This window comes from Molothrus aeneus, chromosome 2 (genome assembly GCF_037042795.1).
Source record: "Molothrus aeneus isolate 106 chromosome 2, BPBGC_Maene_1.0, whole genome shotgun sequence".
NCBI lineage: Eukaryota > Metazoa > Chordata > Aves > Passeriformes > Icteridae > Molothrus > Molothrus aeneus.
Window position 1 is genome coordinate 73,928,901 of NC_089647.1, and position 816,450 is coordinate 74,745,350.

Sequence of the window (816,450 nt, forward strand, 5' to 3'; positions counted from 1 at the left end):
TGTTACTCTGTAACTACATGGAGCAATCACTACACTCACAAATGCTGCCAACTTGTCAAACTACAAAAGCACTACAATAGCTTTCTAATTATTATATATCTGATATTAATTATCAGGTAGCCCCTAATCAACATTTCCATGCAAGGAACTGAGAGAGAACATAGAATACCACATAGCTCACTTCTATGTTTTTGTTACTAGAATTACTTTTAGGAGAATTACAGTTTCTTGGGACGCCAGCTGTTCCAAAGACCTAACCCAGGTCCCTCCTTCTGTGCCAGTTATGTCCTCAGGAGCAGTGCAACTGCTCCATCCCTTGTTGGCAGGGATGTTCACCAGGCTGTTTCAATAGGCTGCTCCTCAGGCAGGAGGTTTGCAGCTTCCACCATGACACTGTGCCCTGCTACTGGAGTGGCCCACTCATCTAGTCAGAGGGCTTTTTTGATATCATTGTCCAAAATTCTTCTGCATACATCTGGCTGCCTAGCAACCTGCTTCTCTGGAAGAGTCTGAAGCCTTCTATAGCTCCATGCGGTATCAGTCAGCTGCACGTGGATTCCTTGGATAGCTTAGATAGTTAAAATATCATTCAAAAGAACATTTTTTAAATAGATAGCCTCTTATCTGACTCCTCATTTTCATTTGCAGATCTTGAAAAAGTGGTTTTTATTTGGTGCTTTCTTTTCTTATGTCTCTGCTTTTATGTTAAAATTAGATTTTTGCTGTGGGGTTCAACTTGGTTTTGACCCTAAACATGGAACAAAAGATCTTGAAGGTCTGGATAAGAAGGCATGGATACTGTCCTGGTATTATAATGTCAAAAATCCAGCAATAATCCTTGTCTTAACATTTTTATTTACACTTAGTTTTTAGTTGGCCCACCCAACTCCTGAAGGCTTGCACTACCTAATCTAAAAATATGTTAAGTTCAAAGTATATTTGCTTTCAGTGACGAAGTATGCATCTTGAAGGCAGTTTATCTTACACAGGCTTAAAGATTTGTAGGTTTTTGTTGATAGGTTGCAGAGCATAAAACATGGAATGAAAAATTACTGCAACATGACTTTTGAACTATTCTGACAAAACACTTTATCACTCAGCTACCGGGACTAGCTTTGCTGCAGTGAATTAGTGCCTCTTTCCTCTCTTCTCCCTCTTAAAGCCTTTTGATGTGAAAGGGTGAATGTTGCCACTCTAGTTATCACCAAAGAAAGGATAGAAAGCCTTATATACAGGGTGAGACACATCAGGGTGACAAGTGCTATTTCAGCATCATTAAAAGGAAGTAATTTTCAGTTGTTGAAGTGCAGGGTAGAACAATTCAGTAACTGGATGGCACAAGATAGCCTGAGAGCACATGCATTTGACTTGTGTTCTTCCTAATTTCTGACCTTAGTAGTTGTGTTTGATAGACACAAAGTCATGTAGATATCACTCATTACCTATCTATCTAGCATGAGCTAGGGAGGGAGGGGGTGTTATTACTTTATTCATGATTGATGGGCAGACATTATTTTTCATGCTTCTGTAAATCTAAACGAAAGTCAGATATCAGAAGCTACATTGTACTTGGCCTATTTATTTTAAATTATTTTCTCAGTCATGCTACTGCAAACTAAATAGTGTTACACTATTGAATATAAAGTGTTTTGGGTTTTGTAGCAAGATTATAAGAAAGTACATGAGTTAATAGGGTTGGAAAAATACAGCAGGAGTGTTACAAGGCCTTCTGAAAAAAATATCTACATTCTGTGATTCCAATTTTTAGGAACTTTGAAGAACCCAGAAAGAATGCAATAACTTTTCTCTGTGCAGAAGTCTTGGAGATCCAAATCTATAATAACTTTCTTGTGAAATTCTCATTGAAGTCAATGCAGTTTTGAACCCTTATCAAAAGCAAGATTAAGCTTCATTGCCTCTCGATGTTTTCTTTTCTATAATAATTTCTTTTTTATTTATTTAACAGGAGTACTGAAAATACTGAATTTAGACATTATAAGGAAAAGACAAATTAAAATATTTGGTTCCTGCAAAGTTTTGGTAAATGCAAATATCATTACATCTGAGTATCAGGATCCTTACTTAAATGTCTGGAAATAGTCAGAAGAGTTATTCAGAACAGTTCCTACAAACTGAAGCATTGTGACTACGGTGGGATGAGAGCATTAGGGATCACACCTTGACACCACTTGGTAACAAGGACTCATGTCCTAGGATTTACACCTGTCAAGGAAGAAAAACACTCCCTATGTCAGCAAAGCAGATATTTCAAACACACTTTTCCATTTAAAAGGAATGTAATAAAAATGTTTGGAATACTACTTAACCCCTGCATCATTGTTTCCTCATTTCTCTTTCATAGAAGGCAGTGGTTTAGAAATCTGCTGCCTCCAATGCTGTTACACTCTATTATGTGACATCAACAGGACATGTGCTGATGGTAACTTGTGCAGTAACCTAGAAAGACCACATATTGAGACTTTTTGTGGAAAGTCTATAACTAAAATGCTTCATGAATTGATTAACATTGCTTCTTATCACCCTATAAATTGATTAGGCTACAGTATTTGTTCCTTGTTTACTACGGTGCACAAAGCAACTTCTATTTAGGAGTAATCTTTTTTTTTCTCCCTTTTCTGGGAGGAGGGATTTTTTTAAAGATTAGGAAGGCTAAATGTACACCTGTAAAATAAAAAGGACACACACACATGGACCTTAGCAGTGGTACATAATTGTCCACACTCTTGATTATTAGCACAGGCCATGTCATACTTTAAACTCACACAGACTAGCATATTCTAGATTAAGGGCAGGTTTGGAGTTATCTGTTAGATCTAATCCTAATAAACATTTAAATTCTCTTCCTTATTTGGAGAGGGGAAAAGAAGATGTGTGCAAGATGTATGTATGTGAGTTGAATGGATATGGGCTTACCATGCCATTTGGCCCCATAATCAAAGAGCATTTCCTAGATCACTTAACTAGAATAAATTTTAATTTTGAGCACCACATTATACATTATAAAATATCATTTGTATTCATCTTAAAAGCAAAGAGAGTTGTGACATAATCCATGATAAATTTCTATTCAAAATCAGTTATAATGAAAGACAGTAAGCAGAAAGATCTTAATTGCACCAGTGTTATTATTCCTGAAAATAAACTATTAAATCATTTTGTCTCTTTGTTCTCTTAGGAGTTTGTTTGCAAACAGATGCTGATTTCTATGAATGTATTCACAACACATTAACTGAAGAACTGAAATTCACAATACACTTAATGCACACAATATATTTACTGAGCAGGTGAAAACAAAGTACAATTTATGTCATGATTAGCATGGCATATATTAGCACATATGACTGCTGATTTGTAATAAAGATAGTCAAGTACACACTACAATGAAAAGAGTATCTGAATTGCAGATTAATGTCTCTGTAGCAATGGTTTACTGCCTTTCTTCTTTAAAAAGTGCTGATAAAAATGCAAATGCACTGATGTGTGTTATGGGGTGTTCTATGAAAGCCATGTCCTTCTGCCCTCTAGTTAAACCTGTGATCCTTTTTCCAGTTTATAATGATAAATTTGAGGTATCACTGCTTTCAGAATCTAGGGGGGATTTAAAATTTTATTGTAGAAGAAATGAAGAAATTTTCTGAATATATCCCTTTGTGATAATTACTTTATGCTCCAATTTTCATTAAACTTGCAGCTAAAAAGTGCTGGATTGAACTCAAAAAAGGGGATTGAATATGAAAGGATGACAGTTTCTCATTTTTACTTCATAGAAGTGATGTTTGATACCTCATTCTCTAAGGAGCTATGCTTGTACATTTTCAGTTAAAATGTTGCTGACCATTTAAAAAAATATTTTCTGAGTCAGCTTTCTTAATTTCAATCCACTAATTTGCATGAATCTATAGAAAGATATGGGGTTTTTTTGTAAACACCACAGTTTAGCCAAAGCACATTCTTACAAATCTATTTATGTTGTATTTCCTCATAATGAAAACATTGCAAAAAATGGGATAAAACCTGATATATATCAATTTTGTGTTATTTACTATCAAAGTCTGTATGATTTGATACAAGACTGTGTTTTTCACAAATTTTATGGATACAAGTAGAAAGCAGAATAAAAGTAAAATGCCTGTTACTAATGTAATAGTAGAGGAATGCTTATGCCTGTTCTGAACAGTATGCTCTTCCACAAACCATTGCTTGCCTAGCAAATAAAATTATCCCTATATTACTTTCTCAATATTTCAGATAATTTTCTAGGATGGTTTTACTAAGTGGGAAATTTTACAGCAAGGAATATCTCCTTTCAGTGTATATGGAAGAGAATCACTGTTTTCAGGGCCTGTATTTCCACAAGTCATTTGCATTTAAGCTGATGAGCAAGTTCAGCAGGGATTTAGGACCAAGGGGATTAACTATGACTGGTAATATTCATCTTCTTGCTCAACTTTTTGTTTACTTTTCTAAAAGGTTTGTTAAGAAGCCTGAGTCTGCACTAATCCTTCAGTATCTACTTTGGACAATCCTTGACAGGGTGAGGATAAATATGAACATAGTAATTGGTGTCACTGACAACCTCCCATGGATTACAATCTGTTGCTCCTCTTCTACACTGTAGGGAAAATTGCAGAAAAACTTGAGTCCATACTAAGGAAGTTAAATGTTTTATAACCTGCATCTGTTTTCTTCGTTTTGACATCAAATTATTCTGGCAATTTTCCTAGTTTGATAAGATTTGTAAATTAAGGTATTTTCAATAAGACTGCAGCAAATATGAGAAGGATTGGAGATTTTGACTGAAAAAGCTAAAAATAAAAAATAATTTAGCAAATCTTTCCAAAATATTAGCTGTTCTACTATCTGTGTCCAAGAGGAATTTTTATTTTCCTTACATATACTATTTTCAAAGCAAACTCTTCACTTTGTATCCCTACATAGCATTCTCTTCATATGTAAAAAAATTACACAGAAAAGGAAAAAAATTTTCTTCAATATAAAAATGTACATGTCTTTTTATTAGTTGTGATAATTTTTTGCCTATGAAGACAAAATTTTGGAAGTAGATATTACACAATAAAAGTGAGCCAGCAGATAAAATGAGGACTCTTCAAAAAGAGATGGTGGGACAAAATGTAGTGAAAAAGGTTTGTCTTCCACAGAAAAGAGGAGTAGTAACAGTTTTGAGATCTATTATATTTTACGCTGAACTATGAATTAGAGAAACTATCACTCTGCTCAAGGAAAACCCACGAGATCCAAGGAAGTGCCAAGGCTGAGTAAAGTGTGAAGCATAAAACCTACATATTTCTCTCTAGGATAGGCAATCTGGGAAACAAACACTACCACAGAGATTGCATAAATGTTAATAAGTTATATATTAGAGAAAAAACCCATGGATCCAGAATATTTGGGCAGGATTCTGCATGAGTAAGACATGAGAATTTCTATAAAGATCTGAAGCCTTGAAAAGTCTTTATGAAACTACATCAAGCAACAGAGTGTAGAATCAAAAGGAATTTAGAGAATTCCCAATTCAGTTATTTTCCTGCAGACGGGATGCCATATGGCCAATTCCATAATTTAACCGACTTCATTTTTAAAGCTGTTAACTTTCCCAATTTTTGCCCTTCAGCACTGTGTTTGAAAGGCTTTTCTAAAATCTTATTCCTTTTACTATTATAGGTCTCTTTTTATTATCTTACTCTAACATTTGTTATCATGTTGAGTTGACTGGGTTAATTTATATGCAAATTATTCAGAAATGAAATGGCAATAGATAAGTTTTATAAACCATCATCGATTTCACAGCTAATGTGGCACATTTGAGGTAGGAGGCCAAGGAGGTGATAGGAAGCAGGGTGTCAACTGCTGGTTGGTCTTACACATGGAGAAAGCCCAAGAACGTGACCTGGGCTTAAGTGATGGTGGTTTAAGCTGCCTTTGGTGGCTTAAGCTAAAAATCTCAGTTATAATAAGACTAATTAGGTTGAAAAAAAAGGTACAGAGAGGAAATGGCTTCACACATGAACACCTGACACTGCATCAATGGCTCAGTATGAGCCAGACCCTTGTACCTGTAAAAAAAGCCCCCAAGGCAAGACCTGCATGAACATTTATAGAAATATTCATAGCCCCTCACCTGCGCCTCACAAGTTACACAGCAACTCACAAGGCTGTGGACAGCTGCACATAATCTAGTGGAGTATCGAAAAATCCAATATTCATCCATTTGTGGATTCCACAAGTAGCTGACAGTTGTCCTTGTTAGAGCAACACTCCTACCCCTTCTTTCTAAGAAAACTGAAAGAATGTTCATGGCTAATCACATATTCTATCCATAGACCTGTTGTACAAAATAAATTTGTTGTTTTAGGAACTCAAATACATGTGTCTATGATGCTGCTTATGCAACTTTTTTTTCTAGTCCAAATAAAATATTAAATAAAAAGATTCAATACTTACAATGACTTCAGGCCTTAGCTGGATACTATTAGGAACATTAAAATTATAGATCTCTATTTATTATCTTACTCTAACATTTGTTAGAGGTGATGGGAGGGGAGAGCTGGTCCAAACAAAGCTCTGCCACTGGTATGAACCTATGATCTAAATCAAGGTCTCATTTTCCTTTTTGTTTCTCCTGTGGATTTTTATATATTATTCCTTAATTTTTGGCTTCTGTACCTCCAATTAAATGTCATTGCTCTATTTAATTAATACTGGAGTTCTTCTGTGGAAAATATTCAATCTTTACATTACTTTTACTTAGTTGCCTGTTATGAGTATTTCACATCTTTACTACCATTCCCACAATTGTCAAGAAACACGGAAACTGCATCCTCATTGTCTCTGCTGTGCTCTCAGCAACTGAACAATACCTTTTTATCTTTGTGCACAATCTGTGCATTACAATTATGAAAAATGAACGTACAAACAGGTGGCTGCACTTTCAGAAAGCCAAAACAAAACCATAAAAACCCAGAAACACTATTCACCAGTATTCTCTAATGAGGATTTAAGTTCTCATTTTTAATGGGACAAGAGATGCATACTAAGCTGAAATGTGTGATAAATAGGTAGCAACTACCTTTTTAATTCTGAGAAAATTCATTATACATTTTAAAGGACAACAAAATCTCTCATATCATCTATAAAAGGTTACTTTTAATTTATTCAGTAGGATGTCATGGTTAATATAAACAAAATTGTTTTTCAATATCCTACAGCTTTGAGATATGCTTAAAGCCTTCATACAGATATTCACCTGATAATATAAACTTCATGGTTTATTCATCCACAGCAGCTGTTGTAAACCCTAGGCTGTCATTTATTTTTCTGCTCTAGAAAAAGATTTATAGTCTGATTTTAAATGCAACAGATATTTAGCCCTCAGATCTGTTGCAAAAACAATCACTTCAATACTACTAGATCCAGAAAAAGAGGGAGGAAAATATTGTCATGATAATAAAGAAATAAAGTAAAAATAAATTGTCTTTAGTCTATTTTTCTTTTAAATACCCCTTCTGAAATCTTCGGTAAAAAGACAAAAAAAGATTTAAAAGCATGTTGAGATACTACCAAAAGAATTTCTTTTACTTATTATTGCAAAGCACAGATGAATACATTTAAAGAGGATTTTCTTTGTCCCTCTAAGAAATGGAGAGATTTGCTCAAAAGCACAGTGATTTAAAATGGCATTCATCACAAAAACATGAGGATTTCCATATATAAAATATACTTTTCATTAAGTATTTCATTAAGAATTAAACCTCCATCACCTCCTCTGATGTCTTTGGAAAATTTTAAACATATTATAAGGAGTAAAAAAGCAGTCCCTAAAAACTGTTTTAAGAGATCAGACTTTCTTAAACCCAGTAAGAAAAACTGAACAGGAGGAAAAAAGATGCCTTTTCTGATATAATGAATGCTTGGACATGCTTTATGTTATAGGTCATAATTTGGAACCAGTGACAGAGGTAATGTACTATGAGCAGTCATTACAGAACTTATGCATATCCATCACTGTGCATTTGCACAATGAGTATGTTATCATTCTTTGGAGTCTTGGCACTATGGTGTTAAAAGACCAGGCACACCAATTTAAAATTAAATTCTCATACATTTATGAACCAATTTATTGCATTAAGACATTCTTATGAGCTTTAAGTACATGAAAATGATAACAGGCACCAAGGATCTCCTTTTTACAAGAGTCCATCTCACAGACTAGCAAAAAGGTGGAAACATTAGGACTTTTACACATTGCTCTCCATGTGGAAGCCCCCATCCCAGTGACACTACAGCAGGGCCAGTTTCCAACTCCCCAAACTCCTGCTCTACCTGGCCACCCATATACAGTGTCCCCACCCAGCCTTAAACTGATCATGTCCCCAAGGAGAAGACCAAAACTCAGGGCTGAGGCTGTCCCAGTGTGCCCTGGCTGCTTTGCTCCTCACTGGGGATTAGGACAGGCACTGGTTCCTGTCCTGACATCCCACAGGGACACCCCACTGCTCCCAATACCCCTGGAAGAAACCAGCATACAAGGTACCTGATAGACAAATAATTACTTTGACAGGAGGCAATCTGTATTTTAGATTACAGATTTTAATTACAGGATTCATAAACCTGCAAACCAGAATTAAGTACGTGCAAAGTCTTTATGTTTGTATTTAAAAAAGGAAAATGCCTAGAAAGTCATCATATCAAAACTTTCCCAAAATATGATTTTGCTAACATAGATATACTACTGTAGCAAAATTACATGAGCACTGACAGTAACTGTCAAATTTTGTTTGGGTTCAGGATCAAAAAAATATGCATAAAATAATTATGCTTTCACATAAATAACAAAAACTTATGCTTAAATATCCTTTCCATATCTACTGCATGCTACAAATGTATACTTTTCATCTATATCCCTAATCACTTACTCTAAGCCAAACCTCAGATCCATTCATGTGAGTGACTCTCCTGTTTCTTCAGGCCAACAGAAAGTTAATGCACACCAAAACTTACTCTTCAGATATGCACAGTCACACTTCCTCATCTTCCTGTACATTCCTAGAAGTGCTGTGGTTTAATTAATACTCACTGTCTGAATATGTTTGGCTTCTGTGAAGCAGTAGCTCTATAAACAAAGAAGTTACTAGATTTTCATTAATTTCATTTCATTTATTCATTTTATTCATTTTTATTCAAGAGATAGAGGTTCAATAGGCTGAAAGAATATAATGCACAATATTAATCATAATTTCTCACCATGACTCCAAATTGGATGCTTGCCTTTAAACTTTTAAAAAGTTATTTAAGGCCTCTAGGTAAACTGACCACTTTGCAAAGACATCAGAGATTCTAATTACGTTGCAGTATTATGAAATTCAGATCACTAACTTAGGAGCTTGATACAGATGTACCAGAAAAAGTCATAGAATGCACTCATTAAAAACTAGATTGTGATCTTCCTTTATCACTTTGAAATAAGAAATATTTTCAGTACTATTTTATCAGCCATGAATATATTAGACACTCTGGTGCTGACTCCTCAGGTCAGTCAATGAAGAAAGTTATGACCATTTTAGTTACAGTATTTTCCTCAGCCAGTTAATAAATATATATTAAACTTGCTGATTAAAACAAGTATGTAACCCCATTAGATTCGCTCATTGGCTTCAGCTACTTCACAATCTTTGCCATAAAATTACTTTTCCATCCTCATTTGGATAAATTAAGCAGATTGTTTTACAGTTTGCCTAGTGTCTAGAACTTCTTATGCTTCTTTTCAGAATCCAGCTGTATTTTCAGTCATCTTCACATGTGCAACCAGAATACATTCACCAAGACTAGAGGCAGCATTTATGACACCTTCCTAATGCTTTTTCTCCAATATCTATTTGCACATTTCTGTTATTTAGAGCACCTGTACAAGAGATCTTTTTGAAGGATTTATTGACAATGTTCACAATCCAAGATAAAACTTTCTGCTTTGCAAATGTGATCACCATTCTTGGACTGGATATTTGAAATTGCAGGCAACTTTCTACATTGAACCTCCTCTTTAGTAGATTGAATTAGGTAAACATAATGCTTTCAGCTTCTCTCTGAACCTCTGAATGAAGCCACTAGAGGAGTCACAGGGAACCAGGATATCCTACAGCGGAAGTACAAGTGTTCATCTAGGCATATAGCCAAAAGTAGTACATTCTTGATGTATTAAATAGTTCAAATATTACGTATAATAAATCATGTTTGAGAGATCACTTTGGCAAAGAGAGTGTTGGGCTACACCCCATCTCTTTAACATGTCACAGGAGTTTATTTGATAGTTTTCTATTCTTTGTTCTCCTGTACAGAATGAGAGAAGCAACAATCAAATCAGCCACGCTCTTCAGTAAAAAATATAAGATTCACTTTCTGATTGATTCTACTCTTATCATCTTTCTAAAACAGTTGTGGCCTTAGAGGTTATTCAAGTCTGAAATCAATATAAAAGTTTAGTGCACATAAGTATTAGTTCTTATCTCCTGCTTTCCAGGTTGATTATATGACAGTATTGCCAAGGCATCTTCTCTAGTGTCTTAATCAGCACATACATACAGCTGATTTTAGTGCTCTCTTTTGCCATTTTTTTACTTGGGACCGCTGGTCTCATTCTCCCTATTTTTCTAACTCATTCTGAACTATCCTCTAATGCATACATGATCTCTCTCATTTTCTGGTGAGTATAGGCATATACATTTTATGTACATTTATGTATATTTTATATACATTTCATATCACTTCTCTTCCCAATTTTTTTAAATTACTCAGAAGTATGTTTCAAGGTCCTATTTTTTTTTTTCATTCCTTTGGAGCTACAAATTCACTAATAATTTTAGAGGACAAGGGCAATCAACAAAAAAAAAAAACAAATTTTCCAGAATTATCATTTCCTGACTGGAAATGATTAGTAAATGCAAAGGAAAAAAATTTTAAAATTAAGCTAGCCTTTACATACTCATGATGCTTTTTTCCCCTGATACACCAATGTACTTTTTCTCTATTGTATTAACATTGATGAATCTCTACGTCATGATCTGTGTTAATCAGGACATAATTCTGTTCTTTGGCATCTCTATGTTCTCATGTCTTTTCTTTATGTTCTCTCTGTCTTTTCCAATTTTGAAGACGTTTATTGTTATCAGTAGGCTTTCTCTACCTTTTGTTGACCTTTTGTTCTGTATGAACACCATTATCAGACACAGGAAATACTTCTGGCATCTTCTCACAGAAGCCATTCTTTTACCAAAATCTTACCATGAAAATCCAATATGCCATGTAGGAAAAGCAGAGAGCTTACTCTAGAATGTTAACTTAGGTCCATCATTTAAATGCCTGAATTTAGATTGGCTAACATTTGATCAACACGACAACTTTCACATGAAAATTGCACTGATAATAGAATTTATGGTGGCAAAACCAAATGATACTGATATTTACTTTTAAAGGTATTTACTTATAAAGGAAAAAATATATTGTCCTTGCATAGAAATTCACTTTTCAATCATTTTTATAGAAATACATTATTAGAATCATGATTCTCATAACCTAAAATGAACCATACTTAACAATAATTAGGCTTGTCATAAAAGTTTTTTAATCTTTCTTGGAAATTTAAAATTCTAATTCCTTGCATCCTCATTCCACAATTTTCCATGCCAAGGATTAATTTACCACCAACCTTTCTTTCTAGGTGAAGCAAATAGTTCTTTCTAGGGTGAAAACAAAGTATAGCACAAAGGACAACATATTCCAGAGTTGAATCTCAGGAGTAGGAACGTGGAACAAAACTACGGCATCTGTGTCCTTTCACACCTCAGCATTCTACAGAATGTTGTAGCCTGAAAAGTCCACACATATCCCTTGTGCCACACTTTTGCAAATTCATTGCATGCCTTCAATTTCATAGTATATCAACTTAATTCTGATAAGCCAAAAGATACTCTCATATAATTTCAAGCACTTTTAACAGATAAAAAGCATCAACACATTAAGAATTGTGTCCTAAGGCTAGAAGGGTTAAAAGAAGCCCCAGGACCAAACACTGTGTACCCAGATATGACAAATCTCTGCTAGACTGTGTTAGCCCTGCAGGGTGGCTTACACTATACCAGTCACTTCCTGGTAGTGAAATCAGAATTACCTCAAGTCATATTCAAGTTCCTTCTTCCCTTAGGAAATCCAACTATATAAACACTAGATGGCAAAGAAGCCAACCAAGTGTTGCCTTCTGTTATTACTACATTGAATTGAGCAACACTGACTTTCACAAAAGTCAAAAAGTACTTACCCTGGCTGATGAGCAGCAGGGAGGATACACACTCTTCCAGGCAAGATGCAATAGCAAAAGTCTTGATATTAGTAAATTTAATTCCTTTGGACTTTGTGAACCCACTTAAATTCCAGATTATAGACATTAAACACATCCTATATAGTCAGTTAAATGCATCTTCAGATTTCAGTCCCTATGTTGATTAGGGACTTTATTTACTTCCATTCATGTGGGCATTTAGTGCCAGTTCATACAGTTTGAGGAACAAAAGATGCAGAGATATTGCTGGCAGATGCAAAATAGTACCAACAGAAGCATGGCTGTTCTGAATATAATGTAAGGGAAGAGTCAGGAGGATCTCTTGAGGCCCATCATATTGGATGCCTATGTTTGGGCAAGTTAATTAAGTCATTGACTTCCAATGATTGCAAGACCTTAGACATATAATTTGAATATAAATGCTTGTGTATAATCTTCTTAATTTGGAGCCAAATCCCACTCTGGGCATCTGCACTCTGAAGTCTCTTTGAAATCCCTCATGCCTGTTCCATTTGCATAAGCATAGGTGCCTAGACTAATTTCAGACATCTAAGGTCTCCAGGACATACATGCAACACTGGCAAATAGAGTACCTGAACTAAGGCAATACAAAGTCTTTTTGGGATGCAGATAAGCAAGGATGAGCAAAATAGCATCACAAACATTATTGCATCCATTAGCAGAAGAATATCTTACAAAAGTGCCATAGGAACTCTGCTAATAACACCTGGCAGGGCTGACCTAAGTTTTGGGCAGTTAAGTTCAGTCAACGAATATAATGCCAGGTGACTGTCATAGATCTGTAATTTTTTTTTTTTTTTATAGCAATGTCACTATGCTAATTGAATTCTAATTCACTAAATTGTAAGCTATATGCCTAAAGCCTTTATTGGTGTTCTATTAATTAAAGCTGTTTTTCATTTCCTTCCTGGCATTGTTAAAAAATTATTTTGCATACCTTATTTACTCTGCTGCAGGTATCACATTGCTGTAGGTTGAATTTCAGTAATACACTACATTATTTTTATGTGATCTTTATGTACCTCAGAGGGATGCTGTAAATAACAATAAATGTGTTTGAATTATTTGGAAAATTTTAAATTGAGACCAATAGAGAAAACTAGAAAAACTCAAGGCACAAATGAGAAAAATCATTGGATCATAGAATCCTTTAAAAAAATTATAGGATCCTAAAATCGCTTCCTGAGTTGGAAGGGACCCACAAGGGGCATCAAGTCCAGCTTCTGGCCCTGCAAGGGACACCCCAAGAGTAATACCACATGCCTGAGAACATCCAAATGATTCTTGAACTTAGACAGGCTGGTGCTGTGGCTACTTCCCTGGGGAGCCTGTTCCAGTACCTAACCAACCTCTAAGTGAAGAATTTCTTTTAATATCCAACCTAAACCTCACCTGACACAATTTCAGGCCATTCCCTCAGGTCCTGTCATTGGTCACGATAATGAGAAGAGATCAGTACCTGCCCCTCCACCCTCCCTCATGAGGAAGCTGTAGGCTGCTCTTATTCAGGATGAACAAAACGACATCAGAGGGAATAGCATTAAGGTGCATCAGGAGAAGTTCTGATTAGACACTGGAAAAATAATAATTCACTGAAAGTGTGGTTAGGTATCAGAATAAGTTGCCTAGGGAGGTGGTGGAGTCACCAACGCCAAAAGCTCAAGTGTGTGGGTGTGGCACTGGGACTATCACTTAGATGACTGTGGTGGTGCTGGGTTGCACCAGAGGATCTAGAAGACCTCTTCCAACCTTGATGGTTCTGTGATCAGGGATAAGACCAGCATAAATACAGTAGAGTCAATAGGTCTTATTGTAGATAAATAGTCTTACCCTAAATATTTGTAACAACTGTCTTAGCAGACATTTGTGAAATGAAAAATATTATTTTCATTCCATTAGAATTAAATGCAGAAAAAACATTCTCAGTCAAAATAGAGATTGTCCATAGTATGATTTCCATCAGATTAAACAGACTGGTTTTAAGAAACTGGTGTAAATTCCATTTGCAACAAAGGCCCATTGTATACCACTTCTGAATAACAGTATTATGCTCTTTCCCAGGTGCTTATATATTTTACAATAATAACAATAACATAACTTTTCAATACTGGCAAAGAATTATTTTTAAAATTAAAATCTAAGTTACAAAATTTGGACTTCAGCAGTATTTAATACAAACGGTGGATTGGTGAGAAGATTAACAGGCTAAAATAAGACTGTCAAAATCAACACAAGATAGTGAGTGGTGAGGGATTTAAGTATGTAACTAGAAAGCCTCAACTCCTTGTGAGGCTGCAGAATATGTAATCCTGTAAGAACAAGGATGAAGTGAGATAACGTTGTAAAAAATTTAATTTTTCCCCAACTACTCAAATTACAGGAAGAAATTTTTTTTCTTGTAATCCCTCATAATCAGGGGAGATCCCATTGCTTTCTACAGCCACCTGACAGGAGGTTATAGCCAGGAGGATGCTGGTCTCTTCTACCATGCCTACAGTGAGAGGACTGGAGGAAATGGCCTTAAACTGAGACAGGGGATATTCAGATTTGATATTTGAAAAAAATATCTTTACTGTTGTGGTGGCCAGGCATTGGAATATGTTGTCCAGGTAGCTGGTGGAGTCACTATCCCTGGAGGAGTTCAAAAGATGTCTGGACCTGGCATTGATCAGGGGTTGATGGGTGGACTTGATCTTAAAGGTCTCTTCCAATCTTGATTCCATGATTCTAAGTGAAAGTAATAGAAGAAACGAATGGGAAATCTCACAGAAAAAAATTAAACCCTCTCATATAACTTGACCTAGTCCTTCTCTCTGTGTACTCAACCTTTACAGAAAGAATAAAACATCTCATTGCTGTATAATCTCTGAAGGAAAATCAAAATGCAGCACAATCAAGTCATGATTATGTAACTGCTTTCATTAAAAATTTCACAGATATTATACATTATATTTTAAGTGTGTATTTTAGGGGAATTTATTATTAAAAAAAAAAAAAAAACCAAAACAAAAAACACCCCCCCGAAAAAAAAACCTAACAAAAAAGAACCCTGAAAAATACCCCAAAAACCACAAAAAACCCCAAAACAAAGATAGCAACCAGAAAAAAACCCCAGTCTTCTTGATTTGAACTTACACTCTCAAAAGGAAATGTGCTTTTCTGTAATCATCTTGGAAGACATGCACATAATGACAAAGTTATTGCTAGAATGTTGTAGCTTGCTCTACGACAACATCTTTCCCAGCCATCTTAAAAGCAGGTTTCCATGGCTTCCATTTCCCCAAAAATGAATGCAGTCAAATAGCATTCAAAGACCACTCTCTCTCAAAAATAATTGCTAACATGGAAAATTACTTTGAGTAGTTCTAAACTTCATCCTGTCAATACATCCACAAGTTTTCTCACATTTAAGTTTATATTTATTGCTTTTTTTTCTCTGTAGGCTTAGACAAAATGTCAAGAAAAATCAATGTGACAAAATCAACTTGAATATAAAGATGAACAATTTCCATTGCTGTAAAAAAAGTCACGAATACATACATGAGAGCAGATTTTGGCTCACTGGATATAGAAAAAAACCAAACATTATGAATTTTCATGGACAATGAAAATAAAGCAGTAGCAGCTCATTCCTTTTCCATATTCCACTCATTAAGGTGATATTCTAAATTAGAGTGCAAAAACTGTGATGAAATTAGCATTTCCCATTAAATACCTTAAGCAATTCCCTAAGCATCTGTTGCTTCTCTGTGCTTGATATCTAAAGAACCTAAGCATTTTGTCTGAAACAGTGGAGTAATTCTATTATTCATATGGCCAAGTACTCAGAAGTCAAGAAGTGAAGTCTGTTTATTGTGTCACTGACTCCATATGAGAATGGCTGAAATGGAAGAGTGCATTGGCAGATGTTATTACACAGGATTGATGAGGGAATTCAGAGGAAAGAAAGGACCATTCAATTGCATTTAGAAGGCAAGGAGCATAGAACATTGCCCATGAAGCTGGCCAGAATGGTTCAGATAAAAAAGATGTCTGCTATGTATTACTTCTGCTGATAAAAGATGAATTCTGCTATGGCGTGGATTTTTATTGCTCCCAGACACAACACAAATAACATCACTTTAATATGTGCCTTAATTTCTGCACAACTCTGACATTTCATCTACCTGTTTGAAATATTTAAGTATGGATCTGTTTACAGAGCTTAGGTGTCCTTTTCCACAACATTATTCACCTGCTCTATAATTAACCTTTTGTTTAGCAATACAATTGCTAAACCTTTTGTTTAACAATTTGTTTAGCAATAGCAATTAAAATTAAATTAGCATTCTGAACTATATAATATTTCATGCTCTTGACATCATTTTAATTTGAATTTAGGGAAGGTTCTGGAATAGACTTTCCTCCATATCATTCTATTAAAATAAGTATAGGCATCTTTTAAAATGTACAATCTTCATGAACTGAAGCTAACTTTAATTTTAATATCTGACCTTGCCACTAATATATTACAGGTGCTATGGCTCACCAGGAAACATCAAACTTACCTTTTCCACAGAACTCTTTGAATGTCTGTTAAAAACTCTCCCATAACAGTCCAGCACATTTATCTGCTGAAAATTCTGTTCTGCTGCGTTATATAACAGTTCTTACCTATTACAGAAATCTTTAGCTCAAATTTATTTCATTTTATATCACCTCAGCTGATTCACAGCTTCTTCCTGCCAAAGTCATTTGTTTCTATTCACATTTTTTCCCATTCTACTGTTGTGAATGTAATATCTGATTTGAATGAGCCCATTAATCCATTCTCAACTTCTTAAAATATAAATTTATATTCCATCCACAGGTGGTTACTGTAATCCCCTCAAGCATTGGTCTGGCTGTTATACAGTGGGAAACAAAGAAATACATTGGCTTCCTGCTAATTCCTAGATATGTATTCCCAAAATGAAACTTTCTTCTGTTGTGCAATAATGTTGGCCTTTCACTTCAAGCCAATCCAAGTCATTCCTCAGTTAGTTTTTTTATTCTTCTTGCAATTATAAATTACTTATATTTCAGCTTCTTGATCAGTTGAACCTTCATTTAGCAAACCTTAGACGAGACCTCAACTACTGACATGAAGCATGGCATTCAACTGACTAAATAGTAAGAAATGCATTTTGAGAGGGTGGTCCATCTCATGTTGGAAATCTGGAATAGATTAGATCTATTTCATGTTGGAAATCTGGAATAGATTAGAAACAGGCTCAATTCCTGTTTCTCCCATTCAGTACAAATGCATGTCACCTGAATTGCTTGAAAGAATTCTGCTTTGGCTTCTTCCACAGTAGTATTTATCTGCTAGAAATGTCTTCATTGTTTGATAGGTTCACCACTGCCAGCTGCAAAGCCCCCACACAGCTTCTGGCTGTCTTCTCCCCAAAAATCCAGAGGGCTGGAAGAGGGGTAGGAACCCACCTGTTGTGAAGTAATCAGCACCTATGTATTTACAACCCTTTTAGTCAGAAATCCAAAACACAGCACCACACTGACTGCTCAGAAAACCCCACAAACAAAACAAAACAAAGCAAAAAACCACCCCAAACAAACAACAAAAACCACCAAAAACAAAACCAAAAACCAATTCTTGGCTTTTATCTCCAGTTACAGTAATCTGAACTGTAAAGAGAGGGAAGGGAAATGTTGCCCTATGAAATGAATTTCTGTATCTGGGAAGAAAGAAAACAGCTTTTGTCTTGCCTATTTCATGTTGTATGCCCTCTTCCACACAGATCATCTTTGCTTGTGCACTTCCTGCTAGTGGTAAAACCTGGTTTTAAACAGAGTAGCTAATTTTCTCATCTCTTCTACCCTTCTTTCCACCAAACATAACAAAGGCAGGAATAACCAGCCAGCTGCCATACTGAGAGCCAAGCAAGGCTTTATCACTTCAAATATAAACAGTCATTAAAAACTTCTTTTTAACTGAGCATATTTTCCATATAAACAGAGCTATAAACTAGGCACAATTTTATAATTCATTTATAAATCTTAGAAATTAAAGGAAGACATAATAGATGACTACAGATTAAACTTTTTGTGCATGTGCTTTCTCTCTCGTTCTCTACTGTGTACGGTCCTATCAAGGTGTTAACTAAAGTAGCTCGGCTTCAGAAAAAAAATCCACAGCACTCCAAAATTATATTGTTTACTACATTTTATTTTAGAACAAATATAGCCTGATTTGAGGGTAGTGTTAATTGCATAAAACCAGAATGAGCTCTATAATTCCCTTTTCTAGTTCTTCAAATCCTTAGTGGTCCTCATGACCAGCCTAAACAAACAAAATAAAACAAAACAAAACAAAACAAATTTTTTTTTAAAAATTAAAAATAAAACAAACAAGCAAAAAAAATGCTTTTCCAGAAGGTTTTCCATCTCTCTGCAAAAATTTTCCATCTATTTACTATGGTTCTAAGTTACCCCCCCTTTTTTTTTTTATTTCAATGTCTATATTACTACATGCCTTATTTTTAGACATTTAGCGGTCTAGTGCAGTGTAATTTGTTCTGACACATCCAGAATAAAAAAAAAAGAAGTTAATTGGTTAAGAAAGGAAAAAGACCCTGCGTGCAGTAGGAATGGAATTTACCTGCCTTATACTCAAGCTATTCACCCTTTCTAATCACTGGGAAGAGGTAGATATGTTCAAAGAATAATTCACCTGTCCTATCTCAGCTTTTTTTCACCCCCCAAGGATGACAATTTCTCTCTTTTGAATATAAAGGTTGACTGGAATGACTGAATAACTTTTAGTTAATCAGAACAGAGAACTCTTGGGCTTAAGAGTACACCTTTCAGTATGCTCCATCTGTTCTCAGAATTCATACCCCTTAGAACAAAACTAAAATTTATATCTCAATTCCGTCTTCTAAAGGGTGACTAATTTCTTCCAAACTCTGCAGGAGCATAGAAGATTTTAATTCCATGCCTAATTATTTCCCCTTCATTTATTTATTTATATGTTTGTTTATTTATTTATCATAGAAATATACATATGTAGTGATCTTTGAGAAAATGCATAATCTACCATAAAAACAAGGACTTGAACCTGGAAATCACACTCCAATTACTTAATGAAAAGTAAAATAATCTTGTCAATATTAATCTGGATAGATTTATGACAAAATCTAATAATGTTATGATGTAACAGGGTGGTGTATTGGATAAGGTAGGTTCAACCAACCATACTCCAACCAGGAAACTGGAGTCCAGATTCTGGAATTGTAAGTCCAAGGTTTTTTTAGCTCTGGCACATTTTGTTCCAAACAGACCACTAGTCCAGAACAAAGCCCAAATCTGAATGTGAAAAAGAGTGTGTTGGATGCTTCTGCAGTCATTCCTATTGCTTGAGTCTCCACTTGGCTCTTTTCGCTGTCTCATCAAAAGCCTGTTTTATTTGCATCTGGGAATGCAGGACAGTTGTCTGAGTTGGCAGACAAGGCATGCAAAGGAACAGGCTGTAGATTTTAAAGTAGAAGCAGACCTATTATGCTGCACTAGATGTAAAATGTTTTTGGCACACTAAGATTCTCATATCAAAAATCTCTCTGTTTTGCACCAATAAATGTTTACATGGTCCCTCAGCAGTTAACAGGCTTGGTATGAAGGCATCAGCAGTTTTGGATTAGGAAAATATGTAGAGATAGTCAGACAGTTAAATCTCATGCAAGTCCTCATATGGACCCAGAGAGCAGATATTTTTAATATTTAACACATAGAGGCAATTTGCTTTTGTCTGCATTCACTAGCAATTTATCCATTTCCATCTAAAATACTCCTCAGAAGGTCAGATTCCTTTTGATGACAAGCACAATAACCATTCTGCCAAATGTGGATTGACAGCCAAGCTGGCCAGGATCGGTTTCTGAGCAGTCTTTTTAAAAAAACAAACAAACAAACAAACAAACAAGCAAACAAAAACCACTTAAAGAAACCAATCCAGTTCTTGATTCAGCACAAAGACATTATTGGAAATCTTCCTCTCTCTCAGACAGACCATTACTTTCTAGACAGCACAGGATTTACACATATGTCACTGTAATTTATACCTCATGCTATGCCTTTTGGTTAATCAATTCATTAACACATATTGGATGCCATCCTTAAGCCAAAGTGATGACTACAGATATACCATTAATTATTATTTAGAATTCTACAGTGGTCCTGTAGCTCCAGTGACTTGATGAAATTATCCATTATTTACATCAGGATGACAAATTAAAGTCAGTCTAGGATACCAAGAGATTTAAAGACCAGGAGGACAAAACCCTGCCACTGTCCAGTTCTTCAAATTTACCTGAGCAACAGTGTATAGAGGAAATTTCTTTACTAATTTTTAGACTAATTATATAACACAGCTAATTAGAACAGCTGATTGTAGATATACTGTGGATTGTAGAAATTTATTGTAGAAATACTAGAGTTTAAAATAGCACTTCATATTAACTAGCTGCTGTACAAGCTAAGAAACATTATGGAAAAGAAACTCAGCTTTTCAGCTGTTGGTAAGGAAACTTCCCACTCTGACCATCCAGGGGCTCCCCACCAGTCACACTCCCCAGGGCCAGACTTCCACTGCTGGGACTGAAGCCCCTTCCCAGCAGGCAGCTCCAGTGATCTGATGGGAGTCCAGCTTGGCTCCCCACTCACCCCACTCACCCAGGGGTCAGACCAGGTTTCTATGTTGTCTTGGATGTCTCATTCCATTTACTCCTGGCACAATACCACAGGCACAGCCCAAGCTGGTGGCTCCAAGAAGGGACCTCAAACAAAGGACCCCCTGGGCTTTTATCCCCTCCAAGTCCAAGCACACACAGCTCTCGTTCATCTTCCCAAGTCTTTGGCTCCTGCTGTGTCTCTCCGTGTCCCTTCACCTGGCTGGCAGCACCCATCTTCCTGCCCTTTGTTATCCCAAAAGTTGGCAGCTCCCAGCCTCTCTTTTGGGGCTCTCACTGAGAGCTGAAGCCACATTTCAAAATGCATCTCAATCTGCATCCTGAAAGCCCAAATACCTGCACCAGGGGTATTCCTCAGCAGTGTGTCAATCATCGTGGTACACTGATGTCAGTACAGATAACTCTGTAAAGATTCACAGATTTATACCAGGTAAGGTTTTTAATTTCCTTTTCCTGCCTTCACTGGTATGTGTTGGTGGTTTGGATAGATTTGAGGTTACTGCCTGCTTCAGCCTTGTTTACTTTCTGAAGATGAGCTGCGCAGTACAATGAAATTATGCTGATAGAAAAGTGACATCAGAAAGCCTTTGGGGAAATTTCTTTGTCCTGTCACCCAGGTTTAATTAGGCAAAACTAGAAGATGAGGACAAAAGCTTAGCTGACATTGATTGCCATTTCTGTGTTTCTAAAGACTATAACTCCCAGTGACTTGCTACAGAAAATATAAGTCATCTTATACTTGATTATGAATCAATTTTAAGACAGCATTTTATTTTTTCATTGTAATTAAGTGAATAATGAAAAAGAAATTAATCACTTCCAGAGTGAAAATGTTTTTGCAGCTCTCTCAGTCTCTTTTTGTACTACACATAGTATATGCAGAAATAAGTGACCAGTTTTCTTTTTCACTCATGTGGAAAAAAGAGACACTAAGAAATTTGTTTCAGTACAAAACATTTGAATTTTTGGTTTCATGTAACAGCTTGATTAAATTCAACCATTAGCACAGACATTCAGGGTAGATAATGTTTTGTAACTATAGCTATACGCAAAAAGAATTTTAAAAATCCTTGTACAGTGATGGTCTCTGAGATGACTATGCTATTCAGGGAAAAGATCCTAAAAGTACCTTTGATTCTCTGAAAGATGTCTATTATTCAGAAGTAATGAAAAATTCAGTTGAAATTTAAAATTTGTTAGGAAAAAAAATACAGATAGCAAAGGAAACAAATGCTACTGCAAATTAATATTACATGTGGATCTATTAAACTTTGTACAGCTCTTGTACTGCTGTTTCAAAATGGATGTAATTAAATAAATCTTCAGAGAGGAGAAAAAGAATCATCAACAAGGATCTGAAGGAACTTAGAACTAAGAATCTACAGACTGAAAGAGCAAAAAGCAGAACACAAGAGAGAAAGAGAGATGATGTTGAAGTTGGTAGTCATGAACATCACAAAGATGAACAGTGAATGATGAACTACTCATTGTCTTCACTTTTCAAAAACTAGAAGTACATTTCACCTGGCTTTTCTACATCATATTCTCATGCAGAAGATGAAAAAGAAATCCAAGGAAAGTGGACTTAATTTATAACTTTTACACTCTAGTCAGCATTAAATTTCACAATAGTGCCACTGGCCTAGTAAATAATGAAATTTTTCATATGTGGAAACTAGTCTTCTTGAGTTCATCCAAAAATCTCTGAAAGTGACCTCTTTGTAGGAGCCTATGGAATGCAGATCAGAGATTTCAGAAAGTGCAGGGAATATGAAGATCTCATACATTAGAATTAAATTTTAGTAACAACTCTTTGCAAGATCTTTCTTCTTTACAGTCTCTTCCTCCATTTGAAAAGGAAATCACATTGTTCTCTTTCTGACTAACACTCTGAACATAAAAAATTTTCATATTACATGGTGTGACATAAGGTGCCAGAAAGCTAGGACATTCTGCTGGAGGAATATATTATGGGAAGGACCTTGAAAGAGTAAATTTTGGAAAATAGATCGTAGTATTTTAAGTATTTTGCCTGCAAAAGCCATTTTTCCTTTTACTATTCCCTTATAAGCAGTGCTAAGTGTCATGATTATGGTTCCCAGCTCAGTCTTCCATGCTTCTGAGCCAGATGGTGAAAGAATTCAGGTTACTTACATCACAATAATGTAGCAGTTTTATTTTCCAATACTAAAATAGCATTTCAAGAATATGATATGTTTCATGTTATATGAATCGTAGAAGAGCTGAGGCCTTTTAACAACTACTTTATTTCATTTAAGTATTTTCAATGTAGAAGAACTAATGAAATAAAACTAGCTCATTGAAGTCATTAAACTGAATGGTTTCTGCCATAAGCTATAGTAGTTGCTGGATAGATAATGCAGTAACAGCCATTCCCATGGTTTTAAAACAGCAAGTGCAACATTTTGCAGAAGGGCTCTATTACAGGAACTCTCTTATCACATTCAAACACTTGGGGCTTTTACTTGCCAGAGTAAATTGTCTGCACTGTGTACCCCATGGACTTTACATATAAATTTTTTTAAAAGCCAAATGGACATTTAATATAATTTTGTTAAACAACATACCCTGCTCAGTTTTCAACATAACTTTTTTCAATTCTTATGAGGATCAGTTCTTGTAGCTAAGTGAGATATTAGTATTTTACTTAGATATTTCCTTCATTATCTTGCAACCTTTCCTAAAGACACTGAATTATTATGAATTGTAGGTAAAGGTGTATAAAATAATTTACAAAATGTGGTGCAACAACCTTATTAAAAATGACACCTGTGTGCTCACAGGAGTTTGCCCTTTTTTGTCACTCTGCTATCTAGCAAATAATTTCTGTTCCTTTTAAAACCTATGTGAACTTAATAGCTTTGCAGTCAGATAATACTGAAATTTGAAATTTGCTAAAGTAGGTGGCCATGTTGTAAGCTTTCCTTGCAAATTTTGCTGGTACTAGTCCATTCAGAGTGGCAGCCCCAGAGGCTTGTTTGTGTGTTCAGATTTCAGACTGTCCTCTCTATTTAAAAAGGAAAACAAATCAGAGATTTAGACATGTGCATAGCAAAGAATCCTGTTGGCTTGATGTACTTTTTGAAGCTAAATATGTAATTGGGAGAAATGAGCCATTTGTCAGTTTAATTAAATTTATCAATCAATCCTATAGACTGTGTTATGCAGTTTTGAAGAAGTTCTGCAAGTATGTAAATTTTCTTGGTGACTGAAGTAACACCATTTTACTGCTCTTTCCCACATTCTTCTTAGCTTTAAACAGTTTAGGCTGAGAACTTCAGTTGTGGGTAATCCAAGGGTCTGTTTATTCTGATAAATAAAATATGATCAAGCCTGGAATGCTGATCTGATCCACACAGCATTTACAAACTGGATTAGTCCATTGCTCTGTTACGAGGAGCTCAAATAACTCTTCTGTATCCAAGCAGGGCATATTCAGGAGTAAATTCATCTCACTCATTGTTTCAGAAAGGGCAGCTTGTAGAAATCTGATCCAGTGTTGATTCGCTCTGCCCCGAGTAGATCTCCAATACTACTCCAAAATGTTTTGTTGTTGCAAACAGCCTGTGTGCCTTATTGCCATTGCCAGATAGAACTGTTTAGTAATTGAATCCCTTCTTGAGTTCAAGTCTGGATTTCAATTCACTTTAATTTAGCTTAATATGTTTCTATCACACTCAGTGAAAATCTCATAAGTACTATAGGTGAAATTTGGGCAGATTTATTATACACTATGATAGACTACATTTAGTTGGGATTTTTTGTTATCTGAATATCCATCTAGACTCACGATTGTATTATTATGGGGATTATTTCCATTTCCGAAATATGGGAGTATAACACTGTACAAAATGCTTGAAGCTTTTCAAATCACCTGCCTGATGGCAGCTGACACACGATGGAACCTGTAGGAAACCAATGCCTGCAGGTGAGCACAGCTCAGTGGTGCCCAGAGTAGGGGAGGGCAGAGCTGAACTGGAGGCCAGCCCTGCTTCAGCATCACTGGGGCAGGGGCTGATGGCCCCAGGAAGGAGTCTCATGGAAAAAATCTAGAAAACAGTTATATGATCCTGGTATCAACATAAGATATTCACATATCTACTGACCAGTGAAAAGCCAAAGAGATTTGCTGGAGTAAATTTAGACACGACTAGACTCAGATGATAGAATTTTAAGATGAACGTAACCAAGACTTCCTACACATTTATTTTTCAAAAGCATTAAAATCACTAAAAACAGTCAGAGACACCAAAAAGCATATTCCAGACAAATCTACCAGGAATCTCTTTTATATTAATCAGTATCTTACTCAATGACAGACCCACAGTACTAGGAGTTTTATATTAAAACATTATCCAAATTCTTGACACACCCTTGAGGTGCTGAAGTTAATCTGTTACAGCCCAAAAATAATTTTTGCTCAGGTACCCACAGGGAATGCAGAGTTAAGCAAGAAGCAGTGAATTGCAAATATTACTGAAATACCCATTATGCAGATCTAAAGATAATTTATGGTTTAAATTAATTTGAAAATGTTCAGAAGCAATTTCTGAAACAAATATGAAGGGATTCACTTAATTCTAGATTCAATACTAGCATATGGTTTAACAATTTGTGTGACATATACAAGTGCTGACTGTCTGAGGAAAGGCCATTTTTTATTCTTCACTCATTAATTTCAAACAGCTTGAATTCCTCAGCAGAAGGGGGACAATAAAAATAGATTTTTACATATGTCATTAGCAAAAGGCAGTCCAGAAATAACATTGGTGCGTCACTTGATGACAATGGCCACCTCACAAACAAGACAGAAAAGGCAGAGAAGTGTAATGCCCTCTTCATTTTCTTCTTCAACACTTAAGAAGGACTAAAGGGGTCTCAGTGTCCTGAGCTGGAGGACCAGAATGACAAACTCCCTGAGGACCCTGAAGTTGTGCAGGAACTGCTCCTCAAGCTGGATTCCTATAAGTTTAGGGTCCTGATAGGGTTCATGCAAGAGTATACCCAAAGAGCTGGCTGATGTCATTTTTAGGCATCTCTATGATTTCTGAACAGTCTTGGGAATCTGAAGAGATTCCAGTTTACTAGAAGCTGGCTAACATTGTCCCAGTTTTCAAGAACGATGACACTGGAACTACAGGCCTGTCAGTTTCATTCAGTGGCTGGTAAAATTATGGACATGATTATTCTGAGAGTTTTTGAAAAACACCTGAACAACAACACAGTCATCAGAGCATCTTCATGATGGGAAAATCCTGCTTGTTGAGCTGAATTTCCTTGCACAACAAAGAAACCCACCTTGCTGATCAAGAGAAATTACTATATTCTCTTTCAAGAGAAACCATTTGATGTAATCTTTTTGGATTTCAGTAAAACTTTTATTGCTCTCACAGGATCCTTCTGGACAAAATGTCCAGCAAACAGCTGCATAAAGACATCATGCGCTGGGTGAGAAACTGGCTCACAAGTAAGACTGAGGGGGTCACAGTGAATGGGGTGACACAGACTGGTGGGGTTCCACTCGTTCAACATCTTCATAAATGACTGGCATGCAGGACTTGGAGAAACACTAAGTTTACTGATGGCACTAAAATCTGAAGAGTACTGAACTCCCTTGAAAGCAAAGAAGCCCTACAGAGAGGGCATCTACAAATTAGATGACTGGGCAATCACCAAATTTATGAAGTTTAAGAAAGGAAATTTCCACATACTGCACCTGGGACAGAGCACTGTCAGAGCACCGTTGCATGTATCCACAGACTGGTTAACTGGGCTCTGGAGAACAGTGCTACAAAGAGCAACCTGGGATTCCTGGGCATTGACAAGTTAAATATGAGCCAGCAGTGCCCTGGCAGCCAGGAGGGCCAGCTCTGTCCTCGGGGGCATCAGGCACAGCATCTCCAGCCAGGCAAGGGAGGGGATTGTCCCACTCTGTTCTGCACTGGGGTGGCCTCACCTCAAGTATTTTGCGCAGTTCAGGCCACCACAATATAAAAAAGACCGTAAGCTATTAGGCAACATGCAAAGGAGGGCCAAAAAAATGGTGAAGGGCCTCGAGGGAAAGTTGTATGACAAGTGGCTGAGGTCACTTGGTCTGTTCAGCCTGGAGAAAGGGAATCTGAGGGGAGACCTCATTGAAGTCTGCAACTTCCTCATGAGGAGAAAAGGAGGGACAGACACTGGTCTCTTCTCTGTGGTGACCAGTGACAAGATCCAAGAGAATGGCTTGAAACTGTATCAGGGGAGCTTTAATTTGTATATCAGAAAAATATTCTTCCCCCAGAGGGTTGGGCACTGGAACAGGCTCCCCAGGGCAATGGTCACAGCACCAGCCTGTCTAGGTTCAAGAAGTTTTCGGACAATGCTCTCAGGCACATGGTGTACTTGAGGATGGTTCTATACAGGGCCAAGTGTTGGACTTCCATCATCCTTGCATTTCCCTTCTAATTCAGGATATTTTATGATTCTTTGAATTACAGTTTAAAATTCCTTTTAGCTTTCAATGCGTACATGGAAAAGTGTTTGTCATAATCCAAAAAAAAGTACCATTAAAAATTATAACTCTTTTTGTGCCCAGCCTTATCATGGCAGTAGTGAGTTAGTTGCTAGCTAGATAAAAAAAAGAAAACTGAAAAACCTCACTTTATAAAATTGAACTTAAGAATTATTTATTTCAATATGAACTATTGTAGAAGCTGTCATTATTGTAGCTTATTTCTAGCTACAGCACTGTGACTTTTGTAAAATATTAGTGTAAATTTTAAAATTGAACACTTTCTGTCACTTTTTCTGGTTGGGTTCATACAATGTCTCTTAATTTGTAGTGCATTTTTTCTACTGGTTCTGGTACACCTTAAGTGGACATTAAGATTGTATGTGCATCACTTTTTTTTTCTTTTTATTCACTATTGCTCCTTTATGTTGCTTGAAGTCATTCTGACCTCTCAAAGACTCAGAAAGCAGAACTTGAAGAGCTTATTATAAGTGATGCCTATGTGAGGAAAAAAAGAACATGTCATTTTGGCAGAAGCGCAATGTATTTCTGTTATTGTGTCACAGCAAGAGAACAGTCTCTTCTCAGGGACATCAGGGGAAGGGAACTGCATTTTGCCTTATAGCTTTCTCTTCTGTTGATCTGTTAAAAATGCACAGGTTCATAAATATGTAAGATTATATATGCTTGCAGGAATGAACCTTTGAAAAATACAGCTATTGTGCTTTCTTTAGGACTTATTCAATGAGTTAAAAATTATTTCAAAGAATTATTCTAAATGAGCTCCAGTTTTTTCCAGGTGAGGACAAATGAAGTGTATAGGTCTTAATATCTGGTTATTAGACTCAATGAGAATCTGCCCTTTCCTGTATTCTTACCTATATTAACTATATTCTTTTTCAAGAGCTAATAATTTCAGTGAAATCATTAAATTTAACCTCTATTTTTCCCTAAAATTAATGTTAAATTATTAAATCTCATGTTTTTGTAAAAAGGAAAATTAAATAAAGCAACAACATAGTCTTCCAGACCTTGGGAGCACTATGGAGATTTCATACTATCAGTATTTTTCCTTACCTTCCTCCTGTGTCTTTCAGCAACTTAAATATAGTCTCGTGACTTTATCATGTTGCCAAGTGATAGATTTTTATACCCCAGAAAAATTCTTCTCAGAAACAGCATGAAGTTTAGCTGAGTGGAGGAGTTCAGAGTCTATTACCTTTCTGACAAAACCTTTCTTGATCTGCTTAAACTCACTCCTCTAAGTCTCTGTCCTGAGGTTAAGGTCTGCAACTAAAAATATCATTTCACTGAAATAATTTAACTCTCACTTCTACCTGCCTGTAAATCATTTTATGGCACTAGCATCGATCAGCAGGTCAATAAGTACTTTTCTCAACTATTGTTTGAACTCCAGTTGCTAATAATGGTATGAGAAAAAACATTACAGAACAGAATGGGATTCTTTCATATCTAGTCATATGAGATTTCTCATCAGCTTGAATCCCAAATATATGATGAGTGAAAGCTTACATAGATTCAGCTGGACAGCACAGTGTGTCATTTTCAGCAGCACTTTTAGTCAGCACAGATTAACAACTGTGAGTGAGATGGGTGGGTGGGGTGTGGCATAGATACAAATACTAGCACAGAAACAAATACATTCAAATTTCTTTCCAGATCTAAACATATAATTTTTTTTTCTTTTCCTGTAGAAGTGTGGATAAATTTTCCAATGATATCATGAATATGACCTCTGGAATTGATTCTTGAAATCTGAGTGGAGCTTAACAGAGATCTTGCTCTGACCTGGCTTCTCTTTCAAGAGCTAATAGAGAAAAAATCGATACATTAGTTCTTTGCCCAGTTTTATAGGATTTAAAATATATTTCTTTCAGCACATTTATGTATTTGCAGGTGATAGTTCTTCCTGTGATGACATTTTAGAGATATGAGAGTCTCTCAAAAGGCAGACTGGAGTTGTAGGTCTGAAACTCACTCTCACAAGAAAAAGCTTGGCAACTGTCTCTGGTTTTGACCAACATCTAAGACATTTAAACTAATGTCTTTTATCTCTTCTAACTATTTAATACAATACATTTATAAATTTAAGTATACAAAGTATGCTAATATGATAAACAGTCTTCTCTTCCACACCTTGATAATACACAGTATTCACATTATGTTAGAAATTTGGTGTAGTCCAGTCACTTATCAGGACTATTAACAACAATTTTTATCTGTGATCAGATTGGGAGCTAGACTTACTTACTAAAGCCTAACTGACATTTACAGTGGAGTGATAATGTCACTTCTGAAAGATAAGAAGTGGCAGGGAATAATCTTTCAAGAAAGCTGCCAGAGCTTATATTCAGGTTTAGCTGTAGAAAGGAATTTTTAATCTCTGTATACCGTACTATATGAATTTTCAAATCCAGATCATTTTGAGCAAAACTGTACATAAGACTTTTTTTTTTTCCTATTTTATAATACAGATGAAGCAGCAGTTTTAAGGAGCTGATAAGATCCAGGTAGCTATGAACTTAATTCCAAACTCTTGATGCATCAAGTGTAAAACAAAATATTGCTTAATTTCTACTCAAGTTTGTCTGATGCAAAGAGTAATTTCAGACTAAAAGCAGCAAAAAAATTATACCTTCCATTCCTCAATGTAGAAAATAAAACTCTTAGAAAACAGGTTGCAAACCATTTTTCCAGGGCACAGTGACCCAGCAATCATTGAATGTTGCTCTTTCTTCTCTTAATTACCATGGACCACTTTGTGCAGAGGCAGTGTAGCACAATCCTCTCAAACAGATGTTTGCCAGTGCCTGATCTTAAACACAGGTTTTTAAATGCCTTTCTGGACACTGAGGAATATGCCTAAACTTCAAGATCTCCCAGGGAGTTTGCAAACTAAGTGAAAATCAACCAGCTTTTTTAATGTTTCCTTAAAGCAAAGCAGTATTTGTGGGGATGTCTTTCTTTAAACTGTCAGTTTGGGCAATTTATTATAGTATATGATATTAAAGTGGACTAGTTGCCTGACCTATCATTGTCAGAGATATGATATGACTGATATCAGAGATATGATATGATATGTCAGAGATATGAATGACACCAACACTGTCATTCTTTTTTACAGATTTTTTCTCTTGTAGCAATAAACCTTTTTACCAAATTGTATTTTAACATAACTATGTTGGCTTTACGACCACAGAAATGTGAGTGATAGTGTTGAAAAAATCACTGAGCGTAGTAATTCTTTTGAATTCTGCCAATACTCTCAACATTTCCCTTAAGTTTGGGGTTTTTTTTCATTCAGAATGAAATTTCCTAGTCAGCAGCAAACAGCCAACACCTGGCTTAACACCAAATTGCTTAGGCTGGTTGGGAATTAAATCATGCTAAGAGGTTCCTTCCTATGCACCACAATAAAGATAGCTGACAGTATTTTCAGATTCAGCACATTCTCTTTGATGTTTCTTCATGACCCTTCTGCCTCCACTAGGCTTCAATGCTAACAGAAATATCACCACTGCAGTTACATATGTTGTGGTCTACCATTTGTCTGCATCCACAAAAATAATTTTCCTATCCATTTACACTACATCCTACAATATTCATTAGGTTTTGTGTAGGCTTGTAGGAAAAACTTCTTGAATATCTCATGTAACTGGAAATGCTCCCTCTGCAAATGAATTTATGCCATTGAGAGAGCTGTGGCTATAAGTCTTCAGCTTAGTAATAGGTATAGCTTTGAAGTCCCCTGTAGGAACGTTTATGTATAGATGTGTCACAATATGAACATGAAAAAGCCCAAATTCAAGGAAACACAAAAATTTTACTACAAGATGTTTTTTAGAAGCTACGTGTTTTTTTGGTTTTTTTTTTGCATTATCATTACTTAATGTGTTATTGCACAGGTATGTGCATTCATAAAATTCCATAGGGTCTTTATTAAATTAAATTATTTTGGTGTGCGTACTGGAACAAATAGAAAATGACTTATGATTCTATACTTTTGAAGTATGAAATGCTCTCTGTGCAAATGGAGAAAAACTTAGCCAATTGACTAAAGTGATGCTGATAAATCATCGTACACAGTGAAATAGGTTATTCAGCTCTCTGTGGGAGGTAATCTTAGAATACTGCTCCATGTTAAAGCAAAACTTTTTCAAATACAGGGACTTGAAAAGCCCTTAGAGACAGCAAAACCCCATTAAAGTTCTCTCTCTTAGGTAATTTCTTTTCACTAATGAAGATCATCCAATCAACTGGGACATTTCTAAAAGGTTTGAAGAAAAAGAAATTAAGATTTCAAGGCAGATATAGTACTTGTACTAAGCAAGCACTTTCTAATGTCTAGATAACAGAGATGCTAGTTTCATAATAGTTTTGAAAACAAATCTTTTGGATCTTTCAGAAATTAATCTCTGAATTTCTCTTCTGTGAAATCTGAAGAATGTTTTTTGTAACAAATTCCAACTTCTTGTAAGGCACAGTAATAATCATATAGAACAGATTAAAATATTAATATAGAATAGATGAAATAAATTATCAGTCTACAGGATAGAAAAAATTAAAGCTTTAAAAAAATGATCATAAATGTTCTATAATTATCAGAAAAAACATGGAAAAGAAAGAAAAACATAGTGATGATTTTTAATTTTACTTAAAGCAGATGATTAGTAGATGCTTTACAAATGAAAAATACATGGAAAAAGTACTGCTACAAAACAGCTATAACACTGATAAATGGTAAAATGTACATGAAAAAGAGTCATATCATAGATATCAGTGTCAGAATAGGGACACAAACATAGGTGCAAATTTTAGCTTTTTTAAGTCTTGATCAGAAAGTCTCGTCTAGCACTCACTTCAGCTCAAGTCTGAGACAAACACAGTCAGGTATTTGAAGGCTGTAGCTGAACCCCACACTTGGACTCTTCACTCAAGCACATTTTTAGGTAGTTTGTTTTGGGGGTGTTTTTTTTAGATTCTAGGTAAAGAACTTTGATTTGTTTCTGTCTACCTAGCTTTTCATAGGCTGTGGCTACAGATCTGAGTTCAGAGACATGGTATATTTTGTATCACAGAAACAAATACTACTGACTCCAGAAGTCTCCAGCTCAAATTCAGAGTGTCTGCTAAGAAAAAGGTCAATACAAGTAAAATTGTGCAATGAGCACATATAGAAGCTTTCACACATGCCCTGGTTTTGCAAATTTATGTAAATTTTTGTAAACCCCTTCTCTCAGTGAAGTTAAGGGTGAGACTGGAGGGAAATAACTTCATCTGCTTTTTTCATCATCTGGAAAAATGTTTCAAAGGTTTTTCACCAACACACAGAGTTTGCTGCCACTTTACAACGTCTTTTTAAGCCAACAAAATAATTTAACGAGATAGCACTCGAGCCTGAACAAAAATACTTACTGAATTGTTACTCATGCACACCTATAATTTCTTTGCACTACTGAAAGAGATTTCATCCAGCTTTACTATTTTTCACCTTAATATGCCCTCTCACCCTCCTAAAACATTATTAAAAGTGCCTGCCAGCAGATCCATCTCTTTCAGACTGGAGCATACTCATCCTGAACAAGCCAGCTGATTGATTATGGTGATCTGCCACTGACTGGGAGCAGTTAATAGCTCTCAAGTAATTATGTTTTATTTACAGTGTGGTTTGAATTTTTTTTTTTTTTGCATTCTTTATTAGCCATAAATTTATTCTTCAAGTTAAAAAAAAAACAAAGCAAACAAAAACACCAAAGAAAGGGCAGAGCATGGGTTAAGAAACATCTTCTGTTTCTCTGTATAGAATATATGGAGGGAAATGCATTCATGGTGCAATAGTAGTTGCAATATTCTTGTTTAGATATTCATCAAATTCAAGGAACAGCAGTCTTCTAGCAACCCAAAAGATTATCCAGAAAATTGAAACAAACAAACTGCAAATTAATCAGTGAGGGATCTGTGAGCCTGTAACTCACTCCAGCTGACATGTTCTGGTAAGGGAACACACAGAACCTCCACTGTCATCCTACACATCCCCTGCAGCTCTGCCCACAGCGTGCACTGATAAACACAGTGTGTTACACAGATTGTGGATACAGATTCTGGGGACTATTGCTATGAGAACATTCACAATACAATTCTAAAACTGTATCTACAAATTCATTAGGGAGGAAAAAAAGTGTAATTTTTGGCAATCAGAATGAGACCTAAAGGTCTTCAGTTCCTGAAGGGACACTACAAGGAAGAAGGGCATTTACAAGGGCATGTAATAAGACCAGAGGGAGTGTCTTTAAACTGAGGGTGGTTAGATTTAGGTTAGATATTAGGAAAAAATTTCTTTGCTTGAGTGTGATGAAGCACTGGAACAGGTTGCCCAGAGAAGTTGTAGATTTCCCATAATGAAGGCAAAATCTGTTTAATCTTTTCTGTTCCCAGCATACTTTAAAATCAAGTGAGGAGAGGAACTCTTCAGAGAATTAAAAAATCTTGTTGACAGCATTCAAAATTTTCACTCTCTCTTATTTTTTTTAAATTCTAATTTGGTTTGAAATACCAAAATAAAATAGTTTTTTTTTCTTGATAGCTTTAAAAAATTGTCAAAGGGAGCTTTTTTCCTGCCTTGTAGCATTGGACCAAAAATTCTGTTTACTAGTATTTGTCCAAATAGAGTTGATCCTATGAAACTCTGTGAAGATTTGCAATAGCAGATAACTTTTCAGCAATTTTTCAAATACCATCTAATAATCGAATACCATCAAATAATCAAAACTTTGGAGCTCTATATGAAAGTGCTGGGGAGATAATCTCAAGAGAACAATATAGCATTATGCAATTATTTTTCAGTTTTTGTCATCGGTTTCTACAAAATGTTACACTTTACAAACCTTAGCCAAATAGATCTCCAAGCAAAGAAGCTGTAGTAAATGGAAATCAGTGTAAGTCCAATGGATTTCACACTGACACAAGACATAAAGGAAAAAAAATAATGTATATGCACAGTTCTGCCTTATTTTGGGACACAATCCAGCTGTCTCTGAAAACTGTGGCAATTTTTCCATAATATTCTGAGACTGAAGAAAATTCATTATGCCTTTGGTATTTATAAAATTCATTGCATGCTGGCACCCAGGACTCAAATTTTCATAAATGCGTTAAATCTATTTTCCCTCATTCATCTTTGAAAATAGGGGAAGTACCTACAAAATTAGATGCAGTTTCTTATAAGAAAAACAAAGTCTTGGCATTTTACAAGTTAAAAGCCCTAAGTAGTGTGGGCTGGTGATAGTGGGTTTGTTTCCAATTATTATTCTGTAAATAAAATGTGATGGTCTTATAATTAGACAAGATAAATATACCACTCAAAATCTAGGAACAAGAAAATGAAGTTTAAAATTATTATCTTGCTAAACTAGTTATTACTTACAACCAATGTTAGCTTGACATGAACAAATTATCTCAAACAATATTTAATTCAATTAACTTTTGTCCTCTGGTGTATTTTCTATTACACTGTAGAAATATCATTCTTCTAGACATGCTATTTACTGTTCAAGATTTGGGTAACTCAAGCAATGAATTCTCAAAAGAAAATAATATACCTTTTTATAGGTAATAACTTTCTAGAATTTGTTTAATCTTTCCAATCAGCACTACTTCTACCAAAGAAGGAAAATGATGGTTAAGGGTGGAGCACACACAGATATAAGCAAGGGCATAAAATAAAGACAGAAAGCACTTTGGCATTTAAATTTTCCACTGTGATTTGATATATAGCTCAGAAAATCTAGGCCAGTACTTCTTCATCGTATACACCTTTGTTTCCATGTTAATTAATTGTCCTGAACAACTTTGCTACTGGTGAATGCTAATTTCATAGTGATGGCTCCAAAGCTTCTAGTAGTATACACAAATTTAAACTCCCTGAATAGATCCTGATTTTTCCATGGAAATGCATTGCCAGTCTAGTTCATTCTTCTTAACCCATAAATATGACAGCAGTCCTGGGAGTTTAGCATGCACTACTGAATTTTAGCCTAAGTGAAATGCTCCACAAATATTACCTAGCTAATTTTCATATTTTTTGCATTTTTCAGTGTGAAAGAACAATAGAGGCCCCCTCTGCCTCCATCTTTGAATCTGCTTTTAGCCTGTCATGTTATTGTTTACGCTTATAAATTAATTTTGGAACTTAAATTTTTTTGTTAGGTTTAGACCCTTAACTAGAATTTTAAAAAAAAGTGATCATAGTGTAATTTAGATCCTCAAACCCCTAAAGCTTCAGACATCTAATTTTGTATTAAATCTGCCCTGACTCATCTGGTCCTATAGAACTCTTTTGTAAGAGTTGTTGTTCAACACAAATTGAGTGTACTTCAAGGTTTCTCTGAGAAACTCAGTCTGGATTCTGCTGAATCCATCCCGCTGTACACAGTGTTTAAAATGCTTTATCACTTCAGAGGACAGCTGTTTTAGTCTCCCATTTCCTAGGAGTTTGCCACAGCTATCAGGCATTCAAGCTTAGTGGGATAGCTGATGGACAGCACTGCACGGATGGGACACCTGACACCAACTGATCCAAGGGATATTCCAAGAGATCATGTTCAGCATTGAAAAGCAGATGAAGAAGGAAGAAGGAGTAATGGAAATTGTCTCCAAAGCACCCATTGTGTGTGATGGATCCCTGCTTTCCTGGGGCTGTCTAAACACCTGACTACCCATGGGAAGTGGTGAACGAATTCCTTAGTTTGCTTTGCTTGTGTGTGTGGCTTTTTCTTTACCTATTGAATTGTCTATATCTCAAATCATGCTTTTTTTCTCTTCTGATTCTCTTCCCCATCCCACCACAGGCAGTGAATGAGTGTGTGTGTCAAGCTTAATTGCCAGCTGGGGGTAAACTAAGACATTCCTTTTGTGTACAAGTGATTATTTATTAAACTGAAGATAACTCTAAAGTACAAGACTCTTATTTTCACTGAGAGTGTGAGCTATGCACCTCTGTGGAATACTGCATCTAGATTTCTGCCCTCTCTCCCAAGACTTGTTGATGGTGTCTGTGAAGTATTTAGGAATTAAGAATTCACAAGGTCCTTCTTGCTAAGCAGGTAAGAGAGTGGCAAGAGAGGCCTTAGAGGCTCCAGAAAAGATGGAGCCCTCTGTGAGGACAGTTTACTGGATGTTTCAGAATGCACATCTGCTCTGTTAAGATAAATGTTTTTAAAGCAAAAACATCAATTATTTGTATTTGATATTAAATTATTATATCAGAAAGCAAGGTAAGGTGTTTGGCAGGAAAAATTACCCTTCACCATGCCAGAAACTGCAGTGATGCCTTATAGGTGCCAGAAAGGAGAATCAGAAAGGGATGACAAAAGATGCCTCTGTTTTCCAACAAGAGCTGAGATCTTGCTGAATTTTTTTCTGCTTCAGAGAGCTGTCACACAACAAATGTTCTTTTAGGTGCCCAGCAGACTAGCAGACATTGGCACATGGGTATTAGCAAAATAAGCTGAAGAAAGATTAATTTTCTGTCCCCAAGGCAAAGTGACACAGCAGAGCCACCTCCTCACAGCATAGCACTTGGCTACATATCTTTTTCAGGCCTTATGTAGTACACCTCTGGCAAGGAAACCTGGTTGTTATTTCTGTCTATTTTTACCAGTTCAAAATCTCTGAAGAAAAATGCACAGCTGACTCTGAGATTATATGACACATACATTGAAGATCTGCAGTGTATCATAAAAAATATATTGGGGAGTATGAGAATTCAAAGTCTGCTGGGACAGTGCTAGGGAAGCAAACAGAGCAGACAGACCCAAATATGGAGCAGTGCTGTCCATAATGCCTTTTGGGAGTGTTTCTTGGTGTCTTCTCTCATCAGTTTGTATTCAGAGAAAATTGGAGTGAACATTATGGCACAGCCAACACTGTACCAGTGACGGCACTAAGAATTCAGCAGCCAAAACAATCACAGGTTGCTGCAGAAGGCTATCCCTTGGGGACATCTTCTTGTGGTGGTGTTCTTTCTTTTAGCTTATGTTTTGTTTTGGTTTTTCTTAACACAGACATAATCAGCAAAGGTTCAGTTGAAATCATAACAAAAAACTGATGAGAGCTGTCCTATTTCAACTAGGAAGAAAAATAGAGCTCTTATGCCAAAGCAAATACAATTCTTACTGATCTAGTAAAGTTTTCAAGCTAAGCCAGAGACTCACTACTATTCACCAGACATAGCCAGAGGACAGATTGGACACATAGAGGCAGCTACTGCAAGCATCAGTATGCTGGCCTTCTCTCACAGTGTCTAAGTCCATAGTTGTTTCAATAAGAAGAGGTCCCATAGATCTAAGATGTTTGTTGAGTTCCCTTCCCTCTCTTGATGGCACCCTCAACTTTGCACTCCTTTTTCTATGCTCTGAGTATGATAAGTTTGGTCTGTATCACAGATCCAATCCTACCCTCTACACCTGTGGTAAATTTAGCCATAGAAGTCCTTGCAGCAGTGAAACAAAAGTAAGGTGCAAAAGTTTTTTAGGGAGTTTTTCCATCTGTATTTAGGGTAACTGTGGGGATTAACTGGATGTGCCCTCCACTACAAACCAAATAAATAGAGCCGAATATCTATTTTTTCCAGGTTCTAATGTGTAATGTTTGAAAATACAATAGATCACCTAAAGTTTCTAAAGCTGTTTAGGACTGGCACAATGAGTTCAAACTAAGCTCTTCAAATACAGTTCTAACATATATTGATTCATACATACTAAGCTGACAAACGTAGTGGAAAGTATCTTTGATTTTAGTTGTCCTGTTAAATATTTTGGAAAATTGTTCTGTTCATGCACAGTATCATTGCTAGCTTTTTACCCCCTTACAAGTTCATCTTTGTGTTTTAAATCTTAGTGTACAGTTTCTCAGGATTCTAAAAGCATTTTTTACCACTAATCAGATCTTTATCTATCACCAAATGCTTTCCTTCAGCAGTAACTGTCCTTGAAATTTGAAAAATAAAGTCTGTGCAGCAGCCTAGCTTAAAGTAGTATGCAACACTTTTTCCTTTTCACTTAGCACTCCCAGAAGACATCTCATTATTAACTTCTTGCCTTAAACTTCTTAGAATTTCTTCTTCTAACATTTCTCTGCTTTATCTCAGCTCTTTTTTTAACATAAGGGAGAAGCACATATTACAGTAACAGTTTGGCCTTATTAACTAGGACAGCTTCCTATTCAGCTGAGCAACAACACACTTCTTTTGATTTATTCTTTACATTTCTCTTATGCTCTTTAATAAGTTATAACAGTTGTTTTATATATATTTATATACAGTTCCCATAGACTGCATGTTCTTCGTAATTTTTTTCCTCCTCCGACAAGGAGCTATCCATTTCATTTTCATTCTCACTTACTTCATTAAGCACAACTACTGTTGGCATTTAAAGCACTAGCTTACAGCAAAAATTAATTACAATTAGTCAAGCTGCTTTGCCAAAGGACAGGAATTGCTCAGTTTAACCAGAGGAATAGACAATGAGGGCAACTGGTACTGGATATGCAGATCATCTGTTCTATTGCTTGAGATCACTTGCATTAAATCAGACTTTCATCATTTTGGAACAAGATGTTTTAGGGTCTGAAGAAAAAGGCATCTGAGGAGCAGCCACATATCTGGTGTTGTTTAGCCCGGAGGGAAGGAGGGTGTGGGGAAACTTTATCACTCTCTACAACTACCTGAAGAGAGGTTGCAGCAAGGTGGGAGTTGACCTCTTCTCCCAAGCAACAAGTGACAGGACAAGAGGGGAAATAGCCTCAAGCTGCATCAGGGCAGGTTCAGGTTTTTCTCTGAAAGTGTGGTTCAGCATTGGAACAGGCTGCCCAGGGCATTGGTGGAGTCACCATCCCTTCAAGAAAATTTCTTGAAAATTTTCAAGAAATTCCAATACTGGACTTTTTAATATAAATTCCGTACCGGTATTTAGCGCTATGGTTTAGTTGATATGGGGGAGTTTGAACAAAGCTTTGACTTGATGATCCTGGAGGGCGTGTCCAAACTTAAAGATTCTATAATTCTATTTGGTCTTTCACTTTTTCTACTATTTCTGCCTCAAAGAAGATGAAACTATTCCACTTTCCAGCACTCCTACTATCCTTACCAATAGCTAAGTTCTTAGAAATATATCAGGTGTCCCAAAAGTCAAAAAAGTCACTTCCACTGAATAAGTACTGACATAAACTGTGTTTTTCTCACAGAAGCTATACATACACTCCATCAAAACATCCCTACACCTCATTCTTCCCCATTCCAGACTACTCATGAAGATGTTGAATCCTGATCTGGTCTCATTTCTTCTATCCATCTTTCCTATCTATTAACAGAAGTGACTTCTTAACACTACATGAATAAACTCCGCCCTCCCCCCCCAAAAAAGCAGTGAATTTGTGAATTTCAAAGCTGCTCTGCTACTCAGTAACTAGAGTGTGAAAACTTTCCCTTTATCTAGGACTATGTTTTTGTTGTTTCTTGCTGCTCCCAATCTGCCACTGTTTTGCTCCACTGATCTCCAAGGTTTAATTTCAGTAGAATTCCTTTCCTGATCCAAAGGACACCTAAATGAAATGTAATGAAGCACAAAATAAAGAGCTAAGCCCAGGATCTAGAAGGTGGTGATTTGACCTGTATTTGACTCAGGTCCATTCATGTTCCTTATTCCCACACATTTCATCAAAAAGTTAAAACCACACTTCATGGATTGGTGGTCCTGCTTAAGTAGGAGGGTTGAAAGTAATTAATGCCTGAGGTCCCTTCCAACATCAACTATTCTGTGATTCTGTGATATACATGGTTTTTGACTACGGGTTTATGGGGCTTGACTATATTAAAAAGAAAAAATTGTCTTAGAGAAAAGAAAAATCAGTAAAAAACAATGCTCTAGATGAAACTGGATGACAAGAAATTGGGAAATCTAGATTTCCAAAGCAACAATATTTCAGAATAAATTTCTCAAGTAGAGCTGGATTGTAACCTGTCTTCCTCTCCTTTGACAAACAATTGTTGAGACAGAATTTTTAGCTTTTGAGTGGGGTTTCTGGTCAGCACATGAACTGCCTATTACAAGTGGCCTCTGTATTGGAATGCTTTCTTAAAGTGACTGGATTCTTCCAAAAATCAATTTTTAAGCTTTATGGGAATTTGAACTCTCATGCATCTAGTCCAGTCAATACCAGTGGGATGTCCCAGAAAGCTTCCAAAATGTGTTGTTCAACTGTGGTACATTCTAAGAAAACTGCAGCAAAAGACATTTAAACTAATGCTAGTGTGGAAAAGGACAAGAGTTCAAAACTGTAATTCAAATAATATAGCTAGTGTGATATTTCTTTAAACATTTATAAGAGAGGTTGTTCCTCCAGAGGGTTCCTCTTCTATCTTTCCAATAAAATTTTGCCTAAACTGGAAATTATAAATAATTTAAATTATTTTTTAGCAAAACAAAACCTGAGAAATGTGTAAATGCTAACAATTTCTGTGTCACTCCTACAGTATCTCTAAAATAAAACAATAAAAGCTGCAGAACTTTAAATGCTTTAGAAAGGGGTGTTTTCATTTTGTTTCCAATGAAATTGTTTCAGGTTAAAAACATAGATTTGTGATTTTGGTTTTTTAAGGCTATTTTAGTGGTGCTTTTTGTACCATACACAGACTGGTTTTCTTTCTTTCCTTTTTTAATCAAATTGCTTCATTTCAGTGTTTCTTCAGAGTAGAAGTAAGATATATTTTATTATGTTCAGGAAAAATACATTCAGTCTTTTCAGATAAGTGGCTTATATGTGGAAAAAAGAGCAGGATTAAAGGAAAAAAAAAACAAGGACAAGGAAAGGGAATGCATACCAAGTGCATAACAAGAGATAAAAGAAATCTTCAAAACCTGCACGTCAGAGAAGTAATAAAGCAAACAAGAGAAAAGTGAACAACAGCAGAGTACATAAATGTCATAAGTAGATACAAATACTGAGAAATTAATGAAATGTTCTTTTAGAAGAGGCTGAATTATAAGTGCTATTCATATTTGTATTTATCTCTGAAGAGAGTTTGCTGGAAAGGCAAAGTAACAGTGGGGAGCAGAGAGGGTAATATAAGAATTCAGGCTGTTATAATAATTGTTCAGGTGGTTAAGAGAAAAGCGTGTATAGGAAAAAAATTAGGTTCCAGCGGTGGAAAAACTCTGAAAACAGTTAAAATTACTCTAAACCTTAATCAGGGCTATTATGTACCACCATTATAAAGTTACAGAGAAGACTTCTTAATTATGAAGTGTTTCAAAGTATTCAGACTCATTTTTGAACAAACATCTATGCTGGCTATATGCTGACTTACAAAGATATAAAACAAGATTATAATCTATAGAGACATACAAAATGCATGCTTCTACCTTCAGATAAATCACATTTCTAAGAGTCCCCTTTAAAAAAAATAGTTGCTATGTTGTGGGTAACAGGAACATGATATCTTAGAGCAGATACAGACTATTGGTACCTAGATTACATTAATTCCCTGATTAATTTGATCTCAGGCCTCAAGCACACAAAATAAGGAACAGGGAGGGTCACTGATTACTTAACCTCTCCCTATACACCCAACACCATTTATAAAAGACAGACTTGGGTATGTCCTTGCTTATGTCCTCTGCTTACTAATGCCTACTGGACTGTCCTTTATCATCCTGTCAATGCTCGGAAAGAAAGTCATACAAGTTTTCAACTGGAAATGTCTCCAGCATCATCAGAATTATAAGGGGCATTTCATGCATGTGAGGACATACTGACTATGTACAGCGATAAGTAATAAAAGGGATGATCCTAAGCTAAGTGACACTATCTGATTTGTACCCATCTTGCTTCGATTTAGATCCCTGTTGGCAAGTATTGCTTTGGAGAGAGCCAGCCCAGCCCAAATCCAGGGAGAAAGCTGACATTTAAGAAGTGAAGGTAGTCATGGCTTCTGCCCCTGACCATTCTTTATCTAGTAACATACACATACTCTGTTGAGGGCAAACCATTTGCCTTATAATACTTCATCTAACTGAAGGACGCCTGTAAACAACCTCTTAAATGGTTCAGCTGTGCTGTATCACAGTGCCATTCTCTCCTCTTAAAATCATAGTTCTACAACAGCTGTATTTCCTAGGAATAAACCCCATGCTTTTCCTTCATTTCAACGTACAACAGTTTACAAGTCCATTATTTTCAGACCTGTATCACATCAATGAATTTGTAACTAGCAGTAAAGGAGACCAGAGGATTTATATTTGAAGATACTGGAACAATAAGTTGATTCAAACTAGAGGAATCTGGATCCATACACTACAGCCATCAGAGCTGGGTAGGAAGTTATGCTATGGTATAGAATTAGTGGCTTTGAAAAATTCAAGTGTCAATGTGTAGCTGAAATATAAAACTCTGTCTTATGTGATAGAAGGAAAGAGAGTATAGAAACAGGCTTTCTTTTATGAGCTTTATCTAGATTTTAAAATGGACACAAAAGTTCTGACATTGGACAGCACTAAAGTAATCTTCAAGCATAGATTGAAGAAGTGTGCTTATCTGAAGAAGTGTGCTACACTGTAAAGACAGTGTCAGGCTTCATAAGATGACCTTATTAATATTTAAAGAGACAGTTTTATTTATGTATTTATTTTTTCATGGAAAAAGGCTTTTTAAATTTTATCTGAGATTCATCCATATCATCGACATAGCTATAATTTAAGCTCAAATATTTTACCCAACAAAACATTTTCTCTGAACTCATGTATACTTCCCCATGCAGTGCAAAGGACAGTTGCCTCCATTCTTTTCAGTTCCACTTCTCTATACCACATGATTAATATACTAAAGTATTGACCAAGACTCAGAATCTTGCTTTATAAATTAAATTTGAATGTTTTAACATAATGCTGTTTATATTTCAAGTGCCCAATAACAAAAAAAAGATTAATTATTACCCATTTTTAAATCAATAAAAGCTTAGAGATTTCTTTTTATTTGTAGCCACACTTGTTCATTTCATTGTAAGCAAAGTTTCAATTTTATTTACAACAATCATCCCATGATCGTCAGATAGATTATTCTTTTCTATAAAAGTATCCATAAAATCAAGTATTTTTGGGATTGAGGACTGAGCATGTGTTTCTTTGACAATTACTTTTGATCTACTCTTTGTTTAGTTCTGGCTACTAATTCAATGTTTGAACAGGTATTTTTTCTGATCTGTCTTATATTTCCTCACAATAAATATACATATTTATAAAAGCAAGGTTCTAACTTGACAAAAAAGTTGAATATCACAATGTCTTAAAAATATCATAGATTTTACTACCTGTCCACATAAAATATGAAAGAAAAGCAATTCAATTACATCTCCATCCCAGATGAAATTTGGGGGAGGGGAAAACAATGTCACACACATTATTAAAGAGATTTCATCACTGCAGATTTAATGAAAGATGCACCAAACTGAACCCTAGCATTTCATTACTTACAAAAAGCTCCATATGCTTACATGAGGAAAATCAATGAGATTTAGACAGCCAATAATGCTGCAGCTTTAAAAAGTCTAGAGGAACAAAATTACTTTTTTTCACTACAGACATATATACATAACAATGGCTTTTATCAACATTGTATTAATCTGTCCTTAAAAAGAATTCATTTCCCAAAGTGATAAGAAAAGTGATTGTTTTCTATCAAGAGTGAAAACATCATAAAATGAGAGAGAAAACACATACTGCTAAAAAAACCTTTTTTTTGGCTGCAAAGCAGCCTTCTTGAACAGAAAAATCAGTTAAGGATATCTGTGGGATAGGGGCCAAATTTCTTGCATCTGTTGTGATGCATCTCTTTTTCCTCTATTTATAAAAATGAGTGTGTAGAGCACACAGGTAGAAACTATCCGTGTTGTTCTGTACAAATATTTGGTACACAGAATCCTTGATAAAATTCTTGCTTTATGGAGAACAAGCTGAAAGACTTGAAATTCCTCTTCTTCTGTAGTAGATGAGAAGGCCATAGTAAGTCCACAAGGAGCAGTTTTGAGGATGATAGAAAAACCTGTGAAAATCTTAGGTCATACCATGGAAACAATGTACAACTAAAATGTTGATTCTTAACAGGAACAAAATGCATTTTTCAGGAGCAAGTAAATAACAAATATTCAAAGAGATGAATAAGGCTATTGTTAATAACACTGAGGGAGAGATATTTAATCCCTTTGCCTCTGTATATAAAGTATTGGAGTGCTTCAACACCAGTTAGAAATTAAATTTCAAACAAACCATTCTCCTTCCCCCCACCCCTTTTGGTGAGAGAGGGACAGAGGCAGAGACTATGGGTTGAAATAACCAATTACTGAAATGCAGTGGAATAATGCACAGAGCAACAGTATTGACAGCAGCAGTATAAAAAAGGGAAAGTGCTTTACACAAAAAAGGTGTCCAACACCTTGACTCAGTTCCCAGAGTCAGAGACAATGAAAACCAATGATGGACAGACCCCTGGAAAGCTGGATCATCTTCATTGCACAGCACCACCTGCTTCTGGACCACTCCTCTGCTCTGGTTTGATTGAGATGTGGAAATCAAATGTTCAGGGCAGTTCCTGTAGTGGCCACTACATAATGCAATAGATATTATGGCATTTCATATCCAGAGAAATAGATCCTCTCAAAACATTTATTCTGTAACATGAGAATGATACAATATAGGATTAAATCCAGAGGATTAGAAGCTAGACTTCCTTTTGAATAAACTGATGAGACTGGCAAAGAGTTTTAGCACTTCTAAATCTTATCTTGTCATCAATTAATCAATACTATCAGGATTATTCTTAATAAAACCTTTTAAGCACACTGGATTACTGAACGTCTTAAACTCTGGGGCTCATTGGGTACAATTTGAGTCCAGACAAGTGTGTAAGATTGCATTCTTCTTCAGCAACCTTATTTAATTGGTAATTGTATGGAAAATTTGGGTCCTTAAATATTGACTTCTGAGGTGAAACAGGTAATCAATACACAGACATAATTTATTCCTACCAGTAAAATATTCCTACTACCCACTTACCCACTATTTCATACATAAGACTGGCAAATTTTATGGTTCTCCATACTTAGATATCAAAAGTCACTTTAATTTTATATCATTTTATTCCTTGGCAAAAGTTTTATGCCTGTAAATTTTATCCCTATTTGCAGACCCCTGATTTATTTCTTACACTTGATAAAATAACTGTCTTCACAAACTGAGGAAAACTGCAAAATGTTTTCAGGACATTCCTTCCTTCTTTGAGAGCTTGGTAAGCAGCCATGTTCTATTGAACTGATTCTCTCAAAATTACAGGATGTTTTACAGAGAATAAATCAATTATAAATTCTTAAATAGTGTTAAAGCTTCTTCCTAAACTAGCAAGACAAGCCAACATAGCAAATTCCCCCATTTGATCTGCAGTTTCTACACCCAGATCATCCACTGCATTCCTGTTTCTGTATTTTCTTCAGTGAAATCATTATTTTTTCTTCATTGTCACCTGTTTTCTTCTCTCATCTAGGTTTAGATGGACTATTAGGGAGAAATTCCTTACTGTGAGGCACTGGAGGAGATTTCCCAGAGAAGCTGTAAATACCCCATTCTTGGAAGTGTTCAAGGCTGGAAATCTGATCAACCTAGTCTGGTGGAAGGTGCCCCTGCTCATGGCAGGGAAGCTGGAACTGTATGGTTTTTAACATTCCTTCCAACCCAGACCATTCTATGATTCTATAGAAATCTCTTTTTATAACCCTTCTACTAAAGGTTTGGGGAGGGTGCAGCTGAATATGTTCTTTACTGGATCTGGGTCTTGAACTTTTGCTTTGATATGGAGATATCTATTCTTTCACAATTCTTTTTTTTTCCCTCATTTATATCAAAAAGTTCTTTGAGGCATAAGCAGTTCCTCTAAAAAAAAAGCAAAGCCCAGTGAGAATCACAACATCTGCCAGGGCTTACACATGCTGTTATACAACATTTAGTTAACACTAATTGTAACCAGTCCATGAGGCCCAGTCGTTGATTGATGAAATTAATGGTCAGTTTCTGGCTGATACTAACTGAAGCAGTAGGATTCATATATATCTATTCAACTACAGAACTAATGAATCACAGGTCACAGCTGCATTGCTACTACATGCCTAACAAAAATGTATTGTTAACAGGGCAACCGGGGAATGTAAGGGATGGCTGCTTTTTACTACCCACCTCTTTTTGAAGAACAGCCAGGGCACTTGAAGGGTAGTAAATTGGCCTGTTCCCTCCTTACAACAAATCTTGTTTTTATCATTGGTATTTGAAGATAGCCTGCTGTTGTGGTTTAACCCCAGCTGGCAACTAAGCACCACAAAGCTGCTCGCTCACGCCTCCACCAACAGGACTGGGGAGCAAATCAGAAGAGTAAAAGGGAAAAAGCTGATGGGCTGAGATAAAGACAGTTTAATAGGGCAAGCAAAACTCATGCATGCAAGCAAAGTAAAACAGGAAATTCATTCACCATTTCCCATGGCAAGCAGGTGTTCACCCATCTCCAGGAGAGCTGGGCTCCGTCATGTGTGACAGTTACTTGAGAAGACAAATGCCACCACTCTGAATGTTTCCTCCTTCCTTCTTCCCCAGGATTTATATGCTGAACATGATGCCATAAGGTTTGGGACATCCCTTCAGTCAGATGCAGTTACATGTCCCAGTTGTGTCTCTCCCAACTGCTTGGTGGGATGTAAGAGAAAGAGAAAAGACACTATGTAAGCACTGCTCAGCAGCAACAAAACCATCCCAATGTTATCAACACTGTTTTCAGCACAACTCCAAAGACAACGGTGAAGACAAAATTATTGCACCCACTGAGCTGATTTCCTGCATCTTCTCTCTGCTGGTCTCTGTCTGCACAGAGGACTGGCCTTAATTTTGCAGGGGGCAGCTCTCCATTCCTTCAGAGATGGCAGGGCACATAACAAAAACACTTTTGCTTCGGTCTTTTTAATGTTCACCTCTCTTTCTTATGAAATTATAAGCATCAAGACATGCCTATAGAGATTCTGAGCATTGGTCTAGAAGGCTTCACTTGCATATTTTCAAAGCATGTGACTCTTCTCCATTAACTTTCTTGCAAGGAAGAATATGTACAAATCTTTCTCGCATAAGACAACTCCCACTTCTTGAAAGGTGATGTGGGATCACAGCATTGCTTAGTCACATCTAATAAAGAGTTACCAGCATTGTCTGTTTAATTTTTATCAGGTGTTCTTGGAATTTCTCTGTGGAAGTTAAACTTTTTCAGTAAATAAGTGTCATTAAATAAAAAGAAAAGCTTTGAATACATTTAGAAATTTTGTTTCCAAACTCCAGTCAATACAATTAAGGAAGTAAATAATTCTGCCTAGCTATATGCCTCCTGAGGATGAACAATTGATGAAACCGATAATTTAGTGAATTCACTTTTTTCTTACCTGCAAAAATATTCCTGGTCTTTCCAGAGGTAGTCCTGATGGATTGAGCAAGAAGCATGTACACTATAATTTTTCACTATATTTAATAAAGTGAACTTTTTCTAAATGTCACCATTTAAATTTCATGGGGCATGAAATCTACTTTTGAAATGAAAATTAAAGCCCTTTCCCAAATAAAAAGTCTAATCTCATAGCCAAAAACACTTCATATTTCCTGACATTATTAACTTTGGAGGGCTGCCTTTAAGATGATAAAACTATCTGACATACTAAAACTGAATTTCCTTTATATAATTATGTTACAGAATACTTTAAATATATAAGGTTCTAAGACTAATATTAATGTGAATTTAGCAGTATTTTCATTTACTAATAATAAATCTAAATGACCTTCATTTAAACATGCTAATGGTAACACAAATACTAACATATTACTTCTGAAGAAAACTATTTTTGGACTTGAAATGGTGCTTAATGTCAAAAAAAAGATAACACTGCAGTAATCTCAAGGAAGCTCAACATTAAATATTCTCACTTGCTATTGAAGTCATAATACATGCTGTATTTTCTGTTTGAAAAGGTGAACAAAGATTTTTATCACATTCTAAACAGTTGTAATAGCACTCATATTTTATGGCAATCCATAATTAATTTATTCATTATTGTGACACCAAAAGCCAATGGTTTTTACAGTGATTTAAGAAGAAACATATAAACAGAACTGAAGATTTTCAAATGTCTTCAGCTCAGAGTTTCTAAATCCCAAACTAGATGGAAAAAAAAGAGAAACCCATAAAACACTTACAAAAACCCCCATAATACCATAATATCTCTTTGGAGTCTATTAGGTCTTGAATCAAAAAAAAATAGTTGCCTTTTCTGTAGTTTTTTTCTGATCATAAGACTTGGTGATATTTCCATTTCAACAGTCTGTGTTATAAGGAGAACAATAAGATAGACAGATGTATAAAATAAGGTTTACTTTTTATGTCAGTATAGCATTCTCCCCTGATGCAGAACAAATACTGAAGACTTTGATCCTGTGTTATTTAATATTTTACTTTACCATAAAGCCCAGACATATATTTGAGGTTAAAACATCTTGAGAAAATAAACACGAAATATCAACTGTGTTCACAGCATTTTTATAGTGGAAAAGTATGGAAAAGTTACCAACTTTTTCATAGGTAGCAATAAAATGTGCTTTCAGATGTTTAATCAGAAAGGAAAAATAAGTCTGATGGCTTAGACACTGGGCTGAATTTTGATAACCCAGTTTTAATTTCTGAATTCAGAACTCCTCTCTACTCACACACTTGTTAATTTTATCATCACCTAATCTACAGTGAATTTTACGACTCTCCTAAGAACTGGCCCTATTTCAGTTCCTTCACATTCTGGCTGATAGATCTGTGCTTCCCCTGGTCCTTTAAACTTCCAACTCTTCTGTTTACCTTTTTTTGCAGGTAATGCATCTTCCACAAATTTGTCTGGGATAAAGCTGCGCTCAAACCAATCTTTTGGCACTAGGTTCAGCGGTCAGAAAAGCTGCTGCCAACCAAAGATTTTCCTTTATCTCAGTTGTATCTCTTGTCTTGAGTGTAATGGGATCCATCCCCATTCAATGTTGAAAGCCTCCTGTAAAAACTTATTTGGTTTCATTTTCCTCTGGGGCTAAGGGCAGGTGACACATACTAGCTCCAGTGCCAGCACCGTGACACACCACAAGAGGAAGTGCACGGTGGCACAGGGAGCATAGACCATGGCTGGGATTCCCCTGGCTACCCTCAAAGACACGGAGCTGGATGTGCTGTGACATGGGCTGAGCATGAAAAGCAGGGAGCTGGTTGGTTCTGCTACCCCTTTTCTCCTGTGATTTCATGCATGAGGTGATTTGTGAGACTTTATTCTGTAAGTGTTTGCTTTGACCCTCCTTTGCATTATGAAATTGAAAGGTAGATGTTTGGTGTTGAAAAAACAAGTTCAGTTACAGCGATGCTGAGTCCCCATATTTCCATGCATGTGCTGTAGAACTCAGTGTTGTCAAGTGCCCAAAGTTCACAGAAATGGGCCTGTGGCAGCACAGGCTGAGAATGAAAAGGAATTAAAAAGAGAAAGTAGCAATGCCCTTTAACCTTGATCAGAGTAATTTTGGGGTGTTTCAACAGAGAACCTTTAAATGTCTTCCTTGAGCTAGTACTGTCATGATACTTTGAGTAATTTATACTGTTCTTGTTTTGTATAATAGTGTTCTCTTAAATTTCAAGTGTGTTATATGTAGGGATGCACAGACACACACACACCCACCACAAAATATTTTTTTGACATTTCCACTAGATAAAAAGCACTTGAGTCACTGCCTCTTGCAGACACCCAATTGCAGTTGCCAGCTATAAAAGAGCATTAGTGATCTCTCTGTGAGACTTCCTTATCTCATTCCAAAAAAAAAAATTTTAAAAGCATAAAACCAACTTTATCAGCTTTTTAAACTATATATTATACTTGACGTGTTCTATACTTGACATACTATATTTGACGTGTTCACAAGATTCCTTGTACTGTCTCAAGCTTCTGTTGTCTTTAGGTATCAAAATTTTGAAGCTCTCAAGGATAGGTTTAAGCATAATTAACTTCAGACTTGAAAAGGTTGCATTCACATCTGAAGCCAGAGTCTCATTTGCTTGGAGAAAGACACAGTCCTAGACAATTCAAGGGACATATCTTAAACACTCCTTAGGAATGAATCACCCTTAGGAGGTGCATAACTTTCTTACTTGGCTGACAAGGGAGTCTCGGCTGACTAGATCATATTTCAGCGTCTGACTTTTAGACGTTTAACAGAGGACAGAGGAAGCCAAACACATTTGTCTGTGGGATTCATTGTCACTATGAATTGTTACAACAGAAAAACCTAAGTTTCCTGCCATTAACAATCTTTGAGACAAGGGTTATCATCCATTAAAGAAAAACATTTTGTCCAATATCCTTCAAGATTTCTTCTGTGAATCTGCGATTTGAAGCCTGCCATATGTGCAGACACCAGATGTCCTTTTCAACTGCCAGATAAGGTAATAAAAGAAAGCAAGGAATACGGAAAGCCATTATACTTACCTGAATACTGCAAACCTGCAGGAAATGTAAAGTTGTTGCTACTGCAATCCACGCCAAAAATGCATGTGGCATGCCACAGCATATCTGTAAAGAACAGTAGCGAAAAAATGTTTTGAAGATGTCAGATCAAGGGAAGTATATTCATTCCTATTTTTCTGGAAGCATTTTCAAATTACTGTGCTGTCTGACTGTCATGAACATAAAGCTGTGACTCCCTTTGGTTTTCTATATCACTTCACATAGATTTTCTAAAAATGCTTATGAGACAAATGTTTTCAGAGACTAGCCCTATCACAGAAGCTCCAACTGAGCTTTCATGCAGGCGAAAAACAAGATCTCATTTGAGCAGCACTGCACTGATTTTTATCACCTTTATTACCTGTTGTCTTTTCTGTTGCAATCAATATGGTGAATGTCTATGCAAATGAAACATTTTCAGTGCTGAGCTCAGATCTGTATCCTGCAGGAAGCCATTGTACAAGTCTTACCTACCCGATCCAGACTGCAGCATTTTGCTTTTGAAAGATGAGGTGTCTCTCAAGCTGCAACTTTACCAGACCATGCTGAATAAGGAAGTGAAATTAAAGCAATATTTTGTCAGAGTCCAGAAAACTTTAACTCAACCTTGAGAATAGTAGATTATTTCTAACCTGATGTAAAAGTAATCAATTGTTTTTTTTCAAGGGCATGGTGGAAATGAAAAGGGAAAAAAACAGAGACAGACATTTCAAAAGGAGTAAATAAACACATCAAACTTGAAGTTTTTTTAAACCTTCTCAGAGGACTTTCTATGGAATTGAGAAAGGAAATACTTCTTGATTTATATTTTGGAGGATGGGGCTCCATTTCCTCTCATATTATGAGGAGTCAGAAAAACAGCTAATCATCTATGATCAATCTGTGATGAGGGATCTTGTATTTTCATTAGGCATGACTTATATCTAAAATCCTAAATTACTGTTTCCTACTGTGCTTCTGAATATGCTACCATAAAGATATTACTATTCAAGGTTAAATCACTTTTTCCATGTTCTTTGAGAACACAAAAGGTCCAACAAAAGTCACTTATTTGCCAAATAACCACACAAAGTTAGATCCTCCACAGGCTCACTCAGTTCCAATGAATTCATATTGTGTCACTTGAGTATATGATAAGAACTTTTCAAGGTGGGGGTTTTTGACAGTATTTCTTGGGTTTTTTTCTATCATCTGATTGAAGGCTTAAATGCTGAAAACTGTTAGATACTGCACGAATGGATTTTTATAGCTAGTCAAACTAAAGTCAAATTACTGAATTAATGTATTTTCAAGTGAGTAAATTAGAAACCACATTAACAATTATCCTCTATATTCTGGAACAACACCAAAAAGACAGAACTAAAGCTCTACTAAAGCCAGAGTGATTTGCATTTTTTAAAATAATGGCATTAGTCAACTACAATAAGAATTAATCTTGTACTACCTAAAAGTATTTGTCTCCAAATCAAATCACAATAAGCCAACAGCTTCTTATGGTTTACATCTGTTTATACTGAAAGAGAGGCATAATCTGTTGCTGTGTGTTTTTGTAAAGCCTGGCAAAACAAGGCTGTGAGCTCAGCTGGGGACTCCAAATGTTCTTGAAATATTTTTCAACATATCATGATCATAATCGTTGATAACAATAATAACAGCAAATAATTGATGCCAGTGGGATCAGTAAAGCATTACAAAACATTCCTATAATTTATGATTACAATTCTAACAAGGATAGTTATAACTAATAATAGTAATATTAATAGCAACTAATTGTAACAGTAAGCAAAATGGTATCTCTTGATGTGACTTTTATAGAAGCTTTATAAATATTTTTGTTGAAACCTAAAATAAACCTCCCATAAAACTTCAAGTAGTTGGACTTGATGCCTAAGAAGATTTGCGTGTGCTGAAGTCTTCAACAGCTGCTTAAAATTAAATATCAAGAGTTTAAGAGTCTCCTTAACATCAATGTCATAATTTACATGGAAACTGAGGGAAATAAGCTGTCACCTAAACACCCTTATAAAACACCATTACAGAATTCCAAATCTGAATACTCTGCAGACTTCTACATGTGTCTCTTCTGACTTGTATTTTACAACCAATTTCATCTTGTGCCAAAAGCAAGTGGAGGCAGCTTATATACTGGGATTTCATGTAAGTGTTCCTTCTTCCTTGAATAAAGCCCATAATTTAGAATAACTGTATGGAAATTCTAGCTTTATAGATCTACCAAAAGCCCAGAAAGACTTTCAGTTCCTAGAGAGAGACAAGTTGTGAATGTTCCAGCCTTGTAATGGTTTAAAGCCAGGTTGAATGCAATACTGGCAACCTGGTCTAGTGGAAGGTGTCCCTCCCCACAGCAGGATGTTTGGAACAAGATGATCTTTAAAGTCCCTTTCAACCCAAACCAGTCCATGATACATGATTCTATGATTCTACGCTAGTGATGATGAGTTTGGTGTCAATGCACCAGCTAAGAGCAGGATTCAAAAAATTTATCTTCCCTTCTTTCCCTTCTCTGGCTTTTCTACTGTATTTCTTCTTATTATAGTTCTTATTATTTCTCTTATTTAGGTAGGTCAAAGTTGGCTCTTAGTGAACATAGTTTATTGAACTAAAGCCTTAGTATGCTTCCTGTTAAATAAATAGGTATTTAGAATTAAAAATTTATATTCAGACAAATCCAAAAGGTTTTTTAAACACTATCACTAAATCCTTTGTGAATCTTAAGTGTGATTTGGATTATCAAGACCTGATGTCTAAAGACAGTGAAAAAAATCAGAAAGTCAGGCCAGTCAATGGCAACAGGTGACAAAAGAGACAAAGCCCCTTTCTAGTCCAGATTTTGCACTCCTTTTTCCTTTTCATTGCTAACGCTTTAGCTCAAAATATACAGACTGATCCTAGAGCTATACGAGGGCTGGGGCTCTGTCTCATCCAGAAGAAAGGTCTGACTTTAAGAATACATCCTTTCTAGCATTCCCTCTCAGTGGTTCATTGCCCACATTTTATTTGTCTCTGTAACACTTTCCATCAGGACAGGAAAAAAATATCCCCATCTCATCCTTGCAGTAGCTTACATTTCCTATGACAATCTGAAAAATGTGAGAAGCTGACCAGTCTCTGCATCCACTACTCAATTTTCAGAACAGCAACTTTCTCTTGGCAATTCTGAAACTCTTCCCTGTCCTATCCCGACTTCTTCCCAATTGCTCCCTCAACATTGGAAAGAGTTGCCTATAAAGCCAATCTTCATTTTTCATTTTTGTTAATATAACTGTCTTTCACTGTTTTAAACAACTTGTGGATTAGCATATTTTGGTTTTCATTATGATTTTAAAAAGTAATGTGTTTTTCTGCAAATGCACAAGCACAATCATTCAGGCTCATGGCGAGGTCCTGGATTACATGTGCCTTTTAGGTTGTGTCTACTATTGAATTAATTTGACATTTGCACAGGTAAGAGCAAGCTGACAGTCCACTGTGAACTGCAGAGGAAGCAAGGAGTCGAGCAATTTGGGCTCACCCTGCCCTTAAATGTAAATCAAGGATCATTTCTAGCTGCAATTTAGACACAAACACAGTCTGCTGAATTGACTATAATCAGTAGCCATCTACTCAGTGTAATTGTCTTACCTAGCAGAACAGCAGCACATAATATGTCTTACAAAATAAACCCCAAAAACAAAGTAAAACAAAACCAAAAACCCATGTAAACATTTGAAGCCCTTTCCAAGACCAAATTCAGAATAATAGCTCAGGATGTTTTCAGATTCACCAGATAATTATCTTCTTGCTTGAAAGATGGCCATGAACAAAATACATTCAAGAATTTAAATACAGTGAGCAGAATTTAATTAGCCTGACTCTGCTAATCAAAGCATCAAAGCAGATGGACTAGATCTACAGGAATCAGTGTTTAATTTGAAATAAATTGTATAATTCCAATTTATTTTGACAGTCTCAAGTTATTCCAGGCAGTAACAATTTAAGACATCAGTATAAATTGAGACAGTTAAATATAGGTCATAAAGGGGTCAGGCAAATCAAAAAAAAAAATGAGCAACCATTGTAGAGTAATCCAAAGCAAAAAAGCAGAATCCAGATTTGAATAATGGTTCAAAATTTGAATAAAGCATGAGAATATTAATATGTATTTAAATTTTAAAAATAGGGTGCAAGGACTAGATCAAACTCTTTGTCTTTGGGGACAAGATTAGTACATTTGTATTTGATTTGGTTGACTGTCAGAAATTTTATGCCTGTGAGGCAACCAAAATCACCAGACATTTTTTAAATGTCATTACAGCTTTTGGCCCATATTTTGATTCATCATTACTGTAAATTACTAATGGCTGAGGAATGCATTCTGTTAGCTTAGTAACAAACTGGATTATGTCTGAGGTTTTAATGAAAGATAGAATTCATAATTCAAAAAGAAATAAGGTGTTTCTTCTACCCTTTCTTAAGACGAATCTAAGGTCAGCTTCCTAAAAGTCTCATATATCATGCTGAGGTGGAAATCTAGACAACAATTATTATTTATCATTTTAATTTCTTCTTAAGGCCATTTTGTGGTTTACAAGAAAGGATCTAGCTACTTCATTACTGTTCATGGCAATGTTTACCCTGTCAAGACTCCAACATCCAGTAAAAAGTCAGCAAAGCAATCAATAAACAGAGGTGAGAGACAGCATCTCAGCCAAGTGCCTCATGAAGGAAGCTTTAGCAATATTGTAGACATCTTTTCCACTGTGTGGTTTTCAGTGCTTTGGGGTTTTTTTCCCACTCTGTGGATGAATAAAAAGCCAGGATTGCCTCATTCAAAATGGAAATCTTATTTTTCTTTATACAGATTCACTTCTTGTTCCTTGTTGTATATACTGATGAATGTGTATATACTGATACTGCTGTATATACTGATGACTCTGAGAATTTTTGTTCTGTTTTTACAGTACTGCACATAACATAAGTGATTCTTAGATTCTATGATAATACAAACAATTATCCATAATAAGAACAGAAAACAAAAAATCTCTTTCAGTTGTTCTATTTTTCTTATGAGGGGTAAACAAGAGGTTTGCATCTTTGTTCATTAGCTAAAAAAACAAAATTAGACTGAGATTCCAGACTCTGACTGCCAGTCTAATGGGAATAAGGCAAACAAATGATCACAGAATTTGCTATTCCTCTCTACTTGGTATTGCAAAACATTGGTAATTAGATTCAACACATTCCACTAATATTAACTATGATCAAGCATCAGATCAAATGGAATCATCTGTAACATCAGTCGGAGGAAGGTATGGTGAAGAGTGGAATCTGTCAAGGGAGAAATAATCTGTTCTTTATTTTTAATGTAGTTAGAGTAAAATCCAGAAGAGGTTTGGATAGGATCCGACATCACACTTTGCCAGATTTCATTCTCAATGGCAAGAGCTCTCATCTATCCCATCCACAGTGGCAATTGTTACAGGAGTTGGTCAGGCAGTTACTTATAGGAGAATTTATCATGCACACAGGTTCCAGTAAATAGCTTGCTTCCCCGAAATGGCAATCATGAAAACATGTATCACCCTTGGCTAATCTGTCAATACAACCATCAGATTAGCAAGGACAGAGGGAACAATGAAAGAAAATAAAAGAGAGAAAATGGGATGCATATCAAGATAATATACTTACCTCCTACAGAAGAACTTTAAATAATTCTTTACAGAGTACTGGCACAGTAAGACTGCAACAATTAATGAGTTATAAATTGTACAGAGAACAATATAGGAGTTCCTTCCAATTCCCCTGAAATTCTACTGATTTCATTGCAAACCTATTAAATAAGCATCCACCATTTCTACATTCATGCATAGCAGCAAATGTATACAAATATGCTCTCATGAGACAATGGTGCTTCATCCTTTTGCAAAACACCCAAATGTACAGAAAATACAGCTAACAAAACCACTAAAAGCCTTACTACAGGAACTAAAGAATCATCAGATCTCTCTAATTACAAGCCATATTTCTCAGAATGTGCCCTCTCTAACACATATCACTGTGCGCCTGTGCATTGCTTTAATTGCCTGAAAAAAAACCCCTCTCTCACACACACTTGGCTCCTTGGGAGAAGCTGACAGCACAAATATGCAGTGGATGTTAATTATTCAATGCACCTACCCTAAGACACTCAGGTATTATGACGATAAGTGCAGTGTAAGAGCACATATAAAAAATAATAGAACAACCCACACTGCAAGAGTCTGACAAAGCTGGAATAAATTAAAAGCTGGAGCAGCAAGCAAACATTAATCATTCCACTAGAAAAATGTTCTTTTGAAACAGATTTTGAAAACCTATGTCCATGCTTCTTTTCTATTATTCATATTAGCCCTAACCCATATTGATTTTCAGACTGATTGATTTTCCCTTGGTCTTCCAGATTACTTAAGTATTATGTGCCTCTCTGAGGTCATCTGTGCCTCAACAAGGCACGTACAGTGTCTGGCACACCTCAGCAGCTGCCACTGAAAATACCTGTGTAATACTTTAATTTGGCCCTTAAAATTCTTCAACTGCAAATGTATTCTAATCAAGAGAGGCTCTGTATTGTTGCATAAAGCCACTAGGAGAAACTGAAACAGCCCCAGACAATGTATTATGAGATCCAGCACAGCGTTTGTTATATATATGAAAACAACTGTTCTTTTTACAGAAACTTTTTTGTTCACTCTTAACTCCAGGAAAATGAAAACATGAGAAATGAACAAGTTTGACTTCAAGGTTAATACAGCAGAAATAATTTCATTCCAATCCATTATCTTTCTAACCTGTGATTTACTTATTATTATTATTAATATATAAGGGATTGTGAGAGTTCATCGGTACTTAAAACAAAATTTATTAGAAAGGAATAATGTTTTTAACATGCAGGTGCTCCTAAACATCAATACAGATTTTTAGAAAATAGAATAATCCTCTAGTTTAGATATTTACGAAATTACAAAGAAATATGTAGTCTACATCTGCCACCTACTGCAAGAATAAAATACTACAGCTTTCCTGCCTGAACCAAAATAGAAAGATTGGATTTGTTTTACGGTTAAAAAAAAAGGCAAATAAATACAATTAAAAGTTAGGACCAAAAATTTTTAAAAAATTCTAATAAAAAAGGGATGAAATCATAGGTGCACTCTAAAAATATATAAATCTATAGTTTGGAAAATGCATTTTTTATTTGCTGTAATTTTAAAAATGGGGATTCAAACAGCATGAAGAAAATGAGCCTATAATTTCACAATGTTTAACACCACTGGGTGATTGCCTATGAGTGACAACTGTAAGCATCATAGTGAAGGTATGAATGTTGGACTTTCTTCAGTGCTTGCATACTTCTCTTAATATATAAATATAATCCAGCTTTAAAATCTCATTAATATATGCAGAAACAGTGTAAAAAATAACTCCTTTTTACAACTCAAAAAAAGTTGTGGTGGGATTTTGTTATTGGGTAACCCCTATAGATATGTCTACATTCAAGCACTGATTTCCCTATCATCTACACTCTTTCAAACTTTCTCCATAGACCTGTGTTGAATTAGTCCAACTGTATATATGTATGCCTATAGGCTTTGAGGCCATGGAGCTTTTTCTGACCGCCCTATTTAGCAGCAGAGACCAAATTTTCATTAACTGACTGCAGTGGTGCAAAGTCATCAGGTTTTTTTACCTAATCAAGCCAGTAATAACATCACTTGGGAAAAGAGATGGTGTTGGTGTCAAAGTGATATTAGTAGAGCTCTCTTAAAGCACAGGCAAATATTTAGTGTTTACCTGGTCAGATTTGAGCATATTCCTTATTGCACCCCCATCAACAGACCCAGATCCTGAACAGCAAAGAAGATTCTTCAGTTCTTCACAGATTCACAGAATGCTCTGAGCTGGAAGGGACCCACCAGGGTCATCAAATCCAACACTTAATCAGCTCCTCCTTATGAACACTAACCATCAGCTCCAAGGAAAACCAAGATGGCTTCCTTAGGCTTCAAGGACCATTTTTTAGAATCCCATATGAAGATTTTTAAAATAAAATCAAGTCAACTTGGAATAAGACCATGACAAGCCTTCACAGAGGCATTACTTCACTCAAAGGCAGCCGTCTTCTTCCTACCTCTTAACAGAAATTTGAGTGCTACCCTTTAATAGACTAATGCCTGAAGAAAGCCATCTGCTAGCAGAATAAACCTTAAGCCACATTACAGATGTCAGAATTCTTTTATTTTAATCACAAATTATCCTTCTAATTTATTTCTACCTGGGAAGATAATATTTCTCATTTTCAAGGTATCTATCTAAATTTATTCAGCATTTCTTATGCCCACAATACCTACAATTTTAATATCATTCTTTCTGTACAAAGATGTGTCATGAATGAGACCTCTGCCTTCCAAAGAACAATGCTATTGAGAAAGTGGAACTTTTACAGAATGTGTTTCATTTGAAGTATGTCAAGCATTTTAGGAATATATATATATATAGAATACATATATTTTCATATAAGCATTTAAGTTCATGTTCCTTTTTTTAATTATTTATTTAATTTTTTTAAATATTGCTCAGAAGTTCTTTTAAGCTGTGAACATACAATATCCCACTTGGGGGATTACATCAAGCAAAATTCAGTCTGCTCGTTTTCTCTTCTGTTCTTGGTTAACTTTCAGTTCTCACCCTCCAAGTCCATCTATCACACTGGTTTCTTTCTCTAAATACCAGAATGGGCAAAGTTACTTTCATTATTTACTTCTGTTTTCCTGGGAAGGAAAAACACACTGGGGATTTTGTTTTTGCTAACACTGCTGGCAACAAGACTGTTTTCAGATGGGCATTTCATCCTTCAACATGGCTGTTATCCACTCGGATCAGGGAGATGCTGCTGTTTATTCCTAGCTCAGATAACCATCTTCTTCTCTTTCATGGAGACTGGGGAATAGGCGAGTAGAGGATGGTATACATCATACATCACCTGGGTTCAAAATGTAGTCTCAGGCCAAGCAGCTCATTTCTGTCCCACTTGCTGCTTTTTCTTGTACTCACTGTAAAACTCAAGCCCTCTTGTGTACCACTGCATCCGGTTCTGCTGAAAAAAAATACAAGAAGGAAAAAAAACAAGAAGAGGGCATACTAATGGAAAAAGGCCTATCTTTTGTTGAAAGACCAAATATCAGCAGAGTGACAGAATTTATCCTGTTTGACAAGAATCCCTCCCAAACATGACAGGAAGCTACATTATCCGAATAATGAGGATTCCAGCTGGGGTACTTCAGGGAAATGCATGGACTAGTTTATGCAAATACAATGCCTCATTTAACACCTAGGATATACAGACAAGTTCAAGAAGGCCTAGTGTTAATAAAAGCACATTAGAAGATTTTGAGCATATTCAAAATCCAGTCACATTTTGCAATAGACATACTTGTCCTAGAAATTCAGTATGGTCTCTAGGGGATTTACGGTATATTTCTGAACAGCAGAGCAAGTGCAGCATGGTTTATAGAGACATGCTACCATAAAAATGCAGAAGGCAGCGACCTGTATAACTGCATATAATGATGCTATCCAAGCTTTGCATTAAGAGGAATTTCTTTCTCTTACCCTGCCCCCCTCCCTTTTCAGAAGGGGATTTGAATTGGAGATAGCATCAGTCATCTTAATGCCACACTGTTAACCACCTGTGTGTTTCAGGTACTAGACCCTAATTTCAGTAGGAAACTACTGTACCAGAAGGTGTATCATCTAAGAAATTACTTTTATTTTTCTTATTTTTTCCTTATTAGGAGTTCATTTCTATCTGCTCTTTCCATTTTAGAAGAGCCTTTCCTTAGACACTGTGCAACACCAAGTGGCATTGAAACTTCAATACTTGTGGAGATTATTGCTCTGAAAATCACAGCTGAATGCAGTCAAAATGCCCAGGGTCATGGCAAGGGAGTGCCTTGCTCTGTTCATATTTCAAGTGAAGCATACAGATGGGAAAAGCTACATACGCCCAAGCTTTTTCATCTCTTCATACACAGAGAAACTGAAAAAAAATTTGTCAAGTTTCTCTTACTTTAAGTAAGTGAGAACACTCTGCGTCTCTTTTCTTCCTCAAACAATAATTCCCAAAAAACATAGTTAAGATTGCAAGACTAGATAAGTGACTGCTTTTTTCATTTACCACTATGAAGGACTGTTATAGCACATCTTGGTCTGAATACCACCTACCTTTTGTTTTATTTTTTCAGTCCACACAGTGAGCACACAAACACCTTTCTCTTATACAGTTGCAGTATCCCCCTCAGATAAATAAGGTAGCTTGCAGTAGTTTACTCAGCTCACTGCTAAGTTTCTTAATAATTGAAATTAAGCACAAAGAAGCAGGAACAAGTGGATTATTCCCCATTAAAAGCATTGTGGTAGAGAGAAAAGTTGCTTCTGTTTTCTATCTTCCAAATATTGATCCAAGGCTTGCTGTCTCTGTTTCTGACACAGAATTTAAATTTGTATGCTGTGTGCACGTATAAACCTTACTGCTAGTTTTGCCACAGAGACCTATTCTTGTTCAATAAGGGGCTAAATTTGGCCCAGTAATTTGCTGCACATTATAGCAGATGACTTTTAGGATAGCTGGTAATTTTCCAGACACTTCTGTCTTTGGAGCCTTTCTTCAAAATTGAACATAAAATAATCGGTAGTGCAAGACAAAAATATGCTGTAGATAAATTATATTTAAAAGTTATATGTTTCTGAAGAATCAGTCCCAGACTGGTTTGTGGTTTAAATATGTCAGTTAAATTAACCTACAACTGAGGAAACCATGAGAAAAGGATCAACCTGCTGAGTGTCATGGTGTCAAAAAGACAGGACTAAAGGAGTCTTTGCTAACAAATTTTCAGGTCTCAGGGTTACCACTGGAGAATGCAGCAAAGCCAGAGATCCTTTGAAAATAAAAATGTCCATTGTTGCAATCACAAAGAATGGACTAATTCCCTCCACTCTCTTTTCTCTAATCCCTGGTCAGTGAAACTTATTGCTTCTAGTTACAAGGGCAGTATAGAAGAATCATTCACCTTATGTTGCACTATGAGACTATAAGAAAAGAAAAAAAAAAAGGTCAAAAGCAGGACTCTCCAATTTATTTTCAATACCTACTGTTAAAACAAACTACATAGCTACTTTCTCAGGAATCCATATGAGTATTTTATCAGATGTCAGATTAAATTGATTATCCCAAACAAAACACAAATATGAATCATGGTTTCCTACTGAAAACTAACTAACTAAATAAATGAAGTTGCTTTGTGCCACTCCTGTGGAGAGAAATAACTATCGAGTCAGTCTCCTTTGGGATCTTCTCTTCCCCAAGGACTCTATGGATGGCACACATCTACTGCAATTATCCCTAGACTGCAAGAACACCCCCTTTTCTGCTGAGGATGGCCCCATGGGGAAGTACCCAGCTGCTTATACACCCATATTTTAGAACATGAGGACTCTCAAGGAGAAAGGAATACTTAAAAAACTTCTAGACTTGTCATCTGTGGTTTGCTACCTGTGTTACAAAAGGTCTGCCTGGCTTTTAACTGAGAAAATTACCTAGAAAATTCACAGCATAGGAAAAAAAATTTACATAGTGTAGGAGAGGTGCTCCTGAATTCCTTTGTATTTCATAGTGCTATCATCCATAAAATACAGTCTTCAGATGCTACCTACTGGGGACCAAGGCCGTGTGAAAAGTGATCCTGCACCTACCAGCCAGCAGAGGGGGCAGGATGAGTAAGGGACAGTCAAATAGAGAACAGGAAATTTGCATTTTTATTTTTTAGGGACAGCACGGAAAAAGTTATTAAAATCAGTTTTGAAAAGTAATTACTTCCTTCCTTCTAATAGTCTTGTCTTCTCAGTGTATGGCTTTGATAACTGTACAATCTCGTGTCAGAAGTTCTTTCAATGAAAATATAGACTAGAGGTGATGGATTCCACAGGAGATCTGCCCCATAAAAGAGCCTTCTTTGTAATGGTGTATTAAAGAGAAATAGCTTGTCCTGCACAGTCCCTTACATGTATTAAAACCTGGATGTTTCTACTCTGAAGAGAAGGATTACAGCACGGAACTTTACTAGTAGTATACAAAAAATGAGCAGAAAGATGATGTCCCTTCACAGGTAATGCTGTGTAAACACTTCTGCCTCAGAATGAGTATTTCTAAAAGCCTAAAATTTGTCATTACTAATTAAAAGTCAATGACGTAACACCCACAAGGACTGTGGCCTCTGAGTAAAGGTGCAAAGCACAACACAAAAAGGTATTTATTATTATTATTATTGTTGTTGTTGTTGTTGTTGTTGTTGATGATGATGATGATGATGATGATGTTGTTGTTGTTTTGTTTTATTTTATTTTACTGTGCAAATGCTTACACACAGACCAAATCAGCAAGGGGGTAAAACACATGCAGCCTACAGCAATGTCTAGCTATCTCAAAGGAAGTAATATCTATTGTACAGCACTGCAGCAGTGCAGCCTCCCCCTGCACTGAGGACTGTCCCTTGTGTGCATTATGCTCTGCTGTATCAACACAAAGGACAGGATTTGTCTCACCTAACCTGGGATGCCAATGGCATGAACTGCTCCCTGCAGGATCCAGGGAGACAAATAGGCAATTCTAGAGCACAATTCTTGCCATTTATTTCAGACCTTCAAATCAGGATAAGATTAGCTGCACCCTAGAAAGGAGCCCAGAGTGATTAGAGCACATGTGGAAGTCTGGAATTGAGAAATGAACCCCACCCACGCTGTCTGCTCCCGAGGGCCCGTTGTCTCCACACACTCGGCAGGCAAAGAGAAGAAGCTGAAGCACTGGCAAATTAAACAGTGCTCTTATGGCTCACTGCTCTACTCATTGGAAAAGCTGGGCTTTGGGAAGATTTTTTGCCCATAGTGCTAGTCTTAATTTGTTAAAATATTCTAAATTCAATGAGCAAATTCATCACAAACCTTAAAGAAATAAAAAAACTAATAAATCAATATGATCTCCAACACTGGGGTACACTCTAAAGCTGTCTTCATGCTTCATCAAAGAGCCTCTGACTAGAATTTTGCTCCAAACTGCCTGATTTCCTGATACAGCTGTACAGAAAGATTACAAAACTGGTCACAATTTGTACTGTCATTACCCCTCTGCAACCAGCACATTAAGGTTGCCATTTACCTGCTATTGTGAGACTCAGAACATTCCATCCACTATTTTAGCAAACTACCTTAATCACAAAAGTGATAGAGTGATAACAAATGAAAAAAGTTTGTGATTTGGGGATTCTAGTGGTCATTTTGAACTCAAACTGAATCACAGCAATGTTAGAGTGAGTGGAAGAATGATATCAGTTCCTGTGATTGCAAAATATAAGAGTTGTATTCCATTTTTAAGGGGTTTTTTTTAAGGATGAGAAAGTACATTTGATGTTAATGTTGAGGTAATGGTTTCATTGGTTTGTTGGTTAGAATTACCTGAGACATCCAGATATTCCCATTTTCCCTCCAGATTCTCTGAAGGGAATAGAATAGCAAGCAGCATCTTGTGTCATTTGCTGACTGCTTCCTTTTTTTTTCTATTGCCTTTATAAGTTTATTTTATTACAGATGGTTTATTCCTGCCTAATAAACTGTTCCAATAGCAGTGGCCTGTTCTGTAGGACTGTTTTTAATAATAATACAATGGAAAACAACCCTCATCTAAGAGCAAACCCTAACAATGTTGCATTCTATATAATCTCTAGTCATAAAGTCATTAAAAGTATTTTTAACTACACAGAAAACATTTCTCTTTGCATACAATATTTCACTTTTAATGCTACTATGTTCATGACTTTGAGTACGCAGAAGATAGATGAGTTTTGGTCTAGTTCTGAGAAAAGAGCTATCAGAGCTCTTGCTGATTTGGGCACATCCCATAGCAATCAAATTATTTTCTCAGGCTGCATGATTCTAATGCTGTATTTCAATATTACTCTAAAGCTGCACAGTGGCATAAAAGAGGTTAATTATATACAAAGTCTTTGCAAAAGCAGCTCATATTCTAAGATTCTACTCATTAGGGAATTTTCACAGGTAGTTAATTTCAGGGGGAAAATTAACTTTCTTTAATTTCATAGGGACTATTTGAGCATTTGAAGCAATGCATCTCCTTCAGTACCCTGGTGAACTGGGACCTAAATGAATAAGAGGGCATTAGGCAATTGAATATACCAAGGTTATTATATGTTCTCATAGAACCGATTTTGAAGAAGGCAAATATTCTGCTCTCCCTAAGATCAGTTTTGTGGGTGTTGCATCCACAGTATAAGTGGAATTTTATAGCTCTTCTAAAAATTCTCGAGTTAAAGTTTTGCTCTGAGAATTGCAAAATCCATCCATTGACTTTTCATGAGGAAAATTAAATTTGCAACAGTCTATGTTCTTAAAGAGGCATGTAAGGACATTTTAGTCTTAATGTACTGCACAGTCATATCTGTATGCATATAAGACAGATTTAGCTTTACCAGAAACAGTTACTTATTTAAGTTGGGGCAGTTGCAATTCAAACACACATCTACAGACAAATGCCACTAGGGCTTTCCTCAGACAAAAGCTCAATACTAAGCAAGCTCCTCAGACAATGCACCATGCACACTGACATAGAACATTCATGCAGTCCAGAGTTCACATATAATCTCTGCAATTTTTTTTGTAATAACAACAATCCCACTGTTAACATTAATTATTTTGGTACTGTTTAAGTATCAGAAAATCCTCACTGCAAGCATCAAAGAGTTAAGGCAGGTATTCATGGCTTCAAAATCCTGTAATCCTCCCGTTTGAACTCCTTTACCCAGGTCCTGCAGACACATGTCAAGCGACCCATCATAGTCAGTTCTCATTGCTGTTACCGAAAAGGATTCCCTGCTGCAGAACGGCTCTGTGCTGCAATAGGAATGGCAGGATACCGAAAACAGACTCTTTTATAACAACAGGAGCTTCATTTATAGTGCACATGTACTGTGTGAGCAGTCCTGGGTTTCCTACCAGCATGCCTGAGCTTAATTACACCTGCTGTAGCCCTGAATCACCAGGCAAAGGCCTGGAGTAGCACTTCAGTGCCTCACTGTATTCAAAGAACAGCTGAGATGGAGCCTGCAGACAACTAATGTGCTCCAAGAACAATGCACCAGTCGTTTCATGGGGAGAACTGAGGGATTTCAAAGGAGCTGCCACAGAGAGTACACATTGTTGAGAAGCCAGAGATTCTGTTTTGTGTACTGTGCTTCTCTCTAGCACTTGCACTTGGAGCTAAGCTTTTCAAAACGAAATGAAATATGAAGTCTCCTCGATTAAATTTTAACATCAGGAGGTTATTTGTTTGTTTTTCAGCTGCTGGGTTGGATTTTATTTCAATGTATACATCCATCATTTTTCTACCTTGTAAATAAGTCTCTTTCTAGTTTTTCTTCTTTCTGCAGGTTCCAATGATTCCTTCATCTTTTCTGTGTTCACTGTTGGTGCCTGGCACAAGTGAAAATTGGGGTCAGCATTCTGGTTTACCCTCCAGAGTTGTTTCTGTAGTCTGGAACTTCTGCCTCCTTTGCAGACTACCTTTCTTGTAATGCAAGGGTGGAAATTCTCTGGCTCTTGGGCAACTTCTGACTCTCTAGACTTTCAAGGCACAAGACTTGCTACTGTCACAAGCAGCACGTCTTGCTTGAGAAGGGCTGTACTCTTCATGAGCCGAGGTGCCTCAGCTCGCTTTAGAGAGGAGTGTCTCTTTCCTCACATACTCATTGCCATCTCTGGTGTCCCTGCAGCTGCATTCAGCATCCAGAATGTGTTTTAAGACTCTCAACCAAATAAAATAATTATTTTCCAACTAATTTTTGTGAAAGCTCCAAAGTCTTACTTTACTGTGCCCTTGTTTTTAACTGCCTCAACTATATTCCAGAATTTTTCTGCTAGATCAGATAATTCATTTTGTCCACAGTTGCACTTGCATATTCTGATAAACTTCTCAGTTCTTCATCCTTGTTCTACATTAAAATTAACAGTGTCTGTTAACTGAAATCTCTCTTCCACTGAATAAAATAACTGTTGAAAATGCATCGGAATAGAAATACAGACCATAGTGAAAGTCATTGACAAGTTACATAAAATTTCTGGTTTCATATGATATTTTAGGCAAACTATATGGTAGTCCAGCCTGTATATAATACATCTCTAAGACACAAAAAAAATGGAGAATGCATATTAAATTATTTTTCAAGGGTTTTTTTGGGACAGCAGACTTATAAAAGCAAAATATTCTACAGAAGAAACAAAGAAGGTACTGGGGGAAATTCCTACAGGGATTTAAAAATCCTGGGATAAGGAACTTTGTGGTTAGCTTACCCTAACTTGAAACAGCTTCAAAGAATAAACATGTCTTTATGAATAATATAATAGTCAACCATGTTTGACCCCACCATAAAAATTTATGCCAGGATTTCCCTTCGGATAAAAAGTAAACACATCACATTTTCAAGTTACCTTTCCCAGAAACTCAAACAGAAGCTGTGTTATAACCTCACTGGGAAGGCAAGGCATCACTCAGTGCATCTGAAATACTGCTAAATAAAAACACTCAAGGCAAGAAGCTTGAGCAGTGGTGCTTCCATCACCTGGATAGCTTAACTCTTAGCTACAGAGGTCAGGTTAAACTGTGCCAAGTAGCATCCCCTGGGGCAGTGCCTAGGCAGAGTTCAGGACATACCGGATGCCGTCTGCCATTCCTAATATGTGGTCTGGATTAGACTGCATCAGCCTTGGCTCCCTTCACACACTGTATCTCAACAAGGCTTGCAGAGCCTGAAGTGACCCTGCTGGCCCTTGTGACACATTCCAGACCTTGTAAAAGATATTCTCAGACTTGCAGTATGAATTTACCAACCCAGTGAACTTCCTTTGTGTTGTTTCAGACACTCTGAACTGAAAAACAAAAAGGGAAAAAACCCAAACAAACAAAACTCCCACAAAATTATAACTATTTTCAAAGAACAAAAGAGCATGGCGGGAAGCCCAGAAGAGATCCAGAGCCAAGCGAAGTTTGGTTTCAGCCAAGATGTAATACTTGGCCTTAAGACCAGAGGAAGGGCCCTTACCATGTTTTATTTAGCAGTAGAGAACCAGTCATTGCATCCTCCTATTCCATCATCTTCACAACATTAGCCAGTAGTAGATGTTAAGAGGAAATGTGTATGAAAAGGTTCCACAGGCACATCTTTCCAAATTGTAGAAATCCTCTGGTTTAGGATTTCCACGTTCAGATGTTGACTCCAGAACACTGTGCTTGATAGAAGATTTTGTTCAGCACTATTATTTGGACTAACACACTCTTTCAGTTTCTGGAATGCCTTGTCACAGATGAGCCCTACAATTTAATGTTCTGTCTCTGTAGAGGAAAAAAAAAAAACCCAAACAAAAACAACTGAAAAAAAAAAAAAACCAACTTTCTACCATTTAAAAATCTACCACGCAGTTGTTTTGTTGGGTGACACCTTGAATTTCTTTTCACTAAAGAGAGTTTATCTACAAAGCTCCTTCTCTCTGAAACTCTTGCATATCTTGGCCCATACTGCCTTATTTTTCTTATCTTCCCTAATTATACTGTGGGCCTTTCTTGTCCTATTTAAATCCTGTGAACTGTACTGCATACCTTAATCAAGATGTGGATGATAATATGTTGTTTTAAATATATATCTATAAAAACAACATATATACATTATATGTAGTGCACACACCATAGCTATAGTTTAATAACAAAATATAGTAAAATAATTTCCTTTCTTAATAGATCTACCATTTCCTAACATTGCACTGCATTTTGACCTATGGAGCATTGACTTGATGTTGTCAGAGAACTACCACAAGGTCTCCAGGACTTCTTCAAGGGAGTCATGGACAAATTACAGCTCAAATGTGTACATATAGAAGTCAACAGATCATCACCTCTTTTTTCTCTTAATTTTTAACAACCTGTAAAGAAACTAATTATTCATTTTAAAATACTATTAAGGTACAATAATATATGCATTTATAAAAAAATATTTATTTTTCTCATGTTACCAACTTCATTGAATAAATTATACTTACCTAAAAGAATAAAACAAAAACTTTTGTTCATTAAGTAGTTAAACTTCTTACTCTTTCAAATCTATGATCCTAGGTTGTGCTGAGGCCTTAAGGCTGATTCTGCACTACTTGCAAACTATAAATCAAGAGCAGAATAACTCAGATAACATGACTGACCAACTCAATACACAAGCTTCTAATTACACAATATAATAGTGGTTATGGAGAAGCACAATTCCCTACCATTAATAGCAACTGCAGCTGCACCTATTTATTTCTCTGTATTACTCATAAAACAGTAGCATTTTCTGCCTCCTTTAGTCTCATGTAAATTACTTTATAAGCAACGAGACAATGATGAAAAAGCACTGTTTTTTTCTACTCGCTCTAGTTTAAGGCCCCCTGAGGCTGTGCAAGACAAGATTTTTGTCCCACATAACTTACTTTTACACTGAAAAGACAGGAATATATGAAAATAAATAAATAAATGTTTAAGGAGATTGTGTGAAGCAAAGATTTGAATCTTAAACAGGTAAGAGCAAAGAAGGCACTTTATGTCATGTAATCAGCCTCCCCTGGCTACTACTTGAATTTCTTCAAATAAACATTGCTGCAAAAATACTACTTCAACAACAAAGAAATAACAAAATTCCATGTGACAACCATTTCCCAAATAGAGGATCAAAGAAGTCTCTGTGTATCTATACTGTGCATTCCTGACAGAAAAAAATAGTATAACATGTATTTAAAGCAACTGAAGAAAGAGAGCATTCAACTTTTATTCAAAAAAAAATCATAATATATTTAATTATTCATTAAACCTTTTCCTTATCAAACTCTATAATTCTTATCCTGAAACTACAGTTCACATGTAAAATAAAAGGAAACTTTTTGTAAATCATCATTTAAATATAATTTTATTTCTCTTCCACTGAATTACACTCCATCCAACAATAACTGTCTATACTGCATCTTTACTTAATAATTCATTTTTCATATTATTCAAGTGCTTTCAGAGCTTTGGAATTTTATTTCTGGGGTTTGATTTTATTCATTTCTAATATAACCATTTTACAGAGTCTCCAAAGAAAAAGTCAGAAAGGAGTTGGCACAATAAAATAAAAATGGCACAGTAATGTAAAGACCTGGTTTTTGGAGAGGGCCACTCTGTGAGACTTGAAAATTATCATTATCCCTATAGGGCAATTCAATTTGAAATTTCTGAACTTAGTTATACACTTTATAAGGCATTCTAAAGATGAGAAGAAAGACTATTTGGAGCTTTAAGAAAATGTTGGTGGCATTTAAATGAAAGACTACCCACTCCATTTCATATATTTGTTTCAGTACATTATCCTTGTGTAAACAGGACTACTAATCTCTTCTTAAGAGTAGGTAAGTAGGATTTTTTTAAAAAATCAGAGAAACAGCTAAACAGCTTTCTACAATATTCTAGGTTAATTTATTCGATCTCAAGATATAAAGGATCTAGGCAAAAAGAGTGGGATTTAGTTCAGTCTTTCCCCACTCTTTCTTGTAGTATACAAATGAGCTATTGTCAACTGGGACCACTATTTGCTCTTGCAATACAGTGCATAGCCTCATTGTACATTTCTCAACATTTAAAAGAATGTTTAAAAAGGGATCAAAGAATACTGAAATTCCAGGGCTGAGGTCAACACAGATGCACCCAGTAAAGGCTAGTTTTTACTTTGGTTCACAACCTGAGGAAAAATCCACTGTTTGTCTTTGATGAAGAGAAGTTGCTGCATACCTGAGTACACCATTCACAGTCCTGCCAGTAGAGCAGAACCTGGAAGGCTCCCAGACAGGCAACATGTGCAGAATTGCAGGATCTCCACTTCCACTTCTGGATCAGAAGCTGTTTTATGGTGTGGTATATGACATTGATAGGTACACATCATTTAGATAAGGAGAACAGTTGCAATAGAGTCCAAATTCCATTTTCTACTGACCTTAAGGCATACTTTTTCTTGAAGTTTTAAACACTAGAAATTTGTTTTATGAGTTGATGCTGGCCCCATGCCAGGCACACACAAAAGCCACTCACTGACTCACCTCTGCAGCTGGACAGAGGAGAGAAAATTTAACAAAGGGCTAACGTGTTGGGATAAGGACAGAGAGAGATTGCTCATCAAATACCATCATGGGCAAAACAGCTTCAGCTTAGAGATATGAAGGGAATTTCTTTGAAAAATCAGAGCAGAATAATGAGAAGTAAAATAAGCCCTTAAAAAACACCTTACCCCCACTTCTTCCTCCTTTGCAGCTTTACCTCCTACTCCAGAGGCACAGGGAGACAGGGTGTGGAGCTTATGGTCAGTTTATCACCTGAGGCTTCTCCAACTGCTCAGAGAGACCAGGCATTCCCCTGCTGAACCATGAGGTCGCTCCCACAGGAGACAGCTCTCCATGAACTTCTCTGATATGGCTCCATCTCACTAGCAGCAGCTCTGGGGAACCTGCAGAATATGGATCCATCCCATGGGCAGCAGTCCTCCCAAAATTGCTGCCATGTGGGTCACTCTTCCACTGTAGTGCATGCAGTCCTCCAAGGACAGGCTGCTCCAGCCTGGGATCAGAGACCTCTCTCTCCACAGTTCTTCCATGGGGTCACAGCCTCCTCCAGTTTCCACCAGCTTCAGCACAGGCACCTCCACAGGCTGCAGGTGGCTCTCTGCATCCCTGTGGACCTTCATGGGCTGCAGGGGCACAGCTGCCTCACCATGGGCTGCACCACAGACTGCAGAGGAATCTCAGCTCTGGTGCCTGGAGCACCTCCTGCCCCTCCTTCTGCACTGACCTTGGTGTCTGCAGGGCTGTTCCTCTCACATGTTCTCACTCTGTGCTTCTCTGGCTGCAGATAGAACTGTCCCCTCACTTTCTGTTTTGATATCACAGAGGCATTGCCACCATTTCTAATTGGCCCAGCCTTGGCCAGAGGCATGTCCAGATTTGGAACCACCCAGGACTGGCTCTGCTGGACACTGAGGAAGTTTCTGGCAGCTTCTTACAGGAGCCACCCCTGTAGCCCTCCCACTACCAAACCCATGGCCATACAAACCTAATGGAATTTGATAAAATCAAGCTGCATGAAGGTTATAACGTACATAAAAGGATATTTTCAGTCCAAGGATACTTAAAACTGTGACAATATTATACACACCACTGTTTTTATTGCCCACAACTTACAGGGTTTGGCTGGAAAACAAAGAAAAATAAATTCTTCACACTAATTGTCTCTATGAACTTGATGGCTAGATATCTATCCAGCATGAAGCTCCCATGCTATGTTCTGCATGCCTTGAGCTTCCAATCAGTGGGAAGTTAGCAGTGAGTTTGTCACAGTTTTGTGCTATCACGCTAAAATAAAGACCCTACACCAAGATACATTTAAATATTTCCCAGAAAAAATTATACTGTTTCTTCATAACACAAGAGAGACAGTTTATTGCCACCAGCATTCATCCTCCTGTTTCTTCTGAAAACATTTGTGCCACAACCTTTAGGAATAGGAAATCACATGGAAGCTGAAGAAGTGCAGGGTCAAATCTAAGATGGGGAAGCAGTTGACTTTAGTTAGCTGCTATCTGGTTATGTAAAAACAGACACAATATTCTTATCTGATGAAATAAGTACTACCTTTCACAGTCTTTCCCCAGGTGAAATGGTTAAATTATCAGACTCCCAGTTTGAAAATTTAATATTTACATACAGGCATCAGGCTTTTCAAGACATAGATTAACAGCAGAGAAAAACCTGCCCAGACATAATTACCATATTAAAAGACAGCAGGTAGCAAGCTTTTGGAAACTTTTTTACTTAGAACACAGCAGAGGGTAAAATTAATTTCTCAATTATCTTAAGTCAACCTGTTAGGGCACACTTCTGAGTCACAGGTACACTTATTAACAGCATCAATTTTTCACTAGATTTGTCAATTTTTTCAGTCCCAGAAAAGTTAGGTAGACCTACTGGTGAGCATTAATCACAGTTAACATTGTGCATTTTTTAAAGTATACTTTTTCAAAGCTAAACTCTATTAGGCAGAAGTAGGAGTGAGAAAATGTATCAAGAGGAATTTTTGTTATTCTATTTCCCACCTCCTACTCATCTCTCCTCCTAATTGCCCCTCTCACCCTTCCCCTCCTCTTCTTCCTGGAAATTATCACATATAAAATTCCACAAGTTCTTAATTAAAGGGAACTAGGTTGATAGAAATTATCAAAAATTCTAATATTATTTACTGACAATTTAAAGATAACTAAATATACCTACTTATATATTTAGGCATTTCTAAAGATGGTCAATTAATTGGCTCAGAACAAAACCCCGCATCCCACAAGGTGACTGACATAGTACTCAGTACGTTGGAGGCTTATTCAGCAGCTTGTTCATCGAAACAGACCAATTTAGTATTCTTTACAAGTTCATTAGTATGTTCAAATGAGTAAGCACTTGGCAAACTAATGTGTTGAACCACATAGTAATCAGCATGAAATATCTAAAAAACTGAAAACATCTGAACATCTGAATTTGTCACTCTCTGTTTTAGAGAAGCAGAGTGATAAAGATAATAAGCTATCTGGCTCTAGCAATACTTATCTGTGGAGAACTCTCATTCAGACCACTGGCTGTTAGATCACAGTACAAGACACAAAAAGAGAGAGAAACAAACAAATCAAACTATTTTCAGAGGCACCCACAGGCTATTAGAGCTAAGATTTGCCAATGTTAGCTCTGATAAAATCTCAAACTGGCTTAGATAACCATCACACTAAAGACTTCTGATTTCCTTGTTATTAATAATGAAATTGCCTTTAACATCTGAAACAGAAAGACAGGAAAAGAGGAAAGATTTATTTCTGGAAGGAATTAAACACTTCTGAAGGTCATTAGAGTTGATGTCAAGCTTTTTATTTGAAACACTGAGGCTGAACTTTCAATTAATGAAGCTCAGCTTTTGGATTTGGGCTTGATTAATTAAGCCTGTAACTGAACAAAATTAATAGCAGCAATGAAGAAAATGCAGAGCTCAAAAACAGATTGTCAGTGGAAGAAAAGGCACAAACACTCTGTGAATTCATTTAGAAATTTAGAGAAGTAGAATATCAATAAATTCAGTCAAGATACTGAACTTTAGTAGATGTGCTCCTGATTTCACTGTAACTCTGTGGCTACACCTGAGCAGCTTTGTGTGCTACAGGTCCAAGGGCAGGGCCCTGTGTGATTGATCTGTGGCTTTCATGGCTTATAACTGTGGGTGCAGCTCTACAGTATCCATTGTGGGGTGGCACAGATGTGTGTCCTAGTGGCTTAACACAGGCTCACTCAGGCCATTCCCAGAATCTGCTGCTCTCAGCCAGTGTTTTCTATGTTTATACCTAGAGCTGACACTGGAAGACTCATAATTGCAATGAGAAATGCAAGTGATTCAGCTTTGAGAGGCAACTCTTCTGCCAGTTTTTCCATTTTTCTTAGCTGAGAGAGCAGAAATTCTGGCATTCCTTTAGCTTACCTTTAGCATGCATAACATGAAAATTCTTCCATCCTTTATTAAAACACTTTGAGATCTAAAACCACAAACTATAGAAATGCATAATTGTGTTGTGCAGGTTGTTTACATGCATGAATGTCAGAGATATCAATAAGAACATGGAAGGCTGCCAGCACCAAAAGCATCAGTTTTGCAATTGTAGTCCATGAGCCTTTCTCACTGTATGCCTTGAATTTCAAGTCATGAAAATGATAACAGAAGATCCAATAGTCTTTTGCTTGAATAGAGATATTAATATTTAGTTTGAGTAGTTTTGATTTGCAAATCTTCATATTTAATAATTGCATGGCTACTGATACAAAATAAAAAGCCCTGCAACTTCTGTTTCTGTAGAATTCTCCCATATATAAATATGTGGATGTACACATACATAAATATGTGGATGTACACTTATACCCTGTAGAGAGAATCTTGCTACAGTACCAATCTCCATTTATAAAAACCAAAACAAATAGGAGTTTTTAAATAGAAACTAATTTTCATTCTTCAGGGCATATAATAATAATGAGATTAAAAGAAAAACTTTTCCCCCTAGACACACTGTACCTGCTGACTGAAAGATTTCCTGTGTCAGGTATCTGGAATGGGCCAGACTTGCACCCATCTTTAAGAAGGGTAGAAAAGAGCAACTTGGAACTACTGACTTGTAAGCCTCACCTCTGTTTCTGGGAGGATCATGGAGCAGATCCTCCTAAAAGCTGTGCTAAGGCAAAAGAACAGGGAGCTGATTCCAGACAGACAGCATGGTTTCTACAAGTAGAAACCATGGACTAGGTGGCATTTAAAACATACTCTTCCAACTCAAACTATTCTATGATTCTAATAATTACTATGCCACTCAGTATGACACTTCCCATGATCCCAATCCCATGTATGAGTAAGGAAAATCTAAATATTCGTTGTTTTGAGGAATTAACTTATCAGCTTTTTTTTCCACACATACCAAAGAGCAATTTTTTACAGTAGAGAATCAGTCTTATTAAATAACCTCATTTGGAATACCAAATTTGTGTCTGGTGTTATGAGTTTTGATATAGAAGCCAAAAGTGACTTCATGGGTTAGTAAGTGACAGAAAGTGGGAAGAAGATGCTCAGAGCAAGTGAGAACAAGGTGTCACATATTCTATTTCCCTGTTGTTCTTTATTGAAAGAAAGGGTTACCCTAGCTCAATTTTATATCTTGCTTGTATTTGCAATACTCACACATTTAATGTGTTCAACAGTGACAGTAAGTAGTCAGTGGTGGTACCTTGAGAAGCAGGACTGTATCTTCAAGCTAATGGCACTAGAAACTATTAATTTTAAGGACTTTCCTTTCCTTTCCTTTCCTTTCCTTTCCTTTCCTTTCCTTTCCTTTCCTTTCCTTTCCTTTCCTTTCCTTTCCTTTCCTTTCCCTTTCCTTTTCCCCAAAGAGACTGGAGAGCAGGTATCTGGTTTACACTAAAAGGGAGAAATATTACTTTCCTGCACAATTAATCCCATAATCATTTTTAGGTTTCTCAAGATTAAATAGAAGAATTAAGGTAATAAACCATGTAAATGGGCATTATAGAAGTAAAACATTTTCAAAATCAGATAAGAGACTGGAAATTAAATGAAATTTAGAGTTGCTATCAGATATAATAAAAGACAGGTGTTTAGCAATTAAAAAGGATGATCATTGTAACTGGGGCAGCTGAAAATGGTAAGAGAACAGATGTTCCTTAATAGTACGTCCATATTAGTTCTATTTTAACAAAGAATGCTTGATTTTCATTTGCTTCCCTGAAAATACTGCACTACTGCTAACTAGTAAAAAATTGGAAGCTAGAGATAATAGTTTCATTAGCAGTTTCATAATACTATAATATTGCACAATATAAATAATTGTGCAAGGGTTTTAAACATCAGTTAGGAGGCTATTGCACAGTTATTTGCTAGACTTACTGAACATTAAATAATGTTTCTCAACTACAATTTCTAAAACCAGCAGACAGTGGAGGAAACTAACAAAAAATTCTTCCAGAGAATCAGGTGTTGACTTGATGAAAGTGCTTCCCTCCCTGATTCTTTTTGATCCTGCCAAGTCCTAATGATAAAACATCTCACTTAATATTAGTCTCTTTCCAGTAGAAATTTTAATGACCAGGTATTTTACATTATTTATTTTCCTATTGGTGAAATATTTAGAAGAATTATATTTGCAATCTAGCATTTCAAAACACTAAATTCATACGGATGATTCATGTTTTTAACAGGGTAATTTTAGAGATCTTTTCTAATGACCAATGCTGGCATTATACACATACAAATGTACAGCAGACATAAGGTTAGATTTTTTAGAGTTAGCTTTTTATTTTTGCAAATGTCATTTCACACGCAGCTTGAGTGAAGAGGCATATTTATATTCTTGATTGAATACCCTACCACCAAAGAATCTGACAGCAAGCTGAAGAGAAAGGTTTCCCACTTCTGTAGATTTATGTCTATATCCAGAAGTTCTGCAGTAGATATGTATTATAGATCACAGAGACATGTCAAAACCCACTTTCAAAAATACCTGAAATATAATGATGAAAAATACACAAGAAATAAAATATTTACCTCAAACTTATCACTACCTGATGCAAAATTTTCTTCTTTTTTTCTCCCCTTTTCCTACTGTAATTCTCCTCTGCTTTCCTGTTGCTGCCTAGTTGGCTTTCAAAAATGTCATGTGAATTGACTGGCAGGACTACACAGACTACTGAGAAGAGGCCTGTGCTGTTCTCTGATAACATGACCTGACACCCAAGTGAGAAAGTACAGACATTAGCTGCTAAGTCCATTGGTTATTCCAAAGAAGTGCTCCTGGTGAGACCACAACAGCCATTTCTTGAGTTTGCCATGAGCTGGCCAAAAGTACATCATTTTCACATTGTTCACAATGTTGTTCACAAATTTAAGAGAGTTATCAGGCAACTGTAACTGAATTTGTCATTTATTTATTTTTTATGGAATTGGAATTTATTGTAGATTAATTAATTTGAGGGGGAAAATACTAATCTTTCTAGAAGATATACTAAGCATACATGTTCAGAAGTAAAATATCCATATTGGGTCTTAACCTGCTGAACAGGGATTTCTGTCTTCAGTGCTGTTACTGAGATCTACTGCAGTTCTTCTGTGCCTAAAATTCAGAGATGACAAAGCATAGCTTTTGGATGCCTTAGGGGTGATTTAGGCTTATATACTATGTAGAAGAAAATATTGGGACAAAGGAAATTATTCTTGTGTCAATGTTGAACTCTTGTTTTTTAATTTCCTGAAATGGGATTGAAAGTTTCATTCTGAAAAAACCAGAAATGACTGATGTGGAGTAAAAAAATGTCACCAAACCAGCTTCTAATCAGCTTCTAATGTCACCTTTTGAAAGGAAGATAAAAGACAATGATAAGATAATGGAAGATCGGGAAATGTGAAAGAAAGGTGTGAATAATATAGAGCAACAGATAAATTTGTCTAATAACTAAGTCTGCTTAGATGAATGTGGTCAAACAAACTGCATAATAAAATTAAGATGTATTTTTGCTTTCAGTAATTGAATTTACTAATAATTATTTGGAGAAAAAAGCTTTTTAAAGCAAAGCAACAGTATACTGTTTACATCATTATTAGCAATGTAATTTGGCACTTAATTTAAACATTTAGAAGGGCACAAATTGCTCCAACTGTATAGAAAGATTTTTGGTGTGAAGTGTAACTTGGTACTGAGATTAAATTATTCTGTTGTCAAAGATTTCCATTTTAATAGTCCAGTTTAAAGAGAGTGCTTAATACATTTTAGTGGTTCTAAACTAAGTATAAAGGACAAACCCAGCATATCCTTACAACCATTTCCCATGTGTTTGGCATTCTGTCCATATAATTAATGCTTCATTGAATTTAAAAGGCCTTTCGTGCAGTGACTCCAGTGTACTTCACAGTTATTAAAACCCCCAACATTTCATGACACCACATGAACAAACAAAAGTACTGAGATGAATCTGCTCTTTCTACTGCATATTGATTTTACTGGTTTTGTACCACTGACCTGAACGGGGCAAAAATTTTGCACTTGCAGGTTTCCACACAATTTGTGCCTATTCAAACTGAGTATCTGTCACAGCATCAGAAATTAGTGTGGGTTCTTCACAAACTATTTTAAGGCACTTTACAGTCAGAATGCAATGAGAATGAGGCCTTTCAGCAACTGTATTTCAGCATGGTGATTTAAATGTTTGAATGATTTCATACTGTTCCTTTCTCTGCTCTCAGTGTATACAAAAAAGTGAGTCTATGCCAGAATAATATTTATTTTGCTTCACCAGGAGCCATTCACTTAACAGCAGGAGAGATACCTATATGAGGTATTTGGAACAAAAGTTACCTCTAGGGTTATGCTTTGTGTGGGGAAAATCTTAATTAAGTTACATTGCAATATTGAAACTTGAGAATGAGGTCGTAGCCTGCTGTAGCATGAAAGCCTTTAATTTGCACACTTCTGTTGTATTGAATAATCAAGGAAAGTTTAATTGAGCACTCTAGAGCCCTGGGTGTTCAGGGTTTCTATGCACTTCTATTGTGTTCTCTGTGCTGTGGTTTAACTCCACATAGTTATTTAGGAGCTCATTTAAGGCAATTAAAAACTACAGCTGGGTTTTTGTTGGACTGGCTGTGCTCAGCCTAGTTGGGTAATTAGACTCAAATGGATACCTTGCACCCACTTCAGCCTCAGAGTTGTGTGAAGCAGAAAAACATTTTTTTCCTCAGATTTTTTGCTCTTACAGAGAACAAACAAATACGTGTGATTTACAATAGGGTCATAAAATTATTTCTTCATTGCTAATAACAATTCCACACTAATGTCACATTTTAAAAAGAATCCAAGGTAGCTTATATTCAAAATATTTTGGCAGCTCTTGGGATTTCTTAGTATTGGCTTGAATCCCATTTAAGATTCTTTGAAAAACCTTACTAGCCTCAGACGTCATAAACTGAAATGTTTGCTGGGGCTCATAAAACCACCTAAGTGCCATTTATGTGTCAGTAGTTGCCTATGTCTGAAAAGTAGGTCCTCAGGAGCCTGCCTCAGCTGCCAGGCATCCTCAGGGCTCCTGCATCACTTATGCAAACAGCTTCTGCAAAGCAGGTAGGCTGGCAGCTGAGCCTCTGCCTCCAAACGTGCCCACAAATCCCCAGGGGACATCCTGCTCAGGGCCATCAAGAGTATTTCACAGCTGTGTCCTACAGGGGTTACAAAGCAGCATCCTACCTGCTCTGCCTCCAGCAGCTGGAGGCACAGAGAGAGGCACTGCGGGGACATCTGTGCTGCTTGGCACACAGGGACCAGGAGCTCAAGGACTGAGCACTTCAGCACAGAAACTGCCCCCGCATTTATTCCCTGGATATGTTTTGTACCATCCCAAATCACCCCCTTAAGGATGAATCTGCAGCATAGAGGGCTGGCCCTCACTGACCTGGAGGAAATCAGCATTACACAACTTGTCAATTTTTGACTCCATAATGACTGGTCACAGACAGCGAGACCCTTTATATTGAACTGTGCTTCCTCCAAAATGCAGCTGGGTCTATGATAGCATTCAGAGGTTTAATTCTCAGCTACATCTGAGGAGATGTAGAACACCCTCAGCCCATATTTTAAGGCATAAATTCCTTTCTGATAGTAGTGGGAGGGGAAAGTCATACAAGAAGAAAAATTAAAAGGTAACAAAAAATGGATTCTGCAGTCTTTGTAGCCTGCCCTCGAGTTGACAAAGATCAGCTGAAGCACAGAAGAGTTTAAATCATATCCCCAGATACCACATATTTTGTATGAAATAGAATAAATTTATCTAAGAAGCTACACAAGGAATATGCTGCCCAGCAAACAGAGAGTAGTTTTAGAAAGCTGGAGTTTGAATTCAAGAACCTACTTCAAATCAGTCAAAATAAAGGCTGCAAAGCAATTTTCTGAACTTCAGACATGGACATCTTAAATCCCATTTTGCTGCTTCATTGTGGAAATGCCTGAGGAAAATATTCTTCTCTTTAATATTTACTGTTGATTAACTTATACGTCCTGCTTCTCCATAATGGTCCTTGCTAAAATCATCATCAGAATCTGAATTTCGCCATGGATGCTTACACATGTATGTATCTCTGACCCTTCCAAAGGCAGAAAACCTGTTTGCAGCAATTCAACACATTCCCGTGCCTAACTACACCGAGTACAGGAAATACTATGAGTATGTTTTTCCCCATTTGGAATTTACACTACACCCTGCACAAGTTTGGTTACCCTGCACAAACTGTTGCAGCAATGTCACTATACTGCTTCTTGATCTGAGCTCCTTTATGTATTTCCATGGTGTTGTTACAAGTTAGGCTGAAATTGCTAAAAATAAAACATCTGTGTCTTTATCAAATTCAGGCTTCTATCTTCAGTTTTCAGAAGAGCATATATTTAGACCTAATAAAACATGTACATGTCTGTGCATAGCTAAAAAGAGAGTCAAATATTCTAAGAGATGGCAAGGAGAAATATGGTAAGAGCAAGAAGAAAAAACTTACTTCTAAGTGCAGATTTGATGTGTTCTGAAGACAAACATATATTGGTGGACTAGAAGAAAAAACAAGGTAGCTGCAACAGTAGGACAGAAAGAGAGAACTTACTCATAGAATCCAGAAGAGGAGACATGAGAATACCCACACCTTTTTTTCCTTTTCCTGTGAAGCGTGTGCAGTTGTGATTTGCATAATGAATTGCATCAGAAAGAGAATTGGGTATTAAAGCTGATTTTCTCTATAGAAGAGGTTTAGACTTTCTGCTCCATTTAGTTATTCTTTATGATGCCAAACTCTGAAAGTAGAGAACTGCAACTAATAATCCTATTATGCAAGATAATACATGAGTAGGAAATGTCTGCAGTAAGGAAACTATAAAGGAAAAATATTTTTCTTTAAAATATTCTTCAGTGATTTCAAAGAAATATAAAGAAGCTGTGTTCTCTCAAAGGCACAATTAAACCAATTTTAGAGTAGTGTAACTACAAATGTTGTTTTTCTTACTCATCCTGCTACATACATTTTCTTCTTTTACATTAAGAGATGCATGTCAATTTTATCAGTTTTGCACTGTTTTTCTTCCTCACAGGAAATATAAAAAAAGTTCTGATTATAGCCTTCATTTTCATGTTAAAAAGTTAAAAGAATTCTGAAGGGAGATTAAAAAGGATATGTATGCATCTGCATGCACATGCACTGTGACCTACTTAGTTATATTAATAGGGCAAAATGTTGTGACAAAACTGAGGCAGATCTAAAATACTCACAAACTGTCATCAGTAACAAAGTCATAAAACATTCCATTTATCTATTCATTTTGTACTTCAATAGCATTGGATGTTTGTTTACAGTTGTGGAAGTGTAACTACAAGTACACAACCTCTTGGATTCAGAGGTAACTAAACAGAAAACAATAAAAAATGAAAACTTCTATGGAAAATGGTCATGAAGGGAAATTTGACCTTCAGGACAGCAGATTTTTTCATTCAGCAGAATAATAAGAACAATGTGCATTTTTTTAATTGGCTTGTGACTTCTTTCCCATTTCCTGAAATTATGTTGATTGAGACAGTTAAGAATATAATCAAGTTTGCAATAGTAGCTGATAAATGACCTGTATTATTGCTATATAACATTAGGATTAAAATCTTAATTAAATAGACTCAATTAGAAAACAGTTCATGTATGCCTCTGTGTTCCACCAGTGAAAAAGGAATTTACCAAATGTGTTCAATGAAGGAGAACTTGTGTTGAGAAAAGTAGTTCAAAACTTGATTGATACTTTCTACAGTTTTAATTTTAAGGTCTTGAAAGTGGATAGGGAAAACCTTCAGAAACTAAGGTTTTTCTGAAAAGATTCAAAGTTTCTTTACCTCCAACTTAGTTTACTTCTCAGTCATGCCTTTCTCCTGCATGGTTTAACATATTCATATTTTATTCCTGCTTGCTTTTGGCCTGTATTGAGAAATGAGCTGCCCATTAAACAAATCTGGACTTTTTTCATATTTAAGAAAAGCAAGCACTCTATGTATTCATGTCTTTATACTGTTTCAGAATCCATTTATCAGTACAGGATGAGGAAACGGGACTGATATGCAAAAAAGAAAGAGAAAGAAATTTCAATTTCATAAAATAAAGCATTTGAGAATGGTAGTTCCATCAAAGCAACTGACCTGATCAGGACAGCAATCAAAAACTTTTAAATTACATACCATGAGTGCTATGTAGAAAAAAAGAAAAAAAGAAAAAAAAACAACCAAAAAACAAACAAACAAAAAAGAATGCAAAATCAGATGCTATAATATTAACAGTCTTTTGCTTTGCTACTCTTCATGTTGTGCTACAGTGAAGTTAGACCCCACTCCAACCTCAGCCCTACCACATCCAGTGGTCTGAGTTCACATCCTCTCCTTCCCTGTCAGTAGTGCCAACTTCATCTAGAAAATGCATAATTGTGACAGTGACTTCAAAAGATTTAAACTTTCACATAAGAGTTCAGCACCAAGGTAATTTTATGGTTTTTTGAAAGAGTTGCAGAATAAAATCTTATGACCTGCTCTGTGTAAGAGGTCAGGCTAGCTGGCCTTGGAATTTATTATTTCTTGAATTCTTCTTATCAGGATACATTTGAGACATCATGTATCGTGCAGAGGTCGGAATTGTTTTGATCACAACTTTTCTTTCCTTGGGTAAGAAGAGTACTCTCAGATGTCATGAGTCAAATCCTTGCAAGCACAAGATATTTCCAGAGATGTTCACCAGAAATCCAAAAGAGCAAAAAGTCCTTAGTGTACCTTAAAGAGCTTTTGCTTTACAGACCCTAGGGAGCAGAGGGCCAGGGAACAGTCACTTGACAATGTCATGAGTATATCCACAGATACATCCGCTGTGGCTGGCGATCACTTATTCACACACAACCCTTTGCTGAGGCAGTGCTGCCTGAGCTCTGAGCAGATCTGCAGTTGTTATTCTCATTTTTCAGAGAAGAAGTAGGTCAGCTCCACTCCTGAAGTCTGTATTAGCTGTAACTTTATAAACCCATTTTCTTTAGGTATGATACCAGCCTCATTGATGTCAGGTTTTTGTAATCATCTCAGAATAACCCCGCACAGTTACTGAACTCTCATTTGCCTTCATCTGCCCTCTGTACACTGTGCCACACTTCAGACTGCAGAATAACAAGGATGTCCTAAAAGGCCATGTCATCATCATCTACTTTTAACTATTTCTTTTTCTACCTAGAGAATGCTTTAGTGAACATTACCTAATAGAGAGAATAACTGTAAATCATCTTCCCTCATCAAATGCAAATGTAAGAAAAATCATTATTAGAAACCTACTGAATTAGATCAGTAATTACAGGAAGTTAGAATCACAGAATCACAGAATCACAGATTCTGGAAGTGATAATGACTTAACAGGAAGTTACAATGATTTAACTGGAAGAAGGGCATATAACCAGGAGCCACATGTAAGACAGAAAAAAAGGTCTGGTTGAATACATAGAACTCCTAGATGCAAATCTCGCATAATTGTGGAAAAATGAGTGGGAGACAAAACACATAAATACTGGGAGTAATCCATACTTCTGCAGAGGTAGTACAATCTCACAACTGCAGACTTATTTTGTTAAGATGAAAGAATTCTGCAGGCCATAAGGGAAAGTAATGGGGCAAATACATGAAAAAAAGAGGTGCAAATATCTAGAAGTGTCTGAAAATCATTAGTTGAATAACAGTTGAAAGTAGGAAAATTAGAAAATAAACTTCTACTTAAACATGCTGTAGTTAGAGGCTATTCTGAAGAAGGAAACTATAATGCAATCTCCACATTTTGAAATATACAGGAAGACAGATGTACATTTTAAAGCCATTCCCTAGACATGACTATAATTCCTGTTCTGTGCTTTGGTGTAGCATTAATAATTACTAAGAAAGTCATAACCCGAGAGAGAGTACTTAATAAGCACATTTTTCAGTTAGTAGAGCTTGCTGAAAATGAACAAGAAAAAGATCAGTCTTTGGGAAATGGAAAAATACAGGGCTTCTCTGTTTTAAGATGAGTAGTCATCAGGGTTTAGATCTGAAATGGCACACATATGATTTTGTGAATATACTATTTTCTTTGACAGAACTAGAGAATCCAATAACATTGCAACATCAGGAGCAATAGTTAAAACCAAAAAAAATAAAGGAAAAAAATAAGCTAATGACAACAAGGCTAAAATTTTAAGTATAAGTGTGGAAGTCCTAAAAGAAGTCTAGGAAGGATGATAAGAGTGATAGCAAAGCATTTAAATCCTTTTATTTTTATAATTTCCTAAGGTGCTTCCCTCAGCTTCATCTGAACAAGTCAGTATTTTATCTGGCATAAATCCCAACTCTCTTTAGAGGACGTTTTTAGAGGACTTTGAGATTGATAGCTCATCTATATATATCAGCATCTGGTATTCTTGGGCAATTTATGACAGCTGAACCAAAGAAGTGACTACCCAGAAACATCAAACAATCAAGTTTTAAATGTCTTTACTATTTTTTCCCCAAAACACAAACATTTTCCAGGTCATCCAGGGCAATGACTGATTTCCCCCATCTCAGCTTGTAGATTTTTACACTGTTCAAATTATCCTGTGCCAAATGCCTGTTTGGTCATATGTTGCTGCAAAAGGAAGATGAGAAATTAGACCAGTATGCTGGAGGTATGGAAGAACAGAAAACCAGTTAAGGGCCAGGCCATGTATCCTGCAGCCATCAGGTGTGGTACCTCTTTGGTGGATGCAAGCTGACTGGTTTCAATGGCATGGCATGAAAACCTCACTTAACTTGTTCTATTTATCCATGTATGGGTTTTTTTGCCTATTAAAATAATTCTGAAAATGAGTAAAATGTTAACAATTTTTTTTTTTTTGCTTAGCAAGCCGCACTCTGCACAATGGTCCTAAATTAAGTTAATCCTCTGAATCTTTCAGTGCTTCCTGCCTTCTCTGTTCTCCTTCAGTTATTTTGTGCTCAACAGGGGACTGCATTGGATTGTTTACAGTTGCAGTTCAAGTAGAAATAAAGAAGAGAAGAAAATCTCATAGAAATCCTAGATCATCCCTATAACAAAACTCAAAGACGCTTTTTATTTACAAATATTACAGCCAGTATCATCTGATTTTTGCCTCTTCTGCAAGATTTTAAGGTATTTGCCAGGGTTTTATACAAGCAAGGGGAACAGAGATTGCATATGTAGTTATTTTATGTGTTGATGTCAAAGTTTTGGCAGTGGGAGACTGCAGGATTGGCCTCTGTGAAATGAGAGCAGGGACTGACCAATGTCAGAGCAGCTGACTGCAGAATGGACCCACCACATGACACTGCTGAGCTCATCAGCCAAGCCTGTCGTGCCTTTGTGGTGACATATTTAAGAAAGGGCAAAGACACAGAAGAAGAAGGAGGTGCCGCATGCCCAGGAGCAGAAACTCCCCTGCAGCTCATGAAAGACCCTTCCTGGAGCAGGTATTTCTCTGCAGCCAGTTGAGGATCTCATTCTGGAGCAGGTGGATGGATTTTTCTGAAGGAAGTTACAGACCATGAGGAGACCCCACACAGGAACAGAGGGAAAGTGTGTTGAGGGAGGAAGAGTACCACAACCCCCAATTGCCAACCTCCCACCTCAATCTTCTCTGGAAGAGATGGAGAAATTTGGGATGAAGTTGAGTTTAGGAAGACAGGGTGGAGAAAAACTGTTAGTTTCAGGTTTGTCTTTTTTCTTCACTCTCTAAATCTATTCTAATAAGCAGTAAATATTTTTTTTTTTTTCCCTGAAAAATGTTCTCCCTGTCTTTATCTTGGCCCATGAGCTTTCTTGTCCTATTTTCTCTCACTGCCCCACTGAAGAGAGTAAGGGAGTGTCTTGGTGGGAGTGTAGCCCTTAGCCAAGGTCAGCCTACCACAGTTGTTGGACATGGTAGGCATGACTCCTACCCCAGTCTCTGTTATGGACAACAGTGAAAAAGCTGCTAAATTGGTTGTCAGCCAGTCACTCTTTGGTCTTCACTTTTCCATCTGACAGGTTTGTTCTTAGAGCAGCCTTAGCATTTCTCCTCACCATATTCCCAATGGGGTTTTCCACTGTCTACAATTCTGCATAGATAATTAAGTCGAGTAGTAACACTCAACATAATTTTGAAAAGACAATGATTAGTTGAGGTTTGCATTCAAAGATAGATTTTCTCTATATTGTTTAAAATACATAATAGCAAAGGGATCATAAGGCTAACTAGAGTTTATTGAGAAAATCTTCAATTTGGAAGAGCCGATTCATGCTTGCATGGCATTAATCTATTTTTGTGATTCATGAAGCATAAAATGTTTAGCTTTCATGTTCTAATAGATAGTTTACTTAGCCATAGAGAAATGTCTAAGAAAGCAAAGGTGATAAAAAGACGGTTAAGAAAGCAAAGATGATAAAGAAATACTATCTTGCATAATATTGTATAGACTGTATTTTTGTCACCACAAATATACCTAAATATTGTGAAAACAGTACAACATAATTTCTTTGGTTTAAAGTGTCAATAACCTGATTTATTGAGTGCATCTAATGCAGGTCTCCTACCAACTATTACTGCAATTATTTAAAGATTAAGACTCCCTAAAAGTACACAATATGATAAACTACAATAAATCCTCTAAAATGTATGGTCTGAAGATATCCCACTGAACTACAGATAATGATTTATGGTCTGTTGGTAAGAGATGCAATTTAATTGCACTTTGAAATATTCCTAAAGCAGCAATCATCATGTCATAGAGTACCTGCAAAATGTCAAACTCTAATTTATTTTCATGACAGTGTTTCTCTAATTTGTCTGTGGTAATCTTTCACTCTGAAGGCTTATCCACAGAAAATGAAATATCAAAAAAATTATGCTCAGCTGTCATTGTTACCATGTGCCATTTTGTCTAAATTTTGTCAGAATGTGAAAACAGGGAGGTGACCTGGACTGTTATGGAGCTAATTCTAATTTCCTTCATCCTTACCAAGCTACAGCTAGTTTAGAAAATTATGCCTAGGAATTTACTATCTATATACATAGATAGCAGCCATATGTATTTTGGGAAAAAAAAATTTACTAATTTTTAGCCCTGTGGTTAGATTCCAACCTGCTTTCCTGTATTTTGGCCCTTCTGGAACTGTATTGCTTTTAATGGATTTAATGTATACATCAGCATACATTTGGCCAGAGTGAAAGCTGTCTTTCTCAGTTTCATTGGGGGAAACAAAACCAAACACACACTCCCAAAAAACCAACTAACCAAGAAAAGGAAAAACAAAACCCTCAGCCAACAGCAAGTTAGGCACTCTATTAAATTCCTATCCCCTTATCACAAACTCTACATTTGCTAATACATTATTTCAGTCTATCCTCCTCAAGCAGATCCACTAACTCTCTTTCTGGCCTTCTCTAGCTGTTATTTGTGGTGGAGTCTCTGATGCTTTTTTTACTACTTGGAAGTGCCCCTGAGAATTTTCCCTTTATCTCATAGTTGCCCTTTGATCTTTATCTCACAAGAATACCTCCTCAGCTGGTGCTGCAGGTCCTTGCTGTGATTATGTCTGCATAAACTCCCCTCTGGTACCCACATAGAGGTTGTTCTTGGCTGTCCTAGAGGCATGTTAGTCAAACCATTGCAATTCAAACAGAAGCCTTAGGGCAAATCTTAGTTTAAAATTCAGTAATTGTGAGTCGGAATGAAGTTATTACTCTTCCCCATATTCATGTCACGTGCCTCCAAAAGTCACTGCTCATGGGCACACACCATAAAGTTAGAACACATGAATAACAAACCTGTAAGGCCTGCAGTCAGAAAGTATGGGGGAAGACAGGAAACCTTATCTGAAGGTCAATAAAAAACTGTGGAAGAAAAGTTGAAGGACTTCATTGAAAGAAGTGGTACTGTATGTCTGGGCACTGCAAAGCAGTGCACATGGCTCTCAGGGGAGACACTGGCCCTGTACATCTACTTTGAGTCCAGGACTGACTTAATCACATATCTCAAAGGAAAGAGAGAATTAGTCCCCTTCATTTAAACCAATGACAACTATGAGTGATTTGTTTTTTATACTATTCAAATTGATTTATGGTCCGTTGGTAAGAGATGCAATTTGATTGCACTTTGAAATATTCCTAAAGCAGCAATCATCATGTCATAGAGTACCTGCAAAATGTCAAACTCTAATTTGTATACAAAGAACTGGTAGAAATGCAGAGATTTTACTATACAGACGTATGCTTATCACAGTTTGCATTAGCATATTTCCAAGAAATTCCAGAGGCAATTTATATTGTATTTCTCATTGTGTTCAGTACAGCTCAGTTGCAAAAGTTTTAAAGTTATTTTGTGTATAAAGTTTTTGTAATCAAAGATAAATAAAATGCCTCTTTGCAGAGCCTAATGCTTATGTGCCACCTAAGAATTTTGAGTGAAACATTTGCATGATTTATTACTACTCTACCACCAGGAAGCTTTGAGTCATAAAACAGAACTACTGAACAACTGAGGTCAGAAAAAGCCTTTAAGATCATTGAGTCCAACCATTAATTGATCACTTTTAAGTCCATCACTAATCCACATGCCTAAGTGCCACATCTACATATCTTTTAGATACCTCCAATGATTGTGACTCTACTACATGCCTAGGCAGCCTGTTCCAATGCTCAACAACCCTTTCAGTGTAGAAGATTTTCCTAATATCCAATTTAAACCTCCCCTTCACAACTTGAGGCCATTTTATCATCCTGTCACTTGTTACCTGGCAGAAGAGACTGACCCCCATCTCAGCAGGTAGTTGTAGAGAACCATAAGATTTCTTCTGAACCTCCTTTTCTATAGGATAAGGAACCGTAGCTCCCTCAGCTGCTCCTCAAAGGACTTGTACTCTAGACCAGAAATTGCCTTACTTCACATTTTTCTGAGCCATGGGCTCAGCTGCACCTTGCAGGTGAGGAGAGTGGAGAAATCATCCTCTTTCTGTATTCTACAGTGTTTTGGGCACTGAACTGGCCCATAGTGAGTTGCACAGGAATAGAAATGGATAAGCACAGGGAATTTTACCATTCAGAGCATATTCAATACTGCTGGGTATTCAAGGTAGTTTAGATATTAAATAAGATGTTAGAGGACCTACCTTTTGCACATAAATTGCCTAATTTTCTTTGTGAGTCTTCCCCTTATTTCTTAGTTGTAATACTGTCCAAAGACCTGGTCTTACCTCGTAAATGTTTCCCTACACAGAGAGAAAGCAAGTCCACGTTCTCAGGTGTATTAAACAAATGGCTTTCTTATTATCCTTTTATGGATGAGCTACCATCGTAACCCTTAGAAGGAACAATTAAAACAGTTTGAGGCAAAGGAGGTTTGTTGCAAGACAAGAGGATATGTCACTGGAAAGTGTCCTATAATGTAATATTAAGCTCTAAAATTTATGGCTGTTTTCTTCCTTCTGGTGTTTTTCAATACACTTTTATTACAGGCTCTAAATTACACTCTCACAGAAAAGGTCTCTCTTTAAACCTTTAGGTCAGAATTGTTCAGATCTTTTCACACTGAATCAAACAGTTTTAAGCTTGGCAGGCTTGTAAATCTTTGGCAGGCTTGTAAATCTTTCAAAGATCTTATCCAATTACCCTTCATGGTCCACAGGCTTCTACAATGTGATTGTTTCCTACCACGTGAGGAATTAAGTGCTCATGAAAGGTTAGGAACCAATAGAGTTGGAAAGTAAGCCAGCCCATTTTTCTGTAGTTCAGATACCATGGTTGTACCTTGAGAGACAGTGTAGAGATCTATGAAGAAATTCAGTCATGATCAAGAACACTGACTGTTTTGAGTGCAGAACTTAAAGACCAGACATTTTTAGTTTATTTTAACTTCTGACAAAGGATATCAGGAGAAACCCAAGGCTGACCATTAGGGTTTTGTAGCCAGGGTTATTAAGGATCAGAAATCCTCTATGCTTCAACTGAAAAAGAGATATTAGCATCCTATGAGAAGGTTCAAGCCATCTCAAGTTGTTGGGAAGAAGCATGTCTCCTCTTGGGGCTGTAATTGCTGTGCTACACTAGATGTTCAAAGGAAACATCCCCTCGACACCACCACCAGTGCTACACTAGGTAGCATTAATTACACAATGAGCCCAAATGGGAAAACCCAATTCCCCAGGAAAATATTATGGACGAGCCAGAAGGAAGAGATTTTGGAATATTGCATGAGAAGGCGACTTGTGCCCAAGAAGCCCCACCAAATAATGAGTTATCAGAAATTGAAAAAGGCTATGCTCTATTAACTGATTGATCCTGAGATGAAAAGCTGCTGTTTGGAGTCCCACAGAATGAGTTGTTGGGGCTGCTGAAGAAAAAAGCAAGTCAAGTCAATCTGCTGAAGGGAAAGCCATCCAGCTAGCTCCAGAGATTGCTGAATGAGCAAAGAGGCCTGCACTCTATCTCTACACTGACTCCTGGATGGTGGCTAATGCCCTGTGGGGGTGGCTGCAGCAATGGAAGAGCAATTGGCAATGCAGGGATGAACCCCTCTAGGCTGCTGCATGATGGCAGGACATTGCTGCACAGGTAGAAAACGTGACTCTGAAGGTACAGTCATATGCCCAAACTCTGGTGATCACATGCCCAAAAGTTGTGTCACTGAAAAACATCAAAACAGGTAGATAAGGCTGCCAAAATTGAGATAGCTCAGGTGGACTTGGACTGGGAGTGGAAGGGTGAGATATTTGTATCCCCATGGGCCCATGGAATATCGGGACATCTAGGAAGAGATGCAGCACACAGGCGGGCTTGTGACTGAGGGGTGGACCTGAACATGGAGGTTATCAAAGAGATCATTCATGAATGTGAGACCTGCTGCAAACAAGTGAGCCACATAAGTAAAATCTTGGAATCTCAGCTATAAAATCTAAGTAAAAGGAGGAGGAGGAGATAGGAGATGCTGTCATTGATTGTTTACAATGCTTGTCTTCCAGAGAAACTGCTACAGATGTTGAAGCCCTGCTTCCTGGGAAGGTGTTGAACATCACTTGCTGATAGAAAGTAGAGAAGAAACTTTTTTTTCTCTGCTTGTGAGGGTGTAAACTTTCACATTTGCTTTTGTAAACTTGCCTCATCTGAATCTACGAGCCATTTTCCATCTTATTTTCTCTCCCTGGTCCACCTGGGAAGGGGAATGATAGAGCAGCTTGGGCACCTGGCATGCAGCCAACGTCAAACCACCACAACATCCAAGGTCTTAAATCTTGTCTAGGACCACAAAATAGATCTCATTTTATCTGTACCTATCACAAAACTTAGTCTTTGTTATATCTAATATAATTTCTTCAGGAAAAGTGACAAGCGGTCTCAGACTTCCTGGGGTTTTTAAATACGAAAAGGATTATAGTGAAGAGTGATCTCTGAAGAAAGCACTTTTTTTCATTATTTTATATACTATTGTAACATCTTCATTTACTAAGGGAATATAAAAACTAAATATTTACTAAGATATTTGTTAACATCAGAAAGAATTTTTGATGTCAGCAGATTTAACCTGCAGTATTTATTCCGGTGACCTATAAAACTGCAATTACCAGGCTCTTGCAGAAACGGAAGAAAATCACTAAATCAGTTTCACATGTAGCATAAAGAAATATTATTTCATCTCACTCTCTTGGCCAGTATTACTAGAAAAATGCTCCTCCAAAAACATGACATGGGTAATAAAATCACAATTAAGAACAAATTAGGAAATGCATGCTGGACCTTTGAGGGAGAGCTTAAATAACTATTTTTTTGTAATGTAAAAAAAAAAAAAAAAAGATATTGCACTGAAAGAAATCCAGCTGCATCATGCACCTCTGTTAGTGACCTGTAACTAAGCTCTGACATACTGTAATTTCAAATTTATATATATATACACATATTGAGATATACATCTTCATTTTGCTAGGTACATATATGTTTATTTATATAAAAATTTATCTTTTTTTTTTTCCACTTCACATTAAAAAGGACTGTCATTTCTCAGCTGAAGAGTTATATGGCAATCAACTGATATTCCAGGACCTTTCTTTGGTACTCCAAGACATTTCTATGTCTGATTTCAATTGTATCTTTTATAATTATTCATTTATATTGGTACAAGACAGCAGGATCTTGAAATGGGAAACTTCACACTATGGAACTAACTGAAAAGCAATCAACACAAGTAGAATTAGCTCCTTGTTAGTTCATTTTTTCTAATACATTTCCATTCTAAATGGGGAAATCAAGTTAAAATAAATTTTCCCATGCAGCTTTTAAAAAGCTTTCATTTTAACAGATTGTGCTTCATTGTATTTTTACCTCAACAAAACTTGTACTCATTTCAAACAGGAATGTAAAATGGAGGGAGGAAATAAAAGTTCAATATGATGCCAAAGTCCATAATTAGAGGGCTTATATATGTATAAGAAAAACACTGAAAAATATCAAGGTGGTCTGGGTTTCTGCAGAGTTCACCCTTTCTGGGCCTTTCATGTTTATAGATAAAAAATATTCTACCTAATGACACTTTGTCCAGGTTAGATTCTTGCGAGCTTGTCAATGTCATGTCACCCCAAACCAAATTTCATTTATAAGCTCATCCGTCATATAAATAAAAGGTCACATCTTGGTTTGCAGCAAGAAATTGCTCATTACTTTAAAGGAACTTTCAAGATCCAGTGGGAGACTAGTGCTGCATTCTGAAGAGAGGAAAGTTCATTACTAATTGTATAGCTCATGGTTATTCCAAAAAATTAAAAAATACAACGCAGAGTTGGAATTAAGAGGACAAGTTTTTTTCTATGTTTTATTTACCAGTGCTGTACTTTACAATTTGAGTACCCACATAAGTTGTTGACAGTTGCACAGAAGGTCTTTTTATATGGTGTTTAACCATAGCCTTGGAGCTTTTCACCTTAACACATGTACAGGAGAAAAATGGAATAAAGAAAGTTACATGGGAGCACTCAATACAGATACTAAATTTGGATGGTCATCAGCAATGTGAGTTATGTCAAAATTTTGTATAGACCTGCACTTCACTGAAATCATGCACATAAATGTTTCACCTCAACTGGTAATGCCTATTAGAGCAGGATCAATAATTTTGTGTACCATAAACATAATCAGTGTCTTATAAAAATTGGTGTTTGTTAAAGAAAAGAAAATGAGAAAAATATTTTTCTTTATGAATTCAGAAAGAAACATAATTTTAAAGATGAAGAAAAAAAATGCTGCTTTAAAAAAGTGTATTGGTGTTTTTGAGCCTCCTCTATCTGTTTTTTACTAAATGAAAAAAAAATAACAAACACTACTATCTGAGTTCCATAAGCATTTCCCCAACATTTTCATGGGTTTTATTTTTTTTTAAGATTATTTGAATAATGATTGTTATTAGAAAATATTGAAGACCAAGAAAGGGTCCAACAAGGGAAACATCACCCCTCTTCTTAAAAAGGTGAGAAAGGAAGGTACAAATAACTGCAATCTGGTTAGCATCCCATCTCTCCCTGGGAAGATCATGGAGCAGAATCTCATGGAAACAGTGTTGAGACATATACAAGACATGGAAGCAGAATGGCTTTTCTGAGGTGAAATGTAAAAGAGCCTCACAGAAAAAAACATCAGAATGTAGTGAGCAACTGAATATTCTAGCCTATCATTTAGATTTTGATACTTTCAGGCTCTAATTCAACTGATTCAACTTAATACAAAGACCTCAAGAGTAAAGAAAACTTTTGTTTATATATTTTGTCTACAGTCATTGTATAATACTTTTGTGGAATGAAAAAGGTTACATATCCTCAAATCACTAAAACTTGATGTAAAATCACGGCACCATTCCAAAGATCATATCACTGTGTTGTATTTATGTCAGTCATTAAGATGGAAAGTGTCTGCTCTTACTGTTAGCTTTTGCTAACACTTGAACCATTTAGAGTCAGATTTTTCATTCAATTGTGGGTTGACAATCATTATTGATGAAAATGTATAAACTGCCAGCTCAAGCTGTTATGTCATGAGTAATGTTTCAAACATTGAAGGAAGGATTAGTCATTATGGAGAGGGAAGGCACAAAACAAAAGGCATATCTATCCACGCAAATGAGAATTATCACAGTTCCCAGTATAATTCAGAAAGGTTTTTGAGCCTGTTCAACTTGTGAATGGCCACTTAGGGCTCCAGAGGCATTCAGTGATGGGTTGGGTTTTTGGAAGACCTATTTTGCATGATCCTGACTGAGGGAAACAGTATATTGAGTCGTTCCTAAATTATTCTGCAGTGTGAGCATTCACTTTGAAAACAGAGATAATCAGGGTTTTCCCCAGAGGCTTTCCCCAGAACAGGTATAAACCATCTTATTCACACCTTCTATGATTTCAAACTGAGCTTTTATAATTTTTTATTGTCAAGTTTGAATTAAATGTAAGATGAAAAAAGGTATTCCATCTTTTGCCAAAATTATGACTGACTTCAGCAATTGATCTGTTGATTTTTTTTATTTTCTCATTTCATCTGTCTTTCTAATTTATTAAACTGTGACTAGTACAAAATAGAGTAAATTTATAAAATGTCAAAAGCTTTAAATAAGGTCATTCAGGGAAGCTCAAGATAGTTAATTTATTTAATTCTTAGTACTTAAGAAAGGGTAATATTATTTATTTTTTTAATTTAAAAGTGTCCAGTTCCTGTGAAGTCATTATTCTACTCCTCATGCTTGTCAACACAGATCATTTAGACTGCCCAGGGTTCATGTGAGTAGACTAATCTTCACTTCTACCTCTATGAATCACTCTAGAATCTACCTCTAGAATCACTCTATGGTTGAGGCTGGACAAGACCTCAGGAGGTCACCTAATTAAATCCTCCTGCTCAAAGCAGGCAGCTAGAGCAGGCTGTCCAGGATTATGTCCAGTTGAGGCTTTAATATCTCCAAGGATGGAGGCTCCACAGAGTCTGTGAACAATCTGCTCTAGGGTTTCATGGCCCTCACAGTGAAAACTTTTTCTTATGCATAAATGGAGTGTGATGAATTTCACTGATGCTCAGTGTGGTGAGTTAACTGACATAGTCTCACACATTCTGACCAAGCCTCTCTCCCTCCTGCTCAGCAGGATGGAGAGAAAATAATATTTTAAATCTCATGGGATCAGATAAGGACATGGAAATCCCTGACCTTTACAATTACCATCACCAGCTGCACAACCAGTTTAATGTAAAGGATCCATCTACTCATCCACAATCCTTTCCCCTTTGCCAGAAAGATTCAAAATACAAATATTGCATTAAGAAATAAAGCTGTAAAATGAAGACAGCAGATGTTCTAATTTGAGTGACAAAGCTGCAAGTCTCATTTCAAATAGAAAGGCTTTTGAACTTGGCTGCTGTAAATCAGAATCTGCCCCATGAAGTAATAAAGAAAACAAACTAGAAGTTCTATTTTCCTCTATTCTCAGTCCTTTGTTCTATTTTTTTTCCTTGAACTGTAAACTTCTTATTGATTTTTTCACTATCTGCACCACTCATTCAATAAGCTTATCACCAAACATGGCCCTAAAAGATGCTCACAGCAAAAGAGAAAGTGCGATATCTATTCTCCCTCAGTAATGACTAAATTATCCTTAGTTACAGAGGAGCCCTTAGGGAAAAAATCAAATTCCAGCAAAAAATTAGAAGATGGAGTCAAGCATCATATTTACCAGCACGAGCACATAGGAAGATCTGATCAAAGGACAAAGGAAATTATTTGCTGGGATGCATCCTTGAAGACAATAGTTTGACAGTTAAGGTTCACTGCTTTTCCCATATGTTTAAAATCTGAAATGCAGGAGAGGGTAGATTCTTTATGGAATGAGATACACCTGAGTCATCCCTTCACAACCTAAAACAGAAAAAGCAATGACAGGCCAAGATTTTCTTGCAGGAGTCCTCTAGGATAATTGTAGAAGAGATGATATACTGCCTTCTATGGAAAATTAAAAAACACACCAAAAAACCCCAAATCAACTCACAGACAGTCCCATAATCCTACAAGGATCCACAGGTCTTTTTGCCTCCTCACTGGCACTCATAATATTGCTGTGATATTTTTTGATTTAGACTTCTTTTGTTCTTTCTACATAGTCCCAATCTTTATGTTTTCAGTGTATCACTGTATATTTCAAACATCATAACGATACTCTTTCAAAATAGATGGTATTTTAATATATTTTTATAAAAACAACATTAAAAGTAACCAGATGCCAAAGTTTATCTCTTTGATCACTTTTATGTATTTGACAACATCACAGAAAATGAGTTATCTGTGTTACTTGAAAATTGACTCAGTTTATCTACTTTAAAAAAACGTGATTTGACTGAAAGGAGTTGTACAAAAAGAAATAAGCCAGAAATAAATCATGTCAGACAGAAAAACTCAGAGGCCCAAGAAACCTTAAGGGATGAAAAGGATGAAAGTTCCTTATTTGTGTTTTAGTATTAGGGCAAACATCTCTGAGACGTGTACTTTGTGAGTATAGCCCCATCTCCCTGGCTGTACTCATTTGGGTGAATAAATGGTTCATCCATTTAGAATTAACTAATCTGAATCACTTTAATCAGCTCACAGGATTCAGGAAAGAGATGTCTTAAAGATGATAATTATCATTAGTAGGCAGATATGGCATTATGTGAGAAGATGGAGGAGGGCAATGATATCTGGCATTCTTTCTATTTAACCCTGACAGAAGAGCAAAATTATTTGGTTTGCAGAGATATGCCCCAGATTCAACTCATCTACAAAATGTACAGGAAAATAGTTGAAACTTGGAGGCAGGGTTCAGAGGGTCTAGGGAGTATTCATACACTAAGCTTTCCTGTAGGTCATTACATGAAAAAATATGAAAAAAATTTCTTATTTGTCTGTTTCTAAAAAGTCTTAGAACTTTAAGAATTTATTCTTTAGTAGACTTGAAGAAAAGGTCTCTCATATACAGAAAAGCTTTCTATGCAACTCTTTTTTTAGGTATCTCTTACTGTTGTTAGTTTCTGTGTTCAACAAAGCAGTGATTCAGCAGCAAGCCTTCTAGAAGCAAATTCTTTGCTATTTGTCTGTGTAGGATTTCTTACAAGATTAATTCTGGCTTCTTTTAGTGACCATTCCTTTGGTTTTTTGAACCTATCTTTAACTACAGATAATATTCTATTTTAAAAATTAATCCTCTGAAAAAATGTTTCTCATTTATTTCCAGAAGTTGAAGGAAAACTGGCATTTTTAATGTCTATTTGAGAGTTAAATGTGCAATTCTTTATTATATATTTATTCTGAGATAACTTTCAATACTTTTTACCTTTGGATACAGGTTAGACTTACTTACTTATATGTGCAAACTTTAAAGAAAAAAAGAAAATACATTAATTCTTAATCTGGACAGAAAATTATAGTAGTGAGGCTTTCAGGCAGGGTTTTCTACAGAATTATAATTGTATTTTTTTAATAATATTCTACTGATATGCTTCAATATCAGAGACACCAATTATTTAAAAATACTGCAATAAGTTCTGCCTTGATGCTGTAGAGACAACCCCATAGACAGGAAGCTAACAATGCAGAGCTCAGAAATACCTCTGTTTAGGTAATCATTACTATACCTCCTACTGGCTTTCACAACTTCAAAGGAAAATCTGGTCAATTATTTCCTAATGGGTGGACATGTAAATCTAGAGAGTTATAGACATTGAACCCCTCCATTACAGTATTGAGCCAAGTTTGACAAGTCTATTGCCAAAGGAAGAGTGAATAAACAGTAGCACAGAAGGTTTAGGACTTGATGATAAGACTTTCTGATGTCCAGACATAAACTTTTGACATAAACATAAATGACATAATGTTTTGACAAAAACTTAATGACATAAACTTTTCACATGAAGGATAATTTTCAATACCTTTGAAGAAAAAAAAAAAAAAAAAAGGCTTTTATCCTGGCTAGCAAGGTAAATTCTGGCCTAATTTATACTAGGAATTTGCAGCTCTCAAGTGTCCAAGGATGTTCACACTTGAGCAAGGATTTGTACAGTATCAGTTAAACCATCAAGGAAAAAACCCAAAAAACAGGGAAATGAAGCAAAGTCAATATTTTTATAATCTTAAAGATTTTCTAATAATTATGCTTCTGATAACATAATATTAATTTGTAATGTTGAACTGTCTAAAATCTCTCTAAGAAGTTATGAAAGAACAAGTCTGTTGTGTCAGGAACAGTTGAAATTTAAAACAAGCTGCAGTCACCACTTCAGAGAACTTTCCACTCCAAAAATTGAATCAATAATCTTTAATCCACTTGTCTCACCTTAACAATTCTGTTGAAAACCTAGTAAGAGGAGCTATGCACTTAGCAGAATTACACCAGCTGAGCTAAATTATCCTGTGGCATGCCAATCATTTTCTCCCAACAAAGAATAACCCACAGCTGAAATGTCACCTGTGATCCAGGAAACTGCTATGAAAAAATGAGGCACTGAATATAATACATTGCAGGGGACAGAAGAAATCATCCAGGGAAGGGTACCTTAGGAAACACAGATGAATGTCACCATAGATCATCACCTCCCCCTGTCCTGCTGAACTTTCCTCTTTTACCAATTTTAGCCTTGGATAACTTTTTATATTTCCTGCTGGACTTAAAAGAGATCCAGCTGATGTTAAAAGGCAAATTTTAATTCTTTGGTTACTTGAAAATCCTAAAGTGGAATGGTTGCATTGGGTTTAAGGCAGCTGAAAACTTTGTTTTCACTGACCATATCAGTAGGACATGTTTTCACCGTGGGTACTTTTAAATTCATCAACAACAAAATGATCGTAATATGAGTTACTTCTTGATATGATCTTTTTCAGATTACTTGAGATCTTCCCTGAACAGAACAAGAAAATAGTCACTAAATAAGGTATCCTCTTTCTCAGGACAAACCAGCATCTCATCTCAGATTACTTGATATTAATTATCTCTCCTAATTTTCTGTACGTAATTAAGACAGTGGCATAGAACACAGTAATAAAACATGCTAATAACATTTTATTTCCCCTGGATTTTTTACTTGCTCTAAGATTTTACTTAGACAAGCTGGAAACCTCTCAGATTCACAGGAATAGATAAATCCCATGATTTTTAAGAAGGTTATAAATTACATGCCAATTTCATTTAGATTGACGGGAGTTTTTTCAGTGACCTTAATGCAAAACAGTATCTACAGAGGAGTAGATTATGCAGATTTGCAAGATGGACAGTACACTTACAACACACATAAAATAGCATTATTTTGGAGAAATTCTTCAAAACTAGAATGTATATAGTCTGGGAATGCATTTGCCTTTCCAGAGGGAAGGAGTGGCAAAGACAGTTCATACATGGCCAGTTCTTTAAATCTAGGTTGACTCCTTGCAGCATGCTTTTGATTGCTCATTATTCTTGTGATAGTCTACCTTTAATTCCATTTATCTGAATATTTCAATGGACTTTAAACATTTTGAATAACCAGAAATAGGTTTCATGGATTTTCAGTCCACAGGTAATGACTGGACACAGCTTTGATCTTTCCTTAATGGTAGATAGCTAATTTTCATCTACTTAGTTCCAGTCTTAATAATCTGCCTTCATTATATCACCTCCTTGGAAGTTCATTCTAATATTCCTATACTCTTGCAAGGAAAATCTGCTCATCATTTCCTTTGAATTTTCCCAATCATCTACAACAGGAAATTTCAGACTGCAGGCTATCTTTCGTGTGCCTGGGTGGAGAGTGCCACGCACAGTAGCCATGGTCAGCACTGCTGCAAGTCTACTGTCACCAGTAATAAAAGGCACAGCTGTGCCTGAGTGTGTGGGCTACTTCCAATGCGAGCTCTGCAGTCCCTCCGAGGGTTAACTGAAGCCGGAGGAACCTAATTTAGCTCAGTGAAATTGTGGGTGTGCTCATTTCCTGGTGCTGAGCATCCTCTCTTGGGCTATTTCGGTGAACACAAGGCTGCATTCGGGGTGTCTCGTGATCAGAGCAGTTCTGGAGAGGTCAAACCCCCCGCTGCAGTGTCAGCCTTTGAAACCGTATAGCGCAAAGGAAGCCGCAGGGAGCCGGGCCTCTCCTGCGGGGCAGGCGGCAAAATGGACTTTGCTGTGTTTGATTATTGTGTCTTTTGTTCTCCTGTTAGTGGGCCTGGTCCTGCCCACCTTCCCAGGGAAAACTAGCCTGATTTCCAAGAATTTTTTGCTTTTCAGGACCAACAGGTTTGGGCTTAGGTTTTCTTAGTGGAGTGAAAAAAGGGATCTTGATCTGTTTTCTGTATCAAAATGTAGTTTCATTTTATTATCCTTGAGGATACATTAGGACAGTACTAAAGGAAGAAGTAGAATTATCAAAAATTAATCAAAATTGTCTGGATAGTGTGTAAATTCATTACTTTCAGAGAGTGCATATATTTTATAAAACAGAATACACACTGACATGTTAGGAAACCTTAATGACCCATGAATATATCTGTGTGATGGTGTTTGAACTCATTTTAGTTTTTTTAATTTGAATTAATTATTAAAAAATACCATTAACTGGAGTTAAGTTTTTTTGTAACAGCCCACAATAAACACTCCTGATGTGACAAGCCCTACACTACCTTTAACCTTATATTTTAGAAAGGGTAGTCCTACAGCAAACTAACAAAGTGAAAAATTGTAAGCCCCACTAGCATGAATTATTCAATGACAGTGATTTACAAAGCCTGTTGCAAAATTACTGTTGATTTGCTGAAAAACTTGAAGAGTTTTATTACTTATAGTGAATTTCAAAAAAAGTCTGTATTTGTCACAGGGAAAAAATGTCCAGAGGGAAGGGAAGATTATCTTAAAGTAGATTTGAAACTGTTTTACCTGAAAAAAGATATGGTTTTCTTTGTGCCTGGAAATTAAGCACCAGTACAGTAGTTTTTGTATTCATAAATGTAAAGCAAAGAGATTGATACTAACATTAATGTAATTCAGAGGAAGCAGCATTAATAAAAAGAAGAATTAAAAAATGTAAATATATTCTATCTAAACACATTAATAATATGCTTTTCTTTTAGAATTCTCCCTTAGAAAACATTAAGAGAATAATTCACATCTCTAACTGAGAAGAACTATATACAGAAAACAAGGCAGAAATACAAATGGAAATGTATAGCTCATGTGGAGGGAGTGCCAGGATAAATAGCGTATCTGGGGACTCTTTTGGCCCTGGAACCTCTCTAGCATCCAGGAACAAGCAAGGGATGGGACACACAAGGAAGCCAACAATGTCACAGCCCTTTTGTCTTTGGTCCCCCAAATGGAAAATTTTCAAAGGCAGTCACCATTGCAAATCCTGTTTGCAAATCAATTTTAGAGGTTCACACTGTAGGAGCCCCAGGAGTGAGAGGCTTTAATCTGAGTCATAAGTGAGCAACAGCAGTATAGAGAGAAATTAACAATTGCACCATAAAAATATGTTTGCTACATTTTTTCAGCTGCCAAACCCTTAAAAATGACATTGCTTCTGACCTGAAGTAAAGGCATCTTGAAAGAGAACTTGATCTTAGAACAGAAAAACCCAATTAGCAAAGTATAAGCAACCTATTTGTACATGAAAATTTGAAAGACTTCTGTGTGTCCGTTCATTACATGTGCCCCTTTTACCAAATGAGAGAAGTAAGCATTTTCAGCAGGTGATACATGTGATTTTAGACAGATATGTGAGAGATGTGTTGCCTTTTAGAGGTGACATTTTTCTCTCCATTGATCACCAAGGTGACCTAAAATGAACTAGATCAGGTTTTGATATCTGCTTTGTAGATAAGTTGAGAAAAATTGTTTCTCAAGTTAGATTTTAGCCCTTTCTTTCTGAAATAAAATGTTCTGGTCCCTCCAATCACAGAGAAGTGATTTATTTCTGAAGAAATATTTTTTATTCAAGATTTATATTTCCCTTTCCTTGAAATATTTTTAGATGTCCATTTTCTCTTTGGGAATCAAAACACATAAATTGCAAAAAAATATTTTAAAAAATAATTGAAATGCTCAAAAATAATTGAAAATAGAGAAACAGATTTCACCCAAACAAAATTTTCTCAGCAATCCTTTCTCTCCTTGTCCTTTTTGCCATGAGCATACTAACAGCTTTGAAAGACCAGCTGTGACACTCCTAAGATACAGTATCTGCTTCCCTCATTCATTTGAGAAAACATAAAGAATATGATGTTGTGCCCTCATATAAAAAAAACCCTATATAAAAATGGAAAGTCATTTGAATAGGTCATTCATTTACCGCTATCACAGATTCACTAAAATAAGCCATTTCAAAATAAAAGTATGATTTACAAAACAAGGAAATGTAAAATATATGTGTTATGTATACTTTCTTTTTTCTTAATATGTTTGCTAAAATTATGATGAAGGACAGCCAAGGGTTTAGGGTTTTTTCCTATAGTTTCCTGGAAAAGCAGCTGTGGAAACTATGTTAAAAACCTCACGTGAGTTTTGCTTGTTAGAGTAAAGAAGTGTGTTGGGTTTGGCTGGGATAGAGTTAATTTTCTTCACAGTAGCTTGTATGGGCCTGTGTTTTGGTTTCATGCTGAACACAGTGTTGATAACTCAAGGAGGTTTTTGTTATTTCTAAGCAATGCTTGCACAGTTTCCTGGCCTTTTCTGCCTCAGCCCACTCCAGCAAGCTGAAGGGCACAAGGATTTGTGAGGGGACACAGCTGTGACAGCTGCCCACCACTGAGCAAAGGGAGCACAGCACATGGCTCAGCCAAAAAACTGAGAGGAAGGAGCTGTGCTTTGCCTGTGCACATAGCTTCTGCTTTACCTATTGAAACGCCTTCATTTCAAACCGTGGGTTTTCTCATTTTTACCCTTTCTGTTCTGCCCTCCATCCCATTGGGCCAGGGGCAGTCAGCAAAGAGGTGCATGGGGTTTAGTTGCCAGCATGAGGTTGTGTGGATCTCTGTGGAAAACAGTGATTTTGGCTGTGTTTTCGTTTCAGCCCTTCTTGATTCCACCATTTTGTTCTGTACCAGGATGAAGTGAAAACAAGGTCCAGAGCACAATCCACATCCATCTTACTTCTTGACTGAGACATTTTTTTGAAATCCTGGTTCCAGTGCTAGTGCAAGATGCAGCAAGGAAAAGCATCTGTTAAGAATTTAGAGTGTTTTAGGCTGTCTCTTTCAAAGCTACTTTCTAGTGACATTGTCTCACTGGCATTTCAAACTCGGGTGAACAAAAAAGCCGCTGTTGGTCAGCACAGTATAAACATACACAAAGGGGGTCACAAAGTCTTTTTCTGGCATAGCTTTACACTTAAGACAGAGGTGTACTATAACAAAACAAACAACAAAACCAAACCAACAAACAAGTGAAAAAATCTATTTTGTGGCATTTGTTTTCTGGAAAACCTGAATGTTTCATATCTAAGGCAGACTACCAGACCTCACCCATTTCCTATGTGGTGATCATTTCTGTCCACATTTGATGTCTCCATGTCAAAGTGATTGTGATGATAATGGAAAATCTTTATAGACAGCATTTGAAAGTTATGGTGCAAAGGCTCCTTCAATGTAAATTGTCACAGCTATAGGGTAAAAAAAAAGTATTCATAACAACTGAAGAGTTGCTTCAAAAACATATGTTTTCTCTCTTTAAAGTGGCTTGATAGCATGGATAAACCCTGTATTTGTTTAAATTTCTGAACAGATAGGTTTTCCTCTTTCTGAACAATTTGAACAGTCCTTAGGGAAGAGTACCTTAAGGATCCTACCCAGACTCAAACCCACATGGTATGTCTCCAGTCCGACCATTTTTTAGATTTTAACTACTAAATAATTTTCCTGATGAAATTATTTAGTTAATTTAGAAAATCAAGGGTTGGAGCGAGTTCTTTTTTTATTTCTTGATTTAGAAGCTTCCTTTTATTGTATTTAGTGCAGAAGGTTTCTATTCTGACAAGTGTAATATCCTGAGGGAAAAAAAAAGTGAAGTGCTTAATTTTCACTAGCAGAATGCCTATGGCATTCCCCCAACCAAGATACTGCTTTTCTTAAAGGAAAAGAAAATTTAGGAAAAAAGCAAAGTCCAAAGAGCAGTGTCTTTTTAATAGAATTTAGACAGATAACATGTGCAGGAGAACCCTTAGCCTGCCTAAAAGAAAGGAAGAATTTAAAACTATAAAATAGGGGAGTCTGTAACAGAAAGGAAGGACCTTGACACTAAATTCTTTCTTTCACCATGCATTATTCTACCTTTTTCATAGTCAGAGGCTGAATAGAGGCATATGATGCAAACAATGAAATAAGCTGTCTTCCTCTTCCTAGAATAAACAAATTGAATTAAAATGTTAGCATTGAATTATAAGTTTTAATATAGACATAAAAGTGATGATTTTAAAAGTAAAACTGCTTGTAAATTTGACTGATTCTAAATTAGCCATTTAAAATGCGACGCTTAAACAGAACTTAGAAGCTTTCAAAGAATCACAGAATGAGTCTGGAAAGGATATCTGGTGGTCAGCTTGTCAAACCCCCTGCTCAAGCAGGGCCACATAGGGCCTGCTGTCCAGGACCAAGTCCAGACGATTTTTTCATGTCTCCAAGGACAGAGGCTTGGCAACCGCCCTGTGCAACCTGTGGCATTACTCAGTTACCCTCAAAGAAAAAAAAAAAATCCACTTCCTAATGTTCAGAGAGAATCTTTTGTGTTTCAGTTTGTGCCCATTGCCTCTGATCTTGTCAGTGGGTACCACTGAACAGAGACTGGTTCTGTCTGTTCTCTACACACCCTGTCTGAAGGTGTTTATACAGACTTTGATGAGATTCCCCTGTGCTTTCTCTTCTTCAGGGTATACAGGCCCAACTCTCTCTGCCTTTCTTCATTTGTGTGGTGCTCCAGTCCCTTCATCACAGTCTATTTTCTCTTTACTTATTTTTTAAGAATTCTAAGTTTATTAGCACAGACATGCACAATAGGGACACCACAGTTAGACATCCATGCTGAAGTGACCATCTTCTTAAAACAGCATTGGCTTCATTCTATTCTGAAAGTATTCATTTCTGCTTTATCCTGCACACCTATTAGTGTATTTAACAGAGAAAGCTTTACTGGAATCTTTGGCATACGTAAAGGACAGCTCTCCTAGCAGCTTATGTTTTGAAATGTACTACCATTTCTTGGCTCTAGGGGATTTGCTTTCTGAATGTTTCCAAAATGTGATCTTTTCATACAATTCCCTTCTGATTACCACAAGGAATACTCTTATGCTTACTGCCAAAATACTAGTTTGTTCTGCATCAGTGGATGATGTGGTCCCTTCTTTGAACCTCACAGGCTGAGCCTTAGACAAAACACAGTCAAGTAGCTTAACATGACCACTCAGCTCTCCAGAAGTTCCACTGTAATAACCTGGTAGAGAGGACAGCATGAATCCTGCTATCAGTACTATAATGTATTTGGACTTTATGGCCTGTGTAAGGCAGAAAGAAGCAACATACAATCTAATACAGAACTTTTTTGGATTAAAATTTAAAATAAAGACCTGACAGATTAAAAATAATATTAGCATTTTTGAAGAAAATTAAGTGCAATCAAAGAACTTCAGAGATACACAGGAATTAGTTTACCAGCAACTTTTATTATATTTTCAAAATATTTTTAAAATCAAAGGATATTAAGGCTCAATCACATTGAGATTCAAACATTAAATCTCCAGCTTTTAATTTCTTTAAATGGCTATTTTGTTTCTATTATAAAAAAACAGATGAGATGGTGATGGTCTTTTTCCTCATGCCTCATTACACAGCTAAGATGTGCATAAATCTGACAACTTGATGCTCTGCCTGGCCTTACCCTGATTACTTAAATGAAGTTTTATTGGGGAAACTATAATAATAAAGACTAAGCTGCAGCTCTGAAGCAGTCCTGCAGTGTATGACATTACAGGAAGAGAACCTCAGGGGTTTTTTTCATGTCTGGTTTCTTTTAGCCTTGTATTAAAAGGAAAAAGAAAGAAAGAAAAAAAAAGTATAAAAGTGATAAAACACTAATGCCTAGAATAAGAAATAAATGAATGTATAGAAATACACAATGCCTTAAAGTTTCCAACAGTGCTGCAAAGGTACTGCCATGTGCAGTACAAGATGGCAAAAGTACTGCCATGTGCACATTGCCATCTAATGGTTTATTTGAGATTAGTAGCTAGAACAATTTAGCAGCATTCCCATGTTGAGGCAGAGTAAATATCTAAGCAGTATTAAGAACATTAACAAAATATTTATTGGTAGAATTCTGCATTGTCATAATTTAGAGAAATGACATTTTATGTTATTTTTATTGGGTTTGACACTGTTCTTATTTTAATGCATAACATTTAGAGTTGATTGCAACATGTAACAATCACACAGATATTTGTTTTAAAAGCAAACTGCAACAATCTCAGTATGGAAATAATAAAAATAAACATATCTTTTGATACCGTATATTAAAATATGTTTAACCTAGAAATCAAGAAATAAAATGTCAGAATGAAAAATAAAGATAGTACTGACAAAGCAGAAAAACAGGGAGAATCCTCTGAATTACAGTTTTCTGCCATTCTTAGCTAAATGCAAAAGCTGAACCACAAGAACTGAAGATGTCTTATTTCTCTAGTCCTTTTGATCTCTGGCTTCTTATTCTATCTTCCTTTAATAATAAAGTACATATTGGGGTGTTCTTACTTCATGATTTTACTTCAAGTTGATTTTGGCTATGCAGCAGTATTTTCAGTTAAATTCATGGAATTTAATGTTGAAAAATAACCTTTTTATACAGCAAGAATTCTACACAAGGAATATGTCCCTCTTGCACTAAGATGGCTTAGAATAAATAGAATAAGAAGCTTCCTTTGGAGATTTAAACCATCTTATAAAATCCAGTATTCTCGTCACAATATTCTGTAAAAATCTGTAGGGATGACAACACATTCTCAACCCATACAGTATTTTTTTTTTCTGCAGGGGAAAAGAAAAAATCAACTGCAGCCACAAAAAAAGCCAACCAAACAAAAAACAAAAACAAAAACCCCAAAACAAACAAACAAATAAAAAACAAACCAAAGATGATTGCTGTAATAAAGCTACAGGCCATTTTTATTAAGCTGTAAACACAACCTTCAGCCACAAAAGAAGCTACCTGTCTTTAGCCTGCTCACCAAATAGATACTTTTTTAGATGCTGCAAGATAACACAGACATTCTAATTATTAAAATTCCCAGCTATAACCTGTGCAGTTCAGGTAATGCAGGAAATGTCTCGTAATGATGTGTACTTGATGCTACTGATACCTATGTTGCAACATCTCAAGGAACTTTAACAGCAGTTAATGAAGTGTAAATAAGGATGACCTTGCCCTTGAGGGCTTGAGCTGTGCATACATTCTAGCGCAAAATTCCATCTTAACATTTCTACTAAAGGACCTCGAGTACTCTGCTCTCCTTACAATGGAGAACTGCCACTAACGTTAGAGAAATAAGCAAAAAAAATTAAATAAATATTAATACAAAATAAAAGAATTCAGAAGTGGTTCATATCTGCCATGCCATAGAAATGAGGGTCTGGAAGACATTTCAAGGATCAGAAATTATGGAGGCAGATCATTCTCTATACTCACTGTGCAAAAATTCAGTGAAGCACATACCACAGCCTCACAGTGTTGCACCATTCTCAAACTTAGAATAACATTTCTCATACTAAAAATAAATCTGTTTTATTCTTCCAATTAAACTACTGCCATAACTTTTTCTCTGTATAACTGATCATTTCCTAAAAATTCCATCTTAACTATCTTCAAGATCAAACGGTGCAGAGCAGGCTTTCCCCCTGGCTGCTTCATGCTTTCCAAACCTTTTGGTATATTTTATTTTTGTCCTATGAATTCTGTCTAAACCATTTATGTCTTCTTTAACACCTGGTGCTGAAAGTGGAATGAGTACTCTGTGTGAGGCCTCTCCTGCTCTGGTCAGAGTGTGACAATGAATTCCTCCCCACGGTTCATGTGCAGTGTTGCTGCTAATGTACTTCAGAGTGGGAATTGAGTGTTTAGTGGCACACAGCATGGACAACTCAGTTTTGTGTTCAAGCATGATTTCAAAATTGCTTTCCCCAGTACTGTTGCTTTCCTCAGGCTGAGGGCTCCCCACCAGGCAGTGGGACAGCCAGCCAAGGATCATCACAGCCCCCTGCCAAGAGCAGGACAGTTTAGTGCACTGGAGCAACCCCAGCCCCTGGCACTGGGGACATCCCTGGGCCTGGAGACAGAATGGGGATGAAGATAGGCTGAGGCCAAGCCAGGTCAGCAAGACAGGGTCAGGATCAGCAGGAATGAGGCCAGTCAGAGACATGATAGCTCAGGCCTGAGGAGTTCCTAAGGGTAGGAAGCAGGAGTATCCCTACATCTCCCTAATTTCTCCCAGCTCTTTCTCCTCCCACACTTCCTCAGGAGGTGGGTTCAAGGCCACAGACCCAAGGAGTATCAGAGCTGGCCAGTGCAGGCTGCCAGCACAGCTCCTGGGGAACAGGAAGAGCAGCCACAGCCCAGGACCATGCCATTTCCAGTCCCACTGTATGAGGTTTGTATGGCCAGGCTTTGGAAGCAGGGGGGCTACAGGGATGGCTTATGTAAGAAGCTGCCAGAAGCTTACTCAGTGTCCAGCAGAGCCAATCTCTGACAGCTCCAAAGATGGACATGATGCTGGCAAAGGCTGGGCCAATCAGAAATTGTGGTAACACAGTTAAGGAGAGAAAAAGAGTTATTGTGCAGATATAATTATGGCCAAAGAAGAATGGAGTGAGAATGTGCAAGAGGAAGAGCTCTGCAGACACCAAGGTCAGTGCAGAAGGAGGGGCACGAGGTGCTGCAGATGCCAGTGCTGAGATTCCCTGCAGCCCCTGGTACAGACCATGGTGAAGCAGCTGGGACCCTGCAGCCCGTGGAAATCCACAGGGATGCAGAGATTCCCCTGTAGCCCATGGATGAGATCCACACTGGAGCAGGTGAGTGCCTGGAGGAGGCTGTGAACCTGGGAGAAACCTTTGGTGGAGCAGGGTCCTGGCAGGGGCTTGCAGGCCCATGGAGAGAGGACCCCTCACTGGAGCAGGTTCCTGGTAGGACCATGGGGAATCCATGATTGGAGCAGCCTGTACTTGAAGGGCTGCACCCAATGGAAGAGTGACCCACATGGGAGCAGTTTGCAGAGAGCTCTTGTTTGTGGGATGGATTCATGCTGGAGAAGTTCATGGAGAACCATCTCCTGTGGGAGGGACCTCATACTGGAGCAGGGGAAAAACTCTCCCTGAGCAATGGGAAAAACAAGTGTGATGATCTGACCATAACTCCCATTCCCTGCCTCTCTGCACTGCTGGGGGAGGAGGTAGGCCTGGGAAGGAGGGGGGGGGGGAAGGTGTTTTTTAGGGCTCATTTTCCTTCTCATTATCCTCCTGCTCTGATTTTATTAGTAAGAAATTCAAGTCTCTAATTCGATTACTGATAGTAATCAGTGAGTGATCTCTGTCTGTCCTTATCTCAGCTCATGAAGATGTCATTATATTTTTTTTCCCCTGTCCAGCTGCAGAGGAGAGTGAGAGAGCGGCATTGGTGGGTGCCTGGCATCCAGCCAGAGTCAACACACTAAAACCACCTAAAACTAACTCCCACTTTGACCAGAAGTAATCAAAACCTCTTTTTGGTCTATGGCTTTGTGACCATGTTGTGCACAAACTTCATGGTAATTTCAACACTGTCATAAAATTTTGATTCATCACCATCACTTGCTTTTTCTACTGAGCAGAAAAAACAAGGTGCAGAGACTTGTTAGGTTGAATAGGGCATTTCTTCTTTGCTCTCCATTGAACAAGGGGGTTATGGTCACAAAGACAGAGGTCACCCTAGTTTGCAGACAGGAGTTCACAGAATTTTGACCAGTTTATCAGGCACCAGCTGCACAGAGGTGATGGCTTGGCAGGCAGCTTTAGCATCCAGTTGGGAATTAGTCTGACCAGCAGTTCTGTGACAGGTATGCAGGCAGATGGATTTCAAGGTAAAAAGCTGTCCTGAAGCAAGTGTTGCTAAGATTTGGGAGTGACTCAGGTGGGTGAGTCGTTTTGCCATCACCATCTCATGTGTCAAGCAAATAAACTGTAATGACTCATTTTGAAAACCCAGGCACTGGGCAACCACTGCATAGCTTATGATTTCATCCTCGTCACTTATAGAGAAAATACAAAGCTTGAATTTAAAATGTCTTTTAAAATAGTATTAGGGCACTGAAGGTGAGTCAGTTAAATGATCAGTAATTCTGATATGTAAGGAGCAAAATCTGTTAGCTTGATGCTCAGATCCTTTACTGAAAATCTTCTGATCCCCCACGCTTTTCCACTAATCTCCACTGCTTTTTCTGGCATTCACTGTGACCTCTCTAACCTTTACTCCTCATTTCGAAACATGTGCATCCTTTATCCCTTCCACCTGTATCAGTTCTATATCAACACTTTCCCCACTTCTCTTTCTTTATTCTCAAGGGCTTTTAATTAATCTCCACTTCAAAAGCACTATTTGCCCTTTCCGGTACCACTCACACAAACAGATTTTACGAAGTCATAAGCCCTGGAACTTGCATACGTTTGCAATAACTATTTAATGTGAATTCTTGTTCGAAACGGGAAAATAAAACTGAACGTTTCACGCGATTGATTCTCCGGGGGTGTCTCGCCCTTAGCGGAACGCCCTGAAGCGAAGCCGTACCTTGATCAATGCTGCCATCTCGTGCCCATCGGAAAAACTAAAATCCCTGACCTACTTTAGACCCATTTAGCTCTTTCTTTGCCTCAATTACTTCAGAGCAGGCATCCACTGAAGTGTGTAAGGAGATAGCTCCGAAACTGTCATTTAACGTTATATTCTAGTTTCGTGTGATGAATTTAGATTTTGTGCCAAGGAGTGCACTAGAAATATTTGTGGGGTTTTCTCCCATAAAGAAATATGCAGAGGAAAAAACAAAGCAAAGCAAAGCAAAACAAAACAAAACAAAACCACAAAAACCCCCCAAAAAACCAAACAAACAAACAAAAAAAAAACCCAAAAAGTCAACAATTTGTTATTTAACAAGGATAAGATTTTTTTATTCAAATGTTTTGTAGATATTTCATTTTCTCAAATATTTTTTCCAGCATCAATTTATATGACAAAGGATTTTTTTCTTGTACTCTGAAAAGAAATAAAATTATAGAGAAGTGCCACTGACTTCAGGGGATGAAGACCAGACCTATCTCAAAAGCTATAAAATAATTGCAAGGATATAGTTTAATTTTAGAATAAATCTAAAGCATGAGTGTTCAAGCATTTTCAGGGTAAGAAATCAGTCTTAACAATTCATGAAACATATTCCTTTTCTCCCAGGATAACTTCATTTGTGTCTACACTCAAAGTTAGAATACTGAACAAATCTCTCTCAGGAGTCTTTCAATGGCATCTGCTTTTCTCCATTGATTTTATGGGTAGTTAAATGTTAGCTTTAAGAGGACTGGAGCCTAAAACCTGAAATTACTTCCTCCAACAGAATCCCTGCTAGATTTTTTTTCCATCAGTGAGAGACTGTGCCGTAGATTAAGAGCATTTCTCCTAACAATCAGTCTTGCACTGCCTGCAAGTGTTTTGTATCAGTGCATGGGATGGCAGGCAGATAGAACTGGTGAACTGAAGAGGGATGGAAGTGCTAAACTTCTTGGGTGCAAGCTGACTGAGAGATAATAAAAAAAATACAACTTTGAATGAATATAAAAGCCTGAGCAGAATCTATTCATTATCATTCTAAAGAGGTTATAATTTGTTTATTCCAAAGCCTACTCATCACTAAGAATATTATTGGTCTTCCCCCTATATTTCTGTGATAAATTCCCTAGAAATTCAATCTTTACTCCAACAGAGGTATTAGTAAACAACATAGATATTTCCAGTGCAGATACTTACCATAAAGTTATCTTCCCTAATTCATAACCCTGGAATGGAAAGGGAATCTGTTTTCTAAAAGCCTTGTTTTCATACACTTCTGTAAAATAAATGGAATTGGTCTATAGAATTACACCATGCTTTAACTTAGCTATAAGCCCAACTATTTTAGATATTTTTATACCTAGTCACAATACTGTGAATCATTATCACTGTGCTGAGCAGCTCCTTCAAAATAACAAGGGTAAAATAGTTCAATGCATTTAATAACTAAGCTTTCATTCAGATATGATGTTTTATTCCTTCCTTCTTGACAACTATCAAAATAAAACTAGCATTAGGAGCAGTTCACAGAGAAAGGGAGAGTGAAATGGCTATATCTGTGCTTAACTGTACCATTTTGTTCACAGTGATGAGAATCAGCTGCCAAATGAGAAAATTTTTGCAGGCTTAAAGAGAGGATTGGATAGAAGGGGTGAAAAAGGTCTCACCTTTATAAAATCTAGCAAAACATTTGATATTATGCCATATTGAGAAGCTTGTTATTTACACAAGGATACTGAGATTAGTAGATGAATCTGTAAATTAGTTGAGCTTAGTAAATTGCTTCCTAAATGTGAAGGGGGAAACAAATTATGCAAAAATGGAAGTTTCACCATCCAGATTGAAAACAGGGGAAAAATACATTATTTCAGATCATTGTTGAAACTGATTTTACATAAAATTTTGGTCATATGAGCATCACACACAAAGCTGGGAGCTGTGGATGGATTTTGAACATGGTGTAATGGAGATGTTTAATATTGGAACCAGTATTAAAGGTGTTTAATACTGGAACCAGTATTAAAGGCTGGATCAGTAAAATGGGAAGTATAGAAGTGAAAAATGGTAGATTAAATTCAGAGACCCATACAAGAAAACTGATACTCTGAACTGAAAATTTAGCAGCTTTAAAATGAAGGACGACCAAAACCAGTTTTGTTTCTCCCATCCTGAGTTGCCACCGTAGTACAGCCAAAGCAAAAATAATCCTTTCCAGCTAACAAACTGAAGTTTGTTAGTTCTGTTGTCCTGCTGAGAATTTGAGGAACTGTGCATAATTCTGATGGACCTGTTAAAGAAAGGGGTTGTTCATAAAACAAAATTTCAAATAGACTTAGAGGAGATCATGTGGGCTTAAGAGGAAAAGGAAAGAAGCCCCAAAGACCAGGCTAGCATAGTTTGGTGAAACAACAAAAAAAAGGATATAATTAATGGTCCCTTACTTCTCCTACTGAAAAAAAAAGAATTTTTTCTAAGTGAGAACTTAAGTTAGTGTCATTTCTTGTGATTAAAACCAGATATATTCTGTCTATTCTGCTTTGATATCGTCCAGTGAGGAGAGAATTAAAGGGGAGAAGAGGAAGAAAAAGGCAAACTGTTTTGGCCCAATGGAATGATCCCTGAGGAATCATTCCTCCCAGAATGACTTTAAAACTACTTGAAATTTTCTATAAAGCTATTTTTACACTGTACTACTAGGATCTTGGGGCTCTCATTCTTCAGCTATGCCTACCATGAGTTGAATCACAGTGTAAATGTCTAATTATATCAACTAGTGTCACACATTCAGACTGCAGATCTCTCACTAGTCACCTAAGGCTCCCTTCAGAGTCCACAGGAGAAAAGTGGGACTTACAGGCACATTTTATCTGCCTTATCATAAATTTATCATTTAAATAGCATCCCAGAAGCTCATGCTGAATAATTAGCTGAGAAACGGAGTTCTAAAACACAGTAAGCAAGATGAATCTCGCTCTATCTTTCTAAAATACACAAATTTAAAACACAGGCTGTACATGGTATCCACATTCCCCAGATACCACGGGCTCAGGAGAAAATGAAAGCCACTCTGTCTGTGATAGAGATAAAGACAGAACTCAGAACAGCTGTGGTCTGAGCCATTTATTTAATACATATTTTTGGAAGAGCTGCACATGCTAGAAGCACTTCTCATAGAATTAAAAAAAAAAAATCACCAGAATTAATGCAAGGACTGAAATTATTTAGGGAGTCCTTTTATTATCACAAGTTATCATCATGAGAATTCAACTGGAATCAGTTTCTGTGACTCAGCAAATCCAAAGCAATGAATGTAGCTCTGCATGCACTTAGGGATTGTGCCATGCCTTTTATAATTTTTGTTTACCACTTGGCATCCTGAAGTATCATGAAAGTATCATGGCCTTCACCATTCTCTGTGTAGGGCTCTGAAATGCTGCTAAACAGTGATGAGCAAGAATGAATACTGCCCAATTAACTTCCTTTATAGAAACATTCTGTCCTTGAAAGTCCATTACTACAGACTATTGGTTTGATATTTTCCTTCTTTTGCACACAGATTGCAAAGGGATGAACATTTTTTGTGTTTGCAACTGTGATTACAAATTCTTTTAACCTCCTTTTGTTCGTTGAATGTAAACAACAATGCTTAAGTCTGTGGGGTGACAGACAAGCATATAAGTGACAACTTTCCTCTGCTATTAACAGTTGCTTAATTGATTCTAAGATGAATAATAAAATGACACTGGATACTATAGTCAGTTAATATTCTATGAACTATGTGTAACTAATAATCATCCCCTTTTATAGCATATAGTATTTAGGTTATGGGAACTCTCATTTTTTGTTGGTTTCTTTTTCTGAATTCAATACAAAACAAAATAATCACAATTATCACTGTGAAACCAGCCTATACAACTACATATTCTTGTAGATAAAAGAGATTCAGTGCATATATCTCCATTATCTGTTTCAGAATTTTTCAGGGGTCAGCAAAGCCAGATTTTCTGGCACCTTATTTTTTAATTTGAGTAGCATATGGATTGGCTTTAGGCAATTTATTTTCCTAAGTTAATTTTTTGTAATGTCCAATGAAGCTCAAAAAGAGAAGTCAAGGGCTTGTGAGCACAGTGGCTCCCCAAGTCACCTGTGATATATTTAATTTATAAAATCCCACAACTCAATACATGAGGCAGCTATCCTTAAAATTATACTCCTTGAATTTCAAAAATCTTATTGCCTATTATTAAATGAACTGGATAAAGATATACTGCTTTACATACATCTGAGTAGAATATGACATCTGAAACAAAAAATCTTAAGCATCCATGTTTTGATTATTTGTGGAAACGTTTTTCTGTTACAGTGACAATGCACCTAAGAGCTCAGCCATCAAAAAAAGCCATGTTCTTGTGAGATACTGTTGTACAGCAGTATATCTCCATAAGCAAAGTGATCCAGGCATGTAATTCCTCTGAGATCATTAATAAAGTCCTTGTTTATGTCAGTTGAGGAGTTGATCTAATATATGAAAGTCATAAATGAAAATATTTAATTATCTTCTCCTGAGTTGTCTGGTTAACAATGGCCTCATGTCTTTTTTTGTTTTTTTTTAACCCAACAATATTATTCCTTGCATTTCATGAGATGAATGCTGTGGAGTTTTTTAAAAGAACACTTGTGAGAGACCAGAATGCATCACACGGGACTATGCCCTTTTAAAATTTCCTAAAATCACCAGCTCCTTAGTTCCAAAGAACCCAGAGATCAACTGTGCTTCTGATACCAACCCAAATGTATTTACATGAACATTTCTCCAGATTTCCTGTTGATCTACAAGGTCAATAGGTTTTGTGAGATTTTTAAGAACAATAACTTAGAAAAATTCTAAGTGTGAGCATTTTCTTCACCATTTGCTGTTTAATCAGAAGAAATTTAGGGAAAACCTCTCAGCTTTTATATTGAAATTAAATTATTAAAGAATAAATTATTTAAGATTTTGCATACACACAAAAAAAAAACCCTTAGGAACTCACATTTCAGTGTTCTGAACTGACTACTAAAGCTATTGATAATATCTTGGATCCTGGAAGTTTTCCCACATCTACTTTACTTTTGGGTGTTATGCTAATTAATAAAATTGTATTTGTTGTAAAATGAAATGTCTTCTCTAACTTCCATCATTATTCTGTCGCTTTTGCATGATTGTCCCAAATGGAAAAGGTAAAGGAAAAGGAAAAGGAAAAGGAAAAGGAAAAGGAAAAGGAAAAGGAAAAGGAAAAGGAAAAGGAAAAGGAAAAGGAAAAAAAAACCCTCTAGAACAAGTCAGTCAGTTACAGTCATATTTCACAGGAGATCTGAGCTAAATTCTAAGAAATTTTCTCTTTAATATCCTCTCTTATCCATGTTACCCTGCCTAAAATCTTCATAGCTAGGAACAAATACAAGTAACGGCTGATCAAAAAATTTGGGCCATGAGTTTACATGATTAGAAGCAACTTGGGTGGACTATTTGGCACTTGGTTGGGAAAAGAAAAAAAAGGCTTGCTTTTCTCAGCTTTATTCAGTTATTTACAATTTTGAACAACAGGAAGGTATGTTTAACACAATCAACTACAACTCTTCAATTTAACAATTAAATTATTACACCAGCCTTCCACACATTAAAATTTGATTTTAAATTCCTCTGAAATAAAACATGAAAATGAATCAGTAGATGGAAAAAATTAATATTTTAGGCCCCAGTGAAAAAATATATTTTTTGTTTTAACTAGGAGTTTTATGAAGACTTAGGAACAAAATACAATTCAGTTATCCTACCACTGCTAACACAAAGTACCAGCTTAGGGCAGACATGGCCAAATCCATAAAATCTTCACAGTCTCATGTCATTTACTCCATAGAAGCCTGAACCATTGTTTCAGCAACTCTTAATAGTGTAACCTCCCTGGTCTGCAATTTTAAAAGGACAACTTAAAAAGAACATGTGTTTCTTTTAATTCTCTCAGGACTTTAAACCAACCACAGGGACTTTGCTCTTGGTACAGAGACCAAGCATAGAACACTTCAGCTCCAAAGGGAGATGTGTCAGAAAGTTGTGAGAACACCAGGATATCATGGAAATTGTTCTATGACATTCACAACAGTGGAGACAAGTAACAGCTACTGCAGTTAAGAAGCCCAGTGGAAGCAAAGTGACAGAAGTCAAACTGTGTATCCCTTTTGATCTCTGTAAAGTCCTGATGCAGAGATAATAAGAATGTAGACCAAATTCTATCACTGTGATGTTGAGTTTCAGGAGAAATTCACAGCATAGATACCTGCAGGAAAATAAAGACTTTGTGTCACTCTGTCAGCATCAGCTCTGACTTTAAGGTAATTATTTGGCCCATTATCTTCTGTGTGATACATTTTGAAAATGATATTTTCATGAAAAAGTACACTGATAAATCTCTGGACACCAAAATTGCATCTCTGGGGTTTTTTTAGTTGTACTCTAAATAAATATTAAGGGTATAATATTTATTTTTAAAGGAATATGCAAATTATGCTTTGTTAAAAATTGTGAATTAGAAAAACTCTAAAAAGTCAGAAGAACATAAAAACAGAATGAGAGAGATACAAATTCTAAGCAGTTGTTTGAACATCTACCCAAGAAATTATTTTCACTTATTCTGATAATTAGGAGCTTCTTAATTGCTAAAAGGTTTACCTGAGACTTTCCCCCCCCATTCTATTTAAACTGAATCCTCATATCACTTTATCTATTTTTTTTTCTTTAACCAAATCTTTGATGTTTTCTCTACTCCAATTCTTGGATTTTTTTTTATCACATGAAAATAATCAAATCTATCCAAAAGCATTAGTCATATTTATTATCCACATGATAAATGGAAAGTTAGGATCTCCCAAAACACTCAGTTTCGAGTGCTGCTCAGTTATGTATTAAATCTTATATCTCTACTACTATCTCAGCCTAACCCTGAGATCCCACAGCTGAGGCTCTGTGCAGGTAGTGCCTGAATTGTAGTTGTAGAGCTGCCAAGGATGATTTTGGATGTGCTGAACACATGTGCCTTCATGCATGCACAACTCAACAATTCTAGAAAATGTGATCTTGCACTGGCATTTGCAAATACTTTAAAAATTGTATTTGCAAATACTTCTCAAATAACCTAGAGTCTTGGTATGAAAAATAGATTTTTTTTTCACCACTGCTGATCCAGAATATTTTCCTAAATGTAATGGCGGGGGAGGGGGGTTGGAAATCCACCTAAACTCTCCTCTAAATGGCAGAAATCCTGAAGTTGCAGCAGTGATGCTCTGGATTGCCCTGCTGGACTCTGTGTGTTTTCCCTCTGTCCCGGCAGGTGGCAGCCTCAAGAGGCTCTGGTTTGCAATGATCATCCTTCCAGGCTCAGAAGGAAGTTTCATTGTTACATAAAATATTGTTCAAATACCCAGATGTAAACGATTTTTAAGACATCCACTTAAGCTGAACAAATTCATGAATACTCGGCCTCAGGTTACTGTCAATTATTTAACAGAGGAACTTCCCAAGACAATTTATTACATCTGGTGGATTTCTGGCATGTGTCCACTTCACAAATCCTGTGCTAAAGACACAGTCTGTACTGCATCTCACACAACATAGTCAGCCTTACCCTTAAATAACTAAATATACTTTCAGCACTTCATTAAGGGCTTTCAGTCTCGTGTGTGGACAAACTGGCCTTAAATGACACTGAAATAATAAAAACTGGGGCTACTCTCTTGGCTGGAAAAAAACAAATAGAAAATCTTTTTTTTCCCTATTCCTGTATCAATTTTTAAAATCTTACTCAGGATAAAAATTCTTGAAAACACATTCTGAACTTATAAAGAAAAGAAAGAAAAAGGATTAATAAATTTGCTTCCTGCAAAGATTGTGTATCTGGAAAGGCGTTGTGTTAATTCAGTGCTCCTGTGCTCCCACTCCCAGCCTGCAACAAATATCTGATAAACAGATTTTAAACTGGGGATTTTGTAAGTTGCAACTGTGCCCAAACTCCCATTACTGCTAATGGAAGCTACCTACACACTCTCTGGATATTTTTTGATGTTTTTCTTAATTTTCTTGAAAAGTACATTATCTAAAGCACTTAGCACTGTGGAAGCAAGCACAATTTAAACAGAGAAGCACTAGTGATGTGTAAAGTAGATCTCAGTTTGTCTGCTTGACATGATTTCTACCGTCTTTTCTCAAATTTTTTTCTGTGATGTTAAACATTTTAATTTACACTGAATGCTGAAAAAAGAAAAAGCAAAATTACCCAAGAAATAGTTTATTTCTCAGTTTGGAAAGTACTAAGATTTATGGCCGTGGGTGTGTGCTGTTCCCTATTTTAAAAATGTTAAACTACACTGACAGCAGAAATCTTTAGCATTATCAATAAAAGAGGAGCCTGACCCTGTTTGTTTAAGCAGAAAAGCTTTGTCCTATAGCCTCAGCCAAGGAGGTCTATCCACATGGGGACTCTCTGCTTAGTTATACAGGGCATTACCTAAAAATTTTCATACACCTTGTGCTATACTTTCTTCATCTAAGCTGCATGACTAGGAGTAGACCAAACCCCTGTATGGGTAACAATATGAAAGTTTTACTTGACATTTTTATTTTATCCCAGGGAGAACAGTTTTGCATGATATCTATGTGCCTCTAGATATACAAGCAGAGGAGACAAACTACTACATCACCTACAAGTAGCTATGCCCTCAAGACAACATTTTTACCAGAACTTTTAGGTTAATACACTTATTTAACATGTTTGTACATGTCCCTTTTTCTAGTACACACTTGTATCTCTGATTTTCTCATTTTCTGCAGGCACATAGGAATCAGCAATCCCTCCTCCCAAGCCTTTGCATGGCTCAGCAGAGGTGGTAGTCTCTTACTCTGTGACATCTTTCCATGTAAATCTTTATAAAACCATCACACAAGCTGGGCTGACAGAATTATTTCCCCCAAAGAACAATGCATCTCTCTATAAAGAAGCATGATATGGGATCTGTAAATGTGTGGAAGAAAAAGAGGCACAGAGAGAAAAGATTGTTTATTCAGAGGAATTGGAATTTACATAACATGCAAGAACATGCTTTGGTTCAAAGTGCCATAATTAAGTGTGTATTTTTTAATATAAACTATTTTCAAGTCATATTCTTGAAAAGTGATCCTTTCCATCTTAAACCAAATGTAAGTAGATAATGTCAAGATATGCAAAGCTATTTACGAAGATAACTTCCCAGATGAGCTGTTGCTGCTGCTGGGAAACAGCCAGTGTCAGGCTGTTCCCAACAGGAATGACAACAAACCAAACCAAACCAAACCAAACTAAACCAAATCAAAGGAAATTATTTCAGCTTTCTCTTGACTATAACTCTGCTTATTTTTAAGGGAAGATTACAAATTCTCCTTTCTTCAAAGAGAATAAACAAGAGGAGACTACCTCTTTATTCATAAATCCAAGTCTGGTATTTGGTCAGCTCTGAGCCTAAAAGGAGCTCCCACTGCTTCCCTCACTGTTTTTGGGGAGTTGTTTTCAGACCTGTGTTAATACACTTGATTACTCATGGCTGTGGATGAGTGAGAGCACGTGCATTGCTTTGTTCATTTTATTCCAAATACAGTAGTGATCATCTGCATTTATGCAAAAAAAGCATCCTCAGTTACTTGAGGTAGCTAATGTTCAATGCTGACCTATGACTGGGCACAAGTGTCCTAACACTTCAGGCATGGATTAAAAAAGGTGCTTACCTACACCTTCGAACTGCTTGAATGAGACAGAAATTAAAAAGTTATTCTCTGCATGAGCCCGGCAGCAACATCATTTAACATCATGATTTCAGGTCAGAAGAAGTTTGTTACATTATTTAACTCTCACTTAGTGTCTTCATCTTTTATGCAGAATTAGTCACTTTCTAAGGTGATGTGTTTGTTGCCTAAACTGAACACTATCTGGGCGACACCTCACCTATCCTGTTCTTGTTTTCCTTAGATTTTTTTCATATGCTGCTTTGATGGTTTTGTCTCTATCCTACCCTCAAGTCCATGTACTGGCACAGCAGTCACTGGCCTTTAACTCTGGGTGCAGGAGCTGACTTCAGGATGCTTCTCTGAAAACAGCTCTGCTGGAGCTGTCTTTACAATGCCTTTACATATTTATGCCTCCTGAGGAAGGATGACTCTCCATCAAATGGTCTCCTGAGATGTAGATTGGAGTGGATTGAGACATGGATCATCAAGGGGAAAAGGTAAATTACTGCTATCAGAGTTCTAACTAACTAACTAACTAACTAACTAATAGTAATAATAATAACAATAATAATAGTAACTAGAGCATCAAAATTATTACTTGCATAGTTGACTATAGCATACAATCATTTACTTTTCAAGGCCTATTACATTTTTTTATTGTTTTAGCAATACTCAGTATTGGTTACAGAGTTAAACTGTCCCTTGCCAATGTTCTAGGCTTAGCCCTCTATTTTGATATTGAGTCTTCAGGCAATCTTGTAGGTCACTTAACTCAAATATAAACTACCTACCAAAAAAAAAAAAATCTCACTTCTAAATACTAAAACTGTAGTGGTGGGGGGTAAGGGAGACGACCAGAAAAATATTTACAACAAATAATTCTTTGGAAATCAATTTTAAAAATGAATATAAAAATTAGTCTGAACTATTCTGTTAAGAATATCTAAGTTAGGAATGAGAGACCAGCAGACATATTTAATTTTTTTTATATTCACCTGCACATGTGCAGATCTCCTCTTTGGCATATCCACGAAAGCCACTTTCCTGACCTTGTTTCAGGCTTTAGTTCCTCATGTCCTCAGTCCTCAGCTGAGAACTATGGTAAATGGATTAGAAGACATGGATCAGAATTTCTTTGTGTTTAGAAGTAGCAGTTTTTCAGTGAAATAAAAAGCAGATAATTAGCAAGTAATGAAGAAAGAGATGATAATCAGCAAGTTTTTAAGCCCTTGAGTTTTGCTGTGATGCATGTATCTCACGTCTGATCCTGTACTGATTTTCCATTCTCATTTTCATAATTTACCTACAGGTAATATTGTATTTCCAGAGACACCCATGGCTTCAGAAGTTTTCTAAAGGAAAGTTCTCCGTCCTGTCAGTGATGGGATCACCCAAAATGCCTTTGCTATATCAAGTGACAAGAGCATTTCTTTACTGGAAGACAAATTCATATAATAAACACCTTTAGTTCTATGACCACAGCTGATGTTTGTATCTTATCTCTCACCTCTCACGCTACTCTTTTAGAAATACCTGACAGAAGATGAGCACAACTTTTATCCTTCAAAGAAACTTTGTCATTAAATTCTGAGAACCTAAAATAGCTAATATATTACTATGAGGGTCAAGGAAACCCTTCACATCAAGGTAGCAGCCTGTTTTTCAGATACCATTTTCCTGATGAAGTTCCTCTGAAATTCACATCTTTTTGACTGTTTCAATCTGAAAGTTCTCATTTAATTTTTTTACTCCATATAATTACTTACAATATATTTTTCCTCTCTTTCACAGTCTGGCACTGTTGTTGGAGGACAGGCAAGTTCACAAAAAATGGGACAAAGCTAGTCAGATTAAAAGATATAAATAGCTATTTAGGAGAATGTCTAGCAGTCAGTATTGAATCTATAATAAACATAGCATTCAAGTCACTAAAGATTTTTGCATCAGTACAGAAAATTTTGGTGTGTAAGCATACCATCATTTAATCCAAATGTCAATGATGAAAAATTAAATCCTTCCCTTATCTGGAAACTGGAATTGCCCTATGGATAAAGCTGTGATTAAGACTATCCCAGTATGTCTCTTGCCATGTCAATTATTTCCTCTATCCTTGCATACACCATTATATGTATAGACAAAGAAAAGCTCCTTCTTCATTCTGTAAAATGAGAGAATGATTACCTTCTATTCCCATATGGTATTGGGAATTAGGGCTAATTCTCTACTTTAACTTCAAAATCATGGATTCTAGTAAAGTAAGGGAAATTACTTTTACATACAGTAAAGTAGCCTATGTAAATGAGGTTTTTAAGTTACTGTCATCAGGCTTCTTCTGATGACATGTGTAGGTTTATATATATATATTGTGTAGGTTTATATATATATATGATATGTGTCTCTCTATAAATGAGAGGATGTACACAGATTACACAAAGTAGTCAAAACAATCCAGCATCATATGCTGATTTCTCAGTGTTTTTACAATGTACTCACTGAGCTTGTTCTTAATAAATTCAGCTACTTTTCATGAACTGACCCTTGTAATTTATAGTGTTTTCATGTGCTGTTGAAAAGCAACCATTAATTTAGCTACTGTAACTGTTGGATGCTATATTCATTTAGAATGCCCATTATCCAAGCTGTATTAGTTAATTTTACATAGATAAACTAAATTTGCTGTTTCTTTCTTTCCTATTAACTAAATATATACAGGATGTATGAGGTACTGACTATGTAAAGAAATGAGCAGTGCAGGAAAATTTTGTGCAGTCTTGCTTCATTTTATGAACACTTAATAAACCACAGAGTTCTTAAAAGATGCTAGCTAGTTAATCATGAAGAGTCCACTCTTGAGACTAGTTACAAGAAACTGTTCTCTTCATTTGTTGTGAATGCATAGCTCTATGTCCCATTGAAGACTTGTCAACAGAAGGGAAAAAATTTAAAAGAATCTCTAAATTTTACTTGTTAGGTTTTGGTTTTTTTCCTTTGGCAAACTAATAGTGAAATCCTTCATTTTTAAGGCATTTTGAAATGGAATTTTTTTTTTATAAAATCCGGGATTTACAGAAAAATATTTCAACTGACCAAAAAATAAAAGTGCTTATTCAAAGAATGTCAACACACAATTTTTTGTTTTCTTTAATACGAGGAAGTTGTGATTTCTTTTTGTCTAATATATCTGTAGAAAATTCTTGTTTATTCACTATTGTCTAATTCTAAACATACAACACTGGATGCAAAAGGAATGCAGTATTGGATACCACTCACAGTTCCCATATCATTGTGTTAACTAGCTTATTTATGAAAAACAAACAATCAAACAAACAAACAAACACCCCTATTGAATGCTTTTCACTATGTTTTTTTTTTTTTCATAAATTAGATTTATGCTATTTTCCCACCTTTCACAACTTTGAAATATAATTTACCTTTGTTTGTCTATAGGATATATAATGTAGATCAGCCTTTAACTGATATAATGTATTTATTTACTCCAGAGTAATCAGAGGTCTGCATATGCGTACGCCAGCAGTGGTTTGGAGCACTACAGTAATAAACTAAACTCTTCATAAAACAGGAAAAGAGAATAATGATTCTTTAATATCCATGCAGTTCTTCGAAAATGTCTCTGGGAAGTCCCTTCTGTGAGTCCAGGTAATTGTCCATGCCTCACTTCCTTCAGCATTAAAAATCAAAGAATAGTTGCTGCCATGCTATGCTCAGCAGCAAGTTAAAAAGCCCAGAGTCTCATTTTCATCTGAACTACTGTATTAAACTTTTATTCAATGCCTAAGTATCTATTCAGAGTTAGTAAGAGTTTTGCTTCTGATTCAATGAGATGTTAGCTGTCTGTAATTTGTTTGAACTGAAACCCCCTGTTCTCCTGGAGACAACGGCCAGCAGTAATCAGATCCGGTGGTAACAATGATCTTCTGGCTGTGATTGACATGCCTCTCACCACATCCTCCAATGTTTCCAGGTTATAAAATTATCTGGTTTTGAGGGTTCAGTTATGAAATTAAGGCAACAGTCTTTGTTTGTGTTTACTTGGTTTAGTTGGAGGGAATAGATAAGCTAGTTAGATACCCAGCTAATTAAGACTGAGTCTTGTTAACATCTTCAAGATTGAAAGGGTCGAAAGGCTTATGAATATGTAAATATACCTAAATATAAAAACATATAAGTATATATGTAGTTCAAAAGCAATCGAATGATCATTGTGGTGTCAGTGGAGAGAGCATGCTCCACAAGACCAATTAAGTGTACTTAGCTTATTTTATTAAGGACAACAGAGAACCAATTATTGTTTTTTTTTAACTAGTTCTAGTTACAACAATTAGGCATGGGGGCAGGGAGGAAAGAGATAAAGGTCTCCAAGGACAGGAAAGGGAGTTTACCCAGATCTTACTGGCAAACAAACATGTCAGAAACTAAGAGTAAACTATAGTAAAAAATCTGAAGCTCTAATTCTTTAATGAATAGAAAGTTTTCAGCTATTGAAAACTGATGAAAAACAATACCAAAATGGAAATGAGCTGATTTATTCCATTGTAGTCCATAAACATAACAGCTAAAGGTTTCCATAGAGTCATTAACTCATAAATGCACAAATTGTTCAGCAAAGTACACAGTAGTCCAGTCAACAGTTGCTAATGCTTCAGATACATAATACTGGCAAATTACTATTGCTATGGAAACCTTAATTTGTATTCTCCATTTATTTTTACTTTAGGTTTACAATGCAAATAGCCTAAAATATAATTTTCTATTGCACTTTCTCCTCACCACCTCCCCATTTAACTTTAGGTGGTTTACCACAGCAAAGTATGCAAGTACTTCTCTTTAGTGTCAGCTCACAAAATATTTGGGTTTTTCTTTTTTATTACTTCAAGTCCGCCTCTTAAAATTCATGTATTTCTCCCACTTAAAACCAAAAATATTTAGAAAAAATATTCTGATAAATTGCAGATCATGTGCAGTAGCTCCACCAATACATGGCAAACCCAAATGTTCAAACTAGATCCATGCTTCCACTGCAAGTAGGTTGTAGAGTTAGACCCTGATGCTCCCAGGAAATTTTGTTTGCTTGCTTATTTTTTTTGTGTAGTGCACAGGTTGCTTTGCCATGCACTGGAAGTTCAGCTTTTCCAATGAGGATTTAGCAGTCATGAAGAGAAGCCTCTGTGTACTGCACACCCGGAACCATACCTTGAACTAATGCCATCTGTAACATCACGATTCCTTGGACATGATTTTATAAAGCATTCAACACTATTTCCATCTGGGAGTTCTCAAAGGACACATTCTAGCTTAGCTCATGCCAAACACTGTTGCACACATGCAAATCAAAATCTATCAAATTATGTCAGTGCAGAGACGAACCTCAGAACCAACTCCTGATTCCTATTTCATTAATTAGGACACATCCCTTATGCCTGCTAAAATCTGAGCATAACTTAAGATGGTAAAACTTAACCACAGAAATTGCTATATGTATCATGTCATTCATGTAAAAAATAAGGAAATAAAATCGGTTGTCTCTGGTCCATGATCCCAGCACTTCTGGTTTTGGCCTCAGGATAAACAAAGTTTTATTTGGTGTCTCCGTCTTGGTCAGGGGTATCTTTTGCTTTACAGTGCACTTGTTTCATTGCTTTCATATTAACTAATCATTAATTAATGAAGAACAAGTAAACAATTAGAGAGTGCCTACATAAATAATGAAATAAAATCTAAAAGCCTTCTTGAAGTCTTATTAAACTGTAATAAGAAAAGGCTTACTTTTTCTGTTAAATCTGAAATACCATAACTGTGAAACTCTCCTTTTACTCTGACATTTAGTTTTCCAAGACCAAGAAATCTACAATTTGTGAAAGAGAATTGAGAGTATTTTTCAGCTTTTCTGTTTTCTTTATTCTCATTGAAATTCAGAGCCCTAAAAGAATTCAGTTCCACCTAACTGCCTGCTATTTCTCCTAATCATTTCACAAGTTTCCTTAACCTGGAATATCACAAACAGGAAATGCCTTGCCACTCTCTACTAAATGTGTTTTGGTATCTGGAGGCAATGATGTTGGCAGATAATACATCAGTGCAGATGGCAGTTGGTGTTCAATGCAAACCACAGGTCAATGTGCCGCACTGTTAGTAGCCATAATAAATTATTAAGAGGAACTACCTATGACACTTTCAGGATGTGTGTTAGCCCTACATGGAATGTTTTTATCACAATTCATAAATATCTTCTTAATTACATGCAAAGTGACACAGTCTTGCAATAATCTATAGCTGTTCAGGATTTAACTAGAAATTATTGAAGGAAGAGAAAAGAAAAGCCTTTCTGGTTTTTTTGCCACTTTAACCTTTCAGGCTGAAATGCTTAACTTAGGCAATTCATTTTAACTGCTAAAATGAGTTCCTGACCTATGTGTGAAATGTACAACCTATCTCTTAATTTCTGAATAAAAACTAATAAAATGTAAATTGATAAGAACAATTAGGTATTTTATATAGAAATTTTGTGTATGAGTTCTTCCAAGACTGCCATTCCATTTCTTTTAGAATCAGAATGTTATTTTTAGTACCAGAAAAAGACATTCCTAGATCCTATATTGTAAAACGTGTTGTTATTATAAAGTAATTGCTTTCTTTGAGCAATAGCAAAGACTCAGTAGGTTCCTAGACTCTAAATAGCTCGATTTTACTATTAATGCTATGCAAAACAGCTGCTGTTCACCCAAATGAAAGGGCTTTTCAGATACATATGCTTGTGCAGTCTATACCGCGTTTGGTCTGTATGATCCCATGTGTGTATCCAGCCTGAGTGGATTACTTTGGTGTGAGGGACATCCTGAATCTGATTGACTCAAGTGAACAACAACCCTGCAACCTCTTCAGTAGATTTTATCACCAGCTAAATATTGACTAAATATTTTCTGTAACCATTCTTAATGGATCGAGGAGTTTCATCACTTTGGATTATCTAAAAAACTTATGTTGTGCTACTTAAATGGTTGTTCATGATTACAGACATTTGTACTTCAGTTATATTCTGAGATACAGCCTCTCCTCACAGGGCAAGTAATCCACTTCCAACCAGACTGGTGACCATCCTTTAGGTTTGCCCCAGCCTGATGATGTCTTTCTTGCTTTGGGAGAGGAACTGTATGCAGTAGCCTGTATGTGGCCTGAAAAATGGAAGACTAAGGGGGATATTCAGCCTGGCTACAATCGCTTCAGGTCACTCTGCTCACATCTGTTTAGACATCTATCAATGCCAGGCTTCTCTGATTTTTCCCAGAGATCAAAGGAAGGAAAGTCCTTTTGTCACAGAAGCACCTTCTAGCTTGCCAGATACTGTTCTTTTTCCTCCAAATATTATTGTAAATCATATCATAAAATAAGAAAAATGTTCAGAAAGGAAATGTGTTTAGGTATTACCAAAAAGATTCTATATTCCATTAAACATTTCATCATCTAAATAGGTAAATTTCACAAGCTAAGTAATGGACTTCCAATTCTAAAATTCTCCCTTCATCTTCATAACTGTCACAGCTACTGCTAGTTATTTGTTGCATGCAAAAGTTTATCCAGATGCTTATATGGACTCTAAATTGATTCTGCATACAGCATAAACAGCATGCTTCTTGGGCATTTTCCTGGAAATCATTATTACTTTGCATCTCATGATGCTGAAACTATATCTTATAATGCTGAAACTATAAATTTGGCCAAAATTTACCCTTAGTTTAATTCTCTTCAGATATGAAGTACAGATTTGAAAAGAATAATAACAGAAAAACTACAAATCTTCCAGAACCGTATGGAATAAGGCTGAGCCTTGCCTTCAGTGATTTCAGTCTTTTGTGACTCACAGAGACAAAAGACTTGCACAATGACCACAGCTAGTGACTGATCTAAGTCCCAAACACATTGTGTTCTCCAACGACATAAACATGTTCTGAGTTCCTACTTGCTCAAAGGATGATAAGGACAATAGGGACTGCTCATGTAGGCTAATGCTAGAATTTGCAGTTTCTTAGCCCTCTCCCTCACTGTATTAACCCTAACCCTAACAGCATAGTCCTCTTTTACAGGACTACTTTTTCTGTTCATTATTGTAGCATTCAACATGAAAATATGGAGTGTTTGGGTTTGCTTGCATACACTCCAAAACTCTAAATTCTGTCAATGGGTTCTGGATTGCATCTTTTTCTCCCAGTTCCAACTAAATTTGGTGTCATACACAGTACCCTGATTTTCTAAAATATCCCTGTTCAATCAGTAAAAGAAAGATACAATGTCAGAAGAAGAGTGCATTTTTAACTGAAGGGGTTTTGTTCCCTAGAAAGAAGAACTTGTGCTGAAGAGCCTTTTCAATTTGCTTCAGTTTAGCTAAAGCGGCAGATGGCAGCTATCCCTGTTCTTCTCCCAGTCCTGCTGTCTGTTGTTCAAAGGAGCTCCACACTCCATACAAATTTCAGAAAAAGGAATATTAAGGTGGTAGTTGAAAGAAATGTTTTCATGAAAAGCAGGAAGCTGCTCTGTGGAGAAAAAACAAGCTCGTTGTTGACAGAACAGGACGGGGCAGGGGGCAGAGCAGCACAAGTTCGAGTGGCAACAGAATGCACCTGAATTTGAGTATCATCCTCCAGCACTTACTAATATTTGACTAAACCTAAATTGCAATAATACTGAAAGAAAAATAGAGGCAACTATTTCTGAGTCTTTTACTACATTAAGAATAATTTCTCACCTCACATGGTATTTTTGTCGAACAGGAAATTGTGAATTTCCCAGGACCAATTGTAAATCAATACTTTGCGAGTGCTCATTTTCTTTTAAAAAAACCAGTTCCATGTGATTCTTTAGTTCCCTTTAATTAGCATAATAAATCAAAATTAATGGTATACATTCTGGTATGAGTATCTAGTGGCTTAACATACTAATTTCTCAGATTTTAAGTAAAATTATTTTCTAAAATTATTTTTCCAGATTATTTTCTAGCTATAGTTTTTTTTCAATTTTTAAAGAACTTTATGCATAGATAACTATATACATTTTCAACAGGTAACTTCCACATTTTAATTTCAACCAAATTTATCCACTGTAAAATAATTAGAGTGTATTTCCCACTGTCACTTCACTTACTAATAGTTTGCTTCTGGCATATCTAAGGTTTGAATATCATTCAGATTCCACTTTACTGTGTGTATGCAATAATAAGACATCCTGAACTACCAGACTTCCACTAAACATAGAAAAAAGCTAAGAGGAGAATGGTCATTTATTTGTTTTAGATTAAGAAATAAAATGGCTAAATGCTTATGCAAAATTAATTTGAAAAAGGTTAGGATTTTTAATTATTTTGAATTTTTATAACTTAAAAACAATAATGCTTCAAAGGGGATTTTTTTCCCTTCCATGTTCCCTTTCATTTAAAAAAAATAAATTGGAGAAAAGAATCAAAACACTTATTTACTCTCTTCCTTTTTCCTCACTGAAAATTAAAAGGAAAAGTTTAATGCTTAAAGAGAAATGAAAGACAGGATAAGAATGAGAAATGGAAGGTAAAAGTAGGATTCAAAAGGAATTTTTTAATCAATTTTCCAGAAGAAAGGAAGGTAAAAGCATGGAAAGAACATTTAAAACCTTCACTTTGACTCTGGTTGCTTTTTTCCACAAATATAGCTTCTTCTCTAAGATAAACAACCATGAGAAACAGGGAATCAGTAGAAAGACAAGCCCTGAAATCCTAAAAAGAAGTTAGGATTTTGGAAATAAGTACATATCTCTGTTTCAAAACCGTTTTTTTCTTTTACCATTTAAAGCAAAAATGAATTCAAGGTCAAAGTGTTGACTAGAATATTTTAGTGGGATTCAGCTTTCTCACTAAGTTTATACAGCTACACCCTTCCAATACCATTTATCTTTGCAGCTGATCAGGAGATATGTACCTGAAGGAGCACATTGAACTGCTTTACCACCCATCAATTGGAAGAGTTAGAGGGGGAAAAAAAAAAAAAAAAAAAAAAACAGGTTTGTATGTCCCTTTATCTGTTTTTCTCCACATGAAATGTGCTAATCATATGAAGAGAGGGATCAAATTAACAAATTCTGAAACATCAAAGCTTTTTTTTTTTTTAAGTTGTTTAAGGAAGACAAGCATAGGTTACCAATATTTTTGTCTATAGTTTTATCCATAAAGAAAATTCAATCTTTATCTTATCCAAGCAATCAGATGAATCTAAAGTTTTATGAGGGGTTTTTTGGTTGTTTTTTTTTTTTTTTCTATTAGGTAGATAAAATATTTTTGTGTCTTTCTTTCCTCTAAATGCCAACAAATTAAAACAACCACTGTTGCTTAGAACTCCAAATCTCATTTTTCCTAGCATTCTAGTCTCTTGTAGCTAAAGCAGTGTATTGCAAGATAAGGAGTTCTATTCACAGATTCACAGAATATTCTGAGTTGGAATGAATCCACAAGGATCATTGAGTTCAACCCTTATGTAAATGTGTATGGGGATTGAACCCACAACCTTGGTGTTGTTGGTACCATGTTCTGTTCTGTCTCTGGGTCTTTCTCTATGCCTTCCACAGGCAGGTCATTTTTTTAGTTTGTCACGCATTTAGCTCCAGCAAATATTGTCCCAGTGTTTCATCCGAATTTCTGTCTTAAGGAAATTCCTTCTAACAACAAAATTTAACTTCCAAAGATGCTCTGTGTTTTGGATACTGGCTCCTATTTTGCAGTTACATATTCTACAAACCAATGTATTTACCTCTCTATCTTGGATATATGGCAAAAGTTACATAAGAAAGAAGAAATATTTCCATTAATATTTCCATTAATACATAAGAAATATTTCCATTGTCTCTGAGAGCATACATCAAGTTGCCCATAGGGCTTCAGGGTAGGCTTCTGAAGTGCAGCAGGGTCTGAAAGCTTTTTCTTTCTCAAAGGAGACTTTTGCTCTTCATTCCCATCTGCACTAGTCCACACTCCTACAGCTTACTTAAAACAAGTGCTGGTGATAATTTGATCACAAGACAAACTGATTCACCTCATTAAATTGGCAAAAAAACCACCTAACTTAGCAGGGAAAAAAAAAAAAAAAAAAAAAAAAACAACCTAAAACCAGCAAGTGCTGCAGGGAGGGCTTAGCCAGGTTAAAGATACAGAATGTTAAAGCCAGTACCAGGCAGGAGTAAACAATTCAGCTGATAGCAGGAACAAGTACAGGAAGGAAGCAAAGAAAAGATGACTCAAATGAGCTTATAAAAAGGTAAATTTTTTCATTTCTTTTTTCTTTTTCTGTTACTGCTATCCAGTAATTTGGCACAGATGTAAAGAGAAATCAAAACAAACTGAGCAGGCGTTGTCAACTCATATTTAACTTTGAAGTCTGTTGCTTCTACAACAGACTTAAGAAGGGATTGTATGTTCTTTTTCCAACTATACAGGCTATTCTAAGATCTTGCCTCTACAGACATGTCACATCTTTTCTCAGTACAACTGGCTGCTAGATTTGTCTATTATGGCTCCTGAGGCTGCCTGTAATATGCCAACGTACAGATAAGACATTAAAATTGTTAATTTTTGTAAATGGTGTCAGTTTCAGTTGAAGGCAGTAAGACTGACAGTGTTCTCCCTCACAGAGACAAAGCCTCTGTCAGAGACAGATCCTCTGTCACAGGATTAGGAACTGTGACAGTTTGCAGAGGCTAACCAGTACTGCTTAGATCTTCTATGAAAAGTTGCATCTTGTGTCACCAGCGTGTTTAGAAAGCTCCATGCTGGTTGCCAGTTGCTAAAGCTTCTGTGAGGAAGCTTCAATCCTATCTGAAGTGTAAGAGAGGAGATCTAGAGATGACTAAGGAAAAACAGGTGTAAAATGGTTGAAGATGCAACTGAGATATGGGGTGCTTTATAAATGGGGAGCTAGCTGGGAATCTACAATTAAAAAGTGCATCAAATAATTGCAGAAGCTTTGGCTGACTGACAAGACCTGAAAATTCAGCTCCTTACAGGAAAACTGTCAATACTTTTCTATGGTAGTGTGCGGCAAAAACTGGGACTTGGTGTCAGGCAAAGGAAACTGATGGCTCTGTTCTCTTTGTCAGGAAGCCTCACTGAAGAGAAATAGTGACAGCCTCAATCACCCCTAAAACGAACTCTTTTAACCAACTATTCCACTTACCTCTATTGCCAAATTAATTTGACACATAGTCTGTTCAGGAAAGGTCACAGAGAAAACTGTGCCAGTGATGAATCCCACTACTTTCCCACTATGTCATAAAGCCAAAAAAGTTCCTAGGTCCTGACTATGAGGATGCCAAAGGTCATTCTTTGGAAAAGCATGTTTGAGAATCACTGAGTTGTTGGGGTTGGAAGGGACCTCTAGAAATCATCTATATCTTTCATAAATGATTTCCCAAATCACATACTCAGGAGAAGGAAATCTGTTGATCTAGGACAACAAAGAGAAAGTCTTCTATGACCCAGAGAGAGTGAAACAGAGTTTTCAGATTCTTCGTGCTTTTTTTTTGCATGTGCAAAAAGCACCACTCCATTTGATTTGGTCAATTTTATCCATGTTACTTCAAAGCTGCAAAATTCATTGGTAAGGTCTCAAAATTGCATTACTGAGCAGTCTTTTGGTTGAGCAAAAGCTACATGCTGGGGCCAGTGTTAAACAGAAACTGAACCCATTAAGATTATGAGATAGTTTGAGTGACAGCTATAGTCTTTCTGTTTGCCAAAGTGATTGTTTGCTCTTGTAAACCCACTACACATTTGCCAAACCTATTTTAAAAATATCAAATATTTGAATTTTCACTGCTTTCCCTGAGAGGCCATTCACAGCCTAATAAATTTAGCTGTCAAGATGTAAAAGACTAATACTGAGTATTTTCTCTTTCTTATGTACAGTTCTGCCTACATTCATTCTAAGCCTAAATCAGCTATTTTTTTATCCTGAAAACTTGTTTCAGAATTTTACTAATGTAGCATTGGAAATTTTAAATGATTCATGAATAACCTACATCAGGGACCAACTGGAGGTACTAAAGTTTGAACCACTGACTGTTTCTAAATATTGTATAATCTTGAGAGAATGAGAGGAAACACATTTTCTTTCAAAGGCCTCTGCAGAGAGATCCCTCTTAGCATGTGTCAGATTACATCTCTGACATGCCTCTGGGTGAGCCTCAACACTAACTTCCTTCCAGAACAGTATGTAGCTTGATGTAAATGTTTACTTTTTCTCTCTTTTTTTAAATCAAATTGTATGCAGGCTTTTTTCCATAAATTTCACTACAGTGTTTTTTCTAGTGTATTATATTTAATATATGTTGAGAGTGCTTTGGAAATGAAATCTAGTCAACTGGAATGAATTGTTATTTCCTATTTTATTTCTCTCCATCTGAAAATAATAGCCAAAAATTTATGTATATATTCCATATGACCTTCTGTATCTTCCAGTCATCCTTTTGTCAGAACAATACCCAGAACAATTTTTCCTTTTTGTGTTTGTTGTATTTTAAATAACTTTAGTCATTCATTTTGTGCTTGACTGCTTTGCCTTTTATTATTTGGCACCATTACTGCCTACTCATATTCTGGCATTATAAAGTCAGACTTCACTGGTTGAATGGATTCTTTTTTTAGTACACATATTGGAAAAGTAAAAAAATTATTCCATCATATGATCCTTTCAACAAGTCAGACAAATATCATCAGGAAGTTAAAGGATTGATTTATGCTAATTTCTCTTTTGCTTTAATGGTTAAAATCAGATTACAATCTAAAAAAAATAATAAAAATATAAGGCTACCTGAAACATAGTACAGACACAGTGCTGTGTCACTCCCAGCTCTTTGGAGCCTCACTGGAATGAGAAGGTTCACATTTCTGGTTTAATAGCAGCTAATAAATTAATACATTTCAGCTGGTCAGCTTGATCCAATTTTAGAAATTAGGGTCTGTCATGAAGTCCAGTTTTGGTTTATCCAAAAGGAGCTGATTCAACTTCAGAGGACACAAGGAGGTTCTATCAACTGATTAGCAGCTGCCTCTGGTCATTGTTGGTTCAAATCTTGAAAGGTTCACCATTAACCCACTCCTTGCTTAAAAGCAATTATATGCTTTCTGTGGGCAGTGAGATATCTGTTCTCATACTTTAGTTCAGCAAATTAAAGTTATTAAATGCATTTTTAAATACTCAAAATATTAATATTACAGTAATATTTTCAAGTATTTCTGTCTTGTTTTAAATGCAAAGAATATTGTCTTATCACTCTACTTTGCCTGAACTCAACTTGTTTCTTCACAAATCTGTGGGTTTGAACCTATATTTCAGTATTTAGTTTAACTAGAGGAAACCTAATATGTTCCTGTAAAATAGGATGCCCCCGTACCCTGTTAAAAATAGTAATTTAAACTCTTGCCAGTAACTGATATTAAGGTTAACCACCTCCTCAGGAATTGCATTAGCTTGAGGATGATTGATATAACCAAACCCAATTATAGTAAAGTAGTTTAACATGCAGCAGATGATATTCACAGATGGGATTTCCCACTTGTGTCACTTTGGGGATAGAGCAAGTGTTATGAAAAAAGAAATCATACCATTTTTTACATACTTACTATAGGAACTCCCCTAAAGAACACTGAAACTGACAAGAATTTTGTTTCAACACATTCAATCAATGCTTTTTGAGATAGAGGCAACCTTTCCGAGAAAATCAGAATTTAATCCAACTTAATTTATGCCTTTTTTGGATAGTAATTTGTCAAAACTATAGACAAGCATTGAAAAGATATTGATTTAGTTGCCTTTTTTGATTACTTTTTTCAATCAACCTGTTCACCCTTGTCACACGCTAATGAGCAACTGCTCCACTTAAACTCTTAGCAGATCATTTATAAGCAAAATTAGGAACTAAAATTACATAGTTCAGAGAAAATGTGTTCAAAGCACAAACTCACATTTTATTCTAGGTATATAAGTTAATATATGGAAAAATATAAAACTCATTGACTTTCAGTGTTCTTATGTTAAGGCTGTGAATAGAAATATGAACTGGGAATTTGTATCATGAAACCTAAAATACAGAGGTAATAAATATTTATTGTTCTTCTTTAAATAAACACAATTGCTTATGTGAGTAACAACAGAAGATCAGGATCCCAGTGTTCACAGTATTCAATAAATACAGGAGAAAATACATGGCATAGCCCCATTCCCCAGAAGCCAGAATAAGAGCATGCCTCATAATTTTGTAATTTTGAGTATTTACAGTTTTATCAACAACACCGTTTGTTTAGGTATTTTTGTTTTTAAAACCACATATGTAAGACAAGGACATTGACAATAACATTGTAATATATCCTAACAAAAAGAAGAATATACATCCCTTCTTGCCTGACAGGAAACCTACATGCTCCCAAAAACATACTATCTAGGACTCGTTCACGCTGTAGGTTATGCATCCTCCAGGCTTCCCATAAAAATGTTCCAGAGAACATGATTAAGATTTACCTTTAAGAGAATCTTTTTTTTCAGTAACAGTTGGTTCAGTTTTGTTTTTTAAATCATCAACACACTCCAATTTACAATGGTAATACTGAAACAAGGTACCAAACAGGTGAAAACTACCTTATCATTATTGTCAGCCATCTGTGGGCAGAAGCAGATCATTAATTAATTCTTGGCAACCAGTCTTTTCTTCATATTCCAGATAAGGTTACACTACTGCACCTGATTTGACTTTAAAATCCTGCTACAGGGTTGTATTTTCCTTCCATCTGAAGTAGACTGAAATGCTGAGACTGCTTTACATTAAAAGTTATGCAATTGCTCTTCAAGTAATTGAAGAACTTTATTATACCACCCTGTGAACCCTAGAGTTTGCTTTTCCACACCTTTCACTGCTTTGTACAGCAGGACAAGTATTTGAATTTTTCAGTGATAGAATATATGGAGTTTGATTTCCAACTGAATTTCCCAGTTTTATGACAAATGAGGTTTCACTGAAATCAGTGAGATCCAATTGCAACTCAAAATAGCTCTTTGCTGGCACAGTGCCATTTGGAACAAGGAGGTATAGACAGTAGATGAATTTTTTAGCTATATTCACCTCTGAGGGGAAGCAATATGGGTGAATTGAGTATCCCCAGCATATGTAACTCAGAACTTGAACTGAATATTAGGTGTGTTATGTTTTACACACTTGACTGTAAACTGCACCTGCTCAGGTACAGGGCAATTCTGCTTAGCACAGAAGATAAGCTTTTGGGGAAGAAAAATTTGGCTTAGAACCAACTCAGCTAAATCCATGCACATATTTGAGTTACCATCCTAGCTATTATAACTAACTCCCTAGAACTCAAATTAAATCTCTGCTGGTCTGATTCTCTTGCATAGAGCCAAGAGACTTCTTTTATAAAATCATAATATACAGATTACCCTCCTTTTCAATTACCAAAGCAGAAATCTATCAAGTTAAAATTTGGTGTGTGGAGTGTGCAATTGGAAGATAACATCCATAAATATTAATTTTATCTCATTGAACATTAATATGTTTCAGGTAATAAAAGGAGGGAAAATAAAAAAGACTTAAGTACAAAAGAGAAAGGGATGAAAGTTAAAATTAGACACAACAGAATGAGAATGAATTAGCAAATGCTCTCAGTGTACTGTCTTCACAGCAAGAAGAGAAGACGTTCATTTGAGTGAGGAGCTCATTCTGCAGCCCAAATGATGTGAGGGATATTCAGTAACCTTTTAGCGCAGTGGTGTGAAACTGGCACCAGTAACAGACAGTACTGCACTGTGCCATTGCAGCTGGGTAGGAATCCAAGTGCTAGCTTTTTGAAAACCTAACAAAGATTCTTTTGGAGTCTTTACATTTCAATGTAGCTGAATTAAAGTACTGACACATTCCAGTTTATCTGTCATCCTTCTGCCAATGCAGAAGCTTAAACAGTAATGGATACTGCATTTTCCTTGGGTAGTTGCTTAGAAAACATTAACATTTTCACTGATTTGGGGGTTTAATAACTACTGTATCAACCAAATATGTTACAATAAAGAACTGCTTTTAAAAAAACATAATCCACAATAAAATTCTGTGTGTACTATACCTATAAAGAACAAACAATATTTTAAAATTTCCCCTCTCCTTAGCTATATCATAAAGAAATTATTGTAAACAATTGAAAAATTGTTCTTCTGATATTTTTTCCAAGGTAGGGAAAAAAATTTAAAAAATAAATAAATTGTGGAAAATATATATATATTACGGAAAAGATTGCAACACCCTTACTCACTCTGAATAGTAATGTTGATCATAACTGGTTCCACTGTAGTCAAAGAGATTGCTCACAAAAAGAAGGCAGTTTTTATATGAGGAAGAAAAATCTAGATCTAGGAAAGTAATAAGATTATGTGATTAAAAAATATACACAGATAAATATCATGGTGACATTTAATGTTTTCTACAAGCTGAATCATAAAAAGCTCCTTCTGTAGGCAACCAAAAAATATTGTGACCAAACAAGATGTTTAGAGAAAAGAATATATGTCATATACTCACCAAAGACAACACAAACATTCTATTTTGTTTTGTTGTATCACAAAAGGAGTGCACAAGTATAACTCCTCGGGGGGCTGGAACCCAAAACATAGACACATGCTCTTAATATTTTAGTCACAACAACATCTACATTATATTTCTTACACATCAACCTGTCTTCATTTTTTAAATGATGATGTCATCACTTATCAACTCTCAAATATTATGTTCCCATTACTGCTATATTCCCTGTTTCACAAATTGCATTTAAGATGATTTCTCTATTCACTCAAACACCAAAATCATTTTAGAAGTGCACAGGGCTGCACTTCTAAGATTTGCAGCTTCACAAATTTCAGAACTCAGAGGGATCTAATCTTATTTTCAAGCAATTTCAAGTGCAATTACAATTCTACCTAAATATTTAAAATAGATTCACTGCAAATTGAACCTGTTCCAGCAAAGTCCCAATTTACAGAAAGTGGATAACAGTTGCAAAAATACCCAAATCCTATGCAAATTCTTTGTGTGGTCCAAATATAGAAGCAAGATCTTTCTTCCTGGAGATCGATGACTGGGGTTTTTCAAGTCTATCAGACTTTCCTACATTTCGTCTTTGTCAGCAATTTGACCAAAGTTTTCTTTGGAGGACACCTTTTCTAAATAAGAGTTAGGTAACTGGCCTCCTATTCTGTCTGCCTGTTTTATTTTGGAAACTTTTTAGTTGTGCTTCCCTAGACAACTAGAGAAAATCCTTACAGTGGGCCAGAATTTTCAAGGAATTTATTCCTAAAGAAAATACATCTCTGCTCTTACTGTAAAACCAAGTAGAATAATGTATTTCATGAAAATGCAGAATCCATTCAATAGGACAGATGAGATACATGTAGAAAATATTGACATCTTTCCAGTCTTGCTCTCCATCTAGCAAATTTCAGTGGAGGTTTTTTGGTTGCAAAAAAACATACTTCATTAGAGGTCTTCATCTCTAGGAAAATCTCTTGGTCACTGTCTTGAGTTTGGCAATTCATGGCAATTCATCAGTTCCTGCCTTAGGGATCACCTCTATGTATTTTCTTTCACTCCTCTCTGCCATAAGACTATCCAGTGAAACTTTCCCACCAAAGCCTACCCTGGGCTGTTGGGTGGCATTTTGGGATGGTGTTCCCTGGCACACCACCTTGAATTTAGAAAACCTACTGCACCTGGAAAAGGTAAACAAGCACACTGGCTTTTCTGGACACCCACAGAAACTTCTTGGACACAGCATGAAATATATATCCTGGTTCTGGATTTTTTTTTCTGGAGAGGAAGGTAGTATCAGATTGTCTTTAATTGTATTTGGCCCTCATTTCAATACCTAGAGGTTTTTTTTCCCATTTTAAATTTCCCCAGGTGTTTTTCTGGAATCACTAATTCACTTTGGTTCAGCAGAACTTGCTTCTATTTTGTTAAAACCATTCCCATCAGTGACAATTTTGCTACGCCTTCTGTGAACCAAGTAGCCATATACAAATCACAAAACATAAACTGTTTACTTTCAGAAAAGAAACTGATGAGTCACTTATTTGGTATAATTTTATTTTTTCTTTAAGGGGTGTACACAGTAATCTTCCCCAGAGTTACAGTCGTAATTATTAGCATTTCACATAAATGCTCACTTTCTTCAGCTTTTAGTCAATGACAGATACATTATCACAGAGGTTATGTCATGCTTTGTTACTTCATTTTTGCTCCTAGGGATTTCTCTCTTTCTGAAGGTGTAGCTCAGTGACAGCTATGAGCCAGCTGTTGCTACAGGAGGTGGCTGTGAACACCAAGCCCTTCTCCTCATTGTCTGCTTGCATACCCAGCTGTGCAGGTCACATTCCTCTCCTGCTATGTCTCTGGCTCTTCCTGGAAATGCCCTTTTGATTGATTTCAGCCTCTCAAAGACCTGAAATCTAAGCTTTCTTTATCATGTTTATTTCCTGTTCATTAATCAAACAACCTGTTCAGCATGTCTGGAAAGTGCTAGAGTGGATGCAGAAGGGGATGCATCCCACAGGGATGGGTGGGCATAGGAGGAGCAGAACCATCTCAGCACTGAGGGGGCAGTTGGATTTTGCATTAGGCATTTTGTTGATCTGTATCTACACATGCAGCACTTCACTAGAACAAGATTCACAATCTCTACACCTGCTTTATTTACATTTCTGTCAGATCACCTCACATTTATGTCCATTTGAGGTACTGACATGCAGGTATGTTTGAGCTGTGGACTCTTTTATTTTACTATTGGGAGGTAATTATAAGGGATTCTAAAAGGCCCTTAAAATTAAAACTAGACAGTTAAATGAAGAGTAAAGACTTCACTTATATGCCTCGTTCAGTGCATATTAACATATTCGAAATTTGTTAAAATTTTGTCAAAATTTGTGTTCTTACTGATAAGGCCAATACTAGGCATATGCTACACATATTTCTTGATAACAGCCCACCGCCAACAAAAAAGGAATTTAAATAATTAAAATAGTAACCCCTAAGAAGCATAGAAAGAAATAGGCAATGTCAAAAAATGCATAACAGTACAGTACAAAATGGTATTTGGTTGCAGTATAAAGGATGATTTGCAGAATTCTCCACTTGACCACAATATGAGATATAGTGCCTCTCCCACTTCCACTGGGAATATTTTATCTCTGACCATGTTTTACAACCTATTCTGGGTTTGGATGTGGTCCCATGTCTTTTATTCATTTTTGGACCATATTTCTCCCTCCTTGCTGTTGTTATTTTCTTTGAGTGCTATTGTTTTTCTTCTTCTGCCAGCTTTAGCTCTTGCTTGATGTTAAAATTTCACTGTTTGTTTCTTTCTATTCAGCAATAAAATACAGCATTTAGTTACTGTATATGTGCCAGGCATAGGTGGAGAAAGCTAGCTGCGGGCTGCTTTTTTGTTCCCTGAACTCCTGACAAACTGGGGGTTCATCTGCATGCTTTTGAGCTGTCTGCTGTTATGCCATTATGTATAAAACACAAAGAGAACTTTGGCACATTCATCCATTGCTCATACTGTGTCTGGTTCTTTCAGTGTTTAACTGTTCTACCTTGTCATGAACAGGGTGACACTATAAAAATTAAGTAGATCTCAATAACCAGAAAGCCTGCATTTTCTTGGGGTTTTTTGTTGTTGTTTAACATTCTGTATTTTGTTTTTCTTCTTTTCTACTTATTTAAAGCAGAAAGAATAGCTGGACTTGCTACTAGCACTGCTTACTTCTCATTTAATAGGTGATATCTTCCATTACATAAATTTAGCAACAGAGGCATCATGTTAGGACTATAGTCAAACATAGCAGGAATGCAAGTTCCTTATTCACAGAGTAAAACAGGCTGTAACCTACAATTACTCATGTCCTGAGAGATTTATACTTCTCTTAAGTGGATATTCACACAAATTTGAAAAACTGTACTCTTAACTGGGCACTTCCCTCTGAGTTAGCTACATCAGTCTGTGTTTACCACTGTTAGAGACAAAATTTGTCTTTGCCTATTCCTTCGTTAATCTGATTTAAAATCCTTTTTTACAATTACGTGTCCAGATCTTGTCCCATTATGGTCAGGCTGTAAAGAAAAACTCATTCTTGACATATGGAAGATGAAGTTTGCTTCAAAATAATCACATCAGGTAGTTTCTGTTCCATACCTGGAGCAAAATATTCCACTTTCTTTTAATTTAATTAGTTTCCATGATGTACTGAGTTTTAGCAATTCCAAATTTGTTTTCACTCTTACAGATTGATCGATACCTACACATTTGGCAGAATATTATCCAAGTAATATACACAGATCTCTGGAACACGCTTCATGCAGAACTAACTTTTTTTAAATTCCATCTGTGGATTTCAAAGTATTTCCTAAATATTAGTTAATTGTGTCTCTTTAAAGCTCTGTGAAAATTAAAACCATTTTACAGTTTGAAGAAACCCAGGCCCAGATCATTACAAAAAACTTACAGAAACACATTCAAGTATTCTGACTATTAAAATAGGGGACTCAGCATAATCAGATTTTTCTTCCCTTCAGCAAGCAAAAAAAGCAGCAACTGATAGCAACTCACTGAAAAGAAACTGAACTCTTCTGATACATTTTATTTACTGTCTGTGTCTTATGTTACAATAATTTGTAAGCTATTATCTGGCTCTTACTACTGGAAACAGAATCCCTTGGCAAAATCTGTTTTAAAAAATATCAGCAGTTAGAACATTTTCCATTACTCCTTCTAGGCATTCCTAATGATCCATCATATATAGCTACTCTAGAAAATTAAGAGTTGATTATTAATCAACATCAGTAGATGGAAGTCCAAATAGCAAAACAGATGAAGAGATTGCTGTCTGACCCAATGGGTTTGGTTTTTTTTCTTTAAAATAGAAATACACTGTCAGAATGTTTGACTGATTAATCTTCCTTTTAAATGTGCAAAAGAGCATTATTCTGAATGTTGTAACATCTTTATTTCTTTCCACTGGGAGTTTTAGTAATATGATGAGAGGAAACTGGATGCCAGTCTTTACCACTATGCAAATACTTTTTCTTCCATATGGTAACAGAAATAAAAATATTAGGGGTATGAAATAATAATAATCCTTTTCTCAGTGTCAAGGGCAAGGTTTCATTAAGGAGTATGGCGATGTTTACTTCCTACCAACAGGAACAAGAGCTTGTTGACTGACTCCTAAAGGCAAATATGGTATTCCTAATGCACTACAGTAAACATTTAAGGAATTTAATAAAAAAAGTATTGGATGAAGCATATTCAGACTGCTGACCAAACACCAATACTTTCTGCAGAAGATGCAGCACTGCAACAATGCCACACTCTGTCTCTTTCCATAACACATCCAGGATTTCACCACATAGCTCAGTTCCAGTGTTGCCTGCACTTGAAGTATTTTGTGGCTGGACACTACAAGCAGACTTCAGAAGTCTGAGTACACCACAGTAGTGTGATATTCTGAATTTTGGTGGCAATTTCTAAAACTGCCACTGTTCAAACTGGGAATTTTGCATTCCAAGTAGCTAAGAGGCATCCTGGAGTTCTGTCTTTTTCCATTCTTCCTGCACTTATTTCTTTGTTTCACAAGTATTTTGTCCACAGAAAGATCTACAGACCTCCCTAGGGTATTTATGCTTTACAGCTCAGCCCCTCCACTAGTCTTTCAACCTTCAGGTTTTTATCTCAAACAAACCATCTAGCAAACTCCTTACTCCATTCTTAACTCTCCCATATCTGCAGCTTTTATCTGTTTGGTACAATAAAATCAGGTAGCATTTTTTCTACTGTCTTCCTTGCTTGAGTCATCTCAAAATCTGTAGTCAACAGAGAGCTCATCTTCATTCTTTTGCCATCTCAAAGGAAATGCCCACAGCTTTTCCACTATCAGTGTTCACCAAAGCCCTCATGTCTTGATCTGTGCCTTCCCTTTCCATATTTATTCGCATCAGGTACCCCTGCATGTCTCCTAATCATATCCAGAAGGCAAAAAATACCAGTTCAACACTTCCTTTTTAAGAGGGTAGATATACAGTGCTAAGAAATCTATCCCAAAACCCACAGAGTTATCCTGAGGCGAACTGTGTGACTAACTTACAAACATTTACAGACATATTGCCATAAAACTGCCATTACTGCCCCCTTTCACTGCCCCGTCCCATTTTTTCATACAGCCACACTTCCCAGCTGGTTGTGCTCCCCAGCTGCTGAGCTTATCATCAGCATACTCAGAATCATATCACCAGATCATCTCTTCATTTAACTAAAGTTAGGGAGAAAATACTTCTTTTGAGTAATTTCTCAGGAATCCACACTGGAAGTTTCAGGGGAAGATAGTATGAATAAACCTTCTGGGCTGATTTACTGATCTGTCAGGTTCTGCTGAAACGAAAGAAGGTTAAAGTCTTCCAATAAAGTATCAGTATTTACTTTTATGAGAGAAAAAAGTCAAGCTTATGTGTAGAAACAAGAATATCTCAAGTGTGTTATATGGTTGAAATAGTGTCTCAATTCATATATTTTTCAGTAGGTGCACACATTTTCTGAAAGGGTATATAAAAACATATGAGCTCCAGATGTGCATGAAACCCCTGAGTTTCTACTTAATGTTCTCAAGAAAATACAGTCTATCTTTTTATTATGGTATACTAGAACAGAAAAAGATTAAGCCAGGTTTAAAATGTATGAACAGGGGAAAATACACGTTTTTGACTGAGATGCCTGGAAAAATGTCTATTTTGACACTCTGCTTATATCAGCTGGTGTATGAAACATACTACCTATCCTGACTGAGTAGGTCTTCCTATATTCTTTAATCATCACTTCTACAACAGCATCTCTACCTCTAATATATTACACATAATTTTCTATGTTAGTATTTCTCATTGTTTTGGAAAATTATTTTTGCTATACTGTATTTTAATTTGTAATCAAATCAGAAAATGCCAATATGGAATTTTAAAGTCTTGATATGGAAAAGTAAAAGTCACATTTCCTACAGTAATTTATGTGAAAAATACTAATATATTTGGGAAATCCTTTTACAGGTTATCTTGATGTAAAAGCCCATGTGACCATTGGTTATAGGCAAGTATTTGCACACTGAATGTAGTATAACTGACTATTTTTTGTTTAACTCATTTACTTCTTCCAATTTTATAGGATTTTCTTAGTTATATATTATGTTACATTTAACAACCCTCAAAAAAATTTCAAGTGAAAAGAGTGAACAATTTCACTTTAAATACCTTCTGGAGACTGCCAAATTCAATCTTTATAAGTACTGCAAACAGATTGACAATATTTCTTGCAATATATTGCCATCTAGAGGAAAAAATGTATGTTGCTACAAAATAAATAGGGGGGTTTAGGTGCTATTTATAATTCCAACATTTTAGTGTGGAAAACACACAGTGTTTTTTAGGCAAACTGATGCATCATATTCACAAAGTCAGCTGGATAGAAACACATAAGCACAAAAAATGCAATAAGACATAAGTGTGCAGTTGTTGAATGCTGTATGTGATCCAATCACACACACACACACACACAAATACATGTATATGTGTGTGTATATATATATGTATATAAGCCAAACAAATACTATTGGAAATTTCAGTCTGTTGCAACAAATAAAACAGTTTCTAAATAATTCACTTTGTGCATCCCTAACCTGTAACTGAATTTCTAATTAAGGCTAAGTAGCACTCTTTTCAAATAGCGCCACCAAAAATATTAAATTTACTGATTAGATGAATAGAAATAATTGAGATGCACTGCAGGGTAGCTCTGTAGCTACACAGTTGATTGTACCTAGAAATAAATGGGATATATGAGTCTAATACAAATAAATGTGGATATTGGGTCTGAGTTCTTTCATGTAATATATAATAAAAATATACTGTATATGTTACTGAATCAGCTTTGATGTTGAAATCATTTGGACTGTCAAGGTCTCAAAACAGAATTAGGCACTAAATACTTTGCTGAATCAAGACCTCTACTCTCAACTGTCATTCTTATCTTAAATATGAAACTACTCTATGGATATTTTAAATCTGACCTAATGATTAAAAAAAAACTTTGTTACACATACAATTCCTTTTTATTAAAGGTTTCTAGCTATGTTTCAAATATTAAAATAGTAAAAAAGAAATACACAAGTGAGGGAAACAGAAAATGAGTTTAAAACCCTCTAGCCCAGAATGAGGTCAATTAGTACAATTAAACTCACCCATAGCGAACTCCATTGCAGGCACTCCTTATCTCAGACTCCTCAAGTGCAGTTAAATACAGACTGATCTGTACGTGCAAAGCAATGACCTTAGTTTTTCCAAAACGTGGCAAAAAATATGAAGTACCTCAAAGAAGTAAGAATGTGAATTCCTTCTTTAGAAGAAAAAGAAAAATGCAGACACTGGCATTAGAGGTTCCACAAGGGGAAGTGCAAAGTCCTACACCTGAGAAGGAACAACCCTAGGCACCAAGGACAGGCTGGGGGCCACGCAGATGGAAACAACGTCCTGCTGGACACCAAACTGGACATGAGGCAGAGATGTGCCACTGGGGCAAAGAGGGTTATCAGCATGCAGGGTTATCAGCATCAGGGCTAGTGCTACCAGCAGGTCAAGGGAGGTGGTTCTTCCCCTCCACTCAGCACTGGTAAGGACACACCTGGGTACTGCATCCAGCTCTGGGCTCCTCACTAGAAAGGGATACGTGGACATGCTGGGGGGAGTCTAACAAACAGCCACAAACTGGTGATGGACTGGTGAATCTTTCTTATTATTATTATTATTCAGCTGAGAGAGGTGGGACTGTTTAGTGTGAAGAAGTGTCAGGGGTAACTCATCAGTGTGTACAAATACCTGAAGGAAGGGTGCAAAGAAAACAGAGCCAGGCTCTTCTCAGTCATTCCCAGTGACAGGACCAGAGGCAAAGTGTGCAAACTGGAACACAGGAGTTTCCCTTAGAACATCAGGAAACACTTTTTCACTGTGAGGATGATCAAGGACCAGCACAGATTGCTCAGAGAGGCTGTGGAGTCTCCATCCTGAGAAATATTTCAAGAAGCCCATCTGGACACACACCTGATAAACCTGCCATAGGTGGCACTGTTTGAACAAAGAGGTTGGACCAGCTGGCATACAGAGGTTCTGTCAAACCTCAGCCATTCTGTGATTCTATGATATGAATACATATTGCTGGTATTCAGATACTTCGAGATGGGAAAAATATATATATTGACAACCAGTGCAGACAGTGGGGGGTAGTCCATCATCCACTATTTTATTATTTTCTATTTATATCCCTCAGAGGAGATGGAAGTGCAGAATTCACTAATTTTCACTTCTGGTTTCTTTCTGAGACATAGTATATACTTATATACTCTAAATTTACTAAATTCGTTTTTCACTGAAGCAAAGCAATACAAGCATATAACTTTATATTTTGTCAGGAAATAAAGGAAATCATGCATTCACAGCAAGGAACTTCACTCAAGGTCGTTTTTCTCCTGAAAAACAGAACTGATGTCTTCCTATAGATTGCTTCCTTGCATTGGAAACTGACTTGAAAATTAAAAATCAGGCCACAAAGAAGTGTGGGTCTGGTTATTTTAGCAGGAGACTGAGTGAATAAATTTTTAATTAAAACACTTAGACACTTTCAAAATGAAGGAAAAGAAAAACTTGCCTTTGTTGGCAAGAGTGCTGCATTTAGAATTTGGATGGCCTCTGGAAATCAAATTATTCCACTTGTGTTTTGTTTCCTTTTCTTAAAGCTGTTATTTTTGTAAGATAATCAGTAGCAACTTAGGTAATAATATGACAATAGTACCTATAACAGAGACTTAAGTAATTCTGTCAGTGTCTGTTTGTATTATACATTAGTGTTAGCAAAATAAAAACAATTAATATTAATACTCTAATTTTATTCTGTTTTCGCTTTTAATTGAGAGTCGGATAAATCAAATCTCATGTTCAGTTATCTAAAAATATATCAAACATGACATTTAGTGGGAGTTTCACTGAAAAAGAACTTGAAGCTAATAGTATAGTTAGTAAATAATATACTGCAAGAAAATGTCATAAAATGATAAATGAAACTGGAAAACTATTTTTTTAGACAATATGCAAAGACTTACTGTCTGGTGATTAATATGTATTTTAATATAGCAGTATACATTAATATGTATTTTAAAAGCCAGCAGTCTACAAAACTAACAAAAGGCATAATTTCTCTGAAATCAATTATTCTGATTACCAAAGTTTGTATATATTTAGATGTATTACACATACCTTCTGTTACAATTCGATGGACACAAATGATCACAGCACCTACCTAAACTATAAGACAAGAAAGTGAACTTTTATAAATGCTTGATAATAGTTTGTTATCTTGCCGACATATGCTTTGGCATTGCAGGGAGCCAGTTTAAACACACCCTGATAGGAGATTTGAAAATACTGGAACTGCTAGATTTTTTTTTTACAGAATTTGGTCATGCTGTTTAGAAATTAGGGCCATACACAGTCAGTTCCTACTGTGTCTACCATCAATACACTGGGATTTGTTAAAAACAAGATGGAATTTGTTTTGATTGCTGTAATTTGTACACTTGAACAGAAACATGAGAAAATAACTGGTTTACACTCCAATACTGAGTGAATCTAACATCAAGACTGGCTAGTCTTGGTAATATCCATTAATTTAATACTACTGTTTTTTCATAAAAAAAAAACAAACTACAGCCATTAAAAGCACCACTTTGCCAAGTTTAAATAATCACTGCTTACAAAGCATATTCTGACAGTCAAACCCAAGGCTTTCAGAAGTTACTTTTGGCTGTAGTGATGTGGCTGTTCAGTCCCGAAACTGAGATGTTGCAACAGGATCTAAACAAAACAGATAAAGAATGAACTCTGAAAATCGGGGTCCTGTTTTAGGCAAGCAATCACATATATGGAAAAGATGAGGATAAGCACAAGGCTTGAAAAACCAGAATGTAGACAAAGTGTACATGCCTGAAAGCAAAGATGCACATAGGTATATGCAGCCTGTGACAGAAGCTCATTGAGAGTAAGTGCAAGTTCAAGCCTCGTCTCTGAACCTGCATCCCTTTACAAAGCCTCCAAAGGCACTTCTTACTTCCTCAGCAGTTATTTTAGTGCTTTGGAAAAAATAAGAGAGCTCGCATGTTTTATACGTATTTTTAAAAAGCAAAATCATTATATTCCATATATTTCTTCTTTTTTCCTAACAAATCTAAAATAGGATGGAGGCAATTTGTTTTGTTTTTAAGTTAATGCCAACTATTACAGTAATTAGTCATTTGATAATGAATAACTAGCTATAACAGTGGGTGCCAGTAAAAGAAGTGACAGCCAAGAACATAAAATATTTTTCTAAGAAAAACTTTCTTTCCAAGAGTCCCAAATGACTCATGATATATTATTCCCTCATAGGCCTATATTTCACTACAAGCAATTTTCCCCTTGCAGCTATCCCTGCACAATCTTCCTTAAAGTGCTTCATGGGAACCTATATTTTGTTCCTTGGCTTCTTTTCTGTATAATTTCTGTACTGTGTGTGCCACTTTCCATTTGCACTGGCATTCTCCCTCTGGTACTATATTTGCTAGAAAACTCTACCTGCACTGCTGCCATCACCATGCATCAGTAATTAGGGACTATCTGCTTCCAGCTTACTGGGATCAATTGACCATAGTAGTCACTTTTCCTAGTAGAAAAGCAATTTCCTTCTCCTTTGAATTTGGAAAAAAATGCATCAGTTTAATCTGAAATATTGTTTTAGCTCAATTGAAGACACTACAGAAGTATCTGCTCTAGTAAAGGCATGCAGGAGAGATTCTGCCATTTCCTCTGATACTACAATCATGTTTAAAACAAACTCAAACCCCAAAGCTGTGTTACTCACTAGAGATACACTAGTGGCCCATTTTGCAGCTACATTTTAGTATTTTGCCACCTGTTGTCATTACAAGCATGAGTATTGATCTCTTCAGAAAAAAATCCTCTGAATTTCATATTCAACACGGAAGGGTGAAATTACCTTTATTTTTATTATTTTATTTAATACTATATTATTTTAATTGCCTTATTCAAATGAACAAGTAAAAGCTGGTTTCAATACTAGAACTGAGCTCATTCTTACTGCTACTTCCAGGTTAAGTGGCATTTCTGTGCACCATGAGAACTGCAGGTGACTGAGATCATATCAAGTGAAAGAAAACATAGGACTAAATTATCTCTCTTTAATTGTCACATATCAAAAATATCCAGTTAAAGGAGATCATATCAGAAATACCAGTTAAAATTTTTAATTAAGCTTGAACATTTAACGGAAGCTCTTTACTCCTTAAAGAAAATTTAAATTGCCAGTTTTAACAGTTAAATCTAATAATGTCTTCTTTGGCCATGGCTAGAGTCTGAGTATCTAGATATCAGTAAATCTAGAAATCAGTAAATAGTATGGTAAATTAGATAACTAGCATTTCTTTTAGTATTAAGGTATCCAAAACCGCTGAAAAATATTATTCTGTAAATTTTATAGAAACAAAAGCCATCACAGATTGTCACCCATTGCCCAGATTCCCTTTGTTGGGCAAGTGTCAGTGAGCACATTTCAGTAGCTTCTGTCCTTACTCCTTTTTGGTCAAGGCTGAAGTCAGGAAATGCCAGAATGAGCTCCTTGTTTGCAAACTGCAGGTGTGGAGAGACACAGTCCTTCATTATTGCAGTTCTGTGTGTCTCTGTAATTTATACAAATTTATGGAAGGAAATAAAGCAGTGCTCTGGTATCTTGGGTTTAGCTTTTTTCAGGTAGATTCCAGATTATCAAAATTCTGGAGTTTTACAAGTATTAATATTTTACACATACTGCATAAGATGCACAGCTTAACAAGAATATGCAATCTAAAGACCTTTTGCACGTACCTTTAACAGAGTGAAGGATAAAGATCTTTCTTGTTTGATACATTTCCTGCATCTTCTTCAAAACTCTTTTTTTTGTTGTTTAAGAGAAATGAGCAAAACCAAAGTCAACTTTTAAACTTTTGAAGTGCTAGAGTTTGGAGGTAGCTGCCATCTTACCAGATTGCTATTGCAGCAGTTACACTTCCAAATGGAATTGGAAAGGTTCTGAGAAATTACAAAGATCCCAATCTGTAACAGAATATTTCCACTTTGTAAGATAATCTACCTTTCTAACATTTTTTTTCATTCCTAAGAACAGTAACACAAACTTTTACAAATTCTGAGTTTAATGAAAATCTAAGAGAGAAGAAGCAGAAGGGGAGCTGTTTCCAAAGTGAAACACTAGTGCACATGGTTCCTGGGCATTCTTCCTTCCTGAGTCAAACTTAAAAGTCCTTTTACTCAGTCTCTCAAATCACTCTAGGTCTGCCTGAAAAATTAAGAATTAAATTCCAAAAATAACCAAAGAGATAAAGATGCCAGATTCTCACTGTTATATACCTGGTGTGTGTGTAGGATGTTCCACATGGTAGGACACCCGTTATGAAACTACTTACTGAGGCATTACCCTTACTTTTATCTTGAGCATGTTCAGATCAAGAGGCAGAACCCACCCCCTTTTTTCTTCTGGTTTCCTGTTATTGTTGCTGCAGCTGTATATTTTTTCTTCCATTGCACTTTTTGCCTTCAATAAAGAGCTAAGCTGTGACTCTTGCCTTAAAATTCTGCAAAATTGTGAATGCTGGTTTTGAATGACTTTGCTACCTGAAGATTGTTGTCAAAGTGACTGTTTCTTCTTAAGAAAGGAGGTAAGAATATATCTGTTCTACCTACATCATGTTCAGATTCTTGAAGTTCCAGGCATCTCTCTTGGGTTTGACAAGTTGAATTTGAAGTGATTGACGAAAAAATAAGGTGATGATAAAATATTTAATCATTCTCAAAGTATTTAAAACATCTTTCCTCAAAGTTTTTAACCACAACAGGTAAAAGATTCCTTCTCCTGAGGATTTTTTTTCACCTTATTGTAGAACCATGGAAATGTGGGGAGGTGGCTAATATCCATAGGAGATTGCTCTCATTTCCACTGTATTTACTGACAATTTTTCTGGAAGATAAAAAATGTTCGTTTTAAAGAAAACAAAACATGCATTTGTAATCTTTTGCTTGCTACACAGTTTTTTTTTAAAGCTAGATGGTTACATTTCCTTCTAGACTGTTCTGTTCTACCATGATCTTGATAATTTCACACTCTTCAGTTTATAATAAAGATGTCTAAAATGGTCAACAACTGAAAAATCAGAATTTTTTTCTTTTCCTGCATAGTTGAAAATACATGTCTCATTTTTCACAGCTAAAACATCCATCTGCAAGCACACATCCATGCACAAATACACACATATATTATACAAATGAGAACATAATTAACATTTAAATTTTAATCACTGTAGGAAAAGATTTGTGTTATACTTTTCCTTGCCTTTTTGGGGGAGGGCAAGGGGGGTGTTGGTTGGTTGGTTGATTTGGTTTGGTTTAGTTCTTGGGTTTGGTCTTGGTTGGTTTTGGTTGGTTTTTTTTTTTTTGCCTTAATACTTTCTTTGAATATCATCATACAGAGAGCTTTTTACTAATCTCAAGTTAAGTAGAAGTAATTTGCTGTAGAATGCTGTGGAATAAAATACTCAAGCTTCATGACTGGTTGAAAATAATTTCAAAAGGAGAGAAGTACTTTTTAGGGGAAAATCATTACTATGTGTTTCCTAAGTGATCAGGAATGTGGGATTTAGAAATGCAGTAACATTTGGAGTCTAAAGTAAAAAACACACCACCTCCTGTTTGGTTACAGCTGAGCACTAAAAATCATTTTTTTATCATTCCTTCAACAGCTATGATTTTGCTTCCCTTCCAGATTATTCATCCAAGGGGAAAAATACAACCCTTTTTAAACTTAGTCTCCTTCTTCAAATGCTACCTTCCTCTAAAGCATATGAGCCCCTTGCAATCACAATCCCTCTTCTCATTTTATATTGGCCTGGGTCCATATTAACAAGGAAAGTGTGAGAAGGAATAATTTTTTGTTGTAAGATCTATTATAATATTCTGAAATTCAAATCCCATGAATATGAACTTCCAGTTCATGAGATGAGGCTGTTCTGTATACTACCTGTGCAGCTGATATTTTGTTATGTGCATAACAGGTGGTTCCTACAGCTGATATGGGAAAAGCTGACAGACTTAGAATATTGAGCCACGAGAGGATCTGTACAGGTTGTTCTCTGGCAGGCAGCTGCCTCTGGATTACGTTCAAACTGCCCAGACTAGGCTCTGAATTTTCACTTTTGCAGGATAAGAAGGACAGTCAGCTAAACCTAGCAACCTGATTCTTAGCACATGAATTAGAAGCCTGTATTCTGAATATAACTGGTAGAAAAAACTAACACAACTGGTTTTTGAAGAGGCTTTGGTTGAAATTTATCATCCACTATAACAAAATATGTGTGGTTTGCTAACATGAGAAGCTGGGATGACTGACACATCTTTCTCTTTTCCTTGCAAACCATTTGTCCTAAATGTTTTTCTTTTACCTGCTGTTACATGAAACACTCATCAGAGTTAAAAATATTAATCCGAGCTCTTTACCAGTCTATCAATGAAGAAAACTCTACAGCTTCCTCCTCAGGCATTTCTGTGATCCTACAAAGAGTAATTTGGGGTCTTCATTCTCTCTGCTTACTGTAAGCCTCAATGTCTCTGCAGAAGGATGGAGTCACCTCACAGTGAGTTTCCTAAAGATCAGCAGGTGATGTTGGGAGGGAAGTGTGACCAAAATAGGTCCTGAACCCCAGATTTCACAGCACTTCTCTTTGTTCAGGAGGCAAAATCCTCTTCCCAGGGTGCAGTGTAGGAAAAGCAGGAGCACTGGTGGAGAAGATGCTCATGTTTAGAGGACTTACCTGGGAAATGAGGGGCCTGAGATGCTGGCCAGTACCTGACCCTTCAGAGGGGATTTCAAGTAGTAACTCTGTTTTCCTGGAAGCTGCCTTAAGAGCAAGAATGGCAAGGTTGCTTGGTCACCCACAAGGAACAGTACCATGAACTCAAAAGAGAAAGCCAGAGGAGGGGCAGCTTTCTTCTCCTGTCTGTGTGAGAAAGCAGAAGCCCTGGGGTCTGCTCACTATAACTGAAAGAAGCAAGTAGGTTGTGCCTGTTAACAAAAACAGGATAAGTGGCAGCAGTTGGAGGTGGCATGAGAAATGTGAGCCAGGGGGATCAGGGAGCACAGAGCACATTGTGGTAGTTACTACACAGCTCCAGGGGTTGGAGTGAGAGGATGAGTTTTGCCTTCCCTGAGTTCCCAGGTGGTGATGGAGTATCACTTCCCACAGCAAAAGGGTGACAAGAGAAGCTGTGCCCCCAGAGACAGTGAAAGCTTTTCCTTCCCCAACCTGAAGCTTGAGAAAGATCTATAAGCTCTTTCCCACCACATCAGCAGATTGCATAGGAATTAAACAAATCATGAAGAGCCTTTACTCCAGTTGTTCTCAAGGGCTTATCAAAAAAAGGGGAACCATAACCCTAATGACTAAGTACACACAAACTAGATTCCAACCAAAGCTATAAATCTGGTTTACTTTCTTTAAAACTACCTTTTCCCCTAAATTGCATACATAGATTTCTGGATTAAAAAGAGATTTAAATAACTGTATGTAGTAGTACAAATCTGTGACTTCCCTATTACAGAGGAATAAGATATCATAAAACACCTCCTACTCGCCGGCTGGAAGAAGAAGAATACGTGAGGCAATTTTCCCCTTTCCCATGCATGTGGGCAGAGGGTGGGTTGGCAAGGGGAAAAAATAGGAGAAAGACTGATTGATACAGTACTGAAAAGGCAAAATAAACTAAACAGGACTGAAAAAACACTAAAAGCCCAGAGGTAAAGACAGACCAGTCTGCCTAGTGAATAATAGCAGGAACAGAAGTGGTCCATCGGATATTTCTTATCAGACAGTTATCAGAAGTTTTACTTAAAACTTGAGTTTCTTGAATAAAATAAAAAGACCTCCAATTTATCTAAGAATTATAAATGAGTTAACAATTACTTGCTTATCCAGCCACTCCAAAAAGAAAAAATTACAATAACTGAAGCAATATATGACAAGGACAAAATTACTCCAACACACTTCCTTAAAAATCATTTTGGTTTCCAAAATTAATGTTCATTTGAGTAGAGTATTGTACTGTAACACTGACGTTAGGCAGAATTTGTGCTGACTGATTGATGCCATCTGCTCACGACTCGGATGTTACTTTCTCTAGCTTTCAAATGGGGAAAACAAAAAGCAAAACTAGCTCTTCCCATTCTCAGTTAAGGTGTTTAGTCAATTTAGTAGAATTTTCAACATTTACTGCACTGTTCCTTTGGGGGGAAAAAAAAGAAAAAAAAAAAAATAGCACTGGTACCATAACGTTCAGTCCCGGTTTAGCAAAAAGGACTCTCTGCAAGTTATCCGTGCTATAAAGAGAAGGAAGTATTGTAATTAGCAAGTGTTTTGCTAACAGCTAGAAATGTACATCCACTCCGTAGGCTTGTCGGAACATAAATTGCTTTTTTTCTCCCGACATCTGGTATCCATTAAAAAAATTTTAAAAAGGGTGGGGGTTGGACCTAGCAACCAAACTTTACATATAGCCTCTTAAAGAGGCAGCACACAATGAATCACTCCCTTCCTTAAGTACCGGGGAACCCTCTTCCTGACACAAACGGAATGAGCAGAGCTGGGGGTATCGGGAGTGCCAACCAATTCAGATATAAACCTGCTGTGGGTTACCAATCTGCAGTCAGCAGTGTGAGCCTGGAATTATTGACACTCAAAAATTTCAGGCAAAATTCCCTCCCGGCTTAATTCCTTTGATTTCATCTGATTAACCCGACTTCCTTGGAGCCCGCTCTCCCGCGGAAAGCCGGACGCGCTCGCAGCCTGTCCCTCAGCGGCACGGGGAGCCGCTCCTCCCCGCCCCGGGGCAGGGCAGGGCAGGGCAGGTCTGTCCCGCCGGGTGTCCCTCACCGCCCCGGGGAGGAGCCGCCCGGCCGTCCCGGCCCTCTCCCCGCTGCCGGGGCTGCGCGGGCCCGTCCCGCGGCCGCTGGGGGGCACCCTGGGGCTCGGCGCGGCGGCGGCAGCGGCAGCGGCAGCGGCAGCGGGAGGGGCTCGGTCGGTGCCGGCGGCTCCCGTCAGGGCCGAGGGGCGGGAGCGTCCCGGGAGGAGGAGAGCCGGGGGGACCTTGGCGGAGATTCCCGGCCCCCGTTCCTGGAGAGTGGCAGCCGGGGGAGGCCGAGAGCGAGTTCAGCGCCTGCCTGTGCCGGCGCTGTGGCCGCTGCCCGCCCGGCCCGACACCGCGCTGCTGTGCCGGGAACAAAGAGCCCCTTACCGGCACTCAGAGGTGTCCCGGCCGCTACTGCGGCTGCAGAAACACCTTGTCCCGCTTGGTTCACGGCCAGAAAGCTCCCAGGAGAGGTGCGGCTGGCAGTGACTTGCCGCGAGGAAGGACCAAGGTCTGCACCCGCTATGGCATCAAACTTGGCTGGCACCAAGGCAGCACCAGGCAGAGGCCGTGGCGCGGGTGCAGAGCATCCTGTCACTGCCCCATCGCGTACAAAAAGCGTGGCCAAGAGACTGAGGAAAATCACAGCATCCCTCTTCTGGACGCTGGGAGCTGGCAGATGACAGGGAGTGCTGGGGCCCCGCACTTACAGGAGAAGCTGGTCCGGTAATGGTGTCTAAGATAATCGGTGCCTAAAACATACCCTACAAGAAAGATGGGGTGGGGAAACTGAACTTCGGTGGTCCTGAAGGGCTTAGTGATTGCTTCTAACTACTTGAAGGGCCACTATGAAGGTGACAGTAGTGCCAGATGATGTAGCAAGAGTGCTATATGTGCAGTCTTGGGAGGCTCAGTCCGGAGGGTTGTTCAAGACTAGGAGTTCTCAGGACTGTCCTTGGAGCGCTTCAGACATCACCCCTGACCTGGGATGGGGTAACAGTCCTCCTTCAGGTAGGAGATTGACTCTTACACCTCCAGAAACCTTCCAGCCATTATTTAGCAACTCCATGATTTGTATGCTTGTCAACTTTGACATCTCTGTTTCTCTACACAAATTTAAGAAAAGGACAAAAATGTGGTGCAACTTACCAATAAAGTTTTGTGTTTGTGTTGTACAAAGAGTACAGTACTACATGTGGTTTATTATTTTTGCATATTATTTCTGAATGTCCCAGCATCTATGAGTCCCTTTGTAGTTAGGTGAATGAGATTAAGAATTCATTTGTTTCTATGTATCTATGATGGAAGAAAATTCCTTTGAGACAAACCTTATGTCCTGGTTTAAACCACTTGGTTAAACTATGATACCTTAATACAGGAATTTTCAGCTTATAGACATCCCTGTCCTGCAGCTACTTACGAAATAAATTAGTTGACCCATTTTGAATCTCTTGGTTCACTAGGTGTGGGTAGTTTGAAAGCACTTCATATCTTAGTAAAAAATAAACAGACAAAAACTTTGCCTCAGACATCAGGTGCTGCTGCTAGAAGATAATAAATCTGTGAAACAGGTGTTATGTTATGCCTCCTCGTTGCGTGTGGATCTTTGGATAGATACTAGGAGTAATCAAATGATAAATCTGAATCTAAAGAACAGTGATTATTTTTCCCTCAGTAGCTCAAGGGAGCAGCATTACCAATGAGAACTGTATCTATTAACTCCTGACGAAAGAGTCTAATTTATCAAGATACCATATAAACAAAATTAATTAATTTGTGATAATACACTTGACTATATTCAAGTGGCCTCCTCTAGAAGCAAACATGAGTCTTAACAAAAATTTAATCTAACAAATTCCATTGTAGTCCAAACATGTGTGGGTTTTCATACTTTTCATTTTTTTTTAAGCAAAACTGACCTTTATTTTCCTCAGAAACTGTAGCTTTAGGCAAAAGTAGAAATTTTAAGCGTTACTGGTGGCACCTACAATGAGAAATACTTAACTGCTGTATTTAACAAGGAAGGAAAGACTAAGCAGCTGAAATCTCCTTACATTTTTGCAAACACTGTTTAAATTATGTTTTTTAAATAATTTTACTGATTTATAAGTAATCAGTACATTTCAGTGCATTAAAAGAGCATTCCAGGTTTCCTGCTTTTTAGCCAAGAAAAAATATGCTTTTTTGTAGGATCCAGAAGTGTGGGATTTGATCAGAAAATTGTCTCTTTATGGTTCAGGAGTCATGGACTAAACATATATTTCAATGTATTAATAAAAAACCCTAAATAATAATTACATTTTCAACTCTATATGTTTTTTCTCATTCTTCAAGCATCTCATTTACGTAAGTGACCTAACATAATTCACAATATTTGTTTCTTCAACAAAATGCCTGCTGAAATTTTTTTAGGGTTAATTTCTCTGTGTCAGTTGGGATGACAGGAAGTAAAAATGAACTCATCTTACACTGGATGTCATACTAAATAATATTTACTATTGCATTCTACATCATATCTGTGCTCTGAGCCCTCAGCTGGCTTTTATCAGGAGTGCTGTGGCTCTGGTGGTTAACTTCATCCACAGAAAACCATGAATGTCAGGTTTTCCTTAGGAAGCAAATGCTATCTGCACAAGCCCCCTTTTTCAAAGTGTAAGACAACTAAGCAAGAAACAAGTACTAACTCCCTTCTAAGAGGTGAAGAATGGCCTCCAAGAATTCCTTTCCCATGAGCATTCTCAATCCTCTCTGAAGGCAAAGGGGTAATAGAAAGGAAGAGGTATGTCTGAATGACATTTTTCTTCACCATTATGACCTTAATATTGTTCTACAGCCTGTACTGAAGCACAAAAAAATGTGTGAAGGTCTGCACATACTCACAGAATGGTTGAGGTTGGAAGGGACCACTGGAGGTCATCAAGTTCAACCTCCCCACTCAAGCAGAGTCCCCTAGAGAATTTTACTCAGGATTGCATTCAGGCATCTTCTGAGTGTCTCTGGGGAAGGAGATTCTACAACATCTCTGAGCAGCCTCTTCTAGCACTCAGTTTACTGCATAATAGAGAAGTTCTTCCTCGTATTCAGGTGGAACTTCTGTGCATCAGTCTCTGCCTGTTGCCTCTTGTCCTGTTGATTGGCACCACAAAGCTAAACATGAGAGTGTAGGGAAATGTTATCAAATCTTTTACAAGATAAAGGCCAAATTTTATGCTTTCCAACATAAAAAAAAAGCTGAATGTTCTCAAGTTTTTTAGTGTTGTGATAATAAACAGTGGTAATAGATAGAATAACTAGTACTGTTTGTGCATTGTACAGATTTGTTTTATCAAACATCTACTGTGGATGGATATGCATTTGCATGCATCCACAAGTAGACTACAAAGGTTTCTGCTAAGAGCTATATAGTGTTACACCTAAAAAATATGAGAGCTGCCAGTAGAGTGAACTGTCCCCAAAGGTGTTGGCTTTGTTGCGAAAGAAACTGGGCTTGTTTGTTTGGGTTATTTTTTGTCCAGGAAAAAGACCATAAATGCGTTAATGCTTATATAGTGTGAACAATGAGGAGGTGAGGGCTCAGAAGTAAACGGGGGAGGTATGCCATTTCATACAGAAGCAGATGTATCTTTTGAAATCTAATTTAATTTGGGATTTACACCATCATCCAAAACTAAAATTAATGGTTGATATGGATTGGGTGGGTTTTTTTCAGATTTTCAAAATGGTAAAGAAACATAAATTATAAAGTCTGCACATAATTTTTATAATGGAATTATAATGGAGTTGGGCACTTCTGGAATTAGTCTCAGACTGGTGCTTTTAATAACATTTGGACAGAGCACTTCCCCAGTAACACCAAATGGCAATTATTTCTATTTATAATGTTGAATTCTACTTTTTTTTTCTATGAGGTTGTGTTTTTGAGGAAAAGCCATAAACAGAGGGGTTTTATTTTAGCAATGCTTTGGTAGTTACTTAATAATTGCAATATCCAATCATAGATTAAGCTTTGAACAGCTTCATCATAATCAAAGGGTTGTTCTTCATATTTCAGAATGTGCCAAAGGCCTTATGTTTCCATCATAAGAACCTAGTTAAACAAATATTTTAGGAAATCATATTGCTTTACTAAAAGGCAATATAAATAATAATATATAAACAATACACATATAAAAATGGAAGAAATTATCTTTAATAGAAATATAATGTTAGATCTCTTCAGAATATAAAAAGAATATAAATTTTTAAATGGTAGAAATAATTTTAAATACTATATTGACTTTTAAGGCATGAAAATGGTGTTTATGAAAATTAACCAAACAGTCCTTATTCATTATGTGGACTAAACAGTAATAAAGAACGAAATTTTAGAAAAAGACATATTTGGACAAATTATTTCAGCTAAATTTAAAATTTCATAGGTAACTGTATAAATAACATGGAGTCAATAATCTCAATTCACCCCAGATGCATAGAGAATATGAATATTCCAATATGCATTCCTTTGAAAACAGCTGGAAATAGTACCAGCTCACATTGCTTTTTAAAATTAAAACTGGAAGACAAACTATTCTTTCTATGAATAGGTTACATTAATATGTGCATTAACAAATTCATGTTTCATTTGAAACCTTCCTAAAGGTGTCAGTTTTTTTACACTTAAAATTTTCAGGTATACAAAAGCGTTGAACCTTCGTTCCACAGTGATTTTTAGGGTAAAATTCCTCTCAGCAGATTGTAAACATCAGTCATGGAAACAATTGCACCTGTACCAGTCATCATAGGCTCTTCTTGGAGAAAACTCGTGGGATACAACTCATCTGACCAGCTTAAGATTTCTTTAGTAATTTTTGTTAAATTACACCAAATAATCACCTGCTTCTTTCCACCAACTCTGAGAGAAAGGACTGGGACACATCCTACCCTTTGCCACGCAAAGGTCCTTTAGAGCTTTGCCTTCCATTTAAATATAATCAGCAGAGTAGATTCTGCCTGCATTCCTAAAATACTAGATTTATTGGATTATATATTTTGACATGTAACTGTTTCAACATAATTTGATTTCTCTGAGCCTGAATAACCATGAAAATATACCAGAATCAGTTTCATCTACAGTACCTTGGATTACTGAATATTAGCCCTTCTTTTTCTACTTGGCTTGCTCAGGTTTTTCTTTCCCTGATTTTCAATAGTTGTTTTGAAATATTTACAAATACTCTAAAGTTGTTTCTATGGGTGTCTCAAATTGAAATTTTCATTACTCCAAAAGAACAAATATATACATAAAAAACAAAATTTATACAAAAATTGCTGAACAGGAAGATCCATGTATGTATCTGGAACTGTGCTATATGAACAAGCATTTGAGAGTGTATTGTACTAAATATTGAGTTTGGGAAGGACATAGAATTCCAAGAACATGTTTCAAAGCTGCATTTACCTGGTGCTCTTCTGCATGTAAGATGTCATCACTGCCTCAAAAACATACATAAAACCCCAGTACAGCACTCACAGTCTCTAATTTTAAAATCTATCCGCATCACTGACAGATATATCAGTTTACAGAATTTTACCTCATAATTCTATATTGTTGGCAAAGCTAAATAATATGAGCAAAACTATCTGACTGGTAAAGTCAAAACTAGTTGTATATATTTATAAGAGCTGATGTGAACAGTCAGCATCAACTTATACATATCAGGGAAATTCAATTCCTTTTAGAAGCCTGAAAATTTAAAAAAAAAGACTGAAATTTTAAAATGTAACAGAAGATTTTATTTTGTGTAAATGTGAAGTTGTATTATGGCATCTACATCACCAAAACCTAAAAACCTCAAACCCCCTCGTAAAGCACTCATTGCCTTAATAACAGAAAAAAGCAGTGGTTAATGTAATCTGACTTTCTAAAGCAACTAATTTTAAACAGATTGTTAAAATTCCTACTTCCATGTTTTTACAGCGGTATGGAGGGAAGAGGGAAATCTTCAACAAAGTAAATGTAACTTTACAAATTAAACATTCATCCTTGATGGATGAGGGGAACTCGCAGGGGGAATTGGACTAAATGATCTTTATAAGTCCCTTCCAATTGGACTATTCTCTATTCTATTCTCACATTATTCCCCTGTCTACTGTCTCCTCACAATTATTTCTATATCTGAGGTTCTAAATGCATTGTCTTGGTCTGCTCTTCTGTTTTATCCGTTTTATATCAGAATTATTTCAACAAAATCTCAAGCTCAGGCTTCCAGGCACAGAGAAGCCTTCACCTTTTGAAGGATTTTCTCTGGTCCTTCACATTTTTAGGAGACTTGCTAATCATGTTCAGCTGTCCCTTAATCAGAATGAGAAGATGTTTCAGTCTTTGTTTTACAATACATCCATTCTGTTAATATTTTCCCTGGTGGAAAATCCTGCAATATTGGGGGATTATTGACTGGAATCTATTGTAGAGTTACTTATAGCAGATGTAGAGTGATGCATGACATGTCTATTTGAAACAATTATTATTACATAATTAATATTTTCATAGATAAATATATGTCTCTTCTCCAGGCTGAACCTTTAATTTCCCACCCCATTGCAGCTCTAAAATTTTCAGTAGTACTGTCATCTTCAAGTGACATCTTTATCAAAATATTGTTAAGAGAAACTTCCAAAAACTATTATTTAACTTACTAGCTTTCCTATTTTTATAAAGTAAAATTATAGAACTGACAAAGTATGTGCAGAAACTGCTGCTATGTCTGTTTGGAAAAGTGATTTAATTTGGCTGACTTTGCACCCACTTACTTCACTTACCCTAAAATTTCTTTTTGTCTTAAACAAAAGGTTCTCCAGAAACCAAAAACTACATGGCTCAGTTTTACTCCACTCCAGACTCCTTGAAATTTGTGCAGTGGCATTAGTAAATAGTTTTGGCTGAGGACTTGACAGCCTAGCATCATATTTATCTGTTAAGGATGCTTGAACTCATTAGAGAAAATATTCGTCAGTACAGTACATTACAGACAAAACTTTGCCAACTAAAACTGAATTTTGGTTGAGTTATTTGTTAGCTATTCCTTTTCAAAGAGTAAAACAATGATCCCAGATATTATAGACTGAAAAATCTATTGAATTCATATATAAATGTTAAGAAAGATAAAGTCATGTTTTGTGAGTTAGACTCTCAGCCTTTCAAGAGCACTGACAGTGGCAGCTCCTCTGAACCAGATTCTTTAGAAATCCATGATGAGCTTAACCTCTTGATTCTTGGTTTCCAGACAAAACTGGAAAACTGCACTACTGAAAAAATTGTGTTAAAAACACAGATCCACTTTCCAGCATGTCTGTTCTTCTGTGTGTTTCAGTACTTTTGCCTAAAGTACAGAAATTGATGAATGCAGCCACTTGTGAATACTTACAAATATTTTAGGTATTGTGTGACATACGATAGCTACTGCTAGTGACATATTGTATGCTATTAACCAAAGTGATTAATTATTCTAAATGTGTTAAGAACATAGCTTTCTATAATGCAATGTATTTATTATGTAAGGTTTTTCCTTTATACCTCTACTTAAAAGAGAAGGTCTTTTTTTTTATATGTTTTAAAGAGGACTTTCTACATAATTTCACTTCTTTTTTTGGAGGTTGGTTTTGGTTTTATATTGGAAATAGTGACTCTGTATTAAAGGTTGCTGTTTCCCTCTATTTTCTTCTAGCAAGCTTTTGGAGGAAGGAGATGGAGGAAAAAAACAGGCTTGGAAGGAAGCCTAAAATATACAGGAGGGAAGTGAACAGTATTGATATTTTTTCTTTCTTTTTAGCTCTACTTCCTCCATCCTAGTATGGACAACTTCTATTATATGACAGATACAAATTCTTTAATATTCTAAGATAATTAAGGAACCAGGATTTTAAAACATGCTATCCCCTCAGTCATGCCTGGGCCCTGCTGTTATGCCTGTAGTACTAATAAACAGGATGAGGGCATATATACTCAAGCACCACCAGCAAATGGTCTCCTGTACAATTTGATTTGCTAGCACACAAGCTTCTCTGCTTTTGGTCCTTCAAGAGGCTCTGTCAGACAATGTTTAGATGCTGTCTAGGAAATACCACTGGACAGAGACTTCTCTCTGCTGAGCAGTAAGCAAGAGGCCATCTTGTGTGGGAATGAGAAAATATTTTATCTTTGTGGGTGTGTTTGCTGCCGCCATCAGGACCAGTAGACTAGCTCTTATCCCTTTCATTTATTCATATAGCTGTAGTCTCAAGGTTTGCCCTAGATGATTGGCAGCCAGATGATAACCAAATAAAAGATCATTGTTTTAATGGGAGTGCCACTGGTTTAATGGGCCTGTGACCTGTTTGTTATTCTGCTAAGGTTTGCAGAAAAGCCTAGAGGAGGACACAAGATTGTCCTAGCAAAGTAGGATAAACTGCTCAGTGAAATAATTGGAAAAAAGAATTAGAAAGTTAGAAAAGGCACAAAAAAGTAAGAAGGGTATTTAGAGTACGCCTTTAAATACCTCCTTAAAGTCTGCTTAAGGATTTTCTCATGTATATGTTGGTCATAGAGACTGAGGAAACAATTCAGCTACAGCCCATCCCTGAGTACTGCCTTTTGGAATCAGTTCCAAGCTTTCCCAGGGACAGGAAAACACTACCATTTCTCCCAAGCCTCCACAGTGCTGCAGCCTTGAGCAATTTTATTTCTGTCTGGTACAAATGAATCCTCTCTTTTTTTTTTTTCTTTGTCTTCTGCTGTTATTCTTGGTCTAACATATCTGCTGTTCAGAGCAAATCCATCAAACAGACCTCATTGTTCTTTCAGGTAGCTTATTTGATTCCTAGTGTATTATTTATTTGCATGTTTCTTCTACCTTAAATGATCATCTAGTTAACAAATTGTTTGCAAAACTCATATAATGTTTTATGGATATTCTTAAAGAAATATTTATATATATATATGTGCATACACACACACACACACAAATTGCCATTCCTAAATTTCTGTTTAAATCTTCACAGTATAAATTATGACAATGATATGCCAAGCAAGGGGTCTTACTGAATACACCACAGTTTCTTCTCTACTCATCTACAGAGCTATAATTGATGTAATCCAACTAGAAAGCAGCTGGATCGTACACCTGGATCCACTAGGTGGAAAATGTTCCTAGGCTCCTCAATTTAGACAAGTTCTTAATAATACAAATTATATTAACGGTATAGGTGAAAGATTGGATATGTTAGAATCAGACATGTTTTTCCTGCATATCTTTTGTAATTTTTTGTAATCTCCTCCTATTATGATAACAGATTATAAAAATTACAGTATAAACATTAGTTTTAATACTAGATACTAAAATTTAACATCTCTAATGTTGTTAAGGTTCTTCAACAAACACAAGATTAAAGAAATGTGGAAAAAGAAATCTGCTCATCTTTATTAGACACCTAAATGCTTTAAGTTTGTTGAAGTTTGTTGAAGTTATCTTTTAAAGCAAGTGGTTAAGTTGGATTTTTTTTTTGGTTTCTTGGATATTTAATAGTTAGACTTTGTTTCTCAAGAGGGTGATTTTTGCCTCATTCAGTTTAACAAGCAAAGTTAAGCTAATTAGATTTCTTTATGGTATCTTCAAAAAACCCTAGTCTTCATCATTGACTCTATAAGGAACTCAAGTATTGTGAGAACAGTTCAGTAGCTTCCAGCATGGGATTAATCATACCTGATTTAAACTGTTTAAAATCAGATTGTCTAGTCTAACCTTTTTGCGTACATTTCAACTGTCATCAACAGCAAAGGTCTTTTCTAGCACAATTCATCTTATCCTCTGGAGGTATCTGTTAGCTCCGCTGACCATGGACACCCTTTTGGGAAATAAAAAAATCATCAGGGAATGAGTTCAAACACTGGATAAATACTTAAAATACTTAATTCTTTGCTGTTTGGAAGTGCCTCAGATTTGCAACTTATTTTCTCCTAGCCAAAGCCACCATATAAGATTTGGATGCTACTGTAGACATTAAAATTGTTAAGTGAGCATCAGAATCAAGGAAAATCTTACATGGCTAGTGCTTAGCCATGTTTCACTCAGCACTATAGAAATAGCCAATATGACTAGCCTGGCTAAATAACTCTCGGATGGCCACGGTTGGTGAGGTAACTCTTACCTAAGCTGTAGGTGGGAACAAGATATCCAAGTCAGGTAAATTGAATTCTTGTACTGACAAGTTCGTAGCAGGCAGTGAATTGCCCTACCAAAGCTGCTTATTTGGTTTGATTTGTTTTTACAGCTCTTTTCCCTGTGCAGTCACTGGCCTTTATGATGGGCTGAATTCATGCTGAAGATTTTCTTTTGTATATATTAATAGGTCTTCTCTTCCCAAGTACCAGTTTTTATGAAAACTCCAAGAGCTTGCATATCTTTGGTACTCCCAGCTCTCTGTCAGAAGTAACTGATCAAGCAGAAAGTGACTGAAATTGAGTTAGTAGTGTATACATACCATACATACGGCCAGTGCTGCCACAGGAGTCTTCCCTAGGAGATCATCTGAAGATGATTTACTAATGATCAATAAAAGCAAAGACAATGTAATGTATGTAATGTGTTGTCTCTAGTTTTGGGACAAGAATTTGAGATATTTGTTAAAAAATAAGTGGTCTTTCCATATGCCTTAAGCTTTTATGAGAATGCATGCAGTTGACCTGATGATAATTTATCATTGCATGTCATGCTAGCTTACTTTTATCAATATTTTTATAAACCAGGTTTATTAGGAAATAATTTAATAAGAAAAAATATTGGAATAATAAACCATGTTAGGCATACAGAAAGGCATCAGACATAATGGAATAAATTTTTCCAAAAATTATCATAATCCACCTCCGTCCTTAGAGTCACAGGACTGGTCATTCTGAAGGTGTTCTACATATATTCTCTTAGGCTGACTCTTTGCAAACTGATATAAGTGAGAGCCCAACAGAGTGATAACAGACTCAAATAGCAGTATGTTTTTCCCAAGAGTTGCAGCAAAATGAAAGCTTCATAAGTATAGTTGTTTAATGTATCAAAAAATACACAAAAGCTCTGAAAAGTGCTTTTCTCCTAGCTTATCATGCTGTGAGGTTACTGACTCTCTTTGAGACCTTTCAACTTCAGCTAGTGTCATTTATACCATTTCATAAAGGCCAACACTGTTGTAACCAGCTGGAAGCAGCAATACCCTAACATAAACAGAAAGGAAAATAATTTTTTTTGTTTCTGCTCCTTCCCATAAAACTTCTGTCTAAACCAATTCATTTTAAATTCTCTTACCTTCAGTTTCATGGTTTCTTCTGTGCTGTCCTTTAAGTCTTGAAGAAAATAATATATATCACTGAAATATTTCTGTAAGACAGCCTTTTATTCCTTTTGGCAGAAATCCATGTTATAATCAAATTTAAAATAAGATGCACACCAATTTAAAACTTCATCTTTAAACTGGACAGCTGGGAAATTTTCTGTTTGGACTGCATTATCTGTCTAATTGAACTGCTTTCTGAGCAATGCAGATTGTGGTGAAAGGTGCCCTCTAGCAAGATGGCATTTCTAATTGACTCATCTGAACTGTAACATTATTGCTGCCTTTCATTTGATTGTGTCATGATGAGTACATCATGATGCCTGCGATCTTCAGGGAAGGTGGATCACCTCCCTAAATTTAGGATGTTATGAATTATGGGCTGCAAAACTGTCCTTTGCATACAAACAACCAACTGAATTTCTTCCTGACATGGTCTGTTACTACAAAGACATTAGAGATGCTATTTTAAGTCACATGTGCAAGCTGCCTGGAGACTATAATCAGGTTGACTAATCAGGTGGCATGGCAAATTTGGCCTGTCATATGGTACATTGAATCCACTGTCTTTGTATTCAACTCTAATGTTTTTTACTTACTGAGAAAATAAAATCTCTTTTCTCTTCACTTCTGTTTAAACTCAACTCATCCAGAAAAGTGGGTATCCAGATGAACTAGACTAGTCACTTATGTGTAAGCATCAGATATAGGGTAAAACCTCAGGGTTTTATCCTATATAATAAATAGGGGCTCTTATAAGCATTATTATATTGCATCTGCTCTTGTTTCAGAGCCTTGATTAAAGACAGAATGAAGTCTGTGTTGCTAATGGTTTGTCGGTTTGTGGCTCCTTTGCTAGTTCTTCCTTTCCAAAATACTGCTTGCATATTTGTAGTCCATGATTATGCAGAAACAAAACCACAGATGTTTGTGTTACTGAGGTTTCCCTCTTCTAACTGCATACTCTCTTAAGCACATCCTGTGAAAAATCTATGTCTTGCCCATTCATTTCATAATCACATTAGAGATATTCTAGAAGCAGCATTTTATGGGTTTTTCTGTGATTCTCCTCAATCTCTTTGCCTTCCATTCTTCATTTCTTTCTTTCCTGAATGTCTCCTATCTGATTGGCATGCCTGACTTGGCAATATTGTTAAGACATCCATCCGCTTCTGTTGTTGTGCTTCAGATTCATTAATCAATCACTGGAGTGATTATCCAGTGGCCAAACCTCGACTAGATGTTCTTCACAAGGTCAAACTAGTCCCCAGTGGCACAGTCATACCAATGGTAGAAACTTTGGAACAAAACAATATTTGTTGTCTTTCTCCAAAAATACAATACAAAGACATGAAATTTGGTTTGCCTTCTATCTAATCAAAATATTTCTGTAGAGAAAAGGGGTTGGGAAGGATAACCAACAGGAGGATCAAATTAAGAGATCTGACTGTAGCAGTCTAAATCATAGCTGGCCTATATTTTTCATCTAGGCTTCTTACTGTAGAATAATAGAAATGTAAGGATGGTGCATGCCAGTTGTCCTTAGCAGACAGGAGTCATTCTTTTGAAAGACCATGCATCATTGCCCATAAAGGGAACCAGCTTATAATTCTAGTGCATCTGCAATGTTAAAAGGATGTTCTGCTTCAAGATCCAGTGGAGGAAAGGCTAGCTATTCAAGACAACTTCTACAAACCTTGGAAAAAATAGTAGCAGGAAGGGATTTCAAGTTACAATGAAGATACAAAGGAAGCTTGTTTTATCGAATAATTTCAGAAGTCATGTGTCTCTTACAGAGTTAGGAAAGAATATTTCATCATTTCCAGAAACTGGCTAAAGTTTCTGTTCAATGATAGAACAACTGCTATGCCAACAAGAGGCTGTTGCATTATTCAAAGAGCTTGAGATAATACTGAGAGTGTAAATCACACTTTTCTCATAATTTTTTGTTTGTTAAAGATGTAGATGTATACTCTTAAATATTGACATAAATACTGTTGCTCCATATAAATATTGCTGTTCTCTCCATTAAGGTGCTGCTGTTCTCTTTGGTTTCAAGATAATCTTAATACATTTTGCTTTCCCTCACCACAAGAGCATAGCTGAAAGCAAGAATGAATTCAAAGGAAGTAGAACTATGAGTGAAAGGACAAACTTGTTCGTACCACAGCTACCCTCATCTGATATTAAGATTGCAGGTTGGTAACCATACAGTCCATGATAATTATAAAGAAAATATCTTCCTTTTATGAAAGTCGGGTTCCAAACCATGTTTTTCAGAACAATTACTCTGAAGTTAAGTCAAATCACATCGTCATGATCATTCAAGTTACAAAGCCACATATTTCCATACCTCAAGTAGGCTTCTTTGCTCACATGAAAGTTCTCCACAACTGATCATAAAATGAACAATGGTAAGGCACCAGAATGTCATTATATCTGCCTCTGCTGTTTCTAGAAACATACCTTGAACCTCTTTGTCATCTTTCTAGAGAAACATCCTTTCTGAGTAGTGCCAGACTGAAACTGTGCAAGTATACTTTGACACAATTCAGTATTCTTTTTTGAACTTTTAAAGTTACACCATTTTCTCAGTTCAGTTTGAACTCTTCAAAATTCTTCTATTTGCAGACAATAAATACACCAACATAGGAGTAACAACCCTTTTGTTTCAAACTAATAATCCTGTTGTTCTAAACTCTAGAGACATGAAACCTGAAGAAAGATTGAATGAGATGGGAATGTAGACACTAAGGAACTTGGAAGTTGGATCATGTTTAGACAGAGTTTAGATCAAGAATAGTGTGTATATGCAAAAGCATAGAAGACTGTTGTGCAACAGGCGTCTGGAAGGAGATTGATGATCCATCAGTTATTGTGAATGTCACATGCAATGTTAACTTTGGGGTAACAAAATGTGATCAAAGGTATTTGTGGGTTGCAAGACTTCTTTGGATTAGATCTTGGTGGCTGATCTGCAGATATATGAAGGCATGCTATTTTGAGTGGAAAAGGAAATGAAACATTTGCTAGCACATACTAAATACAATTCAGGTAGTTTTAGGTATCTGCAATACCTAAGTTTCAACTAGTCAGGGTAGACTTCATTTGTATGTAGAAGAAAGGAAAAGGCATTTTTGGGAATTTATTATGGACTTCAGTATGTAAAAAGTCCACAGTAGAAGGAACTGTTTTCTACAGTGTAAAAAAGGAAGGCCAGATGCCTACAGCAAGTCAAGATGTACAAGAGTCCTACAGTTTACATATGTGTATGTACTAAGCAACTATTTGTATTTACTAGCAACATTGTTTAATTTGACTTCATCTATGGCCAAAAAAGGTCTTGACTTATATTGGCTGACCACCCCTCACTAACTAAACACTGAAATTATTCTCAGCTAGTGTCTGATTAGGAAATCTGTCGGAATTCATATTAACTCTTTGGCTATTTTTTGGTTCAGGAAACATGTAATAGAGTTTTTGTTTTGCTTTAGGTTTTTGTTTGTTCTCTTTTTTTTATCCAGTTTGTGGTATGAACATGAGTAGAGAGTCCAAATTAAAAAAAAAAAAACAACATACTCAGCATGTTTACATTAATTAAATTCATAAGAATATTAGAAGGTAGAGATAAACCCAACGGATTTTAGAGAAAACTCAAGATAAGTTCTACATAGGGTGGAAAAACATCAGGACCAAAATAGTGAAATTTACAATAAAAGAAATAACCAAAGGAACCATTCTGTAAAACGCACACTCTGTTTCCCAATTTGTGCAATAGCATAAAAAATAAGCAGAATAGAAGTCATTGAGTATTCAAGATCCACATCCAAAAACTAACTTTATGGGGCAAAACTTAATGTCTTCCTGTCTAACTATTAAATATGTGAAACAATTTTGAATACACTAAGCCAGGCTCCTTTGATGTTGATCAGTTTGACCTAGAGTCCTATGAATGAGTTAAACTATCTTCTACACTAAAGGGACATTTTGGAAACGTGGAGGTTGAACCATTCAATTACACAGTATTCTTTTCTAATTCTTTTCTTTTTCCTTCCTTTTTAATTTTTTTTTCTCTCCAGAAAGCTGAGAATTAGATTCTTAAACTTAAGAACACAAGTCTCTCACTCTGTCTAGTCTCTCACCACTGACTAGTGGTGTAGTAACTTAGCACCAGCAAAAGGCAGGATCCAGCACCCACAGAGAATAATAGAAACCATACTCCTAATTACTGCTGTTTAATGTAATGTCATCTATCCATGTAGTTGTAATTCTGGCATGTAGCTGTGGAGACACTTTGAATCTCAAATGGCTGTAGACAAGATGGGCAACTGAAGATTTCAGTATTTTCAGGTTTCAGAACCTGAAACCTGAGCTTCAGCAACAGTACATCTGGCAGCAAAAGATGAAGATGCATTTTTGCATTTCACCTTTATCTCTGATGGTGCTTGCAAGAACTCTATTTTATTATGTCTTGTTCCAAGCCAATAAAGACAGGATATCCTTTCTGTGAAGCTTGGCCTTGAGAGGCCCCACATTGTCTTTTGGACCAAACTAAAACGTAACATGCCAAAAGCTAACAATAACGTAGTAGATGATAGACATACTTATAGCCAACTGGACACTAACCATGCTAATACTGCAGCGAAGTGGTCATTATTAAGAGTCCTCCAGACTTACAGACTTGCTGTAACCTGGAGAGGTTAAGCTCTGGTGTACTGAGGCTGTGCAGTCTCACACGCTCTGAAACTTTTAATTTATTTCATTCTTCCACTTACCCATCCACAGGTAGAGATGACTTTTCCTTTCTGTTTCTGTTGAACAAATATCAATATTACAAAACATGCTGTGTAAGTGCTATTCGACGATATGAATAAATACGAACTAGAATTTGGTTTGCCATCATTTTTTACCAAGTACCTTAATAATGATCCCATTGTATTACATAAGGTAAATGTAGACCCTTGCTAGCATATCTAAACTTATATTTCAAATCAAAGAAAATTCATTAAATCACAATCAAACAGTGTCAATCATCAATAAAAACAGACCAGACACACAATCACCTATTTAGTTTCTAGTTGAGCTACTTTTTGAAAATAAGAAAATCTAAACAAAATAGTCAGATTTCTATTATATTTTAAGAAACATAGAAACACTTATGCTTTGAGAGCATTTTTCCCCTGTCATCTACACAGATTCTTTCACTTCATTTCACTTTTATGTGGCCTTTACATTCTGTATTTATAACTATGAATAAATAAACTCCATATTCTCAGGGTTTAGCAAAGCATTTGCTAGATCTTCTTTGCCAATGGTAGTATTGTTTTCTGATTAATGTCAGTTAATAGCACATGCCCCTCCATAAATAAAGAAACAGAAGCAGTTACAGGCATGACATAAAAACAAAATGTCCCTCTTATTTGTGCTTGCGGATGCTCAGGTGCTGTTAATATTGATGCATAAACTATGTGTTCTATTTCATCCATACAAAAATGAACCAATTTCTAAACATTCCTGGAATCATCCAACAGCAACTTAGAGAGCTGCACACATTTTCATATCATATCAGTATTTAGGCATCTAAGTTATGCCTTCAGTTTGTCAGCTTTTCCTAGCTGAATATGTGAATCTTGCTGTTTGCCTTTGATTTTCACTGGATATCTTTGCACAGAAACAGTGTTTGGGTGCCAGTCAGGATACCTATATTGCTAGAACTAATTTTATAGCACAGGTCAGCGCTGCAAGGATTTATATGTAGCTCCCAGTATCTAAAGGTATACAATACTTGAGATGGTTTTTTATTGTCTATCCATTTCTAGTTAGGCATGTATGTATGTACAAAAACAGAGTATTCAAGCTGGGTGTCCAGCATGTCTGGGAAATTCGGTCCTTAATGGCAGTTTGCCTTATCATAAGCAGCAGCCTTCTCCTATTTTTTCCATTTTCTGGATTTAAAAGTTTTGAACTATTACCAAATTGGATATGCATTGGATATCTATTAAATAATCATTTATAAGAAATGAGATATCAATAGTAAATAAAATATAAAAACACACAAAGATGAAACAAGAGTCAAAACCCAAAATTGTACCAAAAACCCAATTTTTAAAAAAAAATCAAAACACAGAATCAAAATACAACCTTACTGAACTAAACCAAAACACTGATTCAAAGTAATATGAAAATGTAATTTTCTCATTTACATTCACTTTTACAGCATCCACAGCTTCAAGTTTTACTCTGCATCCAGGAAGATGAAAATTTTTTTAATAAGAAAGTTCAACTATCGTGTGATTGAAGAGGCACCTAAAAAAAACCTCACAAAAATTGTCTGCATTTGGTAAGACATGGAGTCACATAATAAGAGAGCACACTATACAAGGTTGAACAACTCTACTTAGCAACAATTTATAATGGGTGAACAGTTAATTTTCAAAATAATGAACTGAGAATACAGCGAATTTGGAGAAAAGCCCGAAGCTCATACAACTTTCATACATTTCAAGGAAGTAGATAAATTAGAGATTATTGTGTGAAAGAAGAACAAGCAAATTTTACATGTGGGAAATTAAAATAGTTATATTTGAAAATTAAGCATTGAAAACCTTGAGAAATACAGATTTGTTTACAATAAAATATTTAAGGATTTCAATAAACAAGATCAAGATACCAGGAAAAGTAGTAACATCAAGAAGGGCTAAATAATGGAGATAATGAATACATTTTGTTAATGTAATGAAAGATGACAAAAGTAAAAGTACTAAAACAGATAATTCTGTTTAGTGACTTTTAAAGTCAGAAACTTGTTTGCAATGTCCAGGTTTGCAATTAATTGTATCACTTATTTGTTCTGCAGAAGACTTCTTGTAAAACAATGGAGAAACAGATGCTGGCTTTGAACTCAAGCAGAGTAGCAAGCCAGAATGTGAAAAAAAAGGCTGTGTCTGAAAGTCAAAACATTTGAATTAACAAGACAAAAATACATTTAACTATTTGAATATTAACTTCATTACAAAAAATTATAAATGTGAAAAGTAAAAAACATTAGCACTTTCTAGGCTATAATGATATTAAATAGAAGGCTATCATAATATGATTCCTGTTGTCTTCACATATAAGCACACATGTACAGACTCACATACAAAATTTCCCAAATATACTATACTTTGGGATTTGTTTTCCATAAAGCTACAGCATGGTCATTTGAAAAAGTTCCAGCACGGTGGTTTGTTTTTTATCTCAGAGCAAGCTGTAGAGATTCATATCCTAGTGTATGCAAAAGTCTATGTTTGTTGTTAATTTTTATTTATCTATTTGTGTTAGAGACCCATAAATGCTGTCATTCTGGATCATTTGATGCATCTAGCTCAGTCTATTTGCCTGTGTTAGTTGACAACAGATGTTATTTCATCTTGTAACAGATGTTGTATTTACTGTGAAGTACAAGTGGTACTGAAGAAATCATAAAAACGGAAAGAAAAGGTAGAATCCACCTTTCCCAAAGAGAACTTCTTGACAGGTCTGAACAACAGCACATGGCAATAAGGACATTTAGCTCTCTGTTGTGGATGTCTTTACAGCTCTGTTGCTCAGTTCTGGCCTGACATTCTAATCTTGGTTTCGTATCTGGTCACCTCAGCTGTTTAAATCATGTTGTCCTGTAGTGGGGGATTTCCGACAGGATCATCCTATCTCTTTGTTGTACTACCTTCTCGCCAGAATCAAGAACTTACAAACATAATGAAACTCACTGCAAAGTCCAGTTAATTAAGTTTTGTGATGAGTTTTTGGTGTTTGAGGGTTTTTGTTGTTGTTTTCTTCGTTGCTTTCATATGTATAAACACAAATAATTAAATGCAGTTTAAAAAAAAATCTGTAATTAAGTGGGAAATTTCTGGAAGACAGATTTCAACAGAGTTTTCCAACGAGCTGTCTCCTCATTTCTCTCCCCTCAAATCAGCATATTGGAAGTATGCATTTGTACTGTAGTAATGAGGAGTTAATTTACAGCTTCTTCATTCCTTATTTGGAGAAATCCATATGAAGAGGGGAAACTATTTTTGCTATAGGAACATATGGAAAGAAACAGGGGAATTCACGTCTTACATTATCCATAATCTTCAAAATCAGAATAAAGACAATGATATTAAAGATTAACTAACTGAACACCTTTGTATTTTTTAAAAGTATGAATAAATATCATCACATTTATCCCATTGTTCTATTTCTCCTTATTCTTATGATTACATCTACAACTTTCTTAGTCTCTTCTGTTTTCTACAAAAGTTGATTCCTCAGTTTGATAGAGCATAAGGTCTTGGGTTGTAATTCACTTTATATTGTCAGTATCAGTTTGACTACACCCTCTTCTATTCTGCAATGAATTTGTTTTTATCTTCAGTCTTGCATTTGTTGGATCAAGTTGCTAGCTACCATAAGGTGTCAAAATCTACTAAAATTATGTTACTGATAAATCTGTTTCATGTTTACTGGCCAGAAAAAGCTATTGAGAAGAATCAATATTATGTTAAATATTTTGCTTAGATACTGGGCTGCGGAAAAAGACAGAGCAGAGCACAGTAGTGCAACTTTTTTTTCCTCCTTTTGTAAAGCACTATCTTAAAAAGGTTTAGATTACAAATTTTAGAAAAAAAATTAATAATTTTACATATTGTACAAGCTCATTATTTCATGTTGCTTTTCTTTCTTATTCACAAGAGTTTGAGCCTGATGTTCTCATTTTAGAGCTCCTAGAATACTTCTTCCCCATTGTGATAAAAAGTAAACCTTTTTGTAGGTGCCACAATGGCATAGGTACATCACAACCCCCAAAATATCCAATTCATCCAATATAAAATGGAAGAGTTTAAGTTCAGGTTACTTTTAAGCTATTAATATTGCTTGTCTGCTGATCAGATAAGATTACTGGAAGGACATTGACTGGTGTAACTCACCAAAGCTGAAATTGTTTTGTAAAAATAAAAGGTATGGGTAGTTTCCTGTGCTGCATTCATCAGAGAAAAATTATACTATCTAAGGAAATATGATAATAATGATAATAAAATGATAATATCTAAGGAAATATGATAATAATGATAATAAAATGATAATATCTAAGGAAATATTCATCAGCCTAATGCAAGAATCACTGCAGATTTTTTGTCACGAATGTCAGTTGACCAATAACATATGCATATGTGCATTATGAAAATAAATTTGTATGGGTTTTTTTTTTGTTTTGACATTACAGCAAAACATCATTTTCAGTTTTAGAGACTGAAAGACACAATAAAGCATGCTGTTAATATCAGTTTGCAAATACAGCTATAAAATAAATATTTGAAGTACATTTCTGAAATTAATAATAACGAAGTCCAATGTCATGGCCAAAATGTTGCACTCATATTTTTGATTTGTTCTTATTTGAGCACATAGGGAGGCAATGGATGTATTAAAACCCCAGCAGGAGCAATCAGGGCATTTAGCATCTTGCAAGTTACTGGTGCTCAGCAGTTTTAGGGGAAACAAAAAAAGTGCTTTGCAAGTGCATGCACAGGGTACTCTGCTGCAGCGTGGTGCTGTGATACCTAAAGGAGCTTCCTTTGAGTACCAGAAACATGTTCATTATACTTGGGCTAATTATAGCCTGAGAAGACTTCTTGAAGGAAGAACCTAGAGAGTGATGCAGATGGAAAAAGAGATGATGGAATAAAACAAAATGAGAAAATATTTTGAAGATAAGTAGAGAAAGTATACATCTGAGGCTTTTCTTAAAAATATTTTCATTAAAACAATTTTTATCTTACAAGGTGGAACAAGATTTGATCATTGTGATTAATTTTCTCTTTTTTTTTTTTTTTTTCCTAAAAAGAAAGAAGTAGACTAAGATTTTTTTGGACAATCAGCATTTCATCAGAGCTAAAAATAGAGATTATAATATTGTTTGTTCATGTAGGGAAATGGTGCAGCTGAGGTCAAAAATAGCTCTTTTACCATTGCTCCAAAAGGAACATGACTAAGCTTTATTAATGTGTAATCCTGCAAAACATTTTTAAACATATATCGAACAGTCATAACTGTTATGTCTCTTAATGATTACAATGAATTCTTATGGAAGAATGGGATACTTTATTTGTTTTTCCTAATAAAATTCCTATTTTACCTCTTCATTTGTCTTGTATTTGTTCCATTCCAATCATTATATTAGGTCAAAGTATTACAAATTATTTGGCATACCAACAAAATTATTTAGCATATTTTTAATATTTGGTGTAGCATTCGATGGCAAAAAATTTGATTTCTTCACTGTTCAATGTCTATGGGTTTTTTTTCATTTTAATAAATCTGAGGCCATATTCCATTGATTGAACTTGGCATTACTGCCAGGTTTTTTTCACTGTAAAAATGACCAATCAGCTAGCTGAAACTGCAACAGATTTTTTATTCTGAGAACTATTAAATATTTATTTTTACACACACACCCCTGTACAGCACTGATAATTCAACACTACTGGCTTCAATTTTTAACTTGACAGTTTAGATTAAGAGTTGTAATATGTTGTTGTGCAACATATTACAATTATCTAACTTCACACTCAAACTCTTGTGTAGCATAAGCGAACTAAAATTTATACACTATGTAACTTCATTCACATGCTTTCTTTCATTTAAGAAAATCTGTCATTTAAATTATATGTAGTTAATTTATCCTAAATAAAAAGATGAAGATAGCAAATGCTAACCCAAATGGATTTGGGTTTTGTTTTTTTTTTTTTAAATCCTAATGCAGTGGCCTCTGAACATTGAAATAGTATGAAACTATGCTGTTTGTTTATGTCCCTGAAGAAATAAGGAGCTTTTACAAATTAACATTTAACAGCTCTATTGATGATGGAAACAGAACTGAGAAAAGTATACCACAATCTTTCATGGACACTCTTTTTTTCCCCTTAGGTTTAATGAATAAGGACTAATCAAACAGATTTTTTAGATCAGTTGACAAGATGTGACATGGATTAAATGCAAGGAGCAGATCCACTGAATAAGCTGAGTCAATTTCTACAAGCATACTTCACACTGTAAACACACTTGATCAAATTAAATTCTATTGTAACAAGAAAAAGTCCTTAACTGTATTTATTTCATTAGAAGAAACTAGGGGCTCTCTCATTTAAATGTTATGCATATCTTACTGATATGCATAACATTTAAAAGTAAAAGTTAAGTTTATATTAAAAAGATATTACTTCCTAGAGCATTTGAAGGAGTCCCTTAATGCAAAACAGTTAGTACATTTAAATAAAGTTATTTTTTAAATTAATTCCTATTGTAACTTAATAAAAAGTTATCTGTCCTCTGAATATGAAAGTTGTGATTCCCATATTTTTAATTTTCAAATAGTATTTGTCAGATCTTCCAGAACAGCATTTGTTCATTACATTTTTATATCTATATTTTCATTCACTCGTTACATTTGTATTTATAATTGTTTCCACATTTTGCTATCTTCAGACAAATATGTGAGATTTTAAAAAGTGTGGATTAATTTTGTTTCTAAAAACCAGTATTAATTTTTTTAAGATTTACTCTGCTAATGGACACTGTATATCAAGGACATGAAAAGTGACTTGTAGTGTATGAAAGCTCACCATATGTGGCATTTGTTTTGATGTATTTCAATATTTTAAGTTCCATGCTACATTTTAGCCCAGCTCTTGAACACACTATATTCAGTTAAGATAAATCTCTGTTCATGAAAGAATCTAGATTAGCTTCAAAGTAGTTGCAGATAGTACTGGAAAAACACAGCTGAGATACACACAACTGGAAAAAGATTTAAGAAGCTAACAAAAAGGTGATGAAATTTGTCTAAATGTAGTTAAAAATACATCTTGATTTGCATCTGATATGTATGTACCTATCTGCACAAGAAGACTGCATGTCTAAAGTATGTGTCACAGATGGTGGTCTAATTAATCACAGGTCCTGACACAGAACCATTTTTTCTTCTTTTTCCCCACTCTGTTACTACTCTGCTACTGACCACATCACTCTTGTCCAAGTCTCCATTTCTGGAAGAAATTAGAGTTTCTTTCCTACTGATGGAATATGAATTGGAGAATTGGAGACACAGGGAATAGTGGGTTTTGCTGTCAGTGCAGTGACAGCATCTTTTATATTATCTCACTTCTAAACCTCTCAGTAGCCTCTCTGCCACTTTGAGTAGAAAAAAACACAATGAATAATCACAAAATTCAGCTAAATGTTGTCTACTCTATCCTTACTGTGCACTTATGGGCTAGTCAGAAATACCTTCCAAGCAACAGAGCTCTCTCCATCAGTCAGGTGCACCAACTGATACAGAAATCTTCTTGCTAGCAACATCTAGTGAAAATCACCATTAGAATAATGGAAATATTTTTTGTTCATTGCTTGCAGACATCTAAAATGGGAGGTAAGCAATTTGGGAATTCTTAAGAAATGTCCTATCACTTTTCTGTAACTGGTGTATTCAACCTAGCTTGCAACTGTTGAAAATTCTTCCAGGTTGCTGACCTGACAAAGGATTTTAATCAATGTGCACATTGATGTCACCAAGAAGGACTAGTCTCACTGACAAAAAGCTATGGAGAATGATAAAATCTTGGCCAAAAATTCTACAGTAGACTAGCACAGGCTGAATGCTTATGGCATCATTACCATTTTTATTGGTGGATACATGCATTGACACATACATTTATTTTTGTATTGCACTTTCAGCACAGTCTCACAATGAAGGGTAGAGTCACTGTGTTCTTCACTACATACATATGAACAGCCATATACTTGAATTCAGTGATTTTTCTCACTAACAAGAAAGAATGCTTTCCAAAAGTCTGCACACAGTTAGCCTACCTGCCCAGATAATGTTGGGGAAAAATGAAACTACTATATTTTCCTGTGATAAAGTGGTTTGAGCTAAAGCTACATTAAAAGGAGGGAAAATAAATACCTGAAGTTTGTTCCTACCTTGACTAATGTCTTAAAATTATTTAAAATAAGAAGAGTATGTGTATCTTTTTCATCTATATTTTTTCCCAGTTTCTCACCTTAGAAGAAGGGATGGTTGCTCCACAAAGCTTTGTAAGAGCTGAGGATGGCACTGGAGAGGAAAATGACTGAATGTTTGCAGAAGCACTAAATAAAGGCAGGGGTCTTTACATTGGAGAGCAGGCAGCTCACAGAGGCTGGAGAGCTTCATTCTCCCTTGGCATGAGGACACACCAGGTGTACCCAGATCCAGATACACTCCAACGAGGGGTTGTCAAAGGATGTCTTTGATGTGTAATGCTCATTGTCAATAGATATGCTGACAGTAAGTGGAAGTATAATGTTTATTACTATACATTGTCCATGAACACTTATTTCTCAAGTATCTCAGTCCACTATGCATCCCGAATATTCAGGACTCTGACTAGACAACAGGGTTATGTTTGGTCAAAAAAGCTGCCAAATGCTTCAAAAAACATTAGCATCAGATCCTCTGAAGTATTACTTTGATCCTGGTGCCGGGGTGGTCCTTTACACACTGACTTATTTCAGAGTCAAAGGCAGAAGACCTAAAGTACAATTTATCATCAATACTTCAGATTTTAGGGACACACCGAGGTATAAATTTCTAAAGTACAAATATCAAGAGTTTACAGATATTATTCTGAAGAACATCTATAATATCTACAGGTGATACTGTAACATTCAAAAGGTCTCACTGTGCCTTGGTATTCAGCTCATGCTCTCACGTGAACATAAAAAGTCTCTCAAATTCCCAGTTTTTTCACCATTCATCATTTTCTCTTCATTACTCAATAATTCCCTCTTCCATACTAATTCTCTCTCTCCCTTAGTCTATTAATCGCCATATTCCCAAATCCCTGCAATACCTATGTTGCCCCAGTCCTTCCATCTATCATAGTCATCCTTTTCCACTCCTTCATTGCTAATCTTCATTCTCTAACTAATCTAGGAGACAGGTGGCTGTATTAAGCATTTGGGTTAGCTAGCTCAGGTACATCCCTATAAGACAGCCATGTCTCTATAACCACATGCATCTCACTACCTGCTCTTACACACCTGTGAAGGTATATCACATAATTATTATGAACGTGCCAGGATTCGCTCCTACACAACAGTTTAAAAATGCCCCCATTGATGTGGAGAGGGAATTCTGGGGAAGGGTACAACAGCCACTTTGCTTTATCTCTCCTGGCATGTTCATTTATTTAGCCTCAATAAAGCCACTGTGAAGCTTGAAAACATGTTCTTAGTAATTCTGAATGTTTGCAAGCAAAACAAGAAGTATCTGCTTATTGCATGGATGCCAAGGGAACAGAAGACAAGAATTACATCTATCAGTCCAAGAAAGGCTGAAGGATAGAGTAACTTATCGAACATTTATAAAAACCGTGTCAGAGAACAACTTCATTCTGGAGAGATCCTGTCCAAATCGCTCTCAACCTTTTCTCTCCCCTCTTTTCAGAGTCTGTTCTTGAGCATCTTTTTCTTACTTTCCAAATCCCTTCTTATGATACTCACACCTGTGCTTTCCCCCTCCCTCTCCCCCCACAATATTTTTAGATCCAGTTTGGTCTGAAGTAAATCCTGTGGCTTCTATTCTTCAGCTGTTCAGCATTTTTCACGATACCTTCCTATAGACTGCGTAGAACACAGGTAAGATACTTTTCTCATAGGAATTGAGAAAATGGAAGGCAGTGAATAGGTTGAAACAGTAAACAAGAGAGAGAGTTTCAACAATCAAGAAAGTAAGCTTGTGAGACCGAGGACAGAATACTCGAAGATGAGGCAGCGTATCTTCAGTCTTTCTCTCCCCAGCAACGTTTGCTTCCTGTAGCTGAGTCTGGATCACAGTAACAGAAACATCTCTCCAAATTATTTCATAGTAGCACAACATCCTATTGGGGAATATTTCCAGTTTCTTATTTCTAGCATTCTCAAGAAACCTAAGGCAGATCTTGCAGCAAAACTTGTCTGTGTAAAAAAACACAGCAGCAGAGGCTTTTGGCCAGATTAAAAGAGAGAGAGATTTAAGGGTCCTCCTGCCTGTACCCAGCCACTCTAGCCCCAGAGAGCACAAAACTTGAACTGCAGAGGACAGAGGTAAGGGAAACACTGCTGCAAATGCAACACTCTCCAGTTATAAACATTTCTTCTTTTCATGCGGCTTCAGCTCTTGAATTTTCAACTCTCTGCAGACGGTGAAAAATACCCAGATTAGAGACTTCCATACCTCAAATGAAACTAACATATAAAGGGGAACATTTTTACAAGTGAAATGAATAGCTAGAGTCTGTGCAAACACTGATCTCCAGATAGGATAACATCATAAACACTGGGAAATAAAATTAATGGTTGAATGATAGCAGTACTATGCTCCCAAGAATAATAATCAGATATAGATGTTTAACTGCCTGTGACTGAGGACTCCTGTATCTTGTTATAACTCACCTCCCTACAGAGTACATGCCTCCTTCTAAGTATAAATATTTGAAATTATGATACAGGTGTATTTGAGTATGATAAAATGAGCAGGAATTTTAAAGGTTTGATTTTTTAAAAATTGTATAACTAAAAAGGATAATCTAATCCTAAAAAACAGCCTCTTTGCACCATTATATTTGTTGTTTGGGCACTTTTATGTTGTCTTTTTGAAACTGTTTTTGAATAGTAAGAATTAGCTCTGAAAAAATAAGTAATTCCAAAATGTTTTACTTTAGACGAGTTATTTTTTTTAACTGGTTCATGCATTAGCAGTGCTAAGTAAATATAAAAACATCTTGGGGAATTGTTTGTCCTGTTTTCTCCTTTTTGACTGAAATCTACTGAATTTGTCACTGCTGTTACAGGTAAACAGTTTGCAGTACTTTGAAATAATAAGACTTCTTTTTAAGGGAAATTTTTAAAGTTGGGAGTAAAATACCAAGCCAGAGCATCTTTTTTTTCAGAAATAAAAGACCATAAAAGTTCCAAAAAGAATGTTACAAATTCTTTTTAATAAGTCTCACTCAAATGAAGAGTGTAAGGACAAGGAGCTGACATCACTACTGTACATCTCACTAGTTAATGCTGTTTTTTTAACAGACTTATGAAAGTTTTATTTTTTCTTCTTTTTCTTTAGAGGTAGCTTGATAAAGTAGCAAATTCCTAAGATTTCTTAGTAGTGTGTACTGCACAACATTCACATTACCTGTGATTCTGAGTGATGTATAAAGGATACTGATTTATTCCTTATTCTTTTTATCAATTTAAACAGAACTGGCCTTTGTTAAGGAGCCAGTCTTGCCTTTGAATATGCTAATTTCTGTACCTTATTATATCAGATTCATTATCTGTTACACAGGAATAGTAATTGCCATGCCACACTATTGCGAAGGTAAATATTATGATGTGATATTCTCACTTACTGTAGCAAAGAAAAATAAGATGGGCAGTGCTTTATAAAGGACAAACAGAAGTTTGTCATGTTCATACATGTTAAAGGACAGTAACCTCAGGGCCTTAATTTCTGAATGTTTTTTTCAAGATACAGAAGAGTATTTACTGTTTTAATTTTTTTTTTCCTTTAAGGGCATTTAGAATTGTGTCACTTTTTCCTCTTTAGGAAAGCTGTTCTCAATTTAGTAGATTCTACTCCGAAGTTACACTTAACTGAAGTTATCTGTCGGAGAAACCACTAGAGCTATGAAACATAAAACACAAGACAGCAACATGTGTGCTTGTGGATGACCATGCACACACAATGGCTTTATGAAGACCATTCCCCTGGTTTCAGTAGCAGACAGATTGGATTCTGAGCCCAACCATTTGAGTCAGTGAAATAATACATTTTTCTTCATCATCATCCAGCTGTGGGGAGAACACAAGACACTTAGGTCCTGAATGCAGTATCCTCTCTGAATAAAGTCACTGCAAAAAAAAAAAAAAAGAATCAGTCTAGTCTTCTTCCTCACTTATACTTTTGTTGGCTCCTTTCAGCCAGTGGAAAGTTTGGTATGCTGTGATGTTACTTTTCCTATCACTTCATTTACTCTAGATTCTGAGAATACCTGTCCAGCTTTGCAAAAGCCATTTGGAATCTCTGGATGTAAGACAAGGGTTGAAACTTTACCTGTTCAATCAGTGGGACTATTGCCACTAACTTTGGCAAAGCATGGAGTTCATCCAAAGCAGCAAGACAAAAATATTTTTCTATTTGCATCTTACTATCTTTTGTTGGCCTTTTTGCCAGAAGTTAGAGGATTACAGAGAAAAAAAAAAAAAAAGGAAAAAAGAATTTAAAATTACAGAAATGGTTTTGGGGGTATGGGAAGGTAAACAGGGCTAAAGGTGCAAGAGAAGAGCCCCGGCTGCAAGGAAGAACAACTTCAGTTTTACTAAAATAAAATGTAAAACCATTTGCATTTTCCATTACTGTGTTTTTAAAAAATCAGCTATGGTACTGAAAAGGCCATTTATCAAACACAGAATTGTAAAATATTTTTTGTGTACATCAGTAAATATATATTTATGAGAAATAAAATCAAACCAAAACTACCAAGGTGTGGATGAGAAAAAAACTTACAAACTACTTCTGTGACATTTGACATCACATATAAATACTAAAACAAAACACCAAACACAACTGTTGTTTATTACACTCCTAAGGTTCAAACACAGCAAAATCGCCTAAAAAATACTGTTATAGCTTTATTGAAATGTATTTATGAGCATAGGAACTATTGGTGTCCTACTCTGAAAAGCTACAAAATTAGACAAATTGAGACGAGGCAAACTTTTTCTGCTATGTGAGAAAGGTTAATAGAATAATTTAAAAAAACAAATATGCTACTGTCTGCAGAAATCACTAGACAACAACATAATATGACAGCAAACAAACCCTCGAAGTGCATTAGAAATGGCAAATTCAGGCTATGGATTTTCTGGTGTTTTATTCAGAAGGCACAATGATTTTTCTGTTTATAATGACGTAAAGAATTGTAGATCTGTAAATAATGATCTAAAAAATATCACCGTTGTGCAAAATAATGTAATATAATATCAGCAACTAAAGGCACTTTCACCTTCTAAAATACAGGATTGATCTAGTCTGTAAAATAAGCATCTATGTGATGGAAACGTATGTTGATCTCCAACTATCATTTCCTATCACAGTCCAGAAAACTGAGGTGAAGACTCAAGGAAAAAAAAAAACAACAAAAAACCAAACCGAGGGCTATAGGAAAACCTAGTCACACACTTCACTTAAGCACTTTGCCCCCTCATCTAGGCAGCTTTACGACAATGAACATCCATCCGTCCCCACAGGTCCTGGCACCTCTGCCGGCTCCGGGGCTCCGCGGGCCCTCGGGGCAGCCGCAGCCGATGGTGGCTCCGAGCGGGACTCAGCTCCCGGGGCTCGCCCGCAGAGCGCCTGCCCAAGACGGCGGGTGACACCGGCCCGAGCGCAGCGCAGCCTCCGGCATTCGCACCTGGCTCCGTCTGAGCAGGACCCCCATCCGAGACCGCCGGCCGGGCACGCTGCTGATGCTGCTCGCCTTCCCACACCTCTCCCACTCGCACCCTCCCGACTCGGCTTTCCTATCCTGCGTTTCCGCCAGATCCAAGCGCAGGAGTTTCCTCCGGACAAGTGCAGCCACATGCGGCACCACCCCCTTGCTCCCGCAGCTCCGCGTGGGGCCGGGGACGCGGCCGGGGCGGGACGGGCGCGGCGCTCGCAGCCGCGCGCAACTTCGCGGGGCGGCGGCGGGCGGGCCCAGCCCTGCCCTACCCTGCCCTGCCCGCCCCCCACGGCCGGGCCTCCCCTGGCCCTCCCGTGACCGCGGGGCCACCATGTGCATCTCCCACTCCGTGCCTTCCTCCCTCCCTCCCTCCTTCCCTCCCCTTCCCCACCGCCTGCGCAGGCAGGATGCGCGCGGCACCGCCATCCCCCGGCGGGAGCTCTGCGCGGTGCGGTGCGGCGGGGCGGGCACCCCGCTCCCCCGCCGCGGCCCGGCCCCAGCGGAACCGCGGAGACAAAGTTTGCGGCGGCAGCGGCGGTGCCCGAGCAGCGCGGGGCAGGCCGGGCGGGCGGCGGGCTCGGTGCATGCCTGGTGCGTGGATGAATCGCAGCAGGCGGCGGCGGGCGGGGGCGGGGGCCGCGGCCGGCGATTGGGCGGCGCGGCGCTCGGAAGCACTTTGTTTTCTATTCTAATGAGGGCGGAGCGGGGCTTGTGGATATTTACGTTGAGGCGGGAGCCGCCGCCCTTCATTCACCCACATGGTCCCCGAGCCCGGCCGCTGCTGCCGCCGGGACCTGCCTTCGCGCCACTTCCCTCCCCCCACCCCCCCCCCACCCCCCCCGGCCTCTCCCCCCCTCCCTCATCCGCTCCGCCGGGGAGCGGCGCGGAGCGGGTCCCCTCGACCGGGCCGGCCACGCCGCGCCGGGGCCGCGAGAGAAGGAGGAGGAGGGAAGATGGTGGCGGCGGCCGCTGGCTGGTGAGTGTCGCTGCCGCGCGCGTGTCGGTGACAGGAAACCTGTTGTGAGGCGGCGGCGGCCGCCCGGCGCGGGGGGCGAACCCGGGAAGGCAGCGCGGCGGCGGGGGGCGGGCGGGCAGCTCGGAGGCGGCGGCGACGGTGGCTGGTGGGGCCGCTGCGAGTGGCCGGGGCGGTAGGAGGGGGTGTGGGTGGGCGGCGGGGGGAGCCAGGAGAAGGGCGCATGGCGCGGCGCCTCCCGAGCTCGCACACGGGGCGGGAGGGGCTGGAATGAGGGAGATTTGAAAAAGCGTGCGCGCCGCTCGCCGCTGCAGTGAGTCCCGCCGCCCCCTTCCCGCCCGCCCCCCCCTCCTCCTGCCGCGCTCCGGGCCCGGGGCGCCTCGCCGGGCCAGGGTGGCGCGGGGAGCGGCCGAGCCTCCGGGACGGGCAGGGCAGGGCGGCGTGCGCGGCACAATAGCAGCGGCGGCCGGGGGTGGGCGCGGGCGGGGGTTCTGCCCCCGCGGCCCGCGGGGGGAAGGCCCGTCCGGGAAAGTTTGCGCCGTGCCCGGCGCGGCTGCGGGGGGGAGCTGGCGGCGCCAGAACAAAGCCGCACGTGGGGCAGAGGCCGCGGCGGCGGCGCGGGGGCTCCGCTCGCCGCCCACGCCCAGCTCGGGAACGGCAGCGGCGGTAAAAGAGGCGGCGGGCGGGGAGGAACGGGGGGGAGGGCGCGGGTCGGGGGGGGGCTCTCGGGGAGTTCCCGGCGGAGGCGCTTTTGTGCTCCGTCGCCCCCCGGGGGAGGGGGCGCGGGGCCCCGGGGAGGGGGCAGCGCTGCGGGCTCCGAGCGCGTCCCGGGCCCCTCCGCATGGGCTTTTGTTCGCAGGAGGGGCGGGGGCGGCGGGCCCGTCTCTTCCCCCGTTCCCTCCCCCCCACACAGTTCTCCGCCGAGGTGCGGGACCTCCCGCTTCTCCCGGGCAGGCAGACGGGGGACAGCGGGCGCGCCCCGCGCCGCCGCTCGGGAGCCGCGAGCTTCATTACGAAATCGGCGCGGCGGCGGCAGCTGCGGGCCCTCGGCGGCGCCATGTTGCTGGGAAGGGGGAGGAGGCGGGGGACATGGCGGCGGCTGCGTGCTGAGGCCGATTGTTCCCTGTTAGGCCCGGAGCCGCGTGTGGGCAGCAGCGGCCCGGGGAATCGCTTCCCCTCCCCCCGCCGCTGCCCCTTCCCGGCCCGGGCGGCCTCCGGGCGCGGGCGGGCCCGACCCTTTCGCGTCCGCTCGGGCTGCGGGGCTCGGCGGGGCCCGGGCGGGCGCGCGGGGGGGGCGTCACGCCGTAGCCGGGCTGTGACCTCCGCGCTGCCTGCGGCGGCGCCCCCTGGCGGCCGGCTCTGTGTTCTCGGCGAGCACGTGCTGTGCGGTGCGGGGAGCGGGCCCGGCCCCGGGAGCGGCCCCGGGCCGGGCCCACGGCACACAGCCGGCAGCACGGGAGGGATCGCGCCTAGGCGTACAGGGGATCCACTTACCGGGAAGAAAGTGTGAGCCCGCGTGCGGTGTGTCGCACAGGGCGGTTCATGGCCGCCCGAGGGGGTACGGAGCGTTTCGCGCCCTCCCGAGAGGGGTGGAGTGGGGATGGGGAGCGTTGGGTTTGGGAAGTTCCTCGGTGATTTTGTTCATTCCTCAGGAACAAAATGCAAGTAACTCCGTGGGTTTTTTTTCGCAGTATCCCCACGTGCAGCTGGACGTAATGAAGCTTTCTGTGGATGTTGCAGCAGTGCATTTATAGAGGAAGTTAGTTTCAATGGATGATGGTAAGTTTTTATTTTTTAATAATTTTTTTTTTTAAGTATGGGGGCAGAAGCAGTTCTTATGAGGCTCAGGCTTAGACTACAGTTAGGACCACTAAATTCCAAATAGTTCCTTGGGATTGGATGGATGTGTAGCAGTCCACAGTTTCACTCATTTAGAGGAGACTAATGTTTCCCAAGCCAACATTTGTCTGACTAAAGCAGTTTGACAGTGAGGAAGTTATAAAAATGTTTAGATTTGATATCTTGGATTTTTTTTTTTATTTTAACTGAGCTCTTTTTTTTTAAGTTAGTCTAGGAGAAACTAGTTTTATTGTAGTTTTAAAGTATTGTTAAATTGGTTGTAAGTATCATGTAAGGGAGACATAATATTTATGTGTTCTTTCAAGTCTTTATTCCTGTTAAGAGAAGGAATTAAATAAGTTTTCAAATTTCGAATATGGTGCTGTCCTGCATTACTGAACCTCACGTCTGTAATAAAGTGTAATTTGGTTGTGGTATATATTTTACAGGTATCATTAGAACTTGCTTTTTGTTGCTAGATAGACTAACCTAAATGCCATAGTAGAATTTGTAATTTGAGACAGGGTGTCTGTGGCAGTAGCAGCAAATATTCTTAACTGGACAGCAAAATGAGTAATTGGAAAACTTAGAAAGATACCTGCTATGTCATAAGGTGGTTTCTGGACATTAGAAAGCCAGTAGTAGGATATGTTGAATCTAATTTTTAAATTCCTGGTTTTCTGGAATTTGGTTGTAAACTTTTTTAATTGAAGATTTGGTGGGAGCTCTTCACCAAATTCAGGTTTACTTTGAGAAGTCAGGTATTCTTAACTCTTCAAGTTGTTGTGGAATTCTGAAAATAGTGTGGGAGAAGCATTCATTTAATTTTCACATTTGGGTCTTCTACTGTGAATCAGAATTGATTTTGATACCGCTTAGCATTGCATAGGAGTGTCCTGGATTGGGGTTGATGGTTGCTTCAGTTTACTCTGAAGGAGATCTTTAGCCCAGAAATGTGAATATTTGTTCCAAAGCTTGTAATTTGAAACCTGATCAAATACTCACTTTGTTCTTTTCTTTCAGCAGGTACAAGGTAGACAACATATCTTGAATTACTAAAAAAACGCTGTTTGCGTCAGAGTAATGTCAAAGTGCTTACAGTGCAGGTAGTGATATATAGAACCTACTGCAGTGAAGGCACTTGTAGCATTATGTTGACAACTGCCTCAGGAGATCTTGCAGGACTTCAGAGAATGGAAAGGTACAGTGTGGTGGTGTCAAGTGCTTTTTGTACTAAGGTGCATCTAGTGCAGATAGTGAAGTAGATTAGCATCTACTGCCCTAAGTGCTCCTTCTGGCATAAGAAGTTATGTCTTCATCCAGTCACTCAGGTTGAGACTGTAGATGTTCCAGTAGTTTTCTGCTTTGCAGACTTCTGTTAGTTTTGCATAGTTGCACTACAAGAAGAGAGTGGTTGTGCAAATCTATGCAAAGCTGATGGTGGCCTGTTATAATCTACATCAAGGACTTTGAATGCTTTCTGCTGGTTATGGGATATTTTGTGGCCTTCCTTATTTTAACAGCAGTCTAGTGAATGACAGCTCTTGTAGCACTAAAGTGCTTATAGTGCAGGTAGTGTTCACTAATCTACTGCATTATAAGCACTTAAAGTACTGCTAGCTGTAGAACTACACAATAAGTATGTCTTAAAATTTATTTGTTGTTTATTGAACACTGTTCTCTGGTTAGTTTTGCAGGTTTGCATCCAGCTGTATGATACTCTGCTGTGCAAATCCATGCAAAACTGACTGTGGCAGTGACAAGTCAGTCAGTGAGTGTGGAAAAATTATACCCCTTTCTACACAGGTTGGGATCAGTTGCAATGCTGTGTGTGTCTGTGGTATTGCACTTGTCCCGGCCTGTTGAGGTTGGTGGGGATAGAGGCTGAAACACCCTTGTAGCTTTAAAGAATTTCTCCTTCACTGATCCATGAAATTTTATATTTGTAAGATATTTTTTTTTAATGTCATGTAATTCTCTGTGTAACCAAACATGGATTTTTTTTGTATTTGGCTTCTTGTTTGTATGTATTGGATTTGTTTCTGACAGTATGTATTCATTGAAATTTTTGAGTGTTTGTTTTTTATTTTTTTTTCAAAGCTTTTATCATTACTTTTCTATTAAACTGAGGTGGATGCATGTTTGCAGTTTCTTCATGAATTTGTTGGGAAGAAATGGATCTTGAGTATCAATCTGCATGAAAGTTCAGACTTTTTCAGGATAAGCTTGCTTTGCGAATGCAAATTACATAAAGGATTCAGCAGCTTCCTTTTGTAATGCTGCTTACTATATTGAAACTCTTCATTTTCTAAATGATAATGGGGTGCATTTTTAGCCTTAGTTCTTCCATCCAGAATGTGTCAAATTAAAGAGCAACAAATGAGGTTACAGGCGGAGCCTTAATCATTCATCACCTATGGAGTCTTAATATGTGTCCACTTATCGTGGAGTATCTACATTAAAGAGTGTAACAGTGGTCAGCTTGTAACTTTCTTAGTGAATCACTTAGGATGTGACACATAGCAATTTAATAAAGCATCTCTTGAGCTTCTTGAAGAACTTACCTAGATGAAAACTCATCCAAATATCTGCTTCAAAGAAGCTGAGATTGGTTATTAGAGAAAGATATAACCGGCTCTGTAAGGAAGGGTCGCTAAAATCTGGAAGTGGAGCATTCAACATATCTTGCATTGTTGAAAGAGCTGCATAGTAGTAAACTACACTCGTAGCTCAAATGTTGATGGGTTTAGTTCTTAAACAGGCTTACAGAGGACTAATGCTATAAATTCAAATTACTCACTTTGCTGCTTTAAACTGCCAGAGCCTATATAGTACTTTAAAGTAGAATAGAGTTCCTTTGTGGTGGGAAAATATGGGTCAATGCTGCCCTTGCTCTTCTTACTTCAAATTCAAATGGAATATGAAGCTAAATGGGTCGTTCTTAAAGAGTATTAAACACTGGGTATTGCAGTGCTATCTTTCCATATTACTCTGTCCCCCAGCAAGAAGTTAAAAATACATAGATGCCTGTGACATTCTTCTTCCTGAAGTAACCAAGCCATGTTGGACTTGTGCATGCTGCTCGGTTTCCACTGCTTTTGGTGTCTATCTCTTTTCAGGAAGTATTGCTCAGATAGGTTTCTTGCCCCAAATACTCTATTCCCAAGCTTAAAATTCTCTTCTTAGCCTTGCTGATTAGAGGAAGCTTGTGTCTGTGGAGTCAGCAGATGAGGTGTGTGTCTTGTCCTGATTTCTGGGTGCTCAGTTTCTGCAGTAATCTGCTGGTGATTTAAGGTTTAACTCCTTAAAGTGTAAAAGCAGTATTCTCAAAATGCAGAAAATGTTTTATTATGTGATCATGTTTATACTGCCATGTAAGTATCAAGTTTTGAAATGCCCAAAGATGTTTGAGTTGGACAATGAAGCCTTTTAATATCAAGTGTTTGCACAGGGAAGTTTTATGTCAGTGGAACTTGGTCCATTGAGTGTGTTGCAGTGTACCTAGTTTTAATGCCTTTATGTGAAAATGAAAACTTTGTGACGTTTTTTTGTGTTCCCATCATTAATTCTTTTAATACCTGGACTCCAGAAAAATACTTTGACATGGTGCTGGTATGAAAAATGACTTTGTAACTTAAACAGCATCTTCACGACGTAGTAAGCTCTGCTTTAGTCAGGAAGCCATTATGGCACTGCCTTTCTAATACTAGTCTTACTTGGCATGCCTTCAATACATCTTTGGCTTATTGGTTTTCAAACTTGTTTCATGTTAGTTGTGTGCTCATTTTGGAAAACACCTTAATACTCTGTTTATACTTTTACACTTCACCTTGGTGTTCTCTGTTATATGTAGTAAGTAAATCCAGTCCTGTCTTAAATTAAGTTCTGTGTAAGTGGGGCTTTTCCGTCATTTGAATGTTTCCTCATAAATAATCATCAGCTCTGTACATTGGTTTCAGTGTAGCTGAGACTGAAGTAGTTGACAGTAGACTGTAGGGAGAAAAGTAATGCTGCTAAGTTCAGCTGGTTTTACTGAATTAAGTTGATCCTTGTCTTCAATATTCATGTAGAAGATGTTCTAGAGAGGAGTGGTTAGATGGCTGAAACAAGTGCCAGTTCTAAAATCCTGCAGAAATATCAAGAGGCATTTTCTGCAGATATATTCAGCTCTTCTGTTAAAAATGACACATGTCTGAGAAGCATATTACTACTGACTTTGATACAGGTATTCATTTTTACAGTGAGCTGTGAATTAGTGTGAACCACACAAACTTCCGGGAGATTGGTCTAATGAAGATAAGCCTGTGTAGATTTTTAGGAATTGTGGAAGAGCATAGCTTAACACTGTCTTCCTAAACAAAAAGTAAAAAATTCCAAGCAGTATTAACACTTCCTGTAGTCCTAGCATAGCACAGTTAGCCTTATAAGTAAAACCTTTTCTGTTAACCATAGAAAATTTTGTGTACTCAGTATCTGAAAGCATGCTGAGAAATACAACATTTTTCCACTAATTTGTCACTGGGTGATACTGAAAACAGCTCAGTTCTTTAGAATTTACTTTCTTATGCAGACATTTGAATATCAAAATTGACTAGTGAGATGACTGTCAGGCACACAGACATTTTGAGCTTGTTCATAAGACATTAAATGAACAGGACTAAAAAGGAGTCTCCCCTGCTGTGGTGGCACAGAGTTGGATTTCTCTGGTATAGCTGACTTTCTACCATAGAAAATTACTGCAATACTCCACGTTCTACAGTACATCACTTGTATTTGTGTAGTTCATAAGTGGTCTTGTGTATGAAGTCTTGGTAAAGACTCAGCTTTCTTTAAATCTGAGTTATAGGAATTTGTTTCTATACCACTTTTCCCTATCATCCCTCAATCACAGAATTCACCCTCTGAAGCTTTTTCTCTCTTTGGTCCTGGTAGCTTCATGTGAATAGGCTAACGGCATTCAGTATGTGAAACAGATCCAGAATAGGAAGAAGGGGACTGCATCATGTTCGGACTCTTCATAGAAACCTTGCTATAAAATCTGCAGTTCTCTGAAGAGCCACTTTCTGGCAAATTTCCTTTCCTGTTCTATTTTTTGATGTCTAAAGGAAAAGATATTGGAGGGAAATAAACGTGTGCTGTTAGAATTCTTCATTTACTACATCTGTTCTGATGGGTATCTGCTGTGCATCTGTCTCTTGTATCTGTTTAGCATCTGTCTATAATGATACAGCAAGAGAAGTGTTGAAGCAGGTACCTGTTAATGTGTATGGGAATTGTCTGGAATCTGAGATGATGCATGTGTTCCCACCCTGCTATTGCTGCATGCTACACATTCTGAAACTGCAGTTTGCAACAGGACAAACAAAAAATGTTGCATACATTCATTCCAATAGAGTAATACAAGACTGTTTAATACTACAGCCAGCTGGGTTCTTGGTGGGAGGAGAACTGACTAGGAGGTAGAGACTGAGAGTTTCATTTTATAACTCTTATTCTGGATTTTTCACTGCTGTAAGGAAGACAAAACTACTAAATCCATTGTAGTTTTTCATTCTTACTGTTAAACAAAACTTAATTTTGCCTAGTTTCCCCTTTAAATGGGTGAGCAATTCTGTGAATTTTGGGCTCAAGTGTTGGGGTTTTGGGCGTTTTTATTGGGATGGGGTGGAATGTTGGAGTTCTTAATTTCTGCACTTAGCTTACTAGGATGACATGACTAGGATGCCTTAAATGCCCAATGCTCAAACACAGAATGCTTGATCAAAAAAATTTATTACTAAATAATTTCAGGCTCTGTGAGAGTTAGTCAGGTTCTTCGCATTGGTAACAAACTACAGGCAAAGCTGTAAATGCAAATAGTTGTGACTTAGGTAGCCTTCAGTGGCATTTCATGACTCAAGGAGATTAGCACTTGAAGGACCAATTCCTTCAAGCATTACAAATTTGTACCAGGTTCAGACATCCACTTTAGCTGAGGAGGCAATCTCCCTAGTTAATTAAAGAAAAAAATGGCTTTTACATGTGGCCAACGTGCTTTGCATGGAACAATTTTGACACAAATTCTGTGAACAACAGGCTGAGACTTTGAAGTGAAGAAATGCTTACTTGGATGATTGTTATTTTGGTAGTATCTGGGATTCAGACTGGTTTTGGTTACTTGAGCCGACCCAGCTAATTAATGCCTGGCTATCAATGTATAGCTTGAATTAATGGGGCGATGTTTGGTAAGGGAAAAAAAAACCAGTCTGTGGTGAATGCTTAAGATTATTACACAAATAATCTATATTGTAGTCAGTGCAAAATACATCTAGTGATTTAGAAGTGTGTTGGAGGAATCTGACCTACAGGTAAGTGGTAGCTGGTCATGCCCCACTTTTAATAGAAAAATGTAGGCCTATAGTGTGATACTCGCTGGGAAGTGGAAGGTGATAAAGGATGCAAGTAAAGGAAGATGAAAAAACTGAATGGATGGTAAAGAGAGTAGAAAGCTCAGTTAAGGCAGAAGAAGGGTAGCATGACTCGGGTTACTTAATCTCTGTTTTGTATTCTGCTGTGACCAACAAGAATGTTAGAGCAACTGTCCTGCTGTGGGACATGTCAGCAGTTGGAACAGAAACGATCAGGAGTTTAACAATGGATAAGATGCACAACAATAAGAAATCCCTTGGGTGACATTTTATAGAATCTTTAAAAGATTCCAGATACCTCCATCTTTTAATTGTATTTATGGCAGTCCTTTTTCCTGCTGCAGAACAAATTAACTAGTTCCTGTTTATTGTACTTGATGCAGAGAGAAAGCTGCTTCTACTGTTGCAGAGGACTGGTATTTTTCTAGTTACTTCTGTAATTCTTTAACTGTCCTCTCTGCAGAGATGTAAAATATAAGCACTTAGGAAGTACTGAGTCACTAGTTAGTTGTTTTGATATATGTATATCATTTTATTTTCTCACTCCGTACTGCTTTGGCAAAGGCCCATGTTTTATGTGGGAAATAACACTGTAGTTCCTGAATATTACTGTAATAGTTGGAAAAAGAAGATACTTGTGTTAAACCTTGTAAAACAGTGAGTTCAAGTTGGTTTTATTTTTTTTTAGCTTTCCTAGTAGTTTTCCAAAGACCAAAAAATGTCTTGAAGAAGAACTTCTTTTATGTATCTCCTTTTCCACAGACAAACTTGAGAACTTGGCACTATAAGGTGGCTGATAATTTTTTTTTCTAATTTGATAAAGGGTTTCATAATGAAACAATAATGTCTTAGGGACAACTTTCTTAACTGCAGAAAAGAGTGTCAGTATGTGTGATAAGCTCTGCTAATAGGGTTTTAATTTAATTCCTACCTAGCAAAAGGTTTTGAAAAGCTGGTTGATTGAACAATAATTTATACCTAGATTTTATGATTGGAATTACTCCATGTGGGGTGAACATGTATGGTACGGCTATATTAAATCATTTTTGATAGAATGTAATTTAATGAGTGACATACTACTGTTCTGGGGTGTAGTTTTGCGCATCAGTGTTATCACATGAAGCATAAAAGCAAATCATTACATCTTTGTGTCTATTGAAATAATGCACTGTAAGTCACAAATATCTTTGAAATTATATTATGCTTGTGTTCTCAAGATTTGTGGAGGATTTTGGGTTGAGAAGTGCTCCCTTTCAGCCATCACAGGGAAATTTTGCAGTATAATACTGCACAGGGTGGTTCACTTCCATGAGCAAGGTGTAGCCCTGAACGGCTCAGTTCTTAATTTAGTTCCAATCTGAAGGTCCCACGGCTGGTTTTAAATCTTTTGTATGTCACCAAATTGTACTCTTTGTATTTGCCAGCATCTTCTGGTAGAGCTTTAGTTCTGATCTTGCATTAACAGATATGTGGTGCTTCTAAATGTATTGGACTGGATATGTGTGCAGGTGAGTATGCTGTAAGAACTGATGAGGTGTTAAAAAGCCCAAAGATGCTTAGTTACATAATTATGAGAATGAATGTGGAGTATTTTGTAGTTGCTTGATTACCAATCCTACCAGAGGTTCTTGGAGTATTTTCAGTGGTCAGCCAGGAAGTTTGGAACGCCTCAGACTTTGGGGGAAAACAGAACTAGAGATGCTAAAAAAAAACAATTGTGCTCAGTCTTTGTCCTTTATTTACTGAGTGCCTGGGGAAGTCGTTCTTTCCAGTTCTCCCCATTAATGTGTTTTCAAGAAATTCACTGATCCCAGCTTAAATCCAAATGGTTGAGTTGTGAATAGATCCTAGCAGGCAGCATTTGAGAGGCTGCTCTAGCAGTATAGTGAAAGGAAGTTTTGCTCAGGGAGATCGCACCAGCAGACTGTAATATGGGTTATCCATGGAGATCAGTGCAAACAGAAGTGAGCCTGTTCTTTGTCTGGCCAGGTCTGAGTCAGCTCCTGTTTGAAGCTGTATTCTGAATGAGGATGATTCTTTTTACCTTTATTTCCTAGCAACTCACGTCCAAAGATTGTATAGATCACTTTGACAACAGGTGTTCACTTGTTGGTATCTACTATTCTTGTCCCTTTTGAAGGTTTGTTTATTAAATTCAGCCAGTAATTAAACACACAGTCAGTAGAAAGATGCAGTTACACATGAATTCAAATATGTACTGCACTTGAAATTTGGAAAGGAAAACACATACCATATTTTCATGTGACTGCCGTGTTTCGAAATGGGAGGTTGGGGTGGATGGAGGTTAAAACATAAGCGTAGAGTAGGGGAGGAAAGGGAGAAAAATAATTGCTGGAAAAGAACCTTGTCTGTGGGGGAGACTAGAACTATGATCTCTCCAAGAAAGTCTAGAAAGTCTAGGTAAACTTCTTGGAGTGATAAATAGTGTTTTGCCATTCTTGGGTTCATAATACTGCAATAGTGGTATTTATTGCAAACTAAGTTTCTTTCTAAGAGTGGAATAAATTTATTTGCCTACTTTTTGTCTAGTGGGTTTGGTTTGATGTTTTGGGGTTTTTGGGGTTTTTTTGGCAGGGGGGTGGGGGGGCTGATTTGTTTTTGAGAGGTATAAAAAAGCCTGCAGAATTCTGCTGGACTGGTAGACTAGTTTCATTTCTTGTATTAATTCTAACACAGCTCTTGAAGTATTTTGACTTTTCTGTGGTAGTCCATTCCACTCTGGTGATGTATTTCACATAGGGAGGCTTAGTAGTTTTGGGGGGAAAGGGGTTTTTTTGCATTTATAAGAGAAAATGCAGGAGTGTTAAAAGTTTTGAACTATTTCATTAATAGGGTAAGTGAAGTCCTCTTCATTGTAACATGAGTTTCTTGATTACAGAGAATAGAATATAGGTTGCTGCTTCAAATTGGTGGTTTTCAAATTATGTTTTTCTTTTTTTTGTAAAATTTAAAAACTTCTATCTTAATAAATTTTCACTGTGAGAATGAAGAGTGGTTAAAAAAGGAATCAGAGCTTTGGTGAATCCTTTCTGCAATATTTTGTGATGGAGTATTCAAAGACTGTCCTGGATTCTGTCTGAAGATGCAGGTACTCTTGTGTTAACACTACTTTCTTTTCCTCCCCAAATCATCAAGTTGTTTCCTGGCAACATTCCCTAGTATATCAAAAAGTAAGCCTTCTTGCACTGATTGGTTGTTTCTCTGGGTTAATTTCACATAGCAGTTGGCAAAATAGCATGTCTGGACTTAACCTGGAATTTGAGCTCTATCCTTCATCTGCTGAGAAAGTTCCCATCCAAACTTAAGCAGCATCATTGGCCATGACAGACATGCTTCATATTCTGACGTACAAATGGTTACCTGGGAAAATAGTTTGTGGGAGCTGCCTAAAGTGTTGTACATACAGAGGTATTCAGTATTGACAGCTGGGAGCCACATTCTGGTATCTGCAACCATGTGGAGTTAAGCTCCATCTGTGCATGTATAGTTCACTTGCTAAGTGCCTCTCTAGTACTAAATTAAGAGCTCAGTCTAAAGTGTACAGATTTGTAGGCCTCTTCTCCTTTGGGAATAGGAAAGCTATAGAATGTTAGGGATCACCTACTTCTAGAAATCTGATTTCTAGGACATTTAAATTAGGTTACATTTTACCTTATTTTATAAGAAGTGTGGAGAGCCAACAGGAATGTAAGCGTGTTATTACAGACATAAAGAACTGTCTAGAATTCAAGAAAAAATGAAGGGATTATCTATATTCATAAAACATGAACTAGGTATTTCAGAGTTTTGCTAGTGATAAACTGAGCCTTCTCTCTGTAGCCTAAAGGGAGCCTTGGCCAAAGAATCAAAACCATAAATGGGTAAAATTAGTTTACCGTTAATCTTCTGGGGAGTTCTAATAAAGCACAAAAGAAAATCTAGATCAAGATTTTATAAAAATATGCAGGTGTAGGTCTTCCTCTCTGCGTAGCTGCTCAGAAGCATTCTTTGGGATTAAGTGGTCTTTGGTGGTGTGTGAAAATCCATCCCTTGCATGAACATGAAATATTTTTAAAGTCTTGCACTCCCGAGTTGCTTTGAATGTCTTCTTTATGGATGTCTGGTTTTGATGTGAAGGTGGCATTGCTGAGGAGTACACCTGGTGCAGGTAGCTGGGCTTGAAAGTTGCACATTGAGATGAGAGTTGAGCTCCCAGGACAAGAAGCCAGGAGCTGCTAACATTTGGGATAACAAAGGACATGGAGATGGATGCTGCCAGCCAGGTGAATGGACACTGAGAGACACAGCAAGAGCTGGGAATTGTTTGGATAACAAAGGAGATGAAGACTGGTGACCCAGTGAGATGGATGGACACAGAGAATGGGGCAGGAGCATGGGAGACTGAGGGGACAAAAGCCCGGGAGTTCCTTAGTGAGGGGTTCTTCCTCAGAGGCACCATCTTGGGCTGTGGCTGTGGAACTGCGCTGGGAATAAATAGATTCCTGTAATGAGGCATCCGAGACCTTGCTGTGGGTAACCTGGTCTGACTGTGTGAGTGGGGTGAGCGGGGAGCCAAGCTGCGCTCCCATCAGGTCACTGGAGCTGCCTGCTGGGAAGGGGCTTCAGTCCCAGCAGTGGAAGTGTGGCCCTGGGGAGTGTGACTGGTGGGGAGCCCCTGAATGGTCAGAGTGGGAAGTTTCCTTACCAGCACTTGATAAAATACATGATGCCACAACTTGAGCTGGTGTGCAGTGTGCTCAAGAGACGAGTGCCGTTTCCATACGGCAGCAACACCACCATGTGTTTGACTGGCAAAGCAGGGCAAGTGCTGTTCTTTCATGTGGTAGCTGTAACTTGTAGAAGTGGTGCATTAATCAGTATTTGAGCACCCTGTCAGAGCTGCAGCTCTCTGCTCTGCTGGTCTTTTCACTAACTAGAGATTTATCTCTATTTTACTCACTCAGAACATCCTCATTGATCGGCTTTTTATGGCCCCAACAAAATCAAACTTCCCTGGTGTCTGGATTTCTGGTGTGCTCCTGATTGATAGGTGGGAAATTGCACATATGTTGTAAGGATATAGACATTTATAATCTTGATTCATCTGATTGGTCAGTTCTAGTATCAGGGTTATGTTTGTCTTTTGCTAAGAGTTCTCAGGCTCCTTTAAGATCTGCCAAAAGTCTGAAGTGCAGCTTTTTTATAAATCTTCCTAAGCTTTGTTTGAAAGTTTTCTAAGAAAGTTTATCTTTGTATGTGGATAATTAACCTTTTATATAATTGTTTAGAAATATTACAATGTTGGTTTAAAGGTGCTGTATTTTAGTCAGAATTTTAATAAGTACTGTGGATTTCAGGGAACATTTTGGGGAAGCTTTTAGTAAAACTATAGATACTTGCAGTTTCTCTGATTTCTTCTGACTTGATTTTAAAGCTAGACTTTCCCTAAGCATACAAGGTCAAAAAAAGTAACTATGCTCCCAAATGACATTTCCTCTTTGCCCTTGAGGAGCCTAAGAAATGGTTTATAGACAAAAGAGGAGCTTTTTTTACTTTCTTCAAACTTCAGGAATTGTTCTTCACAGCTGCTTCTTGTTTCCCTATAATAATCAGCTTCTTGTAGTTGATTTAGTAAGATAGTTGCTGTAAAGTCTGCCTCAGTGTATATATTTTCTTAACTGCTTGAGCTATTATTTTATAGTAATAAGTGCAACATTGCATTAAGATAAAGTAAAACTTATTAAAGTTCTGAGTTTCTCATAGTTGAACTGTGCAGTTGACTTACCTTGTAGCTTTCTTGTTCTGTCTTCTACCTGGAGACTGCAGTGGTGTAATATAAACTCATCTTGTTCCAAGATGCCTTGCAAACTGAAAGTCGCACTGTATACTGTTGCCTAATGGTTAAAATTCTCAAACTTTGTTGTACTAATTTTCAGGTATTCCTTATCTTGTGCTGATTGAATTCAGGTAAAAATAGAATAGTTCAGTTGGAAAGGACCTACAACAATCATCTAATCCAACTGCTTTTACCACTTCAAAAAATTAAAGCATGTTCCTCAGGGCATTATCCCAGTGCTTCTTAAATATTGTCAGGCTCAAAGCATTGACCACCTCTTCCCGAAGCCTGATTCAGAGTTTCACCACCTTCTCAGTAAAGAAATTATTCCCTGGTGCAGCTCTGAACTGTTCCCACATGTCCTATAACTGATCTCAGAAGAGATCAGCACCTCTCTCTTCACTTCTCCTCAGGAAGCTGTAGAGAACAATGTGGTTGTTCCTCAGTCTCCTTTCCAAACTAAACATCAAAATCCTCAGTCACTCCTCATGGAACATCCCTTTCAGCCCTTCCATCAGCTTGGTTGCCCTCCTCTGGACACATACAAGGATCTCAATATCCTTCTTAAGTTGTGGACCCAGCACTGCATACAGCAGTCAAGGTGAGGCCGCACCAGTGCTGATTACAGAGGCATAATCCCCTATCTTGACAGGTTGGTGATGCTGATTTGATGCACCCCAGGGTGTGGTTTCACCTCTTGGATGCCAGGACACGGCTGACTCACATTGATCCTGCTGCCAAGCAGCAACACCAGACCTCTTTCTACAGGGCTGCTCTCCAGCCACTTCTCTCTGTTTGTCCTGGATGCAGAATTTGGTATTTGGACTTGTTAAGTTTCACCTCATTGATGATTATCCAATGCTGCAATCTATCTAGATACTTCTGCAAGGTTTCTCCAGAGAGTCAACAGCACTTTCTGGAGAGTCCCAGTTTGGTGTCATCAGCAAACTTGCAAATACTGTGTTCAACTCCACAGAATGTCAGAGCTTGGGACAACTGAGACATTTGGCTTTCTTAACTGAGTTGGTAGAGCTCAATTACAGAAATTTATGGTTAAAGTAGGCACTGTAAGGAAATTAAATAGAGGGAATTAAAACATACGTGTATTTGAAGATAAAAGTTCAAGATAAACTTAAAAAACAACAAGGTGTTCTTTTAGCAGAACATGTGGTTGTTTTAAGAGTGTGCTCTGAGTTAAATCTGCATTCATTTTGCTCATTAATATAATTATTATCTTCAAGTGTTTTAAATTCTGGATATAATGGTTTGCAGTAACAAATGTATAAAATTCATTATGAAAGGCTTGCTTGAACTTCTTATGATCTAGTCTGTGAGGAAATGCATCTGCTGCTTAGTTATATGTAACTTTCATTTAGTGTCTAATTGAAGGGAGAACTGGAAGAGCTTCTAGGGTATTAGGTAAATGTCATATCTTTAGAGATGGCAATATAATAATTTGAGATATGAAATATCTTTTTATAAAATTTAAACTTTTCATAATTCTAATGGGATAAATATGATTTTATGTCTTAAGTAATGAAGGAAACTCAGTGGTCCCAAAACTTAACATGATGTGTTCTGTACTTACTATTCTGGAATAGAAGTTCGGTAGCTGTTGCCATGTTTGAACAGCTGGTGGCTCCAATGCTTTGCAGCTATCACAATATACTGCTGAAACAAGTTAGTTCAATTATAGCTGTACCAAACTAGTTAGAAGTGTAAAAGGAAAATTGGAATCAGGAATTTAGCAAATAGCTAAACACTTGCAACTTGCATTTTATGCCACTAGGTAAATATCCCCTTTTTAGCTCTTAGATAAGCATAAACTCCACTATTACTGTCTAGCTTGAGATAAATTATAAAGGGGCTCCTTTACAAAGTGCCAGTTCATAATCAGTAGCAATATTATTAAAAACTGCATTGCTTGCCAGCATCCCTACTCCATATTGCTGGATTATACATGCAGAACAAATTACAGCTATCCTGACCAAGAAAAAGGAGGGAGAGAATAATCAATCAATTTCTGGAAAAGAGGCAGAGATGAACATGTAGACAGTCGTTAAACTGAGACTTGCTCAAGTGCTTATGTACCTAAAAGGCAAAGTACTTTTGTTTGTGGAAATAAAGGATTTGTTGGGCACTGGTACTTGACAAAACAAGATGACAACTTCTAACAGAAGAGCAAGTGCTACTTTCAGTCATTGCAGGAACATTTAATAAACACAAAACTTGAAAAAGGTTGTGAAAAATATTAGTCCTAGAAGTCTGGAGAGAGTCTTAGATAAATGTGTAGACATGAGACTAGAAATGTCTGGTGATGACTTCTTCCAGGTTTTTGACCCCCAAAAATATGACTAGAGAGATGGAACATTACTCCACAGGTTTTCCATGTTCTAGAGAAAAGGAAAATGTAGATTTTTGTTGTTGTTGTTGTTCACCACTGTTGGAAAACTACAGTCTGGTTTAGATTAAATATTTGTATTATGCCATCCTGAACTAGTATAGGTATTCTGTTATGGTATTCTGCCTTGTTTTTCATCTGGATTGTTATTACCATGTTTTATTCTTGAAACTTCTGTAGTTGATGGTAGAAACAGCACTGCAGGACAATCAGAGGGAATGCAGCCTTGCAGGTACAGCATGGCTCTCCAAACCACAGTGAGGTAAAGAGCAGTTTGAGAAGACACAGTGAATGAAATCATATAGTGACCCAAAGTTACATGCAAGTGCAGTCTGGATGTAGCATTTTCTTTCTGTACAGTTGAATGTTAAGTGCTAAAGAAATTATTTTTGGGGCTGAAAAAATGGGGGAAAGGATTTGAGGAGTCTTTATAATGTGCAAACTTAAGACCCTTCATTTTTATTTCCATCTGTTTCTGGAGGAGATGAACAAAAATTAGCCCTGCTGATTAGAATTTTTATGTCCATTTTGATTGCTATATAGCATTATACTATCCTAGCAATATTTCATCAAACAACATACACTAGCAAGGTGAAGTAAAAAAAGGTATCAGTTCAATACCTACCCTCACTTCTATTTTTCTTTTTAAATTAAATTTTTTCCCATTCAAAATTCTTTATATTCAAGTCTTCTAAGAGCTGCACTTGAAGACAAGGCTGGAATATAGTTAGGTGTTGTATTGCACTAAATAGTTTATTTAGTTGTTGTTTGCACTGGGTGGTGGGAAATTTGTACTGAGTATGTTATGTCACGAAGATTGTTATTCCCCCTCTCCCATCGCATGGTCTCTCCCCCATGCACCCCCGTGCTACACACCTGGTGGTCTGTTCCCTGGTTACCCCGCCCCTCGCCCCTCCCCAGTGGCATCCCATTGGCCGCGGTCCTCTTTCCCCGCCCCCATTCTCGGGTATAAAACTCCACTGCAGGTGTGTTACACCCTCTTTTCCACCTGGGTGGTTGCTGGAACCGGAGTGTCCCATCCCAAGCCAATAAACAGGACTCTCGTCCCCACGTGGAGAAGAGCACTTCTTGTCTTTTATTTCTGTCTATGCAAGACCGTGTGGGCTAGGGTTCGAGCTAGCTGGATTGGACCCATACAACAGCCCAGAGACACGCGGACTCTTGCAGTTAGAGACACAATTCAATTACTGGAGAATTCCCTTAGCTTTTCTTCTAAGCCTATAACATTCTTTTCAAGTATGTTCTGTGATCACCTTTTATATTTTTAATAATATTTCTATTAATATTAATTGTTGATAAATTTTATTGAAACCAGGTAGTACAAAGATTGAACTTACATGCTTATTATTACACAGTACTATGTATTATCTACACAGTACTCCAGAACAGCCAGTGGGCAACAGCAGATTAACATCTCATGCTGCACTGATTAATTCTTTTTCCTACAGTGGACTCCAAAGTTACTCACATGTAATCTATAGCTCCCATAAAATATATATGTTAATGCTATTGAGAAGATGGGGAAAACACACCAATCTGGGCCCCTCATCCAGGACTAGTCAGCTCATTAGTGGGGATCAGTTTGGTTTCAGCTTGTGAAAGGATTTGTGTCTTTAAGAAAAAATTTGTCTTCTGTGTGGCAGTAAGATGTAGTAGGAAAATTTATGCTAGGTATGTCCTTAAGCACACTAGTTTTTTTTTCTTTAATGAGGACCTTGGCCTTACTTTTCTCAGGTACTGGTTGCATTTTTCTGTTTTATACAAAATGCGAAATAAACTTGAAGTACGCTTCACAAGTAGTTCAGGGATAAGAGTGTTCATGAAACTTTGTGTGGTGGATGGCTTTGGTATTCACATTATTTCCACTTGAAGATTTTTCCTGCAACTGAGCCATTTTGGATATCTCATACCTATAACAGCAGAGAAGTACCTATTAACAAATAACTATATGCATTAGGCATATAGCCATTAACATCATTATGTAATTGCCGTAATTGACATCATTACTATTGACTTTGCATTGTGAATTTCATTATCAAGTTAATAAAGTTTTTGTGCTGATGGAAGCTGTGTCCTGATAAATATAGACTGATCCATAAAAAGAGTTCATGATGTCGTTTGGTAGGAGGTTTAACAGCCTTTGAATAGAAAGCTGTGGCTGTATTTTGTGTATTTATAATGCAGGAAAAAATCAGTGCTAGCATTTTTAGATTAAATTCTTGGTCATGTGTAGCAAGCATATCCCACTTGGTAGACTGGTGTTCTGGTTTTCCCCAGACCAGCTGCTACAACTACTACAGTGCATTTTAAGATAATAGCAGAGATTGATTGCATAGCCTTGCCACTTAAAAAAAATACATTAGCATCTTGCATGTTCACTTGGGAGGTGGGAAAGTTTGGATCTGTGTCAAGCAGACAGAGACAGCTAGTCACTTGAATCTTGAATGTGTGAATGATATTAAAGAAAATGAAGGTGACTGCATTAATTTTCTTTGATACTTACTTACTTACTTGATACTTACTTACATCAGGTGTAACAGAGTTAATGTGTTTTGGTCTAAATTCGAGACTTCCTACGAATTCTTTACCTTAGTGTGTCAATTCAAGGGGGACCTAATGGTGAGGTAGGTCACCTGTTCAACACTGGCAGCGTGTAGCTCCTAGTAATCTAAAAATAGATGCATGGGAGTTGTTACTAATGGAAACTTAAACCTTTACTGCCTTTCAGGAGTGCCTAGGTCTGTCCTGATTTTTAAAATGAAAAGAAAATATGAGATTAAGAGTGTTCACCCCAGAATATCTAAGGAAGTCTCCATGGAAACAGTGTACCTAGCAGTAAGAAGTACTTTTGAGAGTAAATGGCTGACTGCTGAGCTATGTTTGAAGTATAAATTATTAAATGAATAAAACCTTTATGAAAATAGATGTGCAATTACCTTCTGGGTACAGTACTCTGAAGTGAATACTGGAATTTGGAATTACTGTGAAGAACGGAAGCTGTGCCTGTGTAGGCAGGATCCCAGGTCTGAACTTCTGCACCCTTTTCCTTTTCAATTGAAGTGGGAAGTCGGTCCTGCAGAGCTCGGGGCCGGGGCTGTGGAGGTGTATGGCGGGGAGAAGACCTTTCCCGCACCCCCGTGTCCACAAGCCGAGGGTGCGCCGGCGGGAGCGGGGCACTCCCCGGGGGCAGCGGCAGCAGGCAGGCACAGCGCTTCCTCGGCTTTTCCTGAGTGCCAGCGGCTGGCTGACTTCACCGGGAAGATGAAGGGCGTGTAGAGAGTGTGGAGAGGCCGGGAGCTGGGACAGAAGGGATGCTGGGACCGTAATGCGCGGGGGAAGCCTCCGCTGAAGTTAATGGAAGAATAGCATCTGCTCCGTGCTTGGGGGCGGGAGGAGCAATGCTGGTGGTCTGTCATTGTTGAAGATGTCCCTGCTCGTCACAGGGGAATTGGACTAGAGGGCTTTTAAAGGTCCCTTCCAAACTTTACTGTGTTTGTAGTATACTCCTCTGTGGTCTGAATCTGTTTCCCCAGTGTTCTGTCTCTCACGTGTCCCTACCTGAGTTGTCAGCTGACAGCTCTTTGTCATTGCAAGCATGAAACAATAATACAGTTTTCTCATTAAGAGTTCAAAAATATTTTCAGTTAAAATTAATATTTTTCCCTTCTTTTAAAAAAATCAAAATATCCCAACCCCAACCAACATTTTTGAGAATTTATCTCAAAATCACGTTACAATTTTGCAAGACTAGCATAAACTCTTTCAGCTCTACTTTTAATGAATCATTAGATTAATTAAACTTAAGAGTTCTGTGTGAAGTTTTACAGGCCTCACTAAGTTTATGGTATCATTGGTAAGTGTGGCATCGTTATGAATACAAATGCTGTGTAGCTTTTAGTTCTAGTTCACCAGCTTTAGTATCCCAACCTAAAATAAGGTTACTATTTGGGGTGGGTTTTTTTGTTTTTCTTTTTCTTTTTGGTTGTGTTTTTTCTTTACTATCTATAGAATCATTAATAGCTCTATTTAACTCAAGAAAAAAGTTGGTGATTTGTTTTGTGTTTTTTGTTTTGTTGTTGTTTCTCCCCATGCTGTTGCTGTAACTTCAAGAAGTTCTGTTTCAGTCTTAGGATCCCCCCTCTGTTCAAAGCTATATAAAAATCAAAAGGATGGTATCCAGAGAGCATATATTAGATCAGAAATAGTATTTGACCCTGGGAGATGATGTGAACATAGCAGTCAACACAGACACTAGTCTGTCTCCTTAATCAATAAAGATTGATTTCCTTTCTTTACTATGGTATGTATAAAAATAATAGTCAAAACACTTATTCTTCTAAATCACTCTTCAAATCTTTTTACTATGAGGCAGCTTAATAGATGTTTGAACTACTTTCAGATACATGAGAATAAATAGCATGAAAGTATATGATAATTTCAGAATGTGGAGACAGGTGCTGTAGTCCTTGGGAAGTAGAAACGCTCCTTTGCATCCTGAGAGGGGACCACTTAAAAGGATATGCAACTGAAGACAAGCAGCTTGTGTTTGACACAATAAGGAATATGAGAAAAGCAAACATGGTCTAAGCAACAAGTTGGAAAGGGTTATTTTTGTAGTAGCTCTCAGAAGAAATGAAAAGAGGAAAGGTGGCACAGCCATATAAAGTGTTTTCAGTTGTTACAAGATGACAGTCCAAAGGAGAATGTAATTTGTGTAGATGAGGAGGAAGCTTAGCTGTGTTCCAAAAATAATAGAAAGCTTCATTTTAGCTTCCTGTGATTTAGAGGGATAAATTGAAGATCCTCCTCTGGCCTTATGCCAGTGTTTCAGGTAATAGAGTGGTATTGTTTGTGATTAAGGAAATTAGACAAAAGGAGAACTTGTAGAAGGGGTATTCTTAAGTCATCTTGTGCTAACACCTAGATATCCATGAGGACCTATCAGGTGTGTATGTTCAGGCTTTGGCCAAGAAGATACAAGTCTAGACAATGCTAATGTTCTCTCTTAAACTTCATATATATGTGTGTATATTCTCATGTTAAAATGAGAGGAGTTCCTTTTTTCTGCAAACCTGCTCCATCACAGGTATCTCACAGGGTCACATTCTCCTTCAGGCATCCACCTGCTCTGGCATGGGGTTCTCCATGGGCTGCAGGTGGATCTCTTCTCCATCGTGGATTCACTCACAGGTCACAGACCTTTCAACTCAAGTTCAGACTGAAGTTCCAGCCTGTCCAGTACAGCAGGACAGGAACAGCAGCCACCACACTCTGGCCACATGCCATCCCTTGGAGACACATCTGAATGGCTGTTAATCAAAGCATTCCCAGGCACAATACAGTAAGGTGATAAAGCAAAATACAGTAAGCAAAGGCAAAATGTGCCCACTAAAAAGCAGTAGATTCAAAATACAGTCACAAAAGTGAGCCCCATGGCAAGAGACAGGAGCCTGCTCATTACTAGCTAAACAGCACTAGCAAATAAAATTCGGTCTAGTATATCCCAGAATAATTAATTCTTGAAATTTGTTAAATAAAATACACATTTTAAGACTAAAACCAGGGAAGCTTTGAAGCATAAAACTTGAAATTAAATTCAATCTTTTAATGGAGCAAAAATTAATTATTTCCTTCACACTTCCTATGCTACAGCTATTAACAAAAAATAAAAATTGAAAAACCAACTCTCCAAATCCCCCAACAAACAAAAACCCACCTCACCTTTTGGACGAAACTAGAATCTTTCTCATATGGAAAGATCTAGTTAAAACATGTACATTCAATTTCTTACAAAAAACTTTCCTTTTCCCTTAAACTGTAGAGTTGGAGGACATAGGTTTCTCTGAATTGCTATTAGTGGAGGACATGAGAAAATACTGGTTCCATTTGAAGCAAAGGGGTTCTAGAGATTTCCCAACATCATCTATTGCTGTAGGCAAACTTCCATGTGGTTGTGGGATAAAGGAGAATTCTGTAAGGAATTCTTATATGGAATACTTATATAATAAGTATTCCATATAAGAATTCCTATAATAAGGAGAATTCTTATAAGGAATACTTATATGTTTTTCTTAACTTGCAAGAATTTTTCCCTGAATACTAGTACTTTATTTTCTTAAGTTTACTGTGTGTGCTGCACATCTTGTATTAGATGTTGAGGATGGCATTTCAACATTTACAGAATTTGCTCTACCATCTTCAAATTGCTGAATAAGATCCTATGTTCTCTGGCTCTCATGTTCAGGTTGTTTTGCCTATTGGTATTTTTCAGTACCTTAAAAAAGACTATTTAACTGAATGACAAGGGGTTCACTGCCTGATACCAGCTTCCATACAAGACATTGCAATTTATTTTTTATTTATTTTTTTTATTCTAAACCAAATATTTTTATTTGCACTAGGACTCACTGTTTTCTTCCCTCCCTCCCCTCTTTTTTTCATGAGGGCTTAAGGTGTCTTTTGCTGTAGTCTGCTTTATCAAGAAGATTGTAACCTGTCATCTGTGTACACTCTTTATACATCAATGTATAAGAAAAGCACAACAAATTCTGTTAAAGGACATATAATATAATCTACGTTGGAGCTTGCTGACAGAAGGAAGTTGCCAAGCCCAGGAGTATGGATGATTGAGAAATACTAGTCCTCTCCCCTTCTTATGAGCTGTCATTCAGTAGACTGGATAATGACATTGTTTTATTGCTTTGCTCAGTAGTGGTTAATCTTTAGTGCAAATTTTAATAACTTATGTTTCGGTTTGTTAACTATATTCAAATGAAAGTGTGGAATGATCCACACTTAGAACTGGTTTTGCAGTCTTGTGTAGAAATTGCTGACATGGATTAAAGATTTCTTTTAAACTGAAAGCCTTATGTTTTACAGTGCTGAATGACCACTTGCAGCTTCGAAGCACACTAAGAAAAATTTCTGGCTCTCAGTGGTAAGGTGTGACATTTAAAATTTGTGCATGGAGCAAATTCTTGATTTTGGCATCAAGGAAGCTGTTCTTAAAGATAACCTCATGCCTCCCAGATGCTTCCTTGGCAGCTCTAACAGCTCCCATCGGACTTCAGCTTGTAGACAGGACAGGAGTTTGTAAATTGGTCCCGTGTGTCACGTTTGCCTTAGGAAACTGAAACTTTTGAAGATGCCCTGAAGACTGCCGAATTCTTGGAAACTTTTGTCAGAAAAACAAAAGTTTGGCATTTCAAGCCAAACTGAACGGCGTACCTTACTGACAGTGTTAAGCCTGTTGCTAGCAGTTCCCCAAAGCGCTGTAATTTTTTTTTTCGTGTTTTGGGTCGAAATTGCTCCCGTACCACGCCAGCTCTTCCTTTGCCTTTGGGTTTCTCCTCCGCAGCCCGCACTGCCCGCACCCCGGGTGTACGTGCTAGGGCGGGGGTGTTTCCTCTCGTCCCCAGCCCCGAGACGGGCGCTGGGCAGCGCTCTCCCGCTGCCGCCCGGGGCGTGGGGCCCCTCCACGGGCGGGGGCTGGGCTGGGCTGGGCCGGGCCGGGGGAGGGCCCCGGCGGGGCGGCGGGCGGTGCCTCCCCCGCGGCGGCTCTGGGGGCGCCTCGGCCGCGTCCCTGCGGCAGCTGGCGGCGGTCGCGGGCCATGGGGGGGAAGAGCCTCTGCCTCGGCGTCCTGACCGTCGCCGTCCTGCTCCTGGCCGCCGCCTCGCAGGGTGCGGAGCCGCCGCCGAGCTGCGAGGCGGTCCGGAAAGTTTTCCAGCTGCGGCGGCTCGGCCCGCTCGGCGGCGTCCCGGAGTTCCCGCGGGCAGGTAAGGCAGAGCTGGATGGGGCGGGAGGCGCCGGGAACGGCGGGACCGCCGCGTTTGAATTCGGTGCCGCCGGCGGCGATGGGTGGGTGGTGCTCGTGGCCGGGCTGGGCACCGCGGGCACATCGGGTCCCCCGCTTGGTAGCGACATCGCGGCTGGCCCCTTAAAGAGAGAAGACGCTCTTCCCGGGCTGTGGGCACTGGGGCACCCCGACACCTGCCTAAAACTCCCTTGTGCCCACCCACTTCTCCTCTGTACCGCGCAGAGCAGAGCGAGCCGGCTTCAGCTGGGGTCATCCTGCTTCCAGCCGGCCGTGGGCAGGCACAGGTACAGCGGTGCGAACCCTGGGGGCTGGGGACAGCCACCGAGCTGCGGCTGGGGCTGCTGGAATCACTCTGCTGTGAAATGAGAGTGACTTACACCGCTGCCAGTGCTCGGGCTGCGCATTTTCCGTACGGATATCTGCCTGTCACTGGAACGTAATGGAATAAAATTCCCGGGAAAGTAGAGTCTTCATGGCAATTTGAATATATCTAGCATTTGTATCAGCAGTTAATTTTTTTTAAAGTAGATGCTGAATGACGTTGCAAAGCACATATATAGTAAGGTGTATGGTCTTAGGTTTGAGGTTTTGGTTCCAGGTTTGTGAGAACCTCAGTTGAACTCAGAGGATTAAAATGCAAGTATTTTAAGTATCAGCGGTATAGGATGTAAAACCAACTTTTTTTTACATATCTCTAAAATGTGTTCATGTTTGGCTGACAGGTTAACTAGTAAATGTGAGTCCATGCTTTTTAAACAGAGAATGCAACAAAAGCTGAGTTAATGTCCCCCTCACTTTTAAACTATCAATAACTAACCTCATTGTTTTTTTAAAGATAATTTGTGTGGTTTTTATTAACTCTGCAAGTTGAGATAAGGCATACTAAGTTTATTTTAAAGGAATCCCTCCAAAATAGAGCTTTTAATAACTCTAGCTTTAAATGTGACAGATAATGCTTGACACAGTCAATATTGCATTGTGTAGTTTATAAATTGGAGTACTATATTTATTAACACTACGTTTATCAACATGCATGGTTGTCTTCTTGCATTGTCCTAACCTAAAGATTTTATAATTGTCTTTGATAAAAAGAAAATAAACACTTCAGTTGGGAAGACTGATGAGACAGGTACTGTTCAAATGAAGGTGTCTGGAAAGTGAAATCTGAGTTACAGTCCTGTCGGCGATTTAGTTTTTCTGTGCTGATTATTTGTGTGAATAATCTCAGTATGAATGATATGGTATCACTTTATCTATGTTCTTCTCATTCCATAGCCTAGTGTAAATTTTATGCTTTCTCTGTTATTATTTATTTTGATTACTCTACTTCATTTGTGTACTAGGGATAGGAAGGAAATAATGTTGACTCAAGAGAAAAGAGCTACAGTGCTTTATACAGGTTTCTTCTGCTCTGCTCCTCTGATTTCCTCCTTTCCCCTATCATATTTTTTGTACCACTACTCACTTTCTTCTTTTGATTTTGACTTTTCTGAATTTCCTGCTCCTAGGAAAAACCATGTTTGAATTGTACAAATATAAAAGAATTCCTTTCTCTGCTGCTGCCCTTGCAAACAGTGAGCAGCAGGAGGTGTGGTACCAGCTGTATGGTCAGCAGCCTTTCACTCTTTGAAGGAATTACATTGCTGTGGACTGCCAGAGTTCTTGTTCTAAGAACTCTGTTCAGCTATCATGAAACAAATAATTGCAAACAGTAAAATCTGTCCAGAAGTGCAATGACAAGAAAATGGGGCTTAAATAAGTATTTTAGAAGGTTTAGGTGTGATTAAAGGTATTAGTAGGCTCAAAGCGTAATGTGAAGAGAAATGTCAGTTTTTGCTCCTGATCTTCTATATTAAGCCTTCTTTTGAAGCAAGATGTAAAAATATTTTAAAACCTTTTCTGATGACACTAAGAAATGTGTTTGTGTGTAAGATGCACGCGTGCGCCCATACAACACACACATTACTTGTAGATGTCCCCTTGCGAAAATAGGTGTCCAAGCTGCCTTTGCAAGGTTTAATTTTGGTGCTGAAATGTGGGCATCTAGCAGCATTTTAATTTTCTTAGGGTGTCCATAATGTTCCCAGTGGGGCTGAGAGATGCAGTAACTCTGGGAAACTTACATCTTTCTAGAAGTGCAGTGTGCAGTAGGTGGGATACCTTTGGCATCTCAGGTGCTTCTTGTGGGCAGCCACAGTGGACAGCCAGTGCAGCTTGTGGCATCTTGGAGCTACTCCATTATCAAATGTTGGTGTTGTCTTCAGAATAAGCTGCATAAATGCCTCTACTGCATTGCCTCTGTGTCTTTATTTTAGTGGTACCGTAGACATCACTTAAGAACACTTTCATTTAAATGTCTTAAGCTGAGTCTTTGGGGTAGAGAATGATCACCAGCTGAAGAACAGCAGGAATGCTGGCTGATGTATGGTTTTGTATGCAGTGGAAGTCAATAAAATTACAGGGTTTATATTTGCCTTGGTTTTGTTGCATGTATGACAAAAGGCTGTACCATTCCCATTCTTTCCTCTTCTCAGTAGGAATAAAACCAGCAGCCTTATAGCAGTAAATCATGTAAATTCTAGTTCTGGAGATTGTCATGTGTTTGTATTTTGAATATATGTTAGCTCAAAAACCTATACATTATTTTATATAATAGTTTTGCAGCTATTGTATAAAGGTTGTGTATCCTTAAGGGACAAAAAAATACCTCTGTCATCCTATGCAGAAATGACATATATATGTACATAAAAGTGATCTTGAAGGATATGGAAACTACAAATTTGAGTTTGTGTTATCATCCACGCAGGACAGGATATAGTGTTGAAAATGGCAACTAATAATCAAGATATATATATATATTTTTTTACCACTCTCAACATACTTATTGCTACCCCTAGCAATCAAGACATTTGACTAACTGTTCTTGGTCTTTTGTACATATGATTTGGGAACTATAATACAGACTTAGGTCAGCCCCATCACATGCTTTATTGGAACATTAATTGCGTTCACGCTGATTTCAAGTGTTAGTTGCAAAAATACTTTGTTTTTTTCCTGTCTGGTTCTGTGCTACAAGAACATTTTTGATGGGACTGTACAGAAAAACCTCAGCAATTAAAAATCCTGAAAGACACTTTTTTGCTGTATGAAGAATTAAATAAATATAAAAAGTACTCAAAGGTTAGGTCTGGAGTTTTTTGGTTTTTTTGATATGTATGGGTATTGGATTACAATATGTCATATTGTAATCCAATATGACTTGAATTATTAAAAAAAAGAAATTGTTGTCTGCAAAATACTTTTTAGCATATTTTTATTTCCTATGTTCAAGATATTGTATATCCTTTCTGGTATTGTAACCCAGGATTTCTTGAAGATTTCCATTCTTTTATCCTATATGCTAGTAAATCCAGAGCTTTTAGCTAATTTCAGCAGCTCTTTTTTTTCAGACAGATTAAATGGGAGCTCTGAGCTCTTCTTGTTATCTTGATTGCAAATAATATTTATTTGTTGGTTTCTTTCTCTCAGAGTACCTAGAACAGAGAAGTTGTGTATCCCCAATCCCTGGAAGTGGTCAAGGCCAGGCATGATGGGGCTTTGAAAAACCTGGTCTAATGAAATATGTCCCTGCCCATGGTGGAGGGTTGAAACTAGATATTCTTCTGTAAGGGCCTTCCCACCCACACCATTCTATGATCCGATTTTAGCAACAGCAGAATAGGATGGCTGGTGAACATTTCATTCTTGCCTTCCTAACAGAGAGCCTCCAGTAGGTATGTCAGTGAAAAAAAATTTCAGGCTTCTCTTTGCACCAAAAAGCTGAATTTTGTGGTTTATTGAAAAATATTACATTTACTGTCACTGTAGAATCAAACAATTCCTAATGAAGTGGGGGGAAAAAGTGCTGGAGATATTTTTTCTCAGCAGTTTGGTTTTGGTTGGTTTCTGTTTGTTTGCTTTTTTGGTTTTGGGTTGGTTTATTTTTTCAGGGATCAATCTAGGCTTCTTTTCAGCAAACACTGGGAGATCATGTGTGCAATTACGAGAGCAAGAAGCATCAAAGAGAGTGAAGACTGTGATTATTTAAAATTTTACTGTAAAGGCTTTTTGGTAGAGAACCATTATGAATATGAAGTTGAATAAATGAGAAAAACCATGCTGGAAAGATGAGATAGTGTCAGAAAAAGGTGGTCTGTGGTACTATTGTTAATTCAAGTTTAAATATTCTTGTTAATTCCCCTTAAAGTAACAATAGAAGTCAGTTTAAAATCCAGCAGGTTACTTTAATGCAATTCCAAGATCATATTTGAATTTTAATTTGGGTTTCTAGTATAATTTACATTCCAGTAATTTGGATTTTGGTTCTACCTCAAGTCAAGTTAAATTTTTTGTCTTTTGTTGTATGGAGGCAGGGACACTTCTAATTACTCTATTTGTTTAGCAGGCATTCAGAGCTCTGGAATATGATTTAGTCAGAGACAAAAAGTGAATTGCTCTGTCAAATCAGTTACTGATGTTCATTATATCACATCTGTTTTTGTAAGGACTGTTGCCAATGGCATAATTTTGTGTGTGTGTGAACATTTCACCTCTGGATCCACAAAATGATCACTGTGAAAAGAAATTTGACAATATTTTGAGATTAAAATCAGCAAAAAAGTGGACTCAGCTCTATAGCAGTTCCCCTATCTCAGTCTCCTATCTTTCAGCTTCTCTAGGAAGTCTTCAATGCTCAGTAGTTTTGATCTGGCTGGGTTGGCCTGAAAGGTGGTGCAGCTCATGGAGTGCCTCCTGACTCTCACACCGAGTGGAACAGACCAGGGTTATGTCTACACTGTTTAGGGCTGGTGTCCTGTAGAAGGAATGGACTTTTGTAATGCCAAGTCACTGTGGCATTACATACACAAGTCTCAAAAATTGGAGGGCTTTTGGACAGGATGACGTGTTTTGTTCTGCGAACTGTAGCGTGGGTGTATGAAGGGATGGTTTCACCTTGCTGGAGTGCTTCTTAGTAGGCAGGAAGATGTGCTTGGAGTGTATAAGGAAGGAGCCAAACTTGTACTACAGTGTTGTCTGGAGTGCTCTTTGAAAGCAGTATATAGAATTCACCATCTCTTGAAGTGCAGGTGAGAGAAATACTGACTCCTGCTGAATAGAGACACAGAAAAAAGTGAGATGATGGTTCAACAGTATCGACAGTCAGGGCCAGGTGCTTGAGGCTGATCCCCATCTCTTTTACTGAGCCAAGCTGAAGTACTTTACAACAATCGTAGTGATAGCAAGTAATGCTAAATCTGGAGTGGTGCTTGTGACAAAAATAAGTTAATAAATATTAAAGGATAAGCATGAGAAGGACTTAGGTCTGATACAGGTTCCAAATCCATTTTGAAATAAACCAGTGATTTGACAGTTGCATCCAAGCCATATGGCATTTCAGGGCTGGCTTTTGAAAGACTGTTTGTCATGACAATTCTAATGTTTTGGGATTTTTTAGACCCTGGATTTGATCACTTGGAAGTCTAAATAGGCAGAAATTTATCACAGATCTGGCATTTGCTCTTCCTGGCAGTTAATGGCCTCATCCTGTCAGCATTTGTTTATCCCAAGGTACTGAAAATACAGATTTGTACAGCTGAGACCACGATTAAAATTTTGAAATCAGTTCCAGACAGATAAACCTGCAGCTTAGAACAATTAACGTTTTTCTTCCCAAACTGTCTTTCCTAGACTCAGCTTATTTTCAGTTCTAAAACCTTTCTTATACCATAACTGTTTACTTCAATATATTTTTATTACAGGCTAAGGTATTTCACTTCCAGTTGTCTTGTGATCCTGTTTCAAAGTGGATAACAGTGTAGAGCCATCAGAATTTGGTACCAATGTGCCCTTTTGGAGTAGAAAGTGTTTTCTCCCTTTATTTCAAAATTGGTTATTGATAAAACAGTTCTTGTGGAAGATGGAAAGTTTTTTAGATGTGAAAACTCAGAAAATAATTGTGTGGGTTTTTTAATGCTGCTTGTACTGAAATGGAAAGACCTGTTTAACGGTCTGGCTTGTGTGAGTTCCGAAACATTATCTGTAAGCTGTTCCTTGTTCTGTAGATCTCTAAAAAAACAACTGGAAAACCACTCTGTGGTTTTGAGCAACAATTCAATTTTTAGTCAGTTGGGTTCTTTGTATGTTGTATTTGGTTACTTTTTCCTGGCCAGTGAAAGCAGCTGTGTTTAATGAGCTGGAACAGAAGTAGATCAATAAAATGTACTTCATATGTACATGCTTAACAGTCTTAAAACTACTATAAAACAAAATTCACTTAGGATTGGGAATGAGATCCATGTTCAAAAGATGCTGCTTAAAAAATACTTTTGATAAAATCAAGGAAATAAAATAATACTGGCGTTTCATCTGAAGCCATATACAAATATACATTATTATTTTAGGATTTGGCTGAAAGTGTGTCTTCTTGAAGCTATACTCAAGTCCATATAGCCTAGATAAAGTTTCAAATTAACTTCTGTAGCAGTGATACCTATATCTTCTGCTTTACAAGTATATCTAGATATCTATACTTCTGCTTTACAAGTGTCAAAGGTTTGAAAGCTAAGCAGTGCCTTACAATTGTTTAAAATACTAAGAAGAGTTTGGGTAATAAACCTAATTTTAAGTTATTTCATTTTAATATTAGACAAGTATTATTAATGTCTGTGCCTGTGTACACAGGGAACTGCATGTGAGCAGTTACCCTGTATATTATTTGTTAATAATGAAAATGGAGAAGTTTAAAGGTCATGCAGATGAAAATAAGTTTCTATGTTTCCACGAAATCTTGTCATATCTGTCAGTGCAATAATAATGTATTTGAGAACAAAATTTGGATTGGACTGTTTTGTATTAATATAATTTAAATTCTCATATTTGTTCTTCCATGATATATTTGTTCTTTGTATTAGAAAGCATTGTTTAGATACAGTATTAGAAAAATATTTTGAATACCACATGATAACAAGGAAGGTGAATAATGCTTTTTAGGCTTGATTATGCTCCAGTGCTAAAGTTACAAAAGTATTGAGTTTTCCCTCTGGGATTTCAGCATACCCAAAATGAAAAAAAAATCCTCCTTTGTAGAAGTGTCTCCCAGCCTATTAGGGAAGTAGGGAGTTGGTGTCAGGGATTCATGGGAATGTTTGGCATTAGAGAAAGACACAGTTAGGGAGATTAGACTGGAAGTTAGGACTGCTCCATATAGTAGTTAATATAAGCGTGTTCATTATGCATCTGTCAGGAATCGGCTTTCCACTGGTGTGTTTGTAATGTTTGGAAGTAGTTAGCTTTTTCTAGTCCAAGGACAGGAGTGGCAGCCGTGAGCTGCTCCAGCATTTCAGTATGCTAGAGGATCATAGAATGACAGAATAGTTTGTGTTGGAAGGGACCTCTAAAGGTCATCTGTCTCGGTCCCCCTGCGAGCCTCTCAGGAGCCCTGGGCCAGTCCCGAGTCGGCAGACACCGGGGAGGGCAGCCCCGACACGGCCGACAGCGGGGAGACACTGTCTGTGTGTGCCCCGAGGGTACTGAGGGCACCTGGGCTGGCAGGGAGACACTCTCTGTGCCCCGAGGGTGCTGAGGGCACCTGGGCTGGGGGGAAACACTCTCTGTGTGTGCTCCGAGGGTACTGAGGGCACCTGGGCTGGCGGGGAGACACTCTCTGTGTGTGCCCCGAGGGTACTGAGGGCACCTGGGCTGGGGGGAGACACTCTCTGTGCCCCGAGGGTGCTGAGGGCACTTGGGCTGACAGCGGGGAGACACTCTCTGTGTGTGCCCCGAGGGTGCTGAGGGCACCTGGGCTGGGGGGAGACACTCTCTGTGTGTGCCCCGAGGGTACTGAGGGCACCTGGGCTGGGGGGAGACACTCTCTGTGCCCCGAGGGTACTGAGGGCACCTGGGCTGGCAGGGAGACACTCTCTGTGCCCCGAGGGTGCTGAGGGCACCTGGGCTGGCGCCTTTGCAGCACAAGAGACACCAGAGACATCGGTAGAAGAGAAAGGGCCGACTCTTAGCAGGGGTTAATCCAAGGTTTTATTAGGATCCCAAAGGAGCTCCTGCACCTCAGGGGGCCTCCTGCCGAGAGCCCCGGGAGATGTGCCAAGGTCACATTTAAAGGGAGGTGGAAACCAAAAGTAGATAACATTTACTAACCAATGAGTGACCCTAAGGGATGGATGCTGGGGGATAGACATATAGGACAGTGTATGGGGCAAGGCTTGGGGGACTGACCCCTGGCCTCTGGCTGATCATTCGACGACTTGGACCGAAACTTCTGGATGGAGGGGATGGGATGCTGAGTGATTGACAGAGAGCCAGGGTGGGGTTTGGGGATGATCTCATCCCGGGAGAGGAATTACACAGGTAAAGGGAGGGGGGTACAGTCTGGGATAAACCATTTGGGAAAAATATGGGAATACAAAACAAAGCTACTTCAAAGTATTACAAAATATAAAAACGCACTACAACAGTCATCTAGTATGCAATGAGTGGGGACATCTTCAACTAGATCAGGTTGCCCAGAGCCCCATCTAAGCAGTTCTTGAGTGTTTCCAGGTGTGAGACATCTACCACCTGTATTGTGATGTACAATGCATATTCAACATATTTGACCAACATTAGTTAACAATATTCACAGCTGGAACAAGATTACATTGTCAGGGAAATTATATTATGTGACTTTAATTAACTGTAATGAGTGTACTCTTCCCACAGATTTTAATCAGTATCCCCTTCTGTTGAACAAGACCAAATGGTTTAAAGCTTTGAATATTTCTTCTGTGTGTCAATACCCATGTAAAAAAAAAAATCTCTTTGGTGTTTGTGTTTTGCATACTTTTGTTTTATATTAATCAGTGGAACTGCCTTTTCCTTAGGTGTTGATCTCCAGGTTTGTACTTCTAAAAATCCAACATGCTGTACCAAAAAGATGGAAGAAAGGTATCAGATTGCAGCAAAGCAAGATATACAGCAAGTGCTTCAAACATCAAGTGCTACATTAAAATTTTTAATATCTCGTAATGCAGCTGCTTTTCAAGGTAAAACTTTCTGCCTTTTGTTTCCAAACTTGTTCATACTTTTCTTGATTTTCCTCTTTGATTATTTATGATGTAATAAAAGTTATCTGTTAATTTTTAGCTTCTCCCTATGCTTTTATGCTTTCAAATAAGGAGTACTATATTGTTGTGGTTTGTTTTGTGTTTGTTCTGTTCCCCCATTGTTCATGTTGAAAGGTCCTGCCCCAATCCCAGTTATCTGTCAATCCCCAAACCCCTCCCTGGTTTCTATGGTTTCAACATGTATCATTTTTGTTCTCCACCCCTGGCTGCCTGCCTGTCACTCGGCACCCCTGCCTCCTTTTCCAGAAGCTTCTGGCCAGGGTGTCGGGTGATTGGCTCAGGGACAGGGGCCCCTCCCTCAGTTATACGCGATTGGTTCTGTTGTTGTGTCAATCCCCAATGTATCTTTCCCTTCCCTCTCCTGATTTGTCATCCCTCACCCCTCCCATTCCCTTTAAAACCCGGGGTTTTCCCCACCTCGGGGCTCTCAGTTCTCTGCTCCCGTCCCCTGCTCCCAGTTCTCTGTTCCTACTTCCCGCTTCCATCGGGAATGTTTGGTCCCCCGGGACCTAATAAACCCGATAAAACCAAAGGGACTGAGAGACGCCTCTTCATCCTGCGGCTCGGAGTTTTATAGCGGCCCCCGTCCTGAAGGCAGGTTATTGCCTTAGGTGCGATACCCAGCTTTGAGTTGGGGAAGCGCCCCCCTTGGCTGGAGACGGGCTGGTCATTCTAGCCTGGGCGTGTTTCTCCATCGGCCACACCGTTCCACTATATCATGCAGGTGATTAGAAACTGCATTGCTTTTGGAATTTGTGGCTTTTAAAAACTTATATTTGATAAAAAGTAAGAAAATATTCTAGTAAGATGCTTTGAATTTAATTGTAAACCTGTAACTTCACATTCTTTTTAACTTCCTTAATTTGGGCCATACTAAAATGCAAAATTAATGCCTGGAGTGCTACAAAAGAGAGATTTTTTTTTTTTATACCACTGTTTCCACCCACTGTATTCTTTGTCTTTTTCTAGTAGACATTCTTGGGTAGTTGGATTTTGATATTTTGAGATTCTTTTTTCAGATCTAGTTTTTCAGACTGTTGAGTTTCTAAATATGATTGAAAAAATAATTGCACGTTGAACCATAGTTGTTTTAATAAATGACCTGATAAATAATAGTTATTTGGACTGGTGGTGGGGTTTCCTTTTTGCTTCGTATACTGTTAGTTTCTTTTTGATTTAATTAGCCAGAAGTTAATGCAGAAATAGGTTAAGGAGCTGAGGAGATGTGAAAATAGAGATATGAGGTTGTATGTGATGGAAGGAGATACAGAGTTTACATGTGTTGAGGACAAAGCCCTAAAGTCTTGTCATTTGTCTGTTGATATGTACTTATTAACCTTTATGGCCACTTCATTGGGAAGGATAACATGGTAACTTCATACAGGCTTGGGAAGTTGTCCTTCTGGCAATTCTTCTGTTTTTAACCTGTGATGCTGAAATAATTAGCAGAATGGGGTCCGAAAATGCAAAGTTGACTTTGGAGTCCTAAAGCCTCCTCTTTTTTTTTTTTTTTTTTTTAATTTAGGCTGTCTAATGCTAAAAACAAGCTGGAGTTGTGAGTTGCTCTCCACCTTTTGGGAGTTTTGCCATTTGCCAGCCTGCCTAACACAGCTGTCAAAGGGTGTTACAATCAGGGAATCATTGATATAATGTACAGAGAAATCTTTCCATCTCTTTTCTGCCTTTGTTCTTCCTTTCAAATTCTGTGTATTATCTTTTTCTTGCTACCATAAGAGTTAACCTAGAGCTTGGTACATATTATAATATGTTAAATTTGGTCTGCTGTCTTTGGTCCATTATTTGCATTAAAAAAAATACTTTTCAAAGCATATACTTAAAAGTGCAATCTATTTTATGTATCTTATACACTTCACATATTTTTGAAGTACATGCTTTAGTCTATAGTAGTTTTGTCTTTATTTTCTTTTTATGTAAAGAAGTATAACAGAGAGAATGTTGCATGGATTCTGGTATTATTTGGATTTAAAACCTTGTTTAACTTTGAAGTAATTCTTTGTGAAACAGCATGCTATTGAATATACCGCTAATTTTTGAAGAATTGCAACCATTGTTAACTAAAATTGAAGCTAAATGATTTCAGATTCAGAAACAATAGTAAGATGCTGCTGATGTTTTTTCAGCTTGGAATTCTAGGTACCTAGTAAGACATTCTATCTGATCTGAATTCAGTTTTGACCCTGCTTTGAAAGCAGGACTTTGGGCTGGACACTTCTTTAAGGTCCTTTCAATCTGAATTACAGTATGACAGGGTGCCTATCTCACCACCAAAATGTGTAGGCATGCCTTTTATGTTTAGACAAGGCTGGGCTGGGCAGATAGGAATGTGATTATCTCTTCTGCTGCTTTGGCAATTGGACAGACATCTCAGGAGTCACACAGAAAGCTTGAAGGGGATTGTTGGGGTGTGTAGAGAACAGAGCAGATGTCATGGATTGTGTCACTGCTGTCACCTGCCTCTTCTCAAAGTATGTTGAGGTTGGCTTTAAAGGGGAGGACCAGATCCCAACAGAACAAATAGCTAATTTTTTCTCAGTTTCTTATATATTCAGTAGAGAGAAGTAGGCAGTTAAAATAAGAGATCTGTATCTGACTCTGAAGGTCTTCAGAGGTATGTTTCCATTCAGCATTAAATACAGTCTAGAGATCTTGAATCTTCAGGGTGTCCAGCCACCAGGGACTTTATGGTGACTGTCTTGTCACCATAAATGAGGCAGCTGTCTGCCTATCTGTCTATTAACTTGTCACATGTGTGCACGTGTTTTTATGTAAGAGTAAATTAATCTGTATATATTGACATATCTTTGTCACCTTCTAATGTTTGTGAAAATTCCATGGTTCTGTACTGTGGTAAGTGCTGCCTCCTGACAGTACTTACTGGCAATTTTCAAATGATTCAAAAATTCCATGCCCCTTAGGACATGTCAAGCTACATGGTGCAAATTGCACCACTTGTGTACTGGGTACTACTGAGTACTGTTAGTTTTTTCCTTATGTTTTGGGGTGTTTCAGAATGTGTGTTTTCTTTTTTGTTGTGAGTCTTCTATTTCTTTTTTAATAGCTTTGAGGAATGGTAAGGGAACAGAAGGATGGGTGGCAATGAAGTTAAATAAGATATTAATCCAGTAAGTGGGAGATATATTATGGAGAGCAATATATAATTTTTCCCTTGGGAAAGGTGACTAGAGAACTTAAGCTGTATGATAATTTTGTTTCAAGATAGTAATTTTGATAGGATAACATTATTGCACATTTCTGATTTTTAGTATTTCTTATCTTAATATTTGAGGAAGAGATTGTTGCTGCTGTACAGGGATTGCTATAATATCTCCATTCTGGTAACCATAAACACAAATCCTTTTTAAACCTTACATTTGCATGACATAGACATATCTCAATATGTACACACTCATTTTGTGTAGTTCTTAGATGTTACTCAAAGTTCACACTGATCTTTGTCTATACCTGTACTCAAAAGATTAACAAGTGCCACCAGGGTTACAGTGTAGTCACATTGCAGTGCTGGTTTTTGTGTAGAGGAAAAAAAAATCCCTACAATTTCTGAAATTTGAAGAGGAATTGAATAGGCATTTAAGAATCTGGTGAACTACGATAGGATGGAGTGCTGTGCAACAGAATAGCAAATCTTGTGTCACTTCACTATTTTTCCACAAGAGAGCTCATAACCCTTTAAAAAGTGGCCATGTATGACATAGAACAAGATAACAGCTGGTCTGGGTGAAGGGGAAGTTTAGAGATAAGAATTTAGTTGTGGAGTCTAAAGCAAATGGACTTTTCTTTGTGCTACTATATTTGGCACCTCTAGTAGTTGTAGCATAGGTTTCATAAATATGGAAGCATCAATCATTTCTGAATGAGGCTGCCTGTCACTGAAACAGAGGACTTGGCAAATGTGTGTCTGTATGCAATAGGTAATAAACTGCACTCTTAAATAGAGCATTACCTGACACTTCCTACTATGTAGGAAAAATTTAATGTCTTTGCCATGTAAGTTCTGAAGTCTATTGAATCAGGCTTTCTTGATGCTTTTCTATGAAATTATTGCTACACAGTAGATCAATTTCCACTTTATCTTAGAGCATAATTAAATGAAGTAAAATTGTTGCATCATATTGTTTGAGATCACAGTACAATTATTACATTTAAAGAGGAAAAAGTTTGAGATCACAGTACAATTATTACACTTAAATAGGAAAAAGTCAGTAGCTAAAGTAAATTGTGTGAACTAGAAAATGGGTTGAAATCTTCTGAGCTGCTTTCTTTGGTAATCTATAAGAAATAATGGAATTTCTGTTCATCTTTGTGAAACTAAATGTGCCCTGGCACTAATTGAATTGCTTTCCACTTGTGAAATTTTCTGAAGAATGATTTGAAGATCAGAAAACTTCCAGCTAGAGCTGCTATATCTCTCATGGTTTCAAATGATATGTTGCCTGTCAGATCATTTGCAATACAAACTGCTTTGATGTTCTAACATTTTCTTCTTTCACATCTCCATAATCCTTTATATTTTAAGTGTGATATAAATAAGCCTAAATCTAAATACTGGTGAATCCCACTTCTTTTAATTAAATGAAGTTTAGGGATTCTATTAAAAGACAAAAGTGTGGACAGGTTGAGAGACTCCCATTTGTCACTCTGTTATATTGAGGGATGAAAGTCTCAAAAATATCTATGGTTCACCAGAGTTATGTTTCTCTTTCTCGATGGCTCTGCAGCCATTCCCCACAGCTATGATCATGCTTCCCTCTGGACTGAAAAAGTAGGGAATTTTAATAGCACAGAAAAATCATTGTACCCACTGTCTAAGGAACAAAGCTGTTATACAGACTTTATTCTTCAGGAATCATCTATTCATATGGTATTTTGAGTCCTTTATAATAAAAAAGCAGGATAAACATTATGCTAATGTTAGATTTGGACCCAGTATGTCTGTATATACATAAAACAGAGCACTAAGGGACTGCTTAGTAAGTGCAGAAATGTAGAGATTTAGATTAATACCTAAAATTTCATTATTAATCCTGAGTTTTACTTCTGTATTGCAAGCAAGTCTTTTATCATTCCAAAGGAGTTTGATTCTACTCTATCTCATTCTTATCTTCTTGCCTATATGTGGGCTGTGCCTGTAGGCACTCCTGGAGTATATGTATGTATCTATAAATGCACAGGGATTTAATGGGCTTCTGTAACAGTTTTCACCACATCAGTCTTTTCTTAAATTGTTCTTTTCGAGTGTGCACTTCTGCTCCTGTATTCTAGTCTCAGCCTGCTCATTTACCATCAATTATTTCTCCTAGTTACAGTAGTGTCTGAGTTAGAATTAAGCTGATGTTGGTGCACTGTTCAGTCTCATAGTCGGTGAGTACTAAGATTTCTTTCATATTTTTGTTAATACCCAGCTAACTACTATTTTGGTTTATGCTTCTGTAACACAGTGATCAGTACAGACAAACATTAATTTAGATTTTTTTTAATGCTTTATGTAGTTCTTGTGCATTTGAAAAAGGAATTGAAGTACAGATTTAAAGCGTCATTCCCTTGGGAGCAGTGGCCATAGAAAATTTGTGTTTTCATGGATGCCTGCTTCCTGCTTATTCTGAGAACTTTGGGAAGCTAATAGCTGACAAAATGCAGGAGTTTGAAAGACTGACCTCCAGCAGAGAAGGTAGTATAAAATTGATGGTTTTGAATGAATGTTTAATATTATTTCAAAGGTAGAATTGCCTGCAGCCATTTAGATTTCCAAGATTTTCAAATACCCATGGGAGTTTTCACTTAGTGTTTTTATTCTGTGTTAAGAAAAAGTAAATACCCAAAAAGTTAGCAAGTCAAGTCTTGTTGAAAGACAGTACTCAAAATAGTCCTGGCACGATGGAGACAAAGTACAAAAAAATTGTTGTTCAGTAGGAACAAATGCAAAGTGCTCCATTTAGCTGGGGAGGAACAGTGGAAGACATAATAGTATGGGGGATTTCTTGCAATGGATTTGTTCTGTAGGAGAGGTTCTGTGAATAATGATAGATCAAAAGATTACAAAAGTCAGCAGTTTCATACTGTTGTCAGGCAGGCAACTATTTTAAGATTCTTAAACAGAAAGACAGCAGAGATCTGTGAATTGAATCTTCTGTTTTGCATAGGTCAGCTGGAGAACATTTTTCAGTTTTGGGTAGTATGCTAGAAAGACATGGACCAGTTGGAAAGAAGAGAGAAAAAAATATGCTCTGAATCCTACACAGAAAAAACTACACATAAGAAAGTGCTTATCTGTACTCCTTTATAGTAGATAAAGCCCCAGTGGTGTCATACTGCAGCAGAGAAAATACAGGGTCAGTATTAGAAACTATTTTCCACTGACAATATTAAAATGCTTTTGGTTAACAGTTTTGGGAATTCTACATCTTAGAAACAAGCTGGACAAGAAAACAGTTGCCAAGAATTATGTTGTAAATACAATTAATTCTGATTGCAGGCCAGGTTTAGACTGGACTGCTCAACAGACTTTTGTTGGCCTTAGGGCAGGTTTAAATTGTGATTTACAAAGAAAAGCTAAGTGATTTGAACGTTTTAACTAGTTTTAAGATTAATCTGTGGGTGTTATGCTCTAGCAAAAGGGGTTTGTTCATTAATCTCTCTCCAAGAAGATAACACAGTTCCTTACTATAACATAATGGGATGGATTGCTTCAGTCATAAAGACTCCTGCAGATAGGGTTTAAATTTAGAATATTATATGTCAGTATTAAAAGAACACGAATTTGTTCATAACTTGATACATGATTATTTTTATTAGTTCTACAGTGGAACTATTGTGTATAGAACTAATAGATCTCTACACTGTCACTTCAGCAGATACTTAGGCTATTATGAACTACATATTCTATATGGGAAATTCAAAGAATTGTGCAGTTTTTACAGTACAGACAGTCTTATTTTTAACCTTTTTTAGTTTACAATTTGCCTCTTGGTGAACCTGACACACTGTTTAGAAGTGGAGTCATGTACTGCATTTCAAAGGCTTTGTGAGAGGTAAAACCAGTTTGGTTTCCCAACAGGCGTAAACCTAACGTTATCTGGTCTGACAGGGAATTTTTAAAGATAGGTATGTTTACATCTAGAGTGGATAAATCTGATTGTATTTTAAGTGACTTTTTAAATTAGAAAATGATTGTGTCAAAACAGCAAAAAGGAAAAGTGAGGAAGGGTAGAATTGCATCAAATTGGAATTAATCAAGCATGAAAATACATTATTACAAAATTCAGAAAACCAAGCGCTGACTTTCCCTGTAAAAAAGTTATACCAGTACTTGAAGTAGATGAAGTATAGTAAAGAGAGAATTAAAAAGACTGTACTGTACACATAAACCTGGGAGGAGAATTTTGCTCCTGTGGAGACAAAATCCAAAGGTTGTCACTGAAGACCCCAGGACTTGCCAAATATCACTGTAAACCTAAGGTTAGACAACTGAGCTGAGCCCAGTGTCACCATTGACTGTAATGACAGTTTGGACACTTGGCTAAATTTCATGCACATAGATACCTACACTGAGGTGTGTCTGAAGCTGTGCCCCAGTGAGCCTATTCTACACATCAAAGTACTTCCCTCAGAAGTTCCCTACCCTCTGAAACCTTACAGCCACCCTATCTGACAGTGCAAGCTGTGAGTAAAGTTTGGGAACAAAAGCAAGTTATTGAGCAGTAAGCTCACACTTGAGTTTCCAGCCTGTCAGCTTCTTGGAGATGATTGCTGTTATCCTGATGTAAATGAAAGTTGGCTTACTGCTTCCCTCCTGCTACCTGGAGAGGTAGAAATGTGCAAGAAGATTCTGTAAGCATAGTGTCAAATCTATAGTTCATTCTTTTGCTTATCTTGTGGCAATTTGCTTACGTGCAAAATAAGAAGTGAATATCTACTTTTCATTCTGTTCTTCTTGAATTAAGCAGAAATGTATGTGTCATGTAATGAAGTAGGTGACAGTGATTTTAACAGTGGTAATGAAACAAACTTCCTAGTATAAAACATGTCATGAGCAGTGTAAGTAGCTGTACTTTGATTCTTAAAAGAGCTATTGATACAAGTAATATCCATTTTTAATAAAGCTACAAATTTCATCTTGTATTGAAGGCATGAACTTAGGTCTGTGCAGAGTAGAGGAGTGCCATGATAGAATTCTGCTGATCCTCGAGTTCTGGAAGAAAACATTTTGTATTCACTATTTCAGTGCATTTGAAATGCATATGCATTGCAGGTCAAAATACAGCATGCTACAGATCTGCTGCAGATCAGCTGCATAGCCATTCAGTACTTGCACAGTAGCCATTTATCTAGGGCTTTTCAGTAGTGTCTAAAATGCAGCAGAATTTACTGAGGAGAGTTGGCTGTTTTCTGGGTTATTAATTTTGCAGTGTGTAACTCTTTCCTGTTCCAGCTGTCTTTGTCAGTATATCTACTTAATATTCATTGTGAAAGAAGCAAAGTGAAAAATTAGCCCTGTAGTAGTTTGGTGATTAGGGTACTTGTGTGCCACAAAGAAAGGGTTACTGCTCCAGTGAGTATTTTAAATTATTTGTATAATTTATAAATATAGTCTGCACTCTCAGGCCTAAATCACTTTAGAACAAGTGTTTTTCAAGATATGTAGGAGATATGGGGTGGATATACTTCCAGTGTCCAGATCTCATCTATTTTATTGCCTTTTTCAGTGAATCCTCTAAGGTCACCAGACTTGTGAAAAAAAAAAAGGAATTATTTGCTGATTGCAAGACGGCTAACTTCTCTTAAGAATGAAGAGATATGTATCTAAATTCCAGTAGACATTTCCCTCCACTGCTACCACTGTGATAGCCATGGGCTGGCTGCTTGTGGAAATAAACTTGTACAAAGATGTTCTGCAGGGCCAGGCTTGCTGAGAAGATTTCTTTAAAATCAAGTTTATATGTTATTTTTAAACTGAAGTATACCAATCTTTGTTCCATACTTGTGTAAAACACATTATGGATATATATCTATATTTATTTATTGTTAGGCATTTGAAAATAATTAAATATTTGAAGTATTCCTTTTTCTTTATGTTGTGCCTATAAGGTCTTTTGAGTTTTTTAAGGTGGGATAATGTAGTTATAATTTACAAGGTTTAGAGATGTACAGAGAAGGACTAAAATTTGAAGTTATAAAATGGCTTTCCTTTGTGTTTGCATTATGTCATAACAGTTTCAAACTAAAATAGTTTACAAGTGAATTTTCTGTGTTTTCCCTAACACAATTTTAATATCATGTTATTTTAAACAAATTTCTGGTAACATAAAATGCCTGATTATCACCAATTAGTAATTTTTTTCACTCCGGATCTGTTACTTAAAAGCTGCAAGCCAGAATCCTATAAGCAAAGTAAGACCTAGTTCAACCACATTAAAATTCTATGTCCATTTTAATTTGATTTTGGCTGTGTGACCATGTTAACTGAAGCTATTACCTGGCTCAGTGGTCCCACAGACAATTTCCCTTTCTCATTCCGATTTTATTGTAAATGATTGTCAGCATAGTACAGGAAACTGCAAATTCAGTTTTGATCAGTCCCATGAGAGATTTGATTCTTCATGACTTAACTCTTGTTGTTTTGAAGGTAAATTGAGATAGCCATCTAATTTAAGAATTTCCTTCAGAGTAGAGGATTAAAATCTGTAATTTGTTTTATGCAAGGTCTTTTTCTTTATTGTGTTTTTAAGTAGAAGCTAATATTTAAGGAAATTTTGTAGTAATTGCTCCCTTGGGAAAGATGTAGGTCTTCATTTAATAATTCCATTTTATATTTAATGGTTTTTTAAGCTGGCTTTCTCCCCCTTGTTTTTACACCTGGGGATCATAAACCTCCTGTTTTCTTTTAAAGACAATGTTTTTTGAGTACTTAAAATAATTTAGGATTTCAAGATAGCTCTTCCTCCACTCACTGCCCTTAGTCCTTACTGTGAGACAGATTAATCACCCCTTTGGTTTATAGAAATTTGATTTTGCTTCCTCTTTCAGTGCTGTTACTGTGGTGCAAACTAGCCCAGAACATGGAAGGTGAAATAGTGAGAAGTTAAAAGGGCACCATGAACAGAAGAAAAGGTAACTGCCTAAGAACAAAATGGTTTAATGGCATAATTCAGTGTGACCCTCCCAGAGGCAAAGGTGTTAACAGTAGGTCATTGGGATGTGATTCAGGGCTTGATTCAGCTGCACAACAGGTAGCTCTCTAGTGCTGTTTTAGCTGTCTTAGGGTATCCTTTCTGTCCTCCTGGCCAAACACTACAGCAAGGTGCTGATCCCACAGAAGATATTCTGCAAAACCTTGAGAAAAGCAAATTACTCTATACTGGACAAAAGATGCAGAATGTAGAAGTCAACAAGGCAGTGTCTGCATGTGAGGTAGGGGAATTTAGTCCCATCATGTTCAAAGGAAATGAGATCAAATATGTCTCTTTTAAATGGAGTCAAGTAACTACAATGATTCTTGTACTCTTTTTTACTTACATGAACTGTATGTATGTATATTCTGAAAGCAAGGGGCTAAGTTATATTGAAGCCCTGGAAAATTTCACTGCTACAGAAGAGTCACTAGAGCCTAGGGAAAGAAGATTAAAAAAATTGCTGCTTTTGAGGAAGATCCCAGTTTTTGAGTTAAGATGCAGAACAGACCAGGTAACAGGTTGAAAAAAAAATCATGATCATAGGTTTGGTCTTGCTTCTAACTACAGACTTGCTTTACTAACTGAAATAGTTCTTTGATACTCATATTCCCTCCCTGCAGTTGCTATAGTTCATAATGCAACTGGAACAGAAACTTCCTGTCAAAAGGATTTGGTAAGATGTACAAAGGTGCAACCTTTTTGCATATTTTCTTAAAAATCAACACCTCTTATAAAACCAATCAAGAGTACTTATATTAGTGACAAAAATAATTAAAAATATCTATGTCAATTAAAGATCTTCAGAAAAAAACTGAGCATTAGCTTGTGTCTGTGCACTCATCACAGTAGTGGATTAAAGAAACCAAATAAAAAATCTGAGCTGAATAAACCCTAAAAAGCCAATCTTTAGAGAAATAATAAGAGGACATTAGGCAGAAAGAAAAGGGAAAAGTAGGTCTGTCTTTTTAATTTCTTCATTTCTTTAGAGCTTTGAAGTTCCCTCACCTGCCTAGTGCATAACTAAAGCCAACAGTGCTTTCTTGCGAAGATCACAAGCTAAAATGTAAAAGTATCAGAAAGGAAGGTGAAAACCAAAAGCAATATTAAGAATTCATCAATTGCTTTTTGCAGAGAACCCAGAAAGTCTCTTTTCTGCTTCTCAGATGAGGACACTACTCTCCTCATGTAATCTAAAGAAAAAAAGTTTGGGTTTTATTTAGGAGACTATGACTCCTCTTTTCTGCATTATCTAGCTTTAAATTTCAGTGAAAACAGTACAGCTAGAAGCTGCAGCTGCAGTAGAAGAAGCAGTGCCCTAACTTGGCTCATTTACATGGAAGTAACTTCTGTGACACTGAAAGAAGTCCAGCCTTGGCATCTTCTCACTGTTCATGCTGAGAATTCAGAACAAGTGATAGCTTTTAACTTGTCACACCTGAAAATGTAAAACCTCATACAGTGTGAGAACAGCATTGCAGCACTTTCTTGAAAACTTAAAAATGAAAATTCTGACGACCAAGAAAGCTCTATTTAATGTTCTAGGAAAATGAAGCAAGAAAAATATTCTGAAGAGAGTGGGTAGAGTTTAAGTCAAAGTTTAAGTTGTTTCTCAAAAAAACCTTCTAACTTATTTCTATTCCCATAATAACACAGGAGAATGTGGTATTGGTTACTCTTGATTCAAAGCTTTAGAGCATGGACAAATTCTGGGGAAACGTGCTGGTTTGTTCTACAGCTCTATTTTCCTATTTTCTTTTTTTCCTTCACTACTTAACCTTCAGAAGTTGACTCTACCTATTTAATATATAAGATATGCAGAGTTAGTAGCATTCTTTTGCTGTTCCTTGGGTCCACATTGACAGAGTAAATACTCAGCATATGAACCCGGTGAGCTACCAAGTAAATCCACAGTGGTGAATGCAGCTTCTAGGCAGGGTGGTCTCTAGCAATGAGGAGGTACTCAGCTGGTTGAGGTGCATTTCCAATATCTAGGCATAAGCAGTATCTAGGGCAGTGCTTCCCCAGTTGGTTAATATACATGGACCAGATGGACTCAGGTAGGAAATAAGCCATACATTTTAATAGTCAAGGGGATTAGCCACTGGAACAGGCTGTTTGAGGGTGATAGAATATCAACCCCATCTCAACTTCTTCACTACAAATGCCAGCCACTGCCCTGTTTTGTAAAGGATTATTTTGCAGGCCCAAGGTGTGTTACAGCAGTCAGATCTACAATCCTGTTCCAGTCTTAAAAATGGTAAGTGTGAATGTAGGAAAGCATTCATCATAGTACAGTCTGGCACTGGAGTGATTCTTTGAAAGATGTATAGTGTCAATTTAATCAGAAAACTGAATGCAGTCTGCTCCACACACTTCCCTCCATGTTTCTTCCTCATGCAGAATTTTAAGGGGAGACCGCTGAGCTATTCAGTCTCTCCAAGGAGCTTTGCACCTAAGTGGGATTTAGCGCTGTATGTGAATCACAACGTTAATTTTTTGTTTTCTTATTTAGACAGAAGTCTAAATATCACATCAAGTGTTTATGGTTGATTTGGATACTCTTTGCAGGCTTTATAAATTTTTTAGGACCTTAGGATTTATGCATTTTTCTATCCTGAATGAATGCTTTCTGGATGGTTTGGGTTAGGAGTATCAAGTCACGTTACCTATTTAGGTGCTGAAGTCACTTATTTCTTTCAGCATCACAGACTCGTACACCACTGACATTATTGCTCTGTGCAGTCAGTTTTTGTATAGTTATTCATTAAGGCTTTTTAAAAAAACAGATAATAACCAGAATTTCTTCTTTTTGTTTCACACTCTTCTCTGTGATTAATACTCTCTAACAGAATTTGTCTCAGGCTTTTAAGAAGCTAGTAAAACCTGAGATCCATTGATGGGATTTCAAAATATCTAATTTTACAACAAAACAGGACTTTAAAGATTTTGTCTGAGCTTTTGTTAACTTGGTCGCAGAGGGAAAAAGGTTGTGCATGACAGCTACTTTATTTTTACAAAAATGAGATACTTTGAGCATCTTGACATCTTACATCGCTGCTGTTTTACCATGAAGAAACAATTTCTGCCTGTTCCTTCCCCGAGTCATCTTCCCTTTATCAGATTAAATCTGTAGCACTATGCAGGGAAAGAATGACATTAGAAACAAGCTTTCATGATTTATTATTAATTGATAAATGAGTCTTTACCTTATGTAAGTAATATTGTGCATCCATTCTTTAGCAGGCTAAAGCTTAATGTGCCTTATTAAGTGAGACCAGGTTATTTTTACTGTGATTCTCTGGTGAATAGTATTTTGAGCTGTTATTTGGGTTTGCTTTCAAATATCTCTTTTGATTCATGACTCTGTTGGTATAGTAAGTATATAGGATTGAGAACATTCCTAGCTGAAGGAAGTAAATGAATGGTAGGAAAAAAATAGGACTTGTATAAATCATCATTAAAATTCTCATTTTTACTGGATTTTATTATATAAAATAAGTTAAGCAGAAGTTTGTAGATGGAGATAATTTCTCTCATGATATGTATTGAGTGGATAAACTTTCAGGTATGTGTTTTGAACTCATAAAAAGTTATTATCTGTATCTAAAAGTCCTAGTCTTATCTGTGTAGTGAGGTCACCAGAGTTATAAGAACGGTATACTAGTACATAGCCTATTTTAGATGTAAGAAAATTAATCTAAAGAGAAAATTCTTGTACTCCATGCTGTCTGCAATGAGTTCTACTTGAGGAAATTTTCTTTAAAAGGGTCTTTTCTGTTGTCTGCTCCCAGATTTATTCCAACACCAGTATGTAGTGGCCCTTTGAACATCAAAGCCTGTTCTAATCTACTTGTTGTTACTACCCTAGTAAATTATGGCTTGGAGGATGTCTGAGAAATAGATTAAGTGAAAGTATTTTTACTTGTGATTTATGTTTTTCTCTTGTCACTTTGATGAGTTTTCAAAAATTAGATGTAGCAACTGCTTCCAAGTATTTACTTTGTGAGAGCACAGTAGCCAGAATCTTTCCTAACCCTTTAATTCTGCTACTTTTTCTGCAAAACTTGGTGTTTGTTTCCCTACCTTTCTATTCAGGGAGGGAAAAAGCATCTACCTAGAAATGGACAGTAGGGGGTACTTGGACTCTGTTCTCTTATATATTTATGTGTTTTATTTTAAACAGCTGTTGGATTCAAAACCTAGAATGCTTCAAGCACTGAAGCTTTACAAGACATCCTTGCTCTGTGTCTCCATAGCAGAGCCTAACCCCTTAGTTTTTTCTGTCTTTATCTCCGAGTTTTTGATGATATTGCTAGAGATAGGTATCTATCTATCTATCTATCTATCTATCTATCTATCTATCTATCTATCTATCTTTTTTTTCTACTCTCCTTCCCACCCTGAGAATTTTATATCTCAGGACAGAGGCCAGCTAGCTGACTAGGACTGGTGAGAGATACTTGCTTCCACATGGCTTGTTAATCCTAAGGAGAAGCCCCATCTGTCTCTTTCCAGATTTAAAGAAAATAATTTGAGGTTTGGAATAATGTTTCGGTTGTTGTTTGGTGTTTTAGATCAATATTTATATATGTATATTTTAATAAGCAAGTTGCTTTTCCTCTGAGTGATGTGTACAAAGAGTTAATCCACTTTTTTGGGTTTTAATACATCTTAAAGAAAACTGTAAATGTTTTATGTGTTAGATATTTTAACAACATGGACATCCAGATCTATTCTGTTGCTGATTTTTTTCCTGTCTGTGTACAGCACAGATATCTATTCTTCCTTGCCTGAGGAGGCCACAGACAACTGGCCTCCTCAGGCAAGGAAGGAGGCCAGTTCACAACAAGCCTTTCAATCACTTTTTAGCTCATTGTTCAACCTCCTCTGTATTTTAGGCCCTGGTTTTGTCCTTAACCCTTTGTCCTGGGTTAAGGACAAAGCCAGGGCCTAAAATACAGAGGAGCTTGAACAATGAGCTAAAAAGTGATTGAAAGGCTTATTGTGAAGCTGCTTGGAGAAATGTGTTCATCAGGGAAGAATCTTAAATTTTATTCCCAAATATTGTGCTAGGAAGTTCTAGCATATCTAACGTCAGGAGAATGCTGCAGTATGTGTACAGACCTTTTGTTTTAGTAATTTTTCTTTGTGTCTATGGATAAATTTTTTTGGGTTTTTTTCCCCTTATTTTTCTTTAAAAGAGATTGCAGTCTGCCTGTATGATCTTTAGACCAATTTCAGAAAATTAATCTTGTAAAATAAAGCCCATTATTTTGCCAAGGAAACACACGTGGTAGTCAGTCTCTTGTTAGAATCCCTGATGATGCTTTTGATAGATACACCAAGTTCCTCAGCAGATAAATGTGGAGATACAAAAACATATTCAGTCATAGATAACAATTCATAGCTAGCTCATAGAGTAGGAAGGATCCTGGTTGTTTTTTAATGTACTTTTCCTTCTTTATATCAAATTTTATCATTCTCTTCTTCATCTATGTACATTTCCTGTCTGATTTATCTGATGTTCCTTCTTATGCTCATAACTTTACTTTCTTTATCTATTTTTAGTTTGGTTATTTTTAGTTAGCGCTCTCATTTGCGACTAAAATCAGTAATACTAAAAAAAAAAAAAAAGCTGTTCTGTTCCTGTGTATTACACAAATTAAGTTTTCTTTTTATTTGGTTTCCTAAGCATGAACATTAATACTATATTCAGTGATCTGAAACAACTTACCTGGCCTCCGGGGTTCTCCTGGAGAAGCACAGGTCTCCTGTGAATGTGGTGCCACATCTTCCTATCACAGATACTCTGGGGCTCCTTCTGTTGCTCTGTATATTTATGGTTGTTCAAGTTGCTTTTAAGCAGATTTTATTGATATTAGTGTTGACAGCAGTTGAACTGCTGGACAACAGCATTTTTAACACTGCTGTTTAGAAATTAGCTGAATGCAGTGAGACTGGGAGAATAAGCTATTTTTTACTCAGGAGACAGGAGAAGTTTAATACATATATATAGTTTACTGAGATGCATGCAGAAATCTGGCTTTCCAAGGAAGAACCAGGTGCATGATCCAGTTGCATCCTCTTAGGGTCTGTACTGAAGTTATACAGTCATCTTGCCATGTAAAGCTTACAGCAGCCCAATAATGACTAGAAAATATCTTGATTCTCCCAAAGAGAGAACTGATGTCAGCAGTAGAATTACACAGATGGGCTAATGTCTAGTCATATATTTTTTGAAATTTTTCTATTTCAGATATTGTTGCTCATTAAAATATCTAGGAGCCAGGTTCAAATCCTGTTGGGGTAATGTTGGACAATGCTTTGATGTGGATCAAGACTTGAAACATTCATTTTGATACGCCATACGTAGAGATAGAATCCCATGTTCCCTGTTTTCTGTGGAAGTTGGGGCTTTTGCTGAGTGAGTGGGGATATTTAGCCTGGAGAAGAGAGAGCTCAGGAGTGACCTTACTGCTCTCTACAACTGCTTGGGCGGAGACTGTAGCAAGGTGGGGGCCAGTCTTTTCTCCTGGGCAACTAGCAACTGGACAAGAGGAAATGGCCTCAAGCTGTACCTGAGAGAGATTCACGTTGGACATCAACAGGAATTTACCAGGAGGATTTTTTTGACAGAGAGGATTGTTAAATGTTGGAATGGACTTCTCCCAGGGACATAGTGGGGTCATCATTCTTGGAGAAGTTCAAGAGATGACTGGAGGTATGGTCTAGTTGACAAGGTCATGTTCATTCAGAAGCTGAACTCAGTGATTTCAGATGTCCTCTCCACCCTAATGGATTTGGTGGTTCTTTCAATGTTTAGTGTTACAATAGCACAAACTCAAAATAATCTGATTACATTCATTGTTTCAATGTACTTTTTTTCTAACTAGACACCATCTGTTTCATCATTTAGATTCTTCTGATGGTGGTACTTAGGGTTTTTGCATCCTTTCCCAGAAAGGCTTAGAAGTAAAAAAGAAACGGCATGTTCTTAGGTGTCTCTGAAACCCTTCAAAAAATAAGGAGCTCTCTTATTAGACAGTGTAGTACTTCAGTCAAAACTAACTTGATCAAACATAACAGATGACAGAGATTTTAACTGCACTGTTAAAAGACAGCTTTGTTGATAATGTGAAAGTTAAGCAATTAGTTTGCTTTCCAGACTTCTCAGCTGTTACTCACAGGGAAAGTATTGTGAGAAATTCTACTCTTGCCTTTGACCCTTTCCTTCACACTTACAAATACATGAAAGTGAAAACCAATGTTCTGTTCTTTATAAATTTTTCACTTAAAGCTCTCTTAAGAATAACCATGAAGGATTGCATGTAATGGTTTATATATATAGTTACTCTAATACTGCTCTTTCAAGAAGAATAAAGGAAACTATTGTGGTTACATTTGCTTTGAAAGTTAAAATTCTTGGTGTTTAATGACTGCAGTATCAGTTTGAAGGAAAGTAGTTTAAAAAAACATTTTACAACTAAAGAGTTTTCTGTACTGTAGCTTAGAACCTACAAGCACAGTAATTCATCAATTTTTGATTTATGTTGTCTTTTCTGGTACAGTAAAAGCAGGAGGTTTTGCAACATACACTAATGTGTTCAGGTTATATCCTTTTTTTCTTTTTTTAAAGATTCTTAAGGAAAGGATAGGTGTTTTTCCTACCCTCCCATTCATACATTGAATATGTGAAGACCTTGAAGTCCATGATTTATATTTTTCATCTGAGAGGTGACAAGTGCAAAGTACAACTCAGGGAGATCAGTTTCCTAGCATGGTGATTTGGCATTGAGTTACTCAAGACAGCTGAGTGGTGAAGTCACTGAGATAATTAATTCATCTGTTGAGGATCTGCTGAAAGACTTTGCCAAGACACAGCATCTGAATTTGCCATTGAAAGGTACCTATTTCTTACTGTTGTTCACTCATACTTAGTGATTACAAGTTTTAGAAATTCTGCTGAAGGTTCTGTCTTAAATTAGACAGTTCACCCCTCAGTGTAGGCTGTGGAGAGAAAGGACAATGAGGTGCACCAGTCATGACTCTTGGAGGTGTCATTCTCTATTAGCAAGAGAAAAAGCCTAGAGCCATGAGGCTCCTTGCTGTCTGTACTTAAGTGGAGTGCATTTGAGCAGCTTGATTAAATCCACAAATATACCAAAACCCATCTTCCTTCCACGTTATTTGAACAACTGAGTTAGGAGCCTAGCTTTCCTGAATTCTTCTGTAGTCAACAGTGGGAGAAAGCTACTTGCAGAGGAAAATTAGCCTGCTTCTTCATCTTCCACCTCAGTTGCTCCACAAAATTGAAAATGTTAAATGAGGTATCAAGTCACATCAGTTTCCTACAGTAGGAATTGGGTTGCCATTATGAATTTGAGTATTAAAAAGCACATTCATTGTCTTTAAGTATTTAGTTTTCTAGCATCCATGTTCAAACTTCTTGTGCAAATAGAGGTTCAGTGGATTCAGTTAAGAATCTCCTTCTCTCTGTTGGATTTGTGGGGCACCCTGTAATCCCAATTTCCTTATTTAATGTAGGTTTCTGAATTAAAGTCAGTATGAGTTTTTAAAGCAGGGCTTTTATTTTCATGTTATATGCTTGCACACCTTCTAATCTTTTAAGTATCTGTGACTCTGGAAGGATAAAATTTATTCCAAGGCTTGTGAACCAGCTGTGTGTTGGAGATCACTTCATTTTCATTGATTTGTATCAGAAACATTTATGCCAAGGAATAGTATTCTGTTCAAACAGGATACTTTTGTCTGGCAATTTCTTAGTTAAGTGCCAGTTTTCATCATGGGTATTTCTAAAGCTGTTTCTTATTTTTCTCTTTATTTATTTTTAGCCTCAGTATAAACTTAAAGTTATTCATATTCCTTCCTTGCTGACTGTTTGACAGTATATGCTGTCCTCTGCTCTTTGTAGTTTCCCAACCACTTTTGTGGCTTCTTAGTGAAGTACAGTGGGAAACTAACACTGGATAATTTTTCCTGCTGTACTGTGTTGAAGTTGGATACTTTCCCTGATCTGCTTCATGGAGCAGCTGCACAAACAGTTGTGTGTCTGTCTGGTACTGCAGCCAGAGGCTTGTGAAACCATAGCCTAAGTCATGGTGCTTTTGAGTTACCTCCAGTGCTTATAATTAAAATGCAGCTATGATTACATGTCTGCCATAACTTCTGTTTTTGTAGTCTTTCTTTCTTATTAGAGTAGGTACTCACATTCATCCCAATGTAGTTATTACCCCATCTGTTTTACTGTAAATCAAATGGGCTACTTTAAGTTCAGGAAAGGGAAGCAGTAGGGCAGTCTTGTAACTTCCAGTGCTTTGTATAACTAATGCATTGTTATTAGTTATGCAGTGCTTTTTATGATAATGCATTTTAGCAAATGCATTATTTAATTAAAAGGTTGACATAGTTTGTCTGTAGTATAGTATAATTCCTGCTGATTATTTATAATTAAGTAAATGCATCAGAACTGTGTTCTACTTCATACAGATTCTTTTGGAAATTTTTTGCATTAGTTCTCTACAGTGCAGACTAAAAATATAGTAGTATTTAATTCATACACAAACTTCTCTCAAGACAATTGACAGAAACAATTCTAGTATAAAATAGGACAACTACACAAATTAGATCTATAAGTTATTGTAGAATTTCTGAATTGAACTCTGAAATTCAGCAGAACTTAATCTAGGAATAAATGTTAAGGTGCATTGAAGTTAGAGCGATGGAAGATATAATAATATTTAATTTAAAATATTCTATCCTGTGAAGTAGCATCCATCTGAAGAAAATACAGTTTTGAAATTTAACATCTGTTTCAGCTGCATCTAGAGATGTGGTTTCTCAAAAACATTCCTATTTAAGGTGATAATCAATAATTCAGAAGACAGTTATTAATCAAAAGAAGAAGGAATATATTTCCTTACTCTTGTATCTGACCAGCAAAATCTCAGAACAGAGAATTAATCTATAAGTAATATTTTTTTAGAAATTAGCTTAAATACAATAAATTCTTTCTCTTTTTTACATTTTTTTTCCAAGTCTTTCCCATCCATCTCTTGCTTCACATATACTCCAGACATTTTCTGTGGACTTTTGGACAGAATAAGCTTGGAACTGATCCATGTTAAGTATATTCAATTTTTGCATTATGATCTGAAAGAGTTGTGTTTTTATCATTAAATAAGCATAAATATATTGTTCTTAGTCAAGTGGGACTACCTCTCAGCAGATTAATAATACTCCTTAGTCATGTTGCACTCTGACTCTAGATTTTATTGTAATTGTTTTCCAAAGATTGTGTTTCTTATTAATGAAGAGTGTGAAATATGTATAATATGTATTTTTTTTTTCATGGGGAGCAAGTATTACAACAATGTGGTGTAGAGATTTTAGAAGTGAAGGAAAAAAAAGAGGCAAATGTTTGTACTAACTGGGGTCACAAACATTCTTTTTGATCCAGATGTGGCAGGTCCTTCTGGGGGTCTTGTCCTAACCAAGGCTCTGCTGCTTGCAGATGCACCAGCTCTGAGCAGTTTGCAAACAAAGTGTAGCAACGGAGTAAAATGGTGTGGAGGTACCAGTAATTGGTTTTTCTGCGTCTGGATTGAAGCCACTTGAGACTAATTCTTGTTTGGAACCAAGTGTTTATTATTTCTTATCAGTAAAACAGTCTCTTTACTGTGAGTTTGGCAGCTTTTCATTAGAAGGCACAAAATGGGTAAAAATCTCTTGTTACAAGGTCTTTTAAGACTAAACCATCCAATTACAAAGTGACACCTAGATTATTTTCCCTTTTAACCCAATAACTGATCCCAAAGAGCCTGCAAAGCAGACTTTTCTGCCCAATTACAAAATGCCATCCAAACTTATGAAGAAGAAGGAAGAAGAAGCATCAAGAAGAAACCCAAGACAGCACCCTGTGCCCTCCATCTTACTTCCATCCACAACATACTAAAAATCCCAAAACCTAAATTTCTTACCAGGTGATATACCTACACTACTCTCTAAAATCTGTTTCACACTTTTGTGGATTCTAGTCTATCTTGAAGTCTAGGAAATGAATGAGGGTCAAAGTCAGTGCTCCCCTGGGGGTCAGGGCACCCCAGAACAAACAGAGAAATATTCCCGGTGCCCTAGGTTTCCACAAATAGGAAATCAAGCTTTTGAACAAAAGGAAGCCTAATTCATATAGCAAGTGTAGGAGTAGACTTAGGTGAGAGAGAGGGAGCTCACATTTGCTCACATATGGTTACAGCAGTGGGACATCACACCATGGCCATGCCTTCAGCATGTAGCTATGCTCACTCAAAGTGAAAATACTAAGATCTTGGGCTAATATTTATAATTCCCAGCTTTAGTTTGAGCTGCAAATGTACTGATAAATAACACATTGCCTGGGAAAAAGATGAAAACTATTGTTCATTTGTGTTGCCCAATCATTAATGTTTTCTCAGATAATGTTTGACTTGTGCTGTGTTGTGCTTGCTAAAATGTTCATCACAGAGACAGACCCCTAAGTGCCATTTGGATGAGGCTGTGGTACATTTGGCTGTATTTATCCTGCATGGACCTCAGACATTATTGTCACAACACATTACGTTCTATTACATGCTGTGGAAAGGTGCTGCAACTGACTGTGGCACACCTTCAGACACTTTTGAAAAAGGAAATGAAAATGAGGTGCTGATGGCATATGGCTCACCAGCTGCTTGGTGGGCTGAACCTGTGCTTTAAAGGTGGTACAGGCCACCCAAAGCTGACCTGATCTCCAGGATGTATCTCTTGTTGGTACAGAGTCTGAAGTGGCTTTGGTTTTCATTTAGGCACCTAACCCCAATTTATTATTATGTCATCTCTGAGTTTTTTAATATCTGAACATAGTGAGTTTTATGAAGAGCTCCCAGAGTACTTGGAAAGTGGAAGATTGAGTGATACTAGTACATTTTTCATGTCTGTCATGTATAAGAGCTTTCTGGTTCTCTATAGAGGCCTGTACTTGAGGTATCAGCTGAAGAGGAAAAGGTATCTTGCCATGAATATAATTTTCATAGAATTGCTCATACACTATGGCAATGAGTATGATAGATAGAGTGCATGACACATTTATTTCTTTCTTCTTACTGCATTTTGTAGCTGACCTATTTTTAAGTACCCCCTTAAATATTTTTTATTAGGTCAGAAAAATCTGGTCTCTTGCAGTTACTGCATGCTTTACTTTTCCAGTTACTCACCATCACGCCTAAACAGATGCATTCTGTTGTTTACATCTGTTAAAGTTTTTTTCCCAGTTAGCTGACTTTTAGTAATGCACATTAAAAAAGTTGAATAGTTGAATCCAGAATACTGACCCTTTTTGTCTGTGTAGTGTGCAAATTCACTCACACCACAGAAATTGATTTAAAAGCTGTACTTCAAACCACAAATTATTCCTATAATAGTTAAAATTACACAGAATCTCTTCTTGTTGTTTTCAATTTTCGTGCATTTAAATACATATCTAGCAAATGAATGAACATAAGAAAAAAGCAACATTAAAAAATAATGTTTTGTGTTAATGTGATAGATTAAATATAATAAGCTCAAGGAAGTGAATTTCCATTTTCTGTTGTAACACCTGCAGATATTAATTCAGTTGTAGTTTTAATGTACAGGTTCTGGACTGTGAATTGGAAAGGGTGGATGTGCTAAATGAGGTCAAGCCTGCAAGACTGAGGTATTCCTCTGAAGCCCACTACTGTTTCTACAGAAATCCAGATGTTTTAAGACACATGATGCTATTTCCTGTGTCAGCTTGGGTGTCTTGCAGTATTGATGTATAACTCTGTGATGTCTGCCTGGTTTATACTTTGTGATTAGCAGGGGTAAGTTCGGGAGAATTGCTATCACTTTCACCAGCTGCATGTGAAAAAAAGTTATTATTCTTCCACAAATCTGTTAATGTAATTCCTTACTTTTGACAGTTGAAGCTCTGTCCATACTCAGACAAAATATCTCCCTAATATGTATCAGTAGGTCATCTAGTCAAACATTGTTTTTACATCTCTGTTGAGTTTAATAAGTAAAATTCAGTTAAAAATATTTTCCAGAGAGGTGTCTAATTTTGTTTTGAAACTGTAAGGAGGAAGATATGGAGCCATTTTTTCTTTGATCATTTGATTCAGTAGGTAATCACACTGCAAGTGAACATCTTTTCTGTTAAAGAGCTCTTTAATATCTGGCATTTCCTCCATATGAATGCAATTATTTTGTTCTCTATAATTGTTTCACTAAGCTAATCAACCCACGAAGTACTTTACTGTAAAACATTTTACCTAATTGTGAAATAGTTTTAGTGATGGAAATTATGTATCAGTTATGTATACCAATCACCATAGCACTGTATACAGAGGTTAAATATTCTCTATACTTCTCCTACATTATTAATAATACATATTTGTACTGGGATTTTTCCTGAACCTGCCTGTGATATTTGTTACCATATCTTACACTGCAGCTTTTCCTTCCATGATGAGCTGAGTGTGATTAGGGGTGACTGGCACTTCTTCCTCCACAGTGTCATCTAATGGTGTTACTGTCCTAAAGACTTAAAGCTTTCACCTGGCTGCTCAATAGAGCTTTTGGAGAACTTGTAAGGAGCAATACCTGTAGTGTACAGATAATGTTACTCTACTCTGATCCTGAAAATTGTATACAAAGTAGAGCTGACACTAATAAAAAGTTGAAAGATGGGAAGTTGAAAACTCAATCCAGCTAAGTTAAAGCAGATAAAGTTATCATAAGTCAAATAATTTTTTTTTTTCTATAACCAAGAAGTATTTAAGCCCCCTGAAAACACAGAGAATCTAGGGATTTTAGGAAAGACTTGGTTGTAAACTTGTGCAGTCAGGATGAATACAAGATGGAATGATAGCATGATAATCCTTTCACAGCTAATTGGGGCAATATTTCCCATCGTCCCTTCCTAACATGAGAAACAAAATTCACCTGCAATCCAGCCATCTCCTTCCAGTGCCAAGAGAATGAGGAGAATTTCCTGGAGTTTTTCCCATAATTTCCAACATCTTGGAAAAAGAATTAGCAGAAAAATGGGCCCCATATTATTTTTTTAATTAGTGTATGTGAGGAAGGAGGAAGGCCTCCATGTCCCACATCAGGTGAGGAGAAGAACACAGGGAATCTTCAAGACTTCTTAGGCTGAAAATATGTAACAACACATTCTGGCACCTCTGGTGTATAAAAGAAATTTTGGTTTCCATATTCCTGGAGTTTTCAGCAAAAGTATTAGCTGGAAGATAAAGAAACACTGTTGGGTTTTTACTTTTCATGTGAGGAGTATACAGATGAGGGAGAAATCAAGCTGGAAGGCAAGAATTTCAAAATAAGGACAAATATGAGGTGCAGAGAAACTCTGCTCTACTGGGAGGCTACACAGGCAGTTGAACAACTTTTAGATAGAAGCCCAGTTGTGTGGTATGTATGTGGGCTCAAGTCTGTAGGTAAAGCAAGCTCAGATCACTGCAGGCTCAGATCACTTAATGTCCTTCCACTCACATTCCTCCCAATTCTAGTCAAGTAACTTGTGAGGGTAAACACAGTGGCCTTACTTTCTCAGTCCAGGGAGAGAAGTAGAATAGGCCCTTAGGACTATGGGAACATGACTATTCCCTGTTCTGATGTTAATAATCAAACAGGATGTTAGAGACTTCTCAAAATGACATGAGAAATAGGTGTTTATGACAAATGACAGTGCATGAGAGAAACTGCAAATAAGAAATGGCTGGATTTCTTAGGTAGTTAAGCAGGAGTTATGAGAGAAATGGCTGAATGCCACAGGCAGTGGGAGGGGAGCATTGGAGATCATTAGAGGAGCAGAGTCTTGCCAGGCTGGCAGTACATACCAGTTGCAACTACCTGGTAATGGTATCACATGTTCTAAATTTTAGTATGAATGTGGCAAAACAGGCACCAAAGCTAGAGATGGGTTGTGTGAGAGGAGATTGGTTGGAGGCAAGGAGACCCGAGAGTGGCAAAAGGTCGAGCACAGTAATAACAGAATGGATAAGATGCCATTCAGGCTGTGTGGTGGATGGTGGCAAAGAGCACCTGTCAGGTCAAAACAGATAGGGCAGGACAGTAGACTAAACCCCTTGGCCTGACCATACTGTAAGTCAAACTTTTATGTCATGGTGGATTGGATCAGGGAAGCATCCTGTGTTTAATCATTATTTTTCACACATCTTAATGTTCGCAGTCTGTTTATTGATAATTTACTTCTGCAAATTTAGTACACTGAATTCTGATGTATTCAATGACTGAAAGATGTCTCTGTGAACAATTATGTATCTATTGGTCTTGCATGGTAATGCCAAAACCACTCTTTTTTGGATCCCTATTACAAGTTTTTCTCCAAAGAATGTATTCTATCTGCATCTGATATATTTATCTAATTCCCATTAATTTTCACTCTGTTTTACTGAAAGTGTAGCCTTTGCCCTTAACTATTGCTCATCTTCCTTTTAACAGTGTGAATAAAAGACACTTATTCATACATCATAGTAAATTAAGAAGCCTTTCTTTTGTAGGAGCATATTAATGTCTTCTATTTATTAATTTACAAAGCTATTCTAATCCCTTTGGAAAAATATGATCTTTTATTTTCATTGCAGTCTTTCTAGATCCCTTTATCTTCTGACAGCTTAAATCTCTAAGGAGAATGTTGTATAAACAGAGTCATGCTTGCCTTTTAAACATTCTCATGGTCATTTCCTTCTGGAGTTTTTGATATTCTGTATTTGTTTGTCATATGCAAGATGATTTAGAAACAATTTGGATCATAAGCTAATTGGTATCTCTGGTAACACAGTTGTTTGGGGTTTTTTGATGCCTCTATGTGGGTTTTTAAAATTTATTCTAAATTTTTAGATTATTTATAGTAACCTAAATGCTTGTACCCCAGGAGTCCTATTACCACACACACACAAAAATGTTTTGTAAGGATAATACCTTAAATTGCCTATGTATGTGTTTTCCTTTGCATGACTGGAGAGAATTCTTGAAGTCTTCATAACCTTTACAAAGGTTAATGAACACTAGTTAACAACTGAAAAAAATGTTTCCCTGGCATTTGGTATCTTTTGCTTTCTTCTGAAATAATACATATGTTCAAAATGGCTGTGGTTTGGCTGGCCATGAAGATTCAGTTCATTTCTCAGTTAACAGAAATTTCAAAGATTAGCTAACATATATTAAAACCATTCAGGAGGGAAGAATAATTGAATGTTACACAGGATATAAATGTACAGGGATGTATGTGCAAGAAGGTCTGACTTAGAATTGGGTACACATATATCCTGTCTGTATGTATTTCGTTGACTTTGACTGCACAGTGTTGGCAGTTGATAAAGTTTTCTTACTATCATTCACACAAATCCCAGCTCTTTACCTTAGATCTTCCCTTTAAGATAGATCTTAAAGGGAAGATAGATCTTCCCAGCAGACTTCTATTTTCAGTTCTGTTCAGCCCATAATGATTAAACCAAGTATGTGTTAGCTCAAAATATTATTGCTTGGGGATCATGTCAGTTGTTTCCAAAGAGGACTAATTAAACCATTTTCAAATTCCTGTATTTTTTAAAATATTTTTTCTTGAGATGATAGTCCAGTTTACACAGTCAAAGACAGCAGTACTTGAAGATAAGCTGATAGAGGAGTGGCAGCTGGGACTTGTTACATCAAAATTCATCAGTTTTTCCTATCTTTTTATAGGTTAATAGGTATTAGAAAAGATACTATGCATGTTCCTATATATAATAGAAAATAGAACTGGTGCTGCATGTTAATAAAAATGTGCTCAATGAAGTGTGACAAGTTACATTTATTACAATATTTTCTAGTTGCTGTGAGAATGAATCTAGACTGATAGGATTTCTGAAACTCATGACAGTGTGACCAAATAGCTTTTAAGATGAGGGGGAAGTAGTGTAACTTTCCAGAAAACATTGCAGAGAAATGAGGATGGTGTGAAGGTGGCAGATTGTAGCTGTAAGTAATATGAAATTTGATAAAAAATATGTGAGGATTTTCAGGTGTTGAATCAGAATAAAGGAGAATCTTGTCTTCCTTTTAATCAAGAAGAGTTTGAAGGGAAGTACACAAGGAAATCAATCAAGAACTGCAAACTGTTGTTGATATCTCTGTTCACACTTAGTCTTCTGTTGGAAATCCACTGCAGTAGTTTTCAGAGACTTACAGGATACTCCTATTCCATAAAGCTGGCTGCTATAACTACTCAATGAAAATGTGATCAAGTACTAGTATGTATTCTAGAGCTGCATAAAATACTATGCGAGAAACAGTTTTTCATACCTTTGTACTGATTCAAGTACCACGATTTTTCTGAGAAATCTACAACTGAAAGTCTGTTAAAATAAAAGATGGAGAAAACATTGAAAATTAAAATGTCCTATGTTTCTGAGTGTAAAATACTATTTTGTTTATAGATTTCAACCTTCTGGTTTGAAAAGAAGTTAATCTGTTCTTTTAATATGGGAGTATAGGTTATAGATGCCTTGAGGGAATCCATTAAGGACAGCTCATGAAGCCAGCCTTGCATCAAACAGTGTAGGGATTTATCAGTGCAATGCAGAACACTTTCAAGGAACAAACACTTGACATCAAAGTGTATAGAGAATCCTGGATATTTTCATAGAAATTCTTAATGCTGTGCTACTACATTGAGTAGCATATAGCACCGTGCTTCTAAATTTAATACGTTACTGCTTCCCTAGATGCTTGGATTTTGGTTTGTTTCTTTTTGTTGGTTTTAATTTTTTTTAGTTGTTGGTTTTTTCCAATAAATAGAAGAAGAATGTATATTCTTGAAATGTTGTAAAGTTTTATATAAAGTTTTGTATGAAGAGTTCGTATAAGAACATGTTGTCTGCACTTTTATTACATATTTTTACTGCAAAACAGAGCATAGTAAGTGAAGAACCCCATTCATTTGTTACTTGGAAAGGATTATTTATTCTTGGTGACAGCTCAGTTTTGTCAGCAGAGTTTTATGGGAAGGATCACGTGGCAGATACTGACATTGCACATCTTGGTGATCTAAGCAATATCCTTTAAAGCTCATAAAATTCTTCCCTTTGCAAAGCAGCAGAGTCTGATTATTCTATTCACCAGAGAGGGTGAATAGAATAATAATCACCACCACCAGAGAGGGGAGCATTAAAACAAAGGTTTGGGTTTGTTTCCCTCCTCTGTAAAAAAAGCCCTTTCCAGATCATAAAGTCAAGGGGCTCTCCACCAACATCTTTGTATGAGGTCTTAGGATGGAAAAACATTTTATCCCCAAATGCGCAAAAAAGGAAAAAAAGACAGAACTGTTCCCTTTTTCAGTACACTAGATTGTCCACAGCCCCTTCAGTTACATTAGAAAAAGAAAGGAACCAGCCATGCTATTCTATTACAAAATTAACTGAAATCAAGTTGCCATTTATGTTACTCTGGGAGGAACTATTAATATTTTCCTGTAAGTTTCACACTTTTGAGAATTATGCTGAAAAGCAAATTTCATTTTCTTTCTGTTCAAGTGTGATTATGTTTGCTATATGCTAATTGGGAAAATTCAGTGTAATTTAAGATTGAACTATGTTTAAAACAGGAGGTAATAAGAAGATATTTCTGATTTAAAATTTATGTAGTTTTTGAAGGATGCATTTTAGAAATTTAGAATTAAATTTCTTTTCTTTTAATTAAATTTGCTGTATTCACCAAGAAGTCACTTCATGAAATCACATGGAAGTCAATCCTGTGTACACTTACTGAAATTTACACTTTCTGTGTTTCACTAAAGATTTTAAAACCAGAACATGGCAGTGATAGATCATGTTAAATAGATTTTTTTGATTTGCAAACATTGTGTGGCGTGTTTACAAAGAACATCCTATATTAATATATTTTTAACAGATGTACTTTGAAGTACACTTAAAAACATTCAAAGGATTGTTATGGTAAATGATATATTCTCTTGCATTTATATGCTGATTTGCAGTGTTGTAGATGCTCATAACTGTTAAGCCAGAAATTATTTTGCACTAACAAAATTCTCTCTGGTAAAAAAATCTGTCAAAACATGACATCTTTTTTTTTTTTTATGTCCCAGGTCAGTACATGTTTATTAATGGAAAAAAAAAAGCTAAAATGGCACATTAGAATCCATGTGGATTGCTAATCTCATGTTTTGATATATTTGTCCTTACTTCCTTATGTATTATTCACTAAAGGAATTCTCTTTCATCCTACTGACTATATCCTGTGTATGTACTATGAATAATTTTCTTGGGTAAGAGTACACATGTACTTTTTTCTCTTAGTGGTCAGTAAAAACCTGTTTTTCTTTGACATATTTTTGTTATTTTATTTAAGGTTATCCCTATGTTTTGAGCTGTGTATTTCTCTGAAATGAGAATTAGAAACTATCATGCACTGTCTTCAAAATAAAAAATGATCAGTCACCACAGCTGACAAATTTTTATGTCTTTATACATTAAGAACTATGATTTTCCTTGAAAATTAAATCTAAGAATTTGAATATCTAAATTTCTTACTTTCTAGAACACAGGGAACTAATGCTGCAGTGCTTCTTCCCTGCGAAAGATGGAGGTTTTGTACACTGCTACAGCCACCACTAGTAACATTTTAGGACTTAATAACTTTAATTCCGAATGTCAGAATCTGAATTTTGGTAATGGAGAATTAAGCAGGAAATAGTTGTGGCAAATAGACATACTAAGGCACAGAAGTTCCACAGAAGATTGGAATTCCAAAATAATTTTGTGCTCAGCATTTTACAGCATTTACAGAAGATAACTTGCAGGTTGAATAGCAGCAGAGCTTATCTAGCCAGCCTTACTAAAAGATTAAATCAATATTTAATAGATCGTTTTACACTTCAGAGGTTTACACCTAGCCCCATTTGTGTGGAGCTTAAGTTACTTACTGCCATTCCTCTGAATCACCTTTCCAAAGTCAGGACCTAACTTTCAGATATTTTCTGGTTCAAGTTAAAGCATTTTCTCTGCATTCATCAGCACTGTATGGTTTATTGATGGCTTTCCACTTGTCACTATTGACCTGTGAGAACTAAGTCTATGAAAATACAAGCTGTGTTTTTACTAATTAATCACTAGTAGAGTATCCAGGCAAATGCCTGTGTTCTAGAATTGACCATTCCTACGATTGCCAATTATGTCAGAACATAATTGCTTGTTAGTCACCCAGCACAATATCAAAAACTTCCTGTGTAGACTTCTGGAATAGTTATGGTTCAAGAACCCCTACTGCCAGAAGCCAGCAGGGTGGTTCAGAGTGGATGTGGATTCCACATAAATTGTCTTCCATGACAAAATACATAGCCATGTTTAATTCATTAGTACAGATGAAGCTTAAGTGTCACAGATATCTGTAGTCGTGAAGTTGTCAAAATTATGTTTTTACCTCTTTGATCAAGCTGTTCATAGTCTGCTTTTAATAAGTGCTATTGTACCAGCACATAATAATTAGAATTCCTGGAAAGTTTATCTACTAATGTTGGCATTTGGGAATTGTTGGTTTTTGGGGTTTTTCATGTTTTTTTTTTAAACTAAAAAAGATTTGAAGCTGTTTTAATATTGTGCTGAAGTGAGCTTTCTTTTTGCCTGTGATATCTAAAGCAAAGAGCTTTTATGTGGGATTTTTATCAGAACTGCATCTGATTGGGAATTGTGTTAATGCGAATTTAAGATTAGGTGAAAGACCTTTTTTGCCTTTGCTTTCTTGACTCACTGTGGTAGAAATTGAGTACAATGATGAAATGCTCTAGTTTTAATCTTCCCACTGAGAATCAAATGATCAAGCTGCTACCAAGCAACACATTGGTCAATTGAATAAGTCTCCTAGACTTTGTAAAAGAATGTGCTGAGCAAATGTGAAGGTTTCACAAAGCCATTTAATAGCAAACTGCTTGCAGAGCAGTTCATTATTGTTTGAAGGAATCACTGCTGAATTATGGGAGTCACGCTTTGTATTTCATAAAGGCTTTTAAAGCAATCCTCAATCCAAAGGTGAGCCTGACATTGTTCAGGAAAAATTAGGGAAATAGTATGTGATAAACCATAGCTCCGAGTTTCAGTAGTTTCAGTGGAATCCTACCATAAAAGTGATTAAGTCTTAAGTTTAATCCTAATGAAAAAGTAGTTCATTAGCAATGGCACTACTTTATATCTGCTTCAGAAGTGAAGAACCAATTATGGCCGAGAAAAGTAGGGGAACAATCAGCTTGTTTTTTCTGGTAAGTTCTTGGAAGCCTTGTATATTCTGTTTATTCAGTTAACATATGTTTAAATATTAAACTGTTTATAATGATCTAATTATTTGTCAGTACAGAATGATGACAGGTGAGTTTAGAGGCTCTTAAGAGGCCTCTGTAATGGTAAATTTACCGTTACAGAGGCCTGTGTATTTACCATTTACAGGCCTGTAAATTTACCATTTACAGAGGTCTGTGTAATGGTAAATTTACCCTGCAGATTGTGCCAAAAAGATGGAAGAATAAAAAACTTGCATGGCACTGAGAATGAGGAAAAAGAATCATGAGAAGTCTTTTGGTTTTAGAATGAGGAAGAAGAATCATGAGAAGTCCTTTTATACGCACCTCTACAGTGTGTATAAAAAGAAAGCAAGTAGTTTTCTGAACTTTAGCATGTATAGGATCTGTAATGTTTTCTTTTGTGCATATTCTCTTCTCCATTGAAGTTAGCTGACTCAAGTAGGAAAAAGTTACACATTTTATTTGTAGCTAAAGGATGTGACCTCTGAATGAAAATAAAGAAAAGGATGGAACTGAAAGTATTTGCACTCACATAAGGGAATGTTAATAGATTCTCCAGATAGATAATAGCATGAACATCTACTTTAGGTCTTCTTAAGAATAATTAGGTACTTTTATAGCCTGCAACGCTTTGATAATGTGGTTTTTCTGTTTATTAGCTTCTTTATAACTGTCCTATGTAATAGTTGTTGATATATAAATTTTGCATAACTGTAGCATCCCAATATTTTATCAGAACTCGTTTGTTTTAATATTTCAGTATAATTTACAATTAATATTGAATATACTCAGCAAATTCAGTCTAGCCAACTAGAATAAAGGTAACCAAGCAAGATGAAGTTCATAAAGCTATATTTATACTCATAAGTTGATCTTAATTATCACAGTGTAAAAAGTGACAAGGAAGTTTTCATAAAGATTTTTTTAATAAGTTCACATTGTCAAAGGAACCCAAGTCTGCTCATAAAGCAAATAAAATTTTGCCAGTGATTAAAAAATAATAATAACACTGCATTTTTTAACTTAAAAGGAGATTTGAAGGAAACAAGTATGAATAAAATGAGTTTAATCGGGTACTGTGATCTAGTCCTTAAATGTCTGTCAATACTACACACAGAAAGAGCGATGACTTAAAATGTCTTTCTTGTTTTCTTTGTACTTGAGATACTGAAACTGATGTGTTACTGTCATCTGCACAGAGTAATCTCTACCCAACTGATCTGTTGTCTCATTTCTGTATATCTTTGACAATGGTTGAAGCAGGGGTTTCTGCCACTGTTAAACACTGCAGAGAAAACATGGAACTTGTAAGGAGAGACTGTCAGGTACCTGAATTGTATTTGCCTTGAACCCTCAATTTACTTGTCAGCTCTGTGATTAGTATCAAAATTTGGATGCAGCTAATATAAGATATATGTGATTCCTTGTATTATCGGTTAAATTTCTGGAATTGATGTTTGTGGTTACCTGTTTCTATATATTTCATCAAAACATGTTTATTCTTGTATATGCACGTAAAATCTCTCATGGGTTAACAATATTAAATGCAACTTCTGAGAGATTACTTCTGAAGTTATTTTGTCACACTTTGCTTGTTGTAGTGTTTTTTGTTTGGTTGGTTGGGTTTTTTTCTGTTTGTTTTGGTTGCATTTGTTTTTCCCTGTCCTATGGTCTTCTTGCAAAGAATCATTTGTCTGTTTAAAACAATTTAAAGGGGAACACTCAAAGTTGAGTTCTCTCTCTTTGTTTTAACCAATCCCTTTCCACCAATAAGGAGAAACAAAACACGAGTAGATATAACCACACAAATAATAACTTGCTAACAACTGAAACTGCAACAGGAGAAAATAACAGTAAATAATCCCTAGATATTCCCAAATCTCGCAGTCTGCCCAATGACAGAGAGACACCCAGAATGGCAGAAATACCTTTCCAAGATGGCATCCACCACGGACAGTTGTGTGAGGGGAGGCAGGGAAAACGGCATGAGACCTCCTCCCAGGTGATGGCCTTTGCAGGTGACTGTGCCCTCTGGGAGACTAAGGGAAAGGATGGCAGCAAACTCTCCTGGGTTACAGAGGAGCTCAAGTGGCAGATGATGCCGGTTTGTGTGGGGTCAGCACTGCTGCCTGCTGCCTCCCTGTGCTGCCTCTTCCTCCTGCCTCCTCTTGCTGTCACCTCCTGCCACCCACCAGACTCTGTTGGTGCTGCTGCTGCTGCACTTGTGTCGGGTCTGGGAAAAAAATGTGGATGCCAACACAGGGTGACCTGGCCCCAGGGACTGGCTGGAATACCCACCACAGTCTTGACCTGGAAAAAACAGAGTTTCAGTTCATGTTATGGCTTCATTCATATAACTTTTAGGAAATTCTGAATTTTGATTGCAATCTTATTCCAAATTAAAGCAGAAAACAAGACACATAAAAAATATGAAATACAGGCAGTCATCTGTCTGTTTTTGAGAGCATTGTGATAGAATTTCTTTGAACAGTGTATAAGCATTCAGATAGATGTAAAAGATTTTGGAAACATTTTGATATTACTAAAGGATCTAGTAATCTAAAGACTGTATACAGGGAGCTTTTAAAAGCCAGTGGTAATCTAATGTTAATAACTTCAATATACTTGGCATCAAATTTCACCTAGTAATTTTCGCACTGGCATGGGGGTTTTATGACTTTACCATGTCTTAAAAGGAGATTTCCAGTCTTGAATGAAAAGATTCAAACTATAAAGGATTTGTAGTATTTTTAAGTAAATCCTTTTATACTAAAGGATTTGTGGTATTTTTAAGGTACATTTCATCAGTTATTAGTGTCCTCAGTCTTGGAAAAGGTGCATCTTATTTCTCTCACTATGTAGCCTAGTTTGAGCTTTCATTCACTCAGTCTTGTTTTCAGCTACTTACTGTCAGACATCTCCTACCCCTATGCAGGTTGGGGTAAGGTATTTCCTAGCCATGCTTTTGCCTTTTGAAGATTCTATACTTTTACCACCATTTTCATGGGTTTGGCATTCATTTGGCATGTGTATATGCATGAAGAAATAAACTGTTGTCGCTGCACCGCTAATGAGTATGCTTAGTCTGTAATGAGTTACCGTGACAACTTAGTGCATATGTCCTTGACCCTTGTATCTGAGGATTTCAGGAGGCATAGCAGTCACTCTTCATGTGCAGCTAAAGCTGTAAAAATTTGGAAAACCCTATGGTAACGTATTACTCATTATCATGTCATTTATTGACCTGACTTCTTCATTTGGGCTGAACTTCTTAAATCTCTTGCTGTAAAGCGTAGATTATAGAACTGATTTGATATTGTTGTTGTTTTTTGAATTGTTTCTAACTTTTCTGCATTCTTCTCAAAAAGATGGCACAGAATTTTAATACTCATTGCACTGGGTTTATGTATGGGTGCATCAATTTTGACACAGTATGATCCCAAGAACTGAGTTATAAATGCACTGTCATAGAAGCAGTTTGAACTCAGCTCTCTGTATGCCAATATTTCTAGGTCCCTCAGTATCAGATTATTTAAAGATATTGCATTACCTGTCTTATATTCCTTTGAACTCTGCATTCGGCAGCTATATTTCACCTCTGTGCCAATGTCTGCTTATTACAGAAAGATCCTGATTTAGCTGGATCATTGGTTTTACTGCACCATTATTTGTATTCCCTCCAATTTTATGTTATCTGCAAATTGTATCAGCAAAGATTTTCTCTTTTGTTCCATTAAATGCAGTTAGTCACAGCACAGGGTCTTAGAGAATCTGGTTAATTTTAGTGATCCAAGAGGGGTATTTGCTTCATTTTCACTTCAAGTGCTTGTTGTCTTAATTATTAATTCACAGGTTTTAAGTTCTCATCTTGTTTACTTTTGTGAACTGAAAGATCTTGTGATCTCATTATAAAGTAGCAGTCTTGCCAAGAGGACCTATCTTCCACAAAGTTGTTGCAGTGATTCCAATACAAAGTCACACTTCCTGGAACTAATTGTGATTTTACTCTTACTTAAGAACATTTTGTTTTCCCAGGAAAGCATTATTTTGCCTGTAATCAATATCAGATTAGTGAAATAATATCCAGTTAGCATACATAGTATTTATAAGCTCTTTATCTTTTTTTTAAATAATTATTACAGTACATATGTTTTCAGATCTTTCAGAAATTCAGCAGAATCAAATATTTTTGGAAGATCCAAATTATTTCTTCCAGTAGTAATTTGTAATAGCCTTGGATGAACACTATGTTGTTTTGTTCATTTAGTAAAATTGAATACTTTCTTGTCATTACAGAATAAAATATCTTTCTCAATTGCTATTTCTGTAACATAATTTTCCTTTTCCTATCAATTTTCTTGAAGGCTCTCAATACTCTTCCTTAACTCATGATTGTAAACCTGTTTGGTGTTGCTCTCACAGGGAGGTTAACCTCTCCCAAAGGGTCTGGGTTAATTTGCATTTTGTGGGGAATTGGAACTTTGTCCAAATTTAGGTATCAAAACTTTGGAGGTCTGTATATGAGCTAGCTGCCCAACTAACATTTACAGTCAGTGGAGAGAAACAGACACTTACAGAGCAACAAGTTCATACTTTAGGAGCAGATGAATGGTGCTTTAGACAACCAAGTTCTCCATATAGATTCTACAAGTATAGACTAGTAGGATTAGTTCGGGTGCAAAAATTTTAAATCAGGACAGATGAATTTTAATGTCTCTCATAGTTTTCATGTATGTACATGAAAGGCTCTTCTGTGACCTACAGAATCATCAGAACTTTGCAGTGGTCAGTCCATTTAACCTGTTTAGGAAAGGAGTGAATTGTCTTGTTATTTCTTGTAAAGTGAATGTGTAGAATATATTTAAATTAAAACAATTTTATTTTGTTAAAAACATAAAACATGTTATTTCTTGTAAAGTGAACGTGTAGAATATATTTAAATTAAAACAATTTAAAACAACTGTAATAAACTCAGTGAGATGAAAAACTTATCATGTGCTGTAGGGGTATAGAATATAAGTAAATAAAGGTAGTATAGAAAGTAATCCCCTGAAGAGTTGCAGCTGGGTTAATTATTAAAGATTAGGAGCAGGCCTGACTTGAACAGGCCACTCAGAAGAGTGCTATAAAAGAGTGGATTGGTTGCTGGAAGGGAACTGGAGTCAGTTGGCTGCTGTGAGGACAAGGAAGAGTCAGTGCCTAGAGGAGCTGCCTACAAGAAACATCAAGGAGGTGTGAAACTCTAGCAATATAATGATAATAGAACTCTTGCAATATAATGATAACAATGTGCAGCTAGTTTCCATCAAGGATGGACACAGTTTGTGTTTTTTTTGCTTAAGACAGAGCTAATTCAAATGCCTGATGAGAAGGTGATTCTTGAATGAAAACCTAAGCATCCTCCTCTGTTCAACTAAAATTAGTCTAGTGGTAAAGTGTGGCACACAACACTAAGATATTGAGATCCAAAGGTATCAGAATGGAGAAAAAAAGTTTACAGCACATTGCTATGATAGTTCATGTTATGGAGCTGCAAGGGATACCCTTCTCCTTGCTAATGGTTAAGATAGAAGACTGTTTTTTTCCTGTAATCAAATACTACTTCTTATACTCTTCCTGCTTTAAAATACTCAAAAGCACAGTTACCAGAGGGAGCAGAAACTGTCAGAGCATCATTGTAAGTAGCTGTATGAGTAAGTTTGATCTGCTGTGGTTGAAAGATAATTGTATGTTTGCCACAGAGAGGAGAACCATGGCTTTACACATCCAGCAGTATGTGGAAAAGACACTGAGAGTCAGAAGATTTAGCAGATACTACTTAAGACTTGCTAGCAAAATATAGAAGGTGCTATTTTAGAGGCTTCTACAGTACCCTATCTGACCATTAGCTGTGCCTTCAGAAAGGGCCTCACAGGCTCATGTCACACCTGACAGTCTCACATGGGAATCACTCCTAAAACAGCTTCTGTTGTCACTCAGTGCTTTGGAGAACTGACCATAACCTTTTGGGCTGCTGTATTAGAGATCCATTTTCCATTCCACAGGACAGAATCAAATCCAACTGAAATAATATAAAGGGAGAGGTTGGCATGTAAATACATTTTCAAGAACTGTTATTGTATATGATGTAAATTATCACCTCTTTTAAGGAGTTTGGAAAGATTCTGTGTTAGGGTGTGAAGAGGGAAAATCTGAACAGCACAATAGAAGTATGCAGTAGATGTGAAATTTGACCATTGTGCACTTAAGTGGTATTCAGCTCATGATTTTTCTTAATTCAGACTTCGGGTATGTTGAATGCAATGGACAGGACAAGGGGCAATGGTTTTAAATTAAAAGAAAGCCGTTTTAAATTAGATTTAGGAAAAAAAAATCTTTACTCAGAGGGTGATGTAGCACTGGATCAGGTTGCCCAGAGAAGTTGTGGATACTCCACTTCTGAAAGTGTTCAGAGCTGGGCTGGATGTGGCCCTGAATAACTTGATCTAGTGAATGGCATCCCTGCATATGGCTGGGAGTATGGAACTAGATGATCTTTAAGGTCCCTTTCAGCCCTAGCCTTTCAGTGATGCATGACTGTATATCTAGATTAAAAAAAAAATCAAATGTACACTAACTAGTACTGATATTTGCATCTTATGGAAGTTGTTTGTAATTTCTAGATTTTTATGATATGGGGTCAAAGAATCCACAGTTTTCAATAGGTCATGCTCTGTTTTTTTAGGTAAAGTTTTTCATTTTGGAGCTGAGGTAATTTTTGTAAATTGTAAATTTTTGAAGCATCAGTTATAGTGTAACAGATTGCTTGCTCTTGAGCATCTTCCTTCAAGCAGATTTGCTCTGCCAGAATTTAAGTCTTACTCTTTGGACTCAATTAGGATTAGAGTTGAAAGGTTAAGAAATCATGAAAGCAATCAAAAAACTACAGTTCAGGCAGCTGCAACTTCATTTTATCATCTTAATAAAGACTGTGTAGCAATAGCATATGGTTACCTTTCCAGCAGATAACTTGAAGAATGAAAAATTATCACCTCTCATGTCACTGTGTGGCTCTTCTGTTCATGTTTACCAAAGTTCATCACTAACAGATCTTCAAATAAAGACATAGATAAGGACACTAGTAAGTGATCTTATGTTTATACTTTCAAACAAATGTGTGACATTGTTATGAAAAGTCAGTGCTATTCAGAAAACTGTGGTCATGTTATTTAGGCTTCACATAAGGAGGTAAATAGTAATTTATCAGATCAGTGACTCCCATGAGCATAATTATTGTTGAGATCACAGTAAATGAATTCCTGTCAGTAACTGACAAAGGGAATTGCTCTCAACTGTAAGCTCAGGGAAAAGATTTACTGTGTATACCTGTTCTTGTACTTCTTGATGTTAAATGAGACCTCTGCTGCATGCTCAGTATCTTAAGAAACATTAAGGACTCTGTCTTCACCTGGCAACTTTTTAAAAGCAGTAATGCCAGTAAAACTTCGGCTTAGGACTTGGCTCATGAAGTTGTCTAGAAGAACAACTTGCATTGAGAAGCCTATGTATGTGGATGATAATGCTGAGACTGCTTCTGACTTGGCAAGAGTTATTCAACAAAGTTATTTTGTAGTTCGTGTTGGTTGTCTCATTTCTGTCATAAATTAAGGTTTTTTCAGTGCAGTATGAAAGCAAAAATACAAGGATTTAGTGTGTAGAAGACAAAAGGTTTCAAATTAATTAAAAATCAAGTAATTAAGGGAATTTGTACTATTTCATGTTACACTTACCTGACTACAATTCATTCTTGAGCACCAAAACCAACTTTGAAACCAATGAGATTTTTCGTCTAGAGGAAATCTAGAGGAAAATAGTGACATCTTATAGTACTTTGATGTTAGAAGAATTTATTGTACAAAATATCTGGGAAGGTCTTTGATCCACTTTCAAAAAAATCCGAAGCAAGTTTTTTTAGGAGCACTGACTATTGCACAAGTATTAGTGCTCTCATTTCCTTCCCCTGAGCTTTTTCTTCTTTGTTCCAGATGGTTTCTAATTTTTGAGAGGGGAGTTTTAGGAAATTCAAATAAAACAAAAGCTCTGCATACAGCAGATGATTAAAATGAAGGAAAAAAACCCCTAGGAATCTTTTTTTGTTTTTACTCCTCATTGCTTTATCATTGTGATTGCTGAAAAAAATAAGGAAAACAAGAAAGGCTTCAACTCAAAGTAGCAAAATGTTACAGATTTGAAAGACGGAGATGTAATCCTCATTTGGTAGAAACATACAGCTGAAATTAGTTTAAATGTGCTTCATTATTTTGATCTTCAGAACTTTCAGTGGCTGTACAAATGCTTAATCTTTGGTTGGGTTGTAAAGCGTCTCTTGATCTGTGATTTTAAATCAAGCTGTATCTATAAAATTTTCTTGAAGCTCAAGATATGTACATTGATTTGGATTTTAAAATCTTTTTTGGCTTAGGAGAAATTATGAATATGATAATTTCAAGCATGAATTTAAAATTTGTTTAATTAAAAATAATAACAGTATAGTAGTAGTATTTGTTTATATAGTGATCTTTTTTATTAGTTTAAGTGATTACCTTGGGATAGCATTAGTTTGTCATGGAGTTTTTAATCTTCATTATAAACATGCTGTTTTGCTAAACTTTGATAAAAATCAAAATTTCTAAGATATTTCCCTGTTTTTTTTGACATTATTATGTGTGAATTGATTCAGATGTGTGCAAGATGTTCTATTTGCTTTTTAAGAAACAGTTAAATCTGCATACATTAGATTCTTTTTTTCATCTGAAAAAACAGTCTGTCTTTTCCCGTTTAAGAAAGATTAATTTTCCTTTGGTTTGCTGAGGAATTGACACCTATTTCTGTTATCAAAATTAGTATAGAAAACTTAGGTAATACCTGTTACCCTGCAGGTACCTGCTGCAGATGATGCAAGTTTCTGGGGCTTCCCTAGGGTTTTTAGGTGGGATTTGCATCCCCATCTGTCTAAAGAAGTATTGAAATGCCATTCTAGGAAGGAGAAAAGTGTAAAACTCTCAGAAATAAGCAAATGCACTGGTTTGTAATTAAATGGCAAAAGACCTTCCTGATCAAAGAGGATGCTGCATGAATAGGCACTCACAAAGTTAGGCAGACTCAGAAAGTAGGGAAACATACTGTGTTCTAAATTCTTTTTGGTAACCCTGTAAAAACATAAAGGAGATTTACATAAACTAGTTCCCATATTCATTTCCTATCATAAAGTCAAATAAGTAAATTAATTTAAAAAGTAAATGATCTGTTTCAGGACTGGCCACTTGGCTACTGTGAGCAATAGTTAGTATTCATGGCCATCCTTTTAGTAAGTAACAACTTTTTAGTTTCCACAGACAACTGTACCATAGAAAACAACATCCCTCACACTCTTTTTCATGCCTTTTTTTTTCCTTCACATTTCCTTTATTTTCCAAATATTGAAAATGCATCTAGAAACAAACAAACAAAAAATTATTACCAAGCAAACTGATATAAAAATGTCTTATAATGAGAAAAAGCTACAATTTTGCTTTTCTGTTGCTCAGACTGATCTGCAGTTCATTGCCTAAAGCTAAGTGTAAAAGTCACGTCTCTATGACAAGGATCTCTAAAGAATTTCAGTTCCTTGCAGGCTTTCACATATATACTTCTAAAAGATTTTGATGATAATTCTTGTTATATTCAGTCAGATCCATATATTGTTTAGTGACACTACTCACTTTTTATTGTTCACTATGCAACATGTGATTACACAGTATTTATTTTTTTATGTTACAGAAAGTACACTTCAAAAGTCTGCGAAGACAAAAGCCTTTCAATTTACTGCTTTGTAAAAAATAATGGATTAGACTGCAATACAAATCCTATTCTCAGAGTTTGCTACTAGCTCATAGATTTACTTGTTGGTGATGAATAACCATAATATTTTTATATCACATTCTTGCTGACCTCAGGCCCCAGTGAAGCTAAAGGGCATCAGTTTTTGTGAATAGGCCACTGGAAGACAATAATACAAAGTTTCCTTAATCTTAAAAGCTGAAAACATCTGTTTGAATTCTCTAGCATGTTGTGTGGGCTTTCAATGAAGGCAGCTTTTAAAAAATTGGCTGATTTTGCTCCCTGCAGTGGCTTTTGCTTCATCCAGTGGGAAATTATTTCAGAAGGATTTAGATGGTGCAGGAATAATTGGCTTAATAAGAACAAGTAAGTCAAAAGTTAAAGAAGTCAAGCACTTTTCCACTACATTCATATACCTCTTCTTACATCAACAGTTCTTTAAAAGAAAAGTATTATACCTTATTTAATTCTCTTTCCTGCTAACTTAATGACAGCAGAACAAAATAAAATTTCTCACTTATTACAGAATAATGGTTTTACTGATGCACATTCCGTAGTATTTACATGATCATTAATTTCTCAATAAAGAATACTTATTTTAATTTTTCCTCTTATTCAACAAGCAGATAATGCATAATTATTTACATTTTACAGAAAATTAGTTTTAACGTTTGTTTTAAAAACTGAAAAAAACCCCTGATTATGATAAAAATGTAATAAAATAGTGACTTAAAAATGCAATGTACTAATGGGGCAGAGAGAGCTTGCATTGCTATAAATGCTTGAAGTTACTTTACATACACAGATTAATCTGCTACAGTACAGAAAGTTCTGCAATACCAGATTTATTTTTTTTTAAGAACACTTACTAGTAGGAATCTGAAATACAATATTCCTCAAGATTCACAATAATTCCAGGTCACCTGAACATTGTTTATTTGGGTCTTGGGCACCTGCAGTGTTCTCAAATCCTAGTCAACAGTTCAGTCTGTCTCCCTTCCAATGTTCTGCGTCTTGACAAATTCATTAGACACTTTTGGATTTTGGCCGGTAATCACTTGTTAGCACAAATTTAGTTTTTAAATGAAGAAATGCCTTTTCTAGGGAAAGGAAAGCACCTGCTTTACTCCACAGATGAGTTTTGCAGACAGCCTGAAGCAACGTCCCATATGCAGGCCCTATTCCTTATGGGGAATTTCATCCATCCCAGTATCTGCTGGAGGGACAGTGCACCAGGACATAGGAAATTGAGAAGGTTCCTTAAGAGGACTGATGACCAGTTCCTGACACAATTGATAGAGAAGGGCCTAAGTAGACCTCATAGTGAAGAACAAAGAAGGGCTCCTTTGGGGATGGGGTGACAAGGCAACCTTGGCTGCAGTGACCATGATCAGATAGTGGAATTCAAGATCCTGAGAAGAGAGAGCAGGGCAAAAGGCAAGATCACAAGTCTGGACTTCAGGAGAGGACACTTTGACATCGTCAGATATCCTTTCCCTGAGAGTCCTCTGGGATGAGGTCCTTGAGGGTAGAGGGGCTAAAAAAGGTGGTTGATATTCAAGGATAAAGTTTAAAAGGTGTCCACCCCAGCAGTCATGAAGATAGGAAAAAGAGGCTAAAAATATATGCTGGCAAAAATCAGATTCAAGAAAGAAGTATCCAGAATATGAAATAATGGACACATGACCCATGAGGAGCACAGAATTGCTGTCTAGTCTTAGAGGGATGAAGTTAGTGAAGTCAAAGCCCACTTGAAGTTGAAACTACAAAAGAATGACAAAGGCAACAATAAAGGAGACTACGAATATATAAACAGCCAAATGGTAACTGGGGAAAACCTGTACCTGCTGCTGAATGAACAGTGGTCATGGTGCAAAGGACATGGAATATGCTGAGGTATTCTGTGGAGGGATAGAATGTAAGAAAATAAAGATAATGCAGAAGGTAGTCTCACACCTGAGGAGTTGCAGCTGTACTAATCACCAACTATTAGGAACAGGCTTGCCCTTAGTAGGCCACAGCTGTGTCCAATAAGAAGACAAGTGCTACGAAAGGGTTAGCTGGTTGAGAAGAGAGATGGAGTTTGTTGGCTGTGCTGTGAAGAGAGTGGGAGTTTGTCAGTTGTGCTGCAAGGCGCTGCCCATGAGAAATGACTGAAAAGGTATGGAAGCTTTCACAATAAGATGACAATAGTGTTCAATTCCTTCTTCTCCTCATTCCTTACTAATAAGACCAGTATCCTGTTTTGGCTGCTCCTCTCAGCATGGATGAGGCCAAACCTGGAGCACTGTGTCCAGTAGGGGCCCTTTAGTACAAGAGAGACATGGATATATCGGAGAGACTGCAGCAAAGCGCCACAAGGACAAGTAAGAGACTGGAGCATCCTTCACATAAGGAAAGGCTGAGAGAGCTGAGGCCGTTCAACCTGGAAATAGAAGGCCCAAGGGGACCTTACAAAACATCTGTAAATACCCAAAGGGAGGGTGCAAAGAGGAGGGGGTTAGGCTCTTTCCAGTGACAGGAACAGAGACAATGGGCACATACTGAAACACAGAAGATTCCCTCTGAAAATTAGGAAACAATTTGTTGTGTTGGGTGGCCAAACATTGACAGAGGCTGCCCAGAGAGGTGGTGGAGTGTCCATCCTCGGAGAATATGAAAGTCATCTGGACTTGGTCTTGGAAACTGACTCTGGGTGGCCCTGCTTGAGCAGGGGATATCAGGCCTGCTGAACTTGAGAGGTCCCTTCCAACCTCAACCATACTGTGATTCTGTTCACACCATTCCATTACTGCATGTTTTTTCCAGCTTAAGGCTAAGACATATGAATTCTTTCAATTCCAACTGGAGAAACAGAGAAGTTAATCGTGGTCAAGACTATAAGCTGTTTCAATTTATTTTCTTTTCATCTTAGAAAAGGTCTTTCATCCCTCATCTGGATTATACTGGAGATAAGTACTTAAAATATGTTTTTCTTTTTTGTTTCCATCTGGCTATTTTACATGGAAGTATAGGTTGTATAGGTAAGTAAAAAACTGTTTTCACTGTGAATGCACTATTTTGTTTGGAAAGGGAGGTGTTCATAAGAATGATACTATTTTCAGGGTACATGCATTCAAAGAGCAAAGATGCAAACCAAGTTCCATCCTGGAACATCTGGATTATGTTTTTCATGAAGATTTCTATGTAATGGGACAGCAGTAGTTTTGGTCAGAGGTGAAATATTAAGTTTAATTTCTGATTTCTTGAAGTAAATGGAGATTAATTACATTTGGGAGCATTTGTGTGACTTTTTTTTAGACATTTCTTTGTATTAAGTAGTAGTAACAAAAAAGAATCAAATGACTCATCTTGAAAAAATTATACTGTGGGTTTATGACTATATATTGGGATCTCTTTAGACTCAGTCTTGTGGATGTCTAAATAGTAAAAGTAGAGTGGTGTGATTGAAAGCTGCAAATTTGGAGCATTTCCTGGTAGGGAGGGCTCTGCAGTCTCACACTTAGGTAAAACTCTTCAAAAAAATTACATCACTCCATCACTCTCTATATGTCAGTTACAACAGCTAAACAACTAGAGATAATGAGGGAGTACTTGTTATCTTATATGACTTTGGAAGTGTTTAGAAGAGGTTGAAGCACAGAAATGACACAGTGCTTGGGGTTTGCAGAGATTACGGCATGGCATGCCAAGCATTTAACTATCTCCCTAAATCCATTCCAAAGTGGCAATATAGACAAGGCCGTATTTAAATGCTCAGTTGTGTTGAAATATCAATCCTGCCAAGTCAATGAACTTAGCAGGCTCCTGTAAGAGTTGATGGAAGCAAGACAGGTAGTAAAGCTAATGCACCTGAACATAGTTACTGGAGGTTTCCAGGTGCAGCCAGTAATGTTGGCAGTGTTCAGCTCTCTATAAGGACTGCAAGGATGGTTGGAGTCCCTTTATCTCACATCTCTCAATCATTTTTGAGTGAAATTTTTCAAGACAAAGTAAGAGGAATGATTTTTTTTTTATCTATTGTCAATCACATGGGTGGGTTTTTAACCCTAGCTGAAGTCCAGCATAGCAGTACTTAAAAGGGCAGCTACAGGGAGGACAGAGGCTCTCCATAAAAAGGCACATGGAGGTGACATGAGGAAATGGCTCCAAGTTGCATTTGGAGTGCTTTCATCTCAGTATAAGAAATAAAGTTTTTACAGTGAGTAAATGCAATTTTTAGAGATGAGTACCCATCATTGGAGGGTTTCACGATTCAATTGGATGAGTTGCTTGATAATCTGATCTAGGCTCCCTTTCCCACAAAAGGCTGGACCACTTGATCTTTCAAGAGCCCTTCCAGCCTGGGCTGTTCTAGGATGGTATATCTCATTCAATTCCCTTTTTCCTCTGTTCTTTTATTTGACCTTATGCAAGGGACAACCTTAAGCAGAGTGAACCAAATTAAAAAAGTTACTGCATTATCAAGCAAAACATGGCATTTTCACAGTTCTGAAATACATATAGTACCTTCCAGAATGATAAATGGTACAGCTTCAGTGATTTCTTTCCTGAGGCTGAAATGAAGAAACACCCATTTTTCTTTTCTAAAGCATTGTCTCTTTGAGGGAACTGAGAAAAGCATCATTAAAGATTCTGAAGAAAAACATTTATTACACATTTTCATATTTGAATTTTTAAGTCTAAGATGAGTTTACCTACCTTAATTGGCTTATGGCAATAAACAGTACATAATATATACTTTCACATCCCTTACACAAGGTGAAACAGATGGTGATGTCCTAAAAATACATTGTTAGACACTATTTTACATGGTTTTGCTCTTGACATTTTTGAAATATCTGGAAGTTCAGATGCTGAGTATCATATATATTTACCTGAATTAGAAACCTTATTTTGCATTGTTCTGGTTTGAAAGCAAAACCAGTGAGAGACTCCAAGTCAGAAATATAATTTATTATGAAAAGAAAACCAAAATACATGCAATAATACAAAAGAAAAACCACTGACAAAGTCAGAATACAACCTGACACCCTGTTGGTCAGGGTGTTGGTAGCAGTCCAGTTGGATTGGTGGCTGCAGTCCTCCTGGAGTGGCAGATGTGGTTCTGTTGGCACAGGGATTCTGTAGAAAGGGTGTAATCTTCCTCTGAAGATCCAGTAGAAAAGACAACCTTTCCTCTGTAGATCCAGTGCAAAGACTCACTGCTCTGTCCCAAATCCCAGATTATATCCAGGTGGGGATGCTTAGCTCCTCCCCCCTGGGTGGAGCATCTTGCAATGGGTTGTTATCGTTCTGTGAGTCATGTGGTGGGTCCATTAAACAGAAATGGCTCCTGGAGGGAGTTATCTCTGAGTCATGTGGAAAGGCATTGATGGGCCTATTAACTGACAGTAAGGAAGAAACAATGCCCTTCCTGGTTTCAGCAGCTCTTGAGGATGGGAATAGAATATATCTTAATATTGTAACCTAGGACATGCATGTGTATATGATTTGATTTATTTAATTTATGCAAAAAATGTCTATTTCCCCTTCTTTTCCCAGCAAATCATAAGCAGGTAAAAACCCACTTTGTTGTTGTAACTTTTAACTTAACATGGATTTTTTTTTGCTAAATTATTTTTATCATTTTCATGAGAAATAATTAATATAGAGTAAGTATAAACTGCAAATGAGAATGGCAAAATTCAAAATTTAAACTATTGCCAAAAAAAAAAAGAGCAAGAACATTCTAAAGACAGATTGCTGGTAGCTAGATTTCATTCCAGTCTGAGTGGAAAAAGTTAGTGTGTTGATAACCTGAAAAATGCTTTTTTGTCTAGCATTCAGAAAAGAAGTTGTGAGGCCAGAGGCAGACATTGGTTTCTACCTGTTGTGTGCTTGGGCATTTTACATGAATCTGTGAATAGAAAGTAAATGAGGGTTTTAGTTTTCTCCCTTTCAGCTTATTGTCCTTGCGACAAAGTGTAATTCAGTCTTCCTTTTCCTTGCTCTCTGCTGGAGCAAGGATTGTTGTGTTTGTGTTTCTGCCTTTGTCTCCAATGACAAAGGGACTGTTGATGGATTGTCTGAAGCAGTGTGATGTGTGTTAGATCTGCTAAGGGTTGTTAGGTTTGCAGGTTCAGGCACTGGTGAAGCCAAGCCTGTGTCTCAGGGACACACGCGCACACCAAGGACACGGCTGATCACACACGCTGCCTCAGGATGTCACCAGCAGAGCACACGCACAACACTCCAGGTTCACAAGCACATGGACATTTGTGAGGTACCCTGGTATACCTTTACTCAGCTGGCACCTCTGCCTGGATCCCAACCCCACTCACCTGCCCCACAGGCTGCTGGTGCAGCTGGGTGCTTGCTGCAAACACACAGCACTCACACTCTCATACCACAGATAACCCACATTAAATACCAGCATGGACTCTCTGCCAGGACCTGAGGCCCCTTCACAAACGTGCTAGCCCATCAGCCAACACCAGGCACATGGGCTGTGACTCAAGACCCACTCCAGCCACCAGCTCTGAGCCCCTCACTCACCCCCGTATCTCAGGCTTATTTTTATATGTACACCGTTCACAGCAGTTGTAGGATAAAAACCCCCACTGCCTCTGTCCAACACTGATTAGCAATGCAATTGTCTTGTTTATAGCCCTTTCTGCATACCCCTCTGTTTCCTCCTGCTCATTGCTCACTGCTTGACACAGTCCCACCAAACCCTTCCACAGTGCAGGACCCCCAGGTTTGCATCCTCATCTCTTGAGAAAGTACAGTTCTTTGATAGCCTTTAAATTAGTGTGACTGAGCTGGTTTGTTTCTGGTTCTGGTTTGCTAATGCTAATTGGTCTGGTTTTATGTCTCTCTGTATTTTGTCTCCCTTGCCTTATCCTCCCAACTGGAAAAATAGTCTCACACTCCTCATATCCTTATCTGTTATGCCACTGACACACTTTGTTCTTAACATGACTGCCCTTACTATGTGTTGTTCATGTCTTTATGGCTTCTTTGGCCAGAAACTCTCAAAAGGATAGGCAGTTGTTGCATGTACTCTGTAAAGAACCTCTACTTGAGATGGAGTATTTGTGTTTAAGCTATATCAAGTTGAACATCTAGATTAGAATTGTCTTACTTGCTAGGAAAATGGTGTTAAATACTGTCATTAAAGCAAAATTATGTCTAATGAGTAGCAGTTTGCAGGAGATGTAGGTAGCTGCAATGAAGACTTAATAATAAGGGTTCTTTCAGACCTTTAGGCAGGAGGAAGATGTAATTTAATTTGACCTTAGGTTACTTAGGAGTATAAGAGGGAAACAGCTGGCTGTGTTCTTGTCTCAGGACTCTTCTGACCTAGGATATGTGAATATCAAAGTACAGCTATCCAGAAAACTGTCAGGACAAGCGAGGGAGTATGTAAAAGAGTGTCTAAAGCTGTAAGAGTAAGCAGTGGTGGGAAATAAATGTAAGAGCTCGTTATGGCTAAAATTGCTACTGCATCACATTGAAGTACATATTTATCCAAGTCTCCCATGCTACCAGTGCTGTGCAGAGACATAACAAGGAAAGTCTCAATCATAAAAAGTTCACAGTGTAAGTAAATGAGAAAAAGGAAATAAATGCACTACTTATTCTTTGCTTCTCTAACTCCCACAGGTGATCAGTGGCAGATGAAAGAACAAAGTTAGTCTTTTTCTGAATTTCAATCTAGAGTCCAATAGTTATATTTCATTACATATAGGGTATTATTGTTATTCCATTCCACTCCTCATGTTCTTAATGAATGATGCAATATAATACGAGATGCCATAGAAGTTCTCCTCAGCAATATTGAGTCGCTTACTTATTTTGAAATTTTGTTACATACATATCAAAAAGCAATGTTTTAATAGTAGCATAGTTTGGTGTTTTGTATGCCTTTGTGGTAGGATTTTTACTAATCTTTCCTGTCGCAGTTGGATTATACCTGTCATGCTTCATGTAGATCAGCAAAGACGTTCTTGTAATATTGTAGAATCCCTAAGTATTTCTTTGCACCTTTTGAACTGCATTGGGCTGGTTTTTTTAGTTCTTTTGTTCTTCAGATTTTCTATTGAGCATGGAATTCCTTGAATAAGCAAAGATTTTTGTCTAATACCCAGGGGTAGTAGTGAAATTCACATCATTGTGGTTAACCGTGAGAATTTCCAGTAATGATTTGTGACTATGTCTTTTAGAAAAAAGTCTTTGAAAATATTGAGAATATAACTTGTAAAGAGTTAGCTTATTATCAAGTTTTTTGCATCCTAATGCAACAATTATTCACTGCAGGGGAATCTGTATGGGTGCCCAGTCCTGTCACTTGCAAGACAACAGATGATTACCTTCTGAAACTGCAAAGCTGTAGAAATTCAGAATATTTATAGTTTATACAAAACTCTACCTAACAAAACATTCTTAAATGGGGTATAATTAACTAGATTGTAAGGTAACTGACTGATTTAGGCTGTTGTAGGCTGTATGGATTTAACAAACAAGAGGAGCGTACTGTGGCCATGAAAGCAGTTGGCTGTTAGCTCTTTCAGAGCGTTAAACTTTAAAGTTTATACAACTTTACAGAGTTTTCATTATAGTAATAAGGAGGAGGACTGGAATAACTGGTGACATTTTGAATGTTTGTGTGACAAAATATCCCTCTTTTGCTGTTAACTTGTCATCAGCTGTTTATCAGTCATAGTTTTGGTTTATTGTGTGATGTCCAGAGACCTGTGCTATGTCATGGACCAATCTGTAGTGGCTGCAGCTACATGCATGTGTGAGTTCCTTGAATTGAGATGTGGTGCTTGGTCCCAGCAGTCTGGCAGAGGCACAGCCTGCAGTATAGGCAAACCCTCTGCTGTAACGTATCTGGAAAGAGCAGATTAGCTTGGAGTTACAGGAGTAAATCAGCCTGAGTCAAACTTTGAGTGATTCAGACCATTAGAAACACTTTATTTTGAGAGGGTTTTATTTGATCTGCTTAGCCAGGAAGAATGATGCTTCATGAAGGAAAAGTGTAAGAATATGGCTTATTTTCATTACATATGTAATAGTAATGTAAGATTTCTACCTACCTATCTCATCTCTTGTTTACATTCTTAATTCTGTCTTTGGTTTCATACACCTAGAGAAAATCTCTCAACTCTCATGCTATTATTTCTGTGTCTGTTTTACCTGGTTTGTATCATCTTCACACCTGTTGGAACCCCGTCTAATTGTCATCTTTAATGCATCCTTTCAGTGTCAGTCCTATATTGCTGCCCCAGAGCTGCATTGTACTGGTTTTATAGTTCCTTAGACAGTAGCCTGTTTATTGGTTAGAGATTTGAATTTGATGTTCTTTTCTCATTTGTAATTTGTAATTATGTTGTACCTTACCACTTAAATTATCTCATGGATTTGAAGAAAATTTTAAACAAATCACATGAAATAAAAGATAAATTTGATATCAGAAATGATGATCTAAAAGATGTCCTTAATGCTTGTACTGTAAAGCATAAAATACAGCTTTGAAACCCTAGCAAGAGGACGCAGGATACAGTGAGTCCTCACGTCTTTACATGCCTTTGCAAGGTCACTGCAGCTCCAGGGCATTACTGACTCTGGGGCTAATCTGTCCCAGTAGAACAGTCTTAGCACGATAATTCTGCACACCTAGAAGTATCCATGACTAATGGTATATATTTAGGTAGTTCTCACCTCTTGCCGGTTAAATTCCTAGCAGAAACAAAGTATATTAACATTCCAAAGTCTGTGTAAGAATTATGCTCAACATGTGAAATAATCTCTGTAAGAATGATAAGATTATTAAATACAGACAAAGCAAGTTTTTAAAAGAACAAAGGGTCAGGTAATTCACATCTCTATACTAGAACACCAAAGAAATATATAGGTAGTTCTTGTGTGAATCAGTATCAAATCTCTCAGCTGGTTCAAATTAATATTTTGTTGTAATGATAAATAAAATCAGCCCTAGAGTTAAGCATATTAGCTAAGTGCTGCAGAAAAAAAAAAATCCCAAATCAGTCAACCAGGTTTTTTTGACAATATTTTTTTCCTCCTGTTAAAGAATATTACTGCACTGGCATAGGCAGTCAGTCTCAGTGGGAAGTATTCCTACTTAATTTAAAGCACAGACTAGAGTTAGCACTGATGCCAGCAATCATCTAAGTTTTTTTACATGTCTATGAACAAAGACAATACTTGCCTGTTTCTTTTCATTATTAATTTTAGAGTTGTAACTTCAGGTGGATGAAAATATTTTTTCATCCAATTCTTTTTTACTTTTGAAAAAATCTCTGTGTCTCATAGTACACTTGTGGATATTGTGGGATCATTGAGACTTTGTATTGACATTATCTGGTTCTGACATATTAATGTGGATTTAGAAGAGATGTTACTTGGAAATCTTTTTTAAGTGACACTGCTTAGAAGAGGTTAACTATGAAATGCTGGATTCTCTAAGTCAACTTCCTAGTCTAAGTTTAAGGCCAAATTTTCATGCCACACCAGCATCATTCCCTAAGTTTTTAAATCAGTTGGGCTTTATCTATCAATTAGAAGGTGAGAAATACAACCAATTGTATTTTCTGCAATGATGCTATGATAGTCATGTTCATAGGAAAAAGAATTGGTATTTCTGGTGGGATTATGTTTTAGTAGATCCTTTATTTCTGAAGCTGAATGTGAAATGTGTATGCCTTTTTCTGTACATGAAATCACTTGTTAAATTTTTTGCCATTCTGTTCAAGGTTTTCATGACAGTATACAAAAACTTTTTGCATTAGATGTGTGCAATTATCAGGCAAAGTGAGAGCCAATTTCTCCTTACTGCCCTTCCAGTTCAGTGTTGCAGGTTTTTTCCAAAGAGAAAATGATTTTATTGTCTTGCAAGCTGCTGCGAGTATCTCTTAAAAATGGAAGAAAAAAATTTTTGTATCTCGTGTGAAGAGGTGTGTGTGGTGCCCAAAGTTTTCCAGATTAAAGACTATACTTCAGAGAAGAACTGTTGTGTAATCTACATCTTAATTCCTGTAATCAGCATACATTTAAACCTGCAGAGTTGAAATCTGCATTAATTTCATGTTGCTTTTCATCACTTATATATGTTATTGTAGTGGTAGGTTTTCAAAAATCACTGTGATTCTATGTTGTTTTTTTTTTTTTGTTTGTAGATTCTGTTCATTTATTTATAGCTTGCTTGAAGAATGGATCCATAATTGGATCAAAAAAGAAACTGCATTAACTGGAAGTTGATCACAAGTGAACAAAACTGTGTTTCAGTGTCACATTTCAGCTTGTCTTACTGTTTTCATAGCTCCATTCTCTTCTCACAGGCCTTTTCAACCATCTGTACTTGCAGCTCTCAGCCACCCAGGCTGCAGCTATTTCTGCAAGTACTTTTCTGAGTGACCATCAAGTAGATAACCAGCAGTAAAGCATTTATTGCATGTGCAATCTTTCACCCCTTTATTTAATATGTAAACATGAGACTGTGCGAGAAAGAAACCAAGTGGTGTTTACTTAGTTACAAGTCATTTCTTGAGGTACGTTTGAATGGATTTAAGGTCATTTATAATTCAGGGAAAAGCTAAGGATTGCAAAACATAAGAACAGATTAGTGGCACCTGGAGCAGTTACAGTCAATACCATTTTGCAAGAATATCAAGGGAGAGTGGAGGGCTAGAGAGAAGGTAAGCTTATTAATGAATAAGGTAGATTAATTTAATGATTAATGACTCTTAAGTAGCGAAGCGCTTAAGTGATTTAAAAAACCAAAATCAATCTTGGGGGGGGCAGGGGGGGAAGATAAAGGAAGGGATTGAGCAAGCATGATCAGTTGGCACATCAGGATCTGTTCCAAGTCTCAGGAGAGACACAGCTAGGTGCAGTCTGGGTGAAAAATAGGTATTGAGTTGGGAGGCTGAGATCCACACCTGACGGTGACTTGCTTTTTCTGCTCAGATGATGCTCTTGCTTATCTGCCAGTGCACACTGTTTCAGCTGTGCAGTGAGGAGTGGCAGCTGATGAGGTGCCGCTGCCTCTGCAGGGCTGGCTGTTCCATGCCTGGCTTTGGTTGGTCAGGCAAACTCCTCGCTCTGCTTTTCTCTCTTACAGCCTGCATTATGGCCTGGGCCTTAGTAAATAGCAGCTGGACTTAAACCAAGTTAGACAGAAATTTGCAAACTGTAAAAACATGTATAGAACCAGTGAATTTAAACACAGTTTATTACAACTGTAATTTTTTCTAAAAAGAAGAAAATTAAGAAAAAATGCGTAGGCACTGGAGGATTAAGAGAGAAAGTTAAGGTGGAACTGACCTTCAAGAACTGAAGGGGATGGGAGGGAAATGATCATTATTAATTATGTCAGTCTAAATTAAATCTTTAATGATGAGAAGAATACCCTTTGAAACAAATAGTAAGTCAAAATGTAGGAGCAGTTAGTTTAGTGCACAGGGTTGGGTTTTTTTTTTTTGCTAAGTAAAATGACATTTTAATTATTTAATCAGATTACCCGAGTATTATTAGTGTCAGTGATTAAAAAAGAAAGAATAGGGCAGTAGATCTGATATATGTAGATGTCTGTATCCCATCTATTCAATTCAGAATATTGCTGAGCCTTAACAGTCTACAATGTAAAAAGTAACCAGAAGGCATCACTCACCCTGTATCCACTCAAAGGAATTCATGATACAAGCTAGGTTTGCATCCATGTATGTATATATACTTATAATATATCTGCATATAGATTAGCACTGTATGTTTGCAGTGTTTGTCTTTTTCTGCATGTTCTGCATGTCTTTTTCTGTAAGTGTTTGTCTTTTGCTACATGTCTTTGTGGGTTTTTTCCCCTCTTCACTTATTTCTCAGTCTGCATAGTTGGAATGGGATAGAATAATAATAAGTAATAAATAACCCATTGATCTACTAGGAAGAGCAGAGGGTAAGACAAATGGGTTTATTTCAAACAACTTTTATTTTATATATTTAACAATATTTAAGTTAGAGTATGCTAGGTTATAAACAATTCAATGGATCTGAGAGAGGTTAATTTGGAAAGAAAAGGAAAATAAAACTGTAAAAAACTTCACAATAAAATCTCTAACACAGCCAAGAGTGAGTACAGTTTTACTGGAATTGTACCTCTTTTTCAACATTAACATCTGTACAGTTATGTCAGATGGTTAGGTGCTTTAAAAAGCTTGAATCTACATTTATTTCTAGTTTTTCATTAATATTGAAAAATATTTATTGAAATGGATGCCAGTTTTCTAGCAAATAATGCTGAAGGACATCTCTTACAGGTTTCACAGATATTGAGGAGTATTTCTAGGAATGATAAATATCCAGGAAATTCAAGTATATGTCTGAATTTGGCTTACACCTTGTAAAACTTGGCTTACAGTGCTAAGTTTTACAAGAATACACTGCTGGTTTTCTCGGTAAGACAGCCAAGTGTATGACACAGTGGGGAAATCACTAGATACAGTCACTAGCCAGTTATGACTAGTGACATACAGCACAACTCACAGGGATTTTCTTTCTGTTTCATCTTTGAATTGCAAAGGCAAAAGTAGAAATCATACCTATTGCCCAGTCTGTAGTTGTTTAATCTTTAACATATTCCAGGTATTCTCTTCTTTCCATTCTGTGGGAAGTGCTCCTGCAAACTGACAGCAGTGCACTTGTTGTTAAAGCCATCAATATTACCAGCTTAACCTCACTTCAAAGTACAACATGATATATTTGCTGAGTACAGTTATACATGTGTATCAAATGGCTGAAAACCCTTCTGGCTCTTGGGTCTTATTACCTTTCTTGATTGCTATCAGTTTGCTGCATGTATAGTTCCTTCTGAATTTTATTAATGGGCTTAGGGTCATTACCTTAAGCAATGTGTATTCATGGTAACTTAAAAATCAAAATAGACATAAGACATCAGAAATTAAAATAAGTAGCAATTGTGCTTCATGTATTTAAAATAATTTTTTAACTTCTGCAGTGAGATAATTACTTACTAAAAATGCACAGAGAAGTAATATGAGAAGGAATATATCAATTGATGTCCATACTGCTTTTAAACATGGCTGCTCTTGGCATGGATGGGTGCAGTTTTTGCTGAATGAAAATCTTTGTGGGTAGGTGGACCTAGAGGGTGTTGGTGAGTGGAGTTAGACACAGCTATGGACAGTTATCAGTGGGATTCCCCACAGCTCAGTATTGGGGCCAGCCCTGTTTTGTATCTTTATCAGCAATGTGGATGAGGGGATCAAGTGCACCCTTGGTCAGTTTGTAGATGGCACCAGGTTTGACAGGAGTGTTGATCTGCTGAGGAAGGCTCTGTAAAGGGACGGGGATAGGATGGATCAGTGGGCTGAGACCAATGGCTTGAGGTGCAACGATGTCAAGTGTCAGATCCTGCGCATTGGTCATAACCCCAGGCAGCACCACAGGCTGGGGGCAGAGTGCCTGAAAAGCTGTCCAGAAGAAAAGGACTTGCAGGGGCTGTTTGACAGTGGCTGAACTTGAGCCAGTGAGTGCCCAGGTGGCCAAGAAGGTCGATGGCATCCTGGCCTATATCTGCAATAGCGTGGTCAGCGGGACCAGGGCATGGATTGTCTCCTTGTAGTCAGCCCTGGTGAGGCCACACCTCCAATCCTGTGTTCAGTTCTGGGCCCCTCACTGTAGAAAAGACATTGAGGTGCTGGAGTGTCCTGGTTTAGGGAGGAAACTTCCAAAAGGGTCCCTCTAAAAAACCACATTCAAGCAGCCCCTCCCCCTACTGGTTCAAGAAAATACTTCCTTGGAGAAAAGTGGAAAAAACCTGTTTATTTAACAAGCAGAATGAACAGCTTGTGAAATGAATAACTGTTTATTTCACAAGCTTAAAAAATGAATAATACTTAACAATAAAACCTCTAGTTGTTCTGAAGAGATGACAAATTCAGAAAGTCCTTTTTGTGGGTTGTAGATCAGCTCTCTCACTCTTATCAGTCCCTTCTGAGCTAGAAAATGCCATGTCCCAGGCCCTGATGGGCCACACATACGAACTCCTGTGTTTTTCTGGATTTTCAGTCCAGAGCTGGGCCAATCAGTTCCAAGAAAAGCCACAGTGCAGAGAACTTCTCTGCCTCAGCTAGCTAAAAAAATTAGGAGAGCTCTTTCCTGCTGTCTGTGCTGCAGAAAACACAGTCTGTGAGAAGGAAAGATGAAGCTCCTTCCTTTGTTTTTGAATACAGCCACCTCAGACACTCCACCATTTCTCCCTCTCTTCACTTTCAGATCTAGTTTTAAAGGTGAATAACTTATTTCTGGGCTGAACAGACAAATGGGGATACAATTCAGCATTATCAAGTCATCCATATCATCAGACATGGAGCAAGTCCAGAGAAAGGCAATGGAAGTGGTGAAGGGTCTGGAGCATAAGTCCTGTGAAGAGCAGCTGAAGGAGTTGTTGTTGAAGTTGAGTTGTTCAGCTTGAAGAATAGTAGTCAGCTGGAAGACTTTATTACTCTCTACAACAATCTGAAAGGAGGCTGTAGCCAGATGGGCATTGGCCTCTTCTTCCAGGCAAAAAATTATAGAAGGAGAGAAAAGGGCTTCAAACTGCATGAGAGGAGGTTTAAATTGGATATCAGGAAAAAATTTCTGCATGGAAGGGGTTGTTAAACAGTGGAAGACACTGCCCTGGGAAGAGGTAGGATCACCATCCCTGTTGGTTTTTAAAAGACTTGTAGATGTGGTACTCAAGGACATGGCAGTGCTAGGTGAATGGTTGGACTCAAAGATCCTAAGGCCCCTTTCCGACTGAAATTTTGATTCTATGATTTTTTTCCCAGTGGTCCCTGAAAACAAACATTTTTAATGAACTTAATCATATTCCTGTTAACAAATTAAAAAAATGTCATTTATGGTAAATAGATCTCCTTTTTTAATGTAGTAAGTAAGCTGATTGTTTCAGAGCTACATAAGTGATTTTTTTTTTCTAAAATAACCCAGAGAAACTAATAAAAGTTTCAGATTAATGGCTATTCTCAATTTCCATGTGAAACCAAAAATCTCATTTATAATAATGTTATTGAGTTTATTATAAAACTTTAAGCTTCATTAACTTATTACAGCTTACTTACTACATATTACTCAGAGCTACTGTGTACAAAAACCATCATTAAGTCAGCAGACTTGTTTTATTTGTTGCTTGTTGTTGTAATTTAAAATGAAAAATTGAAGAATCTATTCCGTATCATTTAAATTCCTGCTTATACACAGTTCACTAAAATCTGTTGTCTACCAGATTGTTTTATGATTCAGATGTGAGGCCAGAGGACACTATAATTTTACAATCAATGTCAGAAGGCAAATCTTTAGAAATTAAGTTGTTAAAATTGATATGACAAGTTACAGTATTCACTGAAAGGTAATGTATTTTCAAGATGTAATTTTATAACCGAATTTTACCTGTAGAATTGCTCTGCAGGGAAAAAAAAACAAACCAACATTTTATATGCCTTGCTAATTCAAGAAATTGACAGTTCTAAGTTTATGCATGGTACATGTGCTGTATAAATTTCCTGTGATCCCAGTTTCAGATAGATACTTCATAAAACACATAGAAATTCAAGTGACCCATTTTTGCACTGAAAGATAAACTAGTCTTCCTTTTACTTGCTTAAACATCTGAGTCTTTCTAGATCTAATATTGACTTAATTTTTTCATGAGAAAATCTGTGTTGGCCAAAGTAGCTAGAAGATATAAAAACCCCTGCAAGCTAAAGATGAATTTAAATAATTTCATTTTCTTAAGCAAAATCCTTTTTTAGCTCTCAACTTTTCAACACATAATTTAGATTATATTTTTGGTAGCAGCTTGAAAGAGTGAGATATAGGTGAAAATACGAGAGCACTTGTATATGTGTATTTGAATTTTGTCAATATCAGAATTCAGATTCTAAGTCTGAAGCACTAGCTAAGTAATATGTAGTAGATGTAAGAGACAAATACATATTGAATACATGTTGGAGAAAAAGGGCTGAAACAATAGTATAGCCTGGAAAGACAACCAGCTAATGATGACACAACCTAAACAATGAAGGTGCTTAGATTTTTATTTAAAAAAATAGCTGCCCAGTGGACCAAATTATTTAGTAATTTTGCATCTTTAAAGCTCCTAATCATGCAATCAGTTCATGCAAAGAAATCCACTAAGTTAATGGTGTTAAAGAAGATTTTTCAGGATTGGGACCCTAATCAGCATTTTCTTGCTTTCTCACTCTTGCAGCATGTGTGCAGCTAATTAGTGTTTTGACTGAGTCAGTGTATGAATGGTAACACCAATGAATCAAAGGAAATTGTTCTCATTAGAATGTGGAGCTAGAGAAGTACTGCTTTCCAAAATAAATATTATTCTCAAAAAATATTAAAACAAATTGCCCTTTGCGGCACAATAAAATTTGTGTAAAGAGAAACATCTGGCAGAAATATATAACCTACTCTAGTGTAACATTTGGAATGAATTAATTTATTTTACTGTCATAAACTGTTTTTTAAGCTTCTACATATTTTACCCAGATTTAAATGTTGGGTTATATTATTTTATTATATTCAACTTGTAATTCCTCTAAAATCATTTTATTCTGCACATAACCCCTGGAAAATGAGACATGTTGTAGTTAAAGAAGCTTCAGGCAAGGTTTTAGACTTTGTGTACGGTAGCACATTTCATCACTAAGTATTTTATAAGGCTTCCAACATCTGGAGGCACTAAAGTGCAGGTGTCCCAGGGCTGACAAGAAAATTTGCCTTACAGTAGGCAAAAGAAAAAATCACGTTCAGAAACTTAACCTAGAGTTGATCCATTGTATCTTTTATGTTTATAATGTAAGTATTCCCATTCCTTTTATAGTCAATGGAAAAAATGAGCCACAGTCCAGATTTACTCCACTGGAACAATATTGGATGCCTCTGTAAAAACAAAATCTAGAATTTGTATCTGAAATACACACCTACGCTAAAGATGTCTGTCTTTCCTTAGATTAATTGTACCATAACTGGTAAACTTTGATGAAAAGATGAGATTAAAAAGTGACTCTGATTTTTCACATTGTTGTGAAATGTGCTCAGAATGGTCACACATTTTTTATCGTGTCCATGTAGTTGCTGGACACTTAAAATATTTAGTTCATACAGATCGTAAAGATAGCAGAACATAAGCTGAACAGATACCTAAAGTGTAAATACACAGTAACAATATGGAATGTAAATAATGTAGGATAATATAGATGCTGAAGAGATGCCAAATCAACCAACTGAATTTTATACCTGATCTTCTCAGCATTTCTAACCTGAGCCTGCAGTCAGCAGGCTGCCCACTTCAGAAGCAGGGCATGTTGCTTATCCATCTCTGTTGTATGAAGCAATGTTTTTGTGAATTAAGCACTGATTCCTGATCCTCTAAGTAGCAAGAGAAAAAGAAAAACAAGACACCACTTTTATTTAAAAGAGAGAATGGTGGGTTGAGACAGAAGAGAGAAATACAGAAAGATTTAAATCCAAAATAATCTAGAAAGCCAAACAGAGCAACACTTTCTAGACCCACCTGCCCTCTCAATGCCCAAGGAATGTTAAATCCATCTGTTAATTGGATATAAAGGGAAGTTATTCTGAGGAAAAGAACTGCAAGCTTTTATGTTGTCTCATTAAGAAAACTACATTACAAATTTCACACAAGGACAGCATTTATAACATATAAATGAAAGATGTGATATAACCAGCATATATGCAAAGACATCATAAGCCTTCATATGCCCTTCAGAGTGGTGGTATATTTGTTCAGTGTATAAGTGTTATAAACTTGTTTTCCACTGAGTGTGGTACAGCAATATGTTCAGACATTGTAAAAGTTCTACTTTAAAGCTGTTTCTTTGATAGGAATGAAAGGGAGTAAAATAACAGTATTACATTAAATTAAGTAGAAGTTTTCATCTATTATATTTTCTTTTTCTATTAAATTAGTCATCTGTTTTCTTTCCAAGTATGTAAAAAAACATCTGTCTTGCTAAAAAAGCTCAAGAACCACAGAAGTTTCTCATAATTCAAAAGATACATATAGTAAAATATTTCTTCAAAATAATCATATATGCCTAGATTCTAAATTACTTTTCATCTGACAAAATTCCTTTCATTTGCTCTGGGCAGCAAAGAAGGAAGTGAATGTGTATTTTCTCATAGTTGTTTTCTATCAGGATGCTCTGAGTTCTGCAGCCAGCCACACAAGAGAATGAATAAACATGACATTGATAAAGCAGCTGTGATAGAAGAATTTAGAGGTAAAAGAACCATACATCCAGTTGTAAAGTAATAATGTTGCTCAAGGATGTGCCAGTGGATTAAATCCTATTATACATATACTTACATACGCACATACATATGTATAATGTTTTTTTTTCTTTTGATGACCATAAAAACTAATTTAATGCATACAATTTTGTGCTCTTTGCACTTTAAAATTATTTTGAAATATATCCCTGGAAGCAAATTTGGTCTTCTGACAGTATTCCTCTGTTGATGTGTGCATACTGAATATTCAGTGTGTACAGATAGATATAGAACATAAAAATAGTTTTACTGTCTACTCCAAAGTCTATTTAGTCAGCAGAATTCCAGCAATTTGTATGGGCTCTGTCTCCAGAGCCCTTTTCACCTGTATTTTTGATCTGAGTATCTAGCATATACAAACCTTACTCAAATCATTCTTCCTAGGAACATGAGTAATTTCTTTAGGAATTGTGCAGGTTTTGAGATTATTTTTTTCCAGTTCATGATAATTTGACCTTGATCATAAAATCTTGGAATCGTTAGGGCTAGAAGAGACCTCTAGGATATCTAGTCCAACTGTTAATCTAACATTGCCAGATCTATCAATAAACTGTGTTCCTAAGCAACCATCCCAGTCATCTTCCCACTCCCCATCTTAGAAGTCCTAAGGAGCACTTTGAAGTCATTGAAGTAGTGTGAATACTTTGTGTTGGGCATCCTTGGTAACAGTAAATGCTTTTAGCAGTGTATGGCTTTATGGTCAAGCATGTTTTGTCTGCTAATCAAATTACATGAATTGGAAAAAAAATTATGTGAATACATGTTCTGTTTTTTCAGTAATTGGTTTGTTTTAGAGCTAATTTTGTCACGCTTTGAACATTACTTCTGAAGCAAATAGATGTATTTGAAGCATTTAAAAAGTAAGATAGTGATGTTCTTAATAATTTATTGGGTTGTATTTGTTGTTAGTGTACTTCTTATGTCTTGGCATTAAGAACATGACTGCACGAGACAGAGAAGTGAGGAAAGGAGTATACATATTTAAAGGATTTTTAATATGAAACACCTCTTCCCCCAAATATGATACTGAAAATTCTGTTTGAAAATATCACCTATGCTTAATGACTTGTCTGTTGTAGAAAAGTTCCAGAAATGCAATTTTGTGAATTCAGATATTTCCTTTAAAATGGCTGATACAGAGCAATAATTGCAGATGAGAGACTATATAATCTTGTGGGGGATTTTTAAATGCATTGTAAGTAATAAATAGAATATGTCTGGTAAAATGATTTAACTAAATATTGCAGCAGCTTTCATGAAAAGTTCTGATAATTGCTTTGATGTTTTCTGACAAGTGAGGGACAAGTGTAGAACTCTTAACCTCACAAAGGACTTGCCACCCTTCAATGATCTGTTTGTATACACAACTGATTCCACAAAGCACGGCAGAGCAGTAGTTCCAAATGACAGTGATACAACAGACATTATTAGTTAATGAGGGAAGTTTCAATCCAATACTGTAGTTACAAATGCATGATGTAGCACTGGCTGCTGCTGTTGGAATGCAAAACAGAGCAGCTTCTGATGCACAACGTACTTACCATCACTGGCTTTTCTGGGTGATATGTAGAAGTTGTGCTGTACTCCTAAGGTCTTGCAGGAATTCATTTATTAAGCTTTTGAAATTGAGGCATCCTTCTGGGAGTGACATTTAGAATTCTGTGTAGCTATCATATTGCCTATTAAAAAGCATAAAAAGTTAAAAAATTTAAAAAAAACTGTGGAAAGGAGGTAAAAACATACACAGCAGTTTTATCCCAATTTGAGGATGAGCTGTGTGTGTTGATCACTCAAGAACAGGTTATAGATGTTTAGAGGGAGGAAGAAGGTTTTAAAACTCATTATTGTCCTGACTCAAAGCCTTTCACATGCCAAATCATAATTTTTGTGCCCAAAATTGAATTATTGCTGCAGCTGCACTAGAACCTTGAAGACTTCTCAATGCAGAGGTTCATTCTTATGTAAGTCTGCCTCTTGTGCTAGCTCTAAAGCCTAAAATTCTAAAGCCCAGAACTCTTTATAATTTCCTCTGTCATACCACCCCAAATTCCATCTCATCTGAGGCTCCAGCTCCTACAGTCACCCAAACCTTATCCACAGTGAGTCCTACAGTATGTTCTATCCTGAGACGTTATTTCTTGTGAACCCACTTAACGCACCACTGGCTTCCCCATTTCTCCAAGTGCATGTCCTGCCTGTGCTGACTGCTCACCCCAGAGCCCTCAGCAGGGCTGCTCTGCTCCTCCTGACCTTTGTGCTGCCAGCATCCATGGCTGTGCCCTGCTCTGTTGCTCACAGGTGCTGTACTCCCCCATTGGTGCAACCATTGGCAAAAATCATCTCTAGATTGGTTTTTCCAGCTGAAATTCTGGGACAGGTAGTAAGCAATACAGAACCACTGAGGAGAGGGAGCAAAACATCTGGGTGAAACATGGCCCAATCACCCCCATAATTATCTTCATGTGAAAATAAAATGAGTAAGAAAGAGGATCAACATTAACAGTCAAAAGATCTTTCTCATTTCCTTACTCAAATGTTACTCTCACTCACTTAAGTGATACTCCTGTACTTAAAAATGTTATCACTTCATTGTCACCTGAATAAGTATTTAATCCTTTTTTTTTCTTTCTTTAAAATTCTGACACAGTCCCTTGCAATTTGGTGATATTTCATTCCATTACAGAAAACTGCTTTTCAGTATTTTGGTAGGTGGTGCATTTTCACTGGAAAATTCTGATCCAGTGGCAGTTCACACATTCCTCTGGCATATACTGGTAGGAAAAAAGCTTTCTTCATAAAGAACCAGTAACTGTTGAGTATTTCTGGTCTCATTTTCTACAGACCTGCCATATTCTCTTGGGTCTTTGGCCTTTGGATCTTGTGACTTTTTTTTCCCCCTCTTTAGTATCGATCTGTCTTCCAAAGTCCTCCCTGTCATATGATTATCCATGATGAAATGTTCTTTTATCAGGCATCCTGGCTATCAAACAGCTGAGCACAGGTAGAGCTTTGGTTCTGTATTTGCTGGGCTGTTTGCTGGGTCACCTGTCTACTTCAACTTCTCATCTCTTGCCTTTGTGACCAACAGTCAGCATTTCCTCACAGCATCTCCTTTCTCCTCTTAACATGATCTTGGGGAGCACCAGACTTCTCTCCTCATTCGTCACTATGGTACCAAGTATCATAACCAGCTCAAGAATTCAGAAAACTATAAAGTCTGGGAAATGTCAGGACAGAATCTCTCAAAATGTTTTAGGTTGCAAACCACAAAGGACAAAACTAAATAGCTTTTGTCTAACTTAAATTTTAAAATCTCACTGAGGTTTACTCTGCGCTCTCATAAGGCAATCTGTCATGTCTAGTAAGCTTTTCTTCATGCCTAAATTAATCTCCCTTTCCAAAGTTGAAGATTATTACTACTTGCACTACTCAAAATAGACACGAAGAATATTTTTTCTGTTTCTCTCTGCAGTTAGCTTGTATCATGCCTTTCCTGATTTAGGCTGGATTTAACTTATATTACTTGTAGGTTTCATTACATGTCATATTTAAATCATCATCTCAGATGATTTTTTTTTTTTTGTTACAGTCCCCTCTATTTCTTCTACAAATCCAGATACTTTGGGGATTCTAGTTCCAAAATCAAATTTAATGTTGCAGGATAATGCATCTTAAAGCCAGCTACAGCAGAAAGATTATTTACATGTTTAGAGGGTATGTTCTCTTTTCTTTAATGCACTAGTTGTCCAGTCTCTTCCTTTCCTACATGGCATAGAAGACTCCTGCTCAACTTCATATGCATGAAAGCCCCCAGGTGTTTTATTTCTTGCAGGCAGTTATTCTAGAGTCTGGACTTGTGCCATTGACTGCTTCTGCCTGAGTGAAGTATTTTTCACTTCTCTTTGGGGAAATTAATTCTGTTTTTGCAGACCATGTATCCAATATGTTTTGGTCATTTTGAATTTTAGTTCTGTGAGCAAAAATGCTTGCTGTTAGCTTCAGCTTGGCAATACCTTTGTATTTCATAACTTCACATTTATTAAAATGATGCCAAAATTGCTTACTCAGGAAAATACTGATTCGGCCAACAGTAGATTGCCAGGAATCACAAATCTGTATATTCTTGTTTATCAGGGAACCATTTTCATCTCTCTCAGTATATTGCTTAACAGGGAACCATTTTCATCTCTGGAAATATCTGGCCAACTGGTTTTGCTAATTAAGAGTAACTTAATTGAGTCTATTTTAAGTCATCTTATGAGAATTTAGAGAACATTATGTATCAGAAGCTTCACTAAAGCTTGCTTTTTTTTTCTATTAGACAAGTAAAATCTTGTTTTGCCCCTTTGCTCCCCATAGAAATTTGCTTTAAAAAATTGTTTGTCTTACTCATCATCATCCCTTCTACTGACACTTGCAGTTTTTTGTTTGCTGATATATTCCAGTGTTTTTTCTAGAAATGAGTATTAGTCTGACTGATACATATAGTTTTCCAGCTTTTTCTACTTTCCATTTTCCAAGGATAGATAGGTGGCTTGTTTGCTTTTTTTTTTTTTCCACAGCCTTCGAGAATCCCATTCATCATCCTTGAGGTTTTGAAGTACCTCTGAAATTGCTTCAGCAAATTCTCTGTACTCCCTGAATTTCATAATTTTGGAATGATTTAAAGCCAACTAACTAATGGGTGTGTTCCCTAACCTGCTTCTTTTCTTCTATCTTAAATGTATTGATGTTTGTGTTATTTACATTATCTGCCTGATTGCATCTAATTCTGTTAGTGAAGACTGAAACAGTAAATGCACTAAACATTAAAGCTTTCTTAGTGCTGTGACTTGATAGCTTTTCCCTGTTGAGTAATGGACCAGCTTTCCTTTGTCTTCCCCTTGCAGTTAATGTTCTTACTGATCTTTTTCTTTGTCTACCTTGCATGTTTCTTGCTAGTTGTTTCACATTTTGTGCCCTCACTTTTCTCAGTGTGTGGGTTCATCTGTCTTCTTTTGTAAGGTCATGACTTCTTGCTTTCTGTTCTGTGTAACAAATTATTATCAGTCCACCCAGAGAGATTGATAAATAGTCTGCATTTCACTGTATTAGTGTCCCAAAATATATTTTATTTGTTGGAGATTGTAATTGCCTCTGATTTTTTCAGGCAGTGTTTCTTAGATGTGTGTAAGAATTATCTTGATCTATTTAGTCTTTCTGGTTTGTCAGTGGTGCAATAGCCCTCACCTTTCTTTCCTCATTGTTATAGAAGATAATAGAAGAAGCAATCAGTAATAGAAAACAAAATAGTCACATATAACAAGTCATATACTTTTATATGTTTTTGGAATATGTAAACAAAGATGTAATATTAATGATGTTTCAGATAAATTTCCTGTCTTCATTTAGCCATAAGTGTAGGTAGAATATTTATGTCTCTTGATGTTTAAAACATGCCGATCAAATAATAACAATCCTTATAGCCTCCTTCTATACAAGTATATTATACTAAGATTGCAAAAGAATGGGATGGTTTAGTGGTGGACACTGCAGTTCTGGGTTAATGCTTCTACTTGCTGGTCTAAGAGCTGTCTTCTAACACACAGAATTACAGAACTTCCCCAAATCTTCACAGACAGTCAGCATCTCAAAATTTTGTGGTTACTGGAATTTGAGTCTTCATGATTCTCAGTACTATTCAGTGATGCAAACTACCGTACATAATTGTGGGAAATACTAACTATTTTACTTCTATTTCCATATCTTCAGCCCTCAGTCCTAAATAACATAAGATAAATTTCAATCTATCATCTCAGAACACAGCTTCCCACTGTAGCTTAACTCTATTGCAGTGCTATGAAACCGATTTTGTACAATACCCTATCATATGAGCATGTATGGTGATACTACCCATTAGTTTTATATGGAGTCTGCCAGTATTTCTGTTACTGAAACACACACGACTCAGAAGTAGACCTTTGCTTGGAAATTGAACCATTTTTGCATTATGTAGAAGCTGGTCAAGTTTTTTTTACAAAATGCTATGCTGTTAGCACCTATCCAAGAATCTAGTAGATCTGGTCTTAGATTGGATAGCTTTAAATTGCATAAGCAGTCTAACCTGTTCACTCAAATGCACCATTTCAAAGCACTATTTAATTGTTCACTATTGCTGTAACTATGACTGACAAGTGATTCGTACACTGTATTATTTATTATTGCACAGTAAGAAAACTAGAATTTTTTGTTCAGATTTTAGCACTTGACACTCAGTGAAAGCAAATCTTCTAAGTCTGCAAATCATCTTTAAAACATTAGATCAAGAAACTAAGTCTATAAAGAAGCAATTAAGCACCAAACAGGTAGTTAAGCACCAACCTCAATGGGCTCCTACATTAAGATCTGACACAAATTGCTGTGTGATACGTGACAGACTGATGAAGCATAATATTCTGTATCAACCTGTAAACTGACAGACATTCTTGATACAAGTGAGTGAATAGGCTTTGTGTGTCCAGCTAACAGTAATCTTTCATGTTATACCAAGAAGAAGTCAAATTTTATTGAACAGTAATATTCTTAGATGACTCATTGACAAACTTATCTTTGATAGCAAATACCAGAAGCTGTAGAAAACTTCACTGTCTGCCTTCAGAACTGTAATCTGAAAACATGCCATTTAGCTGGTACCTAACTCTACAGGTCCTGCAGTTTCTAAATTCCCAAAGGTGCTCAAAAAGTGTACTTCCATAAAATATGTAGGAGCACTTCAATTTCTAATGTTTCAGTTTTTAAATTAACTGTGGTGGTGGCATGCAAAAATTAGAGGTCCCCATGCTAAAATCTCTTGGATCCTGGTTCTCACAGAGTGTGCTAGATTGATCTCAGCACAAAATACTGTAATAGCCCTGTCTTTTCTTGGAGGCTTCCAAGGAACTGATAAGTCTTATTTTGTATACTAATAACACTGAACAGAGTATAAAAAATCCAGCTGCACTTGCTTTCTACCTGAAGGAATTAGATATGTTTATTCAATAATTTTTAATGCATTCAGCATGAAAATATAAGCTGCAACTCAAGCAGCTTTGAAAACTTTTCACACTCTCTTCTCCAAAGTAAATTTCTTTCCTGCTTTCTAAATAATAGAACAAAACTGTTCTCACTATTAAGCCAAATCATTCATTTCCTTCAGATAAGTGTACTTAATACATTATTTGAAAATGCAGTATGGTTTTTTTTTTGTCAGCATTTGATCCAGGATCTCTCTGACTAGCTCAGGTTTTTCCTTCCTGGGAAGAAGTAATCACTGTGTTCCAGAAATGCACAACATGAATGAATTTCCTGTGTGTTTCACAGCCAAGGATCAGACATAGTACAGCACAACAAAAAAGATCAAGGGCCAGTAACATCAATAAACAATGACTTCTTATCACTATAACCAGTATGAGATTCTAAGCTCAGTCTCCCTTCTGGCCTTTGATATCAAACATCAGTAACTGATTATGTCATAAAAGACAAATAGGTGACCCCACACAACATTGTTTTTCTCAGAGGAACTTAGAAACTGTTACTGGGTAATTTCTCTTCTGGTGTGAAAACTATTATGTGTGGAGCATTAGTGGAACTAGGCTATTTATTCTGTCCCATGCTGTGCTGGAAGCCACTTTGGGACATAGATGGATGCCACAACCTTGTGCCACTTACACATTAACAATATGTTGTATGTTATTTTCAACTGATGCTTTAAAGTAACTCTCAGAACTTTTTTAGGACTTTAGCTTTTTAATAACAAATAATCTTCCTAAGGTGAGATAGATGTGCATACCAGAAAAGGATATACTCCGAAAAATAGAGTGAGCTGTTTTCTCCATCTTCCTCTGAAGGGAGAAGTCTCTGCTCGCTCAAGTGTTGGTAAAACTCAGACTTCTCTTCAGATTCTAGCTAAGTTAGAAAGACCAGAGAACATCAGTGTACAAAAAGGTTTCTGTTCACCTCCAGGATGCCTGGATGCTGCTTAGAAATCTCTCTGTAGAGCTGGCTCAACATCGTATACAAGCATTCTTAAAAAATTGAAGTGGTATTACTTAATAATCACTGGATTCCTACTTTCACGTCTTGCTCTCCTAGATGTTTTGATTGTAGACCCCCTTAGGAAAACTAACTTTACTTTCTGGAAAATGGAATTGCTGCATACCTGGATTTTATCCGAAATTCAGGAAATCAGCTGGTCTTGCAGCCAGACCAAGAAAAAAAAAAATCTGGAATCTTAATGTCTGTGGAGATCCATGTATTTAGAATGCTGACTTTGAGATACTTTTACTAGCAAACTACTATTTCCACTGAAGTCTCACTTGAAACAACTTTCTTAACTAAATCTGTATTTCCAAAAATCCACCTAAAATAAAGTATTTCACTATTCCTTTTCTATGGAATAAATTTTAAAAAATCACGTCAGTATGGTAGATTATTCTTTAGGAAAAAATGTACTGAAATAGCAGTGTGTTGCATCCCTACTGTAATAATGGAAAATGGGTGTTACTAAATTCTTAAATGGATGGTAACAGATGTGTATATCAAGCAACACATATTTAGTGACATTAAAAGCAAATATATTACTGGTAGATATAAAGGTATTCAACACCTAAAGCTTCCCAAACAGTAAAGAATCCTGTAAAATATTGTTCCCTTTTTTATTTCCTCGCCCTTCCCCCAATGTATTAATTAATAGAAATTATCTTTGTGGCAATTGAAGACCTATGAGTTAGGTAATCTCAGTACTAAATCCACCTAGAACTGAACCCATTTGGATTTGCAGACTCTAAGAGTGGGATTAATCTTCTCTAATTTTAGTCACTATAAAGTAGCTAAAAGAGTGTCTATTCGATTGCCTCATTTAGGGTCAGGCTAGCTCATAAAGGAAAGGAATTCCAGAGTTCAACTTAATCCCATCCTAAGGTGGATGGTTGCCATAATCAGAATGAATTGTGTGAGTGGGAACTGTGGCTTGCACGGTTAAATTATCTTTTTAATCAATCAGTAACCTTATATTTGCCTTAGGGATAAAATATGAGGAGGTGCCTGTCTGATTATCCACTGATTATCCAAATCAGTGGATGTAGATGGGGTAGGTGATGTGTTTGACTTCTGTATGGCTAAAGTAAGATGAAATGAATCCTGCTTTAAACTTTGAAAGAAATGACTTTTTGTTGTCATCTTTTTGCAAATCTTCCATACTGTCTCTGTGATTTCTCATGGACAGCTCCTCACAGCACTGACTCCTTCTTCCTTGTAGCACAGCCAACAAACTCCAGCTCTCTTCTCAACCAGCTAACCCACTCTTTTATAGCACTCATCCTTATTGGACACAGCTGTGGTCTGTTAAAGGCAGGCCTATTCTTAATCTTTGGTAATTAGTACAGCTGCAACTCCTCAGGGGTGAGATTGCCTTTTGCACTATCTCTATCCTCCTACATTCTATCCCCCCACAACCTTTTCCCAGTAATTGTCTCATTATTTTGATACTACAAATTAGTAGTTTTATATGAATAATAATATGAATATTATTATTCATATAAAAACATTATTCACTTTATTTTCCCCCATCCCAGTACTCTGTTAAGAAAGAATACAGCTGCATTGTTGTCTTACCTGCCCATATAAACTAAGCCATACAGTAGTATTTTTTTGTTTACTTATTAAAAACTATTGATTTGGTGAGATTGTAACAGCAAGTTATAAATGATGCATAAGCTGTATCAACAGATAAAAGACAGAATAAAGCCAGAACTTTGCAATTTTAGAGTTGTGTTATTATTTATTGTGGGTTTAGAAAAGCTAAAAACAGTAAAGCCCAAGAAGCAGGGAACATTCTACTTGAAATAGAAAAAAATTCTTTTTTCATTATTCCTCTGAGTCTTTTTTTGTATGTGCTATCTATAAAGACATATGACTGCAATATGAGTGTTCATAGACCTGTGTCTGCTCAGTGGAATGGTTTATGGTATGGTGTGTTTTTCCACAAAAAATAGGTATGGGTGTCTTCTTTTCTCATGTAGATGAAAGTTTCCTAAACCCCATATTTTCAGTTGATCCGCAATGACTCTGACAATGCTACTTCTTTTTTTCATGCTTCCTAAATGACCCGTGATTTTGGCTCATGTACAGAAAACCAATTAATGTATGCTCCTGGAACCAAACCATGCAGCAAAATTTCAGGTGAAAAAAAAATTGAAAAATCCTCATGATAGGAATAAGTCAGAGAATCCAAGAAATAGTTCTGATACTTAGCTTCACATAGGTAATGCTCATTGAAGCTTCTAAAGCACACTTCTGAAGTGCTGTTCATGTCATGCTGTTCAAGCACACATGACATGCTCTGGTTTTGAGCCTCCTACTATGTGATTAGTTGCATCTTTATTTTAGGGTAGCATTAAGATATATTAAGGTATATTGATTTGCATTATCTGCCAGCTAGAAAAGGATGCCTTCCTTGCTGTTTGCTCTGAGTCAAATGACCAGTTTCTGAGGGCATTCGCTCATCTCCAAGAAGGAGAGTCATCCATCGCAGTCATACTGGTTTGAGGAGTCTTGTTGAACCACTAAGAGCAACACATAAGAGTCTCTAGAAAGAACAGGATGATCCTGTGTCTCTGCTGTAAATGTCATCCCACTAAGACCCACTAATAAAGAGGAAGGAAATTACTTCTCAGAACATTAATATCAAATATGTACAAACTACCCATATGAACTTCTGGTCACAGAAGAGAATAGTGGGGCAATTATAAGAGTCTCAAGAGACTAAGTAGTTCTCTGCTGTTCACCTTCCTCTTGTTTTCACAGTTTATTATTGGCTAATTTGGAAATAGAATCATTCCTGCATGCATGGGATTTGAGAAGGGAGTTTTTTACTGCTTTAGACAGATGATTTTCATGGTTATGGAGAAAGGTTTTACATCTTTTGTATATCCTGTGTTCAGTCTGTGTTAAAGAGCTGGGATTATCACTCATCCCTCAGGATTAAAGTGGGACTAATTTCCATGGCTTTCTTTTAAAAGAAACGTACTATTGGAACTGAAACAGAAATTTTCTCTCCTTGGATGGTCACAGCAGATTGGTGCTCTTGATTTTCCTACTCCCATCCCATTCTTCATAGACTCCAGTGTGGAAAAGAGCTGTGGTTTTGTCACTGCTAGGAAAGTAGCCAACTCAGAAAATAGTTTAATATTTGATCTTCTTGTCAAACTGGATTTGACAAGGAATTGAAAGGCGTTTGGTAAATTGAATGGAGAATAGGGATGCTACTTCCAGTCTTCAATAGACAGTACACGATTTGTCTTGCTTTTCTCTCCTGTACCTCTTTTATCTGTTTAATATCTATTAGTAGAGGGTGAGGGAGCCCTTTAAGAAGTTCTGAAACTATATACAATATTCAGAAGTTAAATGAAAGGCACACAAGAGGAAGAAAATACTACAGCATGGCCCTCAACATTACAGGAGGAAGATTGCCCATAACTGAACATCTGCTGCATCGGCATTGCTAACTGCACAGGTCTCTAGAAATACCAGACTGCAGGCCAAGTAATACAGTGTGGCTCATGTCCACACCACTTAGGACTTTCTTTGAGAGCAGGATGACCATATCCTTTTCATGTACTGCTTGGCTGTGTGTGCACTCTTGATTTTACATGATATTTTTTAAATGCATTTTTTTAGTCTGCAATAATAGGAAGGCTGCACTGCGCCTACCAAAATAAACCCAAGGTACTTTGCTATATGCCATGGGGTGTCAGAAGGATAAAGGAAATAGGAAGCTTTAAGGAGCAATATTGAAAGAGTATGGACCACTCTGTTTTTTCAGAGTGGTCCCTGTAATAAGCCTGTCTACAGAACCACACAAGCATTCTTAGAAAGAACTAATAGGAGTGATCTACAACAAATCTGGGAGTAAGGTATTAATTGTATGTCTAGTGCTAAATATGCATAAATAAAAGGAGATACATACACATTTATGTCATGTGACTACTAAATCAACATTAAACTAAGTGACATCAAAAAGAAATGGAACATGACATCCAATTTGCAGAGGCATATTTTTCATTGTTTGTACAGATTGTATTTTTTTTTTAAGAGTTCATTACTTTTAGCAGAAATTTATTCTACAATATAGATTGCATTCATGCAGTGGAAGTTAGATGAATACATAATAAAAAAACATTTTATCTACTTGCAAGAAAATAATCTCTGGATGAGTAAACCTCTGGAGTAAACAGAATTTGATCTAATTTTCTACAGTGGGAATTCAAATACAGCTCTTCCAAGATGACAATATGGAAGTTATAAGTAAATTTGTAACTGAGATAACCAAGATGTACATGTGAAATAGCAAAACTAATGATGATTGGTATAATAGAGTGGATTGATGAGGTTGTCACCATCAGCTCCCTCAATATAAAATAGAGAGAGGCACTTTTTTGGCATGATTCATGCCCACATAAATATTTTTTCATGATTCATTTTCCCATAAACATCTGAAATGTGTCAGATGAATCACAGCTTAAACATCCCATAAGTTTCTACTGTTGAGAAAAAGAGAATATGGCATTTAGCTGAGGTGGTAGCTGAGATGAATCACTACCCTGTATACTTATGTGACAGGTGTGATAAACAGATGTGATCTTTATCTGCCGTCTTGAGGATTTTGAGTTTGGCATTGTCATTATTTAGTGAATATCAGCTGCTTTCATCAGTATTGACATGCATGAATTCAAAGATACATATGAACTGGACAATATAAAATTGAAAGCTCTATAATGAACCTTTACTTTGTATTACAGAGGTGAAATGTGTTTTAATAGATGATATCACGATTTATCACTCTGGGGCATAAATCAGATTCTGATGGAGATCCATTGAAAAAAGGAGGAAAGGGCAAAATGTTCCCACATGTCCTGTCAGGATCCCCTAGAAACAGTTAGCTTTGTTCAAGCCCATCTATCACCCATGTTGATCAGTCTGTTATCAGGTAAAGGACCCCTGTGTACAGCTAGGGAGCAGCACTTGTAAGATGTAAGCATGTTCACATTCTGAAGTGCCCTAGTACTTGTCTTTGGAGTTCTAGATGTAGCAAAAGACTGAAAAGGGTGAATGTTTTATTTTTTGTTAAACAGAAAAGGAGGAAACTAGAGCATTTTAAACTTCTTAGCCTAATTTCAATTATTGGGAATGAAAAGGTGAATTATTTAGAAGCTAAAAACAAGAACATACCAAACAATAACAATGAAGCTGTATTTACTGGTAACAAGTTGGGTTAAACTTATCCAATTTCCCTGTTGAGAAATGGATCCAAAATGTGGATATGTGAAAAGCACAGGTGTTAAGTCAACTGGCTTTCCTAAGTCTCTTTATGATCTTCAACGTGGCATTCACATAAGTAATTTGGGAATGATCTTGATTAAATTACCACTAAACAGACGCTAAAGATTTTGTAAATGTTCATTTGATTGGTTAGCAAGTGTTCACAGTTAGACTAGAAAAAGGCACTTCAGATGTGGTGCCTGTGTCTGTACCTGCCTTATTAGGCAGGTACAGACACAGTTTTCATCCCTGTGTTGAATGGTGAAGTAATCAGTGTGCTCTCAATGAGGGAAGGCAGCAAGAGCTCTTTCATAGGGTGGAAAATAGAGCTAGTATTCAAAATGGGGATGTATGTGGATTCTGCACTGAGGCAGGAATAAGATTGAGTTGAAGGCTGAAGAAGGACTGGTTCAGCAACTGTTCTGTTGAAATAATGTATAAAGCTTAGTGTTTCCCACAGTAAACATGACTTAGAGAAACCATGCAATTCTGAAGTAGTTTAGCAAAACATTTTTATAGCAGCTAGTCAGGCAGAGCTGAATTTGGAACTCCTAAACATCCAGCATGTCCACTTAAACACATAATTTGGGCAATTTAGACTTCCTTTTGCTAGTATTTAGAATTAAGTTCAGCTACATAGGGGCAGAATGTGCCCCCCTTATGACTGAAAGAAGATTGATCCTTTTAATGAAAAGAAGAGGAAAGATATTTAACATTTTTCAGGAGTAAGATTCATCTCCCAGTTTCTGTGATCTAATCACCCTCCTTTCCCTGTATAAATAGAGGAGAAAAGCAGTGTGATTCATCGTATTTCCATGTAGCTGGTGGCTGAGATGTGGACAAATCTGCTTTGGAGATGTATTTGGTCTTTAGAGATGTCTGCTGTCATTTGCAGAGGATCTAATCTGAAATAACTAAGAGGAGGAAGAAAATAATTTGTTCCCATTGGTAAAAGCAAATGAGAGTATGGTGAAATACTGGAAAGATTTTCTTGTAGGTTGTGGCTTCTCTGTTAATGTGCGTATTTTAAGGATAGTTTAGATGAAGATGTTAAAATATAAGGTCATAAATCAAGTTGAACCTGCCCTGGGTTTAATGGATGGATTAGAACACATCTTAAGTGCCTTCTAGCCTCGTGTTTCTACATGGTTTCATTCTTTAGTGATAGATCTTCCAGTCCTATGTAATCTAGGATACATAACTGTAAAGGGAATGGGGAGGTAATGATCCACTTTTGAGTGATGCCAGAAATGCATAACCTTTGTCACATTGCACAATGGGGCAAATCACATGATGGGGTAGAAATTACTGTGGGCTTGTAGTTTGGAAAAGACACGTATTTCCATCAGCTAATATCTCCAGCTTCTTCCTGGAAAGCATTACATGCCTTGAGAATGTGTGAGTCAGCAGTGCTTGCAGGACAGGGCTTAGCAGAGCATCTGCAAACAGTGTTGGGGTGAAAGCAGGTAAAGCTCTACTGTGAAAGTAGATAATGCACTGACTATACTCATAATCTTTCTGAAATGAAACTAGCATCATTTAAAAAGGCAAATTATCTTTTGTGTATTTGAAAGGAACTTGGTGAAGTCTAAAGAGCATTAAGATAAAAATTTTAAGAGAATAATTTAATTATATTCAGCTCATACTCAACTCATATTTATGCAATTACACAGTAAGAAATTGATATGCATTTAAATCTAACATCGGTTTTTCTCTGGTCCATTGAATGAGCTCTGACTGAATATTTATTAATAGTCATAAAAAGGCATAATGCAAAACAAAACCAGAAAATAATAGGTGGGATAATAATCTCATTAAAAATGTGTAAGTGTATTAGTATTTAAAAACAGGATTTAAAAATTTTCAGAGGAGTCTGCTTCTTGAAAACGTGTGTAGATTATTGGAAGAAATCTGGACTAAATGAAGAAATCTAGGGTTTGACTTCTTCCCTGTTGCCATGAGGTCAGAGAGCTGGACTGAGAAATCAGATGGGAGATCCTTTGTTCTGCTGCTTCAGCAGAGGGAAGGCTTGGAGATTCATGGCCTGCAGGGGACAGAAGGGGTCTCAGTGGGACCTAAACGATTCCTCTGTTCTTTCATTCTAAGTGCCAAAGCTATTAGCAACTCTGGACCATTTAACATGTATTATTTTATCCTTATTTTCTAAAGAATGAGTCATTAGTTGGTGTAGAAATCAATTGTATTAAAATCAGGATTCATAGTGGATAAGGAAGGATGAATTGAAGTAGAGTGAACTGTTCCAATCCATACCAATACTTGATTTTAAGATGTTATCATCAAAAGCAGCTACACAGAATATTCCATACATTTGTCATTTTAGAAGCAATTACTCTTTCCTGGGATTTCCCTAGAGTACAAGTATCTTCTGAATTTCACTATCTTAGATAAACTGTGTGTGCTTTCCTAGCCAGTTTAGAGAACTGGAGTTTTATATTTTTCACAGGGGCTATTTTCTGCTTCTATTTGTGAAAGAGAACATTTGGCTGCCTGGTTATCCACTTCATTTGAGTCTCGTCAAGTGAGAAATGCTCCATTTACTTACCTGTCTGAAACTTGGAAGTGCATACTTCATTCTTTTTTATAGCATGTGCCAAAATAGGTACTGGAATACATGGCATAGACCAAAATTCCTTTTGTATCACCTGTGTTAAGCAGAATTTTGCACATATCACTAATCATGAACAGTGATAAGGTCACTAATCACCAATATACCAGAGCTATACATAGGGACATACAATATCCAATATTTACAGAGGAATACAGAACTAACTTCAGTGCAGTATAGATGCAGTCATAAAATTCATTGTTCCTGCTTCTTCCATGAAAAACATGGATGTTTGTTTAAGAAATTAAGACTTAAGGATGTTTTTTTCATATTTTTTTCCTACTCGGTAAATTTGAAGTTAGGCAAAGTGAATTGAAAGATAATAAATCCATCTAATCCCTTACCAAGCTCACTTGAGGATCTTTGAAATCTATTACATGTAGTCATATGTCAAGTAAACAGTCTCCTTAAATTCCTTTGACTTACAGGTCTGATAATTTTTGGTGTTGAATTCCTCTGACTGTCAGATGCAGGAATTCACCAAATCTCAATCAACACTTAAAAAATCAGTGATACAAAATGAATATATTTACTTGTTTGATGTGCGAGAAATGTTGATCCATAGTGTTGCATGTGCTAGAACCTGATTAACATTTCACTTTAATTTGTATAACGCCCCCCCCCCCACCTTACTGAAGATGAGTGAGTATTGTCACCATAAAACAGGGAAAATTGAAAAAATAAATAGAAAGTCAGGTTTTAAACTTTTAAACAGAAAGACAAAAGCTTCATCTGATGTGAGTCATCATCGTAGCTTTATGGAAATCTTCATGAGGTTGTTCTTTCTTTTCAAGTGCAATTTCTCTGTGATTCCCAAATAATTAATTCCTATAAAGGTAACATGTATAGACATAATGCTCCAGCAGCTCCCTGGAACCAACCATATATTTCATTCTAAGGACAGCAGATTACAGGTGTGAAGAGGGAAAAAAGATTTGCATAAATACATAAGAAGTTTGTCATTTATCTACTATTAAGACCACTTTATAGAAGCTTGATCATCTAAGCTCTTTATTTGTATAAATTGCAGTACTGAATTATGTTTAAGGACACTTCCCTTAATGCCTGTTCCCTGCAAAAATCTTAGGGCTTCATTGTCACATCCCTTTATAGTAAAAGTGAGAGGAACAAGCACTTCCAGTGAGCACTTCATCTCAGTCTAAAGTAGTCAGAAAGATGAATCATACCTTAGAAGTGCTTCTTAACTCACACATATATATAGTTTGGAAATTATGTGAAATGAATTTATCCTTCTAATCTGTTAATTTTGTAGCCCTCCTATCTCAACATCATCCTGGTATAAATCCTGAATAATACCATTTTCATACATCTGAGATGACTTGCTGTCCTTATTTATTATGGCAGAAGTGTAAAAATGGTTATCTTAAATCAGTATCAATTTAATGTCCTTTTGCAAGCCATGCACAGCAGTTAATGCCAAAATATTTTCAAACAATGTTGTTATAAGATATCAGTTTTAAAGCTCTGATTCCCTGGAGTGCCCTCCTTGCAACTCTGAGCATATTTTGTTCCACGGCAGTAAGCAATCTATTCAGAATTTAGAAATATTTCCTCTGGAAAAGTATTGCCTTGAGAGCAATGCAAAATCACAGAGAACATAAGCAGAATTCAAGAGGAATAAAAAATGGTTTGGTCGAGCTCTGTTAATTGCTAGTTTTTTCTTCTCCTGGCACCATAGAAAATGATCTGCTCATGTTGCTTCCAAAATGACAAGATGAATGGTTCCATAGTCATCACTATTAAAAGGATAACACCAGACTGAAAAGAAAAGGAAAGAACAGTTTTGAGAGAAAAGTGGAATCATTGCTTATAACTAGATAAGATGATAACCTTGCATTATTCATTTTTTCTTTCATTCGCATGACAGACATTTAATATTAAAATATGATCTATCGAGGTAAGATTATATACTTTACATTCCAGTATAACTTAGGAGTATGTTAAATAACAAATTCAAAGGCTAGATATTTTAAAATCAACAGCAGCAAGTTTCACTGAAAAGTTCAAAAATAATCTTCTGAATCAATTGTGATGATTTCCATTAAGTCATAAAAAATTAATATAACTCCAAAGAACTGGATAAAAAATAAATTTATTCCAACATTTTATTGAAAAACAAAATAACAACAAAAACCAAAACAATAAATGAAACCAACAAACCCCCCAAAACAAAACCAAACAAAACCCTCAATGAAAACAAACAATCAAAAACCTACCAAAAACCACCAAGCAAATTACAAGATTTGGATCATCATGTCAAATCACTGGAACTTGACTTTTTCCATTGTAGGGTTGTTTCTCAAATGCATACCTGAGAAGATGGAGAAGGAAAGGAAAACACACCTAAATTTGTTGATTTAGAAAGCAAATTCTACATAGCAAAATAGCTTGTGTCAGGTTTAGTCAGGAAAAATTAACACTGCATGATGATATTGGGTTGATTATAAAACAAGACTGAGAAGTACACTTACCAATTCAGACTAGTGAAAAGATGTAGCATGAAAATGAGTGAAATTCATCTTACCTGGCTTTGAACATTTCTCTACATTGGATGTGTTGATTAACTTGGGAATGAGTTTCTTATGAGTCCTCGCAATTTCTTTGGGGGGAAAAAAGAAGAACACACCTTACATATGGACTTGAGACAATTTTCTATTTCATTTCAACGTAGCCTGAATTATGTATGATTGCTGATTCCTATTAATATTCCAACTAAAGCTGTCCTATGCCAACTTCCTTGTGTCCTGATGCTGAGATAAAAGCCCCAACACAAGCCCAAAGAAAATAATACAGTATGACTAAACCAAACTTCAAATCACAGGATATGTAGGAAACTCCTTGAGTGTATGAATAATATGCCACTGAACACAGAAAAACTTAGGCAATGGTCAACCAATTCTAATTCAAGTTTGTTGAGTGTTTGTATTTTTCTCAAAGACAGCTAAATTAAATTCAAGACCAAACAAGACCTGGCAAACTCTAAAGTCTGTTATGAGTACTTTGAGCTAGAAAAGCCTGAGATGCATTGCTATCCTTTGGCAGCACAAAGTTGGTTATGCTACAGGTTTCATCTGTTATACCTGTTTTCTTGCTGACTTCATTGGTGAGTCTGCAGTCTATGAAATGGATTAATTTGAAATTTATGTTAATGAGGAGCATTTTCAGTGAGTCCCAAATCTATTTGACTGTCACTTACCCTATTGATCTCTCTCCCATATAACCTTCACAGGCAATACAGGCAATGCCCTAATGAGTTCATTTTTCATAATTCATTTATATGTCTTGAAGACATGGTTCTTCCAGCTAATTTTTCTGATATGGTAAATGATTCAGGGATTTTGCATTATATCTGTGACTTGCTAATAGGAATAACTACGCTGAATTTCCCACCTATCCATAGTTCTCTGTTTGATGCATTAAAAAAAAAAAAGATAGAATGAATGTAATGCTGTGTAGATTAATTTCTTCTCTGCTATTTTTTTTTCATAACTTTTGAATGCCTTTTGCTTACCTGGCTGTAACTTGTACCTGAGACATTCGTTGTGACTCTAGAAGGACAATGCATGCAAAGTACATTTGATTGTACTATAAATCTTTAGAAAAGGGAGTATGATGCTTCTGGTTTATTTGTGCTCCCCATAAACAGAAGGAAAATCTACAAGATCACCAAACATCAATGGCAGCTGGCAATATTTTCCCACAGATTTTTTTCAAATCATAATAAATTTATAACATTGCTATGTTTTCCGGGTTTGCTTGGATTTAGTTATTGATTCCTGTACATTATAGGCTGGCCCTTCAGCTAGTCCAGGCTCATCAATTTTGGATCTCCTCTGGACTGTGAAAGGCAGTCTTGTAAATACAATGTCGTAAATCAAGGATGGATTTTAACCTGTCTGGTTATAATTTATTGAGTTCTATATGTTAGCCTAAATGTGAATTAATTTATAATATGTAATTTAGTCTGGTGAATTATTGCCAAATTATAAGACTTCACAACTTGTTGGACCACTACTAATACTGGATTTTTAATTTATTAGACTGTGTCTGCATTAAGTACCTTATGTGCTTCAAAAGGTAGTGCTCAGCATTTAGAACCATGCATTTTCTCATTTAGCAGATTTACCGAACATCTGTGTAAAGAAAGGGTAAAATTTTAAAAATGTAATTGTTTTACAACAGCATGATTCCATAGAAATGTACTTCAAATTAATTTTCTAAGGTATGTATAGTATAAAGACCCTTTGCCAAAAACTATTACGGATGAGAATTGCAGGGCTGATTTAAACTCTAATCCAAATTCTATTTCATTCTGTGCAGTATTTCTGTTAAATTTGATTAATGTCCAGGAATAAAAAACTGGACTCATTCTCTTTGTTCTAGTAAACAAGTCATGTGTATACTTCTGATTTTTATTTTAAACTTGTTTATCCACTGGCCTAATTGAAACCTTGGAACTTCTTTGCAGTTTAGAACTACCCATGGCTCTAAGGAACTGAAAGGCTAAAGGAAGAGAGCAAATCCTTTAAAGCAATGACCTGATAGTTATTTTTACATCACTTTGTAATCACTTTGTTAAACACACTATTATAAAAAAATAATGTATATATGTACAGGTATGAAGTATCAGCTGAAAAAATGCTATACATAAAACAAACAAGTTCTCATCTACAAATTTCCTAACCTCGTGTTCCAGGAAGAGAAATACTACTGTTCTTAAAAAAAATGAATTGGTTAAAATATTGACAACCCTGAAATTTGATTTAGGAATGTACAAACAATCATTTTAATTGTCACCAAAGAAAAATAAAATTGACATGTCATCTGTGTAAAAACTAGACATTATTAATAGTAGGATTGCACAAACTATCTATAGGATATTGTATAGCAGTTAATATGAAGATCTCATAAATTATGGAGATAAGAGACACTGACCCTGAAGATTAAAAATCATTTGATAACAATAGAAAGAGCTTGTCTAGCTCATCTTAGTTATACTTAAAATGTATTTTATATGTATTACATTTATACTGATGGAAAACTCATCACTTCTTCTATGTTGCTGAGTAATAAATGCTGGTTATGTTAGTCTCAGCCCATAGATTTAAAAGATAAACACATTGCTACAGTTTGCAGTATTGAACCAGTATAACTTGACTTGTCACTGAAGTTTCAGAATGTGCTGTAAACGGACACAGATTGCTATCATAAGGTATTCACAGGAAAAATTCAATATTGAAAGTAAACATAGGTGTGATTTGCTGTATGTCAGCAAATTTGCTGAGAGCAAAACAAATCTCTGAAATAGCCATGATTATAAAGTCAAAAATGTACCAGTAGAGAAGAAAAATTAACAAATTCTGTAAGAAATAATAAAATGACAATTAAAAAACGATACAAATTTGTAAACACAAGTGGCCAGTATCATCACATTCTATTTAAAAAGGCAGAAATAGTAAATTATGTAGTTAAGTGTTATACGCATTCATCTGGGGGTTGCTGAGGCACCAGAAATATAGTTCAGTATTGAAGATTTGTTATTGTTTAGACCACATTGTAAAATCTATTGATTGTCCACATGAAGCATGATTTATTCTTTCAACTAGTATTTGTGCACTTTGTAATAGGGTACTGCAGCTGTGGATAGTAACAGACATTTAGATCACAGACTTTATGTTTTCCATCTAGGAAAAGTAATAATAAAAAAGCTTTAATATTCTTCACATTTTATTATTTTAAGCCATCTAAACCAAGAATCAATTTTAGTTCATTTTTTTGGTCTTTGCTCTTCTGGGCTGCTCCAGGATTTTGTATGAAGGGTTGTCAAGTCTGTGATAACTAGTTACCTAGAATTTAATTCAGTGGTCTCAGCACAGCCATGTAGTACCATTTTAAATGCAGAATGTTTATAATAAAGAGCCTACAGATATGACATAAGACCTGCAGAACACAAATGCCCTTTCAGACAGGCAAATAAAAATGGCATCTACCATTGAAAATGCTATCAAACACTCTTAGGCCACTAAATAAAATTTCTATAGTAGGCCTGCTTGTTCTTTGCATTCCTTATTTCCCCCAGTAAAAATGAGATATATTACAGTTAGATATTTAATGATTTAGGGCTGTAATTTAATTTCCCATATACCCATGCCTCCATGGGAGCTGGGTGTCCAAACTGCCTGTACAGCTGGTGGAGATCTCATCCTCAGTTCAGATGCCTTAAAGTGGGCATCTTGATTGATTTCATCTGCCCTGTCTGATTTGTTACGCCTCATTGTCTGCTCCAGAAGGAAATGAGTCTCCTGTGGTTCAGGGATGAGGTGTGAGGGGCTGGTGGAGGTGTTGGGAGCTGCAGAGGTACTCAGCTGGCACTTCTGCATCTTAGCTCACAGGATAAACCCAAGAGGCTTTTCTGTGTTGGATAGGTCTCCATTGATGGGAACATAGCTTCATGAAGGATACTGACTTTAGGAGTATGACTTTGAAACAAATTAATCTCTTTGATTTTTGACATTAAGAATTTGGTGTCTATGAATGGTTATAGTGAAATTCACTTAAGGAGAAGTTCATATATGTATGTGACATAGCAATAAAAAAAACCCAAAAAACCACATAAGTGAGATGCACTTTCTGACTCTTTACTGTGAGCTGTCAACACTTTTTTCTTACTTGTGTGAATGCTAGAAGAATAGAAAAGAGAACAGCAAATTCAATTTGAGTGGCATGAAATACGAAACTAAGACTTACAGATAGCAAAGGAATGATTGTGATTTAGAAGCATCTTTCTTTTTTTTTATTGGAGAAAAGAGAGACTGAATACAAAGTATATGTGATCTTTTCACAAAGCATACAGTTTCAAACTCTCTGCAGCCAGCAAGAATCCTTTCTGAACTGACCTGAACTGAACAAACATTTTATCATAATATAAGGGACTTATGCATAGGTATTTATAAAATATGTGGTAGCCAGTCTTGTCTTTTTTACATTTATTCTGTTTTTTCTACTATACCTTTCAGTCAGTGGCTAACCAGCAGACTTCAGATTGCTTCAGAAATCACTTGACATGGTTTCACACTATTTGATTCTGCCTGTATTTAACACCACTGTTTATACAATATTAACTACTTCATGCTTTTCCTTACTTTATTTTTGCAGTCTTATTTAAGAATTAATGTGAAAAAAGAATTACATGAAAACTTGTAAAACTTGAAATAAAAGTTGCTGAGTTGTAGCCATTCAGTGTATAAAATGGGTTAGTATTTGTAATATATCTTTCTGTGTTTCTATTCTCAGCTCTAAGCCAAGTTTCTTTTTGATCCATATATTGCATCATTGCCTTCCCTAAAGAGCAACCTTCTCAGGCAGATCTAGGGAATTCCTCAATGTAAACACTTTTTCTGTTTTGAAAGCTGATGTTTTTTCTTACCTGCAAATCATAGATCAAGTCAAAAGAGAATATTTTTCTAGTATACTTAACTGCTTTATTAAACACTACTCAATGTATTTAAGGGTTACCACCTAAAGTTTGAAATGCAAGTTGGTCCATTCAGGCTTTATTTATTATCCAGTTTTTGAGGCTCAGCAAGGGATTATCCATCAGTTCCTGAGGAAAGCAGTTCTTTCCAATTGCCAGACCAAACAGCACTGTTTAAAATAATGTTCTTATGTGTGTTTGGAACATCTGCTTCCCCTGGAAGACACAAAATAAAAACTGATCTTTAAGAGTTATTAAGTTTTAATAGAATTGAACAGTTGTTTATATTTTTTAATGTTAATTTTGCCCATCCATTTAGGATGGTAAGAGGAATGACTTTTAGTTACTGAGAGCATTCAGCTGTTTCTTGCAAGTTGCAGAATGAGTCGTGAGATGAGAGCTCATGTGTTTATATGCATAGACAGATACAATAGGACTTTGCTGTATTTTGTAACTTAATAACACAGCTTACAATTACTTCCTGTTATATTTTTTTTAGGTTGTGTTTAATGTAACCTGCAAAGAAAATATGGATTATTAATTGTGTTGTAACATTACTTGTAAGGTGCTTCCCTATATAGAATAGACAGTTGTCGTAGTTTGTGAGAAGTTTGTCTCCTCAAAAATTCTAACACAAAAATTAATTTGGGGTATATGTAAGTTATCCTAATATAATTGTTTTATGTTCTTACTCTAATTTATTTTTTTTTAAACCTTAAAAATAATGATTGATTGATTTATTGCAGAAATCTTTGAAGTGCTCATCAGACTGGCTGAGAATTACACAAGCACACTTTTCTGCAATGCGTATAGAAGCATGGCTCCTGAGGCTGCTGTGCACGTGCAGGAGTTTTTCACAGATGTTGGGCTCTTCCTATTTGGCACAGATGCCAGCACAGAGGAATTTGTGAATAGATTTTTTGACACCCTGTTTCCAATAGTCTACAACCATGTGATTAACCCTGGTCTGACTGACATTTCCCTGGAGTACGCGGAGTGCCTCCGAGCGGCGAGAAGAGACATCAGGCCCTTTGGCAACATTCCCAAAAAGGCCATAGGACAGATGGGAAGATCACTCTTACCCAGCCGGGCTTTCTTGCAGGCTCTGAACTTGGGGGTTGAAGTGATCAATACGACAGACCACCTGCCCTTCTCCAGAGAGTGCAGCAGGGCTTTGCTGAGAATGCAGTACTGCCCCCACTGCCAGGGGCTGACGCTGAGCAAGCCCTGCTTGGGCTATTGCCTCAACATCATCCGGGGCTGCCTGGCCGACCTAGCAGAAGTTGATCTCCACTGGCAGGGGTATATCCAGGCCCTGGAGGAGCTCTTGGGAGCCCTGAGTGGAGTACACAGCATCGAGCACGTGCTGCTTAGCTTCCATTCCCTTGTCCACGACGCTCTGGTACAGGCTCGGATCAACGGGCCAGAGGTATCTGAGCAGGTAAGACGCTGGTTTTATCCACACTCAGGGCAAACATGAAAAGAGGAAAGGTATCACTGATAGCTGTTATTTGTTTGGCCATTTTTATGGTGAGGTACACATTTGTATCTGAGTTCAGCTTATTTGACTAAGCAGTTTCTGGGAGCACAAAAGATACTTTTCATGAACACGAGAAAATTGTTTAATTATTATCTTATATGCACATTATGATAAATGTAAACAATCCTTATTTTAGATATCCCTGGCCTGCCTTAAAGAACCTATGACTTTGCATATATTATTTCCATAATCTTGGAAATTGGAATATTTCAGACGAAGCAGCACAGTTCATTTGGAACATGAAATAAGTCCTATCTTACAATTAAGAGAAAAAAAAAACTGTGTGAGAGCTCTGTTAGCTGTGAATGTGTTAAGAATTTTAGGATACTGTTATGGAAAGTGGACACTATTTAACTCCACTTCAGGGAAAAAAGCTATATATATGCTAATTTATGAGGGTAACTACTAAAATCCAAATTTTTCCTGTATTATATTTAATCCACATTTTATCTTGTATTATTACATGCAGACTTCACTGAGAGTGGCATATTCTGTGTTAAGTACTGGATTGGATAGCTTGGTTTGGGGAGATGCCTTTAGTTTTCTAGTACACCCTAAAGAGGGTGTCTGGGTGTCCCTGTGCTGTGACATCAGCTGATGTGCAGGAGCACTTCTAGGACTGCCTCAAAACTGATTAGCTGAAGTTAAAGCTGTGTCTTCTGTTCAGCAGCTGACATGACCTCTGACAATAAACAGCTTAGCCTAAATCAGAAATGGAGGTTTCTTCATTTCTTACTAAAACCCAGAGTCTGATAAAATGGGTTCTTTATCCTTCTGTAATCTGTGAATAACAGGGTTCATTTCTATAGATTTCCCACTATATCTGCTTTATACCAGCCAACTTCATGAGCTGTAATATCCTGCTGCCCAACTTCTTGAGAAAAGCTGTCATTTTTTTGTAAAAGGGTTTTTCACTAACATTTTGACTCAAAAGTGGTTCACTGATGTCTCTCTAATTCCCAAGTTATTTCAGACCTACGGTTGCCTTTTAGGGAAATAACCTGTTGTTCCTTTGATTCCTTTGAGATCTTTCTTGCCTACCATTTCCAGGAACAAGCTAGAACAACCAAGTAAAGGTTCAAGGGAAGGACCTGTGTTTCCTACTTCATCCTGTGTCATTTAATTTGAAACGTTTTAGACTTGGATTTTCAACAGTGAATTATCATTGGCCAAGACTTAAAAATCTCTCAGCACATTCATGTTTTCAAAATGACAATTTTTACTGTCCAAAATAGTATATATTTCACTGAATTTTAGTAAAAAATTAAATGGGTGAAGAACCCTCCACTTAGTGTTTTTGCTTAATGAAAATTCCATATTGATCCAAAATATAGTGCTTTATTTTGATATTTCTGAAAACTGCATGCCTTCCTTCTCCCCATCCTTCATTCAATGTAAGAGATACTAAAATTTCTTATGTAATGATAATTGTTGCCAGTGTGCTTGTTCAAAGATCATGCTTTTACTAATGCTACATTAAAATCATCTGTGATTTTAATGTGATGTGTGTATAGAAGCATTTCCCAGCTTCAAAACCTACATACTTCATTTTTGACTCCAACTGCACCAGACCTAGACATTTCTTTCACCTAATTTCTCTGTTATAATTGACCAGTCTTTTCTCTCTTTGATCACTAATTTGGTCAAATAAGACTATAATGCAATGATCCCTTCAAACATGGTTATCTAGTCAGTATATTTCATATTTTCCCATATATTAGGTATCAAGACTTAACTCTGGCATGTAATAAATATATTATTTCAGCTTTAAGAGGCAGAGGATGGGAATTTCATTGAAATTGGCTCATTAATATTTATTTTATCTTCAGAGTGACTCATGAACTGTTTCAGGTTTTGATAAGCAATTAATGCATCAGTGACTCTAACAGACAGGGAAAAGATGATTATGAGCAAGCAAATAATGGTTTGCTTAGGTACGCAGCAGTCTAGAGTTTTAAAAGAGAATTTCATTACTTTTTGTGAGTTTTAAAGAAGTGAACAGAGAAAAAAAATTGAATGTTTGGAAGTATCATATATAATTATGCAGGTGTTAATGTGAGAATCTATAGAATCCTGCTTAATGATACATGTAGTTGTGCAGTCTTTTTATTCATTCATGGCTATGTTTGTGTAAATAACCATATGTAAAGGATTTTTTCTGACACTTTGCAGGAGTATTTAAATCTGATGTATATTCATGCACTAAGCTCTGTGTGGTGTGGAAAGAACACTAAGCCTATAGGCATGACTTCCTTTTACAAAACTCTTTTTTCTAGTAATTTACAGCTTGTTCCATTTTCTGCTTGGGTCAGCAGAGCAGTGCCAACTCTGTGTCCATCTGGAATTTCGCTTTCACTTTCTTGTTACTGTTTCAAAATTGCCTTTAATTCTGCCTCCCACAGCTCTGCTGACTGACAAATAAGTGCAGCATCTGTTCATCATCTCAATACCTGTTCATTATTTGATGCTATTCTGTAGAATCTAGTGGAGATGTGTGGGCTGTGCGACTATTCATGTATTTCTGTATTTTCACACCTACATATTGTCATATATTTAATGCCAGTTCTGTTCCTGAAGTCTATATATTTCCATATATTGCTCAGTGCATAGTATACCCTATGCTTTTTAGCTGGAACAGAAAATTTTTAACAAACATCTGTGTGAATGCGCGTGCAGATACAGTCTAATAGGTGTTTAAGAGAGCTACACCATACAAAACAAGAACAGTTGTATTGTTAGGATCACCTGAAGAAGAGGTTATGTGGTTCTTACACTCTGGATAACAGCTAAAAGTGCCCATTGTTACAGAGCACCTTGCAGACTTATCCTGTGTTTCTTTTGTGCTCAGCCCAAGTTGCCACATGCTGGTCTCTGAGCTTGTGTATAGCCGAAGAAATCCTCGTGGAGGGCACTCTACAGCCTGATGAATGCACAAGAGCTTTATACCACATTTAAGCCTTACACACATGTCAAAAACCCCAAACCAAACCAAAGTACCACAACAAACCAAAAATCAAGCAAACAAAAAATCCATGGAAATTTTTTTACAAGTTATAATAAATTGTTTCATGTCACCCCCATTCTGTTATTGAAACCACTGTCAATGTTAAGACAGAAGGACAAAGAGGTATTTCAGCAAGATCTACAAAGTTTTGGTGTGGATGGAGCCTACTATCCCCAGCATAGGAGCATTTTCCCACTCCCTTTATGTATGGATTAATGTCACCACCCCAGGCCATGGAAGACACACTCCAGTGTCACTTACAGTGTGATTCAACAGCAGTTTAATCCAGTGTCACCCTGGATTGCCCAAGTCCTGCTCAGGCACCGTCCTCAACTCTCTGTTCCCACCCCTTTGTCTCCATGCCTGCTGCCCTGGCAGCTGAAAGTCAAGCTGGCTGAGGGAGTGTCTGTGCTCTTAGCTAGAGTTTCATTTTGCTGTTTGAAGGCTTGTGCTGCCATGCATTGGGTAACTTGCAAGGGAGAGGTTCATTGGAGTGGAACAAACAGAGGACCTGAGAGAAGGGGAAGTGGGTCTGAGGTCAGGCAAAAGATGAAGGAAAAGGGGAAAGGAAAAGGAGAAAAGAGAAAGCTAAAATTCACAGAGCTTTATAGTTAAAGTCTTCCCTGCAAGATTTGCATACGAGTTTTGTTCTTGATTCCCAAAAGATCAATGGTGTCTGAGTTTAATATTGAATAAAAAGAGATGAAAAAGAATATTGATTAGTTGTTCATTGGCTATTCTGAGCACTGATGATTTTGGGATGTGAAGGAAAACGAAGTATGTGACCATGATACTAAAAGATACATATGCATATAAAAATGTGGGAATCTGAAACACAGAAAAAGATCACAAAAATTCTGGCATTTTCTTATTTTGAAAGTGAGCAATCTGTGATACAGGTTTGGTAAAATTCTTGTATGTATTTTTTATATGTAATATAAGCCTACAAAAACTCAGAATGGGATTTTCAAAAGTGCTATGTCTTCACTATGTTCTAAGAAATTTCTAAACAGTTGGAGACAACAAAAATATCAATATATCCAAATACTGTGGAAGCTCACAAGTCCATTCTTCTCAGTCTAATCCTGAAAGAATATCTAAGTTATGTGTCTTCTAAAAAATAGGCATAATTATATTCTATTAAGAGAGACTTTTGTCTTATGTTTTTTTTTAACCAGCTGTCTAATATTGGAAAGAAAGCAAGATCTTTCTTGGGGCATAGAATGCTAGCAGAAAGAAGAATTTAATAGACTTTATTTTGAGCCTTATTTTTCTTCCTAATTATTTTTTCTGGAATTGACTAGCTATAAACAGCCAGAATTGCTATAATAAAGTTATATCTTCAAAGAGAGTAAAAAGGATGAGACAGGAAAATACAGGTTAGTCAGGCTTACCTCCATCCCTAGAAAGGTGATGAGTAACTAATCCTAGCAACTATATTCCAAAAAAATGGAGAAAAAGTTTATGGGGAGTAATGGTTAAACCTACTTGTCATCCTTAATAGGACAGTCAGATTGATAGGATATGGGTAGGGCATTGGATGATGTCTACAAATTTACCAAAGCCTTTGAGACCATCTCCTACAATATCCTTAAGTATAAACTGTCAAAATGCACAGTGAGGAAGACTGAAAAATGGATGGGTGGCTGGGCCCAAAGGATTGTCACCAGTAGCACAGCTGGAGGCAAGTCATTTGTGCTCTGACCCCCAGGAGTTGATACTGGGGCAGATAGTCTTTAATGTCTTCATTAATGGATGGGGTGATGGAACAGTTTACCCTTGGCAAGTTTGCAGACAGAACAAAACTGGGAGGAACAGCTGATACACCAAATGGTTGTGCCATTCAAAGGAACAGATTAAAGAATTGACCTGAGGGGAATCTGATGAAGTTCAACAAAGGGAAAAGTCTTGTACCTGGGGAGGAGTAACCCCCAGCATCAACATCTGCTGGAGGCTGACTGACTGGGAAGCAGCTTTGGAAGAAAGGGCATGAGGCTCCTGGAGGACACCAAGCTGAACATAAGAAATGCACCTGTACAGTAAAGAAGGCTACCAGCCTCCTGGGTTTCATTAGTAAAAGTGCTGCCAGCAGTTTGAGGGAGGTGATCCATCCCTTCTCAGCACTGCTGAGACCCCATCTGAAGTGCTCTGTCCAGTTCTGGGCTACCCAGTATGAGAAAGTTACGGAGTCACTGAAGTGAGGCCAGCCACAAAGATGAATATGAGACTGAAGCATCTTCCATACATGGAGAGGCTGAGATACATATATAGAGGTATTCCATCTATGGGGCTGTTGAGCCTGGAGATGAAGAGGCTCAGGAGGAATCTTATCAATGTGTATAAATACATGGTATAAGCCACTGAAGAGGAAAAAGCCAAGCTATTTTCAGCCTTGCTCACTGGCTGGACAATAGGCAATGTGCAGCCATCATAACCCATGAAATCGCAATGGAATGGGTTGTCCAGAGAGGTTTTGGAGTTTCAATCTTAGGAAATACTCATAACCCAGCTAGTATGAACCTGGACAACCAGCTGTATCTGACCCTGATTGAATAGGGATGTTAGACTATATGACCTCAAAAAATCCCTCCTAAATAAATCTGATTCTGTGAAATGGTTTAGAAGGTAGGTGCATCAGGGGAATATTCTTACTGAGGAGCCAACCATCTTTCACTCAGTAGCTGTGGTGGGATAGAACCAGCATGAAGGATCATGGACAGGGCAGGAACATATCCTGTTCATGGTGTTCCTATGGTGCACTGGCTTCATCTTGTGGCTGGTGAACATTGCCGTGCAAGGATGTAGCTGAAACTGAATCCTCGCTAGTCTGTATGCACTGTCTATTTATTTCACAGATCTTTGGTCAAAGCAAAAGAATGAATTGCTCTTTATACAGTCCCCAAGTGTGGTTAGAATTCCCTACAACAGGATGATAAAATTTGAGACTAATGGAGCGATAGCCTGAAGGTTCTCAAAGGAAATGGTAGCCAAGCTACCATTCAACTGTAGTACTTTGGTTCTCCAGAGAAGTGGAGGTATTGGTGATAAACTATGGAGGAAAAATGAGCTTTGATTTAGAGCTTGGACAGGTACTACCTTAATTTGACATTGTGGGAAAATTAATTATATTGTTCCTGTCAAGAAATCAACCTAATATGGACTTAGCCTTGTACTCCTTTAACTTTCAGTGAGTGTGTGTTCCCATTACCAATTTGTAAAAGACAACCCCCAAGTGAGCCACTTGCCATAAATTTCTTTCATACTTAAAAAAAAAGACCAAAAAAACCCCAAACCCTTATAATTTTCAGCAAATCAGACTTTGGAATAAAACTGTGGAATTTTGCCTGATACTTTTGGCATATGACTGTGCCATCATAACTTTTCTGAATTTAAAGTACTTGATACATTGATGATTTTAAATTACTTCACAAGATCAATAGAAACTGATTTGTGAAAAACTGCTGAACAGTAATTGGATTTAAAGTCTAATATAATTGTGTTCGAAAAGAAGATTCCTGCTTCAGCTGACACAGAATTAAGACCATCACCTTCCCTTTCTCTCCATTCAGATATGCATCCAGCCATAGCTGTGAAAAACTGTTCTGCTTGTATGATACAGTACGCCGTATTTTTATACATATGTCATTTCTTAAATGTAACATGAAGTAAGCCTACTGCACTTGTGACCTCCATCAAATTTAGATTCTTCTAGTGGTGTATTTCACTTCTCCATTGTTTCATCATGGAAAAGCTCCTTGCATCTATCAAAAAGTTTTCTTTTGAAGCTAAGCTGGGTTTTGTTCATCAGAAAAGAGAATGGAGAACTTTGAAAATAAAGTGAAAATCACCAAATAAAGTGTTTATGGCTTGTTTCTACCTAATGAAAAGTTGTTGTCATTAAATAGTTGACTTTATTCCTACCTGAACATACTTAGCAATTGGACAGCCCTTTTTTTTTTTTTTTTTTTGATCCATCCATTCTATATATTTCAGCAGTTTGCATTTACTGAGGTCTGGAGTATTACTGTTATTTCTGGCATTTATACCACACACTATATATTACTACTACAAGTCCATATGCTGATTTTTTTGTCACTGAAATCAGTGTTTATCAAATAATAAGATAGCTGCTACATCATCACATAAAAATCGTGGCAGTCACAACTCAGAGCATTTTGTGTGTTGGAATGGCAGTTGTATGCCTAATGTTGCTGGATAATCCTCAGAACTGGTGTCCTTTTACAGTGCAGTTGTTCTACTTTTTTGTAATGTGTAGAAACAGGCCTTGAAATCATGCACAGAATATTGGCAGAGGCAATAATACATGCATAGTTATGTGCACATTGTGGAAAAAAGGGTGTTAGGGTTATCTGCTCCTTTGATATATCCAGACGTTGTACTCAAATACAAATTGGAAAGACAAATTGGAAAGACAAAATATGTACACATTGCTGGACATACACTTGTTGTCTTTTATTCTAAGGTTTTTGATACACTGGGAGATGTGTGGCAAACACTGGAAGCACTTGTTTCCATCAAGAAATTTTAAAACATAATAGCAGAACATGAAATCATGAAACCACAAAACCACAACGGTCTAAACAAGATCAGTTGCTATGTTCCTTAGCTTCTCAGAATTTAAATATATGGTATCTCAGCTTTCAGTCCCACTTTCAAGGTACATCCTTTTCTATACCTCTTCTTTTTTTCTAATTTTTTTTTTTAATGGAAATGACAGGGGACATATTTCTCACCTTCAGTGAGATGTTCAAATCCAGTGTCAAGTTCATGTCTCACACTTTTGTGAAAAGTGCTTTTTTAAAATTCATTTGCTGAATTGCCCAGATTCCTCCCCTTCCTCTCCCACGGTGATGTTACTTGTATGGGCTGCAGTTGCACTGGCAGCAATCCCCAGTCTCTGAGCCCCTGCACTGCCTGGGGGACTGAGGGATAACAGAAGAGCTGGGAATGAAGGAATGAGATTTACCTTGAGATGAAGGAGAGAGAAGATAGGAAGAGGGTGTCTCTCTAGTCTGAACTTTATTTTCCACCATTGTAATATCTTTTTAATTTGCAGTATATTAATTAGTCTTCCCCAAACTGAGGCTGTTTTGGCCATGACATTAATTGGTGAGTGATCTCCTTGTCTTAATCTCAACCCACAAGCTTTTTCTTCTTATTTCTCTCCCCTTGTTCTTTAGAAGAGGGAGAGTAAGAGAGAGCTGGGTGGGCCTTTGGCTCTTAGCAAAGTCCAACCCAGTTACCAACACACATGCATGGCTTTGGCAAGCAATGCTGAGTAGTGCAGGTTTACATGAGATTTGTTCAATGTAGACTGCCAAGTAAATAATCTAGGAGTATATCATGGCATGCATTATGCATTCAGATTTAATGTGTTTTAAATGAACCTGCTTCACAATTTGAAATTACTTGAAACTTGCTAAATTGTTCGTTTTTGCTGCATTTTTTTTTAAGATTGAGATCTGGTATGTCAGGAAAGCAAAGGATCTTTCATATACCTTCCCCTTTTTATCTTTTTTAGTAACAGAAGATTAGGCAAAATTTGGGCAAAATGCACAGATCTGAAATGGCTTTTCACCTTCCATTGACTGCATGAGGACTCAGAGGTCTGAAAAATGCAGAGTCAGCAGTCTGGGCTGCCATCATGATCTGGTTTTCGGTTATATGATAGACATCTCAGTCTGCTTTGGCACAATGGCAGGCTTGCCTCAGTGTGCTACTGGGCACCTGGACTGAAGGTGAGAAAGATTCTCTCAGAGACTGAAAGTACTGCAGTCTGATTCTTGATATTTGCAAAAAGAGAAGGAAGGAGACTTTTCACTCCTTCTCCAAAGCTGAGTAGAAGGCATGAACAAGTGTAAAGAAGAGCATTAACAATCCTTTCTGTAAGCTGTGTATGTGGTTTTTCTCTGCTCTTTGTTTTTCATTGTGAAACAGAGGAACTTCATAGAGAGGTACTGAGCTGGCCAGACTTCTGATACCTCAGTTGGCCTTTAAATCACTTCCAACTCTTTGTAAGGGAAAAACCCTTTTCAGGGCAAATCCAGGGATTTTGAAACAAATGAGCTTTCTGGACTATTTTGGTCCCTGAAATGATATGAACATGTATGAATAAATGACTGTCTTGTACATTACAAAAGATCTTCAAGGAAAACTGTTTTTCCCAGGTACAAAGAAGAGAGTGAGGAGGCATTGAAACACTTAATATACAGATATAGCAAACAGAAACATTGATCTTGTAAGCTGCAATTTGGAATGGAGAAGAAACGTGTAGATTCTCTGAAATACTAACTAGATAGGGGGTTTTTTCCTCCTTTTTTTCTGATATTTTTTGATTCTTGTTATCATGAAAAGGTGACCCTCCAATTATAGAAAGAGTTATTGACAATGTCTAATACTAAATGAAATAATGTATTATGACAGTTAGTTTAAGTGAACATGATTTTTATTAGCTTACATACTTTTGTTACGTAATTTTGCTAACAAAACTGCTCTGCCCTTCACAATTTTGGAACACAAATAGCAGCCTGCAATAAAGTGTAAACATGTTGTGCAGATATGCTGATGCAGCCAGCTTGCTTTGCTTTAACTAATTCTTTATGTATTATAAATTGAAATGTATTTTTTGTTTTAAGTGAGTTATGTGCCTGATAAAGGTTATAGACCCCCAGTTCTGCTTTCATGGACAATCGCACTTCTACTGAATTTCTTCTGGTTTACACAGGTGACCCTGGATAATTTTAGACTTAGATTTAAAGAACAATTCTGCCTGTGTCCTACAAGACAGCGCAATGTTAGCCTTTTGTGTGAGAGCTGTATTCGCTGGGCACACAGAAATATGGAGAAATAAAGTATATTTGAACCACAAGAAAGCACAAATAAATCAGTCCAACTACACACAGGCAGCTGATCTTTGGAAAGGGCTACTGCTGGTTTTATGTAATTGTTTTTGGGAGGAGAACCACAGAGTGTTTTCACTGAACATAAATGGAACACCTTGGCATCCACTGAAGCAGACTTGGATCGGGAGAGCTGGCAGCCTCTGAGAAGAAGCAGTTTTTGTTGAACTGCCTTTGAAGAGTTTGAACTGGCAGTGCTGTGTTCTGCCTACAGGGTAACTTGGCTGAGAACATTTGGATTTCCCCTGACATTAAGTCATTTAAAGTAAAAAAAAGAAAAAAATCATTTCCTTCCCTTCCAGCTCCATTCAGGAGAAGAAACTATTTTTACTGCCAGACTTGCTGAGTGTTAGTCCCTCATGAATGGAGCAACAGAATTAAAACCATTTACAATTTTAGTGATTAAAGACCAGAAGACACAAATTAAAAGTATATTAAGTGGATCATATTTAATGGGCTCTTAGATTTAATTTTGCAATCCCCAACATGCAAAATTATGAAGGAAAGCAGAGATAATTAAACATTGATAAGATATGAGAACAGAGCTCTCAAGAACTTGGACAGGATTACTGATTTTGATAAATGTAGTAGGAGGAGGAGGATATGCATCTCAGTTATGTGAAAGCTGGGAACTGTGACTCCTAGAATCCAACAGCTTGAACAGCAGTCTTTTACAAAACCATATGAAAAAAATCTGATTATAAAAAGCTGGTTAGCAAACTCTTTGCATTTTTGTCTCTTTCCTTGGTCTTGACTGACGATTTTGTAGACTCACAGAATGGTTTGCATTGCAAGGAACTTTAAAGAACATCTAGTTCCACCCCCCTGCCATGGACAGGGACTCTTTCCACCAGACCAGATGTTCAAGGTCCAATCCAGCCTGGCCTTGAACAGTTCCAGGGATGGGACATTTCCCCATGGCAGTGGTGCTGCATAGTGCCAAACCAAGTGGAATTATTAGTTCAGTATCTCCAAGTTGTACTTCAATTTATGTATCACAGAAAATTACTTTCCTTTTATTTCCAACATGTAATCCTTTCATTTTTTTCCCTGAGGAGGCTACCACTGCCTTGCTGGTGGGTGTGCATTCTGTACATCTGCAGTTTACATTTATTTTTCCTCAATACCACCTGCTTGGGTGTGAGACAAACTCTTATATTTCACAAGCTTTCTTTGAATTTGATTTGTCCTTTTTGAGCTTGAAACCACTTCCACCTCTATCTTTCTTGAAAAATTATAGCTGCACATTATTGTGTATCACCTGAAATTTCAATTTCAATTTTGAATAAAATTTATTAGAAAATATCATTAGCTGGCAAGTCTATTTGAGATTTGCCTTACAGGGGATTCTAAATTGTTTAGTAATTTTAGCAGGTATTATTCTAAGTGTCTAATTCTCTAGGCTTTTGTTCACAATGTTTTCCTCCTCACTTGTCATGGACTTCTCCTGCAAGTTCTGTAAAATGCTTAAGCATAGGTATGAATTCTGTAATTTGCCACTATAACTCCAGAACTTGCTTATTTTCCTATGTCTGAGACATATTGTTAGAGTCAAGTAGTCACTGAATAAGAAGACAAAATTTGGAAAGAAAGCAAAGAAAATAATACAGAATTTCTTAATGGTTTTCTTGGGTTGAAAACGTGGTACTTCACCAGTCTCTCCTGACATTAATGGTTGTATATTAACATTTTTCCTGTTCTGAAGGAAAAGCAGATGTTTATTACCTCATGCTTGCTCTCTTGTTTTCAAAACCTTAGATTTTGTCTAGATTGGGAATACTTTAAAATCCCGTGCCATGTGCAATCTCTCATAAATCAAAATGCATTTTTCTTTGAAGGAGAAGTTTGAGATTAAATGAGCAACTGTTCCAAGCAAAAAAAAAAAAAAAAAAGAAAACCAACCCTAAAACCCCCCCAAACTAACAGAAGGCTGCTGAAGTGCTTGGGAACACTGAAATACTGATGCTCCCTCTTGTGGTTTAGTTGAAGCGAAACAAGCCAGGGAAACTATAACAGTTTAATGCATTATTTTCCTTGATCAAAATCTTTGATATTTTTGATTAGTAATCTGGTGCTGGAAATGCTGGCAACTCATCAAGAATCTGTTTCTAGAAGAAAGTATTCGTTTTGTATTTCTAGAACGGAAACTAAAATTTACCACAATTTTATTTGTAACAAATGGGTTTCCAACCAGCATCATATTTCATTCTAGGGTTATTTTGGGGTTGTTAGATTTCAGCTGTCCATTCGCTCACGAACGTTTGAGGGGATTTAACTGGAAGGAATATGGCAAGTTTCTGATCTGACAGTTAGAACTGAAAACCACCAGACTAATCACTAGCTAAAACATGCATTAAATAAAATCAGATTATGGCATAGCTAGTCACTTAGACTGTGCTGTGCATTGAGCAACAGGGGAGAAGACACCTGTCTGGGTACAAAACCTCTTGGTGTTTTACTCAGATCTGGCTAGGTGTCAGAATCAGGAGTCTGAAAACTGCCCTTCCCTTTATTTAAAGAATTCCTTTAACTCTTTCATGGTTTTGTTTGGTTTTTTTGGTAAATTTAGCAAGCACTGTAAGTTTTTCATACATATATACTAGGATTTCCTGTAAATGGAGTGTGTGTTAGGTGTTTACTAGATTGATCCAGTCTCACAAACCTTCAGGGCATCAGTGTAGCCATAGTCCATGCAGGCATTTAAAACTTGAGTCTACTGAGACTTGGTAAATGTAGTTTGAAGTGCATCACAGGACTGTGCATTGTTTGCTTCAGTCATTTGATGTAAAATAATTTCGGTAGAAATGCTGAGGTCAGAAAGAACCATTTGTGTAGTGGGAAAAAAGAGCAAAAGGCACAAATCAAAACTGAAATAAAGAATGTGACACATTTCACATATTGAGTGTCTGAACTTAGAGAACAGTGTCTGACCATTATTGCTATGATGCTCCCATTATTGTGCAGTCCTGTTTAAATACAAAGGTTTATAATGCTCCAGTTTTCCAAACTGTGAGTAATCATAAGTAGGCATTCTAAGGAATCACACCAAGGAAAATCAAACTGCCATAAAGTTCATGTGTGACACTAATTGCAATTTAACTGCATGGTTATTACAAGAGCTTTTAATTAACTCAGTCATCATACTGTGGCATACAAATTGTGTGTAATAATAGCATGCTGACTATAATGACAATAGGTTTGTCTGAACTGTGAAAATCAGGAGTTTTACAATTTTCGGAGGTTTCTTTTTATGCCCTTAAATATTGTGTGGTATTTAAGAACATTTCAAAAAAGGAAGAAAAAAAAGTAAAAATCCTAGAAAGTTGCTGAGGCTTGCCTCCTTTAAAATTTTGTGGAAATCTTTAAGTCTCCCTGAAATTCAGTGAGAGGTATCTCACTGAATTCTTTTTTTGATGATATTTCAGTGTCACTTTTCTATTTTCATCCCCTTTGAGGATCATTTTTCACACTCTCTTGTTTTTGAAGCCTCGAAAAATGCTCAGTTTGTGGAAAAATTCAGAGGAAATCCCATTTCAGTGATACTGGAAGATACTAAGAATAGATTCTGACCTGATATTGCTGCAAAATGGTCATTTATTAGTTCAGTAGGGTAGTGAGAGCATTGCTCTTCTCTCAAAGTTATGATTCCAGTCTCTCAAGACTGGCAATAATAGCACTGAATGATTTCTCAATTCAAATGTTAATTTTGCAGTCCAAAGACTAAAAATTAGGAAACAATGTAGCTAATGAATATAGTTGAAGTCCTTCAGAAAGCACAAGAAATACGACTAGGTGGTATTATGCTTATCACATGTACTTCTTCCTGTAGATATAAAGAAAGCATTAAAAAATAAATATAAAGCAGAAATTATTATGGGAATTGTATTTATCAGGTTTTTAGACTGTCATCAGCCCTGTACTGGGATGAGTTATAAATTATTTGGCTCACATATAGGCAGAATAGGCACCTGAAGGCAAGGCAAGAGTACATAACATTTTCATATGCACAAGGTTACTGCAGAAACGAGGTGATAATGAAGACTAGGCTAGTGAGGGAGGCAAAAGTAAATTTGTTATGCACGTTAAGTTAATGACATAAAAGTGACAGACACTACTGAACAGTTAAAAACCCCAGGCTGGGTTCGGCTGCGTGAGCAATATTAGCATGGTGTCACCAAACACAGAAAGAAGAACCAACAGCACACAAAGCCAGTGGTCCCAGAGGTTTAAATATCACAGACATGAGAAAGGTTACAGAGATGCTGAGATCACCATTGTAAATGCTGAAGTAGCTCATCCTTCAGAAACTGTGTCTGAATAAGAAGTGACTGCTAAAGAGTGAATTTTGTGCTGCTGCCCTCATTAACAGAACTGAGTTCTCAGCAGGATGATTACTGTTGTGCATATCTTTGTGAGAATGGCAGAGGTGTATGTGGTGCTGTGCGAATGCTTCTTATTACAATTTTCAGAATTTTTCAACACCGGGGAAAAAATCAGATCTTAAGAAGGCATTTCAGATAATTACTGTTTTTTAATGTTATTTTTATATATAAAGTTTACCCAAGATTACTTTTTAAGAAAGATTTTGTATTTGAAACTAAGGTTTGTATTTACATGTATCAGTGAATGCAAATTTCCTACTGTTGCAAATGCATTTCTTGAGACATTGACTCAAAGAGAACAGAGAAAGGCTGCAAGACAGTATTTTGAAACAACTGTCTATGTAAAGCACATGTAAAACAAGTATCATCCATATTCCAAGCCACTATGACTATAAAAATTATTGATTTTCTTTTTTTTTTGTTCATTTTAGCCAGAGCAAAATATAATGAGACTTTACTGTAAATTCAAGAAACACAGATAGCTGTGGATTCTCTTGTTTTCCTAGTGAAGGTGAATGTATATGACATTTTTTCAGTTTACTAAAGGTGGAGCTAATTTATTTCTTTTTGTCTTCCTTTTTTGTTTCCCTTGACCTGAAGGACTGTTACTCATCTGCTCAGGGGCTGCATTAGCCAGCAGGTCACCTCCACCCTGTTTCTCCTCTGTCCACAGGCTCTCACCCTGCAGTCAGGCTCTGCGAGTGCCTGGGCAGCAAAGGTGCCTTGTTCAGACGTGCAAGGAAGGCACCTGAGACCCATAACACCCTACTTGACCCAGGCCTGTCAGGGGACAAAACATCTGGATATGACTGCTTCCCAAACATCTGGATCTGACTCTCACTCTCACTCTCTGTTAAACCTATTTTTATTTTTGGTAAGACAAAGAGTAGCTGAAGAGTGTATGGGAAGCTGGAACTGAGGCAACTCAAACAATCAGTTGCTTTGTCATAGGAGCTGATCATAAGCATAATGCTCCCTGCGTCACATCAGTGAGCATAAAAGAATATGATAAAAGTGAGAAAAATAAAATGATGGAAAAATTATGTCTCTCTGGTATATCTCCATTGTATTGGCATAGAGGGGCTGATGTGATAAGCTGCTGCAGAGGCTGGCACTGAAGGAGCAAACTTCATAAGGATGCATGAAGCATAGAAGAGGTGTAGAGACTTGCAAGGGGGAAAAATGGGGAGTCCAGTTAAGCTACTGGAATAAGCTTTAATGTGTTCTGAGGAAGAAGTACTGGGAGAAATAGAGTGAAGTAGGTTTGAAACTGAATTTGAAGACAAAAAGGAATGTAGTAAGATGCTGTCCAAAGAGACACTGCCTCTAAGAAGAAACATTGAGATGAATGCCTCAAGTGATGTTCAGAGTGTAATCCCTTAAAGGACAGTAGTCATATGTGCAGAGATAATTGTCTTGCAGGTAAATTCAGGCATGTCATTTGAAGGGGGTCTAAACTATAACTTGGCTGCCTGCGCTGTGACTTGTGAATCACACCCTAAAAGGACCCCTCAATTTCAATTTTACCTTCATTTTCAAATCATAAGGTGAACACTAATTCTTATGTAGTAATAATGCTGATTCTTTCTTCTTTTCACTGACCTAAGCAAGTGCATTCAACAATGTTTCGTTATCGCCACATACAACATGCATCCCTACAAACTCATTAAAATTAAATGTGTTTATTCTATTTTAAATTTTAAATGTATTTCTTAACTAACTCTATAGGAGTTGTTAGTTGGAAAATGGTCCATAAGACTTGCATTTCTCTCTTTAATGCATGATGATAACTTCAAAATGAGATTTATTTGCTGTCTCTGTTCTTACATGTGGGAATATAAAATAGGAAACAATAATCCTTGTTGGATTATTGGAGCATACACACTCCTTCCTTCACATGGTAGCATTTTGAATATGTTTCTGCTTCAAGATTGGATATCTGCCTTAGAGACCACATTGATCTCCTCTCTCCCTTTTTCTCTTTAAAAGTTGACTACCTAATGACTACCAAGTTTTTGTGTCACACAGTATTAGTTTTTCACCAGTGCCAGTTTACACAAATGCATGCTGTTCAGCCTGCTTAATATATCTTATCAGATGTGATTACAAGCATAACTATTTCTTATTAATTAAATACATGTATATGCCTAATAGTTTATTCAATGACTAGGAAGAGTAATGAGCTATGGATGTGATGTCCTATGTCATGCAAAATGCTCAGTATCACGTTTTACAAAGAAGAAAATGAGACTTCATGTGAATTTTTATCTGTTGACATCTAGATCAGAAAGCTGGACATAAAATTCCTTGATATTGTCAGCATCTGTAGTCCAATATCATTAAACTTACATCTTGGGTCACTGCTTAACATCTTTCAGTGTTGTAATGCAAGTTTCCAGCATGCTAACTGTTCACTGTATCTTTGTGTAGCTGGGCTGAACATGCCATAATAATTCATCAGCCCTGAAAGAAGGCACAAAGTTCAATGCATATTAAAAATGCGATTGGGATACATTACGGAAAAAATGGAAATGTGCTGCTGTTCACAACACATCATCTTCTCTGAGGATGCTGGTACAGTCTACATAAAAATACACTTCCTTATGGGAAAAAAGCACCACAATCAATAAAATACATAGTGACTTTCTTACACCCTTGGTATCCCTTAAAAAGAAATGCTTTTACTATTTTTTCTACTATGAAATGACTAATTATATGTTTGCTGCATTCATTATAGATACAGTGTTACACAGTATGATAACTAATTATGCTTTTTGTAGCTTAGTCTTTCTTTCTCATTAAAATGTAATGAAACTGAATTGAGAGATACATAACAATTGTTGCTTACGTGTGTTCTTTACTTCTTCTTGTGGCTTTTTTTCCTTTTAGGTGAATAAGATATGTGGTCCTCCTGTAAGGAAGCCTAAACAGTCTCCAGGTTGCTCCTTTGATCAGAACAAAGATAATCAAGTGTTGAAGATGTTCTCCAGAGACAGCGAACAAACACTCACCAACAGAAGAAAGTAAGACATTAGTTTTACAGCCAGAAAGAAAGAATAAAGTAAGCCATTAATTTTACAACAGGGTAGATTATGCTCAATGCAATGGCCTGCATTACTAGAGAAAAAAGACTCCAAAGAATGTAACATTTTAGCAACACAGTCTACTCTGTTACATTTTGGAAAGGCTAATTTCAGGACTAGATTTTGTTTTCAGAACTGATGGACATATGACCAGAGTCATTTGGTGTGGTTTAAATTATTTAGGAGGGTGGATAACATTGATAGAATATGCATATTGGCTCTATGTGTAATTTTTGAAACTGCATTTAAACTTTACATATCAGCAGGCATTATTAAATCTGACAAAAAATGACTGTAGCTTTTTACAGAAAACTATTTGTACAAGCTGATGAGACAAAAAATGACTTTCCTTACATATCTTTCTGCTGTAAAAAAACAGACAACTAAGCATTCGGGATTGAATCTTGAAAGCCTTGTTCAAGGAAGACCTGCTGGTTTTTTTTGTTCATTTTTTTTCTCTGACTCTTTTGCTGGGATGTAGTGAATTGAAGTGACTGCAGAGGCTTGGAGATTTCATTTAAACCTGGCTCAGCATTTCAGGGTGAACTTTGTGTAACTGTGTGAGTTAGGTGTTTGAGCTGCCACTACAGTCTGTGGGAAGGAGAAGTCATTTTAGCTGCCCACACATCTGTAAGCATCCAGTGCCACTCAGAGATACCCTGGGGTATCCCAGCTGATCCTCTCCTGCCCAGAAGGATGCAGGTGTCCCCTAAGTTGTATCATAGAGTTCAAGCCTGACAGAGTTGAAGAAGTGTTTGGAACATACTGTCAGGCACATGGTGAGACTCTTGAGGGTGGTCCTGTGCAGGGCTAAGAGTTGGACTCAAAGATCTGTGTGAGTCCCTTCCAAATCAGCAGATTCTGTGGTTCTGTGGTGGCTTCCAGCTTTCTGCAGATGTCTTAGGTAGTTGAAGGAATCTCAAAGGCCAGTCTATATTTAGAAAAGTCAATCAGGTTTTTGATGACCATAATAGCACTCTAGGCATTAGGAATGTTGCAGTTAAGATTAAAGGCTCCATTATGCAAATAAAGTACAAAGTTAAAATCAGAAATTTCATTTCTGTCATAGTGTTTGCTGAAACACAGAGAAGTTTTCTTTGTCCTCTTTTTCTTCTCATTTCACTTTGTAGTGCAGAAGGAAACAGAAGTGAGAGAATTGCAGGGAATAATTGCTCACTCCTGATGTCCGGAGAAGAAAAGGTGCCTCTGAGCTTCAAAGGCAAACCATTCTTCTCAGTGTCAGGACCTTCAGTTACTAAATAATGAAAAAAACCCAAAACAATGCAAAATATAAATAGAGGGTTTTACAAACATTGTGGTCACAGAAAGATATGCAAACCAGAAGTTTGCTTTAGCCAGCACAGATGTTTTTCAGTGAAGACCCATTACATGGGTGCATGTTTCTCAGTTACATGCAAGTTCTTGATGTTTTCTGATTGCTAACACTCTGCAAACACAATACCATATTCTAAAATCTCACTTAAACCAGGACTGTTCCATGTTTCAAAGCAGAAACACTGTATTGACCTCAGGAAGATCATCTGAGAGACCTTCAGGGGCATGAAAGGCAGTGGGCAACACAAAGCAAAACTGTTTGCCCTTCCCTTCCCTTCCCTTCCCTTCCCTTCCCTTCCCTTCCCTTCCCTTCCCTTCCCTTCCCTTCCCTTCCCTTCCCTTCCCTTCCCTTCCCTTCCCTTCCCTTCCCTTCCCTTCCCTCTCACCTGTCTGAGATTCTAGAGACGCTTCTTCATGGCATGCAAACTGCACCAAAAAGGGGAAGGCAAAAAAATTTTGAAATTCTCTGATGCAGATTGCAGTTTAACAACTTCCTATCTGCTATCATCTGCAGTTGCTGCCTCCTGGATCACCTCCTTCCTTATTAGGCACAGTCACTTTACATTTCCCATACTTTATATTCCCATAGCAACTGTGAGAACCTCACGTGGAAGTGACTTCAGCAAGTGCTTGCAGCCTGCTCTTAAGGAAGTGCTCTTCTCTAACTCCACCTTATTTACCTCCTGTGGTACTTCTGTTTTCCAAATGCATGTCCAGATGAAAGTTTACATTTTAAAGTACATGTTGGGCTGCTGCTGCCTGAACTTCTCCTGAATTATTTTTACCATTGGACCTAAGCAACATACCAACTTGGAAGTATTGTAATGCTTTTTTTTCCAGAACTGTAAACAGCTTCTAGTACAGAGAATGAAATTGTTAAAAAAAAGAAAAAAAAGAAAAAGATGAAAGAAGAATATTTCTGAAAAAACAGATAAAAAGTATCTTCAGCTTCCACTGACTGTAATTGCACATTTGTGGTCAGCTGCCTATAATTACATCCTATCTGGTCTAGAGGATGATCATGTGAAAATTGACATTCATACCATTTGCCCTTCTAACTACTTTGGTCAGACATTAACAAGGGCTGAAATCAGTTATTACTTCTCTATTAAATTTATCTTTGCCTCAGGACATATTTACTAATAAACCAAATGACCTTTCTGTTAGAATGCAGTTTGTGGCAAGATATTATGACAGCTACATTTATTTATTTTTATTTCTTCTTCAGAAGAAATTCCAACTGTGTCACTTTGAGAGGACTCTCTAAACGCTATTTTTCAGCCAGAATGTAAACATAAAGAATGGACAAAATCAAAATCAATCCACTCAATGGCATTTGGAGGGAAATTGCAAAGCCACTATGCACACTGGATTCAATTTTGGGTGTGGAGAAATAAAAGATATGATTATTCATGGCTAGGAGAGTGTGGATGAATCATATTTAAAACCTAATGCACATAGGCAATTATATGTTGCATAGTCAAAATTGACCCTACATGGGATTTTTCAGAACTGCAGTTTTAGAATTAGTAGGGCACTCACATCACATTTAATAGACATAATAATCAAAACCACTGTAGTTTGTGTAAAATATTTGCCCTATTACATGAAAGAATGTATGGCTTTTTAAAATGATGGACAGTATAAATCACTGATGTTTTATCTGTTTTAATTTGAAGTAAACAATACTGAATAATTTAATTCCCTATAGCATATAGTCCTATGGTATCTAAATATAGGGAAATGTATATACAATTTCTGGCATTTTTTCACAGCTCCAGACACTATAAAAGGAGTTAACATAAAGTGGAGCTTGCTGGGTTACAGAGCAATGAGTACAGCATTTGGTGGGGCTTTTCTGTGTGCCTGCAGGTCACAGATAACTCGGTAATGTGTCATGTTCCATTTCAGAATGAATAAGTATTTTAATTTTTCCCAGTTAGAAAGAGTCTCCCAGGAAGAGATTTTCCATTCATAAACAAACAATTTATATTAAATATCACAATTCTGTTAAGAACATACCAACTAAAAAGTAGTTCATTTGTTTTGAATAAAGTACAAAACCTTATCACTACCTCTGAGCATCTTTAAAATTATTTAAAATTTCAATACATAATTTATAACCTGCCAGCACAGCACATGGTAGAACTGATACAGTTCTTCAGATGGTTATTTAAATCTTTACTAAATACTGAACTCCTACATCTTAAACCCATTTTACCTGAATCTTGAGTTGCTGCATAACTTTAAAATTTTGTAGTATTTGTAAAGATAAGTAGGGGACTTTTTGTCAGCACTTTTGGAAAACAGGAGAGGAGACTTATTCATCTGCACCTATTTTTTGCTATTTTTTTTTTTTGAGCATTTTTTCATCTATTTGCCCAACTATAGCATTGCAAACTGCATCACTACAATACAAGAAAATTTCAGGTTGAAAGAAATAGTTCCTGTTCCAGAGCATATGTAAAGTAGGGTTTTTAATTTGAGCAATGGGAGTATCAACTTCATAAACTAATGGAGTGTATCTAAAAAAATCAAACTCATCTATTGACAGATTGATTTAAAATACCACCGGAACCAGTGGAGAGTAATGGAATGAAGACATTCCTTCTGTTTTAGAAATGCACAGCAGCGGGGCAGCTCAATGTTGCTGGTTGGCACTGACAATTATTTCTGGGCTTCCTGTGTGCAGGGAGTTCGTCAGGCACCTGCGGCCGTACAGAGCCTTTTATGGCGGCCTGGCCGATCAGCTGTGCGCCAACGAGCTGGCAGCCGCCGACGGCCTCCCCTGCTGGAATGGAGGAGATCTTGTAAGAAGGTACCTTTCTGGCTCACTTCTCTCTATTTTCTGTCTATTGTAAGTCAAGTTTTGCTAAAACAGCTTCTGTTCCAGTCAGGTGTGGTGTTTCCCTCTGTCTGTGTCAAGATGAGTTTGAAAATTGCACAAGCATGGGATCCCTTTTCTCAGGCTTCACCTGTACACAGTAAATAAAATCTTCCTGCATCTCTGTTTGGGAAAAAGAAAAAAAGAATTCCAATGTTCTTCAGACATTTTTACCTCAGATTTGCAGCACCTAAACATACACTGGAAAAGAAGCTGGATTGGCATTTACAAAATACAGTTGTACGAAAAGAATATGGATTTTTGTTTGAGCTTGGTCTTTATAAAATGCTGCTTTTAATGCAGTGTGTGGTCAGAGACTCAAGCTTAAAACCTTCTCTGGCTCTGAAGTATGAAGTAATCTCTTAATATATATTGTTTCCCATGAGAGAACTAAAAGTTAAATGTGAAGATAAAACATTTTAGAAGTGAAACATGTATTTTTTATATATGCAGCATCTTGGGAGACATCATTCAGCAGCAGTGGCAAAGAAGAGATAATAAACTGCTACAGTCCTAGATATGTGTCTCTGGGATCAGTATATTACACAGCTTATAAAACACTTGCATTTTTGGATGGCAGAAGGATTTTCAGAGAGCTGATCTCTGTGGTTTTGTTTTATTGCTTTGATCACCAAAACAAGTATTTCTCTGAGCAGGAAATCCTTCCCTTCCTGATGACAGAGACCAAAATACTGAAAAGTTTGTTGCAGTTATTTGTAATGAAAATGATTATGTTAATGTTGTGTGGATTAGTAGGTAGTATCAAAAGTCATATCAAAGAGGGCTGTGAGGAGAGTTAGTAAAGCTAACTGAGGTAGTATCAAAAGTCATATCAAAGAGGGCTGTGAGGAGAGTTAGTAAAGTGTGAGCTAAGAAATAGGGAGAGCAGTGGGCAATCTGCAGCTTTAGGTATCTCTAAAAAGTTAGGTAGGAGTTGTCATTTATTAATTGATACATGAGGAAACTTAGTGGCCATCCTTTTATCAAACAGCTACAGGCCCACTTTCCTTTATCTTCTCGGGCAGTCCCGTTCTTTGGCAGCACCAAAGTCCAGTGAGTGGTTGACTCCCTTGACAGTCTCACTGGCAACCTTTTTTGTCCAAGGATTTCAACAATCTTCTGAAGAGGCTGTGTTCCTTCTTTAGGTAACTGTATTTGAGATTTAATCTCAACTTTACCTCCTTGCTTTTGTTTTTCTGAACATTCCCTGGTTCACTTAAAGTATTCCTATCAAATATTTCACTAACAATATAAAAGGATGATCTTGTAATTACAAGATTTCCTGAGAACAAAGTTCTTCTAGCATTACTTGTGGCTGCTTATATACTTACTATTAATACATTAGATATTTTCAAACCCTTTCTTATTTTATCATATGATACTATTATACTGTATCCATTATTATGTTATATGATTATATGTAATTTAACAGTTATGCTAATATATATGTATAGGCTACATATATGTTTATATATATTCTTTTATATATATATATATAGGTGCATATAAATATATATATATATATATATATATATATATATATATATATACACACACAATGTTTTTAATATTGGATCCACCCAAGAGATATAATGGATGACAAAAGCAAAAGTATCTTAAAAGTAAGGACTAACACTTTGTTATTATTTTAACATAAAAATTTCCTTTACTAAAATATTTTGTCTTTGTATATATATTAATGCACATATATTTATATTTTTGGTCAGTACATGTCAGTGTCAGTTTCCTGAAAGAGCTGAGATGTAGACAGTAGAAGTACAGAATGATTGTTAAAACCAGAAGAGCAGGAAACCCTGAGTTACTCTGGATTATCAAATGGAGCTGAGACCTGCAGATTAGTTCCTACTCAAGACCTCTGATTGTACACTAAATACATTGTGGTGCACAATCTCCTGTTTCAGTATCTTCATGAAGGCACTCAGATCTGTCCTAGACTCAGATCTTCCATTTCTTCATTTTGCCTTCTTATTCAGTCCAAATGCCCTTTGTTCAATTGTATTTATTTATATTTGTTTTTTTGTAACTGAAGGGGGGAAAGCTTTCCTGCACTTTGACCAAAACAAGGTTTTTTTTTACTGTTAGTATTGTTATTACAGAAGTGACGACCTAGGAAGAAGTGTCTAGTATCTGCTTTTATAATGGTTGGGATGCATAGCAAGCATTTAAAATATATTCTGCTTAAACATTAGCAAGAGTTTTCTACTGACAAGGACAAAAATAAGTGGCTTTATTGTCCAGCATCTACATAAAGAAGGATTTTTAAGAATAGGCAAGGTAGGCACTGAGAAATGATGCAGCAAAAGCTGATTTTTCTTAGTGATGTGGAGATAAATTGGATAACTTCTTAAAATCTCCTCTAGCCCTATGATTCTGAAACCAGGATTATCTAAATCCTGTGTTGCTCAACTTCTATTGTCCTGATGCCAGGATACTGTGACATTTTAGAAGCAATAATGACTGAGCAGGCATCATTGTTTTTCTCTCTAAATACTGAAGAACCTATACACTCGCTCTCTTTACTCTCTTTTTTCTCTCCTCATTCTGCCTTCCCACTAATAGAATAATAAATAACAATACTAATGAACTCATCAGTGCATCTCACCAGTGTTTCTGGCACTGATGGGGAAAAGTCTACATTGTTCACATTAGTTAAAAACAAATAGATTTTATCTGTTTTGAGATCCTTCATTCTTTTCCATCTGTTTTTGCCTTCTGTTTCAAAAACATGTGCCATAGATAGCTGCTGATGACTGAAATTTGGACTTGACACAAGAAAACAATATAATGAACTATGTATTGCTGGTCTATCAGGACCTGAAGAGATTGCTTAGCCTGCTTGCTTTGTCTGTGTTTCAAGCTCCAAGTAGCAAAAAGCCCTGAAGACAGATGAATGAGGAAAGAAAAATCTTTGCAGTTTTTCATTTTCCTTTTTTGTGCATCTTTCTAAAGGAAGCATTTCAAAGGTTTTAACACTGGCAATATTGGGTATCAGTTAAATCTTATAACCTTTGCCTTCTCTAATGCTATCCAAGAGATTATCAAGCCTGGATGGGAAAAGGTCAGAAAATGAAAAACAGTATTACTGAAATGAAAGCTTACTTAACAGTTTACATTTCATACACTTCAGCTGTCCCATTTTTGGTTTAAGCCTTCTTTTCTTTTTTCTTTTTTTTTTTTTCCAAATCACAATGCCATGGAAATATGGCCCTTGATTCTGCAATTCTAGAAATTGTTCTGTGTCTAGTAGTTCACCCAGTAAAGGCTCATGCTTTCATGAAGACCTCAGACCAGAATTCTCACATTCCTGCACTCATGCCTGGCAGGATCAGTAGTGGCTAGGACTTGCAGGAGCAAGACCAGTCTCATGAGATCTGTGTCACTGCAGCATGAGATGAGGCACAAGACTCAGAGGAGTCTTCTGCCTCTCCCCTGTCTTACCCAATTGTGTGACTGCAGTGGTCTAGCATGAAATTGAAATTCAAATTTCACTTTCAAAGCCACAGCCAAGTGTTTTGATGATGTACCTGGAATTTAGTGTTATAAGATTCAGTAAGGTCAATAGAAAAAGAGGAATTGAAAGTAATAAGTTATGCACTACCAAAGCATATGAGTTTGGATTTTCAGTGGCATCTTAGGCATTAAACTAAAGTAACAGGAGCTATGTAAATAGACAGATTGTTCCACTTCACAAACATAAAGAGATTTAACTGACATTTATACAGCTTTGGTTGTCCAGAGAGCCTGGCTAGAATGTGAAGAGAGATAAATTAAAAATACACAGAGGAGAGCATAATATATACTGTACATCTCGGGACCAGCAACTTAACTGAAATAAAAATAGATGTGAGTGAAAAAAATAGTAATATTTTGTGTGTTGAAGGATTCAGGAGTAATGGAGATTATTAAAAACAGCTAATCAAGTTTTGAAGGAAGAGTTTCATATAAAGCGCATATCTGAAGTATCCAAATTAAGAGAAATTAAACAGCATGATTGATTTTAATTGCTGAGCAAATCGTTAAAAAGTGATTATAATAAGCATCTCTCATCAAATAAATACTTAGCTTTAGCACAGCTCTTAGGCTGGGCAAATCTTCTCTTTTGGTTCTTAAGTATTCTGAAACTACAGCGATCCTGTTCCTGTTCTTACCCAACAAAAGAAGATAAATGGTTATATAAGGGATATTAATAAATTGATTTCAGTTTCCTTCTATTTGAGCTGATCATCACTTTTTAAAACAAGGAAGAATGTAAACTGCCATCTAAGGCACCACTTGAGACCTGATGTGCCTGAGCAACTTAAAATGTAGGAACAGCCTGTTATGGCTCTTACTGCTTTGCCCAATAGGCTGCTGCCAACAAGGACCAGTGACAGATCATAGAGAAAAAACAACTGTAATCTTAAACTTCCTCAAAACATGCAAATTTGCAAGTGCCTGGCCCAGAATTGTGAGCATTCAAACTTCCCATGAACTCAAAAATCTTCACACCACTAGCTTTCCACAAGAAAACCAGAAATTTTCAGATGCCAAAGCACTGGGTCAGTTTAAGAGGGGCTGATGATATGCATTTCTGTGTCAACATCGAAAAGACATGAACTGGCATAAGATCCCTTTGTTTATAATAATTTTAGGGTTTGTTCCCTATTTTGCTGTGAGTTATAACAATAAAAGTAATTCCTGCTTTAATATTGGTAATATCTGTTCTCAGTATATACTTAGGTAAATCTCATGTCGCTTCAGGATGGAATGGATTTAATTACATAAAATCAGCAAAGTATGTATTGGATTTGATAACCTCAAAATAAATGTTCTACTTTTCCTTTTGTTTGCTCAAGCAAATATATAATTTTCTGTAGTGTTTGCCTAGAATCATTGCACTTGTTTGTCGTGCACAGCAGAGCCTCTAATAGAAGTGTTCTGACAGTGGGTGAATTAATTTCTATTAGGTTGGTAATAATTTACAAATTGTATTGACTTTTAAAATTAAAAACATGATTAGCACCATGCGAAATAAACTGTAGCATTTATAAAGTCACAGAAGACTATTCAAAGGTAGGCATGAGAAAGAACAGTAACAAAGAATATTCCAAGTTGGAATTATTGCATCATCATGCCTTCATTTTGGAAGGTTTTCACTTTTCATTTTACACAGTCACAGAAGAATAAGAAGCACAATTTAATATTAGTGATCTGATGACTCTTAAAGGTTTTCCAGGTGAATTCAGGACTACTTTACTACAATTTATAACATGAAAGAATAGAGGCAATACAAAAAAAATCTATTGTCTCCTTTTTGTATAAGAGTTCATATTGAAACCAAGGAAAACTCATGCAGGAGACTTTGATGTGTAGTTCAAAACCAAAACTTGCATAGAATAAATAACTATGAGTCACAATAGATTATACTAGACAGAAAGTCTGTGCCTCATTGAAGTTCTTATAAAAGAAATATGCTCTTACTGAATTCAACTTAGATATACAGGTTCTCTTTCAAATAGTAAGTTTAGTGATATTTTACAATTTCACACACTGATACTCTGAAACTTTTTGTATTTCTAAACCCAGTTAATTATCACCTCTAGCCATGGCAATTTGATAAAGCACCCTCAGTGAGTTATTTAAGCAATATTTTGGATTGTGAAATATTGTCTATGGGGTCTTCTTTCAATGTAATGCCCACAGCAGTTTTCTGTAAACTCTCTAACTTTACCAGTCCAGAGAGGAGACTTCAATGTAATAATGTTCAGCACTGCAGCATTTACAGATGTTCCTTTCAACCTTCATAGTATTATGTAATCTCTGCTGAAGACTTTTTCTCTTGGCAGCTATAGGTCAGATTTTCGTTGAGCATCCTGCACTGACTGTGAAAGCGTGCTTTTGAAACTTATATTGTGCTGAAGGTTTTGCTTTTTACATTTTTACAGATGACATAGATACTCAAGCAGGGTGCCTTTAAAGGTCTGGAAATTGGTTGGGAGACATGTGAAAACCACAAAGTTTTCTTATGAGCCTAATTGTGAAACTTTGCAGAAAGTTTTTCTTTAAATAAGAAAAAATGCAATATATAGTCCTATTTTGATGAATATTCTATAGATTTTTATTTGTACAGATTGGTATTTTTACTGTCATTTATATAGTACAGATGACAAAAGATTGGTATTCATACAGTTTTATTAATTCGTTCAAAAAATAGTTCATTCATTATTTTTTCTAGAAATATTATTCTTTCCAGTTTTATCAAATATTTCTTGCTGCTTTTGTAGTCAAAAGAATCATTAGATCCTCTCTAATGAAGTAAAACTAATCTGCCATTTAGAACTATTAGTCTATTAGCATGTACTTCAAAATATCATTTTTCGTTCTTCATAAAAGTTATGGATTCTTATCTTCTTTAGCAGCTCAGCTTCTACTTACTTGTATTCCTTTAGAATTATGATTGGAAGCGCAAATTGTCTTATGTTCATTAAAATTACTATTTTGTTCTGTTTCCATTGTAACACTGCATTTCTAGGGTCAGAGTTTTTTAGCAGTACTCCACAAGTGGGCTCTCAGGAAAATTAAGCTGCATTAATGAAGACTATGAATTTAGTAATCAGTGATGTTAGCTCATTTTTTTTCTCAGTTCATTGCATAACCCAAACTGAAGCTACTTTAATCCGGAAGAAATTTTAATTTTTAAAGTGCAGTGTTCCACACAGAAATGTAATGAGGCAACCCAGTTAATGCCTACCTGCTATGAGTGCTTCTGTGACAGCTCTCTCTGAAAAAAGACTGAAGCAAAACCCAGTGAAAAGGACATAGGTACACCCATGTATGCCATGCTGCAGCCTTAGTAAATGATCAAGCACTAATGTGAATAGTCACATCCAAATCTGAAAGGTCTTCATGTTCAGGTAGCACCTAAAATATCTGAAGTTATTATAACAGATCAAAGCAGCTGAACCAAATTGTTGCATTCACGCAACAGAAGACTGCAGATTCTTCCTAAAACCATGCTTTATACATATGAGACACAGAAAGGAAATAAGAAGCATGAAAGCCAGTCCAATATTACGAGTTGTCTTGCTTTAAGAATAAACAAGATATCTCTGCTACCAGCAAGACCTTCCTTCAAACTGTTGGGAATCTTTATGCGTATTTGAGAAAATCCCTTGGATGGAGGGGTTGCACTCTAGTGCACTGCTGTATAGTAAGATGTAGCTTCTCTTCCTTAGTCTGAGGAGTGAATCTCTGTCATGTTAAACACATTTATGTCTTATGTTAATAAGAGCTTGCCATGTTGAAACTTGTGTTATTCTTGATCTTACGTACTCCAGGTATTTGTGTGAAGAAATGCAAGTCTGAATGGGTCTCTTGGCCTCTTTTTCAGTGAAGAGATAAATGGAACCTTGTAGGGTGCAATTAGTTTCGTTTTCCAAATAGTTTGATAGAAATTCCTAGAAGGACTTTTTCTCCCCTCTGTAAAGGGCATCAGTCTAAAAGTATTGATAGAATTTATGTTAAAATAGGTTAAAATATCTAGTAACTCAAGCTAATACAGAGTATCCATGCTGAGACAAAAAACCAAAAAAACCTAAAGAGGAAATATTACAGGTGGTAGACTAATCCAGAGCAGCTATGTCTAAGTGTTTGAGATATTTCACTTGAAAACTAGGTACCCATATTTATCCATATACTGCATGTAATATCATATAATACTGTTGATCTATTTTTGTTAGTACTGATCTTCAGGTCAAAGTGATGTATTAAGCTCACTGAGCTAAGCTATATAAAATAATTACACAAGACAAAGCATCAGTTTAATTCTTCCTCAGTAATTTGGGTCAAGGATGGAACATATTCTTGAATAAGGCACCAAACCTTGTGTTTCACATAGTTTTTCAAAGTTTCAGTTTAAATGTAAGATGAAGTTGGGGACGGATTTGGAGAAAATTAGAGTGTTTATGAAAACAAGATTAACTTTAACTTTCCCTGTTTCCTTAGCCTGTTTTCACTGTAGGTGATGTTATTCTGTCTAGAAGTCCAGGTTTTAAGTCTTCAGCCACAGAATCACAGAGTAACAGAATGGGTCAGGTTGAATGGGACCACAGGGGTACATCTGGTTCAGCCTCCCTGCTCAAGTAAGGTCCTCCCAGAGCACATGGCACAGGATTGTGTCCAGACAGTTCTTAAATATCTCCAGAGAGGAAGACTCTGCAATTTCTCTGGGCAAGGTTCAGTTCTTATAAACAGTTATTATAAACTGTTATTAACAGTTCTTAAAGCAGTTCTTATTAAGTGCTATAAAAACCTGTATGTTCATGTCGTTTTTGCAAATATGACAATGACAATATTTGAGACATTCTTATGTTCCTGTATAAAATAGGTTATGAGCAATCGTTATTTTAATATGCATCACTCTCATACCCTGATGTCTTTAAAACATCTGAATCACACATTAGTACAACAGCTACAGATGAAGTAACAAGCCTAGTCCATGTTACATCTAATAAATATGCATTTTTTCATTGTTTAGTTAAGTATTTCTGGAATCTAGAAAGATAGCAGGGCAGACAGCTAATATTATTCAGTACAAACATTGAAACAACTTGCTCTTATCTACTTAAGGAAGAAACGTATATAAGCAGTGCCTCCTGAAATCCTTGAATAGAAGATGTTTAAAATAAATAAAAACTAATTGAAAAAATCCTACCAGAGTTTTTCATATAAGGAGGTTTTATCTTGCAGTGAAAAGTATTAAACATTGTCAGTTAACACATTGCAATTTCTGAATTATTGAAGAACACTGAATGGTGTTGGGGTGCTAGACAGGAGCTAGCTGTTGGAGAGAGATGGCATAAACCATTGTAGGGCTTTTTTGAGCAAGAATATCTAGATAAATTTTACTAGCCCTGGATGACATATATTTCTAGTACAGGAAGGTTTTTACTATGATCAAACCCAACAAAATCTGAGATTAGAAAACTGCCATTCAGCGTTTTGACAGCACAGACTGTATTCACAGAGATTCACAGTAATAATTTAATTGCAAATAAATATTTTAATATAGAGAGAATTAGTTTTCAAACTAGAATTTTTTACCAGTCAGTTCAAGAGCTTATAGCTAGACTGCCTTCCCCCTCTGTAATTTTAATTGCTTAGTAAAGGAATATATTTATAGTGAAAAAGAGTTGAATCAAACAGCCACAAGTTATTTGCCTTGACACCTGTGAAGAATTTAAAATGAAAATTATTTCAGCTTATGTTTCAGTCAATATAGTTAATTCTTTTGTATTCATATGATGACAATGCATTTGGCAATGTATTTGAGTGTACAAGGAAGTGTACAACATTTTGAGTGTACAACTTCATTTTTTGGGGCGATATTCAACTGACATCTATAGCTATGCAAACATAGGCATCTGATTTGGACTTCTTGAGTCAGTGCAGTCCGTGGAGTGAGACACATCCTACTTAGTGCTGGTGGACTGGCTGTTTCCAACCACTGTAATCATTTGTGAGTGTGCAGCACAGAATGGTTGTGTAGCTCAGATCATCTCAATCTTGTCCTCAAGAACATGTAAGTCTGATGGTAAAACATTTGCACCCTGAGGGAGGATTGTCATGGTTTAGCCCCAGCCAGTTGCTGAGTTCCACACAGCCGCTTGCCCATCACCCCAGTAGCAGGACTGGGGACAGAATCAGAAGGGTAAAAGCTAGAAAACTCAGGGGCAGAGATAAAGACAGTTTAGTAGAGAAAGCTAAAGTCACACACACAAACAAAGCAAAACAAGGAATTAATTCACCGCTTTCCATGGGCAGGCAGGTGTTCAGCCATCTCCAGAAGAGCAGGGCTCCATCACATGTGACTTGGGAAGACAAAACTTCATCTCTCCAAACACACCCCCTTCCTCCTTCTTTCCCCCCACTCTATATACTGAGCATAATGTCCTATAGTCTGGAATTTCCCTTTGGTTAGTTTGGGTCCCCTGTCCTGGCTGTGTCTCCTCCCAACTTCCCATGCATGCCCAGCTTCCTTGCCATCATGGCAGTACGAAAAGCAGAAAAGACCTTGACTCTGTCTGAGCCCTGCTCTACAATAACAAACATATCTCTATATTATCAACCCTGTGTAGCACAAATCCAAAACATGGCCCCATACCAGCCACTGTGAAGAAAAATGGCTCTGCTCCAGTTAAAACCACCACAATTCAGAGCATATTTCACAGCTACCAAAAGGAAAGTACAGAAATGGGTCACTTTTACCCTGTGCCTCACGGAGCTTTAGTTACAAGTGCACCACTGTGCACCTCCTTTAGATGTTATCAGAAGGTAAAAAAGACCCCCAAGTTTCTTGGACTCCAGCTAGAGCTCATTGATTTGCTGTTTCCTGCCACTTTTCAGGTTCCTCTAGGCTCTGAATTCCTCTGTAGAGAGAGCCTATGTGTGGCAGATGCTTCAGCAGTGCCATTGGAATGGTTCACAGTGGTAGGTGCAGCACACACCATGGGTCAAGCAGATGCTCACGACAAGAAAAACTCTTGTCTCAGCTGTGTACACAAATTGTACTGGAATACATGAAGAGAAGCCATATGTAAAAAGATGGTGCAGTTCAGATGAGCAGTTTTCTCTAATAATTGCATCAATCCACAAAACGTTTTAACTGTTTGGGATTTACACTGCCTTTTTTCCCTTTTTCCAAAAGTATTAAATAGAACTTGAATAAAATAGATTATCATTTCATAGAAAGAGAAAAAAATCTTTCTCTAGATACAGAACAACTCATGTCCTAGAAAAACATCTCCTGATAAGTAGGCAGTGTATTAAGTTAATTTCTCTCATTTATATGTGTGTTTGAAATAATTCTGAGCTTATGTATTTAAACTTGTGTCGATGTGAGAGTAGTACTCCATCACCTTCACCTGTCTTCTGGCAATTAAAAGGTACAGATACAGACTGTAATTATGTTCTAGGAAATTTGTCGGAAAAAATACATTCTGTATTTTGAAGAAATCAGAGACATAGTCTTTGTGGATTTTTTTAATCTTATTTTGTCTTACATAATCTTGCTACTATTTCAAATGATTTAAAAATAATTCATCATAAAAAAATTGCAGAACTGTGGCCATGATGCTTATGCAAAAACACTTACAAGAAGTCAGCATTAGTTTCCAGCGCATCTAATGGTAACTTTAGTGTACATCTCATTACATTGTTAAGAGCAAAAAGAAACAAAAAATTGGAGGGAGCTATAATAATACTTGCACCAAGTCTGATTAGCCCATAATGAATTACCCGTGTTCATAGGTGCCTTCCCCCTCCACATGTCACAGCATTGCAAAGTGAAACAGCACCAGGGGAAAACTCCCTTGTTTCGGTGGTCCTGCGGAGAGAGCTGTTCAGTATCCTGCTGTTGCTGTATCCTGCGTTGCCACCCAGTGGAGAAGAGTCTAACTTCTCCTGGTCACAATCCCAAAAGTGAGAAACTTTATCATAGAATCATAGATTGTCCTGAGTTGGAAGGGTCCCACAAGGATCATCGAGTCCAACTCTGGGTCCAGTGCAGGACACTCCAAGAATCACACCATGTGGCCGAGAGTGTTGTCCAAACACTTTTTGAACTCTGGTGCTGTGACCACTTCTTACCCACTTACAGTAGCCCTTTATTCTGCGAGCAAATACTTGGGGGTGATCTTTTTGGGGACACATTGATTGCTTTTGTTGTTTTCACTTCTTCTGGTGTTTGCCCTTCTCTGTACATATTTGCTGAGTTTGGCCGGTGTGCTCATGCCATATAACATGGAACAATGATGCAGTTCCATTTACATTAATGTAAAACTGATCAACGTGGCACTGGATCAGAGCTATGATTTGCAACAGTGCCTTATATTTTAGGAAAAAAATTATCTTAATTTCAACTTCCTTTAAGTTATGCCATGTGCTGTTAAAATCTCTTTTAACACAAACATCTTTTAGTCTTAGCTATGTTTAAACAAGCAGCTCACAACTTTGAGGAAAGAAAAACAAACCACCCAAACTCCAAACCTGTTTTTTCACTTCATATTACTGAATTTTCTGACTCATTCTGTACTTATTTCATCCAAGTGTTTGCAATTGCTGCACAATGCTAATATAGGCAAGTTTTGGCAGCTATTGGTATTTAAATAGTGTATCATAAGGAAATACTCTGAATATTTAGCAGAGGGAGGACAGAAGAGAAGGTTGAATTGCAGTACAGAAAAAAAAAAAGCAATGGAGCTGATGGACTCTGAGGAAGAGATATATGGATGGATGGAAGACAGTGACCAGTAGCTTCAGAAGCAATCCCTGAACAGCCATCACTTTGCCCTGGTGTCCAGCAGTGTCCAGAGGAGACCAGTTACAAATGGAGAAAGATACCTGGTAAATCCCTTGTCTTTTGAAGTCTGTAGTAGGCTGTTGCTGTGACAAAAGCCAAGTTACCAAGCAAACAATCTCATAGAGTGCTTCCTTTCTTTAGAAAGATTAGGAGCAACTGAAACTCAATGTCTTCAATTGACCCTCATATTTTCAGCTGACAAGAACCCTCCTTGTCTAGTTTGCTACCTGATATCTCAAATTTTCAGTTTCTTCCCCCAAAGACTTTTTCAAGAGTAGGAAGGAGAGGAGAGCAGGGCCAATTTTGCCCACAAATGCTTGTGGAGAGTGCTTAAACTTCTTGTGAGATATTCTGTTTATTTAAAGCCCTCTTAACGTTAGCATTCTCCTTTTATCAGTCTTTTACTCATGAAACCAGGTTGTAGCAGATAAGGCAGAAACTTGGAAGGATTTAAAACCTATGCTCTGTATTTTTCTCATTGTCTGCGTGTGTGAATAAAAAAACCCCAAAACCATGCTATTATTTATAATTTTCAAGGTAAAAATATGCATAAACTGCTGCAGTTCAGTATTCCAATGGGAAGATATTTTTTCATGTTGTGTGTAGCATTTCTTTGTCTGGTCTCAGAAAAGCTTGCATTAGGAAAGGGCCTCTGGAATTGCTGGTACAAGTTCTGGAACAAGTCAAGGCCACAGATTAGTATATTCAGGACACTGGCAAGTTAAGTAGTGTTTTCAATGGCCAATATTTCACTAGTTTTTATAGCAGCCTATTCCGATGCTCAGCTGCTTTTTCTTTCCTTATGTCTAGACAGCATTTCCCACAAGCAACTTGTGCATTTTAGCTCTTGTTCCATCACTGTGCATCCTTGTGGAAAGATTATACCCTCCTTCTCTGTACCTATAATTTAGGTATTTTTATAAATTGTTTGGGGAGATCCCCTCTCAACCTGGTCTTTCTCAGGCTGAATAAACACAATTTATTCATCCTCTCTTTATATGTCAAGTTCTCCAGCTCTCTTAATATCTTGGTGTCATCTTAATGGATTCACTTTTCAGGTCCATAAAGGCCTGTATATAGCCATGGCATTTGCAATTACCATTTTGGTTTGTGTTATGTCCTTTATTTCTTGCCTTCAATGCTCTGTCTTGAGTGTAGGTTGGGCAAGGTAACAAAAACACACTCTGAAATTCAGTGCTCACCCTTAAAATTACCTCTGTCACACTTTGGGTATACATTTGAGTATTTTTCTAAGATCAATCCTTTTATTATTCTATTTTATTTAATTTCCAGAACTAGTTACATCATTATTCAGCCTTCAGACTATTTTTATTCTTATATATTCTTTAAGATTGTGTCCTATACAATCAAAGGTGTCTTAATTGTGGCCAGATATTATTAAGGTTTGATATACAGATGTATATAACAAATGATTAATAGAAAAATAAACAGTCAACAGCTGAGACTGGGAAGAGTTCTCAGACTAGAAAAAAATCCCACCCACTTTAAATCCTGAATATATGTGTAGAAACTGGAGAGGGATTAATTTCTCCTAAATTATGGACTTTCTACTGCCTTTTTACTTGAAGAATCAGACACAGGCATCTACGGCAGTATTTTAATTTGGATCAAGAGTGTGCTTTTGAAATCTCTCAGTCATCTCTAGTTACTTCAGTTCATGTTGTGAAACAGTCTTGGGCCAAATAAACAGGATTCCTTTTAGATGAAGCTAAACAGTAAGGCGGGCCTGAAGATCACATCTAACACAGCCTGATGACTAATGGGCATTCAGTCTCTTGAGATTAAAGTAGATCTAATCAAGTATTCTCTCCCCCACAGATATCTGTAGTGTAAATATTGGGCCTAAGGATCAAGTTCTGACAGGAAAAAAAAAAAAAATCTGTGAATTAGTGGTTACATAATTTAGCTACTTGCTAATATTGGACACAACTTGGCTTGTTATGGCTCACCACAGGGAGCTGTGCATGTCTGTGTGAGTGATAGTGGAGCCCTGGAAAATGTTAAAGATAGACTTTGAAAATGTTAGGCTTTGTGTTTTCTCAGATCACTGCACCTGTGTAAGCGTGCAGTATGATAAATGATATAATTGTTAGATGTGATGATTGTTTAGTAACTAAATATAATTATTGTATAATCATAAGAAGAATCATGAGAAAGTGTGTTAGAAATTTCAGGGGGAACCATGAGAAGCCATGCTTGACTGAAATCTATGTATAATATAAGTTAATATAAGTTTAATAATTAACATGGAAGTTATATAATGATAGAATATAAAAACACGATCATCTCGAATGTATGGTCAGAGTCAGATTTGAGTTGAATACCCCTGACGCCCAGAGCTCTTAATAAATCTGCATATAATCGCTTATGTGATTATGTGTTTCTTAACACTAACAGGAGGAAGGGAGACTGGTAGGAACAGAAGTGTACAAAGCGTGGTAAACCTGGGCACATGAGGTGAATAGCTTCGATTTCATTTCAAAAAAAGGAGAGTCAACGTGTGATATATTTGTATTCAGCCTATATTGCCTCTTCGTTATTCTAAGACTCATTATTTTAATGGATTATATAACAATTAACATTCTTTTTTTAAAAAGAACCTTGTTGACATTTGTATTGAGAAGGGAATAGTTAAATTATGTGCTTGATATAAAGGCTTGTGATTGTTTGAAATAATCATGTTTATAGCAACACAAATCTCTAATGAGGCATGATGAACTGGAGCATCTACTTCAATGGAGGAAAATAAAGTGAAACACTTTTCCTCCAAACAGAGAACATGCTCTGTTGTTTCAGTGGGACAATCATCATGTACAAAGCAGTGTATTGGGATGTTTTTCAGCCTTAATTGCCCTGCCAGTTACAATTAGAGGTGTTAATGTAACTGTGAAATGCTACAAATTACTTGTAGCTTTTCCTCCTAATGCATTCTCGGCCTGTCTTGCACAAAAGGGTATCAGAATGACTGAGATCTCTTGCTGAGCCTGTTATTAAGGTTTCCTTGTTCTGCTCCCTGGGTACAGTTATTCACTCAGTGTGGATTCAGTATTATGGGTGTAAAGATGCCTGCAGCAGAATGGATCCTTTTAACATAAAGGGAAAAACCTTAGCATATTAGGCATTTCTTCTGAAATACCTGCAGCTATAACAGCAATTTTAATAGCTGTACTGGTTAAAAAATTACAGTTTTTACAGCCAAAGTATTGGCATGAAATCATATCATTTGCAAGATGTTACAGGTGCTTAGTGATTTATAGGGTTTCGACATTATTTTTCTATTATACTTAAGGAGCAGATATATTTCAAAATCCTGCCAATGTGATTGTCTAGAACAAAGGGATCATCTCAGCAGAATTACACAGAAATTTTTGACTCTTGGAGGAAACAGGAACTTGAAAGGGGAGGTCTGAGGACAGTGTATTTGCTAGTGCTCCCATTCCATTAAGCAGTATCAAAAGATTTTCTGGTCCAATACTAATCAATAAACCAAAGGGGACAATTCAAATGAGCAATGTGACACTATACTCTGTGATAAGCAGAGAAAAGGAAGAAATGCAGGGGATTCACAGAAGGGTGGCCAAATGCTCTTGGTAGGTGAGATTTTATTTTCTTCCACTTCTACTGAAAACTATGAGTGCAACAGTCATTCAGTGAACTAATAGACTTACTTCATCTTGTTTTGGAACAGCTGCTTTGCATTTCTGCAGTCTTAGAGATTGCATTGCTCTTTGAAAGGGCAAATGTCTCTGACAGTGGATTAAACTCCCTAGTGTTTACTTCAGAGCTGGAAAAAATCTCACGCTGCAGGATGGTTTTATCCTATTGCCTGAAATCTTGGAACACTGAATAAATTGTACACAGTCAGGGACATTTCAGTTTCATCATCAAGTGATGGATGACTGGGTAAAGTGACAGATGTGTTCAGATTTCAAGTATATATACTGCTTAGTGAAGGAATTTAAAACACAACTCCTCATTATTGTTTGTTTCTTTGGATTAAAAACTGATTACTGAAACCCATTATTTATAAGGTAACACTTTAAATCCAGATGAAATAGTTTCTCCTTAATATTTTTGTTCTTTTACCTGTGCGGTACAAACATCCTGGTAAAATAAATGTAAATTTTAAAGATTCTAATGCTTGCTTATGTGTATAAGGGGAGATGTCAGTATTTGAAAATATTTTGAAGATAGGAGAAAAGCCTTCAAAGTCTTTATCAGTCTTCAAAGACATGAACAGTTTTCAAAAAGGCTTTTTTAATTCTATTGGAAATTCTGAAATTTTGAGGGTAAACATGTTTTGTATGGTAGGGAAGTTTTTATCTTAGACCATTTTCCTCAGCAAAACAAATGAGCAATTGGCTAAAATTGCACAATGGTTAAAAATTGTAAATACATAATTGTTTACAACAATTGTTTAAGCCATGAGAAATGATGATTAAATTGGCAACTACTAAGACTTTATTTTTTGCATAATGACAAGTATAGATTCTTTTAGAAATGTAATGATCCTGACTTATGCACCTATATTCTTTGTGTGTGTGCGCTGACATATGTGGGATAGGAGAAAGGAAAATTCTGTAAATTCAAAGCATAAATGTATTCTCCAAGCAGACTAAAGAGATTGTATAACCAGTATGTGACATGGTATGTAAATGAAACCTAGCATGATACTTAGCAAAAAAATATTAATTAGATAGGTATGTCAATCTCATATATATGTCCGTGTGTGTGTGTGTCAATTTAGCATATTAAAGACCAAGTAGCAAATTTGTCAGATCTACAATATGTAATAATTAAAATTGGCTAATATTGTAACTTTTTATATCATAGTTTGATTTTCAATACTTCTTAGCTATAGAAAGTGTTTTGAGGGCTTGAATGCAACATTACCACTATCACCACAAATACAGATTATGAAATATTTTTCTTGCTGAAAGGAAATGTTTCTCAAATTGGAATCTCTGTATGCCTGGCCTAGGGAGAAAAAGAAAGCTGAACCTTTTTCTGTCTAAAATATCTTGGGGATGAAGCTTTCATGTTTGCTATTTTACATTTCTAGTCCAGTCAGGGAAGTGGATTTAGAGCCTAAAAAAATACATTTTATTGCTGCCACAACATGGTGGATTATGTTCTTCAGTTCCTGGTCTGCAAACACTGGAAATAATGGAGCATGGTTTTAACCTGGGCTTTAGGCATCTGACTTTGGGCTTTTTCATAGGCTAATCTCCTAAACAGCAGCCAGAGCTGGACAGACTGCAAGAAGGTGATTGGGAAGCCCTGAGTTAAGCTTCTTCCCTAAGCAGCTCTTTTGGAGAAGCAGCCACCTTTCCCCCATGATAACATAGGAAGCCTTGCCCAAATCCCGATTCATCTTTCTTGCAGGCTTCCTTTGCCTTGACTTTGTCATCTGCTTAACTCAGACAAGGAAAAGGCTTTTTGGAAGGTAAATGCAGTCAGAGAAGTATTGCTGAAATCAAAGGAACTACTTATGTGTGTAACCACACACTCACAAAAAAAGCACTTGCAAAGCTGGGTTGTTAGATAATGAAGTTTTTCAGGAATATGCTCTCCGTTTGGCAGAGTTATTTGTTAAATAAATAGTAACCAGACAGCATTACTTTTGCAATCAATAACGGCAGTATTTCTTCTCGTGTTTGTGTTTAGATAAAAATGTATTTATGCTGATGCTGTTGCAAAGACTGACTGAGACTTTAAAAGTGGCGTAGTCACTCAAATATTTCACATGTGCCTTTCACCAAGGGATGACAAGTTTTATTTTTGTATAAAGGCTCTTATAGTAACCAGAAAGAACTATGCTGCTATATTTCAGAGATACGGCTGATTTTTAAAAAAATTTTCAAATTTATTTTCACATCAACATGCAGAAACATAAAGACATTAATTCTTTTTATTTAACACTGCTTGTTAAGATACTGGACAGTTACACTTGACCCATTTCTGATCTCTAGAGAAGAAGGTGATTAACTGCAGGTTTTGCTTCCCTTCTTCAGTGTAGCTATCTAGAAACAAGCTATAAAAAGGCCTATTCAAGGGAAAGAAAGAAGGTCAGGCACTCAATCAGGCTGTATAGCTGGGGTTTCTGTCAGAATGGAAAATCTGTTCTATAAAATAATAGCTTTCTGTAATAGTTTATTCTGTTATTAATATAAAATTAGCATAGGTTTTGTACAAATTTTTTATTCTCATTTGAATCTGTAATTCAACTATTACCTGCTGACAGAAAGAGCAGGTTAAGCTGTGGAAGACCAATAGCACACTGAAATAGAATGAATGATGCAGCATTGGAGGTTTCTGGGTTTTGGGTATTTGTGTAGGATCCCTAATGGCTCATGCAGTGGAGAATAACACTAAAATTTTTAAATTACTTTGACATAGCATAGAAAATATCTGAATAAAAAATTAAAAGGGAAAGCTCCAATTAGCAATTGTAGGTAGACAGAAATAAATGTTGTGTGCTTACTGGGTGAACTGATTAGGTAGCAGCTCTCCAAGGAAAGGTGAAGAAGCTGTGCTGCATCACAGTCAGAATGTATTCCAAGACAGATGTGCTGTTGGGAAAGAGGAAAGCATACATCACAGGATGCCAAACAGTTGTGTGTTTTCAACTCTATCAGGACAAAGGAAAGGTCAGCCAGAATATCAAGTGTGGCCAGCCAGGGTAAGCAGGGCATGGAAAGAGCAAGTTCCTGCTGGGAGCTGTGTGGGACAGTGTTCATAAAGCAATGTTGGGCTGTGGCACACTCACAGAGTTTGGGGTCTGTTTAGTTGTTACTTCTTTTGTGTCATTTTGTTGATAGACTGGCACCGTAATAGTGACCAGTGTTGCTATAAAAACAGAAAACAGAGCAGGATTGCCATGGGAAAGATACAGAAAGAAGGAACACTGGTCAGAGGTAAATCAGGATAGTTATGTCTGAGAAAATAATTGGTGATTTGTGGAGGTGTCACATATCTCAGGTCCATCTAATTTATTCTGGCAACACTCCATTTACTCCACATTAAATTGTCTCCATAATGGTATTAATAGGTAAGGGCATTCTCTCTCTGCAAAGGCAGAAGTCTTCTCTAAGTTCTCTGATATGCACAATGGTAAAGGTGTAAATTGTGTATTTTGTATTTTTGCACAGGACAGAAAATTCTTTATCTGATTTAGGGTAAAAATTGTAATTAATGTTTTACATTTCCTTTGGAAAGGAAAAAGTGAGCAGGAATCCTCCCCTGTCAATGAAACCTGATGAACAGGACACAAAGTCCTTTGAAGTCAGCCATGGCTCAGGGATCTTACAGCTATAGAGCAGATGAGTATGCTGGGGTTGTCACACAGTCATAGGATGGCTGCAAGGCCCTCTGGAGAACATTCAGTCTAGCTCAGAGCAGGGTCACCTAGGGCTAGTTTCTCAGGGCTCTATTCTGTCCCACATTTTCCTTAGGCTTTATTTTGCTTATGATTGTCCTGTAAAAACTTTCCTTCTTATCCTTTGTGACTCTCCAGATTTAACTCCAGGTGGGTTTTGATTTGCCTCCATCCTTGTACTCCATCTCTATATTTATCCTTGGTGCCTTGACCCTACTTCCACCTCCTACAGACTTTCTCTTGTGTGTGAGGGTAGTCAGATGCTCCTTATTCATCCATGTATGCCTCCTGTCTCCTTTGCTTGATTTCCTGCACAAGAAAGTGGACTGTTCTTGAGCTTGGATAAGATGAACCATCTTTTTTGGACCTGTTTTTTCCCCAGAACCATCTCCCATGACAATTGGCCAAGCAGATCTGTGAACTGGCCAGAGTCTTCTCTCTCTTCCTTTCTCCCACATTAAGCAAGGCTTTTGAGAATAATAGAAAATATTTTTAAAGCTATTTTGAAGTCTTTAAGGTGTCATACCTAGGAGGTGAGCTTCAGACATTGCTACACAGCTTGCAGAATGTTTAGTCTGTGTCCTGTTCTTGTGCCACCACCTACCTCATTTTTAATTTGCAGTTATGTACCTCATGTCCCCTCCTGGTTTTGAACAGTGTTTCTGTATGGAAGCAACCATCTTCCCTTAGCCTGGTGGCTAAAGGTTCTGCTAAACTAAAGAAACTCTTCCAGGACATATCTTACCTGCTGAAAGGAGAGCATTGCAGAAGGTTCCTAGCTGAGCTGGCATGTCACCCTGCACTGTGTGGAGGTGCCATCCCCTGGCAGCAGTGTAGCTGAATATTAAGTCACACAGAACAGTGTTTTTTGTGCTGTTGCATTTGAAGATCCTGTTTTCATGGCTGCAATGTTTGGTAGCTCACTGTGATTATGTGGTCAAATACACTTGATAGGGAAAAGAATTTCTGTTAAGTACATAAACATAATCTTGGGGAAAACATAAATAATACGAAGTGTAATAATACAGAGCTCTGTCACTTAATTTCTGACTCCTTCTACTGTACTTGTATTAACCACCCCTGACAATCTCTGGTACAAATATCAGACACATGATGAAGGCAAACTGAGTACAATAAAGTAGTGTTTACATTTCCATTATCAGATCATATTTTAGTGGCATGAGCTGGTTGAGTTTATCTAAAATATACCTATTTGGCTATCTGTCAAAGCAGTTTTAGAACACTTTAAAGATTCTTCTTTTTATTTTAGATTAAATTTGCATTTCAGGACTCCAATACCATTAAATTATCAAAAGCTGTTCAGTTACAATGCATATTTGGTTCACAAGAGGAATAATTTCTTTTTTATTGTATTGATAGACTTGTCATAATTAAAATCAAGATTCCATTTTTTTAAAGCATAACCTCCACATTTTGTAAGCTGTGAAGGAGACTTGGAAGTGATTAAAGTGATAATCCACAAGTTAGAATTATTTTCCTTAGGAAGCTCAATGTCTCTTTCTTTCTGTTAAAATCTTGTCCTTTTTGCTCTTGCTGTCACAGAAAAGAAGTAACTTGTTTTCTGAGTTTTTCTCAGCACCTTTACTAGTAAGTAGGTGATGTACATATGATTAATTTGAGTTTTCAAATTACTGTTGGTAAAAAATATTAAAAGATGAAGGATCTTTGAAGGCAGATAAAATAAACACAAAAATTATGGAATTTAAATGTCAGCCTTCTTGGGAAAGAAATACAAAGTCCAGCAACTTCTATGAAGATTCAATTAAAATTTAGAAGCGTTTTCTAAGTGTTTTCTGTGTAGTTTCGGGGATTGAATTTTACAGAGTAGCAAAGTGTTACCTGAAAAATTTCTAGCAGTAGAAAATTATGCCCAAATCACATATTAATATTGAAGATGGTGATTTGTCAAACTGTGGGCAAAAGCTTTTACACAAAAAAACCTGTCTGTGATGTTAAAATGTGCTCAAAATATTCCTATTAAAACATTTGTTTGTCTGAAATCTTCAGGTTTTAAAATTTTCATAATCATTTGTTTAGTCCTTATTTTTTATTAATTTAAGATCTTTTTGGGGTATAGAGCATCACATTACTCTTTGTATTTTGCTATTATTATTTAAATTTTAAGCTGCAGGTTTTTCTTCATTCAAGAAGGTATTATCAATCACTAATTACAAAAGCCAGACAAGGAAATATTGAGTGATAAGATTCAATTCTTAAACTCATTGTCCTTATCTTCCTCCCATTTGTCTTGCCAATTGAATCTATTCCCTTACCTAGATAAAAAAAATTTCAATACATACTAATATTTCCTTACCATTTCCCCAAAATACTAATTATAATATCAAATAATAAAGTGAAGAAAAGAAAAAAATAAAATATCTGCAAATTATCAATCTCTACAATGTTCTTTTATGTAAGTGTATATGAATTATTGGGAATGTCTATAAATCTTGTGAAACAGTTGCCTATGAAGAGCTGAAATAGCAAAGGGTATAAATTTAATTATTTGTGCATAAAAGTCACTACTTGCACATTTATACCTGTATGTAAATTATTTACATATTATTTATGATTAAGCTTGTAACTGGGAAACATGCAGAGTGGTGACCTATACTGGGTCCCATAAATTTTTCTATGAACTGTGGTTTAAACCCATCAATTGAGCAGAAAGGTTAATAAAAATGCCTCCCAGATTCCAATATCAGCTGTTTTCTTCCTCCCTGGCAATGTCATAAAACCCCAGTGCACCGACTGATGTTGTGCAGCAGTCACAAGAACTATCTGTTTATCAACCTGTAATAATTCAGGCTCACCTCACTGAAGTTTTTTGGAGGGAGTACATCACCTAAGTTTATCTAAATGATGTTCACATGAAGAACCTTTAATTAACTCTCTGTAACTGTGCTGAGTAACTTACCAGACACTATTCATTTAGAAAAAAAATAGTACAAATCAGATTGACTAAGCAGAACAAGAATGGTTTTTTTATCTATCTATCTATCTATCTATCTATCTATCTATCTATCTATCTATCTATCTATCTATCTATCTATCTATCTTTCTGTCTTTCTGTCTTTCTGTCTGTCTGTCTTTCTGTCTTTCTGTCTTTCTGTCTTTCTGTCTTTCTGTCTATTTATCTATCTGGTCCAACACCACTGATTGTCTCCCAAATTCCTTGGAGTAGGGTGATGTGTTCAACAGGATGCCATGCCCTGGTTAAAGCCCAAGCCAGTTAAAGCAGCCCAGTGAGTGTCTGATGATCTGGTTGTGAATCAGCTGTGCTCAAGCTTAGCTCCAGTCCTTGGATGGAAGTGTGCAGAGGAAAAGGCACTGTTTGAGTTTGAGCAGAGCACAGGTTGTATAGCAAAATTAAAGAGTGGGATTTAGAGGAAAAACAGAACTGGAGACTATTATTATATTGTAGCAGGCAGGAAAAATTATACATATGAAGATTTTTCACTACTGCTCAGTTAGGGGAACAAAAGATGAGAGATACCATGAGAGAAATTATTAAAAGGACAAATGGACTAACTGTATAGAATGGGGCAAGAAAGGGAAAGGAAATTCATTTGAATAAGGGCCAGAAAGTCAGCATCTGTGTTGGACAGCATGGCATAGTAGCAACAATTTTTTAATCCGGTTTAATTTTCTTAAATGTGGCATCCTTTCATGGTTGTAAGTAGCCTGCTGCATCTGAAACAAGGGGTCATATCCATATTTTTAAAACTACAGAAAACTCAGAGTAATTAATTCAACTTGTCAACATCTAATGGAGTTAAAGATACATAAGCTTTCTATCGCTGTTTCCCAGGGAGTATCAGAGAAAAAAGAAATGCAGGAAATGCAGAGGCTGTTGAGCAATTTTCATAACTGAACAGTCAGTGATAACTACAGTATGCAGCCAACCAAATATTTACCCTTTCCCTAAAATATTTGTATGAGATAATATTTCATAATGATTGTTTTCGTTCTTCCTGTTCAAAGATTCCTAAAAAAATAGGAAAAAAAATGGCCTGGTATGTATTTAAGCACTCATTTGATACATGAAAGCTTTTTTATTAGCCAGGTCTGTGTAAGCAGAATTGTGCATTACCTTGAAAAATGAGGGCGTTTCTTTCCTTACTGATTTAAGTCTTATTAATTTTCTTATCAGTTTGCATCTTTCAGAAGTAGCCTTTTGACAGTTATCTCAACATTTTAAGTGCCCATCTGCTCTGTTTGGTAGCATCAGCTTATGCCCTAGACCTTCATGAATCATTGAAAATGACCAATCAGATTTTAAAAATATATATTGTCAGAAGATTTTAAGAACATCATTATTGGTTCTGACTATTTTGCCTAAATATAGTAAAAACACATTCCATACAGTAATTTAAGGTATCTTATCCATACAGTAATCTTAAGATATCTTTAAGATATCTTAGGTTAATGTAATTGTTCTGTGGATTTGCAGAGATGGTTTTTTTTCCAAAAGGTGTAAAACACCTAATTCTTTCCACAGCACATTCAATTCTTGTAAGTCTGTCTTTTCTGGGAGTATTTTCCTAAGCATAAATTCTTGAGTTTTATTATAAGAGTAATAATTTTTTTTTTTGGTTTTTTTTTTTCATGTATTATTTTTTCCCTGTGACCTTAAGAGTACCACCATGTAAATATTAATTTTTGTAAGATACTACAGGTGTGGAAATGAGGATGCTGAACACATGATGTGCAGCTGTCCCAGTGAAACTGGGTCTGACTCCAGCCCTGAATAATACATTACATCTTAAGCTGGCTTTGTTCTGATTTGAAGAGTCTTTGATGATGTCAGGGAAAGTATCATAGGAGGGAAAAAGGGATTGATTCATTCCAGAGGTTAAAAAATTAATTTCATGACTTGTGGCTCATTTATGATCATTTTCTTACCATATCCTCTAATGTTTCTTTTGTATCTGAAAGAGCATGCTAATGAATGTGCTGTAAGCTACACTATGGAATTCTCCAGTGTGCAATCTCAGAAGAAACACCCTTTTCCCTTTCTGCTTATAATGCACTCAATTCACAAGAGAATTAGGAGAAGGTACTCAGAACCCATCTCTGCTTTCACTAGCATTATCTCCAAGGCACCTTTATTAGTAACATAGTGCAGGCATGCATTTTAAAGACTGGTTTACCATTGATCAGTTTCTCTTTTTTGTATGTCTTCAAGCAATTCTGTATATTGATACAGCACCTGTCACTCTGATACCCAAAGACTAAACAATATTGAATGCTGCTAGGCCACAGTATAAGTAGCACTTTTATCTCTTCTTCTGTCATGAGAAACAGGGGAGTGTTGTGTCTGCAGTTTGCTTAGTTGCACTTTTTAAAATAGCAGCATCGCTCTAAGGGATGCAAGCTGGCTTGAGGTTGTTAAAGAATGTAGAGTCAGGCCATTCTCAAAGAATATTTTGTGGATAAAGATGTGACACAGTTGGCCTTTCAGTGACCACTGGGATTTCTAGGCCCTGCCTTTACCGAGGGAAAGAGCTTGGTTTTTTTAGAAAAGTTGCACTGTGCTGTTATCCTCTAAAATCTGGCAGCATGGCATTAGAAGTATGGCAAGGAAATCTCTTCAGTGAGTGTTCAGTGTCAGCATCCAAGTAAAGGAAGATAGGTATCATCAGTGAGATTTGTGGAAATTTCATTATAGGAATGCCTGAAAACTGTGCAATTTCCTGTTTTCTTGCAGTGATTTCACTATTCTGATAGAAAGGAAAACAAAGCTATGCAAAAAGAAAAAAAAAAGTACATTAAACCCCATGTCTGTAAAACAGTCTGTTGTGGTAGTGCGTGATGTTACGTCGTTTTAACTTAGTTTGGCTCATCCTGAACAGTTTCCCCTTTTTCCCTGGAAATCCCCAAGTTCGTAGCGTTATTTGTCTGTCAAGTTTCCCCTCCCCTATCCATCAAGTGTGTCCTGTTGTCCCCACCCCTACCCCTTTGTCCATCACTCGGCAGCCCTGCCTTTCCTTCTAGAACCTTCTCCCCAGGGTGTCAAGTGATTGGGCAAGGGCAGGGACCCCTCCCCAGTTTTTTGCTGATTTGTCGGTTTCTTGTGTTCGTCAAGCTATGTATCAGTTTTTCCATATCTTCATTGGTTGTAGCGTTACCCCTCCTAAGCCCTCCCCCTTCCCTTATAAGCTGCTGCACACCCTCAGTTCGATGCTCAGTCCTTCTCCCTCCACCCTGCTTTTTCTCCCCGACCGACCTTCCTCCAATAAACCTGCCTACCCCTCCCGAAGGCTGAGTCCCTCTTTCTTCGCCTGCGCCTCCCTGCGTTGCCGCCCTCCTCCGCTCTCGCTTGCGGACCCATAGGCGCGATAGGAGCTTCGGGCTCCTCAAGCGCCCCACCGTTGCTGATCGGGGCTGGACGTGAGCCGGGCAAACTCTCCACCCCAGCACCGCAGCAGTTTGGCGCCCAACGTGGGGCGTGAAGACCCCTGCATCTGAGGCAGTCTGCGGATCCTGAACACCGTTCGGAGGACTGCATCTCGGAACAGGAGTCCCGCGACGCGCGGGTTGGATTGCTCTAATCCTTTGGGCGACTCACCGCTCTCCGTGTAGCACGCCCTCGTTTCGGGAGGTGCGGTGCTCCGGAGAGAAGAAGGCGACACCCTCTCAGCGCACCCTAAAGAGGCCGCCTTCGGCGCAGGCAGCTCCCGCTAGCAGCAGCCTTGGTTCGTCCCCCTGACGGGTGAGTCTCTTGGCTGTGTTGTACAGCCCACCACCTGACCTCACGGAAAACCTGGCATAGGCATCCCGGTCCTCTCCTCGGCCAGTGGGAGGGGGAGGTCAGGGTCAGTGGGGACCCCGTTTAGTTTTATTTTAGATTCCTTTTGATTTTCCTGTTGCTAGCGGTAGAGCGAGTGGCTGACCCCTGCGTATTCCATCTGCAGATATGGGTGCTAAACTGTCGGCCACTCAGAAAGGGGTCTTTTACCAAGTTGTGGGTACCCTGGGGGGTGGGAATTATAAGTTTAATAAGAGGGAAGTTAAAGGTTTAGTCCGCTGGCTGACCCATACCTACCCTGAATTGACTGCTGAGTCAGTCTTGGATCCCAGATTCCTGAAGCGGGTTCAATCCCGCCTTCAGAAAGAGATCCAAGCTGGCGGCAAATCTTTTCAGAGCTATTTCTGTTTAATATCCCTTTTGATTTCTGCCCTCGCTGTTAAACCCTCTTCCCGGACTCAGCCAGCGGACCCCCAGTTATACCCCAGTTCTCCCCGTCCCCATGCACCTGCCCTTCGTTCCTCGCGCCCTCCCTCCCGAACCGAGTCCCTGCGGGGAGCAGCCCGCGACAGCCCCGCGCCAGGGAAACACCCGTCCCTAAGTTCCTCGCGGGCGACCCGGTCCCCGAGCCTCCGAAGGTCTGGCCAACCTCCGGAGGAGACTGTTCCTGCTCCCTCTTTCCACACCCCCTCGACCCCAGTTGTTAAACCCAAAGTTCGTTTCAGTTCTCCGCGGTCCTCTCGCCAAGATGGCGTCAAATCATCCCAAAATGGAGGGGACCGCGTGTTCAATCCTAAAAAACCCCCTTCTCCTTCCCAGAGTTCCCTCACTCCTTCCCGAGCCCCCCCCCAAATCCCTTCCCTTCCCCTCTCGCGAGATACTCCCACGCCCCCTCCCCTTCCCCCGCCCCCTTCTCCTCCCCTTCCTCCCCCGCCTTCACCCCCTGCAACTCCTCCCCCTTCCCCTCCTCTCCCACCACCCCCCGCCTCCGCAACGACGTCATGGGGCCCCTCCCATAAGGGGAGGCACTTTGCTGCAGAACCCTCCCTCCAGTTCCCACGCCGGGACCCTCCCTCCCCCGCTCCCGGTTCCCACGCCCTCCCTTCCGGTTCCCACGCTCTGGGGGCTAGCGGGGGGGGGGTCCCGAGCCGGGGACCGGAGCTGTCTGCAGTCCCATCAGCAGCCCCGGTCGTTTTTCATCCCGCGGGAGATGGGACAACCCTGGCTCAATGGGTCCCCTTCTCTCACTCATCCATGAAAGAGCTGTGCAAAGCACAGAAAGAGTTCGGGAGGGACTCCGAATATTTTCGGGGACTCCTTCAGGCCGTCCTGGCGGAGTCGGTCATTACACCTGCCGACCTCCGCCGAGTCTTCCGCTGCCTCCTCAATTCCACCGAGCAAGTGCTCTGGGAGGCAGCGTGGAGAAAGGAAGCCTTGAAGGTGCTCCCGTCCCTATGGGATTCCCCGAACTCCGGGATGAGTGTAGACGGAGAGGTCATTTCCATTGACCATATGCTTGGGATGGGGAACTGGAGTGACGGAGCAACTCAAGCCAGAGCCATACCTGTGGAGGTCCTGCAGCAAACTGCCCGGGCGGCTGAAAAGGCTTTCTTGGGGTTGCGAGCGGCCACACCCCAGGTCCCATATGCCAAGGTCCTGCAGGGTGCCGAGGAACCATTCCTCGAGTTTGTGGAGCGGCTCCGAAAGTCTATCAACTATCAAGTTGAGGGAGAGCACTTGCAGGCCGAGCTGTTAAAAGAGATGGCATTCCTCAATGCCAACTCAGCCTGCAAAGATGCGATCAACAGCCTCCCTCTGGAGCCAGCTCCCACCCTGCGGGACATGCTTTTGGTGTGTGGAAAAAAGGTATTAGTTCCATCAGGTACCGGACCATCACCTGCCGCAGCCGCCCGCATGAAGACACCTTTCCGTCCCGCCGCCGCCGCCGTCGAGGAGCCCCCATTCACCACCGACGTCTGTCCCACTACCGCGCAACCGCTGCCACCAATGTCGACCCCGGTGCCCAAGCCTCCAGCCACACCGTGTCATCTGTGTGGGAAGCTGGGGCACTGGATGCCCGCATGCCCCCTCAAACAGCAGTTTTATGAGTTTAAAAAGTCCGTGCAGGGGACCCACGGGCAAACTGTTCAAAAAAACTAATTAAACAGCGCAGCGGCCCCCTGCGCCAGGACACAAATGCGGAGGCCTGTTCACACCATCCGTCCTGGCGGGAGAAGAGGGAGAACAGTGAAATAATGCCTCCAACTGGACTTGACTTTCATACCGGACTGACACAAACACCCATCAATAACTATGCTCTTTCATCCTGTGTTTCCTCCCGTAGGTTGCAGCTCGCGGAACCATTACATCTCCGTTCCGCCGGTTTTCACCACGTTGCTGTCCTCCCGGAGGGCCTAACAAACTGGGAACGTCCAAGCCACAGTCTCCTCGTCTTAGGCGACACAAAGGCGACCCCACCAGAAGTGAGTATTGTCCCGAGCCTGCTTCCCGCTGGCTCGGAACAAATCTCACTCATGCTGCACTGTGTCCTCCCCCCGCTTTTCCTACCGAAGGGGCAAATAATAGCCCAATTCTTTATCGTGTCACCACCATATGCTGTTTCCGCTTTACCACCTCCGGAACTTCGGTCAGCAACCCAGGCTACAGACATACCTACAGTAGCCTGGGCTCAAACTCTTGGGCATGAAAAGCCCAAACTTATTTGTAAACTAAAAAAGGGGGGAGAGCAAGTCGCTCTACGCGGCTTGCTGGACACAGGGGCAGACGTCACGGTTATTCCCTCTCGGGATTGGCCGTCGCGTTGGGAATTGCAAAGCGTCCCTGGCCACATCAGAGGTGTAGGAGGGCTTCAATTGGCGAAGCAATCGAAAGGCATCGTACAAATTACGGGGCCCGACGGACAATTGGCTTCTGTTCGTCCGTTTGTATTAGATTATACGGAACCCCTGTGGGGGAGGGATCTCTTGGCCCAGTGGGGAGCCCGAATTGACTTACCAGTGACTCCCCAGGTTTTTCGGGCAGCGACCACTGCTGAGCGCCCCACCTGGAAGCTGGATTGGCTTTCAGATGAACCAGTACAGGTGGCGCAGTGGCCGCTAAACAAACAAAAATTAGCGGCGCTCAACGAGCTCGTGCAGGAACAACTACAGAAAGGGCATTTAGTAGAGTCCATGTCGCCTTGGAACTCTCCCATCTTTGTCATCAAAAAGCCCAACAAAGACAAATGGCGACTCCTGCATGACCTCCGTCGAATTAACGCAGTCATTAAAGATATGGGACCCCTCCAACCAGGGATGCCGTCCCCTGCGATGCTCCCTAAAGATTGGAATTTGGCAGTTGTTGACATAAAAGATTGTTTTTTCCAAATTCCTCTACACCCTGATGATGCGCCGCGCTTCGCCTTCACGGTTCCATCTATTAACCGTGAAGCCCCAGGCAAGCGCTACCATTGGACCGTATTGCCACAAGGCATGAAGTGCAGCCCGGTGATCTGCCAATGGTACGTCGCTTCCCTGCTGACCCCTGTTCGTGCAGCTGTGGAGTCAGCCGTCATCCATCATTATATGGATGACATTTTGATTTGTGCGCCAGACGACGACCTGTTGGCTCATGCGCTTGACCTGACAACCGCTGCGTTGGTTGCTGCAGGGTTTGAGCTGGCGCAAGAAAAGATTCAAAGGATGCCGCCCTGGCGGTACCTTGGCCTTGAAATTACCAAGCGGACCATTGTTCCGCAAAAATTGGCAATAAAAAGCAATATTCGAAGCCTAGCAGATGCCCACCAACTGTGTGGTTCTTTAAATTGGGTGAGACCTTGGTTAGGTATTCCCACCGAAGACCTAACCCCTCTCTTCAATTTGTTGAAGGGGGGAGAGGAGCTGAGTTCTCCTAGGACCCTCACCCCGGAGGCCAAAACCGCTCTGGAGAAAATTCAGAGTTTAATCTCGGCCAGGCAGGCCCACCGGTACCAACCGGGTCTGCCATTCCGTTTTATTGTTCTGGGGAAACTGCCACACCTTCACGGCATGCTCTTCCAGTGGGACGGAGTCATCGGGAAGAGCAAGGACCGCGGGGCGAAGGACCCTCTCTTGATCATAGAGTGGGTATTCCTGAGCCACCATAGGTCCAAAAGAATGACATCGCCACTGGAGCTGGTGGCTGACCTGATCCGGAAAGCGAGATCACGGATCAGGGAGCTGGCAGGTGAGGACTTGACGTGCATTCATCTTCCCATTAAATTCGGCACGGGCCACCTCAAATTAACAATGTTTGAGAACGTCCTTCAGACGAATGAACTTTTACAACTAGCTCTGGACAGCTACACGGGCCAAATTACGATAGATCGGCCGGCCCACAAATTGTTTAATCAAGAATTTATTTTCACCATTAAGTCAGTACAGAGCAAGAGACCCCTCGATGCCCTGACCGTTTTTACTGACGCATCTGGAGCATCCCACAAGTCAGTGATGACTTGGCGGGACCCTCAAACTCAGCGGTGGGAGGCAGACATCTCTGTGGTGGAAGGATCGCCACAAGTGGCTGAGTTAGATGCAGTCGTCCGGGCTTTTGAGAGGTTCTCTGAGCCCTTCAATTTGGTAACTGATTCGGCATATGTAGCCGGTGTAGTGTCCAGAGCGGAGGGAGCAATCCTCCAGGACGTCTTGAATGTTCGCCTCTTCGAGCTACTCTCCAAACTTGTAAATTTAGTCTCCCACCGAGAGCAGCCCTTCTACGTAATGCACGTTAGGTCACACACCGATTTGCCGGGGTTCATTGCGGAAGGCAACAGGCGCGCTGATGCCCTTGCCGCTCCTGTTCAGGTAGCCCCGCTCCCTGATCGCTTCGGTCAGGCCAAACTAAGCCACCAGCTGTTCCACCAAAACGCGCCTGGCCTTGTTCGCCAGTTCAATCTGACGCGCGAACAGGCCAAAGCTATCGTGGCGACATGTCCCCAGTGCCAGTCCCACCAGCTTCCATCATTGGGCCTGGGGGCAAATCCTAGAGGACTTTCGAGCTGTGAAGTGTGGCAAACAGATGTCACTCATGTTCCCTCCTTTGGCCGGTTGAGCTTTGTTCATGTCTCGATAGACACTTTCTCCGGCGCGGTATTCGCCTCCGCCCACACGGGGGAAAGAGCAGCGGATGTCGAAAAACACCTACTTCAGGCATTTGCTGTTCTGGGCATCCCTAGGCTGCTCAAAACTGATAATGGGCCTGCGTACAAGTCCAGGGAACTGCGTCAGTTCCTGCAGCAATGGGGAATAGAACATCGAACAGGCATCCCCTATTCCCCGACAGGCCAAGCCATGGTAGAGAGGGCTCACCAAAGCCTTAAGAAAACTTTAGAACACCAGAAATCCACCCTAAAGGTAGAGCCCCCTCACATCAGACTCTCAAGGGCGATGTTCACCTTGAATTTTTTGAACTGCTCCTTTGAGAGTCTGAATCCGCCCATGGTTAGACACTTCGGGAACCACAACGCGCTGCAACCTACAGCCAAGCCTCCGGTCCTCATTAAGGACCCGGAGACTTGGCAGACCCAAGGGCCCTTTGACTTGGTGACCTGGGGGAGAGGGTACGCTTGCGTCCTCACTCCTTCTGGTCCCAAGTGGGTGCCCTCAAAGTGGGTACGGCCTTTTGTGCCCAGGGAAGCGAAACACCGGGCGAAAGAGCAACAAGTCCGTGTCGCCAGTTGGAGGCGCCGAAGAAAGCCCCCTGACCCCCTTCTTCCGCCCATATGTTCCTTGTTCAGCGATGAGCCAGAACCGTTCGAATACTTAGTTCCCATTTCTTAAAGCCCAGTTCTCCACCCTGATACTGCCTCTTTTTAGTTTTCAGGTATGGCACAGCCCCAGACACGCTCAGTTACCATCTACCTCCTTTGGGCCACGCTCACCACCAGCTGCTCTGCATGGACTCTCCCCCAGCCGAAACCCAATGTTTGGCGGACCCTCGCGGAAGCCCTGGGGCAAGATCACCTTTGCCTGAACACGGCGGCAGCTGAAGACCCGATGGCGTCTTGCCTCGTGGGGATCCCGCTCCCCCCTTCCCAGCTTCCCTCCCCTTTCAATTATATTTACTCCTTCAGAACTACCCCGAAATCCCCCACTGCTTTTTGGAACGCCTGGAGAGACCACCTCCGCTTACAACCTACTTTTGAGGTGAACCCTCCAGAGCTCCATTTGCTCGGCTCTGCACTTGCCCCAGTTTGCCTCATTTTTCGGTATATCCCCAGCCCCGGTAACCCTCTATATTTCAGAGAAGCCCCGGGTTCCCAACACCCCCCCTCTGCCTCACTCCGATACCCACGTACTCTGACCCTGTTGAACCCCTCCAATGCCTCCTATCCTCCAAATCAATGGTGCAAACGCGTTGAAAAAATCCCTCTAGCCACCTCCCCGAATGATAAAGCAGTGGCCCTTCCCCATGGTTTGTTCTTAATTTGCGGAAACCGAGCTTGGGCGGGAATCCCATCTAATCCTATCGGGGGACCATGTGCATTAGGCCGGCTGTCCCTGTTTACGCCCAACCTGACCCATATTATTGATTGGCAAAATAAAAGCGCAAGCCTCAATTCGACCTTCGATTCAAAACGTATCAAAAGAGATTTAAAGAATTTAGATGAAGGCTGCGACTCTGTAATTGAACATTGGGACCGTACAAAAGCGACTGCCCTCACAGTTTTACTCCCTTGGGTAGCGATCGCGAAGTCACTAGGCGAATTGGGCCGCCTAGAGTGTTGGGTTGTAAAACAGGCCAATCTTACGTCAGCCGCCCTAACGGACCTCCTTTATGATGAGAAAGTCACGAGGCAAGCCACACTCCAAAACAGAGCCGCCATCGATTTCCTCCTCCTGTTACACCAGCACAAGTGCGAGGAGTTTGAAGGTCTCTGCTGCCTCAACCTCTCATCCAGGGCTGAAGACGCGAGAGTCTCCATTGAGCGCATGCAAAATCATCTTGAAAATATTAAAGCGCAAACTACCGACTGGCTGGGGGACATGTTCCGCGGGTGGGGGTTTTCAAACTGGGCAGTGGCCATCCTGAAGCCAATCGTTTATTTATGTTTTTCACTTATACTTGTGTTACTCGCTACCTCAATACTATGGAAAGTACTGAAAAACTTTATTAACCGAGCCCTCTCCTCTCCGGAAGTCCTCCAACTCCAAGCACCCCCTAACTCACCAGAAGAAAACTCTTGGGAGGACCCTGACGAAGGAGACAGCATGGGGCCCGTGGACCAAGAACTGTCTTATGAAGACAGCGAACTTGAACAATGAGAGCAAAAGACTCAGATAATTATAATAAGTTGATCCCCCTGTCCCCCTTTTCCTTTTTTGTTGTTTGTGAAAGGGGGAGATGTGGTAGTGCGTGATGTTACGTCGTTTTAACTTAGTTTGGCTCATCCTGAACAGTTTCCCCTTTTTCCCTGGAAATCCCCAAGTTCGTAGCGTTATTTGTCTGTCAAGTTTCCCCTCCCCTATCCATCAAGTGTGTCCTGTTGTCCCCACCCCTACCCCTTTGTCCATCACTCGGCAGCCCTGCCTTTCCTTCTAGAACCTTCTCCCCAGGGTGTCAAGTGATTGGGCAAGGGCAGGGACCCCTCCCCAGTTTTTTGCTGATTTGTCGGTTTCTTGTGTTCGTCAAGCTATGTATCAGTTTTTCCATATCTTCATTGGTTGTAGCGTTACCCCTCCTAAGCCCTCCCCCTTCCCTTATAAGCTGCTGCACACCCTCAGTTCGATGCTCAGTCCTTCTCCCTCCACCCTGCTTTTTCTCCCCGACCGACCTTCCTCCAATAAACCTGCCTACCCCTCCCGAAGGCTGAGTCCCTCTTTCTTCGCCTGCGCCTCCCTGCGTTGCCGCCCTCCTCCGCTCTCGCTTGCGGACCCATAGGCGCGATAGGAGCTTCGGGCTCCTCAAGCGCCCCACCGTTGCTGATCGGGGCTGGACGTGAGCCGGGCAAACTCTCCACCCCAGCACCGCAGCAGTCTGTAAACAGAAAAGTGGTGTGGTGTTTTAAATGTCCTCTTGTTATTGAAATCTCATCTTAAAATTGAAAATCTATACCGAAATAGGTGAAAACATTCTGTAAGACATAGATTAGAACATACCATTAGAACACTTCATGGTATTTTTAGTAAAATGTTAAACTGCTTTGGAATGTTGTGGGCAGCTGTTCTGGTACTTTCTGTACCTACAAAAGGGACAGATAAATGGAGTAGCAAAATGTGCCTTAGGGCAGCCTAAAAATTTATAAATGGCATATTAAAATATTGTTGGGTGGCCAAAATCATTATTGATACTCAAATGAGTTTTGCTCAGAAAGTCATATTATTTCTTCATGGTCCAGCCTGTGTTGATAGGATGATATCTACTTAATAGGAAACAGATAGAATCATGCCTGTGTGTGATAAAAAACATTAGTTTAGGCATACTTTATTCTGTAGATAATGTAATTCTCAGCATTAGGAATAACTGTATGATTTGACCTTATATAAGGTCCCTCCCTCCCTAACAAACTTATTTTTAAAAGTGCAAAGAGTTATTTAATATATTGCAATTGAAAACAGAAAGTAGGATATAGAATACAAGCTAATTCCAAGTCATATGAATTTCCAATCCCTCACTTTAAATCCACATTCTGCCTATGAAAATGGAGAATTCATTAGTTTTTGAACAATTTGATGGAAAAAAGCCAGGATAGAAAAAAATACTGAAAAGAGACTTTGAAACCCGAAGAGAAATAAAAGAAATGCACTAAATGGGTAGCAGAAAAAAAGTCAAGTTTTCAGCTGTCTATACTCATAATCAGAGATCAAATGTCAAGAACTTCCGATACCTTCAGCTCCCAGTAAAGTCAGAGCAAGTTTATTTTAATTGCACTGCAGCACTAGAAACAGGACCTTACAATTTTGGTGGTGAAGTTCTGAAAATACAAGTTATATTCCTAAGCAGATAATTTTAAAGTCAACTAAAGTTTAACCTCTAAGAGGGTTGAAGTTGAATGAATGCACAGCAGGGAACAAATTACAGAGACTGAGAAGGATCTGAAGTAATGAAGAAGTAATGTAGGGTCTTTAGTAAGACCCTAAAGATGTTTAAAAGAAGGGAGGAAAAGGAAGATGACAAAGATGACAGGAAGTCCAAAGAAACCACTGTATGCCATGCAATAAAGCAGAGTTGAGCTGTAACTTCTAAGATTTAAATGTATGAGACAGGAGAATAACACCAGGAAATATACATAGAGGAGAAAAGGTAACCTGTCAAACAGATCAAACATGAATTTACCTCTGAGTGACATACTTTATGCTATTTGCAAAAAAACCACTTCCCTACATTCACTAGAAGGCAGAGAATAAATCTGCCTGTTTGCTCAAATGCACCCCTCCTTTGGCCTTATTGTATCCTCAGGCATATACAGGCATCTCAGCCTTGCTAATTCCGCTGAAAATATTTTTCACTACTCAAGCAAGGCTGTCATTTCTATCCCCCTGCCAGCTGGCCCTCTGCTGATATATTGGAATAACCTGTCATCTGAATGACAGCTGGCAGTAAGAGGACTTCTGGTGATGGAGTTGATTACTAAGCCTCATTGACAGAAATAGGTGTTTTTGCTCAGTCTTTCTTCAGCTCTCCTTCCAGGCAGAAGAATAAAGATAAATACTCATTGACAGACTTTGAGTTTAATGAGAATACTCAGCCATGTGGATTTATTTTTTCCCCTTCTTTTCTCTTCTCTCTTTATTTTAATTGGTATGATTCTTGGCCACAGTTTCCAAATGCTTTAAAGGTGATTATTTTCTCTGAAGCTGTTTTTATCCTATAATAATATATTTACATGCTATACTGTATGTTGCTATAATACAGTTAAAGTTACTTGGATTTTTTTTCCTTTGTCTCTGAAGCACAGAGACAGAGCCTGAACTGATATTATTTTATGCTTTCAGATGAAAACAAATGTTTCATTATTCAGACTATAATATTGGGTATATTCACAGCCTTTGAAGGCAAGAAGTGACAGTGGAAGATAAAAGGAAATTATATGCTCTTTGCCTCTAGAAGATGCTCTCAAAAACATGCAAGCAGAGAGCATATTAAGAAAGATATGGCTGCAATTATCAGTGGAACTTAAAAACACACTTTTCAATGACTTCAGCACCTTATTGTAGATAAATAAATCCTCAGATACACAGATAATAACAATAATTTGAAACTCAGCAAAGTTATTTGTTCTCTTGGCTACATATCATACTGGCAAGCATTACATTAAAAAAAAAAAAAAAAAAACAACAAAAAACAAAAAACACAAAAACTTGTGTACAATTTTCAGGACTTACTTCTTCTAAAGAAATATCCAATATGTTTCTTTTAAAAACTATTTCTCCTTCTCTGACATTCTTCTTAAAAAAAAGGTTAATTCTTTCTTTTAACAATACTAGATTTCTTAAAAACCTTTTTATAACTAAAGTGTTCAAGTAAATTCATTGAAATGAGGCAGGTGTGAGAGACACTACACCCTTTAAATCAGGGTGGTTAGGGAGTCAGACCACAGATAGAAGGACCATGCTGCAGTGCAGAGCATAAACTCTTCTTAAGAAGGGTTAACTCCAAGGAAGCCTTTGTGGCATGAGATAAAGTGAAATGTCTATTTTCATATAGCACATACTTGTGAAGACTAAAATTTTCTCAGGTATTTTTTTAAATGAAAATAAAAAGTTTGGACACAAATAATGAGTTAATATTTTTAAGATCTTAGATGTTTTTCTGGGTATTCAATACAAAGTAATCATAGAAAGAGCAGAAGGAGAGATGACAATTTGTTACAATGCTCCTGCTAACAGCTTTTGGGTTTGGTAATAACAGCTAAACCCAAAATACCCAAAGCTTTCCCAGAACTATCAGACTCACTTAAAAAAACAGTGTTATTTCTCACTATCTCTCTCATAAACAATTACTTCAGATGCTTGATGACTGGAAGGAGTGTATATTTGATGTTGCCAGCATGACTTTAAAAGAGATATTTCAAACTCTAAGTCAGGACCAGTCTTTAATCACAGAACTAAATGTGAATAAAAGGTTTATTCACAACAACATCAGTGCACTTATATGTTGCAAAAATATAATCTTAGTATCAAAGACTTTCATTATAAAATCACAGAAGCATAGAATGGTGTGGATGAGAAGGGAGATTAAAGATAATCTAGATCCAGCCCTCAGTGCCATCAGGGCAGGGACACCTCCCAGTAGACCAGGCTGACCAATAAATGTGGCAGGAGCTGGAATCCAGAAGAGAGAATATATGGTTAGAAAAGTCTTGGGCCTATGGCTATGCACCAAATCATTGTGCAGCCTTTTGCAAGTGACTTTGCTTTTCTCTGATTCCCCACATAAGGGTAACATCACTTACCCAGCTGCCTTATGGGGGTGTAATAGAATATAAATTAAATCATGCTTTTAAAGTATTCTGATAAATTATCATTACCGTGTTAGTTATTGTGAGGATAATCAAAACTGGGTGAGCAAAATTCTGCAGTGCATTGTCAATTGATATGAGAAAAGACAGGATAAAATTTGTCATTGGATTCTTAACTTCATACACCCTTGTCAGACTTTGCAAGCAGACTCAGGATAACGTGTGATATTTCTTATCTAGACATAGCAAGCTGAATAAGGAACAGATTGTCAGCCTGATATATGTATCACAGTAGCCCCAGGGCAGAGCAAATCTTTATGGTCAATTTATGAATGCCTGAAAGGTTTAGCTAGGAATAGAATAATGCAAACTGGCAACCTTAACTGTATTGTAATTTCCCAGTTTAAAATCTTCCTTGTTAGAATGAATCAGTTTGGCAGTGGTGGCACAGAATTGATTGTATTCTTAAACCCTCAGAATAGTCATCACTTTTGCAGTTAACACTGAAAGAACTTTTAATGCATTTATTCTAATAGTTCATTTCAATAAGTACTTGTATTGAATGAACAACAGATCTGTATTGTCTCCACTCACCCTCAGGGAATGTTAGATCTGGATCTGTGGTCCAGTTTTAAATTAAACAAGTTTGTGCATGCACATAGACACTACAAGAAATAACCTGAATGGTCTTACATTTAAGAGTCTCAAAGAAATAATTCAGCATAAGAAAATAATTTTAAGTGAATTTAATGATCAATAATATGTAATTCAAAGTAATGTATTTATGCCACTTAGTAGATTGTTCCAGCAGAAAAAAGAAATAATGGCTAAAGTGTGTTTCTGTCTTATCAGAGCATGAATTTGCTTAAAAAATGAAAAGCTGTTCTATTAGGCAGATGTATCTTTTATCTTTGTCAATACTATATAAATAGTATTTACTTTTTTTTCATTATGACATTTTATATGGAAGCCATCATTTTACGGGATATAAAAAAGGTGTTAAGCTTCCTGAAATTAATGTTGGGAAAGAAATTAAATCAAACCCATTAGTATCCTGTAGTCTTTCCTACTGGGAGAAGAGGCTATGGACAAAGCTGTTGATACCTAACTGAGAATGAAGGCACATAGCAACTGGAAAATTGCCATAGTTCTTTCTCCTTCAATATATTCTCACATTGGCCACACCGTGGAGCTACAGCTAAATAAGTCAGAAACTTTGAAGCGCCCTACCAGGTCCACTGAAGCAGCAAACATATAATTGAGACAAAGCATTAGTTAATCTGCAGTGTGAACAAATGCACTTTAATTTTATTCTGATTTTTTTTCCCTTAAGAATAATATGCTAATAGGAAGGCCTTCTACTTGTTTCAAGACTGAGATAAAACATTTTCTGGAAAAATAAGATACATTTCAACTTTCCTCCTGGTTCATGCAGCTATAGTTTGAAATTAAGGCATATTACCATAAGCAACCAGTAATAGAGTACCATAAGAAATGTTCCTTATTACCATTAGTCTGTGTCCAGAGAAAGAAAGTTAAGAGTCTGTGCCTTAATTGCTATAGTTACTGAAATTGCAGTTACTGTTCTTACTCAAACATTTTGTCATGTTTTTTAAGAGGTTTTAGTAAATCTTCATAGATAATGTCTTAAATGGTCTTCTGGGTTTGTTTGCCCTTTCTTGTTATTTTACTGCTTTTCAGTGTGTGTGCATTGCTGGTTTTCATAGAGTATACTGAAGATCTTTAAACAACTTTCAATAAACTCAATAAAATAAGCAACTTCACTAAATTTTCAATAAAGAAGCCAGTCAGCCTGAGAGGCCCTAGCTCAGTGTCCAGATTATTGGCTGAAGTGGTAAAAACTTGGAGAAATTCTTTAGAGATGCCAGGTGTTTGTTTTCAGAAGATTCTGGGGTTTGATCTGGGGGCGAACAAATGATTCTGACTTATCAGACGGGCTTTTGGAAGTATTTGCCTTGAGAAGACACTTCTCCCCAGTCTCACTGCTTCACAGTAGCCTGCTGTCCAAGCAAGTCCACTTTGGCTTGAAGTGGATGATTTTGTAAAGATCCCAAAGTACTCAGGTTATATATTTTCTGTTGAAATAAAGAATTTGGAGTTGGGGTTTGTTTTTTGGGGTGGGGTGGTTTTTTTTGGTGGTTTTTTTTTTTTTATTTGCTTGGGATTTTTTCCTCACTCATAGGATCTCATAGCTACTTTTCTCCTTTTTTTTTTCCCTGTCTTCTTTTTCAAGTATCAGAAGTGAGCAAAGTGGTTAAAATTTATGAAAACAAAGGGGGGAGCTCTTGCTGCACTGGCAGGTGCTGCTGAGACACTGCTGCAGGAAGGTTTCTGCTTCTTGTTTAAGCCACATATCAGAAGGGGAGATTTCCTAAAGGGCTTTGGAGTGATCCTCTGGCTGCTTCTCCTCTAACCCTTGCTTTGCCCGTGTCATTGCAGGTGAAGTTACTAAAAGATTCGTGCTTGAAGCAACATTTTAGAGCAAATGCTATGCAGGAATTATTTTTTCCTCCTTTGGATTCTTTCCTGTACTTGTGACTTTGTAAATATTGTATAAATGTACATACATATGTAGAATTGAAAGCATTGGATTTTATGTTCTTTGTGATTTGTCATTTTCTTTTCTGGTGCACTATATTAATATCAGAAAGCTTGACTTATGTTTGAGTATAGCTTTTTCTATACAAAACATATAAAATACAGCTTCTGTTTCTTAAGCATATTTGTTTTGATTGTTAGGTTAATATACAAAAAATTTTAAACTCTCAATAATTTAAAAATGGGTCATGACAAAGCAATCCCCATGTACATGAAAATTCATATCATTTTAGTATATTTTTTTTCTGAGCAGTATGAAGAAATTTTAAATGTAAAACACAGTACATATCCAAGCATGGCATCTAATTCCCTTTGGGTCTGCAGGCTGAAAATATGCTCTCTTTTTAAAGACCAGACTATGGAGCAGCTAAATATTTGCAGTTCAAGAGGCATTTACACTGTAGGAACACAGAATGCCATCTGTGTTTGTATGTTTATTCTTTGGTCTTGACAGATTATTAAATGTTTAATGTTAGAGGTATTTCTTCTGTCCTTAGGAAAAAAAAATCACTTTCCCTCCTCTGCTAGCTCCTTTAATGGAAACAACCTCCTGAATATTGGGAAAGACTTTTTCTCTTAAATTACATATATAGTATTTTTAACCTTCACTTTCAGTTATCTCCAGAAAAAAGGCCTTCTGTTTTGTTGCTGTTATTTGTGGTGTTTTTCTTTTTATTTAGGTGCTTCTGTTATGATTCCACTGACAGCTCTGTCACTTTCTGCAGCTCCAAGAAGAGCCTTGTACCTTTGAAATTGTCATTACCTTTTGTCTGGCTGCCAAGATTTCTGCCACTGTAGTCTTGTGATGCAACAGCAGTACCTCGTACTGCCAGCCCAGAGACTCCAGATTATGGGGAGTGAAACTCCAGAATGGAGCAAAGGTATCAACATCCTTATTTTTTAGATTTATTTTTTCACTATCTGATAGGTTACAGGGGTTTCTGGTAGAGCAGGGACTCAGCCTACTGCTGGCATGGAATTAGCCAAGAGAAAAACCCACCCCAAAGCCCTCTGGATTTAGCAGTCTTCTTCAGCAGGTTGGAACCGAAAGTGAAGGGAAGGAAAAAGGGGAAGGACCATTGCCACCTAATAATGGCAATGGTCCCTGTGTATTTGCATTGAATCAGATACATATTTAATGCCTTCTTGAAACGGCTGGATTAGAAACACCAATACTGTTACAGACATCTATATTTGTATTACATACATGAACTGTTTTAACTGAAGAACGGGAGACTTGAGAGGGAATCTTGCCAGTCTTAAATATGTTAAGGTTGGGCAAAAGTATGGGGCCAGACTCTCTTCAGTGGTGCCCAGCAGCAGGACAAGGGGCAGCAAGCATAAACTGTTCAGTTTCATCTGAACATGATGAAAAATTTATTTACTTGAGGGTGACAGAACACTGGAACCAGCTGCCCATTGAGGTTCTGGAATTGCCTTCCCTGGAGATAATCAAAATCTACCAGGATGTTACCTTGTGCTACCTGCTCTAGGTGACCCTGCTCTAGCGTGGGAATTGAACTAGATGATCTCCAGCTTTCCCTTCTAAACCCAACCTTTCTGTGATCCTGTGACATGGCTGCAGCTCACTGTCCAATATATATGTTTGCACACATACTGAACTAATTTAAAACTAGGTGGTGTGGAGTCCAGGACACCTTGGACTGACAGGAACCTGGGTGAAGAGTCAGGCTTCTGGCTGCCAAAAAACCCCCCACTACAGCCAAACTCGTGTCAGGATTTCAGTCATCTGAGTAAAGATGAGCTGTAGACATGTCTGTGGTTACACTAAGTGGTAGCATTATGTTAGTTACTTGTTAAAAAGCATCCCATGGAGGTTACGCCCCACATACTGCTATTTCCTTTCGGGAAGAGAAACGGAATCTTGAGAACCAAAAAAGAAAGGCTTACAAACACTCTGGAAAGGAGATAGGATCAAATGAAATGCAATCGAAAAAGAGCCGAAAAAATTCCAGAAAATCGGGAGTTTCAGTGTCTTCAAGAAATGGTCTGTGAGGAAATGAGCTGCATTGCAAAGGACCAAAACATGCCAAAAGAAAGCTGACAGATGTTGCAAAAGCAGGGGAAAAAGTCAAGGAGCAAGACACAACTTGGAGGGGAAGATATGAGGGACATGGTATGGACATTAAAAAACACTAAACAAAAAAAAGGAAAAAATCTTTCCCATATGCCATTAAGTGCAGGCACATGCAGCAAACCTTGCCAAAATTGATCTCTGCTGAAGGCCAAAACAGAAAAGAAGGACTTAAAAACAGGCTGGAATGGAGATACCATCAAAGGAATTGCAATTGGAGGATACAAAGAAGAAAATTGGGAAATTTGGGCAATTTAGTGACTATAAGAAAATGGACCGGGATTATATCAGAGCACTGCAAAATACCAAAACATGCCAAAACTAAGCTCCCAGACGTTGCAAAAGCAGGGGAAAAAGTCAAGGAGGAAGACACAACTTGGAGGGGAAGATAGAATAGACATGGCATGGATGCTTAAAAAAAATAAAAAAGAAAAAAATCTTGCCCAAAGTCAAAGCCATCAAAAGGCATGGCATGCCATCACATGCAGGGACATGCACCAAAGATTCCTCTCTTGGTCCCCATTGAAATCGCAAGATTGACTTGCTTCAGAGTACTTTGACATTCAGGGGGAGTGCAACCACTGTTTTGAGCAGGGCTCTGTCCATTCTTGCAAAGCTGAGAGAATGATGTATGCAGCCCTAGTGCCTTCATCTGTATCTTGTAAGAAATAATGATTTGGTAATAATTGCCTTTCATATGGCATATACTGTGGTAACTCAGGGAAATTACTCTTATTGAGGATACTACTAGTAAGTTGACTTTTATTTTTCTGTATTTTTTAAAGCTTGTAATCTTTTATTTTATAAAAGGTCCTCTCCCGAAAATTGCCAGTCCAGAGTTTGTGTACCTCCCTTCTCAAAACACAAGAAAAGGCAGGTACAAGCCAAACTTGATCAAGCTAGCAGCTTTTTGCTTCCCTTCCAGCCAGATGGCATGACCAACTTCAAATATTCCTACTGCATCCCTTTTTTTCCCCCACAGAAATTCCACCCAGTGTAGACTTGATGGACTATGCAGCTTTTATGAAATATTATGGAATGTGCTAGATCCAGAAATAAATGGATAATTTCAAAAGGAAGGAGTTCACATGTGTGAAGCTGCCTTGGCAGCCATTTGTTTTACATATACAGGAATTCTTTTATGCCCATTGCTCATCATAGCAGTGTTGCTTAAAGTGAGGAGAACAGTCTGCAAAGTGAGTTGCAAGACATTAGTGAATTTATAGATGTAAAATAAAATTATATACTCTGACCAGAGTCTGGATAATTTATGTCTAAATATTCCTATAGAACCCAACATGTCCTTCAACTGCTGATAATTTTCTTTTTTATTTATTCACAGTTATTTCTCAGTGATTTGTTATTTAAAATTCAGAAGCAAAGAAGATTAAATCATTGTTATTTGCTGTACCAGTTAGTTCCCCATCCAGAAATGACACTTCTATATATAGAAGTTCCCCATTAGAATGGGCTGAGCTGGTATCCATTCCCAAAAGTCCTGCTTTCCTGTTGACAGTTTCCAGTGGGGTCTGACAGGAGAAGGTGGGTTAAGCAAAACAATTTTTTGAAGTTTTTCACTAGGGTTTCAGTGAAATAAGGAGTGCCTAGCCAGTCAGAATTTCTGGTCACTTGAGCAACCAATTTAATATGTTTTTATATGTGTATATGTACATATTTATTTTTTATATGTGTATATGTACATTTTTATTTTTTATGTATAATGTAATTAATGCTCAGGAATGTATCAGGGCATTGGAAAAATATCATCTGTCCTGTTAGGTTATTAGAACAGTCCCTGGAAGAGTTTTGATTTATATCAACTGGCACTTCCCCAAGCAATTCCCAGGCATAATTTGGGAGTTTGAAGGTTCTAGGCACTGTTCCCAATAAGCAATATGCTGCAATCACCCTATTTTGAAGGCTGGGAGATCTCACCAGCATAGGCAAGGGCTGCTTCACACCTGTTTATCTTGGTGTCAGGAAATGTTCCCAGCACACAAATGTCAATTTAATGTAATACAGATAGATCACATATACCAGAGAATGAATTGAAATATTCAGGCTCTCTGTGTGTTGGACACTCACCATTTCAAAGTAATTGTCTTTCCTTCAATGTTTTATCTCCCAAACTCACACTGTCTTTGCTGGAGAGTTTAGGGTTTGGTTTGCTCATTTTTTCATTAAAGCAAATGATTACAGCGTATCCTAAATTGAATATACCTAAACAGATGCATTCTGAATGAGGTTCTAAACTGAGATGTGGCAACACCATGTGGTAACAGCATCTGTGGTGTCAGTATTAGAGAACTCAAAATCTTTTTAATCTTTTTATTAGTGATACAGGGAATACAATTGCATGATAACAAACTGATGTTGCATGTTTAACATATTGAGCTCCTTTTCTGAAGTTTTCAATGCATCTCTTCAGCCTCTGAGCTGCATCTATAAAAGCAAACTAACTGTCTACATCTGCACTTTGCTGGAAAATGCCATGATTGCTATCCTATGGCATGTTCCTGGATATTCTTTGGGAATGATCAGGCAAGGGAGAAGCAGGATGGAAAATGTGCCCTTTTGTCTTACCTTGAAAACGTTTGCAATTCAGACACATACCAAACTTTACTTGAGAACTTACACGTGTTTGTGGCTTATGCAGTCAGTCAAGTATTGTTAGGTGGTCATTTATCCATTTACTGATTTGCTTCCCAGAGTTTCAGTAAGAGAAAGACAATATTATTGCACTCAACAAATGGAAAATAAAAACAATAAGAAATGAAAAAGTTTTTCCGAAACTATTGAGCTGTGCTACACCTGCCAACTTATTCCTGGAATTTAAACAAGAGTTTAAAGGAATGCACATGGTCTGTATGTGTGTCTGGTGTATCAGTTCTCTTGTCCAATTACAAAATCCTCCACCCTCCATCCAAGCACTAAATTCCAGTCTAACTGTCATGCTTGAGCCTCGACTTCTTTGTTTTCACCTTTGGAATTCAGCTTTACTGGATGTAGTGTGCCATGGTGTTATAACCTATCCCCAACAATGAAGGTAACTGAAGTTCCTGTTGGTAGATCCCTTGGGATGGATTAGGGGGGTCAAACAACCCTGAATGATGGCTGTTTACATATATATACATATATATATATATATATCACTACTCCAGCTCCAAAGGGTCTTCTTCTTATCATCCTTTTTCCTTACCTGGCTGAAAACCCAGGTTGCTGCAGAATGAAGTTTGATTTGCTGTGGTTGTCCTGTGGTGGCTGGAGGGCAGCCTCTCTGCACCTGGACTGTTCTTGGGCACATCTGAGGTTTTCCTACCACCAGCCCAGAAAATCTTCTTCCCTTTGGTTGAAAGGTGGAAACCTGCCCTCTGCAAAGCACCTGCTGCTTTTGTAAATGGCTGATGGTTTGAGTCATTAATCTTTAACATTTCAGTTGCTCACACAGGGGTGCTCAGTGCAAACTGTGCAATAGATGTATATAGCTGGCCCTTACATTTCTTGTTCTATTCATTAATCTGATATTGAGTTTCAACTTCAGTTTCCTGGAGGTTTTTTTTTTCTCCCTAAATCCTTTCTTCACCATATTTAATAGACAGATTGCTTGTAACTTCCCACAGACTTTATGCTGCAGTGACCTCTATATCCAGCTGAGATGGCTTCAGTTTGGTAATAACCAGGTAGACTTTTCCTTCTTTTGCTGCATCTGCATTTGTAATAGCTTCCTGCCTCCAAACACTATTACAGTGTCACAAATATTACAGATATTGGTCACCCTCTGGATGACCAATTCTCCTAATCTGTCTTTTGGGGACCAAACAGTTAGCCCTTCCTCTAGCTGTTTAGTGGTTATTTCAATATCTAGGTTGTGGTCTTCAGCATAGAAGAAACCCAGGTGTTACAACAAGCCTGAAACAGCCGAACTATGCACACCAAAATACCTTAAATTGCTGCTCACCTGTTTCCAGTCTCTTGCTCACAATCCAAAAGACATAGGCTGTTCATATTTTGCTTCAGTTTTTCAATTGTTAAATCTTTGAATGACTTTTGTTTTGATAGCAGTTACAGTGGAACTTTTGCATTGGAATTATCTGTTCATAACACTGAGACAATAAGAATTTTCCTGGTGGTAATGAGAAATATCATAATCTAAATGACTCCAGACGAATATACTTTTGCATTTTTATTGCAATGGAACTTAAACAGAGGTTCAAATTGAAATTTATGTCTAAAGTTCAGATCTTCAAGATCTCCAAGATGAAGCAAAGTGATTTCCCTGGCTAGCAGGTGAACACCCCAGACAGATTCAGCATCATGGAGTCACCATTTTGGTCTCTCCTTGCTGTGAGTGAGATCCTAACCCAGCCAGGTCAAGATAGCCCTTCTGCCTTTTTTGGAGAAAAAATGTAAAAAACATTCTTTGGCTTTGGAGCCACTTTGGGAAGCCAACATGAGAAGCCTAGGGTTGGAGCAGGTGACTTTGATCAACCGTTTTTGTCAGCAGCAACTGTGCTATATTATTCCTTTCATAAACTTAGTAAGTTCTATTTAAAGTTGATTAGTTCTTAGTCTTGTTTCTCATGTTTGTGTTTTACTAATGGCTGATAGCACCTTCATTTGCATTCATTTATTTTTTTCATTATTCAGTTTATCTTTTCCTTTTATTTAAGTAGTTCTCTTTTTCTAAAGAGAGAACTGTAATATTCTGTTATAGTTTATACAGGTATATTTGCTCCTTTCATCTCAGATTGTTGCTGAGGTTTAAAAAATGAAATCTTTCTTGGTGTCTATTTCTATCTGGTGGTATTAATCCTCACTTTATCATCCTCTAGCTATGCTCCAGCATTCTGATGACTGGAACTCATCTTTCCAAACTTTGGCACTGTACACATTTTTTCCACAGAAAGACTTTTCATTATGTTTTTTTTTTTTTCCTCCAGTCTAATCAGTTTTTCTTTCTCTTTCTTTGTGATTCCCTTGTCTAATTTTCTTGTCCTCAACTAATGTATTAAGGTTTTTCTTTTATTTTCAGATGAGTTCTCAGCTTCATGCATCTGAAATCCAAGAATACTTTCAATTTCAATATTCTCTATTCCTTTTTCCTTCTTTATCTCCTTTATTCATTTTCCTTCCTCCCTCTTTTTAAAAAAAATTAAAATGTATTTCATTTTATTTTATTACCTGCTTCACAGTTGATGGTTTGCTTCTCTTGTGTTTCATGTTAACTCCATTTTGGTTAATACCATTCTTCCTAATAGCACACATATATGTATTTAAATACATAATTTCTGCATCTAGGCAAACAATTACTGAGCTTTTATACTTACCAGGGCTGTACCAAGTAGTGGTGTCAAACACAGGATCTAACTCTTACCTGTTTGAGGTATCTGACATCATGGAAAGCTCAACCTGGCTTTAGATGTTCCTAAAATTTCAGTAGAAATCTTCTAGTCAAAGTCTTGGCTCAGTTCTTGATTGTTCTTACTATTCTCTTCATTTAAAAGAAAAATTTAAGTAAACAGTTTGTTTTTTTTTTTTAATTTTCATATGTCTGCAATGCAAAATGTCTAAAAATTAGAGTCTTTATCTAGAATTTTCCTTTCTTTGTAAGCTACAAAGCTGACATCTTATCAAAGTATGTATATGTGGATTTCTGCTTTGAGAAGGAACTAGCTGTTTCCAACCCAGAATGAGACAAAGCATTTAATGAAATCAGGGTAGTCCAAGTGATTAGGGTTTTAAACTTTTTATTCTTCTAGTTTTTAACCTCCTGGTACTAGCATTTGATGGAGAAATCAGGAATCCTGCCTAATGTGTGCTTTCCTACCACAGGTTCTCACAGTAATACCAGTCTGCTCAGTAGGTACCAAGAAACCAGATGTCCTGTAGAGTTGCCTAGCTAGAAGTGTAGGAGTGGGACGTTGCCTTTCCCTTCCTTGAACTTCAAGGGATTCCTGCTGTCCCATTTCTGCAAGTCAGGGATGCCTCTGAATTGCAGCCCAATTCCAGCCTGTTGATTGCTCTTCCACAATTTGACATCCCCCACCAACTCGATGAAAGTGTGTTTCCTTCTTTTGTAAAGGTCATTAATAAAGCCATTAAACAGTACCAGCCCCACCTCTGACTCCACTGAAGTGGTTTTCAATTAAACGTTGTTCTACTGATCCCAGCTCACTAAAATTAGTGATCCAGCCAATTTTACAACTACTTTACAGACCATTTATCCAAAATATATCTCATCAGCTTGGCTATAAGAATATTATGCCAGGCCATTTCAGAGTCTTTGCTGAAGTAGGTTGTACACTTTGTTCTCCCCTCACCCCCAGAGCCACCATGCCAGGTGATGACCCCAGGAGGGTCAGGCACTTTGCCTTCCCTGTACCTGTTCTGCCTGTTCTCAGGGCTGCTTTCATTTCTCCTCTTTCTACTCATTAAAAAAAAAAAGGGTGAGTATTATGAACTTAAAAATCATTGAAAGCATATCATGATGCATGATAAAGACTGTGAAGTTGATTTACATTAATTTATTTAAGAACATACAATCTCAGAGCAGGGAGAACACCACTGCAGTTACATTCATCCTTTCAGGTTTCTGATAATTTCAGTTAGAACTTCCTTCTGTCATCAGACCTTGTACAGGAGGCAGTACATTTTCAATATCAAGTCCACTAGAAATGCAAATAAAGCATAGCTGTTGCAAATGAACTAGTGACAATGTCTGGATTCAGGATGATATTTGCAGAAATAGAGAGTTGCAGTTGAACAAAATTGGGGTGACAGGTGAGATAGTGGAATTCCCTAGGTGATGTAATGAAAGCAAAGAGAAAAGGGAAAAAAAGGCCACAAACCAAAATCCAAATCAGATTGGACTGCACTTGTTTAATCCCAAATCAAGAAAAATGAATAGAAGACAAACCTCCCAAAGGTTTGGATCATCTGTGAATGTAAAAGCAATGCAGAGCTGTGCCTGACGGTAGGAATTACACCTCTAGTATTTTCCTGGAATGTCTCAGGAAAAACTGTAGCAGAACAGTTTACTTCTCATAAGACTTTGGTAAGTCTGTCCAAATCAAACAAAATACATCAACTGGGCACAAGGGAACAGTTTGTCTTGTGCAGCAAAATTTGAGGAAATAATTTGGTTTGCAGAGGAAGGGGTGGTGTGTGTGGAGGGGGTGTGTATGTGTGTGGTGAGATGGTGGTTCTATAAGAAAAACTGTTTCAGGGCCTAATTCAATTTCTGCCAAACTGGTGAGAGCATTTTATTTAATCTCAGTCACAGAGGAACTCATCTCCAGTGGTTAAAATATTAGTATTCCAGTCTTAGTGAAATAAACATATTAATTAATATCCAGGAGATAACCTTCATAGATTGAATTGGATGCATTTAGGAATGCTCTTGGACATGTCTGTAGATGGCATCAGTGTACTATATGCAAGGCAAAAATAATTAATTACAACCATAAATCTTTCTTTCCTGTCTTCTATTACCAAGTAATCAACCTGGACAGTTGAGCAAGTGCTTTAACATCTAGGATAGCAATCTTCTGAAATAGAATACAAGGTAACAGGAAAAACAGTGCATTCTTTCTTTTGTTACAGATAAGCATGGACTCCCTCCATATTGTTGGAGTCAGCATTTTTCATAACCATTGTCTAGCAGGCACTCAAGATCAACATTTATTGATTTTTCTCCTGCTGGGTTATAATGGAAAATTCTTCCTGGGCTCTGATTTACAAAAGCAGAAGGTAGACTTGATGTTCTAAACTAGGATATATGTAAATATGTTTACAGAATCTAAGGAGAGAAAAAAGGCTGTTTGTGCTCTTTCTATCCTCCCAAAAGTAATTATTTTTTACAATAAGCAAGATATTAGAGAATAATATTTTTAAATGAAGCTTTTAATAGTAGAGATTTTTGAGGTAGAGCCTATATTGCCTGCCCCTAAGCAGGTTCCAGGCATCAATCTTTTTCAGCAGCAGCTGAGAAATCTCCTCTGCAGCACAGAGTATATTTTACCATCAAGTGGGAACTAGTGACCTGTCAGGATCTGCACTTTTGACCTGCAGTGCAACAAAAAGATTTTCAAGCTTTATACTAAGCTGAAACATGACACTTAACCTCCTAAGGGCTTTGAACACAGGACCTATAAAATTGTGACTTTAAAAGTATACACAAATGTGCAGCTTTTCTTAAGGAAATCTCACAGTATGGAAACTATGTGATGGACAGACTAGTTTTTCTTAAGCAGAGACCAGAAACTGCAAAATGCTGGAATAAATAATCAGTCTTTTTATATTAATTAGATTGTTTGGAGAGTCTTAAGCAATCCTGTAAAACTTTCAGAGCAGGGTCTGCAATATTGTCATGGAAGTGTTCAAGGCCAGATTGGATGAAGCTTTGAGCAACCTGGTTGGTTGTTGGAACTAGGGGATCTTTAAGGTCCCTTCCAACCCAGATCTTTCTATGATTTTGTGATAGCCAGGATGACTGGGATCCCTGTATGCTCTCAGCTGCATAAAGAGGATGCATTTTATCAAATCTTTTAAAGGCATTCAGTAAATCCATTGCCATATTTAGGATGAATTCTAAGAGTAGATATCTGTAATTGTGTTAAACTCTTCTGTTTAGGCAACTTAAACAAACTCCAACTAGCCAGATATAATAAAATAGACCTAGAAGAGGCCTGCTGAACCTCAGCTGTGCTCTGCTATCAAAAGGAAAATCACGCAATCACTCCTGCATGTTTAGTAAGCTTTGTGCTGCAAATAGTTTGGCTGTGTGATCTCTTCACTCTCTTGAAAAGCTATTTTTTTTCATTTCCTCATTCAAGTTATTTCCAGGAATATGTCTTGGTATATCAAATTATGCAAAAAAATGCAGTATTACTGATGCACATTTCAGTGATAAGAAAGGCTGATAGTTTTGGGTTTTGCTGTCTCCTGTGCCTTCAGCTTTTATTTCCTCAGCTTTTTTTAATTTTAAATTAATTTCCTTTGCAGACATGGACTTCATTATCACTTTTCAATAATACTCAATGTTGTAACATCACTTAGTTCTAAACATGAACTTAGTTTCTGTGGCTTCAGTTATTCTTAGTAGGTTAAGGTGACATTTTTTGCTATTTCAGCTGTGATTTTTAAAATAGTTTCCTCAAGTAGTAAAGCCATAACCTTTTATAGGTTTACTTGTTCTAAGTGACCTAGGTTGTGTCCATTCCTTTTTCTATGCAGGAACAACACTCAGTGAGTTGAGGCAGTGCAGACTTTATTTTTGTGGGTGTTTTCCATTGTACCTTGAAGATGCTTTAGAATTTTCAAAAACAAATACTACACCACTTTCTCTTGAGTACTGTAAACACACTTGGTGGGTGTAGTATCAACAAATGCCCAGTGGCTTACACAGAACACCAGCTATTTTATATAAATTCGTAATACGCAATTTCGGGACAGAGATTGCTGTGATCTTAAAAAAAAATCCCCATATGATGTCTGTGCACACTCTAGCATAATGGAAAACATCAGAGTATTCCAGTCACAAGTTTCAGAATATTAGAAAAAAAAAAATTGCAAAATGTGGGTCTATTTATTTTCCATTCTGCTTTTACATTTTATCGCAGTCTTAACCTGCTTGCACTACAAAATACTGTTGTCCAAGGGCTTGATTTTTTCAATACACTCAGGATTTTAAGAATGTCACTGTTCCAGAGAAAGAAGGCCTTCAGTCACACCTGCCATCCTGCAAAGCTCATAGGGGATTTATCAATACATCCAGATTTTCCATGGAGCACTTTCTCAGCTTTCTCTTTAATGGATTTATTCAAATCACATACTTCATCTCTGTATCCTCAGATAGAGGGCTGTTTTCACAGGGAAGTAGTCAAGGTAATAGAGTTTATTTTCCTTGCTAATAAAGAGTATGGAATACACTCAACACAAGATGGATTAGGTAATGCTTTGGTTTAACCCCAACCAGCATCCATGCCCCACGCAGCCACTTGCTCACTCCCTCACCAGCAGGATTGAGGAGACGATAGGAAGAGTAAAAGCTGGAGAACTCATGAGTTGATGTAAAGAGAATTTCATGGGGAAAGGAAAAGCCACTCACACAAGCAAAGCAAAAACAAGGAATCAATTCACTGCTTCCCATGGACAGGGGGGTGTTCAGCCATTCCAGGAGAGCAGGGCCCTACTTAATGGTGACTTGGGAAGACAAACACCATAACCTCAAATGCCCCTTGCTTCCTTCTCCTTCCCCCTGCTTTACATACTGAATGTGATGTCACATGGTCTGGAATGTTCCTCTGGTCAGTTGGTGTCACCTGTCCTGGCTGTGTCTCCTCCCAGCTTCTCATGCATCCCCAACTTCCTTGCCAGCATGGCAGTACAAAAAGATGTTGTCTCTGTGTAAGCACTGCTCAGCAATAATGAAAACCTCTCTACAACCCTGTGTTCAGGACAAATCCAAAACACAGCTCTGTACAAAACATAGCCATGGTGAAGAAAACTACCTCAGCCCAGACCAGCACAGCCAAGCAGAAAGAATTTGCACAACCAAGTAAAGAGAATTTGCTGTAACTGGACTTGGTTCCCATTTGTTGTAAACTGGCAGTGTGGGTTTACAGCGTCACACAAAATGCCCAAGTACTGCCAAATTCTCTCAAATGCACTTCCAGATTGCTAGTGACCCAGTAAGATTATGAACATAGCTACTCTAACTGGGCTCACTGAACTGGCTTGTCTAATTTTACTCCAGTCACTCATCCTGCATAGATAATTTTCTTAGACTATTCTTTGGCTTGGTCACTCTTTATTAATCTCCCACCTTTATGTCAGGTCCACTTACTCCATCACATCTCAAATGATGCTTGTTGTTATTAGGGCTGATGTTCAATTTTATTGGAAAACTGAATATGCTGATTAAAGCAGAATACCAAAATACTTAAATAAAGCATAATTGGCAAGTTGCTTGAAAAGAATAATACAAGGTCTGTAAATATGTATGCGGTTGGTCTTTTTCTGTGACCAAACCAATACTTTACTGATGGCAGTATCTGTGCTGCATCCAGATATCCAGATTAAATCCTCTGAGAGAAACCAATGCAGCAACTCAATCAAAAAGGAAACCTGTGTTACCCAGGTGAGCACAACACTGCAGTCAATTGCTTGAGTGATCTGAGAGGCCAGGGCCCTGAATGCACTGTAGTGTGGGCACATCCTCTGTAATACCTGTGGGGCTCTAAAAATGCTTGACTTTGACTGAGAAAGAAGGATTGAGATGAGTCTCAGAGTGAAAACAGGGAGTATATGAATTTGGAATTAGGGTACGTGCATCTCATTTGCTGCTTAGAACTGCAGCGGTTCTGCTGCTGTCCACTCTTAGCCTGGTTGAGAGGATGTCAAGGGGAAATGACATTAAATGTTGTTGGTATCTTCATTGCTCATGCTTCAAAATCTACATTCATGTTGACTTCAATGTATTTTGGCTGTTTTCTTTAGCTCTGTCTCCAGCATTTTGCTGTATTGCTGACGTGAGTATGTATGGCTCATAAAAACTATGAGTAGATCTGAAAAGTGAGTAGTGTGACTATTTGAGTCTTTGTCATTAGCAGTGAATAGACTGTCTTGGAATCAGAAAATAGATTTTGTGTTTAAGCAGTTGTCTCAATAAGGCTTTGGGATGGGTTAAAGTTTTGTCATAGCAACAGCAGGACAAATCCTATTTTTTCATCTCTTACTATCAAGTGACTTTTTTTTCTGTTTTCTGACTGGTTTTGCTTTGATATATGGAAATAGGTCAAGCAGTATGGAAATAATGCTGAGCAGATGGTGTCACAACGATTTAGTAAAAAAGAAAAATTTCACATGCTCATGTTTGCACAGCAATCTCCATACTATATAATGGATTTTCCCTCTGCTTCAAGTTGCCATTAAAAAAAAACATTTGGGACAGAAGTGACAAAAAAGATCTGGATCAATCTCATGGCACATGTTTCAGCTCTTTCATGCTTTTCCACAGTTTTGAAAATAGAGCCAGTGGAAAGCTGCAGTAAAATATAAAAGTATCTAAGTGGATTAAATAGCAAATTTTCTGTTGAAAAGCTACTGAGTCTACTACTGTATAAATTTTCAAAGGTCTTCAAGCAGCTTCTTTCAGGCAGCCCTGTTCACTTTCCAAGCTAAAAGTTAGGGTTGTGTGCCACTCCTGGTTTTGCGTGTCTTCTAACTTTGTTTTTACAAAACTTTATGTTCTATCTTTTGCTGTCTTTGTTCAATGATCAGGTCTCTAGGGAATGAGGAATATCCACAAATACATGGATGGGTTCTGTGATTAGAAAGGAGACAAAGCTTCAGGCCTATCAGCAACCAAAACTGACTTCACAATTTGCATTTGTTTATTTATTTATGTTTGTAGTTTTTCATAACTTCTGTAGTTCATGTGATTATTCTTAACACTCAGCATCATCTTCCAAAAATAAATTATTTTTTTTCTCCCAGTCTTCAGATGTAGAGCTCAACTGATTTAATAAAACAGAATGAAGTAGCAAGAATCCAAAAAAGTTTCTCAGGTGCAGTGGAGAGGATTAGATGTGGTTAGCATGATCTATTACCAAGTTGTTGGCTTTTTTTCTTGTATGATATTTGCTGAAGGACAGCATCAAGTGTAATAAAATCTGTGTTAATGCTAGGTACTGATGAAAAGTTATCTTGTTATATTTTGAAGAGAAAAGAAGCTTTATGGTATTCCTACCAGAAATATGCTCATCCTTTGAACATCTTCCCTGGCATGAACAGCTTTTTAATTTAATTGGCAGATCAAACTGCACATTTACCAGTGGAAAAGGTTACTGTTCATCATATAAATTAAAGGCCACCTAGCAACATCTTTAAAAATGAAGCTTGGTACTAAGTTTATGTAGGATTTCAAAAATTAATTATTTTAGCTGACATTAATGATTCAGTTATATGTAAATTATGCATTAGAATGGAACTGCAGAACAGGGAGAGATCAACTCTTCATTTTTGGTTGAACACAAATTACATTTACGCTCATTGAAAGTCCCCTTAATCCTGCCATTTACATGTAGATGGCCTTCAGTATAAATGAGAAACAGGCTCACTATGGGATCTTGTCATAAGGAAGGAAAAACTTTGCTTTTTTTTTTTTTGTTTAATTTTTACATGAGGAACTAAAAGTACAAAGCCTGTGATTTTTCAGTGGCTGTATTACTTTCACATACTTGAGATATTTAAAATATAACCTTTAAATATTGTCTTGCACTGATATCTAAGTCTTTTCACTTTCCTTTTCCCTCTTAATTTATGAATTTTAATATTATTGCAGAATGAGTATTTTCAATATTGTTGCAGAAAGAGTATTTTAAGACAGTCTTTCTCTTTTAGGAACCTCCCTATATACTGTACAGCGCACTGAAAGCATTATTTAGGAACCAAGAAGGCCAAACTGAGTAGTACAGTGCTGCATTTTAATATGCAGCAATGGTGTTGGAACTTAATTTGTAGCCTATCAAGGGGTTAATGAAATTTGTCAGGAGTTATTTTTATTTGTTCGTTTGTTTTTTTGTTTTTATAGTAATGTGAGAGAAGACATCTTTTTGTTCTTGTGAAGATTGAAGTAATTTGAAGCATGGCTTTTCCCAAAGGGAAAAGGGAACACAGAGTTTTGTTTCTTTTTTCAATGATAAGAATTTATAGATCATTGAAAGAAGAACTACATTGTGAGGCCCTTCCAGTGTAGGACAAAGTTTGCTAAAAAGTGTATTTGTTTGTTACACCAGTTGAAGAGAAGGAGTGTGTCTCTTGAGTCACAGAATTCATGTTAATAGTTGCAGTCCACATATCCTAATGGAGTAAATATGTTAATTTAGAACAGACTGAAATGTTCCATAAAATTCTTATTGGAGTTTTAAATAAATGAGAATATGCTGTACTGGTAAGAATTTTAAATGGCTTTCCTAGGAGACTATAGTTTTGTCAACTCTTCCATTTTATGTGACTCAGAAGGTTTAAAATTGGATATTCACAGTGCTCTGTACCACATTTTACAAATCATTAGTTTCTCAGATGAACAAGTGAAAAACATCATTCAAAATTTGTGTTTGTGGACAAAAATGATGTATTCTGTTAAACCAAATTACACACCTGAAAAAATTGAATTTTTTTGAGGATATAGATCTGAAAGAGCTGATCAAGAGGTTTTTCTCCTTCAGAGAAAAACCATGACTGATACCCATTTGGTTGTCTTGGTCTTCACCACACTATCACCATAATATGGGAAATATTACTATAATTATTTCAAGAATGTTCACTGCCCAACTGATAAAAATGTCCTAAGTATTATTACAGAGAGAAAATAATGTACTCAGTGTCAATTCTCCAGTGACCTCCCATTATTTAAAACACATATTTTAATACGCTGTTGTTTTCCAGAATTGCATGTCTTGTTAAGTAGTTAGAAATACTCAGGGATACCAATATTTTTCTCCAAAGTGCCAATAAAATTAATGGTATTTTGAGTATTTGCTAGATAATTGTCTATCTATTTATCAATCTGCCTATGCATCTAAAATAAAAGTTGAAGATTTATTCAACAAATATTTTCTGTCAGATTCCAAATAAGATTATTTTATTCTTTTAATTAAAAGTTCATTCCATATTTTGTCTTCTTTCTGGTTCTCAGAATAAAGTCTTCCATCAATTTTGATGAGCACTTTTTATTTCAGTTTTTGGTCTTTTGGGAATATTTTCAAATATTTGAACACAAAGGCAACAACAGCTGTGATTTAAATAACTGCAGGTATTTAAAGCAGGTGTAGACATCAAGCTTCTTTTAAGTAGAATGCACACACTTTATTTGTACCCTGACTACTTTACAAAGAAAAAAAATGAGCAACAAGGAACTCATCTGCCAGCAGTAGAACTGAAAAATATTTCAATTTTTCAATGTGTGAGGAATGCTATGTTCGTGGAATGCAGTTATGAATATAGAATTATCCATTAAGGTAGTCTGAAGCAAAATGTGGATGAAGCTTCTCAAAAAACAGATGAATTAAGATATTCTCTGACAGGATTGTTTCTACACTTTTGATAATAAAAATGGATTCTTAACATAGGGTTGGAAAAGACATGTTTGTTGTTTTTTTTTTTAAATCACAGATTAGGTGTGGAATTCAATGAATCTTGTCATAAGTTGAATGCAAATCATGTATAACCATGCTGTGCAACAGATGTGAAGACTGGGCTCTGCAACAGTAAATATAGTAAGCAAAGAGAAATGTGTTCTATTTAGCAGAGTGGACTTTGGAATTAAAGTGGAAAATTCAAAGTATACATTATAGTTTACTTTACATGTCATGGAATTCAATTTATTAATGTTGCCCAAGTGCTTTTGCATTCTGCATCTGAAACACAGATGTGATGCTTTAAGCAGTGTGTTTAATGCTGCCTAAATTAGAAACCTGTGCTTACCTTGTTTATTTTCCCAGAAAGTGAAGTGCCTCTGACAGCCTTCAAAAAGTAATCCAGAGGGCTTGGGTTGGGAGATTTCTTCTCCTGATTGTGTGTAACAGAGCCTGGTGGAACCTGCAGGACAGTGCCAGGTTTCTTTCTCTCAGTGGGGAGCCAAGCAGCACTAGACCTACAGAACATTACTAATGATGAGCTTAAGAGAGCTTTAGCATTTGACCCTGAGCTAACGAACAGTATATTTATATTTCATCAAAAAACTTAACAGAGGTGGCCACCAGATACATATGGTACTTTATGGAGAAGGATAAACAAGTGGGAGATGAAATGGGAGATGTTGAACTGTGGCATATCAAGGTGAACAGCATGAGCTGTGCACAAGGTGTTATTACTCAAGGCTGTGAAATATTTATACTTATGGGCAAGTTAATTAATCAATTGGAAAATGAGAGATTTACATATAAGCATAATATAGAATCCTTTGTTGAACTGATTAAAAAAATATATAGATATGTATTAGATTACTTGGTTTGAGATTTCCTGTCATCTATTTTCCATTTTTTTAGTACACAGGAGTGTGCTTATTATCTTCCAGATGGCCCTAAATAAGGAAGCTTGTCAGTGGGATTCTGTTTGATACAACATTTAATTTAGATACCTATATACACGTGTTCATTTGGTTTTGACTGCTCTTTGCAAGGGTTATATTTTAGACAGGAGGTATTTTCATCCATATAAAAAAAATGATGATACAATTATGCCTGAAATTTCTTGGGAAAAAAGTGTATTTTTTTATCAACAGAAAAATGCAAGAGTTGCAAAGCAAAGGTCAGTAGCAAAATGTGGGCTTAAGAATATAATGAAGAAAAAACAAGTTCAGGAGATCATGCAACAACAATAGGAATGTAAAGAAAACCTGTGGGAGTGGGTTAAAAATGGATCATCTAGGCGGGAAGCAACTCTTGTGCTCTATGACCATATTTCTTTACCATGTGGTCAGAAATTCAGAAGGAGTTCCAAAGGCTGCTCGTGATATCTCATGTAATGAATAGGTCAAAGGACAGAAGAAGCCTTTTCAATTCTGCACCTCATTGTAGTCATTGCACCATGAAAGACTTCTGATGAAAGATGGAAAGTTTCAATTGTTCTGTAAAGACTGAAAAAGGTCTCTGCAGGCATTCCAAATGAATAGAACTGAGGGAAATCATAAGTCTGCTAAAGAGAAGATTGCAAACTCCAAATCCTTGCTAAGGAACAATTCAAAGTACAACTTGACCCTGCGCGATATAAATATTCTCTTTTCTGTTTCTTTTCCTACCTGGCTAATTATGTATCACCTTGCAAATTGACATGTTAGAAGCAAAAATCTACTGTGATTTTCTAAAATACATGTGAAGAGAATATGAATATGAAGCTAGGAGTCTGTGTCCTTCTTTATAAAATGCAATGATATTGTGTTCCTTTTTTTCAATATCCAGACATCAAAAAGATATGACCAGTGTACAGAGAATTCAATTTAGTTTTGACTGATTGGATGTGATAACAAACTTTGGTGTTGAAAGATAAAAAAGATTCTCCTCAATATATTGAAAGCAATGTAAAGGCAATGAAAGTAAGAAATGAAATACATTCACACTGAGAAAGATATCCAGTTATAATTTATTTAAAAATTAAGGAGTTTCATTAAGTAAAGTACTGTTTGGCCCTGTAAACTGGGGTCAAAATAGTCCACACTTTTAGAAAGTATTCTTAAGTCCTCTCATCTTAACGGAAAATACACAAAATTTTATGATAGGCCTATCCTGTTCCTTTTTCTTTCATTGTTTTTCCTTTTAAACAGAATTTTGTTATTTGTCATTTAAAATAGTTTATTTTAAGATAATTTCTTTCAATGTAGGTAAATCCAGAAAAATTCTTTCAAATTGCATTACTGACCTGGTACAATTCATGGTGGTCTTGTCTGTAAAACAGATAGCCCTTCAGATTTCTGCTGGATCACTAAATGCAGAATAAAGATGAGACAAAAGTCAAATACCTGCATAGCCAACAGAGCACACATGATTTCTTTTGAATATCTAAAGGGAAAGCATGTGGTAAGTGTCATTAGGGTAAAGAAATGCTCTAGAGTTGATTTGCAAATAAGGCATTTTTAGATGTAGATACTTCCTTTAGTTTTGGCAATATCCCAAATATTTTTTTCAGTTCTTAAAAATTTTATTGCCAGTTGGATTAATTTTGTTAATCTTCCAAGCATGGGAAATGAAAAGCAGATGAATCCATGATGTGCCCAATTATCTACTCCTTAAATAGCTCTATTAGTTGAAATAATAGCCAGGAATACTTGATGACTGTTCTGTTGAAGCTGTTTCTTTATGAGGAAAAGATGACACACTGGGACAACTTTTCTTCCCCAAATGAGACTTCCAAACTTTAATGTGGGTCTAGAGGATTGTTCAGTAGCTGTGGCTTTTGCGTAGTGAAGAGGATAACACAGGCTTTTGAATTATACTGGATGGAACTATGGTAATTGGACTAAAAAAGGTCAAGATTTTAAAATAAAGTCTTTTGAATTTCTGTACCATTCCTAAAAGTTCTTTCTGCCATGTTTCTTGTTTGAAGTTTAGCTACAGATAATGTTGCCACACTCTCACTGTCAACTTGTATGACTTTAGAGTGGCAAAAACCAATGCCAAATTAGCCTCCATACAGTGTTCAGCACTACACTGGCTACCAGATTGGAAATTATTATGGAAATTGCCAAACAAGCATTATGGAAACAAGAATTCTTAAAGGCTGGCACTCTTTTTCAAAAATGTTTGTCAACTGATGAGTGTGCAAAATTCAGATTATTGCTCTTATTCTGTAAAGTGGCAAAATAACAGAAGGAGAAGCAGCTGGAAGAGGAGGAACAACAGCAGGAGGGATCATAAAAACACCAGTTTGGGGGTGATTTACACCCTGTTCTCTGGCTCCAACATACTACTAATTGCAGAAGGGACTTAAAAGGACAGCATGAGCATGGAAAGAGCATTGGGAAGCATTAAGCCATGACCATATGTAGAAATGTTTTGAATTGACAGGTGATCCAAAACCATATTATTATAATGATCCTCATGGGTGCCTGTTCTTAGCCATGTCTTTTTGCAACAGTTCAGACTGTTCTTAGCTTGGTAAGATTGGGATATATGTAAATGACACCTTACTGTAATTAGAAGTCATAATTATCTGGGGCAAAGAAATCTTGACAACTTCTTATTAATTTTGGGACACGAGGAATCTCTATTTACCTTTTTAGCATATAAAGTATGGGAAATGAGTTTTCATTGCTTGTAGAATATGCTATTCTTTTGGATTAATAGCAAAAATAAGTGATTTGCAAAGTAGAAAAAATTATTCTGCATGTGAAGGTACTTTTTTTAACCTAACCTCTGTTGTACTTCATTTGTATTTAAGCCTATAATGCAGTAGAAGGTGGAGATTGTAGTAAGATCTTTCTACCTTGATGGAGTATACTGAAATATAATGAGGTCAGATGTTCTCAGCATTTGCTTTTGGGGCCACTGCTACCTTGGAGAGCTGTGAAGACATGTCCAAGTGTCTGTAGTGATGTTCACTTCAGCTTGGGTTTGTCATCCTCACAGAAGAACCTGCTTTAAAAAGAACTGGCTTAGCATCAAGGTCATCCAGGCTTTATGTGAGCTTAGTCTCAGCATTGCTATAACCTCTAAGGATTTTGTGTCTGAAGTTGATGTCAGAATTTTACTGCTCAGACCATGCACTCAGCTTATCTGTAGTGTCCAGGATACTGCAAAAATCTGTAGTGCCAAAAATCTGTTCCTTCTTGGGGATTTTAACAATTCTTATGATGATAATCATAGGTAATAGGTAATTGATAGGCCTTTCTCTTGCTTTTGCCTTTATTTCTCTATGAAAGACAGTGTCCATTCTGTACTAATTCTTACCCAATTTAAATTTCACCCAGATGTCTACCCAAAAGCACACCACTCAAAACAGCCTCCAGGGCACTCCAGAACAATGAAGATGTATGAGCTCCTCAAACTCTGCTGGTCCTTGAGTGCTCCTAAGAAAAATTCAGCTGTGCTTACAGATTTGGTTGTGTCATACAGCCTTCCACTTCTGGAGTGTTTGAGGTGCTAAGGGGGAGACTGGTAGGAGGAGGAGAAAAAAGATGTGAAGGAGATAGGTGAGAAGACTGTTTGGACTCTGTAAGGAAAAAGGACAGGAGTCCACATATGTTGGAGAAAGCATATCAGGTGTTTGAAAGAAAAATTCTATAGCAAGCAGTCAGCTTAGCTAACTGGAAAAGGCTGGCAGAATATTTGTTCACATGGCCTGAAGCCAAATGATTTTCTGGCACACCACTGAGGATAGGATTTAATGGTCCTTTAGATAACATGTAAATGTAATTTATTTATTACAAACATAATAAATTTTAAAGAGACTAGAAAGCAGAAATGCACAAACACATAAAGTGTGAGTTTTTTCTATCTTGAAGTATTTATCTGAAAGCAATAAATAAAAAAATAATCAAGGTAAGATAGAAAGGCATGGGAATATCTGCCTTTCTTGTCAGCCAATGCTTCTATCAAGGAATAGCAGTGGAGGCAGCAGTGAGAAATGAACCAGATTCACTGGTAGATCCATGCTTGGACACTAGCAATTTCTGTCACTTGATATATGACTTTAGAGACAGAGGTGGAGCATGAACTATCTGGAGCAGTCTGGAAGATATACTTAAAAAAAAAATAAAAAGAAGAAAGAAGAAGCAGTCCCTGAAAAGTCTGTTCCCAGGCACTGAAGTTTCTTACAAAGTCTCTCTAGACTCAGGTAAGCAAGGAGCCATCCTTCATAAGCTGCAGAGCAGAGCAGTTCCTGTGGATATAGGCTGTAGGCTTGGCACAAGTGATGGAGGAACAGGAAGGAATATGCAGATTTTACTGTGAAAATCAGAAACTATTAAGGACAAACTGTTCAGGGAAACATTCAATCATGCAAAACCTCTTTCTTTGTTTGAAACCAAAACACATATAAAAGAAATAAAAATCATGGGGTTGCTGCTCTTCTTGATCACTTTTTTCTGGTTCAGGCATTGAGTGGTGAGTGCCTGATCACCATACAGACTTTATCAAACAAATAACCTGCCTCAGATCTAGGGTTGCTTCTTTACTGACTGGAGATTGTTATATTATTATAATTATATATATCTATATTATGTGTTTATACTTCAATTAAATATTCATGTGTAGCTGCTTGGCTCTGCAGGAGTTAATGCACTGTGTAGAAATTTGTTTCATGTTTGTTTCCATGGTTTGGAACTGTGAATATAGCATTCACAGTGTGTCCCATGAGTCAGAATAGTCTACTGTACAGCTCAGACATAATCTGCATTTTTTTCACAGCAACAACTGATAGAGAAGGCTATTTTTGTTTTTGCTTGAGAATTGAACTCAGATATGTCTCTGAGCAAGAGGAGTGTTTTTTTTTTTTTCCCTTGCTCACTTGAAGTTAATTACTGGCATAGCCACATGCATGAATTGACTGTGACAGCCAATAATACCTTCAACATCTAATGAATGAATAGAAGAGTTTACTTTGGTACATTTTTAAAGGGCATTACATGGCATTTAAGCATGTTTTCATAAGACAGAATTTTACTTGAATTATTAGTTTTCTTTTATGCTTTAAAATGTCTGTGCTCTTCAGCTGACATTACTTTATGGATTTCTTTATATTAAACATTTTATGTTGTATGAGTATTATAATCTTCTCAAATACATTTCAAGTGGTCAGTATTTAGCTGATCCATGTTGGAGTCAAGCACATTAAGTCATTCAGAGGCCTGTACCGTAGAGAGCTGTTTCTAGGTCATAGAGTTTTATTGTCTACAATCAGAAAATGTGGTGTGGTTGGCAAGCCCTGCATTGGTTTTTGAAATTACTGTGCTACCAGTATGTTCCAATCAATGAGAACCTCTGAGCCATGAACTTTATTGATTTGTATTCTCCTGGGTAACATGAATGGCCTTCTTTAAGTCTTCCAATTTCACTATCAAGATTTTTTTTTTTTTCTGAAAACACAGCTTAAAAGAATGACGGGTTTATTCATGCAGTTTCTTTGTCACCCAACTCTTACTGAGCCTGAAACAAAAGCAAGTGCTGCAATAGGAATAGAAATCAAACCGTAACCATACTTTTGATTTTGAAACCTTTGGTAAGGACACTTTCACCATAGTTTCTGACTATTGTAAATATGTAACATCACATTCAACCTCTTCAACCCATTTTGGGTTAAATTCTTTGGAATTTATATAATGTTTTCCTTACTTTAAACCAAGGAAGTGACAAAACCAAAATTCTAGTTATCCTATTTTTGTTTCTTTATTAAAAGTGTTTGAATAGCAAATTTCAAATTCATAGCTCAAGTCTCATCAGTAATGCCAAAGACAGGAGCCATGGCTATCTGTGGAATTAGTGTTCTGTACACATGATTCAGTGAAGTTTCCTTCTCCATTTGCTAAACATTCAATATTGAAGTAACAGCTCTGTAAGGAGTAAAATAGAACCAGAAATACCATCTGGATTGTGTCTGTATCAGAGTGATGGAAGTGTCTTTAAATAAATATTTGATTCATGCTGAGCAGGAAAGAAGTAGAAAAGAAAGTAATGGAATGGCTCTTTTTTTTTTTTAAGAAAAATCTCATAGCTGCTAAAACTTAATTATTTTAGATCTTTTCAGTCCTGAAATCTGGCTGATAAGGAATTACTGGAAGAGAAAGTGAGTGAATTAGCTTCCAGAGTGCCATGCTTCACAGATCTGTGTGTATGCAACTGTGCTGCTTCAGAGGTTCGCATTGATTCATTTAGAAAAAATCTGGAGATAGATACACATATAAATAGATGTATCCAGGAGGACTTGCTGAAGGTCACAGAAAGTTTGTGACAGAGCAGGGAATTAAACTAGCCATTTCCCTTAATTCCAGATCAGGTCTGTAATCATGAACTGCCTTTGCTTCCAGGAATCAAATCATTGCGTGCCTCTGCCAGAGATTTTCTGCATCACAAGTTGGTTAATAAATTTGGCCCTGGTCCACAGAATTTATGTGTACATGTGAAGCTGTGATCATCAAAATGCCTGCCTCAACACCAACAGTCATCAAAACATTTAACAGGGAACCAAAAGTTCGGCTTCTGTGTAGGCAGAATTATCTTAGGCAATTTCAAGCCAAGCAGCTACGTGATTATCTCATGTCAAATCCAAACACTGATCATTAAATTAGGTTTTCTTCTCACTAAATCCCCTACAGGCCCTATCTGAAGGCATGTTCTCAACACACCTATCAAACACTTTCTGGATGAGATCCACACCTAGCATTCTAATGATAGCCAGTTTTATTTTTAAGAAAGGTGGTAACTGCCACTTGCTCTGTTAATTAATTCTCTTAAGTAATTGTTCCATTGCTCAGCATTGCAAAAAAATCCTATTTCTGGTCTGGGAATAAAACAGTGCTATGCCCATTTACTGCTATAGCTTAGTATAAATTCTTCAATCAAATTCAGTCTTGCTATATTTTTGCTTTATGCTGTACAAAGGAGAACAAAGACTCAGTTTGCATTGAATTATTTAAGGTGCTTTAAGTGATGGGTTTAAACAAATTGTGGCAGTGATTTTAGGTCTGAAAACTACTTGTTACAAGATGTGTAAGGCAGCATGTATAGATAAGTTTTTAAATTGTCTATAACTGTAGACTTGAAGCAATGCTGCAGATATAGGTGATTTTCTATAGACTTTGGATAAGAGATATTTAAAATTTTCCTCAATTATGCCATGTTTTTTCAAGTCCTTTAATACCATTTTCCAGTTCAAATGATAGCTGTTCTCATTTTCATGTCTGTCTTTGATTTTTGAGCTCTTATACATATTAGCTTTGCTTCCATTGCTCTTAAAGTTTATCTGTTAGATTTAATTCTAAAATTAAAATTTAAAATATAAAATTATCTTCCATACTCTCAATAGTATTTTACTTACATGATTCTCATTTCAAATGACTTCTGTGAATATTTTAATTTGGAAACACAAATCTACCTAGAAAAGTTTTCACATGTACTTCTCTGTTCTTGAACATTTTTTTCCCAACGGTTTATTTCAGCAAGAATATTTTGTTTATATATCTGTTTTTTATATATATTCTTTATATATCTCTACCTAATATCCACACCTGTTTGTGGACCAAGTGCGTACTTTAGAAACATGAATACACAGAGCCAAGTTTCTTTAAACCTCACAAGTGACTCAGCCAAGCGAGTAGAGTTCTCCTAGATCTTCATTATCTGGAAGTGCACAGAAGTGGAGTGGCGTTTATGTGAGGTAACATATGGTGTTGGCATGAGCTACAGTGATTGTACTGACAGCAGACAAAATTAAAAATTCAGCAACCTGGGCTAATCAATTCACTGGTCTGTAAATTACATGATACCGTGATGAATTTTTTCCTTGCATAATATATGGTTGCACTTTCTCTTCTCTGTTGAATCTTCCTATTAGAATCAGTTATTTTGACAGCCAGAAGCGATTGCTGAAGTGCAAGTCCTGTATTGATAGTACTGTCTCCCTTTTTTATCATAACATACAGAACACTTGCATTTTCTTTAATGTGATTACTACAATTACATATTCTAGAGGATATACATTGGCCATCATTTGCTCACAGAACTACCTGGAAAATGTCTATTACTGGGTAAAGGATAAGGGCCAGGTGTGAAATAGACTTTTTCCTTACTTTTTTGTGGTTTTTTTTGGCTTACTGACAGATAATCACCCACAGAACATCTAAAGCATCCAAAGTTCCCCAACAATGCCAGTGTACCCAGTATATAGGGAGACATCCATTTGGAAAACTGCTGCTCAAAATGGAATTATGTTGTATTCTTTCGTAAATAACTGTCCTGTATTGATTAAAATCAGCTATGTGTAGTCACTGAAGTCCTATTAGGTACCATGCTTCTTGAAATCCAGTAACCTGAATCCTGAACATCTCTTTTGTCCCTTATTCATCACATCACAATTAAGACTAGCTTGTCTCCTAAACAAGGAGTCTGTGTCCTGCTGCCTTCTATGTTCAGTGGTGTGAGTCCTGTACTGTTTGACTGGGTGTTTTTAAATATTTCACACAAGGAGAGCTTAATGTTGAACATCAGATTTACTTGTGTGAAGATAGTTGGCATGTGATTTTGACATAAGAAAGAAATCACAACAAAACATAAGAGAGGGATTGAAATATACAGCTGAACCACAAAACAAACATAATTCCCATTACTGATCCCTGTATCCTCACCAACATGTCACGACACCAGGTGTCCCCTGTTGCTGTGAAGGAGCATGTGGGTAAAAGCCATCTCAAGCCCATTTCTCTGTTTTAAGTTCCTTTTCCTTTCATTAGCTGTGCAGCTTTTATAATTTTTGCTGGGTTGATCCATTGTATGGTGGTCTGGCTAGCTCAGAAAGCATTGCTGTCTCCTAATTATCGTGGGGAATGCTGTTTACAGCCTGCAGACACACTGGTACAATGGGTATCTGCCAGAAAGGTCCTGTCCCTGCCATGTTGAGATGGGTTCAGTTTTCTCTACAGTGACTGGCGACCATGCCTTACCTCCTTCCCTGAGCTCATCTTCCTTGCCCTCCTCCTCTCAGTCTTCTGTTGTGGTGGTGGTGTGTTGGTTGTCACCAGTGGAGAGACCCAGGCTCTTCAAAAGCTGAATCAGACTTACTCGGGATGATTCTCCCTTTTAAGTTGCCCCTGTCTCTCCTCTGACTACAGAGGGGCTCAACAACTGAGCAAACAGTCTTGGCACTTTTCAGCAATTACTTAAGCAGAATTAACCCAGGCCAATCTATGTACCCCCAGATAATATCCTGCCACTGGCAGAGCTGTCTGATAGCTGTAAAGCCATTTTTTAAAAGCAAATCAAAAATCTTTTTTTCCCTCTACATTACAATCACTCTGACCAGTTTATTACACGCTTTGTTCTGCTAACAGTACATTATAGCTGGCTATCCCAAGAAATGGTGTGTAAAATCCCACTGTGGGGATTTGATCAATCACTAAATTTTTAGTTTGTTAGACATATATGTCTGTTCATGCATATATACGTGTTCATTCTGCAGGTATGGGCATGTTCACTGTGTATGTGAGTGCTGAACAATTTGTGTGGATGGTAGATTATGGAAATATCATAGAATTACATCACAAGATGCTTTGCACATTATGCTACTCTGTAAGAAATGTGTGAGCAGCATAGGGAATTTTCATCTCTCTCTGCATTGAAATAGATGCATATTTTATATGGTACTTTTCCTGGATTATTCACTTAAACAATAGTCAAAATCTGCAGGCACTTTTTGGTTGCCTACTAAGTATGAAGAAGCTGATTGGTGTGAACTCAGTTTTGCTCCAAACATAAGGAGCTCTAGTCAACTGGACGTTGTTAATATAAAATCCATAAGTATTATAACAAGCAGAAAAAGATTGTTGATTTTTTATTCTGTTCTTTCATACCACATTTCAAAATGTGGTATGTGCAAAATGTGCATTTCAAAATTTTTACTTCCTGCTTATATAACAACAAAAAATTCTTGTTCTGTTCATTCCCTCCATCCAAATGTATTTAACAGCATAACAACAGGAGAACAACTTCTTTGTATGTATTGGAAATGGCATCATCAATAAAATTAATATTGATGAAGTCCTTAACTGATTCTGATTATGTTAAATAGAACTATAAACTTTTTCTGCATACATCTTTTTATCAGTCACTAAAATTATTGTAAAGTATCACACATTTCACATTGTAGAAGTAAGAAGTCATGAGTAAACATTATTTTGTTTGAAGTTATTATCTTCTATAAAAAACAGTAAAACAGACAAAACAACAACAGACAAAATCTTCTCAAATTCTGTTATTTATGCTTATATGTAAAATCTTGTTTTCTCAAGTGATGTGGCTTGACAAAATGAGTTGCCATGATGATATAAATATAACTTCTCATAAACACCTTTATCATATTTTATGTCCTGCAAAATTTTCATTTCCAAACATTTTTAAATCGTGAAAGTATGAAATTATGGAATTGCATTCATATTAGTTACACAGGTGGCTTTTCAAATTTATTTGAAGATATTGTCTGGTACAAGTACATGATTATTTTAACATTAGTGGCTTCCAAAGTGCCCACATGTGAAATAGTCCAGCTATTAGGTTCACACTTCTAATGAATAACCATTTTAATCTTTGTAGTTCATGCCCATTTATGTGTCTCTGGGTACAAAACCCCCCCTGCATGTATAATCCTGATAACAAGTAGACCTTTCTAGTTTCCTAGATCTCACTGGGACTTATTTTTTCCTTCTTGCATTTCTGTGTAGTTGGCAGTCTTATCATGGCAACAAAGGTCTCTTGATATATGACATATTTATTCAAAAATTAGCCACAGATGCTTTCAGAGATTTTGCCATTCAACACCTGGCTGTGCAAAGTGTGATCATTCCATGAGGTGCTGGGAATTTGGAGTGCTGCAAGTCACAGCAAATCTTCCTGGCCGTTTGCAGACAAACCCACACTCACTTTCCGTGTGCTCGGAGCTGGCTGAAGGCCAGCCTGCTCCAGCCTGAAAGCTCTGCATCTTTGTTAGCACCCTGCTGTACTCACATTAGGGTTACTAAAGTAGCTGGAGCTCGCATCCTTCAGGTCAGGATTGGCTGGCATCTATCCAGCTTGGAACTTGGGTAAAAGAATGTCTCAAAACCCATGGGTTTTGAGAAAAATTCTGAGAAGTGGAGTTTTCATATGAAACAAATACATTAAAAAAACGTAAAAGCTCAAACCCCAACAAAAACAAAGTAAGAAATACAAGGGCTAAATTTATATCTGATTTATGTCCAATTGTTATTTCAATGCAGTCATGATTTAAATAATAAGTAAAAAAAACTTGTCTAATTCAATATAGATGTTAGAAACCACTGCATATATTAATATTAGTGTCAGTTTACAACTAAGGCTAAGCATGTCAAATTTCTCCAATGCAGTCCAAGGATTTATAATACTGTTTAATTTTGTTTAATAATGTACAATGCTTGTAATGTGCTTTTTTGCAATACCCAGGTAACTAGAACGACCTGTTTGGAGCAGGTAGACACACCCTGGGGGATTTGCACAGTTTGAAGCAGCAGCTGTTGGCAGCTGTGGTACCTGACAGCATCTCAAACAGCACATACATAGCTGAGGAAGAGAAAGGATCCTTCTGGACATAGTAAATGTCTATGAAAGTCTAGCCTTAGGAAAGAAAAAGGAAATACTTAAGTGGAATCAGCTAAAAGCTTTTCAGAAAGAGTTCAGCTGTTTAGAAAATCAACCCCTTGCCCAGTGTGCTGCCAAGTTTATAGTCCATGCTGTTTGCAAGATAAATCTGGAAGTGAAACTTTAAAAACTGAAAGCATCTCAAAACTCTTCTATGCCTTCTTGATTTTATTTTGCACAAATCTGTGGTGGGGTCTTCCTGGCTTTACTCCAGATGCCCACCAAAGTTTCTCTATCACTCACCTCCTCAGCTGGACAGGAGAGAGAAAATATAATGAAAGGTTCCTGAGTTAAATGATTTGGATGATTTAGTGAAATATGTGAAACCAAACCAAGACACCAAAACAAAACAAAAAACTGGCAAAGTTTTCTGCTTCCTTTAATTCAGCAGATAGAAACATACTACCAGGGTATGACTGAGGGTTCCGGGCTGCTGCTCATCTCAAAATCCACTGGGATATAGGCCACTGCAGGCATCACAAACACAGTTCTTAGTCTGTCCCACTTATATTTCTTTAGGTTATGTGGAATAATTTGAGATTCATGAGTTGAAAAAAATATTTCAGTAATGACCAGGCCTCTAGTCTAGTGATCAGGATGGCTTGCTAGGAATTAGATGTCTTAGTTCGTGCTGTGGTGCACATTTCATCATTTTATCCAGGAATTGTAAAAGAAAGGCTCTGTACTTTTATGTAAGGATATGGGAACTTATATCTTCCTTCATTTCCTCCCCAACTATTTACAACAAACCACAGTCCTTTTTCTCCCTGATCAAATTAGTCTATAGGTGAATGGCCTTCTGATGTGTCTAACACTCGGTCAGCAGAGAGGAGAATTTCCTGTTACCAGCTCTTTCTTGTGTTACAGCATGAAATAAATCTGAGGCACATCAATCACTTGAATCATTATGTTTAATCCTATTAGCTGACAATGAATTAAACTCCACATAATTCATAGAATGAATAAAAAACAACCCACTGAAGAGAAATATTTTTAAGGTCACTTGAAATTTTTGTGTATTGATAAACACAAAATGATATTTGGCTCAAGAAACATATTAATTTCTGTTACTGTGCTAGTTGTTATGACTCCTTTTTTAAAGCTGCTCTCTCTCCCTCCAGAGATTTTGCATAAGAAATTTCCTGACATCAGCCAACGACCTAAAACTTATGACTAAAATGTCACTGTAACACTGTTGTATTGTGGAAGAAGTAGTTTCTAGTTGTGTGTTCACTGTTAAATCAGGAATATGTAGACACAAGTGAAACCCTACTTTCCCAAGTCCCATGATACTGAAGCATGTTTTTATCTCTCAGTGAAATTCCTCACTGTTACAATGCTTTTAAAATCCAGCCATTTTCATAAACATTCTGACCATTTCATGATACAGAACAGGGGTACTTGAGTTTGGCTTAGTATGTAGATCATAGCAGAAATGAGATGTCTGTACATGCACACAAATACATAACTATACAGAGAAACTGTATATATTTTTGCAACACAAGGTCCATTTAGTATTTTCAGACATTAAATATTTGCTGTAGGGTACTGTTTTCCTGAAGAATGTTTCTTGGCAACACTTTGACTGCCCTTTCTTGTCTTCCTTTGACAGCGTTTCCCATACAGAAGATAGCCTGCTTGACTTACATTATCCTTGAACCCCTTGTTGCCTACTTGACATTAATTTCTGTAACCAAGGCAATATCACAAGTGAAGTTAAAAATCAAATCCATGAGAATAGCCTTATCTAGATTGATTCCCTCTTCAGACTGCATACTAAGCAGTCGCACAGAGCTTCCAAACTTATAATAGATGATAAAATTCTTCTCCTTTTGATCCCAAAGGAAGAAAGTGGAACCCTTCTTTTCCTTGCTTTTAGCATTTCATTACAATCTATATTGGTTTCTTATAAGTTTTGTCCTTCAGTTTATCTGGTTCTGCTGAATATTTCAGTAAATCAAATACTTTGGGCTTCTTCAGAAACAAAAGGGAAGATAAATCTTGTCATTATCTGTCCTGTTTTCTAGAATGCACTGAACTGTGTGTTCCAGAAAAAAATGCCAAGTTCTTTGACATTTTATTGATGTTTAGGTATATGATTCCCATTACTGTAATAGCTGGACATATCATAATGTTTAGCTCTTGTCTTTTCATAGAGCTTTCCATGATGCAAGTTAGCAAGAATTTTAATGACTTTAGAATGGAAAACTGAAAAACAGAGAGATTAAAGGCTTGCTTCAGGAAGCTTACCACTTCAGAAAGCAGTAACCCAAGGGTAAGGCAATCTAATTTGAGTTTAGTTATTTAAAAGTTCAGTATTGTGTCTAGACTGGTTGCCTAGGAGGCATGTCCAATGGAGAGGACAAGTCATCACTTCATCCTACACTATTGCTTTATTTCCCAAAAGAAGGAGGGCCTTCTTTTTTCTTTCCTTTTCCATACTCTGTGGGAAGTAGATGCTTAGGCAGTGGATGCCTAATTTTTCAATAGCTAAAATAAGTAGGTGGAGTACAGTTGCTAATTATTTTGAAATATTTCTTGTTCTTATGGGGAGTATTCTCGGGGTAAAAATTTGTGGCATTTGTCTAAAGGCTGTATTTTGTTCAGATTTGATTGAATAGGAGTCACTGCTGCATTTTTAATGCATTTTTTTCACAATGGGGCCAAACAAAGAACAATTACTGTGATTCATATGACAACAAAACTTAGCCAAGGACCTGGAAATACGATCTTGATAAAATTTAGTTAAAATATTTTTACCACTAGGGTCTTATGAACCTTTTCCTACTAAAGAGAAAATAAATGTATTTACATCTACTCATCTCTGTCTAAAAGAAAGAAATAACTGAATGTGATAAGTATAATTTGTAAAAAGATACAGGAAAGGATGGTTGGGAAGAAAGGGAAATCCCTAAGTTTATTAAAGCTCTTAAACCTCCAATACAATCCCTGTCTTTAAACACTTAAACATTATCTATATCAGCTTTCTTAGCTCATCTATTTATTGATTGTGCCCACAAAAGATAAAGAGTGAGTTCATCTTTTAAAAGAAACATTAAAAGATGGCTCCATATGACACATGAATGCAAGAACTATTGGGCTGAAATGTTGTGGCCAACACTGAAAGATCCTTGAACGTGTTTTTATCCTTGCTTATGCCCCCTGTGTCATGATATCCTTTGTGTATAATGTTTACATTATCCTTATTCTGTTAGATATTAAAAGTGTGCATCTAAAACATGCTTATTATATACTGATATAATTTTGTCTAACAGAATTGGAAATGAAGGACACAAGTCTTAATAGGCCAGTCCAGATAACTGCACAGTGACTTCCCAGAATATCCTACAGCCTTCTCCAGAAGTTTGTTACTTGGAACAGAAGTAACCAACTTCTGGAGGTTTTTTACTTCAGCTCATTACTCTGCTACTAATGGCTTCTGAAACTGAAGTTCTTCATGCATATGCCACTATCTTTGAGCACAACTTTATTTGAAGTCCATATTCTTTGTGACCTGTCCTGAAATACTTTAAAAAATATCCATCATGACTCTTATGGAGGGTGAAAAGCACCAAAGGTTAAGGCAACTGTACTTGTCTTTTGTATAAGGTTAGTTAAGCACCAGTGCAAAATGAAAAGTTACTTTACTGTAATTGCTAAAATATGGCATTGTACAAAAAGCTTAATTTCCCATGAAGCTTAAGTAACACTATCACATAAATGGCATTATAGTGTAATGCTTGTTTCTATTATTTAATAAAATGCAGCATGCTGTAGAACTTCTGATACATAACTCTATATTTGTTCTTCATAGGAGCTATTCACGGTGCTCTGAGAACAGGCAATGCGGGTAGTTTGCAAATCAGGAAATGCAAATGCTTCCAGCAAAAGTGCTGTGAATAATAATGCTGTGAAATGAAAAAAAATTACAGGTTGACTCCTGAACAAACTTCTAGTTGCTGAGAAAAATTTTCTCCAATCCAAAATGTGGAGTCATCCAGAGGACTTATTTTCCTTCCACACAGATGTATATGATGTAAGTGTGCTTGAGTAAGTGTAAAACTGTTTGAATGAAGAGGCAATTACATCCTCAGGAATCTCCTCAGGAAAATGTTACATTCTCCAAGACTTGGTAGTATTGAAAATGGGAACAGATTACACAGAAGTGTTTTATCTGGGGGAAAAAAAGCCCTAAACCAACAAAATCAAAACAGCAAGCAACAAACAACAAATCCCTTCCCGTCCCCCCATCCCCCCTCCCAATTACTATTAGGCATATAGGTTTCAAAAAACATTTAAGATAAAAAGTGTCATTTGTTGTGTGCTAGTCATCGAGTCCTAGTATGCATCATTATCATTAATCCACATTTAGATAAATTAGGAAGGCAAAAGGAGTCCAAAGCCACAGAGATAGATTGGCCGCTTACACTGATTAATTAATAATTCACCAATATTTTGCTAACTCTGGGTGTACTTGGACAACAGAGAAGGACAATATAAAGCAGCTTTTTCACATGGGATTTAATTCTTTAGGATAAACAAGAAAAAAATCTGTTGAGTGGCTTATGTCAGTGAATTTGCTGAAATAGCACTTTACTCTTAGCATTGCACACTGACTTAGGTTGATCCCCCATATGACCTTTATTTGCTGAATGACCTTTTTTCTTTTATCAATAATCATATTCAAGTTAATTATCTGCTTGATAGTCCTTCACCAGAGCTTTACTCTCATTTTGTGCTAATTTTCCATAAACTACCTCAGAAAAAACCCCAAACCATTCAATAAGAAAGAACAGATTGTAAAAGTGCACTTTTGACATAATTTGTAATGTTGTACTTCTTATGAGGTTGAGAGATAAACATTGGCTGTGTCAGGTATCAGTCCCAAAATGTATCAGGTGCATTCCAGGTCCCTAGAGGACCCTTTGGTCTCTGCACTGACGCATTATGTTGGACAAAATATGGCATGTCATGCTTCTGTCTTCAGGGTTTGATGTTCTACATAATGCCACAGTTGCATGACCCTTTTGTCATTTCCAAGCAGAAATATTTCAGTATCCTATAGGGGAAGCAGGCTTCTCAATTTTACACTAATTAGGCTTGACAGCTTTGTATTTCCAAGTTGCTTGAATTGTTTTTCCAAGGTAATTCCTTTTGTTTTGCCAGCTATTTGCTGTAAACATTTATGTGCTTGTTTATGGTAATTAATATCTCTCATTTCCTTGCTCCATTAAATGAAGGTGCAATAGAATTATTATGGTTGTTAGAGGATTTCCAGAATGCTACAAGAAGAAGGAGATACTGTTGTCCTCATTTATATAGATTTAGTGCACTTGCATATGTCTGCTGTTTAGTTATTTTCTAATGTAATAAGAATTTATTTTCTCAATTTAAACATGTGACTTACCCAAGGCACCTAGTTTAAATGAAATATCTGTCTCAAAGCTCTTCTTTTCTCTTTGACAGACCTTGCAATTACTGGAACACATTTATTTTTTTGAGGTGCATTGCAGACATGTTTTGTCATGCTTTTTGGGGCATTCATTTTGCATCACATATAAGACTAGTGTCTCTGTCCAGAAAATAGCAACATACTGCAGGAGTAGGTACAGATAGATAACTATTACTGTGATTACCATTAATTGACAAGAAGACAAATTTCGATGGCATCTTTCAAGTGAGAATTCTTCAAAAGTTCTGGAATTTTTGAAACAGTATAAAATTTGCTGTTGTAGAAGAAAGCTTTAAAAAATAAATGTTCAATATGTAGGCTACAGCATTTTTTTTTTAAAGAAAACGTAGCTCTTAATAGAAGTTACATTATTTGCAAAAAAGGATAGTTTGACTTACAGACATCCTGTAGAGGATTTCAGATGCATAGTAAAACAATCCTTCTAAATACATGTTCCATGCATAGCAACTGGAGATCAGTTGATGCTTTTGGAAGTCTCTTGAGGGAAACTTGTCTGCCCAAGGAAGCCTTCAGAACATCATTAGCACTTCTTAAGGCCTATTAAGAGCTAATTTTTTGAAGACACAGCCAACATTAAAACTTTGACCAACCAGCTTCCAACCACATACAGAATCCTCTCAAAAATTTTAACAAAGGCCGTGATGGAATGTTGGGATTTATGAGCTTTAGAAGAGCACAAAAATGTTTTGTAGGATTAGAACATAATGGAAATTATTGATGATAAAAGATCTTGTACTGTGCAAAATAGAAAACAGGACTCAGCCACACTTGGAAGTTCATTGAAATAAATACGCTAAAAGACTCTATAATATTTTGTTATATACTTCAGTGTTGTTTTATTCATGTGAACCTAGTTTCAAATAGCTATGTTAAAATGGAATATCTGTTTTAAAAACACTATTTCAAAAACATGTCAGTCTTCAAATGTAGAAAAATCTTAAGACTAATCCACTATTTTTTGTTTTCCTTTAACAAGGCAGGTCTGGTCAATGATAAAAAATTATATACCTATCTTTTTAAAGACATGTTTTAGCCTAAATAAGTATAGAAACATATTTTTTTTCTGAAGCACAAACAGTGGTACAACTTTACTCTGGTTTTTCCCACTCTTCATGTTTAACAAGTGTATATGCAATCTGTTTTTCTTTAAACATATACTAAATTGCAGGTCTGAAAACATTGAAAAATTCAAATACATTTTATTTTATATTTTATTTTACTGAAGTTTTTATCAATTAAAATGTATTGAAAATACCTAGGGGAAATGGGATCTGCCCTAGAGTAACTACAAGTACTGTCTCTGATAGCTAGGTGTTAAGATATTTTTTTACAAACTTTCTGAAGCTAATTTTGCAATATATACTCTTAAAAAACTATGTAACACTAAAAAATAGCCAGCATATCTGTCTAAGTTCCAAGTAGTATTTATTATTGCAGTGATTCTTTGATTTGTTCATCTTTGGTGATTAAAATTTACACCACTGAACACTCTTACTCATTTGTTGCAGCATATGTTTATTTTTTACTTGTATTCAGGTAATTGTTAATTTCTCAATTAACATTACCCAGAATTTTGAAATGCCCAGCCATGATGAAGATGCTAACAATAGCAGGTGTAAACCAGTAATTATCAGCAATCATAAACCAAGCAAGCTAAGTCATTAAAAATCATATCCCATGTCTGAAATAAAACAAAATGTAAGTGGGCACACTGTGGTATTTTACCATTCTTAAACACAGTGAGACTATATAAATACAGGTGCTTGCTCGAAACTTGTAAGTGCCAACAAGCTAAGTTCTGAAGTAATTTAGAATTCAATTAATGTGAGAAGCTGAACAAAACAAATCCCTTAACAAGGCCAGCACATGAAGGCTTACTTTTTTAAAAACTAGTGGATACAAAAAAGAAAATCGATTTCACGAAGGAGAGATCATTCTGCAGAAATTGCAGCTTGGTTACGGTATTAATGGCAGTTAAAAGATATGAAAACAGGGCAGATAATAAATATACTATTTTAAAAGCTATTTGGTCTCTTGAGCATATATTCTCATCATCTGTATCTTCTCAAAGAACCCAGTAGAAGCAAATACTTACTTTAAAAACAGTTCTTAGCATTTCACTGCTTACTTCAAGCAGATGAAAGCCAGCATTGCATCATTTACACCAAATTGGTTTCAGATGCAGAAAATTAGGTGGATGGAGAGAGACTTCTCCATTGTTACCAGATGAGGAGTTTGTGGTTGTTTTCTGTTTGCTGTCATGAAGATTACTGCAGTAAGATCCCATTTGAGATGAAATATCACAAATGAAGATGAGAATTCTATTGCCACAAAGTGATTAACAAAACAAGCTTTCTCATGCAGTGTCTCTGTACAGCTGCAGCAGCTCTGGCCCCACTGAACATCCTACAGCTGTGTGACTACCTGACACACACCAGCATTTCAGGGGTAAGGCAATGTAGCCCTGTGTAAGCCTTTCACAACCAGAACAGTCGTCTCAATTTCATGACCCTGTAACTTGATCACTTAATGCAGAGATTCCTGAGTAGTTCTTGATAGTGGCAGTTGTCCCAAGCACTGAAAAACACAAGAAGCACACAGAATCATAATCAAGGTTGGAAGAGACCTTTAAGATCATCTAGTCCCACCATCAAAATAGCAGCATTATCACCATAAACCATATCCCCCAGACTCCTCTCAAATACTTTCAGAGGTGATGACTCTACCACCTCCCTGGGCAACTTATTCCAATGCTAAAGCACTCTTTCAGTGATTTGGGCTTTTTTTATATCTAATCTGAACTTTTCTGTCACATCTTAATGCCATTTCCTCTTTCACTTGAGACATGGCAGAAGAAACTCTCACTGCAGCCTCCTTTCAGGTAGTTGTAGAGAGCAATGAGGTTCCCTCCAAGTCTCCTCCAGACTAAACAGGCCCAATTTCCCCAGCAGCTCTTTATAAGACATGTTTTCCAGACACTTCATAAGCTTTGTTTCCCTTTTCGGGATATGTTCCAGTGCCTCAATGTCCTTTTTGATGTGACTGCCCAAAACTGAAGGTAGGATTTGAGGTGAGGCCTCACCAATGCAGAGTACAGAGGGACAATCAGTGTTTGGCCACCTGGGCACAGGCTGGCTCATGTTAAGCTGTGCATCAGCCAGCATCCCCAAATTCCTTTCTGATGATCAGCTCTCCAGCCATGCTTCCTTGAGCCTACGGTGCTGCATGAGGCCTGGCTGAACCTCATGCCATTGTCCTCAGCCCATTGTTTGAATCTTTCCAGATCTCTCTGCAGAGCCTTCCTACCCTCCAGCAGATCAACACTCCCACCCAATTTTGTGTCATCTGTGAACTGACTGAGACTGTATTTGAGCCACTTCTCCAAAACATTGATAAAGGTGTTCAACAGCATGAACCCTAGTACTGATTCCTAAGGAACACCACTGGTGACCAGAAGAAAGCTGTGACAGGTGATGATGGTAGCAGTTGAAAGAGATACTTCAGGATGGAGTGACCAGCTAAACTTGCTAAAGTGTAGAATATCACCAGGTCTCTTGGGAGAGGCTTGACTGCCAGTGCACGTAGGAATGTTCTGCACAATAACTTTTCTGTCAGTACACCTTTAATTACTTTAATCTCCCACTTGAATCATGGTCAAAGTGCCTAAAAGTAGCTTGAAAAGGAAAATCATAATCAGTTGTTGACCATAAATGTGATGTATTAGTTGTCATCACAAGATATGTAATACAGATTATTTTGTGCTGGAGGGATATATATGTACAGATCTTCCTGAAGCACATGTCCAAAATGGCTGAATCATACAAGAATTGATGTATTTATTACTTCTTATAGCTTTTCTAACTGCATGTACCAAGAAATTGGTGATAGCAAATAAAGCATGATTTTTCTCTTTTATCAGAGATCTTGAGAGAATCAAAAGTAAACCCCACCAATTGTATTCATAAATAAAATAGAGAGTAATAGGTAATTTATATGAATATTCATATATTGAGCTCAGAAAATAGGCACCTTGTTATTCATCATTTTAAAACATGTTTATAGAATACAAATATATTAGTTCTTGGTTTTTTTTCCTAATGCTGATGAAAATGAATAGTACTTGGGGACCAAGTCTGCCTATTAAAGTGATGTGATACATTACCAGGCTTGTACAGAAATGAGCACAGATGGCGGGTCTATTATTTCTCTAGCAAGAAATTTGTCATTTTTTTTCCCCAGGATTCAAATCTGAGCAACACTTGCTTAAGTCAGACTACCTCTTCGGGGATCCTTAAAATATTTTTCCCATTACTTGTACATTAGGAGTTAGAGAAACAGAAAGTGATTAATGCCATATTAAAACTTTAAAATGAATGAAGTCTCTCAAACCAAGAGACTGAGATTTTTATATTTCTCCTCACCCTCAAATAAAGGGAAACAAATTTTGCATGTAAATGTGAGTCTACAGGGATGAAGTTTTGTGTACGATGCTCAGATTCCCAATAGCCTGTTTAGCTTTGACAGATCATTTAATTTACATTAGAATACTTGAAGATGTTAGATTTTTAGACATTTGTTAATTAAACACAATTACGTGGAGCATGAAACAACTTATGAGTAATTTATAATTTTTGTAGGCAAAAGATACGATTTCAAGCAGACAAAGAGTAAACAAAACTATGTTGGCTTTCATAATCTTACTTTTATGATAAGAATCAATAAAGCAACATTTCATAAGGTTTTTTCAATGCCTTATTATACACCCAAAGAAAGAAAAAAGGTTTTCAATCTGCCTTATGACTTGTCAGAGCATATAATTACAAGAAACTCAAAGTTAAATCAGAGTTTTTAATGTCAGTTGGTCAAAGCTGGATCACCTTGCAGCAAAAGCGAATTTAATATGGGTTAGGATTCCCAATAACAAGAAAAATGCAAACTTGTATGTTAATTTACTTCAATACACTGAGTGTACTCACATTTGGGCATTCATTACACACTGTCTCTACCACTCCTTCCTCCTCACATTCTTCCCCTGCTCCAGCACAGAGTTCACCCCATGGAAGTCAGTTGTCCATGAGCTTGTCAAACTTGGGTCCTTCTTACAGGCTGCAGTTCTTCACAAGCTGCCCCACAGGGTGGAGTACATCAGGAACAGGCTCCTCCAGTGTGGGTTCTTCCAAGGGTCACCTCCCAGCAAACCTGCTCCAGCAAAGACTTCTCTCCATGTGGGTCTGCAGGGCTGTTTCTCTCATGTTCTCAGTTCATCTCATCCACCTCCTTTTGCTCAGCAGTTTTTTCTCCATTTTAAATCTGTTGTCACAGGAGTACTACCACCATCACTGACGTGCTTGGGCTTGGCCAGCAGTGGGTCCATCTTGGAGCTGGCTGGCATTGGCTCCGCTCTGGAGAAAGCTTCTGGCATCCTGTCCCAGATGCCACTCCTGCAGCCACCCCTGGGCTTTGCTTTTTCAAACAAACCAAATATATTTTGGGCAAAATATTCTTCCAAATCGAATTCCATTTAAATGAATCCTAATTTTTGAAATCCAGCTCTTAATTTTTCATCTGTGATGGTTACTTCTGGTATGATCCTGGGGGAGAACTCACATCCAGAATCTGGAGGATCAATTTCAAGACTGAAGTCTTGGAAAAATTAAAATTAAAAACTCTCAAAGGAGTAAAATAATTTCAAAGCTTGAATTCATCACTTCAAAAGTATAAGGATTTTTTAAAGGAGAAAAATATTAACTCCTTTAAGAGTCAAGGTAGGAATGTGATAAATATAAGTAAACTTGAGGAACCAGAACACTGTGGAATGTGTAGTGATTATACAATACTGGGACAATACTGGGTCCAAATGTTGGTATATAAGGATTGGTATTTTCTCTATTGACATAAACTTGTATGTTAATTGGGATCTTCTAGAGCCTGTAACAGACAAAAACTTCAGGAGAATGGGATGAAGTGTGTCAGTTTTCACAGAGTAAGGTTTGAAGAGTCTGGGGGTAGTATTTGGGTAGGCTTTAGGTGGAAAGGTGTACTGTTCTGTTAGAAAATAAAGGATAAGGAGCCTGCAGGCAGCAGAAAGCAGGGAAAATAACAAATTCATTCTGTAAGCCCTGGAAAGGATCATGCCAGCGGTTGGTGAGGGAAGGATGAGTAGTGAGAAAGAAGGTGGAAGTACACTAAACAGCTCAGGGAAATAAGAAAAAGTAATACCAAGGTTGTTACTACCAGTACCTATGGATACAAATATTTGTTTAATGCAAATAGATCTAAAGATTGGTGTTATCAAGCACCAGTGTGCTAGTTGTCGCTGTTTCAATGCACATCACCTCTGCTTCAGCTTCTTACCCTTCCCCACTCTCAACTGAAAAAAGATGAAGAGGAATTTAGAGAATGTTGACTCTGAAGAGGTTGGAGAACATGATTGAAACTCCTAATATCAGGTCCACCCTCAAGACAGCATTATCCCAGCTACTTTCTCTCGTGTGAAAGAAGGGAGTCAGTCCTACCAGCTGTGCAAGACTTCTGATTGCATTGTAGAAATAGCTGAGAAATAAATGATAGTCAGTCTTGAATGAGTCATTGCCAAATAATTCTCAGGTGAGTGAAACTAATAAAATTGTAGTCTAGGGAACTTTCAGCTTCTGCATGCTTTATTTCTTCTTGCATGGTTAGAGAAATGAGTATCATTGAATTAAGAAAAGAGAAAGGGTATTCTTTTTCACAGTTATGCAGTTCACAGGAAAATGTGCAATAGTTGGGTTTGCAGCATTTGAAAAAAAGGTGTTAATTGGAAAATTCTGAGTGACAGAAAGTGAGAACACAGATTTTGCAGGCTGTGAAACAGAACAATACCACTGGATTAAAAGAATAGACATAACCTTCAAGATTTTTTAATAGTGTTATGGTGTGAAGAGAAATTTTGGTGTTGCATTAAACTAGTATGTGTTGCATTAAACTAGTATGCAACAATGTAATGTTGCATTAAACAACTAGTTAAACCAGTTGTTTTTTCTGGTCAATGCAGCATTGTTCAGCTGAAATTAATTCCTTATTTATTTATATATTTGTTTTATACAAATGACTGCCAAAGAAATTTTTTGAAGGTTTTTATGTTTAACTTTAATTTTTTCACACTTAAAATTATCAGAAAGTTTGTTGACCCAGCCCAAATTGCTGCATTAAACAATGGCCCAAGACTAGCAGGCAGATGTGGATTTTGTGCACACCCCTACATACAAAGCTTTTCCCCATCACTTCAAGCTGGCAAATGGCTCCATTGCTACAAGGCAGCACAAAAAGCTGTCTTCTGTAAATCAAAGTAACACCTTCTCAAGAATATGAGCCATTCATTTATTCAGTGTGTACACTTCCCCAGGAATATCCTAAATCTCATTTAGGATGAAATTTAAGTAAAGATCAAGGACAAAATATTGTTATTACGTGGCAACCTTGTTTTACTGAATTGCACTCATTGTTTAGCATATATGCAAGCTTTTCTGCAGAGCTAAGAGGACCTGTAATGTTTTTCATAAAACAAATTCTGCAAAATTTAAATATGCAGTGTTGTCTGTACTTATAGGCAGATCTAACAGGCAGGAATTAGATATTTCTTTACTCTGATAAGGGTATTTCCTTTCTTTTCCTTACAGCATAACAGCTGGCAAAATACTTTTGAGACAGAGAGCTATAGAGCTATCCTCTTATAGAGTACACTGAAAAAATATAGCATATGGAGAGTATTTGCATAATGTACAGTATCTGTGATGAGAAGGTACATATTCAGTTTTTCTTGCATAACTTGAGCATTACAAGTATTACAAGTATTATAATATGCTAAGATGAATGAAGAATTGCTTTTTAATAAGCTGCAGAATCCTGCTCGGGAGTTAGTTTGTTTTCTGTATTTTGAATTTTGATGTATTATAAACAAAGTTCTACTTACTCAAGCAGTTCTTTTTTGAATCAGCTTATATCTGTTTTTTTACCTCTTTTTATATATTTATATATCAAGTACATATTGGCCTCCTCTACTTATATAATTTATGTAATGCTAAATAATTAATGCCTAATGTGGCTGTTATCTTTCAATAAATATTCTGTCTGTGCATGCACTCACAAAAACAGTAAAAATCTTCAGAATTATTTCTGAACATACAGCATGTATGGAATCTAGAGTTTGTTTTAAGATCTTGAAATGTCACACATTAAGGCAATCGTCATGTTGTTGTATTTAGCAAAATCAAAATGGAGCACAGTCTTTTTGCACACACAGAAAAAGACATGCACAGGGCTGAATGTTTCATGCTACAAAATGTAGATAACTTTCCTTATTAAAGTTTGCAGTAAACTTAAAATGCTAATAAATAACAGAACTTCATGGAATGTAGTAATTATAATTTTTTGTATTTCTTTTTTGAGAAAAACGTGCGCAAAAATAATGCATCTTCTTAAAGAGGTGTGCTGGTGCCATGAGAGATAATACAAACTAGAAGATGACTCTCTGAGAGTAGAATAAGTTACTAAACCATTTTTATGTGTGTTTCTATATTAAACTAGCTATACGCACCGTGTGGTTGGCAGTGGAATCAAAGCTCAGTCTGCAAATCCAGAAGTAAAAGTGAAGGGAACAGATCCCGTAATAAGTCAAATTATTGACAAGCTGAAACATGTTATTCAGGTAAGGAGCTTTTTCCTATGGATACAGTATAGTTCTAACTACCACTCTAGTAATGAAAGTATTAATTTACTGCACACCATAAAGGTTAATTCAAGTTTCTGCCGAGTGCACATCCACAGCAAAATACTAGTTGCTCTGTGTCTCACTTGGGTTATTAAAAATGATTTAGTTAAAAGGCTTGAATATGGCAGATAGGTGTAGGAAGTGAGGCTCTGGTAGCTGGGCCATCTGTACCTGTAAGTACCACAGCTCGGCATTGCAGCGAGCATACAGAAGCAACAACAGGATGATTTAGGGATATTAACTGGGTGCATATGTTTACAAAACAATAAGACATAATTTTCCTCTTCCCTCTTTGTTAAATCTAGGTTCTTTCTTAACTTGTATTGCTGTGAGGTTTTTTGTTTAGATGGTAGCTAAAAAAACTAGGGAGTTTGAATGAAAATCACATGCCTGCTAAATGAGAATTGGTGTTAGTTACCTGATGCGCATATCTGTGACTTACTAAATTTAAGGCTTACAAGGAAGTCAATTCCAATGTGGCTCTGTACAGTTATATTATTGCAATAGGTTTACAGGATTACAGGTATCTGTGGTTACATGCCTCATTTATATGCACAGATAGTCAGAACTAGAGGACAAAAACATAATTCTGTCAAAGACAATAAGACAATGGTTATTTTGACAAAAAAAAAAAAAAAGCTCTGTATTTCAGTTATTTCAGTTTAAAAATACAAGTTTTTACTCTGATCTGAAGGCTCACTGACCAGAAAGGTTCTACAGGCATTTTTTGTCAGTGACCCATTTAACCCAGTATCCTCTCCTCTGCACTGGTAAAAGGAGAGGCTACTTAGGGAGGCCATGAAGCTTCTCACTGTTATTGTCTCAAATTCCCTTCTCTACCCCATTCCCCAAGCAAGAGAATTAGAGATATTAAATATCTTCTTGCCTAGTGCATTTATATCCATGCAAGGACTTGCTTTAATTCTGTTTTTACATCTTCTTTACAGGTTTTAAGTACAGTTTTCCACATGGTTTCTGGAGTTGAAATATTACTGATAGCTTCGTGGTGAAACCTCTTGGTTCTTATATCTCTAATTGTGAACAATAACTCTGCTCTGACAACAAAACAAAGAGTGCTGAAACAGAAAAAAGAAAAAAAACAGAAAAATTTCTTTTCCATCAGTAGTGTTGTTTTCTGGGAGAAGTGGCATTAGATTTGAAGTTCAAAGGCAATCATTATTCTTTCCTTCTTAAAAGAAATATCTTTTTTATCCCTCCAGCATCAGCATCATGCTTTTGTCTCTCTTCTTTATTAAAATGCCATCTACAATGGTGGGGAAAATCAATTCAATTTTCACTGCAAGAGATGCCATGGTTTAATTAATAACTACAAAATACTATACAAAGATAAACTTTGTAAATATTACTTGGTGAGTTCCATCTATCAGGAGTGCTTTCCTCCTTTTATATTAAAACTGCTCTATATAGTTTATTTTGTTGGTTTCCTCTAGAGACTTGAAGTTGTGTTGTTTTCTCCTTGAGTGAGTACCTAAAAGACTGGAATAGAATATTTCCATTATAAAGTATTTCATTTTGAGAGCTTACTTGCCCTTGTCCCTAAAGACTTGAGTGGATCTTGGGGAAAAGGACATACAATTTACATACTGAAATGCTTACCAACCTCCAAGTATATTTTCTTTCTGTGGGATAGTTTCTTTCCTTGTAGCTCTGAGTATGAAAATAGGGTCAAGGGATAAAGAGAGCATCAAAATCCTTAGAGACCTGACATATAACTGCTTTTCCCCAGCTGAAGAAGCTACAATAAAGCTTTCTTTTTCACCATTTACTGCTTGGGAAAAAAAGATGAGGAGTGTAAGTTAGAGATTGAAATACAAAAGATCACCTTTTTGTCCAGTGTGATATGAAAAAAGATGAATCACATACTAAGCTTACAATGGGGCAGAAAATAAGGGGAGCTTAATGGATTGTGGTGATGCCTCAGAGACATACGGAGTCATACTTAAACCTAACACGCTATCCAAGCTGTCTTTCTGAACTTCAAAATTTTAAATAGCTAATTTAGTAGGAGTAAAACATATTAGTGAAGTTTTTCAAAACCAATCATTTCTAAAATTTACAAACTATATACTTTAATTCATTTTTAAGGTGAAAATAGCAAAAGGGCAGATATTTTTGAGATCCTTTTCTGCTCACATTTGATGTTAACTTAGGAAAACAAATCAAGACCAATCTGCCCTGCATACAGAAACAGACAGATTTCTCAGCATCTCCTTAGTTTTTTCCTGTTGGTTATACAAAGGCATAAAAATCCCAAGCAAAGAATTTGCTTTAAAATATGTAAATATCCAATGTTTAAACTGTATTTTCCAGGTTATCTCCTGTTAAAAACTTTAAACTCCTGAAATCAACCCCTGGCTGCATAAGTGACAATATCTCTTTTCAGCAGGCTGTGGGTTCTGGGCAGCTCTCCTTTGTGAGAGGCTCACAAAGTAATCCTCCTTTTTCTGTAAATACTGGATTTACCAAAAAATCAATAGAAGTTTTTGATTCTGTTGGACCCCAATGCCTGTAATCTGTGCCCTGGACTCCACAGGTTCATATTCAGAACAACAAAGTGAAATTACAGGAACTGAAATGAACCAGTCAGTGCTGAATATGGCTTGAAAAAGTCACCTTCTTCTGTAAAACTCCTTACTTGTACAGACTGGTACTTTTAGACTGGTACTTTTGAGAGTTTTAAATGATGGACTATTCTCATTCATTTATCTTCTTGGCAGGCAAATTATGGGTTCAGTGCATATCATTTTATGTACTGCAGTCTGCAACTATCACTCTAATAGGTAATCAGGATAAGCAAAGTCAGTTTCATGTGGTGTAAATAGTAATGGGAATTATTTTCCTTTCTTCCCCAATAATTTAAAACCGTGATTAATTCATCATTCCTGCAAGTACAAATACTAAGGTTATGAAGTAAGTTTGATACTTTGGAGCTGTGATTACAGGCAATTGGACCTTGGTCTTTCCAGTGTGTTTCTTCTTTCAGAAGAGAATCTCAAAAGAATACTGCTTTTGAAAGTAATAGATATTACTTGGAGCTTGTATTTACAGGTTAAATAAAGTCTTCCTCATTTTAGGAAATCTTGCCATGGCAGAAGATACTCCTATATCTGCCTGTCTAAATTAGGTAGACCAAATCTCCCTCTGGAGATCTCCAGAGGCACCTACCATTAGTGACTATACTGGAACTTTAAATGCTTCTCTCAGGATAAATGATTTCCAATTTCTCGGTGCAGTAAAAGGCATGTCTGAACTTAATTGGAGAAGATCCCATCTTGCACTGCTATACCACTAGAGTGCTAGCTGATATGCATAAAATAATATTTATCTTCTCCACAAAGGGCTGCAAACTGTCCCTAATGGAATTGATGCTTACATTCCTTAAAGGAGTAAATGCCATTACTTCATATGACATTAAATGCTGGTGACAGTCTAATTTTTCCTTTACTACTTGTCATTATTATTGCATGGTGAATGCTCTGTTTCACCATGCTGCCATTTGCCCATTTACCTGTCTCAAAAAGGATGCAAAAATAGTGACATGAGACTTTGTTTTGACACTGATTTGGCATGCTAGCAACTAAATTTTCCATCTGCATTTTTTAAAGCTTTTATCAATATACCACAGCACAGTCAAGTTAATATGTGTTTTTGTAAGAGCTGTTCAAGTATGAATTGGAAATTGGGATGGAATATATTACCTGAATCCTCATCTGCTCATACAAAGAACCACGTTTTGAAATTATTCATACATAGGGTGTGGCACTTGCAATTGTGCCTACTTACTGTAATGTTATGATAACCACCTAATAGTTAAACCCCCCCCCCCGCCTCTTAAACTAGTGCCAACACTGTATACATGTCACAAATTAGGCATTTTGATTACTTTTTTAATGACTGAAATGCAATTCTTTCTCATGGAATGAAGGAATTCTCAAGAGTACAGCATTAGACAGATACGTTATTTGACCCAGTCTTCGGTGATACCTTCTTGGAGACTCACTTTCTAAACTTTTCTTTCCCTTTCTCTTCTTAAATGCTTTTTGTTGATACAGTGTAACCTGCAGTTTGTACCTTTCAATAACGGGTAAGTGGGAAGCAAAATTTCAGTGCACTTTCTGCAGCAGCCATTCAGCATTCACTGGTATTAGAATTGCCTTCAGCTGTGTTTGCTCCTAAACTGCCTATTTATTTTTTGTTGCACTCGGAAAAACTTCCTCATGAGTTTTTTTTTTTTTTATTTCATATTACAAAAGCATATCTAAATGTTAATTTTGCCTTAGACTTTGTTTTTATTGGGGTTTTTTTTACACTTCTTGGTTTCATCCAAAGTTTGAACAAATCTGCAGGTAAAGAATAGCTCAGTATGTTGATTGTGGTAATTTTTTTCTCCAGTGACTTGTTGGCACTGCTTCTTTTTTAAATTATTTATTTCTGGAAGAAATACAATGCTACTGTCTTTTTGAAAGCAAACTCTTGAACGTATTCTTGTTTTGGCAAGGCATGATAGTAGAGTACTAGTGATGTAGGGATACCAGGATATTCCTACATGACAGAGAAGTCTATTTCATATTTCATTGTGTGAGCTGTTCCAGTCTTTTATCCTTTCTATTGAGAGCTGCCTCTGACTGCTGGCTGGTGCCAACAATATGTTAAGTGCTTGACTATTACCACTGCATGTAATATACTGGCAGAATTCCTGTAAAAACATTAAGGAGTTAGATATTAGGTGGGAAATTATTTTCTGAGATTCATACTCCTCCCTTTAAAATGTACTTCAACTTTCAGCCTCAAAAGCACACAAAGGAGTGCGGGATTGCTGATGCTTTTTCATTTCTTGGGAGTGAAAAGGTTTTATTCACAGTTTTGTGATGATTGTGAAGGTGTAAACCCTTTTTGTTGCTCACAAAGGTGGTCTTTCTGTATTTGTAAGTCAAACACTAAAAGTTACATGAACATTCTGAGATGACTGCATGTCTTGGAAAATTATGAGTAAACTCAAACCTACATATTGTTTACAGGTAGAAGGCAGGGAAAAAAAGTGATTAGGAGGGTATGCATTTTTAGCTGATGCATCTCCCACTGCTGGGATGCTTAGGAGGTAAATTCAGAAAAACAGTCACCAGCCACATAGTCCTTCTGATCAGTAATTTAATTAAAACACCAGTTTCCTTAGATTACTCTGTTTTTCACTAAGTAGATTACCAGAGTTATTAAGGGCTAATCAAAGTCCTGTTCATTTAGAACAAATGATTACTTTTGTGAAGTATCTTTTTTAAATAAGATTTATGCTGAAAAGAGTATACATTGCACAGGGCTTTCTGAAATTGTCTGTTGTTCAAATTTGTATAAAACTCTTAATAATGGGCTAATTAAAAAAGAAAAAACCCTTAACATTTGATTTTATATTTCTCCTTGCATTTCTTATAAGCCTTGCACAGTGCACAGTGAGAAAACATATTTGTTGATACAGCAGGGAGATACTGTCAATTCTTATCCATTTTTTGAAGAGAACAGTGCCTGAGAAAATAAAACAGCCTTTTCTAGCTACTTAGGTGGATAGTGACACTAACTGAAGTATTCATTATGGTGCAGATCCTATCTACAAAAGTCTGTTTTTCACCTGAATTGTTTGCTGTTATAGCTGGTAAAAATTGCTTGTGTTGGGTTTTTTAGCAAAACAGGACCATTGTTCTACCTACTCATTTTTAATTACAATATAAAGGGGAGTTTTGAGATTTTGGAAGAGCCTGGGGTAGCTCCACCTGCTCCTCAAAGAGACCACCACACCCTGTACACTGTTCTAATATGTACTTCTTAAATCAATATTCTTATTTCATTAATAATAGACAGAGGAATATTCTCAAACTGACATGCTTGGAACAACATGTTTGGTAAAAAGGGAAGAGAAGGTAGAGCGGAACTTTACAGAGAGTAAAAAGATTTAAGTAAAAAGATTTTTTATAGGACTTTCAAAAATATTTTCACATAGGACTTTGAAGGCTAAGCAGGATATCAACTCTCTAGTCAGAAGTGAAAATCAAGTAGTGGTTCTAACTTATGAAAACTGACACACATCACAAAGCCTTCCCATAGTTACCTTAATTGACAGCCTCTTAAGAGCAGAAGCTTAGCAACCCAATAGAATAGTATCACATCAGGATGGAAAGTATCAACAAAAATTTGAGAAGCCACTTACTGTTCCTGTTAGTACTAATTAATGACTGATGTAATCTGTCAACATCTCAGTAACATTAAGAAGACACTTTGTATTCAAGCAAATACATTAGAAAAGAAAAAGAAGAATGGGACAGTAGGTGACAGTATGTGTAAGTGCCATTTACATGGGTTTGCAGTGGTCTCCTCAGTGCCATGGAAATTCCCATGTGAGGGGTTCCTCTAGGCTGACCTATTGTCATGGTTTGACACTGGCACGATGCTAGTGCCTCTATGAGAATACTCTCTCTTTGGTTTCTGCTGTGAGAGGTGACCAGGAATAAGCAAAGCAGGCTCTTCCTTAGGAAAAAAAAAAAAAAAAATTATTAACTAAACTACAAGGGAAAGGGAAAAAAAGAAACACACAAGAAAAATGAAAACTTCACAAATCCATCTCTTCCTCTTCCCTACTAAATTCTCAATAGAATACATCTTCCAAATCATCGACTCTTGGTCCGGCACCATGCTTCAGAATACTCAATCCTCAGTTCATCAAGAGGAGAAGGAGTCCTTCTTGTGCCAATGGTGACCTCTTCCTTTCATGTCCAGCACTCTCACCACTAAACATGGACCAGAGCTGCTTCTAGGGTCGACTTTTAAGGATGCTTCGTCCCACTCCAAAAAGGCACAGTCTCAACTTTGGGACATCTGTCCCCCCCATATTTTTCACCCCCTGGGGCTGAGGGGTACCCACATCGAACCCTCTTGGTCCTGAGGCACTGCCTCCCCCTAGAATGCAGTCTCTGTATCACAAGGAAACATGGCTCTGTCCATGGCTACACAAAAAGAGTCCAGCATAAGCTACTCCATCATCTCTTCCACCTGAGTTCTTTATTTCTTTCATGGCCCATTTCCTCTTATCTCCTCTATATCTCTCTTCTCATTCAGCTCCAGGAGGATTAGCATTTGTAAGGTTTCCATCATCCAAGTAAAGGGTTAAAAATCTGAGGCTCTGTCTGTCCAGAACTCCCACAGCTGCCCAGCCGGGCACCTTCTCGCACCCCCCCGCCCCTTCTCCTTCTGGGCTGGCCACTATTAAATTTCAAGGTGGCACAAGCACGGGCACAGGCTCTCTCTCTGTCTCTCCTGGGGCGGGGGTGGCTGCCCGATGCCTCTCAGTGCTCCTCCTCCACCCTTCCATCCTGCAGGGGCCTCTCAGTGTTCCTCCTCCACCCTTCCATCCTGCAGGGGCCTTCCCCTCCCTCCTGTCCAGGCCCCGGCCTACCTCACCCGGCCGCATGGCTGCCCCTGCCCCGCACAGCCCGCAGCCGGGCAGGGGAGCTCTGAACCTTTCCCCGACTGGAACCCAAGAGAGCCTCCCAGGGGAGAGCCCTGCTTTAACCCCGTGTTCTCAGAGGCAGATCCAATGTCCCAATGGCCACATTAGGTGCCAATATTAAAATCTGAACACCCATTAGCCTGACCACAGCATCCCAGAAAACACATTTCCTGTCAAACCACCACACCTATCAAGGCAATAAGCAGGATGGATGTGCTGGGTGTCCATTTGTGCTGGCTCAGCACTGTGTCCCACTTTGGTTTGCCAGCTGTGGATTGTGTACAGGAGCAGAGAGTGTTCAAATAGAGCAGCAGTTCCAAAAATATTGATGGGAATGCATTGCCTTTTGTCCGTCCAAGTGTCACATCTGGGGAGAGTGCTACTGGGGGGTTGAAGGTTGGGCTAGAAGACCTTTAAAAGTCCCTCCCAAACTGAACTACTGTATGATTCTATTGGGTCCATGACTATACTGTGTGAACTCATATGCTATTAACACCAGGTAGTACACATGAGAAGAGCTGTCACAAATACTACAGACATGAAAAGATGTTGTCAGCAATTATAAAACAGAAAGCACAAAGGAAACAGGATTCTTTACCGCCAGTGATCCTAAGACCATTTCTTAGAATATGTGCAACAGTCATTATACATAATTGTGACACCTAAAATGAAACGGATACCACAACAACACAAAACACCTAAAAAAAATAAATTTCAGAAGCATTTCAATGGTTAACTGTTAAGGGAAAAATCTTGCTGATTACAGACTTTCTGGCCTGAGAAGGAATGTGTCCTTTTTGAGCATGTTGAATGTCTCCTATTTGAGACAGGCTATTTCCTCTTGGTCTCAGTCCTGAGAAATCCTCGGAGGCAGTGACCTGTGGAGAGCAATACAGAGCAAGTCATTTGCTGCAGGCATCATCATAATTTGTTCTCCTTGCCAGTTTGTAAAGTAAGCAATGTGTTCTGTAGGCACAAGAAAAATCCGTCTGGAAAGCAATCTGTTGCTCTGAAATCTTATAAACAGAAATCTCATGTTATCTATGAGGGCTGTGTATTGCCTGAAGAACTCATCTGCTCTTTGGAAGTTTTGGAATTGTGGAAAGCGGCAGCACAGTATGGAGCATTCAACTGCTTTTGAACACCGTGGGTCTGAAATCCATGTGGATGACACAAACTGTATTTGAAACTGTACCATATAGTTTTAGGTCACAAATTTTGCTTAGCACAACCCTGGTTTTGTCTTGAGGGACTAAGTCAGCGAACAGTTGAAAAATCAGTACCAAAGGTGAAGTATTTAATTTGCATGAAGTCTCAGCAAAGCTGTTCAGGACAATGGAGTAAAAGGAAGTGTCAGAAACAAGCTGTGCTGTGCATTTTTTAAAGCAGTTTTTGTTTCAAAAGAGAATACAGAAAAATACAAATATATCCTGGCAGACTATGATTATGCACTAGGTTTGTGGGTAGATTTCTTAGCTTCTCTCCAGTACAGAAATATTACACTGCTCTGTATTTAACTGACTGCTACATTTAAAAAAAGAAACCCAAAAGAAGCCTGATAAATATGCTAATTCTAAATTCCTTCTAAAACAAGCATATAATAAAAAAGACATTCACAGAAGAAAACTTGTAAAGATAGAAAAAAAATATTAGCTTTGATAGTAACCTGATTGAATAGACATTTATATTTTTTTTCAAGACAGGTTAGCTATTACTTTGAAAAAATATTTTTCAAATTTAGTCCTTAGAAAAGCAAACCAATCTTAATATACTTTATCAAACAGATTGTGCAGTCTAATTTAAATCCTTTAATGTGTTCATTTCTTTAAATGACTTCTCAAAAACTTACATCTTGAAAGTAATATTAACTTATTTGTTGGCTTAAAACCAGCATACTTACCAGTTCCTTAATGCTGTGTTTTGGCCTTTTCAACACTTGTCTGTGTCTGATAAGCTTCATCCTTAAGAGCAGACCGAGGAATGCTTTGAAGAAGATCTAAACATTCTGCTGCCAAATACCCACCCTGACTTGTTTGCAAAGCTCCATCCTTGTAGGTCATACTTTGTAGAGAAAATGGAGACACCTTTTTCTCATTCCTACTCTGGAACCAGGGATAATTGTAGTAAAGTGCTCTTCTGGCAGTGGGACACTGGTGGGACACTGCTGCTTCCTCTCTTTCCTGTACTTTTATTTTTTCTCTTAGTGAGTCATTCAGCTTGATCTGTGGCCTGCCTCACTGCACTGATATAAACAACTGTAGATAAAAAACCCCCAAGCAATGAGCAATTCATTACATCTCTAAAGAGAACCCTAAACCAATCCCCCAATGTCTGTAAATTCCTAAACAAAATATACAGAGCCCAGTTTTTCATGGATGATAATGCTTTGATTAGAAACTTCTCTTCTTGTAACTTGCTTGTCACTTCAGTTGAGCAAAGTTAATTAGTCATTAAAAGTAATCACTATCCTCATCTAGTTTACTTGACATGTGATTACTGCATAAATGTCCTCATGGGTACACTGGCCCATGGTACAGGCTGTGCAAATGATGAAAAGAAATTTTGTGAGGACTAAAGGCTTTTGCTGATAGAAGTGCTGTAAACTAATTTCAGATAAAAGAGTTTTCCTTTATTTTCTGCCTGTTAATGGGATGTATATTTGCAGTGAATGCAGAACAGTCCTATCCTTCTTCTATAATCCTTAATTATTATTTTTCCAGGTTCAGCTTCCCATTGTCAGCTTCTTATTTCTGTTTCCTGGCCCTCCTCTTTCTCTTCCAAATAATCACATGGATTTCATCTCATTCCATAAAATACTCCCCTGTCATATTCAACATTTCTTTTAACAGGTATCTGTCCTTCTATGTTTCCCATTGGTATGCAGGTCTGGGACAATGACAAAAATCTCAAAAGCAAGAAAATTGTTTCCCATTCAGTCAGGACTATAACTGAAAAAATTAGTTTAAATATCTGAGTTAAAGTCTAGCTGTTAGGGACTAACTATTCATGCAGGAAAGGAGGAGAGCAGTGTATTATAGCCTCTGTGGAAACTTTTGTCATGATTGTGATGAAAGATAGGGAGGCATTTCAAAGTGCACATAATGAATGACTGTGATAAAAACATAGTGATAAGATTGAAAGAGGCTGCAAAATTCTAATTCTGTTACCTCGAACTGTAATTTCCTTCTTAATGCAGCTGCCTTGCCCTAACTCTGCCTTGCAACAGAACTATTTACTCAAGTCTATGCTCAATTTATCGAAGCACACAGATCTGGGCAGACAAAAACCTGCAGCATAATGTGTCAATAAATATAGCAACATTAATTTTTTGTGAAAAGCGTGCAAACTTCTCTACCAGACCTGCATCACAGTAAGGCTACTGTTTATAAAACTATCCATCATTAATTCCTTTATTTCTTGGTCCCCTGATTTTATAGCCCTGTCATATACAGAAATGTAACAATCTGCTTTCCAAGTAAGTCTCATACAGATTTTGAGGAATCAGGTAACATCATAATCATGGAGCATGGTATTCAATAGTTGCATGAAAGCACTTTGGGAAGTGTTTTTATTTATTATAATAATTTAATCAATTTCATCTGGCTTTTTCCACCTTCTGTTTGACTATTGTTCTCCTCTATCATTTCATTCCTTAGAAGTCCTCCTCTAAACTTCTGTACCTCCATGCCACAGTTCAATGTTACGTACCTAAACATACATACCTAGTACATATTTTATCATAGCTGTCAATTTTTCCCCATTCTTCTGTTTAAGAACTCTTTTACAACCTATTTGAAACCTTGTTTGAAGTGCCAGCCATCTGGTTCCTTTACAGTTCAGCTGCAGTTAGTTCCTCCTGTAAGAGCTCTCTTAATTTCTACTGTCTACTGTTATTAATTAGATTTTTTTTCCTTGCAATTTTTCTTCAATTTTAGATTGTTTCTCTGCTTCTGTTTTTGGAGACATGTGGGATTCTCAAAGTATGTCAGTAAATACTACTATGCAGGGCTTGGGCTTCAGTTTTTCTCCCAGCAGCTTAAATGTTGTCTCCAGAGGTTTTTTGATTGGTTTTGTATAGATCTACATGTAGCCTTAATATTTTTTCATATCCAAAAGTTATTACATATCTTATCTACACAACTCACAGGGTTCACCATAACCAGGTGAGGTACTGTGATTTCTTTAGTCACTACATTTAATAAGAGTGCATTTGTTATTGCTTTTACTGGCATTCTGAAATGAAACTTCTAAATGAAAAAAATTGTTATAACATCATATACTTCTCATTCCTTCTTATGTTTCCTATTCAATTACATTTCTAATTTTTCCTAAAACTGTCTTTCAACATGAAGGAAAAACCCCTAGAAAAAATGATTTAACAGAAACAAAAAATAATATAAAGTGTTAATAATTGAAATATTGGAAGAAATAAGCAGCTATGAATATTTAAATTCTATTTTAGTTTTATTTGATATGTGTATAATAGTTTCTATTAAAAATTTTCCCCTCAGTCATTCTTTTGAGTTTTGATTCCATATTCAGCTTTAAAAGACTTAATTGAAGACTTTTAATTTAAAAAAAAATGCATAATATGGAGAACTATAGCTTCATTTGTTTATTTCAAGCCAATTTTGCATAAGACATTTTGGTATTAGTGATCAACAAGGAACGTCATCTGTGCACCCTGAGATTGTGCTCTTTTCCACTGTACTTCTGTATTTTACAGGAATGGGTGACTCAGATGAAAACTTAATTTTATAAAATTATTTTATTTTTGATGCTGCTCAATTTCTCTTTTCCTCTTCTTCTCACTCTCTCTCTTTTGTTTGCCAATACATTTAAAATACTAATAAGTTTCAAGCACTACAATAATTATTTTTGAGACTTGCCTTTATTGCTTTCTAAGTTATATGACAGTTTCATTATTCAGGCTGTGAAATATTCAAGTTCCTTCAGAATAGGAATATACTATATTGATATTGTTTGTATTTTTAGAAAAATACAGAGTAACATGAATATATATCACTACTTTGATATTGAAAGCAAAATTGTAGCCTGGGCTCAAATCTCGAGTAATTTAAATCTTAAATACTCTAAATTGTTTACTTTCCCTGCAGGAAAGGGAAAAAGACACCTCTAGAGGCACTTCAGGCTTGAGATATTGTGCATCATACTCTAGAATGTCTCATTTTCTATTTTGGCATTTTAGTATAAACACAGTCCAAACTGAGGTACCTTTGTTAGATATATTTTGGCCAAGGATATGGAACTTGCTTCATTGTGGGCAACACTGAATTCTGTTTGCATTTGTTCATGTGGACCTAAGGCAGCTGTTTTTCAAGAACAGATTGACTGCTTTTCTGCACCACAAACATGTTGTATGTTTCTAAAACCCTTTACAAACTCCCCAGACATGTAAATGCCATTAAACCCCCCAATAAGCTAATTTCTTGGGAGTAATTTAAATGACCATAATAAATGCAGCATATATTTCCATGACACAAAATTTTAGGAGAAATGCCAGTCTTCAGGCTGCTCACCTGACAAACATCTCAGCACTCTTCTCCTTATTCTTGTTTTCAGAGTTTCCTATATCTGGTTTGGGAGGGTTCAGAGGATTGCTTTTGCCCAGCTCTGATCTGTTTGCAGTATAAAATTAGGGATATGAGAATAACTCTGCAGAGGTAATGGTTTGGAGCACAAGATGTATCTGAATTGTCGAACTTCAAGTATACCTATCAAAAAAAAACAGAGGAAAAATAATATAACAAAGTGATGATCCAATTCAAAATTGATAAGCAAAAAAACAAATTCCTAGTGAAAATAAGGAACTCCATGGAAAGGTATTAGTGCAGGAATTACATTGAATTTCCAGAAGCCAAACAGATTTAAATCCACAGGCAAGAGTGGAATAAATAACAACAAAAATCTTCACCAAGAAAAGTAAATAGCCTCTTTGAGAGAACTCAACTTCTGCTCCTCTATTTTACCAAGAAAGTTGATAATTATTACAGAATCTGAAGGGCGGTGAATGGGAATGAGGTTTTGGAAATAAAACTTAGATGACGGAGTTCGAGTAAAATATTTTAAGTCTCAATTTGTGTTTCTAAATAGCAAAAGATGGACCACAAAACCATGAATCAACTCAGGAGAAAATGAGGAGGAAAGAAGAAAGCAGGAAATGTGCTAAGAGACAACACATGTTTACAGAGAGCCTTTGACAGAGCAATAGAATAGCTTCATCATCAGTGTATCTTCTCAATATACCATTCACACATCATGTTGTAGAATCTTTGCTTGAAGGAGTACCACAGAAAAGTCTCTGTAATTCAGTAAGATGGTTGCTAAAATATTTTGTCAATTAAGTTTGAACTAGTTGGAAGAATAAGGATTACAGAGTTTGTAGTGAAGAAATTAAGTTAAAAAGAAAAAAATTAGGAAGAGAAAAAGTGCTACTACCTGTTGTCATTAAAGTGCAAAGGTCCTATTATCATTACATTGTAAGGGTTCCATATTGCTAGAGTTTCATACCTCCTTGATGCCTCTTGTAGGCAGCTCCTCCAGGCACTGCCTCTTCTTTATCCTCACAGCAGCCAATTGACTCCAGTTCCCCCCAGCTGCCCAATCCACTCTTTTATAGCACTCTTCTGATGGGCTACAGGTGTGGCCTGTTAAAGTCAGGCCTGCTCCTAATCCTTAATAATTAACCCAGCTGCAACTCTTTAGGGGGTAAGATTACTTTCTACACTACCTTTATTTACTTATGTTCTATCCCCTTACAACCATCTCTGTTTAAAGAGCAGTTATTAGACTGCAGAAAGATTACTAGAATAGTAGGTCAGTATTGCAGCCAGTATTAAGTGATCTTGGCTTAAAAAGGTGATATTTTACAAATTTGGAAATTACAAGATTTGGCAATCTAAAGAAAAGTCAGAAGATATAGAAATTATTAAGAGCCAAACAAATAAAAATAGAATTATGTACCAAAATGTAACATGAGAGCTTTTACTGGACAGGTTTCCCGTTACAATCCAGAAATTCTATGAGGCTGAATCACATCAGCTGGAAGCAAATGAGGGCATCCAAGTCTGGCAACTGATCAAAAGATGAATTGGAGCCACCTCTATTTCCCAGTAATTTGGATTCATAGAAGGCTTATTATTTTTTTCACAGCTGCAGGTCCAGAAACAGATTCTTATCACACATTCATCTTCTTCCCAATTATTTTCTATGCAGTATTTAAATATGGTGATATATGCACTCAGAGAAGTACCTGGAATAGAATGTACCTGGGTTCTATCTTTTTGGTTTTTAAAAAGCTATTTCAAGTTTATATATTCTTCTTGAATAACAAACTAAATAAAAATGAAATTTGATATTTTTTCTATAATTTCTATATGCTAGTTCGGTAGATTTTTATTTTTAAGCCTTATTCTATAAAAGCTTGAATAAGAGTATTAATATAGTAGTATATTTCAGTGTGATTGATGAACCTTTGGATAAAATATGCACTGTTTATTTCATTAATCCAGTTGCACTATGGTATTATATTGAACATTTCCTAATTTATTTTCAGACTCTATATTTAATTTTAGTGTTTCATATTGTCACAAGAAAAGATGGTAGCGAGAATTTGTGTTTTCAATTCTTTCTGCTTCACTTAAATACCTAAATATTTTGAAACCATCTATAAATATTAAACTGTTCTGTTCTAATGCTGGATATGATAGCCTGATTCTTGAAAATAAGAGATTAAAAATCTCTTACCTGCTTTGTCAGTATTAGCAATGTAAAAAAATGTTGGGTATTTTTTAGAAAATGAGGATTGTGTCATTTTATTGAGCTTTTAATGAGACAAAGTAGACGCTGCTGGGACTTAAAGAAATAGCAACACTACTTTAAAAATTACTTTAGTAGTATCTCCTACTTTCTAATGAATGCTTCTGAGATGCACTGATCATCAGTGCTTCAGCTGATGAAGTGATTTTATTTCAGAGTTTATTGCCTTGACAGGATCAATAATCCTATTATTAGTAAACTCAGTAGAACTAAAAGGCTCAGAGTATTCTCAAACTCCACACACTTCACTAAAATATGTTAAAAAATTTATTAACATTGAATATCTGATGACTCTTTAATAGTTGTAGATTCATTTTAACCATTTTCTGCTCTATTAATATTCCTACATCTAATTTCACAATTACATAATTTCAAAGGCATAAGTGAAACATAAGGAAATTCTCTCTACATTGAACATTCCATACAAAATAATTGCAGTCAAAAAATATTTAATAGAAATGTTTTGAGAACTTTTCTTTGCTTTTGCTACCCTGATGGTCGTGAACATTTTAGACTGGAGAAGTGGTGAAATTTGAGCCATATTTTTTTAAAACTCTTTAAGAGACATGAGTCTTTGCAAAACAAAATGAAAAAATAAATTTTGCTTTATGCCATGTCCAAGTAAGCCAATCTTTTTATTTCCTAGCTGGATATGGCAAAAAAGACTACTAAAAATATCATTTATTTATTTTTTATTGTAAAAATACTCTATTCAGGAAAAAAAACCCTCTTGAAGTATCCTAAGATACTTTCCAACACTTAATTGTTTGTTTAAGCAGTCTTGAGATTAAAAAAAGGAGAAACACACTTTGAAAAAGATGTTTAATACTTATTACTTGTATCTTTTTCATTTGTATCATACTTGATCAGAGGTCTTTCTCTCCCCTATTTTAGAAAGTTTAATAATAATTAAGAGGGTTGACTATAGTACCTACTTCTATTCTTGGCATATGACATATGGCATTCAGATATTGTTTTATTTTTCTATGTATTATGATTAACATAAATCTAGATTTAATTTTCTTTTTTTTAAAAAGCTTGTATAATGCTAATAATGAATTTAATTTTACAGAAAAATATTTAAATGAAAATTCTGAAAGAATAGTTTTGGATTATGAGTTACTCAACTTTTGGAAATTAATTCTATTATTATTATTAATACTATAATGAAAAAAAATACTTAGTAGTATTCCTTGTTTTGATTTAATATCATTTTTTCCTTAGGCATAGATTTACACAATTATCTGCAATTGTAAGTGTTAATTCTTCTTGCCAAAAATATTTTTTAGTGTTTGTATTTTTATGGTTTTTTTCAAACTGCTGATCAAATTTTTGTTTAAAAAAATGCTGAAACTTCATTCATAAATCCCTTTACCACTGAAAAGTACCAAGAAAGTGGTTTGGAAAACATAGTGTTAACATAAAATGACTGGTTTTGCAGACTCTTCTCAAGAGGACCTCTGAATCTAAAATTTAAAAAAAAGAGAAATTAAAATTTACAAAAAAGAGAAATTAATTTTTTTTTTTGCTAAGTGCTGAGTACCTTGCACATATTGTTACCTCTGTTGGAATAAGAATTACTCAGATGCATCTGTATAATCACACCTCCTTTATCGTATTTTTTCTTAAATTATATTTTTATTTCACTTTAATACAAGTCATTATTAGATAATACAATTAATATAATTATTGGTTTTATCTTTAAAATTTTGACTATGAACCTACTATTTTTGAAAAGGCACAATATCTCCTGTTCATCAAAATTAATTGTCTACTGATAAGAAAAAATTCAGCATTTCTCTTTAATTTCTGATTTTAATGGGAGTTTGATTTATAGTGTATTCAGTGAGACAACATAATTAATGTATGTGTTAGGAAGAAACAATAAAGGAATATTTATTTAACAAGATCTGAAAGATGGGAAATGATGCGTTCCTAATTGTTTGTGAAATTTTTTTATTGTCTGTCTGTTAAGTTTTGCTTTCTTTTGCCATAAATTTTAATTTAAGCTTGGTTCTTTAGGCACCATAAATTAGCTTAAATGTATATAGTGTTTACTGCAAAATGCTTTACACTAACACACCTTTCTTTTTCCCTTGGTTTGTCTGTTATTCTGAACAGCCTCAGCTCTTGTAGCCTCTTCTTACACAAAATATAGTCCAGTCGCTTAATTATCTTAGTGACCCTTCCCTGGATTCTCTCCAGGATCACCTACCCTGACCTGATGGCAACATTTTTAAAGTGAAGAAAACTCCTGGTGGTCTTTGCACAGAGGCACATCACCGGCTCCTGTTCAGCTTGGTGTCCACCAGTACCCTCAGGTCCTTTTCTGCCAAGCTGCTTTCCAATTGTGTGGTCCCCAGCCTGTGCTTGTGTCTGGAGTTATTCCTCCCCAGGTGCAGAATTTTTTTCTGTTTTCATTTTTGTTTTGGTTTGGTTTGGTTTGTTTGTTTGTTTGGGTTTTTGTTTGTTTTTTGGGGTTTTTTTTTAATGACTGTAACTTTGATACATACTTTGAAGTGCATTGCTGTGAATTCATGGGTTTCATACAAGCATGTCTTGGCAACATGTTTAATTGCACTGTATTATTATAAATGAATCTGTGCACTTGGATAGATAAATAACAATAAATAACATGTACTTGAACACAAAAATGTAACTCATTCAAAATGTGTATAAAAATACTTGGGGAATAGTGAATATAGATACTGTGCCTTCAAAGAGAAAGGTATTGAGATCAATCTTCAACTTTTAAACTCCAAAACTGCTCATAAAAATTGCAATTCCAGCTCTCTAGTCCATCACACTCCTGTCTCTCCCAAGTAGAAGAAAACAAAAATATCCAATTTCCAGTGGACTAGTAATAGAAAATACTGAAAAGTGTCCTCCAGAAGTGTTTAGTATAACAGTTGCCTCTGCAATATGCTATCTGACATGAAGTGGCAAAAAAATGCATTAGTAAGTATTTATAGCACAGTTCTTGCCTAGAAATATCCAAATGAAATAAAATTGCTATCTTAAAAAATCCTTTATTACAGTGACCGCAGCAAGCAATCTGTTTCTGTATTAGCCAGGAAAAAAAAATAGAATAAAATGAACAGTAGAAAATAAGTAAGAAAGTGCAGCTATTATCAAAAGACCTTTGAAAGTATTCATTCTGAAAAATCATTTATTCAGTACTTCATGTCCCAAATTTTCATAAAATGTACATCTATTTCAGCAAAAGAAGAGAATTTTATTCCTGTTGTGCCATTTTTCTATTATTTTTAGCACTGTTTTGTATGGTTTTTTGATAATATTTCAGAAAGCACTCAGAATGTATGTCTCATTTTATGTAAGTTGTTAATGGCAAACCAAGTGGTGGTGAATACTGAGGAGGTATCCAAACTAACCAAGATATCAGCATCAGTAGCAGCTTGCAGAGTAGTCTGCAAGGATGATGCCATGATGTTCCCAATAAGCCTGCTGCCTTTGGAGAGCTGCACAGCATAAAGTCATGGGAAACAGAAGTGAGAGAACATTGAGAGGTGAGAAAAGGAATGCCTGTCCAAACAGCATTTGCCAGCCTGCCAGCCATACCCTTTGATTTAGAGTTTGGAAGATCACTTAGACTTTGAAAGACTTTTTCCTCAGCTGATGCCTCCTAATAGTTTGCCAAAATAGTAGAGGTCTGCTCTCTGCAAGAGCTTTGTTAGACCCTTGATTCCTCTGACTTACCCACCTGCATTCTATAACTTTTGTATTTCCATCCATAATGCAGCCTATACGTGGTTTTTTTCCAGCCAGTTTAGCTGACTGGAAAATGTCAGTGTATAAAATAGCAGTGTAGAATAAAGCAAACCATAATCTTCATGGAGTTCTTGGGGTTTTTGGGAAAGAAGTTGCAATAATTCTATTGTTGGTGGTACCTCTGTATTCCAGTGCATTTAGAAAAAAAGAATGTTCTACCATTAGTCACAGTGTTTTGTAACAGTAGCATCTTTAGTGCTACCTTGTAAAACTCAGATATAGCAAAGCTTTTTAAAAGTAAACTCCTTACTTTTATATCTCTTCCTTTGCTTTTGTAAGCATCTGGAAGTGATTATCTTGTTTTAACCCAAAACTGCTCTAAACAGGCCATCCATGGTGCCAAATAGAAAATTTGGCATTTATCTGCCATGTTCAAGGGAAAACAGAACGATTCTAATTTTTGCATGTGTGATTGCCTGCAGGAATGTGTACTTCGAGGATGTGAAGAATTACACAGGAGGTTCTCTTTGCCTTTTTCTGTACTTTTCTTATGGTAATAGAGTGAGGTGCTTGTATTTATGACTTTTTCCTCTTTGAAACACAGGAAGCAGGGAAGAGTTGTCTAGAAAAGTCTCATGCCACTGTTTGTGCTTGCTTATGAGTCTGACTGCATATTGATCTTGTTTCACTAGACTGTACCATTATCTATATATCTACTGGAACACAGCAATCAACATAAACAGCTGGCTTTCTCCCATGCCTAATCACGGCCTTATTAACAGAATGTAGTAGAGAAAACTTGAAGTAACCATAAAGCAATCTGAAAAAGCAAAGAACATACTTGCTGCACTCATCACAAACAACTGAATAATTACATTCATTCATCTTTACTCTGTTTCTGAGCTTATAAAAGTATGCATATACTGGTTGTTTCCTGTTTTTTATGTAGGCTGTTTGCCAGGATCAGTTTTCTGTTCAAGTGCTCTGATGGCATAGTATCACTACTCAAGATTTTGAAGTAATATTTTACTAGGTTTTTTAAACTATGTTGTCTTTAAAAAAGAATAATTTCTAAAAGGGACTAGCTGATCATAATCAATTAAGTCAGTTCCAGGAAACAGATGAAATATCAATTTTTAAGCTGTAAGTTCATGAGTCATTACAATATGTGCTATTATTAACAAGGTCTCATGATACAAACATATTCCATGGTTGTTACTTTATTTTTCATTTAAACTAGTTATAATATATAAACTAGTCTTATAGATAATTATGGGGAGAAATACATGATGATATATGCAAGCATAAAAAAATCTACTTAATGTCTGTTTCTTTATAGGTTTTCTTATCAATTTCTTTCTTCCTTTTAGCAAGTTATACAAGTGTATACACTTATACACACGCATACAGAAAGCATCTTTATGCATTAATCACAGAAATATCCTCTATCATCTGCCTGGTTTTGTGGCTAGGGAAAAATAACTATGATGGGATTATCCTCTGCTTAAAGGTAGCAGATAACTGGGACCTCTTTTGTCTTGTCTATGAGGGAAAAGAAATGAGCATTGTTTTGAATTTTATTTGTGGTTCTGTCCTGTAATAGTTCCAGTCCAATGGCATGAAAGTAGATTAGTTTACAGAAATTTTGGCACAAAACTGGTATCTACTCCTATAGTCCAACATTTCCTGAATAATTATTTTTAATAGAGAAAAAGCCAAAAAACTACTTGTTCAGCTCACTATCCAGTAACCTCCATTTCAATCACAGCTTTCTTTAGCAAGTCTAATAATGTTTTGGCCCTTGCTGAGATAGCATTTATCTATATGGGAAAAAAAAAAAAAAAAAGAAACTCAAAGTCCAGTAAGGAGCAACGTTATGTGGTGATTCTTGTCAAACTAGTCCTGTGTACAGTGGAAGTGTTTTGCATGCTGAATGCCTGTCACAAATACCTCAATTAATTTCTTTATTGCCTCCTAACCAATTTTTTTCACTTGCTGAAAGTTAATTTCTGCAATAGTTCTCCTTTCTGAGCTGCTCTGTCTGAAATGGAAAATGTTTTCATTTCTGCTTGTTTACTCTATAGGTTCCTGCAGACTTTCTTACATTAGATTTGATTGTTGAATTTAATTTCAGGAAGGCTTTAATTCTTTAAAGATAGCCTCACTTCTCTCTCACTCCTAGTTAGAGACATTTAATCATTCACCTCAGTGCAAACAGTCCATCAGGTTTTTAACAACAGAACAATGACACACAAAAATGGAAATCCATATTATGAAAGAGGCCCTAAATCAACCCTTACTGATTAATTTCCCCTTTATTCACAAAGCCTAAATCATTCTGACTGAATCAATCAAAAAGCTATTACCTTCATACTTGCAAGTGTTACTTTCAAAATCAATGAGAACTGAATTTATTTTTAAGATGCGATATATTACCAAAATAAGAGTTCCCATTTACTTAAGCTAGAGATTTATCAAAAACTGCTACAGTTGGTAAAATCTTAGGATTTTACCCTGTATATTTTTTGTAGTTTTTTTTTAATTTTCAGCTTTGTCCACATTTTCCAGTTTCATTTACTTCAACAGCTGAATTGCTCTTAATTTTGTGAAAGTGTTTTTATTGCTTCTGTACATGAAGGCTCTCAGACAGAACAGATAGATATTCAGTAGGAGGAACTTCCTAGGGATATATCAGTTGGCAGTAGCTTTGGCTGCAATCACTATAAAATCAGGGAGTTCAGTATCCTGAATGAAGTAAGGAAGGACAGAAGCAGCATACAGACTTTGGGGCAGCAACCAAGAGAATTAAGAAAGTTGGCTGATGTGCTTGCAAGGCTGCTCTCTGTCATCTTTGGAACATCATGGAAATCTGGGAAAGTACATGGTGACTGGAAAGAAATAAAAGCCTGAAGGTCAGCCCAAGGACCTACAGGCTCATCTTTGCCTCATTCCCTGGGAAAATCTTGCAATTGTCTTACCAGGAGTAAATTATGTCTGACCACCCTACTGTGGTAAATTATGTCTGATCACCCTACTGTGATAAAATAACCTGGCCAAAACTTCAGAAATCACTTTGTGCAGTTGTAGAGGCTTTGGGGCTTCTTGTTTTTATATGCAGAGCCTTATGTGTATCTGAACCATCTTAGGAATCAGATAACACCTTTCAACTAGCAAACAAGCCAAGATCTTTGACAGTGAAGTTCCTTCCAGCATGCTAAACCCACGTTTTTTGTTTTCAAATAAATATATCCAACACCCTTGCCTATATTATATCCAGTTATATTGTATTATATTATATTATATTAACCATAAAAATATCAATATCATAGGATTATACTGAATTAAAAAAAATTACTATCTTCTTTTATTGCAAGAGGGTGGGGAAGGGCAACTATGAGTAAGCAGTCTTATTCTGATAGAATTGCTTGCAGGGCAAGAGAGGTAAATTCTTGTGACCAAAGGAGCAAACTCTTGCAGAAACTGAATTTAAGCTCTTCAGGAATGGATTTATTAGTCTTCCTCTGCTTCCTCCTTAGCACACATCAACATGGTTCCTCTGCTATACAGAATTTGGTCATGGCCGCTGCTTCTGCTACAGGTGTTCAGAAATTAAACTTCTGCATTTGCAATTGTATGTCCCTTCTGGTATTACTCCAGTGAGAATGGCAGCTTTTCTTCCCTATCAAGAAGGTATTTTAGTGAAATTTATTCCACTGAAAGGAAACTGTATGTTCCTATATTCACATTCACATTCAAGGCAGCAGAAACTTAGGCAATGCTTGACTCACATTTTGAAGATCTTTTAATTTGTGTTTTTAAATAGAAAGCATAGAATGTAGTGCAGTTAGTCATGCTTATTTTGGAAAACTATCTTTCAAATTCAAACAATAAGATCCTTCCGATCTTCCTAGAAGACTTCCTATCAGATATTCAACTTCATTGCAATTTGCTCTTATCAGATTCCAATTGGCCTTTTGGTTTCTAAAAGGCACAAATTAACGGGAAATAGGGATTTCAGTAACATTATTGCTATCCTTTTCTTTTCCATGAGAAATTCCTAGAGAAACACCAAGAAGCTGATTTGCCATATAAATTGCAACTTAGTTCTTTTTTTGGTAAATTGAAACATGAATTATTTATAATTTTTTTTTTCCTTTTTGCATCTATTTTGGGGTGGGCAGCAGTTTGGTGGGGTTTTTTTGCATTTTTTAGTGTACTGCCTTAGCACAATAATTGATGTAGCTTTGAAAACTCAATAATTGCCTTTCAAGAAAGAAGACTTTTTCTCATTTTTTTCACACAAATTCTACCTCCTAATTTTCTTGTACCTCTAGTTCTTTTGTCTTTCACAGTTGTTTGTTTATTTTGACAGCTACATTTTTTCAGTCAGCATTTTCCAACACGCAGAGGAAATATAGAAAGCGATATGATGAAATTATAAAGAGATAAGCATGTATGTCACATATGTAAGAAAAAATGTGCAAAATCAGGACTGTGTTTGAGAACAATGTTTCTTTCCTATTTGTGTACCTGCCTATTGCTCTGGAAAACTTTTAATCTAAGGAAAAATGGAGATGGACTGTATTAAATTTCTTTCAACTCTAGTTCTTTTTAAAGGCAGGACCATAGAAGAGGTTCTCCTAAGAAAAATAAACTAATCACTATGATTTATTTTATAAAGTAGACAAAATGCTGTAATGTATATTCTCCTTCCCATCCCAATGCTGTGCTGATTAACTTTAGTTTTTACAATACTAACTAGATCTTGGTATGGCTTAGTGATGCTGCCTGAGCAGACTGCTCATTTGTGTGCAATACATTTTTGTCCTTTAGGAAACATTATTCTAGTGTTTATAACATAATAGTTTCTTTGATCAATACGATGCCACATTTACCGTATATAAACCAGTTTCAAATTTATTTTAAGAGCCAGCAAAGTCTTGGCTTCTCTACTTATTAAAAAAAAAAAAAAAGAAAAAAATAAATTGTCTTGGATAATGGCTTTGGTCCTTCCTGTGAGGAATAGTGTCTGACTGTCTTTTATCTTAAAGGATCTATACACATACTTGTGCAGTAGAATTACAGAATATGCAGCAATTAGATGAATTCTTAGATGGCTGTAAATTTCTATCATTGAATTAGCAGTAGCAAAATCATGAATTCAGTTTGTACATATGGGATTTTAGCCGAAGGAAATAAATCAGTGTTTTAATTCACTTGGGTTCAAATTTATTTAGACTTGTCATATTTAACAAAAGAAAATCATAAGCCATAAAGGAGCAGTCAGGCATGATATTAAACAGCTGAACATGTCAAAATGATCGGCATGTAGTTATGAAGTTTCATCCAGTACATCACTGCTCTACAGTTATTGTTATTGTGTTTGATTTGTACATGCTTTAGATAAATTGATGTTGGGTGTGGAAGGCAACCTTTACTTAGCTTTTGTCCACTGAGTTAAGTCATTGCTTGGACAACATTTTCAGGCACATGGTGTGACTCTTGGGGTGCCCTGTGCAGGGCCAGAAGTTGGACTCAACAATCCTGATGGGTCCCTTCCAACTCAGCATATTTGATTCTTTGATTTTATGAATAGTTCCTCTGTTTCCTCAAAGGCACACTGGTATAATGATCCCTTTATTTCTGTTGTTATTTACTGATATCTATAGCCCATAAATAAGGTATTTACAAACAGCTTTTTTGCTTGTCATATTTCTCCGCTGAATTTTCCAGCAAACAAAAATTCTTGCATGTGTTGCACATGTATGTGCAAATCAAATTGAACACTTTGCTCTATGCAGTTTTATAAGAAATAATTCAGTTCTAGGTCATTTGTTACTAATCCTTTTTGATCTCAGTGCCCTGTTAAAGCCTTGACATTTGAGTTTTCATAAGCAGGCAACTATTATTAGTAAGTTACTTCATGAGTGGTAAATAGCTTCACCACAGTTGCAAAGCATGTATTTTCCTGTCAATACCCTTTGCAGCATGTTGTGTTCTGCCTCATCAAAAGAAAGGAGAACAGCTTATGTATTATTAATAAGCAACTCATTTATAGATAGGAAGTTTGTAATCTTTGAATATTAATTGGAAGAATTCTAAAGGAATTACTATAACAGAAACACAGAAGAAGATTCCTTCCTCTAAGTGTTGAATAGCATATTATTTTTGGACTATAAATTATTTACATGGAGTTGCTGCTTAGAACCAGGAACTTTTATCTTTCAGTCCTTGTTTTAAACCTGATCAGCAAAATGACATCTATCTTCACATTTCCCCTAGAGCCTGGCAGTCATGAAAGCATAGCCATTTTTAGGCAGATGTTTGCTGCTGATAAGATGCATTAAAGCATGGACCATTAGCTGAACTGTTTTGTAAGTCATCAAAGATTCAGATTGTTTAACAAATTGATATCTATGCAGAAAACAAAAGACAGAGAAGGTCTGTGTAATGCTGCAGTAGTTCTTATTGACTGTCTTTAAGATCAACAAGAAGTGTTGGGCAGAGTATGAACAGAATGGCAATGGGGCTTGTTTCAAAACAAGCTGAAAACTGAATGAAATACATCATTTATTAAAGTAATAGATCCCACTCACTACATCTCCCAAATATGCTGAAGCAGACCTTTTTTTCTGCCTACTCACATCTATTGCTGTCATATTTAAATGAATTAAAATATAACTTAAGCTTTGCAGAGAAACACATCCTAAAACTATAATGTGATACTTAAGCATGTGTGCTGCATGCAGTTTACACCTACACAGGGAGCGTGTGACCTAAAGATAAAGATTACAAATCGAAATCTGAATAGTAATGACTAAATAGCTGAATGGAAGAGAAAAAAAATAGCAAAGGTTCTGGAAAAGAGTAAAGATGAGTAGAAGCAGAAAATAATCACTGAAAGGCAGATGAAAATTGGGGCAAAATGCAACAATTGGTCTAGGGGGAAAAAATTGAAATATGACATATATACTAGTAAATATTTAATGGCGAAGACTAGCAAGAAGAAGAAACATTGCAAAAAAGGGAAGACAATACATGCCCCAGAAATAAAAAAAGAAAGAAAAGAAGAAAAGAAACAAACAAAGGAGGGAATTTGGCTGAAAAGACAGGCAAGGAAAGCAAGAAAGGAATAATGTTACTCTGTGTGCATGTATCTAGAGATGAGAAATTTCCTACTTACATGCAGACTATGCATATATACATACACATATATATGTCATTTCATGGTATCAACTGTGACTTCTAATGTCACAGAACCACAGAATGGGTAAGGTTGGAAAGCACAGTGCGTCATCTGGTTCAACTTTACTGCTCAAGCCAGGTCAGCCTAGAGCACATGTCACAAGATTGTGTCCAGACTGTTCTTGAATGTCTTCAGTGGTGGAGACTCCACAATCTGTCTGGACAATCTGTTCCAATGCGTGGTCACTCACACAGTAAAGAAGTTTTTCCTCATATTCAGGTGGAAGTTCCTGTGCATCAGTTTCTGTCCACTGCCTCTTGTCATGTTGCTCAGCACCACCAAGCAGAGCCTGGAAATATCATCTTGACACTCTCCCTTCAGATACTTATAGATATTGATGAGGTCCATCTCAGACTTCTTTTTCAAGGCTAAACAGGCCCAGCTCCCTCAGCCTTTCCTTGTAAAAGAGATGCTCCAGTCCATTGCCCGTTGCAAACATCTCCATTGCCATCCCTTGGACCTCTTCCAGGATCTCCATGTTTCTTTTCTACTAAGGAACCGAGAACTGGACACAGTACTTCTGTGCCTCACGAGGGCTGAGTAGTCCCTTGATCTACTGGCAAAGCTTTTCCTAATGCACCCCAGGACATCATTGTCCTTCTTGGCCACAAAGTCACGCTGCTGGCTCACAGCTTGTTGTTCACCAGCACCTCCAGGTCCTTCTCTGCAGAACTGCTGTCCCGCAAGTTGGCCCCCAGCCTGTGCTGTTGCATGGGGTTCTTCTTCCCCAGGTGTAGGACTCTGCATTTGTCTTTGTTGAATTTCAGATGGTTCTTCTCTGCCCATCTCTGATGACTGTTGGGTCCCTCTGAAGGGCTGCAGAGCCCTCTGGGCTATCGGCCACTCCTCACAGGTTTGTGTCATCAGTGAACTTGCTGAAGAGGCCTCTGTCCCTTCATCCAAGTGATTGATCAATAAGTTAAGCAATACTGGACCCAGTATGGATCCTGACTGGCACATAGTTACCAGGGTCCTTCTTGCCCTTTTTTGTCCTCATACAATGTCCTCATGCAATTGCCTGATAGATCTTATAGATAAACTTGTTCTGCCAAATGCTTTGATAGATCAGGGTATTTTCATGCCCTGACATTTTTAGATTTGTGAACTTCAAGTATAGTTCCAAGTACTTTCCATGAGAGTGTAACTTTGTAAAAAATGGAGATAGTTAGGAGATTTAAAGAAAAAAATCTTGGACAAAGAATCAAGTAAATCTTTGCAGTTGTAATCTAGTGAGGGTGTTGTGGTAGCCATGCTATGCTCAGCAATACCAAATCAAAATTTTCTTTTTCTTCCTCTATGCTTTAGATTGCAGCCTGTGACTGGTAAATAATATATGTTAGCTCTGGAGTTATTTTTGTCTTATCTTTTAACACTGTATAGTTTTTCTTTCTTGTCTATTTGCTACTGGAGTCCATTATTGCAGATAAGGGGATAGATATATTACATTGGTTATACATTCATTAATGTAGACAGCATTAATTAAAAACACTTTGACATTTACTGCTACTTCAGCAGGAATGGAATGGAACCCCTTATACTAGTGCTATGAAGACTTTATTTACCTTAATGAAAAAATAGTTTTCAAGATATAGATACTTAGCAGGTTGTTTTGTTCTAACTTAGAGGCAAAAGAAATTAAATCTTGTGTAAACATTAGAAGAAAAGTTAAGGCAGTTATGAGGATTGGAATAAAGTTCTGTTCCGGCTTGCAGAATGCTGTTATGTCCTTTCCTATGACCTTTGTCTTTTCAAATCTGGACTGTCCCCAGTGATCCAAATGTGTAAATTTAATTGAAACTGTGTTCCACTTCTCTTCACATACTTTTTACCCTACATACTATATGCTACAGTTTCTTCAAACTGTCTCCATCTTCTGCCTCAGTATCATTTCTCAGTTAAAAAATATTTCTTACCCTTCACATCACTTCAGTCCACAAAAGTTTATCAGTCAGACCATCCATTTAAAGACATCTGATCTGTTAGCTGACTTTCCCTTAGATCTCAGATTTCTCTGAAGAAGGTTTTCACCAATGTCAAGGCAAAAGTCCTGTTAACCTCTCATAGAAATGTCCATTCTAAATAGTTTTGTTAATCAGTGATTAAGTGGTTGGGGAAAGTTCCCTACACATTTTTAAAGATTGTCAGTCTAATTTTTTGCTTAAAAGTAGTTTTCTAACTCCAATACATGGTCTCACTAGACACTAGCTAGTTTTTTATAGCAAGCATCTAAAGGAAGTGCACAGAGGGACTTTATGTCTAAAATGTCAGTCTTCTGGAAAATTTCAAAAGAAAATGAAATAACAAGATGATCCAATGCAGAGTAGTATAGTTTTAAATACAATTAATAAAAACTGCCTTGAAGCAGATAATATGTGTACATATGCGTCAACATTAATTTCATTTCTATGGGAAAAAACCTAAACCAAACAATCCCCCCCTAAACCTTACACAAGTTTTAGTATGTTTTCCTACAAATTTAAGATGAGTGAATGAGTATTTCATAGTGCAGCTGCCATGGGCTGTACACTAGTGGCTATATGTCAGGAATTAATTGTCACTTTGCAAGCAAATGAGATAACAGTCAGGCCTGCACAAAAATTACACTGTCTCAAAAAAATAAGTGATTCCTTGGAAAGCATAAATGAACTGATAATCAGGAAGCTAGATATTAGTGGAAAGAAATAAGCCCCTTGAAACATCTCTACACCCTAAGAGAATTTTAATAAGATATTAAAAACTTCAGTAACAGAAAAGCAAGTGCCAAAAGAATGGAATCTGTCAGAGTGATCATCTAGCTGTGTCTAGAGAAAAGCTGTGGAGACTTCTCACAATTTTTCTTGTCCCCTACTTTAAGTACATTACTGCAAAGCAAGTTGCTTAGCTCTACCAGAATAAGATTATTTTTAAGTTTTCATTCATTGAAGATTTTATTACTCTGGCATAAACTAAAGAGCTTTTCTTATAGTAGATGTATTGGAAAAAAGATATTAATTTTTTGGCAGATAAAAGAAAACTTACTTTGTTTAACATTTCCAATGTCATCATGCAAACTGGCCTAGAAATCAGAGAAAGCTAGAGAAGAAAAATGTTGGACCAAGTGTGGCCTGAAAGAGATTTATTTTTTTTTCTTTGTAAACGAACTAGTTTGCATAGGGACTGTTTGGCCCCACACAGCCCCAGTGTTTGGGTAACCAAGTAGCCAAAAAAGACAGTACTGATGGCAACCATGAGATTTAGTTTCCATGGAGATGATGCATATGCTTGTACCTTGCTGAACAAAAATGAAGGATGAAAAATGAAATTAAAAAAGAAAAAGGATGATGAAAAAATCAAATATGTTCCAGAAAATGTAAAATAAGACTAAGTTAGCTGAAAGCCTCACAAAAGGAATTAAAGCAAAGTCTATATATTTTTTTCTAGAAGGTGGCAAATAACTCTAGACAAACTCATTCTTTATGCAATTTAAAAAGTCCATTTCCTCCATCTCTTCTGCCATGTTTTTCTTGTCCAAATCGTAGAGTCCTGGAATCATAGAATGGTTTGATTTGGACCTTAAAGATCATTTATCTCCAACTCCCCTGCTGAGGCCAAGGACCTTCCACTACACTAGGTTGCTGGAGTCCATCCAACCTGGCCTTAAACATTTCAGGGATGGGCCACCCACAAGTTTCTGGGTAACCTGTTTCCAGTGCCTCAATCCTTCTCACAGTAAAGAATTTCTACCTAATATCTAATCTAAACCTACTGTCTTTCAGTTTAAAATCATTTCCCCTTGTCCTATGACTGCACACTCATGTAAACAGTCACTCTCCAAATGAAACCAAGGTTGTTAGAATCAAGCACATTCCAGCTACTCCCAGCTGGTGGATTGCTATTTTTATTTAAAGTAAAACCAGTGGCATAGGAAATTAATGTGCCAGGCTGTGAATTTGAATGTCCGAGCAAGCAGCAAACAATCTTTAATTGCCAGTAATTTAGGAATGGTAATCTGATGCACAAGAATGGATGAAGCCTGGGGGAGAAATTATTCCAATCAGTCCAATCAAAACTTGGCTGGGAGCTTTGTAGTAGGTAACTTAGAGTCAGAGATGAAATCTTCATTGGAGCATCAGTTATAAAATTCTAGTCACTTCAGGACACTCATTGCTTCACCAATGTCCCCAGGAAGCCAGGATATTTCCTGGTGTATTTATTCTGTATCAGGGACTTATAGAACTGAGAAATAACTGGGAGAACAGGAGAGCAAATCCTAGAGGTGAAGGTCAACAAGGAAGTTCATTTTAGGATGAAAAATTAGGTCAGACCAAATACATAGGTAAGATTTACTGTTTGAAGCAATTTGTTATCTTCAGAGTTGCAAACTGAAGAACTTGGCCAAACCCCACAACTTTTGAGAAAGAGAACATAGAATGTTTGAAGTTATACTGATAAAAATCGAAACTGATAAAATGACAATTTTGTGTTCCATGAAGCAAGTTTTTAGTTTTGGAGCTTACCCTGAGGAAACAGACCAAGGTATCTTGTCCACATACATGTTCAGAATATATGATCTGGATCTAACCATAAGTTTTAAGTTGCCTAGCCAAATGATGACAATTAGAAAAAAAAATTAAAATCCTGAGTTGGAAGGTCTTATCTCTCATGCAACTTAGTACTAATGGGGACTTACTAACTGTAGACCGCTAACTCAAAATGGATATACATCTTAAGATTAAAAAAACCCCAAAAAACAACCGACATTAAGAGTGTGGTAAACTTTTTGTTGCAGAGTGAACCAGCAAGGAATGCAGTGATGAGTGAAGAAGATGGAAACTAATGCCTGAGAATGTTACAGATACAGCTCTGATGTCAATATGCAAGAGGGCAATTCAGAAGCCACTTATATTGTGATAAGGGAAAGTAATGCATTTAATTTGTAGAGTAGAGGAAGTAGGCATTTGTCCAAATGCTAAGATAAGCAGTTCACTGAACTGAAAATTCAGTAATTCGGCTGATATTTTAAAGAGAATTTCACAAGAGACAGGATCATTCCAAGTACAAGTTCTGCTCAGTTAGCAGAGCTTAATGACAGTTTCATACTGTAATCCCCCACCTCCTCACAGCCAACCCCCACCCCTCCAGAAAAAAAAAAAATTGTAGAAGGGAAGCAAAAGGGCGAACCTTGGTACTTACAGAATAACTCCTCTTTTGTTCATAAAGGCTAATAAGAAATAAAAGCAAGGTTTTTCTTTAAGATGTAAAATGTTGCTGGCACTGGTTCAAATATGTGTACTGCAGAAAGTAGTGATTAAGAGATCACAAACTGTATGATCAATTTTAGTCAGCATAATGAATAATTGATGAAGTTTTGCACATACCTTAAGGTGTCTAAAAACCTTGGATGCTTTTCCAGTAAATTCCATTGTAACAGTGCACAGTACACTGTTACACAATTAACAGTAAAAAAATAAATAATGACATAAATAAAATAAAATAAATGATTATTCATTTATGTGTCTGTATAGCTTGTAAATAAGATTTTTATACTAAACTTATATTTTCTCCAACACATTCTTAACATATTCATAATTCTTTTATCTTGGTAATGCTCAGCCACAATCTTGCCTGAATAAACACCCAGAAACCTTTTAGAATTAATACTACAGTGTGATAGCAACTTTCTTAGTATGAGCAGAAAGACATCCATTTAAGATTAAAAAAACAGAATATCTGAATCCTTTGTAAAATCTGCTCCTGCTTTTGTATGATCACAATAGAAAATAATGAGAAAAAAAACCATATTAAGTTTTTTTTTTTTTTAAATATTATAGATAAATATAGCCCTTGCAAAAAAAGTAACATTTTGGACCCACAAGTCCAAATACTTTGATTATTCATTCCAATTCCATTTTCCAGCCTAAAGTGAGACACAGAGCCAGAAAATAAAAGACTCAAACATAGAAAAAATAAATTGGCTACTTAATTTGGTTTTATTGTCATAAATAAGTGAAAGACAAATTACATTAATTCTGAAAAAATTAATATGGCTTCTGAAATTAAGTTCTAATAATCTAAGTGCTTATTATATCTTTTTTAATATTAGATATTGCTAAATCTAATAATGAGAAGGTTTTAATAGGTGTTTGGGAAAGCAAAATTGTTTTGGTAAAACTAGTTTTGCAAAAAGGTTGGGAAAACTAATTGAATCCTGTATTTCTGTTCTTAAAATGAATACTCCAAGTACACCTAAAGTTTAGACATTGAAAGTTATAAAATTAACAATTCAAAATTGCCTTTTTAAAATCCTCTAAATAAAAATTTGCTATCATATTAATTTATACCCATCACATAGTTCTTAACTTACTGAAGCTTCCCAGCTGTAAAAGATTAATGGCTGCCTCATGAAGTGTGTACAATGTAATTCCCAAACATAAATAGCTAAAATCCCACTTGTGTCTGTTCCAAATCACACTGCAAATATTTAGTGTAAAACTAGTAGAAATAACTGATTTACTTGATGGAATAAAAATGCCTAATTTTTGCATTGACTTTATGTCAGTCTTGTCTATGGCTGTTACTACTTAATCACCTGTATTTCTGCACCACAATTACACTATTAATGTGCTAAAAGAATGCTCAAACTAAGTGTGAATAGTATCACTGACCTTGATATCTAAGGCTGTATCAAATAGTGTTACTTAAATAGTTTATACTATAGACTATGGTTTGTGAATTTAATCTGAATAAATATTTTTTCCTTGCCTCCCAAACCCTGATTTTATGATGGTACTTAATAATGAAAGAGCTTCATTGTGTGCCCGATTATTTTGCTCTAGATGATGGGGAGAAGTGTGAGGAGAAGTCTGGGTATTGCCATTGTTCTAATCCCACTTTTGACACCAAAATAATGTGGTACACTGAACTAATGTTAGGGTCCAACTATTGAAGGATGCCTCTTCCCAAATTAAGGTGCAAATGAGACCATTAGTATGGATTTTATTTAAAAATAAATATGAGGTAGAGATAGATAGGAAGAGAATGGGGAAGAAGAGAAAGAGGATGAGTAAGGGAGAGATATTAAGCAAACGATACCACCATCACAGGGGTTCCTGCAGCTTCCTGCTGGCCTTTCTTTACCCTGGTCTGCTCAGTGGTGTGGGTGCCCAAGTGAGGTACTGCTCTTATACAGTCCAATCCCAAGTATCCACGAGGTGTATGTGCCAGTCCCATAACTTGGGATGGCGTGTGTGTAAGCAGTTACTTCCTTTTCTCACAGTTTGCCATGGTTGGAATTTTCAACTGGATAAGTTACCTGGATCTGCTTCATCAGGCCTGGCATCTTCCTTTTGTTGCTGCCTGTGCTTTTCTCACAGTCTGCACAGTGATGTTTTGCCTGGTGTGCTAATTCCAAACCTTTCACTTTTGTGTAGGCCTGAAATAAATGTCTCCCTTTTTTACATCTGTGCCTGTTGTGGTGGTTTATCTTTCAGGAACTTCCTTCTCTGACAGTGAGCTGAGACATTTTAAATGTATTCTTTAAGTCGTGAAAGCCGTGGAATTCACTTCCTTAGCAGTTCACACATTGAGCTGGTAAAGCTCTGTTCAGTTGCTCAAAGACTTCTCTGAAACGTCTTAGCCTATCTCAGGCACCTGCATGTGGCTGGCAAATATGGCATGGGACCCACAGGTGTCACAGGAGCAGCAGCTGGAGGCCCTGCAGGATAGACTTTGCTGTCTCAGACGACACTAAATCAATACCTGCGGTCAAGTGAATTGAGCCTCTTGTCAGCGCACCGATAGTGTCTAGAGAACCAGCAGATCAAATGTCAGTGTCTGGTTTTAGAGTGACACAAATAGCTCTGTAGACTCTATTGACTGTATTTAGTGGATCTTCACTGACTGTGATGATAGTTTTGATTCCTGTCTTAGAGATAAATACGTGCCTGTGGTATGAGCATTTTTAGCTACATCAGAATCTTTGCATAAGCAAATTTTCTCATGTAGAAAATGGAGTGAGTAAGAATATTGCTTTAGCCATGGAACACATTGGTTTCTCATGTCAGTTTTCATCTTTTGCTCCATCCTGTAGTACAAGCAGGGCTTCTGGCATAAAAAATCTTTTTGTTTAAATTAAGCATCTTGAAAAAAATCTCATTTGTGATCTGGGAATGTGAATGGTTCTGTAGCAAGAAGCTGGAAGATGCAAGTTAAATATTTGCTTCTGTTTCCTCCTTCCTTTTACTTTCCCTAGGAAACACTCAGAAATTTTTTGTGTTTTAATTTGCAGCTAAGTTTTTTCTTTTTGCTTGAGTTTTTATTTGTTTCTTTGTTTTTAAAAGGATGTAGTGGTCTAAGAAATATTATATCCAACTACCACTCCCAAAGAGCACTGAGTTAAATTAATCTTAAGAGGCTGCAAAAAGGTGAATTATTAGGCCATTAGCCTTAAAACGTATGTCCGTATATATTACTGCTGCAAATAATCTGTGAGTGAAAATGAATTGCAGTGTTTTCACTAGCTAAGGTTGTTTTATTCATTGATAGTAGTAGAGAACTCCTAAACCATGCACTGACATGAATTGGTTTCAGTACTATTAAAGAAACTAAAAATTCAGATTGGTATCTGACTTTTATGTTGCAAAAAAAAAAAAAAAATAGACATGCATATAATTATGTTTTGTGGGTAGGCCATATCCACAGAAACAATGGCTGTGCCTTTGCAAGCAGTACTCCGGGAAAAAGTTCAGCAGTCTGAGATTACAATAAGTGCAGGCACGTTTATTGCCATCCTTGAAAGGTTAAACAAAAGTGTGTATAGTAGAGACAGGAAATGCTATTTTTCATTTAAATCTGTCCTTGAGGAGACCAACACCACAATGCAGACCTGAAGTCAATAGTTTAAAGGAGTGTGGAAACATACAGAAGATACAGAGAAAGCTATTATGTTTAGAAAAGATAACTCTCAGTCAGAACCTGCTGTTTATACATCTTTAGCCTCCTCTTTAAAGCAAAGAAATAGGGAAGATGGTTTGGGAAATATATTCCTGGTTTATAATAATTTTCAGAAGGAAAATCTGGAAATTGAGCTTTAATCTGAAATTTATGAAGAATAATTATGAGAGAAAGAAGTTAGACAAATTTGAAGATAAAATAATTTTTACTAGTAAGGGTGGTTCACCAGTGCACTGATATGAAGATTAACTCTTCATAGTGTGAGATCAGGAAGTTATGACTAAATGGCTTTTTGCATTGTATGCTTCAGTCACACCACAGTTTGTTTATTCCATGTTCAACTGGATGATTCTTAAAAGCCTGGTTAAATAATTTTTTTTAACTGCAAAGCTATGCATTTAGATGCTAAACTATTGGTTGTTAAAAGTGTAGAAATGCATTGTGAAATAACTCGTCCAAAGAGATATGCTCTATCTTTGTTTTACTGCAGTTTCCTTTCCCAGCACTTCAGTTCTCTCAGACTCAATGCTGACTCATTATCCAAGAACCATCATTATCCTATTGCTGAATTCTTTAAATTTCTCAATTTTTAAGGGGTATGTTGAGGTCCATGGTTCTTGAATTGGGGCTGTCTAAATGAAGTGGAGTAACTAAAAAGGCATGGTCTCCTGAAAGGTTAATCTAAAAGCCTAAGCAGTGGGAATCAGAAAGAAAGCTGTCTGAATTTATTTGGTGTTATTTTCTTCCCAAAAGATTTTATAATTGTTTGTTATAATTAATGTAAAATATAAACCACTCTTCCCTATGCACCCTCACCCTCCACCCTCTGAAAGCCTATTACAGCACTTTGCAAAATGTTGGCAGAACCTCTGAAAAATTTTTGATAATTCTCTTTCTGCAATTTCAAAGTCAGTATTCCTTTGTCTATAAGTTACCATAATACGTAAACTTTTGCTTTTCCCGTTTTACCTTTTTCAAGTAATATCTGTAAAAATAACTAGTATTCCTGCCTTGCTTACTTCATAGCTATTGTATTTGTAACCACTCACCTATTTTGTGTAGCAGTGAAAAAAAAGTAAAAATGTACTCTCAACCACCACTTTTGACAAATCCCACCTTTCTAACATTCCCTTCTCTCTGGCATCACGGTTTTGTCATACACTCAGTTTCTCTTCTATGTACTACATGAACTTGCACTTATAATGCTCACATAAGTGGGCTAGAATTGAGTGTCATTCAAAACTACTGGCCTCCCAAGTTCTTCTTGTTAGTCTATAAAATGCACTAAAATGGTGGTTTGAAAAATGTGTGGAAAAAAAAAGTTGAAAATAACATAAAAAGGGTTAGATACTGATAAAAATACTTTAACTTTCAAAAATAATTTAAAGTAGGTGTAGCTGTGTTTGCCCCAGGGGGCACTGAGAACATGAAAACAAATTTTAGAAACAGCTATGGAAAATCCAAGGAGCAGGCAGCATTATAAGACACCACCTGTGTATTCAGCAAGCATGAAAGATTAAATTTGATCAGATCAAAAAGCACAATGTGGATGACACATAAGAGATGCCCTTGGGAGTTCAATCTGTTTGACTACAAGGGAATGGTTTTTCATTAAGGTTTTTCATATCCACAGCTAACTGAACACTACAACAAAAACAATAGCCGTGTTCTAGAGTTAGAAGTTTCATGTTGTTAGACTTCTCAGATCAAACCATTTCATTTTCCTAATGGTTCTCCTGCTTTTTGAAGAAAAAACTAAGGAAAGAGGTAAATAAAAAGGAAAAATCTGTATTTGTGGTGCCTGTCACCCATTCAAAGACTTTGTGAAGATAGCTTTTTGTAGTTTCTCATTTATTCAGCATATCAGCTGAATGATTATAATATAACCAAACTGTAAAGGTGTTTGCAAGAATAAAATTGGGGTTTTTTTTCCCCTGGAGTAAGCTACTTTTTTTTTTTTTGTTTCTGTGTTCATTTTTCAAAAGGAAGCCATTTTCTTGAAAAAAATCCTAAATAAATCTTTCTTCTTCTGTCACAGCTGTCACTTATAGAATCATAGATTTGTTTAGGTTAGAAAAGACCTTTAAGACCATTGAGTCCAACTGTTAACCCACACTGCCAAGTCCACCACTAAACCATGTCCCTAAGTGTTACATCTACATATCTTTTAAAAACATCCAGAGACAGTAACTCAACCACTTCCCTGGCAGGCTGTTCCAGTGCTCCTTTTCTATGAAGAAATTATTTTAAATATCAAATCTAAACCTCCCCTGACCCAACTTGAGGTGATTTCTTCTTCTATTTCTTGTTACCTGAGAGAAGGGACTGACACCCCACCCCAGTACAATCTCCTGTTGTAATAGAAGGTGATTGTTGTAGAAGGTGATGAGGTCCCACCTGAACCTTAATTTCTCCAGGCTAATGAACTCCAGTTTCCTCAGCCACAGCCTCACCAGTGCTGAGTACAGGGGGACAATCACTGCCCTGGTCCTGCTGGCCACACTATTGCTGATACAGGCCAGGATGCCATTGGCCTTCTTGGCCATCTGGCTGTTTCTTGTTCAGTGGCTGTTGACCAACATCCCCATGTCCTCTTCTGCTGGGCAGCTTTTCCACCACTCTTCTGCCAGCCTGTAGCACTGCATGTGGTTGTTGTCACCCAGCTGCAAGACCCAGCACTTCACCTTGTTGGACTTCATACCACTGTCCTTGGCCCATAGATCCAGCCTGTCTAGAATCTTCTACAGAGCCTTCCTGTCCTCTAGCAGATCAGCTTCATAGCATCTGCAAACTTAATGAAGGTGCTTCCAATTCCCTTGTCCAGATTGTTGGTAAAGATGGTTGACAGGGCTGTCCTCAGTACTGAGCCCTGGGAAACACTACTTGTGACTGTCTGCCAACTGATTGTAACTCTATTCACCATCACTACAGTTTCTTCAGGAAAATTGTGTGGGAAATGGTGTCACATATTTTACTAAAATACAGGAAGACAATATCCACAGCCTTTTCCTCATCCACTGAGTGGGTCATCTTGCCATAGAAGGGACCAGGTTATTCAAATAAAACCTGCCTTTAGTAAACCCACACTGTCTGAGATTATGAAATTCAATGGTTGGACTTAATCTCTTCAAACCCTAATGATTCTATATTTCTATAATCCTATTCAGACCCTTAAAATTGTGTGTGCCTAAATGGTGCAGCAGGTCACTGATAATTTTATCTTGGATTATGGGAGTCTTCATACTGCTCTCATCCCTGTCTTCCAGGTCAGGGTATCCAGAGGGCAGCTGGTCTTTGTATCAAAGGCTGAGGCAAAAAAGGGCATTAGGTACCTCAGCCTTTTCCTCCTTTGTCACTGTTTCCCCCCACATTCAGCAAAGTCTGGGGATTATCCTTAGCCTTCCCTTTGTTACTAATCAGTGTACAGAAACTTTTTTTATTGTCTTTTAAAGCTATAGCCAGAATAAGTCCTCATGGGGCCAGGGTTACTTTTGACATAGAAAGAGAAAAGACAGTTTCATGTCTCTTTTTGTCATGCATAAAATCTTCCAAGTTTTCATTGCTTAATTGAATTTCGTTTACAGTTAACTAGCTACAACAGAACCCCAAAAGAATAGAATATGTAGTACTAATAGGTTAAATTCTCTAGGCAATTGATATTCTTAGAGCTAGAGCATTTATCAAAAACTAAAACATACACTTTTTCCTGTCTTTTTTATTATTTTTGTCATGGTTGACTTTACCTAATTTCTTTGTTTTTTTATAGATCCACAGCTTTGAGTTTCCTCTGGGCATTATGGAGTGAATGCATGCCCAAAGAGTCAAACTAAAAGGAAAACACCATTTTCTTTTGATATTAATACATTCCTTTTATATATTCTTGCTGTCTTAACTATGTATATAGTTAGCTTAATCGTGTGGTTTCAGGCTGCAGTACATAAACACAGAGGAATCATAAATTATTAAAATCAATGCATCTCAATACTCCAGACAAGCAATAAATTTTTGTACATTTTTTATTAAAAATATGAAATGACTGGAAAACTGTTAATTTTCTTATGCTATACAGCAAATTTAATGGAAATGGTCTTGTTGATTTCACTAGGACCTAGACCAAGGCCATTGGGAATATATGAGCGTAAGGACTGTGTTTGTATAAGATGTATTATGAACCTAATAGAAACTTTTATTGTATATTATACCATCTGTCAGCTCTTATTTATCCTTGCATGTATTACAGGAAAATTATTCCCTTCCATGTTAAAAGCATGGGGAATTTTTAGTTGTAAAATAAGGAGGATTTTTAAAAGTAAATCAAACCAGAGTACCACAGTGCTTTATTTTAAATTACAGTGATGTCATAAACGTCCCTTGGTGATCCAGCACGAAACACATATCTGAAATTTTCCCTTCTTATTCGCTATGTAGCAATATAAAGGAAAAATAAACACAGTAATTGCTTTTGACTGGTGTGCTTTCATTTTTTGTATATTATGTGATTGGCTCACTTGTGGCATATGTGTCAAGTACACCTTAGAGGAGGTTTAAGCCTTCCAGTACCTAAAGGGGAGCTACACAAAATCTGGAGAAGGACCTGGAGATGGTCCTTTTTACAAGCTGGGATCAATTTAAAGAGGGTACGTTTAGGTTGTATATTAGGAAGAAATTCTTTACTGTAAGGTTGGTGAGGCACTGAAACAGGTTTCTCAAAGAACCTATGGCTGACCCATCTCTGGAGGTTTTCAAGGCCAAACTGAATGAGGCCCTGAGCAACCTGGTCTGGTGTAAGGTGTCTCTGCCCATGGCGGGGGACTTGGAACAAGATGATCTTTGAGGTCCTTTCTAATTCAAACTATTCTATGGTTCTGTGATTATGACATGAAGATGAACTGCCCCACAAAACTTAATATGGCTATCCCAGGTCACACTAGAAGATCTATGAAATCCCATGTCCCATCTCCAGTATTATCTAAAACAAATGCCTAAAGAAGAGCATTTCCTTAATACATCCAGTGACAGGGTCATTTTTACATATTCAATAACCATTAGATTCCGTTAACTGGTCATGTTTTCCTATGAAATCCATGTAGCATTCACAGCACTATATATCAATTAGTTTTACAATTCTGTGCCTCATTCCACAAAGTACATCTTTTGCTTGTTATGAAACTAGCTTCAGTTGACCTTATTTGATATTCTTGTTTCTTCCTTTTGAAAAGATGAAGAATAGTCTGTTTCAATCCACCATATCTAAGCCAGTCACTTTTTGAATCTCTATAGTATCATCTCCCCTGACATTATATATTTTCTTTATTGAAAACGCTCTCTTAATCAATTGTTCATAGTATAAAATTCTTTGCTTGCTTCTCATCAAATATCTTTCGTTGTTTTGGTGGTTCTCTGTTTTTTTTCAAATCAGAATGAGCCAAACTGCACACAGGTCTAAATCGGAGTGTGATTTGTGAATTTTGATGGAGTGAACAATGTTCTCTAATACTCTTTGTGGTTTTTCTCTTTTATAGATTCTTAATAATTTCTAGCAATTTGTATGTATTTCTGAGGTATTCTATTTATTGGTTTGGTGTTTTGGTGGAAATAGCTGTCGTGAGCCCAAGGTCCTTAACTGGTAATGATCATATCAAATCCTTTTGTCCTAGATATTGTTAGAATTCTTTATCTTCCACATTATGAAACAATTTATATTTGTTTGTATTAAGTTCCATGAGTTGTTTTATTGGCAAACCACTCACAAGGTTCTTCCACAGGTCGTCACAGCTGAGCCTCGACGTTATTACTCTGAGTAACTTTATAACATGAACATTCCTTCATCTTTCACTCCCATGCTCTTTTCAAGGCATGTATTCATAAAGACATTGAAAAACATAACCATAACTTGGGTTGGCAGGGTTCTCCAGGCGTCAATTCATTCAGCTGTCTTCTCACAGCAGGTTTCATTAGACCTGATAGCTCAGAGTAAACATCTAGTAGAGTCTTGAGTATTTGCAAGGACAGAGATACCGCAAGCTCCCCATGCAATCTGAGCCAGTGCTTAAATGTCCTCATGGCAATTTTAATACTTTGTATCTAATAAAAACTTAATGTGTTCCATCTCTGTTTAAGCCTGTCCTGCCTCACTGAGAAGTTTAAGGAGAACAACTCCTTGGCCCACATCTTTCCACCCCAGAGCTCTGTAGATGGTCTCAATATGATCCAGGTTACTGCTGGCAGTATGATTGGTGCCTGTGGTGAGGAAAAAGTAACTTTCCATAGGCTGAGAAGCCTTGCAGAGGGACTGCAAGGAGCCTCACTAAACTTGGCCCTAACCAAAACATCTCCCAGGTCATGGGGTCTGGTTAGAATATTGGTGCCTCTATCACATCTGCAGGAGAGAGCCCAGTAACTACTGCTCACCTTTTCTTTTTTGTGCAGACATGATCTATGACTTTGCAGAAATCTATAGCAAAGATACCAAAATTCAGAAGGAGACCTCAAAATACAATTTGAATTGTATGTGAGAAACAGTGGTGAAAATAGAAGGACTTTGCCTTTTATAAGAAGGTGTTTGATATGTAACTAAAGCTTGTGATTATTTTTAATTGATTTTTTCAGCAATGTTTTTCAGTAAAAAAAGTGATCTATAGCATATCAGCACTAACAAACTGTAACACAGTTACTAATTAAACACAGCATAAACACATCAAATAAGGAAAAGGACTGGTGATAACCTACCATAAAAGATCTGGTTTAAAGTGAATTCTGGAGAAACACGTTCTAGCTATATTTCTGCTATCCAAGTAATTTATTCTCTCTAACATAGAGTAGTTGTTCTGGCATAGAAAGTAATGTGTCTCTTGTTGACATTTTAAAGACTTAAAAACAAAGAAAAAAGAAAGTCAGAAAAGTGGCAGAAACTCCAGTGATGAACAGGTAGAACATTATACTCTGTAATTTGATTCACTTCCTAATACTCATGTATTGGCTGTAATGGAAACATTTATAGCAACCCCATTTTAAATAAACAAGTAATTACTACTAAGGAAGCATGTCAAAACAGCATTTGGATGCTACTTGGAGAACTGTGATTATGTGACTCTACAAAGCTTGAATTAAATAATTTTGGGATAATTTGTAGTTGTCCAGTGCCCTAATAGTAGTCATGTTTTATTAACCAAGCTCTATTACTGGCTAAATATAAGAGGAGAGAACTCAAAATGAGACCTAATTTCTTGTCCTTTGTATTTGTATGGGAATTAAGATGCATGATATAAAATTTCTATTTATGGTGAGTAGATAAATTGCATTATGTGGTCTATGTGGTGGCTTTACCTTTGAGTAAGTTTAATAGAGAAGAATGGAAAAGAGAATGACTAGGGTGGAATTAGTTAGTATTTTATATACATATAACAAGCAATAATATAGTCTTTACCATTGAATAAATTAGCATTTGAAACAAGAAAGTCTTGGTTAGTTTTAACTAATTTAAATGGCAGACTCGGAAATGACTGCTGTACAGCTCCTTCCTGGAGTGTAAGAAACAAGAATCATGCTTTTTTTAAATTAATACATATTTGTGTTTGTATGTTTGTTTGTTCCTTCAGTAAGAAACAAGAATCATGCTTTTTTTAAATTAATACATATTTGTGTTTGTATGTTAATGTGTGGAGGATGAGATTCACATGTAAATTGTATAGGTACCTTCCCTTCTACCCCTAATACTTAAACCTGATCATTGGGCTTAAGCATTCTTATAAAAATGTGCATTTGAAGCCATAAGATGAAAAAAATATGTCTCAACATTTTCCAATGTTTTGGAGTTCTTCACCTAAATTGTGGATTTAGGATAAAAATGTCCCAGATAGTCTCTTTCACGACAAGCAGTCATCCTGTGCTGCCAATTTGCTCTGAATGAAAGTAATATTTTCTTTTGAAAATAAAATGCTTAACCAAATGTGGATTAGAATTAATCAGTAAGAAAACAGTGGTTTTTGGGAGATTCAGTGAATATGACTTTGTTCAAAGACAGTACTGATGAGTAGGAGGCCATAGTTTCAGTAGGAGAAATATTGTTCTTTGGTGTTGAAAGCATAGAACAGAAATCCTGTATTAAGGAGATGTCTACTTGACCATTTCATGAACTCTCATTTTAATTTTTAATAGAGGATTATAATAGCAGTAAGAAACTGAATTAAATAAGTATGGCAGCCTTAATACTGTTTGTGCAATTTTAACATTTAAGTAAGGTTTATAATATACAATTTTATTTTCAGTATCGACTCTAAGAACAGGTGGAATACGTGACTACTAGCTCCAGAGAAGAGCTAGGTAGTAAAAATTCAGATTCCTCTATGTGGAATATTTCTTTAACTTTGCAATCTCTTGTTACTGAGAGAATTAATGAATTATCAAGAATGATGAATTGAATTATTTTTAGCATTTTTCCTGAGAGTCTGGAAATCTCCCAGAAAAAAAAAACACCAAGAAGCAAGTATTAATTCCTGCATAAAAATAGGCTAAAAATGTCTTTGCTTACAAAATTGCAACTTCAGGTTCATTTTGATGCAAATATAATAAAAACCACAAGCTTTACTTGAAAGTGTGGTCATAAATTATGTGGAGGCCCAGAGATGACTGTCATTTTCTGCTGGAACTTTTTGAAATTAAAAACCATTGTTTCCAAAATGAACTCCTCAGGTTTGAGATTTCAGTTTTGTCTTCTGTTTTTGTTTTTTTTTTTCCTGTTAAAATATCAATTAATGTAGACAGTTATTATTCAACAGAAAGCCAAAGCAAGTGTTTGGGGACCATAGTAATGGAATACAAGACTCTCCAAGTCAGTGTACTTTGTACTGTAGAATAATATGCTGCATACTGATAGAGGTGCCCTTGGTAAGAGTGTATTTTGTCTGAGATTATTAGACTATTGAAATTCAATCCTCATTCCATCCACAGATTAATTTTCTTTTAAATTGGCCTCATCTCACTAATAAAAAAATTATTGTTTTAATGTGCTGAGCCTATCCATTACAAGTATAATATTTATTACAGAATATTAAGTGGATTTAAATGTAATTAACTGAAAGTGAATTTGAGAATTAAGTTTAAAATCAGGTTACATTTTACAAGTAGATTGATTTCAGCACAAGAAAACAACTCATTTTCAAGGTTTTTTACTTACTTTTGTGCTAACATCACACTAGACTGCAAAACTCTCTATTTTATCTCTTTGCTTAATGAAACCATTTGAGTTGCTTCAGAATTGAATGCGATCCAAAAGATTTAATGGAGTAATATTTATGTGCTAATAAAGTCACAGTATCATAGCAGTCATGTCAGGCAGAGACATCATCATTGTCTATCAAGGCGTGTTCAGCATTGCATGTTCATAAACACGAACCTAAGTGCAGTAAGCTGTAAGAAAGCATGCTTGGTTAAAATAGTCTCAGCAGAGAATTCAATCAATCAGCTCTTATCTCTTCTGAGAGTAAGTTCTTTCCCAAACAGCATGACTGTGTATACAAAATGTTTTCTGAAGTGGTGATTGTGAAATGCAGGATGGCTGCTGTAATTGCCTCATTGTTCAGCCTATGTCACAAAATTATGCTCATCATGCACCATAGGTGCCTCTGTGAGCATCATGTGTGCACAACAGCAGGCTCAATTCTTTCCTCTGACATGTGACACTGAGTATATTTCTGTGCTGGCACTCTTGGAGCTGTTCAGATAGGGGGCTAGAAATGTATTGTATAAAACCAGACTGATGAAACTTTTATGCAAAAGTCATGTGAAATAACACAAGAACACAATGACTGGAAGCACTGCTGAAATGATAATAGGTGTGATTGGGCTTAGGGCCAGGTTAGTGATTTTGTGATGCGGTTTCATATCAGCTTGTCCCTCTGATTTTCTCAGAAAAGGAAGGTATATAGGCAATATCTGGCTGTACTTAGGGAATTTCTAGCAGCTACAACAGTGTTTGGAGAATTATCATTGGGTGCTGTAAATCTGAATGCTTGTCACTGCTCAAGTTAGCACTGGAGTGAGCTGCCTTCAGGTAGCCTCAGAATCTATGGGAACATAAACCTACCTTATACCATTTATTCCCTCAGCCATGCCAAGTGGAATAAGTCAGTTTTGCTTTTCTGATCCCTACCATATCATTCTCTACATCATAGCACAAGGTTACATGGGGTCTAGCTGATAAGAATGTAGCAAACAAACGAAGCAATACTGCCTGTTGTCCTGGTTATTGAGGAGAACAGTCCAGAGGGGGATTATTCAGAGTATCTTCCTGTGCATATATTTTGGAAGTTCTGGTCTTTTGTGCTTAAGGTTTTGCTATGTGTCACTTGTGGAGCACAGGGAAAGACCAGATATTCCTATAGCACATTGTGGATTTGAAATCTCTCCTGCATTCTCACACTTCCTAGTGTCATTTGTTCAGGATAGACTCAGCTCAGACATAAGCAGACACAGCTGTACAACTGTGGCTGTGCTTAGGTGATTGGGCACCATGACAGCAAGTGCTTATGAATTATAAGGTTTTCAACCCCAACTTTTGCCATTAAGTGTATATTTGATGGTGTGCCTTACCTTTCTAAGCAAAACTAGAACAAGTTTCTTGTCCACTAAGTTTAGCAGCTCATTTTGTGACAGAGTCCTATATTTTATGGCAAAGCCTTGAAACTAGGTGTGCACAATCTACTCTGGAAAAAATTTGTCTCTTCAACGGTAGAGGGATAGAATGTAAGAAAATAAAGATAGTGCAGAAGGTAGTCTCACCCCTGAGGAGCTGCAGCTGTACTAATAACTAAAGATTAGGAATAGGCCTGCCCTTAACAGGCCACAGCTGTGTCCAATGAGAAGCCGAGTGCTACAAAAGAGTGGGTTAGCTGGGTGAGGAGAGAGATGGAGTTTGTTGGCTGTACTGTGAAGAGAGATGGAGTTTGTTGGCTGTACTGTGAAGAAGAAGTCAGTGCTGTGAGGAGATGCCCATGAGAAATCACCGAGAAGGAATGATGCTGTCATCATTCACAATATGGTGACAGCATTCAGCCATTTATTTCTACTGATCCCAGTATGTGTAGAGAAGTGGGTAATGTTCCTTAATATTTAGATTACTTAATCAACTGAAATACTATGATATTATCAGTAATTCTTCATGCAGAAGAGCTGTATGTTAGGCAATGCTGATAAAGAAAATATATCTTCTCATGAGTTATTTCACTAACTCACTGAGAGTAATTTCTCAACTGCACCTGAGAGTTCTGTCAGCATTTCATCTCACTTTCCTTTTGAACTGCCTTGTGCAGTTTTTTCCATGCACTCTGTTTTTCTGTCCAACACAAGGAAAAAATTAAGGCCCCTTCTTTTATAGTCAAGTTGTTTATGGGTTTGAAGATATAGGCAAAAGCAATCAATAAAACAAATGTGTTTAAATCTCTTTTTTGCCCTTTCATGACTTGACTTCCTGCTATTTCTCACTTCTACCTGAAATCGATGATACATTTTCTATTGATTTTCTATAGCAGGCAAAAGATCTAGGTGCCTGTTAACAAAGTGTAGCATATTGAAACTCAGATGTGAAAGCATTGGTTGAAGAGATGCTATCAAAAAACCTTCTTTATTTTCCTGTAAGATTTTTTAAAGAAAAATAACTTTATTATCATAGTTATATAATTGAATAATAGTTTGAATTAATTAAAAAAAAAAGTTTTCACTTTGCTGAATTTAGAAGCACCACTTTGGGAAAAGGTCTTACTGTTCTTATTCAGAGTTTGATTTGAACTCAATAATGTTAGTTAAGTTTTTCCTGGGGATTTGAATGGTTTCAAATCCATCAGATTTATGGACTTCCTGGAGGTTATTAAGAATCTGGTAAAAACCATAAAAGCTATATGAAGAGGGGTGGTACTTTTAAATTATCTATCTTGATTTCCCTAAACAGAAACAGTCCCAGCAACACTCACTGTATGCCCCCGAGTATCTGAGAGTCATCAGTCAGGTGAGCCTAAAATCAAATGGCAATGATATGGTTAAGTAGTGCCTAGTTGAAAGGTGTAACTCTTTGCCTTACAGAGAAACAATTGAGGTTAAGTTTGCATTATTAAAAAATACTATACTTATTGAAAAGTTAAAAGGGAATAATTAGTGGATAAAGCGGTTGAGAACAAGGTGCAGTGAATAAAATATTGCATTACTAACATAAATATTGCAGAGCTTAATTGGGATGATTTTTCACTTTTATCAATAAAGGAACTGGCAAATTAATAGTCTACAGTGCCAGTATTAATTTTTGAACATTTTTTTACATTCTTCTTTAAAAATGTTAAAAGCTACCTTAAAAAGTAGGGAGGTTTTGTGAATTCTTTCACATTCTGTCGATTGAAAGTGCATATCCCCTTTTCCAGTATACAGTACTGGAAAATGTTCCTAAGCTGCCAATGAAGATTTGTATGCCCTTGTAGCACAGTGATCTTGACCATTAACTAAAAGGTAATGAGACTTCTTTTGAGAATTGATATTTTTTTATTGCATGACAACTTCTTAGTCATTGTCCTCACCCAATACAATAAAGAAGTTGTCCGCAAATATGGATCATTTGCTAAATTTCTCATTTTTATGGATCTTTGATGATTTTTCTCCCCATCATTATTCTACTCAGCTTTCCCCCACACCTCTGTAGAAGAGCAGAAGGAAACAAAAAAACCCAAACAAACAAATACACACAAAAAAAGTGGGGGAGAAGAAAATAATGTTTTGGGCTTTTTTATGTGTGAAGAATGAAATAGTGTACATTCCTTTTAATGCCTTTAATTTTTTATTATATATGTAGGCTAAAGTTTCTCTGCTTTTAGAAAGGAAAAAAAAATATTTTCAGCAAGACTTGCAAGTTTGAATTCTTGTCTGATGGTTTGATGGTGACAAAATACTGCAATATGACTTTTACTTAATGTATAATTTCACTGCCTTTTTTTATTGATACAGCTTTTGAGAAACTACTATGTGAGTTTCATAAAATTGCAATGTTTTTGATACAGAAATCTGCATCAAACTGTATAATTTTATTTTGTTTTTGGTAACATTCACAATATGCAAAGGCTGAACTGACATTGCCAAAAAACTGTTTGTGAATCACCTTTTTACAATAATGACTACAGAGAAAATCTCCCAAATAGCTCTGCATATAAGACTATGAGGAGAAAAATTAGAATACGTTGAGGTAGTCAGTAGTATTTTAGTTATTCTCTTTATAAATCTGATATAAAAGAACACTGCAATGAACTACCTGTTTCTTCAAAATGTGGTATTCTTAAGAAGAGGCTTTGGGTCTCTACTTTGACCCAGATTACTGATGAACACAACACTGAACAGATCGGTCCTTCAAATGTTATTTCAAATTTCACTTTTGTAATGATGCTAATTAATAAAAACCCCACACTGTCAATGACACCATGTAAAATGGTAACCAGAGGCATGGATTTCACATAGAAGTTGTCTCCTTTCCTTTTTTTGCTCAGCTGTTTCAGTAAATAATTATTTGGGTTTTTTTGTAAAACAAATATCTTGTCAGATAGCACTGTGAATGCTGCTTTAAATTGCAAATATGAACAAAATGTTTGAATACTGAAATAATTCTGGAATACATGTTAGATCTCAAAATTAACTAGATAATTAAATCTCTTTACCCACAGAATATATTATTAATTGCACAGAATACAAACTAATGAAAAATTAGTTTATTTCTATTTAAGAGTAATATTAAGTTGTGACAGATGTGCCATGTCATATATTGTTTTGCCAATTATTTTATGAAAGATTGTATCTACATTTTTTCTAAAAATAAGGGGAAAAAAGAAAACCAACTGCATGTACACAATATGCGCAAGCCTTTCTGCTTTTATAAATAGCTGTTGGTGGTAAAGGGAAAATTGAAAAGATTATCTGTCCTGCTGCTATAAGTGTATTCTCTTAAAGGACCTTCACAGATCAGATTCTCAATTCTATTAAAAAAAAGTTTCAATTTCCTTTCAAGGCAATCTGATCCATTATGCAAGATGCCTCACCAGTTGTTAATTGTGAAACAAATTACAGTATTCTACATGAGATCTTCAGGAGTAAAAAGAAACTTCTGCAATGTACATGATAACAGGTTTTTGCAAGTTTGTCATATTAGTACATTTGTCCTCAGGTAATTCACAGATTCTAGATATGAAGCAATGCTGTACAATTTCTAAATATTCACTTTTAAAAAAGAAAAATGAACTGGACCCAAAACTTACTCTGAGAGAAAGCAAAGATCACTTAGTTGATTGCTACGTAAATGACTTAGACTGCCCTTTTTCCCCTAAAGGTTTTTTGGTCAAATTTGTTCTAAATGAAAGAGAAATTGAATGAAACAACAGGAAGGCATATAGTGAGGGTGAGAAAAAGCAAGCTCACCATTTATCTAAAAGAGGATATAGATCTAATTTAGGATTTAGAGGAATCCTAAGGAGAAGGAAATTAGAGTCTTTCTCCTACACAGTCTTTGCTGCAGAGAAGCACTGCTGGATAGTCAGCATATATTTCTTTCTCTAGAGTTGATACTCCTTCTCCTCATTTTGTGATGATTTCTGCACACATTTTTGTCTACACTCCCCATAGTTCTAGCCAAACTCTAGGTTATCTTAGTGCTTCGTTATAATCAAGAAGGTTTTCACTTGAATGCATAACCTTTATTTCCTGTTCCTACTTCACGTAGTCCCAGGCAAGGAATTCTCAAAACCACTGTAGTATTAACTCTCTAGCAAGTAAATAATGTCTGGCTTCTATAAAGCTCTTAAAGTTTTGTTTTTCTAGCAGCAAATGGTGAAAATATGCACTTGTCATGTTTGCACTTTATTTTTTTTTATGAAAGAAAATAGGTGTTTTGGGCCTCTGCTTCCTTCTTTTTCCTTTCTCTCCTAAGAAAGAAAAAAAAAGCTCCATATTACTATCATAAAGGAATTTTTTCCTGGCTCTCAATAGACAGCTAAACCAGTTTCCTCACTGAGATATCAGCATAAGAAATTTTAATATCTTACTACTTTGTTTGAATAGATGATTCAGATATTTTAAAATGACAAAAGAATGATTTAATGTAAGCTTTCTAATATTATGCCATGAGAGACTGAGATAGAAGGTAGGTTGGTTAATAAATACTTCTGAAACTAGAGAGCTTTATTCCAGGGAAATCTAATTTTATGAGTAATTTTCTTTGCCTTGAGTGATAATTATGCATATGAATATATACACCCTTATAAATGATCATACATGTACACATATGCATCATTCTTGTCTGAGAAGACATTTATCTATATGTATAGATATATAGAAGTAAGCTATGCTAAATTTGCAATGATTTCGCTGTCATCTGTTAAGTATTTTTAGATTATATCACATATACATTTTTATATACATTTTTCTTGGGTTTGGTTGGTTTTGGTTGGTTTTTCTTTTTTTTTTGATGGGATGTGCATTGTTTTTTTGATTTTTTAAAAATGAAATTGATGTGGAACTAACAGACCTATACTTAATCCACCAATTCCGATTTCAAAACGTTGGCGAAAATGTTAACTGGTCCAAATTCCTCAGGCCTTGCACTGTAGTCTACCATTTATTGAAGTATCAACACCAGTCATCCATACTGCTCCTTCATCCATAATTTCAATGTTCTTCTCTGCAAGTTATTTGGATTAGCTTGTATATATATATTCTGACTTGTCTACTACAGACTTTCAGTTTGCAACATAGTGAAATTCAAACCCCAAATTTTATTATTTTAAAAATAGGATCTAAACTGCATTTAAAATATTTATCAGGTGTCATTTGAAAAGATTTTGTTTATGATGCAATAGGAAGCATTTTCTTTTCACTTACAGTGAGATATTTCACCTGGCTTTGCTCCAAATACAGGAATGTTCTTATACTGTTTTGACATGCTGTATTATGACTGACTGATGAATTGGCCATCTCTGTCAAATTCAAGTCAAATATCTGTGTTAGAATATTTTGTTTCCAGTCTCATGTACTACTTATTAGCTTTAATATTGGCCTTAGAACTCTCATTAATATCTTTGGTTTCCTTTAACAATTTCTTATATTTCCCAGCTGACTTATATTTTCCCAGCTGACAGTGTATACCACTGTCAGCTTCTTTATTTTTCCATGGTGATGTATGTTGTTGGTGGTTCCTTGTCATTAAGACTAAACAGAAGGCAACCTCTGTAAAAGTGTTCATTGCACATTTCTCTGCTCATGTTTACCCACCAGATATCCTGGAGAACCAATATTTTTTTCTATTGATAGTTTGAAGTCTCTTACCAGACGTCCACAAAGGCAGAGTACTGGAATGCATGGGTAATCAATATGCCAAAGGGCCCCACAGAATAATGGGATTTAGGATCAGTGTTAAAAGTAGGTGTTTAAAGAGCACAGTAGCAATTAATCTTCCCCAGTCTATTCAGCTATTGCTATTCCACTTTTTTGTACTTTTTAGTTGTAAAGCCCTGATAATTTTTTGTAGAAACAGGTAAGATAAAATCAGACATTGCTATTATTACTTATTAAATTTTAAATTGTTGTGGCTGTGGAAAATGTAGGCAATCAATAGTAAACTATAAACCAAAATGAATCATGATCTCATAACCAATGATAAATTGTATTTCCCATATAGACAAATGTGCATGTTCCCAAGTAACAGTCTGTACACAGTTTTAATTAGAGTTGATAAAATTACTTATTCCAGGTAGCACTTGAGTCCATAAGAAATAGAAGAACAAATGTACATAGAAGTTTTCTACTCAGTTATGATAACACACACCATAGTCTTCCTTTCTCTTTTTGATGTGCACATTTTTTCCGAAAAATACTGTTAAAAAACTCTTAGGTCAAACTTCTGAAAATACTAAAAGAATTTTTTGGCATTTAACTGTCATGTAACACAAAGTCATTCCTTAAATAAGCACACAAGCATATATTTTTAACTGTAGGAAAATTTTATGTCCATGTGGTAATGGACTTAAAATTACTGAATCATAGATATTACAGTTATTATGTAATTTAATTTAATTGAGTGTTCAATATTTCTGATTGGGAAAAAGCAAAAAAAAAAATCAGGGTCTAGTCATTTTAATCCTTTGTGCATAATGTGAAATAAAGGGAAGTCTAGCATGAGGGTTTGAGAAATCAGCAGAAGTTCTAGAAGTTAAGAATAGCACATGGTAATTACTGCTTTATTTGAGTGTTTGAGCAATGTATTCCTACAATTTGGTTAGCTGTATTATTTTTAACAAGGAATATACCAGGCATATTTGTTATATTATTAGTACAATTACCAGAGAACATTATATTATGCAGGAATTAGATTTTTATTGTTGTTTCTGGTTGAAATCATAAGTATGCCATAAGTGGTGCAGAACAAAACAGTTTGAAGCAGGTTAGCAAACAAAATGGGAAATGGACAGGACAAGTAAGAAACTTTAAATAATTTTTTTTTGATGTTACCAACTGCATTTTAGACAATGTGAAGCACATTAGCACAGGGAGGAAAAGAGAAAGGCCAGAAATAGCAGTGGGTATAAAACAGAGAGGAAATAGTTTGTAATGTATTTTCTTGTAAATGAAGTCTTAGGTTCTGCACAGCAATGTCTTTCATTGGGATTGATCTGGTTAACATAGCATAAAACATCCAGTGCCAACTAAGATTTTCTCCTGGCTTCCATCTCGTCCTACAATAGGTTGCAAGTTTCATTTTCTTCCTGTGTCATTACTTTTATATCAGTTCATGTGTCTTGGACACCCTGGGACTTTTAAATAGTATAGGACACTTAATTTAGATAGTTGATCCCAAACCACTGGACTCAACAACACAACTGTTTTATGCATTTTTAGGTAGATTTTATAGAATAATTTATTCTAACAACACCAAGAAAAAAGCCATCAAGTACATGGACCAGCACATTATATAGAAATATAGAAAGTCTGGTAGAAAAGGACATGTGGGTCCTGGTTGACAACAAATTGTGCATAAGCTGGCAGTGTGTCCTCGTTGCAAAGATGGTATCCTGGTATCCAGTGGTATCCTGGGCCATGTTAGTATGAGTGTTACCAGCAGGTTGAGGCATATGATTCCCTCTACTCAGAAGTGAGGCCACCCCTGGAGTCCTGTGTCCAGTTCTGGGCTCCCCAGCACAAGAAAGACATGCATTTATAATAGCTGAAGGCTAGTCTAGTCAAGATGCTGAAAAATACTATTTCCTTGAAGTATGCAATTTATTCTTTACACTCTTTCCAGTGTAGTTTAGATAAATGTAAAAGAATATTTTAATTCAAAGCAATTAAAATGTTATATATATGTATATATATACACACACAGAGAACAAACTAGCACAGGATTTTTTTCCATGTCAGTATATTTTGCTGAATCCACAGAATCCACAAGTTACTTCAAATGTATCCGTAAATTCCAACTGTTAGCCCCAGTTACAGCAGCACAACTACTGTGCGGTAGCACACTCCGTGCATAAAGCCTTCTGCTCAGTCAGTACCAGAAGCAGAATCTGCTCACTGTGTTTTCCCTTATCCCCTCCTCAGCCATAGTTCATCTACTTTTGTCAGTGCCAGTTCTTAAGACTGAGAGGAGCATCTTTTTTTTTTTTTTTTTCTGAAGTGAACAGCAGAATCTCTGCGGGTTTTTCCAAGATCTCTGAGTTAGATGATAAAGCTGTTAGCAAAGCACTGTGCAAAGTCCTGTAAGCAGTAGTACTCTAGGTCCCCAAATCAGAGTTGGTAAAAACTTTCTTCCTTGTACTGACAGCTAACAGCATGTAAAGTAACTCCAGCATGCAAAGTTTCTACATTTAAAAAAAAGCCACAGATAGATCCAGGGTGACGTTTTTCAGGCTATAAATTTATTTAGATATATAAATTTATTTTGCCCATAAACTTATTTAGATTTATTTTGGAGGAGCTTGTTTCAATAGGAATTTTGGGGCAAGGAATGGTGAGAAATTCTGTCAGCAAATGTATGTATATCTATCCCAAACATATGCATTTGGTCAGAAAAGTAGAGAAAGATGGGCTGCCCAGAAGTTTAATCATTTACCTAGCCAACATGAAAATCAACATCTGCCTTCCTGATGAGAAAGGGAACACCGAAGAGAAAGGAAGGAGAGCTCAATGACTTTGTGACTGGGAAATTTCCTGAAGATAGAAAATGCTGAGCTTGATTCAGACGAAAGAGGCCATATCAGACCAAGGATTTTGAACGCGAAGATTCATTTCCTTGTGGTTTGGAAGGGGAATTCTGAGCTGATGCTGCATCTCCTAAATTTTATGTCATGGTACCTTAAGCAAAATATATATCCTGTGAATACTTAGGTGCCTCAGAATAAGATCTATTATTTGCAGCACAGAGACTAAAATGCCTCAAACTACCTAGAGCAGAATATGTACACTGACAGTGCTGTGGTTTCAGTCTAGTCTTTCTCAGAGCCTAGGGAACCATATTTATGGGTTTTAAGTCTGCCCTGGAGACAATACTTATCCTGTCTTTCAAGTCAAGGAAGTGAAATGATCCTTTCTTTCTTGTAAAAGACAATTCAGCCTCTGTGGAGGTCTCCTGTGGGGAGATGCAGGCAAAGCTATTATTTAATCCTCGAGTTTACAAAACACATTGCAACCTGCAAAGATGAAAAGGTACATTTAGCTATCTGCATTTTAATCTTATGCATTTGAAGAGAATTACTTATCTTTGCATACTCTGGCATACAAACTCAAGAAAGTGACTTCTTGAGTTTATGCTTCTACAGTCATAAATATTAATTCTTTTGTCCAGAGAAATGGGTATTCTTTTCAGAGCTAGCAGTTAAAAAATAATTCACAGAGCTTCTCTATGTCTTGAGTCCTAGATTTTTTCTTTTTTGAGTACTTCATGAAAGAGAAAATCCTGAAATGGGAGGGTCTTGAGAATACTCTTTGTACCTGTACAGCTACATTTGCAAAAAGTTGGTATCTTAAGTTATTAGTCTGTATGTGAACAACCAAAAATTCATGGTGCCTCAGCATTTATTTTTTTAGACTTTTCTACAGTAGCTGAAAAGCAGTGTGGGAAGTAAGATCCCTAAACAAAAGTAAATGCATATATGCCTGACCAGAAAATGAATGATGATGGATGTCAGTACATGGCTGTAGCTATAACTGATATATGCTATGACTGGAAGAAAGAATTTCACTTTTCTGTATAAACCAGTTAACTCACTGACATTTCACAAGAACAAACATACTATGAGCAATAGTTTTTGATAAATCTTGTCTGTGTTCTGCTAAGTAGCCATTGGATAACTTCCAACATCTGGCTGGCATCTCAGGTCCCATGAAGGTACAATTCAGCATAATTGTGTGAGAATAACTGCTCAAGAATTAAAGTAATTAAACTATTAAATTTTTTGTATATTGCTGAGGGAGGGATGTTCAGGAACTTTAAAGAAAAGAAATACCTTTCTGTGAGCAAAAAGACACTTTGGTATCAAAGAAACTTACCAAGCTTTCTGTTTTCCTTTGGATTTTTGGAATCCCACTGATGTTCTTCAAATGGATACTTTTGTCCAAGTTCATAATTGTGGAAGAGCTAATTACATAAAGAGCATTAAAGATGGTCTATGGTATTCCCACTGTGTACTAGGGTTAGGTATTAAAGTAATGTAGGTCTTCTAATTTTATTAAAGTGGTCTAGTATTTTAAAAGTACCTGGTGGGAGAGGGTTGGAGCTTAGTCAAATGCAGGGGAGATGTAATTTGCAGCCAACATGAAGAGTATACCTAAAAAACCATTAAAATGTATTCAGTCTTGCTACTGACTTTGTTCAAGCCATTATCAGAATTATTGACTTGAAATACAGCAAAAAAGCATTGCCCCTCAGTATTGCAGATGCTAAGGAAAATGGTCCTTTATATTAATACAAGGTTAAAAAAAGGTGTGCTTTTCAGTTTGCTTTCTCCATTGGTGTGCTTTGATTTTTGCATGTCTTTTTCCATGTCATCTATGTAAAAAAAAAAAAGGCATCATTTTTGCTAGCATATCTAGTACTAGCACTAAGAAATGCTTACCTAGAGCATTTTAATCCTAAATTCAGAACCTATCTTAAAAAACAAAACATTTCCAGAAATTGACTGTTTTATTAGTAAACAAGACCAAAAAGAGCAATGACTGCTTTGAGGGTTCTGTTTCTAGGCACTGCAAGAAACTGAGCCTGGCGACAGCAGGAGTGGGAGTCTGGAATAAAACACGTGCCATCACTAAGGCAAAGACAATTTTTGGCCAGTCAAAAGTTCTGTAATTCTCTCACTCTCTTTGTACCACAGTCAGTGAAGTCCTCATTCTTCCAATGCATAGGCACAGAAATGAAAAATTTGGACTGTATTTGTTTCTGCTCTGATTCAATGAAAAGTGCTCCAGTGAGACAGTATTTAGTTGGATCATCAGTGTTCGGAAACTCTTCTCAGCAGTAGAACATGTCTTGATCATAATCTGTTGCTTTGGAGTTGTTTGTTTCAAGCAAATACCTGGATTAACACTGTAACTGCTTTATTGCCTTTTGATTCAAAGAATGACAAGTAGATGAGGTTGGAAGGAGTCACTGGAATCATCTAAGCTGACATGCCTACTCAAAGCAGAGCCAACTAGAACAGGTTGCCCAGAACTTTGTTCAGTTGGATTTAAAATATCTACAAGGATGGGCGCTCCAAACCTTACTGGACAACCTCCTCCAGACTTTGATAACTGTCACTATTAAATGGTTTTTTCTTATACTTAGGTGGAAGTTACTGAATTTCACTTTGTGCTTATTGCCCCCTCATCTCTCACTGGGTGGTACCAAGAAATGTCTGACAACATCTTTTTCACTCATCCCCATTAGGTATTTGCATACTTTGATAAGTTACCATTGAGGCTGAGAAACATATGCTTAAAACACAGAACAATTTTTCTGTGTTTTCTATGCTATAGGGACTGCTCAGGTAAAAACATTTTATAGGTTTATATGGGCAACATATTTGGTCACTTTATCAAAATCTCATGAAAAAATAATTCAAGAAATACAGATGATACAAGTTAAAATTAAATTTTTTATAATATTTTCAGTATTAATCACAGTAAGATTTTTCAAAAGTAAAACTACTCCATCTTTTTGAAGTTTTAATTTTTTTTCTGAAATTAATTGCTCCTCTTCATTATGGTTTTAAGAATTCTAAACAGAATTATAAACGTAAAAAGACTCAGTTACTACATTCTCTCTACACCATTACAGACAAAATATACAAAAAGTATTAGAATCTGAATCCCTTTTTGCTTTATTACAGTGAAATCATACTTCTGTAAATCAGAAGAAAAAAACAAAGCTATCTAAATTCACATTCATTATTACAATTGTAGGGTTGTGTTTGGGGTTTTTTGGATTTGAGGGTTTTTTTTTTTTTTCAGATAATGCTCTTTTACATTTCCATTTATTGGAACTTTTTCCTCCAGAAGTACTACTTTATCAGACTGTTTCAATATTCTGACACACCTGCTGCTATTAGTTTCTTATTAATTTTAAGAAAATACTATTAATTACTATTATTATTTTTTTTTAACACTTACAAAAGATTCGATTCAAAAAGAACTTCAGCTTCAAAACACTTAACCTTTATCCACATTGCTTCTGGAAATTTCAGGTTGGTGATGTCAGGTCTACAAAGTACAGGATGAATAGGTAAGAAATATAAGTAGGAAAGATAGATACCTTGAACGGGAGCTGTTGAATCAGCTCTGTAGGTGAAACTGAAGATCTGTGCATACTGACTTAAAGCCAGCTGTGTGAGAATTTGTTGAAGACTAGCTAGTTTAAATTGTAATAAATTTTGTGTAGCATTTATATTTGCAGCTCCAAACAAATCCCATCTCTGTCCATGTTTTCTACTAGGTTCAAACACAGCCTCTCTGTATTCCATATTGCTGTTATATCTTACATGTAGAATAAATTAAAGATCATCACAAACAATTTCAATTGGATCTAACTTATGTTAACTGTGACAAGCAGTACAGTAATGCCCATCCTTAGTGTTGGTAAGAACTTGAGGCACAATTCATCCCAGTTAGTATTAGAAACTAAAACATTAGTAATCCAAGTTGTCTTTTACAATAGCTATTTCTCTTTGCAAACTACAAAATGAGCCTTTTTCAGGTATAGATAACATTTAGGTCTCACAGACCCCATTTTCTGGTTCCCTTTATTCTTAAGGAACAACTCAGCAAGGTGTTCATCTAGAAGCCAATATTTAGGTTTCTAAGGAAACAACGGGATTTTTTTTGTTCTTTGCCATCCTCTAAACCCACAAAATCAACCTTTCCCTTTTAAATTCCATTGTTTCTCCTTGTATTTTTAAAGCATACATTTGATATAATTCATCAGCTCTTCATATATTAGCTGCTAACTGATTTCTAAAAGTCCATTTATGCAATCATCCAATATTTTCTCAGACCATTGTTGCAAATAATTACTTCTTGTTTACACACTGCTCTCTCCTAAAGATGGCATCTTTCTGACAGTTAGGGGCAGTAACAAAACAAACATGATAATATCCCAATTTGTCCTTTATACACATGCACACGTTTGTCATAACCTACAGAAAAGAAGAGTATGGTCATGAGCTTTCATGAGTCCACTGTGACCAGCACTCACCCTGTGCCATTACTTGCATATACTCTTTCTCCTGAGTTGCTGAAATCCTAAATGGGGAATATTTAAAGCATTTTTCTTCTCTGGATAGAGGTGTTGAAAGCTTATGCATAAGAGCTTTAATGCCATCCCAGAACATCATTTACTGTATTCTCCTGGGCATAATTCACATTGTAGTATTCAACAAGGACCTTCTCTAATTCTACACTAGAGCCATATTTTTGCACGTTAAAAAAAATTGTTCGGCATTTATTTAAACAGTTTAAGGCTCAAAATGTCTAGGCTCATGTTATATTGCAAGTGCATGATTTGGTGCTGAACTCTTACCTTACTTCATGAGATTTAACCTTATACCTTGTGCATTTATTATGATTTTGCTGCAACAGAAGAGAAGCTAGTGTCTTTGATGTCTGTGCGTGTAAAAAGTACAACTGCACACATTAGCATTTAATTTCCTCCAAATGTCTACCAGTTAAAGATCCCTGAGGATTTTGTGTAATTTGTAAGTGAAAGCTGGAAACATTCTGCTTTAGCTGTGTGTGTTCTCCACACCAGAGTTCAATTAAACATCTCCCCCATGGTTTCCTTCACCTGCACAAACAAAGCAAATAACACCAAGAGGAAGGCTGCCAGCATCTGAAATGGATGCATGTTGGTTAGCTGGATATATATGCAAGCGTGTAGCCAAGGTGTCATCCCTCGCCCTTGCCTCCAGTGAAAATAAATCTTGTCTGTTTATTTCATTCATTGAATCATACAGAAAAGCACTTTTTCTGTTGATTAAAACAGTTGCATCTTTCTCCTTTGAGTATTGGAAGGTTGTGGACAATTTTTTTTTTCTTTTGTATTTGTCATATGCTTTTTTAATCAACAGAAAAACATGAAATGCATTTTCAGCATGGAAGTGCAGCACTTTCACAGATTAGCCTCTTATATCTTCAGATGCTGAAACACAAGTCAAAGTTATAAAATGAAAATTGATCAAGAAAAGATATATTTGTATTAATTTAAGAAAACTGTATTATGTGACAAGAAATTACATTTTTTCCAGGTCAGACAGCTTATTCACCTAAAAAATAATCTGATTGAGGCAATAAGAAATAAAAATAAAACTTTTAGCATGATCAAACTTATGTCTGTTTGAAGTATATGAAAATGTGTGATTGCCACATAGCACTGGCAATCACCTTAGCTACAATGGGATAGACAATGTCTTATTTTGTTTTAGTCCTCTGGTGGCATGATTATTCTATGCCGCATTCTGAAGTTTGAGTTCAAATGCTCAGTTTGTATGATCAAGTGCAGAATTGTGTGTATAAATATATAAAAAGAAGAAAAAGAAGAAATTAATTTAAATCATGGGTCAAAAAATGTTAGTGGGTTTAAAGATAGCCTTCAGAAACGAGTAGTGAATATGATAAGGATGGAAACACATGCTGTGGGAGGAAAAAAGGTAATTATAGTACAAGCAATTTCAGTAGAATTTTGTACTGAAAGAAGATGGTAAATTTATAATATTGCACTAATACTTTTCAAAACATAAATTGAAAAAACATTAGGTGCCATAAGGGACTGTCCAGATAATGAGACTGGACAAGACTTGAAATACTGAAATCAGATATAGCAAAATTTTTAAAAAAAAAAAAATCTGGTTTGAATTTTTAAAAATGAGTTTGTTTTGACTTTAAAAAAGTCTCCTTGACATATTTTAGGAGATTAGTCTCCATGATGGAAAAGGTTATTATGTTACACATGCCCAATACTGGATTTAGGTGCTAAGGCACAATGGTGACATTTTCTTTCAAAAAAGCAGTCAGAGATGTGGCTTGAACAATGTCTGTTTCCCATATTCTCAGAGATGGCATGGTATCTGAAGTACGTTGAGGCAAAATACCAGGAACCAAAGGCTAAGAGCAAATTTTTGTTCTCCTGATTGGTCACTGCACATTGTTCAATGGATGCTTTACAGTGTGGAGTCTTACTGTCCCCTAACCTTCCTTAGACATAACTGGGTTTTTTTGTTTGCTTTTTTTTTAAATATGATAATCTTCAGATTATAGTAACAAATTATTATAATATCAAATTCTTATTTGGTTTAAAGAGAAGGAAAATATTCCATCACTTTTCAGTGGCTTTTTTTGTTAGATTGCTGCAGAGCTAAATAACCCAGTAATTTGGTTTCCCTACCAGTTTTGCTTGACATCTGTGTGTCTGATGGAGATTTATCAGTGTGTTTACTAACCATTCTTGAGTAAGGGGTGCTTGAGCTCTCTCTTCACCTCAAGTCTAATGGATTAAAGGATCTCATGTAGAGCCTTTTGCTGCTTCTTTTGTGTTCTGTTCTACAGCACAGTTCAGAGCTTAATGTAACCAGCTGTAGCACTAACTCTCCCTCTTCCCTCCGTGTGAGCACTTTTCATTATTGTGTTCTTCCTTCATTGACAATGTCTGTGACAGCTTCCTGGATTTTATACATTATAATTGTCCTTGGTGGCTCAAGTTGATGGTAGCTATTAGCATTTGATACATCTCCGAAGCACGTTCTGTGTGTTTCAAGGAATGGAATGAGACTTTCAAACAAATTATGTATGTCCTCAATAAATGTATAAGAAAGTAGCACAAATTCACCTGCTGATATATCTTACTTCTAAAAAAAACCCCAAACACAAGCAGCAAATAATCAATTTTTGAATGCTGCTGTAGACATCTTGAAATGCTGTTTAACAGGAAAGAAGTTATTGTCGAAAATTACATCCTGTACCGTGTAATATGTACTAGAAATGCATTGGGAGTAGGGAATCACAGAATCAGCATCATGAGATGTTATCTGGAATATGCACAACTCACTGATAACAGGGGAGATAGGAAGAAGACATGATTTCAACTAGGTTGCCTACTACATATTTCCAAGGAGAAATTATGTATAATTTTTACCTCTAATCTTGACAAATCTCCATCCAAACAAATTGACATGTTAAATCCCATATTTGCAGACACCACTTGTCTTTATGGCATTTTTTAGGCTGCTGTTTGCAATTAAGGTGTCAATCTTAAGCCTGAATTATCTTGCCTTTTTAGTTCTTGACAAAGATGCTTTGCAAAATAGTTATTTTTGAAAAAAAAAACCAAAACCAGCTCCATTTGTCATTTCCTTGAAGCCACTTCAGATTAACAATGTTGGATTCTCTATGTGTACTTTTAGCCTCTCATGCCTCTCATGAGCTATGTATGTGACAGAAATAGATGGCAGGCCCTCTCCACATGCTTGTAAGACTTAAGTTTTGCTAAATTATGTCAAAGTTAATGAGCAAACTATGAAGCAGAGGAATAGTTATAGAAAGGAATCATGGTTTGAGTTGAGATTTATGGAGGGGAAACAGGTCTCTGGAACAGTAGTGGGGGGAAAGGAATCTGTGCAGCTGAGTGGCTGTAAGCACATTGCAGGACTGAGGACAAATGCATTGTATCAGGTGAAACAAAGGCCACAGATGCTCTCACACCCTTTTCCCTCAGGGCAGTCTGTCCCTAGAAGTTATCAGAGCCTCAAATGACTTTAGTGATCAAATCTCAGCAGATCTTAGAAATCTAATCATCCTTTTTTTTTTTTAGCCTCACTTCATAGGAAAAAAGCAGATAACCTAAAGAGTGAAAGACATCTTTTAGGAACCATGCAGGCTTTTTTGACAAAAAAATATGAGGTAAAAATGCTGAAATGTAGCAGTGTGGTTCTTTTAATTTTCCATTTTTCCATCTTATGAGAAATTATCCTGACACATGATGTTCTTTCATTGCCAACTTCCTCTTTTCTGCCCTTACACATCAAGCTGTCATTTATACAACAGGAAATGAGAACATTCCCAGATGTGGAAAGCAATGAAGCCTAAAGAAAGGCCAGGAGAAGGTCTAATGTTGTACACAGCACAGCATTTTCTTTATCAGTGAAGAACCTGCAATATTATTTGTCAGAAAAATTGAAAATTAGAAGGCAGTAAAGTATTCATTATTTAAATTTTAAAATACCTGATGATTTTTAAGACTTATTATGATAATCTATGATTGATTTAATCTATGATTGATTTATAATATTGTTTACATTGGCAAAATTGGTTGCAATCTGCAGAGTTTTTGTCTGAAGGATTAACATGTGCCAAAGTTATTAGCACTAGAAAACCATCATATAAAATCAAACACAAAGTGTAAGAACTGATAAGCCCAAAACTCACTTTGTTTTTATCTGAGTAGTGTAATCCACATAACTAAACAGAAAAACTTGTTTGCTCTGTAGACTGCAGTGAATACTCTTTTTGCCAATGGCATACTTGCCTTCTGTCTTGACGATGATTCTTTCTATCCAGCTACATGATAATTGCAAGTTTTAAACCGTGTTTGTGCTGCCAGTCTGGAGGACCAAACTGTCTGCAGCAATGGACTGACAGAGCCCTAACAAGGGGAAAGACATAGTCCTTTACCTGGCAGAGAATAACCCCATATATTAGGGCGGGCTGGGGGAAGGCCATATAAACAGCAGACAGCTGTGGAAAGAACTCGGGGTTCTTATGTTAAAAAAGGGGAGATCTCCTCTACCCTTAATATTCAATGCCTTAATTAATATTCAACACCTCTACCCTTAATATTCAATATTCAATTTAATATTATCTGTCAGTTCTTCAGAAAAGCCAAGTGCCTTGCGTCCAGCCAGTCTTTCAGATGTCCTTCACTGAACAGTCCTTCTGGATCAGAGAGCAGTTTGATTTTGGGGCACACCCCCCCTCACACATCACCTCATTACCCCTCAGCACATCTTCCCACTTTATTCAAGTATTATCACCCACTGATGGTGACTGCCAGTGCCCTTGAAGGACTCACACTAAAAATTTACAGAACAACACTCTTCGGTATAAAAGTGTGACGGGTTAGGGTTTGAGGATTGTCGATGAAAGCCTCTGACCGCAAAGACATATTCAAGGCAATACACAGACAAGATGTAATCCCCAACAAAATACTCAGCGTGCACAGAATATGGTTCTTACCCAGTGGGCATCCCTATGGGGGAGAGGACAGGTTCAGCCCATTGATTGATCCCACCAGTTCTGATGGAGTCTCACATAACTTTTCCCCCATTCTTGACTTTTATATTATTTATTTGTTTTTAGGTGGAGCTTGACTTACTCTAGTCATGCATACCTTTGTTACTGTTTGGTGTAAAATTCTCTCGCTTCACATTTAAGGATGAAGTCAAAATTAATAAAGAGGGCGTGCCCAGTGAGGGGTGGTCACACCTTGGAGGCGGGTAACTTTAGGATGAAGATGTGCATAAATATTAGAACTAGGCTAATGTACCAAGTTTTCCTGAGAAGAACAATTTCTCCACAGTTTTTGATTCAGCAGCAAGACATTTCTAATCTTCCTTGTTTGACAGGTGCTATGAGGTTTCTCTGCTGCAAAGTTCCTTTGAGTTCCCATCCCTGCCAGGATTTCAATAGATCTTTGGCCACAGTGTTTCTACTTTGCTCTGCCCTCCATTCCATTTCCCCTAGCAGGTGCTTATGGTTGTGTGGGGATCATAATGGAGCATGCCAACTGCAGTCCATCCAGGGAGCAACAACTGTATTTTACCCTAAAATATCCATATAATTATAAATTCTGTTATGATGTGAATAGAACTTCTCAGTTGTCTCTAGTTTTAATCCCTGCCATCTGGGAGACATAGGAGATTCCCTCTTAAAATCAGGAGACACTTTTGTACTGTGAGGATGATCGAGCTCGGGCACAGGTTACCCAGGAGGTGATAGAGTTCCCATCCTGAGAGATATGAAAGATTTGTCTCAACGTGGTCCTGGCAAACCTATTCTAGTTCACCTGTTTGAGCAGAGAGATGGACCAGTTGAACTCCAGTGCTTCCTTTTAAACACAACCTTTCTGTGATTCTTTAGCAATATTTTTTCCCTAGTAATTTCCCAATAATTCAATCATCCTGTTTGTCTTCTTGAGTTCAAGAATCAGTAATTCATAATTACTCTACCATCACTTTTCTATGTGTTACAAGCTAGTATAGATGCCGACTGACTTAGGAGCAGCTTGCTTTTATTTTATTTTTTTTTTTGCTTGGTATTTTTCAACACTTTAGACATTTAATTCACCTGTTCAGTCACCATCTTCAATGCATCTGGAATTCTGCATGGTAAGTGGTTTGGCCTTGACTAATTGATGAGGAGTTGAAGAAATATGTGACTACTGAATATTTTAGTACTTGATATTTTGCCATTTTTTAGCATAATATACTTAAACAATACTTTAAAAGCTGTACATCCTTCCTATGTCAATCAAATTAATCTACTCCAGTTTTCAATACATTTTTCAAACTATGATAATATTTGTATTTTTAAAGGAAAATTTGATGTATTTTCAAATTTTAAGGGTTCCACATACATCTAATCCTATATTAAATTTTATAAAAATGAATTGCCCTTCTGACTGTTTGCTAACAATTATTTTCATGTTTAGTATGCATTGTTGAAAAAGCAAATGTACTTGCACATAGAAGGACAATTTTTAAGCGTTAATAATAATGCTAAAAAATACTAAATGGCCTTCTGTCCCTATACATGTTCAGCCAAAGAAGAGTTGCATAATTTAACCATAATTAAAAAAAAATCTTGAAGAAGGATTATTTTTTTTTAGAAGTAAATATTGAATTTAAAAAAGCCTAAACAGCCTTGTACCTGAAAGAAGAAACATTCAGTTTATCTTCAAGGTACAAAGAGAGAATCAGCTGAATTTTGGATGTCTTGGCAATACACACTTGCTCTGCTTTTGAATATTAAGAATTAATTACTGCTGGTTTTCTGTTTGTTGTTTTTTTGGGTTTTTTTCCTTTCATAGTTGAATAGTAGTTCAATATTGCTAATGAGATCTGCCACTATCTAATTAAAAGCAGCACAGTTAAATAATTTCTTCTTACTGATTTTGATTTCTTTTCCAGGTGCACAGGAAATTTATTCCCAGCAATTGCATTTAAGACAAATTCTATGGAATAATAAACTGGGGGAGGGGATGTTTGCATGTTTGTTTGTTTGTTCAGGTATAGTTATTATTTGAGCATATTATGAGAGAAAGAGATAAACTAATGAGGTAAACAGTACACAGAGTAATTTGGGTAATCCCTAAGCATTTCTTTATTTTATGAGGTAGTATTTTTACACATATTGAAAAAAATTCTTTCAATTTTTCCCTGTACAGCAAGAAAATATACAGCCACTAGTGAGAGATTGCCAATGAAGACATGTTCAGTCCGTGCAGTTGTTAACACGATAATTTTATGGTAATTTTTTTACAAAATAGAAGCCGTCACCTGGTATTGCCACCTCCATTGTGTGCTTGGTTTTGGGATATCGTGGGTTTCCGTGCCTGCTCTGTGCTCTACTGCAAATTTTCTATAGCTGGCTTATTTATCATGTTGAATTCACTTGGGGATCATACAGACCTGTGGCATGGTTCTCACTGGTTCATTTTGAAATGAACATCTGTGGGAGGAAAATATTCTTATAAAAGAAGTGTTAATGGCTATACTAAAAATACCAACATAGCCATTTATGTTACGTTGGTATTTTTGTTCTTTTGTTCTCTGCCTTCCCTCACACAATTCAATTAATGAAGTGATACAAGATACAAGGGTGGCCTTTTTTCCTTGATGGATTTACCTGAAAAAACCTAAACTAGTACTTGTCTTTTAGGGAGGTAATTGCTTAATAATATATGCTTATCTAGATAGAAAGCAAAGTTATACAACAGTTTAACTGTTGTATAAATCATGAGCATCAAATCATGAGCATCAAAGGCTCAACATCGGTGCATCCATTATCTGCAGAACTAAGGCTTTATTTAAAAAAGTTAAGGCTTAATAGTTGAATTACTTATTTGGAATTCAGGAAACATGAATTGCCAATGCTGAAATTCACATTGACAAAGGCCTGATGACCCTAAATATAACTTAGATCAGTCTAAACACATAAATTCAGGCTATTCTGATAGGAGTCCTTGGAAGAGGCATGTCTTAAGTACATAGATCCTGCAAAAAGATGTCACTTTAGCTAGATCTTCAACATTTCTTTGTGGTTGATTTCTAAGGCACAGAAAGTTTTTGGTGATTTCCAGCCTCTATAGTATCCTGAGAGTCTAATGCCTGATGAGGAAGAAGTCATGGAATTCAGTACACCAATGCTTCAGGCTCTCTATGGATCAGTCCTTTAGGAAAAGATGACTGAGCTTTTACTGTACTTACTGATAGGAGTACTCCATCACATCCTGTTCTAGTAAGTGTTTAACTGGTTACTGAGAATCTCATTAAGTCTAAATTCAGGATTTCTGAAATCTGGACAGTGGAGGTTTTTTGCTATATTTTTTTTCTTGCATATATTTTATGCTCTTTGAGGCAGGACTTTTGCAGAGTATGGATTTCATTTTTATGTCCGTAATATAAGAGAATTCCAGTTTTGATATGTAAAGTTTACCTTTGAAAAAAATTTTAATTTAAAATCTGACTTACATTGTTTCATCTCATTGTACCTTTGGTATTTATTGCAATGGCTGAGTGCTAAGTGGTAGCTTGAAGCTTCTGCATTATATTTGTAGTTGAGTTTGTGATGAAAGAAACCTGAAAATATCATCAAACTTACTACACTGACTGTAAGTTATCATTCTTAAAAATAGTAATTATACACAATGTGATTTTGTAGAATAAGCCTTTTTAATGCCACTGCTTGAAAGAGGCACAGATGTAATTATAAGTGTGCATATATGGGGGTTGTTTGCTCATATGTTTTTTTTAATCTTTTAAAAATTATTATTTGTTGGTTAGGGTCTTTTTTAACTAGGCTAGAACTTAAATAAAAAGAAGCACAGCATTCAGTTATGCACAAATCTTCAGTGTGTCCTTTTACTTAATACATTTTTGTCTTTTAAGAAAAAATGTTTAAGAGGAAAAAAAAGGCTTCTGCTGTAAATTCTACTTATATGACAAGGCCTCTGGAAGAAACATGCTGTGTAGAAGAGGTCTCTGCAGAAAACTTGAATAGCCTGAGGTGAAAACTACCATTGTTAGAAGATTTGGTATGATTCATTGATATTTCAATGAGATAGACATGTAGAGCTATCATTCTGTCTTTGAGTTTACAGAGACTACAACAACTCATAAAATAATCTACACCAAAAGGAATACAATTGCCAATTTTGAGAGCAGGAAAGGGACCTTACACATTGTATAAATGTTATTAAAAAAAAAAACCAAAAAACAAACCAAAAGACTCTTTGTTCTCTCTGGTCTTGGAGAGGGGTAGAAGGGAGTACTTCCTTTCCCAGAATCATTAACTTCAGGAATATTGATAATGGTGATTTCAGATCTGTCCACAGCGACATGTCTTAGTTCATTTGCAGGAAATACTGAACTCAAATCTTGAAAATATTTATTTTATTTTTATTAAGACTGCATATTTCTCTGTCTCAGTTTCATTTCAGGTGATTTCAGTAAATTGAAAACATGAAAATCTTAAATTAAACTATAATTCTATCCTTTATTCATAAAATCAAGGTTTAATTTTTCTTTAAAACAATGAATATAGGTTTTGCTGGTGATGCATGGTTGCAGCATGTTGAACAGAGTGATGGCCAAAACCATTCTCCTGTAATTGCAGAAAAGAATAGGTATAGCAGGAGATACATATGTACACTAAGGGAAGATTTTCCATAAAGTAATCTAAATGTCTGAAAAGCACACCACTGACTTTCACTGGGAATGAAACTCCCACAGTCTGATTTTGAAAAATCCATGTAATATCTAGTTTTTTTGTAAGTTTATCAAAATTATTAATTTTGGAGTAAAATGACAAAACCAGTTAGCGGCTGTCAACATTTTGAGCTGCCCTTTTGTGCATTACATCAGTACTTTTCTTTTGATTTCTTTTTCTCTATTCAGAAGGCACATGCCCTTTGTGAGGACTAGTTATTTCCTCAGTGTTCAGAGAATTAAATATCTCAAAGGCTTATTTTTTTGGGAGACTTCTGTATTTGAAAATTTGCCAGGGATACTTGGTGATCTCTTCTTGTACTCATTCTGAAAGCTCCCATTTGATATTTATTGCTATTTATTGCTTTCTTATAAGCAGACTTCATTTGTGCACAAAGCTCCTGCAAGTGAATGGGACACAGTATTTTTTGCATTTTTTAACATTGTAAGATTTTGATAGTGCACTAAAGAGACTAACTTGGAAAAATCTCTCTAACAGCTAAGGATAAATATGAAGCTTTTGCCTCCAAATAAATGCAATCCTATTAATTTTGAGATATCTCTTTAATATATTTTATACAATATTTGCTAATTGATTAATTAAAACTGCTGAGACTAGGTTCCAGCAGTCTTTAGCTAAGGGGTTGTTGTAGATGGCTGCTTGACTGCACAAAATGTTTTTAAGGGAAATGCTTTGTTAGGATTTATTTGTTGCTAGCTGTCATTTTAAGAAAGCAAAAAAATGTTTTGTAACCTAACAAGCAAACTAAGATTTTTCTTTTTTTTTTTTTGCTTTGATTTTCCAAACAGAAAATTTAATCAAGACAGCAGGCAGGAGAATTCTACAATAGAAATAACTGAAAGTTTTCTTCCAACTTACACCTAGAATGTGAGGCTTACTTGGCCTATGAAATATCCTACAGGCTGGCTTTTGCCTCCACTGCCTTCTACATGATGGACTCTGACTATTTTCCCTCTTAAAACAGATGTGCAGCCTGTGGCAATTACAAGTACCAGCATGTGGTAATCTAAACTGAACTTTAAACCACTAAGAAGCCTGCAAGAGTAAAGTGCATAACTGTAGTGAAGTTAAAAAATAGTTAGTAAGGAGAAAAGAGTAAGAATTCAGAAGCTTAGCTGTGACATTTCTCTCTGGCCCCCAGCGCACCAATTGCTGCTCTATAATGTCATGCTGCTTGTAGCTTCTTTGTGATTAAGGAATTTTACATTTTTCATATTTATAAGCTGATATTGTAGAACAGATTTGAAGGCTATGGGTTATGGGAGGTCAGTTCAAATTATGCTATAAGTAACTGGTTTCATCCTGAATAGTCACATCCTCAATTGTTAGGTTTTCTTTTTTTTTTCTTCTTGTTGAAAAAAAAGTTGTAATACTGGTCTGAAGTTTGGCATGACAAAAATATAATTTATCTAAAACAATAATAATAAAAAAAAATCATTACTAATAGTTAGTAATCAAATAAATGCTATATACTATTTAGCAATTTAGCCTAATTTTCCTATTATTAAGTGGAGGTGTGCAATCTCACCTGTAAATGCCAATTAAATCCCTTTATTTCCTTTAGTGCTGACTCAATGAAGTCAAGAGAATCTGCTTATTAAATTATCAGGGTTTAACTAAAAACCTTAATTATAAGTAAATGTATCAGTTAACTTCTGTAATGCACTTTCATATATCACAATCAAATTAAAGTGCTTTCCAAATAAAGCTTAGCTGATATGAATACCTGCAATTACTTCAATAGAAAGGCTGTGATTCCCCAATGATTCTGTTATAATATTTTAATTACTGTGCCTATTCACACTGAAATATGTACAATTTTTTGTATTATGAAAAAGTCTATGGTAAAAATAATTTTTGCATGCTAACATAGATTGAAACTGGGTTACAACTTAAATAATTTAACATCATTCTCTTATAATCTCATTTTCACTGCTCCAGAGCTGATAATGCAAAATATGTGCTTCGATGTTTTCACAAATTTTTACACTAAGACTTTGTGGTGGTAAAAGGTGAATTAAAAAGTGAGAAGTGGAAGGAAGTAATCACTTGTGAGAAGTTAGTTTTAATTTCTTTTGACAAATTTCTGTGTCCCAATTATATTATACAAAACCTGAAAGTCAGAACAGATGTTTTGTCCTGTCCCAGGACAGGGTCAATTTTTTCAGTAGCCTGAGGGAGCATGGTTAGGGCACAGAGGTTATTCTATACCACCTACATCATTGACAGGGGCAGGGAAAAGGAACTCTCTTCCATGGAGGAGTGGTTCCTCACAGTCCAAGAAAACGTGGTGGAGGAAGCTGTCTGGTATTGTCTATTACCAGGAATTTTTTCCCATGTGAATAGTTTAGTTTGGTTTTGGTTGGTTGGTTGGTTGGTTTGGTTTGCTTTGGGGTTTTTTTGACCTTCTGTCATCAGTATTTTTCCTGCTACTGCTTGCTTTCTTATCTCTCTGGTTTCCAGTAAATTGATCTTATCTCAGCCCGTGATCTTTGCCTTTTGTGTCTCCAATTCTCAACTCCATACCACTGCAGTGAGAAGGGGGAGGGTAAAACATTCCTGTGGTTTTAGAGTCTCACTGGGGGCACTGAATTATGGAGAATCATTCCTAAACCATGATGATTTACAAGTAAATCTCTTTTATATGTACTCATTTAAAGGATTACAGGTCTTTCATATGTGAGCTCTATTCCATTCCGTTGATAGCTAAAATTACAAAAATTGAATCTTTTTGGCAGCAACAGAAACTTCAGTACTATTTCCTGCATGCTATTTGCTCAGTCTTTGACTATACAACTGTGATTGTTATTTCTATATGAAAATATAGTCTGGGAAGGTGTCATGTGGATCACAGAGTGCTGATGCCCTCAGTGCACAACTGTGCAACAGATGTCTGAGTTAGATCTCACAGATCATTCATTCCACTCTACATGGCACCATAATACTATATTAGAAGTAAATGTTTTCTTCCCGAAAACTCTGATAAGAGTAGCACTATCAAATCATTAAAAACAAAACAAACCCCCCCCCCAAAAACCCGCTAACCTCTGGAAGTGGACTGGGCTTCTTATAATTGACTGAAAGTCTCTGTTAATTCAGGAAACGCACTTCTTACATCTTCTGATGCTTGTCTTCCTTTTTGGTCACTAAATAATAAAAATCATGCAGCTTTATGTTATACTGCAAGTTCTGGTGAAAATTTTTACTAGTTAATTTTATTAATTTTAACAAAATCTCATAAATTTTAACAATTTTAATGAAATTGTGTGGACCATTTCAGTATGTCTACGCAAATAGCTTTCAAAAACTTCTGCACACTCTTCCAGGTTCTTTTATTCAGCTTTTAAACCATTTTCACTGTTAACTGACTTTATCTTCAAATCACACACACTCCATCACATTAAATCTGTTATGCAGTTATCATATTTCCATTTAAGTTTGTGTCACAAGTACACTGTTCTTATTCAAAGAGGTTTCTAACTAAGGCCTTGTCTCATTGGGCTGGTCTGTCCAGCAGAACATGCACTGAATTCAGATGGGAGCTGGGTGTGAAGTGTTTGAAAGCAAGGGCTGGTGATAGTCATTTCACCATAAAATGGGTATACTTGGAAGGATGCAAAATCATGGTTTTTGTTGGTATCTTGGATGAAAAAATCTTTGAGAGAATTTCTGGAACAAATCAATTTAGTGAGGGATTTCAGCTTTTGGGTTATATTTTACAACAACAAAAAATTCCTGAAGTTATCTATTTTTATCATTAAAGTGCAGGAAGGATGGTAGTATTCTAAACATTTTGATGCTGCTGTTATCAGTCCAGTGTTCAAAGCAAAGGCAGTCAACTGATAAAAGTTTGTTTGGCTTCCATCATCCTTTCAGATATGTTTTAGTAGACCTTAGAGGTTTTCCAATGCCCATAAGAATCTCTGTTATTTAATCATCAAAATAAATCGAAAATGCATTTGAGCTTATTAGTATCATAGTGATTTCAGAATGATTAAATACTGTATAATTTTCAATGGACTGAACAGATTTTCACACTTGAAACTTATATTTGGCTCTTCCTTAGGCTTGCAATGAGGTGCTGAAGCCTAACCACATTTTCCTACACCTCCTGGATACGTAGCCTAACTAATTACTATTTAAAAATTTATGACTAGTACACCTCTTATCCCACCTTTCAATGGGCTGTCACATTTTAAGTTGTTATCAACTGAAATGGCTTCTGAAAGAGACAGTTTTTCCTCTTCCCTGTCCTGCACAGCTGGATGCTTTTCACCCGCAGGCATGTTAACATGACCACGTGGTGAACAGGATCAGGCAACCAACACAAGTCAAACCTGATGCATTTGGAGGATTTCTTTTAGCAGTAGGTAATTTTCAGATTCAGCTCCCTGCCTGGCTGCAAAAGCTCTGTGTGAAAAAAAATTGGGAAAGTCACAGACACGTCAGAGGCAAGATGGCAATTTTTAGTAGCAGTGCAAGATGATGATGATTGAAGTGCTTGTGATACTGGTATCAGCACAAAGATTTACAGGGCCTCTATTAATACCACTTTCTTTCCTCTTGCATTTTACTGAATAGACAAATCAATTTGAGTTGGGACACAGTGAGCTGCAAAATCAACAAAAAGGTAGAATACAGAGCTGAAAGCAGAGAGGAAGAGGCTGTAGCCCCACATTTCTCTTCACAGAGAAAAGCAAGGCACAGTTCTTCCCAGTAATATTTCTGGGATTCACATTCTCTGAACCTCAGAGAAAGAAAACACAGTTTTTTATCATTTGCTGTCCCTGTGTTTGTGCAAAAGTAGAATGCAATGTGGAGATTGCTTACCCAAAGTGATGATGTTTTGTTTCCTTGGCCTATCAGGGCCAAGCGTGTGTGTGTGTGCCGGGACTGTTGGGGGACAGTCATGAGATTCTGGGCAGTGTGTGCAGTTGTGTGCAGGGTTGAGTGCTTGGCAGATTCAGTTTAGATGTAATGTAATATAATGTAATATAGTATAGAATAATATAGTATAATAAAGTAATTAATTAGCCTTCTGAAAAGATGGAGTCAGATGCATCATTCTCTCTCCCCTCATCGGGGTTCCCTGCAAATTCAATAAGAGTCGGTGTGGCGCAACAGCTTTTTAGATGTTCCTTCTTTCATTGGAGCAAGCCAAGAGCTCATATGTGACCTTTCCTATTTTGAGTCTTGGAGGAAAAAGAAAAACTAATACTAGTTATAAAATTAAAAATTAACTTGCTGTCACATATACAATTGAACTATAGACTTCATCCAATGCTGTATAAAAACAGCCATAAAACTTGAAGTTCTCTCTCTCTTTTGTTCTCCACTCAATAGAGAACAAAACTGTCCCATCTAAACTAAGTTTTAAAAGTTCAGTAATCATAATAGATATAATTAGTACAACTATCTATAAAGAGCAAATAAAAATCCCTTAAAGAGATCTATCTTCATAGAGCTATCTTCATAGAAAGGCCAATGTCTTTATTCAAGCAAAGGTGACTGATGATTTTGGGCCTGTATTATATTGAAATATTGTCTTTCTATATGACTTTTGACTACATATATTTACAGACACTAGATGCAAACAAGCAAAAAATACATCTTTTAATGGTTTTTAAGTTCCAATGCAAATGTTTTGTCAACTTTGTAAAGAATAAAGGAAGTGATTTAACATTTCCTGGCTATAGACAGCTTCAGTCATTTTGACAGGATGAATTTTTACATACTGTGTCTGTTTAGGACTTTTACTGAATTAATACATACAGGATATGCAGAGGATCTTGGAGAAGAGAAACTTCTTCTTTGAGGATGTAATTTCTCTGAGAAATGGGTGATAAATTCTAATTACATAAAGCAGAGTAGACTGCAATATGTAGGCTCTGTGATCATAATCACCATCTCAATCATGGGCTTTTGCATATTTGAGATTAAAACTGGTCAGGTTTTAGTGTAAAAAATAAAATAACTCAGTTTTGAAAATGTCATGTCAAATCATCTCTGGCAATGATTAAACACCATTTGCTTTGCAAATAACCAGAAACAGCATTCCAGTATTTATCCTTGACAGCATCATTTGAAACTCCACTTAAAAAAATAAATAAAGCTAGCAATGTGCTCAGAAGAGCTAGCAATATTCAGAGAGAACAAAACACATGGCAGTGAAGGAAAGGTAAAGCTGCATAAGATTATGCTCTTTTTTTTTTTGCCTGGTAAGTCCTGCATCTCAGGGACTTTGTGAGGCCAGAGTTAGCTGAAGTTAAGGCTTATCCACCAACCTTTTCTGTAGATTTTCAGGTTAAGTGGCCAAAGGTTAGAGGATAATTACCTAAGTTGGATCATTTTCTGCTTTACTTTTTGACATGGAACTCAAGTCATTCACCCTAAAATTAATTTATTTTTCTTCACTTGCTTCAGTCTGGACTATTTCTTTAATTTTTACATTGTGGGCACAGGGGAGAATTTTACTCAAGAGTGCCTTGCAGGGAGCAAGTACTGAGGTCCAGAAAGGACCAAGGCACTGGTTTCTACAGGGTTTCTACATTTTCTAATGCTTTCCCAGGCTTCTTGACTATGTCCTAGCATCTGGAAAGCTCAGTCCTGGTGGTCACTGTCCAAGGGACAAGGTATTCCAATTAAAATCTATAGAAATTTAGGGGTATTGGAAAACAACCCTCTGAAAATTGCTATCTGCTATATCTAAGTAGATATGCTATATCAACTTTTGTCAGGCCTTTGACTGTAAAATCATTGGAAAGCCCTACCAAAGCCTGTAAACACCTGGATATAAACTAAGTTTCACAGGACATCCACAGGTAAGACAGACAGGTAGATACTATAATCTCCTTTTGGTAGTCATGCTGATGTATCATATCTGCAGCAGGTAGGCAGACTGTGCCTTCCCTTCCCTTCCCTTCCCTTCCCTTCCCTTCCCTTCCCTTCCCTTCCCTTCCCTTCCCTTCCCTTCCCTTCCCTTCCCTTCCCTTCCCTTCCCTTCCCTTCCCTTCCCTTCCCTTCCCTTCCCTTCCCTTCCCTTCCCTTCCCTTCCCTTCCCTTCCCTTCCCTTCCCTTCCCTTCCCTTCCCTTCCCTTCCCTTCCCTTCCCTTCCCTTCCCTTCCCTTCCTCCCAGTCAGACTGGCTGATCCTGCAAGTCAACCACAGATTAATTCGTGCCTTCACTTTAAGATACAATATCCTTTTAGAATGGTTTATTGCAAATCAGTTTGCATTTGGATACTGTGTGCTGTGCTGTCTTTTCTTCTCTAGAAAATGGTGTGGCTCATCTCTTTCTCTCCCTACAGTTGCACTTCTCTGCATGGATAGGCAGTCTTCTGGGAAGGTGTGAGCCCTTAGGGCTCAACATTTATGTATTTCATAGGACATTAATTTGTTCCCCTTCCTGAGTACTAGGGAGATGGCAGCAGTTGCCCCAGTCTTTTTTAAGTTGAACGAGGCATTTTGAACTCGTGTACATGGTGTGGTTCTCCAGACTTCTCTCAGAAATAAAGTGAGGTGCAATAAACCATGATAACCCTCATGGTTTCAGGGATGCAGGTTTCTAAACTGTCCCTAGAAGTCCTTCAGCATTGAGTCATTTGCCTGAAGGTATATATCCATCTTTAGCCTCACAGGGTTCAGTAGTGGCTGAAAATTGCAAGAATCCAGACAAGGATATATGGCTCAAAATAGCAGGAGGGTAACATTCACAGTGCACACTGGCAGTCTAGTAACATAGAGATTGATGTTTTTGAGGCAGATGGAAGCAGACAAATCTCTTTTGGAAGACCTAAAGGCTAAGGAAACCAGATATCTTGAATCTGGCTGTAGATTGTGTGCATAAGTACCCTAATGAGAGTTGAGGAGTTCAGCTTGGACAAAGCTGTCTGATGCTGTGGAAGTGGTTGATGCAAACCACAGAAGTCTGGAGTAATGAAGAACAATTTTTTTAGACTTTGATTATCACCAGGTTCATATTAAATTAGGAACTTACATGTGACAGTTTGCAACGGTGGGGAGCATTTTCATGCTCATCAGGTGTTCTTGGAATGCTGAAGAATATATATTGATTCCTAGGGAAGGACCTTGAATGCTGCTATTCCTAATTTTAAGCCTTGAAATTGATGTTCTTCTCAGCACAGTGGCACAGGATAAAATCCTACATGTAGGTACAGATGTCTCTTGTGCCAAATCTCCTGTCAAGGGCAGAGGGAATTCCTGACAGGGAGGGCAGTGCTCTGCTGTGCAAAGGAGAAGCTCTCTGTCCCTTGGGGTAGGCTTGGGATATACCTGTCATGGGTTAAGGAGATGGATGTGTGGTAGGACACTGGATGTGAGATGCTGGGCATCAAGCTCTAGCATCTTTAGGGAAGATAACACTGTGTATGAATAATGAACAATGTGGACTCTAGATGGAGCTCAGATGTGATTTTAAAAGAAAAAGGAAAAGCTAAGTATTTCAAAAGTAAAAAGTAGGGCTTTATATAAGTCTTGGTTGTGGCCTCACGTTGTCTAATATTTGTTCTGGTTGCCATGGTCGCTTTCCATTTATGTGGCCCAGAGTAGTTTTTCTGCAGGAGGCTCTGATTACACATCAGCAGGAAAGAGTGTAACTTTTCCTTTTCTTGAGAACACAGAGGGAAGAAAAAAAAAGTGAAAAATTCAGATTTGCCTCTGTAAACTCATATTGTTTTATCCAAATGGGACCTATTAATGTCGAGTATATACTATTTATTTTTGGGAATATACTTTTAAAAACCTTGTTGTGATATAGAGAACAAACTGTATCAATAGCCAAAAGTTATTTGCTTCAAGCATAAATCATTTTAAGATCATTTTTTTCCTTTACAAACAATTTTAGCTCCATTGTAAGCTCTGTTGCTTTGAAATGATTACATGGTGTGTTATTTTTAATCAGATCTGCAGTTTCATTTTACTTTGTGTTGAGAGGATGCAATCAAACAGTGTCACATTCACATTAATGATGATCCAGCAAATTGAGGCATTTTACTCTGTAGTCTGCTGTGTTTTGTGGTTACACAGTGAAGTCTTATTTGAATTGATAATATTTTCAAAGCTTTCTTCAGGATTTATGTGTTTTCCAGTAATCTTGACTTGATGAATTGATAATCAATGGTTAAAAACAAATATCCTGGGTACTAAAATTATTTAAAGCTACTCGTAAATCTCTATTCATTTAATTTTATGTACAGTGAACTGATGAGAAAGGTGTGCACAGATCATCAGAAAAAGAAATTTTTATGAGAATAAGTAAAAGGAACTGAGAGAGGTGAACATGAATTTAATTTACTGAATAAAAATCTTGGGAAAAAATCTGTTCCTCTGCAGTTATGGTAATGTGAATGGGAGTTATTTACATATATTAGGAGACCTGTTTTCCCCAGAGATCATACACCTTGTATCAGTTTCTGCTTAAATAGGCATCTTAGAGTAGTTCTTTTTCCTTATTCAGATATGGGAAGGCAGAGAGGAAAATTAATTTCAGATGGCTTAAAGCAAATGTTAGAAAGGTTAACATTCACAGACTTCTAAATATCTTTTGGGCAGCTGACATTTTCAAATACTAAGCTTTTTCCTTTAGCTGAATTACCATGCTGGGCAGAAAGTAATGGACGTGTGAATGAAATATGCCATTCAAATACTGAAAAGAAGGGGGAAACGGCTTGTAACTATTACAGAGAATAAAAGGTAAAATTGAAAGCCTCTGCTACAAGCTGAGTGTTCTGTTTGAGGCATTTCACATGGACTTGATATATTTTATGTATAAGAAATGCTTGGAAACTTTTTTCTCTCCTAAAATACCTCCAAAAGTAATTTATTTCCAGATAAAGAAATTGGCTATTCAAATGTGAGGAAGATGTGGTTTAAAATTCCACAAAACCACATTGCAAGATGAACTTGAACAGCAGGCATCGTTACTTACTTGACTAACATGTCTGAGTACCACTTTGGATTCAAGAGGGAGCCAATCTGTTAATTTTTTTTTTTTGCTTTTAAAACTGAATTGCCTGTAGTGTGCATCCCATACACTGTGGAAACTGAGTATGCATTATCAACATGCATTCATGTATGTAAGATGCATAAATATTGTTCCATACAACAGATTGTTGCTGGAATTAAGAAAAAGAAGATATTTCTTACTACTGTACAGATACTTGCCCATCATTGACCTTATTTAATATAACATGATAAACACTTTCCCAGCAGCACTGCAGCAAAATATTTTAAATAAATCAATTTGTACCATGATTCCAGTTACCTTTGCAACACAAAACAGGTTTTGCCTAGAGAAATATGACTATCCAAATGTTACCTCCAGTAAGATGGATTTGTTAATTAGATGTGAACATCTTTTCAGCCTCCTAAGAAGCTAAAACCTGTGCAGTGGTGGTGTGTTTACCAATGCTCCTGATAACTTCTGTGCCTTTACCCTTCTTCATCCACATTTAATGAAGGAATAGATGTCACTCAGCAGCAAGACATTACAGTGATATTGACTTAATTTATCCATGTACCAAAAATGGAGAAAGGGAGCTAGTACTACTGAAGGAATGTGCTGCTAGGGGAAACTGAAGGGATTTTAGGGAGGATTTGGTGATGAAAGTCTGCTAAATTATGGCAAGCAGGCGATAGGGATGTCAGGAGAATCTGTCATTGCTGTTGAATTGGGAACTGCTGGGGGAGAACAGAAGAATTGCTGCGGAGTTGTTTTAAGGATAGGATGGAGGTGAGATCGAGTTTCATTTCAATGAAAATAGGCAGAGGAAACATATGGGAAGGTGGACATATGTATGTGACAAACCAGGTTTCACTATTGCTTTATGATTAGTGGGACCATTCAGTAATATTTAATTCATAAGATAGTTATAATAACAGCAGTGGTGATATCATGGAATCATAGAGTGACGTGGGATGGGAGGGACATTAAAGGTTATTTAGTTCAACCTCACTGCCATGGGCAGGGGCATCTCCCACTAGACCAGGTTGCTCAATATTAGTAAGCAGTAAACAAAAACAAAGGTGAACTTCTCTTCTCCATTCATGAATTGGGCTGTAATTGTAGGTGTCAAATCTAACACATGGGCATTTCATTAGGACCATAACATAAACTCAACTTGGCATTTAATTTCAGGAATTATTAAACCTCATTTTAAGTACCTCTGCATAAAAACACAGCCTTTGTAGCAGGTACACAGAGCAAGAGCACATGCCAAGTATCTTCTCAGCCATAATTACTAGGCTACCAAAGTGGCCTTTTCATCTGGCCTTTTACTCCTTTTACTCACCTTGTTCATTAAATTTTTTGCTGAGCAGTAAAAGCAGTTCCAACAGGAGACTGGGGAGCACCATACACATAGGAAGCGGTATCAGTCACAGCCCAAGTGTGGGTGGGTTCTTTGGTTACTTAAGCAAAAGAATGGCTCTGATTCCTGGTGATGGAATCCTTAAACTCTGGAAAAAAATGGTATTTCACTCTCCTATTTTTCTCTGCACATTTTCTCTATAAGCTGCACCTTTTGCCAATGGATATCTCCATGTTTAGGATCAAAGACACCTCTTATTACTGTGAGCAGTGTAGACAGCCCTGTTACCCATGCTGGCATTGATTCTGCTGGAGGCATAGAGAGCTTTGCTGAATTTGGCTCTGTATGTCTTTTCCAGAGATCCATTCCTATTAAAATCAGATGAACCCACTGAGAAGAATTTTGTTTTCTATAAAATCACAAATGCTTCCAATTATTTTTATAGGAATCTGTTTAAACTGTTAAGATTAACCAGACACAAATTCTTTCCTTCCTTGTTATATGTATCAAAATGAAAGATGAATCATGGTGCCTATAGATGTGAGTAAAATACAATTAATAGTTATCAAGACCTAATTAATTCCTATAATTTATGGCTAATCATGATTCAATGTTTGTGTGTTAGATTCTTAGAGATTAAAAAAATCCAGGTTTTGGCTGTGATTTGACAGCGTGTCTTGCCTCTTCACACTTTCTTTTCAACAGTGCTAACTGAAAGGACAAGATCTGATAAATACATATTTAAAAGAAAAAGAATTTCATATACAAGGTGAAGAATACTGTCTGTATAAAACCTGAGAAACACTTTAAACCCCATATCTTTTAAGTTATCTAAGTACATAACTCATAGCAATAGATTTAAACATGCAGTTATATATTTTGTTGAATTATGCTCTAAACATAACTGAACATATGCCTAGTTCTTCAGAGGAGAAGAATTAAAGAGTGACAGCAGGCTAGACTTAAGAATTGCATGCTGTCAGAACAGCATAGCTCAATGAAAACAATATACAAGTAACACCAAAGCAGGATTGTGTGACAGAAGCCTCTGTGGATGTTGTTGGGGACTGAAAAGGAAAAATCAGTCAAAATACTCTGGTTCTATGGCAAATATAGACCTACTGGAGCTAAAATATTTAATAATAAAATGTCCAAGATGAAAGTGAACATTGTTATCAGTGTAATCTACATTTCAGTGAAAAATAACTAAGGTTAATTTGTAACATCAATATTTCTCATTTTGTACCGCAATAAAAACAAATCCTTTAATGGGATTCTCCTGTTCACCTTCCTGTTTATTCTCTGCTCATGTCAGAGAAGTCTGAAACCTTGGTCCATGTTCTACCTAAACACTGCAGGTAATTGCCAGCTCATTAACTATCACAGGGTTTAATTTTGAATTTCCACAGTGAAATCTGAATGATTTAATTTTTTAATTATTTTAGTATTGATTTTGTCCCAGTAGCTAAGATTTTTTATGATTTTGGCATTAAGTCTTACATATGGTTTATAAAATTCAAGGATATGAAAGCATTTGTGGAGAGGAGCTCTAAGTTTAAGCATAGTGGCTGCAGCTTGAAGGCAAGGAATGGTCAACTTTTCTTCCGTGACAAAAGTTGCATATTTTTATTTGTTTAGATTTTCCTGTCCCTTTTCCTTTTGCAGATCTATTTGTCTGCTTGGATTTCCCAGCTGCAGGGGTCTTACTGCCTCAAAGTTCTCTACATTCAGTTACACCTGTACTTTGTCAAACCTATTCTACTCATCTGTACTACTTGAAAAAATATCAGGAGACATGGGGCTAGGCTTCGCTGTACTCATTTCTAAAATTCTTTCTGAGATCAGTGAGAATTGATGTGGAATAAGCAGCATTGGAGAGAAAAGGACTTTAGCTCTGCACTTGCTTTAAAGCTCTTTCAAAGTTGCCATAACTATGCTGAGATTATGGAAATTGGATACAGGATCTCTTATGCTGAAAAGAATGCAGTCACTGCATATATGAGATCAGTTAGTAATTGTAAAGTATATCCTGCATAGTTTTAGGACCAGATTTACTCATTTTTACACTTTGGTTCAGCATATATCTGTCTTGTGCAGTCTTTCATAAGGCTTTTTTCCTGTACCATAACCACTAAATGTGCTTATAGCTTAGCAGGATACTATCAATTTTAAAATCTTTCCCTGCATTTTACTGCTACCTTTGCCAATGGCACTGCAAAAATGCTGAAATTTTATGAGACTAAGGGAACAAGAGTTCTCTTTGGGATAAGTTTTTATTTCTTGAAATATATAATGCATCAAATTAACAAAGTCTTGTCTGACAAGAATTCTCTGTATGAGGTTGAATGTATGTTGTAAAGGAATTGGCATAGAGTGAATGTACTCTTCTATTTAATTTTGAGTTCTAGAGCAATATTAAAACAATTTTAACTCTTAATTGACTTAGTATCTGATGCAGGATTTCTTGTCATGTTTTACTACTCTTTGTCTTTATAATTTTATATTTCTGTTGAGTTAATATGAGAGGCTGGGGAGCAGCAAGTTTACACTGTCTAAGCCCTTTCTTGTTTCTGCCATTTCTATTCCTGTCTAGAGTATTGCATTTGTATATCTGTAGGTTAGAGCAGTTGAGACACTAAGGACCAACATGACTTTTTAAGTTATATTTTTGTTGAAAAGAGTGCAATACACAAAACCAGAAAGCATTACTTTAGAAACAGTGATGACTTCAAATTTATTTGTTTTGAGAATATCCAAGATGCACAGGGCTTCACATGGGGAGAGTCATGTTTGTCTAACATATAATTTCCTCATACAACAAGGTAACTTGATTTAGGAAATCCAGTAGATTGAATAATTTTGGACTTCATCAAAGCTTTTGATAGTGTCTCTCCCGGAATCCTTATGGACAAAATATCTAGCACTCAGTTGAATAAGTTGCTCGGACAATGGGTGAGCAACTGGCTCACAGGTTGGCCACAAAGTGCTCTAGGGAATGGAGTAACATCAGGCTGGCATCTGGTCACTGGTGAGGTTCCACAGGGCTCCATCCTCAGCCCAGTTCTCTTCAATGTCTTCATAAATGACTTCCATGTGGGACTTGAAGAGGTTCTAGGTAAGTTTGCCAGTAACACTAAACTAGGAGGAGCCATTGACTGCCTCGAGAGACCTCAACAAGTAAGAGAACTGAGCAATCACCAATCACATGAAGTTTAACAAGGGCAAGTGCTGGGTTCTGCACCTGTGCTGGGGCAACCCTGGTTGTGTGCATAGACCAGGGAACCAGAGGCTGGGGAGCAGCGCTGTGGAAAGGGACCTGGGGGGTCCTGGTTGGTGGCAAGACAAATGTGAGTCAGCATTGCCCTGGCAGCCAGGAGGGACAAACCTGTCCTGGGGGCATCAGGGACAGCATCACCAGCTGGGCAAGGAAGGGGATTGTCCTGCTCTGCCCTGCATTGGGGTGGCCTCACCTCGAGTGCTGGGGGCAGTTTTGGATGCTACAGTATAAAAATGACATTAGAGAGTGTTCAAAGGAGGGCCACGAGGATGGTGAAGGCATTGAGGGGAAGCCTTAGGATGAATGACTGAGGTCACTTGGTCTGTTCAGCCTGAAGGAGAGTGAAGGCTCTTCCCTCACTGCAGTCTCCCAACTTCCTCGTGAGGGAAGAGGAGGGACAGGTGCCAACTTCTTCACTCGTGTGACCAGTGAAAGGATTCAGGGAAATAGCATCAATCTGAGTCAGAGGAGGTTTAGATTGGATATCAGGAAATGGTTCTTCCCCCAGAGGGTGGTTGGGCCCTGGAACAGGCTCCCCAGGAAAGTGGTCTCAGCACCAGCCTGACAGAGTTCAAGAATGTTTGGACAATGCTCTCAGGCACATGGTGTGACTCAGAGTGTCCTGTGGAGGGCCAGAATTGGCCTTGATGATCCTGATGGATCCCTTCCAAATCAGCATATTCTAAGATTACGTGATTCTGTGATCCTTTTTTTTCCCATTATAATTTGTACTTTTATACTTTCTTTGTTATTAAAAATTGTTCTCATACTTGTAGGTGGGTTGTGAATGGCACTGATTACTGGGCTATAATATTAGGATCATAATGTAATATATAGTGTGAGGATGCCTGGAATGTCTCGGTGTGTTAGAAACTTTGAACTGACACAAAATAAATATGCCTGGAATGCTCTGTGTTTGTCAGAGGAAAAAAGAACAGAAGGTTTTAATTGCCTGAGTGGAAATGTTAAACTTTTTGCTTTAGAACATTTATTATTAGGTGGCTATACTAGCTCCCTTTCAAATCAATAAATAATATTCAAGGTAATTTATATTTTGATCTAATTTCTGCTTAGGGATAGGCTAGAGACCCTCCTTATTCTGGTTGTGATATAATATGATGAATTCATTTTACAGTTGGCAGATGCATGATTTTTCAAGTTATAACAGAAAGATATGGTTATGCGTTCGAATGTAATTGGAAGGTCTATTTCAACTCTCAACAAAGAAATTGTCTTTACCTTAAAGCTATAGGGAAATATCTCATATTGTCACATATTTTGTATGACTGTCCCTTGTACAGAAAACCTTCTTAAAACTTCAGAATTCTTTAAGAACTTCTGGGTTTTTGCTTAATGTTCACAATGGACAGATTTTGTTTTGGTACACACAATTGCAAGCACTCTCTTTTGTTACTGTGTAGGTACAGAGTACCATGATTTTGATTTTTTCAGTGAGCTTTTCCATGTTTGACACCAGGCTTATGTGTTTAGTGATTATATATGACAGCAATTCACTGATTTTCCTTTGGGCGTTTGAGCACTGCTCAGACCTGGAATTTCTGCCTTTGTTGGTTTCCAGTAGGTGGCATCAATGCCTAGTAAAGCTCTGTGAACTTTTTCTAGTTGGAGTGGTTTTGTATTTCATTCAAGACAAAATTTTATTTCAGTACCAACCTGTATTACTAATTTTAAAAAATTAAAACATATTACTTGAATTGTGGCTTCTCAACATAAGTTTTTTTTCTCTTCCTGCTAGATTCCAGCAGTTTTTTGAATAACAAAATTCTTTGAGAAAACATTATAATCCATCTGGATTTGTCAAACCAGGTCTGCCCATTCTCAAATAACAGTCTTACTTTCACTTCACCATTTCTAGATAATTCACAGTTACTAAACACTAAATTTAATGGCAAAATTAAAGCAAACAATGGAACTAAACATTTGTAATTCCAAATTCAAAATTAGAGGTATGGAAGGAATAAACTACACTAGCTCATTAGATTGGCTAGAGATTGTGATTATTTATTTGTCCAGATGAAATTATAACGAATAATATAGTCACTACCATCACAGGCATGTTACTAGTGTATAGTGCACACCTGATCTCTGGACACTTGCACTTCCTTCCCCTCACATCTGTGATGTTAGGTTGCTGATTCCACAGCTGAGTAGTTAATCAAGTACAACTAAGCTTTCCCTTCTTTTTTGAAATGTCTGTTAGTCATTGATTCCCAAAGATATACATAGAAATGGTAGATGCCAGTCCCTCTAAGAAATTTTTCTAGAATTCAATAATTCTTTGAAAAAATTTTAGGAGTTTTCTAGCAGGCAATGAAACAACACAATCTCAGTTTTTTTGTCTTCCAGGACAAAAAAAATTCAAGTGCTCCTGTCCTTGGGGAAAGAATTGATACTTGCAAATACAGTTCCCTGAAAAAACACTTGCAAACTACTGTATTCAGTATTCTGGATTGGACAGGTCCTGATTCTCAGGAAAGGTATCCTGATTAGATTATGAAATTCTAGGAAATGACAAAAACATATGGCACCACTGATCTATAAATCTTTTATAAAAGCTAATGCTTTGGCCCCCCTACAGACTTCCTAGTGCACATAAACCTTGAAACGTTTTTATGGGACACAGATCCATATGATTCCACTGCCTATGTGGAGAAGCTCACCTTAGTTGCAGGCTATATCCCTTAGATAATAGAGATATCAGTGATTAACCATTGCCTCTGTGGAGTTCTTAAACCTAAATCTCTGACACTCAGCAATCTCAGAGTAATAGCTGACTGTCTGGAGGTGCTGACTTCTGGCTGTGGGATTACATACATTCCCAGACATGATTACAGCTATCAGTAACAAGGATGTGGCAGGAAGTTAAATGGATGGATAGGGTATCAGTTTGAAGGAGTGGTAGGAAAAGGTGGTGACATGGTGTTAAACTCCTATTTGGGCACTGTAAAATGGAGGCTTGTTTAGGGTCATAGTGCAGTTAGAGAATGCAGGGCATGAAGGCTCTGGTTTCCATATGTGTGGGAAAAGGAACTGCTCTGGGACCCATATGCTCTGAATTTCCTGGTACTATGAGTTGTGAGCAGCATTGTTGTATGGGAGGACTGTAGTGTTTACTGTAGGCTCATAATTTACAGAAAAATTTGGAAACATGCATTAGAATTATTTAATCTAGCAAGCCTTGTTTTTATAGCTTTTCTGATTGCTTCATGGTTTGGCATCTGAAATTTTTGACATGCTGATATTTAATCCTTGCATTTTTCAGTTTTGCTAACAAAGCAGAATTAGTCAAATGATTGTAAAAACTGCTTGTTACTTTAGAAATGTCATTCTGAGCCCAAATGTTTCAACTTTTATTCTTGAAATAAGAGGAATTTCTCAAAAACTGTGATAATAATAGCCCTATCTATCTCATGTCCTGAATACAGATTAATACAGCAAACATGTCATAGGGAGTTAGATTTGGAACACAGCATGAAGGAAACACTTCAAAGAGTGTTATTACTCCTACATGCATATTCCCATATACAGTGTACTGTGAGGCTGCCCTGTACATTATGAGCACTTAGGAGATAAACTACTGATAAATAATGAAAATCCATCCTCAAGTATGTGAAAAGTCTTGATTGTAATTAGGGATAGGGATGACACTGGTCAGAGACAAGATAAAATAAGGATGTGAAAAGGAAAAAGAAAATGAACACCTGATATTGAACTACAAATGTAATGCAGTAGCTGGCAGAAAAGACACAGTAATTCTGTCTAGTGCTCTTATGTGACAGTGATTCCATCTGAAAATCAGTCAAATGGGAAAATGAAAAGTGAATATGGTAATGCAGAGATTGATTACATTGTTCAGAGCAAAAATAGCTGAGAGAACCTCACTGAATAATCTGCTTGCTTTTTCTCTTCTCCTTCCTCCAGCTGGAATAGAGTTTGATTTAAATTTTTATTCTATATTTTATTTTTATTTTTTAGTTTTGTTCGAGGGAAGCAGCAAGAAACCTTTTTTCATTCAGAAGCTCAGAAGCTGTGTTCCTGCTGGTGAAAGGTTCCAAAGCTCAACTTCTGCTCCCTTGGAGCACTGCTGATTGATTGCTCAAAGTATCTGTATAATGGTATTACTCTTCTGGTAGTACACCAGACTAAATGAATTAAAATTCACAGGAGTGCTATCTGTTGCACAAGACAGTTTTATAGTTAAAGTGAATTAACAGACCAGATCTGCTCCTCCATGTCTTTGAAGGTACTGGTAGTAAAATAATAATAATTTAGAAAGAAAAAGCTACTTTGTTTGATATGGGAAAAGTTATGCAACTGGATAATGGATCATTTTAGATTTCTTAGGAATTAGAGTTAGTGATCTTTTAAATGGTGATCAACATGATAATATGAACCTCTCTATTGACCCATATTTCACAGCATTGAAGAACTCCAAGGAACAAGTAGAATCAGAGACATATTGTCAGAAGTTCAGTTTTTTAATCATAAGGATTATTTGAGGCTTAAAATAAGATTTAATATATGGAAATAAAATTCTGATATATGGTTGCTTGGCAGATCCCTAAACTAAATCCGCATATCAGGAAGATTAAATTTGGAATCTGCCAATGAAATATGGAAACTATTCTCTGCTGAAATTTACTATATATGCAGTTTGAAACAGGATATCTGGAGGAAGTATGTATGTTGTTAAATACATGTTCAATGGCATGTGGAAGGCTGTAAGCACAGGTGTGCTCCACTGAAACCAAGTCTGAGTGTATTACTGTGCACAAACAGCAGCAGCATCACTGCATTGATTCAGGATCCTGTGTCTAAAAGCGGAATAAAATTAAGGCAATGACTGTGTTTATATGCTGTAAAAAGATTTTCCTTCATCTGTAGCATGATGTCAACATCACATATCATCCCTTTTCATCCCCAAGGATGAAAGAGAGGCAGTATGGCTTGTGTTAATGCTTGAGTCCAGGAAATCAGAAGTGTTCCCACATTACACAGTCTTAATATACCCTAAAAGTCTGCAGACTGTGTTGAGGAGATAAGATAACATAAATAAAACAGTTTTGTTCCCTTCAGCTTGTTTATCTGATGAAGTATAGGTCAAAATTCTCTAAGTGATTAAAAAATAAAGATCTACAATGTTCAACTGCTGAGAGAGCAAATCAAGCCATTTCTTAAAGACAAACATATACATGACATGGAGAAAGTCTACCCTCTTCGCATATAAAGAAGTATCTGACGCACCTAGTTGGAATGCCTTCTTGAGCAGCTGTCATTCAGCAGTCATAACTTTGTCAGTGCTTTCTGTCACTGCTCATTCTTGTTGCTCCAGCAGTTTCAAGAGGAGGACATGCCTCAGAGCATTCTTCAATGCTTAACACTTCCATTTCCCCGAGTTTTAATTCTCTGTTCTTTGATGTCGGAAGTGTGTGCTTTCCATCAGTAGTGAAGGGATGAGTGACAGTCCTTCAGCTTTCCTCCATCCCCCTGAGAAGCTCCTCAGCAATCTGTCAAGAATGGTACCATCATTGGTCCCTGGAGCCAGCCAGGGCTCCTCCTAGCAAATGGCCAAGCAGGGAATCTGACAACGTGGCTCAGGCCCCGCTTCCCATGTGTCACCTCCTCATTGTCTGGCCACCAGTATTACAAGATGGTGTGTCCGTGTCTCTCCATTCACTACATTGCCCTCTACCTGCTCCACCACTGGGTAAATTCCCTCAGTGGGAATTCTCCTGCTGGATTTGAGACAGAGTGGCTGATATTTCCAAACCTCAAAGGTGAAGTATCAATTCTTCATGCCTGATATGGTTTTCACAAGGTAATTCCTCTCTGAATAAATTCCATCTGTTGATTTCTTCACCTCCAGCTTCTGTTTGTTGCTTGGTTCCCTTTTTGGGAAGCATCAGGTGATGGGTTGCCATATTAGCATCTTTTATGTTCATTCCTAGTCTCAGCTTTTTACTTACCCACTGCTCTCAAATTGTAGGTGAGGAGCCAACAAAAAATGCTTTTCTTTGCAGTTGCTGCTTTTTTTTCAGATTTAAAATTCAAAAAAGCCCAAACCCACAAACCCAAGCCCATAGCAGTTAGCTCAAAATGCAAACCACACCTGACTTAGATAATATTTGTTCTGATTATGGAACTCAATTTTCATATGAAATTTTTTTGCATACCTTTTATCAGGTCATTTACCACTTTACATAGTGTTATATTTATAAAGGACAGAATACTCTCCTCACTGTAGTGGCAGCTCTGGGCATAAACACTTTGTCAGCTTTTTTTCTTTCACTATCTGTGTGAGACAGTTTGGATTTAAAAGCTGCTGCCATTCTCTTTTGGCAGATGCCAACAGGGGTTTTTAATAAATCAACTTTGCAAACAAGTTTGTTCTTCAACTTTCCAGGAAGGCCCTTCTGTGGCTGCAGCATCCTTTTCCTGCTTGGGTGACATAATTCTTGTGTGTTTACCTTGATGCCAGCAAAATACTCATTCATGTGTGATTCTTTAATGATTTGAATGGATAAAGTGGTGTGTTTTCTCTAAGTTCCTGATTCTGTGTTTCCTATATTCGTCTCATAAATTGTTATGTAGCATTAGGCAATGAAAGAGAAAGAATTTAACTCAATGCTTAAACATATGAAGCGTAAATGTTCACAGTTCTGGGTGTAGTTATTGTTTGAAAGGATTACTGTATAAAATGGAAGTAGGTTTTGATAGAGAAAGTTTTATATGGCACTTTGTGAGGGTCCAAAAACTGATGCCAGAATAATTTTCTTTTCAATTGAATACTGAAATACAGAATTTGAGACAGATCCTTTATTTTTTAAAAATTATATCGCAATCTTTTTCACTTTTCAGGGTTTGCATATCCCATAGGGGGAACTATTATGAGGGTTTTGCTTGTATTTGATCACACTAAATGAGACTGTTCAAGGTATATGTTCATGATACCTAGGAGGGAACCTCTTATACCATAGCTGCTAACACAAATCCAGAACCATTTTTCTTTTCCTGTAGTCTAAAAATCAGTGATTGTTGAAAGATAAATGTCAAATTAATTTATTGAGCTAATTTACAGGGCTCTCATTACTAAAAGGCACTACAGGTGCAATGCATAAAATAATCCAGTCTTTTAGCCAGATCCAGCAGCACAGCTCATGACACAGAACATTTCTGTGCCATCTGGTAGGGAAGTAAATCAGATAAACTGCTCATGAATCAATTATTTCAAACTGGAATTATTTAAAGCATGACATGACTCTAAAAGTAGCATTTAAAAATGTCAGTAGAGGCCAGGTCATATATTTAAGCACAAAATAAGAAAGAAATAAATTCAGTATAGATTGTATTCTCCAGGGTGGTTTTGCACATAATTTATTTCAATGCTTAAATAATGTAATTTTAAATCCCTTTTATTTGATTTTTGTATTTTAGCATCTTTAATATCTTTAATGTTTTTGGATCTTTGAGAAAAATTGTAAAATGACTATTTGTGATTAGGTTAACTGTTTTTCTTGATCTTACTATATTATAGAATTTACAGAATCTATTAGCTCACTTTTAATAGATTATTTACCTTAAATGTTATAAATGAATGGAATATTATTACAAATAACTGTGTAAACAAGGCCTTATTTATAACTTTCTAAATTATCTTTCCACTTTGTTAGAGATAAAATTATGATTAAATGGTTGCACCTCTCCCAAGAAGTTGCATTTAAACAATTTATATGCCCTTACATCACTCATGGCTGTAAGTCTATGGGATTAAAACAAACTCAGGGGATAATAGAAATTTGCAGTTACCAAGAATAAGGTGCATAATGTTTAGGCTGTTCTTTGCTCAAACTGATTTTTCAGTGATATAAATGGCTCAAATGCTTGTTTCATCCTGCAAGTACTTGAATTATCTCATTGACTTTGATGGAAATATTCAAGAAGCTAAGCGTGTAGAAAGGTGTTTTGCTATCTTAGGGCATGTAGTCAGCCTGCTTAAAATCAAAACCTTTGAAAAACACTACTGACTTACTGTTTTCTTCTGGACTTGTTCCCTTTTCTGCCTGGAAGGGTTTTGCCTTTCAGTCATGTTGTAACTACAGCAAATGTCATGGTAGGCAAATTCTTCCTTCAAGTGAAGGACTCAAAGTGTAAGTAGAACTTTTGTGCTAAGTTCTGCATGATTTAATAACTGCATTTGTACCTAAATTCTGTATGGCCCAAGTTCTTTTAAGAATTAAAGCTCCCAGCACAAATGAATTTTAATGGGAGCATTTTACCTCAGATGGCCATTTCACTGCATGGTTTCTGTCAAAATGAAATTGGGTCATATGTCTTTTTCATAAAAAGCTATTATGCACAAAAACTTTTAGTTTTAGGTGGCCATTTCTTTCCTCAGTGTAAATGGGTTCTTGGTGCTACACAGAAATGTAGCTGTCTTTCTATGACTGAGGACCCCATTATGTCATTAAAAGCAATGGAAGTTTGGTTGTGAAATCTGGATTAACATTCATGTTGTTTTGGGAAAAGGCAGGTGGGGCTTTTTACTCTCTTTTTCCTTTCTTTTCTTTCTTTTTTCTCTTTCTTTCCTTCATTCCTTCTTTCCTTCTTTCTTTCACTTTCTCTTTTTCTCTCTTTCCATCAGTCATATTTCTACTCCGACAACTACCACTCTCATGTCACTGACAAGATATTTGCTAGTTAAAGTATTTTCATCTATAAAATGCCAGACATATTTTAACAAAAGCATAACTGTATTTCCTTTCTTGCATGTCAGGAACCACCATCACCCAGGAGTGGACCTGTTTGGAAGATTGACTTGAGCTTAAACCAAACCTTCAGCCTGAATGCTAGCAGCATGTTCTGTCTGCATTTTTAATATGACAACCAGTATTAGATCTTATCCTATAAAGAATTTTTGGTCATGCCTTACATATATTGCCACAGTTGATATACGGCTGCAAAGGTTTTATACCCAAATGGGGTTTTTTTGTTAGTCACTGTATTTAACGTATGTATGTCGAGATAACAACCAACAGCAAAACAGAGAATGCCAAAAATCAGGATTTTAATATTTTGACCAATTTTGCTAGATTTTAGTCTGGTGGAAGCACTGCATTGTACTTAGAAATGATAAATCTTAGGATATATACTTCTGAATCATCTGTAGCGTGCTTGGTCATGCAGTCAAATAGCTGAATAATCCAGAAGTTTGCAGAAAGGAGTGCATGTTCTGTCATGAACCTCCCAATTCAGGGGAATGCAGAAATTATTTTTTCCTTCATTTTTGCATTATGTAAGTAATGACTTGCATGTGGAAAATAAAATATGACTTTTTTTTTAATATGACTAAACAGAAATTTATTAGAATAACACCAGTGGATCTAACTCTGTTTAAAAATTGTAAGCAACTTAACCCTTATCCAGTTTCTTATAGTATTTAATTCAGACTTTTTGTGTAATGTAAGTGTCTAAAGAGATAAATGAATAATATTTTCTTGAAAACATTTCTTCTAATTAATGCACTTGTGACTATAGTACAATAAGATTTATTGTTTTTTTAAAACTTCAGTTTAAAAGCTGAAGGACAAATTAATATGAAGACAATTGTGAAATATTCAATTGAAGAAATTCCCAGGACCTGGTCTTTTCTTTCAGTTTTCTCACTAGGTAAAGTCTGCAGTGTAAATTCATAAATTTTGTGGTTATGCATCTCAAGGCATATTACTGAAAGACATCTGTGTCTGGTATCATCTCTTTTCATCCCTCCCACTCAGCTTTGGTTCTTAATCCAAATGCTCAAAAGCTATTTCAAATACAAATGTTCCTACTGAGCCACTTCTGTGCAAATATTTGCCTTGTATTTGTGTCCCCATGAGCTTATAATTCATATGTCTGAAGCTTACTAACGTGCTTATACTCAATGATATCTATGTCATCAGATGCTGCATGAATTTGGGAGAACACAGTACAGTAAGACTCTTTGTATCCCCAGGCTAAAAAATGTGATGTTAGTCAGAAACAGGCTGTATTTACTGACAAATGCAAAATACAAAAATATATTAAAATATAGCATCATAAACTTATTCTAGCGTAGATCAGAGCAGTTCATCTACCGTCTAAAGTTTTTTATTCTTTTTTTCCTTTACCACAAACTAATACTAGTTATTTTACACAAAGGGTATGCTGTTATGTTGACTCCTCCCAAATGGCTATTCCTTCAGTGTCAAATGATTAAGAGCACAAGAAAGTCCTTTCCATTTAGATTAGTGGTCCATTGAGTTCAGTACTCTTGCTCTTACAGTAGCACTGGGAGATACTGTTTAGGGAGAATGTGATCCTGGTAATAATCTGTGCTCTATTTCTGTTGTACTCTGCCTGCCCTCACAATAGTTGTATTAAAATTCTTACAAGACATTTCTGTCTCTCCTTTTTGATTTGGGCATGTTGCCTATTAGAACCTCCCACCTGTCACTTCTACAAATATGTCTCTAGCTTTGTATTTCAGGCAAGAGTATACAGCCCCAATTAATTTTCATTGTACTGAGAGATTTAATTTTGAAAGTACCATATTCCTTAGCAGTTTTCACAAGAATTTTTGCAACGAGAATTCTGATTACATTTTCCTTCAAAAATCCTTTATAAAGCATGTTTTTCCTTAGGCACTGCATATGATGCCTGCTGAGTACAAGAAACTGTAAGGGAATTCTGATGTCCCACGTAAACCCTAACAGGGTGTGCAGTCATCTCAGGTCAGTTTTGCTAAATAAGAAGTAGCAGCTGTGTTCTCTACACAAGCTTTTCATGATGTCTTCCTTTCACATGGATGGCCTCTAAATGACTTGTGTACTGCATTGCCCTGGTTTATAGTCAATGCTTTCTGTGAGGACTGAAAAACACAGCAAATGTATGTCTAAATGCTATTTTCATGAATGTATTTTGCGTACGTAAAACCCAATCCTTCTCCAATTCATCATTCAAGATTGCTTCACTCTACGGAGAGCTTTGTGTTGGTAGTTCTGTGATTCAGCTACATTGAGCTCCTTGGGTCTCTGCAGGCCTTCAGCAGTAACTCAGGCAGGCTTTACACCACCAGGCACCACCACATAGTCACGTGCCACAACCAGAAAAGTTGCCCCATGTATTTGCTTTTTAATGCATAAACCCCACATTTCTGATGGGCTGGCACAGCTTCCTCACGCTGTTTTGTGCAGGTTTTTGGGGTCCTAGCTGCTGCCGGGAACCCTGGTACAGGGTGAGTGCAGGCAGATTCCTCCTGACAAGTCCTGCTGGGGAGCGTACAGTTTTGGACACAGAGGTTAAAAACTCCTATGAAAGAATTGCTATACCTTAGAGTCAGAGATTGCTTGAAGCAATAAGCAAAAAATTGCTTGAAGCTCACAGAAAGGTTTAGTTCTTTGTCTTCAGCTAATAAGCATTGCCAAGGTCATAGACATATCTCTCAGATAATTTTTTAATCAGTTGGGAGCTTCATTCTCTGTTTGCTTTTTCATGTGTCCTATGAAAAGACAGGCTTCAGCACAAGCTCAGGTGAAGTGGTCTGTCTTTTTATCACAGTAACATAGGGGAGGAAGGGAAATAATTGCAGCTGAGATGCTGGCAAGGCAAGCTATCACAGTTGCCTATATGATACTGTGTGCTTCAGAATGGGTCAATTCCAAATGGGGCAAGAAAAAAATTCTGTCAGCCTTGAAAAACACCCTGTGCCCACTTCTAATGCCTTGGGCCTTATACAATCCTTCTAAGTGGATATTCCTAAAGTGTGGATGAACCAGGAAATAGTACAAGTAACAGAGACGGAAGTTTATAATTTGTATCTACAAGAAACCAGACTTTTTTTTTTTTGCCAGGTTAGTTTCCAGGATGTTTATCCAGAATGTTTATCCAGTTAGTTTCCAGATGTTTATCTGAGTGATCAGATAGCTGGTTCAGTCATTAGCATATGAATCCTTGTGTGTTCACTTTGAACTGTGCATACATCATAAGACAATTTGGTTGCTTACTCTGTCCCCTGTGCTCCCTTGAGCAGGAGCAGATGTAGGAAAAAAACCCTGAATGTCTTGGAATGCAATTCAGAATATGCAAGACTCTGGAACAGTAACTGTGGAGCTTACATGTTGTTTGCCTCTTTCCTTCTGCACTCAGGGGGAAAATTGCCATTGGAACATATGTTTCTCCTCTAAATTTTTTCAGTAGCAAAATTGCCAGTTGTCCATACTTTTTCCTTAAACATAGCAGATGGTTTAAAGGTCCTGACATTAGCTTCACTGATAAAAAATAATTTAAAAATTCATTCTACTATGCTGATTTCTTCTTCTTCATGCTGGTAGGCAAAAATGGCTGTCTGGGAAATATTTAACTGAGAACGATATGAATCATGAATTCCAAGCTGAGTTGTGCTGTGGCCTACCTGGAGCCAAACAATGAACTAAAAGAGAAAACACTTATTTGAAAGTGATCTCTCTGGTATTTCTTTGTGTTTTGCATGAAAAGTGTCACATAACTCTATTTTCAAATTTTGTCTGAGGAGGTTGTTACACATTTCTAATGTAATGTATATCTTTCTTGATTCTTGTATTATTGATTTTTATTTCTGACAATTACTTCTAGTCTGAGTTCTTCATAGGAAATCATTCATGTGTTTTTACAGAGGATAGATTTAAAACAATTATGCTCTTCTACTTAAAACTTTCACTTTCTCAGACTGCATTTATTTCATGCTTTTGGAGTGATTCATGAGCCTCAGTAACCAGATAAAGTCTTCTGATTGATTTAAAAAAGATTTCTATTAAGCTCTTTGCTTTTAATTTTTTTTAGGAATAGAACCTCAATGAGGCTAATTATTGCAATAAAGAGTATCAACATTCAGAGTAGAGCTGCTGTTCAAATTTAACATGTTCCCTTTTTTATGAATTTGAGGTTGTAAACTGGGCAGTCTAATTCTGGGTTTTGACAGCTATGTGATAACTGCTGAACATCTCAGTCATCTGTTTGTGAATATTGCTTTTATAATAAAGGATTCATGTTGATACACAAAGTATTCAACCTGCTCGATTGGATGGCTGTATCCACACTAGGAGGTTGCATGGAGACAACTAAGTGCTCACTTTAGACAAACTACAATTTAAATATTATTTTCTTCTTTGCGAGTTGGTGCTCTTGCCAGCTGATACAGGCTAGAGGATATTGTAGATGATATTCTGCAGCATTCTCAGGAAAGTAGGGGTGATTATGGCTGAGAACTGAGCAATGGCCACAACTTATTTATTAAATGGTATGGACACCTTTGTGTGGTCTTCAGAATGCAAGTTAATTACACAAGTAAAACTTTGCAAGACCCTGACTTGAGAGAAAATTCCTAGACTCAAAAGAGAATTAAGCATGAAGACAACACCTATTCCAAGCATTTTTTCCTAGGCCATACAAAAATTTCAGGTTTTATTTGTTTTAGCAAAATGCATTTTTCAGTTTCCATTGCTGTCTTTGAAAGAGTTCTGCTTATTATTTGTGCCAACATTAAAATGAGTCCTCAGTGTGTAGACTACTTAATATACCATTGGTACAGTTACAGTGCAGCTTTGCCAATATGTGGTGAGTTTTCTTTTAAATTTAGAAAGGGAAATAATACAAGTGCTTTGTATCAGTGTTGAAATATTAACTTTCCATAGCATTCTATGCATGCTGTCATTGTCTATACGTTCTCATTCTGTCTCATATAAAAATGTAATCATTCCTTTACATGGCCTGCCTTCAAAGCAGAGAAAATACAGTAGCTGTGGATTAAGCTGCAGTCTTTAATATTTTCCTGTGATTTCCTGGAAGAAGCAAATTAGTCCTGTACTTACTTTTTTGTTGTTGTTGTTGTTGAATCTCTCAGCATACTGATTGTTTTGCGGAGAGACTTTCAATAGAGTGTGAGTCAGTTTCAGGAAAAATGAGATTATGCTATATTTTTCAGCTGTGAAGTTAAAGATTTTTGTTGAAATCTAAGAATTGCTTGATGTTAATGTATTTCATTTGTGTTTTGGGGGTTTATGAACTGTGAAAGTGCCTGGCAGGAATGCAGCCAGCTTTTTTATTCTGTTTTGCTTCTCAATAGCTTTTCCTGCTATTAAATCAGACTCCTGCAATAAACAGTATCTCAACAGATTGTTTGCAAGGGTTAAGAAAAGGTTCTGTATGTGTTTGTTCCAGTAGTGTGTCATACTAATATATTTGGCTTAATTTTTATAATCTTCAAGTTACAGGAAGAAAAATCTGAATAGTAGGATAGTAATTTGCTTCAGAGATATTAACAAAGCAAATTGGTGGTACTTTAAAGCTACATAAATGTATGGAAATAGCAGAATAAAATTAATATATATAGTCTTGCAGATATTGGGGCATTTGGTCTTGAAAAAGTACTGTCTCCATTGAAAGAATTATTCCACTGATGTATTTGGCTGCTGTTAGGATTTTATTTTTTTTTGCTACCTTAGTGTTCTCTTCAGATTTGGGTTTTTTTCTGGTTTTGGTTTTGGTTTTGGTTTTGTGGGTGTTTTGTATTTGATTTTGTTTTGTGGAGATGGTGGTTTACAATTCTGAGCTAATATGCTAGACCCATTTCTGTTAATTCATTCATGTCCAGAAATATTTTGTAGCTCCTACTGACAAAAAGGAGTTCTGACATCACTCTGCAACTTTCTGAATGTAAGCATGTAAGAATGTAAGAATGTAAGTGGTTGTTTATCTATCTAGTATGCTTGGCAGTAAATGTACATAATTTGTGTCTTTCCTGCAATTGTCTGCATCTACTATGGACTCTGAAGGTACTGGTGGGCAAATGTTACTGCTTTTAGAGCATTCTCTAGCAATCATTTAATGAAGCAACCAAACAAAATGCTGTGTAATCTGCTAATATCAGCATTTACAATGTAATAAAGTGTTTGAAAATGAATGTCTTATAGTTTTATGTCTAATTAGTTTTTGCTGATTATCACAAAACACTTAAAACTGTAATAACTCAACAGAGTAATTGAATAATTGAAAATTAGGCCTCAGTGTCCAAATTACATAGGTGAAATTATGTTCTCTTGGATGGTATATTGCTCTGAATTCTCTTGATAGAATATATGTATCTGCTGTAATAGCTGGCCCTCATTTCAAAAGTCCTGAATTAATGCTGCTTGCAAGGTGTAAATCAGAGAAAAGTGATCTGGTAAAAGAGACAGTGACTCAATGAAATAACAGAAGTAGCAAGGTAGTGAAGGCAGATGGGTTTTATTGTTGAGAATATGTTTTGTCTCAAAATATGGTGAGCGATGGCAACCTGTTTTTTTTGCCACATATATGATTATCCTCTTAGAGCTGAGTATTTGAATGAGGTTTTTTTGGTGCATTTTACAGGGTGTATCCTCACAGTGTTCTGTGAGTATAAATTGGAGAGTAAAGGCGTTTTGTTTAAATGCAGTAAAATATGGCAAAGCAAATATTACTTTCTTTCAAATTGCTCCTGGTTTTGCAAGTCAAGGGAAGAAAATTAGGAAATTTACCTCAACAAACAATTCAATCTATGATTTTTCAGGTTAAAAAGACCTATAAAATGGTTAATTTCAGATAAGTAGGACTGAAATGTAGCAGGGATACAAATGTGTCTCTGGGATCTTGTAGTATACATAGTCTACTCTGCCAACATTTACATTTTAATTAGTTAGGCAATGGGTCTTCTCAAAATTATACATCAAATGAATTATTAATTCTATATCTTATTTGGCCAGATAGTAACCCTAATTTATGTTGACTTAGTGATATGTACCAAGTAGTGCATGGTTGAGATCTGGCTTGTGAAATAGGAACACAACAGTGAGAGTGTGCTCTAAAGAAATAAGAAGCTATTGGAATTCTAGCATTCATTTAAGCTATAGTAGAACAGGAGTGATGGTTTATATCAAAACTGTTTTAAAACAATAGTAGTATACTGAAGAATATCAGAGGCTGGCCAATATACAGCCTTTGATATACGATACAATTGTTTATAATTTGCATGAAATTTTCATAAATACTCTTTTATGTATGTATGGTGTCTTGAGGTTCTGGCCTGGAGCCTTTTCTTATTTGTGGGGGAAAAAAATAAAAAATATGTCTGAATTTGGATATCAACATCAGGCATTGAAAGTAAATGCTCTGTGGAATGAAGTTCATGCCAGGAGGAAGGTCATGTGGCTCACAGGGAATTTTAAAAATTATATTGTCTTTGTATTGTTATCTTTTATTCACCAATATACAGAGGGCTCTAACAGAATGTGGAACCTGCACAGCCTACTGACCAGATAGGGGTATCTGCTGTGATCAATGCCATTCTTCAGGATTCTGTCCATCTTCCTTAAAGGGTAGATGGACCTCCTCTAACCCTGAAAAAAACCAAAAAAACAAAAATCTAAAAACCCAAAACCAAGAAGGTGAGAATCTAAATTAAAATTTCCAAAAGGAAACTTTCTGCATGCGTGAAGTTGTCTTACCCAGAAGAGCTTTGTGACAACCACAAAGTTCTGCTGTTGCAGACACAAAAATAAGATGTCTCTCTGTGCAGCAGTCCTGGAAAGCCCATTTTTGCAATCATTCTCACAGATTGCTGAACACACATGGACCACGAGTCAGGTGTCCTTAAAAAAAACCCCATTAATGTGAATGCCTAATGTTAGGGCTTGTCAAACCTGCTGCAACATCGTGTCCTCAGGTTCACTCAGTACCAAGGCTGAGCATGTATTCCCAATAAGGAAATGTGTATAAACACACAACAGCGCTATATGCAACATGTCAACATAGATGGCAAACACTGTGATCATGTAGACACAAATTGCACCAACTGCCTCATTCTCTTCACCTGTCTGACTGGTCAGGACAAAAACCAGCTAATGAAAAATACATACATACATACATATATATACACACACACTGTGTATATATATATTTTATATGTATATATATACATATATATATATACACACATCTATATACATATACATATACATATACATATACATATACATACATATATTTTTGCATTATATGTATTTATATATATATTTATATGTAGTATATATGCATCCACACATACACAATATTCCTTCAATAACTAGACTTTGGACACCTATCTTGTCCATGAACTGAAATCTGATGTCCCCAGTTGCTGGCACTTGAGCATGCTATCCCACTTCCAGGCTTACAGGCTGACTCCTCCTGGGGCAGATGCCCTATGCCCACCCATCCCTGCAGGCATAAAGACTAGAGATCCTTTTGGTAACTACCCCTAGGCATTCAACATCAGTCTGGGATCTTCTGGTCTCTGGTGGCCTCCCACACTGACATGAATGTGCAAATGGCCTCCTGGCCCTTCTACCAACCCACTCATAGACCCTCTGACCTGTCCAGTATCTCACCCCAAATAACACTTGGAGCCAAATGGAATACAGGGCAGGTCATACATAGAGCATAGCCAGTTAAGGGTACAGATGAGACTCTGTTTAAAATTAACAGGACCTTTTAATCTCTTTATTTTATTTTATTTTAATTCCTTTATTTTCCCATGTTTTTTCCTCCTCAGAACCCCTTGATCTCTATGTTTCCCCATCTTTGGTTCTGCCTCTAAGCATCTCAAATTAAGCTTTGTACAATCTCAAAATTCTCTTTCCCTGCAACCTAGAAGTGTCTCACATTTCCTAGGAAATAACTCCTTCAGTATAAGAAGTGATCCATGGAGATCCTTCCCCATAGAGACTGGAAGACAGATAAACCCCAGCCCACTGGTTAAGGCTTTTATGGGATGGCTGGGATGGGGCTTCATCTCTATCTGGCTTATTTTGGTTCCCCTCCAGACACTGGAATGGGTGTGCTCCTTCATATTAGCAAAGATGATAATTTAATCCCTTACTCTAAGCAGTACGGTCTTTAAACAATGATCTAAGAGAAAAAGCTGCTGCTTTTTTCCTTCTTTGCCCCTCAAAAACAGTTTGATGATTGAAGTACAAATTGAGAAATCCTAGTTCAGCTTATTCCAGAGAGAGTGTCTCTATATCCAAACTACAGGATCTTTGAGGAGGAAGAACTTTATTCTTCAGTTAATATAACTTTCAGGTCTTTAAGAGGTTACAAATCTCAGATTTCTCTTTAGTACTTTGGGTCCATGAAATATTAAGAATTAATTCTTCACTGATACATTTTTTGAAAGAATATCTTGAGAACATGTCTTTTTTATGGAACTAGATTATAATATAAAATTTAGGGTAATAGGAGAAAATATGGATAGGATTCACTGAACTGGGTGTGGGTTTCAGCCTGAGTCTCTCATTTTTTGCATGAAAACCTTAATAAATAAGTTATTATATGAAAGAAAGTAAGTGATATCTGCTCTTCTATTGACAGAGTTTTAACATAGGGTGAGACATGTAAATGCTTGATTTCTGAGTTGTATCTTCTTCCCTAAGGCTGTGTTTGTACAAATAATCTTTGCCTCTTGGGGACATTTGCCTCTTGGGGCGGATATTCCATCCCTGGATGTGTTCAAGTCCAGGTCAGATAGGGTTCAGAGCAACTTGTTCTGGTGAAAGGTGTCACTGCCCATGGCAGGAGGACTGGAACTAACTTACTAACTGTTCTGTAAGGTCCCTCCCAGCCCAAACTATTCTATGATTCTGTGATTAGTGGGGTTATTTTTTTTCAAGGCTGGAGCATGAGAGTTGGCAGCTCCCAGTACTGCACTGTAGTACACCAGCTCACATTAGAACTGTTCTGCTTTCTTTGCAATTTGTGGAGCAGGATATCCCGGCCCTGCCTGCAAAAGAACACTACAGTAAAAGAAAAAAAATCAAATTTCATTATATGTGGTGGATTGAAGCTCTATTATTAGAAATACAACTGTATTTTACTAACATTTATACTGTGCATATCCAGTTGATTGTATGTAAATGTCTTGACCTGAACAACTTCTAGGATTGTAAATTATTACACATTCAATTTTTGAAAGATATAAAGAGAAATGGGAACACTGAACTCTAGAAAATAAACCTCAGACTTAACATTTTTATATATTGTGTCTTATATTTTATCAAAGGCATTCTATATTTTTTTGACATTAATACTTGATCTCTTAGTGATTCCTGTTTCTACATGAATTTACATTACAAAACTATGCAGAAATGAACACATTCCAATAACGAAATCTGTGTCAGGTTAAGTACAATATATAAGTTTTACAACATTAGAAACAAAATTCAGACTTCATCTGTCATATATTATATCCAGAGAAGTTAGGACATGCAGATATGTAATTGGATTATAAGAAATTGAAGAACACCCAAAGTGCCTTGCAAAGAGTATATCATATTTATGCTTGGCTTGAACAATGATTTTTTTTTGTATGAAAGTTTTTAGTGGTAGAAATTCATACTTCTAATAAAATGAAAAATGTATAACTGCATTGAATAGGAGTTTGCAGTATTTCCCCAATTAGATACTCTGTATGAGAGAAAATAAAATACAATAAATATGGCTCATCTCAAAGGAATTCAATATATTTTTGCATTTCTTTAGAATGCTGATTCATCTATTTCTGATGTTGGATTGTTGGCACACTTTGTTTGAAATATTTTTGATACAAAGTAAAGAAGTGAAAGCTTACTGTCACTGTGCTAAAAAATGCATAAAAACTTGTCATAAAAATTTGTATTAAGTGTAAGGAAAATGAATTTAACAAATAGCTTTATAATTTACTCTCAAAAAGTTTAAAATAGTTTCTCTATACCTTTGAAACAGTAGGAAGACTGACATTAAATGGCTGACATTTATTTTCTTTCCTTCCTTGCTGATTCATCCCTTCACCAGACTTTCAAGGAAGAAATTATTATATCCTCTTGAAAGGACCTAGTATCCTATCACTTCATGGCTACAGTTTTTGAAGTTAATTTCTAAGGTTTCTTATTTTCACTTTGTTGTTTTAAATGGCTGCCTCCTCCCTCCATTTTCTGCAGGAAAGCAGTTTGTGCCACAATGAGCTTTTAGTGAAAGAATCCAGGCAAAAAAAAAAAAATAACCTTCTTTGGAATATGTAGCACCATATTATGCTCTTCCAAAATCAGTAATGCATGATTTGTTTTAGGATGAGGTCAGGCTTTTGAAGGTGCTTGTTTCTTTCCATTGACTCTGAAAGCTCTAGTGACTCTAAAAGGTAACTAGTGCCACTTAAATAGCCTGGAGGTGTTTAAGTTGAAGAGAAATGTCATACAGTGGGGGGAAAACAAAAAGTAAACTTGCACAAGTTTTTTTTATTGTTGGTTTGGTTGCAGCTGTTTGGCAGGCCGGTTGGTTGGTGGGTTGGGATTTTTTGCAAAACAATGTATCAGCAAAGAATCTGACTTTTGACTTCAATAAACATCTTACAGATAACTTTAGGCTGAGATGAATTACCCACTGGACTTGCCTGTCTTTCTGCAGAGACAGATGCCTAAGCTTAGATTTCTAAAGCTACATGAAGTGAGTCCCACCCTAACAGCTGAAAAGATGTGTAAGCAGTTTTTCTGACTTGTGGGATCCCTCAGCCTTCACCTTATTCATTAGTTTAAGCCTACCCTTGGACATGTCTTAAGAGCCCAGATAATGTATTTCCTAGATGGTAGTTCTTGTAAATGTTACCCATTTTCTACTTATTTTGGGTGTTTTCTTAATAACCAGCTACATGAGGATTTCTGAGTCCTAAATAAGAGGGACATGCATTAGATTTATGTGTTAATGAATAGTCTTGCTGGATTGAGCCTGTTTTTATGCACTGTTCATGGAGATTTTGGGGTTTCTATTGATATCTTCCCTGTAGTGATCAGAGAAGATGGGTGATTATGAATAAGCAGCACAATGGCAATATTTAATAACTGTGAGCACATGTGCTAACGCAATACAATGTACTGATGAAAAAGTACTCTGATTTCCACAGTAATCAAAACTGTCTGTAATCTATGCAATATTCATTTCACTTTAAAAAGAAAATGGTCCTTTTATGTCTTCAGATAACCTAAACAATAAAATAGTTATTAAAATGGAAATCCTGAATTTGCATGTGCATATAAAAGGTTTCAGAAAAGACAGACTAATATACCTGGAAATTTTGTGTGTTCTAGCATAGGAATATATGTGACTTTATAAATATTTATACATGGTTCAAAGCCATCTGTCAACAATTAAAATATATGTCACGTTTAATAACATAGTCTGCATAGATTAGGATTACTATAATTAGACATTTGCGTACATGTTACAGCTGCAAAATGTATGAGCCAGGCTTTCTCAGGAATTTCAAAAAAGGCTTCTTCTATTTTATAATATTCTCCATGGTACTTGATTGCATCTGAATAAGTAATGCTGCAGAGAAATGGCATAGGCAGCTACTTGAACTTGAAGCTAGCTTTTCTGAGAAAAGTTGTAATCTTATCTCAAATACAAAGACCCAATGGGATCTAAAGAACTGTTCTAGCAAATCTTTCTGAGAAGACTCTGATTGTAAATGATCCACTTCTTTATGCACCAAGAAACCTGTTCTCAAGTAATGTACATGTCTGCTCCTTGACCACTTTCATATTTCAAGGATGCCTTAATTCTCTTGAAGATTTTGAAAAACAGGCATGATGCATTTTGACAAGAGTAGGCAATGGGAACTATTTTAAGAATAGTTTGGAGGCAAAGAAGATTTAAAAACACAGTCCTTCATATATCATAAGTCTCAATTTATGCAAAGCAGCCTTACTACGTGAATATAACCAAAGAAGTATAATTATACAGAAATCATGAAAAGAAATGACAACTCGAGAATGGGGACAAGGAGCAAATTCTGTGGCAGGAAGGCCTTGTTTTAACCTCATTAAGAATTCACTTGTCTTCTGGAGAGTGCTGGCATGTGATCTCAGTGACTGGAGAACTTTCAGTGTAAGACTTAAGTGTGGCATAAATTATGTAATAGAGTTTATACTGGCATTCTGTCTGAAGGATATATTCTGAAAATTAAAAGAGTATGGACCTTAAGAACAACTTGATAAATAATGCAGAAGATTCTGGATCCATGTTTTTTCTGTGGTATGTTTTGTGGAAATCTCTTATTCTAGGATGGGGCCAAACAAAGTCACAGATAAGGACTGGAGATACGCTTTTGTGATTGATACTTGGTCTCACTAATATAAGGAGATTCCTGGCTATGAGTTAGTTATATTAAGGTTCTGCATAATATCTTTTGTATTGTGTGGGCCGGAGGAAGGAGAGATGGGACATGGCAATATTTTTGAACAGAGAATCCCTCCCCACAAAAGCTGTTCTACAGACAAATTGCTATGCTCTGTTATGAGATAAATGAATACTGAAGGATTTTGTTTCATACTGAGTTCTTCATTAAATTTTATAGGTGTCTACTGTCATGTCATATTCTAGATCAATTTAGAATGCTCTGATTTAAGGAAAAAGTACATATGCAGCTGCTGAAGAGGGAAATCTATTTTTAATGTTTCAATTTTTTGAGTACATGGGACCATTTTTCACTTGTATTATCTACAGAGCAATGCCTAATGCAAAAGTAAAGGCTTCCTTCTATTTTATTTTTGTATTTAATTTGCTTTCAAATGTTGCTAGAAGCGTACTGTTTTCTGAAGTTACACAATATTGGCTTTGCTGTCAGCTTAATCTTCATGAATTTTACACAGCAGATGTTGCTTTTCCTCAACTCACTCCAGTCCACTGATGTGAGGGCTAGAAATGTCACCAAGAAGAAGAGAAAAGTAGCTTTATCATGCTGCTGCTGGATAAGGAAAAGCAGTGTGTCAGTCAGCACGGCTGGTGGGTCACCTCCACTGACTGTCTACTGAATTCCATTCTCTGAAATCAGTTCACTGGATAAATCACCAATTTATTCACTCACAATAGGGTAGCAAAATAAATGTACCTCTAACAGTATAGTCACAATTTTTCTCATGATGGCATCACAGATTATTTCAATGCAGCTTTTCCTATAATGTCTTCTGAATGGCCCTCCAGAAGAAATGTCAAGTAGCATATTCTTACATAGTGAAAGGTGTTCCAGAAGGTCCTTCTTCTAAATGGCTTAATATTATGCCCTTTCACTTGCAGATCTGTGAAATATAAGAAGAAATCTAAACCTGAAATAGCTTGTCTGTGATTTTCATTATCTATCATGATGTTTAATTTACTTCAGCTGGAACATCAGACTTCTGTTTCCACTGATAATGAGAAGAAACTAGGGTTTACAGATTATTAACTCTTAAGTAAGAAACTGTGTCAAAGGAGTAAAACAAAGCTTATGTCTTACTTTTGTAGACATAAGCTCCAAATTGCCACAGACTGGAAATACACAGGTGGAAAATTGATGTATTATAGATAATTTGCTGTGGAAACCATTTATAGCTTATTTTTCAGTAGCAATTTAATAAAAGCATGTTGAACCATGGAACAAACTTCATTCTTAAAAAATAAAATTGAACATTTACATTTTGCTAATGTCATGATTTTTCTGTCTAAGTAACAGCCAGACTATAACAGATGGATGTTACTATCAGAAATCAGTGCATGATAATGATCGCGTACTCCTGTCCGTAATGTCCACATATCTGAATCTTGCAGGTTGGTGAATTCTCTTCTGTGGGGGTATTAGTTGTTAGTTTTTTGGGTTTAGATTGAAGGTATTTGAGATAGTAATTTATGTTTGGATTTAAGTGTTTTTTATTTTTTATTAGTAAAATAGTTTTGCTATTGTGAGTTTGGTAGTTTTTCATTAGAAGGCACAAAATGGTTAACAATCTTTTGTTACAAGGTTTTTTAAGGCTAAACAATTTAATTAAGAATTGACACAGATTATTTTCTCTTTTAACTCAATAACTGGTTTCAAAGCTTGCAATGCAGACTTTTCTGCTTAATTACAAAATGCTGCTCAAATTGATGAAGAAGAAGCATGAAGAAGAAACTTAGGATGACACTTTGTGTTTTCTATTTTGTTTCTATTTACAACATATTAAAAATCTTAATTTTTTTACCAAGTGATAAACTTACAGTACTCTCTATAATTTATTGCACGCTTTTTTGGATTCTAGTCTATCTTGAAGTGTAGGAAACTTTCTCTATGAATGAGGATAAAAGTCAGTGCTCCCCTGGGGGTCAGGGTACTTAAGAGCAGATAGAGAAATATTCCTGGTGCCCTGGGTTTCCACACTCTTCTATTGCACAACTTCACTGGTATGTGTTGGTTTCCTATTTTATTTGAAAAACTGCATCCTGTGTAATGATAGTGATGAGATTATTGAAACTGGCTGTAATTCTGGTTAATTCTCCTATGACTTTCCAAGTTCTAGCTGGTGTCACTGAAAATGTTTGGTTTGAAACTTTCTTTGAGAAAATTTAATTCTCAAGTTGTAATCAGCATTTTTCCTCACAAATAATTTGATTATTGTTTGCTGTTTATGTAGAGAGGGAACATACAGAAAAACAGTGAATTTTATATCTATAGCATCTAGATAGATGGTTGGGATCCCACTGTGCTTTTATCCAGTTGGCCTTGTTGTGCTATGAGTTGTGTTGTTACCAAACAAACAAAAATTGCACTGCCTGGCTAAAAGAATTAAGAATCCTCTTGGTAAACTTTTTTTGTTATTTCTTTTCTATAAATCTCTTTAGATTCCAGCCTTTGCTTAGCTGAATACCTCCCAGCTTTAACTAGCATTATGGTTCAATTGCATGTGCTCAGATGCCTGGAACCATTCCAGCTGCTCCATGTTCCTTGGCTTCCAGCAGTTGCTTGAGAAGGTCTTCTCCAAATTCTCTACCACTTCTCTCTCTCTGCCCCAGATACTCTAGGTTATATCAAAAAGCACTAAACAATGATCTTCACAAAACTGAATCAAACTTCTAACTACTGAGGACTTTAGACATTTCATTTACATAAAAACATGTCAATTTTTTGACATATGCACTGAGGGGTATGATTCTGAAGCCCAACCCCACCCAAAATCCTGGCTTTGTTTGTTCAAATGAGTTTTATCTGATCACAGTATGCCATGTTATTTAAATCAATCCTTTTTCTTTTTTTTGGCTATACCTCATTAATCATTCATTAAAGTACTCGATATTAAGCTGTCTAGGGATTCACATATTCTGTTCTGGAAAGGCATAATTTCAGTCTACTATTAGGACCAAAGAAAACTCTCTAATATATGTCATATATGTCTATATCTATCATCCCTTGACAAGGAAGAAAGGTCCAAAAATTCAGATAAGGATAAGATAAAGGATAAAATTATTTTAAAATTATATGAAAAATTATTTGTAATATCTACTGGAAGGGGTTATAACCAATAATCTTCAAATAACTAAGAGGAAAGAGATGGACAGAAAAGAATAGTGACAAAAAAAAAAACAAGCATATGCATGGATGACTGAAACAGGCAAAGAATATTAGTCTCTAAATATTAATCATATAAAATGTGACTTTTTTTAATGATATTTCAACTACTAGACAGAAATAAGAGTACATGCTATTGGTGTGGGGTTTAGTTTTGCTCTCATTTGTTATCTCAGAAATGTCTAACTCATTTACTTAATTTTCTGACGATGATTTAAACCTGCCGTGAAATGTTAGCAAGACATACATTTTTATGGATGGAAATACGTAAATATTTTTAAACAAATCAAGTTGATAGTGTGCATAACTCTGGTGGCAGGGATTGCACCAAGGGATAAGAGCCAAGCTTTTGCTCTTGTACTCACTCTGAACCAGTAACAACTGGAAAGAAAAGTAATTGTTCATGACAGAACTCAAGTGAGATCCTGAGTTGGTGGGTTTAATGTAAAATGCAATCCGAGATATAAAGCAAGATTTCTATACATAAAAAATTAGAAAAAGGTTATTTGTGAATGGACAATTCCATTTAGGAGCTGTATCTATATTACTAAGTAAAAAGAGGAAAAAGGGTGAGAGCACACTGCTCCACATCTCCAGTGGTTACAAACAGCCTCTTAATAAGTGCTTTACCTTAGGGAGGACTGGTTGGAGAACAGATGTAAGTTAGAAAGACTGAGAATTCAGTGTCTATCACTGTACCTTATTGCCTGGTTCTCTTTTATTTGGCACTATAGACATCCCAAAAACCTGCAGAATAACCATATCCAGGCTGCCTACTCAGAACAGTCTGTAGACTATGCTAAGGCTCAAACTGGGGTCAAGCATTTTTGTGGAGAGTGCTAGTTAGGTCAATTCAACTTTGTGATGGTCAGGAAGCATGCTAGGGATGGAACAAAATGTACAGTGTGTGCTTGTGCTTGAACCCATAGTCCCACTGTGAGGAATTGTACCTTCAACGAAAATTGCTAGTCATTGCTACCTGATTTAGCAATTAGCTTTCTTTGAAAATTTTGTTCTCTTACTAAGTGGTTTTGAATGCTACATAAATAACTACTGAGAAGGATTTTGAAGTAGTTGTATAATAATAAGCTGGGGTGATTCTTATTTTTGCTATTCAGGCAGCAACTGGTTTGATCCTGAGGTAGTAAAGGTATGTCAAGAAAGCACAAAGAGTAGGTTAAAGCTGTGCTGTGCAGTGCTGGTGCTCAGCCACATTTCTAATTTTTGCAGTTCACTAAGCAGAATGAATGTCTATTTCTTTGCTCAGCTGAGTTAGCTTAGACTCAAGAGAAGAATTGTGTTACTTCCAACAGAAATTCAGGCTACTGGTGATTTTATGGAGAAGAATGAGTTTTCAGGCTTGAAACACAGAGTTGTAGCCCTGGATCTAGGCAGGAAACAGTGGGTTTGACATAGCAATGCATATGTTGCTTCTTGTACTTAGTATCATCTCAAGGGTATAAAGGCTATAGCTGATTAGAAATCTCATCCTCTTTTTGAAAATATCATCAAAAAAAAAAAAAAGAAAGGAGGTGATGTACTTCACACAAAAATACAGCTTTTTATTTAAAAAAAAAATCCCAACAGGGCACTCACTATTCATAAGGGACTATGAATTGTCATACTAGTGATCTAAATAACAGTCTCCAATGAAAGCTGGATTTCTAATTTGGAATGCACAGGTTTGTTAAGGAAATGAAACCCTGCAGGACATTCTGGTCTACAGGTGTATGAATAATTTTTTTTAGAGATCACCAAAGGAAATTCTGGTTTATAAGTATTCAGATATGTAATGCTAAGCAGAGGTAAAAAAATTAGCAGTTTATTCCTCTCATTTGAAAGAGTTCAAGGAAGTAAGACTTCTAGAAATAATTCTTCTGGATTTGACTTGATTAGCTAAATTAGATTCACTGCTGAGCTCCTTTAAGATACCCTCCAAAAGTATTTATGATGTGCACATAAATGAAACAGAGGAAATACTATGACTGAGCTTAGTTCGCACTGAACTGCAATAGAGCATCAAGATATTTTCATTGAAATACAATAAAATGTATAGACAATTCATATTTCCCATTAAGGTCTATGATGTAGAATAAGTGAATAGGATACTAGATTTTTGAATCACATCAGTTGCAATTATGTAAACATAAATTTTATTGCCTTTCAGTGTTCATCATTCATTAGACATTGTCCTTGTTTCAGAAGGGATGGAGTTAATTTTCTTCCTAGCAGCTGGTATTATGCTGTGTTTTGGATTTAGGGCAAGAATAATGTTAATAATACAGTAACATTTTAATTGTTGTTGAACAGTGCTTACTCTGTCAAGGACTTTTTGTCTTCTCTTGCTGCCCTGCCAGCAAGCAGGGCTGAAGGTCTACAAGAAGATGGGAGGGGACACAGGCGTGACAGCTGAGTCCAAATGACCCAAGAGCTATCCTTTACCATAAAAAATCACACTAAGAATATAAATCGGGGAGAGCTGGCCAGGGGCTGGTGATCCACTGCTCAGGTCATCAGTCAGTGCGTGGTGAGAAACTGCATTGTGCATTGCTTGTTTTGTACATTCTTTCATCATCCTCACTATTATTATTTGCCATTCCTTTTATGTCCTGCTACACTTTTTTTATCCCAACCCATAAGTTTTACCATTTTTCTGATTCTCTCCCTCATCCCACCGAGGAGGAGTGAGTGAATGGCTGTCTGCTGTTCCTGCCGAGATAAACAACAGGGATTAAATCACTTGTAACTTCCTGCAAGCAGAAAAATGCAAAACAGAGTACACTCTTGCCATTTTGGATTTACTTATATGAATTTATAAATTTTTGAGAGGTAGAAGGGACCATTTAAGCTTTTTACTTTAACCTCATACATACCATGTCCTTGAACTTCTGAATCAATTTATGCTTTAAGACCAAAACCTAACTGAACCAGGAAGAAAACAAAACAAACCAACCAAACAAAAAAAACCCCAAAAGCCCAAATAAACCAAACCAAACTAAAAAATCCCCCTCACCCCAATGTTGATAATAATTGTTTATTATTGATTTTTTTTATATCTAGACCAACCTGAAGGTTTTTAAATGTATGGTTCTGATACCATAGCTTTTTTTTTTCACTTTGAATGTTTAAATTATAAAAAAATATTTATTTGCCATTTTCATATGCTTTGGCCTGCCAAATCTGTTAAATCTGTATTTGCTATGTAGGCACTTCCAAGGCTTATAGGGCTAGTTAAATCTTGAGATCAAGGGTTTTTTGAGTGCACTAAAGGATGAGTTCCATGGCTAAAACAAAAGGATTTTTGGCTCCATTTTAATCACTGTAATGGAATTCACTTCTGGGCCATCCTTTCTGAACAAAGACAATGAGAATGGGATTTAGGAGTAATATAACACCCCTAATCTGACTTAGTATTCCTATTTCTGTCCCCAAAGATATCCCATTAAAATCTTTGGCTAGAACACCGCTCTGGGTAATTCATACTCTGCTGGCTACACAGGACACCCACAATTAATTTGCGAAACAGAATATTTTTTCTTTTAATATGCATGTAATACAATATTTAGACTTGCAAATTTACTTTTGTCTGTGTTTTATTATACTATGTGTTTTAAAATTCACTCAATTGCCTCACTTGCCAGATGAGATTTTCTTAGTTTGTCACTTCTTTTTGTTATTTAGTTCCCATGGCAATAAAAGATTTATCATTACCACTTTGTTTTTCATTTTGCTTTCCAGATCATCAATAAAAGTCTCAAATAATCTTGAAAGATTACAACGCCCTATAGGATTGTACAATAATCATACATCCTTAGTGATAATTTTCCTAATTATGCTTAGACTCTAAGATTTGTTGAGAAGCTTCAAGAACCGTCATAAGGTGCTTTTGTAGCTGCTGCAAGTAGTTCATTTTCTTACTGAAATATTACAGAGCAGAGTCATATATTTACAGAACCCTGCAAGTACTTTAATACAACAGTGTAACTTCTGTAATGCAAATATTTCCATTCTAAAATGTGAAATGTCACAAATTTTATTAATGGTTCTTTTTGGTATTACAGCCTTGTTCAGAATTGCTTTTGGGTCAAAGAAAGCATTGCAGTAAGCCATCAGTACAAGTCCTGAGAGGTATTTTGGCAACTGAGCACTAAAAGATATAAGGGGGAGGCCAAACTTCCCAAAGCTATGCAGGGAAGCTGTGAAGCTGAAGACTCCCAAGGACCTTTTAGTTGGTTTACACCCAAATCATTCCCCCATACACATATACCATAGTAGTAGTGCACAAATTTTCTGGGAAAATAAAATGCCACCAGCAGAGGAAATGCTTTTCACACCAAAGTCTTAGTTCAATAAACTTCCATCAACATTAAGAACCAGCAAATCTGGAATATTGGTGTATCTACTGCAGTCTCAGAACAGTGGTGAATTAACCCTTGCCATAACTCATTCAAACAAACACAGTTGCCAAGAATATTTGCTGCCTCTTTCATTGAAATTCAAAGACAATAACATGTTATTAAACTCATAGAGTTTGGGGTTTCAAGGTTTTTGAGACAAAAAAAATCCATTTGATAGAATGGAATAACTTTTAGACAAAATAAAAAGAAAAGAAACTATTTTACACTATGACCCAGCAGGAAAGCAGTCACTGTACTTTTTGTACAGATAGTATACAGCTAGTAATCCTCCTCATGCACTGAAAGACCCAGTGAGTATATACAACAAAATTTTCCAGTTAGAACATGTACTTATTTTGCTTTTAAAGAATAGCTTTATAAAAAGTACAGCAGAAGAGAACAATTCTTCTAAACAATTTTTATCTTTATTTATAATGTGAATCAATTTAGCTTTGAAGCACTACATGGATTTCTGTTTTATAAAGAATTTATACTAGATCCAAGTCTTGCTTAGTAGAGGACCAGCCCTGAGACTTGTGAACTTTTATGGAAACAATATTTCTTCTTGTACATTTAAGGAGACTGAATTGAGAATAACAAAGTCCAAATAACAAATGAGCTTAATAATTATTATTTAAATGCTACTATTTCAAGCATAGTGAAAAGTTTGAAAAAAGTTAGAGTACTTTTTCAATACTGGACCTACCTTTAGATTGTGCTGAAATTTAGAGAAGAAACAAAATATAAAACCTTATTAAGCCAATATATTTCTAAGACTGAGACAGAGATATAGAGGAGGATGCATGTTATATATATATATATATATATATATATATATATATATATATAAACACGCACACAGATATACGTGTGTATATATATATATATATGTATATACACACACCAGATATATATTGTATATATGGTATATATGTATATGACATATTGTAGAAAATTTGGCAACAAACTGTCTTGCTGGCAGTTCCTGCCCATGTTTATGCCACAGATCTCAGGGATAGAGTACCTTATCATACACTGGCCCTGGGAATGTGTCACAATATGAATTAGGGTGAAAAGAAGTGTGCTCTTTAACTGAGTGTAGTTCATTAAACAGTCTGTGGTTTTGTTTCAATAAATATTATTTTGTAGAAGTATGGCATGGCTTACACAATGAGCAGGGAGCAGAGCAGCAGTACCAAGGAGCTTTTTTTTCCTCTTAGCTAAGTAGTTTGTCTTTCAGGTAGCATATAAATGTCTAATAAAACTTTTGAATTAAAAGTGCTGCATAAATTGGCTCTGCTCTGCTAATTCAGTGGTGAGTGGCATTCTCCTGTTCTTACACAGAGGAGCAAGTGGATTTTATGGAAGCATTGAGATTTATCTGAATGATCCCGTTGCAGTAGTGATTAAAATATTTTTTGTTGGGCACTGTACAGCACCTAAGAGATCCTTTTCTGGGAAGTGACTCCATAATCTGAAAATAAACTCAGTATATAGGTTGAAAATATGAACCCAGTATTTTGTTAAACAACAAAGCAAACACATTTTTGAAGGTATAAAAAACTGAGTCTGTTTCTCACTAATTAGTATCTTCTTTAAGGAGAAAGTACTATCTGAGTATTAAATTAAAGAATATGAGATAGCGAGGTTTTGGCCAGTGTAAAGAAATCTTCCTAGATCGAAGCATGAGTAATGTACAAACCTGTACAAACTGGCATTTTGGATGAGATGAGGTTATAAGAATTATTAACATTTGTAAGAACCTGGGTTTTTATAGGTTATGGTGTTTATATTTATCTGACAGATAAACCAAACTGAATCTGAATGGGGAAGAGGGCACATTGTTTGTGTGTATATGACAGTTGTACCACCTCGTATTTAAATACTGTATGACAGCACTTGTACATTTGATATATGAGAGACATTAACATTATTCAGATGACTGCTCAGCACTGCTCAACAGAGAGGAGAAATGTTTTAAACAGATCTCTACTGTTTTCTTATAAGCCATGCAGATATCATTGCCATCTCTATGATGAGAAATAAAAAGGAGCCAGAGAACAATCTTATTTACTGGAACCAAATAATCCACACTGCTTACGCCAGTACCAGCTACCCCTTTGTTTTATTTTACCTCACTTTTATTAGTTCTACCCAAGTAATGCCTGAATGTAATTTGGAAATAGTTCTCTCTTTGCCGCTGAATGTGCTAGTTTGGTCTGCTGTTCCTGGGTCAAGCATTTGATATCATCCCAACCCTTTTTTTTTTTTTTCAGCTTCTACTACATTTCTGTATGACACACCCAGAGCAGAAAAGTGTGTTTTGGATTCACCAATATAGAACTGCAACACAGCTCTCACACTATTTCAGATATTTCAAATGTGAAAAATTCACATAAAACAATAAATGTATCCTTAGTGTCTGTAGACACCACATGGGTCTTTAAAAGATCCAGGTCCAGCTGTTAAGTAGCACAGAAGCTTTCTGCTCTACGTGGGCCTGTAAGAAAGGGGCAACAAACATTTTAGTGGGGTCTGTTGTGGTAGAAATAAGGGCAATGGTTTTAAACTGAAGGAGGTTTGATTTAGACCACATATAATGAAGAAGTCTTTTATAGTGAGGGTGGTGAGATGCTGGAACAGGTTTCCCAGGAAAGTGGTAGATGACCCAGCCCTGGAAATATTCAAAATCTGGTTGGGTTGGGGCTCTGAGCAACCTGATCTAGTTGAAGATGTCCCTGCTCATTGCACGGGAATTTGCACTAGGTGGCCTTTAAAGGTCTCTTCCAACCCAAACTTTTCTATAATTCTATGTACTTAACCATTCCATTTGGCCTCTGGGCTAGAAATTGGTGCCTGATTTGCTCATATATTATTTTCTTATGTAGTGATAAAGATATTTTGTGGGTTTTTAATTAAAACTAAACTATCCATCTCCAAATCTCCAAATCTCTGTAAGTCAGGGCTAAGAAAAAATTTTAAAAATTAAAAAAAAAAAATCAATTCTCATTCTGTTGATCCTGAAATTTCCATTTCAAATCAGGTAATTACCAGGGACTTATATGAAATTTTGGGTACTCTTTGAAGCTCTCCATATGTACTGCTAACATGCATACTATATCTTGTCTTCAGCTGTTGCAGGGCAAATCATTTCCAAAATATGACAAATGGGATCTTCAACAAACAGGCAGTGGTGGAGGTGTAGATGAACAAATCAGTGGTGATTGTGATGATGAAGATGGTTGTGGAGGATCTGGAAGTGGAGAATTCAAAAGAGTCCTGAAAATTACAGACCGTAAGTCCATGATTCTGTTTCTTTCATGCATTTAAAGAGTGAATTGGTATGTGTTCCTCTAATTCATGCCACTGTATTGTCTCAGAAAATATGTGAAAAGTTGCCTGTGTAGTGCTCCAAGATTTACAGGAATAGGCCTACAATTATAGGATTTCTGTGAGTGCAGTATCAATGAGTATTAGTTTTATCATAACACATCTTAAAATACACTTGGCACAATATAGACTTACTGGAGTATTTTAGTCAAATAGTTGTAGTAAGTGGCATGTCCCTCTGAGTTATCACATTAACATAAGAGATTTGGCAGTTAAAAAGAGAAACTGAACTAATTTTTGATAGAACTGTGGCAAACCATGAGGTTTAGGGCAGGTAGCTGCATTTCATGGAAAACTATTGGAATCAATGTTCTAAAGCACTCAACAATAAAGCCACTGTTGTTTCTTATACAACATCTTATATCTTTCCACTTTTCTTACAGTCTTGTTTTTGTGTAGTTTGGGGTCTTATTTGGTTGCATTGTATTTTTGTTTTGTTTATTCTCTGAAACACATTTGTAATAATTTTCATTAAAAATCCTGTGGCTATGCCCTTGATAGGCATAGAACTCTAACTATAGGCAAAGTAAGTTACTACTGCTCTGAATCAGGAAATTTTTCAGCATGACTAATTTCTTTTCTTATTTCTCTTAGAGTTTAGAAATATAGGCAGAGATGGTGGAAATAGATGACTTTTTTTCATCTACACTCCATTTCTCCATTTTGATTTTTTTTCTGCATTTTGCATTATCTATGTTCACTGAATTTGAGGATGTTGCATGTTTTCAGGCTTAGATGTGAACCCCAGGTCCTTTTTGACAGTAACCCCAGGTCCTTTTTGATGTGAACCCCAGGTCCTTCTTGACAGTAAAGAGGCAAGTCAAATTGTAGAGACTGTAGAGAACATGCAGTTTCCCATTTCTTTTTGAACTGCTGGAAAAATGTGACAGAACATTCTGGGGCATGTCTTAACAATTCAGTTTGGAATCAGCCTAAGATCCTCTTGCACTGACACTTAGTCTATACATTTTCAAGTCCTACTAGAAATCTAGATGGGATTTTGAGCAATATCCAAAAAGTTCGGACACTTACTTCCTTAGAGTGCCCTTGGAGGTTTAACTTTAAGGAAAGAAGTTAGGAGTTCAAATATTTAAAACCAGATGTTCTTTGTAATACTATACATATCTTATATCTATTTGATAATGACACACTGTGGTATTGAAGTACTGTAAAATAGTCTTAGAATGTGACTACAGCTATTAAGAAAATATTAAATGACAAAAGAATTTCAAGAACAGTATATTTCATTTCACTCTCTTCTACTGCATTAAATTTTCTTAATATTGATATCTTTAGTGCAATCTTTTCAAAATGTCAAAATTATAATTAGCCTTCATATCCTCTTTATCCTACATCTTCTAAATTGCCAGAATTATAAGCTGTGTGCTAGGAATAGTGAAATTTACATGAATTCTGTTTCATTTGAACATTTTCTAAGATATTATAGAACAAAAATATGAATCCATAATTTTTGATATTTTGACTTGTGCATAAATCTTGAGCTACTAGTAACTTCCATGAGCTGTTGTGATTTCATGGACTTATGCTGGCATGCATTCCCTTTTTGGAATTAAACTTAAAAGTTGTCTTTAATGTGTACCAAAAAGAGTCCTACTTTGTTCTGAGGCATCAGATATGGGCTGTCCAACAGAACAGTTAAAACATTCAATTTTGTAGAATTTTATTACAATATAGATCAAGATTTTTTTTTTCAGAAATCACTTGTGTCTTTAAGTATATGTTAAAGTGTATGTTTAAGATAAATGAAACAGGTGCTTGAAAAATTATTCTATTGCATCACTGATATATGAGTAGGACTTTGGGAATTTAAAGTTAGATTTTAAAGTGGAAACCAATACATTTTAGTAAGAAAACAAAATTATCTTCTCAAGATTTAAAATTTTATGGGAGGAACTAAAGTTGAAAAAAATATAAACACAATAAGAATTTAGGCTTATATTTTTAACATCTATACATATACTTATGTTGAAAAAAATGTACATATGTACATATGTACTTATCTGCATATACTTATATTGAAAAAAATATAAACATAATAAGAATTAAGGCTTATATTTTTAACATCTATGCATATACAACATATATAGTTTTGTGTAATTTCCTTAGCTTTTGGTGACTGGTATCAATTAAAAGCAAAGTAAGATTTTAAACCCATTGTTTTTAAACAGAAGAGATAGATTCACTGTGATGATATTGCTTACAGCTGCTTAAAAAGTATGTCTGAATTTCAGGCAAGCCTACAAGTTGACCACAGTAATTTTGATCCTCAGCACTACTTTCTCTACAGAGTCATAAAGTTAGTATTATTTTTCCTTATCAAAAAACTTCCTGCATTCTTTTACTTCTGGACAACTTTTCTTTCTCTCATAACCAGCCAGGAAAGAAAGGGGATTGCTATTTTTTTTTCCATAGTTGAGTCTAGAAGTCCTAGCCATAGCCCAGGCTCTCTTTTTGGTAGCTTTTGCAGACATTTTCACCAAGGAGATAATCCTGTGTGCAAAAAATCAATGATCTTAATAAGCTATTAAAGTATGATACAGAACCAGCCACTTTTATTACATTGCTGTGTATAAAAATTAAGACACGTCCACCTTTTTTTTTGATGCCATGTCATTGCCTTTTGGATGTGTGCCTGATACTCAAACCCAGAAAGAACAGAGAGGAAGGGAAGGGATATACTTTTGCCAAACAAACTTGTACCAATTTTATGTGTACATGTAGCTTGTGAAGTGGAAGATTACCTGTTTCCACATTCAGTGTTAGAGATGTAAGAATTTATTTCATTTGGTGCTGAAGACTGACAAATGTGTGGTGACAGCCTTTGGGCTTTAGAAGGCCAGTGAAGAGATCTGGTATTTGTAATATAGAAGTGATAGCCTTGCATTACAAAAATGTTTAAAATGCGTTATATTTTGAAAAAATATAGTTTTAAAAAAAAATCTAGTTTTTCAAAATCTAGATTTCAAACAGCCCAATCATTAAATTATATTTAATGCTTCAAAGTGCTACAATTGTGCTGACTGGTTTGCTCTTTCAAAAGTACTTTTAAAATACGGTAAATCGTGCAGCTATTTGAAGAAATGGTACTAGAAAGGACAGTGTACTTTAAATGTATAAAATAAACAGTAGTATAAAGTCTTGACACTTCATTTGCTAGTTTTATTCTCCTCTAACCTGGGAGCTCCCACAGGACTATTTCATGCGTCACAATGAATTACCTCTTTGAAACCCCCTGCGGAACACAGCAGTAATAACAACAAATACTTATCACCTACATATTGATTTGTATCTGTTTTCAAATAGCTCTGTGAGGAGGCCAATCCCAATATCACTCCACTGAGGTTCTCAATACCATCTATCAAAATTCTCATAATACTTCTAGCAAGACCACCGATTCACTGGAAAGTGCTCTACCACTTGTCTGTCTTTGCTCATTTTAACATGCAACACACATGCTTCTGTACTGCAGCCAGAGCTCTCCTAGTGATCTCCCTGATCTCAGGGCTCAAATATGCAGAAATATCGAGGATGTCTTTGTGCTTAAGATACATATGGGCAAACCTTGTCTCCCACTTTTTTTTCTTTTTTAATTTCACCTGATATTCATCCTCTTTGAAGAAAGAAATCTCCTAAATGTTTTATTTCTCAGGCTTCTTAACCTGTGGATTATTTTTTTTTTTTGTTCAAATCATGCTGGAGAGGTAAAATGCCTTGGAAAAGGCTTTATGTTGTGATCTCTATATAAATAAACCAGTCTATGTCTCTTGCCTGACATTATATTGCATTCTCAAGTCTCCAATGTCCTTTCTCCTCTTTCTCTTCCTTCACCCACTTCACTATAGTTGCTTTTCTCATTGTTAAATCTGATTCTGGTGGCACATTCTGGGATCAAAACTACTTAAAGCTGGCAATAAAATCTCCATTATGATGTTTGCCATCTGTTAAATTCTTTTTAACTCTCATCTACATTCTGTTACCTCAGTAAAGTAAGACATCCCTTATGTCTGAGTAGGATTTCAGGTTTTATTTACACACAAGAGTATTCTTCCTAATTCCTAAATGTTAATGTGAGGTGTTATTCAGGTGTCTTTGGAAGGGCTACATGAGTTCACTGTTCATAGTTCACTCAGTTCAGAACATCTCAATTCTATTAAAAATGAATAAGAAAAAAAAAGTTCTTGCTGTGAATGCCACATTTGGTCTAAATATTGCAATAATAAATTTTAACAATAACATTCTCATAGGCTATTGTTAATTGAGAGGCTGGGGGATCTCACCCTTCCTTTTCACATAAAGACTATCATAATCTGAGCTCTTTTCTCTCATAGCTCTTGTCTTTTGTGGAGCTGAAAATCTTTTGAAGAGAAAGATTTATTGCAGTTAGTACAGTCCCATGAAAAATTTGCATTTCCAGAATTAGTAAATACTAAGCAAGAAGATGCATATTGTCAACACATATGAAGTTCAAAGATTTTTCCGTGTGCATGATCAAGTGTTGGTACAAAAATACGTGATGATATAAATTATTGAAGCATAAACAAAGACAAAGGATGAACAAGTTCCAAAGATTTCCACCAAAAAAAAATTCTCAAAACCACTTTTGAGTTCTTAAGCATAGACCTTCACCAGCCAGTGAAGTTTGAACAGGTGAAGTTGCCAGATGTATAACAACATGAAGCACTGTGGTGGGTTGGCAGGTGCCAAGTGCCACCAAACTGCACAGCATTGTGGAGGCTGCTATGGGAAAATGAACTCCAGCTCAGCCAGAACCAACACAAGCAGTGAGAGAAAAACCAAAAGGATTCCACTTAAAATGCCTTTGAAAAACTGAGAAAAGTTACAATACAACTTTCTTATGCAATATTTTGCAAAAAGGTGTGGCCTGCATAATGATACTATGCATTTGAAAAGGACAATATTTCAATTTTTGATTGTTTTCTATTTAAAGAGTATCATTTCTCTCTCAGCACGTTGTCTCATGAGTCAACATTTGTACTTTTTGAGTGATTCATTTAACCTGAGTAATGGATTGAAACTGTACTGTCAGGATGGACTGTTAATTCAAAAACAAATAAAGGGAAGGGTTATGTAAAATTTGCTGAGGGAATTTACACAGAGACAGAAATTAAGTCAAATAACATAAAAATTCATATCTTGCAGCAGTGTATTTTTTTGTCTTGTATTAATATGTTACATTGACATGAAGATTTTTATGACAGCACCTATAACACACAAACAAAGCAGCACTATTGCTCTTTAATGAGCACACTCACTGGTCCAAAACAGCACATCAGAGCAGTGCAATTATTGCAAAAAACCTGCATTAATAACATGGGGTTATATTTTGCTGGGTTTTCCTTATAATAATACCACTAATTCTGAAGTTACCAGAAATCTGGAGTCTTTTACTACATGTGTTATTTCATTGAACAAATGTATAAATATTTATTATGTAAAAATGTACAAATGTATAAATATTTTCACTCGCAGTTACCAGTAAAGAAACAAACTTCTGGGTAAGTGCTAATGTTTATTGCTTTCTAATCCATTCTATAATATTTCCTGATGAAAACTAATAAGATAATAGGTGTCATAGCTACTTATCAGGATTAAGAATGTCCTAAATGCTTTTTTATTTCCAAAGCAGTAGAATCAAAGTAGCCGGTGCCACTCTTACAAAAGTGCTACTGTACAGCACCTGCCTGTTCAACAAATTCTGGTTTATTACTTATTACTAGTTTTTAAAAACTTCCAAAATCCACTTCCTGCCTACTGCTTTATGCTTCCCAAACTTGAGGACAGAAGATATACTCCAGCATGTCCTTCTCTGCTCTGGATTCTCCTGTGAAGAGAGGGAAAAAAAGGACAAAAAATATATTTAAAATACTATATTTATATATAAAGATTATAACTTTTCAAGAGCTCCTTTTTGGAAATATCAGGGAAATAAAGAATATGCTATTGTGTGGTCAAGGTATCATGCAGGTTGTGTATCATCTGAACTGGTATGCTATACATCAGAATAAAGTTGATATCTTGGTGGAGATAGACACTTTATGTGGTAATGGATTAATAAAAGAGTAATTTATCAGCCTGGAGAACACTAAGGCTCCAATGAACTCCTCTGTGTGGATTTATGCATTTTCTTCTCACTTTTCACCAGCGTGGACATCCTTCAGGCTATTTTCTTGGATAGAGAGAGGGGGAAAAGCCCCAAATTCTTGTGATCAGTTTTCCAGATATGTAAACACTTCAAAGCTTTCAATCAACAAGTTACATACTTTGTAAGTAACTTGATTGAAGAATTAATACACCATTTCCTTATTTCACCTAAATTTTATGCCAAAAAGCACAGAAGCAATTACAGAGGTAAAGAAAGCCAAGTACAGATACAGTCTTTGCTTAAATTGACCTGACAGTGAATGTCAAGTTTCCTACTGTGGACTACAAGATTTAATTCTGAATGGTACTGTTAAGAAAGGTGGAAAGTAAAAACACCTTCTGTGTGGAAGTTTTTGCCCTACATGAGGCAAGGCTGTATTCCCTTTCAAAATGGGGTGGATTGTTTTGTGAGTTCCCTCATTTCCTACTCCTCCTCTACAAGGATCTTTCGGACATATCTCAAACACAAATCGCCAGCTAGAAATAAAATTTTGAGATGGGCAATACAAACAGACCTTTTATTGATAGGTTTGTAAGGTTAAAAAAAGCTGACATTGAATTCTTTAAAATGCATCAAGAACAATCACTGAATGCCACTTCTTCTAGCTAAGCAAGAAATGGTTAACCATATCCATTCCACAAACACAGAATAAAATGGGACTATAAATGCAAATGGTTTATGTGATACCATAGAATTTGTGTTATTTACTAATCCAGTCCCCTGAAATGAGCCAGTGGCAAACCATTTAAGGCTAATCCTTAAAAAAGCAGCATGCTATCCAAAGTACATTGTTTCCCACCTTTACCTACTGTAAGTGTCTCTCTGGGGCAAAGATTTAGTCATTTGGATAGAGTAGGAGATAATAATCAGGCTAAGTTTCTACAGCTATGGTTAAAGCCATTCAGCTGGCAGATAGTCTAAAATCAGAATGACCACTTCACCAATGTCTGACCCGAACTTGGATTTTTTTTCCTAAAAAAACTTCTAAAATTTTATGATTCATCCTGTTAACAGAAAAGAACTTTGAGAATTTCATCAAGGGAACAACTTTAAAAAAAATAAGTGTACCATTTTTTTTTTCATACTAGACAATAAAATTCCTTATCTATTCTATATTAGGTTACAGTCTATTTATTTTTGCATGTGCATCTGATATATGCAAAATCAAGTCAAAATACACTGCAATTTATGCAAAGTATGGTTAATTATAAAATAATAAGGCCAATTTGTTAGGTTTGAAATTAGTTCTGATTGACTTTATTCTGAGTAGGCATAATTTCACTGACTTCATATGAGTTTGTATTTTCCAGAGAGACCACATAATAAGTTTAGATGGAGTTAAAAATTTCTAATTGTATTTTTAAAGACATTACCTTCTAATAATACCACTACTTCTGAAGTTAGCAGAAATGTGGAGCCTTTTAATGCATGTAACATTTAATTGAACCAATTTCACTATTAGATCTTAATAATTTCTGATTAGTCATTGATTATAATTCAATAAATAAATAAATATTCATTATTTGTTAATGTGTTCTTTGAAATGTTTCATAATAATGTATGAAGGATATAAAGAGAAAAATTTTTTATAACTCTTGATCCCTGTATTCTAACCACCTTTACTGTTTTATCAAATACTTCCATTAATTCAGTGGATGAGAATTTATAATCTTTTCCTTTATGCAAAAAAAAATGAGCAGGTGTTTTGCTGCAAAAATACATTCCTTTTAATTAATTGTATTTTAAATCAATCCCTTTCTCTAAATAGTAATGTCTAATCCTCAAAGATGTGAGAGTTTTTACTTCAACTACACCCTCAATAGTCAATGCATTTTTAAAGAACAGACCTTCTGAATAGTCACTTTCATCTCCACATCCTTATGACTGATTTCACTGCACCTAGAAGATGTTTCTATAAGAAATCCTTCGTAATTTTGAAGTGTTCTTTCTAAATCTGTCCATGTTTTAATTTTTTTTGGCAGAAGTAGGGGAAGAGCAGCATCTTGCTCTTGATGTTCCATTTCTCATAATATCTGTGACAGCTTTTCCTATCCACTATGGATGATTCTTTTACTCTTCCAGTTTACTTCTACTCTACTGACTAAAAGCCTCAAAATGAGTTGCCCTTTTTTTTTTCTTTTTGTAGAAATTAACTGGTTTTATTTATTTGAGTAAGAGAATATATAAAGCTAATCTCTGTAGTTTGAAACTATTATCATATTCTAGTAACGATTCCTTTAAATGATCAGATTAACTACTTCAAGTTTACAGTAAAAATGCTACCTGTTACCATCCAAAATCTAAACATGAATATTGGAGGCAGCTATAGCCTACGGTGTATTTCATTTTTTTCCTTAGTATGCAATCCTACTTTAATAATGACAGATACATAGACAGGATTTTTTGTCATGAGCTAAAAAAATTAGACTTCTTTTATAATCACTGTAAAGAAATTAACAGATATCACTGAAAATGAGTAAGCACATGAGGGCACAATTCATTAGGCCTACATTAAGCATGTCTGTTAAGATGAGAATTGTGCCCTACAATCCTTATTTCACTCAACTGACTGTAAAAGGACAAGCTTCAGTACCTTAAGTACAGATATCTCAAGTTAGAAAATGCCTTCCCAAAGTTAGGTTCTTTTGCATTCACTCTGGTTCTGATTCAATATTGATTTTTATTTTTAGATAAGGGTTAAATATCTTTAAATGTACTTCACAGTCTTATTGTCAGCATCACTAATGACTTCTTGCAATAAAAAATAGAGGGGTACTTGTGAATATAACTAATACGATCTGCAAAATGGAATTCATGTTGTCTCAAAGCTCTAGTTTGCTGGGAGAAGAAATCATTCCTGTTCTCCATCATCTGTGATGTAGAAAATGGCTAGTGGTGAAAAAACAATTGGGAATGTCTGTAAATCCCATGGTGTGTTTTGTTATCAAACTGTCTTGGTATCTTTTTTACCTCTTTCTCCTTTTAGATTTTGAACACACAAGTAAATGTAAAAATACAACACAAAACTTACATAGCCATTACATAAATAAGAAATTACTTCACTGAATCAAAAAGGAATTGTAAAACCCTTTTAAAATCTACTTATGAAAGAATCTGTCCTTTTTCAAAGTTGTGAATGATTTCAGACTGATATCTTTCTATTTCTAAACAGACTGTAACCATGATAAATGTCACACTTGGATTTACTCAAAGGTGATTTATAGTCAAAGGTAGCTCTTCAGCCTGTCATGCATCTCCAGGCTTTATTATATTCTTTTAGAAAATCAAAGTGTGTGTGATCTCCTGATAGTTCCCTTTGCAACCTGTGCAGAGACTTAAATTAGATTTGTTTCATATTTGTGTCTTCCACTATTAATGATTATAACTCCAATGCCTTGACTAATCTACTTCTCAGTAATTCATGCTCAAACCATTTGCTAACTTTTAAATAAAAGAGAATAAATTAATTTTTGTTTGCTACAGAAACTTAGCACTGTCTTTTTTTTTCCCAACAAACAATGTAAGAGAGATACAAGCCTAAGAAAGATTTAGATCTTAAGATCTGCAAAACTTGTGTGAACATATACATGTATACATATACACACACATATAAATCATCAGAAGTTCCCTAAAAAAGAGTGAAACTATTCAAAATACTCAGTTGTGACCTGTATTCTGTAAAATGTATCTGGAGGACAGCAAGTGGACTTTTCTTTTTGTTTTGTTCTTTTGAAGGGAAGCGGTGAGGTAAAATTCCAGTCCTGTTCAGGATTGTGATGTCTCATTTCTACAAGTAGTCTGATAATAGGCACTAGTACTGATATTAAGTTTCCAGAATTAAATGTATGGAAAAGGTTTTTGCAAGGCTGTGTGGAAAAGATTTTGCAAGGCAAAACACTATAGCAGATACCTAATTGGAGAGGTGGGACTCTGTTGCTTAGACAGGCTGTCATTTCAGCAGATCATTTCAGGAGTCCATTTCTGTATGTCATCACTGGTTTATTTTGACTGTATGAACTCTTATTCCAGTCCCTATGGCAGAAGCTAGCTCAGATTGATTACTCTAGATACCTACATTTAGATAATTTAAACTGGACATAAATTCCAGTTGTAGGGTTTTCACAGGCTGGCTAACAAGAACAACTTTCCCAGATATTGGCCAGTAGCAGTAAGGTTAGACATGCTTAACTTTAGTTATTTTCCCTATTTAGAGCCCCATTAAGCAGACACTTCCCAAGGCCAGTAAATGTGCTTAAGGAAGGGAAAAATCTCCTGCTTCATTGTGATATGCTGAAAGAGAAGGTTACACCACAGCTCAATAGCCACAGACTTCATCAAAGCATCCTTTGTGGAACCATGTAGTAACTAGCATTTTTTATGTCAAGCCCATTACATCTCTGAAACATGGATCTTTTCTCCCATTTCAATTCCTTTCTCAAGTTCATGCTGCCTGCAGTCATCCCCAGGTAAATGCGTTTACAGCACAAACTGAATTCAGGGCCTCCTGAGTAGCTGCTACGTTTCTCATACAGGCATAAGATTTGGGCTTGTTATAAATATGGAGAGACCATACGGAAAGATAGGTCAGATTTCTAGAAAGGACAGGAAACCCCTATTTTTATTTTATTATCACTAATGCCCTATGGACATAGTTCAATCAATGTCATTTTAATTCAGGGCCAAAATGTCTGAGACCCAGCCTGGAGAAGCAAAAATGTAGCCTTGAGAACAGGGATAAGATGAAATAAAATGTCTAAGAATAAGAAAATACCAAAGAAGATTTTTGGGGAAAATGTTTGATTGAGACGTCTGAATGAGAACAAGTCTGAATAGAGGAGGATGTAAGAGAGAAATGCAGAAAGGTGCTTGTACACTACATTTACCATGTCTCTTCCACCATTTTTCATTTTTTTCCCCAGTGTTCACAGTCTAAAGTAGAAATGCTCATATATGTAAGTCTGCATCTCTGAGGCTAAAGAGTAAATCCTGTGATCAGCTTTGGGATGTGAGAAACACGGTTTATGGCACTTGCACAGCTGATAGTGATGTAGAAAGTATAATATTCTTAAGAGAATCTTATGGATTGTAACAGTGACATTTGCAAAATATGTCAGTTGCTAGAGTGGAGACAGCTAGCTGTTAAAAAAAACCTATTTCTGAAATGTCAGGGAGGAAAACCAGAATGTGGGAGTTGTTCTAAAAGGAAGTAGCTACATATGAACTAAATAGCTGCAAAATAATGATTTACTACATATTGTGTTGTTGCCTTACATATATAAACACAGTCATTAGGGAAAAAAAAGGAACTATTAAGTATTTCCTAATAAAATTGTTCATTAAAATGTTATAGACAAAAATATTGATCATATGTTATGACTTGCAGAAGACCTTGGGATTTATTAAAACATTTATTGTTTGTTAAGGGTTTGCTACATAAAAGGGCACATCAGGTATTTTGTTTTTCAACAACTGAAAATGCCTACTCATTTATTTAAATGAACTGAATGATAATAAGGAACTTGAATAAGTTTGTTTCCAGGTTACAATTTGCTTCTCTCTGGTAGTTCCAAGACTTAGACACATAAGACACCCATACACACTTCAAATACAGGCAAACTAAGAGTATGGACTATCATTTGCGAATTAATTTAGCTGAGAAGGTGGTCTGTGCTGCCCACCTTGCCCATCCTCTGGAGATATAACTCTTCTAGCCACTATAGCTGAACCACAAATGACGCTCTTTAATACAGACTAAAACTTCAAACAAACTGAATGTGCTTCTGCTATATATTAATATAGATGTGCAGGGTTGATTTGGTTGATTTCCAGATAGCTACTCAGCTGTTCTCTAACTCCCTGTCCTCAACAAATGATAAAAAAAAATAGTGTGATAAGACAAAATCTTTCTTGTGTCAGGATAAAATCAGAAAGATCACTTACCAATTAACATTCCAAAAATAAAAAGACTCAACTGGAAGAAAGTTAATTTCTTGCCAATTAAAATAGAGTCAGATGGTAAAAACCAAAGAGCTTCACCCCCATCACCCACTTCTTTTCAAACTATGTTACTGCTTAATTCCCAGCTCCTTTGCCTCCTTCTGACACTGGGTGTTGCAGGGGTGACAACAAAAAGGGATTGATTGCAGCCTGTTCATAACAGCTCCTTTCTGCTGCCTTTTCTCCTCACATTTTCTTCCCTATGCTGCCGGGAGATGGAATGTAAGAAAATAAAGATAGTGCAGAAGGTAGAATCACCCCTGAGGAGTTGCAGCTGTACTAATTACCAAAGATTAAGAAGAGGCCTGCCCATAACAGGCCACAGCTGTGTCCAGTGAGGATGAGTGTTAAAAAAGAGTGGGTTAGGTGGTTGAGGAGCAGTACAGAGTTTTTTGGCTGTGCTGTGAAGAAGAAGTAGTCAGTGCTGTGAGGAGCTACCCATGAGACAACACTGAGAAGGTATGGGAGCTTTGCAATAAGATGACAACACTGTGCCAGTATGGGTCCTCTCCAAAAGCTGCAGCTTCCTTCAGGTCACATTGACTGCTCCAACACAAAGTCCTCCTCAGGCTGCAGTGTGGTAACCATCTTCTCTCTAGGTGCTGCAGGGGAGTCTCTGCTGTGGCGCCTGAAGCACCTCTTCCCTCTCCTTCTCTCACCTTGGCATTCAGAAGGTTGTTTCTCTTAGTTTCTCTCACTTCCACCATGTTCACCTCCTCCTTCTCAGTAATAAGCAGAATTTTGCCCTTTTTAAAATACGTTTTCCCTGTGCACCACAGTCCTGACTGGTGGGGCTAAGCTGTGCCCTGGATGGATCTGCAGAATCCTGCTGCAAATGCTTGTGTCAGGCATAAGGCATCCCAGTCTCTCCTCACAGATGCCACCCCTACTGCCAGCACTGGGGCACACGCATCTTGTCATTATATTACAAGAGTTCTATTGTCATTGTATTGCAAAGGTTTCATATTGCTAGAGTTTCATACCTCCTTGATGTTTCTCATGGGCAGCTCCTCTAGGCACTGACTCTTCCTTCTTCTTGTAATAGTCAACTGACTCCAGCTACCCCCAACCAACCAACCCACTCTTCTATAACACTCTTCTTATTATTGGCTACAGCTGTGGCCTGTTAAAATCAGGCCTGTTCCTAATCTTTAATAATTAACCCAGCTGCAACTCTTTAGGGGGTAAGATTACTTTCTATACTACCTTTATTTACTTATATTCTATCCCCCTATACACACACCCAGTGCAACTGCAGGCTGGGCACTGGTGTGTCAGATAACGCAGGGAGCCCTGTATTTACCAAGAGGGAATCACCTTTGGAAGTAGGGCCAATGGGACAGGCTGTGGTCAATCACTGGCTGTGGTCACGAGCCATGAGCTCTCTAGCCAGTCCTGTGGACTCAGCTGAGAGCTGCACACAACTGCAGTGGTTTGGCCTGTCAAGGGGCAAGATCTGTTATTTTTTCTAAGTTACCAAGTATTTGCTCGTAGATCTGCTTATGCACACTGAGGACTTCAGCTGCTCGTGCTCCTGTACCAAGTATTTTGATAGAGTCAGGATTAGGTCTTTTGAGACAGTCACTAACTACCAAAATCCCAGTAGCTTTCCATTGTGAAAAATGGCCCTGTGATTGATAACCTGATACTGGTGTTAACAACTTCCACAAAGAAGGGAAAAATTCAACAGAGAGTAGAAAAAACATAACTTCTCATGACCTGTGTTCAGAACTTGTGTGACCTTCAGGCTCTTATGAGTAGACTGAGGAAGTTGCTGCTTCTGCTTCTCAAGATTCACTTCTTATTTGAATGCACTTAGCAAGACATGTGATGCATAATGACATAGAATATATCACAGAAAAGGAAAATATAATATATAATTAAAGAGATTCTGATTAAAAGCTGTGAACTCAGTAACATTTTTATGAAGTTATAAAGTAGTTTTCTAGTAAAATTTCAGTTCATTAACAACTCTCATCATCCCCAAATCCATAAACATTAATTTATTTTACTGTATAGCAATTTCAAAGAAATGTAAGTCATAAAATGTAAAAGAAAGTGTTTAGCTATGGATTCAAAAAGAGAACCATCAGATTTTATTTCTCTTCTAGTTAGTGCTATCTATTGCCTTTTTTCTTCCTTTTTTATTGCTCCTTCCTTTTTTCTAATTAACTACCATTTGTCATTTTATGTCAACTGACATAATTATAAGTCATTATGTAGGATACTAATAGCCTTAGGAACAGTTGACTCACACATAAACTCTGTGTCCAAACGGCCACTTAGCAAGGAAGTGGATTTTAATTTCTCACCATTCATTACTATTTCAATTGCTCTAAACAGAATAATTGAAGAACAGCAGGTGCTTTTCATTTCAGTTCTTCAGTCTTGTTTCTTAACTTACCTTTTTAAATAGCAGTGTTCTTTCACAGCAAGAAGGCAATTAATTCTTCTGTATGCCAGAAGATGCCACTGTAGCACTCGCTTACAAACAGTAAAGACTGATGACAGGGGAGAAGAACATGAATATTATCAGATACAGCATCTGATTGATTGCACCTGAGAAGGTATTACTGTGAGTATCCTAAAAGTACAGGGTCTTAATCTGCTGAGAGAATGAGATTCTGCAATATTTATTTATTTTAAAAAATAAATAAAAACAACTACAGATTGGGAATTAAAGGAAATAGTTATTTTATGGCATAATTTCATAAACTGCAATCCTAGTCCTGTATTTGCTGCCTTGGCTATTTATGTGTTGCAGCAGCATACCAAACACTAATAGGAGTACATGTTCTTTCTCCAAAGGATTTTTCTAGGAAGGATTTTCCTGCTGTTTAATATAACATATAAATCACTTTGAAAAAATAGTGTTCTTAGGTTGCTATTTCATTTTCTTCTGTATCCAGTTAATCGCAGAGAGGTTTGAGATCATCTGTCTATTCAGTGTCATGGAACTATTTTTTTTCCCTTTTTTTTTTTATACTTTAAAAATTCTCAGAGTGGGCAGTCCATCACTAGCTTTAGAAACTAGGTTTTCCCCTAGGTGATAAAGAAACAGGGCAGCTAGAAAATATTTCCCCAAAAGGTCTACCTAAAAGGATGCTTTATTTTATTTTGATTTATTTATCTTTTAGGAACAATTTAAACATTTTACCTTTTGAAAGCTGTACTACTTGCTGGTGACAGAGGAGAAGAGGAAGGAAGGCTACTGTGCAACGCTATGATGGTCAAAAAAGGTTCAAATTGATAATCTATAACAAATTACAATAGGAAGAAGCACTTTAAAAGCACTTCCTTTGAACAAGCTCTCTATTAATTAATTGTTTGTCCTCAGGGTGCCTACATAAGAAAGCAAGCAAAGTGTGTGCGCACTTAAGTTTTCCAGTGGGACACTGCAATCCACTGTCAAATGTGAGTGTCATCAAATGAACAATCAGAATGCTGCTGTGGAATTCAGTTATGCAGGTTTTTCTGCCACAAAAGGTGGAAAAATTACTCACAAGCACTGCACAATGCAAATTTTATGCCATGTATTATCAATATTCTCTTTTTTCAGTTAATATTTAAAGACCTCATGTCTTGAGATCAAGCAGGTCTCTCATCCAGAACTTAGGATTTTTCAATTCTAGTGACTGGCCACTAGAGAGGTGTTACCTCATTTACTATAAGTCTTTCAACCTGACCACAGTCACAATGCTGGACATTTTATTCATAAAAATGCTGTGAGAGATAGTATCAAAAGCTTTTCTAAAATCCCAAACACCCATGTTTAATGACTTCCTTTTTTCCACTGGTCAGAAGTGGTTTGTTTTCACATCCAGCACATCTATTCAGCCTGTTCAGTGCACTCAGTAGCTCCTCGTTAGAAATCATCTCTTTAGTGAACCAACAGAATTTGTTATCAGAATTCATCAGTTTCCATACAGACTAAAAGCCTGATCTCTGTGCTGTGTCTTTGAAAGGCGCATTGAGCTCCACCAGGTGGTGGGGAAATTTGGGATGTCTTTTACACTGAAGTTTATGCTTTCTCACCTATCTTCATGAAACACTAGCTGATCATTCTGTCCTTTCAAAATTCTGGAGAAATATGTAGGGAGGAATGGGAAAGGATATTTAGTCAAGTGACAGATTATTGAAGAGTCGATTACTATGAGGAAAAACAGCAACTCACATACCTGCCTATTGTAATTTTTGATTAAACATCTATCAAAAGTTTTTGCTGAAAAAATCAAATGACTTGAATACAACCTATGAAATTGGTCTAATAACAGAAAATGGTCCTAGGCACTGAACATAAGAGTTCTTACTGGACCCACCAATAAAATGTTATATAGTAATTACACTTTGAGACTTTTTGTTTTGCTTAGTATCATTGTAAAACTTTCTTCATTACCTCTCCATAGCAACTCATCTTTGCATCTTTTTGTTTTGTGAATACTAAAATACACCCTAAAGTTGAGTACTTATATTTTTAACTTATAGTTGTATACTTAAAAGGTGAAAGTGCATGTTCAATGCATCAGCAGAGTGCATTTTTGGCAAAGGTAAAGTACATAAAATGTGTATCCCATCTGTTACAAATGTATGGTATTTTCACCAGTAATTACAACAATTTTATCTGGGAAATAGAATTTATTCTACCCTAAATACAGCTAAAAATAACTGTGAATAAAGGCATATTTGGAATTAAATAGAACCCACATAAAACCTAATTTTGATATTTTGATTTTAGCAAAAACTAACTCAATTTCTACCACAGTCCCTGGGTTTCATGTTTACTGATGTTCACATGCATTATTCAGAGGCACCAAATATTAGGTGAGAGACAAAGCACAGTGTGGCTGAGGCATTTAGTATGCAATAGAGAATTTTTTTTTGATGACTCATAGGTAGGGCCAGGGATATAGGCAGTGAATATTATATTAGTGTGCTCATCAGTGTTGCAGCAACAAACTGCTTATTCCTGTTTTGATGCATTGAATTCATCTTTATCTTTAGAAAAGTATGATGGATCCAAAATAATTTGTGATGAAGCATTAGTCACAGCTGTGCCCACATCTCTTTTTTGGAAAACATCACTGATAAATATTATTATAAAATGTTGAAAGTAATTAAAATTACAGACTTTGATGGACCACTTCTAAATATTCCTTTTTATGAAATAATCTAAATTTCACTATGTAGTGAGTTGACTGTGTCTGGATGCCATGTGCCCACCAAAGTCATTCTACTATTTCTCTCCTTATCAGAATAGGAGAGAGAAAATAAAAGGAAAGTCTTGTAGGGTGAGATAAGGACAGGGACAGGTCACTCACTGATTACCATCAGGGGCAAAATGGACTTGACTTGGAGATACTATTAAAATTTAATACCAATGAAATCAGAATAGGGTCAGAAGAAATGAACCCAACCTTTAAAACACCAACCCCCGCCGCCACTCCTCCCTTATGCCTGGGCTCAACTTCATTCCTTATTTTCTCTACCTCTCCTTTCCCCAGCAATGCAGGGGGACCAGGAATGGAGGTTGTGATCAATTCAGCACATGTCCCTGCCACTGCTCACAGACTTCCCCTGCTGCCTTCCATGCATGGGTCTCTTCCATGGGCTGTATTCCTTCAGGAGCAGACTGCTCCATCCAGCATGGATCCCCCAGGGGATCACAAGTCCTGCCAGTAAACCTTCTCCAAATGGGCTCCTTTCTCCGTGGGGCCACAGGTCCTGCCAGGACATCACCTCCTTTAGGTATCTGTTGTTATATATATATATATCTATATATCTATATATCTATCTATATATATATATATATATATCTGCTATTATATCTATCTGTTGTTTATATATATATATATATATATATATATATATATATATATATATATATATATATATATATATATATATATATATATATATATCTGCTGTTCCACCATGGACTCCAGAGGCTGCAGGGGCACAGCCTGGCTCACAGGGTCTGCACTGTGGGGTGCAGCAGGGGAATTTCTGCTCCAGCACATAGAGCACATCCTGCCCACCCTTCTGCCCTGAACTTGGTGTCTGCAGGGCTGTTCCTCTCAGATATTCTCCCTCTTCTCTCTGGCTGCTATTGCAGTGGGGTTTTCTCACCCTTTTTAAATTACATTTTCCCAGTTCCCTGTCACTGATGGGCTCTGCCTTGGAACCAGCTCACCTTATCCCTGTCAGACAGTGGGGGAAGCTTCTGGCAGCTTCTTACAGTAACCACCCCTGTAGGCCCCCTACTGCCAAACCCCGGTGATGAAAATTCAACATATACTAATATTTTATTAAAATATAACAGAAATAAGAAAGTAAGAGAACATGAATGTACTTTTAGTTAAATTTTGTTGTGTGTTTGGGAGCTGATTTTGATAATAAGCTAAACTGGTAGTTTTCATACAGGACTGAAGTATGGTCATATAGCATATTTTATTAAGGTTGTGTGAGGCAATATCTCATGGCATCATGTGTTGAAGGATGCTGCTTTTTCAGACTGTGATCTTTCTCTCTTTTTTTTTTTTTTGGCTGTTTGTTTTAAAAAGTTCAATATTTACCAAGAATACCTTTTCCCCTAGATTTTTTTTTGCATTGAAAGAAATCCTGTAAGTGCATTCTTAGGTTGTATATAGCTTTTTAATCCAGTAATTAAGTCAATATTTAAAACTGTAAATATCAATTATTTGAATGAATATTATATTTAGCATACTGCCAATTAGGTTATGTAATAGTCAATTTTGAGAATGGCTGTTCTCATATTAAAAGATTAAAGAAAATAGTTTCTCTAATTATCTCTTCTTGCATGAATTATGAATCTTTGATCACAGAAAACTTTCAGTCATTAACATGTTAATTTTCCTTATATTATCTGCGATTCATTTCTTCTGTGATCTAGGTATTTAGTGAGTCTTTCTTCAGGTTTGTGTACACTTTCACAAGGAATAGAAACTGACACTGACATAACCTCTTTTGTTTTTAATTTATGGAAGTACATCTCATTATTTTCCTGAGTACAGTAAGAAGCAAATAGCAGATTTGTTTGTTTTGTCTGTAATTCAGAATATCTGTCTTGAAGGTGCTCTGTCCCTTGGTTCTTTTTTCTGAAGTATATTAGCTGTACCATATCCTTTGCTTTCCTACTATCTTCTCTGGCTGTTCCTGGCACAGAAAATTTCCATTTCACCCATATATCTGAAGCCAACTACTAGCTCTCCTTTGGTCTGGGCATAATCTCTGTGCTGTCATGTTATGCACAAGTAATCCCTCATGCTGCTTTAACAAGGTTTCACTGAATATACATTGCAAAAATTAACATCTCAAAAATTGGATTTTGAATAGGTTAGAATTTCCTCTTAAATATTTTAATGCATTTTGTTTCCTTTTATTCTACTTTTATTGTCATAATAATTTAAAATTTTCAAATTTCTTTCACAACAATAAGCAATGCTAAAAATATATTAAAGGCCATCTTTCTGTAACCCCATGACTCATGAAGCTATGCCTTTTACAAGTGCAGCAAATATCCAGAAGCTGATCATTTGAGACAGCTGACATAACTTCAGCTGCCTTAATCCTTTCAACAGACTTTGGGAGCAGAGAGAAATACAGCCGTTGTCATAGCCCTTACTTTATCTATTCCTATTCTCAAGTTTACCTTTAGAATTAGTAAAGGTAAGGACAAGAAAGGAGGAAGGGAATATTACATACTGTGATATTACCATGCATTCATATGTGGGCAAGAACCCCCATTCCCAAGCCATCTCCAGCTTCAGTAAATATTGGTCTAAAAAGTTGTTATATTGATCATATTGTTGAATTCAGTGAATATAGAACACATATCTGCTCTCTTCCTTCTCTTAACCTGTATTAACAAAAAACCAGTTTTTTGCCAAGTAGTTTAAGAACTGAAGAAACAGCTAATGGATTTCTGCTCCTGTTTTCATACTTTTCTGAGGCAATGAAGAATGAAAAATACTCAGAGATTAGAGACTGGTTTGTAAAAATGATCAGATCTTGTATTTTTCTTTTATGCATAGCGCATTTAGGTGAGCCATACAGTACGTAGAATGAAAATTGTTGGCTTGTTTGATCTGAGTACCCTTTCCTTTGCAAAAAGCAATCCAATTATTTTTTTAACACATTTAATATCAAATATTGATTCCTCCATGAAATGAATTTCAACTACCAGACTCTTATTCTTTAATTATGAGGACCAGTAAAAAAAAAGAAAAATCAATAAACTACTAAAGATTTAATTGAATCAACTATATTGAAATTATTTTATTCTTTACACTGAAATTAATGTCCTATTTATAGTAGTGGTTTTGCAGCTTATATGCAATAGCATACATTGGCTAACAACATACATCCTTTTTACTTTGTACAGCTTAGTTAAACACACAGCATGATGCCTTATAATAAAAGTAAGACAATGCCTTTTTCACATGAATTAGAGCCACACTGAACAGGAATTTATTTTTTAAGAGAAGGCAGTCAAAGACTGAAAACAAGAGTGGCCTTTTCTGTATTTTAAAATTATGTGAATCAGCTAAGGCCATATGTTGTCTGATGTAACTACATAAGAGAAAAATGATGAAAAAAATAGATAATAGATTATTCTCTTTTACTAGCTGATTGAAAGGAAAGCTAATTATGCTTTTAGCTTCTACTCAGGTTCCTGTATCACAGTTGTCATCACAGGGCCAACAATAGTCTTAAGGAACATGGCATAGTCTGTCAGATCATGTTTGCTTTTCCTTTCTCTCCCCATGGATGAGCAATGTGTGTACACCAGAATTTTTAATTCTCTGCAAACCAAGGTCAAAGAATTGTCTCACATCTGAAGTGTGAGAAGCTGTGCTTCTGATGCCCTTTATCCAGCTTGGCTAAGGACGCCAGTATGACTGATGCTACTGAAGGGCCAGGCTAGAACTGCCTATTTTCTTCTAACAGCTCTCCCCTGCACAGAATTAAACAAGTTATCTGTTGTGCTGTTTTGGGCTGGGATAGAATCAATTTTCTTCATAGTCCTTTATAAGGTGCTGTGTTTTGGATTTGTGACCAAGCCTACATTAATAACACAGCAATGTACTAGCTATCAAGTGTCAAGGCCGTTCCTGCTTTTCACAGTGTCCAATCACCCTGGGGGCTGAGGAGCCACAGCTGGAACAGCTGCAACCAGGTGACCAAATATCCCACACCCTTCTGGTGCCATGCTGAGCAATGAAAGCTGGGGAGGGGGGAAGAAGCAGGAAGTGGGGGTGACTTTCAGAGTGATGTTGTTTGTCTTCACACTGTTGCATGGAATCCTGCTTTCCTGGAGACGGCTGAACACCTGCCTGCTCATGGGAAGCGATGAAGGAGCTCCTTGTTTTGTTTGCATTTGCGCATGGCTTTCACTCCTTCTATTAAACTGTTTTTATCTTAATCCACGAGTTTTCTCGCTTATACCCTTCTGATTCACTCTGTTCTCCCACTGGGGGGGGGTGAACTAGGATCTGTGTGGGGCTGTGTCTGCTGGCCAGGGTTAGACCACACGCCTTCAAAAAATGTTGTCTATTTACTCCATAAACATCTTAGCTTATTTTCCACAGCTCTTTACTATATATATATATACTTTTTTTTAATTTAAAAGCTTGAAGAGTGATAGGAATGAATACAGGGATTGTAACTTTGTTCTGTGTCATTATTAAGGAGACCTTTTCAATGGTATTGTGCTTAGTGCAGTTTTCTCAGTTGAAAATAAAATTATACTTGTCCACAATGTATGTGTGCAGGGCTTAAAATAGAAAAGTTTGAGGAATACTAAACCTGCTATCCTTCACCTCTTCACATTACTCTCTAAAGTTCAGTTTAACAGTTTAACATCAAAAGAGAAGATACCAATATACTTTTAAACTCCTGCATAGCAGAAAAGTGATTAGAGAAAAAAACTACATTCAGATGAGGTCATTAGAAATGAGAATAGGAAAAATGGATATGAGAAAGTACTATGGCCACACTAAGTTATTTCAGAGAAATGATTGTTCCTGCCAGTGAGTTTCCTATCTAAGACCAAATGCAACCAAATCTCCCAAATGCAGTGTGGTATGACTTTGTCTGGCATACATCATTAAAGAAATACAGTCTTGAATAATATATTTTACATTTATTTTTATCTTTTCTGATAAGATCTGTAGAGATTTTCAGATCTTCCCTTCCAAAGTGTTAACATTCATTCCCTACAAAATTAGGAGCTGATCTTTCCTTGGTGAATAATTGAAATAAAATGTTTACAAAGGAAAATGTAGAAACAGAAGATGTCAAATTACTAAGCGGTGGATTTTTTTAAAACTAGATCAGCATACACCTTTTCTTTTAGTGACATTTATAAGCCATAATTGGGTTTGGAGCTTGACATATTATCACTTCACATCTGAGTCTTAGCAGGTATTTTTTAGAGTAGGCTGTAAGCCCTTCCCAGGTACAAGGCAGTATAAATTGTTTTGAACTTGGACTAATTTCAGAAACATCCTTCCTCTGGCACATCATCTTTTATAAGTTTAGAAGAAATCTTCCAGGTGGATCTACTACCAATAAGGAATAGTTCCAAAGAAGAGAAATTCTGACCTTTTAGGAGGAATCCTTGCTTTTTCTTGAGAAAGCAATAACTTTTCATTTTCTGGCCTCTAAGCCTTTCCTGTTTTATTTGCTGTTTTATTTGTTTGGGCTCTTTCTGTCCATTTATGTAACACAGAATGTGCAACAACTCACTCGTACAAGTGCTTCAATGTTGTGAAAAGCATTCCAGTCTGAATACAGGCTTTTTCTCCTAGTAAATCACTTTATGGATCTCACCATCCCACCTGTAATTCCAATATCAATATTGGTTCTTCAGAGACTAATTTGCATGCACACATGAATACATCCAAAATAGAAATTAAATAATGTACTTACTTCTTTGTTACCCCTTTTGTTTATTTCAACTACAGTAAAACAGTGGCAACGCTGTACTCCATTGGTATTAAATCACATTTCCTGCATTAAACTTCTATAAATCACCAAATGCTTCAAAATTTTCCATTGCTTGTCTTACTTTGTCTTATCCTTAATGAATAGCTGTCTGTTTTCCAGGTTGTTACTCCTATATCTTCCTTTTCTGTAGATTCCAGATTACTCTTTAAAAAAAAGCCCTTATTCTTAAGCCCAATTGAAAGACTTCTTCTGAATCTGTTCCCATTTGTTTTATCTTGGGTTCATGGTGACTGTTGTGCCTTTGGTATTCTGACATTTTTATTTTGCTAAAGTGTGTTGGTTTGGAGAATCATAGGAAGGAAGTAAGCCTTTAGTAATTAATCAAAACTAACATCTAAAGGAATAGAATCACTGCTAAAAAACACCTTGTCTTCAAATGTATGTGATTAGATAAATGTTATCTATTTTTATAAATCTTAAAGGCACATATGGTGAACTTCAGTAACAGTATTTTACTTCTGTAATTTCTGAAAGTTAACATAGAGCATTGTTGTACCTGCCTATATGCTGCGTCGTTAAAATATAGGAAGACCCTCCACAAAATGTATTTGGTAATAAATATTAAGTGAGTGTAAATAAGCCTTTTTCCCTTTACCAGAATTTAGGATTAATACCTTGAATATTTAAAAATTTTCTGATTGAATGCATATATTTTTGATGGTAAAATCATCTTGTCCATCACCAAACCTAAGGAGTATCAGACAGATCAGTTTGAAGGAAACAGAAATCTCTGAAATGTAAGTAACTGAGTTTATCTTGTTTCTGTGTATTCTAACATGGCCCTATCCTTACAGAACTTTTTAAACCTCTCCATATCCCAGAGAAAGATCTTCAAACAAATGATGTTATTGAACTCCTGAATTAAATCTCAGTGTAACAGTTCCACTAACAGTGTAACTAACTCAGTGCCACTAATATGCTTTTCTCTAAAGTATCAAATTTGAGAGAGAAAAGCACACATATGTTAAGAGCTGTATCAAGAAATATGAAAAACGTTTTTTAGAATGAAACATTTATCCATATAAGTGTGGATATTCTGAAAGGATGCATTTATATTTATATGGATATGAAATCCATTATTTGAAAAGAAACATCCTTAATTTTCAAAATTGTAACCAAACTTTATAGTCCTATTATACAATACTTGAGGAGTATTATATATTTAATCTTTATTAATTTTTCTTTAAATTTTTAATTGAACATAAGAACTGCATCAGAATAAAATTAAAAATCAAATAATCATTAAATTATCTTGTTATAAAATACATAAATTAGTGCATTAAAATCTACAAATAAATAGAAATTTAAATATACTTTGTATTTGTCTATTAGAAACAACAACCCATAAATGGGGGATATTTTTTATCTTTTAAGTAGTAGGTTTTTTCTTCTGTTTTAAGGTGCTGGGGATTACATTATAGAAATTGTGTGTGGCACACAATGATTTATTTATTTTATAAATCATTTACTCAATGATTTATTTTAAGATTAAGATAAAAATTATGTAAGTTTATTTAAGAAATGGTATTTTTTTTTTGTATTTGTTTCCATTTTGCAATGAGTTTGGCATAACATCTATTAGCTACAGGTGATAATCCAAAAGGAAAGATTGTATAATAGCATACTCAGAAATATATGTCAAATTGAAGTCAATGAAAGAATTTTGTATTTTCAGTTGCAAGGTTTCCTATAGATAGTGTTCTTGTCACTTGGATCCATGCTGATCTGTAGATTTAGTAGACTTGTGGACCTTGATATAACCTGCATTTTGCAAACATTAAAAAGACTAAATTAATTCTTACTTTTTCTAAGGTTGCTATGAACTCATATAATTTAAATATGAATGAGATGGAGCATTTGCTATAAAGCATTTTGCAGGCTGAAAGGGAAGATCTTAATTTAATGTGGTACATTTAATATCTAAAAATTTTCAGCTTGTAAAATTCTTTTCTTTCTTTCTTTTGATCCTTTAAAAGGGAAAATGAATGGGTTATTCAATCATTGGTGCTATAATTGTCTCAGATTCTATTACAGAGAATTTTCTATTTGCAGCTTAATCTCTGTCAGGATTCTTTTCTAAATCCTTGTCTTTCAACAAACTGGTTACATTTTTTATTATATTTACAAAGGTTTTTAAGTGCTATTAACTTGCAAAGAAACCAAAATAATGTAAATATATTTGAAAATCTACTTCTCATGTGAAAGAAGTATTTCTGAATTAAATAAAAACAAATCCTTCCTAGAGCAGTTTTCTGACTCTTGAGTAGTTCAGTATTTGTCACTGTATTATAATAGTCTTGGTGGTGTTTTTCCCAGTTTTTAATTGCTGTCATTTCTGCTGATAATGAGTGGGCTGCCTAGAAGTTAAAATAAGAAAAAGTCATTTTTCTGACTAGATAGTCATATAGACTTGTAAAGACATCTTTAAAGAAACCAGTTTCATATATTGTAATTGCCTTGAACCCTGAGCCTTCTTGCTTTCCTTCTATTTCCTCTCTGTCCTGTGGGAGAGCGAGTGAGAATCTTGGGAGGGTTTGGCTGTTGCTGAGGTCAGCTCACCACATATACACTGTAAGATAATTACACCTATACACACCAGTGGTAAGTGCTACAGAATATCTAAAACCCATTCCAATGACATTTTCATTATTTTTTTTTATTCTTCAATGTAACTTGTGTGTGATTTGCCCCCCAAGAAAAATTCTGACATGTTTTACATGACCACAACACATTATTGCTTTTTTTAAAATTTGTTTTAATAATGAACATGAGTTCTTATTAAAGAGTGACTTAAGCTCATACCTAATGTTATTCTATTTGGCTATAATAGGGAAAAGATAATTTTCTTGCAGCTTTTATTTGGCTTACTAAATAAACAAGCCATGTGTGATATCACTCTAGAATTTAACTCTGTGTAGCCACTGTAAGCTATTATGCCCTCATGAATTCCTAAAATATAGAGAAAGATCTTTTCCCTGTGCTGTAAAAACAATGTTCAAATTTGCAATGCATCATACAATAAGGGTCCTAAGTTTTTATGCTCAGAGAAAATTGATTTTTCTACACTCATCAACATTTTTATTAATCCTTTTCTCAGATATATAAGTGAAATGCAGAGCCCAAATTTTATTATTAGCCAGCTTATGTATAACTAATTTTCAGTTCAAATATAAAACAAAATATGGGAGAAATACAGATTTTTTAAAAAATCTTTTCTTATTCAAACAATGAATATAAGTGATATAAAATGGGATTTGTCTCAATTTAAAGGTCATTTCCTAAATCTAGAGTACTCTAGATTAACTTTTATTCTATCAGGAAAATTGGATAATTACAAATAAATTTTTCTTGATCAAAAACTATGGCATTAATAAAACCTGGATTATTTTTTCCCCATAGGTAGTTATTTTATGATGACAAGAGAGACACTCTAGATCACTCAGAAAATTGAAGGATGTCTAAATATATTTCTGTTAAAATTTGGCTACATGTATAAACCTGATTTTCAAAAAATATCAGGCATTTTAGACAAAGTCATCTTGATTTCTAAATGCCCAAGTTTTTGGTTTTCTTCATGGAAACTGGGATTCTTATAGACTACATCCTCAGAAATAATTATGTGCCTACATATGATTTAATTTTCAAAAAAGGAATCAAATTTCTTTCTAAAAACTTTTACATGTACTGTATATTAAAAAATGGAAAACACTGGAAATAATATATTTGAATTTCTGATGGACCAAAGGTATTAAGAAAACCTTAACTTGCAAAAGGGCTGTGTTCAACTGATAAACAAATAGAAATGCAGTTTTAGAAAAGAATTGGGAGATTTGAACTTCCAAATATGTGATGAGGCTAGCGATATGTAACAGAACATATGACAACTTTTTGCTTATTGTTTTTGGTTGGTTTGGCACTGTTTTTTTTGTCAAAGAAGTTGATACTGGTGGAAACTAACTTCTTCTAAAGCAGTCTACTGGTTCAGTAATGACAGATAATAATAACCTATGCTTTTCTACCAAAGGAAATTTGCATATTTAAAAAATACTGACTATAATAACTTGCATGCTGTGCATTACATAATTATGCATATACAATTTCAGTCTTCCTTTTTTTAAAAAATAACTATGTTTGTATTTACTTTATCAAACTCTGATAGCGGGGATATTGGCCAAGTTTTCATTATTAACATCTTAGATGTCCTTTGAGAACTCTGTGTTTATGTAAATTTTCTTAGCAGCACTGGAGAGCTAAATCTCAGGTACATTTATGAGGGAAATTCTAAGAATATAAGTAAACAGATGGAAAATTATTAATATCTCAAGACTGTTTAATGTAGTTTAATAATGGCTTCATGTAATTTTCTTCATACTTTTGGTATAATTTTTCATTTCTAGTCTTGCAGTATAAACATGTATGTTTTCTGTCTGTTCCAGTAAGAGCAATTATTACAAGAACCAAATAAATCTAATCCCCTATGTTCCATTTTTTATCCTGGACAATGCCACTCCTTGCTCAGAACTTAAAGTACTCACATAATTGATTACAAGAGGTTTCTAACTTAAGCAGGAAATGGTTTTTGCTGCTTTTCAAGGATAAACTAGGTATTAATATTACAAATGTAGAAGAATGTTTTACAGCCTCTAAGGGACTCCTACAGATTTGGCCAGTCAATTATCTGCAGACTTTTAACTGTCTAAAATGGTTCCTCAAAGAAAACAGCTGTCTCATCTTAAGAGTCAGGATGCCCAATAGAGGCTGTGGAAAGAAACATGACTTCTATGAATAATATGAATTAATTAACTATGAAAGAAATAAAGTCTTAAAATGTGTTTATTTTTCCACAGTATTTAATTTACTGTCATGTGTTTTTTAACTAAGTTTTTGTTGAATACTAACCTTAGCCTCTGGTGAAATCTTTTTTCTACTTACATAGACATGATGAATTTAGTGTCTCAAAAATGTTTGCATTAAGTTTTGCAAAGCAGCAATATGTAATTTTTCATTTTTAAAATTGCTTTCCTATTAAAATATCTATTTAAGAGCAAAATGTCAGGCAATGCTATGAGATCAGGAGACTAAAAAGCTTCCTATCAATTAAATTTTAGTCAGATTTCTTTAGCCTTTGCTCTGTAACCAGCAATTGGACCCTGTTTGGAATCAGAATGGGTCTTTTGGACAGAAGCTTTATTTTTATTGCATTTGCAAAGGTTTGCTACATTGTCTCTTTCTGAAAGGTTTGCTATACTGTCTCTTTCATAAACCAAATATTTTTCTAAGTCTAAGTCTTGGCACTTGCTCAAGTATTCTGTTTTAAAGTGAGATGCTGATGTAGGCACTAGTGTCTTCTTTCTGGTGACCAGTGACAGGACTGAGGGAATGGCCTGAAGTTGTGTCAGGGGAGGTTTAGGTTGGATACCAAGAAATGTTCTCCACCCAGAGGGTGGTTGGGCACTGGAACAGGCCCCCCAGGGCAGTGGTCCCAGCACCAGCATGACAGAGCTCAAGAAGAATTTGGACAATGCTCTCAAGCACTTGTTGTGGTTCTTGGGGCTGTTCTGCTCTGGGCAGGAGCTGGACTTCAATGACCCTTTTGATTCCTTTCCAGGTCAAGATATTCTATTATTCTAATATAAGTGGATTGAAATAGCCATTCTTTCCAGTAGCAGCCTATAGTTGATGCCATTACTCCTAGAAGCACTAGTGCTCTGTAGAAACTCAAAGAAACAATTTGGAGCACCAGACTTTTAGTTTGTTGTCTCTTTAGTGCAGTGCATTATCTTCTTCTCTTTTAGGATTAGTACTGTTCTGGTGCCTCTCATTCTGTCTTGATCCAGCTATGCTTTGCAGTGATATTGTGAACCACTTTAATGTGCTTGTGCCTTGCTTACGTACTCTTGCTGCGCTCCAGCAGCACTGGTCTCTACGTTCATCCTTTCCAGTCTGTAGGCAAGTGCACCTGCTGCCAAGAGCTCTCATAAATGTCTTGTTGTGCTGTCATCTTTCCTACTACTTGTATTGACTTCTGTACCTCTTCAGCAGAGAAGGGAATATTTAACGTGAGAGTGCCCTGGCACTTCTGAACAATGATCTGAGGCACAGTACAGATCAGAGGGTTGCTATAATAGATTTTGTTGGCTCTTTTCAGGGTTCCTATTTAAGCACTGAACAGCAAGTGAACTATTTTATTTGCATTTAGTTACTATCATCTACATACTGTAACACTAATAATGATAAGTAGTCAGACAGCAATAAGATTTCTTTTAGCCCCAAATGCATTTGTTGTAATCAGAGAAGATAATTTAGGGTGAAGTAATGGTCATTAATCTAGGATTTCTTAACTGTCTGAAGACCTCCAGCTGCTGTGAGAAAATGGAAGAGTTCTTTAGCTAGAGTAGTTCTTTTGCTGCAGAAACTCTGCAGAGATGAAAAATTTGCCAATTTCTCTTATTTGGTTAATACCAAACACAAAGCACTGCTGGTTCCTTGTGGAGATGTGCCCCGTATTCAGTATGGCCACTTTGTATCACTCCAAGGCTCAATACTTTACAAAGCGGCATCTCTCCTATCCCTTATAAATTGTGTCATTAGATTATTTTTTAATGCTATTTTCTTTTTCTGGAATTGTTTGTGAATTGATTTACATACTGTCAGATGCAGGTAGATACTGTGCTGTGAAGAGACTGACCTTTGGCAATATACAACACAAATGGTGAAAATTAAATTACCTTTTCCTCTCTCAGTCTTATAAATCTAATGTTATTATTAGCTGAGGAAATGACATCCACTAAAAAAATATGAGTTTTATCCTGCTAGTGTCCTTTTTAACTTTGTATTTTGCAACCTTTTTTTTTTTGGCTTTATTCATAGCAGAAAGTGAGTCTTGTGACCTTTCTTTTGTGTGATTTTTTTACAGTGATTTTAATGCAGTAATTCAAATGCAAACCTATAAAATAGCCTGAAAATAATAATTACTCTAAACAATGCCCCCTCTTCAATATTTTTGAGGTGCTTGCAATATTCTTTGCTCTTATACAATAAATAAATAAACTGAAAGAAGCCAGTTTTTAATTGTGAAGCCCCATAATTTTTTGGGGACAGTGCAATGTAAATCTCATTGAGAATGTAATGACTGTGGTGATATGACACCCCAATAGAAATCAGTGTGCTCCTTACAGAATATGGGACTTACAGCTGTGGGAAAAACACCTTGGAATTGATAGGAAGTCCTGCAGCAGGCACAGGTCTGTGGCAGCATATGTTTAAATAAAAGCCACAGACTCACTGAACTTTCATATTAACAGGACGACATCAGCGCCTCACTTTGAAAGAAAATACTGGATGCAAGTGTTCACAAGAGAGAGTTACTGGACATTTTTCTTTGGCAAATTGTGCTCTTTTCAACAGAAGAGGGGGTCCCTTAGGAGAGTACAAAATAGGATCTAAATTGTAGATTTAGGAGAGTACAAAATAGGATCAGAACCTTTATCTTCCATTTTGCTCAATGTAAGCCTTCTAGTGAAGTTGGACTCACTCCACATCTACTCCTTGGACTCACTGTGTGTTTCAGGCTATATTTAACTCCTTTTAAGGTAATTATTTACTTTGTTTATATTGAGTTCTCATCTGTGTTATGGTATATGGTACAGTTATTCTGCCATATAAGATGAAGCTTTAGCAGCTCTGTGAGGATCAATAAGGCAAAACAATAGTATTAATTCTGAAAAACTACTATTCCTTCTGTAAAGCATTACATCTTTATCTCTGCCTTTTATTATGATATAATTAATAATAAGTAGAATAATAACAGTAATACCCTTTTAAAAAATGGTTGATATGAAAGGACTTAAAGCTCTAATGTTTAACCTTGAAAAAATACCCTTTGTACACATGGACATGTTTTTAAAGACTAAAAGTCACTGCAGATTTGCTGACACAGAGTTGTGGACATGTTTAGAAGACTATGGATAACTTAAAATGCTTCTGAGAATTTTGAAATGACATCAGTCTTTCATGATGAATCTATTGTCATTTGAAATGAGAACAACCATAAAAAGGCACCCTGAATCTTTATGTTTATTATTTATTAGTTTCCAAAGCATAAAATAATTTTTAGATTACCATACTTACCTAAACTCCTTTTCTTTCAAAATTTGACACTGATTTTTGATAGTTGAATTACTTTTTCTATGATTTCTCTTTTCTATGCTGCGCTTCAGACTGAAGAACATGTTTACTGTAGAGTTATGAACCTGTGAAACCAAGGGCTACAGTAAAACTGCTGATGCAGTATTAACTACAGCAGCATGAACAATTTAATAGTTATTTTATTCACAATGAAAATACTTTAAAGGACTTCCTAAGGTATTTTTAAAGGTGGCAGATAGAGGACTGTGGGCCAAGAATATGAACTAAATGGTCTCATAAACTGCAGCAATACCTTTGTTTAAACTATGACCTTCCTTTTATTTTTTCCTGATAATTATTTATATTAATTGTTAACCTTCTTGTATGGTATGACCATAAGTAAATATTTATTCTATATAATGAGAATTCTTTGAATTCTTTACATCTGCTTGCTTGGTAAGAATACCACAACATGGTATGTCTGTGGTTCTTGCCTTTATGGGACACGAGAAAAAAACTTAGAGATGGTAACTTGAATAACTTAAGGCACATTATTATGTTAATTGATTTTTCCTGATCCAAAATAGTTATTCTAAATTAAACTAAAATTTGAGAGGAAAGTAAAATGAGAACAGTGTCAGAACAGTTCTGGAAGGAACTGTGTGGTCAGTAAAGTGTTTGAGTTGGGGAAGGAAAGAAAATTAGAGAAGTGAACTATGATTGGTTCATTTGGATACCGATACCCTGTTAATCAGTCTTGAAAGTAAAATCAGAACTAATCTCTTTTATGTTTTTCCCTATATTTATTCCTGAAATCATTGGGTCTGGGAGACATTCTTGCTGTGAGATGATTTGAGCTTGTTTTCACACATATGATCAATCACAGGACTGATACAAAGAAATCCTTACTGTTTCTCTCAATGTATTTCAGTGTAGAGTCAATAATTATCAAAGTAACACAGAAACATAGAAATGAAGAAGAGTATACGTACAAGAAGATACAATAGAATCCGCTTAGCCGCTCTTCTCTCAAGATTTAAAATTGATGTTTCTCCACAAATTTACATAATTTCTCCAAGGATATCTTTTGCCTTTACTCATCCTTCCCCTTGCCAGGATTTTAATTTTATTACTGACATATTAGTATGTTACAATACAATTTAGAACTTTAGGACCCTTAGATTCTTGCCATTGGCAGATATCTAAAGTTGCAAGGTGTGTCTTTCTCTGACTTTTAATTATATGAATGAACTCAGAATGAATGACAGAGTTTTGTAGATTATTTATAGTTTCAAAGATCTCCTGAGTCCTTTTGATGCACACTTACTATGCTTCATTTGTTCTTCTAAAAAAATCTCACAGAAAACATTTTGAATAGTTTTTGAATACTGCAACATTTTGGTAAGAAAATGTACAGCTGAAGCAGATAAGATAAAAAGATAATATTTACAGTGGATGGGGTATCAAGTATTGCATTTGCTGTTTCTCAATTGATGCATTGTATTAAGCAAATTCATTTTTGCAGTGTCTCAAATGTCTTCTTTTCAGTGTGCAATGAGAAGTTGTATTTTCTTTTCATGAAATAAATCACAATATAATTTCTCAGTTCCTACTTTTTCCCATCCCATAGGCCATAGTTTTGTATTCTCCTGTCTCTCTCTTCATCCTAAAAACAAAAAGAACCAAAAACTCCAAATAAAAACGTGCAATGAAAAAAACCCAACCCTTCTGTAAAAGGTTTATTTTATGAGCTGATAATTTTAACATATTCAGGGAATATAATTTTTTTTCTCAGATTTAAAAATAAAGTTAAGTAGCAATACCTTTGTCAAAGACCAAGTTGATAGTGACAAATGAGACTCAAGTAAAATATGGAACTCCATGTCATCCTGTCTGTCCTCCTGTTAATGCAGAAATGTTTCTCAAAGGGTATATTAAATAATAAATCCCATTTGGCTTTAATAATTTTAGTAGTGTAATTCCTACTCCTTCTCTTCTGGGATCATAGCATAGCACAGGAAATCTCCTAGGACCTAATTCTGCCAGTTTTACCCTGAACAGTCATTTAATCCACCATAATCCCATGGAAATAATTTTAGGGATTTGTAAAGGAAGGTGCTAGTCAAAATGAAAGATATGTCCTATACAAACAAGTTATGATTGCTATTTTTAACTTTCTAAAATAATTTTACTTCTAATGTGTACTCTTAATTCAAAATGTGTTGTGGGAAGAGGAGGAAGACAGGTTATTCACTTTGATTACTTACAAATCTTCATAGTTTTCACTTTTGCAAGTCATAGGTAGTCAAGGTGATGTAATTTCTCTTATAAATCACTGCTCTTCCCTGCTTATTGATTGGTCAAACATTATACTTCTCTGATTAAGGTTTCTTCTTCTGTGTGTGGAAATCTGAAGGAAAAAGAACTACCTCAGTCATTTCCAAAATTGAGAAAAAAATAAGGGGAATTTTTCCCACTTATTGTTCCATTAAACATGTCTGTGAAGAATTTCCACAATTTGAAGCAATTTGTGTGCTGATTATCAGCAAATTCTGTGACTGTCAACCCATCCAGATCTGACCTATTTAAAATACTAAACCTATTAAAAAACCTATTGAGTCCCTTAGCAGTAAATTTCAACACAGTAGCAAAATTTTCCTGGTGTACTGTTAATATGTGTGTAAGTGCAATGGTAATTCTCTACACAGAGCATGGTGCAACCTGAGTAGAAATATTTACAATTTCTTTTCTAGGGGAATACTTGTTGGATTTGAAGCAGGAGACCAGAACAGGAGACAAGATAAGATAATTATATTTGCATTTCTCACTTTTACTAGTCATTAAATGCTGATCTTATTTCATTTGACAAGGCAAGCAAGATACAGTCTCCCATTTTATAAATGTTGCATGGGCATTTTTCATTTTTTACCCATACTACTGAAATGAAGATACTCATTCAGGATTCTTTAGAGGATCTGTTTATTGTATTCCTTTTCAAAGCCAAATAAACCTCATTTACAAAATTCTGCTTTGTAGAATTTCTAGCTTTGGAACATCAGTATATTTACCTATAATGTACAGAGAAGAAGATATCCTCAAGTCATGATCCTATTTCACCAGAGGGGTTTCTGGAAGAAACAAATGTGTTAAATACTCAATTAATTCTGTTGACATTTTGGTTCCAAAACCCAGACAATCTACTTTCTTCTTTCAGGCTTGAGTCCTTGCTCATAGTTTTCCTGAATATAGTGTGTAATTACTTTTAAATTGCTACAGTGATTTCCTTCAAGAACACCTGGTGGATGATGCCTCGTATTTATCTGTCCCTGTAGGGATGGATAATATCTCTGTCCATCTTAAACACAGATTAGAGATTCTGAGTTTTCTAAAATAGAAAATTTGCTTGGAAACAATAGGTATTTGCATTTTCAACAGCTATTTCATTTTAATTTTACTTGAATATCTAGTCCATCAAAACATAATCTCTCCTTTCAGAGGCTTTCTTCTCAAAGCCTTATTAGCCATGAATCAAATACTGCTTTATTTCCTCACACAAATAACAACTGAAGTCATTAGTGGAAGACAAAGCAGCAGAATGAAAAGAAAGATTGGAAGGACAGCAAGTTAGAAGGTTAAAAATAACCATGGAAAACAGCATAGCTACCTGTGACAAATTACTAGAGTGGAGCTTGGAATCTGGCCTTCTCATTCCACAAAATTAAGAAAGCTTGGCAAGACCTTTTAGCTGCAGAATTAGTTAAAAGTGGTCCTGTGCTTTTATCCTGAAAGAATGCTAAAGCACAGAAATGCTGGCTTTACCTTTCTTTTTCATTATTATGAACTGTATTTTTCCATTTCATAATTTTTCAGCCATAGGGCCTTCAAAATAGCTTTTCATTTAATTAAATCAAATCAATTTAAATTAAATAATGTGTCTTCTTTTGAGGAAATTTATTTAATTATACATGGTTTTAAAATATTAATTACTTGTGGCCCATATTTTAAAGGAGTAACTGGCATTGGCCATAGATTGATTATTTCCTAGTCCTACTTTCTGTCCCAGGAAATCCAGAATTCAGTTGGATCTTGCAGCCTACTCCGAAACACAGGGAGACATAAAATTAACCCATTTGTCTGTTGATAAAACTGGATTAAATAAAAAGGGAAAAAAAGTGTTTCTGGATGACTTATCTTGGGCCCAGAAAATAACCTGCTTGACTGCTGTCATCCAGACTTAGTTCAATCAAAACTTACCTCTGGAGTGTAGTTTTGTTACAAGCAATAATGAATGACCTAAGGGTGTAAGAAAGACAGAATTGTAGGTAGATAAAAATCAATTAGATCTATTTTGTTAATTTTGAATTACTTTATATGTGGCTGATATAAAACCTACTGACTTCTGACCTACTGTGTTTCCAGCATAGCAGTTTCAGATTTGTAGAAGCCGATACGTGAGCAGACATTGGCACTGTCTTGCTTGGTGAGGACAGAAAGTTCCTTCTTCAAATATCCATGGTAAAATGGGGTCCATCCTAATACTAGTGCAGAATTTGTTTTGTCTGGAGTGTCTGTGAGAGCCAGTCTTGGACTCACACTTGAAGGAGCAAACGGAGGTCAACATGCTGAACATGTGAGTCTAATGAAGACTTTATTTCACTTAATGCTGGATCAGCATCTATCAGAAGTCATGTGAATATTCCAATTCCTGTCAGAGGACTAGGCCAGTCACTGCTGTTGTTTATTCAATTTCAGATTTCACATGGATTGGGAATTTTCTGACTCTCTCTGCTGAGGATACATGAGAAAATCATGTTTTATTTGAAGTAAAGGGGAGATGAGTAAAGCTTCTAAGTGTTATTGGGAGGAGCTAAATAAGATAAATAAATAATCATTACTTGTATATTAGAAATATAAGATATGTAAAAAAAATAATGCTTGCATGATTACTTCATCAATTGAATTGTTCATTAATAGTGGGATTCATTCAGTAATAGGGTAAACTGTCCCTCATGCCATAATGAAAAGAAAATTAAATTAAACTATTTCCATTTTTACATGCGAAGAGTGCCCAGAAGCAAACATGTTTCATTGTAGTTATTACCTCCTTCCTGATCCAGTTATATCCTTTATACTGCATTGTATTCAGAAACAAATTAAAATAATTTAATTGAGATTTTCAAAGTCAAACACATGGAAGTTAGGAAAAAATAGAGGTGGACCTTAATTTTTGTCCTATGTGCTTGAATGAGCTTGAATGTACTAGGATCCTGTGGAAATGCCCATAAGGTAGGAACTTACTACCATGTACCACAAGCTTTTATAATGTTGAATTTCAGGACAATTTCTTAACACTTGGTCCTTCAGGAAAATAGTAAACATTTCCTGTGTGTAATTTAAGTCTTCTTGTCCTATAGACCATGTTGCTTTCACATATATAACAACAATATTACATCTGCCATCTAAGTATCTGAACCACAGGACTATCCTAGAAACCAAAAAAAGATGGTCAGAAAAAAGTCAGTTTGTCCTTAGTTTCTTTTTTTCTCACCTGAGATTTAAATGATCTCTACCTTCCCAAAATCTGGATACTAACTAACTGTGACCTATGGCATTTGGAAAGACCACATTGTTCCTTTTATACCTTGTTGCTCTCCCTTTGAGTTTCTAGTTTAAAAGGCATAGTTTCTATTGCTTGATTGGAAATACAAATTGAACTCCTAAATGATGTCTTTGGCAGTGCTTGGCATACAGGAACCTTTTTCTATTAGTACAGGGACTAGGGAAAAAATGTTGGCAATTTAACTGTTTGCACTTTAGAAGAAGCTCAAAACATCATGGAGAAAATGGCATCTCTGTAATAGAGAATCTCCATGCAAAACACAGAAAACTTTCATACTAGAACTATGAGGAGAGGATCTAAGTACGAGGTTCATGGTTAGTGTCCCAAGAAACCTTGCAGTAAACTGTTAAAAATGTTACTGCATTCTTATTTACTGCTTTCTAGAGAGAGATGGGAAAATAAGGTTCACTGTTAGGCTGAATAGGAGAGGAAAAAAGGCATCACTGCTAAAAATGGTATTAAAAAGAAAAGAAACTTTTTTTCTTTAAGTCCTGCTGGTAGATATACCTGACAACATTCCTTTAATTTCTCTGGAGTGCTTCTTAAAATAGAATTCTTCGTTTGTACAAATGGTGAGAATTCTGTAGTTTCTTGGCTTTCACCTTATTTACAAACATAAAATATATGCTCTGGGAAGAAAAGGGCAAGAATGCTGTCACTACATGTCTTTGTGTATTTCACTCAGATATCTAAATTAACAACTCGAATTTATTGCAGTGTTAATAAGGCTTCCATGTGATTTCAGTTGTAACACATCATTGACTTTTTTTTTGATGTCTCTTACATTCAGTGAGTCTCTGTTTCACCCCAGCTACCTCTTCCTGCTCCTGCATCACTTCTGTTCTGGCATGGGCACTTGTGCAGCTGTGCAGAAATCAAGACTGGGAAACTGACTTTTCTGAAATTACAACCATTCATATAATTTTTTCTTCTATGCAATCACACAGCTTTTCCAGGTGAACACAGGGTACTGCACCCAGCTCAGCTGAGGAGAGTAAGGGGCAGTTATTCAAATTACCACTGGGGGCACCTGGTGCACAGCTAGAGAATTCTGATTTCCTAGCTTTGTAAAGTCAAAATGTGCCAATAATGTACTGTTTGTTATTAGCACTAATTTATGATATACCGAAATGATCTTGATATTACTTCTAGAGGCTCAATAAAAATAGATATTTTTCCACACAGAAATTTTGAATTATTCGCTAACTTTGAACATGGTCTAATGCCTAACACTTAATTTCAGTAGTCAAAAAATAGTTTTTCTCAAACTAAGATCAGCATTTTGTTTAGTATTACATATAAATTTTAAAACTCCCTAAACCCTCTTTTGTTAAATGTTCAGAAAACGCTAATTTATAAAATCTCTGGTTAGAAGAATCTATTTTCCACTACATTTCAAGTTTATTACATTATTTTCATAATTGATTTCTAAATTAATTTATCTTAATTAAAGAAGATTTGGTACACTAATTCTTATCTTTTCATTAAATGGCAACACTAAAATTTTCAGTGTGTGGTGTGTAGTTTATTCACCATGATAATGGTGTGATGTGAAGATTCCTTTTCTGTGAGAATGTTTTACGGAATAATCTGTCAAGTTGTCTTGCTTCCATTTATTTCACATGCATTGAAAATCTTTAAAACTAACTGCTTGTGATTTTTCATGGAGCTTCTGTACCAATGCAGCCAGCAAAACAAATATAATTACCCCTGATCTTTCAGCATTCTAATTCCTGCACTCTAATTTTATGACTACTTTAAAAAAAAGAATAGAATAGCATTTCAATGATTTTTTAAGCAACATAGAAATTTATGTCAACAATAAGGCATTATGAGGAATGATAATAAGATGTATCTTACCTTCCTCATTCAAGTTTGAATTACCTTGCTGTTATCAACCAAAATGATACTGTACAAAGAAACAAAAATAATGAAGAAAATATTGCCCAGTGTAATAGAAAATAAATTGAAATTATCAGTTCAGAATGCTAAATGACATTAACAGTTTATCACTATTTACCTGTGAGAATGAGATTAGAATATTTATGAATTCAGACAGAATTGAAGCTGGGGTTTTTTTTATAAATTGTTGCATTCTGAACAGATTAATGTCAGCTGGATCATTGAAAATCTAATCTAGTTGTTAGAAATTTCCATTTCAAATGCATATCCTTGTATCTATTTTGATGCTGTGTTGAACAACTTTATATAACTTCTAGTGTATAAAGAACTTCAAATCAGTATTTAAAACATTGCAAATAAAAGTTTAGAACAACAAAAAAAAGAAACAGGTAAAGAGAAGGTAGTTCAGTATGTTTGTTACTATAATTTCCAATATGCTTATTACTATAATGATTTCATGTTTTTCCAGTTATACTGCTGTTTGAAAAAAAATATTAAAAAAGCAGGATGGAGCCCCAGCCTTTTCTAGATTGTAGTCGTGACACTGCAGTTGGCACTATATAATCAAACTTAATTCAAAGAATAGCTCCTCATGAAATGGACTTCAGTTTTAAAATGGTGCATTCTTTCCTGGATCTTTGGCAGTATGAAACTGCATCTTTCAAAAATAATCTGCTCTGTGTTGATGCAGCAAGCTAATAAGAGCAAATAAAAGTTCTGTTTATGAAAGCATATGGCAACACTTATTTTTGTAAGATAGCAAAACTTACTATGAGGTTCATATATAAATAAAAACTTAATTCAAGGAAAATATGAACACTTGAGAGGAAATAAAACACGGAGCAGCTTTGATTTATAAAATCTGATAAAATATTATTTATATTGAAAATGTGGAAATGGGAACAATTTCCCTTCCTTTCTTCATGATTCATATACATTTATATGTTCCTGAATAAATGATCAGTATGTATCTTCTAATAACCACTCACCTATTAATAAAACAGATATGATATGCAAGTTGAACTAATAATTTATTTTGCATGGCACAAAATCTTTTTGCACTTAACAGTTAAATTAGTGAGATGTACTAGGACTTGAAGACTGGAAAACAGAACCTAAATAAGGAAAAGCTGGAAAAGAGTCTGCTGAGACTAAATGCTTCAAAAATCTTGGTGCATATTTCTGTCCACCTGTGACATGGTGATTATTTTGTTTAAAGAACAAGCAAACTTGCACAGTGGATTGTACATATGGCCCTCATTAAATGATATCTTCACTACTATGATTTCATAGCATTTCCTGTTCCAGTGCTGCAGGCTGCCTTGTTATCAGATGCCAGTGGATATTTAGACCCATAGGAGCAGGCCAGATGAATAAGGTAGGCTAGTTCAATTTCAGGATTGAAATCTGTATTGAAAGGTTTATATATTTAGAATAAAAATATGGAAAAAATACAGAATTATTAGAAGGGAAAAGTGGCAGTGAAAAAAGGGGTTAAAATAAATGGGTAGTGGGTAGAATTTAAAAACAATTTATTCTCCAAAAATCGTCTTTGTTTTAACAACACATCTATTATAAGGGTTATTCTCATTAATTTCTTTATAATAGTCACAGGTCTGGTTTATAATATTTTGAAAAAAATTCAAGTTTTCCTATTTTTATAGTTGAATAGTGCACTGAAGAGAGGGATTTACTCCTATGTTATTAGGTTATTGATATTGCAAAATGTAGTAAAGGGCATAATGGAAGGAAGAATATCAAACATATTTTTTATCCACAATCTTCTTTAAAAATGCATTTTATCTATGTCAGTTTATCTATAACTTCTTTTAACAGGGATTATATTACAGCAACTTGTATGGGAGTTTATTTGGAGTACTTGCTCCAAAACCAAAAGGCAAAGATTATAATGCAGTTAGAAGTCATTGACTGCAAGAAATTAAAAAGATATTTGTTCTTTGCTTTACAACAGAAGTAATCTCTTTTATACTGGAAGAGGCTGAAGGGGTTCATGTTCTTTGGAGATGAAAGTTCATTGCATTAATTGTCAATTCAGCTTCACAGTATCCAGCTACCAAAGCCAGGCATTCGGCAGGAGTCCAGTGGCAGAGGAACACAAATGGTTTCCTTTTCAGTGCAGCCCCTATCTCTCACAGGCTTTTCCAAGTTACCAGATATATACAGTAAATTGTCAGTTCTAACATCTCCTGGATCTTAATCTTTCTTTTTTAACATGAACTTAGAGGCCAAAAACTTAACTGAAATTTCATATGAATCATGACTTCATACTTCATGTAGCTACAGTGATATTGGATAAGTGAGGATGCAAAAGAGAGCTGGGCTTTGCCCCATGCCTACCTATTGCACATCTCTTGGTAAAGTGTAGAGTAATGCTGTCATGTTAGTGTATATGACCCCCTCCAGAATCCTCTCCATACTTACAGAACCATAGTGAAGACTGCTCAGCCCTGTTGCTTTAGAGCTCCTGTAGCAGTTACTTGCAGGTCTGTAGCTTACTCTGAAGCAAACCACATCCCCAGTCTACTCTTTGGTGTATACTACAATTCCTCACCTTTACCTTACCTAGTCTGGTACAGAGTCCTTAACTCATGTAACACAGTTCAGACATCTGTTAAAGAATGAACTGGACTCCAGCAATCTCTGCTCCTGTCCATGTGCTGTACAGAGAACTATCACAGAGATATGTAATATATCACAGAGATAATGTAATATGGCCACAGTTGCTCAGATTAAGCATTTTCAAAGTGATGACATTAAAAAAAATTAGAATGCTCTTTCACTTAAGGAAGCTTTTAATCATAACAGGGAGAGCAAAAGGAGCAATTTAGACATAAAATCAAGGAAAAAAATGCTAGCTGAGGGCTGTAGTTCACTTAGGGAAGGAACCTGAGAGTTATATGTGATACAGACAAGCAGAGACATTACCAAGTGCCTTGTGGTCTAGACCTTAATGGAAACAAAAAATGAGTTTGCAGATACACTGTCTTTCTGAGAGGGAATTAGTGAGGGAAGGATGTATAAGTAAAGAAGGAGTCTGAGGAGTCTATAAGTAAAGAAGGATCTATAACTAAAGAAAGATCTATAAGTAAAGAAGGAGTCTAAAAAAGGGATAAGAATGCTTTGGGATTCTCGAAGGTAAGAGGAAACAAATTTGAGGAGTCAAATTCCAGATCTAACAAAGTCAGTGGCAACATTCCCATTTACTTCATTAGGAGTCAGTATGAACAGAAATATGAACAGAATATGAAGAAAGGAAGATTTCTCCAGTTTTGTGATGCAACATCTTATGTTTATGTAAAGTCTGTCTCCCACAGGGAAGAGCTTTAGAAACTTCATACAATAAATAGAGTTCACATTTCTCTGAAATGCAAGAGCATCAAAGATGAAAGGTTTAAACTTTTCAACACAGCAATCCAACAATACATAATTGTTTGCTACAGAAAACACAAAGTTGTTTCAATGACATATTTTGAGAACAGTGGAAATGTCCTTAATAAACTCAAGTGATCACCTTTGAAAGTCTGCTTTTGAAACAGTTCATGAGCTAATGCTGTAATTTACATTGCTATAACAGCAGATTCAGGGAGAAAAAGGTCTCCTGAATGTCAACATCTCTTCCTTTATCATGCTTTTTTCCTTCAAAGGATATGATTGCACTTTATTTAATTTATTTATTTATTTATAGTTTAGTGTCTAATCATACCTGGAGCTCCTAGACCAGTACAAAAATAGAGTTGTGCCACTTACAAGAAATTTTGTTTTTAAGATAAGTTATTAAGTCCCACAAACTGTCCTGATTTAATGAAAAGTTAGTAGGTGCGTTATCTTACTGATTTTTTAATTTACTGTTATTACTTATTGGTACATTTGGATTAAAAATGTACTCAACCTAATTTCTGCTAGGAAAGCTATTTTTGATTACACTTATACTCACAGATACATTTATTATGTTTTCTGAAATCTTGAATATAGCTGTTTGAGAAAAGTTACAAAGCCATAAGTGGCTTATATTTAGTGTTAACTATTTGGCTAAAAAGGAAATGTTGTGGTTGGTCTTCTTTGATTGTAGCTGTACCCCACCAAGTGTTGCAGAAAAGCTCCTGAAGATGTTTGCTATAGAATTTAAGGAGTTTTTGAACATCCACATTCTTCCACTCAGAGAACTGTTAAAACTCAAAACCAGTTCAAGAACTGGTAAAGCTAAAAAGGCAACCAACCACTGAGCATGACAGTAAATAGAGCATGTCTGAGAAACACTTCTTAAGGAAATAATACCACTGGGATTTTAAATGTGTAAATTCTTTATTTAGCTATAGTTTACTCTAAATATGATTATATAAGTATTAAATATATATGTAAACTAGGTATACTTTTGTAAGTGAACATATAATTTTGTTTGTGTTTTCTACAAAACTATAAAATTACTGCATCCCTTTTCTTCAATGAGAGATGGTTTAATCTTAAAATTTGTACTTAAATTGAAATGAAATTATTCTAGGAAGTTTTTGGTAATGACTTCTGACTTTGAAGGAGAAACCTACTACTTTTAAGAAAATAGATGTAATGGATTTTTTTCAAAAGGCTGTTAATTGGAAATATTTTTTTCCCTGCGTTTATATACTTGAAGGTGAATCTCATTTTCTGAAGGAAGAAATAGCAAAAATTACAGAAAAAATCCCTGTGTTTTCTTCAATAAAGTCAGAAATATTTGCAACCCATATAGGCATTCATAACCATTTTACTGAATACAATTTTTAAAAAATTGTATTTGACAGGATGTTGTGAATTCCAAATGTACGTTTATACAGATTATGCCAGAATGACATTTTAAATATTAATTAGCTGTTCAAACATGTTGCATATCAAAGCACATCTGGTCTGTGGCAAAATGTGAAAAGAAATGGCACATCAGCTTTTAAGATACATTGATAGGGTCACATAGATCAGCTTGTTCCTATCTCTACTCAGGGAGTTTCATCAGCATCTCACTTTTTATGACATAGTTTGCATTTTAGGAGACATTATAGTGTATGCTGACATGCCAAAATTTTCTCAACAAAAAGTTGTTATCTGAGTGGTGATGTAGAGCTTCAGGACTGGAATATCTGGAGCTTTTCGTTCCTGTCCCCAGGGGCTTTAAACTTGTATCCTCATGAGAGTCTGAGAGTTCTCAAGCACGGAGCACACAGGCATGATGTCCTTCTGGTAAAGCTGTGCCACTGCACAGCCAGCAGTGTGAGGTGCAAAGGGCAAAACTGAAATCAAGGAACAGAAGTCCTGGTAGTTCTGCAGGATAATACAACTGTTCCTGGGGGGATGGAAAAACTGGGGTTTTGTTTCTGTTCCCATTATGACTTTTTAGTCTGTTGACCCTCACCGGAGGCCAGGCACCCACCAGAGCCACTCTATCACTCCCCTAAGCAGGTGGACAGGGGAGATAAATATAATGAAGAGTTCATCAGCTGAGATAAGGACAGAGAGAGGTCACTCACCAAATACCATCATGGGCAAATCGGGCTAAACTTAGACATATTAATTAAATTTATTACTAACAAAATCAGAGCATGATAATGAGTAGTAAAATATACCTTAAAAACACTTTCCCCCTTTCTTCTTCCTAGCTCAACCTCCTCCCCCAGTGGCAGAGAGAGACAGGCAATGGGGGTTATGGTTCATGACCTGAGGCTTCTCCTGCAGATCAGGGAGAGGAGTCCTTCCCCTGCTGCACCCCTGCCACGAGCAACAGCTCTCTGCAAACTGCTGCAATGTGAGTCCGTCCCACGAGTCCTCCCAAAACTGCTGCAGCATGGGTCCCTCTCCCATGGGGTGCAGTCCTTCAGGCACAGCCTGCTCCATGTGGGTCCCTTCACAGGGTCACAAGTCCTGCCAGCAAACCTGCTCCAGTGTGTGGGCTCCTCTCTCCACGGGTCTGCAGGACCCTGCCCCAGCACAGGCCTCCCACGGGGTCACAGCCTCCTCCCAGGCACACACCTGCCCTGGTGTGGGTGTCCTCCACGGGCTGAGGGTGGATCTCTGTATCCCCAGGGACCTCCATGGGCTGCAGGGACGCAGCTGCCTCACCATGGGCTGGCTGCACCAGGGGCTGCAGGGGAATCTCAGCTCTGGCACCTGCAGCACCTCCTGCCCCTCCTTCTGCACTGACCTTGGTGTCTGCAGGGCTGTTCCTCTCACATGTTCTCACCCCACAATGACTTTTTTCCCTTCTTAACAATGTTATCACAGAGGCATTACTGTCATTTCTTATCAGTCCAGCCTTGGCCAGCAGGGTCTATCCTGGGGCTGTCAGGGATTGGCCTCTGCCAGACATGGGGGAAGCTGCTGGAGCTTCTCACAGACACCACCCCTGTAGTCCCCCTGCTATCAAAGTTTGGCCATGCAAACCCAATACAGTCTTGTTCATCCAAAAGCTCCTGAATGCAGTGCATAAAAGCACACATTAGACACTTTTGTTGTAGATCAGATGAACCACATACTTGTCTGAGAGGTGCCCTCTTTGACCCTAGTCCATGTAATTTTAATCGTGATTTAAACCCCCTTCCAATTTAAGGTCGTGATTAGTAGGTCCCCTACAACCATATCAATTCCCTTAATCCTTCCACTTCCTTAGATCTGTAGTTGTTTTCAGGACAGGTAAAACAATTTAAAGTAAAAGCAGCTTTTCATGTGCAATGGAATTGCTGTTTTACAGTGATTTTTTCATATCTGGAAGTCCTCATAATATATGAAATTGGAAAATGAATGAAATGTAGGTAAAGACCTATCTGGAATACTGTGTAAATACTTTGGGGAAAAGTGGTAAGTGACAAAGCAGGTTTTGAGATAATATCCTCCAAGATGATTTGATACAAGCAGATAATTTATGACAATATCTTTATTATGGAAGAGTCAAAATTAGGTGCTCAGATACTAGAAATAAAAAACCCCTACCTTTAAATAAATATTTCTTTTAAAATGAGATTATTCAACATGAAGTGCTAAGAAATTGATATAAATTAACACAAATTTTTTCTGATCATTTACTGAGATTATAAAAATTCACTTGTAGCCATAGATAGAATTAGAGAAGCAAGAGTGTTATTGATAAGGACAAAAATGAAAGAAAAATAGTTCCTTTACAAAATTCAGCAATACTAGTGCATAGCAGAAAACCTTCAGATTCTCATAGCTAATTAGCTACTACATCAATAAACTGTCCAACAGTAAATAATACAGACAGTCTATATTTTATGTGACTTTAGTAAATGTCAGGTATCATATTAAGGTGTGTGCCAAGACTTTATTAAATCAGATTTGTGTTATCATTTAAATGCATTTTTCTACTTCATGTGTGCACTAAAGTTCTGTGAGAGAAAGCACTGATAGGCAGCTTTTGTAAGTTATTTATGTCTGTAAAAAATGAACAATAACAACTGTAAAATTTGCCCTGCTTCCTATACAATGTCCTTCCACAAATCTGTGAAAACATTTCATAAATGCTTGGAAATAAATGGATACTTTCTTGAAGAATTAATTCCTAAAATTTTTGAAAATGCTGCTCTTAATATATTTCCATTATTTTACCTCCCTTCCTCTTTTCTATAGTATTCCAATTTTCTTTTCAACAAATTCCAAGAGACACTAGCCAGAATTCTTGTTTTATGATAGAAAGATCAGTGATCAGTCAAGTGATTGATTGAGCTGTGCCCCAAGTAAAGCTCCAGATTGTAGGCATTTACAATGAAGTAACCAAATGTAGGTTCTTTATTCATTTTTCCCAAGCTAATCAGGCAGTGCCCAAATATAGTGTCTGCATGAGAGCAGCTGAACTGGGTTCTGGGCATCCCCTGACCTAACTCACCTACAGACACTTATGTCATGGTCCAGTTGTTGTGGTGTTTAATGCCTTCTAAGATTCAATTTTCTTCTCCTTCTGCTGGCCCAGAAGTACACAGGCCTCTCACAAGACTTCTGCAATATATGCCAACCCCAATGGATGTTTTGATACTCCTGACTTCTCAAAAGGTGTTTTTGTCTAGGTATATGGCGGGTTTATAAACTTTTATCTGAATCAATGGAGATCAAGGGCTTGGTCCCCTCTCCAGCCTGGAATGGGCTTTGCCACTAAAGGCAGAATTATAGGCTACATGTTGAAGTCCGTTCCTGCTTTCAGCTTTCTTGAAAAAAAATTCAGTCATTCCAGTGAACAAGCAGCAAATCTGAAGAATTACCCTTGGGACAACAATATCTCTACAATAATGCATTTTCTATTTCCTGAGAGCTTTCTCTTGCATTCTACCATCTCATGCCTGAACCTTTAGCTGGCACTAGAGGCAAAGGGGAGCACTTCAGAGCTGGGAATAGGCTGTTGACCACTGAGAAGTGCTTTTGGTCTGCATGTCATTCAGATGAAGGACTATGAAAGAAGCACATACACTCAGCTATGAGGAGTGGAAGGCATTGCCTAAGATGAACACAACTAATTTACATTTTTCTTCCTTGGGCCTGCCTTTCTGCCACAACTGAATTTTTCCCTTTGGCATCTCATTCCATCATTCTTTCTGTTTTCAAAAGTACTGCATTGAGTAGTGAAAAGTAGTAGTTCAATGTATCTAAAAGGTTTTGACAGAGGCAACATGTTTTGAGGGGGTATAAAGTAATAATATAAATGCTTCTTCCAATAAGCATTAAAAAGCTACTTGTAACAACAGCAATTTCTCAGTTCAGATTAAATGGGTGAATTCTTTGAGAATTATTAATGAGAAAGTAATTAGTTACTCAATAGCCCAATAATGTTATTAATTCGTAATGTGTTGTGCCACGTATGCTTACAAATGCAAAGAGAAAGTAATATTCAGAATAAGAAGTCACAATTATGGTAGTAAAATAAGTCCTATTTGAGGAATCTTATTTCTGACTATTAGACAGTTGAACACACTCCTTCAGCACAGTGGAGTATAAAAGCTACTTTTAAGTCTGTGATCCCCATTCTCAAAGACAGCAAATTACTCCTTGTACTTTTTTGAAAACAGATGTACATACAGAATAATTTTACTTTTTTTTTCTTTTCGTAAATGAGCTCTGCTTTTTAAAGAGTTAGTTATTCTTAGGGCATTTTCTTAATGGCTGCAAATTGCAGTTACAGTATGACACCCAGATGATCAATATATTTTCTGCTTATATTTATCAAATGTTTTGGAATGTGTGTTCCTGATTAAAAAAAAGTGAAAGAAAGCCTTATTTACACCACCAGGAAGAACTTCAGGACTAATTTCACTGCTAAGAAACTGAAGAACACCATGAGTTTCTCTAGGGTGGTAATTTTTTTTTTTCCTTCTACCACAAGGAATAATATTTTGAGGGCACATACTAATGTTAAAGGAATTTTTTTTTTACTCTAAATATGCTAAATGTTCCAAAAAAATTCTAGGTACATCTGGAACAAAAATATTTACCTTCCAAGATTATTTGCTTCCTATCTTGGGGTAATGATTTGTTGCTTGATTTTTTTTTCTCCCTTGGATGCTTGGTTTGAAAAATTATGGTTGAAATGTACATTTTTTCATCTCACTTTTTTCTCCTCCTCAAGAACTAACTTGTAATATATCACAGCTGTCATTATAATGAGAGAAAACATCATGATGCAGCAGAACTTAGTCAATTCAATTATATAGAAAATGCAGTGAAATTATTTTGATAGAAATGCACCTGCTGAGGCTGCCTGCTAGGCTAGTCCACAATTAGATACTGTGTAAAAAGTTATTAAAAAGTTCATTTAGACAATTTATCTCTCAAGTGTGTCTGGGGAATATTTCCCTGAAGAAATGGTCAAAACTCCAGAGGAATGTTTATTTCAGAAGTAAAGGTAAATTAGGCAGCCCTGTCCTAATATGGTGAAGATACACACTGTCTTAAAAAGAAATTCAAAGGCTTAAAAGATTTGTTGATGGATGGGATCAAGCCATCCATGAAATATACAGCCTTGGCCCATTGGTCTGAGAAAAACATGAAAGAATGAGGGTTTCATAAGAAAAAAAAATCTCTAATGAGCATTCCACTGATTTTGGATTCCATTGGTAGTAATAACACAGTAACAAATGACAAAAGAAGTTTACTGTAGAAAATGACCCAGACGAATGAGTGAAGTCATATTCCGCTTTCTCTGAAGAGCCATACTGCTAGCATTTTGGAGTCAGCTTCTCCACCAGGACTACCAGGAAGAATAATATATTTCCCTCTGTGAATGGCTTTTTGATGCATCTCCCACTGTTCCTGGTTGGTTGTGTCACATCAGCAACTGAGGCAACAGCATATTGAGCTGACATGAAGCAAAAGCTTTCCATAAAAATACCCATATTGCAATTAGTTTATCACACTTTGCCCATTCACCTCCCCAGAAAGGTAATAAATCACTTCTGGAACTTACATCTTCATGACTGCTAGAATCATTAATCTGTGATTTTATTTTTTTTTAGTAGCTTATTTTGTTCACAAGTTATGACAGCTTTGTCCCATTTTTCTCCTAAATAAGAGTGATTGCTTTAACGACAGGATGCATTCTTACAGTTCATATTTTGAGGTTAAAAACTGCTGATTGTTTTAATGATGTTTTATAAAATGGCCCTGTTTCACTGGTAGTTCTCAGGAGTGTGAAAAAGACACACAAATCATCTTCTCTAATATGGTATTGTAAACAGCCTGATTTAAATGAATTTAAATATTGTCACTGTAAAAAGCGATTTGTTCCTTTGGTAGTTGTCTTAAATTTTCAAGAGTATTTATCCATGAAGAAAATATCAGGAAAAAAAAAGATATTTTCTTGGTTTTGAAGAATGACAATTCATTTCTTAAAGCTGGACAGTAGATGGCTGTGACCGTGTTCACAGGGCTTTTTGGGTGAGGGAAGATACGAGGATCTGACTCCATGTTTCAGAAGGCTTGATTTATTGTTTTATTATATATATTATATTAAAACTATACTAAAAGGACTAGAAGAAAGGATTTCATTAGAAGGCTAGCTAAGAATAGAAAAAGAAGGAATGATAACAAAAGCTTCTGTCTCTGACAGAGAGTCTGAGCCAGCTGACTGTGATTGGCCATTAATTAGAAACAACTAACATGAGCCAATCACAGATCCACCTGTTGCATTCCACAGCAGCAGATAACCATTGGTTACATTTTGTTCCTGAGGCCTCTCAGCTTCTCAGGAGGAAAAATCCTAAGGAAAGGATTTTCCATAAAACATGTCTATGACAGATGGCCAGTATGCTGTTAGCATTATTGCTCTATAAACGCATGTATAAAATCTAGCAAAAGATACCTACACAGAGCTGTTTAGCAACTTTACTCAAATTATACTAGCAATCAAAGAAGGTTCTCATAGAAGACTTTCTACATAACATCTTTCCATCAAGTATATTGAATAAATGAATTAAAATATATTTATATATAGTAAACTTATAGGTATACACTTAGCAAAAAATATTCTTTGTATGCTGTTTATGTAAGAATAATTTTAATGTTATACCCAAAAGGAAGACAAAAGTCTGGAGAAACCATGTGGTATGCAGAGAAGTCAAGAAAAAAAATCTTGAATTGATTTCTTTAGAAAATTAAACTATGTGAGTAGAAGATGGAGTCTGGGTTCATACCTTCTGCTCTGAAAGGCTTCTCAGAAGAATTTTGGTTCCAATTCAAAACAAACATGGCAAGTATTTGAACACTATCTTTTTTGGGTTTTTTTCCTAAGCTGTTGGCACAAAATAATACTGGGCCTGCAAAAACTAACGAACTTCATAGATTTTTGGTTTTGGGAGCTGCAGTTATATAAGAAAGTGTCATAATTTCTGGCATCTTAGAATGCCTATCATATGACGTATTTCAAACATTACCGGAGATTTGCAGTTCATTCATATCTGCAAAATATCAGGACAAAAAATTGTCCCATTTTCAAACACATATGTTATCAAATATTTTAGTTTACAATTGAAAATGAGAAATATCTGTCATTTAGCCTTGTAGCCTTGTTTTTTTAACAAACATGAAGGTGTACATAACTGAAGAAGATTCAGGAATGCTAATGATAGGCCAAAAAGCCTTATTTTCACTTAGAAAAATAGGATATCACAGAATAATAGATTCAAAGAATCATTTAAGATGGAAAATATATTCAAGATCAAATTCAATCATTAACCCAGCACTGCCAAGTCAACCACCAAACCATGCCCACAAGGTCCCATATCTACCCATTTTTTAAATACCTCGAAGGAAGGTGACTCCACCACTTCTCTGGGCAGCCAGAAATGTTCCAATATTTTGGTGAAGAAATTTTTCCTCATGTTTAAGTAAACCTCCCCTGCTGCAGCTTGGGGCCATTTTCCATCTTATTCAACCTCATGCTATTGTGTATATGTATAGAAGACATTCGAGTAACTGTGCATATACAAAGCTCAAAATTATTTCTTCACAATGATGAAGGAGACTCAAACTGGCCAGTGAAACTAAATATGTAAACACTATTAATGATTAAATCATAGTTTCAATAATATGAATAAATCAATTAGACTTCATGGCTTTTTATAGCATAATATATGCCCTTGTGTTCATGAATAATTGATGTAAGCAACAACAACCATGACAAAAACAACAAACAAAGATAAATAATCCCGTAATATATGTTGGTTAATTCCTGAAAAGGTTAAGAACATCAAATTTTCAAATATCATGACCTGACTTTAATGACCCAGTAACAGGCTGACATTTGCAGTACCGTTTTTATGCAATAACACATCACATGCAAAGATCAGCAAGTGCAATGCAACCGCTTATCTCAAAGGAGAAAAATAAGTAATAATGGTACAAGAGAGGTTAATAACAGGTACAGGTCCAGCCTGGCTTTTATCAGTCTCCTTAGAAAATGAACTGGGAATTGCTGTCAACTTGATTGGAAAACGCAGAGGAGAAATAGATACATATGGGAGACATCAGTCAGAGTGGAGAAGACTGGTCTGTGTGAAGGTTGTTTGCAAGGTTACCTGGTCTGACGCAATGGAAAGATGGAATTTGCATCTCAAAGCTTTGTTCCTTTCTCAACATAGTGTCACATAAATTGTCCGCCCTGGGGTTTTAATTTCACAGATGTCTAAGCTCATTTAGAAATTAAAGTGCAATAATCTGTGATCCACACTGTATCTCATCATTCTGTTTTTTTCTCAGGAAATGTTACATGGTGATTGTTTTGTTTACACATCAGAACCGTACTCTAAGTTATAGGCTTGGGGTTTGGGGATTTTTGGTTTAATATATCTGTGCTTTTATGCAAAGGTTTGACCATTATATATTTTTCTCTAATATTTCTGTTTTATTTTGGGGAGAACTTCAGATTTGCTTTTTTTTTCATGTTTTATAATCTGTGTGGTTTTTCAATCCCTAATGAGTATAGCTGGATGACAGATGCTTTATAAAGATTTTAATTATCTCCCTTTTTTTCTGTTAACAGGGATATTATCCTCTAAGGTATTGGCTCTCAGTTAAAGGAAAAAAAAATGTGTTTTACTGTTCAGTAGCTTCTTCAGCAGTTTAATTGTACTTTGAATCCTAGTAAAATAGTGTATTATTAATATACTGAATGAAATTTTGTGATTAATTTTAATTTTACACAATGTTTTTAGATTTCAATAAAAAGTATGTACATGTTTATTCCAGATTGTGATTGGCAGGACTGAAGACAGAAATAAGCAAGCAATTCATCAGCAAAACTTTCATGAGCAAATATGAGCATGTAAGGCTACATCTGCAATCTCCCCACATTAGGAGCATAATTAAAAAAAAAGAAATTAGAGATACAGTATTTTATATAGATATTCCAGTTCCAAAAATCCAATGAAATAAAGATTCTTTGGAAATTACTTTTGAAAGTCTCTTGATTTTGCCCTTGAAGATCATGTGCAGCAGTTCTAGAGTGCTGGAAACTATCCTGCCAAACAGGAGTCTTTCTTATGTAAAGCTACTTTGAACAATGTTCTTTCAGCTCTGGCACTTCATGGAGCAGACATGACCTCTCCCAGTAATCTGGTCTTCCATTCAGACTTCATAAACTGAAATTACATCCCCAAAACATAATACAGGTCGTGGAACTCCATTACAGTTTAGTTGGCACACTTCAGTTTCTGCAGGGTTTCCTGTCTCACAGAGGTGCACAAACAGACCTCATAATTGTACCACTCCAGGTCACCCTTAAATGTGTCCTTAGACCAAAAGCCTTCTACATATTTTAATATGGTCTTAAAAATAGTAGAAAAGCAAAAATTACAGCATTATCTGTAAACATCCTAATTAGCACTTTTCAACTGTGTCTGTTTGACTTAATTTCAATTTCCTTTCTTTCTCCTGTCTATGTTGTTTGTTGACAGCTGGCCAGACAAACTTGTTAGATCAGTGCAATTGCAATAAACTACAATACTAATTCAAAGCAGCGGTGAAGAGCATTGCATTTATTACTGATTTAAGGTTCAATTTTAAAAGGTAAGGATAGAGTGAAAAAGAAAAAGCGAAGTTCTGACTGAATTTTTTATAGCCTTGTTATTGCTAGTAAATGTCTACATCATTCGTGCATATCTGCAAATACAGTTTGTTTAATAGAACCTTTCCCTGAGAAAGAACAATGGGTGGTATTTATGCCACTTACAGGATGACTATTATGAAATGCACCATATCAGAGGCAAATTGCCCCCAAGCCAGAATATTCAGACACCCCATGATTTCCCCAGTATATAACCTGGAAGTTCTGCAGTTTCAGTTGCTACAGCATAGCTGCAGGCAGGGTAGGAGAGGAGTAATAGAAGCACTCCTATGCACTTTGTGGTTGATGTTTTTCAAAGCAGTACCTAATTACCACTGAGAGTGGTATTCATCTCACTTGACTCCAGTCATCTGTATCTGATCTAATTACCCTTGAACATCTTTGTTAAGGAAAGGAATAAGCACTGCTAGGGCACATCTTATTCTCATGTAGACATCTAGAGCTAATTTGAGGGCTTTAAAGGTATCTAAGATGCTTTAAGGAATCCAAAACTTAGGGTTTGGCAGATGTTTGAAAGTGCTCTCCTGATGCTTCCAAAGAACTCCCAACCCCAATATTATAGGTTCCGCAACAGAATTTTTCCCTTCTGGCACATCAGTGGAAGACCATGTGGGATATCCTAGCTCAAATTTCAGCAGACTTATGTAGGCAATTTAACTGAGTCCCTGGAATTGAGGTGAATAATTTCCTAGTTGAGAGCATTTCTCTCCATTGTCTGAGGAAGGAGCCTTTGGAGTCAGCTTGGATGTGTATTTCATCCCATGAATCCTCCTTGGAAGCTGCAACATGACCCTCCTTAACACTACTTGACTTACAGTTAACCTGGAGCATGTAATTCCTCAGTTACAGTCCTTGTATCCCTCAGAGTTACCTTTGCATTTCTCCCTGACAGCTGATCAGGGCTATAAGAGCACCAGGGGCTGGACTACAACAGGAACCCAAACAGGACCAAGTACTTGAAAACTTGTGCATGGAGTTTTATAAAGTGGGGATGTAGTGGTTCAGCAGGATAGTGACAGTAAAGGGCTAGAAAATGGTAATCTTATTAAATGTGAAAAGTAATACATGAGGCCACACCCTGATAGTAACTGCTTTAAAGGCTTTATTTTGAACACCTCGGTTTTCCCTTGACTGAGAACTATACTGACTGAGAACTATACTGACAACTATAAGACTCCTCGAAGCAAAGTACTGTGTTAAAAAGGCTTTTAATAAAATTTGGAGCAATGGCTCCTGGAAGATATAGTGTTCTAAGCTGCTCTTTGAAATAGTGAAAGAAGATGGTGTCTCAGTGCTGTGAGAAATGAGCTTAACTTAACACAGGATCCTCCTACAAACTGAAGAATTATTCTGTTTTCTTTCAAAAGATTTATTGCTTTTGGAGACAGAAGGCTCTCTGGGCATTAATGAAATATTGAGTACCATTTTTGTATTCTTTGGGTACTTATACTGACTACAACAGTAGAATCTACTGTAAACTGAGTAATTCATTCTCTACTCACAGTGGGCAGGCAGGCATTCAGCTGTCCCCAGGAAAGCCTAGCTTCATCACACATAATGGTGACTTGGAAAAAAAACAATATCACTCAAAACTATCACTCCCTTTTTTATTTTTACCCCATCTTTATATGCTAAACATGGCACTATATGGTGTTAGATATTCCTTTCATAAGCTGGGATCAGCTGCCCCAGCTGTGTCCCCTCCCAGTGTCCCCACACAGCCACAGATGGGTCACTGGTGGGGTTGGGGTGAGGAGCAGAAAAGGCCCTGACTGTGCAAGCACTGCTCAGCAACAGCTGAAACATCCCTGAGTTATCAACACTGTTTGCAACACAAATCCAAAGCAGCCCTATATCAGTTACTATGGAGAAAATTAGCTCTGTCCCACCCAAAACCAGCCTATGTAAAACAGAAAGATAATATTTCAAATATAGCATCGCACAGTCCTGAGAACGTGCTGCAGTTCGTTTTGGCAGGACCAGATAAAGATGCAGTGCAGCATGTTGGAATACATGTATTCATTCAATACATGTATTTTATTCAGCAAATGAATAAATAGAACTTGCTGTGACAGAAATGTACACTCTGTGGCACAGATGAGACCAGATTACCAGGATAGCATCTGTCTAAGTCTGTAATATGAAACTTGCATAAACTACCGAAGATTTTCTCTTTAAAGGGAAGAATTCTCCTGTATCAGAGTATGTATATGTACAGTGTGTATATGTTCTTCTGCATATACAGGGTATGTACATGTATTAGCTCTTGTTTCCACACAAGATCCCACATGGATCCTAACAGCATGACAAGCTTATCGCAGTTTGTTAACAGAAGCTTTCTATGATTAAGAACAACAACCATCAAAGGCATTAATTATAATTACCTCCATTGCTTATCCTTTGCTTCCCCACAGTCTCCAGATTTCAAATTAACAAAAAATCACAAAAGTTTCTACTTTGTAATTTTCAAGTACATTATGCAAGTTGACAATATTCCCTTCTTTCCTTTTCACACACTGTAATAGAGGTCTCTGAAAAGACACATTTTAAATGATGCCTACCAGCACTTCAAAGCCTTCTCTTGCATGGTAGACCTAAGTTTAGCTTAATCAATGTTTGATGTAATGAAAATCTCTTGACAGAAGTTGATATGCTTAGAAATAAGTCTCTGATGCTTCATTATATATTCACAGAAAGGTGAAATTTGTAGTGATTATGCACACCTCTGAAATGTGTCTCATTGGATTAGCAGCTATAATTAGCATTCACTTTTATGAAAGTCAGCTTAATAATATTACTTTCCCTACCACAGGTAATATTCTTCTTGGTAATAATACTTTATTCCATGAGCAAAAATAAAGAAAATACCATTATTGTGCAGAATAGCATGTATTTTATTTAATTGATCTCTATTTTTAAAAGCCTAGATTTTCGACTTACCGAAAAGTCTTTGCTGATCTGAATTTACTGTATTTATAAAAATTCCTTTTTTTCCCAACAACACTCTTAAAATGTTGGGGAAAACAGGCTTCCTGATAAGTAGGGAATCAGCTGGGACTAGGGGCAGTCAAAGGCTACCTTATATTCCATTCACAATGCATTGGTTTTGTAGTGCAAATTTATTCACTACCTCTACTGGTAGACTGGTAGTACCAGCTTTTTTTCATTTGTCTTTGTATCAAGTCCAATCTGAGGTAATAATTTGTATGTTTCAAAATGAGGTTTTACAGAAACCCTGCAGAACTATGCTAAAAATACTTTGTGTAATGCAGCCAGCCCAATGCTGCTCTCCACCATTGCCTTATTTGATGGTTCGTAGTTATTGTAGTTAACCAACCCAAGAAACAGTTCTTTTTGTTTCTCTTCAGTCACCAATTATTTCAGTCAGTCTATACAATTGGTGATTTTCATCCAATTACTGTTATTCATACATCAGAAAGACCCAGTTATTTCTGTGAGAAGTTCCAGTCCTTCTCCATAGTGATGAGAATGTCATCAGCAAACCTCATGAATATGGTTCTGGTCTTTGTGCCAAGGTGATTTAATCAAAAATGTTAAATGCCTTCAATCATTGGGCAATGCTGGGAAACTCAACCAAACAATCAATGATGGGAAACTTAACCAAACAATTCCCTGTAGGGAAAGATTTGCATACCTATAGCACCCAGGTGTCTTCTTGACATGTAATCTGCCTGTTTAGACAGATCAAGTGAAATGAAGAAGAAAACTAGTAGTACTCGTATTTCCAATAAATCAGCAATAATAGATTTTTAATTAACTCTCACTATAGAATGAAAATTTGAGGCTGTAATTAAATTATCCTTTAAAGAATATTTTTTAGCATCATAGCTTCATTGTATAGCAGAGAGTAGGTGAAAACACAGAGAAATCCTGAGGGCTGTATGTACTGTACAGGTTTCAACCTATGTTACTCAAGAGTAATGGAGAACCAGATCAGATACACAGTATTTAACTGCTATCACAAATATGTTGTGCTTTTGTAGGGGAAATATTAGGTACACTCACATTTCAATGTGAAAATAATTTATTGTCTTTTTCCAGGGTTCTCACCAAACAAGTTTGTATTCAAATTTACATGCTAGCAATGCTTTATAAACTTTTTGATCCATTATACACCCCATACCAAAGTGTTCCCTTAAGTAAGATGATTGCACCTCTTACTGGAATTCCTAGACTAACCTCACTTTTGTGGCATTTTCCTGAAAACTCTATTAGAACAGGTCTTTTTTCTAGTCCCTTTAGAGGCTTTCATCTTCTAGCACACCTTATACCTAATACAATGCTATAAAATTGTATCAACAATTAATCTGTTATAAAAAGCAGCTACTATCATTTGTCCTACCAGTAAGTGTCACAAACCACAGGTAGGGGCTGTGGTGTTCCTTGTAAATTCTCACGCAGCTGAACAGAGACATTGGACCAAGTGTCTGGGAAACCTTGTTTTATTTTACAGTCACCAAAACTTTGGCAACCAGCCCGTTATTTAGACTGAGAAGGTGCTGGCTAACAAGCCTGTAAATTCATACAGTAGACTTCCACAAGTGACAGATTGCAAGCCCTTTATTTTGCCCACTACACTTCAATAAGTTGTCAACTCGCACCAGAAACTCCTCACGGGTCTGGCTCACAAGCCACAACACACCCTTACACAAACCGTGTACTCCCCACTCCCACAGCAGAGTTTTAACATGGAATATGGAATAGAATATGATAGTTGTGCTTTGCTGGGGCAAGGCAAGGAAAAAACCAAACAATATCACCAATCCTTAGATCCTCCACCGGTGCTGCTGCCTGGATGATCCGGACCTGGATGATCCAGATCTGGATGATCCAGTGCTGGGGCAAACAATGAGATGAAGAAAGCAAAAGAGCAGACTAGAGAGAAAAAAAAAGATGTCAGAGACCCTAAACAGCAAGGAAGCCGCGTTTTTTCTGGGGCCTGGCTAGCTCCCGGGGGCCCCAGAACGGGCGGGTGCCAGCAAACCCCTTCCTCGGTGATGAAGCCGCGGAGGGATCCGGCCGCTTTACACGCACTCACATCCGCGGATGGATCAAGCCAACTCAGCCCACAGAGAGGACTCGGGGGGCTCCGGTGAAATTCCAACAGGGCTTTATTTTCAGGGAAGTCTGAGGGTGCCGAGGGGAAGGAAAACGGGGTACAGCTCTGATGAAGGGCGCCGGAGCCGGGGTGCCGAGCCCCAAGCCGGGACGGGACTTAGGCTTAAGGAGGGGAACGGGGGGCGGGCTCAGCGGTGCTTTTTGACCACTAGGACAGAGGTACAGGGGTACAGGGGTACAGGGGTGGTATTTTGTGAGGTGGTCCAATAGAAAAGTTTAGAGCAAAGAACTTTCTAGCAAGAACGTTATAGTTTACATTTTACTGACTGCTCCACCCCAGGGTATCTCAGCTTCATACTCTTTGCCCCCTCCCCCCACAGGAAGCATCTTGCTAATCTGTCTTTTTTTAGTTAACCTGGTGCAGGCCTCTTCTGTAAATTAGACTTTTCAGGTGTTATTGTGTATCATGCACAGCCAGCCCTTCTCCAGGAAATGACTTGGGAGGGTGGGAATGAGCACCAGTACGAAAACAGCAGGAAGCTGGATCAGAACAGCTCTGCCCCACCTCCATGGGACCCTTCACTTTTGGTGACCTCTCCTGTAGCAATACTCAAAATGTTTGAGACAAATCATTCTGAAGTATGGTCCTCTACAGAAGGTTGCTGCATATTTACAAGGGTATATGAAATAAATAACTCTTGACAGAAAACAAGCTATTTGTTTGATTGTTCAAAATAATTGCTTGACCCTTTTGTCATATAAAGACCAGAGGATTTTTCACTTTCCATAGTCTTTGCAGGATTTTTAGTGCCATTTGTCTCAGTGAACCTCTTGTTATTTATCTTCTTTATTATGTCCTGTATTATTCTGTTTGCAAGTCACTCCATTGCACTGTATTTTTAGACCAAAAAAATTATAAATCTCTGTTTAATGTAAGTTGTCAAATAAGGATATTTCTCTAATACATAAGCAGTTTAAACTCTGCACAAAAAAAGCAGTCTTAAAAGAGTAAATTTTCAAGTAACACTTATGAAATAACATTTAGGACAGTGTTTATCACTTTAGCTCCAACTCTAGAAATGCCTGTGCTCTGTGAACAAAAAAAAAAAAAAGATTTATGGAGTGCTTAATCATACTGAATTGAGAAATAGTTCTCTATTCCTTCTCTGTAAGGCATTTCTGGACCCTCTGCAACACCAATGTTCACCAAGGTGCATTTAGATTGCACATTAAAGTTTCCATATGGAAAAGTTCAGCTCTTACAATCTCTGTGAACAGCTTGTGTTACTCATCTCATTGGAAGCAAACAACTCTGAGATGGCTGAGTTGTGAAAACACTGGTATTTCACTATCAGGCACAGAGGATTCATTTCAGATTTTCATTTTAGGCAGAGTTGAAGGGGGATCAGAATTTCAGTGCCTGATTCCTGCTATCACTTTTTTAACTGTAGTGGCTTCTTAATGTGCAACTGTAGCTTAATAAAATACACTAGATAATTGGATGACCACGTCATGTAACAGTTTCTTTTTGCACTGCATATGTTCAATCAGTTAAAATAACTGAGCGGCTGAAAATATATTCGGTATTTACTCACAATAAGTACAGTAAAAATAAGACAATCCTTGTGTAAATCTGTCTGGTATTTTTCATTTCCAGAATCCAAAATGCCCCGATTTCTACATTTCTGGTGTATCTTTTTAGCATATTATTTTGCAATTTTTTGCTGTCTTTAAGGCTTAAGCTTTTGTTTTCTGTCAAACGTTATTTATTCATATACCCTTATTAGTATGCAATAACTAACTGCCATAGAAAATGATATTAGCTGCCCTTTATAATAATTTATTTCTAAATAGCTGTATAGTAGCGATGACTATATGATTTCATGTTCTCCCAGTACTGCTTTAGGAGGGGCAGAAATACTACTCCTATCAGAAACTGTTGGCTATTGGAGACACTTGTCCTGCATGACTTCAAAGGATCACTGCACTACAAAATCAGTCAATGCCTAAACAGTACATGATAGGAATATATATAGGGTTTAGGTTTTTTAAATTTTATGTTCAGCTTATTCATTAATGTCTATGAAGAGTTTTTTTTTTCTATTAAAATGTACAATGACATTTACAGGAAGCATGGATTGAATGTCCTCCTTTTATTTTTTTTCATTTTACTGTTGCTTTCTGGTAAAGAACAAGCTATGGTGAAATTGACTTTCTGTCAGCCTAATAACTATTAATATATTGGATGCAGTGAAGCATCACCCTACATGATCCATCTTTAAAGGTAAAGTTGTTTTTCAGGAAGGTCACAATTTATTTATTCTCCATTCATTCTTTCATCTTTGAAGAGGAATCATTACATAAACATTGAGCACATTTGAGAATTCATAACAAAATTTTGTGTGTTCTCTGCTTAGAAGTTTAAACTGGTAAAATTAAGAAAGCTTTCAGCAATATAGTGAGGCAATTTTTAAAAATTTTCTGTAGTGACTGATACTTTTACATATTTTTTCAATGTGGAATTTTTCAATTCAATTAAATGAGTCTATGGAGACATCTAATGATGTGCTTATTTAATTATATTCTTTAACAATTATATTTAGTTTATCTAGATTTTCCCAAAATAAAAGGGGTCTGAAATCTAACTTGGGTCAACATTATTCAATTGGCAATATAATAATACTTCCAGACAGATGCAATTACAAATTCTTTAACATTTTGGAACAGTTTCAGAAGTAAAACTTTTATTAGGCCTTCAGACTGATTGCAAGTCAAATGCATTCAAGGTTCCAAAAGGCAAGGTTCATCACAGTTTGACTCTCCCTAGGTCTGATATAATCTGTGATAGGAGAAGGAAAAGGACTATGACAGCAGGCTTTTGTGATATGTTTTGTAATTTAATTTTTCAAGTACCTTCATTAATCCACATCACAATTAATCCAAATTAAATTAATCCAAAAGGTAGAAACAAACTTCAAGCTGGAATATAACAACAGTGTTGCCTTTGGCTGGCAACCTTTAAATAAAATTTCCTGCAAACTTCTATAAAAAAATGACCATTATTGTTTAAATTTCTTGTTTTGAACTAATCATAATTAATCATTATCCAGTGTTCCAGGACATATGCAAGCATATGTAAAATGGTTTGAGAAGGGTGAAAAGTCTGATTTGTCCTTGCTGAGATGAGTTGACCCAGTTGTGTTCATTTACTGGATTTAGGCAAAAAATTATATGTTGTCTTAACATCTTTCCATGGAAAACATGGCAATATTCATTTCTATTTTCTGCAGACTGAATGCAGTTATCCCACTTCTCTGGTTTCTAATCCAGCTCAGTTTTCATGTACAGCTGTTTATCATAAAATGCTTGTTAATGGGCAACTGATACTGCCCAGTGGATGAGATGATTATTGAAAAGTGTGTTGCAAGAGAAAACAGTTTTCAAATAAAACTTATTCTCTTGCTATAGAATTCTGTAAGGTAAAACCTTTTTTTTTCCCCATAACTTCTAAAAAAATTTAGAATACCTTGGTTTAAGACTGTTAAGAGCTTTCTTAAATTTCTTATGCTATTGAGCAGTTAGTCTTTAAGAATTTTCTTTAGTAAATAATTTTAAATCCCTATGTTTTAACCAAGCAGGTCCTTCCCACAGTTTAGTAATGCATTACCACCACTACAGGAACTTCAGGGGAATAGGCATCAGCAATTGCCCTAGAAAGAATTGTTCACTCTATATCTGGGCCTCACATCTCTGTTTTTCAATGTTATGTGCCTATTCTGCACCAAGGTCAAACAGTGGAAGATTGCTTTCACTCCCACATGCAAACAAGAAGGGTGCAGCAGCTGCAGAGTTGCCTGTGCCTTTGGAAGTTGTTAGAATAATATTAACAATATCCAACACAGAGCAGTGAGCTGCAGAAATGGGTTTATTAGAAATTGTGAGGACGGTGACAAGAGTGTTTGCAGCATCTCTCCAGGGATCTGATTCAGCAGATAACATATAACCCTTATTTCTTGCCTGAGTGTAAGCATTTTAGCCTTTTCAGAGGAGGAGAGTAATATTTTATTTTAAAATTGCCTCAAAAGAGTAGGTGAGACAAAAGGCACTGGAAGCACTCTTGCTTGCTTGGCAGGTGCTGGAGATGTGATATCAAAAGTCCAAAAGCTGCCTCTTCCAACACTCAGGAGATTGTGCTAGCCTCACTCTTTTGCCCTTCCTATTCTGTCTTCAGTAGTTTTAACTAGACTTTGCTCCCAGGACTAAGAAACACAGCATTTTCCAACTAGAAGTAAGTTTCCCAGGTGTTCCCAGCCAGTTCATTATTGCAATGCTTCTTATACTGACCACTGTCTGGTTTTCTGTAAGAAATAGCAGTGCACTACTACCAAGAATAGAAGTTGCAAATGTTTCATAAAACCTTGATTTTCATGTCATACTTAAAACTTATTAAGTGTAAAGGGACATGATTTAATAACTTCTTAATACTTTTACCTTTGGTGTTTCTTTTTCTTAGTTACTGCAGTAATAATAAATGGTTTACAGGAATTTAGTTAGGCAGACTTTTTCCTGTAAGCTTTGCTCACCGAACTTTGTCATTTTTCAGCACATGAAAAAGATATTGAAAAAGATTTGGTTATGATGTCTTATTTTGAGTGGTTTAAACCTAGCTTCTGACTCCCTCTGTGTGCATTTAGACTGCAAAAGTAAGGGAGGGAAGACACATGGCAATCTTTAATTTAGCAGTGAAAATTTGGTAGTGGTTCAATTTCCCCTTGATCAATCAATTCCATCAGGTTTTAATACTTCACATAATATAAGCAGTTGCTGAGATACCACATTGCAAATTAATGTATTATTGTTCATTCCTATATATTGTATCTTCTCATATATGGCCTTACTACAGTTTATGGGGTTTTTCTTCAATACTTATTCTAACTTTGAAAAATGTAAGAGCTTAACTGTCTTTATTATCTTCTTATATTGAGACAGTATTTATAACCATTGATTTAACCTGTTCAACCTTACTATAGTTATCTTTCTTCATCAGAACCCTTAATTTAGCAAATTATGGCATTCCTAACCTGTTTGCTTCTACTTGCAGATAACTTTACCTTGCCAGAAAGAGCAAAAATAAGTTTGTAATGATGTCCCAGAAATTCTACCAAAAATCCTTAGATTTTGGACATTGATGAAATAGAAACTGCATACTGAACAGTTGTGGAAGAACAAGGAAGAAAAGAACATTTCTCATTTGTAAGCTTAAAGACAGAAAATATCAAACACAAAGAAGAAAAAAGATGTGTTTATATGAGATAAACAGAGCACATTGAGCTAAATAATGTTTGTACAAATAAACAATTTTAAAGGGAATCAAAAGTAAAATGTTAAAATCTGGAGTAGTGATACATTTATAAACAGTTTTATTTTCCTTCCTATAAAAGTTCCAATAAAGGAAACATATAGAAGTTGAAGTATGGGCTTTCCTCAATATATGATGTTAAAATATTTTTGAACATAAATTCCCATTCAGTCTGAACTCTAAGTATTTTCAGCTTGCCATCTAAATGGCTGATAAATATTTCTTCTCAAAGTCCTTCCTCCTTTTTTAGTGTCTAATTGACTTTTATTTTATGTTCCAAATAATGAAATAGCACATTAAGTGCAGGGAAAAGTATGTCCAAACTTCTTCCATTGCAATTTCCTTTGCACGAGATGCAGTTGCCATGTGAGTTAACATCAAATACATACTAAATAAATCAAAGACCTCATTTCCTCAGATGAAACTGCAATATAACCATTAATGGTTCTCCAGAATTTTCATTGTAAACAAATGAGTTTCTCTTTTCATGTACCCTTCTTTCCACATCTTTGTAGATGTCATAGCAATTATCAGTGTCCTGAATACAGCTATTAAACTTTCTGATTGTTTTACCATGTTTTTGAAATCTCAGAAGCACATATAAATCTATAGTGCTTGTTTGGCCTTAAAATAATTACTATCATATGTTCAACATATCTAGTTAAAAAAATGGGATGTTAGAAATTACCCTTTCTGAGATGAATTGCCATGTATAAAAAGTGATCCTAGCTGCCTGTCAATATTCTTCTGCCCAGCCCAGAAAACCACACCGGGTTTATTTTACTTAATCTGGCAATTTTTCTCACTTCGGTTTGAGTTACAATTCTTCAGTAGGTAGAAATATTGCACTTTAATTCCAATGTAATTAGCTGCACTCTTCATCAGAAATGTATTTCTCCAAGGCAAGGCTTCAGAGAGTAAATGAACTTGATTACACCTGGATTGCAGACAGAATCATTTAAATTTTTTCTTGCCAAGAGTCAAAGCAATTCCTTCCAGGTATGAGGGAAGGCTGATATCTCATGGCATTATCTTCCCTCTCCAAACTGCTATCAGGAACAGAGCTTTGAAGACCTTCTAATGCAGTCAAGAATTTAGCAGGTTTATTTTTTATGGAAGAAGTGCTATCAAAGATGAAAAAGAAAACCAAATACATAAATTGAACATTCAAATACTTAAATATGAGCATTTTCTAAATATTTTGTCTGTAATATGGCACATTTGGTTTGCCTTAATCTCTGTAGATCTGTTTTCAGGAAGACAGGTAGATTTTGTATATGTTGTTTCTCTAGTTAATTTTCCTCCTTCAGAATTTCCTCCATATTACCACTAAACCATGTTGGCATGTGTTAGCTTGGTTATTGAAAAGAATGTGGAAATGTACCCTTCACTTGAATATATTTTTCCCTCTCATAAGCATTTTGTTAGGGTTGTAATGAGTAACAGCTTGAGTGCTGTAAGAAGCTTTTTCTTGTATGTTGACCTTTGACACACATGGAACCACATTGTCTTGAATCCCTCTTTAATCAGAGGAAAGGCCTCCTCATCCAGCCATCCACCAAATAATGGTATGTGGTCAGCAGCCAGATTAGCCTGAAGCCAGTGCTCTAGTTTCTCTAGAGGCTGCCACTCACAATGAACACACACCAACCCCAAGCCCCAAACCAGCCAAAACTCATTTCAAGTGTTGAAGGTAAAGTGAAAAATTGAAGTTGTGGGATGCTTTTTCTACTTGTTAATAGAGGAGGGAAGGACTAACCTGGTTCCCTTAAATCCTGCATGACCTGTACATTGGAAAACTAAATTTCCATTTGGGTCCCAGCCACCACTTCATTCCACTTACTTTCTAGCAGTACCCAACCCTTTAAGAACTTACCAGAAGGCATATACCCCACTGCCCCAGAAGTGTCCCAAAAACCAGCTTTCAATCACTACCAGGGAGCGCAGATGAAACCTGAACCTTTAGTCCATATGAGGTGAGGATCCCCAGTGAGTCACCAAAATATCTGCTACAGTAGTTACAGCAGAGACATCTTGAGAAAGACCCCAAATCTTGAGTTGCTAGAGCATGAATAAGCACAAAGATTGTTTGAAATCAAAACCAGCTTTAAACTGAAAGGGGGTACATTTAAATTAGATATTCAGAAGAAATTCTTTAAGGGTGGTGAGACACTGGAACTGGCTCTCCAAACAAGTTGTGGACCCTTCATCTCCTCCATCCCTGGAAATGTTCAACACCAGGCTGGAGAGGGATTTGAGGGAATTGTGTAACAAAAGGTGTCCCTGCCCATGGCAGGGGGTCCAAACTAGATGATCTTTAAGGTCCCTTCCAACCCAAATTGAATTCTATGGTTCTATGATTATACAATTCTAATGTGATATATGTTCTTTTAAAGGAAAAACAGGTTTAATTCAAAATTCTCATTGGGGAGGCATTGTAAATGTCTCTACATTTACAACTTAAGTGAAAAGTTGTACCTGAGCACTGCTGCTAAAACCAAAGAGCACATTCCACAGGGTCAACATATTTAAAGACAGATTGTATTTTGAAAGTTTGACACATATTATATAAACCTTTGTCTTGAGGTTGTAATATCCTATTTTTGTCTTTTGCAGCTCCTTTGTGGTTAATTATCTTCTTTCATTTTAAAATAGATATTTAAATTTCAGACTCTCATAGAAGAAGTACGTTTCATAAAAAGTGTTGTTTCTTTAAAAGACATCTTCTTTTTTTTCTTTTCCTAAACGGAAAAAAAGTATTTTTTCCACTGCTGTTAAAGTTCTACATGAAAGTGATACATACTAAAAATGAATGTGCAATAAAAAAGATAAGTAAATAAAATAATAATTCTCTTTATTGATCAAATGAAAAAGTTTATTGGTGACCTGTTACATAGATCTGCTGGCCAAATGGTCATTGACAAAACAGTCAATGCTTTTCTTTCCAAAAGTGTCTTTTAGATATTAACAAATTAATTGGTACTCACTCCTGGGAACCCTTCTGTCATTGGTTTCTCATGTTGTATGGATATTGGGCCTGTGAAATGTATTGCTCATTTCACTAACTCTCTTGGCTCTGCTTTATTTAAATTGGAATTCTCTATGAACCCTGTCCCATGTTAAGTGATTTGAGTTACAATCAAGTCTCTCTGCAGCTGGATGGAGAGACGTGCATGCTCAGAGTGTGAGAGAATGTAAGGGCAATGTAAGGACACCTGGTTTGTGAGGCAGCTTGTGAATTTATTAATTCCCATTATAAAGAACCAAAGGAAGTAATAAATTAAGCAGCCAGATACACAAACTAAGTATCAGGATGAAACAGAGTCACTGGAAAAGTCCAGAGCTCTGAGATCACTGACTGATAGGCCTTAGAAGGAGTCAACCAAAGCCTTGAGGATGTCCAGCCATTACTTTTTGACTGGTGAAAAGCAGTCTCATAAAAACCTGTCCTGGGATATGGGGAGCATTTTTTTAGATTGAACAAAACTTTACAGTGGAGTACTTATGGGAAAGGCCAAAGGCAAGGTAAAGGGGAGGTCTAGCTAGACTGAGGACAATGAATATGGGAGGAGATGGGATAAAGGTATCCACATGCATGTAAACAAACTGCTCATTGATGCTCTTTTCTGGCCAAGACTTTGGCCTAATTACCACAGTTTGTCTTCTGTTTCCAACTTTTTTCCTGTGTGTGAGAATGGAAAACTTCAAGCCAGAGTACATGTTAAGTAGACTAAGAGGTCTAGGCTGTTATCATAACTGTGTCAAGTAATCAGTGACACAACACATTACAATTCTTGAGTCAGAAATCATTATATTTTCAAGATAATTTTGATATTTATTAGTTGGAAGGAAGAGCCTCAAAACAGTTTCTAAAGCTGAGCAGTGATCACAACAATGTTTTTATGTGTGTCTTAATTCTCTACTTCATTGAAATCCCATTAACCCCCTTTCAATATCTGAGTGAATCAGACCTCACATATCTAGAACTGTTTCACAAGACCATCAGTTCCTTCTCTGCTCCTTCTGATTCAATTCCTTTTATAAAATCACAGTCCATATAAGATGCTGTGAAAAATATTTGTGAATAATATTAAATGAAATTTCAGTCTTACATTCAACATATTGCCTTGTAACTGGGAAAATGTAGTTCCAAGGAGTGTCATCAGAGCCCTCATGGTACAGATATGGGTGCACAAGGGACAGCAGAGAGGAGTTTTCTTGAAAAGGAGGCTCACTTGGATTTATGCTCTGAATTTTCAATTGCAAGTCTCTGAAACTCACTCCTATATTCAGATAGCTATGTTCCCTGACTCTTCTCTTTTTCATTGAAAAGGCAGCCCTTTGGTCCTTACATTGCCAAAATGCTGTGTAGTAACTGTGGATACAACAGTTTTTCAAGAGCCTTAATCAGTTGGAAACTCCTGCTTTAGGTTAGGGTGGAGTAGATAGGAATTGTCTCTATTTCCTGCTGAATACAAACTTCTTTACATACAGGAAGTTCAGATTCACAACATTCTGGAGAAAGCTTCATGACACAACACATCTCTGCAGCTGGGAATTAGGACTTCTAGCTGTGCCCTACAAGACCTAATGTTTTCACCACTATTCTTTTGTGCATTTTATATTATTTAAATGTTAAATAAGACATTAGTGTAAAAACCTCTAAAATCATTCAGGGTCATTAGTTTAGGGCCATGATCCCAGTTTAACATTTTTGGATAAGCACGGATTCATAGAATTTTAATACGAAGAAAAAAAAAAGAGCATAGTGCAAAGATAGAACAATTTAGACCTTGCAATAATATCAGTTCTGTCTGAATGAATGATGATAACTCGTTAATATCCAGTACACTTCAGCATAATACTAGGCTCAACAATGCAGTACAATCTTAGGATGTGCTCTAGAAGGGATAAAAACATGTGATATATTATCAAAAACAGCAAGAAAGAGTTAACAAGTTAAAAATAGTGCAAAGACACAGGCAACAAGTAATTTTCTAAGCTTTAAAATTAGAGATAGCTTGCAAAATTGCACTTCTTACTTTACTTCTACAGTTTCTCCCAACAGCCAAAATGTAATGCCTAGGGAAACATGTAAACGTGAAGAAAGTATTGCTCTGAAGAATTCTCTTTGCTCTGTCATTCTTTTTTATTGGTGGTAACTGCAGGGTCTTTTGACTTATGCCTCAATGAATATTTAAAAAACTTTTGGGCTAAAAAGGACCCATCAAATCCATATGTTCTTTTTTAAAATGGAAATTTTGAATTGAATTGAAAATATTTATTTTGAGATTGTGAAACTGTACAGGGAAAAAAATAATTTATCTTCTTTTATTGTGGAAGTACCTGATGGACAGCCCTGGCTGGATGTAGCCACAAAGATGACAGAAAGCTTTGCAGCAATCTCCTGTTAATAATCCTAAACATGATAAGGAAGAGTGGGAGACTTCAGGTCTGTTTATCTCTTTCATCCTTGGTCCTGTAGCAGATTCCCTGGTTCTTTAGTGTCCCTGTTACAGACACCACCAGTAGAAGCAACACTGAAAACTCTGCTAGGCAGTCATCGTACACATTGCATTTGCCCACTAATAACAACCTTTCATTGGCTGACAGTGCTTGATGCCCTCTGCTCCTGAGTGTCTGACTAACTTCTCACAGGTCATGCAACCATACAATGGCCAATGTTGTAAAAGACCTCCAGGATAATCAAGTTCAACTGTTGAAACTCCTACATTCTTAAGACTAATCATGAGGGTAAGTACAGCTCAGTCTTCAGGAGAGTGCAGCTCACTGCTCCCATTAACCTCTTTCTAGAACTGGAAACAGGACTTCTGCCAGCCCCTGATGAATCCTTCCCAACTGGGCTTCCTTCCTATCAGCAGGAAGTATATTACCACTGCTAAATCCAGTCCAAAGCCTTTTTTCAGTGTTCCTGGGGGGTGGGTTTGGGGATTTTTTTTGGTAACAGGAGTTGATCAAACCATACCATTATCCGCAGTCAGATATTTTGGGCTCTCTTTGATATAATATAAAATATTGACATACATGGATTGCTTTTCAGTGCCTGTGGAAGGAGAATAAATATATTTTGTAACCTGCACTATTAAGCTTCATGAAAAATGGCATCTATCTCAGGTATGCAGGGCTACTCAAAGGACTGGGAAAAGGATCACTGAGATGATAACACTGCACAGCAAGATGTGGGTGGACCCTTACAGCTAGTTTCATACAAAAATGAAACTTTGTCTTTGCCAATAGTCTTTGTTCAAGGGAGCACAACAACTACAAGAAGAAAAGCAGATTCAGAGTGATTTTTTTTGTAGTATTCTTTCGTAAATTTGTTAGAGCTAGTTCTGGAAGCTTCTGTTGAGATTTAGCAAAAGCATTTGCTGTGTGCCACATTCCCCTTATTGCACACAAAAGAAAAATTGCAAAGTTGTGCATTGTCTTTCAGTGGAATGAGCAAGCTTCTTACAATGATGAGGATTTAACAGAGTGCTGAGATCATGCTTCTTTTACCAAAAATTAGGATGCAGTACTCTTCTGTTTATTGTGACTGTGGAGGAAAATAGGAATGAGATAACAGCAACGTCTAGGAGGCTGAATAGATACCAAGTATTTGTTACACTGTTCCTAGAGAGAGGCATCTACTGTCAAATGAAAAGCATATTATGTGCAATTTAATTACCCACTAGAAAGAATAGTGGGGTGGGGGGGGAGGGGAGAAGGGCAGGGTAGTAAAATATATATAGTCTGTATTTTGAAATCCATAAACCTAATTTCTGAAATAGGACAGTACATTTGTACATAAACTTCAGAGTGATTATTTATTTATTTATTTATTTGGTCATGAGAATGAATAGATCACTACCTGGCCCTCCACTTCCCCTTGTGAAGATGTTGAAGATTACAGTGAGGTCTTTCTTCAGTCTCCTCCAGGCTGAACAGTCCAAGTCACCTCAGCCACTCCTCATTTGGCTTCCCCTCCAGACCCTTCACCATCCTCATTGCCCTCCTTTGGACACTGTCTATAGCTTAATGTCTTTGTTTTATATTGTGGTGCCCAAAACTGCCCTCACTGCAGAGCAGAGCAGGACAATCCCCTCTCTTGCCCAGCTGTCAGTGCTGTGCCTGATGCACCCCAGGATACATTTGGCCCTCCTGGCTGCCAGGGCACTGCTGACTCACATTCGTCTTGCAATCAACTAGGAGAAAAAAAAATGAAAAAAATGTTCAATGTATTTTTAATTCTAAATTGAAACAGTAAAGCAGAATTCATAGTAACACCAGACTGCAAGTTGGATGGAAACCCCTCTTTCTAGAACAAAGCAGAAAATTACAGTATATTTCTACATTGATAGTCGTAGAATTTATTGACAGGTGACATTAATGTCAAATAGTAAACTTGAACACACTTAAACAAAACATAAAAGTGAACAGTTTATCTACAAATCATGGAGTTATTTTTTTGCATTTGAGCAGTTGTTGAATCTTCAGGTGCAAAATAATTCATTATTATTTCAGTTTTAACCATCTTGCATGCAGTACCTTATCATATTGAAACTACATATGTTATAAATTAGGTACATTTCTCAGTGAGAAAACACCAGGGATCTTCCTGTAATGTTTATTTTAAGGAGACTAGAGTAAATGATTCTCTTGGGTAAATAGCATCACTATATTTTCACAGATGAATTCAAGTGCGCGGTCAAGTAGTAGGTACAGTTAAGAATTTCACATATGAAAATAAGCAGATGCATGATAATCTGCTCATCTGTTTCCAATAGAAAAAAAACATTTATTTACAGAACATCTAAAATTGGATTAGGAGATCTTTGGAATATTGTGGTTTGGAAGAAGTAGACTCCTTGGGTGATCCAAGAGGCCAATGATGGGAGAGCATGCTGCTGCTATCTGTAGGGCACTTCATGAAATCCAGTCCAGGTCAGCAGTTGTTAAGTAAGCAAATTTATATAAAAGTAAAATATATTTTAAACTTCATTTCTAGAACTGTAGTATAAAAAGTGTTTCTTTAGGAGCTCTTACAAAATGAGTGAATAGTTTGCCCTGTTATTCACCGATGATTGAGAGTCATGAGCCATCTAAACTTTCTTTTGCACCTGACAGCAATGACTCTTTTGACCCTTTTGAAGTGCTACTTTCTATTGGAGCAAGTAGTGTGGCTTGGTGCGATTTGTGGAGCAAAACACTTGTTTTCCAGGACCAGCATTGTAAATATATGAGGGGTTTTAATGAAGTCTAGCTCCAGTCTAGTTTTTATCATCATCATCATGATCATCATCACCATCATCATCATCATCATTTATTGTTATTATTATACTATTTTTATTGTTATTATTGTTATTATTGATAATATTGTTATTATGTGATTAGTTGTTGGAATGCACTAGGAATACTCCTAGAATGCCTCCTTCAGTTCAGTTGCATTCTGGCTTGAAGCCAAGTAAAACGGCTTTGAAAAAAACCCAAAGCTAATAGTAATCTATCTTTCAGGTATTTGGAATATCATCATCTCACCCGTCATCTCACACTGAAAGAGATGAAAAAGTGAGAAGCAAAAACTAGTCTGATATACTGGATCTCAGAACTCTTCTGCTAACCCTTAACTGGGAGGTTTAGGAAAACTGACCAATTTCTGACAAAATCTAATTGTATAAGTGGACAGACCTCAATGAAAGGAAGATGTACAAAGGGACTTTGTGGTACAAACACTGTGCTCTAGACACACTTGTCTTTACAGAAATCTTGATGGGCTGAAACAAGGCTGGCTGTAACAAGGAGATCAGATGGGTAGAGAGAAATAAATTAATATAAACAGATTTTTTTTCCACTGTTAGACTAAACTATTTTGTCACAGAATAGTTGAAGCTGGAAGGGACCTATGGAGGTCATTTGGACCAAACCCACTAGGTGTCTGCTGAAGCAGAGACACCTAGAATCAACTGTCTAGGACCATGTCCAAATAGTTTTGAATATCTCTAGGGATGAAGACTCCACAACCTCCCTGGCAATGTGTGCCACTGCTTGATCACCTCCACAGTGAAAAAGTGTTTCCTGATGTTCAGAGAGAGCATCCTGTGTTTTAGTATGTGCCCATTTAACTGGGAATAACTTCATCATAGAAGGTTATCAGATTGCTTTCCAGGATTAGTTGTTCAATTACCTTCCCAGGGATTAAGGTGGGCCTTACCAACCTGTAATTCTTACTAACATAATTTCTCTGAAATAGGAAATTAGTGAGTTTATTGAGATTTTTCTTAATTTTTTTTTCTGTTGCATAATGGACAATGGACAAGAACGCAGCCATCAGCCTTAGAGACGTGATAGCTGGAAATTGAAGTCGAGGCATCCAGATTTCCAGGCTCCTATATAATTGCTAGATTTTTATTTTTTTTATGTGCTACTATTCTCAGGAATATAAACAAGTGTTTCATAGGTAATGCTGAACAAGTTAATCACCCTATGCAGATGTCTAGTGAAACAATTCAATTTTTAAAATATCCCTATGTGAAAAATCCATCATTTTGTGAACTATTTTAGCATATTGGGTAATCACAAAATATCACTTCCTAAGCAGATTTTTAAGGGAGGTTAAATTTGAAATTAAAATAGTATTCTCCAATTAGGTTTAGAAACCACCATACAGTGATCTCAATATAGACTTACATAAACACAAACATGGATAGACAGATAGATAGATAGATGGATAGATAGATAGATAGATAGATAGATAGATAGATAGATAGATAGATAGATAGACAGACAGATAGAAAAACATTTTTAGTATATCAGCCTCATTTTACTTATAAATCTTATAGGTTACTGTTAGCCTTTAAAAGTAGGTCTCCAAATTTTCCAACATTATACTTCTCAAGTACACTGTTTAGTTTAAATAAAGTAAAAATCAACAGGTTGGTAAAACTGAACATTTCATGTCTCTAAACTGGATAATACAAAACTAGCTGGGAGAAAACATTTCATAGCATACCATTCACTGATGTTCAGTAACATATAGGATATATTCTGAGTTTATTGAGTTAAGAGATAAAACTTGTAAGTCATTGCAACAGAGGGAATATTTGTATTCATCTTGTTGGAATCTGATCAGCAGAATATATGCCAGATATTGAAAGAATTGTTTTTAAAATGGGAATAAAATACTCTCTAATCCTTAAGGTGCTGTAAAAAGAGTTCTGAATGCATCTGTTAATGTTCTGGGCACATAATACAAAGAGTATTACTTTTTTTCTAATACATAATAAAAAAGAGAAAAGAAATAGAATGAAATTAAGAAGAAGCAGGTGAGATAATAAAATCAAGACAATCAAAATTATTTCTGTATCTCTTAGGAAAGCACTGGAACCCTGAAGAATAGCACTATTATTTTATAACAACTGCATTTTGATTCCATGTGTATTTTACATAACATTTTCAAAACCAGAAACAGCGTCAAAATCCTGTCCTTTGATAATCTGTGATCTACAATAGTTTTAAAAACTATATTGGTAAATGAGAAAATGCATACCAAGGACATGCTTTATTACCTGAAAGTTAAATATATGTTGGAACTTATTGCTGTTAAGAGCAGTTTTTCTAAACCAGGGAATGAATTCTCTAAAGTCTGTATTTTTAAGCCTTTTTTTTTCCTAAATGTAATGGTTGTTGCATTTGTATTGTATTAACAAACAACTGGGAGTAGTTACTCTTTGTTCCCAGTGGATACTGAAAGTCCTTGCAATCTCTTTGAAGGTTCCCTATCAAAACAGGACAGGAAATTGACCTTATTTTCTGTCCTCCAACAACAAGATGCAATCCAAGTGGAAAAGTGTCATGGGAGGTATGATCCCATAAGTCAGATATGCCCAGCTGTACAGGGGGGTTGTTGACATACTACTCTAGCAGTTCATGGTGTTATAAGTACAAAGAATAAATACTATTTTTAAACAATTTGTTTGCTACAGAAACACACCAAAAATATTCTAACAAAAAGCATTGTACCACAGGTATGTACCAATCTAAGCTAAAGCTAAAAGAATTTGGGCAATAGCCAGCTCTAATTGTCTTGGAGGCTGCTAGCAATGAGAGGACTCATTTGGACCCTGTAAGGCTACAGAGTCTGACATTATCAGAAGGCTGTGTCATATTTTCTGCTTGGCTTCTAACACTGTAAGTCACAGCAATGGAAAAAGTCACATTACATTTTCCCTGCTGTTTAATCACGTGTTATTCATATCTTTAAAACTGCCTCACAGCTCTTAACTTTTTGAAGTACAAAATAGTATAAAACACTGTTTAAATTATTTGCTCTCTTGTATAACTCCTGTAAGATTTCACATTACAAGTAATTAATAGATTTTATTTTTGCAAGCTCTACTTTTTGGCTTACATATGAAAGATTGAATAATACATCTGTTTATTTCAGAAAAATTATGGTCTGGTAGGAAACTCCTTTCTTTTTCCACCTCTCTCTCTGAATCTGATGAAAGGGCAAAGTGTTTAAATAGCATCCAGACATATCTTGCCAACTGATGCTTTAGTAACATTTTGATCAATGTGTCAGCCCCTTCATCCAGGAGCCACAGGGGGTAGGAAATTGATAATTGGTGATGCAGCTCAAAAGATCACATGAAACTCATAGGAAAATGAGCACTTTCTGTTTTACTGCTGCTTTGAGATTTGCTTAAGACATACCTTCTCAAACTAAGTTACAAAAAGTTTTGTTTTTTTTTTTTTCTGTTTTCAAATATAAGTATTTTTCTCTATTGTTTCTCTGTTGGATCTGCTGTGTGATAAGCTGAGTACTTCGCTGACAGTGAAGTACCATGGATACACATTAATCCATGAACCTTAATTTACAGGCATTTCCTTAGAAGTGCTGTTGATGTTTTATTCGTTATTGACACAACATGGCTGCTTTAGTTATAAACAATTAATGTCGTAACTGCTCAAGGGCTGCACATACTCATCCTAGTTATTTCTTTCTCTTAGAGCTCGAATTTTCCTTTAACAATTTTTTTCATACATAAACCCTAAGTAGACTAATATTTAATTGCTGCACTTTTTACTCTTGATGTTTTGTTCTACTGACTGGAATTATAAAGAGTTAACAAATCTTTCATTCACTAGAACTATTTTCCATGAACAAAAAATATACTTTATATAAAAGTATACAATTTTGGAATTTCTTTTTGCATTACACTCAGCTGGCTATCTGAAGAAATGAGGTTAGCTATTGTGATTTAAATAAGGGATCAGTCTTGCTTTTGTTACCTTATTGGAAAATCTTTTATTTTGGTGTTCTTTGGTTTTGGTTTTCTTAGCTGTGCTCTGAAGAAACAAAAGGAAATTAGTTAAAATTTCTTGGAGACTGAGTGGTGATGGAAGGCACTTTAATGACAATCATTGTCCTAAATTATCTCGTACACAGGGTATTCACATGGAGCATCTCTTAATGTTCAGGTCACAGTTCAGAATACTGTTAAACTGGGACTTTACATTGAGTGCATGTGTGCCTGTGTATTTAAAATTATTATAATAAATTCAATGTTCCTTTAGTAACTGAAAGGTAGCATCAGTCCAAATTGATGGAAGTTTGTTGGAGTTCTGCACCACTGGTGCTGCTTACTTTTCCTCAAAGACAAAGGAGAAAAGCATGGGTAGTTACTGACTAATGAAGAAAACCAATCTATGCCAAGAACATTTTATTGTTGGTACTTTGAATCATAGAAACAGAATAACCTGAGTTGGAAGGGACACACGAGGACCATCAAGTCCAATTCTTAGCCCTGCATAGAACATCCCCAAGAGTCACACCATGTGTCCAAAAGCATTGTCCAAACACTTTAACTCTGTCAGGTTGATGCTGTGACCAGTGCCCTGGGGAGCCTGTTCCAGTGCCCAACCACCCTCTGGGTGAAGAATCTTGTTCTAATATCCAACCTAAACCTCTCTTGACTCAGCTCCATGCGGTTTCCTCCAGTTCTGTCACTGGTCATGGTTAAATACCAGCTGTGCACTCTGGTAGACAGAGCAATCCCCTTGGTGTTAAGTCCATAGCAGCACGATTTTGAACATCCATATTTCAAAATTACTTGGAGACAGTCATTGGTTTTAGCACTTTCACATGATGAAACACTTTCACATCATGAAACACCTCTGTAGAAGTAAGCAGCCATGGAAACTCCCAGTGGCTTTGTCTACAGAGCAAACCTAGATGTTTATTTTAGAGCAGATATTTATATTTGGACATAAATGCCGTCCTGTGCTGCTCAGTTATTTCAGTGTGTTCTTCCTGGAGTTATGTTGTACTCTTATTCTTGGATGTCAGTCAGTAGAGTTGCTTTCACCGTCTCATTCCTTTCACAGTCATGCAGGTTTGCTTGGCAGTCATAGGGACAAAACAGACCCTTTCAGAGGGTGATTATTCCTCCCAATTATTTTAGATATTTATCTTCAGATTGGATGAATCACACTCTAAAGGTGTATCTGTCTTTTCATAAAATTTTAAAAGCCCTCTGATGGGTTTAAATTAGGTTATTTCAGCAGCTAAATATGTTTGGGGTCAATTCTGGTGAAGGTAAAATAAGCCCAGATAAGAGTCATTATATCTAAAATCTGTTTGCAACCTTGTTGTTACATGCAGATGGAAAGATTACTTTGGCCACCACATGTCAGCTGAAGTCAAAATGAAACTGCGGACTATACTCTGCAAAAAGATGTGAATGTTAAAAAAATTAATACCTATTAATAAATGAAAAAAATTCATGCCTATCAATAAATGCTGGTTTTAGAGTTCTAGTCATGATTTAAACATAGATTTTCCAGCTTCATCAGGTGAAAAGATGAAGTTATCTTTCATTCAAGAACTGATTACAAAGTCCTTTCTAAGATGCAGAAACTTAAAAAAAGTATTATATTTAGTTCCGATTTCTATTGTATCACAGATACTTATAACAGTACTGTCTGATTCCTTTAGATTTTGAACTTCTCAGCTTTTCACAACAGTTTTATACTCAGTTCTAAAAATTTATAGTCAGCCATTTTCTTGAGGCATGTAAAAAATAGCAAGCTTTATGACCCTGGTCTCTTCATTACTGCATTTGTATACCTTTGAGTATTTTTTTTTCTTGTGCACATCATTTTTGGGACAATTTCTCATGTGAATTGTAGGATTTTTGTACTTTTAAATTTATGTAGGAATATTTGTATCTCCACAGTTCTCTATGTGGAAGTGAGAAATTTGAAATATATAAAGACACTTTTAAAATATACTATTAAAATATTTATGTTGTTATATGGAATATATCTTTATCATATTTAAAAGTGACATTTTGAAAAAAAGTCATGTTCACTAACCCGGATGGTTTTGTCAATAATCATTCATCACATTTGCTATAGATGCTCATCCAAGAGCTTGGTCACAAAACTAAGATGTGAGATAGATGGTGACCTGGAACCACACTACAACCTTCACCAGGAAATTAAGGTACAAAACCATGACATTTAAAAGCAAAGAATAAAGAATATTTATTTTAAAATAATTCCTGGGTTTTGAGGGAGTGTTTACCCGAGGAATCAAATGTAAATGGCACAGGTAAGGGACAGAAATGTGAGCTATGCTCTGACAGCAGTAATTGTGTGAATTATATAGGCAGGCATATATTACAGACAGACTTGTTTATACTGGGATCCTGCTGAGTTAAGGATAATCTCCTTCAGTTGGAAACATCTACTCTTCCCACTGTATCTACCAGGAACCTAAGGAAAATGCTAGCATAATCACTTACTTTTCTGACAGCTGCATTTATCTGAAGTAAGTCCTATCAAATATAAGAAACATACAAGGTTTTCTAAAGACAAAGACAACTGTAAATGTGTTCACCCATCACTCAGTTACATAAATAATGACTTTTCCTTCCCCTATTATTCTTACTCAGTTTTTAAATCCTCTAGAATATCTCAAACTCTGCAAAGTGCATGTTGATTTTTTCCTTGCATCCCCCCTTGACAAGGAGCAGCCTAGACTTGCTTGGAAAGCTCTTGTCATTCATCTTTAACCAGACCAAAAAAGCAAGATAACTTGGAGTATTATCATGAAAATCACATGTCCAGAGTCAAAAAAAAAGCACCATGAGACAAGGGTACAGATGTTGCTAGATAAATTGGTTGTTTCCTTAACATTTTTCATTCTCATGATGTTTTTTTTTAGTGACAGGTCTTTTTTTACAGTGCTCCTGTCTGAATATAGTACTCAAGGAATTAGAGCCAAAAGGAATAAAAGAGATTGTGGTTTTCTTCTTTTTAATTCCAATGGGTTTTTTTCCCTTGGTGGTTTTTTTTTTTTTTTTAGTTTCCTTAGGTTTGGTTTTTCTTTTGTTTGTTTGTTTTTGGTTTGATTTTTTTTTTGTCAGGAGAACAGAATACTTGGGTACCATTTGTCAATCTAGCCATAATCCATCCTTCCTTCCTTCCTTCCTTCCTTCCTTCCTTCCTTCCTTCCTTCCTTCCTTCCTTCCTTCCTTCCTTCCTTCCTTCCTTCCTTCCTTCCTTCCTTCCTTCCTTCCTTCCTTCCTTCCTTCCTTCCTTCCTTCCTTCCTTCCTTCCTTCCTTTTAAACTATTCTTATGCCAATCCACTTGTTTTTCTTGCTTTTGCTCTTCTAATTCTCTTCCCCATCCTGCTTGGGACAAGAGGACTGAACAAGCTGCTTGCCAGCGTCAACCCACCCCACCCTGCTATGAGCAAGTGAGATAAAGATCAGCAATATAAGGTGGGATTTAGTTTCCTGAATCTGCCATTCCAGGTACCCTAAAGTATCTTACCCGGACCCCGCTACTTTTCTAGAGAAGTATGAGGAGTATGACTTCTAGAGGAGTATGTCTATCACATCCTGCTTTCCTTATCCATTCCCCCTCTTCCTATGATGCTGGGGCTTTTTTTTTTCTTTTGTGGAACCTAAGAAAATATTGACAGGTGTGCACAGCACAATTTAGAGAGCTACTCCTTCATCCCTAAAGTAGGTCACCTGAACATGGAGTCTTTGGGGCCCTTAGAGCCAATGAGCATGGATGTTGTGGTACAGTGCCAGACCTCAGATATGAAAAAGAAGCTGTGGTGACAGTCAAGCATGGCAAATTACACTGTGTGCCTCTATTAAGGAAATTGAATAGATCCCCAGATGCCCTTTGACTGTGATAGATGCACAGATAATTAGTGTATAGTCAACCTCCAGGCACTTAGATGTTGAATGCACAGAATTGAATCTAACCTTGTACATACTCACCATTCATCTAAGACCAAGAACTGGTTTTAGATTGCTTTTCATTATTTAATATTAGTTTTAAGGAGAGAACGGCTAGAATTAACTATGAGGTTTCAAAACTACTTTGCTAAGGCCTCTACAAGGAGAATTTCATACCATTCTTTTTCATTATGTGCTGATATATGACAATATATACAGCATAATAAATTGGGAGAAAAAACCTGCAGAGGATGACATGATAACTATGCATATTTTATCTAAATAATCTATGACTGTTCTCTGGGCCACAGAGTGATAATAAATTAATATATTAGAATTTACTGCTAAGATTCATAATGGAAGACTATTCTAAGTATCTGCCCTTTGTTTAACAGTGCATTGAAATCTTTTACTTTAATTCAGATGAACAAAATAAAATCTCTTTAAAAAGGCAGATGAGAAGCATTGACATTGGTAATAGGTGAAGGGGTTATAATGGGAAAGTAAAATTTACTGGACTGCTTCTCTTTTTCCTAGAGAAAGTCCATGCTAAATGTAGACGTAGGAGAATATAAAACCAGGAAATTTTGTGAGAGGATGTGAGGGAGTAGGCAGAGGAAATAAGCAAATTTATTAAAAGATCACAACAACACAGCTGAATAAAGAAGTGTGTACAAAGATGGTCATGGCAGAATTAACTCATATCTTCATAAGAAGTAAACCAAATAGAGATGAGACAGTAGGAACCTAAAATTTTTATTCACCCAGTAGTCCAATCTGTACATGAGTAGTATTACATTTATAACCCAGAGTCCCTTTAACTTTCTGAGGTCTAAAAGTTTCAGACCTAGTTAAGGTATGAGTATGTAATTAATTAAATAATATACCAGAGAAGATAAAATGAAAAATTATATTTTTTTTAAAGGCATATGATTTTTACTCAAATTACACAGGAAGAAGGAGGAAAAGATTTTTATGAGTGATGTGAAGCAGACAAAACATTAAAGCTCAGATGAAAAGTGAAAAACTATGATACACTGGACAACAGAAGCTGCAAAGCACATGATTGTAAGGAGAATATACAGGGAAACTGAAATTACAGAAGGATTTTCTTTAGTGAAAATCAAAACCTAGGAAGTTAATAATGTCATGTACACAAGAGTGGATTAGGCAAGCAAATTACCATGTAAATAAGTTGTTAAAACAGAGGCAAGAGCACAGAAGACAGTGCTTATATCTCTGTTATTATCTAAATGACTAAATAGATGGGGTTCCAGACAATCTTCCCTGAGGATTCATACAGAATCTGTTCATGGACTGAACTTTGGGCTTAATTGCAGGAAAGACACTTTTTTCTTGGTCTTTTTAGTCAAGAGTCAAGTAACATCAAAAGAAATTAGCTCTTAAGCTGGATGTCATAGAGAAAAATGTGAGGACACAAGCCAAAACCAAGATGGCACTAAACCAATGTCTGCTTGCTTGCAATGCCTTCTTTTTGCTAGACAAAAACATTTAGCAGTGTTTTTTCCTGAAGAAAAATTAAGCAGCATTCAATATCCTTTTCCTCCAAAATACAAAACCTGACTTTCTATAAAATAGACTTCATCTATGGAAGGACAAAATATGTATTATTAAAAACACTTTAATTGGCTAACTTGTTGTACTATATGGTCTGAATATTCCATATTCAGTACTCAGAGCTTTATGACCTTTGAAAATGTAGCTCAGAATATACCACAAAACCTCTTGCAATAATTCAAACATTTTTGTGCCATTTGTTTCTTTGTTGTGTCCATGTGTGTGCACTGGTAAATGTTAAAGTGTCTTGCTATAAGGGTAGCACTCGGATTTCATTCTCTAAAGTGTGTGAACAGATAGATGCTGCATTATGGTGCTACTACTGACATTTCAATTCACAGCCAAGGCCACCAACACTCTCGGCCCCTGCTGTTCTGTTAAATATTTGTCAGTGAAAGAGACTGAGGATTGCTTTTCATATTTCTTGTACATGCTGAGCTATACCAAAGGCAAAATGTCAGGTAAAAACCAGTGCATAGCCTTTTTCTGATAGCAAAACTCTGAGCTTGCATATAGAGGCTGTGGCTTTTCAAGAAAATGCTATCACCACGTGCACTGTGATCCTTTAATTGAAAATCGGTGTAGGTAGATAATTGTGCAGATTAGAGACCGAGCCACGATGTGTGCCAATTATTCATGAAAAAAAATTGAGACTTTGTGTGACAAGGGGAATAAAATCAGGCTGGTATAATCATAGTAGAGACAAACTTTCCAGATAACTCCCACATGAAATTAGAACTTGTAACTTTTAAGTGACACAGTGGGGGCTGGTTTATTGCTAATGCTTTTGAATAGGCCCTGCAGGGCTTGTTCACTTTTAGTTTCTTGGTAAGTACTTTGAGCATAAATGGAGCTTAAATGAACTGGCATGATAAACTCTCATTTCTGTAACACCTGTAAAATTTTCACTATAGTCATCCCCTGCTCTGTCTCATCCTCTTGATAGTCCTATGTGTGACAGTATAAGATTCAGAGATGGGATTTATTTGTTTATTTGTTTAAAAATCTGGAGGAAGTGGATAACAGGAGTTTCAGAAAGCAAGTTATTTAGAAGTAGTAACCACAATCTGCTCAATGGACTGATAGCCTTCTAGTGAACAGTTCTGTTTTTACCAGCATCCACCATTTCAGCTAATCACACAAACTATTATCAGTGCAGTCAGCCATAAAAATCAAGTACAGATAAGGGTGTCTTAGTGATTTAGGGCACTGATGGTATTTGTGGTTTGTGATATGACTGACTGACTTAGGCATAAGCTATAATTTTAAGTTTCTTTATTTTTGAGAGATTTTAATTCTTTTCTCCATAAATAACTTCTCTCCATCACCCATTCAAAGAAAAAAGTATGGGTTTTTTCCTTCTCAGTCTTATGGCAAGAAGACAGATTTTAAGTGTCTGCTCTGTCAAGGAAGGATTGAGTGAGAAGCAATCTGAGAGTCTCACTGTGACAATTGGGAAAGCAGCTGTGTGTGAGATAGGTTTTGGGGGAAATGGAAAAACCCAGAGATTTGTTATGTTTCTCTTTGGCACAGTTTGAATGTGTATTTCTCTGCTCAGCTGAGGAAAGAAAGCTTGTTCTCCTAAACTTATGCTGTAATTTTGAGGATAAAGTTGGAGAAATTTCAGATGCCAAGAAATATAAATTTTGGAATTTTTTGAATATTCCTTTATCATTAACCATAGTGAACCTCCAATCCATCATGCTTCATGCAGCTTTGTGGGAGATTGTCTCCTGTGCTTCAAACTTCTTTAGAGTGTCTCTGACATAGTGTATCTTTATTCAGTGTTTCTGTTTTGTTAAAGCAGAAAGGAGGCCATAGACAGGGGACACATACTTTAAATTTAATGCTTAATATGGTAATGTCATAATTTTTAGTAATATAAAGTACATTATGTAAGTTCCCAACATAATCAGCCTGCCTCTATACTGGAAACTAACACAATGGCTGAATTATTACAAATAATGACTAATATGTTGAAGAAAAAACATGATGTTATTTTACATGTTAAAAACCTTTTGAAAAATAAAAAAAAAAATTTGTGTGGGTCTAAACCAGTTAAAATCTGGTATCACATTATAATATTTGAAAGTTAACTAAATGTGAATATGAATATGATATGAATCACAGTGGAAGAATTTAAGAATAATGGGTTTGTATAACAGAGTTTTATTTTGGTTTAGAATACTTTGCTTTCATTTTATGAACTTATAAACTGCAACTGTTAAACAAACCTGTGATTAAAGCATATTTTCCAGAGGACCATGATAGCTATCAGGTCCCCTTCATATAAATTGTTTATCACTCATTTCCTTCAGAGGTAGTTGTTTAAAACAAATAGACACAATGAATTATTGCCTAGCAGGGAAAAAATTTGTCATATGGTGCACCACACTGTTTTGTACACAGGCATTCATTTAAACAGACATTATAAGATTTTAATGTGTCTTCTGAGAACCAGAGTGATACATGTTTTTAGGTAGCATCAAAATAGCTGCACATTTTTTAAAACCAGATTATCATATCACTAAGCATTGAACTGCATATTTTTAGGTATTTCTGATTAATTCATAAACAATCTCTAGGATATTTACCTTGTTTTCAGAATACAAGGAACAAAACTTTTCCAAAGGGCAATTACAACTGTGCAATATGTGGATGAGAAAAAAGCACTCAAAGCCTCTGTTTATAATAATTTTCAATATGGTCCCAGTATCTAATGGCTTAAAAGCTGTTTCATCCCAAACCCCTCCCATTCTACTCTCAGAGTTGGTTTCTAATACACATTGGTGTGATGCCATAGCAACACCAATTTTAAAGGATCTACCTTTCATACTGATGATGTTCATGTGGCTGTGGTGCAACAAGACCATCTTCAGGGTGAAAAATCTAAACAGAAACATAATAAATACCAATGTGTAAAAAGGTATCTCACATAATGTCGTTTGGATTGCCATTCTGTCATCAGAATCATGGAATTGTTCAGTTTAGAAGAACCTCAGGATCTTTCCAGTCCAACCTGCTCCAAGCAGTGCCAGCCCCAATGTCACACTAAGATAGTCAGGTCTTTATCCTTGACATTCAGAAGAATGCAACAGGTCCAGGTCTCTCTACAGTCACTAAAAAAACGTAGTTAATTGTCCAAGATTTGGTGAGATGAACCTCAAATATTGTCTCAATTGCTTTAAACTATTATCAGAGTAGCTTTCATGCTTTAAATTCAGGTAGTACCTTAAAAAACCCTCACCTGCTAAGGTAAAATCTAATTTGATATTTATATGGAATGTTAGGAAAAATATTTAGCATTTAATTTTTTGGTCAATACACACAAAAAGAAAAAGTTTATTTCCTTTAATAATATATCAATGCTGTAAAAAAACCACTTGAAGCACTGGTTGATAGCTTTCCCATTCACTTTTAAAATAATCTGAAAATTATATTAAAAATTTTTCTGATTTATTGAGCCACATTGCATCTCAGAGTGTTCTGGTTTATCCTGTATCATTCTACTTGATCTCATCCAACAGCAGTGGTGTTCAAAGTTATAATGATGTATAGCAGAATTGCTGTAGTCTCTGAGGAAAAATCATGGAGATAAAAAATTGACTTTCCACTTGCTTACCATAACCAATCAAATTTTAATTAAATTTTTTTTTAAATTAATTGACTTCAGTAATATCTTTCAAAGCTCATGTATCTTTGTCATAGGTGAACTAGAGATGGTCTTGCAATGTAGTCACAAATACTAGTTTCCAAATACAGTGCAAGCTCTGTTTTTACCATCTTCTTTTCTACTGCCACAGGTAGAAAGAAACATTTCTGTGAAGAAGCTGATTAGTCTGAAGGCAGTGAAAAAGATCCTGTGGGAAATTGTTTTTGAACTGTAGCACATCTATTGTCAGGAATCATACATTCACAATTTATCTTTGATAAATAAACATTTACTTCATTCAGATAAGTAGCTCTGTCAAACTGCAATTCTTAGGACTAGCACTTCTGAAAATTGGCTTATGCATACACAAGTTCACTGGAGACTCTTTGTTCTTTTTTTCCCATTATATTATTGAAAATGCAATGTTTGACATATTTGTGCACAGAGATTTTTATGTTACCTGGCACTATAAAGGAGCTGAAACATCTGCTGCTAGAATCTAGTCTCAGCTTTGCTCCCATTGTGAAAGGGGAAGAATAACTAGAAAAGCCATTTTTACAATGATAAGCGTAAGAAAAACAGTTCATATTACTACTACCTTGAAGAGCCTGAGTATTCAAATAACACCAGAACATTTTTTAGTTGAAATAAATACATCCATATCACTTAAAAAAAATACATATATGTATTTACATGCTGAGACAGTATACTACACAAGGGAAAAATAACAGAAGTATTCAAGGCAAGAATCCTATTTACCCAAGTGAAGCTTACCAAGAATGGGATTTTCAATGTTTTGACCATTGTTTACATGAGATGGGACTGAAAGGTGGGTTAAAAAGTGAGAGGGCTTGCTTTTCTTTGCATACTCTGAATTTTTATCTCCTGGAATGTGCTTTTAATGCATTTTTGACAAATGATTTCTGGCTGGTAGGTTCTTTAGGGATGGATGTAAGATGTAGAGATACACATTTTCTTCTTCTCTACCGAAAGGGTTTGAATCACAGAATGCTACTTTGTGTGCACTGGACTGAAATGTTAACTGCCAATGTGAGGTATCAGATATAGTTTCTCTTTTAATATAAAATGACCCATTTTTAAGTTTCATGGTGAAACCAAAACATGCCTTATAGAAATATTTATGTTATCACAGTATGCCAATATCCTACATATATTTTTTGTTTTTTCTAAACCAAAGAGTTACAAAATTCACTTGCAGATAACTTCTGGCCATTCTAAATACATCTGGGGTTTTTTAGATCAATATACAAGTATGAGGGAGCACTCAAACAATCCATGGCCATAGCATAAATGAAATGTTGGTGTTTTTATTCCTTGATCCACACAGAGAAGCTTGGAGGGGGTCCTTAATGAGATGTGAAAAACAACAGCAATTTTGTTTAAAATTGGTAGATGTCTCTGGAAGACACTGCACAACAGGCTGACAAATGAACTGCAGCAAATTACCAGGACCACATGCTAATCACCTAACATTTTTAAACATTTAATTGGAAAAGTAGGCATGGACACTTTTACTTGAAACGATCCTGGAGTTGCCAAGGCACTGTCACAAAAGGGGCGAATGCCAATTTTTAAAGAGAGCTTCAAAAGAAATCCTGAGGGGGAAAAAAAAAGCCTGATGAGTTTGTTAAGAAAGATGTAGGGACTGTTTAGAGGAGTGGGTTAACTAGCAGACAGACTAACATGATACATTGAGAAACAGCTGAAATGCCTTTTGTAAAATGAACCCATGGTTCACAATATCCATTAGAGTGCTCTTGGATATAAAAAAAGTTGACAAATCTCCACTAAAGACTTGTAAAAAGTTTAGGGATTAAGTTTTGAAAACAAAAAAAAAACATAGGGAGCAAACAATTGGCTTATCTAGATGAAGAGGTTGTTATGGATCTGGATGTAGATATCCCATGCTGTTCATACTATTGATAAAAGGTTCCAAGAAGAGCATGAGTATTTAATATATTTATTAATAACAAAAATTATACTCATGGTTGACATTTGCAAAATGACCACACAGTACTAAATAACTGGTGATATTACTCAGGAATTAGGTCTTAAGATTTTTATAGGCTGCTTTTTGAAACTAGCAGCACTTAGTAGGAATGAACATGAAACAAAATAAAATTCTGACAATATTTATGGAGTGGAGTACAAAGCAGGAAATGTCCTTAAGGAACTTGTGCACTCACTGGATGAGTGTAGTTAGGGAACTTCTCCATATATTCCCATTGCAAATGTCTATATAAGATTCATAAAGACAGCTAGACAATTAAAGCTATGGTGTGTCTTCTTCACATGCCATCAGTAAATACACTTTTGTTTGTTTCTTTCTTTCTTTCTTTTATGATTTTATGTGAGTTTCATACTGGAACAGAATAATCCTGGAGCAGATGAGCCACAAGGATTTCAGGGTTATAAAATATCATCATTTTATTTCCAGAGAAGACTGAAATATTATCAGAGAAAAATTGTTCCATATCTGTTAAACATACAAAGAAATCAACTAGCATTGCTAACTACATCAATGCCACTTGTCATAGGTACTTATGAACCATATCAATTCTTGAATTGCTGGTTATAAGTGCCTATCAATTATTTCCTGTCACTTTTTCTAATATGCCACATATGTCTAATAGCAAGAGTTTGTGTTTCTAGCTTTTCAGTGGTTCAGCCTTTGTCATCATGAATGTAAAGAACAAATGGTCTAGTGACCAAAGCCAGCCTTTGCTTCATGCCTTCATTGCCATTGCACTTACTAAGGATATCAACACTTCTATCAAAGGATCATCCCTCCAGAAAGAAGATGTGAAACAAAACCACAACATTTAGAAAACTGATAGAATGGGTAACATCATGAGAAACACAAGAAATAGAATTTCAGCAATATCCATGTAACTTCATGAGTTGATGGACAGGAAACTGACCTTTGACAAAGTCAAGTTTCACCTCAATCTCAAGAATATTAAAACCTGAGAGAATCTTTAAAAAAATCTTCCTGTACTCACTGCTGGTTTAATACAGGGAATGTTTTTCAAGAGTTCAATATACATCTTTTTCATTCACTCTAAATCAATTAAAAAAGAACACCTTAAAGATCATAGGACCTTTACAACAAAGAGCCTGGACATTTCTAAATAAGGTCGTCTAATGATTTGCCACTCAGAAAGCTAAAAAAGGCATCGATACAAAATTCAAGGATGCTCTCAACAAAGAGATTCTGCTTACTATAGAGACTCTAGTTTGATAGGCAGAGAAAGGGATTTGTAGGAAGAACACAGAAACTTGGTTTTATTTCTGCATAAATGCTTTTGTAAAGAGAAATATTATCTTTGGTATTGTCAAGACTGGAACTTTGCTGTGGTTCAGCTGATAATTAAAGCAATTAGAAACTGACTTTCCACGTCTCAGGTACTGTGTTTGGTTTTGCACTCGTCACTATAAGAAAGACATTGAGGTGCTGGATAGAATCCAAAGAAAAGCAATAAATCTGATGAGAGGGCTACAGGAAAAGTCTTATGAGGAGCAATGAAGGAGCTGGTAATTTTTAGCCTAGAGGAAAGAAGCCTGAGGGAAAAGTTCACAGGCCTCCTGTAAGAGGTTGTAGTGAGGTGGGTATCAATCTCTTTTCTCAAGTAACAAGGGAAAGGATGAGAGAAAATGACATCGTGTTCACCAGGGAATGTTTATATTGGATATTAGAAAAATTTCTTTACAGGAAGTGTTCTAAACCATTGGAAGAGACATGCCAGTAAAGTAGTGGAGTCAGCATCCCTTGAAGTGTGACTCACATCCCAACTTTGTGCTTCCTTCTTTGGGATTTAAAACTACTTTTTTACCTTACGATTCTGAGGCTTGAAGTGGTGTGTTTGTAAATGGAGAAGTTCCTACTTAAGGAAAGAAATGAAGTGTAATACTGATTTTTCTTACATAGAAAAAAGGCAAAGTATTATTTCGAAATCTGAGATCCATTCTTTTACAAACAAGTATTGTAGACACAAAGAAGAATCTTCAACTGGCCAAGTATATCTCTGTACAAAGTAGTCTTTTACCTCTGAGCTGACCATCTGGACACTCTTTACAGGCAATGAAAAGAAACAGGGTCTATGGGGCATGATTCACCTTCTAAAGCAGACTTACAACCGACGGTGGATGTTTGAGAGGTATCTTAATCAAGCTTATTACAGGAAATTGCCTAGTACACTTTAATACTATAAGATAACTACAATTAAATTACAGTAATTGCTGAAGAATATGTCAAACCTCTTGCCAAGAGCTATTAGACTTCAAATGATCTTAAATTTAGCCACAGTCCAGTTGTTTAAAGGGTTGAAAGAGCCGTTCAGCCTGCTCAGTCTCTCCTCAATTTTTTTCTTTTAGAGCTTACTCTATGTCAGACTGTATTGAAAGGGCTCCTTCTGCATCCTTAATTATCAATTAACAAAAATGATTATCAATTATTATCAAAACTAATTATCAATTTGTTTTGTGTTGTGCAATAGCACCTGCCCAGCTATGTGGGATAGGAAATAACTTTTGTTCCCCAGGAAAATTAGAATCCAAAATCAAGCCATAGAATCATAGAACATCTCAAGGTGGAAGGGTCCCATGAGGATCATTGCATCCAACTCTCTTCTCCTGGCAGGACTACCTAAAATTAAGTCATATGACTAAGAGCATCATCCAGATATTCCTTGAACTCTGACAGATTTGGTGGCATGACCACTTCCCTGAGAAGCCTGTTCAAGAGACCAATCCCCCTCTCAGTGAAAAACCTTTTCCTAATGTCCAATTTGAACTTTCCCTGATGCAGCTTCATTCCATTTCCTTGTGTGCTATCCCTGATCACCAGAGAGGAGCTCAGCACCTCCTGTTCTGCTGCCCTCCTTACAGCAAATCATGGGCTGCAATAAGTTCATCCTTCAGCCTTTTCTTCTGCATGATGATCAAACCAGCTGGTCCTCATAGCTTTTGCCTTAGAGATCTCTCACATGTTGTTTGTTCTCCTCTGGACAGACTTTGCTGTCCTTCTTGCATTGTGTCACACAGAACTGCACACAGAACTTGAGGTGAAGCCACACCAGCACAGGGCAGAGTGGGACAATCCCCTCCCTGGCCTGGCTGGCAGTGCCCTGTGTGATGCACCCCAGGAGTCAATCTGCCCTTTCTGAGATCTATTTCTGGCTTTCTTCCTCAGTAATTGCTTAACCATACAGACCAAGGAGGAAATTACTGGGATTTTTTTGAGGTGTTAAATACAGTTTAGATTCAAGCCAATGATCCTCTCATGAAGCATGCAGGTCTTCACTTCTGCTGTAAATATTGATTGCTTACCTTCTTCCTCTTTCTAAAAGCATTTCTAATCAAGTGTCTCTGTAACTGGAATGCTACAAGCTATAAAACATTAAAAAGTTTCTAAAGAGAAAAGAGGATAATTCAGTCGTTTTTTGAACTCTGATTTTTTTTCCTCATACCAATATGTCAAGTTCATGTTATCTGAATGTATTTTCTCTTTCTTATTTGGTCCTGAATACTTCTATCTATCAGAATCCTGCATGAGTCTTACTCTTTCTGGCGTTGCAGGAGTACACTGTGTGTGGCTGTAAAAAAACTTTAAAAACTGCAGAAGAAGCTAAGCAGTCATCACAGCGTTTTTGTGACAAAGAAATACATGAGCAAATAAATATGTAATCCTGATTTAATTAACTTGTATAGAGGAGAAGAAGGATTATTAAATGTCAGCCAACTGGAGTGGTAAACTGGAATTTAAAAATTATGCTTACCACTAACATAGCTTCATGTTTTCTGTCAGAGGCACTTGGTGCTACTGCATTTTTATAGATATGTCTATTTTCTCAACTGATGCATTAGTAAACTTTTTTTTTTTAATTCTAGCTTTCTCAGTCTCCTAGCATATTTGTCTCAGAAGATTTGTTCTTACTTTGTTGTAAAGCCTCTTTTGATTATCTAGATAAAAATGAGTCTCAGGATGAGAACTGTCTGGGCAAGTACAGAAGTTTAAGTTTTGTGAGACCTGATATTTAGAATACTTGAAAAAGACAATTTCCGTTCAGAAATTTTCTATTTTTCTTGTGGGGGGAAAACTGTTGTTTTTCTATCTCTTTCTACCCCAATATGTAGCTCCTACTTTTCATGCAGTGCCCAATCCTGTACTTCTTATACAGTAAAATGTCTACAAACTATACAAGACTTTGGCCCCTGAGAAAGGGCCATAGTTCTGGTGCTCACAGAATTCACAAGTTGTTTGACATTGTCTTATAATAATTAAATTACACTGTTGACTTTTTTAATAAACGCAATCAATCTCTTTCAAAATGTAATGGGTTTGGTGTGGGGGAAGGGTTGCAAGGTGAATGTGCTTCCACTTCTTGATTAATTGCTGTCATTACTGGTTAACTGCCCTGATTAAATATCTATTTAAATGCTTCATTTTAGACTTGGAATATCTTGTATTTTTATACAACATTCTAATTCCTGTTTCACTTGGTTTCTTCATAGTATTGTAGCTGACATTTGCACATTATTTTAAATTGACTGTCTTTAGCACAAAAGTAATTTTTGGAGACTATGTTAAAAATTAATCTGAATTTTAAACCCAGAGTGTTTGTGCATGGTGATCCCTAGAGTACTGACTCATTTTGTCTTGAGGCACTATTTGAAAACAATCTATATATATCTGTCCATTCCTTGTACTTCTGAATCCTTTGGGAAGCTGTTTATTTTAATAAAGAGTGCCTATCCCTCAGTAACCATAGTTCAGGTAAATTATCTCTTCAAACAGTCACCTTAGTCATAAATCTAGATTTAGGAAGTATTAATCTGGATATGATACCTAAGGAAATATAATCCTTATTTTGTGGAATTCAGTGCCAGGCTGAAATATGTGAATGTTTTGAAAGAATTTCAAAGTATTTGTGCTTCTTCCAAAGCTGCCTGTTGTATGAAAGGCTATTTGTTCATGACCATTGTATAGAGTTTCATCTTAGCCTAACACTGAATTATTAATGGTTCTGAGAGATTTTTTGACTCCTTTCCCTTCAAAAAGTCTAAATTGTAATGTGATTTTGAGTCTCTTTTGAAAAATAATCACTGGTGCAAATAACGTCTTCTACAGGGATTTGAATACCTGAGCAACACTTCTAAGTCAAAAGGCACAGATTAAGGAACTCAGGATGATAGGAACCTCATTTATTATATTGCAAATTTTTTGGAAAATAGACAAACACTGATAAGAAGGCCTTAGGTTTTTGGAAAGAGTAGGAATACTGATGGGATTTTGATGGGCATAGACTTACAAACATATGAGATTATTAGGTTTATAAGACAGGTGAAGAACATTAGAACATTCAAGTTAGTACCCAATGAACCAGCAAAAGAAGAGAATGAGAAAGACTGAAATTCTGAGGAGGATCCTGTCTCATTCACAAAATATGTGACCATTTGCATTACCACATACTGTAATTTATGCTGACTTCTAACTGCTCTTTACATAAAATGCTAAAGATTGTTTCAGTCAGAGAAAAACATGAAAAGGAAGGAATCCAAAATCTCAATTATTTGAATATTAAAGCAACTGTTTGTGTTAGCTAAAATGAAATATTTTTTTATTCAGCTTTAAACATGGGATGACCCAAAGAATGTGCAAGCTTGTGTTTTTCTCCATAATACCTCCTAGCTATGTCAATAATTTCCTCATATTCGTTTAGTCATATAAATATACAGATGTGGAAAGAAACACACATTGCCAATCCCTATCACCTGACTGTCTTTTAATATAGAAACATGCTTGTAAATGCAGAAAGATGTTAACTTGATTTATATTATGTGTATATATATAAACGATATATATATATATATATACTATATATATATATATATATATATAAACTATATATATATATATGAGTTTGGTTTACATAAAGAAATATAGAAATATTTTGTATATATATATATTTAAAAACATATAGAATGTATATCTATAGAACATCTATATCAATATATGAATGCATTCTTGGTATATATTTCCAGATTAAGCAATGCATGTTTTTATTTTGTAATCAACATCCTGGGAATGAGCTCCCAAAAAAAACAACTACTTGACAGCAAATATTATCCAAGCAACATGAAATATTTTTTCAGCCAATTCCTTGCTGCAAGTATTCTGTGCTGAAGCTTAACACAAAGGACAGGGGACACCGCAAACACATCGAACAAAAATGGCAATGTTGTGCTGAAATGCACTAAAGGATAGTTATGCATATAAATTGTTGTCATTAATTCAGTTTCTGAAATGGATACAATTGCTCCCTCCTGAAACACTAGAGGTCAAGGGAATTGTATTTACTAAAATAAATTGAAGACAATTTTCTTTTCCTAACAGGGAAAAACTTCTATTAGCCAAACACAAAGCCGAGGGGAGCAATAGCTTTCCTTGATAGGGAAACATCCTGATAGCCCGTGTGAGACTTGCAGAACTTTAGCTGTTATAAGCTTCCTTATCTGTATATTATTTACATTTTTATATAGGTTGGTAAAGTGTTTTTATTATTATTCCAAATAAAATCTTCTGCAGATGTCTGAAAGGCTTTAGAGCTGTCCTGCTGTCATTTAGGTACTGTGCACACTCAGCTGTTCTTCATATATGTTCATTTGACAACTTCTGGAAAAAACCCCAATGTATATATTCTTAAAATATGCTGTGGCCTAAAAGACTACCGAACAGGAACATTCAGGAATTGTTTTTATGCTAGGGATTTAAAGGGGCCAATTTGTTTGAAGTCCTCAGACTTATCCAAAGTGTATTTTACTTCTCTTTTAGAATATCTCTTCTGATACCACAAAGTGTTTCATTGTTTTCTCCTTTTTCCTCACTTCCCAAGAAACTGGAAAAATGTTATGTCATGATCCTAGAAACTTTGTAGTTATTTTATTTTTCTATAACAATGAAATTTTTTCAGTGTAAACATGTTAGGCTCCATGATTATTTAAAAATACTCTATCACATAATAATTAATATAATTAGATCTAAAGAATAGAAAATAAATTTTCTTTAAATGGGTAATATACTTTAAATCTTAAATACATATTTTATTAATCTTCTTCCAAGACCCTCAGTTTCTCTCATGCATCACATAGTGTAACATCTATCTATTTTCCTATTCATTTACAACTCAGAATTTTTGATCCAAACAGGTACAAAGGCAATCCCTACTTAATCCTTATATAGATTACAATTCCATGGCTTTTGAAGGGAATTTGTGTTGGACTGTTATGGCTTTGTCATAGTGGAGTGCTTCCTGTTCTGCGAAAAACAAAACAAAGCAACCACCAAGCCACCAACCACCTCACACCCCAAAACATCTTCAAGTCAGGGGTCTTCAGTTCTGCTCTTCTGATGTTGCTTTGGCTGTTGTTCATCCAAGGTTTCAGTATTATTTACTTGTACAATGGACCTTAACCTTATATTTTTTTTAAAAACATGCTTATAACTTTGTGCTAAGATAGTCTGATTCATGTCCAAGCACCCAGTGCTTGAAAGTGTCTTTTTCTTGACCCCAGACAAAATCAAATATTTAAAGCTAATACATTACATCAGGCTAAAATGTACAAAAATAGGGATTTAGATAGGAAATCCATAGTGAGGAGAGCAGAAGTGAGAAGAGAAATCTTGAATAAATTATTCCAAATTAATAAATCTCAAATTAGTAGATCCCTCTAATAATCAGACATAAAATTCAAGTGCTGTTGAATTACTTTTTATTACTGATAATGGGAGCCAAATGCATGAGGTGATTATGCTCTAAAAATGATATTGAAAGAACAGAACATACTTGTTTTAAACTGAAGAAACCTAAAACAATAGAAAATAATTCCAGACTCTGAGCCTGGATTTGCATGTGGGATTTTTTGCTCAGTGCCCAGAGCCTGGGAGCCATGGCAATGTAGAAGGAAAAGTACTAAAATAAAGATTGTCTGCTCTAGATGTCTGAGCAGTTGGAGATCAGCTCTGCAACCCAGAATCCCACCACCTTCCCAGGTTTCCGCTGCCAGAGCATGTTTTCCTTCTGCCACAAAAATTAACAGCTGATTTTTAGCTCTTGCTAAAATAGTGTCCTGCTTCAGTGCTGAGGGAGAAGTTGGGCAAGAGATAATGCTTTGAGTAGGAGCTCCCATTTTTCATGTCTTAAAAAAAGAGAAAAGTTTATTTAACTTACAAAGGCTTCTTCCTTTTCCATTATTTGTTCATAAAGTGCAGCTGGACCAGATGACCTCCAGAGGCCTCTTCCAACATCAACCATTCTGTGATTCCATGATTCAGTAGGCTTTAGTTCTGTCAAAGCAAGTATACAGTTCCTATTTGTTTATTCAGGACATAAAAATAAAAACCAAACCTTTAAATTCAGACTTGACACTGACACTAAGGGTGTGTTGTGGGCACTCCACACAGTTTAACCTGCTGATAATGTTTCATTTTTTTCTTCCATCATGTTCTTTCTGCAATTACTTGATATGAAAATGACTGAACAATACTATTGCACCAAACAAAAAATGGTGTAATTTTGCGTGAAGGCACCTCATTGGATATACATGATCAACAGACATTTAGGGCTAGTTTCTTCTCCAGATTATAAATACCTATGCAATGCAACCTAAAGTATGAGCAAAAGAAGAATTTATTTGGTTTATCCTAAAGAGAACACCTAGATTTTTTTTCATCTCAACACCACTGAGACTGTATTCCTGAATAAATATCCAATTACCCTAAAAAAAGATTAGTGCTAGTTCACATAAAGACTTTGCACATATATACTTAAACACAGGAGGTGAAAATATGGCACCAAATTACTCCTGTTGGCTGTATAGGCCCTGGAAGGTATATTAAAAAAAAAATCTGTTTTATCCTGGACAAGGTACCTGCTATGTGTCAGAAAAATGCAGCTCAAGAATGCAATTTGCATTCTCTGTAGGGAACTAGCTCAGCTACAAACATCCTTTCTGAAAATCTACAAAAAGCTAAATGGCTGTTATTTAATAATTGGACCAAAAGACATATAACTGGTAAACTGCAAGGAAGCACATACTGTACAAAATATCCTTGCTAATGCTTGAAGCACAATAGTATTATCAGGCAAAATAAAAACAAGCAAGCAAACAAAACACCTGCAGTGTATGATAACCATTCAGTTTCTGAAATAAAACCACCTTAGGGTAAATATTTAAAACACAAATAATTTCTCAAACTATTGTTCAGGGAATGCAACGCCAAGCATTGTACACAATTAAAGAAAGTAAAATCTGAAAGTGATTTACATGTGTTATTTTTGATAGTTGCTAACAACAGGGACATTGTCTTTTCTTTCAGAGTAATTTGTTTGATGCTATTTCAGCTCCTTGCTTTTAAAGTGTCTTATCTAAAGTGAGTACTCATTAATATAAGGCTATTTGCTGTACCCAAGATCAAATCTATAAATAGTTCTTTGCAAGATTATTGTTAATGTCTGAAAATCTCTCCTCCTTGTGCAAGCCAAACAAATGTCTCTGTTGGTCTTCATATCAGCCAATTTTCATTTTTCCTAAATGTGTATTTCTTTATTCATTCTTTCCTGCTGCTTTCTTCCTTCTGTCATGGTCTTCCTTTGGTCAGTACCCTATGTGCTTCAGGATTCTCCACTTCTCATTTATGCAATTTCCCTTCTCTTACGACTTGTGTGGCTTGCATCTGATATATGCTATGTAATCTGGAAATCAGTGCCCATGTATTCCCACCTGAAATATTTCCCAGTTCTCCACCAAGGAGTTGATGTTAGATATGGAAACAAAGGCAATAAAGTTAAGATGAATAAATGTATAGAAATGAAAAATGCCAGTGCTAAAACAGAAATGAAACTAAAGAAGTGCAATGCACTAAATTCAGTTTTCTCCAGAAAAGTATCTTACTGACTATTCTGACACAAGTGACATTTCAAACCAAAAGAAGCTTGAATAGAATAATTTTAAAATCTGGAGTATTATCCTATGTCTGAAGAATGGAAAATGCTTAAAAAGCCAGGAAAAACAATCCAGGCAATCTCACTAGGCTATCATCCATAAGATTTAGAGTACATTAGAAAGAAAAGAGTAAAATACTGCATTGATTTACAAATATAAAAAATGGCAGAACAATCTAATTTTATACATATACCATTCTGTATCTCATATATAGCTAATGTATCTATATCTATCTCATCTGAGACTCTAAAATACGAAAATGCAGCAAACTTTATCATCTGGATTTCAGCAATATGATGTATTGGTGCCACATGGGAGTTCATATCTCAAGGTGGAAATATGGGGATTAATTAAAATACTATGAAATTGGTAAAGAGTTGAAAATAAAAGTGATAGCAACTGGTCCATCAGGAGAAATACAGAGCTGAAACATTAAAAATGGCATTAACTGTGGGGTTTCTTAAGATAACCCTTGAAACTAAGCTTACATAATTTTTACAGTAAGAATTTAAATACAATGTACAGGAAAACTCTGAGGAAATTTCTGCCTAAGTTGGAAGCACCATTTATATCTAAGACAATAGGAATATTACTTTCCTTGAGGACTAAAGCAGTGACAATGTCATGAAACTTAATGATGTTGAACACAGGACTGAGACATATCTACAAGGAACATACTTTGCTATAAACAAAGACTTTTTCAGCTGGAAATGAAAAATCAGAAAAATATTTGTGTGAGGATTAGTATTATGAATAGCAAAGTGCAATCTAAAGGTTATTAGAGGAAAGAATTGTATTAAAATCTTGTATTTCTAATAAATACTGTAATACAAGGCATTGTACTCATAAGATATCATCTAGAGTCCTGTGTGTACTCCTGCTCATTCTTATTTTAACAAACTTATTTTTAAAAGAAGAGATGCAGAAATGGCTTTAAACAAAATCAGGAGAATGAAGACAGTTTTATTTTATGAAAGGAGAGTAAATGAATTTAAGTTACCAACTCTTCCAAAATTGAGGTTAGGAGAAGAAATACAGTTACATTACAGAGACACTGGGGGAATAAGCACTGGGGGGAGAGGAAGATGTTAAGCTGAAGGGTGTTGTTGAATGAGAACAAGCATTTGTCACTTTTCAAGCATAAATTTGGTCTGGAATTTTAGGAGGCTTTTATGGTTTTTCAGGGATGTGTAAGCAAAATTCCAGTATATCCTTGCAGTAGAAGCAGAAACAACTGGAAATCTAATTGTAATTCCAATTTCCATGTAATGCCTGACAGATATTTGATGGGTGTACCTGTAACAGAAAGGAACTGTATTCAGCAATCTGTGAGATCCTTTAAAAGCCTATGATCATGATAAACATATAGAAAAATTACCCCTTTCAATTAAATTTTATATATTTCATTAGATCTGTAGCATAATAAATATTGATGTTGATTACCACAATGACTTCATCACAGTTCAGATACTGGAAGATAAAAACCTTTGCTGAGTGTAATGTTAGGTTTTGAACCAAATAATGACCATTTTAATCTTTTATAAAAGCTTCTCTGATTTCTTATTCTCAGAAGACAGTAACCCTTAATATTTATTTTATAGCATTTTAGTGTGGCTGCAGTCCTTGCCTTGCCACCATTTAAATTAACATAGATTATTCTAAAATGTTCTTAATACATGTTATTTACAGGAATTAAGCTTTTTAATGAAAGGGTAATTTTAAAATAACTAAGATTACTGGCATGAGCTATGTATACTGATTTTCCTATATAAACTGCCAAAGTTGTTCTTTGGAGGCTGCATTAAAAACCTATACTGTTAGCAAACTGTGGATGAAAAATAATTACCGGTGTGCTATGCAGAGGAAAAATAATCTGGTGTTTATTATTCTTTAGGCTGATGAAATTGGGGAGTATAAATGAATGTGTTGAATAAAATATAATTTAGCAGAAAAGTATTCAAAGCAAATATCCTCTAATATGAACCTGCTTGAAGACAAATTATTCTGGGAAGAAATAACTAAAATAATTAACTAACTAGCTAACTCAAAATTTTCATTATGGTGTTTTTTGCTGTTTCTTTGCTTCCTTACTTAAAATGATAGCTTTATGTTAAAAAAATTTAAAGTACAGGGTCGTTTACTTGCTTTTATCATACCAAAATTGCCCATTTCTATTGATGAAGGGGTTACTTAAAGATACAAACTCAGCAGATCCCTACTGCTTCATGAAACTTTATCCTACCTAAATTTTGACATTTAAGCTGCAGGAGTCAGTATCCTTATGTGCTATCCTTGTTTGACAAAAAGCTTGCTTAAAGTTGAAATTACCTTACTCATTCTTTCTTTTGAAGATTAAGTGACAAAAATTGAGAAGACATTAGATGTTGACTCAGCAGAGTGCTAAACTATACCCCAAAATGCTTTACCAAGTAAGACACAAATGCCTGAAGTTATTTAGAACCCTAAGTGCCCTTGAAATCCCTGGGAATTGCACAGTCACCTTCCTTTATGGAGTTCTACCTTATGACAGATAGTGCGAAGAGATAAAATACTTTAACATAAGGCTGAATTGCCTTAGAGTTATGTGGCTCCCAAATGTAACAGATCTATAAAACTGCTTAACATAAATGGCTTAAGAGAGCTAGTGAATTACCATCTTCTTCATAAAAAATTAAGGCTGCAGGTACACCAAGGCAGATGCTGTGTATTGCTTGATAGTATTTAGATAACTGCAAAATTAGTCTTAGAAGATGCAAAATTTAGAGCTGAAAGCATAGATTTCAAAATGTTTGCAGTAAATTAAGTTGGGGATCTTTTTGTTCAGTTGGTTTTGTTTCAGGGTTCTTTTGTAGTCAAGATGAATATAATTTGAAAAAAAATACAGGGTTTGGTAAACTTACTCATAAATCTTTATCCAAGAGGCTAGGAATCTGTTAATCAAAACTTAACAAACTCATTTCATAATTCACTTGGCAATGATATTCAGAAAGCATAACACAAGTACAAATACTATTTGTAAAATCAGTGTAAAGATGTGTATTCATGGCACATATAGTATATATGGTGATAGCTAGAAACAGCTGGCTTTTATCACACACCATATTACCATATTATTTTTAAGTGTATTTAAGAACCAGCTAGTTTATTTACTGGTTTCTAAGAACTGGTGAGTCAAAGAAAAAAAGTCAAAGTGATTAACAACATTAATTACACTTTATAGCTATATATATATATATATATATATATATATATATATATATATATATATATATATATATATATATATGTATATGTATATATATATATATATAGTTATTAATAATAAATAACCCAGACACCAAGTGTTTAAATCAGGCATAAGTTTTTTAAATATGCATAAAGCCTAAAAATACGACACACATTTTCTGTAAAACAACAACCTGAAAGTTGATCAAAAAGTAAATTAAGTATATCTAAATACTAATATAACATAACACTAGATGTATTACTTATAGTATATGTACACCAGCAATACCTTGGTAAAGAAAGTATCCAACACCCAGATGACCATTCAAAATTTTGGTCAAGCTTTTTCCCCCAAATAAGTTTTTTTTTTAATTGGTTGAAAGGCAGCACTGTAGCCACATGTAGTACACAAAAACCAAATCAGTTTTACAAGATAAGGTGTCAAGGTAAAATAAATGCCACAGCTTCTTATAATGCCTGTGAACTCTGGACATGTTTCTTATGGTCACAATTATGCTCAGATTTGCCTTCAAGAGAGGAAAAATATCTTCTTTATATTTTTAACTCCTGTTTCTCACACTGGAGTATTTTGGTATCTGCACAGGCCTAGAATAAGGTAAAAAAAGGTGGTACTGACTGCTGATGGATAACTTCTGTTTATGTTACTCATGTTTCTCTGTTTTGGGGGTCCAATGTGCTGGGTGCTCTAGACCAATGAAAATAAACTACTCAAGGGATTGCCATAGACATCTAGTTATTTCTGTGGCAATGTCCCAAAAATGCCAGACAGGACTGAATTTCCAGTTTGCATTTTAACATACATGCTCTCCTACCTCAGGCTGTGGGCAGGTTACTGTGGTTTTGTTAAAACAATTTAATTGCATCTCCTGATCCCTGATGTTCCTGAAAACACAGTTGCCAAGTGTGGGTTTCTTACTAGTCTGTTGCTTTGCAAATAAAATGCATTTATTTAAATGACCTTGTAGTGCTCTGATAATTTTAGATATACTATCTAAACTACAAATATAACTCCAGCCCTGTTGATAATATTCTAAAAATTGTTTTTTATCAAGAATTACTGAGAAGGGGTTCCAGTCCCATTTTGAGGTATAAACCATATTCCTTGGATGACTTGCATCTGAATACAGTGAAGTGTCCCCATAATCTGAACTGCCTTTCAGTATTATTGCCTGACAGATGGACCCAAGTAATCAATTACAAAATATTTCTTATTCTCACATAAAGATAATGAAATTTAAACCTGGTGTTTCACTCTAATGTCCTCTCTAAAGGACATTCTTTGAGGGGTTTCTATTTTTTAGTTTTGTTGGAATAGATAACTATGACATTATCCACATTATATGATACATGAAATTTGGAGGACAATCTTTGTTAAAGCTAACTTGTGATGTGCTATGATCTTTTGGACTGAATGAAAGGCATACTCTTGACTTATAAACAGAAGAATTAATTAAAGCATCTTACATACAGTATAAAAATTTTGAAATAGCTAAAAAGTATGTTTGCTTTTTCTCTGAAATAAAGTGCTTTTCTGCAACCTAGCAGTGCAGTTCAAAAAAAGGTATTTCTGTTCAGTACCAAGATACATATTATTCTGCAAAATACCAGTGAAGTGGAAAAACATGAGGATATTTCTTTCGGATCAGACATATCTATTTTTACAGATATGGATAGAGTTAATCTGTCGCTATTTAGGCCTCCTAAAGTATCAAAACTCTAGTCTTCAAAAGTATTTTTATTTTCTCAACAGAAAGACACAGTCATTTCAAGAGTAAATTTCATTCCCAGGGAGATCAAATGAATAATCAACTGAAGATTCTACTCCATTGACTGTAAAATTGGACATTATCAACTTATTCAGACTTAAACATCTTATTACTAGATATATAATAATGCATAATTTTAATATATAATTATATTTATATATGAGTATATTTATTATTTACATTTAATTTATTGGAAATTCCTGATAGATAAAAATTCAAGTCTTTCAGTAAAAATCATATAAACTATAAGTAGGAAAGAAAATAACAAAAGGGTGTATTGGTTCCTTAACTTCTTTTCCTAATAAAGACCTTGTCTTAATAGTCTCACAACATAGATCTTTGGATAAAGTGCAATCACAAGAGGATAGGTATAAAAAGCTTTGCGAAATAAGAGTAACTGTGGTGATATCAAATGGCCCATCCATGCCCAAGAAAATGCCCTCTTCTCTTTGTATTAGAAGTCAAGTCATGATACACACACTCCAGATAGCCAGCTATATTGGATTAATATAACATACCAATGCTGACAGTATTTTTACTCAACTTCTAAGGAAGATGAAAACATCTGACATGGGTTTCCTTTATACCAAAGAAAATATTGCTCCCTGTTTAAAGTTGTGGTAACTCTTGATGGACTGTAAATACAGTTACGTAATTATCACTTCATGTTGTAGAGTGTTGCTTGAAATGACAACCATAAAGAAAGTCTGTGAGGAAATTTATAAGGTTAGTCATACCAGGAAGGTGCTGGGCTGGGACTTTGAGTTTTTGGTTCAATTCCAGGGTCTGATGTATCCTTAACTGTGTGGTCTTTGGCCACAACTGTAGAAATGGAGACAATATTTTTCTGCCACCATTGGATTTTGTAACAATAAATGGACTAATGTTTGGGAAACATGAAAATAATGCATTGATGGTGGTCATACAAAGTAATAAATAGAATGTCAGTTTGTTAGAAAATGATTCAGCTCTAATCAAAATAAATATCTACATGAAAACCAGGAAGAAAAAATTCAATATGTTTTGTGTGTGGTCTAAAGAATAAAGACAGCATAGACAGACCTAATTTGGTTTTATATTGCTATCACAGATTATAGTTATTATGATCCTTTGCTCTATCTACTACAGAAAAAAGAGTTGCCTTTGTTTTGTATAACAGTGATGTTGACAATCAAGTTTCTTAACTGATCTTACTATTTTAGCACAGTAGTAGAAACTTGGTATCTCTTTAAAGAGCCAAAAGCAAAAGATCCTTAACAGAATTAAAATGTTTCTCTACATTATGCATATTTTATACATAAAACTGCAGGGGATTGTTTAAGCTTGTTGCCACAAAAGGCAGTGAGGTAAAGGACTGAGGTAAAGGACAGAGGTAAAGGACTGAGCATTTTAGAAGGGGAAAATATTTTATGTAAAAAGTGTCCAACTGAACCATGTATTAGCAAAGACATACTTCTAACATAATGATCCTTGCTATGCAAGTGAAGTCGTCCCTTTCACATGGCAAAGGCCTGAACGACACTGAGAGAAATTACCCCATGTTTCTGTAAAAGCAAAAATACCAAACTTCTCACAATGAAAATACAGGCAAGTTTCTTGTCTGTGAGGATCAGAAGCCTATTTCCTACAATTCTGCATCTTGTGGTTGATTGATTGCCATTGTTGGTTGAAGTATTTATAGTGTGTCTCTGGATGTGTCTAGATGGCATTGATCCAGCAGCCAAGAGGGCCTCAGGCTGCAGGCTTGGGTTCATCATTGGCCTCTGTCAGGGCTGTGTACTTCACACTGTCATCCACACAGATGAAATCTTCTTATGCATCCCAAAGAGCTCCCATGAGCGGGGAATCAAAACTCCAGGGTTATGTGCCAGTGTGCATCAGAGACTAGCTGAGATGCATCTGAAGTATGAACCTTCATGAAGAAGGTATTTGTGCCAGCCTCAGCTTTTATATCAGAGAGGATCTTCCTCCTTTCTCCATTTCCTACATTTACAAAACACAAAACCAATACCTTTCAAAATCCTTTTCAACATTTTTTTGTTGACACTGGGATTGGAATTAAAAATTTACTGAGGACAGCTCAAGGGTTTTGCACATGTACACATACATAGATCATAACTGCATGGACCTAGCTTCTTTATGACACCAGTCTTCAAAACTGGATGAAGAAACCAGAATGTATATCACTGTGATCAAATACTTGCCTTCCCTTTTCTACTATTCCTGAATTTTGGGGGTAAACCACTTCACATATAGGTCTAACAAAAACCATCCATATCGCTCCATCCAGAAAACTGGTCATACAACTGAGTAACACAAAGAAATGGAGTACAACGAGCCATGCAAATGCTGGTATCTTATTGATTGAGAAAAGTATGGGTATGTAGTTATCTGTGTCAGGGAAACTTCATGCAGGAAGTATTGAGTCTAGGGACAGATTTTACTTACACTTATTTTAAAAAATAAATTCAAAAAAATAATCTACTGTGAAATTGTTCAATGAAATTCTTCACTGTCCCATTGATGGATGAAATTGATTTTAGGCTTTGTATCACAAAGATGACAAAAGAAACACTTGATTATGTTTAAATTAGAGATGCTTATGATATTGACTGGAGTGGTGGAGTGCATATTGCGGATATTTACTCAATTTCACATTTATTACTTCAATGCAGATTTGTCTATTTACAAGAACAGCTGTGATCTCTAAATCAAATACTCAGTTAAATAGTAGCAAACACTTCTGGGAAAGACGAGTGCTATAGTAATGAAATTCCATGAAAGATGGATAGAGTGTTTGCAAGTGCTTGTTAACATTGTTGGAACTATAGAAGTCTCATATGTTTGTATAGAGACCTACCAATGGGTCAAAAATTTCCTGCTGGTTCACAATTTCATAGAAGGAGTATTTATTCTGTTATGATATTTATTTATTTATTTATTTATTTATTTATTTATTTATTTATTTATTTACCAGGAATTTTCAAGAAGGTAGAGAAATGAAATTATATCAAATAAAATATAAGCCTTCCATCCCATTGTATTCTAACTCTAGAAATTATTACTGATAAAAATGTGTAAATGCTTGTGAACAAAAGGAGATAAAGAGTCAGCTCTCTGAGAAGCTGCACATCTGGGATAACAAATAAGAATTCTGCTGGTTTGGCTCTAGTCCTGATATTTAAATCCTCTCTGGTAAATGCAGTTAGGTTTTATTACTGTCAAAGGAAGGTTTTGAGGAAGTACTTGAGTCTAAAACCAGGATTTGATGCACTAAAGCAGAATATAAAGGGGAGGAATAACAGCACAGTTTGAAAGTGAGATGTGAAAAGTGTTCTTCATTTTCCTAATCTAACACACATTGCCAAATTCTGATTAATTTTAGTAGAAAGTGAGTTAGTGGCATGCCTAACACATTAAATGTTGTACTGAAGTGGTTTAACACTGTATTTAGTTTTAATATTGTTCTTTCTGGTAGGGGAACAAGACTTAAAGCATAAAGCAGGAAAGTTATTTTATTTCTTCTCAGAAAACCATTAAGGCCCTTTCCTCACAAAGGAAGAAAGTGAAAATAAAAATTTGTCAATTCCCTTGAAAATAAGGACTGGGCAATGTATTGTAACAGCCCAGTTCTCACCAGATTTTAGTGGGATTAACCCTGAGAAAAAGACAGGGAATGTGTTTGTATAGGTCGTGATGGATTAACTTCTCTCGAAGGTGAGTACAAAAGCTGAGTTAGGATAAGTATGATAAATTGAAACCTAACTGATTTGATAGAAAGCCCCTGTGATGATATCCTTTGTTGGCATGATTAAGAATGTGCTGAGGCCATATATTTTAAGGGAAGTTCTCCACCTAGAATTACAGTCTGTGACTGTCCAGTTTCTTTTGTATTGTTTCCCTAATGAATTTACACATCATGTGTGGTACTAAGAGTAATTAAATAAAAAGACCAAATCAAATAGAAAGACCAAAAAATATTACTCAATACAGAATCTGTATTATACACAGAGCTTTAAGATACAAGAATCTAGGATCAGACTCAGTGCAAGCTTGTATGGATGTTATCTGAATTTGAAAATTACACCATTCCTTACTATGCTTCCAAATGTCAGATTAAGATACCCAGATTTAGGTGTATGTATGTAAAACAGTTGTCAAAATCAATGGAAGTCTACAATTTAATGAAGTAGCCTCAGCTGGGGTATCTTATTGCATCTGAGACATCCTGGGTAGCCTATTAGACCTTGGGGTGACCTTAAGTAACCTTCAGTCTTCACCTCAAAAAAGTCAAAGAATGGCCCATACATCTTCAGCAATAAAGCCTTAAGTGGATATCTTGAAAGCTCACAGATACCTCAGATATTACTATATTTAAACATCAACCTTTCACATAGAACAGGAATATGTCAAGAAATAGGTTTAGGGTCTGAATCATCAGGTTTTCTGCTCAAATGCCTTACACGTTTCTTATGCTGAGGATGCCTAATGCAGATTGACAGGATCAGGTTCCAGAAAATGTTGCAGTTCCTGCTTTTCTTTTTTCATAAAGGTGGAATGATAAAAGGAAAGCTTTCTGCTTCAGCATGGTCTTCAGTATGTAGATAGTTGGGTCTCCTGATTCCTACCACTATGCCCTGACCTCCAACAAATCCTGGTGCACTCCCCATCCATCCACTCTAGGATATAATACATAATGAAACATTATGGTAGCCAAAGAGATTCCATATTGCCGTTAGGGAGCTTATCTGGAACTTATTCCAGATATGGCAATTTATACTGCTAATTATGACAGGCTAAAACACCTTTTCTACCTTTCCCTTTGAAAATAAAATGTCCACAGCTGCAGGAAACTGCTGCTGATGTGTATTAGGCACTCTGAAGAGACAGAGGAAAATAACATCTAAGGTGATATTCATTGACCAAATTTATAGAGCAGGTATCTGCATCAAAGTCAGTTACCTGAAGTTGTCTTTGCTGTCAGTAGGAGGAAATATACTGATCTAAGGCATAGTTCATCACCTGGTGTTATATATGTATATATATACATATGAAAATGGTGGTAGGTAAGTCATTCCCAAAATAAGTCCAGTTCATCTAACATTTGAAATCTAAGGGAAATAAATCCTCCCTCTGGAAGGATTAAAGGGAATCCATTAAACTGAGTGTGCAAGGAATGAATAATTGTCTTCTTGTCTTCAACAGTCTTAGGCCCCTAAAATCAAGGTACAAGTTAGGCAATATTCTTCTCCCATTGCTACATCTTAATGGAATCCATTTAGATGGGAAAAAAATAGTGAGATTTTTAAACTGGGACAGCTCATAACATAATTCCTGGTTTCTTAGGAAATTCAGTGAAATAATAAATAGAGGGTTTTTCTTGTGAGAATTGTTTTGGATACAGCTTTGGACTCAATTCTCACTAAGGCTTATATTAACTGTACCTTACTCTCTCAATACAATGCAGCAGGAGCTTACTGACTACTGCAGGATTCTAGGAGACTGACTGCCAAAAATATGAGATCTTGATTTTAGGTATTGATGTCCTTGACTGGCTATATTTCCAATATAAGGAAAGTGATATGAAAAGCCCCAGTCACTGAAGAAAAAAATATGAGACTATTACATACAAGTGAAAACAGAAGGCTCACATAAAGCACAGCTTTAACTATAAATTTTATTATCATATCAAGTAGGGTGTTTTGTCCTCAGAAAATATGAATAAGGATATCAGCTTCTTCCTCTGGCAGTTCCTCGGGAGTTTGATGATAGAACACTGATTTTTTTATATATAGGGTCCTTTTGGATGGTTTCTTCAAAGGCTCAGTTGCTTGTAAGGGTACCAAGACTTGCAATAATTTACAGTTGCCATGCCAGTCTGTTTCTATGATGGTGTGCCCTATATGTGTATGCTTGCACAATAAGCTGAGCCATAGGAATTTTCTCTGCCTATTGTGTTTTAATAACCCTTATGAACTGGAGCTGCAGTGTAGGTTTGGGGCTGTTTGTCCTGTAAGACAATATGAGCAACTGATGATCAATTAATATTTACTTGCCTGTGTATTTTGCCACCTCTACCCTACTTGCGGAATACTAAAATAAGTATTGCATAATTGCGTTCTGCAAGTAGCGCATTTTGTTTTCCAAAATGCCAAACACTGTCCTACAAAAGTAAGGAAAGAGTCCATTTCCCCAACTCACAAGTGTATTAAAATAATAGATTGAACTCCCTTTGTTTTTGTTTCATGATTGCAAATTTTTTTCCAAATAATTCTGCAGTGAGGAGGCTCTTTATAGTAGCTGATCTCTTCTATAAAGGGGCCCAGATATTAGATTCACCCATTTTTTGCTTAATTCTCAGTATGGAGCTCTGACCTGATAAATTATTTTTTCCTAGATGTTGATTAGCAATTCCTTGTGTACCCTTGAGGATATAGTCTTTGTGGTGACATAAATGAAAATCACAAGCTTCCAGAACAGCCAGACCTAAACATCTGTCCAAGTAATACAGGAAATGATCCATCTCCTCTTGTTTCTAGTAGTTCTGGGTACATTCCTGAGCAAAATTTTACTTCTAACAACTTGAGTGCATTTGTAACATTAGATATGGCTCTGTTCCAACAGTACAAATCCATCATCTTAGAGAAGTTCATGCAGCTAAATGTAACTGCTTCTGATAATAAAAATGTATCCACATTTTTATTGGAACCATTTGTGTATACAAAATTCAGTTCTGTTGATGTTGAGATTAACTATACTGTTATTTAGTGCCTTGGAAATATTTTCTTTCACACTGTGTAGTAACCTTTTGGTTGATTTGGCCCCAGTGGAAGATTTAGCCCTAAGTGTATACTTTGAAAAAATAACATCTGTTCCTGTAAAAATAAATTTGAGAAAAGGCAATTAAATAACAGAACATTTGTGACTATGTTAACTCCGTGAGGAATTCCTGAAAGGATCAGGACCTTTATGGCATAATATTATGGTGATTATATATAGTCTTTAACCAGGAATTTCATAAAAACTTAGAGTGTGAGTCTCAATAAAGAGGAAATATTTCAAAGTAACATTCATCCAAACAATTCTAATGTTTAGTTAGAGAAACAAGGAAGAATTGAAATATCATAACAGGAAGAAAGATTATTCTACATCTTCACAGAAATGATGATTTACAAAGAACATCAGATCCTCCTGAGAAATGAACTCAGGAGTAGGTGTCTGGCTTGCTAAGCAACTGATTCATGCCTTTTAAAAATATATGAAACTTTGAAAATACTTTGGCTTCTAAGCTTACTTAATATAATTAAAGCACCTATGAAATTGAAATTCATATCAAGAAATTGAATAGGTGACCATTTTTGTCTCATATGGAATTTGCACTTACATTCAATGGTAAGAGAAGATAAATTTTAGTATATCATGAAGAACTCTGACCCCATTACTGAATATGAAATGTATATAAAATGTTGCTTTTTAGAGCTATAGTTCAATCTAATAGATTCCTTATCCTAATTTAGAATTCAACAAAACAGATTCTGAAAGATTAGTGCTTATTGTGATCTCAATTTTGCAAGATAATTCACACATGGATAGCTTCAAGCATATAACCACTCATGCTGCATATAAACACACCAATGTGTGTATGTCAGATAAAAACTTGAATGAGCGCAGTGGGACTAGTTCTTACTTAAGTTTTGGCACAAGATGTTTGCATATAACACATATTGTAAGTATATTTATGTTCATAAAATAAATGTTCTGAGCTAAAATTTTTCCCAGCTAGTTGAAAAAGAAAACATATTATAGAATCATGGCAATCAAGCATCTTTTTCTCATCTTTGCCATTTAATTCCCTCCTATTTATGAGGAATAGAAGACTTACATGGGCCTAAAAAGTTGAAATTTCTAAAATGAAGATTAGATTTATGCTTTTCAAGAAAGCGTTCAAATCATGGGGTAGGAGATGAGATTTAACTATCTTTTTGTAGGTCACTAGTACCACTTTTAGTGTCTTGGTGTATGGGCATGACTTCCGTAGATCTTACATCTTTTGTGCTGCCTGTGAATATCTCAGACAAAATATATCACTTCAAACTACTAGATACCTATAATTAACTGGCTGAAATAAGCTCACTATTACACAGGTTCCTACAGTGTGGACATGTAAATTAAAGCTAGAGAAATCACACCCAGAGTTATAGAAAACTTAGAATGCAGACAATGAAGAACAAGCACCCCAAATTGGTGGTGCGTGATCTCAAGCAAGAGCCATCTGTGTTGCAAATGCTTATGCTACTTAGATGTTTATATGATTTATATCATTAATGTCCAGATGATACAGAAAACAGTATTCAGTGCAAAAGTCACTCCTGAAACAGGAAAAATAAAGCTGTGCTCCCATGGGTCAATCAGCAGCTGAGGCTCTTATTCCTCGTCTCCCTTTCCTTCTACCTGTGTCCTTCCACTTTCTCTTCTGCTTTTGCAGTTTCACTTTTTCCTCCATGACAAGTATGTGCAGCCACTGCCAGGGATTGTCCAAAAATACTAATTCAGCTGAAAAAAAAAATCCAATTTTGATTCTCCACTTTTATTTTCAGTTGATTTAGAGAGCTAAGAAAATGCACAGAGGAGTTCCAAACAGGTCAGATATGGTGGCTGAAGTGGAAAAGGAAAAGGAAAAGGAAAAGGAAAAAAGGAAGGGAGCTGAATGGGAGAGAGAGAGGGACAAAAACTAGAAAAAACTAAGGAGCTGGGTTCAGGAAGAAGGAATAGCACTTCCTTTTTTGTTGTCAATAAGTCATGTACCTAGATCTTATGCACATGAAATCAGGGACTTTTTTTCAACCTGTTTTGTGAAACTTAGTATTCATTGGCAAAGGAGAAGGAAAAATGAGATTTTTTTGTAACTTATTGAGGAAACATTAATTAGTCACTAAATTACAGGAGATGTTATCTAATCTAACAAAGAGATATCCCTAAGCGAGTAAAATGATGCTTACTTTAATTAAGAAGAATAAGCAAACTGTCTCTTGAATAAGGAGGAAATAAAAGTTTCAGGTAGAAAGATTAAATTTGTCTGGACCCTTGGAGGATTTCAAAAGTGAGATTGGTTACCACAATTCAGCAAGAAAATCTAATCTATAGTTAATTCAAAAAGTGTTAAGTGCAGAAAGAATGCCTCAAAGCCATGAATACTGGCAAAAAGTCAGATGGATAAAGGTGAAACAGAGTGCTTTTCATATATGTTTGTAACATTCTGATGTGTTTTAAATGTGGTGGATAATATCTTTATTTACTTGTGATATTAATTTAGTTTTAATTAGGAAAAAATTTACTGCAATTACATAACAGTATTTCCAACTCAAGAATCTGAAAAATCTATCAGTGTTGCTTCTTCGACATTTTACCAAGTAATTGCAGTAAAGGTTACTTAAAAAATAGCTTTCAAGTAACTTTATCTATTAGAATTTCTACACAACTCAAAGAGTTCTCAAAGAGAATTCTCCTATTTCTCTTGTATTGGCTGGCTGGATAACAACAAATCTGGAGGGTCAGAAAACCAGCAATTACTAAGAAAACAGAAACAGAGTGGCATCAAGGAGATATTTGGCTTAACATTTGAAAGCAAAGGGTCCTCTAGCAGTTTGCTTCAGACTTTATTTTTCTTTCTCAAATTCTGAGAAGAAATTAAACATAGGATTTGGAGATATTGGGTTGAAAGATTAACTTGCAGGAACAAATTGTCATTCAGCTTAGTGCTCAATATTTATTAAACCCCAGTATAGATGCTGTCTTGAACTCTGAAGAGAGGTCTTCCAATTCTCAGGCAATTGACATCTTGATTTTGCTATGAAAGCCTATGAATTGTACCAAATTCTCAGGAACAGCACGACACCCATTTTGAGGGAAGCCAACAACCTTAAGATCATTATTCTTTTTCAATAACTGCAGTAAGAAATATCTACCAAGGACTTTATCATGAAGATTTGTGTACTCTACATGGATTTCAGGATATCTATCACATCTTTTACTTATTGAAACCATTTTCTGCTGCAAGTATTGAATGATATTCAAGATTTGTTCAACGGACCAAGCCAATGGTATCTAAGAATTCCAGGCTGAAAACCAAGGCTGATATTTGCACAATTCTTACACTCAGAAACCTTCCAAAAAAAAAAAATTTATTTTTTCTGGGTGTAAAATTTCCAGGCATTCTGGTACTAAGTCCGGTGGAGCTACGCATCATCACAAATTCTGATACTCCTTCCTGTAAATGAAAGTCCCTTGCAGCTCAGGTTAACTTCTCCAATGTAAGAGTGTATTTGTCTTGCTGATTTGGAAGAGAAACGAAACTGGAAACAATCAAAACAAAGCAGCATGCGTGTTCTCCTTAAAGAGAGGATGAGAGAACACAACTGTGAGCAGCACATTTGTGACAGGTATTAGTACCATAACTCAGAATGCTATTGAACGTACACTGATGCAAAAAAATAAAGAATTATGAAATAAGAATTTATACAGTGTAGAAAAGAAAAAATTTTATTATTACTGCTCAATAAATATTTTTTTCAACTCAGTGTCAACATGTTTAAAGGTTGGGATAATGCTGCTTAATGGACTTAGATGAAAATTAGTTTAACATTCAGAAAATTTCTTTCCAGTACTATACGCAGTCTAAAGAAATACTTGCAATACTTTCTGGCAATTCTGTATCAATCCTTACTTATAAAATTTATTTTGTATATACAAAGAAATTAAAATACTTTCAGGGTTTGGGGTTTTTTCTTTCTTTTTTTTTTTTTTTTTGAGAAGAAACTAGCATTCATGATTAGGATTTTATTTTATTTAATTTTACTCAATGAAGGACGTCAAAACTGAAAACATTTCCATCTGTTAGGGAAGTATGTTTATTTATATTCCTTTTTATTCTTTAATATTTTTATTTCATTCATTTTCTGATGTAATTTTTTTACCAATTGCAGTTTCTATACTGGGCCAAGCGCCAATGTTTTTACAAGTTATAGGTCAGCCCAATATATTAAAAGGACATATAAGTTGTTCTGTTACATCATAGAACTAATTGCTTATCTCTTGGTCATAAAACCTTATATCAGTGGATAGTTCCATTCCTCAGGACTCCATTCAGAAGCTAAAAGGATGAGACCACACACTTTTGTAGTGTTACAATCTAGTTAATTATATTTCAAATCAGCTTATGATTTTTATCATTTTGTAACATGATTGTTTGGTTGTGCATTTTATTTTTCCCCCCTTTGTGACTACAAATAAATTTCTGATGAATTTTACCTTTTTTGAGTTTAAAAACATGGAAGTATATAGTGATTCTCAAAGGACTGAAGCTAAAAAGAACCACTCTGTGTTCTCAGCTTGATCTTTGGACTGTTTATCCTTTTCATTCTAAACAGTCAGTTGATAGAAAGCAGAAATAATTGAAAGCACAAAGCGCAATGCTGTGGGGTTTTTTTCCTAGATGTATTATTTAAATAACATGTTGCTAATCCTGTGTTTCCACAGCAGCCTAAACTGATGTAAACACTGGCTGTTGTAGTCGCTCTCTGCTGCATTTCTCATTCATGTGTTCCACCTCCCTTCTTGACCTGGCTTTGGGGGATGTTGCACCCCTCATTTACCTGTCTTGTATCAGTGACACAAAAAAACCACAATTTGGTTCTCAGAAGGAACCAATGATAACTGAATTTAGTTCCAGAAAAGATGTACCAATTCATACTTGAGATATTGGTTAGGACAAAATTGCAACAGCTGCAGCTAGAGACTCATAGCCTGCATCTGGCTCCTCTTGGTTGCTCTTTGCTCTTCTCTCCCCTTGAATTTTTAACTCTATGAGGATCCAAAGTCAGTTTAAAGAGACTGTCATTATAGAGGCTTATCTGAATCTCCCAAGCTGTGGTAAGAATTTAGTCTAGGAAATTAAATGGTGATTTATATAGCAGGATGTAAAACATAGTGTTGATGAGCAGACTAGTTCATTTCATTCAAAGGAGATAGCTTGCTGTATCACTGATATTTGTTTTACCTTTTTTTTTTGTGACATACCATAACAACCATAAAAGCTCACGCTGATGAAATGGCAAAAGAAGTGCACATATACAGCTATTTAAAACCATAAATACAAACAAACCCATACACATTTGTTTATATATATAAAAAGCTATATACATACACATATAGGTACACATTAGTACAGCAGTTGTTGTCTCAATACTCATTGCAACTGAACTGTGCCTGAACTGTGTCTGCAGTTCTTACTGTTTGAGGACAAAGAAAGTAACTTCTCACAGTGTATTGGGTTTGCCTTTGAAATAAAAGCACAGAACTATTGACAAAAGGCTCACCTAACAGCAGAGCTGAGATTAGGTGCTGAGGGTTATTGTCTTCCTCTAGTCTCAAAGCTATGTGAAATGTCAGTTAATTGAAAATGGTAATTGTTCCACACAACAACATCAACTGTTTCATTCCAGGAAATGTGCTGCTCTTAAATTAATAGCCATCGATCCAGAGGTATTTCATGATCCTTCTCCATCGTTTTCTCAAATTATCCAGCTATCAGTCCTTGGAAGAAAACCTATTTCACCATTTTTATTGACCATTCTTTACTGAGTGACCTGGCTTCCTGTTCAGATAGACTAAAATAGGTCTATCCATCTGAATATTTGTCAGGCACACTGAGACACCTAACTTTCAAAACACCCACTACTTTTTACTATAAATACTCAGAATGAAAACCATTAAGTAATAGTACAAAGCAGTTACATGGTTATTACTGATTAATACAATGAAGTACACTCTCATGCTGGGAAATAGCTTTTGTGACAGTAAAAATAGTTCCTCTCAATGGCGCATTTCAGTAAACTTTAAACTCCAGTTTAATTTCTTATGAAGGAATGCAGGTTATTTTGGTTTCTTTGTTTGCTGAAGGAATATAATTTTTTACAACCTATTTGAGTTACAAATGACAATATGTCTTTGTTATTGCACAGAGAACAATTGCAAAGGCCATTGTATTCCTTAGCTGTTCCTTTGAAAGCTTAATAGAGAAATTAAGTGGTGCAAAGGTGTTCCATTGAGGAGACAGTTAACCTTCTTTATATAGTCATTAAAAAAAATGAAAAAATACTATTTAGGTAAGCAGTTGAAAACATTTCTTGAGATACAGCTCAAAATGATTTCTATGTTTTTTCAGTAAATTATTTTCTAGTAAATTTAAAATTTAATTTCAAAATGAATTGTAAATTCTATCAATTGATAATTTTGGAAAACAACAGTCATATATTTTAAAGCTTTCATTTCTGTTTTAACTTGAAACAGTTTCACCTTCACTGATATATTAATAAACTGTTGTCTATTTATTCTTAATGTTTAGATTTCAAAGTGAAATTTACATATGAAGAATGATGGCAATATTGTACAGAAGTATAGCATTTTAAAATAAATGTATATTAATATCAGTTGTGCAATAGCCTAGAAAATGCCTCCTTTAATCTCAGAAGAAAATACTCTACTTTTCTCTCTTCAAGAGCTTTTTCTTACCAGGGGATGCAATTTAATGCAAACTGAAACAGTTGCCAGCAGGAAAGAAAAAGCAGTCTTGGGTAATATGAGATACCTTTCTATTGTTTCAAAAATAATAGGCTGGTTGCAAAGAGTTTCTCTGTGTGATCTTAAGTTGCTGTATTTTTGTCTTCTTTTATTTATTAAGAGATAGTTTGATATTAGAAATGGAAAGGGAAAATCTGATTAAAGTTTCTAGGACACCTACAGCATAAAATCAGTTGAAATTACATTTCCACATAACATACATAATGACTTCTGATGTTATATACCAATTTTAATGCTCAATCTGGTTTATAGTTAATAGAATCAAAAGGTATCTGAGCCAGGGAATATGTTAAGAAAAAAATTTTAGCAGCTCAGAGGGAGTGGAAAAGATCCTTAGGCATATGGGGCTAAGCAAATGAAAGTGAAAATTACTTTTGTGAAGAAACATAAAGGAGTCAAAAAAACTAACAATAGAAGGTAAGCACGTTTTTGCATCATTTATACTTGTGACTGAACATATGCACACTTTGCATCCCATTTCTTGCCATTTTGTATATATTTTCTTTTTCAGTGAATTTCAGCTGCATAGTTGGAAGGTAAGTGTGAATCAGAAATAACTGAATAAATTATTTGGTGGTTATACAAAGAAGGGTAGTTTTGGTCATTGAGGCAAAAGTTCCTCTTCAAAATCAATTTTTTTTTTCAGATCCTCTGTCAGATTTGTCTCCCTCCTCTATTTTCTTCTTTTTCAAAATCTAAGCTTGATCACCATTGTTTCATTTTTGTTTTTTGTTAAAAGAACCAAGAAAACAAGGGTCCTTTGAAATTATTGAATCTTCAACATTGTCCCTCATGTGCCACTCTAAGCCCACATTATTCCAAAAGGTTATCTGTTTTTTGAGAGCTTTTGGAAATTTGAATGTGGACAAATTTGTCCATTGAACCATGTGGACAAATTTGTACAGTAATGATACTCAATTTGAAATATATGAAAATATTTGAATATGTAAGCATAGCTGTAAGTGTGTTGCTGTCATTAATAAGCCTTGAAGATCCCAGCCACTTCCAGCCTTTGGAGCTTTATCTCTTTAAAGCTTATATTAGCAGCTAAAGGCTGTCTCTCTCAAAGTGATTTCACATTAAAATATCATAAAAATAACATTAATTATAGAGATGAGGATTACAGATGTAGATAACAGCTGAACATTGAAAGTGCTAAGCAGATCTGCAAGATAGCAGTAATGACTTAATTAAAACAAAATGCATCTGTATCTGAGCACAGCAATAAAGGAAAAAGAGGCAATCCACAGTAACAAAAACATGAGCGATTCAGCTGAAGTATGTAAGAGTAGTGAGCAATAGATTGGCTCATGTAAGTCTAATTTATGCCAACCTAAAACATTAGCATTCTAATGGCTGCCAGAAATTTAGAATATGTTATCTTTTGAGTGCCAGGTAGTTTAGAGGGTAACTACCAATTACCCATAAACTGAGTCATATCAGAAATGACTTAATGTTTTATTTCCTCCCATGGCCAAGCTGGCTCGGATACCTTTGCAACAGACTTCGTTAACTCTGCTTCCTGATCTAAAGGGAAGCTGTCCTTTCCTGCTCATCAAATGGACTGAAATGACCTCAACAGGGAATAAAGTTGGTGCCAAGAAGCAGAGGAGCATCGAGGCCTGTTCATACCTGGTGATATTCTATCTGGTGCCTATGGCCCACACTTGGCCCACACAAAGCTCATCTCCAGTCCAGGCCTGGTTCTAGGAAACACTCATACACCGTATTCTGCACATTCCTAAAATCCAGCCATTTGTAGTCTATATGCAATAACATTAGTGTTTTTAACAATACATTAAATTCCTGTGACAAAGCTTAAAGGGAGCTGTATTTTCTCTCCCTGGTGTGGAGGGGACAAAACCAGATTCCCCTTGTGTCAACTTTTTCTACGTAGTCTTTAGATGGAAAAGGCCACAGAAAGATTCTTACTGGAGGTACAAACAGCAGTACTTGCAGTTGTTATAGTAATCATAACTACCATTTTTACCACCCTGCTTCTGTTACAAACTGTGGGACCTGATTCAAGAAAGTGCCTAATACAAACCCCTTTATTTTTTTTGAAAAATTGGAGACCAATTGCTTTCTTTTGATCATGCAATATCGTCCTCTTAATGTAGAGAAGGAGCAACAGCCTGACTAAATCATGGCAGCAGAAGGCTTTGGCTGCATTAGTCCCCACTGTATGCTGTCTGTAACGAAATTAATTATCTATTTTATGTCTCATATTGATGCTGGTCAAGTAGAATTGATATACCGTAGTAGCATCCAAAATGGCTGATTCTGCATGGATATGTATTGTTTCCAAGCAAACAATAAAGGAATCACTTAAAATCATAGAAACTAAGTTAAGATTAAGTGGAATTTACATCACTTAGATGGGACTCTACAGATGTTTACTGATAAGAGACTAGAAAAGGGAGCTTTAATTTGCATGTAGTGTACACATTCCATTTCTCCATGAATTAGTAGACTTATATTGAATATTATTATTAATACAGAAATCTGTATTGGCTAAGGGCTTTTTTTTAACGTGAAAAGACTACACACTGTATTCAAATCACAAATTTTCACTATAATGACAATAATACTTTCCTTCCCTGAAATATTTATATTCACTGGAGGAAAAAAACCATTTCCTTTGCTTATCTATGTGTCTGTCTATTCAGGATCTCATATTATGTTCTGAAACTATTAAAAATTATTTTAATGTGGGAAATATTTAATTGCCTTTGCAAAAGATAATGCAATTTTCTTCCCCTGATATAAAAAACGTCACTATTTTATTTGAAAGTCTCTCTGAAAAATGTCAGTTTAAAACAACAGAAAATGTTTTTATGTAAATAAGGAATTACTTTATCTAACAAAATAAAATTTTAAAGTTAACTTTTAGTCCAATAATTTTCATAATGTTTGATCTTGCAGTCATTATCTAGACTCATACAGTTACTTTTAAATTCAGAGAAAAGCTCTGTATGACTAGGTGAATATAAAGGAAGTTTAAAACACTAGCTAGTAGAAAAAGTGCAGATGCTGCCTAGACAGCTAGATCTGCATTTGGACAAGTAAAAGTCCAAGTTGTAAAGAAATATGAAAACTGAAAATATTATTTTGGCTGCTGTCTGTAGATGAATGAAACGGAAACCAGCTGTGTTGAACATGGGCCCAAAATAATGAAAATTAATAGTAGCACCCATCAATTCTGAGAGAGACTGAATATGCAAAATATGCAGCATTTCCACTGTCAATGAGAGCTCCTGCTCTGGAAGACACCTACCCTTAAGTAAACTTTTTCATCAGTCTTTCCTCTTCAGCACAATTACTTTGCTAGGGTATCTGAACTGCATGGTCTTTTTCATACTAAGTAGAAAGGTCCAATTTTCCTCCTTTTTGATATTGAGAGTGTCATTTTATAGAGAGAATGAGATTTTTGGCGCAGTATACTCTGGTAGAATATCAATTGAATCCCATTCAATGGCTACTTCAAAGCTACTTCATTTTCAAAATATCACTGAGGCATAAGTTAATTAAATTACATAAATTTAAGTCAGTGATGGAAGAAGTAATATTTGATATAAATAGCTGTAATTTTTTACTGAAATCCCTATTAGGATAAAAGTATGATGACATATCACCAATGTAATTAACGGTCTTTTTATGAGTCATGGGGGAAGACATATCAAAAGCAAGTTAGCAGTTGCTGGGCAGGTAAGCAGGATCATTGTTGTTTCTTCTTTCTGTGCCTGTAGGGCAGAACTCAGTCAGACAGTAAAATTTAATGATGTACAGTCTGATATTAATTGTGCATGTACTCATGGGTCACAGTAAAGAGTTTGTCAGAGATGGCAGCTTGCCGCAGGTGTTTAATGTCACATGATCCATAGTGAATGACTTGAAGCTCTCAAGTATCTACAACTAAAAATAATTCTGCTCTCTGCAAGTGCCCTCCAGAGCAGAATGGCTATCTGTCAGCAGAAGATACTGAGTAGTAATTGACTCTAGTTAGCACCATCTATGAGCCCTTTCTCAAGGATAAAAAAGTGATAATGGCCAGCTCTGCCATTAGAAACCATGTTCTTAGCACTGGCTTAATTTTTAATATTTTCCCTTACCAGCAATATAAAAAACTAGCTTCTGTCTTTACCATGTGTAATGTAAAATTGCAAAAGCCCCCATACATCAGACTTTAAACACAATAGCTTCTTTGGATGTGTTTTCCAAGATAGAAGCTCTCTTTTTTTTTTCCCATTTATTCCCTTAATTGGGACTGGAAGGTTTTCCTTTGGCTTCCATTCACATCATACCCAAAGCAAATGATGGAGTGGGGGACATTGGAAATTTTGCATCATTGATGGTGCTAAGCACATTTGAAAATTCAATCTTTTGAAATTTTACAGTTGACCTAAAACCTTCATGACAACTTTCATGCTTCTAAAATTTCTAGTGCAACTTCGTGTTTCCAGTTCTACTCAGAATTGACAGGAACCATAAAACATATTCTTACCTCACATTATCTATCTTACTGAGCCCAGCACAGAACCCAGAATAATTTACTGTGTAAGATCCCCATTTCCAATTTATGATTTTAAATTTAAAAGAAACTTACAAGCATAAAATAATTTTGAAAACATAACTTTCTATTCAGAAACAACACTACTTAGTTTAAAAATATGTCAAATGCTAGGCGGGTTTTCAGTGTGAAAATTTCCAAAACACATTAATGACTAACCAGATTTCAGCAATGTGTCTAAGACAGACAAGGACACCTTGTTGTGCAAACAAGCACTCACCTCTGTCATTCCAACACTGGGAAGGGGAAATATGGTAGATCTACAGCATCTTTGGCACTCAGTGTCTGCAAAAGCATCACAAACTGGTCAAGGAATGTGATTGTCCTGCTATACTCCATGCTGCTGTGCCCTCACGTAGTGTCCCAAGTGCAGTTTTGGGAACCACAATATATATAAGATATAAAGCTATTAGAGAGCATCCAAATAAAGGCAGCAAAGATGGTGAAGTGTCTAGAGGGGAAGCTATGTGAGGAGCTGCTCACTTGGTCTGTTCAGCCTGGAAAAGATGAGACGGAAGGGAGACCTCATTGCAGTCTGCAACTTCCTCATGAGGGAAGGACAGGGGCAGACACTGATCTCTTCTCTGCGGTGACCAGTGACAGGACTGAGGGAATGGCCTGGAGTTGTGTCAGGAGTGGTTTAGGTGGGATATCAAGAAAAAAGTTCTTCACCAAGGGGGTGGTTGGGCACTAGAACAGGCTTCCTAGAGAAGTGGTCGCAGCACCAGCCTGACAGAGTCCAAGAAATATTTGGACAATGCTCTCAGGCACATTGGTATGATTCTTGTTTGTCCCTTCCAGCTCAGGATATGCTATGATGCTATGACAATACAATAAAACCTCTATAGCAAAACTGATTGTCATACTTGCAGTGAGTTAACATGTCAGTGTCTCTGAATTGCACGAAATTCCTCCTCCATCTCTGCACCATGTCCTTTCACTAGAGCTTATTTGGAACTTGCTTGCCTTGTTTCCAGTAGAAACCTAGATATCAGACTTCCTCTGACATCTAGAAATCTGGCAGATCTCATCCCAAACATCAATGTGTAAGGCTGACATTCTTTTAAGACAGAGAATATACTGAGTGACTATATTGAGACTCTTTCAGATTTAAGTGTCAGAAGTTGAATGCCTGTGCACATGCTCAGTCACAAGATGTGCAAATGTAGGCTCCAGTCAATGGGAAAGGAAAAAAAAACCCACCAGAAGAAGTCTAGATTTAGTGCACTGATTCGTTCTGACTCTCCTGAGGAATGTTTTAGCAGTTAGTGTAGTAAGACTAAAAAGAAGGATTATTGACAACAGAAAGCTTCCTACCTCCATCTGGCAAGGAAACCTTAAGGTGAATATTGTACCACAAAGCTCTTTCAAGCAGAACAAACAGATTCATGTTTTCCTTTTAATGGGAAGGCATGAACTGGTGCTACTCCTTGTACAGCACATGTAATTTAGGAAAGTTTCTTCTTTCAGCTGCCTCAATAGCTAATTGAAAGTGATAAACCACTCCAGAGATTTTAGGTCTATTAAATTATTCCCTTAAGGGGTGACTGGCTAGGGAGGAAAACCTTGGTAATTAAGACTGTGAATTAGACACTTCAGTTAAGAAGATTGAACACAAGCTAAGGCGATTTAAAGAAAAAAAGTATAAAACATAACAGGTAAGAGAAGGTATTAATACTGTATATGGAAATATACACATGAGCTGGATTCTTTTTCACCCTGGTGGAAAAAAAATTCTTAATATAAGCATAATGCATATATTTTAGTGATCCTTCAGGCTGCCAAAACTTTTGAAATGGTATCTGTATATGTACCTAATCTTTCATCTGATTTGTAAAATTTGTGTTACTGAATTTCCAGTCATTCTTTACTATGACTGTGAATAGGGTCACACAGACTGTGAAATCAGTTGCAAAAGGTTTATGGTCTGAGTAACAGGGGAAAGGTAAATAAGTACTGCTTGGTCTGTGCTAGTGAAGTTTATGACACTTGGTCTGTGCTAGTGAAGATTATGACATAAAGCATGTTACTTACAGATTTTGATAACTTTTATATATGCAAATATATATATTTTTATAGAGATACACACATATATAAATTGAAGAAAGGGTCTTTTTCAATTTGAAACCACATGTGACCTTTAAAAGAAGAGGGGAGGTGGGAGAAATGATTAATGGTCTTAATTAATGTGTAGAGTAGGCGAGCTGGAAAGGTTACAAGTTAAATAATTTTTCTGCCTGTAAATGCAAATAGTTCTTCACATAGTTGGTTATGCAACACTAATGCAGGAATATCTGCAAATATTTTCACAAATCCTATTCAAAAGCCGCAAAATGCCAACACATACTGTTGGTCAGTAAACAGACTGGAAGACAAAGAGGGCAGTGTGCAATTATAAGTCAAGGAAAGAGTCAGGAGGCTGATGTTATGAGTGAGAGGAGGCAGAACAGAGCCAAGGAACTGCAGAAAAAGTATAAATTAATGTATTAGAGATCTGTGGATAAAAATCCTGACAGTCTTCTTTCACAACTTCTGCATGCTAAATTTCTACTGCTAGTCTGTTGCTATTGGAGAACTTGCTTCCTGTAAATTCTTAAAAGCTGTATGAAGGTAAAAACCTTCTTTATTCAATCAATCACTTTCATTACTTTTTGATAAGAACAATTAAGAGAAATGAACTAATATAATATATTTTGTTCTAACACCATATATTTTGTTCTAACACCATGGTGTTTATAGACAGGCTTTGCAGATGTGCTTGTAATCTAATATCAAAACAGAAGAAAAAGTTGCATAGACCAGCTGTTCCATAGAACTGCATATAAAAGTAGTAGTTGATACATCAGAATCTGGAGAAGAGTACAAAGATTTCAGAAATATTCTGTAAAAGGGAAGCAAAAAGTAATCTTTTAAGGCACATTGTAGACTCCGTCTGTGATCTTCTCTTGAAACACACAATAAGGCAAAGGTTTAAAGACAATTTTGTAGATTGTCTTAAGGAGTGCATGCATTTGCATAATGTAATTTGGAAGACACTGACTATGCCACTTTCTTTGCTAAATTATTTTAATCTCCCATTAATATACTGATTCTTTTAATAATGATTTCACTCTGCTTGTATACTTCTAGCTGTAACTGTACTTCAGTGTACGTGAATTTAGCAGTGAGGTGAGAAGCAGATCTTTCCAGAAGATAAAACACAGTCTGAGTACTGTGTTTAACCTGACCATGAATTTTCTCAGAAGTCTTGCAGGCAATTTTTCTCTGGAAAATATGGTTCTACAGTCACGTATTCTATTATTTACAAAGAGTTGGAAAAACAAATGTAGGACTTCTCTGGGTGCAGCTGACAAAGAGATACTACCAGGGAACAGGTGTCACTTGGTAGGAAAAGTAAAGACAGAAAACAGAAGGCACTGTAATCTAAATGTCTAATTACAGATGTTTGTAATTAACAGATCTGTTCACGACTTTGATCATGTGTGATACATCCTTACCCAGCACACCCCTTCGAGTGGTGAGACTACTATTTCATCTTTGTACATTTGCCTGTGATGGTGCAGAGTGACACAGAGTTGCCAGGCAGTGCAAAGGAGAGCCCCTTTATTGCAAGAAAACCCAGGCCTTTTCAAGCAGTTAGCCAGTTACCAGTTTACATGGTTTTAAGGCACAACAAGCCCAACCACCCCACACCATGATGCGGAGAGGCGGCAGTCACGCAGCACGTGTCTCACATCTCTCTACCCCTCCCTATTCCAGCTGAGTCACTCTCCCATAGTTCCCTTCTACTTAGCCTAAGTAGCAGGCTTTTACAAGGCCCTTATTTTATAAGGCTTTACCTATATGTAACACTAGTCTGACTAATAAACCTAATAAAATTGGAGTAGAAAACTTATACATTCAATTTATTTGCCTGGTTTCCTAAAATTTGTGTTCCATTTCTCTAGTGGTGAATTTTTCCAGGTGATCAAAAATTCTTCATTGGATCAAGTTTTCCCTGCATGTAGAAGGGGCACATAAATATTCACAGGAAATTTGTGATGCTATGAAATTCTTCTGTATTCTGAGCATCAAAATGAGAAAACAGTTAAGCTAGATATTCCTACCTGATAACAGTTTTAACTTTACAGTCAGTGGCCAGGTTAAGAGCCAAGTTTCACAGCTTCCATTTCTAGACATACATGAGAGCTACTTCAGGGAATAACGTGCACATGGACAGAATATTTTGGTCTTTGGATGTCCTGACAAGGAAGCTACATTGCTATGGTGGTGGAACCAGTTCACTTCATAACCATTTGATGAAGAAATAGACAGTTTAAACATTATACTTGTACTACCTACTTACACTCCATTTATTGTTGTATTAAGTGTTCCTAAGTTACCCTGCAGCTAGAACATTAAACTGTGAACTTCATAATGACTCTATGGAGGAGTAATAGAAATCACAGTTATTTGACATAAGAACTGAATGAGGAATAACATATTCTATTATTATTTCTCTTTACATAAGCAAACAGTGAAGACTCAAATGTCATTAATGGAGATCACTTAGAGGGAAAAAGTGATTTCTGTAGTTGAAAAAAGTTACAGTGAGAAAAAAAGGTCTTTCTTAGACACTTTATGTATTATGGCTTAACACAACAGTTGACTGATGGTTGCATAATATCTTGGAAATGCCAATTTAATAAAAACATTTTTCAGGCTGTGAGCAATGCTTGCAACTTAATTCTGAGAGACTAGAAAAGTATCTATTATAATTAATTTAAGCAATTTTCTAGTTAGCTAACAGAAGTGGAACAGATTTTAATTGATGTGAGATATTTATTTAATAGAATAAATACGTACTGTTTTAAAAAATTTTTAGCCATTGCAGATGTTGTAACTTGCTCTAAGAGGTCGATCCTATCTTTAAGCACCCAGAGGGCTGGTTGCAATGCATATACAAAGGCTTCCAGAAGGAAACAAATCTATGATGCTCCTCTATTGTGATGACAAGTAGAAATAATATTCTTCTCACTAGAGTAAGCTTATACATGCTCTTACAGTTTGTGAAGGATTTATTATGCTTGGCTGAACTTACACGTATAAAGTAGGAATGAGTCTGAATTTTATCTGAAACCTGAACTGAATTTTCTGCTTTTCTTTCTTATATTGACTCAGAGTAGATTTTCTACTCTATACACATAATTAAAGGTCTACAACATATTCTTATAAGTGTATAGTTGTTACGAATTTAAAATATTGTTGTGGTCTCTACTCATTTTGGAATCTATGCCTTTATGCTTCCTATCATTACATATTTTAAATGGCTAATCAGAAGATTTGCTGGTTGAGATCTGCTGGTTCAAGTTTGCTGATATCATAGTAAAAAAAAGTATTTTATAGGCTCTCATAGGTGTATAAGGGTACTAATAGGAAATGCCAGAATTTATGTCTTTCAACTCTGGATCTGTATATCAGTCTATGTCCTGGGGCCCAAGCAACTGAAAATCCCTTGAATGCTGGCAGATTTCACCTGTGTTTTGCATTTTGCTAAACAGATGGGGAGCAAACTCCCTGTACTTCCTTCCTGAAAGAGGTACAGAGGAAGAGTCTAATAATAATCATATAAATGAATGGCATTTCTGCTTGAAACATTTCCGAGAGAGCCCTATACACAAGCAATAAACTGGTATAACTGACTGCAGATGGTAATTTAAAAAATGAATACATTATTAAGTAGACTTGTCTTCCCTTCTAAAACTGAATAAGGAGGTCACTGAATTAGTTTTCTTTAATGAAGTCTGTGACAGGTATTTCCGACAGAGAGCTAGTAATATCATCAAAACCAAATATTAATATTTAAGACTTCAGCTTTAATCGCAGTCTGGTTTTTGTCCTTTTTTAAAATTTTTTTAAGTATGAATCTGTTTCTTGTAGCTATTTTTAAGCAATTGGCAGAAAGATTAGTCTCTGAAGCTATAGGACTCACTACCATTTACACCCTTTTTTCAGCAGGGAAACTTTGAGGTAGGTATTTCACAATTCAGAGAATCATGTATGTTTTTAATTTGGTTTTCTTCAGCTTCTTACAGAGTTCTTGTTTCCTCCACCATCCCCAGAAAGTCAAGTTCAGGGGCCTCCAGGAAGTACATCTTCACTGCTGCCCTGATTGATTAGAAATTAAACAACATCAACATTGTAAGAAATTCTTTACTGGGAAGGCATTCCTTACTGTGAGGGTGGAGAGGTACTGGAACAGATTGCCTAGAGAGGCAACTGATGATCTCAATGATCTCAAGAGAGAACCTTAATGATCTCAAGGGTCTGTTCCAGCCTAACACTGTGGATCTATGAACTAGATGGCATTTACTGTCCCTTCCAACACAAGCCATTCTATGATTCTATGATAATTTAAATCTTGGATCAAGATACTACCCTGCAAGAAAAGACAAGCACCGTGCCCACTGTGCTCTTCCAGAATCCCTCAGGAATTCTGTGGTCCATGTTATGCCTTTCACAGAGTGATTTTGAACACTGCTGTTGTGTTTACATAACTTTTAATGTAAACAGGATATGCTCTGAATTTTTTTCTTTGCCAGTTGCAGCCTGCCCACTGTGCCAGTTTTGTTCACCTTCTGTCAAGACTTAGCTGATGGGTCAGAAACATGTGCTTACTTCAGAGATCCTTTTTGTGCCTTTAAATCTCGTACTGAAAATCACCAGCCCCTTTTAGAATCATGAACAGCATAGGAAACGTCTTGTTTCAAGGCTAAGATCACGGATGAATAGATAAATGCTGAGCAAGCAGGGCTAAGCATTTAAATACTTTTTACCAATTGGAACCTCATTAACTTTTTTGAAAATGCAAAGCTTGTTTCAGAATTCTGATTTATTTGTTATTTTTGTTCCTGACTGAACATATTACTTACCTATATTCACCTTTATGTGTGTGTTTATTCCTGCTGACTAGGAGTTCCATGTCTGAGACATGTTCTCTCACATTAAAGCCTGTATGAAATTGTAATAAAAGAGTAAATGTGTCTGATGCATATATCATGCATTACATACTTTTATATAGACTTAATCTGTTTTGTATCCCATTACTAGGAGGCATAGAGCTTCATGATGAGTTCTATAACAAACAGAACTAACTGGATATTTTCTGAGACAGCTGGAGACAGCTTTCAGCAAAAAAATCTATTTGCTAAGCCCAAAATGTTTTCATTCCTGCATCTTATTACCATATTTACTTCCATGGATTTTATAATAATCCTCTGAAGTCATTCTTAGTTATATTCTTTCCTAGCTACCCTAGATCAGATACTCAATATATTTTTTTTTTTTTAGTCTTGGGTGATGTCTGGTCACTACAAGTTTCTGGTCTATGCAATCCTGAAATTTTGGATCTGTGACCACACCTAGGCAGGCCAGATAGAAAAATAACTTTGGATAAGTATGCCAGATGAACTGCTTGTAAGATTTCAGAAATAAATATGTCTAATACAGCCAAGAATACCTGATTATATTTATCATGGAGATGGGAACTTAAAGTACTTGACAGACTTATTCTTGGCTCTGGGTTCTGCCACAGAGAACTTAGACATCAAGAAATTTCTCTCATTTTCATCACATTATGGTAGGTGTTTTGTATGGTCTCTGTAAGAGGATATATTTATATAATAAGGAAACTGGATATTAATTATATGGAAAATGCATTAGTCAAGTAAAGTCTAATGCCCCAATCAATCAGTGTTAGACTTGAGTATAACCATGTAGGTATGATTATGACCAGAAATCACTGAAAAGGTAGAAGGAAAGTACCAAGAATTTTGTTTTGACCTGAAAGTTCTGTATATAATGCAATTCTTGCAGTGAAGAAGCAGAATGCCTTCACTAAATTGGGAAAGATTAGAGGATGGACAGCTCTTCGTAAAAACAGATTAGCAGGGCAGTAGCAAACATCTCCAAGTTATCAGGGTTGCCTTGACAATGGAAAAGAACAAATGGCACTCTGTGAATTTGAAATTGCTTTTCTCATGTTCTTTTTCAAACATACCTGTTTATCTCCAGAGTGTAGGAATTAACACCACACTACTTAATAGCAAAGGCTGACCTGTTGATTTATTTGAGGGATTAAGGCCAATGCTGCTATGACTTTTGCCATAAAAGGAGGAGCTGGAAGGGTAGGAGAAAGACTTGCCACCCTCAATGTCAAAACAAAATATTCTTAAAGGTACTTTAGTCATTGCCATAATAGCTTTTGTGGTCCAAGTTCAAAGAACAAAAATTGTCTTTCCAGGATTGGCAGTCCATTAAGAATGCATTACTTGTTCACTTCTCTAATTTTGACTGACAAATTTTCTATTTTGTTTTCTCTAAGGTAGTTTATTTAGAAAAACTTTCAATGAATGAAGAAGTGAAAACTTGGTCTTATACATGTGGCCTTGATGAAAATTCCTAATTTTGTCTGATCAGGAAAAATACTTTTGATTAAGTAATAAGAAGACGAAGACCAGGGGTTTATTTATAATTAAATACTGTACTAACATATAGTATTTAGGAAGCTGGAATGAGATCCAAGAAACCAGATATATTTCTCAAAATCCTTGCCCAGCAAGACTCTTTGTAACTAGGTAACTCAGGCACCTCATGACATGTTGGCACAGAGAGGCAGAGTGTGACCCATGGTCTTCACTCACACTATGAAGAGACTGGATATAAGATAGATCCAGTCCAAAAATAGGCATATACACTATGTCAAGCCTATGCCTGCATGTAGATCCATCAGACTGGCCTTAATAAGTCACTATTGTGGCTATCACCGGCAAGAGTGCAGCTGCAAGGCATTCCCAGACTGAAAATAGCTTGTGTTCCACCAGTTTGGGCTGCTGTCATGTTAACTCAGCTTGGCTCATACTGACGTGCTTCAGATAATCCTTTTAGGTCCTGACAGATGGTTCTCTACACTCACTGTGTGGACACAAAGGAAGGATCAAAAGGTCAAGGCCCTTACCTTCCTTGACCCAAATCTGCAAATCCAACTTCTCCACACAGAATACAGACTGGGATGGATGCACATTTCAGGTTGAAGCTGGGCCATGTTGCACAGCCAGTAAGAACACAAAAGTTTGAACCAGCGAGGACAAGGACAAGGACAGAACAAGGACAGGGAAGGGAAGGGAAGGGAAGGGAAGGGAAGGGAAGGGAAGGGAAGGGAAGGGAAGGGAAGGGAAGGGAAGGGAAGGGAAGGGAAGGGAAGGGAAGGGAAGGGAAGGGGTAAATATTTTACTGGAGACAGGCCTTGTGGGCGTACCAGGAACAAGAAAAAGTCCAGTGTTGTGACTGTTTCTTTTAATCCATTTATGAATTTTATCTTGTGACTCTTTTGTGCAATCAATGTAAGTAATTTGACACAGTAAGAATTGAAGCACCTGCAAAAACTCAACCAAAATGTAGTTGAAGGCATCTGGATCATATTTTTAGTGTTAAATTTCACATAAATTGCACTTCATGATCATAACACAATATTGAATATAGCCCTAAAATTCTTCTGAATAAAATTGTGCTCAGAAATTATTTTAAAGTTATTTATGACTTCTGAGTACAATTTCCTTTTGCTTTCCTCCCTACACCACATATGCTTCTTAATTAGGGCTCTTCTTTCTAGAAATTACAAACTCAATTTTTTTTGGCCTAGGATTTCAATTTTTAAGGGAAAAAGTAATGTCCAAAGTTATTACTCAGTAATATATACATAAGTGGTAATTTGATGCAAATGACTTTTTTTTGATAAAAATTCTTTTCATTCCTTGAAAGTTACTATACAACTTTTGGTACATATAATCTAAAGGACTCTAGTCTCCGAAGATTTATTGTCATGATTAGTTTTAAACATCTGCTTAAGTCATTGGTTTTTATGAGGTTACTTGTGCTCAAAGTTAAGCACATGAATATTTTATGTAAGAACAAGGCTGCGATTTGCTACAGCCTAACACAGTTAAAAAAAAAAAAAATTAAAAAGTTTAAAACAGAACAGTTGCAAGACCTACATTACAAGAGACCTACTAAAATATGTCACTGCAATTTTTGAAATACTTTAAAATAATATAATTTTTAGAAGTTCAAAAGCCATATTTTCACTATTTAAAAAATCAAATAAAAAATTCAAATGTACGTGTAAATATGCTAAGTGAATGCATACGAAGAGATGGCATTAGTCGAGGAACTCAAGAATTTTTCCAACATTCTTTTGGTCAAAATAGGGTTTGTTGTTATATATACAGAAATGCACCCATACATATGCCTGTCATAAAAGTGAACTTTTTTTACTTTTAATTCTTGTTTTTTTTATTATTAAACTTATTGTGGGTTAAACCCATAGTCAGCTAAGCCCTGCACAGGCTTAGCAGGGCTCACTGCCCCACTGTGGGATGCAGGAGAGAATCAGAAGGGTAAGAGTGAAGGGGCCCATGGATTGAGGCAAAGACACTTTAACAGGTAAAGCAGAATTTGCACACCAGAAAGCTCAGAAGAGGGCAGGTTAAATATCAGGAAGAAATTCTTTACTGCAAGGGTGGTGAGGCCCTGGAACAGTCTGCCCAGAGAGGTTGTGGAGTGTCCCTCACCAGAGATATTCAAAACCCACATTAGCGCAGATCTGCGCCCTGTGCTCCAGGATGAGATTGCTTGAGCATGGATGTTGGGCCAAATTACTCCACTGTGGTCCCTTCCAGCCATACCCATTCTCTGATTCTGTGAAATGAACAATTCCATATCTACCAGAAAAGATTCTACTCACTCTATAGAAACTCTTAGGCACAAGCAGAAGGACCTGTCTGACAGAGTTTCTGTAATTGTCCCCAGGGTGTTTATCAATACATCTATCCATACAGACAGTGCCTATCAATTGGTGTAGTTCCAGAAAGAGCTTCCTAGAGTAAGGATATGATGGTAGGGCTGTCTGAAATTCCCACCTGAAGAGGTTCTGTGATAATTTTTTGAATGTATTCTTTGAAACCAGATAGCAGCTCAGTCAGCCACTTTGTCTCATATCAGTTCTTTGTCTCATTGCTCACAATAGATGTGACATTCTGGACCACTCCAGGAACAGATTGAATGTGCTGCTTATGTGCACAGGAACAGACCTGACATACTGGTAGTCCACAAGTATAACAGAATTTTCTTGTTATTTTTCTTATATTGCAATTATTACTGTCATTCCATAAATTTTGCTAGAGGATTGGCCTGTTTACAAATAGCAATTTCTTTTCAAAGAGACTGGGATTTTTTTAATGCACACAAGATAAAAAGCCTATTCCCATGTAAATAGATTCATTCTCTTTTGTGAAAGCTGAATTAAAGTATTTAAGCATTAATGTCTTTGAAGCCTTTCTTAACACCATTTTTCCCTGTTTCTTAATAGGTATGTGAGATCTACTCCCAGGTGAAATAATGAGCTACAATTGGAATTACAGCAGTTGCAGGATATCCTTCCACTTTATTGAGTTAATCTTTATCAACTCCAGGAAGGTCATTCCTGACAGATTTTGTCAGATCTGGTCTTAAGGGTTGCCAATCTGGAGTCTCTACAATTTAGTTCAGTAACCTGTTTAGTTCTTAGAAGTCCTTCTGATAGAAAATCTTTCTCAAAGTCTAGCCTAAAGTTTTCCTGCTTTATTTTAAGTCTGATACTTTTTGGCTTTTCTACTATGGACATAAAGAACAGAAGATTTTACATAAATTAAGGCAGTTATTATGTCTTCAGTTTTCTCTTCAGGCTACAACAATTCTTATGAAGATGCTCTTACAAAGCCATAGGTGTTAGAGCTCTGTCACTGTAATGGGGTTTTTTCCTGGATTTTCTTAAAATGTACCATATCTTTTGGTTCTGCAAATATCATGAGCATTTTATCTTTACAATAGAAGATATGTATTTTGAGACTAGAAAGCAGATTTCTAAAAGGTTAAATTGCTAAATGAAAAATGAGTGAAAAAATTTACAGATTTTCATGTGGAAAATCATCATAAATCATATGGCTAGAAAAAGTTTTAATTTTGTGGGTTCTGCCAAATCCAGCTTTGATTTTTGTTCACTATGGCAGAAATTCAGGGAACATCATCCTGTAGTCATGGATTCAGCAAAATTATGTAATCATGTACATCAAAAGTAACGTGGGAAAATTTATATTTCATTAAGCAAGTGGACTGAAGAACTGGTTCATAAAAAAAATAGGCCAAGGGCTCCTGGATACAATGTACCAATTGATCCCATGCCCATTGGTTTCTTTTCATATCCTGGCCACCTATGCCAGTGCAAAACTTGTACATCACTTCTGATTATTCTCCCACAGCCGGTTTCTGGTTGTGCTTCATGATTTAGAATTAAGGTATAGAAGCAAGGAAAGCTAGAGAAAAAGATTGGCATGGACCCCTTTTTCTGCCTGATTTCTCCCAATTCTTTGCCATCACAAAAGCAGTAGCACCTTGCACAGCAATGATATCAGGCATATAGTTTGTTGTATGAGACTCTTACTGAATACTCGTTCTTCAACTAGGGACAGTTCAATTTATACCTGTGTCGTGTATTTTTTTAATCTACATATCTGCAGCTGACCAAAGAATGATTTTTGCTCTGATCCAATATCACGGTTCTTTATTGCTATGTTATACATATTTGTTTAAATGACGATTAATTTTGTACCATTGATTTTTCCATGGCAAAAATCAGAATCTATAGCTATTGCGTTTCTTTACATCTAAATCCTTTTTCTTATTCTTTGTTATTTTTTTGTCTTTTCTCTACCAACTGATCATATTTTGCAGTTTCCCTTTCTTCCATTACCTCTTCTCTGTTTTGTTTCACAAATAAAGGAAAATAAAGACAAAGAGACAGAAAAGTATTTTCACATTTTGCTTGGACTGTTGTGTTTATGTAAGTCTTTTCCTGTCCTAATTCTTCATCTCTTTATCTTTCTCAAGTGTTTTTAAGACTGTGAATATTCTTTGGTGATGCTGCTAATGTTTACAACAACATTCCTGAAATTTTACTTCTCTCATTGCAGTTCCTGTATTAGAAAAAAACACACAAATAAAAATCCCACATTTGTACTGACCCTTCCATCTGCTATGCCACTGAGATTCTACTCAGATGGCATTTAGAAAAGGCAATGTCACAATGCATAAAATTCAGCAGGAACCAGCAATAATTAAGTTAATAGTGTTTATTCCTCTGATTGCAGTAGTTTCCCTGTTGGGCTGTCAGTCTTGGGATAACTTGTTCACGTTTTCAGACTCTGTGCTAGTATGGCTTTGAGCAACTGAAAGAATATTTTGTGAATATGAAAAATTAGAAGGCAGCATGTGCTCTTTATGGCTTTTGATAATTAGCCACAACCATTGTAATGTCCTTCATTTTACCTAAAAGTTTGTCCTTGAACAAATTCTAGGCCTCTTCTGTTCTCATTGTGCTTTGTGATGATCTTTGCCTTTTCATTGATTCAGCACTTACCTTTGAGCCTTACTTTTCAAATATGTTGAATTTGCCTTTTATCAGCTTAAAAATGTGAATCTCATGCATATTTACATTGCAAGCTGGGACAGCTCTGGGAGAGGTCAGTTGTGTCAACTGCTCTATACATCCACAAGAAGCTCTATTATCTCTTGAACAGACACAGCTTTACAATGTGTAAAACTAAGCATGTTTTTCTGATAATATTACCTTCTTATTTTGAAACTCATAGTTTGAGTGTTGTGTTTTGAAGTTTTAAATTAGAATGGTCTTAAAATAATACTGTAAAAGAAGAAAATAAAAGTTTGAATGAAAAAAATCTTTCTTCTGTTGTAGTTTTGTGGCTGTCACCAAGGAACAGTGTTAGGTTTAAAATGATAGTTATAACTTCCTTTTCATTGAAATATTGATTTTTCTAATTATGGGATGATAAGGGCAGATCATCTAAAAAGAAAAAAAAAAAGAAACAACAACTCGAAACCCAAAAAAGTCTGTTGAATTAGATATTTCATAGGCTAGGACCTGATTCAAAACTTTTCTTTGCAGTACAGGAACACAAAATATTTGTATTTCTTTGCTTTTAATTTTTTCTCCTCTTTTGTGTAGCTGGATTTGGTCAGTTAACTAATTTTTTGAATATATATCTCTTTATGATGATCAACATTGGGGTAATTTTTTGGTGAAATTGAGTTTTGTCTTGAACTGGATTTAAAGCTCATGGGAAGAGTCAGGACAAAGAAAAAATTACACAAGTACAGTAGGTGAACTCAATCCTGACCTTCAACATTTCAGAGGAGGAGTTGTATGAAAGATGAAAGATGAAAGATGAAAGATAAGGCTAGTACAGCTGTAACCCAAGAAAAGAAGAAAAAAGGCAAAGGTTTACAAAAATACATATTAAAACTAACCTCTAGTGGGAACTGTTTTATTTGTTTTAGAGAAATCCTAATCTATCTATACATATGCTCTTAATTGATATTTCAAAGTCCTGCCTGCACAGTTTCCTTTGCTGCTATTTTGCTGGTTCCTATGATCACTCTGAGTGATACTGGTACCTTATTCTGATAGAAACACTTTTATTTCTTTTAAAGTTCCAAACTACTCTTTTTACAGTATTTATTATGTTTCAAAAGAAGTTATACAACAATATTTTTGGAGCCTAATGTTGCTCTGATTATGACAGGCTGAATTTATCCAGAAGGAGACTCTAACATTTAATGAAAAAAAATCTCTAGCTTTTCCCAATGCTGAAAAAAATATTTACAAAGTAGAAGTAATGGTAATTTATCATTTATGACAGCATCTGGCAAACATTTTAAACCCTGTTGTACAGCTTTAAAGTCTATACATAAATTGGCATGAAAAGCTGAAGTTACTATATTCAGAATTGATTAAGGGAGATTTTCAATGCAAAAGTACACAAAAGGAAAGAGGGCAGCACATGACATTTTTACATTGAGTTAGAACAGACTTGTGACAACTTCATGAAATATTTGATAGAAGGAAGAACACTTCCATCCATCAAAAATGTTTCATTTCTTGTGTACTTATTAATATATGCCTCAATCTCTTGTTAGATTGTACAGGAGAATTCAGACAGGATTTCTGTGAAGTGTCACATGTAATGTCCATTATTTTATATAAGATTCATGTTTGGGGAATTGACCTTTATTTAAATATTAGAAAGTAGTCACAACTATAAGAAAGAAATTATCATTTGAATTCAAAAGGATATGTTTGAAAGGACAGCATAGGAATATCAGCAGGTATTGTTTCTCGTGTTACAGGACATACACATTTCCAGTGTTATGTCTTCCATTTCTTCAGCCAAGAAAAAAGAAAGAGGAAAAAAGGGATTTTTCCCAAGTCTTAGACTAAAAAGTTACTGTGTTTGGAAATGCATATTTTTAGATTTCATTTGGGACCTTTTTATTTCGGGAGATGCTATGAAACAAGAGCTGAATGTAATCTCTCTGCCCAGGACCCTTCACTGCACAGAGCCACCTCTTCTGCCTCCATTCATATTCTCAGAATTTTTTCAGAGACTCTTATAGCAACAGGGAAAGCAGTCAAACTGATACAAAAAGCCAGCAAAAAATACATCAGCATACTGTTCCTCTCACATATCTACCCAAGGTATCATCCTGTCACTTTATGATATTTTTGGCTTGCTTTAGTTAACAAAAGATAACCAAACCTAGTTTTTGTTTCATTGCTATTAAACAATAGGGCATGGTGTTTAGTATGCATGGGAAGAAAACAGATGTACTTGAAACAAACCAAGAAAAAGTGTTGTTCCAAATATCCTTCATAATTGTGTATATTTTAGAAAAAAATATTTTTTACGAAACATTTACAGACTTATTTGAGCAACTTTTCACACTCTTCTATACTGAGTAGCATTGGCCTTGGTAAATGATGTCAGTGAAAAAAATCACTGAAGGTGGCTTTCATTATCAGTAAGTATAAAAATATGGTCTTACACATCTGTCATTTGTTCTTAAACTACTTAGAACCTTTAATTAGCACAAAAAAAAAAGGATTAAATTTTAACCTTGTTTTGTAGACTTTTTGTTTTTAAGGAAGTAATTCTAAATGGTCAGAAAGCAGGCTATCCTGGCCAATCACATGCACACTGTGCCATAAAAATAACAGAAACATGAGCCAGATGCAGATTAACAAAGGCAGCTACTTGAAAGTCACTTCTTTACTTCTTTAGCCCTTATATACATTTCCACTAAACTACATGCTTTAGGGGGAAAAAGAAAAAGTAATTTCTTGTGTTTTGTTTTGTTTCTGTGTTAGGAAGAAAATGGAAATGGTATTGAAAACTCTGCAGATATCCAATAAGGGCTCCATTTGGCCACCACATCTTTTCTCTCTGTTTCTTTCTATATTTTTCATTTGTATTTTTTTTAATTTTCAGGGCACTTGGAAAAGAATAATTCAATCTGAATTAGTCCTCTGTTGGAGTTTCCACACTAAGACTACAGTGAATGATGTTCTTTGTAGCCCAGGCTCTATCACAAGGCAGAGCAGTTTTATTTCTTTGTGTGTGTGTCAATTGAAACAATTTATTTGAAGACTTTGAGAGTGAAAGAAAAAGCTAAAAAGAGACTAATAAAAGTCAATATCTTCCCTTTCAGCAGTGTCAATCAATTTGAGTGAAACAGATTCCCCACTTGTTCAATAAGAAAATTACTTTGTGCCACAAATGACCTGAAGAACTCTTGGGTGTCCTCATTATCAAGAAATACCTGGTGTTTTGGTCTAGCATTACCTATTTAATTGGCAATGGCTTATTTGTATTAAGTTATCTATTTCAGACAATTTAGAAGAAAATATCATTTTATTAAATTATGTCAAACTAAAATATAAGTAGCAGTTCCCATGACAAAAAGCGCTATGATAAGTTTGGAATTACTTGGAATTAAAACAGCTTGGTAAATTAATAGTGTGTTGTGGATATTGAATCAACTTGGCAAAAACATAGATTTAAAATTTTTGTAATACTTTTGTAATACACTTTGTAACACTCCTATTCAAAGAGGGGCTCTTTTAGTCTCTCTTATACTTAGTCTCTCTTATCTGGCTCATATTTTAGTGGTGATTGTCATAGCAAAAATTAAATAGGAAAATGTAAATTTGCTTATGATGTCTTTTTCATTACAGTGGTAAAAGCATTCACCTTGTACATTGAATGCAGCTTTCTTGAAAAATATTAATCAAGTCACAATGAGACCTTAAAATAGTAGAAATATTATTTTTAAAATAAATTTATTATTTTTATAATAAATTATTCTAATGAATAATTTGTGTTTAGGTAACTAATTTGCATCTAGGTACCTAAGAATTTGGGATTTTTTCAATGGAACATAGGGTTATTATATACTTAGCACATCATGCTACAGTGGACTTCAGCTGAGTAATGTAAAGGATTATTTTTCATAACAGGCTTGTTTTATCTGCCTTCTGGTTTAATTTTTTTATTTATTTATTTATTTATTTAGTTCTAATTTCGTGTCTTTAGGCTTGTTTTTTCACTCTTTACTTTACTGATCAATAAAAACATACGATCTCTATGCTAAAGACTGTTAGAAACAGTTCCTCTGAGGCATCTAATGAGATTTTTGCTTGTTTTCAAGGATATTTAGAATGCTTCTTAGTCCTTCTTCACACCAATCTTCTTGAGGGAGACATGTTAAACAACCACACATTCTTTTCTATCCCTACCATAAATGATGTACAATACACACATTACAATACACAGCTTGACTGTAATTTGGTCCCTGGCTGATGGAAGGCTCCTAAGATCTTGTTTCTGCTGACAATCCTTTGAAGAATTATCCTCTTCCGCCATAGACATCTTCTCTGCTAAGTACTGTCCTATTAATACTGGGGTGGGGGTAGAGAGCAATAAAAACGTCTGGAAAAACGTCTGGCAAACATTCCTTATAGAAAGCTGATACAGGATAGCATGCCTGCTTCCAGGAATTAATGAATTTTGTATATGGACAATTGCAGATAAGATCTAATTGTCAAAAATACTTATGCCTGTTGGTGAAGTACTAAAAATGTATTCTTAGATGACTTACCATTTTATCTTCCCTTTATGTGGTGCTGCATGAAAGATTTTTTATTCTGGACTATGCAATTACTCTTGTCCTTCCTTCTGCTGTGTTTGCCTATACATCAAAGACAGGGAAAGATAGCTGCCCTACACAAACTATTTTTCTGCAAGCCAAAAGTAAGTTAAATATCTCCAACTTCAAAGCAGAGCTGAAGAGCATGGCATTCTTTACCCACAAGGCTCCAGATGTTCTTCTTATGGCCACACATATAAAGAGTAGAAGTAGAATAATTAGAAATTCCTGTTTTCTCAATCAGTCTCCATTTAAGGAAAATTCCAAGGTGATATTTCTACTGCATTTTTCTCTCTACCATTCACATAAAGCACTCTATTTTTTCATTATCTTCTTCACAAGGAAATCGGGATGCAGTTTGCCACACAGGTGTTATAAGTTTTAATTTATATGCTTCTTCATAGGTGATAACTGAAGAAATTCTTCAATTCTTGTTTTCAAAATGGTGACCTTAGACTAATTAGATAGCTAAGAAGGGGGAGGGATGGGAAAGGAATACTTTTGCACTGTTATTGTGTGTCATATAAGTATTTCAAGGAGCTATTAATATGCAAAACAAGAACTCTTTATCCTAGTTTTCTTTAGAGACGAGAAACAAAACCAAAGCAATCAAACAAAATATTTGTCACCCTGTGCAGAGCTGTAAGGAAGCAAGAAAGTGCCTTTGCAATATGCTCTACCTACACTTCCAAAGAATTGAGACGTGCTTGAAAAGAAAAATCACTTTAAGAAGCATTTTATGGCTGTTGTACTAGCATCTCTCAAAGATTCTTCCAAAGCAAACCCCAAAGTATGGCACACCACTAAACCTAAATCTCTATTTTAGTATTTATTATTGGATTTTCCAACTATATGTTTTTGTTCAGTACTTTAAATTAACTTTTGTAACAAGGGAATAATAACACATTGCTCTGTTACATTGGCTCCATCTCACAACATAAAATGATGAGAAATTGAATATATAAAATCAAGTGACTCAGTTAGTATTAGAAATTGAGGGGTGACTCTGAAACCTGCCATAAGAAAAAAGATACCTTTGTTCATTCCTTTTTGTTAAGACACTTGACATGCCTTTTAAAAGGATGAACTGCAGGATAATATTTACACCCTCTCTAGCTGAAGCTTGAGAATAAAATAGGAATTATGTTTTCAAAATATCTGAGTGTATTATTACTCTCTACTAAAAGAAAATAAACAAAGTACTTGACAAAGGAGAGATAGTGTCATACAAAATTATGATGTCAGAGGACATGGAAATTCCAAGAACTAGAAATTAAGAATTTGATTGGAAATCAAGAAAAGGTTCCAAGAGGAAAATCACAGATCTCTGAATGTATCTGAGATGCATGGGAGTGATGATGAAAATTTGAGAGCGACTGCAGTGAAGACAAATGCAGGTGGATAGCAATTTACCCTTATTAAGCTGACAACAGAGAAGGAAGAGAAAATACTGGAGGATGAAGGAAAGATTCTAGAACAAATAAATCAGAAAAACACAGAGTAATTTCTAAGCACAAACTGCATTATCTAACACTGAAGAGAATATGAGACAGCAAATGGCCTCAGGAGCTGAAAACTCACATAGTGACACTAAATAAAAGGTATAAGAATTTAAAAGTACTTGTAAAGATTTCATGCTAAACAGCTGTTTGATTTTGGCTTGGTTGGTTTTTTTGGTTGGTTGGTGGTTGGATTTCTTTCTTAAAGGGACATTTCTACAATCGCAAAATTACAAAATAGTAAAGAATGTTGGCAAGGTGTTGCTTGCTGCAACTTATTCTTTAAATAGGGAGTCTAAAAAAGACATATAGTGAAGCTTCTTCATTTAATTGAGTTTAAAGCCTCCCTTCTTCATTTGATTGAGTTTAAAGCCTCCCTTTTGCAACTATTGTACTGTGTTTCTCTTCTATATATCCTTTAGAAACCACTGCAAGACCTGAGGTGAAGTATAAGAGAGTTATAAATTACAGAGGTGAATAAGGACTATATCATACAATATGAAAATGTGGAAGGATCTAAAAAAATTCTCACGTAGCAGGTTTAAAATAAACATCTGTAATAATTTTTCCACTCAGCACAAGACTTTCTAAAAAGTCAAAAATTATTTCAACAAGTTCATAGAGAAATGGTTTGTCTGTGACCATCAGACATCACATTTCAAATAGATGTTCCAGCTGTAAAAGGCACATGCTGTAGTTTTCTGGAAGAGGAAAGAACAAGGCAAGCCCTGTGCACGTTCTGTCTTATGTTTTCCACTCATGGAAGTTATGGCCTGCTATTAGTGGTGCTGCACTTTACTCTTCCTGCACTTTTGGTACTGTAAGTATCATGGTATATACATTTCCCTGGGTAATTTTAGGTAGCTCAGAATTTGAGAAATTACTTAATTTGGAAATATCCAATCTGTGATTTCCACATATTTTTCTTGTACAACTCTCCTTCTTTTCCACCTACGTTAGGAATTTTTTCTCAATAATTTCTGATTTAATTCTGTTCTTTTTTTTTTAATTTAAATGAGCTCTCTTTGCTCATTGCTCAGTGACTGATCTCATGTTTAAATACTTTTTATTAATAGTTTTTTTTGTTTGTCTGTAATATCTCTGCATACATGAGTTCAGGAAGGAAAAGCCTAATGTCTTTCACAAGTAACATCTGAACTCTATAGAAGAGCTAAATCAGGTCAAGCTATAAAACACAAGCAGAAGCATGTTTCATTAGGTAATGAATTCATAGCTCTAGTATTAGAGGAATTTGTAGCATAGAGTTCCTATCACTCCTAAAAAGATTTAAATGTATATTTGCAAATATTCCAAGGACTGTGAAATACTTAGTGACAAAATAGACAAGACATTATTCCTGTCCTATGAGTTACCATTTAGTACTAGAAAATGATAAAAAAGTGTTTCTGAAGGAATAATGTTAAAGGTAATAACAATTTTTTATCCAGATTGCTTGCATAAATTTAGATTAATAGCTTTCGCAAAATAACAGCAACAACAACAAAAAAACCACACCCATATATTCTGGCTTTGGCTTGCCTTTATGCAGTTTCCCTCGGTATCAAAGAAAAAACTTATGTATTCAAAAATGTCTGGACTCTCTAGCCCAAAAAATAAATGAAAAATTCTATCAGACTCAGTTAAAAGTTTCTCACACAAAACTCATGGTCATGCAAAGCTGAAGTGAACAGAATAAGAAAGCAGTCTAAATGAGCATTTCATTTTATAATTGTATTGCTAAAGTGATAGAGAGGGGATATTTTCTTTCCTAAAATAATAAGTCATTGGTTTAATTCATCCTTTCATAATCTTCTAGAAACATCAGTTTCAACGTAAATCTTAACAGGTAGATAAGAAACTTGACTGTACATGTTCAAATTACTATAGAAGAACTAGTGTTCCCAAGAAACATCTATTTTCCTAACTTTTTTCATTAAACATTCATCTTTCATTGTGCCAAAAAGATGAATGGTTATCTTAATATTTCAAGCACCAAAACAAATATACAATCTCATTCTCTGAAAGGTGAAGCAAAATGATAGTAGATATGATTTAGAATGATATCATAATGTATGCAGATATAAACTTAGGAATTTTTGTATGATGAATTTTACTTCTTTTCCTACATTGTTCTTGAGAGCTAAAAGCTTTTTTTTTTTTTTTGGTGACGTTATGTTAGTAAATGTCTTGGGAGATAACATATTTGCAGTTATTTTCTGAATCCAAAAGAGCTTTGGATATATGAATAGAGAAAAAAATACTTAGAAAAAAATATTTAGGCAGGAAAGAGGCATAAAACTTGCATTAACTTTCTTTTCACTATCACTTGATGAGGAATATTACAAGCTTTTGGCTGAATTCTATTCATACTGCTTTTCCTTCATACCAATAACCAATAGGACAAAAAATCCCTAGTAGGAATATTGAATAGAGATACTTTCTGGTATCTCAAGATGAGGACTTATCATAAAGAGTTCAGGAATGTTCTTAGATCCTGGTACGTTATGCCATTGAGAAATCTGGGGTAAAGTTCTATCTGTAGGTGTCTTTCAGTCCTTCCTTTTCAGGAAAATGCACATACATGTGCTTTTCTGGTATTTGAACAAATAGTGCTGGCAACACCACAAATGTCAGTGTTTGCTTTCCTTGCAACTCTGTCTGTCCATATGTCAGGCAGGATCAGGAATGTGTATTCTGAGAAACAGAGCTCTCAGAAGGCAATAGACCTTGAAGCACTCTGGTATCCTTTTAAAGCAATGGACTTCACAAGGTGACTTCTCTGACCTGTAGAGGGTAATCTTAAAGACAATAAAACTGGTTTAAAGAGAGCTTTAAAACAGATGTTTGGTCAGAAGTTTGGACCGGGTACCCTGCTTTGCATTAGGTGTGGGTGGCAAGGTTTTGGCAGCAAGTGGGCTACAGAGTAATCTCTGTGAGACCAGAGGCTACCCTGTGCCAGACACAGTTGTGTCCAGCTGGCTCCACAAAACACCCACTGCAGAACACAGCTGAGCCCATCAGCCAAGTGTGTGGTGCCTCCATAAACACATTTAAGAAAGGGAAAAAATACCAGACAAAGAGTAGTGTGATGGGGGTAAAAAAAGGGAGAAACAACAGTGAAAATATCAAGGTCAGAGAAGGAGCTGAGGAGAGGGTGCTCCAGGCACCAGAGAAGAGATCCCCCCACAGACAGTAGTGGGGGAGAACACAATGAAGAAGGGTGTCCTACTTCAACCCATGGAGAACTGTGCTGGAGCAGATATCCACAGTGTGGCTGGTGTACAGCCCTATGCCAGAACACACGGACATTTCCTGAAGCCATGGAAATACCCCTTATAAGTGGAGGAAAGGTGTGAGAAAGAAGAATGGGCATAGAGGTGATGCGGACTGATCATGATACCCCATTCCTCATCTCCCTCTGCTGTCAATATCATATTTTCTGGAAAAATCCCTTTACCAGGATTTCTTCTCCTGGGAAGCTGAGAAGCCTCAGAGGAAAATGAAAACAATAATTATCTGATTGCTTCTCCCTCTTTTGCTGCTTTGGAATGTGGTCTAGAGATTGTTTACCCAGCAGGTGGTTGTTTGATTGGTTTCATGTGAATTGTTTTGACTTAATGACCAATCACAATCCAGCTGTGTCAGGACTCTGGAAGCAGTCACAAGTTTTCATTATCATTCTTTGTAACATTCTGTCTGCATCCTTTCTCTATTCTTTAGTATAGTTTGGTATAACATTCTTTAAGAGAATGTTATAACAAATAGAAGTACATAAAATAATAAATTAGCCTTCTAAGAACATGGAGTCAGATTCATCAATTCCTCCTTCATCCTGGGAACCCAGAAAATACCACACTGTGCCACATGAAGCAGGGGTAGGTATGGGAGTTGGGACTGAACAATTGCAGTTGGATCTGGGAAATAGATGGTGGGAAAGTATTTTAAAATTTTCCTTTACTTTTCACTATCCAAATCTATTTTAATTGCTAATAAATTACATTAATTTCAAAAATAAGCTGAGAATTCACCTTTGGTAATATAGCCAGTCCCACTCAAAAAGTCTGTTAGAGATTGTAATATGGCATCTCATATTGCTGTGCTCCATCTTTTTCCAGAGAGTTGGCACAAAGCAAGTGTGCCCAGATCATAGAATGGTTAGGGTTGGAAAGGACCTTTAAAGATCATGTAGTCTGACCCATCATCCATAGACAAGGATAATTGCTACCAGTTCAGGTTAGTCAAATCCTCATCCAACCTGATTGTGAACACATCCATTGTTAGGGCACCCACCTGTTCCAATGTTCCACCACTCTAATTGCAAAAAATGTCTTCCTTGTGTCCAAGCTAAGTTTGCTCTCTTTTAATTTAAAATCCCTGAGCTTTGTCCTGTCACTACAGGCCCTGGTAAAAAAATCTCACTTCGCCTTTCTTATAAATCCTGTTTTAAGTGCTGGAAGGTTGCTATAAGCTCACCATGGAGCCTTCTCTTCTCCAGCCCAAACAACCTCAACTCTCTCAGTCTTCCTTCAAAGCAGAATTGTTCCAGCCTTCTGATAATTTTCATGTACTTGTCCTGAAGTGAAATCTATTTTGCTCATCGGTAAGTGATGCATTTGTTTATCTTACATAATATTTTCTCCCCCCATCCCATTGAGGAATGGGAGTGAGAGAGTACTGGGGTAGTACCTGACATGTTTCTATGTATCAGGATATTAAGGCTAGCAAACTTCCAATATTTTGTTCTCTCACACATTTCCATTCATTACATTTAAATAGTATGTTTTATAAGTACTGATGAATTATTTTAGTAACTTCATTCCCAGTCTCAAATACAAGTGTAAATCACATGGGGAAAAAAAAAGGAAGGTAAAACTGATGACAATAAGAATGTTAAAGTTCCCATTGTTAGGTAAATTGTAAACAGTGTTCCCCCTGGATGAGATCTATATATTTTCTGAGAGAGGTCTTTCCAGATCATTTTATCACCACCCCTGCAGTTAATACAGACTAGCATTACAGTTACATCATAAAACATGCTGATTTATCAAGATAATCAGTAAAGGATTATCTTGATAAATCAGCATGTTTTGTTAAAAAGCATTTTATATCTCTCTTGGTTGTCCATTTCAGCCCATTGGACACCAGTAGGTGTATTCCTTGACATGCTATTTGAATTATTACTCCTAGGCAGCATGTATCACTATGAAGAAAAGCCAGATCAGAGGTGAGATTTTCTAGTTGCTATGTGAAAAGAAAACACTTAAAATCAGATGGCTATTTTGGGCTACAGCTCAGTCCTTGTTATTATGCTTGCTATGCTTTCTTTTAAGTGTGGTTAAATTACTAGCCCTGGAACCTATAGTAATGAGCAAAATGTTGTGAAATGCATATTTTTGCATTATTAATCTCATCTTGCAGCTCTGTAACACATTAATCTCTGAATAACCTTCAAGTCATACTATAACATGGATGTTAATGGTAGAAATTAGAGCTGAAAACAGCTATTTGGTTTTCTGTTTCATGTAGTTGCCAGATTGTTCCCTAAAGAATATTTTCCAGGGTTTTGTCTCATCTAGACTTAAGTGTACTGAGCAATAAAGCTTCTACTACTTTCCTTTGGAGACTGTGTCACTATGTAATAGATTTCACCTCTGGGATTCTTTACCCTATTCAATCGCAGTAAAATATTTCACCTTCTCTGAAACAGCAAAGAGGAAAAGCATAGGAAAAGCAAAAATATTTATTGGCTAGAAGCTAGCAATAAGGCTCTTGAAAAACCAGGGATGTTGCACCTCTTAAAATCTCATTCCTTCTATTTTAATTTCCTGTGATATGAAACCTGTCATTGCATTTTTAATCACATTTTCCTAAGTTAAAGGCAAATCCCACCTGTTCCCTTTGGCTGTATCAGTTAGCTCTCATTTTGAATTTCTTATTTGTAGTTTTGAGATTTTCTTACCCTTGAAAGTGAAATGCTGAATTAGCTACATAACCACCAAATTTCTTTAACTTAGATTTATTAAAAACAGTGAAAGTGGATTTAAGACAAATAAGTGTATCAAGATTTTTTCAGATTAATGAATCAGGGCCAAGGATGAGATAGTAGTTACACACATTAAAAAGGCCAGTGGCTAGAAAATAGCAAAATGACTGAGAGATACATACCCATTCCTAACATGTTCCTAAACACAGCATGAAGAATATTTTGACCAGTTCTTGGATTCAAGAAAATATATATTCTGGGTTGTAAAATAGTATAGGCACTGTCGAACAATATTATATGAGGCTACATGAAGAGAACAGATTAAAGTAAAGGGCAGCTGAGGAAACAATAGAACTATTTATGTGTAATAAGGCTTAACCAGCATGTTAGAGAGTTACAGGGAAAAATACATGGAAATTTCAAGGAAAGACAGACACACCCACACATGTACAACCTCCCACACACAATCCTGGACAACAGCAGGTCAAAAGAATGAACGGCTTCTGCAACAGGCAGAGAGAGTGAGAGCTACTGCTCTTGGTGTGTTAGCACTCAGAAACACATAATCACAGAATGATTATATGCAGGTGCTTTTATTGAAGAGCTCTGGGTGCCAGGGGTACAGACCCAAATCTGACTCCGACATGGTTTCAGGATGAACACGTTTTTATACTCGTATCGTTACATAACTACATATTAATTTTTAAACTTACAGTGTTCTATTGTATATATTGATTTCATCCAAGCATGGATTTTTGTAATTTCCATCAAACCCCCCAAACATAGTTTCTCATGATTCTTGTTACAATTAAACAATAATTATATCCAATTACCAAACAATCATCGCATTTAACAATCATATAATTTATAATATAACAATCATATAATTTATCATAGTCATTAAATGATTATACAGGTGCAATTTCTCATGAGCCAGTAAAGCCTCACATTTTCCCAGGGCCTACCAGGCCCAACCTTTCTTTCCAACTCCCCTGAATAGCCCATGATTTTAGAAACATTTTATCCCTATACTATCAGGAGCAGGCAGCAAAAGAATGCAGCTCTCTTACTACTCCAGTGACCTCACCGATTCTGCTGAAACAATTCCTGTCATAAATACTTCTTCCTCTACACCCCCACTTCTAATCCTGTCATTTTACACAACATTTGTGCTTCTTGGCAGTTTCAGCCTTTAGCTTCTGCTGACCAGACTGCAATGTGCGCTGAGGGTGTTACTCTCACAGGCAGGTGCCTTATCCTGTTGCTCAGCTGGTTTTCTTTTGCTTACCTGCTTCTTTTCTTTAGTGTGCTGAAAGGAGTCTTTTCCCCATTGTCAGTGTCGTACGTCCCCAGTGACCAGTAATTAATTGACATCTGGGGGTTGTTTGCAGGTCTAGGTCCTCTGTTTTCCAATACATTTTCAGGGCACTTGCTATTATCCCATGCTTGAACTCGACATCTGGTAGAGACAAGAGACACCTGGTATCAAGCTCAAATTCACACAGTCACTTCTCATAACAAGTTGGTAATGTACTTCAAAGGTCAGGACACTGTCTTTGCACAGTAGGCTTAAGCTTTCGTTTGCATTTTTACTGGGCCACTTCACAGTGTCCCTGTTCTGAATTTCCTTTTTTTGTTGACTATGTAGATGGTAAGAAATGTGAGGCAGATGGAAAAATAAGAAATCAAGTCACCTTCACTGCTAGTGAGTGCACCCCGTGCAAATTTAAATAGATACATTTAAGTGGCTTTTCAACCTGTTTAATCAGGTCAAAATATTGTGGTTAAAAGATTTTTAGCTCTGTTCTCAGAGAAGGCAGTTTCTTCAGGCTGAAGTTTTCTATTTTACACAAGTTTTGTATCTGGTTTAAGAAACTAGGAAAGAGAAACAGGTGTTTCAAAAATACATAGCTTTCATTTTTAGCTTTCAAAGAGCTGAGACTTTTGTTTTAAGATAATTTTCCAATTAAGTGCAGATCTGACCATGAAATAGAAGCCTTCTGTGTTTTATGTATTTTCATAAAGGTAATTTATTTTTTCCTCTTGTTGGATGGTTAAGTAGAAAAACTTACAGCATCCCAAATAATTGTGTTCCAGCATTGATATTTTGTAGCTATCAATCAAAATTCCTTGACATAATGCTACATAAGTCAGTGAAGTTACAGCTAAGGCAAATGTGAGTGTTTTATTTTCTACTGAACAATTATATGGTCATGAGTAGATGCAAAATATATAGCTATGGAATATAATTCCAAACTCATCCCTTCCTTTATTTTACAATCTATTTAATAAAAATTTCCTCTGGAAATCTGGTTATAGCTAGTTCTAGTAACTTTAGCTCCTTCAGTGTGCTGCCAAATGCAGTAGGGATAATTCTGGCATATTCAAATTACTTTCCTGTGGATATTTATAAAATTTAAATAATATTAATAATATTTTTAAATGTCATGTCTGTTGGAGAAATCTTTTTCAATATAACCAAACTGCTAATATAAAATATAGGGTTTTCTTGTTTTCTTTTGTTTGGCTTTTTTGGTGTTTTTTTTTTTTTTGCATGGATATATTTGCCTCAACTTTTAGGGGACTTCTTTAAAAAAAATTAGCCCACTGTAAAAGGAAACAGGGATTTGTCAATAAGGTAGGATATGACTTATCTCTTTTATCTGAAGAAGGGAGTTATAACCTATACACAACAAAACAGCATGGATAGTGATAGTTTAGTGTGGCCTTGAATGCCAAACACTGCTCTCAAATAAAAAAAGGACTATTTAACATGTTAACCTTGTAGTCATGCAGGACTGCTACAAGGTATAGTCTGAGCACACCAGGCATACCAGATTTTAATACTATTAGATGTGTTTAAGACATGGTTCTGTGGGAATGAGATTGTCCATGCTTTTTAGCAGAGTGAAATTATGTGCTATGCCTGCAGACACAATCTCTAGGATTTATGATTAACATAAACTGCCATTATGACTGTTAAATTCTAGACTGTTCTGGCAAAACTGGATATGTTGCATAACTAGGTCCCTAGAAAAATCTTTGGCGTAGAACTGCTAATTTTCTCACCGATTCAAAGCACCAAAACAGTTTGAGGATATTTTGTTCCTGAAGATCTTTTACAGTAAGGAGGATTGAGACAGCACTGACTGATGTCCTCTGGCTTTCAAAAAATACCTCTAGGCCTGCAAAATACATGATATGTCCTCATGCCATGTCTCCAGTGTTTCCTTCATGTCCTCTGTTTCACGCAGTAAATCCAAGCTTGGTAAGCTTCATCACACTGCTCCCAGAGCTACACAACACTTGGAGAAGTACACAGAAATATTATTGTTATATTTGAAGCCTGCAAGAGATGCAGGAGAAGTGCTGGATGATAGAGAAGTACCTAGTCCTGTGCAGGATGCTAAGATGCCTTCTGCAAGGTTAAGGTTGTGTATTGTCTACTGCTTGTAGCATGGAAGATGTGCAAGAGCTGTAACAATTCAAAGTGCTCTGGTGAGTGTCTCTGCATACTGTGATCCTACTCAGTCTTGCATCTTCAACCTCTGAAGAAGATCTTAAGAGCAGCAGCTCTCTTGAAACATTATTTACTAAAACTCCCATCTGATTTTCTCATTTGTGTGAAAAAAACCCCAAGAGCAACGGAAACCTAATTCTTGTGGTTTAAGACCAAATCACAAAGTGAATACTAAATGGCTGTGGATACCAAAAGAGTTTAACCATAGATATATGCAACTTCATGAGTTACACAATGCCTATGCTCCATGGGAGAGACAATGCAGCTGTGAAGTTGTGCAGGTTAGTGCAGCAATCAAAGCCATGGGACATCTGTTTCTGGAGCTGGGCCACAAGGTCTAAAGTGCTGGAGTCATGGTCCCAAATCATGCTTCAGTGTCAGGCATTCCCATCAGAGTTTCACATGATCTCCTTTTTCTGTGTCCCAGCTGGAATCTCTTCCTCTGGCTTCTCTGAGTATTTTTGAGCGTCCTCATTAGTAGGTTAGGTGGAAAATATCTTATTGATGATTAGTCTGATCAAATTGCATTCTTTTTCCAGTCTGCTGTCACTGTTGTCTACTTGTTCTGGACACTCTAGGACATGTTTGCCTGTGATGATCAACTTTTATAGTTTGGCTATCTATCTACTTGAACCCACAAAGCAAATATTCTGTTGTTTGGAACAGATGGATTATTGTGTTTTGCTTACTTCTACTATATAAAAGAGTTGGTACACTGCTTTATTCTACTAGTTAAGCTAACTAGACTAAATTCATGAAACCTACCCTGGTGGAAGGGGAGAAGAGAGATTGTTTCTGTAGGAAAAATTTTGAAGACCTTTTCATTTTCTGAAGCAAATATATGTATGTCTTTCTGTGAGTTGTGTTCCCACTCTTCTGCCCAAAATATGTAGACAGTTCTCTCAATAAATGGAAAAATTTGCTGTAAATTGTATCTGTCCATTAAAAAGTCACTGGTTGTGAAGTTTTCTGACATTCAAAGGTCTTTCTATTTTGGATTATATTACTGCGTATTGCAGTAAGACATGTTCCCACTTATATAACAGTACAGCTATTAAAGTACTTTATGATCAAATGTCAATAAAATTTGAAATTGAACAACTTTTCTTTTAATGTTTAAAAAATTAAGCTTTATAACCCATACTTCCTCACTAGTTCCACAAGACTTGAAATGTACTTCTTACCAGAAACTTTAATTAGGCAAGACATTGCTTTGGACATTTTTCCACTTACCTGTATAGGGCATCTGGCATGTAAGACTCATACTTTATTGACAAAAAGTTTGTATACACTGTGATAAAAAAAGATGACATTTTATGAAACAGTATAAGAAAGCATATCTTTCAGTGACTTAAATAATTGTCAAAATTAAGAAGAGTGTGCTGATAGAAACTCATAAATACTAGATTTGAAATGTAAAATTGCTCACAGAGTGAGTGTTGGTAATTCTGAGCAATGGTTATCTAACACATTTTCTTTTAATCACAAGGAATTGAACTTCATTATGCAGGGAACCCAAAATCTTTTAATTTAAATGGCTTTTTCACAACTGTTCAATCTGCAATAAAAAATATAGAACATTAGTTAAGGTAATTAAGTTATTAAGGTAAATAAGGTAAATTTCTCACAATTCTTTTCCCACTGAAGTGTCACAGTTTATATCATAAAGTGACATCAAAGAGTGCAAATGGGAAATGTTCTCATTGTGTCATTATAATAAATCCAATATCATTTTCATCAAGCTATAAACAGACTTTTAGATGGTTAGTTCAGAATTTTGATGGTATCTCTTTTTTTTATTCTCACTTAAACACATGATGCTGATGTCTTCTTTTTAGAGTTCAAGAGATGCAAATTTTATGGAAAAATATTTGAAGCAAAGGAAAAAAACCCAGTATGATCTGTGTGTGATTTGTGAAAAATATAGTGCTTACCAATCCCAAGAAGAAAAAATTTCTGCAAATAGACTTAATCTTCAATTTCATCCCAGCGGTATGAGGTACCCCATCTGGACTACTGGGAGTTCAGAAATCATAGCCATTAGTGTCAAATAGGTGGAACTAAAAACCAGTCCAAGCAGAGTTATGATTTAATCTTCCTGGAAGCTAGAAGATTTTTGTTCTTCATTTCTACACTTATATGAAATTTTACAGCTTTTCTTGCTAAATCAATGGGAATTGCAGTACCAGGGCAAAAGTGAAATAGCTGGACTGAGCAGTAAATACTTTGTTCCCTCAGTTTTTGTGAAAGTCCAGTTATTGATTCTAGAAACAAAACAGCAACAAAGCATTTTTGCTTCCCCAAGCACTAGTTCTCATACATTTTCATGTTATTACTCTTCACACACTGATTTTCAGCGACCAGTCACCTAGTTTTAATATAAATACTAAATGAACTTCTCTTTTCCAAATTCATAAACCTAGATTTCTCTCATTTAGAATAGACTTCAACATTACCTTTTTTAAAGAGTGGATCTACCAAGCAGGTTTTGAATGCCTGAAGAGGAGCAGAAGGGAAAAGTAAAGAATATTCTATCTCCCTAAAATAAAATTTTTAAAAAGAGTCAGGATAAAAGTTTTATCACAACAGTAGACATCATACATAAAATAAATGCCATTGAGGAGGACCTGGGCAGACTTGAGAGGTAGGCCTGTTTAAAACCTCATGGGGCTCAGTAAGAACAAGTGCAAAGTCCTGCTCCTGCCTTAGAGATTCACAAATATGAAAAAAGGCTGAGTGATGCTGGAATTGACAGCAACCCTGAAGAGAAGGGCTTGGCATTTAAAACTGAGTATAAGCCAGAAATGTGTGCTCACATCCCAAAAGGCAAATCATATTCTGGGCTACTTCAAAAGAAAAGCATCCATCTGGTCAAGGGAGGGGATTCTCTCCTTCTACTCTGCTCTTGTGACCATCCACCTGGAGTACTGCATCCAGCTCTAGGGCCACCAGGATAAGAAAGACAAGGACCTGCTCAACTGGTTCCAGAGGATAAGGTCATCAGGGGTCATCAACATCTGCCTTATGAAGATAGACTGAGCGAATTAGGTTTGCTCAGCCTAGAGAAGAGACAGTGCTGAGGAGACCTGATGGCAACCTTCCAGTTGAGGCCCATGGGTAAGAGGGGGAAGGACTCTGTGTCATGGAACATAGTGATAGGAGAATGGGCAATGGTTTTAAAATGAATGAGAGCGTGATTAGAATGGACAAACATAAGACTATTTTACGATAAGGATGGTGGGACACTGGAACAGGTGAATGCCCTATCACTGAAAGTGTTTGGGATCAGGTTGCCCTTGATTAACCTGAACTAGTGGAAGATTTGCCTGCCTGTGACAGGAGGGTTGAAACTACATGATCCTTAAGGCCCCTTCCAGCCCAAATCATTCTATGATTTTGTGATCTAGACACACTTCCATTGGAAAATGGCCTACACACTGGAAGCAGATGTAACATGGCAGTTGGATTGTCTCTTACAGTCTCAAACAGGGATATCAGGCAGCACTGGCTAACTTACAAGGGGTGAATTCTCAGCTGCCATTTTTCAGAAGCTCTGGGAATGATGTCTCTAACTGGCCAGGTTTGGAAGCATGTCTGAACTTTAAATGAGTTTGAACCATTTCTGACATAAATGCTACCAAGGATGCCATTACCCACAAAGTCCAACATTTTTCAGGTAAAACAGAGGAATAATATTAGATATTGAGCTCTTGGAGAACCCAATGAAATACGTCTATAATTTCAACAATGATCAATACTGATACCACCTGCCCTCACAAAGGTAATGCTGCAAGTGGCAATCATGCCTCAAGAGAGGATGATCTGCGCTATATTATACCTACCTTATCTCTTTTTCTTCTGTCATCTCTCCATCTATAAAAACAGTAGTATACTTCCAAAACAGAATCAGAAATAGATGAAAACTCATTGCATCTTTACAAATTTACCATCCCTTTGTTACAGTATTTACTGGAAATTTAGGATGAATAAAGAATATATTGTAATACAGATGAAGATGTATGTTCTCTGTATTCATTCAAAGAGCAACAAATCTTTTCAAACTCTGAATGTTTTATCATTTAGTTCCTCATAAAATAATGCATAAGAAAAATGGGAAAATCATTATTTTAGCACAATCATAAGAAAATAAGTTTCTTTTTCTGGTGTTTTGGTTTGGGGAGATGTTTGGGTTTTTTTTTTTTCAAAATATCCAACATTTAACTCCATAAAGTCACATTCCATTGTGTAATTCAGATGCTCATCTTTCTTGTTGGTAAATAGTTTTTGTTCCTTTTTTTTGTTTCTAGGGTTTGAAAATATTGAAACCTTCTTCCATGAAAGGTTACATTGTGAAGAGTTCAATAGCATTCATATGCAAAACTGGAACTCGACAAATAAAATTTAAATAAGTGTTTTCTCAGTATGTAATTTCATAGAATGTATCATTACTGTTGCTATTCCGAAGTGATCATGCCCTGCTCTGTTGGCATCTAAAACTCCCTTTAAACTCACAGGCAGAAATATCCTCTGAGCATGTAGTCTTGATCATTTATCTTAGCTAAACATTTAGATAAAGATTTTAAGCAATTACAGTGCACTTCCTCCTGTAGTTTAAGACCCCCAGTGATTTCTTGGCAATTTTTGTGTGTGGTCTCTGAAGTTTCTTTCCCAGATCCTTCATTAGTTTCAGAAACCATAATGTGTGCTTTAGTTTAAATTTTATGGCATCTAATTTATTGTAGACACAGTGATTATGGTACATAAATGAGTAGATTTTATAACCTTGAAATAAAAGTACATGTCATGCTGGGTTTTTCACTTGTATTCTTTAACAGTTTCTATCATTTGCATGCAATTTGGGGACTTTAGTATAAACATTCAAACTACTTCCTGATAAGCTTTGTGTTTATAATGCCTACCTGATAGGGTCTAAATTTTATTGAATTATTTTTATTATTTTATATCTTTCTGCCGAGTTTAGGATTGACGCTTAATTTCATATTGTATTTATTTTGTATCCCTGTTGAATCTGTAAATAGCATTATAACACTTGGAGTCATGCAAGATGTGAGTTTTAGTTTTGTTAAAAATATGACAAATTTTACTCCTCTCATAGTGCAGAGAAATGACATTAAGGACCAAATGCATTTGGTCCTTAATGATAGTAGATATGTATGTTTGTGTACAAAAGTACACAAAGAGAAGAAACTCATCACACTTTTAAATTTTGCAGAAAATTAGTACTATAAAGCAATTAGGCACTCAAAATCTCTTCAACTTTCATGTTCTTTCCTAGTATCTGTTTACAAGAGATTCAATTGCATTATGCTGCTGGTCACGTACTATTCAGGAGGCATATATTTTAAAAACACTTCTGTGTCTTCTTGGTGATGGAACTACTTTGTCTGATTCTTGCAAAAAAGGAATTATCTACTGGATTGTATTAATTTATCTGCAGACATGTCAGAAACTGAATATTTATAATGGATTTCAACACAGTTCCCTGAGGAAAAACTGCCTGGCAAAGCATCATGCATCAGACTAAATATGCATGTAAGGTAGATTTTCTATTCCTTAAAAAGTCTACTCTGATACATAAAATTCCCTGGCTGTGAAGAATATGTCACAGGTTTATCAGCAAGGGAGCTTGTTCTCTCATCTTTCGTCTTAGGATGCTCATTAGGTAATTCCAAGATTTCAGTATTACTTTAATTCACCAGGTGGCTAACTAAGGGCCTCAGCAAATTGGTTGAAATACATTGGGTTTAGCCTTGTGCATCTTTTGATAAAATGTTTAGCCAAAATCTATTTTTCAGTATACTCAGGGACAGTCTAGGCGGCCACAATGGGTTTTGGGTTTTTTTTTTTCCAACTAAGTTGCAAAAGTCTTTGTCCAACTGTTTGAATGAATCACCAAGAGAATGGTGATCAGATATATAATTCTTGTCTGTGTTTAAAAATAATGGGGAATAAGCTGCAACTCAACTTAGATGTGTTTTGAAATAGTTCCCTAAGTATAAAACACTTCTGAAACGAGCCAGCAATTTTCTGTGTGGACAAAGGACAAAGAAAAAAGGCTGGAGGGTAAGCAGGTGAATCTTGCCATGATAGGATGCCTGATATAGGAATGTTAGCGTTCGGAAACATATAATCACGAAAATGATCATGTGTCGGTGCTTTTATTAAGAGCTATTGGTGTCAGGGGTATTCAACCCAAATCTGACTCCGACCATACATTCGGGATGAACATGTTTTTATGTTCTATCATTATATAACTTTCATGTTAATTATTAAACTTATATTGTTCTATTGTATACATAGATTTCAGCCAAGCATGGCTTCCCGTGACCCCTTTTAAATTTCTAGCATAGTTTCTCATGATTCTTCTTATGATTATACAATAATTATATTTAATTACTAAACAATCATCACATGTAACAATTATATCATTTATCATACTGCTTACACAGGTGCAATGATCTGGCAAAACACAAAGCCTAACATTTTCAGAGTCTATTTTTAACATTTTCCAGGGCCCCGCTATCATTCTCCCCCCTTTGAAACCATTTTCACTTTACTATAGGTGTAAATGTTTTCACTTGATACAGTCCTTTTATTTCTCAATTTATACTTGGCGTTCTTCAAGTCCATGGTTGATGTAAACGTTGTTGTGGATGCTATCACGACCTGGAGAACCAGAAGATGGTGAGTGTGGATCTCGTGTCACTGCCTTTATTATTTTCTGATTCCAGGATGTTTTCTTCTGTATCTCCCCTTTTAAGATGCTGTACACTAACCAAATTGCTAAGAATACAATTAGTAAGATTATCACACTCTCAATGACAGATTTAATCCAAGAACTCACATTCCACCCTAACCCTTTAAAGATTTTTCCTAACCAGTTTGTAGTCAAATCCTTTTGCTCTTCTTGTGCTTCATGCTCTATTTGTTTCAACTGATTGATATCATATTCTACATCTGCAGTTACATTTGGGATATGAACGCAGCAATGATCAACCTGTCCCTTTAAAAATCCACATACTCCATGCTCTTTCAGGAGTAACAAATCTAAGGCTAATCGATTTTGTAAAGTCATTTTTGTGGTGGCTTGTAATTGTACGTTTAATTCTTTAAATCCTTCCTGGGTGACTCTTGCCAGGCTATCTACCTGACCTGTAAGTTTGTACAGCATCTCCCTACTCTGATAGTTTGCTATAGGACCAAGTAATGACTCTAGGGCCCACCCAAATTTCACTCCACTAGAGGGTTCTTGCCAAGTGTCATCTAGATTTCATTGTCTAGAACTTCTCGTCTTGCTCTTATCTGGAGAAGTTCATGTTTTCCGTTAAATGGAAATGGAATTTTCCAAATTGGACATAAGGTTAGGAGGTCTAAAGTAATTTCCTTTACTTTCCCATCTACAGGCAGATGTGTTGTCCAGGTACCATCGCTTGCTGCCCATACAAATTGTCCTGGACTTCGGACTGTACTCCTGGTACATCCTACAACTGCTTTATTATTCACTCTGCCTTGTTTATGTTTGATCCCTCTGAAAGCACAGCCAATTTGTAGGGCTATTGCCAGGGGTGGCATCTGTTTTATCTCTGCATCATCAGAAGTGCAGTCATAACTTTTATTACATGCCCACCAACTTACTTTGTCTGCCTTCATTCGGCTGCTGGTGGCAGTGTATGTTACTGCTGGATCTGTTTCATTCTCGGAGCCTTCCCACTTAATACATCAAGGTGTGTTTGCTATATATTGGAATTTTTGAAGTATACTCATAGACCATGCACTGTCCCAAGGCTCTATCTAATCTTTCTGATCCTTGGCCTCACACTTCCAGAGTGGTTTCTGTAATATTTTCTATAATCTTTTTATAGTGTGGCAAATAGCATTGCCATTGTGTGATGCCTCCTGATTCTCCCATAGGGGTTCCTAGTATGCCATCACTTAGAATACAGTCTTTCCGGCCCATGGGTTCCTATTTTCTCCCAAGTTTCCTTGACTACTTGCCTTGACTCGGGTACCTGTTTGCATGCAATTGTTTTGTTCTTTTGTATTTCAGGTAGTTTTGATGTTATGATTCCCCACTTTACAGGGTCTCCTGCTGCCTTTGGTATTGGCAGACAGGCAGTTATTCTACTGGTGTTTTGCATTTTGGCAAAATCTTTGACTAATCCAATCATTACATTCTCAGCCCGAACTGCATTAGAAACCTTTATCACCTGTGTTTCTGCTTGTACCTCTCTCTTCATTCTAGAATGAAGAGTCGTTAGTTGATCATTTTGCATTCCACATCCCAAAGACATTAATGACCATAACATTGGCACAATTACTGATAGCATTCTCAAAGAAATTAAACACATCTTATCTGCAGCCTTGTTGGTTCCACAGTTTACACAGTCCGTGATCCAGGATGGATTTTCTCCACTCGGGTATAGTGAATCCAGGGGTCCATGCCGGTTACTTTGACTGCTGGTAAAGGTGGTCAGCAGTACCTGATGGGGTCCACTCCACTTTTCTTTCAGTGGTTCTTCGTTCCAGTTCTTGATGTACACCTCGTCTCCTGGATGTATATTATGAACTGGGTTCTTGAGAATTAATTCCACATGAGGATGCTCCGGAGCCGAGCTTAAGTTTTCCCAAGAGACAGAACATAATTATAGACTTCCTGCTTTCCTGTGACGTGTACATTAGGGTTAGGCTCAGGAGATTCATAGGGTTTCCCATACAATATCTCATAAGGACTGACTGACATCTCACTCCTAGGCTTTATCCGAATCCTCAACAGTGCTATTGGCAAAGCCTGGGGCCACTGCAATTTGGCTTCTTGGCATATTTTACTGATTTGCCTTTTTAGTGTCTGATTCATCCTCTCTACCTGTCCACTTGATTGGGGTCTCCATGGTGTGTGGAGGTCCCAAGTTATCCCCAGCAATCTACTTACCTCTTTTACTACTGTAGCTATGAAATGGGGCCCCCTATCTGATGATACCCCTAGAGGTACCCTGAACCTGGGAATGATCTCCTGTAGTAACCACTTAACTGTTTCCTTTGCTCGGTTTGTGCAACAGGGAAGGGCTTCTGGCCATCCAGAAAATGTGTCAACCCCCAATAACAGGTATTTGTATCCTCGGGTTCTTGGCAATTCTACAAAATCTACCTGCCAATAGTCTCCTGGCTCTATTCCTATCCGAATTCTTCCTAGCTGTGCCTGTCATCTAGCCACTGGATTGTTTTTCAAGCAGATATCACATTTTGACATTACTGATTTTGCCATTGTTAACATCTGTAACGAAATTAAACAGCAATTTTACCAATGCCTCTGCACCCCAATGACATTTGTTATGTTTAATTTGTAGAACTTCTCTCATTATCAAGGGGGTTACCACTATCTGTCCTTGTGCAGTCACATACCATCCCTCTGAATTCTTTTGTGCATTTAGCAAATGTGCCAGTCTCTCATCTTCTACTGAATATTTTGGTTTTGGAGGCAAATTGAATTGAGATACATTAAGCTTTAAAGGTATCAATGCCATTGTTGTTTGCACCTCTCGAGCAACCTATCAGGCTGTCCAGTCTGCCTTTTGATTTCCCTCACAGATTTTGGAGTTTCCTGATTGGTGTGCTTTACAGTGTATAATTGCCACTTGTTCAGGTTTTTGTACTGCTTTTATCAATTGCAGGACTGCATCCTGATGTTTCATGTGCATACCTCGAGAAGATAGTAATCCTCTTTCTTTCCACAGTGCTCCGTGTACATGCACCACTCCAAAAGCATATTTTGAGTCAGTCCAGATATTTACCTTTTTCCCTTCACTTAATTCTAGTGCCCTAGTTAAAGCAACCAGTTCTGCCTTCTGGGCAGATGTATTTGGTGGTAATGCCTTTGCCTCCACTGCTGTACTGACTGTTGTTACCGCATATCCAGTGTATCTGGTTCCGTTTTCCACGAAGCTGCTCCTGTCTGTAAACAGCTCCCACTCTGGCTGCTCTAGTGGGACGTCTTTCAGATCTTCTCTTGCTGAGTAGGTGTACTCTATTACCTCCACACAGTCATGCTCTAATGGGCCTTCTTCAGTTGTGGTACCTAGGAACAAAGCTGGATTCAAAAGGTTAGTTGTTTTTAATGTGACATCATCCTGCTCAGTCAGAACTACCTGGAATTTTATCATCCTGCTTGGAGATAGCCAATGGCCCCCCTTCTGTTCTAACAGAGTGGTTACCATGTGTGGTACATAGACATCTATGTGCCCTCCCATAGTAAGCTTCCTGGCTTCTTGTATCAGCATTACAGTGGCTGCAACTGCCTGCAGACATGAAGGCCACCCGGCACTTATGTTGTCAAGTTGTTTGGAAAAGTAGCCCACTGGCCTTTTCCAACTTCCCAGATGTTGGGTCAGGACTCCTAGTGCTAGGCGCAGCCTTTCATGTACAAACAGCTGAAAATCTTTAGACAGATCAGGTAGCCCTAATGCTGGAGCAGTTGTCAGTGCTTCCTTTAATTTTAGGAAGGCTTCTTTCTGTGGCTTGCCCCAGGTGAATGGCTGCGTCTTCTGAGCTTCATACAGGGGTTTCACAATCAGTCCATAGTCCATGATCCACAGGTGACACCATCCTGCCATCCCGAGGAAGACTCGCAGCTCATGTAAATTCTGGGGCTCCAGAATAGCACAAATAGCTTGGATACTGTTAGTACCTAGTTTTCGTTGCCCTTGTGAAATTTCACATCCCAGGTAGATCAGTCTGTTGGGCAATTTGTGCCTTTCCTCTGGATACTTTATAACCTCCCATTCCCAGTGAATTTAAAATCTCAATGGTTACCTTTATACAAGTTACCTTTTCTTCTGTAGCTATTAGTATATCATCAACATACTGCAACAACAGGTATTGGTCTCTTGGTACTTGCCCATTCTCGGTCCAAATCTCCAGCTCCTTTGCCAGTTGGTTTCCGAATAGGGTCAGCAAGTTCTTATATCGTGTCTAGGTGAGCTGGGTCTTTCTCCTATTCCCTGGGTTTTCCCACTCACAGGCAAACAGTTTCCTACTTTCTTTGTCAAGGGGGGTGCAGAAAAGGCATCTTTTAAATCAATGACAGTAAACCATTTATATATCTCTTTTACGGATGTCAGCAATGTGTAGGGATTTGTTACCACTGGATAAATGTCCTTTGTTATTTTATTTATTGCTCTCAAATCCTGCACTAATCTATATTCACCATTTGGTTTCTTTACTGGAAATACTGGTGTATTAAATTCTGATTCACATTCTTCTTAAATTTGGTATTTCAAGAATTTCTCAATAATCTTTACTATTCCTTGCTGTGCTTCTGGTTTTATGGGATACTGTTTGACTTGTACAGTTCTCACCCCTTCTTTTAACTCTACATGCACTGGTTGTGCCAATTTAGATTTCCCTGGTATATCCGTTTCCCATACAGACGGAATCACTGCATCTTCTGCCTCCCTAGGGATAGAGGTAACAGGTTTTTCTTTGATCATTAATATCTGTCCCGTCTTTGATTCAGGTATTTTCATTATAAGTTCCCCATTTTCAAAGGTTATTACCGCATCAAGTTTCGCTAGCAGATCTCTCCCTAAAAGCGGAATTGGACACTCAGGTACGTATAGGAATTCGTGTGTTAAAACCTTGTTCCCAAAACACAAATCTAGGGGTTGCAAGAATGGCCGTTTTTCCTCTTTCCCTGTAGCACCGACTACTGTTGTTTCCTCGTCCCCAATTTGTCCTTGCAAATCATTCAATACCGAGTAAGTAGCTCCTGTATCTATTAGAAATTTGACCTCCTTATGCCCTAACTGTATATTTATGACAGGTTCTTGAACCTGTTTTACAGGTTCCGTGTCTAGTCAGCTGCTATATTTGCCCAAAACCATCGCCTTGGCAATGTTTTCCTGCTGGAACTGATTGCCCTGGTGAAACTGGTTGTTCAAGTTCCTTGGGCAAGTTCCTGTTACGAGCCCATTTCTGATATCCTCCCTTGCCCTTTCTTTGGCTGCCTTAAGTATCATCTCTTTCTAAGTAGAATCCATCAAAGTATCTAATATTACTTGCATGTCATCCCAGTCAGGACTCTGAGTTTTATAACCATTTTTACTACTCGTGCTACCTTAGCAGGATTTTCTCTATAAGTTCCAGCTGATTGTTTCCAAATAACTAAATCTGCAGGAGAAAAAGGCACCTTTACAAATACTGGCCCTTCCACTCCTACACTTTGTTGCAAGGGGGCAATTACAGTCCATTTTTGTCTGCCTATGTCTTTTCTACCCACGACCGGGGCAAGCTTTGACCGACTTCGAGTTCTGTGAGATACCGGTGTCACTGATTGATCACTATTGCTATCTTTTTCACTTGCATCCCTCCCCCTCCTTTCTATCACAGTTAGGTTTTGCTCATCTTCCGAGGAAGGGGGATCAGGTTACGGTGGGAGAGGAGGATAAAGAGGGAAAGGTGTACTAGACAAGACAGGTTCAGGATTAGGTGAGGTAGGGGCAGGCAGTGGGATAGGGCTAGGTTCTCTTGGTCTTATTGGAGCTACCTGTAAATCAATATCTGTATAATTTTCCCTACTCAGACTTCTTTCAATGCCAAGTGTTCTAAACAACATTCCTCAAACCCCACACTTATCATTTGCAGATGCTCTAACCACCATTAATCCATATTCATCCTGCCATTCTGGTTTTCCCCGTAAATAGAAAAACAAATCAACATACGGAACCTCGTCCCATTTTCCTTCTTGTTTACAAAACGACATTAACTGCGAAATAGTGTTATATTGCAGAGTCCTGTACTTTGGCCATTTTTCGCCATTCTCCAAGGCACGTTCTGGCCACCATGTATTACAATAATTAATCAACTTAGCTTCACGTAATTCGTCCTGAAACTTACCCTGTTTCCAATGTGCTAATAAGCACCCCAAAGGAGAACTTTGTGGAATAGAGGCATTGCTGCCCAAAATCCCTTTAAGCTTCTCCATCCAAATACACCACAAATGCCGTACCTGTAACGCTTACAGAACGGCACGTAGGCAATACCACCAGGAATTCCTTTAGCCCAACCAAGCGTAGCTTTCGCTGTGTCTTATTGGCAGGCACCCAAACCAAAGTAAAAGCACCTTACCTTTCTCCCAGGGACGTTGTGAGCGGCAGAGGTGGGTTGCAGCCGATGGGCTCCCCGAGAATCCCTTGGTGCCGGCTGGAGTGTGATCGAGTTGCGAAACTCACTCAGCAGCACTCACAGGGTCCCACCTGGGTCGCCAAAATGTTAGCATTCAGAAACATATAATCACGAAAATGATCATATGTCGATGCTTTTATTAAGAGCTCTGGGTGTCAGGGGTATTCAACCCAAATCTGACTCCGACTATACATTCGAGATGAACGTTTTTATATTCTATCATTATATAACTTTCATGTTAATTATTAAACTTATATTGTTCTATTGTATACATAGACTTTAGCCAAGCATGGCTTCCCATGGCCCCCTTTAAATTTCTAGCATAGTTTCTCATGATTCTTCTTATGATTATACAATAATTATATTTAATTACTAAACAATCATCACATCTAACAATTATATAATTTATCATACTGCTTACACAGGTGCAATGACCTGGGAAAACACAAAGCCTAACATTTTCAGAGTCTATTTTTAACATTTTCCAGGGCCCCACTATCAGGAAGACTGGGATGACCAAGAAGTACACAATAGAACAGAAGTCACTGAGGCCTGTTAAGACCAATGAGCTGCTTTCCAGACCTCTTCCTTTGTCCTCACCTGTACTTTAATCTCTATCTCTCTGAAAGGATATTTGTTCCTCTGGGAAAAGACTGTTTGGTCTTGAAGATGTCCACATCACTCTCTTGTTTTCTGGAGGCTACAGGAATGATGTAATTTACAGGTGAATGGGTTTTGGGCAGACATCTGGCCTTATAGATCTTTAATCACAATGCCGCAGTATTTTGTGGCCAGGAAATATTTCCACATCTAGCTCCTGTTTTCCTGGCACTAGAGAAGGACAGTGCTAACAGGAGGCATTATATGTCATCTTCTCTGCCTTGTTCATGAAGGGGAACAACCTTCCTAAAGCTGCCTACTAACATCTTGATAGCTCCAAAAGCACTCTGGCCACATAGTTAAAAGTAATCATCCTAAGACTTGGTCCTGGGAGTTTCTGGTAGCACAAATATGCCATTTTGCTAATTAGCAAAATACACAGTGATTCAATTTGTAGGTGTCTTTTACAATGAAAAAGTACAGTTTAGAGACTCATTGAATTCTTGGATGTATTAGGGGGTTTTTGAGTTTGAAATTATTTTTGCTCAAGTGAATCTCAAGACTACATGCACAGAATGAACTAAATTCACAGTGAGACTAAGAGCAACAATAGAACTCCCACATGGATATCTAAATTATTGAACACAAAGAAGAATGTTTTGCAACTTTGATTAGGGAATTGTTAATCAGGCCCATAATAGAATGTAGGTCAAAAACCAATTAAAGGAGTCTGACTAGAATTTATGATTAGGCAACCATTAAAAACACTGAGTATTAAAAAAAAAAAAAAATTAAAAGAGGGAATAGATCCACAAATATGAATTCTTTTTTTTCTTGAGCTCTGGGTACAACTGGTGACAGTTTGAGCATCAATAAAGCAGTTAAGTTAGCGATCAATTACTAACTTCAGGAACAGAGAAATTGTTTGGATGATAAAAAGCATATTCAGCCTTTGACAAATACTTGGCTGTCACTATCATTTATTTGAAATACCACTGTAGCAACCCTAGATCTGGCTTTTATTTTTTATATCTTGCAAACAAATAAACTGTGTATGGTGGTTTTAGTCAGGCTTTGAAGTTCAATCTGTTCTGGCAAGGAAGTGGTAGTTCACAAATAGTAAAAAAACAGTTCCTGCTGTTACTTACCCTGCAGAACCATTCTCTTATCAGAAAGTCTTGCAAAACAAATGAGCAGTTGGATCTCTGGTAAAGTTTTGTAAAACTGCAACAGTGTGACAATAAAAGAACATAGCAACAACTCCAGTACTTCAAAGTGCGCAAAACTTCCAAAGAAGAAATATATATTTATATGATTTTAGATCAACAAAAAAAAAACCAAAACTGTTTGGCATGCTTCTTCATCCCACCTCCATTTGAATCTCCAACAGTAATAATTTCATTCTATTAGGACCTTTTTTCAAATAATGTTTTGTCAGTCAAATCTGACTGTGTATGCATAAAGTACTTAAAATTCTGTATTTAAAATTTAGCAAACACCATCTATTTCACTTAAAAAGAAAGAAAGAAACAAACCAAACCCCTTTTTTGTTTATTGAAAGGTTTTTGTGGGGGAAAAAATCAAAGAAAAAAGCAGTGTCTGATATTAGAAGAGTATTAAAGTGGGAACATTCTTTTAAAGTACCAATTTAAATTAAATTTCAGATTAATTCAGATTAAGAAATCTCAAATGGAAGTGAGACAATGATGTGATTGCCATGCATGCACTGTACTCAGTTTAACAGGACTACTTATATTGATATGCTGGTGTTCTGAAGAGAAGATTTCAGAGGAAACTAAGGGAATAAAGTGGGTGTTGGAAGAATTTCAGAGCACAATATATATCTTGCCTCTTTCAGTGTAGTATGTTTATTCTTTCATAAAAATCCAATTAGGAAGGTTGTCCCCTCATAGATATATTTTGGAGGTAAATGTATGAAACTTCAAGAAAAGTTATGTTTCTTAAAGAAACAAATATATTAATAGGAAGAGAGATATTATGAAGGCAAAAGGAGAAGAAGCACACATCTATCTTTTAAAAATAGTTTTGATGATAAGATACAGTATTTCTGTTACTAATTTTTAATAGATACCTGTATACTTTTATTCTCCAAACAGAAACCTGAGATATTATGAATAGACATGTTCTTCCTTGAAATAGTTCAGGAACCAAATCAAACCTTCTGTAGAAGGTAGCTTCAAATGAGCTTTTTGGGAAGAAATGATAGCAGTAATTTTGGACATAGCCCTGCAAACACCTTCACAAGGTCTGAAATCAGTGTAGCACAAATGTTTCAAGGAGAACAAGCATGATATAAATGGTCTGCTTTATCAAGAATAGAGTAGCCTGGAAGTTAAAGGAGGGGATTGACAGCATTTGAGCATGATGGATAAAGCACATGAGTTTTTTTCTTGAAGAGAGAAGAAAATCATATTTTTTGTGTTCTTCATTCATAGCATCTAGCCCTGGACTGCCTCTGACTCCAAAAATTACAATTATCATTTGTGTGTACTGTTTTTAATAAGGCAATAAGGCAATATGAATACTCTCTTGTAGCTAGCCACAATGAGATTTTTCTCATTTTCACAACATGAAACTGAGGGCAGTGTAGACATGGGAGGGGTGTTCTAGACATGGCATGAGACATTGGAACAGCTGAAGTTGCAAAGAATGTTATAATGGTGTTGGAAGACTGGCAATGGTGCCAGATACCAGTTCTGACCAAAACTGCCCATAGATGCTAATGTCTGCCAAATAGATTCCCTTGAACTGTGCCTGAGTGTTGCCCAAAGCATGATCAGAAGGACCAGGACTAAGCCAGGAACTTTTGCAGAGTCCCTACTTGATGCTCCTGCTTCCTCTTTTATATATGAGTACAGACATGACTAAAGGGGCCAGGGCTAATCTCAAGGAGTTGATCCTTCAGACTCCCCTTTTGATGAATGAAGAAAGAGTTACTAACTTCTACACTAGTTTTATATTCTGAGTCTCTAGAATTGTCTGTCTTTCCTTAATGACTGTTAGGAATGGTATTTGAATATATTTTTTTCACCTCTCTGAAGTGTCCTCAAGATGTATGCAAATTATAAATGTAAAAAACATTATGATATTGACAAACTTAATTTATTTTTTTCATACAAATCACATGGGAATAAGTAGATTTTATAATATACCCTATTTTACCTTGAGGGAAGCAGGACTATATTTACATTTTTGGCTAATTCAACTGTTACAACTAGCAGGCTAAATTTCAAGGAAGCTGTTTATTTTTATAACATGTTTCAAACCCCTTATCTATATTATCAATACAGCTATGATGCCTAGAACAATTCTGACTAGGAGATGCCCAAGTTATTAGACATGGTGTAGAGTTTGGGCATGACAATTCCAGAAATTTTGTAAATCAAAGTGAGGGATGTAGAAAGAGAATATGCTCCACACAATATAGGATGAGAGATGTCTATATGTATCTAAGAATCTCCTGGTATTTGGTTTCTTTTTCATAAATATTAAATAGGGCTAAATAAGCTTGAAAAGAGCCAGTTGCCATTTTAGTTTTCCCCTATGGTGACTATGAACTTTCTTTTATATTCCTCCAGGGACACAGCTGGAAGCCATGTGGACACCCTAGAATCTCTAAAATTTCACTCAAAATCTATTCTTAGGCAACTGAACTCACTATTGGATTAATTTTATTTACAATTAGAATTTTATAGGAGATGCCAAACAGACCACAGCAAGCACCAGCTCAGAAAATGAGCTATACATCTCCATTGATCTTTCTTCACATACATGAGTTATCCAAGGGAAATGTTTTGGTTACAACCTCCTGGCCATATATGTACATTTTCAAATGAGATTTTGGCTGCCTTTTCCCTTGTAATAAAATTAAAGCTGTCGAGTCACACAGAACTCTATTGTTTTTCATTTTAATATATTAACACAGAATCACATAATTGTTAGGATTGGAAGAGACCTCTGGAGACCATCCAGTCCAAAACCTCTGCCAAGGCAGGGTCAGCCAGAGCAGGAGACACAGGAATGCATCCAGGGAGGGACTGAATATCTCCAGAGAGGAAGACTCGATGACCCACAGAGGCTTGGCAGCCTATTCCAGTGCTCTTCCACCCTCAATCTAAAGAAATTTTTCCTCATTTGAGATGAGACTTCTTGTGTTTTAGTTCGTGGCCATTGCCCCTCATCCTGTAGCTGGGCACCACTGAAAAGAGTCTGGCACCATCCTCTTGGCACACACCTTTGAGCTATTTATGTGCATCAATGAGATCCCCTTTCAGTTTTCTCTTCTCTAGATTAAACAGGCCCAGCTCCCTCAGTCTCTCCCTCATAAGAGATGCTCCAGACCTCTCATCATCTTTGTGGTCTCCAATGGACCCTCTCCAGTAGTTCTTTTTCTCTCTTGTACTGAGGATCACTAGAACTGGACACAGCATTCCAGATGTGGTCTCACTAAGGCTGAGCTGAGTATAGGGGCAGGATCATCTCCCTGGATCTGCCAGCCACACTCTTCCCAATGTATCCCAGGATACCACTGGCCTTCCTGGCCAGAAGACCACACTGCCAATTAATTGCTAACTTGTCATCTGCCAGGACTCCCAGGTCCTTCTCTGCAGACCTGCTCTCTAGGAGGACAGCCCGCAATCTGTACTGGCACTTGGGGTTATCCTTCCCCAGGTGCAAGACCCGACCCTTGTCCAGTATTTATCCCTGGAGAATGCAAGTGACTACAAGACTTCAACCAAATCCTACTCCACTGATCACAGCCCTCTGAGCTCTGCCATTTAGCCAGTTCTCAGTCCACCTCACTGTCCGTCCATCTGACCCAAACTTCCTGAGCTTACTTGAGGATGTTGTGGAAGACAATGTCATAAGCCTTGCTGAAATCAAGGCAGACAACATCCACTGCTCTGTCCTCATTGACCCATCCTGCCATGTCACCATAAAAGGCTATAAGACTGGTCAGCATGATTTCCCTTTGCTGAATGCATGCTGGCTACTCCAATGACTTTCTTTTCCTCTACATCCTTGGTGATGACCTTCAGAATGATCTGCTCAATCACTTTTTCAGGGATGGGGGTGACAATGACTTCTCAGTAGTAGTATCCTTCTTCTTGCCCTTTTTGGAGGTGAGAAGGGCAAGAAGGAGGATACTACTACTGAGAAGTAGTAGTAGGCAAGAAGGCAAGAAGGCCAGAAACACTGGCCTTCCTCCATTCATCAGGTACTTCTCCCATTCTCCATGGTTTTTCAAAGATGATGGAGAGCTGCAGAGAAACAACATCTGCCAGCTCCTTCAGCAGCCATGGGTGCATCCCATCAGGGCCCATAGATTTACGGATGTTTAGTCTGCCTAGCCAACCCGTAACAAAAACCCCTAAAACCAGGGGGCAATATTCCTTTCTCCAGCCTTCTTCTCTTACCTCTGAGATCTGGGATTCATGAGGACTGAGCTCAGCAGTAAAGACTGAGGCAAAGAAGGTACTCAGTAATTCTACCTTCTTAAATGCTCCCTTACCAGGACATCCACATGATTCAGCAGTGGCCCTGCATTTTCCTCAATCTTCCTTTTGCTGCTGATGTTCTTGTAGAAGTCCTTCTTCCTGTCCTTGATGTCCTCTGCCAGAGTCTATTCCAAGTGAGCCTTGGCCTTCCTCATCATATCCCTGCATACTGTGACAGTCCTCGCACATGGTCTCTCCCATTTCCCACAATCCATAAATTTCATTCTTCTGTTTGAGATTTACTAAGAAGTTCCCTATTCATCTGTGAAAGTCTCCTGCCCCCTTTGCTTGATTTCTTGATCATTGGGATACACTGGTCCTGAGCTTGGAGGAAACGGTGCCTAAATAATGACCAGCTCTCGTGGCTCCCTTTCTCTTCTAAAGCCCTAGCACATGGGGTTCCTCTAGGTAGGTCTTTGAAGAGACCAAGCCAGCTCTCTGTAAATGTAGGTATCTAGTCCTGGTTACTACTTGGCTTCCTCCAAGCAGGATCCCGATTTCCACCACCTCATGGTCACAATAGCCAGGACTGTCTCAACCTCCACATCTTCAACCAGTCCCTCCTGGCTTGTTGGTATAAGATCCAGCAACACACCTCTCTTCACTGGCACCTTCACCACTTACACCAAAAAGTTTTCTTCAGTGATCTGCAGGAACTTCCTGTGTCAAGCCTTTTTGTCCCTCCAACAAATATGAGAGTGGTTGACATCCCCCAGGAGAACCAGGGCCCATGAACACAAAGCGATTTCCATCTGTCCACAGAAAGCCTCATCAACCTCCTCCTCCTGATCAGGTAGGCTGCAGTGAAAACCCACAACAGTGTCACCCATATTAGCACGTCCCTTAATTCTTACCCATAAGTTGTTATCTCCTTCGTCTGTGCCTGGATAGAGCATTCCAGTTGTTCTCTGATATAAAGAGCAACTCAACCACTTCACCTCTCTGACATGTCCTTTTTGGAAAGTACATGGCCATTCGTGACAGTATTCCAGTCACCTGAACTATCCCACCATGTCTCTGCAATTCCACCACACACAGATTTGTAGTTCTTCTTGTTTATTGCCCATACAGCATGCATTTGTGTACAGTCATTTCAGACAGGTAATGAAAGCATGAAGGTTCCCTAGAAGGGTTTAAGAGGAACAGCAAAAATGGTTTTGTTGTCTGAATTCTTTACTGTATCATTCTTCTGTGCCTTAATTTACTCAGTTTGTTCTTATTACTATTACCTCCTTCAGCTTTCTCAACAGCTGCATTTTTGTTGTTCAGTAGGTATTTGAGTACCTATCATTACCGGTAAGAATCCACAAATTACCTTTCTGTTTTTACGAACTATTTTTAAAAGTCAGCTCAAAGTTTTGTTCTGGACTATATGTGTGGCTTTTTCAGAAATAATTATACTCCCTTTTGGAGGTATTACTCCCTTTTTAGACAGCATGGTCTGAATAGATAAATTGCCAGTGTGGCCTCTAACTGTCATAGTGTGTATAGGCTAAAGAGAAGGTTGCAAGGAAGAAATCACCTCATTCAATGGGACTGAATTTTTAAATTCTCAGTAAAGATACATAGGTCCGTTGATTCACTGAAATATTATGCAGAAAAAATACAAAGCCAGGGCACAAGCAGTTCAAATTAATGTGTCTTCAGTGAAGAAAGCAATGAGAAAGTTTCTGATTCCTTACCACACACTTATTCTCAAAAAAAAGAACCCACACAATTATAACATAACCTTGAAAAATCAATAAGTAAAATTTATTTTATATTAAAAAATATAGGATACAATGTCTACAACATTTCTGTTGTTATAAATTAGATGCAGAAAATTTTGATGTAAGATTTGCTTATCAATACCTATTTCTGCTTTAATTTTCAGATTGATGTTGCTATAGCGACATAACCACTCTTTTAAAGCAATTTAATTTGCAGATCATATACACATCTCTTCTGAAGTCTGTCTGTAGCAAGACTGCTTGGTCAGCCAGCTCCATCAGATGGTGCACATTGAATCTGCCTTATCCTGCTCACTTCCTCACCTACAAACAGGGAAAAGAGAGGGGCTTTTTTACTTCTTAGGCCAATATGTATGGTGGAGTCTAGATTTGTTAATGTAGAAAGGAGGGAACTGAGCCAGAAAATTTCTCTGGTGCCTATGAGTGAACCCAGAGAAATATTGCCTATTATGCTTGCCTCATGTGCATGCTTAGAAAAATTAATATTTTTGGATGTAACATATGCACATGAACAAACACAAAAGGTCAAGTATACATCTGGCAAATGGAAGTAATGTAAATTCAGCAGCTTGGATCCATCTAAATAATCTTTAACTTGGGGATACTTTGTTAAAAAAATATCCTTTCTCTTCACTGTTATGGAAACTCCCAAGTCACAGTATGGTACTATGCTACGGACTCTTAAGCTTTGCATTTTCTAAGCAGATAGACACCTGAAAAGAAAGGCAGATAGGAAAAAAAAAAAGAAAAGCAGATAGACATCTCTAAGCCTTGAAATAATTGCAGAGGCATTTAATCAAAATTTCTTAGCAATAAAGCATATGAAAGAATACAGAACACTACCTATCTGCTTTAATGTCATTATTCATACCTATCCTGTTTGCCTTACTGTACTTAAAAGCAACATGCTGTAAAAACAATGATTCTGATCCTGGCTGATGTATGGTATGCTCTACATGTGCTTTAACAATATACACGCTGTGGTAAGCTATAGTGTTAGAAACATGCTGTGAACAGCTATGATCCTTGTCTGAAGTTGGTAAGGTCTGACACAAATACCAGCTGTAGGCAGCCCATGTGGAACCAGGGCTTTAACCATTTAAACAAGAGTAAGAATTGCTTCCTATTTGTAGCATCGCAGAGCTAATGCTAATACACACCTGCCTGTTACATGAGTATGCTCACATCTTCAGTGTTGAGTCACTCCTCTTCTGCATTCTTTTTTTTCTGGAATTGAAGTGCACATCCTTGCAGTACTGTTATGCTACCCCCACCTGAACGAATGCGTATTTATATTTCTTTTTTCCCCCATGAAAATTTAAATAGCTGTACATAACATCATGCATGCCAACATGTGCCTATGAGCCATGGCACATGCATTTAAAAGGCAGAAATGGAAAAGCTATTGAGTCCATGTAGCCTTAGAAAAATTGTTGCGTAAGACAGAAGATAAAAAAAAGTGTAAGCTGTTTTGTAGATGTAATTTTTCACATCATCCCACAGATTGCTTACCTAATTTTTTTTAATATATATACAGTATATATTAAAAATCTGTTAATTATTTTTAAAATGTTATTGCAATGCTTAGGATAAGGAGCTTAAACTCTCAGTTTTTTAACTGCTGAAGATGTGATAATGTTATTCTTTTACTCTGATTCTTGTTTTCTTTGGTCTTTTTTTTTTTTTTTTTCAAGGAAGCTTCCACCACTTGCATGTAATAACTACAGAATTTGATTGCTGTCTCCAGTACATTGTTTAAACTCACTCATTTTTTTTAAGAGTGAGTAGTGTGTCCCTGTCATAAAACCAGCTTTGGGCTGGTTTTTTGAGTACCCTGGAGTTACCTGCCTATGTTTAGATGCATGAATCCCACCTGTGACATCAAAACTCTTGCCCTGTTTAGCCAGAAACTAAAAAAGCATGTGTCCAAAGAATCTCATAGGAATCAGCTATAGAGTCTACCAGTTTTCTAATTTTAACAAAAGCACAGTTTTTCTTCAAAGGAAATTGATCTTATGACACTGAGCTTGTAGGCATATTATAAAGTGTTCTTCAATGAAATATCTTATTGACTTGAAAGGTTTTATCTGGAAAATTAATCTTGCTCTATTTCTGAAAGATTCTCTTATAAAGTCTTGTGGCTTTCATGGAAAACAAAGAGGAAAAATATTTCAAGTTATCTTTGTGCATATTAGACTGACACCTTTGCTTTAAATGCTAGATCAAGGCTGTTTGATGTCCAACCCTCATGTAGCCACATCTCATCTGACTGTGCTTTCAAGGGACCCACTGATAGTAAGGTGAGAATCCCACACTGCTGCTCTTCAGAAGCTGAGGAGGGATAGCATATTGTTGAGAAAAATGAAGCATTGTTGAGTGCAGAAGTGTTCACACAGTCTGATGATGCACAGTCCCTGCACAGGCAGCACTCTGAGGACTCCAGACCCCATGACAGCTAATTGCCTTCCTGAGAGAGCATTCCTGGGCATCCAGCCTTCAGGCATTCCTTCCTTCTGCTGCAAATTTAAGTTTGAACAAGCATATCTTAAGAGATCATGATCATATTTTTTTAAACAGACACATTTAATTTTCAATGGATGGAAACTTTTTGCTATTTTGTCTGATATGACAGAATACTGGTTCCCTTACTTCCTTAAAAATTACAGAAACAGAATCACAGAATGGTTGAGGTTGGAACGGACCTCTGGAGCTCATCTGGACCAACCCACCTGCTCAAGCAGGGCCATTTAGAGATGCTTGCCCAGGACCCTGTACAGACAGATTCTGAATACCTTCACAACCTCTCTGGGAAGTCTGTGACAGTTCTTAGTCACCCTCACAACCCAAAAGCTTTTTCTGATTTCATTGCCTCTGGTCCTGTCACTGGCACCACTGAAAAAATTAATCAGGTCCACCCACAGGCCTTCTATTCTCTAGTCTATACAGTCTCAGATCTCTCAGCCTTTATTCATAGAGGAATATTGCAGCCTCTTTGTCATCATCTTCATGGCCCTTTGCTGGACTGCCTTTGTTTTGTCCATGGCTTGTACTGGGAACCCCAGAACTGAAAACAGGACTTAGGTGTGGCTGCACTGTGCTGAGTATAAGGGCAGGATCACCTTCCTTTTAACCTGCTGGCATCACTCATGCTAAGGTACCCCAGCATACCATTGGCCTTCTTTGCCACAAGGACACATTCCTGGTTCATGTTTAGCCTAATGGCAGAAGGACACCGAGGTCCTTTTCTGCCAAGCTGCTTTCTGGCTGTTCCAGTGCCTGGAGTTGTTCCTCCCCAGGTGCAGGACTTTGTGCTTCCCCTTGCTGAATTCTGTGAGGTTCCTGTTGGTCCATTTCTCCATCATGTCAAAGTCCCTCTGGCTGGCAGTGTGTGTCTCTGATAAAGTGGCCCCTCCAACCAGTCTGATGTCATTAGCAAACTTGCTGAGCATACACTCTTACCCATCTTCTGGATCACTAAGGATGTCACACAGGACTGTATCCAGTATTGTCTCCCGGTGAACACCACTTTAACTGGACTTTGTACTGCCAATCACCACTGTTCAGACCCAGACACAAGGTCAGCTTTCAGTCTGTCTCACAGTCTCCTTGTCCAGCCAGTACATGAACAGCCTCCTCATGCACATCTAGTAGCAGACAGTGTCAAAGATCTAACTGAAGTCCAAGTAGTATCCACCACTTTCCCCCCATCTACCAGGCCAATCACTTCATCATAGAAGTTTGTCAACTTGGTCAAGCATGACTTAAACTTGAAGAATCCACGATGACCACTCTTGATGATTTTCCTTTTGTTAATGTGCCTGGAAATTGTTTCCAGAATTATCTACTACATCATCTTCCCTGGGAACAAGGTGAGGCTTACCAGTGTGAGTTCCTTGAGTCCTCCTTCTGCCCTTTCTTGAAGGAGGTAATATTTACTTTCCTCCAATCTTTGGGCAAAATACATTTTTGGATCTGGATCTAAATAAACGTACTCTGTATTTTCTTACTAGAATATAATTCTCAGTGCAGCATGCTCAGATACTAAAATAACATAAAGGTTAATATTTTGTAGGCATCATTTTATCATAAGTGAAATTTTTGTTTGGTGTGCTAATTTGCATTTCAATATTTCTCTTGTTACTATGTTTCCAAATTATTATCTGCATGTGGTTCTGTGTCACTCAATACATTATAAAAAATCCTGAAAATAGATACATTTAGAGAGTGCTATAGTGTATTTTTATCAATGAAAACTACACTTTATTTATTTTTGTAATTAAAGCTGTATAAAGAACAAAGTTAATATATAGTCTTTGTGCAGTACAAGCCAAGACTTATTCTTGCAAATGTCTACATATGTGTTTATTAATACTTGCATGAGAATAAATATTTATCAAGTACTCTGGATTATTTTAAGGATAAATTAAAACTTGTCTTTCCAAAAATGTAGGTTCTGAAACAGCCTTCACATAAAATTAGCAGAAACAACAAAGGCAGTTGGTTTTAAAAGAGTCTTAATGCTTTTCAGATTGACTAATGTAATTGCAGGCATATAAAGTACAGAACTCAACCACTCAGGACATGTCCTTTGCTTTTATTTAGTAGACTTGCGCACATATATGGTAAATAGGTTTATCTTTGTCAGTGTTTGTGGGATCAGAGATTTAATACTCACTGGCTAGTTCATTTTTAAGAAGCCTGCTGTCTGAACTTAAAAACTAACTTTAAAATTTTGTCCTTCCTGATGTATGTAGAGATTCTCTCTCATTACATCCTGTAAAACACTTTTCAAACTACTTCCAAAAAGAAAGTATATAAAAGGTTAACACAATACTTATTTTTAGCTTCACGTTCCTATGAAAAAATGGCAATTTGGCTGTATTCATTGTGATTTGAAACCAGATAAATAATAAATAGTTCAAGTAATAATTACCTTATTTCAATATTTACAGAAAACTGGCACTTCATCATCATCAAAGCACATTGAGAATTGTCTTATTATCTACACAAGTGCCTGGTTTCTATAAATATTGAAATTTGGTAATTATCTCTAGCTCTATTTCTTCCTTATCTACTTTTCAGAATGGAGCAAATAGAAATATCATTTAGTTATTAACATTTTCCAGATACGTATCTGGTTTCTTTTTAATGAGAGTGCATATGTAAGGAAAGCTAATTGCAAAATAAGGTCAATGAAATGGAATGGAATATCTTTGTATCAAAGGCATCCAAAAGAATGGGTTAAGAACTTCTTATTCAAATAGCTAGATTTAGCCTGAGTCCATTTCTAAAAGGTAAGACCTCTTCACTAAGAGACCTAACTTGACAAAAAGGAGTAATTGACATGCATGTATCATGAAATGAACCCCTTTTTTTTTCTCTCTAGCACATATTGAGCCAGGTTGCACAGAGCCATTCAGTGTACTTTACTGAGTCAAGCAAAAAGATGACATTTCCCCAGCTTGTTATCCCTTATAAGACCCTGTGGGACAGGGCAGACAGGACCTGACTGAACCTATAAGTTGCAATTGTGTTTTCCCCTTTGCTGGTTTATGATCACACTGATCTGTACCTCAAATTATCAAGAAGAATTTATCTGTAACAGAAATTTATAGAAACCTGTTAAACTCTCATCCTTCACAACACAAACTCAAGTAATGGAATGTTGTGAAAGAGTTTTTGTATGGTCTTAAGGGAGCCATTCACAACCTGAAAACAGGGTACAGGTTACTCCACATCAGTATTAGGTGCAGTTAGTTACAGATCTTTTCAGTGTCCTAACTTCAAAATCTCTTTTTTTGTCACTGTACTTGGACACACTCTGGAGTCCAGCTCTAGTCTGGAGGGATCTTTAGACAGGTCTGCATCAGGGCCTGTGAACAGGCTCAAACACTGTCCAGTGATCGTCCATATAACTTAATTATTTAGCTGCTCCTCATCAGGTTTGGTTCAGGTTTGCACACTCTTACACATGCTGGGGCAAAACATGTAAAGAATGCTTCTGAGAGTAATTTAGATTGTTTATTTACAACATTATGTACTTGTTACCCATATTCATTTTTGTTCTTCTTAAACTAGATGCACTGAACACTAAAATTTTTAATGAGATTAATTGGATGGGACTCACATTATCTTCCCTGTCAAGTGACTTTATTATCTTAGCGTAACTGAACTGTAACCAGGAGTCCTTTTTTGAAAGAATATAGGTAGTATCAAAACAATTAATCTGTATGTAGATGTCAATGACTCATAATATGTATTTTGAGAGTGGATAAGGTTAATCCCACCCTTCCCTGTTTTCTTAGCTTCTTCTTTTACACTTTTATTCTCAATATGATACTACAATTGTTAAAGATGAACACCCTTCACATCCTTCAAAAAATTCTTGTTCATCTGCCTTATAGAGCAGTTCAGTTAATCTGTACTTCTCAAATTCTTCCACCCCTAAAACAGAATCACTTGTAATAAAAGTATCTGATCTTTTTTACCACCTTTCACCATACAGATACAATAAAAGAACTGTAAAGTTGTTACAGCACTGCTGATGTTACAGCAGTTCAGCATGAAATGATGCCGTAATTAAGACCACACAAAATAACACTAATTCCCTTCCTTCTTTAAGATTCAAGTTCCTACTGACTTAGATAAGACAAATGTGCATTTTTGGCATTTGTTGTATCTTTCCATTAGAATGAGCAATGTAGGTAAAAACACCATTAATCATAACTTAGTGATACATAGCCAGTCCAAGCTGTCTAAAGAGATCAAAAATTGTGGAATTATTTTCCCAAATCCCTGTCATAGTGAAAATTAATTCTAAGTCCTTACGCAAATATTGTACTGGTGAAATTGGTAACCAACTTGTTTGGGTATCCCTTCGCTGTCATTTAATTTTAAGTCTTCTACTACGGGAAGGCTGAGAGGAAAGCTACCTCCCTGGTTATTCCATATATTACAGAAGATACATACTAATAGCAGTCCCTGTGCTCTTTTCAGCAACAGGAAAGCTATGAAATCCCTGCATTTTCTTCAGTGGCCTTTGAGGCAAGAAGAATGAAATCAGGAAGACATAATTTTGACTTAATATATGATGAGGAAAATCAGAGGTGCCATTTATAAAAGGAAACTAGAAGTGAAGAACACAAAGGGTGCTCTTTCTATAAGCAACTCCTGCTATTAAAAATTACTTAAATATATAAAACCAGTAATATATCAGGTCTAGGATAGTTTAACAAGTAATAGGGCTGTAAAAATCAGCACTATGAAAAAGAATACATATTACATTTTTGCAATGCCTCTTTTTTATAAATAAATCTGTGATTTTTAGTCTCAAATTATATGTAAAGGAATGAAGCCTTTCTTTTTCTCTTTGCCTTGTTGCACCTTTTATCCCGCAGTACCAGAGACACACATAAAACAGGCTCTAGACAGGAAGTATAAGATGGAAAATAAGATGAAAACCCAACTCACTCAGTAATGTTATATCTTGCATACAACAAACATAGTAACATATTGTATAGCATGTGCTCTGTACTCCTACAAGTTCCTCACTCTTAATTCTGACACGTTCTTGTCAGGGAGTGGCAAAAGCTGTCCTGGCAGACAAATGTCTCCGCAGATCCTTCTAAGAGGGACCTCACAAACAGCATCTCAACACTTCAAGGGCTTGGGCAGAACAAAGATCTGTCCATCCACTATGGCAGGCAATCCTACCACAGAAATATAGTCCTGAAATCCAGTTCCTGAAATTCTGCATCCACCTTAACCCACAAAAGGCTTTTCCAGTCCTGCTAATACACAATATCTATAGCAAAGTGTAAAAGCCATAAATTATAATGTTCCATAAAAAGAGACATGAACTTGTGGGTATATTCAGCAAAGTCACCTAATAAAAAGGGACATATTCCAGATTTCTATATAGTTTTCCAAGGTTCTCAAGGCAGCTTTATAAATGTGGTTTTATTACTTTGGCAAGTGAAGACTGTATGTTCAAATAAAGAATATTGCAAACATTATGTGTTTTTATAAGGAATCAGAAGGAAGTATGCCAGAGCATCTTGACATCAGAATCTCAAAATTTAACAACATTATATGTATCCTTCAGAAATGGGAAATTGGACTCGTACCATGAAACTGATGACAAAAATTATTTCTCTTCAAAGTACAACTGCACTATCTTCCTTGCTACAAATAATTTTAAAAAGTGTTCTAAGCTTCATATTTAATATTTTTAAAACAAGGAGTATCAATTTCAAACAATTTTGCCATTTTAAAATGTTACACAAGAAGCAGTCTTGATTTAACTGCAGAAGATGAAAGGCTTAAATCAGAAACAGATATCTCAAAGTGTATTAAAGGCTTGCCTGTCAATGACTCGGGAAAAATTAATACATTATAATCAAGCATAACTTACAACAGGTTAACAGAAAGGAATAATTTTAACATATTAACTACTGCTAATGCATTCTCTTTATTTAAAAGATGCATATTTCATTATAAATGGCTTACTGAATTATGAGATGGCTTTTATATCTCTTTATTTCATTTTGAGTGTGTTAAGGTTTATTGTATCCTGCCAGCAACCACCACAATGATCCTTACTTCTCTTTCAGAAAATGTTTTCATTACACATTGCTTCTAAGTACATTTAAAGTATCTACAATGAATTTTGAAATATGAAAATACATTTTATGTTATCATGTTGGGATTTTGTGTCAAACAAAGGTGCATTGTTGATGTTTAGAATTATAGTTTTTATGGGTTTGTCTATTTTTATATCTATGTGTAAATGTATACCTGTTACTAATACTGTAACTGATGTGTGGAGGACTGGCTGAAGGGCAGGGTCCTTCACAGGGGCTACATCTGGTTGGTGACCAGTTGCCAGTGGCATTCCTCAGAGCCCAGTTCTGGGGCTAGTCCTCTTCAATCAGCAATCTGGATGCAGGACTATGCCATTAGGAAGTTTTCTGACAACACTAAACTGGGAGCTTCTGTTGGCATCCTTGAGGGACAAAAGGTCTTGCAGAGTGATCTGCATACATTGGAGCATCAGCATGAAATTTAACAAGTCCTTATGCTGGATTCTGTACCTAGGACAGAGTAAAGCTGGGCAAAAGTAAAATTTGGGAGAACAGAGGCTTGAGGCCTTCTGTATTCAGCACTGGTACAGCCTCACCCAGGGTGCTGTGTTGAGTGCTGAGCCCCACAACTTAAGAAGGATATTGAATTCCTTCAATACATTGAGAGGAAGGCAGCAGTTCTGCTGAAAGGACTGTGGTTAATCACTCATGTCCTGTGAGGAGTGGCAGAGGACTTTGGGCTTGTCTAGTTTGGAGAAAGGAGGCTGAGGGGCCATCTCTTCTCTCTACCTTCTTGGGGAGGCGCAGTGGAGAGGGAGGAGCTGATCTCTCCTCCCTAGGATGAGATGATAGAATGTGTGGGAATGGTCAAACCCTGGAAAAGGCATCCTAGACAGGTGGGCAATGCCCCACTGCTTAGGAGAAGTTTGGCCAATGCCCTTAACAGCATTCTTTAACTTGGTCAACCCTGAAATGCTTAGGTAGTTGAATTAAGTGTTATTGTAACTTCCTGTCAAATTGGAACTATTCCATTTATTCTATTACCAGCTATGCTATGCTACTCTAAATAAATGAAAATACAGTTGGTGCTGCTGATGAAGTTTAGAGACTGACCACATCATCATCAGGGAGAGACACAGGATCTGTTTAAGTTGCTTAAACATTTGAGATGCTTTCCCACATGCTGCCAAGCCTCCAGCTGTGAGTCCAGAAGAATACAGTTCTGTTGTAGGTCTAGTATAATGTCTTTTATGTCTGAGAAAATGCCTCTGGGTACTTAAAATGGCATGATATCCTTTGGCCTATGTATCTGAATAGCCCACTCATTGAATCATTCCCTTCATGGAGGTATTCCTGGAGTCTCTGTTGAATGTGGTGGTAATTTAGACGTATAGCTCATGTGTAAACATCTGACTTTTAGTACTAGGGCAGGTTGAACCTCATGCCCACTGCTTAACAATGAGTGATTTCCCTATGATTGTACTCTTTCAGGTCACCTAGAGTTGAAGTCAGATGTTTGATTTCTTTGTCCCATGAATACGAGCTTATCATTAATTTCTCAAATGCCTACAATACAATGCATTTGACTGAAAATTTGTCTGGGTAAGAGTGATTACCTATATTAGACTACAAATTTTTATCCCTAAAGCAATCCTATAGGTATAAGGTGATTTGAAGATAACTCTAGGTGAAACAGTTCCCTCAAGACGATTCAAAAGGGAGAGGAAAATGAGTTTTATTATTTTGTTTTCAATAAATGCCTCTATTGTCTTCATTCTTTGTTCATAGCTGTCTTGTTAGGTTTTGGAGATTTTAGCATCACAGTGCAATTGATACTAGGACATCAAAAAAGATTAACCAAAGATTGAGTTGGCACAAGAGTTTTTTCTGACATGTACTAAAAGTAAACGCCCAGAGAAAAAACCCAACAGCATATGGTAATACTTCTTCAAGCCTACAAGATTTCCTGAGGCAGAAAAGGTTTGTATGGATTTTTCTGACGTGAATTTGTCTAGTCTTCCTACAAGCCCATTTACATTTTTATCATCCACAATACTTTGTGTCAAGGTGATACACACTCTATCTGTAACCATGTTTTGAACCTGACAGCTGACAGCTTCATTTGATGCCTACTACTGCCTTTGCTGTCAAGGGGCAGAGAACAACAGATCAGTTTTCTACATGCTCTATCATCTCCCCCTCAGTCATTTCTTCTTCAAGCAGAAGAGTCCCTGACTACTTATTTATTCCTTGTAAAGATACTGTCTCATACTTTTCGTATTCTTTGTTGTCCTTCTTTTAACCTTATCCAGCTCCTCTGTATCATTTTGTTTTCTGGGTACTTAGAGTACAGACAGTAGACAAAATGCTTTATGCAGCTTTATAATTACATTGTCCACTTTTTTATTCTATGCTTCATTTCTAAAAAATCAGTAGTTATTGTTACTGAGATTCACCTAATATCTTAATGATTTTCTCCAGTATAACTTCAAGATCTTTTCTTTGACTGATAAAAATTTACTCAAAATTCAAAAGGGAAAATCATTCTGTGCCACAAACATCACCTTGTATTTACCTACACTGGCTGCATTTTGCTGGCTATTTTCTTCCCTAATCCCCTAAAATGCTTTGTTGGATCCTTCATAGTTGACCCCAATCTTCACTATATCAAATGGCTTAGTAATACCAATATTTTCACTTTACTTTTCACCTCTTTCCAGGTAATTTATGCATCCTTTGAATGATATGGGGCCCAACACAAAGTCTTATGGAATGTCATTGATGTTCTCCACCCACAGTGATAATTGGCCATTTACTGCCATTTTCTCATTCTCTTTTTTAACCACCTTTAAATATTTACCAAGGTCTGTTAGTCTGTAGTTTACTTAATAAACTTTTGTGATACACATAGTGAGCCAGATCTCCTTTAGCACTTGCTTGTTATAACCCCATAAAGTCAGTTGTGACAACACAGGGGTAAAATTCTGTGTATATTCACCTCTGAGAAGTAAGACTAGGTGATAAAATACCTTCCTTGGCCCACAGCTCTGTGAAACTCTGAAGACAGCTGCCATCTGAGAATGAAGAAGAATGTGAAGAGCATGAACTTAGGGGATTCTGTGACTGTGGCTAGATTGTATTTATAAACTAACAAGCTCATAAAAGTATTACAACTAGTACATTTTAATATTAAAATGCAATAAAATCATACTGAATTCTCACATTTTCCCCACATGTCCCAAAAGGCTTTCTACAGAATGAAAACAAGAACAGCTATGAATCAAGTATAATTCTGGCTGCAATAAATAAGATCAACGAGCAGCCCTAAGGGTAGCTGCAGCACAGTAGTTTACCATCTTTTTTTATTAGTTATATAAACAGCCTCAAGATATTTTGTCATGTGATATCCCCCTGGCATCTTTAAAAAACCTGAAACCTTTTAATCTGCCTGTAAAAGCTTGTAATGTGTAGCTCAGTCTTGCAGCCCTGTGCCTTATCTCCATGTACAGCAAAGGCTAATTTGTCCCCTTTAAGCCTTTCACTGCAACCTGATGCTCTCTTAATCACCCCCTGAAACTCTGCTCTGTTTATCCTCTTTTACAGAGACAGGTGCAAAGGATTTTATTAATGCAATACCTTCTTAAGTGGTTTAGTTTATCCCTTACTATTGATCCAATGGTTTAAATCCTTTAAGAGGGTGTGAATGGACACTTTTATTCTTTGCTTAATAGAATCCATTCTAGAAAAAAATCAGACATAGTATTCTGTCCTCTTCTACACCATTTTTTCTCTCTAAAACCTGAGACCAAAATCAGATTACAGAACATCTAGGTGCTATGTATTTTTGGTTGACATTTGTTTTCCTGTCTGTTAATCTCCAAGTAATTTATTCAGATTTTAAAAGTTCATATATAACATCTTTGTAATAATATTCAGATTTGAAATATGACTGCATACTAAAAAGCTGCTGAACTTTTCATACAGGCTGTATGTTACACAAGACATGGACATACTGGAGAGTCTGCCCTGAAGGGCTACAAAGGTGATTAAAGGTCAGGAGCATCTCATTTGTGAGGAAAGTCAGAGACAGCCAGACTGCTCATCCTGGAGAAGAGAACCCTTAGGGGTAATACCATCAATGTATACAAAAGCCTGAAGGGAGGGTGTGAAAAGAACAGAGACAGGCTTTCTTCAGTGGTGCTCAGTGACAGGACCAGAGTGAATGGGCGCCACAGGAGATTCCCTCTGAACATCAGGAAGTAATTTTGTTGATGAGCATGATTGATCAGTCACTTGCACAGCTTTCCTACTTAGGTTGTGCATTCTCCATTCTTGGAGATCTTCGAAAACGTCCTGGGTGTGGTCCTGGGCAACCATCTCTTAGCAGCCCAGCTGGAGAAAAGGATTGGTCCAGATGACCTGCATTAGTTCCTTCCAACCTTAACCTTTTTTAATTCTTTGAAAGGGTTAGTGAAAATTCAGTCTTTTGTAATCTGAGCACGTAAAATTTTTTTGTGACTCCTCAGAGATGCCATTAATTCAAGCTAATACTAATTTTTATCAGTCTGGAGAAGCCTTTTTTGTTTCTACATGAGTTATTATACATAGCAGAGTCAATCCAAACTTTTAGTGTGCTCTGCCCTGGAAAGAAATACAATGATAGCTTCCTGCCATGAGCATTTTAGCAGCTAAAGTAAACAAGCATAGTAAGAGATGACATTAAACAAGACAGGTGTAATTTTTCTTTGACTTTGTAGTACCAATAAATAACAGTAATGTGGTTTTGAGTAGTATCTAACCCCTTTCATGCTTAGCCATGGAAAACATCAAGTCTTCATGACAATGGCAGTAGAACTAGAAAAGCACACCGTCTTCATTAACAAGACCTCAGGGATGCAGGCTGGTTCACTGCCTTTCTTGATGACTTTTTAAGCAGTTATTCCAGCATGACTGTCAAAGAATGAGGCATCTATATCTGTAAAGAAAGAGTGTTTAAAACCATTCAGGCTATCCTAATGAAAAGCAATATTAAATTAGCAGCCAAGAAAAATACTAGTGTGCTACTTACGGATTCAGTGGAGAAGTATGGGATGTGTGCTTGTTTGCATAACAGAGATACATCTGTTAAGGTAAAACAGTTCACATCCACAGCAGTAGGGAAATAGTTCTACCATAAAATATCTATGGTTTGAAAGCTATCTATTTTTTTAAAATAAGTAAATTTGCTCTTTAGAGGCGAAAATCTTGTTCTTTACCCAAGTTCCATATTTATCTAAGTTTTCTCTGAGTTTTAAAATTTTGCTTGTTTTATAAGGAATTTAACAACCTCCAGGTTATATTACTCAGAAAAAAAAATACTATTTCCACTGAAAGAGTAGTACTCCCTTCCTGTAAGACAAGAGGAAGTTTGCAGTCTCTTACACTTTAGTACATGCTCTCAGTGAGGCTATTATGTTGCTACTGGCCCTGCAACAGAGTGAAACCTGGTTAAGTTTGACATAGTTCACTTTATCTTGTATGGTGGGCCTAGATTTCTGAAAGACAATATGGTGGTATTTTACATTCCTGCTGTCTTCAGGAGCTCTGTTATTTAAAATCCTCTCGACATCTTGCAGTTTTACAGATGAAATAGCCATATATTTATACAAGTGTTCACAATACCGGAAAATAGAATGGCCTTCAAGTATGAACAGAAGAAACTGAATAATATGGCAGACAGATTTTGTGGATTTATTCTTCTTTCCCCTTTCCCCCTGTATCTTCTCTCACCTTGCAGTCTGGTTAATGTCAGTGTGAGCTGACAACAAACAAATGACACATGCCTGCTGCCATGCAGTCACCACGTGCCAGCTGACTGTAGCTGGTGCCAGCTCTAACTGAAGGCAGAAGAAAGAATCCTTCCAGCCTATTTCTCCTTAAAGGATGGGGTTTCTGTCCTGAGAGGATTCAAGTACTTTAAGCAAAGTCCAAAAAGTTACAAAAAATGTTTTCAAAGACACTGCAAATATGAGTCATTAATAGTCACAGAATAAAACGTGAAGGCTTATGCATGAAGGAGATAGTGAAAAGGATTAGGGAGGAAGCACAGGTTGTTTTTCTTTCTCTCTCAATATCCTTTTTCTCAGGTTTTCACTTGTAACTCCTGCAGTAATTTTTTAGGGTGCTGACAAGGCAGTGCTGGTCTAACTCTATGAAATCTTTTTTCACTAATGCAGGAACCAAACATTATATTGGCTCTTTTTTTTTACCATATGTCAAGGGTATTTGGTTATGCTCCCAACTATTGGAATTGGAGGGGTTACTGTCTAGTGTAATTGCTGCCTTCCTCCATTCTATTATTGCTGCCAGTTTCTACTGAGCCAAATCAATTCTGACAGCTGGCCAGATGCTTCTTGTGCCAGTCAGCAAGATTCTGGTCTCAAAAGAGCATCTGGTTATAAGGAAATTTTGCAGCAAACTATATAGTCAATCTCGTTTTCTAAAAATATCAACATAAACATTGAAGAAAAATTATTTTGTAGCTTCACTAATACATTGTGTTTTTTAAATATGGGGGTGAGCACTCAGCTTTTTCACTGCAGGTTCTATTTATATCGCATTAATGGAGACTAGGAAAAAGTTGCATTTTTTTGTGAATAAGCTATGTATGTCATATCTTTATTACAGTCTGTGCAGTCCATAGACTCAAAAGTAGCTGCCTAAAGTGTAAGCCAACAGCACAGAACACATTTTCTCTAGTATTTGTTTCATGAGGTCACAAGTTATTTTGATTTGGAAGAGCTTTGGGACATGGACTCTTCAGATGACTTAGACATTTTTTCTACTACCATATAAATAGCAAATAGTAGGAGGGTTTGGTATTTTTGCTGATCAGAGCAGTTACAAAAGTACAACACGTTCCATAGAAAGCATCATTGTGTTCTTATGCAGTTTTTTAGACAAACCTGGATTCATTTTCTTACAGCTTATTTTCACTTAACTAACAAAACAGCTTATTTTCACTTAACTAACAAAACCTTTTTGAGGGAATAATGAAGAATGCATTACTTCCATATTGTCTTCACTGCTTTTGCTTGACAAGATAGAGTGCTTCTATATTTCTTAACACAGAAAAAATGCTAAGTATGGACAGGCTGACTGGTTTTTCATTCAATCATTTTCTTTCCTCAATGGAAGCAGTTGGCATTATGATCTAAAAATATGTCTGTTCCATCCAAGGAGTGAAGAAGAGGGAATAAAAGTTCCATACAGGGCAAAGGCTATTTGCCCTTCCTAGTGTGTTGGTCCATTTGTAGGAGAGAATGCTTTGGATGCCTCTGCATGTGCTGGAATACACTTCTTGCAAAACTAGAAAGCAGGTACAGCTGGTGAAACCCTACTAAGCCCTCAAAGAGGCCTCCCACTGCCACTTGCATTCAATTGTTCTCATAATACCACATACAATGGCTTGTTCTGATTTCATTTTCTGTCATGAAAACAAGCTAATATTGTCCATATATAAATTCCAGCATCTGAAGTCCACATGCTGGATGTAGTTATTTCTTCTTTGCTGAGGATATTTCTGTTGGTAAAAATAAGATGCCACAAAGTCAGAGCATTTCTGGGGCAATTTGTTTATTGAGTTAACATGATACTTCTTTCAACTAAGGTATTTATAAATTGCAGCTTCCTTCCAATGGAAGCCTCATGTTTTCAGCATTTCCTTCTTTTGGACTTATTTTGACAGTATAAAGCATCCTTTAGAGTCATTATACTAAATTATACCTCCACTAAAGAAACTCTGGTAGAGCTTACATATATGGTGCACTTGAGCTAAAAGCAGCAGCAAGAAGAAAGGGGTAAAACAAGGAATTAAAACTCTTGGTTTCTCATGGGACTTCTCACCCTCTCAGTCCTGAGTTATTTCAACTTACTTTTACCATATTCAAAAGGCAGTTACCATATGTCCCCACTTTTTTTTTTCCCTTTAGTCACATGGCTTACACTGAGAACATATGTTAAGTGATTTTTTCTTTCTTTCTTTTGTACTGTAAGTGCTGTCTGGTGCTAACTTTTATATCACTATATAATGGATTCCTCACAGTCATTGTTTTTTCTAGTTAATGGAATGTCCTGATTTGAAAAGTTTAAATATATCTTGCAATTACATCACTTCAGAAATAAGGGCACAGGAGTTAAATATCCTGTTCACTTAACTTCATCTTTACTTCTCCATTTTCATTTTACAACTGAAAGCCTGGAAATTTTACATCTGTTTACCAATGACCACTCACCATTTAATCAGATAATACCAGCCAAATTAATCTCTCTTAAGTGTAGTGCTGTTACATATGTCAGAACTGAGCGGCAGTTATTATTACCCTCAGTTTAAAGGTAGTGAAATTATATTCTGGGGAAAAATTCCTTTAAAGTACCAATTAGTATATATCTCTTTTCTTTGCATTGCTACTGCAATTCCCTGTGACCAGTGAAAAGCAATTCAGAAGACCTAAACATTGGCCCAGCTTTTCTACCTATTGTGTTGGGAGACAGTAATTAAACTCTCTGCATTTCCTCTCCTTTTTGACAAAGTGATTTGAGCTTTCATCAAAGAAAAAAGTCCACATGAGCTGTGAATGCTCATTCTGAAGTTAGCAGGAGATATTTCTGGTTAAACATTTTGTCCACAACTCTTGTTCTTTCTTGTTTCTTCAATGCCTTACCTCTGTGCTACCCTTTCTGCGGGTTTCCTGCCCAGGATTAATCCCAGGATTGATCTATAAACATGTTTTAAATGAGGGCCACCGGCATCCAGAGCAGTACCAGCTGATTGAAAAGCCTGTTATTGCTAGAGACCCAGTTTAGGGAAAAATACTAATTTTTTTATGCCATTCAGAATTGGAGGAAGATCTATGTGAATAGACTAAAAGGCAAGCCAACACAGGAACAAAAGAGCACCTGTGACTTGATCCTGCACTTGAAGAGATTGGGAAGTATGGATGCATTTCTAGGAATGCTATGCCAGTGCCTGAGAAAGCAAAGTGTTTGGGAGGACAGGTTGCAGTCTTGAAGAAGTCCAAGGGATCCTTAGTAAGGTGATGAACAGAAAATTTCAGTACTGTTGTAACCAGCCAAGTGAGTATGACTGACAGATTTCCACTTTCTTAACCATTTTCCTGCCTTTCCTCACAACCTCAACTAATCACAGCCATTTTTCACAGTGTGTTTATTGAGGTGCTTGGGCTTTCTGCGTGTATTTTTGGCTCTCTTTTCCCCAGGACTGTCTGATTCTGGAGGAGCATCATGGTGTCTCTCTTCCTTGTTCAGGCATCTGGCCTGAGCATAGAAGCAGGTTTCTCTGCTGCTATCACAAATGTTTTGGACAGCAGCAAACAGGCCTGTTAATTTTCTTTCTGCCTGTGCCTTTGTCTGCTTTCTAGAAGTTCAGCAATGATCTCTGCTCCATATAGCATTGTCAACATGCATGAAGAGAGCATTGCTTAGGACTATAATACCTGTTCCAACTGTGCATTTTCAGAATTTGCATGAAGATTCTTCCCTATGGATATTATATATATTTTGCATGAGAAAACAGTGTGAAGCGACTTATAGAAAGATCTAGAAAAATTATCTGAAAAAAACCACAAAAAACACTGCCAAACCCCAGTTTTCCCTTTTTGCTGGGCAAAGGGCTTTCCTGGTTAGCATAAATTGAAGTCTAATATGTTCTGTCTTGACAGAAGTCACTATTTATAATGCAAAGTTTAGTTTTTGCATCTTGGTGCTCATTTCCTTAAAAGTAAGGCTCACTCAGAAAATCAGATTATTTCAACTTGACTACCAGTTGAATGACAGGTAAAAATATAGAAATGTTGAAACAAACATCTTTGTAAACTGTAAGTTTTATTTCAGTTTTTTTTCAAAGGCCAATTCAAATTCTACCAAGTGCTCAATGGGATATCATAATCTTTATTTGGGTACCCTGTTGTGAATTACAACTCATAATAGAATTTAAAGTGACAGAATAATAAAGATATTTTTGTTGGTAGATATTTAAAACATCTGTCTATCTAATTTTCAAGTGAAATATTTCTGAAATGCATGATTTAATGCAAAAAAGGTTTTTGTTTATATCTGTTAAATGATTTTTATATTCACTCCTTATATTATTTAATGAGGTTTATGCTATATATGCAGTCATTAGGTAACTCCTAATATTGATTTTAGTTTTGCCTGAAGATGGAAGAAATCTTGCAACAAATGTTGAAAATATAGCTAAAACATAGATGAATAAGCAGGTGCTAAATGAGAATAAAAAAAATTCTTAAAATACATTTACTGTTTTCAGTCAGTTTCTGTGCTTAATAAAATTATAAAATTTACACCATGGGGTATATAGAATTAATTCATTACAGTCCTACTTAATTCAGTATGTAGCATTTTGCATTAGCATAAAATCTTTGGGTTTTTTCATCTCAAAATTAAATTCCACTTTAAAATGAATTCAGATTTTTTGGCCAAAGAAAAAGCTATAAGAAAATAAAAGTGCATGAGTCAAAGTCTCACTTCTACTGTACAAAAAAATTCCATTGAATTTCATTTTGATCGACTGCCACAGATAAGAAGGTTTGACATTCTCTAAGTAAGGGAAAGATAATACCAGGCAGAGAGAGTTTTGCTGAGGAGCATCCAAATTCTTGGTATTGTACCTCCTTTCTCTGTGTCTTGATGGTTTATGACTATACCTCTTTTTTTTTTAATTGAAGGCTCTTATGATGTGACTTCTAAGGAAGATATTCCATTGTAGATCTGAAATAAAAAATTCAGCACTGAAGCTATCATCATAATCATAATCTGTAATTATAATTATGTAGTCAGATTGCTGGAGTGACTTCTTAAGAACCATAATCTCCATAAACAGGAGGATCTAGCAGAACGCAGTGATGTAAACCTGCTCTTGTCAAATTATTAACACAGAGAAAAAGACACCTCCAAAAAATGGTTCACTTTTGTGTGGCCACCACGGGTCTACCAACAGCAGAATAAGAACAGGAGCTCATCTGACATGGGGCTGACCCAGGCTCCTCAGCACACCTGCAGCCACCCATCTATGGAATTAGTGACAAGGCTTCAGCTTCTCTGATGGAGACAGAAGTCACAAGCCTCTCCTGATGCCAAACTGATGTGGTGACAGCACTGATTTGGGAAGAGGAAGCTGGGTGCTTGTTTCCCAGAGGGATGCTGCAAACACTAGCTTGTCAGTAACCAGCTGTGGACAGTCAAGTACTTAAAAGGTATGGAGGCAAAAAGGGACAATAAGAACATTGGTCAGACATTATTTACTCTGCAGCACTTATAGACCAAGCTTTGTGTTTTCCTATGATATTATATTTATTCTGGACCAGAGCTTATTTCTATTTTTGCTACTTTTTTGTGAGGCATGTAAGGGAAAATAGCAGGAGTGCCTTGAATTTTATGTCTATTTTAACAAACACTTTCAGACATGTTTCTGTCAATTACCTCTTTCATATAAATCAAGCAAGAATTGCATTTCCAATTCATATTCAGATATGTTAACACATCAGATCTCATCATGATTCATCTCATCAGAGAGCAGAAATATTCCATAAGACCTACCTAACCTATACAAAAGAGGTTGTTCAGAAGTTCAAACTTGCTGAAACTCCCACAAATGATGGAAAGAATCATATTCTAATTTTTTTTTGTGTGTAATGATTTCTGACAATATCTTTAAAAAGTTGCAAATGATTCATGTAGCAAAATGGCACTTGCTGAGTATGCTTTGTGAGTTACTCATCTATGCTAACTAATATTCCATTTGATTAAAGTCATATGTTCACAGACTGTTAAAACAATAATTTCATTGTTAGGAAAAAGAAACTTAGCAAACCATACATTTTTAATACAATGTCTTGCTATAGAATATTAATCCAAATATATTTCCGGGTGGGACGTGCCTGGCCCCATCTGGCCTTGCTGCTGGGCCAAAGGCAGCAACTGTGGTGTTTCACCTCAGAGATACCTTTGGCCGGCTGGATGCTGCAGCTGGGCACTCGGAACAAATCCAGGCAAAGTAGGAACTCAGTTTACCTCTGGTGGAAAAGGTTCAGAAGACGGTGAAGAGAAACAGGAGAGGATTCTATCGTAGAGTTTTAATCCAGAGTTTTATTTCAGGATGGTAGACCTCTGAAACAGCTCCCAGTAGAATGGTGGCCACATGGTATCATCTGCTTTTAAGCCCCGGGGACAGGGGGAGGGGAAGGGACAGGTGAGGCCCAACCAGGTGTGAGGAGGGGAAGGCTCAAGGGATACAGACGCTAGGACCAGCCAATGAGCCCGGACCTGAGGGCATCTTTTGAACTTCTGCCAACCACACCACAACCCTGCTGGAATGTTAAGATTGATGGACAGCTCTCAGCAGGAGGGCAAAGGGGGAGGGGAAAAGTTGGCACACCTGAGGGGCATCACACTGCAACATCTTGCTATTTTTTTTTTCTGTAAGTACATTTTGCTTTCAAGAACAAAATTTTACAATTGTCCAGAGACTGTTGATTTTTGTATGATTCATTTTACCTAACTTCAGATGCCTAGACTGCCTAAGCTTCTACAGCTAACGGAAAGAGCAATTCCAAAGCATCCAAGATATTTAACCTATCTTATGGATACTTCTCAAGATGACCTGGATTGCCTTGTGCTTTTCTCTACACCTAAGTTAAATTTGATTTTTAGATGCAGTCTAAGTGCATTCCTGTGAAATTAATGAAAGGCTCTTTCCCCCCCTGTTCTGCAGAAAGGCTTAATGTGGTCTCAGTTATTTGAAGTTGCAAGAGTAGGATAAGTAATATCCATAGTGTGTTTGACTCTGATTCTCTTTTCCTAAACTCACGATAGATAAGATAAACTTATTTTCCTTGCACACTCTTCTAGGGGAGTTCATCTATATTCAAATGTAAGTTCAGTTTTCATACTGCTCCAATAAATAAAGCTCCTCTGGCATGGCTTTCATAAAACTTATAGAGAAGCTGGGTCATTTCAGGAGTGCCACGTGGGAGGACAAATGTATATTCCAAAGGCTACATATATTCATCCCTAAATCATAGGAGAGAGATAACTTCAGCAAATTATGTGAGAGAAAAAAGCAGTCTTTCACTCCTTAATGTGGGCTTGATCTAAAGCCTTATGATGCTATATTGAATCTTTTAATATGAGTTTAATGACAATCCAGGCATAATTGAAGAAAACTCATTGAACTGGAACTCGGCTTCTATTTTCCTGCACAGCAAGAGCTTACAAAGAAGATGAAAGGCCTCAAGTAGAAATTTATCTTAACTAAAAGTATTGTTTTCCCTTACTACTGTTTAATTATCATTTTATTTGTTATAGCCTTTTCTACTATAATTGAAAAACTAATGAACATTAAGAAATAAATTTAAGTGATTGACTCATTTTCTCATGGAGAAGGGATGGAGCTCTTCTTTAGGGATCTCTGGTTGTCTTTGAAAACTGAGTGCTGTAACTACTGAGCTTCTTGCAGTTGTTGAAATAACTGTGATCTTTGAATTGTTACAATTCAGCCTCCAAGCAATTGGAACTCCTTGCTCACGTTGATGCAATATCTATTTACTGTGAGTTCAATTAAGAGACAAAATTAGAGAAGACAAGATCCAATTTCCTGGCTTTCAAAAGTTTAATATATTTCAATACCATAAGGGTAACTGGCAACCTTTATTTCCAGAGTGTGTTTTCCAATGGTTCTGCTGCTGCACACCAACCGTAGATAGATTTATGTTCCAATTTGATATAGTGACAGAGGTTGATTTTTATAGACATAATTAAAGAAAGTGTTCACTGAGGTTTTTAAATTCATAGATACTTCACAGTATATAAATTTATTTCATCAACAGTAACTAACCCAAATTATCCAACAATATTTTATAGAAAAGGGTCTGTTGACCCACATCAGACTTTGATTTTATGAAAAGTGCAGCAATGGCTGTCATGAGGTTTTACAAGGTATTCATTATGCTTTGTAACATCAAATCATCTTTCTGGATAGATTTTTCTGTTGTTCTGTTTTCTGCAAGTGAACCAGTGACTGTATACATATCTACATCCATTGCTAGTAAAAGGAACAACAAAATAGTGCATTATTCTAGGTTTATGCAGACATATCCTTGTTTCTGTAAATGAAATTATATCATTATATATCTAGTTTATCACAAGCATGAATTGCATTTGCATTTTTAATTTAGATCTTATGGGATAGTATTCATAGTTGAAAATGCATTCTCTACTATTAATGGTTAGATTCTGTGTATATGCATTGAACTGATCTCAGTTCTATCTAACAATACTTAACACTCTCTGAATAGTCTTTAAAATTCTGATTATCTGCTTGTTTTAAATTTTAATATTTCACATCACTAGACTTATTTTATATACTCATTATATTGGGATAGTAATTGTTCATGCTGAGAAGTATATGAAAAGATTAATGGTTTGTGACTCAGTACCTGCTGAGGCTTCAAGGAAAATAATTTATGCATTCTTAACACACTTAACTTTGAATTTACTCCCCAGCAAAAACTATTATCTAAGGTGAAAGCATTCGTTGACTTGTAATGGTAATAATGCTATCTGGATGTAAGGGTAATAATATGCATACTATTGGTATTGAGGATAAGATAAAGGCAGCAAAAAATCAAAGTATGTTGAGGCTAACCATAAAGGTCAATGGGAAAGAGACAGTCTTGCACAAATACATCAGTGGAGAAAGAATTACTGAGGAGAAAGTAGATCTATTAAAAGAATAAAGTAGTGCAGGCAATTAAATAAATGGTAAAAAATGCTGCCATGTTATTTTTATTCGAAAATTTTATTCAGAAAAGAAGTAATATGAGTAATTAGCAAGGAAGAATTGCCTGTAAAGGTAAAGTTGAACATGTGCAAATCAGTCAGCTGAGGTACTGTGCTGCCCAAGATGTTAATATTTCTGTTTAAAAGGTAGAAGAGATTTTCAAAGCCGTGAAGGACAAATGGTGTCCTACTCTCTGCAAGTCAGTGACAATCAAGAGCCTTGTGGCTGCATGTTTTGCTGTGGTCACTAAATGAGACACCAGTTGTCTTTTCAACCTAGAGAAGAAAAGATCCAGGAAGGTCTTATCACAGTTTCAAGTACTTAAAAGGCAGCTACAAAGATGACGGAGGCTCTGTCTTTACAAGAAGCCATAGGGAGTAAACAGGGAGCGTGGATACAAGATGCAATAAGAGATATAATATGGAAATTTTTTACAGTGAAAGCAATTGATCATTGGAACAACTTCCCTAGGGATGAAGTCCTCATCACTGGAGATTTTCATTACTTGACTAGAGAGGATGTTAAATAACCCAACTAAGCCCCTTTTTCCATTGAATGTTGGACCAGATGGTCTTCCAAGGTCTCTTCAGAGAGAGGGCTATTCTTTGGTTTTATGGTTCTATTTCTGAAGAATCATGGACAGTGAGGAGCAGTAGCAAAAAACTAAAGGCACAGGTAGGTAGTCTCCTTTTTGCTTTTTCTTTTTAAAAATAGAAAGAAATGAACAGTATGGACACATGAGTCCCACACATGTGATCTCCATTTCTACAATACTGGAAACAATGCTCTAGGGTGAGAACAACAAGCAGCTTGAAGACAGTAAGGTCTTGGTAAGCAAACAACATGGAATTTTAGAGTAATTTTATTTTGCAAGCTACATTAATTTCTTATGCAGTATTTGTGGTGCAGGTGCTGTGCCACCTTATTTTATAAAATTATGCTGACCAGAAAAGGTCAAAGCTGAAAAAAAATATTTCAGTCAGAGAGGAGGGAAGAGTTGTGACCTGAGAAATAAGTCATCTTTCATGTTTACCGTACTATGTTAAAAAGCTTGTTTTCAGGTATCTGTCAATAATTTAGCTTTTGTCATTTGAATATATGCTTTCAACATCTTACCACAGATTGCAGTGCCTGCAGTGTGTACCCACATTTTGGTCTCAAGAGAATATTTACCCATCTCTCCCATGCCTTGTGGTAGCCATAAGTATGCATCACATTTACAGCCCTGATCTGGATATGAATCTAGCAGGGAATCTCTCTGAAGGGACAGGAAGAATTGTTACACAAATCAACTCCAATCACACCCAAAGGCTTCATTCTGAATTGATCCAGAAACTAATGCTACCCTCAAGATACATTAGTGATGTATTTTCTTCTTATTCTCAGGCTTTTACAACCACACCACCAAAAGGGTTACCCCAGTAGTCAGAGTCTGCAGCCAAATGACTGCTGAGAACAAGATAGTAGCCTGTCCTGAAAAACAAGATCTCATTTCATGACAATTCACCTTCCTGCAGCTCTTTGGAGTGTGAGTTTTCAGAAAGAATCTATAAAAAGATTTAAAAAGATACAAAGGATTCTGGGGGAGAAAATATTTAAATCATTTTGACTAATTAACTTAGGAGAAGTAAAAACCTGGATGTATGTATTACACAAAGGTACTTTTTGGGTCATATGGCATTCTTTGATGCATGACCCTTTCTGATGGTGGTAAAACAATAGCTGGTAAAGAGCAATCTAACTGAGGCAAGGGGATTGTAACACGGGTGTTCTATGACATGCATCTCTTTTATTTCTGCTTTCTGGATGCTACTTTCAGGAAACCTGGGACTATGTTGTGTACAAGGCACACACAGTTATCCTGACACATTGGGATTCACTTGAGCAATTGCCTGTGAGCTGCACAGATGGCCAGAACACACACAGTATGCTTTATGTGTTCTGGATGCACTGCACTGATTGCATATGCTCAGCAGTCTGTTATTCAAAACATTTAAACACTGGGCCACTGATCAAAGTTGAAGCTACTGCTTAGGCCAGGTTGTTGATGTTCAGTAATCCTGGAGAAGTGTTCTTCTCTCACTGGTCTAAAGGAAAGGTTAAGCCTGCTTTTCCCTCACAGGTAGCATGACATTGGTGTGAGCAATAACAAAGTGTGGAATCCACTGTTTCAAGTCATAAGGGACTGGAGGGGAGGCCAAGTGCATTTGAAGAATCAAAACAAATATGCATGTGAAGCATTGTCAGATGGACTCACAGAATCACAGAAACACAGAATAGGTCAGGTTGGAAGTGACCACATTGGGTCAAATGGTCCAACTTCCCTGCTCAAGCAGAGTCATCCTAGAGCATGTGGCACAGGCTTGCAAACAAACAGTACTTGAGTAATTCCACTGAGGGAGACTCCACAACCTCTCTGGAGAGTCTGTTCCAGTGCATGGTCACTCACAGAGTAAAGAAATTCTTCCTTTTGTTCAGGTGCATCAGTTTCTGCCTGTTGCCTCTTGTATTGCTCAGCTCCACCGAGAGAGCCTGGCTCCATCCTCTTCACAGCCCTGCTTTAGGTATTTAGAGAAAGGGTCTCTCTGAGTTGCCTCTTTGCAAAGCTAAACAGACCCAGCTCCCTCAGCCTTTCCTTGTAAGAGACATTCTCCAGACCCTGGGCCAATTTATTAGCCCTCTGCTGGACCTGCTCAGGAACTTCATGTCTCCCTTGTGCTGTGGAGAACTCCAGAACTCTTCACTTTATTTTACGTACTAGATGCTGACATTATTATATCTGTATCTCCACAGGAAAATACAGGAGGATGCTCAAAGAGCATTGTAGAGGTTGGTACCTCTCTCAGCAACCACAAGAGTACTCTAAGACAACTTTAGACCCCAAAAATCATTCCCTTAGCTAAGTACTGAAAATAATGAGGGTGAATCTGATAAGAGATGAATAAAAAATCCATTGTAGTTAAAGTAGAAAAGACTTAATTTTTAAAAAAATAAATATGGAACAAAGAAAGGGTCCTTTATTCTCTGTGTATGGGAATAAACAGAGAATATTCCATGTACAAGCACATGGATGCCATTTTATGATGCTCTGAAGCTCTTTGAAATGGCCTCAGTTGGGCATGACTTATTGAGGTGGATCATTGCTACCCTGAAGAACTTTGGGGGTTAATGTATAAAATAATGAATGCTATTCATCATTTGACTTGATAAATATGGTTCTGATTTATTTATAGCAAAGAGAGAATGAGGATTAAAGTACCTAACACTGTAATTGAACTCAAGTCCTTTTCAAAATCCCTGTGAGAAAAGCACCACTGTGCCTTTTATCTATTGTGATATAATCTTTTATTATATCTGTGCTGCACTTCACAGTTCTTTATTACCTCCCTGTACAACTATTTACTGTTCAGAATTACTTCAGGTGCCTTTCTGAATAAAAGTATCCTGGTTCTGGTGAAAAGAGGAAAAAAAACCTCATAGAAGCTTGTCATGTAAGTGTAAGGCACTTTAAAGAAAGACAGTGAGTCAACCAACACATCAAACATGGTGTTATGAATATCATTCAAATCTAGTATTTAAATATTCCTAAATTAATAATGAATACAACTCCTAAAAGTAGGGAATTAGGATAAATAATATTGCAAAATCACTTTTATTACCTGTAATTGTCACCACTTTGAGTTCATTAGCATTTTAATAATAAGCCTATATTTCAATAATTACATTTTTTCTTCTTCTAAATTCTAAAGAGCACTGTTGATTTTGTAGATTGGTTATTAAAGAAATTATGACTTTTGCCATAAGGGCTAATTCTTCAACCGTTCCTGTCATTACAGTCATGAAGGCTTGGCCATTGCAATTTTCATAAAGGTCAGACTAATTCTCAGCCTAGGAGTACTCCTTTATTGGATACCTTCATTTGTGTTTTTTGAAACAAGCATTGTTCGAAAAGTCACTGCTTGTCTCTCCCTCTCTGATATATTATGCAAAATACCTGCAAAGGGCAAATCAAAGTACTGCTTCAAAAAAACTAAATATAAAATAAAAGAGGATTTTAATTCTGCCTTGTTCTGAGGAAGATTTTGCCCCCCCAGCATAATTTGAAAGGCGGCCAACAGTCCTAACAAGATATGGGATTCCCATGCTCTATCCTAGACATAATATTTAACACTTTACAGTTATCCATCTGTATTTTAAGAAAAAAATTAATTTGGGGTTTTGAACATCTTCATTTGCTGAATGCTTATCATAGACTACCTTGATCAGATACATTTTTTTATCAGTTCTCTCCTTCTAATCAACTCCCTGGATGGGAATGTTCCAGGGCTGAATTTTCATGGGGTTACCAACAGTTCTGGCTTTTGCCCACATGTAGAGGAACAATAAAATTATCTACATCTTTTTTTCTTTGTATGATCACAATTATCATTTGAAATCTAAGACTATTGATCTTATCTGGGATTCAATCCTGCATGAAGCTGTGCATCATTAAAAAACTGCTTTTTGCTTCAATTCCTATTGGCTGTGATTCTTAGGTTGTTTGACATCTGATAGGAAACACTTGTTTTATACAGATGGGGAAAGAAGGCTGCATATGCTGATATCCCACAGGACACTTCTTAATTGCCATCTATGCTTTTATGTCTTTACTGAATATGTATAAATCCCTTTGCATAGGTAAATCTATTAGAAGGTGACCTGCTAAGTTTAATTAAAAAAATAAGTTCTGCAGTCCCCCACTGTCCCTTTTTTATGATCTTTAGGTAAGGGAAAATAATACATCAGGGATTTGTGGTATCATAATTACCTTTTAAATGCAAAATTAACACCTGAACTGCCTGAAAACCAAAGAGTTCCTTATAAAAGGTAAGCAAATGACTACATAAATGACTCAATTTAAGATCAACACAAGGGAAAAAAAAGACATAAAATCTTATCTTTATATATTTAAACACCAAAATTGTCAATTTATCTATCTATACAGCAGTATATTTTGATATGAACACTTGGAACATCTGAGATTAAAAAATCTCGAAATGTGAATCTTTTTGTGGGGTCTTGCTCAAAATCTCAGAAAACAAAGAGTGGAAAAAGGATTTATTGACATCATTAAACTTTTGATCTGTCTTTACAATATATTTTTATTCTTCACATGCTGTTCCGTGCTGCAAATATTGTTTGTGAATTTATTATTCTTTAACAAATAAAACAAAGCTTGTGGAACATAGAACAGAAAACAGATTTTTTTCTTCAGCTTGGATGCAGAGGGAAATCTGCACTTTTTTATTATATCCCTGGATTTGTGCATATGGCATTTATTTTTGTACAGTCTTTCAGCTGGAGTGAAAGGCTTAAAAATAGTCTCATTTGAATCTTCCTCCTACCAAAGAGGAGGGTACTTGAGCGTGCTTAAGAGAAGAAACACCTGCAGCACAGGTTTTGCCACTTGTAGGTCAGCTCTAAACATGGCTATACTTTGTTTCTTATCCTCCTGGGACACATTGATTATGTGTCTTTAATACCTGATAAAACATCTTAGTGACCTCAACTAGTCAGGCCAGTGGAATGTAGGTATTGTGGAGAGCAACTGGATGCATTGAGGGAGATGCTGAAAACTGGTTTGAAATGCTTTTACTTACTTATACAGACAACAAGCATTTCTCATAGCTGTGACTGCTACCAGTAGAAAAGAGAACACTTTGGTATTTAGTACCCCGTTTTTATTTTCATTATGGCTCCCTGTATTTTGGCTCTTTGCCAGTGAAACATTAAAATCTCTTTCTCCTTTTTTTCCCCCTGTGCATACAGCATGAAACCAAGCTTATCTCCAGCCAAATAAGTCAAGAAAGAGTTTCAAAGTACCAGAATTTTTGTGGAATCTTCAATTTTATTTAGCAAATAAGTTATGCTGGTGGAAGTTGGAGTGACAGAGAGCTGCTGGCTCTGTGTGTGCATATGTTTGAGAGGAAATGGAGGTGGCTGAGTACCATGGCTTGCTTCCATGGTAAAGCAGGAGGTAAATCTGGTACTGTCCAATTGATTTGCTCAAGATGTTTGCTGGAAATGGCTGCTGTCTTACCCATATATTGCATAGCGTGAACCTTGTATATTTGTCAGAAAGATTATTCTGGGTTTTCCCAGTGCAGCATGAGTTCTTTCCAAAAACAACTGTACTAGGTGTCCAAAGCAGATGGTGTCACCAGACCTTTGATTGTGGGCTCTCACTAATTTTGTTTTGCATTAAGTAATAAATATTATTGCAAAACAGGTGTTTGAATAGGGATGGTAAAAAAAAAAATCCATGTTAAAATGTTGTGTGCAACTAAAATCCTTTTTGTCAGTAAAGTGATCAGATAAAAAAAATTGGGAGTAATAGAGGCATAATATGACTCTCTTTTTGTATCCAAAGTAGTGAAGACCAAATTCAATTAATGTTCTTCTTCTCCCTCTTGCTTTCTTACTATTTTTCAAAGAATTTACCACACAAGAGATGAGGAGACCTGTTTTAATTGTTGTGGAAATTAGCCAGGGGTTGGATATGTATTAGTTTCTGTGAAGAAAATTCCATAATTGTGAATATTTCCAATGGAATCAGTGATTGCTGAAAAAAAGAGAAATGGTACTTCAAGAGGAACTTGGTTAAGGATTTGAAAGATGCAATGCAGAACAAAGAATTTAAATGGCTTTATGTGTCTAGCTTCTCCAGATGGCAATTAAAAATGCATATAAAATACATATAACACAGTTATTCGTAACAACTGAAAGCACAGTTCTAGAAAAGTTTAAGATGATTTAAAGAGGTGTTGCTACAATTGCTTCTTCCTTCCTGTACTTGCTCTTGCACTTCTGACCCTGCTTTGCAGTCTCTCACACTCTTTTGTCCTTAGTTGTGGTTATTTCAGAGAACTAAACTAGAAGAAAGCCAATATCTGGTGGCAAAAAACACACTGTGAAAGGCCAGAATGATGAACAAGGTGTTGGGAAGGAAGATCATTTTGCGATAATCTAATTAATTAAATAATGGTTTAGTTCTATTAAAACACCTAGGATTAATTACTGACACATACTGTTTCTAGGAAGCTTCATCATGTAGGATACATAAAACTTTAAAGAGCAAATGTACACATGATGTGGAGAAAAATCCCATATAGCTGTGAAAAAATAACCATGCTTTTTCACCATTTTTATTAACTTTTGTTAGAAAAGGTGAAAAATAGTAAGCAAGATTTAGATATTTCCCACAACTAGAAAACTGGTGGAGGAATTGAAACTAGGAAGAATCATTCAGTTCTAAAACTGCCATTAAGTATAATTTTTATATTATTAATAAAGAAATTTTTTAACATAAAACACTATGGAAAAAAATCCTTAGCAAACATCCTAGACTACAAAGACCATTGCATTGATTATTAATTATTATAGCTGTTACTATTTGCTTTCATTTAGAGATTTGTTTAATTAAAATAAGTCTTCCTAGTCCTGTGCATTAACATATTTATATTATGTGAGCAGCTTGCACCCATTTCTTATTAGTAGAAATGTAATACAACATTGAGTGTTTAAAGCATTCAGTGGAAACTAGTCATGGAGTTGAATTAATTTATTCTGGATATATCCTGATATAGTGGATTGCCAATGAACACAAAGAGTTTGGAATTCAGCCACTAAAATCCATCTGCAGAGCATTAATTTAGTTCCTAAAGGGGAGACCTGGGAACTCCTACCAAGAGGGAGTCAGAGGATTCTATGTGAATGAGGGCAACTGAGAAATGATTGATTGTGCTGTCCTTGAAAGGAAGGACTTATAGCTCTACTATACATCTTTGAGATGACAAGAATTTTCTTGTGAATAAAATTTGAATATTTCTTTAGTTGCAGTTGCATGCAGGGAACCACTGGCAAACTCAGATAATTTAGATGTTTGTAAGCAAAAGACTTGCCATTTCTATCTGTTCGTTTTCTATCCCTATTCCTTTGGTTATCTGGGAACCTCAAGGCTGCTTCTCTTCTGACTTTTCCCTGCTGCTGTGCTCAAGGCACCTTGAAGGGTACCTCAGGCAGGGGTTCAATGCCAGCTGCCTGGTAGATTCCCAGCAGGAGTTATTCGGGATGGTGATGTGCATATCAGAAAGTAGAGCTTGTGCAGAACTCTAATTAAAAATCCTTTTAAAAGGATTTTAAAAATCCTAATTAAAAGTTCTCTTAAGACTACAAAAACTGGGGTGTATTAAGCCATTAACTTAGGAGAAGTGAGTAATTTCACTTTATTGGAATCTCCAGACACTATTTTTTTTATTCCAGAGACATTGACTTCCTTATGGTTTGCATGGCAATGAAAATTGTCTAATTTTTTTAGTTTTAGCTCTTTCCTTTGGTTTCTAAGATTTACTGTTTCATCTAGGCTCCATCAACAGCCTTGAAAAATGATCCAGTAAAAAACAAAGTAAATCATATGCTGAGCAAATATTTTGTTCAATAGACTTCAGGCAGGTCTGTCAAGAAAACATGCTAAACTCCTCTGACACAGAGTTTTAGCTACCCAAAAATCTCATCAGCAGAAGAGCAGTTACAACTTCTCATCAAATATGCTCTGATACAATCAAATTCAGATTTGCAGTTGAATATTCCACCTTGCTGCTACTGGAAATATGAAGCATTAGTCACCAAGACTGAGGCAGAGAAAAGTGAATAGATTCTGTAAGTCGGAATATTCACAGATTTTCCACATTATCATATGCATTTTGAGAGAGTGACTAGGTTTTATTAACAATAAATTATCTTGAGCTGTTATTAAATTGTTCTCTTGGGCACAACACTGATAACACCATATGTTACTTTTTTGTGTTTCTCATTCTCAGGTTTTTTAATTAAGGGTGCATGGGTGAAAGGAGTGAAGTCTCATTAATTTAATTAATGGATTGAAAGGCCATATGACCATGAATTAACATGAATTACTCTATGGAGACAACATTATTTTTTTGAGAAAAGAAACATTACACTGACCTCTTGTCACCTAACTAATATGAGCAGAGATAATCAACAACCTGAACACAATCATTAAGAGATCAGGAAATTTAAAAAAACCCCAAACTTTAAAAGAATTCTTACACATTAATTTCTTTTAAAGTTGCTACTTCAGTGTACTGCAGTTTGAAAAAAATCTGCTAATTCATTTTGGTTATCATTTATTAGTCACCAAGGTACTTGCAAAGGAGAAAAAAATTGGTTTTTATTTGGGCTAAGAGAACAGAATTCAAGATATATATGAGAATTTTTATTTTACTTTTTCTGCCAATGAAATGGGACATTTGATGAGAGTTTTTTTCTGTGCTTTAAGTTTCTCATCTGAAAAATTAGGATGTTCACTCACAAGCAGGTTTCTTAAGCGCATGCTAATGAAGAATGTGATATGTGGGAAAATGAGCACTATTTATCATGTTAAGGAATTCTAGAAGTAAAAGTTTAATTTTTTAGGTAAGCACTTGAAGGATATTCTTCTCTGTAATGCACTAGTTGATACCAGCATTTGATCACCAAAATAAGAGCTAGTTTTATTTAGGGGCTTTTTCTAAGATTTAAGCATTTTGTCAAAATGTGTCTCTAGAAAAAGTAACTGTAACAGATGAATATACACTAAACAGTAAAGTGGATATTTGAAATAATTTAACAGAAGATATTTCTACAGCTAATCAGCAGTAAGTCATAATGATATTTAGGCTGTAAATGGCTCTGAAGGACAAGTTATAGATTTTTCTTCTCTTTGATTTCTTAAATAAATAGTTCTATGGGATTTAAAGTGTTTTGGTTTTTTGGGTGTGACATTTGTCATGGATTTTTAGAGGAGTGAATGTATACACTCTTATCTAAATATGCATCTGGTTCCTTGTTACAGCATGGTAACACGTCTGCAGTAATACAAATGAAACAGACATGAGATTTATATAGATGTAATAAAAATACCTTGATCCTGTCCCAGAAACAAAGAGAAGTCATATATCTAATTACAAAAGAATATGAAATAATAATTCTTCTCAATTTGCCTTATGACTTGAAGTACCTCCGATCTTTGAATCACATTCTATCAGAATGCTTATGGTCTTGATGCAAGAATGTGTTGGAGATTTTCTATTTACAAATGCTGTCAGAGTTGCCAGTGGACCACTTACAGACGTATACAACTGAAGTGAAATCTGCATCTGAAAAGCACACAGGAAGTGCATTTCTGAAAGAACATGTTTGTTCTGCTACTGGTAGTGTTTTATGTGCAAAGAATTACTGCACCAGTCTGGTAACATTTTCTGTGTCTTCTGATTTTTTTTTCTAAGTACAGTTCAAGGTCTGGTGTTTTGCCCATAAAACCTTTTACCTTTTGACTCCTAAGTATCTTAAAGACCTGCTCTGTCTTCTATGTTTTATATCAGTAGTTGAGATCAACTGACACATTTAAACTCTCTATTTAATTTAAATGTCATGGGGCGGGTGACACATTCTCCTTAGAGAAAATCCTTAGATTTCTACAATTCACTTCTCCTGTTGTTACATCAGAATTAATTTTAGGCAGACTTCATTCACAAGCTGTATTTAGATAGAGCAGGTTGCTTAGGAAGGCTTCTAATCCACTGGGGAATTCTTTTCAGTCATTTGCCATTCTCACTGTCAATCTATATTGTTATGAGACATGCCTTCAAGAAGTCTTGCTGTATTTGTGCCTACATCTTTTTTATACCATCCCATCTCAGCTATACTGAGAAGTTGCCCGGACAGCAAGAATAGCCTCCTGAGTGGGTACACAAAATGTTTTTTGAGACCTCTGGTGAATGGGAAAAAAACAGTAAAAGCATTTTGTAATTTTAAATGTAGAGAATAACTCGAAATATTCTCTGCAGTAGGCACAGAGAATGCCTCACAAAAATGAACCCATAGCTTCTATTTTGATCAGACTTCCTTATCTATAATACATTTTCGCTTCTCTGATACCTTCCATTAGGCTCTGGAATATATGAAGCTCACCAGCTTGTGAAATATTCTTCATGATACCCACTGAGCTACTTTAGTAACTCTGTTTAACTTTCAGCAGAAATACAGGAAGCAGGCAGGTTACAAAGGAGGAATTCTCTATGCAGCCCATCTCTTACCACTGTCTGCAGTGCTTATTGGGTTGACAGTCCAAATCCTATCGAAGTAAATGAGGATGATGCAATCAAAACCTCACTGATTTAAAAGTTTATTTCTGACTGAATTTCTGACCTGCAATTTAGGAGGGGCCTAATTATATACTTTGTGAATAAGTCTGTATTTCTCATCTGAAAGACAATAGAAAGTTTACTGAAAAGTTGTAACACAATCACAGTACTCTAGTGGTTAAAAATCTTTTTCTGATTTCCTCTTTGAATATATTTTATGCATAGTCCAGTTTTCCTTATGTTCTTCAACTAAAGTAAATCTTCTCTGAAGGTTTTTCTTCATTTGAATTCCAAAACATCTATAAACAGCAAATATATCTCATGGAGGGTTTTGTTAGTCTAGATAAACTAATTTTTTTAGTTCTCATTCAGATGTCCAGTCTTTTGAAACATCCAAATTGTCTTTCTTTGTAGCTATACCAACCTAAAGATGTATTTGACTACACCACAGGTAGTTCTCTGTGTATTAGTGTAGCTGCAAAGTGCATATAAGCACTACTTACAGCACTAAGCTTTTCACTTGATGTAATAATATTTCATTCTGCAGCCAATAGAGAGAAATAATCCAAATAAGTTGTAAATCACTCAAAATATCTGTGTCTCTACTCTGAAAAGAGAGAGAAGGCTAAAGCAAATGAAGTCATAAATTAGGCATGTTATGTTCTTTATAAATATAGGAAATTAAGGAGATAAGTACTTTGAGTACTGAAACTGACTCTCTCAGGTCTAACCACAAGCAATTTTCTCAAAACAGAGGTTTTAGCGCAAAAAGCATCTTCCTCCTATATTAGGATACAAATATCTTCTACACCAAAAAAAATCAAAATATTAATCTTTCAAGGTTAATTTTGCTGTTTCCCACCCAGCCTCATGTTTATTTGATTAAAAAAAAATTCATGCAACATTTAAAATATATTATTACTCTAAACAAGTAATATAGGATAAAGACATTCTCAAAATTAAGGAAAAGAAAACATTAATGAATAATGTAAAATCTGACCTAACCTCTTTTTATGTCGACATTTGTGTTTAGTTTTTTCTTCAGAAAAGAAAGTGTTGAATGAAACTGGTTCAATATCAACCTTAGTGCTAGAAGCTATGATTCCTAAGATAAGCTATGATTCCTAAGATAACACAATTTCATTTATTATCTAAACTGCAACAATATTTTTAAGCTGTTGTCTTCTTAGAATCTGTTCTAATATAAATTATTTTATTCTAATTAACTCAAGATTCTTGGGCTAGATTGTTTTATTCTAATTTAATCTTGCACTAGATTATTTTATTCTAATTAGCTTCTTACTTGTTCTTACCCAAGAAGTAAGAAGTGTGGTATATCACTATTTTGCTTAAGAGTAGAATAAAGACTGCAGGATTTGTCACAAAATAAATTCTGGCATTTCATAGTTTATAATAGTGTAGGTCAATTTACAAAGAAATTATTTTGGGAACCTCCAGAGCAGTTCCAGCTCTAAATCATTAGACTTACCATCATGAAGTACATTTCATTCATCATATTTTGTAAAACAAAAAGTTATCCAACCTGTGCTAGCTCAGCAGCATTCTGATGACAATCACTAATGGGTTGATTCTAGCTCAGAAACTTGTTGACTCCTGTAAGATAAATGAGTCTTCAGAAAGAAAAAAAATGAGCATTAGTGACACTCCCTAAACCAATGTGGTTTTCTGATCTATGCAACACAACAGGTATTGTTCTTCAAATTTACTCTCCACTGCCACATCCCGTAGCAGAAAGCTTCAGGGAATGGTAATGAAGTGTATTTTAGGGCACAATTCTTAGCTCTGCCAGTGGGATTCATTAACAGCAGCATGGAAATCAGATAACTGCAAGGGGTTTAAAACTGTGGGAGTAAAGCTGTCATTGAATCTCAAGGTTGTCGGAACTTGCTGACAATAAGTATTCTTCAGGAACTTTAATCTGTTATTTCCAAGTATCTGCTGCAAAGCCTGTTCTAAGTATTCAGGAAAACAAAAACAAAACACTCTCCCCCCAACAACAACACCAAAAACCCCAAAATAAAACAAAATAGCAACAACAAAAAGAAAAAGAAAAAAAAAATTGTTATTTAATATTTCGCAAATGTGGCAACACAGCCTGATTGACATACATTTAGTGTCATAAAAGCACTGGGCCATATGAAGGAGTTACCATCTAAGCTGCTCATAGACATGCAGTTAGTGTGCCCTGGCAGCAGAGACAGCCAACCTGCAGATGAAAATGTGATCTAACAGCAGCCCACACAAACTTGCATCAGGTTTTGTCCCTGCTACAGGCTTTTCTGCCTCCTGGAAAGAAGGGGTACCATCACAAGCCATCATACTTTCTGATTCCCCAGTTCAGTCTGATGTCCACAAATGTTAAACACCCGAGGTCTCTTGCCTTCTGGGGTGCAAGGAATTACAAACATTTTATAAACTCAAGAGAAATAAGCACAATAGACATGTACCTACAGATCCAATATGGAAAGATTGACCTCAAGCCGCTTTCCCAAAGTTGGGTATAAAATCCATGGCAGAATCTAGAAAAAAGGATTGAAATCTTGACACATTTTTAAACAGTGGCAAAGATCAATCATCTTTAATAACATTGCTATTAGTATTTCATAATAGATCTCCTCAGTTCAGTCTTGGGTCTTGGTTTTAGATTGTGTATGACATAGTATCTAAAGTCATTATGCAAAAAGGAAAAGGTAGTGTACATAGACATAAAGTGAATTACAGGTCTGGAAGTCTTCCCAAAGCCAATGTGGAAATGCCAAGGTTGTCAAAACCTGATGATAGGATATTAAGAAATCTTTCATCTTATATTTCCATGCTAGCATTAGTGAGTGCATTCTAATGCCATAAACACATGCAGTACAATTTTAAACATCATAGCAGTGACAAAGAGTAGCTACTGCATTAAATTAATTGTGAAAGTAAGTACATTGTACATTTTCTAGGTGCTACCAAGCACAACCTTGAATGTCAGTATCTTAGAAATCATTGATTGCACCCCATGCTAAATTATCATCTAATGTCAAGGAAAAAAAAAGTTAAATCAGATTTTATGAATTATTCATTACCTCCAATTCAATATGTACACTGTTCTAGCTGAGTGTTAAGCACTTTTGAATAGTATCATAGAAGGTGAACACTCCTCTGATAACAGAATACCAGAAACTGACCTGATCTTTATAAAATACAGGTCCCAAAGAATCAAGAATATATACTTCAGGAGAAAAAAACAAACTTATTACTGAAGATATTAACTTTTTTAATAGGGTCATATTCATATTTGCATAACATGTTTCAGATCAAATCCACTCACATAGAATTAAGACTCTCAAAAATAATGTTAGAAATCTCTTAATGTATGTCTCTCCACTATCCAAACAGTTTCTTCAATTGTGTTTTCAGTTAAGGTACAGAGCCTGTTTGCCATATGCCCATTAGTAGACTAACTTGCTTCTGGGAAGATTCCTAGAGCAATTGTTCCTACTGCCCTGGTTTGGTAGGATTTTTCCTCTACTTTGCTGAAGATGCATATGTTGGGGGAGAATAGTGACTTGGGATGCTGATTTTTATATCTGTACATTCTTAGAGTAGCTATATTTACCCAGAGTTAAATGTTTGGTGTCAATTAATGAAGGTGCTTTTTGGATAAAATATTATTGTCATGTGACTACTCTATAAGCTTCCACATTTCATACTGCACACTCCTTTGCCTATCCAACTAAGCTTGGGTCTCAGAAATCCTACTTTCTGGACTGATCATTTAGGTGTGGGCATGGAAGGAAAAGTTAAAAAAACAACTACAGCACAAAAGAAAAAAAGAAAAGACACAGCAAGAGACTGTTGCCAAAATACAATTACTGTGTGAAAAGTAGAATTTAAAGATCCCATGACTTGAAAAGCCTAACCCTAACCCTAACCCTAACCCTAACCCTAACCTGATGACCTGAAATTTGAAATTTCCTATCCGAAGTAAGATTATGAAACTTGCTTTCTTAAGCATATTTGAATTTTTTTTAACTTATACTAGTTGATGTATAGTATTAGTGTATAGGAAAAACATCAGATGTCCTTAATTCACCACAGTAAACCCTGCTCCACAGAAGCTGCCTTATATACTGTTTAGAAAGTGACCAGACTCCAGCTGGCCTATGAGTCATACAGCTAGGAGGAAAAACTGTAGAGAAGTAGAAGGATACAGCAATAACTTTATGCAGTACAGCAAGAATCTTTAGTCCAGGAGAAAGTAGAACTGTCCCACTAGCACTTGTGTTCTCTCTGTGTCATTCTACACATTACTCTCTCTCTGAAGCTTTTTTCCTACTAGTTACTAGCTATCTGTTAATTCTAAATTAGTTCATTAATAAGTTGATTGCAAATATTAGTGTGATAGAGTTCTTCCTACTATGTTGTGCATGTGATGTTTGCTTAATAAGAAATAGTGAGGCACTCTTGTGAACCTGAAATTTAAAATATTATCTTCACACAAGTTAGGACAAGGAAAGAAACCAAGAAGTTCCCTAAGTCATCAGTTTCACAAAAAGCTCAAAAATCATCTATTACTGAATAGGGGAAGTAAACGTAAGGAAATATTTTTTTCTTGGGTTTTTTTTCACTTAAAGCATTGACACAAATCTATGGTTCCTTCAGTTTCCTCATGGATGCATTCACTTATGCTGCTAGGTAAAAATGACCCAGGGAGTGAAATTGAGGACTGGATGCTCAATTGAACTTGCTTCTTAACTGATAGCTACCTCTATATTTAGTTTGGACCACTCTGACCTAGATCTCAGAAGAAAAAAATGGTGTAGAAGACAGTAGGTCTAAGTAGTTTAGGTAGAAGTTAGTAGTGTAGAAGTGTCAAGCCTGTTGTGCTTGACTCCAAGCTTAAGGACTCATATCTGCCCCCTTTCCTATTTAGTGGGACAGACAGAACCTATCCAGATTCCTAAGCACAGCTGCATCTTGAAAACAGCAGTCTGAAAGCTAGGTAGTCTCAGTCACCTCTTCATTGTCGCAGACATCTTTCATGAAAAATCCTTTCTTAGGATTTTTCCTTGTGACAAGCTGCAGTTCAGCAACCAAAGTAAACAATGGTTATCTGCTGCTGTGGAATGCAACAGGTGATTGGTCTCCTGTGGGTGTTTGGATTTCTTGACCACTCATGGCAGAGCTGGCTCTTGCTCTGTCTGAGACACAGATCTTTGTTATTGATTCTTTTCTATTCTTAGCTTAGCTAGCATCTCAAGAAACCTTTTCCTTTCTATTGTTTTTTAGTATAGTCCTAATGTAACATATATCATAAAATAATAAATCAAGCCTTCTGATCATAGAGTCAACATTCTCATCTCTTCTTCATCCTGAAAACCCTTGTGACCGCAGTCACACTTCATCTCACAAGGAATCTTGCCTGAAGATAGATCTAAGGTCAAAAGCTGTCTAGCTCTAATTTTGGGTCTAAAACAAGACAGAAAAATTTAATTCCAAAACAATTATATGGTATAGCCATACAGTGTATTTATTTATACTCAAAATTTAAAAGTCATGCTAGAGCTTCAGCAATGCTCAGTTTGCAAGGGAGAGAGGAAAAGAGTCAAATTGGATAGTTCTTTAAAATAAATTAAAAAATTACACAAAATAAATAAAAAATTAAGTAATACAAAATTATGATAATGAAATTTTGCTTGCTTTGCTGCTCTATTTAGGATAATTCTCTTATTGTCTGCTTAATGGAAATCTAGTTTGTGCAGTGTTTCCTTAAGATTTTTTAATGAATCAAACAGACATATAGAAGGAAGGAATGTCATTTAGACAATAGCCAGGCATCGCATGATGTATTTTGGCAAGTTACTGAATTTGTTTTAGGCAATTGTGTAAGACCAGGGTTATGCAGCATAAACTGATAGAACATCTACTATGGTTTACAACTATACAGATAAATATTTATCTACAGAAAATTCTGGTACACTCTGAAATTTGAACAGTATGGAAGTCAATGTTAAAAGGAAAGTGTCTATGTTAAAAGAAAAGTGCCAGAAAATACATTAATGGGTGAATTTATAGCTTTTTTTTTTCTTTAAAAAGTCAAAGGTTTAAAACAGCAGGCATATATGAAATGAAAATATTATGGTACTACATATATCCTGAAAATAGAAACATCATGTGCATTGGTCTTTACATGATAATACAGCAGTTCTGGCTGTCCTGGTAGATTTTTTTGTACAAAAGAGTAATAAAAGCATTAGTTAAAAAGGAATCTGATAGGAGCACAGAGAGATTTGAAGCAGCTGTCCATACATAAGTATCCAGTAAAACCTGAGATGCTCCAGGGAAGGTGACACAGGTTTATCATCTGTGACACAGGATCTGCATGAGAATCTACCTATGAGAGGATCATCTAAAGCTGGGCAGTCTATTGCTGTGAATCACATCTTCAACTATCACCTCTACATGGGCACCTGAATTGAGCCCAGGATTAAGATGTCAAATAGCAACACAATAAGAAAAATCAAACCATACTGGAGTGTAAGTTATTTTCCTAAATATAAGTGTCTTGGGCATTTTCATGTGTTGAGAGTTGTCCCAACTAGTTTCCATCTCTAGAAAACTGCAGGACTCCTATGGCTCCCAACTCAGGATTAAATATATATATATATATATATACAGCTTCCTTAGATGTCCCAAGCTGGTGGACATCTATGCTTCAAAACTGAATTAAGTCCCTAAAATCATAGTCATAGTATAATTTTATGCCAGATCATCTCTGATGGATCTTATTTCCACTCATTCTGTTTTTTCAGGTGGTCAACTACTTATCTGTCTTTGTGAGCTCTTTTCTGAACCAAGACATCTCTCCAAGAACTGGAAGTGATGCATAGGTATCCCAACCACTAAAAAGGTGTTAAATCTTTCTGTAATTCAAGCATAAAAAATAGTTGCACCAGAGACAAGAGTTAGAAAAATGAAAAAAAAAAGTACCAAAATTATCTAGAGAGCTTTTCTATTTCATTATCCAAAGGATTCTCATCAGTATGCTGATAAGAAAAAGACACAGATGTGTGTTTCCCATATCAAATAGTGCTTGTTATTCTGTTCTTGAGGCTGCCCCAGCAACCAGTGACCTGTGTGAGAACCTGTGCTGACAAGCTCCACAGGTATCCAACTTAATGTAGCTCGGGAGTGCTTTTAATAGATAAGCATAGTCTATCTGTTTTGGCAAAGAAAAATAGGGCAAGCAATCAGACAACCATCTTCCATAACCTGAGTGGAATATTTAACACAAGTCAAGGGTAAAGAAAACAATCTTCTCAGAACAATGCCTTGAAATGGCATTGAATAAAAACCCATCAGTGTTTATACTCATTTGTGTGTATATATATATATATATATGTATGTTTGTATGCATGTATGTATGCACTTATAATAGGAATGAGAGATTGTTCCTTTGTTTGCTTAAGTATATTTACAAAACAGAAGCCCTTTCTACATAATAGTCTAGATATTCCACCTAGTAAAGTGGCTAGGAGATTTTATATAAAACCAGAACAACATAATGACAAAAAAACTGTTGACCCATAAGAAAATGAAGTTTTCTTTACTCATTCTAATTGTCTAGAAATGAAAATTCTTATGCTGCTGCATAAGATAGCACACAGAAAAAACCCATAAGGTTTTATTTTTTTAACACATTTTCCTTTTTATTGAGTTTTATTTCCTTTTTATTGCCAATAAAATCTACAGTAAGATGATTCTGGTGTAATACTATGTATTGCAAATTCCCTCCTACTGAATTGCTTTTTTCTTTTTGTTGATTTATTCACACAGACAACTGAACATAGAGTAAAACAGGTTTTTTAAATTTTTTAGATGACATTATTAATTTTTTTTTTAACCCTAAATTTTAAAGGCTTACCTATTAATCTATATTTGCTATTTTAAGCATGTTTCTGTAGGGAATAAAGTCTGTGATCATTAATTTAAAAGAAAAGAAGACAGATTATTAGCTTATTGATTAGAGAAGCTCTAATCATGTTTGAAGTACAAGAAATCCTGAAAATCAGAAAAAATATCTCCTTTGAGCAATGGGGCTGGAGTACCAAAATGCTGATACGACAGATGAGGAGTTTGGATGTTCCCATTTTCTCTGAATGGTCATCTCATGTGACATGATCCATATCTTACCAACATCAGTATGAATGGAAGAGGAATAATTCTGTGGAAGTAGATACTGGCACTTCATCAAGTGTTTGGACTCATACTGAAGGAAAATGGTGTAGGGAGGAAAAAGAAGAAAAATAAAAGAAAATAAGCAGAGAACAAAAGGTATACAGGAATGAAGTATAAAGTCAGAGTCTGACTGCAACCAGGGAAGATTTATGATATAGGGGAAGACTGCCCAAAGGTTCATCATTTCTGATCCCAAATATCTAAAAATCATGTTTGAAAGCTGGCAAAAGGCTCTAATGCTTCCTCGTAAGGTGGGGGGCTACTTAGGTATTCAGAGCTGTAAAGACCACAAGACATGCTTTTTAATAAAATCTGAAATTATTTAAACAATCATCACTTTCAAGAGGTAAATACTTATGTAAAACATTAGCTACTAAAAAAATTTATAACAATGGCATGATGTGACCGTGTTCAGAGGGGTTCTTGGATGAGGGAAGAGACGAGAATGTTGATTTCATGATCAGAAGGCTTGATTTATTATTTTATGATATATATATATATATATATATTACATTATAACTATACTAAAAAGAAAAAGAAGGACAGGGTTTTCTCAGATGCTAACTAAGCTAAGAATAGAAAAGAAAAGAATGATAACAAAGGCAGCTCTCTCAGACTCTGTCCAAGATAGCTCGGTCCTTGATTGGCCATTAATTATAAACATTCAAGATGGGCCAATCACAGATGACCTGTTGCATTCCACAGCAGCAGATAACCATTGTTTACATCTTCTTGCTGAAACTTCTCAGCTTCAGCAGGAAAAATCCTAAAGAAAAGATTTTTCACAAAAGATGTCTGCAACAGCATGAAGGCTGACAACACTGTGCAAGTTTGTTAAAAAAATGAACAAAGGAAAAATATCTTGTGTGAGTTGGTAGCATGCCTTTGCTGCTGTAATATGAAAATCAAGTGGCATGGGAGAGTATTCCTTAAACTCACTGTCTTGCCTATTTACGGCCACTTAGGAAGCTATCACAAAATAAACACTTTGCTATCATCATCATCAGAGATATAAGAAAAAAGGTGGTAATAGAACTTTATCAAAAATTAGAGTTTTTTCAAATTCAAATATTACTTTTCTCTCACATTTTATGCTCCACACAATATTTTAGGCTCCTTTTCAGTACTGCCATCAGTGAAACATATTCTAAGATGATAAAACAAAGATAGGTTAAACATTGATATGTAAAACTGAGTCTGAAGCCTGCATTTGTTAAAAAAAAATAAAAATGTTTCATGTAGTTCTATTTACTTGTCTCATTAAAGTGGTGGCAAAATTCTGCTCTGCTGAAGTCAAAGAGAGTTTTACCATTCTTTTCCATGATGCCATCATTTCATTTGCAGATCCAACATCCACTCTATTTCAGACAAAGAGTGTTGGCTCAACATTTCCCTTTACTGTCTGTCCCATCTCCCAGAGATTTCTGTTCTTGTAAAAGAAGGGGAAGATGATCCTGAACTACTATAGTATACAGGATAATATTTCATGCAGTGGTCATAAATTCAGATTATACCTGTATACTTTCAGGTTTTTGAAAGATAAAGTCTTAAGAACTTTATCTATTTCCAAAGACATTCTGACACAACAAAAATCCACACCGTATGAGATAGAAAAAAAATGGAACAGTGACTGTAGCTTGCTACAAAAATTAGGTGCATTGTAGTCCAGGAATAAAAGTTACCAAAAATAAAACATTAAGACAATTATTTTTTAAACCAGAGTATACTTTTTCTGTTTTTCTTTACCAGTTTCCTGGTAGTGTTCCTTTTGAGCATCCATAAGAGTAGAAAAAGAGCACAGAGAGAATAAAAAGGAGAGTAGGAATATAGGAGAAAAAAAAATAAATCAAAAGGTAAAGTATTCAAAATGAAGATATAAGTAAAGATATAATTCAGACATTGAAACAATCAAATTTTTAAAGAAAAAATTAAAACCCAGACCACAAGAATAGTTTCTTACTTGTCTTAAGCTATAACTCTGAAGGGCATCTAGACACTCAGACACCATTCTATGTTCTCTAGTCTCTAAAACATGCTGGGACACAAATTTTTAGAAACTAAAATCCAACAGTAAAAACATGTTCATTTTATTTCTAAGACAAATATTTCAAGCACAGAGGTCCTGAAATGTAATCATTGTTCTCTGGTGAGGCTTTCAAGGACTTGTCCTGTCTTACTCATCAGTGGAGGCAAGCTGGCAAGGTCTGGAATAAACCCCAAGATGGTTTTGTGCTGTTTTCCAGGAGAGCATTTAAAACTAAGTGTATATTCTCTGGATAAATATTCTAAGAAATTTCTGTCAGTAAAAAGCCTGAAACATTTCAAGAGCTCCTTTGCTTATGAGCGCGGCATCCACAGGAGTGATGGGAAGTTTATGTGGCTGGCTGTGAGAGGAGGGAAAGGTGCCACCAGTTCTCTCCAGCCAGCTTATTTAGACTGCATGTGCAGCCAGGCTCTCTATGTCCCTGCCTGGAGCACACTTAGCTTTAAGCTGCCCCTTGTTACTTATTTTTTTCCTGTAACAGTTTAATCTTAGGTCATCCAGAGGTCAATTCAATGTGTATGTTCCTGAGATAGGGCTGCATGCCATATGGAAGAAACAATACACTGGTTCATGATTATGGAAAAACACAGTGTATTTTCTTCCTCTTATTCTTCCTTTCAGCTTTAATAACAACTGCATTGGTAAAAGCTATACATTAGGCTTCTCCTTGGGGAAAGAAAAGGAAAAGTGAGATTTTATGCATGAACAACAGGATTCTACTAAAATGAACTGACAAATTTATTCACTGACATACATGGAAGTAATGATCTTTTTATAATATGTGTTCTTAAGGATTTAAGATTCTCAATGTAAAAAATGTGTGTAATTAGTAAACCCCACAATATATGAAAAAAAAGGTGCGATTTTGCTAGATGATTCTGTAGATCATATGTAAAACAAAGAGTTTACATATTATCATAAGAGTTTCACATATTATCACTCCGTATGAGTTTCAAGATACTGGTGCATTCTGTGGGGCAGAACTGGTCCTGGATTTACATCCTCCTTTGACATATCCTTCCTTAATAAACAGGCAACTTTGCTCTGACACAATGAAAAAAAGACATGCCACTACAAATTTGTCCTTCAACTACTTTGTATAACACCTTCAAATTATTTTTTGAAATTTTCTCTCTGCTGGGCCACACTTGAGCAAATATGGTGATTCTTCTTGTTGACATTGGTGTTCCTTTTGATAAAATGCAACTCATCCTACTTTTGATTGTGAAACCAATATAAAGCACATTCTGCTACCCTTGCATCTTGACATTTGAAATTGCCCATTCCAAGTCACATTGTATGAGCTCATTATGATCAGAAACAGGAAAATACATTCATTTTTTTCTTTAAAGGAACTATCCAGAAACTGATTAAATCACATGCACTGCCCAATTACTTCTTTCTCAAACACAACAGCAACTTTTACTTTCTCGTCAATAAACTCCTTGCAAACAATCAAGTCACTCACTTGGAATAAATGATTGGTTGACCTCTGATAGCTCTGGAAGACAAATGTATCAACACAAAGATATCACTTATGCTTCAGGAAGTCCCTGTAGTGCAGATTGTTTAAAGCTGGGAAAATAGCCTGAAAAAAAGCTAACACACTTTCAATTTTTTTCCTAAACTTCACCTATAAACCATTATCAGATGAATGATAATAAACTTTGGTTCATGTAACATGCTACATGAACTTTGGTCTGACCTATGTAATTAATATTTTTTGTTGAGTGGTTTGTTCATTTATCATGCTTCTGTTCCTTTATTATTTAATATTTAATGCAGTACCAGTTGGAAGGAAGAGAGGCTGGGGTAAAGAATTTAGAACCAGTCAAGAAGCAATAAATTCAAGTTTTCTACGGTATCGTATAGAAACTAACAAATGCAAACTGAAACTGCACATATTAAAATGTATTCTGAACAATGAGGGTGTCAATTGACCACACAGAGGAATCTGGTGCTATTTGACATAACTTAAGGCACATAATCCTGGACACCACACATGAGTGGCAGATATGATACAAGGTTGACCTGTGTCCTTCTGGTGTGTTGCAGACAAGGGTCTAAGAGTATTGCCCAGGCTGGCCCAAACAGCTCTAGTCATTTTTGGTTAGGCAAAGCAATTGAATCTGCTGGTACAGCACTTCCTTTTGCTTATTTATCTCCATGAACTTGGAGCTTTGCTCTGCAATCTGCCACCGAGTAGTTTCTACCTGAGCCACATCTTGCAAATTTAGATGTTTTTCTTTTGTTTTTAAAGCTTAATAGATTTACTGTAACTCTATCTGCAACTTCACCTTACTTGTATATTTCTATTATCACATCCACAGGTTATTTCAACAAGAACACTGTATGTTGCTATTTTATTCTTCATGACAAGTACCTGGCACTCCTGAGAACAGATTCATGCAGGGATTTCAAGCAAGGACCATCTTTGCTGAAGTTGTGGGTTTTTGTTAGAGGAGGCTGCACTGATCATGGAATCAATAATAAATTTTCATTGGCTATTTTTGTGTCCGTTAGATGATAACTCTGAAATTATGCTGCCAAAGCTAAGCACAGTTTTAGAGACTTCTGATAGCCTCAGATATTTCTGTACTGAGTAAGACACTTGTAATTCATATATCTTAGCAGAGATGAACTTTAGAATATTGTGAGAATTTCTTATATAACTAACTTTGTTCCCCTGAAGAGAGAGAACTACATTACAAATCTGATATTCAGGATTCTGAATCACCTTTTACTTTTATGTTAAATTTCCCCATGGTTTCCTTTACTACTTTATTGGGTTTAATTGTCCTTTTGCTCAGCTCAAAACACCATGAGCTTTACGACACACAGCATCCTTTACTGACAGTGCTGTTTTGTTTTGCTTGAATAAAAGGTGGCATTTATGTTCTATCAAAGGAAGAAAAGCAGAAGATAAAGAGAGGTTTTGTTTGCTTGTTTGCTTTGCTTCTATTTCCCAGAGTCCATTCCAGGATGCAAAATACAGAACACAGTGGTAGAGACTGCACCAACTCTATGTGGTGCATGATGAAAAACCTTTTATCACATTGAGAAGTAAAGGCAGGAAATTGTGTCACAGTTTATGGGGCATAAAACAGTCAGCCATCTCACTGTGATTGAAGGAATATGGTTTATAAGTGCAGGTTCTTCCAGGCCTGTGTGCCACGATCTCTGCTGGAATGCCTTGAGCACTGGGAAGGCTGACACCCTTTAGCGTCTCTCCTGTGGACTAAGGGAAAATACTGCATCATGAGCCAATTGCCTTTTCCTTTTACCTTCTTTTATAGAATCTTCTTTTCTTTCAGCAAACAAGCCATAATTGCACTAAGACACTGCCATTTGAAATGTTTGCTGCACAAGCAAGCAAAGAGAGTGGTGTCTATACTGTTTACTCACCCTCTGCGGCTCATTTATATGTAAGGTCAATGATGAATCAGACTTGGGCGTAGAACTGTGTAAATCCTGTTTTTTAATCCCAACTTACTTAATTCTTGGTTGAAAGACAAGCCAAATTTCAGGACTTATCAGCGCATTACATGAAGTTAACCTCCAGAGCTATTCCCCAATAAAACTCTGATAAGCACATTTTAATAGTTTACAATCAGCTAGATTTAGATAGTCACAGAGAGTTTTTCTCAAGAAATTAATGTTCCCTGTAAATCAATAGCATTGAAAATACCAAAGATGAGTATATGGAATTCACTAGTTGTGCTGTAAAAGTAGGTACAGTCCACTTTGAGAAAGGATTAGCCACAAAGTTTATTGGTATTTTTATTCACACTCCAGTGCTTTTATTGGTGTCTAACAAGTATAGAGCACCACTGCATGCTGCCAAGTGTTTAAAGATGGAACAGCTGTATAGATTTACATCTTGGCCAAGAAATCTGTCATTCTTTTGAGGCATTATTGTCTAAAAATTCTACTTTCCAGTTATCATTATTCTGAGAAAAAGGGATGGCTCTTTTTTCTCAAAACTTTTGAAAAGCTTTTCTAGAGAATTTGACAAGTCATATATGTAACTACCTACTCCTTAGGAGTATTCAAAATAATGCTAAAAAACAGCAGTAAGCTCGTTGTCTGAGTTTTAGTTCCTTTCTGATGGGAATGTACATGAAGAGTGTGCTACACTTTTTCTTTTTGCTAGATTTGAATTAATAATTATCTGATTGTTCAAGAGCTTCCAAATAACTGGAATATCTTGCCCTTTTGTGTGTGGCAACAGTAGTTTATGGACTGGGAGTTTTCATTTTATTAATTTAAATTATCAGTGTTACAAGATTATCCTTTTTTCTTTCAGTCATTCCAAGTTTTGTTATGTGCATACCATGCTGCATCATCAGAAGTAAATGAGAGCTTTGCAAGCAACTCAGTTGTAAAATTTCTCCTGAGACAAAGTTTGGCTTCCAAAGACTGTATCAGCACAGGGGCTTGTATTCAAATTAAGCTACAGCGGTAGCTTTAGTTTCTAATGACAATGACAAACTAAAAAACTAAATAGACAATAGGGGGAACATACAGAAACTGTTAACCTGACAATACAGTTTACAATAACCATGGATTAGGTTCTCAGAAACTTTAGCATGAAAAAATTCCCATTAAAACATCCTTCTGATGTAAGAGACTTTGTGCCACATGCAAGTCAGGTATTTATTGTATTGAAAAGTGAGATGATCATGATTATATAACCTTGAGAACTAAGGAGATAGCAAATATTGGGGTCTTTATATTTGGAAATAGATTTGCTATCCCTAGATGAGGGATATATATGATTGTCTTCTGAGTGACAGTACTTGTGAAATATGAGGCAAAAAGAATAGGAGTTTATGCTCCTCCCTGGGCTTAATTGTTTTCTGTCATGAAAGCTGTTGTAACCTAAGAGAACAGTAGAGATAAAGGATTAACCACATAAACTACCACCATCTTCAAATAATTGGCTTTTGGTGTTGAAGATATATTGATTTTCCTCTTAATATCGCAGTCCTCTTTTTTTTTTCACATTTCTCCACACAATTTGTTTGAGATATTATTCTTGTCTTATACTTTACATAGTATTTGTGGTTTGCTACTGCTCTATCAGTACAGGAGATTCAATTACAGAAATATTGCATACATAGCTGGACTAAGAGTATATATTAAGAATAGAATATCTGAACCAGTTTCAAATTGTAACATTTAAAAGAGCTTAAAAAATAAATCTTTTCCTATTAGAGGAGCATCAACAATGATGTATAAAAAAGAAATTTGGCATGTAAAAAAGGTTCATAACACAAACAGGTTTTATGGTAAGATATAAAGCTGGAACATAAGCATAAATGCAAGATAGTGTAAAAACCCCAAGAATGTGAAAGTACATTGCCCTTTATTTTAAAAACACATAATTCTGGTTTGTTGGGAAAAAAACATCATCCATGCTCACAGTGCATAGCAGAGTGCAGTGCAAAAGCAGCTGAGCTAACACAGACCTGACTGACTTTATTAGGCTCAGTGTTACAAGGTAGACTTAGCAGGAAGCACCTAAAATGTGTGCTGGCTGTACCTGCCTGTTGCTGCACCCTGTCTGGTAAATACACTGAATCCAGTATTACCTGGGCACTACACCAGCCTGCTACCTTGTCACTGAGTATGTTGCATGTACAGCTTATATTTCAATGAAAAATGGCTCAAAGAGCAACAGTTTGATTTTATATTCCCACTCCAGGGAGTCTGTCTCTGCTTTTGCCAGTGAGACTATAAACAGATTGGTCCAAATTGAAACATCACATGAAAATATTACACCGAGCCTCTGTGCAAAATTACTCTAAGTTTATATGATATTGTCCTTAAGGAACTGTTTGTCCCAAAGGGGCATATTTTGTAAGTTGTTTCTACCTAAAAAGGGGGATTTTTTAGGTACTTTCCTAGGAATTTTCATCTGTGAAATAGACAAGTAATAGAATTTAGTTTCTAAATTTAGTTCATCCAATACAAGGCCAATTCTCTACTGCAGCTCTGTTGAAGAAGTATTCCAAAATAGAACATTTTTAAAATACAAGCATGGATTCACTATGTGGAGTTTCATTTGCGTATGTTTCATTTTACATATCCATGTATTTATTTATACAATCAAACATATATAGAAAAAAAACCCCTAAAATGGAAAAGTAGGGAAATGGAACATTATTAATGTTGAAGTAAAACAGTGTTTGTATAATAAACATAACGGAATTGAGTCAGTGAAACAGAGGAATTAATTGGTAGATTTAAAACAGAAGCAAAAGCAAAGCTTCCTGTTCTGGTTTCTGCCTGTAATAAGTACAGTGAAAGCAATTTTGAATTAAGGTGTTTTTCCAGTTTAATTCAAGCATAAAGGAAGATCCATTAGTTGTTTTACAAAGCAAGAAAGATGATATTTGTCTCCCCATTGCTGGACTGCAGTGCCCCTGTATGTATCACCTGCTGGCTAACAATGTGAGAGGACTCATTCTTTCTGAAAAAAAACCCAGTTTTTGTTGAAATAACCAGCACTGAAAATACAAGAAGCTTCTCTCTATGTTTGCAGTCTGTTTTCTGTTGTGTTCTACAAAATCATTGCTGCTATAATTTGGGAGGCCTTAATTGTCTGTTTTCTGCAAACCCTGTCATCCACCAAAGAAGTAGATCCATCCAATCTCTAACCTGCATTCTGGTGTCTTTCAGAAAAGGAGAACCTTCTGCAAACAAAGCACTTTGGTATTTATCTGTGTTCATAAAGAGGGCTAGTAAAGCCTTTTATTGAGGGCTCTGTTCCCATTACATGTCGGCAGCAGTGGGAGGCTGTGCAACACTCCAAGTCTTAGCACTGGCATGGATGTTGGAGGATGTCCTAATGCACTGTATCTGGCCTCAGATGTACTAGATATGCTTTCAGACCTGGCTACTGGGATGTGGAGGCAGCTTAAAATCAATTGTGCCCTAAAATGAAAGACGGATGGTGATCAAGCAAGGAAAGGCATAAAACAGGGAGGCTGAGATTTGCACTGAACAGAACTGACTTTCACTCCTCCCAGGCCTTCCAGGGAGCTAGGTCTACCCAGAGTTGTGACAAAATAAATGAACCAAAAGTAGTCTATCATCAGAATCATTTCCCTCACCTGAAACTCCTTTCTCAAAGAAAGAATATTCTGTTGGATGTTCTGTTATTTGGTGCAATCCTACCATGGCCATCACTGAACTATTTTCTGAATGCAGATGTGAGAATGCAAGAGTTTCTACAGGAGTACCACTCAGTTCATAGCCTTGCCCATCTACTCCAATAACTATCTCTCAAAAAGGTCCCCCATGCAAAGTTTTGCCAACTGTGGAGGACCAGAATGTACAGTCATGCTTGCCTGCATGAAACAGCCTGCACTTTTGATGATCTGAAGCAGCCCAATGTTGTTTCTTACTATTTAATTGTCAATAATATACTTTTCTTTCATGAGTTTAATAATTACCTAATAACTTCTTTGTAATGACAGGTGAAATGGTTTTGTAAGGTTTATATGTATTTTTAAAAGTCCACTATCATGTCAAAAATCATGTTGATGCCACTTCCTCCTCTGAATAAGAACTTCTAACTAAATTTCTTATGTAGGTGATTTCATTTCACATTATTCTCTAGCTCCCTCTTTCAATGAGTTTAGCGTATTTAATTTCTCTTAGCACAGAAGTTATTGCATATAAAGCTTCAATAAAACTTGTTTATTTTCCCTGTCTCTGAGTTCTACTGTACTCCTTTCACAAGCCAGAATCAGAAGTCCATATAGTCAAGATTCAGCATGCTATTTTATAAGGGTGATTTCATCTGTTTTTACCAATATTTCTTTAAATTTCCATTTTTTTAAACAATGACCATGAAATCAAAATGTTCATGTTACCATCTTTAGTAAATCACAGCTCCCAGCCCTCTGTGGCAGCAGCTGGTTAGAATCAGTCATTGTATATAGTTTGGTTTGTTTTCCTATGCATGCAATTTTATTAGTGCAAATATTAATTTGCACTAATCAACACTGAATTTCATTTGCCACTTTATTACATAGTCAGTCAATATTTTGACACCCTACTGCATATCTTTACAGTATTTTTTTACTTTTATAATCCTGAATAATTTAAAATTATCAGTAAATTTTATTCTCACTATTTACCTTGTCTTTCAGATAATTAATGAGTATGATGACCAACACATACTAGGAGAAAGAGGCATCTTATTTGAGTGCATTCTATTGGGAAAAAGACTATTTATTTTATGGGTTTTTTCCAATTTTTTTATTTGCTGTGACTGATATAATTACAGGGTTTTCTGTTTGATTTGGTTTTCTGTTTTGTTTTGTTTGGGATTTTATTATCCTTTCTAGGATACCCTGAACTTTAAAATGTATGATGCTAATATTTGTTTCTATGACTTTTTAGGCAAGACCTCCTTCTGGAAAACTTTGTTGACTTATCCCTCTTCAAACATAGTGTTCATTGTGATTTTTATAATACCTTATATTCTGGGATAATGCTGTTTTTTCTATGCAGTGTCCTGCTGTTACAGCAACATTTCAATACATCTGAACCTTCAGTTCTCAAGGTAAAATGTTGGACAACAGTAGTTGATAATTATGTGGCACTCAAGGCTTCAATCCAGTATGTCCCAACTGGTTTAAAATATATGTATTAAATCATACAGTTTCAAGAATAATGTTTTCTTAAATAATACAGCTATCATCTAAGTATAGGTATTTCTTTTCAAAATTTTTTCATCAAATTTGACAGATGGCAGAGGGCATTTAAGGTAGACATCCACTGATGCAAGTGCTGAATACAAGACTGTTTGAAGCTATGACTTATTCACTGACAAAATAATTCCTGAACATGATTAATAAGTGTTGTTAGTCATTAATCTAAGAGAATATTGCTACTAATTTCTTTGCACTTGTACTATTTGTCTCATAACCTGAAGTGGTGGAACGTGTTCAATGTTTACAGTCAACAGAAGACGGCATTTCAGTAGAGAGAATCAGTGTACTTCTCTTCAAAGTGAATGGTAACCTGTGCTTGATAAAGTCAGTACCGGGAAAAATTCATTGTCTCATTGAGGAGGGAACAAGCTAAGAGGGATGGAATATTCTTTTTTCATATAAATAGCAAATTATACAGAAAAGAATATATTTTAGGAAAAACAATTAAACACATCTTTGAATTGTACAAACACTGGAATAGGTGGCTGGGAAGGTTGTATAGCATCCATTATTAGGCAAGTCTCCCAGGAAAATGATTTAAGGATATCTGAGCATAGCATATGGAGAGAAATTTGGCTAATTGATTACTTACATTTCCTACTAACTCATTTTGTTCTGATTCTAACGTAACTTTTAGTCACCGCCTCAGTAAGCTCTACTTTTTATGTTAAAAGAAGACTTATCACCTTAAGATAAATAATGTAGCCTGTTAAAAGGAGACAATGTGCATGTCACTGCTTCTTCTTTTATCTGTAATTGTCAGACCTTCTATTTGTTTTGAAGTTTAATTTTTTAGCATTTGTTTAAAACTGCATACACCAAGCTTTTAGAAAATCTTGTTCTGTGCATGTATTAAGCAAAAAACAAGTGTTTTGTCACACAGCTGGAAATTCATAGACTCATTTCAGCTTTGCATGTTTTGCAGTATTTGCTCACAGTAATAGACTGTGGATTCCTGAACTGTTTCCACAGAAAAGGCAATACAAAATCTGTTTCAAGTAATTTTGGTGAGGGCTGAGTTGGCACTCAATAATACATTTACCAAAGGGAAATCCTTACTGGAATGAGAAATCCAGAAGGCTTTACTTTGCATTTCTTCCCTAGTTTCATTCTAGTATTCCCTTGCATAGAGTGGAATTCTGTTCAGTATCTAAATTCATTTGACTAAATGTGTATGTCACCTAACACTTGAGATGTTACAGGGTTTCCAAGACACAAACTTGGCAAAAATTTCATGAGTCACGGGGATTCTGCACCATTTGAAAGGAGCAGCTGAAAAGCCAGTGAGGATATCTTGAGGCATCTCAAAGCATCAGACATTTGTGGTTAGACATCAGTTATCCCACGATATCTGAGACATGCCTTTTTAGGTCTTTTACCACAAGGTCTCACTTTTACCACAAGGTTGGCAAACAACAGTCAAATGGTGATTTGCACAGCTGATAGAAAATCACTGGGTGAGTTTTGCTTTTCTTGCTTCACACTATCACTCTGCTTATGCTGACAGTTTCTGCTATGTTGATAGTGGTCTTGCATTTTTGCCAAAAAAGAAAAAACATCTGCCAGTTACACTTTTCTTTCTTGACTTTATTTGAATCCAGGTGCAGTTTAACACACTCTTAAGTATCCAAATATCCAGAGTCATCTGCAAGGTGCAATCCACATTCACAACATGTCTGTGGTGATTTGCTTGTTAATTATAAACAGACATACAAACTCATATTCCCTGTAACTAGCCCATGCTCTAAGACTTCAGAGGACTTTTCAATTTTCTCAAGAGCACAAATAGAAATGCTCTTAGGCTTCTGGATGAAACAGTTTATGAAATTATCCTTCACAGCTGCTTGTTACCAGCCTTGCTGCTGAGACGCCATAACTGATCATGTTAATTTCCAGTCCATTTTTGTGCAAAGTGAAATAGATTAGTTTAAGCTAACACTGAAGCTTTCTTAAACAGATTTACTCCTTTGCATTGAAATGGAAGATGTTTTTCCAATGAAGCAGCTGCATCTCAAACCATTACTGTTACATGGAAAGGAGTAAAACTAAGAAAAGGGGAGATATTTGGGTAAAGAGTATACTTCAAACTGAGATTTAGTCTAAAAGTAATGAAAGTTTTGTTTTAGAAAAAAACCCACCTCTTATTTCTTATATTGTTTGCCACACACCTTGCATTGTGCAAAACATGCTCTGTTTGAGTAAATTGTTTATTAAACCAAAAACTAGCTATAATTTTTTCTCTGAAGCTCTCCGAGCCCCAGCATTTTCTTTACAACACTGACATTTGGAAATTCACTGAATAATTACATCAGAATATTTTTTCAGAGCTGTAAAAATTTGACAGTAGATGGCCTGAACAACTAGCCATCAATTGCCATGAAAGCATGTAGCAGAAAAAATAAATCCTCTAGGAGACGCCTATCACTATGGTTCCACATTTCTCATATTTTTCCTTTCCCTCTGGCTTGCTTGAATCATGTTTCCTATGCTGAGGCTATATATTCTGTAGCTAAATGTCCCCATCTATGATCAAGGAGGTAAAGGGAACTGATTTCCCGGCTTGCTTTCTTCTGGGCCTATTTCACAGTCTCAGTGACTTCCCTTTGGAAGTTGAAATTCAAATCTTTCCTGTTCAAAAGGCATTAAGTGCAGCATATATTCTTCATCTTCTTTAAGAGTCTCTGTACGTGCATAAGTTTATATTCAGAAACATGAACACACACACACACACCAAGGAAGCAGAGACAGCACCATTGGACACTGGATCCATATAACAGCTAACATAATTTGTATTGTGAAATACTGTGGATTCCAGTGCCAGCATTCCTCACCCACCACAGATGCTCTTGTCTGTTTTTCACCAAAAAAAACCCAACACCCATCAAAATAATCCAGTCCTTACAGTTATCAACTCCCAGATGAAGAAGTCAAGCAGTTGATACTGAAGGTAAAAAGGGCAGATTTGACAAGTGCAGAAAATACTTGGATGTTCTTGCAGCTACAGCCAGGTTTCTTCATGGCCACGATTAATTAGGTTGGGAGGGCTGCTGGATTGCTCTCTGAGGGACCTCAGCAGTCATAAGAATGCATTATATCCAGTTGCTCAAAGCCTAGCAGGCTATGTCCTGCTCTCAGACATATGTGTTTTGCCATCTGGACTAAAACAATGCAACATACCTGGGCATCAAACCATCAGCCTGTAGGAAACACCACCTGCTTCACAATTTATAGCACGTCCTGTCGCCAAATGAATCAGCAACTGCAAACACTCCCAGTTCTCTCACAGATCTCTGCTTTCCCAGAATACTGAAATATGACAGAGGTGAGTAATGTAGTCAGGAGTTCCCAGAGCTCTGGGAGAGACACTGCACCTGGTGAGTTAGCTTTTTGAGAGCCCACTCTGACTGATCGTGCACAATGCCAAGGTGACGACATCATCTTTGTAGATGCAAAGTTATGAGGTTTAGTCTATATTTCAGTGGTCTGAGAGTATTTCTGAGAAGTTAACAAGGGTAAACTTCTGGGAATTTTACAAGGGTACTGGATCCATGAGGCTGTGATCTGCATACTTGTATGGTGTGTATATGCTGAGGATCTTGACCATTTCTTACTCTGAAATTTTATTTCTCAATTTGATTTTTATATGAACAAAAGAAATTATCTTATGTTCACTAGAACTACCTAAGAAGGAAATAATAGCAGGAAAAGTGAGTGGTTAAGGTGATGTAAACACTGATTTAGTCATGACATAGATCAACTAAATGAAAAAGGTTCATTGGAGATCCCTTACCTTTCCCCTTCACTTTTTTTACCTTGGAATAGAAAATAGAGATGTTGGACTGAGACCAAGCCTAATAAAATGCTAGGGTTGTGGGGTTTTTTTATTTTTAAATGAAATTACTTTGAGCACTGCTGGATTTTGCCTCTTCATAATCCTTGGCAGCTAAATTACAAAGGCAAGACTTATATATTAAAATATAAGGGATATGAATATCTTCTTTTGAAGTTTACTTCAGTGACCTCAGGAATGGGTAAGCAAAAGGTTTTCCAGAATGAAGCTATTTTTCTCCTCTAATCTAGTTTCCCTCACTTCTAGGTTGCATCCACTCTGTGCTAGTCCAAGAATAAAGAAAAACAGTCTCTAAAATCAAATATCCACTTTTGATACACCTTTGAATAAAAGCACCCTAACTATTGTATTCTGTTTCTCAGGCTTGTAAAAGTTTCTGTAATGGGGCTTTGATCTTCAAATTTTACTTTCCCAATTTGTCTGTCTTCTTTCATTCTAAAATCAAATGCAGTTATCAGAGAAGTCCAGGGCTTCTTTTCATCTTGGAGATGGAAAAGAGCTCTATCTGCATCTAAAAGCATGCTGAAGCCACACAGTTTGTTCCTATTATAGAGACAGATACTGAATTATGCAACAAGTTCCCAGTGAGCAATTACATTTTAATCACAGTAAAGATTTTTTCTGCAAAGACACTTCTATAGATGATTTATTTCAAAAGATAGGAATTGTGCCCATACAGCTTAACAGGGAAAGTGTTCAACTTCCCCAGACAAATTTCCTGGCAGAAAGATTGTTTGAGGAGACCAGTAACTAATATTTAAACCACCTTTTTATTTTATTTCCCTTTTTTTTTTTTTACAGTAAATCTTTAACACAACCTGATCTATGGTTGATAAGTCTGCAGTTCAATTTGGTCACTAATAGTTTGCTTTCTTGGATTAGAAACTCCATGAATTATTTTTACTTTTCATAAATAGATTGTGGTGTTTACAGTACTTGCCTTCTATGCCGCTAAATTAAATAATCATCTAGTATTTCAAAGAATGGCTGAAAATAGAAGTATATTATAGAGGAATGTTCCAGTGTATTTACTATCAAAATGAAAGTCTCACAGTGGGCAAATACTTGTGATATTGTTCAGAATTAGAGATATGCTTATTATCATGTATTAAATATAAATTAAAAAATATAAGAAGTTATGTAAAAACTATAAAAGTAAATATTTATATTCAAAAGGCTTTAAAGATGTTTATAAAGTTTAAGCTGTGGTGCCACGGTACTATCAGAAACTTTTGGTACTTTCAGCCAAAGGAGGAAAAACATAAAAGAGATGAGTGCAACAAAAGAGATGAGAACCCCTCCTTTGCTGGTCTTTCTTCCAAGAATTTGAGCATAGTTAATAATTGGTATTTGTGTTTCACTTATAACTGAAATCCCCACATTTGGTTGCTTGCACAGTCACTGCAATTCAGAATTTATTTTTGGTTTTGAGTGGAAAAAAAAGTCAGATTGTGCTAAGTAACATGCAAAATGAACCAGTCCTTTTTACAGAACATGCTTTTCTAGCAAGTATAAACAAGCTTGTCTGTGATTGTTTAATCTGTCTGTGGCATTTTCACCAGCAGAAAAGAGAAAGCTGTGAAATGGCAAATGCCAGCCCCTTACGGATTTACAGAACATGCTCAAAAATTTCAGCTACACTCAGGAAAGCACTGTGGGGTGAATGTTGTTCATGGGCTTCAGAATTCTGCCAGGCTGCTGCAGCATGCACCACCCTGAGATTCCAGATAGATTTCCATTAAGTACTTTTTAACTAGCACAGGCTGCATAACTAGTTGTCTGAATCCGTGTGTATGGCTATTTAAACAAACAAATAAGTGAATAGATGGGCAGATGCTTAGTGGATCAATGCCATGCATTGCACAATTGTGCAGTCTCCATCACAAGAGGAGAATTCAGGACTTACATTTTACAACTGGCAACCAATTTTATTGAACTCTATGAAATATAAATGGATGAAGAAATTTCATAACCTGGACTGTAGGATGCCTTCTAATCTTCCCCTAATGCTGAATATTTGCAGTGGTTTTGTACAAGGAAAAAAAAAAGTAAAGCAAAAGCTTTGACAGTTGCAATGCCTAGCTGTAAACAAAACACACTGGGACGTTGGGGAAATCACAAAATCACGTAGCACAGCTTGTTCCAATTCTTTTGTATCCTGGAAGAGGTAGTTTGAAAGTGCAATTTAATAGATATTATTGTAGCATTCCATTCTAGAATAATTTATCTCAGTATATAATATTCAGTAATAACCTGAATGCAATTATTTATAGGTGTACAGTAACTTCAGGACAAGGTACTTTTAGCAGTACATGTTGGCTTTGGTCCTTTCAAATATTATTGTCCAGCTGTTAGCTGAAGTCTTTACAATTTCTTGATCTTTAAAAATCTTCAATATCTCAAAGAAATGCCCAGGAGAAAAGATAACTTTTTCAGTAATCTATATTATCCACACTCACAATTTTAATGTGTGAATAAAATTAAATAATTTTTATCAGACCACAGTTGCTGGCACAGCAGTCCAAGAAGGTGTTTTTTTTTGTGGGTTTTTTTTTAAATTTTTCAAATACACAGCCTGATGATAAAGCAAGTGTAAGTTAACAACTCAGAAATGAGATGGCAGCCTACACAGAGAGGTCACATTTATTTATGTGATTTCTTGACTATTTAAAGAAAATGTTATGATTTTTGTGCCACATTGTCTATTTTTGAATGTTTGAGGTTGTCAATATGAAGCAGCAATAAAGCTGTGATGGAAGATTTTCCTGATGAGACCCATAACATTTACCAAATAAAAATAACCAAAGTAAACAAACACACATTATTAGCTAGAAGTGTAAAAGAAGTGAGGGAATTGCATTAACGCACTCAGATGTTTTAGCAGAGTTTGTTATGAACAGGAATGTTGAAGGTCTAAACAGTATTTTTTTTCCTGTGTGCTGAAACTACTCTCAGATATTTTTTCACTCATTTTTTGGTTTATCTAAAACTCTGCTTGGCTGGATTTTTTTTATTTCCTCTTCTATGATGAACTTCTCCACCTTCTTTTTACACCCTCCATTTTTGACCCTTAGGCTCACACTACCATGACAATTTTCCTTCCAATAGTCCTTGACCAAAAAGCTATTCCTTCACTTAAAACAAATTTATGAGCATACCTATTGTACTCAGCCAGTGTTAGCTCAAAACTTTGAGGACAGGAAGTGGTGTGTAAAGGCTTAGTGCACCATTCAGTACTGTCAGACTCCATCTGAATAATGCACCCACTGTATTTATAGAGTAATTCAAAGCTGCTTGGATCCCTGAAATAACAGAAGCATGTTTCGTTTTCTACCATCCCAATTAGAATATGTTATATTATTATAGGAAGACTATTTTACTTCATTGAAATGGGAGGAAACCTCAAGAGTGAAGCCAGCACAAAGCTTGGTATTAGCATAGCAATAGCCTCTGATAGAGGCTTGTATTGCTAATGGCACTAGTAAACCAGCTTCTCATTATGCTTTCATAACATCAGAGCTTTGAAAGGTAAAGGGTAAAATACTACCTGCTTTATAATTAATTGAGATTTTCCTCTTGAATATATAGGTTTAGGATCTCATCCCAAAGGTTTAGTTGTGGGGAATTACCTGATTTATTTATGAAATACATTTTCATTACAAGTGTGCTTCAGATTAGTAAATATGAGGGCTACAATCAGAAGGACAACCCAGGAGGACAACCCTACCACATACAACAATGCTGTTACTTTATTATATGAAGAGTATGAGCATGCTAGCTCCGAAGCTACAAATTTTGATCAGCCTCCTTAGTTTTGCATTGTTTTTCCATAGATGCTGTACTGTAGCCTAAGGAACGGGATATTTAAATAGGTTTTCTCCTAAAATTAAAGGTGAATAGCTATTATTTTCACCTTAGGTGATTCAATCTTTTTGTCCTGTCAGCTTGTGAAGCCACAGTCACCTACCAGAAAACTTGCCCTTGTCGTGGATTGCCTTTTGCCCCAAGTCCTGCTTTATTTATAATACTCCTGGTGAGTAAACCCTTTAAAATTTTATTCACAGGCACACAGCAAAAGTAACTAGGAAATCTCTTTGTCTCTTCCCCTAGTTTCACTGTGATCTCATAAATATATCTTAGATATGTTTGTATAGCCTCTGTACTTTGATAGGAATTTTTCTGAATACATACTTTTACAGAACATTTTACCATTTCAATAGATAGCATCCCTTCACTTGGAAATATTAGTTAGAATGAAGTCGTTATGTCACTAGAAACAGCAGCTTTGATTAACACTTTGCACTCATGAGAATAACTGCATGAATTTAATTTAAGGCACAACCTCTCCCCCCAAAAAGTCAAAACTCCAAGGTACATAATATCAGAGATGTAAAACTGGTGTGGGAATAGCTTGTAATAGAGTAGTCATTAAAATTAATTTACTTACAAAATTCCATTGTGACTTTCCCTTTACATGTAAAAATTAAGTGCCTTTACTCTTTGGTCACTGCCTTAGAATAGAACAATGTAAAAAAATGTAAGAACAAGTTCAAAACCTGTATAGGAAAGATTGTGAAAATAAACAAGCATGAAAAACTGGTTTTGTTTCTCTTTTTCTTTTAATTGAAACCTATTTTCCCAGTTAATTTCCCAGTTAATTTTCCAACTATTCAATGCCCTGAAAATAATAGAAAAAAAACTGACAATTAATGGATTCACTTTTCTTAGAATTCTGAAATATAAATTTCTCATTACTAGAAAGATTAAAAAAACACAGGCTTTTAAAAATATTTGTCAGATGACTTTTGTTGGGCCAGCATTTTGTCACTCTGATGACACAGAATTATTTTCCAACACTCTGAGTACTGCTTGAAAGATTTTGAGATGCCTGGTTTCTTGTAGATTTTCTGTTTTTAATACTGCTGAATTTGTGGGCAATTTGGATTTCAGGGCCACTTTAACTTCCAAAATCTGTTTCTAGGCTTTCAATACAAGATTAGCGAGATTTATACAGATTGCTAATGATGCAACAATGTATTGCAAATAATACTGAGGTATTGAATCATTGACTTTACAGCAACATATGTTTTTTGATACTCTTCTGATTTTCTCTCACTTAAAAAAATAATCGATTTAGATCACCCAGAAATGGTTATACTTTCTGGTAGAATATGGGGAAGGAATGTCATGTTTCCCATTCTTGCTCAAAATCTCTCTTACCTGCTAATGGCAAAGGAAAATGCACAAAAGTACCTGGTACAAGGGCCAGGACCTGGTGCTGTCCTCCTGTAAATAACATGTCTTAATCATCAGGTGACAGAATCAGGCTTCTTATTTATGGTTGCCCACCTCTCCCAGACTGAAATGATGCCTGTCTGGAATAAGAAAAGGCAAGCAAGCATTTGGGCTCTGCACAGGCAGTTTAATGCACTCTCAGTGACCATGAATACAAATTCTCCCAAGCTGAGAGAAGGTGGGGCAGAACACAATTTTGTGTCTAGGGTGCTCACCTGAACCAGCTGGCCTAGGGATACTTCTAACAACTGATATTTATTGGTGATGCTTGAAAAATAAGTCGTCCAAATTGCATCCTGCAGCTCTGAATTTATTTTGGCAACATAAATTTTTCCAAGCTGGTTGAACTTCACCTGGGTATGGTTTGTGCTCCACACATACTGACAGCAACAGAGTGTATATTCTTTTCTGAGAGACAGGAAGCATTGTCTCAGGGGCAGGATAAATGCAACTATGACTTTTGAGCTGGGTCATGGTTCTTCAGCTCAAATTGCTGAGAGAGAAGCTTGTGTCCATCCTAACCAAGACAAATGTGTCTGAAGTCTGCCTGCACTACACTTGGGCAGAATGTGATACTCTTAATGTCACCTTTAGAGATTTGGGATTGAATTCTTACCTTTTTGGGAGTTAATATACGCCATTCATGGCTTCACTTAAACTTTTAGAATATGGGATTTGGGAAAGGATAAATGGGATTCATGTCAAATAGTTTGAATAATTTCACTTAGAAATCATGAGAGTTGAACTTTAAAATGGAGGAAAAGTTATTGAAAGAGTTCGAATTTATTTACAATGTGAAAACCCAGGTATGTGCAACTTACATAAGGCAGAATATTGGGAATTATTTTTGCACTGAAATTGTCAAGATAGAAAGTGATGCTATGACCTCACAGTGTAGTCTGCTTTTGGTCCAGGAGCATTTTAATTAGTAATTTTGGAGGTTGAAACACGGAGGAGAGTAATCTAATTCAAAGAGGAAAAAATTGGAGAGGAAATTGTGAATACTTTTGAGGAAAATGCTTTTAATGAAAGAACTTCATAAAATTATTGTCTTGGTGAGCTGGAGGAATTGCTAATGTGGTGGAACTTAGATTCAATTACAAATTTAAAACATTGACTCTTCTCTTAAGGGAAAATCAAAACCAGGAAAACTTTGCAAAGCCAGGGAGGAAGGAATGATTATACATAATTTGATTTTTTTTTCCTTCACTCACATTTAATAAACACTTGTCACGACTGTGATCAAGGTTTCATTTTTTAAACAACACCTTATAATGAAGTATTATGTAAACAATGGATACTGCAAGAGCAAATTCAGGCTCTGAGAAAATACATGTAACAGCCACCTTTTCTTAAGACAATATTTCTTTTACATGGTTGTTGCATTTAAAATAAGACATGCATGCATATGTAACAATATTTTAGATATTAAATACAAGATAAATCATCATTTGTTTTCACCTTTCTAACACTAAAAAGCTGCCACAAATTTTGAGGTACTACAAATATACTGACATCTGTAAACTAATGTCACTGAGTAGTGTCATAAGTAGCAAATACTCATTATATTTTAGAAGAACAGCCTGCTTAACTTACAGAAATTTCACATAACCTTTTTCGAAACAGAAATGAGCGTCAAGCTGGTATACTTAGTATTTTTACTAGAGCACATATTTATACCTAAAAGCATCATTCTTTTTATAAAGCTGCAGTAAACCCTTTGTGTTACAAAGGTGGTGAATACAAATTCTGAACTACAGCATTGCACATTACACATTCTTTAACACTGTAACACTAAACACGTAATCAATAAAAGCTCATTAAATACTCCCAAGCAACAGAAATGACAACAAAAACCCAACCAAAAAGGCCAGTCTAATCGGGGGAATCTGCATGTTCTAAACAGCCAGCTGAAGGTCTTGTCCATCAATGTCTACTTCAATTGTGAGGGCACCATTAACAAGCAGCTCTGTGCTTCACTAAGAGACGCTGGCCTGTGAACTGATTTGGAGGTCACCTGTCATTTTGAAAACACGATCAATACGATCCCGAAACGGTCGTCAGATTCATTTAATAAGTGAGAAAGGAATAGGTCAGTTATGCCCCAGTGAGGTGCCTGTTATTTTCTGAAAGGCTTTATTTTTTTATCAGTGTGCATCAAATTCCCTTTGTGCATTTATAAGTAATGGAATTTGTGTACTTTAATACTGAGAAAATCCCTGAAGAAGACATATTAACATGTTCTTTATTAAAATATGGGTGAGATTTCCCATATTTTCACCTCCATGAACTTGTTTTTAGTTCTAAAGTGATAAAACAAGCCCTTCCACTGATTGCTTAATGTTTGTCAGTCTTATACCAGAGAAAATAACATGAAGTGAATAGCAGGAGGCAAGGAGAACTTAAATGGCATTTCTGATTTCCTTTTTGAAACCACTAAAGTCTACAGGTAATAAACGGTGTTTAAAATAATAAAATGCAATGTCTTGCTTAACCAGTTGTCAAAACCATTATTTTCTGTTAAATGTACCTGACAAAAACAATACTTTCTTTTCAGCTGAAAAAGTTAATTTAAGTCCTTTGCATGAAAAAATTATTATTGTTGCTTTGTGACAGGAGGAAATAGAAGTTTGCATAACAGTGATGAAAAGTGGTTTTCCACCCATGATGTCTAACCATTAAATTGATTGCTCCACCTATTTTTGTCTACAGATGAAGATTTAAAAATTGCACATATTTTCTTAAAAACACGGAGGCTATTTTGCAGAGTACTGTTAGAAAATAGCAGCAGAAACTCACCAAACCTAACTGAGGGGGCATATCTCAGCAGAGAGAGCAGCCTTGAGCTGCACATATAGTCCCAGGTGAGCACAAATGAGATCCCTCACTTCCCACTGGCTCTGGGTGACTCAGCAGGATCTGGACATGGAGTAAAGAATGAGGGGAGGAACCAAAAGAAGGTGGAGCCCAGACTGTAGGGCTCCAAAATGCAGTGTGCTCTGGACCACTAGAGGTAGACACAATGCTTGAAGTAGACACAATGTGGTATCCCTTCTTCCTCACCTTGTCCCTTTCAAAGGGACATGAAAATAAAACAAACATGTGCATGTCATCTTGGCAGATGCCAAGTCACCTCCTTCACATCTACCTGCTAGCAACAGCCTGTCTTCTACCTGGAATGCAGCTGTCTCCTCTTAAATCTAATGAGATTCATCCTCAGCAACTATTTAGCAAAGTCCAATCCTGTACATATCCATCATCCCTCATCTCTTGTGGCATTTGGTCCCAGCCATTTGACCAGCCTTGAACTTCTGCTTTCTAGGCACTTTGCTGGATTGCCGGCAACATATCAAAGGTGGGAATTCATTGTAACTTGTTGTCAGAGTTCTGCTTTTTCTGCAGAGTTAGCAGTTTAATGCTGTGGAAGAATAATAGCCCACACAGTGTACTTGCCACCACTGCTGACTTCCCTGGCCTCTGTCCCTCAGACTGTAGGTCTTCAGTCCCAGAGCAGGATCAACTCACATGACCTCAGCAATGGCTTCATCCTGGTGTTTTCCAAGGACTTCTGCTCAGTCTGCCTTGTGATGCAGTGCCTCGAAGTGGTGAGCCCAGAGTGTGACCCCCTCAGCTGGTGAAAATGTCCCCAGCATGTGCAGGAGATTGCTGAAATAATTGCTAAGGCCTACAGGCTTTTTGATTCAGGACTACTTGTACACTGCTTTCTAAACACTTTAAGCTGCCTGGCACTGTATTGGAGTAATGTAAGATTTCAGGACTGGTACTTTTGTTCTGACTTCCTTAGCTTTTTGTTCATCTTTTTAGGATTGGAGCAACATGTGCTAGCTGCCTCAGGGTTTGCTTCAGATGCATGTGTCCTGTGGAGGATAGCTTGGCATCCTTGCTATTCACTGGATTCTCTTCATATCCTGTAGATGACACTTTTTCTTTGAGGTTCATGTAAGCCAGAGTTTCTCTGGTATGTAATATTACTGAGTGTTTGTCCAAAATATGATCAGAGACCAAGACTTCAGTATAGCTGGGAATAAAGCAGCACCTCTTCTTCATTGCTCTATGGAGTGATCTCGAAGCCATGCACACCTTTTGATGACCTCTGATGTTTCATATCCTTTCAAGGCTTCCAGGTACACTTCAGTAATTTTTAATACCTGAAGATATTGTTCTTACATTTCCCAGATAATCATTTACAAAGGCAGCAGTAGGAGCCGTGGGATATTTCTCCTGGCCTATGTCTAACTCTTCTTGCTTGCATCCTACTCTTTGGTTAATGATCTCCATTTAAGTTGCAATTCAAATAAAAAAAAAGAAATTCCAAAAAACTCTATAAAAATCACATTTACTGAAAATTAATTTCTTTTGAAAACTTTACTAAGTCATCTATCTAGACACTCTTGCAAAGCATTCTGTTAAGATAATCAACTGTGGTTGCCCTGTAAGAAGAAACAGTACTCAGATCCCAAACTCCAGGCTTCTGTACTTGGCATAGGACATAAACAATTACCCCACAGTTTTGCCTTGCCACACCGATTAGTTCAGAACCACAAACCAAGAAAGATGAGTCAGACTCATGGCCAAGGACTAACACAATGTTGAGTGAAAATCAAAACCAAGATCAGGCTTTGGATAGTGGACGCAGCATATTCATATCAGTAAACACGAGACTCCATCTGGCAATGTGCAAAGCTGCCTAATTGGTCTCATTTAATACTGGGTCATATTGGAAGCAGGGGATTGTGTTGAAAACTCTTGTTCACACAGCACAATTCAGGGGTAAATTTTGTTCCCTTCTTCAAATTGTTTGGTTGTGTAAGTAAAATTGCGCATAAATTAACCTACTATTCTAGTAGGAAAAAAATGAAAATCAAGCCAGTGGGGGTTTTTAGTTTCTTCGGAGTCTACTGACACTAGCAGTAATTTGGCTTTCACAAGGAGAAAAAAGAAGAGAATATTTAGACTGACAGTTCAAGTGAGAGGTTTTTTTTGTTCTTAGAGCTTTGGCAAGAATATATTGCCTTATGCTTGTAGATCCTCAGAAGTTGTGTAGTGCTTTTTTTTTTCTTTTTTTTCTTTGTTTACTAGACAGGCAAAGCTGAAAGCCATATTATTTTCTGAATAGATGAATTTTTTCCAGTTTCAGCTGGAAACTTTCTTATCTTGAAAAGCCTTTATCAATTTCAAGAGCTGTTCATATTGCTAAAGTAGGAATCTTTCTCCAGGTGACAAAAGCGGATGTATTCTGTTTGTTATAAGGAAAGGAATGTGATTTATATTCTCACCTTTTTGTACTTGCTACATTCTCTGCTGTTAAAGTACAAGTACTTTGTAGCTGTAGACATTTGCTCTTTCTATATAAAATAAAAACCTATAGACACACTTTCACCACAGAATTCTTCTTGTTAGTGGTTTCTCCAGATAAAAAGTCAGTAAAAAAGGAGTAAGTGTTCTCTAAAGAAAGGCAATTGCACTGGAAGCAACATAGAAATACCTCAACCTTGGGTGTATCTATTTAAATCTACTTGATCCAGACAGAATTCTAAAGATGCAATAAAGCTGTACAACAGCCAGAATAGCTGTTAGGGCAGGCACAAGTGAGAGGGAGGAGAAGGAGTGAAAAATCCCCAAATGACAATTTTTATGGATTTCTCTGCAGTGGTAGTTCTCATGAGTCTTACCCACAATATTGGCATTTGAAAAATATTCTGAAAGACTGACTTGGGTAGTGCACTTGCACCTATCTCTACCTCTTTTTTTCGCTCCTTTTTCCAGTATCCAAAATACACTGACAAATTACATTTAGTAGTGATTCATGATGAGCCAATGAGCCTTTCTCAGAGCAATTGCAAATCTATTCATTAATTCCTGATTCATGGAAGTAAACTCTTGCTCAAAATCTGAATACTTTATTCATAAATAAAGTTATATGAGATGGAGAGAAAATAATTTGGTTTGGTTTATTAAAACTCCAGGTGGCACAGTGTATTCATCTACAAATACATTTCAGATCTTGTTCTCACAGCGCACTGTGTACTGCACGCATGAGAGAGATTGTTTTTCTAAAAACAGCATGTATCAATTCAGCGTGGATTTCCTGGTGTGAAGCATGGGGATTCTTATTGTTGTTGCAGAAACTTGGAGGCTCTTCATCCAGCCTTAGTCCTAGCTAGACTCATCTATGCTTTGCCTGTGTCTGGATGACACCTAGATCATATTTAAGTGCAATGGTGCATCACGTCCCATACAGCTTTTCATCACGCAGCTGCACCCAGGCTGCTGTCAGGAGCAGGCAACTTGAGTTTTCCCTCCTCTTAGTCATTCCTGAGGGACAGCCAATCTCATGGGCCAAAGCTCCACCACAGAGCTGATCCAGCCAGCTAGGGTTCACTGGGGGACCCTAAGACACCCTTTGGCCTCAAGTGCAGAAAGCAATCATCAGTTGAAGAAATTATGCCAGTGTTGTTGCTTTCTGCTGGCTAAATAGCATATAACATGGAGGATCTGAATAACTTTGGAATAATAATATTTCCTAATAGTAGTGTTTCAGCTGGCATAGTATAAACATAAATGCAAGAAAGGCTGTAGGGGGAATATCTATTATTATGCCAGATGCTACCTTTGAGGAAAAGTATCCAGAAGACAGAAGTTACCCTCAGTCATTGGAGTCTAGTTATTTCACTGAATCCTAGTGAATCTGGACATGCAAACATCATCTGTCTATTACATAAGTTAAATATGAATAATACGAGATTTAAATGCTTCGTTTTTTGTTTTGAGAAAGGTCAAAGGGTCTGGCAACTAAACACTGAAAATGAAAAAAGATTTGTAGTTATTACGTATATATCTTTTTCAGGACCTTTTTTAGTTTTTTTTTTTTTCCCATACTCTTTTAATATTGTGCTCATTTTAATTCAGCATTTGACTCATTTAGTGTTTTTTAACCATGTTGTGCTTGCATCTTCTGTGTGACATCCAACACTACGTGAACATTTCCCAACTTCCTAAACCAATTTCCACTTTAAACATATTTAATGAACATTGAAGTTATTTTACTAAAGTTCTTTAATGTTTTGTCTTTGATTTTCAAGTCAAGGTGCTTTTTGTTTATTTATTTGTTCTGCAAGGGTTTTTTTCTTCACTTTTAAGCTCTAATGAGGCATCCCCCTTCCTTTTTATCTTTTTCTTTTTTTTTTTTTAATTGGAGAATTAATAGACTGGCAAAAGGATCACAAGTACTCATTTTATACATTTTCTAAAAAGCTTTGTGGTTCTGATTACTAATTATCCTGGGAGTGTTCTCTGCTTTTTTGGAACCTCATTTGCAGGGTACCAAGAAACTAACAATTTCAGCACAAGTAAAAATGAGTTACCAGATCATTGAAAATGCTTTCAATTGGGCTTCATCTGTTATGTGTTTTATATGTTGCATATTTCTAGTGATCTGCTGAGTAACTTGCACCTCATTCAAAAGGAACTGAAGAGGCTGCACATTTTGCTGGACTGCTCATTTCTTTGTGAGCCTCTGCCACTCTCACTGAACAGCATTAATGACATTCTGGCTGGGGATTTGAACTTATCCTTGACAAATATTTTTCACTGAGAAGATATTTCTAGGCTTCTTGAAACTTGCTAAACACATCTGTTTAGAAGAGAAGAGCTACGTTCCTAAGTCTAGCAGCCTAGGATGACTCATATACTTCCTGAATACAAATCAATGCTTTGGATAAAAGAGGATGGGTTCCAGCATTCACTGTCAGTCAGACAATGAAACAATGTCGGACAACACTCTGCCTTTAGCCTGGCAGTTTGAGGTAGCTATCTTGTTTTTAGCAAAATAAAATATAAATTCATAAATAGAATTGAAAAAAAGGAAATGAACCAAATAGTATCTCTGTATGCACACATATACATTTATTCTTGGGTTTCTGTAGATTACATAAAATAAGTCTTACTGTGCATTTTAATGAGGGAGCTCATTTTTCTTTTTCATTTGTCCAGCCTTGTAATTTTCAAAAGCAATAGTGTTACACATTATTAAATATATTTCAGACACAAGCATCTGAGTGAATGGTCAAAATATTGCAATACGGTGAGATTGCTTCAGGGAATATATATTCAGGTAAATTCTCCCAGATAACAGTGTATAAACTATTGTGACTTTAATATCCAGCATTAATGTACCTGAAAATGTTATAGTTTAGGTTAAGTCAGCTTCTGTTAAAAGACATTTGTGGTACAAAAATAAAACATAAATCCATGCTGTATGCTTTTAGAATTTTTTACCCATTTTTGTAGCAAAATAAAAATCCCGTTATTTTATTTTTGGGTTTTTAAAATTTCAATGATAAGACAAATAAGGATACAAGTTCTAATAGTAATGCAAGTAGGAAAAAGTAATGTGATGACATGGAATGTAAACTCCTAACAATCAAGTAGACATGGTCATACCTCGTGAATATGTACCTTAGGGCTGGGGACATAAAGGTCTGTCTTCATTGTGTGAGCATAAATCAGAAGGAAATCCAAATCAAGCAGTAACTAGTGCATTCATACCACTGCACTACAGGGATTTCACTTAGAACTGCTGTCACATTAGGTTCTTAGATAGGCAGTGAAGAAAGAAAAGGCACTTTTGCCTAAAAACTTCTTTTATGGCATCCTAATTTGTACTGTTGAGGTCTTTGCTACTTCCCATTAACTATAAATGAAGCCATGGGTTACTACATTCCTGCCTTAGGGATTTATGTTACGTGCCACAACTAGGTGAAATGAATCAGATCAAAGCAGTCAAGTACATGGAACTGGTGGTGTGTTTTGAGACATCTGAGAACATGATGTATATAGAGCACTTACACATCACTTTTGGGAATCTCAAAAGCAGACAGGGAAGCAGTTCAGTCCATGCAGTCATACAAGGTTTTGGCAAGTGCTTGAGAGTAAGAGAGAGGCCAGGGGGGTAAGATGAAAGCATGAAAAGAGTGATTTTATCCAGTAAGCACTGCAATTCCAGAGCTAGTATTAAAATGGTGGAATTGACATTAAAAAGTGAGAAAGAAAAGTAAGTATCAAAATGCTGCAGAATGTGGCTGAGCATCCAAGGAAATCTTTAGTATGTTTACTTCACTTAATTATGAAGTCAGCAGAAGTTACAAATTTGGAGAGGACATGCACTCCGCACTGAGAGAAGACCAGAAGCAATACAGCAACAGAAAGATCTCCTTTGTAACTTCAGTCAGGAAGAAAATGAAGGGAACCTTCACGATGCTAGAAGTGACTGGCAAGGGATTTTCAGCTCTAACCTTTTAACCCTGTTCTTAGTGGTTAGGAAATGTAAATAGCAAGGACAGCTCTTCAAGTCCCACATTCAGGAAATGATACACAGGATTCATCTTTCTACATGAGTGATATTTATAGAAATATTGATTTTATCAGTGCAATTTGAATACTACATTGTGTAAATCAATTAGTCAAAAGACATTACTTGAAATATAACATACCTACTTCATCATATATTTGTTTTGAATTACCAGCTCTAGGATACAATGCATAACTAAGGATACTCTGAGTGGATTCACCTTGAGGTCGTGAAGAGTTAACTCCCTCCATTGACTTTGGGCATGATTTCTTGGTTCATTTTCCTAGTATTGATTGGATTGGTATTTGTTTTTTGTGCTTTCAGAAATTTTGCTGTTTGCATTAAAGCAGGCAATATTTTCCCCCTCCCTGCATCACCCACACTCCCTCACCTTTACTCCCAGCAAAAGACTGATTAAGAGAACACTCTTTATATGGAATATTGGTCTAAATCTTCTGCCTTTAGAGAATTATCCTCAGGAAAACAAGTAGAATACATGAAAGTGTTCTGCCATCAAATACATGAATCACCACTAAACCTGTTAACTTTTTTTAAGTTCTGAGTCCACAATTTGCCATCCTCTATTTCAAATATGAACATAGAAAAAAATAATCTTTTGGAAGTGTTGATTTTCTGCTAAATGTATTCATTCAGCTGAATCCAAGACACATGCACTGTCAGTAGCAGAAATCTTGTACCTGAGCAAGATTCTTTTCACTTTTGCTGGAAGCTTCAGACATCAGATGTTTTAGAACTGCACCTAAAAAGCTGTTCTCCATTTCCCATTGGGGTAGTCCTTTCCTTTTGCTGTTGATGCTTCCAAGGGCAGTACACAAGGGTCTCCATGGGTGTCTTGGACTCCCAAGAATCAGGGATCAAGTCTGAGCCCTGGTAGCCCCTGGGCTATGGACAGAGGTGCCAAGGATGGCTTGGTGCTCTCAAAGACTCAGTGCCCACTGTCACTGCCAAGAACATCCTTGCTCTTCACAGCAGCTTCCCAGCTTGGCCAAACACTTCTCAAAATCTGTGTGATTCCTTTCAGCCACCCTTCACCGTTGGCCATTCATTTCAACTCTACACCTGGTCTGCTGCCACAGACTTTGTTCCCAAGAAGAGCAGAAAAAAGCTTATTTGGCCTTTGTGTTGGAGAAAGAGAAACTAATTGTTTTCTTGTGATGATAAAAAAAGCTTTTTACTGATTTTAAAACTAAAAGTAATTGATCTGAATGTTGAGTAATCACTTCAAGGTTTAGTTTAAAATAAACAGTTTTCATCAGACTAGACACAAGAGTAAAGGATGAAAGGTTTAAAAAAAGAGATAGCTCATCTTGATTGAACAGAACATCTATAATTTATAAAACATTTGTCTAGACAGGTTAAAACCCTTTCTTGGGTGTTTCAGATGCTATTTGACTGTTAAATGATAAATACAAAGTGTCAAATCTTCCAAAAGTTCATTTGTTTTTTAAAAGTATGTAAGCAGTCTTCCCCAGAAGCTTTAGGAAAAGCTCATTACACTATGAACAATTTCCTGGAGCAAAAATACTGTGTCTCTGAAGGAAAGTCACAGCTTCCAAAATATATCTATGGTCTTACTTTTACAATATCCTACAGTAATGATCCTAGATCAAATTAATAATTTTATACAATCTGACAAAACAGTTCTTTGAAAGGTTCTGCTAGTGAGGAAGGGATATCCTGGGACATGAATCCAAAGAAATCAATAGGTAAGTGACAAATAATTTCAAAGGGGCAAACATTTCTTCTTAGAAGTCAGTCTAAAATCTATCTTTGGAAGGTTTTATTCCTTATTTTATGGGAGGAAGTATCAATTCCTTAGACAGTGCTAGCCTGCAGAGTTCTCTGTTATCTCAAAATTTTTTGGTGATTTTGAGACACACATAAAAAAAAAAAGCTGAAAAATTCTAATAGAGTAGAGGAACTAGCAATGAAACAATGATGGATCAAGTCTCAGAAAATTAAGCCTGATTCAGCTAAATTCAGCTAACAGCAGCTCTGAACTATTCTGGAGAGGTTTTTCTGTGTAATTGGGAGCAGGAGTCACGCCTCAATTGTGCAGCATCCTCACTGCTGGTAACACTTGAGGCAATCCACCTGGCATCTTTCTGCCACATCTGCCTACAAGGAGATTAATCTGCTTTTTAAATGGAACAGACCATATCCATTTTTCTGTTTTTCCCACCTTTTCTTGAGTGAGGAAGTTTTACCATGCTATCTGGATATCAAGACATCTCATTGCCAATAAACTGGTGTCATTGCACTTTATTTGCTAAGTAGCATTCTTTAGTGTTGAGATATGTATAGAGAAAACTAACCAGTTTAATTATAACATCTATTATATTTTCCAGTCTTTCCCCATTGATCATCATCTGCAAACTCTTCACTTTATTCTTTTTCCCTATGAGATGTTGTTTCAAAATGGTTTATTTCTTGCAAACTTAAAATCATATGGGTGAAGATAGTACAACTTCAGGGACTGGGAGCTTCTGCAGGTATAATGCTTATTTGATACTGCATTCTTGGAGCATGTCTACAATATCCTATTTATAGAATCATAGAATCAAGTAGTTCAAATTGAAAGAAATGTTTGAAGTTCACCTAATCCAATACTTCCTTGCCATGGAGAGAAACATCTTTCAGTAGATAAGGTTACACAAAACCTCATCCATCTTGGCCTTGAATGCTTCCAGAGATAGAGCACCCACAACTTTCCTGGGAAACCTGTTGCAGCTTTTTACCATCCTCATGGTAAAAAAAAATCTCATCCTTATGTGCAATTTAAATCTACCCTCTTTCAGCTTAAACCCATATCCTCTTGTCCTACCACTACACACCCTTACAGAAAGTCCCTTTCCAGCTTTCTTGTTGGTTTCTTTTAGCTATTGGAAGGCTGTTCTAAGGTCTCTGTGGAGGCTTCTCTACCTGAGGCTGAGCAACTCCAACTGTCTCAGGCTGTCTGCACAGAAGATGTATTCCAGCCCTCTGGCTCCTTTGTGTGGCCCTTCTAGGAAATCATTCAAATGCCACCATGGCTTTCTTCTACTGGGGAGCCCAGGACTGGATGCAGTTAGTATTTAAGTTAAAAAAAAAACCACATTACTTTTGGTTCAGTTGCACGGCCTGTGTCTTGTGTGACTCAATTAGCTATTTTGGTATTGATATTGAATTATTGGGTGGACTGTTTAATGCTCTGTCTTGAAATATGATCTGGACACAACTGTACTGCACCATCTGGCTTTGAAAATTTAAGCCTGGATTTAAAAACTGCTGCCAAAACCACCATGTGGTGCTATATAGTGCCACAGCTTCATTGTTTTTCTGCTATGGAACTTGTTTTCTCTGAACTATAGAGCAAGAAGGCAATAGGCTGCCTGTGATCCTTAGAGGTGAATGAGGCTTCTGTGCAAGAAATGCACAGAAGTACCTGACCACTGAGTGGATGGATCTGGTTTCAGGTCTTTACACAGATTTCAGAGATTTTCCAGTTTCTGAAGTGTCAGAAATAGAGCAAGGACTTGAATGGGAGAAGAAACCGCTAGGGAAAACTCCTCACCTTCTCAAAAAGCTTTTCAGAAAAAATTGAAGTGGTTCTCAATGATTATTTCCAAGTTATACTATCAAATGCTTGCAGCTGTTGCAGCTGATCAGTGAAATCCTAACAAGGATAAAATGAGAGCATTCTCAATTTTCTTGTTAATAGGGAAACTGAACAGTACAAAGTAGATCTATATCTTTAGCTCATTTTTTTTTCTTATTCTTTTTTTAACTTGAATCAAGAACAGGTTTTTTTATAGTAATTCTCCATTTTTTATTGAGTATGTATTTGTCTCTACCAGTGAGAAGATTAAAAAACACCCCCACACCATTAAATAAATGCCTATAGGAGTCAGCACCCTATGATGTGTGAATGCTGAGCTGCAAAATGCATCCCATGAGCAGCAGAAAAATACATTCTTTCAGGTACCTTTGCCCCTATTACTCACTTTGTTCAGATTCATGTTTCTTCCACTGTGAGACTGGGCTTCCTGGGGCAGGCATTGAACTATTCCTTGCAAAGCATCAGGAAGCCATTCATTGAAAATTAAGTGAAAGGAGCATTTTTCCTTTCTTGTGGGATCAGTTTTACTTATGAGGAAACAAAGAGAGAAGTATCTCTGTTCTTTAACCAAAATAACAACTATATTTCTGTGTTTGCCAACTCTTAAATAGAACCAGATTGGAAACAAGAATAAAAATTAAACTGCTCTTCTCACATGTTTTTTTTTCAACAGTCTCAAAAAAAAGTGCCATTTATTTTGGTATTTTTACCAGCATAGCTCTCAATATTTTTCTAAAACGTTGCTTATATTTAGTGTGTAGCTTGTCACATTTTTTATTACTGCATAGGCAAGCCTAGCTTTCATTAAAAGCATGGGAAATCCTGTGTTATCAGATAAGATAGGTTATCACCAGTTGCAAACTGCAACATTTTCATCCTGTTTTGTTGTGGCAGGTTTTCTCAGAAAGCTTTTTGAAAGCATTAAATTCTCATTTGGATATATTTAGGCAATAGGTAAGGAGTTTTACCTCACCTGCCAATATCCTTTTCCTGCCTGTACAGTATGTAGAGAATAGGGTAGGACATAGCTCTGGAAAGATGCAGGTGACTTGAGCAGAGCTGGAGAGATGGGAAAATGCACCACTGACACTGATGAGGGTCAGCTCATTGTAGCATCTGCAACTGGGAATGTAGTGTCAGGATATGTCCTTCCATCCCTATGGAAGAGAGATGGAAAAGGGCAGGGAATCAAAGGAATAATCACCAGGCACTAATCAGGCTCCATTCATTCTGCCCCTTTTTTTTTAATCCAACAGCAAATAGCTTCCTTGTTCCTTTCCTATGCCAAAGTTTGAGCAGGGAAAAAAAAAGCCCCAGCAGTCTCTCAGAAGCATAGCTGCACTGGTTATGATGCAGTGTTACTCACTACCTGTGGCCCTGCTCAGAGTCACCACCTAATTTTACAGCATCTTTTGTGTGTCCTTAAAGATTATGCTTTTTTTGGTTTTTTTAAGCAAAGTGAATTGCAAAGCAGCTCTCCTTCCTCTGTCACTACTCCCAGTGGTGGAAAGATAGTTAAGCAAAAGCCTGAAGCACTCTCCTCCCTGCTCTTTCTTCCAGCTGCTTCTGAGTACTGACAAGCATTGCAGCTAATGGACATCAAGTGCTGTGACATATGATGTCTTTGAATCTTCAGAAATTTTAATGTAGCTGGGGAAAATGACACACAGGGCCTCACCACAAACAACGTATGACATTGCACTCCATGAGAAAATCATTTGGGATTTAGTGTAATTCAAGGAAGTTGTTTCAAACCTTTAGTAAAGATTCTGCAGTTAAATGATTTTATTAGAAGTCTATCTTCTTTATTTTTACTTTTCTTTGTGTGTCTCTAATATAAGTGGAGTTTATCTCTGTGTGCTTATATCAACACAGTGTCAGTAGAAATTATTGGTTGTCTTTAGTCTCAGCACTCTGCATACCAAAAATTTTTCACTCTAAGAAAAACGCAGCTTATCAGTTGTATGACATTGCATTTGCCTTTGTTTAATTTCAGATGGTTAAAGTGAATTAAAGTGGTGTCAGAAGTCTCTACTGCTAAATTGTTTTTAATTTGAAAAAACAGGCAGTAATTTCTAATAATCATTACCATAGCTAATAATAGTGAAATTTAGGCTTCAATTAAATACCTTGGGAAAGCATGAATTTTCAGAAATACTGAACTCTACCACTCTGTAATTGGTAACAATATAGATATGGACAGAAACTGGAACTCTCCAATTAAACATCTATGACATTTTAATGCATTCTGTGGATAGAGGGAGAGTGGTGTTGCTCTTCCTCTTTGTTTTAGAAGGATTTTAGAAGTTATGACATGATAGTTTTATAAACAAACAATGGAAATACTGTCCAGATTAAACAACTGTAATATAGATATGAAATTAGTGGAAAACTATTTTAGGAAAGGATTAATTGTGACTCTTTGTCAGAGTGAAAAAATGTTTGTTGTGGTATCACAAAATCTGCCCAAGGCTCTGCAATATTTTTCACTTGTGATAGTGGAAGAAATCGCACCTTTATTAAATTTTCACATGCTATGAAGCTCTAGGTATGAAAATACTTTGGAAGATAAGATTTAAAAAAAAAATCTCTTCTAGTAATATGCTTAAGTAAAATACAAGTCAGCTGGAGGAAAGGATTGCATGATGGCAGTGAAAACTTGTGATACAAATGCAGACCAGGAAATAATGTGTTTTGCAGAAAAGGACCTGAGGATTATTATGGACTACAAAATGAACTCTTGCCAACATTTAATGTGGTATTTTGAAGAAATAGCTACTCTGTTGGGACATACAATCCACAAAGCCTCATAAACTTTTACAGAATAGCTTTCACTTTCCTTACTTCACTTCCAATTATTTACTTTGAGCAGTGATCCAAAGAAACAGAATAATTCAGATTAGAAGGAAGCTGTAGGTGAACTTCTGCTCAGATACTCTGCCTTACCAGCCTCCAGGTAAGGTGTGCCCCTTTAGTCCAGTCATCCAGGTACTTTTTTTATCAACCTGGATTTTCACTATTCTGAACCCAGTGAGATGCAATTTTAGGAATGGACAGGAGCCAGATGGGCTTGGGAAGACTGGGAACCAACAAGCTCTAGAAAACAGGACCTAAGGCAAAAATTTCAAATATTTGGTTTGCAGAGTCAGGAAGAGAAGGAAGGCCTAGAAATTGCTGTAATAACAGACTTTCCAATGCGTTATGGTTGCCCACTGAGGAACTGTAAGGAAATGTTGTTTATTTGGATTTCAGCAAGGCCTTTGACACTGTCTCCCACAGCATACTCCTAGACAAGCTGGCAGCCCGTGCCTTGGACAGTAGCACTCTGTGCTGGGTTAGGAACTGGCTGGATGGCCGGGCCCGGAGAGTGGTGGTGATTGGTGCCGCATCCAGCTGGCGGCCAGTCACCAGTGGTGTCCCTCAGGGGTCCGTGCTGGGGCCAGTTCTGTTTAATATTTTTATTGATGACATGGATGAGGGTTTAAAGTCTTTCATTAGCAAATTTGCAGATGACACTAAGCTGGGAGCATGTGTCGATCTGTCAGAGGGACAGAGGGCTTTGCAGAGGGACTTGGAACGGTTGGATGGATGGGCAGAATCTAATGGGATGAAGTTCAATAAGTCCAAGTGCCGAGTCCTGCACTTTGGCCACAATAACCCCCTGCAGCGTTATAGGCTGGGGACGGTGTGGCTGGACAGTGCTCAGGAGGAAAGGGACCTGGGGGTGCTGGTGACAGCCGGCTGAACATGAGCCAGCAGTGTGCCCAGGTGGCCAAGAAGGCCAATGGCATCCTGGCCTGTGTCAGGAATAGTGTGGCCAGCAGGAGCAGGGAGGTCATTCTTCCCCTGTACTCAGCACTGGTGAGGCCACACCTTGAATATTGCGTCCAGTTCTGGGCCCCTCAGTTTAGGAGGGACGTTGAGATGCTTGAGCGTGTCCAAAGGAGAGCAACGAGGCTGGTGAGGGGCTTGGAACACAAGCCATATGAAGAGCGACTGAGGGAGCTGGGGTTGCTCAGCCTGCAGAAAAGGAGACTCAGGGGTGACCTTATCACTCTCTGCAACTTCCTGAAGGGTGATTGTGGTGAGCTGGGGGTCGGTCTCTTTCTCCGGGCAACAACAGACAGAACAAGAGGACACAGTCTCAAACTGCGCCACGGGAGATACAGGCTAGAATTAAGGAGGAAGTTTTTCACAGAAAGAGTGGCCAAATACTGGAATCATCTACCCGGGAGGTGGTGGAGTCACCATCCCTCGATGTGTTTAAAAAAAGACTGGATGTGGCACTTGGTGCCATGATCTAGCTGAGGTGTTAGAACATGGGTTGGACTCGATGATCTTGAAGGTCTCTTCCAACCTAGAAATTCTGTGATTCTGTGATTCTGTGAAATTAGTGTAATCAAATTCAGAGGCCTTCTAAAAAATGAAGGTGACTTCCACCCCCCTGCCTCCCTCCTCCCCACCCCACCCCCCAAGGTATGTCAATAGATTTATTTTTCACACTTTTACTTTCATAAATTTCATTTATTCAACATGCAGTAATTCTCTAAGTGGTCTGTTCAGGATTGCTTATGTGCAAAAGAGAACAGGATACAATTCTTTGGCCTGTCCTCGTTTTTCTCTATCTGGTGGCAACAAAACATTTTTTTGACAGATCTTTCATGCACTGTAGGAGTCAACAGCTGGATGGTCATTTTTCTCAGAATCTTGCTTAATTTAGCTTCCCCTATTCTTAGGCCACTTTGCTGCCCATTGTATATTTTCTCTTTATTGGTACACCAAGATTTTCGGGTGGGCTAGAAGGAAAAGGACTGATATATATGATATGCTGTAACCTTGTTGGCATCCTTCTGGAGCTTGTATGCAGGTTCCTCACTGATGAGACATCTGTTATCAATACAGGCCACTCTTACAACTCTGTGACGTGCAGTTTCTTTTTCAAACACATATTTCCAGTCATACTTCATTCATAGCAACCTCCAGATTTTTCTTCAAAAAATCTTTACAACAGGCAATAATAAATTTGTATTTATGGTCACTGTGGATAGAGCAAGAACTGATGGGCTTTAAGTTACAGCAGGAAGAATTAAACTAAACATCAGGGAAAATCCCAAGACTTTCTAAAAAGGCAGCCTTAATCTAGGTTGCTAGTGAAGTTGTACAACTCTATCACTGCAGTGTATGAAAACCGGTTGTTATGCGTTGACCTTGGCTGGAAGCTAAAGCTCTCACACAACTGCTCATGCATCTTGCAGTGGGATAGAGGAAAGAGTCAGATGGGTAAAACTGAGAAAAACTTGTGAGTTTAATAAGGGAATGAAAATGAATGGAGGAGTCAGGTGGACTTCAAAAAACAGCAAGTGATGCAAGGGCAATCATTCACCACCTCCCACCAGCAGGCTGATATCCATTTGGTCTCTTGAGCAATAGCTACTTCAGAAATAGTCCCCACCTTACACCCCTTGAGTTTTATTGGTGGACACAGTACCCCAATGTGTGGGACATTCCTTTGGTCAGCTGGGGTCAGCTGACCCAGCTGTGTCCCCTACCAACCTCTTGCCCACTGTTAGCCCACTCACAGATGGGGACAGTGAGAAACAGGGAAAGCATCAACCCATGCAGACACTGATCAGCAATATCTAAAACCCTGGGGTGTGACCAACACTGTTTTGGTCATGAATCCAAACCAGACCAACATAGGGGCTGCCATGAAGTAAGCTACCTTAATCTCAGCCAGATCCAGCACATCGCTTTACTCAAATAGATTCAAGAGATATTTTACTTTTAACTGTTCTTTTCTTCAGGGTTCAAAAATTGAAACAATCTAAGAGCAACACATAAAGTCACAGGTACAGCTTGGCTCACATCCACACGGCTAAATCCTCTTACACCCAAAGGAGATGGCAACTGTGCCCAAATTCATGTGAAATATTCCTGCCATAAATTATCACTGGAGCTATGTCCAGGCATCATGTGGAACTATAATAGATGGCAAAGACCAAAACCACTAACAGAAACCATGTTAGATATTAAATAGTGTGGAGGGATAAAATGTAAGAAAATAAAGATAGTGCAGAAGGCAATCTCACCCCTGAGGAGTTGCAGCTGTACTAATCACCAAAGATTAGGAACAGGCCTGCCCTTAACAGGCCACAGCTCTGTCCAATAAGAAGATGAGTGCTATAAAAGAGTGGCTTAGCTGGGTGAGGAGAAATGCAGTTTGTTGGCTGTGCTGTGAAAAAGAAGGAGTTAGTGATGCAAGGAGATGCCCATGAGAAATCACTGAGAAGGTATGGGAGCTTTGCAATAAGATGGCAACAAAATAGTGTGAGTAGTCAAGGACTAGGCCTTTTACTCAATTGTATGGACACATCTTCAGAGTTCTGATCCAGCTGCTTTGCTGTATATAATGCATTGAAGTAAATATTTGTGTATTTTACCTGTTTTGATATAAATTAGGAGTGTTGAATCATTGTTCTTTTGTCAGAAGGAAGAACTTTACCTTAACACCTTGATGAATTGTCCAGCAGTGACACAGGCCAGAATCCCTCATCAAACAGCTCTTTCTTTTCACTCATATGGGAGACAAAGCATGAGTGACTTTATATATTCCCCCCTCCCCCCCCAAAGAAGTTTGTGCAGAAGAGCCCTGAATTCCTTCTAGTGGCATGTCTGTACCTCTGTGCATTCTGCAGGTCATATTGACACTTATATGGGAATTGTAGGAAAGAAGCCCCCTCTATGCATCTGATGATGAGATGATAATTACACAATGTTTTTTACGTGTAATTTTTTTTAGGTGTAGTAATTTCCTGCAGCTTTCAGAGGGGAATTAAATTTTAATCTCTTCTAAATATTTTATCCATTGTGTCCCTGTATTTCTAGACAGTTCTGTTTGAAGGTTCAGACCGTTGTTGTTTCTAAAATGTCTTTATTTCCCATACTGAATAGGACACCAGTACAGCACATAGAAAAAATAATTTGTAGTATATTCACCAATAAAGTTTATCCTCTGTTAAAAAATCTATTTTAAAATTGAGGGTATTTATAATATTTAAATATTTCTTTTGCTTATCAAAAAATAATAAATTTATCACACTCTGTAAATTTGGCACATGCAAACATACCAGCAGTTTTCACTGATTATTTTAATCTCCAAAGTCTTTTTTCTTTGATTAACATCCAGATCTCTATGTAAACTAATATATGACAAATTAATTAATGTAATTTCATCTGTAACTCTCTCTATTTTGCCTATTTATATTTTGTAGTTAAAGAAAAAAGCATGTACTCTGCTAAACCTTGTTACAAATTACAGCTTTCTATTTCCTTTGAAATTCATCTCCAACTCACTTTAGGTCTGGTTCATCTGTTGACTCTGTAGGTAGAATAAGATTGTGTACTGCCTACATGTCAGCCCTGCCAATAATATAAATAAATATTGAGATCAATGTTCCATACATTTAAATTTCCTGTTATTTTATTTGGGACTTGATATTGTCTAGAGGAAATACCATTTTGTTATTTTTCAACACTTTTTTTGAAATCTACTTTTCCACAATACGACTTTCACAAAGAAATACTAAGCCTCACTGAAAATGTTTGATTCTGTTAAGGTGACACATGTTCCCTGTGGATCTAAAATGTACTTCACTAATCCAGCCACATAATTTCTCATGGAAAATAATTGTTCTAGTAGTGTAAATGAAATTCAACTTGCAAGTCACTAATGTTTTCTCAGAATTTCAGTTTTTTCTGCTTTCAATTTTTACTTTGCTTGGTTTGCTTTACTAATGGACTTGGAGATGTTGCTGAATTAAAAACTAACTGTAGTTTAAATAACTATTGGCAAACGCAGAGGAAAAAAGGATTGATCCTGTTAACATTTCTCCTTTAGAGTACAGAAAACCATAGAAATTATTGCATGTTGTTGAGAACTTTTGAAAGAAAATTTATTAAAAAATGAAATGAACACACAATAGGTTACTTAGTATGGATTTAAATACAGTTGTCTTATAACTAGCAGTCAAAAATTCATGTTTCTTGAGAGAGCATCTTGTGACTTATGAGACTGTCATTAGTAGCAAATTAAGAAATTATTTCTATTTGTCAGATTTTTAAGACTTTAACTCATATGCATTTTAAATCTTGTTGGACATGTAAAGCTTTCTTTGCTACTATCAAATAGGGCAATGGTGATTGCAAAAATGTAAATATTCACAGACAATGGCAGTCTGTTTAACAGATTTATTATCTGATTTATAGGTGTAACACGCATATTACCACAGAGAACCCAGCGTACATTTTGGCATTGTAATACATAACTGCATGAATTTATTTCTTCTTCATTCCAGTGGACATCAGTGGATTAGGGAATTTATTAAAGAATAAAAATATGTTGCTTCCCCCAATTTTTTGGGGTTTTTATCTGCCTTTTGCAGATAAGGCTATAGTTTTTCTTGGTGCACACTTTTCTAAAAATCCATGCATTATTTTTACAGGAAATATTTTGTCTTTGTACTCCACTGTGATGCAGCTGTTCCTGAAAACTGGCTACGTTTGTACAGGGAGAGAATTACAGTAACAGAATCTGTAGGATCAATGCCTTAACTACCTGCTTCACAGAAAATATGGTGAGGTTTTATGTGAACACTAACCATCTGAAACTCATGGTAGGGTCAGACACAAATGGTAGTTAAAATATAAAGGTGAAAATAAGCACAAGGAAAGCACGAAAGTAAGAGAGAAGAGGATAATAAACCTGTAAAAAAAGGATAGTGTTCTGATATTCTGGTGGCTTGGAGCTTTGCAGAAGTGCTGTAAACAATTTCTGGGGTAAAAAAACAAAACCAAAACCCAAAAAAACCCCACTCCGTTATATCTGTATTAGTAAATTAAACTCGACAGGTATGATTAAAGATAAATGTCAAAGAATTGTAAAGTCAGATGAGCAAACTCCTCCTTCTTCTCACTCCTAGAATTAAAAGGTGTTAATCATCTCTTGTGTTACAAGCAGCTTGCATTGTATTGTCTCATTCAAATGACTCCTAGGTTCTGTCTGGAAATGTGGATTGAAACCTTATGTGGAGTGTGCTGGCCTACTGAGGACAGACTGCTGTGTCAGTGACCAGACCTGCACTTTTTGTCTGTGTAAATTGCTGCTGAAAACAGAGTTGGGGTGATCATGCAAAGAAAGTGTGGGAGAGTAAGGAAGATTGCTAGCTCAGGAAAGGGAAGTGAGAAAAAGATGCAAAAGTTTTCAGTATAGGGGTAACTGATGCCACAGAATGGGGATAAGAAGCTGTTTCAGCTATTTAGACTTAGCAGTACCTTGATATTTGGCATGTGTTAGTGCCTTCATATAAAGCAGATTACACAACTCAAGTACTACCTGAAGAAAGCAAGATCTTTATTTTAGCAAACCTCCAGTCCTTTCAGAAGCAAAAGTTTGTTTCATACAGCAGACATTAAAACCTTTTCTTCTCTACTGATCTCACCTGGATTTCATTGGATTTCTTCATAATCCTTTTTTTTTTTTTTTTTTTTTGCTAAGCTGACTTGCCCTTGACTTCTAACAGTGAACAGTGCACAACATACTGTGTTCCCAGAAAACAACACATGTGCATATATTGCTATATTGCTGTTCTGAGACAGTTCAGGGTCCCTCAATCTCATCTACTTTACTTGTCATCTGTCCCCATTGACTAATAGTAGCTGCTTAAAGAAAAGGATTTACAAAAACAACAAGACTAAGAAGCCATTGATCATTTCCTGGAATATTTTCCCGGTTCTTTTCAGTCTGCAGCTCAGGGCTTTCTTGATTCAGAGGCAGTTGCTTTCAGTAGTTAGCAAAACATTAATACACTTTCATTTGGATGTCTCCATGCAACTGCTTAGCTGTGAGCTACATGTCTAAGCTTTAATTATAGGTAATGCACTGAAATATAGTTAATGAACTGTCTAGTCCAGACAGTCAATAGAACCTCAAGAGAGATTCAGTTCATGCTCAAGTAAACATCCGATGCATGAGCATGAATGCCTGGTGTCACTTGAAGCACCCAAGTTTATCTCACCAGCTCTGGTCAAAAAAAAAAGGAAGGTGTCTTCAGGTTTAACATCCACCTGCAGGTTTCTAGGGTGCCTGAAACAGCACTAGAAGTTTATTTGCAGTTAAAGCAAATAAACTGAGGCTTTTTTTAAAATTGTTCCAACTGGACTTAACTGCAGTAGTTTTACCCAACTGCTTCTTGAACTTAAATAATTCATGAAAGTCCACAGCATCCAATGGCATGTGTGTTTTGTGAGAGGATATACTCCCTTTTTTGTTGTTGTTTTGTTTGTTTGCTAGGTTTTGTTCATTTGGGTTTTGTTTCTGTTTCTTCTTACTACGTTTTTCTTCTAAAACCTCATTTTCAGCAGGAAGATTGAACCTTTGTTTTCTATTCAATTGATAATAATTTTTTAGATTGCCTTATTGTCTAGTGATCTCTCCAGCTAGTAGGGCTACACAAGGATAACCACATCTAGTACATTCCAGACACATTTTTTTTTATAAACTTTGAAGCACATTTTGCAAGCTGAATTAAAACTTTCCATATAACTTAGTTGTCCAAACACTGCTTATTCAGTCTTGGTCAATTTCCCACTGCTTGATTTTTGAGGCTTTCTTGTCTTGCCAAACTCCAAGTGTCTTGGGATCTTTTACTTTTTGAGACAGTCTTCTACATTGTCTCATGCACTGTCTACTGTCTGCCTCGAATGAAGCTACTTTCCTTTTAAACACACATTTAAGTGCTTTTCTGAAATGATGCCCAAATTGCTAGTCTTCTCAACCAACATATTTTCTTTGTCTAATTCTGGTCTATTGTTGCATTTTTTTCAATAAAAACTTCATTACATTCACAAGTGTTCAAGATAGAAACATATTTTAAATCAAACTAAAAATCAATTAAAATTGAGTTTTGACTAAAAAATTGGGCACAGGTTAAACAAAATTTTGGAAACCAAGAATCTTTGGTGGAAGTACGAATTAAGCAAAATGTTTTGTTCTGCCTATTAAAGAAGCCTATATCTTGAAAACAAGAGATTGATTTTCCTGGGGGGGGGGGGGGGGATATATTCTGGAGAGCAAAACTTTGTGAAATTAACTCAGACAAAGCATTTATCGTGCTCATGAAGACTTGTTTTCAGATAGTTATAAAACTCAAAGCAACTTTAAAACCATAAAACTTGTTATGAAGAGGAAGATGTGAGGTTAAAAATTCAGAAAATTTCTCCTGCCAAGTTTTGTACAGATTTAGTAAGAATTCATGCTGTTCTTTGGATTCCTATACCTCAAACTCAAAAAAAATATTTTTAGAATAAACTATTTCACTTGGAAGGGACCTGCATGGATCGTCAGCACTTCTTTCTCCACTTCCCCTCCTCAGGAAGCTGTAGACAGCAATGAGGTCACTCCTCAGCCTCCTTCTGTCCAAGCTGTCCAAGCCCAAACTTCTCAGCTAGTTCTCACAGGACATTGTTTCCAGCCTTTTCACCAGTTTTGCTTGACTTTCTCTGGACACTTTCAAAGACCTTCACATTCTTTTTAAAGGGTGGGGCCCTGCACTGGCACTCCAGGTGAGGCCGCATCAATATTGAATACAGAGGGATGATCATTTCTTTTGACCATCTGGTCATGCTGTGTTTGATGCACCCCAGGATGTGGTTTTCCATCTTGGCTGCCAGAGCACGTATTTTCTAAGTATCTGAAATGTTGCAATGAGCACAGAGGCATTTCATTCATGTTCTTGTACATAGATTAAAAAAAAATCAAAAAACCAAATATAAAAAGAATAAAATATTTTTCAAATTAAAAATATCTTATAAAATTATTGACTTTGTGAAAAAACCCAAATTAAACATAAAGATTAAATGCCATGTATATAAATATATATATGTATATAGAAATATACATAGATACATGTATATAGCTACATATATGTGCATATATGTACATATATACATGCACACATGTACATATATACATACATATTTATGTGCACATAAATAAGTAGCTACATAGGTATAAAAAATTTCCAAGAGAGACAAAGTGGATCCTTTTTATTAAATCTGTATTTTTTTCATTCACCTTCCTCTGATGAATAAAAATTTGAAGAATACTAAGGGCCCTTCTCAAGAAGTAGTCTCTCCCATGAAGAGGCAGACAGCTTTAGAGATGGATCTTGCCTGGCCTTTTGAATTAAAGCATTTCAGAAAATAATGTACAACAAAGTGAAGTGAATAAATCTTCTAGTCTCAAATGAGATATTCTCTTGACCAATGCTGAATAGATTTGTCACCTAATATGCTGCTTGTTGTAGCACTGAAATCAATATAAGCACTTTTCTTTCATATAAGTGTCTAAATTTACCTGGATTAATGTAGTTCACTTTAGCTGGAAATATTTTGCTTTAAATTTCCACATGCAAATCTGATTCTTCTGGATGAGTAAAACTGAGAATAAATGTAATTTTCGTATGCCTAGGAACAAGATTTATAAAACAGAAAATTGTAGAAATTCTGCAGCTTCAAAATATAAAAAACCTGTATATAAAAACCTGCTTTCAGTTCTATTTTGAATATTTTTGTCTTCAATGTCACAGAATTGTGATTAGCCATACTTTTGAAGAGTACCCTCAGTAAAAGAACAGAGAAAGTTGGCAGCAACACCTTGAAATATTTGATAAATTGTAGAAGTTCCCCCATTCAAGGATATGACTGGGGCAGATTGGAAAGTATTTTAGACTTTCAGAAAAGAATAGAAAAGATTGATTTAAAAAATAATGTAATTTTCCAAAACACTAACTATTTAAGCCACAGTGTACATAAAAAGATTAGATTAGGAGATCTTCCAGTCTCCTATTGCCTTTTATTTCATCTTCTGATGAACACAAACTTAGGGAAACCTTCATTATAAGTGAACATGTTTCCTTCCATGAAAGTTCTGTGTACTTTTCATTCTCACAAGAGATTAAGTTGTATTACTGAGAGTAATGCATCAAATCACACTAAATTTTTGAACACTTATTATTACTGTTTCATGAAGTTGGACTGGAGTATGGAAAATGGAAATTTGTGCAGCATTATTTTTTTCCAATTCTCATTCTGGGATAATTTTTGTCTTTTTCTCATTCCTGTAGTGTTAGAGATGTGACAAAGTATGATTCCATCATTCTAAAGCCATGGAAAAGAATGCTATCTTGATTATCTCACCTTGGTGGCTGATAATGAAAGATGCCTTCCTGTTTCTCAGTTTTGTGTTAAGGGTCTCGTCTTGGGAATATCATCACACCTATCTACTGCTGCTCTGTAGTTTGTAGTTGTTGTAGTTGTTTTAAATCTCTGCATTAAAATGTTTTCTATTCCATTACTTATATTTAATATCTGCTTTCTTTAAAATTTTATCAATTTCTACTGGGATTTTTTCCAATTAAAAACCTGCTTAGAAATGGCAAGACTATGAGAATAGTCCCTGTAACTTCTTCATGAATGTTAAGGTGTTGTGGCCATAGGAATCTCTTCCTCTGTGAGGTTAAGCTGCAACAGAATTGCTCATGTTGACTGTTTTTTCACACTCTTCCTGAGGGAAATGAAATCATAATCTAGTTTGTCCCAAATGTGCTGATATTTCAGCCTATTATTTGTTTACAGGACAGGCTGACCAGTTAGGAAGATGAAAAATTATTACCTCTCTTTCTGGGAAAATATCACTCAGTGTGACAGAGGAAATGGTAGTTTGCATATGAGAACTAACTTTTTTCTATGTTAAGGCAGGGTTCATACCACTACTTTTGAAGAGCAATGTAAAACCCATAAGCCAATTAAAATGGGCATGAAACACATTTTTCAAATTCTGAAATACATAATTCAAACATTTCTTTTAATTTTATTTTATTTTAAATTTACTTAAGAAATTAAGCACTCCTCAGGCTGTAATCAATCTCAGAAACTAGGTGATTTATTTATGGAAGGTGACACCTCAGATAATTTTTTTAGAAATCTAAATTTAGCATCCCTTTTGCTTTCTGAAAAGAGTGTTTTAAGATTTGCCACGTTGTCTTGGTTGTGATAAAGATATTTTCCACGGTAAATGCTATAGTTGAAAATATGATAGAAAGTGTACCACTGGCATTTTCATAATGGTTTAGAAGAAAAACAGAAATTGGAACAAAATCTGACAGATTAGGGCTCTGTAGAGGCTGATGGATGCTAATATTTAAGTCTCTGTTGTACTTAGGGCAGGTAATTGAACTTAGCTTTACCTCTTTTCAAATAATCTACCTATTTATATTTGTTCTGGCATTTATGGCCTTGCTGCATTTTTGTGGTAAAAACAACAACAAAAGCATAGAATCAAAGAACAAAGAATCATAGAATCATTCATGTTGGAGAAGACTATTAAATTCATGGAGTCCAGTTAACCCAGCAGTGTCAAGTCCACCACTAAACCATGTCTCATGGCAACAGATCTGCGTGTCCATTGGATACCTCCAGGGATGCTGACTCAACCACTTCTCTGGATGACCTCTTTCAAAGCTTGACAACCCTTTTTGTGAAGAAATATTTTATAGTATCCAATCTCAATCACCTGATGTAACTGGAGTCTGTTCTCTCTTGTCCTAGCACTTATAACTGAGGAAGGGACAGGACACTGACCTCCATCTCATTACAATTTCCTTTTAGGTAATTACAGAATCATTTCATTTGGAAAAGACCTCTATGGTCATCAAATCCAGCCTTTGCCTGATCATCACCTTGTCAATGACATCACAGCATTAAGTGCCATGGCCAATTGTTCCTTGGACAGCTCCAGGAGTGGTGATTCCACCCCACCCTGGGCAGCTGGTTCCAATGTTTAACAACCCTTTATGTGAAGAAATTCCTTCTGATGCTCAACCTGAACCTCCCCTGACCCAGTTTAAGATTTATGTCTTCTTGTTCTGTCATGAGTTGGGACAAGAGGATGACCCCTGTCTGGCTTCCACCTCTTTTCAGGCAGTCGTAGTGATAGGGTCTTCCTGGAGAGTCTTTTCTTTATGTTAGGCAACCCCAAATCCATCAGGTGCTTGTTATAGGAGTTACCCTCCAGACCTGTCACCAGTTCTGTTGTCCTTCTCTGGACACACTCCAGCACCTCAATGTCTTTCTTGAAGAGGGGATCCAAAACTGGACACAGTACTTGAGGTGTGGCCACACCATTGCTGAGTACAGGGGGACAATCACTGCCCTGGTTCTGCTGGCCACACAATTTCTCATACAAGCCAGGATGCCGCTGGCCTTCTTGGCCACTTGTGCACACACCGGCTCGTGTTCAGTGGCTGTCAACCAACATCCCCAGGTCCTTTTCTGCAGGGCTGCTTCCCAGTCTCTCCGTCCAAAACCTGTAGCATTGCATTGGGTTGTTGTGACTCAGGCAGGGCCCAGCCCTTGGCCCATACAATTGGCCTTGGGCCCAAAACCTTTATATTTTTTCATAACACAGTAAAGAAAAAAATATAAATCTGGAATTTTTTTAAACAAAAGAGTATTCTGGTGGTAGACAGACTGCCCTAGTTACTTTTTTGTCCATCTTGAGTGTTTATCCAGATTTTTAAAGACATTTAGTTGCCTCAAGTCTGTTGTGTCTGCAGGGGAGAGTTACTGCGTATTTTATAAACCTATTCTTAGATTTCTTTTCTCCTAAAGTAACAGACTCAGTTGGATAGCAATGAGCAATTATTCCTCCTCACTGAGTTTAGAAAAAGGCTCTTGTCCAATTTCTTCTGTTGGCAGACAGTGTCTAATCCATGCTTTCTGTCACCATTACAAGCATTCAAACTGGGTGCATTTTTTTCAGGCAGATCGGTGTCATTAATTGTCACCTTACAATGGCACATAAGGAACTGTTACAGAAGGCACATAACAGAGGAGAAGATTTATTTTTAGGGCTATAAAGGAACTTCCAAATTTCAAATCTGATCCGACATCTAAGTCTTTAGTATTTTTCATACTTGGCACACATATCTGACAAACTGCTCGGATCAGTACTAATGTAAATACAATTTTCCTAAATTTCTGAGCATGCTTCATAATTAAAAATAAACTTTAATTATTTATTAGCATTGAAAACTCTAGAAACACCTTTGTGGTGAGTTGTATATACAAGTGATTACTTATTTAGGACTGGTAATATTACTTATCCTTGCAATGGACAATTGTAACTGAATTTGTGCAGAGAGAAAAAGAGCAGCATGTGAATTTGAACTTAAAAAACTCTTGGGTTGGATAGTAAGAATTTGTCTATATCTGTAAATTAAACGTGCATGGGACTCTTAAATAGCACTAAAGCCAACTTTAGTTGGACAGAAAAATTTAAGCCCTCTTTCCCTCCGAGACAGGGTGACTACATCCAAATTGACTATTTGCTTACACGTCTCTGCACCATAACACCTTACAGCCTGTGACTGGAAATGGGTTTGGAGACACCATTAGTCAAAGACCATTCTGATAATTCAGAATTACAAATCTTCTACTTTCAGTCACCGAAAACACTGCTTCACAGTGCTTTATTAGAAATAAAAATGCAATAAAAACTACAAACCAATTCAGTAGAAGTGACTTTGATTATTACTTTTAATTTTTTTAACTAGTTGACTTTTCAGTCAGATATTAATGCTCTAACATTTTTGGTTTTATGCATTTTTCTTTTCTCTCTTTTTTTTGTCTTAAAATAAGTTGAAGAAAGCACTCCAGAACAAAAAGAAATCCTGTTGCTTTTTCCCCTCATTTTTCATACATGTAGTTACCATGACAATCAGTGGGTCCTGAAGTGAGTCTTGAAGTGGATCTGCCAAAACTGCTGTTTCAACTAAAAGATAGAATGAATAAACAAATTCTCTAAAGCAGCTGTTATACAATTCCACTGTGTCTCCAATTCCAAAATATAAGTCTCCTTCCTACCGTAGGTTTTGGTACTTATTTAACTCAATGGTAACTGATCTTGAATGATCTCTCTTCTCAAATGGTTTATGCAGTTTTAAAAAATTAACTACTTTTTGAAGTACTATTCTTTTAGTTTCCATCTTGTTCTTTTTCTTTCCCTTCTTCCTTTCTAGCTTCAAGTCTAGGTCAATTTGCCCCACCAGCTGATCTATTTTTCATCAGATTCTACTCTATCATTGTTTGCTTAGCTCAGCTACTTTCTTCATTCACAAATCTGATTTTCCTGTCAGTCTCACCTTCCCCTTTGTCACTTTCTTCTTTTGAACTGAATGCCCTTTTCCAGACAAAGTTTCCAGTCTTTCCTATATTTTCTTCTTCTTCTAAGCTCTTACTTTCCCTTCCCTAGACTCATAGTCTTGGTATAAGCAAATTCAACCAGGGAATTCCCTTCTCAACAAGATAATTTTTGCATTTGAACCAGATTTTGTTTCTGTCAAAAATTTAGGCTGTCTGATGCCACTCTGTCACAGATGGAAGGTCACTCTTATTTTCTTTGACAGTGCTCTAAGAACAGCAATTTTGGGAAAAAATACAGAGGAAAGTTTTGAACTTGTGCCCATGTTAAACAAGAAAAAAGGTCAGTTAACTGACTGTAATGATACAGGAGAAGTTTAATCATAACAAGGAGAACCAAAGAAGTGCTTTCTTCAGAAATATTAAGGAAGAAAATTACTTTTCTACTACACAAGCGTACTCAAAACTATGTAACTAGGCATAGATGTGCAGTGGGGAAATTAAAAAAATATCATTTCAAGTCACTAATATGTCCATTTCTTTAGCTAGTGAAACACTTTCATAACCAAATGTGACTAATGATCCCACAAGAGAAGATGTAAATGAAAAAGGTGCAAATGTTTGGGAATGAATGTGTATCTTTACGGGTGTCTCTTTCACGCATATTCAAATATTTTTTCTGAATATATGCAAATAAATAATTTAATTTTACTTCATTCTACAGTAAATACTCTGAGATTTTTGAGTATAAATAATCCAATTCTGGCAAGCAGGAATCTTGCCACCTTTAATGACAAGTCCAGAAAGCCTTAATTACAGATGACACCAGTGCCAACACCAGTGAATATCTGATGGCAGAAAATATTAAGTTCCTTTCAAGGTATGCATTTCTATCCTGGAATTATTCGATATGCAATCTTATTTGATAAGTATTCAAGAAATAAACTTTTACTCAGTTTTAATAAATATGTGAATTTTGATATCTCAATAAGGGCATTCTGTTGAACTTGAAATGTCATATGCACTTAAAATCGGCATGTTTCTAGTAAAATAGTGAGCAAGACAGTGGAAAATAAAATAAATTTCACCACCTGCAGAGATCAAATTTACAGGAAATATTGAAAAAAATACTCTAAACACAGGTTTGACCTGTATGCAAAACAATTGGAGCAGATATTAAACAAGATGTTCACTTTGCTCCTAATAGTCCTACTAGCCACTGTTCTTGATGCACACAATATTTTTACATGCAGTATAGAGGAAGAAAGCAGGAAGTAAATTGGTTACTGTAATAGATGTATCACAACGTACTTTAAAAAAAAGGAAAAGGAGAAACAGATGTTCCTTGTGCAGGTATAAAATTCAAAAGAGTAATAAAGCTATCAAAGAATGTGTAATGAAGTGTAGATTAAAGAGCACAGTCTTGTCGTTACAACATATGTTCTGAACTTTCATGAAATAGGATGGTTTAAAACTAGACACGTTCTCATGAAAACAAGGAGATTGAAAAGACCTGCAAAAGAAATGTTCTTTTTATGTTCTGAAAGGTACAACCTGCAGAAGGAGATGAATGCAGCATTAATGTTCTGTAGGAATTTTAGAGCTGGACTGATGCACTAGCATCCAGGATCCAGTTCTCTGCAACTGAAAGTCACTTTGATTGAAGGTCATTATGACCAAGATGCAGGTCTTTACAGTTCTTGGAATTTTTTCTGGTAGAAACAGTCAGTGCTAATTCTGTTAATGATCAGTTTATTTTGATTAACACTAAAATGCCATTACTTTTTTCAAATATGTCATTCATTTTCAGACTTTTTGGAAAGGATTAATTTCAGTTACAGATGGAATCATCAGTCCCTGATTTTTGTGCCTAAAATCATGTCTTCATGTACTTTTGTGTTAACTACACACAATATAGCTCTATAGAAAAAAATTATTTAACAGGTAATGGTATTGGGATAAAACCCAGATGTCAGTAACATATGCACATCATAATGTTATTTTCATTCTATCGTCATCAGACGCCACTTAGGAAGTGACAACAAAACCCGAGTTTCAAAGTAATGTCAGTGAATAACTGTAACTGTGTGGTGTGTGATTTATAGCAATAGATCATAAAATATAGACATGGAAAAATTATATGCATATATTGCAATCCAAGAATGAGAAAAATATGAGCTAAAAAGATATGAAAGAGAGAATGGTTTCATTATGTATGAAACATTGGATAATCAGTCTTTTTGTACACACTTCCATATAAATGCAAGTATCTTCAAATTATGAAACAATCTGAAAAATGAAGAAAAATAGGAACCCACCTTAGTACTTTCAGACAACCAGCATATTATTTTCTTTCATGACTTTTCAAAGGCTTCATCAACATCAATTAGATTCCCATTTATGAAAGCCAACTACAGCAGCCGTCAGACTATCACCAGAACTGCACATTCTCCCTGACAGATACTGGATCTGATAGACTTGGAAGCAATTTATAAACGTTTTGCTTCTGATAAATGTTTATTTGGATATTCATCTGGATGAGACATGGCTTTCTTTCAATTTCAAGTTTTCATTCAAAGAAATTGATTTGTCCACAAGCAAAGAGCAAGCCTAATTATAAACTAATCATGTCAAAGGACAGGAATATCTATGATACCTCTAAATATTGGTAAGCAGATATGGACCATGCAGTGTCAAAACGACAACCCAAACCAATTTTGATTGATACCAGAGTGGAAGACAACAACAGTGGGATTCTTCTATGTCTGTACTGATAGGTGCATAATATCTTCCAAGGTATACAAGACTATCAAAGATTAGAGGCCAATAGGCACAGCACAGATGTCACAGCAAGTGACCATTGCTGTCGACTGACAGTAAGTAGCTAAGCAGGACACCTGGCAGGGCCTAAAACAGCCCTTACTAAATGTAGGCAGGCAACTGAATCACATATGTGTCTACATTCAGGAGATCAGTGCTTTTGCTATGCCGCCAGACAAGTGGTTCCACAGTTGAGACGCACAGAAAGGCCTTAGGAACTTTTTTATTCCCTAAGGGAATTAATCCCTTACCCTAGTTTCTCCTATGAAGTGTCATTCTACATGCCAGGAATTTTCTAGAATACTATGAGAAAGCCCTCCCACTGTAGCTCACTAGTGTGCGCATCAAGGCCTCTGTTGCAAAAGCACAAGTAATGTGAAAATCCGTAATCTGTTTGGTTCTGTTCTGTGCTCCAGTCAGAATCCATGTCCCATCAACTCCACCATCATGCTTTCCAAATGCAACAGACTGCTTGGAAAAATTAAGGCACTACTTTTGAAATATCAGTACTCACTCATGATATGGCAGAGAGTGAGTATACAAGCACATGTACTAGGGGGAAAAAAAAAGGAAAAAAACCCAAAACAACCACAAAACCACCTAGCAGTGGATTGCAGGGAAACAATAGAGCTGGAGTAGATGTCTAAATGCAAAGCATGTATCATGTTCAGGCTCAAATGGATGAATCACCAAGAGGATTGCTTAAAAGCACTAAGTCTAGTATCCTTGTTCAGTAATTTCAAGAGCTGAAAGCTCCTGTTGCTGGAGAGGTCTGACAGAAAAGTACATCCTACTCTTTGGCATCAGGATATGAGAAGAGCCACACTGGTTGTGTTCAGAAATAATTTTAAATTATTCAGAAATAATTTTAAATTATTTCTGAAGATTCTATTAATCTAAAATATTTTTGACCCAAACTTGCTTCACTTGTCAACCATCTCCCTTTTTTTGAGCTATTATTTCACTTTATTCAGCCCCAGATGTGGTCATAAGAATGTGTTTACTTGAATGAAGATTTCCTTCTCATCGAGGGACTTTGCTTTACTTCTGCCTATGCTGACACTTCATTTCTTCTTATTACATTGACTGGCCATCATGATCTTTCCCTAGTGTCTTTATAAGTCTGAGAGATGATAAAAAACCCTCTCATGCACTGTGGAGAAATGCTTCACAAAGCTGTTTTCTCATCTGAATTCCTGGACATCCAGCCAAATCAACAGTAATCAGGAACATTACTGGGAAGTATAACTCAGGGATTAGTATTGATAAATTGTTTGAACAGTACTTAAAATATAGTTAGCATGTACCAAACTTTTCCAAGACATTCAAGGGTACTGGGTTGAGTGTGCTGTGCTGAAAATGCAGGAATTACTTGTGTCATGGGAGAGATCTTTGTATGTTGGAGTCTAGAAATTATGCACACATAATGCTGGGCTTTTTTGTAGATGAATACATCTTCTAGCTGAAAAGCTTCAATTTGTTATTTTTGCTCTGTTACAGGGCCTTCTATTGGAAATCTGTCCACCTTAGCCTGCAATGCCTGTATTTTATTCAGCAATTGCTTTGAAAACAGTGGCCTGTAGTCAAGGCTCCAAGGCAACTTTACTGTTCAGACTACCTGTAAATGTGCTTTCAATGCTCAGGCAAAATTGAACCCATCATTTGGGATAATTTTGAAGACCTGAAGCTCTGAACATTTTGATTGTTCATCTGTCTCCCCTTATCTGTACAATTTTTGTAGTGTGGATGGACTCCTGTCCCCATTACAAACCTGGCATGGACAGGAGGCTTGGCTGGGGCTATTCATGCTCTGACTGGGTAGCCAGCCCCCACCAGCCTCCTCTGACTGCATCTGTACAGAGCAGCTCAGCAGCAAGCACACAGGTTTGGTTTTTTTTACCTAATCAGTTTTCATCTATAAGTATTTGAAAGTCAGTCTTCCTCAAGAAAAAAACAAACAGAAAACCCCCATAAACAAAACAACCAACTAACCAACCAGCCAAAAACCCAACTTCAAAACAAACAAAAATACAGCACTTTTCAAAGCTGAAAATCTATGACATTTGTATTCTAGTTGAAGTGGAGTTTATGTCCATTTTCATTCAGAATTGAAACAAATGGAAAAACCTTTACCTAAATATATTAATTTATCAGACAGATATATAATTTTCCTAATGTACATGTGTACTCCCAGAAGTCAAGTTACACATAGATTTAAACAATTACCTGTATTAAATATTAGAAATCCCTCTTGCCCTGAGAATTTTCCTCCAGATGCTCTGAAATAATTACATTCAGTTGAAAGTATCTGTAGTTGTACTGTTAGATAAATTGGTTTATTGCCTACTTTGCATTCATTGAATATTATTTCTGTTTCTTCCTCTGTGTGAATCCTTAATTTTATATTCCTTCTTGCCAGAAACAAATTGAAATAGATGTGCTGAACACATGGATATGAAGCAGTCTGCCCAGCAATAATTGCTTCATGACAGTTTTGAATTCTTCCAGCTCTTCTCCCTTTGGGATGCTTTAGTGGTTTGGATAGCATTAGTAAGAGATAGACAAAGTACTGACTCGAGCTAGATATTATTAGTGCAGACTTGATAAAATATAAACATTTTTGAAACAATTGTTCTCTGAATAATTAAGTGGATTCTGAAAATCTCCAAACATTACTGACTTTTGCTACACTTTGCAGTTTTTAAACGATCACAAAAGAATTCCAGTCTTGGATAGAAGTCAGCTTTCTAATGACACTGGAAATATTTCAAGAGCAGAAGATATCCAGGGCAATGGTTCTTTTTAATACACTTTTTTTCAATATTGTCCATTCAGAAATAATTACATAAATGGTGCATATAAATAAAAGCTTTTTTAAAGTAACTTTTCAGCTTTTCTTTACATTTAACAGATATAATATACTCAAGAAATTCTCTTGTTTAGATTTAAATATGAAAAGAAATGCAAACACTCAGTCTCTAAATAAGTAAATTAAAAAATCCATCTGTAAATAATTCTTGTATATCAGCTATAGTGGTTATGCAAAAAAAGAATAAATTTGGCAAGGAACTACAAAATATATTATACAGAGATTTTTTTTTAAACTCTCCTGAAAAAACAAGTTTGGGGTATTTTTTCACTAAGCAAGCTTTGCTAAAATTTCAGCATTTTCACACTTAATGCTTGGACATAGCCAGTGTATCATTGACCTTGTAAAGCCAGCCTTGCCATCACTGGTAGACTCAAAAGTGGATATGACCCATTTTATAGCAGACTTAGTGGGACCTGCTTTTCTTTCTTTGTCTTTCTGTGGATGCAGAGGGACCACTGGGCTAGGATTTCTGGGTTTTCAGTCTCCTGATGGTCATGCAAACATGTTTGGGCAGTATGTCCTTAAATAGTTGTACTGCCTCTCTATGGGGAGAGTGTTGTAGGGGGTAGCCATTAATTAAACCAATTAATGTGAACATGATCAAACCATTATCATGCTAACCTTGCACCTTCTCAACATGTAACATCTTTAACATTAATATTAACCTTGATTTTATAGCCTTTTTTCCTTTTTCTTCTTCTTCTTTTTTATAATAAAGAAGGTTTCTCTCTCCTTCAAAATATCTGGAAATATGCCTGGGAATGCTAAAATAATTAATTACATATTAGCATAAATAGTCTTCTTAAGCCAAATGACCACCTGAAGTTGCACTTCAATTTAAGCCAAATGTTTCAGAAAACCTGGGATATGTTATAAATCATGGTTACGCTGGGACCACAGTATACTGGAAAGGATACTTAAAAAGTAATAATAACTTAGATACCTTCTGTTATACAAGCTGAAAATGTGGTTTAGGAGATGCAAATTTGGGTAGCTGTGTTTTCTTCCTTCATAATCACTCCACAGGGCAAAAATGCTTAGCACAGCCTAGCTGTAATTTTAATATTGTTACTGAACATTTAGACCATGAACTATTTTAAGATACTCCTTTAACAATAGACACTGACACAATAGTCATGGAGGAAGGCCTCTCATACTTAATCATCTGCTTCTCAGGTTCTTATCACTAATAAAGAACCCACAAAAATCTCCTGCACTCCCAGAGATACAGTATTTTTCCAGGGAAAGTATTTGCATACAGGAAGACTTTGGAAAATGTCATCTGAATACAAAACATGGGGAAGAGACAAGGTACAGAATTTCTAGTGCCTAGGTGGTGCTTGGGGACCTGGACAGTGCTGAGTGTAGTGCTTCAGGTAAGTGTCTGTCAGCATTCAGCTAGTAAAGACCTGTTTTCAGAAATTTATCTCTAGAAGTTATGAATTCATTTTGATGCAAAAGTGCTCCTGACAAAACAGTCTCTTGTGATAGGAAATATATCTTTGAAAGATGATTGTCACTTGCAAATTATAAAAGTTCAACAAAATATGGCAAAATATGTAAATGTAAGAAATTTATGGTAAAAATACATATTGAAAATGTTGGTATTACTTTCAATTCAAAAAAAGAAAACAATTTTCAAATAATCCAAGAATTAAAAACTACCTCCATGAGTCTGGTCAAGTCAAGTTCACCAGTTAAGGCTACCCTGTTTGTGAGCATTTTTATCTGATTCCCTATAATTAGAGAGTTTTCAGTCGAAGAGATAATGTGGAAGTCTGGCTAATAAGTATTAATTCCAGTTCAAGAGGATTTCAAGCTGCACATAGCTTATTAAATCTACAGCTAAAAGGATTCCATTTTGATCATTTAGTCTGATTTTGTGCAGAGTGCAGGCCACTGAATTTTAATATATCAAGATATCCATACACAGCCCAGATGTGTCATCTGAAAGTTTGCTTGGGAATTAATAATTATTTATGTCTGTGTGTCTCCATTTTCCCATTTACAACTCATTTTCAAGTCAGAAAAAATCAGAATGAGACCGACTCACTGTCTCTAACATGCTATTTTGGGTCATGCAATTTAAGTGTAAAACAAAATGCAATTTTAAATAACTTAACAGTCAAAATAGAATGCATCTCTAATTCTTTATTCCTGAACTTTCTATATTCCCAATTAAATTAAAAAATCTATTTTACTGATGGGTTTTAAAAGAACACCAAGGTTACAATTCACTAAATATAGTAGTAAAAGAATGGGCTTTTCTACATTTAGAATTAAATCAGTCTTTAAATTATAATTTTATAACAATGTCTAATCATAGTTCCTTTGGATTGTATTGATATATGGTGTTAAATATATTTGTTTTCACTGTCTATTTATAAATCAGATCACCTGTGTGGAGAAAATCTCCTTTATTTATGCTTCCACTTTCCATATGCAGAGAAAGCCACTAAAAGTAGTTTGCATTTGGCAAGCTGATCACTGTGACAATAAAAGGTTTAAACAGCAAGATATTTCTCTGCATTCAGTAACATCTAGCAATTTTGTTCACTCTGTGTACACCATTCAATATTTTCAAGCATTATGAATGCCACACCTTTTTTTTTTTTTGCTCTGGAAAACTGACTACATTATTACTAAATTTGTAGTATTCAATGTGTCATGGAAAGCAAAAAAACATCCCTGAGAATGCAGAAAACTTACACAATTTGCCTAATTTAGCCAATCTTTCAGACAGGGTTTTTCCCAGGAAAACTCTTTTAAAAGTCATTTAGTACCTGATTTTTAAAGATATAATAATATTGTTATTGTTGATATTTTTCCACCAACCAAAAATTGTAACAGGGATGTAATTCTTGATTATGTTTTTTAAAAATTGAGATTTTTTTGTTTTATTTTGTTTGCAACAACTTTATGCTTGATACTAGTGTGGTAAAACATTACCTGTACAAGCTTGCATAGTCTTATCTCAATCCTTTATTTTTTAATAGGAAATGAAAGGTTTGAACTATGGAATAGGTTCCCATAGAAAAGACTGGGAGTAATCAAGCAAGAGGCATTATATTATTTACAACACACTCATCTGTCTTTAATCTCAATGAAAGATGTGTCATACAACTAGTCAGATCTAGACTGATTTGTTTAAAGAGAAGCGTGAGGAATGCAAAGACTACAGTAAGGGATGATTGGATCAAGTGGCAGGTGCACAGTTTAGTGACAATATCAGCATGCATTTGACTAAACAGGCTACTGAAATCAACTTTTTTTATGAATAAATGTGAGGAATTAGAGTAGTTTTGCTCAAATGGACAGGCATCTTCCAATAGGATTGTGTTCTTTTGCCCATTTGGTGGAATCAAGTCAGTGTAAGACTGTAAGTTCCTCCTCAGAGAGTGCCCTACCAGCTACTGGCACACACTCCCAATGCCAGCAGGAATTCCCTAGGTCTGGCTTTATAACTACCTGCCTCTCTTCTCAAGCCCATAATGCAGAGGGAGAGGGCTGAGATGGCTGCCTGCACCATGAGGAATGGAGGGAGACTTCTGCTGTTTGAGGGGCACTGTAACAACTGCTCATCCAAACTGTGTTGTCTGTGCCCTATCCAGAGGCACAAATGGAACAAGAAACTTTTGCAGCATCCGGGCAGCCCTATGGAAAGTGGATGAGATCTCAGGGTATTCCTTGGAAGATGAGAGTGCTGAGGAAATCACACAAATTAAGAATTAATTTCAGACAGCTGCTACTGAGATTTAATGATGGTCCCTATGCCAACCCTTGATGGTCCTGACTGGCCTCACCTGTAGTCCCAGCCAGGCCTTCTTGGCCCAAGAGCCCCACAGCAGCTCTGTCCTGTGCACCTAGACCTTCCCTGAGCTATCCTGCAGATACAGTCATTCCTAGTCCTGTCCCCTGAATGGCCCCAAGCCAATGTTGAATGAAACTTCTTCCCCAGACCGATTCTGGCCCAATTTCCTGCTCTAGCCTCTGACTGGTATTCCTTGATGGACCTTGGTCTCAATCAATACCTCAATTTGCCTTGGGCTCAAACTTGCTCAGTCACCAACCCAGGACTCCTCAGGTGCTAAGGACTGCACCCCACAAGCACCATCATGGCTTGCGCTGGGGTCACCCTCAGTGCCCAAATAGACAGAGCAGTAAACCCTGGAAGAATTAATCCCATCTTTCTCCTTTCTGCAGCTCTGCTCCCACAATCAGAGCTGTTTATTGGTATTTTGTCTGGCAAAGTGAGGAGACGTCATCTTGATTTGATGTCTGGGAGAGTGTTGCAATTTGATACTTTTCTCCCTGCTGTAAACATTGAGAGTCTCTGCTGCTCCCTAATTCCCTGCTGACTGTGGAAACTGCTGAAGCGTGACTGGAGTGTGCTGAACATGTCCTGGAACTCCTCCTGTGTGGAGGAGAAGCATGACATGATATAACTCATCCATGAGACTGAAGGAAAAAGAGGGGGCTTTTAGGAAGAGAGCACACCACAAGGGAGGAAATGTCATGATTATCACTTAAGCTTACATGACATTCCCAGACTTGTAGTTTTATTGACTTATTAAAAACCTACAGTCGGCATTTTCAGCAGTTTAACTCATCTGCTTATTCTGCTGAACTATTTTTGGAGAATTTCCTTTGTTGTTTAACTCACATTAGCTTTTAAATGCATTCATTCATTCTGTTCCAATTCTGCCTCTTTAGTCATGTAATTATTTCCATGTTTTTATGCCAAATACCTAGTTTGTGTAAGTTCAGTCTTGGTCTTACACTGGTTCTAGATGTTGATGACAGTACTTCAGTGGCCTACTTTTCTTAATGTTTTCATTGCTTCTTTACCTTAAGTTGTGGCCAGATTTGCCAAAAGCCTTTATATACATGTATATTTGGTAAAAGAAAAAAAAAAACAACTTGGCTAAACCTAACTTCCCAAAATCAAATGCTTTAAAGTAAACAAGGAATTATTTTAACACTTGAGTGTGTAAGAGAAAATCTAGGTAATTAATTGACTTTTTAAGATGCAGGCCTTTTTTCACTGTAGACTGAACTTATACTTTTTCTGCTTTAGGAGCCAGGCACTCCAATTCTTCACCTTATACATATACATATGGAAATTTTCTTCAGAGGTGCTATTTGGAGCCCCTTAACAGAGAAAAATCCAATTGTCCTAAGAAGATACGTTTCTTCTGAACTGTCTGTACTGCTAGAAATAGGTATAATTTGAACCAGGTTGTGTTTTCTCTGTTTTGAACATTCACCTAAACCTATGCCCTGACCTTTAATCTCTCCATGAAATCACAAATCCTTGGTGTCAGACTGAAAAGAAAACCTGTGGTTGCCTGTAAAGCAGCCATCTCATTATTCAGCTGCCATTTTTTGCAAGAAGACTATTTAAAAACAAAAGCAGTTTCAGGGCACAAAGAGCTATTGTGCTTTAAAGTGCCTCATATCCAGGCTTTACTGCACTGGAATGATTCCCCTCCCTACTAATTCCCAAGAAATGACGCTTCTACTAAGGTAGGGACATCAACTTAAAAAAACCTCTGGGTAACAAACTCTGGGATGTCAATTATTGTTCTCAGGTAATCTGGCATACATTTGTAGACTTTTGGTTAAGGCTTCTGGCAAAACTTTCTCTGCTGCACTGTCAGTGGGATCTGAATCCAATCTTCCTTCTCTTCATCTAAAGGAAGAAAAAGGTGAATGTGTCTTCTGCCAAGGTCACTGTTACCATGTCCCCTTCTTTTGCTGTATGCTTCAGAGGAAACAGGAGTGGGGTGGAGGAGGTGGTCTTGGTCTCTTAATACAGGGTTTCCCCTCAGTTCCCATGAGTCACCCATACGTGGAAAAAGCATTTTTTGGACTTTGATGTACCTTTTCACTGACAATGGTACAGCTCAACTTGAGTGCAAACCTATAGTGCCCTTAACTTACAGTCCACACAGAACAGCTTTAAATAGAGGTCACCTTTCTCTCTTCTCTTCGCTTTTCAGCCCTCATCCATTATTTACTCAATTCTTTCTCTCTTGGATCAATATCTTCAGGCTAAAAACTTAAACTGTGAAAGTTCAGCTGTTTTTCATCCATCTGTGTTCCTGTTCTCCTTGAAGAGCTGTTTTGTGACTAAAATCCTGCTTAGAAAATATGTCTAAATGATCAAATTAACCAGAAATAGCAGTTCTGTTTCATTGTTTATATTTAGGTTAATTAAGTGAGATAACATAGATGGGCACTCAGTTAGAAGAAAGGCTCAGGCACAAGTGACATACTTTCAAGAAGAAACTCTTGAAGTCATATAGGTTTTCTTTTTATTTTGGCTTCCCAAATGTCCACACTACCAATCTGGGAAAAAAAAAATTCCCTCAATATTTCTTTTCCTCTTTCTGACATGTTATGTTTAGGACTGTTACATTACTTGCATTGCTTCTAGCCCTGAGACTGATATCTTGCTTTTGTTGGTAAGTACTTTTGTCCAGTCAGTCAACCACAGCCAAGTCAAGTCAATGGTCAGCCTTGCTGAGCTGTGGGAGCACAGGGTGATCAGCAGTTATTTCCTGTTAAGGGATGGATGCTTGGGAGCAAAACAGAAGCAGCACTATTCATGTGTTGCTGAATTGGAGCTGTATATTTATGTGAAACCTACATATTTATATGAATTCTGCAAGGCCAGCTTTCCTAGGGAGAGGTTAAACTGCTGCAGATATCAGTTTGGTTCTCTGAATTGCCCAGTGGTTATCTCTGAACTTAAAGAAGACACATATTTTGATGTTTAACTATTTATGTTTAGTGACTTCAGATCAAAGATCTTGTACTTGTGGAATGCACTGAGACACAAGACTTCCTATGGCATTTCATAACACTAAACACACTGAGGGATGCAGATCAATATTCATCAGTAAGCACCATAGAATTTATCACTGATATTCATCTTGCCTGAAAGAAATTGAAATGCTCTGCCAGAAAGAACTGTCTCAGAAATGAAAACTAGAGAAGAAAAATTTCTGTGAAAAACTGTGGTTTTTAAAACTTCATAATCTGATTAGGAAGTGCATTTCTAAGATGATACTGGAAAATTTATTTTTTTCAATTCTATGCTTTTGACATATTTTTAACATAGTAGCTGAGTTAAAACTTGTGGAATGGAAAGTAAACCTAGAGAGGAAGAGAAAGCAGCAACTGAAGAGAATCTCTGCGTTGCATTTTTTATTTGTAAGGAGACAAGCTGGGCTTTTGTTTACAGTGAAGGAATGGAGACAAGGACATCTACTTTCTTTACTGCTCCACACTTCCTTTTTGAGTCAGTAATCCAGTCTTTGATGTGGGATGAGTCAGATATCAACAGCAGATTTTACATTTTCTTAGTCTCCTTCTGGGTGCATTACAATGTTATGATTAGCTGAGAGCTTAAGTTCTTTTCCAAATTATAACAGCATGGTTTTCCTTCCTCTTCCAAACACATACTAGATCCCACTGTGGGGTGGTTCTAAAAGTGAGCTCAAGAGGCAGTAAAACCAACTCATCAAGAAAAATCACAGATCTGACCACTCACCTTTGGGAACAGGTTCACAAGGGGGGTGTTAAATGTGCCACTGCATGGCAACAGGTGAGTTTAGAATCTCCTATCTGCAGGCATGATAAGGAAATGACTGTTAAAACTTCTCCCTTAAATAGTTCTAAGTTCTAGAAAAATGTCATTAAATCTGCTTTTCAGGAAAAACTTAGGAACTACTTAATGTGTCAGTATTTTGGGGATCAAGTTAATCTACAGACAATAGATTGAGAGAGTGAAGTGACTAGAATGACTGGAATTCTAGGTAGACTGATCGGAAAAAAACTACCAAGTTACTTGAACAACTTGATAATGGAAATTGGTTTAGTTCAGATTTATTTTCCAGAAAATAGTGATTTTTTTTTTGCTACTTTAATTTTAGAAATAACAAGACAAACAGTAGAATAATGAACTGCTGCAGTGAAATTTGGCCATAAATCAGGGGAATCTGAATGATTAAAAAAACTAAATTGAAAAATATTTCATTTTTTTAATGACCCTAACTGGTAACATTCTTCCTCAAACCTAGTTCACACCTTAATTTCAGGAGTTTCAGTTCAAATTCATCTCCTTCTTCTATATGGTTAGTTTTATATAATTGAGAATTGTTAATTATAAATCTCATACATAAAAAATGAAAAAAAAATCAAAGAATAATGGGTAAACTGTTTCAAAGGACAGTAATTTATATAGGACATTTGGGTATCTGACTCATAGGAAGGAAACTAGAACTAATAAGAAGAAAATTCAGAGAATGAAGAATTTGCTTACTTTTACACAGACTGATTTATGGAACTTTGGCCTTATTTTAATTTTGTATTGATTACTAAGCCTTTGCATAGGTTAATGATAAAGGTTAAAACTCTTTCAATAGTGAAAAGGATTGAAAAGATGGATTTCTTCATTTAAAACAGGCATTATTGGCAATGCTGATTCCAGCACCCTAGAGCCTTGAAGTTATAATGAACATGTCTTATAATGAACATGGATTTAAAAACTATGGCCCAAGAAAGCAATAGGAATAGATCTAATGAAGGTTACTGTGGGGTCTCTCTACTTCAGACATAGTTATATTTGGTCTCTGTCTGGAAAATAAACCCAAGTATTTTAGGCATCTAAGACTTGCTATTTTAGCAGTATAGTTTTAACATATATGTTATTTATGCTAAAACTGACCTACAAGTTAAAAAAGTACATGTTAGCTATTTCAACAAATGATGTCTTCACTTTTTTATTCTTAAGAATGTGAAACAAATGGAAATGTTTTGGTCTATGACACCATTTGTTTGTGTTACATTAACTCATGAAAGCTTTGTTTTCTCAATGGAAATACTGAGTTCATTAATGTATAATGTGAAACAAATGCCACTGTCAACTTTGAAAGAAAACTTTCAAATACTGGACTAGAGACTTAATGTCTGCTGCTCTTTTAGTTAAAATTACTTGCCAGACTCATGGTAAGATCATTGGTTACACTCTATTTCTTGTATATACAGGTTTCATAAAATATGAGCAGTTAAACATGATATGTTGGATTCATTTCCTAATATATTGTTAACTATGCAGAATTTTCTTCACTAATACCATTAGGCAGGTTTCTTAATTGGTTTCTAACAGTAACAGTAACACTATTTCTTTGTTTGTATGTGGGATTACTTACATCTTGATATTCCCTCTACAGTTAAAATTGCTATTTATGTTGGATTGTGTATTATTACAATGATTGTTAGGATTTACAAAGTTAAAAAAGGAGGACTTTAGATAAAATTATTTCCTCCAAATAAATATTACAGAAAATTTCTTGAGTATTTATGCAGTTTGGTTGGTTTCTAAGTGAGCACAATCTCTCTGTTCCACATCACTTTGTGGCCTACAGCTCAGGTTCAGCTTTTTTGGTACTCAGAGTTCTCCTTGGGATGTTGATACAGGTTGCATGGGCTACTTAGGAGCAGCAAAGAAAACTCAACAATGACTGCTTTTCACTGAAATAAATGACTGGCTAATTGCAGAGGTGAGACCTATAAAGACATTGAAAATTTGCTGCTAGGCTTTATATCACAATATAAAACCTTCCTATGATACTAAGCAAGACTCCAAATTTAAGTGATTTCATTGTCTATGTCTACATTGTCAAGTAGCTTGGCTTGTGAGTTGTCTCCTGGTTTCACCTCTGTTTACCCACATCGCACAGACGTTTGTTCACTTGATGCCTCAGGTTTTAGCTTTTATGTTTTTCATATTCTGTACTGCTTTAGTGTGTAGTTCTGAACTTCATTTTAGGGGATAGTAAGCTCTCTTCACAGAGTAGGTAGACAAAATAATTCCTTCTCTCACTGTGGACCAAGGACAAATGATCCAGATCTCAGCCCAAGAGCATAAACAACAGTGGACTGAAGAGAGAAAAACAAGAAAATGGGGCTTCATGAGCTGGAGCTGTAATTGGACAAGAACTTCAATATGCTAATGGACCAGAACTTACAGAAGTGTGAGACCCCATGACCAGTCATCTATTTGGTGACCATTTTTTGGTTTGTCTTGAGTGCAGCCCTGGCTGGGCTCTTGTGCTGCCCAAGGTGGATCCGTTGAGGCCTCCTAATAAATACCTACTTTATTCTTTAGCTCCGTCTACTCTCTATTCCAGGTCAGCCTTCACAAGGCATCACTCCATGGCAGAGCATTAAGAAAAATTATCTTGGTCACTCCAAAGTAAACTTCAAGTTCTGTGGAGAATTCATTCCAAGGACTGCTTCCAAAAGGCAGCACAAACCAGACGGCTGAAGGCTTGGGTTTCTCTGCCCTGTAGAGTCCCTCAACAGCAGGCTTTTTATTTTTATACACTTTCCCTTGCCTGGATATCATATCCCAGAGTTTGTAATGGGTTCCTTCAGTTTCATGTTATAAAAACACCACCTGGTGGGTTGCAGCAGAGCCCTCATATTTATTTCGGACACTTTGAACTAAAACAAACAAACAAAATGATAACTGGATCCCTGAGCCTGAGAGATCACTGTGTGTGGCTTAAAAGACATGCAAGGCATTGTACCATGTAGAGGAGGTTTGTTTAGCAGTTTCTTCTAGGTATTGCTGTCCCTGAGCACAGCAGGCATGAGCCACTCAACACACTTTGCCTGAAGGATCTCCTTCTGGGACACATATTTAACTATGTAAATGTAGCTGCAATGACGCTTTCTGTGCTTTAACAGGAAACACTTTCATGAAGTACTGGCTTCTCATAAATGTTTGCACATATCAGATATTGGCTACTTTCATGGCAATATGCAACCCTTGATCCTGCCCTTCAACACCAGGTGCTGAAACCAAAATTGATTAAAGGCAAGGGTTTAGGCATAAAAGTGAAAATATACTACTACAGGTGAAAGAATACGAACTTGATCAATATTTCACGTTTTTTTTATTATTTATTATTTATTTTCCTACCTAAAATTTCTAAAATGTAATCTATTTGCCACAGCTACATGATTCAATATTTAGTTTTAGTTTTCCATCAAAGATTTAAAGATTGATGGTAGGGGATATATTGGGAAACACTCCCTGATCACTCAGTCTTGAACCTATTATGTAACTAAGTGTAGGGTTTGTCTGTTCAAATTCAGACCAAATATGTACATCTGAGTATTCCACCATCGTCTTCTGCATTTCCTTACTTCTCTGTGTTCACTGTAATGCAAGCTGCTGTAACTTTGATTCAGTGGTCTACCAAGAAGGGTCAAAAGTCACTGGAGATGCTCTAAGATGTCCAAGAATCCTTAAAGAGTTTTATAAGAGTCAGGCTACTTTTGGGCAAGCAGCTGTATGCCAAATGGGATACCTCTCTTTCCTATACCTAAAATGCCTGTAGGTAGCTGTTTAACCAAATGAACCCAAGGTGTAAATGCAGACTCTACAGATACCAAGAATAAGTGGAATCAGGAAATCTACCTACTCTGTTACTTTATGCTGCATTCGGGGTGGCGCTCACACTTATTCAACATTTCTGACACAAACTGAACTGTTTGAACAACACAGCAAACATGAAATTTTGCTCTGCCAAAGTATGAACTTGTGTTCTGATGCTGTAATATTAATCACAATGTTTGTGGAAATTCTTTTGCTGATTATTTTTTCTAAACCAGAGCAGGACAATATTTTAAATTGCAGCTATTTACACAGTTCAGAGCTGATGCTGGGGACACGACTGCAATACTTGTCAGCTTTGTTTTATGTAGACTTACGCAAACATGGTATTTGGATTTTAATTCCCAAGCTATTTATCTTCTCCTCTGCTGAAATTATAAATTCATCAGAAAAAAAATTCCCCCTGAATCTCAGATGAGACCTCTTTACTTGAGAAGCTTAAATGCCTTTTCTGTAACATAATTCCAGCTTCAGACATGTGAGGAGATTAAAACCAGACAAGTTTGCTTTATTTCTGGTCTGTTCTGCTAAAAATGATTGGATATCTCTCATTGCAAGTATGCTGTGAACCATGAAAGGTAAATTCATTTACAGGGAAGGATCACTTCTTTTACAAATTATGATATTTGAAAGGTGGCATATATGTTTAAATCCTGATTCATAATGGACAACAGAACCTATTAATTTAAATAAAAAAGATAGCCTAGGTCTAGGAATTAAACCTATAATTTTACTTATTAGAGCTAAAAAAACCCCAACAACATAGCACAGATCTGTTCAAATAGGCTATTTTAAAGGAGTGTTTTTCTTTTCAGTGATTTTTTTCACCAGATGATATCTATACATATTTTTTGGACTTCTTATTTCAATAAAGTCAAAGTGCGGCATAGACTTATGGGGCTGAATAGGTGACAGGTTTGCTGTATAATTAAACTACTGTTCTAACAGTGTATTCATTTAATATCAGAGATTATACATAATGATTTATGGCATTTTGATGGATCAAAGGAAAACATATAGACAGGTTTGAACTTTTTTTTATAACACTGCTTTCATTGGAACTTCCAAAGTCTGCAGTTTTCATTTGAGGCTGGAAAGAAAAAATAAATTCCCATCAAAAGAAATCCTTATTTTTGAAATACTGTAAATTAAATTTTCACTAGAAATTACACCTGACTGTCATTGATTATTATCTAGTCACATTGTCTTCAGATTCAAAACATATTCAGTGGAAGCTGGTTATTTCTTCAACTGCAAGATAGAAGAATATTTTTCATCTTTATATGATTTAGCTTTTACAATTTATGTCCTACATGAGGCCCAATCTTTCACTACTCTGATAGTGTATCTGTTAATCTTGGAAAAATCTACTTTGTTCTACCTATAGCACTTGCTGAACTGCTTTGCTGTGTAGGTGAGAGTTGAATTTTTCACTTACTGAAATTAGTCTTTTTAAATATGAGGAGACCTCACTAAAACTCTGAAAAAATTATGAAAACTTTTTTGTTTTTGTTCTACTTAAAAACCTTCCCCGAAGAAAACCCCTTGATATACCTTGATAGTGATGATCCACCCAAAATACTTTCAGTGAAGCATTGGTTGTCTGATGTTTTTCTACACAGGTTACTGAAAGTGCATGATGAGGAAAAATTGTATTCCCTCCTTCTCAACATCTGTTCTGTCACTGTTCCTTCTTGTATGTCCGCTTGCTTTGTGGACAAACAGCTAATTTTCACAAATTCCAAGCAAGAGAATGGGATTGATAAATCCACAAAAATATCAGGGTACACTGCTTAGTACAGCAGCAAAGAAGATTAATTCATTCTAGCAGGTTTTTTTCAGAAAGCATCCAGCAGGTTTTTTCAGACAGCATGTTTGACTTTAGCTGACTCTTCCCTTAATGCTTTTTTTCAAGGCTGCAGGAAGGATATTTGAGTACATAGAGCAGAAGTTCACAAAAAAGCAGCTTTCAAGCTGCTTTTAGAGAAAAGAATACTTCTAATGCAAGCACAAAAAAAAATTTGTTCTTTTTAAGAATGACTGTCCTTTGTAGCTTCTGCTAAACCAGCTTAACAAAGATAACACCATGACTAAAATATTTATACTTTGTTATAGTTACTTTGAATAATTAAAAAAAAAAAGATTCACAAGTTTATTCATCTTTCCTAATGATACAGAAAGGAAAGAAGCACCTAAACCATGAATACGGATGCAGAAACTCAGACTGTAAAATCAATATATCAGCTCAGTAGAGCTGAACTTCTTTCTAATGCTGCTGTTCCAGCAGTAGAGTTTACCTTCTGAATTATATATGTATTGACCTAATTACATAAATATTGACTTTGCTTTATATGAAGCTTTTTTCAGTCTCGATGTAATTACAATGTCAATATTTGTTGTATGTAATAACACTGAATTTAGACTTGTTAATTTTGATTGATAGTGGCATGCCACAAGTTATTATATGGGATAAGGCAGTTAGTCTACAAGCATGCATAACAGATACAAGCAGCTGACAATGTTACCAAATTTCAGTGTGTCTCTAAGACCTTCTGTTTCCCATGTTTAATCAGGCAGAGGAAATATAACAGGTGATTACATCCTTGTTCCATAAGAGTAAGAGTACTGTTTTGAGGTGGAGAAATATTTACCCTGGTAAAAAAAAAAAAAAAGTAAAAATATTCAGCTGGAAACTCAGTAAAAGGGTTCCTGTTTAAAGTTAGCTTTAGGACTTTTCTTTACAATATTGTAAAGTCTATTTAAATTGTGCCAAAATTGAGGTTTGATATAACAACAACTATATTTTTCTGCATAACTTTTCTGCATAACTTTTCTGCATAACATGAGTTATACTTTATTTTGCAATAATATTTGGACCCAGACACAAGAAATTTCACATTAAATTATTTCCTTTTTCTTCAAATCCAAGAAAGATGTGAGCAGTGAACTTTTAGGTACTACTGGGACTTGCAAAACTGTTCACTTCAGTCCATAAATGTTTGTTGAGATATATTTCTACAAGAACAACTTTGTTCAGAGTTGGCAGACCTCAGAAATGCTTCCAATGATGAATAGGCCTATAGTATAGTGCTTATTTCTAGATGCAATTATAAAGCATTTGAATTTGGCAGGAACATGAGAATTAGAAACCAAACTGTGACAGTCTGTGCGCTGAGGATATTTAAATTTTTTCTTGCTATAATATGTTTCCAGTAGTGACAAGGCATGCATCATACTGTATTTTCTTATTTGTCTCAGCAGGGATGCCAGACAAGATGAACCTCAGTGACGTAAAGCAAATCCATCAAACCAACGATGGCAGCACTTTAGACACAACTGGAGCAGGATGTACAACAATGGCCGATTATATGACATTTATGCTGATTAGTTTGGTAATACCGTTTCTCAGTCTTTGGTAACTGCTTATTTCTGGATTGATATATGTATCTCATTGTCATCTATTTATCCCTACTCACAAGCCTGGAATAAAGGATCTGGTGAATATAGCAATATTTATGGTATCTTGTATAAGATCAACCAGTCATCTTAGCCCTGAATATTAACAAAGAGTTTTGTGTAATATTTTACCTGTGGGTTTTTTTTTTTAAACACCTGTATAGTTATAAAAAGTCATGTTTTCTTTTTTAATATTTTATGTTGAAAATAAGTTGTCTATGATGATCTTTCTCTTAAAAGCAATTTGTAAAAAAAGAGTATTACCATGTTTGAAACGGTCTCTGGAGATCATCTGGACCAACCCTGTGCTCATAGTAGACTCACTTCTTGCAAGTTTCCTAAGACCAAGTTCAGTTGACATTGGAATGTCTCCAAGGAGGGAAACTTTACTGACTCCCTGGGCTAACTGTACTAGTGCTTCAACACTCCTAGCAGATATTTTTTAGCTACTGTATTTCAGTTTGTGCCTCTTGCCCATTTTGCCCACTGAGTCCTCTCACGGCAGCAAGGACAAGAGTTTGGCTCCATCTTCTTTTCTCCCTTTATCAGGTATTTATACATTTTCAAAAGATCCTACTCTGCATCTTTTCCAGGCCAAACAGACCCAGCTATCTCAGCCACTTTTTGCACAAGTTTTGTTCGCATACCTTAAAAATCTTCATGCCCTTTGCAGGAATCCATCCGCTGTGTCCATGTCTCTCTTGTCATTGTCCTTGAGAGCTCAGACCTGAACATAACATTGTAGATGTGTCTCACTAGTGGAGAACAGAGGGGAAGGATCACCTTCTTTAACCTGCTGATATTTTCCTGATTCAGCCCAGAAGGTAGTTGGTTCTCTTTGCTGCAAGGGCACTCTTTTTCAGTTTGGTGTCCCTTAGGACCACAAGGTCCTTCTGTGCAAAACTGCTTTTCAACCAGCGGGCATCAACCGCTGTATAGGTGTATGGGGTTATTCCTCTCCAGGGGGAGGATTTAGCATTTCCCTTGAACTTTCTGAGATTTCTATCAAGCCAATTCTTCCATCTGTCCAGGTCCCTCTGAATTCAGAATCATTTTTTATAATTCAGAAAAACCTATATGTTAGATACTATATATGTATATGATAGCTGATTTTACCTAGGGGTAACAACAAGGTTAAGATTCAGTGTTGGATTAAGGTATCTTAACATATATGTCAACATACAGATATTTACGTATGTGCTTTTCAAGCTGTAACTGTAGTCCTTGGATTCAATTGCTAAAATACCAATGAGTGCCTGTTGTGCTGCCCAAAAAAACCCCACCTGGTGTCCACTACTGTTCTGGATGGCCCCAGGTCTTTCTCTGGGCAAGTGACCACAGCCCTCTGTCAACACAGTCAGTGAAGCCCAGTGCATTTTTCAGCTCATACAAACACCCGAAAAAGCAACTCAGTTGCCCGAAAAGAAATGACTGATGCCACCTAAGATGTCTTGGAGTATCCAAGACATCGTCAGGGGACTGGCATATATGATGCAGGACTTCTGAGATTTTCCAGAGGCTTCCTTAAATGGGAGCCATGGGGAGTGGCAGCTGGCAGCTGCCATTGGGACATCCTTAACTCAGATCTAGACATTCACATGTGGGCCCATGAATCATACACCAAACCTCCACCAACATTACTGGTAGCTTAGATATCTGGCTGAAGTGGTGACACGGGAATGCAAACTTGAATCACAACAATCCCAGCTCAAGTTCCTATGCTTCATAAAAAGAGGCAAGCAAAAGTGTGCTGCAGTACTAATGGTACATTATGTATTACTGTTATAAAATTTGATTGTTCTGCCATGACTAATTCTTGTTTCATTTTAACTAGGAAATATTTAAAAATATTTCGTAGTTATTTCTCCTGTAGAGTATTTT

At 36.6% G+C, this 816,450-nt stretch overlaps 1 protein-coding gene across 2 annotated transcripts; it reads left to right on the forward strand.

The window, feature by feature from the left end:
• The first annotated feature begins 211,906 nt into the window (after positions 1 to 211,906).
• On the forward strand, positions 211,907 to 814,619 carry GPC5 (glypican 5). 2 transcript variants are annotated; one of them, XM_066545102.1, is made up of 8 exons: positions 211,907 to 212,072; positions 221,029 to 221,190; positions 306,314 to 307,008; positions 324,303 to 324,436; positions 328,524 to 328,649; positions 413,291 to 413,411; positions 529,856 to 530,018; positions 814,375 to 814,619. In XM_066545102.1, exons 1-8 carry the CDS (start codon positions 211,907 to 211,909, stop codon positions 814,530 to 814,532), a joined length of 1,725 nt encoding a protein of 574 aa, XP_066401199.1. In that variant the 3' UTR covers positions 814,533 to 814,619. The 2 variants fall into 2 exon arrangements, with proteins under 2 accessions (XP_066401199.1, XP_066401200.1); XM_066545103.1 differs by lacking the exons at positions 211,907 to 212,072; positions 221,029 to 221,190 and adding an exon at positions 292,221 to 292,308.
• The last annotated feature ends 1,831 nt before the right edge of the window (positions 814,620 to 816,450 follow it).

Excerpts from the sequence above, each read along its gene's own strand:
- GPC5 (XM_066545102.1), top strand. The coding sequence starts at position 211,907 with ATGGGGGGGAAGAGCCTCTGCCTCGGCGTCCTGACCGTCGCCGTCCTG. Across the intron at positions 212,073-221,028 it reads CCCGGAGTTCCCGCGGGCAG|GTGTTGATCTCCAGGTTTGT; the intron begins GTAAGGCAGAGC and ends CCTTTTCCTTAG. Across the intron at positions 413,412-529,855 it reads AGCTGAAACATGTTATTCAG|CTGTTGCAGGGCAAATCATT; the intron begins GTAAGGAGCTTT and ends TCTTGTCTTCAG.